Raw genomic sequence first — 1,153,433 nt, forward strand, 5'->3', positions numbered from 1 at the left:
TAGAAAATCATCCAAATAGTGGGTCACAAATCCAGCACCTCTGAGAAAAACAAAAACCCATTCTACAAATGAACTAAACATCTCGAACAAACTACATGACACCGAGCACCCCATAGGCAGCATCCTGTCAACGAAAATGGCATCATCAAATTGCATGCCTAACAAAGAAAAATCATCAGGGTGCACCGGCAATAGCCTGAATGCTGACTCCACATCAGATTTCGCCATCTCCGCGCCCTTACCACACCTCTGAACCAATGCAATAGCGTCATCTATGGAAGCATAATGTACCACCGAATCTTCTCCTGCAATAAAATCATTAACCGAGGCCCCCGCGGGCCAGGACAAATGATGTCTCAATCTAAACTCACCAGCCTGCTTCTTAGGGACCACCCCCAAAGGAGAAATCATCAGATTTGCCAAAGGCCAATCTAAAAAGTGGCCCACAATCCTGCCCAATTCCACCTCTTTTTTCAATTTCGCTCTCACCACCTCAGGATGCTCCCTCGCTGACCTCAAATTATTGGCCCATCTTCTCAATCTCGGGCCCTGGTAGCGCAACTTAACACCTTCCAAAAAACCACTAAACAAAACTTTGGCTTCTTCCTCAAGATTATAAAATTGTAGCCAATAAGCAACAGCTTCAAAATTAATAGGCGTAGGGCCCTTTTCCCGTAACTTGTTGTGAAGAACCTCTACCTCTGTCGACACCTCTGGCCTGCGACCCATGCCAGGTCCACTGAAAACCTCCCAGACACTGGAAAACTGGATGCTTTCCCCCACAGTTGGAGCAATCATGCCTGAACTTGCACTGCTGTCTATTACAGGTGCCACTGTTGTAAGACCAGCATGCCCCATTCGCCTGAAACTGCCCTCGGTGCCCAAAACCCACCCCAAATTGAGTGGGACGCCCTTGAAAGGGCTTATACAACACTGGTAAACCACTCGCCGTATGAGTTGTGGGCACGTTCCTCGCCGACCTCAACCATTGCATCCACAACTCCTGATCAATTTCACCCCACATCTTAGAAGGGTCCATAGCCTTCCTTGCCTTAAACTCCTCATCATACCTAAACCAGCCAAAACCACCAAAGTCCATCTGAGCCCTACGAACAACATCCATATACTTCATCAATGCAACGCAAGAATCCTGATGCTTCTCACAATAGACGCTGGCATAAATCAGGAAGGCTGACGTCCAGTTCTCAATGGTGGTAGGAACTCTAGGTCTCCTAGCTAGTTCCCACTCCTCCTCTTTCGAACCTTCTTTTGCCTGAACCTCCCGATGAAGCAACTTAAAAACGTCAACGAATTCATCCTTCCAAATCTTTTCCTTCAAACTTGGAGTGAGATGCGCCCCCAAAGGCATCGACACTCCCATGTATGGTAACCTTTTAGCCTTAATGCTGCCTCCAATGGCCTCCCCGTCCATGTGCTTAGACCCCGACTGTGCTCCCTCCCCCCCTTCCGCCTTATTTGATGACCCTTCAGACCCCGCACTTACCTCCAACTTACCGACCTCCATAACCACATTCGCTTGAACTGCAGCATCCACCTTATGACTAATGTCTTTCTCACCCTGCAAATACGATGCCCTTGAACCACCAGAAACCCCACGACCAAAACTCCCACCCTGTGTTACCCCAAAAACACCCAACCCTTCCTCACCTCTGGGAAAACCGCTTGTCGACAATACATGAGACCGCTCTGGCACCTGGCCGCCCTGAACCGCACCAGGCGTCTCTCTCTGAATTCGATCAGACTGCTTGTAAGGAACTTGCACGTCCAAATCTTCGTCATAATCAAGCAGATCGTCGCACCACTCATCCCAACCATCCCCAGCGCCCTGGCTAGTAGATGGCTGAGCGTCGCAAAGTCTAGATGCATCCCTCGAAGTCGGGCGGACCGCTCCGGATCGCGCCCTCCCTTCTGCCCGGTGTGTTGAAGGCGCTCGGACCTTCACCGGTGTGCTCCGGTCACCAACCATCCGCCCAGATGGCCGATAAACCGCCTTCACCCCCGGCCCGCCCGAAGCAGGAGGCGTGTCACACCCAGAGGGTCCCTCACTCCAAACTGCCTGTGAAACATCTAGCTGAACAATTGCCCTTTCCCCTGCACTAGACCCGGAGGTCTCACCAAAAACCTTTCCACTCAGTACACGCCCACTATCATCCACGAATTCTACCTGCTCGCCCAATCTAAAAACAGCCCTTTTAACCAAATGCCCTGACTGCACCTTACCTGACCTTGGACTAAGCGACCTACTAATACTCTGACTCATCCTGCCTACCCCTTTCCTACCAGCACCAATTAACACATCCAAAACTTGATCCCCAACACCTTCCGGACACCTCAATTCACCTTCTTCCTCATCCGATATGATAACAACCTCATCTTCCTCGATCACAACAGGTGCGGCCATCTTGTCGGCCGCTCCCGATTGCCTTTCCTCTAAATCTGGCTTATTCCTCCAATCAGAGACCGAGGGGGCGGCCATCTTGGGCGCGCCTCCCAAGGCTCTTTCCTCGAATGACGTCCCTCTCCGTTCCCCGCCTGTTTCTAAAGGCGATAGAGCTCTCCGAGGTCCCCGAGCCGATCGCAAATGCGCGACAACAGCCCGCGCCCCCATGCGCCCGGTAGCGCGCACCGCAATTACTGGAGCCGCCCCTCGGCCCCCAGCAGCCACGCGCCTCGACAGAGATGCACCTTGCCTACGGGGAAAGCGGCAAGCGCCACGCCGCTTCCCCACAAAACCTTCAACCGGACACTGAATTGGGGAAAACTGCTCATCGTCGATCGGAGGTGAGCGCGCCACCTTCCTTCCCCTCTCACTTTTCGCCTTAAACTTTTTTAATGTTTTAACCGGCGAAGTGCACGCCGCTACAGCAGCTGACACACCCTCAGCCGATAGTCTTTTCGGCCTCTTAAGCCCAACCCATGCTTGCTCCAAAACTCCTTCCCTCAACAAATCTTCCCTACCCTCATCCTGTATAACTTTAAGCGCCTGCACAACCTTATTAGGTTCCATGGTAACCAAACAACAATACCTAACACAAGCTCCTCCCAAAACACCAAAAGCCCACCTCTAAATTCGACAAACTCACAAAATTAACTCCTGGCACGAAGACCAAAAACGCCCACTGGGTGTGACAACGGCCAAAGAGGCCGCCCACACCCAGCCCCTCTCCTTTATACCCCTCCCGACGTCACAACCCCAGTTCCCTCCCAAAACCAATCCCCAGTCGAGTCTGTGGAACGTTCCACCACAGCCCGATAAACCCGGGGGGAGACGGGCAAGCCCTGTGCTCCCCCCAAGTCCCCATTCCGGAAATCACGTTACATACAAGTTTGCTTCAAAATGCTACAACTATGGTATGGCAACTACTACAGCAACTACAGTATTTCCTAGAGGACGTGTATAATTGGGAAGGCGGTAGGGAAGAGAGATTTCACATATATTGTACAACATGGTACCGTCACGTGGGAGTGCTTTGGTACTAAATGGCAAAACTTCGCTCAGAAACTTCTCACACTAAAGTTATCGCTAAGGACAACAGCACAACCACTGCTGTGCTGCTTCTGTTCTCAGTAAATTGTCTCTCGGCGGTTTGTTCAGGCTATAACGTCCTGCAGGACAGGAGTGTGACTGCTAGATTCAAAATCGCTTCCTGCTCCTATAAATAACCCCGAAAAGCGTCACATCAAAGGAGGGCAGCTGATGAGAGGTGCTTCGGGAACCGTTTGTGAGGAAGGGGCGAGGCAATCAAAAGTACATCCTACCTCACTCGGCCACTTTGCATACATAAATAAATCACCGCGTAGGAGGGGCGCGGGGGAAGGGTGAGAGAGCAGAGGAGGTTACTTTGAGGGGAATAAAGACCCCGCCAGCTCCTCTGTAGCTCGCCGTCCGGAGAGGGGGCTCGCAGAAGAGCAGTGTGGGTCATGTTACAAAGGAGAGGGGATCGGTCGCAGAGCTGCTCTGGAGCAGTTCAGCACTACACATCGCCAATGGTGACTTCCATGCGCCACCAGGCAGTTACTCGGACACGGAGCTAAAACTCACACAGACGAGAAGAAAGCTAACTGGACAGGAGGAGTACCACAAACTTTTTTTTCCCGGAAGCTGGATCTTTTGTGGTATTTTCCTTTTCGGAACTGACATTATTTGAGTCAAATTTAACTCCACCAGGCTGAACCTTTTTTATTCTTTTGGCCACATTTTGTAAGGGCCATTCGGAATTTGTCTTCTGCCTCCAGTGATTCCTGGAATAGTGCACTTTCTGGAAGAGATCTGTATTTTATTTATTTTATCTATTTATTTATGAAGTCCTGGGAGGGGATGGAGGAGGAAAGAGGCTGCAGGACTGCTGCCGGCAGCGCCTGGTCGCAGGGGTGCAGGGCACCCCACAGAAGGACAGAGGAAGCGCGGAAGGCCGGCGGAGCGTCCCTGGTTCTGGGATGCGGGTGCGCAGCCGTGTCATTGCTCTCTCTGGTTGTCAGCCTCCTTGCACAGTCCGGGACGTCGGACTTGCAGACCCGGGTCTTGTCTCTTGAAGATGAAAGACGGGCTCAGCTCTCCGCCTTGCTCTCTGCAGACCAAATGGAGACGACTATTTTGGGACGAGTTGATCAACTGCTGGAAGAGGTTTGTGACAGTTTACTTCAGTATTGGTGTGAGTGTTGAGTGTGGGGCGACAGATAGACAGCAGATAGGTAGATAGGTAGATAGATAGATAGATAGATAGATAGATAGATAGATAGATAGATAGATAGATAGATAGATAGATAGATAGATAGATAGATAGATAGATAGATAGATAGATACTGTCCGCCTTGCACAGAGGGCCTCCCGGCAGTTGAAATGCACGCTTGTACACAAGAGAACTCGCTGCTCTCTTCTCACCTTTGGTTCCAGGAAGGTGCTGGCAGTATCATTTGACAGCATCGCTCGGACACAGTACATACCTACGTAGCAATAGTCACTGAGCTGGCTCATATCTGGCTCTACAAACTGTAAAATTCGATTCACTCCCACCAGGTGCCCAGGACTTCCGTACCCTGCAAAGAAAGACACCATACCTGGAGACAGAGCTTGAGGGCTCCCGAAAACAAGCAACCAGAAGTATGAATTTGCAGCAGAGTGGCACCGCCCCGTGAGATTCCCTTTTTACGACTTAATTTAATATTTCTCAAAGAATCCTAGGTCCACGCGGTCATTCAGTAAACATATGTCCGGTTCCTTCCTTTTCCGCTTTTCCTCTTAAATCCAGCTGAAAGTTCATTTCTTCTGCGTGGAGGCGCACGGGGGACAGACTGACCAGAAGAGTGACAGTCCTTGGATCAAAAGAAAGAATGACTCGGGCTTCAGTCTACAATATCTCAGGCACAACATAGTGAGTTCTGACAACCCCTGCCGCACGGTAGTATGGTGGTCACTGGTCAGCTGTTAATCACATTGGAGTACACTGGGTAAAATATATTCAGAAGTGTGGCAGACCCCGGCCCCACAATGGAATTCACTGAGTAGAAAAGATTCAGAAGTGGGGAGGCCCCGGCTCCACTATGGAATACAGTGAGTAGATTCCACGGTGTGGTAGTCCACGTAGTAGAACAGCGGGGCAGGCTTCGGCTCCATAGTAGAATAAATACATCGGGTAAAATAGGTTGAGAATGGGATCAGGCTTTGGCAGCCCATCGACACAGGGGGGGCAGAATAGAGCCAAGATGAGGCTGGCCCTGGCTCCACATCAAAATACACTGGGAGGAATAGATGATACAAAAGTGCGACAAGCTCCAGTTAAGCAATGGAATACACTGAGAAAAACAGATTCAAAAGGTTTTGGAGGCTCTGGCTCCAAAATGGGCTAGACTGGCAAGGATTCACAAGTGGGACAGACTCCTGTCGAATATTGAAGTACACTGGGTAGAAACAGTTCCAGAGTGGGCAGACTCCAGCTGCTCTTCGAAATACACTGGGCAGAACAGATACAAACGTGGCGGTGACCCTCTTTGAGATATATCGTACACAGCACACTTTATCACACAGACAGAAATATAGTTAACAACGCAATCATGTAGCTACCAAAAGAGAAACTACTCCACCTTGGAAGGTGTGGTTGATTAGTATTGTTTTAGAGGATATACAAAAAACACAAAGGGGGATTAAAGGGACTATAATATGCTCATTTTATCAGCATCAGAAGAATGAAAGGCTGAGTCTTTTAGTTTGAACCTGTAAACTCACGTTCCACAAAAACTGGCCGCGCAGTCTTGCTAGGCACGCCCACACCCTCAGTGTAACCAAGCCCTACCAGGAGAGGACTTTGCTTCCAAGTCAGCTAGGCTGCACATTTGTATACGTTTGGTCTAACTCATGTAACAATATTTGATAATGAAAGAATGCAAGGGTGAAGAACACACTGTGGAACGCCGAGATAAACACCCGGAGACTCAGAGAGTTAGACAAAGGGAACGGCGCACATTGTAATAAAAAAAAAGCCGCAGAGTAGGAAGCGCGAGCGTGGGAGGGCGAACAGATGCATTTCACATAACCGATGTCCACTGAGGTAAAACACGAGAAGTAATTCACGCGCCGCCTTTAATTCCAGACTCGCTTCAGAGCCATGCGCCTTTTTTCTGTGGGATTAGGCGCTTTTGAACAATGACTAATAATAGGAGTCTAAAGCACAGGGATCAGGGCTGAGGGGTTTGGACACCAGGCGCCCACGCACCATGTCAGGCTTCCGGGCTCGCCGGGACTGGCTGCAGTGGCAGCCCTTCAGGATAAGTGCTCGATGTGAGAAGGGTGAAGGCTGTGAGAAAAATATCACCTCCACGGAGGAGGGGCTCTAAAATGCGAATCTGCCAACCGTGACACCCAGGCCTTTGGCTTCCAGTCTCAGCTTGACTAAATTGTGTGATCCTGGGTTAATCAGTTTATGCGCAAATTGGCCATTTGTAGCAACATTTTTGGATAATGATAGGGAACTGGTACCTATAATAACTGACGTTTTCTCGACTGCCAACCCGCCCACCCCTCACCCAATGATATTCGTTCTATCGATCTTCCGAACCAAGGACATCTATTTTATTGACATCGGAAGAATGCAAATTTGAGTTTTCTGCAGTGGACCCTTGGTCCCTTGGTCCACCCAGTTGGTAAAACGGAACTATGTTTGTGTCATGTTTTATAGAACTTTAGCAGTCTTTACGTCTTTACTAGTTGCGCAGTGAATGGAACGAGCACCCCGCGAAGAAATGTTTGTGAGCACTGGACGAAACGGGTTGCAATTTCTGTAGGATACTGTTGGGAGTTAAAGCGCCTGCTACAGGGATAATGTCAGAGGTTCGAAGCGTAGGCGCTACAGGAAGGTTCAATCAGAGGCACACCGAATAACGCTCAATATCTACCTATTATTGTAGTCGAATAGACAAGTCTGTGTGTTGTGCACCACTTGCCTGATTCATCATACGTAAGGTTTCTCGTTTTCTGTTTTGCTTATTCTACATATAGACAACCATGTAGTTCATTGTGTGTATTTTTTAACCATGGAAAAGACTGAGGCCCAGATTTAAGAAGCACTGGCGCCACATTAGCGTAAGTTTTTGAATATGCTAATGTGGTGTTAGGCTTCAAAAATCGCAGTGCCATATTTACAAAGAGGCGCAATGCATGTAGTGCGTCACATAGTAATCCTTTGCACCACATTATGCATGCTGTATGCGTAATGTAAGCAAAGGTGGCGTTCCCCCATGAGGAGGACTGCAAAAATGGAGCTGTGGAATCTAAGAGATTCTACTGCATCATTTTTTGTGCCTACTTTTAACGTCTACTCAGCGGAGGCGTTAAAAAGGGTCACACCATTGGTTACAATGGGTCCCTATGTACTGTTCAGGGTTAGCGCCAACATTTTGGCACTGACCCTGAACAGTGCATCAATAGCGTCAAAAGTTTTGACGCTATTGCCCCCCTACCCTGTGCCATGCAGCGCCGTATTTTAAACAAGGCGCACACATGGTGGCGCAAGAAAAATGGTGCTGCACTTGAGTTCAGAGCCACTTTTCGTAAATCTGCCCTTGAAGTCCAGATTTAAGAATCACTAGTGCCACATTAGTGTCATTTTTTTACACCAATGTGGCATTAGGTTTAAAAAATCAGCACACCATATTTACAAAGTGCATGCCTTTGTGCCACTTTGTAACCCTTTGTGCCACATTATGCATGCACCATGCATAATGTATGCAAAAGGGATGTTCCCCAGTTAGGTGGACCGTAAAAATGGCACAGTGGAATCAAGAAAGTCCACTGCCTCATTTTTTGCGGCTACTTTTAACGCCTGCTCAGAGCAGGCGTTAAAAGGGGGCACAGCATTTGTTACAATGGGTCCCTATGTACTGTTTATGGTTAGCACCAAAATGTTGGCGCTAACCCTGAACAGTACATCAATAGCATCAAAAATGTTGACGCTACTGCCCCCTACCCTGCGCCATGGTGCGCCGTATTTTAAACACGGCACATACATGATGGTGGTAGGGGGTCGCTAAGGGACACTAGAAAACTGGCTCTGCACCAGGTGCAGCTCCACTTCTTTTTAAAATGTGCCTGAGTGTTTATTATTTTTTGTTTTAATTCGGCCAGTCATGCTTGCCAAGCTCCTACCTGCACTGACATGTAGGTGGCAAAGAGAGGGGCACTCGTTTCAAATGAAACTTAAACAGGTATGGATATGCACGTGTTTATAATAGTGCAATCAATGCCAATGCTTTCATACAATTGTACTAAAGTATAATACTTATCTACTTGTAACAGGCACACCAGGTGCGAGCGAGTGCACGTTTATTGGTTACATAAAGGCTAGAATGTAGTAGTGGCAGCTTAACCCCTCGACACAAAATAAATATGGAGAAACATAGATTTAAAGATCAAACAATAAATGCCGGTAGAAAGAGACTGAACTGTAAAAAAAAAAAAAATCGTAAAACTGGGATCCCCGAACCTAAAATATGAGGAATGTGTTTTTGACTGCATGGAGGGAACCTTTGTTAGAGAGACACGTTGTACTCTCAGAGAGAAGGCCACTTCCAAATATAATTGTCAAAACAGAGCCTCATTATTCGCCACAAGTCATGCAGTACGCCAATCACACGGCAGCCTGCTCACAGATTCACTGTCCCAATCCGCTTCCGCCTCAGTTGTCACACCAGCTTCAGTTCAATTTCCTGCTCCTGGCCCTTGCTGGGAGATGCCTGAGAGCTACTGAGATCTGCCTTCACAGACGCCTTTACCCTCCACGCACCGCTGGTTTAACAGCCTCTGTGCAGACAGGATGCTACAGAAGCAGTGTGTGACAGGCCTGTTCAAATGCGTGAGTAAAAGGGTGGAATTATCTAAAAGGCAAATGGGTCATTTGCCTAAGAGACCGGACCTATCGCCGACTCTGCCTCAGCCCCAGCCCACTGACCTGCAGTGTAGCTATGAACCAAACTGCCAGGTGCAGTCACAAGACTGATGTCTTCGGTATTTAGCAGCACAAAGCATTACATACAATACCTTACCAAGACATAAATATAAAAGGCTGAAGAGGGTACAACATCCTTCTTTTTGTACATTGCCAATGAAGCTAATTATAACAGTGAAAATCGTAAATTTCAACACTAGGCAGAAGTTGAGACAAGCTACAAGAGTCAATGGGCGTGAGGTGCAGGCATGCAGCAAACGACCTCTTTGATTACTGTCAGTTGGTGTTAGGAGCCTAGTGTGCAGACACTTTGTGGCAGATTTATTATTTTTTGCACAGCGCAGAGCAGCAACCGGAGTTGCCTCGTTGGGTTCCACTAGGCCTCGGGGATGAAAGCAGCGCAGAACCATATTTATTAACAATCATTGGCAAAGCTGACAGATTTCGCCTTTGAGACCTATTGGCTTTGCTAATGCCTTTTGACCATGCTTTATATCACTCTGGGGAGAGAAGGGAAAAGCAGCACACAAGAGAGAGCAGGGAGCGAAACATCAGCACTAGAAATCAACACAGATTAGAGAGGAGGAGGGAGTTAGGCATGGGCGAGGCAAATACAAGGGGGGAGCTTGCAATATGGAAGAGGCAGCAATAGGGACTGCAGGGGTGTGTTGTTGAAGGGGATGGGACGATAAGCATATGAGGAAGAGATTTGGAAAACATATGCAGTCTTATGGAGAGCCTAAGCAAAAAACAAAAATGTAGCTCCCTAGAAGTGAGCAATGGAATGATAGAAGGTAGCCAGTCAAAGAGATAGTAAAGAGGCTATGCTGTAGCAGGGGGACAAAAACGAACTGAACAAGCTGGGACAAGGAAAGACATCAAATAGGAAGTAAGCAAATGAGAGTGACAATAAAGCCAATCAATGTAAGCAATGGGTGGACTGCAAGTTCTTGATAAGGCCACAACAGGTCTTTTGCAACCAGCCAGTGCTGTCTGGTCGTCTCGATCTGATAAAAATGGCCCACAGTTACTGTCATCACCCACACGGAGGCACAAACAGGCTGCCTAGAGCAACTCACAACCTTTGAACCATGGTGTAGAGATCTGTGGATAATATCGAGCATAGGGTTTCTTCTGGAAACATACCCTTGTGGTACAAAGTCCTGTTCCTAGACGCATTTTTAAACATTCCTTTCAATCACCTTGTATGTCTGCAGTACAGTGCAGCACACATGCAATGTGGAGTTACGGCCAGATCTGATTATTCTTGCATCGACTCAACATCCTGTGACTGTGCGCAAATCGCTAACTCTCCCCTTGCCTAAAAAAACCCCAAAAGAATGTGACCTTGTGTAATGTAACTGGTGTTTATGTAAAGTGCTCCAATGCCTTCAGGTCGAGACTGTGCTATATAATACGGCAAAATAATACACAAAAAAAGTTTGGAGAAATAAAAATATTCCTATAAATTGGTAAGTGCTTCAATGTAGTATTATTTTTTGACACGAAGGGCCTTATTATAACCCTGGCAGTCCAATGACCGCCACATTATGACTCCGGCGATAGTGCCGTAATCGGACTGCCAGCACTGCCACTTTTCATCAGCACGACGGTGTGGCAGTGCTGGCGATCCTAATCTGCCAGGGCTGAGCTGCATGGCTGGCAGAGATGGAGTGCAGGTGCCCCGCGGGGGCCCTGCACTGTCCATGCACTTGGCATGGGCTGTGCAGGGGCTCCCTTGGCCAGCCCGATGCAATGTTCAGACAGTGAACATTGCAATGGGTGCTGCTGCACCCTACGCACAACAGCATTGCCCCGGCTCTATTATGAGCCAGAGACAATGCTGTAGGCCGTTTCCTGCTGGGCCAGCGGGTGAAAACTTGGTTTCCGCCCGCTGACACAGCAGGAAACTCATAATGGGCCCGGCGGGAAGGCTGCAGCACTGGTGGTAACCTACCCATCGGGGCTTCGGCAGTCGGGCTTTTCCGTCCCCCAAAGTCATAATTAGGCCCAAAGCCTACTATCTTAGTCAACCAGAAAAGCAAAAATTGATTGAGGAGGTGTGAGTTCGAGGTCAACGAGGTAGTATTTTCAATAGTGTACGCTGTGAAATGGATTGCTTATACGCTTGTGCATGAATGAGGGAGTGGGTGTAAATGTTTGCAAATTATGTTGGAGTGAAGGCCCTGGAGAATATAGTCCTGTGCAGCTGTAGCAGATTCTCACACTGCCCAGCAATGTACATGAGCCAGGGCAGCACTGTCCTTGCTGCATCTCCAGCATTTCAGAAGGTAGGTTGCAGGCTGAGTTTAGGTCCCAGGGTGGCCCTGGTAATAGCATCCATTGTGTTTGATAGGGAGTTTGATGAGACCTCATGACCATGCAATTCATGGCTACTGTGTAGATACGTTTATTTGGCTGTAATTGTGGAACACTTCGATTGAGGTTTGTGTTGGGAAAAAAAATTTGAGAAATGAGTGCAGTAGAAGCCACCAGTAATAAAATGAAAGTAAGAAAATAATTACAGCACAAGGGATTGAACCACTTCTCACTGATAAATGGAAAACTGCATTAAGATGGCATTCCACACGACCTCACATGTCTTGCCCATAATTCTGAGAGCCCACTCTCTGGGTTAGGATGCACTTAAGGATGGCATGTTACCCCATTCATCTTTCCAGTACACTGATGTAATTCTCCATCAGAGTATAATTTAACACAGCCTACATTTCTTTATTTTTAATCATTTTTTTAAAAATTGATCGTACTAGTAGTAACGATTGTGGAAATAACTTAGCACTTCTAAGTTTCTTTACATGAAAATGCTGTCAGGCAATGATTGTCTAGCACAATGGACTACACTATCTCAGCCTAGCATGAGACAAGTGTCTGGATGACCCAACTGGTGCTACCTTAGAGAGGCCTTTATATGTAGGTTAGCGATTCAGTGCTAAGCTGGCAGGATAGATCCAAAAGTCGTTGCCATCTGGAATCCCCTCAGAGGCTAATGCCCCTTATGTTTGACGTTCAGTCCACTTTTAAATGGAGAGGTACGTGTTGCCTCTCCCTTGCTAGACAAATCACGTTAAAATAGGAATACCACGTAGCTCACTCCTTGACATTTTTTATATGAGAAGATCAGCCAGGAAAGTCTGGGGTGATCCATTTTATTGTAAACTTTGTTAGAGTCTGTAATGTCAATTCCTCGAAGCAGTAGCTTGGCACACTTAGGCATCTGTCTAACAGATTACTGACGAGTCTCTCTTTACTCCAATTCACTTGCATTCTCATTCGTTTTGTCGGGGATTACTCACCCTTTTCCCTCATTTCTAAGAAGCAACTGCTGCACTCACTCATGTCCTTCCTTGCCGCACAGAACATCCCTTGTAAGTCTTTCCTCTAAATTAGCGACATGACTCGTTAATTAGTCTGTCAGATTCTCATCCTGCATTTTCACTGTTCCCACGAGAGACTTAAGGCTTCTGGCTTCACCTCTTAAAAGAAAATTGTCAGACATCTTCCTTTTAGGAGTTTGGAGAGTTTTCTTGTGCTGAATTTGTGGTTATAAGTGGTGAGCACAGGGTTACAGGTGGTACCGCACTTTACCGATCTGCCAAGCATAACACAGGCTAGGACCGGGACTTATTTGTCATTATTAGATTTTGACCCATGAGAGGGAAAGGCAGAAAAGGGAGAAATTAGTTGGAACAGAAAGACAGGAAAACAGTAACATAGGGAGAAGTAAGGGGTGAAATCAGCAGACAGGCAGCTGTGAAAGAAAGAGGCTTGAGGGAGAAATCAAGACCATGCAATATTTGACAAGCCTGGAAGTGGGCTGCACCAACCGCATGCTCCAAAGAAAAACTTCGCCCCTTCACTTTTATTTTTCAACAAATTAAGTACTGGGGTTTCCCCTCAAAGGACTGTGTGGCGAAGGACTCCATTCTTGTATGATAAGGATGTGGCTGTCCCCGTCTACAAACCACTGTGAGCAGTTCTCCAGGTTAGAGCAAGGCCTGTCCCAGGAGCTTGCCGAAGCACATTTAAGGTGACTCAAATGCTTCACAAGTCCACCACCGTACCAGAGTACATTGGGCAATCAGGAATGGGTTAAAGGCATTCTCTTTCAGGCTGTAGCAGGGTTTACCAATTAAACAGAATAAATAATGGCTGTTTATATCATTTACATAGGAAGCTAGTTTTCGTGACAAAGGAATCCGTTAATCTTGTGAGTTTTACAGAAAAATGTCTGTCAGTGTGATCTTTACATTAAAATGAGTACATTTTACACGATCTGCTACAATTACACTACAAGACATTTTTATAATTTGTCTTTTGGGTGCGGGCTCACCAAGGAACGTCATTTAGGGGTCGCCAGGGGTCGCAGCTGCTGCCCCTTTCGGCCCTGGCACTGTTTTTGCGATCCCTGGCCTCAGAGGTGGCAAAATCGGTGCCAGGAACACAAAGGCAGCTCATCCTTATGGTCGTTGCTTGGGGCTAACTTCCTTGTTTTCAATCAGTTCTTTTATTACACTAATAATAAATAATATTATATTATTTACTACTAGTGTAATAAAAAATGGAGCACAGCTAGCTGGAATATGGCCCTCCTTGGTAGCTGAGGTAAGTAAAAAACACTTTTAAATGTATGTTGTTTTTATGCTTGCGGGCTGCTTATGTAAAAGAGTGTGTGTGTGTGTGTGTATGAGTGGCAGTAGTGAATGTGTGTGTATGCATAAGGATGTATTATGAGTAAAAGTAAAGATGAAATGATGTGTGATGCCACTTCTTCTACCCCTGACATTTTGGTGAATTGACCTCCATGGGCTCACCACTTTACAAAACCAAAAATTTGAAACACCAGAAAAAAAAAGAAAGGAATCCATCATTATTAACCTTTTCTACAAGTGTGAGTCATAATACTCCGGAAATAGTTCTTTGGGGGTATTTATAAAATAGTTAATCTTTCAATAAAGCACGTAGTCGTTACTCAATTGGTTGTAATGGAAGTTGAGATATTAGTTCTTTTTAATTTTTATTTTTGAGATGCAGCGGCAAAATAACTCAAAATTAATTAGCAAAATACGAATCAAGCAATACAAACAATAGGTTCATTCAGAAATCATCCTTGACATGATTGCACTCAGTTGAGTTGTGTTAAACCTGGTCTTGCAAACCTCCTAGATTTTTCTTCCCTAGTTCTCCCAGTTTTTCCATATTCTGTTTACTCTGATTGCAGATCCCATTCTCTTTGCATGCATTATTTCTCTAGTATCGACTCATTTCATCTTAAGAAGCCACTGACATACTGGCAGAACTTTGTCTGATTTCCAATTCACCAGAATCTGTCAAATTGCTCCCAAGATAAAAATAAAAACTAAGGCCCTGATTTATAATTTTTGGTGCAAAACTGCACTAACGCAGTTTTGCACCAAAAAAGTTTAGCACCAGCTTGCACCATTTCTGTGCACCAGCCAGGCACCATATTTATGGAATGGTGTAAGCCGGTGCAAAGGGTGGACTATTGTAAAAAAAAAAAAAAAAAAAAATGACGTTAGTCAGGTGGGGCTGGAGCTATGGAAGAAGGGCGTTTTGCTCCAAAAAATGATGTAAGGTAGGTTGGAGTAAAAAAAAAGACTCTAACCTGTCTAGAGTCATTTTCTGACGCAAAACCATCCATTCCACATGACTCCTGTCTTAGATAAGACAGGATTCATGGTCACCACCCCAATCGCAGCACTGAGGACCAGGGTCCCGTGGGCATGGCCACTGCACCCTGTGCCATGTATGGGGGCCCATTTCAGGGATCCCTATGGCACTTTAAAAAATAAAATACTTACCTGCACTTACCTGTACTTACTTGGGATGGGGTCCCCCATCCGCCACTGTACCGCTGGTGTGGGTGGGGGTGTCCCTGGGGCCTGGGGAGGGCACCTGTGGGCTTATTCCATGGTGTTCCACCATGGAAATAGGTCCACAGGTCCCCTAACGCCTGCCCTGACCCAGGTGTTAAAAAAATGGGGCAAAGCAAGCTTTTCACAATTTTTTTACCCCACCTCCCTCCCGTGCACCATTTTTGCATGGAAGTATAAATATAGCGTTAAGGCCATAGAGTCATTTTGTGCACAGGAACGCCTACCTTGCATCTCATTAAGGCAAGGTAGGTTTCCACATCCAAAAAATGACTTTAACTCCATAAATTTGTTGCTAGAAGGGTCTAGCGCCAAAGTATAAATATGGAGTTAGTTTTGCAACGATTTAGAGTAAAAAAAAATGATGCTAATTTTGTGCAAACAGAGTATAAATATGCCCCAAATGAGGCCACCGCCTACAAGTATTGATGGACAGAGCTAAACTCCCGGGAATGCATTCAACTAGTTTCAACTGGGTGCGAAACCGTGGAATTTCGAATTCTTCCCATATCCTATTAAAGTGATCCACAATGGTGCGGGGGAGTTGTAGCTGGGCCTCTTGGGTAACCTTGGGATTTTTAAAAGGGGAAGAGCCTAATTCCAGATGTTTTCCTCATATATCCTAAGTAAAAATTTAAACCAGCCACCGTGTCGCCTTCCCCAAAATGGTGGCATTCTACAAAATGAACCCCTATATATTGTCAAACCCACCTCCCAAAAATTGCCCAAAGTGGCGCCCCTGGGCTGTACCACCTTCCCCAAACCTCCCGGGGGGCAAGACCAAATTTCTTCAGCAATCCCCTCCAGGACCCTCTTTTGGAGCCTCCAACAGATGACTGGTTATGACTGGCTCTTCAGATTTTGCCCGATTTGGATGACTTTGCGAGGGCATGCACTCTTTCCACTGCCTCCCGTAGTGTGTGTCGCTTCATTGGCCCAAGTATACCCAGAGGGAGCGTGGTCTACTTAATTGATTGGGAGGTAAGAGTCCTCCTTCCCTTTTATTTCATTGACAGATGTTCACTAGGTGTCCTTATTGTTCTTTCTATTTATCAGACCATAGCTAAGAGTATAGCTAAGGTCTAATGTGAGATTGATTTAGACCCACCAGTATAAAGAGCCAGTTGAAGGCTATCGTACTTCAACTGAATATTTACTTCTGTGATCACTCTTTCAAAGCCACTTGCCGGAGAAATTGCTAAATGTAGCTCAAACAGGCATTTAGATTGCAGCTAGATAAGGAACGGCTGCAAACCACACCCACACCTAGGTAGGTTGCTTGCAGGGTCACTCAGGCTCTCACAGCCCCCAAGAGGGTAACTAGTGTAACCCCCCCCAAGGTCGCCATGCTTTGAAGCGGAGAGGGTGTTGGGAACGATGCTGCACTGCACACGTGCTGGGTCTTGCTTAGGTCCTTAGGCTCCTCACCTCCTGATGCTTTGTTGATGATAGCATGCTGCAATCCAGCAAGCCGGCAGTCAGCACTTTCCCCATAAGACAACGGTCCCATTAACATCTGAGTGCTTTGGGCTTCCATGTAGCGCTCCCCCTCCACCATCAGATGTCACCTAATGCCATCCTTCACAGCTACAGCTTTGCAACACCTGGAAGCTGTTCCTTAGACTCTGGACATGAAGAGAGCCACACTTGTCCTTCTGCCCTGTGAGACTAAGAAGCTGTACTCGGCCCGGAAGTTGAGATATTAGTGAAACCTACAATAAATCCATCTGTTTTCAGCTTCTGCAAGCACTCCAAAACATCAGTTACTCGTTTCAAATGAAAGACATATCACTTAATAACTAGAACAGTAGTTTTTACTTTTGATTCGCACATGATGTCAAATTCCTTGGTGGTTGGTACTGTTGTACAAAGTGGTTTGTATTATCATTTTTTTACACCATGAAATGGATAAAGCATTACTCATGCTTGGTTATACACAAGTAAGTGACAATATATGACTTTAGACCTTCTAAACAACTGGCCAAGACCAGCTTATTTCTCGCAATGTACAACCTATCAACCATCTTGTTGAGTTAGTCCTTGCAAACAACTACACTTGTTATCACAGGAGCAAGTCTTGGCCTAAAGTGTATTTATGGAGTTTCTTCCAGCATAATTTCTAATATTACATCTCAAACACTTTTCTTGACAAGACGTGACCTTTCACCACAGGGATCCAAGGACGCGATTGCGGTGCCTCTACTATGTTTGCAGCTCTTGGGTTCGCACATGAAGATTGTTATAATACATTACCACATGTTAAAGGGTTAAAATAAACCTTCTGCGCAATGACTGTTGTTATTTCATGCCTGATCAACATACATTTGTAACCCCTTGTCCCATGTGCAATCAGAAACGTGGTACTGGTGATAGAGCGGAACGTGGTAATAATTTACCTACGTTTGGACGCTCTTTAGGCCGATGAATCTTTTGACTAAGTGGGAACTCTCTGTACTCTTATATCGATCAGTCGCATCAATCAATAATCAATAACGAACATAAGCAACACCTTGAACGACATAACACTTTACAATTAATCCAAAATACATTTCGGCGAACCCTGACCTTTCAGTCAGGAATAACCACCAGTTCATTGCAAAGTTAGTGAATTTATTTCCCTATATTAACAAAGCTAGCACAATATAAATGTTTCTCAACACCAAATGATAAACATATATGAACATTAATAGCTGTCCATAGCGTCGAAACAAGTGTAATCTATGAAGCATTTGAATCACAAGGCATTCGATAATAGCAATGCAAATCACTAATACGATAATCTGTAATGAACTAATGACATACATTTAGTCAGCATAACAAGATCTCAAATTGCATCGTGCGACATATGGAATCCTCGTCTAACCTCAAATTAGCATCGGCATGTGGGACTTCATGCAAAAACAATTTAGCAACATTAATTTAGAAAAAACTCTTAACTAGGGATCTTACCAAAAATCAGCAGTTGGTTACCTAAAAGAAACACAATGCAATTTTACAATTTCCTTTCATATTTACCAATTACGATCAGCATACAAGGAAGTCTTCGTCTCACAGGTACCGTTCTTCGGTCATCATGGGTACCGTTTCGATCAGCATAGGACGGGACTAAGGGGCAGGGGTGGACGGGGCAATTGCCTCACGGCGGCAAGGTGAAACTACTACTTCATGCAAAGGGATCAAACCAAAGTTAAAGTCTCTAGGGCAAGAATCATTTAAAGTCTCTTTCTCTCGATTAGAGAAAGCATCAAAGTCTCTCAAAATGGCATCGCAGCAAAGTGGGCCATAATAGCTACGAAGTCAAAATGGCGGGATGTCCGATGATAGAGAGAGAGAGAACTCCTCTCGTGCACCTGGTTTTTATAGACAACAGTTCAAGTCCAGTAGGGTCTCCATTGGAGGGTTCATAGGTTAGCTTCAAATTGACCAATCAAAAACAACAGTTCTCAAGCTTTTACTTAAGCATACATTATCCTTGGAGATGGGTACGCAATTCGCAACATTGTTTCCCAATTAGCTTACTCTCAGAGCCTCCATTGTCCGCACCTGCAAGTCGACCTTGAATTAAAGAGAAAATATGCAAGGCTGGCACTAACTTTAAGATAAGCATGTGAACAGCTTCTGTGGAAAAGTACAGCTTCAAGCTAAAATACACGTTTATTAGCACAGTGGAAAAATACGAACATCTAAACCGTGAGACCAGGCAACTAGGCCAAAGCCTCCGCTAAAGTAATGCTAAGCTAAACATTTCAAACAAGCAAATCGTAGCACACGTTTATGATTATGTCGGATTAGTGCAATTCTAATTCACCACGTTATATAAAGCACGCGTATAAATGATGGCAAACTACTCTGAGGGCTCATTTTGTCCCCGTACAATCTTTATTAGTTCGGTTAATGTCACACATGATTATTTGAGCACTACGTTTAAGCGTTAATAAATCAAAACCTTCATTTTCTGCTTCATCAATCCCTCCTCTGATGACTACTTGTCATCACACAAATTTAGCCCACAAATTTTATTCCATTAAAATTCTGTCAGCTCCCTTTTCCTTTTAATTCCCCTAGTTTGCGCTTTGTATTCTTCTGCCATTCTTTTCATAATTTTCTCCTCCTTTCTTCTTTTAATCCTTTTCATAATCATTATTATTCCCCTTTTTATTCCCCAAATTCCAAATACACAAATTATTACTATTAATATTCCTTCTATTATTTTCAATAATATTCCATTCCAAATTCCCCCAATCCAATGTCCCACTGAAGCTATTCCCTTTCCAACCTTCTCCCACACTCCTGGTTCTTTCAATTCCTTCAGATCTGCACTTTCTTTTGTTAGATTAGCAAGCATAGTTTTAATCTTCACACTATTATCAGGTATATAGGTACAGCAGTGACGTGCACCAATCATTTTGCAAACGCCTCCATCCTTTGCTAAAAGAATGTCTAAAGCAAGCCTATTTTGAAGAGTCATAGCTCTTTCCGCTGCAAGCTCAGCATCTATCAGGATTATGGCACCTGAAAACTTTGTCAACATGTTATCCACTATAGTAGACAACTTTCGTATCTTGATGGAATTCAGCACAACTCCCAATGAAGGAATCATGGCTCCAAATATATCACCTACCACAGCAGCTGCGGTCTCTCTTTTCTGGATACTATGAGATCCAGATGTCTTTTGAATCATCGATACGTCATCCAGTTGATAAACCTTTGGGAACACTATACCCAAATAACATCTCCCCCACCATCCCTTTGGAAGACGATAATAGGCATTATGCCCACAAATGTAATATACACCTGGAATGACAGGGTCGAGTCCGTCCATCATGAATGTCCATTTGGCCTTAAAAATAAACGTATGTTTGCATTCACTCGCTCCTACAAAAATATTGTCATAATAAGATTCTCCTCGATATATACAAAACTTTCCTACATGCCAAGCATCTAAAGCTATTTTCCCTTGTGTCTTTATAGCAGCAAAATCATAATTATCTACTGAAGTCCTCTTATGCAACTCCTTTTCTAATTTCGCCTTCATTTGAGCCCTTCTATCATCTGTGCGATCCAAAAAGCTTATTTCTACAGCAGAGACTGAACAAGTAAGGTTCTCCCTATGAGCATGAGCCGTTTCAAAAGGTTGCATTGGCTCGAAAAATTCCCCCATAATTTTGTAATCCCAATATTTTGCGGTCTGGCTTAGCTGCGCTATTATAGGAACATAAGCAAAGGTAACATCATAATTCGAGTAAAAATACTGTATGTTAGTTTGACCATAAAACCTAGACATTACTATACTACATGTAATCCCGTATGTAAGAGGCATGTGGTGATAAGTTACCCCTTCCTTTACTGATGTCGGTATCTGTGTACACACATAACAATCCTTCGCATCCATAGTTTCAACATACTCTGTTAGTAAGCGATAGAAAACATTATACGAAAGCTCTTTCTTATCGTGCAAGAGCCTCTCATCCATTGCAAGTCTTTTCAATGGTGTTAGTTCAGTGACAGTAACAGGAGCAATAGTAGAAGCAGCAATAGTCTCATTCTCACCCTTCCCATGCATTCCAAACACAATTGCCATTATTATTATTACACATGTTAATACCAAGCCTATACACGCGTATTTACAATATTTCTTTCTATTGTTTTGCGTCATGATCTGTATAGAATCAGAGAGCTAGAAGCACTTATAAATGAAACTATTTAGCAATTCAGTTACAAAGCTGAACGAGCGCAATGTTCACACCGTCTTCTTCAAAAGGCCAGTCACTTATCGGTTAGCAGCATTTGTCTCAATTCGGCAATAACTCAGTCTTTATCGGTTTAGCAAATGTCTCATCCGGTTTAACAATGCCTCAGCTGGTTGTTTCTTTCACGTTAGATTGTAGTGAGCAATATCATTTACTCTTTCAATCGACAGAGTCTATGAAACTTTTCTTTTCTATCGGTATCTCTTCTTCTTCTTCGTTCTCGATGCTTAGAGATACAAACTCGTCAGTCCAATCATCATTGACTGCATATGCCCATTCAGGACCGGAATACCTCCTGTTTGGTATCCTTTTTCTTTTCAATTTTGCTTCTCTTTTCGACTCTGCTTCGCTGGTACTTTCCTCTTTTGTCAAGTCTTTTTCTTCACTTGACGATTGATCCACAACAGTCACTTCTTTTCTTTTCTCTTTCACTTTCGGCCTTCCTCCTTCGTTCAAACTTTCTTTACCCTTTTCTTTTATTGGTGAGATACTCAGTCTTCTCTTTGCACCATGTCCATTTGATGGACCTGCGATCTTTTCTGTGGAATCTTGAACCTTTTCGTTCTGTTCTGCCTTATCCCCTTCTTCCGGGGAATCGATCACGTTCTCTTTTTCTTTTTCTGTATCGTCTGCTTCTGGGAAAGCCCTCCTCTGATCAGGCTCTCCTGCCTCTTCACCTTTTTCGAGCCCTTCGTCACCGTTACTTTCTTCAGGCTCTTTATCACTTTCAGCTGCTTCAGGTTCTTTGTCACCTTCAGCTGCTTCAGGCTTTTTGCTACCCTCAGCTGCTTCAGGCTCTTTGTCACCTGCAGCTTCTTCGTCGCTGTCTGAACTTTCTCCTTGGTCTTCCCCAAGTGAGTTGGTGTCTTCGTTGTCGGAGAATATCTCCTTTTCTCCTGCTTCTGCCTGTTCGCTTTCAGTTCGCTTTTGTTCTGTCTCAGCACTCGGCACTGCTTTATCAGGCACTGGTACTTTCAGCGCTTCAACTTCCTCATCTGTGGGACACAACACCTTCTTTGTGTGACTGGCGTGAATCCAGTTGGGAACCCCCGCACACTTCACAGCGGTAGTTGTCGTCAGGATCACTTGAAAAGGGCCTTTCCAACGAGGTTCCAGACACGACTTTCTCACGTGCTTCTTTACCACGACCCAGTCACCTGCTTTCAGTGCGTGTCCTGGACCTTGGATCGGTGGCAAGGTGGTCGCTTCCACCTGGTGAGAGAAAGAGCGAACCACGTCAGCCAGTCCTTTGCAGTAGTCTAACACCATATCATCTGTAATATTCAAAAGCATGTTTGCGGGAACTGCAGGAAGTCTCATAGCCCTGCCCATGAGAATTTCATGCGGAGACAATCCAGTCTTTCTATCAGGAGTGTTTCTCATTGACATTAGCACTAAGGGCAATGCGTCAGGCCATCTCAAATTTGTCGATGCACATATTTTTGCCATTCTCGATTTCAGCGTACCATTCATCTGCTCCACCAGTCCTGAGGCTTCAGGGCGATAGCTACAGTGTAGCTTTTGCTCAATGTTCAGCACTTCGCAAAGTAACTTTATCACCTCGTTATTGAAGTGACTTCCCCTATCTGATTCTAAAGAGATCGGGAATCCGAAACGTGGTATCAACTCCCTCAACAATAGCTTGGCAACTGTAAGGCTGTCGTTTCTACGTGTAGGGTATGCCTCAATCCAGTGACTAAAAATGCACACAATCACCAGCACATATTTCAGACCCCCATGCACAGGCATTTCAATGAAATCCATCTGCATACGACTAAAAGGTCCGCTTGCCCTACCAATGTGACTCGCGCTCACAACCGTTCCCTTTCCTGGGTTCATCTGCTGGCAAGTGACACATCGATGGCAAACTGCTTCTGCAGCTTGGCGAAATCTGGGGTTAAACCAATCAGTTTTGAACAATCTTATCATGGCATCTCTCCCTAGGTGAGCTTGCCCATGATAGAACCGCGCAAGCTGTGATAAGAGACTATTTGGCAAAACATATTTCCCCTCATGTGAAACCCATAACTCGTCTTGTCTCTTTATACATTGTGATTTGATCCAGGAATCTCTTTCATCCTCCCTGACATTATTCTGTAATGCTTTTAGTTCCTCTATTGTGTCTACAACCTTCAAGGCAAATGCTTCAGCCGGTTCGAGTTCTGGCTCATTTATTGTGTTCCAATCATCTCTCAGTAATATACAGTTCAAGGCACAAAATCTTGCGACTTGATCCGCATATGCATTTCCCAGAGACACATAGTCCTGTCCTTTCGTATGAGCACTGCACTTTACCACTGCAACTTCAGCTGGCACTTGAATGGCATGTAACAATTCCCTTATTCTTTCCCCATTCTTTACTGGAGATCCTGAAGAAGTCAGGAAACCTCTCTGTGACCATAGTTGTCCAAAGTCATGCACAATCCCAAACCTGTATTGACCATCAGTGTAAATGGTGACTTTCATCAATGCAGATAGTTGACATGCTCTGGTAAGGGCTACAAGTTCTGCTACTTGTGCAGAATAGACTCCTTGAAGCCATCCCGCTTCCAAGACCCCTGTTACAGTACATACAGCATATCCTGCTTTCAAAATCCCCATCCCATCTCTTAGGCATGAACCATCAACAAAAAGAATTTGGTCATTTACATCAAGCTTGGTATCTTTGATGTCCGGTCGGGGTTTTGTGCAAAATTCAGTCACCTGACGTCTTCAGCGTTCTCAATTTCAGCATTTTCTCCAGGAAGCAAGGTTGCTGGATTCAATGTAGTGCACCTTTTCAGCTGCACATTCGGTGAACCCAAAATTATCGTTTCATACCTTGTGAGTCTTGCTCCAGTCATGTGTTGCGTTCGGGAGCGGGTCAAAAGTATCTCAACTGAGTGAGGGACCATGACTGTTACTGGGTGTCCCATCACTATTCCTTCACTCTGAGTGATGCTGATACCAACTGCTGCTACGGCGCGCAAACACCCTGGAAGTGCTGCTGCAACCGGATCCAAAGTAGCTGAAAAATACGCTACTGGTCTGTTCACGCCACCATGGGCTTGGGTCAAGACAGACAAAGAACATGCATCACGTTCATGACAAAACAATGTGAAAGGCTTCGTGTAATCAGGCATACCTAAAGCTGGAGCCCTGCACATGCACTCTTTCAATTCAACAAAAGCATCCATCTCGTCTCCTTTCAGCTCAATTTCATCCAAGGCATCCTTTTGGGTCAATTTCAGTAGGGGCTTTGCTAGAGACGAGAAGTTGGGAATCCACTGGCGACAATATCCCACCATTCCCAAAAACTTCCTCACCTCCTTCCTTGTCTTTGGTGGACTCATTTGGAGTATACTTGTAACTCTTTCCTTCATTATTCTCCGTGACCCTTTCTCTATTTGGTGACCCAAGTATTTCACTTTCTTCTGACAGAATTGTAATTTGGAAGGAGACACCTTATGTCCATTCCTTCCCAAATGGTTCAACAGAGCAATGGTATCGGCTGTGCAGCCACTTTCTGTCTTTGATGCAACCAGTAAGTCATCAATGTACTGTACTAGAGTTGACTCGAATGGCAATTCTAATTCTTCCAGATCTTTCTTTAGAACTTGATTGAATATTGACGGTGACTCAGAAAACCCTTGAGGAATTCGACACCAACTATACACTCTGTCTAGGAATTTGAAACAAAAGAGGAATTGGCTGTCCTCATGAAGAGGCACAGAAAAGAATGCCTGTGACAAATCGATGACTGAAAACCATTCAGCATCGCAAGGAACTTGAAACATTATCACAGCTGGATTCGGCACGACAGGGCAGCACTTTATTATGATGTCATTTATTTTCCTCAAATCCTGCACGAGTCGGACTTTCCCACTTGGCTTTATTAGTCCCATTATCGGTGAATTACATGGACTGCTTAACACTTCTCTCAGTACCCCCTGCTTTACAAATTCGTCAATGAGTTGAGCAACTTTCATGAGGGTATCTTGTGGCATGTGGTATTGTGGGGTCTGGGGAAAGATTGCATTGGGCTTTACCATCACTTTTACTGGTTCCACTCCTTTCATCAATCCCACCTCTTTCCCTGTCATGTCCCACACTTCCTTTCCGACTGTTTCCCGTAATTCTGCTGGGATATCTTCTTCAGTTATCATCGGGAAGAGACAAATCAGAGGATACTCTTCGTCGACAGTTTCCATCTCATCCCCCTCTACACTGTCCTCTTCCTCCCCATCATTGCTCGTTTCTATTGTTATTCCTTCGCTTGAACACATTATCGAACAACCCAATTTACACAATAGGTCCCTTCCTAACAGGGCTATCGGGCTTGAGTCACACACCACAAACTGATGTACCCCTTGATAGTTACCGATGCTGACTGGAACCGGATCTGTAATTGGGTTCGTCAGGTGTCTGTTTGCTACTCCCACCACTTGAACTGTCCTCCCTGAGAGTGGCAAATTTGGAACTTCACTGCTCTTAACTGTTGAACGTGTGGCTCCCGTGTCAACCAAGAATGAGACCCGATGACCCATTACTCTTCCCTCCACGTACGGACCCCTTTGATCAACTTCCAAGGATGCCGCAAGCACACAATCTCCTTCTTCTCCTGAACTTTCACTCTCCCATACGTTGTTTATTCCACTCTCACTGTGTAATGGGAACTGTTGTACGGTGCCATTTGTACTCATTACCTGACCTGTTACCTGTGGAGGAACCATCACTTGCTGCTGACCCATTGGTGCCAACGGTATTTGCATTTGCTGATTAGGTACCATAGGTAACTGCTGTTGCATCGGCTGCATTTGCGTCATCTGCATACGAGGCATCTGCATCTGCTGCGGCTGCATAGGTTGTAGTCCCTGCAATTGATTTATGGTCTGGAAATTTGGGTTTGGACCTCTCATTTTCGGTCCCCTCATTGTCTGAAATGCATTGACATCATTGTTTTGCTGACCAACACCTGCACCTGCACCTACACCTGCACCTACACCTGCACCTTCCTTCACCACCATCGGGCACTCGCGTTTCCAATGACCGACGATTCTGCACACGTGACACGGCATCACCTTCTTCATTGCCTGCACCCCCGTCACAACAGTGTTCAAATCCGGACCATTATTCACAAAACCTCCTCGACCTCTGCCTCTAGCCTGTGGCTGAAACGCCATGTTTCCCTGCAACTGCAACTGCGGTTGTGGTACCTGCTGTTGGAACCCTTGCATCCCTTGCAAACCTTGCAGACCTTGCAAACCTGTCTGAGCTGCCTTAAGCTGCATCATCATCACCTTCTCTTTCAACCTTTTCTGTTTCACTTCAATTTCGTCGCTACAGTATTTCGCATAAGTCAAGACTTCGTCAATCGGTTTAGACTGCCAACAAATCAAATGCGACTTTATCATTTGGCTTATTTCTGGTCTCAGCCCTTCCACAAATCTGAACACAAAATGTAGCATGTCCTTCGCCTCTATTGTTTCCGTGCCACTGTAATTCTTGAACGCCTTCAACAACCTCTCATAGTAACTATGAATCGATTCTTTAGTCTCTTGGGCAGTTCGGTCAATCTTCTGCCAATCCACGTTTTTCGCGGGTACCTTCGTTTTCAAATGCTCAATCACCTTGTAGTACAAGCTCATCACCATAGGTGATGGTGCGCCCGTTTCCCTGTGTCTCTCCGGTTCACTGGTCGGCCAACCTACAGCTCTTTTGCAATCCTCCCACAAATCTGCCGGAACCACAATCTCAAACAGAGTATTCAGGTCTTCCCAGAGACATTTTGCAAGCTTCACAAACCTATCAGTCTGTTGGTACCATTCAATTGGTTTCTCTCTCAGTTTGGGAAAATCGTCCGTAAAAGACTGAATGTCACTCCTGTGCCATGGTACATGTACTAATTTTCCCCCTGCTGTCTCCCTCATTGGTAGCATTGTTACTGTATCACTACTCTGCGGTCTTTTCTCATTGTTCTCTGTAGCACTGTCCCTCCTCTTATCCTTCCTCTTTACCCACCTGCTTTCCCATTTGTCTAAGCACCTCCACACTTGTGCACTCTGCAGCAATTCTCTAAGGTGAGTCTTCATGCCTGCTGACCTCATGTGTTCAAAATCTGTGGTCCCAAAATCTAACCTGTAGCTCCTGCTCAAGTGTTTCGTCTTGTCTATGTCAACCTCGTTTCTGTCAGCTGCTTCCTGCAAGCTCTTATGTATCTTGTTCACTTCCTTCGTAATCCTGGGACATAGATACCTCAGCTCTTCTTCCGTGTAGGACTCTAACCTGTTCACACCCATAGTCCCTTCCACCAATTCTTGTGCTTCCATGTTCAACCTGACCCTATTCATGTAGTCTTCTCCTTTCCCACTAGCTGGACTTTGTGTGGAATTCAGACTGTTGAACCACTGTGTCAGCTGTTGCGCATTCACCCCCATCAGGGTAGCGTTCACATCGACTGCCATCGATGGCTGTGGCAGCTTTTCAGTGTTCGATGTGAGAGGTATTATCAGTGGGGGGCTCGACCTCACCAGTGTTGACTGAGCACATATGGGACTAAACTCCATCAAGGACCCAGACCCAGTTGGCTGAGCCACTATCGGAGTTATCCCTGGAATGTTTTCTATGCACCTTCTTTCTGTCCCATTCTGCAGCATTGATCCCTGACTGTTCAGACCCAAATTAGGCTGACTATACAGAGGTACCGCTGGACCTACAGTAATGGGTAAGGATATCGCGTCTGGGTTCTGTCCATTCCCCATGTTCTGAGGCATGTTCATTCCCACACCCTGGGTCATCATTGCCGGCATGCCCATCTGGCTCCCCGTCATTTGAACATGTGCGTTTCCTCCCTGCATCTGCTTTTGAGGCATCAAAAACTGAGTTGATTCAGCTTGTGCCATCGTTTGGTTGTAACCATTCTGTACTCCCCTTACGGTTGGATCCAGAACCATTCCTGCACTGTTATCACTACTGTAGTACCCTGGCATCTGCGGCTGATAATTTTCCGCTGGTTTCAACACGGGCACATCTGGATATATTCTCCTAACTTGCGGTATCTGCGGGGTGAACAGCAGACTCGGGTCCTTAGATCCCGATGATGCTCCTGAACTCTGGGTTTCACTGTTCTGTACCGGTGCCGGAGGGGCAGAACTGGTACTTGGACCTTGTCCATTCTCTGCATAAGGCGGTGGACGGTCGTTCAACAATTGCATTATCAACTCCTCATCCTCTAACTCCTCATCTCTTCTCAACTTTTCCTCGTCCTCTCTATCCTTGGAACACCTTCTGTCCGTCTTACAGGTGGCTTTCTTACCTGTCTCTTCTCCTTCCTTAGTAATTGCTGGGAACAATTTTATCCCCTGCAATACATCTGACCTCCACACCTTCTGTGCATTATCCCACCTAGCATCCGCTAGTGTCTTTTCTACCTTCCTCATTCTGGTCTCGAACTTCTTTTGCTGTTGCTGTCTGGCCATTAGTTCCCAAATTGCTAGAGCCTCAAACTGTGCTGGCCTTGGAGGCACCTTCATGTCATACATCGTGAATCTCAAATTCTCTAAAATCTTTATATTAAATGTCCCATATATCGGGAACGCTACGCTCCCATGTTTTTCTGTCAACTTGTGCCATTGCTTTAGCCAAAGGCACGGAGCTACCCCCTTTTCTTCCATTACAATGTAAGCTGGTGTACCCTCGGGCGGCGTCTCCTCTCCTACGCTCGCTTTAATGTAAGACTCCCCCTTCATTGCACTCCTGAATGCTTTAAGGAATTTCATCTTCTCGTCTTTTATTTCACAAAGTTTGTAATCAATATGTTACCTTTATTCCACAAAATTTGTAATCAATAGGTGACTTTAATTCCCGGAATACTCTTCACCTGCCTTTCCCCTTCCACTCGAGTCCCACGAACTGCGTCCAATCCGTGCGCGACCCTTCTCTGCAACCAACCTATCCCAGCGCGGCTCTTAGTGACGTCACACTCACACACACTGCGGCTGACAAAGCCTCGCGGCTAGTCCTCCTTCACTCACCTCATCTCGTAACAAGTTTTTGCATATATTGCGAGCTACCAAAAAATAAAACAGATCTGTCGGTTTACTACAGGAAGGGTAACACAATTGCTTCAGGACCTTAGGGACTTTTCACCAGCCTCGGCCACTATTCGATCTCTTTCACCAGCCTCGGCCGCTATTCGGTCTTTCTCAGTCCCCACATTCGCAAGCAAATCTGACCCGCAGACCTACTCTCAACTTGTCAATGATCTGTCCTAGTGCACTTAGAATCTTGTCAAAGCCCGAAGTCGAAGTTTCTTTTACTCCCTAACACACGTACCCGACTCGTTGACCACGCCCGATCAACCTACTAAACCGCCCAGACCACAACATGGATCAACATACTCCGGAGTCTCTTGACCTCGCAGGGCCCGTCTCAACAACAACAACCACGTGGACCTTTTTATGCACAAAGCGCCAGACGCACATGAAGTTCGACGACTTCCCTACTCTTGTACTCGGAGCCGCACCTCCGCTATCTCCATGAAGTTCGACGACTTCTCTACTTCTACACTCGGAGTCGCACCTCCGCTATCCTTAAAAGAAAATCCTCGCAACCTTTTCACACACCGTGCGGCAATAAGCTGTGCAAGCGCAAAACCCTAACTTCACTCATACCATCACTAGTATCGCCAGCGCTGATTCCACACCTCCGTTCTCTCCATTCGCAAGCTCCGAGATCCCGGGAAAGTCGCGGTGGACCTAGCCCATCATCATCTTGTCAATCCGTTCTACCCAAGAAAATCTAACTCAACCTCTCGAATGGAGTCTCAAAATGCGTAACCGTTAATTCGACACCATGTAATTTAATAGTACAGGGTCCCAAAAGACGAAACCGTCCTCTGCTACCATCTACTGATAGAGCGGAACGTGGTAATAATTTACCTACGTTTGGACGCTCTTTAGGCCGATGAATCTTTTGACTAAGTGGGAACTCTCTGTACTCTTATATCGATCAGTCGCAACAATCAATAATCAATAACGAACATAAGCAACACCTTGAACGACATAACACTTTACAATTAATCCAAAATACATTTCGGCGAACCCTGACCTTTCAGTCAGGAATAACCACACCAGTTCATTGCAAAGTTAGTGAATTTATTTCCCTATATTAACAAAGCTAGCACAATATAAATGTTTCTCAACACCAAATGATAAACATATATGAACATTAATAGCTGTCCATAGCGTCGAAACAAGTGTAATCTATGAAGCATTTGAATCACAAGGCATTCGATAATAGCAATGCAAATCACTAATACGATAATCTGTAATGAACTAATGACATACATTTAGTCAGCATAACAAGATCTCAAATTGCATCGTGCGACATATGGAATCCTCGTCTAACCTCAAATTAGCATCGGCATGTGGGACTTCATGCAAAAACAATTTAGCAACATTAATTTAGAAAAAATTCTTAACTAGGGATCTTACCAAAAATCAGCAGTTGGTTACCTAAAAGAAACACAATGCAATTTTACAATTTCCTTTCATATTTACCAATTACGATCAGCATACAAGGAAGTCTTCGTCTCACAGGTACCGTTCTTCGGTCATCATGGGTACCGTTTCGATCAGCATAGGACGGGACTAAGGGGTAGGGGTGGACGGGGCAATTGCCTCACGGCGGCAAGGTGAAACTACTACTTCATGCAAAGGGATCAAACCAAAGTTAAAGTCTCTAGGGCAAGAATCATTTAAAGTCTCTTTCTCTCGATTAGAGAAAGCATCAAAGTCTCTCAAAATGGCGTCGCAGCAAAGTGGGCCATAATAGCTACGAAGTCAAAATGGCGGGATGTCCGATGATAGAGAGAGAGAGAACTCCTCTCGTGCACCTGGTTTTTATAGACAACAGTTCAAGTCCAGTAGGGTCTCCATTGGAGGGTTCATAGGTTAGCTTCAAATTGACCAATCAAAAACGACAGTTCTCAAGCTTTTACTTAAGCATACATTATCCTTGGAGATGGGTACGCAAATCGCAACATTGTTTCCCAATTAGCTTACTCTCAGAGCCTCCATTGTCCGCACCTGCAAGTCGACCTTGAATTAAAGAGAAAATATGACAGGCTGGCACTAACTTTAAGATAAGCATGTGAACAGCTTCTGTGGAAAAGTACAGCTTCAAGCTAAAATACACGTTTATTAGCACAGTGGAAAAATACGAACATCTAAACCGTGAGACCAGGCAACTAGGCCAAAGCCTCCGCTAAAGTAATGCTAAGCTAAACATTTCAAACAAGCAAATCGTAGCACACGTTTATGATTATGTCGGATTAGTGCAATTCTAATTCACCACGTTATATAAAGCACGCGTATAAATGATGGCAAACTACTCTGAGGGCACATTTTGTCCCCGTACAATCTTTATTAGTTTGGTTAATGTCACACATGATTATTTGAGCACTACGTTTAAGCGTTAATAAATCAAAACCTTCATTTTCTGCTTCATCACTGGCTACATCCACAGGATTCAGAAAGCCATACCCCATGTCCATATGCTTAACGTTTTCCACTTCACAATTTACTATATTCCTTAATACAGTATCCAATGCCTTCCAGGCTTCAAAATATATGATACTTCTGTTTGGTGTTCCATTATTTCACCCATGCATCTCAACATTTTAAGTAATGTTTACTTTTAGGGTTTTCTACTTCTTACTGCAGAGCAGTCCGCATGACCACACTCTTCTGAATAAGTTTCCCTCTATAAATGCTACAACCAACAATTTGAAATGCTTACCTTTGAAATGTAAAATTTGGCGCTCATACTGTGTCCAATATTTCCTCGAAAATTCAAAATTATTTTACTACCCTCAGATGTTATATAATAGTGTAACCATTTTCAGATTTAAATAGTACTTTTAAGAACCTGCCCAATGTGTTTCCCTCCTCTCTGGTACTCTTTTGAGAGCCATATGCACTGTGCAGGAATTTAATACTACCTCTGTTCCAATTTCCTTAGTGTCTGTCAAGGAATAAACACAGAAATTACATCTATGGTCCTCTGGCCTGTTAATAGCAAGACCTCATACCAATTCGTCTAATCCTAGAGGCTCATTTCCTCTCTGCATCTCACCTCAGGGAGCCCATACTGCCCCCATTGCTGTCCTGCCCTCTCCTCTTTCTGCTCCACAGTAGTCACTTGTCAAGACTGACTTACACAAGTGTAGTAGATAAAAAAAAACTGAATGCTTGGACATATCTATTAACTTATGTCATCTCATCATCTGCTCCAAATGTTTAATCTTTCCTTCCATTCTTAATCCACTCCTTACATTGCAATATGTGGCTTTCCCCAGGAGCTGCATACCTCGCAGGTGAGTTTGCGGCGGCACTTTCAACTATAATGGGCATATTTACAAGGAACTGGCACATTGGCTCTGCTGCACCAGTGTCCGTGCATCACCCTGCACCCCCCCTAACAACACCATGGTAGTACTGTATTTACAATACAGCGCACTATGGTGCACATTAGCAGAATAGCTTCACATTTGTTGGTGCTTTACTGGATGAGCATAAAAAATGTTGACTCTAGTCCAGCAAAGCTCGGGGAGGCCCATAGGAAATAGCCTAGCGTCCCTTTAGCTCCTGTCCTGGTCAGGCGTTAGAAAATGGCTCTAAAATGCACAGTGACATCTTGTAAATTTCACTGTGCCATTTTTTTGAGCTTCCGTGCAGGGGAACGTCCCACTTGCATACATTATACCTGGCAGGGGTTTACTTTGTAAATATGGCGCAGGGTGAGGGCCTGTTTTGCACTGCCGTAGAGTTAAAAAAAAATGCTAAGGGGCTTGTAAATATGCTCTCTACACACTTAAGGGTGCGCCACAGAGTTAGACAGCACTTTCGCTTGGTAAAGCGGTTTGTGGTGTTTGCTCTGGGGATGAGCCTTTTTTTGCCTTTGCAAATGATGATTGCAACTGATTTCTCGCGATATGATGACTTGTGGGCTGTCCTTCAAGTCAACCCTGCACATGCTACAAACATAGGGACCATCTTCGTTTGTGATGTTACATAGCATGCTCTCTCCTGAAATACACGTATACCTGAGGTAGCTCCTATGTTTATTTATTGATTGGTTTATTATACTCATTTGTAACAATTGAGCCACTTAATGAGTTGGATCAGTGAGAATAAGTTCATAAACAGATCCCTTTCTTCTGGTAAGTGGAGTGGTCCCTGTGTCTTTGGTGCCTGTCAGGTCACAAGTCTGGTGACTCCCCCTTTACATTTCTATGAGTATAATTTTATTATTTTTAAAATGTATTGTTACATATATTCTCACATTTTTGAGTTGAGTGAGGGGGTAAGATGTAGTTTCCAGAATTTGCAGTAAATTTTGTAAAATACAGTGAAGGCTATAAAGTACAATGGCAGTACACTAACAGCCCAGAGGGAGGTGATTAACAGTGCAATATCACCTTCTGGGCATCTATGTGCAAGATGTATGTAGTAGGAACATTGTAGTATAACACAATTTTAAACTCTTTTTCGGGGCTATGCTTATTGGGAGCAGTTCAATTTGGTATTCTGTGCCTTATACTTGTATAAGCCCCCACTCCTAGGGAGAGATGATTTATGGTGAATTTGGGTACTTTGCTGGTTCTGAGTGTCTCCCTTGAGTATTTAGGGTCAGAAGTTTTATTTGAATGCACATCCATTCGCTGGGCAGGTCACCATTGCTGGACTTCAACCAGACTCCTCAAGGGCAGAAGGAGGAGATTGTAGGACCTGGAGCGTGTTAGTACTTAAAAGTACTCCTGTTCTCCTGCGGTGTGGGACGTTAGTTACAGGGCACCACCACTGGATCTAAACCCCCAGACTCATTGGAAGTAGCTGGAGGAGATTTGAATTATACTACACTATTTTAGAACTACTCCAATCCTTCAATTATGGCCAAAGGGAAGGTGATTGATGGTGTTCAAAAATATAACTAAGGGAAACTGGCACTTTGTTGCAGTACCCCCCAACACACCTTTTGCCTGGCCACTGGATGCAACTTGGACTTGAGTGCACTGGGATCCTGCTAACCATGTTCCCAGTGCCAGTGTTCTTTGCCTAAAACATTGCAAAGGTAATTTGGATACACCTTTAGCTACCACTATAAGTCTCTTGTAAAAGGTGCTTAGGTACCCAGGGCATGGGGTACTAATAGGCCCCTGAGGAAAGCAGCACTGATTGTGCCACCCTCTAGGGCCATGCATCCAGATCTGAGGGTTCTTGTGCAAACCTAAAACACAAACGTGACATTACACACTGCCTGTGTGCCCTGTCCACCATACACTGCATATACTATGGATTAGACACCCCTCTGGCAAGCCTTACAGCCCTAAGTCAGGGGGCACCATATGTGAGGGCATAGCTGCATTGCCAAACCTGGGACATAGTGAGTGAACAGAGCTGCCATTTTAATACATGTACTAGGCACTGGTCAGCAGGAGTTTCCCAGCTACATGATGGCCGCACAGATCCCTTGGTTGTTTGGTATCAAACAACTCAGAATGATAAATCCAAACTGGTACCAGTATTGGATTTATCCCTAAATGTACCCAGGGGTCATCATAGAGGTACCCCCTGCAAAAGCTAACTACCCTGGCATGCTTGCTGACACTTTCTATCCAGCCTGCTATCTCCAGACATCCAATCTACAAACCTTGATGGAGAGGTCTGTCTCTCTGGTTGGTAGAACAATGCCCTTCCTTGGTGGAGATGCTAACACCCCCTTCCTCAGGAATGTGCACTGCTCTGGAGGTGATCTCCAAAGGGCTTACCGCCTTTGAAACTCAACCCCCAACCCTGCTGCTAGCAGCAGATGGTCAACCCCTCTGCAAAACCCCACTTTTGGTGGGAGCAAAGGTGAGAAACTACACAAAGAGTAGAGGAAGTGGCCCCACCTGGCATGCACTACCCCTACAGTGTTGCCTGCAAGGTGGGCACTCTATTTTATTTTCCTCATCTTAGATGGAAGGAAAATAGGCAATCAGGGATAGGGAAGTAACTATTCCCATAGGAAGTGATCACAATAGTGGGTGTAGACACCCAAAGGTAGGTGTCCCATTGGACGCTACCAGGTTCCCCCAGAAACGCCCACTAAATTCAATATTTAGTGGGCATCACTAGACCAGGTAATCAGATTCGAACGACACAAAGAAGATCAGCACCAAGAAAATCCAAGGCACGAGAATTGTAGACCTTCTGCTCAAAGAAAAGGCACCAAACTCTGCCTGCTGCACCCAGGACCCAACACTCATGTTGTGGAGCTTCTGGACAACTGGACTGACCTCAAGAACCCCAGAGGACCTCCAAGATTCCCCAATCATCCAAGAACTCCCTCCAGCGTGGAGGTACCACTCTGTAACAAGGAAGAAACCAGCAACCCAGTGAGGGTCACTTCACTGACCAGCCACTAATTCCTGAACCAGAAGTCACAGCTAGACCAAACCTGCTAGTGTGCAAATTTTGGTGGCACTGCGACCTCCAGAGGTCAAACCGTACCAATACCCTGGGTACTGGTGTAATGGCACTAGGAAAAACATCCTGCCAGAGGCTGGAAAAGGACCAGGAGGAAGGCCCAGTTGAGGGTCTTCGGGAACACCCAGGACCTCCCACCACAGTGCCCCCATTGTCCTGCAAACGACCGTTGACCTGATTTACCTCCAGCTCCAAAGGGCGTCTTTGCGCACAGCTCCTGGTTCACAGATTCACTCTGCACCTGGCCACCCTGTGCTTGCAACGAAGAACCTGCTATGCCCTAAGGGTCACTCATCCCTTGCAACCTCCACACTCCATGGGGACCTTGAGGAACCACCTCTAAACTTACCTGCACAGACCTTATCCAAGTGGTCTCACAGTGGCCCTGCACCAGCTCCAGAGACCTTTCTCCGCTGCTCTCGTAAGAACCGGGAGACGGTCGAACTTCTCCAGTTGGCACAGTGTGACCACCGACGACCTCTAACAACCTGCAAAAGAAGAACTTTGTAAAGCAACTGTGTGATTTTATATGTATTTTTAAAGGTGACTTTCCTTTGATTCCTAAGGTGCGTAATTACGCACAAAAAGACTATTTTTATTAAACTTAATATCTCAAAACGTACTTGGTATTAAAAATTACATAAAAATCTGAAGTAAATTGGTCTTGAGTTATTTCTTTGAATGTGTGAGTTGCATGATTGATACTGTGAGTACAACGAATGGTTTGCACTTCTCCAAGACTGGCCTAACTGCTCGACGAAGCTACCTTAAAAATTTGAACATTAAGGGGGTCATTCCGCCGCCCGCCAAGCGGGAACCGCCAGAAGACCGTACCGCGGTCAAAAGACCGCAGCGGTCATTCTGAGTTTCCCGCTGGGCTGGCGGGCGACCGCCAGAAGGCCGCCCGCCCACCCAGCGGGAAACCCCCTTCCACGGGGATGCCGGCTCCGAATGGAGCCGGCGGAGTGGAAAGGGTGCAACGGGTGCAGTTGCACCCGTCGCGATTTTCAGTGTCTGCATAGCAGACACTGAAAATCTTTGTGGGGCCCTGTTAGGGGGCCCCTGCAGTGCCCATGCCATTGGCATGGGCACTGCAGGGGCCCCCAGGTGCCCCACGACACCCGTTCCCGCCAGCCAGGTTCTGGCGGTCAAAACCGCCAGAACCAGGCTGGCGGGAAGGGGGTCGGAATCCCCATGGTGGCGCTGCCTGCAGCGCCGCCATGGAGGATTCTTCAGGCCAGGGGAAAACCGGCGGGAAACCGCCGGTTTCCCTTTTCTGACCGCGGCTTTACCGCCGCGGTCAGAATTGGCCTGGATGCACCGCCAGCCTGTTGGCGGTGCATCCGCGGTCCCCGGCCCTGGCGGTCTATGACCGCCAGGGTCAGAATGACCCCCTAAGTGTTCTATGCCCATATTTATACTTTTTTTGTGCCGCATGTGCATAATTTTTTAACACAAAAGCGGTGCAAATTTACAAAATATAATTTTATTTTGTAAATTTGAGCTGCTTTTGCGTCAAAAAGTGACGCAAATGCGGAGCAAAAAAAGTATAAATATGGGCCCTAGTTTTTAACTCTGTAAACCAACATGTTGTTGACTGGACCCCTTGCACAGTGTGCCTAGCTTTGCACACTACATAGGGGCCAGCCTCCTACAATAACAAACCTAATAAATGTGTCAAATAACAAGGAACTCATGCACCCTGAGTCAAATAGATGATTTGATTGAGGAGCTGGAGACTATATTTAATCCACCCACCCACATCCACACCCAGGTCCCAGGGAACAGGAAAAAAGCTAAAATGCTTGATATTTTTTAGAAAAAGCCAATACAGGGTACAAGTAAGCAAGACTAAACCACTAGTGAGCCCGCAACTAGCAGTTGCAGAAAGGGAACTACCTAGAGCCTCCATGTTGCAGCATCTCCCCCACTCAAACCTGAAATGGCTTGTTTTAACAGGTTTAGTCCACTGGCTGAAACCACTGAAGGGGTTCAACATATGCTTGTTTGAGAGGGGGAGGAGGTTTGTGTTACCACAAGGTCCCATAATGCAACAACCAATTTATACGAAATCTTTTCAGATTTGCAAAACAAAGTGGATGGATTAAAATTATATGTATAATCCTGAGAAAGCATACTTCTGGTGAGGGGCGTTTCAGCTCCAAATTGATCAACATCCCTAAACTGATAAAAAGAGCTATGAGAGTGGGTAGTCTTTAATTAATAAAGCATTGCACTGGCTAATAGGTCATTATAAATGCAAATCAATTATAAAACATAATTAATGCATACAGAAGATTCTCTGAGCCAGAAAAGGGTGATACTATTGAGGTTGAGATGGCTTCTTGAGAAATCATAGATGGCTTACTGGCAATAGAATCCCTGATAGTTGAACTACTAGTACATGAATACAACTTGCCTTCCACATCAGCAAAGAGTTTGCTGGTTGTCCCAGACCCGAGATGGGTGGCATTGAGTAGCGTAGACTGATTAATCCCATCCCACCCTCAGCTGAGCAAAACAAAGTTAGAACTGATGTGCAAGTAGGCCAGGCAGATATTTCACCAGGGGGCATAGATCCCCAGCCATGTCACACTATCATGCAAACTGAATCTCAAGGCCAGCTGCATATTCTCTCTTGGAGACTTGGAGGGACTTGCACCTCTATGGGGTGATTACTTTGTCTCCTTTTTCAAGAGACCTGGGCACTCGAGCCATTATATAGGTCGGGTCTTGCTACTTACTCTGCTGAAGCAAATCTCTCTTTGTCTGACCACCCTTCTGGGGACCTTTTAATTTGGATAAAAATCTTACTCATTTGGGTTATCGAGTTGTCATTGGAATAGCCATAAGGGCTACAAACAGGTGCACAATTATTATTTACAACATCTACAGGCATGGTGTGGCCCTGAACAAGGACTTCCAAATATTAAACATCCTAGATAAACCAGCTGAAGTCCCTGCTTGAAAATCCCAAGATCATCCTTGTCGGTGATTTCTATAGTACTTACGAGCTGCTGGACTATATTATTCTAACCATTAAACCGGAAGATGAGTCTCTGGCCATTCCTGAATGAAATGCGCCCCCAATAACAGATTGCTCGGCCACGCTACTAGCCTTACTTACCATCGTTCAAAGGCTGCATGCATGCAATAGCAGTGCAGATTCTGATATGGGAAGGGCATATACATTCTCTAGGGAATGCTTGAAAAGTAGAATTGATAATATAATCTTGAGTTTCAATCTGTTGGACTGTCTGGTGGATTTCAAAGTAACTATCAGAACCAAAAGTGATAATGCTTTGCATTTAACTCTGAAAGAGGGGTTACTTGATCCTATCATGCCAATTAGTGTATATGAAAACGTTATCATTGGGATACTAGGAGGGTCCTTAAGTGGCCAAAAATACAATCTTGCCCTAAGCGACTTCAATTTTTGACCGCTTTACTTCGACTCTTTCACCATTTGAGGACACTGATGTGAATGCAATTGCTATAGCAGACATTCACAGCCACTTTTTGGATTTATTAACATCGCTTTGAGGCAGGAGCAGCTGAGACACAAAAAGATGCCCCCAAATCTTCTCCTTGGTTTACCAAGAAGTGTAGATAGGCCAAAACGATACTTGATAACTTTCATAAGATCTTTGAGCCCCATACAGATTTGTGAAGCAAGACATTATTACAAAGGGGTATTAACGTCGAGCAAAAAGAGCTGGGCCCACTAACATTTTCTGGACTTGCTAGTGGAAAGATATGTCTTCGTTTTAGCAAATAATTGCCCACGGCAGTCTGAAAGCTTGTACTCAGACCCCACATCGCGTTCAACAGCAGGTATGGGTTCAGCACTTTACCAATCTTTATTCTACATCCCTGACTGATCAGATGCCATGCAGCATAGATCAGTTTACTTCAGCCAGTAGTAGTCTAGAAGCTCTTGTCTGGGAGTTATTTTCATTAAACAACACTAGAAAGGCTATAGTGTCTTTAAAGCTGAGGAAACACCAGGTGTGGATCTTATTCCTGGTCACCTTTATTGATCGGAAGTTGAGATCTGGGCCCCGTATATCAATACACTGTCAAACACTGTTATGTCAGGTGAACCTTTTCCTGACCCCTGGAGAGGAGCTGTAATAATTCTGATAAAAAGGGTGCAGATCTGTTCCATGCAACTATAGGCCCATTAGCCTTACAGATATTCTCCAGAAGGTGTTCTGTCACCAGATCCTAGCCAAAATCTAGCAGTGGGCATTAGACATAAATGTCTTATCCTTATTCTGGGCTGGGTTTATTTAGGCTTATTTGGATCTTTTGTAAATACATTAAGATCCAAAAGGAACAACTTTATGTAGTCATCAGCCTTAGAGCTGCGTTCAATCTGGTTCCTAGAGCTTGTCTCTGGGACTGTCTCAGGTCGAAGGGGGCTCCATGCACACTGGTAGGAATTCTAATGAGGCTGCACAAGATAAATTATGCTCACGTTTGGTGGGGTAAAGATGGGAACCTAACAGGGAGGATTCCTTTTACTCGAAGGATGCGTCAAGGATGCGTTCTCGCTCTGACTCTTTTCAATGTACATAAATAACACATTCAAACATCTAACTGATTGTATCCACGACACCCCAAAACTTGGTGGTATCCCCACTCCAGGTTTGTTGTTTGCTGATGACACCCTGCTTAAATCAAGACCCACAGTTCGTACTCCAAATCTGCTATACAGATTCCATGATTTCTGTAACCAAAGGGGCCTCAAGATTAATTCGCAGAAACCAAAATTTATGACAATAAAACCACATAAATTACTTCATAAAAATGTAAAACTTGGGGATATGGCTTTGGAGGAAGTCAATCACTTTGATTACTTGGGAATCAGAATTAGTAACTCCATGTCCTGGTTCCAGCATATTGAGAAGAGTAAAGCTACCATAATCCATAAATCATCTGCTATTGTGAAAATGCATCGGGCTTCCAGCCAGAGGGCAGTTACTCTGGTCTTGGCAGTTTATAAGTCTACAGTCAAGTCAGCTGCCTTGTATGGGGCAGAGGTTTGGGGTATGGCTCCATCAACTTCACTTACAGTCAGAGAAAGCTATTTTATAAGATCAATACTCAGTCTACCACAGAGTATCCCACTTGGTCCAGTATACTTTGACCTGGCACTGAAATGGTTCACTGATCTGCCTGCCTTGAGATCTTTGGTCTACTGGGTCAAGTTATGGTCTACCCCGGAGTTTGAATCCTATAGACAGGGGCTCCAGGAACTAATGTAGTTGGACGTGAATCTAACTCTTCCGTGGCTGTGCCATATTAAATAATGGCTCTCTAATTTGGTGCTGGATTTATTGATTTCTATCTATTCGACAGCCAAAGGACTAGTAAAAAAAAAGAACTGTACTTAGGGTACATAACAGCCTAACAACGGCAGAATTTTAACAGTGATAGCCTTAAAGAAAGGTTTATGGTCAATAAAGCTACTCCGATTTTCAAACTATACCTCGATGAAGTTACTCCTCAGTTGGCCAAAACACTTTTTATTAAGTTCAAGGTTGGTACACTGTGAGCCACTACACCTGTAAATAGAAAAAGGGGAATCCGGATGGTAAATATTCTACTGTATGTATTGATTGTCGGGGCGTAGCTTCAGGGGTACATTTGGGGTGTTACACCACCCTAATAAATGTATTTTCTGATATATAGTTGGCTATAGGTGCTTTTAGTTGGGTATGGTGAGATGTCTATCGGAATTTACCCGGGATTTTTGCATGCACATACTGACAAAAACATGCACTGTTCTCACCCCTCCAGTGCTGAGCCCTTTTTTGGCTATTTGGGCTAGTTTGTGCTTAGACCCCCCATAAGGTTTTGTGCAGATAAGCCATCCCTGCCAAATTTTCGTTCTTTTTTGCCAACATTCTCTGGATTGTAAAGGTACCCAGACTTTGTGGGTTCCCCTGAAGGAGACCAAGAAATTAGCTGATACACAGCTGAAATGTGTGTGTTTTTAAAAAAATAAATGGAAAAAGGGCTACAGAAGAAAGCATCTGGTTTCTTCCCTGCAAATGGCATCATCAAAGGGTTTGTGGTGCTAGAATCACCATCCACCCAGCTTTCAGGAACAGGCAGACTTGAATCAGAAAACCAAATTTTTCAACACAGTTTTGGCATTTTACTGGGACATATCCCATTGTTACTATTTTCTGTGCTTTCAGCCTCCTTATAGTTAGTGAAAGAAATGGGTGTGAAACCAATGCTGGATCCTGGACAGCTAACATCGCTGAAAGGTACACAAAATTCTGAATTCAGCAAGGGATCATTTCTTTAGATCTTTCAATGTTTTCCTACAGAAACTAACAGCTGAAATAAATAAATATTGAAACTGAGTTGAAAAAACAGCCATTTCTGTCCACGTTTTGTTCTGTAACTTTTTCCAGTTATGGCAGATTTTTTAAAGCAATATACTGTTACATTTGCAGAACTCTTCGGGTTGTGGGGGTATATAGGGCTTGTAGGTTCATCAAAAACCCTAGCTACCCAAAACCAATAAATGAACTGCACCTTGCAATGGGTTTTCACTGTATACCAGGTATACAGCAATTCCTTTGGTTATTAATAAAGAGTGAAAAATAGGTATCAAGGAAACATTTCTATTTCCAAAATAGGCACAAGATAAGGAGTTTTGAAACAGTGGTTATTTGCACATTTCCGAATTCCGGGGGTCCCCATGCTAGCATGCGAATTATGGGGCATTTCTCAAAATGACTTCTTTCTTACACATTGCCTTACATTTGGAAGACAAAAATGTAGAGGAAAACAATTGGCAATAAAACTTCTATTCTGTGTTCCCCCAAGTCTCTCAACAAAAATGGTACCTCACTTGTGTGGATAGGCCTAGTGCCTGTGACAGGAAATGCCCCAAAACGCAAAATGGAAACATCACATTTTTTGATTGAAAAATTATGTGTTTTTTGCAAAGTGCCTAGCTGTGGATTTTGGTTTGTAGCTCAGCCGGCACCTAGGAAAACCTACCAAACCTATACATTTATGGAAAGTAGACACCTAGGAAAATCCAGAATGGGGTAACTTGTGGGGCTCTTACTGGGTTCTGTCACCCAGAATCCTTTGCAAACCTCAAAACTGGGCCAAAAAACACTCTTCCCTCACATTTCGGTGCTGCAAAGTTCTGGAATCTGAGGGGAGACACAAACGTCCTTCCACCCAGCATTCCACTAAGTCTTCCGATAAAAATGGTACCTCACTTGTGTGGGGGGCCTAGTGCCGCAACAGGAAACGCCCCAAAACACAACATGGACACATCACATTGTTCTAATGGAATTAGAGGCATTTTTTGCAACATGCCTATCTGTGGATTTTGGTCTCTAGCTCAGCCGGCATCTGGGGAAACCTACCAAACCTATACATTTATGGAAAGTAGACACCTAGGGGACTCCATAATGGGGTGACTTGTGGGGCTCTCACTGGGTTCTGTCACCCAGAATCCTTTGAAAACCTCAAAAATGGGCAATAAAAACACATTTTCCTTACATTTTGGTGCTGCAACGTTCTGGAATCTGAGGGTGCCACAAACTTCCTTCCACACACCATTTCCTTAAGTCTCCCGAAAAAAATGGTACCTCACTTGTTTGGGTAGGCCTAGTGCCCGCAGCAGGAAATGTCCCAAAACACAAAGTGAACACATCAAATTTTCCCAAAGAAAACTGACCTGTTTTTGGCAAAGTGTCTAGCTGTTGATTGCTGTCTCAGTCTCAGATCAAACGTCAGAGCTCTCCTCTATAACCCGAGTTAGGGCTTGAGCAGCAGTCATCTAATGAGACAACATCTTTGCTACTGGATAAACTGTTGCTCTAAAACACTAGCCTACGTAGACAGTCACAAAATTGCTAGTGGGTATGTGATGCTTGCAACAGTAAAGGTCACCATACATTTGCTTCTTCACTCATTCAGCACATTCTCTCAAGACACTCAAAAAAACATAAAAGGCACACTATTACTTCACCTTGTCACATACCAGTCATCACAGTCTTTAGCACCTCTGGCGTCCAGTCCGACAATCAATATTGGTGCTCCACTCCCATGACCTCCTCCTCCTATTCATTGCAGCTCCCAGGGAAACGACACACGCATTGACAAAAGTAATTTCTCTCTCTCTCTCTCTCAATTTGAATGTTTGAATATGTTTGTAAATTGTGAAATTATTTAGACTGCAATATCCCCATGATTTTTTATGATAATGGTATATTACCGGCAAATATCATAAATAGCCACTGGGCCAAAATGGTGGTGATTAGTATATTAGGCCACTCATTATAGTATTTTGATTTGTGATAGATATCCTATATCTTTGAAATATATTTTGAAAATAATTAAGATAACATTATTTTAGGTTGATTGTATTTTGATTAAGATTTGGATTGATTCGGGGTGTTTTTTTTTAAATTAGTTTGAATGTGGGATATTGCGGAGTTGACTTTGATCTGTTTTCTATGTTTAGGGAAACCATGGGTATATTTTCTAAGGGAGAGAGGGCTTCTTTAAATAATTGGTGCTGATTAAGAAGACAACAATGGGTGAAACACGTAGCCTTTGCAAGTCGAGGAATTGTTTCCTTTAAAAAGACTGTTAAAGCCTTGAGCAAATAAATCAGTGGTTGTTTGGAGTGCCGTAGTTTGGACACTTTTTTTGCAGTTTTTTAATAGATATATATATAGATATATATATATATATATATATATTTATCTATATGTATAGATATATCTATCTATCCATATCTATATGTATAGATAAATATATATATTTTTTTTAAAAATAGCTGTATGGTTTCCCCGGGGGGGGGGGGGGGGCGATCGTGGCCCCCAGGGAAACCATACAGCTATAAACCCCTTCTGTGCCGGGGACGTAATGGTTCATCCCACGGCACAGTGCTCCAGGCACTGACCCACGCCTCCTACCCCCCTCCCCTGGGCAAGGATGGAAGGGGAATCGCTCCCCCTTCCACCCCTGACCCCCAAGCCTCCCCCAGTGATGTCTGATGACGTCAGCGCGCAATCACGCACTGACCTCATCAGAGTTCACCTCCATCATGCTGGAAGCATGGCTTCCAGCGCGACCAAGGAGAAACTCATTAGTTTATCCTTGGTACGGGGGCTGGGGAGGTCATGAAGTCATGAAAAGGAAAGGAAAAGCTTTTCCTTTCCTTTTCATGTCTCTGAGCATTTCTGCAGCCCAATCATGCTGTTGCCCACTAGACACCAGGGATTTTTTTTGTTTATTGTTATGAGAGGAGCGACCCCTTAGGCAAGGGTCGCTCCCCTGGGGGGCCCAAATTTATTTAGGCCATTTCTGCATCCCAAGGAGGGCAGAAACCACTGGGCACCAGGGATTTTTTTTTATTTTTTATTTACAGATGGGGAGTGACCCGGTAGGCAAGGGTCGCTCCCCTGGGGGCCAATTTTATTTTAGGCCATTCCTGTCCACCTTGGGGGCAGATCGACCTATTTTCTTAACCACCAGACACAAGGGATTTTTTTGGGCGCCAATTTCACGCAAAGGGTGCTCCCTGGGGGGCAAATTTATTTTAGGCCAATTATGCCCCTCTTGTGGGCAGACTGGCCTATTTTAATTAGGCCAATCTGCCCCTAAGGGGGGCATTAGCCACTAGGTACCAAGTTTTTTTTTTCTTTTTTTTTTACAGATGGGGAGCGACCACTTAGGCAAGGGTTGCTCCCGTAGGGGGCAAATTTATTTTAAGCCATTTCTGCCCCACTTGGGGAGCAGATCAGCCTATTTCTATTAGGCCCATCGGCCCCCAAGGGGGGCAGAAACACTTAGGCACCAGGGATTGGTGTGTATGTGTGTTTTGTTTGGGGGGCAGCCACTTGGGCAAGGCATATTTTTGTAAGGCCCATCTGCCCCCAAGGGGGGCGGAAAGCCCACCAGACACCAGGGCAGATTTGTTTTTAAAAAAAAGGAGGATCGGGGTATGGCCATACCCCCCACCCCCAAATAAACGGGGACAAAGTTGTTCTGCCCACCGGTGGCCAGATGGGGCAATTACCCCTGATCCACTCCTCTGGGGGACAGAAAGCCTACTAGATGTCAGGGAATAAAAAAAAAAACAGTGGGGTGGTGTCTACCAACCAGAATGGGCATGGCTATGCCCCCATCCCACCTGAAGGGGGTAACAGTCTTTTGGCTCTCCCCCCACACACTAAAAGATCCTATGCCAAGATTGGCAAGCAAGAGGACATTTGATTATTGTGGGTTTTTGTTCTTCATTTAGGGCATGAGAGCTTGGCTAACTTTCAAAATCATCCCACTTGGAATGGTGAGGGCTGCACTTTTGGGACTTTGGGGTGCAGCCATCTAGAAAAATCTACGAAACTAAACAGCTGGGTGAGTCCAGGATGGTGTGCTTCACATGCAGTCCGCACCATTTTCTTACACACAATGCCCTGCAAACATCTAACTTTGCTTAAAATCACACATTTTCCACACATTTTTGTGATGGAACCTTACGGAATCTGCAGGAATCCACACAATTCCTACCACCCAGCATTGTCACATCTATCCTGATAAAAATTCTTCCCCACTATTCAGCCTAAAAATGTTTGTTTTTTTCAAACTGCCCTTTGGGACCCGCTTTAGTTCCCCTCAATTTCGACATGCTTTTGGCTCTTCCCTGTCACAGGCACTTGGCCCACTTACACAAGTGAGGTATCTTTTTATCAGGAGACTGAGGGGAACATTGGATGGTAGGAAAGTGGTGCCAGTGCAGTGATCCCACACAGAAATGTGGGAAAAAAATGATTTTTTTAGCTAAATTTCAGGTTTGCTGAGGATTCTGGGTAAGAAAACACTGGGGGATCTACGCAAGTCACACCTCCCTGGACTCCCTCGGGTGTCTAGTTTTCAGAAATGTCTGGGTTGGTAGGTTTCCCTAGATGGTTGCTGAGCCCAGGACCAAAACCCAGGTGCCCCCCCCTGCAAAAATTAATAGTTTTGAAATTGATAAATTTGATGTGTCCACGTAGTGTTTTGGGGCATTTCCTGTCACGGGCACTACGCCTACCCACACAAGTGAGGTACTATTTTTATCGGGAGACTTGGGAGAATGCTGGGTGGAAGAATGTTTGTGGCTTGTCTCAGATTCTAGAACTTTGCAGCACCGAAATGTGACGGAAAAGTCAGGTTTTTTTGGCCACATTTTGAGGTTTGCAAAGGATTCTGGGTAACAAAAGTTGGTGAGAGTCCCACAAGTCACCCCATCCTTGATTCCCCTAGATGTCTAGTTTTTAAAAATGCACAGGTTTGGTAGGTTTCCCTTGGTGCCGGCTGAGCTAGAGGCCAAAATCCACAGCTAGGCACTTTCCAAAAAACACGTCAGATTTCAATGTAAAATGTGATGTGTTAATGTTGCGTTTCCTGTGGCGGACACTAGGCCTACCTACACAAGTGAGGTACCTTTCTTATTGGGAGACCTGTGGGAACACAGAATAGAACCACAAGTGTTATTGTCCCTTGTCTTTCTCCACATTTTTTCCTTCCATATGTAACACAGTGTGTAAAGAAAAAAGTATTTTTGAGAAATGCCTTGTAATTCACATGCTAGTATGGGGAACCCAGAATTTAGAGATGTGCAAGTAACCACTGCTTCTCAACACCTTATCTTGTGCCTATTTTATAAATACAAAGGTTTCTTTGATACCTATGTTTCACTCTTTATATTTCAACAAAAGAATTGCTGTTTACCCGGAATACAATGAAAATCCGTTGCAAGGTGCAGCTAATTTATTGGCTCTGGGTACGTAGGGTTCTTGATGAACCTACAAGCCCTATATATCCCCACAACCAGTCCTGCAGACGTAACGGTATATTGGGTATATTGCTTTCAAACATCTGCCAAAGCTGGAAAAAGTTATATAAGAAAATGTGGTCAATTTCAATATTTTAATTTAAGCTGTTACTTTCTGAAGGAAAAACTCGAAGTATCCACACAAATGACCCCTTGCTGAGTTCAGAATGTTGTCTACTTTTCAGAAATGTTTCGCTGTCTGGGATCCAGCATTCGTTTCACACCCATTTCTCCTGCTCACGGGTGACCCCCCTGTCAGTTTCATTTTTAAAGTTTTTTTTTATTTTTATTATTATTTTTTAATCCCTTGGGGGGCGCGTTCGCGCCACCCCATGGGTAAACTAATTTTTTTTAATTTAAATATGCCCCCCGAGGGGGAGGGGGCATTATCAGAGGGGGCCGAATTCCTCACAAGTGTAATCCCTGGTGTCTAGTGGTGTTTCCTGGTCATGGATTGCAGCGTGGATGTGATCCACTGCCAAGAAACCACTTCAGGAAGCCCTTATATGAATGGGAGATACTCCCCTTTCAAACGAGGCCTTCCTGAATGGTGGTGAGGCCCTTTCGGGTCCGCTTTCCCCACTAGAGCAGAAAGCGGCCTTACCTGCTGCTTCCTGTTCTGGTGGGGAAAATGAAGTGTGATGTCAGCCTGCATCTCGGCGCGCTGACGTCACAAAGGGGTGGGAGGCAGTGGGAGACACAGAAGCTCTTACATGTCTCCCAAGGGGGTTTTAAATAAAAAAAAGTCCTTCTGTGCAAAGCACTGGAGGATTTTTCAAACCCCTCCCTGGCGTCGGCCACTGGTCATGACCTGCACCAGGGAGGGAAAGCCCCTCTTATGCACCCAGCTTGTCCTATAACATATTTAAAATTTATATGCCAGCATATTTGTCTGAAGCCCCCAATCTTACTCACCAAGCTACTGTCTCTGCTGATTGGGTGGAATCCATTGAACGTGTCCTGTTCAGCTGTCCATTGTATGTGCGTGCTAGATCGAAATGGCTGAAACCTTACTGTCGTAACTTTAGATCCCCAGGCTTCCGAATCCTTAGTATGGATATGATAGGGCAGGGGTCTTCTGCCAGAGTAGATTTTTACGTGCAGTGAGAGTGATTAGGAAACTAGTGGCACTACCATTTTAGTATTTGTTAGTTTAGCTGCGCACAAGAGGCAAACCGACTAAGTTACAGAAGGTTTCACCAAGGCTGGATTTACTGATTTAAGTTTGATGGTCTCCTTTGTACCCTATGTAAGGTTTGTTACTTTATACTGTCTAATCACTTTAGTGATTGTAGTCTGTTACCATGGAATTGTTTACGAGGTATTGTTTACAGCCCTGACCGGAGTTGAGATACCTTAGTACACTGCATTTTTGCATATTGTTTACAGCCTTGGCCGGGGTTGAGATACCTTAGTAAGCTACGTTTTTGCACATTCTCCCTATGATAATTTTTTAAGGGGGGATTTATGTGGAACTGGTTTTACCTCTAGTTACTTTAAAGTGGTTGATTCATGAAATTGCAGAAATGTATGTATGCTTAAATAAATGGGCAGCTTCTCCTTTAGGGTGGGGAAGCATCACCCCCTGCCAGCGGCGACAACTGCAAACCTTTTACTAAAAAATTATAATAAACTATGTTTATTTTCTTTCTTTAGTAAAAGGGGCAGGGTCACAGGGGTGACGAGCAGTGAGGCAGAGGGCATATGTGTTTGGCGGGCCATCTCGGGCCAGCCAAACACACATGCGCACAGGGTGCTCCCAGCCAATCGAGCTCTGAGCAGCGTCAGGATTGTCCACAGGGCAGGCTGGGAGCCTGTGCCTGCCTGCAGCCAGCAGAGAAGAGGAGCAGAGTGCGGCGTGAAGGTGTTTATTTTTTATTTTTTTTATTAATTTAATAGTTCCCAACTTAATAAAGTAGTTTCCTAAAATTCGTGGAGTGGAGTAATCTCAAAATAATACTGTTGGTTTGATTACAACCCGCATAATATGGCGTGGTTCTTGAGTTTTGAGTAGGGAATATCATTATACCTTAATGCTGTAGACAAAATGTTGAGGTCAAAAATATTGGCAGGCCAAATATGTAATCAAAGTACATAGATATGGAGTTAAGAATAGTACATGTATACTTGCCTGTATGCACTTACCTTTCAATATTTTGTTCTCGATATTTTGGCTATGATATTAAGGTATAACGATATTCCCTTTTCAAAATTTCCAGACTACAACCACATAATATTGTTACCTTTGAGCAATCTAGTCCATTGACTCGGGGAAAAACTTCGAAATATCTAAATATTATTTTGGGGGAAAAAAAGGTCTGAATCTGAAACTATTGCCCAAAAAGCTAAAGTATATCACAAGAAAGAACATTTGCATTTTCTCTTCCCATTAGGCATAACTATAATAATTAGTTCTCTTTGCATTCCGTGAGCGTCTTGGATCCAGGCATGAACCTGTGGTTTGGCTAAGAATCCTCTTTTGTAAATAAGACCATGCCAGACTAAGGGGGTCATTCCAATCTTGCGGGAACCGCCAGAAGACCGTACCGCGGTCAAAAGACCGCAGCGGTCATTCTGAGTTTCCCGCTGGGCTGGCGGGCGACCGCCAGAAGGCCGCCCGCCCGCCCGCCCAGCGGGAAACCCCCTTCCACGGGGATGCCGGCTCCGAATGGAGCCGGCGGAGTGGAAAGGGTGCGACGGGTGCAGTTGCACCCGTCGCGATTTTCAGTGTCTGCTATGCAGACACTGAAAATCTTTGTGGGGCCCTGTTAGGGGGCCCTTGCAGTGCCCATGCCATTGGCATGGGCACTGCAGGGGCCCCCAGGTGCCCCACGACACCCGTTCCCGCCAGACATGTTCTGGCGGTCAAAACCGCCAGAAACAGGCTGGCGGGAAGGGGGTCGGAATCCCCATGGCGGCGCTGCCTGCAGCGCCGCCATGGAGGATTCTTCAGGCCAGGGGAAAACCGGCGGGAAACCGCCGGTTTCCCTTTTCTGACCGCGGCTTTACCGCCGCGGTCAGAATTGGCCTGGATGCACCGCCAGCCTGTTGGCGGTGCATCCGCGGACCCCGGCCCTGGTGGTCTATGACCGCCAGGGTCGGAATGACCCCCTAAGTCTGTGAACGCAGCACCTGAGGAGGGGCTGTTTGGGAGGGTAAATACTGTGTATCTTGGCTTTCTTTTAGAGAACCAGCGAACCTTTGAGGTTTGGCGGTATACAACTTCCATCAAATGACATGTATAGATTTCAAGCTAGACGGTCAGTCCAATTTATACTTAAGTTCAAGACCAGAAAGAACTAGTGAACACAGATTTACAAGAAATGCTTAATTTAGCGAGATCTGGGGAAGTAGCATATTTTGGGATACGGAAGGTGAGAGAGTGATCAGGTTTTTGCTGAGTACGGTCAGGGCCACTGGAATAATCGGCAGTGGTGGACCAAAGTATGCTACATAATTGTGGAAATTATGCAACAAGATGAGGTAAAAGTATGTTGCATTATCCATCACTCTTTTATATTTTACCACAATCTTTTACACTATTACACTATTCGAGATAAAGTGTCATCACTTTTCATGCCTGATTAATTCAATCTGAAAGGTGACCAATGTTGTAATCTCGTTGCACCCCAGGTTCTGGAACATAAGGGCATACTTATCAAGCTTTCATACAGCTCAGCAAGCTAAGTTGCTGCGCTGCGTGAAAGGACAGGAATGCACCGTATTTAACTGTATACAGTGTATTCCTATCCTTAGCTTGCGCTGGCGCCCTTTTGGCTGCCTACCATGAACACAGACTCCCTTGCGCCATGGTGCAAGGGTGCCTGCGTTGCAGCAGGATTGTTTTTATGCAGAAAGGGATACCTTCCTGCACAACAACAATCCTCAGTCATTTTCCTCTTCCCATGTTTGTTGCACAATGCAGCACACATAGAAAGAGGAAAAAATTGAGGAGCAATAAAGATATTTCTTCTAGTTCACCCTTCTCTGGGGAGCCATAGCATTTTGACGCATTCCCAAGTTTACCATTAATAGTAAATCTGGGAATACACCAAAAACCATGGGTGGATGCTTAGGAACATTCATGCTCCACCCATGGAACTCCTCCTTGGGGCAGAGTAACGCAACGCAGCAATTTGCATTGTGTTACTTCAGATTTATTAAGCCAGTCAGGGCCACGCAAGGTGTCCCTGCATGGCTTGATAAACCTTACTTTAGTGTTAGGTAACCCATGCCCTGCCCTTGCATGGTGCAAGGGTGACACAACACATTGATAAATACACACCATGTTCTTTTAGAATTTAAAATCTGAATGTTTTTGAGTGGACGTTGAATTATTTGCCACATAAGTCCATCACCAGTGGCTGGAGTGTAAAATTCCAGAGCCTGCATCTGTGCAGGTTTTTGTCCTCACTCATGGCAGGAAAATAATGGCACTGGTTTGCAAATGAAGAATTTATCAAGAATCTATTAAGTAATCTTTAGATAACCTTGACGTTTAAATTTTTTCTCATCCTGTATTGTAACAGTACAGGATGATAAAAAGCACAGTCCTGCATATGGCCTATTTTAACATGACTATGCATACGTTTCTACCTAAGATTTTATCTTGAGCATCACTTGACAGTATTAGCTAAGTTAAAAAATATTGGCAAAGCCAATAGGTCTTGTCTATGAAACATGATATATTGGCTTTATAAATTTTAGGAATGTTGTAAAGCAGCATGACTGCTATGGAGCATGTCTGAAAGTTTAAAAAAATGCTATGACACAGCCAGCTCTGGCTGCGTCACAGCTCTTTTTTACTGCCAGCAAGAGGGAGGGAGGGTGGAAGACAACATGGATGGAGGGGGAGGCATGAGGAAACGGAGAATATGGGGAAAAAGTGCCATGACTTGGCCACGTTATAGAGTTTTTCTGTTATGACAGGTGGGTTGGGGCAAGCAACAACACGGAGGAGAGAGCGGGCAGGTAGTGGAAAACAAACATGGGGGATGGGTCTGAATAACAACATGGACGAGAGTGGGAGGAGAAGTATACAAGGAAGCCAGCTGAAAACGGTGCACTCTGGTAGAGTGCAAAAGCACAAAGAAAAAAGTAGTGTCTAAAAAATAAGCTGTGACAGGATACAAGTAATGTGTCCATGCTCCAGGTGAGAGACAAACATACAAATGGAAAGGGAAGCCTATGGCAGCTGACGAAAAAGGAGCAAGCAAATGAGAGTGACAATGAAGCCAGCTAGTAATAAGCAAAGGGCGGTCACTAAGCCCACTGATAAATTGCAAAAGGTCTTGAAGAGAGTGCATGTGGTGTCTAGGGGAGACCTAAACAGAGGAAGCACAGTACAATTTATTAAAATTAATCACTTACCTTCCCCAGTAAACCCACCAGTGTTGTGTAACCCATTTCATATCCCAGATGAGATTTAAAAATCACTGTGTAAGTGCTTCAGCATGGGAGCAGTCCTTGCAATAAAACATTCTGAAAACGATGCTACTTACCTCCTTGTCTATCAACTCCCATCTTTCATTTCCAGTATTGTAAAAGAGGAATGTGAATACTCTGGTAAAAAGATTAACAAATAATTTTTAGGACATGATGATCTCTTCATAGTGCTTTTCAATCCACGCGTGCCCTAAAATTCAATTCCCCAAGTAGGTCTCTGAGAGTGGAAGGTTTTTAAAATCAAAACACTAGGTTTTTCCAAAATTAGCATTTATTTATCCAGATATCAGTTAGAAAATATTTTATTGTATGGCTTAAAATGCAATAAGAAGAAATCGATCTAAATTTATACTTAGTAGCCATTAATCATCCATTATACAGTTCCTCTAATAAAATATTCCAAGTTGTAAAAGAGTTACAGTATTGTAAAGCATTTTTCGGACCCACTAGAAAAATCCTTTAATTTTCTAGAGCAAACCATTTCAGAATGTTCTTCTATTGTCTTGGAACCTAAGACAGTTAAAAGGGACATGAATTTGAGATTTTGGGTCACCACTACATATGCAATTTATTTTCGTAAGAGAGTATGATACCTTTTCAGTATGGAGTGGGGAAGTGCCCTAATTGGATTTTAAATACATTTTTTTTATCTATGAAAACTGCACAAAGTTAACATGTTTCTGTCCCCCCTCTCAATTTCCATATGTAAAGGATGAGTTTGTGATTTCAGACCCATTTATTTATAAAAGTATGGCTAAGCAACTCCAAAAAAGTTCCAGTGTTCCTTCTTCAAACAAGGATGCCTCCCTTAATAATATTTAAAAAACTAATGTTCACAGATTTAGAGTTTAGGGGTAGATTATAACATGTCATGCTACCTAGTTCTTCACTGAGCAAGTGTAATTCAATTAATTTTCTTAAGGGAAAAAGTTTTAAGACGTGGCCTGAGGTGTCAAGATGGAGATCGCACTTTAGAAGTGCTTCGGACCCCACTGTCATCTGCATTGATCTGTGTCCAGCTCACTGCCATTCTCTGCCTGGGAAAGTCTCCCTGCAAACTTTAGGACCCCTCTTCGACCCTCCCTTGGGGATCGGGGGGGCGCTGCAGGAGTGAGGAGATTGCTGTAATGGTGCCCCCGATGGCCCTGTAGAAATGCAAAATGGTGGCTGGTGCCTTAGGACTCTTGCTGAGATTGCACCTATCTCTGCAGGGGAGCAGAGTTGCGGGCCTGGAGGACTTAGGGCCCCCCACCACTGCACAGAGAGAGCTGGGATAGCGCTGTGGTGAGGCCCTCTGCCCCCACCCCACCCCACAGTTTTTCTTCTTCCCCTCCTGACGCTTGCTACTGAAGTGCAGATGGCGCCTATTTTGGGCCGACTCGGAGGGGGAAGATAGTGGCATGTGCACTTGTTATGACTGGGTGGAGGGAAGTGATGTGGCCTGTGTACCAGGGGAACCTGGGTTGAACCTGGGTCCCCCACGCCTGTGATCTGTGGGCCTGTGCCCCCACTTGCTCTTTCCGGGACCTGCCGCGTTTGACGGCCGGCTCTGGAGCACTGCACGGCCCACTCAGCCTGGGGGTTGGTGGTGTCCCGGGACAGCAGGAAAGGGGCCTAGTGTCTGGGCACACCTGGCTGGGCCCTGGCATACACCAATGTGTGCTTGCCCGCTTACCCTGTGGGGGCACCAGGTCGCACATGGCGCAATCTGAGACCTGTCCTGGTCTGTTAGAGTGGTCCTGTGAGCTGGAGGAGATTGGCGGGGGCATCTGGAGCAGGGCCCTAAGCCAATACCCAGCCCAGATACTGTAGGGGCTGGTTGACCAAAGTATGTGACGCCCACCTCTGGATCACAAGTCTGTCTCTAACAGGCAACGTCATTGGTGCTTCTCCTGCCCCCCCGGTCGCTGTGGGAGTCTGACTGTGTTGCTGCTGAGTGCCGTATGTACTCTGGTACACCCCTCTGGACTCTGGGGACAGCAGGATGTATGTGGTTCCCCCACCCCTTTGCTTGTACTGAAGACACCATAGTTGACAGATTCAAGGGGGACCCACCCTGGGTGATGCTCCTGAGCTTTTTCACCTTCGTTTCCGCAGATAGGGGTTTGTCCTTATCCCCAGAGCTCTGCTGCTTGTGCTGCTGTAGGTGGCAGTAAGCTGCTCTGAACTCTGTCCCGGGGACACCTTCGTGAAGGCTCTCCCCTGAGCGGGTTGCCTCACACGGTGATATTGACCTTTCCTTGATCTCACACTCTAATACTTCTCCCGCGACTGGGCCCAGGGACCTGGCATGTTCATTAGGCAATCTTGTCTATTCCTACATGGATCTCAAGGCTGAATGTAATCCTACATAAGAGGTCAGCCATTGTCCATTAGTTGTGTATTATGAGTTGTAAAGAGTGTTTGTTTTATACGGATGACAGATGTTTCTGGGTTGAACTATGGGGAGGTGCGCGAGTTGGGGGAAGAAAGGTAAGCTGAATCATAAGTTCATGTTATTGTTGGTTTGGGTCTTTGTTCATTACCTTGTCCTTGAGTTTTCCACTGTTCTAAGTACACACTTCAAAGGGGCGGGCGTGGCTCCTATTGTATCTACAAAGCTATTAGCCTACACAGGTTTGGCACTTAGCGGCAGGGCAGGGGGATGGGACGGTCTCTCCCTCTGACACCTCAATCCACCTAAAGCAACTCATGGTAGGCCCCATTCAAGCTTTATCCTGGAATGGTAATGGTCTCCTGGATAAAGTGAAGCGTACGGCAGTACTTGCTTTGCCCAGTATCCCCATCCAGCTGTTCTCCTACTTCAGGAGACCCATTTCTTGGGGAAAAGTTGCCCCTTTCCTGGCCCGCAAGGGTAATGAAAGGGTCCATCATGCAAGTTTTACCTGAGGGTCCTGAGGAGTGGCCATACTCCAAGGCCTGTCCTTCCCTATGACGGTTACCCGAGTGGTGAAAGATGGACAAGGGCAGTTCTTGGCTCTTACAGGTACATTACAGGGGCATACAGTCAATTTGGTGAGTGCATATGCCCACCAGCGGCTTTCCGCACCTTTTTGGGAGATCTTTCTAATTTAATATTGAACCTACCCCATGGGCTGACATTGATGGGTGGAGACTTCAACACGGTCCTTGACCCTGTAAAGAGTACAGCGACCCCCCCTTCCACTTCCAGATGTACTAACGCATGCCCCCTACCAGATTGGCTGACTTCTTTGGGGCTATGTGATGTATTGAGGGCATTGCATCCACAATGCCAACAATTCACTCACACCTCAGCGACACACACCACATACAGTCCAGAATAGATCTTCTCTTCATGCCTGCCCCAGACTGCTGTCACCTTAACACATTAAGATTCTCCCACAGGGCATTTCTCATCATTCCCCTCTCCCTCTCAGTATCTGATCCAATGGGGTGGGTATCCACCCTATGTGGCACCTCAATGCCTGGCATCTGCAAAATAAACCCAGCATTCAGTACCTGCAGAAGGAACTTCAGGCGTATTTCGATCCTAATGGTGGCTCAGTCTCCTCGACCAGTGTCCTCTGGGCAGCTGGTGAAGCGGTGCTGTGAGGCCTCCACTGAGGGTTTTATATGATCCGAAGAGCAGGCATGCTTATCACAAATTATGAGATTAGTGGCCCAGAACCTCCAGCTTAAGGCTATTATCCTAGGAGAGCACCCCATGGAAACGGATTTTCATCATCTCTTCTTAATACAGGTGGAAATACGCAACCGGTCGATGGAGGCTGCCAAATATCTTTGGCGGGCCTCCAGTTCCCGAGTGTTTGGCTGGGGCGATAAAAATGGGAAGCTGCTTTATTAGCTGGAATCCCACCACCAGTTGTCCAGAATTGTGCCTGAAATCCAGGATGCTGGGGGTAATAAAGTAAATACTGAAGAGGGCTGGAGCATTTGCTAGTTACTATCAATCGCTCTATACAACCTCTTCGGATGTTGACCCAAACTACTCTGCTCAATTCCTTAAGGACGTTCTCCTCACTATGCTGACCTTACTTGACAAAGAGATACTAGGTGAGCCTATTACAAGTGCGGAAATAGCCTTGGCGATCTCAGCCCTGGTCTCGGGGAAGACTCCCGGTCCCCACGACTTCCCTGACAAATACTATGCATCACTTTGAGAAATCCTGACTCCCAGGTTCCTCGCCCTCTATAGTGAGGTTGACCGCTTGGGTACCTTCCCACCCGACTTAGACATGGCCATTATAGTGGTTATCCAAAAGACTCACCCCTCATCCAAGTCATGTGCAGACTACCACCCAATCTCTCTTATTAACGGGTATATTAAGATTTATGCCACAATCCGGGCAACCCACATAAAAAGAGAGTTGCCACTCCTAGTTCATCCTGACCACAAGGGTTCATGTCAAACCCAGGTACAAAACACTGTCTGCCAGCTTCAAGTGGCCTTGGTCCACTGTCATAAAAAGCCTTCTGACCCTGCCCTATTTTTTTATCAACTTTGAGAGGGCATTCGACACGGTGGACTGGAGGCACTTGCAGTTGTTCTTATGTCAGACTGGCAAGGGATCTTGTTTCCGTAGACTGGTACAGGCTTTATATGTAAATCCACAGTCCATGTCCAAATTAATGGAACCCTCTCCCACGCATTCCCCATTCATGGAGTGACCCATCAGGACTGCCCCCTCTCCTTTTCACCCTGGCAATTGAGCCACTTGCACAATTGATCAGAGGTGATCCTCTTTTTCATGGATGGAATTGAGGCCGAGATCATGAGTAGTGCATAGCCCTCTCTGAGGATGACATCCTCCTTTTCTTGGCAGACCCCATCACCAGTGGTCCACGCTGCCTCCAACTTCTTTGATGCTTTGAGGAGGTCTCTGGGCTCCGAATGAATACATTTAAACTTGGTATTGGTACCCCCGATACCATCCGAGACTGCTTTACCTGGCAAGAGGCAGTGCCCATTCGCCAAATGAGCTTTAAATATCTGGTTATCTGGGTGGCTCACCTTCCCTAATTTACCTGGTCCCTGAATCTCACCCACTGATACAGCGAGCCAAAGAAGATCTGGTGAGGTGGCGGTCCCACCCACTGAATGTTCTGGGCCACACAGCACTATATAAAATGTTAATCCTCCCACAGTTGCTCTACATCTTTCAGAATCTCCTGGTCCCGCTGCAGTGCTACTGGTTCCGTGACTTAGATACAGCCATGACATCATCCTTTGGTGGGGCTTTAGACACTGAATTGTGCACCAGTACTGTCAGAGGGACCCATACAACGCGGGGCTGAGTATGACTAACCTTTATCTATATTACTTGGAAACTCAGCTACTAGTTATACATGACTGGTTTAACAGGGGGTGGTCAGACCCGGTGTATTGACTCAAGCTTACCTTTCTTAGCTTTCCTCAGATACTAGATCTGCTCTATGCCTCCCCGAACCCTAGTAGTGTGGACTTGGTAACCAGGGTGGTTTTCTTAGCATGGCGAGCAGCCCTATGGCACACACGCTGGACTAACACACTGACACAGCAGACATCCCTTTAGTGGGACATCTGGATCCGAGAATCAGCAGTGCTGCAAGGTTTCGGCAAATGGAGCCTGTTGGGTATCTCCCATCTCAGGGATGTATGGGCAGAAACACACTTGCAGTCCTTTCAAGACTTACAAACTACATACCAGCTTTCCCACACCCAGTCCTACAAATATCTCCAACTTAGCCACGCTCTGCATACGCACCTTTCCCACACTGGCTTGCTCCCTAAATAGAGTATGCCAGAGGTCAAACTTCTTATGGGGGCAGTGGAGAAGGGAGGAGTGTCGCAAATATATAAAATGTTGATTAATAATGCACCAGGTTAGTTGGATCACATCAGAGGCCAAAGGGAATAATGGCACCCTTTGAGGAGGAAGACTGGCATGATGCCTTAATGGCACCCATGATTATAACCATCTTGTCTTGTCTACAACTGGTACAAACATATTACCTACATGGGGCATATCTTTCACCAACTAGGTTACACCAGGTGGGGCTCTTTGCAGAGCCCACCTGTCTCTGCTGTTCAGGAGCCTCTGTGGATTTCTTTCACATGACTTGGACATGCTCTCCAATTCAGTAGTATTGGACTGTACTGCTGTTCGAGCTTGCAGAAGTATTGAGATGGGAGGTCCCGCTGTACCCATTAGTAGATCTGCTAGGAGTTATGGAAGGTATAGGGGGCATACGAGCTGAACGAACATTCATAGGAACTGCATCAATGGTGGCAGAAAGAGACATTGCAACCAGATGGAAATCACCCACACCACTGACCACCTTGAGATGGCAACGGGGGTAGACTGGTGTCCAGAACAAGAGAAGCCAGTCTATGAAGCTCGGGGTTGCCCCTGCAAACACCATAAAGTTGGGGGATCTGGTTTAGGCAATCACCATGAACACTCTTTGGGGCTCTGAGCCCACCACTGTCAATGTTTTGCAATTTGAATGTAACTGACCGTTTATTACTGTAAGGTGCTGCTTGGTTTGTTCATGATGTCATGCTGGCCTCTGGGGCTAGTTTTTGACTTTCCTTCTGAAAACTTTGTGTATCAAAAAAAAAAAAGGAACAAATGTTTTGTGAATCAGGTTGAATGTTATTAAAACCGCATTAGAGTTATATAATGCTAGCAACTAGATCATGTTTATTTTACAATAGCAAAGAGGAAAATCTATTTTTATTTTTTTCAGGAATGCTAAAGAATGAACCATGAGCGGGAGTACATAGATTACACCATTGAATGTGTATTTTGTCACTGACAGATATAGTTAATGATACCATGGTTGTGTGGGTGCTGGTTCAACTTTCAATCAAAGTTTGCTCTTATATTTGGACAGCAGCACCAGTGCAACCTATGTGATCCATGAATGCTGGCATAAAATTGCAAAATCTTTGTAAATCAGACTTTTACCTGTTAACTTCATGAGGTAAACATGTGCCTTGAAATACTCCGAACAACAACTTTTAAAATGTCCAAGAGCAGATTTTACTGCCATTTTACATCTCGTAATAAATACACTCGATCTTAGCATAATGTGCAAACGGGGTCAACTTGACACAGATCCAGTGCAGGAAGAGAGGAGATCTAGGCACTAGGACGTTCAAATTTGGGACTACACCAACAGTCAGGGTGGGAACAGACTCAGGAGTTCACAAATGTAATTACTGTTCAGATTAACATTCCTGATCATCAACTTCTCCGTGTCATAGCAACTACCAGTGAAGTCAAAATGCATATCACTACTTCTATCATGAAACTTCTTGTGCTGCCATAATCAACTATGAAAATATCTTAAATTCAGCTGTATGATCAGGGAAATTTAGAACCATCAGCTTGGGAGCATCATTGGATCTCTCAATGACAACTGATGCCCATGTCCAGTTAATTGTATATCTATTAGTAATCACTGTCTGTAGGGAAATGGCTCCTTGTTGCAGTTACCCCCCGCCCACACACTTTTAGACTGATATTGATGCTGACTTTACTGTGAGTGTGCTGGGACACTGCTAACCAGGCCCCAGCACCAGTGTACCATTGTTTCCACAATTGGCCCACCCCTAGCACACAGATAAGTCCCTTGTAAAAGGTACCAGTGGTACCAAGGGCCTTTTGACCAGGGCAGGTCCCCAAGGGCTGCAGCATGTGTTGTACCACCTAAGGGACCCCTCATCTAACACATGCACACTGCCATTGCAGATTGTGTGTGTTGGTGGGGAGAAAAAAGGCAAAGGCGAAGTGGCATCCCCCTCAGGGTGTCAATCAATCAATCCAAAAAAAAAAAAAATTATGGAGCGCGCTACTCACCCGTGAGGGTCTCAAGGCGTTGGAACGGGGGGAAGGAGGGTCACTGTTCGAACAGCCACGTCCTGAGGTTTTTTCTGAAGAGCAGGGGGTCCTGGGTCTTTCAGAGGTTGGTGGGGAGGGAGTTCCAGGCCTTGGGGGCGAGGTAGGAGAAGGATCTGCCTCATGTGGTGGCGTGTTGGATGCGGGGGACTGTGGCGAGAGCGAGGTCGACGGACCGGAGGTGGCGATTGGGAGTGTGGAAGTTCACTCTCTCATTGAGGTAGGTTGGGCCGGTGTTGTGGAGGGATTTGTGTGCATGGATGAGGATTTTGAAGGTGATCCTCTTGTCGATGGGGAGCCAGTGAAGGGATTTGAGGTGTGACGAGATGTGTTCATGGTGAGAGAGGTCCAGGATGAGGCGGGCGGCTGTGTTCTGGATTCTCTGGAGTTTGCGTTTGAGTAAGGTGCCGGCGTAGAGGGCATTTCCATAGTCCAGCCTGCTGCTGATGAGTGCATGGGTGACGGTCTGTCTGGTCTCTATGGGAATCCATTTGAAGGTTTTTCGCAGCATGCGGAGTGTGTTGAAACAGGAGAAGGTCACGGTGTTGATTTGCTGGGTCATAGAGAGGGAGGGGTCCAGGATGATGCAGAGATTGCGTGCGTGGTTTGTGGGGATAGGTGCGGGCCTAGGGAGGTGGGCCACCAGCTGTCATCCCACATGGTTTTGTTGGGCCCGAAAATGATGATGATTTCGGTTTTGTTGGAGTTGAGCTTGAGGTGGTTTGCTGTCATACATGTGGCGGTGTCAAAGAGTGCAGCATGGAGGTTGGTTTTGGCGGTTGTAGGGTTACGTGTGAGGAAGATGATGAGTTGCGTGTCGTCTGCATAAGATATGATGGTCATTCCGTGTGGTCGGAGGATGTTGGCGAGTGGGGTCATGTAAATGTTGAAAAGGGTAGGGTTGAGGGAGGATCCTTGGGGGACTTCGCAGATGATTTTGGTGGCTGTGGAGTGGAACGGAGGGAGGCGGACCTTGTGGGTTCTATCGGTGAGGAAGGAGGTGAGCCAGTCAAGGGTTTTTTGTCGAATCCCTGTGTTGTGGAGGCATGTGCAGAGTGTATGATGGCAGACAGTGTCAAAGGCAGCGGAGAGGTCCAGGAGGATGAGTGCGATGGTCTCGCCCTTGTCGACTCTGGTTCTGATGTCGTCAGTGCATGCGATGAGGGTGGTCTACGTGCTGTGGTTCTTGCGGAACCTAGACTGGGAGGGGCCAAGTGTGTTGTTTTCCTCAAGGAAGTAGGACAGGTGGGTGTTCACTAGTTTCTCAGCGACCTTGGCGGGGAAAGGGTGTCATGCAAACAAAACACTGCCTGTGGCATAGGTAAGTCACCCCTCTAGCAGGCCTTAAAGCCCTAAGGCAGGGTGCACTATACCACAGGTGAGGGCATAGCTCCATGAGCAATATGCCCCTACAGTGTCTAAGTCCATTTTTAGACATTGTAAGTACAGTGTGGCCATATTAAGTATATGGTCTGGGAGTTTGTCAAAATGAACTCCACAGTTCCATAATGGCTACACTGAATATTGGGAAGTTTGGTATCAAATGTCTCAGAATAATAAACCCACACTGATGGCAGTGTTGGATGTATTTAAAAAATGCACACACAAAGGGCATCTTATAGATGCCCCCTGTATTTTACCCCTGTATTTTACCCAATCCTTCAGTGCAGGAGTGACTGGTTTGTGCCAGCCTGCCAATGAGAGACCAGTTTCTGACCCCCTGGGGTGAGAGTCTTTGTGCTCTCTTGGGCCAGAAACAAAGTCTGCACTGGGTGAAGGTGCTTCACACCTCCCCCTGCACAAACTGTAACACCTGGTGGTGAGACTCAAAGGTTCAGGACTGGTGTTACAATGCCCCCAGGGCACTCCAGCCAGTGGAGATGCTCGCCCCCCTCCGTACTCCTCCAAATCCCCCTGGTCTGCCCTCTGACAATGCTGGTACTTACCTACAAGCAGACTGGAACCGGAGTACCTTCTGTCTCCTTAGCCGCCCAAGTTATTTTGGCTCCCGTTTGACCTCTGCACCTGACCGGCTCTGTGTTGATGGTGCTGGGTGGTTGGGGTTACCTTGAACCCCCAATGATCGGCCACCTATGCCCCGGATGCTGAACCCTTAAGTGTGGTACTTACCTCAGAAACTGTACTTTACTTACCTCTCCCAGGAACTGTTGAAAATTGCAGTGTCCACTTTTAAAATAGCTTTTTGCCATTTTAAAGAAAACTGCGTACAATATTGAATCTATTCAAAGTCCTAAGTATTACTATGCAAAGCACCTTTCATTTACTGTACTTACCTGCTAAATGAATCTTGTGGTTCTAGAAATAAATTAACAGAAGTATATTTTTCTATATAAAAACCCATTGGCCTGGAGTTGTCATTGAGTGTGTGTTTTCACGTATTGCTTTTGTGTGTACAACAACTGCTTAACACTACCCTCTGATAAGACTTACTGCTTGACCACACTACCACAAATAGGGCATTAGTATTATCCATTATTGCCTCTGTCAAGCCTCTTGGGGAACCCCTGAACTCTGTGCACAGTATATCTCATTTTCATATAGTATTTGCAGAGCCAGCTTCCTACACTGTCTTATGCAGATGAGTCATTTTGTTCTTCACATGGCTTGGCCCCTGAACCACAGCCGTTCATTCTGTAAGTGCATCCTTTCAGTGGTGTGTTCGAGCTGGGAGTTTCATCAATGTATTGAGGAAATGCACCAATATTATCAGGAAATCTTTGACAAAATGACCAAAAGAATACAAAAGTGATGAATGGAATACTTAAAATTATCTCGGGCCTGGTAATTACTTGTGTCCGTTTCCCAATCCATCCTTATTTTGCACACCATATTACCTCAGTTTGGACCCACCCATATGCAAATGATTCTTCCCCTGCTCTAATGGGAACAGTTTAGCCCGAAATGTCCAGGTCAGGTCCTCCCTGAACAGGAACACAAAAGAAGCTGTGTTGAAGAGAGACTACAATATTTCTAGAAATGCAACTGATAAAGTTAATCTTACCAATAACAATTTGTCTATGGAGACAAGAGGGATCTAATATTACATTAAACAATGGCATAGCATAAAAGCTCTTGTGAATAGAAAACTTGCACAGGAGGACCAAGTGCATGAACAAAAACTTAAGCTAAAGATTTACAAGGGTCCATGCTGCAGAATAAAGAAGATCAAAGGCTAATATTAATACAGGAAAGCTCTAGGAGCAATGCCGATGTTAAATATTCCATGGACAAAATGGAGAGTTTAATGTTAGTGAATCAGTGATGGTATCTTGAAGCAGGCTTTAATGATGGCTTACAAAGGAGATTTGCTGATTGGCAGTGGTGCTGGTAAATAGCTCACCTTGAGGGTTCATCTAACGTTTTAGGGGAAATTTCTGTCACACATTGCTGAGCATGGGATTCGAAGTTCCTTAAAAGAGCCTCTAAATACTGTCTACAAAATAAGTGTTTTTAATATAATTTTTTTTTTAAAGTAGGGAATGCATTTGTACAGTACTCCTCAGTGGTGTTTTCAGATCAAAATGTAGAAGTAAATGGCATTTGCGCCCACATAATGGGGCACGTGAAAAACAGTCACAAAAAGCTTCCACAATTTCTACTTTGTACCCAGCTCAGAATCACACCTTTGGTATAAATTGCACAGAGGTACATAGACATAAATACATATATGTTAGGGCACGTACTAGAAGTTTGAAGTAGTTTGAGCATTAACTGGTCAGTAGCCCAGGCCAGGCCCCAAGCTCTTGACCAAGGAACATCATCTTATATTTTGTCTGAGGTGAGAAGGCATATGGGTCACATATGGCCTCAGATGTTAGTTTGAACAAATCATCATTTAAATCCATGGTTCAATGGGTATGAAATTAAACATAATAGATATGCAGTCTGATCTTGGATGGAGTATGTATGAAACACCTTTGGGTATCCCTAAAATGTATATCTACATCCGTTGGTCTGGAAGTCCACATCTACCTAACTGGCGGAGACACACAGCTCTGCCTCACTGACAGCACAACAAGGCTTTTCGCTACTAGCAGGTGGAAAACAGGTAATTCAATCTTTCTCATTTCCCTATCTCTTAGGCAAAGAATGTTCACTTTATGCATTCCCTCTGCACCAGGGCATTCCTGCCCAATGGAGTAAAAATATTGTACACTCAGGTGGACATATTTTTATACAATTTGAGGCTATTGTAAATGCAATTTATTACAGTATCAAACGTCCACAAGTTACCTTGATATATTTTTCCATTCGTATGAAAAGATGAAAACGGCATGGGTTTCTTTCAGATAATATTCCAGTTTTTCACTTCTATGTTTTGTCGTAGTGATTGCAAAATCATGTACTTCAAGCAAGTCTTTTGCAGGTTGCTTTGCCAATTCACTATTAAATAAGGTTATCAATTCTAATTATAAATCCAGAATTGCACTCTGAAAGAGCATTGTATTCCAAAGCGAATACGTTAAATTTTAGAAAACATATTTGCACATGTCTGATATAAGCACACCCTACTCTGGACACAACACATCCCTGCTAGATTCCCTTATATATGGCTCTGCATGAAACCTTAACATTTGAACATCACATCAAATTCTCTTGAAAACTGTAGCGTGATGCAAACTGGTGGATACCTTTTAGAATACTCAGGGTCTGCGCTAGACTGTTTATGGTATTTTACAGTTGATTACATGTCTAAATGCGGATTCAGTTGAAACTGGGCTTCTGTCTTCCCGTTCCAATTTTTTTTGTTGAGTGTTGCCCATCGTGGGAGAGGGGCACTCATTTTTAGGGGACTTCAGTCAACATCAGACTATGACCCACAGCAAAACAGGGGGAAAGCAAGAATGAAAAACAACCTTGAAGATTAAAACAATGAGACAGAAGGTATAGAGAGGTGAAATGAAGAAATATGAAGTGTCATCAAGACTAGGCAGCAATTACTGCCTTCGGCATCACCGGATACGGACTTTTAGAGACACACTTTGAGACTCGCACTTATGTATTTTATTTGTTGAAATGTTCTTTCTTTTTTTTTTTTTTTTAAACAAATGAAATAATTCTAACATCTGCCGTGAACATCTCATTGATGGACTGGTGAAACATTGCATACCAGGCTGGTCATTACTGAGTCTGTATTTTCAAAAGAGTGAGTCGTTTGATCGAGTTTTAATGAAAACGTGCACTGGTTCAGCCACAAGTGAAGCAATCCCAAGTGAAGGACAGAGAAAAAAAGGCGATACAATAAAAAATAAAAAAAAATAAAGAGTTGTTAAAACGCTTCTGATATTTAGAATGGTCCTTACCAGTTTCAAGCATTTCCTTAAGGATGAGCCAGCGATTGAGCAGCCACAGCTCAGCCCACTGGGGAGGGGCATGATATGTTTGTTGTAGATGCTCAGAGGTGGCAAGATAGAATGAAGAGACCTCCACCCCGGCAACGATAGGAATGCACCCCACCCCTTCCCCGGAAGCTTTGATTTGGCTGTAATTGGTCAGCTATGGAGAATCCATTAGCTACCAACAGGGGGTAGATTACTTGTTTTGTTTCCACTTAATCCCTTTAAGGAACAAAAACAACTGCAGCCCTGGGGGAACATCAAACCTACCTCCAGATGCTATTCACCTCAAACTAATCTGCTTTGCATTGTGACAAATCTGGGATAATAAATTATAGGTTTGCTAAAAATCTGTCTCTTTGAACTTAAAAGAAGATTTTCTTTTTCAACTGTTGGTGATAAGTAGTCTGAGTGCAATCGACTCATGTCCCTTTAGTGTCTTCGGTTCCCTAGCTGTATCTGTAGGGCGTTTTAGGAAACCACAGTGCTATCATAAATGGATTAGTCACAAGAGGCTTATGGAAAAAATAAAAACAAACATTAAATACATTTCAAGGACTTAGACTAAGCCATTCCCTCCTTCTAAACTAAAAAAGAAAGAGCATCCATTTTGGCCTGGTAGCAAAAATGTTTTAATTTTTTTAAAGAAGCTTTATTTTTTTAATAAGAAATCGCATTATGGGATACTAATTTTTATTATTATCCTATTTTAATCCTATCCTAATTTTTGTGATAACGTTGCTTCTTAAAAATGAACTTCCTTCATTTCACTGCTAAAAATCTATCGCAGATTTCGAATACTGACTGACTATAGCATGAACGTTTGCAGACTACTTATTAAAAGGAAACCACATCTTTATATTGTGCCGCTGCCTGAAAATGTTTAGCTGGCGTGGCACTTTTAGAGGTTACATGTGGTCAGTAATATTTGCAAAATGGTGTGTGGTCTTGTCCTGATCTGGATGTATTTGTTTTTGTTGTGTTGAAAGACAACCATTACCCCACAGGGATGTGGTTCCACTCCAGATTCTGTGAAACATGTCATGCCGTTGCAATTACCTCAAGTATAACAGACGGACCACTACAACGCTGTCCAAAATTTATATTGATAGCTTTGTTCCACTTCGATATAAGCAAGTCTTCAGCTATTCATAAGACCAAGTCAGAGGACTTACTACGTGTTTGTTTCTGAAAAAAACCGATGATTCAATAACACAAGGGAGCGTTTCCGACTGCCAACTTCTGTGGAGCCAGCACTGTAGACGAACAGTATTGAACGCGGATTTAGTGGCATTCTGCCGAGCAGCGTTGGCACGTTTAATAGAAAAGGCTTACAACAAAAATCAGTTCGTGAAATAACCATTTTTTGTTTAATAAACCTATTTACAGTTACAGGCAGACTGTGTGCTTTCTTTGTAGTAAGGAGCACATTTTACACATTGGCTGCTGTAATCTATCTTTTGGACTCTAAATGTGCCCACATGCAGGCGAAACATCTGTGGGTCTGTGTTGATCGTGCATGCCCACCAAATTATAGCTTGTAGGTCGGGAACAGGGATAACAGCTGAGGTCTAATTAGGCACCTGACAGGTGGGCCAGCCATAGTCAAACCAGCAGCTCTTAGATATGCCTAGGCCCACTGTTGGCAAGGTTTAGCCATAGCAAGGTGAACACCGCCTTTCATCTTTACACGGCAGACCGCAATGTCACCAATTATATACGGTTAAAAATAAAAGATGTGTTGTACACTTGCAGAGTTCCTTGGCAGCATGTCAAAAATGCAAGGCCACTGAGAATGTACAGCATGCATGAATTTAAAAATAGGTGCGGACGCTGCAAGAATAAAGATAGGAAAAACAGCAGTAATATGAAATAGAAAGAAATGCACTTGATCATGGTCGTATTAGGCATGCATCACTAAATGTGTAAATCAGGGGTGTCCGGCGTTGGTCCACTAGATCTGAGCCTATGCTATAGTTCCAGGATATCCATAACAGATACTTGCGCATTCAATGAAGGAGAATCATAATCAGTAGAAAATTTAAAAGTATGTATTAAATTGCTTCGTCCACGTGGACAGCACTGGGCCGCATCAAATATCATCGATGAAAGAGAGGATTTGATAGTGACTGGGACTGTTGTAGAGACACATGTCAAACCATACACTCCGTGGTAGCCAATAATTGTCCTGAGTGACAACAACAGAAGAGGAGTGCCTCCTACTGAATCAGAAAACATTTAACAAGGCAGCATAGTACCAATCTTACAACAAGCAGCCCTCCTTCTAAACAAAATGGGCATGTGTTCATAATTTATTTATTTAATATCTGTAAGTGAACTGAGTTTGTGTTTGTTCTGTAACGTCATCCAAGAGGCACCTTTGAGTTGTCAAATGACACCAGCTCCTGTCATAGACCCGAGGCGACGAATGAATGACCCAAATGTTGTGCTTCCTAAAGGACCAGTCATTGCTCATTTGCATTCAAATACCTTTTGAAAACCTACCAACTTTCCCAAAGTGTAAACAAACATACATTGTAAATGCTAGGACATTAGAGAAAAAAATAAAAATCTTTTCCCACCTGAGTATATTTAGAAATTGGGTTGTTGGTTGATTGGGGTGTGAGTCCTGGTCAAGCAGCAACAACAATCCTGGTCACTAGGTTGGAAAAATGGATCTAAATTCAATAAATAAAGCAAGACAAAACAAAAAAAATCCAATTTGTTGAACCAGAGATATTGAATTTAAAGTTTTACGTAAAAATATAACCAAGAAGCACTATTTGAGATAACAGTTCACGCCAGACTAGGACAAAGTCACAATTTCAGCCAACCACGCTGGAGTGCGGGCTGACTACAGGGACACAGTTAGGCCCGCTGACCAAAGAACTTTAAATCCTGGTTGCAGGATGCATCGCTCAGCTAAGGCGATGCTTCCATTCCGAGATACGGTAAGGCTGCAGGTCCTGTTGCATCGACTGCAAGGACCCTGTCAACGGGCTTGCGACTTGAGGGCCGGTGTCGCAGATGCATTATGCAGTTGAGGCAATGCATTGGTTCTGAAAAGCTGTGAACCTGTGATGCAGAGTTTTGACATCGCCATCAAGGCTGCCGTTGATGGAAGATGTGAGGAGGTTGTGCCAGGAAAACCATTGAGCAGCAGCTGTTCCAAGGGCGATGCGTCGAGCCCAAGATAGGGGATGCAGCAACAATGCATGTCTTTGGCAAAGGGTCCAATCTACACTGCAATGGCGATGTATAAGTTCTGCTCGAGGATGTGCTGCTCAGCCAAGGAAATGTGTCAGTTCTGCTCAGAGATGTGTCACACGGCAAAGAGGATACATCAGTTCCACTGGCAAGCACCTTAGGCCCACTTCCAAGGATCTAGGACTGATGTGGCACAACTTGGCAGGGTAGATTCACAGATGGCAGAGTCCAGGTGCAGAAGCAGGGTGGTTGGAAGTATTTTATGTCCTTGAAACTTCAGATCAGGAGTCCAGACAATAGCCCTTTTGTTCACTCTAGGTTGTGAGTTCAAGTGTTGCAGGTCCAGTCCTTCTCACCCAGGCAGGGGTCAGCAAAGCAGGAGTCCAGTAGAATGTCAGTCCTTCAGCGGCACAGCAGTTCTTCTTCCAAGCAGAAGATTCACAGGTCCAGAAGTGTACTGAAGTGGTGGTGTCTGCGGTCCAGTTTTTATACCCAGTGGTGCCTTTGAAGTATACAGATGTCCTGCCGTCTCTACCGTGGCTCCAGACTAACTAGAGGGAGTACACAGCCCTTTGTTTGGGACAGGACACCGCCTATTCAGGTGTAAGTGAGCCTGGGTCCAGCTTCTCCCTCCCATCCTGTCCAGGGTGGCCCTCAAGTCACATTTAAGCTCCCACTGTGTGTAGTTGTCTAGGGGAATACACGACATCCAGCTGCTAACTACACTAGTCATGTAACCAGAAACAGATCCCAGGCACCAAATAGCTAAGGCAAGAAAATGCTAACTTTCTAAAAGTGGCATTTTCAGAACCTCAGTTTAAAATTCAACTTTCCTATAAGTTATGATTTTAAATTGTGATTCCAGAGACACCAAACTTATAGGAATTATCTGTTCCCATTTGCAAATGACACCTATGAAGTGTAATTACGCAACTCCAATGTTATCCTATGGGAGAAATAAGCCTTCCAATAGTGAAAAACAAGTTTTTCACTACCAGGACATGTAAAACTTAAAAGTACATGTTGTACCTTTTAAATAAATTGCACCTTGCTCTCTGGGTTGCGTACAGCCTACCCTAGGGGTGACATTTGTAAAACAAGGAAGGTTTGGGATTAGCAAAAGGATTATTTTGCCAGGCCAACACGGCAGTTTAAACTGCACAGAGAGCCTATGCAGTGTCAGGCCTCAGAAATGGTTAAAGAGCTACTTAAGTGGGTGGCAGAATCAATGCTGCAGCCCCACTAGTAGCATTTAATTTACAGACCCAGGGGTACATGTAGTGCCCTTTACTAGGGACTTATAAGTACATTCATTATGATAACTAGGGATAAGCCAATTCTGGAATGTTTTAAGGAGAGAGCACAAGCCTTATAGCACTGGTTATCAGTGGTAAAGTGCATAGAGTCCTAAAGACAGAAAAAAATTAGTTCAGCAACAAAAAGGTGACGAGGAAGGCAAAAGGTTTTTGGGTGACCCTGCAAAAAGGGCCTGGTCCAACAAGTAGGTAATGCATTAATTTTAAGCCTATTCTCGTTATCTGTAGAATGGACTTTTAGGCCACCTTCTTTAAAGGAGTATGTATGACAGTGACTTGTAAAGGTTAGAGGTGAGTAAAATAACAAACCACACTGGAGTATATGGTGTTCTTTTTATTGGTTTGCACTGTTCAGTTCTTATGCATGTTTTTACTGGGGTGTAGTTGGTTTTAAGTGCCACAGTTTCAAAATGAAAGCATAAGGCTTGATCTATTGAATGAAATATTGAATATGAACAATGTCTATTTTATGGATAATTTATGAAGAGTATAACTGGCTGCTTAGCAGGACTATCTAATTACATGAATAGAGAGGTTTCAGGTTTTCCCATTAGGTAAATATATACAGATTGATTATTTTGTGAAACAATTGCACATGTCAATTTTTCTAAACTTTTACAAAAAGGCCCCCTCGAGATATGAAGTCCTCATGTTTAGGTTTGGATTCGATTTTGCCCTGAGGAAGGCAGCTCAACATCTGTCCTTTTGGACCACTAAAATGTGTCTTTTTTTACAACCCAGTGGCCAAACTACCCAGTGGCTAAACTACCATTGTTTCAGAACAATGTGTATAAGTGCGACTGGGGACCGATATTAGGCAAAGATGGTTTTATAGTGTGCAAGTGTGTTAACTGAGCGGAATGAGAGAGGTTGTTTCTGGGGTAGTCCTGTATAACAGACATGCATTGCATAGATAAGATGTTTTTATACAATAAGTAGTTGTGACATTTGTCGTAATGAAGTAAAATGACTTTTTGTCTCTTTAGTAAATAACATTTTTTGAATTGCAGAGAAAAGTTAAAAATAAAGTGCTTTGCTAACATTATTTGTGTCTCAAAATACATTCAAAGGTTTTTGAATGGGATTGTAGGCTTCTTTTTCGTTATGTCAGTTTTATCACCTGTCCCCACCCAATAAAAATTAATATTGGGGTAGCTTTTTGTTGCTTTAGAAACAAAAGATGAATCCTTCGAAATCTCTACATATATGTGGGGACTTATGTACATAGCACAGCATAACACTGCTGCAACTGAAGTCATAGTTCAGCTGTAGAGTACTGTTCAAAATGGGTTTTCTGGTTGGCTAGGGTATAAACACAAGTCAGGTAGAACCATACCCTAAATTACCCTGTGCTCACCCACTGCTAGCTTGGCGCAGAACAGTCAGGCTTAACTTAAGAGGCAATGTGTAAAGTATTTGTGCAACAATCAGGTAATAATAACAATGAGACACAACAGAAAAAAGGGATACTCCTTACAGGATTATACAAAATATAGGTACTTTATAGATATCAAAAGAATTATGACCAGATTACCAAAAGATTCAGTTTAGAAAATCAATAGAGATTACTCATGAATACAGTTAGGAAAAAGCAGTGCTGTGAACATTCATGAGGATTCTGTTCATGGGAGCATTAATGTGGTAAATAATGCACAGCCATTCCCAGCAGAACAGAGGCTTGTTATGATTGCGGTATGCACAGATCACTCGAGTGAGTCAGTTTGGGCAGGGAGGCTCAGTATGGCAAGGCAGTGCCTTTAGTATTCACCCCGTGGACCCCCTTTGCCCTTAAATACCTTTTTGATGCAATACTCAGCTCCGGGCCCTGTGGCACAGTGGCAGCCCCGGTGGTAGTCATGGGGAGTTGTGTGGTTGCCTGCTGGCCGGATGAACTGAGCAGAGCAGAGCGGCATGCTCGGTTTCTTCAGAAGGGGGACTGATATGCGGTGTTGGCTCTCCCAGAATCCCTCCCACAACAAATGTGATTGAAGGGGGGGGGGGGGGGTCGCACTGAGGGACTTCTGAGGAGCGGCAGTCCCTGGGGAAGTCGGCAGGTGGTACCTTTCTCCAGCACTCCAGTTGGTGGGCTGATGGTCGCTGTGGAGTTCCCCTGATGCAGTGGCGGTCAGGGAAGTCTCCAGGTGGTACCTTTGCTCGTTACTCCAGCCTGATGGGTGGATCGTCTCTGGGGTCAAGGTGGTCACGGGCAAATAGAGAGACCGCTGACCCAAGTTTTTTATTAGGTCAGTTACAGCACTCTGAGCTCAGCATGAGGTTTTACCCAGAGTGGAGCGCAGGAATTACTGAGACAATTCTTCGTAGGAATGAAACAAATGTGGATGGTAGCGAGGTCTTTTATGTCCCTGAGACCTCAGAGAGAACAAGGGGCAATCCCTTGGAGACACTCTGGAGTGATGATGAATCCTTTAGGGTGCAGGGCAGCACAGTAGGGCAGAGCAGCAGTTCCTAAGAACAATAAGATCCAGCAGAGTAGTGAACCTGGCACACAGCAGTCTTTACTCCAGCAGAGTTTCCTTAAGTACAGAAGTGTACTGTCTGAGTGGGTCAATAGACCTAGTACTTATACTGACAAGTGCCTTTGATGTGGGGAGCGACTACAAAAGAGATCTTGTGAATTGCATAGGTCCCCCTTTCAGGTCAGCCTTGGCTCCAGACTGCTAGTGGGAGGTAATCAGCCCTTTTGTGTGGACACCCGTCACTACCCTTTGAAATGTAAGTGGGAGTCCTTCCCAACCTCCCCCCTTTTTTTTGTAAACAAATTTTATTGAAAACATGAGTATTTCTTTTTTATACATATAAGAATGGAGAGAGAAATGCCAGTGGTTCCATGTTACATAAAATGATGAACAACAGTCAGGTAATTAACAAAACCCCAGCTTATTCTATTTGTTATTGTTCAATCCTGCCAATGTTGAAAATCCCCTCGACAGATAGGCATTCTGATCTATACTCTCCCCTCTCCGTGATAATAGTATTTGTTTAAATGAGATAAGAGGGGGAGATATAGGCATGGTTATACATGGCTGCTTTGCTGTAACAAGCAAAGGATTGTGAAACTCAACTTATGATTAACTTGTCCTTCCCAACCTCCTCCCCAGGAAGACCCATCAGTAAGCATATGAATGCAGATATGGCTGAGTATCCTGTGTTGTGGGTGTCTAAAGGGAATGCACAAGTGTAGCCCAAGCCAGACGTGTATTGCCGATAGGCTGTAGACATACAGGGCAGAGAGAGCAGAGAAATGTCCACATTTTAAAAGTGGCATTCCTAAATAATAATACATCTGACTTTACCAGTAAAGAGGTTTTATTATTACCATTCCAATGTACTAAACAGGATGTAGCTACTCCTCTCAGATCAGGAATTACAATTGAAAGATTTTATCAGAGATTCCCAATGCTGGCATATGAGAAGGCCTCACATCAAATGAAAAACGACCTTAGGTGTTTTTTATTACTAGGACATGAAAAACCTAAAGGTACATGTCATGCCTTTTAGTTAGATGGTACCCTGCCTTATGGGCTAACTAGGGCCTACCTGAGAGGTGACATATATAAAAGAAAGGGGGTGTTCTGGGCTTGGCAAGAGATTTTAGATGCCAAGCCAGGGTAGCAGTGAGACTGTGCACACAGGCTTTGCAGTGGCAGGCCTGAGACATGTTCACAGAGCTACTTAAGTGTGTGGCACAGTCAGTGCTGCAGGCCCACTAGTAGCATTTAATTTACAGGCCCTGGGTATGTGGTATACCACTCTGCAAAGCACTTACAGGCAAATTAAAATATGCCAATTGGGGATACACCAATGTTACCATGTTTTAGGGAAGAAGTGCATGGACTTTAGCTCTGATTAGCAGTGGTAAAGTACTCAGAGTCCTGGGGCAACAAAACAGGAGATAAAGGCAAAAAGTCTGAGGTAAGACCACCCTGAGGATGCCAGGTCTAACATATGTCCCCCTAGTTGAAAGTGGGGAGAGCTACCCAACATCCAGGGATTTGTCACCATGAACGAGGAAGAACCTGGATTGACATCATCATTGGTGTCATTTACCTCAGCTCTGTGTTCTACCTTGAAGTCCATACCCTGTAGGAAAATGGACCACTTCAACAATTTTGGATTTTTACCCCTCATTTGCATTAGCGACCTGAGAGGCCTGTGGTCGGTCTGAATCAGGAAATGAGTGCCAAACAGGTATAGCCTCAACTTCATCAAGGCCCAAACCTCAGCAAAAGCTTCAATTTCTATAGCACTCCATCCCTGTTCATGGGGGAGTAACCTCTTAGAGATGAAGGCTACAGGTTGATCCGGGTCTTTTTCATTGAGCTGTGACAATACTGTCCCTATGCCATGCTCTGAGGCATCAATTTGTACAGTGAATTCTTTGGATAATTCAAGGGCCTTGAGCACAGGAGCTTTGCACATGGCTTGCTTCAAGGAGGCAAACAATTTTTGGCATGCCTCTGTCCAAATCACATTTCTGGGATTCTTCTTGGAAGTCAGCTCCGTCAAGGGAGCAACAATGGTTCCAAATCCCTTGACAAACCTCCTATAGTACCCTGTGTGGCTCAAGAAGGCCCTGACCTCAGTCTGAGTTTTGGGGGCTTCCAAGCCATGATAGTCTCAATCTTGGCCTGGAGGGGCTGCACCTTATCCACCCACCAGGTATCTCAAGTACACCACGGACCCCTGTCTTATCTGGCACTTACTGGCTTTCATAGTCAGGCCTGCTTGTTGCAGGGCCTGAAGCACTTCCCTGAGGTGGTCCTCCCAGCTGCTATTGAAGATAGCTATGTCATCCAGGTGGGCAGCAGAGAAGGCCTCCAGCCCAGCCATTTCCTGGTTTACCAGCCTCTGGAAGGTGGCTGGAGCATTTTTAGACCAAAGGGCATCACCGTGAATTGGTAGTGGCCCTCTGGGGTAGAGAAGGCTGACCTTTCCTTGGCTCCATTAGTTAGGGTGATCTTCCAATACCCGGAGGCGAGATCAAAGGTACTTAAGTACTTAGCAGCCCCTAATCTGTCAATTAGCTCATCAGCCCGGGGGTGGGATGAGCATCAGTTTTGCTCACAGAATTTGTCCCTCTGTAATCCACACAGAACCTTAGTTCAGGTGTGTTGCAGCTTTGGGAACCTGAACCATGGGGCTGGACCAGGGGCTACTGGAGGGTTGTAGCCCCCCCAAATCCAGCATCTTAGTGACCTCACTTTGATGCTTGACAAGGAAGTTGTCTCCTGTGTCCACATCATGGGTACAATGGTGAGTAACCCCAGGAGTAAGGGAGAAAAGAGAAAAGAACTGTTCCAATAATTAGCAGCAGTCTTACTGCTGTTCAAGAGCAGAGTGGGGGAAAGGATCACTCCTGCCACAGACCCATCCTTCTCCTTGGAGGCTAAGAGGTCTGGTAGAGGTTCATTGTCCTCCTCATCAGCTCCATCGGTCCCAAGCAACATGGTGACCTCAGACCTCTCAAAGTGGGGTTGAAGGTGATTGATATGCAGCACTCTATGGAGTTGCCTAGGGGCCTTATGGTCTACCACATAGGTGACCTTACCCTTTTTCTCATCCACCTCGTAAGGCCCGGTCCAGTGATTCTGGAGGGCCACAGGTTCCACACGTTCCATCACCCACACTTTCTGCCCAGTCTGGAATTCCACAGTGGTACAGTTTTGGTCATATCATTCCTTCATTATGGCCTAACTGGTTTCTAAGTAGTCAGAAGCTTGCTTAGCCATTTGGCCTTGGAAGGCGAGCTGGTAGTTCACTACACCCTGGGGTACTTTCTAGGGTACTTGCTCCCAGCCCTCCTTCACCAAGCTAAGAGGTCCTCAGATGGTGCCCATACAAAATCTCGAAGGGCCTGAAGTCCACTCTCTTCTGTGGCACCTCCTTGTAAGCAAACAGCAAACAGGCCAAGAGGATATCCTACTTTATCCTCAGGACCTCAGACAGACTTCTGATCATGTATTTGATGGTCTTGTTGAATTTCTCAAGAAGCCAGTTAGTTTGAGTGTAGTAAAGGGTGGAGAATGTGTAGGTTACCCTACACTCCTTCCACATAGACTGCATATAAGTAGGCATGAAGTTGGTGCTCCTGTCAGGTACCACTTCCTTGGGGAATCCCACCCTTAAGGGCTCTTGCCACTACAGGTGTAGTGGTGGTCCTCAGAGGCATGGCCTCTGGGTACCGTGTGGCATGATCCACCAAAACCGAGACAAACCTGTGACCAGAAGTGGTCTGGGGATTCATATGCCCAACAATGTTCATGCCCACCCTTTCAAAGAGGATGCTACCGACTGGCAGTGGTTCCAGGGTCTTTTCACTGGCCTGGCAGGTCACGCAGATCCTACAGGACGTATCTGAGGAGGTCCTCCTCTTAGGCCAATAAAAGTCTTGCAAAGGTCTTGTCTGGGCCCAAGTATCTTGCCAGGGGTATTTCATGAGCCAACTCCAGTAGGAAGGCCCTGTAGCATTGTAGGAACACCATGGCCCTTGTTGTCCCATGCACAGGAGCTTTAGGCTCACTATATAGGAGGTCATCCTCCCAGTAAATGTGATAGCTCCTAGCGACATCACCTGCTCCTTGGGCTTCAGCCTGTGGCCTCATGTGCTCAAGGGTTGGACACTCCCTCTGTGCTCTACAGAACTCCTTTATGGCAGGCTCTCCTTTCACCGGCCAGTCTGCAAGGGTAGGGAGGTCACCTAGGGAAGCAGTGCCCTTCTCAGTGGACTCCAGGTTGGCCTCAGTGGGCCCCCATCCATCTCAGTTGGGGTACACTCAGAGGCTGGTTTACCACACCCTTGTCCTCTCCCCTTTTTAGCAGCTGGCTGGGCCATTGTTCCAGGCTCCAGCCCTTCTAGACTCCCCTCCCAGGCAGCCATGGATCTTGTGGTAGCACAGACCCAGTCAGATTACCCCATCTTCAGATGAGCCTTGAGTTCTACCTCCTTCCAGGCAGAAGCCTCTAGGTCATTACCTAACAAACAGTCCACAGGCATGGTAGGGCTCACACTTCTCATGCACACATACAAAACCCTACACAACACAGGAACAGAATACCTGAACAGCTTCTTACACCTTCACCAAACCACCAGACACCTACACTCTGCCTCACTCTTACTTCCACACATTGCTCGCATCAGCAAAAGCAAAATTGGAATTTGCTATTCTCCTACATCGCACCCAAGAATGGAACAAATTCCCTCAACACATATGAGCCTAAAGGCCTGGCTCTTCATAAAAGCACCTTCGGGACCACAAACCTACACACCTGCCGAAGCACGTGGATGCCCTCGCGGGTCATTAGTACACTATACAAATCAATGTAACGTAACATAACAATCTAGGCAGATCACCCTACATACCCAAGGCATCTTGTGTCTTCCAAATGGGCAGTCTGGGGGACTCTAGGAAAACCACTCTATGTTTTGAGACTTCTTGAGGTCTTCAACGTGTGCAGTCCATGGGTAATCGAGGGAAACATCTCTGTGTACCCATGACTCCTTGAGGCTTTCCACATGAGTAGTTTTTGGGTACTCTAAGGAAACCAATTTACATATCAAGTAATTACTTCAGTCTTTCACATTGGCAGTCTATTTGTACTATTGTCCTCATTTTCGATGAGGTGCATAGCCAACAAGCTCCATCCAACGGCCATGACACACTGGCTAGCTTTGAGTTATTTGAAGGAGCAATTCGTCTGGGAATTTGAGTTGCTATCCAGGTGGCCAGTACTTATCAGTCCAGGATTTTCTAAAACGATTGGTCGTGAAGAATCACCTTGAATCTCTGGCCTCTCGATTTTTTAAGTGTGTGGATTATCAACCTCTTGTGGGCATGCTCTGCAAACTGACTCCGATTATTCCAAAGAGAATGTGATTTTCGTTCCTGATGATTTGATGTTTGCATTTTTATGAGTACAAAGCAGTGGTGCACCCCAATCCCTCGGATGCATGAGCTTTCTGGGAATAGTTATCAGTGGTCGCCTGGAGAACTGTGTCCTTTATGCCACTCCTTGTCATTTTTCAAGCATTATGAACCAGTGATAGGGAGTATTTGGTTTAGCAAGTGAGTTCCAATGTGTTGACTTCTTTGTTATATTGAAAAGTTTTGAGCTGTGATCATTAAATCAGCTGTGGTGCCTTGATATTTTTCCGTTAGTAGTTCCCCGCTATACCTCTAAATATATTGTCATACGTGTAAACACTATGGGGGTCATTCTGACCCTGGCGGTAATTACCGCCATGGCGGAGGTCGGCGGTAGCACCGCCAACAGGCTGGCAGTGCACCGCTGGGCATTCTGACCGCGGCGGTTCAGCCGCAGCCAGAAACGGAAAGTCGGCGGTGTACCGCCGACTTCCCGCTGCCCTTGAGAATCCTCCATGGCGGCGGAGCGCGCTCCGTCGCCATGGGGATTCTGACACCCCCTACCGCCATCCTGTTCCTGGCGGGTCTCCCGCCAGGTACAGGATGGCGGTAGGGGGTGCCGCGGGGCCCCTGGGGGCCCCTGCAGTGCCCATGCCAATGGCATGGGCACTGCAGGGGCCCCCGTAAGAGGGCCCAACTTTGTATTTCAGTGTCTGCTTTGCAGACACTGAAATTCGCGACGGGTGCAACTGCACCCGTCGCACCTTCCCACTCCGCCGGCTCCATTCTGAGCCGGCGTCCTCGTGGGAAGGGTGTTTCCCGCTGGGCTGTAGGGCGGACTTTCGGCGGTCGCCCGCCAGCCCAGTGGGAAAGCCAGAATGACCGCCGCGGTCTTTTGACCGCAGAGCGGTCTTTCGGCGGGAACCGCTTGGCGGGCGGCGACCGCCGTCCGCCGCGGTCAGAATCACCCCCTTTGTAATGCAAGACAGAAGAGATGATAATGTCCCAGTACCTTTTATGTTATTTTCATTCAGGCTCATCACAATATTTATTTTCCTGTTGATCCCAATGCCCCTACTCCAGCCTCAATTGCAACTGCAGCGTTATCAGGATACAAACACAAGGTCTGAGTCAGGAGCTACAGTGACCTAACAATGACCTAGCAATTCTAGCAGGATAATAAATGACAGCTATAAATGGGGTGCAGTAGGCCCTTCACACCTTTGAGCGCAGGTACCACTGCACCTGCTGCAAAACTGATATTACCGGTTAGTAGAGAACTCCTTCAGTAAAAATAACTCTAAAACATAGATGGATGCGAGGTAAACTATGGAGGGCATGAATGTGGTCTTAATTCCTTCTTCAGCCAAAGAAGAGATTAAATCAGAGCCTCACGTAACTAAACTACCCACACTCCTCCATTTGTGTTCAATCTATGTATGTATTGACATTCACATATTTTATGAAGCATCCCATGGGCACATGTAGCCCCCACAGAGGCATAGCTATCATGCGTGAAATAGTTGGTGCAATGGCAACGAGGCCCAGGTATGTGTGGGGCCCACAGTACCACAGTACTTCAATTATGGCGGTCTTTTACTATCCAAACATGGGTAAGACAGACCACTTTCCTTGATTACATTAGTGCCCATGACGCAGAGGTCACATGTTTGCAGTTCTATAGAAAATAAATAAACCATATAGACTTAAGTATTGTGCGGTTTCTCGCCCCCTCACAAAACCTATTTATCTTTGACATTTCAAAATAGGAGGCAAAATGTTTAAATATTTCTTGTAGAGGTGTCCATTGTTTCTTAAATTCACCAAAAAGTCTATACCTGAGAAGAGAGTTAACTATTAGTTTTCAAAACACAATCTATTTTTTTTATTACATATATATTTTCTTCAGTTGTGTTTTGCGGTTATCATTTAAACAGACTAATCACCACGGTCACAGAATAATCTAACTTTTTTTAAGCTTCTTTTTTTTTAATTAAACCCCTTGCTTATTTCTCTTCATATTCTTATGTATATTCTCCCTGGATGAAAAGCAGAGAAGTTTCAAAAGGGCTACCGGTTTCTAAAAACCTTCTTATAGTTGAAGATCATAGGTCAAAAGATTAATGGCATATCACTACGGGACTTCCCAGTTTGAGCGTTCTTCTTAAGCAGTAATGCAATGTCCTATAATGTGACTGATAGATGTAACTCATCCTCAAATAACGATTCATGCTTTATTTCCTTTCGCTCTACTTCAGAATACCGTTTGTTGTAACTTCCTGCTACATCTTTGATAAAGTAATACCGCTGCACCAGGGTCCTTCTACCATACCTAGTGAGACTGTTCTAAAATATGGAAGTTAAATACCCCACCAGATTCTGAAACGCATGTGGGAATGAGGCCAGGTTTCCGTTGTTCTAATTATTGGTTACTGCAGCGCCATCTGTTTTTTTCAGCTGTCTCCTTACGTTTCCATCTGCTTCCATCAGCCTGTAAAGTCATCAGGTTCCCTTACAATTTAACAATACAAGTATTAAAGAAGGGTTTTTAAAAAAAATAATAAAATGCTTGAATAGAAATACTGAAGAATGGATTCCTACAAAGATATTTTAAAATTAATTTGTAAGTCTGAAATGTACTTGAAGGTCATGAGATGAATATTCAGTGTCAATGACTGTTTAGGGGTTTAAAAACAAAAGACTGCACCCGTTTCTGCGCTGTTACTGACGCAAGACAATGAAAAGATGGCATGGAGCATCAAAATCTGTGGACCTAAAGCATTTTAATACCATTGACTTTGGAGTGTTCACTGAACTCTGTAAAGAGTATCTAACTTCTTTAGGCGTCTTTTCTTGCACCTAGGAAACAGAGAGAAATAGAAATATAGAATGTTCTATACAGGGAAATGGGTGAGAGCTATACATTGGCTTAGAAGGACAAAATCTATTTTGCGCTGTTATGAAACAAATGTTTTTGTACCATCCGGTTGTTAGGAAACGAGGTTCAAAACCGCACCAGCCTCATTGCAAAATTGTCCTACTCTGGGTAATCTTTGTAATGCTTCTGTCCCTTCACTGTTTGACTAGTCTCTGCTCAGAACTTTTTTGGCCTGAATATTTTAATGAACCAACGATTTCGCTTGTGTTTTTCGAGTGGGAAAGATGCTAGGGATCCCTGTGCGCGCTGCATTTTATAAGGACTACATTGAAATAAAGAGATGCCAGCCAATTTGCATTGATAAAGCTAAGCAGTCTGTAAACTGCTGCAGAAATGTGATCTCAGCCTTTTTATCAGTGTTTATGTTATCTTGTTAGAATTTGCTACAACAGATGCAGGTTTTTGTGATGAAAGTTTTTTTTTGTCAGACTTCAGCGGCACTAGTAGTTAAGGATAATGGGCTTACAGTTAAGGAGATGGACAAGCAGCATAGAAGCTTTTAGGATCTCCAAGCTCTTGCGTTTAATAAGTAATAAAAGATAAAAAGTAGTTTATTGGTTTCAAGCTCATCTCTACAAGTCTTGCATTCTGTGTTTGCAGAAAAATAGCTTTAAAAGGGCATAATATCTTATATTTATGATTCTAGATAGCTACATTTACATTGACCCTATTTGTATTCAATAAATGCCCCATACAATTAGTTGTTATAAATTAGTAAGCCGTGCTATAAAATTGAAGAATACATGTCTTGGTGTACATTTCCATTCCTACTTAATTTTTCTGTAACACAGACGACTACAGTTTATGTTGTTTAACAATATACACAATTAAAAAAGTCAATTGTATGAAAAGTACAGCAATATTAATATTGCTTTGTAGTAGAGTTGTTTTCTCTGCGTTGGAAAGAGGAGCAGGGACCCTGAATTCCTTAAAGGTAATATCAGCCCCCCAAAAATACAGAAAACATAACCCCATGCAACATTGACATGCATTTCTTGGACCGATTTGCTCAAGATCGATCAATGATGCCATGACTCCATAATTTACTGTTCCAATAAGTAAACCAAACATCCCTCATTCAATTGGACACTTAAATTCCGAATCTATGGTTTTCAAAGTGTTGTGATATCCATTGTGCAGTAATGGCCACAGTCCTGCATTTTTCAGCTTAGTGAATTTTGGCAAAGCAAACCCACCAAGATAGACCAGGTGAAAATTGCACATCCCTTATTAATACATGCAGAATTTGGTGTAGAATACACCAACATTCTGCATGTAATTCCTCAATTTCACGAGGAAAACTTCAATTAAGATGTACTTTCCTTATTCAGTAAGTATGCTGTATCACTTTTCTGTAAAGGTGCTGTAAATATCTCACACCAATAATCAAGACCTATGTCTTTTCTGAGTAGGCCTGTCAGACACAGATTGTAGCCTCATACAGTCATGATCCATACTTTCTGGAGCTATCCCAATTTCTTTGATAAAAGGTAACCTTGTCAAACAGACATCATCACCAAACATTTTTAACTGTATGTAGTTTCTTTAATGAGCTTTTAAAAGAAGTTATACTCGTTATTTAGAATTCAAAACTATATCACGATTTAAGAAAAGTGTTTACATTTTAAAAGAACTGAATGATTTTCTGAAAATGGTTGTAAATTCGGTTTGTCCATTTTTCGTACAATTTTACAAGAATAATAAATGTCTCTTCATTAACTTTGTGAAACTTTCTCTGAGTTTAGAGAGTGTTTGGATGATTTTTGTTGGATAAATTCCTTTCTCCACAAACCTATACTGGAATTTTACAACAGGAGGGCCCCTGTCGTAATGTAAGAGTCAAGTAATTCGAGTGTAGTTTGATGATGAAGACAAATTTAGCTGGTGGAAGAAACATTTTGAGGAAAAGGCATGTGCTGCATTCTGACAAGTTACTGTTTAGAAAGTCTTTCATACCACTTAATCGTTCAAAGGCACCCGTGATTCAGTTTCAGGCACCCAACAGTATAGTCACTTGCGTGAGAACGTTTGAAAACGGTTAAGCACACTAGCAAAATGATTAACTTGTCAGGAAGCAGCATCAGTGCGTAGATGGATGTAGGCCATGGTGTGAAGCGGCTGGGAGGACCTCTAGAAGTCTGTTCTGATTCAGCAACAAAGGACATTATCCATCACTATTGGATTGTGTATTGAACAAAAGGTCTGAAATCGTAAGTCCTTGTGATCAACGTGTTTCAGTGTATTGGTTTAAGAGTACCGTCCGAGAATAGCAGGGCTTACTGCTGGTTGAGCATGACGACCCCTGGCAGCGCTGTATGTAGGCCCAGGCCTGAAATAGCAGAGATGTTCATTTGAGGTTGTCTGGCACTGCTGTGTGAGGGGTGAAGAGATTTGAATGCACCTGCCCACACTATGTCTGACCGCATCGCAGGCAAGAAATAAGATCTCCCAGACTACAGAGGTGCAAAGACAGTCCATTTACTTCACTGCATTAGCTAGCAGATGTCCACAAAAATTAAATTAAAGGCATATCTCAACTAGCAATGTTGTTTTCCCCCGAATAGGATGTCAGAACTTTTACCTTTTTAAGCATTCTTTTTAATGACTTTTCAAAATACATTGAAAAGTAACAAATTATTAGTGGGAAGGGAAATATATGAGATTAGTGCAAGCGGCCCTTCACAGTGGTCAGAATGAGCAAAACCTGTTCAGTTAGAGCAGTGAGATCAAAATCTTCAATTACATCATCAAAAGAGATGAAACCTGCTTCTTTTAGGACTTCATAAATTCAGTAATCTCGAATGGCCCATACCAACATATCAGTGACAATTGTTATATTCATATGTTGTAGGTTTGCCCACTTGCAGCAAAGGTTTCTTTGAGGTGGGGTTTGGACGTTGTCTACTTGCATTCAGGATTGGGGATAGGCCCTTATTTTTTCTACCTCAGACTTCATCCCTGCGCAAGAGAGAGAAAAACACAAAAAGGGAAAAGGTGGAAGAAAGATGAAAAAACAGTGACAAAAAATAAAGCTGGTAAAAGAACCTGAAAGAGTGGCATAAAGCAGCAGGGAATGTAGGGTGGTGGATGGAAAAGACAGAAGATTGAATCAAGACTATGCAGCCCTGATATTTGTCACCCAACATGTAATAGTGCTGGTTGCAGCCTTCTGAGCAAAACTTTAGGACCCAGCACTAATTATTTTACAAATTAAGCACTGCCTTCAGCACATAAAGAGCAAGACCTTGATTGTGGTCAATAAGAATCCCAGATGCCTTACTGGCTTTGAAATTATTAAAGCATTAAGAAGCCCTAGAAAATATATGGGTGCTACACATTATAGATTTAGGCCCACTTGATGCAGACCACACCCATCAGATGCCCAGTTTACTCTGCCACAAGGAGCACCAATAGTTTATGCCAAGACATGCATAAATTCCACATCCTTCAACTGCCATTTCAGCATGCTGTCTACAAACCAGGGTGAAGTATATTGTACAGGAAGAACAAATATGGGAGCCTGTGTCTTTTCTACTAAATATGATCAAGAGTAACCAAAAACAAAATGCTTGCATTTAGCAGGGTGCTAATATGGAAAAGTATCAAAGTAGAGCTATTGACTCGGACATTCAAAATATAGAAAACTATCCTATGACTCTCCGTGATTAATTTTTAATATAATGTGGCAGCCACTAGACCTAAAACAATGTTAAAATGTTGAAAACACAGGTTGCATGTAATAAAGCCTTTTAAAATGCTAACTAAATTAAAGTTGAGTTGAAAGTATCAAGGTAACAATAGTAATTAATTATTACCTAGAACAATTCCAAAAATGTCGAATTTTGAAAGTCATTTTAATGATCAGCATTCTTAAATTTAACTGTACTCTAATAGCACCATAGCACCTCTTAACACGTCTCATCCCCAAATCCTTAAAAACACAAACTACCCTTAATGCTACCATTCCCTAAATCTTAAAAACGTATCACTCCTCCTTTATTCACCCTTCCCTGGATGCTAAAACATGCTTTCTACCCCCTAACACTACCATTCCCTTAACTCTAAAAACCCTCAACTACCCTTAATACAACACTTCCCTGAACCCTATAAGCTAGTAACGCCCTCTTAAAGACACCTATCTCTGAAATCTACCCCTTACTACCCCTTACACTATCCTAACCTAAAAACCCTTTACTTAGTCCCCACACCCTTTCCACTCACTGTAAACTTAACTTTGCCCTGTGAGGCACAACATTTTTCCAAATTCATTAGCAGTTGCAACTTTTTTTCCATTCCGACAACATTTTCAAAGTGAGTTTTTTTAAGTTTGCTTGTATCCCCATTATATATTTACTGTAAACCAAATAACAAATTCAATCTTTCTACAGGGGCTACATTATAGAACAATATCTAATTTGTTTAATTGTTCATGAGGTTGAGATGGCATGGACATTGAAACGGTTTTGTGAAGACAAAAAGCAGAGCATTAACGTTTATGTAGATGAATTAGGATGGCAAAGGGTCAGTACCAGGATTTATAAAAAACAAAAATGTCCAAAGGCCAATGGAGGTTTGGAAAAGCTTTTGAGAGTCGTTCGTCTCAAAAAGACTGGTTTTACACACTACAATTGCCAACAATGATCATAAGGTAAGAATGATTAAAAATGAGACTGTGGCCTCAGTCTAATTCCCACTGTTAGTCACTACTGATCATTCTCTGGATTGTGATTCTCCATTAGTTGCTGTACTTGCAACATAAAGGACCATGGGCATTTTGTGGACATCTTCCCCCTTTCTACACCTGTTACATGCATGAGGAAGGATTGTGGTGACATTCATTGGACACATCATGTCCTTCCCAAGGGATATCCTGTGCAAGGAAAAGTGCACTACAATTTGGCAAATTTGACTACTCCTTAGGCAGTATCGGGGAAGACAGGACACTTTCTCCGCCTCACTGAAATGGAATATCCAGACTAAAACCTTTGACCACCATGTTTAATGTTGTTGTTTTATTGGTATTGGTGATATCAATAATATTGAATTGTTTTCCCCAAAATCACAAATGTAAAAAATAAAAATATTTACTTAAGAATGTAGAATAACCATCATACTCATCTGCATTCCTTGGTTTAATTATATTTTTTGACATTTTTGTGGCAGAAATTCAAGTCTCACTTGCCAAAGCTTCGGGAAGTTCGTGATGCCCCTCAGAAATGCAGCTGTCCACCAGGTAAGAACAAATTTAACAATTACTGATGCTTTCCCACCAGCCCATATGCAAATTAGCAATGCAAGATTTTGTGAAGTGGTTAGCAACTTATTTTAAGGATACTGGAGACTTTCTAAAGAAAATCTGTGATATCACATGGGAAAATGAATATGTTCTTATGACACTGGATGTAACAAAGCCATTAGTTATTTCTTAAGGGCACATCCTATGTACTTACTGAAATATACACAAATGTTACTTGAAATGACCAATTGGTGTCTTACGAATATTGTTTTTATGTTCAATCAAGAGTTTTTCCAACAGGTTACCGTGGCTGCGATTGGCACTGGCTTCCCATCAACAGCTATGCTAATTTGCATAAGAGTTGGTGGGAGTAGCAGGTGCTCTACCACAAATTTGAAAAGGGATAGTCAAAAAATGGTAAAGTGACTTTTTATTAATGATTTGGTTAAGATGGAAATCCCTTTTTTTTGATTTAGCAATATATGACAAAGATGGAACGTTGCATAGTAAAGCCACAAGCCCACAACAGGAAATACTATGTTTCATGCACCAGTTTCCATCCTACAAGTTTGAAAAGAACCATCCCATAAGGCAAGAACTTTAGAATTAAGAGAAACTATAGTGAACCAAAAGAAATTCTCTGAGCACAAATTGATTTAGGCACCAGTTTAAACAAAGATCATATTGTGAATCTGTTGCTAGCAGCAGAAAAGCATGCAAAAACAGTGGAAAGGGAGGGGCTCATTTTTGGAAGTGGAAAGACTAATAGAAAAAATAAATCCTCAAATGAGAAGAGATTTATAACTAACCACAGTGCAGAATGGCACAAAATCAGAGGGATAATATTGAGATACTGGCATTTGGTCAGGAGTGACCCCATGATTGGTGATGAGATTTTGAAAATATTGTTGATTACATATAGAAAAGGGAATACTATGAGAGATGCTTCGGTTAATACAACAAATTCACAAAGATAATTGGTTACCTAAGAGTAGGGATTCAGGACAGGAGGTGTACAAAATGCTAGACATGCCAATATGGCATAAACACAACTGAATACACTATACCTTTTTGGGAAAAAACACCTAAATTATGGTGTGCCTTCAGCTTAAGAACTGACCTTGCAGTCTATGTACTAACTTGCCTGTGTCACTTGGTATATGTAGGAAGCAAAGACGTTAGGTACTTAAGCGCATTCTGCTGCACATATACGCATAAAAAATTCAGACAAAACATACCCGGTAGCACGCCATTTTAACATGATACATAAAGGAGAGGAGAGGCTACTCCAATATTTTATGGCTGACAATGTTCCCGAAGATTCAAGAGGGGGCAATGGGGAAAATGTTGCACCAGCTAGAATGAAGGTTTATACTTGACCTAGACAGTTAATAACCTAATGGGTTAAATATAGAGGAGGATTTTTAAACTTTCCCCTAACTGCTTTCACGATTTCAGGAAAGATTGACTGTATGTTTCGAACATGTATATGCAAAAAGTTTGATTATTATTTTCTTTGACATAGAGGTGCTATCAAGATTAGTAAAGTTAATTTTAATAATACAGAATGCTTGAGTATGTCATTATGACCCACTTTGCAATGATGTTTTTGGATACTGTGTGTACCTTGGGCAGATGAATATATGTACATGGATAGAGACTCTACATATAGGTATGATGCACTGTTTATTTTTCAATGTACAACTTATAATGTTCCTTATGATTTGAGCAATCTGTCTGCTTCCCAACGGGCTATTTTGAATTTTTGCTCCTTGCACTTTGCGCAAGAGTCACTTGTCTCTGAGATTGTGATGCAGGTCACTGTTGTAATGTTCACATTTTCAAATATAGATATGACTGAATGAAATATTAGGATGGATATTTCTTAGGATGGATATTTCCACAATGATTTGCATTTACTCATATTTGATTAATGTGGTAGTTTGAATTTGTTCACATGATGAAATGCATTACGTTTAAGTGACTTTACAAATTTTATGTCTATGGTTAAGTAGTAGGTCATATGAGCACATGGAACGAGAAACAAATTGAGTTTCTTTGCTGTGATCAAGACAGGTGTGTACAGCCAAAATGTTCTGAGTGGTAACCCTCATTAAATGAGGGATTTTCTGAACAACTCGAAGTGCTGATGTCTGTTTGTTCAAAAAGTGTGAAGTGAGATCTATCTATATATCTATCTATCTGTCTATATTTTGACGTACCTATATCTTTGGCGTCATTTGACGAATCTTCACTAAATTGTCCCCAAAAACGTGTGCCAGTGATTCTTGTTGTGCATGGAAAGTTCCAGGCTGATCTGTCAAACGGGGACCGAGAAAAGGGGGGGGGGGGGGGGGGGGTAAAAGGAAAGAGTTTAGCATGGCTACCATTCAAACCGCTGGATGGAATTACACCAAATTGAGCAGAAAGCTAGATTTTGTTCCACAGATTGCATTTTTTTATATGTTGTGTAAATTCGTTCTGCAGTTTAGGAGAGATTAATGAAAATCCAAATTTGTATATCTAGGAGGATCCGGAGCACAGATCTCACGGTGAGATCTGATTGGCTGTCAGCACTTTAACAAGAAAGGGCTGGCAGCCATATGGGACCAATCTACATGATAGCACCTCATGGAAATGCATTGTTGTGAATGGCAGGTTTTGAGGGTCACAAAAAGGAGAAAATATAAAAGGTGATAACAAATTTTACTTACAACATAAAACATTTGTTGATTGCAGCATACTATTTTTTGGAATTGTGGTGTGTTCTAAGGTGACTTTACCCTGCTGGGATTTCATGAATCTTGTTTGAGAGAAAACGGTTTTCTCATGATTTTCCCATGGATAGGATGGAAGGTGCTCCAGATGCTAAAATGAGAGCATACTGTGTAAATTCACACTGTCTTTTCCCACCATATGAGAATGAACTCAGACAATGTCAGGAAAACATGTACTTCCAATAGGTGGAGGGTGTCAGCTTAATCCCTTGTGTTCTACTGCAGCCTCCCAGAGTGTTCTAAAGAACAACTAGAGTGCTAACAGTCTAACGTATGACAAAAGTGTGGCACACCTGAAGCCATCTTGATTGAGTCAAACTGGTAAAACTTAAAACATTTAATTTAGAAAGGAACAAAATGGGAGGGTTCACTTTGTCATAGGTTAACGCAGCCAAAAACCTGTCAGTATTGTTCAATAACACCTTATGTTTTGATATTCAGGTTAACAGAACTGTGAGAGAATTGGTGTTTCTTCCTAAGGATCTTAGGGCTGTGGTGAACATTGCTTTGATCACCTCATGCTTAGATTACTGCAATGACCTATAGCTAAGTGTAAATCCAATCTTCCCTTAATAAACTTCAAATCATCCAGAATATGGCTACCTGCTAGGTACTGGGTTTACCCAGATTTTGATTGGTCAGAGAGGGGTTGAGATCCTTGCATTGGTTACCTGTTAAGAAGCAGGTGCTCTTTAAGGCACTCTGTTTGATCCACAAATCTCTTGATGAGCAGGGATTGCACTATCTTAAGACAACTCTGAACTGGTTTGTACCTACTAGAACGTTGACATCTATGGATCAGTATAAAGTGGTAGTGCTGCGATGCAGGTAAGCTAGATGGGGCACACGGGCATTCATGGTTGCAGCAACCAGGCTGTGTAATTTCCTCTCTATTCACATTAGGTGTTTGCGTTCTCATCTACTGTTTTCGCAAACAGGTCAAAATGTGGCTTTTTGCTTTAGAGAAGTTGGAAGAGAAGGACACTCTTGCTTCTGGCGATTCGGAGTTTGACAGCTCTGTATTTTTCATAAGGCCTCCTCCTAGTGCTTTGACACCTTTTTAGTCAATGCACTTTCAAAATTTCAAATACAAATTACGGTTAGTGCCTTAGGGGAAACAGCCTTTACAATGAAGGCTGAATCCCGCATTCCATTACCACACAGGCTTCACCGCGCATGTGATGACATTACTGCATTACCATGCATGCCTTTGCAATGAATATTCCTATATTATATATATATATATATATATATATTCCATGCACAAACACTTGGTCTTAGATAGCGACGTTCCTTCTTGCCGGAGCAGCGTTAGGGTTAAGACCAGAACCCTCATAAATAACCACAGAAGAACAACGCTGCACTCTTGGAGGGTGGAATAATTACTTTTAATTTATTTCTCTTGTTTTCTTCATGAAAGCTTTCCATCAGACACCACAACGCGTTTCAACATAATATCTTCTTCCAGGTGGTTTTGTCTGCCGTTTGTTTCTTTCCTGCCATCCTGATTTATAATCAGCATTCTGGGAATGATAGTACAAAAATTTCCACACCTGAAAACAATTATGACACTTCTCTTCCATGGGCACGTTCATTTCACTCTGAATATTATGGTAATGTGCATTTTCAATTTTCAGCATTTCTTCATGCTCATGATGATCTGTGCTTACGTAATAACCATTCTCAACATCTTTTCATCCACTAATCATTGCCAAGTTTGGTGCACGGCAGTCTTTGCATGGCTTTCTGTCTTTTTACTCCTGCTGCACCTTTCAAGAGCCCAGAGACAGGCTAGGGCACCACTTGGCAGGCAGGACTCTCAGCAGAAAGCCCAAGTGCTGGCAGAGAGAAGCCTTTGTTGTCCCTGAGGCTTTAACAACAGGAGGCAAGCTCAGTTCAAGCCCTTGGAGATTCTTCACCTGTGGGAAGTCACACAAAAGTCAGTCTTTGTCTCTCTCAGATAGAAGCAGCTAATGCAGGCAAACCCAGCAAAACACAGTCACAGGCAAAGGGGCAGTACTCCTCCTCCAGCTTCTCAACCTCTTCTCCTTGGCAGAGGTTCCTTTTGGTTCCAGAAGTAATCTGATTTTCAGGGGTTTTGGGGGCTCTTCTTATACCCCTATCTGCTTTTGAAAAAGGCCTACTTCAAAGAGAAGTCTCTGTTGTTTTTAGATCTTGCCTTGCCCAGGCCAGGCCCCAGACACACACCAGGGGGTTGGAAGCTGAATTGTGTAAGGGCAAGTGCGGCCCTTTCAGCTGTAAGTGACCACTCCTCCCCTCCCCTAAGCCCAGATGGCCCGTCAGGATATGCAGGCTACACCCCTGTACCCTTTGTGTCACTGTCTAGAGGAAAGGTGCAAACAGCCCAACTTTCAAACTGACCCAGACAGGGAATCCGCAAACAAGAAGAGTCACAGAATGGTTTAAGCAAGAAAATGCCTACCTTCAAAAAGTGGGATTTTCAAACACACAATCTAAAAACCAACTTCCCTAAAAGATTTATTTTTAAATTGTGAGTTCAGAGACGCCAAACTCTATATGTCTATCTGCTCCCAAAGGGAATCTGTACTTTTATCATATTTAAAGGCAGCCCCCATGTTAACCTATGAGAGAGATATGCCATGTAACAATGAAAACCAAATTTGGCAGTATTCCACTGTTAGACATGTAAAACAAATAAGTACATGTCCCACCGCTAAGATACACTGCACCTTGCCCATGGAGCTACCTACGGCCTACCTTAGGGGTGCCTTACATGTAGGAAAAGGGAAGGTTTAGGCTTGGCAAGTGGGTACACTTGCCAAGTCCAATTGGCAGTTTAAAACTGCACTCATAGACACTGCAGTGGCATGTCTGAGCCATGTTTACATGGCTACTAATGTGGGTGACACAACCAGTGTGGCAGGCCCAGTAGTAGCATTTGATTTACAGGCCCTGGGCACTTCTAGTGCACTTTACTAGGAACTTACTAGTAAATCACATAGGCCAATCATGCATAAGCCAATGTACACATATAATTTATACAGGGAACACTTACTCTTTAGCACTGGTCAGCAGTGTTAAGCAGTGGTAAAAGAGTCCAGAGTAAAGATAACAGCAAAAACAGAGGCCAGCACACAGAAACAACCTGAGAAGTAGAGGCAAAAAGTTAAGGGAGACCATGGAAATTATGCCAAGTCTAACAATCACCAAGATGTATATCTCAATGTGCGCCCTGCAGAATTTCTTTCCTCATGTAATCAGAAGTTTTTTCAAATTTTTCCATATAGCCACCAAACTGCTGTAAATTCAATTTATAAATGTGTTCATAATATTTACATGTATACCTTATAACGCCCCTATAGCACTATATGTATATATGTATTAGAAAAATAGACTAATAGTCACTGCGCATTTACAGCATTTGAACTCTTTCCCAAGGTTCTACAAACCTAAATCTCCCATGTGCTCAACATAAATATCTTATAAAAACTCTTATCTCACAAAGTCATCCTCTCACCCAAAGAATTGGGGAAGAAAAGGGTAGGGAACCCTGGCTCACCCCCCCCAGGATGAGAGGTGGTCCAGTCCCCCATATTTTCTTCCTGCAAACAAAGGACACAACATGATTGATTACCATTCTCTATTTCCATAACCTTCAAGATTGCTTAACAATTATAACACAGCAATAGGATGGACAGAATTCCAATTACCCATATCATCATAAATGGATTTCAATCTTTTTTTAAATTTGATTTCCTAACTACAATTTCCTGTAACCTTTGTTCTTTCAGTGAATATGGATAGCTAGCTAGCTAGTTAGATAGATAGATAGAGAGATATTTTGGGGGAGATGCCCCATTTTATGTAAATTGATTTTATTTGTACTGGAGGAACTCTCCAACCCCCCTTTATTACTTATACTTACACCCTATACCCTTGCCCACCCCAAACGCTAACAACACCATTACCACCCAATACCTGTTTCCACCCCTAATTCCTAAAAATACCCCTACCTCCCAATTCCCTTACAAGGACCTAAACCCTAAAAATACCTTTACCACCCTATCCCTCTACCCACCTCTAAACCCTAAAATACCTCCCCCCCCCCCCCGTATACCCCTACCCGGCCCAAACCTCTACACAGCCCTAAACCTAACCCCTTAAATGTGTGTGGATGTCTCTGTGTGTGTGTGTATACATATATATATATATTTAATATGTGTCTATATATATATATATATATATATATATATATATATATATATATATATATATATACATACATACATACATACACCCACACACAACACACATAGATACATACATAGTTATACAAAACAAACGTATGTATTTACCTTGAATAAACTTACGATGCTTGGTAATTGTATGCGTGGTAAAGGACCCATGCTTGGTAAATGAATGCGTGCTAAAAGCTGCGTGGTAAAGGCACTGCGTGCTAATTCCTGCTTTGTGAAAATTGTTTCCCATTTTCTGGGAACTAACAATCTAGTGAAAGAGGTGAAGTAAGGATTTACCACATGGGAGTAGAAGTCAGACCTCAACAATAGATTCTCATCATCTTAAGTAAACAAATCGGCAAGTAAAAATACTACAGAAAATGAGTGGCATCGCTGGCAGACAAGCACAATCGCCTTGAAGAAATGAGTCTGAGAGAGTGGACACAAGATAAATAACGAGTGAAAATACAAAAAAAATGCTACGGTTTCAAGTCAATGGTACTAGGGATGCTTGACAGAAATGTGCTAATTCCACTGTTCCCTTTAATCTTTTCCGATTTTTTAGGAAGTGTGAACTGAATTTATTGTAATTACTTATGGGGCTCATTAAACGCTGCATATTTAGTAGCTGTTCTGGCCCAGCAGAGAGTAATATTGCAGGAGTCTTCTTTATAAATCGATGCTCAATAAGTCGCATATAAAAGCCGATATCCAAGCTATTATTTGGAGAAAACAGTGGCTGAAGTGCGTTTTTTAGTTTATTTTGATAATATGTCAAATGTCCAAAGAAAATTCCATAATTCATGGGAGTGCCGAATAGATAGAATTTGTTGTCACTCCTTTAAATTGCATCTGTGGGTTAGAGGCAATGAAGTGTTACTAAAGCCAAGCCTCTTTTAATGAAACTGCCAGGTGAAAACCAGGAAAACATATGAAGCCTAGACATTTTTTTCTCTGTATTCTGTTTATGCTGATAGGTTTGGTTTTGCCTGTGGGGAGACCGTGTTGTTTATGATGTGAACAAAAATTCAGAATAAAATAGAAGCCCTACATAACGGTTTACCCATGCAACATCCTGGATGGGATCAGCAAAAGTGTTACTGGTCATGATAAGCACAATAGTTCCTGTTACATTTGGTAATCAACCTTTGTGTTACAGTCATAGCTGCACTTTTTTATTGGCACTCGGCTTCACAGTGTGGGATGATTCATTGCGGACTGTACGATATACCCAGCAGGGAAAAATAACCTTTTGGGCTATTTTCATTGGGCAGCACGCCTTTTCTGCATACTTTTCTTCTCTCTTGGCCACAGTTCTTTTTGAATGACCCGTTGTAGATGTATTCATCCATATTTTATTATTATTATTATTATTATAATTATTATTACTATTGTTGTTGTTGACGTTCTTATTAATTACATGAATCTACAACTGTATACAATTATATCAGTTGTGGGCTTTGTGCATATTATATAACAGAGGCCATAACTGGTGTTTAGGCCTCAGGTTGGAAGATGGAGCGTAGTGAAGCCAAGTGGTGGACAAAAAGGAAGAAAGGTAAGGGAGGAGTAAGGAGTGTGGGGGGAAAAAAGTGCTTTCCGTCCTGAAAATGTTAGTAATGATGTGAGGATGAGAGATGTGAGAAAGGGGCAAAAGGAGCAAATACGTGTCAGTAGTGGAGTAAAGCATTGACCTAAGGGCAGAGTTAGAAGTGCTGCAAATGTGAAAGGGAATTATTTAGGGGTTGTCATTGACCACAGAGGAAACCCCCTACCTCTGCCGATTTGAGCACTGGCTTTCCAGCATCATTAGAGGTAGCAAAATCAGTGACAAGAACACAAGAGCAGCTCGCCCTTATGAGTGCTGGGCTCCAAACTCCATGATTTTTGCAAATTTTTGTTTACACTAACCATGTATAATAAGTTATTATTGTTAGAAATGGGGTTCTTGGTTGGCTAGGGTACACACCTAAGCCAGGCAGAACCCACCACTCTAGTCAGGGCGAGAAGGCTACAAATCAAGTACATGTTACTTTGGTGTATTACGTCACCAGCCTAATATAAGTGATATATAATACAAACATTTGTATGTGTGGTGTTCTCAGTCAGTCAGTCAGTCAGTCAGTCAGTCAATCAAATTGCTTTTATTCCTCAAAAGACATAAAAAGGAAAAACACGAGTAGGAAAATACATACATATTGCTAAAAGAATAAAACATGATTAAAATACAATTTGTAGTCAAAACATAATCCAATCTTACAATCACGGTTACACTTTCTACACGGGGGGTGGTAACCATTAGGGAACTGTATATAAAATAAATATTCACAGGATAAAAAGTAAGTACTAAACACTGCTATAATTCAGATATTTTCTGATATTAAGAGCTTGACAGAAAAAAACGTAACACAGATAAGCAACAGAGATCTACTCAAGTAATTGAAAACGTTGCAAACAAACAGTAAAGAACTAGAACCACAAAAGAACATGAGGTGGGCCAGTTATTGTTTGGAGGTGCAATCACAGGGACAAGGCGATAAAGTGGAAAACGAGGTACCCTGAAGGAGATGGTTTACTTGTAAGTGAAGGGTGCCTAATCTACAATGTGTCAAATAAAATCTGCGTTGAGGATTTGAAGTCCATAATAGGTAGGGTTCCATACCCTCCCCCTGTTTTAAAGCTAAATAGCAGGAGACTGTACTCATAGCATTACATTTAGCAAGTCTAACTTGGTTTCTGTGAGATGTATAAAAGGAATTCACCATGGGCCAGATGTATCAAACATTTTTGCGATCGCAGAAATGCATTTTGGTATGTAACAAGCCAAATTTGCAATTCGGTAACTTGTTACCTAATTGCAAATTGTATTTGCGACTACATGCTGATTCATAATTAGGAAGTGGCGTGTCAAGAGCATCCCTTCCTAATACCAAATCACAGAAGTATGTATGATTGTTTTGTCACCGCGAATGTGGTTGCAAAACAATCGTAGTTACCACCAATTTCAAATTGGTGATAACCCTTCCCCTTTGTGAATGCATGCGAAAACATTTTTTAAGAGCAGACAGTGGTCCTATGGACCACTGCCTACTCTTAAAAAATGAAAAGAAAACTTTCAATTTTTTCATTTTTAAACGCATCCCGTTTTCCTTTAAGGAAAAGTGGCTGCATTTAAAAAAAAAAATTTGCTTTATTGAAAAGCAATCAAAAACATTGAGGTCTGCTGAGCCCAGCAGGCCACCATCCCTGTGATTGTAGACATTCGCAATGGCTCACAAATTGTGACCTACCTCATGAATATTAATGAGAAAGGTTCATTTGCAAGCCCTTGCGAATTGCAGTATGGAACTCCTGGAGTTTCATACACTCCAATAGCGATTACTTAATTGCGATTAGCTAAAAATCACAATTAGGTAATCGCTATTGTGAAGAATGATACATCTGGCCCCATATTCTTTGTACTGCCAGTAATATTGTTTTGTGAAAAGAAAAACGTTGACAATCCTAATTCCTCAAGACACAGACGTAAATTAATTAAGGTATAGAAGCCATGTGGTCTTGCCTTAAACAGTCTTTAATGACCATTTGTGTGAAGGATGTATAAGGTGAAAGCCAGATCTTAAGCCATTGTAGCAGTGGCATGACTTGCACTATATCCTCTAAAAACAGGAGGCAAACTTCCAAGTGAGTAATGAGACTAGCCGTGCTCCCAGGTGACGGTAGTAATCTGGACAAAAAAAATATTTTAGATCTTTTGGAGATTGCCAGGGCTAGTGTGACCCCAAACACCGACTAGGTATACCCCTGGGTCACACACTTGCTCTTATATAAGGTAATACGTTCTTTAATGGGCTTATGTTCAAGTCTCTTTGAGAACCCATTTCTTGCACCTTCACTTGTCCCAACTCAGGTCTCTAGACAACAGGAATCCCAAATTATTAAAAATATTTACTCTTGAGACGGGAATTCCTGCTATATTATGAGTGTGAGAGCAGGTTATTTTTGGGCCACAGATCATTATGTGGGATTTCTACTGGTGATGGTTGATTTTCAAGTTGAGCTCCCCATAAAATCGTAAAAAATATCAAGTAGTAACTGGAGACTATTTGCAGTGTGGGCAATTAGAACCGCAAGGCAATACGGGGACAACGCGGTTCCCAAATCTAGGCAGGTCTTTTCCTCTAAGCACCAGCTCCTTCTCAGGAGCGTTAGCATAAAAAAGAAATAAAAAAGGCGCTAAAATACAACCCTGCCTTATGCCCTTACTAGAATAAAAGGAGGGGGTACATTCAACTTTTGTGCCATAGCGAACCTGAGCCTTCATTCCCAAATGGAAACGTTTTAACAGGTCTATTAAAGCAGGGTTGATCCCTGCTTTCCCCATCGTTAGCCATAGCTTACCCCTATCCACCAGATCAAAAGCACTCGAAAGATCCATGAAGGCCATATGAAGTGTCCCGTCCCTAGCCTAAATATATTTCCCTGAGATCAGAAGGCGGTTCTGTGTTTGCTCTACTGTACTGACTTCTATATTGAAGCCATATTGGGCCTCTGAAAAAAACTTATTGTCTGTGGCCCAATCCTCCCAAATTTGGAGGATAACCCTTCCCAGGATCTTAACAGAAGAATCCAAGAGGACGATCGGTCTGTAACAAGAGGGCTGGATTCTATTGCCTTTTAGGTAGAGCATAGCAGTGCGCAAGTGCTGCTTTTGGGCATGTTGTAATCTTCTCTGTGGGCTTTAACCATGCCCATCACTTTCATTTGTTCCTGGGCTTGTATTTCAAAAATCCTTTGAGGACATTGGTAAATGCTTTACGTTTGTTCCCTCTTCGGGCTGTTTTGTTAGTCCTTGCAGACTGACCCTGTTACATGGATTATTGCAAAGTCTATATACTTTTTTCTTTTGTCTCTCCCCTTCACCCTCCATGGCAGCCATGGTGCTTTGAAGTTTCATACAGTGCGAACTCGATCGGCGATATTGGAGCGCTTTGCTTGACTACCAGTTATGTCACATTGTTCACACTGTTACTGAATCGGAGTCATTTCAATTTTGCTTTTGTCTCTCCCCTTCACGTTCTATGGCAGCCACGGCGGTTTGAAGTGTGAACTCGACCAGAGGTATTGAACCACTTTCTTCACTTTTTTAGGTGTGAACGGCAACCAATTTGCAACCTGGCTGTTTCTTCTTTTTCTTTTTAAAAAGATATTTAGTGCCCGTTATTTTTTTTTTTTTAATTACTGTTCCAAGATGGCGTAAAAGCATGATTCCCTTGATTGTGATTCCTAATGCAATGCAAGTATGCTTTTAAAGCCCATATTCCATTTCGAGCATGCAAGTGGTCTATGGAAGTGTTGCTATTAGTCATGCATTTACGTGCATGACAGATGAGGTAGATTGGGACCATTTATAAAACCCTTTTCTTAGCAAAACCTACAGCAAGTTGTGAATCCTCCAAGAGGCTCTCCCGACACAGCGAGAGAGCTCATACTACAATATTCACTGCACTCTGGAAACTCGCCCCATAATGCTTTGCAAGGCATCCCTTTCACAAAATATTTTGCTCATAACTCAGCCTGAGGTGGTCCTAGAACAACAGGACCACCTTCAAAATGATTAGCACGACATGCTCTACCTAAGTAGATCATATAAGGGTCCCCCACACTAGGTTGGTGCAGGCCCACAATAATAACCTCTTCCACCATTCAGTGTCTTTTTAAGCTCTCTTAGGGCTGGAATGTTTGTTTTACAGCTGGGAGTAGTTTGTGTTTTAAGGGCCTTGTTTGAAATAAAATTCCAGTAGGCCTGGTAGCCCTTTAATTATATGCAAGGCCACTGTAGGTATGTGGCAGAGAGGACCAAATTATGCTGTAGAGTTGACCAATTTATGTGGCAAAAAAAGTCAAATTAAGCATTTACAACGCCAATAGTGCTAACTCAAGCAAATGTGAGACATATTGCATTGCAAATGCTTGTTTAAAAATGCATACCAGGATCAAATCACTCCAGTAGTTGGGAATCTCTCCTCTTACCGCGGTACAAAAAAGGTTTGTTAACAGGGGAGCTCAGAAAGTGGTGTTCTGCCGATAAACACTAATAGGGACCCCACCTGGGCCCGCCACCTTGCCAGCAGAAGATCTTAAAATAGCTCTTGTTTCACTACTAACATTGAAGGTATTGCTTAGGGGAAGAATTTCATCAGGAGACCGTGGTGAAGCCTCTACTGGGATTTGCAGACACATGTCATCACTAAAGATTATTGAAAAGTAATCAATCCAATCATCTGCAGAGATATGGCACTTTAGTTAGGTTGATTGTCTTCAGAAAAGTAAGACCTGTTAATAACATCCCAGAAGGCCCTAGAATCCCTGAGGACAGAGGCTGCTTGTAGGTCATCCCAGGCCTGTTTCTGAATCTCCTGGTTTTCTAGTATCTACCATGGCTTTGTACGATGACCTAAGCAATCTGACATGTGCCATGTTACGAGGGGACATTGTTAGGGCCTATTTTAGCTGTTTTAAAGCAGTGGAGCAGCTATAATTGAATCATTTGACAGGACGTAGGTCCGTACGCTTCATTTGGGGGACCAACTGACAAGAAGAAAGTTTACAAATACCCTGAAAGCTCTCAGCAACCTCTACATCGCTGTCCTTGTCGGAAAGACAAATCAAAATATCCTCATATTTCTCATGAGCTTTTCGAATAATTGAACATGGTTGACTTTGCCCCATCTGAAAAGGATAACCTTACTCTTAGAAAACTGAAGTACAAAGGAACAGCAATGCTTTTACACCTTAAGAGAGGAGCATGATAAAATTAGGACGTTGGGATTGTGATCACTTAATGTGGAGGGAGGAATAAAGAAGGAGTCCCGAATAAATGGGACAATGAGGGGCAAAAACAAAATGAAGCCAATTGTTGAGCCCTTCTCTTACTCAATAAAAGTTTGCAAGACAGAGTCACTATCCTTAAAGAAATCAGAACTAAAATATAGATTAAACTTCATTATGTTCCTGTTCAGGGCATCTCCATGTGGGGTGTGTAAAAATGCATAACATTTTCATCTAGTGGATCAGAGACCTCACACATTCGGGCACCTGCAAGGGGACAGGTAGTGATGTTAAAATCACCCATCCAAAGGATGACCCTCCTGGCTGGGTGCATCAAAAGCTAGCCAGATACAGATTGTTCAAACTCCTTTATCAACTTGATAGGGTGGTTAACAAGATAATTAAAATAAAGGTTAATTAATAAAACATCCAAAAACCCTGGAGCTACCAAACGCCACATTTGAGAACAGGAAGTGCATGTGATCATTTCAGCTCTTAAAAGACCATTCCTAAGGAAACCAGAATCCCCAAGACCCCTTTACATCCACCTACAGCAGGTGGCAAAGAAGGAGAACAAAAGGATTGAACCCAATCAATATAAGAGTCCTCCAGGGCCCAAATCTCTTGGCAACAAACAACATCATAGGCCTTAATCAGATCCAGTCAGTCAATATTAATTAATTCCTTATGCCAGTAATATTCCAAGATATAAGGTGAAGGCTGTCCATAGCAGCTAAACCTTCAGAATGGGGTGGTGTGCCAATGACTCCCGGTCAGTCCACGTCTGACAGTCCCTCGGGGGCAGAAAAGCAGCTTACATGGGAAAAAGAGGGAACAGAGGACACATGCCCTCAACCAGATGGTCTCCAGGCCAAGAATTCAGCCGAGGTTGGTTGGTAGAAAAAGCCCAATTGTAGTGCACAGATTGCACGGGGCCTTTCACATGATGATCTAATCTGTGTAGCAATCTGCTGACCAGGCACACTTTTCGAAGGTTTTTCTTCACACAGTCCCCTCTGGGGGTCTTTGTGGAATTCCCCACCCAATCTACCCTTCTGACCATTATAATTTCATCCACCAAGTTTGTTGGCCAGCCTGAGTTTGAATGGCACCATTTAACAACTTTGTTTGTTAAACCTTGCTAATCCTCTTGCCCTCTCACAGGCAGAGGAAGCACACCTTTGAGTATGATGATAGATGGTGTGCAATCTGGGGGAAATTGCAGGCAATCCTCACACTCATTATTTTGGGCTGTGCTACCCCTAGGATTGACTTTCATCCCTGAACAGTCCCCCTTAGCAGAATCCGACGGTTGGTGTGCCTGTAAGTGTGTATTCAAAGCAGAGGAGCACTGACAATTTAGGTGGACCAACTTTGGCAGCTGCAGGATGGGGCGTGTGGACCACTTGGATGTAGGAGAGGTGATATGTTGGAAGGTGAATGAGACTGGATTATGGTGTGGGAGGATTTTTGGAGATACTGACATTGGGTCAAAAGGGATTCTGTTTTATTGGTCAATAATTTAATTTGGGAAAGAACATCTTGCTGGAAGTCCATCATGAAGGTCTCCACGTTGGTGCAAAATGGTTTACAGACCTCCAGTAATGCTGTCTTAATATCAATATTAGTGATGAAAATAATATTAGAGGGGTCACCTGCCGGCTTTATATGGGGCTTTTTTGAACCACCTGAATCTAACTGGGATGTATTTTATATGTTTTCCTCTTACTGGTGTGGGCTTTAAAACCTGTAAGGAAGCTGTATTTCGGCTAATAATGGGGATATTTGTGACAGATTTATTTAGAGCACTAGGATTATGAACAACCACAGCAGGATCTAATGGAAATACAGGACGAGATAATAAGGCACCCTCTGAATTACTGGCAAAATGTTGTGAGGGAATACCACCACTACTTCAGGAGAAAGCTCTGAATGGTCATTGGTCAACATTAACTTTTTGAACTGCATCTATGCAGCTTTCTACCAACTCCAATTCTGTATAGATTGCCCCCATCTCTGATGAAAGATATGTAGTAATGTGGTTGGTATGACTGAGGCCCTTGTCTCATGGTTTCAGGCGAATTGCAAGAGTCTTTTTCACCATAATGAGATGTTTAGATAAAGCGAATAGGTGAATAAACTCACATAAAAAGAAAGGAAAAAGCATACCTTAATCTGACGCATACCCGGGACAGGTAATAGCAGCTCACGAGAGCCAGGGGCACAGACACTGGGACCAACTCAGCCCCCCAGCCACGGATGGGGGCAGATGGGCCCACTCTTGACTCGGTCTTTGCCCAGGCACCAGCCTGGGAGCGTCACACAGTGCAAGACAGGAAGATGCACTTCACAGCGCTAAGCCAGGCACAGGGGAGGTCAATTGTCAGGCCCGCCTCCTGTGGCCCTGAACACTCTGGGAGATGTAATTCCCTTCACAAAGTCCAGCAACCCACGCTACGAGACAGAAAGACGAGCCTCATAGCGCTAAGCCAGGCACAGGGGAGGGCAATTGTCAGGACCTCCTCCTGAGACCCTGAACACTGTGGGAGATGTAGCCCCCATCACTAAGTCCAGCAAACCTGTGCTGCGGGAAAGATAGACACTCTTTATAGCACTAAGCCAGACAGAGGTGAGGGCAAATGTCAGAACCGCCTCCTCGGGCCCTGAGCACTCTGGGAGATGTAGTCCCCTTTGCAAAGTATAGTGGTGTAGGATTTGAGTGGAATAGCTTCGGGGGCTGTTTGGGGTGTTACATCACTCCAATAAATGTATTTTCTGCTAAGAAGTTGAGTATAGGTGGTTTCAGTGGGGTTTGGTGAGGAGTCTGTCCGACTTCAACAGTTACGTGTTTTAATATTCTATGCCAGCGCCATTGATGGGAAATCTGAAGCTGATCCCCAGCCCCACCCCCTCCCCCTATCTTACTGGCTAGGATACGCCCCTGGATATTTTGAAAATGGAGATATTATGGAACTTGAGTTCATTATTGTGATGTCATCGGGGTTATGATCATGTGACATCCCTTCTTGATAATAATCAGTTTCAAGGCCATTTGCCACTTGTTGCAAAGTCTTTGAGATCAGAGTGTGTGTTATCATTTATGCTATCCCCGGCTTTTTGTTCAATTGACATCATTAGAATATGCCACCCCACATGCGATGCTGTATGTTGTACGTTGGGTTTTATTTACAGTTTCTCACAACCAAAAATGATTTTGCAGAACATGTGTAGCCCTCCTCGTTTGCGCGAATCAGGACAGGATTATGGCATGATGTGAGCCCTGCAAGCACATTCGTTCCCTTCAAAGGGATATATCGGTATTATACACTAATACAGCCAGTTGGCGCAAAGGAATGTACAAAGCTTATGGGGGTCGACTCAGACCAGCGCGTGCATCGCAGTCCCGCTGTCAGACTCCGCTCATGAGCACAGCGCGATACAGTTTATTTTCACCAAGTCAACAGGTGTCAAGATGTAAACGCATCCGAGAGTGGGTCCTTTCAGCATATTTAGAGTTTCGCAAACCGGCCCTGCATGAACAGCAAACCACAGTTTCTGAGCCTGCCTCAAAAACGAAGACATTGAAACTTGACGCATTTTGAACCAGGCTGACACCTAGACGTTCTCCAAAGGCTTTAATGCAGTGGGTCCTCTGTCTTCGCTGACAGGGCAATTTGCGTTAAAACGTGCACTCACCATAAACCTTTCTCATGGCTTTATCCTCAGATCTTCTTTCTCCCCTCTCACTGTAAACAAAGTGAAGGGCTATTTTACTATTTAATGGCCTGTTATCTATAACCCTGTTCCACATCTTGCTCAATGTGACCCGGATCTGGCCCGTGTCGATTTAGAACGAGCTTTAAAACCATTAAATAGCCAAATGATCTGCACTAGCAGCCACTGCTCCGGAGAATGTCCAAACGATGATATCTGTTGCGCATAAACAAATCTCAGAAAGTTTAGGTTAGCACTTGCATAAAAGAAAAGTGAGTGGGGTGACATACACAGAAGCATGCTGTACACTACCTAAAAACATCACCAGAAATGTCGGAAAGTTTTCTTGAGGACAAGGAGCAAACATTTTGGCCCAGATTTAAGATGGCCTAGCGCCATTTTAACGACACATTAACGTCATTATTTACGATAATGTGGTGTTAGATGGCCAAAATCGCTGCGTCATATTGATAAAGTGTGGCAATGTATGCATTGCGCCACGTTGTAACCCTTTGCACTACATTATGCCTGTTACAGGAATAATGTATGCAAAGGGGGCGTTCCCTTTTAGGGGGAGCTTAAAAAGTGCCACTTTACGTCTTTTTTTCGTCACTTTTAATGGCTCCTATTGATGGGCCTCTGGGTGCTTTGCAGGATTAGTGTCAACATTTTTTACGCTAATCATGAACAAGCACAGAACTAGGGTAAAAAATGATAATGCTAGTTCCCTAACTACCGCCATGGTGAGCTCTATATTAAATACGATGCACACATGGTGGGCTAAGGGGCCCATGAAACTGGGTGCAGCACTACTTTTCATAAATATGCCCCTTTGTGAGGCTGTTGGTGGTTTCCCATCCACACTGCAATTTGTAATAAAGGAAGCAAATAAGATAGGGAAAGGGAAAACAGTGGGGGCATATTTAAGGAAAGTGGTGCTGCACCCAGTGCAGTGCCACTTTTCCTGCACCCCTTAATGCCCCCCTACCGCCACCATGTGTGCGCCTTATTTGAAATATGGCTCGCGATCGGTAGGGGGCAATAGCGTAATTTATTTATGCTATTGATGTACTCTGAAGGAATAGCACCAAAATGTTGGGGCTACTCCTACAGAGTGCATAAGGGCCCAATATAAATTATGGCATGACCGCTTTTAAAACCTGCCCTGAGCAGGCATTAAAAGTGCTGAAAAAACTGTGCAAGGAAACCTTTTAGATTTCTTTGTACCAGTTTTTCAGTCCCCCCTAACAGGGGAATGCCCCCCTTGCATACATTGTGCCTGGCGCAGGCATAATGTGGAGCAAGGGTTTACAAAGTGACGCAATGCTTTCATTACACCACTTTGTAAATATGGTGCAGTGATTTTGGCATTCTAACGCCACATTAGCATAAAAAAAATGCCGCTTATGTGGCGTTGGAATGGTGCTGGGCCCTCTTAAATCTGGGCCCGTGTTTGTCTCCATCTAACAGAGTTGCAATGGTAGCTAGTCACAATGGAAAAGATTGGGTAATTTTTGGGTAAATAGTTTTTGTCACACGAACATTACCTGTGTGTGTATGGGTGGGCATTAAGTGCGTGGCCCGGGGCAACAAGCCAGCATTGCAGGGATCTGCCGGGAATACTGGCATGTTGATTATAAACGAACATGTATAATAATCCTTGCACATTTATTATAATTGTTTAAAACCATACTATTGAGTTTGGCGTTCGGTACGAGTACTGATGTAACGTGAAAATACGCATGTTCTACTTTATGCATTTTTGACGCTCGTCAGCCTCAGTGCATTTCCCAGCAATTTACATTCATTCTGCATTACCTCCCGTCCCTCCCTCGCCTTCCTTTAAACCAATGAGGCTTCCTGCCTCCCACTAGACCCTCCCCTTCCCTTTTAAAACCCCCCCCACCCCTACCCCCCCCTGTTCTTTTTGTCTAGCCCACGCTAGACTTTCCCTTTTCACTTACCTTCACGGCGGGGCCTGGAGGTCATCGTTGGATGCACTCCTCGGGAAGCGGAGCTCCGCGAGGTGTGCTTCGGCCGGGCGCGTCTTTTCTGAGCAGGCGGGGCTGCTCGTAAGACGTGTCCCGGGAGGCGGCTGACGGGGTCAGCCGGCTCTTGGTGGCTGGGGCGTTCAGTTCCGTTTTTTCTTCGCCGCGGAGCCGCGGAGGGATGCCGAAGAGTGTTTTTGGGTTTCTGTGCGGGTAAGACGGGCGTTCTGCCCGCATTTTGACTGTAATTCTTGTTTTATCCTTTATTTGGATTGGTTCTGGGATATTGTTCCTGGGCCCTGTATATTTTATCTGTGGATGAGATCGTGCCTACAGATTCAGTTAATGGCCGGAATCCAGGTGCTAGAGCTCAGTGGCAAGGTCAAGTACCTTTGGTGCAGCAGGTTACCTGTGTACAGTGGTACGACTCCCGCCTACACCCTTAAAATTTCTTATGTGGATTATTTCTTCTTCCTCCTCAAAGGAGGGTGGTGCTGATGGCATTTCCACTCCTGGGAGCCCCCTGATTCAGGGTGGTGGTGCTGCGCCCATCATGTCCAGGGAGGAGGTGCAGGAGATGTTCGAGGGGGCTGTTTCCAGAGCTCTTCATGCGGGGATGGCCTGGCCTAGTGGGGCTGGGCTACCCATTCTCCTGCAATTGCAGGGAAGACCTCCTCTGAGAGTGTGGGAGGGGATGCTCCATCTACGTCCTCTGGGGGTGATTTTGGCTCCAGGAAGGTGATGTGGGTTGTGATGGCACATGTAAGGGTTTCCTGTGTTTAGTCCTGCCAACGCTGGCTCTCACTTATTTCCACGATATCAGACGCTGTCTGAATGTTCCATGCCTTTTCGGGGACCTGTGAAGGATATGGTGTTTTGGGAGTGGAGGATGTGGATATGGCTCAGGTTCCACGGTTCATTCAGATACGTTCTTTACTTTAGGGTGAGGAGGTATGGCCTCCCTCGGTCCTCCTGGATTCACGTTTGGCTACCCTGATTGGCAAAACAGCTGTCAATCCGGAGGATTGTGTGCCTGCTGATGCCATGGCCCGTAGGGTGGACTCAGGGCTTAAGAGGGCTTTTTGCGGCTGAGAATCTGGCTCTGAGGGCAGGTATTTCTTCGGCTTCTGCGGCCCAGTCGTTGGTGCAGGACTTGGATGTACTGGCAGTGGCTGTTCAGGATGGGGCAGAGTGTTCGGAGCTCCTGGCTGGTATGGGGCAGCGGCCTGGTTGTGGGCAGATGTGTCTTCAGATGTGGTCCGTACTTCGGCTCTGGCTTCTGGGGCTTTGATTGGGGCTCGTAGGTCCCTCTGGTTGCGTTCCTAGAAGGCTGATCCAGGGGAGAAGGCGGCCTTGTTAAGACTGCCGTTTGAAGGCCGTAACCTATTTGGTGGGCAATTGCCGTCCATGCTTTCCAAGGCATTTAAGGAGAGGAAGCATGCCTTACCTTATAAAGGGGGTTCTTCTTCGGGTGAAGGGTGGAAGAAGCATTCCAGATCTTCTCCTACTAGGGTTGCTAAATCCTTTTCATTCAGGTAACAACGTTTTCAGCCGCGTTTTTCGCCTAAGAAGTCTGCTCCTGCGACCCGGGGTGGTTTCAAGAAGGGGTCCTGACAATCACTGTGGGCCTGGCAGAGGGCCGGTTGGGGGAAGACTGAGTCACTTTCTGTCAGCTTGGGAGGACAGTGTAAACGATCATTGGGTAATAGACATTGTGACCAATGGTTATGTCATAGATTTTGTTGTGGTTCCTCCAGATTCAGGGGTACGTCCCACACCTCTGCCTTCAGGGGGGTCACGGAGTAGAGCGTTGTTGAACGGAGTGCGAGGCTTACTGGTCGAAGGGGCCATTTCCCGCGTTCCGCTAGACGAACGGGGTCAGGGCACTTATTCGGTCTTGTTTCTTGTACAGAAAGTTACAGGGGGATTTCGGCCTGTGCTCAATCTAAAGGAGGTGAATACCTGGATCAGGACAGTGCATTTCCGCATGCTGTCCATTCAGACTATTTTTCCATTGGTCAGACGAGGGGACTTTCTGGTGTCACTGGATCTGCAGGATGCTTACCTACACGTGCCTCGGGCAAGATCCTCTCAAGAGTTCCTGAGGTTTGCTGTGGATCGGGTGCACTGTCCGTTTTGTGTTCTGCCGTTCGGCCGCAAGACTTCTCCTCAGATTTTTACGACGGTACTGGCCCCCCTGGTGGCTATGCTACATTCAGAAGGGGTGTTTACTCATCCATATCTGGACGACATTTGCTCCGTTCTACCTCGCAGGCCCTATTTCGGAAGCAGGTTACCCAAGTTCTGGTGTCCGGCAGAACCACGGTTTTTTTAATCAACGGGGGGCTGTCGGTTTAGTCCCATCCCAGGATCTGGTTTTTCTGGGGTCTCAGTTTCGGACTCTTCTTGGCTTGGTGGCAGTGTCAGTGAAGAAGTTTGTGGTGCTCCGGTCCATGGTGTGGGTGGTTGTGGTACAGACGGCCCTCCGTGCTTTTCTATGATTGCGGCTGCAAGGTCATTTGGTGGTTCTGCGGTGCTTGTTCGGGCAACTTAGTGGCCAGGGCTTATGTCATACTTCATGGGGGGACCTGGTCTAGGGCTTTGTTCGGTCTGGCCTGGAAGATTTTTGTGTGGGCTCAGGAGTGGGTTTCTGCTCTCAGGGCTGCATACGTTCGGGCATTGTGTTACTTCCTCTCAACTTTTCTCCATCCAGAGTTCACTGTTTCTTCATCTGGTTCGGCTCTGGGGTCTTCCAGTGCTGGATGTGTTTGCGTCCGAGAAAAACGCGTAGCTCGGTCACTTCGGCTCCCGGTTTTCGGTGTCCCCAAGCCTGGGAGGTGGACGGGATGTCGTGTCCTTGGCCGAGGGGCCTTTTGTATGCGTTCCCGCCGTTTCAGCTACTCAGGCCTTTGCTGTTGAGGGTGCGGCTTCTGGGGGTTGTCCTGATTGCTCCCCATTGGCCTAGGGCGAATTGGTTCCCATTGCTGCGGCTGAGGGCATCCGGTCGGATGTGGCCTCTTCCTCTGTGTCCGTCTCCCCTGGAGTTTCCCGGCCTCTCGTTGAGGTCTTAGGGGAGGTTACACTTGACTGCCTGGGAATGGCCCGCCGAGGTTTGACGGGTCTGGGGGTGCCAGTGGCTTTAAGTTCTACTTTACTGGGTTCCAGGCGGCGTTCCACTTTACTTTCTTAGGGTAGGCTGTGGTAGGTTTTTTTCTTCTTGATGCTTGAGGCTGTATTGGATCCTACCGGCACGTCTCTCTTTGATGTGAAGCAGGTCTTGCAGGACGGTGCACAGTTGAGGTTGTCTGGGGTGTCTCTGCTGGTACAGTGGGCGGCTATTCAGGCATTTTGAGGTCCGTGGCGCAGTTAAGGGTCGTTTGTTGCCGGGATTTTTTCAGGGGCTTTTTCATTTGTTTCCTCGCCCTGTACATTCTTTTCCTTCAGGGGATCTTTCTTTGGTATTGGAGGTTTTAATGGATTATCCTTTTGAACCTCTGGGGGACTGTGTTTACGTCTTCTTTCCTTAAGGACGTTCTTTTTGGTGGCAATTGCTTCGGCTCGCCGTTTAGTAGAATTGGGGGCCTTGGCCTGTTCCTTTCCTTTTTGGGAAGTTTTTCCAGATCGGGTGGTTCTGGTTCCGGTACCTTCTTTTATACCGAAAGTCAATTCTTCTTTTCGTGCTCGCCAGGAGGTCATCCTTCCTTCCTTTTGTCCGAATCCCGCTTTGGTGGAGGTGGTTCGTTTGCTTTTGTTGGATGTACGCAGGGCTTTGTTGGAGTGCCTGAGGGTGGTGGCTCCTTTCCGTAAGGGTGATTTGCTTTTTGTAAATTTTGGGCCGGCCCGTAGCGGAGATGCCTTCCACGGCTTCCTTGAGTCGGGGGGTGAGATCATTGATTCTGTTTGTTTTTTTCCTTGATGGGGGTTGTTCCTCATCAAGGGGTTTGGGGTCGTTCTACCAGGGGTATGGCGGCTTGGGTGGCAGAGTCTCAGGGGATTTCAGTGGTGGAAGTTTGCAGGGCCGCCACTTGGGCCTCGCCTTTGGCGTTCGTTCGGCATTCTGGCCGGTTGGACTGGGGTTGTTTGGAGTCGGTATTGGTTCACCGGGTCTTATCCTCTATGAAGTCTTAGGGGTGGGGTTTTTGGTGGCCTTTGTGCATGATATTGAACTTCTTGCAACTCAGTGTCCGTCTCCTGTGTGCTTCTTGCTATGTCTCATTGGTTTAAAGGAAGGCGAGGGAGGGACGGGAGGTAATGCGTCCATTTTCTTGCGATAATGGCATTACTCCTAGTCCTACTCCCTCGCCTTCCTTTCCGTTCCCTCCCGCCCTCCCGGTACGGACTGTCTGAGTTGCTGCTTGGGCTTGGTTTTTGTACAGGAGGGGGTAGGGGTGGGGGGGGTTTTAAAAGGGAAGGGGAGGGTCTAGTGGGAGGCAGGAAGCCTCATTGGTTTAAAGGAAGGCGAGGGAGTAGGACTAGGAGTAATGCCATTATCGCAAGAAAATGGACGCATTTCCACGAAGTGTCGTGGGTTGACAGAATATGTTCGTTTGTTTCCCAGCATGTCTCAAGTTAAGATGGCAAAGAGAAAACAACTTTTCTCAACAACTTTGACTGTGCTAATTTTGGAAATATTCTGTGGTCATGAGAACCGCCATGCGACAGTACTTCAAAGGGATCCACTTGTCAGACTAATCTGTGTGTTTTTTCCAGGCCTGTCCATAATCTCACAGAGCCCATAACAATGCTAATACAGTCCATATAACATTGGAATTATAAACTCATTGCGGGGCCCTGGTGATCTCTGGTAGTGCACTGGCCCTACGAGTAGTAGGGCACACAACTGTATTGTCAGGGAAAGCAGGCCGAACAGAACCTCTGCTGTAGCGGGTCCACCTCAGCTCGGCTTTGTCTGGTTAATGGAATGTATAGCAGGGTGGGGGGTGTCAGGGAAGGTAGCGGACCTACTGAGGTCATCACATTTCAACAACAGCTATTCTTGGACAACCGACTCCACCTGTTGCTTATTCTAGCAAGAGCAAGGCTTTCCTCTACAAAGACATAGTCATGATTCCAGGGATGGTGGCTATCCTTTACTCAAGTCCTAATTTTGGTTACAGGTTTGGAGGGGAGTTATGTGTGGATCCAAGGGCCTCAGGTGGGGGCGCGGGACACGTACACATTCCTGTTCTCAAGCATTCATTTCCTGAAAGGTCACACTGTAAAGGCTGGTGAGTAAAAAATATCATTGTGAGGAGCATCTCAAGGATACACAAAAAAACGCACAGCCGCCTCTGTCAATGAATACCTTAGGGCAGAGATGCAAGGAGCAAAGCATTCTTTTATAACCTTTATGTCACAGAAATACTAACTACGCATCTTTCACTATTTAACTGGATTAGCACTGCTGATGGAAACTACCGACTATTGTGTAAAACTGTTTGGGTTTTACTTTTTTAAAACAGTTCTCTGAACTCGAGTTCGCCTTTTGGAAAACAAGGTTATTGTTGTAGGGAGGGCTCCTCTGTCCTGGCGGAGGAGCGTCGCATGCCCCCCACCCCACCCATATACCCTCCCCCTGCCAGCAGCAGCTGCAAACCTTTAAAAATAAAACAATAAGAAACTACGTTTATTATCGTTTTATTTTTAAAGAAGTGGGGCCATGGAGGGCCTTCCCTCAGTGCGCATGTATGGTTGGCTGGGCGTCTCGTGCCGGCCAAACATACATGCGCACAGGGCTCTCAACGATCCGGCAGTGTGTTGCCGGGTGAGGAGAGCAGGCAGAGTCTTCCACTCTGCCTCGGAGCGCCCAGCCAGGGCACTCCAGCCAGTCATAACACTGCTCTGAACAGCGTCAGGATTGGTCGCAAGGCAGGCTGGGAGCCTGTGCCTGCAGTGCAGAGGAGAGTGGCGGTGAGGTTAAAAAAAATTGTTTGTTCCCCCCACCCCGTCACTGTGACCTGTCGCGAGCCGTGACTATATTGTTTCCAACCCTAATATTCAGTACCGGAGCTGTGAAAGTGATGACGACCTCAGACATATGTTGCTTTCTTGTCTGAAATATAAAGACACTCTTACTTCTGTTATATTTTAAGCTGCCCTGTTCTGAAGTGCAGGACAGTGGATCTCTGAAATTCTCAGAATTGGAAACCATTAGTTAACGGAAATAATGAACTAATGAACAACTTGGTGAATAGGCAAGTTGAGGAAAAGAAAAATAATGTTTTAAACAAGCAGTGGCAAAGCCAATAGATCTTGCTGTTCGGCGTCAGTAAAAATAGAAAAAAAATGTTCTTTTCCCATGTACAAAGTTGGCAAAATAGTGAGTATGCATAAACGTACATTAATCATCACTTCAATGAGATGGCAACCCTACATCTCCACACATACCCATACATGCATAGCCATGCATGTGCATGCATGCTTCACGACACAGGGGTCGTTTTTTTTTTTTGTTTTAATTTACCAGTCTAAGATGAGGAATGCCTAGCTTGCAGCAGAAAATTCTACAACGTATACATAGTACACCATAGCAGATTTTCTTTTTGGAAAGGAGTAGTACACCAGCAAATTGCCACTTCTGAAATCTCAAAAAAAGAAAAAAGTAAAAAAAAATAGAGGTGCCACGGTGGATCAGACAGTGGGCTGGGGGGATGATAGGATCCGGAGGCCTCCAGACGGCCCACACTCCCCCCACCAGAAATACACAGACCGACAAACTTAACTCGTTGGAAGTGGTTTTTATTATTAAGACATTTCAAAACATCTTATAACTTTTAAAACAAAATTAGTTATAACAAGTGTAGAAGGTTATTCATTCCACAAACATTTTAAATTTATATGTCATGAGAGTTTAGTGACCATAAATCTAATCTGACAGGATCCCTTCCTGTCCTGAACCACCATTGGACCACACAGGTGACCCATGTGTCACCTGTATCCATAGGAGGGGCGGTTACCCTGACTACACCGTACCTTGTCCTCATGTTTCGGGTTCCGCCCCCCCTCCAAACACCAATCAGACTCGGGGTGTAACGGGGCGGCCAAGAGCTTGGAGCCCCATGTTCCCCCCAGCGATCTGAGCTCTCTTACCCCCTGATCTGGTGTGTACATCCGCTGGTTGGCTCAGAACTTCAGGATCCTATCCCAGGTGTCCTCCCAGGGGCCCAACCTTGGGGACCCCCCCTTTTGTTTCTAGTCACATTTATATCTCAATTTCCGCTAAACCACACTTCACAACTTAACAAAAAGGAGAGGGTGGGTGGGTCAATCGCGGGAAAGGAAAGCAATACAAAAGTGGGGATGGAAGAAGAGCAACGTGGAGAGCACTGTTTGTTTTCAGCTGGGGAAGGAGCACATTCGAGAGAGCACGAGAAAACAAATGCAGTCATAAGGAGTGCTAAAAAATATATAAAAAGTAGTTCCCTAAATAAGCAGCCCAAGGATACACATTATCTAATCAAAAGGATGATAGGAAAGTTATGTTTATGGGGATGGACAAAAATAAGAAGAGGAAGGGAAGCTATTGAATAGCAAGCAAGCAAATGAGATTAATAAGAAATCGGACCAGCAAGAGTGGCGGAAATTAAAGGAGTGGCTAAAGGAAGAGTAAGGAGGAGTTAGTGAGGGGCATGCTAATACAAACACCGCCTACAAAAAAGATAGAACATCGCTAGTTGTAAGCAGCACTTAAAAAATTACTACAGCCCTGCAGATCACAAAGCAGTAATAAATGTACTCCAGCCTGGCCTTGATGTAAGTCTAGCACCGCACGTCTTGGTAGTGCAACACATTCCATAGAAAATATTTGAGACAGAAACTAGGATAGATAGATAGATAGATAGATAGATAGATAGATAGATAGATAGATAGATAGATAGATAGATAGATAGATAGATAGATAGATAGATAGATATTCAATGAAACACCCAAAAGTTAAAGACTTCAAGTGATGTTAAAATAATGTAATGTTTAAAATCTGGAAAACCACTAAAATTCACAAGTGATAGTTTAGGGAACTAACTATAATGTGTGCTTGGTCATGCACTGCTTATGATCTCACATATTATGTCACTTATGGCACGTTAAATGATATCATTAATGCCACCATTACGTAGAAGAGTAAAGGGTTTGAAAACAAAATGAAAAAAGTAACAGGTATAAAAAAACACACAAGACACATGAGAGGCATGCCACAGAAGCACAATAATTCTTCATTTCTAGACAGAGGACCAGAGGTGCACGCATGCTGTTCTTCCTCCAAAGGGTATCGGTGGGGGGAAAAAGTTACACAATGGGAAGATTGGGCAGCCTTGAAATAAACAGGGTCTTCACTGCGGGAAGCTCACGACTAGCTGCCTGTGCCAGTGAGCTTCTGGCAATTAAAGATGTAGATACTGTGCCATTAATATAAAAAACATTTTGGCAGAACAGCGTAATATTTTTTAATTTAGCATCTAGTGGTTGGATCCTGAAACACTCTTCTAATAAAGTTTCATTTTTCACGCTACCATTGATAAAACAAGCAAAATTCTTAAAGAAGTGAAACTTAGACACATTGGTCCTGATTTTAGAAGTTCTAGCGCCACATTAGCGTAAATATTCCTACACGCTAACGTGGTGTTATGCTTCAAAAATTGTGCGCATACTGTGTAACCCCTTGTACTGCATTATGTCTGCACCAGGAATAATGTATGCAAGGGGGGGCATTCCCAATTAGGGGGGCAGAAAAAATGGTGCAAAGAAATCCTCAATGTGCTTTGCAGGATTAGCGTCAACATTTTTGCTGCTCAAGCGGCAAACTAGCGTAAAACGTTTTTGACGGTAGTTCCCTAACTACCACCATAGTGCGCCATATCTTAAATATGGCACACACATGGTGGCATTAGAGGGGCGCTAAGGAGTGCAGAAAAAGTGGCGGTGCATTGAATATAGCACCACTTTTCTTAAATCTGCCCCATAATGCCTCAGCCCATGACCATCAGCTTTAGATTGTTTTTCTATAAAGTGTGCAGTTGTTTATTATATCTACATCATGTATTTCTATTACCTGTTATGCTCTATTCCCTTTCACTGGGCAGGGGAGATGCACATGTGAATCTAGAGGAGTTTCAAGTTGCAAAAATTGGCAGATAAATTGGTTGCAAAAATTGGCAGATAATTACATTAAGGCCAGAATGACTATCAGCTGTAAAAAAGTGGTCGCAATTTGCAACTAGTATGTTTGTGACCAGTAAATTACAAACCCACCTATGTACTAATACGTTGGTTTGTAAAATTCTGATTCAGGGAGGGTTGCAATTTGACCTACCTCAATAATATTAACGAGGTAAGTCACAATTGCAGACACCTCAGATTGGAGGCCATCACAAGGATGGGGTCCAGCTAGGGTCAGCAAACCACCAAGACTGTGATCTCCTTTTTCTTAATTGTTTTTAAATGCAGCCCATTTTCCCTAAATGAAATGGTGCTGCATTTAAAAAATAAAAGTTAACTTTTTTTACTTTTCACTTCTTAAAAGCAGTTGGTATGACAGGTACGAGTGCTGGCCTGGATCACTGCACAATCCTTAACATCTGTTTTTTAGCATTCACAAAGAGGAAGTGGTTGCAACAGGACCTCTTCAGTTTTGCGAATGCATTAACAACCTAACGTCAGAGTTGGTATTTTTCAATGTTTTGTGACCCAATATTTGTTGCAAAACATTGATTCATCTTATACAGAATCTCTATTTGGAAGATACCTATTCCATGCCCCTTTCAAAAAGCATTTCAGTATGAAGTCACAAAGCTATTTTAGGGGTTGGTGAAAATGTACTAACTCATTAGTTTAGTTATAGCTTTAGTGCATTGTATTGAACATTTTCGTGGTTGCGATTTAATTTGTTTGTGACCGTAAACAAGTTTAGTATCCCTGGCCCTAGGTTGTTTTGCTGCATGAACCTATATTATATCCACATGGTGCGCACTGTTCTGCAATGTAGTGGTTGGGTCAAGCGGAATTGTGAGAAATATTTGCCTCCTCTCCTCCCCCACCAGAAAACTTGCAAACTATTACATCCTGAGAAGATAGCCTACAATCGTACCACTGTCAAACGTAAAAAAAAGAATACTAAGTCCACGAAGCAAACAATTCAAAGTCAGAATGCCCATACCCACCATTTTTACTTACGCCATGTTTCTGGAGTGAAATCACTCATGTATGTCCTTCAAAGAGAATGGGACAACTGCATTGTACTGTATACTTCAAGTGACTTTCCATTCGAACCGGTGCTGCAGTTAGCCCTGTTTTAAATAGTATAAGATACAAATATAAACATAGAAAAGAGGCCCAGGGTATACAGCCGCCCACAGCTGTTTAACAATCATCTGGATGACAACAGAGCCGGAAAACACAGTTTTTTCTTTGTCCTCAGAGTCGTATTAATGGAAAATGAAACGACTGCACGTTTACAAAGGGTCATGGGATATTGCTAACCAGGAAATTGGCACTTCGATCTATAAAGCTTTCTTTGGGCTAACACCCCGATTCCCATACTCTCAACGCTAGGAGTTTCCCTTGTTTTGGTTTTAGTGTGGTTAGCCTGAGAAAGAAACAAACATGCTTAGGGGCAGGTTTATGAAAAGTGGAGCTGCACCTAGTGCAGCACCACGTTTTTAGAGCCCCTTAGTGCTCCCCCAACGCCACCATGTGTGTGCCGTATTTAAAATATGGTGCACCATGGCGGTAGTTAGGGAACTAGCATCATAATTGTTTACGCTAGTTTGGTGCTTTACAGGATTAGCATCAATTTTGACACTAATCCCGTAAAGCCCATTGAGGTCCATTGTAAGCAATGGAAGCCTCCTTTAAATGCCTGCTCTGAGCAGACGTTAAAAGTGGCAAAAAAAATGATGCAAAGAAATCTCTTAGATTTCTTTGCGCCATTTATTTGGCCCCCCTAACAGGGGAATGCCCCTTTTGCATACATTAGTACCTGGCGCAGGCATAATGTAGCACAAAAGGTTACAAAGTGCCACAATGCATGCATTGCACCATTTTGTAAAAATGGTGTGGCGATTTTGGCCTCTCTGGGCCACATGAATGTAAAAAAAAAAGTATGCCCCTTAGTGCCCGCTATCCCAGTGCTTTAAATGGAAATCGAGAGGTGCAGGTACTCACTCTTTTAGAGTACCTGTTTGCTCCAGAGAAGTGCCGGTACTAAATGTATTATAGAAGTGCTAAGAAGTGCAGGTACTCTGCCATTCAAATAAAACAAAGTGCAGTTACTCGGAAGAGGATTGTACCTGCCTATTTAAAGCACTGCACTATCCTAGTAGTCACTTGATTATTTTCTTTATTTTAAGGCAGGTATGTACTGTGCAACCAAATACGTTTTTCAGTTATCACATGCTTTATTGTTGTTAATTTACTCTGTTTATATGCGCAACAGAGTAAAATGTTCTCGTTATTAGCAACACCCCTGCTGCTTCCTGAATCAAATCACAGGTGGATGCTGAGGTACTCTTTGCAAAGAAAGCTCAGGGTAATGTCAGATACTTGAAAGTTAAGTATTCGTGATTAACCCGTCATGAGATTACTCCGAAGGTATAGGGACAGAGGCAGACAGATAACGTGACCTGGAACTCACTTTTCCAGGTCTGTCAAATTACGCTGGGATTACCGTGTCTATCGAATCCATTGCAGTTCCGCAAAACTCTTAATATTGTTCTGTTGCGCTATATGGAAGCCTTGCTTTAAAAAGAAAAGCTTCACAAAACAGAATACAAACCTCAGGCAATTATTCTAATTTGTTATATAGAAAAGGTAGGCGAGACAACAAATTAGCAGGAAGAAGCGAGCGAGTACAGACCCAGCGGTTGGATCTGGCTCGAAGAGCCCGAGCACAAGCTGAGCCCATGCAAATACTTGGCATGTAAATCTTGCAACAAGTATCATGTAAAAATATATGATTGCCTCTTCGAAATGCCAAAAGTGTATTTAGCAGGTGGAAGTCTTTCATTTTATTACATCAGATTTTTGAGAGCTAGTTATTAAAAGTGATAATTTTTAAACATGGACTTGGAAGCTTTCTATCCCTTCTCTGACAATAATGCTATTATTTAACTAACAGGCAAATCAGTTGTCATTTAAACCCTAAATGTGGCCTAGGTTCTTATTATGAATGGAGCAGCATTGTAGGCTCTGAAATCAAAAACAAGAAAGTTGTTTGTACAGCCACATCCTGAACTCACATATTTGAATGTGTTCTCCTAAGTGATAATGAGAAAAAAACGAGGATCAGTAAAATAAAGAAAATGCCTGGAATAACAAACAGGTAAGCTGGGACTGATCCCAGATTTTCCAGTTTTACACTGCGCTGCTCAGCCACTACATGGGCATCCCTTTCTAATATCAAAGGTGGATGCTTTGTTTGCAATTCTTGGTGTATGAGGTCAGAGCATGGGTAACATGAAGATACCATATTTTATTTTTGGCAGTTTTACACAGCAACACTTTGCCCATGAATATGAAAGCATTTCACAACAGACACAGACCATGTTATACATTTTAGTTTGTCAGCACACGGAGGTTTGCCCGAATTCATAGAGTACAAAACTAAGCCCACATTGCCTCCTGTGAAAGCTCTGCTTGTTTTGGACTTGAGGTGTTTTCACATTTTTAGGTGAGCCTACCAGACAGCAAAGATGTCTGGTTACGAAAGACCTATTGGCAGCTTACCAAGAATTTACAATGGGCTCAAAGCCCCCCCTTTGCTTACTATTGGTGGGCTTTATTGTTATTCTCATTTGTTTGCTTCTTATTCCAGTGCCTTCCCTTGTTCATCTTCTGTTTGCCCCTCCCTTGCAGCATAGATTCCTTACTTGTGTCCTTCCCCTGCTCACTTTTAGGGAACTACTTTCTTCTTTTTACCAAGCACTCCATGCGAGTGATATTGTTTTCCACCTAATCTCTCTCATCATTGTGCTTCTCTTCCCTCCTATTCTTTGTGATGCTTTCACCTGTGTGATTCTCTCTTTGTGCACACATTGTCCTCTCCCTTGTGTGCATTCCCCCATTCTCCTTGTAACTCCCTCTCTTGTTGCACCTCTTCCCTTACTCCCCCATCTGCTACCACTAACTGCTCTTACATTGCATTCACATCCCCACAGGTTCTATTTATTTCTATTTTATTTGAAATGGATGCAAACTCTTCAGCTTTAGAATTAAAACTGCTTTCACACTTACCATTTTCATATTTTTAGGTCTTGCCTGAGACAGCGCACGCTCAGTCGCTTGCACAATATTTTGTTTATTTACAGGATGCTTAGACCCCACCTCTTGCTTAGCACTGGTTGGCTTCATGGTCAGTCTCGTTTCATTGCTTCTCCTTGATCAGCTATGCTAGCTTCACTTCTTCTTTATGTGTTTGTCCCTCCCGTGGAGCATAGCCCAAGTACTGCTTCCTTGCCTAGCCCATGTCCTTCCATTGCTCATCATGCTTTTCATCTTCTAGTTGTAGCATTGCATGTGTTTACATGTTGTCTTTGTTGTTGCTTCTTGCCCCTTCGTTGTTGTATGGTTACTTGCCCTGTTGTTGCTTTGTCCTGCCCCTCACCTGATGTTGCTTTGCCTGGCCCCCTACCAGTGTTATTGCTTTGCTTTGTCCTTCCTTCATTGTTGCTTTGCCCAGTCCCCCCTAAATTGCTAGTTTGCCCCATCCTCAGACCCCTCCCACATAATACTTAAGTCTGTCTCACAACACCCTCCGCATTGTTGCTCAGTGCAGTTGCAAAAAATCTAATTCTGATTTTCCGTAAATACATTCCGCTTCCTCCTGTTGCTTCTGCCAGATTAAAGTTACTCATAAGGACGTCCGAACGTTCTGTATACAAGATAAACAGGTGTAACTTGATTTTGTGAGTGAGGGTGTTACTTGCTAGAATTAAGTACCTTAATTATACTTTTAAATGCAGCACTAACCCTTTTCCTGACCATTTAGAAAATGTGCTAGCACCTCCGCTTTAAGTTTATTTAATTTGTAGTAAACATTCGAAGTTTCTAATTAATGTTTTGTAAGCATATCTAGAAGATGTTTTTTTTTTAATTACTTAAATGCCCGTATCTCTCAGTGGTTTATGCTGAAAAACATGCTCGGCTCTCGTAAGGTAGTAAGAGAAAGCTGTTGTATACTTTATGGTTCATACATTTTATGGTCCAGATTGTTTCAAAATTGCAAAAAATAATAGGTCTGTTGCCATATTGTTTTATACCATACTGTAACTACTAGATCTGTGTATAATGTAGACTTGTCTCTCATCCATGGAGTGAGGGTGTTAAAAAGCAAAAAGGCTAGACTCTATAAACACATTCATCCTTGAAGGGAAATGCTAAATTGACCGAAAAAGTTGCCACTAGCAAACCAATAAACAAATTGCCTTTATATAGCACGATGAATAATAAACATTAATATACCCAGTATATTGATCTCAGAGAACGACAGAGGGAATTGGTCTGTGTGCAGTGCGAAAGTCAGGAGCGCAGATACAAGCAGGGCTTGTTCTGCCTTCATCCTTATGATGTTGATGAAGGAAGTACTGACGTGTGGGATCACAGTTCAATGTGCTAATAGTGCTTCAGAGAGTTCTTGTGGCAGAACCTAAAAACCAGACTGAGGTATTCAAAAAGTGATAGGATGGAATGCTTGAAGTAATCTCAGCCCCTATTTAGTAATCTGGGACCCAACTCCGTCCATCGTAATTTTGCACTCCTTTCCCCCTCAGTTTGGGCTCAGCTATATGCTATTCGTTCTTGACCTTACTGCAATGGGAACAGTCCAGCCTGAGCTAACAGACCCTCCCTGAACCGGTACACAAGCAACCCAAAACCGGTTTCGTCCTTATTAGGGCTCATCTACCGGTGTAGCTTGGTTCCAGTGGCACAGTGTGCACGGGATCGGCTTCTGTGGCAGTATGATTCCTGAACTATAATTCCGGCTGAGATATTGGCATAGCTGAAACTAAGCTGCTATTGGCGTGAGCCAGATATTAAAGTGTCTTGAACGTTTCTGGGGTCCGAGGTAGCGTGCCAGATTCTGTTACCCAATGTCGCTGTAAGCCAAGCTTCCCACTCATCTTCCTTCCTGCCCCAAGCGACTCAGATTTTTTAGTCTGCAACAGAGTAAAATATGATCAAATTCGTAAACATAAACCCTGGAGCTTGCTCATAAAGCCGTAGCTCGCCGCCTTGTTGACCGCATCATTATCCTCTCTCCCCACCGGGGACATAACACATACATACATGAACCACTGTTCTTGAAAAATGGAGGATGGGTAATGCACGTTAATGTCAGAGACTCCAACAAGTGTCTAATTTTGCAGAGATTGCAGAACCTGAGGACGTGCACTTCAATTGTGAAAATGTGATATAATTGAATTTTTATTGTACCAGCTCATTAAACATAAAAGGATGATATGGTATATTAGATTTAGGAACAGCACATTTTATCACCAGTGATAAACAGAGGGCGAGATGATCGATCGATCGAATAAAGCATGTGTTAAATCAACAAAACTACCAGAAGGGTGCCAGGGTCTGGTAGGCAGACTTCTCTCAAATGCTTACGTTTTCTGATTTTCTCTGCCTTCAATTCAAAATCAGACAACTTTCTCTGTTTGATTTTCCATATGACAAAAGTGGCCTGAGCCAAATGAGTTGAGCACTGACCATTTCAGTAATGTGGACCCAGACAGTCATAAGTAAAGGCATTGGCTTTCTTTTAATGGGACAAACGTGCCCCTCATAAACATTTCAGAAACGGAAATTATACAAATTTATGGTCTGATTCTGCCACTGGAGCACCCTTGCTGTGTGTTTTCTAATGGCTACCTCACACAATGTATTTGCGATCAAAAGGAATCTTAGGTTTCCTCAATGGGATTTGCCAATATTTTTAAAACAATGCATTAAGGCAATTACATCAGCGTGAACTAATACTATTGGGTCATTTTATGAGCCAGTTCACTCTGTGGTGTGCACTATATAAATGACCAGACTCACTCCCTTACCATTATTTGTAAACAGGGCTTTAAGCGGGGTTATAAAACGGGGGTGAGGGGGTACTCTCAAAGGGTCGTGGCTGTTGTAATGAAGGTCGTGGCTTAATTACACATAAGCTAAAAATCTGTGCTTAGCATAGTATGCCACCGACGGGTGCTTTGCTGCTTCTTTCTGTAATTGCATCCAGAAATACAATGTAAGTAACATTGCACCTATAACAAGCCAGAACTAATGGCTTTGTCTATGATTGTTATTTGCATAGGATAATCTACAACAATGGTTTCCTTGTATAAAATATTGAAAATGCTTCAGTTCTCAAATGATGAGACTGTGAAAGAACTATAACTAGTCTCTTTGAAGTTGTATCAAAGGCAGTGAAGGGTGGTACTACTGCTGAGTTAAGATTTTCTTTTCACCCTGAGGGTGAGAGCAAAAATGGAGAGCCCGATAGGGACCTGTCTCAGCACCTGCTTTTTAGAACTGCCGGTGCTGAGCACCGGTAGAACCCAGCCCACTCCAAGCCACTTAAACTTGCCAAGCAATACTAATGAAATTACCGCACCTCCGGCTTCAATTCCTACTACAAAGAAAAGACTTGAGGAGAATTGTTTTCGAAAAGGGAGCCGGGGTTTGAACTTGGCCCTAGCAACCATGTTGAGGATGCCAAAAATTCTACAAACCTTTCATAATCTCACCTGATGGCTCTCTGTCTTTGGAAACAATATTTCTATGCCTGGGTTTTCTGTTTACAAGTTGCTGAAGTGAACAAAACTGCAACCCTAAAGAATGCATAATTAATGACAGGGTTTCAGGACACTCACTATAGAATTGATTTACATTACAATAACTTTTCCCACCCTCTGTCCTAAAATCAGATACTCCCGATAAGCAAGTTTAAAGGCCCTGCTTTATAGTAAATTCTATTTAAGAAGCAACGCTGTGTCAGTTCTTTATTTGTACCAGTGGTTGGTCATTTTTTGAAACCACAAACTATTGTTCATCATCACAGTTGGAAGCACAGCAAGAGTAACAAAGAGGGTAGAAGAAAAAGACAGGAAAAAGTGATATAGGGAGAAAGCAGGGATCAAAATGACATGAGTTAGATTTTAAGTGATGAGCAGTGGAAGAAAGAGGCATAAGGCAGGCACAGGACTATGCAGCCTTGGCCTTTGACAGAGCCAGCAGCGACCTGCTGCGAAAAACTGCAGACCCCAACGTTTCTTTACTCAAATTAAGCACTAGGGATTCTCATTACCACCCTGGCAATGAGATTAAAAACTCCGAGTTGCGATTTGATGATATTGGGCAGGATAATGTAGAGTCAGGCAAAGAAGCAAGGAGGGATGTGCAACTTCAAACACAGGGACTGTATGTGGAGAGGAAGTAGAATGAATCAGACTTTGTGGACTACAGCCAACAAGCAGTGCCAGGCAGGGCCTGTAATTTAACACTCTGCAGTTCAGAGATCCATGCCTTCTGCTCAGGCAGCTCTTGCTCCATTCGGGACGGCTGGTCTGAGACACTAATGCCTGTTCCCGCCTCTATATGCTTATGAGTACCGTTGACTGGAAGTTATCCCTTGGAGAACTGCTTAATACACTGGTTAAAAAAGTATAGCTAATGCTACCTAGAGGCACTATTTCCCAAAGAAGGCCACCGCTAAATGAATCAACACTGTCCATAAATTAGCAGACTCTTGGCTTGTGTTTCAAGTATTCGTGTTCTAATATCATGTATTTTATGTAGATCTGATTTCCAGTACATTTTGTTTCCACGTATAAGTTTCCAACTCAGTATTTGTTCATGTAATCAATCCCAGAAAACGGTCTGACTGGGAGAAAAACAACTTTCTTGACTTCCTCTTCTTTTTCCGTCCATCTATTCCTTGCCTCTCGTTTTCTTCCTCTCTCGTTTTCTCTCTCCATCGTATCTCACTCTCTGTCCTTCGACTTTCTTCCCCTCGCGCTTATTTCCCTCTCTCTCTTTCTCTCGCTCCTCGTGCCCCAGGAGCCTTCTGCAATACTCCCGAGGAGCTGGAGTGACAGACACACCAGTAGCTAGTGATTATTTTGAAATGGGGCCCACCTGCATTCGGGGGCCAGCAATTCTTTCTCTCCATCAAGCTTTGACTCCAAGCAGAAGAGAGAGAAACACACAAGGGGAAAGGAAGAAAAACCCATGATAAACATAATAAAGGGAGAAAGGAGAGATGAAAAATAACCTGTAAGGATGAGCTAACGAGGCAGAGAGTTCCTGGATTAAAGATGTGTGAGGTGGAATCAAGACCACGCAGCCTTGGTGTTTGGCAAGCTGGCTTTTAATAGTACTGGCTAGGAGCTTCTGAGCAAAACTTCATGGCCTGCACTTATTCTTTTAAAGATTTAAATCCTTAGTTTAAAAAAATGATTTCTTCAAAAATATAAACTCGTAATTTTCAGAAAATATGCCACATGTTTCCCTAATTTTCAGCTGGTCCCACTGAATGAAAAGCACTATTTTTAATTAATAAAGTTATGCTAATTACTTCAGTTTTGTTTGCACCAGGCTCCCCTTTTATGGGAGGGGTGTGGGAGGAGCCACACATATGGCGGGTCGTGCCGGGCCGATATGCCTGAATGGTGGCAGAGACAAAATGCACCCTGACTCCCCAATTAAGGGGAAGCAGATAGGTCAGTGCGCCAGCACCACAGAGAAAGCACTTCTAGTTCAGTTGGTGGCATTGTGCAAGTTGTTGGTGTAGGTATGGCTATAGGGGTGACCTCTGCATGGGGGATTCTGTTTAGCAGGATCTTGTGGCTAATTTAGTATCTGTGTTGCCCTGGCTCTCGGTGGTGGGAACGGTGTCTGCCTCCCGGGTGGGGCACCTTGGCTGGAATTGGCGAGCATGATGTTATGGAGAGGGCAAGACACCTAGTGGCTCATCTGGGTAGTGCAAAGGGCAGTTCAGGGTCACAAGTACCACACCTGGGCTTAGTCCCACTTAAGGGGTCAGTGGGGCCTTCCCTGCTATCTCTTCAGCACCAACAGGGAGTCAGGTGCCGCAGGCCTAGGGGGTTGCTTCGCAGCCGTCGAGCCAAATGCCTGCTTCCGCTAGTACTATGGTGAAAGTCAGCACTCCTGGCGGAGAGGCGGCAACGGTGAAGCCTCCCCTTGCTCAAGGAGCAGCGACTACAGGCACTGGGCCCTTTTTATGTCTTATGGGTTTGGGTGATATTCATTCCGAGCATGAGCAATTCGGTTTCCATGTGTCAATGGAGGTGAAGGAGAAGATATGGAAGGGGGCATATGAGGACATTTTTGACTTGCTAGCGGACAAGTCTGAGGAGGAGGAGGCCAAGCGTTGTAAGGAATGCTCATATCCTAGGGGCTGTGGCCATTCGACACACAAGAAGAAAGTTGACACGACTCTTCAGGCCATTATGGCGGACTGTTTCAATGATCTGGGGGTGCAGTTGGCTTGTTACCAGAATAGGTTTGTGGGTGCTCATGATGAAATGGTGGGACAGTCTGTAAGGATTATAATAAGGAGTTCATGAGGATTAAAGCCAATAGGCCAACCCTGGGATGGGACCAGATTGGCATCATCACTTGGCTGCATTATATAAAGTGTCCAGATGGTACCAGTGGCAGCCATTTTGGGTAGGACTGAGTCTGCTAGTGGCCGGCTGAGGGGTCAAGGAAACAGTCTTGATGGGATTTCAACCAGCATGCCTGTATGTGACCTCCCGGAACATGCTGACTCAAGCATTGTTGGTCATTCTGTGGTCAGGTCTCCCATCCGGAATCTACGTTTTATAAAAAGTCCAGAGGGAAGAGCACCAAAAAACAAGAATGACCTATTTGAATTTGGCAAAGCTCCCTTCCCAGTTAACATAATGGCAATTGTTCCTTGGCTCTTTACTTACACTAACCGTACAGCAGTACATACATTGTATGAGTGTTTTAAGGAGGGCTTCAGGATTCTGACAGCAGGTTATGTGGGGTCCCCTTACTGTAAAAACCAGAAATCTCTCAGATCCAATCCAGAGGTGGCTAGGGCAAAGATTAAAAACGAACTGAGTCATGGCCAGGTGTCGAGCCCCTTCGATCTATTCACAATTGATGGCTTTGCTTGTTACCCCGAGGGTGGATTTTAAAAAAGAACCAGTGGAGTCCAGACTGATACATAGCCTGTCGGCTTACACGGGTCACTTGGTGCACAAGGCTAGTGAAGGGGCTTTATGTTCAGTCAAATACACTTCCCTTGATCAACCGATCCTAGGACTTGCGATTTTGATTGTGAAGTTTGATGTTGAGTCTGCCTTCTGGTTGCTCCCTGTCCACCTGGGGGATTTCCATCTCCTACATTTCCAATTTGAAGGAGGCTACCCTTTTGATAAGTGTATGCTCCATTAACTTGATGACTTTCTACTTCTGGGTCCACCGGGGTCTGAGCAATGTACTGAGGCTTTGGGGATTTTTCAGGAATTGATGGGGGAGTTTATAGTCCCTCTGGCACATGGCAAGATGCCAGGACTAGCAAATAAAATTGAGTTTTGGGGAATTGAGTTGGATTCGGTGGCAAGGGTGTCCAGGCTTCTGTTGGAAACGTTTAATGCCTTTTCTCAGGTCTTGCAGGCATGCCTGAGAGCTACGAAAGTCACACTGCACCAACTGCAGGTTTTGGTGGGGCAGCTCAATTTCACACTGTGGATCAATCAAATGGGGGCACCCCTTCTCCCATTTTATTGCCCAGGCCATGTCAGGAGTGAAAGTGAAACATCACAACAGAAGGCTCTCCAGTGAGGTCGAGAAGGGTATGGGAATTTAGGAGCAATTCCTGCACAACATTAATGGATCTGTCATGTGGCTGGGCAGCCTAGGACCAATGGGATGTGGCTCTCTTTACAGATGCAGGGGGCAGTGAGGGGTTCAGTGCCATTTTTGGGGCAGCATGGTGTGCACAGTGGTGGCCCAGGGAATGAGTGCAGTCTGGACACTGATGGAACTAAGTATTTTGTTGGTGAGGAGAGCCTTGAAGGGTTTTCAGTGGCTTGAAGGGATCAGACTGGACTCTAGATGTCCCATTCATAGGGTCAAGTTGGCCGGAATTCTGGAGTCTCTTGGAGGCATATGTAGCTCCCCGGTTGAGGTCAGCCTATTCAGGGAGGCATTTACCCTTCCCTTTTATGGAGCTTTTAGGCTGTGTGGGTTGATGGCCAAGAGCAAGGATACTGGGGGTGGGGCTACAGCTGGCAGACATACATTGACTGGATGGGCCACGGGCCCTGACAATTAACATCCCTCATTCTAAGGTTGATCAGGTCGGGAGGGGTGACCACGTCCTGCTGCATAGGGCCCCCGGTAATGAGTGCTGTCCTGTCCATAACTTGGAAGTGTTCATGACACATCTGTCCAAAGGTGTGGAGAGTCCCTTGCTAGTCCACGCTGACAGCACCCCTCGGACCAAGTACCAGTTCTTCAGGATACTGAAGGGTGCCATGTGGGCGGTGGGGTTTGACCCATCTGAGTTTGAAACTCATTCCTTTAGGATCAGGCAGCCACTGTGGCAGTAGTAATGGGGCTCTCAGGTGCAGCTGTGCAGAGGATCGGCAGGTGATCCTCTGACTGTTACAAATATTATGTGAGATTACCTATGCTATAAGTGCACTGCCTTATTGTTATTTTGTATTCTCCTAATCTTCTCTTTACTCGAACTCAGGAGTCAGTTGTAGGGAGTGAAGTGATCGGTTGGAGGTCCTGGAGGCTCTGGTTCATGCAGGAGTGAATGGGATCACAGATGTGTGGGTCATTCGGCAATCTTATGTGCGGCGAACCGGGGAGCTGTATATAAGAGGTGATTTTGCGCCTGCGTGCTGCGGATAGGTACTCCCTCACCTTCTACGGTCATAGAGGGTTGCAGCTCGCCAATTGGGGTCTGGCTAGACACAATACTGCATAAGGAGTGCACTCCCCCCGCCATCATCATTCTGCAGCTAGGTGGTAATAACTAATTCATATTGGTTTGCGGCTTCTATTTGTGCTGGTGGTCTTGGAGATTGGTTGGCTGGCTAAGAGGTAGTAGCTTGGTCAAGAATCATCCTCTGGTTGCAGTGGAGGGGCAGCAAATATGTCAGAGCTCTGAACGAGTCGGTGAGATGGATAAACAATAAGACTACCAAGCTGTTCACACCCACCTAGGGTGGCCACCATAACTCATGGATACATAAAGGGTGAACATTTATTTTTGCAGGATGGGATGCACCTCTCGAGATCTGGCAATGAGATGTTTTTGGAGAACTCGTTGGCTTGGCTGGTGCACTGCCCTTCAATAGGAGAGTGAATGGGGAGGCAAATATTAGGGTAACTATGCTGGCCTGTGACGGGGTGAGATCACGATTGGTAGGGCAATTTGGCTTACCTTTTCCTACTGAAGCATGACAGCAATGTCACAGGACCCTCCAAGGGGTGCCGGCAGGGAATTGAAGGGAACATCCAGGGGTGCAGGGGTGTGCGATCGCTGGCATCTGCTCCTTAGGGCCAACCACCTGCGCATTTCCAGTGGGCACAGAGCTATCACTGGCCCTTAGGGGGAGGACTGAGGGGTGGAGGGGGTGCCCAAGGCACATATCCTGGCAGGCAAATGTGCCCTCTCCACAAAGTGTGTCCCAGTAAGGGTTGCAGGGGGTGGGGTCCTCCCATAAGCAGGGACCCATTGTGGTTCACGTGGCCAGAGGGTTGGATCCAGGATCAGGAACCACCATTGGGACAAGTCATGATCTCATCTACAGCCTATAAATTGGGACATACAGGAACAGGTTCTAGATAGTGTTAGGAAAACAGATGTATTTGTGTCTCTGTTAAGGCTAGACATCTACACATGTAAATTAAGCTGTAAATATTAAAGGTTACTGCATATACATTTTTGACCGGTCCACCTCCCCTATGGCAACGGGTTCTACTGCTATGCATGTTATCTGGGTAACTTGTCTGTGGCTTTGTAATTCTTATGCTAACCTTTTTTGTTCCTTGGCAGGTCGGACATCCCCATCATTAAAGTATGTTTTGTGTTGTGTTTTATTAAGCATGCTATGGTGGGGTGAGATCATGTTTGGCAGGGCAATTCGGCTTACCTTTCATTACTGAAGCATGACAGCAATGTCATGGGACACCCGAAGGGATGCTGACAGAGAATTGAAGGGGACATTCAAGGACGCAAGGGGTTGTGAGCGATTGCTGGCATCTGGTACTGATGGCCAACCACCTGTGCATGTGCAGCAGGTGCGAAACTAGCACTGGCCCTTGGGAGGAGGACTGAGGGGTAGCGGGGGTACCTGAGGTATGTATCCTGGTGGGCAGGCTGGCTTCCTGCACAAAGTTTGCTCCAGGAAGGGCTGTGGGGTGTGGGGCCCTCCCATAAGAAGGGACCTACCCCAGGTCAATAAGCTGGAGCTGGGATCAGAAGTCACCATTTGGATCAGCCATGATCTCATCCTCAGCTATTGAATTGGGATATGCAGGAAGAGGTTCTAGATAGTGTTAGAAAACCAGATGGATTAGCATCTCTGTTAAGGCTAGACACCTACCCATGTAAATGAAGCTGTAAATATTAAGGGTTACTGTGTATAATTTTGGAATGATGATTGACCTTAAAAACAAAAATGTTGTTTTGTAAAATAAAATACAGCGGGGGTTTTAAGATCCCATAGCCCAAAAAGAGGTGTGTGTTGTTGAATATTGTGATTCGGGATATTGGGGAGGCTAACTCTGGGTTGTGGGAGGGAAGCCTTGGCAATACCGGGCCGTATCCAGGTATACCCTTGAAATATGACAGTCACAGAAATGTCCCAGTATTTGGCTCCTGTGTTGAATTATGTTTTTTCGTGCTAAATGATCGAAAAATCATTATTTTCTTTGACTTGATTTTGAAAGAAAGCAAGTGCATTTATTTGTGTGCACTAGAATATTATAGTGTTAGTTTGAAGTAACTCTATTGGTCAGTTGAATGACTCTTTGAAGGTAAGTAACTTGGTATTCAAATATTTGCAAGTTGTTGGATATTTTATCCACTTACGAATGGCTATAGATGGTTTCTATAGTGACTGTCCTAAATAAATAATTTAATTGGGGCAAGACACATACAGGTGACTGAACTGGATCAGACCTCTTTGCAATGTGTTGTTTTGTAATCAGGTAGCACTTTCTAATCACTTGCGGGGCCTAAGAAATTTCCAGTGGTCTAAATAGAACATTTATTTAGTGTTCCAATTTTGAATGGTTTTGATACCCTCTGGAGTTCATGGTTGATAGGTTGTTGCTTGCAGTTTTAGATTGCATGGTAAAAATCTGGTGTATTTAATGTCACGGTGCATAACCATAGGGTGTTGGGATGTGCATACAAGCACTTACCATCTATAGGAGTGGACAGTGGCACACAAATTGTAGTGGCATCCAAATAATTCATGCAGTAGAGACCTTCACAGGTGTAAGGATATGTTTATTCTCAGTTACAGGCTCTATTCACAACAGCACCTCTTCCCACAGCAGCATCTTTACTCCAACTGTCACCCCACATTCCACACTCATACATCAACATCACTGGAATATTCCTCACTGTTGAATCCACATTCCAGTAACCACTCCAGGATAACACATAAATATTTTGGGCAAAAGCTGTATTGGATAATAAGATGATTATTCTCAAGACATATTTCATATCAGACTTCACTTCAAAGAGATATATAATTGATTTTGGTGCCTTTGTGTATGAGCTTTGCACGTGATTTTAAGTGGTTACTCCCAATGTACCAATATGTGTTTTGTGGCTGAGGCACTGCTTAAAATGTAAAAAGTAAGTTATCAGTCTCCAACAATATTCCAGCAGTATTTAATTTTCCTGCAAGAGCAGCCGATGTTGAGAAAGGAGGTGGTGTGCACCAGGAAAGAGGACCTTACGTTGCTCACTTGTTGAACAGGGCACATCTTAATAGTAGTTGCAGCTCACCACTACCCTGGAGCACACAACCACCTTTAACTGCTGCCCCAATTTAACTGCAAAGTCGGACTAGGCAGGAAAAAGCTGCACATAGGCCGGCAGTGACAGCAATATTCTGATTTCCATTGTGGTTCATGGAACTAAAAGAATAGTTTTCTTTAGAATGACATTGGGAAGATTCACACTATGAGCTGTACTTCTGTTTCGATAGAACTTTGTGGCTTCTACTGTGTGTGGTTGCACACCAAGACAGGGGCAGTGCAGGAGGCAGAAAAGAGTCCCAGTCTCCTGGAATAAACGCAAGTGGTGCCCACCATTTAAGTACTTGGCTAAGAAAGTATGATTATCACCTAAATAGTAGTTGTGCATGTTTAGAGAAGCTTAAAAGCTGTATGTTTAGAAAGCCTTGAATTTATTTTTTTAACAAAAACTAAATAAACGGTGTTTGAAACACTAGATTATAATGCTCTAAAACGAGTCACCAATGTAAATTGTGTCAGTTGACTTCTTACACAGATAAACATTAAGGGCCTCATTATAACCCTCAATCAAAGGCATTTGTATAGCGCACTGCTCACCCGGAGGGTCTCAAGGCGCTGGGGGGGGGGGGGGAACGCTACTGCTCGAACAGCCAGGTCTTGAGTTGCCTCCTGAAGGCGAGATGGTCTTGCGTTGTCCGGAGGTGGATGGGGAGGGAGTTCCATGTCTTGGCTGCCAGGTAGGAGAAGGATCTTCCTCCGGCGGTGGCTCTGCGGATGCGGGGGACGGTGGCGAGAGCGAGGCTGGCGGAGCGGAGCTGGCGGGTGGGCTTGTGGAAGGTCAGGCGGCTGTTGAAGAACTTGGGGCCCACGTCGTGGAGGGCCTTGTGTGCGTGGGTGAGGGGTCGGAACGTGATTCTTTTGTTGACGGGGAGCCAGTGCAGGTCTCTCAGGTGTTCGGAGATGTGGCTGTGTCGGGGGATGTCCAGGATGAGTCGTGCTGAGGCGTTCTGGATCTGTTGGAGTTTCTTCTGGAGTTTGGCGGCGGTGCCGGCGTAGAGGGCATTCCCGTAGTCCAGCCGACTGGTGACGAGGGCCTGGGTGACCGTCTTCCTGGTCTCGGTGGGGATCCACCGGAAGATCTTTCGAAGCATGCGCAGGGTGTTGAAGCATGAAGATGAGACGGCGTTGACTTGTCTGGTCATCGAGAGGGAGGAGTCCAGGATGAAGCCTAGGTTGCGAGCGTGGTCCGTTGGCTTGGGGGTGGATCCCAGGGCGGGGGGCCACCAGGAGTCGTCCCAGGCGGATGGTGATGATCCCAGGATGAGGACCTCCGTCTTGTCTGAGTTCAGTTTCAGGCGGCTGTTCTTCATCCATTCGGCGACGTCTTTCATCCCTTCGTGTAGGCTGGCTCTGGCGGCGTCCGGGTCGCTGGTGAGGGAGAGGATCAGCTGGGTGTCGTCGGCATAGGTGATGATCTTGAGGTTGTGTTGACGTGCGATGGTTGCGAGGGGGCTCATAAGACGTTGAAGAGGGTGGGGCTGAGTGATGACCCTTGTGGAACTCCGCAGATGACTTCGGTGGCCGCTGACCGGAACGGGGGGAGGCGGACTCTCTGGGTTCTTCCGGCGAGGAATGAGGTGATCCACTCCAGGGCCTTCTCCTGGATGCCGGTGTTGTTCAGGCGCTGTACCAGGGTGCGGTGGCAGACAGTGTCGAACGCTGCGGAGAGGTCCAGGAGGATGAGGGCCGCAGTTTCCCCATTGTCCATTAGGGATCTGATGTCGTCTGTGGCTGCGATGAGGGCGGTCTCCGTGCTGTGGTTGGCTCGGAAGCCGGATTGCGAGTGGTCGAGGGATCCGTTGGTCTCGAGGAAGGCGGCTAGCTGTCTGTTGACGGTCTTCTCGATGACTTTGGCAGGAAACGGGAGGAGCGAGATGGGGCGGTAGTTCCTGAGGTCGGAGGGGTCTGCAGTTGGTTTCTTCAGCAGGGCACTGATCTCGGCGTGTTTCCAGCACTCCGGGAAGGTGGCGGTGTTGAAGGAGGCGTTGATGATGTCACGGAGGTGGGGTGCGATGATGTGGTCGGCCGTGTTGAAGATGTGGTGTGGGCAGGGGTCCGTAGGGGATCCGGAGTGGATGGTGTTCATTGTGCGTGTTGTGTCTTCGGTGCTGACTGGGGTCCAGGTGCGGAGGGTGGCGGTGGGGGGCATCGGTTCGGTGGTGGGGTTTGTGGTTGGTGGGCTGAAGCTGTTGTGAATGTTGGCGATCTTGTCGTGGAAGAAGGCTGCGAGGGAGTCGCAGAGGTCTTGCGAGGGAGTGATGTCATTGTTTCCGGCGTCGGGGTTGGAGAGCTCTTTGACGATGCTGAAGAGTTCCTTGCTGTTGTGGGTGTTGTTGTCCAGTCGTTCCTTGAAGGCTGTCTTCTTTGTGGCGCGGATCAGTTGGTGGTGTTTGCGGGTGGCGTGTTTGAGGGCCGTCATGTTGTCTGTGGTCTGGTTGGTGCGCCAGGTGTTCTCCAGGGAGCGGCAGTTCTTCTTGGAGGTGATGAGTTCGTCGGTGAACCAGGAGGCTTTCTTGCTGCTGCGTCTGCTGGGGGGGTTCTTCTTCAGTGGTGCGAGGGCGTCTGAGCAGTTGGTGATCCACTGTGTGAGGTTGTTGGCGGCTTCGTTGGGGTCCGTTGAGCTGGTGGGGGGGTTCTGGCTGAGGAAGGTGGTGAGCTGGTCGCCGGTGATCTTGTTCCAGCTCCTGCGGGGGGTTTGTTGAGGGTGGTGGTGGGTCGTCGTTTTACTGAAGCTGAAGTGGACGCAGCTGTGGTCAGTCCACTGGAGATTGGTGGAGTGGCTGAAGGTGACATATTTGCTGGATGAGAAGACTGGGTCAAGCGTGTGGCCGGCGTGGTGGGTAGGGGTGGTTACCAGTTGCTTGAGTCCGAGGTTGGCCAGGTTGTCCAGTAGAGCAGTGGTGTTGCGGTCCTTGTCGTCCTCCAGGTGGAAGTTGAGGTCCCCCAGGAGGATGTAGTCGGTGGAATTGATGGCGTGGGGGCTGACGAAGTCTGTGATGTCTTCGCTGAACTGTGTGCGTGGTCCCGGTGGTCTGTAGATGAGGGTGCCTCTGAGCGTGGTCTTGGGGTTGGTGTGTATCTGGAAGTGGAGGTGTTCGGCGGAGGTGAAGGTGTCATCGGAGTTGGTCGTGATGCGGATGGTGTTCTTGTGGATGATGGCGATGCCTCCTCCTGTCTGGTTGACGCGGTCCCTCCTGGTGATTTTGTAGCCTTCTGGGACGGCGATGGCGATGTCGGGTGCTGAGGAGGCGTTCATCCAGGTTTCCGTCAGGAAGGCGATGTCTGGTGCTGTCGAGTCGAGGAGGTTCCAGAGTTCGACGGCATGCCTGTGAACGGAGCGGGTGTTGAGCAGGATGCACATCAGGTGTTTGTTGCTGGGGCTCGGTTTAGTAGGTGCAGTGTTGGGTCGTAGGCTGGTGAAGCGGCAGGTCAGGCAGGTGAAGGGTCCGTGGGTGCGTCTCGGGGTGGCTCGGTAGCAGGCGGTGTTTCGGCCGGCGTTGAGTGCGTGGAGGGTTCTGGCATCGTAGCTGTGCTGGGTGTGCTGGCGAGGGCGAGGACCAGGGGGTCTGGCGCTGGGCGCGGTCCAGGCGCGGACGGGCGCAGACGGGCTTACCTTTGGCGCACCTTCGGCGCTCAGTCGGTGCTCCCGCTGCGCGCGTCCGCTGCGCGGTCGCTCTGGGGGCGTCATAAGTAAGGAGCCGGGAGGGAGGAGCAGCTGGGTGGCGGGAGCGGTCCGGCGAATGGAATCACAGGGGGGCGGGGCCGCAGGGAGGCAGCGGCGGGAAATCCCAGGAGCAGCGAGCGAAGGAATCTGCAGGCAGGAGGCGGCAAAGGCAGGCAGGAGCGGCAGCAGTGAGTGGGGCGACCAAGCCCTGTGGAGGGCTGAGCGGTCACACTCTGTGGTCCCCTACGGTCCCCTTAAGTAAGGAGCCGGGAGGGAGGAGCAGCTGGGTGGCGGGAGCGGTCCAGCGAATGGAATCACAGGGGGGCGGGGCCGCAGGGAGGCAGCGGCGGGAAATCCCAGGAGCAGCGAGCGAAGGAATCTGCAGGCAGGAGGCGGCAAAGGCAGGCAGGAGCGGCAGCAGTGAGTGGGGCGACCAAGCCCTGTGGAGGGCTGAGCGGTCATTAGACTGCCAGGGACACGGGTGGTGGTCGGACTGCCGCCAATGTGGAGGTCTGACTGCCATATCAGGACCTTGGCGAAAGCGCCACAGTCCGACAGCAAGGCAGTGTCGGATATCGTAATCCGCCAGGGCAGCGATGGAAGCAGTGCTTCCCTAGGGATTACGAGTCCCCTCTCCGCCGACAGCTGCATGGTGTTTCCAGTGCCATGCAACGGCTGGCGGAGATGGGGCACTGGGGTCCCCATGGATCCCCTGCACTGCCCATGCACTTGGCATGTGCTGTGCAGAGGCCCTCATGGGCAGCCATGTTGTGCTTTTCACTGCCTGCATTGCTGCTGCACCCGACGTATGCAACAATTCCGCTGGCTCGATTACGAGCCGGCACCAATGTTGTGGATGGGTTTCCGGCCGGCCCACCGGGAAACTTGTAATAGGGCCAGCGAATGAAAAACCAGAGTGGTGCCCTCCAAACTTGTAATAAGGCCCTAAGTGTGTAGATGAGCCCAAATTTAAATGGGTCAGTGATAGCTTTTTCTCAGACAGTATTTTTCAGACGTTGACCTATTTTTCACCAACATGTTAAGTGATGAGATCCTTGCACTGCTGTCAGCACAGTCCTAATTAGACTGCTATCTGTAGCTATTGATCTGACATTCTCTTCCAAATCTCGACACTGATGTGTAGCTCATCATCATCTTGAGGACATGTTTCAGAACAGAGAGCTATGCTTGTAGAATAAACAGTACGGTTTTCTGTTATGTCCATGTTGTGTAAGTGCAATACAATTTATTTTCTTGCATTTTAAGGCAGTTTCTATAATCAGCAATGCGTCCTAATTCAGAAATGTTGGATGCTCAAGTAGATTATTTACATAAACCCATGGACGCTTCGATCATTCATGTAATGTCTTCAGCAACTAACATCGTACCTTCAATCTGCCAAAAGTGTGAACCTTCATAAAATTCATTGAGAAAACTAATTTAGGAGTAGTTTTTAATAAAGTGATGTATCTATGTAGATTCACAATGGTATGTATGCCTCCAGTATATCAAAGGGCTACACTGCTGAGATATTTCAATGATTGATTTAAACTGATTACTTTAAGGATCTGCAGATAATCTTTGAGAGTTAAAACAAATAGGGACTTCCTTGTACACGAGGGAGTGAGGAGAACTTCTGACAAAGCTGCTCTTTGCCCCTAAGAGACAATTTCTATTATTCATTCCTTACTTCACCTGTCTTTACCGTGTGCCACTTCCAAAACTATTTCACATCAATTTACTTCAACCGCGGCATCATTTTATATACCTAACGCATTTGCAGTGACAACAAATGGCTGATTCTTCAGTGTAATTAAATTTTTCATTATGTTGCCACACCTCTCAGGGAGTAGCATCGTAAATGGCAGTGTATCATGGTATCATATACTCTACTCCACAGCTGCATTCATCTATAGAATCTAGTAATCACGTAACTTCAGCATTGTTTTCCTGAGCAAAAGTTCCCATGGCCTTTTATGCAGTTACTCACAGTTTCTCTTTCAGGTGTCTAATCCACCAAGACCTGTAGGACAGACTGGGGATAGGGTTAAATGATAGAAGCATTTAAAGAGTGTACTTGTTCAATTGTTAAACGGAAAAAGGCAGTAACGGCTGAGTTTTACACAAGGATTTCTTTTCAGGTGAGTTGTCGGGCCTCATGCTTATCGGAAGTTTTAGGTTTCGTACTTGTACATTTGTCATCAAAGGGGTTGTTCTGGAGTGTTTTGTGTTTAGATGAGCAATCCCCCATATCATGCGATGGAGATTAAAATATCGTCTCTAAAATATTCATCAGCATGTCCTCCCACTTTTGTTTTTTAAGAGTCCTTTTTATTAACATAATGCAATTCATTTTCATCCTAATTTCCTAATTTTGCTGCTGGAAGTGAACAATATATATATATATATATATATATATATATATATATATATATATATATCCTCAATGAAATAAACAAAAACAAAAGATACAAAAGGTTAAGGATGAGTTATAGTTAGGAAAACAGTATTTCTTATTTGCACACAAACCCAGTTTAAACTACACACACATTATAACTTAAATTTATCATTTACTCTTTCTATACAAACCGTACTTAAACTACATAAATATTAGAAAATCTACAGTTAGAGTTGTAACTGAAATTTATCATTTGCTCACCACCTTCAAATTACTATGCTGCACACCTCCATACACAGTCCAGTCATCTTATTCTTAACACTACATTGACTGTAACTCTGCACTCTACCATGTACTGTGTTGTCACAAATGATGTAATTTAGGATGTCTTAATTGTTTTTGAGAAAACTATGATTTCACACGGTATAAGTGATGTAATATAAAAGGCTATAAGCAGTATATGGAGAAGGCACGAGTTCTACTCCCTAAAGTTAGGTTTCTTTAGAAAAGAAGAAATAAAGTTTTCCTAACTGTAGCTTGTCCTTCACGTTTGTTTCTTTTCCCATTGAATTTCAATTTATCTTATAATAAAAATATGTTTCAAATCTCAGAGTGTACTATCATACAGTGGAGTTTCATTAAGTGGACTGTTGTATAGTACAGTGGAGGAGAGTGTCGTAGAGTGTAGTGTCATAAAGTGGAGTGTCATAGAGTGGACTAGATAGGAGTACAGTAGAGTGGAGTGGCATGTTGTACAGTGGAGTGGTTTGTTGTACAATAGAGTTGAGTGTCATACAGTGGAGTGCCCTAAACTGGAGTATTGTAGAGTGAGGGTCATACAGTGGAGTGTCTTTGAGTAGAGTGTTGTGGAGTGGCATGGACTGGAGTAGAGTGTTGTTGAGTGGAGTGGCATACAGTGGAGTACAGTAGACTACAGTGTTGTAGAGTGGAGTGCTCTTGAGTGCAGCCTTGTACAGTACAGAGGAGGAGAGTCCTGTGCAGTTTAGTGTAGCAGAGTGGAGAGACATAGAGTGGCCTGCTGTCAGTGGAGTGTGTTAAACTGTCATAGATTGTAGTAGAATGGCATAGAGTAGAGGGGTATATAGTAGAGTACAATCTTTGACAGTGTAGTGGCGTACATTGAAGTGGAGCATAGTAGAGTGCACAGGAGTGTCATACAGTGGAGTGTCGTACAGTGGAGTGTCATTTAGAGGAGTGTCGTTGAGCGGAGTGTCGTCAAGTAGAGGGTCATAGACTGGCATAGAGTGTAGTGCAGTGCAGTGTAGTGGAGAAAGGTGGAATATAGTGTCATAGAGTGGAGTGTCATTGAAATAAGTATTGTCACAGACTCACCTGGTTCCAACCACAGGGACAATACTGGAGCTGATGCTAGTACCCCACTCCCTCCCAGGAAGAAGCTGGACCCAGGCAGTACTCGTAGATTCCAGGCGACTTCCAGAGGGAGAAGGGGGAAAGTGGGAAAATAATAAAAGAACACTTGTGTTACCGATTCTGCCTTAACGGGGGTCATCATTTTTTGGACCGTCTGGTTATAGGAAGGTGGATATTTACAGGCCCAGCACATCTGGTTTTCAGGAAGACGCAATACACTGGGAACAAGAAAAAGAGGCAATTACTATCTTTACATCAACGTCTATACACAAATTACAGTACAGTGCTTCAATTCTATACACTTACAGGTTTCTTCATAAACATAACATAAGAGCAGAACAACAGGTACGCTGAGGAAATCTTCTGGAACTTTCATAGAAGAACTTAAAATACTGGTTAGACACTAAGGCACTCCAAGGGTAAACTCAGAATGTAGTTGGAGTTACTGGCACTCCCAAAGCTGCACTCTGTTCCTGGATGGGAGTTGGGAACACTTGCAAAGGAAATTAGAAACAAAGTTGTTCTAAGTACATAGGTTGAAATGTACACAAAATCTCAAGGAGTGATAGAGTACAGGTTACTCTTGAAAATAGGTTACACTCAGAACTGGGTAATACTTGGAACAAGGGTATACCTCGCACAGGGTTGGAATTACTGACATGCTCAAGGTTGTACTAAGTACATTGGCTAGAACTGGGAACAAGGGTGTACTAGAAGCAGTGTTACCCTCAGCACAAATGTTAAAGTTACTAACACTCTCAAGGTTGTGCCCGAAACATGGATTGGAGTCAGGGAAACTCCCAAGGTATGCTAGAAACAAGGTTCACTCAATACACAGGTTGGAGTCGGGAACACTCCCAAGCTATGCTAGAAAACAAGTATAATTTGGTTCATAGTTTGAAGTTACAAGGTTTATTCAGCAGACAGTCTCTAGTCCATAAGCAGCACAGTTCAGGAGTCAAAGGCCCTCATTACAACCCTGGCGGTAAATCCCGCTTTCCGCCGTGTAGAAGACTGCCAACATACTGTTGCCGCAGCGGAATTCCGCTACAGGTATTACGACCCACAGCTTGGAATCCGCCACAATACAGACACCTACGCAAGTCCGCCACACCAAAGGTCAGTTGTAATCTGACGATACCAAAACCTACACCGTCACGCCAACAGGAATACGCCCACAGTATCACAACCCACGAATCAACGCAGCGGTCTTTCAACCGCGGTAAACTATTGGTGGTACACACCGCCGTGCTCAAAATTCACACACACTAACAAAACACAATCATATTGGACAATTCAAAATACACACACCTGATACACATACACACACCACACCCACACACCCAATCCAATATAAAGCACACACCCACATCAGCCACAAACCCTTACAACCAAAAATTTGAAAGAAGGCCATAGAAAGAGACTACCTAACACAACACCAGCATCCACAGACACACAATACCATCACTCATACAACATCCACGCTCCTCAAACAACACACACCAACACATCCCCTCACACATCACAACAGAAACCACCTCGCACATCACCCACACCACATCATGGCACCTCAAAGACACCCCAGGTTTCTGAGGAGGAGCTCAGGGTCATGGTGGAGGAAATTGTCCGGGTAGAGCCACAGCTATTCGGATCACAGGTGCAACAGACATCCATTGCAAGGAAGATGGAGCTATGGCGCAGAATTGTCAACAGGGTTACCACAGTGGGACAGCATCCAAGAACACGGAATGACATCAGGAAGAGGTGGAACGACCTAAGGGGGGAAGGTATGTTCCGTGGTATCCAGACACCAGATTGCTGTACAGAGGACTGGCGGTGGACCGTCGCGGTAGGCGGTCAAAAACTGCGGTGCAATTCAGCATTGGTTAACATTGGGCCCTATGGGTCCCAGGAGCCAATGACGATGTACACCGGCGGTGACGGTACGCACCACCACGGACGTGACTGCCATTTTCTAACTGTCCACTCACTTGATACCTAACCTTCAACAGGAGAGGACCTATACTGCAAGTGCTGCTGTGACCTGTGTCTGTAAGCGATGATGGCTACAGTGTCTGGGGAAAGGGCCTCTGCCTTCACTTCGGAGGAGTTGGAGAAACTAGTGGATGGGGTCCTCCCCCAGTACACGCAACTGTAAGGTCCTCCAGACAAACAGGTGAGTACCCTGTGAGCATGCTGCGTGGGAAATGCCTGTTTTGAGTGGTGTGGATGGAAGATACATGGGGGGGCTGAGGTCTGCATGTGCGGATGGTGAGTGTATGTGCATCAGGGCATGGGTGGGTACTGGTGGGCAATGAGTATGACGGTCCGGACGGGTGAGTAATTTCCTTTCCTCCTGTACCTTTCCTCTAGGTCGGCGCCCACCAGAAGAAGGATATTGGGCGTGCCATCGCCAAGGATGTTCGGACCCGGGGGGTTCTACCACAGATGGAGCACCCACTGCCATAAAAGATGGGAGGACCTGCGCCGCTGGAGCAAGAAGACGGCGGAGACCCAGCTGGGGATGGCCTCCCAACGTGGAAGGGGTGCCCGTCGCACCATGACCCCCCTGATGTACCGGATCATGGCGGTGGCCTATCCGTAGTTGGATGGGCGCTTGAGGGCATCACAGCAGCCACAAGGGGGTGAGTACATTCTCATTCAGCTGACTCTGCGTGCATTACGAGGTGTCTGGGTGGGGGAGGTGGGCAGTGGGTTCCCCTAAGCCAGGGCGAACTTGGTAGGCAAGGACCCTTGTTAGGCAGGCTCTGTGGCACCCCAACCCCACTAGTGGTAATAGCCATCTTCACCTAGTCAGGCTCCTGTGACTTCCAGGTGTGCAGCAATTGGGCTTAGGCCTCGTACCCCATGGGCATGTGAATTTGCTAGGAACTGTTAGTGCATGGCGTAGTGCAGAGAGCTGCTCCCTGTGTGTTGTGTCCACCAACGGTAGTGGTGTTCCCTGCACTGAACATGTTTTTCTTCTGTCTTTCCCCCCCTTTTAGTTTTGTCTCCCTGTTCTTGTGTGCAATACCATCATCTGGCGGAGGAGCAGTGGCACCGGAGCAGGAGGGAGCTGCAACCCACTTGGCCCTGGAGGGTGAAGCAACAGAGTCTGACGCCACCAGTGGGACGGAGGGCGAGGGGAGCTCCACGGCGGGGACAGGAGCATACACCAGTGACACCAGTGACAGCGACTCCTCCTCTGATGGGAGCTCCCTTGCGGTGGTGGGCACCTCTGTGCCCACCGCATCAACAGGTATAGCCGCCACTCCCCCTACTAGCAGCGCCCTCCCAGCAGCCCCTCAGGGTGTGTCCCGTGCCCGCTCACCCAGGAGGGTGGGCATCTGCTTTGCCCCAGGCACCTCAGGCCCTGCCCTAGTCAGCCCTGCTGCCCTCAGTGAGGAGGCTATTGACCTCCTGAGATCCCTCACTGTTGGGCAATCTACCATTTTGAAAGCCATCCAGGGTGTTGAGAGGCATTTCCAACAAACAAATGGATAACGGGAGGGCATTCAATCTGGGCTGGCAGCCCAACAGAGAGCATTTCAGGCTCTGGCCTCAGCACTGATGGCAGCCATTGTCCCTGTGTCCAGCCTCCCCCCTCCAACGTCCTCCACCCCGTCCCAATCCTCTGTACCTCAGCCTATCCCAAACACACCATCAGACCAGCATGCACACTCATCAACACACAAGAGTGGACATAGCAAACATAAGCACCACACATCCCACAAGCACTCACACAAGCACCATCCCCATGCAGACACAGCAACATCCACTGCCTCCACTGTGTACCCCTCCTCCACTTCCTCCTCCTTCCTCCCTGTCTTGTCTCCACTCACACCTGCATGCACTACATCCTCAGCCACTACCTCCATCACCAGCACGCCCATCACCACACACCGCTCACATGCAATCACCACCCCCACTACCATGCACACATCCGCACTGTCCTTTCCCAGTGTGTCTGTGCGCCCTCCTCCCAAAGTACTCAAACGCAGGCACACACACACCCAACAGCCATCCACCTCACAACAGCCTCCGGCCCACGCACCTTCATCCAAATTCAGCAAACGTACACCTCCTACAACCACTACCTCTTCCTTCACTCCCAAATCCCCTCTATCTTCCCGTTCCAGTGTGTCTAAAAAACATTTGCTCGCAAACTGACCTCTTCCCCTCACCTCCCCCCGTCCTTCCCCTAGGGCCAGGCTTTCCAGGTCCCAGCCCAGCACCTCAGCCACCAAATCCCCAGGCACAGTGGTGCCAGCAACTGCAGGGTCATCGAGTGCGCCACCTATCAGGGCTGGCAGTGTGCCACGTAGTGAGGGCAAGGACATTCCTACACCTGCCAAGGTGAAGAAGGTGCCCACATCCCAGATGGAGAAGCCGCACCTACCAGCCATCAAGGGCTCTGCCAAAACAAAAGAGGACAGTGGCAAGACACCTGTGGTACCATCAAAGGTGGGGAAGGGAAAAAATCAGAAGAGCAGGTCAGGACAGGGCACAGTAGCACCGACTGAGGGACTAGTGTCACCCCTTCTGTCCACGACTACACCAACCTGTACGGCGGCGAACACCGCAACCTGCCCCGCAACCAACACTGCCACCAGCACCGCTACCTACACCGCCACCATCACCGCCACCTGCACATCCACCTGCACCGCCACTGGCACGTCTGCAGCATCAGCAACAGTCCCCAGCATCTTCCCCAGTGGGCAGCCGTCCAAGGCTGCAGGAGACATCCTGCTGTGTCCCTCCACAGGTGCTGACCCATGCACCACCGCCAGCACCGCTGCCACAGACACTGCCGCAAGCACCGCCACCAGCCCCGCGACGTGCTCGGACAGTGTCACCACCACTGACATGGCTACCATCCCCAGTGGCTAGTCGTCCGAGGCTGGAGGAGACTTCCTGGACCCTGCCCAACTTCCATGAGGCATGACTTCCATCACTGTTTGCACCTGCAAGTGGAAGGCGAAGCCACAACAGTGTGGGGTATGTCTCTGCCTCCATTACGTATCATGCTACCTGTTCCTAGGCAATCTTGTGGCACACACACCCAGGTGAGGGAATGGGACCGGAAACACTGAATGTGGAGCACTCTGGGCACCATGCCCCCTCCAGAACCAGTGGAGAATCACATCCACTACCTCAGTCCTTGGCAGGATGAAGCACTCTGGGCACCAGGACCCCTCCAGAACTAGTCGAGAATCACATCCACTACCTCAGTCCTTGGCAGGATGAAGCACTCTGGGCACCAGGCCCCTTCCAGAACCAGTGGAGTATCTTGTGTGGGCTTCACCCATGCATTTTAGGACCACTGGTCCACGGACAGTGATTGGTACACTATCCGGACTTGTGTAGTTGGTGTACATATTTGTATATGCTGATTTTTTTACTTTCACTATCAGATTTTTCATGATTACAATCGTTACAATCATTTAATTTTGTCCTTGCGTTCTTCCAGGGGGTGTATATGTAATGTTGCTGCATGTATTTGTGTGTATGTTGTTGTGGGTGAGGGTGGGGGGGTATTGCGTGTTGCGTGTGTGTGTCACTCTCTTTTCCCTCCCCCTCCCCTGTGTTGTAGGTGCAGTACTCACCGTGGTCATCGACGGCGTCTGTCCTGCTCCTGATAGAGCAGGTGGAAGACCAGCATGGGCAGTACGTGTAGTTCGGGCTCTATGGCGTCCTGGTTCCTCGGTGGGTGTCGAGAGGTGAGATGTTTCCCTTCTGTGTACTGTTTTCTCCGTGCTTTTGATGGTGTTGGTTCTACCCCGGAAAAGGTGGCGGATAGGCCTGTTGTGATACGGTGGGCAGTACTTTGTCCTCCGCCTTTCAGTTGGTGGTTACCGCCGCAGTGTTTGTTTATACCACCGTGGCGGTCGAAGTGTTAATGTGGCTGTCTATGTTGGCGGTTTCCGCCATGGTTGTGATTCCATTTTTTTCCACCGGCCTTTTGGCGGTATTACTGCCGCTTTAACACCGACCGCCAGGGTTGTGATGAGGGCCAAAGTTTGGAAATTGGATCCAGAGCCAGGACAAGCAAGGAGTGCTGAAGGCGAGAGCCTTGATGGGAATTACAGGCAGACCTGCAACTACTACCAAGGATTAGTGTGCACTAACCTGGAGGCAAGAACTTAGCCTGGACTGGTACTTTTAACTGTAGTTCAAAGACTGCAAGCAGGTCGGTATAAGAAGATCAAGAAGAGGCGGAATCGTAGCTCATGGAGAGAGACACTGGAAGCATTGCCAAAATCAGGATCTCAGAGTCATCAGGAAGGCTTGAAAGACTAGAGCTGTGGAAGTTTCTGGATGACTCAGGAGATGAGTGTAGGGACGAAGCTGGTGCTAGGAATAAACACAAGAAGATTCAAACCACCCAAGAGGTGAGTGTAGGGCAGGTGCTTGCGCAGGACTGTGATGGGTGGAGCTGCAGGTTTAGGTATGGGTGTGAGGCCAAGCCCCAGTGCAGGTTCCAAGGAGTTATTTATACAGGAAGCCAGGAGTGTTCCAGAAGGCACGTGTCCCACATGGAATCTTCCAATAAACCTGGGGAAAATCACAGTTTACACACAGCGTATATGAGGCCTAACAGGCAGCAGGTGCAAACAGTAAAAGGGAACCTCAAGTACAATGGAACCCAAGTGCATGATGGTACAATCCAATGGTTCACACTGGAAACATGACTATTCTAAATGGGCATGTGATATCTGCAGGTGCTAAGTAGTCTAAACTTGCATAGCAATGGAACTGAAGGCCTAATATTTGAGACCTTCAGAGAGAGTGGGAGCTATGGACCACTCAAGATGGAAAGGCACCATAGTGGAAGGAATGACATGAGGCTGGCAAGCAATACCCACGGCACATAGAGCACAAGACTGAGTTGTGACAGAGTACAATGGAGAAGAGTGTTGTAGAGTGGAATGCTGTGTCACATAGTGGAGTGGCTTGTAAGGAAGAGGAGTGTAGTGCTGGGTTGTAGCATATCATACTGTGATGTAGAGTCTAGTACAGTTGATGAGTATAGAGCGAAGTGGAGTGTCATAGAGTGGCATACAGTATAGTAGAATGTTGTAGAGTGGCGTTGCATACAGTGTAGTAGAGGGTGGTACACTGGAGAGTTGTAAAGTGGAGAATTGGACAGGGGTGTACAATACGCTAAAGTGTTGTACAGAAAAGTGGAGTGGAGTAGTGTAGAATGAAGTAAAGTATCATAGAATAGAGAGGCATGACATTTAGTAGAGTGGCATCGAGTGTGGTAGAGTGGAGTAGCGCAGCATACAGTTGAGTAAAGTGTCATAAATTGGAGTGGTGTTTTGTGCAGTAGAGTGAATTGGCATATCATACAGTGTTGTAAAGTATCAAACAGTAGAGTACAGTGGAGTGGCATACAATGGAGTAGAGTGTTGTATAGTGGAGTGGCATGGGCTTCATAGAGTTGAATTGCCCACAGTAGTGTACAGTAGAGTGGTGTACTGTGGTGTACTGGAGAAGAGTAGGATAAGGTGTCACAGAGTAGAGTGGATTACAGTGGGGTAGAGTGGTATACAGAGAGTTGCAGAGAGTGACGTTGAATTGTGTAGGGTATGGTAGAATGGTATAGAGTGGAGTAAAGTGTTGTGCAGTGGCATAGAGTGGAGTAGAGTGTCTTACAGTGGAGTGGTTTAGAGTGGAGTGTCTTATATTGGTGCAGATTGAGCTACAGTCTCGTATAGTAGAGCAGAGTTGAGTCAAGTGGAGTGGTGTACAGTGTTGTCCTGTACAGTGTCATAGTGTACAGTGAAGTGGCATAGAGTAGAGTCGCCTTGAGCGTAGTGGGCCTGTGTCATGGTGTACAGTGTTATAGCGTACAGCAGAGAGGGGTAGTGGCAGTGAGTGTAGTGGCATAGATTGGAGTGATGTTGCATGGAGTGGCATAATTGGAATGTCGTACAGTGCAGTACAGTATTGTACAGTGGCATAGAGTGGAGGAGCACAGAGTGGATTGCAGGACAGTGGCATAAAAAAAAGTTTAATAGCATAGAGTGAAGTGGTGTTTTGTAGAGTAGAGTGGAGTGGCTTGTTATAGAGTGACATGTTGTACAGTGTCAAGTGGAGGGGTGTACAGTGGAATGCAGTACAGTGTAGTGGCATATTGTACAGCAGAGTGGTGTGTTGTACAGTATAGGGGCATGGAGTGTTAGAGAGTGGAGTGGTGTGTCATGGAGTACAGTGGAGTGGTGTGTTACAGAGCAGCATGCTGTACAGTGTGTAGTGTGTTAGAGTGGACTGGCTTAGAGTAGAGTGACTTAGAGTGGAGTAGTGGAGTACAGTGGAGTAGAGTGTTATACAGTATAATGAAGTAAAGTTGCATTGGGTGGCAAATAGAGAGTTGTGTAGAGTGTTGTAGACTGGAGTACAGTGTCATAGAGTGGCAATGAGTGCAGTAGATTATCGTGGAGTGGAGAGGCAAAGAGTCAAGTAGAGTGGAGTGGCATACAGTGGAGCCCCGCAGAGTGGATTGTGGTAGAGTATTGTTTTGTACAGTGTTGTGGCGTACAGTGTTGTGGCGTTGACTGTCATGGCATACAGTATCATGGTGTACAATTTTGAAGGGTACAGTGGAGTGGGGTAGAGTTGAGTGGCGTAGTCTGGTCTGGGGTTGAGTGGAGTGGGATGGCAAGCTATAGAGTAGAGTAGAGTGGCATAGAGTGTAGTAGCATGTCACAGAGTAGAGTGGAGTTGCGTGTAATAGAGTGGCATATTGTTTAGCATCTTAAAGAAGAGCTGCATGAAGTGGAGTGCCATAGAGTGGAGTGGGATGTTATAGAGTAGAGACCATGTCATGAGGTGGAGTGTGGCATACAGAGAGTTCAGTAGAGTGTCATAGAGTGGAGTACAGTATCGCAGAGTGGCATAGTGTGTAGTAGCGTATCATACAATGGAATGGCATGGAGTGTCAAACAGTGGAGTGTACTGTCATAGAGAAGAGTGGCATGTTGTACAGTGGAGTGGCATGTCTTACAGTAGAGAGGAGTGGTGTGCCTAAAATGCCATCTGGTAAAATGCCTCGAGTGGAGGGGCAAAGGGCCTTATTACGGGTCTGGCAGACCAAGAACTGCCAGACTCGCAGTAGCGGTTGGGCTGGCGCACTCCACCAGATCCGACTGCCACATTACGACCCAGGCAGTCTGACCACCAGGGGACCGCTGTCACCGCCGGAAACATGGTTCCCGATGGGCTGATGGCAGACAGACTCATGGTCAGCCACGGCAGCTCTGAACTCAGTGCTGTCACGCTAATCACGATTCCTGCTGTGGAATGGCTGAAAGAAACACAGTGCTGGGGCGACAGGGCATGGGCAGTGCAGGGTCCCCCCTGCCCAGCACCCTCGGGATGCTCACTGTCTGCTTTGCAGAGAGTGTGCATTCCGAGAGTGCTGTAGTGCTACGGTAAGGGAGCCAAGACCAATACCGTAGCACTGTTCCCGCTGGGCTGACCTGTTGGAACATCGTAATACGATGTACCTGCCGGTCAGACCGGTGGGAGTATCATAATAGGGTGGGGGCGAGGCAACCGGGTTGACGGCTGCCTCATCCCTGCAAGCCGACTGCCAAACTCGTAATGAGCCCCATAGAGTGGAATGGTGTAGAGTGAACTGGGATGTTATAGACTGGAGTGGCACATATTGGAGTAGCATGTTGAACAGTGGAGTGCCATGTGCTTGAGTGGAGTGGCATATAATAGAGTGTACTAATGTGCTTTTGAATGGAGTGTCATAGAGAGGAGTGGCACACCACGAGTGGAGTAGTGTATGGTCGAGTGAAGTGGCATGTCATAGATTGGAGGGGCGTGTCATAGAGTTAAGTGATGCAGTGTGTCATAGAGTGGAGTGGACTGTCATATAGTGGAGTAGGGTCTTGTAGGGTGGAGTGATGTGTCATGGAGAAGAGTGGCGTGTCATCAGTGGAGTAGAGTGGAGTGGAGAGTATTTTTTTAAAGATATGTAGTGTGAAAATGGCTGAAGGGATTGTGAAGATCAGATGAAATGTGTCAGAAATATAGGTTATGTGCTGTAAAAGGTCCTTTTTGGTATTAAATCTAAATTGTTTCATTATTTTTAAAGCTATAGGGCCTGATATGCAAAGGTAAAATTATACTTTTTGTATATTGTAAGATTTTGTGCTCCCCTTAGGGCTATTTTTTACGAGTAGTATATTTACAACTGTGGAGTCTCCACACTGAAAAAGATAGCCCAGTGTAGAATGGGTAGCCATAAGGCTTCTACAAGTGAAATGCCTTTCTGAAAACCAAACAATGGTAAACTCGCACAAAAGTGTAAGTATACCATTGTGAATAAGACACATTCAGGCATAAAAACATAGCGCCTGATTTAGAGTTTGGCAGATGGCGTTAGTCCATTATAAATGTGACAGATATCTCGTCCGCCTTATTACAATTCTGTTATGTCCAATAGGAATCATAATATGGCTGACGGGGTATCAGACATGTTTGTAACAGAGTAAACCCATCTGCCAAACTTAAAATCTGGCCTTTAGTAATATCTTAGCCCACGGTATACCACAGCAATTACATGGTATATCATGGTACATGCGGTTTACCAAACAGTGTATGATTGGCTAATGACTGTCCTTTAAAAAATAAAAGGCAGCAATATTGTTTAGGCCACACTTCGATTGTGTTCTGGTATTTTAGTCTAATCGTAGTGCCCTACTGTTTTGTTAGTGTATATGAAATGACGAGTCAGTTTATATAAGTTTTTAACCCCTTCGCTGCCAGGCCTTTTCCCCCTCCTGTGCCAGGCCTTTTTTTGCCTATTTGGGGCAGTTCGCGCTTAGGCCCTCATAACTTTTTGTCCACATAAGCTAACCAAGCCAAATTTGCGTCCTTTTTTTCCAACATCCTAGGGATTCTAGAGGTACCCAGACTTTGTGGGTTCCCTTGAAGGAGGCCAAGAAATTGGCCAAAATACAGTGAAAATTTCGTTTGTTTTTAAAAAAATGGAAAAAGTGGCTGCAGAAGAAGGCTTGTGGATTTCCCCCTGAAAATGGCATCAACAAAGGGTTTGTAGTGCTAAACTCAGCAGCTTCCTAGCTTTCAGGAACAGGCAGACTTGAATCAGAAAACCCAATTTTTCAACACAATTTTGGCATTTTACTGGGGCATACCCCATTTTTGCAATTTTTTGTGCTTTCAGCCTCCTTCCAGTCAGTGACAGGAATGGGCATGAAACCAATGCTGGATCCCAGAAACCTAACCATTTCTGAAAAGTAGACAAAATTCTGAATTCAGCAAGGGGTCATTTGTGTAGATCCTACAAGGGTTTCCTACAGAAAATAACAGCTGAAAAAGAAAAATATTGAAATTGAGGTGAAAAAAACATCAATTTTTCTCTATGTTTTACTCTGTAACTTTTCCCTGCAATGTCAGATTATGGAAAGCAATATACCGTTACGTCTGCTGGACTCCTCTGGTTGCGGGGATATATAGGGCTTGTAGGTTCATCAAGAATCCGAGGAACCCAGAGCCAATAAATGAGCTGCACCCTGCAGTGCGTTTTCATTCTATACCGGGTATACAGCAATTCATTTGCTGAAATATAAAGAGTAAAAAATTGCTATCAAGAAAACCTTTGCATTTCCAAAAAGGGCACAAGATAAGGTGCTGAGGAGCAGTGGTTATTTGCACATCTCTGAATTCCGGGTTGACCATACAAGCATGTGAATTATAGGGAATTTCTCAAATAGATGTCTTTTTTACACACTCTCCTATATTTGGAAGGAAAAAATGTAGAGAAAGACAAGGGGCAATAGCACTTGTTTTGCTAATCTATGTTCCCCCAAGTCTCCCGATAAAAATGATACCTCACTTGTGTGGGTAGGCCTAGCGCCGGCGACAGGAAACACCCCAAAGCGCAACGTGGACACATCCTAAATTTTGGAAAAAAACGGAGGTGTTTTTTGCGAAGTGCATACCTGTAGATTTTGGCCTCTAGCTCAGCCGGCACCTAGGGAAACCTACCAAACCTGTGCATTTCTGACAACTAGAGACCTAGGGGAATCCAAGGAGGGGTGACTTGCGGGGCTCGGACCAGGTTCTGTTACCCAGAATCCTTTGCAAACCTCAAAATTTGGCTAAAAAAACACATGTCCCTCACATTTTTGTGGCAGAAAGTTCTGGAATCTGAGAGGAGCTACAAATTTCCTTAAACCCAGCGTTCCCCCAAGTCTCCCGATAAAAATGATACCTCACTTGCGTGGGTAGGCCTAGCGCCGGCGACAGAAAACACCCCAAAGCACAACGTGGACACATCCTAAATTTTGGAAAAAAACAGAGGTGTTTTTTGCGAAGTGCCTACCTGTAGATTTTGGCCTTTAGCTCAGCCGGCACCTAGGGAAACCTACCAAACCTGTGCATTTCTGAAAACTAGAGACCTAGGGGAATCCAAGGAGGGGTGACTTGCGGGGCTCGGACCAGGTTCTGTTACCCAGAATCCTTTGCAAACCTCAAAATTTGGCTAAAAAAACACATGTTCCTCACATTTCTGTGGCAGAAAGTTCTGGAATCTGAGAGGAGCTACAAATCTCCTTCCACCCAGCGTTTCCCCAAGTCTCCCGATAAAAATGATACCTCACTTGCGTGGGTAGGCCTAGCGCCGGCGTTAGGAAACACCCCAAAGCGCAACGTGGACACATCCTAAATTTTGGAAAAAAACGGAGGTGTTTTTTGCAAAGTGCCTACCTGTAGATTTTGGCCTCTAGCTCAGCCGGCACCTAGGGACACCTACCAAACCTGTGCATTTCTGAAAACTAGAGACCTAGGGGAATCCAAGGAGGGGTGACTTGCGGTGCTTGGACCAGGTTCTGTTACCCAGAATCCTTTGCAAACCTCAAAATTTGGCTAAAAAAACACATGTCCCTCACATTTCTGTGGCAGAAAGTTCTGGAATCTGAGAGGAGCTACAAATTTCCTTCCACCCAGCGTTCCCCCAAGTCTCCCGATAAAAATGATACCTCACTTGTGTGGGTAGGCCTAGCGCCGGCGACAGGAAACACCCCAAAGCGCAACGTGGACACATCCTAAATTTTTGAAAAAAACAGAGGTGTTTTTTGCGAAGTGCCTACCTGTAGATTTTGGCCTGTAGCTCAGCCGGCACCTAGGGAAACCTACCAAACCTGTGCATTTCTGAAAACTAGAGACCTAGGGGAATCCAAGGAGGGGTGACTTGCGGGGCTCGGACCAGGTTCTGTTACCCAGAATCCTTTGCAAACCTCAAAATATGGCTAAAAAAACACATGTTCCTCACATTTCTGTGGCAGAAAGTTCTGGAGTCTGAGAGGAGCTACAAATTTCCTTCCACCCAGCGTTCCCCCAAGTCTCCCGATAAAAAGGATACCTCACTTGCGTGGGTAGGCCTTGCGCCGGCGACAGGAAACACCCCAAAGCGCAACGTGGACACATCCTAAATTTTGGAAAAAACAGAGGTGTTTTTTGCGAAGTGCCTACCTGTAGATTTTGGCCTCTAGCTCAGCCGGCACCTAGGGAAACCTACCAAACCTTTGCATTTCTGAAAACTAGAGACCTAGGGGAATCCAAGGAGGGGTGACTTGCGGGGCTCGGACCAGGTTCTGTTACCCAGAATCCTTTGCAAACCTCAAAATTTGGCTAAAAAAACACATGTTCCTCACATTTCTGTGGCACAAAGTTCTGGAATCTGAGAGGAGCTACAAATTTCCTTCCACCCAGCGTTCCCCCAAGTCTCCCGATAAAAATGATACCTCACTTGCGTGGGTAGGCCTAGCGCCGGCGACAGGAAACACCCCAAAGCGCAACGTGGACACATCCTAAATTTTGGAAAAAAACAGAGGTGTTTTTTGCGAAGTGCCTACCTGTAGATTTTGGCCTCTAGCTCAGCCGGCACCTAGGGAAACCTACCAAACCTGTGCATTTCTGAAAACTAGAGACCTAGGGGAATCCAAGGAGGGGTGACTTGCGGGGCTCGGACCAGGTTCTGTTACCCAGAATCCTTTGCAAACCTCAAAATTTGGCTAAAAAAACACATGTTCCTCACATTTTTGTGGCAGAAAGTTCTGGAATCTGAGAGGAGCTACAAATTTCCTTCCACCCAGCGTTCCCCCAAGTCTCCCGATAAAAATGATACCTCACTTGCGTGGGTAGGCCTAGTGCCGGCGACAGGAAACACCCCAAAGCGCAACGTGGACACATCCTAAATTTTGGAATATAACTGAGGTGTTTTTTGTGAAGTGCCTACCTGTAGATTTTGGCCTCTAGCTCAGCCGGCACCTAGGGAAACCTACCAAACCTGTGCATTTCTGAAAACTAGAGACCTAGGGGAATCCAAGGAGGGGTGACTTGCGGGGCTCGGACCAGGTTCTGTTACCCAGAATCCTTTGCAAACCTCAAAATTTGGCTAAAAAAACACATATCCCTCACATTTCTGTGGCAGAAAGTTCTGGAATCTGAGAGGAGCTACAAATTTCCTTCCACCCAGCGTTCCCCCAAGTATCCCGATAAAAATGATACCTCACTTGCGTGGGTAGGCCTAGCGCCGGCGACAGGAAACACCCCAAAGCGCAACGTGGACACATCCTAAATTTTGGAAAAAAACGGAGGTGTTTTTTGCGAAGTGCCTACCTGTAGATTTTGGCCTCTAGCTCAGCCGGCACCTAGGGAAACCTACCAAACCTGTGCATTTCTGAAAACTAGAGACCTAGGGGAATCCAAGGAGGGGTGACTTGCGGGGCTCGGACCAGGTTCTGTTACCCAGAATCCTTTGCAAACCTCAAAATTTGGCTAAAAAAACACATGTTTCTCACATTTCTGTGGCAGAAAGTTCTGGAATCTGAGAGGAGCTACAAATCTCCTTCCACCCAGCGTTCCCCCAAGTCTCCCGATAAAAATGATACCTCACTTGCGTGGGTAGGCCTAGCGCCGGCGACAGGAAACACCCCAAAGCGCAAGGTGGACACATCCTAAATTTTGGAAAAAAACGGAGGTGTTTTTTGCGAAGTGCCTACCTGTAGATTTTGGCCTCTAGCTCAGCCGGCACCTAGGGAAATCTACCAAACCTGTGCATTTCTGAAAACTAGAGACCTAGGGGAATCCAAGGAGGGGTGACTTGCGGGGCTCGGAACAGGTTCTGTTACCCAGAATCCTTTGCAAACCTCAAAATTTGGCTAAAAAAACACATGTTCCTCACATTTCTGTGGCAGAAAGTTCTGGAATCTGAGAGGAGCTACAAATTTCCTTCCACCCAGCGTTCCCCCAAGTCTCCCGATAAAAATGATACCTCACTTGCGTGGGTAGGCCTAGCGCCGGCGACAGGAAACACCCCAAAGCGCAACGTGGATACATCCTAAATTTTTGAAAAAAACATAGGTGTTTTTTGCGAAGTGCCTTCCTGTAGATTTTGGCCTGTAGCTCAGCCGGCACCTGGGGAAACCTACCAAACCTGTGCATTTCTGAAAACTAGAGACCTAGGGGAATCCAAGGAGGGGTGATTTGCGGGGCTCGGACCAGGTTCTGTTACCCAGAATACTTTGCAAACCTCAAAATTTGGCTAAAAAAACACAGGTTCCTCACATTTCTGTGGCAGAAAGTTCTGGAATCTGGGAGGAGATACAAATCTCCTTCCACCCAGCGTTTCCCCAAGTCTCCCGATAAAAATGATACCTCACTTGCGTGGGTAGGCCTAGCGCCGGCGTTAGGAAACACCCCAAAGCGAAACGTGGACACATCCTAAATTTTGGAAAAAAACGGAGGTGTTTTTTGCAAAGTGCCTACCTGTAGATTTTGGCCTCTAGCTCAGCCGGCACCTAGGGACACCTACCAAACCTGTGCATTTCTGAAAACTAGAGACCTAGGGGAATCCAAGGAGGGGTGACTTGCGGTGCTTGGACCAGGTTCTGTTACCCAGAATCCTTTGCAAACCTCAAAATTTGGCTAAAAAAACACCTGTTCCTCACATTTCTGTGGCAGAAAGTTCTGGAGTCTGAGAGGAGCTACAAATTTCCTTCCACCCAGCGTTCCCCCAAGTCTCCCGATAAAAAGGATACCTCACTTGCGTGGGTAGGCCTTGCGCCGGCGACAGGAAACACCCCAAAGCGCAACGTGGACACATCCTAAATTTTGGAAAAAACAGAGGTGTTTTTTGCGAAGTGCCTACCTGTAGATTTTGGCCTCTAGCTCAGCCGGCACCTAGGGAAACCTACCAAACCTTTGCATTTCTGAAAACTAGAGACCTAGGGGAATCCAAGGAGGGGTGACTTGCGGGGCTCGGACCAGGTTCTGTTACCCAGAATCCTTTGCAAACCTCAAAATTTGGCTAAAAAAACACATGTTCCTCACATTTCTGTGGCACAAAGTTCTGGAATCTGAGAGGAGCTACAAATTTCCTTCCACCCAGCGTTCCCCCAAGTCTCCCGATAAAAATGATACCTCACTTGCGTGGGTAGGCCTAGCGCCGGCGACAGGAAACACCCCAAAGCGCAACGTGGACACATCCTAAATTTTGGAAAAAAACAGAGGTGTTTTTTGCGAAGTGCCTACCTGTAGATTTTGGCCTCTAGCTCAGCCGGCACCTAGGGAAACCTACCAAACCTGTGCATTTCTGAAAACTAGAGACCTAGGGGAATCCAAGGAGGGGTGACTTGCGGGGCTCGGACCAGGTTCTGTTACCCAGAATCCTTTGCAAACCTCAAAATTTGGCTAAAAAAACACATGTTCCTCACATTTTTGTGGCAGAAAGTTCTGGAATCTGAGAGGAGCTACAAATTTCCTTCCACCCAGCGTTCCCCCAAGTCTCCCGATAAAAATGATACCTCACTTGCGTGGGTAGGCCTAGTGCCGGCGACAGGAAACACCCCAAAGCGCAACGTGGACACATCCTAAATTTTGGAATATAACTGAGGTGTTTTTTGTGAAGTGCCTACCTGTAGATTTTGGCCTCTAGCTCAGCCGGCACCTAGGGAAACCTACCAAACCTGTGCATTTCTGAAAACTAGAGACCTAGGGGAATCCAAGGAGGGGTGACTTGCGGGGCTCGGACCAGGTTCTGTTACCCAGAATCCTTTGCAAACCTCAAAATTTGGCTAAAAAAACACATATCCCTCACATTTCTGTGGCAGAAAGTTCTGGAATCTGAGAGGAGCTACAAATTTCCTTCCACCCAGCGTTCCCCCAAGTATCCCGATAAAAATGATACCTCACTTGCGTGGGTAGGCCTAGCGCCGGCGACAGGAAACACCCCAAAGCGCAACGTGGACACATCCTAAATTTTGGAAAAAAACGGAGGTGTTTTTTGCGAAGTGCCTACCTGTAGATTTTGGCCTCTAGCTCAGCCGGCACCTAGGGAAACCTACCAAACCTGTGCATTTCTGAAAACTAGAGACCTAGGGGAATCCAAGGAGGGGTGACTTGCGGGGCTCGGACCAGGTTCTGTTACCCAGAATCCTTTGCAAACCTCAAAATTTGGCTAAAAAAACACATGTTTCTCACATTTCTGTGGCAGAAAGTTCTGGAATCTGAGAGGAGCTACAAATCTCCTTCCACCCAGCGTTCCCCCAAGTCTCCCGATAAAAATGATACCTCACTTGCGTGGGTAGGCCTAGCGCCGGCGACAGGAAACACCCCAAAGCGCAACGTGGACACATCCTAAATTTTGGAAAAAAACAGAGGTGTTTTTTGCGAAGTGCCTACCTGTAGATTTTGGCCTCTAGCTCAGCCGGCACCTAGGGAAATCTACCAAACCTGTGCATTTCTGAAAACTAGAGACCTAGGGGAATCCAAGGAGGGGTGACTTGCGGGGCTCGGACCAGGTTCTGTTACCCAGAATCCTTTGCAAACCTCAAAATTTGGCTAAAAAAACACATGTTCCTCACATTTCTGTGGCAGAAAGTTCTGGAATCTGAGAGGAGCTACAAATTTCCTTCCACCCAGCGTTCCCCCAAGTCTCCCGATAAAAATGATACCTCACTTGCGTGGGTAGGCCTAGCGCCGGCGACAGGAAACACCCCAAAGCGCAACGTGGATACATCCTAAATTTTTGAAAAAAACATAGGTGTTTTTTGCGAAGTGCCTTCCTGTAGATTTTGGCCTGTAGCTCAGCCGGCACCTGGGGAAACCTACCAAACCTGTGCATTTCTGAAAACTAGAGACCTAGGGGAATCCAAGGAGGGGTGATTTGCGGGGCTCGGACCAGGTTCTGTTACCCAGAATCCTTTGCAAACCTCAAAATTTGGCTAAAAAAACACATGTTCCTCACATTTCTGTGGCAGAAAGTTCTGGAATCTGGGAGGAGATACAAATCTCCTTCCACCCAGAGTTTCCCCAAGTCTCCCGATAAAAATGATACCTCACTTGTGTGGGTAGGCCTAGCGCCGGCATTAGGAAACACCCCAAAGCGCAACGTGGACACATCCTAAATTTTGGAAAAAAACGGAGGTGTTTTTGCGAAGTGCCTACCTGTAGATTTTGGCCTCTAGCTCAGCCGGCACCTAGGGAAACCTACCAAACCTGTGCATTTCTGAAAACTAGAGACCTAGGGGAATCCAAGGAGGGGTGACTTGCGGGGCTCGGACCAGGTTCTGTTACCCAGAATCCTTTGCAAACCTCAAAATTTGGCTAAAAAAACACATGTTCCTCACATTTCTGTGGCAGAAAGTTCTGGAATCTGAGAGAAGCTACGAATCTCCTTCCACCCAGCGTTCCCGCAAGTCTCCCGATAAAAATGATACCTCACTTGCGTGGGTAGGCCTAGCGCCGGCGACAGGAAACACCCCAAAGCGCAACGTGGACACATCCTAAATTTTGGAAAAAAACGGAGGTGTTTTTTGCGAAGTGCCTACCTGTAGATTTTGGCCTCTAGCTCAGCCGGCACCTAGGGAAACCTACCAAACCTGTGCATTTCTGAAAACTAGAGACCTAGGGGAATCCAAGGAGGGGTGACTTGCGGGGCTCGGACCAGGTTCTGTTACCCAGAATCCTTTGCAAACCTCAAAATTTGGCTAAAAAAACACATGTTCCTCACATTTCTGTGGCAGAAAGTTCTGGAATCTGAGAGGAGCTACAAATTTCCTTCCACCCAGCGTTCCCCCAAGTCTCCCGATAAAAATGATACCTCACTTGCGTGGGTAGGCCTAGCGCCGGCGACAGGAAACACCCCAAAGCGCAACGTGGACACATCCTAAATTTTTGAAAAAAACAGAGGTGTTTTTTGCGAAGTGCCTACCTGTAGATTTTGGCCTGTAGCTCAGCCGGCACCTAGGGAAACCTACCAAACCTGTGCATTTCTGAAAACTAGAGACCTAGGGGAATCCAAGGAGGGGTGACTTGCGGGGCTCGGACCAGGTTCTGTTACCCAGAATCCTTTGCAAACCTCAAAATTTGGCTAAAAAAACACATGTTCCTCACATTTCTGTGGCAGAAAGTTCTGGAATCTGAGAGGAGCTACAAATCTCCTTCCACCCAGCGTTCCCCCAAGTCTCCCTCTAAAAATGATACCTCACTTGCGTGGGTAGGCCTAGCGCCGGCGACAGGAAACACCCCAAAGCGCAACGTGGACACATCCTAAATTTTTGAAAAAAACAGAGGTGTATTTTGCGAAGTGCCTACCTGTAGATTTTGGCCTGTAGCTCAGCCGGCACCTAGGGAAACCTACCAAACCTGTGCATTTCTGAAAACTAGAGACCTAGGGGAATCCAAGGAGGGGTGACTTGCGGGGCTCGGACCAGGTTCTGTTACCCAGAATCCTTTGCAAACCTCAAAATTTGGCTAAAAAACACATGTTCCTCACATTTCTGTGGCAGAAAGTTCTGGAATCTGAGAGGAGCTACAAATCTCCTTCCACCCAGCGTTCCCCCAAGTCTCCCTATAAAAATGATACCTCACTTGCGTGGGTAGGCCTAGCGCCGGCGACAGGAAACACCCCAAAGCGCAACGTGGACACATCCTAAATTTTTGAAAAAAACAGAGGTGTTTTTTGCGAAGTGCCTACCTGTAGATTTTGGCCTGTAGCTCAGCCGTCACCTAGGGAAACCTACCAAACCTGTGCATTTCTGAAAACTAGAGACCTTGGGGAATCCAAGGAGGGGTGACTTGCGGGGCTCGGACCAGGTTCTGTTACCCAGAATCCTTTGCAAACCTCAAAATTTGGCTAAAAAAACACATGTTCCTCACATTTCTGTGGCAGAAAGTTCTGGAATCTGAGAGGAGCTACAAATCTCCTTCCACCCAGCGTTCCGCCAAGTCTCCCGATAAAAATGATATCTCACTTGCGTGGGTAGGCCTAGCGCCTGCGACAGGAAACACCCCAAAGCGCAACGTGGACACATCCAAAATTTTGGGAGAAAACAGTGCCTACCTGTGGATTTTGGCCTGTAGCTCACCCGGCACCTAGGGAAACCTACCAAACCTGTGCATTTCTGAAAACTAGAGACCTAGGGGAATCCAAGGAGGGGTGACTTGCGGGGCTCGGACCAGTTTCTGTTACCCAGAATCCTTTGCAAACCTCAAAATTTGGCTAAAAAAACACATGTTCCTCACATTTCTGTGGCAGAAAGTTCTGGAATCTGATAGGAGCCACAAATGTCCTTCCACCCAGCGTTCCCCCAAGTCTCCCGATAAAAATGATACCTCACTTGTGTGGGTGGGCCAGGTGCCTGCAACAGAATAAGGCCCAAAACCTGAAGGGATAGAAGGGATAGCACAGCAAGTTTATAAGGGCATATTCTTTTATACATCTTTAGACGGACTCTGCTTTGGGGACCCACATAAGTGAGGTGTCATTTTACTTGGGAGACTGAGGGGAAAACTGGGAAGTAGGAATTTTGTGCTGGAGCGGTGATCCTACTAAGAAAAATCAGGAAAATATGCTTTTTTATGCAAATTTTGAGGTTTACAGAGGAGTCTGAGTAAGAAAATGTTGGGGGAGCCACACAAGCCACACCTCCCTAGACTCCTTGGGGTGCCTAGTTTTAAAAAGTTTCTGGGTTTTGTAGGTTTCCCTACATGACGGCCGCACCCAGGACCAAAAACATAGGTCGGCCCTCCCCCCCAAACACAGGTATTTTTGGAATATATCACTTTGATGTGTGCACTTACGTCCGTGATGTGCCAAACACTAAAATTGTGAAAAGAAACACACTTAGGTTATGTGAAGAAGACCCCTCACCCACCAACCAAGTTGGTGGCATGCTTCATCATCGGGGTCCCACCCGAGTGTGCTGCGACGCCTGATTACAGCGGAGCAGGTTTTGTCATTTGTACCACACATACTGGTTGGATTTGGCACGAGGGTGAGTGATGGTTCAGTAGATCAAATTTTATTAACAAGAGATTTCACAAAAGTGAAATGCACTGGTAATAACTGAAAGGCCAAAAAACTGAACCAATGACTCACAGCTCGTGAGCTGTAAAGCCACGACAAGGCACCAACCGCTTTACAGTCCATTCACACACCTTTCATACATGACATGCACTCCATTCACGCCGCCAGCCACGGGCCCAGCACATTACAAGACTCGCATCCACAGACAGCGCCAGTCAAGGGCCCATCACTTTCATACGCCCACATGCCTGATACAGCAATCACACCAGCTGATGAGTGTGTGGACTGGCGTTTGGCCGGCACTGCCAGCCAAGCGCCACCCCACCCACACCACCAGCCAAGCGCCACCCCACACACACCGCCAGCCCAGTGCCACCCCACACACACCGCCAGCCAAGCGCCACCCCACACACACCGCCAGCCAAGCGCCACCCCACCCACGCCGCCAGCCAAGCGCCACTCTACACATGCCATCCCCTTTTTTTTGTTTTTAAACAACAAAGAAACCACTAATCATAAATTAGTACAAAACTACAAACACAAAAGCTCTAACTGAATACATGACGAATGCCAACCGTGAAACCGAACATATAAAAATATAAAACACCAGTTTACGCTCACAGAATTTCCCAATAATTCTTCTGTGTGTGGTAGCTCCTGAAACAGCCACCCACACCCAGCCCAGGCTTTGAAGGACAATCAGGGCAGTACATCCTAGTCTCCTTCCTGATACCTCTTCGAGTACAGACTCTACATCTCTTAGCAGGAAAGTTTTTTTTGGCCGTGGGAGGAATGTGCTCAGCAAAGTGACGATCTTTCAATCTAGCCACATCCTCCACCACTGCTTCTCTAGGAACTCTTGCCTGTTCCAGCACAACAAGGCTAGCTATGATAGACTCCTGAAATTTCACAAATGTCATCCTTGACTCTGGAGAACTATCCTTAAACACAACAAAAGCATTAAAAGTTGCCAAGTGGAACAAGTGAAGCGCTAATTCCTTATACCACACATAAGACTTACGAGCAGCAGTGTAAGGTTCTAACCTCTGATCTACTCTATCAACACCACCCATATGCTTATTATAGCCTAAGATGCACACAGGTTTGCGCACTTCGGCAACCTGACCCCAAACAGCCACAGGTGAAGTACTCTCATCATGGATGGTGCTTAGCATGTATACATCCCTCTTGTCTACAAATTTCAGAGCTAGCAGCTCATCATTCCGCAAGGCACTGCACTGTCCCTTCTCACGTTTTTTACAGACAAGCTCTTTTGGATAGCCTTTCCGATTAGAGCGGATTGTGCCACAAGCAACAGTGTCCACTCTGAACAACTCCTTGAACAACCAAACTCCAGTGTAGAAGTTATCTACATATAAATGGTGACCTTTGTTAAACAGTCGTCTACCAAGTTCCCACACAATTTTCTCACTAACTCCAAAAGTGGGAGGACAACCAGGGGGGTCAATATTGGAATCCCTACCAGTGTAGACCCGGAAATTATAAACATATCCTGTACTACTTTCTGACAGCACATAAAATTTAATTCCATACCGTGCCCTCTTGCTAGGAATGTACTGCCTAAAAACCAAACGACCCTTGAACAGGACCAAAGACTCATCTACAGATATTTCTTTCCCTGGAACATAGATCTCTGAAAACCGATCTACCAAATGATCAAGGACAGGTCTAATCTTAAAAAGACGGTCAGAATCAGGATGATCTTGTGGCAAGGCTAAAGCATTATCTACAAAATGCAACATCCGAAGAAGAAGCTCATACCGGTTACGACTCATGATGGCAGGAAATATAGCAGTTGCCATCAAGGGACTAGTAGACCAATATGAAGACAGCGACGGCTTCCTTATCAGCCCCATCAAAAAAGTTAAACCCAAGAACTTTTTCAACTCTTCCAGATTTGTGGGAATCCACCGGCTAGCTCTAGAGTGTGGCCTAAGTCTGGCAGCGTTGTCCCTCAAAAACTGCTCTGCATACAAATTAGTCTGCTCAACAATCTCTTCCAAAAATATATCGTCCATAAACAACTCAAAAAAGTTGACGGGCAAAAAGTTTTCCGTATTAACTCGACACCCTGGAAAACCAGTAAACGCAGGCAACTGTGGCTGCTCCATGTTTGGTGCAACCCATGCGTCAGGTCTTCCAATGGGAAGCCTTTCAGCCGCTGGCTCCTGCACCATTGGCACATCACTGTCCTCCTCTAAAACAGGCCCTTCATCAGCACTGAGAGTGGCTTCATCATCAGATGATTCATCTCTGACAGAAAATTCACTTCCTGAATCCTGCACTTCCTCCTCTGCCTCAGATGCAGAGTCAGTCTCATATTCATGGTCAGAAGATGACTCAAAAAGCACACTAACAACCTGCTGAGCGGTCATCCTACGGCTGGCCATGATCCTTCCTACAAAAATTAACTGGACAAATACACCACCAACAACCAGCACTGTGTAAGATAAGTAACAAAGTATAGGTTTATCACTAAGAATTATAAACTCAAAAACTATACTGCTCACTTGCCTGAAAAAGCTTGACTCACCAGCAACTACTCTGCACAGCCACAGCAATCACCAACGATATCCCACTAAAAAGAGAAAAAAAAAAGCAAATTAGACATAAGACAACACAATAATCATTGTGCATAACTCTAAGGACAATTTCACACACAATCCTGCATTCAGTACACCACCTACAAACATGTCATTCATGCATTGCAACAATACTCACTTGCAGTAAATTTATTTACTTACCTAAAACATGCAACTACGCAAACCGCAGGACAACTACTGCCAAAACTGCAACAAGCCACAGCAAAGTCAGCAAAAGCTTTGAACTAGAACAAAAAGGAGAAAAACTGTTATTATCATAAAAGCAAATACTTCGCCAGTTGACAAACACTCCGCCACTTACCATTTTTTCATTTTCCCTTGTGTCTAGTCTTCTCTGCTTGGGGGAAGATGGGCCTAAAAAAAAATAGGCCAATCTACCCCCAAGGGGAGGGGGCAGAAATCGCCCAGATTACATTGCACCCTTTGGGGGGGGCGACCCTTGCCCAAGGGGCCACACCCCCACACAAAGCACACACACACACACATATAGTATCCCTGGCGCTATGGCGATTCTGCCCCCCTTGGGGACAGAAAGGCCTAAAAAATAGGCATATCTGCCCCCAAGGGGGGCAGAACTGCCCAAAAATACATGTGGGCCCCTGGGGGCGACCCTTGCCCAAGGGGCCGCCCCCCAACACAAAAAATAAAAACCAACAATAAAATCCCTGGTGTCTAGTGGCTTTCTGCCCCCCTTGGGGGCAGATCGGCGTAAAAATAGGGCCAATCTGCCCCCAAGGGGGGCAGAAACGACAATAAATACATTGCGCCCCTGGGGGGAGCGACCCTTGCCCAAGGGGCCACCCCACAACACAAAGCACACATACATACATACTATTTCTGGCGCTATTGGGATTCTGCCCCCCTTGGGGGCAGAAAGGCCTAAAAAAAATAGGCCTCTCTGCCCCCAAGGGGGGCAGAACTGGCCAAAAATAAATGAGGGCCCCTGGGGGCGACCCTTGCCCAAGGGGCCGCCCCCCAACACAAAAAATAAAAATCAACAATAAAATCCCTGGTGTCTAGTGGCTTTCTGTCCCCCTTGGGGGCAGATCGGCCTAAAAATAGGGCCAATCTGCCCCCAAGGGGGGCAGAAACGACAATAAATACATTGCGCCCCCGGGGGGAGCGACCCTTGCCCAAGGGGCCACCCCCCAACACAAAGCACACATACATACATACTATTTCTGGCGCTATTGGGATTCTGCCCCCCCTGGGGGCAGAAAGGCCTAAAAAAAATAGGCCTCTCTGCCCCCAAGGGGGGCAGAACTGCCCAAAAATACATGAGGGCCCCTGGGGGCGACCCTTGCCCAAGGGGCCGCCCCCCAACACAAAAAATAAAAATCAACAATAAAATCCCTGGTGTCTAGTGGCTTTCTGCCCCCCTTGGGGGCAGATCGGCCTAAAAATAGGGCCAATCTGCCCCCAGGGGGGGCAGAAACGACGTAAAATACATTTGCCCCCAAAGGGGAGCGACCCTTGCCCAAGGGGTCGCTACCCTACACTAATAAGCACACACACAGAGAAATCCCTGGTGTCTAGTGGGCATTCCTGCTGCCCGATCGCATCGCGATCGGGCAGCAGGAATGCTCAAAGAGACATCGAGGGAAAGGAAAACCCTTTCCTTTCCCTCGATGCCTCTCTCAGAGCACCCCCACCCCGCACGAAGGTGAAATACTCACCTTCTCCCTTAGACGCGCTGGAAGCAAATGGCTTCCGTCGCGTCTTTCCCCCTTTCCATGAAATCAGCGCGCGATCGCGCGCTGACGTCATGGGGGGGGTGGGGGGGGGCGTGAAAGGGGAAGGGATTCCCCTTTCAGCCCTGGCCTGGGGGTGGCCCTCGGGGGAAGCGCTAGCGCTTCCCCCGACTGCCAGTCCCAGGACGTAATGGTTACGTCAATGGCGCCACACGGGCGCTGCCATGGACGTAACCATTACGTCCCTGGCGGGGAAGGGGTTAAGGTAAGTGCAATATGTTTTATTACTTTATATATGTTTAACCAAGTTTTGTAGAGTACCACAGTACTACCATATTCTGAAGCCCACACTTAGGCCCAGATTTAAGAGTGCCTAGCATCATTCTAACGCCACATTAGCACCATTGTTTTTACTCTAATGTGGCACTGAAAGGCCAAAAATGCTGTGCCTTATTTACAAAGTAGCACAATGCTTGCATTGTGCCACTTTGTAACCCCTTTGTAACCCCTTGCGCCACATAATGCCTGCTCCGGGCATAATGTATGTGAGGGGGGGGCGTTCTGGCGCTAAGAGATTTCTTTGTGTCATTTTTATCGGCATTTTTAATGCCTGCTAAGAGCAAGCGTTAAGGAGAGACTCCTATTGTTTTCAGAGGGCCTCTGGGTGCTTTTCAGGAATAGCGTCAAAAATTTTTACAGTAATCCTGCAAAGCGCCGAACTAGCGTTAGAAATTACGACACTAGTTTCCTAACTACCACCATGGGGTGCCATTTATTAAATGTGGCGCACACATGGTGGTGTTCGGGGGGTGCAAAGGGGTGCAAGAAAGTGGCGCTGCACTAGGTGGAGTGCCACTTTTCATAAATCTGCCGCTTAGTGTGCATTCTGGGTTTTAATAATACATGTAGGTAAATAGATTTTTTTAACTGTTTGTATTTCTTTTTTTTTTTTTATTAAGTACAATGTACTAGGGTATAGTTCCCTCTAAAAAGTAGAACACTTACCAAGCATGGTGTAAACAATGTTTTTACCTTCCACTGAAAAGTGCAAGAAATAGTTTGCACCATGCTTACTGTGTATTATGGGTTTTAATGGGGATTATAGTGTAGTATGTTATTATTTACATAATTGATTTATTAAATTTTTAAGTATACTGTACAACTTTGGAGGAAGTGTTAATCTGTCCCAAAAGTAACGGTAAAGTGACGGATATACCACCAGCCGTATTACGAGTCCATTATATCCTATGGAACTCGTAATACGGCTGGTGGTATATCCATCACATTTGGGACGCATTAACACCTCCAAAGTTGTAATAACCCCCTATATTTTCTCTTAAATCTAAATTGATATTATTTTTTTAATTGTGTACATATTTGATTTCCTTTACAGTATAACAGTAATTTCTAGGTATTATCACAGTACTCTGTAACGTTTATTTTTAAAAATTAAACATGTAAAAAATTTAAAAGACACTGTTGCAGGCAATATTTCTGAACTATAGTGTACTACAGTGCATTTATAATTGATTTACTATTTTTAAAATATGTGTAAGTAGCCCCGTACTTTATAGGTAGTACAGAGATAATCCGCAAACCTTTTTGTAAAAAAATGAAATATGTCAATTATGAAAAATACACTTTACTACACTATGGGGGTCATTCCGACCCTGGCGGTCCATGACCGCCAGGGCCGGGGACCGTGGAAGCACCGCCAACAGGCTGGCGGTGCTTCCTGGGCCATTCTGACCGCGGCGGTAAAGCCGCGGTCAGAAAAGGGCAACCGGCGGTTTCCTGCCGGTTTACCCCTGACCCAGGGAATCCTCCATGGCGGCGCTGCTTGCAGCGCCGCCATGGGGATTCCGACCCCCTTCCCGCCATCCTGTTCCTGGCGGTTTTTACCGGGAACGGGTGTCATGGGGGGTCATTCGGCGGTTCCCTCCAGGCGGGCGGCTCCCGCCGCCCGCCGGGGTCAGATTGACCCCCTATATTTGTGAAATATAGTGTAGTAGAGTATATGTTTACTTTTTTTTACCATATTTGTTTTTAGGAAGTACTACAGCACTACAGCACTCTGTAAATGAGAAGCCTCATTTTGCAAACCATGAAGGTTTATTAACAATTTAGTAAATTAGTAAAGTTACAATCTCAAATCATTAATTTCAATCATAAACCCAGTTTATGACCTTCTAGGGATTCACAAATGATCGAGGAGTACTCTTAGATATTTGGGACAGTGACAGAATTTGCAGAGGGCTCCACTATAAAAATGTTTGACTGGAACTTCGGCCAGGTGAAAATTCTATCTACCGAAAAGAAATACAAATGTGCATAACTATCATTCTGGATTTCTCTCGTTTGGTGGGTCCTTCTGCCTTCTAATCCTTGCAAGACACTTACATTTGCCTTTGACATGCCCAAATGTACTTGCATCTCAAAGGTGGGAAACAATCTACAAGCCCCCCTCCATCCCTAATCTTTGGATCAGTGACAGAATGATCACATTTGTAACTGCACCTAACACATATAAAATTCCAATAACCTGATTCTGCATATCAAGCCACCTAATGAGCATTAAGTAATGATCATAACAAAGCTTTGTGTGGATGTGAACTGAGAGCTACATGCCTGCTTATAAGGGAGCACGCAGGTATAATAGGTCTGAGGACAGACCCACTCTCAATGTGGATGAGACGGGGACAATGGCAATAATCAGAAAGCTCTGGGCCCTAAACCAGTCCTAAGCAGAAGCAGTTCCTAACGCCTTTCTCCTGCTGAGTGAATCTCTTCTGGCAGTGAAGACATGCCATTAATGCACAGTAATAAAAAAACCAGGCCAGTTTATTTTCACCCCTTAAAAGGATAACAATGATTACATTCAGCATTAGATGTGAGAGGACTCTTTGGGATGAACAAGAGACTTTCAGATGTTGTTTTTTGTTACAATCGTTCTTTTTACGATGAAGAACCACCCAGCTATCACTCACATTGGAACTAAAGAAACCCGGGGATAAGTTTGCGCTCCTGTATTGGTGGTGGCAGGCGGGGCTCGCTTGAGGGAAAAGGGGCAGTGCAATGCATGGCTGGGAGGTTCCAAAAAAAAATCTAAAATAAAATGGTACCTTTTTCCCGTGCCACGCAACTCCATCTACTCTGCACGACTCTGTTTCGCAGGAGGCACAGGCTCCCAGCATGTCCCTCAGCAAATCCTGATACTGCTCAAAGCAACATCAGAATTGGCCTCGAGCACCCAGCCAGGACGCTCCCAGGCAGACTGTAAGTCTGTGCAGGGACTCTCCAGCCTGACAACACAGTGCTGGGCTGGAGAGAGACTACTGCGCAGGTGTGTTTGGCCGGCTCGAGACGGCCGGTCAAACAAACAGGCACTCCGAGGGGAGTGCTCTGTAAACTCCCCTCAAGTGCTTGTCATCCTAAAGCCCGCCCCTTTTCAAGAAAACGATAATAAACACAGTTTATTGTGTTCTTGAAAAGGTTTTGCAGCTACTGCTGCTGTCGGGGGGGGCGATGCTACTATTTCAAGACATTTTCCAGTTAGTCTTGTGCAAGAATTAGCCTAGAAAACTAGTGCAGTAGACTAGCAAAATATTCTTGTAGTCTTAATTACATGAAAAGCAAAACCCACTACAAACATCAGTAAGCCACTTAAGGACTCGTATGTTTCACAAACTTTTCCATAGGGACTAAAGACAATTAAACAGTACATTTGTAAATAATGCCTACGAAGAGTTTTCTAAATGTTCATTTGTAGTACTTTCCAGGTTTTAGACAACTGTTGTGAAAGATTATACAAGCATTTGTATTTTTTTTTTTTTTGCATTTGTTAGTGTAGGGTGGGGCAATGCCAGTGAATGCCATCTGTCTTTTACAGCGAGTCCAACTTCTGTATGTACTTGCAGGCTAAGCGTTCTAATTTTTATTATATCTTGTGCACTATTGGACTCCATTAGGATGTGTTCCTGGTCTATGGAATGGTCTATTTTTTGTTAATGCCCCCAAAATAATGTAACTTCGCATTTTGTGCTTTTTTGAGCTGATAATAGAGTAATGTAGTGTTCCATAAAATCAACGGAATCCTGTAATCTCTGTGTATAAACCCATCTCTAATTTCCTTATTATAGGCAACTCGCCACACTCCTAGTCGCCTGTAATAAGGACATGGGGTAGCCTCTCAACTGTAATAAATCATTACATTTAAGTTCTGTATTCACAATGCCTGCTACCAGCAGCCAAGGAGAATAAATAAAGCTGCAGTTTCAAAAACCAAATCGAAACTTGGTTTTCTTTTTTTTGGGAATGCTTTGATTGATATTTCCAATAACATTGCATGCAGCAACCGCATTAAACAACTGAGCCTCTCAGTCATACTATAACCTGCCATGATCTTTACATATAAAGGGTATTGTAGCCTTTCACGGTGATCATCATCAAACCACTTAAGAAACATTTAACCTCCCCACCCACCCGTATACCACATCTCTTTTCAGAGTTCACTCTCTTTCAACCACCCACTTCCCAGCTTGTGAAAGGAGCATACAGATATCCTCTCTTGAGTGTCTCCATGGGCCATAGAACTTGATAAACGTCTGCGGGCACCCCTGAGTCTTGTATACTGTCTTACCTGCTAATCCATATTGAAATCTAGTGCTCCACTGTCAGGACGGAAGTGCCTCTCCAGAGTCTGACAAAGTCCCTGTTAACCACAATCAGTGCACAAGTACAAAATAGTGTATATTTGTGTAAGGTCTGGCACCCTGAAATTCCCAAAGTCACCTGTCGTGGGGTGGACTCAGCCTTTTTCTCAAAGATCATGTTCATTTTACTGCCCACCTTCATCCAATATTGCTAGATCCACGGACAATCCCAAGGGTATGAAGCAGCATTCCCACCGGATTGCCGTCTCACAGACATCGGTGATTGTCAGTTCTTTCCATCTTGAACAACCTAGCTCTAGTGCACTCTGCTAACTGCAATACTATCAGTTGAAACAGGTGGAACTCTACTCTGACAGCCATCATCTTCAGATATTTACATACCTCCCCTCGTGCTCATCTTCCAAGATCCCAAAATCCCCGTCTCACTAACTCTTCAGTATTTATAGTGGAGTCTGACTGTTGATAATGAGGCTCCTATGTATTTGTGAGATAACAGGATAATGCAAAGGTACCAGCAGTAGGCTGTACTCTTACTGGGTCTATTTGACTACCGCTTCTCATAAAGCACTATACCTAGTTAGATTGTGTTTTACTTGCATGTATTGAAAATATTGGCTATCTGCTAGTTCACACTGCTTTTGGTGCACTATTAATGGTAGCATTCCATATGCATCCCAAACATCCCCTAGTTTGGAGATACCCAATAGGTCACATTGTTTACGTCCCTCTAACTTCAGTAGGTATGCAAAGATTTTCGTGTTTTACTAGGGTGTTTCAATAGTTGATTACCCCCTCATCCCACCTTTTGTGGTGCCCTCTCCCATATTTTGATCAAAATTGCAGTCACTGTGAGTTGGACTACAGTGTGGCACTCCACTGCTCACCTACCAGCCAGAGTGACAGCTCCTGTTGTGGGGCAAAGGCCCAAAAATTCTCGATTTAAAACTGGGTCACCAAAATAGCACTGTTGTAGGTTTGAAGGGCAACACCTCCATCAAATTGTCTCTGTTTCAGTGTGGATAACGCAATACTGGGGGCCCACTGGGGAAGTGATTGCATTTTGCCCCCTATCTAGCAGGAACGCTTGTCTGTAATCTCAAAAGGTGTATTTTGGAAAATTGGAAGGTGCAATAATATTGTAGTGAGAAACCCTACCTACTAGTGAGATAGAGAGCCACCTCCATTGTCCGACATCTACTTTGTAATCCTCCAGGATTCTCTCCAAGTTACGCTGCTGAAATTCTACCTGTCCATCGTTATATAACTATCCTTCCTGTACCTATCTCAGGGGACATTCCCAAGCTTCAGGTGGTTGCTGAGCGATAAGGAAAAATGTGACAGACTGGCACCAGCTAATGTGCGACCTGAGTATTTGCCGAATATGTTCAGAATCTCCAGGACAGAGTCCTCTGTAGTAGTAGGAGTAGTGGTATTATTCGCTTTATTCAGTTAAAATATAACCATAAAATATGCACAAACCCCATAAAAACATTAAAACAACAATAAAAACACATATACCTTTATGATTCATTACAACCAACATAAGTCATAAAAAGAAGAGGAGTCTCAGACTTTACAGAGACAGATATCCAATACATTTCAGCAACCACATAATCAATTATCCATCTCCCCAATGCAACAAACTAGCAATCTATACAAGATATGCCCTCAAAAGGAGTTTCATACATTTCAGATGAAGCTATAAGCATTTGATCACACCTAACAAACAAAGCAAAACAGAGTTAATGCCATGTCTCCTGCAGCTTAATTACACAGCTCAAAAAATGGTTACGCGCACACAAGTGCAAACACCTCTAAGCAACATATGGTGTAACATAGCAGGCCTCACTTTTGTAAATTTTAGATTTTTAAGAAGGGGTATTAGAAGACGTTTTCTTAGCCATGTAAAGGAGGGACAAAACAAAATTATCAATAGTTTGTGCTGACAAATTATTACACTCACATGGCTCAGTGCGCCCAGAGCAGACCAGCCCTTTGGGAAATTAATCAGTAGTACAAAAATATTGAACCTAAACCTTGTTGACAGCCGTACTCTGGATTGGCTAGATATAGCAGCAGGTCTTCTGCATACAAGAAAACCATTTCTTCCTAGTCTTGGTATCAGTGGAGGCTTTGGATCTGCCTATCTGCCATTACCCAGTTCACTAGAGGTTCCAGGGCCAATGGAAAGAGCATTGGGAGAATGGCCACCCCTGCTGTTTCCCCTAGCCCAGAGAGAACTCCCTCAAGAGAGTTCTATTGACTTTGAGCCTCACTACAGAGCTGGTGTAGTGCAGCTTAACCCATGACAGAAGTTCTTAATCATATCCTATTTTCTGTCAGATTGCCATTAGGTAGTGCCATTCAAGTGAATCAAGTGCCTTTGCGACATCGACGGCCAGCAGTAACTGCAGCTCTTGCATTTTGTGACACCTTGCCAAGCAACCAAGCAGGTGTCTGAGATTGTGATGTGTCAACCTCTGAGGCATAAATCCCGAGTGGTCTGTGAACAGTTCACCAGGATCTTTGCCAGTATATTGGTGTGCATGTTTAGTAGAGAGATTGGCCTATACAGGTTTGCTTTGTTTATGAATTAGGACAACAGTAACCGTCCTTAAGTTATGCTGCAAACCGCCCTTCATCCTGGCCTTGTACATCATATTTTCAAGTGGCTCTCCAGTTTCCCCCCAAACTTTTGAAGAACTCAGGCAGCAGATTATTGGGCCCGGCTGTTTCCTCTTATTGAGCTGTTTGACTGCCTCCATGAGTGCTTTTTTACTTCTGTGTTACCATCTAATAATGACTTATCTTCCCTTAACAGAGTATAGGATTGGAATTCCCCCATCGAACCTGTGTAGCAATGCAAGGGAATTACCGGCCCTAGATTGATATAGCTTCTCCAGATATATTGCAAAAATATCTATCTCTCTACCAACACTGCCTGCTTTGTCGCCACTCTATGAACCTACCACTAACCCTCCTTTCTACAAATCAGCCAGACCAGCAGCTTGCCCCCTTGTTTCCTACCTCATACAATTTGTGTTGTTTCACTCTATAGTGTGTGTATTTCTGCTTCTAAGCCAATCGCCTGTATTCGTTCATGGCTAGGTCAAAATGGTGCTCCAGTTCTGAGCATGGTGTCACTATGTATTCCGCATCACATCCTACCAGCCAATTTTCCATTTTGAGCACCTTTGTGTTCTGCTTTTTTGCCAATTATTTGTGCTATGAACTACCCCCTGACAAGTGTGTTATATGCCTCCCTGACATCTATCCATGATTGCACCATCTCAACCTTCTCTTTGATGTACATACCTCCATATGTCCCAATCTGTAAAATCCTGTTGATCCAGCCTCCACGCACTCTGCACTTTAATAGTCAGCATTTCAAGCCTGATGATTATTAGGGAGTGGTCTGATATCCCATGTGCTAAATATAGGCCCTCATTACGAGCCTGGCGGTCTGTGACCGCCAGGCTCGCGGTTGGCGGGAGCACCGCCGACAGCCCGGCGGTGCCCCGCAGGGCATTCTGACCGCGGCGCTTTGGCCGCGGTCAGTGCAGGAAAACCGGCGGTCTCCCGACGGTTTTCCGCTGCCCGTTGGAATCCTCCAAGGCGGCGCAGCTTGCTGCGCCGCCTTGGGGATTCTGACACCCCCTACCGCCATCCTGTTCCTGGCGGTTCGCCCGCCAGGAACAGGATGGCTGTAGGGGGTGTCGCGGGGCCCCTGGGGGCCCCTGCAGTGCCCATGCCAATGGCATGGGCACTGCAGGGGCCCCCGTAAGAGGGCCCCGCTTGTATTTCACTGTCTGCATAGCAGACAGTGAAATACGCAACGGGTGCAGTAGCACCCGTCGCACCTTCCCACTCCGCCGGCTCGATTCCGAGCCGGCGTCCTCGTGGGAAGGTTGTTTCCCGCTGGGCTGGCGGGCGGCCTTAAGGCGGCCGCCCGCCCGCCCAGCGGGAAACTCAGAATGCCGGCCACGGTTTTCAGACCGCGGTGCGGTATTCCTGCGGCGCAACTTTGGCGGGCGGCCTCCGCCGCCCGTCAAAGTTGTAATGAGGGCCATAGTGTCTGTCTCTGTATTTCCCCCACGTCACCAGAACTAGAAGGTAATCCAGTCGGTACATAGAGCTCATGGCATTGGAAAAGTAAAAATACTGTCTTTCACTGGGATGAACTTCTCTTTGAAGGTCCTGCAGTTCCAGCGCTGCCACGAAGGTCTGCAGTCACCCATCCCCCCTTGCCTATAGGCTGGACAGTGCAAACCTGTTTAGTTCACCCCTTATTGTTAGATTAAAATGTCCCCCAATAAGTAGAAGTGCTGCAAAAGGCTGCAATATCCATGCTCCCATGTTCTCCAGTGCACTCATCTGCAGTTCCTGAGGGAGATACCAAGAAGCCACCATGAGACTTTCATCATTCCAATACCCACACACTGCTGCATAGCATTCCACCGGGTCCGCCCATGTTTGATCAATTTTAAATGGAAGTGATTTACATGCCAGGATTCCAACCCCACGAGAACAGTACGTGAACCCAGAGTGTACAAGCACTTTATATCTGTCCTTAACCAGGAAGCTGCAATTGTTTCCCCCCAGGTGGGTCTCCTGTAGGAGTATCACATCATGTTCTTGTCTGAGCATAAACCTCATTACCACTACTCTATTAAGTCTCTTACCCATACCATTGACATTTCATTGAAAGAATGTTGAGACCCACTCCATGAGTTGGTAGTTGCCTGCCTGTAGTCACTGCACTGGGGGATCCTCTTTGTGTCATGACCCCTCAAGCCATTTCCACTCAGCCAGGATCCACAACTTGGCTAGAAACACCATTATGTATTGAATGTTACTTTTACAGTGTTCCGCTTTCACCTCATCAAAAGATTGTCTTTTGGCTTTGACATACTGAATGTAATCTGGAAATATGGTGGTTTGATTTTTAAACTGCAAAGGACCATTCTGGTGGGTGTCTCTAAAGATTCCAACTCTATCCCTAAAATAAAAAATCCAGGCAATGATCGGCTGTGGCCTCACCCCAGGTCTTGGCTGTAGTCTAGGTACATTGTGCACCCTTTTGACCACAAACTGGCAGGAAAGATCTCCAGGCTTCACCATGTTAGCAACAAAATCCTCAATGATGTGCTCGGAGGCTGCCTCAACCTTTCCAAGAACTCCTACCTAGTGAATGTTGGTAGATCTAGATCTTCCTTTCTGTGTCCTATGCCGTGGCATGTAGATGTTACAACGTCTGCTTGAGTTGGAGCACCTCCCTTTGAAGTGCTTTAATCAACTTCCTGTGGTATTCAAGCATGGGTTCCACTATGGCGATGCTCGTTGTTTTTATATTAAAGGTTGATGTCCACTGCCATGTATCTTTTTTATTCTCTAGGACAAACCTTTTTTACCTGATGACCAATAGTAGCTCTTTAAATGGCGGATTCTGTTTGCCCGTTCAGGTTGATCCGGTTCTGATGGCAGTCCAACACCCTCTTCCTCTGCATTGCTCCTGACAGAACACTAGTCAATCTTACTGGATTGTGTGATTTCATGTCTCTTTTCACAAAATCTGTTAGGGTCTTTTTGATGGAACTCCCCAGGTGTTTATTTGCAAAGATGAGAACTACTGAAGTGTCCGATTGCACAGCACTCTGCTGCCCTTCACCACAGTCTAAACGTACCGCCTCACAGCCAGTGTCTTTTCTTCACACCTGCATCCCAAGCAGAGTAGTAGCTCCCCAGGAAATTCACTGACCGCTGCTGGCTCTGGTCTTTTGGCTGTGGGTCCTAGCCGCGGCTCAAGGCTCTTCCTTCTTGTGGTCTGTTATTCTACATGATCACTGGTAAACAGAAAAGAATTAACATATTCATGACAATATGTTTATTTTTTGCATACTCTAGGAAATTATAGGAAATATAGAATCTCTATGCATGTTTCTATTCATTCTGAGGTACAGCATTTTTAAAAATGTGAGTCGTACTAAACTGATTCTGATATCTTTGTGCAACACTTATCTAAATGGTTTTTGGTGTGTTTTACTAGAGATTGTTAGCTAAAATTATTCATTCAATCTCTTTGATATGAAAGAGCATTGCACCAAGCATTGAAGTGTTTAGAGAGAAGGGTGATGATGGTGTGTCCATGTATTATAGGGAATAAGGTACCCCGCTGTACATTACTAGGATATTGCAAGCCACTTCTTAGTTTCATAACCTTATAAAGGAACTCAGTCTTCAGTTTTCTTCCTCGACACACTCATGCAACTTCTCGGTGACTTGCAATATCCTCATAATGTATGGCAGGGTATTCTATCCCATAAATAAAGCATATCAAGCTGATCAAATCTTGACTGCAGGTTTCTTCATTGTTTCCCTGTCTTGGTATTGAATAATGAGGTTGTTTTCTTCCATTTGTGCAATTTAAAGAAACAATTTTAATGAACTTGTATTATTTGTACTTTATGAGCTTTGAATGTTATCTAAATGTAGGTTCATCTCTACAAAATGTAAGAGATTTTTGACTCATTTTCATGTACATAAATGTCTGTATATTTTCATCATATAGCTGACAGACGGTCGGAAGATATGCTATAATTGAGAAGAGTGATGCCATGTACACATAAAAGAGCACAGTGAATGAGGGTGATTTCTTGGTAACTCAAGATTTCGGAGGTGATTCAGGAGAAATGAAAGGGCCTTGAAGAACCTCTTTGCAGCTTTAGGATGAAAACTAAACAGATGTATTGAGTCCGGTGAATGGGAGTTGAAAGATCACTATATGAAAGGCTAAGGATAGGTCTAGAAGGGCCAGCGTGGTACCATGTCCCTCGATGATTATCTGCATGACTTTATCCTACAACCTCAACAGTGTGCTCCCTGTTCTGTGTTTGCATGTAAAACTGGATCTAACTGAAGACACTGAACTTTCTACATGGGTCTCTAATTATTTCAATGTATTTTTCTTTCAAGGAAAGAGATGATATTTTTCTTTGACTTACTGGTACTGACCATTGGTGGTTTGGCATGTTTATGTGGGTTTTTGCTTTTAGTAAATTAAAGGTCTCACACTATTTGTTTTTTATAATATGACAATTTGTGATTGTTTTGTATTCTTCCCTTACTTGCCCAATTGAGATAAACAAAGTGTAGTTGAATATGTATCTTATTTAGCCATGAAAGATAGACATTCCCACATTTGTATGATTTTGTTATTTGAAATTCACGTTCAAGGGCCGTTTTTTTTCTTTGAATTCTGGGACTTGTAGTCTAGTGTATTCCAATTTAAAACAAGCCAATATGTACCAGAATTCAAAGGAATAACCTGGACTGGAGCAGTTCATCACGCGTGGGCCTGGAAAACATGGCAGCTACAATTGTGTTACATTTTAAGGACTCAGCAAATCATTTAAAGCAATAGAAAAACACAAAGACATTAGTTTACAAATATTTGCCATGTTCATGAAACCACAGAGTCCTTCTAGAAGAAAGAATTCAGGGCCTGATTTAGATCTTGGTGGGGTTACCACCGAGCCGCGTCAATGGCAGACCCAAGAAGACCGTCAAGTTGACAGTGTTCCACCTGCTGTATTTAGATGTTACAGCTCTGCAAGCAGAAGTCTGGTGACAGATTTCTGAAGGAGGGAGATGGCAACGGAACCCAATGGACCTTGTAAAATGGCAGGGGCTATGGAACAGAGGTAAGTGACACACGTACACTGTCCCTCAGCCATATTTGTCCCCTCTGCACTACACATTACACTATACAACACACCACATACACAGCATCACCTGTTACAGTTCCAACACAACACATCCCATACATGCCAGAACACACATTGACATGCATCCATGACACAACACACACACACACCACTGACACTGCACTCACACGCCGCAACCACAACAACCAATCACAACTACACATATCACAACAATGTCCACCACACAACAACAGCATTCACATGAAAGTGTCACACCGCAACTCAACATACACAACAACATTGGTCTCACATGAAAGTGACACACATACAGACACAACCACATCACCCTCTCCAGGTCCCTCCATCACAACCAACCAATCCACACACACATACACTTACTGACTCACATACACAACAGATAGCACAAACCTACCAGTACAGGTCCCCTTGCAACGCGCACACATGGACCGTGTTTTGCAAAAAAATGATGACACCACAGTGACAGTTTGGTATGTGTGCGATATTCATGTTGTATCAGTGTCCCTCCAGCCATGTGTGACACCATTGTGTACCTCACATATGCATGTCACAGTAATTTTACAAACTTACTGTGATGTATATTCCTGCAGTGGTCCAAACCTCCCGTGCAGTGCCCACCCAATGTACCCTGGCATTGCAGCATCCCTACCTTCAAGTCTCATGATGGGGGAGTTGTGTTTTCTCTGTGGGTCGGCGGCAGCAGTGATAGCAAGTGTTGTCCACTTGTGACAAGTTGAAGATGGGGTAGAATAGGGAAAAAAGGTGAGTTTTTAATACCTTTCCCCCAAAATTTGCCAACTATGACTTGAAGGTTGGACCACCACTTTTTTCTTCCTGGTAAGGCACATCCAAATGTTCACGTTGGTAAGGGTGGCTGGGGTCCTGCTGGCATCCAATTTTCCCTCTCCCGCAGTCAACATGGGTGGTGTTTCTTGGTGGAGATGGTGGTTCAAATGTGGGCTTTTGTGTATGGGACCGCCAACATCTACATTTGGCGGGTGGACTGTCATGGCGGCGGATGGGTTTTCAGTTGAAAAGTCGATGGCAGGACTGTTATGGTCAAGATCTAAATCAGGCCCTTAGTCTCTTCTCATCAAAATTTCCCTCATCTGGTAATTTAATAGCTCATATTATATGTCATTACCCAAAACGCATAACCCTCTCACTCTCAAAATCCTCATTGCTCTTCCTTTATTACTTTATTGCAAAGCCAGCCCTTAAGTAGGAAACAATCGTCTCTATGTCCACTCTCTGCATAATTATGGCATGGAACATTGATTTTGGGAATTCAGGACAGGAGAGTTAAACAGCTAAGAGTACAAATGTGAACATCAAATGGTTGCATGCACTTTTGTGAAAGCACATATTCCAACACATTGAGCATGGCTACTCCCAAAGAATACACTAAGGCCTCTACATATAGGCGGTCATTACAACCTTGGGGGTGGGGGAGACCCCTATCAGTGCCAGGGAAGGAATTCCCTGGCACTGATAGTGCTTACCGCCATGGATTTGATGGCGGTACCTACCGCTGGAAATCCACAGCGGTAAGCCGGGTCACAATACCGGCGGCGGTATTGTCACGGCCGCCGGGCTGGAGACCCAGGTCTCCAGCCCAGCGGTCGTCTCCGCCCTGGCGGGCGGAACGGGGAAGCGACGGATGACCATGGCGGTAACCGCCATGGTCATAATACAAAAAAAAAGACCACCAGCCTGTTGGCGGTCTTACCGCCGCTTTAACACCGTCCGCCAGGGTTGTAATGACCCCCATAGTCCTTTTGTAGTTGTTCTCTGTTGCAGAATTGTATTGCTTTGCTCAAACTAAGCACCATTTTGGTGCTTAATTTGGGGAACTTTATAAGAAATCCCGAAATGGAGCAAGGGAAACAAGATATGAAGATGGGAATGCAGGATCAATATAATTAGACAAAACATATAAAATTATAGATGTGTAACTATGAATAATAGTTGATTTTCATTGAGAGGTGCTGAGCGACAACAAATAGACAAGAGCAAAGATCAAGATCTTTTGTGTCACTAAGAACCCCCAAGTGAAGAACATCTCATTTATTCACTGTTATCCTGCTACAATTTTATGTTATGTAATTGCAGATGTGCCCGGAGCTGTAACAAGACACTGAGCCCCGCCACGCTGCCAGTTGCATAACAAAACTTGAGCCCCCGCCACCCCTCATGATATTCTGAAGGGCCCCCCACATTCATATCAGAAGGGACTGAGGGTGGCCCCTCTAGTATTGATAAGCCTGCCTGCCCCCAGAACCACTGGGCCTGTGGGCTCCTTTGTTACGCCCCTGCATGCTGCCGAAATCAGTGTCCACTGCATATGTTAGTTTTTATCGCTCTACTAATGTAAATCTGTAATAAGATACTGAGATACAGACAAATATTAAATCATAGTGCTCTCATAAAAAAGTATTTTACCCAAATTACGTTGAATACTTATGAGTCCACTTTCAGAATAGAGCTGGTGCTGATAAAACCCTTGAATAATTTAAGAGATTAGATGAAGCCTTGTCATGTGTGCGGACTTCCCTAAAGCTGAGAGAGGCAATATTTACACAATTTTAGAGACGTTACCGTTTCCTGTATTAGATTCTGTCTTATAATACTCAATTGGAATTTCTGCTGACTCAATACTCTAGGGGCCTGATTCACAAAAGTAAACTTATTCTAAACTTAGACCAAATGTCTAAATTTACCTTTGTGAATCGGCCCAATGTATATATTCCGAATGGGCCTAGTAACACCGACTATCAGCACCATCAAAATTAAGGTATCACTCATAATTATGGCCGATGAGTGTCAGATTTCTGGGAGGCGGATTCACAAAAGCATTTAAGCACAGAAAGTAGTGTGCCTGCAGTATTCTATACAAACTCTTACACAAGGTCCTGAAACATCCAATTGCCTATTGGTAAATGTGAAACTAGGGCACAGCCTTTTCTGTTTGCACTAATTTCATATGAATATTTTATTAATAGTCCCATTTTATTTTAAATTTCTATTTTATGGGGCCGTTTTGCCAAGGCATACCACTTTACATACTTCAAAATACCTTTGTCTAGAGGCCGCTTAGTTTTTAAATGAGTACCTTTTGGTGTATTATGTAAAGTAGTTTTGTCAGTTTTTATTTGCAAATAATCCCAATATTGCTAATTCCGACATTTCAAAGGAATAATTTGTGACCCGGAATACATGCTGCAATGAGCAAGCTCATAGTGATGCTTCATAGTTTATTATTCTTAGAAATGGTGTCTCTAGTTGTTAGAGGTATACACCTTTGTCCAAATAGGGACCAAAATCCTAGTCACAATCCAAATTATCCTGTGCCCACCCTCTGGTAGCTTGGCACAGAGCAATCAGGCTTAATTTAGAATTTCTAGTCGCTGTGTCAAATCTTCACTCTGGAATTTGGGCTGCGTTGTTCCGGTTTGGCTGTGAGCGATTGTCTCATTGCAAGGCAGGCTGTGCATTGCTTCCGGCAAGCTGTGCGTCAATTTTCTATGCACAAGGAGTTTCTTGAAGAGATTAAGGGGGTCATTACAACACTGGCGGTCCAAGACCACCAAGGCTGTTGTGACGGAAGCACCGCCAACAGGCTGGCGGTGCATTCCAGGTCATTACGACCGTGTCGGGAGCGCTGCGGTCGCACCGCCGGGGCCGGCAGTTTTCTGCCACAATGGCCCCGGCAGTTCTAATCCACCAGGGCAGCGCTGCTAGCAGCGCTGCCCAGGGGATTACGAGTCTCCCTACCGGCAAGGGCAGTGTGGGGGCCCCCTGACAGGGCCCAGTGCAGCTTTTCACTGTCTGCTATGCAGACAGTGAAAAGCACGATGGCTGCAACTGCACCCGTCGCATGGGCGCAACACCGCCGGCTCCATTTGGAGCCGGCTCCTGTGTTGCGGCCGAGATCCCAGCTGGGCCAGCGGGCGGAAACCACCGTGGCGGGAGTGCGGCCGCATTGGCGGCCGTCCGGTGTTCAGATCTTGGCGGGCTGCTTCAGCCGCCCGCCAAGGTCATAATGAGGGCCAAAGTCTTTTTGGGCATGAGATTTCAGAAAACAGGAGGCAAGCTCAATCCAAGCCCTTGGAGAGCACTTCTCAGCAAAGTCAGAGGGCAGCATGGTAACAGCAGGGCAGCAGTCCGTCTCAGCAAAGCAGTCCAGATGAGTCCTTTGGGCAGCCAGGCAGTTCCTCTTGACAGGTTGCAGGTTCAGGTCCAGAAGTGTCTGATTTGGTGGGGTCAGGGACCCAGTTTATGTACCAAAAAAAGGCTTTGAAGTGGGCAAGGTCCCCTTTCAGTACAGGTCTGTCTGCCAGGGTCCCAGTAGCGCATTTAGCAGTCCATGGTGTGAGGGCAGGCCACTAGCATTTGAAATGTAAGTGTCAAGCCCTCCACCCTCCCACCCCAGAAAGACCCATTCTGTATGCAGATGAGTGCAGGTGTGACTGAGTCTCCTGTGTTTGTGATTGTCTGGGTGAAATACACAAGGGAGCTGTCAACCAGCCCAGCCCAGCCAGGATGTGTATGGGAGACAGGCTGTAAGGCACAGATGGATTTAAGTGCAGAGAAACGCTCACTTTCTAAAAGTGGCATTTCTAAAATAGACATATAAAAATCCAACCTCACCAATAAGTAGGATTTTCATTTATCATTCTGGCCATTCTAAATATGACCCTTTCTGATCAGAATCTACCACTCAAATAGTATGTGAGGGTAGCCCTAATGCTATCCTATGAAAGGAGCAGGCCTCACAGTAGTAGAAAACAAATTTAGGAATTTTCCATTACCAGGACAGATAAAACACACATGTGCCTGTCCTTCCTTTTACCTACATAGCACCCTGCCCTACCTGGGTTACCTAGGGCCAACCTTAGGAGTGACTTATAAGTAGAAAAAGGGGAGTTTAAGGCTTGACAAGTAAATGCAAAGTCGAAATGGCAGTGAAACTGCACACACAGGCCTTGCAATAGCAGGCCTGAGACATGGTTAAGGGAGTACATATGTGGGTGGTACAACCAGTGCTGCAGGCCCACTAGTAGCCTTCAATTTACAGGCCCTGGGCACATGCAGTGCACTGTACAAGGGACTTACAAGTAAATCAAATATGCCAATTGGGAATGAACCAATGTTACCATGTTTACGGGAGAGAGCATATGCACTTTAGCACTGGTTAGCAGTGGTAAAGTGTGCAGAGTCCTAAAACCAGCAAAAACAGTGTCAAAAAATTGAGAGAGGCAGGCAAAAAGTTGGGGGATGATCACGCTAAGGCTTTCAGGTCTAACATGTGTCCCCCTCAACTGAAAGTGGTGAAAGCTACCCAACCCCTTGGAAGCTCTCACTGCTATGGCGGAAGTATCTAGAGAGACCATCAGCATTGGCGTGGTCAGTCCCCGGGCGATGCTCCACCGTAAAGCCCATCCCCTGTAAGGAAATGGACCACCTCAAGAGTTTAAAATTTTCACCCCTCATCTGCATGAACCATCTATGGGCCTGTGGTCTATCTGAACCCGGAAGTGAGTCCCAAAAGGTAGGATCTCAGCTTCTTCAGTGCCCGGACCACATAAACTGCTTCTCTTTCTATGGCAGTCCACCTCTGTTCCCGTGGCAATAGTCTTTTGCTAGTAAAGACTACAGGTTTATCTAAGCCCTCCTCATTCAGCTGTGCTAGCACCTCCCATATGCCATGCTCTGAAGCATCTGTCTGCATGATGAACTCCTTGGAGTAGTCAGGGGCCCTGAGCACAGGTGTTGTGCACATGGCTTCCTTTAGAGAGTCAAAGGCATTCTGGCAAGCCTCTGTCCAATTCACCAACCTATGTTGTTTTTTAGATGTTAGTTCTGTCAAGGGGGTCACTATAGAGCCATAACACTTGACAAATCTACAGTAGTACCCAGTGAGACCCATAAAGTCCTTCACCGCAGTTTGGGTTCTAGGTGGTTGCTAGGCCATGATTGTCTCAAACTTGGCCTGGAGGGGCTGCACCTTGCCACCACCTACTATATGTCCCAAGTACACCATGGAGCCCTGCCCAATCTGGCACTTACAGGCCTTGATGGTCAATCCTGCCTGTTGTAGAGCCTGAAGCGCATCCCTGAGGAGGAGCAGGTGTTCCTCCCAGCTGGAACTGTAGATGGCGATGTTGTCTAGGTAGGCTGCGCAGAACGCATCATTCCCTGCTAGGACCCCATTCAACCAACTGTTGTAAGGTAGCGGGGGCATTCTTCAACCCAAAGGGCATCACTCTGAACTGGTAATGTCCCTCAGGGGTGGAAAACGCAGATCTCTTTTCAGCCCCCTCAGTCAAGGCGATTTGCCAGTACCCTGATTTGAGATCAAAAGTACTAAGGAATTTAGCAGCGCCTAGCCTGTCTACGAGCTCATCAGCACGGGGGATGGGGTCAGCATCTGGCTTCATGACAGTGTTGAGACCCCGGCATTCCACGCAGAACCTAAGTTCTGTCTTGGCACCGGGAGCGGCAGCGGCAGCTTTGGGAACCAGCACCACAGGGCTGGACCAGAGACTGCTGGACTTCTCAATCACCCCCAGAACCAGCATCTTGGCAACTTTCTCCTTGATGCTGGCCATCATCTTGTCTGACAACCTGTACATTTTGTTCCTTACAGGAGGACTCTCTCCTGTGTCAATATCATGGAAAGACAAGGGCGTGAGTCCAGGGGTGAGGGAAAACAGGGAGGAGTACTGTTCCAGTACCTGGTAGCAGTTCCCGCTCTGATCCAGGGTCAGGGAGTCAAAGAGATTGACACTCTACACTGACCCATCACCTTCTTTGGCAGAGAGGAGGTCAATGAGAGGTTCACTCTCCTCTTCCATAATCTCACCTGTCACCAAAGGCATGCTGACCTCAGACCTCTCAAAATGAGGCTTCAGTCGGTTCTGATGGAGCACCCTTAGGGGGTTTCTAGGGGACTTCAGGTCCACAAGGTAAGTGGCCTCCCCCTTATGCTTCTTGATTTTAAATGGGCCAGTCTAGTGATCCTGGAGGGCCCTAGGCTCTACTGTCTCCATCACCCAAACTTTGTCACCTGATTGAAACTCTACCAGGGTGGCCTTCTGGTCATACCATTGTTTCATAACCTCTTGGCTGGCCTTGAGGTTGCTCTTGGCCTTTTTCCTGAAGCGCTGCATCAGGTTGTGGACGGCCAGCATGTAACTGACCACATCTTGGGAGAGTTTCCTGGGAGCTTTCTCCCACCCCTCTTGTACTATGCTTAGGGGTCCCCTGACAGGGTACTCAGAGAGAAGTTCAAAGGAGCTGAACCCCACCCCCTTTTGGGGCACATCTCTATAAGCAAAGAGAAGGCATGGCAAAAGGATGCCCCACTTATGCCTCATGGCCTCAGGGAGGGCTGTAATCATGCCTATCAAGGGCTTGTTGAACTTCTCCACAAGACCATTAGATTGAGGATGGTAAGGAGTGGTGAACCAGTATGTCACCCCACACGCATCCCACATAGACTTCATAGAGTCAGACATGAAGTTTGTGCCTCTGTCAGACATTGAGAATCCCATATGGGTAAATATCACCATAAGATCTCTGGTCACCACCAGTGCAGTCACTGTCCTCAGAGGGGTTGCCTCTGGGTAGCAGGTGGCATGGTCCGCCAAAACCAGGATAAACCTGTTGCCTAAGGCAGTCTTTGGGTCGAAAGGACCAATGACGTTGATGCCCACCCTCTCAAAGGGGGTGCCAATGAGAGGGAGCGGGCTCAGGGGGACCTTGAGCCTTTTCCCTGTCTTCCCACTAGCCTGGCAGGTGGGACAGGACCTACAGAATGCATCTAAGGCACCCGCATTCTGGGCCAATAAAAGTGGCTGGCAAGCCTGGCGAAGTCTTGTGTTGCCCCAAATGTGGTGAGCCAGACACAGTAGGAAGGCCCGGTAGCACTGGAGGACCACCAGCACACAACGTGAACCAGCCCTCCAGTACCTTAGGCTCACTGTAAAGGAGATCATTCTCCCCATATATATGGTGATCGCCAGAGCCTTCACTTGCTGCTTGGTCTGAAGCCTGTTGCCTCAGACCCTCAAGAGTGGGGCATTCCTTCTGTGCCCTGCAGAATTCCTCCCTGGTTGGCCCACCCTCAACTTGCCAGCCAGCAAGCTCAGGTAGGTTACCCAGGCAGCAATATCCTACCCAATTGGCTCAGGGAATTCCTCCTCAGGGACTTCGTCAACCACTGTGGGAACTTCTGGGACTGGTTTCCCACCCCCTTGCCCCTCTCCGTGGCTGCTGTCTGGCCCATTGTTCCAGGCTCCAAACACCCTTGACTCCCTTCTCAGGCAGTCATGGACATTGTGGTCATGCAGACCCTCTCAGGCAAGCCTAACACCTCCAGGGGAGACTGTAGCTCTACCTCCTTCCAGGTAGTGTGCTCAAGGTCATTACCTAACAGGCAATCTACAGGCATGGCAGGACTCACAGCTACTTTCAGAGTACCAGAGACTGCCTCCCCCCACTCAAAGGGAACCAGAGCTCCAATAGGTAGCTCTCCCGATTGTCAGCAACTATGACCTGGTGGAATGTATTAGGGATGACATGCTCTGCTGACACCAGCTGACCCCTGACAACGGTTATACTGGCTCCTGTGTAACGTAGAGCCTCCACCATTTGCTCATTAATGGTGGCCCACTGCCTACTTGGACATATTAGCAGGCATGTGGGATTTTGCCACTATTTCCTCATCTCCCAGGGACACTAGGGTCACCTCTATCTGTTCCCCCAAGCTAACTGAGACTACCTCCTCCCTGAGCGCTACACTAGCCAACCTAGGTGTCTGATCTCCAATGAGGGGCTGTAACCTCTGGGGACACTTGGAGTCACCCTTAGAGTTACCATACTTAGTGCACTCTATACATTGGGGTACTAACCTCCCTTCCTTACAGTCAAAGAAACCTGGTTTCTTTGCAGAATCAAGCTGAGACTGGGTACCACTATTCTCTTGGGAATTATTTTGGACACCTTTTGAGAACTCATTATTTTTAAGTTTTTCTCCCCTCCTCTTTCTTCTGGTGGGGACCCTGGCCACCTTTGTGGGTGTCCCCCCAGATACCTTCTTCGACACTCTGCTGCTAACCTAGAGGTCCGCCTCCTCAGCAAGCTTCCTGGGATCATTCAGCTTATTGTAAATCAGGTGGTGGTGCAACTCTATAAAGCAAATACTGGGCACATGTAGTGCACTGTACTAGGAACTTACAAGTAAATCAAATATGCCAATTTGAAATGAACCAATGTTACCATATTTAAGGGAGAGACCATATGCACTTTAGCACTAGTTAACAGTAAAGTGCGCAGAGTCCTAAAACCAGCAAAAACAGTGCCAGAAAAGTGGATGGAGGCAGGCAAAAAGTTGGGGGATGATCACCCTAAGGCTGTCAGGTCTAACAATTATGTAAACGGCGGACATGTTTAAGGTAAGTATGAGGTGGTGGGTAATGTGATTCCATAAACAACGACCATGCTCCTGGTATGAAATGTACTTCAAACTCAGTGCACAACACACAAGCCCTTCTTTGACAAACATAACATATGTAATTGGCAGGGGCGGCTAGTGAAGTAAGTCCTTGCACACAGCTCTGATGTACAAAGTGGCCTCTTTTTGTATTCAACGAGACCCTCGGGTATGAAGTACTGCCGAAAAAAGCACCCGTTTGTACATATTTATGCATTTCTGTACTACAAGTCAACTGGAGATGAAGGTATTTATCTAACACACTACCCTGGTAAGGCAAGCTCCTATAGGAAGAGGTTGTTAATTTGATGACCAGTTGCACACACATGATGTTAGGCCATTAGGTACAAGTCAAGTGTTTGAGGAAGCAAGTGAAAACGATTGAACCGTATTCTCAATGTGTCCTTGAGTACACTGAACAATGCCTCTCAAGACAAGGCGCACACAATTTTTCATGGGTGGAGACACATGCACCACACGAAGTTTTCGTTCCATTACAATTTTTCATATCTTTAACATTAAGAATTTGAAATAAGCACCCTCAATTATGTTGAAAGCTTTACCCTACCTACCATTCTAACGTGTGTGTCTTGTTAGCAATAAATCGCAGTTTTCACTGAACAAATGTATATGCCTTTCCTCGTTTTTTTTAAAGTGCAACACGGGGTGCTGCTGAAGAACTTCAAGCAATAATAATGACAAAAACAAATCAGCTAAAAAGAAAAATGGGATGTCAGCTTGGATGGACAAACATTTTAATTGGGAAAACATTTGGACCAGATCGAGTCTGACCAATCACCGCATATTGCTGCTGCGTCTAGTTACCAGAACTGTGTCCGCTGGGAACAAGGTCTACCTATCTGGATCTCATTTGGACCGTGTACGTATAAACAATCATGGCGGTCTGGAATGTAACTCAAAAACTAGCTTCTGCTAAGAAACTTAAAGTGGAGGAGGGTGAACACTTCCCCGGGCATTGGGAAGAATTATCGTAATGGAGGCACCGTGTCAGTGCGGTAAATGATACGTATGTCTTAAATAATTTATATTCTGTATTCATTTCAAGAATGAATATATCTACCTCAGGGATATTTGAACTGAAAGGTCCTGCTGGGGGAAGATTCGTTTTCAAAACGGTGTTGATATAAATATTAAGAGCTTTGGCGATTTTCTTATGTGTGCAACATCTCCTGTGGTCTTAAACAGGCATTATCGAGTAGGTGCTGCATTACTCAAAAATTCAGTCAGCAGAGGTAAAATAGTGGGTTATCCCAGCTGGAAACCTTTCTGCCCCATAAAGGTAAAAAGGCAAAACCTTGTCCACACTGATAATATAGGGGGTTATTCTAACTTTGGAGGAGTGTTAATCCATCCCAAAAGTGACGGTAAAGTGACGGATATACCACCAGCCGTATTACGAGTTCCATAGGATATAATGGACTCGTAATACGGCTGGTGGTAAATCCGTCACTTTACCGTCACTTTTGGAACGGATTAACACCTCCTCCAAAATTAGAATAACCCCCATAATCTTTCCATACAATGGGGAATTTTCCTTCTTTCACATATATGCTATTAGATATGCTAACTGCAAAGGAGACATAGGCGCTCACTCACAAACTGCATTTTGTAGTGTGTTTAACAGAACTACAACAATACTACTAACATATTAGAAAATGCTATTCACACACCTACCTGCAGTCTGCACCTCCGCCTCAACTATCTTTTCTTTCTAAGGAACTCCACACCAACTGCAGAGATCTACGCAAATTTAATAAGTTGTAAATGTGGGATGGGCCGAGCAGAGTGACTGGAAAATGTGTAATACTACTAAAAGGGAGTAGATAAGACAAAAGTAATGAGGAGTTTAGAGAGTGCTAGGGAGGCAATTAAGGAGGAACAAGTACTCACTTACAAAAGAATAATCCCATTGCTTTTCACAAGATGTCCTCGTTTATTTGCAACAGCCAAAAAGGACATAAAACAGTTGTAAATTTACTCCATTGCACAGTTAGAGTAAATGCAGCACCACACATGGCCAAACAATAGTACCGCACCACCCTGCAAAAGGAAAATAATTGAGGTAGGGACATTAAATAAAACCACATAGGGACTAATGTTGAAATAAAATAAAATATTTAAACTAAAACATATAAATAGGTTTATTTAATGATAAATAAGTCATAAATAAAACATTTGTTATTTTCTTTTAAGATATGTTCATGATTTTTTTAATGTTATATTTAATGCAATGTTAATTTATATTAAAAATAATTAAAAGGGGGGTTGCGGCCAAGATGGCGGAGGAGTTAGACGCTACTACAGTCCTCTCTGCTGCCGCCGGCATGCCCGAATGACATCTCCCCCACTAAAATCACCTCATTAGCAACCTGCATTGGTCCTGAAGCCAGGCACCTCCCCCCGGGTGCAATGACACGAGAGGAGCCCAGGAACAAAACCCGCAACAGATGGAGAAGTGGGAGCACAGAGACCTCCAATTCAAGATATTGGGTACGATCTGGCTATACTGGGCCAGCTTGACACTAAAGCATTGTAGGCCCTGAGGACAGGCCATGAAGAGACGGGGCAGCTTGTGAACGATGCCGCCCCCCCATGACACACAGAGTCCCAACCACTGCATTGACGGAGCTCCCCAGGTGCCTTGTGGGAGAGAGAGAGAGACGAGTGCGGCAGCTGGAGGAGCACTGCTAGCGTGAAGGCCTGACTGGGGCTGGCCACGCCAAGAGGAGATGGAGACGGTGCAGCAAATCCCAACTCCCGGAATACCGTCTGAGAGGTGAGGAAGAGCCCAGCTGATGATGGGCCACAATTCTCACGAGATTGCCGATTCGGACGCTGCCCTCCGAGAATGGTGAGACTGCGGTGGGGGGTGGGTCTAGCACCGGGCTTGGGACCATCTACTGGGCCCATGGCCCCCTTTTGTATGGAGCCAGGGGAGGCTGTTAGAGATGGTGAGTGACAGTAGGCATTTGACCAAGAAACACTTAGGCCTCATGCACTGAGGGGCCCCAGGGGATCGTTCCCTCCCATCAGAGTCAAGTAAGGCACCCCGATGAGGATTCCTGTGCCAGACCTGATGGATTGAGTAGGCCTGGGTTGAGGAGGGCGCTGTGGTTGGGGCCTGGACACAGGCATGGCATACAGAAAACAGCACATCAGGGTGATAACTCAGCCTCTGCAAGGCTGTATCATACCTGATCGCATTGCCCTGGGATCCCTGGGTGCAAATATGGCCCCCTGACGCACCTAACTTGGCACTGGCAAAGCACTCCTGTGGGGCAGACCCACCTTACCTTGGGCAGTCCCTAATCTCCCGAGCCTCCATAGAGGAATGCACCACAGAGCATGCATACCTGACCTGGCGTGAATCTACCGCAGAAGCCTGTGGTACTGTGCTGTTAATTAGCAGACAGTGCGAGCACAGCTCTATCTCTGAGATGGTGCCCTGAAACAGGCACTTATGTGCAGCTCATCTCCCCCGCTCACGATATCGACCGAGAGCCCTTTGATCTGTGCGGGCCCTTGACCTCCTTAGGCTACTCAAACACTTGAGCGGGGGTCTCCGAGGCCTCCTGGTGGCACCTCTTTTGAACTGTGGTCCTGGCCTGCTGCTTACAGACACTGTTTCTGACATAGATCCCAATGCTTAAGGGTTTAAAAATGGCAAACACATGGGCAAAAAAGGACTGAACCCTAAAAGTCACGACCAAACTTGGGCCCCAACAATGAGTGTCCCTCCTCGGCTGGATGCAAAGCACAGTCTGGGGGTAGGGACCTGGAGGGAACTGTCACTCGTTCTTTTCTACAGGCACTGATCGCCTCCCTCAGAGATGATTTGCAGACAGTTAAAAAAGACCTTTCACAGGAACTCAAGACAAGGATATCGCAATCTTGAAGACAGAGGCCCTCATTCTGACCCTGGCGGTCTTTGACCGCCAGGGCGGAGGACCGCGGGAGCACCGCCGACAAGCCGGCGGTGCTCCAATGGGGATTCCGACCGCGGCGGTAAAGCCGCGGTCGGACCGGCACCACTGGCGGGATCCCGCCAGTGTACCGCGGCCCCATTGAATCCTCCGCGGCGGCGCAGCTTGCTGCACCGCCGCGGGGATTCCGACCCCCCCTACCGCCATCCAGATCCCGGCGGTCGGACCGCCGAGATCCGGATGGCGGTAGGGGGGGTCGCGGGGCCCCTGGGGGCCCCTGCAGTGCCCATGCCACTGGCATGGGCATTGCAGGGGCCCCCGTAAGAGGGCCCCTACATGTATTTCACTGTCTGCTGCGCAGACAGTGAAATACGCGACGGGTGCAACTGCACCCGTCGCACAGCTTCCACTCCGCCGGCTCGATTCCGAGCCGGCTTCATCGTGGAAGCCTCTTTCCCGCTGGGCTGGCTGGCGGTCTGAAGGAGACCGCCCGCCAGCCCAGCGGGAAAGTCAGAATTACCGCCGCGGTCTTACGACCGCGGAACGGTAACCTGACGGCGGGACTTTGGCGGGCGGCCTCCGCCGCCCGCCAAGGTCAGAATGAGGGCCAGAGTTTCCTGCCTGGAAGACCAGGAGACAAGCAGAGAGAAAGAAATCGAACAATTACAGAACAAAATTATCCACCTTAAGAACCAACAAATAGACCTCTAAGACCTCGAGAATCTCTCCAGGAGGAACAACATCCATATTCCTGGAGTGCTGAACGGGGCAGAGGATAACAACTTGGAGGCCTACATTCAGGCTTTGTTTGCTCACATACTGGAGGCATCAACTGGTTCAACCATCCAGTTAAATCAAACACATCAGGTCAGTCCCCACGCTCCAGATCAGCCCCCCCATGGACATATTGACCTGTGTACATGACTTCCCCATCAAAGAACAAATTCTTTGAAAAGCAAGAGAGTTGCACCTACTCCGAGTCCAGGGCGGTATGGTGACTCGGTACCAGGACTTGTCCGCCTCCACATTACAGAAACGTAGGAGCTTCCATTCTGTTACCTCCTCCCTCCGGAAGCACGATGTATCCTACTCATGGGGCCACCCTTTCTGCATTATCTTCTGGTGGGATGGAGGGCTCCACCAGTTGTGCTCTCTGGTTGCCGCAAAAGTCCTCCTGGGGGTTGCCTCTACCTGTGACGCCTCTTCTGGGGGAATCAGGTACTGTGAAGTGTCGCAGAGGAAAGAGGAGGCCCTAAACATCGGGGAGCTTCCGTCCGGACCCGGAGACCATCTCACAGGAAAGGAGGGTTTTCCTTGATTTAGTTTCACAAGATTCCGACATGAGAGACCTGGGTTGAGACCCTTCGAATGTTGATAACTGATGGGGGGAGCATGAGGAGAGGACCCCAACATGTAGAGATGATAAGATGGATCTTGAAATTCTTCCACCCATCACCCTTGTCCCAGATGACTCCTCTGGACTCTCCAGGGTATTTTTCTGTGCTATTGACACAATGAGTTTGTTATTATTGTGTTCTCTTGTTAATTACACTTTTTATGAGTGCTCCTCCCTATACCTAAACCACACATACAGTACTTCACACATAGATGCAAGCTACATTGTCTTCTGGCCTTCTTCTGACTCTGGGGGAGTCCTGGGAGATTCTCAGTGCAATGCCACTTACCTACACCATGCCCCTTCCAATTGATCACTTACGAATAGTTTCTATAGATGCTAAGGGGATGAACATCCTGGTAAAGGCGAGGGCCCTCTTGTCCTACTTAGAGCACACAGAGGTGCAGATCTACCTTTTATATAAAGTGCACCTGATAGCTGCAGATTGGCATCGACTTTACTCTTGGTCATTCCAGGACCAGCTCTTATTATCTAGCCCATCTAAGAAAGCGGAAGTGGGGATTCTGTTTTCTATGGAATTTAGAGGGGTTATATGTGACAAGGTAGCAGAGATCAGGGGGAGACTTCTAGCCCATCAACTGCAAGTGATTGTGTGCTCCCTGTACACCCCTAATGAGAGCCAAGAGCCCTTTATGTACAGAGCAGTAGAGGACATCTTGAACTTCAATTGTAGGTGGGTTCTCCTGGGCGGGGACCTCAATCTAGTCTTCAATAACGAGTTGGACCGTTCCGCCAAGCGTTGTCGGAGGCTAAGACACAGAGGCTATCGAATCTCGGTCTACAGGTCATTTGGAGTTCACACAACCCCACAACAAGGGCCTACACATTTTACTTACATGTACACAAGACTTATGAGCAGTTGGATCACTTCCTTGGGACACAAGAGCTACAGAACTTGGTGAGCATAGTCGATATGGAACCCCACTCCCTATCTGACCATGCATCAATGTCTATAAATTTGAAAATCCCACCCCAGTCACCCACTAGCCACCCATAGCACCTGCGCACTCCACTCTTACACAAACCTGATGTAATTCTTCCAGATCCAGGGTGTACTCAGGACTTACCTGACAATTAATGACACACCGGACAGCGCTGAATGCAGTTGTCTGGGGGAATTTATGGGCATATCCTCAGCCAATAACAAGTCCTGAAAGGCGAAGAGAAAGCAGTTTTTGACCAGGTGGGGGAACTGGAGCGCATTCATCAACGCACAGGTGCTTTGCGGGTCTGGAGACAGCTGGAAGCTGCCAGGAAACAGCAGGTTTGGATATGGATAAGGCAGAGTACTCACTCCAACGTCTTAAGCATACCTTTTATACAGGAAGCAATAAATGTGGCAGACTTCTGGCAAACTGCATCTGGACCCAACGCGTGGTCATGAAAGTGATAGCCCTAGAGAGCGAGAACAGGGAAACACTCACGCCAGTTTGAGACATTGCAGCGTGATTTCAGCGGTTCAGTGCCAACCTATACACATCTCAGAATCTCCTGGAGCCCGCCATGACCCAGTAACTCAAAGAGACTGCAGTATCCCATTTGACTTCGGTTCAGGCCAGGGACTTGAACTATCGGATTCAAATAGAAGAGGTGATTTCAGCTATAGCCCGCATTAAGTAAATCGAATCCCCTGACCCAGATGGGCCTGTAGGCCGAATTTTACAAAACAATCTGCCGTGATTTTAAGCAGACTCTTTAACTCCCTTAAGGATTCCCACTCAGTCTTGCCAGAGATGACAGAGGCCTCCATAATTGTCATCTCAAAGTCTGGTAAAGAGAGAGGCCAGTGCGAATCGTGCAAGCCTACCTCTGTCCTTAACGTGGATTTTAAGATTTTCCTAGGCATCTTGGCGGCAGGGTTGAATCTGCTTATGCCCGACCAAGCCGGGTTCATACAGCATAGACAATGCTCGGACAGCACTAAACAGCTTCTCCACTTAATTGACAAAAGCAGAGTCCATTGGCCCTACCTGATGGCGACCCTTACACATTTTGGCTGCAGCTACCGGTTTCACACCTGGATACATAGCTTCTGCAGCTGCCCTAAGGATGCTCCCTGTCTCCCCTGTTGTACGCGTTATATATGGAGCCATTTAACCTACTAATATGCAACAACCCAACTTTCAAAGGCGTACGATTTGGGGGGGGCATCCATACTATTAGCAAGGACTTTCCCCTTGTGCTCAGGACCTTTGTGCTGTCCTGCCTGCACCCTGCTTTGGTGCCCCCAGTGTTCTCCAGGGACTGGGTAGTGTGCCCCTTGTCCATCAGTTTTCCGTTTTTGAGCGCCAGGTGAGAGCTAGACTCTCTTGCTGTGAATCCCCCATTTAGCGCTACCTCTTGTTTGCCTGAGAGCGCAGTAATCAGCATTCCCTAGAGTGCTAGGTGAGAGCTCCTGTTTCCAGTGTTGGTCTCCCCTTGAGAATTTCCAGTGACGTAAAGAAAGAGGTGCACGGTGGGCACCTCGACCCTGCTGCTTTTCTGGCCCCAGAAAGTGTGACATGACTGAAGCACTGCTCCTGACTTGCTTGGAGGCGTGAGGAGAGTGTTCTGCCCTTTGTAGCCCATGGACTGCGCCACGTCGGCTTCCTAAGAATGGATGAGGAGCACTGCATTCAGTGCCCCTGGGGCACAAGCAGACCCTCATTACCGGCAGCTACGTCCCGGAGCAGAGACACAGATCGAGACAGCGCTCTTTCTCCCCATGATTCACCACCACAAACAAAGGAGCCTGAGCTGAGGCGCTGGCTCCAGCGAGGAGGTATTGTGGGCTCCTCAGTTCTGAGCCACCCCCTTGCAGAGGAAAGCAGCAGTCCGGGAAGCCCTGGAAGGCTCTAGACATGTTCATAGTTGGATGCGGCTGGTCGGGAAGCTGACAAAGTCAGTAGCCTTCCATGTGCACACAGGCAACTGTCTAGGGTTTTGCTGTGTGCTCGTCTCTAAGCGGGGGATCCCGAGAGGTCTCCCCGCTGTTAGGAGAGCCGCATTTGCCCTCTCCCCCTTTGTTTTGTTTTACCGTCATCCTTTCTATTAGGGGGCCGATGTCGCAGGAACCGAGGCATTGGGAACAAATTTCCACCTGGCACATAATATTAGCACAGATGCACACGATCTGCGCATGTACTTTAGTTGTGGGCGAGGTAGGGTGATTCCCATGCCTGTCGCATAGCATTCTGCCTTTCCCTGCTATTTTGTTGACATCATATTTGTCTATGCTACATTTCTTTTTATGACCTGACTCATGCATTGGGAGAGTAAGGTTGGTTTATGACTTATGCAAAGTTTAAGGATGTTACATGGGATTTGCATTCAGGGTGATGATGATCTGACAACTGCTTACTTAGCAGGGTATTACTGATTTATGTAATTTTTGGTCTAATATTTTATGCAATACAGTTTGGCCCACATTACAACCCTGGTGGTCAGTGATAAAGTGGCAGCAATACCGCCAACAGGCCGGTAGTAACAAAAATGGAATTATGATCATGGCGGAAACCGCTCAGACAGACAGCCATTTTAACACACCGACCGCCAGGGCGGAATCAACAAGCACCGCAGCAGTAACCTCCAACAGCCAGGTGGAAGACAATGTACCGCCCACACTATTATGACTGGTCTATCTGCCACCTTTTCTGGGGCGGTACCAACGACATCACAATCTTGGTGGAAACACTGCACAGAAGTCAAAGGACTCACCAGTGGAGACTCAGGGAACAACCACGACTCCATGGAGCCCGAGCTGCAAGGTTTCCCCGTGCTCGTCTGCCTTCTGCTGCATTATGAACACCAACACTGCGAAGACGACCACGGTGTGTACTGCCGCCTATCACACAAAGGAAGGGGGGAGGAAAAAGTGAGTGACACATACATGCAACACATAACACCCGCACCCCCAACACCATACACACAACCAGATACAGTATATCACATATTCACCCCATACCCCTCAGGAATGATGCAAGGATAAAATAATTTGAATAAAGTGAGTGTAATATGACAAAATATTATGAATAGGTGCATCAAAATCCAAACGTTTATACATATTACAAATGTAGGGACACTGCCCAGTCCTCAATGTCCGTGGGCCACAGGGCCACAACACATAGGCCAAGGCCCCACCTCACTCCTGCAAAAACACGGAGAGAACACTGCAGGGGCATCAGGTCAAAAATACACAAGCACATCAGGGGGGGCGGAGAATGGGGTGGCACCTCAGCCGGAAGATGGTACAACACCACTGGTCCTGGAGGGGGCAACATGCCCTGTGCTCTGTCCTGAGGAGTGCAAGGCCACAGTCTCTCAAGTGGGTGGGTTGCTGTAAGGAAATGCCTCCTTGGCATGGTTACCCCCTGACTTTTTGCCTTTGCTGATGCTATGTTTTGAATTGAAAGTGTGCTGAGGCCTGCTAACCAGGCCCCAGCACCAGTGTTCTTTCCCTAACCTGTACTTTTGTTTACACAATTGGCTCCCCCTGGCATCCAGGTAAGTCCCTTGTAACTGGTACCCCTGGTACCAAGGGCCCTGATGCCAGGGAAGGTCTCTAAGGGCTGCATCTTATGCTACCCTGGGGACCCCTCACTCAGGACAGACACACTGCTTGCCAGCTTGTGTGTACTGGGGAGGACAAAACGAGTAAGTCGACATGGCACTCCCCTCAGGGTGCCATGCCAACCTCACACTGCCTATGCAGTATAGATAAGTCACCCCTCTAGCAGGCCTTACAGCCCTAAGGCAGGGTGCACTATACCATAGGTGAGGGCACCAGTGCATGAGCACTGTGCCCCTACAGTGTCTAAGCCAAACCTTAGACATTGTAAGTGCAGGGTAGCCATAAGAGTATATGGTCTGGGAGTCTGTCAAACACGAACTCCACAGCACCATAATGGCTACACTGAAAACTGGGAAGTTTGGTATCAAACTTCTCAGCACAATAAATGCACACTGATGGCAGTGTACATTTTATTGTAAAATACACCCCAGAGGGCACCTTAGAGGTGCCCCCTGAAACCTTAACCAACTACCTGTGTAGGCTGACTGGTTTTAGCAGCCTGCCACACTCGAGACATGTTGCTGGCCACATGGGGAGAGTGCCTTTGTCACTCTGTGGCTAGTAACAAAGCCTGCACTGGGTGGAGATGCTTATCACCTCCCCCTTGCAGGAGCTGTAACACCTGGCGGTGAGCCTCAAAGGCTCACCCCCTTTGTTACAGCACCACAGGGCATTCCAGCTAGTGGAGTTGCCCGCCCCCTCCGGCCACGGCCCCACTTTTGGCGGCAAGGCCGGAGGAGATAATGAGAAAAACAAGGAGAAGTCACTGGCCAGTCAGGACAGCCCCTAAGGCAACCTGAGCTGAAGTGACTCTGACTTTTAGGAATCCTCCATCTTGCAGATGGAGGACCCCCCCAATAGGGATAGGAATTTGACCCCCTCCCCTTGGGAGGAGGCACAAAGAGGGTGTAGCCACCCTCAGGGCTAGTAGCCATTGGCTACTGCCCTCCCTGACCTAAACACACCCCTAAATTCTGTATTTAGGGGCTCCCCTGAACCTAGGAACTCATATTCCTGCAACATAAGAAGAAGAGGACTGCTAAGCTGAAAAACCCTGCAGAAGAAGACGGAGACACCAACTGCTTTGGCCCCAGCTCTACCGGCCTGTCTCCCCACTTCGAAAAGACACTGCTCCAGCGACGCTTTCCCCAGGACCAGCGACCTCTGAATCCTCGGAGGACTGCCCTGCTCTAAAGGGACCAAGAAACTCCCGAGAACAGCGGCCCTGTTCACCCAAGACTGCAACTTTGTCTCCAAAGAAGCAACTTAAAGACAACAGCATTTCACGGCAGAAGCGTGAGACTTGCAACTCTGCACCCGACGCCCCCGGCTCGACTTGTGGAGAAACGCTTCAGGGAGGACTCCCCGGCGACTCCGAGACTGTGAGTAACCAAAGTTGTCCCCCCTGAACCCCCACAGCGACGCCTGCAGAGTGAATCCCGAGGCTCCCCCTGACCGCGACTGCCTGACTCTCAGATCCCGACGCCTGGAAAAGACCCTGCACCCGCAGCCCCCAGGACCTGAAGGATCGGACCTCCAGTGCAGGAGTGACCCCCAGGAGGCCCTCTCCCTTGCCCAGGTGGTGTCTACCCCGAGGAGCCCCCCCCCTTGCCTGCCTGCATCGCTGAAGAGACCCCTTGGTCTCCCATTGATTCCAATTGAAAACCCGACATGTGTTGGCACACTGCACCCGGCCGCCCCCGTGCTGCTGAGGGTGTACTTTTTGTGCTAACTTGTGTGTCCCCCGGTGCCCTATAAAACCCCCCTGGTCTGCCCTCCGAAGACGCAGGTACGTACCTGCTGGCAGACTGGAACCGGGGCACCCCCTTCTCCATTGAAGCCTATGTGTTTTGGGCACCACTTTGAACTCTGCACCTGACCGGCCCTGAGCTGCTGGTGTGGTAACTTTGGGGTTGCTCTGAACCCCCAACAGTGGGCTACCTTGGACCCAAACTTGAACCCCGTAGGTGGGTTACTTACCTGCAAGAACTAACAACTACTTACCTCCCCTAGGAACTGTGAAAATTGCACGGTGTCTAGTTTTAAAATAGCTATATGTGTTTTATTTGAAAAGTATATATGCTATTGTGATTATTCAAAGTTCCTAAAGTACTTACCTGCAATACCTTTCATTTGAAGTATTACATGTAACATTTGAACCTGTGGTTCATAAAATAAACTAAGAAAATATATTTTTCTATACAAAAACCTATTGGCCTGGAATTGTCTCTGAGTTTGTGTTCCTCATTTATTGCCTGTGTGTGTACAACAAATGCTTAACACTACTCCTTTGATAAGCCTACTGCTCGACCACACTACCACAAAATAGAGCATTAGTATTATCTCTTTTTGCCACTATCTTACCTCTAAGGGGAACCCTTGGACTCTGTGCATACTATTCCTTACTTTGAAATAGTGCATACAGAGCCAACTTCCTACAGTTGCCCACTGCTTGGTCCTGGGGAGTGCAAGGCCACAGTCTCTCAAGTGGGTGGGTTGCGTACTGCTTGGTCCTGGGGAGTGCAGGGCCACAGTCCCTCAAGTGGGTGGGTTGCCCACTGCTTGGTCCTGGGGAGTGCAAGGCCACAGTCTCCCAAGTGGGTGACTACTTCCACTGGTTCTGGGGGGGGCATTGTGCCAGGTGAGCTTCATCCTGTGGAGGATGGGGTGAGTGGATGGCTTCTCCACTGGTTCTGGAGGGGTCATTGTGCCCAGTGAGCTTCATCCTGTGGAGGATGGGGTAAGTGGATGGCTTCTCCACTGGTTCTGGAGGGGACATTTTGCCCGGTGTGCTTCATCCTGGGAAGGATGGGGTGAGTGGATGGCTCCTTCCACTGGTTCTGGAGGGGGTATTGTGCCCAGTGAGCTTCATCCTGTGGAGGATGGGTGAGTGGATGGCTTCTCCACTGGTTCTGGAGGGTGCATTGTGCCCAGTGTGCTTTATCCTGGGAAGGATGGGGTGAGTGGATGGCTTCTTCCACTGGTTCTGGAGGGGGCATTGTGCACAGTGAGCTTCATCCTGTGGAGGATGGGGTGAGTGGATGGCTTCTCCACTGGTTCTGAAGGGGGCCTTGTGCCCAGTGAGCTTCATCCTGTGGCAAATGGGGTGAGTGGATGGCTTCTCTGCTGGTTCTGGAGGGACATTGTGCCCAGTGTGCTTCATCCTGGGAAGGATGGGGTGAGTGGATGGCTTCTTCAACTGGTTCTGGAGGGGGCATTGTGCCCAGTGAGCTTCACCCTGAGGAGGATGGGGTGAGTGGATGGCTTCTCCACTGGTTCTGGAGGGGGCATTGTGCCCAGTGTGCTTCATCCTGGGAAGGATGGGGTGAGTGGATGGCTTCTTCCACTGGTTCTGGAGGGGGCACTGTGCACAGTGAGCTTGATCCTGTGGAGGATGGGGTGAGTGGATGGCTTCCCCACTGGTTCTGGAGGGGTCATTTTGCCCAGTGAGCTTCATCCTGTGGCAGATGGGGTGAGTGGATGGCTTCTCTGCTGGTTCTGGAGGGACATTGTGCCCAGTGTGCTTCACCCTGGGAAGGATGGGGTGAGTAGATGGCTTCTTCCAGTGGTTCTGGAGGGTGCATTGTGCCCAGTGAGCTTCATCCTGTGGAGGATGGGGTGAGTGGATGGCTTCTCCACTGGGTCTGGAGGGGGCATTGTGCCCATTGTGCTTCATCCTGGGAAGGATGGGGTGAGTGGATGGCTTCTTCCACTGGTTCTGGAGGGGGCATTGTGCACAGTGAGCTTCATCCTGTGAAGGATGAAGTGAGTGGACGGCTTCTCCACTGGTTCTGGAGGGGGCATTGTGCCCAATGAGCTTCATCCTGTGGCAGATGGTGTGAGTGGATGGCTTCTCCACTTGTTCTGGAGGGGGCATTGTGCCCAGTGTGCTTCATCCTGGGAATGATGGGGTGAGTGGATGGCTTCTTCCACTGGTTCTGGAGGGGGCATTTTGCCCAGTGAGTTTCATCCTGTGGAGGATGGGGTGAGTGGATAGCTTCTCCATTGATTCTGGAGGGGGCATTGTGCCCAGTGTGCTTCATCCTGGGAAGGATGCGGTGAGTGGATGGCTTCTTCCACTGGTTCTGGAGGGGGCATTGTACCCAGTGAGCTTCATCCTGTGGAGGATGGGGTGGGTGGATGGCTTCTCCACTGGTTTTGGAGGGGGCACTGTGCCCAGTGTGCTTCAACCTGGGAGGGATGGGGTGAGTGGATGGCTTCTTCCACTGGTTCTGGAAGGGGTATTGTGCCCAGTGATCTTCATACTGTGGAGGATGGGATGAGTGGATGGCTTCTCCACTGGTTCTGGAGGGGGCATTGTGCCCAGTGTGCTTCATCCTGGGAAGGATGGGGTGAGGGGATGGCTTCTTCCACTGGTTCTGGAGGGGGCCTTGTGCCCAGTGAGCTTCATCCTGTGGAGGATGGGGTGAGTGGATAGCTTCTCCACTGGTTCTGGAGGGGGCATTGTGCCCAGTGTGCTTCATCCTGGGAAGGATGGGATGAGTGGATGGATTCTTCCACTGGTTCTGGAGGGGACATTGTGCCCAGTGATGCAGATCTTGGGGAGTGCAAGGTCACAGTTTCTCACCTGTGTGTCAGACCCACAACATTTGAAGGGGCCAGGCCACACAACAGCCCATGGATGCAGGACTACACACTGCACGCCGGCTGTGATGGATGCTCAGTGGTGGCAGTGACAGTGCTGGTGGTGGTGCTGGTAGTGGTGGGGGAGGCTCCAGCCCTTCCCCTGCAGCCTTGGACAGCTGCCCACTGGGGCTGCTGCTGCTGGCAGTGGTGCTGGTGGCAGTGCTGGCAGTGGTGGGGGTAGGCTCCAGCCCATCCCATGCAGCCTCGGACAGCTGTCCACTGGGGCTGCTGGCAGTGGTATTGGTGGCGGTGCTGGCAGTGGTGGGGGGGAGGCTCCAGCCCTTCCCCTGCAGCCTTGGACGGCTGCACACTGGGGCTGTTGCTGCTGGCAGTCGTGCTGGTGGCGGTGCTGGTGGCTGTGCTGGTGGCGGTGCTGGTGGTGGTGCTGGCAGTGATGGGGGAGGCTCCAGCCCTTCCCTTGCAGGCTCGGACAGATGAACCCCCATGGTTGCTGGTGGGGGCTCCGAATGAGTCCCAGCACCTGGCCTCCTGTCCTTCCTGCCTGCAGGTGAAGGCCCCTTGCCCTTCCTGTCAGCAGCCGGGGATTGCCTCTTGTCCTTCCCCGTTGCAGCTGGTGGTGCCTCCTTGCCCTTCCCTGTAGCAGCTGGCGGTTCCTCCTTGCCCTTCCTAGATGCAGCCTGGTGCCTCCTTGCCCTTTCTTGAAGTACCTGGTGCAGGTACCCTTTCAGAGTGGCTGCCTGGTGCCCGGAATCCTCTCCCACCTGCAGTAGCTGTTGACACTACTGTGGCCGTGGACTGGGTGGCTGAGGTGCTCACCTGGTTTCTGACCATCCTGGCCCGACGTGAAGGACGGGGGGAGGGAGTGGTAGGGAAAAGGTCAACGGTGGAGAGGAAAAGCTTCTTAGGGACATTGGGGTGGGAAGAGGGTGAAGGTTTTGGAGTGGAGGAAGAGGAAGTGGTCGTAGGAGGTGTCTGCTGATTATGGGTGCTGGTGCATGGGCTGGATGCTTTTGTGAGGTGGATGGCTGTTGGGTGTCTAAGTGCTTGCGTTTGTGTACTTTCGGAGGAGGGGGCACAGACATTGTGGGAGAGGACACAGGGGACATGTGCATGGATGTGGGGGTGGTGACTGCCAGTGAGGGGCGTGTAGTGATAGGCGTGATGGTGGTAGTGGATGAGGGTGTAGTGCATGAAGGTGTGAGTGTAGATGCTACTGGGAGGGAGGTGGACGATGAGGAGGAGGGGGACAGGGTGGAGGCATTGGATGTTGGTATGTATGCATCTGGATGGTGTTTGTGAGTGCCTGTGGGATGATGTGTGGTGCTTGTGCTTGCCTGATCCACTCCTGTGTGTTGTCTTGTATGCATACTGGTCTGCCTGTGTGCTTGGGATAGGTTGGGGTTGAAGGGAATGGGATTGGGTAGAGGAAGTTGGAGGGGGGAGGGTAGAAACAGGGACAATGGCTACTATCAGAGAGGAGGCCAGAACGTGGAATGATCTCTGTTGGGCCGCCATGCAAGAGTGAATGCCCTCCAGGAATGCATTTGTCTGTTGCAAATGGGCTGCCAGCCCCTGGATGGCATTCACAATGGCTGAGTGCCCAACAGAGATGGATTGCAGGAGGTCAATAGCCTCCTCACTCAGGGCAGCAGGGCTAACTAGGGCAGGGCCTGAGGTGCCTGGGGTGAAGGAGATGCCCACCCTCCAAGGTGAGCAGGCAGGGGAAACACGCTGAGGGGCTGCTGGGAGGGTGGTGCTGGTATGGAGTGGAGGTTGTACCTGTAGTTGGGGTGGGCACAAAGGTGTCCGCCACCATCAGGGAACTTTCATCGGAGGAGGTATCACTGTCTGAACTGTCCTCTCGAATCTCTGCCGTGATGCTCGCCTCGCCCTCCATCCCACTGGTGCCCTCACCGTCGGTGGATTCGGCCTCCTGGGCCCTGTGGGATGCAGCTCTTTCCGTCACTGGTGCCTTTGCTCCTCCGCCAGATGATGCTAATGCACATAAGGACAGGGTGACAAAACAGAAAGGGGGGAGAGACAAACGATAAACTTCAGTCAGTGGTGGCAACAACACCACTGTTGGCGTATATGACACACACACACACAGGGAACAGCCCTACACACTAGGCAATGCACTAACAGTCACAATGCTAGTCACCAGCCCATGGACAGGGACACCTAACACCAATTGCAGCATACCCGGGACCCACAGACCCCTGTCCAGTAGTGGATGTCTACTAGCTTGGTTGGAGGAAGTTTACATCAGCCCCTTCGCAACATGGGACCTACCCTGCAATGTCCGGTCTGGCCTAGGTGCACCCAGAGGCCCACATCCCTCACCTGGATGCCACCCCACCACGCGCAAGTAGTATATTGGGGCACTGTACTCACCCCCTTGTGACTGCTGTGATGCCCCCAAGCGCCCATCCAGCTCTGGATAGGCCACCGCCAGTATGCGGGCCATCAGGGGGGTCTGGGTTCGATGGGCACTCCTTCCTCATTGGGAGGCCATCCCCAGCTGGGCCTCCGCCGTCTTCTGTGCCCAGCGTCACAGGTCCTCCCACCGTTTGCAACAGTGGGTGCTTCACCTGCCGTGGACCCCCAGGGTCCGCACGTCCTTGGCGATGACACGCCATATATCCTTTTTCTGATGGGCACTGACCTGCAGAGAAATACACATAGGAAAGGGTATCAGACAGACCGTCCTGCCTGTTACACTCATGGCCCACCATAGCCCTTCACATCCCCTTATGCACAGACCTGGCCCACCATACATGCAGCACGATGCCCAGGGCCCATCCACCAACACCCCCCACACGAGGCCTTCACACACACCACACCATACATTCATGCCCCATGCATCATGCTCACAGTGTACTCACCTGTTGGTATGGAGGCCGATACAGCATTCGGTACTGGGGTAGGACCCCATCCACCAGTCTCTCCATCTCTGCCACGGTGCAGGCAGGGGCCCTTTCCCCATTAACACGAGCCATGGTCGGTTCCAGACACAGCAGCACATGCAGTGTAGGTCCTCTTCTGTTGAAGGTCAGGTAGCAAGTGAGTGAACAGATAGAAAATAGCGGTCACGTCCGCTGCGGTGCGTACCGTCACTGCCGGCGTACATCACCATTGGCCACTGTAACCCATAGGGCCCAATGTTAATCAGTGAGGAGTTGCATGGCGGTTCTGGACTGCCTCCCGCAACGGCACACAACGTCAGCGGAATTACCTAATTTCCACATGTCCCTCCTATCAGGTCAGGTGGACGCCATTTAAGAGGGTGGCAGGCCATGACACCTAACTGCGTCACAGTACACATAAGCTCCATTTGGGCCTATCCAACAATATACTGTTACAATCACAACATGCAATGAAGTATAGTGTTTGGAAATATGGGATACTGACCAGCTGCTCACCGTTTTGCCCCATAGATTGCAACCGCTGCGGATGAATAGGAGATGGAGACATCCCCGTGTACAGGTCCCTGGTGGATTTGGCAACAATGGAGGAAAGGTATATTATCCTCACCTATAGACTGGACAGGGACAATGACAGAGCTGTTTGTCCATTTGGAGCCTGACCTGATATCTGCTATCCATCACCCCACTGGGATCCACCCTCTTGTGCAAATGCTATCTGTGCTCCATCTCCTGGCAACTGGTTCCTTCCAAGTGACAGTGAGCTTGGCAGCAGGAATGCCACAGACAATGTTCTCAATAGTGCTGACCAGAGTGTTGTCTGCCCTGATTAAACACATGTGCAGCTACATTGTTTTCCCCCAGGTGGAGGATTTAGCCACAGTGAAAGCTGATTTCTATTCAATGGGATATATCCCAAACATTATTGGGGCTATTGATGGTACACATATTGCATTTGTCCTCCCTGGAGAAATGAACAGGTGTTCAGAAATCGAAAGAGCTTTCACTCAATGAATGTGCAGATAGTGTGCCTGGTGGCCCAGTACCTCTCCCATGTCAATGCAAAGTATCCTGGGTCTGTGCATGATGCCTTTATCATGAGGAATAGCAGCATCCCATATCTGATGGCTCAACTCCAGAGGCACCGGGTGTGGCTAATAGGTGAGCCCTGGTTCCCACCCAGTGGATGTTGGTTTATGTGTATGGTGGGGGCCCTAAGGGTTAGTGTGTGTCTAACAGTTGTCCCTCGATATTTGTAGGTGACTCTGGTTACCCCAACCTCTCATGGCTACTGACCCCTGTGAGGAATCCCAGGACAAGGGAAGAGTAACGTTACAATGAGGCACAGGATCTTTGGCCTCCTGAAGGCCAGGTTTCGTTGCCTCCATCTGACAGGTGGTTCCCTGTGCTACTCACCCAAGAAGGTCTGCCAGATCATCGTGGCATGCTGTATGTTGCACAACCTTGCTGTACATCGCCAGGTGCCTTTTCTGCAGGAGGATGAGGCTGGAGATGGCCGTGTGGCAGCAGTGGACCCTGTGGACAATGAAGACAAGGAGGCAGAGGTTGAGGATGAGGACAACAGAATTGCAATCATTCATCAATACTTCCAATGACACACAGGTAAGACAGTGTAACTTCACTTTTAATTTACAGTTTTGTGTTTGACAATGTCATTGGCAGGCTGATTTTCCCACTTCTATGGCCACTTCCTGTACCCTTTGACATCTCTATTTGCAGATATTTGTGCCCCACTGTCGCTCCTGGTGTGTTGACTGCAGCCAAATACAGGTCATTCATATGTATACAGTACTGTACAGTTGTATTGCAGTGTTTAAAGCTTGTTAAGCAAATACATAGTTCACTCATTTGACATAATCTATACTTGTATTTCTTCAAATGGTGTTTATTTAAGTGCTAATAAGTAGAGGGGGATGTGCAATGGGCTGGGGTGATGGTGGAGGAAAGTCTAGGATAGAGTCCAGTCTATGTGGATCACAGGGGCATTGTCCAAGGGGGCATAGGAAGGGGAGCAATGGTTGTTCAAGGTGGACAGGTTGGGACACCAGGGTGACAATCAGGAGAATCTTATTTCCTGGCGGGGGTCTTGGCAATAGTCTCTGGCTTCTGCCTGTAATGCAGGGAACGTTTGTGGGGTGGTTCTCCTTCTGCAGGGGGATGGGTGCTGATGGCCTGTTGTTCCTGTGGTGGGGCCTCCTGTCCACTAGCGGCAGCCGAAGTGGAGGGCTTTTCATCAGTTTGGCTAGTGGTAGGGGCCCGGTGGTGTGCCACTGCCTCCCTCATAGTGTTGGCCATGTCTGCCAGCACCCCTGCAATGGTGACCATGGTGGTGTTGATGTCCTTCAAGTCCTCCCTGATCCCCAGGTACTGTCCCTCCTGCAGCCACTGGTTCTCCTGCATCTTGTCCAGTATCTGGCCCATCAACTCCTGGTAATGGTGGTATGCTCCCAGTATCATGGTGAGTGCCTCCTGGAGAGTCGGTTCCCTGAGCCTGTCCTCCCCCTGTCGCACAGCAGTCCTCCCAGCTTCCCTGTTGTCCTGTGCCTCTGTCCCCTGAACCGTGTGCCCACTGCCACTGACCCCAGGTCCCTGATCGTGCTGTGTTTGTGGGGTGGCCTGGGGTCCCTGTAGTGGTTGACACACTGCTGATTGACGCGTCCTGGGGACAGAGGTATGGGCCTGCTGGGTGGGTACTGTGGTGGTGTGTCCTGAGGGGGGATGCTCTATGGTGGTATGGTACTGTGCCTGGATCCCTGATGGGCCAGATTGGTCCTCCAGATCCAGGTGTCCAGAGCTGCTGTCATCACTGTGGGCCCCTTCTGGGGGGGACTGGATGTTTCTGGCACCTCCTCTCCGGTGACGTTGGCTGGGGGACCCGTGGGGATGTAAATGCAGGATTATTGTTTCTGCGTGTGACATCTTGTTCATGGGTGTGTTGCCCTCTATGGTTGTCATTGCCCTGGCAGCTTTGCCTTGTGTGAGTAGTTATTTGGTGGGCTACCTGTTTCCCTCTAATGTGCATGCTTTAGTGATAGGTGTCCATGCAGGTCTGTGATGGGGGTCCATGCATTGGTGTTGCATGCAGGGCTTGGTACTGGGATGGGTGGGTTGTGATGTTGGGGTGTGTGGGAGGTGGTGGAGTGATGGGAGTGAGGGTAAGGGTGGGGGTATGTAATGGCATGCAGGTAGGGGGGGGTGAAAGTAGTAAAGAGTTGACTTACAGAGTCCAGTCCTCCTGCTACTCCTGCCAGGCCCTCAGGATGCATGATTGCGAAGCTTGCTCCTCCCATGTTGTTAGTTGTGGAGAGGAGGTGGGGGTCCACCGCCAGTCCTCTGTACAGCTATTTGGTGTCTTGCTGCCACGGAACGCACCTTCCCCCGTAGGTCATTCCACCTCTTCCTGATGTCATCCCTTGTTCTTGGGTGCTGTCCCACGGCGTTGAACCTGTCCACGATTCTCCGCCATAGCTCCATCTTCCTAGAAGTGGATGTCTGCTGCACCTGTGATCCAAATAGCTGAGGCTCTACCCGGATGATTTCCTCCACCATGACCCTTAGCTCCTCCTCTGAGAACCTGGAGTGTCATTGGTGCCATGGGTGTAGTGTGAGTGGTGTGGGTGAGGGTGTGTAGGGTGATGTGTTGGGGTGTGTGATGTAAGGTGCATGGATGGTGTATAGGTGATGGTGGTGTGTGACTGTGGTCTTGGTATCTCACTTGTGGCACTTGTTTGTAGTCGTAAAGGGTTGTGGGTAATGTGGGTGTGTGTTTTATAGTAGTGTGTGTGTGGTGTGTGAATGTGTCTCAGTTGTACGTAGTTTGAATTGTCCAATGTAGTGTTGTTTTGAATGTGTGTGTGTATTTTGAGCAAGGCGGTATGTACCGCCAATGGTTTACCGCCATTGAATGTCCGCCGTGGTGATTCATGGGTCATAATGTTGTGGGCGTAGTTCTGTTGGGGTAACAGTGTGGGTTTGGATACCGCCAGTTTATCATCGACCATTGGGCTGGCAGACTTGTGTGTGTGGCTGTATAGTGACGGATTACTATGCGTGTGTCATAATATGGGTAGCGGTAATCCGCTGCGGTTGCGGTATGTTTGCGGCAGTCATCATGGCGGTAAGCAGTACTTACCGCCAATGTCATAATGAGGGCCTTTATTTTTATATAACTTGTTGTGGAGTTTTCTTTGTGGTGTATTGATTGTGTCATTGGGCTGTGTGTGTTGTGCAAACACCTAACACATTGCCTCTGGGATAAGCCTGACTGCTTGTGCCCAGCTACCAAGGGGATGAGCAGTAGTTTTCTTAGCTGTGTGACTCCCTTGCCCTGTCTCGAGTGGTGGAGTCTGCCTGGCTGAGGTGCCTATCCTAGCCAACCAGAAACCCAATTTCTAACAATTCGCCCAACTTTCTTTAAAAAGTCTCCTAATTTCCTCTTCTAAAATGTTGCCATGTATGTGTATGAAATGTCAAATATGGTTGTAAAGCCACTATTACTCATACCTATCAAGTCATAGTTGACGTTTCCACTGTCTCCACCCCCTATTTTAGGGTTTGGGGACATGTAAGTCTGCACTTTACACTCATAAATGGTGAATGGCCAAAAGCAGTAAACATACTCAATAGTGTAGGAGTAAATTTACTTGTGGTAAATCGACAAATGTAGATTTACCTTTGTGAATAGGCCCCATTTTGTTTATCTATTCTGAAAATATTAGTGCTACATTCAATCCAAGGGTGATGTGTTCACACACCTCAGGGCTTCGTTGGGGGTGGAGTGGAAGCACAGAGTTCCATATCACATATGAGAGTTGCGAAAATTGTCATTTTTGGGGGGTGGGAGGAGGAGAGGGGGAGGTAGTAGATTTCACTTGCACCATCCCCCCTTCAAGCACACAAGAATGACACTTTCTAACCAATATTCACCTTTTGACAATACTTTAAAAAGTATCCCTACGGCTACCTAGCAAAATCACTGTGCTTGAATAAATAAGAGATATTTGTGTTGACATGAACACAGGGAGACCTCAGCGCGGCATCTGGCTTGACCCCATGAGCCAAATCATGAGCCATCAAAAGACCAATCTACTGGTTACACACAGATTAAATTAGTTAGCACTGGTTTTACCACCCTTTGAAATAGCCTTGGGGAGAATATTTGCACTTTAATAATCATTCTTAGACTTTCATAGGAGAGTCTGTAAATTGCTTTGCATAGCTATAATTTATAAATATTGGTAATTTTGCTCACTGTCTGATGGCTCTGATGGCTCCCTTGTGAGAAATCCTATGATCAGTGAAGTAGGCCAGAGTTGGTTCTGGTGATGAGCCATTGGTAAAGGTTTTCAGCTTGATTAGTTAATTAGGAAAAGTAACATCAAATGTCATGCATCGGAACAGTTTTATTTTGACGAATTACAACTAAGGCAGTAGGACGTATTTAATGTGAGAATCATATGTTAACGCCAATAGCCTTTAAAGATGGATTGTTGTTACAATGTGTTAAACCCTGAAGAGAGGTTTTTGGTACATTAAATCTCACAGAACAATTGTACAGTGGTATTCCTTGTTGCACCCTGATAGGTGGGCCTAGTAGGCATGGTTGTCTGTGGGACTCTTGTAATAAAAAACCCTAAACTCTACACACTTACATATCCATAAATAGTCTTTGGGTCAGCACTCTTCTCTGTGTTAGAGTGTAATATACATTCCACCTCTTCCCATGATTGCACGCTGCATGGAAAAATAGGTTAGCAGATTTTTGCCATTTACCCTTATTGCCCTCTAAGTTAAGGCATTTTGCCCCCTTGAAGGTGCACATACGTTTGAAACTGTGTACTTCCTCCGGCTAATAGGCCAGTCATTATTTTTTTTTTCCTTTTATATATGCCCTTTCTTTTCTTTTCTTTCCTTCTTTTCCTTTTTATTGAACACACTGCAGCTTACCAAACAGTCCTACCAGGCCCCTTGCTTTACTTTTATTCTTTTAATTTATCTTACCTTGCTTGTTAAGATTGTGTGTCCATTTTATCACAGATGAATAAGTGGATGAGTATAAGAATGTATCAGCGGGTGGATGAATTGCTGTATGAATGCAAGGATGGGTGGAAGAGTTCACGTATGTTGAATTATTGAGAAATCATCAGTGACTTAAGATACATTTTCAGCTATAAGATGGCCCTATTGATATTGCCAATGCTTGCTTTCTTCTAAACCACTGATTGCTGGAAAGAGAGAGAGGGAAGCACCCTTGATTGTGGTTTGTCCTTCACTTGTGCCCCAGAGCTGAGCCAGAGCCAGACCTTTGGTAAAAGCCCGGCTCAATCCCTCCATGGCTTGTCCACCTGTAAGTTCATCAAGATTGATCCAGCTCTGGATACTATTTCTAAACCCTTGAGCTCATTTCCTCTGTTCTGTGGGGTGAGAAGTTACTTTTTCCAGTAGTTTATCAATCACAGTGTAATCTGCCGGTCACACATTAAACCTTAGACACCAAACTAAATTTAAAGGTTTATTGCAGAATCAAAGCCAAACTTTCATTAATGAGTCTCAAAACCATTGTGTAAATGTAAAGCATCACCCAAGGAGGATCAAAACGACAGACTACTCTAAACTTACCAACATATAGAAAACTAATATTTCAATAACAGCAATACCAGACAGAAGGAGAAGCATATGATGCTTTGGCTTTAAAGATACATCTTCCTGACTAACCGTTTGATCTGAATAGATATTTATCCTAACATCCAACAAGAGTTCAGAGGAAAGCATCAGCACAACATAACTTCAGTAGAAGGTTCTGTCAAGAGAGGTGTGTGCAGCACAAAGCAGCTAAGTCTTTGGAAATAGAGGTCTGTATCCCAGAGGGCTCTGCTCTGTTCAATGGGAAAATGGGATCTACCTTTCAGCTAAATATACCACTCTTAAATCTCAGTCTTTTCAAGAATTAACATCACAGATTACATTTTCTATTAAACAGCTCTATCAACTGCCTAATTGGGAACTAATCCTTGAAGCATCCTGTGGTTCACTCCCATGCTTAGGAATTTAGAGGGCTGTTCAATCTCCACCTTACTCCTCTTCGACCTTGGTAACACATCATCTCAGGCCCTCTTACCTTTCCTACACTCTAGGGGCCAGATGTAGCAAAGGGTTTTACCCATTCTGTGTCTATGGGAAAATGTGTTTGTACATATGGCCCTAGAATCCTTATTAGCCTCAAACTCATGCCACTGCATCTGCAGCTGAAAGAAACATGAAATCAAACAAACTTTCCTGTTCAGAATGAAACACAGGAAAATTCTGGCTTTCATTCCAGCCAAGCTGATGTTTATATAGATATTGTATCTTTAATTAAATGATTTTAAACACATTTCTCCTAGTGAATATAAAATGATTAAAGAAATAGGCGGTCATTCCTAGATTGGCGGGCGGCGGTTGCCGCCCGCCAAGCGGGAACCGCCAGAAGACCGTACCGCGGTCAAAAGACCGCGGCGGTCATTCTGAGTTTCCTGCTGGGCTGGCGGGCGACCGCCAGAAGGCCGCCCGCACTCCCAGCGGGAAACCCCCTTCCACGAGGATGCCGGCTCCGAATGGAGCCGGCGGAGTCGAAGGGGTGCGACGGGTGCAGTGGCACCCGTCGCGATTTTCAGTGTCTGCACAGCAGACACTGAAAATCTTTATGGGGCCCTGTTAGGGGGCCCCACGACACCCGTTACCGCCATCCTGTTCCTGGCGGTGAAAACCACCAGGAACAGGATGGCGGTAAGGGGGTCGGAATCCCCATGGCGGCGCTGCAAGCAGCGCCGCCGTGGAGGATTCCCTGGGGCAGCGGGAAGCCGGCGGGAAGCCGCCGGCTTCCCTTTTCTGACCGTGGCTTTACCGCTGCGGTCAGAATGCCCCCGGAAGCACCGCCAGCCTGTTGGCGGTGCTTCCTCCGTCACCTACCCTGGCGGTCTTTGACCACCAGGGTAGGAATGACCCCCATAGTGTTTTGTAAAATACTTTAACATGAATATATCCGCAACTGATTAATAAATACCGGTTCCATGTAAGTTTATTATCATCAGTGCACTTTACTTGTATGCATTCCAGTGCACCACGTTGTGAAATCCATTTCCAACACGTTTACATAAGGTAATTACCACTCCCCTATTCCACATACTATGAGACATAACGGCACAGCCAAGATATGCTCTTTGAACTACAAACTCTAAAGCCACTTTTCTGGTTGTGTGTGGATATGTACTGCATGGGCCTGACTAACTCTTCCTCTCTATGGTATTTTCAAAAACTTCCTATAGCTGTTATTGCATTCAATGAAAATAAAATATCGAAGTGGCACGGTGTATTACTTTTCAAGATTACACTCATACACAACTTTAACAGCATGATCACTTGTGTTTCATATGAGATAGGAGACTTAAGGCCTCATAGGGTGGTAGGGTTATGGAAAGAGCACTAATGATTATGAAACTCTGTGAGGTAAAATCAACAAGCAGAATATTTACTTGAGGTTAGCAGTTTTAAATCTAGGACTTGTATCTTTGGTGGCATTTTGTTTTTGAGTCTCGGCATTGCTGGCTTCTAACTAATGCTAGACTTAAAGTCGAATGACTATTAATTTAGTACAGTCCAAAGTTTCCCCCCAAAACTGGGTCCCTTGGGAGAGTGCTAGAGCCGAGGGAAAATTAGGAGAGGGCTTCTAGATTATTTCTGGTGAATTAGAGACAGTTGTGAGCTCCACATCAAGATCCAGAATGCTTTATAAAAGATGCACTACGGCCTAAGTCTGTCTTCAGATGCACATTTGTATGTGTTACTACTTTCAAATCAAGTTTTCCATGATATCGCTGGCTATGTGTTCAACTCACTTGTTTTGTTCTGTTTGTTGCTGAAAAATCAATAAAATGTGTTGTGTTTCAAGTCCATTTCCAGTCAGACTCAATTGATGACAGGTTCTTTCAGTTTCTCATCAGTGTGAAAATGTTGCTGCAGCTCTTTAAAAATATTGCTTAAATCTGATTAAGGCTCCCAGTTTTGTGGTATTTATGTGTTTAGGATTTCCATCTGTATGTATCCATATTTATTTTTTCCCATCTTATTGATGTTCATCCATATTTATTTTGTGTTTTGTGAATAAATGACGTAAAAAAATTGTATATTTACACATTTATTAAGCTAACAAATGTGCACTCACATTTTGATGACTTGTGTTCTTGCAAATTAAGCAGGAAAAAAATAGGGAAAAAAACTGTGGTGCTTGCCATTGACTAGCTATAATTAGGAGCAGGTTTGCATAGTAAAAGCATATTTGGGTTTGGTTATAACTTGCCTCTGGTTTGACTAATCCTCACAAAACTTTCTAAAAAAACTCTCATCCACCTCAGCTCATTCCCAGAAGGTCGTGATCCATCAAGCAGGGGCCTGTAAAAAGGATAAATTCCAAAGGGTGTTTTCCCTATTCATGTTTCCAAAGAAAAATTATACTGAAATGCCAAAAGAAAGGCTGAACAGAAATACATTACATTTGTTAGAGAGCTAGATCTTGGTCTAGAAAGTGTGCTTTTTGTGATTTGGTATAAGCTGGTTCTGTTGTTTTTGATAAATTAAGGTTAAAAAAAACTGTATATGTCATACCAAGGAGGATCTGCAGAGATGACAGATCTCAAGATAAGATCTCATTGGCTCCACCACATCAACAAAGGTTAAAAAATGTAGGGAGCAGGGTAGCCATACCCAGCCACCCTTGGCCTGGTGCTGGGGACAAAGACCTTATTTATCAGTGGCACAGATCAATGCAGATCTGTGGCTCTGATAAAAAATGTGTGTCCCCGCCCAAGCCTTTGAGGCCCCTGGGACCCCATCCCCTGGAACCATTATTATAACTAGAGAAGGGGGTGTGCAGTCACCCTCCCTGATCTTCTATGAGGACCCGGGAACCCTATCCTCTGGGGGCACTCTTTTAATTAGGGAAAGGGGTATTCAGCCCCTGCCCCAAGCCACAGTAGGGCCTCAGGGGTCCTATTTCCCTGGGTCAGAGTTTCATGGTAGGGGGTGTCGAGCCCCACTTGCCGAGCTAAGCTTGGCCCCAAGTATGCCATCTCTTGCGACACTGCTGTTTCCTGACTGGGAGAGTTCGGGAAAACCCTGCCCCCACTCTACTGAGAAGGAAACACAGTTTTTCTCCATCCAGGGTGGGAGCACAGAAAAATGCTGCACCCATCCGGGAGTGACCAAGGTTAGTGAGCAGTCGGTGCTGGCTTTGTAGCCAGCAGGGCTCTTGGGGGCCTTGGGTTTATCCCCTCGGCCCCAAATGTTTTATTACATGTGGGTGCCCCAAATGGGCAGTGGGGCTTCCACTTTAATTTGTTTTGTTTTTTAAACATGGGCAGCAACCTCCACTGTGGGCAGGGTAGGCCCTATGCCCAATACCAGGCATGGCTGAAGGCAGTGCACTGCGTAGGATAGGGTGCCTGCGAGGTTGACCACAGGGCCTGGCCACCGGCTAGGCCCTGCAATCAACCCACACGTGCATGGCCAAATTCCATGGACATCAGGAGGGGTGGGCTCCACGGGGTGGACATCTTGCTTAACACTAAAAAACATAGAAATTTACTGAAAAATACTAAACTTAAGTTGATGTTATACTTAGGAATTGTAATGATATGTTACTTTACATTAAAAAATAACCTATGATATTCTCTGGAAAAACAAAAGGTTAAATGGACATTTTTAAATGAACTAATCCCCTGAAATTCTGCCATGCACTGCTAATTGCCTCCCATATTAAATCACTCATGCCGTATCTGTTACATCATTGATAACAAGACTAAACATCTGCATTGACATATTTGATGACTTATTTGTGCATGGCAGGGGTGCGAGCTATAGTTACTGTAGGGGACGAGCGACCGTTACTTGAGATAAATGTAACTTGTGAATTTTAGTGGTTTTGTTAGTTTAAAACGATAGGTGTAGCTGACATTTTCACCTAACAAGAATTTCCCTTTAAGCTTTGTATTTGTCAGTGAATTTCTAAGGTTTTGTTTGCAAAGTAATGTATTATACATTTTCTAGCTCTACCATCACTTTAGCCCTTGTTTTTTTCAGTAAATAGAGCATAACAATCCACATCCACAGGTAATATTAGCATTAAAGCGCAAATGTATGTTGAAATATACAATTGTTTAAGCAAATTTCATCCTGTTTTTAACTTTCCATCTATCTATTCAGCTGCTGGCCTAAAATTAAATAAAGAGAGCTTGGGGAGACACTTAAAAGAAGGCCATTGTGTTGTGTTTTGTTTGTATTGTTTTCTGTCTGTATTTATCTGTAAAAATCTTAAATGTAATACATAATTCTATGTTGTGTTAAACTATGTATATTTTCCATGTGTTGGCTATTTTCCATGTGTTAGCCAATTTCCTTTCGGTGGGCACTGTTGTAGCATAACAGAAGTGTGGTGAGTATTCTGTCCATTATTCATATTACGTACATACAAGGACTAAATTGGCTGGTTGCATATCACCGAACTCTTTGGCCCAGAGTATGAAGTCATGATAAGGGGTGAGATATTGATGCCAGTACCTCTGATTTGTGGGATATATGAGATAAGTTAAATGCTCAATATTCTGCTCTGTCTTCTGAAAATGAGGAATTAAATGAGGGACTGGTGTTTTCCATACTAGCTTTCTCATCCATTGAAATTTACCACTCCACTAATTTTCTTCAGATATAATAAAGAAGGTTTTACCTGCGGAACTTAGATAGAAGAAATTTTCAGGGAGTGATGTAATTAGTGGATTATTCGAAATGCTCATGGATCAGAATTGACCTCCCTTCTCGTGCTCACGTCCTCAGTGTGGTTTCAATGGAAGATGCTCCTGGGATGCTCCTTGGGGTTGGTTCATGACCATGCCTTATGATGCACATCATTAGCATTCTAATCAACTAATGAGATGCCCAGAAGGACTTTGGGCCTGATTACAACTTTGGAGGAGGGTGTTAATCCATCCCAAATGTGACAGATATCCTGCCCACCGTATTACGAGTTCCATAGGATATAATGGACTCGTAATATGGCAGGTGGTATATCCGTCACATTTGGGACTGATTAACACCCTCCTCCAAAGTTGTAATCAGGCCCTTTGTATTACATTAGAAGGCCATGTGTTACATAATGAACATATATAATTAGCTAATCTAAAATTGCATCATAAAATCACCAATGGAGAACAATTTCACCGAGACAGACACAGCACCGAGCCTATCACTCATGTATGAAATGTGGCTGGATTTTGAAAACCACAGAATTTGAATGTCCTGCACCACATAAAGAGTAGCCTCCAGTGCGTTTCATTTCTGGCAATGGAGAAACTTGAATCCCACATTATTACAGTGACGATATCAGCAATACTAAGGAACAACCAGAATATGTGGGTGGCCTTGTGATGCCACCTTACCAACTAACCACCATAGTGAAGTGAAATAATTGGGCAGGGGATTCATTTAGTCCAGCCATAACATATTAACTGTGATTTTATATATATATATATATATAACCTGAGGTTCCACTGAGAAATTCGTTATCACCGGGGAACAGGGAAGAATGTACCAGCCTCTGCTGATAATTCCTCTTTCTTCTTGAGTTTCATCCCTAGACTTCGCACGTTAGACTCGAAACCCTATTATAGGAACAGCCCTTTTTTCAACATTCCTTAGCAACATGCAGAAGACTGGTTCGTGTCACTATGGTACAATTTGCATTACTTTCCCTTTTCACTATAAAGGTGTTTTTGTGATTGTGGCAGAACATGATCTGCATTCCCTCTCGTTTGGAAACTCAGCACCAAGAACTGTGATTTTATATTTTGTTTCACACACATGTGGCACAGAAATGGATTACTCTTTGAGCTCTGATATTCTTCTGTTTGAAAACTGATGGTTACTAATGACCCACGATTTAACTTAGTAGGCTAAGGTTCTAGATTTACTGCCTAGAAAATAACACAATGAACCTCCCTTGCCTCATGTTTGGCCCAGTGTCGACCTGCGTGCTTCTCATTTAGTGGCACACAATGGTTCTAAGTGCAAGCTTTTTTGTCTGTAAAAATATAATGAAGAACGCTGTTATCCTGCACCACATAAAAGATACTCTGAAGCAAGAGTCGAAGTGAATTTGGAAATGTATGCGTTGCATCAATTTACCATATTATTTTTGTTAGCCAAATAAAATTGACCAAGACTTACCTTTGAATTTACTGAATGATGGAAAAGATTTCTGAGTTGTTCCAGAACAGTCAACCCCTGGCATGTAACACCTAAAATACACAGTAGACCCAGTTAATTTAAAATGTGTAATAACAAAAGTTCCTACAAAAAAGGCTGATGTCCTTGTTTGCCTCTTCATACCTTGGACTCCTTCTCAGTAAAAGCATAAACCTGATATATTCTTAAAGCATAGGCTTAACTGTGAAACTAAGTAGAACTGTAACCATCATAATCTCTGTTATGTTATGCGTGTTTTGTTATGTTCTAGTGCAATGCTGCTTTATGCTTTATATGAAATAAATTACCCCATGCCATACAATATAAGGATATTGCAAGTCATTGAGGAGTTCCGTGACCATATAGGGAAACTAGGCTGTAGGCTTTCTAAAATCATGGAGCTCTAAGGCAAACTGCAATAACCTTGCAATGCAAAGGGTATCTTATTTTCTTATATCACATGATCACACACAGGTTTGGAGACACGCCTTATCACCTGAAAGGGACTCCAGGTCACAGCCTGTAGTGGGGTCCAATCAGTTCACCTGTGGTCGCACATGGAGGTGCTTTACTAAAGAACACCAGTGCTCCCGCAGCGTGGGTTTTAAGACACTGCATCACCTGAAGGGGACTCCAGGTCCCCGCTTGCAGTGCGTGACAATCAGTGTACCTGTGGTCACACCTGGAGGTGCTTTACCAAAGAACACGGGGCATCCACTGCGCAGGTTTGGAGATGCGCTGCAACACCTGAAGGAGACTCAAGGTCCCAGCCTGCATTGGGGGTGGGGGGAGAGGGTCCATCAGTTCACCTGTTGTCGTGCTTGGAGGCGCTTTACTAAAAAACACTTGCCGCTCCTACAGCGTGGCACCCGCATGGGCAACACGCAGGACGCGCCTGGGCAAATATCTGGCTAAGATTGGGCCTGTCTGCATCCGTCAGAGGCTGAAAGAGGCTGAGCTTCATTTCTTGGCCGCTGAGCACTCTGAGCTAGTCTTGGATAACTGTATGACACAAGCAGGTTATTACATTCTACTTCTTTTTACATTTTTAGCTGAGTTTGCTGAGCTTCATGTCAATGGGTACGAGAAAAGGCACTCATTCAGCTTTGAATATAAGTAAATGAGATGGCAGCACTAATCTGATAACTAGTTATTTATGATCAGTTATGGAGGCCATTGAAACCGAGATAGGTCAGGTGGAAGCGAGCATAGGCTCTACTTTAAGGAAGTCTGGCTTAATGGGGGTATTGCTCCAGACTCTACATCAGGCATTACATTCTCAGCGCACGGAGTCTTGGGTATGGAGTCTACTGAGCCAAATCGGAGCTAGGAGGTACTGAATGCCTCTGCAAGTCAAACTATGTTACAACTCCTTTGTACAAATCTGGTAACCCTTGCTTTGTCCAAGACCCCCAAATACCAATTATGCTCAAGTCTTTTGCACCTACCATCAGCCCGCCTTTAAAAAAGAGTAGACAAGCTATGCTCACAAGTTTAGCGGGCTCATGCCCTAGTCCTTCACTGATTAGCAATATTGTTCTGACAGCCACAGGAAAAATAAATAAATAAATCAGTAAGGAAAAAGACACTAAAAAGAGTGCTCAGTGAAGGAATTGACATTTAGGGGATTCTGAGTGATCTTACTGAGAGACTTAGCTGAGTAGAGAGCTACCTTGAGGACTTGGTTCAGCTTTGTTCCTCAGGCTTAACGAAAAGGGTCTCTTTGGATAAAAAGCTAGATAACTTTCACCCACCTCTAGAAAAGGCACCTGGTACACTGTTGCAGCTGGAGGGAGGCATGTTGCTCTGCCTATGTAGGTCCTTCCTTCTTCTACATCAGCTTCTTTAGAGAAGACTAGGTGGACATCTGCTAGTTTGCTGTCTGATCTAAATGTCTCTGCACCAATATTAGGGTCATGTGACAAAGGGATACCCAGTGACAGTGGCAAAAGGGTAACAGGTGTCCAGGGCACAGAACAGCTGGAGGGTTCTGAACGACCGGCTCCTCAAGTTTCTCAACCACATATTCCTTTGGAATGTGCGCCATATATAATTATCTTGGTGAATGTACTCAAAGTGGAAACACAATGCTTTGAATCCCATGTTTCTCTTGTAAATAAAGTCTCATACTGGCTAAGAAAGCACTCCAGCTGGGTGAGAGGCTTGTTCAGGGAAATCATCACCATTAGGAGGGTTACATGGATCGGCCTGACTTAAATCCTCAAGTGGTGACTGTATAATTATAAACTTTAGGAATCCAAATGTAGTGCATGCCCTATTCCATCGTCTAGCACAGTCAGCATTTAAATTTGGGCCTATTAGGGTGCAGCAGTTGCCTTTTTTCTGTGGAGGCCAGCATGTTTATGCAATCCCACTATCAGGCCGACCATAATGGGAAGGGGCTTCTGGTAGATTTTCTGCTCAGAACCTGCAACAACATCCACTTCAGTTATCAAATAGATTTGAGACTCTGAGCTTGCTTGAACTATTGGATCAACTACCCACAAATGAAGATGCTACTGTGGGCTCGGTGGAGGTAGCCTTGGTCTCCCCAATTAAGAACAGGCCTTCAGAAGTGATCTAAACCCCTCAGATGAAGACCTCTGGCATTATTTCTTGGAATGTTCAAGGCTTGCAGACTAAGTTGGCAAATCCAGAGTAGCTAAGAATAGTGGAACAGTATTCATTATTCTGCTGCCAAGAGGCTTGGTTACTGGATACTCCCTATATTATTGGTTACACTACTTATAATGTTCCAGCTATCCCTTCAAAATCAGGCCGGGCTAAATGGGGGTTGACCACTTTTATTTCCATAGCATTAACAGGTGTTAGAGTACGGGTTGTTGGTATTCCACAAAACTACCAAATCCTTCTTTGTAAACTCTAGAAGTCCTTTGATGTGTTTTTGATAAATTATTATCATAACATGTTTGACCCTATTATAACAAAGGTGGTCAATGAGTTGGAGGACTCTGTGCATGACATTTTAAATGACAATAAGAAGGCCCTTTTAATTGTCTGAGTAGAGGACTTTAATATCTGACTGTGTGACAGTAAACATATGGAATCTTGTGGTATTAATGATAAGTTTGAGCACCCCACTCTGTACTTTAGGCATACCCCATATGGGGATGCACTAAATAGAGTTATTTTTGCTAACGCTTTATTTTTTGCCAATCCTGATACTATAGGGACTCCAAAGTATGTGGGTGGATATTCAAATTCCATAACTGATTTAATATTTTTCTCAAAAGATTTCTTTCCGTTCATGGGAAATTTCCCTGTGATGCCAGTCTGCATAAGCGGCCATATCCCCCTTACACTGGACTTATGTTTCGGCCTTGACAAGAGTTCTGATTGTGGAGTATGGCAACCTATCTTAAAGTTCAGTAGACACAACGGCTTGAATGTTAAGTGGGGAAATGCAGATAAGGCCAATTTCTTTACAGATCTAATGGCAAACAATAGGGAACAAATTGCTACTCTCTTCAGGATGATGTGAACCCCGTCAATGTCATTTAGGCTTTTTCCTCTACAGTTATATGGCTGATAAACTAACGAGAAGTGTGATAATGCCAGTTAAAAATCCTCAGTTGGCCTGGTGGTCTGGCACACGAGCATTATAGCCGCACAGTAGTGCTACACGACAGGCCAGGATTTACAATCTGCCCAAAAATCCTGACATCGGCTGTACAATCGCAATAAATGAATGTGGTATCTCATGGCGAGCTGGTGACCCCCACCAGTGGAGGAAAATTGGAGGTGAGCACACAATAGCTGGGAGCGGGCCACCGATGACCTGGGATTGTGAGGGAGAGATGGCGCTTGTGCGTGGAGTGTAGCAGGACTTCTGTGCCATGGCCTGTCAGAGGGAGGCTGCAGATCCGATCTGCGTCTGGTGACGGTGGATGAAATACTGGTGGACACCTGGGGTTCTGAGATTCAAAGCCCAGGCCAAGGGCTGCTGGTGAGAGCAAGGCGCAGCTGTTAGAGTGAGCGGCATTGAGCTGGGCCGTGCGGCCTAGGGTGAGCGCTGACTGTCGCACAGCACGTGGCCCTGGACTGCCCTGTTGCACTGCAGGTGGGTCACCCGATGCTGAAGGAGTGAAACGGCCGGTGACAGAGTGAGGCTCTCCCCTGCAGGGCCACGGGGACTCTCCTGGGATGCAGTGCGCGGACGGGCTACTGTTGATGTCCTTGCCGGTAAAAGCCCAGAGGTAGTGACACCTTGAGTTGTGGAAGGGGATCTCCAGGCTCATAATCCACCCTGAAGGGTTGGGACGAGAGACCCCCCTCTATCACTGGCTCCCGGGCCGGGTGATTTTCTGCAGCTGAGGTGGATGGGCACGTTGGGCCCATCTCGGGAGAGCGAGGCCCTGAGAGCACAGCACACAGTAACATAGGCCCCAACAGAGAACTACTGCGGCAACACTTGGCCTCTGTTCTTGCTGTGTGCCTGGACTGCTGTCATTGTTAAAGGTGCCCTCCATGGACAGTACTCTGTGAGGATGTCAGCTGATGGGCCTTGGTGCCTATTACAGACAAGTGACATTCATTGGATGCTGGACACACCACAGTCTTAATGGATAACCACTTGACTCTGCTGCTTGAGACACTACAATGCACAGCTTAGTCATTCCTGCAACCCACATTAGTAGTGCAACTTGAAGGATATGGGAAAGGCAGATAAAGCCAATCCCACTTGAACTTTGAAACCAGATAGTCCTTCAGGATCTCATAGGATGTCGCTCCAGATGGGGACAACCATCCTGGCCACACAGACAAACTTGCAGTCTATTGATGGGAAAATAAACTCACTTAATCTGCACATGGATCAGATGTCTGCTAAACTGGATCAACCTTCAAACCATTTGGACAAAGTGTCTTACTATGGAGAAGGTGCTTGCAGTCATCCAAGCTAAAACAAGGACTTGGAAGCATCCTCACGCCAAAACAATCTCCGTACAACTGAGATACTGAAGCCGACAGATGTGGGCAAGATGGATACATATGTATAGACTATGCTGCAGTTGGTGACGCAGCTCTATCTCCCCTGCTGGTGGTGGAACGTGCCCACTGCTAGCGCATGGCGGGCCCCGTCTGGTTGTGAAGCTTAGGCCGATTTTCACCCGGCTGCTAAATTATCAAGATAGAGATACAGTGCTCAGACTTGCATGTGAGAAACAAGTCATTCACTACCAAGGGAACCAGACAGCACTTTATTCTGAATTCAATGCTGCAGTTCAGACGGCCCGGCAAGTGTTCCTTCCAGTGAAAAAACATCTCCAGAGGGCTGAGCTCTGCTTTGCTATGCTGTACCCAGCTAGGATCTGGGTGGAATGCAAAGGGAAGTCACACTTCTTCACTTCCCCGAAGGCAGTGAAGGACTTTCTCTGGACTGTTACACCGTGGAAATGAGATAAAGCTGCAGAGGCCTTGGGGGAAGACGAAGATGCCTGAATCAATTACTTCAAAGTGGAGTTTGTGGATCTTCTGTGGATGCCCAGGCTGAGCTGCCTTGAGAGCCCAAAATTGCATGGGGCTCTGCAGAAGGACTGCGCGTCCCTCCATAACATGTTCGGTTAGGCATGGCTGACGAGATGACGTTACTTCCTGGCCACCTCTGGTTAACTGGAGGCACCGGGAGTCCTATGGCCCCCCCCCAAAAGGGAGCACCCCAAATGGTTTGATTCTGGAATGCTGATTTAATTACATTTACCCACTGTTTATTGAGCATGTTTATGTTTGCTTTACAGGGGAATGTCTTTAGCAATGTTATGATGCTGAAGTAGGAGGAGGTGTGTGTGTTATTTGTTCTTGCACCACGCAATTGACACCCTTAATACCATTGATAATGTACACAGTGAACCTAAACGACATTCTCCACAGCCACTATAATGACAACGCTGCTGCGATGGGTGGTTTGAAAGGACAGGTGAACCTGATCTTTTGGAATGTTCGTGGACTCAACAATCCACACAAGATCAGACTGGTTCTTATCTACTTAGACTGTCATGGTACACATATTGCACTCCTCCAGAAGTCTCACTTAACACAGAATACAGAAAATAAACAGTGGGAGTGCAGTGCGCAGTGCACAGATTAGCCTCATCTCACTCTACTTATGCCTGTGGAATTGGCATACTAATGAAGCGTGGTGTCCCTTTCTCAACACACAGTCCCACACAGTCACTAATTGATGATCATGGCCATCTCGCAGTCATGCAGGTGTATCTTTGTGGTACACACCTCACATTGGTTAACACAAATACACCCAACATGGATGATCCCAACTTTTTTTTACATCAGTGTGGAGTTGGCTGCATAGTTTACCTGCCTCTACTACACTGTGGGGGGGGGGGACATGAACGTTTGCTTGGACGCCAATCTGGATAGATCTAACCTGGGGAACAACCACAGCAGGAGGGCCACTTCTGTTCTATGAGAGAGTATTTTCCCTTTCGGGAAGGGGTACAAGCGTGGATTATGGATTTTTTTGTTATGAATGTGGGGTCCAGAAGTGGCTGTGGTTACCTTATGGGAGGCTTTCAAAGTCACGATTTGTGGGGTCTGCATCAGTGCGCAAGCTGGGGTATTAAAAATTATCTGAGGCCGTCTCCACATGGTGGAGGCCCAACTCAAGACTCAAGAAAAGAACTACAAGACCTGTCCACAACCGACTACTCTTGCTGAAATCTGTGAGTATCTCATAGAATGTCATGACCTAGCAGAGCAGGAATCCTGTTTCCTCTCGAAGTTCCATGTAGTGCGCGCTTATGGCGAGGGGGGGGGCCAGGACACAGTCTGGCACTCAAATAATGGAAACATATTGAACAGGGATCTATATTGAGGATTATTGAAGCAGAAAATAGAGATTACTATGATACACCCTCCAGTCTATCGGCATTTCAGAACTTCCTTTCAGACCTTTATTAAACCCTGCCCACGGCTTCTGTGTCGGAAATAGCTGAGTATTTAGATGATGTTGCCTTGGCTTGGCTGTCTCAGGGCCAGTGTGAATATTTGCAACAGCCAATTATGGTAGAAAAAATCAGGAAAGCTCTAAGGTCCCTGCCCAGTGGGAAGGCTCATGGAGTGCACAGACTAACAGGGAAAATCTATTAAGAATATACTGATCTTTTGGCTCTACACTTGCATAACATGTATGAAGAATTCTATCATAAACAAATCCTACCTCCCTCACTCAGGTAAGCAATAATAATAACAACACTGTTGTAATCGGATAAGCTCCGTAAGTTTTGTGAATCATACAAACTGTTCTCTCTTATTAACATAGATGCGAAAATCCTGGTGAACATTCTCGCAACCCACCTACGACTCTTACTCTCATTGCTGGTCCTGCCAGACCAATCCAGCTCCATAGCACATATTTTGTTTACCATCTTTGCTTTAATGCAACAGCTGGACCCCTCTATGCAAGCAGATGCCATCTTATTAGACGCTGCTAAAGCATTTGATTCTGTAGCATGGCAGTATATGTTAACTATTATGTCCTGCATGGTAATGCTGGCATTCCTCTGCAGGGTCCGCCTTTTATATAAACTTCAAACGGCGTGAGTACGAGTCAATTGATATATATCTGATGGCTTTCCGGTGGGCAGGGGCATGCAGCAAGGGTGCCCTCTTTCACCCATGCCATTTGCGGTTACACTGAAGCCTTTGGCTTGTATAATTTGCCAAAGACATGCTGATGCATCTTGTTGTCTGTATACAACATGGTGCTGTATGTGAAAGCTCCTTCAGTCCACCTCTCCCCGGTAATTCGGGAATAGATTAGATTTGAAAACTACGCTGGACTCCACATCGACTAGTCTAAATCAGTCATATTCCCACTCGGGACACCTTGCTGTGTCTCATTGAATTCCCGCTGAAGTGGGACACAAACCAAACAAGTACCTCGGGATTTGGATCCATAGGGGCCCCACAGTGGTGGTCCAGCTTAATTATGGTACAGCAGTATCAAAACTAGAGGATCAAATAGCCCACTGGAAATGCCTGCCACTGTCCCTGGGAGACAGAATAGCAGTATTAAAATGGTGGTGCTGCTGAGATTTTTATACCTCTTAATAAACATTTTGATAATACTGCCCCTGCACTTCTTTAGATGGCTTCGGTCCCTATTGCTGACCTTGGTGTGGGTGGGGAAGAAGTCCAGGATCAGTTGGAGCAAACTTACTTTGCCATTTGAAAAAGGGGGATTTAACGCTCCGGATTTATATCTATATTATTTAAATGCGCAGGATCATTTTTAACACTCTTAGTGTGTGGAACATGAGTATGTACCGTATATCGCAGTAGAACATGACATTGCTGATCCTATGCCCCTCTGGGCTCTGCTGCCACATCGATGGGAGGGAATTCCGCATGCAGAGATTCACACCATACATCAGGACATAGACTCCGACACCTTTGTTAGTCTAAAAGGCCATTTATTAGGACAGGCTTGCTCATCATAATAACATATCGAAACAATCAACTTATTCTTTTAACTCCCCTTCATTACATCCTCACTTCAATCCACCACCTATCCTTCGCTCACCCAATTTCCACTTTTATTCCCACACATCCCCCTTATCTTCGTAGCCCCTGCATGACTAGGGCCTCCCCCAGTCTGTCATCCTTCACCTGCTTTTGTTCCCCCTTGGAACAGTGGACAAGCCAACATCTGACTCTCCACTCTCCCCCATTTACTGCCCGCACCAAGCAACCTGCTCTAAAACTGGCATGACATTCCACCCTCTTTCCACACCTACTGCTTCACACCAGACCCAACCTTCTCCACTTCTAAACTGTGGGGTGGGCGGGTGGCTAACTCCAGTGCAGCGTGATCTGCTAGCGCTGAAGAGGCCGATCCTCCCAACCCCACCCCCTTATATACATTACTAGAAGACCCTCCCATGACCCCCTCCCAGCCTATCCCTGCCCTGGACATCTCGACCCGGCTGAGAGTTCCCTTTAAAAGACTGGATGGCATCCAGCTCTTCACAGGGCCCATATCAGGACATAGACTCCGACACCTTGGTTAGTGTAAAAGGCCATTAGCTGACTGCAAGTTATCTGCATATCTCCGAAGCCGTGACCCTTGATATCCCACCCGAAAAACCCTCTTGGAAACCCCATTCAAACTTTAGCGCTGTGTCTGTATCTGGGTACACGCGTAACCAATAAAGTAACCTCTCCAACATAATTGGAGTAGGTGCCCTTTGGCCCAGAAGCTCCTTGTCCCCCCCTGCCCCTTGTAGACCGCCACTGCTCTGCCGGGCTGGCAAGGGAAAAGCATTGCATGACTGGAAGTTTGCCCCCACACTTTGAGCATTCATGCTTGAATTAAAAGGGGTGCCTATACCAAAACCCCTTGTTGAAATTCCAACAGGCTCCTAAGGTAGATACCTGTGCCCTCTGAGGCATACCCGCCCCTCCCTTAGCAGGACGCTGCTGAAACGGCTTATATACTACCGGGAGCCCATTAGCTGTGTGTTTTGAAGCTGCAGAATGAGAGGATGCCATCCATTGCATCCATAATTCCGAATCCACATCTCCCCAGGGCTTCTCTGGGTTTATGCTAACTCTGGCCATGAACTCCTCATCATAGTTTATCCATGGAAATCCTGCGAATGGCAGTTGTGCTTTCCAAATAATATCCATGTATTTAAACATGGCAATGGCCCTGTTGAGATATTTCTCACAATAAATACTAGCATAAATCAAAAAAGCAGAGGTGCAGTTGTCCATGGTTATCGGAACCTGAGCCTCCGCGCCAGTTCCCACTCCTCCTCCTTAGAACCTTCTTTCGCCTGAATATCCCTATGTTAGAGCTTGAAAACATCCACATACTCATGCTTCCATATCCTCGCTTTTCTCTTGTCTGTCACGTGCGACCCCTACGGCATAGCGAGTCCCATGTATGGGAGCCTCTTCTAAGGACCTGCCCCCCCTTTATCCTCATCTACCTTCTCCCCGCTTACCACTACACCTCTATCATCGCTTTGCCCCAACAGCGACTTGGATCCCCCTTTGGTATCAGGCTGCAAGTGTATCGAGTCCTCACCCACACCAATAGATTTGTACTGCGCCACACTGGCCTTGCCCCTCCATTCCCCCCCTGGTGCCCACCATTCTCCTTTACCTTGGACCCCATGAGAGCAGTCGTAGCCAGGTCCAGCCTTGGTCTGCACCTGCCTCTATCCTTGCGAGAGACTTTGTCCCCCCGAGCGGTAGACGTTGAAGCCTGCAAAAATTAACAGAAGAGGGTGTTGCACCGATCTTGCGCCCCTGCCCCTTCCCCTGTCCCCCACTCACCTATCTTTCGTGAATCTCCCCTTCTTCCCACTCGTCAAGGTACTCCTCGTAATTCAAATCAATCATTTCGTCTTCATGCACACCCATACCTTCATCGGAGCCAGCTGCATCCATCATGTCGTACTCGTCAGCCCCCCTGAAACCCTTCTGGCGTAAACCAGTTGTGTGCTTCCTGCGTTCCCACGGTGTAGACAAGGCCGCCGAAGACCCCTCTATCTCTTCTGACCAATGTCCCGGGCCACGATGTGCCCCGTTGGCTTCACCACCTTTCTGCCAGCCTCTGCTGCTGGCATTGACTCTCTGCGCTGCCTTGGCTGTGTGCGCCAATAGCTGCCGTCACGCTGCCTATCCCACCAGCCGCACCAGCTGCCTGAGCGGCCCCCTCCTTTTTGTTTGGAACCCACACCCAGCTACCTTTCTCCATCCTGGCACCTCATCCTAACCCCGACTAACCCCCACTGATTTCCTATTTTCCCTTCTGGACTTCCCCTGTGCCTCCCCCAGCTCCTTGCATAGCTTGGCCCACCTGATTTCTGTGTCCGCCACCAACAATCTCTGCTCCTGAATCCTGGCCTGTCAATAGTGATGGGGTGTCATGCCTTCATCACCTCCTTGGACCACCTGCTATCCTCCAATTGAACCCCTACCTTTTGGGAAGCTACTGTACCCTTCTCAGCCAGCGCCCCTCCAGGCCCCCACCCAGCACTAACCTTTTTACCCTTCCCTTTGTTGCACCCTAGCCCCCTTCCCTTTCCTACTCTACTGTCTCTGGCTGGGGCCCCAGCCAGTGTGAGGTCTAGGGGCTGCTCCAGCCCCAAAATGTCAGTCTCCTCCTGATCTGCCTGCAAGGCAGGCTCATTCTGCTCAAGGCCCGTGCCAGTTGGCCTGTGCCAGCCTCTAATGACCCCCTTTCCCAAGATCCTCTCCCTCCTGCACTGCCTGCCCTTCAGGGTCTCCTTGGTGCCCCATCTCTGCAATAAACGGTGGGAGGGTCGACATGCTGCGTCCCCTCCCCTTCTTGGGCTTCCTTGCGCTCTCTTTCCTTGGGGAAATGCAAGTAGCTGTCGCCGCAGCAACCCCTTGTGACACCACACGAGGCGCGCCTGTCATGCCTACCCAGGCCTGGTCCAAGACACCAGACCTGAGCAGGTCGCCTCGGCCGGCTTCGCCAAGCAGGTGATGCACGGCCCGAAAAGCTTCTAAATTGTGGCCCGCGGCCATGATAAGAAGCTTTGAAGTGTACAAAATGCACCCTCCTACAGGATCGGCCTAACTTCCGCGCAGCATGACCTGCTAGTGCCGAAGAGGCCGATCCTCCCTGCCCCCACCCCCTTATATTCTTTACCAGAAAACCCTCCCACGCCCACTCCCCAGCCTATCCCTGTCCTGGCTGTCTCCTTCCGGACTGAGAGCTCCCTCAAAAAGACTGTACTACGTCCAGCACTTTGCGGGGCCCATAATCCACCACACATGCCTGGCAGATGCTGGGGTGTTCGGCTGGGAAACTACCCTTACATGCTCACTCACTCCCTTTGTGTCATGACCCGATGATCTCACCCACACAGGAAGACACTGCACTTAAACTGTTTAAACAGGCTGGGCTAAAGACCATGGGAGAGGCATACCGCAATGACACATTTATAGAACTAAACAACATCACCACTACACAGCTGTGCACTCCCCTTTTCTAGTTCATATATTACAGACTTCGAACTGCTATTCATCAACTGTGTCCCCAGTTCCCCTAATCCCCTCCCTCACTCACTGCTTTACAGATATTGCTCACCAGCGACACCAAGCATCATCTAATAACCAAAGAATATGTTGCAGCACAAACAGACAGGACACTGACAATGGCTAGGAGGTCGAACTGGAGGGAAGCATTAGGGAGGAACATAGGTGAGGGGGAATGGTCATTCTGTTGTGCACAATTCCATACACTCACCGTAAACTGAAACTAAAGAATTATCTACCATAAGGGGCAGATTAAGAGCCCCTAGCACCTCCTTGCGCCACATTAGCGTAATTTTTTTCTACATTAATGTGGCCCAACGAGGCCAATATCGCTGGGTCAAATTTACAAAGTCGCACAATGCATGCATTGCACGACTTTGTAACCCTTTGCGCTACATTATGACTGCACCAGGCATAATGTATGCAAAGGGTGAATACCTCCATTGGGGGGGGGGGGGCAAAAAAATGGCACAAAGAAATCTAGAAGATTTCTTTGAATAATTATTTTTGCCACTTTTTACGTCTGCACAGAGCAGTCATTAAAAGGAGGCTCCCATTGATTTCAATGGGCCTCTGCGTGCTTTGAAGCATTAGTGTCAGAATTTGTTACTCTAATCCTGCAAAGCGCCACAGTAGCGTAAACAATTCTGACGCTAGTTCCCTAACTACCGCCATGTTGCACTGCATATTAAATACAGTGCACACATGGTGGCGTGGGGGGGGCGCTACGGGGAGCATAAATCTGTTCCTACGTTTCTTCATCAAATGTATCACACCCCTGTGAAGCTTTGCAGATGTGGACTGTGTGCAGATGCTTGTTGCACACGATGTGGGTGGAAGATGATTTTCTACAAATGTCTTGGCAGTGTGGGACTGTATCTGAGTTTTGGAGGCACGTCACAGAGGTTCTGGGGGAGATGGTACTGGAGCAAATACTGTGTGATCCAATGTTGTGTTTTCTAGGATTGAGTCAGAGTCTTCGAACTGCTAACTGTCGTTTTGTATGTATAACCTCATTAATGGCGAAGCCCAGGGTGGCTATGCATTGGGGAATCAGGACTATACCCACAAAGAAATGTTGACTGCACCGTATGTGATATTGCAAGACACAATTGGGACTATACGCGGAGGAGCTGCCTAAAGAATCAAGACCACAGGATATATGGGACCGCTTAATAACATAACTCCTATAACATACAGACGAGGAAGGCTGAGGTGAGAATATGGCCCACCTAGTAGTAGGAAAAATTGGCAGTGGCCATTGAATGCATAATATATGTTCATGGTGGAAATAACATGTTGACCAATACACTTGTGATGTGATGGGCGAGAGGGTGATGAGTAGGTGCATGTTTGAGTTGATGCATTTTGGAACTTTGCTATGTATGTCATGTTTGTATATTTTAACTTGACAAAAATTCAATTAAAAAAAGCCTAGTTGGTTCAACTACTCCCATTCATCTGGCCATAGAGCATTAAAAAAGGCCCTTAAGTCTCACCCTCGGGATCAGGTTGGTATCAGGCTGGCAAGGAAGAGCTACAAAGAAAGTATATCAGCAAGGAGGAAAGAATTGAGAGAAAATGTGTGGAGGGAGCTTATCAAAGCAAGCCGCATGAAAGACATGAAAGCCTTTTTGCAGGTGGTAGATTCCACTAGCTCATTAGGAGACGGCACCTCTACTATTGATACATCATATTATTCCAGGTCTGGGTGGAACATTTTTTTTAAATTACATTTTAGTGCTGTTGACCAAGCTCAAGGAGAACTAGTGAATGAGGCTATCCTCCCTAGTCATGATTTGTCCCCGGCCATAGCTTTTAATAAGAGAATTGAAGTATTAGATGGTGTATGGGCTATCCAGTGTAGCCACTTTGACAAGACCCCCTAGCCTGGATAGAATTCTCTCTCTGACTTATATAAAGCCCTCCCAGAATTTTGGGTATCAGTCATCACTAATGTACTAAGATCTGCTATGAAAGGGCCCATCATAAAGACCTAGACGTAGGCGAGTATTGTCCCTATTTTCAAAAAGGGAGACAAGGTCCAACGTCGCTGTTACTGCCCAAATTCTCTCCTGGACAGCTCTAAAAAGATCATAGGTCGAGTCATACTAGCTAAATTAGCGGATTGGGTGGCAGAAACTTAGAGCTTATCCGATGTCCAATTTGAATTTCGCCCAGTTTTAGGCACAGTGGAACAGAATTGTTATAAAATATACAAAGGCAAAAAAAGGCTGTGTCCAACTCGCCTTTATGGATTTTGCTTGTGCCTTTGATACAGTGAATAGACCAAAATTATGGGACTCAATGTCACAATTGGGGGTTGACAGGGGTATTATAACTCTCCTTAGTAGACTCTGTGCACAAATCTCTGCCAAAGTTTAACATGGCCAAGAAGGTAATTTGACGGAGGAGTTTCCATCTGTTAAAGGAGTGAAGCAAGGGTATTAGTCCCCTTCCTCTTCGTTATATTAATAGCCTGGAGGATTATTTGCGTAGTGCAGGGAAAGACCTGTCAATTATCAATTTCATGCCCAGTCCACATGCTACTTTATGTTGATGATACTGTCCTTATTGCAAGAATAGCCAACGACCTTCAAACCTTATTGGATGCATTTACCATGTTTATAGCCAATCTTGGCCTTATGATGAATATATCGAAGTCCTTCATTATGAAATGCAGACTCAAGTTTACCAAAACTAGAAAACTTGCACTCGAGGGCTCAAAGATTCTAAAAGTCCCCCATTTCACATATCTGGGTGTACCTCTAAATGGAGATTTTAATTGGAGAATTTTAATGAGTACCCAGTACCTTACAATTTCAAAGATCTTTTGATGCTGTTTTAAGGTTCTCAAAAAAATTGAACCATAAGCCGGTGAAAGAAATACTTGCTGTTTTTTAAAGTAAATGTTTACCTATTGCCTCTTTTGGGGCCGATGTGTGGGGATGCACTAATACTAAAAGTCTCCAGACAGTGGAGAATACATTTCTAAAATGTCTGTTTTCTGTGCCATCCTCTGTTTCATCATCTTTTTGCCATGTTGAAGTTGGCCAGAGACCCAAAAATGATTATTGTAGCCCTGCTGTTCTGGCTTAAAATATGGAGGAACCCTGAAGCCAATTTTTGCAAAGCAGTACTGAGGTATTGCCTTGCTCTTCATCAGGCTATGTATATTCCCTGGTTAAATTATGTTAGCAAACCTTTTACCAGTTTGGGTTTTATGCTCCTGATATGCGTGTGAAGCAAGGGATCTCAGGGGTGGCTATAGATCTGCAGAAGCCTCTTATCTACTGTACATTACTGTATTTGGTAGCATTCCTTAGTCAGGGTACATAGTTTTAAAGGCTCCCTCATTGCCCTTTTGGTGGTTTTACTCCTCCGAGCACAATGCACTTTGTGTTTTTTCGCAGTTTGTTTGAAGTGCCGAGGAGGCAGTTTTTATGCTACGTGCTTCTGGCCTCGTGGATTAAATCTAGTTTCCTGGCCCTTACTTATTTGAGTGACTTGGGCTCCGAAGTTATTGTCCATGCTGTTTTACATTTTATTTTGAGCTATCTTCAAATTCATAATAATTACCAATGTTGATTCTGTCATTCTTCTTTTAAAATATGAATTATTGACTGTTATAAGTTTTTGTAATGTTTTAATCATTGATTGCTTGTACTGTTTTTATTTATGATGCTAACTTTCTTGGTTTTTGTGAACCGAATAAAGTATTATGATGATGATCACACAATCACCCTTCACACAAAACGTTTAAATCCTTTGTGTCTTGCTATTCCATGTTCATTATAGACACACATTGAAAGCAGAAGCAGTACTGCAAAATTAAACACATCAAATTGCAGAAAAACTGTTACCAATGGAGAAAGTATGAACCTGAATGAGTGAGGTATAAGGGCAGGGAGTGTCTGGCAATGGAATAAAAAGGCCCGAGATGGATTCAAGACTATACAGCCTTGGTATTCTGTGCACTGACATGTAATAGCACCAGGTGCGGTCTTCTAAACCCTAACTAGGGAGAAACCGAACCTAGGTTGCTTGTGATCTGGTTCAGAGAGGATCTGGCCTGCTAATTCAGGTTGGACTGTACCCATGAGGAACAGGGTCAAGACCGATTAGGATATGGCTGTGTCCAAACTCAGGTGGATGGTGGGCTGAAAAGGATGGACTGGGAAGCACCCCCAAGTGATTACCAGTGGCTGAGATTAATTCAAGCATTCCATCCATCACTTTGTAGTTTTTGTGGTTATTTCGACAGTACTTTGGGTCCTGGCGCTGATTGTTTTACATATTAAGCACTGATCTCACTTATAACTGAAGATATGAGAATTAAGAGGTTTGATTGTTATGCTGAATGTTTTGCTAGTCAGAATTGCAAAAGAGTGCATCTTACGTATTGTAGGGCGCAGTAACATTGCAGGAGTAGAGCTAGACCAGATAGCCATGGGGTATTTCAATCCTTGATTGGTAGACCAGAGTTGCAGTTTGCCTAAATCACCTCTCTCCGCTCTTGAATGTTTACTTTTTTAATTTATGGAATTTATAATGCTCATATATTGCTTTACTCTCAAGGTGCCCATCCGCAGTGCCCATTAAACCCACAGAGAATGCATCAAAGAAGATAAGAAATTTTATTCACCCTATAAAATGAGTTCTACTCACGACAATTCCACTCTCTGGATCCATATGACCTAACATCATCTCCATAGCGTTAGGCTTAGTTAGTCATTAACAACTAGTTAGACATCTGAAAATTAGTATGGGTAGTAGCATTTACCGAGTAGGATCTGTGGGAGAGCGTGGGCAATGGCCGGTCATAATTGGTATTGCTGTCTCCAGCAGCAAACTCATCAACATACCTGCACTTTGTTGCATGTATTCTAGACTTCCCCTTGTTTTCTGGTACTTGTAGTGTTCAAAGTTCTCAGTCTGCGCTAATAATTTTGAAACAGAGCATTCGTATAGGAAACCAGGCGCCTGGTGTAGCCGAGGATTGTACACATTATGGGTCAGATGCATCATGCTTTCATGCAATGCAACGCCTCAACCCACCTTGCTGCACTGTGCTGCGCTGTGTGAAAGAGCAGGAATGTGCTATATTTACCATTATACAGCACATTCCTTTCCTAGCACTGGCACATTTGTGGCTCTCTAGTGCCAATGCAGGCACCCTTCCATCATGGTGTAAGGCTGCCTGCATTGTAGACAGAAATGTTTATGTACAGGAAGGGACACCTCCCTGCACAAAAACAATCCTGAGAGGTATTTTCCTCTTTCTATATGTGCTCCAAAATGGAGCACACATACAGGAAAAAAATGAGGTGAAATAAAGATATTTCTCCTTGTTATGCCTCACCTGGGGAGGTGTGGCATTTTGATGCATCCCTATATCTACCACTAAAGGTAACTCTGGGAATGTGCCGAAATCCATGAGTGGACGCGTGGGAACAACCACGCTCCACCCATGGAAAGCTTCTCTGCTATAGAGTAAGGCAAGGCAGCAATTTATGCTGCCTTGCTTTACTCTAGATTTATCAGGCTATGCAGGGCCATGCAAGTGTCCTTGTGTGGCTTGATACATCTCACTTAGGTTTTGCATCACCTTTGTGCCCCCATGTGTGGCGCAAGGGGAAAGCAAAACTTAATAAATCTGGCCCTCTGTGTTTATGGTGAAATGCAATGATACATAAGGACCAAAGTTGGAACCCAGGGTCATAGCGCAGGCCCCTGCAGCCACTGTGGCATGGGGGCCCCATCCCTTCCGGGGACCACGAACCATTCATAAGGGACCCATTCAGCCCAAGGCCAATGAATATAGGTGGGAAATGGGAGACTTGGTTCTCTCTTCACATTCTGCAGGGAGCTCCATCATTTACCGTTACGCCCCTGTCGGCTTCTCAACATCCTATGATTTGCAAAGCTCTAATTCCCTCGAGCCTGGATCGCGCTATACAAAAACAAATTAAAAAATGATAAGATAATAAAACACTGTGCGTTCAATATACTCTGAAGCTCAGTCCATCTACACGTGAGACTGTCAGTTGTCTAATGTACGTCAATAACCGCATTGTTTCACTGGCTGAAGGGTCAATGGAACGATGTTCCCAGCCACTCGTTTGTACTTGCCATAAAGGGATTAGCTGAGCTCTACCGCTTTGATATTTGATTGTCAGCGTGTGACCTCCAGGCTTCCTCCTTGGCTGCCGTTCTATGACAGTCAGCCAGCCACAGATTTTATTTGCTTGCATATTTCTGCTTGCGTTGTTTGGAGCATGCACCTTGTAGAGAGCGCATTCAACTGAAGCACACGTTGCAGGAATACTTGATGGAAAACCCACACACCCGCTCGATAAGCACAGAAGAGCTTCGTTTTTACACCACGCTTATGTGGGTCATCGCTTCACTTTCTTCACAGACGCCCGGAGTGAGGAAAGGCGACGAAATAAAGCACGAAAAATCTCGGGCGAATAGTGCAATTTTTTTTTCAGTTTACTGATGATCGATGTAACCCAGCAAAGAATTGCACGCGTTTTGTTGATGTTTTTGAGATGTCATCTTTTTAATGTAATTCAGCTTGAGACACTTATGGAAGTTCAATTGTGAATGTATCAAAAACTAGCGACTGCTAAATGTGATGAAATGCTGGCCTCAAGAAACAGGTGTGATCTTAAGAGACTTCAAAGAACAAACAAAAGTGCCAAAATGAAAAAAGTTGGGCATAGTAATTCAAGAAAAAAAGAGGCAAGCCATTTGGCCGGAACGCGGACAGCAGCCTTGTGATTGGTCTGAGCGGCCTGGCTCGGTGTTCAGACTGGGTGTGGGAGCCTGTGCACGTCCTCCTCCCGGCTGTGCAATACAGCCGGATGGAGGAATGCTAAGTCTGAATGTCTGTTTGGCCAACCCAGCATTTATGGTACACATACCCCTCCTACCTGTGACACACCCAGCCCACCTGCCCTAACCTGGCTCCCAATGTAAAATAAAATGATAATAACACCGCGTTATTTTAATATTAGTTTTCCTTTTTTTGCATTGCTCAAAGTAGTGGGGCCACGTTCCTCCGCCTTAGCAGAGGAGTTGTCGCTAGCATGATCTACTCCAAGATTTTAGACTGATTGGTGTCATATGTGATGGAAGAGCTGTAGTGGCCATATTTTTCCACCTTCGGCATTGATAATTAGTTATTTTTTATTGGAAGCTAGCGACATTTGTTGAAGGCTGTAAGGGAACAACATAACACCATAATACAACATCACAAAAGAAGTATAACAAGGCTGAAAAAGACCACCATAGAATTTAGCGCAGAAACATAAAAACACATCAGCTCAATTATCATACAAAACAGGTAGTGTGTAAACCAACACGCAACACCTTCCACACAACACAATAAAATGCAACATAACAGCCATACATGAGGGGTACATTCTTTGGCCATCAAAGATGGCAGATGGTGAGACTCTCACTCTGGTATTCTTTCATTATCTGGCTCTGGGATCCTGTTGGGCTGCCTGCAGTGGGATTCTGGCTCAATGGGGGGCTTCTGAGGCTCACGGCCTGATGCTCGCAGTGTGGTGAAGTGGAGCCTGCTGACGACATGTTGGGAGACCCTGCGTGTGAGGCCTACATCAACAGGCGCAGTGCACGACCCCAGAGCGCTGTGCAGTGAGGATGACCGGACTGATGCAGCAGGCCCCTTGGGGTGAACTTTGAGCACATGGGGCCCTACCTCTGGGACTTGCGCAGTGACAGTAGCCATTGTTCTGGACATGCACTGAGAGGGGCCAAAGCCTAAGTTAGGCGCCATCTTCTACCACTGAGTGGTGCGTCTCCCTAAGTACAGCACAGCTTTCCACCACGCCCGGTGGGGAAGTGGATGCTGCTTGTCATAGGAATCACACCCCACAGGCACCCTTAAGTGGACTCCGGGCCCAGTGAGGGAGCACTCACATGTGGAGCAGAGTTGAGGCAGTGGTCATCACAGCTGGGGGTCGCGAGGCAGCAGAGTGGCCCGAGATCTGGCACTTTGCTGCTCATTCTGTGGGGGGACATGAGGAGGATTGCTGGTTGAGCATGGAGCCCAGGACAGAATATGTCATGTCCCCCGCTTATGGGGGGGTCCCCCTGTGATGTACCCTTGGGACTCCATTTGGGTGCAATGACGGGGCTTATTACCCTTGAGGTGAGACCAGGATCCTATGACCACCATTACTTTTTCTGTGACAGCCTTGTGAAGGGGGGCAGCTTCTCAACCCTGGCAGTGAATAGAGAGCTTGAGCTGGGATGACATGATGCATTGATGCCCCTACCACTGGAGGATATTGAACTGGTACCATTGGAGTGCAGGTGCACAATGCTGTAGTCACTCAGAAGCAGTTTGATGTTTGATGTGAGGAGACCATGGTCCAGCACAGGCATGTCATTGCTGGGTCCAGCTGCTGCCTTTGGTTGGATCTATTCGTGGTGGTGACCCCATCCATCCTCCTGGTTGCTGCGGGGACCCCACTGGATGAATTGACCGTTGGTGGCCCTGCGTGGCATTCAGTGGCATTAGGAAAATGGGCAGAACTAAGGTAAAGGATGGCATTTCATCTACGAAGACTCAGGGGGGGCTTCAGGCTGAGGGGTTGCCTACAGAGTCTAGCCTGGAACCCCTGGTGCCTACCATGTAGCCCACATTGGATATAATACTGGATGCTATCATGGTCTCACACTTTTAATTGTTTTTACCATTTTATTTGCATAAAGTTTTACTGATAAAACTATACAGGCTACAAATGAGAATGAGTGGAAGTCGGCATCACCCAGTGCACTGATTTATTTTTATTGTATAAAAATATTAGCTTCCACCACACGTCATAAATAAAAAAAAATATTTCAATTGTGCTTTCCTAATTGTGATATATTCATATAGTTAATTTACTGACATTTACATTTCGTTGTGAGCTAGAAAAACATAACATCCTACAGCCCTTCCCTTTCACACCCCCAGTACCCAGTAATATTGTCACAAAGATCTTCTCACTTTGTATGCCAGACAATGAAAGGTAAACAGCAACTTCCCCTGGGAAACAGAACCTATCATTTGTCTTCGAATGAACAGCAAATGTAACAAGATTGACGCAAGCAAACTGCAAAAGCCTGTTTATTGCTCATTCACTTATGAACTAAAGGATGTTTAGTTTGGGAGCACTGCAGCACCCCTTACTTCCCTTCTTTCAGCACCTATGGCATGGGTGTGAAATTGAGTTTTGTACAGAGGACTGACCAAAATAAGGAAGCTCATAGACAGAACATTGTACCTCACAGGCAAGTGAGATTGATGCACTGGTGTAGGAGGCTGGACTGGCTTGTAGTGAGTACCAAGGGGTACTTGCACCTTGCACCAGGCCCAGTTATCCCTTATTAGTGTATAGGGTGTCTAGCAGCTTAGGCTGATAGATAATGGTAGCTTAGCAAAGCAGCTCAGGCTGAACTAGGAGACGTGTGAAGCTACTACCGTACCACTTAGTGTCATATGCACAATATCATAAGAAAACACAATACACAGTTATACTAAAAATAAAGGTACTTTATTTTTATGACAATATGCCAAAGTATCTTAGAGTGTACCCTCAGTGAGAGGATAGGAAATATACACAAGATATATATACACAATAGCAAAAATATGCAGTATAGTCTTAGAAAACAGTGCAAACAATGTATAGTTACAATAGGATGCAATGGGGAAACATAGGGATAGGGGCAACACAAACCATATACTCCAGAAGTGGAATGCGAACCACGAATGGACCCCAAACCTATGTGACCTTGTAGAGGGTCGCTGGGACTATTAGAAAATAGTGAGAGTTAGAAAAATAACCCTCCCCAAGACCCTGAAAAGTGAGTGCAAAGTGCACCAAAGTTCCCCTAAGGACAAAATAGTCGTGTTAGAGGGAGAATGCAAGGAAAACACAAATCAGCAATGCAACAACGATGGATTCCTGTCTGAAGGTACCTGTGGAGCAAGGGGACCAAGTCCAAAAGTCACAAGCAGCTCGGAGATGGGCAGATGCCCAAGAAATGCCAGCGGTTGGTGCAAAGAAGCTCTTACTAGGCTGAAGAACTGTGAATACTGCAGGAACGACAAGGGCTAGAGACTTCCCCTTTGGAGGATGGATCCCCCACGCCTTGGAGAGTCGTGCAGAAGTGTTTTCCCGCCGGATGGACGCCAACAAGCCTTGCTACACGCAAATCGTGCGTTTGGCGTTTTTGGACGCTGCTGGGGCCCAGGAGGGACCAGGAGGTCGCAAATTGGACCTGCAGAGAGAGGGGACATCGAGCAAGACAAAGAGCCCTCACTGAAGCAGGTAGCACCCGGAGAAGTGCCAGAAACAGGCACTACGAGGATGCGTGAAACGGTGCTCGCCGAAGTTGCACAAAGGAGTCCCACGTCGCCGGAGACCAACTTAGAAAGTCGTGCAATGCAGGTTAGAGTGCCGTGGACCCAGGCTTGGCTGTGCACACAGGATTTCCGCCGGAAGTGCACAGGGGCCAGAGAAGCTTGCAAAGTCGCGGTTCCCAGCAATGCAGCCCAGCGAGGTGAGGCAAGGACTTACCTCCACCAAACTTGGGCTGAAGAGTCACTGGACTGTGGGGGTCACTTGGACGGTGTCGCTGGATTCGAGGGACCTCGCTCGTCGTGCTGAGAGGAGACCCAAGGGACCGGAGATGCAGCTTTTTGGTGCCTGCGGTTGCAGGGGGAAGATTCCGTCGACCCACGGGAGATTTCTTCGGAGCTTCTGGTGCAGAGAGGAGGCAGACTACCCCCACAGCATGCACAAGCAGGAAAACAGTTGAGAAGGCGGCAGGATCAGCGTTACAGAGTTGCAGTAGTCGTCTTTGCTACTATGTTGCAGGTTTGCAGGCTTCCAGCGCGGTCAGCGGTCGATTCCTTATCAGAAGGTGAAGAGGGAGATGCAGAGGAACTCGGCTGAGCTCATGCATTCGTTATCTGAAGTTTCCCCAGAGACAGAGACCCTAAATAGCCAGAAAAGAGGGTTTGGCTACCTAGGAGAGAGGAAAGGCTACTAACACCTGAAGGAGCCTATCACAAGGAGTCTCTGACGTCACCTGGTGGCACTGGCCACTCAGAGCAGTCGAGTGTGCTAGCAGCACCTCTGTTTCCAAGATGGCAGAGGTCTGGAGCACACTGGAGGAGCTCTGGACACCTCCCAGGGGAGGTGCAGGTCAGGGGAGTGGTCACTCCCCTTTCCTTTGTCCAGTTTCGCGCCAGAGCAGGGGCTAAGGGGTCCCTGAACCGGTGTAGACTGGCTTATGCAGAATTGGGCACCTCTGTGCCCAACAAAGCATTTCCAGAGGCTGGGGGAGGCTACTCCTCCCCTGCCTTCACACCATTTTCCAAAGGGAGAGGGTGTCACACCCTCTCTCAGAGGAAGTTCTTTGTTCTGCCATCCTGGGCCAGGCCTGGCTGGACCCCAGGAGGGCAGATGCCTGTCTGAGGGGTTGGCAGCAGCAGCAGCTGCAGTGAAACCCCAGGAAGGGCAGTTTGGCAGTACCAGGGTCTGTGCTACAGACCACTGGGATCATGGAATTGTACCAACAATGCCAGGATGGCATAGAGGGGGCAATTCCATGATCATAGACATGTTACATGGCCATATTCGGAGTTACCATGGTGAAGCTACATATAGGTAGTGACGTATATGTAGTGCACGCGTGTAATGGTGTCCCCGCACTCACAAAGTTCAGGGAATTGGCTCTGAACAATGTGGGGGCACCTTGGCTAGTGCCAGGGTGCCCTCACACTAAGTAACTTTGCACCTAACCTTTACCAGGTAAAGGTTAGACATATAGGTGACTTATAAGTTACTTAAGTGCAGTGTAAAATGGCTGTGAAATAACGTGGACGTTATTTCACTCAGGCTGCAGTGGCAGGCCTGTGTAAGAATTGTCAGAGCTCCCTATGGGTGGCAAAAGAAATGCTGCAGCCCATAGGGTTCTCCTGGAACCCCAATACCCTGGGTACCTCAGTACCATATACTAGGGAATTATAAGGGTGTTCCAGTAAGCCAATGTAAATTGGTAAAAAATGGTCACTAGCCTGTTAGTGACAATTTGAAAGTAATGAGAGAGCATAACCACTGAGGTTCTGGTTAGCAGAGCCTCAGTGAGACAGTTAGGCACCACACAGGGAACATATACATGCACACCTATGAGCACTGGGGCCCTGTGTGACAGGGTCCCAGTGACACATACATATAGGCCACAAACCTATGAGCACTGGGGTCCTGACTAGCAGGATCCCAGTGACACATAACAACCATACTGAAAACATGGTGTTTTCACTATGAGCACTGAGGCCTGGCTATCAGGATCCCAGTGAGACAGTGAAAACAGTGACAAACACCCTGACATACACTCACAAACAGGCCAAAAGTGGGGGTAACAAGGCTAGAAAGAGGCTACCTTCTCACACAACCCCCCCCCAAACGAAGGACAATAAGGCTAACCTTGGCCAGTTGAGACTTTATTGTCTAAGTGGTGATAAGTAGAGAGTAGCTCTGCAATAGACTGGTTACTCCCTTTATCATCCACTATATGGTTACTTCCCTGTGGGGATGTAAACCACCCTGTTTGAAGTTTTTTAGCTAAGCAACAATGTGAAGATGTATTTTCAGAGTTTCTATCAGTAAGTTTTAGTTTAGAGCAGTGGGAATTGTCCACTGAACCTATTTGTAGTGATGGAAATGCCAGACAGGGATGCTGTCTCAAAAAAGCCATAGCTGGGCAAAAACTTTGTCCATCTGGCTGGAAGAGAGAACAGGGATGCTGTTTCTCTTGAGTTGGAGCAGGGCAGGGATGCTGTCCTATGAGCTTCACACTAGGGCAGGGATGCTGTCCTAAGTGTTGTGAGGTAGTGCAGGGTTTCTGCACTAAAGTTTCTCTGGGAGGGTTGGAGGGATGCTCCATGTTAACTAAACTGGTGCTGTTTTTCTTACCAATGTTAGTTATCCCACAGAGAGGTACTTCCACCTCAGGGAGTCCAGCTTTGCCAGCTGATGATTCCCTTGGAACAGGTGCCACCCCAGGAGAGGTTTCTCCCACCACAGGAATAGTATCCTGAATGGTAGGGTGGTTAGGGGATACTGTGATACCCTTTTTACCTGTTGATGGAGAGGGATCCTGAGTTTTCAGGCCTTCTCTCCTTTGCTTTTTCATTTCAGTAGAAATGAGAGGGAACAATTCCTCAGGGATGCCCAGCATGGCTGCATGGGCATAAAACTCTACATCAGCCCAACCTGAGGCCTCTAGGTCATTACCTAAGAGACAGTCTACAGGTAAGCTAGGTGATACCACCACCTGCTTAGGGCCAGTAACTCCACCCCAACTAAACTGAATTATAGCTAAGGGAAGAAACTTAGTGGAGTTATGGACATCAATAATCTTATACTGTTGTCCAATGATGTGTTGTTCAGGAGGCACTAGGTTTTCAGTCACCAAAGTGAAACTGGCACCTGTGTCCCTGTAGGCCAAGGCCTCAACACCATTTATTGAAACTGTCTGCCTGTACTTATCCATTGTAAGGGGACAAGCAGCCAGTGTGGCAAGGCCAATGCCACTAGGTGTGACAGAAACTGTCTTGGGACTGATTACATCAGTTTCCACTATGGACCCATAAGTGAACCCAACTACACCCTTTGCTTGACTGTTGCCAGCAGTCCCACCACTAGTACCACTACTGCTAGGGGCACTAGAGCTTGATGTATTAGTGGTGGTAGGCTCAGGAGGTTTACCTGGACAGGACTTATCCCCTGGCCTATGGCCTCTGTTTTTACACACAAAGCACCAGGGCTTTTTAATGTGTGCAGGTTGGGAAGAAGAGGAAGAATTTGTTTTATCCCCACCCTCTGAAGAGTGTTTTAGATTTGAAGTGGAATCTTTGGTTTTACCCTTATCCCCATGCTTATCTTGAGATTTTTCACCATCTTTCTTCTTATTGCCATCTTTGTCACCCCCTGTATGAACTTTTCTGTTCACCCTTGTTCTGACCCATTTGTCTGCCTTCTTTCCCAATTCTTGGGGAGAGGTCAGATCAGAGTCTACCAGGTACTGGTGCAACAAATCAGACACACAATTATTAAGTATATGCTCTCTCAGGATTGTGTTATACAGGCTTTCATAATCAGTAACTTTACTGCCATGTAACCACCCCTCCAAGGCCTTCACTGAATGGTCAATGAAATCAACCCAGTCTTGTGAAGACTCCTTTTTGGTCTGTCTGAACTTTATCCTGTACTGTTCAGTGGTTAAGCCATAACCATCCAGGAGTGCATTCTTAAGAACTGTAAAATTATTGGCATCATTTTCTTTCACTGTAAGGAGCCTATCCCTACCTTTTCCACTAAATGATAGCCATAGGATAGCAGCCCACTGCTTTTGAGGGACATCCTGTACAGCACAGGCCCTCTCAAGTGCAGCAAACCACTTGTTAATGTCATCCCCCTCCTTATAAGGGGGAACTATCTTGTGCAGATTCCTGGAATCATGCTCTTTTGCAGGATGACTATGGGGAATACTGCTGCTGCCACCATGGGTATCTAAACCCAACTTCTGTCTTTCCCTCTCTATTTCTAAAGACTGTCTATCCAAATCCAGCTGTTGCTTCTTGAGCTTCAGTCTGGTTTGCTCCACTCTCAATCTATTGAGCTCCCTTTCCAACAATCTGTCATCAGGGTGGGTGGGAGGGACATTTCTAGATACAGAGGTATGATGGGAATGAACAGAAGGAGACCTGTCCCTTACAGAGGGCACCCTAACAGCTTGGCTACCAGTATAATGTGAGAGCACATCATCAGTATGATGTGATTCAACCTCTGTACCAACTATGCTAGACTGTCTAGTAATGGGCAGGCTGAGAAGTTTCTTTCCTGAACCTTTTCCTGGGGGAGTCCCTGGATCAGATTGAGAACCATTAGCTACTTTTTCTACAGATTGGGCACTTATGGCCTTATCCTGTACTCTAAGCATATTAATTAACAGTTCTAAGGAAGGATTCTTCCCTACACTCAAACCTCTCTCTATGCAGAGACTCCTTGCTCCTTTCCAGCTAAGGTGATCAAATGCAAGTTTGGACAGTTCAACTTTTTGGCCTGTGCCAGACATTTTTAGAGAGAGTTAAAGTGATAGACAAAGAGAAAAAAAAGTTTTCAGAACCTTTTGGAAAGACAGAAAAAACTTTTTAAACTTTGAAGAACTTTTTGAAAGTTTAGAAGTACTTTTCAGCACTTAGAAAAGAGTGAAAAGAGGAAATGCAAAACTTTTTGGCTATGTGTATATACACTGACCTTGTTTTGTATATTTTTCTCTTATGAAAAGTACCATGACAAGAGTGGTAAGTAGTCTCAAGCACTTATCCCACCACTGCACAACCAATGTAGGAGGCTGGACTGGCTTGTAGTGAGTACCAAGGGGTACTTGCACCTTGCACCAGGCCCAGTTATCCCTTATTAGTGTATAGGGTGTCTAGCAGCTTAGGCTGATAGATAATGGTAGCTTAGCAAAGCAGCTCAGGCTGAACTAGGAGACGTGTGAAGCTACTACCGTACCACTTAGTGTCATATGCACAATATCATAAGAAAACACAATACACAGTTATACTAAAAATAAAGGTACTTTATTTTTATGACAATATGCCAAAGTATCTTAGAGTGTACCCTCAGTGAGAGGATAGGAAATATACACAAGATATATATACACAATAGCAAAAATATGCAGTATAGTCTTAGAAAACAGTGCAAACAATGTATAGTTACAATAGGATGCAATGGGGAAACATAGGGATAGGGGCAACACAAACCATATACTCCAGAAGTGGAATGCGAACCACGAATGGACCCCAAACCTATGTGACCTTGTAGAGGGTCGCTGGGACTATTAGAAAATAGTGAGAGTTAGAAAAATAACCCTCCCCAAGACCCTGAAAAGTGAGTGCAAAGTGCACCAAAGTTCCCCTAAGGACAAAATAGTCGTGTTAGAGGGAGAATGCAAGGAAAACACAAATCAGCAATGCAACAACGATGGATTCCTGTCTGAAGGTACCTGTGGAGCAAGGGGACCAAGTCCAAAAGTCACAAGCAGCTCGGAGATGGGCAGATGCCCAAGAAATGCCAGCGGTTGGTGCAAAGAAGCTCTTACTAGGCTGAAGAACTGTGAATACTGCAGGAACGACAAGGGCTAGAGACTTCCCCTTTGGAGGATGGATCCCCCACGCCTTGGAGAGTCGTGCAGAAGTGTTTTCCCGCCGGATGGACGCCAACAAGCCTTGCTACACGCAAATCGTGCGTTTGGCGTTTTTGGACGCTGCTGGGGCCCAGGAGGGACCAGGAGGTCGCAAATTGGACCTGCAGAGAGAGGGGACGTCGAGCAAGACAAAGAGCCCTCACTGAAGCAGGTAGCACCCGGAGAAGTGCCAGAAACAGGCACTACGAGGATGCGTGAAACGGTGCTCGCCGAAGTTGCACAAAGGAGTCCCACGTCGCCGGAGACCAACTTAGAAAGTCGTGCAATGCAGGTTAGAGTGCCGTGGACCCAGGCTTGGCTGTGCACACAGGATTTCCGCCGGAAGTGCACAGGGGCCGGAGAAGCTTGCAAAGTCGCGGTTCCCAGCAATGCAGCCCAGCGAGGTGAGGCAAGGACTTACCTCCACCAAACTTGGGCTGAAGAGTCACTGGACTGTGGGGGTCACTTGGACGGTGTCGCTGGATTCGAGGGACCTCGCTCGTCGTGCTGAGAGGAGACCCAAGGGACCGGAGATGCAGCTTTTTGGTGCCTGCGGTTGCAGGGGGAAGATTCCGTCGACCCACGGGAGATTTCTTCGGAGCTTCTGGTGCAGAGAGGAGGCAGACTACCCCCACAGCATGCACAAGCAGGAAAACAGTTGAGAAGGCGGCAGGATCAGCGTTACAGAGTTGCAGTAGTCGTCTTTGCTACTATGTTGCAGGTTTGCAGGCTTCCAGCGCGGTCAGCGGTCGATTCCTTATCAGAAGGTGAAGAGGGAGATGCAGAGGAACTCGGCTGAGCTCATGCATTCGTTATCTGAAGTTTCCCCAGAGACAGAGACCCTAAATAGCCAGAAAAGAGGGTTTGGCTACCTAGGAGAGAGGAAAGGCTACTAACACCTGAAGGAGCCTATCACAAGGAGTCTCTGACGTCACCTGGTGGCACTGGCCACTCAGAGCAGTCGAGTGTGCTAGCAGCACCTCTGTTTCCAAGATGGCAGAGGTCTGGAGCACACTGGAGGAGCTCTGGACACCTCCCAGGGGAGGTGCAGGTCAGGGGAGTGGTCACTCCCCTTTCCTTTGTCCAGTTTCGCGCCAGAGCAGGGGCTAAGGGGTCCCTGAACCGGTGTAGACTGGCTTATGCAGAATTGGGCACCTCTGTGCCCAACAAAGCATTTCCAGAGGCTGGGGGAGGCTACTCCTCCCCTGCCTTCACACCATTTTCCAAAGGGAGAGGGTGTCACACCCTCTCTCAGAGGAAGTTCTTTGTTCTGCCATCCTGGGCCAGGCCTGGCTGGACCCCAGGAGGGCAGATGCCTGTCTGAGGGGTTGGCAGCAGCAGCAGCTGCAGTGAAACCCCAGGAAGGGCAGTTTGGCAGTACCAGGGTCTGTGCTACAGACCACTGGGATCATGGAATTGTACCAACAATGCCAGGATGGCATAGAGGGGGCAATTCCATGATCATAGACATGTTACATGGCCATATTCGGAGTTACCATGGTGAAGCTACATATAGGTAGTGACGTATATGTAGTGCACGCGTGTAATGGTGTCCCCGCACTCACAAAGTTCAGGGAATTGGCTCTGAACAATGTGGGGGCACCTTGGCTAGTGCCAGGGTGCCCTCACACTAAGTAACTTTGCACCTAACCTTTACCAGGTAAAGGTTAGACATATAGGTGACTTATAAGTTACTTAAGTGCAGTGTAAAATGGCTGTGAAATAACGTGGACGTTATTTCACTCAGGCTGCAGTGGCAGGCCTGTGTAAGAATTGTCAGAGCTCCCTATGGGTGGCAAAAGAAATGCTGCAGCCCATAGGGTTCTCCTGGAACCCCAATACCCTGGGTACCTCAGTACCATATACTAGGGAATTATAAGGGTGTTCCAGTAAGCCAATGTAAATTGGTAAAAAATGGTCACTAGCCTGTTAGTGACAATTTGAAAGTAATGAGAGAGCATAACCACTGAGGTTCTGGTTAGCAGAGCCTCAGTGAGACAGTTAGGCACCACACAGGGAACATATACATGCACACCTATGAGCACTGGGGCCCTGTGTGACAGGGTCCCAGTGACACATACATATAGGCCACAAACCTATGAGCACTGGGGTCCTGACTAGCAGGATCCCAGTGACACATAACAACCATACTGAAAACATGGTGTTTTCACTATGAGCACTGAGGCCTGGCTATCAGGATCCCAGTGAGACAGTGAAAACAGTGACAAACACCCTGACATACACTCACAAACAGGCCAAAAGTGGGGGTAACAAGGCTAGAAAGAGGCTACCTTCTCACAACTGGTAATGGCAAAGATTAGTAGAACCAGTCAAGCAAAACGATAGGAGGCAGGAAACCTTTTCCAAGAAATATAGGACAGTATTGGTTCCTGAAGTAGCATAGAGGGGAGACAACTGAACAAACATACTTTTGTGGAGTGCCTCATGAAAGAGAAAATACAAGGAGCCAGTCAGAGAGGTGATACACAAGCTATGCTCCACCGGAGAAACAAAGTCATAGTGGACAGGCTAGGAGAAATAAAGCCAACAAATAAAGAGCAAACAAATGAGAGTTACAAAACACAAAACTAATGGTAAGCAGTGGATGGAATGCATTCCTAGGGAAGCTTTCAGCATGTCTTTCAACCAGACAGCTGTGCTGGTAGGCTTTGACCTAAAAATAGGATGGTGACATCAAAATTATGAAGGTCAATACCCTAGAATGTTTTTGAAAATAAATGTGCTCAATCCAGAGTCAAAAACTCATCTAGTGCACAATTTCTAAAACTGGTTTACCATAGTCAAGTAACTTCATCATAAACATACGTTTTGTCACTGGATCTTTGACTTGTTAACTGTATGCAGCTGCTATACCACTTGGAGACACCAAAGTATACTATCATGCATTGTATCATGCATTGTAGATTTCCTCAGCACTCCTTAACATAATGGTACATTAAGAAAGTGTGTTTAGTAGGGCAACCCTTATCACAGGGCTATCTTGGAGTGTGGAATCCATACCATGAAATGTCCAGCAAATATAGGAGCAAGGTGCTGCAAGGGCACCCCTCTTCATTCTTGCACCTATCAGTATGGTATGTGCTATCTGTGTTGTGTGTTGATGAAAGAAGAGGGTGAAAAGGAGAGCTATGATCCATACCCACAATAGCAGAGAAAGCTTTCCCTCTTCCAAGTGAATACTTCTGTTGTTTCCTGCGGTAGGACGATTATGAGTGGCACAAGCATCAGTAAAGCCAGTAGGCCTCACCTTTTGGACCCATTGGTTTTGCATATGCAGTTAGGGGATATACAGATTGTGTGAGGGAAAGTACAGAAGGGTGAAAACAACACAACACAGTGCCCCAGTGTGTTTTCTAGGGGGAGCACAGGAGAGAGAGAACGACGTGGAGCACAGGGAGCAGGTGGAAGCACACATAGGAGAGAGCAACAAGAAGCACAGGGGTGCTCTCTGGGGTGAAGGTGTGAAACACACAAAGGAAAGGGCAACATAAAGGGCAGGGATGGAGATGGAAACAAAGGAGAGAACAATACAGAACACTGAAATTTGCAGGTAAAAGCACACAAGGGAAAGAGAAACATGGAGCATGACAACGTTTTATGGAGAAAGCACATGAAAGAGAAAGCAACACAGTGTTGGGGGCCATGGGGTGTTTTGAGGGGAGCTGACCTGGGAGAAAGCCTGAAGCAGCACAGGGGTCAGAAGTGTTTTATTTTGGAAACAGAGAGCAACACAAAGCATGGGTAGGTGGTCTGGGGGAAGCACATGAGAGAGAGAGCTGGAAAACACATTTACTGTCATTGAGTACTTAACCTAAAATAAAAATGTAGTTTCCTAAAAGTAAGTGATGGAAGGATATAAGTGAGTTAGTCAAAATAAGGTTAAAGAAACTATGCTCCTGTGGAGGTACACACACAGGATGGAAAATATGGGGCAAAGAAAGTCATTAAATAAGAAGCAAGAACATAAGAGTGATACTTCAGCTAATCAAAGGTAGGCAATGGCCAGGCTGAAAAGCCCACTGTAAGTTCTTGGTGAGTCCACAATAGGTTCTTTGCAACTACACAGTTTATGCTGTCTTGTAGGCAAGATCACACAAATCAGCTAGTCAAAAAGATGGCAAAGCGGGTATGCTTCTGGGGTGGGGCAAACACATGATGGACAAGATGGGACATGGAAAGCCACTGAATAAGCAAATAAGAGTGAGGGTAAAGACAACCGATGGTGAGCAATAGGCAGGATGTAAGCCCGCTAGAAGTTCTTGGTAAGCCACAGTAGGTCTTCAACCACCAGACGGCTTGCACATAAAATACATCATATTGTGTTACAAATATGGGGCATCACAACATAACAACAAAATACATATAATCTTTGCATAAGATGACAGTCTATCTACTGAACACTCACTGCCAATAAATGCAGTGTTCTGAAGGGTATACATTCAATTCCATCAGGACAAACTCAGAATTGCATTTTTCCTAGGTTGTTGAATCTGGTCAAATAAATCTGATATTGGTTATATCTGTTGTTTACAGACCTCAGAAATCGCAGAAGTACAACTTGTTGCTCCATGCAGAACAAGTCATTATTATGATATCAGAATATAGCACAATGTACCTCTGTTGCTCCCTATGGAAGGATAATTAGTCGCACAGGCAAAACATTTTTTAGCTCCCCCAAGAAAAATACAAAAGGCATTTGCAGCTGCCACACACAATAATGCAAAATGCTGCAGATTTCCAACTTGGTGGGACAGCAAAGAGCAGCGTGAACTCTAGTTTCAACTGAAAATAGCCAGGAAGAGATGAGGCTTACTCATAGCAAAAGAGGGGGATTATGTCTTCTGAACTCTGTAGTAGACCAACTGCTCCCTTCACTAGCACTTCTGGCCAAAATCATGTAAATATTGCCCTGAGTGTTAAAGTACTCTTATGTAGTTATTGGAATTGGACTGGGAAGGGCCCCCAGCTTTATCTATGGGAGAAGAAGAGGTATAGGCTTCTGTCAAATCAGACATTAGTTCTTTTCCTAGTTGCCTCAAGCAATCTTGAGAAGATCTACTCCCCCCTGTTTAAATTCCCTAACCTGTAAAAGTTAGAAGCACTTGCAAACAGGCAAAAATGCTATGATACCAGAGTAATTTAACTAGAAAGAATGAATGTCTTAATCTAGTTATCCAATTAAATTTAATAATTGCAGATCAACACCAAATGGCATATTATTTTGTAACCAATAGTTAGGACACAATATTTCTGGTAGGCAATAATGTTGCTGATGATAGTCTATGGTACAATTAAGATTCACCAAGTTATTGATGTTTTTAGGCAAGACTATCAGAGAGAATGTGACTCCCAAGTGGTCATTGGCTGGGGTAGGGACAGACCAATAGTGCGGTGAGGAGGCTTCCATTGTTAAACACCCACACTGATCTGTTTCTAAGCCCTTTCACTGTCAGATGACTGGCCCCTTCTTTTGAATCTCCCTTTCCAAATATTGTGCAGTTCTGGCGTTTTAGTCAATCATGAATGAGAAGTGAATAGGTATTAAAAAAAGCTTGAGGTGTTTCTCACATAAACCACCTTCCCAACTAAATGCACAATAATAAAAAAAGATGTACCTATAAAAACCTGTTCTACGCTGTCATGCAACTTCCATAACCCACATTACATCGTCCGGGGAGAAAAGAAGAAATAACGATGGGGTTACTTTTTTCCCTAAATGGATTCCTGTTTCTTTCTAAGAATGGCTATGAAATTTCAAAAGATTCTAATTGCTACTGAAGTTTCATAATAAATATTCAAGCACAGATCTTTTCAAATTAGCTAGTAATTACATTACATATCTTCCTCAAATTAATACAGCATAACACAATGTTTTCTTGGTCGTGGAGTACATTATCACTCAACAATCTGAAGTTGTCTTCCGCTTAGCGCTATGGAGCCAGGCTTGAAGAATTCTCGTCAGAGCAGCACCGACTTCTGGCCGCATATCTTACAGGGGTGGATGGCAGGTAAAAGATAGACAGTAGTGAAAGCAGAGCAGTGGGGGTTCTATTTATGATTGATATCCTTGTCTATTTTAGGTATGTTCTTTGTCTGGATTAATGTAGAAGGTCAATTTCAAAGTTATTTTTGTAAAACTATCTCCCACTACTGAAGTTTACAAAACATGGATGAATATGGTGAGCAGATAATTTGCCGGAGGTGTGCAGTAAGAGGATAGAGTTACACAAAACAGAGCACTCCTTTTTATGGTCATGTTGTGTCGTGTCAGAGTTTTTGCTCTAAATGTTGCATTTATCACCTGGGTTAATATTATGCTATTGGCTCCTATTAAATATTCATTGATATTCAACATAAAGGCAAGGTACAGTACAAAAAAACATTGGCAACACCAATAGGTCTCTTCTACCAGAGCTACTAGCTTCGTTAATTTTGTATGGCCATTTTGTGCAGCACAGTGGAAAGCCGAGAAAAGCAGCCAGTGCTGGCTGTGTCACATCACCTTTTTAGGGTCGAGCCTGCGTTGCATGCGCTCGCACATGCTTTCACAGCGAGACTCTTTTGTATTTAGAAAAGGGCTCGGAGCCCTGTCAACTTCACGTCAGTGTTTTTTATTGGTTGGTGGGCTTCCCTAATAAAATCTGCTTGCTTTCATTAGTCGAAGGCACGCATATGTCATGCCTTTTCTGGTGGCTAGCCCTCCTCCAGCGCAGCGACCAAGTACAGAAAACATGCGAGAATTTTTTTTCTCTAATTTACGAGCCCGATCTTGCTTGGCAGAAGTCGAGCGCTTTACATACTTGATTTCACTTTTTCGGTTTATGTACATAAATGCACTTTTGCCCGATAGGTGAAAAGTCGGGTTAGGAGTTTACATCGCGATCAGCTCTAACATGAGCAAACGCGAGACCCGATGCATTGTAAATGCTTGTTTGTATTGCGTGCCAGAGACAAGGAGGTGTGGAGGGGCTTGGAGCAGGCAGATGAACACAAAACCACTCATGGAGTGCATCAACAAAAAGAAAAATGTAGCTCCTACAACGCAAGCAGTAAAAGAATGCAAGTGCTTTGGCCAGTCTCTAGCAGAGTGTCAAAACACATGAAGAGGACATGAAGACTGCAGGGGTTAACAAATCAGAAGCAAGCAAATGAGAGTGACAACTAAGAAAACCATTAGTAAGCAATGGGTGGGCGCAAAGACCACTGTAAACGAACAAGGGGGGTCATTCTGACCCTGGCGGCCGGTGACCGCCAGGGTCACCGACCACGGGAGCACCGCCAACAGGCTGGCGGTGCTCCTGAGGGCATTCTGACCGCGGCGGTTCAGCCGCGGTCAGAAAGGGTAAACCGGCGGTCTCCCGCCGGTTTACCACTGCCCTACAGAATCCTCCATGGCTGCGGAGCGCGCTCCGCAGCCATGGGGATTCTGACACCCCCTACCGCCATCCTGTTCCTGGCGGGTCTCCCGCCAGGAACAGGATGGCGGTAGGGGGTGCCGCGGGGCCCCTGGGGGCCCCTGCAGTGCCCATGCCCATGGCATGGGCACTGCAGGGGCCCCCGTAAGAGGGCCCCGCAAAGTATTTCAGTGTCTGCAAAGCAGACACTGAAATACGCGACGGGTGCAACTGCACCTGTCGCACCCCTGCAACTACGCCGGCTCAATTCTGAGCCGGCGTCCTCGTTGCAGGGGCATTTCCTCTGGGCCGGCGGGCGCTCTTTTGGAGAGCGCCCGCCGGCCCAGAGGAAATGTCTGAATGGCCGCCGCGGTCTTCTGACCGCGGTGCGGTCATTTGGCGGCGGTACCTTGGCGGACGGCCTCCGCCGTCCGCCAAGGTCATAATCAGGGCCAAAGTGTCTCAAGCGACAGCGCATACGCTATCTCAGGTGAGAAAAAAGGGAAATATCAGTACCATAAAATACATTTGGGGAAATATGTGTAAAATATGAACACACATTTCTTAAAAAACTAAAATAAATAATATCTACTGCTTGTCTTTACAAATTCGTTGTTTACTATACTGATTCCGTATTATTATGCACAATAATTGAATGTAGAAAAAAGCCATTCCATGAGAAGGGAATATAGGCAAGTGGTGAAGGAAATGGATAATATAGGAAATGTAGAAGGATGAAGGGTGTTCACATTCCTTATTAAGGTTTCAAAAAGTGAGACACATTTTGTTTGTTAATGTTTATCTTGGTCTCCACTTTTAAGGTCAATGATTATCTGGTTCACCATGAGGATATTTAGTGGTCCAGGAATGGTACCTTTGGAATAGTACCTGTGTAGGGAAGTACAATCTTTCTTGGGATGTTACCCCCAATTTCTATCTGTTTTTCAGTATGTTTTGCCTGTCTCACTGGGATCCTGCTGGTCAGGACCCCAGTGCTCATAGTTTGTGGCCTAATGTGTGTGTTGTCAGTAGTGCTTAACTGTGTCACTGAAGTTCTGCTCACCAGAACTTCGGTGCTTATGCTCTCTCTGCTTCCAAATTAGTCACTATAGTTTAGTGACTTCATATTCCAATTCCATTTGGCACACTGGACCCCCCTTATACGTCCCTAGTATGTGGTACCTAAGGACCCAGAGCATTGGGGTTCCAGGAGAGCCTTATGGGCTACAGCATTTCTTTTGCCACCCATAAGGAGCTCAGACAAATCCTTCTTCAGGACTGCCACTGCAGCCTGCGTGAAATAGTGCACACACTATTTCACAGCCGTTTTCACTGCACTTAAGTAACTTATAAGTCACCTATATGTCTAACCTTCATTTACTGAAGGCTAGGTGCAAAGTTACTAAGTGTGAGGGCACCCTTGCACTAGCAAAGGTGCCACCACCCTGCCCATGGCCAACTACCCGGACTTCATGAATGCGGGGATACCATTATACCTTTGTACTACATATAGGTCAATACCTATATGTAGCTTCAAAATGGTAACTCCGAATATGGCCATGTAAGGTGTCTAAGATCATAGAATTAACCCACCATGCCACATCAGTTATTGAGGGGCCAATCCCATGCATCCTGGGGGCTCCATCATGGACCCCCAGCACTGCCAAACCATCTCTCTGAGGCTTGCACTCAGCTACAGCTGCTGCAACCTCACAGACAGGGGTCTGACCTCCTGGGCTGAGCAGCTCAGGCCTAGGAAGGCAGAACAAAGCATTTCCTTTGGGAGGAGGGTGTTACACCCTCTCCCTTTGGAAATAGGTGTGACAGGCTTGGGATGGTGCCCTCATTTCATAAGCCAGTCTATACCGGTTTAGGGACCCCCAGTCCCTGCTCTGGCATGAAACTGGACAAAGGAAACGAGAGTGACCACTTCCCTGTCCATCACCACCCCAGGGGTGATGCCCAGAGCTCCTCCACTGTGTTCCTGGCATTAGCCATCTTGTTTTCCAAGATTTGGAGACACTCTGGAGATCTCTGAGTGGCCAGTGCCAGCAGGTGACGTCAGAGAGCCTCTCAGGGCTATTTAGGGTCTTTCCTGTGGGTTGCTCATGCAGATTCAGCTTCCAAGTTTCCTCCAGGAATCTTCTGCATCCTCTGCTTCAGCTTCTGACCATCCAATCAACCGCAGACTGCTCCAGGAACCGCTATAACTGCAACAAAGTATCCAGCAAGACTACTGTGGCCCTGCAACTTCAGTGCCAGCCAGCAACTGCAACAGTATCCAAGGTGTGCATCCTCTAAGGACTCCCTGCCTTCATCCTGCACTAGAAGACCCAAAGGAATCTCCAGTGGAGTGACAGAGTCACTTTCCTGTCCTGCAGGCACCTTCTAAGATGACAGCCGGTTCTCTGGGACTCCTCTCCTGACGACGAGCGTGCTCCCTGGAGCACAGGTGGTGGACCCATCCGACCCAGACTGTCCTAAGGTCCAAATTTGGAGGAGGTAAGAGCTTGCCTTCCCGGTTTGCGACAGTACCCCTGTGCACTGCGTGATCTCTAGCTCCTAGGGCTTCTGTGCACTTCTTCCAAGAATCCTTTGTGCGCAGTGTAGCCCAGTTCCCCAGCACTCTATTCTGCGACACACAACTCACTGAGTTGTTATCCAGCAGCGTGGGACCTTCTTTTGTTGTGCTTCACCAACTGCAATTTGCACCTTCTTTGTCCCCGTGTCCTGGGAATCCCGTGGGTGCTGCCTGGTCATCTGTGGGCTCTCTCCAGTGTTGGGAGCCCCCTCTGCCTCCTCAGTCTTATGTTAAGGCCCCCAGGTCCCTCCTGGGTCCAGGCAGCGCCATTTTGACGCAAAACGCGACCTTGCTTGAACCAAGGCTTGTTGGACAAATCCAGCGATGCAAACACCCTCCATCCAACATCTCAACTTGGGACATCTGCACCACGCAGGAACCCACAGCCATCTTCTTTGGTGCCCTTCTGCAGACTTCTTCTAACCTGAGAACTATCTTCTAGGTTGGCAGGGGCTCCTGTCCTTCTGGAATCTTCTGAGACTTCTGGACTTGGTCTCCTCTCTTCATAGGTCTTCATGTCCAGGAATCCACCATTTGTTGCTTGCATTCTTGCTTGGTTCTTGCAATAACTCTTATGACGACTTGTAGTGTGTCCTGAGGAAACTTGCAGTACTTTACTCCTACTTTCCTGGGCTCTGGGGGTGGTATTTTACTTACCTTTGGTGTTTTCTTACACTCCCAGCACCCCTCTACACACTACACTTGCCTAGGGGGGAATTCTTGATTCGCATTCCACTTTCTTAGTGTATGGTTTGTGTTGCCCCTGGGCCTATTGCATTCTATTGTATTTTCTACTGTTTGCAATATTCTATGATTATTTACTTACCTGATTTTGGTCTTTAGTGTATATATTGTGTATAACACTTACCTCCTGAAGGAGTATTGCCTCTAAGATATTTTTGTCCTTGTGTCACTAAAATAAAGTACCTTTCTTTTTGGTAACACTGAGTATTGTCTTTTATTATGTATAAGTACTGTGTAACTATAGCAGTATTGCAGGAGTTTTGCATGTCTCCTAGTTAAGCCTAAGCTGCTCTGCTACAGCTACCTCTAGACAGACGAAGCTGCTAGAACACTGACTACATTTCACTAATAAGGGAAAACTGGACCTGGTATAAAGTGTAAGTACCTAGGGTACCCGCTACAAACCAGGCCAGCCTCCTATAACATGCAATTTGCATTCTTACATCTCTCACAATATTATATTAAATATGAGGACTGCACCGACTCCTCTGCAGGCAGCTGAAAAGCCTTAATCACATCAGCACAGTAAAACACTTGAGATTGATTGAAGATGCTTAATAAACAAGTTAGAGTTTTATTAGCCCAAATTCATATTTATTCTCCAGGTACTACGTCATTCAGTGCAACTGCTTGATAATTTCAGTGAATTTGGCTCTTCACAGCCTTAAAAAAATTATTTGTTTATTAAATTAAATGTACAGAGCAGAATGGGCTCGGTCCACCTCATATCGCACCACGGGACCCATCTTGTTCTCAGATCCATTTCAAATCGCCCCTGTCTCCCACGATGGACACATCCTGCTAGGGCTCTGTTTTAGGCTTCTAAACTATTATAGACAGAAACTGAGCCTTATTTTCAGCCATCTGGGTATGGTGTGAAGGCTCCAAGGCTGATGAAGGCATCCCTTCAAAAAAAGTGCAGACCACTTGGGACGAGTAAGTGCAAGCGAATGGTAGCAAGTTACCATAATGAAATGCTAATTTTCAAATTATAAACGTAAACACAGTCGAAACAAACAGTCATTAACAAATTGTTGACAGCACCAATACAGTGTTGTGGAGACTTAAGACAAAACCACAAAACAACAGGCTCAAAAACCTATAGCTGGGAATTGACTTTGCCCCTTCAATGAGAATGCACCAGTAAGAGAAACTGAGAAAAGATCTTAGATATATGGTCAGCCACAAAAGTAAAATAAAACAGCAGAAAAGGACATAGAAGGCAAATAATGTTGGTGGTATTTGTAAAGGAGATTTGGAATACTGTATGCACTGGTAATAAGTGAAAAATTTAAGGGACATTGTTTTTTTAGAAATTGCTACTCTTTCGTAGCAGTAGCCACTGTGTGACTTTCAATCCACTCAGTCGCTTTTCATCTCAAAGGTGACATCTTGTCTGGCAGCTGCAGGAGCAACTAGGTCACCTACACCGACACTGGCAAAATGTGAGCCGTATTGTAATTTGAAAAACATTTACTAAATGTCAAAAAGTGCAAAAAAAGCATAGTGGGTTTGTAGAATATAGATACAAGGTATTGTCTAAACCAGTATTAGCTGATTAGAGAGTGTAGATTGGCTAGATTGTTTAGGCACAATTTTTTTCCCAGCTGTATTGTAGCTGTTTCCTATTAACTGTATTTTCCAAAATGTAAGACTAACTCCAGATTTGAAGTTGCGCTCTCACCTCGATTGGAGGTTTATAGCGCAATAACAGATGCAGGAGCGTCACACGTTGCAGAATTATGGGGATGTACTAATCAGGTATCTTTAGTCCCACCTGATAGTCTAAAGTATACACAATTCAAACATGAAGATGCTACTAACGGTTTTGTAGCTATAATGGAGGTTATTGGCCTCACCTCATTTTACTCAATGCATCACATTACCTGGAATTAAAGGTACAACATTTACATAACACAATGGCCCTAAAACCTTTACACCTTTTGTAGAGAATTTGGATTATTCTCATAGAAATCATGTATAGTCTCCAAGTGACAGGATAAATATGATGTTCAAAACCTCCCATGATTTTCCAATTCTGAATAAAGGTTTACACCTATTTGCTTGCTCCATTTTCAGTCTTAAATACTCAGATTAGTAAATCTCCAATCCAGCAGATCAAATATGCAATGGGTATACATTGACATCAATACAATGTTATATGCCAGTGGAGGCATAATGCAGAGAGGGTACTGTCTTGATTGGGCAAGCCCTCTTTTTTAGTGATCTCTGTATGCAAAGTTTAGATAGGGGAGTCTACTCCATACCACTCACAGCAAACACTGGCGTAGTGATAATAGTGAATGTTGTAGTTGTGAGGGTCAGACAGTGTAGTGCTTTTAAAGGAGTTAGAACGTTCACTGGTTGACACCCTGTTTAAAGCAATATCACATTGTTATTGTAAATGTAGGGATGAATGTATGTATAATTACATATGATGATGGTTACAATATCATTTTGGCAGCTATGTGTTGAAAGGTTAGATATGTTGAAAAAATATTTTCTACAATAATGCATCAACCCCATTTGCTCTATACTCACTCATATTCTAGATGTTACTCGGCTTAACCAAATACACTTCTCTGATGACCTACATTTGTAATCCCCAGATTTTTTCTAATCTGAGTGCAATGACTCACATTACTTTGTTTTGCTTTGATAAACGTTTTCTGTTGGCCTTTTATATGCATAAAAATAATTCATCAGGAAGCTATACAGTAGTCACCATAATATAGCTACAGAAATGAAGACCTCTGTGTCTTTATCTCCATACAATTAAGCAATTTCCTTCAGTTACAGTAAATCGATGTTTAAGGATGCATGCGATCTTTCCCCAAAAGGCTACAATGTTTGCATCTATTCCGCCCCATATCTCCTGATGTTCTTGGAGGCATGTTCTTTCCTCGCATGTGGATGCTTCAAGCAGTCTACGTTCTTCGAACCCACAGACTCAAATTAATTTCAGTGAATGCTCTTCCAAAATTTTATCTACAAATAAGGGGTTTATTCTGTTTGTTTTGAAGCAAAAGTTGTAATTTGAAATACAGACGTGTATGGTGTGATGTTTCTAGTGCTCTCTGCGTTTTGCAAAAATCCACTGTTATCGTCTGCGTGATTTCCTTCAAAGCCCTGGAATCTAATTATGAGCCTATTGTTTCAATTTAAAATCATTCACACTCCTTACAAAAATCAAGTTTAACAGAGTCGCAATTCATAGAGGGTGTAATTTAGACAGTTATATCCTCACCATGATAAAAACTTCCCAGGAGAGAAAAAACATTGCCAACAGCTTGGTCACTGGAAACTGTCCGAAATCCAGAATGCTAACACAATAGGAAAGTTAGCATTTTCCGAAATAATACCAATTACTGTTAAAATAATACAGGACATATAATTTAGGCTACTTAATTTTATAAATGGCTTGTTCACAATGTAAGACATATGTTCTTTAAATGCGGTTTTAATGCTTTCTTTTCATTAGTTTTTAGATTTATGAAGTTTGTAATACACACGAGTGCTTGTGTTTGTGTACAGTAGCCTCTGTAGCACTTTGAACAACGAATAACCTCAGTACTAACAGTGCCTTGGACCTTGGACCAACTCCAGCTCTAATCATTTCCATGATAGCACATTATTCTCTCTCTCGGGAACAGCCCAGAGGCAGAATGAAAGGTTTACAATAAATGAAGCTAGTAAAATCACGCTTTTCTGTTGTTTATATGTTTGGAAAAGTAGGTAGCTACTAAAGTAGAGGAAAGGCATTGAAAGGCAGGGACTAGAGAAAGCTGAACACAGAGCCACCAAAAACAAATACCTTGTGGCAAACCAGCATGGTATCTGCTCTTTAATACTCCTATAAATTGTGACTATAGTTAGTTTTTGGATTAACAACTGGATTTTTTTGTCTTTAACTAGGCCCACCTGGAGCAAAGGGCAAGAGAGGACACAATGGAGAACAAGGTATGTTTATGATAAGGCTTATGACATACGTTTTTTGTGATGTGTTTTCCACTATGTAAGCATTCAGAATATGTGAAACAGACAGGGGTAAACGTGGATTGCTGCTCCTAATATTTAAATCTTTATTCAGAGAATCAAGATTTTCTTAGTTGAAATACACTTATTCAAATGTAAAAGTCTACTTGCATGTGGAAAATTTCCCTTTGAGGAAGGAGGAGCAATGGGATGGGACAATCTTTTGGGAACACCGACAAAGACGGAACTTTATCACAGTCACAAATATTTTGAAGCTACTTCCCCAGCCGGCAAATATCTGAAATATAAGAGAGCACATTTGTATAGAGAGTGGGAGAGTGGAAGGGATCACCCTCATTTTAAGTAAGTACACTACTTCCCTAATACTAACCAAGCTAATTTTGTGTGCTAGAAAATCCACCTGCTATAGAATTAGGATATCCAGGTGCAGGAAATCTTCATATAGTGTAGATTGCCAAGCTATACGCCTGGCTAACAAAATAAGCTTTGTGAATCACTCAAACATCACAGACATGAGGCGAGAGTAAACTGCTTTCTACTCACCATTTCATTGTGAGTTGAATCCCTCTTGCACTTCTACGGGGACGTGTTAGTGAGTGTTTGCTATGTTAGTAGTACCAACAGAATCCATCAAGTCACCTTGTTGTCAGACATAATACTTGCATGCAGACTCCAGAAGAAGGAAATGGCCCTAGGTAAAACTTGTGCTTATAGTTACTTCAGATGTCTCCTTTCTATGTATTTACACAGCTTCACATGGGAATATAGAAAAATCTCTTTCAACCTGAAAATGGAGGTGAATCTTATTATCTACCCAACACATACGAAATAATGTAGGCTACATTTTTGCATGGTACTAAACATTTACGATATATCAAATCTTTAACTGGTTGGCTTACTTATTACCATTACAAATAATATTGAACAAAATGTGACCACCAAAAAATCGTTCGGAGTCATGAACAGCCACAGGCTGTGTATCACTACTGCCACAATATCAGAATATAAAGCTCTAATGTGGCTTGAATAACATCCATCCATCACCGTCCTCATCACGGTTCAACTACTTACAGAGAGTAGGATCAAACACAAAGATTTGCAGGGCACCATTTTATTGTCAATTCCCTCCATTTGTATGGACAGACTCCACTTGTATAGAAAAATGCACAAAACATTGGACTTCACTCCACTTAATTTGATGTAATAGATTAAAAAACTTTTGGTCGACAATGAGGCACCAATTTGTATTTATTTATTTTTTTGGAACTTTTCTAAGGTACAGGCAGGCTAGAGGGCGTTGTACTGTAGTATGAAACGTGATACATCAATTACAATACGTGCAGAATAAACCATGAAACATAAGGCAATTGTTTTTTTAAAAGGAAGCAGTGAAAATCTAAAGACAGTATAGCAATATTAATAATATGACGCCATTTGGTGTGTGTCCTGCTACCACTTCTCTGTCATTTATCGATAGAAAAGTATTGAGATCTGCTGACAATGGCCTATTCCTCATTCCTAAACTGAAAATTTGTTACAGCATTCACAGATTTGTGTCAGTGATTGGGGACCAATTTCAGAATGTTCGCCACATGAATCTTAGGTAGGAAAACAATTTACACATATTTAGAACGAATTTGAAGACATTCCTTCTATGGAACATTGGAGTAGGTTTCTTAACAAACTGAGTGCTTGGATACTAGTCATAGGTTTAAGCGATATAGAAGATTAACTTGTAAACATAGTTTCAGGGAGAAATAAAGTGTTCTGTTCCAAAGACATTGGGCTTGATCGACCTGGCGGCAATGCTGTAGGATGCAGGGTGCACCAGCACACTTGCAATGTTCATTGTCTGCAAAGCGGGGGTACTGGCCAGGGGGGCCCTGCACTGCCCAGGCTATGTTCATGGGCAATGCAGGGGTCCCCCTGGGTCCCCTGCAACCTTTCTCCATCAGCCTTTTCATGGCAGTGCTACCGTCATGAAATATCCGGCAGAGAACAAGTTTGAAATCCCAAGGACAACGCTGCTTGCAGCGCTTTCCTGGCGTATTAGGACCATCACCTACCTCCAGTCTGCCGGAATCCCTGATCCTGGCGTTGCTGGCCATTCCACCAAGGCCAGGGTTGAAATATGGTGCTTGGACCACCGCATTGGAGGCAGTCCAACCGTCATCCGCGAGTCTGGCGGTCTAGTGACCGCCAGACTCGTAATTAGGGTGATAGTGTCTGGTCAGGACAGAAACTGCAGTGCTGTTCCCTTTTTAAAGGCTAAACAATTCAAAGATGAAGAGGCTACTAATGATTTTGTAGCTATAATGGTCAGCCACATCATGTGTTTCTCTAGAATAATGAAGCTTTTTGTCTGCATAACGTATCTGGATAGGGCTGCCACCTCAGGTCATTTTCCGATAGAATAATGCTACTCACGCTCACAGATAACATGTGGCTATGATGGGAAGCTCTAGCTATTACCCCATTGAAGACCCTGAGACTCCAGGTCCCATGAACTCATCTTGTACAGAGGACAGCAGTCTCCTATGCTACCCTAGTGGCATGCTTTTCCATATCCTTGTGTTCCTTATAATATGGAGAATGGCGTCATTTATAGCTTCCACCATTGATTTTTTGTAATTTTAATGGTCCATGTGTCAATGCCCTGTGAGGTGTGGTGTAGTGGTGTAGTAGGCAACTATAATACTAACATTGTTGGGGCAAACGTTCTGACATAACACTCGAGCTTCAATTGTTAGACATTGTCTGTGCTTCTTGGAGCCAAAGGGCCCCCGAGCGTGTCTAGCTACAAGGTGTAGCCATGGAGTGTTGCATATTAAGGCTCAAAATGTGTACAAAGATATCTAAATATTGAGGGCAAACATAGAGGGGTAGGTCGCTCCCTCTGCCGCTGCAGCTCCTCCTGCTCCTCCAGGTTCCTGAGACCCACCTCACAGTAAGTACCCCCCACCTCCCAGTCCCTCGCCCTGCCCCGCGCTACTCACCCTCTCTCCTGCTCCTGCTTCTTTTCTTCCTCTCTGTTCTTCCTCCTCGCTCCTCTTCTGTAATCTTCTTCTGTACTCTTCTTCTCCCCGTCTTCTCTCTTCTTCTGTGTGCTTCTCAGCCTCTCCTGTCGCCTCTCTTCTTCTTCATCTTCTCCTGTAGTCTTCTGTCTTCTGTTCCTCGTCTTCTGTATCTTCTTCTGTGATCTTCTGTCTCCTGCCTCTTCGTCTTCTGTATCTTCTTCTGTGATCTTCTGTCTTCTGCTCCTTCGTCCCCTGTTCTTCTGTTCTTCTGTTCTTCTGTTCTTCTGCTCTTCTGTTCTTCTGTTCTTCTGTTCTTCTGCTCTTCTGCTTTCTCCGTCCTCCGTCTTCTGTCTCTTCCCGCGCCTGCCCTCCTGCTCCTGCCTCATCCCCCTCCCTCACTCGCCTCCCCCTCTCTATCACCCCTATCTACCCCGTTCGCTATCTGCCTCCCTCTCTCCTCCTATCTACCAATCTACCCATCTCTCTATCTCACTATCTAACTCCCTCACTCACCACCTCCTCCTATTTACATATTTTTCTATCTTTTCTATCTCTCCACCTATTTCTCCATCTATCTATTTCTCTATCTCTCCCCCCTTCCCGCCACCCCCTCTGCTACCTATCTTCCTATCCTCTCACTCTACCTCTCACCCTCACCCACCTCTACAACCCCCCTCCCCTATCTTCCCAACCCTACTCCTATCTCTCTCCCTAATCTCCTAAATCTTCTAACACTCACCCCCCTCCACCCTTAAACCCCCCTCCCCCAGCTCTTCTCACTCTACCTGTCCCCCCTCGCGCTTTCCCGCCGCGACCTCCTGCACGCCCCGCCCCCCAGCTCCCATTCGCCCCCAGCTGACCCCTCCCCCCCTCCTCCCTCTTATGGCGGCCGCTGCGCAACAGTGGTAGCGACCCTTGACCCAAGGGTAGGTCGCTACCCTTGCCGCTGCAGCTCCTCCAGGTTCCTGAGACCCACCTCACAGTAAGTACCCCCCACCTCCCAGCCCCTCGCCCTGCCCCGCGCTACTCACCCTCTCTCCTGCTCCTGCTTCTTTTCTTCCTCTCTGTTCTTCCTCTTCGCTCCTCTTCTGTAATCTTCTTCTGTACTCTTCTTCTCCCCCTCTTCTCTCTTCTTCTGTGTGCTTCTCAGCCTCTCCTGTCGCCTCTCTTCTTCTTCATCTTCTCCTGTGGGCTTCTGTCTTCTGTTCCTCGTCTTCTGTATCTTCTTCTGTGATCTTCTGTCTCCTGCCTCTTCGTCTTCTGTATCTTCTTCTGTGATCTTCTGTCTTCTGCTCCTTCGTCCCCTGTTCTTCTGTTCTTCTGTTCTTCTGTTCTTCTGTTCTTCTGCTCTTCTGTTCTTCTGTTCTTCTGTTCTTCTGCTCTTCTGCTTTCTCCGTCCTCTGTCTTCTGTCTCTTCCCGCGCCTGCCCTCCTGCTCCTGCCTCATCCCCCTCCCTCACTCGCCTCCCCCTCTCTATCACCCCTATCTACACTGTTCGCTATCTGCCTCCCTCTCTCCTCCTATCTACCAATCTACCCATCTCTCTATCTCACTATCTAACTCCCTCACTCACCACCTCCTCCTATCTACCTATTTTTCTATCTTTTCTATCTCTCCACATATTTCTCCATCTATCTATTTCTCTAGCTCTCCCCCACTTCCCGCCACCCCCTCTGCTACCTATCTTCCTATCCTCTCACTCTACCTCTCACCCTCACCCACCTCTACAACCCCCCCTCCCCTATCTTCCCAACCCTACTCCTATCTCTCTCCCTAATCTCCTAAACCTCCTAACACTCACCCCCTCCACCCTTAAACCCCCCTCCCCCAGCTCTTCTCACTCTACCTGTCCCCCCCCTCGCCACGACCTACTGCACGCCCCGCCCCCCAGCTCCCATTCGCCCCCAGCTGACCCTTCCCCCCCTCCTCCCTCTTATGGCGGCCGCTGCGCGACCGTGCAGCTGGCGCGCGAGGCAAGCCCGTCTGCTCCCGTCTGCGCCTGACCCGCGCCCAGCGCCACGACCCCTGGTCCCCAGCTCTCCCAAGCCCCGCTGATCCGCTACGACCCCACCACCCTCCACGCCCTCAACCCAGGGCGCTCCAACACCTGCTTCCAAGCTCACCCCAAACGCACCCATGGACCCTTCGCCTGCAACTCCTGCAAACGCACCTTCCACCACGCAACTACCACGACCACCAGCCCTCGCGCCATCAACCACCTCAAGTGCATCCTGGTCAACGCTCGTTCTGTCCACAAGCACACCGTTGAACTCTGGGACCTCCTGGACTCCACAGCACCGGACGTCGCCTTCATCACGGAAACCTGGATGAACGCCTCTTCGGCCCCAGACATCGCCACTGCCATCCCCGAAGGCTACAAGATCTCCAGAAAAGACCGCACCAACCAAGTAGGAGGAGGTATCGCCATCGTCTTCAAAGACTCCATCAGCGTCACCACCTCCACCGAAGACACCCCTCTCGCCGCTGAACATCTGCATTTTCAGATTCTCACCGACCCCAGGACCACCCTCAGAGGATCCCTCGTCTACCGTCCCCCCGGACCGCGCGCCCCTTTCAGCGACTCCATCGCTGACTTCATCTCCCTGCACGCCCTCGCCTCGCCGGACTACATCCTCCTAGGCGACCTCAACTTCCATCTGGAACAAAACAACGACCCCAACACCACTGCCCTGCTCGACAACCTCGCCAACCTCGGCCTCAAGCAACTGGCGAACACCGCCACCTCGACACACGCTTGACCCTATCTTCTCCGCCAGCAAACACGTCTTCTTTAGCCACACCTCCGCTCTACACTGGACCGACCACAGCTGTGTCCATTTCACATCCCGACGCGAGACCCGCCACCTCCGCACTCAACCCATCCCTCGTCGACAGTGGAACAAAATCCCCGAAGAGCAACTCCTCTCCGCACTCGCCATCAACCAACCCACCCTCACCACCGACGCAGCCCTCAGCCTCTCGAACTGGATCTCCAACTGCGCAGACAACCTTGCTCCCCTCAGACGCACGCATCAACAGGCCATCACCAAAAAACCTCTCTGGTTCTCTGACACCCTCAAAGAATCGAAGAAAACTTGTTGCGCCCTCGAGAAGGCCTGGCGCAAGGACCATACCGCCGACAACATGACCGCCCTCAAAAACGCAACCCGAGAACACCACCACCTGATCCGCGCTGCCAAAAGGAACTTTTTCACCGACAGACTGGACAAAAACAGCCACAACAGCAGAGAACTTTTTGGCATTGTCAAAGTGTTCTCCAACCGCAACGCCCACACCAACGCCGTCACGCCCTCACAAGACTTGTGCAACTCCCTCGCCACCTTCTTCCATCGCAAGATCAGCGACCTCCACGACAGCTTCGGACACCAGACCCAACCAAGCATCACCGAACCCACACCCCTGACCATCACCCTCAACGACTGGACCCACATCAACACTGAAGAAACCAAAACCATCATGAACTCTATCCACTCCGGCGCCCCATCGGACCCCTGCCCTCACTTCATCTTCAATAAAGCCGACGACATCATCGCCCTGCACCTCCAGGTCATCATCAACTCTTCATTTTCTTCTGCTACCTTCCCCGAATGCTGGAAACACGCCGAAGTCAACGCCCTACTAAAGAAACCTACGGCTGACCCGAGCGACCTGAAAAACTTCCGCCCCATCGCGCTCCTCCCCTTACCCGCCAAGGTAATAGAGAAAACCGTCAACAAACAGCTGACCACCTTCCTAGAAGACAACAACCTGCTCGACCCTTCACAAACCGGATTCCGAACCAACCACAGCACTGAAACCGCCCTCATCTCAGTCACAGACGACATCAGAACCCTGATGGACAACGGTGAGACAGTCGCCCTCATCCTCCTCGACCTCTCGGCTGCCTTCGACACCGTCTGTCACCGCACCCTAATTACCCGCCTCCGCTCCAGCGCCTTGAGACCCGCACGGGTGAGTAGCGCGCTTTATAAATGTTAATGATTTGATTTGATTTGATTTGATGTCTATCTCGGTTGTCCCTTTGTATGCCTGCAACAGCACCATACATGCTTAGTGTCTAGCTCTAACTTGCCCTCGTACTATTTATATTTAGTATTTAGTGAGGACGTCTTTATTGTTTTCAGCATATGCCATAGCAGTATATATTTCCAGTAACAACAGTAACAATACAAAGTTCACTCCAGGAAGTAATAACAATTAAACAGAACAACTGTGTATTACACTTTACAGATACAAACGCTAAAATATGCAGGGCTATTGCGTTGGTGACAGGTAATTCTCAAAGTACACATTTGACTTAAAACCCATACAATAAAACCGCTAAAACCATACTTGTTCTCGATATGTTTCCATTTACATGATAAAAAGGATTAATTATAATCCAATTAATAAAAGGCAGGTAAAAATTGAAGATAAAAATTAGAAATTGCCAATATGCTCCATTCCTCAGCATAAGCAAGGCAAAATATTTGAATGATGGAACGGAAAGGAAGGGCCATTCTGTCCGTCCTTTAGCAAAAGGGTAGGGTATCAGTATAAGTTCTTACACCAACGCTCTTAAATAATGGAAAAAAAACAATTTACGGCTTATGTCCTGTGTTTATCAACACAAAAGCGTGAAGTGCAGTACTGTGCCTTTACCCTTAACGCTGCAGTTACAAAGATCTCTATTTGCATAGAGTCCATCACACTTTGCTGGATGAGCCTTCGTCGGAAGGATGCCGAGTCTAAAATTTTAAATAAATAAGTGTGTTATGCCTCTGGCTGTGCTCTCATACTATGATTGCTCCTCTTTTAAGGCAGTTCTTCTTTTTGGCCTAAAGACAGCTCAATTTTTTTAAAAATATCCTTTCTATGAAGATGAACTCCCTTCATCCTTAATGGGATTACTGACGCAAACTATGCACTATTGTAGTTGGACTGCTCTGGGCCGAGTGTAGTCAACATTTTTTCATGTAACTTAGTGGTGGCAATTCAAGAGTGCTGCTCCAGTTTCTAAATCCAATTCCTAAACAGCTCCCAAAACTACTCACCACGCTGGTCCCAACACAGGGCTACTCAAATTGACAATAAGACTTCTGTGTGAACAAAGACAACACCTGGTGGAAATCTAAGAAAACCACATTATAAACTACCTTCTTATAAAACGGTGATGCTCAAAGTATGGCACAGGGACCGCATGTGGCACTCCTTACCTTCACATGCGCCCCCGCTGGTCAACATCAGCAATGGGCTGCTGTTTACTCGACTCAGCACTGACATTAAAAATAAGCTTAATAATAAATGGTTAATTCTCCCCCCCTAACAACAATGCCAATAGTGAACTAAGAATCAAGTCAGCTGTTATGTGCACTCTTTGGTTGGCCTGGGTTCATATTATACATGAACAACATTATAGTTTATTACATCAAACACAGGAGAAGGTTTGGTACAGCTCACATCCTAAAGGTGTATATTTAAAGGTCAATAAAATTGCCTAAGATCACACAGTTTAGTCAAATGTGGAAGCCAGGATTAATCCCTGGTTTTCCAGTTTTGCATTGTGCAGTTCAGGCACTTCGGGGTCATATTTGTGAGATTGGCACGAAGTACAATGCAGCAAGTCATCTTGCTGCACTCCGTGACATGGAATGGGCAGGAATGTGCTGTATTTAAGTCAATACAGTGCATTCTTACCTTTTCCCCTGCACCGATGCGCTTTTGCAGCCCAGCTCTAATGCAGGCACCTTTGCTTCATGGTGCATGCAAGATGGTTTTGTGCAGGGAGGGGCACTGTCCTGCTCAAAAACAGTCCCCTGAGACATATTCCTCTATCTATGTGTGCTTCAGAATGCAACACACATAGAAAGAGGAAGTAAAGAGGAGGAATAAAGATATTTCTCCTGGTTGCACCGCCCTTGGAAAGGCATAGCATTTTGGTGCATTTCCAGGTTTACCAGTTCTGGTAAGTGTGGGAATGCATCAAAATCCATGGGAGGTGTGTGGGAACACCCTTCCCCAGAGTAAGGCAAAGCAGCGATTTGTGCTATGTTGATTTACTCCAGATTTATGGAGTCACTCAGGGCCATGCAAAGTGGCCTTGCGTGGCTTCATAAATCGCATTTGGGATTTGCATCATGCATGAACCACGTTCTTTGTTGCAAACATGATGCAAACCTCCTCATAACTATGCCCCTAGATATATATGCTTCACTTTTCCTACACCCGCTTTACCATCAACAACCCCCCCTCCCAAACCATCAACCGCCACCCTGCTGGCATCAATGCTGCCCTCTGTCACATCACAGACCAAATTTTAGTTCCCCTGGCAAAATGTTTCCAAGTACCCATGGTCTAATGCGACACCTCCCCGATAGAATGATGCTATCAGTGATCTAGATAACTCCTCAAGCTATTGAAACCAATCTCTATTACCCCTGTTTGTCCTTTACCTTTAATTTTGGCATCACAGAGAAAGAACTGGTAGGGTCTCTACATAAAGAGGGACTACAGCTGCTCTTCTTCCAGTCCGACGACACCACACTTGTCACCAACAAGTAGTTAAACTGCCTGGTCACTGGTGCCACAAACACCTCTTCAGATTCCTCAGTTTCCACAAGTGCATTCATTCTTTCTAATTGACTTCTTTACTTTTAGTTATGCATGGTCAAGTGGGAATCTTTGCTCCTTAAATATGATCATTTTTACCACTCTAAAGCACCTGAAGGTAAGATCCTTTGGCTATTGCCTTGAATAAATGTAAGCATGATGTCATGCTATGCTAACTCTCTTGAGATTATATTATTCCTAGTACTTAAATTATTAAAACAATATAAGTGCTGTAAAAACACAGTGATAAGGATATGTCTTAATATAACAAAAACACATCCAAATACATCCCTAACTAGAGAAACTTTTAACTGCCAAACAAACCACAAAAGTCTGTGAACCTGAAACACAGTTTTAAGCTCAGTTCTCCACAAACATTCTTCATCGGTCTGAGGCATAGGCTGAACCAGCCAGAGAAACTCTGGGCCTCTTTTACGAGGCCTTGGCGCAGCGTGGTGCAGCAAGTGCCTTGCTGGCCACCCTGCACCACCTGGAAAGGGAAGAAATGCACCACAACTACAAGATACAGCACATTTCTGTCCTCTCCCCCTGCACTGGCACACAAATTGCTGCCTAGCGCCTTCCTGCACAAAACAAATTGCAAGAGATGTTTTCCTCTTTCTATGTGTGCTGCAGAATACAGAAAAACGAGGAGAAATATAGATGTTTCTCTCTGTTGCGTCATTCTTATGCCACCCCTTAGGTGGCATAGGAATCTGACGCATTCCCAGGCTTGTAAATCTCGGAATGTGTCAGATTCCTTCGGGTTCCATGGGTGTTGCATAGGAACACCCCAAGCAACAACCAAGGAAAGTCACTTTCATGCATTGTTATGCGGGAAAGGGATCCCTATTAACAAGGCCATGAAAAGCCATGCAAGGTGGCTTTGCTTGGTCTTGTAAATATGGACTGGCACACTATGACATTGGAAAGTTAAAAAAAATATCATGCTCCGGTGGCTCAGTGTGCCAGTAGGGCCTCGTAAATGAGGCCCTCTATCTCTCCTCAGTCACTTCTCAGAGTGATGAACTCAGCCCTTAAATGTGATGAAAAACAACCTGGGACCACTTCAGGTTGTGGAGGCACGCCACTGCCAGCTTGTCCATGCACAAGTCACAATAAAAAAGACCATTAAAAATGATGCCTCTGTGTGACATGAACAAATTTGTAAGGGGGGACACAAAGGCCCAAAATTCAGCCATCTCAAGCTCCAACTTGAACCCCCTACTCCAATCAAATCACACAGATCTAGTTAGAAAATCCAGAAGATGTAAGAAGGCCCTTCAGTTTATTGGAGCTTAAAGTTTGTAACAATTTGGACTTGTATGGACCAGTCCTCTGTGTTCAACCAATCTTATAGCGCCTAGAGAGACCCAGTAAAATTCCTCATCCTTCTTACAAGACTATCAGACCCTATCACCCACATCACTAACTCTGCTTAAACCATTCTTCCCTGTTTGCCTGGTAAATTCACCAAAGAGTGCTTGGGTTTTAGATTGGTGTAGAGACTTTTCAAACAAACAATGGGTAGGGTGGATCATCTATGAGGCTACAGTTTGCTCTTAATAAAATTCCTAAATTGATACATGTAAACCATGTTGTGCTGTGAGCGGAATGTTGTGTGGCCTGCATCTGTTGTCTAACCATTCCAACATTCATCTTTTGAAGTATACCTTATCCTGGGAAAAGTAGAAATGTGTGGCCATTCAGACAATTACTCAGTCTTTTTTGCACGTGGCTCATACTCTTAGGACAGACCCAGAGACAGAGCATTATTGCCTCCAGAGAGCCTTGGCATTCCCACTGCATCATTCCACGCAAGTGCAACCGGATCAGGCATTAAACCACGTCACCAGAAGCCCAGCAAGTTTGTCAGACACAGCTCAATCCTACAGCCACATTCTTCATCAGTCCGAGGCATGAGCTGAGCCAGCCAGAGAAACTCTATCTCTCCTCAGTCACATCTCAGAGTGATGAACTCAGCCTCCAAATGTGATGAAATACAACCTGGGACCACTTCATGTTGTGTAGGTATGCCCCTGCCAGCTTGTCCATACACAGGTCACAATAAAATACACGGTTACAAACTATGCCTTTGTGTGACGTGTGAACAAATGGGAATGTGGGCACACATGTGCACCTCTGTTAACCAAAACACTTACATCGTGGGCCTCAGAGCGTATGATAAATGGAAATCAAACAATATTTGAAGGAAGGGGCATATTTATACTTTTTTTTTAACGCAAATTCGGTGCAAAACTAACTCCATATTTATACTTTGGCGGTAGACCCGTCTAGCACCAAATTAATGGAGTTAAAGTCATTTTTTGGACGTGAAAAACCTACTTTGCGTCAATGAGATGCAAAGTAGGTGTTCCCATGCAAAAAATGACTCTATGGCCGTAGCACCATATTTATCCCCTCATGCTAAAATCACACACGGGAGGGAGGAGGGGTCAAAAAATGATGCACAGCTTGCTTTGCACCATTTTTTAACGCTTGGGTCAGAGCAGGCGTTATGGGACCTGTGGGCCTATTTCCATGGTGGGACACCATGGAATAAGCCCACAGCTGCCCTCCTCAGGCCCCAGGCACACCCCCACCCACACCAGAGGGACAACGGAGGATGGGGGCCCCATCCCAGGTAAGAATAGGTAAGTACAGGTAAGTATTTTTTTTTTAAGTGCCATTGGGGGCCCTGAAATGGGTCCCCTACATGGCACTGGGTGCAATGGCCATGCCCAGGGGTCCCTGGTCCCCTGTGCTGTCCATTGGGGTGGTGGGCATGACTCCTGTCTTTTTTAAGACAGGAGTCATGTGGTATGGATGGTTTTGCATCAGAAAATGACTCTAGGCAGGATAGAGTCATTTTTTGTTTTTACTCTAACCTGCCTAACGTCATTTTTTGGTGCAAAACCTCCTTCTTCCATACCACCAACCCCACCCGACTAATGTCATTTTTGTTCACGCTAGCCTACCCTTTGCACGGGCTTGCACCATTCCACAAATATGATAACCAGCTGGTACACAGAAATAGTGCAAGCTGGTGCTAAACTTTTTGGTGCAAAACTGCGTTAGTGCAGTTTTGCATCAAAAAGTATAAATCAGGGTTGAAGTGTCTTATAAGTACTATTCCCAACTGGCCACAGTTAAGAAACAACTGAGTCCTGTGTTAAGCAGGAACGGCTGTTACATTTTCTTTGACATATCCTGTCGCAAATGTCATACTTGTCCAGTAATACATTTGGGATTTAGATTGTCCTGATTAATCACAAATGTTGAACCATCCTTGAGCTCAATGCTGTTCCCAATAAAAAAAGATGATACCCCGATGCATGAGTCAGAGAGCCACTGATATGATAATAAATGGAAGAGGGAGGTAAATAACTAAGACATTTGTAGCAGTCCTAAAAAGGGTACAGAGATTAAAAATGGTTACAATAATTACTGACCTTTTTGGACATTTTACTGGCAATACTGAAATCATTATATTCAATTCCCTTTTGTCTAAAAAATACTTTTCTTAGCAAATCGGGCATTCTGATGGAGGTGGTAAGCATTAATGCTGCAATTCCTGTGAAATATATTGAATTGACAGAAAGGAGTAAATACTTTGATAATTCACTGGCATCAAAATTCTGAATTGTCAAAGGGTCAGTGTTCTTGATAACACTACATGATATGGGACCAGAAGGGAGGCATGTAATGGCAAAGGGACCTAGCTAAAAATACCAGCTGTAACAGTCATGGCAACGTCATACATACCCCGCAGTCTGTATATGCTGCCAGCATACGGTAAGGAGGCCAGCTCTCAATATCCCCGCAACCGGCCCTGCGGATATTGAAATACATTCTCCCTGAAGTGAGGAACCTAAATTATTCAGCACTTTTTAGTAGCAAAAGGAATCTAGACGCCCAACCCTACTACTGGGCTACATTTATCCTGCATGTTTCATGTGAATCGCTAAAGCAATGTAGATTCCTGATTCTATATTTTTACCTTAAGACACGTCTTTCGTGAAATTAAATGTCACACCTTTGTCATTCCTCCAAATACAAATGAAAAATAGCTTGTTTTAAAGAGCTGGGCGGATGGGGCGTGCAAATCCGACGGACGTCAGCAGCAGCAGATAAGGCTATAAGGCTGATACACTCAATAGAAGAATTTACATTCAGACCACAAGAGATAACCGTGAACACATCCAAACACGAAAACCTTGCAACTCGTGGACTACTAGAACGCATTGAAAGAGTAAAGCACACATGTACACAGAGATGATGTTGTTAGCAGTGGATCTGTATAAATGTGCAAAGGTCTGTTTCTGTACAACCTTCAAAAGAATCAATATCTATAATTTAGAACAGTTATCAGAACTTTTTTGCTTTGGGATGTAGGCATGAACATTATGGTGATATTTGAAAATACTAATATTGCCTTCTTAGTTACATATGTTCGAAAATTGTTCTTCAGACGATATACTTTGCAGAAAACAGTTCGGGTTCGTTTCCTCTGCAGTGTCACTACATATATAAGACCTCAGAAAAATATAAATTGATACTGGAAAAATTCAGCAAACAGAATCGCGCATTTTATTATGATTCATGTAGGCAAGCATTAAACACAATACACTTTAGCAGAACTTTGCAAAAATTAACTAAAGGAAAAAATTAAGTACATTCCTCGTTAACAGAAATAATTGGTCATGGTGTGATGCCTCTGTTGTCTTTGAGAAGGTGGCCAATAGTTGGACAAGAGAATGACTGTATGGCATACCTACTGTATAACATTTCATAGTAATAGCTGAAGAAGTCACCATTGTTTTGTGGCACCAGCCTTCACACATGGGAGCCTTGGCTGTCATCGTGAACAGGTACACTATAGAGAACACTGCCATGCCACCTAAAGATCCTGTGACAATGCCCTGAAATGTCAGATATAAAACAATGAAGTCTTCTTGCCATGGGCTTCTGCCTAATGCTATTCGTTGGAAATATCTGAGCTGCTTTGTAATTTGTATTCCAAGCTAAGTAGGAGAAATTTGGGTTTTGATTTAATGTCTGGATTCCAGACTTACTTAAGACTACATTACTAGTGCCTCCTGTCAGCTGGAAGAAGTATCACACCAATAAAATCTGACGCAAAGGTTTTTAGAATGTATGGGTGCAATAATCATTGCTTATTCTGTCTTTTTGGTGAATAACATGTCTATTCTGGTGTTTACAGCACCAAAATCGGCATATCTTTGTACATACAGGGCCTGTATCTCTTATTAAACTCTGGCATGTCTGACATTCCAAAATTTAATGTAGTGCGCAAACGTTATTATCCCCAGTAGTTACATGGGGTGATAAACATTGCATCACTTGTAATTGCGATTGTAGGTGCGATAAGCATTGTATCTTTTCTAATTACGTTTTCTACTGGGATCACAATTTAAGAACCTGCTTGTAAGCCAATAGTTGCAGGTGGTTGAATAGTTAAAAAATCAGAACCCTGATACAGCGCTCTGGAGTTGCTAGAAGGGTTTTAGTGACAAGGCATAGATTTCATTTGAGGAGAAAGACGTTGAGAGATTCAGGAATATTCCAGAGGGAGGTCCCATTGATTACTTTGAATACTTGGGTCAATAATTTACACTGAGTGATGCTTTAATGAATAACCACCCAACCTGGTGATAATAGGGAGAGGGAGGTGTATGTTTGGAAAGGTCATACTACACTCTGCTTGCGAACTTTTGAATTGTGTCTTCCCCATAACAGGAGAAGAGCTGGAGGTAGACCAATATTGTTGCACAATAGTAGAGTTTACATAGACTTTCTTCAATATTACTTCACAATTAAAAATAGTATTTTAGGGGGAAGTATGTACACAGCATACATTATAGTTCTTCTATTACTGGAGCAGACAAAATAAAGGTAATCCTTTATAGCTCTGTCTCATTTTACTGAGGTCGACAATATCAAACTACAAAAATATTGCATTCAATACATTGCCTACCATTCCACCTCAGGATAAGTATATATTTAATGCTCTTAACTCCACCTACTTACCTTGAGTTATGACCTGATTGGTTATATGTCAGAATAGTTATACAAGAAACATCATCTGACATAAACATTGTGTCCTAAATTTAATCATGAAAAATGTGATATTTTAGGAGACTGTATTTAGGACAGAATATTAACGAGAAACAATATTCTGACAATGGTATTCAGTTACCACACCCACGTGCATACATCAGTGTTGTGATTGCTATATTTTTTTCATAGCACATTCATTATAGTAAGTATATCTTGTGTATGAGTCCTATAATGCTACTACTGCTTGCATTTAAAAGCCATGACTAAAACATTAAAAAAGCTAACGTCCTGTTGGTGGAGGCAGAGGGGGCAACATTTCAAACTACTAAAACTGAGCACCCACCCTTACTGGATAGGTCTTACACACTGAAGCTCCATGTTGACTTCTCTTTTGTACTGAATTAAACGATACCACAACGTTGCAGGAGTGCAACAGTTTGGGAGAGAAGACGAAGAAGGTTAACATTATAAAATAGAAGGACTATATAGAAGAGGAAAAGAGTGTTGGTTAGGGGCGTTTTTAAGTATAAAATATCTTACTGACTCATTGAACCATTTGGTTTTACGAAGTAGGGATGCTTTCTACCCCTCTATTTTTTAGATTTTGGCCAGATATGTTCATAAATCAATCAATCAGGATTTATAAATCACAGTTAATCACCCAATAGGGTATCCAGACGCTTGCAGGTTCTGGAGGCTAATTCGAACAGCCAGGTCTTGAGCGTCATTCAGAATTCCAGAAGTGAGGTGATGGTCCGGAGGTGTGTGGGGAGGCTGTTCTAGGTATTTGCTGGAATGGGAGAAGAGGAGCACCCTCCACTTCTGCTTCAGTAGATGCGGGGAGTATGGGCAAGTGAAGGGGAAGCAGAGTGTAGTCTTCTTGAAGGTTGGTGGAAGTTCAGGCGGTGGTTAATGTACATGGGCCCTTGGTTGTGTAGAGCCTTGTGTGCGTGGGTCAGAAGCTTGAATTGGCATCTCCTCTGTAAGGGGAGCCAGTGGAGTTGCCTGAGGTGGGGTGTAATATGGGTTCGTTTTGGGAAGGCCAAAGATGAGTCTGGCTGTGGCGTTCTGTATGGTCTGAACTCTCTGTAGGAGGTGTGTGGCGATTCCTAGGTAGAGGGGGTTGCCATAGTCCAGTCGGCTGGTGATGAGGGCCTGTGTCACAGTGTGTCTCATGTGTAGAGGTAGCCACGTCATCCTAGTTCCAAGGAGTTACACAAAACAGTCTACACCTGCTCTGTGTTGGATGATATGGACATGCTGTAAAGAGTGTTTAAGGAGAAAAGTATATACCCACAGAAAAAATCCAATTGGTTAACAGAACAAAGAGCCTGATTTAGAGTTTGGTGGATGGGTTACTTCGTGACAAACGTGACGAATACCCCATCTGCCACATTACGATTCCCATAGGATATAATGGGATTGTAATAGAGTGGACAGGATATCCGTCACATTTGTGATGGAGTAACCCTTCTGCCAAACTTTAAATCAGGCTCAAAGTGTCTAACTAAACAAATGCCGACTGCTGCTTATGTGGGTTCTGACGATCACTGGAGCACAATCTGTGCTGCAATTGATTAATGTGAATTCCTAATTTGAACCAGATCTGCAGCATGACATATCCTGAAGCATGGAAACAGTATGGTGTGGAAAGCAAGGAAAGAAAAAAAATGTTAAAGAATAACAAATATACACTGGAAAGCTACTAAACATCAATAGAGACCTTAAATAGTTCACTGTGATACACATAGCATCCATTTCTATGTTTTTATGTATTCTGGTACTTGTAGTTCTGCAGTTATAAAGCTCCAAAATATTTCAGAATGCACAGAGTAGCCATGGACTAGATGCAATATGAAGGCAAAGCTGTATTTCATAATATTAATCTAAGAAATATCGACAATGTTTTAATAGTCAAGATTGTGGAATTTTTATATGTGCGAATCAATTTTCTAATTTTAATTTTGCAGCATTGAATCCTTTTCTGGATTCACACTATGTGCATTTTTTCCACCATCTAATGGTTGGGCTGGAAACGTTGTGTTCTAGTCTACTTTTTGTTTTTGCTCTTGGGTGTCGTTGACCACCATTTGGTGCTAAGCCTGTTCACTGTGTGATGACAAATGGTGCCCCGGAAAGTTCCTGTGTGTGGTCGCCATCTTCAGATTCCTTTGTCTACTATTGGGTCTGGAAGCACGACAGACGAGCTATGAAGAATTTTGGGATATTTCAAAATGTTTTGTGAAGAACATCAAAGAGGTCATCGGGGAAGCTAAAAGAAAATCAGCAGAGGTGAGGGGAAACCTTTCGGCCCCATCGGGGAGTACAAAGAATGAAGGGAAAGGAGACAAAAAGGGTAATGGAAAAAAACTCCTTCAAAATTTTGTCCCAATTGTCACCACAAATATGCCAGGAGAGATGCCTACAACGTTTGCAACGTTTATCTACAAGTGACCACGGGGACAAATACTGTGAGGCCTGTGACAGATTTGTCCAGAAGACTTTAAAGGTACACGCAGGCAAAGACTCAAGCACTACACCATGGTAGCAACTCAGAAGCAGAAATAACTCAGACACCTAGGCCTTTCAAGTGATGAAGAGGTGAACGGGCAGGAGGCTGAACCAGCGAGAGGAGGGGATCTGGATTTCACAGTTTTTGAGCCTGATGCGGAAAAGGCTCAACCACAAAGAAAGGGGTCAATGATGCCAACAAGAAAAAGGTAAAACCACCAAAAGGCATGGACTCTAAGTCCACAGAACAAAAACATCCAAAAACAGACTCAGCACTGAACCCAACAGTGAACGAAGGTCAGCCAAAGCCAAAAGAGCTTCATGGATTCCAACCAAAGGATACCAAAACCTTAAAGTTGCCACTGAAAGCCTTGACAAAAGCCCCTTCATAAAAGAGAGTGAGAGAGAAAGCAGAAGCATCAGAGACGAGGGAGCCGTCTACGCTGAAAAGAAAAACCTCGCCGGCAGCCAAAGCGGACCAAAGGCACAAGAGCCTGAAAGAAATTTGATTATTCTGTGAAAAAATGGTGTATCCCCTCAAGTCCCTTGACGAATATGGAGGCTGAAGATGATCAGTCGGCTTTGGAGGCACCAGTGACCCTAGAACCCCATGACGAAGAACAGGAAGAATCAAAGAGGCAGAATACGCACAGGATGACTCAAGCCATTTTGAGGAAACATGGCAGGACCTTGACGCCGAATCACCTGAGGTGGGGATAGGTAATTACCTTTGGAGGCCATCCCCTCCTGATGACCAGTTGATGTACAGCAGCCTGGTAAAGAGAGCTGCTGAAACCTATGAAGTGTAACTGGAGGATAAGGAAATGGAGGGTTCGTGCTTCCTTCTAGAGACCCCGATGCCAGTGCAAAAGGGGAACCTATATGCTGCCTAGCATCCTGGATCAATGTAAGGAGACCTTCAGGGAACTAACCACTAAAAGGGCAGTCACACCCACAGTGGAGAAGAAATATAAACATTCCACTCAGGACCAAAAATGCATCAAGGGTAATGTTCCTGCAGATTCAATTATTGTCACCACTGTGAGGAAAAGAAACAATGCAACCACCTCCACCAGACCACTCCCCAAGACAGATAGTAAGAGGTTGGACTTGGTGGGCAGGAAGATGGAAATGTAGGCCGCTACACAGTGGAGGAACACTAACTCCATCACACTCATGAGTTGGTATGGACACCAACAGTGGCAGGAGTTTGAAAGCCTCATGCAACACATCCTGTAGGAGTACTGAAAGAGAGCCAAGGCCATCATTCAAGAGGGGAAGGGCATTTCAAACACATGCCTAAATTCAGCACAAGATGCGCAGGTACAGTCTGCATGCAAATGTGCAGAGAAAGTATCCTAAGAAGACATGCCTGGCTTAGTATCTCAGGTTTCAAATTAGAGGTACAGGCATCTATAATAAACCTGCCCTTCAGAGGAGATGCTCTTTTTGGACAGGCATAGACGATACCCTGCAACAGATAAAGAAACACAATGAAACAACAAGCGCAATGGTAGCACTGCAATTCAAGGGCACACAAGAGAGAGGAAGCTGCAGCAGAAGACCCGCTGGTAGGGCACCCTTTATTACAGGGCAGCAACAACACCAACAATAGGGTTGCTCACACTAAGCCACTCAACCTCTGGCTTTCCAACAGTGGCAACACCCAAAGAGGCAGCTCTTGGACAAGAGGAAGAGGTCAAAACCCACAAGGGCTCCTGAACATCAAACAAATGACTCCCACAATGAAAGCGCCCAACACATAACATCAGTGGGGAGCAGATACAAAAGGTTTCTCCAGGAGTAGAGCAACACAATGACAGACAGGTGGACCCTGAACATCATCCCTCACGCATACTGCATAGAACTAATCTATAAACCTCCACAAATACCTCCAAATGTGAAGGTCTTCAGAGGAGAGGAACAAATACAAGTCAGAAAGGAGATCAAGGAACTACTCTTTAAAAGAGCCATAGAACAAATGCCAAAGTAGGAGGAAAACATGGGTAACTACTCACCATATTTTCTGGTTCCAAAGCAAGACCTAAGCTTAAGACAAATCTTGGACCTTAGGTTTATAAACAAATTCATTTGAACACAACACTTCAAAATGACACATTGCAAGAAGTAATACCGCTGCTGCAAGAAGGAGGTCTCAAGGAGGCATACCTACACATTTTCATGACCCAAGGTCACAAGAAATATTTCCTGTTTGCCTTAGACAAAAGACACTACCAAGTCACACGATTGCATTAAATCTGCACCAAGAGTCTTCACCAAAGTCCTCTTTGCAGTAACGGCACACTTAAGAAGACAAGGAATCCATGCCTACCCCTACCTAGATGACTGACTGGTAAACGTGCTATCAATGAACAAGTGCAAAAAGGACGTACAAACGGTCATGCACTTGCTTCAACTCCTGGGTTTCACGTTAAACCAGAAGATGTTGTAGCCTCAACCAGAGCAAGTAATTGTGTTTCTAGGAGCCACAGTAAACTCCAAGGAAGCAAGTGCGTAACTGGCTCAGAAGAGAAAAGAGGCAATTGAAAAACAAACTCACCTGTACCAGAAGGGTCAGTCTCTGACAGTGAGGACTGTCATGAAACTCATGGGAAATAATGGCATCATGCATCCCATTGATCCCTCATGCAAGACTGCACATGTGTTGTGAGAAGCTGGCCTGATTTGTAGTGGGTACCAGAGGTACTTACACCTTAGACCAGGTTAAGTGATCCACCTTAGTGAAATGTAGGCAGCATCTAGAAGCTTAGGCTGTCTAGGGATAGCTGTAGCAGAGCAACCAAGGCTGAACTAGGATACATGCAAAGTTCTTGCAATACCACGATAGTTACACAGTACTTATACTCAATAAAAGGCAATACTCAGTGTTACCAAAAATAAAGGTTCTTTATTTTAGTGATACAAGGCCAAAAATATCTTAGAGGCAATACTCCTACTGGAGGTAAGTATTATACACAATATATACACTAGTAACCAAATCAGGCAAGTAAACAGGCATAGTTAGTGCAAACAGTGAAAAACACAATAGATTGCATTGGGCCTAGGGGCAACACAAACCATATACTAAAAGAGTGGAATGCGAAAGTCGAATTCCCCCCTAGGCAAGTGTAGCGGGTAGAGGGGCACTGGGAGTGTAAGAAAACACTAAAGGCAAACAAAGTACCCCACCCCAGAGCCCAGGAAAACAAGAGTAAAGTCCAGCAAGTTTCCTCAGAACACACTAGAAGTCATGATGAAGGATTATGCCAGAACCAAGCAAGACTGCAGGAAACCAACAATGGATTACTAGACCTGAAGACCTGTGGGGAAAGGAGACCAAGTCCAGAAGTCGATGAAGAGTCCGGGAAGAACAGGAGCCCCTGCCAACTTGGATGAAGTGGCAAAAGTGGATTCTCTGGTTGGACGAAAAGTACAGATATGCACCAAAGAAGACAGCTGTGGGTTCCTGCTTAGTGCAAGAGATGTCCCACATTGAGTCATTGGATGCAGGCTGTTTGCGTTGCTGGATTCTGCCAACAAGCCTTGGTTCACACAAGAATACATTTTGCGTCAAAGAGGTTCTGTCCGGACCCAGGAGGGACCTGGGGGTCTGAACTCAGACTGAGGAGACAGAGGGGGCTCTCAGCACTTCAGAGAGCCCTCAGAAGACCAGGTAGCACCCCCAAGAGTCCCAGGAAACAGGAACAAAGGAGTTGCAAAGTGCGGTCATTGCAGCACTACACAAAGGGATCCCACGCCTCCGGAGAATAACTCAGGGAGCTGAGCATTGCAGGATAGAGTGTTGGGGACCTGAGCTGCACTGTGCACAAAGAACATTTGGAAGAAGTGCACAGAAGCCCAAGGATCTGCAAAAAATGTGATGCACAGCGTTACTGTCTGGCACAGGGAGGCAAACACTTACCTCCTCCAAATTTGGACAGCTGAACCTTTGGACAGTCAGGATCACTTTGGTCCACCACCTGTGTTCCAGGGATCACGCTCGTTGACAGGAGAGGAGTACCAGGGTACTGGTGGTCATTGCAGAGAGGTGCCTGCTGAAGGAGGGAAGTGACTCCGTCACTCCACGGGAGATTCCTCTGGTTCTTCTGGTGCAGGGTGAAGACAGGCAGTCCTCAGAGCATGCACAACCTGGAAACTGTTGTAGTTGCTGGTTGGAGCTGAAGGTACAGGTCACAGTAGCCTTCCTGGATACTTTGTTGCACTTACAGCGGTTCCTGGAGCAGTCTGCGGTTGATCCGACGGTCAGAAGCTGAAGCAGAGGATGCAGAGGAGTCCTGGTGGAGTCTTGCAAACCGAATCTGAGGAAACACCCAGAGGAGAGACCCTAAATAGCCCTGAGAGGGGGATTGGATACCTACCCAGGTATACACCTATCAGGAGGGGTCTCTGACATCACCTTCTGCCACTGGCCACTCAGATGCTCCCAGAGGGTCCCCACACCTTGGAATCCAAGATGACTAATGCCAGGGATACTCTGGAGCAGCTCTGGGCACCATCCCTGAGTTGGTGATACAGAGGGGAGTGGTCACTCTCCTTTTCCTTTGTCCAGTTTCGCGCCAGACTGGGGGTCCCTGAACCAGTGTATACTGGATTATGCAAGGAGGGCACCGTTTGTGCCCTTCAAAGCATTTCTAGAGGCTCTGGGAGGATACCCCTCCCATGCCTGTTACACCTATTTCCAATGGGAGAGGATGTAACACACCTCTCCTAATGGAAATGTATTGTTCTGCCTTCCTGGGATTGAGCTGCAGTGAGCTGGTTTGGCAGTACTGGGGGCCTATGGTGGAGCCCCCAAGGTGCATGGAATTTCCCCCCCATACCAGATTTGGATTGGGGGTTCAATTTCACAATCTTAGAAACCTCACATGGCCATATTCGGAGTTACCATTGTGAAACTACGTATATTTATTGACATATATGTAGTGCACCCTTATAATGGTGTCCCCCCACTCACGAGGTCCTGGACAATGTGGGGACACCTTTGCTAGTGCAAGGGTGCCCTCACACACAATACCTTTGCACCTAGCCTTCAGTAACTGAAGGTTAAACATATAGGTGACTTATAAGTTACCTGGTGAAAATGGCTGTGAAATAGTGTGTGCACTATTTCACTCAGGCTGCAATGGCAGTCCTGAAGGAGTGTTTGTATGAGCTCCTTATTGGTGGCAAAAGAAGCGCTGTAGCCCATAAGGACTCCTGGAACCCCAATGCCCTGGGTACCTAGGTACCATATACTAGGGACTTATAAGGAGGGTTCAGTGTGCCAATCTGAATTGGAATATGGAGTCACTAAACTATAGTGACAAATTTGGTAAACAGAGAGAGCATAAGCTCTGGAGTTCTGGTTAGAAGAACACCAGTGACATAGTCAACCATGCTGACAACACTTATAGGCCACAAACTATGAGCGCTGGGGTCCTGACTAGAAGGATCCCAGTGAGACAGTGAAAACACACTGACAAACACTGACAAACTGGTCAAAAATGGGGCTAACCATGCTAGAAGAAAGCCACCTTCCTACAAGCGTATCCAAAAATGGATTTGCAACAAATGGTCACAAGCCATGGGGAGATGGAGGATCCAGTGATTGTTACAGCAAAGGTACAGACAGAGATACAATGGTGGAATCCCAAAAACATAAGCATTGGGGCAGCATTCAAGACACCAGCCCCAACTGAGACCATAACAACAGACACATTCCCAAAGGTTAAGAAGCTCTCACAGGTCCCCTGAAGGTACGCACCCTATGGAATGACACAGATGCAGTGAAACACATCAGTTACCTGGAGATGAAAACAGTCTTTTTAGCCCTAAGAGCTTTCCTGGCACACTTGACTGGCAAAAATGTTTTGATACAAGCTGACCATACAACCACCATGTTCTACCTCAACAAACAAGGGGGAGCAAAATCCTTCACCCTATCAAAGCTAGACCAAGACCTTTGGCACTGGGCAATACAACAGCAAATACCTCTACAAACAATTCACCTACCAGGCAAACTCAACACAGAGGCAGACCAATTAAGCAGGCAGGAAGCCATCTCATATGAGTGGGAGATAAAACAAGAGGTCATCTGAGAGATCTTCAACATTCGAGGCACACCAAGCATAGACTTGTTCACCACAGCAACAAACGTAAAATGCCAACACTTTGCCTCCTGGTTTCCTTACCCCAGACAAAAGGGAATGCCCTATCAATAAATTGATCAGGGAAATTTACATACCCTTTTCCTCCAATTCCTCTGATCCGCAAGGTGCTGTAGAAGGTCAGGCAATTGAGGACCAAACTCATCCTCATAGACCATCAGTGGGCAAGACTTGATGTAGTACTCAGATCTACAGGAAATGTCATGGGGATGAATGATCACATTGAGGCCTATATAGGACCTACTGAGAATACAACACAGAGAAGTATATCACCCAGAGCCAGCCACATTCAGCCTAGTAACTTGGCCCCTGAATACTTATGATTCAGTCGCCTACAACTCCTTCCAAGGATGATGGGAATCCTGAGGGAGGCAAGGAAATCAAGCACACACAAATATTACACAGACAAATGGTAAAGATACATTCAGTGGTGCACAAGCAACAATAAAATGGACTCAAGAATGCATTGGGACACAGTGTTAATATACCTCACCCACCTGCGAGGGAGGTATCTCACTCATGCATCACTGAAGGTATACATAGCAGCTATTTTGTCCAATACTAGGGCGCATCAGGAACTGGCCTTTTTACATCAGCAGTAGTAAAGAGATGGCAGGTTGGTAGGAAATTCATGTCTCTCCTCAGATTCCAGAAATTTCAACCACCAAGATCTGCTCTAATACCATTATGAAATCAGAACATGGTGATAACACAGCTAATGATAGAACCATTAGAACCCATGCACAGATCAGATCTAAAGTCGCTCACTCTAAAAACAGCCTTTCTAATAGCAATCACCTCATTATGCAGTGTCAGCGAATTACAAGCACTGTTAGTCCAAGAGCGGTACCTGGAGATCCACAAGGACAGAGTGGTCTTTAGAACTTATCCACACTTCCTACCAAAGCTAGTGACACTGTTCTATGTCAATCAAAGAATACATTACTGGCATTCGTTCAGGAGCCAAAGATGCAAACTGAAAAGGTCCTAACACTCTGAACGTTTGAAGGCCTTTAATGTGCTATCTGCAAGAAACTAAAAGATTTTGTAAGGGAAACCAACTTTACGTATCATTTGCCCAGACAAACTAGGGATCACCAGGGTCTAAGGCAACTAACCCTAGATGGATTGTTGATACCATCCAAACTTGCTAGGCAAAAGCTGGAAAACAATTACCTGTGTGACCCAAAGCGCACTCAACTAGAAACAAGGGCGCAACTCTAGGGTTCCTAGCAAATGAGCCAATTATGGAAATCTATGCTGCAGTGACATGGGCATCCTCACACACTTTCACAAAACTCTTCTGTGTGGGCATTCAGATGAAAAAGGAAGCACAAGTGGGTCAGAAGGTACTACAATATCTGTTTGCCAACTCATCCTCATTTCATCTCAACCAGCCCAGGGAAGGTAATACATAATAATCTCATGCACTGCATGTGAACCCAAAAAAGGGTTCAAGCTGCAAAACAAAATGGTTCTTACCTGTAGGAGTAGTTTTACAGCTTGAAGAGCTTTCTGTATTTGCATGCAACCCACCCACATCTCCAAGAGTGGGACAAGAAGCAAACAGGTGAGAGAAGAAAAAAAAGAAGAGGAAAAAAAGAGGAAAAATGAATCTGAAGATGGTGACCACACACAGGAGCTTCCGGGTCGCCAACTGACGTCACATAGAGGACTGGCTTAGCACCAAATGGTGGTCGACAACGCTCCAGAGAAAAAAAAAGACTAGAACACAACATTTCTGGAGCCAACCACTCAATGGCGGAATAATGCACAGCGTCTGCTAATCCACTAAGCAAAGATTGTTGCCTTACCTTGCTGTGCACAAGTGAGAAGAGATGCGTTATTTTGCAGCATGAGTATTTTCTAGATTCACATCCTGTGCATTATTCATGCATCTAGTGTTTGGGTGCAAACTTTTTCTCAGTTCTTTCCCTGCTTTCATTTTTTGTTGTTGTAGGGCACCATTTGGTGGTTTGCCCATCCCCTTGTGATGTCAGATGTGTGCACCCTGCAAGCCCTTGTGCATGGTCATCATGTACAGATTCTAGTTTCCTCTGTTGGGTGTGGAAGTAGAAGCCAGAGCTCCAGGTTGTGGATAAGAACTCAGGGGAAAATAAACAGATCGTCTAGCAGAACTGTTGCCATATGGTGAAAAAGCAGGCTAAAGGAATGAACCAACAGTGACAATTGATAACCACTGAGAATCACTAAAGTAGGTGTGCCATGTGTACAGCTCACTCAGGGGTTGAAGAATGCTCATCTGAGAGATGGAGGGAAATGGAGGGAAAGCGCGGTGGGACAGAGCTGAATAGTTCAGACACAAGGACCCTGAAGACACCCTCAGTGCTGAAATACTCAATAAATGAAGGGAAGTTGAAACAAAAAGAAGCCCACTATTGGAGGTGATCCCTGGGTTGCAGGGTCAACACCAAGAGGTGATCGAGACTGAAAAAGGGACAGGGAGTCACTGCAAGACACACCAACCCAGAACAAAAAGTCAATGACTACCATTGATGCCGAGCCAAGTAGATTAAAAGTTGAAAGGAAAAAGAGACAATCCTGAGGCCGAAATGGCTGTGATTCTCCACAAGAAGAGAGATTTTAATGAATCCCTAGAAGAATTTAGAATTCCTTCAAAGCCAGTAAATGAAAACGTCATTGACGAAGAGCAGGTGGGGTTACAGTTACCAGGTATATCTGAACCCCAAGAAGAGGAGCGGGATGGAGATGAATAAGCAGGGTTTATTCTAGAACTTGAGATCACATAGGGAGAGTGGCAAGACCTTGACACTGATTCTCCAGAGCATGGAGTCAAATCCTATTCTTCAAGGTCTTTACTCTCAGATGACAGCTATGGCCAATGCAGCCATTAAAAGAGGTGCTGACAAGTATGGGGTACAATTAGAGGGGGGCTGCTTTCTTATGGAAATAATGTTGCCATCACAATGGAAGATATAATACTTCTCAATGCTGCCAAGCATTCTTGATCAAGGAAAGGAGGCTAATAAAGAACAAGCAACATGCAAGCCTGTAACTCCTAGGGAGGAAATAATATAAGCACTCTTCCAAAAAAACCTTTAAACATCAAAGGCAATGCCTTAGCAGACTCGGTTATTGTGGCAACTGCCAAAATGAAAGCCAATGTCCCAATGTCATAAAGAAAAGCAGACTAGAAGGGGTGGAGATTTTGGAACGCAAGGCAGAGAAAGCAGCTGCCCCACAATGGAGGATTGTATGCTCCTTAACCATGATGGCCATCAGCAGTGAGATGCAACTGAGGAACTAACAAAGTCCCTACCTGAACAATGCAGGAGGAGGGAAAACTCCATCATAGAAGAAGGCAAGCCCTTCTTCAACAACTTCTTCAAGTCTGATTTGGACATCGCAGATTTAGCAAACAGATAACTGCACTGGAACATTCCAAGGATTGATAGTGTTCTTTGGAAAGAGCCAGTCTAACCAAATGTGATTATAATCCTTGTAATGTCACCTCTTTTAGTTTGATTTGATGGTAGACAAAACCCCTACTTTGTGATCTCTTACAAATAGCAATGTGGTTTGGGTGTGATATAATATACCACTGGGATTAGGAAATTGTTGTTTATTGATCCTCCTTACCCATTAATGGCTAAGGTAGAAATGTTTTTCAAAACGTATATAAAATTATATAAAACAAAATCAGTGGAGTTATTGGCTGGATAGTCCCATTACAAACTTGATGGTAAATCATCCACTAACTGGTACGAACTGTATGGTTGAACCCATTATATTAAGACAGTCTCTTAGCCTCCCAGATTGAGAAAGAGATGATAAGAATTAGATTTTGCCAAAATGGCATTTGGCTACTTCATGGAGCCTTGGTAGGTGATTCCCATGAAGAAAGGTGGTGTAGACTTTACAATGATTCACCGGAATCAATGTTACAAGTGATGTTTGATTGTAAATATTTCTCAGAGGCAAGGGATTAACCAGTTCTGTGCATCTGATAGGCGGGAGTGGTCTAACGCTACACTGCTCATGTGTGTCGGACGGCTCCCGGCTGTCCGCGCACATGTCACTTGAAATCCCTCTGGTGCCGGCACCAGATGGATTTCTTTTAGAAAGAAACAGCCTTGCAAGCTTCCCTATGTCTGGAGCCTGTTTCTATCGTTTCAGTAAAATGACCATCAATGCATGCAGTGCACTGATGTCATTTCGCTGAAATCGAAAGGGCAATAAGCTGATCGACTCATTTCACTTTCACTGCCTTGGTCCTCAAAGGTCTATCTCAGCCACCTGAGTACCGAGGCAGAAGAGAGAGGTATAAATTGGGCAGGGGAGATTTTCACCTTTCCACTGGTAACCCTCCCTAGTGGATCCCTGGGATCACCACATGAGGGAGGTCCCCAAACATGGATCCACCTACTAGGCACCAGGGATGGTGGAGCAGTCCCTTGGGTAAGCGTTTTTTTCTCCCCCTGTGTTTTTGTGCATTTTCAGTCTTTCTGTCCCCACGGGGGCAGATGGGACAGTAGCCCCCGATCTGCCCCTGAAAACCAGGAATTTATTTTGTATACACATCTAGGGGTGAGAGCTGTCTTAAATGGGCATTGTAATGCCCGCACTCCCTCCAAAATGTGCCACAGTCTTTGGGGCAATAGTCACCAAACTCCCCTCCCGATGGGTGGGGGTGGGGCAGAAAGCCAACTAGGCAACAGGGAATTTTTTTCATTCATCTAGGAGAGGGCTGCCCAGAATGGGCATTGCAATGCTCCCCCCCCCCCACAAAAAATCAGCACAGTCTTTCTGCCCCCCTCAGAGGCAGATGGGCAATAGACCCAACCCCCCCCCCCACCCCAAGGGACAGAAAGCCCACTATGCACCAGGCTCTTTTTTTATTCATCTAGGGGTGGGGGCTGCCCAGAGTGGGCATTGCAATGTCCCCACCTCTGCTCCCCCCCCAGTGGGCTGATGGGGGCAATAGTCCCCAATCTGCCCCTCAGGAGGGGCAGAAAGACCACTAGGCACCAAGGTTGTTTTTGTAGTGTAGGGGTAGTGGCTGCCCAGAATGGGCATGGTAATGCCCTGACTCCCTCCAAAAATGGGCACAGTCTTTTCATCCACCTGGTAACATATGAGATTATTAAGTCAGATCTGCCCCCAGGGCAAGCAGAACTCCCCCTAGACACCAGGGAAGCATTTTTTTTTAAACAAAGAGAGGTGGGGGCTGGCCAACACCATGGGCATGGTTATTCACCCCATCCCAACTGAAGGGGGCAACAGTCTTTCTCTCCCCCGTGGACTAAAGCATCTCATCCCAATGACAAACAAGAGGACATTTGACAATTTGGGGTTTTTATGGGTACATATGGGCAAAGCAAGCTTAGCTAATTTCCACTATCATCCCACTTACAGTGGTGAGTGCCTGCACTTACTGGACTTGGGTATGCTGCCACCTGGAAAAACCTACCAGACCCAGACACTTCTGAAAACTAAACATGTGGGGGAGTCCAGAGTGTTGTGCTTCTCATGCACTCCGTACCATTTCTTACTCACAATTCCCTGCAAATCTCCAATTTAGCCTGAAATCACACATTTTTGCTACATTTCTGGAAAGAAAACTTCCGTAATCTGCAGAAATCCACAAAATTCCTACCACCCAGCATTTCTCTATCTATATTGAAAACAATTCTGCCCCATTTGGGTGGGTGCCCAAAGCAGAGTCAGCCTAAAACATGTGAAAAACGACCCTTTTAGAACTTATTTGGTTTCCCCTCAATTTTTACATGCTTTTGGCCATTCTCTGTCGGAGGCACTTGGCCCACCTACACAAGTGAGGTATCATTTGAATCGGGTGATCAAGGGAAACACTGGGTGGTAGGAAATTCATCGCTCTCCTCAGATTCCAGAACTTTCCATCACAAAAATGTGAGGAGAATGTGTTTTATTTAGTCAAAGTTTGAAGTTTGCACAGGATTCTGGGTAAAACATCCCTGGTGAGAGCCACACAAGTCACCCAACCCAGGGTTCCCCAAGGTGTCTAGTTTTCAAAAATGTACAGGTTTGCTAGGTTTCCCTGAGTGGAATCTGAAGCAGGGCCCAAAAAATACAGCTACCCTCTTTGTAAAAAATAGGTCATATTTGCATGGAAAAGTTGAATTTTAGGCCGTTTTCTGCTTTGGGCACTAGGTCCATCCACCCAAGTAAGGTACCATTTTCATTAAGAGACTTGGGGGAACACAGAGTAGTAGAACAAGTGTTATTACCAATTGTCTTTTTCAGCATTTGCACCAGTGCCTAATTTGAGCCAGTGGTTGCCAGTGGGGGGCACTGGCACTTATTTTTTGAGCACCAGCACTTATTTTTCTGCATCAGGCATTTACTGCAAGCAAAACACACATATGGTAAAGACCGAAGAAGAGAAAGACGGAAAAGCGCACAAAGGGAGAAAGCAGAAAGCTCAAAGAGTGAGCTGAAGGGACAGGAAGTGGCTGTAAATGGATTGAAGAGGCCTGAGACAACTTTAGGATTACGCTGCCTCATTATTCCATGCTTGCACATTTAAATGCAGCAGCCACGTGTTTCAGAGGAAAGCTCTGAGCACTGGCACGTTTTTACTTACAAATTAACCACTGATTTGTGCCTTCCAAACTTAAGACAGTGTGTAAGAAAGAAGTAATTTTGAGAAATGCCCTCTAATTCACATGCTAGTATGGGTTACCTTATATTTAGGGATGTGCAAATGACCACTGCCTCTAAACTCCATATCTTGTTCCCATTTCAGAAATAGATAGGTTTCCCCAATATCTATTTTTCACTCTTCATATTTTACCAAATGAATTACTGTATACCCAGTCACATTGAAAAACCATTGCAAGGTGCAGCTCAGTTATTGGCTCTGGGTACCTAGGGTTCTTGGTGGACCTGCAATCCCTATATATGCCCACAACCAGAAAGGCCCAGCAGACGTAATTGTATATTACATTTGAAAATCTGCCATAGTTAGAAGAAGTAACAGATAAAAATGTAGACACAAATGGCTGTTTTTTCAATTCAATTTCAATATTTTTTTATTTAAACTGTTACTTTCTTTGGGAAAGCCTTGAAGGACCTACACAAATGGCCCCTTGCTGAATTTAGAATTGTGTCTACTTTACAGAAATGTATTGCTTCTACCACTGGATTGAGCCTGAAAGCACAAAATTAGAAAAAATGGGCTATGTCGCTTTAAAATTCCACAACTGTGTGGAAAAATTTGATTTTCTGCATCATGTCTGCCTGTTCCTGAAAGTTGGGAAGATGTTGATTTTAGCACTGCAAACCCTTTGTTGATGCCCTTTGCAGGGAAAAAACAGACACTTTCATCTGCAGCTCTTTTTCCCATTTTTTCCTTGGTACCTTTAGAATCTCCATGATGTTGAAAACAAAGTAGCAAATTTAGCATTGATAGCTTATGCAAACAAAAAGTTATGGGGGCCTGAACGCAAACTATCTCAAATAGGAGGGGGGGGCCTTAGCAGCGAAAGGGTTAATACATTCCCCGTCTTCAGGCGAACAATATGGTGCAAGTATTAAAAGTCAGCGTAAACCTGGTAAAAGGGAAGAAGAATGTACTTAATCCTAGAGTAGTTTCATGCTTTTAGTGTAAATAGAAAATATCTGAATGGATGCTTTCTTATTTGACTTTGTACATTTTAAAGACCTGTATATTTTCAAATTGATAATCTATTTTCAATGTATGTAACTGGGTGATTGATGGATTATCTTGTTTGATAAGTCCTTTAGTAAACTTAAATCGACTAACTGAAAGTTGGAGCAGCACCAGCTCAGGATGTAACTCCATCTCAATATGTACCACCAACTCAAGGTGCAGCACTAACTCAAGGTAGAGCTCTAACTTATGGTGCCACACCAACTCAAGGTGTAGAAAATTAACCATATTTTTTTCCACAAGCAAAGAAATTCACAGGTAGTCCTGTTGCACGCATTCTAGTTTGAGGTTTGCCCTTGACACAATTGATTTTTAGATTAAATAATAATTTAAAAATCACTATGTGAAGTCTCATGCGAGCAGATATAGCTCTTTATGACACGGAGAATTATTTCTTTATGTAGAAGACATTTACTTCAGGTCCAAAATGCTAATGACTTGCATTTTTGTTCATTGGACATTTTATCAAAATTAATATCGGATTCCGTATGTGGTTTCAGTTGCCAGTGGTCTGTGTTACAAAGATTGTCAAGCATAAATTCAAGATATGGACGCAAGAAATTACATATGAGCAATGTCAAGTTTTGTATTAAGGGCAGGGGTGTAAATGTGTGGGTATTCCTCTGTCTCCAGCATGTAGTTCCCATACCTTGAAATGCTTGCAGATTTACTCTTGCGTGGTGTGGGAATGCGTTTGTTTAAAGGCTGTAATAAAATACGTAGTATGAGCTGAATGAGAAAAGGCCACTAAGTGCCTACCTACAGTAGTAATTTTAATTAGGGGTTAGGGCACCCAAAATCGTACGTACCCAACCAGTAGTTGTTTAACTAGACGTTAGGATACCCAAAGTATTAGGTTCCCAACCAAAGTCTCATGCAGATCTCAATTATTGGCATATTGCAGTTTCTCGGAGTTACGCACTTTTGATATATCTAAGCAAATAGTAGTTGATTTTAAAAATTGGATATACCACTTCCTCGCAAGCATATTTTTAAACTGTTTTCCTTGTGACCTCGAAACTCTTGGATTTTGGTGTTCTTTTTTCTCTCAACAGTTTAAACGGGGACTGTGTCACAATTTTAAACGTGAAAACTAACATGGAGAAAGTCTTTCGAACTACAGATAATAGTCAAAATAATCGCGTGACAAAACCGTTGCATCTTTGCCCATCCTGACGTTCAAGACTTTAAAAAGCGTTGGGACTTGAAATATTGATAAACGGAAGAGCGTTTGATCTAATGTGGAGTTTTGTATAGACTATGTCATTTGATACTCACAAAATTGAAACTGCATTATGAATAACAATAACAAGCCTTAACATGTTGTCTTTTTTTCTTTTTTAGGACTGCCAGTAAGTAGAGAATACCACTGTGCATTTATTCTACGCTTGATGGTAAAGGGGTCGAAAGGGTGGTGTGCATGGCGCCATTTATTGTGATATCTTTGGCTGAATATTTTTCTGTGCTACCTCCAAAAAACATGTTCCGCTCTTTTGATTTACTGTGCCGATTTTCTGATACAAATCGACACCACAAGGTAAGGTGGTAGTGGAATTATTTTAATAGTACGGTGTGAGAGTGACTAAACAGTACTCATATAATCACTGCTTAAGTATACTCAAGACCATAGCAATTGTGCGATTATGTGCCCATGGAATTTCTGCATAATTACCTATTTACTTACTTGGCAGACCATTTGGAAAAGTTAACTAGCCATGTATCAAGAGCTGTTTGATGTATTCAGGTACTAATCTGAAACTAAGAGCGTGAATTCTTTGTCGAGCCCATATTAAAAGTGTGTTAAAATGACAATATAATGAAATAATTATTCACTAATTGTGCTGCATTATGATAAAAAATTGCCTTTTCTTACCTCTTAGCCAAGCCTGCTGCATAATTTCCCCCTCCACTGCCACATCACATCAGTGGCCAAGTATGCTTTTGTAGAAATCGGAATGGTATAGTTTTGAGCTAGACAAGTTAGTAGAGTCAAACTGGTAAAGGTCAAAATGTATCATCCTTCTGCATCGCTCCTAAAGCGTGGAACAACCTGCTGCTACACATAAGAGCCTCGCACTCACTTCTTGACTTCTGAAAAAAGCTAAAGACCTGGCTTTTCGAATAGTCTCACTAGGGTCTAGTTTTGGCTAGATCCATGCCTGCTCACCACCATGATACCCTTCCAGGTGATAGTGCGCTCTACAAATATGCATAACATTAACATGACAAAAACCTAAAAAGTAAACACCATTACATTTTTGAGTTTTTTTTTTAATGATGTGTGTATTGCTTTGGGGACCAGAGAGAGAAGCAATAAAGGCTTATTGGAAGAAGTCCTGTTGTTTCTCATAATTGTAAAGATAATACATATTTACCTAATTTCAGAATCATGCTGGGTGAAGCCTCTCCTCAAGAAAAACTCACACATATCTAGGTATTTCCAAATAAATGATACTCGTTGGAATTAAATATTTCGCTCAAAGCAGTAAGCACATTTCTTGCTCGTTTGTGAAGTACTGCAGGGTACCAGCACACCGAGTGGTAGTATTAACATGTGGAACAAAAGCAAAAAAAATGGGGGGGGGGGGCACAGCTCTTAGAAAATCAGTCTTTCATAGAGAGAGGGACTGAAGTCAATTGTCTTGATTATAAGGGCTGCACCAGACTGGATTTGAGGCAACAATTTTGATTTATGCAAGGTAGCAATGGTGCAGGTGTAGTTTTGCACTGACACTGGCTCCACTTGAGAAGCCCATACCTAAATTCGACCCAAACAAAAGTGACCCTTTATCCCAGGCGGTCCAAATGCTGGTGCAAATACTGGAGAAAATTTGAGTCAGCACAATCTATCTAATCTGGACATGATGGTGCAAAATTATGTAACACAACCCTACCTACTTTGTTCAGCACCTTGCTGTTCTCAGGCGTGTTAGGTCCTATCATTCATGTATGGCTATTGGTTGAAGTGGTCATTATAAAGTACTGGTTTTTGAATTATAGAAACAATATTATGGTTGATTCAATTCATATACAGAGCTTCAACCTTCCGAATAGGGAATAGTGTCCTAACATCTTCTCTACAGATGTACATGGATTGCCATTGTATGTTTTCTCAGAATACTTAGGCAATCCCAAATGCATTACCGGTCTGACAGTAAAAATAAGGGGTGACAGAACTGGATCGAATAAAAAGACATGCAGGACAAAATGGGCCTTCATCGAAGGGGTTTCAGGCAGCAAACACATCTGTTTTGTTAGGGACTCTTGAATGGTTCAGAAATGAACGTACCAAATGAACCAAACAACCATTTTACTTACCCAACAGTACACTAGGAGCTTTGAAGTTACACATGAGGATGAATACAAGTGTTTCAGCCTATCCCTTGAACATTTCTTAAACTAAATGCGTGCTCATTCGAAGGTTTCATTGCCTAAACTGCTTTCCATGACACATACAGCAGGTGCCAAAAGCTGACATTTTGATGGTAGCAAGACAACATCAAGTATGCTCCATAGTTTTGCAACCTTTTCTCGGCAGGGATATCAAACGTTATCCAAATGCAATTGAATATCAACTCTTATCTATTATTCGCACTCAGGCTGTATAAAATGTACTGATAGTTTGTCAACCATTTGCTCTCTTTTAACCATGTGTAACCTGGCATTGTTTCAGGGCCCATCTGGAAGACCTGGCCTACCAGTAAGTATATCTTGTGTATTTGTTCTCTTCATACTATGTGGGTCTTGCAAAATATTGTAAACCAAAGGTGTAACAAAGCTTGTGGAGGCCCCATTACACTGTACATGGAGGGCTCCCCTCTCCGGACTCACTCAAAGGGTGTCAGGCCGGTGTACTATATTGAGGGGGCCCCCTGAAGCTCTGCCCCCCGCACAGTGGGGGCTGCAGGGGCCTTTGCTAAAACTGTGTTATGAACGCCCTCAATTAGGTGAGTTGTGCGCTATATTCAGCTTGTGAAAATTGGAGTAGCACCAACTCAGGATATAACTAGGACCCAGAGCCTCTTAGCACCACACTACTCTCATTTTTTTTACATTAATGTGGCATTAAGGAGGTCATTCTCCTTCGCCATATTTACAAAGTAGCGCAATGCTTGCATTGCGCTACTGTGCTACTTTGCAGCCCCTTGTGCCACATTTTGCTTGCGCCAGGCATATGTATGCAAGGGGGGCATTCCAGCAGTGGGAGGGCTGTAAAAATGGCACAGTAAAATTTACATCGTTTCACTGCGCCACTTTTAGCATAATTTTTAACACCTGCTCAGAGCAGGCGTTAAAATGAAGCACCCATTACTATCAATGGGCCTCCCTTTACTTTGCGGTATTAGCTCCATTATTTATGATGTTAATCCTCCAAAGTACCACAATAGCGTCATAAGACGCTATTGTCCTAATGTGCACCATGTTGTGCCGTATTGTAAATACAGGGCTACCATGGTGTCATTAGGGGCCGGTAGGGGAGCCCAAGAAAAGTGGTACATCACAGCTGATGAGCTACTTTCTTGTACATCTGGCCTAAGTATTTTCCTATTTTCACTCAGTGTCTCAGCATTACATGTACCCTCCCTGTTTCTAAGGCAGTTTATGTATTGACAGCAAAGCAAGAAAATAAAGTCATGTTGTCAGCATTTTAAACAAAACCTATCATGTGCCTGGCAGTGAGATTCCACATAAGAGTCAACCCTAAACGGCTGTAAAGCCCTAAAATGACCCACATGCAGAACCCTCTCCATCGTTTTAAACGTATACTGCTCCATTCATGAGTTCACAGTGTTGTTAGCACTAACTTTAATCTACAATATTCCACCATGGGGTTCTTTTTTAAAAATCTGAAGCGTTTGAAAACAATATGCGCTACAATATTTGATTTATCATACACAGTCTGAAGTCTGTATTGCCTAATTAGTCCATTTTGATATTACAGATATCTCTTTTTGACAGCGCTTTGCAAAAAGTAACAGTTTAGTTTAACTTTGAATTGCTAAAGTTACAATATTAGTATGAGTTCTAAAACTTTATCCAGAAATAACATGGATATAAGTAATACCACCACCATCTGCACTTGGAACTATGCTCTTCCATTTTAAATGGATACTCCTGCTGTATGGTTTGTTGAATGACTGCAGTGCTCTTATTCTCCCTACGCTCTTTTAGATTCTCCTCAATGTCTAGCTCCTACTAAATAACTATCCACCGAGCCCCAACTGACCATTTCCACATGTAGGAAGCCTAACAATGGCCAAATTTCCTTTTTGACCTCACTCTTCCATAGATTCTGATGCCCATCAGTGCTTTTATTCCCCCTACTCTCTTTTAGATGTTAGCTGTTGCTCAATGTCTTGCTCCCACTAAATTACTATCCACCGAGCCCCAACTGACCATTTCCACATGTAGGAGGTCTAACAATGGCCAAATTTCCTTTTTGACCTCACACTTCCATAGATTCTGATGCCTGTCTGGGCCCACTCCATGGTGTCTAAAACTGTCAAAATAAATAAACAATGTACTCAAACCCAGCGGGGGCCTCATAACTTAATTAACCAGCTCCCCCAGCAGCAGGGAAGGCCACCTCAGCCCCGATTCATGCCAAGAGGCGCATATCATTTTGCAGAACTCCTGCAGCACAACTCAAACCCAGCGAGGGCTACAGAACCCCATAAACCAGCTCCCTCCAGCGGCAGGAGAGGATGCCTAAGCCCTGATTCGTGCCAGGAGATGCATATCGACCTGCAGCACTCCCTCTGCGCAGGACCCACTCAAACCCAGCGAGGGCCAAGGAACTCAATTAACTATCTCCCCCGGTGGAGGGGAGGCCACCTCAGCCCCAATTCTCACCAGGAGGCACATAGCATCCTGCAGCACTCCCGCGGCGTGGGGTGCACACACGAAAACTGGGCCATGAGCAGGCCCTTCTTTGCCAGTCTGCAGCTGGCCAAGGCTGGGCTGGGCCAACCCACTTGGCCTCTTCATTTACTTCACTTTTGCCAACTGTTATGCTGTACTGAAAGGTAAGATCTGATTGGAAAAAGGAAGTCTACAGTGCTGACCTCTAAGGAGTGCCCATTTACTGCTACTATTATAAATTTATTTAAAAATGCTACGGGGGCCATTAATATGGAAATCGTGTGTGTTGAGGAGAGGTTGGGGGGTCAACAAAAATTCCATCTCAAATATCCCAGCAATTAGTGATATAAGGGGCCCTTGTATTCCTTGTTCTAATGCAAATAATGAAGTTCCTCAGACACCAAACATGCTATTCAAAGCTGCTCTCACACAAACGTTACCTCTTATTAAATGTAATCAGGTACCCTGTGTTATCCTATGGGAGAGGTAGGCCTTGCAGTAGTGAAAAATTAATTTAGGAGTTTTTCACTATCATGACATGTAAAACTTACAAGTAGACCAGCGGCGGACCGGGGGGAACTGTGTAATTCATCTGTAAAGGAATATTGCTATGTTTACACTTTTAGCTTGTTATCGTTATACATGTTTTTTCCTGGAAACTTGAAATAAAAAGTTTTAAAAAACTTAAAAGTACATGTCCAACTTTTTCAATATAATACACCCTGCCCTAAGAGCGGTTTAGGGTCTACACTAGGGGTGACTTATATGTGTTAAACAAGACAGGTTTAAGCCTGGCAAAAGGTTTATTTTGCTAGGTTGAAATGGAAAGGCAGTTTAAAACTGCACATATAAGCAGCAATGGCAGGCCTGTGGCAGGTTTTAAAGGGCTACTTAAGCGGGTGGCACAATAAGTGCTGTAGGCACATTAGTAAGATTGAATTTACCAGCCCTGTTTATATGGTACACCACTTACCTAGGGAGTTACAAGTAAATTCAATTTTCCAATTGGGTGTAAGCCAATTTTATAATGTTTAAATAAGAGAACACAAACACTTTAGCACTGACTAACAGCAGTACAGTGCACACGATTGTAAAAGCCAACATAAATGGGTTCTGAAAACAGGAGGGTGAAGACAAAAATATTTGGGATGACACTACAAGTCCAACATTACTGGAATCTTGCAACTGATGCTTGCAGTCAGATAGCTCTAATAAGCTGATTCTAAGACATCTTCACACTACTGTGCTGTGATCTACTTTATCCTACTTTTTGAAAGTTAAACTACTGGTACATATACATACGTTTATGTTGCCACACCACAATGAAGCACTTCTAAGTCCAACACTGCGATTTATGCACCACACAAACTGCAGAATGAATAGACTAATCATCACAGTTTGGCTTATGCTCCCCCAACCACCCAGGCTAAGGGTTTAGCATTTTAAAATAGTGTAATTAAACATGTCATACTATTTGCATGCAAATGATCAAAATCATCAAACTATCTTCAACTTTGATACTCCATCCATTGTCTATTATACTTTATAATCAGGCGCCTCACAAAAAACAAACAACTAGGCAGTGCTACCAAGAGAGTAGACAGAAAATTAAAATAGTCCCCATTTTGAACTAAAACGCTGATGCAACCAAGCAAGCAAAGCACCCTCCAGAGAACAGCTTATTTGTCTCTTTTATCCATGCATCTATCCATTCATTCCTTCACCCTTCCGTCCACCTACTGATATCTGCTATTTCACCTTTACATTCTGTCAGCCATTCCTTCTTTCCTCCATTAGTTAAACTTTGTTCATCCATCCACACAATCTGCCATCCATCCATTCACTCTACCATCCATTCATCCATACATTCTTCAATCCATCCACACTGCCAACCATCCACCCATCCACTCTACCATTCATCCATCCACTCTGCCATCCACCCATTCTGCCATCATCCATCCATCCTCTGTCATTTATCTGTCAATCCATCAATCCTGCCACCAATCGATCAATCCACTCTGCCATCCATCCACTCTGCCATCCACCCATCCACTCTCTCCATCCATTCGCTCTATGATCCATCCATGTAGACCATGGGTACTCACTAACTTTTGCTCGGGGGCCAACATTTCTGTAAGGTTTGCGGCCGAGGGCCGCACTGGAGTGACAGCGGGGGTGGGGGGGTGGGGCTTACAGGGGGCACAACCACCCCGCTATCCGATAATGGCCACCGTACGTAAATATAGAGGAGGGCCGCGGGAGCATGCGCAAAGAAGCCACTATTGCGCATGCTCCCGCGGCCCTCTTCTATGTTTATGTACGGTGGCCATTATCATATGGCGTTTGTCTGACGTGTCTGCGGGCCGCCAAGGTAGGTCCATGGGCCGCTGGCGGCCCGCGGGCCATAGTTTGTGTACCACAGATGTAGACACTCTGCCATCCATCCAACCATCCTTCCATCCGTGCATCCATCCATTCTGCCATCTGCCCAGCCACTGTCATCCATCCATTCATCAACTATGTTGTCCATCCATCCACCCACTCTAGCATCCATTCACTCTGCAGTTCATCCATCAATCCCTCCACTCTGGACTTCAACCATCCAATTATTTACTGTGCCATTCATCCATTCACTCTGCCACCCATCTACAAATTCAGTCACTTTGCCATTCATGACATCCAACCATGCATCCATTCTCCATCCATTCCGGAATCCATCCATCATACACCACCTAACTTTCAATGATCCTTTCACCCACTTATTCATCCACATACACACTCATCATTCTACTCATTCATCCATACTTCATTCTTCTCACTCCTTCTTCCAATATTCCTCCGTTCTTTCCTTGCTCTAGTCACCCAGCTGTATGTTTTTTCCTTGCTCCTGCTGCTGTTCTATTGGGCCTGTGTGCCAGCGTTAATGAGTTGTTGTCTGCCGAGCTGCAGACAGAAGAGGCCCATAAAGAACCCCACCCCCGCTGTAGCCGCTAAAGCCGGGGTTCACGACGCCCCTGAGTGCTACAAATAAAATGAAATATATTTCACAACGAAGACAGTGGTTTACAGATTGTAGGTAAGAATAGGCGTTTCTGCTTTCTGGTGACAGAGTATTCCAAATCGTGGGTTCCAGACTTGAGAAGACAAGACCACCTAGCTGTTAGTGGGACATGTAAGACTGAAAACCTGGTGTTAAAGGATATTTTTGACATTGTTGCCCATCTTATAGCTAGTAACTCTGATTTATTATGTGACTTTTGATTCTATAACGCTTTAAAGTATTGTTAGCTAGGATGATTTGTAGTTTTCTCAATAATGTCTTCAAAGATTAGAACACTTCAGTCTAGAAAGTGGTTGAGCTTTATATGATGGTATTCCTATTGTTATTGAAGGGCTTATTCGTGCCCAATTGTTTTTGATTTTACATACAGAAATCTTAAACAGTAGGACTAGTTTATCATTGCACGTGTCCTTTTCCTTCTTTGGAGTGACGCTATGATTTTATTTTATTTTTATTTTTTTTATTGAGCATTTTTTCGTTATAAAAAATACAACAAACAAACTTGCCAATTATCATCATTAGTGTGTTACATATAGTATGCATTTAGGTGTCCTACAAAAAGGAACATATTACAGTAGTCATCATGTCCATATCAATAGAAATTACAAGCACCTAGACTGGGCACAGGGGCTCAGAAGGGTCACAACATTCTGCCTTGGTGTTTAGAGAGGGCAGCCGCGGGAGAAAAACAGGGGTAGCGATCTGGGTCATGCTAGCATTAAAGGCATATCCTTCCTGATGTGAGAGGCGAGGAGTGCGATGTATCCCCACCGCCACCCCCCTTCCAGGGATCATTCACTTAGGGTATCTCCCTCTGATTCCTGGCTCTGTTGTTCCCGAGCCCAGCTCACAAACGGATCCCAAATGTCACGGGGTCTAGATGCAGCCGGCATTAACTCCCAGAATGTGGTTAGCTGCGTGTGCCCATAAGTTACATCCGCCAGCCAATCCCTCACCGCGGGCACCCTCTGCCTACCCCAGTGTATCGCCACCCGTCGCTTAGCAAACAGTAAAAGTAATGCATGCAGCCTGCGCACTTCTGGCGGAGTGTCTCTGACATAACCTAGTAGCCCAATCAGAGGGGAAGGGACGTCAGAGCGGCCCACTATCTGGTTTACCGATACAAAAACCTGAGACCAATAACCCTTCAACCTCGGGCAGGACCAAGCTATATGTAGAAAAGAGGCCAAGGCCGACCCACAACACCAACATTCATCCGTCTCCCTAAGCCCCATTCTTTTCAGGCTGATGGGGGTTCTGTAGAACCTATGCAGGTATTTAAAATGTATTAATCGCAGCTTGTAATTTGGCGAAAGCTCAGCAAGCTGCCCACAGCAGAACTCCCACTGTTCCTCAGAAATCTCAGGCTGGAGCTCCTCGTTCCAATATAGCATAGATTTAGGCGCTACCACTGGTGTCATGTTTTGCATATGACGATAAATACGAGTTACTAGCTTTCGGGGAGAAGGGGAGCCCACCACCGCCTCCAAAGCTGTAAAGACCGGCGGCGCATCAGGGAACCCCCCGAATAGTGTCTGGCACGCCGCACGTAGTTTATGGTACAGAAATAATTTGGAAAAGGGCACCGTACCTCCCTCCTCCGGTGCCGGGGGGGGGCATAAACTTGCCATTGGGAAAAAGGTCAGCAAAGGTGCGGAGATTCATCCTGTCAATCAGGTGACCAGCTATTCCATCAGCCACACAGGGCAGCATCGGGTTATGCAACAGAGGGAGCGATGGAGCATACAACAGTGGGACCCCGGCCCTCTGCGCAACTCCTCCCATACCCACTGCAGCATCCTAGCCGTATCTACATCTTCTCTAGGACGCCTTGCCTTAGCGCATATCGCCACTCCAAGTGGAAGGGGCGCCACCACATCTCGTTCCACTGCCACGTGAGGTTGAAAAGGGACAGGGTGGGTCCAAAAATGCAGGAGCTGAGCCTGAGCGCAGAGGGCATACAGTTTTATATCTGGGGCACCCAAACCTCCCTGCCGCAGTGGCAGCGCCAGCGTGTCCCACGCTATCCTGGCCTGTCCACCCGCCCACACCAGCTCAACCAGGCATGACCTCAAAGTGGTGAAGAAGTGTGCTGTAAGCGGTATAGGTATATTGACGAATAGATAAAGGAATTTGGGTAACACTATCATTTTTGTCAACGCGATCCGCCCAGTTAATGATAGGGGCAGGGAAGCCCATAATTTCACTTTCTCGCTCAGCCACATCATAGCCCTGCCAAAGTTAAGGCCCCAAATCTCCTGAAGGTCACGACTTATCCAAATCCCCAGATATTTGACTTTTTCCGACTCCCAGCGCAGGGGGTATTCAGAGCACACCTCCGCAGTACCGTCCGTAAGGGGAAAGATTACCGATTTAGACCAGTTGATGGAGATGCCCGCGAAACCTTCAAAGCGGACGAATTCCCGCAGGATGGGATCCAAGTTGTCCGCAGGATTGGTAAGGTGAAGGGTCACATCGTCCGCGTATAGTGATATTAGAAGATTTCTAGAATTGAATCCTATACCTCTTGCAGTATGATGTTGCCTAATCCTCGCAGCTAGCGGCTCCATAGCTATGGCAAATAGCAGCGGGGAGAGAGGACAACCCTGCCTGGTACCACGCAATATAGGGAACGGCTCCGACACCAGACCATTCACCCGCACTCTGGCTGTAGGTAAAGTGTAAAGCAGGCAAATTTTTCTAATCATCAGCGTACTGAAACCCATCCTTTTTAATATATGGAATAAATATGGCCATTCAATTGTATCAAAGGCCTTAGTGGCATCTAAAAACACCACGGCAGCTCTAACCTCGGGGTGTAGGTAATGTAATGCAGCGAAGATCGTTCGCAGATTGTGGGAGGTCGCCCTACCTGGTATGAAACCCGACTGGTCGGGGAGTGCGACCATCGACAGCATTGGTTGCACCCGGTTCGCGAGCAGTTTGGCTAAAATTTTCACATCTACATTAATCAGAGATAAGGGCCTATATGAGTTTAGATCGTCAGCAGGTTTATCCGGCTTCAGCAGCGTGATAATCAGCGCTTCGCGCATGGTGGCAGGCAACACCCCTTTCTCCAGGGCCTCCTCGTACACTGCCAGCAACCGGGGCGACAGCTCGTCTACGTATGCCTTATAGAAAGCTGTTGTGAGACCATCAGGTCCCGGCGCCTTATCAGGCGGCAGGCTCCTGATAACTTGTGCCACATCTCCGGCGTCTATTGGAAGGTCCATATATTCTCTGTGATTATTATTGAGCCTAGATAGGATATAAGCTCTTCTGGGCATTCATCTTGAGTGTTGGTATATAAACGAGAATAAAACTTGGAGAATGCTCCTACAATGTTCTCCTTGTCATGAAGCAGTTCGCCATCAGTTGTGCGCAGTTCATGGATATATGTCGCAGGACGCGGCGGTCTAATCATATTTGCTAGGACCTTCCCCGGTCTCCCTCCTTCGCCGTAGCGCCTCGCCTCCGCATATTTCCCCAGGAACTTGACCTCCCTCAACGCCTCCTCTTCATATTCCAATAATTTGGTTTTCAATAGCCCCGCCACTTCTGACTCCCCAGCCTCTAAGAAAGTGCTTTCGAGTCGTTTTATATCGGCTTCAAGTGCTACCAGAGTGCTCCGTATCGCCTTCAATACACCCGCCTGCCGGGCTATACATTGGCCTCTAATGACGACCTTGAAGGCCTCCCACAGAGTCGCCTCTGTGTCCACCGACCCCGCATTACGCTCAAAATAGTCAGTAATATCAGTCCGTATCTCCTCCCTGAATGCAACATCAAGTAGTGCCTGGGGTGGGAGTCGCCATAAGAATGCCTGGGAAGGACCCCCAGGGAGTAGTAACCTCAGCATACAGGGCGCATGGTCGGACAGTGTACGGGGCATGTGCTCTACCTGTGACGTCCACAGTGCAACATCTCGCGACACAAGCCAAAAGTCAAGACGAGACCACGCGCAACTATAGGTCGATATACAGGTGCCCTCCCTCTGTCCCCATGTCTACCTCGCCACACATCAACCAACGCGCCATCCAGCATTATTTCCCGTAGTGCTGAACCCGCCAACGGATTCAATGTGCGAGCTGCCCCCTTCCTATTTACTGTGTCATCAAGTACTGCATTGAAATCACCACCCCATACAATTGTATCGCATCCAGTGGCTTTCACCTGTCCCCAAAGCTTATGGAAGAAACCTGGAGAGTCTACATTAGGCCCATACACAGCCACGAATACTACTGAAACACCGCACACAATGCCCTGTACCCAAACATATCTCCCCTCTGGGTCACATTGAACAGCGCCCTCCCGCCAGTCCAACCCGCGTCTTAACAGTATCGCTACCCCTCGGGCATAGTTGGAGTAAATAGCTGAATAAGCATGGCCCCATCTAGTGTGACGCAGTCTTTGGGCAGGGGCAGTGTTCAAATGCGTTTCCTGCAATAGGCAGACATCCACACAATGCCGCACCAGATATGCATGTACCAACCTAGCCTTCCTGTGGTCGTTGAGCCCCCTAACATTCCAGGTGAGACAGTTCAAGGTTTTATCCACTTTTGGCATTTCTCTCACACATCCTGTAAAGTGCAGTAAGACATGTTGACAATGACAAGGCTGTACGTTCAAGACACCACACAGGTAGCACACAATAGATGTTGGCAGTAAACAACAAGATAACAAACCCAACCCACCTCCCCCCACCCACTCCAACCCCCCAACCGGGTCGTAGATTAACCTTCCCCATATTATCCCCAAAGAGACATTTTAATAAGCAAGGGAACATTCCCAAGGGGGTGTGGCGATGCCGGCTACTTCCCCGTGTGAAACGGGGTGGCCGGAAGATCTGCAGGGGATCCTCGCCACACAAAACCTAATAATTAGATCTATCTAGAATAGCAGATGACAAGAATGAACAATAGGCATCGCAAGTGCTTCTCCCCCTCCAGCGGGTAGTAGTCACTTTTAACTAGGAGCAATTCCCCACAGGGTATATTGGATTGGATCCACGTTTACTCATTGCCACAGAGCCTGCTATCCCCTGTCTCCACCGCATCCCTTGAACGTTGTGCGGATTTGCGTCCCACGTGTTTAGCGAACTTCATCACCTCCTTGGCATCAGTGAATATGTGGGCAGACCCCTCGAAGGACACCTTTAATTTAGCCGGGTAGAGGAGGGAGTACGGGATCTGCGCCTGCAGAAGAAGTCGTTTTGCAGGCAGGAACTCACGGCGGGCGGCCTGGACAGCCGGGGTGAAGTCAGGGTAAAAGGAGATGTTATTTCCCTTGTGCGTGATGGATCCTCTCCCCCTCGCCAGTTTAAGGATCAAGTCTCTGTCTTGGTAGTTCAGGATTCTCGCAATTATAGGTCGGGGCGGCGCACCCACAGGGGGCCTCTGGCCCAGCGATCTGTGCGCCCTCTCCACCACAAATACCGCCGAGAGGTTGGGGTCAAACAGTTTGTGTAGGAGTTCACTGATATATGTTTCCATCTTAGTTATGGCAGTGGTCTCCGGGATTCCTGTGATGCGTAGATTATTGCGCCGGGACCTTGTTTCCATTCCATTCCATTCCTCATTCTTTGCATGGATTATTCCCAATAATTTGTCCATGTGCAGGAGTTGGTCCCTTGTTTCCACTTGATACTCATGACATTCAGACTGGCGAGCCTCTAGCGTGTCCAACCTCGTCTCGTGCGTGGCCACCTGGGTTTTCACAGAGTCTAACTGACTGGTGAGATTTTCCAGTTTAGTATCAATATAACGGAGGCTGGAGCGCATCTCAAGCATCAACGTGCGCAAATCTTCGCCCTGGTCGTCTGCGGCCAGGTCGCGCCCCTCCGCCGCCTGGGGCCCGTGCTCCAACTCTCCCTGCCGCGTGGAGCGCTTATGATCAAAGTTCAGTTTCGGCTGCTTAGCACCATGCTTCCCCATGGCAGAGAGAGATCCACCCGGTCCCGCCGCGAGCTACCAGCCAAGTACCAGAGCCACCTCCGCTCCCGCGTAGTCGCAGCTGGGCACCCCTAGCTCCTTCACGGTGCTCTCGCTGACTGATTCCGCTCTAACAAGCCCCGTTGTTGCCGCCAGCACCACCACTGGGTTCCCCTAGATTAACTCTCCGCATTTGTCTAATACAGTTGCCAGGGTGTAAGACAATGTCCACTCTGCCATCCACTAGCTCAGGTCGGCGGGGGGGGGCCTTCCTTTCACCCCCCCGCACTCACGAGGCAACCGGGCAGGTCATAGCAGCACCCGTCCCTATTATCCACAATCCGCCTTCTGCCCAGCCGTGTTTGCTCACAGGCCCCCAGGCGCCTCACCTCTGCATCTTCGGAGCACGCCACTCGCGGTGCCGGGCAGATCAAACACTTCCACCTTCTCAAGAGCTCTTGTTTCCTCCACAGGGCGCCTACGGCATTCGCGAGATTCCGCGCCGGTGCTCAGCCTCTCTGCAGTCCACGTGCCACCGCACTCTGTCATCGGTATTTTTGGTCCCAAAATGGCGGCCGCCGCCTCTGAAATCTGTTACTCCGACCCCCGCCTCAGGCTCAGCGTTGATGTTCAGCGGGCTGCCTCCGTCCGTCGGAGTGCAGCTCAAATGTCACCCGTATAGTTTTTGCTGGGGGGCCCGCATCTTTCCGGCTCCGTCCGCGCTCGCGAGTCCAGGGCCGCTGCCCGGCCACGCGGCTCCACGAGCTTACCTCCCAGGCCGTCCAGGGGCCACCCCAGCACCACAGCGTCGGCAGGATCCTCGGGCAGCTTTAACAACTCCGGGACTTTTCCGTGTCCCGGCGCTGCCCCAGCTCAGGCCCCGCCACCAGCACAAGCCCCCGGCCCGAGTCGCGGCACCTCCACCAGCGATCTCCGTCAGACGCCACCGCCAGTTCCGCCCTCAGGCCGCGCTGTCCTCCAGCTCCTCACAGGCAATAAAAATACGATTCTCCCGCCTCCACCTGAGTCGCACCGTCATTCGCACATTTTTTGTAGGTTTTGGCAGTTTGTGCTCGCCCCGATGTGCAGGATTATTGAAGGATTTCAATCCGGCCGGCGGAGCTCACTCAAAGAGCGGCCATGTCGCTGCTCAGCTGGCCACGCCCCCCAGTGACGCTATGACTTGCTATTGCAGTCACCGGGAAGGAAATAAATGCGTCTGGGAAGTTTTAACTGAAGAATTATTGTTATCTCTTATCAACCCCGGGGTTTCCTAAGAAACAAGGTTTCACATGGCACCCGCCACTGCGTTTCCATATTGCATCTAAAGTTACAGGAAACACTTGACTCAAATGTAGACACTAACATGCAAACAGGGCCTCTGTGCTACATTTGTCATTTACAGATCAGCGCCTCAAAAAATGCATTGTAAACTAGGGCCCATATGTACTAACACATTTTCCCGTAGACACAGAATGGGAAAAAACCCTTTCATTCATTAGGCCATAGGATATTATATTAGTGGAAAACGATGTATATACAGTCTTCTGATTTCAAGGCCTTATCTCTGAGGATTCAGACAGCAAAACCGAAGTGTATTGTGGAAAAATAGCATACATTTCAATATTGTGTCTTCTGCGCTCTTGCTCTCATCGAATTACTGTTTTTATCCCCTTACCTAATTCAAACTGTGTATTTCCTATTAATCCCATCCTGTGCTGGCAGACACTTTCACCTTCCTCACACTGCACAAACTGAACACACTGTTGCACATTTGTTTTCAAAAGTTTTCAAGTCCCATCTCTACCCCACCCTCTTCACATAATATAAACCCTCTTCACATAATATAATTTGATGATCAATAGATGCATTGATTGCTGCCATTGTACAGACTTGAACAAGCATCTTAACATTATTGGTGACAGCAATATTATTTATTAGCCAGAGACAGGTCTACTAATAAGGTTATTGAAACCTAATGGGCTAATGGAAATGCGTCTGATCTACCATCTAAGTGTGCTATGTCAGCAGTGTTCTGTCTCATGATATGCAGCAATAGACCTGTGTGACCGAAAGGTAAAGAATTCTAGGAAAATAGCTTGAAGGTATCATTAACATTGTAGTACTCAAATTTATACTTATGTAATGGTACAGCCTCATTGAGGGAGGGGACACAGCATAATAAATGCACGGGCTCCTCTAACTTCCTGCAATCGTGGTTTTACCTTTCATAGCAGTTCTGGTTCTTTCCATCCTATTTGATAATGTGTTCACTTTTGCACGTTTCTTCTTAGCACCATGCAAAGTTTGAATACCTCCCCACATGCTTTTTCTTACATGGACTGCAGAAATTCATTGGTTTCCCATACTCATTTATTCCTCATAAAAGGCAGGAACGCATTCATAATTCATAATCTTCATTACTTCATCAACCCAATTTGGTTCAAATCATGATGGAGGCAGAAATCCCATATCCCATTTTGGGGGAAAACACCGCCCTTTCCAAACCCCGGCCTCTAAAACAGTTACATTTTGGCCCCGGACCCTTTGTGTTTGTGATTTGCTAATGGAAATCATGGCATCAAATAGCGCACATGCTTAACCGGAACGGGGGTTAACAATACTATATCTGTGCTGTTCCACATTTTGAGGTGTTAAACTCTGAATCACTTAAATATTGCTCACCCGCTACTTAGCACATTTTGTGCGAAAACAAGCTAGTTCATAACGAATTGTACTAGCATTTTGTAGGACCATTGTAATCTGGTCCTGTGCGCTTTATTCTTCAACACTGCGTTAACCAACACCGCACTGCTTCTTGCACTGTACGTATTCTACTACATCACGCAGCCCATTTCGATGAGTGCGCCCTGATTACCAGATGATTAGCAACTGATTCCTCCTTTCCCCCTCCTTCTTTTCAACCTTTCTACTAAACAAGCACATGCACAAAGCACTGCCCCTTCAGGGTGTTCGGCCCTCACACCCTATCTGTGTATTACAGCATTCTCTTCCCTAATCCATAACAGAATATTTAAACCTTTATTATTCCCTCAGAAGCTACTTTTACCACCAACAAGGTGACTACTTCTCTTTATCAAACTTAGCGTGCGCCAGGTCACCATCCTGTTACACTTAAATGGCAAACGCAGGGCCATATTTATACTTTTTGACGCAAAACTGCGCTAACGCAGTTTTGCGTCAAAAAAATTAGCGCCGGCTAACGCCATTCTGAAGCGCCATGCGGGCGCCGTATTTAATCAATGACGTTAGCCGGCGTTAGCCACCGACGCTGCCTGGTGTGCGTGAAAAAAAACGACGTACACCAGGCAGCGCCGGCATAGGGGGATATGGAGCTTGGGCGCCAAAAAATGGGGCAAGTCAGGCTAAGGCAAATTTTTTGCCTCAACCCGATTTGCGCCATTTTTTCCGACTCCCAACCCACCTAAAAATGACTCCTGTCTTAGCAAAGACAGGAGTCATGCCCCCTTGCCCAATGGCCATGCCCAGGGGACTTCTGTCCCCTGGGCATGGTCATTGGGCATTGTGGCATGTAGGGGGGCACAAATCAGGCCCCCCTATGCCACAATTTTTTTTAAAAAAAATACTTACCGGAACTTACCTTAATGTCCCTGGGATGGGTCCCTCCAGCCTTGGGTGTCCTCCTGGGGTGGGCAAGGGTGACAGGGGGTGTCCCTGGGGGCATGGGAGGGCACCTCTGGGCTCCTTCCGAGCCCACAGGTCCCTTAACGCCTGCCTTATCCAGGCGCTAAAAAACGGCGCAAAAGCAGCCGTACGTAAAAAATGTTGACCCGCCCACTCCCGGGCGTGAATTTTGCCCGGGAGTGTAAATACGGCGCACATGCCTCGGAGTCAATTTTTTAGACGGGAACGCCTACCTTGCATATCATTAACGCAAAGTAGGTGTCCACGCTAAAAAATGACGCAAACTCTATGGACTTTGCCGCTAGACGTGTCTAACGCCAAAGTATAAATATGGAGTTAGTTTTGCGTCGGAATTGCGTAAAAAAAAACTACGCAATTCCGGCGCAAACAGAGTATAAATATGCCCCGCAGTTTCCACAATTTCAGCCGGCCAGGAAAAAAAAGCTTGATCACGTGAAAGAACAGCCTTCGAAAAGGTCAACTAGTTTTAATCTACGAGGCAGTCTGCAGGTGCCGCCCCACCCGAGGGCCGACTTGTAAAATAAACACACCTACTGACCCCGCAGGCTTCCGACGTGATCTGTCTGCACTGCTCCAAAAAGGGAAACGGAGAAACAAAACAGAAACGAACACTTTAAGTGTCTTGAAGCAGGGTGGAGGCCAGAGAGTGCAGATGTTTATAGATGGAGGAGGAGGGAGAGTCGAGGTTTCAAAGTGCACCCCCTCAATGAAGGGTATGTATTCTGGGCCCTGCTTGCTATTCCTGTGTTTACTGACCAATAATACATGCATGGCACGCACCCGGTGTCTGTTGAGCAATGGGACAGAACAGCTCGCAGGGTGCATAAGCCAGTATAAAAGTGAAACATTCTATTTATAACCCTCAGTGGTGTAACAAAGCATTAATTACCTACAAGAGCTTTAAACCTGGGTCATTCTGTGAAATAATGTGTCATATTTTCCCTTTTGTTTCCTTATGTTGCTTTTTGGTGTGATGTAGACTGATATTTAATACCTGAACACAGCCATGCAATGTACAGAACTACCCAGAGTAGGTGATTTGAATAGTATAGTTGTTTCTTTCCAGTCTCAACTGTTGAATTTACAACATCTTTGCTTTTTGCATTATCAATAAGGGTGACAAAGGTGGTCTTGGGATCCCAGGACGGATGGTGAGTCTCAGCCTTCTGCCTGTAACTGTTTTTAATCCCTTATTTTAAGCACCTAATTTGTCCGAGGTCTCATTGTCAGTGTGTGAGTGTGTGCGTGTGCACATTTATAGATGCACTCTTAACCTCTGCACATTCCATATTTTAGGGACTTGGACAAGTGTACACAACATACATTTATGTCCAGTCACTTCTGAAAACTACAGAAGTTAATCAAAGCCCTACAGACAACTTAGAGAAGCTGAATGATTAAACTCTAAACAACAAATAAAATATTTGCCTAGAATGATCGTTTACATCACGCAAAGAACAGTTAAAACCCCTCAAATACCCTAAAAGAACACCCAACAAGCAAATGTAGAGTGGGAGAAAAAAGACACACTGGACATCGATAGGCTGCAGTCAAGTTAAAGAACACAGTTTAATATCCAAGAATATTTCAAAGCAATGCTTTTATTCATGACTTCAAATGAACAGACATTTAGTAGCAGCTTAACTTTTACGTGCTTGTTGGATATTCAGGTTTGAACCCCAGGTTCAATCTAAGTTTATTTTTCTTGACATTCTCCCGTGCAACGAAATATTTCTGCAGGTGCGGACATTGCCAGCAGCTGCCACTGATGATCTCTGCACCCAGCTGTATTTTTTGTCTGTGCACTTCACAGGAAAGAAGATGTGTTCTGAATCATTTGCAAACTGTGACATAAAAATACCCGTTGTGACAGAAGAACAATATTACTGTCTACAAACTGGTATCTTAGCAGAAGGTAACTTCTTAAAGTATTTGACATACTCTGCTTGGACTGTGGAATCCCAGCAAAACTCTGTCAACTTCAGTGTGGCAGAGTTGTTTCTCATGTGGCTCTTGTCAACGTTAAGTTGGCGAGTGAGAATTTGCATCCCTAGTGAGATTTCTCAAAGTGGGTGGCCACAGCAGGTTACAACCATTAACTCTGAGAAAGCTGCCGCTCAAATAGAAAAGCTACTTAAGCAGCAGAAAGACGCAGCACCCGCTGGCGTGCTGCGTGGTGCAGGTCACGTCCATTTTACAGCATGGAACAAGCTCCAGCTAAAAATCAGTGCAAGCAGTGCAACGTGCCCCAATTCCTCCCACTCGCGGAACACTGCGGAATCTCACAGAGTTTTTATGTAACTCTACGGAATTCCACAGATGTCCGCCAAGGCCGAAAACACTTGCACTGTTACTGTATCATTCATAAAACAATTCCAAGTGGTGTAGAAAACTTTGCACAAACCCTGAACTGCTAACATAGTTTTTTAAGTAGGCCTTTTTTAGTTTGGCCATTTTTGATACAGCACTGATACATATGGTTTAGCTTTTGTCTTCAGATTCTGAAAATTGGGCATGTACTTCAATTTTCTAAAATTATTGTCAAGAAGTAACATTTCCAAAGCACCAACCAAAGAATAGCATACACCAGTGCAATATCTGATTCTCCGCTCGTACATTTCTTGGAAGTGGCTTCATCTTCTCACTTTGACCACTATTGTAGTCTCCGGTGTGCAGCTGCATCCACACAAGGCCGTTGAGTTATACAAATAACCTACACCAACCTGGCCTTTCTATGCCTAGGTCGCAGATTATGGAATCAGATACCTAAATAAACTAGCATCAACTTGGACTGTCTGCTCTTCAGAAAAGACTTAAGAATCACATCTTCAGACTATAACTCCCAGATTAAACGTTATTATTTTTAACACTTCTAATGTTTTCCTGTTTCTGTAATTGTTAAATTTTGGTTATCTATAAAACTTTCCACCGTCTTTATATCTATGTTCAAGCTATAAAAAGGACTGTACACGAACAAATAAATACATAAATAAACACAAATACTGGGTAACATAGTTTACCATTATCTGATTTGTCCATCTCGAGTTTTGGAATACAAGAGTTAGATAGTGGGTAGTCAGCACTCGTGGTAGGGCTCCTGATAGTTGCTGCAGCTAGCCTAGCATTCTCTGCCTCCTCACTTAGCCATTTAAGTGCATTCCACAGTTTATCACTGAGTGAGGTCGCCTATTAGCATTCAGTATATATTCTGCTTCCCACAGTAGACAGGCTGTGGCCCCAGGCTCTTCCAGTATTTTGTTATCCACATCGTTTTCAAGTGTATGAATACAACAAAACTAGACAAGAAGGACATCTTAAACAGAGCCACAGATGGTGTTCTGTTCGGATGGGAAGAATAGCCTGGTTTTCGATCTATAAAGCCATAACAAGAAAAGTGAACGCTTACCTCACTTTTTAAACCAAGATATAAATATAACTTCTTTTAATTAAAAAATATATACATTGAAGAGTAATATCGTCAGAAGTCAACAAAGCTGAAACAAATTAACTGAGGCTTGCGCTCAGCTATAACTATATTTTATGTGTCACTTTTTAAGAAGGATGTTGCTGACCATCAGTGATTCTTTCTAGTAAAAATAGAATTTAAAAGCAGCTTTAATTGTCTTCAAGAGACAGAGTTGGTCCCTCTCTGCCACACAGGTACCCTTGCTCTGCTGTTGCCTTGTGCCATCGCTCTCTATCATCGCCTTCAGTTGTCTGTCATGCTCCAATATTACCATTACTGCCACCACACCAGGGTTCTACCCAGGGTTCGACCATTACTGTCAACCGTATCTGGGTTCTAACTAGATTACTTGCTCCCTATCATACCTGCCTCTTTTCAAGAGGTGCTCAGATTGGAGCCACAGTTGTCAAGTGGCTAAGAGAAATCATCAAGATCTCGGTGCAGTAACAACTAACGCCAAGGCAGCGCCTGGGTATATGGCAAGCCCATGCCTTTGATAAGCCCTATCTCTCCCACTGGAAAGGTGTCTCTTACTTGTCTCCAGAAGGGACAGCAATGTAAATGAGTTAAATAAAATGTACAAAGAACATTTCCCACTTATTGCATCCACAACCTTGAACCATCTGTGTTTGAATAAAATTGCCTGTGGTTAAACTTTTATGGCACCACGAAAAGGGTAATCACTACTCCCTATGCTTGCTGGAGGCTCAATTGAGTTCTTAAAGTATTATAAACCCCACCTGTGTGACGTGGCACTGCATCCAGACAACCTCTACAAGGGGAGTCAGGGAGGAAGGAAGGAACATTGGAAATGAGAGACCCAGTCAACATGTCGTTAACACAGACATTGGCACAAGTAAACCTGCTAAGCTACTTCATGTGCAGACAAGCCCATACCTCCTATGAGCTCAAAAGGGGCACAGGTAAATCACAATCATGGAACTCAACAAACTCATCCACACCTCCCCCCTTTGGGGATCAACCATAGGGAACTCCACATTAACAGAACACATAATCCACTAAACAGACACCTGGATGTTATCACAGTAAACCAAGATCTGATCTAAACATGCTCTAAACACACTGCTAATGTTTGTTATGGTCCACAAGAGGCTTTCCCCTTCACACAGCAAAAGCTGTGTGGTAGGCTAGACGTAATAAATGTGGCCAAATAACACGTTTTACTGGGTACAACTGAACAATCATACTAATAAATGCACTTTCACTCAGTTATTCCTACAAAGTAAAAGATTAAGGGCCTGATTTAGAGTTTGACGGACAGGTTATTCCGTCATGAATATAGCGGATATCCCATCCGCCGTATTACGATCTCCATAGGCTATTATGGGATCATAATATGGTGTACGGGGTATCCGTCATGACTGTGACTGAGTAACCCCCTCTGCCAACCTCTAAATCAGGCCCTAAATTCCATGTTATTACAACAGTGCACACTTCCTTTAGTAAACAAAGATTATTGTCTCAAATTAAATTTTAGAATCCGCTGTCAGAAGAAATATTGTGGGGACTACACACAAAGCTTATTTATTGTGATTCTGTCTCACTACACAGATTTAACTACTTGCACGCTGCATATGAATATATATGAGTTATGACTACTGCACACGAAAAACAACCTGGCCTAAACCTAATATTCTATTTATTACCTTTGGTGGGGAGGAGTAGGGTGTAAAAGATGACCCACTCAGTGCTTTGCCTCTCGTGAATCATAGCTGCTTCTCACACTTTACAATGGTAATAAATAGGATTGTACTCTCCCGGCACTGCATGCATACTATGTATGTCATGGCATTGAAAGTAAATGTCACCCAATAACACTTTAATTGAGAAACTGCACTATAAAAGCCCTAAATTACGAAATAATTGGCTTTGCCTGATGCGGTCCCAAAATTTTAATTTTAGACGATCTTGGGCAGGTGTAAACAATGCTTCTGCCAAATAGGTGCTTACCCACCACCGCACCAAAATGGGTAAAGAATATTGTGCTTCAATGTAGTGAATCGTTTTGACATGTTTTGTGCACAAAGGCTTGATCTGCCTAATAAGCAGTTATTAGCTATGCGTTCAAGTACTCGGATGTGCTATATTCCCGTTAGTGTATGGAACCCAGAAATCTTTCAAGAGACAGGCAGAACGTGAAACAATAATGCTATAAGCGTACCATTTATAATACAGAAAGCTGTACCCATTTTCTTGGTTTTGCTGTACCTCTACTCCTTATCTGTAAATGAGAAACTGACAATTTTTAACTTTACATAGTTAATTCTCATATACTGTGAACCAGCCTCAGCCTGACATCGAAGCACTTGAAAACATCCTTATATAAAACAAATCGGGCTCAATCAGGCATGGAAGTGCTTTGGAGTATTTTGAGACAGTCAATAACAATCAGATATGTAAGGGCATATTTATCAAATTTTCAAGCAATGCAATGTAGCAAGCCACCTTGCTGCGCTCTGCTGCGTGAAAGGGAGAGAGCAGGAATGCACTGTATTTAACATAATACGGCTCATTCCTGCTCTCTGCCTGTGCTAGCACACAGTGCGCCACCTAGTGCTAATACAGGCACGCTTGTACCATGGTGCAAGGGTGTCTGGTTGTAGTCAAGATTGCTTTTGTGCAGGACGGCACACCGTCCTGCACAACAATAATAAGGAGAATTACACATATTTATGTAATATTTTGATGCATTCTCAGGTTGTACCACTAATGATAAATATAGGAATGTGGCAAAATACATGGGTGGATGCGTGCGAACACACACACATCACTCATGTAATGCTTCCCTGGGGCAGAGTAATACAAGGCAGCTCAAGGTACTTTTGCTTGGCTTGGTAACTATCATTCTAGGTTTTGTGTCGCACTCGCGCCCCCTATGCAAACCCATGATAAATATAGACCATAGTACATAAATTCTCATATTTGAACCTTTCAGTTATTGTTGCCTATTCACTAAGCATAACTATGTGGGAAAGTCACAAGCCATCTAAGGAAAGTAGCACAAAACCTCTTGAGGTGAAACTTTACCGTTACTGACCACTATGACATCAAGCCATGTCAGTTCCCTGCAACAATATTAGTTCTTACATTGCACACACTCACCTCCAAGCCCTATTCTCAATTCTACTGCAATTTGCCTTACTCCTTTGCTCCTGTGCTTTACAGTTCCGCTAGCGTTTTGAATACATTGCACAACATTCAACTACTGAAACGCTGCCTGTCCTTTCCCACGTTTTTGGTGAAATAGAACTTGAAAAAAAGGTATCTGAAACAGGATGGCTGGGTCTGAGAGTGCATCCATAAATAAATCATGCCTCAATCAAGTCTAGCAGTACGGCTGGAAGTACTCTTGTTTCTGTGTGTGTGGCAAGGAAGCATGATATTTGCAGTGTTCATTAACTTACTGTGCACCCCCGAAATGAATAATGATCCCTAGTACGTGTGCTTTTTAAGACCGTTTTAATGATGTACGTTTTTCTGTTCCATTTTTTGAGCATTTATGCTGCATGGATAACTTGCGTAGGGCTACAGCTCCTCTTCTTCCATGTTTTCCACTTGGCTTCTTTCTAGGGCAAAGAATATTACTGTGTTTGCTAGAGTGTCTGGGTTTTTGAGGCATTTCTTTCAAAATTCTTCATCCAAGGTCTCCTTCTTGATGCTATAGTTTTGTTCTTTCACCCTTTATCACAAACACTTATCTTTTTTGTTTGCAAAAGTCATACTGTAGTTCAAAAACTGAGCACTGCTTAGTCGGCCAGCTTTTACCTATGTTTGAGGTCCATGTTGGGCTATTAAATATTGCAACAGTCTACAAAGACCTGGTGTTGGAGAAAGCTGAAGCACATTTGAGGTCAAAAGGTGAGAGCCTTAGCTCAACTGCATCTCCTACAAGGTCGTGACATGAACTACAATTATTGCATTCACTCCTTGGAGTTCAGATTTTTTTATACATAAAAACCAATCAACTTCAATAAATCGTCCTCTTAGGTGTCCCTCACTCATACTGCTCAGGAGTGTCAGTGAGTGATACCACACTCGCAGGGGAAGGTCTAGAAAAAGGCAAAGACTTGGATTAGTGCCAGAGAAGACGTACACCACAAGAGCACACCTGCAGTTACACAGAGGTAATGATTGCCAGCACCTCCAAACACTAGAACAAAATTCACAGTGCTCCATTTGCAAGAGGTCTCTTTAAACCAGTGCTACAATGTAGATGCTGGCTCTGGAGTAATTGTTGCCCTTATAGTAAACCTTCAGTGAGGCAAGATACCACTGCCTGAACCTTTGGTCATGTCACTTCTTTACACATCCTCTGTGGTGATCTCTGGTTCAACTGAGTCTTTGGGGATAAACGTCTTGAACGAGGAACACGCTGCAAGCCTGTTGCCAGATCTTGATCTGCTCTTGTGTTGTGTTCAAGATCAGTTGCTTGTCTTTGGGGTCCTGGAGGATAGCCAGTATAATTTCTTCCCCTCCCATCACACCAGATTTACCTGTTATAAGAAGTCTCATCATTGTAGTGAACATCATGTGTGTTGTCCATCCCTCACAACAGAGCTGAGAAATCAGAAAATGACACCATAAATCCAAGCAAGTCTACCCCTTCAGATCTGACTGTGACCTCAAAACACCTTTCTTAAATTCTATCCACCGCTCTATCTTTTGTTGAAGCTGGTACACAGCTCCTGCAGAGAAATAGTAAATTCCAAGGAATTGCTCTTGTGGTTACCTCCCTTCAGTGGTGAGAGCCTCCTCTGCCAACATAGTCTAACTAAGTTGCTCGATCTCCTATACCTGGATGCCAGGTTGCTCTGTAGTATCTTTACAGTGGCCCAATTGTCATCCATCTTTCAATGTAAAGAGCCCATGAATGCTAAAAAAACTGTCTGGCCCTTTGTTGTTTGGTTGAAGCTGGTGGCAAATCCCTGAGTCCTCCTGTCAATACTCCTTGGATGTATTCTGACTCTTTCTCTTTTTACTTATATCCCCACCAAATGTGTTTCGGAGGAAGAGTAGGGTGACCCAAGGAATGCCCTCAAGTGCCCCCACATGTTTATACATGTTTAGGTGCAACAGTAACCCAAGAACCCCGTAGCTGTCATCACCTTGGGAAAGTCATCAAGGATTGAATGATCATTGTCACTGTGCCCAACAATGTACCTGCATACTACGACGTCACCAGTCTTATCCCTTTCTGTAGCAACAACTCCATCAAGCAGGTCAGAGCACCATGTGTTCAAGAGCAATCACAGTGTATGCCTAAGGTATCGCACTGCTTTGGGCTTAAACACTGAACTACAGTGAGGCAAGCACAATCTTTATATCCTGAAAGGAGAAGTTGTGCTCTGTTGTCCAATCCCTCATAAGCACTCTCAATTGAAAACCTTTTTTTTTCGTTGCTCACCTTACTAGAGTTTATCCTGTATTTCCCATTTACATAATGGACTTCTTACTTGACCCATAGGGTGAAAGCAGCCAGAGGTTAAAACTTTGTATAGATCAGCTGTAGATTAACTTAGCTCCACTTTCACTCTTCAATCTCTTCTTAAAAGCACCTAACAATTGGGCTATTCACATAGTGAGATCCACACAGACTACTTCATAGCCATTTTTAGATTTGAATACTTTTATCACACTTTCAGTTTTTTTAATTTTACATATTGTATGGGGACTGTCTCTCTCTGAAGGTAAGAGTGATTTAATTGCTGGTAACGGGGGGGGAGGGAGTCAAAGACTGAAAGAATTGACAAATACAGCACCACATTTGTTAGCTTGGTGCATCTGTGGTTGTCGATAGGTTTTTCAGTGAAGCATGTTATGAGACTGGTGTGCTTTTTGAGATGAAAATATATATAATGTTCTGTATTGCATAGTAGTTATGAGCACTTTCTACTGTGAATGGATTGTATATTCTATTGCTGGTTTAGGGACGAGGCATCAATGGGAATGTTGAAGTAAGTAGATATTGCATGGGGCCGCTGAAGCGTGCGGGCTCTTTATGGGATTGTGTCAAATGAGCAAATCCCTCTTAAGTACTGTTAAGTATGATCAAGCCATTTTCCACGCTATGTATTTTGGGGTTGCTCTTGGGTTAGCATTGATGCTGTTTTAATAACATCAGTGTCTATATTTTGAAATTGGCATGTAAGTGAATTGAAGTGATCATTTGGTTCCTCCACTAATCAAAATAAGAAAACCGTGTGAGCATGCACGTCATTACTGAATACCTGCAAATACAATTTCAAATTTTTCTGTCCCTAAAATGGTACAAGTAACCAAAAAATAGTTTTTAAATTTTTAGAATATAGTGACAAAAGCAAGTTGATTTTCATAATTCGGCAATATTTTAAGCAATATTAGTTTACACTAGTGCAGGACATTCAATCAAGATAGAATGTCAGCACAATACAGTCGGAGGCTGAAGTTTTCGAATTCTACATTAATCTATGTAAGGGAAAGGCTAACTGCAATTGAGCAGGTCCTCGTTCTAGCTCCCCCATGACAGTCTTCTGTCCAGCCTGACCTCTGCCATCCTCTGCTGCTTGGTTGCTACTCATTGGCTGCTCCTTTTTACTCTGTTCTGTTCATTTATGCTCTCTTTTCCCCTCTTTTCTGCTCGTTTTCTGTACCTTTTTTCCTCTTTTCTGCTCGTTTTCTACACCCTTCCCCTACTTTTCTTCTCATTTTCTACACCTTTTTCCCCTTTTCTGCTCGTTTTTGCCCTGCTCGCCTTATCTGATCCTTCTCCTCTCTTCCCCATTTTCCTCCTCCCGCCATTTCCTGCATCCTGCCACCCAGGGCCCAGCCGTCCCCTCAGGACCTACTTAATGGAGTCCACAGCACGGCCCGTTGAGCAGGTCCTTGTGCCACGTCCCCCATGACAGTCTCCTGTCAAGCCTGACCTCTGCCACCCTTTTCTGCCTGGTTTCTGCTAGTTGTCTGCTCCTTTTCGTCTCTGCTCTGCTCATTTTGTATGTTTTTCACTCTTCTGTTCATATACTGGACCTTTTTACCCCCTTTTCTGCTATTTTGCTGCACCTTTTCTCCTCTTTTCTGCTCATTTTCTGCACCTTAACCTCCTCTTTTCTGCTTGTTTTCTGCACCTTTTCCACCGCTTTTCTGCTCATTTTTGCCCTGCTTGGCTTATCTACTCCTTCTCCTCTCTTCCCCATTTCCCTCCTCCTGCTGTTTCCCATCTCCTGCCAACCAGCACACTGCCCTCCCCAGGACCGACTTAATGGAGGCCGCAGTGTGACAACACTGCCAGCGCACTGCAGGCACACCAAAGGCAAGCCTGTAGGAAAGTACCATCTTGCCTGGCATGTTACCCCCATTTTTCACTGTATATATGTTGTTTTAGTTGTATGTGTCACTGGGACCCTGCCAGCCAGGGCCCCAGTGCTCATAAGTGTGCCTGAATGTGTTACCTGTGTTATGACTAACTGTCTCACTGAGGCTCTGCTAATCAGAACCTCAGTGGTTATGCTCTCTCATTTCTTTCAAATTGTCACTAACAGGCTAGTGACCAATTTTACCAATTTACATTGGCTTACTGGAACACCCTTATAAATTCCCTAGTATATGGTACTGAGGTACCCAGGGTATTGGGGTTCCAGGAGATCCCTATGGGCTGCAGCATTTCTTTTGCCACCCATAGGGAGCTCTGACAATTCTTACACAGGCCTGCCACTGCAGCCTGAGTGAAATAACGTCCACGTTATTTCACAGCCATTTTACACTGCACTTAAGTAACTTATAAGTCACCTATATGTCTAACCTTTACCTGGTAAAGGTTGGGTGCTAAGTTACTTAGTGTGTGGGCACCCTGGCACTAGCCAAGGTGCCCCCACATTGTTCAGGGCCAATTCCCCGGACTTTGTGAGTGCGGGGACACCATTACACGCGTGCACTACATATAGGTCACTACCTATATGTAGCTTCACAATGGTAACTCCGAATATGGCCGTGTAGCATGTCTATGATCATGGAATTGCCCCCTCTATGCCATCCTGGCATAGTTGGCACCATCCCATGATCCCAGTGGTCTGTAGCACAGACCCTGGTACTGCCAAACTGCCTTTCCCGGGGTTTCACTGCAGCTGCTGCTGCTGCCAACCCCTCAGACAGGCTTCTGCCATCCTGGGGTCCAGCCAGGCCTGGCCCAGGATGGCAGAACAAAGGACTTCCTCTGAGAGAGGGTGTTACACCCTCTCCCTTTGGAAAATGGTGTGAAGGCAGGGGAGGAGTAGCCTCCCCCAGCCTCTGGAAATGCTTTCATGGGCACACATGGTGCCCATTTCTGCATAAGCCAGTCTACACCGGTTCAGGGATCCCTTAGCCCTGCTCTGGGGTGAAACTGGACAAAGGAAAGGAGAGTGACCACTCCCCTGACCTGTACCTCTCCTGGGAGGTGCCCAGAGCTCCTCCAGTGTGCTCCAGACCTCTGCCATCTTGGAAACAGAGGTGCTGCTGGCACACTGGACTGCTCTGAGTGGCCAGTGCCATCAGGTGACGTCAGAGACTCCTTCTGATAGGCTCCTTCAGGTGTTGCTAGCCTATCCTCTCTCCTAGGTAGCCAAACCCTTTTTTCTGGCTATTTAGGGTCTCTGTCTCTTGGGATTCCTTAGATAACGAGTGCAAGAGATCATCCGAGTTCCTCTGCATCTCTCTCTTCACCTTCTGCCAAGGAATCGACTGCTGACCGCGCTGGAAGCCTGCAAAACTGCAACAAAGTAGCAAAGACGACTACTGCAACTCTGTAACGCTGATCCTGCCGACCTTCTCAACTGTTTTCCTGGTGGTGCATGCTGTGGGGGTAGTATGCCTCCTCTCTGCACTAGAAGCTCTGAAGAAATCTCCCGTGGGTCGACGAAATCGTCCCCCTGCAACTGCAGGCACCAAAGAACTGCATCACCGGTACCCTGGGTCTCCTCTCAGCACGACGAGCGAGGTCCCTTGAATCCAGCAACTCTGTCCAAGTGACTCCCACAGTCCAGTGACTCTTCAGTCCAAGTTTGGTGGAGGAAAGTCCTTGCCTCCCCACGCCAGACTGCATTGCTGGGAACCGTGACTTTTGCAGCTACTCCGGCCTCCGTGCACTTCCGGTGGAAATCCTTTGTGCACAGTCCATCCTGGGTCCACAACACTCTAACCTGCATTGCATGACCTCCTAAGTTGTTCTCCGGCGACGTGGGACTCCTTTGTGCTACTTCGGGTGAGCACCATTTAACGCATCCTCGTAATGCCTGTTTCTGGTACTTCTGCGGGAGCTGCCTGCTTCTGAGAGGCTCCTTGTCTTGCTCGACGCCCCCTCTGTCCCCAGACGCAATTGGCGACATCCTGGTCCCTCCTGGGCCACAGCAGCATCCAAAAACCCTAACTGCACGATTTGCAGCTAGCAAGGCTTGTTGGCGGTCTTTCGGCGGGAAAATACTTCTGCACGACTCTCCACGGCGTGCGGGATCCATCCTCCAAAGGGGAAGTCTCTAGCCCTTGTCGTTCCTGCAGAAACCTCAGCTTCTACTGTCCAGTAGCAGCTTCTTTGCACCCACAGCTGGCATTTCCTGGGCATCTGCCCATCTCCGACTTGCTTGTGACTTTTGGACTTGGTCCCCTTGTTCCACAGGTACCCTGGACTGGAAATCCATCGTTGTTGGATTGTTGGTTTGTGTCTTTCCTGCAGAATTCCCCTATCACGACTCCTATGTCCTTTGGGGAACTTTAGTGCACTTTGCACTCACTTTTCAGGGTCTTGGGGTGGGCTATTTTTCTAACCCTTACTATTTTCTAATAGTCCCAGCGACCCTCTACAAGGTCACATAGGTTTGGGGTCCATTCGTGGTTCGCATTCCACTTTTGGAGTATATGGTTTGTGTTGCCCCTATCCCTATGTGTCCCCATTGCATCCTATTGTAACTATACATTGTTTGCACTGTTTTCTAATACTATTACTGCATATGTTGGTATTGTGTACATATATCTTGTGTATATTTGCTATCCTCATACTGAGAGTATACTCTGAGATACTTTGGCATATTGTCATAAAAATAAAGTACCTTTATTTTTAGTATATCTGTGTATTGTGTTTTCTTATGATATTGTGCATATGACACTAGTGGTACTGTAGGAGCTTCACTCGTCTCCTAGTTCAGCCTAAGCTGCTCTGCTAAGCTACCATTATCTATCAGCCTATGCTGCTAGACACCCTATACACTAATAAGGGATAACTGGGCCTGGTGCAAGGTGTAAGTACCCCTTGGTACTCACTACAAGCCAGTTCAGCCTCCTACAAAGCCCATATGCACCCATCCGCACCTGGACCGCACCCAGCACCAGGAACCTTGGCCCTCTTGCCACCCACCGCTACTACACTGAGGACCTCAGAGCAATTAATCCTGAGCGCTACAACAACAACAACTGCTGCACCACTTCTCCTCGTGCTAAGAAAGGACCCTTCACCTGCCGAAACTGCTGCTTCTGCAGCACTGAGCCACCAACCCACAGATGATTCCGTGCCACACCCACCCAGAAGGCCAGGGTCAACTCAGAACCTCTCCGATGTATCCTGCTCAATGCCCTATGCCTCTGCAAGCACACCACGGAAATGTGGGCCACCATGACCTCCCTGTCACCAAAATTTGCCTTCATCACTGAAACCTGGCTAAAACCCTCCTCAAACCCCGACACCGCCACCACAACACTCAACGGCTATAAGATCATACCCCGAGACCACACAAACAAACACGGCGAAGGCATCACCATCATATTCAAGAACACTATTTGATGCATTGCCACCAATGACGACACCTCACCCTTCAAAGAACATCTCAACTTCCAACTACAAACTGATGCCAAAACTACCCTAAGAGGCACCCTCATATGCAGACCCCTGACCAGCCTTCTGCAACGCCATCCCTAACATCGTTGTACGACTAGCCATCAACTCAAACAACTAAATTTTACTTTGCAACCTCAATTTCCAGATTGATGACGCCAACTCCACCACCCTCCTTGAGAACTTGAGCAACATAGGCCTCACCCAACTAGTTAACGTACCCATACACGTGGCTGGACATACTCTTGGACCCCTCTTCACCTCCAGCGTCAGAGTCAGATTCAGCCACGTCACAAAACTCTCCTGGTCCGACCACAGCGTCGTCCACTTCACTATCACCGTTGCCCAACACACCACCACCAGGAACCACAGAGCCGATTACTGTAACTGGAGCAGAATAAATGAATCAAAGGGGATGTAGGCCCTCAGCTCATCCAAACCCAAGGCCTCATCTGACCTCAACTAGGCCACCCTGAACTTCTCCTCCTGGATCATCAAATGCACCAACACAGTTGCCCCGCTGAAACCAGCCAGAACCAACAAAACCTCTACAAGTGCCAGCTGGTACACTTCAGAGCTCAGAGTTACCAAGTGCAGATGCTACAAGCTCAAGAAACAATAGCTATTATACAGGAATCCCTCAGATAGAACAGCCGACAAAGAAGCCATCAGCCACTACCACTGACAACTCAAGGAGGCCAAGAGAACATTGACTCAGCATCCAAATGCACAAAATAACTTTTCAAAATATTCAAAGAATACTCCAACCCAGCAGCCACAGAGAACACCATTCACCCCCACAAGAAGTTTGCAACACCCTCTCAGACTAGTTCCACAGCAAGACTGCCACCATCTACAACAACTTTTACCCCCAAACCATGATCTCCAACCTCAGCTCTCTTGCTCTCCCAGCGCATACCAACAGCATGATCTCCAAGTGGGCACCACTCACCACTCAATCCACCTCGGCCATCATGTCATCCATTCACTCCGGGAGACCCACCAACCCATGCCCCCCCCCACCTGTTCAACCTCTGAACCAACCTCATCAGCAAGGAACTCACCAGCATCCTCACCACCTTCATCACTTCAGTAGTTTTTCCGGACAAATGGAAACATGTGGAAATCAAAAACCTCTTGAAAAAACCCTCCACCAAGCCCAAACAAACTCAAGAATTGCCGACCCATCTCTCTACTCCCCTACCCAGCCAAAGTACTCCAGAAGGCCATCAGTCAGAAGCCCACCAGGAACCTGGAAGAAAACAACCTACTGCACCCCTCTCAGGTTTTCGTTCCAATCACAGCACCGAGACTGCGCTCATTCTGCCACTGACTACATTAGAGAACTCCTCAACTGTGGGGAAAGCACTGCCATAATCCTCCTCAACCTATTAGCCACATTCAACACGGTCCCCCACCACACCCTCATCACCAGACTCCACAGCATCATAATACAAAATGGTATCCTGAAATGGAACACCTTCTTCCTGACAGGACGCACTCAGTGTCCAACTATCCCCTTTCACCTTCTCACCCAAGAGAATCATTTGCGGCATACCCTAAGGTTTATCCCTCAGCTCCACTTTGTTCAATATCTTCATGACCTCCCTGGCCGACACTGTTAGATCCCAATCACTCAACATCATCTCCTAAGCAGACAATACTGAACTTACTGAAGACCCCTCCACCACCAGAACCAACTTCTGCATTGCCATGACCACCTTAGCCAGCTTAATGAAGACCAACTGCCTAAAGCTCAACTCCGACAAGACAGAAGTCCTGATCTTCAAGAAAAACACCTCCATGTGGGGCCATAACTTGTGACCAACTGAACTAAGACCCACTTCCAAGCCTACAGACTATGCTCGTAACCTTGGCATCATCCTCAACAGTGAGCTGACCATGAAGCGGCAGATCAACGCAGTCACCTGCTTCCACTCCCTGCGCATGCTCTGCAGAATATTCAGATGATTCCCAGTCAACACCAGGAAAACCATGTCCCAGGCCCTTGTAACCAGCTGCCTCGACTACAGCAACACTCTCTATGATGGCATAACCTCCCAGCTCCCAAAGAGACTCCAGACAATACGGAACACCGCTGCAAGACATCCTAGACCTTCCCTGATGCACCACGTCACCCGCCAGTGCAGAAACCTCCACTGGCTCCCCGTTCATGTGATTTAAAGCTTCTCATGAATTACATCAACCATGGTCTATACTTTCAGCAACCCACCAGACACCTGTGCTCAGCCTCTCTGGCCCAGATCTTCCTCTTTGGCCCAGCTGCAGCAGCGGCTGTACCTTTTTCTCACATCGCCGCCAAGGCCTGGAACGACCTAACCCTACCCCTCCGAACTGCAGCCTCACTGGCAGACTTCAGGAAGAGACTCAAGACCTGGCTCTTCAATAGAGACATCGCACCCCAGCACCCAGATACCCTCAGGGGTGACAGCGATGCACTCTACAAATTAATGATTGATTGATTGAGTGTAGGACTGAAGGATTAAGCTCACAGAAAGTATGGGCTCCATTTCATACCTATTTGATAGAGGCCAAATTTCAGCAGCGTTGGATTGGCTGGCACTGTATCACCCCAGGCCCTCTTTTGAATCTTTATCAAATGTATGAGCATTTGCTTGAGCTTCTTCCTAGTTGGAATAGGAGTGATTGGTTCTACTGATTGTTCTAATGTTATGGTCTCTCGATAATATTGTCAAATATTTGTTCGCACACTTTCAGTGTAAGTCACTGACTGCAGACTGACGTTTTGCATGTTGAGTTGTACCTCAACATTTTAAATAACATTTTGAGAAAAATAAAACATTTGTCTATGTCGCACATTTGTGTGACGGGGTGGGTCAGTGTTCAATTTATGAAGGCTGATACCCATGACTGGACAGTTTCCAGAGGAATTGGCCAATAAATGTTATGCTGCTAATTAAAGGGTTGACATTACACCTCACTCTAAGTCTGCCATTCCTTAGTCCCATGTACACCATTCCTTATTTTGAGCAGATGCCGAACTTCTAAGAAAGTTGTGCCACTTTCAGTGCTCAGAAATTAAATAGCTGACACTTAGGTTGTGTTCCTCTCTGTTTAAATGTGCAAACTGAGCATCTGGTCCTCTCCTCCTCCAGCTACATTCTCTCCTCACATTTTCATCCCTGCCACTGTTCTTCGATATAAGGTATTTCGCTAAAAGATGGCACCTTGATAATAACTCTATTGTTCTCTATGGATTTGCTGGATCTATAAAACGAATTAAGGAATTTAGGGCCAGATGTATCGAATGTTTTTACCCATTCTATGTCTATGGGAAAATGTGTAATACATATGGCCCTTAGTCTGTGTGCACGTGTTCAGATTGTTCTTTTTAATCTAAAATGATGTTTTTTATTAAAAGGAAAAAAACGATATTGCTTCACAGTTTTCCATAAAACAAAAATTACTCCTTGGCCATCCTATATCTAGAGTTATGAGGGAGGTAAGAATAAATGACGACATTTTCCCCTCAAAAATGTAGTGCAATCTGGGCAAAGAGAGAATAGCTTGTTTTTTAGCTATGTCACTCTGGTGAAATCATATTAAGCTCATGCCAGTGAAAATGAAGTTATAAAAAGTTCTTCTCTTCTGTAACATAAGTGGTAATTGAAGGGTAATGTCTATTTCAACTTTAATCAGTCTATCTTGTAGAAGGTGCTTTCCTCCATATAAATACCTACCACAAAGGGTCCTGGGTAAGCTAATCACATAGGCATTTATAGTGAGACATATCTCAGCCCAAGTAACCAGGAATGCAACTGTTCTTTGTGTCAAAGGAATAGGTGAGGGGAATCTGAGAAGGTGGTGCTTTGCTTCACTCTCCGTTTGTATTTCAACACCGCCCCTATTGAGTTGAAGTGAAACCTAACGAGGTGTAACCTGGGAGGAGCCTGCCTGCGCTCAGAATGAAATTGAAGACATAAAGAGGGGTCAGAACATTAACCAGTACCCATCACTGGCTCCTCTTTGCAGAAGGCAGAGGTTAAAACCCAATAGTAAAGTGGGAAAATATATATTATGTGAATGCAGATTTTAAAAAGACTTCAGCCCCCAAAGGGCAGCAAGAGATGTGGTTCCGCTAGTCAAAGCCAGAGACCGAGGTGCTTGTTTAATACCTTGACAAATGTGCCACCAACAGGCAATGCAAGCTGAAAACAAGACAAAACCTTTACAATTACACAGAACGATCAGACTGGTTTATGAACTGCTCATCATGCTAAAAGTTGCTGGAACATGGACTCTTGAGGGCTTTTATTGTGAGAAGCTTGCCAGCCGGAGCATCACTTTTTGTGACACTCTCACGGTGCAAACTCTGAACCATATATATGAGGCCACTCAAAGCCACTTTGTGTGGCTTTGAATGGCCGCATAGATATGGAGTAAGGAAAAGCGGTGCAAGACCATGGTGCAAGGATACCTACCTTTGCACTAAGCTGCCAAAATGGCACCAGTGCAGGGGGAAGGACAGGAATGCACCGTATTGCATAAATACGGTGCATTCCTGCCCTTTCACTTTGGCATAGTGCAATGCAGCAAGATGACTTGCGCCATAAATAAGGGCCGTGACTTTTATGTCAACGCTTTTCAGAGAGTCAACATTCTCTTTTTATAATTGTGCATGAGCAGCACAAGTGTGAAAAATGAACAAAATTGTTACCACTTTTTAGTAGTTCCATGCCATTGCATGGTTCAGCACTTTGCACAATGCAAAGTGCAGTATTGGCTCTGCATCCCAAAAGAGCTCTACAGACATACATGTCTGAAAAATACTAACAGGCCTAGACTTCTTACTGTGCTTATTATATTTGCTAACTCATTCATAAAGACAACAAGGCACAGGTTGGGTGATTAAGCATGATCATCCAGTTCTTAATCTGAGCTGGCAGTTTCAGGTTCTTGGCACGGGCACTTATTTATCAACACCAGCACTTATGGCAGTCTGTCATATGGTAACACTGTTTGTCTGATTTAAAGATCAGCCCAAAGACAGTTGGTTATTAATTCAGTATACCACAACAATGACTAATACCTGTCTCCCAAACCATTCTTATAGCTTTGGGGGCCTGGAATAGTCTGAATTGTCACCCTTGTAGGCATGTGATGGTTGGTAGTTATTTTGGTACTGTCATTGGCAATGGATGGTGCAAGTGCAGTGACTTCCTGACGAGGACCCTGACACTTATTTTTATACAAACTAAGCACTGCGATCTTCTAAATAAGTAACAACGAACAACGATTAATGCCGAAGTGCAGTAAATATGCGTTGCTCTGCTCATGCTTGCAAAGGCTCCTTTCATTTTGGAATTCCTGTACCTTGTTACTAACTGTTCTCTAAACGTTACAAAGCTTCATTCAGTGTTCTCTTTTGAACTTAAAAGGTCACGTTTACATGCCTCCTCTTATTCATATGATAATTACCTAGCAGCCCTTTTGCAATGTTAAAGATTAAGGGACATATTTACAAAATAATGAATGCGCCCCACGCCGCAAGCCTTCTTTCAGCGCCGAGCTGCGCTATTAGGAAAGTGCAGAGATGCATCATATTTACAGCAATGTGATGGATCCCTGTACTTTCCACAGCGCTGGCGCACAATTGGCAGCCTAGCCCCGATGCAGGCACCCTTGCACTATGGTGCAAGTGTGCCTGCTTTGCAGGGATGATTGTTTAAGTGCAGGAAGGGACACCTTCATGCACATAAACAATCATCAATGGTGTTTTCCTCCTATGTGTGCTGCATTTTGCAGGACACATAGAAAGGGGAAAAAACCAAGGAGAAATAAGATTATTTCCCTTCATTGCGCCTCTTCCCTTGGGTTGGTGTAGGAATCTGACACATTCCCAGCTATGTAAATCTGGGAATGCATCAGATTCCATGGCTGTTGCATGGGAACACCCACAGCAACACCCTTGGAATGCCCCTTTCACACAGAGTAATGCATGAAAGGGGGCCATATTTACAAGGCCATGAAAAGCCACGCAAGGTGGCTTTGTGTGGCCTTGTAAATACGAGTGTCACACTGCCTCACCAGAGCATCAAAAAAGTGATGCTCCAGTGGCAATAGAGGCTCGTAAATATGCCCCTAAGTTTTAGGATACTGTACATTATTATTCATCTTGGCAACCTTTATGCCTGTTTCTAAACAACTAACCATAAATAAAGCATGCTTCAATCTTCTTTTCATTAGTGTGCCATTAACTCTCACTCCTTTGTTTGTATCTCTTTTTCTATCTTCCCTTCCCTTCACCCTTGTGCATGTGGCTGGCGTAATTGACCAGGGACAAAAGGGGCATCCTGGAGAGAAGGTGAGTAAGTCAGTCTGTTTACTTCTTGTCCTTGGCAAGAAGGCCATTTTACCCATCTGGCACTGCTTTCAACAACTGAAAGAAAAAACAGTTTTCAAGTTTCATTAAGCATGCAATCCATTCATGTCCATTGTATGTTACCACCTAACCTCAAAGTACAAGTAGAGGGCAGAAAGCCGCACACAATCAACAGATATTGCACACATTGTGAATCCATTAGGTTTCCCCTCTCTGAGGTTTATTGGCTGTGTAAATATCCCTTAGCCATGTTGTACAGCAGCAAGGTGCTGGGTAGCATGGCTAAAAGTAAACAAAAAAAAGTGCTCTCAAGCGACCAGCATTGATTGCGAGAACTATTGGCTTACCACTGGTTGTTTAATATGGTGTTTTAGAGGATGTGATGACACAGTGATAATTAGTTGGTTCTACTTTTTTCATAAACCAAATAAACTTGTTTACATAGAACATTTCATTAAAACTAGATCTTATTTTCATAAAATGAGGGTCAGCAGGGAATAGAAAACAATAACCAAAACTGTCATGGGAAAATACTAAACTTATTATAGTAACCCAAAGTTATCAAATATCTGCAATGTAAACCTAATAATGCAACTCACATCTGCATGCTGGTAGAGAGGTTTTGTGAACACAAGATTCCCTGGTGCTTCTAGAATGGAGGTGTAATTCTAGAATGGACATGTAATATAACCCTAGCGAAATCCAGAACTTGCAGCAGAAAGAAGAATATTTTTGCCATCTGAATAACCATCAACCTGCGAGCCCCTGCTACTGTGCAGCAGCCTGTCGTGTGTAAGTCAGTGAGCCTTTGCACGCTAAACCCAGCCGGCACTTCCCAGACGTATTTGAATGAAGTGCAATGAAAACTAAGACGATCATTAGGAATCCCAGGCCCAGTGCTTCTTGAATTCCTTTTGGTGTAACTGCAAGGGAAGCATTGGCATATGCACCTTGGCTAGACATCGGCTCGGAAGACAGCAGTTGCCAAATCTGCATGGAACCCAGGAACAAGCACTGCAGTATTGAAGCGGTTTCTTAGAATGAGTGGGCTGACCAAAGACCTTGCCCTAAAGCCTTTAGTGCAGCTGTGAGAGAAGCGTGCACATAGTGCACTTCACGGGCAAACACAGAGCAGGGCAGAACAAAAGACAACCACAGACCAGAGAAGGACGATCCATAGGAGGAGCTGCCAAGCAGCAGGGCATTAGGGATAGGAGAAGGCCTGCGAGACAGTGCTCCTGGGCTGCAGGGTGTTTCGGAAGGTGGGCTATTCAAAGGCGGACGAAGAAATGAATCTACTCGTACTCACCATTGCTGCGCTTGATTTCCACCTAGAGCCCAATCAGCATCTTACCGAATATGTGGCCATCATCCTTTCTGCTGCAGACACAGGATCTCCTATAAGACAATAAATCTAAGGAGCAGCATTAGCCCCAGTGGAGAGCAGAGGCGCATTTGGTGGTGGGAGATCAGACCTGGAGCCCAACTCAGGAGGAGGAGACTCAGGAGAAAATATAACAGACAATCAGTGGGACACAAGGGGCTTTAAACGGGGGTGCCAAGCTGCAGGAGTAATTAGCAATGGTGATAGAAGGATGTAGGCAACAAACAAAGGAGCAAGAGAGGTAGGGAGGGAGAAAGAAAAGTACCTCAACCCGAGTGCGACCAGTGGAAGGACACCTATAATAAATAAATATTTACTTGGTCCGTGCTTCCCTGAAGGGGCAAGCACATGAAAAGAAGAAAGTGAAACCAGCACTCATTGACCAATGAGAAACAAGTAAATGAGAGTGATGATTAAGTCAACCAATAGTAAGTAATGGGAAAGGTGAGTGATGATGGTATTCCTTTTTTGGAGACTAGCACTTATTTTTCATCATCTGAGTTTGATGGAGAGCAAGAGAGAAATACAGGAAAAGGAAACTGGAGGAGGAAGAGAAAGACAGGAAGACAGCAGCAAAGGAAGCAAAAAGGGAAGAACAAGGACCTGCTAAGGAGGTGGAATCAAGGCTCTGAAACCTTAGTATTTGGTAACCCCTGCATTTGCTCCTAGGAAAAGCTTTGATCCGCTGAACTAACGTACTTATTTATTTATGTATATATTTATCTGTACATATTAAGCTCAGCTGGTCTGAGGGGTGTATGGCTGAAAACTTTCTCCAACCAAAAGTGTCTTTTGAAGCGATATTAAGGGGGTTGCAGGCAATAGCCAAGCCATCATTAGGGTACAGTAAATTACTAATCTATGGGTTTTATAGCGCCTGCTTACCTGTGGGGAAATAGGGAACAAAACAGATCAAAAACTATAAAGGAGAAAATGTGACTGTGATCAGCTTTGGGAAACAGAAGAGAAAGAGAAGAGAAATTAGGTGGTGACGGTGTGGTTGTCGTAGAGTGAGTAGCTGATGGATATCAAGCCATACACAATTTCTATGAGTATTGCTGCATTGGGATATTTTGCAGCGTGAATCATTTCTGCACTCACAAGCTGTGCATTATTTCACCATTTAGTGGCTGGGTCCGGAATGCAAATCTTTTGTCGTTTAGTGTGTTTTTTTTTTTTTTTACATCATCAACGTAGACTATTTAGCTGCAGGTCCCACCTTGATGACATCAGACTTGCCCCCTAGAATGCTCTGCACATGGTAGCCCTCTCCAAATTCTACGTATCCTCCAGTGGGTCTAGATGCACTGAAACAAGCTGCGCTTCGAGGGTAAGAAAAGGAGTTTTGGCCTCAACAAGGAAAACGCCGAAATGAAGATTCCTGGAGGAGGAAAGCAACGCAGATGATCACCACTGAGCGAAGACACCGAAAAAAACAGGGGGTCTTTTTTTCACGAGGAGAACACACATGGGGTAGCGGCCATGTGAGTCGAAGAATGTGAAGTGGGTACGGAATGCACCCCCTTTTCGTTTTTACTTAAAGAGCTGTCACAGATGAGCAAAGAAAGAACAGTACTCACTCAGACAGCAAGCACCTGAATTACTAACGACTTCCAGCTACAAGCATCACACTTTGTTTCCCTATCATCAGAAAATATTCCTGCAGATTAGATGCACATAAATACACATTAGTAAAATATCCGGCTTTAAACCTTGGGCATACATAACCAGTAGTTTGGACAATTGTATATATTATCAATTAATTAACGTTAAATATACTTCAAAGGTAATATTAGGCGCTTTAGTGGACATTTAAATTACTGATAAAATGGCTGGTAAACGTTTTCTGGGAAGCTTTGAGTTGCACTTGTTTATTTTTAAATAAATTGTATTTTAATAAGGATAAACAATATGATAAGTAAGCCATAACTATAATGACGATCCATCAGAAGTCAAGAAAAAAATAATGTGGTTAGAAAAATATTAATAAAATACAATAAAATGTAAAATGATATGAGAATGAAAGTGTAGCCTAAAGGATTTGAAGATACATAAGATATAAGATACATAAAAGAAGACAGAAGTAGAAAGAAGAAAACATCAAGAAAAAGAGAGCATGGGGAAAACGTGTAATTAAAAGATACAACTCTTAAAAATGCAATATTTACAGCAAAATAGCAATGCAATGAAACAAAATATCAAATTATTTCCTAATCATACACAGAATCTACATAACTTAACAATGTCTTCAAGGCGGTTTAGCTGCTTCATCATCATTTGCGATGGTACAAAGATTAGATGACAGATGTTTTTGTATATTGTCTGTCAAAAGTAATCATAGTCAATTATTTTTTTATGAATAATGGGGAACAGTAAATAATATAGAAGTACTACAGTATCCACATATGTATGCACACCAGAGGCACATTATTTAATCACTGCTGAAAATGGCAAGATGAGGAGAAAAGTCATGCTGAATATTGTGCTTGTTTGGATGCCGGAGAGCATCACCCGGTCAACAAATGTTTAATTAAAAGTCGTCATCAAGGCTTTCATCGGAACAGTAAAGTCACCATCACTACAAACAAACTCTATAAAAGAGGCGTGCTTTTTCCGGGCATGGTAACATTTTACAATGAACATTTACATGGCTGTAGAAAACCTGGATCCCAGATGATGGAAAAGGGGAGGAGGAGGTAGGTGGTGGCTGCAAAGGCTGTTTCTCATTTTGCTCTCAGACTTATGATTCCACGTAGTTGTTGGCTTAGTGCTCAAAGGGCAATGATAGCAATAACATTTAAGAATGACCACTTTTCACTGCAGGGTGTGCCGGTGAAGCTGATTGATGTATCCCAGCTTCCCAGCATCTGTGCTTGTTGTAAAGAAAACAAAATTTATAGCAAACAATCCTTTGTCTTGCCTGAACAGACCACAAAAACACCAATATCAACTCAAAGCAAAGTGTCAGGAAATGAAATAACAGGTTTAAAACAACTATATGCTTGACTTGGTGGCCATGTTACATAGGTATCTTGGTTCACATAAATTATGGTCAGGTAAATTACACAACGCGTCCCAACTTTCCCTCGTCTAATCCTGTTTTAAACTGCAGAGTCTTAGGTATTAATTTCTGTTTCTTACGCTCACTACTTCTATTCCACTGACTTCATTTTCAATTTTCCTCTATTGCCATTTCTATCCCACTGTCTATGCGTTTTTTAATTCAGTATCTGATCTTTCTTCCAACACATGCTGGAAGGAATTTGATGCACTTTCTACCATCTCCTTGACATGCTTCTCTAATGCTACTCCTATGACATCCCCTGGCAAGTCCTATCATAGACCCCCTCGCTCTAGGCTTTAGTACTGCTGAGGAATGTAAAGGTGCCTATCATATATGATCCCCCAACTCAAAACTATCAGGATATCTGTAGTTACTTGCAAGTCTCTTTGCACATTTTTTATTTCAGGTATTCTCTAATCTTGGTATCTCTCCTCTGCACTTTGTCTGATGTGAAATTTCTTGCTGGAGTTATCTCTTCCAGAACTGGACTCAGTGCTCTCTAACAGGTCTTAATATTGATATGTGCAGTATTTCTATGGCTTAATTGTTTCCATTGGTCAAAGGTCTCCCTATTCTGCACTAACTCCATAAGGAGCTACCCACTGAAGTTGCACGCTGTTGGAAAACTTTCAGATAGGATCATTTCAAGATCTCATTATGCATTATACACCTGCTTCCTTCACTGAACTACGTGCCAGGATGTCTCGTCTTCGAATGATTCACATCGTCCTGGCAGAGCTGAACATGTCATATTTTCTTTATGGACCGCTCATTTATGTAAATTCTTGTGGTTCTTCTTCCCAGTGTTACTGCGAACCTATTAATCTCTAATTATAGTATTTAGTTTCAGGTAGGTTTCTTTTTGTTTCTAAATCATTTCTTTACTAACCTCGTCTTTTCTGTCTACTGATAAACTACTTGATGAAACTTTAAACATCTAAATGTGTATGTAAGTTGCAGAATCTTGACTAGTTTAGGAGAAAAGTGAAGAGTTTGCATCCCGTATTTGTCACCAGCATTTTTTCCTAGCGTTTCATCGTGACTATTGATCAGTCTTCCAATATGTCTGACTAAGATCCATATTAACTACTAATTGGCCAATATTAAAATGAATTAGTATTGAGCGTTATCTTTCCCATCCCCATGTAACCTTTGATTGTCTGCAGACAAAGTATAAAAATAAAGTTTGCATTACACATATTGTCTTTTAACCATTTACTGTACGTTTTATTGACATTAGTCAGAGAGGTAAAAGCATAACGACCTTAAAAAATAGAGGGCCTGATTTGGAGTTTCGCCTATCTGCTTATTCATGTTTTAACTTCTTCCTCTGAATTGCACTGACAAACAGCTCAAAGACTAAGGCCTCATTATGACATTGGCGGTAAATACCGAATACCGCTGTGCTGACTGCCACCAGCATACCGCCGCGGAGGCGGATATCTGTCCGCCAGACTATGACACATACATACAAAACTGACAGAAAAAGCCACAACCACAAATCTGCCAGACCCACTGAACGCGATAAACTGTCGGTACTACCACCCATACCATTACGCCACCAATACAACGCCCTCCAAATAATAACCCACGAATCACCACAGCGGACATTTCATGGCGGTAAACCATTGGCGGTGCACACCGCCGCAGAAGAAATGGCCACCCAAATTACAAAACAAGACAACATTGGCCAGAACAAACAAAAAAACACACCTGCCACAAATACACCCACCCCACACACCCACCAACAGCAGTATAAAACACACCCCCACATCACCACAATCCCTTGCAAACAGGAGAATACAGTAACACTTTGCTACGCCAATCGTAAAGAGAAGTGCACCCACATATTACAACTACCTAATCATCTGTCGCGCACAACAAACCCCACCACTTCACACATAACACTCTGCACAACATACACATACCACACAATACCCATGTCCCCACAAAGGCACCACCGGTTCACTGATGAGGAGTCGTGGGTCATGGTTGAGGAAATAGTCAGGATATAGCCACAGCTTTTTGGAGCACAGGCTCCATTGCCAGGAAGATGGAGCTATGGCGGAGGATCGTGGACAGGGTGAACACCGTGGAACTACATCCACGCACAAGGGACGACATAAGGGAGAGGTGGAACAACCTACGGGGGAAGGTGCGTTCCATTGCAGCAAGGCACCAGCTCACCATCCAGAGGACTGGCGGTGGACCCTCACCTCCTCCCCTGCCACAGGACCCACAGGCCGCCAGCACCCCTCCCCCTGCAGAAGGTGAACCACCCCGCAAAAGTTCCCTGCGAATCAGACAGACCCCAGAAACAGTTGCCAAGACCAAGACCACCGTGAAGAAATGAGATCCTCCTGAATGTCCCCCTTGTGTTCCACTGTGTCACCTTGTCCACTTTGAACTGCCTTGCTCCCCTTCCTATGGCCCCTTGGACACTGGACCTGTGCTACAAACAGACTGGCCCACTACACTGGACTATTGCCAACCATCACCCCATTCCATTGCACTTTGCATAGTTTACCAAATTTTCAAATAAACACCATTGGACACAACTTGAGTAATAGTGTTTTATCTGAAGGAAATGGACAATGTATTGTAATGTACTGAACTGCATGTTCCTGAGCAAATGTCCAGTGACACATATGTGTCTCAGCAGTCTGTACACATCACAGCATTACACTGTTGAAACCATACCAACATCTGCAATAAGGGAAGGCATAGGTGTCAGTCAGGTGGGATGCAAAGTTAGTGACTGGCTTTATGCTACAGCCACAAAGCCCAAAACTTAAAGGTGTAATGTATAGTTCAACAGTCTTACCTGAGTGTCAGTGGAAGTATTGCAGTATCATTTGTGTCCGATGTCCACATCCTCCTCCTCTTACTCCTCCTCACTCTCCTCAGTGTCCACTGCTGCCACAGGTGCATTGTCACCCCCTCCTCCTGCAGATAGGGCAAATGGCATCTTGAGGGTCAAATTGTGCAACATACAGCACACAACAACAATCTTGCAGACCTTCTCAGGGGACTAGCATAAGGATCCACCTGTCAGATGGAGGCACCTGAACTTGGCCTTCAGGAGACCGAAGGTCCTTTCAACAATCCTCCTCGTACGCCCATGAGCATCATTCTACCTATTCTCAGTCCCTGTTCTAGGATTCCTTACAGGGGTCAAGAGCCAGGACAGGTTTGGGTAGCCGCAGTCACCTGGAAGAAGTGAGGGACATACATTAGCCTTGTACAATGGCATGGGGTATGACTCCTGAAGGCATACACTAACATACATTTGATGAGGACTCAGGCTCACCTATAAGCCACACTCTGTGCCTCTGTAGTTGTGCCATCAGCTGTGGGACACTGCTATTCCTCAGGAGAAAGGCATCATGCACTGACCCAGGATACTTGGCAGTGACATGGGAGATGTACTAGTCAGCAAGGCACACCATCTGGACATTGAGTGAATGGAAACTCTTCCTATTCCTGTACACCTGTTCATTGGCCTGGGGGGGGGGACTAAGGCAATATGGGTCCCGTCAATGGCCCCAATCACATGTGGTATGTGTCCCAATGCATAGAATCCAGCCTTCACAGTGGACAGTTTATCTATCTGGGGGAATGTGATGTAGCTGCACATGTGTTTGAACAAGGCAGCCAAAACCCTTGCAAGCACAAAAGAGAACACTGGCTGTGACATTCCTGCAGCCACGCCCACTGTCACCTGGAAGGAGACAGTTGCCAGGAAATTAAGCACTGATAGTACCTGCACAAGAAGGAGGATTACTGTGGTGCAATGATAGCAGGTAGCAGATCAGGCTCCAGTTGTGCATGCAGCTCTGTGATTGTGGCCGCGTCCAGACGATAGGTGAGTATGATGTGCCTGTCCTCCAGTGTAGCCAAGTTCACAAGGGGTCTGAACACGGGTGCTTGCCTCCTCATCCTATTCCTCCGCAGTGGTTGGTCCTAAGGGACCCAAAAGTATGAAAGGAGTGACAACAGGAACTATGGACACACTACATGTTGGACACTGGAATTGTCTAGGTGTGTACATTCAACAACAATGATGCACTTTTAAATCAGTACATGAGTGCTAGCAGTAGAAAATGGCAACAGCCTGTCCAGTATGCAGGGACAGTTGGAAGTGACCTCACTCAGCCGGCGTTAGACTTCATGGCGGGAGGCGGTCTGCACCGCTGTTCAATTCCTCATTGGTTAACTTGGGCCTCTATGGAGTATTGGAACCAATGATGATCAACGCCGGCCATGACGGTGTTCATCGCCGCGGCCGTGACTGCCATTTTCTATCAGCCACTTCATTTGATTCCTGACTTTCCACAGGACCACATTGCCACTGTGTGTGCTGCTGTGACCTGTGTCTGGAACCTTCCATGGCCCATGCAACAGGGGAAAGGGCCCCAGCCTTCCTGTCGGAGAAGTTGGAGCTGCTCGTGGATGGGGGTCCTACCTCTGTATGGGCAGTTGTATAGGCCTCCGGACCAACAGGTGAGTACACCATGGGTACGTTGCATGCGACATGGCTGCATGGAGATGTGTGTGTGCTGCAGTGTGTAATTTGGCTGGTGACAGTGTTTGTGCAGTGGTACGGGTCATGTGTATGCTTGATGAGGGGCAAATGCACTATGTGAGCCATTTCTTTGACAGGCTGGGTTGTATGGTTAATGGTCAGTGTTTCCTCTGCAGGTCAGCGCCCATCAGAAGAAGGGGTTGTGGCGTGCCATAGCCAAGGACGTGCAGACCCTGGGGGTCCATAGCCGGCAGAGCACCCACTGCAGGAAACAGTGGGAGGACCTGAGAAGTTGGGCCTGGAAGACTGTGGAGGCCCAGCTGGGGACGGCCTCCCAACAAGGGAGGGTTGCCCGTCGGAACCTGACCCCCCTGATGGCCCATATACTGGCAGTCACCTCCCCAGAGCTGGATGGGCACTTGAAGGCATCACAGAAGCCAAAAGGGGGTGAGTACAGTGTGCATGACAGCCATCTATATTGCCTGGCATGGGATTTTGGTGCAGGGTTTTAGTCAGTGGATGCCCCAATATGCCAGCATAGGCACTGCAGCGTGGTCCAGCTTAGGTACTTGGCGTGTAATGCATATTTTAGATGGATAGGTAGCAGGCTTCCCATGTCAGACAGGGCTTAGTTGGTTCCAATTGATGTGCAATGGCAGTGTCTGTCACATACCTGTTGTTGTACCTAGCCAATGGTATGCCAGGTGGTCCATACTGCCCAGTCCCTGTGTGTGATGGTCATGTGTATGCCATCTGTGCAGTTGTTGCTGTGATTGACCCAGTCCTTCCTTTCTTTCTCCCCACTCTCCGTTTGTCATCCTGTTCATGTGTGCATTAGCATCATCTGGCGAAGGAGCATGGGCACCGGTGAGTAAGGGAGCTGCAGTCCATGGGATCCAGGAGGCAGAGTCCACCAACACCGAGGGGACCAGTGGGACGGAGGGTGAGGAGAGTACCACGGGGGGGGCAGGAGCTGATTCAACCGACTCCGATGCCTCCTCCGATGGGAGCTCCCTGGTGGTGGTGGACTAGTCTGGGACCACCCCAGCTACAGGTGCAACCGCTACCTCCGTACCAGCACCGTTCTCCCACTAGCCCCCCCAGTGAGTTGCCCGTGCCTGCTCACCCATGCACCTCAGGCCCTGCCCTAGTCAGACCTGCTGCCCTCAGTGAGGAGGCTATTGACCTCCTGAGATCCATCTCTGTAGGGTAGTCAACCATAGTGAATGCCATCCAGGGGATGGCATCCCAGATGCAGTAATGCAATGCCTTGCTGGAAGGCATTCACAGTGGCTTGGCAGCCCTACAGAGATCGTTTCAGGTTCAGGCCTCCTCCCTGTCGGCAGCCAGTGTCCCTGTTTCTTTTGTTCCCCCCTCCAACTACCACTTCCCAGTTTCCTGAACCCAAGCCCATCCCATGCACACATGCTAACAAGAATGCACAGAAAACAACAGACAAGACTCGCACAGACAAACATAGGCAGCACACTTCATTCCACAAACACTCACACAGCCAACACACAGATGCACACACAACATCATCCACTGCCTCCACTGTCTCCCCCTCCTCCTCCTCCCTCACAGTCACATCCGCACTCACACCTGAATGCATTGCATCAACAGTCCCTGAACCTGCCACCTGCACAGCCTTGCCCACAGTCACCACAACAGCAAACCCACAGACATGCAACCCACACACCACATGCACAGTCACCACCACCATCTCATGCAGCACACCCACCTCACTTGCAGACACCACCACAACATCCATCCACACTTCCTGTTTGACCTCCCCACTATGTCTCCCCCCTCCAAAGACACACAAACGCTCGCACTCAGAATCCCACAGCCATCACCTCAGACATATACACTCTCCAAACACCTGCACCCAAGTCCAGCACACCTCCTTCTAAAACCACTCCCTCTAACTCCTCTCCCATCTCTCCTCTCAGAACCTGCCCCGTTGGCTCTAAGAAGCTTTTCCTTTACAGCCTTGACCTCTTCCCTCCCCCTCCCCCATCCTGCCCATAAGAGAAAGGTGTCACCCCCCAGCCCAGTACCTCCAGGACCAAGTCTGAGCCTGTTCCATCCCCAAAGACTTCAGCTGCCACTAAAGGGCACATGAATGAGACCCTGGCCCCCGCCCCAAGCCCACTCCTCTGCCCCACAACAGAAGGGTAAAGTGCTGCCCCCTCCCAAACCAAAAGCCAAACCCAAGGAGACCCCTCCCAAGGCCAAACCCAAGGAGCCCCCTCCAAAACCAAAACGCAAGGATCCCCCTCCCAAAAAGAAGCCCCTCCACTTCCCCACCCCCACCTCCTGAGGTGCCTGCCTCTTTCCACCATGATGCCCTTGCACAGTGGAGTCCCGATGTTGTCAGGAGTCAAGATGGGCTTGCCAATAGTATTTTAGTAGTTGGAACAGAGGTATGTGTCCTGACTTTCTTTGGTCCTGGGTTCTGTTACTGTCATTGAACTCTGCAGATGGTTCTGGGTGTGTGGTGTGTGTTGTGCATGTGTGTGTCACTCTCCCCTCCCTTGCTCCCTCCCCTGTGTGCTAGGCAGCTGTACTCACCGTCGTCGTCTTCATCGGCGTTGGTGCTGGTGAAAGGTTTGCAGCTTCTGCTGCTGGCGGGGGGCGATGCTCCTCTGCCCTAATGGAGTAGCCGCCCCTGTCTGTTTGTTTCCTTTGCCTGCGGTTGGTGGTACAGCATGTTAGGGGGAATGTAATCAACACATTCTAGAACAGTCAGATTCCCCTTTTGCTGGAATATGCATAAAGGTTTTCTGAAGCTTTTTCCCATTAAAGAAGAATTTCCTAAGGAACTCCAGAACAAAAATTGCTGACCTGACCTTGTTATTCTGATGTTCTACAGCTGAATATGAGTTTAGATGGTCTAAAGCAGTGGCTCCCAAGCTTCTGACTTCTGTGGACCCCCTGCTTTATTATTACTGGAACCTGGGTAACCCCACTGAATCATTATTGGAATCCGGGGACCCCCTACTGAGTCATTACTGAAAGCTGGGGACCCAATCTGTTAAGATTATTACATTTTCTAAGCAGTTGGAGGCCCCCTGAGGAAGCTTCATGGACCCCCAGGGGTACCCGGACCTCAGTTTGGGAAGCACTGGTCTATTGGGGGTTCCACTAGAATAATGTGCAATGGCGCATCACATCATGCTACTGGAGTGACTAAATTATGCAGCAAGAAAAGGAAAATTATGCAGCATAATGAAACCCATTTTGTGGGAGCCCTATTTTGCTCTGTAGTCATTTTAACACGTTAATATTGTATGCTCGAAAGCTAAACCTCATTAGTATTAGTTTATTAGCTATATATTGCAACCAGCAACTGAAAACTGACTAGATACTCTTTTAAAAAAAGATGTGAACCTGCACAGCATCATGCATGATGTATTTTTAGTAATTTGTTTTATCTGTTCTCACTAGAAACAATGTTTTGCTTGAAATCTGTAAATTATGCCACCAAAGTGGATTACGTGGCAATTTCCATAATCCATAGTCCATGCAAGTTGTGTTACACAGTATGTAGGTCGATAATATTGACCTATGTATAATATTGCATCCTGTACATCACCTGCCACTACATTGTATGTGTATAATTACTATTCTTACCTCTACATCCAACTATATATTTTAATACTTTGATTTAGTGGTTAATTCGAAGTACTGTAGGTGTTATTAGGGTCACATGATTTAAGAGTTACAATATAGTGGGACAGTACCTCTTGCACAATCTGTGCCACTTTATCTGTAGAAAATATCTGCTAGTGTTGTGGGAGACACATCAATATTATGACACTGATTGATCCATGATCCTTGTTATTCAGGCGATATATAGTAAATTATAAAACGTATTAATTTTGTGCAGAAGTAGCTCATGCTAAACTCGTTTACTCAAATTGTGTGTGGTGCATGTTTTGAAATTCATATAGGGAGCTTAGAACTCGGTCCAAATCGGTTTACTTGTTTACTTCTAATAGTCTTGTTAATGCTTCAATTCTTAAAGCCCCAAAATAGTTTCAAATAAACCTTTTTTATTTATTTATAAATCTATAACATGATCTACTTACTGAAACAAAATGAGACTGAGCATTTGATCAATTTCACCATTTCTTTTTAATGGACCCTTGTAATGTCGCAACACTGAACGGATAATTTGTCTCATCTGGATCAGATGTTATTGTTCCTAGTAGTAAGAGCCATGAACAACATACAAGTAAAATGCAGAATATGAGCAAAGAGAAATAAAGTTCATTAACTCAGTGGAAAAAAATACATTGGAGTTGTAGAGCATTTTTAGTTTTAGGGAAAGGTGCATTTGTATAGCAACAGTCCTAATAAGACCTACACGGGGAAGGGCAATGGTGACACAAGGAATTTCTTCTCTCAGGTATTATTTAATGCATATATCTGCCTTTCAGTGAGACAAAAGGGGACAGAATTATTATGAAAATTTAAAAATGTCTCGGTGAGACACACATTAATACTAATATCGCTGATAAGGCCAAAGCAATAACCTGCAATTAAGAACGGTGTACAGTGCTACAGGAGGCAAAGAAAATGGCAGTAGATGAGCCTGGATGTATTTATCTGTGGTCACTATCTGTGTGTCTATTTGGCCAGTTCTCAACATGGACATCTCAGGGTGACGTGTTGGCCTTCTAAAGTATTGGGTAAATAAAAAGTAGTCTAGTTCAAGGCAAAGAGCTGTTAATTGAAAAACTGCCTGACTTTAACGTAGGCAACCACTTTCTCATGAGGCTGAAGCAGGCTACTTCTACCACAGTAGAACACACAATCTGAGTAGTTCTATCGCTGTAAAAGAGTACACATCACAGTTTAGCCAAGAACCTCGCCCATAAATATCAAACTAATTATTTGTTCATTTTAAGATTGTAGAGATTCCTTACTTTACTTTTTCAATAGTGTGTAGCTGTTTGTGTGGTATTGGACTAAAGTGCTGTACATATGTTGTAGGGTAAAGTTAGCCTTTTTCTCCTTTTTTAGATGAGCTTTCCTCACTTTGTATGTACATTTCAATCATTATCACCAGAGAGATACAGAGAAAGGTGCATGGTCGGTAAGATTAAGGCCGTCATTACTACCCTGGTGGTTTTACAGACTGCCATGTCTGAGGTGGCGGTCCGACAGCCACCAAAGCGGTGGTCCAACAGCTTTGGCAGTGGTCAGACTGCCACGGTCGGACCGCCAGCGCCACCAGCTTCCCTTCACTGGGGGGACTGGTGGTGCTGCTGGTCCTAATCCGCCAGGGCAGCACTGCATGCAGCGCCGCCCTGGGGATTACGACCCCCTTCTCCTCCAGCTTTTACATGGCAGTTGCCCCATGGGGCCCCCTGCACTGTCCATGCACTTGGCATGACACAGTTTCTGCCCACTGACCCAGCAGGGAACTCGTAATGGGGCCCACGGGAAGGCGGCCGCACTGGCGGCAACCTGACCGAGGGAGTTTGGCAGGCGGCCTTTTCTGCTGTCGAACTCGTAATGACCCCCACAGTGTTGTGTTTTTCCTGCTTGTTCACACTGAAACAGCCCATAAAATGTATACATCTTCCCAAGTAGGGAACTGTGTCAGCATTGGAGTAACTAGCACAAAGGAGCTGGTAGATATTGTTAATATGACTTCTGCTAACATGACTATTTCTGTTTGCATTACATACCTCTCTCTTAATGCAGAATGCCATTTCTGTAAATTCTGTGCATTCATTTGCTTCTGCAGCCAGCATGAAAGAAAGTGTCTCCTTTTCGCATGGTCACCCCCAATTTTTGCCTGATATTGCTGCAGTTTTGACTGAAAGTGCCCTGGGTTCCTGCTAACCAGGTCCCCGGCGCCAGATCTCTTTCCTTAAAGCTGTGCAATTGTTCCCCAGTTGGCAATATCATTGGTCCCATATAAATCCCTAGTTGATGGTTTCCCTGGTACCTAGGGCATGGGTACCAAAGACATTCCCCAAGAACTGCAGCATATATTGTGACTCCCTCAGGGACCCCTCACCTAGGACATGCATACTGACATTGCAGGGTACATGTCTTGGTGCAGCTTAATTTGAAAACATGACATGGCACACAGCCTGTGTGCCATATCCCCTAACACTGTATGCAATATATGTCAGTCACCCCTACAGAAAGCCTTACAGTTCTAAGGCAGGGTGCAATATATTACATGTGAGGACATATGCATGCATGAGCAGATATTCCCCTTCTATGTCTTTGTCGATTCTTAGACATAGTGAGTGAACAGGGAAGCCATTTTTAGTACATGTGCTGGACACTAGTTAACAAGAGTTCCCCACTTACATGATGGCTTCACTGGAGATAGGGATATTTATCAAACATCCCGTATTAATAAACCCTCACTGATGATAGTGATGGATTTGTTAAGACATGCTCCCAGAGGGCACCTTATCGGTGCTCCCTGAAAAACCTACCATTTACTCTAGTGCTGGCTGACTAGTTCTAACTAGCCACCTGCCACCATCAGACATGTTTCTGACCCTCAAGGGTGAGGGCCTGTGCTCTCGGGTGGACATGAACAAAAGCCTGCTCTGGCAGGGGTGTTAGCACACCTCTCCCAATAAGAAGACCTGTAAATCTGCATTCCAATGCAAGAGACTTCAAAAAAGCCCGCCACCCTTGGTATGCAGATCTGGTTTTATTCAAAGGACAGATGCCGACCCCCTGCCCCAGGGCCCATTTGGCACCTGGACAGGCAGGAAATGTTGTAGTTACAGAGATGTGCTGCCTGATGTGAACACAATATTCACAAATCTGCCATCTTGGTGTTGGAAAAATTAGGAACTGTAGGACAGGCTTATACCCACTTCCCACAGGAAGTGGTCATATAGGGGGAGGTGTGGTGAACCCAGGGGAAAGTAGACCATTGGCTACTACCCTACACTCCTCTGAATGCCCCTAAATTCAGTATTTAGGGGAGACCCTGCCATCAGGAATTCAGATTCCTGCTGACCTACAAAGAAGGACTCAAAGAGCTGCAAAAGCAAAAACTGAGGAAGAAGCACCTGATGGCCCAAGCCCTGCTGGCCTGTCTGTGTTTCCATCGATTTACGCCACAGTGGTCTTGTCCTGAAAGCTTTTGTGCCTCCAAAAGCCTAGGAGGACTGTCTGCCTTCAAAAAAGACCCAGGAACTCTCCTGGAGCAGCGAAGATGCTTACCTACATCTTGCAGGCACACCAGGAGAACTGTGAGGACTCCGGACCACTGAAGGCCTAACACCTGAAAGCACCACTGCATCCGTGCTCCTTAGCTCGATTTGAGGTGGGCCAACGGTGCCAGTTTGGTCCCCCGGCACTCCAGAGACAAAACCTACCTTAGCCTTGCCAACTGTGGACTCATTGAGGCCCCCCGCAGCCTATGTCTGCAGGCCCCCTCAACTGTGAGAGCTCCCTGTGGAGAAAACCCAGTGTCTCAAGACACCTCTGCATCCATCGCCCCTGGCCCATCGAGAAGTCCCCGAGCATCTTAAGATTTGAACCCGCCTGTTGGTTCACCTCAACTGGACTCCAGGAACAAACCTGCAGCCTATTTTCATCCGGACCGATCCCCATTGAATAACATTGGGCACCAGACACAGTACTGCACCTCTGCCCCCACCTGTCTCAGTGCCTCCAGGTGTGATCTGTGGGTGTGGCCTTCGACCTTGCCCCATACTTACCTTAAGCCTAGGAGATGTGTCCCATAAGTCAATGTACTATACCTGTATGCAGTATTTATTTTTCCTCGGTAGGATAACATTGCCGCCTCTAAAAAATGCACTGTGTCGACTTTTAAAACCTGGAAGTATTTTTCTTGCAAAACATGCTTATCTGATCGTATTGTAATTGTATATATAAAGCACTTACTGCCCCTAACAAAGCGTAGAAACACATTTTGGCGAGTAGCACGCTACTCCGGAACACAAAAGGATTTGTGGTGGATTAGTATAGGCAAATGTGAGTGCGGTATTAGAATTAGTACAAGGAGGTATGGGTTAATTTGAGCAGAGGACATGTGAGTCTTTTAGTTGCTTTGAATAGAATAATGGGACAATAAAGAAGGAAAGAATCCAGAAGGGTTAATTGAGAAATCATAGTAGTAAGATGAGGTTTGGGATGAGTAAAGGAGAGATGGAGGATGTAAGAGCCTGTTGATAGGTATTAGGGAGAGCATAATAGTGAAATGGGGTTTGGGATGAGTCAAAGGAGAGATAAATGAAGAATTTAGTAAGGTTGTTTGAGAGATCATAGTCGTAAACTGAGGTTTGGGGTGAGCACGGAGGGGTGGAGGAGAGAAGAGTCTGGGAAGGGTTACTTTAAAGATCATAGTAGTAGAATGGGTTTGGGTTGAGTCCGAGAGTGGAGATAGAGGATAGATTGATAGAGGTATAGGGTGATGGTCAGACAGAGTAAAGCTTTCAAGAGAGTAAAATATATTTTTTTCTCTTGTACAGTAGGATTAGAGTAGTAAATATTTAGGGAATAAATGTGTAAGGAATAAAGGCCCTCATTAAAACCCTGGCGGTCGATGATATAGTGGCGGTAATACCGCCAACAGGCTGGTGGTAATTAGCGCCAAATTATGAGCTTGGCGGAAAGATCTCAGATAGACAGCCACTTTATCACACCGACTACCAGGGCGGAAACAACAGCCACCATGGCGGTAGCCGCCTACAGCCAGGCAGAAGAAAATGTTCTGCCCACTGTATTATGACAGCCCAAGCCACCGCCTTTTCTGGGGCTGTACCAATGACATAAAAAACTTGATGGAAACACTGCAAAGAAGGGAAAGTACTCACCATTGGAGACACAGAAAACAACCACACCCCCCATGCAGCCCAAGCTGCAAATATTTCTGATGATCTTTTACGTCCAGCCCCACCATGAACACCAACGACGGGGAAAATGACCACGCTGAGTACAGCCACCTAGCACACAGAGGAGGGGGGGAGGAAAAAGAGTGTGACACACACACGCACAACACCCCCCACCCCATACACAGAATCAGATGCAGTAAGAAAACATATATACCCCGTACCCCTCAGGAATATTGCAAGGACAACACAACTAGATGAAAGTGAGTGTAATATAATAAATACAGTAGAAATACGTACATCCAATCTAAAAGTGTATGCATATGTACAATTCAAGGGACACTGCCCAGTCCTCAATGTGTGTGGGCCACAGGGCCACATGACAAAGTCCAAGGCCCAACTTCTCTCCTTCCACAACACGGAGAGAACACTGCAGGGGCATCAGTTGGAAAATAGGCAGGCACCTCAGGTGGATGGGGAACGAGGGGCACCTCAGCCGGGAGATGGAACAACACCACTGGTCCTGGAGGGGGCAACATGTCCATTGCTCTCTCCTGGGGAGTGCAAGGCCACAGTCTCTCAAGTGGGTGACTTGCCCACTGGCTCTGGAGGGGACGACATGCCCCGTGCTTGATCCTGGTGCATGCAAGGCCACAGTCTCTCAAGTGGGTGACTTGCCCACTGCTTGGACTTGGGGAGTGCAAGGCCACAGTCTCTCAAGTGGGTGACTTGCCCACATGGTCTTGAGGGGGCAACATGTCCTGTGCGCTATCCTGGGGAGTGTAAGACCACAGTCTCTTGAGTGGGTGACTGATCACTGGCTCTGGAGGGGGCATCGTGCCCTGTGACCTTCATCCTTGGGAGGATGGGGTGAGTGGGTGGCTTCCCCACTAGTTCTAGAGGGGGCATTGTGCCCTGTGGTCTTCATCCTGGGGAGGATGGGGTGAGTGGGTGGCATCCCCACTGGTTCTGGAGGGGGCATCATGCCCTGTGATCTTCATCCTGGGGAGGATGGGGTGAGTGGGTGGCTTCCCCACTGGTTCTGAAGGGGGCAAAGTGCCTTATGATGCAGATCTTGGGGAGTGCAAGCTCACAGTCTCTCAAGTGGGTGTCATTCCCACAGGATTTGCGGGGGACAGGCCGCACAGCAGCCCATGGAGGCAGGTCTACAGAATGTCCGCTGACAATGACGAATGTTCAGTGGTGGCTTTGGTGGCAGTGGTGTTGCTGCTAAAGCTGCTGGTGGTGGTTGTGGGGTGAAGCACCTGCCCATCCCCTGCAGTCTCAGACAGCTGGCCACTGCTGGTGGTGGTGGTGGTACTGCTGCTGCTGGTGGTGGTTGTGGGGGGAAGCTCCTGCCCATCCACTGCAGCCTCAGATGGCTGGCCACTGCTGATGGTGGTGGTGCTGCTGCTGGAGGTTGTGGGGGGAAGCTCCTGCCCATCCCCTGCAGCCTCAGACGGCTGCCCCTTGCCCCTCCTGGCAGCATCTGGGGATGGCTCCTCGCCCTTCCTGGCAGCAGCTGGGGTTGGCTCCTTGCCCTTCTGGGCAGCAGCTGGGGATGGCTCCTTGCCCTTCCTGGCAGCAGCTGGGTATAGCTTCTTGCCCTTCCTGGCAGCAGCTGGGGATAGCTCCTTGCCCTTCCTGGCACCACTTGGGCAGGCACCCTTTCCGTTAGGCAGCATGGTGCCCTGGATTCTTTCCCACACGAGTGGGTGTGGACACTACTGGGCCCGTGGACTGGGTGGCTGAGGAGCTTGCCTGGATTTTAGCCACCCTGGCCAGACATGAAGGATGGGGAGAGGGGTAGGGAAGAGGTCAATGGTAGAGAGGAAAAGCTGCTTAGAGACATTGGGGAGGGGAGAGGGAGAAGGAATTGAAGTGGAGGAAGATGGAGTGGTTGTGGGAGGTGTCTTTCTGCTGTGTTTGGGTGCAGGTGCATGGGCTGGATGCTGTTGTGAGGTGGATGGCTGCTGGGTGTCTGAGTGCTTGCGTTTGAGTACCTTGGGAGGGGGGGACAGACACAGTGGGAGAGGACATAGGGGATGTGTGCAAGGCAGTTGTGGAGGTGTCTGCCAGTGAGGTGTGTGTTCTGACAGGTGTGCTGGTGATGGCAGTAGTGGATGCAGATGTAGTGCATGCATGTGTGAGTGTAGACGGTACTGGGAGGGAGGTGGAGCAGGAGGAGGGGGACACAGTGGAGGCAGGGGATGTTGCTATGTCTGCATCTTGATGGTGTTTGTGTGAGTGCCTGTGGGATGATGTGTGGTGGTTGTGTTTGCCTGTGCCACTTGTGTGTTGTCTTGTGTGCATGCTTGTCTGTCTGTGTGCTTGGGATAGGTTGGGGTTGAGGGGAATGGGATTGGGTAGAGGAAGTTGGAGGGTGGAAACAGGGACAATGGCTGCCATCAGAGAGGAGTCCAGAGCCTAGATTGATATCTGTTGGGCCGCCAAGCCAGTGTGAATGCCCTCCAGAAATGCATTGGTCTGTTGCATTTGAGCTGCCAGCCCCTGGATGGCATTCACAGTGGTTGACTGCCCAACAGGATGGATCTCAGGAGGTCAATAGCCTCCTCACTCAGGGCAGCAGGGCTAACTGGGGCAGGGCCTCAGAAGCCTGCATGAAGGAGATGTCCAGCCTCCTGGGTGAGCGGGCACTGGCAACTTGAAGAGTAGCTGCTGGGAGGGCGGTGCTGGTACAGGAGTGGCGGATGTACCTGTAGCTGGGGTGGGCACAGAGGTGTCCACCACAACCAGGGAGCTTCCATCGGAGGAGGTATCTGTGTCTGATCTGTCCCCTCCTGTCTCCTCCGTGCTGCTCTCCTCGCCCTCTGTCCCACTGGTGCCCTTACCATTGGCGGACTCTGCCTCCTGGGTCCTGTGGGTTGCAGCTCCCTCCGTTGCCGGTGCCTCTGCTCCTCCGCCAGATGATGCTAATGCACATCAGGACAGGCTGACGGAACAAAAAGGGGGAGGGGAGGGGAGAGACAAAGGATACACTTGGTCAGTGGCTGCACCAACACTACAGTTGGCATACACAACACCCTCAAACACAGGAAACAGGCCTACGCACTAGGCAATGCACTACCAGTAAAAATGCTAGTCACCAGGGCATGGGGAGGGACACATAACGCCAACTGAAGCGTACCTGGGACCCACAGAGCCCTGCCCAGTAGTGGATGACTACAAGCTAGGTAGGAGGACAATAAGATCAGAACCCTGGCCAACATGGGACCTACTCTGTAACGTGAGCCCTGGCCTAGGGGCACCCACAGACACACATCCCTCACCCGGATTCCACCCCACCTGGTGTAAGTAGTAATGATGGGCACTGTATTCACCCCCTTGTGGCTGCTGTGATGCCCTCAAGCGCCCATCCAGCTCCGGATAGGCCACCGCCAGTATATGGGCCATCAGGTTGTTCAGGGTTTGACGGGCACCCCTTCCTCATTGGGAGGCCATCCCCAGCTGGGCCTCCACCATCTTCAGTGCCCAGCGTCTCAGGTCCTCCCACTGATTCTGACAGTGGGTGCTCCGCCTTCTGTAGACCCCCAGGGTCCACACGTCCTTGGCGATGGCACACCATATACCCTTCTTTTGATGGGCGCTGACTTGCAGAGGAAATCCACACAGGGAAAGGTAATAGTCAGACCATCTTGCCTGTTACACTCATTGCCCACCATACCCCTTCCCATCCCCATTTGCACAGACCTGGCCAACACACAAGCAGCACGCCGCCCAGGGGACATCCCCCAGCCCCCTCCCCAACACAAGATCTTCACACACCCCACTCCATTCATTCATGCCCCATGCATCGTGCTCACAGTGTACTCACTTGTCGGTCTCGAGCCCCATACAGCAGTCAGTACTGGGGTAGGACCCCATCCACCAGTCTCTCCAATTCCACCAAGGTGAAGGTAGGGGCCCTTTCTCCAGACACACGCGCCATAGTAGGTTCCAGACACAGGTCACAGCAGTACATGCAGTGTAGGTCCTCTCCTGTTGAAGGTCAGGTAACAAGTGAGTGAACAAATAGAAAATGGTGGTAACATCTGCAGCAGTGCATACCGTCACCGCCGGCATACATCACCATCGGGCACTGTACCCCATTGGGCCCAATATTATCCAATGAGGCGTTGCACGGCGGTTCCCGACTGCCTCCCGTAACGGCGCACAGTGTCAGCGGAATTACCTCACTTCCACCTGTCCCTCCACACAGGACAGGCAGATGCCATTTCAGGAGGAGGGGGCAGGCCCTGTATTATAACTGCATCACAGTTCACATTTGCACATACTGTACAGGACAGATGCTACTTATATATTTCAAATTAACTTCATGCATTGTACTGTTGTGGCTATAATGTACAGTTTGTGACCGGCTCCTCACTCTTTTGCCCCATAGATTGCTAGGAGATGGAGACATACCCCTGTGTACAGACTCCTGGTGGACTTGGCAACAATGGAGGACAGGCACATTATCCTCACCTATAGACTTGATAGGGCCACAATCACAGAGCTGTGTGCCCAATTGGTGCCTGACCAGATATCTGCTATCCGTCACCCCACTGGGATTCCCCCTTTTGTGCAAGTCCTATCTGTGCTCCATTTCTTGGCAACTGGTTCTTTCCAAGTGACAGTGGGCTTGGCAGCAGAAATGTCACAGGCAACGTTCTCAATAGTGCTGACAAGAGTGCTGGATGACCTGATTAAACACATGTGCAGCTACGTTGTTTTCCCCCGGTTGGAGGATTTGGCCGCAGTGAAGGCTGTCTTCTATGCAATGGGACATATCGCCAACATCATTGGGCAATTAATGGCACGCATATTGCATTTGTTCCCCCATGGCAGAATGAACTGGTGTTCAGAAATCGAAAGAGTTTTCAATCAATGAATGTCCAGATGGTGTGTCTGACGGACCCGTACATCTCCCATGTCAATGCTAAGTATCCTGGGTCTGTGCATGATGCCTGAGGAATAGCAGCATCCCAAATGTTTTGGCCCAACTGCAGAGGTGCAGGGTGTGGCTAATAGGTGAGCCTTGGTTCCCACCCAGTAGATGCTGGTGTATGGTGTGGGCCATATAGTTTGTGGCTAAATGTTGTCCTCAATATTTGCAGGTGACTCAGGTTACCCCAACCTATCATGGCTACTGACCCCTGTGAGGAATCCCAGGACAAGGACAGAGGAATGTTACAATGATGCACATGTACGAACAAGAAGGGTCATTGAACGAACCTTTGGCCTCCTGAAGGCCAGGTTTCGGTTCCTCCATCTAACAGGTGGATCCCTGTGCTACTCACCCAAGAAGGTCTGCCAGATAATCGTGGCATGCTGCATGTTGCATATTCTTGCCTTGAGACACCATGTGCCTTTTCTGCAGAAGGAGGAGGCTGGAGATGGCCGTGTGGCAGCAGTGGACCCTGTGGACAGTGAGGATGTGGAGGCAGAGGGTGAGGATGAGGACAACAGAACTGCAGTGATTCGACAATACTTCCAATGACACACAGGTAAGACAGTGTAACTTCACATGTCACTGTCATTTGTTTATTTCACATTGTCACATTGTCACTGGCAGACTGTGATTTCACACTTCTATGCCCACTCACTGTACCCTTTGAACACTCTTTTTGAAGCTGTTGGTGCCCACTATCACTCCTGGTGTGTTCACTGCAGCCAACTATAGGTCTATCCTATGTGCACATTACGGTACAGTTGATTTGCAATGTTTGAACCTTGTTAAACGAATACATACTTAAATCATTTGACATACTCCATACTTTTTCAAAGTGTGTTTATTGAAGTGCTATGAAGAAAAGGGGGTAGTGCAATGGGCTGCGGTGATGATGGAGAAAAGTCCAGGGCATTGTTCCAGCCCATTTGTAGCACAGGTGCCTTGCCAATGGGAGCAATGGCAGTTCAAGGTGGACAGGGTGACAGAGTGGGACACAAGGGTGACAATCAGGAGAGTCTTATTTCCTGGCGGGGGTCTTGGCAATAGTCTCTGGCTTCTGCCTGGATTGCAGGGAAGGTTTGCAGGTTTTTCTCCTTCTGCAGGGGTAGGGGTGCTGGTGGCCTGTTGGTCCTGTGGTGGGGCCTCCTGTCCACTAACGGCAGCGGAGGTGGAGGGCAGTTCAGAAGTCTGGCTAGTTGCAGGGGCCCGCTGTTGTGAGGCTGCCTCCCTCATAATGTTGGCCATGTCTGCCAGCACCCCTGCAATGGAGACCAGGATGGTGTTGATGGCCTGCAAGTCCTCCCTGATCCCCTGGTACTGTCCCTCCTGCAGCCGCCTTTTCTCCAGGATCTCGGTGAATGCCTCATGGAGAGTCGTTCCGTGGGCCTGTCCTCCCCCTGGACTCCTCCCAGTTTCCCTGTTGTCCTGTGCCTCTGTCCTCTGAATCGTGTACCCACTGCCAATGACTCCAGATCCCTGATTGTCTTGGGTGTGAGGTGCGCCCTGGGGTCCCTTTAGTGGTGGACACACTGCTGATTGACGTGTCCTGGGGAGAGATGCATGGGTACGCTGGGTGGGTGCTGTGGTGGTGTTTTCTGAGAGGGGAGGCTCTGTGGTGGTGTGTGACTGTGGCTGGGTTACCAAATGTCCAGAGTTCCCTGATGGGCCAGGTTGGTCATCCAGATCCAGGCGACTAGAGTTGCTGTCATCACTGTGGGCCTCTTCTGTGGGGGGAATGGAAGTTGCTGGCACCTCTTCTCCACTGACATTGGCTGGGATACCTGCGGGGATGTAAATGCAGTGTTATTGTTTCTGTGTGTGACATATGGTGCATGGATGGCTTGCCCTCTTTTGTTGTATTTGCTCTAACAGCTTTCACTTGTGTGAGTTGGTATGTGGTGGGCTAGCTGATTCTCTCTAGTGTGCATGCTTTAGTGATAGGTGTCCATGCAGGTCTGTGAGTGGTGTCCATGCATTGGTATGGCATGCAGGGCTTGGCATTTGGATGAGTGAGATGTGATGGTGGGGGGTGTAGGACGTGGTGATGTGATGGGAGTGAGGGTGTGTGATGGCATGCAAGTAGGGGGTGATAGAAATAGAGAGTTGACTTACCAGAGTCCAGTCCTCCTGCTACTCCTGCCAGGCCCCCAGGATGCATGTTTGCCAAGACCTGCTCCTCCCATGTTGTTAGTTGTGGGGAAGGAGGTGGTGGTCCGCCGCCAGTCCTCTGTACAGCGAGTTGGTGTCTTGCTGCAATGGAACGTACCTTCCCCCGTAGGTCATTCCACCTCTTCCTGATGTCATCCCTGGTTCTTGGGTGCTGTCCCACGGCGTTGACCCTGTCCACGATTCTCCTCCATAGCTCCATCTTCCTAGCAATGAATATCTGCTGCACCTGTGCTCTAAATAGCTGTGGCTCTACCCGGATGATTTCCTCCACCATGACTATTAGCTCCTCCTCAGAGAATCTGGGGTGTTGTTGTGATGCCATGGGTGTTGTGTGAGTGGTGTGGGTGAGGGTGTGTAGGGTGATGTGTTGGGGTGTGTGATGTAAGGTGCTTGGGTGGTGTATAGGTGATGGTGGTGTGTGGGTCTGGTCTTGTCTGTAGTCGTGATGTCAGGCTGTTGGTAATGGTTTGTATTCATAAAGGGTTGTAGGTAATGTGGGTGTGTGTTTTATAGTGGTGTGGGTGTGGTGTGTGTATGGGTGTCAGGTGTGCGTAGTTCGAATTGTCCAATGTGGTGCTGTTTTGTATGTGTGTGTGTATTTTGAGAGCTGCAGTATGTACCTCCAATGGTTTACCGCCACTGAATGTCTTCCGTGGTGATTCGTGGGTCATAATGTGCTGGGCATTGTTCTGTTGCCGTTACGGTGTGGGTTTCATACTGCCAGTTTATCACTGACCTTTGGTCTGGCTGAATTGTGTGTGTGGCTGAATAGTGACGGATTGGTGTGTGTGTGTCATAATATGGTGAACGGATGTCTGCCGCAGTGGCAGTATGTTGGCGGCAGACAGCGTGGCGGTAAGTGGGTTTACCGCCAATGTCATAATGAGGGCCATAATGTATTGAGATTTAAAGTTATATTGTATAAGCTCAGGGTTTCAAGAGTGCAGAAAAGTGCGGCTGATGTGCATGTAAATCAGTGCCTAGACAGACTGATTGATACTGAATGATGACAATCTTTAGTGCATACAATTTGCCCCATAATTTTTTTTTCTACTATAAAATAGGATTCTTTACTGCAAGGGAATGCAAGTCGCTGATGCTGTATAAAGAGGATTGCCTTGAGGGAGAACACTTTTAAGACATTTTCTCAAGCCTACAAAAATGTATTGCTTCTAAAAGGAGGTCAGATCCATATGCCTGATGAGAATACCTTGAGTTGCACAAAATTTCGAAGGAAGGATTATAGATTATAAACCTATACAGGCCCTTATAAATTGAAAAAAAGGCTGTGTGCTACACACTAAAGATGTGTCGTAATTGCTCTGAAATATTGCGTTCTGGTGAGCAAGTAAAACCGAATGCTCAACTTTAATAAATCTTGAATGTTCTTAAAAATATGAGGTGGTGAGACGTTACAACAGCACAAACATCGGAAAAGAACTACTGATCTGAAATCGGGTGTCATACTGATAAATTCGGTCTGTGTGCAAATACTGCAAACTAACTTATGAATACAATGTTATCCTACTGAAACTGTGTCTGTTGGATCCTGTAGGAGGAATCTGGCATTTTATGGGAGATGGCTGTCTGATGTGTACCACTCAAAGTACGTCTAGGCCCATGGATATGCATTTCTCACTTATGCCTCTTGAGTCCACTGCCAATTAGCCAGTGCGCCAGTAACAGTTGAAGAGCAAATAACAACTAGCTTCAGCAAGCAATACATGATGACTGAGAGAAACAGTGCCTTGTGGGAAGAGGTGCCTTGACAACCACCTCATGTTCAAAGACATCGATCAAAATGCAACCTCACGATGTTCTCGTACCTACTGAATATATTTGATACAATAAGACTTTGATTTACCTGTAAACACTTGCCTTGGAACTTGCAGCATTGTAGTCACATGCTGTGACTAATTGCTTTCTAGTGTTGGGTTCAGAACATATTTCAATTCAATGTTAGATGCCCAGTGATTTGTGATCACTTTCTGTGAAACCTACCATACACAGGGACACAGACCCTCTTCATATTATTTACATTCTACTTCAGAGAGGAAAGCACATTGAAAATAGTACATGCAAACACATAGTGCTTTAGGACGGCCATTAACTGGGCATGACACACCCACAATAAACTCTCCAGAGCAGAACCCTAAAAACAAGAAAATGAATGGTATGGGTTACCCAGCATGATTCATGCTTCAACCCAACTATAAGAAACATACAGAAACATATTCTCATACTTATCTAGCAGTGCACTATCAACTAATGTGAAGGCTCTTGCACTTTATTCAGTCAAATAATTCTTAATTCTTAAGTGAACTAGGCACACCTGTGTTTGCCCTTCAGGTTCAAGGCCGTAATTGTGTACAATGTACCCTGGGGATAACTTGCAAATCACAGAAAAACTACTGTGCCCACTATTATTTCTCAAGGAGCTAAGTCCACATCCTTAATCAAAATTCCTTAATGGGGAATCTTATGCTACTTGGAGGTATACATTGAATATGGTTAAGTATACCATGCGCCCGCATGTGCATTTTCCTTAAACATTCACCCTCTTCAAGCTAACAACTGATACTTAATTCCTATACTCACCAAGAGATTTTAGGACTTGCAGGGCCACAGCCTCCTTTGCCTGATCATGCTCGTTTTGCAAACCCATTTTGTCAGGCATGACCCAAGTGTGCCCACTGAATGTAATTGGATAGCCAGGAATTACATCCTAATATCAGAAATGCATCAGTCCCTCTGAGCTAACAGCTAAGAGGTTGGTTAAGAAATACTGGAGAGCCCAGCTGCATATTTCTGAAAAGTATGCATAGGAAATCCACTATACAGCCACGGGATTCCAGCTGGTCACATCTCTTCTTCTGAGACTGCTGGACAGGAGCAAGTGAAATTGTCCAATTTGGGTCACCAGGAGAGCTTGTGGTTTTCTCTGAAAAAATCTGTAGTTTTTGCTTCAATTCTGGTTTCAGCCAGTCCACACTAAACGTCTGTCCATACAATCTCAAATTTCATTCTGGTGCCTAAATATATATAAAGATACTTATTATTTTTGTAAATTGGTATGGGTCTCCGTTTTGAGTTGTGAGTCTCATTTATTGACAGGTGCCTATGGTAAATATGTAACAATCCTCTCTGATAAGCCTAAGGCTGCTCAACCACATTAACCTCTAACAGAGCACCTTGGGATTGCTAGAGCAAGCCCCTGTCCACTGGTAAGGGAACCCCCGGACACTCTGCACACTAACCCTCATTTGGTATACCATATAAAGAACCAGCATCTTACACAGTATTAAAACAGTAAAAGACTGCATGCAAACAAAAAACATGCTTAAATCAGTTGAAGTGTGTTTGTTGTGAATGCTCAATATAGCTAGTAATCTTATTCTAGTATATTCTTACATTACCAACGAGGCTGCAGTACACACACTTATAATAATAGTAAGTGTTTTTGGCTTTGAAGGTGTTCTGAGCTGGTTTTGTTGTAGAGTAGAGTTGAGGTCTATGGGTAGGTTGCAATGTAGATCTCTCCTCCAGTGACAGTTCAGTAACCATGAAAAAGTTACCAACTGAGGGTCTGATTCAGAATGGTAAACTTACATGTTTGTGTACGTTTATGACTGTTTGCTATCTGCAAAGTGATTAACGAGTAGTATCTTTACGAGTGCTGATTCTCTGCACATAAAAAGATAGGTTGTTTTATGTGCGGAGACTGCACACTAATAAAGATAATCTCTTTGTGAATAGCAAAAAATTGTAAACTTACACAAAAATGTACGTTTCCCTTTCTGAAACAGGCCCTGACTCTAGATCAAGTGAAGTGAACCAGGAATAAAAGACACAGAATTTATTGAATTGCTCAACAAAAACCCAGGAATAAAGCATATCATCCTTGGTGACAAGGAGTTATCCGGTCACCTGACCCAAGGATAGGCATGAAAATGTAAGTTATATCTTCACCATTTGGGAGTTACTTCAGCATAAATCTGCATTCCTTTAAGTAGCCTTTTGTCTTCTAAATCTCTAACACTTTATTTTTTATATCATGTTTTGTTTATCTACAGTATTGCTCGTGTTTGTCCTACTTGTTTCATCTTTGCTCCTTTGTTCCTATCACTTCTCTGCCCTTCACTCTCTCACCCATATGCTCCCACTCTACCCAACCTTCCTTCTCTGATTATTTACCTCTGTTTCACCCTCCTTCTGTTGCACTTTTGTTTTGTTTTTAAATCTTTTTGGCCTTATCTTCATTTTGTTTCTTGCACATACATTTGCCTTTTAATCTAAGTTTCCCACCAACAACCTGCTTCCTCAAGCAACTCCTTCTAAGCTCTGCAGTTCTTGGTATTCTTTTATTCTCACCTTTTCTTTTTCCTTTCTCTACCTTTCTGTCTCTCTGCAGGGAGCCCCAGGAGAACCTGGCATGTCCATCATAGGACCCCGTGGGCCCCCTGTAAGTGTTGCATCTATTTTTTCTAAGTATATGAGACTTTTGTGCCACTGAATCCTGTAAATATAATGATACAAGAGGCGGTGTCTGACGTAGCGGGTATCAGAATCTTACATTTTCCACACACTGATTATGGAAAAGCACTAAATTGATGGGTAAAGTTATTTTACAGAGTCTAGATGAGTGGGCAGCAGATAACGATATCTTGTCGAAGGCACAATATGGATTTAGGAGAGGGCTGGGGACAGTGGAGCAGTGGGTGAATCGACCTGCTCATTTTGAAATACACCAAAGCTAAATCAGGGTCTCTTTATGTATGTTTTGCTGACCTCAGCAATGCTTTTGATTTGGTAGACCAATCTAGCCTTTGGTCTACCCTGATTTCCTTTAGCACCCTGGCTAATTTAGTCTCTTTCCTTTCCTGGTTGCATGGGAACTTGTCTGCAAAGTTCAGTACGGCCCTAATGGAGAATGTTCCCTTTCATTCAAAATAAGACAGGGTTGTGTTTTGGCACTGTTTTTGTTTCTGCTTTTTATGAATGGGGTTGATGGTGCCCTTCAGGCTCTGCAGGCCAATGCACCTATTGTCACCAGACGTCCAGTTCCTGTGTTGCTGTACGGCGATGATCCCATTTAGCTATCAAGGGTGCACACTGGTCAGCAGAATCTGATGGGCTCACTTGGTGACCTTATTAAGAAAAGGAAAATGAAGTTTAATAAGTAAAGAACATATACAATGGTCTGTTGTAAAAAATGCAAAAGTGTAGGACTTTTTATATTGGGGGAGTCCCCACTTGAAAGGGTGAATTATTCTGTTATTTGGGAATCATATTCTCAAACAATGGTACATGGGGCCAGCATATTCAAAATGCCCGCTCAAAAATGAGTTGAGTCTGTGAAGGTATTTTTTTAAAGTTTTCTCACAAACTTGGCAGCAGCCCAGTCAAGGAAATATTGATATATATAAGGCAAGAGGGCTGTCAACTACCACGTTTGGTGGAGGTCTCTGGGGAAAAACACCCAGTAGTCCCCTTCAGATTGAGGGGAACGCTTTTCTTAGGCGCTTGCTGTATAAACTAGACTCTGTGTCATCTTTTATTGTTCATAACGAGGCCAACTATTCTACCTGGAAGACTCACTCCTCCTGAAGCCTTTACTACTTTGGTATTTTATCTGGGCAAAAGTTGAAACATGCTTCACTAAATCAATTATTTTAAATTGCCTAGCATTAGGTCATGTTTTTTTAAATTCCCTGGGTCTCCTATATAAATGAAACTCTTAAACTGTTTAATATACGCATATTTCAGGTTCCACGTTGTATCCCTTGACAAGAGTGTAATTAATGCTTCATTCTTAAGTCTTAGAAAGGAAAGAAGAGCCCTTATAGAACCAAGAAAAATCACATCTGCTTCATACATTTTGAATATTTTTCAGGAGGGGATATCAAGCATACCTGTCTTGGGTGACTAATACCCAGCATAGTTGTGTTTTAGTCAGGCTGCGGCTGGGTATAGCACATTTTTTATTGCCTTTCCTGAATTGAAGCAACAGCCTTCATATATGACCCCCTGCCCCTGTGATGGAACTTCGAAGCAAAGCACACAGCACTTTATTTTATTCTGTGGTTTTTACAAGGGTTACATGAAATATTATCTAAAACCGATTTTGCTTGCACAGAATATTAGGGATTATAAAGTTGCTCTACGACATATATGTGCACTTAAGAATCCCTCTGTACGCCTTAGCACTGTGCTCTATATATGGGGTGCGATTCAACTTCAAGTATCATATTTTAATGGGCAGCAACAGGGTGAGGCCAGAAATGTTTATACGTAGTGTTTTAACTATGTATACTGTAAATAGTTTTTAGTGTTTTATTATTTGTTGAATGCCGTTTTTCGTGTACTGTTATGGCTAGTATGATTGTGCCGAATAAAGATTTTGAACTGAATAGATAAAAGAGGCAGAGACCTAACCACAATTTCTAAACAAATAACACTTGAATTACAGGACTACTTATCTCAGAAAGCATGTTTCTACTCACATGTTTAAAAATCTGGAAAAAAAAGAAATCGTAACATCTTTCCAACATTTAGGAAAGTATATTTTTTTCTGTTTGTTGTATTTTTACAATGGTGCATTAAAAAACATTCATTGTCTATTGCAGGCTTCTCCAACTAGTAGCTCGTGAGCTACTTGTAGCTCACTAGCTACTTGTATGAAGCTCTCCTGTGTGAAACCCGGCCCACTAAATTATAAACTTCATTAGATTGAATTAATAGATGCATAACAAAAAGTGATGGTGGTGTTTCTTGAAAATGGTGGGGCATTCATAGGATACATTTTTGATTTACAGTTCTTTTATACTGGGAACCAGGTTGTAACAAAACCATTAGACAAAAGGGGCACACATTCACGTGGAACTTATTTACCAAGTTTTTTTAATAAATAGGCAAACAAATATTTTGCCAATGAATTAATCAATCAAAAGATTCTCTCCTTTGGACAGATTATTTTTCTGACTGGGAGAACTAGCTATCCTTATCTTGCAGTAGAGAAGAGTAATATATAAATGTGATTTTTTTTTTATTTCTGCCCTAGAATAGCGCACACTTCTAAAAGAGATGGTGGATTTTTAAGGGTTGGCAGTCTGTACATCATTTCTCCTAGGCAGCTGAGGCATGTACTTTGCTGCGCTTGCAGGCTGTAGTCCTCCACATTTCTGATGTCTTCACCTGCCTGCGGCTCCTCTGAAGGTTAATGAACGGCCATCATGCTTCATGCAGCCGCTAAGCAATTTTTTTTGTTATCTTCCAAAAGAAAACACCTAAAGCTTTGGGTTTTTTAAGACAAAAACAAAAAAACTAATGACCTTAACATCCTTGGAGGTTTCATCCAAGGTAAGGTATGTGGGTATTTTTTTTTTCTGTATGGATCCACCAGGGCTTCCACAGTGATCTAGAACAGGAAAAACGTATGCCACACCGTCTGCTTTAAGTAGGCGGATGGTAAGACAGCCCCAAACTCGTCAGTCTATAGGTCTAAGGTTTCCACCAGTGAAGCCAGTGTGGGCGTGGCCAGTGGAAGCAGAATGGTCCACCTGACTCTAAATAGAACGTGCAACTCATGGGTTTGGCAAACAGGTTACCCCTACCACATTTGTGATTGGAATACCCTGTCTGTCAAACTCTAAAGAACTCCTTTAACATCTAAGAAGCATTTGATCTGGAAAGGCATTAATTCAGAAAGTTTAAAGTCACGTAGACATGCCTATGCAATGGTTCACATGAATGCAGAACACTCTGGATAAATTGTGCACATCTAATAATCAAAGGTTTAAATCTAGGCAAGCTGAAAGTGTTCTTTTGGAACGTATAAGACATGCACACTAAGCACAATATATGCAACACTTGCCAAACAGACTTTTGAGGTACTAAATTATAGGCATCAGCAGCATTACCAGGGTCACGACTATAGTTTGCACAATTCTGGGATAGCAGTAAAATTGCATTTAGTTTTACAGCTACTGCACAGTAATACGGGGCACCTATTTCCAGTTGTAAAACGAGAAAAAAATCTTCACTCCATGGGACTTTACCACACAAAGGTACCACGTGCTCGGACCAGGTGGTAAATGTTTGTGAAGGCCTGTGTGTGAAATTGGAATGGGGAGGGGTGGTAGGAGTAGGGATGGGTAAAGGAAAGTATTTTCTGTCAGGGAGGAATATGGGAACCTGCCTCATCAGGAAAATGGCAATGAGGCTTGACTGTTGCAGGATCCAAAACTTGTGTGATTTATCTGACCATAAAATCAAGTCAGGATCTCCCACACCCGGAAACAACAGTTGTAATAAACCAGACTACTCGGAATTCCCTTAGGGAATTCCACTCCGCATCACCCATAATCAAGTCCTATGTTTGTAAATACCAATGGACAAAATGCTATGTACCACCCACCACACTGTAAAGGTTAACACATATTTTCCTGTAAGCATAATTTGCAGAGGGTCAAGACCCCTCTGAAAGACTGAGTTTTATATTCTCTTTGAATGAGAGATGAGAATCTGAAATGAGCCAAGTCCTACCAGCAGATAGAGGCATTAAGAAAATAAATTTGATTTATTTTAAATACAAATCCTGCAAATTCGGCCCCTTGAGTGCTTTTTAGATTGTGCTAGTTTTTCAAATACATTCTATGTAAGATTACACAGTTGGAACAATTTTCAATGATGACCTCTGAAATGCTTTATTTGTGCCTGCTAAGGCTTTCAAAAGCAAACCACGAATACTTAAAATGGCCACTTCCTAATTTGAGGGCTAAGGTCAACCATCATGCTATAGAGAGGCATATCTCTTGGTATGTGGAAGGAATACCAAGGGGTAATTGCTAATCATTCAACGGTCTATACCAGACAATCTATTGAATGGATAAGCTACACTACCTTGACTGAACACCAGTTATTGGGACCTCGGGGTGCCAGATCTGGAGACCCCATATGCCTAGAACAATCTAATTGATTCATTTTGACTTCAATATGTTTTCATGCACTATAGCTTTTACACTGAAGACAGTGATTGGTTCCCTAATCAGTCCACCCAGACAGGAACGTTTTATGAAGGCCTTACAATTAGAAAATTATATGTGCATCTATCATTTAATAATTCCCTTTGTGTTAAGGCAGTTAAACTACCATAAAATTACATTTCATACAGTGTGAATGATGTTGAGTACAATGCACAATACAGAAAAGTGGATGTACTGGCATAGAGTGTGAGCACAGGAGACCAACACTGACATAATTGTATGCAGGACGGTATAAGGAGTCACAAAATATGTTCAGTTTGTGTCCTTCACTGGAATATTAAAAGGTCAGAAGACACATTTTGACGAAAGCAATAAGAGATTCTTAGAGGTTTGCATGAGAAGTGTTTGTCTTCTTGTTCTCTATTATGCAGCAAGACTGTAACTAGACTTACATTTGTACCCTGGATGGAGACCAATGGGAAAGCAGAATGACTCTTTCTGCTTCCAAGGTTGGGCTCTTGAAAGAGGCAGTAGTTCAAGATTGAGGCCCTCATTATGAGTTTGATGTTTTTTGGCCAAGACTGCTGTGCAGGAACCCGCCACCAGAACGGCAGTGGTGGCAGTACAGTGACCGCCATATTACGAGTCACTAAGTGGAAACTGCTATAATTCAGGCCACAATTTAAAACCACAAGGCCGACTGAGGACTGGAGAGAGGTGGTCCCACAACCAGCACTGCCACAACGTCACAACTCCGCCTGCAATATTACAAGCCACTTTTTGTGCAAGGTGGTCCCTGCACGGCGGTGAACCATTGGTGGCTCACACCTCCATGCACCATCCAATGAGAAATGTTGCTGCCAATTGGGGACTGGAGCCACAATGACAATCGCCGGCAGTGATGATCAGTTACACAGCCATCAACGCCGACATCTGCCCCTTCCCAGACGACTTCTTCTACATGGGCTGCTGTGTGGCCCAAACAGGTAGGTGGGACGATTGTAAGGAGAGGGTGGGTGCTTGCCAAACATGCATGTGTGTGGTGTGTGCAGGCATGTGTGTGTCTGTATGGGTGTCTGGAGATGTGGGGGTCTATGTGGGTGAGACAGGAATGAGTATTCCTGTCACCAGGTGCGTTACTGCCAGGATTTTCGTGGCTACTGCCGCGACAACCCTGGTGATTTGCACCCCGGTAATACGGCTGGTGGTGTGAAGCATGCTGCCGGCCCGGAGGAGGCCACCACGGGCGCAGCGGTCCGCCCACACTGGCGGGACTAGCAGCGGTGTGGATGTTTCACAATGGCCACACGTCATGCTTATGATACAGTGGTCTTCACCACCAGGACAGCGGTGGTGAGACCGCCACCTCCAGCGGTCGTAATGAGGACCTGAGTGTCCATCCAAGTCATATAGACAGTTTAGGGGGATATACTACAATTGTCTTTCATGGGTCACCTAGAAGGTGGTAGGGGGATTGGGTGACTAGACTGGGGTGAGTGTTGGTGAGACACAATATCTGTTTTTCAGAAGAAATGCCATGCTTGGCCTGACGTACAAATGGATGATGGCTCCCCTCTGAAAAGTTTGTGCTTCCTATAATGTGATGTCATGGGATTAGAGATGACCAAATACTCGATTTTGGCGGTGTTATTTTTTTTTTATTCTGCCAGCATCTGCCAGTAACTTCATATACAGTATTAATGTGAAGGTACAGCTACGTGCCATACATATGTTAATGAAAGGTGATAGCATGCATGGTAAGTTTTTTGGCTAAGGGCTCACCACATAGAATTGTGACTGGGTGGAAGCCTGTGACATCTAGCATTGCATTCAAAGCCGACCTCTCCTTGTGCACTAGACAAATTATGTTATTGAAGATTTTGACCTCCCCAATGATAGTGTTGCAGGGTAGAGTCGTTTTAGGGAGGCTTTGTAGTTTTTATATGAAATGTGTATATTATTATTAATATAGTGCACTTCCCTGACTACTGTGACATCTGAGCGCTCTGGTCTTGTCATTTTGACCTATGTGGAAATAATCTAGTGACATGTATGAGGTTCGGAAAGGTACTGTAAACATTAGGCTGGTGCTAGTGAGACATTGAGAGGCTACCTAGAAGCCAGGTCCTGAATTGGCATTAGCCTGCAAAACAGTTTGAGAGGGACTTTGAGGTATATTCCATTGCCACAGTGAAGACATGGAAAGCACTAGAGCAATGGTAGCTTGTACTCACTTGACCAGTGGCACAGGAATTGAGATCGGATGGATGCTGAAGCCTTAGAATGCTTGTACGCTATCGTCTGAGATGCAGCAGTTGAGGTTAAAGAAGGAGACGATGCCTGGTAGGGGGCTGAGGTACCACTGTAGAAGATAGGAGTGATTCTGTATCCTTGAGGCACACCCACTCGGGAGGAGAGTGCTGAAAAGTAATGTAACTCAAGATGTGTTAGTGAGGAAGGAGGTAGTACCCTGTGCACTCAAGTTGTCAAGCCTTTTGAGGAACGTATTGGTAGAAATAGTATTAAAGCAGAGCAGTGGACTAATAACATACGTACTGCTACCTCATTTCAATCAACAGTACTTTTGGATCCCTGTGGCAAGTTTTGATAGTCCAAAAGAAAGTTGTTCTCTTAAAAAAGTCTTCTGATCTGTCGCTGAAAGCAGAACTGTCAATAAGTTTGCCTAAGAGCAGACCATTAGATTTTGGTCGATAGTACGAAGGATCACCTGGGTCACTTCCTAGTCTATATAGAATACATTTGATAAAAGTGGTCTTGAGCTCATGTTGCAATAGCCCTGATGACAAGGAGCGATTAATCATACCTTTGGTTGGAATAAATGCTGCATTTTTTAGGTGGATGTTTGTTGTAAATGTGCAGAGCGTAGGTCTGCTGCTGAAACTGCCGAGCCACAAGCCTTAATGAGGGTTGTGAAATCTATGGAAGATAGGAGGTTAAATGAGAGTAGCAGAGGTCAGACGTGAGGCTGCATTGATTGGCTTATTCGCTTGGTTTTAGTGTATAAAGGTAATTCTCCACAATGAAAGTGAATGCAGGAGTTATTGTATTCTGCTGTAGGGCCCACTCGTGATGAATAAAAGCTGGTTTTAAAATATCCACATTCGCTTGTTTATGCCATCCATCGCTTGCATTTGGGGGCGTCATACCGGCATCTGTTTCACAACACCGTAGCAAACTTCTGATAATTGTGGAAGAAAGTGTGTGGAACGGCTCCATAGACCTACAGGGAACAAGGAAGACGTGAACTGAGCGAAGGTAAGTGTTAAACGGCAGCGGAAGGCACCATGTGAGAATGGGTTCTTTGTTTGTGTCTACGTCTGCCTCTCAGTATTCCTGCAGCTCGAGTTTTCTCCTATAGATGAGTTCCGTATACGGGGAGTGGCATTATGCAGGCATATTGCACAACTGCAGATGGCTAGGGAACTCATAAGTCTCAAAAATGCATATTCCACACATTCTTGGGCAGTACCTTAGGCGCATAATCAATCTATCTCTCTATCTATGTATTCTAGATTGCTGCAAAGTCAGGACTTCGTGCTTGGTAACGTAAATGTACAGGCTTGTCGAGATTTCCAAGGCTCACGCACATAACATAATCATAGCTTTAAAGCTGTGTTCTTCACTTGCATAAAGGTGGCATATGACAAATATAGCAAACAAATAACAGTTCTCAAAAATCTGAGAAATGTACAAGAACGCCTGTTTATGTGTATCTGTGGTTAATATCTATACATTTACATAAATGTAGCTTTATTAATCACTATTACTTTTTTTATTTAAAAAGCATTAATTGCCCTTTCAACTGCCCTTTCTTGTACATATATATTGCTACTGTCTTTAAAAGTGACTCTAAAACAGCTAGGGGTGCCTTACTCGTAGTCCTTCTGACAGGATTGATGCTCGATTTCACAAGGAGTGTGCGAGCACTAGTTTTAATGTGCGTGCCGCTTGGGCTCAATGAGTAGCGTTAGAAGCACAGTCTATAAGTGCTGCCAAAAGCTACACTACAAACAGTGCAGCCAATTACACCAAGGTCATGTTGAAATAATTAAGGGCAAACAATCCCTTAAGAGTTTGAAGGCTTGATGTCTAACAAGGCTTTCTGGCTGCCTCTGAACTTTTATCATAACAGTAGCAAAACAGGAAAGCATTTCACTGGAGAGAAAATTAGCCCCTGTCTTTATTATTTTCGGTCGCTACTTGGCATGTTGTTGGGAGAATGAAATTCCAACACCCCGTTTCTAACTTCCTCTGTTGATTACCCAGTGAGGAACGACATCATTGACCTGGAATGGTCTTCTCCTGCGGAACTGACTGGTAGAGGTTAAGTGAGACTCAGGGCGACTGGGGAGTGCAGCATCTGCGTACCCACTTGACTGTCAAATGCCCTTAATTGGCTTTGGTAACGAGAAACAGCTTAGTCCTGTCCCTTGGTGGAGACCTGCCCCTGTGCTCCAGAGGTTGATAAATGCACAATAAAATCGATTATGAAAAGAATCAAAGGACAGTTATTTCACCCTTGCTTTTAAACGCGAATGTATAAGTCATAAAAAAGTTAGTGCCATGGCCCTTCTGAGGCGGCCACTGTAAGAATGACATGGACGGCAGGTATTATCTGTATTTTAATGTGTATGGCATTGTTAAACACTGTTGTTGAACTCATCTCAAAATCTGACAGACAGTGCAACCATGTGGTGGACTGTCATTGGTGCCGGTGTTGAAAATTAAGTGCCAATGCTGAGCTCCAGAAACCACCAGCTCAAGTTAAGCACAGGAGCAGATAGTCAGCTCAACTGTGGGAAGCACCTTTGTGACAAATGTGTGTATATGTCCCTTAAATATGTGTAAACTCTAAATAGGAAGCTTCTTCACATGTCTGCCAAGCCCGTAAAACCTTAGACAGCAAATACACTAGAAAGGAACTAGGCTGGACCCTGTCATTAGCTCGACTAAATGTTCAAATCAAAAACCTGCAATTTTTTGAATGTGTATAGCCAGACATAAAAAATTACCCCAGTAAATGCTTTTTTAAACATAGGCTGTGAACTCAAGTTTTTGAGACGGAGAGTACAACTAAATACAAATCTTAATTTGACAGCAAGATAAGTCACTCTACCAATTCCTCAAATTACAACTTGATATTTAGCTTGCTGTTGGGATAAAAGAGTTTCAAAATTTTTATTAAATCTCTACAACTCTTATAATACCCAGTAAGGGACCTTTGGAATAAGGGGGGGAATAGGAAACTGTAGTTCAAACACCAATACAAATGTATTAATTCTTTGTAGTCAATACGAGAGTTATACTTAAATTTTTAATGTTTTATTAATGAATTGTTATTAGATCATTTTCTTTATTACTCAAGTATAAGTTACAGAACATAGCATAAAGCCCCATAAATCTGATCCCTAGTCTATAATTCTAGTCAGAAAAGAACATTGAAGTCAAGTAATCCCTGAAGAGTTTCTCGTAGAAGAGCATTAAAGGCTCAGCAATAGAAAATTACCTGAGTCAGTTGTAGCGTGTTCCAAACAGGAGCTGTGCTCCACCTATACTTGGGAGTCACCCAAAGTTCTCTGCTTCTTTTTTGCATAAGATATGCATCACTCTGAGCCTGCAAGGGCAAGGGTATTGTTTTAACTTATACTGGGTGCTAGCTTGTGTTTGGACAAAGCTAAACCTCTATAAAGACACATAGGCCCTCATTCTGACCCTGGCGGTCGGCGGAGAGACGGCGGTCGGACCGCGAACAGACCGGCGGTATTAAAAATGGCATTCTGACCGCGGCGGTCCCCGCCGCGACCGACCGCTACTTCTCCACTCCGACCGCCACGGCGGTCATGACCGCGGGGCTGGAGTTTGCGCACTCCGGCCCGGCGGTCGTCCCAAGACCGCCAAGGGTATTATGACCCTGCCTACCGCCGCGGTTTCTTGCGGGCGGGAACCGCCGTGCGAACCATGGCGGTAAGCACTATCGGGGCCAGGGAATTCCTTCCCTGGCACTGATAGGGGTCTCCCCCACCCCCCACTACCCACCCGAGTCCTCCCCCCACACCCTCCACCCCCCTGCCACCCCCCAGAGGTGGTACGAACCCCCTCCCCACCCCCACCCCGACATGCACATACATGTACCCCGACATGCACACACCCCCAACATGCACATATACACACCCCCTACACACACATACACAACGGGGACACATACCCGCACACATACATGCCGACATGCGCACCTGCCGAACAGCACACATTACCCATAGACACAGCGGCACCCCCCGCCCGCATACACGCACTCACACACTCCCTCTACACACTCACACGCACACCCCCATGCACGCCCACATCACACAACACCCCCCCACCCCCTCCCCTCACGGACGATCAACTTACCTTGTGCGTTGGTCCTCCGGGAGGCGACGGGAGCCATAGGGACGTGACCGCCAACAGAAGACCGCCAACAGAAGACCGCCACACAGAAATGTGGGTCGTAATTCTGTGGGCGGTGTTCTGCTGGCGTGGCGGTGGAGGTTGACCAGTCTCCACTTTCCCGCCGACCGCCAGTGTGGCTGCTGGCGGTTTTCCGGCGGAACGCTCCCAGCGGTCAGAATGCGCACAGCGGCACACCGCCGCGGTCGGCGGTCTTCACCGCGGCGGTAACTCAGCGGTCTTGCGAAAAGACCGCCAAGGTCAGAATGAGGGCCATAATGATAGCAAAACATGTGTCATGGGTTGCTTTCATTCACTTCACTTTGGCTTGGATTGTATGTTACCAATCCAAAGCTGTAATTTTGTGGCTGGAATGGTAAATGGCTTTTATCATTTTATAACTCGTCATAGACAGCACTCTGCTAATTCTATGCTTGAAGACTTTGCTGGAAAAATGGCAAAGGACGTTCTCCTTTTCTAGCACAGCGTGGATGGCATTATGTTAATCCTATGCTTAAAAACATTGCTAGAAAAACAGACCTTTGAGATGAGAAATGTTACATAGTCACTGGTGTTATAGGGTGCTCTATACAGGTTCCTCTCTCAACCTAAACTTGGGAACTACCCAGAGTTCTATGCTTCTTTTTTGCAGAGTCAGAGCATTTCAAGCAACGTAATAAACAATAGCAAAAAGGAACAAACATCTGAAAGTCAGTCTAGACAGTAAATGTCAGCCTCTGAAGAGAGAGAGATAGAGAATGGTCTGAAGCTCCTCAAAGCTCGAATCTCTGAGAGTTCGTTCCCTGGGACATGTTTATATGAAATACAAATATACAACAGTATAACAAATGTTTCAGATAAGTTGTGCAAACAACCAATGAGGCAACAAGAACGGTAACCGCCGAGAAGGCAAGTTTTAACAAAGAGAGTTCTAAATACAATGTACATTTTGTAGAAACTTTAACTACTCTGGAACAATTAGGGGTCTTCTCATACGCTTGTGCTTTGAAAGAAAGGACATCTGTGTAAGTTTTATGTATGATCACATTACGTCATCTCCTTTCACACACATCTTCACACTAAAACCCTAACCATAATAAAGAACATTTGAGATTAGTTTGCAAATGTTTTGATATCCCAATGTAGTTCAACCTGTTAAAAAGAATAGAAGAATATAACTTTCTTTGTTAGCATAGGACATTTGTGTCATGTGAAGCCAGGCAAAAGTCACAATAGAAACATTTCTGCTTAGCTAAGGCAGTTTGGAATTTGTTAATGTTTGCAAATTGAGCAAATCAAGCAAGAGCAGATCATGGCAAGTTCAGAAAGCAAAATGTACGTTTAAAATGCAGCATTTAGATAGGCCTGCAATTCACATATATGGGTTATTATTCAAATGGAATTTATTTTTATTGTCATCGCTAGGAACTTCCCACATCCGATGGTTTGGAACCAGTACAAAAATTTCATTCACAAAAGTATTGTTAGAGTTTGCTTTGATCTTCTTCTTCAGTTTCTCGTCTTTTCCATTTTATAATTTCTTCCTTTCAGTCTCTTATATTCTTAATTCACTCAGCCATTCAACTCAAAATATTTCTTCACTCTTTTTTTAAAATACCTTGCTTTCTTCTTTATTAATATCATTTTAATTGACTTTTATATTGCTAATGTAGAAAGAAAACAAGCTACTACTGTTTATACAGGAACTAATATAGTTTTAAGGATTCCTCCCCTCCTATTGCCTTACACCAACCAGCTATTGAGGAAAACCCCTTGCAAAGTTTTGAAATATACTTGTAGTTTCTAAAGGTTCAAGATCAAGCTTCATATCAGAAATGTTCTTTGCATAATCTATAATCTTCTTACTCTCTTCAGGGGTGCGCCAACAAAAAATTTCAATTTTCAGCAACTTGCAAACTCTGCCTTTCTCTGTGAGCAGGAGGTGTAGAGATTCTGCAAAACCATAGATCTAATTGCTACACGCTCAGTTTTTTCTGCTAATAATGCTCCAGGAGTACTGGTTGCTGCTGGAAATGGCCCTTTTTGCAGGGTTATCCTCAAACCTTTTGCCTTTCTCCTCCTATTTTTCTGACCCTCTTTTTGTTGGATCTAGGACTCTGGACACTTTACCACTGCTAATCAGTGCTTAAGTGCAGGTGCTCTCTCTCCTAAAGCTTGGTATAATTGGCTTACACCTGTCTGGCTTATTTAATTTACCTGTAAGCCCCTTGTAAAGTAGTATACCATATACTCAGGGCCTGTAAATTAAATGCTACTAGTGGGCCAGCAACATTGATTGTGCCCCCACAGCAGTAGCCTTTCAAACCTGTCTCAGGTATGTCACTGCAGCGCCTGTGAGTGCAGTTTACTGCCACATTGACTTGGTGTAGGAAGGTAGCCTCTTTCTAGCCTTGTTACCCCCGCTTTTGGCCTGTTTGTGAGTATATGTCAGGGTGTTTTTACTGTCTCACTGGGATCCTGCTAGCCAGGGCCCAGTGCTCATAGTGAAAACCCTATGTTGTGAGTATGTTTGATATGTGTCACTGGGATCCTGCTAGCCAGTACCCCAGTGCTCATAAGTTTGTGGCCTGTATGTGTTCCCCGTGTGGTGCCTAACTGTATCACTGAGGTTCTACTAACCAGAACCTCAGTGTTTATGCTCTCTCTCTGCTTTAAAATTGTCACTGCAGGCTAGTGACTAATTTTACCAATTCTCATTGGCACACTGGAACACCCTTATAATTCCCTTGTATATGGTATCTAGGTACCCAGGTTATTGGGGTTCCAGGAGAGCCCTATGGGCTGCAGCACTTCTTTTGCCACCCATAGGGAGCGCAGACAATTCTTACACAGGACTGCCACTGCAGCCTGAGTGAAATAACGTCCACGTTATTTCACAGCCATTTTTCACTGCACATAAGTAACTTATAAGTCACCTATATGTCTAACCCTCACTTGGTGAAGGTTAGGTGCCAAGTTACTTAGTGTGTGGGCACCTTGGCACTAGCCAAGGTACCCCCACATTGTTCAGGGCAAATTCCCTGGACTTTGTGAGTGCAGGGACACCATTACACGTGTGCACTACATTTAGGTCACTACCTATATGTAGCAACACAATGGTAACTCCGAACATGGCCATGTAACATGTCTAGGATCATGGAATTGTCCCCCCAATACCATTTTGGTATTGGGGGGACAATTCCATGCGTCCCCGGGTCTCTAGCACAGAACCCGGGTACTGCCAAACTGCCTTTCCGGGGTCTCCACTGCAGCTGCTGCTGTTGCCACCCCTCAGACAGGTTTCCTCCCCCCTGGGGCCTGGGCAGCCCAGACCGAGGGAGGCAGAATAAAGGATTTCCTCTGTGAGAGGGTGTTACACCCTCTCCCTTTGAAAATAGGTGTGAAGGGCTGGGGAGTAGGCTCCCCCAGCCTCTGGAAATGCTTTGATGGGCACAGATGGTGCCCATCTCTTCATAAGCCAGTCTACACCGGTTCAGGGATCCCCCAGCCCTGCTCTGGTGCGAAACTGGACAAAGGAAAGGGGAGTGACCACTCCCTTGACCTGCACCTCCCAGGGGATCTTCCCAGAGCTCCTCCAGTGTGTCCCAGACCTCTGCCATCTTGGATTCAGAGGTGTTGGGGCACAATGGACTGCTCTGAGTGGCCAGTGCCAGCGGATGACATCATAGACCCCTCCTGATAGGTGCTTACCTCTTTCAGTAGCCAAGCCTCCTTTCTCAGTAGCCAAACCTCCTTTTCTGGCTATTTAGGGTCTCTCCTCTGGGCTATTCCTCAAATAACGATTGTAAGAGCTCACCAGAGTTCCTCTGCATTTACCTCTTCGACTTCTGCCAAGGATCAACCTCTGACTGCCCCAGGACGCCTGCAAAACCGCAACAAAGTAGCAAGACGACTACCAGCAACATTGTAGAGCCTCATCCTGCCGGCTTTCTCAACTGTTTCCTGGTGCTGCATGCTCTGAGGGCTGTCTGTCTTCACCCTGCACTGGAAGCCGAGAAGAAATCTCCAGTGGGTCAAAGGAATCTTCCCCCTGCCAACACAGGCACCAAACTTCTGCATCACCGGTCTTCTGGGTCCCCTCTCATCCTGATGAGCATGGTCCCTGGAGCACAAGAGCTGGGTCCAATTGTCTCACACAGTCCAGTGGCCCTTCTGTCCAAATTTGGTGGAGGTAAGACCTTGCCTTCCCACGCCAGACAGCAAACCTGTGTACTGCATGATTTGCAGCTGCTCCGGCTCGGTGCACTTTTCCAGGACTTCCTTGGTGCACAGCTTAGCCTGGGTCCCCAGCACTCCGTCCTGCATTGCCCAACTCACTGAGTTCAACTCCGATGTCGTGGGACCCTCCTTTGTGACTCTGAGTCGACCGCTATCCTCAGATCTTCTAAGTGCCTGCTCCATTACTTCTGTGGGTGCTGCCTGCTTCTGCAAGGGCTCTCTGAGTTGCTGAGTGCCCCCTCTGTCTCCTCCTCCAAGGGCCGACATCCTGGCCCTTCCTGGTCCCCAGAAGCACCCAAAATCCTCAACCACGACTCTGGCAGCTAGCAAGGCTTGTTTGTGGTATTTATGCCTGGAAATACTTCTGCAACCTCCAGCACGCCGTGGGACATCTTCCCTCCAAAGGAGAAGTTCTAGCCCTTTTTGTTCTTGCAGAATCTTCGGCTTCTTCCACCCAGAGGCAGCCCTTTTGCACCTTCATCTGGAGTTTAGTGGGCTCCTGCTCCCCCTGGACACTTTCGTGACTCTTGGACTTGGTCCCCTTCCTTTACAGGTCCTCAGGTCCAGGAATCCGTCTTCAGTGTTTTGCTGGTGCTTGTGGTTCTTGCAGAATCCCCTATCACGACTATTCTGTCTTTCTGGGACAGTAGGGTAACTTTACTCCTACTTTTCAGGGTCTTGGGGTGGGGTATTTTGGACACCCTTACTGTTTTCTCACAGTCCCAGCAACCCTCTACAATCTTTCATAGGCCCGGGGTCCATTCGTGATTCGCATTCCACTTTTGGAGTATATGGTTTGTGTTGCCCCTAGGCCTATGTCTACCTATTGCATCCTATTGTGATTCTACATTGTTCTACATATAATTTGTGTATATTACTTACCACCTAAGCAAGGGTATCTTGTGAGATACTTTTGGCATATTGTCACCTTTATTTTTAGTAACTCTGAGTATTGTGTTTTCTTATGATATTGTGCTATATGATATAAGTGGTATAGTAGGAGCTTTGCATGTCTCCTAGTTCAGCCTAAGCTGCTTTGCCATAGCTTCCCCTAACAGCCTAAGCTGCTAGAAACACCTCTATCCTACTAATAAGGGATAACTGGACCTGGCACAAGGTGTAAGTACCACAAGGTACCCACTATAAGCCAGGCCAGCCTCCTACACTTGGCAAATCAAACTTCTTGCCAAGGCCTAAACTCCCTTTTTACTGCACCTGTCACCCTTAAGGTGGGTCCTAGATAGCCCTATGGACAGGGTGTTGTGCATGTAAAAGGTAGGACATATATTCTTATGTGTTACATGTACTAGTAGTGACAATCAGCCTATTTCTTTTTCACTACTGTGAGTGCTGCTCCTGTCATATGTTGACGTTGGGAATTCCCTTATATATGTTTAGTTGGTGATTTCTGATCTGTGAGGAGTAGCGTGGGCATATTTGGTATGTATTGACTTGTAGTAAGAAGTCCTGCTTACTGGTGTAGGTGGACTTTACATTACTATTTTAGAAATGCCAAATTTAGAAAGTGGCCATTTCTTTGTGCCTAAAACACTGGTGCTTTGCAGCCTGACTCTAATCCACGTCTGTGGCAGAGTGACAACTCCACTTGGTGCATACCTTCCAGATAGCCATGACACAGAAGGGGCTGAGTGTGACAGAAAAGGCATCTGGATACTGCTAGTCTTCCTGGGCTAGGGAGAAGGAGGGTTGTTCACACCTTACATGTTAATAGGCTGTTTCCTGCCCTTGCTTCATACTGATATCTTGAGACAGGAGTGGGGTGAAAGGGTGTTGTGCTTCACTTGAAAGTCCTGGGGCTCTAGCCACAAGATTTAATTTTTGGAACTGGGACTGAACCTCTGTCAGAAGGACTGCTGGACCGCACAAAGGACTCATCTGGACTGTTCTTCTTTTGTTGTCATGCCTCCTACTGCTGCTGGGTGGCACAAAGGATTCCTCTGGATTACTTTTCTGCTTATTACCCTGCTGCCAGCTGCTCTTTGACTGTGGGTCACTAGACCTTGTGGGACAGCCAGGAGGATCTGCCATTAATGCCCTGATGTGCTGGCCTGCCTGCTTTGCCCCCAACTGCAAGTGTTCTCCAAGGGCTCCCAACCCCTGTTCCCTCAGAGCTCATGTGCCAGTGGGGTTCTGAGGCTGACAGAGTTAGTCTATTTAAATTAGCGCATGGTAAGCGCTCTTCATTTTCACTTCCCCTGTGCAACTAGTGCAGGTTGAGCACTGATTTGTGCTCCTTGTGGCCCGAAGCAGCATGTGTTGAGTGCTGCCCATGATTTCTGTCTTTCTGGTGAGGACAGTAGCATGGCCTGCGTTGCTACCCAGCCTGATGTGCTGATTTGGATTGAGCGCCAGATGGGGAAAGGAGTGAGGGCAGCACTGCCACTTATGCTCTCCTGGTGGTGCCCTGCCTAGCAAACTTACCAGCAGGGTGTGCCGCTTCCAACACACGCCGATCAGAGATGACGAGGCTGGCACCAACATCAATGGAGGCCAGCCCCAACACTCTGAGTGTTTCCTGATCGAGTGCGGAGGCTGTCCCGGAAGTATGCCAATGCCCAGGAGAGATGAGTGACTGCTTGGACCACCCTTGAGGGGTACCCGGCTTCCTCATCGGAAGGGGTACTGTGAGTGGGACTGCCACCCACCCTCCTTCACAGGCAGACCCGCACCCACTCAAGAACACTACACTGGTTCTCACTACTTCGTTGTGTGCTCGCACCTGCTTTGTCAACCTGTAAAAAGGGGGGGAGGCTGAGAATTCCCTGTGCTCCTAAACAGGGAAGTGCCCCCACCCCGCTCCTTACCGTGTGCAGCTGCTCCTCATACCATAAATAAGGGAGACCAAGCAAAGTCTCCCTGTTTGACACTGCAGTGTGTGGGTGTCTCCGTGAACCGCACCTTCAGGAATCTACTCTTGGGCCGTTATCTACTTTGGCAGAGGTCCCCTTTGGCAGTGCAAGAACCCCGCATCTAAGTAATTTCTGTATACCGCCTGAGCAAGCCTGTACCTTGCGTCTTAGTCCCAGAGCACATTCCTTTCAGGGGGGCCTGTGGAAGCTACCATGTAGCATCTAACGGGGGCATATGTGCTCCAGGGCTCTATGTTACTTCCTGCAACGTGTTGACTTTTGCTATACATAGGACTGTTTGCATGATACTCCTACAATACCTAATGTATATGTGTTATCACTGCAATATCTATATGCATTTGTGTATTTTGGTATTTAGGTGATGGCATCTGGGTATTCTGGTGTTCTCTCCAACCAACTATTGCATTTTTATTCCCTGATACTGGGGTACATATTATTTTGAGTCCTATTCCATGCAGGATCTGCATCATATGAACAGTATTTATGATCTATAATGTCTTTGGTCTGTTATGTATATATAATATAGAAGGCACATTTCCATATAAACACGTGTGGAATCTCTTTTGTAGTGTATTTATTGTATCACTGGTGTGAGTTTGTTGTACAAATGCCTTACACATTGCCTCTGGGGATAAGCCTGACTGCTCTGTGCCAGGCTACCATGGGGGTGAGCACAGGCTGTCTTTGGTGTGTAACTGTCTTGCCAAGTCTAGAGTGTTGGGCCCTGCCTGACTGAGGTGCATACCCTAGCCAACCAGAAACCCCATTTGTAACAGTTGCCAATCTTTCAACTACTGTTTAAAGCTTTCTAATTTTCTCATCATTTAACATCACGTCTACAGCAGGTATCATTGATCCAAATATATCTTCTGCTAATTGTGTTCCCTCATTCACCCTGTGGGTATAGCTGTGTGCAGGTGTCAGTGTTAATGCATCAATGCTCTGCATAGGGTGCATCTTTGGAAAAAGCAAACCCCAGTAGCAAATACCATCCCAGTGAGCAGACAATCTGAAGCACGCATTCTCTCTTTGTATAAAATACACTCCAAGTATTGTAGGATCACCTTCTTGTAAAATCTGCCATGAATCTCCAGAGAAACACATAATCACAATTACTATTTCACACTGGTGTCTTTCTCCCACTGATGCATCTCTTGAATATACATAATTTCCCCTTGTGCATTTGATCTAATTTAAGTTTAGGGACAGGCATCTTTCTTCTAAACTCTTCTTCTTCTTTTCTCCATATATTCTTTTGTATATCTTCCTTCTTGTAAGCACTTTTTGCACACTGTTCATTTCTCTCTTCTAGCATCAAAGCTCTTTCTTGTGAATTCATTAAACATGTTAGTTTTCTCTCATGTGCCTTAATAGTGTTAACAGGAAGAAATGGTCTAAAGTAATGCCATGCAGTCCCAATCTCTCTAGCTTGGGGGTGTACATTCATGCTTTTTATTAGTGGAACTTTTGAAAGAATTATGTCAACATTTGAGTAATAGTATTCACAATATAATACTTGCCTATATACTAAACTAAGGAATATACTACATGAGATAGCATAGGAAAGTTGAATATAGTAATATGAAACCTGTTCATCAACTGAAGATGGCATGTGTGCACACACATAACAATCCTTAACGTCTATAGCTTTAGTATATTCCTGTACTAGTCTAAAATAAACATTCATTGAGTAATCTGCATTCATGTCATCTACAAATGGTGTTTTCAACTCATCTTCATCTATACGTGGTTTAGATGTTGCATTACTAAACTTTACTACATATTTTTCTGTCAGGTGTAAAGTGTATAACTAGTATTGTTGCTACTTCTATTAAGCCTATGAGTGTAGTAGTATCTAGTTCTATTATCAGTACACATGTTTCTCTACAATGAGACCTAATACCAATAATATGTTTGTAACAGCAAATTATGGGCCTGATTACAACTTTGGAGGAGGTGTTAATCCGTCCCAAATGTGGCGGATATACCACCAGCCGTATTACGAGTTCCATAGGATATAATGGACTCGTAATACGGCTGGTGGTATATCCGTCACTTTACCGTCACTTCTGGGACAGATTAACACCTCCTCCAAAGTTGTAATCAGACCCAATGTCTCTTGTTAAAGTTGAACAATATCAATTTCTTCTTCAGGTTAGTCAAATTTGTCTTTTTCGTTAGTCTCTTATTAATGATAGCGTCATACAGACAATCCTTAACCCTACTCTCTGTTCTTCTAAAATGCTAACCCTGCTCTTCAGCTGCTCCCTTGGACATAGGTATTCTTCTTATCTTATTTTGATTATTTTCATTAGTCTTTTTATTTTATAAAACAGTCTATACATTTTCTCTGCTTTTATTTTTAATTTCTTACAATAGCACGTCAATGATTCTTTGTAATCAATTATTTTCTCTTTTTGACTTTTTCAAGGTGGTTCAGGTAGTTCTGAAATTGGAATGTTCAACATTTGACTGACATAGTATGTCCATTCAGATGATGAATATATTCAACAAGGTACTTCAGATCTTTTTGATCTCCTGAGTGTGTTCTGTTCTTCTTTGTCACTTATACCACTTCATTCTGCTTCTTCTTTCATTGTTGGTGGTATGGATTCAACTGACACACTTGATCCTAATTTCTTTAGACTGTAAGCTTTAGGCCATTGGGTGTCATATGGATTATTTCTTGTCTCATTCCAGAACTCGTTCCTTCACCGGTATCCTTAAGATTTTCTGCTTGTCCTCTGACTGATCCAGAAGTCACCTCTTCAACTTGGTTTATTTTTTCTTCTGCAGTGCCAAGAGCTGGAATTCCACTTTGTAAGATGTCAGGCAAGTGCACCTCTTCAACTGTCAGAGATTCTTCACCGCTTGCTTCTTCTTGCTGTCTTTGATCACAGATTGCTATCTTCTGAGTCTTACAGCTTGCAGTGGTACGTTCGTCAGTGTTCTTGCTTCTGGCTCATAGAACACTATTTCTTCATATGGATCTCCCATTCTCTGTGTATGTGAAGCACGTATGCAGTTCGGAATTCTAGCTCACTTAAGTGCTGTGTTCGTGATCAGAATCACTTGATATGGGCCTTTCCGAAGTGGCTCTAGACAGGACTTTCTCACACGTTTCTTAAATAAGACCCAGTCTCTAGGACTAATACCATGGCACTGCTCCTCTTGTGGATTCACAGTGACAGCTTCAACCTGTCAAGGGACAGAATGTACCACATCAGCCAATCCCTTACAGTAATGTAGATTTTCCTAGTAATTTATGACGGAAAGTCTTAATTTTATTAAAGACACTGAGGCGAATATTATGCGTTCTTTTCTCACTTTAATTCAAACAGCAGCAGTCAAGAACTACAACTCCCAGAAAGGTTAGACAACAACTAACCAATGGGAGCAAAACCACAACGTGAACTGGACCAATAGGAAGGGGCCATAAACCATAGAGAGCACCCTTGACTGCAAGCAGCCCTCTTTTCTTGAACGAGCAAGTCAGATAGAGTCATGGAACAAAGGATAAATGAGAGCAACAATTGTTATTGATAAAATGAAGGAGCACAAGTCTTGAACCAGGGTGATGATCCGAAAGGATGATGCTTGTAGAAGTTGATTCCGGACAGGTTGTGATGACGTCTCCAGAAGACTCTTCTTGACGATGGAACTGATTGAGCCAAGAGAGTTACCCGGAAGCTGGAGGCAATGCAGGAGTCGCTGGGAGGGAAATAAAAAGTACATATTAGTAGAAGTACTGTGGTGGGATAATATTCGCCTCCGTGTCTTTAATAAAATTAAGACTTTCCGTCATAAATTACTAGGAAAATCTACATTTTATGACAAGACCGGAGGCTCTATTATGCGCAATTAAAGCTGGTCAATAACTAAAGAAGAAGCAGTTCTGACAGGTTTGCAATAGAAAGTTTTGAAAACATTATCATTTGACCAGTCAGCCGACCTGAGAATGTCCTCTAAAGTGGATCCAATAGCGAAAGCTTTTGAGGCCATAGCTCCCCTGGAGGAATGGGCTCTGAAAACAGAAATATCTATTCCCGCTAAGGACATAATCAATTTGATCCAGCGGGCTAAAGTTGCCGAAGACACTGGATTGTGAGGTTTTCGAAAAGAGATTAACAATTGATTAGAAGAGGACGTTCTCAGGTTGACGGTTCTTTTTTCGTATTCTTTTAAACAAAGACCAACACATAACTTAGGCTTGTCCGGAAAGAAAGGGTAGAAAACTGAGTGTAAATTAGTTTTGGTGCGTTTGGAAATGTGAAATAGAACCCCTGAAGGTAAGAATTGACGGGCAGAGACATCTAAGGACTTGACATCTGAAGTCCTTTTTATAGAAATTAAGCATAACAACATGGTAAGTTTAGCAGAGAGCATTTTGAGGGAAAGGCTTGGGTTATCCGGCCAGGAGAGAAATAGATTCAAGACTAGGGAAACGTCCCAGAGATAAGAGTACTTCGCAGAAGGGGGCCTAGAGAGCCTGACTCCTTTCAGGAGACGGCAGATTAACGGATGAGACCCAATAGGGTTCCCGTTGATATAAGAGTGGTTCATAGAAATAGCCGATCTGTAAAGGTTGATTGTACGGTATGACTTACCTAAACCCGCTTGGGCAGCTAGGAAATTAATAATAAGACTCAGATCCGCTGAAAAGGGATTGGAACACTTTCCCAGACACCAGCTTGCCCAAAGAGCCCAAGCTGATTTATATGCTCTTCTCGTGCCGGGTGCCCATGCGTTATTGATGAACTCTGTAGCCTCTGAAGAAATAGCATGGGACTGTTGGGTAGACCGGAAATGAGCCAGGCTGAGAGTGTTAGAGTTTGGTCGAGGATCAAATTGTGGGGATGATCGAACGGATCGAGAATGAGGGATGGAAATGTCGGGAGAAGAATAGGGAAATCTACCGTCAGTTCGAGAAGGGGAGGGAACCAAACCTGAGATTGCCAAAAGAGGGTTAACAGAACGATGGATGCTCTCTGACGTTTGACCTGGTTCAGGACCCTGTTGATCAGGATAAAAGGAGGGAAGGCGTAGTTGAGGGAGCCGGACCAATCTTGCAGGAAGGCGTCCGTAGCTAGAGCCAGAGGATCGGGACGCCAGCTGAAAAAATGAGGAAGCTGGGTGTTGAGTCTGGACGCAAAGAGATCTATTTGGAAAGGGCCCCATTTCCTTTCTAACAGATGAAACACTGACCGGTGTAATTTCCAGTCGCTGGAATCTGTGAGGTGGCGAGAATGCCAATCTGCATTGGAATTCAAAGATCCCGGAAGGTACTCCGCTAAGAGGGAAATGTTGTGGGACAAACAAAAATCCCAGAGACTCTTGGCGAGGAGAGTCAACGGTTTGGACCTGGTACCCCCTAGACGGTTGATGTAACGTACTGCCGATATGTTGTCCATACGGAGCAGAATGGAGCATCGTGCTCTGTTTTTTGTGAAACTTTTGATCGCAAAGGAGCCTGCAAGAAGCTCTAAACAATTTATGTGCAATCTGGACTCCTCTGTGGACCAAGAACCGCCAGTCGAGATCGAACCACAGCGGGCGCCCCAACCCGTGAGACTTGCATCTGATTCTAACACAAGATCGGGCACAGAGGGGAAGATGGACCTGCCGTTCCAAGCTTATAAATGGGATATCCACCATTGAATTTCCATCCGGGATTCCTGATCTAAGGAAACGAGATCGGAATAAGCAAGGCCTTGACGAAGATGAAGGATTCTTAGGCGCTGGAGGGCGCGGTAGTGGAGAGGACCGGGAAAGATGGCCTGGATGGAGGACGAGAGAAGGCCGACGACCCTCGCGAGGGTTCTGAGAGAGATAGTGTCTTTTTGAAGAGTTAAGATTAGTTCTTTTTTTATTGCGGAGACTTTGGACCGGGGAAGGAACAGAGCCGCCGAAACTGAATCTATTTGAAAACCGAGGAACTCTATTTGTTGACAAGGTAGAAGTACTGACTTTTCGTGGTTTATAATAAAACCGAGGTCTGAGAGGAGAGTGGATGTAATCTGCAGGTGAGAGAGTAAGGATGATTTGGTTTGGTGCATGATCAAAATATCGTCGAGATAGATAATTAGTCTGATACCTAGGGAGCGAAGGAAGGTTACCACTGGTCTCAATAATTTCGTGAAGCACCAGGGGGCGGAAGATAGGCCAAAAGGAAGAGAGGAAAAATGATAACTTTCCGAATTCCAAAGAAATTGTAAAAACTTCCTGTGAGAAGGATGAATAGGAACGGTCAGGTATGCATCCTGTAGGTCTAATCTGACTAACCAGTCGGACTGGAGCAAAATATCCCTGAGATGGATAATAGTCTCCATCTTGAAGTGTCGATAAATGACAAACTGGTTGAAAAATTTCAGGTTGATTACTGGTCTGAGTTTTTTGTTCTTTTTGTGGACGAGGAATATGGAACTGGTGAACCCGGATGGGTCTGGAGTGCAAGGATGGATGGCCTCTTTTTTTAGGAGAGATTGTATTTCTAAAGAAATTAGAGAGGACATTTCGAGAGAAAATTTTGGTAGAGGAGGGGGACAATATTGAAGAGGGGGGGAAAAAAATTCGATTTGATATCCCTGAACAGTTGAGAGTACCCAAGGATCTGCAGTGATTGATTTCCACTTTTGAAGGAAGAAACGTAGGCGACCTCCTACGGGAGGGCCAGAAGGTTGGCTTACCTTGGTTAATGGGCGGTCTGGAGGAGCGCTGGCCACGGTTGCGGAAACCCCTGGATCTTTGGGGATAGAACTGGGGTTTGAACTCGTGAGAGTAGGTATTGAATGCACCGGCATAACCTCTAGAGCCTTGGTTCCTGTATGAACGGCCGGTAAAGCGGCTCCTGCCTCTACCGGCCCGGGCAAAAACACGTTGGTTAAACACCTTTTTAAGGTTTTGTTGGGCTTTGTCCAAGGATGAAAACGTTGAGACAAAACGGCTAACATCCTTTATAAAATTATCTCCAAAGAGTTTCCCGTCGGTCTGAATGCCGGGGTCTCGAGTGGCCAAGTTAGCCAACTTGGGGTCCATTTTGAGTAAAAGACCCTTGCGTCTTTCGTGGATAATATCCGAATTGGCGTTGCCCAAAAAACAAAAGGCCCGCTGAGTCCAAAGGGAGAGGTCCAAGGGATCAATAGGAGATTCTTCAAGTCTGGCTGATTCGGCAATGTCGAAGATCCTTGCCAGAGGGCCTACCACGTCTAAAAGCTTGTCTTGACAAGTGGTCCAAGCCTTGTCCACTCCCTTACGGGGATCCTTACCGAACTTGGTAAAGAAAGTGATGAGAGAATCATCAATGATAGGGGTTGCTGTAATGTTGGATTCTAATGATGGCCTAGGGCATTCTGATTTTAATTTAGATCTGATTTGCTTGTCCAGAGGAAGTCGTAGGCGGGAAGAAATGTAATCACCTACATGGTCTAGTGGCAACCATTCCGTTGAATTAGGGTGTTGAATGAGGGAGTGGTCGAACATTAGCACACCCTCAGAGTCAACTACGCTGGTAGAAGGACCACTTGTCGCAGATTTGATACGTTTGGAGGAAGGGGGGGACAGCGTATCGTTCGGATTATCAGAGAGGGATAACTCATCCAAGTCCTCATCGTCCGAGTCCAAAATCTTTGATATCACGATCTTTTTGGGCACAGAAGCATGCTTTAGTTTAGATTTGCATTTTAAATGAGTTGCCGTGTTTTTGGTGGAAATCCCCTCCTTTGAAGGAGGCCTGGGAGGAATCAAGTCCTCAGCCTGGTGTGAGTCAAGCTCACTTCCCGTCTGTGCGTTTGTACGTGATTTGGAAGAAGATAATTTCCGTTTTCTGCATTCCCCCGCAGAATAGGCCTTAGATTTGGACATCATGGACAATACAGAATTTTCAATGTTTTTTGACATTTTTTGCATAGACGCTTTCATAGCGTGTTTTACTGAGGACTGAATAAATTTGTTTAAAACTTGAAAAGATTCCTCATCCTCCTGAGAGGAAGACCTTGAGGGAGAACTCCCTGACTCCATGGAAAAAATACAAGTAAAATTTGGAGGAAAACAAAGTTCCAGCAAAGTGCAAAGAATGCAGGCTAATAAATGGTTAACAGGAGCAACATGCTCCAAACTATGCTAGCTCCTCCCCAAAGGCGGAGTCCTGAAGGGGAAGGAATTCCTAAAACACATGCGACGGCACCAAGGAGGCAGCGGAGAGAAAGCTGTTCTCTGGAGCCGACGCCCAATGCAGGGAAACTTGAAGAGCTTGACGGAGAAGACGCGCCGCGTCGGCTTAGACGCCGAACCGGTAAGCTGCTTTTCCTGTCAGGCGCGTTCGGAGGAGACGCGCGCTGGCAGAGAAAAGCGAACTGCGCGAATAGAACGCTCGACGGAGCGCGCGCAAGAGGCCGTAGCTAGAAGGAGGGGTGGGGGGGCGAGGGGGGCACGGGATAAGCCGCGAAGCGGTAAGCGGCAGTCTGTACAGAGAAAAACAATGCTTAAGCAGTAAGAAATATAATAAAACCTTTAAAAAACCTTAAGTATGAAAACGAAGAGAAACACATGAGAGTACTTATCTTGACTGCGAGCAGCAAGAAAAGAGGGCTGCTTGCAGTCAAGGGTGCTCTCTATGGTTTATGGCCCCTTCCTATTGGTCCAGTTCACGTTGTGGTTTTGCTCCCATTGGTTAGTTGTTGTCTAACCTTTCTGGGAGTTGTAGTTCTTGACTGCTGCTGTTTGAATTAAAGTGAGAAAAGAACGCATAATAGAGCCTCCGGTCTTGTCATAAAATTGAGTACCATGTCACATGTAAAATTCACAAGTGCATTTGCTGGAAATGCAGGTAATCTCATTGCTCTGCCAATTAAGATTTCATTTGGCGATAAACCAGTTTTTCTGTCAGGTGTAGTTTGCAGACTCATCAACACTACAGGCTAAGCATCAGGCCATTTCAGTGAAGTGGAAGTACAAACTTTTGTCAGTCTTGATTTACTTGTCCCCTTAAGCTGCTCCACTGTGCCAGAGGCTTCTGGTCGATAACTACAATGTAACTTCTGTTCAACTTGTAATGCTGCACACATCTCTAAATCTCACTATTAAAGTAAAGCTCTAGAGAAACCAGTATACCATACTTCCTAACTAACTCCCTCATCAGTAACTTTGCTACAGTAAGACTATTGTTTCTCCTTTTTGCGTAGGCTTCCACTCCTCTGGTGAAAATACAAACAATCACCAGGCCAAATCCTAACCCATTACAAATGGGCATTTCGATGAAGTCCATCTGCATCCTATTGATAGGGTCTCCTAATCTCCCTATGCGACTCAATGCAACATGCTTGTTTGCCCACATTCATCTGTTGACATGCCACACTTCGATGACACAATTCTTCAGCTTGGGCTCTGAATCTGGGACTGAACCAATATTGCTTAAAGGTTGGTAACATGGTATCCCTTCTTAAATGACTTGGTCCATGGAAATGTGTTGTTACTGGAGATAGTAAATGGCCTGGCAGTACTGCTCTTCCATTGACCGAAACCCAAACATTGTTTTCATCCATCCCACAACCCGCTCTGATCCATCACTGTTTCTCTGTGTCTGGTGCATTCTGTTGCATTTGTCTAACTTCATCCCAAGTGTCAGCAACTCTCATAATCATGAAAAAGGCATTTTATTCTTGAAATGCATTCATGAAAGATCAGTCAATGTACAGGCCGCAATTGCACAATAGCAGGCCACTTCATCAGCATGCCTGTTGTCTATTGTGACATAACTATTATCGCTCCTGTGCGATGCATATTTCACTAGAGCAATTTCATTTGGGAGTTGTACAGCTTCCAATAATTTCTTAATATGTTCCCTATATCTAATGGGCGAACCAGAAGAGGCAAAAAAAACACGCTGTGACCACAACTGCCTAAAATCATGGACAACACCAAATCCATGCTGACTATCCATTAATATAGTCACTCTCTTTTGGGCAACTTGTGCTAAAGAAATTCCTTGAATTGATGAAGCTTCTATTATTTCTTGGATTGTGTAGACTGCATAAGTTGCTCTCACAGAACGCTCATCTTTTATGCCTGATCTGGGTTTGGTGCATAAGTCTGTGACATCAAGGCAATCATGTTTAAAATAATCAGATTAATCTCCTTCAGGAATGGGTAACAGTGTGCTGGGATTCAGTACATTACATCTTCTCAGCACAGCATTACTTTCTGCCAAAATCTCCTGCTCATATTTAGTTAGTCGAGAATTGGTAAGGTGCTGTGTCTTTGTTCTTGTAAGCAAAACTTCAACAGAGTGAGGGACATAACTGTTAATGGCAGTCCCATCATTATATTTTCACATTTTTTAAGACTTACATTTACGGCAGCTACTTCTCTGAGGCAACCATGCAAAACAGCAGCTACAGGATCAAGGGTCACAGAAAAATATGCAACTGTTTTTGGCATTCCTATGTGTTTGTGTTAGCACCGAGAGAGTGCATCCCTCCCTCTCACTGACAAACAATATGAAATATTTTGAAAAATCTGGCATTTTCCATGTGCGAGGCATGACAGAGACTTCGTCTCAGCTCTAGGAATGCTTTTATGCATTCAATTCATTTTCCCATGGGATTGGATCTGGTACATCTCTGTGCGTTAACCTCAGTAGAGGTTTTGCCACCAAGGAAAAGTGGGGTATCCACTGTCTACAGTTGCCAACCATTCCCAAAAACATCCTGACTTCTCGCTGTGTTTTAGGAGGATTCATCCTCAAAATTGCTTCAACTTTGTCTCTTGACACTTTCCTTGTTCTTTCTTCAGTGATGTGTCCCAAATATTGGACCTCTTTTTGGCAATATTGCAGTTTGAAAGGAGACACTTGGGTCCATATTTATACTTTTTCAGCGCTGCAGTTACGTCGTTTTTTGATGCAAAATCGGCGCAAACTTACAAATACAATTGTATTTTGTAAGTTTGCGCTGATTTTGCGTCAAAAAACGACGCAAATGTGGTGCTAAAAAAGTATAAACATGAGCCTTTATGTCTGTTCTCTGCCAAATTATTCAATATTGCAATGGTGTCAGTTTTGCAAGATTATTTTGTCTCTGATGCCACAAGAAGGTGGTCTATGTACTGCACTAGAACTGTACTTTGTTGCCTAATCAAAGATTCCAGATTCTTTTTCAAGATCTGGTTAAAAATTGATGGATTCTCAGTGAAGCCTTGTAGGACATGACATCATGCTAATACTTTTTTTTGAAACACGAAAGAGAACAGATACTGACTGCGTTCATGCAATGGAATCGAGAAGAAAGCCTGACAGAGATCAATCACAGTAAACCATTCAGCTGTACATGGAATTTAAGAGAGTATGGTGGCAGGATTCGGTAACACAGGACAACATGCAAATACAACATCATTCACCTTCCTGAAGAGTCCTAAATATCCTATTGGGCTTTCGCAATCTCATAATTGGTGAGTTGCATGTACTCCCAATTATTACCATCAAGATGCCCTTTTATAGCACGTAATTAATGACTGTGGTTATTCTGTCTATCTGATCAGGTATCATGTGCTAAAGTGGTGTTCTGGGAAAAATGCATTTGGTTCTATGTTTATTTTGACTGGTTCTACTCGCTCCCTTGGAAGGCCCACACTTCTGGATTAACCGTCTCTTTTAAATATGCAGGTAAGTCTTTTGTTGTCAACATTGGATAGATCACTACTATTTCTTGTTGAGCAATTTTAAAATCTACTTCCTCATCATGCGTCTGAAAGTCTACTCTTTGTAGTGTGCAGTAGACGGTGCAATTTAACTTCCAAAATAAATCTCTCCCTAAAAGGTTTACAGGGCTTGAATGGCACACCACAAACTGATGACTTTCTTAAAAAAAAATGTTTTAATAGGAACCTCTTTCCAAATCGGGTTTGTAATTTGTCTATTTGCAACTCCTATAACTTGGATTTCTTTTCCTGAGAGGGGTAGGTCTGGCATTTCTGCTGTTCTTACAGTGGAACGGGTTGCTCTGGTGTCAATAAGAGATGACACTTGATGGCTATTCACCTCACCGTCCGTAAATGGTCCACTCTGGTCTACCTCCAATTTTACGCCAAGCACGCCATCTGCCGACTCTCTCAGGCACTGTCATTGTGACGTGCCTGAGTCGTTCCTTTAATGCCATCAAACATAGGAAATTTGTGAACTGCATTGAGATTTTTGCATCTGCATCACATTTTGATTCATTTTTGGCAACTGATTTTGATTTAATCTTGCACTGTTTACGTTTGATTGAACCATAGGTGCCTAAGGCACAGGTACCACTTGAGTTTGCTTTTGCGTCGGTACTTGTATCTGTTGCACAGGAGCACTCTGCATCATTTGATTTCCTCCCTGTAACTTATTACTGTAAATTTTACCTGGAGTGAGCCTACATTCGCTCTTCCAATGCCCCACCCTGTTACAAAGATGATAAGGTATCATTTTCTTCAGCTTTGCAACATCAGCACCCGTACTTGGATCAATCGGAACAACTCTTCCTCTACCATGAGACACCATCATCCCTCTTGGAACACCTTGCGTTCCTGTTTGAAAACCACCCATTTATATCCCATTCAAACCATTCATGTTTAGAACTGTACCACCATTTCCAACAAATGACTAATTCTGAAACCCTCTTGCGCAAAATTCCATCTGAAGCAACTTAAACTTCTTTTAAAATTTCCACAGTTTCATCTCCTGCTCATCACTGCAATTCTGTGCAATTTTCAGAATCTGATCCAAAGATTTTGTCTGCCAACAAATACCATTCTGCTGTATGTGCTGACAAACCTCAGGTCTCAGACCAAGCACAAACTGTGTAATGAAAAATCCCATATCTGCTGGATGGATCAAGATGCCTCTGTCCTGTACGCTGTTGAAATACCTTTATAATTTCTCTCATAGTATCCATGTACAAACTCCTTAACTTCCTGTTGAATTTGATTCAATTAGAAATATTCCAAATCCCTAGGACAAACTCTATCATTCAAAAATGTTCTTGCCTCCCTATAGTTAGGGCCTGATGTAGAGTTTGGTGGGCGGGGCACTCAGTCACAAACGTGACGGATTTCCTGTCCACCATAATAAGATTTCCATAGTATATAATAGGAATCGTAACAGGGCAGACAGGATATCTGTCATGTTTGTGACAAAGTAACCTCATCCACCAAACTCTAAATCAGGCCCTTAGTCATAAGAGACAAAGGTGCATTTGTGACAGGACCGCTCGCTGATTCTGCTTCTGGCCATTGAACACCAATCTTGCAATCTGCCCACAAATCACCCCGAACCACATATCAAAAACACATTTATACCAATCCACAACACCTTAGACATTTTGACAAATCTCTAGACTTGAGTGTACAATTGGATTGGACTTTTTCTGCACTTTTGTAATGATGCAAGGTCTCCCCTACTCCAAAGAACATATCCATAACCTCTACCTGGTATTTCTCTTAAGGGACAGGCAGTAGTTGCCTCTTTATTTCCTGCATGTGCAGCTAGCTTGCTTTCTTTTCTTCTAAGACTCTTCTGCCTGTTTATTTTTCTTTTCATGTATTTGCAACCATTTACTTTCAAATTCGTCAAATCCACTCCATTTACGTATACATTTTATTAATTCAATGAGGTGAATTCACTTTCCTGAAGAACACAAATTTTCAATTGATTTATCATCTAATTGCATTCTTTCTAAAACCTCTTTGTAAAGGTATGCTTTTAGAAACAACAACCTCATATTTGTTTGCCAAATCAGTTAATTTATCATTAACAGTTACAGCTTTTCTCATAATTTCTTTACACAAGTAAATCAATTCTTTCTCTTGATGTTGATTTATATGATCAAGATCCAAGTATCCTCTAATGATGTCTTCTAATTCAAACTTTAATTTAGGCACATTTAATTGTCTCTCCTTTTGTGAAACTGGACTAGTTTTCAAACTTGCTGAGTTACTGGCTGTGTAGTAACAGACTGTGCAACAATTGGTTGAGCTATTTCAGGCTGTGGCGCAATCAGCTTAGTCAATGCGGGTTGTATATTTGCAAGTTCTAATGCTTGCATTGGAATAGTGACTTGTATAAGAGCTGGATCTATGGGAGTTGTAGCTATGGTCATATTATTTGCTAATTAAGCTCCATTGTTTGGTACAGAAGCCAAATAAGGCAGCAGACATGTAGCCAAGAGTTCATCTAAAATATCATCACTCGCATCAGTATCAGATTTAGTTTCACTATTCATTTTTTTATGCCTTTTAACCTGTTTCCGTGTAGGTTTTTTAGGGTCTCCAGCAATTGTATCTTTCTCATTTGTAAGTGCAGGATATAATCTAGTATTGTCTACAACTCTTTTTCTCCATCTCTGAGCTTATCCCAAAATGCATCTGCATAATTTCTCATTATCCTCTGAGTTCTTTTTTGGTATATCTCTCTCTCTTTATTTTGAACTACTTTCTCCCAAGCAGTAAGTGCTTCAAATCGAGTAGGTATAGCAGGTGGCTTCAGTGCATGTACATTTCCTTTTTTTATTTTTACTAGAATTCTCAAGTTAAATTAACCCTGTCTATAAAAACTAAATGCACCCTCTTTTTCAGTAATCTTGCACCAATGATGAAGCTAAAAACATGTATGTTACCCTTTATCAATCATCATATGGTATGCTGACATACTCTCAGGAGGTGCTTCCTCACCTTCTCTCTCTTGAACTATTACATCACCTCTCATTAGACTTTGAAAAATGTAATGATTTCATATGTTATTTCTGCAATTTAACAATTGAAAATGTCAAAGTCTCAATTGTTTTGAAATTGTTTCGTACATGTCAGACTTCAGAACCCCTCTTATCAAATCACATTGAACCCATCACAGCTGTTACACCAACCGACCAATACCAGTGCAGCACAACTTGATGCAACAACTCGCTCTTTGCAGAGGCTCACCCACCTTTTTTCTCTGTACAAAGCAAAAGACAAAACTAACAGTTAAGGAATGTAAAATAAACCTAACAGTTAAGCAATGTAAAATAGCATTAATCTTTGTCTGCTTCTTCTAAAGAAAACCAATAGTTCAATCAAAAATCAGAATTAGGTTTCAAATAAAAGGTATCCTCCATTCACAATGATGAGTTCTCGACTTGTGGGAAAATCATCTAATTAGTGTTCACAAGAGCCACAATTCTTTACGTCCCTATCTATTTGTGTCGTCGATGACATCTTATGACTTACCCTTCTCTTAGCAGACAAAGAAATCTCTATCTCTTATGTATCTATCCCGGTATCTTAGACTACTTCTTAGTCCAGTTACCTCTTATCTTCTTCAACAATGCACATATAGCATATAGAAAATAGTAGCGTACTTCAAAACAACATTAGAAATCTTCAATACAAATCACATTCATAAATCATCACAATTTCAATTCAACGCCCTACTGATACTCACATCTGTTCATAAAGAAGCAAATGTAAGATTAATTTACCAAGTTTTAGGATTCCAATGCAGGCAAGTGATTAAAAAGAATAAAAGAATATATTGGTCATGCGGTTAAAAACAATAGAAGAATATATAGGAAGTTTGCGTCATGTAAAGCCATGCAAAATTCACAATAGAAAATTTTTGCTGAGCTAAATCAGTTCGGAATTTGTTAACGTTAGCAAATTGAGTAAGTCAAGCAAGTACAGGAGATTTAGAGTTCAGAATGAAAAATGGAGTCTTAAAATGCAGCATTTATTTAGCCCTACAAATCACTCATAGAAGTTATTAATTCAATGGAATGCTTTTTTGTTTAAATCTTTAGCACTGTGTGTCTGGTTCTTGAACTAATATCCATCTGTGCTGTATTCGGTTTATTTAAGGATCAAACAAATATAATAATTGTAGGGTGACACCGTGTTTGATTTTCAGTAATTAAAAGAAAATCTGAAATAAATGTAAAATAGAGAAGGCAACAACAGTTCTTCAGCTAATCATTCCTATTCAGTTATACTGCCATCTTCGTGCCCTCTTTGAATCAAGTTAAAGCTTTTTAACCCACCCCTCTTTAGTAGGTTCTTCCCATTTACTTTACTCGTTCTGAGGAACAACACTTCTTAATCTTTCTTCTGAGACTCCGGCTCTCGGGTCACATTATGACCTCTAGTTCCTATAGTGATTATTTATTGAAGCATTACTGCATTTTGCCCCCTGAAAATATGAAACACCACTTTCTGTACATGCTTATCCATTCTGTCAACCGTCAAGGTCACCCTTCCAAGGATTTGTGAACCAAGCGATGCACCACATTTTTAGCCGGTCCCTGGAGGAGAGATGACATCCATAACTGGAAACTGTACTTGCGATCATGCCTGGCCAGTGATATTAACTGGAGTAATACAGCCTTGCTTGTGTACTCTTAATGGTTTACCCTATGTAGTCCAAGGTTATTAATGTGCTCTCCCTCTACCATGCCACATTGTGCAACCACTTTGAAGTCAAATACTTACATTCAAACTCAAAATTCCTAATCAGTATTCTAAATACATTTACCTCCAATTGTTCATTGTTCCCAGGTACGCAACATACACATGCAGGTCCTGCAGATCTGCTCCACAGGGCATTAGAATGATGTTAAAGGTTAGCCTGCCATATACCTTCCTTAATACTAAAGGATTTCCTTGGATGGGGAGGAGGTGAGATACTCAAATTTAGCAGTTATAACATGGGTGGTGGAAATCACATGGAGTCCTCACCATATTTTGCATTGCACTATTCGACTTCTGATACAACAGTTAATATTGACACAGATTTCTTTGTCCTGAATGCATGACTCTATATTTACGGTTTGCTCCATTGTTTATATTTATTGGTCCACACAAATTTAGTCAGACAGAACCAAGGGCAAAGATGGTTTTAAATGAATTGTAAACATTTCATAAATTATCGAATAACATGAATTATCAGTAGTCCTTCTTAATTTAGTTGGTGTGTTGGCTGTGCTTTCCTAATATTGATGGAAGGATAGTGATGATAGTTTATATCGTACATAAAATCGTGGACACCCTAATATCAATGTTTAGAACTTCAATGGAAACTATATTGTGATTACTTTTTAACAAAACTTCTGAAGTTTCAAATACCAATAATTTCATATTGTGGCTTTGATAAATAATTCATTTGTTTATTGTTAATAATGTGTAATGTATTTAATTAATGATTTTTAAATGTCATATATTCTATTAATTATGTTTTATTGGGTTGATTTTTTTTAAAAATTGTAAACGTGAAGGTTTGATGGTGGTTTTTTATATTTTTATTAAAATGTAAACATTTTATTGTTTTCACCTAAATGTTGCTTATTGTTCAGGATGTTTGTAGACATTTTGGGTGTGGAGTGCTTTAAAATAATGTATTTACTATTTTTGAAGCTAGTTACAACTTTATTATTATTTTTCCATTTTCAGTTACTATTACGACTTGTTTGGTTTATGTTTCAGGCTTTATGGTGTTATAGGGGTTTTTGTGGGGTGTGTTTTTAAGAAATGTTTTAATATTGTCAAAGGCAATTACATTTTTGTTACTTTTTCTTCCTTTTTATTTACTAATTACATATATTTTTCATTATGTTTCTTTTTATTGTGTTTTATTGAGGCTTTGACTAAGTAGTGTTGAAATTCTAATATTTAATTTCTTTTTTTAAATATGTATGCATTTTTTGTTAAAACATCATTTTTTAATTTAAGAAAACATTTTTTTTCAATGAGAACATATTTAAAATTCAATTTGGGGAATTACGTTATTATATTATTGTCTACTCTACATTTATACCTCAGACACTATTAAATTATTACATTATTGACATTCATTTATTAATTATTGACATTTATTTTTTCATGTTGTTAAGTTTAGAGTGGGAGTAGTAAATCTGACCCATCCAGACTCCAACACCGTCCCACAGTGTTGCTCAGTTAGGAGTGACAATAGTAAATTTGACTTCTCCAAAGATCAGAGAATTCTCCCAATGTTGTAATTGTGGTAGGAATATTAAATCATTTTCCCTCCCCCCCCCCCAGATTGCAACGCTTTCCTCAATATTGCTTAGGTTTGAGTGGGAACAGTAAATATGCTTCCCTCCCCAGAGTCCACTGTTTACTCAGTTCATTTTCATTTGGAGTGGTAATAGCAAATCTGACCCCTCCATAGCCCAAACCATTCCCCAATGATGCTTAGTTTGGAGTGGTAATACTAAAACTGGTCATCACAAAGACCTATGATTTCCTCTACATTGCTTATTTTGGAGTGGGAATAGTAAATCTGAGCCATCAAGACTTTTAAAGCTTTCCCTAGTGCTGCTTACTTTGGAGTGGGAATAGTAAATCTAAGGGGCATATTTATACTCCGTCTGCGCTGATTGTGCATCAAACATTTTGACGCACAATCAGCGCAAACGTTGTCCCGTGTTTAAACTTTGACGCACGAGCCCACGGACGACAAAATTCCACTGTGTGCGTCATTTTTTGGACACTGCAACCCGCCTTGCGGTAATTATATGCAAGGTAGGCGTTCCCGCCCAAAAAATGGCTTAAACGGCCGTGCGTTGTATTTATGCTTTCGGGCAAAAATGACACACGGCCGGGAGACGGAGACAGAAAATGACGCACAGCCCGATTTGCGTCAAAAATTAACGCCTGGGTCAGGGCAGGTGTTAAAATGGGGCAAACACACCTGTATTTAATCAGAACACACAGAACAAACAGCAGAGCAGCAGAGCAGCAACAGGTAGCCATGGAGGTGATTCTAATCCAGCGTGCACGCAGACGCAGAGCCCAGCAGCAACAACAGCAGCTACAACAACACCAGCAGGGACCCCAAAGGCAGCGCAGAAGGCAGGAGAGGATATTCCGCCCAAGAACAACCCTTCAGGGACTCAGGGAACACAACATCATACAGAGGTACCGGTTGAACTGGCAGGCCATTCAGCAGCTGCTGCGAAACATTGAACAGCAGTTGGCCCCCACTTTGGTGACACCCCGCACCATCCCAACAGAAACAAAGCTGCTTGCCGTACTTCACATGCTGGCAAGTGGCTCTTTCCAAACAACTGGTGCCCTCGTTGGCAGAATATCACAACCATCATTCTCCGCATTTTTGCCCAAAGTACTGGATGCCATCATTCGACTGCCACCCTGCCACATCTACTTCCCTAACACACTGCAGAAGCAGCAGGGAACAAAACAGGGGTTCTACGCAATCAGTGGCTACCCACACGTCCTTGGTGCAATCGACTGCACACATGTACGCCTTGTGCCACCTGCTGCAACTGAACACCTCTACCGCAACAGGAAGCACACACATTCCATCAACGTGCAGGCCATAGTCGATCACCAGGGATTGATCACCAACATCGTGGCTAAATATCCTTGGAGTGTACATGGCTCATACATCTTCCGTCACTGCACCATCAATGAACACTTCCAGGATGGACGGTATGGCAATGGTCTACTTGTTGGTAAGTACAAAAACCTACTTATATACCCACTGCACAGCAACCCTCTAGGACACACAACACATACACCACAACAGCAACATGTGAACAGGAACACACTGAGGTTGTGACATCACTAGCCATGTTTCTTAAGTCACCATTGAACCTGTCACACATTGGAAATTACTGTACAGCCTAATGTGAAGACGTCAATGAGTGTGGTTGCCTAAATGTCACCTTGCTTATTGTAAGTGTCCCAATGACCTTTACATTAATTAATTGCATAAGTTTCAAGGTATGGGATGTCCAGGGTACTTTGATATGAACGTGTTAACAACACTTTTAATTTTAACTGTGCATGGAACTATCATCTCACCCCCAGTGAAGACGCACGGACACCTGTATCACAAGTCACAATGCTAGGGAGGGCACACTGTACTGCAAATCCCAAAACATACTGCTGACAAACGGTTAGCAGACAAACACTCGTTAAGCCAAGGAAACAACACAATGCAGATGGTACAGCCTTCAAGCATAGGATGTCACATTAGTACACAAAAGAGTCACAGACAACACAAGACAACTACTGCCATTAAAGGTCTTTTCAATAGTGCCAGCTACATCAACATGATCCCATTCATTTTCTCTTGCAGCTGATCAGGGGTATGGCATCCAGCCATGGATTATGACACCATTTGGCAACCCAAGTACAGCCGCAGAGCGTGTATACGAGGCTCATAGGAGGACACGCAGCATTGTCGAGTGGACCTTCGGCATCCTCAAGTCAAGGTTCCGCTGCCTCAACATCACTGGTGGTAGCCTCCTATATTCCCCTGAGATGGTCTGTAGGATCATCCTCACATGTACAATATTGCACAACATTTGTATCAGAAGAAACATTCCTCTCCTGGAACCAGAGCCACACATGCCTGAAGAGGAGGAAGAGGAGGATGCTGGCCTGCAACAGGAGGGGGAACTACAGAACATAGCTTCTGGTATACGCAGGCGGCAACAGATTGTAAATAATTTCTTCTGAATATGATCACCTTCACCACTTTAGTTAACTAATTTAAATAAACACCTATTCTAATCACCATATTATGGTCTGGCTATTCCTTTTTGCACACCTTCATCTCTACTTCAGAATAAGAGTGTTGCCTCATGGAGCATTGCTGAGATACTGAGTAGGACACGGAACATCCCAGAGCTAATGTGATGCCTAACATACAATGGTCACATACACACACACTCTTAATGACATATATCATGTACATATCTCCTTTGAAGGCCAATAGCAGAGGACCACAACTATTTCACACATACATGTTGAAAGCAAGGTCCAACGCAGCATATGGCACACAACTATGACACCATCACTCAATAAGGGGAAAACAAGCCTCATACATGAGGCAGTCAATGTGCTTTGGCATCACTAACAGGAATGTCTGACAAGACCCTTAACAGCAGTTAGTCCAACTGCATCCAATATTTGCAAGGAATATCTGTGACTAGAGTTCCATAGAAGCAAAACATAGACAGCACAAGTGCCACACATATGACATGCATTGCGCACATGACATTCCATGCACATGTCAGACCATTTCCTAACTCCTGACACACCCATGCACCTGGTCACAACCCACCTGTCGGAAGAGGTCCCTGGAATACTAAGATGTGTACCCTGATAATACCTCCTCTACACACACAGACCAACATTAGCAAACCAGTGTGCTACACCCTTTCCTAAGGTATGCCATTGTCATATAACATCTGACTGCATGGACGTCAGGTCAATTTATACACTGTCTTCTAGTTTCAAAGCCCTGTTAGCACATGTAGATTGCTTCCCCTTGTGAAAATGTCTGTTGGCCCTTAGAATGCAAGTCTCACCTACAGGACTGGTGAGAAACAGATGCAGCCCACACCTGTGATCACCTCCATGCACACCACCCATTTAAAAAAGCACTGCCCCTGATGATGCCTGGAACAGCATAGGAGTTGCCATTATGTCAAATACACCGTCAACCATTGATACTAATTAAGCCGTGTAACACAGCCCTTGGGTTCATTTGTCACCTTCAAAAACTCAGGACATGCACAGTTTGACATGTCAACTGTCTAGTTTGTCCTCCAAACAGTCTCAGTCAGACCACTGATTATGTACCTTGTCCAGTAGCTGGCTCCTGAATCACCTTGCATTCCGTCAACCTGACTGGCAACTGTCTGTGCGTCACACTAAAGTATCCCTGTGTTTACATATGTACCACACGTGCGTAAGAAAACCTCCCATTCATCAGGGGGCACTGGGCATGGGCTTCTTCCATGCATACCCAAATACATTGTATAGCATCATCTGCCTTTTAACTGTACCATTTGAGTTACATCCTCTTGGAAATGCAAAATTCATGGCCCATCCCTTGTGTGGGTTGCATATATGCATGAATGACAAAGTGTGACAGTGTGCCAGCGTCATAGGCAGGGATTGGGTACGGGGCTTTCAGCACAACCAGCAACCTCTGATAATGTACATGAATAATACACAAATGTCAGAACCATGACAGTTCACACACAGCATCACAGTGCGCACAACATAGTGATGGGCCGTGTGTGGTGAATAGCTGCGAGAATAAACAGCACAGAGGCTATGATGGTCCCAGATGCAGTGGGAAGTGCAGAGGCCAACCTGTGTACAAATGTTGTAATGACACCTGCCGGAACATGACAATTGAGACATTATCTCACTCAGCACACCAAGGTTGCCCTGTTGACTTTCTCATTACACGTCTTTAGTGACAGGGTGGGACCATCCACATGTTGGTTCACATGTCCACATCTACTTTACTCACATTGATCAACAAAGGATACTTAGTAGTTACAGGAATAGCTGCCACTGACTCATGATGAGTCCTGGTCCGAACTGTGACAAATTGCACCCCAAACAATCTACAGGATCATCATTGGACCACACATATGAACAAGACACCTATGTGCAATTGATCACTGGAAATATGTGGACATGTGCTGTCTTGTATGCTGGTCCACCACAGCCACTTGATAGTTGGGGCTTACTTCTATGGCCTCATCTGTGGTGTCATTATACATATGAGATTGACCCTTGTCTGTCTGTGCAAACAACATGGTACCCACTTCCTCAATGCATGTGTATGGCTCACTGTGGGATTCATCAACTAGTGCCTAGGAAGCTCTTACCAATACTCTAGGACATAGGATGTAGAAAATGTGGACCACTGACATGAACATGCGTCTGCCATCCATCTGGTGCATGCTATGTCACATGTGGTGTCTACGTGACCCTAAAACTTGGAAGTATACTTTACGGGTGTTGTTACATGTATGACTAACACATGCACTTGCTCATTCCAAATTTGACCTGCATCTTAGGATTGGACACATGGATGTCACATTCATACAACCATATGTACAATAATGCTTCATGTGATATACACACACACTTGGTCAACCAACACATTAGTTGTCAAAGCACACACTTTGAGCCAAAGGCATTTAGGTATTGTACATATGTGCGTCACATTGCTATCCTCTCCTTATGACAAACATGCACAATTTGTGCCACACATATATGTAGGCCACACTTATGACCATCTATGACGTCAGCAAACTGTAAACATACTGTGAAGGGTGTAGTGGATGATGTTCCGCTGCAGTATGATGTCACACATGTGAACATACACCATCAACACCATACTGTCTTCAACTAGCCAATCTCTGATGTGTTCCAAATGTAAAATAACCAAAAAACAAGTAAAAATGCCCCAAACCAGTAAATGCACTGTAATTTTGACGTCCCTAGCGGTGTGCGTCATGTTTTGTTTACCAAAACTGTATTTGCGTCATTTTTTTTGACCCACAGGAGTGAAATTTAGCCCGCATCCAGATATTTGTACAGTCCATGTATCATTATGTGGATGTGGGTTAATATTTACGTCTGTGCGTCAAAAAAATGACGCAAATACCGTTTTGTGCAACAAAAAATGACGCATAACGCGAAAAAGGCGGGACTTTTCATACAGGAAGTGATGTAATAGGATATCCTGTTTACAGATAATGTACAGTGGGTGTACTTTCACTTTGCAGTCTATGATCCTTCTAGACTGTGGCTGTGTAGAGAGTGTTGTCCAGAGATTTTGTGCTGTATTTGTCCTGTGTGCTATCTGTAAAGTCCTTTTGTGAAATAAATATTGTTTGTGTATACTGTAGTACTGTGTTTTGTCTACATTTGTCCATTTACCTTGTGTATTTCTTGTTTTGTGGGAGTCTGTTGTGGGTAGTGTTAGTTTGGGGATAGTTGGGCTCTTTTAGTGTTTAGGTTTACTTTTTTTCTCTCTTTTTACCCCTACTTTCACCCTTTTCCCCTTTCTATTTCTTTTACCCCTATTCCTTATCGTAATCTATAAGTATGTCTGGTAGGCCAGGTCTTGGCAGGATGGGGGAAGAGGAGTTGGGGGGCTTCATCTGGCTGGTGATACATTTCTTGCCGCTCATGATCCAGGCAGGGGGCAGGGTTATACAGGGGTACCCGACAGAGGTGCAGGGAATCCGGTGGGGAAAGGTGCTGCATCACCTGCAGCATGTGTATGCCAGCCAGAGGAGTTACCACCAGCTGAAGCACCGGTGGGCTGACCTCATCACCAGAGAGCAGGATCTCTTGGACCACCTGGGAATCATGATTGGTGGCACTGTTGGTGAGTACGACAATTGTTAATGTGCACGATTAAATGCTCTGTAGTGACATCAGGGGATTAGTGCAATGTCTGCCAGCTAACTTGATGACTGTGTGTAATGCTGGGGAAATATAAGGGGATCATTGATGCACTATGGCAAGGATCACAATTGCTACCTGTCAGGTAGCACGTGCTCAGCACACTTACAGGTAACTTTACCATGAAGCAAATTGGTGCGGCCTTTTTGTCAGCACAGCTAACAAAATAGGAGCCAATCATGTCTATATAGGGTATTATTGACAGAGATGTACAGATGTACCAACATTTAGGCCAACTATGTTGACACAATTGCTAGATTGACTTTAGAATCACTACATGATGCTGAAAATGAGTGCTGCCTTTACGTCAATTGATAATAGCAAAGTGGCTCAAATATTGGTCTCATGTTAGTCTGGTGAGTGTGGAAGGAAAGCGTTCACAGAAGTACTATGAATGTGTGGGATTATTTGGTTTCTTGATCTTTTTGGATACATGTCAGTTCATGATTTGAAAACATCGTGAAAAGGTGTAAGGTGCCCTCAGCTAACATCTTAAGATGTTTTTTGGAATTAGTTGATAATTAGTCCAAATATGGATGGCAGTCCAAGTTTATGCACATGGCTTCATATCTCCATGGTTGGTGCAAAAACACCATAGCTGGGCCACATCAATTGACTATACTGTAACAACAGGATGACTTACAGGAGTCCCTGCCCCTACCTCTGTACATTGGGCCTATGTGCAATAAATGTGTCATGGCCACAAGGCATGTTTGACGGGTAATGCAGTCCTCAAGTAACCAGGCGTTGGATGTTTCTCTTGGATGCACATGATGAGACGATTACACTCCATATTTTTTAGTGCTCACCAATTATGGGACAAGTTTGCAACCACATGATAGTTAGGGCCAATGTATGTGTGCAGATATGTGTGTAACTGTCACAGGAGACCCATGCTATGTACAAGTTGGCCGTGAAATATCAGATGCAGTACCATTATGTCTGAATGGCTGCCATGTCCTTATTCAGCCTACACATTGTAAATGATTATGAAATTGTTGCACTGTGCACAGATTTTGAGCACATTTCTTCCTTCCATACCTTACAGGTGGACCAGCACCCTACACTGTGGGAGAGGTGGCGACATTTGAGGACCCCGACCACTCCAGTAAGTGTTGATATGTCTGTTATGTGTTGTGTTTGCTGGTTATGGACTCGTGTGAGTTGGACGCATAGCAAGGTGTGATGCGTTGGGCAAGTGTTTCACTTGTTCCATGAGTGGAAATGCAGTTCTCACATGTTTTGAGTTTGCCAATGCGTATCCAATGGTATCATGTAGGGATTGTAGGACATCCCTGTAGGCCCCACTGTGAGTACAGGGGATAGTCATGTGTCTGACACTTGTATCACCAAGAATCGCAATGGAAGTCAGCCCCTATTTAGTCAGCCTGTCAGACCCACATTCTCTAAGATAGGTGGAGCTAATAGCTTCCCAATAGACATCTGCTTCACTATTTACCTAATTAAGTTTGAAACAGTAGGTAGAACCTCCTAGCAGCATGTACTTCCACATGTAGTGCATCAAGTCTGTGGAACCTGAGTGTAATGGCCTAGGTGTGCATGCAATTCATGATCATGGGTGTTCTAGCAACTCTGTGTCTGATGTAAGTCAGGCCTCACTGGAAGTATATGTTGTGTTCTGCATTTCCTGACATGTCTGACCCTATGAGTGCTCTAGGGTTTGCTGACTCCAAATTGTAGATAGACCTTACCTGTGGTGTGTCTGTAGAGACAAACATGTGTGGAGTTGCCTATACACTCCTCGGTGTACATGTTGTTGGCAAATTATAGTTGTGTATCCACCGCCCCCCCTCAAATAAGGCCATGGGTTTGTGAATGGGGTACCTAGTATTGATGCTACCAGTATGTTACACATACCTGTGAATAAGTGACGGTTTGGTTGCATACTAGTATACACACTCAGGTTTGGCACTTGGTACCATACTGGAAAGTCCAGTTACAACTTGCAGACCATGTGGCTTTAGTTTTGCTTTCGGTACACTGACATTTGTATCCCAGCTCTTGGTGGAGGATATGCAGCATGATTCTTAGATGTTAACTGTCAGAACTCAGATTGCAAGTCAAAGCCAGTTGTTACCCATCTTGTGGGTTATGGATGTGCTTTGTGTGATGTCACCTTTGTTGTCTGGCCTGCCATATACTTCCTCAGGGACATTCAATGCTCTGTATCGTGATATGAGCTGTTACAAGTACAGTAGATGTAATGTTTGATTAACTTGCTGTGCCTTTTCACACAATGCAGTTACTAATGTAGCATATCTGCATTTGTCTTCACAGCAGCTAACATGACTCCAGACCAGGTCCGTGAATTTCAGCGTCGGGCCATGCGATACCAGCACATCCTGCTGGTGGAGTCGGGGTTCCGGAGGATGGCCCGGCGATATCGCCATGAACGTGCCTCCGGGGCATGGCAAGCCTTCCCACAGGGTGGGCCTACTTTGCCCACCACAGCCACCACAGAAACAACCACCAATCAGAGCCAGGTGGCCCCACCCACGGCTGCCACTGTTGATCCAACATCTGCTGGACTTCCTGGCCCCAGCATTGCCACCGGTGCAGGACAGCCCACACAGACCTCCTTCACCGGTACCCAGACTGCCACTGCTCCAGCTGTTGACCTTGCAGCCTTCAATAGACTTGAACATAAGATGGACAAAGTGCTGCGCAAGGTGAGCCACCTGAGCCGGGACGTGCAGCACATTAAACGGCGGGTCAAGGATATAAAGAGGACCCTCCGGAGGGCCAACCTCTAGACAGTTGATTTGATGGACATGATACCCTCCCCTCCCTCCTCTTTCCTTGTTCTTATAGTTAGTGGGCTTAGGGGGCTTAGTGTTAGGTTAGTATAGGCTGTTAGTTTAGTTAGTGCTAGTGGGTGGGGGGTCCTGCTTGTTTCTTTTTTGACTTATTACATGTGTAGGGCTATGTTGGGGTTCTTGTGTGTAAAAAAAAAAAAAATACCCCCCCAAAAAAATATACCAAAAAAATATATATTTGTTTAGGATAGTATAGTATGTGTTTAGGTTAGTAAGTGTTGTCCTCAATGTGTCCCGTCCCATAAGGGGGGTGGAGGGTAGATGTTTAGAATGTTTCGTTACATGTGATTAGTAAGTGTAGCTTAGGTTAGTTAGGGACAGTTGTGGGTAATGAGTAGTCAGGGTAGATTAGGGTAGGTAAGATTTTTCCATCAGTTTCCTCATCTTTGGTTAGCTTTTAATAAATATTTGGTTACCCCTTAATAGTATGTGTTGAATGGTACTTGATTGTGGGTTTGGATTCAGTGTACATCAATTTTGTACTATAACATCTGTGTCCTATGCTACAAACAAATCCCAACTGAGCTGTATGATTGGCAGCTAGCCCAAAGCTACCTTGCAAAGTGTCTACCCTTTGTTGCAACCACCAATCACAGTTAATATGGTTCTCAATGTGTTTCTGTTGATCAGTGTGTTTTCAAAGTCACTAACAATGCTTCCAGACTTGATATTGGGGAAACAGTTTTAGGTCTGACTGCAGTGTGATGATCATGCACACCCTTATAAGATGAGTTCTCATTGGCAATCTTGTATTCTTGTCTTCATGACCCTCATACATCATTTGTGACACAGTTCGGCATGATTACCTATTTGTATGTGAACTCAGACACCTTCATTTGTGCAGTTTTGTTTGTATCTACTTAGATTTGTGTGGCATGTTTATTGTGTTATTTTTGCAAGTTGACAACATTTAGCGGGCACTATTTGATGACTTAGTTATCCCCTGAGGAAGCATTCTTCTGTCCTACACAGCATGGTGGTGTATGGTTTCTCACTTCATCAGATTATTCCCTCAGGATGGGCAGAGTAGTTTCTCTAACTACATAATATCTGGACAGTTGTATTGACAAGCTACGTAATTTGACAGTAGGCACATTTCAGTTATCTACTGCACAGTTGATATGTCACATTACCCAGAGACAGATTTGTTGTGTAAGTGCTATTTATTGAAAAGTGCTGTAGTGCTATATGTACATTGTCCATGATTGTGAGTCCATTATAGGGATATCTTCCATTGTGATCCAACACAAGGGTTTACCAAAATGCTTTTGTCATGCTGGGGTTGCTGTTTCAGACAGTGCAAAGGGGCAGACTTAGCCAACGAGTAGGAGAGAGTCAGTCACTGGGCTTGGTGACAAGATATACAGTGGTTAGCAGAACAGTGCTTGAGTACAGTTGTAAGACTGTCATGTTTCAAAACGCAGGACTTTGGTAATAGTTGGCCATGTGGCAGGGACTAGTGCTTCCGGGTACTTTTCCTTGTGAATGTGATCTGTTCCATGTCTTCTTCTTCTGATGTGTGTGTTGCTTGCTTTGTCCTTGTTGTTGTTGGTTGTGAAGGGGCAACACACACCTCAGTGTTAGAAGACGTGGAGTCAGACATCCCGTCGCTGCTCCCTGTGAAGGTCTTAAGGGCAGTACTGCTGCAAGGAGGGCCTGCTGGTTCTTGAAAATAGCAGCCACATCACGATGGTAGGCAGCCAGGTCGGCCCTGAGGGGTTCAATGTTGCATTCGTGCACGCGTTGACAGGATTGCTGGTGTAGGTGTTGGGTCAACTGTATTACAGCTGTGCTGATTTCCTTCTGGGTTTTCTGCAGTTCCTGCAAGATAGATGTAGGGCTTGCATAGCTGCTGCCTGATCTGCAAATGACATCATGCACGAACGCACCCCCTCAAGGCTGGCTGCCATATATTGCATCCCCACCCGCACCTCCTTGGCCAGCTCCCGCTGTACTCCAACTACAGTTCTCTTAAAGCTGGTGCCAGTGTCGTCTGAGTCCTCAGCTGTACTGGAGCTGGCAGGTCTTACAGTTGGGGTGGTGGGTGCTTCCTCTGCAATGGCTGCTTGTTCTGTGCTCCTCCTTGTGACAGAAGGTGGGGTCTGGAGGGTTTCAAGGACCTTTTGGATAGTCTCCTGGGGAATGGTTATCGGCTCGTCATCCATGTCATCAGGGAAATCTGGGACAGGCATATCGGCAGGAGATCCATCTTCCTCTGCAATGAAACAGGGTACAATTAGTGTGTCTGTGTTGTGGCAATTTTGATGTGACGTGCCTGCCTTTTGATGAATTCACTTTGTGATCTTGTTTTGTGTTAATATCTGCAGTCCTTCAGAATGGCATTGTTTCAGGCCTATGGCCCACCTGTGTGTCACATGTATGTTATTGAGTTATTAGACTTGTCAGCCTCATCGCCTCTAGGTGTTGATTTTAGCCAAATAGAGAATTGCCACCTTCTTTTCCTACTCGACCCTCCGTGTACATCCATTCTCATGGTGAGACCTTTCACTGGCTGTGGGTGTTCTGATGGCCCTGGCAGCACACTTAACAATCTGGACCTGCCCCAATCCCTGATCGTTCACATCGACTTAAATGTAATAGACATGTGGCATATCCTATGCATGTCAATGTTATGATACGATATGGATGTTGACATTGTTAATGGGTCCTGCTGATGTTGGGTAATGTTTGCTAGATTGGATTGCCCTGATAGTCGTATCAGTGTCCTATTTCCTCCTCTGACTGTGCAGGTGTATTTCAGTGACCAGTTACATGTGTCCCCTCCTCTATGCTGTTGTCTGAGCAGTATGACATTTGGGATGTTGCCTTGTTACCCAGGCACAGGATGGACCCTGACATATGCAGCATGGGTGTGTCCTTAGTGCTGTGTCGCTCCTATTGTTGTTTACTTTGGCTGATGTTTGTGACAACTATGGGCATTGACATTTGAGTGTACTGGGGCCTTTGTCTTGTTTCTGGGGATTGTTGCAGATGTCATCCTCACCCCCTAATTTAGGTGTGTATGATCCATGGGGAGGTTACTGCCATTGGCTACTTGAGCTGCCCACAGATCAGAGATGGTAGTGGCAACTGTTGTCGCAGTTACATTGCAGTTGTCGGTTTGGCTACAGGATTGCTAATAGGGCCCTAGTTAATGTAGGAGGTATGTTGGCTGACGAGTGCCAGGATGTAAGTTTGACGTAGTGGCTTTCCCTCCTGTTGTGGCTTTCCCTTTGCTCCATCGTTGGCATGACAGCATGCCCCCATGGGACTGTTGTTGGTGTAGTGTAATGGTGTGCCCCAGCTTCTGTCTGTGCAGGCCATGCCCCAATGCCATGCCCCTTTACCCATGCTACTCCATGTATATATTGACTTCCATGCATTTTGTGGTCGGTATCCCCCCCGCTTGCAGTTAACATTTGTGCATTTTAATTCCCCATGCAACTTACCCTGCATGTGCGTTGTCTCCTGGTAGTCTGCGCTGTCCTGTCCTTGAATCCCTGTGACGATCTCCTCAGGGATGACGGCTGCGATCATCTCCTCCATGTGGTCCAGGGCCTCCTGGTGTGCTGGACTCCCCCCTCCAGTCTGCAGTGCTGCCTTCCTGTTCCTTGCCATCTTTTCCTTGGTCCTGCGTTTGAAGTCATGCCAGCGTTTCTTGCACTCGATGACTGTTCTGCGTACTTCAGCCACACTGTTAATCTTGTCGACAATTTGTTGCCATATAGCCTCTCTCCTACTGATTGGCAACTTTGATGTGACAAACAGTTGGTGCTGGTGTTCCGTCACCTCTTTAACCAGAATTTCCTGCTCCTCTGCACTAAAGCAACACTTTCTTTTCTTCTTAAAAGTGTCCTGGTTCTTGTGTGGGTCCTCCTGGCTGGTTCCTGGTCTGCTGTCATCTTCCTGGGGTCTGTAGTGGCGTCTGGGATCGATTTTGGCTCTCCTCTGGTGAAATGGCTGTGTTCGCTGTGTTTTTTGACACTGTTGCGTCAAAAAAAACGGTGCATATCCGGTTTGCGTTGCCGTAAATCGACCCACAGTCATTTCCGCCGCGTTAACGTCGTTTTCCTTTACGACTTGACGCCGCGGTGTGCGTCAAAAATAATGACTCCCACCTGTTGTTTGCGCCACCGTGCGTCAAAGTATAAATATGACACCAGCGCGGCGCACCAAAATGTCGTTAGCCGGCGGTAATATTTTTGACCATGTATTTTAAGGAATAAAGGGCCGGCAAACAGGATATGGCAAATCACCTCGGAGTTCCACGACATTATTGGCCACTGATATCCTTATAATGTATAGAGGTGTACATTATCTTATATATATTAATAAATACTTTTTCATATACTTCCAAGCACTGCACTTCACTCATTTCTAAGGGGCATATTTAAGAGCCCCTAGCACCACCGGAGCATCACTTTTTGTGACACCCTGGTGGCGCAATGCCCTGCACCGTATTCACAAGGCAGTGTTAAGCCCCTTTTTTTGGCTTAATGCCACCTTGTAAATACGTCCTCTTCATACGCAGCCCTTTGCATGGAAGGAGCATGCAATGGGTGTTGCTGTGGGTGTGCCACAGCAACACCCATTGCATTTTGACACTGCATCACATTTACAAATTTTCATAAACCTGAGGCAGCGACAAAATCTAATGCCAAACCAGGGGTGGCGTTAGCAAGGCACAATGAAGAGGAATACTTTTATTCCTCCTTGTCGTTGCTTTTCCTATGCGTGCTGCAATCTGTTGCACGCATAGAAAGAGCAAAATGCCAGAAATGATTGTTTATGTGTGGGAAGATGTCCCTTCCTGCACATAAACAATCATTTCAAAATGACGCTGCGGCACTTATGTGTGTGCTACATTCTGCAGCACACACAGAAGTGCCAAATTGCCATTAGTGATTATGTGCAGGAAGGGACACCTTCCAGCACATAAACAATCAAACCCCTCGACACAGACATCCTTCCACAATGGTGCAAGGATGTCTGCGTTGGCGCTAAGCAGTTCAATTTTGCGCCAGCGCAGGGGAAAATGCAGGGGTGCGAAGTATTCTAATAAATACGGTTCACCCCTGTGTTTCTAAAGTGGCGCAGCACAGATGTACTATTATTTTAACTCACCCACCTTGGGAAGGTGGCAGAAAGAGCCTGGCTTGTCAAAATTCGAGCTCATGAAATCAGGAAACGTTTAGTTTACTGATTTATTCTTCCAGACTTGTGGTTTTTCAATGAAAATGCAATTTGAGTGAAGTAGAAATAACAGCTCATCTATCCAGATTATGTCATCTATCCAGATTATGTCTACAGCCACTGTAAGAGAGATGAGCATTTATGTGAATTTTTAAATGGTACGTTTGTGAGGATGAAAGTGTTTTGTGTGATATGTGCATTAAGAAATGGAATGTCACATTTTCATTTGTGAGTGACAGATAAATAAGCGCAACAGTTCCTTGGGGTGAGTTATCCCCCTATTATAGGAGAATTGTGAAAGACCCATTTCACTGGTTGTAAAGTGTAAAGAATCGAGAAATATCTTTTAAGTGTTCCTGTCTTTAATACTGCGGTGCCTTACCTGGGATTTCGAAACAAATTTGGGTCGTGAAAACCCCAAAGGAAATAAATAGAGGTGAATAATGGAATAGTTTGCACTGAATATTGTTGCCCACTCCGAGACAATGATTCTCGGTTAATAAATTGGCTTGTGAGACAAAGGTGAAGATGATTTATGATTTTGCCAAACATCTCACACCTCTTTAGAATGAAAATGGAGATTTATATTTCACAACAAAAACCAGAGAAGTCACATGTATGATGACGTGTGGAGCAAAAGGGATAAAGTCCAAGTGATCTATCTACTAGATGTTTACTGTTGCTTTGTCAAAGAATGGTTAACTTCCATTATGATGTTCCATTTAATTTAACCCTGATTTCCACTTCAATTAAAATCGTTTTACGTAGATTAATGCCACTGCTTAAATAATTATTTTACAAGTGTGAGTTGAATTAAACCACATTTCTTTCAGCTAAATTTATATTCAGAAAACAATACTTGCCACACTGAGGTTCCCAGGCGTTTTTCATCTTCATATCAAGTGCATCTCATTTACCTGTTTTGAGGTCTTGCCTAAGATTTTGAATGAGCTGCATGTTATGAGATATAGGGGCATATTTATACTCTGTTTGCGTCGGAATTGCGTCGGTTTTTTTGACGCAATTCCGACGCAAAACGAACTCCATATTTATACTTTGGCGTTAGACGCGTCGAGCGCCAAAGTCCATGGAGTTTGCGTCATTTTTTTGCGTGGACACCTACTTTGCGTTAATGATATGCAAGGTAGGCGTTCCCGTCTAAAAAATTGACTCCGAGGCATGTGCGCCGTATTTACACTCCCGGGCAAAACTCACGCCCGGGAGTGGGCGGGTCAAAAAAAATGACGTCCAGCCGCTTTTGCGCCGTTTTTTAGCGCCTGGTCAGGGCAGGCGTTAAGGGACCTATGGGCTCGGAAGGAGCCCAGAGGTGCCCTCCCATGCCCCCAGGGACACCCCCTGTCACCCTTGCCCACCCCAGGAGGACACCCAAGGCTGGAGGGACCCATCCCAGGGACATTAAGGTAAGTTCAGGTAAGTATTTTTTTTAAACATTTTTTGTGGCATAGGGGGGCCTGATTTGTGCCCCCCTACATGCCACTATGCCCAATGACCATGCCCAGGGGACATAAGTCCCCTGGGCATGGCCATTGGGCAAGGGGGCATGACTCCTGTCTTTGCTAAGACAGGAGTCATTTCAATGGGGGTTGGGAGTCGAAAAAAATGGCGCAATTCGGGTTGAGGCGAAAAATTTGCCTCAGCCTGACTTGCCCCATTTTTTGGCGCCCAAGCTCCATATCCCCCTACGCCGGCGCTGCCTGGTGTACATCATTTTTTTTCACGCACACCAGGCAGCGCCGGCGGCTAACGCCGGCTAACGTCATTGATTAAATACGACGCCCGCATGGTGCTTCAGAATGGCGTTAGCCGGCGCTAATTTTTTTGACGCAAAACTGCGTTAGCGCAGTTTTGCGTCAAAAAGTATAAATATGGCCCATACTATCTTACAGAGGCCGTCTATTGCCTACAAGTGGTTGCTTTCATTATCACTCTCATTTGCTTGCTTGTTATTCAGTGGCTTGTGTGAGCTTTTCTTCCTTCTGGTAAGTTTGTCCATCCACTAGCCATTGAGGCATTACGTGTGTTCTTCCACTCCTGGTTTTGTAAGCAGTACTCTTTCTTTTTAGCCAAGCATCCTACTTTATTGCATACCCTCTTGATTTCTCTCCCTTTGCACTGTGCTCTGTTTTGCTTTCTTTCTTCTCATTAGTTAGGCATTTGACAAGAGTGCACGTGTTTCTCTTATTTTTCTCTTTCCAATGTGCTCTGCTTCACTTTCTTCTCTCTCAGCTCTCATTCTTTTCACTGCACTAAATGTCGCTATATCCTTTTTCCTTTCTCATCCGGGGCTGAACATCACCTGGTGCAGCATTACTCTAACTTTATTGTTACTGTCTACCGGTGCCGTATCAGTTTAAGTTTACAGTGTTCCCCTGTGTTGCTTCTGCCCCTCCCCCATAGCCTGTGTTGATTCCTCTCCCCTACCAGTGTTGCTTCTCATTATATTGCTTACCTCAACTACTTAAAAAAACGGTAGTTTTGGGGTTTTTTTTCATTTCAGTTACCGATCCAAATTAGATCAGTTACTAGAAAGAAAAAAGGCCACGTTATTTTGTTGACATGCACACCTACAAAATCACGCAGTAATCCATGTGAAGAGCTTTTTTTACCCTCTTTAGTCATGAGCTACAGCATCTTGTATGCTGTGCAGCAAGGCCAAAAAACATTGGCAAAGCCAATAGGTCGGGATCTATTGGCTTTGCCAATGCTTCTTAGAATTCTTATTAAGGCATGGAAGTTGAAACGGTAATGATGAACTGTTTCTCCTACGAGTACCTTATTTATGCCCTACATAGTATGCAAAGTACTGCCGCATGCTGTCTTCTGGTCCTTAGACTGTTTTTCTAAATTTAGTCAAAGCTTGCTGGCTTTTTAACGCTGTATAATTTGTTATCTTTCCTACTGTGTTAGGAACTGTTCCAAGTACACATAATTTGTCTCCCAATCCACACCCTTCGAGTAATGTGTGGCATACCCTGCTTAACAAATATGGTCCTTGGGTTACAAACAAACACTTTGTATGTGTACTTTGTGATAAAGCGCATGCGATTCCTGTAACTACAGCTCTGACCACCAGCAAATGGCATTATAATGTGGTCACTCAGATTCAACACAGTCTTCTTTGGTGACATCATAAGTGCTAGGTAGCAGGCCATGAACAAGAACAGTAGCATCATTTATTTTGGTCCAGCTCTACTGCACCCAAGGTATAAAGCTTTCAGACCTTCATTATGCCATCCACATGTATTATATTACGGGACGATAGACCAATGCAAGCTATATTAGCAGTCATGAGATACTTTGAAACTCACTGTAAGGAACTCTTTCTCCTCTTCACGTAACAGTACAGAAGACACATGAAAGCGCACCTCGTTTTGGGCTCGAGGGCCCCTCTGTGATTCCCTCTGGTTTGCCCCCCTAGTGTCCATGGAACACATTGGGTATTTGGCATAAAATCTGTGCTCTAAGAAAAGCTGTTGTGTCATCCTCAGATCGACAACCATCAACATCACTAATGCATTCCAATAGTTAATATTCTGTTAGATGGGATGATCTCTGGGCACTGTTGAATGGTTTGAGAAAACAGCTTTTTCCCCGCTTACTTTCCGTTTCAGAAACGCATGACATTGTGGTAGGAGCGAGTCTTCACTCATGGTATTGAGTTATTTGCCGCCATTTGACTAGTTTGAGAGTAGATTCCGTGAGCTGTCATTCTAAAAGTGATGAGGTAGGGTCATTTGTTACAACTCATAGGTCACCATCACCTCTAACCAGGTACTGTTCTAGATATACATACCTAAAGCTGCATAGAAGCTTGTAAATAGAAGGTCCATATCTTGTCACCTCAGTAGCTGTAGAAAGTGGAGCTACCAAATAGTATGGGAGATAAGTCCATCCAAGGTACTTTCTCTTGAATAATAATAACAAAGGCCAATGCCTTATACAGGGCATGAAAAAGAGACAGTTTTCAATGTTGAGACTAGTTTAAGACGAATACTGGGTGCCATCAATAACAGAGATTAAATATGACCACAACCACTTAACCTGAATGATATGTACCTCTAGCATGAGTTAATCTTGTGTGAGGCTCCTATAATTTGATTTCCATGAATAAGCTTGAGATCTGCTTAGCTTCAGACAGACTCAAGTAACATGAGTTGAAGTCAGGGGCAAGCCAAAATCTCAGTCAAGAAGTGCAACCCTACTCTTAACTAGATATCTTCTTATTCAAAGGCTGCTCCAGAGCAAGAAGGACTGGATGCCTGGTTTGTCCCTAATCAGTGTCTCCAGAATATTGAGGACAGCCAGGTCATAGAACAAGGTTCAGCGTTCTAGGAGGCTGGCCTGATTTGTAGTGGGCACCTAAGGTACCTTATACACCTTATACCAGGTCCAGTTATCCCTTATTAGTGAAATGTAGGCAGTGTTATAGCAGTTTAGGCTGTCTAGAGGTAGCTGTAGCAGAGCAGCTTAGGCTGAACTTGGAGACATGCAAAGCTCCTGCAGTACCACTACAGTTACACAGTACTTATACACAATAAAAGACAATACTCAGCGTTACCGAAAATAAAGGTACTTTATTTTAGTGACACAAGGCCAAAAATATCTTAGAGGCAATACTCCTTCTGGAGGTAAGTATTATACACAATATATACACTAGTAACCAAAATCAGGTAAGTAAACATTCATAGAATAGTGTAAATAGTGTAAAAAATACAATAGATTGCAATGGGCCAGGGGCAACACAAACCATATACTAAAATAGTGGAATGCAAATGTTGAATTCCACCCCAGGCAAGTGTAGTGTGTAGAGGGGAGCTGGGAGTGTAAGAAACACCAAAGGTAAGTAAAGTACCCCACCCCAGAGCCCAGGAAAACAGGAGTAAATTACAGCAGGTTTCCTCAGGACACACTACAATTCGTGATGAAGAATTATGCAAGAACCAAGCAAGACTGCAATCAAAAACTTATGGATTCCTGGACCTGAAGACCTGTGGAGAAAGGAGACCAAGTCCAGAAGTCAAAGAAGAGTCCAGGAAGGACAGGAGTCCCTGACAAACTGGAAGAAGGTGCAAAAGTGGATTCTCTGGTTAGAAAAAAAGTACAGAAATGCATCAAAAAAGATAGCTGTGGGTTCTTGCTTGGTGCAAGAGATGTCCCACGTCGAGTTGTTGAATGCAGGCTGTTTGTGTCGCTGGATTCTGCCAACAAGCCTTGGTTCAAGCAAATATGCAGTTTGCATCGAAGAGGAGCTGCCTGGACCCAGGAGGAACCTGGGGGTCTCAACTCAGACTGAGGAGAAGAGGGGGCTCTCAGCACTTCAGAGAGCCCTCAGAAGGCCAGGCAACACCCACAGGAGTCCCAGAACATGGGGACAAAAGAGATGCAAAGTGCAGTCGTTGCAGTACTACTCTGGAGGGTCCCACGCTGCCGGAGAACAACGCAGGGAGATGTGTGTCGCAGGAAGGAGTGATGGGGATGTGGGCTTCGTTGTGCATGAGGAATTCTTGGAAGAATTGCACAGAAGCCCAAGGAGCTGCAGAAGATGTGGTGCACAGGGGTACTGTTGCAGCATGGGGAGGCAAGCTCTTACCTCCACCAAACTTAGACAGCTGGACCTTTGGACAGTCTGGGTCACTTCGGTCAACCACCTGTGTTCCAGGGAGCACGCTCGTCATCAGGAGAAGAGTCCCAGAGTACTGGTCGTTATCACAAAAGGGTGCCTGCAGAAGCAGGGAAATGACTCCGTTACTCCACAGAGATTCCTTCGGTTCTTCTGGTGCAGGGTGAAGACAAGCAGTCCTCAGTGCATGCACACCTTGGAAACTGTTGCAAAAGCTGGCTGGAGCTGAAGTTGCAGGTCACAGGGGTTGTCCTGGATACTTTGTTGCAGTTACAGCAGTTCCCAGAGCAGTCTGCAGTTGATCCGATGGTCAGAAGCTGAAGCAGTGGATGCAGAATAGCCCTGGAGTAATCTTTCAAAATGAATCTGGGGAAACACCCAGAGGGGAGACCCTAAATAGCCCTTAGAGAGGGATTGGCTACCTACCCAGGTATGCACCTATCAGGAGGGGTCTCTGAATTCATCTGCTGGCACTGGCCACTCAGAGTGCCCAGAAGGTCCCCACACCTTGGAATCCAAGATGAGACACTCTGGAGGAGCTCTGTGCACCACCCTTGGGGTGGTGATGGACAAGGCAGTGGTCACTCCCCTTTCCTTTGACCAGTTTCGGGCCAGAGCAGGGACTGGGGTCCCTGAACTGGTGTAGACTGGATTATGCAAGGAGGGCACCGTTTGTGCCCTTCAAAGCATTTTCAGAGGCTCTGGGAGGCTACCTCTCGGTCCTTCTACAAAGAACGCATATACAACAACACACGCAACAGCAAGGAACTTTTTGCCATCATCAAAGAACTCACCAAACCCAAATCCTGCACCATCGACCCTCCACACTCCCAAGACCTCTGCAACTCCCTCTCCAACTACTTCCACCGCAAGATCGCAGACATACACAACAGCTTCACATCGCCAGCACCCACCATCACCACCACCGATACAACCAACACCACAACACCCTGCCGCACCAACCTACTGAACACCTGGACCCCCACCAACGATGAAGAAATCAGCGAAACCATGAGCTCCATCCACTCACGCTCCCCAACAGACCCTTACCCCCACCACATCTTCAACATGGCCAGCCAAATTATCGCCCCCCAGCTCCGGGTCATCATCAACAGTTCCTTTGAGACCGCAACCTTCCCAGATATTTTTCACTCCCAACAAGACAGCTTGGAATGACTCTTGGTGGCCCACCACACTTGGACCACCCCCAACACCCACCACCCACGCACGCAATATTAGCATCATACTCTCTCCATGACTCAGCAAATCAACGCCATATCATCCTCCTGCTTCAACCCCCTTCATATGCTACGCAAGACTTTCAAATGGATTCCTTTAGAAACAAGAAGAACAGTCACCCACGCCCTCATAAGCAGCAGACTGGACTATGGCAACGCCCTCTACACAGGGACTACAGCCTAGCTTCAGAGAAAACTCCAGCGAATCCAGAACGCAGCCGCACGTCTCATCCTCAACCTCCCTCACCACGAATACATCTCTGCCCACCTCAGATCCCTACACTGGCTGCCCATCAACAAAAGGATCATTTTCAAAATCCTTGTCCACGCTCACAAAACCCTCCACAACACTGTACCGGCCTACCTCAATAAACAAATCAACTTCCACAAACCAACGCGACTGCTCCGCCGACCTCGCCCTCGCTACAGTCCCCCACATCCAATGCACCACCTCTGGCAGCAGATCCTTCTCCCACCTCGTCGCCAAAACCTGGAACTTTCTTCCCACCAACCTACACAAGACCCAGGACCTCCTAACCTCCAGAAAGCACCTCAAAACATGGCTTTTCAAGCAGTAACCCCTTCGCCTTGAGACCGTACCAGGTGAGTAGTTTGCTTAAGAAATGTATTTGATTGATTGATTGATTGATTGATTGACCTCTCCCATGCCTGTAACACCTATTTCCAATGGAAGAGGGTGTAAAACCCCTCTCCTAAAGGAAATGCCTTGTTCTGCCTTCCTGGGATTGAGCTACTCAATCCCCAGGAGGGCAGAACCCTGTCTGTGAGGTGGCAGCAGCTGGGGCTGAAGTGGAAACTTCAGAGAGCTGCTTTTGCAGTACTAGGGGTCCATGATGAAGCCCCCAGAGTGCATGAGATTGCCCCCAATACTATATTTGGATTGGGGGGACAATTCTATGATCTTAGACACTTCACATGGCCATATTCAAAGTTACCATTGTGAAGCTACATATATGTATTGACATATATGTAGTGCACACTTATAATGGTGTCCCCGCACTCACGGAGTCCGGGGAATTGGCACTGGACAATGTGGGGGCACCTTTGCTAGTGCAAGGGTGCCCTCACACTCAGTAACTTTGCACATAGCCTTCAGTAAATGAAGGTTAGACACATAAGTGACTTATAAGTTACCTGGTGCGGTGAAAAATGGCAGTGAAATAGTGTGTTCACTATTTCACTCAGGCTGCAGTGGCAGTCCTGATAAAAGGTTTGTATGAGCTCCTTATGGGTGGCAAAAGAAATGCTGCAGCCCATAATGATCTCCTGGAACCCGAATGCCCTGATTATTTAGGTACCATATACGAGGGACTTATAAGGGAGGTCCAGTGTGCCAATCATAATTGGAATATGGAGTCACTAAAGTGTAGTGACAAATTTGGTAAGTAGAGAGCATATAAGCACTGGTGTTCAGGTTAGCAGAACTTCAGTGACACAGTCAATCATACTCACAATACACATAGGTCACAAACTATGAGCACTGGGGTCCTGGCTAGCAGGATCCCAGTGAGACAGGCAAAACACACTAACAAGTAGGTTTTAAACTATGAGCACTGGGGGTCCTGGCTAGCAGGATCCCAATGAGACAGTAAAAACACACTGACAAAACACTCACAAACAGACCAACAATGGGGGTACCATGCTAGAAAGATGCTACTTTCTCACAATCATTTCCTGATCCAGAGAGCTTATTGACCATCAGTATTTTTTGGTATGCAGCACGGGACCCAAAATAAGACTTTAATGATTCCAGAGGATCCTGAGTCATAGCCCTTAAAAAGTTGCCAAATGCTCACTTGTTGACAAAGTTGGTTCATGCGAATGGGTGTTATAATCAGCCATATAACACCATAACGTTTTACGTATTTTGTAATTAAAATTCTTTCGTATTCCTTAAAACTGGAAGGTAACTCTCGACATGACTTGAGTTTATTGCTTTGTGCTTCCGTATTGCCAGGTTATATTTACTGAGTTAAAACAATCCAATTATAACAGACTAGATTCAAGTAATTCTGGGAGAATAACTAAACCTGTGGTTTGCCCAGGAGCACACCTTCTCTGAAATGGGCTACGGTACCGACCCTTTCTGTTTCAAAGCTCTAAATGAAAGATGCTCTGTAGTCTATTTTTGCTATGTGCTGGGTCAGAATGAAAGCATGGCTTAACCATACCTTAGACAATTGGTTTAAAAACGACACTTCCTCGCATATTTTATATATGTACTAATGTCATTAAACTTCCTAGAGCTGCCGATCGTGGCATACTAATGTTTTAATTATTTAAAGCCTAATAAGCACCACCGTTTATCAGCTAGAATGTGTGATAACCTCCTGTGGCTAGGATCTAAAAAATGATTTAAAAGTTATTGGGCATAAACATATTCTGAAACATATGGTCGACCGCTAATAAATTACCTTCAGTTAAAAAGTCAGGCAAATTAAATGACAGGAACACGCCGTGTTCAACACGATTAGCAGTGTTTACATTTAATATTACAGAGTTCTTATTAATCTCACTGTTTTCTGCTGTTTCTTTAGTTTCAGACCAATTCCATTTGTAGAGGAAATTATGGGAAAAAACATTTTAGGAATTAGCAGCTTGTCGGGTGAGACTGAGAAACATTTGACTCGTCCTTTCCTCAGAAAAATGTGTACCGGGTGGATGAGACAAGTTGAAAGTGTGCAAGGAAAGGTATCAGACATGGAACTGGGAGGTTTCCTGTATTGTGGTGTGTGTGTGTTATTGCTTGGCCTTTCCTGTTCATAGGAGAAGTCGGAAAGAACTGAGTGCTTAATGATTCATGATTGTCTTCCCCTTGAGACATTCCCCTGTGGACAGATGCTCGGATTTATAGGACACGCCAGCTCTACTGAGAACGCCTCGGACCTAATTAGACGTTTCCTGCCCTGTCGAGCACAAAGGGCTGGATTCGCCTTAAAGAATTCCCCAGGCGCCAATTCTGTGTAGAAATGCTGCCATCATACGCTGAGACATGTTATGTTTAAGAGGCTTGCAAAAAACAGCGGTTTATTGGTTGCTAAGCTATGGCCACTGTTCTTTCTCCTGCATCCAGTAGTGTGATTGTACACCTGGGAAGATTCAGTGGCTGAGTGGTCTCTTGTCTCGGCAAAAAGTAGAGAAGTGTGATGCTCTGTCTTGGTTTTCAATTGCTTTACACATGTGGGGTCTTCTAGGTATCGGGTCATCCTGGTGCACACACTGGAATCTGATACTGGAATTGCAATCCTTGAAAGCTCCACCAGTCATAGCTTTCCAGGTTTACAATAGACAGGGTCATGTGAAACATTTTTAGTGATATTTTCCAAGTTCAGAATTGTGCATGGAGTGCAGGGCTGAATGGAGGAATGGCAGTCCAAATGTGCAGTTGCACATTTTTTTTTCTCCACAAGGAAAACATTTTTCCCTTTAGAGAAACCCCTTTGTCTATGTTTTCACCAAGTTTGAGGGTGTTCTGTTCCCCTTCCCAAGCTATAAAGGGATTTATTCCAGCTCTTTAGAAAACTAAATATCTAACCATTTCCTGGATGGGCATGCATTGGTAAAAGTGCTAGGTTTCACCTTTGAGATTAATAATACATTTTCTGTGTGTCTAGCACACAAACTAATGAAAAGCAAAGGCAGAATGTAAGGCCCTTTTAAGAATTATATTAAATACAATAGATTTCACAAGCACAGGCTGTGCAGGTGAAACTTAAAAAGCAGTGATTACCTAACATGCAACGGTGCAGAGATCCACAAAAAGATGACTATGTCTACCAAGAAAACCAAACACCTTGGCATTCTATGTTATTTTGTGTCCAGACAATCAGACTTGTCATAATTTTACAGCTCCCTTGCATAATTTATGTGATGGATCTTTTGGTTGTTCAGATTGCGCTTTGGCTCTTGGGGCCACTCCAGACAAAGCTCCTCATATGAATTGGTGACTTGCTGACCTCTAGGTGAGTGCAACGTGTGGCTCTTGCTGTCATAGCTATGACAAACAAAGTTGAAAAGAGAATGACACTGTTGTTGAAGTGTATTAATAAGCATCAGGAGTCAGTAACCACAAACAGTTCATAGTTTTATGTCTCTGACCACAAGGGATCATAAACTCAAATATGCATGAATTAACCCAATGTACACACAAGGATATTGTTCAGTGGGTTTCCTGGAGCTTTTGGCCCCTGTGCCACTGCACCTGCTGCGCCATTTAAGTCATGGCCCTGGTGCCTGCATGGTAACTGCACTTGTAGCTGCTTGTTCTATAGCAACATACACCAATAATTGGTGCTTAGTGGGCTTCCTGGAGCTTTTGGACCCTGTGCTACTCCATTACACCTGCTGCACCATTCAAATCATAACCCTGGTGTCTGCAAGGTAAAGGCGCTTGTGACTGCTTGTTTAGTAGCAACATATAGCAATCTTCGGTGTTCAGTGGGTTTCCTGGAGTTCTTGGCCTCTGTGCCACTGCACCTGCTGCGCCATAAAACAGGGTCATCCATGGGGGGGCTGCCTTGGTGATTGCTGATGGAGATTAAACTGAAGTTGAACAACTTGCAACTATCAGCGCCCCTCTCCACGGCTCCTAGGTCCTGCTCATCTGGCTGGCTGTACCCTATCAGACGAGAACAAGACACCTCAAGCAGCCGTAGACTGAGAGGGGGGCCGTGTTGGGAGGGGTGTTTGCAAGGAGCAGTGGCAAAGTGACCCAGCCGTGATTGCTGAAGGAAGGGGAATGCACTGTGGGAGGTTCCTGCAATGTGGCTGGCTGTACTTCCTCTGAGGAGAACAAGACATGATGAGCTTTAATATTTATTTATGTATATATTTATTTAACCATTTTGGTTGGCACTCAAGCAAATATTGAGGTCCAAGAGAGTTTCAGACTGCAACAAAAAATACAATTGGGTTTATCGGTAACAACAGCAATTGATGCAGGGGCAGTCAGAACATGACCTGTAGACTGAGAGGGGGGCTGCATTGAGGGGGGTTTGCAACCAGCGGCGGCAAAATGACCCAGCTGCCATCGCTAAACAAGAGTACCAAAAATAGAAGAGAAGGGGCAGGACTAAGGATGTGGCGCAATGGCCAGAACGTCCGACGTTGGAGCTGGGGAGTTGGGTTTGAGTCTCTGCATTAGATCAATGCCCTTTACAAACACACTTAGGAGAGCAGCCTCACAAATAAGTTCAGAGGATGAGAAGGAGTACTTGAGCCTTGGGACAATAATAGAAGCAAACAGACGCGGAACAAAAGTAAATAGTGTGTGACAGCCAATAGAAATGGAGGAAAAGTAAAGAACAAGAACACTAATCAATAAAAAGTAAGGGCAGGGCCCTAAAAAGGGTCAGAGAGGAGCTCTTTGATATGTGCATACTCTTAGACGAACCAGGCCTTGGTCCTACCAGTTTTCACCCCTTGTGTGAAACTGATTCCAGCGTAACTGTAAGCATCTGACATATACAATAATGCAGAAGTAAATATATTTATGGCAGCTTAGCCAGCTTTTGCAGGAATGTGTAACAGCCTGCTGACTCTTACACTTGCATTTGTAAATCTGATTTATAGCTGTAAACAGCTTTGTGAATTGGACGCACTGATGGCAATATGAAACGTATCATACATTTGTGAAAAGGTCTCGTGACATAAAACTAAAGCTATTTTGTCCATCAACTTCTGTAACTAGGGTTAAGTCTGGTTAGTTAAGATGAAGTAGAAATTGTTCCTTCCAAATTCGCTTATACAATGTTTTGTATTTCCTCCCTCCACCGATTTATAGTTTTGGAGGTGTTCCTACACCCAGCCCTGAGTATGGATTTGCAGAACTGTTTTCTTCACCATTCTCTCACTGAGAAAAATAGTACACCCTATCCCGCAGATTCTTAGAGCTGTTCTTTTTGGACCATTTAGTCAACTGCAGGATATATTACGACAATTATGTCTCTGAAATAATAAAACACTATTGTAGAAGCTAAAGGTGGCACAAAATTCAGTAGTTTATTTGAAGAGAAATCTTAAAATATGACTGTATTACAACAGAGAGGAAAAAGTAGCATTGGTTGTAAGCATAAATGCCTTAGTTTATTACGTCGCTCCAAGCCATTGTATTTCAGAAAATAGTTTACTTACACTAGGGAGCAGAGCACTGCTTTTTAGGGCAGCATGAGGCTTTAAGATGAATAGGAGGCCTTCCTAATACACCTAAGCAGCAAGGTTTCGTACGCAGTTTTTAATAAACGTGTAATCTCACTGGAATGTTGAGAATATTTTCTGTATTGCTTTCTTTACCGCTTCCTTGCTATTTACCTGGCTGAAAGATATGCTTGTATTTCATCATACATGATAAAATAATAATTATTAGTTCTGTGCTATTAAACAAAATGAAGTTCAGCAAGGAACAGTTTAGTGTTGGTTGTATTACATTCCCAGGAATTTGATTAGCATAACCGAAGGGCAAGCGATGTAATAGAGTATAAAATGGCAAAGAAGTGTAGACCCTGTCTGATCTAGAGAGAAGATGGTAATTGCGTAGTAATTGTGCCTTTCAGGCCTACCTGTAGCACAAGCTAGAATCCTGGGGCAAAAAAAAAAAAAAAGGTAACTTTTGGGAGAAACCAGGAACGATCAAACCATCTACATTTAAAAGTATGTAGCCAACAGGCAACACAACAACTGTATTCATATAATTTCTAGCTAACAATTGGCATTGGTCTATGCTCGAAAGGAAAGGTCATTGCCAAACATACCTCTAGAAATGTGAATAACAGCAAAACACAGATAAATCATCAGGTTTGAATTATGGGTTAGAAATTCAATATAATAACATTTTGCTCAATCACTTTTAACCATCAACTTTCTCTCTTTTTTTACCCCTTTTAAGGGCCAGCCTGGAGCAAGAGGGTTTCCGGGATTTCCTGTAAGTGGGCCTGTTAAAGCCATACTCTCTGCTTGCACGTGCTGCATGAGAATATATACAGTTGTGGATGTTGCGTTGACGAAAAGTCTAATTTTAAAATCGCTCTAGCATTATACTTATGGTATTAGAAGATTTTTGTCATCAATGCAAATGGCCTTTTGATTAATTAGAAGTAGAAATTTCAAGAATTCTATTTTGTAAAACGCATGAAATTTAACTCTAATTTAGAAATTGCAAGTTTCATGATAAAAAGCATATTTGTGGCAATAAGCCCATGTTTTCGGTCTCGAGCAAAAGTAATTGTTATGTTGTGAATGAAAGTGTACTTTTAGTACAATCAGTAGATCTATGTTTTAAGAGAGACATAAACGTTTCACTTGCGCCATACATATGTATTCTGGATAAAAAATGCACAATCTTAAAAACAACGTTAAAAGCAAAGCCAATAAATTAAGATTTCAGAATCTAGGAAACCAGGGCTTTTCCAAATTAGCATCAATATGATCAGGAGCACTTGAAACACATTTGTTGTCACTACCAGATATCCTTTAATTGTATAGAAATATGAGCACGAGAACAGTTATTTCAGGCTTGTAGCAGAAGATAAAGCACAAAAGACGCAGCAACCATTTCATTTTAACGGCTCCTAATAACGTGAATATTAAATGACGAAATTCATGGACTGCAGCAAACCAAAGAGTCGCAAATAAAACACCAATCAAGAATCATCTAAGCTGAATTATCACTATCTTAAAAAAATATTTTCCCCCGGTTTCTTCAGTTACGTTAAAGATAGGTAGCGGTACAAAACTATCATTGCTAGTATTTTTACTTTAGTCCTGCACCTTCGTCTCACCAGATACCTTAAATTCCAGTATATTTACATCTGATTGAGCTCGTTGCCTGGAATCCTAAAAGACACGTATGCAATTATTGCATTTCTGTTTTTTTGTGTCCAATTCCTAGTTTTTCCCAATACTTACCGTTCTATGTACTTTTACTATCCCACTTTGGTTTTCTTTTCCACAATATGGTCTGAGACAGTGGTCTTCAAACCTTTGAATTCTGCGCCCCTGGGTGTGAAAAATGTCGTAAGGGCCCCTAAGGTCACAAACATATTTTTTCTACAAATTGCACGCTCTACGCAAATTTAATAGTTCAGCCATTGTAGCTCTGCTGAATACCGCCGTGGTATATGTGTGCTGCCTGGCCTCCCCAAAGTGTAAAATTATCCACAGAGTGATTCTTTATCAGAACTGGGGGTAAGCCCTCACACACTCCCATCCAGGAAATATGTGAGAAAAGATGGACCACTTTAGAGTGACACACTGCCACATTGTGTTTTTTATACTCAGAACACAGCAGCGTTTTCACCATGGTGCCCCTCCGGTCCAGAACCTGGTCCCCCATATGATAAATTCAGGCTCCCAGTGGGTCTGGCCCACCAGTTTGAAGACCTCTGGTCTAGAATCAGCAACTCAGAATACCAAAATGCAGTCCCCAAGAATGCTGCTTGCCATTATATTTGTCCTAGTCACTTTTTTTTTTATACATTGAAGAACATTTAATTTGATTCCGAAGGACACACAATCTTCATTACTGCCACACTTCATTTTAATAGACCATTTTGACCTAAGACCATAGAATCCATGACATCCCGAATCGCCCCTATTTGTCCCCTTTACTAAGAAGAGGTCAAGTAGTTGTTGAGTGTGAACATAACACAAACACACAAAAATATTTTTTTAAATGAATGTAATCAAGGGTGGTGTATTATACCAATTCACTCACACACTCCTTCCGGAGCAGACTTAAAGCACATTGATGTACTGATGTGTTTGTAAGTCTGTTCTGTAAATGCCCCCATTGCTCCCTTATTATTGTACATGATCTCAAATAATTTCCTCCCTTCTTCTGATATTTTTACTATGTCAACTTTTGTTATCTATTATGCGCTGTTGGTCACCAGCTCACCAGTTTAGCGTACAATAGAAATGCCATACATATTGGAACTGCTTGTATTTTAACGAATGTACAGATTGAATTTTAGGAAACTTATGGCATAGCATTCATTATTTATTGCAGTTTTATATACTGTGAACAAACCACTATGGGTGACAGGACGATTTACAACGGTAGCAGTTTTAGACAAAACAGGACTGTGTGTGTTATATGTAATAAATAAACATACAATAGTGGCGCATTTGCTACAGTAATATGCAACAAATAAAAACAGCGAGTAGGTTAGCAAAGTTGACTTACAGTTGAAAGGAGTAACATTTTCCATTACAGAATCAAATCCGAAATTTATCAGAGGGAGCAAACATCTTTGATATGAGGAAGTAAAGATGAAAGAAACATCATTTTCAGCTCTATTTTGAAAACATTATAAAGTGGGGTTATACTGACTTCATATCATGAGTCTACACCTTAAGGATGATTACTTTTCATAACTACTTATATAGATCATTACGTACCAGACATAGAAAGCTGAGCCCCACTGTAACTAACACATCTGATATAACATTGTAATCTATTTCCCTTAAAAATCAATGCTATCCTTTTCCCAATTGGCCTGTATATTGATCTCTGATAACCGCCAAAAACATTAGATGAGATAAGAAAAGATGAAACACAATATTGCATTGTATTCTTTGCCCACATAAATTATGTAGAATGAAATGAAAGCAGTATGTTGTGGCAGTGTCTTTCTTTTGCAGGTGAGGAAATAAATAATGTCCAGAACAGATAAAATGCGATTGTGGAGGAATATGAAATGATGTTACTACATTGTACTGATACAATATGTTACACCTGGCATCCTTCAAGTGGTTTTCCCTGACTTTTTGTTTTCTGACCTGTTTTACTGACTTCATTTTTGCTGGTTTTAGGATTCTGTGCACTTTGCAATTGCTGACCAGTGCTAACATGCAGGTGTTTTGTACTCTAAACATGCCAATTTTGGATAAGCCAATGTTACCATATTTAATTTACTTGTAAGTCCCTATTAAAGTGCACTATATGTGTCCAGGCCTGTAAATGAAATGCTACTTGTGGGCCTGCAGCACTGATTGTGCCAGCCACTACAGTAGCCATTCAAACATGTCTCAGGCCTGCCACTGAAGAGCCTGTGCGCAGTTATAAACTGCCATTTCGACATGACAACTGCTCCCACTTGCCAGGTCCAAACCTTTCTTTTTATTAAACATAAATCACCCCTAAGGTAGACCTTAGTTAGCCCCAAGACCAGGGTGCACTGCATGTAAAAAATGGACATGTACTTTTAAGTTAAACATGTCTAAGTAGTGAAAAACGATTAAATTTGTTTTTCACTACTGCAAGGCCTATCTCTCCGATAGGTTAACATTGTAGTTTCTTTGAAGCAACCTTTAAGTGTAACTTCCTATTGGGAAAATAAAGAAATTTGGAGTTTGGTGTCTCTGGGCTCGCAATTTAAATTCACAACTTATGGTGAAGTCGGATTTTAAATTGTAAGTCTGAAAATGCCACTTTTGTAAAGTTGGCATTTTCCTACTTTCACCATTCTGTGGCTCTGCCTATCTCTTTGAATAAATGTTTGGGGTTGATGACAGCTGGGCTGTGTGCATTCCCTCTACACAGTAAGACACAAAGGGAGCTTGGGTGTGACAGTTGCATCCTGATGGCCTATCGTCAGGCTGATGGGTCTTTCTGGGCTAGATGGGAGGAAGGAGCTGACACACCTGAATAGGGCTGTGCCTCTCTCCACACAAAGGACTGCATAACCCCCTGTAGAGTGTCTGGAGCCAGGGAAGGAAGGGCAGGGACCTTATGCACTTCTAAGGCCTCTCTTTGAAGTCTCCCCCACTTCAAAGGCTCAACTCGGTATAAGTACTGGACCCCTAAACCCCACGAAATCATAACTCTACTGGAACTTAGGGCATTTTGCCAATAAGAAGGACTGCTGTGCTGCCTGGAGGGAATGCCACTCTGTAACTGCATTGCTGCATTGGCCTACTGCTTCTTATGTGCTGTGCTTTAGGAAGGTCTCCACTTTGCTATCTGCTTTGTTGTGTTGGCCTGCTGCCTACTGCTTCTTGTCTGAAGTGAGAAGGACTGGACCTGTGCTCTATATCCTTGAACCTATGATTATCCAAGGGCTTGTTGGTTTGCCCCCGTTCTCCTGCTGTATCTGGAACATCAAAGACTGCCTGCAACTATCCTGGTGCTTCTGGACTCTGCCATCTGTGAGTTGTACCCTTACCTGCAGAGCCCCCTTCCAGTCCGGGGCCTCAGAAGTGTGTTCTCCAGCTGCTCTCTGTAGAACCGACACATCGACCAGACTGTGTGTGAAAAATCAGTGGATCATTCCTTCGACATCGATACAGAGGCTGTTTGAAGAAAGTGGATTCAACGTTTGCGTAACTCAACCAACGACGCATCACATTCATTTTAACCAAGTTCATGCCAACACGGGACCCAACTGTGAGGCTCAACAACGACGCATCTACATGACTGTGCAGATCAGAACCAACGCATCATGCCCTCAACACTGAGGCTTTGCTCCATTAAAGGTACTGTTTCAGCATACCTTATGTGGGCTCTGTATCCGGCCTACACTCCATTCCAGCCAGCCTGAACTTTGGATTTGCATGGGTCCCTCGCGACCTCAAGTAACCTTTTGACTACTAGTGAATTCTAAGCATCTAATCTTTGAAAACTCATATCTTGACTTCACCTTATTGGATTTTTGTTTTTCTAAACTGGTGTGTCTTTTTGTGGTGTCTTTCAATGTGTTAATTTAGGGTGTGTATCTGACTTATTCTGACTAGAATTATGGTCCCTACTTGGACAGGGTGCATACCTCTGCCAACTAGCAACCCAATTTCTAACACAATCTTTCCTAGAATCCAGAAGTTGTCTTGTGTAGTAACACTTTTAGAAAAGCTGAAGCTTCATGTTAGACCTTCTGAGCTTCAAATAAAAAAACTTCTTTTAAAGTCTGTATTCCACAGCTAAAAAATATAAATCACCCATAAACAAACTCTGCTTTGAAACTATGAAATGCTTCAATCAGCGAGGTGATTCTGTGAGTAGAGACCGGGATCAAAGATAACTCCTATGAATTAATGGTTGCCATTTAGACACTTATTGCAACTGGGCAAAAAAAAACAGATAGCCACATTGAACTACAATCTTTGAGCAACCGGTGAGAATAAAACACTTGATCAATCATTCATCCATGTTAGATTAAGCATTATTGTCAATACTTATTATTCACTACTTTGATTACCAGCTCACTGGATAAACTTCTAGAAGTAGTTTTCAACTCAATATAAAGGCCGGTCAACAGTAACAATGACCTTGCACCAGAAAGTCCAGGCATTGCAAAGGGTCCTTTAAAATCGCAAAGTGAAAATGAGTCACATACATATCTAGTGATAAAGACAAGTTCTCTCTTGGGACGATCTCTGTAATGTGTCTCAACATTCCCTTTCAGCTTCTTTCCATAGGAATGCTGCAGTCTACCTTTGATGCCATTTTGGAGCACAAAATAATCCCTACAACGGCTACAGAAGGGTGCCCATGTCGCCAGTAGGCTGCTACTAACCTATCATATATACTCTTACTTTAGCAACCAAAATCTAGTTCTAAAAATCGTGGAGGATCTCATTAATCTAATCACCTCCAAGTACCAATTTCACCCCAAACGTTCTACTAGACTTGTAGAAACGTCTCAAGTGTCATTCCCTGCTCTGCAGAGGCTAGTGTTTGCTGGATATAAAGCACAACACATGGATACAATTCAGATCACAGTGAGGTCCCCCTCCCAAATCATTATCTGAGTGAAATGATATTAGCACTGGAATAAAGGGAGCTTATGCTGAATACCAACATTATATGAAGGTGAATAGTGAACAGAAGATAATGAAGGGCCTTTGAAGGTCTACATGGCACCTAGTGATATTGTGCTGACGTAGTCTTGTGATTGTTTAGCTGTAGCAGATCATGTCTCCTTTTCAGACCTTGCTTGAGAGTATAGCTATGAGTAGGTGCCATTGTTACCAATTCTTAGAGTGGGATTTGGTTCTACCCTTAGGAACAGTACCATCTCACCTCATGCTGTCAGCTGTTTGGTGTATCATTCTGCCTTCTAGGGAGTGCCTGCATTGTAATGCATGATGGACTTTTGTATACCTCCAAATACGAGAAATCATTATACTTTTAATTGCTTTATGTTCTATTTGCATAGTGTTCAGAAAAAAAAAGTTTTACACTGAAGCTGGCGTTTTAACTGTTTTAATCAGGACTCCAAAGGCAAGTCAGGAATATGACTTTGCCAATGCTTGTTTCATTAAATAGTTTAATAAGACATATGCAGGTACACCTCGGCAATGTCAATGTCTGGTAGGATCATGTAAGGAGGAGGCATAGCTGTAGGTGCCTTAAGAACCTAAAAGTCTCTGCACTTCTGGGACCTCATTCACAAAACTTTATGTGCTTTTTCAACTATGTCCACGTAAGCCTGGATTTAAGTTTGTAAATTGCAAATCCTAATTTAAAACCACATTATACACAAATGGAATTTCCTTTTATTAGTGTGGAAAGGTAATTTCTTGATTGCCTTTTTCACAGGAGTATTTACGCGGGGTGGAGGTGTTACTGTGAAGGCAGCCATGCTTAAACCTGTGACAACCTTGAAAGTTGTAGCTTTGCGAGTATTCATTCAAGTTTACAATCGTATTTCCCACATTGAAAGCACGTGGGAAGTTATTCACCAAAAAGAAGTCAGAATGGATTTTTTTGTAGGATGATCAGAGAATGACAATTGTCACATATATTATGAATGCTAGGAAAGGGTTTTTTCCATAGGAAAGGAGATTGCTCTCTCTGGCAAGTATTTTCCCTCTGGAGAGAAACTGCTTATCCGGAAATAGCAAGATGCATTCTACATACACTCCCAAAAGTAGCTAAGATTAAGTTTACACCTGAAATCTACAAATAAGGTACCATCTGGATTTCTATGATATTGCAATAAAGAGAGAGACACTAGCCAAGCAGAGTTAATCCTACTCACTCATATGTATTCTTATTTGTAAATGTACCCCTTTGGGGTTATTGAGCTACCAAAGCTTGTCTATGTAAGGAGGGCTGACTGGTAGGTTTATGTCTGTAAGTAATCTATGCAACTGTTGACCATGGATTCAGTAGTTGTAAGAGCCAGGGGCACCGAAGTTACTTTCCTTTAGTTGTGCTATATGCTCCTATCACTATATATTCAATATATGCCATTGTTACCCAATTACAGCAAGGCTAGAAGATGTCAAGAAGTAACCTTGCTTGACGTTTACTTGTATGAAAGGGTAGTTTTCATGTTCTACTTCACAGAAGAGTGAAAAGGTAGTGCAACAACTGCCACTGACCAAAATTCGATTGGAACAGGGCTATTGAATGTGTTTTCCATTTTACCAAATATTGGTAGTCATTCAAATGGCTGGTGGAACATCTAATATATCTTACTTGAAATAACAGATCTTGCGTTTTGCCACCTTTTACATGCTTTCTCTTGACAATTTGGAAAGAAAACATATCTTTCAACAGCTGCAAGTACATACACAAAAGTAATTTCTGAGTCGGGTATACAGAACACCTTCTATTTGACCAAGTATTTGAATCCCAGGGTTCCATACAAATCCAGGAACCTGGCCTGAGCACAGTCATACCTGCTTTTACAGCAGGAGAGACATTTTAATCGAACGGTTTACAATCTGATACCTTAATACAGCTCTGCTAAAGCTCACTGGTTTCAGTGCTCCTTTTTTATTTCTATGTATATCAAACAAAATAGTACTATAACTAGGCCATGTCAAACGGTGAGATGTAAGAAAAAGCCATCCTTTAACATGTAGCAAGGGGCGTCTGCGTTTCATGCATTTCAACATTAAACTGCTGAATAATGGTCAGAAAGTGGGTCGTTTTGAGCCAGCAAGGATAGACTTATAATGTGATCAGTGGAATAGATGTTTAAGAATAAGAAAACAGAAAAGTAAAAAAAAAAACTGAAACCTTTCAGCCTAGATAGGGATAGTTAGGAAGAATGTCACTGAGCTCTTGCTGTACCCTTGACGGCCCTGACCTCATCCACAAAGTGACCGGTGCTTTATTTTAGTCTATTTTGTTTTCCATTGTGTCAATTGAAAGGAAATGCACATGACAACATGTGCCTACCAGAGAAGCCGTAGGATTACTCCCTAGCTCAATTGGGAGAGGGCTAGATTTACATCAATATGAAAACTATGATGATGTTCAAGCTGGCGCCTGAGAGGGGTCTGACATCTACCGTGGCTGCTGTTCCAGCTTTGCATAATCAGTAGAGCAAGAGTGTGGTGGTACACTCTGTGTCTCAGACTTTATACAATAGTTCTTCACAAACGGGTTGAAATAATCTCAAAATGCAGTACCTAAAAACCTATTTCACCAAAGATACACACAAAACATTCCTCACGAGAAGAAGGTAATTCTAAGGCTGTTGCATTGGAAAAAAACCTACTTCTTTTCTCTTGCACATAAAAAGGCCACTCATAATAAAAATGGCAAGTCCTTCGTAGGCTGTGCTAGCCAATATTAAGGACATAAGCGTGTTTTTGTGTGGTCAGACATTTTTGTTTTTCCATATATTAGGAATTTACCCTGATTTGTATGTCTTTTTAATAAAATAAGTTGCACTTGTACAGCCCACCGTAGGTGACCTTGACGTTGACTGACACGTTTAATCTAACCCAACTTAATGATACTCATTTTACCGATTTTGGAAGGATGAAAGTCTGAGTGCACCTGTCAGGATTCACTACCCGTGACCATGAGATCAAACAAAGATTCATGCTATGGCCTTAGTCCGCTGAGTCACCAGAGTCATGCCACAATGTCAGTAGAATTTATATGGCCAAAGGCCATGCATTTAAATATCTCCTTCCTTAAATTTACCCAGGAAGTGATTTTGTTATAATGATTGTAACATAACGTGTGTCTTAGAAATAATGCGTTTTTGGGGTGTTCAAAACACTGCGCTGCACATTTTTGAGCCGGTTTCCATCGAGTATTCACCACGCATGCATATGCACCACTCTGCGTGGCCCTAATAGCTCCATAAATCTGGAGTAAGGCAACGCGCAAATCGCTGCATTTCCTTGTTCTGCCCTGGGAAGGCAGTCCATGAGTGTTGTGTGGTTGTTCCCATGCAACTCCAATGGATTTTGACGCATTCCCAGATTTACCATAAACAGGTAAACCTGGGAATGCGCCAAAATGCTACGTCTAGGGCACAAGTCCTACAGTAAGTAGTGGGGGTATAAAAAAGCCAGACAGTATGCAAGTGACATCATGGCACATGCCATCACAGTGCGTGACATCATAGAGCGTGACCGCATATGTCATCACAGGGCGTGGCATCACAGCCCATGGCATCACAGGAAGTGACATCACAAGAAGTGACATCAGGTCTTAAGACCTCACACATCTGTTTAGCAAGGCTATCATGAGTATATTTGAACGCAATAAAATACAAATGAGATTTTGCAAAAAAAGTGATGCAACCTCAGTACAAAATCTTGGCCTCAACTTATACATTTTTTTTTTAAACCATGCCACTAAGAAATTGGCAATAAGGAGACATGTGGCAGTACATCTATTCTGCTTAATGGGTTACAAAGTATGCATTTTAAAATATCTTATGGGGTTAAGACACCTGCTGCAGAGATCTTTCTGTCTCCGGAAAATCAGCTGTGATGTGAAGTGCTGGGACACCTTGTATTTAGATGAGTGGTGCTATAGTGCTATAAAAGAAATGAAACAAGATAGTGGGATTTAAATTGTTATGTGTGTAAATACTGGAAAGACCAACATGTTAGACTTTTTTTTACAGGGCATGCATATGTCTTATTTACAGGGACCGAACAAAGTCGAAAGCATGCCTCTCTTAACTGCTTGTGAAGTGATAAGCTGTGTGTCTTTGTTTCCCCTTCATTGCATTCAGGTGTAAGGCTCCCGATAGCTCCCAGCCAGGATACTCCAACAAAAGGTGGCCTGATGGCCCCTTGACTTCGGCCTTTGTTATGGGCCGAGCTGGTATCTGGCAAGCCACCTCACCACCTGAGCATTGTTGCTCGTAAAAAAGCAGACAATGTGAAGGCAGTGCTGAATGTGGCCCAGTGTCTAAAAATCACACAGGGACAAGTTTAGCATATTTTTATGGGGTTCGCCCTCTGGGCAGGGTAGACGGCGGCCACCCAGTGAAAAAAATTGGGTAGACACGGGTTTACCTGCGTCTACCCTCAACTTGTACTCTCGCTAGACCTTCCCAAGCGAGGCGTAAGGAAGAGAAATAACTTTTTTTCCTCTTTGTTACTTCCTCTTTCTATGTGTGCTATATTCTGCAGCACACATAGAGGAATATGCCTAAGGGAATTGGTTTTGTGCAGGGTGGTGCCCCTTCCTGCACAAAAACAATCCTACATGGAACCAAGGCCCTAGTGGATGTGGGTTTACTAGTTGTACATTTAGCACATATCTTTTCCTTTTAAAAAATACATACACTCATGCAAACACATTATTTTCTGCCTGCTGGTAGGTATAATAGGGAATCAGTCCTAATACAAGCTGATAGAGTGGCAGGTAAGTAAACTCAAACAAGCATTTGCAATGCAATGGGTCTCACATTTGCTTGAGTTAAAGCTGTTGGTGTTGTAAATTCATAACTGGACTTTTCTTGCCACACAAATTGGTCAAACATATCAAGAGTGTTCAAACAGTCATAGTGTAATAAGGATTTTAAGGTGGCCTGAATCATGTTCATAATTGCAATACAGAGAGATTAATAAAACATATACAATTATCATATAAACCCAATAGAAACCTTTACCAGAAATAAACTTTTGGTATTAGACTATAGTACTCTGAACAGCCCTAAAGAACACCAAAACAAAAATAGCATTTACAAAAAAACATAATGATGAAACCATATAGTTAGCTTCTAGAAAGCATAACCACATGAAAACAAATACCCAAAAACATGTGTAGTACATTATACGTTTTCACATTTCCAGGACTAGCAGATCCACTACAATGATATTACAAACAAGACAGAACACAAACCACTCTCAGCTGTAAAACAAAAGTTTCAACCATAAGAGAGATTAAAAAGAGACTGATTGGTGAGACCCAAAAATGAGATTATGGGACGACCAAGTGCAGCCAATTTTGTATTATGTTGACTGTAATGCTTAGAAGAGCCCCTAGAAAACATCACAATAAAAATAGCATTTGTAAGAAACATGGTCATGTAACCATATAGTTAGCCCCGGAGCTCATAACCACATGAAAACACAATAGCAGAATGTAATGCAGTGCAACCATATATTTAGCCCCTAGAGAGTTTAGTGCCTCAGACATTTTCAGGGCTACTGCAGTATTAAGGTCCTTAGAATACAAACTGCTCCCAGCTTTAAAAATAAAAAGTTCCAGCCATAAGAGAGCTTAAAAAGGCATTAAAGGTGTGAGGGGTTATTATTTCGGGGTCCCCACTAACCTAGTGCGGGACCTAGAGATGACCTAAACAGAAATAGTATGTCATGCTGAACATTTTGGTGGTGGTCCCACAGGCTGAGTTGTGGGCAAACATGTTTTGAAAAAGAATGCTTGCAAAGCATTTTTGGGTGAGTTTTCCTGAATGCAGTGAATATTGCAGTATCACCTCTGCTGCTGTGCCGGGAGAGCTGCATTGAGATTGCTGTGTTTTTTAGTAAAGCATTTATCAATTACTAGTGTTTTTAGGAAAGCTATGGAGTGTGAAGGGGAGAGCCAAAAGAAATGACTCTGATTAGGTAACAGTGTGAACAATGTGACCAGCGCTCCAATACCGCAGATGGAATTTGCTCTGTTGGCTCTGTGAGCTCCATGGCCGTCATGAAGCACACTCTGAAGTAAACTGGCAATCATGCAATAATCCATGTAACAGGGTCAGTCTGCAAGGCAGTTACAAATTTACCCCAAGGCGGGACAAACATAAAGCATTTCCCAATGAGATCAAGGGATTTTTGAAAGGCAAGCCCATGAATGAGTGAAAGTGATGTGCATGAGATGGGTGTGGTTAAAAGCCCACAGATAGATAACAACAAATCGGAAAGCGCTTGCGCGTGCGACCTAAAAATAAAATAACAAATGAACAGCCAATATGTGTTGTTTTGGTGTCATTGCGGTCAAAAGTAAATTGTACCCCACTGTTAGCTTGGCGTATTTTTTAATTATTGTTAATGGCTTCTCCGCAACTACAATATCATACAAACTTGGCCTAAAAAATACCTTTTCAGTTGACTGCTGCGACTATAAGTAGTTCTGGGTGAAAAGCTACAACTTGAACCATGGTTGCTCCTACAACAAAACGCCATAGTCTACAACATCAAGCAGCACAGTCCACATTCGATATAAAGTTACCCTTATACACTAAACAGCATTAATGCTCTTCTGGCCAAAACTAAGGCTCCACATCTTTAGATTTTGGACAGACTAGAGAAAGGCCTTCATTCCTGAAATGCAGTTGCTAGATTCTAGTATTCTCCTAGAAATAACAGAGGTCCACAAATCACAGATGTTTCTGCTGTGTAATATCCGAGACTTCTGAATGACATATATAGGCTATTACCTTTCTTCAAAATGTAGTTACAGATTTTCATTTTTGTGCACAGGGAAGGGTTTGCTTCGAACGTTTGTACCATAAAATGATGAAAAGAAAGTATTACTTAGCAACAGAGTAATTGATTGATTCATTAATTGATTGATTGAATTATTTGCCTATATTAAAGAGTGAGTGGTAACTGGAAGTCCACCGGACCTTTCTAAATGGTCGCTGTTTACTGTGCACTGAAACCTAAACTTGTGCTTAATTAAGGACACTTGCCATCAAAGAGATGAAGAAGAGATAACCGAGGGAATCTACAGCTGTACTTAACACTTCTTTTCTTTCTTACAGGGTCCAATTGGATTAGATGGTAAACCAGTAAGTGCCCTATTTCTCATTAGCCTTCCAACATAGCACTGTTCTTCCTTTTCTATCCCACTTCTGGATTTGGTATTGTAATCTGTATTATTAAGCTTGAAAAAGGAGAAAGGAAGAAGGAAAAAGGGAAAAAGGGATCAACGGAGAGAGAAAATAGACCTAGGGGGTCATTACAACCCTGGCGGATGGCGGAGAACCGGCAGTAAGACCGCCAACAGGCTGGCGGTCTTACCTTGGTGAATTATGACCGCCATGGTCATCCGCCGGTTCTCCGTCCCGCCCGCCAGGGCGGAGACGACCGCCGGGCTGGAGACCTGGGTCTCCAGCCCGGCGGCCGTCACTATACCTCCGGCGGTATTTGGACCCAGCTTACCGCTGTGGATTTCCAGCGGTTTCAACCGCAATGAAATCCATGGCGGTAAGCACTATCAGTGCCAGGGAATTCCTTCCCTGGCACTGATAGGGGTCTCCACCACCCCCCACCCCCACCCCGACTCCCTCCCCTACACCCCCCACCACCCCTGCCACCCCCCAAAGGTGGCAGGGCACCCCTCCCCACCTCGACCTCCAACATAACATTACTCACACACACCCGACACGCATGCAGGCACCACCAACACACACACGCACACACCCCGACATACATGCCTACATCCACACACACAGTCAGACACGCACACCCACATTCAAACATACACGCACACATCCATACAGACATACCCACAGCCACACATGCACTCATTCCCATTCACACAACACCCCTGCAAGCATACACGCACCCACACACCCCCTCTACATACACAGACGCACACCCCCATGCACGCACACAACACACAACACCCCCCCACCCCCCTCCCCTAACGGACGATCGACTTACCTGGTCTGTCGATCCTCCGGGAGGGGACGGGAGCCATGGGGGCAGCTCCGCCGACACCAGACCGCCAACAGAACACCGCCACGGCAAATCACAGGACGTGATTCGCTGGGCGGTGTTCTGTTGGCGTGGCAGTGGAGGTGGAGCAACCTCCACTTCCCCGCCGCCCGCAAGTATGGCTGTTGGCGGCTCTCCGTCGGAATAACGACGGAGAGCAGCCAACAGTCATAATACGCCGAGCAGCAAACCGCCTGCACAGGCGGTCTTCCGCACGGCGGTCCCTCGGCGGTCTTGCAAAAAGACTGCTGAGGTCGTAATGACCCCCTTAGACTTTTAGTGACTTGGGAAGATTATGGGGATCAATTGCTCATCAATTTAAATATTTTAAATGATTGTCACATCATTACAGACAATTTTCTTGTGAGAGTTCTAGATACAGATATTGTAGTTTTCAGGCACATTTTGGAAACAACTATAAGGTAGTAATTCATGGTACAACACATCATAAAAGCTTGTCTGTATTTACGACCAATGTTTTACAGCCTTTTTACAGACATTTTCAAACACAAAGGTCTGTTTTAGGACAAATGCCTCAGTGTGTAGGCCAAGCAAGACACACTTGAAATGGAAAGGATGTATTGTTTAGGAAATGGCAGCTGCTTCCTGCAGGGTGGCTTAAGATGTACACATCCTCAAAATATGTGCCTTTTAAAGCAGTGAACAATTACCTTGACTTGGAGCACTTCCATTTTGTGCCTTATTTAGAAAACGTGCAATCTTTGATTTGAATGTATGTAAAATAAAACATGCCATAGCCAAGGCTGACATAACTGGTGCATTTTTAAACACATTCGTTTGGAGATTTAAAATTGTCCACACTTATGCTTCTTAAACTTCAGATGGCATCTAAGCCTTCAATGCAGCATATGTTTTACATGCATCGCAGAAACCGACATGATGCTTCTCTTACAACATAAAAAAAATCGAGATTAGTGCTTACTAGCGGTTCAATGTCTAAATCTTTTTGTAAGCCTGTCCTACTTGTCTGGCTCAAACATCTTTAAAAAAATCAGTAAAGTGTTGAAAAGAGAAACGTCACACATAAGTGCCACCCCCCAAATTATTGTCTCTTGAGAACAATGCATTCCAATAAACTGGACGGTGGTGGGGTTAACTTCAGCATCTCCCTTGTTTTTCATGTGGATTCTCTAGCAACCCATCATGTGTGATACCCTGACTTAGTTACTATGCAACAAGAGCCGATGTCAAAGACTGATTTACTGATCTGTAGGATAGTCCACCTGCATCTCAGGATACCAGGATGGAGGAAGATGGCATAGGATGTGGCATTCAAGGAGTTGGGACGAAGAACTCATTGTGTTCCAACTACACCATCAACACAGCTCACTGCCTTTCTCTGCTTTCTCCCAAGTCCATTGAGAGTCTGTAAGTGGTTAGAGTAGGAGGTCGAACTGCCAATGGTTTGGGAGGCAAAGGTGAGAAATAATAGTGTAACATGCCCTTCCCTTCCAGTCAGTTTCAGATGTGAGTTGAAGGTAGATGATATATTGGAACTGGTTTCCAAGCAGATCTTATAGGAATCTGGAGGCACTTGGATCACAGGGTTCACAATTGTGAAGTTCTTAAATGTAAGCTATACTTTCAGGAGGCATTGTGCATGGTATTGGGCTATTGATTTCATTATGATGGCCTCATTCAATAAAGATGTGGTAGCTTCAGTTTAGTGTGATGTGCTTCCATTGTGAAATAGGATCAGCACTGGTGCTGTCCTATCTCACAGAATGCAGTTCGCTACTGACGAGCATATCTAAGGCCCTGCTGGCTGCCATGAAAATCATCATGCATGCGGTATCCTACATGCACACATATACACTTGCAAGACAGGCTTTCTCTTCATAAATCTCAAACCCACATACATACATACAAACTTACATACCCATATACAATATTCAGAATGAGTTGACAGCTAGTAGGGTGAGAAAGGGAAGTGAGGGCTTTCGGGGTAGATTGGCAACATAGCCAGTTTTACGCATGTCATAAACTTGACTGGTCATAGGAGTCCAAATAGAGGATACGATCTCTACCAAAATCTTCATTATATTAACTAGGAGAGAATGTATTGGGGTAGAAGAACAGTCCCAAGTTCACAAACAGTCCTAGTATATTTGTTCCTAGTTTTGCAGCTGTAGATGGGGCAAACACGCACTTTGGTGTTCTTATTTCAAGCATCAAAGCAGTAGACATTCGGGAGAGAGCTCGGATTTATGTTTGAGCCTCATAATACAAATGATTTTTGAAAGAGATATTAGAAAAGTTGCGCTCCACCTAGTGCAGCACCACTTTCCTTGCCCCACTTAACGCCCCCTACTGCCACCATGTGTGCTCCATATTTAAAATATGTAAAATAATGCGCCCCATGGTGCAGGGGAGGGGGCAATAGCGTAATTTGTTTTTACACTATTGATGTACTCTGCAGGAGTAGTGCCAAAATGTTGGCGCTGCTCCTGCAGAGTACATAGGGGCCTATAATAAATAATTGTATGCCCCCTTTTATCGCCTCCTCTAAGCAGGCGTTAAAAGTGCCGAAAACAATGGTGCACGGAAATCACTTAGATTTCCTTGGGCCATTTTTTCAACCCCCCCTAAAGGGGGAACGACCCCTTGCATACATTATACCTGACACAAGCATAATGTGGTGCAAGGGGTTACAAAGTGGTGGAATGCATGCATTGGGCCACTTTGTGAAAAATGGCATGGGGGAGCCTTAGCGCAAAAAAAATGATGCTATGGCGGCGCTAAGGTGGCACAAGGGGCTCTTAAATCTGCCCCTTAGTGGCTAATGTGTGCTGTTCATTGCGTTTGGAGAGTACTATCACTCAATTCAAAGAAGCTTTATTGCGGCTACAAGAGCCAAAAAAGCGCGAGCAGTAATAAATACAAATAAATGCACATGATAAAATAAAATTGCAGGTAATTATGGTGATCAAAGGGAGTAAAATATAAATAAAAATTAAAATGGAATAAAAATGAGATAGAATAAGATGGAACGAAATTAGATAAAATGAAATGATGTGAAATGCACTGTGCAGGATGTTGGGACAGTCTTATTTGGAGTCTTTGTCCGGGAGAGTTTTCCCTCTGATAAGCCAACTAGCTCCGAGGAATTTGGCGATAGCGATCACTAGCGTTGGCCTGGTGTCTGATCTAAGGATTCGCAGAGCTAGCGCAGAGCAGCGTGCTCCCAGTAGTCTGCATGCCGGGGCCAGCCATTTCCTACGGGGGGCAGTATACGCGGGGCATGCAAAAAGGAGGTGAGGGAGATTCTCGACGGGGGCTTTGCAAGCAGGGCATGCGGTGGATTCGTTGTGTGACCAGCTGCTGGTGAAAAGTCTTAATGGGAGTGTTCCAATGCGGAGCTGGAAGTACAGTTTCCTTTCCCTTGGGGCCGTGATTAGGTCCCAAAAAGTTTCGTACTTGCATGACTCTTTTAGGTTGGCAAAGTCACAAGATAATGTAGTGTGGAGTGCAGCCCGAATGTCTTCGTTGTTGGCCCTTTGCCAGTAAAGTTTCTTTAGTTCGCTTTTCGAGGGAAAGACTGACGTGGCTGGTGAGTTCCAGAGATCATCGAGCCCGATAGAGTGAAGTAAATCCTTGATGGATCGTAGCCAAGGGATTCTGTGCAGGTGGTCGGCTTTTAGGATGACCTGTAGAGCTTCGGTGAAGATGACAAGTTCCGGAGTGGTCCAGAGACGTCGCCAGTACAGCAGAGGTCGCAGGCGGGCTTTGTGACCAATGCGTTTGATGCCGAGGTCCTTGAAAAGAGGGAACAGTGGGGTGCTTAGCGGAAGGGACACAAGGTTTCTTAAGAAGTTGTTTTCAGCGGTGGTTAGGTCTTGGGTTTTGCTATAACCCCAAAGTTCAGCCCCGTAGAGCGCTGAGGAAACTGCCTGGGCTTCGTATAACTGTAATACTGGGCGAATTGGTTTTGTGTGTGAGAGGTGGAAATTTTTTAGTAGAGCCCCAGTTGTTTGTCTTAATTTAAGGGCTTGTTTTCCTATGTGTGGCTTCCAGGACATGTTGTCAGTGAGTGTTATGCCCAGGTAGCGGAAAATGCCCACCTTCTCGAGTGAGGAGCCCTCTAAAGTAAATTTCCCTTTGAAAGATCTGTGGGGATTAAGGGTCATTAGTTTGGTTTTCGTTGCGTTGATTTCGAGACCCTGGGATGAACAGAAATGCTCGAAGCACGCAAGGAGTTTCCTTAGACCACTAGGGGTCTTAGATATCATAAGAGTGTCATCGGCAAAGAGTAAGACTGGGATTTTTTGTGTGCCAAGTGAAGGTGCGTCAGCCTGCAGTCTGAGGAGGGAGGGGACAATTTCGTTGATGTACAGGGAAAAGAGGGTCGGGGCAAGTACGCAACCTTGCCGCACACCCCTAGAGACGTGGATTCTATCGGTAAGTTGGCCCTTGTTGCCCCACCTGACTTGTGCGTAGTTGTCCTCGTGGAGTCGTATCAAAATGGCAAGGATGTGTTCCGGGATTCCCATCCGAGAGAGAGTGACCCACAGTTTGTTGCGAGGTACTAGGTCAAAAGCAGATTCGAGGTCCACGAAAGCTACATAAAGGCTGCCTTTACCGATGAACACTGTTTTCCAATATAATAATAGGAATCTGAGGGCTTGATCAGTGGTGGAAATCTTTTTTCGGAAACCGGCTTGGAGGGGGCTAAGGATATCGTGGTCAATTATCCATTCTTCTATCTTCCCTAGGAGGCAGTGGCAGAAGACTTTTTGGACACAGTCAATTAGACTAATGGGTCTATAGTTACAGGGAAGAGATCTGTCGCCCTTTTTAAAGATTGGAATAACAATGGCCGCTTTCCAAGAGTCGGGAATTGGCGCCCCAGATGCTATTGCGTTAGCTAGAATGGTGAGATATCTTGACCAGGATGCTAGATCTGTTGAGATTAGGTCTGCAGGGACGCAGTCTGAACCAGGGGCCCTGCCGCGTTTTAGAGTGCTTAGAGAATAAGTTATATCACTTTGGGAGAACAACAGGGGTGCTGCGGTGGTTGGTGCTAATGAGTGAAGTAGGAGGGGGCCCGTACAAACAGAGGTGGGGCTATCATGATCAGGGGAGTACAGACTACTAAAGTGGGCTATCCAGTCTCTTGGGGCAATATTGGTTGTGATGTCCAAACCACTGGTTTCTGGGCCTCGCGCTGCCAGGGACCAGAACAGACTATAATTTCTCTCGCGCACAGCATCGCTGAGTGATGTCCACCATTTGCTATCTTGATCACGCTTGGCTATGCATATTGCAGATTTATAGGACTTCCTAGCTACGCGGATGGCGATGGGGTCCTTGGATTTAATGGCTTGAACTAGGCGCTTGTTTAGGGACCGGCACGTTTTGTTGAACCAGCGGTGCCTGGCTTTGGGTCGTTTGTCGTCGTGGGCTGGGGGTGCTGAGAAGTGGGTTGCGATATCCCTAAAGCAGGAGGTGTGGATTGAGCTAATATCCTGGTGGGGTGTTGCAGAACCTGTCTCTAGGTCCCTTAGTGTGGATTTTAGGGTGTTGTTGGCAGCATTGATGAGTGCGGGCCGGGCCACAATATTGTCCCATTTTAGGTGTCTTTTGTTGTTGGCCAGGTTAATACCCTCGGGTGCTACTGCTGCGGGGTTAGACGTGGCTGGGAGGTTACCTAGGGCTAATGTGTGGACAGAGAGAGGGTTGTGATCACTTTCGGTCCGTTCGATGATTGTCATATCGATGACTAGAGGCCATAATCTTATATCGAATAGGCAATAATCGATTCTGCTGGTGTGGTTCGTTTTGTTGTATGTGTGACTACCGTTGGTGTCTGAATTAGTTCTGCCATTTAGCGCCCTGAGTCCAAACTCCATGGTCAATGATTTTACCTGAATCGCAACCGACGTCCACCTTTTGATGGGTGGAATGGACAGGGCGGGGATAGACCAGACTTGATCTTCCTCGCGGGTGGACCTAAGATCGTCCCAGTCAAGGGGTTCGAATGTGACGTTGAAGTCTCCAGCCACAATGGTTTTATGATGGCGGGGATAATTTTGTAAGAGGGCTACGAGGGCGCAGAGGGTTTTGGAGACTTGACCCCCCCTGACCCCTCGAGCGTAGATATTAAAGATGTTCACCACAGAGTCAGGCCCAAAGGATAGACGAAGGCCTAACAGGTCGGGAGAGGCGGTAGGTAGCTGTGATATATGGCAGCTAAGCGATGTTTTGATCCAGATGGTCAGACCCCCTGAGGGCCTGCCTCTCGTGCTGGCCACAGCGGGGATGTGGAAATTTTAGTAGCCTGTTCGGAAGAGTGGGTCGAGTGACCATGTTTCCTGTAGGAGACATATGTCATGTTCGTCAATAAATGAGGAGAAGGATGGAAGGGGAAGAATAGATTTCAGACCTGCCACGTTCCATGAGACAAGTCGTACCCCAGATTGTGACTGAGTTGTCCTGCCTAAATGCCCGGGGTTTTTGAAGTTGGCTGTCAGGGGTTGGTTTGGCAGATGTGGCTGGGGGAGCAGGGATGGGTTGATGCCAATGTTTGCCCGTGAGGCTTGTGGTGGTTGGTGATGTTCCTCTGTTGGAGCAGGCCTGGTCCTGATCAAGGAGATGCTTGCGGGCCTAGATAGCAGCTCTAGGTTTGGTGGGCAATGTGCCTGCAAGATGGGTGGAGCATCGTTGTCATGATTGCTCAGTGAGCCGGAAATGGTCGCGGTGTCATGGGTAGGGGGGTGAATACATGGACAGACAGTGGTGGGGTAAAAGGAGGATCTGGGGGTGATGGATGTTGGAAGGTTGCAAGGTTTGCCTGCATAGATTTTAGGTGGGGCTGTGAGTCAATCATGTTTACCAAGAGGGGATAGGTTTTCTGCCGGGTGGTAACTCGGGCGTTCCTCGTGGAGCGTGGGTGACCTGGGCTGTTTAAACTGGATGCGTGAGTGTGCAGGTGGGCTTGTTCTTGCGTCTAGGGCCACCAGATTGTTTGCCATGGTCCTGTTCTTGAGTGTCAGTTTTAGGATATCAAAGTGAGTTCCCGGGTCTGGCCGTCGTACTACGGTAATTAGGTCCTCGCGTATTATGGATCGGCAGCCTCTAACATGGCGAATCCAGTGGATTGCCTTGTTTTTGATAGAATCTACCCCTTCCTTGCGCGACAATGCGGTTAACTTGGGAACGTTAACCATTAGAACTATATTACCTAAATGGGACTGGTCAGTGGCAGGTTGCGTAGAGTATTTTGAGGCGGTGTTGCTCATGGGTTTGAGGGTATTATGATAGATGTCTAGTGAATTTCCTATGCCTAAATTGTGGAAGAGGGGAGACTGGTGGGAGTTCATGGTCTTTTCTTTGGTAGGGTGAGGGCCAGCGTGGCTAGAAGCCGAGGAGTTGGGCGAGATTGTTGTGATGCCTAATAGGATTGGATTTTGGGCAAGGTTACTGGTGGTCGTGTTATTTGCGTGGGTTAGCTGTTTTACTATTGCAAGTAATGAGTTAACCATATGCTTGAGTTCTGTGACTTCCTTCCTTAGAGCTTGTATGTATTCGATATTCTGTGGGGTTACATGAGGAGAGTGCGTGTTGGTTGCTGCTGGCCCATCTGCCAGGGTGTCTGGGTTGATGTCGTCGCGTGATTCAGGGAGGTTGGTTAGGGGATTGAAGCGGTTACTGAGCTGGATGGAATCGTTGGTGGCAAGTGGTAGGTCTTCTGCTAGGGAGGGGGCCGCATGGGTGATAACGTTCCTACTTTCACCCGCCCCTGTAGTGTCAGTAACTTGTTGCCCACGTTTCACGAAAATCTCAGCGATTTTCATGGAACCTTCCTTCCTGCTAGTTGAAGTGGGCCCCTCCCCAGTTGCAATAGAAATGTTTCCCTGGGGGCTAGTTAGTATTCCGTTGCATTCGCCCAGGAGAGAGTCGATTCTATCCATAACGCAGTTGCTAGCAGCATGCTTATGCCTTTTTCGCTTGGCTTTTAGTACTGCCCCGGCCCCTGCCTCTGTTGCTTTCCTTTTGCCCATCAGGTGTTAGTGTAGGTGCAAGGTTAAATGATAAGGTGTCAGATTAAATGGAGCAGCTGACTGGGGAGACAGAGTAGGAAATAACAAAGGGACTGCGGACAATATGGCCTTCTTGGGAGATAGATGTTAGGGGGGTGGCCCAGCCCAGCCTCTGTCAGCCGCTGACGGGCGCAGGACGGGCCCGCCCTTGGCCCGGGCTTCGCCCGGACGCCGCCCGCGCGCTTCCCGCGACGGCGGGAGCGCAAACAGGTTTTCAAGGGCTCCTGCCCCTCCTCCTAAGGTCACACAGCGCTTCCCGCGACGGCGGGAGCGCGAACAGGTTTTCAAGGGCTCCTGCCCCTCCTCCTAAGGTCACACAGCGCTTCCCGCGACGGCGGGAGCGCGAACAGGTTTTCAAGGGCTCCTGCCCCTCCTCCTAAGGTCACACAGCGCTTCCCGCGACGGCGGGAGCGCGAACAAGTTTTCAAGGGCTCCTGCCCCTCCTCCTAAGGTCACACAGCGCTTCCCCTACTATCACTCATTTTTGGGACAGGGACTTATTTTTCATCATCCGACTTTTATGTAGGGCAAGAGAAGCAAAAAAGGGCAGAAAAGGGAGAAAGGAAGAAGAGGAAGATAGAAAAACTAAAAAAGGAGGCATGAAAAGTAATGTACAATGCTGAAGTAAATAGACAGTATAGGTTGGTGGAAAAGAACCAGGCATCTGGAAGAATCAAAACTAGTGCTAACGCGTCACTTTATGATAATTTATTACACATCAGGACTCGTTTTAGGCCAATTAATCTTTTGACCCAGTTGAGAGACACCTTAGGACGAGATAGCTAATCAATATGTCAATCAATACCTCAATAATGTCATCAATATCTATCATAACAATACATTTCAAAGTCATTAATCAATTCAAACCTCTACCATGACCTTGCAGCCATGAATAACCACACCAGTTAAGTAGAATTTTATGAGTTTTATTCCCTATTAGTTACAATCTAAGAGCAGATGCGTTAATCTCAAAACCAAGAAACATAATAGCATAGTCACGATATGGCAACTTTGATAAGATTTCATTAAAGCGAGAATCACAAACATCAGAACATAACACGGCGTGAACATAGATCAATTTAGCACAGTGTCAATAACGCGATAGTTCAACAAAGCATAGTTTAGGTCGTTTGTCTATTTGCGTCAGGTTGGTGAACACTTGTCCTACCCACCGATTAGCATTCGCATGTTGGGCTTCATGCAAAACAATTTAGAACACTGATTTGGAAAACATCTAGCTATGGTCTCTGTCAAAAGTAAGCAGTTGGTACCTAGAAAGGAAAAGCAAACAGACAAATCACAATTGCATTGTCATAATTACCCTCCAAAGTTTAGGTGAGCACACAGGTTAAGTCTTCGTTTCCAGGACATCAGTCAAATCGCCATCAGTCAGAACTCAGCTCCGGGGCAAAAGGGCACTTCCCTCATAAGGAGGCAAAGTGTAAAATGGACAAGTCTAAGGGCGAGGATGGTATAAGTAAACCAACAAGTCACCAAACAGAGTGACAGAGTTTCTGGATAAAACCAATAGCATTCCCTAACCCACCTAAATCACTCCCCGGGACATGGGTTTTTATCCCTTTTCCATTGTACATTCCCCCACAATTCTATTGGTCATCTGTTATACCCCACTACCTTTAACCTATCAGAAAATACATTAGGTAACCTAACTCTTCACCCCATATTATTTTACAAGTCTTTGATTGGTCTTCATAATTGACGTCTTCAGGGGTGGCACGTCCGGTATGATTTCATCTTTCTGTAATTCTTTGCACATCTTTTGGTCAGCAGTTCCAGTGTCTTCACCGGTTTGAATGACCTTGTACATTACATTAATCTACACTGTTTCAGTTTATTTTAACATTTATTCCACGAGCAAAGAAAAGTATGCATGAGAACGGATCTAACATGGTTACATTCACCTTCTAATTTGAAGAAAAAGAACACGCAGGGTTGTGTCCCTTTATGAGTCAGCACACTGCAAGATAGAAAAATACATTTAATATGGAAGCCAAGCAGCTAAACTTCGGCTCGTGCTAACTTAAGGCCTATGAGGATTTCCGCACAGATTCAATAATGCAGTCATTAGTATAAACTTATTTAAACGTAATATAAAACATTTTGGTCATTCTTATTAATCTACGTATACATTGACGGCCACTCCCCGTGGTCACATTTCAAGTGCACGTTTTAAGCAAAATCACTATTATAGTTTCTATGTAGCATTATCACACATTAATTCATAAACATTTCATGTTAATATAGATTATATAAATTACGCTCTCTCACTAGCCACCGTTTGTATTTGATAACTCCAGCAATCCGCAGCACTTAATTATTTATTTATGTATGCATGGATTTGTTTATTTATTTACTTGTTTTTAAAAATTAATCACCGGTGACAGTAAGAGGTTTCTGAGCCTCTTGCCCACCTAGTACAACTCCAAGTAGGAGTGGAATATGATGGAGATCATTATAAGATTATTTTTTTTTAAGTTTCATTTTTATAATGCTATTCAAACAATTGTGGAATAGTATATTTACTGGTAGGGCAGTTTGTTATCGTACCTGTTTGCCAGCCTAATTCTGAGGTAAGGGGGAAAGTACAAGGATCCATTTTTAAATATCAAGATAGGCTTGTAAAGTAGATGCAGAAGAGCATTAATTGTAGATTTGCGCTGGTTTTGCCTGCTTAAGGGCATAATATTTGTGTTGCCTCCTTGCAGAGTAGGGACACGATCATTAGTGTACCACACCTCCACTAACATCCTTCTCTATCCTGACCTTTTCGTTGTTCAGAACATTTGTTGGCCGACAATGAAAAGGTGACATTGATCTGCACAAGTATATTACAAACCATTCTAAAAGGTGCGGTAAAAGGGCTTTTCAAAGGGGAAATAACAGAATTAAGTATTTTGCAATCATTACTTTGTAAACATCTCCGAATCAAGGTGAAATACATATAAATAAATGAACTGAAAAAATATTGTCAAAAATTCAAATTATATGACAATTATATATAAGTAAATCTCCGTTTATGTTCCTTATTCAGATACTTGTAACACATTGGCTACTGGCTCGTCACTAGTACCTGACAATTTAATCGCTGATGTACAGCAAAATAAATGACATGCATGACAGTGCATGAGCTTGTTTATGTAATGTGTATGGCATTTAATGGCCTGTGTTTATTTTTGCATAGCGATTAGCGCTACGCTGCAATTGTTTCAAATTCCTAATAGTAAGAAAATTAACATCAATCTGGTATACCTTTTGCCAATGATTCCTCTTTTTGTTTAAAAGGGGATCCTAACAAATTATATTTTGGGAACCGGGCCTGTAAGCAATCTCTTCTAGTCTCAGGGCTAAGTGAGAGTTAAGTGAAATAACAGTGCAACTTGGTTGGATTTTAAAATCAGGCAACTACATTGTTAGTTCAGAGAAGCTGCACAGGATGCATTTATTTTCTCAAGCTGAGGGAGCATCTACACTGATGTTCTGATTTTTTTAGCATCGCCAGTCCTGATTGTCCAACCATGTGCCATAAATCAGAACCATTTCCTTGCTAATCACTTCCACGTGTTCCATTCCAGTGTGTGCTTTTGGAACTCAGCTAACGCCTTGACGCTTAGCTCTAGCTTTCAAGTCTTTAACAACAGGGTATAATGTGATCAATAATCGTAGACGTGTGGACTGATAACGTGTAAAGACCTAACCTCTCGTGGTTTGCATTGATACTTGTAACATCCACGAAGTTGCTGTTTAACGTGGTTGTGAAATGTATAACTACAAACTACGCACTGTGGTATGATTTCTCAGAGATTTTGAAAAGCACTAAAAGCAAGAAATAGTGTGCAATTTTACAGTATGTAGCTGAGACTTACTCGCAAGCCATCCTTTAATGTTTTGACTTGTTGGCACCTGTTTCTTTATCCCAAACGAGACTCCTTCCCTTTCCTTTTTATTTACAGGGTCACCCTGGACAGAAAGGAGAGAAGGGAGAGATGGTAAGTTTGGAGATGTTTCAAACAACATTTCTGTTATCTCAAACAGGTCCTGATAATATGATTTCCCCACTGTAAATGATAACGCTTGACACTAATAATCAAAACACCAGACCCACATCAATTTCGCATTGGACCTCTATTTGATTCACTTCCTGTGTCATTGTCGATGCCATTTAAATACTTGTCAATAGAAAGGTCATTCTTATGAAAAGAATTGTTGAAGTTCTTAAATAAAAACTACACCGAGGGAAAGTTTTGAGATTTGATACACTTTCTCTGCAAATTATCTGATGCTGTACCTATGTTGAAATATTCAAGTGAAGGTAACTTCCAGTCAGTGCTTTATTTGTGGCATAATGAGTGTCGATAGGAAGCTCCCGGCCTGTGACATTCAATTTTAGCATGCAGAATACAAGACTGTGTAGCCTTGAATCCATCCCAGGCCTCTATAATGCACTGCCAGACACTCGTTACCTATTTATCTCATTTCCGTGGGTTCCTGCATTTCCCTTTGTGGCAGGTTCCTGTCTTTCTCTTTTTCCTTCTTTCCACCTTGTGTGTTTTTCCCTCTTTTGCTCTTGAGAAAAGTCTGAAGAGAACAAATAAGTGGCAGGCCCCAAAAATAGAGTGCAGGTGGCCCCCACTGGCAATAAGAGGCTCAAATTAAACACTGCTTCCAATGCTCTGGAAACTTCAAAAGAGAGCATTTAACTCTATGTTATGCTACCAGAAACTTCTTCATATCAAGAATGCAACTTTGACTCTTTTGACATATTAAGAATAATTATGGATGTAGGACATCAGCACAAAGCTGCTGATGTCTCATTCACCCTATCAAGAGTGCATGGAAGCCCTAAACACTTTAAATAGAGCAAAAGTTGCATGTACCAGTTTTTGGCAGATTTCCCACATCTGCCAAATTCTATATAAGGACCAAAGTCATGTATTTCTCCAGAAGCATTGATTGAGTGGAGATAAAGCAACCGGGCATATTCGGCTATGACCAGACTAGTCACCTCATACATAAGATTCTTGTGCCTACATTAGGGCATATGATATGGCAAGACCAAGAGTTATCAACAGTATAACATGAATACATTAGTTGTAATCCAGATTTTGTCACCTGGACAACTTTTTGATCACTGCATCACCCTTTGCTACACTTGGGAGAGCAAAGAATCAAACGAGCACTCAGGTCAAGTCTTATTTATAAAACCTGGACATTAATGTTTAATAGTTGGATTGCAGAAGAAGCACCCTTAAACATTCGACTTTAAAATAGAGTTGTGGACATGGGAAAATCCTCTGCATGGTAATGGTCGCGTACCCCTGCCCTGAGTTCCCACCTGTGCCGGTGTCTGGATCCCTATTGCTCATTTTAGTTTTCATAGGCAAACATGGATCATGCTTGTGCGCCATGACATAGGCCTGTTTCACATATTGCAGTCTTGTTGGACCAGGTGGAATGCCCAGGGAAACACACTCATAGTGGTGGAAGGCTACTGCTATCACCAGGAGTTAATGCACTATGAGTGTGGTGGTGGCAGTGTACTTGGTGCATGTATACCAGTGAGGAATACATTACATGAGAGATGTGATACTGTGCACTGGGTGCACAGTGAATACTTACAAGAAGTATAATACAGGAAGGGTGAAGATTTGTCCAGTATACGCATGGTGAATGTGTGCTAGCGGTGTGTGCTTGCACGTGGCACACCATGACAAAATACAGGAAGGCTATAGTACTGAGCAATGCACGCAGAGTGAATGTGTGTGTTGAATGTATGTGTGCTTGGGCTGGCACAATATATGGAGGTAACAGTACTGGACAGTGTATGTGTTCTGTGTAGATAAAATGAGTGCAAGTGTAACAGTACATTACATGGAAGACACTGGGTTCCATTCTGGGAAACCCAGGCCTCCCTGGTGAAGACATGAGGAGTAGAGGAATCCCTCCTGACAGATTTGTGTATTACAGCAATCCCTGGAGCTGGTGAGACACACTGGAGAAGGAGAGTGGGATTCTGCATCTACACTTCAGATTGCTCTTTGATTCAGTCAATTATTACAAGGAAAGGAACTGGACACATCTCAGGAGAGAGATGGGGCTGATAATGGAATCATAAAGAGTATGGTTGGAAGTTCAGGATTAATCTTTTGATGCACATATAACTGTGGCTGACATCCAGGTGTGAACCTAGTCACTCCTTTGGCCTATGTTCTGGTACTATCAGCTTTGGTGTCTGAAAAGTCACTATAAGCAGGGAGGCTGATATCCCAAAAAAGTGTCAGCTGCCAAGCAACCAGATGTGTGAGGAGGGACTTTTGCCTATTACCAGTACTGGGGGCCAAGGCCTGCTAGTCTCCCCGCTGAGTGAGTAGACATCACCCATGAAAACCAAGACGACCTGCTCTGAAGCCTGGAGCACCAGCGCCTGCCTGCTTGCCAAGACCACTGTACCCTGTGAGCAAGAAAAGAGCATTGGAGGGCACGAGGTCTGGTTGGGAGCCCAACCGAGTGGACTTTCTGTCCAAGGTGTGAAGAGGTGGCTGTTGCCCTTATCGGGTTGTTGCCCATGTGCAGATTCCAGTCGGCAACCCCCATATGTCAGGAGATGGCCACCTTGAAGACAGCCTTGAGCAGAGTGTCTTGCAGGGCAAATCAAGCCTGTATAGTGCCAGTTGCAGCAACCTGTATGCCAGGAATGGCCGCCATGACATTTATTGCTGAATCAAAAGGGTTGAAGCTGTGCTGAGATTAGCGGTGACCCTGTATATCAGGAGGGGCTGCCATGGTATGGACTACCGTGTGGTGAGGGGCTGCCTTCTTACTAAGACCAGTGTGCCCTGTGAGGAAGAGAAGAATATTAGAGGGAGTGAGGCCCAGTTGGGAGCGCAACCAACTAAACTCCATGTGTGAGGTGTGAGGAGACAGCTGTTGAGCCAATCGGGTCATTGCCTATGTGCAGATTCCAGTTAGCACCACTCCTAAGGGTGCTGTGATGCCAGGGCACTTTTGACTACTTTGCTAAGAGTCAGAGTGGACTCTTGAACTAAGGCCTCCTAGTGAGCATTCCATGGATGCAGCCACCAGTGAATAACCCCTACCAAATTAAGAAGAGTGGTGGGGCAGGGATTTGCCAGTGGAAACTAGAGACCCGACCTCAAGGGGAAGTGTATTATTGTTTATATATGTTGGAGCATTACTTCCAATTTGTAGAATTAGAAATAAAACACATCTTTTTTTATTATTAAAAGAAGTATTTGACTGGGCATTGAATTATTGACACTGTTGTGTGCTCTTTGAGTTATGAGTTGTGTTCACTAACCGGTACTCACACTCCAAGACCCTGCACCCGCAATAGCTACCACTGTGATTCAAATGCAGAAGGGGTATTTGGCCCAGTTGCTCAGGATCCATAGTATGTTAGGTTCCAGAAGAGCAGGAGTAGAAGACCTCAAACCCCAGGGTTGGGCCAACAAACCCTGCACACCCCAGGACCCTCTGAAAGGTGTTCTGACAAGAGACTTACAAGCTTTTGGGGCTCTTAGACACATTTCATTTTCTCGTGGTTTCTGGTAAAAGCAGCCAATGGTATTTTGACTTAATATTCTGGTTACATGGTGAGGCTCTGTCTGAACCGCATGTTGGGATCATTGAAGACCGATCGAGAGAAGGAAGCAGTAAATTGACCCTGGTGCACTGCATTAGGCGAAACAAAGTCTAGTCTGTTATTTCCTGTCTGTTGCGGCCCACAGACCTATTAGACTGATGTTTGGCTTGGCAGGATATCCACACACCATCAATTTTACACCATTATACAAAGTTATTGCTATGCTCGGTTGTTTATTGCTTCTCCCTGCCCTGCTGTTCTCGCAATGACCTTCATTTACAAAGGGGCAAAAGGTAGGACAGGCCAAATCCATCTGACAGCAGTCAGGAAAGCAGTTTCTAACAACATCTCGGTGCCACCCCTGGGAATACTTAACAAAGTGAAAAATAAGATATTCGGTGTATTTCCCAGATTTTCTGTAATGGGCACTCTTTCATGAGCATTTCAATTTATCCTACATCTGCCAGTCTAAATAATAAGAAGGGAACTTATGAGCTCCCTCTGCCTCCATAGACTCCAGTTTCGTCCCAAGCCTCAACAGTCAGTCTGTAGACAACACACGCCATCCTCAAATGCTGTGCAACGAGGAAGCAGAAATGTGAATACAGCGCTTCACAAAATCTGTGAAAAATTAAATAAAGGAGCCATGATTATCTTTTTTAGGGTGTTATCATGAGTAAGAATATTCGATACTGGGATTCCAGTCAGAGCTGAAAAATGGGATACTGTTATCTAATAGTGAACACCATTCCTGAATATTGTTTATTGTAAGTAATGTATTTATGCAGCCTTCGACTTGAAGTCCACTCAGTATTTTCTCACTTGGGTGTGCTAATTATCCTGCTCTGAAGAGTGTTTAGTCTCTGTCGCCTGCTCTCCTCTCCCTTTCACTCCACACCTGCACAGCTGCCTTTGAAAAAGTCTCCTATAAACACTGACCAGGCAGATCCTTGGAACGACAAGACAGAATTATTTTTACTTGAAAGCAGAACCCTCATGTTCATTGACCAAATACAGAGCGCCAGGATTTCTCATCTTGGTGGGACTGACGGCCCTTCTGAAAGTATAGATTGTAACAATAAATAAACGATTCTTGCAATGAAAGGGAACTCCAAAGTAGGAACAAGTAACAGAGTTTGACCAAGCTCTCCCAAACCACTCTCCCAAAGTAAAGGCTCGTGAAGCAAAGGCAGTAAGCAGAGTGGCAGCAGGCTCTATGATCTGCCCTGCCCGGCAACACAGGCTTAGTATTATTATACTTTATGGTTGTAAAGTCATTTAGTGGGTTAAAGTGCTCACAGCACTTTCAAACTATTTTGCATTCGCAAACGGTGCGAATCGCAAAATTCGGCCGTTTGAGAATGCAAAAATGCCTTTCAAGATTTATGAAAGCCATTCACAGTGCAATTTCAAAGAATCACTAAAATAGTGATTCCCCGAAATTGCGACTCCATTTAGAGAATTGCAAATTGTGATTCTCTAAATAGGAAATCGCAAAAAGGGAATTCCTATTTGCGATTTCCAAAGCACAGGTATCATGCATTTCCTAAATGCTAATTGGGCATTTAGGAAATGCAATTACCACCTAATCCAATTTGGTGGTAAGCGTGTGCAATTTTTAACAATATATTATAAAGGCATTTTTAAAAATAACATGTAGCGCACTCATGCCCCTAGGGCATGTGTGCCCTTCACATGTCTACAAATATTTTTTGGGGGTGCATCAAAGGGGGCCTTAGGCCCCCAGCACCCTGGGGTTTGCATTACCTAATTTGCGAATTCCTAACAGGAATTCGCAAATTCAGAAAAGGAAAACCATTCGCACCTCTGGGCCTACAGGCCCATAGGGATGAATGGAGTCCCATTCCCTAATTGCGATTAAGTAATATCGATTGCGACTTTTAAGAAATCGCTATTACCGAATCGCACTTTTCATACATCCCATTTTGCATTTCTTAAATAGCGATTTCTTAAAAATTGCTAATTTGAAATGCAAACCAGGATGATGATACATCTGGCCTCTACTGTCTACAAGCACGTACATAAAGGTGGGGAGAAACAAAAGAGAAGTGACAGAGGCATGTAAACAAATGAAGAAGGACAGAGAATGAGGAAAGAGCAAGACTGACAGATAAAAGATGGATAGATCGATAGATAGATAGATAGATAGATAGATAGATAGATAGATAGATAGATAGATAGATAGATAGATAGATATGGAATGAATAGAGGAATGGCAGAAAGAGGAACAGTAGAGAGAGATGGACAAGCAAAGGGGTAGATTGAGAGATAGGACTGATAGACACAAAGATGCACACATAGAGATAGATAGATAGATAGATAGATAGATAGATAGATAGATAGATAGATAGATAGATAGATAGATAGATAGATAGATAGATAGATAGATAGATAGATCTCATGACATTTAGCAAAAGCCTCTTCGCAGCCTTTCACAATATTAAGCATAAGCATGAGTTGGACTCTCTGGAAGGGAATTTTTATGTTGTATACCGTAATGGATTTCAAGATCACAGCAGAATGACTGACAAAAATTAGTACGTGTTCTTTGTTTGGTAACTATTTTGGTTGGATGTAAAAAAGATGCAGAGGACTGCCAGCGCTACATTCCGCCATGTGTTGCTGTAGCAGACTGTATGCATTTTGAGGGTGCTGGGCAGGGGCCCTCCTGCACTGCTCACAAAATGGTTGTGAGCCGTGCAAGGGTCCTCATGTGGCCACCAGAACTGCCTTTTAGCTAGCCTTTTAATGGTGGGGACCGCACCATGAAAAGGCTGGCAGAAAGGGGACTCGTGATCAGCACGGCAGTGTCGAACTCAGCACTGCCGTGGCTGACCACAACTCTGACCGCAGCCACCCTACCGGGATTCAAGATCCTGGCAATGGCAGCAATCCGACTGCCAGGGCTGTAAATCTGGCAGTCGGACCTCCATTAGTGCGGTGGTCCGACTGCAACCACAGGGCTGGCTGTCTTCGGACCACCAAACTTGCAATAGGGCCCAGCCTAATGCATATGAAGTAGAATCCTGTGCTCAACACATTTATTGTATGTAGCATAATCAAAATCAGTGGATAATTTATTTAAGATCTTTCTTGTATAGCTACATTGTATTGGGCTATATGCAATCAAACACATGAAAAGGTTATGTGAATAGAAATAGTAATAATTTGGTTATTTAGCTAGAATAAAATATCATCGTAGGGCCAGACCACCCAAGGTAGATAACAACATCCACTGTGTTGCTTCATCACTATTTCACTAAAGGGACTTCCAGTACCACTGCAATACAGCAACAGAGACTGACAGTTGGTTTTTTTCTTTAGCTGGCTACGTAGAGACTGACAGTTGGGTTTTTTCTTTAGCTGGCTAAGTACAGAATTTAGAACACTAGGTGTATGCTACACAAGTTCTATACACAAAGCACTTTTTGCACTTGCGCACTTTGTTTCACAGATTTGTGCTTTCGCAAATGAGCTTTTTTCTCAGTCTGCACTAGCACAGCTTGGTAAAGTGTTTTGAAAATCTGATACTTACCCTCATCTTAACTGATAAACATAATAAATAAGAGGATCAATATGCACTCTTCAGCTGTTGACCAAGAATTGGTGCAATTTTATCCCCACAAAATGCATTGGAAATATGGAATTTCTGTAATTGTGAATTCAGAGGTAGGAGTCGGTTTCCAGACATTACAGTGTTGGCCTGCCTGCAAAAGAAGGTGAGCACCCTCAAGTCTGTGGTATTACTCACATACCTGTTGTAGGCAGGTCCCTACTGTAGAGAAAAACACAGCTTGTCAATGACAGGTGTTAAGTTTGTTTCCATGGGACTAATGGTAAGGCAACACCCTCCTATCTAGCAGGCCTTTTTCTGCACTCTGAATGTGCAAATGCACACTTCTATTAGATTTATGAATGGATCATTTTCCACCTGCTGAAAACTACACAGGCAGAGTTTTATGCAAGGTCATCTGTTCGATGGCATGTGTAGCTGCAGATACACCTGCTGTGCATATATCGCCATCTAGTGTTGGGCTCAGAGTGTTACAAGTTGTTTTTCTTTGAAGAAGACTCCTCCTATCGATGATAGTGCGCATGGGAATCGAGTCCTTTGTTAGATTGTTTTTTTTCCGCCGTTTGGTTCGGACGTGTTCCGTCTCACTCCGGTAGATTTAGTTTCGGTACCATCTGAACTTCTCTTTTTCTACAACGTTAGTATCGTTTTCCAATGAGTTTCTGACAACACTCGATCCAATTGTAGTGTCAGGATCGATTAAACACCCTTTTGGGTGCTCGCGCCCTTCTCTGGCCTTCTTGGGACTACTGCTTCACCGGCTTATGGATCAGACTCCATTTCTATTCTGTCCTCGGTGCCACGCCAAATTCCCCTACACCAACCAGCATCCGATGTGTAAACTCTGCCTCTCTCCAGACCACAAAGAAGAAACCTGCAAGGCATATCAATCCTTCAGATCCAAGATAACCTTACGGGATCGAGAGCAAGACGGTTAGAGATAGCATCGAAGTCCACAGAACAAACGTCCAACATCTTTGGGGAGGAACAGGCACAGACGGCAGTCTCCATTCGAGACTCAGATTCAGATCGTGATTCAGATGAGGACAGCCAGATATTACCTGTGGTGCAGTATGTAAGTGCACCAGCCCCTTTCCATCAGAAACAAATTAAAAAACCATAGAAGCCCTTGGGTTGACCACTGCTTGCTGGCCATGGTTTGACCCAAAAACAACATATCGACGACCAACCCTCATGTTCGGCTCCGAAAAAGGCCAAGACTCACTCCGATGAACAGACTGCCACGCCTGTTTCGGCTTTGAGTCAAAAAATTGAGGCTTCCACTTCGGAACGGGGATGGCTACACACCACATCAGAGCCAAAACATCCACGCTCCTCTTCGGAGCTGAAACATCAAAACTCCTCCTCAAAGTCAAAAAAACGTTCACCTAGTGAACAGACCACTTTTTTGGCCCATACGAAGCATGCTGCTACCAAGCCTTCGGAGCATTCATTGGTGGAAAGCAAATAGGTTTCATCTTCAGAACAGGAAACAGATGAAACAGACATTAGACCAATTATTGAGGTCATGGACCAAAGGCAAAGGAGAATCCAAATCCAGAAAAATACAGGGAAGATTATTGCCTCTCCTCCTTCTATAACAAAGAGGAAATTAGCATTCCAACAATACTTGGAAAATGGCCCTTCACCAGTGAAGATTTGTAAGCAAAAGGAGAAGGCAAAGACTGTACAACAGCCTTCTGCACCACAGTCACCTTATCTTCCCTCTTTTCCACCACCTCATACTCCACCACAAGCACCTTCACCCACACAATTTTCCACACATTCTCCAGTTTCTTTACATAGGGATCATGTGGGTGACAATATTTACAACATGGATCCATGAGATGTATATGATTCTGATCCAATTCCATCCAATGACCCTGATTTGTATCCCACCAGGCCATCTCCACCTGAGGATACAACAGCCTATAACCAGGTCATTTCCAAAGCAGCCACTTATCATAACGTACAAATGCACTCTGAGCCTATAGAAGAGGATTTCCTATTTAACACTCTTTCCTCAACTCACAAACAAAATCAATGTTAGTCAATGTTACCAGGTATGTTAAAACATGCCGATGACATTTCTAAAGAACTGGTGATGGCTAGGGTATTAACACCTACAATAGATGAAAAATATAAAGCTGCACCATCTGATCCAGTCTTTCTATCACTGCAATTGCCACCTGATTCCATTGTGGTCAGTTGTAGGAGGCTGGCCTGGCTTATAGGGGGTACCTTGTGGTACTTACACCTTGTGCCAGGTCCAGTTATCCCTTATTAGTAGAATAGAGGTGTTCTAGCAGCGTAGGCTGATAGAGGTAGCTATAGCAGAGCAGCTTAGGCTGAACTAGAAGACATGCAAAGCTCCTACTATACCACTTATATCATATAGCACTATATCATAAGAAAACACAATAATCAGAGTTACTAAAAATAAAGGTACTTTATTTTAGTGACAATATGCCAATAGTATCTCAGAGGATACCCTCCCTTAGGAGGTAAGTAATATGCACAAATTATATGTACACAAACCAAAAACAGGTAAGTAACAGTTAGAAAAGTAGTGCAAACAATGTAGAATCACAATAGAATGCAATAGGTAAAAATAGGCCTAGGGGCAACGGAAACCATATACTCCAAAAGTGGAATGCAAACCATGAATGGACCCCAGGCCTAATGTAGGTTGTAGAGGGTCACTGGGAGTGTCAGAAAACACTAAGGGTGTCCAAGATACCCCACCCAAGACCCTGAAAAGTAGGGGTAAAGTTATCCTACTACCCCAGAAAGACAGTAAAGTCGAGATAGGGGATTCTGCAAGGACAACAACTGCCAGCACAACACTGAAGACAGATTCCTGAATCTGAAGACCTGTAAAGGAAGGGGACCAAGTCCAAGAGTCACGCAAGTGTCCAGGGGGGGCAGGAGCCCACTAAACCCCAGATGAAGGAGCGAAAGGGCTGCCTCTTGGTGGAAGAAGCTGAAGATTCTGCAACAACAGTAGGTGCCAGGAACTTCTCCTTTGGTTAGAAGGTGCCCCACAGCGTGCTTGAGGATGCAGAGATATTTCCACACAGAAAGACCACAAAAAAGCCTTGCCAGCTGCAAGAGTCGCAGTTGAGGATTCTAGGTGCTGCTGGGGCCCAGGAAGGACCAGGAGATCACCCCTTGGAGGAGGAGACAGAGGGGGTTCTCAGCAACTCAGAGAGCCCCCTCAGAAGCAGGCAGCACCCGCAGAGTTACCTGAACAGGCACTTAGAAGATCTGAGGACAGCGGTCGGCTGAGAGTCACAAAGAAGGGTCCCACGACGTCGGAGTCCAACTCAGCGAGTTGGGCAATGCAGGACTCAGTGCTGGGGACGTGGGCTAGGCTGTGCACAAAGGAAGTCATGCAAAAGTGCACAGAAGCTCGAGCAGCTGCAGTTCACGCAGTACACAGGATTACTGTCTGGCATGGGGAGGCAAGGACTACCTCTACCAAATTTGGACAGATGGGCCACTGGACTGTGGGAGACACTTTGACCCAGCTCCTGTGTTCCAGGGACCACGCTCATCAGGATGAGAAGGGACCCAGAGGACCGCTGATGCAAAAGGTTGGTGTCTGCGTTGACAGGGTGGAGATTCAGTCGACCCACGGGAGATTTCTTCTTGGCTTCCAGTGCAGGGTGAGGGCAGACAGCCCTCAGAGCATGCACCACCAGGAAACAGTAGAGAAAGCCGGCAGGATGAGGCGCTACAATGTAGCTGATAGTCTTCTTGCTACTTTGTTGCGGTTATGCAGGCATCATGAAAGAAGCAGTCAGCGGTCGATCCTTGGCAGAAGTCAAAGAGGGAAGTGCAAAGTCACTCTGGTGAGCTCTTGCATTCGTTATCTGAGGAATAGCCCACAGGAGAGACCCTAAATAACCCACAGAGGAGGTTTGGCCACCTAGAAAGGTAAGCACCTAACAGGAGGGGTCTCTGACGTCACTTTCTGGCACTGGCCACTCAGAGCTATCCATTGTGCTCTCACACCTCTGTATCCAAGATGGCAGAGGTCTGGGACACACTGGAGGAGCTCTGGGCACGTCCCCTGGGAGGTGCTGGTCAGGGGAGTGGTCACTCCCCTTTCCTTTGTCCAGTTTCGTGCCAGAGCAGGGCTGGGGGATCTCTGAACCATGTAGACTGGCTTATGCAGAGAGGGCACCATCTGTGCCCATCAAAGCATTTCCAGAGGCTAGGGGAGGTTACTCCTCCCCAGCCCTTCACACCTAGTTCCAAAGGGAGAGGGTGTAACACCCTCTTTCAGAGGAAATTCTTTGTTCTGCCTTCCTGGGACCAGGCTGCCCAAGCCCCAGGGGGGCAGAAACCTGTCTGAGGGGTTGGCAGCAGCAGTAGCTGCAGTGGAGACCCCGGAAAGCAAGTTTGGCAGTACCCGGGTTCTGTGCTAGAGACCCGGGCATGCATGGATTTGTCCCCCCATACCAGAATTATATTGGGGTGACAAGTCCATGACCCTAGACATGTTACATGGCCATGTTCGGAGTTACCATGGTGATGCTACATATAGGTATTGATCTATATGTAGTGCATGTGTGTAATGGTGTCCCCGCACTCACAAAGTCCGGGGAATTTGCCCTGAACAATGTGGGGGCACCTTGGCTAGTGCCAGGGTGCCCACACACTAAGTACCTTTGCACCTAACCTTCACCAAGTGAGGGTTAGACATATAGGTGACTTATAAGTTACTTATGTGCAGCGAAAAATGGCTGTGAAATAACATGGACGTTATTTCACTCAGGCTGCAGTGGCAGTCAATTGTAAGAATTGTCTGAGCTCCCTATGGGTGGCAAAAGAAATGCTGCAGCTCATAGGGATCTCCTGGAACCCCAATATCCTGGGTACCTAGGTACCATATACAAGGGAATTATATGGGTGTTCCAGTGTGCCAATGAGAATTGGTAAAATTAGTCACTCGCCTGCAGTGACAATTTTAAAAGCAAAGAGAGCATAAACACTGAGGTTATGGTTAGCAGAGCCTCAGTGATACAGTTAGGCACCACACAGGGAACACATACAGAGCATACATTATGAGCACTGAGGTCCTGACTAGCAGGATCCCAGTGACACATAGGCAAAAACAAACATACATACAGTAAAAATGGGGGTAATATGCCAGGCAAGATGGTACTTTCCTACATCAGTGCAGCCAGGGAAAGGGCAAATAGCCAGTCCACTGGGGATGCTCCTCCCCCTGATAAAGAGAGCCACAAATTTGATGCAGCAGGCAAAAGAGTGGCAACTCAAGCTACAAATCAGTGGAGAACTGCCAACTCCCAAGCTCTGAGGTGAATGAAACCATTGACAAATTAAAAAAGGACTCTGAAACTGCAAAGGCCATGGGAGCCCTTTACACAATACCTTTTCGGGGCTCATTTCGTAAACCTCCATTTAGACGATGGTTTAAGCCACAAACTTCAGAGGCCTCTATGTCCCAACAAAAATAGGGACAACAATATTATCCCAGGGGATCTTTCAGGGTCTCTTATAGGGACACACTTTTAGATCTAGAAGCAAATCCCCTGCCGCAAGAGGTGCCTCCACCTCATCAAAGCAGTGATTTTCCCTGCATCCCCACACAGCATACATCTCCTGTGGGAAGAAGACTGCAATATTCCCATCCTCACTGGTAACAAATTACAACAGATCAATGGGTACTGTCAATTAATTGGTTATTGCCTAGAACTTATCTCCACTCCACCAAACATTCCTCCCCGTTCACACAGGCTTTCTCTCGAACACATTGCTCTGTTACAACAAGCGGTATAATCTCTACTTCTCAACGGTGCAATAGAGATGGTTCCCATCAATCAACAAGGGACAGGGGTATATTCTCTATACCTCCTCAGATGAAAAAAGGATGGCACTCTCAGACCAATTTTCGATCTCAGACCTCTGAATCAATATATCCTGTCAGAGCATTTCCACAAAGTCGCTATGCAGGATGTCATTCCCTTGTTACAAAAACAAGACTACATGACAGCTTTAGATCTAAAAGATGCCGACTTCCACATTCCTATACATCCAGCACACTGCAAGTACTTAAAGTTTGTGATAGCGGGCAAGCACTATCAATTCAAAGTACTACCCTTAGGAGTAACAACAGCACCAAGAGTATTCAAAAAATGCCTAGCAGTAGTTGCGGGACAACTCGCAAATAAAAGCCAGCACCATTCAAAACTGCCAACAGCACATGCAATGCACAATAGATACCCTACACAGGCTAGGCTTCACAGTCAATTACCAGAAATCTCACCTTCAGCCAGCACAAATTCATCCACGACTAGGAGCAATTCTGAACACTCAGTCAGAATTAGCCTACCCAAATCCACAACGAATTCAAGCGTTTCACACTGTCATATCCCAATTACCAGTCAATCAAACCTACACAGTAAGGTTTGTCATGAGGTTATTGGGAATGATGGTATCATGCATAGCAATCGTGCCCAATGCACGTCTAAACATGAGACCACTGCAACAGTATCTCTCACAACAATGGTCTCAAGCACAGGGTCAACTACAGGATCTGGTGTTGTTGGACCACCAAACTTACAAATCTCTGCAATGGTGGAACCAAACCAATTTATCAAAAGGGCAGACATTTCATTACCCTGTGCCACAGACTTTAATCACAACAGATGCATCAATGACATGTTGGGAAGCCCATCTCAACAGTCTTACTATACAGGGAGAATGGTACTCAATACAACAAGCTTACCACATAAACCACTTGAATTTGCTAGCAGTGTTTTCAGCACTCAAAGCAATCCAGAGACAGATCACTCACAAAACAGTGGTAATAAGAACAGACAACATGACAACAATGTATTATCTACAAAAACAGGGATGGACACACCTATCCCAATTGTCATTTCTAGCACAATTTAGAGATGTGCTTTGTACTGTCACTTTGATTGCACAGTAGGTGCTGCAGCCCACTGGTAACAATTAACTTACAGACCCTGGGGACTTATAGGAAAGTTCAACCAATCCATACTCCAGTCCAAACATTGGGGGGTGAACATGTAAAAAAGGTGGCCTTTACTTACACTATCTGAGCAAAGTTTGTACTTTAAATCTAGGCTCCATTTTTTCAATTCACCTTCTGATTTTTTAAGCTACTGACTTGTAAATTGTTTTGTTTTTCAGGGTCCTTCTGGTTCCAAAGGACAGTTAGTAAGTACTGAATTGCTGAACTGCTAACAATGAAAATTACTTTTTTTTATTTTAAGGTATAGTCCTAAAATGTGTATTTTGTTTCTCCTAGGGAATGGCAGGGCAAAAAGGAGAAAAGGTAAGAGCTGCTGAACAACAGACTGATGTAACATTTTGTGCAAATTACCCTGATTATGTAAGGCATATGTTGTAAATGACCTGAGATGCTCCTTGGCAAACTATATACGTTAGAAATCCAATAAATTGGTAAAAGGTACCTTCAAAAGGTATTAAAAAATGCAAAAATACCTTACAGTCCCATGTGTAAGCTCTGTGTGAATATATGTTTGCATCCCAGTTCAGAACTCTACTCTTGTCTCAGTGAAGACCTGGAATATTTTATTGAAATGTTTCACTCCTGAAATCGGTCTCTTAGGTAAGTCAGGGGTGCCAGTGATATCAACATAAAATAGAGTACCTTACCTTCTCTAAATTAACTTTTTTTTAGAAAGACTTGTTTGGTGTAAGAGCTTGTTTTAAAAAGAACATCCACAGAAGCGAAAAAAACGGTTAACTTTACCGCTCTTGAATTCTAACAGTTATCAAAAATAAATATTCTAAAATGTTCCATTGGTGGGTGACCTCCTATCAGGTTTTGAGATGTATTGTGTGTATTGTGGCATCATTCGCAGAATGCCCCCTTAAAATTAATACTATGTTTATTTACTGAATAATCTGAATAAATTAAACACAAAGCACTGTTCTTTGCTGTTATGTACAGTAATGGTGGACATTTGCCTGGTCTGGTGGTTGAGTGGACTGATGCAGCCACATGAGTGTTCTGTGTTACCCCTCATGGTCACATGTTTCAGTCCCACTCAGCCTTTCATCCTAGCAAGGTTGTTAAAATGTCGTTTGTAATAAATATCTGTTATTTCTGCACCAACATACTGTACTCTTCAGTGTAAACGAGCGATTTATAAATAAACGATATGTTCTGCAAATGGGTGCTATTTGTCCACTGGCTGTAATGGATAATGTGTAACCACGAAATAAGGGTTCAAGCCTGGCTTCCCCATTTACGCAGTGTGTGGTTCTAGGAAATATCCTTACTTAATGGTGCCTCCAGTGGCGGCTGGTAAAGTAGTGGAGCATAAAATTATTACTTTTATTCTTAGCGAGCAAGCATGATTTTTTTCAGATTGGGGAAATATAAGTGTAGGCTGTAGTCTTTGAGGCAAATGTTTCTCAAAGAAAAACATCTTTAGCCTTTCCTCAGTCTAAAAAATGTGCTCCCTCGCTAATGAAAAATACATTAATAGTTTTGGTGCAACCCTCCAGAATCAGCCTTCAAACCCACAAAGTCTGGCACATTCTGAGGACTATTCCTTATCTCTACTCCCCACAAACCTATTCACACTCAGGCCTGTGAGGTAACCCTCAGAATGATTTTGAAAGTCATCCCAGAAAACAGAAAGTATTTTAATGCCAATCAATGGCCAGTTGTGCGCTCTATATGACTTATAACAATAGCAAGCTAGTATTAAAGACCATAATCCCTCTCTATTTATAAACTGTGATAGCCACACTTCCGCAGTGCGCTATACAAATGCCTACATCAATAGAAAACAAACGTCTTTCCAAATGCTGCAGTTTTCCATTCATCTTCAGACCTAACAGTAGTTGCAGTTTGAAAATATTTTTTGCTGTATATGTATCTGATCAGCAAATATCCATTGCATCCTACTGTAAGAAATAAAAAGAAAAGAGACATTTACTGAAAACAGCTTACTAAAGTAGGAGATTTCAGAATAGCCAAAACAATAAAAAGAAGAAACAGAACCATGGCATCAACTGCAATATACATTCCTGTTTCAACTAGGTCAACAGTTGTGGGTTATGTTTGATACATGAAGAGAAGAGCTCAGTATCTTTAACAAATGAAGCTTACAATGCCACCACCCCGTTTCTAGCTCTTAAAACAAAAATTCACGCAAGGAGAATATTTTTCTGAATTACAGAATTCATTAGTTCTTTAAAAAACTTTTTTTAGCAGCAGTGTCTATGCGGATAGGCTTCTAAGATAAGGTGTGGGTGGTACATCAACAAATCTTAAATAAAGAGAAGAGGAAGTAACCCTAGACCTACGAATTAGTTCATGAACTTTAAGAACAATTAGACATCCTTCCTGGGTTTAATAAACACGGATAAGGCACCTCCAATAGCCAGGTCAGAGAGAGAGAGAGAGAGAGAGAGAGAGTTATTTTTTTCTTTCTTGATAGAAACTCGTCTGTCTGGTTTTGTAGCGGATGATTATGATATAGGGCCTCATTCTGACCCTGGCGGACGGCGGAGGCCGTCCGCCAGGGTACCGCCGCTGAATGACCGCACCGCGGTCAAAAGACCGCGGCGGCCATTCAGACATTTCCTCTGGGCCGGCGGGCGCTCTCCAAAAGAGCGCCCGCCGGCCCAGAGGAAATGCCCCTGCAACGAGGACGCCGGCTCAGAATTGAGCCGGCGTAGTTGCAGGGGTGCGACGGGTGCAGTTGCACCCGTCGTGTATTTCAGTGTCTGCTTAGCAGACACTGAAATACTTTTCGGGGCCCTCTTACGGGGGCCCCGCGGAACCCCCTACCGCCATCCTGTTCCTGGCGGGCGAACCGCCAGGAACAGGATGGCGGTAGGGGGTGTCAGAATCCCCCATGGCGGCGCAGCAAGCTGCGCCGCCATGGGGGATTCTAAGGGCAGCAGTAAACTGGCGGGAGACCGCCGGTTTGCCTCTTCTGACCGCGGCCGAACCGGCGCGGTCAGAATGCCCTGCGGGGCACCGCCGGCCTGTCGGCGGTGCTCCCGCCGACCCTGGCCCCGGCGGTCTTAGACCGCCGGGGTCAGAATGACCCCCATAGTGTGATATATGTGCAAAATAAAAAAATTAAAAGAAACTGTTTGAATACTATTTTCAGAAGTATGAGAGCTTGGGCAATTAATATTACCAGATGACCCCGTGTCTACAGGGAGTGCAGAATTATTAGGCAAATGAGTATTTTGACCACATCATCCTCTTTATGCATGTTGTCTTACTCCAAGCTGTATAGGCTCGAAAGCCTACTACCAATTAAGCATATTAGGTGATGTGCATCTCTGTAATGAGAAGGGGTGTGGTCTAATGACATCAACACCCTATATCAGGTGTGCATAATTATTAGGCAACTTCCTTTCCTTTGGCAAAATGGGTCAAAAGAAGGACTTGACAGGCTCAGAAAAGTCAAAAATAGTGAGATATCTTGCAGAGGGATGCAGCACTCTTAAAATTGCAAAGCTTCTGAAGCGTGATCATCGAACAATCAAGCGTTTCATTCAAAATAGTCAACAGGGTCGCAAGAAGCGTGTGGAAAAACCAAGGCGCAAATTAACTGCCCATGAACTGAGAAAAGTCAAGCGTGCAGCTGCCACGATGCCACTTGCCACCAGTTTGGCCATATTTCAGAGCTGCAACATCACTGGAGTGCCCAAAAGCACAAGGTGTGCAATACTCAGAGACATGGCCAAGGTAAGAAAGGCTGAAAGACGACCACCACTGAACAAGACACACAAGCTGAAACGTCAAGACTGGGCCAAGAAATATCTCAAGACTGATTTTCCTCAGGTTTTATGGACTGATGAAATGAGAGTGAGTCTTGATGGGCCAGATGGATGGGCCCGTGGCTGGATTGGTAAAGGGCAGAGAGCTCCAGTCCGACTCAGACGCCAGCAAGGTGGAGGTGGAGTACTGGTTTGGGCTGGTATCATCAAAGATGAGCTTTTGGGGCCTTTTCGGGTTGAGGATGGAGTCAAGCTCAACTCCCAGTCCTACTGCCAGTTCCTGGAAGACACCTTCTTCAAGCAGTGGTACAGGAAGAAGTCTGCATCCTTCAAGAAAAACATGATTTTCATGCAGGACAATGCTCCATCACACGCGTCCAAGTACTCCACAGCGTGGCTGGCAAGAAAGGGTATAAAAGAAGGAAATCTAATGACATGGCCTCCTTGTTCACCTGATCTGAACCCCATTGAGAACCTGTGGTCCATCATCAAATGTGCGATTTACAAGGAGGGAAAACAGTACACCTCTCTGAACAGTGTCTGGGAGGCTGTGGTTGCTGCTGCACGCAATGTTGATGGTGAACAGATCAAAACACTGACAGAATCCATGGATGGCAGGCTTTTGAGTGTCCTTGCAAAGAAAGGTGGCTATATTGGTCACTGATTTGTTTTTGTTTTGTTTTTGAATGTCAGAAATGTATATTTGTGAATGTTGAGATGTTATATTGGTTTCACTGGTAATAATAAATAATTGAAATGGGTATATATTTATTTTTGTTAAGTTGCCTAATAATTATGCACAGTAATAGTCACCTGCACACACAGATATCCCCCTAACATAGCTAAAACTAAAAACAAACTAAAAACTACTTCCAAAAATTTCAGCTTTGATATTAATGAGTTTTTTGGGTTCATTGAGAACATGGTTGTTGTTCAATAATAAAATTAATCCTCAAAAATACAACTTGCCTAATAATTCTGCACTCCCTGTATATTGCAGTCAGGTACTACTACAAACAGTAGTAACATAGAACTTGAATTCAATTGGGTCCATTCACATGAACCATGACTGCAACACCAAGAGTGCACTGGGTTACTGAATGAAAACTCAGAAATGGAACATTGTATGCCTTGTAACACAGAGTCATCAGGGGTGGCATTTTACATTGTGCTTTGGGGGCGAGACGGGTGTCTGCGCTCGCTCTGTGCATCCCCAGGGCACAACGGTATTGCAGAAGGGGCCACAAACGCTTGTGCGTTCCCTTCTACAATCCTGATAGCTGTGGTGCACATGTAGTGCCAGCATTAGCAAGAGAAGCTGTTCCTTCATTTGCATGGGGCCCTGGCCTCATACAAATAAGGGAATCACTTTGCTTCTGCACCCTCACCTTAATACAAACGTCAGTGCAGAGTTAAACATGCGCTTAGGATGCACATTTGAACATTGAAAGTGCACCACAAAAAGATGGCGCACTTTCAGTGTGCCTCCTAAAGGTAGACCTCTAGTGGGGAGAGAGGGGGGTCCCAAGGGCCCCCCAGGCATCCCCCAGCCGACGGGTGCAGTCACTCAGTGCACTCATCTGCAGAAGGATCTCTATCTTCTCTTCAAAGTGCAGGCAGCATGCCACCTGAATTTGAAACACACAGAGGCTTTGAAGCAGCCACTCCATAGTTCACTTGAATGCGCTGATCCCAGGGCAGCTCCAGTTTGCGACTGCCCTGGGGGCAGTATATTCTTCGTAACATGGTTCACTGTCCCTGTTTGCACCAGGCGCACCTTCTGAAAGGTGCCTCATGCTGCAAACATGGAATTGAGCCGTATACATAATTTGGCCACAGGTATTCTTTTGCACAACAGATGGCTACTTTCCCTGTACCCCAAATGTTTTCTTCTCTATTTCCTGGACATTCTACTTCTGCACAAGTGTGACATCTTTTTTCAGAGAGCACAGCCTGTGGCCGTTGTTTGACAATTAGGGTAATATTATGCTTCCACTTTATTAAAAAACATACTGCAATGAAACATGTTTTTTTTTTCCCCTAAGAAGCACAAAAACAATGTGTTTCATGTTTACAAACAAAGTGAACGGAGAGACACAAGCTTACCCTTAAGTCTGTTGCTTCTCCAATTGGTGGCAGAAAGGTTTCTGGCTTTGACGCTTTGTTTAAATTTGGTAGTTCACAGTGATGCCATCGCAAATGGGTAGGCTCAGCATCTGTACGTATCTTTTCAATGTGCGGTCCAGGAGGAGTAAACCTGGGTGTACAGCAGGTCATGGATTTTGGCACTAAGGAGCTGATTATGAGTTTGACGGAAACATCTGTCCATCAAAGTCCTGATGTGATGTGGAGGTCGCTAAAGTACTGGCGACCTCCCTCTGGCCCCTTACGACGTTCCCACTGGGCTAACCGGCGGAAACCAAGGTTTCTGCCAGTCAGCCCAGTGGGAAAGGTACGGCAGCATTGTCACCGGCTCATATTAGAGCTGGCGGCAATGCTGCCACACACAGGGGGCACCAGCACCCTTGAAATACAGCAGACAGTGTGCATTTTGAGGGTGCTGGGCCTGGTGACCCCTGCACTGCCCATGCCATGAGCAGTGCAGGATCCCCGTGTGACCCCCTGCACTTTTTCTCTGCTAGCCTTTTCAGGCAGCCATGAAAAGGCTGGTGGAGAACAAGATTGTAATCAGCAGGGTGGCGTTGAGGTCAGCGCTGTCGTGGCTGATTACAACCAGGCCCGGCATCAGCCCATTGGGATCTCTTATCCTGGCAGGGATGGTGGTAGGTTGCGGGTCTGCCCACCAACTTTGTAATGTGGCGATCGGACCGCCACAGCCACAGCGGTCCGATCACCACAGCGAGGCTGGTGATGTTCGGACTGCCAGCCTTGTAAGAAGGCCCTAAATCTACATTCACCTGTCATGCCACCCAACAAATGGGGCTGCTGCATGAGTTGAGAGAAAGAGTCAAATATTCCATAATAATGGGTAAAATATTCCACTTAAATATATAACACACAATGGGGGTCATTCCGACCCCGGCGGTCAAGGACCGCCGGGGCCAGGATTGGCAGGAGCACCGCCAACAGGCTGGCGGTGCCCCGCAGGGCATTCTGACCGCGGCGGTTTGGCCGCGGTCAGAACAGGAAAACCGGCGGTGTCCCGCCGGTTTTCCAAAGCCATGGGGGATTCCGACCCCCTCACCGCCATCCTGTTCCTGGCGGTCGAACAGGATGGCGGTGAGGGGTGTCGTGGGGCCCCTGCAGTGCCCAAGCCAATGGCATGTGCACTGCAGGGGCCCCCGTAAGCGGGCCCCACATAGAATTTCAGTGTCTGCATTGCAGACACTGAAATTCGCGACGGGTGCAACTGCACCCGTCGCACCCTTCCTACTACCCCGGCTCCATTCGGAGCCGGCGTCCTCGTGGGAAGGGGTTTCCCGCTGGGCTGGCGGGCGGCCTTCTGGCGGTCACCCGCCAGCCCAGCGGGAAACACAGAATGGCCGCCGCGGTCTTTTGACCGCGGTGCGGTCATTCGGCGGTTCCTGCCAGGAGGGCGGCTCCCGCCGCCCGCCGGGGTCTGAATGACCCCCAATATCTGCCATGAAGAAATTGTGTTTCGAAAATAATTTGCCCAATTTTTTCACAAATTTGTTTCAGTAGGCAGAATTGTACAGATTTTTTTGAATTTTCACCATTTTCAGGTTTAAAAAAAGCTTTTCTGAGGCCTAATGGATACCAATTGTTTCCATAGCACAGTGGCTATCCACATCTAGATAAAACTCCAGCTGTACCAAATAGAGTTTGTTTTCACAGAATAAGCAAGGAGGCATTTTGGATATTAAAGATCCTTGCTCTTATACTCCCATTAAGAAAAGGGCTTTGAAATGTTGCAAAAGATAAGCATAAGTGCACTGCCACAGTGACATAAATAAAATTTGGTAATCTATAGCACAGCAGTATTATGGCTGTAATGAATGCCCTCAGAAGTAATGGTTACTTATCTCCGACCAAACCATGTTGATTATGAATCCTAACATTGTTCGTAGTTACAAGTATGGAAGGGGTTTGTGGTCAATATGAAAGGTTGTTCAGTTAAAAAGATCAAGAACCCTCACCCACCAGCTGGTGGCAAACATCTTCATAGGGCCCCCTCCTTGCACCTCTCTTATGCCCCAATGCTCTGAAGTAAGTGGTATGGGCAGTGCAGGGGATCCCCTTCCCTCACCCTCAGAATGCGCACTGTCTGCACTGCAGACAGTGCTCATTCTGAGGGTGCTGGTGTGCCACGGCATTGACTTCGGCTCCCTTAAAGGCACTGTTTCCACCGGGCTGACCGATCAGCCTAGTGGAAACATTATAATACGACTGGGTGGGAGGCCACTGACATGATAGCAGCCTCCTCCACGAGGCTTTCACAGTCAGATAATTCTGACCACCAAAGTCATAATGAGGCCTCTAAACTATATTTAGTCACCTCTCCACACTGTGTGACATACTCTGGCCATTCAGGTGAATAGATCTCAGAGCTCCCAAGCTGCTCTGACTTTCTACTGCAGTCGCGCTGACAGAAAGGAATTCTGGAGTCTGCTCTCCTCTGAACAGCTCTTCCTTTGGATTCTGGAGTACTCATGAGAATCCTCTCATCTCCACGAACAGGAAGGTAAGCAGTTTTTCTTCAGATCACTGACACAATATCAGAATAAATATTGTGTAACACAAATATCATGTGAAAAATTATTGTTTACAAAAATATTGTTCCCCTATCCTTCTAATGGTAAGTACAAAATATTGAAAAGACTATGGCCCTAATTATGTCATTGGCAGTACAAACCGCCTACCGCCGCAGTGACGGCCGCCAAAAGACCGTCACCGCAGCTACCATCCGCCTTCCATACTATGATCACTGCCGACTTCTGCCACAAGAAGGGCTGAAATCCAGCAGTGATCATAGTGGCGGATGGTGGTAAGGTGGTGCTGCTACCACCAGCACCACCACACCAGTAGACTACCACCAGCCGTATCATGACCTGTGATACGGCCTGGTGGTGTTCTGCTGGCAGGCCCTGCTGGCGGTAGCAATGCCCAGTCCCCTGCCGAAAGACCACCTGGAAGAAGGTAAGTTGGGCTTCCAACAGAGGAGGGGAGTGCGGGTGTTGTGTGTGTGTGAGGGGGGTTGTGTGCATGAATGTGTGAGTGTGTGCTTGAATGCATCTGTGTGTGTAGTGTTGTTTGCGTGGGTGTATGCATGTGTGTGAATGCATGTAAGAATGGTAATGTGAGTGTGTGTCTGCATGTCAGTGTGTACAAATGTGTGCGAGCATGACTGGATGTATGCATGTATGAATGTGTGTATGCCAGTGTGAGTGAGTGGGTGTGTGCATGGTGCGTGTCTGTGGGTGTGTGCGTTTATGGGGGGTGAGGGGATTGGAAGAGGGGGGGTGTGGATGAAAGGGGGTGGAGTCTGTCTGGGGAGTGTTGGTGGGGTGGGTGAGCTGCCTACCAGTGACAGGGAAGGAATTCCCAGTCACTGGTAGGGCCTACCGACATTGCTTTTTTGGCATTGCTAACACCACAAAAACCATAGTGGTAGGCTGGCTCAAAATGCCGCCGGCGTTACTGTAGCGGCCGCCGGGCCGAAGATTCACATCTCCTGCCCGGCGGCTGCTACCGCCATGGCAGTCTCAGTGGAGAAGTGGAGGGTTGGCTGCAGCCAACCCGCCATTCTCATTATGTGGGGGTATGTGCTGCCAGCCTCTTGACGGTACTACCGCCACATTGCCATTCACCCCCGGGTTCATAATGACCCCCTATATTGTTTCACTGATATATTTTAAAAAACATTAAAGAATATTGTTTATATATATATATGTATATATATAGAATCTAAAGTGATAAATCTTAAATACTTTAATATATACCATTATTTTATTGTTAAGCAAATAAATCTCACTATTTACTACTATATATAAATATATACATATATAAACACACATATATATATATGTGTGTGTGTGTTTATATATATATATATATCTATCTATATACATATAATGTAACACAATTATTAAATGGATATATATTTTACATTTTGTTTTTTGTTTAATTCTTTAAATGTACTACTATAAAAAGCACTTATATATATATATATATATATATATATATATGTATATATATATATATATATATGAAACATCAAAAATATTAACAATTCAATTCCAAAAATTAAATTAAATACCAAACAATTCAAATAATAAAAAGACATTTACAAAAAATATTAAACATTATACAAATCTAAAGCAAATAAAAATATAAGCAAATATTTTACAACTAAATTATAAACTAATATTAATAATACATATATTTGACCAACATAAGAAATGTATTGGAGTCTTGGAATAGTAGAAACACTAATTCCATTCCAGTTTATGTAACAGTAGTGAAAGTGTAAGACGTTAGAGGGGTTAAATATATTATTCCCACTCCAAACACCAAAACATTAGGGAAAATGTTGGACTTCAGAGGAGTTAAATTTACTATTCCCACTTCAATATAAGTAAAATTAATTGGTAATTCATTAGTACATAACTAACATGCTACCCTACATACCCAACAACCCACACCTGCAATGTAACTAAAGCATATAATTATACACCAATACATAATTATTAATCAATTACATATTTAAATATACATTAATAATTATGTCTTAATTATTATTTAATTGAATTCATACCCGAAAACCCTGCAAACCTAGCAACCTGCACCTAACATGTACGTAAAACATATGATTATTACAAAATTTAGATATTTAATCAATGAATTAATTTAATAATACATTATAAATGAATTGTTAATTAATTATTTCTGAATTTACTTCCCAACCTATACCCCTACAAATGTAGTAACCTGCCACACCTTAAATATAAGTAAAATTAATCAGTATTACGTAATATACACAATTAATATCAATCACATACTTACTTGAAAAATTATTAATTAATTAATAATTAATCATTACTTAACTTCCCACCCTATCCCATTACAAACCCAACAACCCGCTACAATACTATTATTACTATTAGCAATTAACTCAAAAAATCTAAGGGTCTAATTACGAGTTTGGCAGTCCGAGGACCACCAAACCCATGGTGGCAGTAAGACTGCCAGGGTATCACCACCAGGATCATGGATCCTGACGGGGTGGTGACAGTAAGAGTTGTGGTCAGCCACTGCGGCGCTGAGCCGCTGTGCTGATCACGAGTCCTCTTTCCTCCAGCCTTTTCACAGCATGAAAAGGCTGGTGAAAAGCCAGTGCTGGGGGGGCCACAGGGGGCCTCTGCACTGCCCATGCACACGAGCCTGGGCAGTGCAGGGGCCCTCATTCCAACACCCTCAGAATACACACTGTCTGCAAGCAGTGCACATTCCGAGGGTGCTGTTGTGTGACAGCATTGACTTCGGCTCCCTCAAGGGAGCCAAGCCAGTGCCGTGGCACTGTTTCCACCAGGCTGACCGGCAGAAACGCTGTGATACAATGTTTCCGTCGATCAGCCCGGTGGAAACATCATAATATGACTTGGGAGAGGCATGCCGGCATGATGGCAGCCTCCTCCACGAGGCTTTGGCGGTCGACTTGTCTGCCCACCAAAGTCATAATTAGACCCTAAATCATTTAAAATGACAAACTATATATTTTTTAAATGAATGAAAATTATGCAAACAATAGTAACTCATAAAAGTTAATATATGAACTAAGACACATTAAAATACTTATATTCTTTACAACTATATTTTTGGAAATGATATTACCAACAATGAGATTCTTAACAATTATGTTACCGGAAAAGAAATGCAATTCTTGACAATTACATTTTTTGTGTCACAATATTTTTTTATCACAATATTTTTCCCATATTTCTGTCTCCTGATAGTTACAACTCAACATTTTGTCCAAATATTGTTTTTTTTCTGCCACTTTTTTTGCTTTTGGCTTGTTGAGCCCCAGGAACTATCCAAATGGACCACTTGTCTTGTGACAAAAGCTCTACTGAAACTATGTAAAAACTGTGTGCCCAGGAAGATTTTCCAGAATGACACTCACAAGAAATGCTTTTGGTGCCCGTATAGAGCTGGCCACGAAACTAAAAGCTGTGAGACGTGCTAGAAGGTTAACCACAAGACTCTTCATAACCATGACATGGAGGAGAGTACTTTGCTGATTCTTAGCAAAATAGAGCTGGAGCAAGGTCAACAAAGACTGTGCCTGCAGATAAGACCCGGAACCATAACTGGTTTCTGACAGAGGCCTCAATCCCAGAATCCAAGGTCACCCTCTAGCCCTAAGCCCTTTGACCCTGTCTCTAAAGAGCATATTTCTGGCTTCTAGAGAAGGTCCTAAAATCCATGGCCTTCCTACTTCATCAGCTTTTCATCAGCTTCATTTTCTATGGAGCTTCCTTAACGCTCAACAAAGACACCTTCAACAATATCAAGTATGCCCTCGTTGGTGAATAAATATGATACTGTGCTGAAGGCTTATCAATGACTGTACTGTTTATGATGGGAGGCAAGTTGGCTTCATCAGCAACATAAACGCCCTCATAGTTAAGGATTCAACTCTATTCAACGACCATCGCAACAATAACCTCATGATTTTGTATCCACTTTGTCAAAGACATTGTCAACACCCTCAAATATGACAACAAACATTTCCATAGTTTCACCACTGATATTCTTCCATGGCAAGGAGAGAAATGTTTCTTTTTTACTGTCTGTTACTGCCATGCTTTGCCTAGCACTGGCAGACCATTAAAAAAGGGCTGTATGTCCACCAATCCTAATTGGGCAGATAAATATATGGGTGGTTCATTGACAGCCCTTACTCCGTCAGGCTATCAAGTAGGTTTAGCTGCAGCAAAGACAGAGTAGTCTCCACCGTTGCCAAACCTATGATCCACAAGCATATAAATTGGTTGGGTGGACCACTGTGTTGGCAGGAAGGGAACTCCATCACAATTGCGACAGAGTTCCCTCACTGCCAACATATAAATCAAGCCCATTATTATAAAAGCCCAAATGACATAGGAGCACAATATATAAACTGTTAAAAATGCATGTTATTATGACACGGAATAATGCTTTTTATGAAAAAGCAAACTGCAAAACAGGTTTCGAGGACCTTTAGAGTCTGAAGAAAACTGAGGGCAGGTCTGCATAATCTGAATTTATAGGCTTCCAAGACTGGCAAAGATAGAGCCTGGTATATTTAACATAAAATGTACAAGAAAAGGTAAAATATATTAAGGTTTGGGGAAACATTATCGCAAGGGTAAGCACAAAAAAGCAAGATGGGTTTAGTCATTTTGGTATGCATCTCTTTTTAAGCTCCTGGTTTCCAAAAAACGTGTCAGCCAGGATTTGGTGGACCTCGTCACACATTTGGAACTCGTCAAAAGGATGCCCTACCTAATTGAGGGAAATGTTTTTTTAACAGCAGAAAGTCAAGGAATATTCAACCCCAGGTCGCAGCTAAGACAATCCTTGATCACCTGCTGATTAAACGTTTTCTGGGGATTGTTCTATATAGACAACCAAAGCATCAAAGGTGAACATTTGATGAGGTTCTCAGTACAGGTAAGCCCAAGTTAGCATAATTAAGCCCAGGTTCCTCATGACAATGGAAGTCTGGGCAGAATGAAGGCTGGGATAAAGGTCTGTGACAAAAACAATTTTCTTTGATTTGAATACTAGCTACATTAGCATAACCCCAGATTCCTGTGCCATAAGTAGTAATTTGGGCACATTGGGCCTGATTAAGAGTTCAGTGGACGGTTTTGCCAATCAACCGAACTTCCGATGGGGAGGTTGCCGCCATAGTGGCTGCTCCCTACTGGGCCCATTAAAAGTTTCCCGCTAGGTCAGTGGGTGGAAACCTGAGTTTCTGCCAGCCAGCCTATCAGGAAACACCCTAAAGCGTTGTCTCCGGCTCGTAATCAAGCCGGAGGCAATGCTGTAGGATGCAGGGTGCACCAGCACCCTTACAATGTTCACTGACAGAGAACATTGCGACGGTGCTGGCGAAGGGGGCCCTGCACTGATCATGCCAAGTGCATGGGCAGTGCAGGGGCCCCACTGGGGCCCCCTGAACCCATTCTCTGCCACCATGAAATTACTGGCGGAGGATGAAGTCGTAATCCCCAGGGCAGCGCTGCTTGCAGCACTGCCCTGGTGGATTAGGACTGTCACGACCATCAGACCGCCGGGACGACTAATCCTGGCAGTGCTGGCGGTCCGACCGCAGCACGACCACTGCATTCATAATGTGGCGTTTGGACCACCGCATATGGCGGAGGTCCATATGCAACCGCGAGTCTGGCGGTCAAAAGACCACCGCATATGGCGGAGGTCCATATGCAACTGCGAGTCTGGCGGTCAAAAGACCGCCAGACTCTTAATAACCGTCATTGTGTTTTATAAATTTCTGAAAAGGCTGCTATTGGTTTGCCTCCACCATAGTAATCAAACTAAGATGAGCAACAATTGACTGAATAAATGTAAGGTGCCTGGTGGCAAAATTAGAGAGTCCTGATGAGTCAAAGCAAACCCCTAGATTGGAAAATGTAATCACTATTGATAACTTATTATTATTAATGTAAATGTAAATTGGTCTCAGGCTTTGTCTCTTGGGGATGCATGCCATGATATAGGAATTGGTGGAGTAGATGTCCACATCTATGTCCATTATAACATTTAGGAAGTCCTGTAATAAATGTGACAGGCTGCTTGGCTTATGTGCTAATAACACTGCATCATTGGCATAAAGTAGTGCTGGAATGTTCCAGTTGCAGATCTGCGGTACAAGCCTGCCAAACCCCTCTTTCAAGTTCATATGGCATAGTAGATTCACCACTGGAATCTAAATCTAACCCTGGCAGTTAAATTAGAATGAAAAGGTGACAAAAAATTACCCAGGGCAAGTCCTTGCCTTTGTCGGTTAACATAGGCCTTAACTTGGGCCTATTGACGTGATCACGATCTAATCTAGTTAAAGATATTTCTCTCCAAAACTTTAACTGTTGAATCAATGAGGTTGGTAACAGGGGGTGTCTGACCATTTATCCTTCTTAAAAATGGGTACTGTCAAGGTGGGTGGCAGGGAGGCAAGGCTCAATCGATGAAAAATTTTGGCGAGTAAAGGAGCCAAAATATTGCTAACGCGTCCTTTTATGATATTTTATTACACATCAGGACTCGTTTTAGGCCAATGAATCTTTTGACCCAGTCGAGAGACACCGTAGGACGAGATAGCTAATCAATATATCAATCAATACGTCAATAGTGCCATCAATATTTATCACGACAATGCATTTAACCTTAATCAAAGTCATTAATCAGTTCAAATGACGCTACCATGACCTTGCAGCCATGAATAATTACACCAGTTTAGTAGAATTTTATGAGTTTATTCCCTATTAGTTACAATCTAATAGCAACTGCGTTAATCTCAAAACCAAGAAACATAATAGCATAGTCACGATATGGCAACTTTGATAAGATTTCATTAAAGCGAGAATCACAATCATCAGAACATAACACTGCGTGAACATAGATCAAGTTTAGCAGAGTGTCAATATCGCGTCAGTTCAACAAAGCATAGTCTCGGTCGTTTGTCTATTTGCGTCAGTTTTGGTGAACACCTGTCCTAACCACTGATTAGCATTAGCATGTTGGGCTTCATGCAAAACAATTTAGAACACTAATTTGGAAAACATCTAGCTAAGGTCTCTGTCAAAATCAAGCAGTTGGTACCTAGAAAGAAAAAGCAAACAGACAAATTACAAATGCATTGTCATAATTACCCTCCAAAGATTAGGTCACCGCACAGGTTCAGTCTTCGTCTTCAGGACATCAATCAAATCGCTATCAGTCAGAACTCAGCTCTGGGACAAAAAGGGCACTTCCCTCATAAGGAGGTAAAGTGTAAATGGGCAGTCTAAGGGCGAGGATGGTTTTAAGTAAAATATCAAGTCACCAAACAAAGTGACAGAGTTTCTGGATAGAATCAATAGCATTCCCTACCTAATTCCTAATGACCTCCTGTGACATGGGTTTTTATCCCTTTTTCGTAGTACATTCCCCCAAAATTCTATTGGACATTTGCTCTACCCCACTATCTTAACCTATCATATAACACATTAGGTAATCCGAATCTTCACCCCATATTGGTTTACAAGTCTTTGATTGGTCTTCGTAATTGACGTCTTCAGAGGTGGCACATCGGGTGTCACTTCATCCCTTGGTAATTCTTTGTACATCTTTTGGTCAGCAGTTTCATTGTCTTCCCCGGTTTGAATGACCTTGTACATTACATTAATCTACACTGTTTCAATTCATTTATAACATTTAGTTTTCAAGACGATGAGAAGCAGTGGGAAACGGATCTACATGGTTACATTCATCTTCCAAGTTCGAAGAAAAAGAACAAACAGGGTCATGGACCCTTGTGAGTCAGCACACTGGAAAATAGAAAAATGCATTTAATATGAGAGCGAAACAGCTAAGCTGCAGCTCATGCTAACATAAGGCCTATGTGGTTTTCAATACGGATTTAATAACGCAAATGTTAATATAAGCTCAATTGAACGTAACATAAACATTTTAATCATCATTATTAGTTTGCGTATACATTGGTGGCCACTCATCGTGGTCCTAATTCAAGTGCATGTTTAAGCAAAATTGCTATTATTATAGTTTCTAAGCGGCATCATCACACTTAAATTCATAAACATTTCATGCTAATATAGATTATATAAGCTACGCTCTCTCAATAACATAATTACACTTTAATACATCAATCGGAACTGTGCTCAGCCAAGGGGCTTTATTTAAAGGGAGATCCTGAAGAGCTATGATTACTTCATCCAAGTCTATCTGTAGGCTAGCACTTAAAACTTTAGTCAACTGGCTGGCACACATAGATAACTTCGCTACAACCAAGACAATAAATACTTGAAAAATGAGAAAGCCAATCCTCTGAAGTAATATGTGACTTGAGTGACTTTGTATTTGTATTACTATTTCTAATGGGGCTGACCGTGAGCCAAACTGTTTTGGAATGTTTCCATTTATTAGCTTCCATTATAGCCTCACGATTATGGGCCCTAATCTCATTCTTTCTCTGCTTAGGTTTATGCCTACAGTGAGCCATGCAGCTCTTCACTATCTCCCCATTCCTGGGTTTGGTACCTAAAGCATGTCTCAAATTATGATTAGGCAAGTGCATGTTGAGTCACTTTGGGATGTCAGTCTCGGAATTAGGAACTCTCGCCGATGTACATATCTCAGTTAAAGACACAATTAGAGGATCACTCTCCCGCTCTTCGATGAGATAGATTTCAAAGGTCGCAAAAAGTATCTTTAATTAGTTTTTCTAAAAAATTTAGGAAGGTTGGGTAATTTACATACTAAGTACAGATTACTATCTTTAGTGTGCATGTGAATTCCTGAGCTGGGCCAAAGTTCAGAATGTGAAACAGGACAATCAATAGACGTTGTAAGAGGATTTTGATCTCCCAGGCACATATGGGCAATTTCACAATTTGAGACAAAGCTAAAGAGTGATCTAGCCAGAAAAATATAGTCAATGATGGTTGGGCATCCCCAGGTAAAAATGTTTGGAATGACTGAGATTTGAGTTTGATATAATTCATAAATGTTTTTCAAATTGCTTTCAAGAATAACATTTCCAAGATCTGTACCTCGAAAATTAGAGTGCAGAAAGTGTTATGTGAGACACTATCAGTCCTGTAATCTTGATCTAATGAATAAACATTTGAAGATTTAAAACAGCATTAAAATACATGCATACAATTGTATTAGTCAATTTCAGTTCCCTCCCCTGCAGCTTAGAGAAAATATCCACCAATTCACAGAGTCGCTTAAATTTGCCATTATTGGAATAGGAAAATTCATTATTATAAAAATTAAATAAACATAGTTTAAAATTGTTACTGCATTTGACAGCTAATGACTGTATCACATTGCTTTCTACAGCTACTGGGGTGGCCATAAAAGTAACGGCTGTATCCATCATGCTAAATTTCAGACACCTCCCAGGTCTTCTGTAAAAAAATAATGTCGAATATCTCTATAAAAGGAGACAAATTCTATACTCAACCCTAGCAGCCTAGCCTGCAATGTTCCAACTCACCACCCTTACAGGGCTAGGTTTAGATGTCAAACGTTCAAAGATATGGTGCACTATCTTAGGATAGGAAGCGGCTACTATGTTTGAGCTGCTATGTTGAGGAGGCTGAAGTTGTCAATCAATATCCGTAGCATCTTGCAAAACTAGAAAGCGGTGCTGCTATAGAATTGTACAATCAGGTATAAAAACTAGAGGTTGATTAAAATTCAAAGGTAGGTGAGAATAAGGTAAAGCAGGTTTATAATAAAAGCCAAGGGAAAAGTTGTTGCTAGCTCCACCATAGAATTTGCAGACATAGTAAAATGACTGATGATATGGGTCTTTTAAAGCTAATGACAATAATGTCCCCGCCATTGGATTTGTGGGATGAATCAGTACATGATACTTGCTTCACCAGAATATTTTTATCAAAATAGGCTGGGCTAAAATCAAGTTGTTTAGTGAGCCAGTGAGCAACCTAATTCTTAAGTTGCATTACATTTTCAGTTGCCCCATAATCGAGAAGTGAAACATTGGCTAAAGTAAGCACAGGCAGCAAGCCTCTGGGGGAAGGTTTATTGTAGGCAACTGCTGCGGTGCAATCCTGATTTTGTTTGAAGCAATCCCTTCTATCATCCACCACTGAATTCGACAAGTGTGAACCCCTGTTTGAGACACAGAGGGATGAAGAGGAAGCAGGTACATTTGCCCCATCTGAGGTGTCACTAACTTCCAGCTATATTGTTACTTCAAGCATTTGTGGGGGTGGTGATGATATTAGCTGATGCAGTTACCCTTGAGTCCTGCAGTTCATTCAGAGATGACTCAATGTGCGCTAATCTTACTGATGGTGGTGTAATACGTCAACTAAATAAAGTGCCAAAACTCTTTTTTTCACACATTCACTTTGTAAGCACTGTTTCCAATAAGCCAGAGCAAAACTCGATGTCCTCCAGTGTTAACAGCCATTTAACAAGTGGTATTCTATTTCTGTCCCTTCCTCTTGCGCTTGACCACTAGCTCATTAAATACAGGGCTGTGATCAATAGAAAGAGGTCAAAGGCTTGGACTGCTTCCAGCTTTACGTAGGGCAGAGAAATCCAAAGTTAAGACGAAGGCATTGTCCTTAAACCCTCCTTTGACAAACCCCTTGCTTGAAAACCTTATGTCTGCTAATATTCCTACAACCAGTACAATGAATTTATTGACAGTGCTGTTATTATTCGGTGAGCTTCGGTTGCCAGTGGCTTTAATCTTACCCATTTTGGCCTAATCTCATAACACCTTCAATAACAGTCACAGATGAAAGAGGTAAAGGCCAGCCCGTGCCCGCCCTTGGCACAGACATCACCTGCATGCAGCCTGGCCACAACCCGTGCATGTCTGTGCTTGTCTCACGCTGCAGTAGAGCGTGTTGTTTTAAGTGGCACATCCACACCTCCTCACAGGTACTACAGAATGTTGGACCTTGAAGTCCAATGGATAAAGAGTCAGCCAAATACAGAGTGCGTCCTGTACTGCGGAAGAGCATGTTAATTTAAGTAACGCCTCCTTACAGGTTCCTCAGCATGCTGAACCTTGCACTCAACTTGAGAGTCACCCAAATACATAGCATTTTTTATAGGCTCATCAGCTGGGTATAGCTTGATTTCATTGGCACCCTGAGCACAGAACCCGTGTCAGGGCATCAAGAGGGAATTAAATGTGCAGAAGAAACAGCTCCTCAGTCAGATAAGGATGTTCATGAAATAATATAAGAACTTTGTGAACCACCATTTTTATCAGTCCATGTCAGCAGCAGTTTTAGCAGGCTACTTATATGCTCTTCCGGAGAGTTAATTACACCTCCACAGTTCAGGGCCAGGATTTCTTCCATGTCACCACTGATCCAGATTCCTAAGTAGTTGGCCAGGGTGTCACATCACTCCAAGGGGTACGCTATGTGAATTTGACGGCACTCTCCATCAATGGGATGAGTGGAAACTTGTGCCAGCTTATTGTCAACCTAGAGAGGCTGCCAAATCTGACAAATTCCCTCAAGATGGGGTCAAGATTGACGTGGGTCCATGACATATAAGGTAAGGTCAACCACACACATTAATATCATAGTGTTCTGTCTTGAAACCACAACGTGGAGCTTGCATGATGCTGCCAAATCATGGCAGCTAAGGGCTCCATAGCAAGTGCAAATAATGCAGGCAACAGAATACATCCCTGCAAGGTCTCTCATGCTATATCAAGTGGCGGGGACAGGCAGCAGTTACTATATAGTGTTGCCATTGGGAGTGTATACAATAGTCTTATCAATGCCAGGAACTGCTGGGGGAGGACTATGTGGCCCAGCACCTTTATAGGATAGTTTCATTCCAACGAATCAACTGCCTTGGTGGCGTCGAGTAGTACGGCAGTTGCCTAGTTGAGAGCATATGCGCTTTGTGATGCTTAAAGACCTTTGTACTAGTTAAATTATTTAACTTTTTTCTGCAGCCTCATGTTGTGGCTGGCCATCTCTGTGTGCGATTTGAAGAATATTGTTTGCCTCCAGGGTTTTCTAATTATAGTGGTAAGTACCATCCCCAGCCTCTCATCATATGCTCACGTTTGTGCATATTTCCCTAGGTAATTGACTTCCCGCTCTCCAGTGTCTGCAGGTGGTTTCTCAGCGATGTACTCCATACTGCTTGACTATGCAGTGGCCTCTTAGGACCTCCTTAAACACCTCCCACAGGGTGACTTTTGTAGGGACTGACCCATGGTTTTCCATGAAGCATTCTGAAATGGCAGTTTGTATTTCAGTCTTGCATACTACATCCAGTAACACGCTCGGATAGAGGTGCAACAGTCTGGTAGTGGGAAATGTATCTGTCACGACCTACTCGTTGTCTGTGTCTGTGGCCCACTGGAAATGTGGCGAGGTCTTTGTTCTTATAGGTTCTGCCTTGACCCAAGTAGGGGAGACCCTTTCTGGTACCCACGGTGCTGTTGACGGAGGGAACGCCAAAGGCAGTCCGTGCCCTTCAGAAGGAGTCCCCAAGGGAAAAAATCCCAAAGAGGGAAAAAAAACAAAGGGGAAAAAACTCAAATAGGAACTCCTGGAACAAAAACAAAAGGTAAAAATAAATCTGAACAAAAGGCAAACAAAAATGACAAAGAAAAAAGCTGGAACAGGCTCAGAAATTCAAATATCTGACGCAGAAGAACAGGAGCGAAGATCACCACCCAAAGGAAGTATTGCAGCGCAAAGAGAACATGACTCACACACCTTTTATACCCAAAGAACAGGAAGTGACCGGTAGGAAGTTAAAGACACCATATTGGATTGGGAACATAACATAGAATTCCATAGTAAAGGTACCATGTTAAGTAAAGCTCCAAAGGCATGCAGGGAAAAGGAAAGCATGCTGGGAAAGAGAAAGGAATCGTGGACATGCAAGAAAGGCATAAAGTTAGGAAGAAATGAGGAAGACCGAAAAGAAGACAGAAAAAGAAACAGAAGGTCAGTGGGAGAATAAGGGGAGAGTGGGAAGAGGCCAGAAACTAGCAGGACGCAACACGCCAATTCTGTAGCGAGGCCCTATGCCCAATTTGGGGCCTCGACAAAGATAATAAAGTGCAGGGGCGCGGCGCGTCCTACTGCTGCGATTCCGCGTCCCGAGCCGAATGTTCAACTCGCGCCACGGCAGCCCCGGGTTTGTGCAGAAACAGCCGGCAAAATTGATGAATCAGAAGAGGGGAATGAACAGAAGAGGCATCTTCCTAAGAACATTCACTAAGGGGATCCCCTGTGTGATCACATATGTGCCCACATAAGCCCTGATTGCTGCAATCAATCGGAAAGCAGCACTGCTCCTGACAAGGATTACATCCCCTCTGGCATAACTTGAGTTGTTGGCAGGGACACTGAGGGTTGCTCATTTCCAACATATCAGTGTGAGATGATATGTGCGTCTCCTGGAGAAAAGCTACGTCAAACTTCTGAGAGTAAAGATAAGCATGGATCATTCTCACCTTTCTGGGGTTGTTTAACCTACACATGTTGCAGGTGAGAATTACAGGTTCTGCTACATGGAGTGCTAGTGGTCATATTGATAGAGTTTCTTCGATGGACTCTTGGATTGTTCACATACATTGCGATCCTGCCCTGTGTGAATAGGGAAATTGTCCTGCCCAATGTAGTCAATCAGTGCTGCTGTTATTGTTGGTGGTCATTTGGTCCCATTCCACCCCCACACATCGGCAGCCTCATTCTGCTGGTGAACAAACATACTCAAACATAACTAGGGCAATAAAAAAACTCTCAATGCCCTGTCAGGCAACAACAAGATAAGTGAACAAACCACAGACTTTACCGTACGGGGTGCCACAGCCCATAGTGGTGGTATAACAAGCTTCGATACCGGCCTTGGAAATGTTGTATACATTAATCCATTATTTTACTGTTGGCATGGTTTTCCATGTTCCCAAATGTCTACTGGAGTAATGATTCATGAGCTAACAGTCCTTAGGTTCATTGTATCCAGTGTTCTGGTCAACCTAGCAGATCAACATTCCATCGGTCAAGAACAGTGCTCAGATCTCGCACATGACCTCAGGATTTCATTCATTCCTCATCATTGTCTGTGCCATGGTGGTCAGTGACCTATTGAGGAGGGTTAGCTCGATGGGGCTTTAAGCCTTTCAGGAATTTGTTCACTTATTACGCAGTGTGTAGAACTGTATGTTTAGCCTGATGTCCCACTTTCAGTCGAACTGGGTACAGCATTCTATACTGTATGTTCAGAATCTGGAGCTTTTACTTTATTGGCAGAAATGGTTGCTGGGCTTCTCAGACCACCGCTATAAAGTTGCAGTAGAATAAAACAGTGCAGCCTTCTTATTGTATCTTTTTGTCCTCCACCTGCTTCAGGGCAGTTTCGCCGCCCCTGAAATTCAGCAAACTGGCTATGATGGGCCTGGCAGGCACCCCTGAAGGTGGCGGGGTTCAAGAGTGGAATGGGTGCACTCCACTAGCAGCAGTTTGGAAAAACTCTCTGCTCCAAAGAGTGCTAACAGCATTTCCTCAACAAATGTTTGCATTTTCCCTGTAGAGGTTATTTCAACCACACCCACTATCCGTAGATTGTTCCTTTAGGCTCTTGCTTCCAAGTCCTCATTCTTGTCTTTAATTAATGATAAGACTCTGTCTATTTGCAGTGGCCCCTCATTGTATAAGCTTTGGTCATCCTCCATCCGGGAGATCCGTTCTTCAGCTGAGGGGTGACCATCGCTTCTCTGTATTTTCTGAGTTATACTTTCCATACATGTGGTTAGAAGTCAATGTTGCAATCAATAGATGGTAGGCTAGGCTGTACATTGCTGATGAGTGCCTTCATATCAATGTCTCTCTCTACAGAGGGATCTTCCTTTTGCACCATTGTCTCTTTTGGCATCGCTGGATCCTTCTCACTGCCCACCTTTGCGGAAGAAAAGGAGAGCCTAGACTATATGAAGCCTGTTGTCTATCCCATTTTGCTGCCTGGGTGGGTTAACAAATACAGGGTGTGTACTGTCCTCAAAAGTCCCTTTCTTCTAACTCTCTCAGCCAGAACTCTTCCTGAAGAGTCAATGTTTCCCAGGCCAGAGGCCACCCTCGCCCCGTGAGTAGACACGGGCATGAGGAGGCTTTGGCTTTCACGATTCAAAAAAGGGCCAGGTGCATCGGGGTATGGCCAGATGGTCCTGGTGTGGCCTCCTCCGGCATCAACGCCATTCACTCTTCCTCCGAGCAACCCCCAGTGCCAGGCCCCACTGCTCTGTTACAGCCTAGGGATAAGTACCGCCCCAAGCATGTGGAAGAAGGGTGGGTCACTCCGCTGGAACTGTGGCCCTCATATATTTGACGTCCCTCCTCTCTTCAAAATCACCTGCAGGAGCCTGCCCCTTCTATCCCATTGCCTGACAATTTACCCTTGCAGCCCGAGAAAGGGGACAGGAGTAATCACAGCAGCAGTTAAGCGGCAGGGCAAATGTCTCAGAGGTCAGGGTGCCCGAAACACACTCTAGTACAGACTGTACTCACTGCAGATGACCCACTACAATGGGCATCAGCCCTCCACGCTATCAGGTTACAGGGCCCGGCAGGTCTCAGTCACCCTCTCTGCAATCTGCTGGAGGGCAGCCCACCACTCACTGGGATGCGGCATCTCCAGGCTCCACAAATGGTCTCCATCACTGGCTCCAGGCTGATCACACATGCCTCCTACACCTCCTCATGAAGTCAGAACTTTCATGCAGTCGACATCCGAGGTCTTTTTGGCCATGACACATCTCAAGCCGGCAGCGGTCTCTGATTAGTTGGCCATATTAGTTGCAACCAAGCCACGCCCATTGAAAATTACATCATTAATGACAACGTTGTGCATAGCGAGGGTGCGAGTCAGTTAATTTAGGGCATGAGTTTTAGTTATACTAACTTCTTTTGTTAGTTTAAAACAGTATATTTTAACTGACATTTTTATAAAGTACCTTTAACATTTGTTTTTATTCATGAATTTCTAAGATTTTGTTTTAAGCGTAAAGTAGCATTATTACAATTCTTAACTATAACGTCATTTTGGCCTTGCTTTTCAATGAAAAAACATACATAAACATATTCTGTGTGAATTACATGTTTTGGTGTTTTTATTGCACAAAATGCAGTACTATAAGAATAAAAATCCAAATATCAAAGGGAATCCTGAAATAGGAGAAATATTTCACGGTTCTCTGTTATGCAGATTTAATCATCATAAGAATTGTGCCTAAATGCAGATTTCATCATTATAAGAACTGTGCCTAAACCATTCATTAGAGCTTTAACATTGTCAGGACTACTAGAGTTATGTTTCATGGTGGACCAAATTATGTGCCATTGTTCTCTGAATTATGCAGCAAAAAAAATGCAACACGTGTTCTGGTGATATTATTGTCATCCATTTGAGCAAAAAGCAACATTTTTAGTGAGATTTGCAAATTTAGAAAATTCTGTGGCAAATTATGTGGCAAATACCACAGGACCTCATAGATCCACTGACCCTCACTATTGCCTATTCATTTATCAACAATTTCATGAAGAAAGATAAACAAAACCTACTAATTCCTGTCAGTGCACACTGCTAGCTGCTTTTTGAAGAAAACAGCTTTTTCAAAAACTACTCCAAAATAAATATGTTATATAAAAAAGACATTACGTGGTTTAGATGCCACCAGACCAACTTGAAGGCAATATTGGATCATATTACACAGTTACCCGTTAGCTATAGGTAAATCAAAAAATGTCTTTTCAAGCAAAAGTGTGGCAGAACCTTAACTATACATTGACTACGGCCACTCAACAGAGTGTGTGTGTTTGCGTGTGTGTTTTATGGATCATTTGGAAAAATAAAGAGAGGCATTTTTGTACACTTATGACAATAAGACACTTTTTTCGCTGGATAATCGTGCATTGTGCTTTTTTCTTACCTCATTTTAATCAAAAATAGCGATTCTGTTTGAGAGATGGAAGCCGAAATATTATTGATATGAAAAACATAAGAGTTTCTCCTGGGCATTTGAGGGTAGTACTAGCTCGAGCTCACTTATATAAACACAGAGGCGCCGACAGACAGACGAGGGTCAGGGCAGGATCGCAGCAGTTCCAGCTAGGATCAGATGCTTGTATGCCGTGCCATGTTTTAAATCTCTTTTCCTTTCTCTCATTTTTTTCCAGGGTCAGTGCGGGGATTACACGCACAGGGTAAGCAGTTTCTCAAATTAGCCTCCGAGAGGCTTCCCGCACTTAAATCCTGACATCCTTTTGTGCACTTTGTAATTTATTTTGTTATTTGTGTTGCTATTTCGATAAGGCCGATCCATCTAAAGAACTGCCTTTGTTGAAAAAAAAAGCAAATGTAATTGCGAGTAGGAGTTCTGTTTTAACGGTAGTATTATGATTGGAGGCAAGAATTTTTAGCTCCCTGTTGAATTTGCCAGAGCCACATACAAAATAGAGTCGCTGGGGTAACTATGCAGTGCAGTGAAAGGGAAGCACATTTGGGTAAGACTGCCAGAAGTCCAGGAAAGCCTATTTCTTTAGTCACCCAGCTACAACAGTCAAATTACAATATTTAAACACCTAATGCTCACAGTTATAAATGGAGGAAAGATGCACATAGTTGGCTACTTTCAGGGATGTACATATCATAAGCGCTGCATATGCAGGGAGGGCCCAGAGGTGTGCGGGTCCCTTTGCAGACCATATATTACTGTTTATTACCAAATAAGTGACACAAGTGCCTTTTTCATTGCTAGCATCAAGACCTATGACACCATTGTTATTCCACTGGCTACATTGTGTCTAAGGTTAGCAACCATAGAAAAGGTGCTTCATTTTAGAAGGGAAGGGGTCTAGAACAGGAGAATATGTTAGTGAATACATGAAGAGTGTGGTGGCCCTTTAATTTAGTTAGTCCAGTGGTATCAAGCCAAGGCTACACTATCTAGAATGCAAAAGGTTACTCCACACAAGTCTGGAAGTGACTGGGATCATGAAGCCCATGGTAACAATGTGTAAGGAGGCCACTCTTATACAGGGAGTGCAGAATTATTAGGCAAATGAGTATTTTGACCACATCATCCTCTTTATGCATGTTGTCTTACTCCAAGCTGTATAGGCTCGAAAGCCTACTACCAATTAAGCATATTAGGTGATGTGCATCTCTGTAATGAGAAGGGGTGTGGTCTAATGACATCAACACCCTATATCAGGTGTGCATAATTATTAGGCAACTTCCTTTCCTTTGGCAAAATGGGTCAAAAGAAGGACTTGACAGGCTCAGAAAAGTAACAAATAGTGAGATATCTTGCAGAGGGATGCAGCACTCTTAAAATTGCAAAGCTTCTGAAGCGTGATCATCGAACAATCAAGCGTTTCATTCAAAATAGTCAACAGGGTCGCAAGAAGCGTGTGGAAAAACCAAGGCGCAAAATAACTGCCCATGAACTGAGAAAAGTCAAGCGTGCAGCTGCCACGATGCCACTTGCCACCAGTTTGGCCATATTTCAGAGCTGCAACATCACTGGAGTGCCCAAAAGCACAAGGTGTGCAATACTCAGAGACATGGCCAAGGTAAGAAAGGCTGAAAGACGACCACCACTGAACAAGACACACAAGCTGAAACGTCAAGACTGGGCCAAGAAATATCTCAAGACTGATTTTTCTAAGGTTTTATGGACTGATGAAATGAGAGTGAGTCTTGATGGGCCAGATGGATGGGCCCGTGGCTGGATTGGTAAAGGGCAGAGAGCTCCAGTCCGACTCAGACGCCAGCAAGGTGGAGGTGGAGTACTGGTTTGGGCTGGTATCATCAAAGATGAGCTTGTGGGGCCTTTTCGGGTTGAGGATGGAGTCAAGCTCAACTCCCAGTCCTACTGCCAGTTCCTGGAAGACACCTTCTTCAAGCAGTGGTACAGGAAGAAGTCTGCATCCTTCAAGAAAAACATGATTTTCATGCAGGACAATGCTCCATCACACGCGTCCAAGTACTCCACAGCGTGGCTGGCAAGAAAGGGTATAAAAGAAGGAAATCTAATGACATGGCCTCCTTGTTCACCTGATCTGAACCCCATTGAGAACCTGTGGTCCATCATCAAATGTGAGATTTACAAGGAGGGAAAACAGTACACCTCTCTGAACAGTGTCTGGGAAGCTGTAGTTGCTGCTGCACGCAATGTTGATGGTGAACAGATCAAAACACTGACAGAATCCATGGATGGCAGGCTTTTGAGTGTCCTTGCAAAGAAAGGTGGCTATATTGGTCACTGATTTGTTTTTGTTTTGTTTTTGAATGTCAGAAATGTATATTTGTGAATGTTGAGATGTTATATTGGTTTCACTGGTAATAATAAATAATTGAAATGGGTATATATTTTTTTTTGTTAAGTTGCCTAATAATTATGCACAGTAATAGTCACCTGCACACACCGATATCCCCCTAACATAGCTAAAACTAAAAACAAACTAAAAACTACTTCCAAATATATTCAGCTTTGATATTAATGAGTTTTTTGGGTTCATTGAGAACATGGTTGTTGTTCAATAATAAAATTAATCCTCAAAAATACAACTTGCCTAATAATTCTGCACTCCCTGTACACAGCACACATCTTATTATAATCTTCAGTCATCCTGATAACACACGTAATTGGGACCACGCTACCATCTACTATGGTAGTATGGATTGCAGAGATTAAAGCCAAATGGCCTACCGAGTGCAGACAACATGCACAAACAAAACAAACTCAGGCTGCCATTATTTTAAAAGGCATGAGCACATTGTACAAAAGAACAAGGTGGACTGTAGCGGGTAACCTACTCCATCCGGCGAGAGGGGCTTAAGAGCTTTCAGCTTGTTTTTATTTGAGCTCTCCGGGCAATTAGACATGGCTTCTGGCCCCGGGCAGGTGGGCGAGAAAGCAGGATCCTGTGGTATGAGCCCAGGGCAAAGGCAGTCATTCTTTGAGTGACATGGCAGAGGGAGCTTATATTTCAGCCCCAATACAATAATAGATGGGTCAGCTGTGTTTATTTTGCAAAGCACCCTCATCGGATTGTTGCTCCGCTCTAGAGACAGGGATTTAGTTACAACCGGTGCTCTAGCATGTTCCTGCTGCTGAGGTGGGAAGAGGATGCATTAAGGAACAAGTTACACTCACCTTACAGGAGAGTATCTCTCAGTGTTTTCTGTGCTGGATTTGATGTGTACATTGGCAGCTTATACACGTAACAGCAGTATGCACACGTTGTCTCCGTGTGCTGTATGTGGCTGCAGCTCACAACAAGCACAATCAACAACGACTGCATTTCAGACAAACTAGTCAGAGCTGAAGAAATCAAGTAATGAATATCGGGTAAAATGAATAGTAACGAGGTGGGTCAGAGTGTGGCCTACTGTGAACCATTATATATTATTTTGTGAACTGAATTACTAATACATAGCTCAGTTCGCAAAATAATTTAGTGTTTGTACCCGTGAACAGTTTTTTGTGACCATAACTACATAGATCTGGCCCAAACTGATTCTGCAAATTGGCCAGGCTCACCTTTCAAATAATTCAATATCAAGACGAACACCATTGCACCTGGTACAGGAATGCAGAAATGGACACGTGGCAGCCTTGCAGATTTCCACTGAAGTGCTTGGGAAACGCACGAGGCTTTTCTTAAACCTGGTGTATTTATAATAGTAGATTAAATGTACTACACAGTACTGGAAATATAAATCCATATTGATAATAGCATACACACATTCTATTAGCAAGTTATAAATCAAGCCTTTGAAGGAACATAGTGGGATACGGATGGATTAGGGTGGCAGTACGTTTTACAGCGTGAATCTTGTCTGGGTTATTATTCCACCACCTAGTTGTTCAATTGCACAACCAGAAACCCAGATTGAAGAGAATACCGTACAAGTTAGTGGTGCCAAAGAATCTGTCTGGGGGAAGACAAATAAGGAAAATCTGGAGGACTTCCGTGACGCAATTCCAGGCAAAGAAAATGTTGGTCTAAAAATTGATAAAGATGACTGTCAGGCAAGGATCACTGTCTTCATAAACAATAGATCAGAAGGTTCTAATGGTGCATTATGTACCTTAATCTGAATGTCAATCCATATGCCGCAATGTATCTTTTAATAAGTTGGTCGAAAAATAGTGACTTGTGCCTGGTTAAGCAGAGAGGGCCACATGGGTGGCAAAATGAAATTGAGGTTTGCCAATATCTTGAAGACCTTGTTTTTTTTTGTTCTATTTGACAATAAGTTTTCTGTTTTAAATAGGTCGTATTTGCTGTATTTTTTGGGTCTGTTAGAACACTTAATTACTATAAAGAGTAGCAATATCACACTGGTAGAAATACTAACTGTGGGGGGGTGAGAAAAAATATAGGGTTACCTTCTACTCGCCTACAATAGTTAGCTTAATAATGAACAATTGTGAATTTTTCAGATCAAGATTGGTTGATATAGTCCCATTCCCCCCAAGATTTAGTATCCCCGATGATTTTAACTGTAGTAATGGAAATAGGCTGTGCCTCACAGATAATGGGACAATTTCACCTGAGGAGTTAGAGCGAAATGCAAAGTTAAGCTTAATTTCCTACGCAGCAGGGAGCAGAAGGGTGTCCCTCCTAAAACAGAAGTCAGCTGCTGAGGAGTGGGAGGGTGACTTGCAGGGGTGGCAGTGGTTGGTTGGTGCCCTAAATGATAAAAAGCCTAGGCCCAAAGCATGCACTCACTCTATTTAGCAACCAAATTAACATTATCTCTTGGAACTTAGCGAGTTGCTCTGAAAGGGTAGCAAACATTTTTAAACTCTCTTCATTAAATGAAGATATATTATGTTTACAAGGAACTAGGACTACTGGTACATTAGAGGTAAAAGATTATTTTGTCATTAATAGCCCTGCAAAGAAGTCTAGTGTGGGGCCTTCAAGCGGTGGCATTGCCACTTTACTGAGCACAGACTGCTCATGGTCTTACAAAGTGCTATATCATCCCTCAAATTTACTTCATTATATACTTTTGGTAAGAAACCAGAGAACAATTTTCACTTGCCCCAGCTGTGGTTGCCAATATGCATTTACCGCCTGGAAAGAGCATAACCAACTCTTAGGAGATTGTTTCCATTTTATTAAATCAGTGGGCATCCAGGCCCAGACCAGTAATATAATTTTGATAGGTTACCTTAATGCTTCCATCTCCAATCATTCATTAAGACTTATTCTGATGAGGAAAGAGAGGAGGCTTTGAACATTTCGAGGGGGTCTTTTCCAAGGGGGTCTAGAGTAAATAAGAAAAGGTCACTGCTGCTGGAGACATGAAGGGGGTTAGAGGCCTTTATTGTAAATGGTAGAGTGGATGGGGACATCCCGACCCGTCTGACCCATAGAACATCGAATGGCTATTTGATCATTTAATTCATTATTAGTTCCTACCCCGCCTTCTGTCCTTTAACAGCTGCTGTAATTGATAACTATTAGCATGATCACAGTATTTTATCCTTCTCCTTTAAGGTCAACCCTGAGGCTATTGGTAAGTGACAGATTGGAGAGCAAGAGCAGGTGAATTTTAACATTGCCAATGGAAGGGTATCCTGGAATGCTGCAAATAAGCTTTTTTAACTAGCAACTTGAGACAAGCAGTCGAGGCAGTTTCTGAAAAGGGTTGGATATTGGCAGCAACTTTCACAAAAGATATAGACAAATTTGTAAAGGTTGACACTATTGTTTAAGAGGGTATCAAATATAGGAATCAGGTGAAGAGTCTAAATAAGGGGTTCTCCCTGATTAGGCTGATAAACAAACTTCAAAGGCAACACCTTAAATTTCACTTAAAAGAATGTAATAAAATCATAAATTGTCTTAGAAGGAGGGGATCAAGGTGGTTAGGATCACAAAAAAGGAAAGAAGCCGATAGGAGATGGATAGAAATTACGGAAGCCATTAAACAGAAGAAGAATTCACGGTAATTTTGGAATATTGTGGGGGAATGTTCCAGCAGTATAGGTAAGCCCATAATTAATAATATTACAAGTGAAGTCTAGAGCAAATACATAATTTTGTTGGATGTTTCGAATGGCTTAGGGGATTTTTAATAGATGAGTGTGTGTCAAACTCTAGACCCAGAAATTGGGGAAAGGTTACTCTTCCTTACCTTACAAAGGTGCAAGTCAAAAAAATCATTCAGGGCATGAGAAACTCTGGGGCAAGGATGCCTGATCAGCTGCATATTACCATTATTAAGTTAGAGGCCGATTTATGGGCTACTTATTTGTCCACTCTGTTCAAAAGTTGTTATAAATCATGCAAGATGCCTAATTCCTGGAGGGGCAGCATCGTCTTTCCTCTACATAAAAAAGGTCCCACTGATTTACCTGCAAATTATAGACAAAATTGCGTTGCTAGATGCAACCGGGAAAATCTTTGCAAAGTCTATATTAAATCGTCTGCAGGATTGGGTAAAGTAAACACAAATTGTGCCCTTGGAACAGGCAGGCTTTCACCCAAATTGCTCTACTTTGGATAATATAACTATATTACACCTCATTACAGAGAAGTAGGTTCTGAAATGGGGTATGCCTTTTTACACAGAATTTATTGATTTCTCTATTGCTGTTAACTGAGTGGACAGACACACTCTTTGGAGGAAGCTCAGGACTTGGGTTCCCCAAGGGGTCTATTAAAATTAATAACAGCCTTGTACACGGACATGTGGCGTTGAATAATTGTAAAGAAATTGAGGGCTCACATCTAAGCTCAAAGCAAGAATGGTTTAAAGCAATGCTGCTTATTAGCACCTCTTCTTTTCTCGCTATATGTTGCTGATTTGGACCCCATAGGTGGAGACGCCCCAACAGTCGGGTTGTACCCGATAGTGACTCTCCTATATGCTGATAACATCATGTTACTGGATTTGACTCCAAAGGGGTTGCAGACGCACCTTCATGCCCTAGCAGCCTATGTGGAGAGGCATTATTTGAAGGTTAATGTGGATAAAAGCAAAATAATGAAATTCCATCAGCGGGGATGCCATTCAAGGATGAAGTATAGTTGGCTTTTGGGTACCAAGCAATTAGAACTAGTGAAATTGTATCCTTAATTAGGGAAAATTGTCTCTGATGATTTGTGTGAGAAAGACCATATTGCCATTTGAAAATTAGGGCTCTATCTCACGCAAATGGTCTTAATGCTCTCTATGGTGCAATTGATAAAAGGCACTTGAATCACTTACTAAGTGTGTATAACATGAAAATACCATCTACACTGTTATATGGAGTGGAAAGCAATACATATTAAGCACTGGCACTGGCACTTTATGCATAAATTTAAAGGGAACATTTTGAGATAAATCTGTAATTTAAAACCTTGGCACAAACTGTGCTTGGAAATGGGGCTGGCTAGCACTGTTGAAAGAGGGCTGGCATCTTTAGTACGTTGGGGCTTTCACCCTATGCACTCAGAAGAGAACTACCTGGGGAAACATTAAGGAGCATATTTAAGAAAAATGGTGCTGCACGCAGTTCAGCTCCATTTTTCTTGCACCCCTTAGCGCCCCCCTAACGCCACCATGTGTGCGCCATATTTAGAGGCCCATTGTAACCAATAGCAGCCTCCTTTTACGCCTGCTCTAAGCAGACGTTAAAAGTGCCCAAAAAAAATGGTGCAGGGAAATCTTTATTTTTTGCCTCCCTAATGGGTGAATGCCCCCTTTCCATACATTATGCCTGGTGCTGTCATAATGTAACGCAAAGGGTTACAAAGTGGTGCAATGGATGCACTGTGTCACTTTGTAAATATGGCGTGGCATTTTTGGGCCTTCTAATCTCATGTTAACGTAAAACAAATGATGCTAATGTGGCGTTGGAATGGCGCTAAGGGCTCTTAAGCATGCCCCCAAATGCTTTCCCTCGTAAAGAGGAGATCACACCCTGATGAACCTTCTACACAAACTTGAGCACTTTAGCCTTAAGTTGATAGACCTGCAAGATATGAATAACAGCACCCTTAAATGCTACTTAAAATGTTCCACTAAAGTTAGAGCAATGCTCAGAGCAGGCGTTAAAAGGGGGCACACCATTGGTTACAATGGGTCCCTATGTACTGGTCAGGGTTAGAGCCAACATTTTGGCACTAACCCTAAACAGTACATCAATAGCGTGAAAAATGTTGATGCTATTGCCCCCCTACCCTGCGCCATGGTGTGCCATATTTTAAACATGGCGCCCACGTGGTGGCGGTAGGGGAGTGCCAAGGGGTGCAAGAAAAGTGGTACTGCACCAAGTGCTGCCCAACTTTTCATAGATCTGCCCCATGGTCATGTAACTATATCATTAGCCCCTCAAGAGCATAACCACACAAAATGAAAATAGCAATAAATAATGCAGAGTAACCACATATGTGTCTACTAGAGAACATAGTGCACCACAAATGTTCAGGAGCAGCAGGCTTATTACAACGATATTATAAACAAGGCTCTTAAAAAACTAAATATTCCCAACTAGAAAACAAACATTCTAGCCATTAGAATGTTTGAAAAGATACTGACTGGTTGGAGGAATTATTATTTTGCAGTCCCCACTAGCATAGCGTGGGGACCCAGAGATGAGCTAGACCGAAAGAGAGTGTCATGTTGAACGCTTTGGTGGTGGTCCCATCGTCCTAGGACCACCACAGGCAGAATGGTGGACAAAAATGATGTGAAAAAGAATGCTTGCAAAGCATTATGGGTCGAATTTTCCCAAGTGCAGGGAATATTGTAGTATCAGCTCTCCTGCTGTGCTGTGAGAGCCACTTTAGCATTCAGGATTTCTGTTTGATGTAAAGCATTTACCAATTTCAAGTGTTTTAAGGGGAGAGCCACAAGAAATGACTCTGATTAGGTAACTGTGAACAATATGACCAGCGATTCAATATTACAGATCGAGTTCACTCTTTTGTCCCTGCTCCCGCTCTGAGCACCATGCATCACGAAGGGGAGAGACAAAATAAATAGTTTGCCCATACTGAAGTATATCGGCAATCGTGCAATAATCCATGTAACAGGGGCAGCCTGCAAGACGTGACAAAAACAGCCTCAAGTTGGGAGAAACATAAAGCAATTACCAATAACATCAAAAGATATTTTTAAAGGGAAACCCACCATAGATGTGGTTAAAAGCCCAAAATACTTTACAACAGGTCAAAGTACTTGGCCGCTCAACCTATTGCTAATCCCCTTCTGGATGTAACTGAGGTTTCCTGCTAAAACAGGAATGCTAGTTTCTCTGTTTTACAGCACTCTAGATTATTGAATGCAGTAAAATATGGGCACAGTCCCACCTGTCAAAATTAGGTGGAAAATGCTTGCCTAGTAAATTGCCTGTTCATGGGGAAAAAAAACAGTAACACATTCTGGAATTTTGCATCCTGCATTTAATCACCATTGTGTCATTAACTCAAAATTGCATACTAAAGTCTGGATAGTAATGCATGGTACTGATAATTCCTGGTGAGGAATAACCACCCTGCAATTACTACACAACTTACCAATTGCCCCCTATTAGTTACAGGCAACCTTTTGATTACCCCGCAAGTTCACTGTGGTCATCACAAGTTTTAGTTATCAGCCATTGACTTGAAAGTAAACATAAGATTTTTGACCATTCATACCTAGAGTCACCTGAATATAGTACCCAGCTCAAGCATATTTTGGTGGAAATCTTTTTTTTTAATTCAGCTCTTTTGCCTGTGGTAATTAGTTGCTGACTTATTTACCAAAGTTAAGTCTGCAGCCATATGCCACAACTACATGTAAGATCATTTAGAATACAAATGTATTCCACAACATTTAAAACATAGGGACTGATTTATAAAAAGTTAGCGCCGCCCTTACATCATTTTTTTTTGTGTAAGTTTGGACGTAAAGGCGGCACTAACTTTTCATAAATCCGGCCCATAATTTGTAAGAAGTAGGATACATTTCATAATAACATTTTAGAGAAAGGAAAGATGAATTACACAGAAAAAGATTTTGCAAACAATGAGCTCAGGTGGATTAACACGTCACGCCTGTTTTTTGTTCAAATTTAATAGGGGCTAGTCACAAAGGTAAGCAAAAAGGGTTTACATTTACATGTGTAATTTTACTCTAACCCCTTTGGCTATTCACCCTTTGCTGTGTAAAGGTACTCAAAAGTGTAGACTTACATCTCCACATTGCTGAAAAAGGGGCTGGAGTCAGTAAAAATGTAATATATGACTGTAAAGTTACTACAAGTAGAGCTTCACAAAGGTGAAGCTCCGCACACTTGGTGGTGAACACCACAATGTGGGCAGAAATCTCCATATCGTAATGTTTATGGAAATTTATAAAAGCTTATCAACATTTTAAAAAAATACAAATATTTTATTGTTAACTTTAAATGATAAATCATTGTTTATATGTATTTTAAATGTAGAATATGTTTTAAAATGTCACCTAACTAATACCTATATTTATTTTTTTAATAAATGTAAGTAAACTAAAATTCTTTTTCTAGCATTTAAAAAAAAAGAAACCTACCTAAAGTAAAATGTTCATATTTATGTATATGAAAAAATATTTATAAATGCAATTTAATTTCATTAGTTAATAAATGGTTATTCAATCATTTTAAAATTAAATAATATTATTTATCATTAAAAGTAGTTAATTTATTTTAACATTATTTCCCAGTAGTTTCTATTTTAGGTCCTTTACTCCATTACTTTCTAAGGGAGGGTGTTACAGTACCTGTGAGTGGCCATGTGTGGTGCTGGACTGACTCCAGGTCTGAGCTAAAGTACATTTACTACTGTTTTGCATGATTTTGGCTGTAGTATCTTTAGAATTATAGTTTACGAATTGGAGCTTGCTTATTCTGTTGTAGTGGGTGTATGTCCCTCCCTAAAACTCTCCCTGCACCTACCTTAACCCCTCCATACACCACCTGAAACCCCCTCCTGTTTAATCGTAATCTTTCCCCATTTGCCAGTCACTCTCCGACCTTCTCACATTTGCTACAAAAACGTACACCTACATATACAGAGATCTTTTCATATAAAAAGAGAGGTGGAAGTGTAGACCTCCAGTCATAGGTTAGTGAATGTCATTTTGCAGTATATTAGTAGGACTAGTGTAGTACTACCAAATGTACTACACCATTCAGATTGTGAATGGGCTCCAATATGTTTTACAGGAACCTGTGTAATGGGGCTGTGAGGGTGTGCACCCAAAAATGTTTTTAGAAATGGCTACCACTTCTGCTACAGTGAACAAGCAAAAGCAGAATCGTAATTTGCACCATCCGAAAATTGCTCACGAAATGCTCCAAATCAGCATGAGATAACAATCACAAAAACAATAGCACTCAGCAAACACCTGTTCGTTTTGGTGCAAAGAAGATTCTACAAAGATAGCCATCGAGCTTTGCATCCAACCTAATGTCTACTGGATGCAGAAGCAAAGAAGGGGGTAATACTGATTTATTACCAGAAAATGATGCATTCTATGTGTACTGCAGTGCACAGCCACATTCAATGCATTGGAATCTTCTGCTTTTGTCTACACATGGGAATGTGTACTTTCAGTACTATTGTCCACAAGCTATTACATATTCACCTCTGGTGCAAGACTGTGGGGGTCATTTTAAGTTTGGCGGGCGAAAAAGCTCACCCGCCAAACTCCCGCGGTCAGGTTGCCGGCAGTGTGGCTGCCTTCCCCCAAGCCCCATTACAAGTTCCCCGCTGGGTCAGCGGGCAGGTGTTTCTGTCCGCTGGCCCAGCGGGGAACAGCCCACAACATTGACGCCGTCTCATAATGTAGCAGGCAGCAATGTTGCAGTGCATAGGGTGCAACAGCACCCGTTGTGCTTTTCACTGTCAGAATAGCAGACAGTGAAAAGCGCAACGGAGCTGTCCATGGGGGCCCCCACACTGCCCATGGCAAGTGCATGGGCAGTGCAAGGTCCCCCCATGGGGCCCCGTGCACCCAGTCTCCCCCAGCTTTTACATGGCAGGGCTACCACCATGTAAAAGCTGGCAGAGAGGGGGGCCGTAATCCCCAGGGCGGCGCTGGATGCAGTGCTGCCCTGGCAGATAAGGACCACCGGCACCACCAGCCCCTTCTATGGAGGCAAACTGTAGGTGCCGGCAGCCCAACCATGGCACTTTCACCATTCTCATAAAGTGGCGGTCTAACCGCCGTCAAAGCAGTCTGACCACATAATGAGGCCTTGTGTGTTGTACAAAGCAGCCTGTTTTGTGCCAGTGCAGTGGATGACACCAGTAGCATGCAGATCTTTACAGATATGGTGCTCTGTTGTGTTTTTCACACAACACAGCAAAGTTTGACAGTGAACTGCTTTGTGGTTAGAAATGGGCCAGCCAACAAGTTTACAGACAGAGCTGAGTCAGAGCCGAGCCAATGGTCTTGCTTGGCTCTAAGAGCACATGTACACACCAAGCCCTGAAAAGAGATGGCATCTAAAATCATGCAACAAACGTTATGTGAACATCTGATAGCCACTTTAAAATTTAAAAAGTGTATTTCTTCAACATGCCAAAGTGTTTCACCATAATATATAATTTTGTGATGCACACACCCTGGAATCAGGTAATCTAACTTGTGATAACAAAGAAAAAGGAGGATCTGTGAAATAAAATATTTACTTAGAGTCACTCAATTTGTTCAATCGTGGAAGCCAGAATGGGTCCCAAGTTGTCTGATTTCACATTATGCAAATCACCCATTATATGGCTACATCTTGCTTTCCTATTTAACACCTAAGAATTGTGTTTTGTTTCCAATTCTTGGTGCTTGATAGTAGAGAATGGGCAGCAGGCAAACGCCACATTAAAGCTCGACTCATTTTAGGCTTGAGGGATGAAAAAGGCCTGGAGTTGAGCCAGAGCCAGGACTCTGGATCGAGCTGGGTTTGAGCTTTAAGTGGCTAGCCTACTTCTACTTGTGGTGAATCTTAGTAAATCTGGCCTTTAGCATCAGCCTAGTTCCACATCACTGGGAAAGGAGATGCCTTCAGTGGCATTTTTTTATCTCACTGGTAGAGAGAATGAAATTGCATATTAATTCCACTGAGTTAATGTATGGAGTAGTGCATACCTGTCCAGCAAATACACTCTGGCTCTTGACCATGGGTATCAAGTGTTATCTAATTGCTACTGAAAATGTAAATGGTCAGTCTTCTATGGGAATGCCAAAATCATCCAGTGTTTCCAATAAAACAAAAGCGGCAGATAGAAAGAGACAATGATAAAAGTGAGAAAAAAGGCTAGATGTAGCCGTCTCCATCATATCTACTACTGTGGTTCTTTTCTTTAGAACACATCTCATACAAAATCTTGCTTCAGTCAGATACACAACCCAGTAGTGTAAATGATCAAATTAATTTCTTGGGATTTACAAAAGCTATGTTGCTGAAAAAAGTAGCAAATGTAATGAGGGCAATGTGTAGGTTGTGCGGAAAAAATTAAACTTTTAGATAACCAGAGTATTGTTATTAGCCCTAGACTTTAAGGGCCTTATCACAACCTTGACGGAGGGGTTTTCTCCATCACAAATGTGGCGGCTATCCCGTCCACCATGTTACGATCTCCATTGAATATATTGGAATCATAATACGGCGGACGGGATTGAGGAAACCACTCCTTCAAGGTCGTAATAAGGCCCCTAGTATTTTGTCACCTTAAACACTTGTCTTTAATACGTTTGAAAATTTTAATTTAAACCTCAAAACATTGGTCAGAGGACCTCACTCATAAAAGTGGTTGCAACTCAATGTGTGGACGCTATACAAAAAAAAAAAAAACATATACCCAGGCTTGAAATTTGGAGTGCCATAGACATTTACGCACCTATCCTGAAGTCTGTCAAAGGAGTTTGACTGTGATCAACATTTAATTGCCACTTCTGTTAAGTTTATCGACCTCTGGGTGGATTATTTGGTGGTTGATTCAAATTCATCGTTCAGCCTTGTTTCCACAGGAAGAGTTCAGAGACATCTCTAACACATCTTGGCTCTCGCAGAGCACTCTTTCTGCTGCTCTCTCATCTTCTTGCTATGGCAGAACATAACAACATCACATTAATGGCGACATTAACTAAACTGCTAAAGCGCCTGCACGGCCTTACTCAAACGATTATAAATTGGTAATATTTACAAATTAGACATCCATACCCAAAACATTTCATAAAATCATTTTAATATTACATAACAGTATACGTTTGGAAATGCATTCATTAATAATATCATCTATCCTATTTAGCTTTTACAGGGTATAAAAAAAACAATCGTTTTTGTTTTATTTTTCCTAAAAAATGTTGGAAATAAGAAATATCCGTTTAGATTTCCCTAACAACTACTACATCCTGCTTTCTGAGAATCCGATTTTAATGGCTCTGTTAGCTTGCTTCGTTTTTTAAAAGAAAGAAATTAGAGCTTGACTTAGTCAAGGTGGTGACAAAGTGGTAATTTAAAGAGGAAATTGGTGAAGACATTACAGGTGGAATGTGTAGTTAAATTGAAGTTAATGTGTGGCTCTCTAATTACATTTTTCTAAATGGTTTGAAATGCACTCTCCTTTTCAGAGAGTGCACAGGTGTTTGGAGAATCTAACTGATACAAGCATTAGGTACTCATGCCAGCCACTTAAAGTGAGGTTGGGGCCCCCAACCAAAACAGTAGAACCCCATCCACCTCAAAATGGAAGCTTTAAAAATGACTGCAGTCACAGAATCCTCCTTGATATTTCATCTCTGGTTTTCATAGAGCGGACTATACTTATCAAAAAATCTGGACAATCTATTTGCAACCATTCAGATCTCGGTCAGGCCAGAAAGGGACTAAAATTATGATTAGTAGGTGGATCAGGTCTGCAATTTCCTTTATTTATTCTATATTTGACGATATTTTCCTGGAGGCATAAAAGGTAAGTCCACAATCAAATAAGTAGGTTCATGGGTGTTGGTAGTAGGATCCCACCTGTTCAATATTTAGATAATTGCTACTAAGGTGATACCACATACCTAAGTGACGTGGCATGGGTTATGATGAATGTTGTGGCATTGTATAACATATCTGGTGAATTTCAGTGGTTTTGGGAGATTGAGCAAGAAACATAATTCACTTATTATCTGTGTTCTTTAAGTGAACAAATATATAATATTTGTATAGAGATATGATAAAGGTAATTGAAATAAAATATATTTCAATTACCTTCATCATATCTATACATAAATATACATACACGGACATAATAGATAGATAGATAGATAGATAGATAGATAGATAGATAGATAGATAGATAGATAGATAGATAATCAAAAAAATGTATTTACTATTTCAATTACCCTTTTTCACATATAAAATAATAAATACATTTTTTCACTTAAAAACACAGGTATAAGCTGCAGAAACTCGCAAAACCATTGAAATTATCTAGGTGCTTACTCCATTTAAAAAGTTAGAAAGAGTTACTGAACCTGTTAGATAGGATCTTTACCAATATGTGATCTTACTTCTAGGTGGAAGCAATCTGCTTGTCCAATAGACCTTTTCCCGATGGGGTGTAACATTAGGGAATCAATCATCCCTATCCTATTCCACTGCCCCGCATATAAAAAGAAAATGGCCCGTTGGATAAAACCTCTCTGCAAAACCCTGGGCATCAGGGATTGTCATCTGGCCCTTAGTATTTGCAGAACTACTACCCATGGACCTGTGTTGTGCACGGTGGCTAAATTCTTAGCAGCAATATGGCACACCAGAGTAAGATTTTTAAACGTCAATACACTCGTCATACCAAAATGACACGGAACGTGTTTTTATAATAAATTTTATATTGTGTATTATTCATTTTTTGTTTACACACGTGGATTATATCAGGTGTCATACTTTTATCTAGGGTAGGAGAATGTAATTTTCTTAGAAACGTTAACCTGCCTGGTACAACTTTACTGTTCTATCTGTATGACTTAGAGTACAATCCTTAATCAACTTTTGTGGTATAGGACCACAAACTTTCCAGAATAATCAAGACATATGTATATGCTGACAGAGCACCTAGTGTGTGATTTTTATGGCCTGGGCTTTGGTTATGTGGAATCTATTATCGCAAGGACTTTACTGTATTTTACTTGTTGTATGACGAATTATGGTTTTATTTGTGTATATGCAGTGCTTCTATGGCATTTGTTGCCGAAATACAGCTCAAAATGAATGAACTGAACCTATGTAGATGTACGATGCACAAGACTGTAGTGAAAAGTGTCAGGTTATAAACAGTGAGATACATCTAAGGTTTATTTAAGTAAAAGCTTAGCAAATACTATATGAGAGGGTCTAAAAGTGATCAATCAATCAATTTCACTCTAGGCTGGCCACTGGACAGACAATATTAGCTATAATTGGTTTCTTCCTAAATATATAGCAGCTGATTTTGTGACAGAAAAACATAGTCAGTTACAGGGTAAGTGTGCTACTAGTGCGATAGATAGACAGATAGATAGATAGATAGATAGATAGATAGATAGATAGATAGATAGATAGATAGATAGATAGATAGATAGATAGATAGATAGATAGATAGATAGATAGATAGATAGATAGATAGATAGATAGTTAGATAGATAGATTTCTTTTCACATTGACAAGGGCTAGCATTTTAGTACATTGAAGGTTACACATTCAGGAACCTTGTAGATGGCTGAGTAGTGATACATTACAACCTCATAAAAGCTTAAGACAACCAGCATTTAAATAAAAAGTTCACAAATGCTATGACTGAATGTAAATTCCAGAGAATTCAGAGATCCACATGAAGGTTTCATCTATTTTGTGCTCCCTTCAACTTTGCCTCTCATCTGTTCTCTGTCCTCATGAAACTATTTCTTTTTTCTTCTGTCTTCTCTTTTTCAATGTTTCTATTCGCCTGCTGCTCTGACTTTTGGTGCTCTGCTGACCTTCTCTGCCATGCAACTATTCACCCTTGCCTTGTGAACATCTGCTTTGGCAAACCTCTTCAGTTGTTGCCACTTCTCAATGCAGTGCGGGTGGCTCAGCCTTCGGTCATAAAAAGACGCATCTACCAGGTAGACCTCTCCTTCTCATCTGCTTTTGCACCTATATATTAACCTGCTTGGAAGGGTTATAGAGATCATAGGAGGATAATGTATGTCATGTGTGTGTACAACAATGTTGTGTTTCAATGCAGCTATTTGATTTATTGGATCCAAATAATAAATGCTGTAGTATAGGGTAACAATTCTAGAGTATTGGTTCATCTTTAAATTTAGACTTAGGTTTTCATTACCAGTGTCTTCTGAAATCCCCATGTTACCTCCGACGCCACCCCCCCCCCCCCCCCTTTCGCAGAGTAATTAACACCAGGAGTATCAGTAAATTCTGGAGTGGATTTAAAGGAGTATTACAAGTGACACCCTTAAGCTTCCCAGAGAAATGAGGAATGACTGCAGTAAATGTTCATTCTGCATCTGATTCACCAGTACTTTCTCACCTTTCACCAGTATTTCACCCAGAGAGTCTATCTGCTATTCACAGGAAGAGAGGCCAGTTGTGAGGCATGTCATCTACTGAGTTACTGCAGATCTTGTACTTCTGATGGCGCCTGTAACTCCTTGTAGCAGCACTATCGGAATTAAAAGGCCCTCACAATGAGGGGCAAATTTGGATGATGTTTACATGAAAAATGCTAATGTACTGGTTGCAGACCTTCGTTTGGGAGCCATATTACTGTCTTAAAGTCCTTTAAGCAATAGTAGATTAGAATCATTTGTACACAGCTCCTCTGTCATTACTGAAATACTGTCTCAACAGGATGAAATATATACTTTTCTAAACGTGCTGTTATGTTTTTTCTTCAGAATAACTTGAGTGCAATGTCACTGCTGGTCGATGCACAGTAGCTATGTATTGGATCACAAGCTGTAAACTATTAGCGAGACTAACAGTGAGGCTGGCAAGTACATCAAACCTGTAAAAAATGTCTGGACAATTCATCTGAACTTAACAAGCGCCCAACTGGCTTCTCTGCCTCTCTCTCATCACCAGAGAAATGCTGCTGCAATGAAGTTATAACAACTGGTAGCTGAGAATAGCTTGCATATGTTAGGCAATATTTGGCTTATTTTAAAAATATATTATGTTACATGCCTATGAAATGAGGTTTAGGGATAGATATGAAAGCACTTGAGCTGGAGTACATGTTAACTATTGCAGAAGAATCTCTGTAGTTGTTAAGCGCATACAATGGTTTTACTCTAACAGTAATCCATATGGCAGCCGCTCAGTAAACGCTGTCTGAGCACTTTCCATTTTAAGGTAGTCGGGTTTTGGTACATTTGGTTCTTGTCACGCCAGTCCAGACGGTGAGATACGCTGCTGAAGGAACTTTGTCAACTCTAGGAAAGCGCTTATTGTTTAATGTGGTGGTCGGGCTACTAGAAGGAGTCACTGGCATGTCTAACAGTAGAAACAGAGAAGTACTATAAGTACTCCTCCAACTCTTGGTGTAATGAACCAAAGCCCCCCTGAGCTTTTCAGTTTTTCTTTTGGAAACCAGATTTAAGTGATGATTGGTGGCAAATCACATTGGAGGGGCTCAAAAACACACAAATAACCTACACGTAAACATAATATATACAATAATATATATATAGATAAAACTAATATTAAAAAAATAATTTACCTTACTCGATGTTCTACAGCACATCCTTGTTGTGCAGCACCTCCTCCAAGCATGAAGCCCACAGCCAACTCTCTCATCCAATCAAGACACTGTTTTCATGCTGTTAAGAGGCATGAAAAAAGCGTCTTGATTGACTGGAGCAGGCGGGCTGCACGATCCAAATGGCACTATAGGCCTGTGCCTTCTGTCCAAGACAGCCGGTTTGGAGAGGTTTGAATTGCGCATGTCAGTTTGGCCGTAGCAAGGTAGCCTGCCAAACCTACTTGCGCACTTCAAAGTTTAGTGGCCATTCCTCACTGCTGCCAATCATTGGTCCCGCCCTGCCCTCGCACTCTGTTTGCTGACAGAAAGCATCAAAAATACAATGGTAATAAAATCATTTTATTTCCATTTTATTTTTTACGCTTTCTGCACAGCAGAGTGTGTGTGTGTGTATTTTGGGAGGGGGGGTGATGCTCCTTCACTTCTAAATGCAAAAGAGGGACGGGGAGATTAATGGTCCAGTGTACAGTCTCCCATGTAACCTAATATAAAGAAAGGTACACTGTTCCATAAGGCATCCAACCTATTCGGGGTGCAGTAGAGTAGGGCGTATGAAAGTCAGAGATCCAGAGGAGTATCAGGAGAGCCCTCAAGCACCCACTGAGGTGACCTGTTTCATCATTGGGCAATCTCCACGCCAGACTGGTACTGCAATATCTGGCGGGCCGCCCCCCAATGGGGGTGGTACTCTACCGAAGGCAACTTGCCAGGTGAAGGTCTGGAATAAGAACTGACTATAGAAGTAAAAAGAAGTGTAAGTGAAGGAGAGTGAAGATAAAAATGGCTCTGGGCCTAAAACATCATTTTAATGTATCCGAAAAGGTTCAGGCCAAGATTAAAAACATTAAGAGTATTGGCGCATAGAAGGAAGGGTAGTATACCTAATCCTATCTATCGTCTGGTCAACATGTTTCGCATCTCTTTGGGTCCAAAAATGATCAAACGACGCTTCGTCAGGACCCGGAAACTACTTCTCCTATTCAAAAACAAAACATGAAGTGCTGAGGAGTCACAAGTTGAAGACAATTTGTCAAAGTCAGTAGGTCAATCTGTCGCCCATCCCACATTCGAGATAGAGCTCCCTAGGCATGCGCTAGCCTCGACCAAAGAGGTGATATTCTCATATCCTCCGTGGTTATGGTACACCTGCCCTGAGGACGCGCGCCCGTAGACGTTGTTGTGCAGCACCTCCTCCAAGCATGAAGCCCACAGCCAACTCTCTCATCCAATCAAGACACTGTTTTCATGCTGTTAAGAGGCATGAAAAAAGCGTCTTGATTGACTGGAGCAGGCGGGCTGCACGATCCAAATGGCACTACAGGCCTGTGCCTTCTGTCCATGAGAGCCGGTTTGGAGAGGTTTGAATTGCGCATGTCAGTTTGGCCGTAGCAAGGTAGCCTGCCAAACCTACTTGCGCACTTCAAAGTTAAGTGGCCATTCCTCACTGCTGCCAATCATTGGTCCCGCCCTGCCCTCGCACTCTGTTTCCTGACAGAAAGCATCAAAAGTACAATGGTAATAAAATCATTTTATTACCATTTTATTTTTTATGCTTTCTGCACAGCAGTGTGTGTGTGTATTTTGGGAGGGGGGTGATGCTCGTTCACTTTCACAGCTTCCAGATTTACTGTGATTTAGAACAGAAGTCAAGCATCAACTCTTATTTAGTCTGCTATTGGAGGCTATGTAACAGCAGCATTTGTCGGCTACAAGCAGCATTTGAGTAGCTAATAAATGACATAAGACGAGTTTCCCTAGATAGCACGGAGGTCAGGTGATACCTAGATGTCCCTTCCATCCCACTGGCGCCTCCCAGCATCTGTGTCAGGTAGGGATGTTGGGTAAGGTGGCAGGCAAGGGCTGCTACTCATGATTATGTAATAACTTAATAATTCTGCAGGCACGGGGGTGCAGGGAGATCAGAAACACTGACCCCTCAGTACTCCTTCGCTGTAACCCTGAGACTTATGTCTAACGGTGTAGCAGGAAGCAGTGAATACAAGGCACCTAATTATAACTGAGGTTACTGAGATGATTAATCGAAATCCATTAATACTCTGTGCTCATTGGAAACAAGTACATTAACGACGCATACCAATTGACATGAACAAAATACAAACCACTTCTCCTTACTGTAATGCTTAAGATCTCACTTTGCGATTTTGCCTATTCTCCTACACACAGTTTTCACATACACATTCCATAAGTAATGACTCTGGTCAAATGAATCGTCGTGGAGAACATGGCGCCAGACGGGATTCATCGCGCTACTCACGCATTCAAAAACAGGCACAGTTGTGCATACGGTTTAATTGTTGGTGTTTCAAGAGGAGATATAGATCAGCCTCTTGTCTTGTGACTTCTTAAGTTTGTTATAATAACGGTGAACAGGAGTGCATGTTAAACTGCATGGCGAGCTTCTTTCATTCCTTATTTCCTAAACCTGTCGTGCTTGGTTTAGTTTATGCGTTGCTACAGTGTGTACCGTAGCAGTGATGGTGGATAATGCGAGCTTTTTAATATTTCTTGTTCATTTCGTGAATTTTAGGGTGAACAGGGGCAAGCGGGCATTCAAGGCCCACCAGGTGTGCCCGGACCCCCAGGGCCATCTGGACCCCCAGGAAACCCCGGTGTGCCTGGTCTAACTGGACAACCCGTAAGTTTTTATAAATACGCTTTATTAATGTACATAGAGTGCCAGCGTAAAAGAAGCAACGTCCCTATCGAATTGTGCTAGGTTTATTTTTCTGTTGGCCGTGTTTTGTTTCTGTCTCCCCGTGCAACTGGGGTAAACTGGGCTAGGGCAAATAGCTGCCACCGAAGTGTTTTCTTTGCCCCTTCTTCTTCAAGGCTATCACTATCCAAACACATATGTTCGAGGTTGACACCAGTGTTATTTCCTCCTCTCTAGACTCCCGCTGAATACCGCGGGAGGAAGTAACACTTTGGCTGTAATTATCCCGGTCTCAGCAGAAAGCAGCAGACTAAAAAAAGCCCCTGCAACTCTTTGATGTTTTGATCCTGGTACTATTCCCAGGCTGCCACAGAGCAGCTAGGATGGGTTACAAAAAAGTCGTAAGGAATTCACCGTGGCAGTTTCGATCATTCACCTTTTCCGTAATTTTTCAACAGGGTAAATCTGGCGAGCCTGGAAAGCCCGGGAAGGATGGCAAGGTATGTTGGGGTTCTCTCTATCCAAATCCCCTGGGAATAGAAGCGTCACTCTTTTCGGTTAACACTGGCAGTCCATGCTTCAAGATGACTTCGTGAAGTAGCACTACAGGGTTGTATACCTCATCCCACAGTTACAGGTTCAAATCGTAGTGAACCTACTCAAACTTTCTTCCTTCCAATGTCGATAAAATCAGTAACATGGAGATGGATAACAATAAACATCTCTAATGTGTCCATTGGGCCAAGACACGCTTTGCAGGAGAATATGCGCGCTACAAATACACTTATTATGGTAGGCACACAAAGAAATGCAATTTGCCAAAGATTACAACGTTAAATTCATACATGTTTGTAACTGCACGCATTTACTAAAACACGAAAGTGTTGAAAGATTCATGAAAATGACACCACATAATAGAAAAAATATAATAATTGCTAACGTTCATAAGCCAGAATGAACGTGGGGACTCTACAATAAACATTGCACTTTTTTGATCTATAGCAAAACACAGCAAGTGAAATATCCTGCTAGGTTTCCAGGTTTAGTCTTCATATGCCTCTAATATGGTATGTCAAATGGTTGCAAGTTGCAAACATGGAATATGAAAGGTCTTATCAGCATGCAGGTGCTTAATTTGTACTGGTGGTTGTAGGCAGTGGACACCAGCATTCAATTTTTGAGACAGGAACTTATTTTTTATAATCACAATTTGATCCTTGTCAAAAGAAACAAAGGAAGCATGTGGCTAAAGAACAGGGCAGACTAATGGCACCAAGAGAATTCAGGAATGAGAAAGAACTTCCAGGAGTGAGTTAAGAGATAGTAAATGTAGGCTGGTGGAAGAAAAAAGCACGAGGTGGAATCAACCCTAGGCATTTTTGGTGTTTGGTAACCCCAACATTCTGCAAGTGCCAGTGGCAGGCTTTTAAGAAAAAATTAGGCTCTTGCATAGTTTCTTTTTTTTTATAAATGAATCTGTGCAGCAGGCACCTTTCTAGTTTTTCTAGTTCTCATGACCTGATTTCCGCTTGCTAGTTTGCCACCAACTACCCACCCATCACAAATCAACCTAATCCTCAGTGTAAAGACAATCAATTGACTAGAAAATGCAACTGAGCACTTAAATGATTTATTTTAATTGCCAAGGTATGGTTAACAGCCCTGCCATATTCTGATGTCCAAGGATGTTGGGTGGCATACCCAGAACGGACATAGCAGATATCCTGCCCACTTCATTACACGCGCCTTAAATCTGATAGCACTTGTCATAAGGCAGACAGGATATCTGACACTTTTGGGCAGAGTTCCCACCTGCCAAATTCGAAATCAGGACTTAGGTTTGGCAGACGTCCATTTGACCAACAATATCACTATTCTCATCAACGAATTGGGAGGTAAGGCCGTATAGGCTATTGATCCAAGGTTTGGAATGAACTGGCCTGGCCTTTAAAAATTATAATAAAAGTAAAATAAGTTTAGAAGTTGTAAAGAGCCACTTATCCTCATATGGTTAACACGAAATTCATCTATCGACGGGCTGCAAGCACAGTGGTACTTCTGACTTCAAGTGCTACACAAATGCAAGTTTAAATGTAAATGGAGACGAGTGCATTAACTTCTTAGATCTCTACAATAGCCACGAGGTATTTTACTGCTTTAAAAGTCTTGAATATGTTTGCCCATTAATACTTTCATCACCAGTTTCAAAGTGTCTTAATTCATCTCCGAAAATATAAATACGTTTGGGAGTGATTCACAAACATCTGTGTCTGTGCGATGTGTAAATTGTGCATAGCAGTAAATGCTCAAGAAAATATGTGTGAAGCACACGAAAAATTAGCATTTTAAGTAGGTGAGTTTGACTTACCTTAGCCATTTACAAAAGTGTGCAATAGCAGTGGAGGGTATTCCTATGTCAGGAATGATTTAAAAAATGGGTACAAATGATTTATGTTTGCCCTATTGAATCCCTGCTTACACCAGCCTAGAACAGGCCCAACTTAAAATCAGGGTGAACAGACGCAATTAATTTGCTCCTGTTTTTTGTAAGTCATCTAATTTATGTACGGAATTTGTTCATTTGGAAATGTATATGTAGATTGCCTGTTATAGTTAATTCAGTGAATGGCCCCATATTTCATAATTAAGTGATCACTTTTTTTTAAACATTCCTAGTTTAGCATGAGTACGATACGCATACACAGAGTACATTGCACACACACATTGTAAATGGCAAGTGTTTTTCACCTATTTTGGTGTTTATTAATCAAAAACCTTTTGCGCATGCACACGTTTAAATTTTTCATGGTCACAATCCATTTTAACCAAGCATTGGCAAGGCGAATAGCTCTGGCATTGGCTGCCAGCCTTTTGATTTGTCAATGCTTGTTTTGCTTTGACATGGTTTTGCCAAACTTTATTGTTGAGGAAGCTGCTGGACCTTGGGTTTAAACACATTATTTTTGTGGGTTGCAAAAAGCTCCCATTGCCATGACAGTCACAGGAACTGATAGGAACTACTTTGTGTGTCGATGTGTTCCTAAGTAAAGGGCAGAATGCCAACTCACAGTGAAGTTAGCCAGTGGCTAAAGAGGGCACACCCACTTCTCAGTTCTATATGCTTTAGTGAACAGTAGAGGAATGTAAACACACAATAACAAGCCAATAGACGAAGAAGACTAGTTGGAAGCTCCTATAACTAAGTACATCATACATTTAATTTTAGTAAAATGAAAAGGTGTTAGCTAACACCAGACCTAAAATGCTTTCTGAAACCTTATCGCACGAGAAAAGTACCCGGTAAAACGGACTGCCAGTCTAAGAGTACTGAAGAATCCGATGGCAGAATACTAATTTTGAGATGGTCAAGATAACACGTATGACCTTCAAGTCACACAGGTAAAGCATGTAACCGAAACCGGGGGTCTAGTCTTTATACTAGGGCTATTACCACAGTGTATACCACAGAAAAATAAAAATAAAACTATTATTTAAATATTTTCAAGTTCAGAGATGAAAAAGACAGGCTTGTTCCTAAATTTCAGACTACGTTCCTTTTTCCTGAGAAACACAGGGGAGAGAAATGGAGTGAGCAGGAGGTAGCCAGATGGAGTGAGTGTATGTTGTTATTTTAACTCTGTAATGGGACAAACAGCAGGACAATGAAGAAATCAGGCTTCCGCCTCTTCTCATAGGGTGACTGTTGTGAGAGCGAGTTGCTTTAAAACTGAAACTTTACAACGAAACTGAAATACTGACATGGTGAAAGCCACCATGATTGTTTTCTGGAAAAAATTGGTATGCTTTCTACGAAAGAAAGTCGGAGTTTTTTTTGCAGGAGACATTTAAAACCTAAAGCAAACATTACTGTCCAGACATTAAATAAATATCGAGTAATTAAAAGGAGAGCATAGAAATTTGTGAACTGACCTTTACGTTGGTTAAACACAAACCTGTGTTTATTTTTGCAGGGCTTACCTGGGCTTCCAGGACCAAAGGTAAGGAAAGTCTCATAACTGTTTGAGAATTGTTCTTTTGTACAGTACTGTTTTTCTGACACATGTGGCTGAAATAATGGATACTGTGCCTTCCTTCGGCAAATTGCTTACTAAAAGGCAGGCATAATTTATCTGCAGTGAGTCCATCATAACCCTAGGCCTCGGTGGGACAGCACCTGCGGCAATAATGATAGCCAGGATTGTAATTCTCAGACTAATAGTTGTTTTCATTTTTGGAAATTGACAGATTATACCATATAACTAGCCATGACACACATGTACAGTTCACAGTCTTCTTTAAGGGGAGGATAAATGTCTCATTCTTAGGGAGAAAGGGAACATAGCTCTTTGAGGGGAGGAAATTTTAAAAATACTGTGAAGCAAAGTGTAACAGCGTAGTGAATATCTCCATACACTTTCCACAGCACAAAGTCAAAAAGGTTCTAATGAACAGCAGTGATGCATATGCCAGCTCCCCAGGTGCACTTTTTTAACTCAATATTTCACTGTTCTTCTATATGACCTCCAATCTTGTTACATCTTTAAAGCTATCAAATAAGTCAAAGCTACAAATCTACTATAAGAAGCATCCCCGGCTTTATGTTTAACAAATTATTAACCTCACTTGCCCCCGAGATAATCAAGCACCTTGTGGCAGCACTGCTCGGTGGGCTGGCCCAAGAACCAGTGGAACAGCCAATAGTTATCCCTACTTTAAAAAATCTCAGTGCCCTGAACGGGCACAGTCAATTACCCTCCCATCGAAAATCTAATCTTCTATAGAAAATTACTATATAGGTTTATAGCCATAGCTGCAGAAATTTGCAAACCAATTCAGCCTATTCTATGACCCGATTTCAGGATTCAAACTCACAAGTGCTACCACCACACAACGCAAGCCAAATAAGGTGGCCAATTGTTTATCATGGGGTGAGTAGCTTCCTGTAGTCACAGGTCAGTATTACAGTGTATGACATAATAGACCACCACATCATACCAAAATGCCTGCGAGTATTTATGTGTGGCCCTGTTTTTATACCTATTTTACTTCTTACTTGCACTGAACAATACAAAATTGCCACATCTCAATCATCCAGTCATGGTGTCCTGATGATTGTATGTCACTATATCGAGGTCAACACCATCAAACCTCAAAAATATTGCATCCACTACATTGCCTAACACTAACTCGTCAAGGTAAAATATACCTTAAAAATATAGTGGTAAACGATGGAGTAGATGCATTCTTTTTATCATTTGCTATATCAGATGTTATTTAGTGACCCTTCACCATTTAGTTTCTTAATTATCCAAATGCTTCTGCTTTTCCTGCACTCATTTTTAGCATTTATTTTGTATTTACACGTGGCCTTCATACTATTTGTCTAATGACAACAGGTCATTATCAAACTTCAATTCGAAAGTAGACCTGGCAGACAAAAATACATTAAGGTGGTCATTCTAACCCTGGCGGTAAAAACCGCCAGGGCGAATGACCGCGGTAGCACCGCCAACAGGCTGGCGGTGCACCGCTGGGCATTCTGACCGCGGCGGTTCAACCGCAGCTAGAAACGGAAAGTCGGCGGTGTACCGCCGACTTTCCGCTGCCCTTGAGAATCCTCCATGGCGGCGGAGCGCGCTCCGCCGCCATGGGGATTCTGACACCCCCTACCGCCATCCTGTTCCTGGCGGGTCTCCCGCCAGGAACAGGATGGCGGTAGGGGGTGCCACGGGGCCCCTGCAGTGCCCATGCCAATGGCATTGGCACTGCAGGGGCCCCCGTAAGAGGGCCCCACCTTGTATTTCAGTGTCTGCTTTGCAGACACTGAAATACGCGACGGGTGCCACTGCACCCGTCGCACCTTCCCACTCCGCCGGCTCAATCCTGAGCCGGCGTCCTTGTGGGAAGGCTGTTTCCCACTGGGCTGGCGGGCGGCCTTTTGGCGGTAGCCCGCCAGCCCAGTGGGAAACCCAGAATGACCGCCGCGGTCTTTCGACCGCGGTACGGTCTTCTGGCGGTTCACGCTTGGCGGGCGGCTCCCGCCGCCCGCCAACATCAGAATCACCCCCTAAATGCCAAAGTACATCTATTACTGGATGGAGGAAAGGTATCCCTTTCTCAGATTATCATATTTATCATATATGTACATTTATCAGAAACAGAGTTTCCGCTATTAGGTAACAGAGTCTTACAGGTTGCATTTCTAAGAGTTTGGGCCAATTTGTTTGGGCACAAACCACCAATTCAAACAGTAGGAATCTGCTAATTGTATCTGATTGAGACCTCTTATCTCAACCTAAATGAAAGTTATAGTCACTTGTACCAATTCCCAACTGTACACATTGCAAAAGACCATTCTCTGCTAGAAACCAAGAGCCCTGTTTTATTACCAATACTAGCATGTCTGGATTCTACATCATGTCTCCGCAAGCCTCCTTAAGCTGACAGGCTACAAAGAATACCACATCAGACCGCTTGAAAGTTACAAGCTCACTAGAACCACAATGACGTCACCTACTGCCTCTTGGTGGATTGCTGGATTAACTACTAAGTTGTTCATAGATGAGCTAATATGTAGACAACCAACAGTAGAGCAACTAACACCACTGAACACGTTTACAAGTGGACAATGCAGATAATTGATTTGTTCTTCTCACACCTTTGCAACTAGATATCGACCAGAGTCAGAGGCTCAGTCAGCCTAGAGAGGCCACAAAAACTAAATTGCAACCAACAATAATAGTACGTGACTGACCACTCTGGGCTGAACATAAATGTGATCAGTCAACACATTAACATCAGTGTTCAAGAGGTTAAAGGACCTTGTACACATAATGGTTCCGCCAAAGTAGCACATTCAACACTGGAGCCCATGTATAATTTAATCAGAAGATCACAAGACCTGACACCACGACTGGTTTGCTCATGGGCAGATCCCCAATAAGTGTACACAGTGTAAACTGAACATGCTTACACGAGTTATGGGGGGAAGGGTGCAATAACAACACCCCTGTTGAGGCTGCCAGAGTAGGGAAACCCATACCCAACAGATGACATTCTACATCCTAAGATATCCAACAACACACAAAGGGTGCAATTATGTGCTTTATAGAAACATAGTAACACAATGTAAATCATGGTGTAGAGTAAAAATGGAATGAAAAAGTTAAGTAACAGCTATAACTTGTATCAGTTTACAATTAGCATATCATAGAACACAGGCAATCTCATTTCCATTGAATCATATCGAGAAGGAGACACATTGGCATTTTCCTACCAAAATATTGTTTTTTAAGATGGTAAAAGAATAGTTTAAAAAATGCTCAATCAACAAGGGTATCCAAAAGCTACAATTTAATTGATAGAAAATATATATTTTGGAAGACGGGTACCTTATGCTGTACCATCAAGCTTTATGGTTCTAAAATGCTTTTTTTTTAGCATTGATCAGAAATAAAGTGCATACATAGGCTACTATCTTTTTACACAGAAAGCGATACATTCATAAGTAAGCACATTTTCATTTACTCGAAAAATGAAGGACTCAAAATTTAAACACAGAATGCAATTTATTGAGATATTAATTAATTCAAACGTGCAGGGTTCGTGTACAGCACTCTACTACCTTTTAGCTAGGTTTGGGCTATAGAAATGCCACATACATACATACATAAATACATACATTAATACCTAACCAAATTAAGTGCCAAGTGTAGGAAGTTGGCTCTGTATGCACTATTTCAAAGTAAGGAATAGTATGCACAGAGTCCAAGGGTTCCCCTTAGAGGTAAGATAGTGGCAAAAAGAGATAATACTAATGCTCTATTTTTTGGTAGTGTGGTCGAGCAGTAGGCTTATCAAAGGAGTAGTGTTAAGCATTTGTTGTACATACACACAGGCAATAAATGAGGAACACACACTCAGAGACAATTCCAGGCCAATAGGTTTTTGTATAGAAAAATATATTTTCTTAGTTTATTTTAAGAACCACAGGTTCAAATTCTACATGTAATACTTTGCATGAAAGGTATTGCAGGAAGTACTTTAGGAACTTTGAATAATCACAATAGCATATATACTTTTCAAATAAAACACATATAGCTATTTTAAAACTAGACAGTGCAATTTTCAACAGTTCCTAGGGGAGGTAAGTATTTGTTAGTTTTTGTAGGTAAGTAAACCACCTACGGGGTTCAAGTTTGGGTCCAAGGTAGCCCACCATTGGGGGTTCAGAGCAACCCCAAAGTTACCACACCAGCAGCTCAGGGCCGGTCAGGTGCAGAGTTCAAAGTGGTGCCCAAAACACGTAGGCTTCAATGGAGAAGGGGGTGCCCCGGTTCCAGTCTGCCAGCAGTTAATTACCTGCGTCTTCGGAGGGCAGACCAGGGTGGTTTTGTAGGGTACCGGGGGGGACACAAGTTAGCACAGGAAGTACACCCTCAGCAGCACGGGGGCGGCCGGGTGCAGTGTGCAAACACACGTCGGGTTTGTAATAGGAATCAATGGGAGACCAAGGGGTCTCTTCAGCGATGCAGGCAGGCAAGGGGGGGCTCCTCGTGGTAGCCACCACCTGGGCAAGGGAGAGGGCCTCCTGGGGGTCACTCCTGCACTGGAGTTCCGATCCTTCAGGTCCTGGGGGCTGCGGGTGCAGGGTCTTTTCAAAGGCATCGGGATCTTAGAGTCAGGCAGTCGCCGTCAGGGGGAGCCTCGGGATTCCCTCTGCAGGTGTCGCTGTGGGGGCTCAGGGGGGACAACTTTGGTTACTCACAGTCTCTGAGTCGCCGGAGGGTCCTCCCTGAAGTGTTGTTTCTCCACCAGTCGAGTCGGGGTCGCCGGGTGCAGGGTTGCAAGTCTCACGCTTCTGGCAGGAAACGCTGTTGCCTTTAAGTTGCTCCTTTGGAAACAAAGTTGCAGTCTTAGGTGAACAGGGCCGCTGTTCTCTGGAGTTTCTTGGTCCTTTTAGAGCAGGGCAGTCCTCTGAGGATTCAGAGGTCGCTGGTCCTGGGGAAAGCGTCGCTGGAGCAGTTTTCTTCCGAAGGAGGGAGACAGGCCGGTAGAGCTGGGACCAAAGCAGTTGGTGTCTCCGTCTTCTCTGCAGGGTTTTTCAGCTCAGCAGTCCTCTTCTTCTTAGGTTGCAGGAATCTGAGTTCCTTGGTTCTGGGGAGCCCTTAAATACTAAAATTTAAGGGTGTGTTTAGGTCTGGGGGGTTAGTAGCCAATGGCTACTAGCCCTGAGGGTGGGTACACCCTCTTTGTGCCTTCTCACTGAGGGGAGGGGGGCACATCCCTAATCCTATTGGGGGAATCCTCCATCTGCAAGATGGAGGATTTCTAAAAGTCAGAGTCACCTCAGCTCAGGACACCTTAGGGGCTGTCCTGACTGGCCAGTGACTCCTCCTTGTTTTTCTCATTATCTCTCCTGGACTTGCCGCCAAAAGTGGGGGCTGGGTCCAGGGGGCAGACATCTCCACTATCTGGAGTGCCCTGGGGCATTGTAACACGAAGCTTGAGCCTTTGAAGCTCACTGCTAGGTGTTACATTTCCTGCAGGGGGGAGGTGTTTAGCTCCTCCACCCAGAGCAGGCTTTGTTTCTGTCCTCAGAGAGCACAAAGGCTCTCACCGCATGGGGTCAGCAACTCGTCTCTCAGCAGCAGGCTGGCACAGACCAGTCAGTCCTGCACTGAACAATTGGGTAAAATACAGGGGGTATCTCTAAGATGCCCTCTGTGTGCATTTTTTAATAAATCCAACACTGGCATCAGTGTGGGTTTATTATTCCGAGATGTTTGGTGCCAAACTTCCCAGTATTCAGTGTAGCCATTATTGAGCTGTGGAGTTCGTTTTTGACAGACTCCCAGACCATATACTCTAATGGCGACCCTGCACTTACAATGTCTAAGGTTTTGCTTAGACACTGTAGGGGCATAGTGCTCATGCACCTATGCCCTCACCTGTGGTATAGTGCACCCTGCCTTAGGGCTGTAAGGCCTGCAAGAGGGGTAACTTACCTATGCCACAGGCAGTGTGAGGCTGGCATGGCACCCTGAGGGGAGTGCCATGTCGACTTAGTCATTTTCTCCCCACCAGCACACACAAGCTGGCAAGCAGTGTGTCTGTGCTGAGTGAGGGGTCCCCAGGGTGGCATAAGACATGCTGCAGCCCTTAGAGACCTTCCCTGGCATCAGGGCCCTTGGTACCAGGGGTAACAGTTACAAGGGACTTACCTGGGTGCCAGGGTTGTGCCAATTGTGGAGACAATGGTACATTTTAGGTGAAAGAACACTGGTGCTGGGGCCTGGTTAGCAGGGTCCCAGCACACTTCTCAGTCAAGTCAGCATCAGTATCCGGCAAAAAGTGGGGGGTAACTGCAACAGGGAGCCATTTCTTTACACCAAGTAAACTCCAAACTCTGTATGTCATTTTTCCTGGGAAAGTGGGGTACAACTATAGGAGTCTCCAGCACTTGGATCTTCAAATAAATCACCCAAAACCCAATGCTGGTGGTTGTTGCAATTACAGACCCTTCCCTTCTAGATAACGTACAAGTTAGCCATCGAAATGAGGTTCTTTGTAGGTTTGTAATGCTCTATTTTCTTTATGCACAAAACAAATGCATACCTCTCTGTTGCAATCAATCTATCAATCAACACTTAACTGTATTCGATTTTTAAAACAAAAATCATACAGGTATACAGATCAGCCACATATCCATACAAAAATGTCTGAAAGCAGTGCTAAAATACATCTTTGTAAATGCAAACATTAACTGGAAGAATTCAAAAGGGCCCAAAACTCAATAACATAATAAACCAGACAACAGGTAAAACTGATTCATGTTTGAAAAAGCCTAAGAACTTGCACTAAAAACACCAGCTGGGATCCGGGACACACAAAAACACATTTTGAATTCAGATAAAAGTTGCAGGTATGAAAGTGCAGGTTTAACCTGCCTCAAGTCTGTTTACAGTAGAACAGGTCTTAGAAATTTATGGTGGAGTGACGAATAATCTGTGACGGATAAGAACAATGTGCATGGTACCACAGACAAATACATTGTTTCCTGTCCAGGGAGGACCTGGCCTTTGAACTTGGTCAAAACTGATTTGCATGTGGCTGGGTCCTAACTGGGCTGATGTGGTGAGAAAAATAACGATGGATTAAACTCAGATCTGTGACTGGGGGTGAGTGTTTGAAAAGTTTCAACACTCCGTCCATCATTTTATTTTGTTTTGTGATGTTGCCTTGCAGCTAGTTTATGCTCAGACGTGGGTCCCTTGCTCACTGCACCACTAGTGCTTGTTTCCAGTCCAGCGGGGACCCGGCCTTGCAGTTCGGGCTGGACTGTTCCCATGGGGAAAAGGGTCAATACTGATTTGCATGTGGCTGGGACCAACACACTGGGGTGATGTGATGAGCAAAATAAGGATTAAACCCAGATCTGTGTCTGGGGGTGAGTGTTTGAAAAGTTTCAACACTCCGTCCATCATTTTATTTTGTTTTTTTATTTTCTTTTGTGATGTTACATTATCCCTTATACAGGATGGCAAGTTAGATGGTTTATACCAAACCCCTTTGGGAACAGTAACTGTTGAAAAATGTGCAATCTAAAATAAGTCAATAAAGGACAATGGTGATTGGGCATTTTCAAAAGAAGTTAAGGCTCCATCCCACTGACTGACTTTACCATAATATATTGACTCATCGGCTACTTGTTTAAGGCAAGAACCACCCATTCTGCTGCCACCCCAGGAGAAAAGGGCTGCTTAACCAAAGCTACATTTCTTTTGGTGATGCCCTCTGGATCAGAAAACAACCCTGATGTTCCTAAGTCTTTAAAGTTAGTTCCTATATAGTGCAGCCATGGTATGTGGAACCTGTTGTCCAGAGTCAAACAGTCCCGGAGAACTAGCCTATCGAATCTTAACTCTTCCTTTACCATGCTGTACACCAGAGTAACAGAGGACGGAGGCGAATAAAATCTGTAATAAACTCATGCCAAGTTCTTCATGTATTATCTCAGTTGGGATGCCCTGCCCCACACCAAAAAGGTCCCTTATGAACTTGTTTTCTGTTGTTTGGATTTGTTCAACAGAGGCATATCCACACATCCACTAGTGGCCATTGGAAAACATTTGGCTTAATTTATATAGATCTGCCAATAATTGTAGAGGTTTGTGTCCTAGGCGATAAGCAAAATCATGTAAACCAGAGATACCCTCTTTGAGTTCCTTACATTTTTCTTAATCAGTGGTTACCAGCTAAGTCCAGAATTTAATAATATTCCCATGTATGAGAAGTTCTCCGCCTAATTTAGGGGCAGATTTATGAAAAGTGGTGCTGCACCTAGAACAGCGCCACTTTTCTTACGCCCCTTAGTGACCCCCTAAGACCACAATGTGGGCGTGTATTTAAAATACGGCGCACCATGGCGGTAGTCAGGGGTACTCACATCATAATTTTTTATGCTAGTGCAGCGCTTTGCAGGATTAGCATCAAATATTTTAATGCTAATCCTGCAAAGCACCCAGAGGCCCATTGAAAACTATTGGAGCCTCCCATTAAGGCCGGCTCTTAGAAGGTGTTGAAAATGCTGATAAAAATTACACATTTTTTTCACCCCGCACCCAGAACCGGAATGCCCCCTTGCGTACATTATGCCTGGTGCAGGCATAATGTGGCGCAAGGGGTTACAAAGTCACTTTGTAAATATGGCGCAGCGTTTTTGGACTTCCAAAGACACATTAGCATAAAAAAATTACACTAATGTGGTGTTAGAATGGCTCCAGGCCCCCTTAAATCTGGGTCTTAGTTTCTGTCCCTCAGCTGAAAAACTTGATGTTTTGATATTCTTTGGACCAATCATCATAAAATGAGAGGTTTTGAAATTGGTAGACAGGTCCCGACTATCCACAAAAACAATAAATAAGTCTGAAAGACCCTGGAGGCTTCTGGCAATTCAGGCAATCAAAACAATATTGTCAGAGTATAGGAGAGCAGGGTTCGCTCTTCAGCCTGCTCTAAGGACATCAAAACACCACCAGATAGCACCGCCTACAGCCGGTTAATGTACATAGTAGAAAGTAAAGCCACAAGGATACACCCCTGATTAACACCTCTTTTTAGATGAAAGGGCTGGGTATATTCTCCATTAATCACGAATCTCACTGTACCTGTAAGGCCATTGTGAAGATCTCTGAAAAAAGACATAAGTGCCAATTCAACCCCCGTGGACTCCAGCACTCTCAGTAGCTTATCATAGTTTACTTTGTCGAAAGCTCAGCTGAGGTCAATGAAAGCCAAGTGTATCAAGTCTGTACGAGCTTTTGTATATTTGGAGATTAGCGGATATGAGTTAAGATTCTTCTCCAGCATTCTCCTACCTGGTCTGAACCCATATTGTAGATCAGACAGGATATTGTGCTCATCTGCCCAGCTATTCAATCTCTCTAGCATTACCAGTCCTAATATTTTGACCGCTAAATCCACTAAGGAAATCGGTCTGCAGCAGGCAAGGTCGATTCTCTCCCCTTTTTTTAACACTGGCGCTATAACAGAGTGGTGGCAGGCCTCTAGTAATAATCAGTAAATAGCTGCATTCATATTAAGGGTAATAACAGGTGCCCACAAGTCCATTGGGGAATCAAGCAGGTCCCCCAGCACCCGCTGGCTTCCAGGGCCTTGTCCAGGAATAAGGATTATGTTGCATCTCTCACTTCATCCTCTGTATTATAAGCCTGTCCGCCTTTTGGGCAGTCAGAGTGGGTGACTTGGTGCACACACAATCACAGAGGGCTGAAATGTGGTTCATCCAGACCTGGGATGGAACTATGCTAGCCTGATCAAAAAGCTGCTCTTTAAAAAAAAAAATAACTCTCCAAAACAAGGAGCTGTCCTTCAAATTATTCACCAACAACATGTCCTCCCATAGATGTTCCTTAACTGATGCTTCCTAACCTGAAGTGCCACTCTATAGGAGGCCCTACGTGTTTTAGCCTCTAATCTGTCTCAGGGGGGAATTTCTTTCAGTACAGCTTAAAGTTCCTTCCACACCCTGGTACAGTTATTATTGAACCATCTGCAGGATAAAGGTGGGCTGGCCACCCCCAATTTAGTGTGAGCTGATTTAATGTGTCCACAAATCATATCAAATGTCTTAAGGTTACTGTCATCTGGGGCCTTGTCATCTAGGCAAATCTGAACATCAGATAGCCACGTCGCTACCGTTTAAGCAAAGGCATCGGGAATGCTCTTCTCCCATTTCAGTCTACGACCCTGATCTGTGGTGGTGGCCTTTGTTTTATAATATGAACATCTATCTGAGTGCTTCTTTTCCCACACAAAGGTAGCAAAAAGGGGACTGTGGTCACTATAGACAGTCCATTCTGCTGCAAACATCTCAAGGTAGGGAAAATGCCAGCAGAATCAAAAATATAGCCAATAACGGACCCCTTCCTCGATCCTTTAAAAGTTGACACACCACCCACCCTGTCTAGGGTTTTTTGTGTGTAGAATACTGACACGATTATGGTCTAGGACCAGATCATTCAGAAAATTCCCCCTGCACAGTGTGTTTGATGTAGATTTATTGAGCATTAACATACATACAAATAACCATCTATATAGGGGTGTAGGTTGAACTCCCCAGTTATCAGTAGCACTGTACTATGGGAAGGGCAATAAATAGCAAAAACATTTAAAAACGTACAAGGTCCTCCAGGACATCTGTGTTTTCACTCCCATGAATGCCATTATAAACTTTAACAGAAAGAATGCTAAAATTAATTTCAATGGACAAAAGAACACCAAGAAAAAAAGGGAGATAGAGGGGATTACTTTTTTGTTACAATCAAGATTCAGTTTAATAAAGGTAACTAGATCCTCTGTGGCATGCATACTCGAGGGTGGAGTCCTTTGGATACTAAAGTAGGCGTAGCCATCAAGATGAAGGTCCCCTTTCAAGTATGACATCTCCTGAAGACAAATAATGTCTTGGGAATTGACATCCGCAAATTTCCCATGTGCACCCACAATATTCCATCTTAATACTTTCATCTTCCTAGTCGGGGTACTAACACTAATATGGTCTGTTTACAAATTAGTTGGTCTTGATCGTTCAATCCACTCAGTGGCTCATAGCGGTTACGCAGGGGAATGAAAGATCTTTGTGATTGAGGAATATTGGAATTAGGGCCCTGCCTTTGAACCAGATTAGGCCACCACAAAACGACTCCTCCCCCCCCCCCCCCCCCATAGGTTTATACAAAAAAATCAAGGGTAGCACTAAAATTCTACTGGGGGTGGTTGAATTGGTCCTGAGCTTATTCGGGATACACCCTGAAGGGATCACGAAAATTAACCGTGATACAGTCCCCTTTTGTGATAGTGCAATACATGCTAGATATATTTTTGAAAATTTGTTCCATTCACTATATATAAATAATCTCCCCATTTAAAATGCGATGTTATTTGCTTCGGAGTACAACAGATGGTCGTGCATTCAGGGCGCAGTTGGTGTTATACACGTGTTACCTTCGACTCAAGCCAGCTCTCCTTCTCCAAAAGCATGAGTGTTTTCTTGTATCCTTTACTACACAAATGTTGTGGCAGATTTTCCTATAAATCAATAGTCTTTCTGAATTCATGTCGTTTCTGGAACAACTACCATTCCCTCTCACGGCGTCAGCATGCCTTTTCTATTCTTCTCTTTCTCAGGGAGAGGAGGGCGAGGCTGGGTTACCTGGTGCAGCAGGCCTTCCCGGACCTGCGGGCGCAAAGGTAACGCTGACGCTGCTCTAGACATTCTTTTCCTCTGGTTGCCTGCTCCGCATGCTCCCTAGAGCGAGCTCCTTTTATAGATTCGGTGCTCGCTTTGTACATGTGCCCCTACATACTTTGGACGCCTTCGCTTCTAGTATAATTTACACTCAAACATTCTTTTCTCGTCTCGTGTGCACACACAGGCATCTTGCATGGCTTGGGTTCAGATTTCGTTTGCTTATTCGCATGTCTATCGTAAATGTCTTTCGTAAAATATGCGCGATTTGTACACAATGAACAGGTTATCGAAACACTTACAGTCTTATTGTTTCCATAATTTCCGGCTCCTAACACAAGTTGTTCTAGCTTGTCTCAAATACGAGTCTTCAATGAGTTTGCATGCATCATTATTTTTAATAGATTTCACTTTCCCTTGTGTGGGCTCTGTGCACACAGACGAATACGACAGATGTATTTCCCAAAGCTTTACTTCAAATGGACAAAAATGTCTATGGCTCGCATTGCTAGCTTCCTTAGGAAACAGTGAAAGAGCTGCTCTATTTAAGGTGACACAGAAATGCAAACAAGTTCCCTACTCTCTATTGAACTGGAGATTATTAAAAGCATGCATTCTGACAATTCAAACATGCATTTTAAGTGCTCTGCCAACGCACCTGTCACTAACCTCAAATCCAGCACACAAATTCCAGTCATTTTTCGAGAACCATCTGTCTCTTGGCTAATGCCAACTACCTACAATATCATCAATGCTAACATTTTAGATCTGTATGTTGCTTATGAAATATAGTTTGCTGGACTATGTGACTAAAGTTTAAGATAGTGCTGAGATGAAGCGTTGGAAGCAGCAATGGCTTGCAGTCCAAGCTCCCTAATTAAAAGACGTTTACCAGACCTCTGCTGACACGCCTACCGCTCCTAAAAGAATGCAACAGATAGGTACATTACAGGAGTGAACTGGACTGATTGGTTCTGACAGCAACATCTGATCTGGTGCTGTGCTGAGCTGCTACGCCAGGTGCAATGCTAATGCTTCCTTTTGGCTCAAAGGGCCATTCCTGAATGTTGCGCCAAGGGGACGTTGATAAATGTACCACACATATTCTACTCCCGATCTCCAGTTACGCGTGCATGCCACATGTAAGCCATTTTGCACGTATACTGCTCGAAGGCATGTATGAGCCCGTTTCACTTCCATACAATCATACATGCAGAAATGCACACCGTCCACCATGTGCTGGCATTCTGTGTTATAATACAAAAGCTCTACAGTTCACCAGTCTCATATCACATTGCAATATTTTCTTATGAAACCAAGAATTTTAAGTTTTCAATATAATTAAAGCTTGAAGGGAAAATCTCCATCATAATACAAAAGTTGTTATTTTATATGTTGTTCCTCCTCGTGTTTGTTACCAGAATATTAACCCATTCTTTATTTTTAGCGAAATCTAGATTTAAATGAGTTCTTAGAGGTTGAATATAGAGAGTGAACACATGTGCTATAGAACATTTCATTAGCTGAAAGGAGGGCATCTGGTTATTCCTCTGCTGCACACTAGTTCCACATCTTTCTGCTCCCGTGCTATTCCTCTTATACTGTTTATTGTGTCCCAAGGGCACACTTCTTTTTAAAACGTTCTGCTTTCTTTCTCTGTTTCTTGTCTTTCTTTTGAACAACAGGGAGATAAGGGGGATCCTGGATTGAAGGTAGGCCCTGCTCTACTGCTTTTTGTTAGACTTATATATTAAATGTTACTTTAGGTACTTTCAATGATGGGAGTCGGTTTACTGACATTCTTTTTTTATCAATCTGAAGGGTCTGCTGACAAGGGCTTCATGTAATGAAAGTTTCTTACTAGATGTTCGATTGAGGTGCTCTAGCTCTTGAAGAGATTTCATGAACATCATTTCCATAGGTCGTCGTGAGAGATATTATAATTACAAGCTTAGCCCATTAGTATTTACCATTCGGTCCTAAAGTAGTAGTTATATTTGCTGTACACCTTCAGTGAACAGGAAACGATGCCCACCTTCATCAGTGCTACACTGCCCTATTTCAAAGACATCATTCTTAACGATTGGGCTAAAATCATTATATGTGCTCTCTTCAATTATTTAGGCAGGAAAGTAAATTCAATGGGCCAATCACAGTTCTTAACAAGCATTTGCAATGCAACAGGTCTCGCGTTTGCTCATGTTCGAGCTGATAGCGTTGTAAACTCCTAACCCAACTTTTCACCTATCGGCAAAAGTGCATTTATGTACGTAAGCCGAAAAAGTGCATTTAACTATGTAAAGCGCTCGACTTCTTCCAAGCGAAATCGCGCTAGTAAATTAGAGAAAAAGTAGTCCACGAGCCGGACAGAAAACAGCGAGCCTCGCATGTTTTCTTTACTTGATCGATGTACTCGAGGAGGGCTAGCCACCGGGAAAGGCATGACGTATGCATGCCTTCGACTAATGAAAGCAAGCAGATGTTTATAGGCAAGCCCACTAACCAATGAAAAACACTGACTTGACATCGACAGGGCTCCGAGCCCTTTTCTAAACCCTAAAGCATCTCACTGCGATACGCATGCGCGAGCGCATGCAACTCAGGCTCGACCCTAAAAAGTTCGCAATGTCATATCATATATGCAAGCTAGGTAGAGTTTTTGTGTAAATATCAAAAATTTCAACACACAACCAGATCTTGGTAACAGCCCGTAAAAATAGCACTCTAATTGAATGAGTATTCTTCTACGGAAACAAAACCTGAAACCAGGGATCATAAATACCCCAATGCATATTTTCCATTAGTACCCGATGCTCTAATGTAAGCCACTGGCCAATTTTTATTTGATCGCTACCTGGGTATTTTAGAAGAACTAACTTAAATATATTGTCTAATTTTACTGTGCATTTCATGCATTTGACCATAACACAACTCCCTCAATGGACACACGAATATTCTCATTTGATACTAAAATGCTGATCATTTAAGAAGGCACATCAGTGTCTGCTAGAATTGCTCTAAACATCAGGATGGTCCAAATCTGGCTACAAAAGGAAGTAAAAAAGTAATCAAAATGACTCCAATCCTAACACAAAGAATGCTTTGCAAACATATATTGTGACTCTAATCACATATTTTTTAAAAATTGTGCCGTAATTTGAACCCAATAATTGCACTTATTCTTTACCCTTTGGGTGTCTTCCACAGGAAGATTTGGCAGCATCTTTAGTGTGCCCAACAGCAAGTACCCAAAACATTTGTAGGCCACTGAACCGCTCACTCCTTGCCCGTGACTATAACCTTGACCCAATGGCTTGTTTGATAGCATTGAGAAATACATCATTCCTACCCCTTTAATCTCTGGGCCTGGCATTCTATTCACCATTTCCCTTCATGAGACATACACAAAACTTAATTGTTAGCTTTTTAACCATCATTATGTTTCATTACTACAACCTCCTAAGAACAGAAACAGTGTTGGTCGCTGCAAGCAAATTAGAGCAATCAAGATAGACATTTGCCTTCTATGGGTAAATAGAGAGCTTACATTTTTTCCGACTTTCGTCACTAAAATCAACACGGACACCTTCTGAAAAAAGTGCCAAATTATTGTCTTTCTTTTAGCATCAAAGACAAAGCGGTACAGCCCCCGGAGCAGATCTCCTGCGCCTTGAATCCATGATGATGTCACATGCTAATAACCTGCGGAAACAAAATCCCATCAGAAGTGGCTTGTAGGAATATCATTCAGTAAAACACTGCAATCCCTACAGATGTTGATAAAAAAGAAACCAACCTCATGCTAGTTTCATCACAAAAATAAAAATGCTACTTCATAATATTTTCAAAAAGTGTTACCAACCAATTTATCTGGATCATATGATGAGGGAGCATTTGTGGAATTGAACCTAATGTGTGGGTGACACGTCTATAAAAAAATAGTAAAAGGAAAAGAAAGATGCATAGCACTTGCAGAATTTCTACTTCTCAGCTTCACCAATTTATGTCTAATACTAATTTGTGAGCTGCAAGATTTCCCTGTTGCCTTTTTGTTTGTATTTATTTTCAGTGGTAAATATCCAAGCACCAATATAGAATCTGTTCTGTCTCTTTTCCCCCTGGTCAAAGAGGATATTCCCTTCCTGACCTTTCCACAAAAACACTAGGTCACAATTGCACTTGTGATTTTCCATATTGCTTACATTGCCTGTACCTGTATAATCCATTAATATTTTCTACACGGTCTTCAGTGCCTGCACTACATGGTGTCCCATCTCCTGCTTTTTCTTGAGCGTTGAGGCCACGTATTTCTTGCACACATCTTTCTATTTAAGCTGCGAGTTTTGCAGTAGGCAGGTTGCGGATCATGCACCAAGGCTTCAATAAACTTGCCCCTCCTCTTTTTCCCTTCAGAGAACTTCAACCCCACACCGCTTCTTCCGTTCTGCTCCATCGTGCTAATGAAAAGAAATAGAGTGCTGATGTCAAAGCCTTTTTTGTTAATGCGGTCACAACATAAAGTTGGGTTTTATAAAGCAACTATAAGTGTTTAGTGGAATATCCTCTTTGGATGGAGTAGGGAATGGAACTGTTGATAAGCAGTGTAACATTTTGTATATTCTGAGATGTTAGTTGAGCAGTTTTATGGCCATCATTTTAGAACATACAACCGACTAACATTTGAGAACCTCCTATATTTCATACATCAATATATATATATATATATATATACATATATATATATATATATATATATATATATATATATATATATATATATATATATATATGTTCCTCTCTCTCTCTCTCTCTCTCTCTCTCTCTATATATATATATATATATATATATATATATATATATATAAAGAGCACAAAGAAACGTCACCAGTGACTTTGTGCACATTTTGGCAGCATGATTGCACCTGTTGCCTGTTTCTCTGGAATTCTGTGATAAGATGAATACTCTTATAGAGAGGCCAATGATACTACAAAGATGTAAATCTCCACCAAACCAGGGTCCGTCCTGTTATCTATAGGAAGTAAGTACTTCTTAGTTTTTTGGAGCTGTCCTCATATTCCTCGGCATCAAGAATGCTCCATCAAATCAGCGGGTAACGCACTGGAGGGTTCTTAGGGTAGCTGTCCATCATCCTGGCAAAAGGGGGGAAGACATGCATACTACTAAGGTGGACCAAGCAGGGCCAAACGGGCGCAGCTTTCAGGTTATTTGCACATTTGCATACTCTTAACAATTTAAAGGGAGACCCACGGACTCTAGAGCAGGGGGCCTCATGCCCACCCTCCCATGGCCTATTTTGGCCCGAGGACCCAATCCCCTGAAGCCCACCACTATTCATTGGGGGAGGGGCCACACAGCCCCATCCCCTGGCCTATTTCAGCCCTGGGAACCCCATCCCCTGGGGCACACCACAATTCAATGGGAGGGGGGACGTACGGTCCCACTCCCCAGGCTGATCTCGGCTCCTGGGACTCCATTCCAGCCAGGCCTGGCCATCTCTCCTGGGTGCTCCAGGGCACCCATTGTGCAATGGGACAGCAGAGGGAGCCTCAAGGCCCCTGTGGTCCTAGCCGGCTCCATGCCACCTGCGGGAGCCGGCATTACTTTCACAGACAGGGAGCTGCTAAACATGCAGCTCCCTGAATGTGAGTGCAATTGTTTCCTCTGTTTCCCTGCCTGCATGTAAGCAGACAGGGAAACAGAGAACACCTCTGCTCCCAGCAAGCGAGAGTTGTTTGACAGCTCTCGCTTGCCAGGGGCAGAGCTGTGTTTGCTCTGACTTAGCCATCAAAGCTCCTGCCAAGTCATAGCAAACAGCTGTGTCCCACAGATGGGCACCACGAGACACAGCAGGAGCCGGCATTGGGAGGTGGTGGTCTCCAGGGCAATTATTTGCTTCTAGAGAGGGGTCCTACAGCCCCCTCCAACCTGTATCTTTGTATTGAGGAGGTAGTGGTCCCCAGAGTCAGGGGTCAGCAGTGGACCCCCTTCATTATCTTATTTCAGTCCCAGGGAGGTGGGGGTCCCCAGGGCTGTGGGAAGGGCATGAGGGACCTCTTATTAGCAATAAATCGCCCTTGGGAGATGGTGGTCTCTGGGGCTGAGGGGCCACAATGGACTCCCTTCATCATTTTCATTCAGCCCCAGGGAGGTGGCATGCTGGCCCACTCGCATAAATTTAATATTCAGCCCTGGAGAGGGGGCGATCCCCAGGGCTGCAGAGGAGGCCCATGGGCCTCCTCCCTTACAACAACTGTTTTGCCCCAGGGAGGTGGTGGTCCCTGGGTCGCGAGGGCCATGCAGCCTCCCCCACACTTATTTAATAGAGTCCTGAGTCGATGGTGGTCCCTAGGGCTCAAAGAGCCTTTGGAGGGAGGCCCCATGTGCCCTCCTCCTATTTTTTAGGAAATGCCCTTGGGACCCGGCCCACTGGGGGCTCTATTCAAAACAAGCACAGGAACCAACGCTTTAAAAAAAAAAAAATTGCTGTGAATTCACGGATTCATCACAAATTTGCAGCAAAAATCCTTTGCCCTGACCCCAGCACCACAGCTAAAGGGTCTAGGTGTCCCTACCCTGGCCCCTTTTCTTTTTTAAAATCTTTTTGTCAGTGATCAGCTGAAGCCAAGTCCCAAGATGCCTGCCAACACTTCCTGGATGAAGTGGATGGTATTGTTTAGAACTCGGTTTCCTTCACTCTATCCGATAGTAACATCAGGATCAAGCAAACGCCCATTTGGGTGCCCTCGCCCTCTTAGGGCCTGTTCGGCCTACTGCATCATAGGCTAATGGATCAGACTCCATTCCGATTCTGTCCTCGGTGCCACGCTGACCAGCACTAGGTGTGTGATCTGTGTCTTTCTCCAGAACATCGAGAAGAAAGCTGTGAGGCGTGTCGGTCTTTTCGTTTGAAGAAAACGTTACACGATCGAAGGGCAAGAAGATTGGAGATGGGGTCGAAACTCACAGAGTCCACCACCGACGTCCTTGGCGAAGAGCAGGCACAAATGGCAGTCTCGATCCCAGACTCCGACTACGAGCAGGATTCAGAGGATGACAGCCAGGCAATATCAGTGGCGCAGTACGTGAGTACATGTGCCCCAAAACCAACAATTAAAAAATCAGGCAAGGCCTTGGGTGCATCACTGCTTTTAAGCCATGGTTCCACCCGGAAAAAAAAAATTGTCCCTTGGATTTGGTGCCGAATAAGGCCAGGGCACTTCCTCAACAGGCTACCATGTCTGTTTCGTGTCGGTCGAGCTGAAAAATGCAAGCCTCCACTTCCGAACCGAGTCATCGTCCAACACCATCGAATCCAAAAAAAGTACGCTCTGCTTCAGAGCCAAAACCTCGGCTACCAGCTTTGGACCCGAAACATCTCCATCCAACTTCGGAGCTGAAAAAAACATCTTACAAGAAGAAACAGGGCTTTCAACACAAATGTGCCCAAATGAAGCATGTGCCCAAGACATTTACAGAACAGTGCTCTAAAGCAGAAAACATGCTTCAGAACATCAAATGGAGGAATCAGACATGCAACCCATTTTGGAGGTTATGGACAGCAAACAAAGGAAAATTCAAATCCAGAAAGAGTCTGGAAAAATTATTACTTCAATGCCTCCACAGACTAAAAGGGAGTTAGCATTACAGGAAACTCTGGATTCTGCCTCACTACCAGCAACCATCTACAAGCAAAAATAAAAGCCAAAACCTCTTGACCTTTCTCCACCACATTCATTGCAACTTTCCTTTTCACCACAACCTCTGACTCCACCACCACCACCTTCACCAAAAAACTCTCACACTTCCTCACAAGAAGAAGAAAGGCATGATTCTAGTTGCATCATATATCCATGGGATATGTACGATTCAGATCATATCCCATCTAACGATCCAGATTTGTTCCCCAACAGACCATCTCCACCTGAGGATAGTTCAGCACACAACCAAGTTATCTCCAGAGCAGCTGCATACCATGGAGTACAGATGCATGCAAAACCTTTAGAGGAGGGCTTCCTTTTCAATACCCTGTCCTCAACAGTGTCTACCAATGCTTCCTGGTATGCTCAAACATGCAGACAAAATGTTCAAAGAACCAGTTAAAGCTAGGGTTCTAACACCAAGAACTGATAAAAAAAATATACACCTGCACCAACAGACCCAATTTACATCTCACAGCAATTACTGCCAGATTGTGGTCAGTGCATCCAGGAAGCACTCCAATAGTCAGTGTTCTGGGGATCCCGCCTGACAAAGTAAGCCATAAATTTCATGTGGCGGGGAAAAGGGCGGCAACACAAGCAGTTAACCAATGGCGTATTACCAATTCCCAGACCCTGTTAACAAGATACAATAGGGCACATTTGGCTGAGATGCAAGAATTCTTGCAATATCTCCCCAAAGAACACCAAAAATGGTGCAGCAAATTGTAGAGGAAAGTCAGGTCATCACAAATAATCAAATTAGGTCAGCTCTAGATGCAGCTGACACTGCAGCTAGAGGAATTAATACCAGCATTACTATTAGGCGACATTCATGGTTGAGGTCCTCTGGTTTCAACCCAGAGATAGAGCAGGCGGTCCTTAATATGCCATTTAATAAACACCAGCTTTTTGGACCAGAGGTGGACACAACCATAGAAAAACTCAAAAAAGATTCTGACACAGCAAAAGAAATGGGAGCTCTTTATACCACACCATTTTGGGGTTCCTTTCGAAAATCACAATTTAGGGGAGGATTTAAAACCCAAACTACAGAGGCTTCCACCTCCCATTCAAAGCTCTTACAAAGGACAACATTTTAGGTCCAGAGGTAAATTCCCAACCTCAAAGGGTGCTTCAACATCCACAAAACTTTGACTTCCCAAACATTCCACAGCACCATATATCTCCTATGGGAGGAAGACTGCAACAATTCCATTCTCACTGCAAAAAATTACTACAGATCAATGGGTACTCTCAATTATCCACAATGGTTATTGCCTAGAGCTCATCTCTACTCCACCAAACATTTCACCTCGTTCTCACAGACTCTCTCCAGAACACACTATTCTACTAACACAGAGGTACTATCTCCACTACTCAAGGAGGCAATAGAAATAGTTGCCATCTCACAGCAAGGAACAGGAGTTTATTCCCTATACTTCCTTATACCAAAAAAGGATGGTACTCTTAGACCCATTCTCGATCTCAGGCCTCTAAATCCATATATCCTGTCAGAACATTTTCACATGGTCCCTCTACAGGATGTAATTCCCTTGCTACAAAAACAAGACTACATGACAGTATTAGACCTAAAGGACGCTTACTTCCACATTCCTATACACCCAGCTCACCACAAGTATCTAAGGTTCATAATTGCAGGCAAGCACTATCAATTCAATGTACTACCCTTTGGGGTAACAACAGCACCAAGAGTGTTCACAAAATGTCTAGCTGTAGTCACAGCATATCTCAGAAGGCAACACATGCATGTCTTCCATTATCTAGACGACTGGTTAATAAAATCCAGCACTATTTCAAAATGCCAACAACACACACAATACACAATAGATACCCTACAGAAATTAGGGTTCACAATCAATTACCAGAAATCTCACATTCAGCCAGCACAAATTCAACCTTATCTAGGAGCAATTCTGAATACTCAGTCAGCATTAGCCAACCCAAATCCACAACAGATACAAGTGTTTCACTCCCTCATATCCCAATTACAAGCCAATCAAACTTACACAGTAAGATTTATCATGAAACTATTGGGATTGATGGCATCATGCATAGCAATAGTGCCAAATGCATGTCTAAACATGTTGGAAAATGGGTTATTGGTAGGGCAGGTAGGTACCTACACCTAGCAACAAGCCACTAACCTCCACATAGGTACAGTTAGGTCTCAGTAAATTAATCCCAGCTCTACCCTTGGTAGCTTGGCAACGAGCGTCAAGGCTTAACTTAGGAGACAAAGTGTAAAGCATTCAAATATCACAAAACAGTAATTAAATAAAACACAGGAAACAGTTTAAAAATCCAAAACCAATTTATAAAAATAGTTTATATTTTTATCTTTAAAATGACACAAAAATGATTAAAATCGGTTCAGGGGAACCGGAGATATGAATTTTTAAAGAATTATTACTTTTCTAGCGCTTAGAAACAAAAAGCGCCAATCGGGTCATCTGGTTGCACCTCGACCGGGGCAAAGTCAAACTTTCAGGCCGACCGCGATGGAGCCCTGCTCGGCTACAGGTCGCGGGAGGCCTCGGTTAAAAAGTTACCTTCTGACTTAGTCTTTATTTTGAAGTTTTTCTTCACCGGGACGAACCTGCCAGTTGAATCCGACCTCCTGGAGCCCTTGTCCGGATACGCGATGTGGGTTTCCTCGGTGGAGACTTTTACCTTCGGACTTAGTCGTTTTTTCGAGATGAAAATCCTTCGACCGGGGTAAACCTGGATCTTGATCCGACGTCCATGGAGCCCTTTTCGGATACGATGGCTGGGAGGTCCCGGTCAACTTTTTACGTTCGGACTTAGTCTCTTTTTTGGATGTTTTTCTTTACCGGGACGAACCACGAAGTCAGGCCGGGTCGCGGTTGAGGCAAGCCGGCTAGAATTTCCGCGGCGGGTCAGTCCCTCTCTGGAGCTTTTTTCCAAAAATTCTCAAATCTTTTCCAAACTTCTGGGGCTTCACCCAGATGTTCTTTTAAGGTTCTTTTGGGGTCCACAGCTCACCCCAAGGGTCCAGAAGTACTGTGATGGTCCTTGGGGGGTGCGGACTTCAACTCCCAGAATGCACCTGGCGCAAACTCCTTTTTGGCCACTGGACAGTGGTCAGCTGGTCGCTTTCTTCAGGAGTTGGTGCAGGTGACTCTGGTTTAGCAATTTTTCACCTGTAGCAAACAGGGAGTCCCTCCTTGAACCAGTTGAAGCCAGGCAAAGTCCTTCTTGTGGTGAAGCCCAAGTGTGCAGCTGGTGCAGTCCTTCTGAGTGCAGGGTCCAGGTGCAGGCCAGGGGTCCAGCAGGGCAGTCCTTCTTCTTCTTTAGTTCCTTTCTTGTTGAATTCTGGAGGGGATCTGAGGCGTGGGTGCAGGTCTGCCAGTTTTATCCTTGCTCCTGGGTGAAAAGCAGGGGGGCCCTGGTTCTCCAATCAGGGACAGGGTCGTCCCCCTGTGATGACCACTTCCTGGGAAGTGTGGCAAAAATCCATCCCAGAAGGCAACAGTCTCTAAAAATCCAACATGGATGAATCTGATTTTTGGAGGTTACATCTGGCTGAGCCCACCCACTGGTGTGGCTAAAAATCTTAAACACACCCCTCTCCTGCCCTCTCCTAATCTAATCAAGGGGGCACCTAGCTGTCTGGGGTTGCAGGATGTGGGGGTGTTGCTGGGTGCTGCAAATGTCCTTCTCTGCCTTTGAAGACCAGTTTGGCAGCCCTCCCCCTTCCTTCTCCCCCAAGCACATTCCTTTGTGTGAAGCCTGGCCACTTCACACCTCATCAAGGCAGCCTGGCAGAAGCTGCTGCAGGCTGGCCAATCAGAGCACAGCAGCAAAAACAATGCAGAGCTGAAATTGGCAACTTTTTAGTTAAAGTCTAAACTTTTTACCTAGACAAGTTATATTAAATCCAACAACTGGAAATTGTGGGATTTATTACAACAATCAATTTGATACCAAATTCTTGGTATGTAACATTTAAGGAGACTTTAAAATTTAAAATAAAGTCTGCCCATTCTAGCCTATGAAGGCCATTTACTTCCATGAGGGAAAAACGAATTTGGCTGTTTTTACCTCACCAGGGCTTATAAATCTATTTTTATAAAGTCCCTGCTTATAATTACATGGCACCCAGCCCTAAGGGCACATAGGGCACACCTTAGGGGTGACTTATATGTAAAAATAAGGTAGTTTAAGACTTTGGAAGTACCTTTAATTCCAAAGTCGAATTTGCATATAACTTTAATTTAAAAGCAGCCAGCAAGGCAGGCTTGCTTTTAAAATGACACTGGGCACCTCAGCAATGCACCTAGGTGTGCACCACCTATGCTGTGGTCCCTAAACCTACATGCCCTACCATATACTAGGGACTTATAGGTAGGTTAACTTAGCCAATTATAATTAGCCTAATTTGCATATCCATTTTACACAGAGCACAGGCCCTGGGACTGGTTAGCAGTACCCAGGGCACCTTTAAAGTCAGGAAAACACCAGCAAAAAGAGGAAAATGGGGGCAAAAAGTTATGGGGCCTCTGCAATCAGCCCTGTTTTCTCACACCACTGCAACAGTGTCTCTTGCGACAATGGTCTCAGGCACAGGGTCAACTACAGGAACTAGTGTTGTTAGACTGCCAAACTTACAAAGCAATAGTGGAATCTCAACAACTTAGTAAAAGGGTGGCCATTTCAAGACCCTGTGGCACGGAACATAATCACAACAGATATGTCAATGACAGATTGGGTAGCCCATCTCAAAAGTCTGACAATTCAAGGGGAATGGGACTCAATCAAGCAAACCTACCACATAAACCACTTGTAAGTACTAGCAGTGTTCTTAGCCATCAAAGCACTCCAACCACAGATAATACACAAAATAGTCTTAATAAGAACAGACAACATGACAAAAATGTACTATCTGAAAATACGGGGGGGGAGACACTCATCCCAATTGTCCCTTCTAGCACAAACAATATGGAAATGGACAATTCACAATAAAATTCACCTGCTAGCGGAATATATCCCAAGGATACACAACCAGGTAGCGGACCTTCTAGCGGACCTTCTAAGCAGGACGCAGCAACAAATACACGAATGGGAGACTCACCCACAAGTAATTCAGTATTACTTTCAGAATTGGGGAACACCAAACAGACCTTTTTGCAACAAGCAAAAACGCAAAACGGCAAAACTTTGTATCCAGATACCCACACCCTCAATCCAAGGACAATGCTCTATGGATCAACTGGTCAGGGATATTTGCTCATGCTTCCCCCCCCTCTCCTGTTAATTCCATTTCTGGTCAACAAGATGCGTCACACTTCCCTCACTATGATACTCATAGCTCCCATGTGGGCACATCAACACTGGTACATAACACTGTTGGATCTGTCAGTAGTAACACATCACAAGCTTCCAAAAAGACTAGACCTGTTAACTCAGAACAGCGGTCAAATCAGGCATCCCAATCCCAGCGTGCTAAACTTGGCGATTTGGCTCCCGAGGTCATAGAATGTGGATACCTGCAGCTTCCATTAGAATGTATGGACATTCTAAAACAAGCATGTAAACAGGCAGTGCTACATAAATAAACGGAAACGTTTTGTATATTACTGCAAACCTATAAACAATGATCAACTTTTTATTTACAAAAAGCAAATCTTGCCTATTAGTCTATTAAAATTCATTGAACGGCAACATCAGCCTTTTACTTTTTTTATGTCTGTTTGTTTTTTGAAATTTGATCTAATTTTGTACTTTTATGGCAATTGCCAAATAAAGTTCTTTGACTGACTGACTGAACATCAGCCTACCTCCAAAACAGACAACATACCTCTCTGTTTAAAATTCCTATCATAAAAGCATTTATGGAAGGGCTTAAACAAGTTATTCCACCTAGAGTACCCCAGCTACTGCATGGAATCTTAATATTGTGCTCAGAAGACTTATGGGTCCACCATTTGAATCCATGCACTCTTGCTCTTTTCAGTTTCTCTCATGAAAGGTTGCTTTCTCAGTAGCAATTACTTTCTTAAGAAGAGTAAGTGAAATTCAAGCATTTACTTAAGAAGAACCCTTCTTCCAAGTACACAAACACAAAGTAGTACTTAGGACAAATCCAAAATTTGTTTCACCCTTTCATATTTAATCAGTCAGTCGAATTGCCAGTGTTCCTTCCACAGCCAGATTCTGCTGCTGAAAGAACTCTCCACACTCTTGAGCTCAAAAGAGCTCTAATGTATTATGTAGACAGAATGAAAGACTTTAGAAAAACCTGCTATCTCAAGGTGAAAAGGCATCTATAAGTACCTCCAAAAGTACATTCCACTAGAAAAAAGGGTGCCTCAATGTCATTCATAGGAAATATACCAATGGCAGACATATGCAAAGCAGCCATATTGTCCACACCACACACATTCACTAAACACTACTGTGTGGATGTGTTATCTCGACAACAAGTGAATGTTTGTCAAGCAGTGCTAAAAACACTATTCAAACGACTTTAATTTCTACGGGCTAACCACCGCTTACTTGGGAGGAGAACTGCTTTTCAGTTTATGCACAGCATGTGCATATGCAGCTACACATGCCATTGAAAGGAAAATGTCACTTACCCAGGGTACATCTGTTTGTGACATGTAGTGCTGCAGATTCACATGCACCCTCCCTCCTCCCCAGGAGCCTGTAGTTGTTGTAGTACTTAATCTTATAAATATGTATATACATTGCATGGATATCTTCTTTACTTTCTATATATATTTGTACATACACATTTGTTCATTCCTTACTTCACCCTCCTGCGGAAAAACAATCTAACAAAGGAGTCGATGCCCATGCGCACTATCACCGAGAGGAGGAGTCACTCGATTCAGTGACTCAAAAAAAGACTTCTTCAAAGAAAAGCAACTTGTAACACTCCATGCCCAACACTAGATGGCAATATATGCACAGCATGTGAATCTGCAGCACTACATACCATGAACAGATGTACACTGGGTAAGTGACATTTTCCAAATATATATTGTTATATACATATATATATATATATATATATATATATATATATATATATATATATATATATGCACACACACACATATATATATATTATATCTATATCTATATCTATCTATTGTCAATCTATATATATATATTGACTGAAGGAATAATATCCAAACATTAATATTCTCACATCAGAAGTGCAGAACTTAGTGAGGGCCTTCTTTAATAAGAAACTTTGGGGATTGTGCTATTGTAGGTAATATGCAATAAATGAATATGAATCCAATGTGAATATAAATTAATAATTAATGAGGGCCCCTATAATTTTTGTTAATACACCTCAGAAATTGTTTTGAAGTCTCCATTAGTTGCTGAAATGAGATTTCATAATATATATTCAAAAATAATTTGATTCAATGACATGTTATAAACTACATATACCAGAATGCATTGCAATGTGGAATTTAGTGAAAAACACTCTGGAGTGTAGTTAACACACTGTTATAATTTGATAAACATGTATATAGAAAAGCGTTTAATTTTTTCCTTGTTAAAGTGTACATATTTAGTGATGTTATGGAGTAACTTTTGATATGTGGTGTAACTTTGAGTATTTTTTCTGTTACTTTGGAGTATTTTATTTAAAGCGCTAAAATTAGTACACAGGAAACACCTGTGAACAAGGTCCGGTGAGACCGAAACGCGTCAGGGGATTCCTGTTTGTTTGTTTATGATCTCACTAATGTATTAAAGTTAAAGTATTTTTTTGGCACAACGACAGAGTGCGGTTTTCTCTTGTCTAAATAGAAAGAGAATCTTGTTTTCTGAAATATGGTTGTCCTGCCTCAAACCAGCACCACCGGAGAATCAAGTGCGCCGTAACACGCTATTCAGGACATCGTTTCTTTCATATATATATATATATATATATATATGCAAAAAACAAAGGAGAACTCTGGGAAGTTCCCAATTTTAGGCTCTCCTCCTAAAATTGGGAACTTCCCAGAGTTCTCCTTTGTTTTTTGCATAATTTATGCGTCACTCTATCCCTAAAAGGGCCTTGGTTTGATATATATATATATATATATATATATATATATATATATATATATAGAGAGAGAGAGAGAGAGAGAGGGGGGATGTTTACAAACATATTGACTGATCCTCTAGAGCAGAAGGAATGGGATGAGCTCGGGAGTAGTGAAAGGAAGTTCTCGTCTTAGCAATCGTGTTGATCATATCAGATTCCATTAGTACTTTAGAAGTGGGTCAGAAGGTTTTTGATTTGTGTATTAAAGTTGAATCATTCATATCCTTTAGTGGGAGGAATAGGTAGAGCTCAATCTTTTGAACTTTCTTAATGAGGAGAATTCCTCTAATATTTCTTTGGAGGAGTCTGAGAAGTCTCTCAGCATCTGCATTGTGGATTGTTAAATGATTTCAAAAAGTTTTTTCAGCTGGTTCTTTGTTAGTTTAATTTCTGCTTCTATCAATGCAAATTTGGCTTAAAAAGTGAGTCTATTGTCTTTGTTATCTTTTCCCCTGTAGTGATTTTGGGTGTCTTTAAGGGAAAAAGTTCCTTGAATCTGAGGGTGACCTTTTTAGATTGAGTTTATTTTTAGAACCATCAGGATGATTTTCTCAATTGTGTCTATTAACAGTTTTTGGCACCATCTTGTCTATGAGCTCTTTCATGGTCCCTGAGTAATAGTCTGTTAGATTCCCTGGTTTATGTAATGTAATGCATAGGAAGTGTGGATGGGCTGGATACCTTTATCAAGGTTCCTGAGATCACTGACCCAGTGTTTTGATTGTTTTCAGCTGGTCCCACATGACAATTTTCATGGAAATGATCAAAAAGTGAATTACACAGTGGTCTGATCAAGTTACTGGTAGTATAGAGTCTATCTTCATGGGCCACTTTTTTGTTGTTGTGAAGAATTGACTGATGTTGATATTATCTAAGAGTGAGGTTACAAGAGACACTGCTGAGTCATTCTGGTTACCCCATATCATTGCATCATGCCTAACAATAAGCAAATTTTGTGTGTCCACAGAGGTTCTCTCAGCTACACCTCCACATAGAAGATCATGTTAATTTCCCAGTTCCCTGGCTACTTTTCATTTAAGCCACCACCATTTTTCTGTAAAGGATGTCCTAGACCATTCGTGGTTGGATTAGGGCTATTCTATTTATCATGCAGCACCTGCCAAACTTCTAGACAGGCTACAGCTTGAAGAGAAATTGCTGCACCACTGCTCGTGTTCCATTTTCATGTTAGGCATATTCTGAGTTTCCGACCTGTTTCATGTGTGTAGCAGAGTTCTTTTAAAAAACAATGATTAGGCCATATATCATTCTGCCCCAGATGTTATTGCTGGCAGGTTCTGGTGATGCAGACCCAATGTGATCTCCATGCTTAGCGCATCCAGCACTTCTTAGAGTCCCCAAAATCAGTTCTGCTTCTTTCAGTGACAGTGGCTTACTGATTGTAACTACCAAGACATGGGATTCTCACCCTCTGTAACTGCACACAGCAGCATGTATGGTAAGATGGCACTGGACATGGTTGAAAACCTAGCTTTACAATCAGTAGCCCTTTAAAATTTTAGGTCTCTCCTACAGACAGCTTTGAGATGTCTGTTGTTGAAGACCAAATGCAGACAATACCGATATTTAAAGTGGGCTTTGAGTCAGTCTGCCATTTACCATAGATTAGCTTCCTTTTCAATTTAATTTGCTTTTTTATTTGATGGCTTTCCCTCTTTTTCTTCTGTAGTTCCCTCCCTTGGAGCATAGTTTCTTTACCATTCTTTTAGTTGGATGGTTTGTATCTTTCAACTGCCTATATTCAAGGACCTACTTGTTTCTTTGGGTCGAGCCTAGGTAGCGCGCATGTGCTGTCTCTCAACATGTTGTAATTTACTTCTGGGGCTTTCACCACTCCCATCACTTTCATTCATTCCTTGGCTTGCCTTTCAAAATTCCTTTGGGCTCTTAGGTAAATGCTTTACGTTTACCCTGCCTTGAGGCTGTTTTGTTACCACCTTGGCGACTGACCCTTTCTTTTTTATTTAATTATTTTTGCAGTATTATATAGCACAAACCCGACCCGAAGGCATGGAGTGCTTTAGATGAGTATCGGTTACATTACGTTTCATTCTTAGTAGGCAGGGGGAGATTAAGTGATTTGCGCAGAATCACAGAATGGTGAGCTGACGTGGAGACTCGAACCTGGTTCTCCAGCTTTAAAGTCGCTAGCTCTGGCCGTTACGTCACATCCTCTCCCCTATGGTTCTTTGTCTGGTGCGTGTGTGTGTTGGGGTGGTGCAGTCTGGGAAGTGAGGATGGGAAGCTAGTTCCGTCCTTTCTACTTATATTTGAAATAAACAAGCAACTAAGATGTGCAGACTTTCGCAAAAGGTCACTTGTTGATACACAGAGTGGTGAGAAACATAAGTTGTTATAAAAACCGAGCAATGTAATTGAAACCTGCACCTGAAAATGTGGATTCCAAGGGAAACCCAAAGCAGCGCAATATCGCTAAATTAATGATTGTTTTATGAGAATGGGCGAAAGACAAATAAGGAGGGTTAACTAAATACCTAGATAATAGGACAGAACTAAAATTGGATTTTTAAAGCTACTGTTCATTATTTTTCATCAAATGATGCCTCATCAAAGTCCACTATTGTAAAATGTACCCATCAAATCCACGAAAAGGCGTTCAATTCAGTTTTAGGTATACCGTTATTTAGATCTCTTGTTGTCTAATCATGTATGGTGTACACGTTATACTTTTCATTAAGTAAAAGGAATAAATATCAACTTATTTTTTTCGTAGAGTATTTTTCTGAGATTTTTCCAGACGTTAACATTTGAATAATATTTTTCATTTTTGTGCATAAGTGGTGAAGGGTGGAAGGTAAATAATTCGATTGAAGCAATTTATAGATGTATTTAGCATCAATTTTGCTTTCAAACATGGAATGTGTTAGCTTTCTACACACAACTGAACCTTGTTAGAAGAAAGATGTGGTTCGTTCATGACAGGTGTAGTGTCGCGCCAGTGACCTAACTGGTCGCAGGGCACTACCATCTCTGTAAGTTATGGAATCAGAGGGGAGCATCTCTGACCCCCTCCGTATGTTAGCTAATGTGTTTGACCTGCGGCTCACATGAGATTATTAATAAATAAAGGTGTGGAGAATAGGCGGGGCAGATAAGCGCCAGATAAGGGCTTAGCAAGCACCGTCTACTGCGCCACAAAAACATATAACTTGTGTCATATCATTTAGTATTCTGTTAGTGCTAGCCACTAGCCTAGTGTGCCAACACTACACTTTGGCGACAAGGGTGTCGTGACCTACCATCGTTCCCCAAAGCCGTGGTAGCTGAATTTCCAATGCAGTGCTCATGCCGTGTGCGTCTCTTCGACGCAGCTGCTCCTGGCCCGTCATCCGTGTGAAGCCTCCTTCTCCCCTGCGGGGTCATGTGGAGACTTTAGTATCGATCTGGTGAGTGCTGTGCTTGCACTTCATCACGCACTCTCGAGGCGCGGCCGAGCTGGCAGGGCCCGCCCCATCTGAGCCCGCCCTGAAAGACTGACCATGCTTCTGAAATCCCATAACGTATGGGGGAGAGACAACAAGTAAAGGTGGTGGAACCAAAGGCTAAACAAGTCAACCCAAGCTAAAGCCTAACCACACAGTAATAGATATCAATACACAAAAGAGGGACAGAGTGGTCAAGCATAGCAACAATGAACAATTCATAATCTTTACAATAAGAACAAGGCACAATTAAATAGGAAGCACTCAGTGTATGTGGCGAATGACAAACACACTGGGAGGGAGAAATAAGTGTATCCTCACCGAGTGCCTGGCAAACCAGAGACAGCCACACCTTGCATTACCGACGTTGACCCAGCATCTTTGCCATCCCTCCAGTTGAGCCTTTTTATGTTGAAGCCCCGTCTGTGCAAGCCCCGCAATGGAAGGACTGGGTTGAGAGAGTCTTACTGTTCTTCGAGGCCACCAAAGTCGAAAACACCTAGAAAATAGCCACGATCCTACATCTAGGGGGGAAAGACATCTACAAAATATCCAAGAACCTTCCTGAGGATACCCCCAAAATGCAAATAACTGTAGGTACTTCAAACCCATGGCCCACACTGACTACAAATGTTTTGTATTCAGGCAAGCCCGACACCAAACAGAAGAATCCATCGAATCATTTCACATGAGGCCTTGAAGAGTCAGGAAGGTCCCTACTTGACATCCTTACGATGGGGCACACAAAATAATTGTCTAAGGCCCAAGCTTCACACATGGAGGCTGCACTCCAGAGACCAATCAAGGAAGAGCCTGTCAAAGCAGTGCCATCTTCTCCGAACAAAGGGAGACCTCGAAACAGCAGGCCCCCGCCAAGACAGTGTGGCTACATTGGTGGGTCATTACATCGACCGACTGACTGCCCGGCTCATGGGAAGAAGTGCGCCAGCTATGGGAAGCTACACCACTTTGTGAAGGTGTGCAGGTCGAGCAAACTGCAAGCTGTAAACGCTTCAGTCAACGCCACTACAAGCAAATCTGAAGGAGGCAGTGACATGGATGATGATGAAGCCTAGGGAAATGGCATCCATAACCTTATTCACCATTGGCAATGCGGCCCAGTCATCGAAGAAGCTGCCACGGTGCCAAATACAGGTAGGCACCCATCCGAAACACCTGCTGTCATTGACACCGGGGCCTCCATAGACATCCTTGCTGCAGACGTGTATCACCATATGGTCCTCACCCTAATGGAGGCCAGGGTAAAAGTATATGCGTATGGACAGAGTACACCTCTCGCCCTAAAAGGCACGTTCCAAACTTCCATTGCATATGGATCCAGAGCAGTTCCAGCCAAGGTGTATGTGGCCGAAGAAGGACATGGGATGTTATTGGGGTGCCGGACAGCAGAAGATTTAGGGGTAGTCACTTTTGCTTTTGGCATACATCAAGAATCAGTGACTGAGCTCCTTCACCAGTTCCATGATGTGTTCGAGGGAATAGAATGTCCACTTCACAGAAAGGTAAAACTACACATCGACAAGACTGTGCAGCCATTACCGCTCTGACACCAACACATTGCATTCCACCTCAAGCGGCAGGTGAAGAAAGAATTGGATCCCCTCGAAGCAGCCAGCATCATAGAACGCGCCACCGGGCCCACACCCTGGGTGTCTCCAATAGTGGCTTCACAAAAGCCCAAACAGCCCCGGGAAGTCCACATCTGTATGGATATGCACATCCCCAATGTCGCTATCAAACGTGAGAGGCATCTGACACCCACAATTGACAATCTAATAGGGGAGCTAAGTGGATCCTGCTGGTTCTCCAAACTAGACTTGCGCTCAGGATACCACTAGCTAGTCCTAGCCAAGGAGTCGCATTATATAACCACTTTCTCCATGCATATTGGGTTGTGGCGATACAAGAGATTGAACTTCGGCATCTCGAGTGCTGCTGAGGTATTCCAAAATGTAATTTTCGAGCTCTTAGCCGATCTGCCAGGCAGGAGCAAAGTTAGCGATGACATTTTGATCCATGCAACGACCGATGCTGAACATAACACCGACACACAAATGTGTTGCAAAGAATCAAAGAGTCTGGCCTGACCCTTCACCGCAGAAAGTGTGAATTCCTTACTAACCAAATCCAATTCTCTGGATACGTTTTCTCAGCCAATGGTGTGGCGCCTGATGCAGACAAGGTGCAGGACATTAAGTGTGCATCACCATCAACCAGTGTAACTGAGGTCCGGAGTTTTCTTGGAAGGGTAAACTACTGTGGCCGTTTTATTTAAGACCTGTTCTCATTGACCCAACCACTCCGAAACCTAATGAAGTCCTTAGAGCCTTGGGTATGGGGTACAGCGCAGCAGACAGCATTTGAAGCCATTAAGAAAGCTTTGTCCATTGACACCATTCTGAGTTATTTTGACCCCCATAAGGACACGAAGATTGCAGTTGATGCTGGGCCAAAGGGCCTGGTGTCCGTTCTACTTCAAAAACAGGAAAATGAGGAGTAGTCCCCCGTGGCATTTGCAAGCCGGTCACTGTCTGACACTTAATAGCAGTATTTACAAATAGAGAAAAAAGCCATTGCTGTGCACTGGGGCTGCAAACATTTTCACATTTATGTCTATGGCCGACCTTTCCTTGTCACCACTGACCATAAACCCCTCATACCTCTTTTTAATGGAACTGCCTCGAAACTCCCACCACGAATAGAGAAGTGGATGCTCCAATTGCAGGACTAAGTTTGTCGGCTAGAATATCGCCCAGGATCTGACAACCCAGCTGACTATTTGTCTCGCCACCCCAGAGCAGCCACTGCCAGTGAGGTCCACGAGGCTTTTGAAACCGAAGAATATGTGAGGTATGTGTCCAACCAGTCAAGACCATTGCCCCTCTCCATTGACTTGATAGTTCAAGCCACCGCAAAAGATGAGTGCCTTCAAAAAGCTCTGCAGGCTGTCCGTTGCACTCAGTGGCATGCTGTAAAAGAACAGCTACCCTTGCTCACTCCTGCCTCCAAACAAGTAATGGAGAGTTTGTATCATGTCCTTGATGAACCGTTTGTGGACACAGATGGTTGTTTGCTGAGAGGATATCGATAAGTAATTCCGTCTTCCCTCACTGCCAGGGTGGTACAACTGGCACACAATGGTCACCAAGGCATGGTGAAGACTAAGAGTCATTTAAGGTACAAGGTGTGGTTTCCCTTAATGGATGAACATGTAGAAAATGCTGTGCGGTCTTGTGAGTGGTGCCAAGCATCTGGGGAACTCAGCCGTCCTGTTCCTGTTGACAGAACCAGGCCTGCATCTGCCCTGGGTTTCCACCCGTCTTGACTTTGGAAGTCTCCCTAATGGCCAATACACCATGGTAATGATCAATGATTTCTCAAAATATCCTGAGGTGGAAGTCATTCCATCTCTCACGGCAGATGTTGTGATTCCACGTATCGAAGAAATCCTGGCGACTCATGGCCTCATCTCAGAGATAAAGACTGACAATGGACCTCTATTTCAGAGTAAGGATCTTGCTTCCTACTTTAAGACCACCGGTATCCGCCATCAGCGAACCACCCCGCGATGGCCTCAAACAAATGGGGAAGTCGAAAGATTCATGCTGACACTGAATAAAGTCATACGCATCGCTAATCCCAGTGGACAGTCAAGCGAATATGCCATGTATTCTTTTCGGCGGAACTACAGACAGACTCCCCACTCAACTACTGGCCATTCTCCCGGACACATTTCATTGGGCCGAGCAGTTGTAGATGCTATCCTGCATCACCGGCTGTGGGTCCCAGCTTCTACAGATTCTTTCTTACCACAACTCCTCTTCACATCGGCCCCTTTTCTTACCAAACGTTTCAATGCACCAATTCGCGCCTACCAGTTTTTCTGGTCTCCTTGCCGTCTCTGGTCTCGGTTCTTTCCACCTTCTCTACTCTTTCTCTTTCTGTCTGAGCTCTTACCTTTTCATCACAGGGCATCTCAGTGCATTCTCCCCTCAACTTGCTTCTCTTCTTTGTCCTTGCTCTTTTCTCACTCATACCTATTTCTTCACTTTCAGTATCTCCCCACTTTCTTCTTTCAACCTTTGCTTCTGATTTGCTTCTTGCACACATTTATTTTCTTTGAGCTTCTCATAAGACACTACAATGTTTTAGTTCACTGCATAAGGGACGTAGGGATGGTTGGCTGTCAGTTGCCTTTTTAACTCTATTTTCACTTGGCTAACTTTTTTATTATAACGTTTCAATATGCTGCACAGCAGCTACGCTGCTCTACAACATAGCTTAAAGACATTGGCAATACCAATACCTCTGGCTAAACACATACAGCCCCATAGGCGAGAGCTCTTGGCCGTGCTAATGCTTGTTTTCTTTCAGCACTCCATTTTAGATGATGTGTTGTCTAGCTTCCTCTCTTGGGTGCTGCTTCACCACTGAAATCCTCACACTCCACCTCCCAGTTCGTCTATTGTTTTTCATACACCTCCTATCATGTCCCCTGCTTTCCATGTTCCACGCCCTCCGCTCTCCAGCTTGTCTGTTACTTCTCCTATCCCACCCCTACATTTCCCACTTGGGTTTCCTCACTTTTTTTCCTTTTATTGTTTTTATTTCCCCACAATCAGCTCATCGGTTGCTCCCCATTGCTTCCAATCATTACTCCCCACTGCTCCCAGTCATTACTCAAAACCCATTTGCTCTGATGTTGCCCCAGCGCATGCTTGCTTTTTTTTTTTAAACCTTTTTCGGAGGGCCCAGCAGTTGCTGCTGGGTAACTCATTTATATCAAAAATGTGCTTTAGCTCACTTTTTATGGCTTTTATGTTTTTTTACCGTTCGAACATGCCATCCGCCCTCTTGGAACAGCCCATCGTTTAGCAGTGAATAAAAAGAAAATGGAGACCATAACATAATGCCTGAGTGCACATGCTTGATGACGCATGCACATGCATGCACGGTGATACTGGGGCTGCTATAGTGTCACGATACGTATATGATACATAAATGCATAGAAGATTGCCACAAAACATTCGCAAAACTAATAGGTATGCATGGAAGCCCAGAATTGGGGCATATTTGCTTTGCTAAAGCTTGATACAGTTCTAGTTTAGTAGCCTATTTTAACTCAATCAGTTTTTTGGTTCCGTTTTTATCTACTAATCCTAGTTTCTGTATTACTGTGCAGCACCAAGAAGATCAGCGTAAACATAATATACAATTAAGGCAGGAAGTCCTGAGTTAGCTTCAGAGATGACCCACTTCAACCAGAGATGATGCTACAAGTACATCAATAGGAATACTAGTTGTTTTTTGTCACAGAGTTTTAACGTCAAGGCCATCCTAAGTAATTCCGGTTAAGCTAGACAAATGAAAAATGGTTTATTGTGACCTACGGTATGTGAAATGAGTGCATGCTTTCATTATTTATTTATGTAGTTTCTATAGCACTGTCTGCCCTCAAACAAGGACTTTATGGTGTTGTACAAGTGCTATTTTGCGGAAAGAGTGACACAGCAATAAATAAATTACAGTGTACTTCCATTTCTCTTTAAATCGTTTTCAAAAGCTTCCAGTTGACAAGAAATAGCAAAACTAAATAACCTCTCGTACTTGTGGAAGGGGGTGAAGGGGACACTTGTTTAAGATCCCTGGGGTAGCATTTCAGAATTCAGAGGCACTTTCATAGAAATAAATTGAAAGGGTTCTTTAACTTCTAAAGCTGAGAGATCTGATTAGAAGCAGGCAAAATCTTAATTGCACAGCATAGTTCGCGTAATTTTTGGAATGATTTCCTTTTAAGCAAAATTCCAGAATCTACACCATTACTCCAGTTACCTAATTACACCACTGATTAGGGTATGAATATAGCACGGGGACAACACGAAAAACCAGAACGTGAGCGACTGTTCTTCTCAGCGATTAGGCTTGTTGAGCATTAAATGATGATTTTGTATTTCATGTAAGCACACATAATTTCACAACATTTTCCATACATTTTTCTACAAATTTATGTAATTTTCCAGAAAACAAATTACACGAATTTGACACCACCCCCCCCCCAGTTCTGAGGTAATTTATATCCTTACTGTTCAGTGCATGTTCCCCCCTGAGATGGTCAGCTTGCACAAGTATTTGAGGGCATTAAGCTGAACTGCTATGTAGAGCAGGCAGTCTCAAAGATGGATCCACTCGCAAATGAGAACCAATTTAATGCAGACAGGACAGGTGTATTGTGGTTGCAAAGGAAGGTAGCAGCATTCCACATTGCTGCAGCACGTACAATAGTTTTAAGGGGGCTAGTCTGATTTTTTTAAACTAGTGAGTAAAGGGTTCTGTAGTTCAATCCTGATGTTACACAGATTTGAATCACTGATGTTAAAACTGGTTCAGGGATAAATTAGTACATAATTATCACAAGCATGCAAAGGTGAAAACACGTCCCTCTGGCAATCTCTATTCACAGGCTGAGGTGGTGAATACAGTTGGGAAGTTGCTACTGGTGTTTCAAAGTTTAAGACTATTTAATTCCATTTGGACAGCAGAATTGTAGATTTTCTAAACTTGTCTCACAAATATTGCTATAGCAAACGCTGTGGAAGACACAATGTCCACGACAGGGAACTTTGTGCACGAGTCAATGATGACGACTGTCAGTCGCCCATCCGGAAAACTCCCGAAGTCCATACTCACTTTCGTCCATGGCTTTACATTTGCCGGCTCAGTGACCACGGGGCAGGATGGTGGCTCCCCTGAGGTGATAATACAGGAATGGCACTTTCTGACCAGTTCATCCACCTGGCTGTCCATGCCGGGGAACCATACCTTGGCCCGCAATCTTGCTTTAGTCTTTGCAGCGCCTTGATGGCCCTGATGTGCTAGCTCCACTACTTTGGCCCACAGACTCTGGGGCAGCACGATCCTCCTCCCTCTCAGGACCAGTCCTTGCCCATCCGTGGACAATTCATCTCGGACCCTCCACATTCCTTGCATGGCTGATTTGCACTCCTTATTGGCTGCTTTGGTTCTTTCCAGGAATAACCTCCACTCTTTATGTTGAAGCGCCTCTTTAACCTGGTTGAGGGTTGCATCCACCTTGGAGGTGCCTACAATGTCTCCTACGCTCAGGGCCTTGGGGCACGCCGACTGCAACACCATGTTGACGAATATCTATGTATTCTCCTCGTCATTCTTCTGAGAATCACTGGACGGGACTAGGGACGGGTGATGAGACAAATAATCTGCAGGGTTATTCACTCCTGGCCGATAGATGACTGTAAATCTGTAGGGTTGCAACAAAACGGTCCACCGTTCTATTCGTGGGGGCGCCAGACGAGGGCAGCCAGCAAACAATGCGACCAAGGGCTTGTGATCCGTCACTACCCGGAACTCTTGGCCATACAGGTATAAATGGAAATGTTTGCATGCCCACCGGATCGCCAGAGCCTCCCGTTCTATTTGGGCATAGCGTGTTTCTACGGACGACAAAGCTCTACTAGCATATGCAACTGGAACCCACTCCTGCGGGTTTTGCTCCTGTAGCAGAACGGCACCTAGCCCTACTGGACTCGCATCTACGACTACCTCCGTTCGCCGGTGAGGGTTAAAGTACGCCATTGTTGACTTGTCCAGTAGCGCTGCCTTGATATCGGTAAATGCTTTGTCGGCCATTGGACTCCATTCCCACCGTTGTCCAGTCTTTGTGAGTTGTCTGAGGGGTTCAGCCATAGTCGCCAGCTGCGGGATGAACCTGCCACAATATGTTGCCATGCCCAGGAAGCTTCTGACTTCTGTGATGTTCTTCGGAATCGGTGCCTGACGGATAGCATCCGCTTTACGAGGGTCAACTTGTAGACCGTTCTTTGAAAAGACATAGCTGAGAAATTCTACTGACGTCTGATAGAACGCACATTTCTTTTTGTGGAGTGTTAGGCCTGCTTCTGATAACCTTTGGAGTGTAGCTCTTAGGTGTCGATGATGTTCTTCTCGGGTTTTGGAGTATATGAGGATGTCATCACTCAAGTTGATTACCCCTTGCAATCCTGAGAGCGTCTCCCTTATCACGTTTTGAAATACTTCGGCGGCCGAGGATACCCCAAAGCTTAGTCTTTTGTACCGCCTGAGTCCCACATGCGTTGAAAAGGTAGTGATATTTCTGCTGTCTGGCTCCAGTTCCAGCTGATGATACCCAGCATTGAGGTCCAACTTTGAGAACCACTGTGCACCATTCAGATCTGCTATGATGTCATCCATTATAGGTGTTATGTGCCGCTCCCTTTTGATCGCCTTGTTGGGTAGGCGCATGTCGACACATAGGCGGATAGCACCAGGCTGCTTAGGTTTCGGCGCTATTACCAACGGCGACACCCACGGTGTGGGCCCTTCTACTTTCTCGATCACTCCTTGATCTTCGAGTAATTGTAACTCCTTTTCTACGGCGGGGCGTAGATGGAATGGAACTCGTCTGTGCCTGAGAGCAACAGGTGTCACACTGTGATCTATATGTAGTTTAATACTTTTGCCTTTGAGTCGCCCTAGGCCTTCAAAAAGCTGCGGAAACTCACTAACTAACCGCTCCGCGTGAGAGTCATATATCTGTCACGCAAAGAATACTAGTTCAAGTTCCTCTGCGGTGTGGCACCCCAATAGCGTACCTCGGTCTCCAACCACCACATAGAACTTTGCCAGTGCTGCCACTTGCTCGCTGGACACTGACACCTCCACCGTGCCCCTTAGAGGGAGCGGTTCTCTGCCCCCATAGTTGTAGATTTTGGTATTGGTTGGAGAGAGCACTGGTGCGGGTTTTAGCTGTCTGAAAAGAGTCTCGTCCATCACATTCACCGATGCGCCTGTGTCTATGAGCACTGTCGCTGACTTGCCATTGATGTGGACTTTGCTCATGGGTGGGGGTCGCTTTTTCAGTTGTCTCTCACCGGTGAACGAGATGACAAAGATGTCTTCATCCTCATCCTCTTCGAAGAAGGGGGTTTTCTGAGCCATCGTCTCGCTAGGGTTGTCAGCCTCGGTGGTCACACTTCTGACTTTGGTGTCTCTTCCTCTCCGGTTCCCTGGCCAGCCTCTTCCAGACCTGCACACTCTGGCAAAATGGTTGTCCTTGCCACACTTATCACATTGTTTTCCTTTGGTGGGGCACGCCATGGGTGGTTTGTGATCATACCCACAGCTTCGGCAGGTGCAAGTGTTTTGTCCGCCAGCGTTCCCCTTCCGTCCTGACAGTTGACGCATTTGGATGGCCTCCACTTGCTCTTCCTTCACTGGGACCGGGAGTGCAGTCGACGCAGCTGCCAGGGACTGTCCCCTCACTGCTGCCATGGCATCTGCTCTCACTGCTAACTCATGTGACCGCGCTAACACCAGAATGTCATCAAGGGGCATACCTTGCTGGCGCAGGATGAGTTTCCTTAGTGCATTTGAACGACATCCTTGAATGATCTGCGCCCTGATCTCCTCTTGCTGATTCAGGCCTACCCATGAGCTTGCTAATTTCCTTAATCGGGCATAGAACATGTCCATTGATTCAACATCAGTTTGTTGAGCCTGCCGAAGTTTAAAACGCTCAAAGTCTGAATTTAGTTGTGGGTCAAAATGCTTGTTGAGAGCTTCGACCGCGGCATTAAAGTCTGACTTGTCTCCTGTGTTGGGGAGCGCATCAAACAATTCTTGCAGCTCATCCCCTCCCATTAACAGCATGAGAGACCTGCGCACGGCCCCATCTGTCTCTCTCGTAGCGCAGAAGTAATAATCCAGTCGGTTTAGCCATAAACGCCACCTTGGTGACGCAGTGGCCGGGTCAATCAGTTGGCTAAATGGTGGCAGTGCGGTTACTGACGAGTGGGTACTGGGGCCTACTTGCACAGGTGCCTGGGGGTTCTCCTGCGGTGGGGCACTCATGTTGTGCTTCCGTTTCTTGTGCCACTGTTTCTTTACGTGTTCGTTTTTTGTTGTTGTTTTTTTTTCACTTTTTTTTTTCTCTGCAGGGGCTGCGTATTACGATTTGTGCCTCTTATTTATTTATATATATATATATTTTTTTTTGGTGGGGGCTCCTGCCCCTTTGGCTCCTATGCTGTGTTCCCCTCTCTAGGGAGCATAGCCCGAGCTGCCTGAAGGCGGGGGTGCGTGTGTCCAAGCTGGCACACGCTCCACGTGGTGCTGCAGGGTTGCCGTGCCCTTTCACGGCTAGTTGTTCTTTCTCTCTTTGTTTCCTTTTTTTTTTTTTTTTTTTACGATGCCCTTGCAGCTTCCCTACGCTGTGCCTTCCTAGCGACAGCACAGCCACTCGATAGTCCGGGACGCCAGATGTCCCTCACGGCAAGGAGGCGGGGCGCGCTTCGCAAGTCAGAGCGCCCCGTGCCACTTGCCTGTTAAATGTCCGACGCCGTCAGCGCCGCCGGGCATGGAGCTTCTTCCGACTGCTGGCGACGACGCGGGGTTTCGGATGGCCCGCTCATCGCCACTGTAGGTTTGTGGTACGGGCCGCGGCCGGCCCGGAGCACCAAGAAAGACGCGTGCACACAGGACGTGCTCAGTAGGGAAACTGCGTCAGCGCAGTCCCTTATTTATTAAACAACCTCGGTTCCGCGTTCTCTCCAAACCCGGAACCAGTTACAAATTATAGTAGAGGCCTGGTGGCTCTCTACACTTTCATTCTTAATTATTTTAGGGGAGATACCTAAGGTGATGAGGTACTCCAAACATTTCCGAAACGTGGGATGCCAGGGGGAGAACGAGAGATGAAGGAGCTCAAACTCAATAGGACTGAGGTTGAGGCAGCATTGTGCCATCCAGACTGAGGGCCAAAACGTGTTGTCACCTTGAGATGTGATTATATTTATATGAGTGTCACAAGCATATTGGTACTTTAAACAGACACCAAACACTTCTAGTGGTTACATATGCAGTTTGAAGAGACTAGGTTGGAGCCGCCTGGGACTGAAAATGGGATATATGATGGGGCAACATGCCATCTTCTAGTTTTGCTGCTTTGACAGTCCAATTTTTGGGGGGCAGGTGTCCATATCACACAAAGTCACCATTGATATTGCACTGATTGGCAGCCTGTGCTAGCAGTTTCAGCAAACATGTCAGTTTCAGCAAACATGTAAAGGACACAACTAGCAGGAAATTGGCATGCTTTCTAATTGCCATGAGTGAATTTGATGGTAATTGATGGTCAAGCTCAAGAAGCTTATCAAGACTTCTTCCAATCCAGACATTTTTCAGGTAACTGAATCATTCTGGTTCTTCATTGCTTAATATCAATGTGTTTTCTCATTTCTGGGTTTAGCAGCACTCTTAATTTTCTGTTTATGGTAAAAACCATAAGCAAACATGCATCCATTGTCGAAATAAAGACTGACGTTGCATTCCATCTGTTTAGTTTATGGATGGATCAAAAACAGTGCTTCAGGCTATTCTCTTTCGAATACTTGGGGAGATTATCCAACTTGGCATTACCACCAGTGTAACAAAGCTAGTTAACCTCGCAGTCCAATCAGGGTTGGCCTTGTAGTTTTTGGAAAACTAAATACTGGCACCATTTCTAAAGAAAGTCACACTCGATCATTTCATCTTGAGGCAACTATCATCCTACTGCAGAAGAGTGCAACAGTAAGACATGCCCAAAACTAGACATCAGCCAAGCATATTGAATTATGTGTGCTATGCGCTTGTGGATGTTTGAATATTTAATGTAACTCTTTGGCTCGGGGAAGAAATCACAAAACTACTGATAACTAGAATCTTGCTTATTAAAGGCAGGGAGGGAAGCAGACTGGGTATCAGATATGGGTGACCAGCTTAAAATGATTGCCTGGAAAGTCTGGGTCTAAATAACTATGTGAAACTTATCAGGGTGGGTGCTTATCTGCGTGGGGTGGGGATACAGGTGGCCTGCCTACAGGAGACATATTTACTGGTGGAGCAGCCGGAAAAGGTGAGAAGTAAAGGGAAGGGAATGTTCTACCATGCTCACTACAGTGTGCAGGCCAGGGTCATTTGGATCTGTTTTGCACCCTGGACACCATTTCAGGTAATTTCCATGCCAGGTGACACTGAGGGGAGATATGTTGTACTGCATGGTAAACCTAATGGTCAGGACACTGTGCTAGCGGGTCTCCATGCTCTCAAGTCGATGACGCAGATTTTTTCCCCGCACCTTGGCCTCAAGGTATGTAAATATCTGGGAAACGGAATGATTTGGCTGGGAGACTTCAATTGTGTCCTCAATGGCATACTGGATCATATGCCACAATCCATTACATATAGAGTGAAAATGAGGGACTCCCTCCGTCATTTCCTTGCGACATTAGACTTGGTAGAAGTGTGGTGCACTCAGCAGCCATTGGACCAGGTATATTCACTTTATAAGGGCAATGCACACATACTCCTGACTGAACTACATTTCAGTGATCACAGAGGATTCCCACAAAATAGTAAACATGCTCTACATTAGCGTGGTCTTTTCGGATCACTCCCCACTGACCTTCACATATCAATGTCAGAACTACCGGGCCCGGATCCCCTCAGGGCAATTGCAGGTGGCAGTCTTGCAAGACACAGCACACACTCTCATGCAACACGTCAAAATAACACATTACTTAGACAACATTATAACACTACTACAGATAGGGGCACTAAATGGGCAGCGAATAAGTTTGGTATAAGAGACTTGGTGATATCTTTGGTTAACTCTACAAGAGGGGTTTAAGATAGAGATATTAATACTCCTGATTTGAGGCTCAAAACACTGCAAAAGAGCCTGAACCTGGATGCTGAGTTTAATAGGCAAGAACAAGAATTACAGGAGGAGATCCTGCATAAATTGGCAGATAAATAGTTGCTACATAACATATGGTACAGAGAGTTGCTTCACTGAGATGGGGGAAGACCCGGAAGACTGTTAGCATGGCTTTTGCATCACAACAGAACTCTGGCCACAATCACAGCTGAACAAAATGAACACCATGACAACTGAACACACCGCTCCAAATTAATCACGCATGCTAAAGGGCACACAGCTGCTGACCCATCAAGAGGATGACACATATCCAGTGTTGCAAACACCAATATTCTATAGGCTCACAGTAGGAATTACTTGAGGCACCAAGCCCTCAAGCTGAGATTAGGGCAGCAGTACAAGATTAAAAAAATCCAAGAACCTATGGCCGGATGGTCTTCCAGCAGAGTGGTACTAGATTTTTGTGGAGATACTGCCAGAAAAACATCTTGCGATTTGCCAGGAGGCGCTGGAGTGAGGGGTGCTCCAGAAAACAATGAGCAAGGTGACTGTTATTGCACAAGTAGGCTAAGGATCCCATGGACTGTCAAGCATATAGGCCACTCTCACTGTTGAACTGTGACAATAAAATCATTGCTACACTGTCAGCGCGACACTTGAAATGGGTTAGAGTGGATTTAGTGCACCCGGACCAAAATGGGTTCATCATAAATATGCACACAGCAACGAATATCAGACAACTGACACATGTTAGTGGCGCAGTAGAGAACAGCAGGGATGACCTGGCCTTCAACATGATTGGCTGGCAATACCTGTTTGCCACGCTGACCACAATGGACTTCGAGCTGTAATTTCAATAGCTGGTTTCTCTCCTATACATGCAACCCCTGACTAGAGACAGGACTAAAGATTATGTATCACCAGAGTGGGAACTTCAGAGTGGCACCCAGCAGGGTTGCCCCTTGTCCCCCCATCCTCTTCACAATAGCGGCGGAACCACTAGAGTGTAGGTTGCGACAATTAATGGATAACTGGGCCATCACGACATGGGCGCAGAAGCATGTAGTGTGACTAAATGCTGATGACCTAAGGAGTATATTGCAGACCCCAGCCAGTTGCTCAGGCTACTACTGGATGAGCTGACACGTTTTGGATGGCAATCATGGCTTCAAGTGAACCCATAGAAGTCTGGGTTGTATCCTCTTGGGCACTTACAACAAGTGCCCCCACAAAGCTCTGCTGCAATTGACCATACTGGGGTGCATAGAATAGTTCTGATATTTGGGGATCGAGATTATGCATAACGAACAGTAATTGTTAGATCTCAGTCCGATACAGCTATGGGCTGATCTCCGTAGTAGTGTAGACCTTTGGTTGTCTTTGCCTCTGTCGATGGCCTGCAGGATTGCCATTCTGAAAATGCTGTTTCTCCCACTCTGTTTATATATCTTTCACTGTTCCCTGTTTCCCATACCTAACAAGATATCGAAACACTTTAGGTCGTTGGCAATAGCCATAGTTTGGGTAAGAAATCTGGACATCTGACCAAACGTGGCATAGCACAGGAGGATTGAACATATGCTGAGTGAGGACCGCCGCGTGGATGGGCTGTGATAGTATAGTTGGCTGAGACAATGTGTCCACTTTGCGCCACTGGGGATTTGTAGGGATGTATGGGTATTAGGGTTCCCCACACCCACATTAACAGTATACGAAGGGTAATGTGTGAACGGTTGAGATTGACATGGGGTGGCTCTCCCCGGTTAAGAGGTTGTCCTGTGCACGAGGCAGCCTCATTAGAATTTCTACCAGATGGTGATAAGGGTGGGGCTGGACTTCCAAATGAAGATTACTCCCAGAATATGGATGCACCCCTTGACTGTATTCTTGGTTGGTGTTCCACATATTGTTTTGATCTGTCATTAGTGGCTCGCTAAAGAATGTCATAATTACACATCTAAAAAGGAATGCTTGATGATGTTCATTGCATTATATGGCACGTGTTAAAAAATAAGTTAAAAAAATAAGAATCTCGCTTGATTGTGAACTAGCTCAACTAAGAATATATTGAGCCAACAATATAATTTAATTAGTGCCTAATGGAGACATGTTTTTTTTGTTTTTTTATTGCTGTGCTCGGTGCATTATATGTTATCAGAAGAAAAAATATGTATCAGACTGTGGTATGGACTAGACTAATTTATTTTGGGGGATACAATTTAATAGTGCTCAACAGCCTGTTACACATAGGTTTTTTGGCCTTTTTCGAAACACAAATAATAGAATGTGAGGTCATAACTCAAAAAAATTCATTGGTAGAATTAGGATGTACTGAATATTCTAATTGCAAAGTCTGCTTCCTACTGCAGAAGAACCAGTAGATCCTTGGGGGATGGAGGAAAATGGATGTTGTAAATGGGGTATTTGGTTGGCAGTCAGGTTACCCCCTGGCCAAGCAAGGACCCTCACTCTAGTCAGGGTAAAGGAGGAACACACCTGGTTACTTCCAGTCAACTCCCTAGTAGCTTGGCACGAGCAGGAAGGCTTAATTTAGAAGCAATGTGTATTTGCACCACCACACACAATAATACAGTGAAAACACTACAAAATAGACTCCTCACCAGTTTAGAAAAATAGGTAATATTTATTTAAATCAAACAAGACCAAAGCAACATAAATCCAACATACACAAGTCAAGATATGAATCTTCAAAAGAATAAGGCCCTCATTACAACCCTGGCGGTGGGTGATAAAGTGGCTGTAATACTGCCAACAAGCTGGCGGTAAGTATCGCCAAATTATGACCATGGCGGTGATATCTCCCATAGACAGCCAATGTACCTCACCAACCACCAGGCCAGAAACAATAGCCTCCATGGCGGTAGCTGCCAACAGCTATGCGGAAAACAAAGTACCGCCCACCATATTTTGACCCTGCAAACCGTCACATTTTCCAAGGCAGTACCAACGCCAACAAAAGCCTGGCGGAAACAGAGCTCAGAAGTGAAAGGACTCACCATTAGAGACACGGGGAAGAACCACGCCGCCATGGAACCCGAACTGCAAGTTTTCCCGATGATTTTCTACGTTATGGTTCACCTGGAACACCAACGCCGATGAAGATGACAACGGTGAGTACAGCCGCCTAGCACACAAGGGAAGGTGGGAGGAAAACAAGAGTGACACACACACATGCACAACACACACCCGACAGACACACACCATACACACAATCAGCTGCACACACAAAGTAATTTGTCGCTGGAAATCTGCAGAAAAATGCAAGGACAACAGGAATTGATGAATGTGATTGTAATCAGATCAACATCAAAATTAATAATTCGACTTGGCAATGAAACAGATATGTACACATGTACAAAAAAGGAACATTGCCCAGTCCAAAGTTCAAAGGGCCCACATGGCCACAAGGCACAGTCTAAGGCCCAACTCGAATCCTGAGCACATCCGGATAGAACTCTGCAGGGGCATCATTTTGCAAATAGGCAGGCACCTCAGGGGGAGGGGGAGACCTCAGCTGGAACAAGCCCATTGGTTCTGAAGGGGGCAACATGCCCATTGCTTTGTCCTGGGAGTGCAAGGCCACAGTCTCTGGAGTGGGTGACTTGCCCACTGGTTCTGGAGGGGGTAACCTGCCCATTGCTTTGTCCTGGGGAGTGCAAGGCCACAGTCTTTGGAGTGGGTGACTTGCCCAATGGTTCTGGAGGGGGCAACATGCCAATTGCATTGTCCTGGGTAGTGCAAGGCCACAGTCTCTGCAGTGGGTGACTTGCCCACTGGTTCTGGAGGGGGCAGCCCGCACAATAGCCCCTGGAGGGTGGACTACATGGTGTCCGCCGACGATGATGGCTGCATGGTGGTGGTGGTTGAGAGAGGCTCCTGGGCAGCCCCTGCATTCAGTGATGGCTGCATGGTGGTGGTGGTTGGGGGAGGCTCATGGGCTGCCCCTGCACTCACTGATGGGTGCACATCCACAGCTGGCTGTGGGTGCCCCATGACAGTTGGTGGTGGTGTTAGCCTGACAGCTTCCGCTGGCGTAGAGTGCCTAGTCTCCTCCTGTTCATGGGTCGGGGATCCCTTACCCTTCCTGGCATGGGTGGATGGGCTCTTCCCCTCTCTGCCTGGTGGTGCCTTCCTCACGGCTGGAGTAGGCTCCTTCCCCTTCCTCACAGCTGTTGTCGGCTCTTTCCACTTCCTCACAGCTGGTGCAGGACTCTTCCCTTTCATCCCTGGTGGTGCTGGCTCCTTCCCCTTCAGTGTCATAGGTCTTGTATCCTTACCACCACAAGTAGGTGGTGCTACCACTGTCCCCGTGGACTGTTTGGCTGAGTTGCTGGGCTGTGTCCTTGGTACCCTGCCCATACGTGCAGGATGGGGCAGGGGTAGGGAAGAGGTCAAGTTAGGAAAGGAAAAGCTTTTTAGGGGCCTTGGGGCGGGAGGAGGGAGGAAAAATGGGAGTGGAGGATGAAGGAGTGGTTTTTGTAGGTGTATGTCTGCTGGATTTGGGTGCTGGAGCATGGGCTGTATGCTGATGAGAGGTGGATGGCTGTTGGGTGTCTGAGTGCTTGTGTTTGTGTCGTTTAGGAGGTGGGGACAGACACAGTGGGAGAGGACACAGGGGAGGCTTGCATCGATGTTGCGGAGTGAGGACATGTTGTGGAGTCTGCCAGTGAGGTGTGTGTTCTGCTTGGTGTGGTGATGCTGGTAGTGGATGTTGATGTAGTGCATGCAGATGTGAGTGTGGACGTAACTGGGAGGGAGGTGGAGGAGGAGGAGGAGGGGGAGACAGTGGAGGCTGTGGATGTTGTCGTGTCTGCAATGGTATGGTGTGAGTGCCTGTGGGATGAAGTGTGGTGCTTGTGTTTGCCTGTGCCTCTCTTGGGTGTTGCCGTGTGTGCATGCTTGTCTGTTTGTGTGCTTGGGATGGGTTGGGGTTGTGGAGAATGGGACTGGGAAGTGGGAGTTGAAGAGGGGAGGGTTGAAACAGGGATTATGGATGCCATCAGAGACTAGGCCAGAGCTTGAATAGATCTCTGTTGGGCCGCCAATCCACTGTGAATACCCTCCAGGAATGCATTACATTGCTGCATCTGAGATGCCAGCCCCTGGATGGCATTCACAATGGTTGACTGCCCTACAGAGATGGATCTCAGGAGGTCAATAGCCTCCTCACTCAGGGCAGCAGGGCTCACTAGGGCTGGGCCTGAGGTACCTGGGGCGAAGGAGATGCCCACCCTCCTGGGTGACCGGGCAACTCGCTGAGGGGCTACTGGAAGGGTGGTGCTGGTACGAGTGTTGGCGGCTGTACCTGAAGTTGCGGTGGTCACAGAGGTGTCCGCCACCGCCAGGTAGATCCCATTGGAGGAGGTATCTGAGTCTGTGGAGGAGGAGACTGGAGATGCCGCTGTGGCAGCAGTGGACCCTGAGGACAATGAGGATGAGAAGGCAGAGGATGAGGATGTAGACAACAGAACATTAGTGATCCGTCAGTACTTCCAATGACACACAGGTGAGCCAGTGCAACTTCACATTTCTATGACTATTGTTGTATTCTGTGTGGCACTGGCATGCTGGCATTACCCACTTGTTTCCTCTACTTACTGTCACCTATGGATTGTCATTTTACAGATGTGATATGACAACAATGTCCTGATGTGATCACAATAGCCAGCAACAGGTCATTCATTCTATGCTCTCACTATGTACAGTTCATTTGTAATGGATGTAGCTGTTTCAATTAATACAAATTTGCAATACATGAAATACTAGTAGTCGAAGTTTGTCCAAGGGTGTTTATTGTAGTACTAAGATATTGAGGGGAAAGTGCAATGGAATGGGGTGATGATGGAGGAAAGTCCAGGGTATTGTTCCAGTCTGCTTGTAGCACAGGTGCAGTGCCCACGGGGAACATAGGAAGGGGAGCAATGGCAGTTCAAGGTGGACAAGGTAACTGTGGGGGACAATCAGGAGAGTCTAATTTCCTGGCGGTGGTATTGGCAAGTGTCTCTGGGTTCTGTCTGGGTTGCAGGGAACATTTGCAGGGTGCTTCACCTTCTGCAAGGGGAGGGGTGCTGATGGTCTGTGGGTCCTGTGGCGGGGCCTCCTGGCCACTTGTGGCAGCGGAAGTGGAGGGCTGTTCAGTTGACTGGCTAGTGGTAGGGGCCCTCTGGTGGGCTGTTGCCTCCCAGCACCCCTGCTATGGAGATCAGGGTGTTGTTAATGGCCTGCAAGTCCTCCCTGATCTCCTGATACTGTCCCTTCTGCAGCCCCATGTTCTCCTGCATGTTGTCAAGGATCTGGCCCATCGTGTCCTGGGAATGTTGGTAGGCTCCCAGTAGGCTCCCAGGATCTCGGAGAGTGCCTCCTGGAGAGTCGGTTCCCTGCTCCTGTCCTACGCCTGGCGCACAGCAGTCCTCGCAGTGTCCCTGTTGGCCTGTGCCTCTGTCCCCTGAACGGTGTGCCCACTGACCCAAGGTCACTGATTGTCTTATGGGTGAGAGGTGGCCTGGGGTACCTGTACAGGTGGGCACACTGCTGATTGACGTGTCCTGGGGACAAAGGTGTGGGTACGCTGGGTGGGTGCTGTGGTGTTAGTTCCTGGTGGGGGTGGCTCTGTAGTGGTCTGTGAATGGGCTTGGGTGACCGACTGTCCAATGGTCCCTGATGGGGCAGGTAGGTCCTCCAGATCCTGAAGTCCAGAGTTACTGTCATCACTGGGGGCCTCTTCTGTTGGGGGACTGGATAGTGGTTGCACCTCCTCTCCACTGATATTGGCTGGGGTACCTCTGAGGATACAAATTATGTATTCTTCTTCAAGTGTATGACATTTGTACTTCCCTAGCTTCACCTCTATGGTTGGTGTTACCCTGCCAGCTTTTGGTTGTGTATGGTGATGTATTGTGGGATTGTTAGTTTCCCTATGCTGTGCATGCTTTACTGATGGGTGTCCATGCAGGGCTGGGAGGTGTGTCCATGCATTGGTATTGCATTCAGGGCTTGGCATTGTGGTTAGTCATATGTGTAGGTGCAGTGTGTGGGATGTGTGGAGTTATTGGAGTAAGGGTGAAGGGGTGTGATGGCTAACAGGTATGGGGTGGTGATAGGTAGTAAATGTTGATCAGTCTTCTGGCTACTCCAGTGAGTCCCTCAGGATCCAGTATTGCCAGTACCTGCTCCCCCATGCTATGAGCTGTGGGAGAGGAGGTGGGGGGTCCACCGCCAGTCCTCTGTATGGCGAGCTGGTGTCTTGCTGCTATGGAATGTACCTTCCCCTGGTAGGTCGTTCCACCTCTTCCTGATGTCGTCCCTTGTTCACGATTCTCCGCCATAGCTCCATCTTTCTTGCAATGGATATTTGCTGTACCTGTGCTCCAAAGAGCTGTAGCTCTACCCTGACAATTTCCTCCACCATGACCCTTAACTCCTCCTCAGTGAAATGGGGGTGCCTTTGTGGTGCCACGGGTGTTGTGCGATGTGTGTTGGTGAGGGTGTGTTTGGTAATGTGGTGGGTTGTGTGATGTGGAGTGCGTGAGAGGGGTATGGGTGTTAGTGCTGTGTTTGTCTAGTTGTCTCTGTGCTCTTCTTCTCAGTCTCCTGGCGGCAATTGTTGTATGTAAGGGGTTGTGGGTACTGTGGATGGGTGTTTTATAGTGGTGTGGGTGTGGTGTGTGCATGGGTTTTTAGTACTGGCCAATGTGGTGTTGTTTTTTATGTGGGTGTCCATTCTGAGCGCGGCGGTAGGTACCACCAATGGTTTACCGCCATGGTGATTTGTGAGTCATAATGTGGTGGGCGTTGTTTTGTTGGCATAACGGTATGGGTTTTGGAACCGCCACTTTTGCACTGACCTTTGGTCTGGCAGATTTGTGTATGTGGTTGAATTATGTCGGATTGGTGTGTGTGTGTGTCATGATATGGTGAACAAATATCCGCCACCGTTGCGGTAAGTTGGCAGCCGTCAGCGTGGCGGTATGCAGGAATTACCGCCAATGTCATAATGAGGCCCTAAGAGTCTTACTCCATAGAAAACAATGGAGATGTTGATTTTACACAAAGTATCTGGGTTGCATCAAAAATAAAGCCAACCGGGCAAGTGTGCATTGGAAAAGTCAGAGATGCGTTGATTCCTTACTCACAAGTGAGGTCGTGCGTTATTGCTTCTCTGGTCAGAGATGTGTCATTTTCCTCCCTCACAAGAGAGCAATGCATTGAATTCTGGATGGGGCACCTCAGATCCATGCAGGGTCAGGATGATTTTGACACCCAGGGACGATGCGTGAGGATTACGGTTGCACAGTGTTAGAAACTGCTGCATGGCGTCGTTATCAGCAGCCGAAGCGGGTGTTGTGCGGCGTTTCTCTAGCCCCAATGTGTCGATCTCCCAGCCGCGATGCAGGTGGAGCGTCGATTTCAGCCACGAAGCCAGTGGTGTGTCATTTATCAGCTGTGTTGCAGATGGTGCATCGAAAATTTCCCCGCACTGCATTCTGTGTGTGGATTTCAGCTTTTGTTCTGCCAACTTTACCTTTCAAAGGCACAGGGACTGGATAGAGCACCACTTGGCAGGGCAGGAGTCTCAGCAGAGAGTCAAGGTGCTGTCAGAGAAAGTCTTTGATGGCTCTGAGACTTCAAAGCAGAAGGCAAGCTCAGTTCAAGCCCCTGGAGATTCTTCTCAAGAGTGAATGCACAACAAAGTCCAGTCTGTGTCCCCTTTCACAGGCAGATGCAGCAACTGCAGGATAGCCCATCAAAGTACAGGCAAGGGCTGCATTTCTACTCAGCTCTTCAGCTCTTCTCCTTGGCAGGGGTTCCTCTTGAATCCAACAGTGATCTTGAAGAAATCTAAAGTCTGGGGTTTTGTGTCCACTTCTTATTCCCCTTTCTACCTTTGAAGTAGGCAACTTCAAAGGAAAGTCTTGGTTGTTCACAAGATCCTGCCTTGCCCAGGCCAGGCCCCACATCAGCGGGTTGGAGACTGCATTGTGAGAGGGCAGGCACAGCCCATTAAGGAGTAAGTGACCACTCCTCCCTCCACTCTACCACAGATGTCTCATCAGGATATGTAGGCTACACCCTGGCACCCTTTGTCTCACTGTCTAGAGGGGATTCATGAAAAGCTCAACTGCCAAACTGACCCAGACAGGGAATCCACAAACAGGCAGAGTCACAGAATGGTTAAAGCAAGAAAATGGCAACTTTCTAAAAGTGGCATTTTCAAACAAACACTGTAAAATCCAAATAAAAGATGTATTTTAAATTGTGAGTTCAGAGACACCAAACTCCAGATTTCGATCTGCTCCCAAAGGGAATGTACAAAGGAAATCTGCACTCTAAAGTTATTTAAAGAGAGCCCACATGTTAAACCTGAGAGAGATAGGCCTTGCAACAGTGAAACCCGAATTTAGCAGTATTTCTCTGTTATGACATGTAGAACACATCAGTACATGTCCCACCTTTAACGTATACTGCACCCTGCGCATGGGGATACCTAGGGCCTACCGTAGGGGTGCCTTACATGTATAAAAAGAGAAGAATTTAAAGTGCAAGACTGCACACACAGACACTGCAGTGGCAGGTTTGAGACATATTTACCCGGCTACTCGTGTGTGGCACAACCAGTGCTGCAGGCCCACTAGTAGCATTTGATTTACAGGCCCTATGGCACCTCTAGTGCACTATACTAGGGACTTACTAGTAAATCAAATATGCCAGTCATGGAAAGCCAATTACACATACATTTTACACAGGAACACTTGCACTTTAGCACTGGTCAGCAGTGCTAAAGTGCCCTGAGTACCAAAATAAGCAAAAACAGAGTCCAGCACACAGTCAAAACATGGAAAGCAGAGGCAAAAAAGACAGAGGATGCCACGCCAAGGATGCCAGGTCTAACAGGTATGGACTAGGCTACTTTATTTTGGGGGATACAATTTATTAGCGCTCAACAGCCTAATTCACATAGGTGTTTTGACCTTTTTTGAAACACAAAAAAAAGAATGTATGGTCATAGCTCCTAAGAACTCATTGGTGGAATTAGGATGTACTGAATATTTTAATTGCAAAGTCTGCTTCCTACTGCAGAAGAACCAGTAGATCCCTGGGAAATGGAGGAAAAATTGATGTTGAAACTGTTAATGGAAGAAAGAAACCCCAAGGGCATACTCCCTGGGCAGGTCCCCAACATGGGCTTCATTCACACATTCAGGGCTGTTTATCAGCAGGCGAATGTATTTATATCCTAGTAGCTGAACGTGCGCCTGGTGCAGTATAATTCCAGTGCTGCAGCCCCTCCCCCCCAGTAACCGACAGTCACCAGTTTTCCAGTTCATAAGGGGCGGAAATAGTAAATGTTGATTGTCCTATGAGAGGGTTAAAGTGGTGGGGAACCAAAATACCTTACAAATGACACCCCACAGTGCCTCTGTGCGAGCAGCGTGACAAGAGCTTAATGCAAGGCAAAACTGCAACTTGCAGGATAGTTGGTCACTGTAGTAAATGCGTGGGTCACATCATGGCAAAGGAAGAAAGAGAGAAATATAGAGGCATAGAGGGAGATATGTCAGAGATGTAGCAACAGAGAAGCAGAGCAAGGGGAAGAACTAGAGAGTGTGAGCCAGAGGAGTGGGTGTCAGGATACCAAGAGAGTGAAAGATTAAGTCTCAAAAAGAGAAACGGAGAAAAAGAGGGAAAGAAAATGGAGAAAGAAAGAGTGTGAGAGGATGAAAACCCCTGGCACTGCAGAGACAAGGTCGTAAATACTAGAGAAGCTGTTTAAGAGGGAATCCAGAGACAACTAGACGGTGTAGTGTTTTCCCCTTATTGGAAGACACTGTGAAGTGCCCTAATGAGGGGAGGCGATAGGTTTCACCCTCTTCCTCTCTGGCACATGGTATAGCTGACGTAGCGTCGGCAAAGGTATAAACTGTTGTGCGAGAAAGCGGACGAGGTCTTTGGGAGTGAGAGCTCAGTTTGTTGCTAATACAGTTGACCACTGTCATCGCACCCGGTGTACACGCTCTTTGTGGGGGCCCTACTCTACAGATGAAGAGAGAGTGACAGAGACATAGCGACTCTGACTGAGGGAAACTAATGCAGAGACAGACACAGTGTAACAACATACAGAAGGAAAGTGAGCGCGAGTGAGATGGATTGTGAAAGAGACTGGCAATGGAGCAAGAGGCAGGGACGAGAAGAAGATCTGAGGAGTGAGTGAGAGCGCTAGAAAAGTGAGCCGAGGAGCGATAGAAAATCCGAGAGAAAGCACGGAGGTGAAAGACAGGCAGAGTGAGTGAGAGCTGCCGAGACAGCTCGCAAAACAAGATCAAGTGGTGTCTGGGGACATGGCGAGTGTGGCCTTCTTACAAGCTGGTGATTTAATCACTTAATTCATGACTTCCGATCCATGGATGATCAGAAGCAGGTTTCAAGTTGCACTTCTGCGCCTGAAAGCTCCTAGAAAACTGAAGGCAGCCAACCAGTGAGAAGGCGAAGAGAACAAATTGCAGGTGTCTGGGCTACAAGAACAACAGAACTTCCGACACAGATCTCATACTGCCATCTGCTGGCTCGCTTTAAATTACGTTATAGTTCAGCTAAACTGCTTAAGACTTGAAATTCAGTTAGTGTAATGTTTTTATGCTATTCAGATCACTTTTGTAATTTAAAATGCTGAACATTCTGAAAAGCATACATTTGCGAAGATCACACATCATCGCTACTATGTCATAACAATACACTACACATATACTTTTTAAACCTGTTTAATAATGTGTATTTACTCATGGTTTAAATATGTATATGTATGTACATATGTGTGTGTTCGTGTGTGTGTATATATATGTGTGTGTGTGTATGTTATTCTATGCTTAACATGTTCATAGGTCATTGCATAACTCCTAGATAAGTTGTTATATTAGATACTTATGAATCCCTGCTCTCATTTTATATCACACCTTGTCTACCCAACACCATATATCATGTCTCTATCAATCTATCCTCCATTCCCACTCTGACTCATCCCAAATCCATTCTACTACTTTTATCTCCTAAATAACCCTGTCTAAGCTCTTCCCTCCACTTACACATCTAACTCACCCAAAACCTCACTTTACTGCTATGATCTCCCTAACACGTTACACAGACTCTTCCCTCCTCGATCCCCCCCTTTACTCATCCCAAGCCTAGATCCTCTTATTATAAATTCCCAATTAACACTTCTGGATTCTTCCCTCCTCCACCCCTCCATTACTCCAGTCAATCCAACTAACAAACTGACATATTTGCGGCTCAAATTAACTCATAATATTACTAAAACTGTACTCATATTTCCCTATACTAATCCACCACTAATTCCTATTGGGTTCCGGAGTAGCGTGCTACTCACCAAAAAAGCGCTTTGAAGCCTCATCAGGGGTAGTAAGCGCTATATAAATACTATTACAATACAATACAATACAATATTCATTGAGCTGATCTGTTTAGTGGATTGTGGGATCTTGCACCAAAACGGTGCTATTTCATGATCCTACGGCCCAAATGTACAAAACCTGTCACGCAGTGCAGCACAGCACCCAAAGTTGTTCCAGTACCTTGCATGATAGAGAAGAGCAGTGAAGCACTATATCGACAGAGATTCTGGTGTCGGCGCAGAATTAAACTGTCTCTTACCAAGCACACACCTTAGCACCACTGTGAAAAAATGTCTGCATGAGTCTAGCATAAGTTACACGCTAGAAGGGTACCCATGCACCAGAAAATGCTATCCTCAGACTAACTTTAAAACTTGCAAATTGCAGCCCACATGCACAGTGAGAAACATTAGGAGAAATAAAAGCACACATGCACAGTGAGAAACATTAGGAGAAATAAAAGGATGTCTCTTTTTTAACACCTGCTTTCAAATGGTGTTACTTTTTGGAGCAAAACCCTGTCTACTATTGTTAGTTGATAGGGTTTTGTGTCATAAAACATGGGTGGTTGCATGAGAATGCCCAAGTACCACCATGGAACACCCACTTCACACAGAGTAACGCAAAGCAGCTTGTCTCTGGGCTGTTGTAATGGAACCCCTACCTTTTTGCCATAACTAGAGTTTGGGCTCACACTCGGATTACATGGAAGATAACAGGGCACATACGTATGTGTGTTTGGCTCATGGGTTTTAGGGTATACTGCTGCTTAGGTAGACTGGGCTTATGTTATGGTAGCAACAGCATGTTACTTGATATGTGCTCCTATAAATATTTTAAATCTTATACACGAAAATCTTCATTTGCATTCAGCCAATTACATACATATATATAAATAAATATATGTGTATATATATATATATATATATATATATATATATATCAAACCAAAACCCTTTCAGGGATAGAGCGACGCATAAATTATGCAAAAAACAAAGGAGAACTCTGGGAAGTTCCCAATTTTAGGTGGAGAGCTGCTCTAGTAAGGAGCACCCTGCAACACCAGCGACACTCTAGATTTGCTCACCTCAAATGTCTACTTATCTAGCAAAGTCTTTAAACATAGGATTGACATAGTGTCATCCTTGCCGAGCTGTAAAATGACTGTCACTATCTAGCTCGGCGGGGATAGCACTGTGCTAATCCTCTGCTTAAAGACTTTGCTAGATAAGCAGACATTTGAGGTGAGCAAATCTAGAGTGTCGCTGGTGTTGCAGGGTGCTCCTTACTAGAGCAGCTCTCCACCTAAAATTGGGAACTACCCAGAGTTCTCCTTCGTTTTTTGCATATATATATATATATATATATATATATATATATATATATATATATATATATATATACAAGAGTGGGTTTAGAATAATTTGCATCCACAAGTGCTTCTCTACCTAAATTGTGACATCTCGAGCCTTTATCTGATGTAGATTTAAATAGGTAACTTGTCATATCCTTATAGAGGCTGATATTCTTGATCTATATCCCATTTTCTTTGCAGTAACAGTAACACATCCATTGCATCGCCTGAACCTCTCGTTAGTTACCACGAACTCCCATATATCACAGACTAATCACACACTTACTAATATCCTCATCTCAGTTTCTTTAGCCTAATGAAGGCTAACACGGCTGAGTAAAAGTTATAATGGACTATACAATAATCTTATTACAAATCGAAAGCCCTAATCAATCTAAGTAAAACATGGAGAGTTTATTCTTTAAAACATTGAAAATGAGTTTCAGCCCAAGGAGATAAGTTTGACTAAATAAAGGGATGGAGTCAGGTGGCTAAAAATGATAGACACTGATAGGGCTGGATGCGCACCTGTTAGATTAAAATAGAAATCATACAAGGATTATAACAAAGCTCGTAGGATCTTTGTTAGTAAATTGCAAGCACAGACAGCAATGATTCATACACACTCTATCCCAGTGGTTCCCAAACTTTTTTGACCCACGGCTCCCTTAACCTACTGGCAGTGGTCGCCATTCCCCGTTATGTTACTTATTTTGGTAGGTGGGTCAGGATTACAATCGTAGATGTAATGCTATCCTGTCAACTGTAGAGCGTCTTGCAATGTCACCAACTGATTGGAAAGATACTGGGTTATCGAACTGAACTCTTACTGCGTTGTGATTTAGTGCTCTTTTTTTTTTTTAAAGAGGTGCAACTTTAGGTTTTTCCTGAGCAGTATTGTGAGGCCCTGATGAATACAGGAATGTTGATTCAGATCCTGGGTTCACTGACAGAGGTCTCCCATCTATTTATTTTTTATTTTTTTGCACTTTATTGCCTCCAGTCTGATGGTATCATTGGACCTCAAAACTTCATAAATGAGCACTGTGCAAAGTCAGTATAAAGATTTCACCAAAAAGTACACAATTTTATGTTGCAAGCAAAGTCCTTCTTCGGGCAGGCACATTCAAATCCCTAAAAAAAAGTGTGTTCACTCCAAAATAGTTTGGGCCAAGCCACAGAAGAAATGTGTGTGAATCGGAGTCACTGCCAGCGTAGCTGACCTACCTGAAGGACATGTAGGGGGACAGAGGTAGGGTCACTACTAGGTTCTCTTTAACAGAGTCAGGTAAACAACAAACTCCTTACTTTCTCTACACACTACCATTCATTTTCCTCCCACGCCCAGTTACTGAACAATAAAAAATGTTTACACTTGCATGTCTGGAGACACTGCATATAGTAGAGCTTTTTCAGTATCTTGGGTGGGATAGCTGTGACTGGAGTTGCTTGGACGCAAAACTGCGCTAATGCAGTTTTGCGTCAAAAAAATGTGCGCCGGCTAACGCCATTCTGAAGCTCCATGCGGGTGCCGTATTTATTCAATGACGTTAGCCGGCGTTAGCCGCCGGCGCTGCCTGGTGTGCGTGAAAAAAAATGACGTACACCAGGCAGCGCCGGCGTAGGGGAATATGGAGCTTGGGCGCCAAAAAATGGGGCAAGTCAGGCTGAGGCAAATTTTTCGCCTCAACCCGATTTGCGCCATTTTTTCCGACTCCCAACCCCCATTGAAATTACTCCTGTCTTAGCAAAGACAGGAGTATTGCCCCCTTGCCCAATGGCCATGCCCAGGGGACTTCTGTCCCCTGGGCATGGTCATTGGGCATAGTGGCATGTAGGGGGGCACAAATCAGGCCCCCCTATGCCACAAAAAAATAAATAAAAAAATACTTACCTGAACTTACCTTAATGTCCCTGGGATGGGTCCCTCCATCCTTGGGTGTCCTCCTGGGGTGGGCAAGGGTGACAGGGGGTGTCCCTGGGGGCATGGGAGGGCACCTCTGAGCTCCTTCCGAGCCCACAGGTCCCTTAACGCCTGCCCTGACCAGGCGCTAAAAAACGGCACAAAAGCGGCTGGACGTCATTTTTTTTGACCCGCCCACTCCCGGGCGTGAATTTTGCCCGGGAGTGTAAATACGGCGCACATGCCTCGGAGTCAATTTTTTAGACAGGAACGCCTACCTTGCATATCATTAACGCAAAGTAGGTGTCCACGCTAAAAAATGACGCAAACTCCATGGACTTTGGCGCTAGACACGTCTAACGCCAAAGTATAAATATGGAGTTAGTTTTGCGTAGGAATTGCGTAAAAAAAAACGACGCAATTCCGGCGCAAACAGAGTATAAATATGCCCCTTGGTCTTTTATGGAGGTTAAGCATCCTTATAAAGTAAGAAAGGTGATCCGTGAATAGACAATAAGACAAGGACTAATCCTGCCTTGCTTTCTTATTCTCTTAGTTCAAATAAAAATAAAAATGACAATTTGTTTGAGAAAATCGCTCTCACAATCAATCATTCAAGTGCTATAGAAAAAAGTTTTATGAGGTTATGAACGGGACAATAGAAGTTTGTACAATTATTATCTTTTACAGTACAGTTGTTTTGTATTTATCTTTTGCAGTTTGTCATGCCCAAAATAAGCTGACTACGCCAAATAAATACTTTATTGGTAATTATTGGTGCAAGGACAGGAAATGAGAGATCATCCTCAAAGCAAGAGAGCCAAAGTGAGCGAGGGGAAAGAAGGGAAACATTTTTAAAAGCTACATTTGCTCCTTGAAAGTATCCTGTAAAAGACCTGGCACAGCTAGTCCAGGCCAGAAAGTGACAACACTGGCTTTATACAGCTAGCAGACAGTTCATTGATTGCCTTATTGGAGAAGAAAGGCAGCGCGAGCCTCTGAGCACCTTTCAAGAGGGCTGTCTAAGCCCTGCGCCCAGCTTCCATCCCCACATTTCTCACACATCCAAAGCTGCAGCAATTGAGGCTTCCATGTCTCTCTCTGCTGAAAAGCAGGTCAGAGCAGGAACTGCTGCTGCAGGCTGGAGGGACTAGTAGCATTCACTTCTGCACTCTTCAATACTAATGCACTGCTGCCATCTAGTGCTAAATGCTAGCGGTTTTATGATTATACTGAAAACCTCAAATTTCTGCCTAGACTCTAGATGTTAACCAGCGATTATTTCTTCAATTTGAAATTTAAAACCCTTGGTGCACGGCGCCCCAGCTCCTTTTGACGGTGGACTGGGGCACCACGGCGCACAGATTGGGAACCACTGCTCAGAGACGGGGCACTATTCATCACGGACAGTGGGACTGGACAGTGTTTATCGCTTTCTATACTGCCCTCTCTGGGGAGGAAGAGCCTAAGAAATTGGAGATAGCAGCGCTGCTCACAAATATTTCCCTTCCTTAGCTTTTGGATGTCCATCGAAGTGGAGGAAGTTATCTAATCTATTTTGGGACTCAAACCTAAAAAATCTCCAGCCCTGATTGGTAAAGAGCTTTGTTTTACCAAACGTTTTGCCAATAGAGAGCACCAGTTCCTACATAATTGTTCAATATGTGAGGAACACTGGGAAGCCACTACTAAAATGCAGGAGGCAGTCATTACTACACTACCTAAGCCAGGGAAAGACCCGCAGTTTTGCTCTTCATACTGCCCGAGATTACTTAATTGATGCCAAACAGCTAGGCATCCTAGCTCATCGTCTGGGAGGGCATGTGCGATCTCCAGTAGCGCCAGACCAGTCTGGGCCACACTTGCTCAGACAATACCAAATGGATCCTTAACCTTATCTACAAAGTTGGGCAAGCTTGCAAGTGAGGGTCATACTATTGGTTGATGCAGAGAAGACATTTGACCAGGTCCACTGGCCATTGCTCAGAGAAATAATGCGTGTGATGGAATTGGACCCTAGGTTCATCTCAGGGGCTACAAGACCCTGGGCCAGCTTTAAGGTCAATAGCTCACCGGTCACCCCTATACAGATAAGAGGGAGGAGAAGGCAAGGGTGTCCTTTGCCCCCCTCCCCATGTTTGCATTATACATGGAACCCATTGCTCTAGCTGGCCGAAGAAATATGGAGAAAAGGGAGTGACACTGAGTCAAACAGACGACAAATTAAGTCTTTATGTGTGTGATGTCTTACTGACCCTGTCCAAGCCGAAGACTTTCCTCCCAGCAGCACTATCTGAGCTCCACCACTTTGAGGCGGTCTCAGGCTTTAAAATGAATACCCATAAATCCTAGCTGCTGGCTTTGCTCTCAGGTTAAAGACACAAAGGTGGGTGCAGTAGCAGCTTTCGCAACCATGTGCGAAAGATAGTATATACTCCCTAGGAATACACATTACTCCCACTGCTCAAAAAACAGAGCAGGCCAATTATGACAGGCCAGTCCTTCAACTGAAATTTGACTTCCAGGCTCGGTATGGCGTAGGACTCCCATGGCTTGGTCTTATTGCTGCAGCCAAGTTGACTGCTCTGCTGTGATTTCTATTGTTGACCTAGTTGACGCCTCTACTCCCGCCTAAAGGTAATGAGCTGCATTCAACAACTCTTTAGGAATTTCATCTGGGCAAGGAAACATCCCTGACTTGCCGGCTGCTAGACGAGGAAGGGTTAGGCATCCCCCATATCAACAATTACTACCATGTGTCTCAATTACACTATATGGTAGAGTGGCACAGGAAGAAAAGTGAAAAACATTGGTATTTCATGCACCAAACTGCTGCGCGCATGCATGCATGTAAACCCTTATGGCTTCCTAAAAATTGCCGACCTTGGGTCCTGGAGTCCTCCCCGATCACGCATGCAACATTTACAGCTTGGGATAAGGGCGAAGTGAAGAAGGGACTGGCCACGAACCTCTCTCCTCGCACCCCAATATTGGGCACCACCAATTTCACCCCAAGCCTCAACGAGGAACACTTCGTAGAATAGCATGAAGCAGGCTGTAAAAAGACTGGCAAACTGATCGACAAGGAGGTACTTAAATCCTTTGAGAAGGTTAAATCTGACTATGTTGTACCGGAAGAGAAGTTCTGATATTGTCAAGTTCAACGTTGGATCACCAACCCTGTGATTAGATTAGCAGCCATCCTCCTTCTGCTCCGACTGGAACAATGGGTTATTACTCATTTTGGAGGCAAACACATTCTTTCAGAGATATATATATTCTTCACACATGGAAAATAATCTGGGAAGATGACTGGCCAGTGCAATGGTAAAATGAGCTCTGTAGAGTGGAAAACAGTCTTCCAGTGAGTAAGGATAGTATCAACAAGTGCAGCTATTAGGGAAATGACGCAGAGAAATGGCTTCCTACTGGTACTACGCTATGGAGAGATTACGTGGATGGAACACCACTAGAGCTAACATTTGTTAGACTGGTTATGGGAACACAGAGTCACTGCTACACCTGCTTTGGCACTCTCCTAAACTTACTAAGTACTGGGACGAGATATTAAAAGTCATGGATGACATGTTTGAAAAAAGTATACTGAGGCTGCTGGTGTACATAATTCTGGGTGTCGAACTTTCCTATCCTCTACAATCATCAGGGAGCAAGCTGGTGACAATTCTCCTGTGTGCCGCCAAGCAAGTGATCCTAAATGCACGTGCAACCATCAAAATACTGGTCAGTAGACAATGGTTATATAAGATATGGGACATTCTGGGCAATGGAAAATAATCTCCATGGCAATTAAGCAAAAGCGGGGCGAATTGCAAAGAGCTGGAAACTGTGTCTGGAACTTCTTTCCTCTGAATTTCGAGAACAAACTTGCCCAGACTGCCTTTCATTTCTCATATGGACCACACATTGGGATCTGATGGTATAGTGCTGACAGTTTAGAGCATGAGAAAATCAATGGGAGAGGAACGGACCTCAGGTTTTTTCGGAGATTGGGATAGGAGACATGGCTGCCTCGTCAGGGGAGGAGAGGGTGGGAGTTGGGTGAGTTAAGTTTACTTTATAAATTCTTCATATTGAAAAAAAACACTTTTTAGGGTCTCACCTGTGAGAGCATGCGCTAGCACATGCATCTCGCCTGCAAAACACTTATGTTAACAAAAAAGGACTTGGAGCCCACCCATTGCTTAACATTTGTTGGCTTGCCTGGCACTCCTCTTACCAGCCTCGTAATTTGTCACTGCAGGCCTGGCATCATTTCCGTTCCTCTGTGATCGATTTAAGCACTTATTGATTCAAGTTAATCAGTGCCATTCTGCTGCTCCAGATGTGACTGAGGTACTATTTTGTTCTTTTTAACTTCTAATGCCCTGGAAACAGAAGATGTATGCGCCCAGCAGGACAAAAAATGCAGCTTTATTTTCTATAGTTAACTTTCTTTTATTTTGCCAAGTCTTCTTTTCTCATTTTGCACTCATGTTTTGTTTTTGCTTGTGGGCTCTGTTCTCAGAGAATGACGGTTATTTTGTTCTAAATATAACAAAGCAACATTATGGCCCTCATTACGACTTCAGCGGTCTTACTAGAAGCCTGCCAAAGCCGCAGGTGCCACTATACCGCGAGTGCTGGCGGTATATGTGGCTCCCTATTATGACTTTTACGCTGGGCCAGCGGACGGAAACAGTGTTTCGGTCCCCTGGCCCGGCGGGAAAGTCACATCAACATTGCAGCCAGCTCATAATAGAGCTGGCGCAATGTTGAAGTGCAGCGGGTGCAGCAGCAGCCGTCGTACATTTCACTGCCCGAAATTCGGGCACTGAAATCGCGATGGGCCTGTGTCTGGGGGCCCCTGCACTGGCGATGCCTAGTGCATGGGCAGTGCAGGGGCCCCCACGGGCACCCTGAGTCTTCCTTACCACCAGCCTGTCCATCGCTGCCCTGGGGATTAGGACCGCCAGGCGGAAGGCAGGAGGTATGTTGGAGGGGCCGGCGGTATGGTCATGGCTAGTGCCCCATGGTCATAATCCACTGGAGGTACACCACCAGCCTGTTGGCGGTGTTACCGCCGCTGTACCGCCGTCCGCCAGGGTCGTAATGAGGCCCTATTTCTTTATGTGTAATTTCCAAATCTATGTTTTAACACATAATCATGCAGTACACCCCAACGCACCCACTCCAATCTACCCTAATCTACTCCACCTCACCCCACATCAATCCACTCCCCTAATCCAATCCACCCCAAACAATTCCAATCCACCCTACTCTAGTCCACCCGACTCTAACCCACCCACCGATCTGCCCCACTTCAATAAAAAACAATCAACCCCACACCACTTCAAAACAATCTGCCTCACTCCAATCTAAGACAATCTATCCCACTTCATTCCAAGACGATCTGCCCCATTACAAAACAATCTGTCCCACTCCAATCTGCTAATCTCCAATTAAAAAAAATCTTCCCCACTCTAATTCAAAACAATCCGTCCACTCCAGTTCAAAACAATCTGCCATGCTCCAAACCAAAACATTCTGCCACTCTCCAAGACAACAAAATCAGCCCCAATCCTGTCTGCCCCACTCCAACCTGCCCCACTCAAATAAAAGACATTGGCCCCACTCCAATCTGCCTCACTCAAATCAAAAACAAGCTGTCCTACTCCAATATGCCCCACTTCAATCTGACCCCAATCAAATAAATCTTCCACACTCAAATCTACCCCACTACAATCCAAAACAATCTGCCACATTCCAATCCAAACCTATCTGTCCTACTCCAATCCAAAACAATTTTCTCCCATCCATCCCAAAGCAATCAGCCCCACTCCAATCTGCTCCACTCCAATCAAAAACAATCTGCCCCCCTCCAATCCAAAATGATTAGCCCCACTCCAGTCTGCCCCACTCCAATCAAAAACAAGTGGCCCCACTCCAGTTTGCCCCATTCAATCAAAAGTAATCTGCCCCACTCCAATCAGTACCACTCCAATCCAAAACAATCTGCCCCATGCCAAACCAAATCAATCTGTCACACTGTAATACAAAATAATCTGCCACACTCCAATCTGCCCCACTCCTGTCCAAAGCAATCTGAGCTCTCCAGTCCAAAACAATCTGCCCCACTCCAATCCAAAACAATGTGTCCCACTCCAATCTGTCACACTCCAATCCAAAACAATCTGCCACACTCCAATCTGCTACACTCTAATCCAAAACAGTCTGCCCCAGTCCAATCTTTCCTACTTAAATCCCAAATAATCTCCCCCACTCCAATTTACCCTACACCAATCCAAAACATTCTGCCACACCCCAGTCCAAAACTATCCTTCCCAATCCAATCCAAAACTATTTTCTCTACTCCATCTCAAAACAATAGGGACCACTCCACTCTGCTCCACTCCAATCCAAAAAAGTCTGCCCAACTCCAATCCAAAATAATCAGCTCCACTCCAGTCTGCCCCACTCCAATTGAAAAACAATTGGCCCCACTCCAGTTTGCCCAATTTAATCCAAAACAATTTGCCTCACTCCAATCTAAATCAATCTGTCACACTCCAATCCAAAACAGTCCGCCACACTCCAATCTGCTCCACTCCAACCCAAAGCAATCTACCCACTCCAATCCAAATCAATCTGCCCCTTCAATCCAAAACAAACTACCCCACTCCAATCCAAAACAATTTACCCCACTCCAACCCAGAATACTTTGTCCCACTCCAGTTTAAAACAATCTGCCCCACTCCAATCCAAAACAATCAGCCCCACTCCAGTCATCCCCACTCCAAACTGCCCTACTCCAGTCCCAAACAATCTGCCCCTTGCCAATCTACGCTAATCCCATCTAAACCAATCTGCCAACTCCAATCCTAAACAAACTGCCCCACTCCAATCCGCCCCACTAAAATCCAAATCAATCTGCTCCACTCCAATCTGCCACACTCTAATCCAAAACAATCTGGCCCACTCCAGTCCAAAACAGTCTAACCCTTGCTAATCTACCTCACTCCAATCCAAAACAATCTGCCCCACTCCAATCCAAAACAATTTGCTACACTCCACGGTGCCCCACTCCAATCTAAACCAATATGCCCACTCCAGTTAATCAATCAATCATTTCTAGAGCACATTACTCACCCATAGGGTCCCAAGGTGCTGGGGGGGGAGGTCCTCAACGATCAGCTAAAGAGCCAGGCCTTGAGGTCCTTTTTGAACTGAGGCAGCAATGGTGACTGTCTGAGGTGTGGTGGTAAGCTGTTCCAGCCATTAGCTGCCAGGTATGAGGATGATCTTCCTCCAGCCGAAGACTTATTTTTTTCGGGATAAGTTGGAGAGCGAGTCAGAGGGTGTGAAAGCAGGTGGAGGCGACGGAGTCCACCTGCCTGGTCTTGGTGAGCATTGAGTTGAGGATAACGCCGAGGTTTCTTGCGTGGTCTGTAGGGGTAGGGGGCCTGCCCAGTGTAGAGGGCCACCAAGAGTCATCCCAAGCTAACGGGGAGGGTCCAAAGATGAGGCTCTCGGTTTTGTCAGAGTTCAGCTTTAGGCAGCTCTCTCTCATCCAGGTGTCGACTGCTTCCAGCCCGCCTCTGAAACTCTTCACGGCTGTTGAGGGGTTCCCAGTCAGGGAGAGGATCAGCTTGGTGTCATCAGCATATGAGACAATGCTCATGCCGTAGTTCCTGACGATGGGGGAGAGTGGGATCATGTGGACATTGAACAGCGTGAAGCTCAGTGATGATCCTCGGAGTACTCCACAGCTGATGTCAGTGGGTTCTAATAGGTGAAGCGGGAGCCTGGCTTTCTGTTTTCTGTCTGTCAGGAAGGAGTGTAACCACTGAAGGGTGTTGTCACGTATGCCTAACGCATGGAGTCTGGTGCATAGTGTACAGTGGGATACTGTATCAAAGGCGGCTGAGAGGTCCAGTATAATGAGGGCTGCTGTTTGTCTGCGGTCGAGGAGGGAGCGGATGTCATCTATGGCTGCGAGCAGGGTGGTTTGGTACTGTGGTTGGTTTTGAATCCTGATTGGGAGATGTCCAGGATGTTGTTGTCCTTGATGTGTTGGTGTAGCTGAGTGTTGATTGCTTTCCCAGCAACTTTAGCTGGGGCAGTAATTCTTGAGGTTCGTCGGGTCAGCTGTGGGGTTTTTTCAGCTGTGGGTGAATCTCGGCATGCTACTTGTCTTCGGAGTAGGTTGTTGACTCTAGGTAGCAGTTGATGGTCATGCAGAGTTCAGGTGCCATTGAGGCGCATGCCTTGTTGAAGATTTAGTGTGGGCAGGGGTTGGTCAGGGCTCCCCATGATGGATGCTGCCCATGATGGAGTGGGTATCATTCGCCTTGAGGGGTGTCCAGACGTGCAGGAGTCGTGGGGGTTCGGTTGGTCTTGGCAGGGATGTTGTTGGTGCGCTCAGAGGGTCTTGGGGTCTGAAACTGTCACAAATTTCTTGGATCTTAAGGTGGAAGAAGGTGGCCAGTCTGTCCCAGAGATTCTGCAATGGAGGGATATCTGTGGTCTTGGCTTGTGAGTTGGCGAATTCTTTGATGACAGTGTAGAGTTCTTTGGTGCTGTGGGAGGTGGAGTTGATGCAATCCTGTATGGTGGATTTCCTGGAGGACCAGATGAGGCTGTGGTTGAATCTTGTGGCAGCTTTGATAGTGGTCAGGTCTTGCAGGGATTTGCTGTTTCTCCACTTCTTCGCCAGCCTCCTGCATGAACGCTTTGATTCCTGGAGTGCAGGGGTGAACCAACTGGGTTTTTTGGAGGAGTGTTTCCCTGTAGTCATTTGAAAAGGGTATAGGGTGTCGGCGCAGTTGGTGATCCATTCGTCGAGGTTGTGGGCTGAGGTGTTGCCATCTATTGTGTCGGGGAGTTGCTGAGGGTGCTGGTGAGTTGCTCCTCTGAGATCTAGTTCCATTTTCTGTGGGCAAGGCATGTTGAGTGGGTTTGCGCTGTGGGCGTTGAGATGGAAAAAATTGATGCAGTGGTAGTAGGTCCAGTGTAGCGGGGTCACATTTTTGATGATGACGTTGCTGCTGGCAGAGAAAATGGGGTCGTGAGTGTGTCCTGCAGTGTGCATCAGTGAGGTGACCAGTTGCTTGATCTGGATTGTGTCCAGATTCTCGAGTAGTATTGAGGTGTTGTGGTCACTTAGATCGTTGAAGTGGAAGTTGAGGTTGCTAAGGAGAATGTAGATGCTGGAGGTGAGTGCGTGGGGCGCTATGAGGTCGACGATGGTGTTGCTGAATGCTGGGCGTGGTCCGGCGGGTCTGTAGATGAGGATGCCATGGGTGGTGGTCTTAGGGGTGGTGTGAACTTGGAATTGAAGGCGCTCCATGATGAGGGTGAATTCCAGTGAGCTTAACGTCAGTCGGAGGGTGGTCTTCTGGGTGATGGCTATGCTGCCTACTGGTCTGGATGGGCGGTTCTTGTCTAGCAGATTGTAGTCTCTGGGGATAGCAATGGCGATGTCCGGTCAGGATGTTGTGTTAGTCCATGTCTCAGTGAAAAACCCGATGTCCGGGCGGGTGGTGTCTATCAGGTCCCAAATCCCCACAGCATGTTTGTGCAGGGAGTAAATGTTAAAGAGGATGCACTTGAGGTGGCTTAGAAATGGTTCTGGTGCTGTGAGAGCTGGCGGTTGGCGTGCAGAGAGTGTGAGGTGACAGTGGCAGCAGGAGAAAGGGTGTCCTTGGGAGAGGCAGGGTGAAAGTTGATCCGGAGACCTAGGTTCAGAGCGTGAAGGGTCCTGGCGTCGTTTCACTGGGTGGTGCGAGATCCAGGGTCTATGGCCCTGGACGTGGTCTAGGCACCGACGGGGGTATACAGGCTTGTCTTTGGCATGGTACAGCCGCATAGCAGGCACCCCTAAAAAGGGGAGAGAGGGGGGATTGGTCAGCTGAGAGGTGGGAGGACGGGAAGAGCTACAACAGCGGGGCAGCAGCAGCAGGGAAAGCACGGGAGCAAAAGGGAGTGAAAGGAGAGTGAAAGAGAGAAAAGAGTCAAAGAAAGAAAAAGAGGCAAAATACAGCAAAAAGAATGGAAGAGATCACTGCTAGGCCACCAGGGGTGTGGTGCAGGTGGTGCCTGTGGGTGGAGGTGGGCCTCGAACACAGAGCCAGCAGGCTCTGTGAGGAGACAGCCTCAGTGGCCACACAAGGGGGAGTGACAGACTCTAGCCGAAAGGTCAGTTCAGTCGCCCCTCATTGCGCAACGGGTACCCTTAAGAAGGGGGGGGGATTGGTCAGCTTGAAAACTGGATGGCGAGAAGCGCTATGAGGGCAGGGGGACAGGGCCACAGGGGCAGCAGCAGCAGGGAAAACACAGGAGCAAAACGGAGTGAAAGAGAGAAAGGAGAGAAAGAGAGAAAAAGAGGCAAAATACAGCAAAAGAATGAAACATAAAAAAGGCAGACAGACCTGACAGGTGCAGATGGCCACTGGGCATGGGGCGCAGGTGGGTGCCTGCGGGTGGAGGCCGGCCTAAAAAATAATCGGCCCCACTCCAGCCTGCCCCACTACAATCTGCCCCACTCCTGTCCAAAACAATCTGCCCCTCTCCAACCTACCCCACACCAATCCAAAACAATCTGCCCACTCCAATCTAAAACAATCTACCCCAATCCACACCAAAACAATCTGTCCCACTGCAATATGCCCCACTCTAATCCAAAACATCCTGCCCCACTCTAACCTGCCACACTCCAATGCAAAACAATCTGCCCCACTCCAGTCCAAACAATCTGCCTCTCTTTAATCCAAAACATTCTGCCCCACTACAATCCAAAACAATCTGCCACACTTCAATCCAAAACAATCTGCCCCACTCAAATCTTCCCCACTGCAATTTGCACCACTCCAATTCAGAACAATCTGTCCTGCTCCAATTCTGCTCCACTCCAATCCAAAACAATCTGCTGTACTCCAATCCAAAATAATTTGCTATACTCCAATCTGCCCTACCCCAAACCAAAGCAACCTGCTCACTACAATCAAAAACAATCCGCCCCACTCCAGTCCAAAACAATTGGACCCACTCCATCTTGTCCTACTCCAATCTGCCCTTCTCCAGTCCAAAACAATCAGCCCCTCTCCAATCTACCCCACTCCAATGCAAAACAACCTGCCCCACTCCAATCCAAAACAATCTGCCTCTCTCCAATCCAAAACATTCTGCTCCACTCCAGTCCAAATAAATCTGCCACATTCCAATTCCAAACAAACTGCCACACTCCAGTCTGCCCCACTCCAATCCAAAGCGGTCTGCCCACTCCATTCCAAAACAATCTGCCCCACTCCAATCCTAAACAATCTGCCCCACTCCAATCAAAACCAATTTACCTCATTGCAATCCAGAATAATCTGCCCCCACTCCAATCCAAACCAATCTGCCGACTCCAATCCTAAACAACCTGCCCAACTCCAAACTGCCCCACTCTAGTCCAAATCAATATGCCCCACTCTAGTCCAAAGCAATCTGCGCCACTCCAGTCCAAACCAGTCTAACCCTTGCCAATCTACCCCACTCCAGTCCAAAACAAGCTGCCCTACTCCAATCCAAAACATTCTGCCCCACTCCAATCTTCCACTCTCCAATGCAAAATAATCTGCCCTATTACAATCCAAAACATTCTGCCTCACTCCAATCCAAAACAATCTGCACCTCTCAAATCTATCTCACTGCAATTTGCGCCACTCCAATCCAAAACAGCCTGGCCCACTCCAATTCTGCCCCCTCCAATACAAAACAGTCTGTCCTATTCCAATCTACCCCACTTCAATCCAAAACAAACTACCCCACTCCAATCTGCCCCACACAAATCCAAAACAATCCACCCACTCCAATCCACCCCACCAATCCCATCCAACCCAACCCACCCACTCAAACCCTTTCCACCACACTCCAATCCACTGCAACCCAATCAGACAGTGGCAGCAGGAGAAAGGGTGTCCTTGGGAGAGGCAGGGTGAAAGTTGATCCGGAGACCTAGGTTCAGAGCGTGAAGGGTCCTGGCGTCGTTTCACTGGGTGGTGCGAGATCCAGGGTCTATGGCCCTGGACGTGGTCTAGGCACCGACGGGGGTATACAGGCTTGTCTTTGGCATGGTACAGCCGCATAGCAGGCACCCCTAAAAAGGGGAGAGAGGGGGGATTGGTCAGCTGAGAGGTGGGAGGACGGGAAGAGCTACAACAGCGGGGCAGCAGCAGCAGGGAAAGCACGGGAGCAAAAGGGAGTGAAAGGAGAGTGAAAGAGAGAAAAGAGTCAAAGAAAGAAAAAGAGGCAAAATACAGCAAAAAGAATGGAAGAGATCACTGCTAGGCCACCAGGGGTGTGGTGCAGGTGGTGCCTGTGGGTGGAGGTGGGCCTCGAACACAGAGCCAGCAGGCTCTGTGAGGAGACAGCCTCAGTGGCCACACAAGGGGGAGTGACAGACTCTAGCCGAAAGGTCAGTTCAGTCGCCCCTCATTGCGCAACGGGTACCCTTAAGAAGGGGGGGGATTGGTCAGCTTGAAAACTGGATGGCGAGAAGCGCTATGAGGGCAGGGGGACAGGGCCACAGGGGCAGCAGCAGCAGGGAAAACACAGGAGCAAAACGGAGTGAAAGAGAGAAAGGAGAGAAAGAGAGAAAAAGAGGCAAAATACAGCAAAAAGAATGAAACATAAAAAAGGCAGACAGACCTGACAGGTGCAGATGGCCACTGGGCATGGGGCGCAGGTGGGTGCCTGCGGGTGGAGGCCGGCCTCAAAAATAATCGGCCCCACTCCAGCCTGCCCCACTACAATCTGCCCCACTCCTGTCCAAAACAATCTGCCCCTCTCCAACCTACCCCACACCAATCCAAAACAATCTGCCCACTCCAATCTAAAACAATCTACCCCAATCCACACCAAAACAATCTGTCCCACTGCAATATGCCCCACTCTAATCCAAAACATCCTGCCCCACTCTAACCTGCCACACTCCAATGCAAAACAATCTGCCCCACTCCAGTCCAAACAATCTGCCTCTCTTTAATCCAAAACATTCTGCCCCACTACAATCCAAAACAATCTGCCACACTTCAATCCAAAACAATCTGCCCCACTCAAATCTTCCCCACTGCAATTTGCACCACTCCAATTCAGAACAATCTGTCCTGCTCCAATTCTGCTCCACTCCAATCCAAAACAATCTGCTGTACTCCAATCCAAAATAATTTGCTATACTCCAATCTGCCCTACCCCAAACCAAAGCAACCTGCTCACTACAATCAAAAACAATCCGCCCCACTCCAGTCCAAAACAATTGGACCCACTCCATCTTGTCCTACTCCAATCTGCCCTTCTCCAGTCCAAAACAATCAGCCCCTCTCCAATCTACCCCACTCCAATGCAAAACAACCTGCCCCACTCCAATCCAAAACAATCTGCCTCTCTCCAATCCAAAACATTCTGCTCCACTCCAGTCCAAATAAATCTGCCACATTCCAATTCCAAACAAACTGCCACACTCCAGTCTGCCCCACTCCAATCCAAAGCGGTCTGCCCACTCCATTCCAAAACAATCTGCCCCACTCCAATCCTAAACAATCTGCCCCACTCCAATCAAAACCAATTTACCTCATTGCAATCCAGAATAATCTGCCCCCACTCCAATCCAAACCAATCTGCCGACTCCAATCCTAAACAACCTGCCCAACTCCAAACTGCCCCACTCTAGTCCAAATCAATATGCCCCACTCTAGTCCAAAGCAATCTGCGCCACTCCAGTCCAAACCAGTCTAACCCTTGCCAATCTACCCCACTCCAGTCCAAAACAAGCTGCCCTACTCCAATCCAAAACATTCTGCCCCACTCCAATCTTCCACTCTCCAATGCAAAATAATCTGCCCTATTACAATCCAAAACATTCTGCCTCACTCCAATCCAAAACAATCTGCACCTCTCAAATCTATCTCACTGCAATTTGCGCCACTCCAATCCAAAACAGCCTGGCCCACTCCAATTCTGCCCCCTCCAATACAAAACAGTCTGTCCTATTCCAATCTACCCCACTTCAATCCAAAACAAACTACCCCACTCCAATCTGCCCCACACAAATCCAAAACAATCCACCCACTCCAATCCACCCCACCAATCCCATCCAACCCAACCCACCCACTCAAACCCTTTCCACCACACTCCAATCCACTGCAACCCAATCCACCCCTCTCCAATCGAATCCACCCACCCCACTACAATCTATCCAATCTAATCCACCTTAATCCATCCCACTTCAGTCCAATCCCTGTCTACCTTGATGTACCCTACTCCAATCCACCCCACACCAGTCCCCCACCAATCCATCTCAGTCCAATCCACAGCACCGCAAGCCAGTGCACCCCTCCAAAATGCAATGCACCACACCACCCCAATCCAATCCACCCCAATCTGATCAACTCCAACCCACCCCACTGAATCTAATCCTCCTCACTCTACTCCAATCTACCCCACTGCAATCCAGTCTTTTACAAACCACCTCAACCTATGCAAATCCAATCACCCCACCTCACTCAATCCAATCCACACCAATTCAACCCACTCCACTCGAATCTGGTCTACCCCACTCCAGCCCACCACACTCCAGCCCATCCGACCCATATCCTACCCCCCACCCATTTTGGTCCACCCCACTCCAATCCTGTCTACCCTATCCAGTCCACCCTATCCAGTTCACCCTACTCCAGTCCATCCCACCCCACACCGATCCATCCCATTTCAATACAATCCATCTCACTCTACACTGATCCATCCCGCCCCATTTCAGTCCACACCACTCTGTCCGGCCCACTCCTCTCCAATCCACCCCACTCCAATCCACCCCATTCCAGTCCAATCCTCCCCAGTCCAATCCAATCTACCCCACTCCAGTCTAATCCACCCCACTCTAATCTAATCCACCCCACCCCAATCCACTCCACTCTACTCTGCTCTATGACACCACAGTCTACTACACTCTGTGCCACTGAACCACTTGCCTCTACTCCCTTCTCCTCAACTCTACAACACTATACTTCCCCTACTTCACTCTATACCAACAAACCCACTCTATGACACTACTTTATGACACTCAATACCACCAACTTTTAGCTATGGTGATGGCAAAAACACATTGCCAAAGCAAATACCTTTTGAATAGGTGAGATCTATTGACTTTGCCAATGCCTGTTCTTGGCTTTTTACAGCCAGATGGCTGTAGCCAGTGTATGTTGTAACACTATTGTTGCAGTAAACCAAATAAAACCAAATTGATTATACAGAGGAGGAGTCAATAAACAGTGTATCATCCATTGCAAAACAATTTATGTGTTTGTGGTGGAAAAAAATCCTGTTCACACTTGGCTGGTGCACTCAAATATGCTCCTTTAGCAAATTGCTCAATGCCTCCAAAACTAATCAGTGACTGTGTTTTTGCTGGTATTATTCTTGTGTGAGTTGTGTATGCACCAGAAGCTTTGTGTTACCTACATACCTTGAGAGGCATGATTGTTTCTGGGAAGTATGCCTTTAAGGACAATGAGTTGAAGTGTACAGCTTAGCAAAGGGAGGCAGCTGGTATTGACAGCTTCTAAGATGTGCATCTCCTTGACACCGCCATAGAAAATAAACCTCAAAGAAGCATAATAGAGGAGCCACAGGGGAGATTACAGATGGGTGGGGAGATAGAAAAGGGATTTAAACTTTTGTATTAGGCTGGACTTTTCCTGTAAGCAGATATCACAAGGAGTACATATTAAAATCTTGTGATGTGTCCTTGATTGCTGCTGTGCTCTTATAGAAATCTGTCAAATGTGTGACCACCATGTACACTTTAATCTAGTTAGAACTCCAAAAACGTTTTTGTAGTGGATAAAGAAATTTACATCTTTTACAGAAACCTCCATTCTCTATTGACATTCATTTTAGAATCCTCAAAAGAACTTCTGCAGTGAACAACTCAATCTGTGGTACTATTCAACATAAGTAAACAATAAAAACAATTGTTTTTAAATTTGCTTCTTCACCTCTCCACCAGAGCAAGCTCATTAACAAATGATGTACTTGAGCTTTGTGGATGTGATGAGAATCCTTAAAGAAAAGGCACAACAATCTCTGTTTCTTAAGTGTAATGTTATGTCATGTCTATTTGTATAGTGCTTTAATCACCCGTGAAGGTATCCAGGCACTTGAGCAGGTGCATAGGTGAGTATCCTCTCAGAGTATTTCAAAGAGCCAGGTCTTCAGCTTCTTGTGGAACTCAAGAAGTGAGGAGGAGGCTCTGATGTGTTGTGGGAGGCCATTCCATGTTTTTGGCGTGTAGTTTGAATTGGTTGTGTTTGTGACTGGGGAGCCAGTGAACCTCTCTGAGGTGGGGCGGCATTACTGAAGGTAAGTAACCTGTTCATCTAATAGTGACTTCTATCCATAGATTCCTTATCTTGTAGTGGGTCAGTGAAACAGATTCTAGACCAAAAGGTCCTGCAGGTCTGAATGGGCAAAATGCCCATTGTAGGAAGTTGGCTCTGTATGTGCTATTTCAAAGTAAGGAACAGCATGCACAGAGTCCAAGGGTTCCCCTTAGAGGTAAAATAGTGGTAAAAATAGATAATACTAATGGTCTATTTTGTGGTAGTGTGGTCGAGCAGTAGGCTTATCCAAGGAGTAGTGTTAAGCATTTGTTGTACATACACATAGACAATAAATGAGGTACACACACTCAGAGACAAATCCAGCCAATAGGTTTTGTTATAGAAAAATATCTTTTCTTAGTTTATTTTAAGAACCACAGGTTCAAATTTAACATGTAATATCTTGTTTGAAAGGTATTGCAGGTAAGTACATTAGGAACTTTGAATCATTTCAATTGCATGTGTACTTTTCAAGTTATTCACAAATAGCTATTTTAAAAGTGGACACAGTGCAATTTTCACAGTTCCTGGGGAGGTAAGTATTTGTTAGTTTTACCAGGTAAGTAAGACACTTACAGGGTTCAGTTCTTGGTCCAAGGTAGCCCACCGTTGGGGGTTCAAAGCAACCCCAAAGTTACCACACCAGCAGCTCAGGGCCGGTCAGGTGCAGAGTTCAAAGTGGTGCCCAAAACGCATAGGCTTCAATGGAGAGAAGGGGGTGCCCCGGTTCCGGTCTGCTTGCAGGTAAGTACCCGCGTCTTCGGAGGGCAGACCAGGGGGGTTTTGTAGGGCACCGGGGGGGACACAAGCCCACACAGAAATTTCACCCTCAGCGGCACGGGGGCGGCCGGGTGCAGTGTTAGAGCAAGCGTCGGGTTCGCAATGGAAGTCAATGAGAGATCAAGGGATCTCTTCAGCGCTGCAGGCAGGCAAGGGGGGGCTTCCTCGGGGAAACCTCCACTTGGGCAAGGGAGAGGGACTCCTGGGGGTCACTTCTGCAGTGAACGTCCGGTCCTTTAGGTCCTGGGGGCTGCGGGTGCAGGGTCTTTTCCAGGCGTCGGGACTTAGGTTTCAGAGAGTCGCGGTCAGGGGAAGCCTCGGGATTCCCTCTGCAGGCGGCTCTGTGGGGGCTCAGGGGGGACAGGTTTTGGTACTCACAGTCATAGAGTAGTCCGGGGGTCCTCCCTGAGGTGTTGGTTCTCCACCAGCCGAGTCGGGGTCGCCGGGTGCAGTGTTGCAAGTCTCACCCTTCTTGCGGGGAGATTGCAGGGTTCTTTAAAGCTGCTCCTTTGGATAAAGTTGCAGTCTTTTTGGAGCAGGTCCGCTGTCCTCGGGAGTTTCTTGTCGTCGTCGAAGCAGGGCAGTCCTCAGAGGATGCAGAGGTCGCTGGTCCCTTTGGAAGGCGTCGCTGGAGCAGAGTTCTTTGGAAGGCAGGAGACAGGCCGGTGAGTTTCTGGAGCCAAGGCAGTTGTTGTCTTCTGGTCTTCCTCTGCAGGGGGTTTTCAGCTAGGCAGTCCTTCTTCTTGTTGTTGCAGGAATCTAGTTTCTAGGTTCAGGGAGAGCCCTTAAATACTAAATTTAAGGGCGTGTTTAGGTCTGAGGGGTTAGTAGCCAATGGCTACTAGCCCTGAGGGTGGGTACACCCTCTTTGTGCCTCCTCCCAAGGGGAGGGGGTCACATCCCTAATCCTATTGGGGGAATCCTCCATCTGCAAGATGGAGGATTTCTAAAAGTTAGAGTCACCTCAGCTCAGGACACCTTAGGGGCTGTCCTGACTGGCCAGTGACTCCTCCTTGTTTTTCTCATTATCTCTCCTGGACTTGCCGCCAAAAGTGGGGGCTGGGTCCAGGAGGCGGGCATCTCCACTAGCTGGAGTGCCCTGGGGCATTGTAACACGAAGCTTGAGCCTTTGAAGCTCACTGCTAGGTGTTACAGTTCCTGCAGGGGGGAGGTGTGAAGCACCTCCACCCAGAGCAGGCTTTGTTTCTGTCCTCAGAGAGCACAAAGGCTCTCACCGCATGAGGTCAGACACTCGTCTCTCAGCAGCAGGCTGGCACAGACCAGTCAGTCCTGCACTGAACAATTGGGTAAAATACAGGGGGTATCTCTAAGATGCCCTCTGTGTGCATTTTGTAATAAATCCAACACTGGCATCAGTGTGGGTTTATTATTCTGAGAAGTTTGATACTAAACTTCCCAGTATTCAGTGTAGCCATTATGGAGCTGTGGAGTTCGTTTTTGACAGACTCCCAGCCCATATACTCTTATGGCTACCCTGCACTTACAATGTCTAAGGTTTTGCTTAGACACTGTAGGGGCATAGTGCTCATGCACAAATGCCCTCACCTGTGGTATAGTGCACCCTGCCTTAGGGCTGTAAGGCCTACTAGAGGGGTGACTTACCTATGCCACAGGCAGTGGGAGGTTGGCATGGCACCCTGAGGGGAGTGCCATGTCGACTTAGTCATTTTCTCCCCATCAGCACACACAAGCTGGTAAGCAGTGTGTCTGTGCTGAGTGAGGGGTCCCTAGGGTGACATAAGACATGCTGCAGCCCTTAGAGACCTTCCCTGGCATCAGGGCCCTTGGTACCAGGGGTACCAGTTACAAGGGACTTACCTAGGTGCCAGGGTTGTGCCAATTGTGGAAACAATGGTACATTTTAGGTGAAAGAACACTGGTGCTGGGGCCTGGTTAGCAGGGTCCCAGCACACTTCTCAGTCAAGTCAGCATCAGTATCAAGCAAAAAGTGGGGGGTAACTGCAACAGGAAGCCATTTCTTTACACCCATTATGACAGACCTTACTGCCCAGGCACGTGTGCAGTGATGCCAATGTAGCTGCTTGACAGATGTCCCGTTCAGGGTCTCTGCAAGCTGACACAATGGTTGCAGCCTTAGCTCAGGTGTAATGAGAACGCACACCATCGGGGTTGTTTATTGGCCAGTACATAGAAGACTTTAATGCTGAGCACAATCCATCTTGAGATGGTCTGTTTCTGTTACACCTTCCCTTTCTTGGCCCTGACATACCCCACAAAGAGTTGATTGTCCTCCCAGAACACTTTTGTGTGGTCAAGGTAGAACAGTAACACTCATTTTGCCTCCAAGTGGTAGAAAGTATTCTCTTCTTTAGAAGGATAAATGTAATTTTTTGACATGGTCACCCCCACTTTTTGCCAGGTATTCTATGCAATTTTGACTGAGAGTTCTCTAGGTTCTTGCTAACCAGGTCTCCAGTGCTAGATCTCTTGCCCTTGAATTGTGCAATTGTTTCACAATCGCCAATACCCTTAACACCCCCTGTAAACTCCAAGTAGCTAGTACACTGGATACCTAGGTTATGGGTATCAAAGAGGGTCCCCAAGGGATGAAGCATGTATTTTGCCGCCCTCAGGGAATTTTCACCTAGCACATGCAGACTGCCATTGCAGGCTGTGTGTCTTGGTGCACCTAAAAGTGAAAACACGACAGCACTAAAGCCTGTGTGCCATGTCCCCTAACATTGCATGCAATATATGTAAGTCACCCCTACAGCAGGCTTTACAGCTCTAAGGCATGGTGCATTACATTAGTTGTGAGGACATATCTGCTAGAGCAGATATGCCCCTGCTATGTCTTTGTCAATTCCTAGACACAGTGAGTGAGCAGGGAAGCCATTTTAAGTAAATATGCTGGACACTGATCACTACGAGTTCCACAGCTAGATAAGGGCTTCACTGAAAATAGGGATGTTTGGTATCACACATCTCATATTAATAAACCCTCACTAATGCCAGTTATGGATTTATTAATACATGCACCCAGAGGGCACCTTAAAGGTGCCCCCTGAAAACCTACCAATTACCAGTGTAGCCTGCTATCACCAGACAAGGTTCTGGCCCCCCTAGGGTGATAGCCATTGTTCTCCGGGGGTCAGAAACAAAGCCTACTCTGGGACAGGTGCTTGCACAACCCAACCAACAGGATGACCTGTGAATATGCATTCCAAGGCAGGGGGCTTCAAAAAAGCCCACCGACCTTGATATGCAGATCTGGTTTCACTCAGAGGACAGTTGACAAACCCCCTGCCCCAGGGCCCATATCAATCAATCAATCAATCAATCAATAATGTATAAAGCGCGCTATGTACCCGTTAGGGTTTCGAGGCGCTGGGGGGGGGGGGGTGCTGCTATCGTTCGAAGAGCCATGTCTTGAGGAGTCTCCTGAAGGTGAGGAGGTCCTGGGTCTGGCGCAGTGAGGTCGGGAGTGAGTTCCAGGTTTTGGCAGCGAGGTAGGAGAAGGATCTGCCGCCAGAGGTCTTGCGCTGGATTCGGGGGACGATGGCGAGGGCAAGGTTGGCAGAGCGTAGTTGTCATGAGGGAACGTAGAAGTTGAGTTTGGTGTTCAGGTAGGCGGGTCCGGTGTCGTGTAGAGCCTTGTGTGCGTGGGTGAGGAGTTTAAAGGTGATCCTGTTGTCCACGGGGAGCCAGTGGAGGTCCTTCAGGTGAGGGGAGATGTGACATCGGCGGGGTATGTCGAGGATCAGGCGGGCGGATGCGTTCTGGATGCGTTGGAGTCGTTTGATGTCTTTTGTTGGGATGCCTGTGTAGAGTGCGTTGCCGTAGTCGAGTCTGCTACTGACGAGGGCTTGGGTCACTGTCTTTCTGGTTCCTGTTGGAATCCACTTGAAGATCCTGCGGAGCATTCGGAGGGTGTTAAAACAGGAGGATGAGACTGCGTTGACCTGTTTGGACATGGTGAGGGTGGAGTCGAGGATGAAGCCGAGATTTCGTGCATGGCTGGCTGGGGTGGGTGGGGGGCCCAGGGCGGTGGGCCACCACGAGTCGTTCCAGGCCGAGGGGGTGCGCCCGAGGATGAGGACTTCCGTCTTGTCGGAGTTGAGTTTCAGGCGGCTGTTGTTCATCCACTCGGCAATGGATTTCAGTCCCTCGTGGAGGTTGGCTTTGGCGATGAGAGGATCTTTGGTCAGGGAGAGGACGAGTTGGGTGTCGTCGGCGTAGGTGAGGATGCTGAGGTTGTGCTGGCGGGCCAGTTGTGCGAGGGGGGCCATGTAGACGTTGAACAGCGTTGGGCTTAGTGAGGAGCCTTGGGGTACGCCGCAGATGAGGTTGGTGGCATTGGAGCGGAAAGGTGAGAGTCGGACCCTCTGGGTTCTGCTGGAGAGAACGGAGGAGATCCATTTGAGGGCCTTTTCTTGGATGCCGGCTTCATGTAAGCGGGTTAGTAGGGTGCGGTGGCAGACTGTATCGAAGGCGGCGGATAGGTCTAGGAGGATCAGGGCTGAGGTTTCGCCATTGTCCATTTGTAGTCTGATGTCATCTGTGGCAGCGAGGAGTGCAGTCTCTGTGCTGTGGTTTCGCCTGAAGCCAGATTGGGAGGGGTCAAGGATGGAGTTGTCTTCTAGGTAGTGGGCGAGCTGTGCGTTGACGATCTTCTCGATGACTTTCGCTGGGAAAGGGAGGAGGGAGATCAGTCGGAAGTTTTTGAGATCGTTGAGGTCAGCCTTAGGTTTCTTGAGGAGGGGTTGGATTTCTGCGTGCTTCCAGCTGTCCGGGAAGGTAGCGGTGTTGAAGGAAAGGTTGATGATCTTTCGGAGTGCGGGGGCGATGGTGGCGTCGGCTTTGTTGAACACGTGATGTGGGCAGGGGTCAGAGGGAGATCCTGAGTGGATGGAGTTCATGGTCCGGGACAGCTGGGAAATTTAATATTCAGGGAGGTGTGTCCACCCGTCAGGTCAGTCCCACCCCTAAGGTGCCCTGCCTGATGTGGACATCACTTTTAGGAATCTGCCATCTTGGTGTTGGCAGATTTAGGAATTCTGGGACAGGGTTATTCCCTCTTCCCACAGGAAGTTTTTATATATGGGGTGTAGGGTCCCCAGGAAGAAGTAGCCCACTGGCATTCCCCGAAATGCCCCTAAATGCAGTATAAACGGGAGTCCCTGCCACCAGGAAAGCACATTCCTATGAAGAAGAAGGATACCCAAGAGCGGCAAAAGCAAAGCTTGAGGAAGAAGCCCTTGACTTAGCCCCAGCCCTGCTGGCCTGTCTGCTGTTCCCTCTGATTTTTTTGTTTTCCAGACTACCTAAAACCCGACACCTGAAAGCACCACTTCACCTGCGTCGCACATCCAGAGTTGTAGTGGACCAACAGTGCCAGTGTGGTTCCCAAGCCTTCCAGAGATGGAGCCCACCTTGGACTTGCCCACTGTGGACTCACTAACACCACCTGCAGCCTCTGCATGCAGGCCTCCTCAACCGCGAGTGCTCTGGTGGAGAAAACCTAGCGCCAAAAAGAACTTCTTTACCCATCACCCCTGGCCCTTGGAGAAGAGGATCCGAGGTGTCCCAATTTCCCAAAGCATCTCAAGTCTTGAACTCACCTGTACTTGCAAAACATTCTACCTAATCAAATTGATTCTGGTGCCAAAGTATATACAATGATACTTGTTACTAGGTCGAGAGTAAGTGTACGACCTCTTTTATACTTTTAAGTATACTTCTTCTGTCAGCTTCCAGCTATTTCATTTGTTAGTTTAAGTGCAAGTTAAAAAACCTTGCTTGGTAGTGGTCAGTCATGCCTCTTTGTCCTTCCTTCTTCTGTGTGGGAGCAGGGACCAAATACTGTATAATTACGCCTTGTCTTGTTTATCTGGGCTATAGGGATTTTTTTTTTTACTTTGTTTCCTGCTCCTGTCAAGGGAAGCTTCCCCACAGCTTAGCTGTAAACAAGGCTATAAATCAGGCTGTTATCTTGGTCACATTTGGTCTTTGTGGTGTCTCTGCACCCTCTCTCAGCTGCCTGGCTGCCACCCTTTCTTGGCTTGGATTTTCTGTACCAAGTGTGACTGCCTGTGGGGTGCTGAGAGCAAGGGCAGAGAATTGGTTCTAATTGCTTATAGCCTAGGCACCTAGCTCTACCAGTGCTTCGCAATCCTTAGAGACAGTGCCCACTTCTGCTCCATACTGGGATCCCACTCGCAGCTTTATCAGTGCACCTGAGTTCACACACTACAAGCCATCGGCCATGCCAGTGCCAGAAACCCCACACTCGCTGCATACACTCTGCTGCTCCAGTACTGGGATCTGGGGTGCAGCTCCATTAGTGCATGTCAGTTCACACACTCCAAGCCGTCAGCCGTGCCAGTGCCAGGAACCCCAACCACACTGTCTGCCAGAACACCTCAGTTCTTCCAGTCAGTACACTCTGCTGCTCCAGTATTGGGACCTTGGACACAGCTCCATGAGTGCATCTCAGTTTACCCACTCCAAGCCCTCAGCCGTGCTAGTGCCAGGAACTCCACACTCTCTGTCTGCCAGAGCACCTTGCTCCATTCGCTCTTTCTTTCAACTGTTTTTTCTACTCCTCTCCCTTTTTTATTTCCCTCTTCCTCTTGCTACCTCCTCTTTCAAACTTGCAAAAACTGGGTTATTTCTTTCCTTGTTTTGTTTCTCTCTTTTTTCTTCATCAGGCATTCATTCTCTCACTATTTTTTCTTCTTCCCATAATTCTTTCTTTGTCTTTTTTATTTTCTCTTTCTTTTGACTCGGTAAGCGTCATTTCACTTTTTATTTGGATCTTTCTTTCTTCCTTTCTCTGGTGTATTTCTTATCTTTATTTGTCAATTCATGTTTTACTATATATCCCTCTTTTCCCCATCTGTATTTGGAAGCCACAAGTTACTTTTCGGGACCCGAAGTGTCAAAGTGATTTTCCCATTCTGCTGTGGAAAATGTGGAAAATATTTCAGTACATACACGCCCTGGTTCTTTCCCTGCTTGTTTCTCTCACCATCTCTCTTTTTTTATCTAATGTTGATTTTTTCTCTTCTTTTTCACACTTCTTTCACTATTTTTTCCTCTTTATCTTTCTTTAGCTAGCTTCCTTCCCTTTTGTCTTTAGTCTCACACGTTTGTTCTATTTATTCTTAGTTGTGTTTTCATTTTCTCATTCTTTCCTTAATTTCTTTGCTACACCTTCTCTTTCTTTCTTTTTTCTGTTGTATTCCTTTCACTTCTTTTTTTCTGCCCTGTCCGCTTTCTCTCCTGAGGCCTGGTTATCAATGGAGCAACAAGTGCAGTGGCACCGGGGCCCAGAGACCTACGGACCTCACTCAACTCTAATCACTGCTGCATTTTCCAACCGAAATTCCAGTCAACCATTTTCCTTTCTTGCTCCAGGGCCCATGGCACCATTACTGCGCCCCTTGTCCTCTCCATCTTTACTCCTGACTCCCTTTTTCCTTTCACCTCCGATCTGTCCCAAATGATATTTTTGTTATGGTGTTATGAGTATTACACTCTGATACCAAAGGTTTATTTCTGATAAAGGTTTAAATGATAACTGTATACATTTTAAGATAGAGGAAGAAGGTAAACAGAAGTGCTTTAGTTCAATGCTAGGCCACTAGCATTATATGGCAGGAAAAGATGCAATTATGAGGCAGGATTGACCAATTTATGTGGCAAGAAATGTCCAGTTATGCATTTACAATGACGGTAGCTCTAATTCAAGAAGATGTGAGACCTATTGCATTACAAATGCTTGTTTTTGTAAATTGGTATGGATCTTCTTCTTGCATCATGTGTCTAAGTCATTGACTGTGTGTGTATTTGCAACTGTCTCACACTCCTCTCTGATAAGCCTAAGGCTGCTCCACCATACTATCCCCTAAAAGAGCACCTTTGGATTGCTAGGGCATGCCCATGCCACTAGGAAGGGAAGCCGTGGACCCTTTACACAATATATCTAATTTTGATATATCATATAAAGAGCCAGCGTCCTACAATGAAGTAGAGCAAAAGGGCAGGCAAAGTGATATTTTGGCCTACATGAAAAGATGTCCCAACCTTCGGAAGGAAGGATGCACAGATTTACAGAATCAACTTATCTTTGTAAAATGTGGAATAAGGAGGGTGCACTGAGAGGGCCTGTAGTTCTCTGACCTTCCTGACTGATGTTATGGCCATTAGGAAAGTCATCTTGTTGGTTACCAACAGTGGTGTATTGAGTCAAAGTGTGAGTATGATGAATGGCATGAGGGGAAGCATGCTGTAAACATTTCAAGAGCCTAGTCACAACAGGTGACAAACAAAGAGGGTTGGGCCGGCAACCTCATAAATGCTGAAATGGCAGACATATAACCTTTGATCGAGTCCAGAGTAGAGCCCTATTGTGCCAAAGACAGAACAGACAACAGGACTTGGAATAAGGGTGCAGAAAGAGGGTTCATAGAACATATGCTTCTAAAAACCTTTATGCACACACTGGATTTTCCTATTATGTCTTTCACTGCTTTCATTCCACTTCTCTCCTCTCTTGTTCTAACTTGTCACAATCTGTTCTATTACTCTATTCTCTTTCTACTCTCTGACTACAGGGCGAGAGGGGCATGCCAGGGATTCCAGGAAAACATGGATTGAAGGTACCTTTCGTGTAATGGATCAATTTGTGTTAAAATCACCCCACATACCTTTCAACTGTGTGTGAAAGCGGACAAGCCCAACTGATCTCATCTGTTCCCTCCCATGTAATGGCAACTCTGATTTTCATCTAGTGCCCTATTTTGTTTCTGTTGCTTTTCTCCCTTACACCGGTGTTTTTTAAAGTTGAGAGGTATGGTCATGCATCACTTCCTATAAATGTATACACCATTTTAAAGAGTGAATCCCTCATTGTTGTCATCCTGGTGATTAGTCCAATGATCACCCATTTTTAATTATTACAATTTCAACGAAGTGATCTTCCCAAAAATGCACTTATGTATTCATCTTAGTAAACTTGAAACACTAATTGGCTGATCTTTGTTACCTGACATATGCATTAGGTATATGTTAGATGTGTTCACCCCATAGTAGTTATGCTCCCCGTCATGAATGACACAACTGCAACACTGAGGGGCATATTTATACTCTGTTTGCGCCGAATGTGTGTCAAAAATTTTGACGCACAATCGGCGCAAACCCTGCCCCATATTTATACTTTGACGTCCGACCCCGCGGGCGTCAAAATTCCACCATGTGCGTCATTTTTTGGAAGGGGGAACCAGCCTTGCGTTAATTATATGCAAAGTAGGCGTTCCCTTCCAAAAAATGACTTTAAGGCCTGTGCCCCATATTTATACTCTGACGTCATTTTGACGCACAGGAGGGGGTGGGCCTTAAAAAACGACACACAGCCTGATGGGCGCCGTTTTTTAACGCCTGGGTCAGGGCAGGCGTTAAGGGACCTGTGGGCTCGGAAGGAGCCCAGAGGTGCCCTCCCCTGCCCCCTGGGACACCCCCTGTCACCCTGGCCCACCCCAGGAGGACACCCAAGGATGTAGGGACCCATCCCAGGGAAGGAAAGGTAAGTTCGGGTAAGTATTTTTTTCTGAATTTTTTTGTGGCACTATGCCCAATGACCATGCCCAGGGGACACAAGTCCCCTGGGCATGGCCATTGGGCAAGGGGGCATGACTCCTGTCTTTGCTAAGACAGTAGTCATGTCAATGGAGGCTGGGCTTCAAAAACAATGGCGCAAATCCGGTTTGAGGCCTGAATTTTGCCTCAGACCTGACGTGCACCATTTTTTGAATCACAACCCCCATTTTCCCATACGCCGGCGCTGCCTGGTGTGAGTCATTTTTTTTTACACACACCAGTCCGCAGCGCCGGCTAACGTCATTCCATAAATAAGGCACCCGCATGGCGCGTTGGAATGGCGTTAGCCGGCGGTAAAATTTTTGACGCACAACTGCGTTGGCGCAGTTGTGCGTCAAAAAGTATAAATCTGGGCCTGAGTTTTTCTAACTTCGGATAAACACATCAGACAATATATGATGATGTTTACTGCATAAGACGATTTGGACAGAGATGCTTATGTCACAAGTTATATTTTAAAGATATAATCAGAATTGTGTCTGATGTTTAACCCACAAGTTGGCTGATTGAGAGGCAGTTCCATTTAACATTGAATTCCACAACAGTTCCAAGCTTTGAGACTGCAGAATGTCAAACCTGTTACTGGATATTCTCAAATGTTTTGAGTTTGGTCGTCAGTGCACCTACCAAACCTTTACTAACAATCAGCATTCTGAACGTGGGAGTGATGCAGGAATTAAGGCCCATATTTATACTTGTTTTAGCGCCGCATTTGCGTCATATTTTTTTACGCAAAAGCAGCGTAAACTTACAAAATACAATTGTATTTCGTAAGTTTGCGCCGCTTTTGCACCAAAAAGCGGCGCAAATTTGTTGTTAAAAAAGTATAAATACGGGACAAATGTTTTGCCAAATGGAAAGTTAGGATTATGATCAAAATTTCAAAAGCCAATGCCAAATAAATACATGCATCTATGTAGAATGAAATTCTTTCATTTGTGATATGTTTCGTGCTGGACTCAGTAATAATAGGCAAGAATAACACTTTCTTGGTAGCTCTACCTCACAGTCTGAATTTCTTCCAACCTTTCTGTGAGGTGTAAAGTGCCTTCTGAAGGTGTTGGCATGAATACAATTATTGACAGCCCATTTAATCTTATTTCAGGTTCAGTAAACAAAGTATTACTCTAAACTTCTTGACCAGCGGCAAATGTGACAGAGGGCCTGATCAAGGACTTGGTGGTTGGGTTACTCTGTCACAACGGTGACGGATATCCCATTCACCGAAATATAAGTCCAATTATAACCTACGGGATTTATATTTCAGCAGATGGGATGTCTGTCACCATTGTGACGAGTAGCCCGTCCACAATATCTAAATCAGGCCCGGAGCCTTAAGAATAATCAAAAAGTAAGTAGCTTGATATTGGATGAAAATGCTGTAAATTTACTCTACATGTTCAACATCACATACATTGTTACTATGGGGGAAGCGTTCAGTAAACCTTAAAAGGAAAAGCCTACTTTATTCCTTTTTCCTTTCAATCTGTTTTTCTCGTTCATCAACCTCAAGAAAGTGTGTCGCAAAACATTTTAGAATTCATCCTCAATAACATTTTTCTTGATCCAAATTCATCACAATAGCTGCAATCTCTGCCATTTTGTGCATTTCACCCTACACCACGTCTTAACCTTTTGAGCCTGCCCCCATTCAAAAAAATTTCACCTGTGACCTAATTGTGACATAATGGAATGCAGAGGTGACATACTCCATGTGTTTCAGGGTGAATCCCTGTCAAACGGAATATGTCCCGGCTGCAGTAGGTACTGGTAGACAGAAAGCTTTTTTTAGGAATGAACCCTGCCAACAACAATTTGGGCCCATATTTATACTTTTTGACGCAAAACTGCGCTAACGCAGTTTTGCGTCAAAATAATTAGCGCCGGCAAACGCCATTCTGAAGCACCATGCGGGCGCCGTATTTATTGAATGACGTTAGCCGGCGTTAGCCGCCGGCGCTGTCTGGTGTGCGTTAAAAAAAACGACGTACACCAGGCAGCGCCGGCGTAGGGGGATATAGGGCTTGGGCGTCAAGAAATGGGGCAAGTCAGGTTGAGGCAATTTTTTCGCCTCAACCCGATTTGCGCCATTTTTTTTCACTCCCAACCCCCATAGAAATGACTCCTGTCTTAGCAAAGACAGGAGTCATGCCCCCTTGCCCAATGGCCATGCCCAGGGGACTTCTGTCCCCTGGGCATGGTCATTGGGCATAGTGGCATGTAGGGGGGCACAAATCAGGCCCCCCTATGCCACAAAAAAAATTAATAAAAAAACTTACCTGAACTTACCTTAATGTCCCTGGGATGGGTCCCTCCAGCCTTGGGTGTCCTCCTGGGGTGGGCAAGGGTGACAGGGGGTGTCCCTGGGGGCATGGGAGGGCACCTCTGGGCTCCTTCAGAGCCCACAGGTCCCTTAACGCCTGCCTTTTGCAGGCGCTAAAAAACGGCGCAAAAGCGGCCGTACGTCATTTTTTTGGACCCGCCCACTCCCGGGCGTGAATTTTGCCCGGGAGTATAAATCCGACGCACATGCCTCGGAGTCGATTTTTTAGACGGGAACACCTACCTTGCATATAATTAACGCAAAGTAGGTGTCCACGCAAAAAAATGACGCTAACTCCATGGACTTTGGCGCTAGACGCGTCTAACGCCAAAGTATAAATATGGAGTTAGTTTTGCGTCGGAATTGCGTCAAAAAAAAAACGCAATTCCGGCGCAAACGGAGTATAAATATGCCCCTTGGTCTGTTGGATCTATCCCTTCATATGTATTATTAACTTCCCACCCCATTTCCGTATGCCATCATCAATAGACTTCCTGTTCTGCAGACAACTTCAATTATCTCTGTTAGTTTTATCGTCAAATGTTTCAGATTCTGTGACTGAGTTTCAGGGTTTATTGTAAGATACATATTGACCTTTCACAAACAATCGGTGCAAAATTATTTAATTATTTTTAATTTTTAAATATGTTGTCCATTTCATTGTTGTCCACATACTCCTGTCGCTTCAGACTTTTGATTTATAGTGCTGTACTTGACAAATTTCAGGAGAGGTGAATATTTTGCTAATGATGAGTACATTGCTGAATGGCTGAGTGTGTGGGTCGGCCATGCCTAATCATTTCTCAAACACATATCTTGGTGCCGTGCTTTACTCATAAAGTGGGCAGACAGTTCAATGCAGGTAGCTAGGCTTCCAGTTGTAGATGGACACACATAGCCACTATCAGATGAGGTTATGGTCACAGTAGCAAAAGTATGGTAGCTGTTGCTATTATTATCTCAGTCGTATTAGTAGTCTGTATTAGTGGTCAGTACTGATTTTCTGGAGATCTCAAGTAATAGGAAGGGTGCTGGTAAGAAGATCATATTGATGGTAGTACTACCACGAGACGATTTCCTGGATGTCTTCTTGTGGCCTTTATTTATTTAGGCATTTTATAAAGTGCAGATTGCTATCTTACAATGTTTTCAGAATGCTATCAAATACAGAAAATTATGGAAACAATGGATACACTGTTGGGCGGACTTGTTCTCAACCACCTTTAATGGTAGCACCAGGGACAGTCTTTGGCAAAGGCTCACTAAAAATATTTGTTTTTTTATTTTTAATATGAAGTAGTTGGGTTTGGCTGAGGCTTGGTTACAGAGTTTTCCAGAGTTTTAGACCCAACACTATCAAAAATCACCATCCCTGTTTCTAACATTTTAAGTGGTATAAGGTGTGATGACACTGAGTGAATGTTCCTCATAGCAATATGGCGTTGTCCAGGTTTTGCAAATATGAAGGCTTTTATTCACATATGTCTTGTGAATGATGCAGAGAGATATGAGTTTAATCCTAGCAACCTTCATGACACAATCAGAAAGGCCGTCTAGTCAGATCACGTTTACACTCTTTTAGACACATCTTGTTGGCTTGATTTTGTTGTCTTTGTAGTTTGCCAATCAAGGTTTTAAGCAGGCCTGTGTAAGTAATGTTACAGAAATCTAACGGCTCCAAATGTGTCATCTTATAATTTCTAAATGATGTGAGGTTTTTAGAGGATGGAGCATTTTAGGAAGCAAAGGAAAATTTGTTAAGGCCTTCACCATGATATTGATAAATGTGAGTTTTGACAGTAGGACGACCCCCTGTTTTTTGTTTTTTTTTGGTTTCCGTTTAGTGGGGGAAGGAGGTCCAACTCTGATTCAACACTGGAACGGTAGACAGGCTGTATCTTGACCACCTATCATTTGAACTTACTCCGAAATAGGGATAGTGGGATAAGTATTGCACTAGAAGCCTAAACCTGGCAAAGATTGACACATTTGACAGGTTCAAAAGATGGCTGTAGTAACTAATGTGCCCCCAGTTTCTTATTTAATAGAACTTCACAATATATGTAAATATATTTCTTAACTTCAATAACACTAAGCACTCGTCTTGTTATATAAAAAAATACTTATAAATCAAGTCCCAATTAATTTCAAGTATTCTTCTTTTATTTCTTCCTTTACATCCATTTCAGCCAAGCCAACTCGTGTTTCGTCTGGGATGTCACCCAACAAGTTCCTCAGGGCTTTCTAAGGCTGTAAACAATATGTAATATATAATCTTTACATGTATATCCAAACTATATTTACATGTGTCCCAACAACCCATTCTCGTGCAGCACATTATATTGATACGTATTCGTTAGGTGGAAACCAAGCATTATAAGTGATTTACATATTAACATTTATAAGTATATTTCCAATTATATATATCCTTTATATCTGTCACCTCTATATACAGAGTGATACAATTTCATTTATCATGCCTCATCTTCTCCGTGTTTTTAACCATGCACACACAAGTGGAGCCAAATCCCCTAAATGAGGATCTCCATAATCTTATCTGTGTTATATCCCTATTTTATCTAAAAACTCTACCTGTCCTCCACTACTACACATCCATATGATCTCTTCTCATGTGTTCATCAACATAATTGCCACTGCTTATGTCTGTATTGGTATTGCAGATTTTAACTTCTGTATAATAAGACCAATAAAAATAAATACCTAATGATTTTAATAATATCACTAGTCTCACTAAATAATAGCTTTCTGTGATCACCCTTTCCCATTCCACTTACCTGTTGACTTATTTTTTCTTTACTATATCCCACCTTCTTTAAATGCCTCGAACTGCCAATGACACGAAGTGTATCCTATAAACGAGTTAATGGCAACTTATTACATGCACACCCCCGTCGGGTGACTATTTTCCATTAATTTCTTCTACCTTTTAGTTTAAAACCCTATCATATACCCGTGTTTTATTCCATATCCCCGTGAGCTGTGAGTACGCCGTTAAACTCCCAGGCAGAGATAGTTTTCAACTTCCTATTTATATACCCACCCCCTCTAGTTATAAAAAGAGGACTACATTTTATTGTGAACTAAATGCTACTGATATTCTTAAACATGATTTCTCCATCACCTGTTTTTACTATAATAAAATCCTAATGCTTACATGTATGATAAGATTGTGTTCATACCCTGTATTCATGAGTACGTTAATGTTCATATATTCGGGGTTCATATTTGACTCCTTATTTTTTAAAACCCGCTATCTAAACTAATCCAACACAGTCTTATCTTTTTGAACCATATCATTCTCTACATGTTACAGTAGCAACGCGAAATTAGGATATCTTAATTGTTAAACAGTAAAATACCCACTTAAGTCAAAAATCTTAAATTCCCTATCATCTAATATCACATGAGGGGGGTCGGTTTCCCACTTATTGATTTTATATATTATTATAGCAATTATAACCTCATCTATATTTTCTCTCTAAATATAGTCCATCTAACCTATTCTGGATCTACATGTAAGTATTCAATACAGGAAAGGCCTTGTTGTGTTCCTTATTTTTCTATACACAATTTCAATTTCTAATTCTAATTGCTATACTAAAGTTCAACTTGTGCGTGCATTGCTTAAATATTAAGTATGTACCTTATATCTATATCTGGATCATCATCCTTCTATCTCCCTCCCAAGAAATATTCCAATTCCACTGAGGAGAAAATAATCCATTTGGATTTTTATTAGTCTTATTATACAGAAGTTAAAATCTGCAATACCAATACAGACATAAGCAGTGGCAATTATGTTGATAACCACATGAGAGGAGACCATATGGATGTGTAGTAGTGGAGGACAGGTAGATTTTTTTGATAAAATAGGAATCTAACACAGATAAGATTATGGAGATGCCTATTTGGGGGATTTGGCTCCACTTGTGTATGCATGCTTAAAAACACAGAGGAGATTAAATTGTATCACTCTATATCAATAGGTGACAGATATAAAGGACATATATAATTGGAAATACACTTATAAATGTTAATATGTAAATCACTTATAATGCTTGGTTTCCAGCTAACGAATACGTATCAATATAATGTGCTGCACGAGAATGGGTTGTTGAGACATAAGTAAATATAGGTTGGATGTACATGTAAAGATTATATATAACATATTTTTTATAGCCTTAGAAAGCCCTGAGGAAGTTGTTGGGTGACACCCCAGACGAAACACGTGTTGGCTTGGCTGAAGTGGATGTAAAAGAAGAAATAAAAGAAGAATACTTGGAATTAAAAGGGACTGGATTTATAAGTATTTGTTTATATAGCAAGACGAGTGCTTAGTGTTATTGGATTTGAAGGCAACAATCTTTGGATTGTCATCGTGCAAGGTTTTTTGGGAAGTTTCCTTGAGTAAAGCACAGTTGAATGGAGATGAGTTGGGAACTGTAAAGATATAAATTATTATTAATATAAAGATGAGCACCAGACCTCCTTTTAAACCACCCCAGTACTACTATTTGATGTTTCTTAACTTATACACCTTTCCAAACAAGAAGTGTCTTACACTATATTCATTTTGATTAAACGCATATATGAAGTCCATTCAGTCTTTCATTCAGAAGTAATATTTCAGCTATTGACCACTCAAGCCTTTTTACATATTTGTTCATGCTAGTGAATAACATTTTAAGTATTTTAAATCAATCAAACATGGACATAAATGAGGCCTTCGTTTGCCCAGCCTAAAATCCAGTATGTAATAAAGAATCGATGTATTTCAAATAAATATCAGGCTTGGACTGCAGACTGCAAGGACAAAGACTTACAAATGTCTGCAACTAATATGTTTCTGTACTGTACATATTCCCTTTGAAGTTAATTGCTCTCCTTTCTTTCCATTAGGGCGTTCCTGGAACAGCAGTTGCAGGAGTTAAGGTTAGTCACGTCTCATGTCTTATATTTCTGAATGCCTACACCTCAGCACCTAGCTATTAGCTGAAATGAAGCTTGTCTGATGTATTAACCATAAATGAAATGCGATGTTAGGGCTACAAGTTATTTATACATATAACACCGCCATGCCAATCCAGAGCACACTTCTCTCTTCTCATATCATACAGTTTGCCAGCATTGCACTTTTTACAATAAAAAGTATTCCACCATTTTTGCAGATTCGACACCAATTATAGCAATACAAATTGTGGTCCTTTACTTTTCCAAATGATTGTAAGATATGAAACCTAGACAAGAATGAACGACATATTGCAATTCATACTAGCACATTATAATGCTGGATGCAATAAAGTTAATCCCCACCACTACAAACATGGCTAAATTGTTGGGGGGGGGGTGGAAAAATAAGTCTGGTAATTTGGGCACTGGACATTTCTTCGGCTCCACGGCTAAATACTAGTAAGCAAAGGGGCATGTCCTGTATTTCTACGAACCTGCACAAATTAATCAGTAAAAAACGGAGGTATCTTTTGATTGACTCAAAATAAACCTTTGTTGACTCTAGGACAGAGCCCTCATTGTAGGAGGCTGGACTGGCTTGTAGTGAGTACCAAGGGGTACCTACACCTTGCACCAGGCCCAGTTATCCCTTATTAGTGTATAGGGTGTCTAGCAGCATAGGCTGATAGATAATGGTAGCTTAGCAGAGCAGCTTAGGCTGAACTAGGAGACGAGTGAAGCTCCTACAGTACCACTAGTGTCATATGCACAATATCATAAGAAAACACAATACACAGATATACTAAAAATAAAGGTACTTTATTTTTATGACAATATGCCAAAAGCATCTCAGTGAGTACCCTCAGTATGAGGATAGCAAATATACACAAGATATATGTACACAATACCAAAATATGGAGTAATAGTATTAGAAAACAGTGCAAACAATGTATAGTTACAATAGGATGCAATGGAGACACATAGGGATAGGGGCAACACAAACCATATACTCCAAAAGTGGAATGCGAATCACGAATGGACCCCAAACCTATGTGACCTTGTAGAGGGTCGCTGGGACTATTAGAAAATAGTAAGGGTTAGAAAAATAGCCCACCCCAAGACCCTGAAAAGTGAGTGCAAAGTGCACTAAAGTTCCCCAAAGGACATAGAAGTCGTGATAGGGGAATTCTGCAGGAAAGACACAAACCAGCAATGCAACAACGATGGATTTCCAGTCGAGGGTACCTGTGGAACAAGGGGACCAAGTCCAAAAGTCACAAGCAAGTCGGAGATGGGCAGATGCCCAGGAAATGCCAGCTGTGGGTGCAAAGATGCTGCTACTGGTCAGTAGAAGCGTAGGTTTCTGCAAGAACGGCAAGGGCTAGAAACTTCCCCTTTGGAGGACGGATCCCTCACGCCGTGGAGAGTTGTGCAGAAGTGTTTTACTGCCGAAAGACTGCCAACAAGCCTTGCTAGCTGCAAATCGTGCGGTAAGGGTTTTTGGATGCTGCTGTGGCCCAGGAGGGACCAGGATGTCGCCAATTGCGTCTGGGGACAGAGGGGGCATCGAGCAAGACAAGGAGCCCTCTCAGCAGCAGGCAGCACCCGCAGAAGTGCCAGAAACAGGCACTACGAGGATGCATGAAATGGAGCTCACCCAAAGTCGCACAAAGGAGTCCCACGTCGCCGGAGAACAACTTAGGAGGTCGTGCAATACAGGTTAGAGTGCCGTGGACCCAGGCTGGACTGTGCACAAAGGATTTCCGCCGGAAGTGCACGGAGGCCGGAGTAGCTGCAAAAGTCGCGGTTTCCAGCAATGCAGTCTGGCGTGGGGAGGCAAGGACTTACCTCCACCAAACTTGGACTGAAGAGTCACTGGACTGTGGGAGTCACTTGGACAGAGTTGCTGGATTCAAGGGACCTCGCTCGTCGTGCTGAGAGGAGACCCAAGGTACCGGTGATGCAGTTCTTTGATGCCTGCGGTTGCAGGGGGATGATTCCGTCGACCCACGGGAGATTTCTTCGGAGCTTCTAGTGCAGAGAGGAGGTAGACTACCCCCACAGCATGCACCACCAGGAAAGCAGTCGAGAAGGCGGCTGGATCAGCGTTACAGAGTTGCAGTAGTCGTCTTTGCTACTATGTTGCAGTTTTGCAGGCTTCCAGCACGGTCAGCAGTCGATTCCTTGGCAGAAGGTGAAGAGAGAGATGCAGAGGAACTCGGATGAGCTCTTGCATTCGTTATCTAAGGAATCCCAAGAGACAGAGACCCTAAATAGCCAGAAAAGAGGGTTTGGCTACCTAGGAGAGAGGATAGGCTAGCAACACCTGAAGGAGCCTATCAGAAGGAGTCTCTGACGTCACCTGATGGCACTGGCCACTCAGAGCAGTCCAGTGTGCCAGCAGCACCTCTGTTTCCAAGATGGCAGAGGTCTGGAGCACACTGGAGGAGCTCTGGGCACCTCCCAGGGGAGGTACAGGTCAGGGGAGTGGTCACTCCCCTTTCCTTTGTCCAGTTTCGCGCCAGAGCAGGGCTAAGGGGTCCCTGAACCGGTGTAGACTGGCTTATGCAGAAATGGGCAACAAATGTGCCCATGAAAGCATTTCCAGAGGCTGGGGGAGGCTACTCCTCCCCTGCCTTCACACCATTTTCCAAAGGGAGAGGGTGTAACACCGTCTCTCAGAGGAAGTCCTTTGTTCTGCCATCCTGGGCCAGGCCTGGCTGGACCCCAGGAGGGCCGAAGCCTGTCTGAGGGGTTGGCAGCAGCAGCAGCTGCAGTGAAACACCGGGAAAGGCAGTTTGGCAGTACCAGGGTCTGTGCTACAGACCACTGGGATCATGGGATTGTGCCAACTATGCCAGGATGGCATAGAGGGGGCAATTCCATGATCATAGACATGTTACATGGCCATATTCGGAGTTACCATTGTAAAGCTACATATAGGTAGTGACCTATATGTAGTGCACGCGTGTAATGATGTCCCCGCACTCACAAAGTCCGGGGAATTGGCCCTGAACAATGTGGGGGCACCTTGGCTAGTGCCAGGGTGCCCTCACACTAAGTAACTTTGCACCTAACCTTTACCAGGTAAAGGTTAGACATATAGGTGACTTATAAGTTACTTAAGTGCAGTGTAAAATGGCTGTGAAATAACGTGGACGTTATTTCACTCAGGCTGCAGTGGCAGGCCTGTGTAAGAATTGTCAGAGCTCCCTATGGGTGGCAAAAGAAATGCTGCAGCCCATAGGGATCTCCTGGAACCCCAATAACCTGGGTACCTCAGTACCATATACTAGGGAATTATAAGGGTGTTCCAGTAAGCCAATGTAAATTGGTAAAATTGGTCACTAGCCTGTTAGTTACAATTTGAAAGAAATGAGAGAGCATAACCACTGAGGTTCTGAATAGCAGAGCCTCAGTGAGACAGTTAGGCGCCACACAGGGACCACATACATATAGGCCACAAACTTATGACCACTGGGGTCCTGACTAGCAGGGTCCCAGTGACACATAACAAACATACTGAAAACATAGGGTTTTCACTATGAGCACTGGGCCCTGGCTAGCAGGATCCCAGTGAGACAGTGAAAACACCCTGACATACACTCACAAACAGGCCAAAGTGGGGGTAACAAGGCTAGAAAGAGGCTACTTTCTCACACAACCCCCCCCCCCCAAAAGAAGGACAATAAGGCTAACCTTGGCCAGTTGAGACTTTATTGTCTAAGTGGTGATAAGTAGAGAGTAGCTCTGCAATAGACTGGTTACTCCCTTTATCATCCACTATATGGTTACTTCCCTGTGGGGATGTAAACCACCCTGTTTGAAGTTTTTTAGCTAAGCAACAATGTGAAGATGTATTTTCAGAGTTTCTATCAGTAAGTTTTAGTTTAGAGCAGTGGGAATTGTCCACTGAACCTATTTGTAGTGATGGGAATGCCAAACAGGGATGCTGTCTCAGAAAAGCCATAGCTGGGCAAAAACTTTGTCTATATTGCTGGAAGAGAGAACAGGGATGCTGTTTCTCTTGAGTTGGAGCAGGGCAGGGATGCTGTCCTATGAGCTCCACACTAGGGCAGGGATGCTGTCCTAAGTGTTGTGAGGCAGTGCAGGTTTTCTGCACTAAAGTTTCTCTGGGAGGGTTGGAGGGATGCTCCATGTTAACTAAAATGGTGCTCTTTTTCTCACCAATGTTAGTTATCCCACAGAGGGGTACTTCTACCTCAGGGAGTACAGTTTTGCCAACTGATGATTCCCTTGGAACAGGTGCCACCCCAGGAGAGGTTTCTCCCACCACAGGAATGGTATCCTGAATGGTAGGGTGGTTAGGGGATACTGTGATACCCCTTTTACCTGTTGTTGGAGAGGGATCCTGAGTTTTCAGGCCTTCTCTCCTTTGCTTTTTCATTTCAGTAGAAATGAGAGGGAACAATTCCCCAGGGATGCCCAGCATGGCTGCATGGGCATAAAACTCTACATCAGCCCAACCTGAGGCCTCTAGGTCATTACCTAAGAGACAGTCTACAGGTAAGCTAGGTGATACCACCACCTGCTTAGGGCCAGTAACTCCACCCCAACTAAACTGAATTATAGCTAAGGGAAGAAACTTAGTGGAGTTATGGACATCAATAATCTTATACTGTTGTCCAATGATGTGTTGATCAGGGTGCACTAGGTTTTCAGTCACCAAAGTGATACTGGCACCTGTGTCCCTGTAGGCCAAGGCCTCAACACCATTTATTGATACTGTCTGCCTGTACTTATCCATTGTAAGGGGACAAGCAGCCAGTGTGGCAAGGCCAAGGCCACTAGGTGTGACAGAAACTGTCTTGGGACTGACTACCCCAGTTTCTACTATGGACCCATAAGTGAACCCAACTACAGCCCTTAAGTTGACTGTTGCCAGCAGTCCCACCACTAGTACCACTACTGCTAGGGGCACTAGAGCTTGATGTATTAGTGGTGGTAGGCTCAGGGGGTTTACCTGGACGGACTTATCCCCTGGCCTATGGCCTCTGTTTTTACACACAAAGCAGCAAGGCTTTTTAAATTGTGTAGGTTGAGAAGAAGAGGAAGAATTTGTTTTATCCCCACCCCCTGAAGAGTGTTTAAGATTTGAAGTGGGATCTTTGGTTTTACCCTTATCCCCATGCTTATCTTGAGATTTTTCACCATCTTTCTTCTTGTTGTTCTCTTTGTCTCCCCCTGTATGAACTTTTCTGTTCACCCTTGTTCTGACCCATTTGTCTGCCTTCTTTCCCAATTCTTGGGGAGAGGTCAGATCAGAGTCCACCAAGTATTGGTGCAACAAATCAGACACACAATTATTAAGAATATGCTCTCTCAGGATCAAGTTATACAGGCTGTCATAATCAGTAACTTTACTGCCATGTAACCACCCCTCCAAGGCCTTCACTGAATGGTCAATGAAATCAACCCAGTCTTGTGAAGACTCCTTTTTGGTCTCTCTGAACTTAATCCTGTACTGTTCAGTGGTTAAGCCATAACCATCCAGGAGTGCATTCTTAAGAACTTTGTAATCATTGGCTTCACTTTCTTTCACAGTAAGGAGCCGATCCCTACCCTTTCCACTAAATGATAGCCATAGGATAGCAGCCCACTGCCTTTGAGGGACATCCTGTACAGCACAGGCCCTCTCAAGTGCAGCAAACCACTTGTTAATGTCATCCCCCTCCTTATAATGGGGAACTATCTTGTGCAGATTCCTGGAATCATGCTCTTTTGCAGGATGACTATGGGGAATACTGCTGCTGCCACCATGGGTTTCTAAACCCAACTTCTGTCTCTCCTTCTCTACTTCTAAAGTCTGTCTATCCAAATCCAGCTGTTGCTTTTTGAGCTTCAGTCTGGTTTGTTCCACTCTCAATCTATTGAGCTCCCTTTCTAACAATCTGTCATCAGGGTGGGTGGGAGGGACATGTCTTGAAACAGAAGTATGATGAGAATGGACAGAAGGAGACCTGTCCCTTACAGAAGGCACCCTAACAGCTTGGTTAACAGAAACATCACTTCTACTGTGGTGAGAATGAATGCTCTTGCTATGATGTGAGACAAAACTATCTGTATGGTGTGACTCTACATCAGTACCAACTATGCTAGACTGTCTAGTAATGGGCAGGCTCTGAATTTTCTTTCCTGAATCTTTTCCTAGTGGGGTCCCTGGATCAGATTGGGAACCATTAGCTGCTTTTTCAACAGATGGGGCCCTTCTGGCCTTATCTTGTTCTCTAAGCATGTTAAGCAATAATTCCAAGGAAGGATTCTTCCCTACACTCAGACCTCTTTCTATACAGAGACTCCTTGCTCCTTTCCAGCTAAGGTGGTCATATGCCAGTTTGGACAGATCAACATTTTGGCCTGTGCCAGACATTTTAGAAAGAGTTTAAGTGACAGAAAAAGTGAGAAAAAGTTTTTAGAGCTTTTAGAAAGACAGAAAAAAAAACTTTTTAAACTTTTAAGAATTTTTAGAAAGTTTAGAAGTACTTTTCAGCACCTTAGAAAAGAAGTGAGAAAAGAAATGCAAAACTTTTTGGTTATGTGTACACACACTGAACTTGTTTTGTATATTTTTCTCTTATGAAAAGTACAATGACAAAAGTGGTAAGTAGTCTCAAAGCACTTATCCCACCGCTGCACAACCAATGTAGGAGGCTGGACTGGCTTGTAGTGAGTACCAAGGGGTACTTACACCTTGCACCAGGCCCAGTTATCCCTTATTAGCGTATAGGGTGTCTAGCAGCATAGGCTGATAGATAATGGTAGCTTAGCAGAGCAGCTTAGGCTGAACTAGGAGACGAGTGAAGCTCCTACAGTACCACTAGTGTCATATGCACAATATCATAAGAAAACACAATACACAGATATACTAAAAATAAAGGTACTTTATTTTTATGACAATATGCCAAAAGTATCTCAGTGAGTACCCTCAGTATGAGGATAGCAAATATACACAAGATATATGTACACAATACCAAAATATGCAGTAATAGTATTAGAAAACAGTGCAAACAATGTATAGTTACAATAGGATGCAATGGAGACACATAGGGATAGGGGCAACACAAACCATATACTCCAAAAGTGGAATGCGAACCACGAATGGACCCCAAACCTATGTGACCTTGTAGAGGGTCGCTGGGACTATTAGAAAATAGTAAGGGTTAGAAAAATAGCCCACCCCAAGACCCTGAAAAGTGAGTGCAAAGTGCACTTAAGTTCCCCAAAGGACATAGAAGTCGTGATAGGGGAATTCTGCAGGAAAGACACAAACCAGCAATGCAATAACGATGGATTTCCAGTTGAGGGTACCTGTGGAACAAGGGGACCAAGTCCAAAAGTCACAAGCAAGTCGGAGATGGGCAGATGCCCAGGAAATGCCAGCTGTGGGTGCAAAGATGCTGCTACTGGTCAGTAGAAGCATAGGTTTCTGCAAGAACGACAAGGGCTAGAGACTTCCCCCTTGGAGGACGGATCCCTCACGCCGTGGAGAGTCGTGCAGAAGTGTTTTCCCGCCGAAAGACCGCCAACAAGCCTTGCTAGCTGCAAATCGTGCGGTAAGGGTTTTTGGATGCTGCTGTGGCCCAGGAGGGACCAGGATGTCGCCAATTGCGTCTGGGGATAGAGGGGGCGTCGAGCAAGACAAGGAGCCCTCTCAGCAGCAGGCAGCACCTGCAGAAGTTCCAGAAACAGGCACTACGAGGATGCATGAAACGGTGCTCACCCGAAGTCGCACAAAGGAGTCCCACGTCGCCGGAGAACAACTTAGGAGGTCGTGCAATGCAGGTTAGAGTGCCGTGGACCCAGGATGGACTGTGCACAAAGGATTTCCGCCGGAAGTGCACAGAGGCCAGAGTAGCTGCAAAAGTCGCGGTTTCCAGCAATGCAGTCTGGCGTGGGGAGGCAAGGACTTACCTCCACCAAACTTGGACTGAAGAGTCACTGGACTGTGGGAGTCACTTGGACAGAGTTGCTGGATTCAAGGGACTTCGCTCGTCATGCTGAGAGGAGACCCAAGGTACCAGTGATGCAGTTCTTTGGTGCCTGCGGTTGCAGTGGGACGATTCCGTCAACCCACGGGAGATTTCTTCGGAGCTTCTAGTGCAGAGAGGAGGCAGACTACCCCCACAGCATGCACCACCAGGAAAGCAGTCGAGAAGGAGGCTGGATCAGCGTTACAGAGTTGCAGTAGTCGTCTTTGCTACTATGTTGCAGTTTTGCAGGCTTCCAGCACGGTCAGCAGTCGATTCCTTGGCAGAAGGTGAAGAGAGAGATGCAGAGGAACTCGGATGAGCTCTTGCATTCGTTATCTAAGGAATCCCAAGAGACAGAGACCCTAAATAGCCAGAAAAGAGGGTTTGGCTACCTAGGAGAGAGGATAGGCTAGCAACACCTGAAGGAGCCTATCAGAAGGAGTCTCTGACTTCACCTGATGGCACTGGCCACTCAGAGCAGTCCAGTGTGCCAGCAGCACCTCTGTTTCCAAGATGGCAGAGGTCTGGAGCACACTGGAGGAGCTCTGGGCACCTCCCAGGGGAGGTACAGGTCAGGGGAGTGGTCACTCCCCTTTCCTTTTTCAGTTTCGCGCCAGAGCAGGGCTAAGGGGTCCCTGAACCGGTGTAGACTGGCTTATGCAGAAATGGGCAACAAATGTGCCCATGAAAGCATTTCCAGAGGCTGGGGGAGGCTACTCCTCCCCTGCCTTCACACCATTTTCCAAAGGGAGAGGGTGTAACACCCTCGCTCAGAGGAAGTCCTTTGTTCTGCCATCCTGGGCCAGGCCTGGCTGGACCCCAGGAGGGCAGAAGCCTGTCGGAGGGGTTGGCAGCAGCAGCAGCTGCAGTGAAACCCCGGGAAAGGCAGTTTGGCAGTACCAGGGACTGTGCTACAGACCACTGGGATCATGGAATTGTGCCAACTATGCCAGGATGGCATAGAGGGGGCAATTCCATGATCATAGACATGTTACATGGCCATATTCGGAGTTACCATTGTGAAGCTACATATAGGTAGTGACCTATATGTAGTGCACGCGTGTAATGGTGTCCCCGCACTCACAAAGTCCGGGGAATTGGCCCTGAACAATGTGGGGCCACCTTGGCTAGTGCCAGGGTGCCCTCACACTAAGTAACTTTGCACCTAACCTTTACCAGGTAAAGTTAGACATATAGGTGACTTATTATTTACTTAAGTGCAGTGTAAAATGGCTGTGAAATAACGTGGACGTTATTTCACTCAGGCTGCAGTGGCAGGCCTGTGTAAGAATTGTCAGAGCTCCCTATGGGTGGCAAAAGAAATGCTGCAGCCCATAGGGATCTCCTGGAACCCCAATACCCTGGGTACCTCAGTACCATATACTAGGGAATTATAAGGGTGTTCCAGTAAGCCAATGTAAATTGGTAAAATTGGTCACTAGCCTGTTAGTGACAATTTGAAAGAAATGAGATAGCATAACCACTGAGGTTCTGAATAGCAGAGCCTCAGTGAGACAGTTAGGCACCACACAGGGACCACATACATATAGGCCACAAACTTATGACCACTGGGGTCCTGATATAGACTTAGGTTTTGGGTAGGTACAAGTCGCCTTCATAGAGACTATGCCCATATAAGGAACCTTGATACAACAAATACAATTGTTTCAGATGTGTCATACTTGAAGAACCTTAAAGCCTGCCAAAACTGTCTCAGGTCCATGAGTCTACACAATGGTAAAATACATTATTTCCTAGGTCGTAAATAATGTGGGCAAAAAAATAGAAAGTGATCACCTGATTCTTTTTCAGTACAGCAAGCAGGACAATAATCTTTGCAAATGTTATTAGTAGTGCATTTAGAGGTAAAGGTTTGTAAAGGAAGAATGCCAAATCTCAAATGAATGAATACCTTTTTATAGGGGAACGGTTGGATCTTGTTCACACAGGACCAATAAGTGAGTGAGCATCAGTGGAATAAAAATAGTTGACAATACCCCTGTGCCACTGTTCACAGTTTACATTTGCCTTACATATGTCCAATAAGATTCCTTGCTATAGCTTTTGACCATCATTTAATTTCCTCCAACCAATATCTGCTTCAAGGAGATTCAATTGTGAGCAAGTTCGTCCCCACTCCATAACCTAACCCAACATAATAAGGTTGTAAAATGTGAAATGTGTTCAACTCCAATAGCAGCCAAATCTAAGTGTAAAGGGATGGAGGGCTGCTAAGTGGGACTGCAAACATAAATCTTAGAAAAGCATTTTCTATTGTACACAGCAAAGAACTATTCCTGTGGCCCCTCCCCCATATCTATGCACCATAGAGTGCTCCCACAGTCGCCTTAGCTTGATAAATAGCAAGAACTTGGGTAACAGGTCTAAAGGAAGAAGCATTACATTTCTTCGTCCTTGTAAATGACCTGTGCTTCAAGATCAACTTGTTTTAATTGATCTGAGCTGACCACGATACATTATCGGATATGGCAGTAGCATAACAAAACTGGAGGGGACCCTTCTGCACAGAACATGGAGGGATCCACTCTGGGACTCACTCAGGCATGGTGCTGTGCTGAGGGAGCCGTTGGAGCTCAGGGTCCCCCCCGCACCGCAGGGACTGTGGTGGCCTTTGTTACATCCTTGGAATAAGGACTCCCAAGTACTCAAAGGTTTGTACTTTTTCATTCTCCTTTCCTGCAACTACCATCTTACTCTTAAAGGTATGATGTACATTAAGGGTCATGTACTTTGTCTTCTGACAATTGATCTCCAAGCCACACAGTGTACAGATGAAGGAGAACTGGTACAGCAGGGTCTGTTATCCCATTGGCGTCCTAGAGATTAGACACGTCATCATCATCATACATCCAAATTAACACTTTGTTGCCTGCAAATGATGAAGTACCATTTTGTCAATTTTTCCAGGTAATCAATAACCCCATTGATGTAAACTGAAAATGATGGTGCCTGGACACAACTATGCCTAACTCCTCTAGCTGTAGAGATCCTGTAAGTTATCTCCCTCACGCTGGGCACCATCTGACATGTGCATAGGTTTAGGAGGGAAATCGAATGAAGATACCCAGTAAATGATCAGGGATTTCTTAATTTTTCAAATCAACTCACAAAAGATTCCAAAGTAACAAATCAAAAGCAGAATGTAAATCAACAAAATCTGTATACAAATGGTCTTTCTTAAAATATTTTTATTTCTAACACAAAATCAGAACAGAAACACTTGGTGAGTGGTACTAACCCTAGGTCAGTAGCCTGCTTGAAGAACTGTAAATATTTGATTTTCAACCATCCAGTCCTCCAGTTTGGCCAACATTTGCTTGCAAAATATTTGCTGCATGTTGTCTGGGAGGCTAGTGGGACAGTAGTGAGATGGTTTGTTTTCAGGGCCTTACTTGGTATCAGAATAATTATTGCTGCCTTCCAGGGAACTATTGCTGTCTCTGGTGTATGTGCAAACCTTTGGCTATCACATTAGGGTACCCAAATTACTGGTTCAGAAAGGACCGGTCTCCAGGTACAGTATGGGGCTGGCTATGTTTACAGATTTCAGGACTACCTCAGCATCAGATAATGTAAACAAGCAATGATAGTGTGAAAATTGTAGTTCAAACATTGGATCACAGCAGGAGCCCAAACAATCACTATGTGTACTACCACTAATTCCTGGCGTACAGCTACTCAAAATGGTTTTCCCAAGTTTCAGCAGACACAAGTCCTGCAGAGCAATTATTTCTGTGCATGTCCTCTTGGGCAACAATGTGCAGTAATGATATGCAGTCATTTATTGTTATTGCTTCTAGCATCTTTAGCCAACTCCCACCCTCGCATGTTCTTTTGCTAGCTGTCAAAGTTGCTTTACAAAGTCTCCAAGCCTCAATTATCTCAAATCTCTTTGAGTCTTTCAGGGCTTCCATCAAATTATTCTTTGCTAGTCTGCAATGCTTGTTGTACCAAAGAGGAGCTTCCTGTTATTTGAAATATGAAGCTTCTGGTAATGCTTGACAAACAAATCTTTAATCAGGCTAAAAAGGTGCTCATGGATAGTTGAAACTGGAATGGATTCTATTGGAGGATCCTCATATGGCTCCAACACCTCTACCATATAAGAAAAAATGCAAGGAGGAGTGTTCTTATTTCTTCTACTAGTGTTGTCCACCTAATGTACCTGCCAGTCTTAGCTACCAAAGGTAGCAAGGTTGTAAGAGACGGTAATGCAATGACAGAAAGAGCCCAAAAGCCACTCCCTGCAGTGAAAACTGAAGACCATTCTGGTCACTATCGCTACAATAAATATTTCAAGTCTAGTAGGAGGGGCCACTAGCTTAGAACAAGTATTATATAACCAATTTTACTTTTTTGAAAAGCCCCTTTCGAAGGTGTATCCCCTGCTGGGTCTGATTTCATGCTCCCATTGCATCCCCTCAAATCTCTGGATATGGCAAGAGTGAGAAGTTGCTCCACCATTGCAGGCCATTTCTTAATGCAGGAATAGGTTATTCAGGTATCCCCCATTTGTAATATTTTTTTGTTGCATCTATAGACAAAGCATCAAGGACCTTGTATATGGTATTACAGTCACCGGATCAATTAATCAATCAATCACCTAATTTATAAAGCGTGCTACTCACCCGTCAGGTGAGGCTGGCGGAGTGGAGCTGGCAGACGGGGTGTGGAAGGTGAGTCTGTCGTTGAGGTAGGCATGACCTGTGTTGTGGAGGGCTTTGTGTGCGTGGGTGAGTAGTTTGAAGGTAATCCTCTTCGATACGGGTAGCCAGTGTAGGTCTCTTAGGTGGGCAGAGATGTGGTTGCGGTGTGTGACGTTGAGGATGAGTCGGGCGGAGGCGTTTTGGATACGTTGCATTTTCTTTTGTAGTTTGGCCGTGGTTCCTGCATAGAGTGTGTTGCCGAAGTCAAGTCGCCTGTTGACTAGGGCGTGGGTGACTGTCTTTCTGGTTTCAACGGGAATCCACTTGAAGATCTTGCGGAGCATGCGGAGGGTGTTGTAACAGGAATAGGAGACTGCGTTGACCTGTTGCATCATGCTGAGTGCTGAGTCCTGGATGATTCCCTGGTTTTGTACTTGGGTGAGGGAGTGGGTGCTGCTCCAAGGGAGGTAGGCCACCAGGAGTCGTTCCAGGTGGAGGGGTTGCTTCCGAGGATGAGGATCTCTGTTTTGTCTGTGTTTAGCTTGAGGCGGCTTGATTCCATCCAGTTGGCGATGGCGTGAAGTCCATTGTGGAGGTTGTATCTTGCGGTTGTGGGGTCTTTCGTGAGGGAGATGATCAGCTGGGTGTCGTCTGCGTAGGATACTATGTTGATGTGGTGGGATCGTGCGATGTTGGCGAGAGGAGCCATGTAAATGTTGAAAAGTGTTGGGCTGAAGGAGGATCCCTGGGGGACGCCACAGATGGTTTTGGAGGATTCGGTTAGGTAGGGCGGAAGGCGGACTCTCTGGGTTCTGTCGGAGAGGAAAAAAGAGATCCAGTCGAGGGCCTTACCGCGGATCCCGGCATTGTGGAGGCGTGTTCAAAGGGTGTGGTGACAGATGGTGTTGAAGGCTGCGGAGAGGTCAAGAAGGATGAGCGCTGCGGTTTCTCCTTCGTCGAGCATAGTCTTGATGTCATCTGTGGCAGCAATGAGTGCGGTCTCAGTGCTGTGCTTTTTGCGAAATCCGGTTTGGGAGGTATCGAGCACTTTGCTGTCTTCCAGGAAGCGGGATAGTTGGCTGTTCATGATTTTTTCAATGACCTTCGCTGGGAAGGGGAGGAGGGAGATGGGCCGGTAGTTTTTGGGGATCATCTGGGTCCGCTTTGGGTTTCTTCAACAGGGCGTTGACGTCAGCGTGTTTCCATCCCTCCGGGTAGGTGGCTGTCTCGAGGGAGCTGTTGATGATGGTGCAGAGGTGGGGGACGATGATGTTGCTGGCTTTGTTGAGGATCTGCTGTGGGCAGGGGTCCGAGGGGGAGCGGGATTGGCTGGAGGCCATGGTGTTGATGGTGTCTTCATTGTTGACATGGGTCCAGGAGCATAGAGGGTTGGTGTTGCTTGGTGCGTTGGGTTCGTGGTTGTCAGTGGTTGGCTGGTGGGTCTGGGGTTTGAAGCTGTTGTGGATGTCTTCGATCTTTCGACAGAAGTAAGTGGCGAGGGAGTTGCAGAGCTCTTGCAGTGGTGGGGGTTCGTTGGAGCACGGCCTGGGGTTGGAGAGTTCTTTGATGATGCTGAAAAGCTCTTTATTGTTGTGGGCGTTGGTGTCTATGCAGCTTTTGTAGTAGGTTCTTTTGATAGTGCGGATCATCTGGTGATGTTTGCGGATGGCAGTCTTGGGGGCGATGTGGGTGGATTCGGTGGGTGCAAGGCGCCAGGTCTTCTCCATTCTTCGACATTCCCGTTTGGAGGCCTGCAGGTCGGGGTGAACCAGCTGGCCATGGGTCTGTGGTGGATGTCTGAGGGTTGTTTGAGTGGTGCAAGGGTGCTTGCGCAGTCTTCTATCCATTGATGCAGGTAGGTGGCGGCTGTGTTGGGGTCCTGGGTCCTGGGAGGAGGTGCCTGGGCGAGGGTGGAGATCAGTTGTTCTGTTGAGATTCTGTTCCAATAGCGACAGGGGGGTTGAGTGGTGAGGTGGTGAGTTACTGGCTTCTGGAAGGAGAAATGGATGCAGCGATGGTCGGTCCAGTGGAGTTCGGTGGTGTGGCTGAGAAGATGGGGTCGAGCGTGTGTCCTGCGGTGTGGGTGGGCGACGTGACGAGTTGCTAGAGGCCGAGGTTGGCGAGGTTGTTGATTAGGTTGGTGGTGTTGATATTGTTGTTGTTTTCTAGGTGGAAGTTCAGGTCGCCGAGGAGGAAGTAGTCCATTGAGGCGAGCGCTTGGGTGCTCATGGTGTCGGCGATGTCGTCGCAGAAGTGAGGTCGGGGGCCTAGGGGTCTGTAGACCAGTGTTCCTCTGAGGGTGGTGTTGGCATTGATGTGGATTTTAAAATGGAGGTGCTCGGTGGAGTAAATCGTGTTGTGGGAGCTGGTGGAGACTCTGATGGTGTTTTTGTGGACTATGGCGATTCCTAAAATCACTGGAGAATTCATATCAAAGGTATCCATTAAAGAATCCATAGCAGCAAGAATTACCACCTTCCACCTATCTTGAAAAGTACGATTGTACAGATTTTTCAAGTATAGATGCTTATATGGACATAAGTCAAGGCCCATAGTGAGAGTCAAACACAGCAAAAGAATATCAGGCGAGCCAGAATACAAGAATTGATAACTCCCTTTGAAGGAGGCCTTTACCCAAATTAATGAACCACCAGAGGCGCTGTCACATCTAAAGAGAATAGCAGGTATTTTAAAAGCGAGAAACCCAGAACAATAAAGAGTCTCAATCGATCATGTTTCTTGAAAGAAACAAATGTCATTATTATCTACCAGTTCACACTACATTCAGTCATTCAACATCATACTGATACCAGCTACATCCCAAGATAAAAGCTTCGCTCAGTACTGGCACCTGGAACTAGGACATAATCTATACATGTGGGAGAAGGGAGTTTATGTGTACATAACAATTCCTTGAGTCAGGTCTTAAGTGCCTCCTGCACCTGACCCTTGGATACTTATGATGTCTGGTGCTTTTTATTGGACAACAATCATTAGGGTAGAATACTGGGCTCCTGTGATGTTTGGAAAATGTAGGCACCGCATTTATCAATTCTGCAGATGTATGCTAGAGACATGAGCCTCTCGGCTACCTTGGGCCAGAGGTGTCCTGCACATACGCTCAGCCTGTACATCCCTACTAAGAATGTTATCTGGATAAAAGGTGCTGTGTATTTGAAGTGAATCTCAGAGTTGCTAGGGAGCATAGTCCGCTGATCTAAGGTGACCATTTGGTCGGCCATCTTCTTGGATACAAGGGTTAATTTAAAATACTCCCAGAGCTCCCTACAGTGCTTTATACTGCTTGCAGAAACAATGCCCTCACGAATTACAGATCGGCAATGCTGTGCATGCCTAATCCAGTGAATAGGCTTGATTTTAGGGAATCAGTATCTTCCCTTGAGTTGACATGTAATCTTGGGATTTTGGTAAAAAACAAAACACTCACTGGACTCCATTTTCATTGAAAAATTGTATCATTCATGCTATTTACCATAGAATGTGCTTGAGTAGCAGACAAAGAGCCTCTTACTCTTACTTTCTATCGGATTGTTCGGTTATCCAGGATTTGGGACAGTAAAATATATCCCATTCCCCTTTATTGAAAGTTATCTGAATGTGTTTTATGGAGAATCGTCCGATTATATTCTGTGGCCCAGAGTGGGGTCTGTAGCCTTATCCACCTACCCTATGGCCTGGAGTCAGAATGGTTAGGTGTATTGACGTATTCTGATCCTCGGCACTCGTGCAACTTGCTATAGCTGTCGAAGTGCCGCCTTTCAGATATATTACAATAGGTACCTGGCCTAGTATCTCCTGTCTGTTCATGCTTTCCCTGAGAGCTAAAAATATTTGTCTTACATTCTTTAATCGTATTGCAGATGTATTCTATCTTGTTTTCCAGGGAAGAGCATTGGGCATATTTTGTAAAAATAAAAAACGGTTTGTGACGTGGAATCAGATTTTGTACATTTTTCCCTCTGCTTATTACTATTGTCAGACTTGAAATCTATTTTGGCAGATCACTAGTGGCTCCCTGTAAGTACTAATACTTGTGGCTTCCATTTCACCTGGGTTGGATTGATCTTCTCCTGTGTTGGTCCCGTGCCAACCTTAGGGGGAATATCAGCTGCGGTTTTCGATTTGACGACCTGTGAGGTTTTAATGAAGTAACTCCGAAGAGGCTTTGCTGAACTTTTCTTCCTTACACTTTAACTACATTTTATAAGTATACATTATATATCCTCTATAAGGTTGTTGACCTCATGTAAAAGACACATTTTTGTCACATATTTTGTGGTCTTCAGGTTGCCTGGTCCTAAAGGATTCTTTTTTTTGGTTCGCAGTTTTATATATCAAAGGTATTGAGCGCTTTACATGAGCACCAGTTACAATGCAAAAGGGCACATTAATTTTTTCGTAGGCACAGGGAGATGACGTGATTTGCCCCACATCACAGGATGTTGAGCCGACGCTGAGATTCAAAGCTGGTTCCCCAGCTCCAAAGTCGGCAGCTCTGGCTCTCCCTCTCTGTACAGCATTACGTTTCCCAATATTGAAAATAATAATTAATCATACACAATGTTATATATAATTAAAAGCGAAACAATTTAAAAATAAACTTCTATGCCACAAGAATATTTAGAAACCAAATAATTTCTTTAGAATGAACAGTACTTGCAGTTTGGTGACCGTTAAAAAGCCAAAACATGGGGGAGTGGCCCTGCCTAGCCTGTTTCTTGTGGCGAGGGGCGCAGGCCTACACCGGGCTACACCGGGCCGGGGCTTTGCAAGGTGCGTCCCACACAGAGGGTTTTGTTATTGCACATTACAGTGCACAGGTACAGTTCAAGAAGCTGCCTCCTTCACCCCCTCCAAGCAACACAAAGGATCGTTGGAAATGAAGCACCACTCTGTCTCCAAGCTTCCCTTGCAATCAATTCAGCTCAAAAATCAAATCATCATAGATACATTAAGTGCTCATTGGTCAACAGTGCTGACAAACATTCTAAGGGTGATCGCACAGTGCTCAAGTGTACAGGTCATGTGGCAAACATCCTCGGATCTGTGGAAGGAAGCACAGACAAAATATAGAAGTTTCAGCTGAGTGGACAACAGTCAGTCAAAAACTGATGATGCATTTTGCTTTTACTAAAAGCATTCAAAGAGCAAATCAGTCCCAAATGGATTTAGTAAATATTTTGACCTTGCTGAAATTATTTGTGGGGGTGGGTTTCTTCACAGTCAAGACAATTGAAGTTGGAGCCCTCTCGATTCTTCTTGTGATGAAGCGCGTCTACCTTGCGTCTGGTACCAGGAGTAGAAGTGGAATGTGATATTCACTAAAAATACAGAAGGCAAGGTCTGTATAGGAGGTTTTAAAATTAAAAGAATAGTTTGGGCAACAACCCTCTCCGTACAATTATTTAAATTTTATTTTTTCTGAAAAAATAAGAGCAGAATATTATCACTGCTGGATGTGTGATGCTAGGATCACATTAGTCATCACGAGAGTGGACTTTCACCTCAACATTCATATTTTTTTACTAGACAATACACGAGGCGTATCTGTCTTTCTTTGATGTTATTCCCTTCAGGGGGCATTTATGAAAGAGAGGAGGCTTGGTAGCCGAATAAGATATAGAAAATTACTCAAAACTTCAGAGCATAAAAACAATATTTCAAAATGTGCTAGCCCTAAGTAGGAAAGTGAACTAAATCTGAGCATTATGTTCAGAGATGCTTGCTCCACAAAGCAAGGCCTTCCAGGACTTCAACGCAGTGCATTGTGAAGGCCTGGAAAGAGCCTGGTAGGAGATCTTAAACATAGCATGTTACCAAAACATTTTTTTTTTTTTTTTTTTTTTAAATCTGTTTATTCAACGTTATTCAAAACATAATACAAGAGCTGCAGTACATTCCACTTAACTTAGCGAGAGAATACACAACTTTCCTACTCATGTATATCCGTGCATATTAGTGGTTTGTGTATAATACAGGTACATTTTAGCGTACTGGTGTATAACTTAACATTGTGTAACTTTCAATACTAGTCTTGTCAATCAATATGCATAGGTCTATATGTCGGTGTCAGAAGTAATGATGTTTACGTTAGGCTGTACAGTATAGGCGCGAAAGGTAACTATCTTTTGCGTTTGCCTGGCGTGGTTAGTTAGCTGTAACGGAACAGGGCCGGAAGATTAGTGGTGCGCGAGCGTGGTGTTTCAGTTCGCCTTAGGGTACGGCTCCGTGTCTTTTATGCTTTGGTTGAGTGTGATGATATCCTGTCAGCCTATTAGTGCATAGCGAAAGGAAGGGAGAGGGGTGAGGAGGCAGGTATTGTGTTTGCTGAGTATCGGACAGGGGGTCCACTAATGGACGTACATTACTTTGGGCGTCTCAGGGAGGGTACTTGTCATCTCTGGACTCTATTTTTACTACGAAAAGATCCCAACTTGCAGCGCCTTCCTGTATCTGTCCCTTAAGTTGCAGTTGTCTAAGTGTTTGAGCCTCTGCTATTGCGCAACTATGAAAGTCTCTCAGCCAGGTGGAGTGAGGAGGGGCATTTGGGGCCTTCCAGTGAGTGGCGATCAGGCGCTTGTATATCACAAATGCCAGGTCCACAAACTTGTGGGTGTGTTTATCTCCCTTAGCACAGTGTCGTATACCAAGCAGGCAGGATTCCGGAGTGGGTGTTAACGCGTGGTCCACTATGTCTGCCGTGGTTTCAATAATGTGACACCAACCAGTATTTATAGAGTGACATTCCCAAACCATATGGTAGAAGTTAGCTGCAGAGGTGGCGCACCTTGGACATATTGGTTTAGAATTTGGGTATATTTTATGGATACGAGCCGGAGAAAGATATGATTGATGTATGTAATTAAATTGCGTATATCTTAGCCTAGTATTACGAGATACGGACTTAATAGAGGTGAGGGCTGCTTCCCAGGATTCTTGAGTGGTTGGTGTATTGAGGACTGAATCCCATCGGTATTTAGCCTGAGTTAAGGCAGTGCAGTTGCTTGCTAGGAGCTTTTTATATAATTTGGTAATGGTACCTTTTGCGTTGCCCATTGAAAGTACTGAAGTGAGTAGAAGGGATTCATTAGGTTCGTTGGGGCTACATCCCCATAGGTTGTGTAAAAGATTAGCAATGGCGCTGTATATCAAGAAAGCCCCAGGTTGTATTATATCTGCCGCTACCAATTCTGCAAACGTACTTGCTTTGGAGCTCGAGTAGAGGTCTCCCAGGTTCAAGGTATTGGTCACGCGTATATCGTGATAGGATGAAAGAGCTTGTATGCCCGGTACCTGCGACAGTGGAAGCAAGGGGGAGTAGGGGGGGGACAGTGCCTTGCCTTGTACGTATCTCTGCCAACAGTGCATGGCCGTGTTCCATAGAGGTGAATACTTTGCTGGGTAGGGGGGTCCTGCCAGCAAAGAGATCAGTATCGCTTGTGGTGCTGTGTGAGCAGCTATCGCTATGCTCTCCGGAATGGTCGGTTCGTTGAGCCACATTTTGACCCATTGCAGTTGGGCTGCTACGTAATATAATTCTAGATTCGGCATGCCAAGCCCACCTTCTTCTTGTGGGTATTGCATAATGGCTAGTGCTACCCTGCGCCTGTCCTTGCCCCAGAGTAAGTCAGTTAGTAGTGAGTGTATTTTGCGAAAAAATGAGCGTGGCAAGGGTATCGGGAGCGCATTAAAGTAATATAGGAATCTCGGTAGCACTAGCATCTTGGTTATGGCCGTCCTGCCCATTGGTGATAAGGGTAGCGAGCTCCAAAATGACAGGGAGCCACGGGTGGAGCGGAGTAAACGATCTAGGTTACCTTCTCGTAGGTCTGACAAAGAGTGGTATATCTGAACGCCCAAGTATTTGAAGGTCTGGTAAGCCCATGGTAACTGGTGACTAGGGATTGTCGTTTGCTGCTCGGTGGGTATACGAGTGAGGGGGAAAATACATGATTTAGTCCAATTGACACGTAGGCCAGAGGCAAGAGCAAAAGTATCCAATATTTGCATAACCCTAGATAGAGAGGTAGAATAATTGCGTAAATATATCAGGGCATCATCTGCGTATAGGGATATTATGTGGTATGTTTTAAATTCCTGGATGCCCCATTTTTTAGCATAGCTGCGAAGCTTAATTGCCAATGGTTCCATGGCTATTGCAAATAATAACGGAGAGAGCGGGCATCCCTGTCTAGTGCCTCTACCGATGGGGAATGCTTCCGATATTACTTGACCGGTTTTGACACGAGCTATTGGTTTTGGAGTATAATGTTGCGATCCAGCTGATGAAGCCGCTCTGGAAACCAAACGCTTTAAGAGTGCGGAAGAGGTAATTCCAACCGAGCGTGTCAAAAGCTTTTTCTATATCTAAAGACACAGCCACCGTTTCTGGTTCTGTGGTATTATGCATGATGCGAATTAACCGTCTGATGTTTAAGAAGGTGTTCCTACCCGGGATAAATCCTGATTGGTCTGAGTGTATGAGGTGCGGTAGATGAGGGAGCAGTCTGTTTGCCAGGATCTTCCCTAACAGTTTGCAGTCGGAGTTCAGAAGGGAGAGTGGTCTGTAGGATCTGACGTCTAGTGGGTCACGGCCTGGTTTTGGCAGGACTACTATTAGTGCTTTGCGCATGGAGTCTGGTAGCTGTTTTCTATTGCGTGCTTCGTTAAACACCTCGAGCAGAGGTTGTAGAAGGTGAGTGGTTTGTGAGTTATAGTATTCTACTGGCAGACCATCTGAGCCAGGGGTCTTGCCGCGTGCCATTTGAGAGAGAGCCAAGCGAAGTTCCTCAATGGTGATGGGACCGTTAAGTATAACTGCGCTGCTGGTGATATTTGGATTTTGGGGAATCTGTGCCAATAGCTCGGTCAATTGTTGGTCTTTTGGAGGGGTAGTAGGTTGATATAAAGAGCGGTAGTACATATAGAAGGCTCTGTTTATGTCTACCTGAGTATTAACCATATCACCTGATTGTAACCTAACCGCACCTATTGGCAGAGATTGCGACAGTTGTCGTACCAGCCATGCTAACAATCTTCCTGATCTGTCTCCTTCTGCGTGCTGTCTCATTTTAAAGTGTCTATAGTCATGCCTACCAATTCTATCATCGGTTTCTCTGTATTTCGCCTTCAGTAGATTTAGTGTTGCTGATGGGGTGTTGCTTGTGGAGGCTTCAATCTCTGCTCTATGTATTTTGGCTTCCAGCGTTAGTAGTTCCCTAGTGAGTGTTTTTTTGACCCCCACGGAGGCTGCCAAGCATTGTCCCCTGATTACGACCTTATGGGCATCCCATTCCGTAGCGCGTGTTAGTGTTGAATTTCTGTTTAGGGAGAAATAGTCCGATAGCCAATTGGTTATTTCAGCATTAAAGGGAGGATCAGTTAGGGCGTCTGGTTGTAGACGCCATGTTGGGATGCGGGTGTTTGTGTAGCCCCATAGCAAGGTTGCGTAGTGTGGGTTGTGGTCTGATATGGTGCGGGCTAGATAGCCGGATGTGCTTATTTTTGAGATTATGTTGGGTGATGCGAAAAACATATCTATTTTAGTGTAAATTTTGTGTACTGGTGAATAGAAAGAGTATTTGCGCAATGTAGGGTGGCCAGTTCTCCAGATTTCGCTTAACCCATTGTTAGAGGCCCATTCTGTCAGGTCGAGTGATGCACGTTTAGTTGGGGCACTGGGTAGTGGGGGGATGGAGCGATCTTTTTGGGTGTCTAAGACACAATTAAAGTTGCCTCCCCATACTGCATCTACCGCAGGGTCTCCGAGCCTACTGTTGTTAAGTGACCAGAGGAATTCTCGTTGATTTACATTGGGGGTGTATAGTGCTATCAATGCTATAGGGTTACCGTCTAATACACCTTCTAAGATCACGTACCGACCATTTGGGTCACTTTGAGCATGGGACACAATATATGGGACCCCGGGGGCAATCCAGATTGCCACTCCTCGTGCATATGTTGAAAAGGTGGTGCCATATAGTTGTCCCCTCCATTTTGTTTTTATACTTGCAAGCAAGGGTGCATCCAGATGTGTTTCTTGGAGCATGGCAATTTGTATTTGGTGTCTTCTGAGATATGCATAGATCCGTTGTCGTTTACTAATGGATGCCATGCCTCTTATATTCCATGTGAGTATTTTATAATGTGGGATACGTCATTGATTTTGAAAGGCCGTGGCGTATATGTGGTTTTACTCGAGCGCATAGTGATTTCGCATGTCTAACTTCCCATATGTTGATGATGTACTTTGTGCCTATTAAGCTCAGCCATTTTGCCTTAGGTTTACCTAGCATGTTCTTTATGTTTGCATTGTGGTAGACCAACTTGGTATTGACATTGATTAACTCATGTAACCGGGAAACGTCCCATTTGGTTTTAACAATAACTTTTACCGTAGTTAACTTTAACTGTAAGTGTGACGAGCACAAGGTTGGTGCGGAATTTGCCAACCTGCTGTAACGGTCCATATGGAGCGGGGGGTGCTTCAGGTTGATGGGTGCAAGACAGCGTTGATCCCGGCCCATTTTACACTTGGTGGTGTAGCTGCTGTCCGGGAGCCACAGTCAACAAAATAGTATAGCTGGGAAAGATGGTGACACAGTGGCGTGCCAGAGCTGTATTCAAGGGAAAAAAAGAAAAAAAAAAAAAAAGGGGGGAAGGGAGCTAACAGATATCGTCCGCTGTCCGTGGAGTGAGGTTGGGGCCACGGGCCGAGTCCGCAGAGTCAGAGTTTACTTCTGGTTCACGGTCTGCTTCCGACTGCACAGACATGGATGTTGGTGATGTCGAAGCAAAGCGCGATGTGGTTTGTAATAGTAGTAAGCGTTCTTCACGAGACTGCTCAGGGGTAGGTCTGGTGTCTTGCTTTCTGCGGGTTCTCCGTTTATCCATTGGTGGAGGACTTTTGTCTGTGGGGTTACTCGCGGATATCGGGTCAGCAAGGCCTTTTGCGTGAAGCCACGTCCACGCGTCTTCCGGAGTAGTAAAAAAGAGAGTGCGGGTGTTATCTTGTATTCTGAGTTTAGCGGGGAACAACAGGGAATATTTGATGTTATGGTCTCTTAGTCGTTCTTTGACTCGATAGAATGAATTGCGCTTCTTCTGTACCTCCACCGTAAAGTCTGGATAGGCCGAGATTACGGTACTTTCAAAGAGTACTCGGCCTGACTTTCGGAATAGCTGTAATATGAGGTCTCTGTCCCGATAGTTAAGGAGTCTTGCTATTAGGGGCCGAGGCTGAGCACCTGGTGGTAAGGGCCTACCGGGGACCCTATGGGAGCGTTCTATGGAGAAAAACTTTGGGACATTGCTCTTTAAGACTGTTTCAGTTAGCCATTGTTCGATGAACAGTTCTGCGCTCGGGCCCTCGGCCCGCTCAGGAAAACCCACAAAGCGGATGTTGTTGCGGCGAGACCTGCCTTCTGCGTCTTCGGCTCTGCGTTTTAGTGCTTCCACCTCCATTGTTACGGCTCCCATCCGTGATTTGAGTTCAAGTATAGATGGTGTAAGGTGTGACGTGTCCTTTTCCAGTCCTGCAACCTTTTCAGCCAGCGCTTGTTGATCTGCGCGTAGCAGGTTAACATCTTCAATTACGGAGCCTATTTTTGCTTCCAAGGTGGTTTTAGTGTCTAGTATGGCTTGCAGTACTTTTTCAAATTGTATTGTATGTGTTTGTAGAGTTGCATCCATTTTTTGCAGAGCCTGGAATGTGTCAGAAGCCTCCGCAGGCGGGGGCGAAGCACCTGAGTCCATGTCTCCTGGGGGCCCACGTAGCGGCTTGGGTTTGCCCATTTGTTGGCTGTTTTGTAGTATTGTTGTTGGTAGCTGGATTCTATGCTGTGCTGATTGATTGGTGCTGCAATAATTTGCCGTTATTATGTGGGCACCTTGTTTAGGATGGTGCAAGAAAGCTCTAGAGTGTTCAGGTCCTCGGGTGCAGTAAATGATTGGTTTAATTATTATAGTAGGTACTCAGACTTTATAAATTCGTTATTCGGTTTCCTTGGGTGCTGTGCAAATGTTTAAGCCTTTGGGGCAGACAGTACTGAATATAATTGTATGTTGGGACAGCCTATTAATTGTGTAATGCGTATTACACGGGGTGTTTGCGTTACTTTCTCTTTTCTCTTCTCTCTTTTTTCCCTTCCTCCCTTCTTTCAACACACTCCACCTTTGTGTAGTGTTGTGGTTAGCTAGTATTGGTAAACTGCTAACTTCAATTTTACGGGCGTTTATTTTAAAATTGCTTTGGGGGGGTTGATATCAGCAAAAGTTTGCTTTACTGCATGCTTTTGTGTTCATTAAAGGAGAATTTCATGTCTTTGCGCTGCGACTCGCTTTATGTCGCCGGTTAAGCACGTTGTGTGCGTTCCTATTTGCAGTTGTCTGAATGCTGCTTTATATCTTTACTGGCTGCCTGAAGACGAAAAGGGCACGGTGTGTCCCAGCGCTTCGTTATGCTTTTAGGCCCCCACGGAGCCACGGGAGTACTCCAGGATTCGTAGTGGCCCCCACGGCGGCCGCCTCAAGTTCAACGTATCACGGCAGGAAGTGGGCAGCCGACAGGGCGCTCGCGCGTCGCACCGGAGCTCCGGTCTTCCCCCCAGCGGGCGCGGTCTCCACGGCCCAGGGTCACGAAGCTGATACGGCAGCGCAGCTTCACACCCACACCCCCGACCGCAATCACGGCACGGGGTGCGCGCTGATGGCTCAAGCCGGCTTTCTTTATTCGGCGCAGGAGCTACTCGGGCCGGCGCCGATTCTGTGCAGGCCACAACACTTACTGCGCGGCTGGTTAGCACCGCAGGCGGACAGGTCTTCACTTCGCTCCTAGCGGCTCCCGACAGGACGCCTCGCGTTGCACCGGTTTCCCACCTCAAAGGATCTTCAGCGCCTGCCTTTCCAGTGTGTGCAGGCGCCTAGGTGAGGATATTTGTTTAGGGCCGGGATCGGAGCTATGGCTTATGCGTCCGACCCGGTCGCCATGTTGGACACGCCCCCAGCATGTTACCAAAACATATTGACTATTTTGTTTTTCCACGCACCTGGGTCCTCTCCCTGGGTTCCAGTCTGTATCAATATGAACTTCAACGAGAGGTTGCCATCTAAGACATGTTAGTGCTTCTTAAAAAAGGTTAATTGGACAAACCATTGTAATGGTGCACGAAACAGTACCCAGAAAGCCCGTTATTGCTGTCTATAAACATTTAAGAGCAGCATGGATTAGAACCCAGATCCAAAAAAGGAGACGTTAAGGCATTACATCAGTTAATGGTATGATTGGACTCAACCAAGAAAATTGAGAGCAGGCCTGTTTGTATTTTACTCATTCGGTCTAGTCCCCTTGTCTGCTTGACAACATGATGTTATAATAAGCAGGTTAACTCAGTAGAAGAAAACATAAGTCTGATGCATCTCTCGATGTTTTTTCCCATTTTGTAATTGTTTAATTGCTTGAATTACCAGGGGGAGCCCGGGGAGCCTGGCAAACCAGGGCCTCTAGGACAAAAGGTACTGTTTTTCTTCATCATGTATTTGTAATATTATTTTTCATGTTTACAAAATTATGCATCAATTGATGACTTGACAATCTCACTTCAGTTTATTTTAAAATAGTAGTTTTATTGCTAATATTGTGCAGCATTAAACAGAGAATAACCCATTGATATCGCCGGCAAGCAACAATCCCCCAAAAATGTTCTCGGTCACAATTCAAACTTTTGGTGCACTGACTAGGTCTCTGATTTGCATAGCACAAGGAACTCACTACAAGAACTCCCATAATTCAGATTTGGTCATTAACCGGTGTTACTGACTAAAATCGGGAATACTATATTTGCAGTAACTTAAAATCTCTTGTGTTTCATCTGAGAGAGCAAGTCGAGTGTCCAGGCGAAATACAAGTTTAAAATGAGGGATTACAAAGGAAAAGTGTGACCAGAATTATTGATTTTCATGATAATCGGTGTTTCCAGGAGGAGAATTAGGATGCAACTTGTAATACCGAGTAGTCTGACCCTTGGAGTTTTATTGTGAAACAGTTTTAGTACATTTACAATGTTTTATCAAAATAACATTTGCAGTTTTTAGGGCGAGTGTAAGCATTCAACCTCATGCATACTTTTAGTATACTTCTTATGGCTTAAAGAGATTTCTTTTTTTGGTTGCTGCTGTTTCAGAACAGTGACCAACTACTGTATTATTCCACTTTGGTTTCATTATCTGTTGCTATGACAGACTACTTTGGCATTTCTTTGGTGTTCCTGTGGGTGTTTTAGGCTGGAATTGCCTACGTTTTATTGCAGCATTCTGTTCCTCCCACCTCCTCCCATGTTGCTGACATTAGTTTTGGCTTTATTACAGTGCTGTCCTCATCTCTGGCTTCTAAAATAAGCTTATTTTACAAAAGAAACACCAAGTCATTTAGCTCAGTTCTCACTTGCTTAGCCTTGCATCTGAAGTCTCTCCTCCAAGGCCCCTCCCTGCCAGCACTAAGGACATCGCACAAAGGGCATTGCTTATCTCCTTTATTGGGGTCATAAATCTTCTCAGTCTGCTCTGCTATTGTTAACTTCACTAGAGCTTTTTTTAAATGCTAGGCAAGAATGCTTGCACGACTTCTTTCTTTTAAAATAAAAATAAAATACTTTTCCAGCCTTATTTTCCATCATCTCTCCTCAAGGGCTTGTGATTTCTGATGTCTATAGCCATCAGAGACCACTAAAACATGGCAGGAAAATATGAAATTATGAGACAGGGTTGACCAATTTATGTGACAAGAAAAGTCCAGTTATGAATTTACACTGCCAATAGCACTAACTCAAGAAAATGCGTGACCTATTGCATTGTTTATATTCCTCTATGGAATTCTTTATCTATTTCTTGGTTTTCCTTTCAGTTTCTGTGCTGTTTTGTGTTTTTCATGTTTGTTTCGTGTTCTTTTGCTTCATCCCCTGCTTCTTTGTCCCAGTAGTCCTTTTTCCAGGTGCACGTTTCTATGACGTAATGTTTCTGTGGGTTTTCTGTATGCTTGTATATTAATTGGCTCTATATATACGTCTTGTGGCTTTGTGTGGTCCACATTTCTGTGAATGCCTTTGCATCACTCAGCTTGTATGAGTTTGAATCTCATGATACATGCTTACTGTAGTGCCTCCTGTGATTCACTGCAAACATCAGCCTGGTACATTCCCCTAACCACGGGAAGTCAGTGGGTGCCTCAGAGCAGAGGGGCAGTCTGCGCAAAAACCTGAGTGAGTGAGAAGCAGCCTCGGGTCATGGTAGGTGTTCGTGAGGAGGATTGAAGGTTGCAGGGAGCACAAGGCAGCAGCCCCCAGGAACACCCATACGAGTGCTCCCTTCGCTGCTTCAATATCATTGAACCAGTTACCCTGATTTGATCTCACCTTTTACCCCTGCCCATCAGACACCATCATGGTATGGAGTCCAGCCCCCGACCATGTTCACTCGAGCTGTAGGCAGGCTGAGCTGGCAGAGGCAGCCTTCAGGTAAGAATCAGACTGGATGAGGATTGCCTCTCGGGGACAAGCTGTTGTCTGACAGCAGGACACTCCCAGGGTGGGGTTTTCCATAAGAGCTGTGCTGAAGTTTGACTGCAGCGCACAGCGGGAGCCGTTTTCTTACGGATAGCATGGATGTCTGGCTGCAGGGAGACTCCATGTAGTGAGACTGCTCTTGTAACTCAGCCAATATCTGAGGGGTAGGGCACCCTGGGGGAGGCAGTCCCTACTATAGACACTAAGCTGATGTCTGACTAGAGGACACATACACTCCTGGTCCCCAGCTCAGTTCTGACTACAGAACACCCTAGGGAAATAAGTGCCTGCTCAAGGGGCTTTGCCGATACCCTCAGTGGGATTTGTCACCAATTATGGGTACAGCTGGTGTCCAACTTTAGGACACATCCAGCTGTCAGCTAATGTCAGAGTGCAGGACACACAGATAGTGGTAGGACAAGGTTCCCATACTTCCTTACACCTTTCTCTTACACAAGATAAAAAAACTCATGTAAAAAATGTGGGACAGAGAGATATTCGTGCGTGAGTGCCTTTTTCCATGAAGCAACCCCAGGCATGCAGCTGCGATGGGAGAGGCGTCTCTGCTCCATCCCAGCCCATTGACTCCAGTGAGTTCCTAATATTTTGAAGACTCATCTGCTGGTTAACGTTTCTCTCTGTTATTCTTTTTCACTCTTCACACTATCCCCATCTCTCTTCCGTTTGCTCACTCCTTTCTAAACATTTCTCGTTTCTATATCTGCTTTTTTACTCTGCCATCTCTCTCCTTCTCATTTTGTCTTTTCTTTCTCTCCCTCCCCCCCCTGCCACCCAACTCTCTCTCCGATCTCCCTGCCTGCCCTCTTGGTCAATAATACCTCATTTACTTTTTCATGGGCTTTATTGCTTTCTTTTAGTCTCGCCAAGCCCCCATGTTCTGCCACTGTTTCAGTCACTCTTAGATCCTGCCCCACCCTTTCAACTCTCTCAAACACTTTATTCTCCAATTCTATTAAACTTTCTTTGCACAGCAACTTAGGCACGGATGGTCAAAATACAGCTAGTGGAAAAAGAGTGTTATTCATAGCTTATGGTTTTTATGCTTAGACATCAGAGTTTTCCAAAATAAACATAAACATAGTTGGGCTGACATGTTTGGGTTGGGTCTAGCTGGATGAAAGGATATAACATCAGAGACAGCAACCTGTGTTTTCCTGAATGCTGCACAGTTTTATGGGCAACTCTGTTTCTTCCTCCGATAACTTCTGAAAGGATGTTTCTCAGCCATGCTGTGCTTTAGACGGGCCAAAGACAAACCCCTCCTACCAGGGGAGCCCCGCGTCCTGGCCAGCTGCTTGTCCCAACAGAAAGTGTATTGGCTTCCGAAAGCTTACTTCTGGTTCCTCCTCTTCAGCTGGGCAGTGGAGCAGAACATCTGACTAGCATTGTTAACATGGTCGAGCATGTTGGCTATATCCAGAGCCTTTGGAATTATGAGGCTTGGAGGACAAAATAAGGCAGCAGGGCTCATTCTGATGGTGCCACATGGTCCTGAAAGTAAGAGACAATTAGATCAATTTAGGTAATTATACATTTTCCCTCTGAATCAACTAACTAAGGGAGAAGCAATGTCAACATAATAAGGAGGTGAGATATAATAAACATATTCAGACGTCTCATATTTGAAATTTTCAGTCTGTAGCCCTTACATTATGAATACAAACATGTAAAGCAAGTATACATTAAATAGTCCATATCTTTAGTGTACTGATGAAGGGCAGAACAAACTTGTTGACAAGGATAATTTAGATAACAATGCTGCAATTCTAATTGATGATGCCTGAAACCCCCAAGATGAGGAGGCTTTTAGTTAAAAGGTCCACATTTTGTATGTAGCACTATATAAACATATGTATTTTGTTAATGAACAACAAAAGATGAATTATGCAAATGTGATATTTTTGTATTTTATTAGATAAAATTAGGCTGAGCTGCTTGAGATATATTTGTTTAAATAGAATACAGTATATTGAAGGTAGGATAGTGTTATTTTCAACACACTAGTAAGCATTATGAAATAAAAATGAATATAATTAGAATTATTACCCTACTACATAAAGCTGGTCTTTTACAAGTGGCCTTCTTCCACTTGATATACGGCTCTTCCTTTTTTAGGTCTAGCTTAGAGACCACTCTAGCTATTTCACCGGTCTCATGTGTTTACAAAAAATTACATATATATATATTTGCATAGAGGGGCTTACCGTTAGCCCTCTCCATCCACTGGTCAAGTATCCTTTACAGTTTTATTTTTCTTCCACACACCAAACCCTCTTGAAGCAATGGGTAAGACCGTTCTGTCATTGGTTTTGTTTACTATAATTGATGGCATTTGCTCTTGTACATGTACACATCCACCTAGAAAGTAGTCCACTTCAGTGCTAGGGCTTCACGTGCCAATCTCTGTTCTCATGTAATTCTTTTTTTTTTTTTTTTTTTTTTGCATTACGTCATTTTTGTAATAGGTCATGTTTCATTTACTTTTGTTTGCAAACATATGAAAGCCACCTTTAGATATTTCTACATTTGTTGGTCTTGCATATTAGTCAGCCTTTAGCTTTCTGGTTGTGAAAGTCCTCTTTTGGATCATACCAAAAACCTACAGTGGGCTTACTGCCCAGCCATTGCTTACCACTGATTGACTTGATTGTCACACTCATTTGCATGCTTCTTAATCAATGGCTTGCATTCTGCTTCTTGCATTTGCCTGTCCTTTAGAGCACTATCTCTTTATTATCCTTTTGAGAGAATGACTTGTATTCTCACACTCCGGAAACTACTTTTCCTTTTAGTACTCCACGAGAGTGAATGTTTCCTAGCTCTCTCCCTTGTGTGCAGTTTACCACTCAAGCACCCTCCCCCACGCACTCAGAATTGCTCTCCACCCCTCCCAACGTTTTTGTAAAAGCATAACAGATATATTTTTGTCAGGACATGACTAGAGAGATAACTTTACAGGTTGTTTTTGTTTTTATCTAATGCATTCCAAGCATTGCATGAAAGCATATGCTTTCATACACAATGGCTTTTATGGTGGTTTGGTAACTACACTCACTCAGCTGGAGTTTGTGGCAGACGGTGTGCATAACATGACTGAAAAGGAGATGTCTTCTCTTCGAGGCCCATAAATCTGCTCCCTAGTCTACTGCTGAGGACCCAATGGTTCTTACATTTGTTTTAATTCACAGTCATATTGAAAGTAAATTAGGCCTTGGGAGTATTTTCCTTTAAAATTAGATTTTTTTTATTCTTAGGAAACTCTGAACAGTATTTAAAGAGTGAAAAACATTTGAAAAATAAACCATGCCATTTACAAAGGTTGGAAATATTACATCCAATGTGCACTTCTGAGATACCTTAAAATATGTTTGCATTTTCCTGCAGTGTTTTGTATTTTCTTGATATTTCACATTTTAAAAACTATGCTTTTCGAACAAGCATTGGCAAAACCAATAGGTATGTGTTTCCATTTTAAAGGTGAAACATATTGGCTCTGCCAATGGTTGTTAGTTTTTACTACTTTTGATTACTTTTAATGTGTATGGCCAATATTTGCAAAAATGAAATGGAAAATATTGCAGGCTTTCCAAGACCCAGATCTACTGGCTTTGCAAATGCTTGTTTACTTGGAGGTTAAACAAACATTTTGTGGCACATTACGTGGCAGTTTTTTTGTATGATCACATTTTTCTACCCATTGAGATAAAAGTTCTCCAGAATCCATAGGAAAAAACACATTTATACATATTCAGTAGGGCTGATTCAAAATAGTATTCACCAACATTGTTTTTCTTGTTAGGAGCATTTTACAAACACTCTCATTTCTTCCTGCTAGGTAAAATGCTGAATGCAGAAAACACTGTGCCACATAAACCCTTTGTCTAATGATTTCTAGGCCTTTCTTAGGTCGAGCTTTTGACCTTTTGTGTACTTTTATATACTTCTTTGTGGGTCTCACCCACTACTTTAATTTGTTTGTTTCAGTGTCCTTTAAAAATACTTGCTTGTTAGTGGTCAATCCTTCTTCTCTCCCTCCTTTTTAGGTCGAGTGCACAAGCGCTTTGACTTGTTGTAAGAATTGTGGGCTTTTAACCATGCCCACCTCCCGCCCAGAACTTTCACTCATTCGTATGCTTGCCTTTAACAAATCCTTTATTATCATTTGTAAATGCTTTACGTTTGTCCCTCCTTGGAGAGGTTTTGTTACAGCCTTGCAGACTGACCGTGTTACATGGATAATTGCATGACTGCTGATACATTTGATGTCAGCGAACATCTTTTTCCTTTTGTGTCTCTCCTTCGTGTTCATGCTCATGGTGGCTACAACGCTTTGAATTGGCTCACTAATGTCAACTAATGTTTTACACTTCATTTTCAATTTATGTGGCAAGAAAAGTCCATTTAGGAATTTACAATGCCAATATCTCTAACTCGAGCAAATGCGAGACCCACTGCATTGCAAATACTTGTTTAAATTTGCATGCATCATCATCATTATAAGCCTCAGGCATTGCTGACATTTCAAAATTACAGGTATTGTTTTGAGCAAGTGAGCAATGTTAATTTGTTATTCGTGCACTGCAATGTGGGTCAAATAAAAAACATACACTTAAAAAAAATAACTACATTTTTAATTTGAGCATAGGAGTTGTCCATATTCTTTCTTATTCCATTGTAAAAAACATAGGGCTAGTTCGGAATATTTTGTCAGCATTACGTTCAGCAATTAACTATCAGGGAAGAAGTCGATTATTAAGTATATGTTTTCTGTGGAAAAAGTATTACACAGAAAAGCAGACAGGTGCTAGTAGAAAGCTTACTGCCTCAGGTGCTAATACGTTGGTGCAAACAGTATCATCAGGCCCATATCATGTAACATGAAACATAACAGTAGGCAAAAACAAAACAATTAGGAGGAAAGCACTCAGGTATTGCTTGACGTGCTGTTGGCTGTAGATAGTGTGAGGTAAGGAAACCATTCAAAAGTTTGTGCACCAGTGTGTATGGTGTGAGCGCATTCGGCTTGTGATAGTGTAAAGTGTGTGGAGGAAGTTAAGTAGCGTTTGGAAAATTACTAATTTTGCACATATAAGTTTCTCTTATATGGGCAAAGAGCATTAAGAACCAGTGCCACAGTGGCTTTTAGAGAGGACTGGTGGTTAGATTGAATAATCCTGCAATCTTCCATCCAACACCAGGGAAACAACGACCTTAGCATGTGTTTGTGTGCACAGGCACAACATGACAGGTGTTTCAAAAAGGTGCAAATGATCTGGCCAAACACAACGGTATACATGGCCACTCCTGAGTGCTTACTGGAAATTTAAAAACTTAAATTCAGGCCAAAGAGCAAGTAACACCCAGCCGTAATAGCTCATAAACATTACCTAGCATGAGAGTGTCAATAGCCTCAAAATAAAGGGTGTTGACGAAGGCAGAACACTGGTCCAATACAGTGGGTCTCCACTGTTGCCCCTGCAGTGGTAGTGCCCTGCAGTGGCTCGGTGTCATTGGCCTACAGTGTGAAACAGACTAGTGCTCTACTCTGAGGCAAAGCTTTGTATAGTCTGCATATCGACAGTGAGTTCAACAAACCAAAGCGATAACACAGCACATACTGCTTGACGCGCGAGAATTATAACTGGTAGATCATGGCAGTTGCAAGTAAATAAAAATTTAAACGTGAATCGTATGGGACCATACGTTCTTAATCTATAGTAGAACAGGTCCACTTCATAACGAGGCAAGGTCCATTGAGAAACAAATAGTTACTTCTTAAAATTTCAGTCACATAGTGGGCTTATTAATTCATTGAAAGTAGTTGGTTAGCTTTGCCGAGAACTAAGAAATCTTAAGAAAAATTGTGAAAAAACTGCATTATTATAAATGATGCCAACATGTTTAATTGCATTCGATTTTACATAATCTAGGGCCAGATGTATAAAAAAAAACAAATAGCGAGTTGCAATTTGCGAGTCCTTCCGACTCGCAAATTGCAACTCGCTATTTGGTATGCAGAACGGTGTCTCAGACACCGTCTGCGAGTCGGTATGGGGTCGCAAAGACCCACCTCATTAATATTAATGAGGTGGGTCGCAAATTGCGGCCCCATAGCGACTATGGGCACTCGCAAACATGGAGGCCTGCTGTAGTCAGCAGACCTCCATGTTCGTGACTGCTTATAAATAAAGCAGTTTTTTTTTTTTTAAGTGTAGCCCATTTTCCTTAAAGGAAAACGAGCTGCACTTAAAAAAAAATCCGAAACCTTTAGTTTCGGTATTTTTTCATGGCAGGTAGTGGTCCCTTGGACCACTACCTGCCCTGAAAAAAAAATTTGTGGTCCATTCACAAAGGGGAAGGGGTCCCATGGGGACCCCTTCCAATTTGCGAGTGGGTTACCATCCACTTCAAGTGGATGGTAACTGCGACACCATTTGCGACCGCATATGCGGTCGCAAATGGTATTGCATACCACTGCGAATCGCAAATAGGAAGGGAACACCCCTTCCTATTTGCGATTCGGAAATGCATTTTGCGAGTCGGTCCCGACTCGCAAAATGCATTTCTGCATTGGAAACTCACCTTTGCGACTCGCAAACGGCATTTTTTGCCGTTTGCGAGTCGCAAAGAGTTTCCTACATCTGGCCCCTAGTCACTGTCATATACGCAACATGCTTAGATATATATATTTGTTAGTTATTAAATGTCTTTGCCCTAGCTTACGAACTCTTCATTTGTCTTAAACTTTTTGTTAGCTAGAGTGTGTAGTGTTCTTATTTTCTCTTTATTAATGTCTATGTTGTGCATGTATATGAAAAAATCAAATGAATGTAAGAAAATAAGAAAGTAATCATATAATGTTATTGGCCCACAGGGAGAAAAGGGAGAGACTGGAAATGCAGTTGGTGGAGTTAAAGGGGAGCCTGGCCCTCCCGGGCCTCCTGGGTCCCCGGGACCAAAGGTACGTGTATGCTCCCCGAAGAACCTTTTCGCGAATAAAGGTAGAACTCTGCAATAGTGGTTTGTACATGCATTTAGTTGATAGCTTTCGAAAAGAGCGCATATAACACTTCCAAACCATCACCAGGCATGATAACGTCAAAACCGTGGAGCATTTATTTTGATTCATGAAAATGGTTTCCAAGTATAATATTGCGTAAAGACAGGAGGAAAACGTATTGGAACTGATGAGATTGTCTTTTAGAATAAGCGGCAATGCCTATTCACAATCACCGTATCAGAAGCGTCACTAGTTTAGTAAACGCTAGTTCTGCTGTAAAGAAAACAGAGACTAGACAGGTTATTGATTTATCACATTTTCAGGCATAGTGTATTTTTATGTAGCTGGGTAGACTATAGCGTTGGTAATATGATGCCATGTGTTTCCTTAAATTACGTTTTTTAAATATGTTTTGTTACAGGGAGAAGTTGGTGATATTGGCCAGCCTGGAACTGCAGGACCGCAAGGGGAAAAGGTATTTTATAGAACGAATTAAAAACTGTAAACTAGGAAGACGCTGCTTTGAACATACAAGGTTAGGGAAGAAATGTTGCTTCATCCTGCCCCGTCATTCAGTGTACTTTGGACTCACAATATTTTGCCTGCTCCTTTCGCTGCCACGTACATGATATTACCCATGTTTTCCCAGAAGGGAGTGCAACAGGTGTGGATCACAAAGAATATAGCCCAGAGAGCAAAGCACGCCACTGTCTTACGCTGATGAAACAGCCCAATGTCCTTTCACCTGCATGCTCTTGGGCATACTTAAACCGGTTTTTTTCACATTGCACTCATTTTCTTTACATGAGGCCAACTTGGAGCTACTGAAATGTTCTAATATACTAAAGACACTTTCTCTTTTATGTATTATTCTAGCTCTTCAAGTTCTTATTGAGGTCCCAAATGTTTCTATAGCTACCATAATGTTTCATTATTACACCGCCGCTTTGAGACTCACTCACTAATATTAGCTAATTATCAGGATTTTCTATGTATATTGATGGATCTCAAACCTATTAAAACGCAAATCTCTCAGAGCTTTCAGAACATCTCAAAATATTCATCAATAAAGTAGAAAATATCAGTGTCAAATAGTTAAACATCTGGCACAGAATTGTGAGGCTGAAAACGTAGTAATTTGTATCTGTTAATTTAGCTTAGAAAAAAATATTGGAATTTGATTCAAAGCCTCGAGAAGGGTAGTAATCACTATATAAATACTGTTGCTATAGGCAAAAATATGCATACCAATTATGCATGATCAATAAAAATATCCTAGAGGTGACTCACTGAATACGTTTTTTTCCAACTTCCAAGCATAGATATCAGCATTGATCAAACATGCATCTCTCAAGTGTCAAAGGTAACCATGTCACCCATGCACCCTATAAAGCAACGTTCTAGTCTCTGTGACATTTTCAGCAACTGTTTGGCTATGTTGGAACGTTTCTGTAAGGTATGTTAAAAAGAACAAATTATACTAATTAAAAACTTAGGTATGAGGAGAGGCTCTAGAGTTTCTTTTAATGTTCTATATCAGGCGAGGTCTTCTTCTGTTTTGCATTTCATTGGTGAAGACACCTTATCAGGTTCTAATGTTCACAGGAACATTGCATTTCGAACAGACTGTAGTGAAACAGTGGTGAAAAGTACAAGGCTACTTGTTTGTTGGCATTTTATGTTGAGCATCAGTGATCAGTCCTTCCAGTCTTAGTGGCTAATAATGCATTTTAATGTACAGCTTGGCCTTTTTGGCTTATAGTGTGTTCCTTAATGTTAACCTCTGATGTTAGTCTCCCACTATTTTTGTGCAAATATTACTTCAATTTTAAAGCTTCTAGGAAAGTACTTTATTATTTTAACTATGTATACATATGTATTGCTGCAGGGAGAGCCCGGAGTGCTTGGAGAACAGGGAGCAGCTGGGCCCAGGGTAAGTTTCTATTGAGGACATTCAGAATATATATAAAAGCATTCAAATCGATTACTTGAATAGAATCATAAACATTCCGACTCTTCTTTATAGAAATAAAAATAGTAAAAGAAAACATGCATGCAATCTTACATTATGGGTCCTATTTCGAGTTTCTCAATTTGGTGGTGATAAATCCACACCAGAGGTTCACCTGAGAAATGAGGAATTACCAGAGAATGTAATCAATTTTGGGTCTGTTTTCTCTCATAATTACTGAACTCTCACATAGAAATTTCGGTTGCTTTCAGAGCTTGGGGGAATCATACTGGTACAGAACTTAATACATGGACCTTGTATTTCCGTCTGGCCAGCTGACTCTAGAAGGGGCCCCACGGTAATTAAAGGGCAATTCATAACGAGGCCCTAAATGTATTGTATGATCCAATGCAGGCTTTAATTCAGATCATTGTCAAGCTCACTGTTTTTAAATCTGAAAGCAAAGCATCATAAAAAGCAAATTTCAAATATTTAAAACCCCAAAGCCACACATCTGGTCATCTGTAAAAGTCGGTCATCTGTTTCCATTGAGTTTCTTCTGTGCTTACAAAACAATTTAGAGGTTTTTTTAGAGCTTCACAATGGATCTGAAATGTACTCGGAAAGACGCGAATGTGACATTTTCTCTAGGTACAGACTTCAACATGTGGAATTTGAGTATGTAACTTGTTTCTTCTTTGCCATTAGAAAAATAATGTTCTATTAAAAAAACAAACTTTCTCCTACAGTTGCAGTTAGAGAGGTATTCTCTGTTTATTTCCAACCAAGAAAGGTACATACTTTTGATGTTAGCAGGTGCACATGCCTATTCAGAGTGAGAATCTATCTTCAAAAAGTATACTAGCACGGAAAAAACATATGAACTTGTGTTTATCTACTTTGAAGGGGGTCTACACAGAAGCACCTGGGATCTCGCCCTCATACCTTAAAAAGGAGGTACAACAATTCCTCCCAACGAATAGATTTTATGTATGTTTTAAGGGTAGCTACAAATGCAAAGTTCCACCAATACTAATCTATGAATCGGGATGTGGAATTAACATTCAGAAAGTGCTGTTTTTACACACCCAAGTTCTTCTTCATTGTGCAAAATATGTGAAAAATTGTGAACTGAGCTACTATGCCATTCTTTTACCCATCTGATACTTTGTCGGAATATCTTAGATGTGGCAACTCAATTTATGTTTTAAATCCACGGCTGTGACCCTTCTTTGAAATCTATCAAACTGTACAGGGGCCCAAAGGTGAGCCAGGGAAGCCGCCAGAGCAGATGGAATACAATGGTAACATCAACGAGGCATTGCAAGTAAGAACTTTCTACTTGTTCTCAGACACTTCAAAGGACAGGCAGATTTTATAGGAACCTTACTTGTCATGATGGCTTTTTACAGTTAAAGAAACTTAATACACTGCTGTGCCTGAATGCCTTATCATGCCTTACCATATTTTATGGTGTTGAACAATACATCATAATATGCTATATAAATAAGATTCTTTGTATCTGTGCATTGTACAGACAAGATTTGCATACTGTATAGATTGGCAAACACTGTATTTAAAAATTACTCATGTAATGAATATCCATATAGTTTACTCAAGATTACACTCCTTCATGAAATTTCGCATGGGCAGTCACCTAAAAAATGCACATTTCTTTAAGGAATTCTGCATCTAGTGTAACATATTATGAATGCAGGTTTTATAAAAATATGAAACAAAAACGTTAAAGAAACACCTTCTTGTAATCTGCACATTTTCCTATAGAAAATTTTATTATTATTGGTATTTTCTGCAGAACAATATTGGATTGCATACTTTCCTTAGTAACAAACTTTGATATGTATTATTATGCACATGCTATTATGCACATGGTACATATGTTGTGTACGAGACTCTTTATGAACAGTTTTCAGCCTGACAGGCAAATACTTTTAACCTGCCTGTTTTTTAGGTCTCGCCTACTAAATAGCGCATAAGCTCTCTGTTGCAAGACACATTGTTAGTTTACAATGGGCTTACAGCTGACCCATTGCTTACCGTTGGTTGGCTTCATTGTCACTTTCATTGTTACTCTCATTTGCTTGCTTCTCATTAATTAGGGTGTGTGGACATTCTTCCTCTTCTTGTTTGTTATTTTCCTTCCCCTAAAACATTGGCACATTACTGTGTCCCTACACTGCTCATTTTTCATGCACTACTGTTTTCTTTTTGTTTAAGCACTCCACAAAAGTGCATGTTTTTTCCAGCTGTCTTCCTAATGTAACTTCTCATCCTCTCTTCGCGTTGCTATCTCTTGCTCATGTGCTTCTCCCCATCCATGATGTTCTCACCTTAATGTGCTCCCCCACTTGCATTGCTTTTTCAACCCAAGTGCTTCTCCCCCAGCTCCTAGTTATTCTCTCTCTTGCTCGTTTGTTCCGTGCTCGATCCATTTTACTTTCTTCCCTCCACATCCTTTGTGTAGCTTCTAGCCCCCAGTGCTGATTAAGTCCCAACTGTTCCGTGTTGCTTTCATTCCGCCAGTCCGTGTTGCTTCTCCCCGTTAGCATGGACCACTGTGTTGTTTCTGCATCTCTCACCTGTGTTACTTCCCCCCACCTGCTTCCCAAAAACGTTCCTGCATGTTTTTGTGTATGTATTTGCCAATCTGAGTCAGATTGGCAAATACAAAAGAAAAAAAGGCTGTGCCATTTTGTAGAGCCACACAAACATGGTGTACACGCATTCAAAATGACGCAATAGGCTCTTTTTTCTCATTTAACCATGCTGCACAGCCTCAGGAATGGTGGCTATAGAACAGCTAAAAATTATTGGCAAAGCCAATAGGTCCCAAATGCGAGACCTGTTGCCCTTGCTGATGCTTGTTTAACCAGGTAATGTGCAGGCAAGACATTGTGTGGCATATATCTCCAATGAATGAAAATATATAATGGACTGCTCTTCATTTATACTAGCCTTATACTACATCTTTACTTCGAGTATCTAGATTTTACAGTGGTGTGTGCCAATATACTTAAGTCAGATTTGATCACATCTTAATTTTCCAGATATGAAGTTCAGGGTGCTAGGAAGTCTGCTGGAGGACCTGTTCTTGCTCCTGTGACCTTATTGCACAAATTGTCCCATTTCCCATCAGGCTTTGTTCATGAAATACCAGTACTAAACTTATTTTCTTTTAGTGAAGTAGATGACATGGACTAGTCAAATCTGGTATTAAAATTAAAAATCTAATAATGGACGTGCTATTTTCATTTCTTTTAGGAAATCCGAACATTGGCCCTTATGGTAAGTTGCATTGTCTTCTTCACAATGTACAATTTTAAAAACATAGGCCAAGATTCTCAAGTGTTTAAAACAACTCATGTTTGCACTTGTTGCTAAAAAGCATTTGTGAAGGTAAATTCACAGAACGATGATTGGTAAAATTGTATCCTCAGAAGGGGATAGTCTCCCAGTGCAGGGAATAACCACAGAAACAAAAGGGGCTGGCTTTATTGACGTTCCCTACTGGGTCCCACCCTAATCAATTGGCAATACCCTGACTTCTATAATTTCAGGAGAGTTTGTGTATTATTTTTTCGTCTTATTCATTTATTTTTTCAATAATACATTTCTTTATTTCAGGGGCCACCTGGACTACCAGGACCTCCTGGGCCAGCTGGCCTTCCAGGAGTACCTGGACAAAAGGTAAATATGTGTATATTAAAAGAACACTGTTTCAGATTATATCATATATATTTTTCATTAATATAGAATTAGCAAGTAGATCAATATGTGCAGCTCGAAGGAGTATGGAAAGGGTCAAGAGGAACCCTAGCAAGATTGAGGTAATGGCTCTATAAAACAACATAAACATAACCTAGTTCAGTATTTTTAATTTTTATAACCTCAAAGTAGTAACCAGTCACTAAGAGATCATCCAGTCTGGTAGACCATCACAGCCACTTCTGAGACATCGATGGAAGAGATCTGTTGGGTGCAAGCAGACTTTTTGTCATGGATCCCTACGTGTCATATATTAAAAATATCTCTATGGGTTCATATAGGTTAACATAGGCTCATTGTTGCTTTCTATGTTCCAAAACCAAAAAATGGCAGAGGGAGTTGGTATGGGAGAAAATGAAATATAGATGAATGCATAATAATGCCCAGAGTTTCCCTTTACATTGTAAAATCAACAATACTTATTGCATCCCCCTTTCTTAAAAAAATCCTACGTTTATACATGCATTTAAATTAGATCTCCTTCACATCAGTGGTAATGTCTGGTTTCAGACACACACATAATGAACTCTTAATAAGAGTAGTTAGATCCTGAACGGTCTTCAGTGTGCAATACTTTCCTGATAAATGTGTATTTGGCATAATTTGAATGAAGCATGCAGGCATATTATCTAGTGACTACTATAAGATCTTTTTCTTTCTGCGTAAAATTAAATGGTGTTTCAGGGAAGGGTAAATACGTGTCTGTGAATGCAGCAGAACATGTGAACAATAACCAAGAGGGTATATGAAGATTATGCACTGGCAAAAGAAGGTTTTTGCATTGCCTTAACGTAGCACCAGGACATTTATGCAATTCGGGATGAAGAACACAAATACCATAATTCACAATACTTAAAAACGGATTTAAAATGAGCCATTCTGGATTTTAACATTTGATGTTAACAATTTCATCCAACAGGGAGACATTGGTTTGCCTGGTGTGCCTGGTCATGATGGAGAAAAGGTGAGACAACTCGTGTTTATTACTCTATTGTTTGAGTTTGCAATGTCACCCATGGTGGCTGGCAAATAAGAAGGGGGTACAGTAGCAATATCATAATATAATGATTTGCATTTGGGTATTTCTACAACTTTGCACTAGGTTATCAGAGTGCCACATGGATTTTAAGACTAATTTTTTTAATGTCTATATATTTACAGTAAATAAAGACCGTAAGCTACTTTATAATATTGCAGTGATTGTTCCCAAGGACATCATTTTATAATAGGGACCTCTGGGTCAGTTATATTTATTTATTAAAGTACCCGCTTTAAAGATGGTGAGACATACAAATGCACAACAACTATTACATTCCTACTACATGTGTATTATTCATATTGTGATGGAGTTTTTCCTCACATGACATTATTAAAATCTATACAGCAGATAATGATCCATGGTTATTTGAAGAAGCAAGCACCAAGCGGCATAGTAACATCACACTTATCACTGATACAAAAAAATCAAATGTTAAATTTTATGACCAATTAACCTTTAAAAACATTTCCCTCTAAAAGGTGTTTCACATTTATCAACTACTCACATGAATGACTTGATAAATTATTATAAAATCTATATTTTCCTTTGTTTTTTCTTTGCTATTTCCATGTCCCTCCCAAACTTTAAACTGTTATTTCTAAGCACTGTAAATTTGTCGTTTCTTGATTTTAGGGTCCACGAGGCAAGCCAGGAGAAGCTGGTCCTCCTGGTCCACAAGGACCCTCTGGAGAAGACGGACGTCCTGGAATCAAGGGTGAGACTGGAATTATGGGTTTTCCAGGACCGAAGGGAGATAAAGGAGCAGCTGGACTGACCGGATCTCCAGTAAGCAACGAGAAGCTGATTTGCTTTTACGTTATGACACATCTTTCCCCACTCAGATACCATTGTAAATAGTGAAGAAATGAATGATGCATGTTTTGTGGTGTATCAAGAAATACTTCAATTAATTTGACATCTAAAATAGTATTGCATGATTTGGAATAAAAGAGAACCATGCTCACTGTATTTTTCAAATAGAATCTCTCTCTATTTTGAAGGCACCTTAATGGAAATCCAGAAGTGACAAATGAGATTTTAGGGCAATTCATTACAGAAAAACATTGTGTTGGCTAAATGTGCATAGATGCAGGTTTGTACAATGAAATTTACTCTCAATGAACCATCTAATCCCTTTTGTTCAGGTTTTGCTACTTACTGACCATTTGGCAGCATTGAATGCTGCATCAGCACATGTGAGATTTATTTATTTTGTTAGGCACTGGTTCTGCAGTGTGAATCTTTTCTTGATGTACATGCTGTGCATTATTCCGTTATCTAGCAGTCTGGTGTGGAATTGCATTTTTTTTACATTTTGTTTTGTTCATGGGAGTCGCCGTCAACCACCATTTGGGAGTATATTCCTCCTCCTGTGACATTAGATGCGCACCCCTAAACTCTGTGTCTATGGTCATCATTATCAGATTTATTTTTCCACAGTTGGATCGGGATATAATATGGCGGAGCTCTGAAACAGCCATTAAAAACTTCACAGATCATCAACAGCACTCTTGAGAAAGAAAGAAGCATGCACTGAATAACACCACAACAATTGAAACACCACAAGGTTGATGTGGGTGGCCATGGTTAACACTGAGGAAAGACTTATTGGACTAGGACCATATGGTTGGAGAATGCAGAGAAGTGGGGCCACAAGAGGAAATAGAGAATACCCCTTTTAAGTTTTGACCAAAGTGCCACTACGAATTTGTGCAAATGGATCCGCTCAAAATCTACAAACTCTGCCTTTCAAGGGAACATACAGTAGGGCTGAGGAGTGCAAGGCCTACACTGAGTTTCAGCAAAACACTAAAGTTGAAGGAAAAACAACATTGGGTGCACTTTAGCATGGTCAAGGCACAGAAGAAGGATCCATCCCTCAAACATCTTGGCTTGCCCAGCAACGACAAACAAAACACCATAGATACTGAACTGGCCAAAGGAGTGAAGTCAGATGCTGAGGAATGGATGATCGAAGTCCAGAGCCTGGAACCCGAGAGGAGAACATTGAAAGAATTGTACCACAAGAAGTGGCAAAAGGTAAAAGTGCAGTCAAAAAGCTCTGTTTTGAAGTCTAGAAAAAACATTGAAACACTCAAAGGTGGAAGGACGGCAAAAACAAAAGGATCCGCACAGGTTCAAACACCTATGATAGCAAGCCTTCATGGTCAAAAGAGGGAAAATGAGAAGGAGAAAAAGGCAAAATAACTTCATACTTCCAAAAAGGAAGGCCACGCCAATGTCCTAAGATGAGCAATGAGTTCTAAAAGTTGAGTGCAAGAAGCTGCAACTTGAAGTGAAAATGTTAGCACTCTTCCAGAGAAAAAAACACTGCAGCAACTCACTGAAGGGGTTTCAGATCCCGGCAAGACCGTCCGAGTCCAAGGCTGCTGAGGAAGAACAGACAGGCATCAAAGTGTCATCCACACCAGAGGCTTACAGGTAGAAGAATGAAGGGTTGCTAGACTACATAGACAGAGGAGAGTCTACCATTTTAAGGCCTTCTCCACCAGATGACCTGGCAGAGTACAATCCATTCATGAAGAGGGCAGCAAACACTTGTGAAGTACACCTTGAGCAGGAGCAAGGCGATTCATTTCTTTCAACTCAAAACACTCATGCCTTTGTGTTGGAGATTGGGCTATTGATTGTGTGACCAGCACAAGTAATGGTTCCTCAATTGTCCTCAGTGGGAACCAAACATCCCATTGTAGCACTTAACTCTCATAGGGTAGAGCAGAGCAGTCTAAGGCCTACTCAAGGGGTGTGGTGTGGGATAGTAATCATCAATAACTGGCACACAATGATAACACTCCATAAATGATTGTCCAGTCAGTACATTTTCTTTTTAAAAAGGAAACTTATATTTATTACGCACGCACACACTATCAAATGCTAAGCAGTAATTTATTATTATTAACTCAAGCTTTATTCGGTCATAAGCCATCAAGGCAAGGAAAAACAAACCACACACAATTCATATAAATACACGTACAGTAAAATTCATAAGGAAAATAAATAACAGCAATAAAAACATAATTCATTATTAGCAATAAAAAGCAATAAAATCTATCAGTGCATTACTCATAACGTGCCTAAATTTAAACTACAGCAGTGTTTTTTTTTTTTATTGGGTTCGTACATACCATGCGGCTTCAAGAAACTTGCTGCTGCATGGATTAGAGTGGTGGAAGTATCACTCTTTAGAATCCTAAGAGCTGTAGCAAATTGCCTGAACCCTAGCATCAGACAAACTGAGTGGATCCACGTACGACAGGGAAGGGTATACGCAGTACAGAAGAACATAAAATGTTTAACTGTTTCCAAGACAGTTTCACAACATGGACATAATCTTGTTTCTAGAAATGGCCTCCAGCTGTTAACAAAATCAAGTAGCAGTAAACACCCATAATGAAAGCGTGCATACAAACTCTTCCCCAAAATATTGGGAATAAGATCTAAAAAGGGCTCAAACTCAGGATACCATTTAAAACCAAGGAAAGTTTTGGTCAATCGTCCATGTGATGAACCAAAAAAGTAATTGTTTCTAACATAGGACCAATATTCTTTTTTTAAACATAATTTATGGGTCTTCTCTAAATCCTGAGGATTCTCCCAATAATTCCCAAGGCCCAGGATGCTTAACAATTTAATAACATGCCTGATCCATGGAACTGATGTAACATTGGGTCTTTTTAAAAGATCAAGAAGACAATCCCTGTAAATGGCAAGCTGGGGAGTCGTCCAAAATCTTATTCAAAAGAGTAATGGTTTCAGGGTTATCACATTAGAGATGCGCTTGAAACCAAGATTAAAAAAATGGGTATCGGAGGGGTACTACCTGGGCACGCAAGTAGAGCTCTAGTAAAATTATTCTCACCCACTGCTAATTTAAGAGTCTAGCAGGAGCCCCACACTTCAACGCCATAAGTAGCCGCATTCTGTGCTTAAGCTATATAAATCTTTATGGCCAGGAGACCGCTTTTGTGGTTATACTCTTGTAAACATGCAGAATAGCCCCAGATCTATGTTGAAGAAGGGACAAGCTCTTATTAATCTGATCTTCCCGAAGCAATTTGTTAGAGATCCTCACGCCCAATAAGCCTATTGAGTTTACTTCCCTCAAATGAGCCCCAGCTAAAGTAATAGTACATCTCTTGGCTTAACGAGATCTAAGTACCATTAACTTGGTCTTACCAGCATTTAATTTCAGCCCATAATCAGTACAAAAGGTCGTAAACTTGTTCACAAGAGTCTTGAGATCCATTGGGGTCTTAGAGATGAGAAGAGAGTCATCTGCAAAAAGCAGTATAGAGATCTTCTGCTTGTTCAAGGATGGAGCATCATTTTGGCAAAAAGACACGGCTTGTACCACCTCATATAAGGTAAATAAGGTGGGTGCCAAGACACACCCTTGACGAACCCCCCGTTGAGTAGCAATATGATCTGTCAGTTCACCCTGATTCCCCCACTTCACCTGAGCGTATGTGCCCTCATGTAATCTTTGTAAGAGGTGAATTATGTTTGTTGGAGTACCAATTTTATATAAAACATCCCATAGTTTCATTCTGGGGACCATGTCAAATGCAGACCGTAGGTCCACTAAAGCTACATATAATTTTTGTTTAGCAAGCATTACATATTTCCAGTATAAAAGTGCCAACCTAAAAACCTGATCCATAGTACTAGTTTTTGGGCGAAAGCCTGCCTGAAGTGGAGACATCTCATAACAGGAATCAACCCAATCTAAGAGCCTTTCCAAAAGTTGTTTAGAATTTTTTTTTGGGAGATTATCAATGAGGCTAATAGGTCTGTAATTTCCCGGGGAACTCACCACTCCCTTTTTATAAATAGTAACTATCTCAGCCCCTTTCCACGTACTGGGTATTAAGCCCTCCGCTGCTATTGCATTACATATCATATTTATGTATTTAAACCAAATCACTGGTTCAGACTTATATAGGTCCACTGCGATCTTATCTGGGCCTGGGGCTTTGGAGGATTTCAGGGAGTTAATTGCGGCTAATGTTTCAGCTAGAGTAAAATCTATGTAGTCATCTGGTTTGCATTCGTCCGTTCCCAGATCACCAGATGGTGAACTCACTATAGCAAGCTGTTGAGAGTAGAAATTACAGGAGGAAGCGTCGCATGGCATAGCATAGAGTTTAGCAAAATATTCAACCCAACTCTTGGGTTGAATATGAATGCGAGTCATATTCTTACCCCCTCTCTGCCTATCAGATAATGCCTTCCAAAAGGACATGTTGTTGTTCAATCTGGAAGCGATCAACAGGTTCTGCCAAATTAGATCATCCTGACTTTTCTTGGCCTGTGCTATGACTTTATAATAGGCAAATCTGGCTGTTCTAATCGCTCCCTGGGAACGGGACACAATAGCTTCAAGTTCAAGTTCAAATTTTATTATGTTACGCAACTCAGATGGAGATCCACATAAGATAAAAACACGATGAGAAGAAATATAAGAAATAACAATTGAGTTAAACTTTGACAGTTTTTACTAAATAAATACAAGGTTAAAAAACACTTAAAATACTTGAAAACTCTAGCACAGAACATTTCATTAGGCGGAATAAATAAGGCTTGAAATAAATTAGATGCAGATCTGAGTGAAAAAGATAGACAGATGGGGCGCAACCACTTTCAACGATAAGGCAATAAGGCCGAACAAATTAAGACAACATGCGTCAAATCCTGAATGCCATTATTGCATAAATTACAAATGGCGGAGGAGCCAAACCATTTTGATTGTAATGAGTTCAAGGGAAGCTGCCTCTGTCGCAGCAGGAGCCAGAATCTTCTCACCCCATGAGGCAAGTTCCAGATAAGGTAGGGCTGCGTGACCCCTGGCCTTAAAGAGTCAGCTATTATATAGAAACTATGGCCCATATTTATACTTTCCTTGCGCCGCTTTTGCGTCACTTTTTGATGCAAAAGCGGCACAAACTTACAAAATGCAGTTGTATTTTGTAAATTTGCGCCACTTTTGCATAAAAAAATGACACAAATGCAGCATTAAAAAAGTATAACTACGGGCCTCTGTCTATGAATACAGGCCTGACTACCCTAGCTAAAACCCACTGCCCAGGTTGCTTTCCTGAGAGCGAATTTAAGCTATGCTGGTGAGAGGGTAAACATTGTGGATGGATCTAGTTGTAAGAGATCCATGGCATATAAAAAAAATCCTACTGATGGTATATTTTGCTTTGTGACCAGCTAATAATTATTATTTTAACAGGGACCACAAGGAGTCGTCACAGCCCATCATCAAATTAAACATCCAACGGATTATTGCGGCCAAGCCTTGAATAAAAGCGCTATGCAGGCCCAACTCAAGTCTTAGTAACGGTACAGAGAAAGCAGAGTTTACGGTTTAAATATTTCTTAAAACACGTCCTTCGAGTTTGTCGAGAAAGATCCACTTAGAAACTGCAATATGCTCAATACCATATAGTAACGATGGAGGTATCTTTACCCGATAAACCTCTAAGAGATGCTTAAAATGCCGTCAGCCCGTTGCTCTATGAAGTGTATTCAAACCATTGGCTTGAGATTGGGCCTTTCTTTGATTATGCTCAATATGCTCTTTTTCTTTGAGATCCCCACAGACAATTCTACCCAGAAATGTGTATGAGGTTACTCTTTCAAGCTGTTGAGCCCCCATGGTTCAATTAAAATTGCTTTACTTTAATTTCTTGTTCCTATGAAAGCACAAGATTTTACTTTTTGAGCAATTTATCTTTAAAAAGTGCTCTTCGGAATATTGCTCAAGGGCTTTTAGCCTATTATTAAGCCCCGTTGGGGGTACGATCTAAAATGATTATGTCATCTGCATAAAGAAGACAGCATAATGACCTGCCTCCTAATTTGAGAGCAAAACCGTTGCATGATGTTAAATGTGCCGGGAAGTCTGAAAGATACAGAGAAAATAACAGTGGAGCTAACATTCATGCTTGTTTTAGGCCGTTTTGAGTTAGTATAACATGAGATAGACTTAGTTCACCCCCTAACAAAACACTGCACCAGGTGGAGGAGTAGAGAGCAACCACAAAGTCAAAGAGGGGGCTGGGCATGCCTAATCTTGAAAGCTCCTTCTATAACAGAACACAGTCAACCTTATCAAATGCTGTGGAGAAATCTATGAAAGCTGAATAGATCTGCTCCCTTTTCAGAGAGACATATTTTTCATTAATTACTTGCAGAATGGAAATGTTGTCAATTGGCCATGATTTCTCCTAAAACCTGACTGCTCTAAGGGGATATTGTTACACCTTTCTGCCCAATCATTAATCTGTGACAGCAGGAATTTAGCAAAACATTTTCCGACCGCATCTGAGAGTGCAATCTGGCGGTAATTCATATGGCAGTTTTGATCCCCATTTTTAAACAAGGGGACTATAACGCTACCTTCAAGAATGGGGGACACCCCTGACTTCATAACAATACTGAAATACCAGAAATAAAATCTTGCACCAGGAGGATATGTCATGTTTTATTAACAATATTGGGATTTCATCAGATCCCATTGCTGCGGAAATACACATTCCTTTTATTGTAGCCTTGATTTCTTTTAGGGTTGGATATGAGTATTGGGAATCGGATCTGATTAGAGGGATATCCATAGTAGTACCATCAGAGGCATAAAGAACGGATACAAATGTTGACCAGCTTGACTCACAGATAGCTATTGGGAGGGGCTTGGTTCTAGAACCACACCCCTCGGCAATGAGGGACCAAAACTGCCTAGTATGGCCGGAAGAGGCTGCTTCTCCTAATGCGACCCAGAATCTATCTGTGGCGTCCTTTTTTAGGCGCGCTCTTAATCTCCTTCTCCTTCTTTTTTTAATATATAGCTGTGATTGCCTCATGGATGTAGGATTCCTATACTGTTTATGGATTAGAGCATTTATTTCTCTGTATACTAATAAAATGGGGGAGGATTGTGCTATATATTTATTCAGAGGCTTTTGAAACAACTAGTTGCATGAAACAAATCAAACCCTCCATTTCGTTCCCTACCTATCGAGGTCAATCATGGTACATTCCAGAATACCTTTAAGCCCCTTAAGACTATTCGCGAACCAATAGGTTATGCCATTTTTAACGCTTAGCTTGGGGTGCTGCCCTGCTAGACGCCATGTATCAGAACGTTGCGCCTTCAGATCAAGAGATACTACCAGAACATTGTGATCACTAAGGGTAGTCTATACTACTAAGAAATCCTTTAATATAGAAAAAGACTGGTAGCTTGTTACCACGTACTCCAGGATGGCGGCACCCCCAGGTGATTCATGGGTCGGATGGGCTGGAGAGTCAGATGAAGTCTACCATTGGCAATAACACAATCATTCTCTCTCAAATATTCTAGAAAGAGCCTCCCACGCTTATCAGACTTTATTTTGGGGGGAAAAATACAAGGCGGTAATCTAAATGCTTCTTCCTTTTCCTCATCCCAGAAGGGTGCAAGCCCCGGGTTGGAAATCTTACAATATAAATCTTCTACCAATATGATTTGGGCTTCTGGATCCCTGTCATAAAGTTCCTTAATGTAAAGAAATACCTTCAGTAGGAGATTATTGAAAGGGACACCGGGCGGAACATAAGAATTAATCAGATTGAGGGAGACTACCTTGTTTCCAACTCCAATGCGGTGTAAGGTTACTGCTAAAAACTAATTACTGGAATCCCTAAAGCATTCATGCTGCCAATGTAGTCTATTCAATAGCAAACATGCGACCCCCCCCTTTGCGTGACCCCTCGTTGAAGGGGAGGCCTTATAACAAAAGGAATAGTAATTCTTATGCTGAAAATCCCCAATACACCAGATTTCTTGAAGACAAATTATATCGGAATTGAGAGAATTCAGAAACTCTTTTTTTTCGCCTTTAGACTTTATACCTGCCACATTCCAGGATACAAGAGTAAGCTCATTGCCACATTAGAGGTGCTATTGTTCTAGAGATTGTAGTAGAACTACTCAGAACTGCTGGTAACCCATTCCAAGAGTGGGAGTTGATACTCAAGTCAGTAGATGGACAAACGGGAGGATCCTCAAATAATACTTCCCGACTGTAAGCCCCCAGGTGAATTTTTAGGTCTTGGTAAGTGCAAGGGTTTATGTCCTGTTTAACCAAAGGGATGCCTGAGGGAAGAGGTTTCCTCACACCATAGAAAATTGGAGATCCGCTTGGTTAACCTTAAAGCCATCTCGCTCAGAATGGGAAATACATCAATACCTTTACGATGTAAAGAATCCAAATTGATTAATATTTTGTTAACTGTCAAGTTGGAGAAAAACGATACACGTGACGACAGACCAGAATCTGCAACCTTCAAGAAAATCAAATGTATGTCCTTACTTTCAATCATTCTTAGGGGTTTAATACTAGAAAAACATTTTAACAAATGAGATCTGTTTAAGAAGAGATCATTGTCAAATAAAAGCATGAAATCTAAATTTAAGGTATCCACAGGGTAATAACCCTGTCCTATTGAAACAGGTTGCGGCCAGGTCTGGGCAGGTGTAGGACCTGTGGAGGCTTCGAAGGATTGAGCAAGGGGAATTCAAGGATAACCTAGTTGATTGAAGGGTAGTTGGCTCAGAGGTTGAAATTTGGTTGGCCGTTAAGGAAATGTAGACTGGTGAATGGAGGTCGCACGTTGACGGAGAGGCAGAAGATGCGAGGCAAGAATGTGAAGCTGTGGCCTCCTGGATTAAGGAATCTTGCGGGCCAGATTGTACCTTGTAAAAATGTATCTTTCTCCGACCTTTTTTGGGATGTCTCCGGGTTGATTGTTTATACCTTTTTTTTTCTTTCTATGTATTGGAGGCTGCTCTGAGGTATCCGAGGTACTAGTTAAAATGTTATCCTTTGAACGAGCTTTAAAGATTGGAAATATAGCCATCTCAGAAATTTGGCAGACCACTTCCGAGCCTGTCTCTGTTGTAAAATCTCTAAGTACAAATCTGATGGAGTTAACTGGGCTTTCAATTGGCATGAGAGATGTGGGGGGTTGACCCGCCTGCGAAGCTCCAGCCTGGGAGCAAAAGTAAATACCGGCGGGTGTTTCACTGTTTATAATGGTGTGATTACGTGCTAGGAAATCATTGCAGTGCTGCATGCGGAAACCAGGGGTTATTCCATTGCCAGTTGTAAGTTCTTTTAAAATGGTTGTTACGGAGTCGAGAATACAATCGGACCCGCCAACCAATTTTTCTAAAAGATTCCAAATGGAGGATAGGAGGCGCTCTAGGCTTCAAAGCGAAGAGGAGAACAAAGTGGTTTGGTCAAGATTATTGCTTAAGGGATTAATGCTTAGGCTCAAATCAGGTGTTGCTGAAAGGTGAGAACAAAAAGAGGAGTGGTTGGAGGGTGTACTACTGAAAGGCCGTAATCCCTTGGGTAGAGAGGGAGGCAAAGGCAGGGAGTATCAGCTTCCTGATGAGAACCATGTCTTTGGATAAGATCTAAATCTAGATCAGGGAGGGTGAAGTCCCCGGGAAGATTCTCCTGGTTGGAACAGGAAAAGAGAGCATCAGAGACAGAATTCTGAGATGAAGGTTCCTTTGCCGGGGGTAAGCTGATCATGTCGTGATTTGGTAAGGGAGTTGTAGCAGAAGCAGGTAAAGAGACTTTGCAACAGGCCACAGGCTCACGAATAGAGGAAGATGTATGAGACAAAGCTAGGCTTTTATTTAGATCAGCAAAGACATGTGCAGGGGCTGATTCCTTACTATCTGGAAAGGTGGAAGGGGGTTCTTCTGGTATAGAAGAACCCTTTTGATCTAAAGAGTCTGGCTTAGAAGGAATAAGGGGAGCCTTTTCTTTGTCCCATAGGGAGAACATTTTATTTCCTCATTTTAGGCCTGAAGTATTTAAAACTTTATTACACAATGGATTAGGGGCCAGATGTATCAACAGATTTTGCATTCGCAAACAGCGAAATCGGCCGTTTGCGAGTGCAAAATCGAGGTCTGCAATGCATCAAATGCATTCGCAGACCAAAAACCGAAAATTCGCAAAATCCAGGTCGCAAAGCAATTCTGCAAAAAATCGCAATTTGCGATTTTTCGCAGAATGGTATTTTGTGCAAAATACCATGACCTGCAACCAGGTGGTAACCTGGTGCAAAATTTAAAAATGCAGTAAAACTGCATTTTTAAATTTGAAATGTAAAGCACACATGCCCTTTTGGCATGTGTGTACTTTACATGTGTAAAAAAAAAAAAAAATGGGGTGCAGGAGAGGGGGCCTTAGGCCCCCAGCACCCTGGCCCTTTGCTTTTCACAAATTGCGATTTCTGTTTCATGAATCTCAATTTGCGAAATGCAAAGAATTCGCAGCTATGGGCCAACAGGCCCATAGCTGCGAATGGGGCCAGTATCGCAATTTGCGATTCGGTAATTGCATTTGCGATATGTAAGAAATCGCAATTACCGACTTGCAAATGTGATACATGGCCCTTTGCGAGTCGGTAATTGCGATTTCTTAAAAATCGCAATTACCGAATCGCAATGGGCCAGATTCATACATCTGGCCCTAGATTTTGTTTTTTAACATGATCTCCCCAAGACCAGTCAACCGAATCTCAATTTTTTAGCTGTCATTTTTGTCCTCCGCACGTTAGATCCCAGACCTTTCAGTGTCGAGCCACCAACACCTCTCTCGTGGCCTCTATGTCTCTATAAACTGGGGATCTGAAAGTCTCCAATTTGCTACGTTGTATCGTCGATATATCATCCACAACCTTTGTGCAGGCCTATAAGATTTCTTTAAACGTAGTAAGGAAAGGCGGTGGTAGTAATTACGGCGAAATCACTGTGCTCGTGATCACCAGCTGCGATTTGATATGCCGTGGCTCCTAGACGCCAAGGACGGCGCACCAAACCACCAATCTGCGGCAGAGCGGCCAGGTAGTCTGAAAGTCCGTGGGCGAGCCACCTGCACTCCCCCACAGCCTCCACTGTCTCCTCAGTCCCCTCCGAAGGAACCAAAAATAGGCTCCTTGCCCACAACAGAACGACAAATAGGGCGACAAAGGGGTGGGGCGGCAGGGCAGAAAGACGGCCACCAGGGTGGGAGTGGTAACTTGCTGCACTCACTATCTCTATGGCCTTTTTGCAGGTACTTAATGGGCTCCTTGCCTACAGCAGAGCGGCTGATGTAAAGGTGGCAGGGCAGGGGCAGAAACGGCCACCACCAGGGAGCTGTAGTATACGGAACTTGTTTGACCCCGCTGCCCCTCCTCTGCCCCTCCGCGAGGACTTTATGGGCTCCTTGCCCGCAGCAGAGGGACGTGGCAGCAAGTAGGTAGGGTGGGAAAAAAGACGAGGCAGTCACGAGCACAAAGAACAAAAAAGCGAGAAAAGGATTTCTCAGTTTTGTAGTTTTATGGGCTCCTTGCCCGCAGCTAAAAGATGAGTCAGAGAGGAGGTAAGGCGGCAAGGCAGTCAAGGGCCCACAGAAACGGTACAAGGAAACAGTACAGTACAGAACAATGGCATCCAACCGGCAAATAGCCCCCAAGTGATCAGCGGTGGACTCCAATGGCTTACCGTGCTAGTGAAACCACGCGGGGCCGCCGACCTGCTCCCCTGCACCTGGGGCGATCCGCAATCCCTCTCCCGCAATCCCACTTCAAAAGCCTGGGAGATCTTGCTGAAGGATGAGAGCTAGTGGACCGGGCTGCCGAAACTGCCCCTCTGCTCCCGGGGTGGGCCCCAATCCCGCGTCGCGGTCCTGCGGATCAGTCTTGTGAGTCCTCGATGGGGGGGGGCAACCCTCCGGCAGGGAGCAGTAGCTAGCAGCGGTGGCGGTGGGACGAACCGTAGCTCTGTTCTCCTGTAGCGCAGTCCTGTGATATCCAGTGACGTTAGAGCGTACAGCATACCTCCATTGACCTCTTCTCTGTCTCAAGAGAGGCTTTGTCCGCCCTTTCTCGCCACCCTTCTTGCCGCCGATGTGCTGATAGGTGCGGTTCAGGTTCAAGTGCAGGTGCGGGTGCAGGTGCAGGTTTCAGGGTCTGGGGTAGATTTCGGGTGATTTTGGGTGCCCGGCTGCTCCCAACACCATCCGCTGTCCGCTGTTGATGCAGCACCCGTACAGCCCCCCGTCCAGCTGGAGTAAAACTTCTGGGGCTTCTGAGCACGAACACGATGAACACGAATGCCGAACGCCAGCGCCCGCTGGCAACAGCAGTGACACAGAGGAAGGACTCCGCCAAGCAACAGTCAATGATTTGTTTACACAAATAGCTTGTTTCAATAGGTGTTTGGCCTTTGAGCAATCTTTGTTGAACGATTCTTTATTCCTTGATGTGTAACCAAACAACTTAGTTGGAATTCTTTTATAAAATAAATTTTGTAGTTTATGTATCAATACCTCATGGATGGTAAGGATTGGAATATCAGCAACCTTATATCCCTCATTGTCTGACATAATACCAATAAACAATTTGTAAATCTCCCTGATCGTATATTGATTGGACATAACTTTTGGCCAGCTGACACAGGTAAGACTATTGTTCAGTTGTGGCTCAGGGACAATGGTGTGATGGATGTTCAAAAACCTCTTAAAATCAGAACTATATAAGGTAAGAAGCAGAGGATTATGATCACTATCATGATGGAATTCTACCTTCATATCCTCCAGTGTTGGCCATAACCTGACATCCAGTAAACAATAATCAATAACACTTGACACTTCACCTCGTTTGAAGGTGATTGCAATATCTGGGTCGGAAGATGTTCGACCGTTACAGGCCCTTAGACCATACTTCAGACACAGCAAAGTTAACTGTAGGCCACACAAGAACGACTACAGAATTGCTCATTAACCAAACGAGGTATACCCCATTGCTCATCCTCTTCATCGACTAGGTCCCTACTTAAATAGGAAGGTTCAAATGTGCAGTTCAAATCTCCTTCAACTACTACCTAAGTATTAGGAGGCAGATCATCTAGATATTCGAATAACTGAGTTATAGTCTGAGACTCCTGTGTCCGCGGCACAGACCTTGCATAACCGTTAATTATCACCATCTTAAACCCTCTATTAAGTACAAGTTGCACGCCTAATAAATCCAGGGAATGCATTTTTAATAACGAGTGACTGCACTGTAACCTCTTATTAAGAAGTACCAGTAAACCTCCTTTGGCACGACCCGCATTTCCATCCGCTGGTAGGGCCATCACTTGTTAAGATAAAAAACAATCCAAGCAAACAGGGTCCACAGCCCATGTTTCCTGGAATAAACATATATCCTGTTTGTTTATATAATTGGCCCAGTCAGGATCCAACAATGTCCTACCCAGCCCAGCCAAATTTCAGGACATAATAAGAAGTGTGGCTTTTGTTCCCATATTGCTAGGCTCAGGGCCTTGGACTCCCCCATAGTCATTTGACTCAATAGGCACCCCAGGCCAACCCACCTTGCCCCTACTAGAAGTTACCAAATCGGAGACAAGACACTGGGCTTCCCCATGACCAACACAATTATTGGGCACCCGTAGCCCACCCACCGAGCTCCAAGTAGATGTTATTCGCTTGGGATCAGTGGATAGTCAATCAATACCCTGGATCAAATTCAAGTTCAAATTATTCCCTGTGTGAGTCAAATCACGTCTAAGGCTAGTGTTAACTTCCCTGCCATTTACATCTTAATAATTTATCATTGGACCAGCGGAAGGTGGAGTGGATTTGAGTCTAATACCAGCTTCACTAAACTCTCTAAGATAGCAAGTACGCAGTTCAAAGTTGATAAGATTATTCATTAACAACCTGTCCACAAAACAAACAGAAATAAAATCAAATTTAGATCCGGGCTCACAGTGTCGGTCCACCTCCACTATATCTGCACGGATAACAGAAATACATTTCCGCTGGACTCTCAACCAGTATATAACCTTGTTTAACAGGGAATCCCGGGTTTCCACAACCCCTTGGGATAATTTGGGTACTTCAACCAAAAACAATGTGTCTCCTTGGTTCCCGGAAGCTTGGACCTGCTTCTTGGGCGCAGCCCATCTCATTCCAACCGACTGTGAAACATCATCAGGTGGCTTGAGGCGACGAGTTGTTGAAATGGCTGCTCCACTCAGAACCTGTGGGCCAGTTCCCCCTAATTGGTCCTTATTGTAACTAATAGATGTAAGTTTACCAGATCTACCAGGCCTTCTAGAACTCTGATCTTTAACAGTGGTCACACGTTTATGCTGAGTGATCTCAGAAGGAGCCTGACGTCCTTCAGTGGGTGAAGCTGGTGGAATAGAGGTGGGGATAAAACTAGATTGTAGGTGTTGATTATCTACTTGAAACCGAGAATTACATTCAGCTGCAATAGTGGATGTGCCCCTCATATTGGGATAGGAAGCATCCAATCTCGATCGAGGGCAGCTACAACCACATGCCAACCTAGGATTACTCATCAGTAATTTAGAAAGTGATAGCACCAAATTCTTTACCTCATCTAATTTATGGTGGACAGAGGACAAATCAAGGTTGACATACGGTCTCGGCGAACTATCCAAGGCCAGAGGTGGATTGCTTGTCAACACCACCTTCTGTACATGACCCCATCTGTTTGTGTGTGGTAACATTACAGGGTCATTCATCTTTCCCCAAGGGTCCAAATCGATTAGAGCATGGAATCATGGGTATTATCACAACCTCAGGGCTCAGGGGTAGACAAGGACCCTCGTCCCCTACTAGAGGGTCATCTGTAATATTCGCCACTATATCTGACCCACTACATGGTATTCAGGGTGATTGCAACCCAATTGTTCCAGTAGTCTTTTTTAATAAAATGTCCTTGGAGGAATTAGGTTGCTGTTGTTTTTTTCTTAAATATATCTGGATTTTTTGTGACAAGGGGACCCTGTTGTAAAGGCAAAGAGTTTAAATTATCTCTTAAAATAGTCTCCACTTCTTCTATTAAGGTATCTATGTCTTCTAGGGAATGGCTTCCCTGGTTTGATATAATACTTGTTTTATTCCCAAGCCGTTTCCTAGAAATCTTTGGCCCTCTGGCATGTGTAGGAATATCCACAGCATTTTGTTTCCCCATCTCAACGTTACACGATAACAAACAGCAAAATATATAACCAAGTTAGTCAGTCTTACTCTTGGATGATAATGACGCCCAGCTCAGCCTCTGTCAGGCGATGATGGGCGAAGACGGGCCCGTCTTGGCCCACTCTTCACCCGGGCGCATGCTGGGGCGCGTCCCACACGCGTCCCGCGCTGCATGATGAGGAAGCGCTTAAGAGCGCGAGTTGTTGCAGTGGGTGTACCTAGGGGACGTAGTCCCACCCCAGGTCCGGTTACCAAGGGCACCAAAAACCAGCGTGTCCGCGCTGCGTGATGAGGAAGCGCTTAAGAGGGAGAGTTGCTGCAGCGGGTGTACCTGGGGACGTAGTTCCACCCCAGATCCGGTTACCAAGGCCACCAAAAACCAGCACGTCTCGCACTGTCTGATGAGAAAGCGCTTAAGAATGCGAGTTGTTGCAGAGGGTGTACCTCGGGGACGTAGTCCCACCCCAGGTCCGGTTACCAAACCCACCAAAAACCAGCGCTTCCTGCGTTGAGTGATGAGGAAGCACTTAAGAGCGCGAGTTGTTGCAGCGGGTGTACCTGGGGAACGGATTCCCACCCCAGGTCCGGTTACCAAGGCCACCAAAAACCAGCAGGTCCCACGCTGCATGATGAGGAAGCATATAAGAGTGCAAGTTGTTGCAGCGGGTATACCTGGGGACGTAGTCCCACCCTAGGTCTGGTTACCAAGGCCACCAAAAACCAGCACGTCTCGCGCTGCATGATGAGGAAGCACTTTTAAGAGTGCGAGTTGTTGCTGCAGGTATACCTGGGGACGTAGTCCCACCCTAGGTCCGGTTACCAAGGCCACCAAAAACCAGCGCATCCCCAAGCAGTAATTTACAAATATACATTGACAGATAGAACATACCATAGACGACATTGTGTAACCACTGGTGACCCCCCACATATCAAGTGAGTTTCAACAGTCAATGTGTAATAACTATATTACTTTGGCATGAATCATTGTAATAATTGTGATAATGATAAATCAAAAAAAGCATGCAATTATCATGGAAACCCAACAAACATTTATCAAGAATTTACTTTGTGTTTGCACATTCTTTCAGACACTTGGCAGTAGCTGTAATGGTCAGAGCAACCCATAGAGAGCATTCCAGTAAAACAATATGATGAAAGAACTTTGTAGTGTATCCATACTATCAGCTCCTAGGGGGCATAACCACATAAACAGTGCATTCAACATTTCTAGGCATTCCAGTCCTTCTCGTTACCATACATGAGGCCCCTAAAGAGAAAACTACTCCCAGCTTTAAAACAAAGGCTCCAGTCATAGAAGAGTTTAAAAATGCTTGTAAAAGCAGGGAAGGTGATGATTTTGGGGTCCTCCAACTTTCAGTAAGGAACCAGAATCAAAGAGCAAGAGCATGTCATGCTGAGCAATTTGATGATTGTCCCATCGTCTTGAAGCTACCACAGGTTGAGATATGGATGAAAATGTTCCTTAAAAAGAATGCCCCGCAAAGCATTATGGGGCAAGTCTCCCAGAAGTAGGGAATATCATAATATCGGCTCTCTCGCTGAGCCTGCAAGAGCCTTTTCATTGTGGTTTTGCCACACACCACATTTCTCTTTTTTATTGTGTGTGCCCAGCCCCACCCGGGCACCCCAGAGCTTGCCATCATTGGAGGGCAACACTGGGAGGCCACCCCAGGTGGCCTCGCCAGCTCCCCTCACTGGCAGCATCCCAGGCTGCCCACATCAGATCCCTACGCTGGCAGCATGACTGCATGCTGCAGCAGGAGCTGGCAGTCCCCCTGTGTATCTGCCGTATATGCCCATTAAAGACGACACTCTTCAGTCCAGTGGTGCACACAACCTTACAGCAAATTTAAAAGGTCAATGAAATATCTAAGGCAATTGGGGCACAGCAGTTTAAGGGTCCTTCAAGAGGGGGGACATGGCAGCCAGAAGACCGTCAAGCACAGAACAGACCCACAATAGCCAAGTTCTAGCAAGCTATCAGTGCCACAGGGACCAGCATACCAGTGGCAATATGCTGAATGCCTTCCCTTTCGAAGGAAGGGCAAGGGAAGAGAGCATGCCCCAAGCGTATCGGGACCAACAAACAGTGCCGCTCACCAAGCACAACCCCAGCAACAAACAAAAAGGGGGGGTCAGAATAGGGCAATACATCCACAAATGGGGGTCAGTCACCTTGGTCAAGTGGATACTGAAACACTGCTGTTTCATCAAGCATCAAGTTTCTCAACAACTGACCTGCCATTGCACCAAGCGGGAGGGCTCACTCAAGGGAAGAATGACTCCCCCTGGGGCAGGATGTAATGGAGCCTATAAAAAAAAGAGCCACAGAAAGTCATTATGAGAAAACTCAAAATGGGTCTCCTCTTCATAAAACCTTGTACCACAATAGATCAGTTCTGTAGGCTGATCCTAGACCTCAAGCAGTTATACATGTGCATACAAACTCAACGCTTCAAGATGACAACTTTACAGGAGGTCATCATCATCAAAATCTCTTTATTCGGACTAAATTTAGACCATTAGAGTACAATAAAATGTCTGTACATAAGAAATAAAACTCAGTACAACTACTAAAAACAGCCATTATATTCCTTATAATTTAGGGAGAATAACAGAAGACCATCCTGCCTATTTAAAAACCATTCATCAGCACATCTTGGCAAGCACCTGTAATGTAAACTACCAATCATATCTGTTTCAAATGCAAAAAGTGCTTTTGAATGATAATACATACATAAATACAAAATAAAACCAAAACCATTACTTGTAAAAATAATTAGAATACTGACAGTCTAGAGTTCATTATCCCGTTATTCTAAAGAAAGGCACAATCTGTGGCCAGATCCTCTATTATAATAATAATTCTGGTGTTAACAATGTAAAGTGCATTGTGCTATGATATTGAGAATAAGTTAATAGATAATTACTTTGTCTCAGCCATAAAGCATGAGAGGTAAGCATGGAATGATAAAATAATAGGCTGGCTAGGTTTCAAAAAGGGACGAATACATTTGTTATCATTATGTTGTTACGGTAGAATATAATGAAATTTAGGGTAAAAATATAATCTCTAAAACCATCAGATAAAAACACTAAAACAAAAGAGAAGAGAGCCTTTCAAAAATCGTAGCCATTTGTAATTCTCCAATATTCCTAATGCGTAATTCAGCAGTTAAAATTGCCACAACTGTAAAAGTGCTTACACCATCTAGCAAAATTGGCCAAAATTATAGTTTAAGATAGATAGCAAGTTCAAGCTAGATATGGTGCAATGGCCAGGCAAGTGCAAAGAAAGGATAATTTTTTACAAATTGGCAACTGGCCCTGAAGGTAGGGGAGCAGGAACAAGAGTAATTGCGTACATAATGTCAGAGGTGGAAAAATAGTCATATTTTTTTTTTAGGTCATATCCATGAAATTCTTTCCTCAGGCCTGACACTGTATTAGCTCTGCGACGAATAGACCAAGCTGCTGTCAGATATTTGGAAACCGAACTTACTACCAGTGTGGACGAGTCATATTTACAGATTCTATGAGCATTGGATCAGTCTTGTAATAGCAAAACTTTGCACAATGGAATAATCCATTTCTCCCTGGGACTATTGTATAGGGGACAGAAGAACAGTACATGCTCAGTTGATTCCTTACATAAGTGCAGTTTGTGCACTTGTTGGCCACAGAACTGTTCTTCGACCATCGGGTAATAAAACTGTTTACTGGTAAGGTTCCATATCTGAACTGGAGAAGTAAAACACGGGCATGTGCAGGTATTGGGAGATCAAAGAATTGTTCAGGCCATGGTTCTTGTTTAACGAGCAGAAACTCTGATGTCAGGCGACACACCCCATTACTGTGGAGAATCTCCTCGTTGGCCTTCTCCCAGTATCTCTGTTTGACTAGTGAGGCGGCATTGTTGGGGATCGACTGGGGTCTCTCCCAAAAATGGGGGAAACCCAGTTTGCCCCAGATAAATTTCATCTCCTTCAAACAAACAACTTTTTCCCAGCTGCACTGGGTCTTTATGAGATCTGTAATTGCCTCGCGAAAGGGTTCTAGTTCTTCTGTTTTCCAAAGGCGAACCCAGTATAAGAGAGGCTTCAGACCCGCTACATCTTTGATGCTGTTTATTCCGAGCTCGAGTCTAAGAGGGATCATCGGGGTGCCTTTTCCCAACCTTGTTATGTGTCTAATAAAGTGGTTTTCTTTCATTTGAAGGGCATTCAACTGTCTCTGAGAACCCTATAACTCTGCCCCGTACAGTGCAGTGCCTCGAATTTGAACTTTATAGATTTCAGAGATGGGATTGAAAGGAGGGCTAGCTACAAGTCTAGCTTTACGCCCTAAGGCCCCCTCCTCTTTGACAATTAGTGAGTGCCCCTTTTCTGATAGCTGCGTCCCAACTGCCCGAGTCCATTAGCCTAATCCCCAGGTAATCGTACTCAGAGACCCTTTCCAAGGGAGTAGAATTCATTGATATATTCACTTTTACTTTCTTTTTCCATGAGCTGCATATCCTAAACTTGTTTTTTTAACATTAACCTCCAGACCATAATCTCTGCAGAACAAGCAGAATTGGTCAGCCAGGTTTTGCAATCCCATGGATGTTTTGGCTATTAAGATGGCATCATCCGCATAAAGCAGTCCTGGAATTTTCTTACCTGCCAACCTTGGTGAATCGTTAATACAGTTAGTTAGGTATTTGATACAGTTGTTTATATATAAAAGGAAGAGGGTATGGGCTAAAACACAGCCTTGCCTTACTCCTCTTTTAATAGCAACTGGATCAGTTAGTTCGCCATCCTTGCAGCTCCTGATTTGTGCAAAGGTGTTTTCATGGAGTTGGACAATAAGGTTCAAAAGACCTTTAGGGACGCCCATATTACTTAGTGTCAGCCAGAGTTTATTTCTAGGTACAAGATCAAAAGCCGCTCTAAGATCGACAAAGGCCACATATAAATTCCCACCTCCAACATCCACAGTCTTCCATTTGATTGCTAAAAACCTCAGGACCTGGTCTATTGTACTGACCGCGGGTCTGAACCCTGCCTGTAAGTCAGAGATGGCCCCATTCTCTGTGATTCAGTCATCTAAATGTGACAGAATCTGCTTTGCGAAAAGTTTTTGGAGGTTGTCAAGGAGGCATATTGGGCGATAATAAGAGGGGTCACAAGGACTACCTTTTTTTAAAAGGGGGACTATCTCAGCACCCTTCCAAGTCCAGGGAATAGGTGCTCCTGCAGCGACTGTATTACAGATCCTATTCAGGTAAGGGGCCCAAATATCGGAGTTCGATTTATAAAGATCACCCGGGATTTTATCGAGCCCCGGAGCCTTCCCCCACTTCAGAGAAGTTATTGCTGCCTTAGTTTTGGCTATGGTAAATTTAATTGGGGGAACATCAGATTTCCAATTTTCGGCCATTTCTCTGAAATTTTATTCCATCTATTCCCGTATAAAGTAACCCAAAATGTTTTACCCATGTTACAGGGAGAATCGAAGTACTGGGCAAAGGCTGAAGATTACCACTATCATTTGAAATCAATTTCCAAAATTGCATTAACTCTTGCTGATTCCAAGAGGGCAGCCCATCGTGTTTCCTCCCAGCTCCTGCGTGCCTTGAGGAGTGCCTGTCTATAGCCCTCTCTAGATTGTCTTATAGGCTCTCTGATCCCCCTTCTCAAGTCCCTCAGTAACTTGTGCTTAGCTTCCCTGCACAAGTGGTTAAACCACCTCTCACTGCGCCTATTTCTCATTTTGGCAACCGTCTCTTTAATAAAGTATTTTTTTAAGGAATTAAAAAATTCCAAATGGGCTGCCAGGAGCCTCTCACCATCCTCCGATAAAAGGAGCATATGCTCCATTTGGTCCCCTACTAGGCTGTATATAGATGTAAGAGAGCCTAAGGAGGAGTTAACTGCATCCCACTTAACATTGCGCTTATTGTTTGTCACGACAAGCTGCTGTACATGATCCCTAGAATCAGGGGCCTCTAGAGTGGACAGCAGACCCCTGATAAATAAAATTAGCGGTTTGTGGTCGCTTTCTTCATGTTCTGTTACCACCATATCGACTATATGTCCCCACAAACGAATGTCCAGTAGGAAGTAATCGATGTGGCTCTAACAAGCTCCAAGCTTAAAGGTGGGATGGGGTTTGACATCTGAGCAGGAGCGGCCATTGCAGGCACGGAGACCATACGCAAGTGTAATGTCAGCAATTTGGTAGGCTGTTCTACTCATTTTAAGACTTTTATTCGGTGCTAAGTGCGGGATACCCCAGAAGATATCCTCTTCTTCATAGAGCTCTTGGGCCACTAGATAAGGCTCAAAGATCGCATTAAAATCCCCTGCAATTATAATATGGTAGATGGAAAATTTACTGGATAAAATGTTATCTAGAGCAATCAAAGCATCAGACTCACATTTACTACCCACACTCATCTGTATACATTTACTGAAAGTAATGTTTTTTTACTTGTGGGTGATAATATTAAACCTTGCAAGTCAGCGCAGCCCATGTCCATTTTTCGACCCGGCACTTGAGAGAACAGCTAACCCAGATAATCAGACCACCTGAAGGTCTCCCTGAAGTCGCCTTATGGGCTGGGACCCAATAGCTTTGGAAGCCACATCTGTGCATGGGCTCCAAAGCCCATGTCTCTTGGAATATACATATCTTGTGTTCATCTATGAAGTGGCCCCAATCTGGGATTCGCATTTTGTGCTCGAGCCCAGCAATGTTCCAGCAGAGGATTGTCACTAACTCATCATCTCGAACTTGTGATACATCAGTCGTGATTTGTGATAAAGTAGATAAGTTACTCAGAAGGTTCGTGTTGCGCAGCGGATCCACTGACAACTTCTCTGTCTCCAATAATATCATTCACCCCAGTGAATTCGGAACCTGTCATATTCCCTCTGATTACTGGGGTCCGTATGTCCTTCTGAGTTAACAGTATAGTTTGTAAGGGCCCCTAGAAACCTCAATTGGGGTATGAACTTCAACAAGGCTGCCTACTCTGGGTCCTTCCTCTGCTAAAAAGAAGGAATTACCTAAACACGGTAGAAACAAAAGATGCCTGCCTACCTGACAATGCAAATGGCTCACAGGAAATACCTGGGATTCATCAAAAGCAAAGTACTCTGCCAGTTCAAGGTGTTACCCTTCGGTATAAAGTCAGCACCAAGGATCTTTACAAAATGACTGGTAGCAGTAGCCGACCACCTATGGATGCACGGTATACACGTATACCTCTACCCAAACAATGTGTTGTTGAAAGCAAACCCACAACACAAATGTCAGGTGAACATTTGAACTATAATGAAAACAACGCACAGACGAGGTTTCACATTAAGCCTAGAGAAATCTTCCCCTCCACTAAATTCAAGAAAGGGGAAGCTTACCCAGTACACAAAAGAATCAAGGCATTTCTAACCCAAGCTTACCTCTGCCAGAAGAGGCAGACTCTCATAGTGAGAAAGATAAGGAAACTAATAGGTAAAATGGCATCCTGCATCCCGCTCAAACCACTCTCCAGACTGCACATGCTCTCAATACAGGAAGGCTGCATTGCTGTTGGTCAAAGGCTGTGGGGAATAGGGAGGATCTAGTGGTTGTTACAGAAGTGATTCAGAAGTAAACGAAGTAGTGGAGCACAGATCACATTGCTGTGGGAAAACCTTTCAAATCACCAACTCCAATTGTGACCATCACCACAAATGCACCTGGTACAAAGTGGGATGCAAACATGGGAAACCGCAGGACTGACAGCCTATGGAGCACGACAGAGACAGTCAAACACATAATCCTGTAGAAATAAAAACTTTGCTCCTAGCAATGAATGCCTTCCACATGCATGTAAAGGGAAAGACAGTGCTAATCCAAACGGACAATACAACTGCAGTGTTCTCCCTCGACAAACAGAAAGAACAAGTTTATACCTGCTGTCAAAACTAGCTCAGGACATATGGAAATTGTGAATTTAAAGGAAAACAACCCTGGTCTTGATACACCTACCAGATTCAAGTAGTAATACGCACGTTCAGGCACTCAAACATGTTACGAATCCTGAAAGCCGTGCAGTGCACCAGAGAGATCTTGTAGGCAGGGTAAGGCTTCCAGCAGCACAGTATCTATTCAAAATTCAAGGCCAATAGGCCTACCAACCAGAACCTGCTAGTCTCGGCCTGACTCCTGGTAGTTTTGTAATTTGGTCACTTTGATCTCCAGCATAGAACCATAGAGATCCCCAAAGAAGAATTAAGTATGTGCAAGTGCTACACTAAAAAATGAAACAGATACATCCACTGGTGCAAAAGACAAAGTCTTGTTAATGGAACTGATGGTGGGTGCCATAAACCTTACAAACCTAATCCACTTGCTGGATGAAAAACTAACCTATGCACCACTCAAAGTTCCCCTTTCCACCAACGTAGCAGACACATGCAACTCAAAGGGAAAGGAAGCCTATTATCCCACCAGTTATAAAGAGGTTCCTGGATGGTACTAAGAGGTTAGCACTGCCAAGGTCTGCACCCACACCCATTTGGAAACTAAGGGCCAGTTGTAGCAAACTGTTTGCGACTCGCAAACGGCGAAAATCGCTGTTTGCGACTCGCAAATGCGTGTTTGCTATGCTGAAATGCATTTTGCGACTCGGAACCGACTCGCAAAATGCATTTCCGAGTCGCAAATAGGAAGGGGTGTTCTCTTCCTATTTGCGAGTCGCAGTGGAATGCAATTCCATTGTTGCAAATGGATTCGCAGTTACCATCCACTTGAAGTGGATGGTAACCCACTCGCAAACGGGAAGGGGTCCCCATGGGACCCCTTCCCCTTTGTGACTGGACCCAAAATTATTTTTATTTTATTATTAAGGGACCACTACCTGCCCTGAAAAAATCCGAAACAAAAGATTTTTTTTTTTTTCTAAGTGCAGCTCGTTTTCCTTTAAGGAAAACGGGCTACACTTGGAAAAAAAAAAAACTGCTTTATTTAAAAGCAGTCACGGACATGGAGGTCTGCTGTACCCAGCAGGCATCCATCCCTGTGAGTGCCCAGAGTCGCTATGGGGGCGCAAATTGCGACCCACCTCATTAATATTAATGAGGTGGGTCTTTGCAACCCCATAGCGACTCGCAGAAGGTGTCTGAGACACCTTTCTGCATAGCAAATTGCGACTTGCAATTTGCGAGTCACACGGACTCGCAAATTGCAAGTCGCAATTTGCTAGTTTCCTACATCTGGCCCTAAATACTGTACTTATTCAACTAATAAGGTAACTTTCAAACCAGCGCACAAACTGAAAAATTCTTAACCCTACAGACAGCCTTTCCCATAGCTATCACTTCTCTCAATGGGGTCAGTGAACATCAAGCACTCACCATCCTATAATAATACTTACAAATTCAATAAGGACAGAGTGATCGCGAGAACTAAAATGTTCCTTCCTAAGGTGTTGTCACACTTCCATGTAAACCAGACTGTACAACTGCCTGTTACCGCATGCTGAAAGAGTCCTCCACTTACTACATATATGGAAAGCAATCATGTACTACCTCCAGGAAACAAAACATCTAAGGGAAAGAAATTGGTTTTTCGTGTCTTTTGCATGAGCAAACAAAGGGGTGTCAGTAACCAAGAGAACCATGCACAGCGCAAAGCACTGACAATTCAAACTTGCCACAAAAATTGGAAAAGTCGCTACTGGATAAACCAAAGGCACACTCTACAATGAAAAAGAGAGCAACACTTGGCTTCCTAGCAAACGTTTTCATCAATTACATTTAGCTACATGGTCCTCCATACACACCTTTTCAAAAGATTATGGTGTGGACATTCAAATGCACAGAGAAGCTCAAGTTGAACAAAAGGTACTGAAAACACCCATCTGCAGGTTCAAGCCCATTTCAACCCAGCTCCTTGAGGGCACAGATACAGCTACAAAATCAATTCACATAATGTGAATCCAGAAACAATTCACGCTACAAAATGAAGTGGTTACTTACTTGTAGGTGCAGTTTGATCCCCTTATGTTCTTGATTAGTGATGAGGGGTGTCAAGGATATAAGGGCAAGGGGCTCAGTAGGAAAAGCAGTAGTTCCTCATGCATATAAAAAAGTATGTAAGGACAAGGAGCCCCCCCCATTCCTTTAAAGTGATTTAGTGACAAGAACTCATCTGTCATTTGAAGATCTCCTACTTTTGTTATATTCAATCACAAAAGCTGTTATTGTGCTTTAGTTTTCAGTGTAACTTCCAAACAGGGATTACTGTAGATAGGATTTTGGGTGACGATATAGCCTCCAGATACAAAAACCTAGAAAGTCTATGCCAAGCATATATCCAGCAGCATAAATTGTGCCCAAGGTTTCATGCAGGATTTAGATGGGATGGTGGCTAATATGATAAAGCTCACTATCTCCATATGATGAGCTATGTACTCAAAATGGTATCAATGAAACACATAAATCACTTGCACTACCCAAAAATAATGCTCACCTTCATATGGAAGAGTCAATATCTCTTATCTCAGCTGGGGTAACTTGCACTCCCAAACAAAACAAATAAGAAACTAACATAATCAAGTTAAAGGGATCCAGGGAGAATGACCAGAATGCAAGACCCCAGTTTCCTCCTTGATCTTATCTATAAGTTGTCCATAGTTTTCTTGTACAACTTTTTCCAGGCCCTAGTGTATTTTAAAATAGCCCACTGGCTCAGTACACCATTTTATTGGAAATTCAAATTGTGGCCTTTTTGTTTTTGGGGTGATTTAGATAAATTGAGACTTATTCCAATTAATTTAGAGTCCTAAAAAGAGTCCAAAGTATATAACCTCTTTAAGTAAAGGAAATACGTTATTGTTTGGATTTCTTACATAAAGAAATATAACATCTGCATATACTGAAATCAAAAAGTTGGTACCATCAATCTAGACACAACATGGCCAAATAGAATATTTTTTTAAAGGTGAAATGATGCAATAACAGCTGCATTCATTTGTAGTTCACACATGCACCATTACAAAGGTGCAACTACTAATTGACAAAGGCACCTCTTTTTTTAAGTCGAGCTTAGTCGGGGGAACTGCACTGTCTCTCAACATGCTGTTATCTACTTCTATGGGCTTTCATCATGTCCATTACATCCCTCCACTATCATTCGTTCCTTGACCTGCCTTTCAAAATTCCTTTGGTTTGTTAGGTAAATTCTTAGGTTTGTCCCACATTGTGGCTGTGTTGCTACCTCCTTGGAGACTGGCCTTGTTACATGTATTATTGCACAATTGGCCATATACCTTATTATTGGAGCACTACTTTATTCTTTTGCCTCTCCGCTTCGTGCTCGTGGCGGTATGTTGCTTCTTCCTCTGGCATCTCGCTGTTCCTTTGTGGTGTCTGCACCAGAAAAAGGTTGCAAGCTGGAGGGCGATTATTTTTTATTTATTTATATAACGCAAACTACACCAGAAGATTGGAGCGCTTTACATGAGCACTGGTTGAACTTGCAGCCACATTCCTAAATTCTTACCACGTTTTGCAGTTGGAAAATATGCAAACTGGCACCTTTCAAATAGAAAAAACACAGGGGAAACCTTCAACACGACTCTCCCTGAGAACAGATACTACAATATTCACTGCACTCGGGAAAGTCGCCCCATAATGCTTTGCAGGGCATTCCTTTTACAACACATTTTTGCCCATAACTCAGCCTATGATGATCCTAGGACAATGGGACCACCACCACGTTCAGCTCTTTCTGCCCAGCTCATCCAGCACACCCTCACTTCAGTCAACCTCCTTGGTGGGGAGAATACTGCTATGTAATCAATGCAATGAATCCCAAAAAGATTCACTCTGCAAAACAAAATATTTACTTACCTGTAGGGGTATATTTGGAGCTTGAAGACTTTTTTGGGGGATTTACATCACCCTCCTTTCTATCTCAGAAAAGGTGGGAGTTCCTAAACACAGTGTAGAGAGTATACACAATGTAAGATTTACAAAGCCCTAAAAAAATATAGTTCAGCAATAGGGGGAAAAATAATCTGAAGATGGGTGCAACTCACTGGGGCTTCTGGAGGTGCATTGACATCTTAAGTGGAGGGGTATGCTCACCTACTGGTCGATGCCCAAGAGAAACATAAAGGACTTTCCAGAGCCATCTACTAGATGGAGAAAAGTCCAGAAATGTCTTCAAGCTGCAAATCTACTCCTACAGGTAAGTAACAATTTCCTTAGAAACTAATTGAAAGAGCAACCGTGTAAGACATCTATTTTGAGGAAATGATGGCAAGTGGGCTTTCTCACACATCACTCTGGGTATGATGGTGTTCAATGCATGTTTATGTACTAATAAAGACACAGATAAGGAAGATGACATGCACATCAATCATAAGGGTAAATCCCGACACATATTTGAAAATAGGAAGCATGATTTTAAAATCCTCAGAAATATTTAGGCTTTGGCAGCTAAGAGTCCATATAGTCATGTACAGGTTCATGCTTTTTAGAGTACATATAGCCTTAGGAGGAATGCAGAATTGGAGCTTCTGTCCTAAAGAAAATTAAACAAGGTAGCAGCTTAGGGCTATAATATGTGATGCCAAAAGTGAACTTTTAGAGAGTGTGAAATGAGAGATACAAACATAATGGTGAAATTGAACAGGAATAAACAGCAGGAAAGGGGGTATTGTGCTACAGAAGTTATTTCTGGTGAAGTAATGTTGCATTTATTGTGACTTCAGAATTGGGCTACTGAAAGGTTCAAGCTGCATGCACTTCCTATCAAAAGAGAGACATGACTCTAAACACACTAAAAAGATGGGCAAAATGAATAGCCCAGAAGCATGAATTTAGCCCAGAAGCAAACTTTTTCAGCTGATGAGTCTTATTGGAAGTAGAGACTCTGGTAGAAAAATGGTTGTGTGAAGTCTCTAGAGAAACAATGGTAATTCATTTTCACAAAAGGGGCAGTGAATGCATAAAACAGCGTTGCAAAAGAAGTGATGGAACACATTTAAAAAGTGTTGCGACATGGAGAAAGACATTATCACAGAGTAAAAATTAAACAAAATGGGCACTACGAAAGGTATATTTTTAAAGGTAGTCAGGAAAAAGAACAAATACAGGAAACGTAGGTCTGCTGAAAAATTCAATATTTCTAATTTGCATGCGTGTTAAGCAACAAAGGCAATTTTTATGAACATCCAGTCAAGGCTGGATGTTTGTGGACACAGGTTAATCATTCAATATTTATGCCTTTCTGTCTGGCTCATGTGGCAGACACTTTATGCAGTGTTTGCACATACCCTGTACAAATATTCCTTTGGAATGTATGCCCTATGCCTATGACAAATATATATATCACAGGGGTGTATGTCTTTTTATTATGTATCTATACATTTCAATAGGGGAGATAAGGGTTAATGACTAGGTTGTTTTTTTCCAAAACTGTAATAAATAATTGTAAGACTTTTTGCTCCTTATTCTTTAGGGTCTTGATGGGCCAACTGGCGAGAAAGGAGCGCAAGGTGATCAGGGAATATCAGGCCCACCAGGACTACCAGGACCAATTGGACTTCCAGGACTTACAGTAAGAGTGAAGAAGCAGAATGGATCCCCAACATTGTGTGAAGGAGCGGGACATGTACACTTTGATGTGGGAGGGATTACTAATGTGCTAAAGCTGAAGTAAAGGCTCTACACATCTTTGGTGATGATGGTTAGAATGGTTGTAAAAAGATAAACAAAGTCTTGCATACAAATGTTCATCTTTGGAGTGTAGGAACCCCTTTGAGAGGGCTACGGGGCACACAAGGGTTACTGGGCCCATCTGTCATGGTTGAGGCCCTTTACTTCTGATGTCCCAGGGCCCAGCCTACTATGGATCCTGTGCAACTGGGCCAAGTACCCCTTCTGCACTTGACTCTCAGTAGTAATTGTGGATGGGCAGTGGAAGGCTCCCTTTGGGGGGTTGTGTGAATACAGATTAGTGAATACAACTCATAACTGAAAAAGTGCACGGCAGTGTCAATAAATCAATGTCCAGTCACATACATATTTTTATAAAAAAAATAAGTTTTTCATTTCAAACTCTACACATTTAAGGAAAGGTTACATCATTTATAAGCAATAACACCAAGGGGGTCATTCTGATCTTGGCGGTCCATGACCGCCATGGCGGAGTGTGGCGGAAGCACCACCAACAGGCTGGCGGTGCTTCCTGGGCCAATGGAAGCCGGCGGTTTCCCGCCGGTTTCCCGCTGGCCCAGGGAACCCGCCATGGCGGCGCTGCTTGCAGCACCGCCATGGGGATTCCGACCCCCTTCCCGCCAGCCTGTTTCTGGCAGTGTCCACCGCCAGAACCAGGATGGCGGGAACGGGTGCCGTGGGGCACCTGGGGGCCCCTGCACTGCCCATGCCACTGGCATGGGCAGTGCAGGGGCCCCCTAACAGGGCCCCACAAAGATTTTCACTGTCTGCTTAGCAGACAGTGAAAATCGCGACGGGTGCCACTGCACCCGTCGCACCCCTTCAACTCCGCCGGCTCCATTCCGAGCCGGCTTCATTGTTGAAGGGGCTGGGCCGGCCGGCGGTCTTCTGGCGGTCGCCCGCCGCCCCAGTGGGAAAGCCGGAATGGCCGCCGCGGTCTTTTGACCGCGGGTGGTCTTTCGGCGGGAACCGCTTGGCGGGCGGCGACCGCCGACCGCCGCGGTCAGAATGACCGCCCAAGTGTTTTACTGCCAAATCTCTGTCTTACCAGTTCTTCAGAATGCGTTTGCCGTTATTCCCCATTCACGGGTGGCTGCACCCAGAGAATGTTCACTAGTAGGCCTTAACTCAAGAATTCACTCTGACAATTAAAAAATAGTCAAAAGTGTCTTGGCGCCACAGCGCTCTTAGCAGCAAGTCCCCAGGGCCCAGTTGGCCTGGAACCAGTCTTACCGGCTCCAGCAGCGAGAACCCGTGCAGTGTCTCATTGGGTGCCCTGTCCACGGGCACTCCCAAGGCTCTGGTCTTGTTCAGTGAGTAGGCTACGCTTGGGAGACATTGGCAGCCCCTAGCAAGCACAGGCCCTCATTTTATCTTACATGGTCAGCTCAGCAGGGATCAAGATGCTCCATTGCTCCTCCGGCATGGTATGTTTTGCAGCATGCCTCAGAAGTTCATGTGTGTGGTAGCCATCTTCAGATTCTTTTTTCCGCTGTTGGGACTGGAAGCAACAGGAGGAGCTCAGAGGTATTTTTTTGGAAGAATGTCGAAAAATCCCATAAATGCGAGAAAAAAATTAGACAAATCGTGGAATGAGAGATGAAAGGAGAGCAGTACAGAGAAAGGAGCCTTTTGCTGTAAACTCCCAACTGGGGATCCCGTCAGAAATCGCAAGTGGTTGGAGAATGAAGCAAGGTAGTGGTTATGGAAAATACCCAATTTAAACTTTGCCCTAATTGCGACCCGCACAAAGTTTATAACCTTTGCCTCCAGAGAGACCACAGTCACGAGGACTGCGAGGCCTGCACCGTATTCCTGCTGAAGACTATCAGTGTTCGCTGAAAACAGAAAGAGGAACACCACTCAGCATTGTACAGCAGCCAGGAACCACAAGCGTCGCTGAAGGATCTGGGCTTTTCCAGCAAGGACAAGGCTACTGTCTGAGGCGCAGAATCAGCCCATGGAGGAGTGGACATAGCAATCCTTGAGGGGGACACTGTGAAAAAGCATGTGACGAAAAAGGCAGGGAAGGATGTTGAAAAGAGACCCAAAAAAGTAAAAAAACCTCTCAAAACCTAGGAGACTTAAGATTCCTGAGAAAAAGTTGCACAAGGCATCCCAGTGTCTAGGAAAATGACGATCAAGGATCAACAGCGAATGAAAGAGACCCAAGGATCCCAAACTAGGAATACCGAGAAAGGCAGACCGCCAAAATAGATGAAAATCACCACAAGTCGAAAGGCCCCAAAACTTTCGGAGGAAGAACTGCCGACACCAAAAAAGAGAACATCTTCGACGCAGGACTTCGAAAGAGCCCTAGAGGTGAAAAAGAAGAGCTATAGCTTAGAGACAGAAATGGCAGTGCTCCTTTCATGCAAGAAGGAGTTTGACAATGCATTAAAAAAAGTCAGCATTCCGAGTAAGTCCTCCATGACCACAGACGTGAAAGAGGAAGAATGTGCCATAGAAGCCTCGGCGACACCAAAGCCTCATAAAGAGGAGGCAGAGGAAGAGTTCTGTGACCCCAAAGGGGGATAGGCAGCAAGGAGCTTTAAGGCCAAATGAAATAGCCTGAACACAGAGAGCCCAGAAGAGGAGGTCAACAACTACCCCACTTGACCTTCACCCCATGATGACATTACACTGTACGATAGCCTGGAAAGAGGGTAGCCAAAATGTATGGAGTGCCTTTAGAGGAAGAAAAGGGAGACTCATGCTTTCTCTTTGAAACTCTTATGCCATCAAGTAAAGTGAACTTATAACTCCCAGTTCTGCCTAGCATTCTGGACCAGGGCAAGGAAGCCTTTAAGGAGCCAGCTTCAGCTAAGTGCGTTACCCCAAGGGTAGAAAAGAAGTACAAACCATCTTTGAAGGATACCAAGTACATCCAGGGGAACACAGTGGCAGATTCTATCATTGTCACAACTGCCAGAAGGAGAAGTAACGTGCACACTTCCACAGGTCTACCTCCTGAGAAGGGAAGCTAAAGACTGGATATGGTGGGGAGGAAGATGGAAAGGGAGGCCACAACACAGTGGTGAATAGAGAACTCCATTGCTCTCCTCAACAGATAGGGCCACCAACAATGGGATGAGATTGAGAAGCTAATGAAGAAGGTCCCAGAGGATGATAAAAAGTGAGCCAAGGCAATCATCCAAGAGGGGAAGAACATAAGCCAACACTTGTCTAAAATCAGCACTGGATGCAGTTGATACAGCCCGTAGAGAAATGTTTACAGGCACAACCCTTAGGAGACATGCTTGGCTCATGATCGCAGGCTTAAAACAAGAGGTACAGGCCTCTATTATAAATAAGCCATTCACTGGAGATGCATTAATAAGCCATTCAATAGAAAGGGTACAATTAAAGGAGTTGAACAAGGAAATTTATTCACCTTATTTCCTGGTGCCAAGACCTCACTCTAAAGCCCATCCTGGACCTCAGATTCATAAACAAATTCATTTGCACACAAGTCTTCAAAATTATAACACTGCAAGAGGTAATCCTGATCCTGAAAAATGGGGAATACATGGCAACCATAAACTTAAAAGACACCTATTTACACTTATCAATGAATCAGGTGCACAAAAGATATCTCAGATTTGTGGTCAAGAAGGTACACTATCAATTCAAGGTTTTGCCCTTCTAAATAAAGTCTGCACCAAGGGATTTTACAAAATACCTGGCAACAGTCGCTGCATTCCTAAAAAGGAAAGGATTCCCGTCAAGCGTTACCTGGACGACTGGTTAGTGAAGGCAAAAATAAAGGAAAAATGTCAAAAGGACATTCTAACAGTGATCACAACCCTACAAAAACTGGGGTTCTCCATAAATCAAACAAAATCATCCCCACAAACACAGCAGGGGAAAGATTGAATTAGAAGGTAGGACGACCGTATCCGACTAAGAAGAGGGTACAGGCAATCATAAACCAAACTCACCTCTACCGGAGAAGGCAATCTCTGAGAGTAAGGACAATCATGACCTTGATGAGCATAATAGCATCATGAATACCCCTTATAGTCCTTACAGGACTACACATGTGCCCCTTCCAGGAATGGCTATGCAACAATTGGTCACAAGCCACTGGGAGTTAGGAGGATCTGGTGGTTGTAATAGAAAAGATTCAAAAAGAAGTACATCAGTGGAAAGCCAGAAACATAACCCTAGGGAGGCCTTTTGAAGATGAACATCTCCATTGATGACCAAAACAACAGATGAATCCCACAGGCAACTTAAGAGTTTGGGGTCAGTGGAATAGCACAGATGTAATAAAGTACATTAACTTCCTAGAAATGAACACAGTGCTGCTAATCCCTGAAGGCATTTCAAACACATTTAATATGGAAACCCATACTGATTCTGACAATACGACAATGTTTTACCTGAACAAACTGGGAGACACAAAGTCCTTCACCTTAAGCAAACAGCACAAGATATATGGCTATGGGCGATATCACAGAGGATCAACTTACAGAAAATTCACCTGCCAGGGAAGGACAATTTAGAGTCAGACAAACTGAGTTGCCAGGAAAACAGTCCACTTGAATGAGAAATAAAACAAGAAAAACTTTTTAAAACTTCAGGCTCTGGGGCACACCATCAATCAACCTGTTTGCAACAGCAGAGAACAGGAAATGCCAACTCTTCACCTCCAGGTTTCAACATCACCAATCAGGATGGAATGCCCTGTCACTTAGCCGGTCATGGAGATTTGCCTACATTTTCAACCAATTCCTCTAATCCCAAAGGTACTGGAGAAGGTCAAGCAACCAATGATGGACCTGATTCTGACAAACCTTGTACTCAGACCTCCTCGAGATGTCCAGGAACAGAGGATCAAAATCAAAGAGGAACAAGACCATCTCACAGTGCAGAAGAGACAAGTGTTCTATCTGGAACCAGCAACACTCAATCTAGCAGCTTGGCGCCTGAATATATAAAGTTCGGACACCTGAACTTGCCACCTAGATCCATAGAAATACTAAAGGAGGCAAGAAAACCAGCAATGAGGCAGAGCTATGCAGCCAAACACAGAAGATATCTCTTATGATGCACAAATAACAATGCTTTAGGTACAATATCAAGACAAGAGGTTAATCTATCTCACCCACATGCTGGACAACAGGATTAACTATTCATTGCTGGACAACAGGATTAACTATTCATTTCTTGAGGTCCACTTGCCAACATTTGTTGCTTACACCAGGGAAGCATCATGTAAATGTTTTTTCACATCACCGGTGATCAAAAGGTTCCTAGAGGGTTCCAACAGAATAGCCCCAGCTCCTGAGGAAGGCTCCAGCCCCAATGTGGAGCCTAAGTATGGTATTAACGCAATTGATGACAAAACCATTTGAACCTATGCACAAAGCAGAACTACGATATATCATACAGAAAACTGCCTTCCTAATACCAATCACATTGCTACGGAGGGCAAGTGAACTTCAGGCATTATCAATTCAAGAACCACACATACAAATACACAAAGACAAGGCAGTTCTCAGAACAAACCCTCAATTTCTACCTAAAGTAGTAAGAAAGCTTTGTGTTAGAGCATTCCGTTACTAGTGTTCTTTAAGGAACCACAGACACAGCTATAAAGAACTGTTCATACCCTTGATGTGAGGAGAGCACTAATATATTATCTACAAGAGACCAAACAGTTTCTTAAGGGGAACAAATTGTTTATCTCATTTGCTAAATCCAGTAAAGATTCACAAGTTACAAAAGGAACAATTGCACAATGGATTGTGAAGACAATGCCTACATGCTACTCCTCAGTGGGGAAAACTCTACTGTCTCGCCCTAAAGCGCGTTCAAACAGAAAGAAGGGTGCAACTCTAGCATTCATGTCAAATGTGCCCATAGACATTATCTGTGCACCACCAACATGGGCATCTCCACATACATTAACCAAACATTATTGTGTGGACATACAAATGAATAAGGAAGCACAGGTGGTACAGAAGGTGCTACAACAACTGATTGCAAACTCATCCTCATTTCACCCCAACCAACCCAGGGAAGGAGAAACCACTAAATAATCTAATGTACAGCTTGTGAACTCAGAAAAGGATTTATGCTGCAAAACGAGTAAGAGTAGTTTTGCAACTTGAAGAGTTTTCTGGTTTCACATACGACGCACCGACCTCCCCGGAAATTAAAACAAGATGAACAGGTGAGAAGGAGGTCATATATTAGGATGAACTATAAAAAAAAGAACAGACACAGAACAGAATAAAATGCAAAAGTAACCATGCAGCGAAACTTCTGGGGTGCTGTCTGAGGTCACACAGGAGATGGACCTAGCAGTAAATGGTGGTCGATAACGCGTGCAAAAGAAAAAAAAGGGAAACAGAGAGAATTTCGGACCCAACCACTAGATGGCGGAAATAATGCACAGAATGTGAATCCAGGAAACCCTTCAAGCTGCAAAACTACTCCTACTGGTAAGTAACCATTTTGTTCTGTGCTCCCCAATGGGAGAGAAGTGTTGGATTCCAATGCTCCTGATCTGGGTGCCAGTGATGTGGTGATACACCCACAACATCCTTCTCAGTTCTCAGGGGCAGGTCAGGTGGAATACTCAATGCTTCCTTGTGACCTTCGTGCCAAGACTTCACTGTTCTCAGGTGGCGGCCTGATCCTTACAGCACTCTCAATACCGGCAGCCCCTTCTGGAATAAAGGGTTGCTGCAACACTACCAACCAAAGAGCCTGAACTCACCACATGGTGGTCCAAGCCATGGCAGCCACTCCTGGCCTACTGGGTCACCACTAAGGTTCAGCACAGGCTTCAGGTCTTGTTATTGGACAGTATCTTCCACAGAGGCCCCTCCAGGCATAGGGGGTCTTTGCAACTATGGAACACAAGCTTTACACTCCTAGCACAGCACTCTGCTGATGGCTCTCTTCATGGCAGCCCTCTCCTGGCACAAAGGACTCCTCTTCCTCACAGGGCACACTGGTCTTTGCAAGCACACACTGGTGCTGAAGGCTCCAAAGCAGATGGTCTTGGTTTCCTTAGGTGATGTTCACTCACTCAGCAGGGAGACTAGCAGGCCTTGGTCCCCAGTCTTCGTTACAGGCAGATGTCTTGCAGACCTTCCCTTTCTCACACAGACCGTCTGGCTGCTTGGCAGATGACAATTTTGGGGATCTCACCTTCCCTTCTGATAGTCCATTTCCAGACACCAAATCTAATTTAGGGTATCTGTCTTTGATGTTTTATGTTGGAGTTCCACTTCCTCTGAAGTAAACACTTCTCTCCTCCCTCTTCTTCATGAAAGGTCATCTTACATAGCAGTGAGACTCTGAAGCTGATAGTCCCACAATACAGGCCATGGGAGTGACAAACATTCACACCTGGATCCCACTCACAGTGATTTATGAATCAAAAGCTTAATCCCAGGCTCCCAGACCCACTCTTAATGATTCCCTTATCAGGACCATCTTCCTGAGATGTGTTCAGGCCCCTTTCTTGTGATCTCTCATTAAATCAAAGAGCACCCTTTTCTAGTTCAGCAATACATAAATCTGTCTGGGGTGATTCCTCTACATCCCCATGTCTTCACCAGGCAGGCCTGGTCTTCCTAAAAAGGAACCTAGGATTGTCTCCTCCATGTAATGCACCATAACAGGCACACTTGCACATAGTTTATGTACACAGCACACAGACTGTCTAGCACTGTTACCTCCCTGTATTGTGCTGCCACTGGCACACATACATTCAGCACACATTCACTCTGCACACACTGCCCAGCCTTTCTGTATTGTGCCACTTGCAGGAACACATACAGGCACACACACATTTCCCATCCGTGTGTTTCACAACAGTACACAATTCATGTACAATCATTCACCATGCACGCACTGCACAGCACTGCTCTATCCCTGACCAGTACTCTTCCCAGGCACACACACAGTCGGTGCAGTCACCACTCCTGCACAGCACAACACTTTACAGCTAGCTGATGTAGGACAAGGGGTGAGTTAATCATGCAGCAGTAGAACTTTAAAATGTGAGTTAGCCTGTAGGCCTCACTCCAGTGACACAGGTTAAAAAGGACCTGTTCACTTCTACTGATGACTACATGACATGCTGCCACAACTGTGCTTGTGCTTCTTAACTCCTGGTGAATGTGGTAAACTTCCACCACTATGAAGGTAGTGCTTTGGGCGCCCCTCTGATTCCAACAAGACTGCAATCTGTAGGACAGGCCTAAGTCATGGCCCACATGCATGATCCGTGTTTCCCCATGGCAAGAATATTGAGAATTATGGTTCCAGATAACAGTAGAGTTTGGCACTCAGGGCAGGGGTACACATACATTACCAGATAGAGGAGTTTTCCATCCCAACAAGGGACACCAATATAAATGATTTTAACATGTCAGTTGTAGCAGCTCCATTTTATGACACGTGTTGGGATTTATTTTACCCACGCATTCTAGTGTGTACTCTTATGTATGGGCAATCAAAGACGACCCTTTGAAGTGTATTGAGGAAGTCTCTCCATTCTCCAGTGTGTCTCACCCAGTTTGCAGTAATGCAGCAATAAACAAATTTGTCTGAGGGCATTCCTCTACCTCCTCATGTCTTCACCATGCAGGCCTGGACGTCCCAGAAAATAATCCAGGAACCACTGTATAATGTACCCTAACAGTTAAACTAGCTGACTAGCACATAGTTTATTTACACAGCACACACACTGTCTAGCACAGTTACCTCCATGGATTGTGCCACCCCCAGCACACATACATTCAGCACATATCTACTCTGCACCCACTGCTCATGAAGGCAGCACAAACATTCAGCATAAGTGTGTTTCACAACACTACACCTTTCATGTATCCTAGCGCCCATTATCTAATAAAATTCAACAAAGGCCTTTGGAGGTCAATTGTTGAAATGAGAGAGCACATCTTGTTGACTTACATTTTGAGTCTCTTTTCAAACCCACAGTCTATGATTCCTTGCCGTAATTTAAGAATTGTTAGGGATTCGATATTCAATTTTATCAATAAAGGCAAAACTTTCTCAGAATTGCCACACTCAAATATTCAGTAACATGTTTGTGCTGTAGAAAAATAAAATGAGTTATATAAATTTAAAAACACAATAATTCAACATTCCCAAATTGAAACAGAAACATATATTGTAGGTTAATAACAATTTACGCGGGTTCTGCCTTTCAGCCCTGGACCTCTAAGTAAAATGAATTGTCCCTCATTTTTATGTGAACATGAAGCATCAGCAAGAAATCTACCCTTGCATCTATCAAATGGCATATTGGGACTGATTTTTCAGTTTATCGGAATAGAAATGGTGTCTTGTTGCACTCAAAATAGCCCTGCCAAGTACCACGCATCTGGGGTTAGATTTCCGCATTTTAGTGTGGTGGTCCGCATCACTGCACTAAAATGCGAAGTCATGCATTTATAGCGCCTCCTTGCAGCGAGGCCACTGTGACACCGCTATACAGAAATAGCACTCACTGATCAAGCAGCACAGACCTTGTGCTGTGCTGGCAGTGAGTGTGTGAATGACTGCACCCCACTGCACAATGCAGTGGTGCCCTGGTGTTGAATTAAAAGTTGACATATCTGCCACACAAGGTATTCCTTCGCGAGCAGAACAAATAGGGGGCTCAGCTGCGCTCGCTGGTTGCAGCATTCGCAGTGGCGGCATTCATGTGGCATGGAGTCACATGACTGCAACAACAGTGTGTCCATTTGCCAAGAAACAGGAACTTGAATCACTTAAGCAGGTGACAGTTATGCTGCATGATCGGACTGGCTGCTGGAGACTTTTCACGGTTGTGGCTCACTTAAGTCTGTGTTTAATACATTACCTTCTTGAAAATGCAAATTAGTTTACAGTCTGACTGAGTCTGTAGCTCACTGCTCTTTTCAGACTGGTTCCGCGGCGGGATGGGAAGTGCTCTGCTCAGCTGACTCAGTAATTATTGATTTATTAGCAGCTGAGATCCGCGCTGGAGGCTCTCGGCATAGTTGGTCTGGCCCCACGTGGAACAGATCCTGGACAGACTCTGTGTCAATTCATCATATATTAATTGATTATCAGGGACTAGGGCAAGTCAATTAATGGTTGCTGCCGCCTGGCAACACATGCTGGCTCTGAGCTTGCCAGTGTGCGGACACGTGCTCTCATTGCAACTTCTACAGTAATGCAGATTGAGACAGGAGCATCATCTCTGTGCCAGTCTGTTTTCACTCTGAACTGGCAGCTCCCACTCCTATCGCCATCAGCAACTGACCTGAGCAGCTGTGAGTGTGTGGAGCCCACAGACTGTTGCAGCAACAGCCCGAGGCAGGCAGTGCTTAATTTGATCCGGTGGTTGCCAGTGGGGGGTCACTGATCTTTGGGGCCGGCACTTATTTCTCCACATCACATTTCCCTAGACCAATGTAGTGAAAAACAAACAAAACGAGAAAACGGAGGAAGAGAAATACAGAAAATGCATCGGCAGCAGAAAAAGCAGACACGTATAAGAGTGAAATAACAAAGCAGGAAGTACCTCGCTGTGAATTGAAGAGGCCTGAAGTGAGATTGGGACTGCGCACACTTGCTATTTGTGCTCTTCTATTTATAGCTCCAACTTTCGGTGTCTGGGCAGCACTTTGGGCACTGGCACTTCTAATTTTACAAATAAAGCAGTGTAGGCAGGCATTAGCTCCTGGCTGAATGAGTTTTTAGGTCAAAGAAAACTCTGATGATTAATGTTCCCACTTTTGCTTAGTGGCAGATATGACTTACCATAAAGTAGCACAGAGGGTTAATGTACCTGCATGCATATCACCGATCTTTATTATATGTGGATAGCTCTTTGGGTTATTGCTTTTGTCATAGACATCCTTTTGTTGCTTGTAGTTTAGTCCCACCTAGTGCTGAGCTGGAGTTGGGGTGCTGTGCTCAGAAACAACATATGAGTTTAAAAGCACCTGCTACTTATGTGTCCATCTATTTTCAGGCAATAATAAAAATATCAAAGATAACTGATGATTGATGTTACTACTGGAGAGAGATCAGAGTTTCTTCTAGTGGCAGTTTTGGCTCCCCATAAGGTAGTTGAGTACTCCACCAGCATAAAAAAGAACTGTATTTTATGTTGATAGCTTACTGGGTTACTGCTCTTGCCACATGACACTGGGTTAGTGTTCTTGAATTTCAGGTGCTTTGGAGCAGTTTCAAGATCTTCTTAGAGTTTCTTATTGCTCAATTCGGTGTAAATTCTGACATCTATCTATTTCCATGGATTTCATTGCCTGATTTTGTTCGCCAGAAAGTGTCTCTCAAAGATGGCACACATTTGATCATTGAATGTCACTCATAAGTACACTGAAACCATGAAAATGTCACACATAACCAATCTGAAACCTTGGCAGCAATGCTCATACATTCTCGATCCGATAAAGTACTTAATTAAGGCAGCAACACATACAAAAGATGTCTTGGCATACATTTAGAATGAACATAGTTGAAGCATTTATTAAGTTCATTAAGTAGTGAAATATGAAGCTAGGAGTGAGTCTTCATGTAATTATGTTGTTCTCTTTGTAGGGAGACAAGGGAGAACCTGGAGAGAAAGGAAGCCCAGGGGAGTCGGTACGTAAAGAGTCAGCATATGTCTGCTTGTTTTCAGGTGCAAATCTTTTGAGCTCTCCCGTGTCACTAATATTTAAATAATTGTATGAGAGCACTGTTGTGTGAATTGTCTTATGGGACTTGTTATTCTTTTTTATTTATTGATTTTAATAGGTGTAGGCTGCAGGTTGAAATGTAGCATTGTTCAGAAAAGAAATACAGAATGCAGCAGCACACTTAACCCTTGACAAAAAGTAGACGTTAATCCTGCACGGCTGAAGTAAAACCAATAACCGGAATAAAGTGATACATATGCATGAAATTATGAAGTACTGTTAGTGGTCTGCATTAACATACAATTTAAAACTCTAGTTTGATTTTTTTTCAATAGTTTTTCTTCTCTATATATAATGTCCTTAGGTGGTAGGACCAGCTGGAAAACCAGGGGCAGATGGAGCATCAGGACCTGCGGTAAGAAATTCTGATTGTAAGCCTGCGACTTCAGGCACTTTTGTATATGCATACTCCCCAACATTACCTACTTGAATCAATTACACTCTACTGTGCTACTCTTAAAAGGCTGGTCCAGCTAGCTGTGCGGTATGTTATCTTACTATTTTGTTTGCTCTACATAATTGAGAGTCTACTTCAGACTCCTACTTCCCTAAATATTCATTATAATTAAAATAAGTTTGAAACCGATGGGTTTTGATCAGCCTCATTATTTCATTTCATCGCCCTGAGTCTATTCAAATACCTGCTGAATGGAGTCCCATCCAAGCCAAAGCTTTAGCTGGTATACGCCAGCACTAATGACATTCATGCCTCAGGTGGAGAAATTATGGGGGTCATTCTGACCCTGGCGGTCTTTGACCGCCAGGGTCGCGAATGACGGAAGCACCGCCAACAGGCTGGCGGTGCTTCCATGCCCATTCTGACCGCAGCGGTAAAGCTGCGGTCAGAAAACCGGGACCGGCGGTTTCCCGCCGGTTTTCCCCCGGCTGGGCGAATCCGCCAGGGCAGCGCTGCAAGCAGCGCTGCCATGGGGATTCTGACCCCCTCCCCGCCAGCCTGTTTCTGGCGGTTGTCACCGCCAGGAAGAGGCTGGCGGGAATGGGTGTCTTGGGGCCCCTGGGGGCCCCTGCACTGCCCATGCCACTGGCATGGGCAGTGCAGGGGCCCCCTAACAGGGCCCCATGATGCTTTTCACTGTCTGCCTAGCAGACAGTGAAAAGCGCAACGGGTGCAACTGCACCCGTCGCATCGCTGCAACACCGCCGGCTCCATTCGGAGCCGGCTCCTGTGTTGCGGCCCCCATTCCCGCTGGGCCGGCGCTAACTTGGTTAGCGCCGGCCGGCCCAGTGGGAATGTCCGAATGCGGGAAGTGGTATTTTGGCTGCATGGCAGCCAAATGCCGGTTCCCGCTTGGCGGGCGGCTACCGCCGCCCGCCAGAGTCGGAATGAGGGCCTATAATATTAATGAAGCAGAGGCACAGTCACTTTCTACTTCACAATTTCAGATACAAGAATCAATGGATCTACTATGTGTTTACAGTAGTTATTACAGGCAAGTCAGGTGTACTGGCTTTGCCAATACTTGTATTTGTTCTGCTCGCGAAGGAATACCTTGTGTTTAGAATCTGTTGCTAATGCATTCATGGATTACACCTCTTATTCAAGGCAAGTAAAGGTCTCTTTTTGAAAGCATGCCAAAAAACCTGTACCCCTGGAGCTCATTTAGGGGCCAGCAGGAGGTCGCAGCTAATTCTCTGGCTTGCCTCCTGTTACCCCTGGCACTGCCTTTCTGACCACTGGCCTCAGATGTCCTAAAGGAAGTGGAAGAATCAAGAATTAAGCAAGGACTCTCGTGAGCCACATTTACTTTTTGTAGCCCACGGTGACCAATTACATTTGACTGCATCTTTAAAAAGGTAACTGTGCTCAGAAGTAGAATGCACGCTACAATGAAACATAATGTTGCTGTCCTGAAACCTGATTATGGCACTGTTCGTGGCTTGGGAACACGCTTCCAATGCACTCTAAGGATCGAAGCAGAAAGTAACAAACCTACATAATAATGTATTTATTTTGCTGGTTAGGAGGGCTCAGGCAACAAGTTATTTTGTTGCCTCTGGTTGTTCATGAGCATGTGATTATAAATGAAAATCAGACCAATGGGGAGCGCTAGAGAGCAACAAAGAAGTTGAAACATGGGAGAGGCAGTATGAGCCACTGAAAGAAAAGGTGAGACAAATGTGAGAACAAGTGATAATACGAATGAGAGACAGCTGAGAAGCATAGAACAGACAGGTCAGTAAGAGGTAATGTAGATTTTCCTAGTAAATTATGAAGAAAGTCAAAATTTTATTAAAGACACGGAAGCGAGTATTACGCTTAACCTTCCTTGCTTTATTTTCAATAGCAACCACAGTCGAGAGAAAACTACAAATCCCAAAAGGCCAGGGTAGAAACACAGCCAATGGGAACAGAATAAAATCCACATGACGAACCATTCAATATGAAGGACTCCTAAGATATTCTTAACTTGACTGCAAGCAGCCATCTTTTCTTGTGCGAGAAGACTCATGAATAAGTATTAAACATTAGCAAAATGCAACAAATAATAGAAGCAGCCAAAACCAGAGAGAGAAAGTAGGTATTCTGCCTGAACAGATATATTTTGTCATAGACAAAACTCCCAGAAGCTTTTTGCTAGCTCCGCTAAAGCTTTTGACTTAGTACCCTTTAGGTGATTGATGTACCTTACTGCCAACAAGCTGTATATTCGAAGAAGAATGAAACACTGGGATTTGTTTTTTGTAAAACTCTATCACAAAGGAGCCTGCAAGCATCCCTAAGCAGTTAATGTACAATGGAAACTCCTGTGGAGACCATGTACCTCCAGTCAATATTTTACCACACCTTGCGCCCCAACCGGTCAGACTTGCATCATATTCTAATACAAGATCTGGGGATGAGGCAAATAAAGTCCTGCCGTTCAAAGCATCAAGATGATCTAGCTACCATTGGACTTTCATACAGGATTCATGATCTACGGGGATGGAATCTGAATAAGCAAGACCCCTGCAAAGATGACAAATTTTCAATCTCTGAAGAGCATGATAATGAAGAGGGCCTGGGAATATTGCTTGAATTGACGAGGAAAGCATCCCTACAATCCTTGCAAGAGATCTGAGGGAGATGGTAGGAAGGCGTAAAGAGTGGATTATCTCTGACTTTATAGCTTTCACTTTTGACTCGGGTAAGTGAAGAGTTGCTTCTATGGAATTTACAAGAAACCCTAGAAACTCTGGCCCTCATTATGTCGTTGGTGGTAAGTGCTGATTACCGCCATGCTGACTGCTGCCAACATCCTACGACTCCGGCGTTATACCGCTATGCATATTATGACCCACACATAGAAATCCGCCACTATACAGACACACACACAAGTCCGCCAGCCCAAAGGTCGGTGATAAACTGGGGGTACCAAAACCCACACTGTTATGCCAACAGAAATACGCCCACAGCATTATGGCCCACAATTCACCATGGTGGAAATTCAACCGTGGTAAACCATTGGCAGTACATACCGCCGTGCTCAAAATACACACACTCAAACAAAACAACACCACATTGGACAATTTAAATAACACACACCTGACACCCATACACACACCACACCCACACACCCACACCACTATAAAACACACACCCACATTACCCACAACCCCTTACAACTCAAGAAAATTGACAACTGAGGGAGAGACACGCCAGGAGCACCTACTGAATCAGAGCCAGAGAACACCATCACCCATACACCATCCACGCACCTCACAGCACACAACCCAACACATCACCCCACACACCCTCACACACACCACTCACACTACACCCATGACATCAAAAAGACACCACAGGTTCTCTGAGGGGGAGCTAAGGGTCATGGTGGAGGAAATAATCCGGGTAGAGCGACAGCTATTCGGATCACAGGTGCAGTAGATGTCCATTGCTAGGAAGATGGAGCTATGGCGGAGAGTCGTGGACAGGGTCAACGCTGTTGGACAGCACCCCAGAACAAGGGATAACATCAGGAAGAGGTGTTACCACCTACGGAGGAAGGTGCGTTCGTGGTTGCAAGACACAAGATAGCTGTACAGAGGACTGGCGGTGGACCCCCGCCTCCTCCCCCACAACTAACAACATGGAAGGAGCAAGTCTTTGTGATCATATATCCTGAGGGCCTGGCAGGAGTAGCAGGAGGACTGGACTCTGGTAAGTCAAATCTTTACTACTTCACCCCCCACCTGCATTCCATTACAAACTCCTACCCCTACTCTCACCCCTTCACTCCACCACCTCACATATACCTCACCATCACAACCCACCCATCCCAATATCAATCCCTGCATGCAACACCAATGCATGGACCCCCATCACAGACCTGCATGGACCCCCATCACCACAGCATGCACACTAGTGACAATCACTACGCCAACAAAATCACAGCTCACACAAGCCAAAGCTGCCTTGGTAATAACAACCATAGAGGGCAACATACCCATGCACAAGATGTCACACGCAGAAATAATAACACTGCACTTACATCCCCACAGGACCCCCACACACCAGAGAGGCGGTTCCAGCAACATCCACCCCCCAGAAGAGGCCCACAGTGATGACAGCAGCTCTGCACACCTGGATCTGGTTGACCAACCTCGCCCATCAGGGACCTCTGGACAGTCGCTGACCCAGCCACAGTCCCAAACCACCACAGAGCCTCTAACCTCAGGAAACACCACCACAGCACCCACCCAGCGGGCCCATACCTCTGTCCCCAGAACAGGTCAATCAGCAGTGTGTCCACCACTACTGGGACCCCAGGCAACCCCACAAACACAGGACAATCAGGGACCTGGGGTCAGTGGCAGTGGGTGCACAGTTCAGGGGACAGAGGCACAGGACAACAGGGAAGCTGGGAGGACTGCTGTGCGACAGGGGGAGGACAGGCCAAGGGAACCGACTCTCCACAAGGCACTTACCAACATCCTGGGAGCACACCACCATTGCCAGGAGACCCTGGGCCAGATACTGGCCGAGTTGCAGGAGACCCAGCGGCTGCAGGAGGTACAGTACCTGGGGATCAGGGCAGACCTGAGGGACATCCACACCACCCTGGTCACCATTGCAGGGGTGCTGGCAGACATGGCCAACACACACCATGAGGGAGGTAGTGGCACACCATCGGGCACCTGACACTAGCCACACCGATGAACAGCCCTCCACCTCCGCCAATGCTAGTAGGCAGGAGGCCCTGCCACAGGAACAACAGGTCACCAGCGCCCCTCCCAGTGCAGAAGGAGAACCACCACGCAAAAGGTCCCTACGATCCAGGCAGAAGCCAGAGAACATTGCCAAGACCCCCGCCAGGAAATAAGACTCCCCTGAATGTCACCCTTGTGTCCCACCATGTCACCCTGTCCACTTTGAACTGCCATTGCCCCACTCCCTACGCCCCCTTGGACAATGCATCTGTGATACCAATAGACTGGACTCTATCCTGGACATTCCTCCATCATCAACCCATCCCATTACACTACCCCATACACTTATTATCACGGAAATAAACACCCTTAGAACTAAAACAAGGAGGGATACTGTCAATTGATTGAAAAATATATTAGTTTAACAAGCTGTAAACATTGCAATTCAAATGTACAGTTATATATACTTAGAAATGACCTGTAGTGGGCAGCAGTAAACACACCAGGAGCCAGAATGGGGCACAGATATCTGAAAATAGAGATGCCAAAGGGTACAGTAAGTGGCCATAGATTTTGGAAAACAGGCTGCCATGTACAATGTCCAACACAAAACTGCAATGGAAGGTGAAGTTACAGCGTCTTACCTGTGTGTCACTGGACGTACTGTTAAATTATAGTAGTTCTGTTGTCCACATCCTCTTCCTCTGCCTCCTTTTCTTCACTGTTTACAGGCTCCACCGCTGCCACACAACCATCTCCAGCCTCATCCCCTTGCAGAAAAGGCACATGCTGTCTCAAGGCCAGGTTGTGCAACATGCAACTTGCAATGATGAACTGGCAGACCTTCTTGGGTGAGTAGCACAGGGATCCACCTGTCAGATGGAGGCACCAGAGTTTGAAAGAGTAGTGGATGGGGTCCTACTCCAGTACCCTTTACTTTATGGTCCTCCAGACAAACAGGTGAGTACACTGTGAGCACGATGCGTGGGGCATGAATGTATGGAGTGCTGTGTGTGTAAGCCTTGTGTGGGGGGGCTGAGGGGTCCTGGGCAGAGTGCTGCACGTTTGGTGGGCAATGTCTGTGCGTAAGGGGATGGGGGATATGGTGGACCATGAGTATAACAGCCCGGACGGTATGAATAATACCTTTTCTTATGTATCTTTTTCGTCAGGTCAGCGCCCATCAGAAAAAGGGTATTTGGTGTGCCATCGCCAAGGAGGTGCGGACCCTGGGGGTCTTTGACAGGCGGAGCACCCACTGTCGCAAACAGTGGGAGGACCAGTGCCGCTGGGCAAGGATGACAGCAGAGGTCCAGCTGGGCCTGGCCTCCCAACGAGGAAGGGGTGCCCATCGTACCCTGACCCCCCTGATCATCCACATCCTGGTGGTGGCCTATCCAGAGTTGGATGGGCGCTTGAAGGCATCACAGTAGCCACAAGGGGGTGAGGACAGATTCAGAATCATGAAGAGGCACACTTTAAGGTGTTACCTGGGTGGGGGATGTGGGTCTGTGGGTGCCCCTAGGCCAGGGTGAACATGGCAGGGTAGGTTCCATGATAGGCAAGCTCAGATGCACTCCGACCCCAATAATGCTAGTGGGCATCTACTACTGGGCAGGGTCCTGTGGGTTTCAGGTGTGCAGCTAATGGCGTTAGGCATTGTACCCCATGGCCTGGTGACTAGCATTGTAACTGGTAGTGCATGGCCAAGTGCATAGGGCTGTTCCCTGTGAGTTGTGTACTCCAACTGTAGTATTGTTGCTGGCATTGACCAAGTGTATCCTCTGTCTCTTCCCCCCCTTTTTGTTTTGTCACCCTGTCCTTATGTTCATTAGCATCATCTTGCAGAGGAGCAGAGGCACCGGCGACGGAGGGAGCTGCATCCCACATGGGCCTGGAGGCCGAATCCACTGACAGTGAGGGCACCAGTGGGATGGAGGGCGAGGGGAGCACCACGACGGACACAGGAGGGGACAGTTCTGACAGCGACACCTCCTCCAATGGAAGCTCCCTGGCAGTGGCGGACACCTCTGTGTCTACTCCAACTACAGGTACAGACGCAACTTCCGTACCAGCACTGCGTTCCCAGCAGCCCCTCAACGAGTTTCCCGTGCCCGCTCACCCAGGAGGGTGAGCATCTCATTCGCCCCAGGCACCTCAGGTCCTGCCCCATTCAGCCCTGCTGCCCTCAGTGAGGAGTCTATTGACCTCCTGAAATGTCTCGCTGTTGGGTAGTCATCCTTACTGATTGCCATCCAGGGTCTAGCAGGGCATTTTCAACAAACAAATGCATTCCTGGAAGGCATTCACTCTGGTGTGGTGGCCCAACAGAGATCATTCCAGGCTCTGGCCAACTCACTGATGGCAGCCATTGTCTCTAGCCTCCCCCCTCCAACTTCCTTCACCCAGTCCCATTCCCCTCAACCCGAGCCTATCCCAAGCACACCTTCAGACCTGAATGCACCCAAATCAACACACAGAAGTGGCTCAAGCAAACACAAGTACCACACTTCATCCCACAGGCACTCACACAAGCACTATCCAGATAAAGACACACCAACATCCACTGCCTCCACTGTGTCCCCCTCCTCCTCCTCGTCCAACTCCCTCCCAGTTGCATCTCCACTCACACCTGCATGCACTACATCCTCATCCACTACCTCTGTCACCAGCCTGCCTATCACAACACGCCTCTCACTGGCAGTCACCACCCCATATCCATGCACACGACCCCTCTGTCCCCTCCCACTGTGTCTGTGCCCCCTCCTCCCAAAGTACACACATGCAAGCACTCAGACACCCAACAGCCATCCACCTCACAACAGCATCCAGCCCAATCACCTGCACCCAAACACAGCAGACAGACACCTCCTACAACCACTCCCTCTTCCTCCACTCCCAAACCTTCTCCATCTTCTGGCCCCAGTGTCCCTAAAAGGCTTTTTGTCTCCACCCTTGACCTATTCCCTGCCCCTCCCCCATCCTTCCCTTTGGGCCAGGGTGGGCAGAAACCAGCCCAGTACCTCAGCCAGCCAGTCCACAGCCACTGTAGTTTCTGCAGCTACTGCAGGTGTGAGAGGCTCCAAGGAGGCACCCACAGCACAGCCAGTGTGCCTTCACCACCTGCCATGGGCAAGAAGGGACCGCCAGCTAGCAAGGGAAGGAAGGGGACACCAGCCAGCAAGGGGAAGGAGGCACCAACAGCCAGCAAGGGGAAGGATACACCACCTGCCAGCAAGGGGATAGAGGTACCACCATCCAGCAAGGGGAAGGAGGGAACACCAGCCAGCAAGCCCAGGAAGGGAACACCAGCTGGCAGAAGCAAGGAGGCACCACCATCTGCCAGGGGCAGGAAGGAGACAACAGCTGCCAAGGCCAATGTAAAAGGAACAGATGCCACAGGCAGGATGGATCTGGTGCCTGGGGCTGGAGCAGCATCTGGGCAAACAACACCAGCCATGGCACTTCAGCCGTCCGAGGCTGCAGAGGAAGGGCTGGTGCCTCCCCCTACCACTGACAGCACCGCCACCTGCACCGCCACCAGCACCGCCACCTGCACTGCCAGCAGCAGCACTGCCAGCAGCCCCAGTGGGCAGCCATCTGAGGCTGCAGGGGAAGGGCTGGTGCCTCCCCCCACCACTGACAGCACCGCCACTTGCACCGCCAGAAGCACCACTGCCAGCAGCCCCAGTGGGTAGCTGTCTAAGGCTGCAGGGGAAGGGCTGGAGCCTCCCCCCACCACTGACAACACCACCGCCAGCCCCGCAGCTGCCATCCACTGAACAGCCGTCACCGCCTGCAAGCAGTGTGTAGTCGTGACTACATGGGCTGTAGTGCATCCTGACCCCTGCAACACCTGTAGGTGTGACACCCAGGTGAGAGACTGTGACCTTGCACCATCACAGGGCACAAGGCCCCCTCCAGAAGCAGTGGAAGAAGCCATCCACTCACCCCCTCCTTACCAGGATAAAGCACACTGGGCACAAGGCCCCCTCCAGAACCAGTGGAAGAAGGCACCCCCTCTTGCCAGGATGTAGCACACTGGGCACCAGGCCCCCTCCAGAACCAGTGGAAGAAGGCATCCACTCACCCCCTCCTTGCCAGGATGAAGCACCCTGGGGCAAGGCCCCCTCCAGAACCAGTGGAAGAAGGCATCCACTCACCCCCTCCTTGCCAGGATGAAGCACACTGGGCACAAAGCCCCCTCCAGAACCAGTGGAGAAGCCATCCAATTGAGAGACTGTGGTCTTGCACTCCCCAGGACCAAGCAGTGGGCAAATCACCCTCTTGAGAGAATGTGGTTTTGCACTCCCCAGGATCAGGCAGTGAGCAAACCACCCACTAGAGAGACTGTGACCTTGCACACCCCAGAACCAAGCAGTGGGCAAACCACCTACTTGAGAGACTGTGGCTTTGCACTCCCCAGGGTCAAGCAGTGGGCAAACCACCCACTTAAGAGACTGTGGCTTTGCACTCCCCAGGACCAAGCAGTGGACAAACCACCCACTAGAGAGACTGTGGCTTTGCACTCCCCAGGACCAAGCAGTGGGCAAACCACCCAATAGAGATACTGTGGCTTTGCACTCCCCAGGACCAAGCAGTGGGCAAACCACCCACTTGAGAAACTGTGGCTTTGCACCCCCCAGGACCAAGCAGTGGGCAAACCACCCACTAGAGAGACTGTGGCCTTGCACTACCAAGGACCAAGCAGTGGGCAAACCACCCACTTTAGAGACTGTAGCTGTGCACTCCCCAGGACATCACAGAGGGCATGTAGCCCCCTCCAGGAACAGTGGCGTTGTACCATCTTCCAGCTGAGCTTCCCCCCCATTCCCCGTCCCCCTGAGGTGCACGTTTGGTTTCGACCTGATGCCCGTGCAGTGTTCTCTCCATATTGAGGCCGGGGTCAAGTGTGGCCTTGGCCCATGTGTTATGGCTCTGTGGGCCATGGACATTTTGTAGTGGGCATTGTCCCTCCATTTGTATATATTGTACATACTGTTTAGTGCTTTAAGGACGTATTTATCTGAATTTTTAATATTACACTCACTTTAATCAATTCCTTTTGTCCTTGCATTATTCCTGAGGGTTACGGGATGTATGTGGGATGTTGTTACATCTGTTTGTGTGTATGGTGGTAAGGGTGGTGGTGGTGCATGTTGCATATGTGTGTCACTCTCTTTTTCCTCCCCCCCCCTTGTGTGCTAGGTGCGGTACTCACCGTGGTCGTCTTTGCCACCGTTCGTGTTCCTTGTGTAGGAGGAGGTAGACCAGCATTGGAAATATGTGCAGTTTGGGCTCCATGGCGTTGTGGTTCTTCCTTGAGTGTCTAGAGGTGAGTCGTTTCCCTTCTGTGTACTGTTTTCGCTGTGCTTTTGGTGGCATTGGTACCGCCCCAGAAAAGCTGGCGGATTGGTGTGGCATAATAGTGTGGGCGGTACATTGTCTTCTGCCAGGCTGTTGGCGGTTACCGCCGCGGTGCTTCTTGGTACCACCATGGCGGTCGGAGTGTTAAAGTGGCTGTATGTGTTGGCGGTTTCTGCCGTGGTCAAAATTCCATTTTTCTTACTGCCGGCCTGTTGGCGTTATTACCGCCGCTTTATCACCAACCGCCAGGTTTGTAATGAGGGCCTCTATGTTCTGAGAAGGGACAAGATTTGATTTTTCCTTGTATATTAGAAAATCCAGATCTGTTAGAAGGGAACAAGTGTATTGCATTTGGGAGAGAAGAGATTGAAGATTCTGTCCCATTAACAAGATGTCCTCCAGATAAATTATTAATCTTAAACCTCCTGTGATCACGATGAATAGGAATAGTGAGGTTTGCGTCTTGTAAATCCAAATGAACCATCCAGTCATTTTGTAGAAGAGCATCTCTGAGATATAGAATGGTTTCCATTTTGAAATGACGGTATACTACGAATTGGTTGAAGAATTTTAAATTTATGACCGGTCTCATTTTTTGTTTTCCTTGTGTACCAAAAAGATGGAATTTAAGAAGTCTAAAGGATATGGGGAAGTATGTTAAATTGCATGTATTTGTAGGAGGGAGTCGATTTCATGAGATACCAGATAAGTCATTTCAGTTGAGAACTTTAGAGGGGGAGGGAGAAAAGTCTGAAAAGCTGTGTCATAAAGTTCTATGGAATAGCCCTGAACTGTGTTTAAAACCCATGAATCCGAACTGATGGATTTCCATTTGTGGAGGAAAAATGTTTACACAACTTCCTACAAAAAGATGGCTATAAGGAACCCTTACTTGTGGGTTAAGAAGTCCTGCAGAAGTGCTGAGCATGGCCTCTGAAGCCTCTTGATCTTTGGGGATAGAATTGAGGATGGAATTCTTTGGGAGAAGAAGAAGTGAAGGAGCCTTTGTAACCTTGAGGTCTTGGGGTTCAGCCAGTAAAGTGACTCCTTCCTGTACGAGCCCTGGCAAAAACATGATTTACAAAGACCTTTTTTAGAGATTGTTGTGCTTTGTCCAAGGAGCAAAGGTTGTCACATATTTGCTTAGCTTCTTCATAAAAGAATTTCCAAACAGCAGGCCATCAGCCTTGGCACCAGGATCCATCGTTGCCAGATTTGCCAGTTCTGAGTCTAATTTTATAAACAAACCTTTGCATCTTTTATGGGTTATAGCCAAGTTGGTTAATAGACAAAAAGCTCTTTTAGTCCTTAAAGTCAATTGTTCCGGATAAATGGACGCACTTTCCAATCTGGCTGTCTCCCTGATGTAAAAAATACAGAGTAATGGACCTGCAATGTCCAGCATTTTGTCCTGGCACATAGACCATGCCCTGTCAACCACTTTGCGAGGATCTTTGCCAAACATTGTAAAGAATGTCAGCATTGAAGGATTGATAGCAGGAGTGACGGTAATATGGAGTTGCAAGGAGGGCCTTGGACATTCAGCCTTCAATTGCGTTCTTCTTTGCTTATCCAAGGGTAGATGTAATTTGGCCGTAATGTTGTTAGGTAAGCCACTCCGTAGAGTTGGGATGGTGTATCAGTTTAGAATTACCTTCTAAGTCCAAAACATTTTTGGAGTCAAAAGGATAATTGGAGGAGATGGATAGCTTTTGTTTTTTAGGAACTAGACTGATCCAGAAATCTGAATTGTCTGGATCGTCTGATCTATTGTCCGAATTAGGATCATCAAACTCGTCATCTGTATCATGAATAGTAGAGATCACAATCTTTTGCGCACTGTTCTCTAATTGGTTAGTTTTGCCTTTACTTTTAGCTCCTGGAGCATTCCCCTCCTTATAAGGAGGCCTGTGAGGATCTTCGTCCTCAGTCCCATGTGAGAGGGACTCACATTCCATAAGCACAGATTTTTTATTTGTTCGTTGACTCTAAGAAGCCACTGCGGCTTTGCACTTTCTGCTTTCCCCTGCAGATAGGGCCATGTTAGATTGTGACATTAAAGACAAAATTGTGTTTTCGAATTGTTTAAAGACCATATTCATAGAGGCTGAGACCACTTGCCTACAGAAAAATGAAAGAAAACTGGCTCAGATTATTTTCGAACTCCTCCTCTCTGTCACTGTTATTATTGTGAAAATCATTGGAAAACTCCATAACGAAAATAAATATTTAAAAAGCCTGGTGTGAGAGAAAACGATCCCACAAACGGTTAATATTGATGGGAAGTAATGGGTAGGAGTTTTGTTAAGAAAGGGAGGAGATTTGACCAGCTTCATTTGAGGAAGGGGCGTGTCTTAGGAGACAAGCTGCACCCCCGTGAGGAAGAGAGGAAGCGACAGCCACAGGCTAGAGAGACGCGTCAAACTGGCTAAAATATAAGCTTTGATCGATGTGTCTGATCAGAAGGTCTGAAAAGAGCTTCCTGACACACCGCATGAGGAAAAAGCAGCAGAAAGGTCAATGCACCACAGACATGGCAGAAGCCACCAAAGGTATTTGAGGAAAAAAGCCATTGCGAATCGCGCACAGTACTGCAATAGAGAAAGGAGAAAGAATGTCTCAAATATGAGAGGAAACAGTAAATAGTGCAACAATAACGAGAATTGCGCTTTATATTGCCCAATATGAATGAACAATTGAAAAATATACTTATCTTGACTGCGAGCATTAAGGAAACAGGACTGCTTGCAGTCAAGTTAGGTATATCTTAGGAGTCCTTCATATTGATTGGTTCGTCATGTTGGTTCTATTCTGTTTCCATTGGCTTTGTTTCTACCCTGTTCTATTGGGGTTTGTAGTTTCCCCTTAACTGCGGCTGCTATTTAAAAAAAAGCAAGGAAAATTATGCATAATATCAGCCTCCGGTCTTGACATAAAATTCAAAGAGAGGGGGAGGCAGTTGTGTTAGAGGTGATAAAGAGGCACACAGATGTGACAGCCCAGAAAAACAGTGGGAAACTGGTGACAGACGCTACTAAGAGACAACTGAGAAAGATCATATGATGTAATTTCCTGTGATATGATTGGTAACAAAGGGCATGTGATGTTACTTTTGCTATTCCTGGCAATTTTGTGAATTGATGAGTGTCTATACCACTCACTCTCATGGGTGCAGATTTACTGCTTGCATGCATTCACATAGACTTCGAGAATTATCCTAGAGGTATTCAACAGTTACCAGTTTCCAGGTATTTTCCTGCAAAGTTTTTGACTATTTCAGTTTTGTATGACTAAATAGATATGCATATTTACTCATGAAAATAAGTCTTGAAAGTAAACGAAGGGTCTTTTTTTCTCCATTGATTCCATGCAGAAGTACCTCCCTATACACCCAAACCAGTTTTACGGTGTTCTTTTTCCCTTTCCACCTATTTCATCCCAGAAAGAGATTACCTATTCGTTGGAGAGAAGGTTGTTAACACCCACAAATGCACAGATTTTTGACTGTGCACATACTCGTCGAGAATTCTACATTTGTCGTTCCCCGCCCACGTCGGTGAATGAATATATGTACAACTGCAAAAGCAATTTTTATGAATTCAAAATTTTCACTGATAAAATTAGTTTTTGTGTGTGCCAGTCAAACCTGTCCATACACACTGTTTGGTGACTCAGTCCTGGGTGCCTGGGGTCACGCTTTCATTAGACTGCATGTGTTAATCACACAGTCTTAAATCATACTCTTCAAAGGATGGAAAGTCAATTTGGTGTTTCCACACTGGCTGAACATTATCATATGAACTTAGGATACATTTTAAAGTTTGCTAAAGCGTTGCCATTTTTGTAGCCTATGAATCAGGGTGAATTACGACTAAATTATTGCTTTGATAGCAGACTGTGTACTACACATATTGACAAATACCCGTATCAGAACATAACCATCCCAATGTAAATAGAACAATATTTGTTATTGTGTATCCAACAAAGCTTCTACCTAAATTCTGGCAGACAGACAGAAGTTTGTAAAAAATATTCCCACGCAAAAACGCAGACCTCTAACGGTAGTGACTGAAATGTTGTGATTTACACGTATTTTAATTTTATTGAAATGCATACAAGACAAGCGAAGTATATTCAACCAATATAAACACATGAAATCCTAACAATAAAAAATAAAGAAATAAACTAAAGTAGAAATAGGCAAGTAATTCATTTTCTTCCACAGTGAGATGTAAATACTTCACCTACATGCTGTCTGTAAACTATAAAGATCGAATAGGAAAACAAAACAAAGACTAACAAAGTTCCAAGAAAAAGAGGCTATTTTTATTTATAATAATTAAATGTTGTAGGAAAGCAGAATCAGGGATCTTTTCTACAGTCGATTCAAACATAATACTCCTTCTAGTTTCCCTACTTTAGGATTTTGGGCTAAACATGTGCCTTTACTGTCCCCTAGTGGGAAAGACTGCAATTCGTCGACGAGCTGAGCAATGTGAGCTAGAAACATGCAAGCTTTTGAACCACGAAGCAGTCCTATCCCGCAGAATATTACATCACAAGCACAAGTTTAAGAATGCTTTTGGACTAGGGTAAAAGAAAGAGAGGCCATTTTGTAAGAAAATCATGTTTATGTGTGGCGTGATCTATTATGGCAAGTGATACGTATTTGTGGAAATCTATGGACGACCTGAATTGCCCATAAATGTAGCTATTAAATGTTGTCTCCATTGTATACCTTGGCACTGAATAATAGAAGGAGAAGGCCGAGCAGACGTTTTCTTGGGGATAGACCACTCACATAAATTTTGTTCATTTTTGTCCCATTGCACTAATAGATAAACATGATGAGAGCCTTTACGGAGGACATACCTTCTGAGATTGGTAGTAATTTAAGCTCTGTGTTCTCTGTGTGAGTAGCACCTCCCAGTGGCCCGCTTAACACGTCATCATTCCAAGGATATATTTGAGTACAATTGAACTAGGATGATATTGAGACCTTTTATTTATTGCACTATGAAACTAATTTACTGTAGTAGCAAAACCTTAATAAAAAAAATAATTATGATTCCAATGAAAAAAAGGAAGCCTCAAAACCAAGGGGCATATTTACAAGTGGCTTGCGCCGCCGGTGCGTCAGTTTTTCTGATGCACTTGCAGCGCAGGCTGCAGGCACATATCTTCAAGGCCACGCTAAGCCACTTTGCGTGGCTTTAAATGGCCTTGTAGATATGGAGTAGGGCGAATCACCTCATGTCACAGCTTTGCCTCACTCTGCAAGAAAGAGGTGTTCCATGGGTGTTGCTGTGGGTTCCCACGCAACACACATGGATTTTGATGCATTACTAGATTTACAAGGATTTGAAAACCTGGGAATGCGACAAAAGCCTACGGGAGGTGCAACAAAGAGAAATACCTTTATTTTTCCTTGTTTTTTCCTTTTACTATGTGATAGCAAGAGGAAAACGCTTTTTGACATTTTTTTTTGTGCAGGAAGGTGTCCGTTCCTGCACAAAAACTGTCATCCACCCAACAGAGCCACCCTTGCACCATGGTGCAAAGGTGCCTGCATTGGTGGGTAGCAGACTAATGTGCACCAGCACAGGGTAAAAGGACAGGAATGTGCTGTATCTTGAACATATGGCGCATTCCTGCTCTTTTCTTTTGACAGAGGGCAGTGCAGCAAGAAGGCATGAAGCATGATAATGTGAATGTAGAAAGCTAAAGATGAAGATCGTTGCGCAACAAGAGAAAAAGTTCTTCATATCCAACAGTGCATGAGTTATGGCAGACATGATTTGGATGAGCTGAAACATCATTAATATATTATTGATTAAATATTCATTAAGGAAGGGGATTGGAGAATGGATAATATATTTAATGGAATATCAATACACCACTGATATATTTATTACATTGAGAAAGAGACTGAATAAAAAAATACCTGTAAAGAACAATGAACAATTATTTCTGCACCTATGATAAATGCTAAGAAAAGAAAACGTTCATTTCAGGTTGAAAAAAGAATTACGAGCAAGAGAAGTGTAATGATGCATGCGCTGAGAAAGAGACTTTAGGAACACATTTTGTACAACAAAAAGGGACTATTTGGTAATTTTAGCTAAAAGTTAAGCATGACAGAAGAAAAGCTCATGCAGACACATAAAGCTAAGGAGAAACTAAAACAGTCTCAGCTTGCAAGATGGTATATATTCTGTACTTTGGGGCTCACTCCTACTGGCCTCTAACTCCGGATTCAGTCCATTCTCACAATTACTCCCTGAATTGGGATTCAAGCCTTTGCACAGATAGCACATGCCACGGGTGTTTGCATGCACAATTTTTAGCAGACCCAAACTGGCTGTACCAGGCAACGGGTGTTTTACCACTTGGCTGGCAAGGTGGGGTCTGCTGCTTCTTGGCTCAAAGAGCCTGTTAACGCGTCCCTTTATGATATTTTATTACACATCAGGACTCGTTTTAGGCCGATGAATCTTTTGACCCAGTTGAGAGACACCGTAGGACGAGATAGCTAATCAATATATCAATCAATACATCAATAATGTCATCAATATTTATCACAACAATGCATTTCACTTTAGTCAAAGTCATTAATCAATTTAAAGATGCTACCATGACCTTTCAGCCATGAATAACCACACCTTGTTTAGTAGAATTTTATGAATTTTATTCCTTATTAATTGCAATCTAATAGCAAATGCGTTAATCTCAATACCAAGAAACATAATAGCATAGTCACAATAAGGCAACTTTGATAAGCTTTCATGAAGGTGAAAATCACAAACATCAGAACATAACACGGCGTGAACATAGATACATTTTAGCAAAGAGTCAATAACACGTCAGTTCAACAAAGCATAGTTTCAGTCGTTTGTCTATTTGCGTCAGTTTGATGAACACCTGTCCTAACCACTGATTAGCATTCGCATGTTGGGCTTCATGCAAAACAATTTAGAACACTAATTTGGAAAACATCTAGCTAAGGTTTTGGTCAAAAGCAAGCAGTTGGTACCTAGAAAGGAAAAGCAAACAGACAAATTACATTTGCATTGTCATAATTACCCTCCGAGGATTAGGTCAGCACACAGGTTCAGCCTTCGTCTTCAGGACATCACTCAAATCGCCATCAGTCAGAACTCAGCTCTGGGGCAAAAGGGAACTTTCCTCATAAGGAGGTAAAGTATAAATGGGCAACTCTAAGGGCAAGGATGTTTTAAGTAAACCACCAAATCACCAAACAGAGTGACAGAGTTTCTGGATAAAACCAATAGCATTCCCTACCTAATTCTAAATGACTTCCAGTGACATGGGTTTTTATCCCTCTTTCGATGTACATTCCCCCAAAATTCTATTCGACATTTGCTATACCCCACTATCTTTAACCTATCATATAACACATTAGATAATCTAACTCTTCACCCCATATTATTTTTTTAAAAATTGATTGGTCTTCGTAATTGACGTCTTCTGAGGTGGCACGTCCGGTGTGATTTCATCCCTCTGTAATTCCTTGCACATCTTTTGGTCAGCAGATCCATTGTCTACACCGGTTTGAATGACCTTGTACATTACATTAATCTACATTGTTTCATTTCACTTTTAACATTTAGGCCCTCATTCTGACCCTGGCGGTCGGCGGAGAGACGGCGGTCGGACCGCGAACAGACCGGCGGTATTAAAAATGGCATTCTGACCGCGGCGGTCCCCGCCGCGACCGACCGCTACTTCTCCACTCCGTCCGCCGCGGCGGTCATGACCGCGGGGCTGGAGTTTGCGCACTCCGGCCCCGCGGTCGTCCCAAGACCGCCAAGGGTATTATGACCCTGCCTACCGCCGCGGTTTCTTGCGGGCGGGAACCGCCGTGCGAACCATGGCGGTAAGCACTATCGGGGCCAGGGAATTCCTTCCCTGGCACTGATAGGGGTCTCCCCCACCCCCCACTACCCACCCGAGTCCTCCCCCCACACCCTCCACCCCCCTGCCACCCCCCAGAGGTGGTACGAACCCCCTCCCCACCCCCACCCCGACATGTACATACATGTACCCCGACATGCACACACCCCCAACATGCACATATACACACCCCCTACACACACATACACAACGGGGACACATACCCGCACACATACATGCCGACATGCGCACCTGCCGAACAGCACACATTACCCATAGACACAGCAGCACCCCTCTACACACTCACACGCACACCCCCATGCACGCACACATCACACAACACCCCCCCACCCCCTCCCCTCACGGACGATCAACTTACCTTGTGCGTTGGTCCTCCGGGAGGCGACGGGAGCCATAGGGACGTGACCGCCAACAGAAGACCGCCAACAGAAGACCGCCACACAGAAATGTGGGTCGTAATTCTGGGGGCGGTGTTCTGCTGGCGTGGCGGTGGAGGTTGACCAGTCTCCACTTTCCCGCCGACCGCCAGTGTGGCTGCTGGCGGTATTCCGGCGGAACGCTCCCAGCGGTCGGAATACGCGCAGCGGCATACCGCCGCGGTCGGCGGTCTTTACCGCGGCGGTAACTCGGCGGTCTTGCGAAAAGACCGCCAAGGTCAGAATGAGGGCCTTAGTCTGTGGACGAGGATCTAACATGGTTACATTCATCTTCCAAGTCGAAGAAAAAGAATAAACAGGGTCATGGCCCCTTGTGAGTCAGCACACTGAAAAATAGAAAAATGCATTTAATATGAGAGCCAGGCAGCTAAGCTTCGGCTCATGCTAATTTAAGGCCTATGGGGTTTTTCAATGCAGATTTAATAACGCAAATGTTAGTATAAACTTATTTAAACGTAATTAAAACATTTTGATTATCATTATTAGTTTGCGTATACATTGGTGGCCACTCATCGTGGTCACTGTTCAAGAGTGCTTCTAAGCAAAATTACCTTTATTATAGTTTCTATGTGACAGGATCACACCTTAATTCATAAACATTTCATGTTAATATAGATTATATGAGCTACGCCCTCTCAAGCCCAATACATATATTATAAATACTCTTCAAAATTCCCAACAGTGCATTTTTCTGATAAAATGGCAGTTGCAATGCATTTCAACTTAGTATATTAAATTATACGATTTTATTGAATAAGAATTGTTAAAATTGATTCTATTTTAAAAAAAAAAATTTTTATTCAGAGCATGCACAACAAGAGTTACGTCAATTTCAGCATAACAGTATGGTCCCCTTTTGTTTCTGGCTGACTCCGTACTACCACCTTTGACACCCATAAGACAAACGGCATCACGAGAGTTATATTACAGGCAAGCTCACATCTTATGGTTCATATGCAGGTATTCCAGGTAAATATCCTCAAGGGGTTGTAAGTTGACTAGCGTCACAGGAATACGTTTCAGTGGCTAACTACGAGGATGACTAACTATGGGGAAGAGAAAACTAGGGGGGTAGGGGGTAAGTCACAGAGCTCCAGGGCTTGGCATGGAGGTAGCAGTGGGATGGCAAAGTATACACCTCTGCATGTGGGCTGGGCAGGGAGTGCCTACAGGCAGTGACTGCTCCTAGTGGTATGGGGGAAAAAGGAGGGTGGTTTGGTGTGAGTGTGGGTGAGGTTCCAACTCCAGGGAGACCCTGAGTAGGCCATCAGAGCTGTCAGGACGTATGCTCTACGAGTAGGGGTCAGTTATCAGTCAATATCTTGGCAGGTTCGCCAGAGAATCAAGAGATCTGAGTGGGCTACAGGTGTTTGCCAGGTTTCTAGTGTGGTCTAGTTTCACTGTGCAGGGGCTGTTGAAACTGGGCCAGTACTGTGGCCCAGTGGTGTGAGATCGGGTCTGCCGAGGCTGCATAATTACTCTCTAAGCATGGCAAGTAGAGGCGCCAGAGTTACAAAGCTTGAACTGACCCCATGACATTTATGTTTAAACATGCCTAGTGCGCTGGCCTCCATAGTATACAGGTCCGGTATATCTGTAACTTCACATAATGTGTTGTGAACTGAGGACCAATACTTGTGTAGGGAGGAGTAGGTCCGTAGGATATGGCAGAGATCAGCACCTACAGTAGAGCAGCGTGGGCAGGTAAGCTGTGCTTTGGGGAAGTAACAATTTAGGCATGCTGGGGTGAGATATGCTCTATGCAATAGGTAAAATTCAATATTCTTCAAGCTGGAGTTGCATGAAACCCATTTTCTGATGGGATTACGCTATCTCCCATTCCTTGTCCCGGAGTGATATTCCTATGTCTGCCTCCTATTTACATCGCAGGGTGTCCAAGGGAGGAGTCAGTGAGTTAACGGATAGCACTGTAGAGCCAGGTTATGAGGGTGCGAACCGTGTCCATCGTGATGATTGCACATATGACCAGATTTTCAGGCGTCTCAGGGTCTGTGGCACCTAGAGGTTTGGAGCCGTGTTTCGAAGTTGTTGATATGAGAAATTGCCTCCAGGTAGAGAGCCTTCTTCGGCGAGGTGGACAAAGAAAAGGAGGTGACAATCGGCATACAGGTCTCCCACTGTGTGGATGGTGCTTGACATCTAGCTTCTCAGCTGCCACACTGAGTAAAAACCATGAAATTGAAGAAGGCCCACCAATGGAATGTTGGATGCACAGGACTGTTTCCCTTTTGAAAGCCTGTGTATGCGGAACATGCAACTGAGCGCTATTGCCACCTGTAAAGGCCAAGGGGAGGCAGGGAGTACCTTACGAAAGAGCAGGTTGTGCAGCTGGGCCAGGCCAAGGCTGTCGCAGGAGTCGATCGCCTTTCTCATAAATCACCCGGCCATCCAATTTGGCAGCCACTGCAAATGAGCTGTCATGAAATAAGTCTCGAAGTAGGAGGCACTGAGTCCAACCCCCTCAGCTGGGAGTTGTAAAGTTCTGAGGGCAATCCGACACCGACGGGTGCCCCAGATCAATGATATCTGCAGAGTATTCAAAACTTTGAAGAACACGCTGGGGGGATAATCGGAAGGTTTGATGAAATAGTACAGTAGTCTAGGTAGGATGATCATTTTTACAAGGGCTATCCTCCCAATGGGGACAAAGGGGGGGGGCCGCCAAAATGCTGTCTGATCGGGTATTCCAGCAAGAGCCTTCTGAAGGGTGCACTCATAGAGATACGAGTTGGAAAGATAGATTCGTATGCATAAATACCAGACCACCTCTAGTCCCAATAACAATGGAGTTCCCTTAGGGTGATGTCACTTTATGGGGTTCCCAGGTATAGAGGTTATTCCACTGACTTTGGTTGCGTTTACTCTCAGACCGGAGGTCTCCACAAAATTCGTAAGTATCACAGACAATGAGTCCAGGGTTGGCATACGTTTTTAGTGTAAATAAGTGGGTTGTCTGCATAAAGCAAAACTGTATGGATTTGCTCAAGCAGGGTTATACCCACAGCTGTCCCTCCGTCTGTAGGCGGCTTACCACTGGTTCCATCACCAGGGCAAACAATTGATGGTAGAGCGGACAGCCTTGTCTGGTACCTCTTTGCACCGGGAAGGAGTCCGATCTCAGAGGTGCACTCTGGATGACGTGGCTGTATCCAACAATCAAGTGTAAACTAGCAGGCGCTTTCTCACGCCTGGAACAGGTCCCTCAACACCTGGAACAGGCACTCCAAGGAAAGCGTGTTGAATGCCTTTTCCACAAACAGGACAAGGCAGGCTGTATGGGAAATTACATTCTGGATCTGGTCCTGTGCATGAAAGAGACGTTTGATGTTTTGTGAGGTGTTGCGGCCTGGGACCAAGCTGTTCTGGTTTTCATGGACTTATAATGGGACAATCTGGGAATAGAGATTCACTAAGATTTTACCCAGGATTTTATAATCGGTTCCTAGTATTGCTATGGGTCTATAAGAGCCTAATTGGGTTGAGTTTTGATCGGGCTTCAAGATTAAGACTAATAGTGCAGCAGACATTGGGCCAATATGGGTGCGAAAGCAGAATATTATTCCAAGAGGAGTCCGTCAAGTCCAGGAATTTTCTTATGGGCTAGTTCTTTGATGGCTTGGCAGATTTCCTGCACAAACATAGACTCATCCGGCATCTCCTGATGCCGGGTGGGACACGAGAAAGTTGACGTTCTGAGAGGAAGGTAGGGAAGGTCAGACGGGAGGCTCTCTTCAGGACCTTACATACTGCTGCATAATATGTGGTGAATTCTCAGAGTATCGCCTCCTGCATGTGCAGTGAGTCCCTTGAGGAAGACTGTATCAGTGTAATAGGGGACCTGGTGGCAGATTTCCAGATCAACCAGGCCAGCAGCTGTCCTGCCTTGTCGCCCTCTTGGTGGGTTAGAGTGGCATGCGCTTTAAAGCTGAAGTGCCGGAGGTGCTCTGGGAGAGATGCATGGGTCTCCTGTGCCTTCACTCATCGAGGGATAAGCTCCAAGGTCCCTCGGATACTCACTATCTCTCTTACACAGATACCCTGGGTCACTATTTTAAAAGCATCAGTTGCACGGGAGGTGGCCGAGTTGTGATTATCAATAAAGTAACATTGAATGTGTGTGCCCAACGTGTTGCAGAATGCAGGATCATCATGTTGAAGGTGCCAATGTGGGATCAGCCTGCAAGGGGTTAGCCATGCAAGCCCCACTCTGTGGACGGCATGGTCCTCAACCACCCTCACGAGGTATTCAGAGTGTCTCACAGTTTGAAGGAGGGATTCCAAACAGAGGAAGCAATCTAGTTGGACAACAAGTTGTTGTGAGGCTGAGTAAAAGTGGTAGAGTTGAGTCATGGGGTGTAGTACACCCCATGCTTCCGCTAGGGACCAATGATCAAGCCATGCCTGGAGGTCAGTTGCCATGCAGCTGGTAGGGGAGCAGGGAGGGGCGGGTAGGATCTATCCAATGCTGTATTCAGCAAGCAATTGTAGCCACGCCCTAGCAGCCAGAGCAGGTACATTTTGTGTTCCCCCCAGAAATGGTTCTCTTCCACGTTCAGAGCACAAATGTTCCCCACCAGTACTCATCTGCCATCCACACAGCCCTCCAAAAGGACATAACGGTGCTCCCTGTCTACTGTTACATCCGTCTCCTGGAACAGAAGGCCAGGTCTCACCCACACTATTGTCCCTCTGGCATATGCGGACTATGTCATTGCATGTAGTGTTCCCCGCCAATGTCAGCACAGGGGCTTTAGCTTTTTGATTGAGGTGTGCATTTCCTGTGCCCTTTGGTGTCTAACGTAAAGTGCACTTCATAGCATTTCCTCACGGTGTGCATGCCTCGCTCATAAAGTGAGAGAAATCGTACCTCCGTAGAGGGCATCATAGGAGTTGCTATGTCTGGGGAGCTTGCTGTCTCAGGGGACGGTGGAGAGGGTGCCAGATCCTGGCTGCATCAGTGGCATTGCTGTGCTGGTATTTGGATAAGAGGCGTCCAGTGGGTTCCTGGTTAAGGAGACGGGGTTCTAGGAGAGGAAGAGCAAGTACAGATAACAACCATCTAAGAGATAAACAAATCTGAATCGTAGTAATTGCGAGGTTGGTGTTGCGTGATGGGTTGGGCCATCAGTGCGAAGGCTCTGTATTTAAAGTTGTCTAGGTGTGGATGGCCAGGTATGATTGATAGTGACTGTGGTTGGAGGGTGTAGGGGAGGGCGAATTATCTCAAAGCGAGTTGCATGGGATCCCCTCATTAATCTAAGGAGCCATGAACATTATACATCATTGCATAAACAGTACAGTGAAAGACAACCCCTACGTTCCTTGATGATTTGCTCTAGGTCCGGAGGTGTGCGAGTAGGGATCTGCACTGCAGGTGATCCATTGTTCTGTTCCCTTGGTGGTGCTGTTGCCGTCTCGAACCCTGGGGAGGGGGTGTTTGATGGGGTGGTGGGGAATCACGGTTCCATGTTGTGGCCCCATCATTCTGTCATTCCAGCTAATCCCAAGCCTCTGCAGGATCTGTGAAGAAGAAGCTTTTCTCGTTGGCCAGCACTTTCAGGTGAGCCTGGAATAGCAGAGTATTTTGTGCCCAGGTGTCAAAGGCGGCAGTTCACAGTCAGGAACTACATGCACAGTTGCTGTACACTTCACGTATAGCCTGGGCAAAGTATGGCAGTCTTGTCTTTCATCTGCAAAGAGGCGGCCTATCGTGCCACCTGCAGTATTATATCCTGGTCTCAAGTGTGAGGCAGCTTGGCCAACATCAGTCGGGAGGAGACCCTGTGGGCCCTTTCTAAGGTGTGAAAGTGGGTGAGGTCAGTGTCCGGCGTAAAAATTTTGAACCATTTTTTAAGGATGGTCGGGAGATCCTGACTCTCAGTGCCCTCCGGACGGAAAGCCCAAGATGTGGATGTTACTCTCCTGGAGCAACCCTTAGCGTCTTTGGCCTGGGTATTCAATTTTAGTACTCTCACACGGAGGTCCCGAAGCTCTGTGGTGTGTTCCGTCACTTGTGATTGTAGAATTGCCAGTGTCCTTTCCTCATCTGATACCTTCGCCACAAGCTCACGGTGATCAACTTGCAGGAGGGTGAGCTCCATAGCAAGTGTTCCCAGCTGGGTCTCTACCAAAATTCTGGAGCCTTCAATGGCCAGTAGTACTTGATCCAGCTTGGCTGACATATTCACATGTCTCGAGGTGTGTAGGGCTGGGGTCTCTGGAATGGTGGATGGCAGAGGCCCTACTGACATTGTTACAGTCGCCACCCAAGATCTTAGGCAGCTCGTTGTCTGTGATAGGGGTGGCCACGTTTGTCAGCTTACAGGATTCCCACAGTTATTGCTGAGCTATTATGGGTGATTGGTATGGAGGGGGAGGCTGGCCGGTGGACCCCTTGTGGGTGTGCAGGGACAGTGAGGCAAGCGACACGTAGAGAATCAAGCAACAGTGGTTATCTCAGTGCCTGGAAAGGGCTCCTTATGACCTGCCAAGGGGGCCTCGCTAAATGGGGAGGGCAGCGATGCGTCCATCACATGTGCATCCAGGGGGTATTCCTGATGATGACCCCACTGTGATCAAGGTCCAGGCTATGAGCTGTGGTGAGCAGGCCCAGATGTAGCAAGGGTCTTGCCTCTGGAATGCCGCTACGTATACCCTGTGTGTTTGGAGCACAAGGCCTTACTGCATGGGGTGAGAAGCAACTTCACCCACCTCTAATGTTGGAAGCGGGTCCACGCAATGATCTTTGCAATGACTCCTCAACAATGCTGGTCCTCAGCATGATCAGCGCAAGTGGGCCAAGGCCGTGGAGCATGTTGTCGCGTCAGTCACAATGCACTTCTCAGAGTCTCACCTTGCACCTCCTCTATGGGTAATTCTGACCATCTTGTGCCGTCAAGGAGGCATAGCGGCGATGGCCTTCAGGTGCAGGTAGAGAGGTGGGTCCCCGGCTCTCCCAAGTGAGCCTGTGCAGCGTGCTAACAGTTGAGGTGGAGGGGAGATGAGGAAGCTCATGCCGGAAGCGGTCGCCCTAAGTGCCGACAGATATGCAGGCCCAGTCTTTGTTTCACACACATTGGGGGGGCTATGCTCACTCGTCTGGCACTCTCACCGAGTGGCTTGTAGTTCTATAGCGGGGCTCATGGAGTGGCCCAGTGGAGTGAGCAGGCTTTCAAGATGGCCCCACTCACATGTTCCCGCGTCGTGGCTAGGCCTCCTCAGGCAGTTCGGGCCAGTGTTAATGCTCCAGCCTTATTTCCAGATTCATCATGCCTTCCATTGTCACGTCGGGGTGCCCCAGTGCAGGGATACCATGTTGGGACGTTCTAGGGCACCATCTGCCAGGATTAAAGGAGATTCAGCAAGCCCGGGAACTGAGCTGACTTAGCTCACATCTGCCATGATGGCTAGCTTAACCAAGTATTGATTCTAACCATGAACTTAGTAACATTAATGCCATCAGTGCCACTGCCCTGACAATGATGCTATTAGAGAATCAACAAGAAAGGCAACTGTCTTTTGCCTCCTCTATTTGGCTTAGAGTGTGACTATAGATGAAGTAACATTATAGTATTTTTTGTTGTGCAGAGCACATACTGATCAGATGTATTTCAAGGTGTTCTCATGTGACGATGAAGGAAAAGACGGCACTGTGAAAAAAAGTAATTGCCTAGGACACACAGGGGGTTATTCTAACTTTGGAGGAGTGTTAATCCGTCCCAAAAGTGACGGTAAAGTGACGGATATACCACCAGCCGTATTACGAGTTCCATAGGATATAATGGACTCGTAATACGGCTGGTGGTAAATCCGTCACTTTTCCGTCACTTTTGGGACGGATTAACACCTCCTCCAAAGTTAGAATAACCCCCACAATGTGCTCAAGTAAAAGCCGGGATTGATGCAAAGTTTCCTGGTTTCAGGATGTTCAATTCGGCCAGTATGTGGTTATCTCTTTCTCTCTCCTATTTAGACCAAAGCTTAATGCTTTGTGTTCTATTCTTTGAGGTACTGAATTAGCACACTGTGGTAAATACATCTAGTCTATGCATAATTCACAAGGACTGGTGGTGATAGTGTTTAGGGAGGGGGGTATTTTAATGGGGAAGCTAAAATAAAAGCTGCAGCACCCGCCCTTTGTCAGTGAATTGAGACAATTTGCTCCACGTAGTTAAGTCTTCATTCATTATAATCCATTCTTGAGTGAATTCATCCACCCACTCCTCACCCATCCAATTATTCATTCATTTATTGAGCCGTGCATTCATGCCTCCAATCCCCAGTCGTTCATACAACGATTTGAGTATGAAATTTGCAATCTCTTCCCAAAAACTTCCTAGGGGTGAAACCCCTCAGCTCCACATATCTTCCTTGTAGTGGTCAGGCTCACTCTATGTACTTGTTAGCTACTTGCAGTATAACGGATAATCTGATAAAAGTTGACGTGACTGTTTTTGGTTCTCAGTCTTTCCTTGGTTTTTAGCAGGTAAAACCTTGCACAAAACGTGTGGGCAAACTGCACGAAATCCCACATTGTGCACCTCAGACAATGACAAATCCTGCAGAACTAGCTTAACGTTACTCCAAGCTCAAGTTGCGCCCCAGATAAAGACCCCATACCTCAGAATTGTTGTTTACTGGATGTGTAATGTGCATGGAATTGTACGTCCTTTGGAGTTAGGCCCTCTATATGCTCGGCACTAGAGGATAGGCCTTACTATATGTTATCAAAAACTCAGGCCGAAGCTCTAACTGAGATAATAGCAAGACTACTTGCTAACACATTTAAGGACTGGCCGGAAAATTGGTCAGTCCTAGATAACTAGATTGACAGGAGCAGTGCAAGCAACTAAGAAAGAAAGATTGAAGTAAGTGACTCTCCAAATTAACATCCAGTAAACTTTACGTTTAATGGAAATCTCATAATGAAAGACAACTAAGGAAAGTATTTGGAATAGCCTGGTTGTACCTTTTCAATTTATTTAAAAAAGGCCTATAAAAAAATAAACCATGCCAATTTATTCAAATACCCATCTTTGATGAAACTACAAGTATGCCAAACAAAAAGCCTGAGTCACAAAGGTAAAGTTGTAAGACAGCAAACAATCATAAACTTACATCTAAGTGTACATTTTCCTTTTTGAATCAGGCCACTACGAGTGTAATTTTACTATTAGAGTTTTCACTTGTAGTAAAATTACACTCGTGGTTTATGAATACCAAAAAGAAATAAAGTCACTAAAGCAAGTGTAAATTTACACAAAACTGTAAGTTTACCTTAGTGAATCAGGCCCTAAATATGAAAAACGTGGCCTAGAAGTAGATATCATAAAGCCACGAATAGGGTATGTGACTATGGGCCTGATTCTAACTTTGGAGGACGGTGTTAAACCGTCCCAAAAGTGGCGGATATACCACCTACCGTATTACGAGTTCCATAGGATATAATGGACTCGTAATACGGTAGGTGGTATATCCGCCACTTTTGGGACGGTTTAACACCGTCCTCCAAAGTTAGAATCAGGCCCTATATTTGGAGGCAAATGAAAGAACATCATCTTATATTATGTTAACAAAATTAATAAAGAGCATGTTCACCTACGGTTTCATAGTGCTGCATACCAACGTTGTATGCAACATAAAGGTGGGATACACGGCAATGACTGAAGATGTTTAGACTCTAAAGACTTGCCTGAATAAACAAGTTTTCAATTGTATTCTGACATCCTTGCATTCCGATATAGGTAGAGTTAAGAAGGGAGATTGCACCACAGGTTTGGGGATTGAACAGAAAAGCTAGGTCAACCTGTTCTGTCTTTATTATATCTAGGTATCATAAGAAGGTTTGCAGAGGTATTGCATAAAACCTGAGAAAGAAAAGAATGTGTGATACGCTTACTAGTGACGTTGAAGTGTTCCCTGAAGCCTTAATAAGCCTTAGCACTTGAACAGAACTCTTTGGTTTACTGGAAGCTAATAAAGCTGTTTCAATAAAGGTTTCGCATGTGCATTTAGATGCTTTGTAGGCTAGTGCTTCTGCCGTAAATGCACACCTTGTAGTCTTTAGAGAGTTTTTTTGGGAGACCTAGGTAAAGGGAATTGGCATAATCCAATCTTCAACCAAAAAGTGCCTGTGTTGCCACCATTAGGACATTCATTTGAAAACCACTGAACTTACCTCATAGGTAGAGTGCTATCCACTAAAACTGCCAGGCTTTTTACAGAATATTTAGCAGTGCATAAAGAGTTCATTTTGGTCAATTTTCATTTGCCCCTATGTCTGATCTGTTGTTTATAATAACCACATCAGTTGAATCAGAATGGAGCTTCTAGGGGCTGTCCCTCATCCAGTTCCATATGAAAAGTATAGTGTTATGGAAATACAGTTGTGTGGCAGTTTTCTCATCTAAGTATAGTAGGAATTGGCAGTCATATGCATATGAGCAAAGTCTGCATTCTTTCTCTGCCAGCTCTTCTAATAACGGTCCTGTGTAGACATTAAAAAGGTGGGGAGACTGGAATAAACACTAATAGATTCCAAATTGCTTACCATCAGCAAAATAAGAAGAGTTGGGCAGCTTGGACACTATCCCTCAAAAAGGATTTCATCCACCCCAGAGTAGGGTTGATAAGGGCTACCACCTCCACTCTTTCCAATATTATGACATGGCCAACAACTTCGAAAGCAGCCAAAAGGTCCAACAGCACCAGTGTGGATGTCTTGCAGGTGTCCACATCCTCCTGTAAGATTTCCATCCCCCAACAGTAGAACGGTTCAGTGTTAGAGCTTTGCCTGAACCCCACTGTAGTAATTAATCACGAGACATGACATAAACTGAAGTAAGTTTATTACTACTATATGAACTACACAATGACAGATGGCGAACCGACAGGAAACACTGCTGCCAGCAATTGTATCAACTGTCAACCCATTCCTCTTAACATTTTATTGCACTTACATCATAACATTCTGCATACAGAATTAAAAATACAGAGATTTTCTTAGAGAATAATTCTCACGTATAAATAGACGAATAACTCTCATGTATAAATAGAAGATATTATACCCACTTGCAGTGGATCTTGATAATAGGAACTTTGAAAATGATTACATAGTATTTTTGCTACATGACCTTCTAGAATGTTGGCAATGTACGTTGTAGGGAAATAGGATGATGTTTTTTTAGTGAATCCTCCTCTTCATGCGTTAGTTGTGAAATCACAATAGCATTTTTAAAAGATTTAGGGACAGTACCCTAGGTCAAAGACATGTTACCATCAACAGTGGATCTGCAAACACTGATTCAATTTTGTTTTCATAATGTCAGGGGGATACACGCTTAGAGGAGTAACAGATGCAATATTGCTGAAAGTTAGATTTAATCAATAGATTATCTCTGAATTTTACCATTTTGTGAATTAAAAAGTTTCAGTTGTCACCATAAGTTTGCGAAGGGGTGGAATTTGATAGGATTTTGTCTGCCATAGAAAGTTCATTTACTATTGTAAATGCCTCTTGCTGTGCATTAGTAACTGTAAGTGGCTTATAGGTGTAATAGTTAGACTTCACCTTCAATAATTTCATTTTACAGACCGACATGCCCTGTTTAAATTTTTTATTTTTTAGTTCACCAAATGTCTTCTGCCATTGGTGTTCCTAAAGCTGTGGTTCAATTTTGGTTTTAACTAATTATTGCACATATCATGGGGCAGACCTAGCTTTTTAGGTAGGTGGCTACTAATCGTACAGGTATGTACAGTATTGGCTACTTCTAACCCTGGGTTGAATGTTGTTTTGGCCCTTTCAACTGTAGGGTCAATTTCAGGTTGGGGGGTTTTAAATATTGTTAACATAGCTTCACCATTATGACTAATATTGACTTCCTATGATGTAGTATTTTTTTGTTTCTCAATCAGTAGGTCGAAGGTATTCACAAAATGATCAGACCAAATACATGTGGAATTGGTGTTGTTGGCTTTGCAGATCATTAACCATAGTAGATCTAAAATGTGACCCTTATAGTGAGCAGTGAAATAAATAATTGGGTCAGGTCAATGGAGTTTAAAAGATCTAGGAATTCACAATCTGTGGCTTCCCCTTTGGGATCACATGTCCAATAATTAAAGTCTCTGAGTACTCTCAACTGTGAATGGTTAATTAGCTGTGAGCAAAGTAGTTCATACAACTGGTTGGGGAGGTCAGGCATAAAACTTGACGGAATATAAGTAAGTACAAATGTGTAAGAGTTATTGGAGAGCTGTAATCGCACTAATGGCAACTCAAGATTCTGGCAATGGTTTAGAGACTTTGAATTGGCAAATTATTATAGCCACCCCCTCACCCTGCCCTCTTTTTTAAATTCCTGTTGACTATATGATGTAAAACTCAGCAGAAATAACAGTCAGTAAATCTGGAATGGAATTTTCAGAACCCATGATTCCGTTAACAGAAGAATGTTAGTAAGGCTCAGAAGGGCACATACTCAAAAAGGCAAGTCTAATAGAGTTCTGTACCATCTCTTTACTTTGACTGTGGAGAAGGAAGGTCTTGCAGCGTCAGAGTTTTTCAGGATGTCATCATTCAAAAGAACATATGTGATAGTGCAGTGATTCCCAACCATTTGACTTCTGCAGACCCCCACTGTGTCGTCACTGGAACCCCTGGACCACCACTGAATCATTATTGGAATCCGGGGACCCCCCACTAAGTCATTACTGGAGGCCGGGTACCACAGACTTAACATAGTTGATGATTTGAAAAGCAAAACATTACACACAAAATACAGAAATAAGCATTCATCAAACACACATACAAGTGTTATCGCATTTTATTTAATTTGCAAATACAAAATAAAAAAAATGAAAATAATTTTAATAGGAAGGTTGGAGCTTTTCCTAATTCAATTGAAGCCACACATCATCCGTACTATATTGTGTTAGATGCACCTACACTGCTCCCACGAATCAATCTGAGGATACTAATTTAGTTTTAAGTCTCAAATTCCTTGATATTTACAGTACGTTTTAAAATTTGTAATTGTACAGTTAGCCACTTTATTTATATACACTTTATTAAGCTATTAATATTAAAAAATTTCTAAGCAGTTGTGGACCCCCTGGGGAGGCATTGGGGACCCCCAGAGGCCCCCAGACAGTTTACTGTTGCTGTACTGACAAAGCCCCAAAATGAGAGTGCTTCAGCAGAGTTGATTATCCTACCAGCATAGTGTCTGACTCCTGGGCACCATTCAGGAATGGACAGGCACAGGTAGCTTTGCCTTTTGAGTGCCACTGATGTGAGCACATAATCAGATTTGTTAAATATTCCTCCCTGGCTAGCACTAGTAAGCTGACTCGACTAAATGTCACTTGATATTGTGCAAACCAGAAAGCCAACAACACTAGTGCAATAGAAAAGGGTAGCTTCCCCGCACAACAGTCAAGTAGAATCACAAACAAATCTCTCTAAAATCACACTGTGTTTTTTAAAAGAAAGTAAAGGTCTGCGAAGGTCATGAGACCGTGCTCAGCAGCTGCCTTTGTCAGTGTTTACATTAGACTGTGATAGTGGTACAAACAGGCTCTCAGGGATAGATACTAGACTAGGGGGTTTAGGTTTTGGGGAATTTTGTGACGTGAAGGGCTGTTAACTGTGTCATAATAACATAGGTTGTACTGACCAAAGGAATCATCTAGAGCAGAACACGCCGACTTGGCCCTTTCCAGCTGGCGGGTGTAATCCATGTGTGATATAGGAAGGACTGTATTTCCCTCAGATATGAAATAGTAGAGAATGTGAGGTTGCACTGGTGCCTTACATAGGCAGAGGACAAATAGCGAGTTAAGAGTAAAGGGCATCAGAAAGTACCTCCCCTATAATAATACTTTGAGCCATTATTACGTCTCCTCCCTCTCATACTGTCTGGGCTCATTCCTTCACATGTCTCCTACTCACGGCACAACATGCCATAAAGGTACTGTTAATGTCGTGAGGATTCCCATGATCTGATAGAAATTTGCAAACATAACCTAAAACCATGGGACATTCTTGTTTATGATTTAGCAATACCACAAGAAGGACCTGTCCCAAATGTGATATATAACATAGTAAACATAAGAACGAGACAATGGGTGTCTAAAAGTGAGGCATTGTGATACAATGGATGGGGAATAATGTTCCATCTGTACAAGAATAGCTGGCTTTCATGATATAATATACTGATTACAGGACATGATTCAATTGCTTTTCGTAGTTTTGGTCATTGAACAATTGAAATACTGGAACGATTTAAAAAATAAGTCCATAAACTAATCGGTGGATCAAAGCTGTAATACACATTTTAGTTTGTTGTGGTTTTATTAGATGCACATTGCATTTAATTTTGTAATGTGGAGCTTGACTGTGTCGGAAACCAAGTTACTACTTGTCCCAAACATGAATTTTGCAGCGTGAATCATTTCTGGATTCACATGCTGTCTGGTGTTCATTGTTGACTTCTCTCGGCGTCGGTTGTTGGAGTAGTTCTTTTCCTTCCAGTGGCTTCTATTTGACGCTTTATTTTCTTCTCCATCGCTCATATCGGCATCCAGACTCAGTGGCAGAAAAAAAGAATCTGATGATGGCTACATGCACATGACCTCATCAAGGTTGAACTACTACCCAAATGGTATTTGTCTATAACGTTAAAAAATAAATTGAGCACAAAAGAAGGGCAGGGACAGCATTCTGGGCCCAGCCACTAGATGGCGCAACAATGCACAGTATATTAATCGAGAGACTCTTCAAGCTGTAAGACTACTCCCACTGGTAAGTAACCACTCTGTTATATCCCTGACAGGGAAAGAAAGTTTGGTGGCACCAAATGTGTTTTATTTAACAGCTTGGATAGCAATTATATACATTTATGGTTAATGATAAATAATACAAATGTAATACTAGAAAACCCACCATGAGTTCTTTCTCTTTCCGTGTAGTGGATTGAACTCAATTTGTGAGGTTTTAAAACATAAAGAAAACATTTGACCAATACCACATGTTTCCTTTTCAAAAATGCACATCAATATATAGGTATTTCTGGGGTTGTCAATAGGAAACAAATCAAGTATTTAAAATAAAAATGTTGGGTAAAAGGAAATAGACTGAAACAAAATAAGTTCAGGTCATGTACTATTTCTTGGGGGCCCTGTTTTCATCCAAGAGTGTAGCAGCCATGCTAGATTTCTAGTTTAGCCAAATGAGATGCTTTTGCAAACACTTAATCTAAATGTGAAATTCTTATATACTCAGCAGCTTCCCTGATATGACAATGCTGGACACCACTGTATTAGTTAAATTTGTAGAACTGTTAGCTAAACGAGTAGCCTCCCATGTGCAGTGGTAAGACACGCATTCCTAAGAGGGTGCTCAACAAAATCTTGTTAGAGAAAATAGTCTATCGCTGTAGCAAACCTTTTGCACCAATAATGCATCACTTATTGATTTTATTTACATGTTTATTTCTAGCTGAAATGCTGTACAAACAGACCAAGTTGGTGTATATCACGACATGCTGATAGGTCAAGAAACTCAAACCAGAATGGATAACTCAGATATAGTAGGACCATTTGTAATAAGCGACCGGTTAAAACAAATATATACAACATAAAGACTAGTCATATTGTGTGATTTCACAAAAAAATACTTACCGGTTAGATGTGTGCCTACGTACAGATTCATAATATTTGGCATCGTGAGGTGACTCTTTAGGCTGGTTTTAAACTTATTGAGTGTGGCTCAGGCGTGGATATTAGAGAGCACATCATTCGAAGTGAGGAATACCTATCAGACAGAGGTTTGTAAATCTGAATGCTTCCGAGATAGCTTTGGTGCGGCCATTAAGTTGTAGTTGGCTAGCTAATTTCTGGCGGCTGTATAGCAGGTCAGCATATAAGTAATGTAACCAGGAGCAAAGACAGGAATCTCTTTTAAAACAATTATCACCAGTTTGTAGACAGCTTTGATTTTAGTTGAGAGCTACCCAGCTTCATAGTGACAGGGGGTGGTAGCCGTGCCTTTGGGAAAATCGAATAAGAATGTAGAAGCAAAAATAATCATCTTGTCCAGGGGAAGAATCAGTGCTGAATTTGCAAAAGAACGTGAGCCGGTGCCTAAAGCTCTGATCACAAGCCCACAGATGCCACTATTAAATCTTAATGCGCCAAACACCATAGCTGCCTAGTCTTTTTTTTAGGAATCTTTCTATTTAGTTTTACAACAAAACAGTAAAAAGTATCAACAAATAGATTAACACACATCACAATGTTCATCTAGCAGTGCACAGGCTAGATCAAATAACCCACGTCCAGAGTTACTGCCATTAGTGAATGTCATCCTACCATACATCCCATATTGCATGATACTTTCGTGGACATCCTTCATCCTCGAGCTACATACATGGATTCTTCAACTGGCTGATATGCATCCATTCCCTTTGTCCATTCTGCAATTGTTGGAGGAGAAGGTGTTATCCATCGTCTTGTGTCTCTTTTTGTCACCAGTAGGACTAAGGCAATGAAGCATTTGAGACGCACTCAGTCCACCCCAGACTCCTCAATACCCAGTGCTTGGAGTTCGTAGTGAGTGAATACCCTATGATTTTACTCAGTTTGTTGTGTATCCTGGTCCAATATATTGTAATATAAGAGGGCAGCTCAAAACCATGTGGAAGCAGCCAGCACCCTCCATAGAGCGTCGCGGACAATGATTGTCAGGTTTGCATATGATTCACCCTAATTTATATGGGTCATAATATGTTCGGTGGAAGTATTTAAATTGTATTATGTGAAGCCTAGCTTATATCCTGCAAAAGACGTCATGTGATTATTAGACCACACATCTCCTATTTTGGAAATGCCAATGAGGTCCCAACCCTGAAGCCCAAAGTCTTGAGGTAGCCCGAATGTGTGCTATACAGGTGTTTCATTGATGATGGTCTTGTGACATTTAGTGCATTTAAGGGCATTGTGCCAGCAAGTCAGATGAGCTTGAGTGGGCTCTGGCACCCCGTGTCACCAGTATGCCATATAGGACCTTTTCTACGTCCAATGTCTGCAGGGTGGTGTGTTCTAGGTGATATGTAGGGTCTTTCAAGGCTCCAAATGTCCAATTGTTAATTACTACTAGATGCGAGGCCTAGTAGTATAGTTGCATGTCCAGGATCCCTTTTTGCCCATCAAAGGGTGCCACTATGCATTTGGCAAGAGAGAGGCTGTGCACCTGCCCATAAGAACTTGGTTAGGTTTGTATAAAATTCAGAGAAGAGGCTTGTCCCAGGCCCTTCAGTTCCCTGTGAGCAATGGGGCAATGTTAAGACTCCTGGATAGTTGTGGAACAGTAGTGAAGTGTATCTCCAAATATTTGAAGGATCCTGCTATTACTGGAAAGGGGTGAGTCATCTCAGCTGCAGGGTAGTGTCCTGCTGTAGGCTATAGGTGCATGTCGTGATTTGTTGTAGTTTACATGTAGGCCAGAGGCCTCGCCATATATATACAGGATGTCTAGCAGTCTGTGACTGAGTTGGCTGGCCTTTGTATATAAATCAACAAGTCATCTTCGTAGAGCGCTGTTGATCACATATGTCAACTCTATATTAACGGCAGGCCCCAAGTGTGAAACCTTTGCCTCCTGATCAACTACAAGAGCGACATGTGTGACGCATGTGCAGGTTTTAACCTGAAGACCTTGAGGGCAAGGCACAGACAGAGGGTGGCTCGCTACACCATGCAGGGTCATAGGCTGATTCCATTTCTTAAAGGCTGTCTGCCCGACCCTTCGACCTACCACCACTCAGGTCTATGCCTTTGGGTTGTCCACTTCGCTTTCCCTGGTAGGAGTGTTCACGCCAAAAATTGCACATGGTCAACAAATGAAGAGTGCCAAAGTGTATGTCACCAAGTCAGGATGTGGCATGCTTTTGAGTTGCAAGACAGCAGAGAAGCTACATCTGGTATTGTTTGCCTTCAGAGTACACCTCGGGACGGTCGATGACCGGGTATTTGAGTTCTCTCAAATCTTTGAAGGCATTGGGTGCCTAAAAGGGAGGTTGGTCAATCTCCACATCGATGAGTCAATTCAACTCGTGGCTCTGAAACACCTGTGGGATGCATTTCACCTACGCCCCAAGGTAGAAGAAAAACTGAGGAAGCTGAAACAGGCTGACATTACTGAACGGGTGGAAGGGCCAACACTATAGGTCTCCCCTATTGTTGTCACTAGAAAGATAAAGCAGCTGGGCGAAGTGAGGATATGTGTCGACATGAGTATACCCAACGTGGCCATCTGAAGAGAACTGCACCTGACACCCACTGTTGACTACATCATGGCAGAGGTGAATGGCTCCCTATGATTCTTGAAAATGGCTCTCTGGGCCGGGTATCACCAGCTACTGCTGGTCCCGGAGTCTCGTAAAATTACTATTTTTTCAATGCATGTTGGGCTCCGGAGGTACAAACGCCTTAGTTTCGGCATCTCGAGTGCCGCAGAGGTTTTCCAGGACATCATACGGGGAGTACTGGCAGGACTGGATGGAGTCATCAATGTCAGTGATGATATTCTGGTACATGCTCGCACCATCAAGGAGCATCTGGAAAGGTTCGAGCTACCTTCATAAGGCTACGCAACAATGGTTTAACGCTCCATCAGGACAAGTGTGCATTCCTACAGCCAGAGCTTGTATTCTTTGGGTATCATTTCTCGGAGAACGGAGTTATTCCAGACCCGACAAAGTCAGAGACATTCAGTCTGCGCCGGTCCCCACCTCTGTCACTGGGGTCCGGAGCTTCTTGGGTATAGTCACATACTGCTGGAGGTTCATCCAGAATCTTACTGCCCCTCTCCGAAAACGCACCAAATCCAATGCCAGTTGGGACAAGGGACCAGCACAAGAAGTGGCATTACAAGCTACCAAACAGGCACTGTCAGCTCACATTACGTTGGTCTATTTTGACCCGTCCAAAGACTCTGAGCTTTCCGTTGATGTCAGCCCCACAGGCTTTGGAGCTGTGTGATCCCAAAAGGGGAACAATGGAGAATGGGACCCTGTGGCCTATGCCAGTCAGGCGTTAACAGACACTGAACAGCGATATTCGCACATTGAAAAAGAGGCAAAAGCAGTTCACTGAGGCTGGTTCCAGTTCCACCTTTACTTATACGTCCACCCTTTCATCATCCATACTGATCACAAACCTCTTATACCGCTGTTCAATGGACCCTCATCCAAACTGCCCCCTCGCATCGAGGACATGGATTTTCCAACTCCAAGAGTACCAGTTCTCTATAGTGTACAGGCCAGAGCAAATAATCCTGTAGACTATCTCTCTCGACACGCCCAGCCAGTGACAATTCATGAAGAGGAGGATGCGGAGGACGTGGAAGAGTTCGTACAAATGGTGGTTGAATGATCACGGCCTCTGTTCCTTTCGCTGGAAGAAATCCGAACGGCCTCCCAGAGGGATGAGGGCCTGCAACTGGCTCTCTCTGTCGTCCATACTGGGAAGTGGCACACCCTGTTACACCATCTCTCCTGAAGGACAGAAGAGGTGCTTATGATGCTATTGTCGCTACATTCTGTCTGGCATGACCTGGTGCTGTCGCTTAATGGATGTTTGCTACGGGGGCCGCAGTTGGTGATCCCGCAGGTTCTGCAACAGCGAGTTGTGGATTTTGCTCATTTGGCACACCAAGGGATTGTAAAGACCAAAGCTCGACTGAGGTGCAAAATATGGTTCCCTGGGTTAGACGAGTAAGTGGAGTGCACCGTGAGACACTGTCACACCTGCCAGACTGTTAGTCGATCTGATCCGGGCCCATCATCACCGAGCCCATCCCTTTGACTCCATGGCACCGGGCGAGTGTGGACTTTGGAAGCTTGCCTGATGAGTGAGACACGCTGGTCGCAATTAACAATTTCTCAAAGTATCCCGAAGTAGAAGTCCTAGATTCTATTGCCAGTGCCTGGACAGTACCCAGCTTTGAGAAGGTCATGGCCACCCATGGCCTTATCAGATAGCTAAGGACGGACAATGGCCCACCTTTCTCAAGCGAAGATTTTGCTGGTTACCTGGCACCCGAGGGCATTTGCCACATTAAGATCACTCCTGGATGGCCAAAGGCGAACAGAGAAGCTGAACATTTCATGAGAACTTTGAATAAAGTCTTTAGAATCTCCATGGCCAAAGGACAAAACATTGAGTGTGCTCTGTATGCTTTTCTACAGGAATATAGAATCACCCCCCCATGCCACTACTGAAGTGACCCCAAATGTCCTATGCATGAATCGGATGGTGGGTGGCACAATTCCCCACTATGAAGGTCCTTCAGAATTGCAAGATCAAGTAGCGTGACCCTTGAGTCGAGTCCAAAAAACCCTGGTCACAGCTCGAAGGGGAGACACATCCTTAACAAGGAATATCTCATTCTTCAAATAACATCTAGTCATGGGTTCCACCCCGGACAGTGGTATCAGTGATGGCCTGGATTTTGTTGTGAGCCAAGAAGGAGGGGGACTTTACAGTCCGTCGACCGGCGGAAGCTGTTTGATGACCTGTGCACAGATGGAATGTGCCCTGGGACAGCCCAAACACCCCCATCTGGGGCGTGTGGGGATGGAATGAGGCTGCAATCAGATGCATTACCATCTCCTGAGAGGGTGGTTATCCCTTAGCAAGGTACCGGCAGGTACCATCTAAGACCCAGGCCAAGAGGCGTCAGGCTGAAAGATTTCCTGCTACAGTAAGCCATTTGCATGACACTGATATCTTGTGTTTTTTTTGTTTTCCTTTTCTTCCCTGTTTTGTTTTTAGTACCCAGGAGGGGTAGTTGTGAATACATAAAGAAGAGATGGGTCAATTGGAATTTTCCGTATTAAGAGATGCCACTCTAATGTTTTCTTTTTAGCTCATTGCTAGAATGGACAGAGAAAAACTGTTGTGTTTCTTTTGTCATATTTTGTTGTGGGTACAGAAGGAATGTTATGTTTGGGTCTGTATCATCAGGAGGAATTCACACCCATGTCCAGCTCACGATTTCCCATAACCTGATATGCACATGGTAGGCTCCTGACGTAAGGAGCGGAGGAAATAAAAGTGCTGGTGGTGTTCGAGCCACATTGTATTATACCACCAGTGCCCTGTGTCTGTGTCGTTATCAACAGTGTGGGTGGTAATCCAATAGTCATCTGGGCAACCTAACAGGGGCTCAACCACTGGCACAAATAAAAGGTGGGAGAGCAGGCAGCCCTGTCTGTCCATCTTTCAATTGGTAACAGGAAAGGTAGCACTCCTTTTCCCTTGACTGTTGCCCAGTGGTTAATATAGAGTGTTCTGATCAACTGTATAAAGCAGGGATCACATTTAATTGTACTAAAATCATTGATATCTGTGTCTCTTAGTGCACTAGGCACAGGAGATGCCTGGCTCCCATCCCAGTTGGCGGAAATTTTAGATCAGGCACCACTATTGTTTTTAATTGGTTTTATGTGTTAAGTTTGACCATTTCTTTTTGTTGTTTCTATTTTAATTTTGGACTTTGTTTCACAGTAGCTTCACTCTGGCTGGGTAGCCTGCCAGTACGACCAGGAGTAGCTGGGCTCCAGTTCAGATTTGCTTTGGCCCCAGTTTCTTTACTCAAAGCTCGGTTGGCCATGCCCCCTTACAGGTGGCCTATTTGCTGAGCAGACATAGCAGGCTCTCTTCTTACCTGAAGCAGGATCCTTCTGCTCTCTAAAAGCCTCTCTACATGCACTAAAATTATTGCTTTCTGTTCCCTGCAGCACATTAGGCGCAGGAGATGCCTGGCTTCCGTGCCAGTTGTCAGCTATATTACATCAGGCGCCACCAATGTTTTTAATTGGTTTTCTGTGTTAAATTTCACAATATTTTGTTTTTGTTTTTATTCTAATTTTGGACTTTGTTTCCCAGTAGCTCCCCTCTGGCCCCGGTTTCTTTACTCGCAGCTCGGTTGGCCATGCTCCCTTACGGGCGGCCTATTTAATCATGCGAGCTGCGCAGACGTGCACAGTGGGCGGGTTGCTGACGCGCCAAAGGCAATTCCGTCTGTGCTAGTCCATGCCTGGATTGCACCAGGGGCCAGGACCCATGCGAGTGAGAACTTAGAGTGTAAGATTTATTTGTCGAAGGTACATTTTCCTCTGGCCCCCAATAAGGTGAGTGAGGAATGTCTGCACTCGCTGGATACCAGTAGAAGTTTCTAGACTATAGCCAATGTGGTTTCAGCCTGAAGGGCACAAAGTATGTTAACCCTATCGGGAAAGATGACTCCTCATCGGGCCACTTAGCAGAATGTCTTGCCATTAACTGCTGCTCACTCCCTAAGTAAAAAGTTGAGATCTCGGATTTTATAAGGGATAACCGCCCAAGTGTGTTTTGTCTCTCAGAAACTTGGCTCACAGTTACATCAGCCCCTGATATCCTTACAGCGATTCTGACTGGCTATGTTTTAGCTAGATTGGACATGCAGACTGGAAGAGGAAGAGGGCTGGCTGTGATCTTTAAGCAATCAGTTTCCTGTACTTTTACAGGTATAAAGATCAAAGGCAGCAAGGCCGCCTTTTTCACGCTAACACTTTCTAGCAACTGTGCTCTAGTGGGCTTACTTATCTATTTGGCCGCCGGGCCCTGCTGTTCAGTTTGTGTCATCCTGGGTGACCTCAATCTGCATTTTGAGGACCTATCTTGTCATATTGCAGTGACTAACAGAAGATTAAACCGCCTACCATATGACGCAACTGGTGCAGGCCCTAACTCATAAGTTGGGTCACACCCTAAACCCTATGTTTACCAACTCATCTAATATAAGCATCTCCTCTCCGATACCAGTGCTCTGGTCAGACCACTGTTATCCTTTTTCAAATCAAGGGGGCCCACTCTGTCCATCAGGCCTTCACAGGCCACCAATACTCAGCACTAAAATGGATTCTGGAACAAGGCATGGGGGTCATTGCTCCACTCTATATGAGCTGGTGAGCCTATTTCTGAAGTTAGGAAAGGTCCCCTCTGATTGAAAACATGCTCCTGTGGTCCCAGTCCTGAAAAAGCCCTCCCTAGACCCTTGCAAGCCAGAAAAATTGAAGACTCATCTCACTGCTGCCTTTTGTTGCCAAAGTAGCTGAGAAATGCGTTAATCAGCAGCTGATGCAGTTCACTGAGGCAAATGATGTGTTGCATGTGAGCCAGTCTGGCTTCCACCAGCACCACAGTACTAAGTCTGCCCTAACATTAGCCTCAGAATCCCATAGGCACATCCTTGATGAAGGGAACACCGCCACACTAATAATGTTAGATCTAAGTGTGGCGATTGACACTGTATCCCATGACATTCTGTTGGAACAATTATGGTCTGTGGGCATTAGAGGACCGGTTCCAAAGTGGATTGCTTCTTATCTTTCCACCCACACTTTTCAAGCAGTACACCAATCCTGCGCATCAAAAACACTTCCGCTAAAACAAGGAGTGCCCCACGGCTCAATTCCTAGTCCTATGTTCTTCAATTCAAATATGTGTCCTTTAGTAGAAGTGATTGAAAGCTGGGGAGTTAAAGTAGTGTCTTATGCAGATGACACACAATTGATAATTAATCTTTCCCAGAAACAGTGGTCCTCTGCTGAATGCTTTAGATCATGTCTGGCTAGCCTTGCAAGATGGATGGAATTACATTTTCTCAAACTGAATGCTGGGAAAACTGAAGTGGTTGTTGTTGGAAAACAACCCACAATCTGGTCCTCAGCATGGTGGCCGGATGCTATGAGCTCAGTGTTGGCCCCGAAGAAGGCAGTGAAAAATCTTGGGCTCTGGTTCGACTCTCAACTCAGTTTTGAAAAACAGATTTCGAGTCTGGCAGGTACCTGTTTTGGCATCGTAAAATGCTTCGAAAAAATCGTGGACCTACTGACAAAAGATTTCAGGAAAACGGTGGTATAGGCCCTAATCACGTCAAGGTTAGATTACTGTAAAGTTCTCTACCTTGGAGCCACCAAGAGCAGACTCCTTAAACTTCAAAGAGTGCAAAATGCTGTGGCACATCTGATACTCAACCCCTCAAAATCTGCTTCAATGGAACAGGCCCTTAGGTCCCTACACTTGCTCCCGATAAGGAAAAGAGTGTCCATTAAGGTTCTGTATTTCTGCCACAAAATAATACAGGGCAAAAGCCCCCGATATCCGCTTCCTATGGGGTCATGGTACTGTCCTTCTCTGAGACTAAGGTCCTCTGCCATGGCCCAAGCAGCAATCCCTAGAGTCAAGAGTGCACGGATGGGAGGTTTCTCCTTTAGGCACCTGGGGCCAGATGTAGGTATATTCTATATTGCGACTTGCAAATTGCGAGTCAGAGCAAATTGGAATGTAGGATGGTGTCCCTGACACCATCTGCGACTCACAAGGGGGTCGCAAAGGCCCACCTCATTAATATTAATGAGGTGGGTCGCAATTTGCGACCCCCTTGAGACTCGCGGCACTCACAGGGATGGTCGCCTGCTGGAGACAGCAGACCACCATGTCTGTGACTGCTTTTAAATAACGCAGTTTTTTTTTTGTAATGCAGCCTGTTCTCTTTAAAGGAAAATGAGATGCATTACAAAACTAAGAAACGGAACGTTTTCATTTAATTTTTTCAGACCAGGCAGTCCATAGGACCACTGCCTGCTCTGGAAAAATGTTTTTAATGCCATTCACAAAGGGGAAGGGGACCCATGGTGACCCCTTCCCTTTTGTGAATGGGTTAGCACCCATTTGAAATGGGTGCTAACTGCGATTGCTTTGCAACCGTGTTCGCGGTCACAAAGCAATCTGGCATTGCACTGCGACTCGCAATTAGGAACGGGACTCTCCTTCCTAAATGCGACTCACAAACCCGTTTTGTGATTCGGTAACCAGGTTACCGAATCGTAAAAGGGGTTTTGTGCATTGCCAAGTGCAGTTTGCGACATGCAAACTGTGTGCTACATCTGGCCCTTGGTCCCTAAAATATGGAACACTCTGCCACTCGAACTGAGGCTGGTAAACCAGGAGTCAATCTTCTGGAAAAAACAGAAAACTTGGCTATTTTAGGGTACATTAGATTAAAGCAGAATTAACCTCTGCGGATGATAAGCTGGTCCTGAACACGGGGACACTCAAGTTGGAGTAACAAGGCACTACATAAATTACATTTTATTATTATTATTTCTTATTATGTAAAACTTTAAGTGCAAATCGGTCAAATAAAACACTTTCTCAAAATTAATGAGCATGAGGCCTGGAGTTCGTCTATTCTGGCCAGGAATAGTTGGAGTTGTCGGATACAGTTCGTGGTCCTGCATCCAGATGAAGCCATTCTGGTCTGGTTGAATTAAGGACTATATTACCCATATTAGGCAGGTAGCAAGAATATTTGCTAGTATTTTTGCTTCCATATTGATTAGCGAGATCGGGCAGTAGAAGGCAAGTTCTGAAGGGTCTTTTTCCAGTTTTATGAATCACAACAATACTTACTCTTCTTATGTTGTGTGGTGGGTGAGTTTTTCAATGGTCTCTTGAGGTGTGGGTTTAGTCCCAAAGAGTAGGGCTTGTAAAATTCACCAGGAAACCCATTTGAGCTCAGAGCCCTGCAAAAGTTCAGGGAGACAATGGCTGTTTGTATTTCTTCAAGTGTAAATGTGGCCTCAAGCTCCCCCATCTGGGCTATGTTGAGAGGTTACATTTGGAGATCTTTAGCTATGGGGAGAGGGTTCTCTATGTTAGGTGGGGCGCAATTCAAATATAGCGAGGAGCAGTGTTTAGCAAAGGCCTTAGCGATAATGTGAGCTGTATATACTAGTTGTCCATCGCCTCAGCATATATATGAGATCACCCTATGTTCTTGGTCTCTGGTTGTTAGCCAGTACCGCAAGCGGTCTGCTTTATCCCACCATTACATTAATTCAGTGTTGGGGTATTAACCAATTGTGTTTGGTTGTGGTCAGGCGACATGGTTGCGCAGTCTTAAATCCATCTAAGGCCTCTTTAATCCACTACCAGACACACCCTATCTTTGATCTCCCTCTTGTTGGTCACATACTTTCTTCCTTTGTAGTAGTCTTTACATATTTCTCTCACTCCTTCTTTCCCCTTTATGCATTTTCCCTCTCTTGCTCTCTGGAAATATCTAAAGAGGTAAAATAAGTGCTGGTGGACCCCACCAGCAGCCACAAGTTCAAATTAAGCACAGTGGAGAATGAATTCCGAGGGAACTCCCAAAGCAGGCTGTTACAACATTCTAATCTGCTAAACATCTGATAATTCATGCCTTATCAGTAAGAGAATTTGGTATATATTTTTTATCATTACTTTGAAACATGCTGCCAAAGCTGTGAAACCCTTTTTGCATTGAAGGATTAAAAAGTACAGCTAGAATGCTCAATGAGGAAGAGCAGGGCAAGCTAACTGGCGGTCAATGGATAGACTTAAGCAGGGCTTTGGAGCAGATGAGGAAGAGGGAAAGTACAGGACCTCTATGTTGAATGAGTTAAGCATGAGGCCCAAAGAGCACCCTGTGTCACATTTCAGTGACACAGTGACAAATGCTTAATTGGAGGTGGAGTGATATTTTTTAACTTGGGATGTTACCACAGCTGACTTGAACTATGGCAGTAGATCCCAGTTGATGATGATGATTCTTAATTTATAAAATTCAACAGTGACTTCAAGGGGCATCCCACCACTTGTGAAAGACTCAGAATCAGCAAACTAAAAAGGTGAAAAGACCGAATAGTAGAACTACACTGGAAACAGAACAGAAATGGCTTTATATTCTGAAGGACAAGTTAACAAGCTTTGACTGAATAGTGAATAGTGAGGTAAGGTAAAGAAATAGTTTGTAGTTAAGACTATGGGTTTCAGATTTGTTTCTGTCGCTAAGTCTGGAAGGGAGCATCAGCCAAAGCAGATTCCAGGGAAAAAGAACAATATAATAGGCAAAATTTCAAGGGCACCAGAAAGAAATTCTGCTATGGACATCCGTAGAGAGAGAAACAACTGAAAAACATTAAAGATAAATAAAAAAGTAGGTGGACCACATGGGCTAACACCCACACAGTCTCAGAATGTGCAGGCAGGTGGGTATTTTTCACTGAGGGCTATGGAGAGCACTCCCTTTAGATTTTACCCCAAGTGCTACCTTAGGTTTGCTGAGAGAGACAACCAGCAGGTTTGCAAAATCTGCCTGCCAGGGGACCACAACAATGAGGGCTCCGGGTGTGTGCCAAATTGAAAATGAAGACATTAAGAGCCAGAGAGAAGCAGATGTAGGCTCAGACCACAATACAGGCCCACAAGAGCAGCTTCTCACTCACTTGGTCTGTCGAGTGAGGAAGAGAATAATATTTCTGAGGGGGATGAAGGAGAAGGCTCTGATGCCAATTTGGAGTTCATTGACGCCAACACAGAAATGATGCAGAAAAAACATAAGGAGAAACATGGGCAGGTAACACATAAAAAATAGAGGCTAACCGAGCTGAAGTCTTTAGATTTGAAACCCTCAAAGACTGTCTAAGTGGCAGAATCTCAACACCAACTTTGGGAGAGGAGTCAACGTGTATTCATCAAGGCCTTCACCCGGGACGACATCCATATATATAACACAGTGGTCAAGAGAGCAACAGATAAGTATGGGGTCTAGCTAGAAGATAAAGAGATACAAACGTGCTTCCTATACTGCTCCCCTCGCAAAGCAAGTGCCAATACCTACCAATGCTTCAAAGCATGCCATAAGTACCAGGAAAGAGAGGTGTTAATGAAACCGTCTACCTTCAAGCTGGTAACACCAAGAGTGGAAAAGAAATACAAACACTCTTCAAGGGACCTAACCTACATATGAGGTAATGCTACAGCAGACTCAATCATTGTGGCTACTGCAAGGAAAATGGCCAGTGTTCCAATGTCGTCAGGGCTACCATCTGAAAACGAGAGCAAATAGATTAAGATGGTGGGGTGAAAATTTGAAAGAGGAGCTGCAACGCACTGGCACATAGCCAACTCCAACGCACTGTTAAATAGGCATGCCCACGAACACTCGGGAGAGGGAGGAGAACTGCTGAAACACCTGCCAGAGTACTATTAAAAGAGAGCAACTCGCTCGTGGAAGAGGGAAAGACCAAAGCCAACACATGCTTAAAATCAGCACTAGTCACAGCAGACACAGCAAGCAGGCAGCTGCTGACGAGAACAGCACTAGGATGGCACACCTTGCTGCAGGTGTCAGGTTTCAACAAGCATTTGTAATGCGATTGGTCTCACGTTTGCTCGAGTTAGAGCTATTAGTGTTGTAAATTCCTAACTGGACTTCTCTTTCCACATAAATTGAAAATGAAAAGTAAAACAGTTGACATAAGCAAGCGATTCAATGTGTCACGGCCACCACGAGCACGAAGGAGAGACACAAAAGGAAAAAGAAGTTTGCTTGCAATGAAACGTATCAACAAACGTGCAGCTATGCATGTTACAGGGTCAATGGCCAAGGCGGTAACAAAACTGCCACAAGGAGGCACAAACAAAAGCATTTACCAATGATAACAAAGGATTTTTGAAAAGCAAGCCCATGATCGAGTAATTGTGATGGGTGTGCGGTGGACGTGGTTAAAAGTCAGAGATAGATTACAACAGGTCACAGCACTTGCACGCTTGACCTAAAAATGAGGTCCAGGCGAACATAATCAACACCCCCTTCAACAGGGAGCAGCTCTTTTGCAGTGCAGTGGACGGCACACTTCAGCAGTTAAAAGAGGCCAATGAAACATCTAAGTCCATGGGGGGCTTTGGAGTTTAGAGGCCATCAGAGAAGAGAATAACACAACAGTGACCAAAAAGTAAAAAATTAAGCAAGAGCCCAGTAAAAAACTAAGTGGGGAAAGATGAAATAAGGGTCAGAAACTTACAAATAAAGTACGGTAGAACACAGCACTGCAGGGATAATTCAAATAACGCAGGTATCTGATATTTAAATCAATCAGCCGAAAGGTCTTCAAAAATTTGTCAGAGTCAATTAACAAGGGTCCATATCAGGTGGCATATCAGGTGGAAAGAGAATACATACCTGTAGGGAAGGAAATCTTCTTACAAGAAAAATCCACCTGCATGGGAGCCTCTCGCATGAGACACAAGAAACCGCTCAAGTAGATAGAAAGGATTGACTATTCTACAAGCAGGGAGCAAAAACAACTAGAATGCTTGCAGGTCTTGCAAAAGTACTTTGGGGGGACAGTGTGTAAAAGATGGAAGAAATGATTTGCAGAGAAATTAATGGCTACCAGAAATGGAAACTGTTGTAATGTGTGAAGGGTGCCCACGGTGTTTACATAAGGAGCCCTGAAATAAGCAAAATTGTTGGATGTAAATAAACAACCCAGGTGAGAAACTACCCCATATAAAGGGCACACAGTCTGAATGTGAATATAAAATAAAGCAGTCCCAAATGTTATGCATGAAAACAAATTTACAACATGCAAATGATTCCATTCTGTATCCTGAAACCAGTGGGAGTATTCAACTTCCAGCAGAAATTCCTAAAATACACTTGTGACAATATAAATAAATTACAGATCGTGTCATTTTAAACATTGAAGCAACAATACCAAAGAAAATCTCAAGAATACAATAGAGACAATATAGATTTAAAAAAATTACAAATCACAGTGTCACATTTTAGTGCATAGGAAAAATATTACTATGATCAACGGAAAACATTACATAGTATTCATTCTGTTCCCTTCTTCCAAAGAATTCAGCCCCTGATTTACTGAGTCACACTTAGAAATCCAGCAACATTCGCATCGTGTGAGAAGACGTACAACAATACCTACTTGTGTAGGGAAGTAGGGTTGATCAATTATTTCCCAAGTAAAATCATTTTCAGTGTGTTTTAAGGAAGAGAAGTGAGCAACTATAGGGGCATTCTGAATGATGCATCTAATCCGGCTCCTGTGTTGAATCATACAGGCTTTTATCATCTGTGTGGTTTTTCCAATATAGAGTACATTGCAAGGACAGCAAATGGCATAAATTACATTCACAGATCGACAGTTAGTAAATTGTTTCAGTGGGTGGCGGGTTTCACAATGTTAAAAAATCTTGGTGTTAGTGGTTCGGGGAGAACTGCACAGTTTTGGCATTTGAAATTGCCAATAAGGGGAGGCAAGCCCTAACTGGTAGTGATAGATTGCATAATTGGGGTTTTAAGGCTCCATGTTATGCATGGACAAATTGATCGCCCAGGTTTTGACCCCTTTTGAAGAAAATAAGGGAAGGTCTGAAAAAAGTTCACAGTTCTTTTACTCACTTTATTACTTGATGGACAAAAGGTGGATACAACTCATAATACATGTTTAAATTTATTTTCTTTGGGAGTGAGTAGAACCTCCCCCAGGCAGTACCACTCATGTTTCAGTGATATGGAAAATATGTATTTGGGATACCCCCTTGTCAGAAATATTTCTATCAAAATGGCAGTTTCATGGAAAAAGTCCTTACACCATATACAGTTCCTGCTAATACACAGGAATTGGCCATTGGTAATTCATCCCAGAGGCCCTTGGGGTGATTGCTGGTATATAGGAGTAAAGTGTTTCATTCAGATGGTCTTCTGAGCAACTTTGTACCAATTGTACAGTCCTGTAATGGCAAACAAAGGTCAAGGATCAGTAAATTGTCATTTGTGGCATCAGAAATAAAAGTGAGATGAATTTGATTGGTGTTAAACTAATCAATGAAAAGAGATAGAGTCAACATTACCATTCCAAATAAGGAAGATATCAGCGATAAATTGTTTCCTTAGGCAGACAACACTGCAGAATACAAAATGCCAAAGCTTTGCATCCAGACACCCACACCGCCACCCCCTGGGGAAAACTATGTCAACAGACTGATCAGGGAAATTTGTATATGCTTTTCCACCAATCCCCTTAATACTATTAGTAATAAACAAGTTTACAAAAAGGCCCAGCCCAAAGGAACTTCCACAGGGTGGAAAAAAGTTTTTTGTGTGTAAGAAACCTTCACCCACCAGGGTTACCCCTTGGCGGCATGCTCCATCATTGGGTTTCCTCCCATTCTGCTACAGAATGAGGTGTGCTGCGACCGATGGAATATGTGGGAGCACTGTTATAGTTCCATCAATGTGAATACTAAGAGGGATAGAAGTGGTGGGGTCTTAGGTGGGTTAAAAATACCTGCTGCTGGATGTTATTACTAATTTAATATGTCTCGCAGGGGTGGTATGGTTAAAAAAGGGGTGCCAGAGGGGGGTATATTATGTACCTTACCTCCTAAGCGGTCTACATGTTTCGGAATCTACCCCTAGACTCCTCTTAAGGGTCAAGGTGGACTCCCTAGTGTCACTCCTTGAATAGCTACCACTAGTGAAAGCACTAAAACTAAAGGCTCTGTTGTATGGTGTGGTACATACAACTAAAGTAAAGTAATACCCAGTGGTAATGATGTCCTTCTGGAATACCTGTGGAAAATGTAAGGAGAAAGGTTGCTACTTGTATCACTTAAGGGTGTGTAGCTATTACCACCATCACCCTGCTTGTGGAACAATGGCACTTGTGGATCACATTTAATAGACAAATACAATACATACTAGATTTAGGAAAACATAACACACTCCAACACCTGAGGCACCTCTAAGAAACACACGTGGGCATGTGTGACCTACTTTCAATGTCTATGCTTTTTGCCTCAAACGTCCTCCGGGAGGGGTGGGTGCTTGTAGTCACACACTAAAAAATATATATATATGCAGCATAATAGGACTCTCCGAGCATACTGCCACCGTTGAGTGTTTTCAGAAGCATTGCACACACTTACTAAACAAAGTGACACTCCCGCTTTCAGCATCATTCTCACCTCCCCGGGGTCCCAAAACACTGCAGTCCCCGTAGGGATCTGGTATTTATGTGCAATGCTGCTCACGCGTCCCAACTGGTGGGCGTCAGGCACTAGACCTCTGACCTTCTAAAATGGCGGTCAACGGTGTGCCGAAGAGGGGCTGCAAGGGCCCCTTTTCATGGGTTTCCCTCTGAAATGCCTGATATTACGCAGGCACTGGAAGAGGGGGAAAGACAGGGGAAAAAAGCAAGGGAAGGGAAGAGAAGAGAAGAAGAAAACACAACCAATTGCTCTATTGTATCAGGGCAGGAGAAATAATAGCAGTCCCTATTGAGGACTGATAAAAAGTGACCGGCGTAGGGGAGTGAGAGTCATAGGACTCCCTGTAATGGACTTGTGGAAGGTGCTTTACATAACTAACCCTTTCAAAGGGAGTGGCGACCCACTGAATGTATTGGTGTCACGCTAGTCAGGGTAAACCAAATGTTAGTGTTGCATTAACTGGCCCCAGGGGATATTTTCATGAAGGCCTCATTGATAGGTGCATAATTTAAAGACCCAATGTTGTTCTCTTTTGAGTAGGAAGGATTCGCTCTTGACCTCCTTGTTGTGTTCAAGGATCACCCATCGGTAATCCTCCACTGTGTGTGCGCTGTTGATGTAATGAGAGGACATTTTTGTGGTGTAGTTGCCACATCTCAAATTACTACGATGCTCACTAATGCGAGTTTTCACTTTGCGGGTAGTCATTCCTATGTAATGTCAATTACATGGGCATGTAATCATATACACTAATTGCTGGGTGTTGCAGTTGGTGAAATCCTTGATTTCCTATGTAGTATTGTCATTAAAAATGGCCCTTTTGGTCTCTTTTGTCAAATGGCATATGCTGCAATTCCCATATGGGTAGTGTCTTGTGGGTGGTGGTAGGAGGTTGGTAGTGTCCAATTTTCTCTTGGACAGTCGTGGGTGGGTGTGCAGTAGCATGTCTTTTATACTTTTGCCACGTTTGTGGGAAAACATTGGTTTGGGAAAGTTCAAATGGCCACTTTTCAAAATGCGCCAATGCTTGTTTATAATTATGTTCACTTGGTTAGAGGCTACATTGAATGTCGTAATACAGATACGAGCCAGGACCCCAGTGCTCATAGTTTGTGGCCTAATGTGCATGCCTGTGTAGTGCCTAACTGTGTTACTGAGGCTCTGCTAACCAGGACCTCTGTGCTTATGCTCTCTCTGCTTTTAAATTTGTCACTGTAGGCCAGTGACGTAATTTACCAATTTCAATTGGCATACTGGACCCCCTTATTAGTCCCTAGTATATGGTACCTAGGTACCCAGGGCATTGGGGTTTCAGGAGATCCATATGGGCTGCAGCATTTCTTTTGCCACCCATAGGGAGCTCAGACAAATCCTTACACAGGACTGCCATTGCAGCCTGCGTGAAATAGTGCACACACTATTTCACAGCCATTTTCACTGCACTTAAGTAACTTATAAGTCACCTATATGTCTAACCTTCACTTGCTGAAGGTTAGGTGCAAAGTTACTAAGTGTGAGGGCACTAGCAAAGGTGCCCCCACATAGTTCAGGGCCATTTCCAGGACTTTGTTAGTGCCGTACACCATTACACGCGTGTACTACATATAGGTCAATACCTATATGTAGCTTCACAATGGTAACTCCGAATATGGCCATGTAGCATGTCTAAAATTATGGAATTGTCTCCTCATTCCAAATCTGGTATTCAGGAGCCAATTCCATTCATCCTGGGGGCTCCACTATAGACCCCCAGTACTGCCAAAGCAGCTCTCTAAGGCTTGCATTGCAGCTACAGCTGCTTCCACCTCACAGACAGGGTTCTGCCCTCCTGGGGTCTGGGCAGCCCAGTCCCAGGAAGGCAGAACAAAGCATTTCCTCTGAGAGCAGGGTGTTACATCCTCTCCCTTAGGAAATAGGTGTTACAGGCTAGAAGGGATAGCCTCCCCCAGCCTCTGGAAATGCTTTGAAGGGCACAAATGGTGACCTCCTTGCATAAACCAGTCTACACCAGTTTAGGGACCCCTCTGCCCCGGTCTGGCGGGAAACTGGACAAAGGAAAGGGGAGTGAAAACTCTCCTGCTCATCACCACCCCAGGGGTGGCGCCCAGAGCTCCTCCAGAGTGTCCCAGACTTCAGCCATCTTGCTTTGCAAGATGTGGTGGCACTCTGGAGGGGTCTGAGTGGCCAGTGACAGCAGGTGACATCAGAGACCCCTCCTGATAGGTCCATACCTGATAAGGTAGCCAATCCCCCTCTCAGGGCTATTTAGGGTCTCTCCTGTGGGTTCTCTTCAGATTCTGCTTGCAAGTTTCCTTCAAGAATCCTCTTCAACAACTTCAGACTCTTCTGACCTCAGATCAACCACAGCCTGCTCCATGAAATGCTGTAACTGTAACAAAGTGTCTCAAAGAGACACTTTTCTTCAGCAACCTCAGCTCCAAGTCAGCAACTTCAACAGTTTCCACGGTGTGCACGCTCTGGGGACTCCCTGTCTTCATCCTGCACCAGAAGAACCGAAGAAATCTCCAGTGGAGTGACGGAATCACTCCCCAGCTCCAAACAGGCACCTTCCAAGACGATGACCGGTACCCTGGGACTCCTCTCACAATGATGAGCATGCTCCTAAGGACACAGAGGGTGGACATCATCAACATAGACTGTCCTGAGGTCCTACTGATGCAATTTGGATGAGGTAAGGCCTTGCCTTCCCCGAGAATGATGGTAACCCTGTGTACTGTGACTTCTTTGCCTCCTGCGATGCTCAACTCTCTGAGTTGTTCTCCGATGGCGTGGGACCTTCTTTTGTTGTGCTGCATCAACCCTGTTTTTCACCTCCTTTGAACCCGGACCCTGTGACTCCTGGGGGTGCTGGCTGGCATCCTGAGGGCTCTCTAAAGTGCTGAGAGCTCCCTCTGCCTCCTCACACAGAGTTGAGGCCCCCAGGTCCCTCCTAGGTCCATCCAGCACCATTTTGTCGAAAAATGCACTTTTGTCATAGCCAAGGCTTGTTGGTGCCTTCCAAAACGAAATCTCATTTGCAACGATCTTCACGCCGTGGGACATCTTTTGCATCATGCAGGAACCCCCTGTCAACTTCTAGGGTGCATTTCTTCATTCTTCGACTAACCGTAGACTCTTCTTTTCGCCCTCTTCTGGGTTGGCAGGGGCTCCTGTCCTTCCTGGAACTTCTTTCGACTTCTGGACTTGGTCCCCTTCCTTTGCAGGTCTTCAGGTCCAATAATCCAGCAGTTGTTCTTTGCTGTTTTTTTGTGTTCTTTTCTGGTTGGCTGCTGCAAAATCCCAATCACGAGGTGTAGTGTGTCCTAAGGAAACTTGCAGTACTTTACTCCTGCTTTTCTGGGCTGTGGGGTGGGGTAATATGCTTACCTTTACTGTATTCTTACTTTCCCCAGCGATTCTGCACACACTACACTTGTCTAGGGGGGAATTCGTGTTTCATATTCCACTTTTTTAGTATATGGTTTGTGTTGCCCCTAGACCTATTTCCTCCCATTGCATTCTTTAGGATTTCCTACTGTTTACATTGTTCTATGACTATTTACTTGTCAAATTTTGGTGTCTAGTGTATATATTGTGTATAATACTTACCTCCAGAAGGAGTATTGTCTCTAAGATATTTTTGGTACTGTGTCACCCAAATAAATACCTTCATTTTTGGTAACACTGAGTATGTCTTTACTTGTGTATAAGTACTGTGTAACTATAAGTGGTATTGCATGAGCTTTGAATGTCTCCTAGTTCAGCCTAAGCTGCTCTGCCATAGCTACCTCTATCAGCTGCTAGAACACTACTACTTCACTAATAAGGGATAACTGGACCTGGTATAAGGTGTAAGTACCCAAGGTACCTACTACAAACTAGGCCAGCCTCCTACACAGGTTGCCTTCAAAACCAAAAAAGTTTCTGGTTAAAGCCCAGAAGCAGCATTCCATAACCACATTATGTTTTGTGTGGTATTCCTAGTCTATATCAAAAATGACCTCCTCTGTTATGCGTAAAGTGTCAGAGTGAGGGAGACTGGTGTATAGGCTTTCCACATCCAAACCTAACAGTGCTTCATTGGTAGGGTCGAAAGGTCTATCTTTTAAAAGACACAATACATCTTTTGTGTCTTTCAGGTATCTGTCCGTGTATTGGACTATGGGTCTAAGGAAGACATCAGTAAAATGGGACAGGGATTCCAAAACTGAATTATTTCCTGATACAGCGGGTCTGCCCTTAGGTGCTTCCAGGTTTTTATGAATCTTAGGAATGGTATAAAAATAGGGTATCACTGTATTTGTGTTGATTAGAAAGTCACCCTCTTTCTGGGAAATCCAGTCATGTGCTAGCCCTTGCTCCACCATACTGTTGATCCTAGTCTTCAGGAAATCAGTTGGGTCTTTCTGTAGTCTCTCATAATTATGTGTAAGCAGAGCACTGATTTACTACCTAGAGAAAATAAAAACAATCAGGAAAGGAAGTTCTGTATATCCTTCCCAGAGAAGACCTTATTACCACCAGCGACTAAGGACACCATCACAGGATGGATAGCTGGAGTCACCCTGGCCTGCCCAGCAAACGTCTCATTAAATGACATATGCATGGCAACTACATGGTCTTCAGTCCACACGTTCACAAAACGCTACTGCTTAGACATCGAAGTGAATAGAGAATCACAGATGGGACAGTAGGTACTAAATCATTTGTTTGCAAATTCAAGGTTGTCTCATACCAGCCACCACAATGAACAGATAAAATTACAAAGTAAGTGCATAGCATGTGAATTCAGAAGAGATTCATGCTGTAAAAGAAAATGTTTATTTACTCGTTTGAGTAGTTTTGCAGCTTGAAGAGTTGTCTGAATTCACATGCGATCCACTCACTTCCCCAGGAAAGGAGGTGGAGGAAACAAGGACAAAGAAAAAAGAAACAAAATAAAAATAAACAACACGAAGCCAGTCTGAATTACATTAAAGAAGCAAGTCGCAGGTGGTAAAACAATCTGAAGATGGTGGCCACACACAGAGGCTTCCATGCTGGGCATCTAATGTCAGGAGAAGTCACCAAATGGTAACAGACGACGCCAAGCAGCAAAAACAAAACCGAAAAAGAGAGAGAAATAGGACTAAATGAAGAGAAATCCCGACCCAACCAATAGATCTTACCAGGAAGTAACCATTCTGTTGTGGTTTTGAACGGTACTCATGATAGATTTGCTGATTTTAGAATTGTGATCCATTTAATTCAGAGAGTAGTGGAGTGAGGATGGAAGGGTGAGGAAGGTGTTTTACGTGAAGTATGAGGTGGAAGTGCATTAAGTAAAAGTCTGTAGAGGAAGGTAAGATTGAACGTGGAATGACTGAACATGGAAGGGAGATTAAGCAAATCTGCTAGAGACTTCTAGTTGCAGATTCCTTACCTTAGAATTTCCCCCAGGCGTTAGTCTCGATCCGGAGATTTTTTGTGAGCAGTACCCCTGCACATCGTTAAATGGCATCAATCGGCTTCGCGTCCGTCGTCATGCCCACAGGATAAGATAGTGGACCTATATAGGTACCACCCCGGTGCACTGACATCAGTTTCTTTTAATGACTTTCCATGGCAGAAGCGCTAAAGCCATGAAGAACACTGACCACTGGTGCATCAGAACTAGGGCCCTGAAAGGGAAGTCCCTGTCCCGAGAAATCAGTTTACAGAGCCGGAAGAATGGGTGGGTTAGTAAGCATTCTGCAACTAGAATATGTCTCTAGCAGATAAGGACTTACCGAAAGTAAGCAACTTGTTCATCTGATAAAGACTTCTAGCTGCAGATTCCTTACCTTAGAATAGATACCCAACCAATACCATCCCTGGAGGGGGTCTATGAACCAAGATCATACTAGGATGTCCTCCAGGACTGAACGGGCAAAGTACCTGTCCATATGGACCTGACTGTCCAGGTAGTAGTGTTGTTTGGTTAATGTGTGCAAGGATGCCCACGTTACTGCCTGACACATGTCTAGGACTGGAACTCTGTGTGCTAATGCAGTGGTTGCAGCTGTCGCTCTGGTAGAATGATCGTGCAAACCCTCCAGGGGTAGCTTTTTAGCCGATATGTAGCACATTTTAATGCAGGGAACAACCCATCTGGATACGGTTCACTTCTGCATTGCCCGACCTTTCTTCGCACCCACATACCCAACAAATAGTTGATCATACACCCGTAACTCTTTGGTTTGATCAAGATAGAGTGCCAATGTTCTTTTCTGGTCCAGGCGGTGGAGTCTCTCCTCTCCTCAAGTGGTCTGAGAGAAGTTGAGAGAAGACAGTATTTTGGAGTGAGATTTAAGTTGAATTCTCTGTGTAGGATGAGGGACGCTGTGGCTTTAAATAGATCAATGGCAGTGTTGGGGTCCTCAATGAAAGTAAAAGTGCTATAGAGCAAAAGAATGTTTGCTTTTTCGAGTTCAGTGTTAGAAGTGGAATGAAATTCAAAGGAAGTAGGAACTGATGTTGATGTAGATAGTTGGATGGTGTTATGAGTTTTGTTGAGTCTGATGCCAGCTCCCCTGTTTCGAGGCATGTGCTAGAAGGTGTCATAATTAGTTTAGAAAGTAACTGGTGTAGCAGAGCCTCTCATGTATTTGTAATGCAATGGAGTATAATCTAGCATTGTAGGCATCAAAATGATGAGTGATAAAGTGTTTTGATGTAGACTGAATAGGCATTCCGTAGTCAAACAGATAAAAAGAGGTTCCCAGTCACTGTGGTACATATTATCTTTTGTCTGTATAATGGTTAGTGTTGGTGGATAGATCAGGGTGATTATCTAAGGTTTATGGAGAATACATTATGCTATAATGTAGTGCAGCACAGAGTGGAGGCAAGGGATAGCTATAACATGACGGAGTGGGTGCTCAGAATGTCAGAAAAGAAGCACAACTTTAGGTAGTGCAAGGTGGATCTGGTGAATGGGTAGTACGGGAGACAGTATCAGTTGTAAGAGTTCCATAGTACAAAGTAGCAGGTTGATTCTTCGAGTGTGTAGCAAATGTGTTGGTTCTGTTAGCATTTATCAGGATACACATTCAGTGAGTGTACGAAAACACAGCGTTCCTTTTTGAAATATGGACACTTTCAAAAATAGTTCCATAAATAAGTAGTACCATAGAGTACTGCACTTATAGGGTGTCTTGTAATGTGATGCTAATGAATGCATTTTACCAGTGTTTATAATATACATGATACAGAATTAGATGTACGAAATACTTTGTACATATTTGCAGTGTTAATATAATTAACAGCAGTGACTGTAGGCCAGGTTATGATGGTTGGCTCTGTGCTCACCCAACAGTTGCACTAGAGTTCATGGAACTGCGATTGCTTTCAACTAGTTAATATCCTGTTCACACTATGGTTGAGGCTGGATTGAGCATGCTGAGATCCCCAACTGCCCTTCTCGGACCTGAATCGGCTCAAACAGGGAAGTCACCTTTTGCCTTCCACACTTTGAAAGCTGCTGTAGGAAATTCTGCCACGTTATGAAGACAAAAGGTAAAGAGAGGAGGAGGTTGGGCCTTGCATGAGTGGCAGAGTGAGTGGGAAGAGGATGCCTGGGTCTAAAATGTCAATTTCTGTGAGATTCTATGGCCCTCGTTTCTCAGAGGTAACAAAAGTCTTCTCTGGGACCATGGCATGTAGAGAGGTCTGGGTGAGCCTCACACTTAACCCCGATTTCATGCCACTCTTGTCAATTTGCCACTGTGTTTCACATATTCACGCGTAGAGGCGTTAAAGAATTTGCCCAGAATCACGCAAAAAGTGCCAAGGCTGAGATTTGACCCTTCATTCTCTAGTTTTAATGTCAGTATCTCAACCACAAGACTACTCTTCTCTCACTGATGTAGGAGTGACGTTAGAATCTGCTACCAGGTTTTGAAGCTAATATGCAATCCCTACAACTTTTTCAGTTTTAAGATGGCATTAAAAATGATTTTACCAAATAGATTTCAAATATCAACTTGGAGTATCATATTAACAGGTTTTCTGTCAACTCCATTTGAGCTATTGCATTAGTGCACAAATATCTTAAGGTTGCATTTGTAGCTGCTAAACTTTAAGCAGGCAAGTATTTGAGTTACAGTCTTTATCAAGGGAGGAACCTTTCATAGAAATGTGCACAAACAGTGTTCTGAAAAGACACACAAGATCCCTCCCAAAGAGTTGTGTACACTTTTAGGTTAAATAGCAATGGAAATATATACTTTTGGCACCAATTCTTAGACTCGAGCTAAGAGGTCTTTTCTCACATTAAGGTGAGCACTGATGTACTCCTTAGACAGAACATGAAAATTCAAATTAAAAATATTAATCGATTCATTTATTCAGCAGCAAAAGTGTAACACTATTATAAAGATTGGTATTGCTATATTGAAAATAAGATGTATTCACACTGATTAACAAATTTACTAACAAACAACTTTTGTCTAGATTGCTTTTCTTTCTTAACATCTCTAATAATTATTTGCATTGTGTACAAACAAGGTAAGAAATAAATATGACTGTACATAGAAACCTGTTCACTACCACTACACCACCACACCTCCCGTTTTTAGTAATGCAAACTCTGCTGTAACTCTCAGGCACTGAATGTGAATCTATAATAGAATCATGCTGCATTAGGAAAACAAATTACTTACAAGTTACAATAATTTGCAGCTTTTATCTGATTACAGATCTGAATGTGACTCACACCACACATACCAAACTTGTTATTTGATTCTAATGTGCATTTGCAAGCATGTAGCATCATGCATTCTACATTCAGGAAACATACAAAATGAAGACAGCTTGTAAATGTGGGGCACCGTCAGTTTTGGGCCACGTTATAGTAAGTCTTTATTCCATGACAAGTGTCAAGGACTTCTTTTATTTTGCAATAATCAAGATTTGATTTTGCCCAACACTGAACAGTGGAATATGTGCAACATGTGAATATGGTGTATATATAGATACAAGCTGTGTAAATACTGTAACAGGTAAGTATATTGTTTCCTTCCCACAGTAGCCATATATACATAATGATACACAATACTACACTTTAACAGAGAAGCCTGCCATATTTAATAGCCAGTTCCTTAGTCTGTTGAAATGAATGATAAGAAAAATTCTTCAGTTAAAGAAAGAACATTTTATTCTGGTTCCTAGGGTCCTCCTGGCCTTCCTGGACCAAAGGTAAGACAGCGCTTAAAGAATGCTTGTATTTATTCTGCTATCTTCTTTTAGTAATATATTTTTTCAGGGAACGCAGTTCACAAAGCTAGCCCCTTTTAGGTGCGATGCTTACTCATAATACCTAATGTGAACGCCAATGTACGTTTGCTACTGGCTAGTAATATTTCAGTGCAAGTAAATAATAAACAAATAAATAATAAATAGTTAATTGTGGAGTAAATATTCTACTCTCCCTGATCAGGCAAAATTGATATTTCCATTTTTATACTCTGCAGAAAACTGTTTAAATGCTTTAAAATAATATACCTATAATTATTGTTAAATAACAGAATAAACAATATGTGTAATCTATACAGTATGTGATGAATGCCCCACCCTTTGTATGTAATGATCTATAGTGGCCTAAGAATTCAGATTTTTCTTAGCTAACATATTTGATTTGTAGTAAAGACTATTAATTACTAGCCTGATGGTTTTATTGGAACTGTATAAGACATTACAAATGGGTTACCTATTATGTGACCTTATTTGCAGCCAGCTAGTAGATGTCATCTTTTGAGAAGAAGCGAAAGAGATAATCAAATTCATTTGTAGGGCATAAACTAAGAGGGTGAGAACCAGGCAAAAATATTATTGTATTCAAATTTTGATTAAATGATGTTATGTATCCATTGTGCATATTCACAGTTTTACACATATAAGTGGAAGAAACATCTTCAGGAGAATAACAAATAGTGGATTTCACAGCATTAAGCAATATAACTTTTCTAGGGACATGATATCACAATGTGTGTCTCAAATTCCCTGCTTCAGAATGTAGATTCCATAATTACATAGGGTTCCAGAGAAAGGCATAGCTGTTTTATTAGTTGTGAATTGTCATCTGTCTCTCTTGAGTAGCAATGTCATCCTCAAGATTCCTTGAATATTGCAAGCAAGGGGGGTATTGTTAAAGAGGCATTTGTCCCTCCCATGCAATTGCAAACAAAATATATCAGTGGTTTGTGACCACTCTGTTGGTTGCAAGGCATCAAACGTTTATGACTGCCTTTGTCAGTCTGTAACCATTGTGCTGTGAGAGAGAACCATGAAGGACATCCTTTACTGTGTGAATGACAACAGGGACATCAGGGAGGAGCAAGCAGGGGTCTAATAAGCATGTGCATGTTTGCCCCAATGTCTCTTTCATAGAGTGCCAGTTTAATTTAAACCACACTCCTTTTAAGACAGTCTTTTTTTTCAGGGAACCAATTAATGCATTTTGTGAATGCAAAGGCAGGGAAGCAATTCTTCTGTTCCTTGAAGATCCCCAGCCAAACTAGTGGTAATGATTCACACGGGAATTATACATTTAGAATAGTGCAAAGTTTTTACCAAGTTGCATGGCAGATGCTGTGCATACACAGAGCTGCAATGAGACTTAAATACATCTCACATTCTACTCTTATAAAATTACAATCAAATTCCAGAGGATGGAGATAAATACTTTTTGTTACATATATAAATGAGAAACCTTTTTTTACTGTAAATTATCACATATTTCCCACCGCTTTTGAGTAGGCATTCATGTCCTGGATTATTAAGACCTCCAGGGATTCCAGAAATCATTTATGCTGTTAGATTGATATTAATGATTTTATTCCTGGAAATATTGTGTTACCTGATCAGAACTGCCTATTGATATATGTCACAATATTGAGTGACAAAATATCACCCTACCATACTGTTGTTTCAAGAATGCTGACCATCTCAATGATGTAAAAGTAAATGTAGATGAGCAAGTATAGATTTAATAATCTTAAATCCACATGTACCCAATTGGAAGATATATACCTATATTATAAACGTACGTGAAAGTGAACTTAAGAATACTAAGTCTAGTGATGCAGTTATCTTCAAATATTGTGGTATGTAATATTTTGGTGACAAATTATTGAAATGCTGATATGTAAAGCTCAATATTGTCGAAGTACACCTCTGTACAGTGCACAGCATATGATACATCATGTAACTGATAAAGTAAAACATTTTGCTGACAAACCATGCAGCAAAATGTAATAGGTAAATTAAAATGTTTACATTTCAGATGATTGAACCTTAATTAGGTTCAGAAGGAAAGCAAATGCATGAGCAGCCAGCCCTTCATGCAGCTACTGTAAATTTTGGGCTTATATAACTGGTTCTTTCTTTTCAATTCTTGTGGACTCCAGCGTATTTCATACATTAAGCAAAAGGGATGCAAGAATGCCTAGGGCATGTGTCAATTGAAAACCATGAAGCTCCTGCTAGCCTCTTGGGAGGTGGTACTGGTGACAAACTCAAATTCATTGAGGAGCTGCACTTTATGAAAGAGGCGTGTTCTGCTTGGGGAGTGGAGGGAGGACCTGGGAAAATTTGGCAACAGGACGCTGTTGACTATATTTTTGCCAACACTTTCCAGAACATTACTTTTGTTATTCCAGAGTGTAATCTGTCCATAACTGTGGTCAATTGTTTTCTACTAAACAGGAATAAAGGTGATATGTATGTCGAATGTATAATTAGTCTGCAACTAGAACATTAATTTGAAGCATTCTGTTGTAACTTTGGGCCATATATATACATCTTTTTTGGAGGTCACAAACTGCCCAATTCGCGGAACTGGGCCAATTGCGACCGAAAAAAACATTTTTAAATGTACAAAAGTCAAATTGCAATTCAGTATCTGGACGGGGTGTGCTTAGGGTATCCCTTCCATATTCCAAATCGCAGTGGTATGTATTGATGTTTTGGGACCAAATTATGGATGCAAAAAATATATTTTTACTAACTACTGAAAAGTAGTGCGAACCATTCGTAAATAGGAAGGGGTCCCATTTGAACATGTTTAACAAAATATTTTTTAAGAACAGGCAGTGGTCCCATTTTTTGTTTTTGAAACCCATCCTGTTTTCCTTTAGGGAAAAATGGCTGCATTTAAAAAAATGCCTTTTTAAAAGCAACCCTAGACATGGTGGTTTATTGAAACTGTGACCTACCTCATTAATATTCATGAGGTAGATCAACTAGCGACCCACCCCGACTCACTAATTAAGACTACTAACCTTACTAATGTAAGGTTTCTCCCATTAGAATTCGCGATTTCCTAATTGCGATTTGGTAAGAATTGCAATTTGGAAATCGCAATTCCCAATCTTTTTATGTCTGGCCCTTCCCTTAGTGTGTTTATGTGTTTGTCCCTTAGAAATCCATTGACCCTACCTCAAAGTGCTAAAATAAAGCACATAATTAAAATACAACACGTAAATACTAAAACAGAAGAACAGTGTCTATGGATCATTAAACAAATTGCCTTAATGTTCACATTCTACCCTAAAGCAAGGTGATAAAGAAGAGAAAACAATTAGAATTAGTCATAACTCTCAATTATTTTCTCTCCTCCTCTGCTGTCACATGCATGTGAAATACTGATGGACAGTTCAATGAAAAATCCTTTTCTTTTAGCATGGGTTTTCGTTTCTCTGCAGTGTGGTTAGGGAACTGAAGGACTTTCTTATCAGAATCTCATCAGTGCTACAGTCTGTATTTCATTCCTTTTATCCCTTGTTCAGGGAGAAGCAGGACTTGATGGTGTGAAAGGAGAAAAGGGTGACCAGGGTGAAAAGGGAGACCGAGGTCCACTTGGGTTGCCTGTAAGTATAATGAGAAGTAGATTATTCACCTGATGGTATCAGGTAAAAATATAAACTTCAATATGCAAAAAAAAAAAAAGAATGGTGACTGAATAGACAGTGGCTCTTAAATATGCTTTCAAGAAGTATTCAAAATGATGTTGTCTTACACACCTTTCACCAATGTTTCTCTTTGCTGGACCACTCTTTCATCTAAACCCTTCAACACTCTTATCATACTCACCCATTCCTATCAACAAACGTTCTTGGGTAACAAATATTCTATAATTACAGTTCCTGATAATTAAGAACCTCAGACTTTAATCATGCCCTCTGTATGGATGGCAGTGTTTGTCCTTAATAACCTGTTTTTCAAAAGAGGCACAGAAATTAGAAGTGTACACAACAAACCAGAAAACAGCTCTTTGAAAGAGATGTAGATATGAGTAACAGTATAAATCTCAATCAATTAGTACACTCCCATAAATAAGTGCACAACTTATGTCAGATATTATCTATTTATTAAAGAAAGACATAGTAATGACATCACTTTAGCATAGTACACAGTTGTAGCCAAATCTCTTTTTTTATTTTTATGTCCTTTTACAAAACTAGAACTAGAATCTTTGTTATATCCTTGTTTTCTATCACAACACATGAACAGACATTTCTTGTTCACTCCATCTCTCTTTCAGTAAATGGAATATTTTAGCCGTGTTCCCTATCAATTTACCATAAGAATATGCAACTCATGCCCAATCTGTTGGGGAAATTGACAAATTCTTGAGGTTCTTGCAAGAATTTACAACCTGTAATAGTGACAATTTGTTTGAATATGTTTGGATTCTGTGAGCTCTTGATATTCAGATGCCTTCAGATAACATCATTGGTTGTGCACTATTTAACTTTAATAAACTAAGGAGAGACAGGAGAAGACACCCCAGAAAAGGACTGAACTGGTACTTTTAGAACAGCAAAATAACAACATTTCTGAATGAAATATTGTTCTGCTTTAAGGAAATGTTCACTTACAGCCAAGTCTCTATTTAGCACGTTTCTGTCTAGTATGTGGCATGTATTTGATAATAACTAAAGCTTGTGGTTCATTAAACAGTGATCAATGTGGCTACAATAAAGAGGCAATCTTAAAATGTTGCTCGATATTTGCTCAAACACAGCACCAATCACATAGTAAATATACTTGAATCTTATAGCTGGACAAAATAATTTGCTGCTTGCTTTGTAGCTAAGGCGCCAAACCAACATCTGCATATAATGAGGATTCAGAACACTCTATTGACAGCTGGAGGGTTTACCTTGGACAGAATTATGCTTTCAACTACCCTGTGTTTAGAGTTAAGACTTAAACCTGACCATGAACCCATAAATACATAAATAATTACTTCAAACTGTCTACATTTTTTGTACCACATTCAATCACCAAGAAAAATGATTTTATTACATTTCTTGTTCAGTGCTATTGAACATTGCATGTGTGGTAACCACATGTTATTTAGGACACCACCAATGTAAAAGTGATCATCTCTGAATCATTGATTAGTATGATGATTGCTAGACTGCCATCAAGAAAGGTGTTAATACAATTAATGTTTGCATCCTTCCCTCAGATCTTGCTGAAAGTATTAGAAAATGGAAGATGTTCACTTAGAATGCATGGGCTCTTGATCAGTTTTTCCTGTGTATAACACACATCCTCATAACTAAATGCACAATTTATGTCAAATAGTATATTTTCATTAAAGAAAGCCATAGTAATGACATCACTTTGGCATAGTACATAAATGTGGGCAAACCTTATTTTTATCTTTATGCCCCTTTATAAAACTAGAATTAAAATCTTTGTAATATCCTAGTTTGCTACGTCAACATATAAACAGACATTCCTCATATAATCCATCTCTATTTCAGTAATTGGAATATTTAAGCCCTGTTCAATATCAATTTCCTCTCATGACCAATCTGTTGGGGAAATTGACAAATGCTTGAAGTTCTGGCAAGAGTGTAAAATCTGCAATAGTGACAATGTTTGAATTTGGTGAACACTATATATTCAATTGTCTTCACAGAACATTGTAGGGTGTGTACTATTTATCCGTATTCAACTAAAGAGATGCAGGAGCAGGCGGGCACCCCAATATCCTTAGTTACATTGCTAGTCCACATAAAAAAAGTACTGAATTTGTATTTTTAGGACAGCAAATTAACAACTCTTCTGAATAAAATATTGTTCTGCTTTAATGAATTGTTCACTAACAGCCAAGTCTCTATTTAGCACAGTTTTTGCCTAGTGCGTGGCATGTGTTTGATCATAACAAATGCTTAAGGTTCATTAAACAGTGATCCGTCTAGCTAGAATAAAGAGGCAGTCTTAAAATGTTGCTGATATTTGCTCAAAGACAGCACCAATCACTTAGTGCATATACTAGTCATTATAGCTGGACACAATGATTTGCTGCTTGCTTTGTAGCTAATGCACCAAAACAACCTCTGCATATAATAATGATACAGAACACTCTACAGACATCTGGGGGATCTTTCCTTTGACAGCAGTATACCTTCAACTAGCCTGTATTTATATGTAAAACTTAACTTTGACCATAAAACCATAAACACATAAATTCTTACTGCAAACTATCTACATTTTTTATACCACATTCAATCACCAAAATCATGATTTTCTTACATTTCTTGTTCAGTGCTATTGAACATTGCATGTTTGGTGACCATATGTTATTTAGGACACCACCAATGCGAAAGTGATCTTCTAGGAATCATTGATTAGTATGGTGATGGTTAGACAGCCATCAAGAAAGGTGTTAATAAAACTAAGGTTTGGATCCTTTCCTCAGATCTTGCTGAAAGTATTAGAAAATGGAAGAAATCCACTTACAATTCATGGGTTCTTCATCAGTTCTTCTTACATATTACACACACACTCAAAAAGTGGTGGTTCGCTAAAAGGAGGTTCAGGTTGTGCCCTAAGAAAGGGTTTTACAGGATAAAGGATATGTGGCCAGGCACACATAAGCTTGGAAAACAGGACATGAAGATAAGTGTAGAGTTTCTCAATTGCTTTACTTAGCCTTCCACCAAAGCCAAGCATGGTTGTAACCACCAGCCACACATGTTGCTTCAAAAAAATGTTCTAAGAGACTATGCAGTGTCCAAGTAAAAGACTGTGGAGGTGCAGTGGAGTAAAAAAAACTGGCCTGAATTCTCATCAAGTTAGGGACCGCTAGAAGAGACAAAGAAATGCCCATAGTTGTCCAGGGAGTTCATGAACGCCAGGACACTCATTTCAGTCTGTCGATCCCAACATGCAATGGAAAGGTTTGACTAAAGTGAATATATTGTTAATTAACGAAGATAGAGAAGGAATTATCTGAATGACAATTTTCTTTTTACAAAATGTGTTTTCTGACCCAAGTGCAACTAATTCTAAAACCGTTTTCAGCTATTCTCATCCACTGAGTATGCTATTATTGATAGGTATTCAGTAAATGAACGTCTTTTTCAAGATGATGTTTCATTTGAAGGGCCTGAGAGGTACCTTTGATTGTTTAAATTGAGACTTGAGTGACAGTATCAAACAATTTATTTTCTGAGTATTTGAAGATAGAATGCTTGGAAAGTGTAATTGGAAAGCTCTACTCACAGGATGGATAACTGAGAGATTTATTAGTTCAGACCACCAACATGATTAGAAATAATGGATAATCCCTATTATGGGATTCCCTAATGACCACCCTTTCTTTCTTGAAGCAATGCTTTTGAGAAAACCAAGAGTTAATAGTCATTAGTGTTAAGCCACTGTTTATTTTCTCATTCCCATTGGAATTGCATTTATCCAAAAAGGAAGAAGGCTAATATGTTGGTAAGCAAAGGTATTTTCACAGTAGGCAGCAAAACCATTATCAACATTCATCTTGAAACTGCCACCATCCCAAGCTATGGGATCACAGAATTGGTGTGACTTGGTGATAAAACCCTCTTTTCAGTGACAACAGTGCATCAAAATGCTTGGAATGTTCGTTTGTCTGAAAATAGGGAGTGGAAGCTTGTTCTGCCAATAGTGGAATATGAGGACTAAATGCTATGGCACAATGACTGTATTTTACTTTTAGTGCCCTAAATGTAGCATTAAGGCTAAATCCACGCATGGATGCTGTTACATCTAAGTATGTCATTGGTGCTTCATTCTTACACATATTAATCGACCACTAACTGTAATCAGTAGCAGTCACAAAGAATAATAGATCCCACCGTTGGATAGATTTACTTGTGTCATAGGGAGCACCGAAAGATCCATAGCTCACAGTGGCATATCATGTTCAGACTGACTTGCTACTTCCCAGTTTATTAAAATGTGGACTAACTTGCTATGGCATTAGAGCACTTTTACCAGTTAACCTGAAAAAACTACTGTGAAGGTGGTTAAAGATTATCTCTGCTAATGCTACCAATTTATTACTCGATTCCCTATTTCAAGGATTTCTGTTTTAGGCATTTTTCTTTTGCAACTCAAGATATGAAATTCTTGCTGACCATGCACATCTAGCCTATTTTGTCTCATTAAAGCACTTATTATATACATTCCCAATGAAGCCACACTATCGTCAACCAGTGGAATCGGCTCTTGAACTTGTGTCGGAAATCAATGCTGCTAGTCTGATATACATTTTGTCCTTAAGTTTTGATGTGAATAGCAAAAGCAAAATACTATCTCATTTTGTGCACAAGGCAGTGCCAGTTAACTGTATTCATTATGTCATTGTCGTTGGCTTCCTTTGTGAATACCATCACCTTCCCTTGATGTCCTTTTGTTATATTTACAAACATTCCTATGTCCTGAGCCACTGCTTTATTCACTTGTCCCCTCCCTTCAATGTTCTCCCCTCCATGTTTTCGCCTTCCCTTTCCTATCTACCCACCTGCCTGTATAACCCTTTGTCCCTGTTCAGGGTGCTTCAGGTTTTGACGGCAGGCCTGGGCCACCGGTGAGTTTCATCTGCACTTCCCTACATGTTTCTTTCCTAACAATGCAAATGCGTCTTGTCTGTCCAACAGTTACCCGTTTACACTATGAGCAACTGTCTCGAGAAACACAAAAGCTATCCAATTTGTTTGTATTTTGTTCTTACTGTTACACCATATATGCTCTCCCTTATTCTGTTTGTCTGTCTTTATGCCGTGATGTCCTGTCTTCTTAAAGGACTATTGCTTGCGTTACCTCTATTGGTGATCCCACCCAAACCTAGTCAAGAAGTTTAAATGACATATCTTAAATGACAAATAGGGCTTTACACACAGGCTTTAGACATAGACACAAAAAGACTTTGATAAAGGCTGTAAAATGCGTGTCTTTAATACGACTCACCCCCACTGATATGATGGAAAATGGCACCTCCTGCACCTAAATCATAGCATCAACCCACTCAGGCCCAGATTCTCAAAGGTTTAGCGTTAGTTTAGTCTTGATTTTTTAACACTAACCTGACGCTGAACTTTTTTTGCCATTCACAAACCAACACAAATAAGCATTTGCATTGGTTTGTGGGGCAAGGTAACGAAAATCAGTTTTTGTAGAAATCTTTAATGATTTATCGTCAAATAAACTTTTGCCCATTTGTACATAAACATAACACAAGTCTACTAAAATGTACGACGACATTTATACATGCACTGTAGCAAATGTCAGGTCATTAACAAAAAGTGCCATAACCATGGTTGGCTTAACCTCAAGGATGTCCAATGTCTTTGCACTACACTGGGAAAAATGAATGTGATGCTGAGTCTTACACTACCATCCATCTTCTTCTCAGTGTACATTTCTGTAAATGGAGCTGCCTCTGGATATACGGACTGAGTCTTGGCATACAGCTCATTCTTTTACCCTAAGTCAGGAGTCAGGTGGACTAGTGTAGACGGGAAGAATGCTGGAATGTGCATCCTATCATATTTACTTCTGCCTATGCATAAATCTCTGCAGCATGACAATGTTTAAACTGCATGCTGCTCAGCTGCCTTGGCAAAATGATGATTTGTTACTATTATAATGTTCACTGACATGAAAATGCTTTAAAATATACCTAAATCAACCATGCTTTTACCATTGTACAGTTTTCATCCTTGTTTGGGTTACATAGTGAGGGTAATAGATTGAGGTAATTTACTAAAAAAACGTGTGTATGTGAGGTGATGGGAAAAAATCTTTGCTCAAAAGAACGTTCTTTAAAGTCGATAATGGGTGAGGTGCTTAGAATAATGAGTTTTTGCTGAGCTCTAATTGAATTACTATCCTTCAAAACGAACAAAGCTGAAAACTGTAAACGGCTAAATTTAATTTGACTGATTGCATAACTGGAGTCTCTTGCTTAACTTTGCTTTTCTTTCCGGTTTTCATGTTGCTAGACTTTTTAAGGCAGCCTTAGAGCAAATGTGTGTTTTTGCAGGGCAACCCAGGACCAATTGGAGTGCCAGGACCTGCGGGACCGAAAGGAGAGCAGGTGAGTACCACATAATACCATAATAGGTTTATCGGAATAAGTGTAACCGAAAGGAAGACACTGGTGCGATCCCTGGCAGCAGGGAATAAACAGCTGCTACATCAGAGAAAGGCACCCCAAAGTAGAACAAGAAGAGGAGATGATTGAGGCATAAGATACAATGATACAGCAAAACAAAAAATAAAAAGATAGAAAATGTTTGAACATCAGTACAGTAGTGACACAATGAGGTTCTCATTCGACCCTCTTCATTTATTACCAATTCAGTGGCCCACCCTGCCCACGTGTAATTTAGTGTAATCTTAATTAGCATTGGCAAAGCAAATAGATCTTGCCTGTGAAACTTATTCTCTTTGAGAATGCTTTTGTCCTCTACATAGCCATTATGCACACGCACACACGGTGTCCACCTTTATCTCATTTTTCTACAATGTGAAACTGTGCATGTACACTAAAGCATGGTGGCCGTCATGTAATCAAAACTAAACACAGTTAAAATTGGCCATCACATACATACTGGCTTTATTTTGTTTTTAATTTATTATTTCTAAATGGTCGTCTGTCATCTTAGAAAGGTAAGTTAAAAGATAAATAAAGTCTGTGCGGGATGTCACGAGACGACAATTACGCAGCCCTGTAGTAGAATGCAGCTACTGGGTCCTTAAAAAAGAAAATCTACAAAAAAAAAAAAATACATAAAGAGAAGGAGGAAGGAGCTGGGAGGCAGGCAGAGGGATAATAGGAAGCCTTGACGGTACATGGGTCCAGTCTAGGAAACAAATGACCAAAAGAAAGCATTCCACAGCTGTGCAGTTGCCGGGCTCTCACAAAAAGTGTGGAAAAAGGAATCATAGGAGCAGGGGAGTAGGTGGCAAGTGTCCACAAGCAAGGCACCCAGTAGCAGTGTGCTGCTGACAGGCTCTCACAAAAAGAAAAAAATGTAAAAAGAATAATAACTGAATAAAAGGTGGCATGGCAACATTGAAGAAAATGAGGAAAGTTTGGCACTTCATGGTGAGCTAAATAAAAAAAAACAATAACCCCTTCATGTAAGTAGTTGAAGGATACGTATCAACCAGTAGAAACACAGTAGAGAAGCAATGCTCCAGCAGCGGGACAAATACTAGAATAAGAAGTGTAGGAAGTTGGCTGTGTATGCACTATTTCAAAGTAAGGAATAGTATGCACAGAGTCCAAGGGTTCCCCTTGGAGGTAAGATAGTGGCAAAAAGAGATAATACTAATGCTCTATTTTGTGGTAGTGTGGTCGAGCAGTAGGCTTATCCAAGGAGTAGTGTTAAGCATTTGTTGTACATACACACAGGCAATAAATGAGGAACACACACTCAGAAACAATTCCAGGCCAATAGGTTTTTGTAATAGAAAAATATCTTTTCTTAGTTTATTTTAAGAACCACAGGTTCAAATTCTACATGTAATATCTCATTTGAAAAGTATTACAGGTCAGTACTTTAGGAACTTTGAATAATTACAATAGCATATATACTTTTTACATAAAACACATTTAGCTGTTTTAAAAGTGGACACAGTGCAATTTTCACAGTTCCTGGGGGAGGTAAAGTATTGTTAGGTTTTGCAGGTAAGTACACCACCTACGGAGTTAAGATTGGGGTCCAAGGTAGCCCACCGTTGGGGGTTCAGAGCAACCCCAAAGTCACCACACCAGCAGCTCAGGGCCGGTCAGGTGCAGAGTTCAAAGTGGTGCCCAAAACGCATAGGCTTCAAAGGAGAGAAGGGGGTGCCCCGGTTCCGGTCTGCCAGCAGGTAAGTACCCGCGTCTTCGGAGGGCAGACCAGGGGGGTTTTGTAGGGCACCGGGGGGGACACTAGTCCACACAAAAAGTACATCCTCAGCAGCGCGGGGGCGGCCGGGTGCAGTGTGCAAGCTAGCGTTGGGTTTTCAATGGGAGTCAATGGGAGACCAAGGGGTCTCTTCAGCGGTGCAGGCAGGCAAGGGGGGGGCTCCTCGGGGTAGCCACCACCTGGGCAAGGGAGAGGGCCTCCTGGGGGTCACTCCTGCACTGGAGTTCCGATCCTTCAGGTGCTGGGGGCTGCGGGTGCAGGGTCTTTTCCAGCCGTCGGGATTTTAGAGTCAGGCAGTCGCTGTCAGGGGGAGCCTCGGGATTCCCTCTGCAGGCGTCGCTGTGGGGGCTCAGGGGGGACAACTTTGGTTACTCACGGTCTTGGAGTCGCCGGAGGGTCCTCCCTGAGGTGTTGGTTCTCCACCAGTCGAGTCGGTGTCGCCGGGTGCAGTGTTGCAAGTCTCACGCTTCTTGCGGGGATTGCAGGGGTCTTTAAATCTGCTCCTCTGAAACAAAGTTGCAGTCTTTTTGGAACAGGGCTGCTGTCCTCGGGAGTTTCTTGTTCCTCTTGAAGCAGGGCAGTCCTCTGAGGATTCAGAGGTGGCTGGTCCTGGGGAAAGCGTCGCTGGAGCAGGTTTCTTTAGAAGGCAGGAGACAGGCCGGTAGGACTGGGGCCAAAGCAGTTGGTGTCTTCTTTCTTCTTCTGCAGGGGTTTTTCAGCTCAGCAGTCCTCTTCTTCTGTAAGTTGCAGGAAAAAAAAATCTTAATTTCAGGGGAGCCCTTAAATACTAAATTTAAGGGCGTGTTTAGGTCTGGGGGGTTAGTAGCCAATGGCTACTAGCCCTGAGGGTGGGTACACCCTCTTTGTGCCTCCTCCCAAGGGGAGGGGGTCACATTCCTATCCCTATTGGGGGAATCCTCCTTCTACAAGATGGAGGATTTCTAAAAGTCAGAGTCACCTCAGCTCAGGACACCTTAGGGGCTGTCCTGACTGGCCAGTGACTCCTCCTTGTTTTTCTCATTATCTCTCCTGGACTTGCCGCCAAAAGTGGGGGCTGGGTCCAGGAGGCGGGCATCTCCACTAGCTGGAGTGCCCTGGGGCATTGTAACACGAAGCTTGAGCCTTTGAGGCTCAATGCTAGGTGTTACAGTTCCTGCAGGGGGGAGGTGTGAAGCACCTCCATCCAGAGCAGGCTTTGTTTCTGTCCTCAGAGAGCACAATGGCTCTCACCGCATGGGGTCAGAAACTCGTCTCTCAGCAGCAGGCTGGCAGAGACCAGTCAGTCCTGCACTGAACAATTGGGTAAAATACAGGGGGCATCTCTAAGATGCCCTCTGTGTGCATTTTTTAATAAATCCAACACTGGCATCAGTGTGGGTTTATTATTCTGAGGAGTTTGATACTAAACTTCCCAGTATTCAGTGTAGCCATTATGGAGCTGTGGAGTTCGTTTTTGACAGACTCCCAGACCATATATTCTTATGGCTACCCTGCACTTACAATGTCTAAGGTTTTGTTTAGACACTGTAGGGGCATAGTGCTCATGCACCTATGCCCTCACCTGTGGTATAGTGCACCCTGCCTTAGGGCTGTAAGGCCTGCTAGAGGGGTGACTTACCTATGCCACAGGCAGTGTGAGGTTGGCATGGCACCCTGAGGGGAGTGCCATGTCGACTTAGTCATTTTCTCCCCACCAGCACACACAAGCTGGCAAGCAGTGTGTCTGTGCTGAGTGAGGGGTCCCTAGGGTGGCATAAGACATGCTGCAGCCCTTAGAGACCTTCCCTGGCATCAGGGCCCTTGGTACCAGGGGTACCAGTTACAAAGGACTTACCTGGGTGCCAGGGTTATGCCAATTGTGGAGACAACGGTACATTTTAGGTGAAAGAACAGTGGTGCTGGGGCCTGGTTAGCAGGGTCCCAGCACACTTCTCAGTCAAGTCAGCATCAGTATCAGGCAAAAAGTGGGGGGTAACTGCAACAGGGAGCCATTTCTTTACAAGAAGGAAAGCCATTAAATATACTGTCTTGTAGACAAAAGGTCTTCAACACAGGCAGGTAAAGCTGTATGTAAGTCGAGACCTATAAAGGGTACCAAATATTCATACTGTGTCACAGACACAATACCTGAAAGGCAATTTTATTTATTTATCTTTATACATGGTTTTCTACTGCTCGAACCAGGCTTTGTGGTATGACCAAAACGTACTATGCAAGAGCTGGAGTTGTGTACACATAGACTATGCTTCTTTGGAGCCAAAGTGTGGGCACTGTTCAGGGCTCACTTCCACTTCCTGAAATCACCCTCTGGAAGCATTACCAATTGTTCACAAAAGCACTCCACTCCACATAACTAAGTGCTTTGTTCCTATACACTAGCCCCTTATGGCTGGATGCCACTGCTTGAGTGGTCATATGCTGATATTAATCATTTGTAATTACTGCCTAGAACACTGCACTCTACATTATGGAATCCACAGCACAAGGAACAGCACAAGGCTACAATGAAATCTAAAATCTAAAAATGTCCTCTAGATGCAGGCCAGGCCTAAAGCTGCAAGGGAAATCTCAAAACTGAATATCACATCATCAAACCTACTTTAAGTCTAGGGTGCAGCCTGGCCAACTGTAGTGCACTTAACATTGAGAACGTAGGGTCTGACTTAGAGTTTGGTGGAGGGGTTACTCCATCACAAACATGACGGATATCCCATCTGCCACATTACACGTTCTGTAGGATATAATGGAATTGTAATACGGAGGACGGGATAGCCATCACGTTTGTGACAAAGTAAGCCTCACCACCAAACTCTAAATCAGGCCCTTAGGCAGCACTAAATATGGGCCTACTGCCATTTATGATATTATATAAGATCATTGCACCTGAAACATGACTCATCTATAATCTGAGTTCTCTATTATTATTATTATCATTATCAAAATCCTTAACATCTCTACCTACTTGAAGAATTCCAGAACACCTTCAGCAATGCAAAATATCTTAATCTTAACATTATTTTGACCAAATGTCAAGAATGTTTGAAAATGTCTGATTACTATAAGAAAACAAGGCTAATCAAGCAAAAGAAAGAAAACACTCCTCTTGTCAGTTTGGATGCTGCTCCAAGCTGACAACATTCAGCGTCAGTTTGACTCAGTTGAGTTTGACAGGCTACTGTTGGAACCTTTATGATTCTTACCTTATCCATTCATCTTGTTCTCCTAGGAAAGTTGGTTGTTTTTTTATGAATTTAATAAAGATACCAATGACAAGCTTCCAAAATGGCAGTTTATTAACTTTTTCTACTCTGTTATGTGATCTTCATTAACCTTCATAAATAAACATTGAATAGAATGCAGAATGCTATATAGAGCTCTGTAAAGGTAGGAGAATAGATGAGGGCTGACCCACCTAGGGGTTAATTCTGGAGATATTTCACAATAGGCTAGTACTCTGAAAAATGGCTCTACTTAAGTGGCAATGGCATATGAATACATTATATGGACTGCGTGAACAATACTGTAGACCAGTGGTCTTCAAACTTTTTAATCCGCACCCCCCCAGTTGAAAAATAAAAATCATTGGGCCCCCCTCAGAATTTTTCACAATTATTTTAGAAAGATGCCAATGTTTAAATAGGTCTAAATCTATTTAAACATTGCAGTTAACTACTGTTATCTTTTTAAAACTGCAATAACATGCTTCTGCTTAAAACAAAGGCATGTTATCTGTATAATATTTCTTTTGCCCAGAGTTTGGCGCCCCCCCTGGGATCACTTGAGGCCCCCCCAAGGGGGGCCCGCCCCCCTATTTGAAGACCTCTGCTGTAGACAAAACAAAAATAAGCCTACATTTTCTAGCTTTGTTTGTTTTCACTCTGAGGGGTAATGTGGCATCCTGGCTCAAGAATACTCATTTAGAAAGGTAGAAAGCACCAAATACGTCATATGAAAAGAAGCTTTTGATGTATGAGCAATATGATCTTGGATATCGTCTGTCCTTTGAGACATACGTTATTGTTGTCAAGAACATTGAGTTTGTATCCCAACAATATTTCCAGCCTAAATGAAGATCAGTAAAAAGGCTAATGTTAAAAAAAAGTAGCAAATCATGAGGAATCATTTAGAAAAAAGTGTTTTTGAGGATGGTGTGGTTGTAGATACACATGCTTAGCATAATCCAGCCATCTAGTGTTCGGCTAGGCTGTGTGCAAGCTGTTTTTCTTCGAAGAAAGTCTTTCAAGTCAAAAGGTAGAGTGACTCCTCCTCTTGCTGGTAATGCACATGGTCATCGAATCCTTTGTTAGATTGTTTTCTTTTGTCATCGGATTTGGGCGTGTGCTTGTCTGCTCTGATTCAACACCATAGTCGTTCTATCCTTTCCAGAGTACACCATTGTCATTGTTTTCGATCGTGAGATCCTAAGACTCCCTCATCCATTTAACAACGTTGGCTTAGTTGGGGTGACTCAAGTTGGTCGCGGCCCCCGTGGGCCTTCATATATTCAACATTTCTTCCCCACCATGTCCACATGGAATGGAACAGACTCCCTTCTGATTCTGTCCTCACTGCCATGTCAAGTACCCATGCACTGATCTCCATCAGGTGTGTAAGTTGTGCCTCTCCCATGAACCTTCAAAGCCTACAAGTCCTTACGGTTGAAGTGCTGCATGACCGTCAAGCTCAATGCCTCTCAATGTCCCACCGCAGCATCAAAGATACACTGGACTCGAGGACCCTCAAGAAGAAGCAGAAGCCCAAGCATCATCTACTGAAGAGGGCACCTTCTCCCCCAAGGATACCTCCAGCTCTGAACTGGAGATGCAGGATCTCACACCAGGTCAAGACGTGAGTATCAATCATATGGAGTTGCTAGCTATTCACCTGGTGCTCCAAGCCTTCCTTCCTCACCTAATTGCTTAGGTAGAGCTGATCAAAACAGATAACATTACTGCCATGTATAATCTCCAAAGGCTGGAGGCACCAGGTCCCCACAACTGTCACATCTAGCCCAGACCATTTGGAGGTGGGCTGTCCGGTACAACATTGACCTGTTAATGGAGTACTCTCTGGGAGCGGACAACAACTTTGCAGATTTCCTCAGCAGGGTGCGCTAACAAGTCCACGAGTGGGAACTCCACACACAGTTCCTCCTCCCATACTTCTGCTTTAGTGTCATGCAGAAATAGACATTTTACCACATCAGAAAACACCAAGTGCCCAAATGTCTTCTCCAGGTTCCCACACCCAGGGGTAACACACTATGGATGAGTTGGTCTGGAATTTTCAGCTTATGCTTTTCTGTCTCTCTGTCTCTCTGTCTCTCTGTCTCTCTCTCTCTCTCTCTCTCTCTCTCTCTCTCTCTCTCTCTCTCTCTCTCTCTCTCTCTCTCTTTCTCTCACTGCTTCTGTTTGTGCTTTGCAAACTTTGGGAGGCATCTCTCACCCTCATCCTAGTGGCTCCCACATGAGCGTGGCAACCATGGTTCACCACACTCCTAGAACTCTCAGTTGTTCCCCATGAGGTACTGCTGAACAGGAAGGCCATTCTCATGCAGAGCGATGAAGAAATCAGGTACCTAGACCCCACATCCCTCAACCTTGTGATCTGGCTCCTGAAGTCCTAGAGTTTGGTTACTTAGATCTACCACAACCTTGTATGACATTCTTAAGGAAGCGCACAGCGCTACTACATATGCCAGTTATGTGGGAAAGTGGAAAAGATTTGTTCATTATTGTCAATCCAAAAAAATTTACCCTTTTATACGCCAAGTGCAAGACAGTGTCTGTGAGTTATTTTGTTTACATACCTCTCATCTAGCTTTTACATGTATAAGACTACACCTGCTTGCAATAGCCGTGTAGTGGTACAAAGAAGGTAATACACTTCTCTATGCAGGATTCCTGTCATTACAGCCTTCCTGGAATGTTTTAAAAGAGTCCTACCTCCAAGGGCGCCACCAGTTCCCACTTGGAATCTCAATATTGTAATTTACAAGATTGAAGGGCCTTCCATTTGAGCCCCTCCACTCCTGCCCCCTCCAATTTTTATGCGGGAAGATATAATTTCTAGTCACTATCACATCGCTCAGACGTGGCAGTGAGTTCAGGTATTAACTTTAAAAGAACCCTTCCTCCAACTACAAAGAGGTAGAGGGTACCACACAACAACCCTAAATTTCTTTCAAAGGTGATGTCTCAATTCCATCTTGATCAATCAAATTTCCAGAAGATTTTCCCTAACCTGACTCTCTTGTGGAAAGGGCTCTATACATCTTGGATGTCAAACGGACCTTCATGTATTATACTGATAGAACCAAATCATTTAGGAAAACACAACACCTCTTTGTTGCCTTTTCAAAACCACACAAAGAAATGGCCATTTCTTAATCAGGCACTGCACGTTGGATCATCAAATGCATCCAAACATGCTATGCTAAAGCTAAAAGAACTTTACCTATCCCTCCAAGAGCTCACTCCACTCGTAAGAAAGAGCTTAAATGGCCTTCCTAGTAAATGTACCTATACCTGACATATATAAAGCAGACACCTGTTCTACACTGCCTACATTTACAAAACATCACTGTGTAGGTGTGCTGGCTTGTCAACAAGCGAATGTTGGCTAAGCAGTTCTATATACTTTATTTCAAATAACTATAACCGACCACAGGTTAACCACCTCTTATAGAGGAGGACTGCTTTACAGTCTATGCAAAGCATGGGTATCTACAGCCACACATTCCTGGAGCAGAAAATGTTACTTACCCAGTAAGCATCTGTTCATGGCATGTAGTGCTGTGGATTCACATGTGCCCACCCTCCTCCCTGGGCGCCTGTGTTTGTTACAGTTTCCTATATAAGTGCTCACAAATTCATTTAGCATGGACATCTCACTAAGCTTCACATTCATCCTCACCTGCCTTGGAGAAAACAGTCTAACAGTGGAGTCGATGACCATGTACATTACCAGTAAGAGGAGGAATCACTCTACCTTGTGACTCAAAATACTTTTTTAGAAGAAAAACAACTTTCACTCATTCGAGACCAACACAATATGGCATGATAATGCAAATCACGTAAATCTACAGCATTACATGCCATGAACAGATGCTTACTGGGTAAGTACATTTTCCTAATCAAGCTGATAAGATTTTATGTGGGAAAATATTTCAAAGTAGTCACTAAGATATAATTGTACACACATATATGTAAAATAATATAGCAGATATCCTTTACTGCCACAAAAATAACATCCATTCCTTGCTAGTTACTCCTCAAGTCATTTCTGAGAAAGACACTGTCTTTAAGACATAACAGTGTGAGATGGGCAAATGTTCAAACATTCTGTAAGTAGTAATTATTTACTTAACATAAAAATATGTTACAGAACCATCTCTTCAAGATCTTTTCTAGCATAAAACCTCTTATTTAGATCACAACAGCCACGGTGTGGGTGGATGTAGAGTGCCTACTCCAGTAGACAACCAACTCAGTGAGCTACCTAGGTGTGCAGGTCCACATGGACCTAGAGGTGGTGATCTTGGAACACTATGGTAGAGCAGTGCAGTGATTAACTGAGTCTCTCGAGCGCTGGATCCATGTCCCTCATTCACTTTGTGGTGATGTCACCATCATGAAAATTATGGTGCTACCCTGTTTTTGTTCCTTTTTGGCACTATAGCTATTTTGCTACCTGATTTGTTTTTTCAAACTTTGTGAGCAGTGTTGGTGCAAATGGCAAAGGCTTGGAAGCAACCGTGGGTACAGCTGGGACACACTCACTCTTCCCTATTCAATGGGTGAGCTGAATGCCCCGGATTTGGAGGCTTACTACAGGTCTGCACAATGCATGTCTGTGCATTATTGACTGCATGTGCCATGGGATCTCCCTCACCTTTGGCTGGAGCATGATGCTGCCTTCCGGCTGTCCTTACCCAGGACAATATTTCACAGGTGCCCTCATCATTGTCACACTATAGATCTCCTTGGAATCACCCAGAGTATGTGGAGGAAGTGTGCTGAGTCACCAGCATGGCCCCTGCTCTACTCCCCTAAGATGCCACTGGAATGGTCTATATGGCTCCCCCTGGGACTGGAGAGAGCCACGGAGGGTACATTGTGTGAGCTTGGTATGAGCTGCATGGGTGATTTTCTTACAGATGGACTCCTTCGTAGTTGGGAACAGGTAAGTGATCAGTACAAAGCGCCTACTGTGCTTGCACAGTTTCACTATTAACGGGCCCACTATATGATGTGGTATCTACTGGTTGACTCAATGGTGGAGGCTAAGTAGATCCCTGAGCTAACTCACCTGTTACAAGCAACGTTCCCACATCGCCTGATCGACAAACTATAAGCATGTGCACAGGAGTCCTGCTGGTGCCATGAAGGCTAGGCAGGACTGGCAGGTAGACTTGGATGTAGTAATCAGCGATAAACAATGGGCTTACTGCTGTTCTTTGGTGAGGACCATCTCCTCAACTGTTTAACACCAGCTGATCCACTTCAAATATTTAAACAGGGTCTATTGCACTCCGGCTCGGTTACTTAGATTTGGCCTGCATGATCATTCCTGATGTCCACACTGCGGTGCTGCTGATGCTGGATTCATGCATGTGGCCTGGCTATGCCCCGAGGTACAACATTTGTGGCTGGAGGTGGCAGCAGCTCTGCCTGAGATCACAGGTGAAGCTATTGCATTCCCTTCTATTGGCAGTGCTGGACTACGATAGGGATGTCCCTAGTTCCTCCAGGTGTCTCATCACTTTGGGGCCTTTACTTGCACGGTGTCGTATAGCGATGTGCTAGATGAAGGGCTTACTCCCAACTTTACAGGTCTGGTATACTGACATGATCTTCTGTAACACCCACTTGGATGTGTATCATGACCTCATGCCTATCAAGAAGCCACCCAAATAATGTTCGGCGCCCCTAGCAGGTATTTCTTACACACGCTGGATGACAAGGGTGCGGACATGGATGTGGGAGGAGCTATACCCTAATTATTGCAATGTGTGGCAGGAGAAATGTGACTGGCAGTATGTTGGATGCTGTGATGCACGGCGTACAGTGAAAAGCAGACAGTGAAAAGCGCGACGGGTGCAACTGCACCCGTCGCACGGCCGCAACACCGCCGGCTCCATTTGGAGCCGGCTTCTGTGTTGCAGGCCTCCTTCCCGCTGGGCCGGCGGGCGCTAACATGGTTAGCGCCCTCCGGCCCAGCGGGAAGGTTGTAATGCCGGTAGGGTTCTTTTGGCCGCGTAGCGGACAAATGGCGGTTCCCGCCTGGCGGGCGGCGGTATGTTTAATTGCAAACTTGACAGCTTTACTTCCATGAGCTATTTATCTTGCCAGTGAATGCTTTGCTCTTTTTTGCTGGTTGTCACAAAATGAGAATAAACTTTAAAAAAACTTCTTATCTAGAAAAAGTATTCAGAATGGAATTTCTTTAATGTTAGAACAATCCTGAATAAAGGCTTATGCCTAGTTTGATAAGGACCATGCAGCCTGAATGAGTTTGAAGCATCTTTAGGCTTTTTCAATGTAGCGAAAAGCTTTATGAAGGAGCAATTGAAAACATTGGCTGTAGAGGAAGACATTTATAGAAAGGCACTCTCCTTATTTTTTTTTTGCAACATATTTTGAGAAGACCTGGAAGACGTGTAAGAGTATGCTTAATTTTGTTGTTCTACCTTGTTGAAATGCCATTAATGTTTGAGGTATTGGTAAAAGGGCTTCTTGTGATGTCTGACAGAAGGTCCTGGATATCATCAAAACAAGACCCAAAGAAAACAAATTTGAAATAGCCAAAGAAAAAGAAATTAAAATAATCCTGCCAAGAGAAGACTAAAAATAAATCTCCTCCAAAACAAGCACTATTATGAACGTTCTAGCAATGAACGTTGTAAAAGCTTGTCTTGGGGGACAATGTTGCCTATCTTAATGCCCAAATGCAGGTGATATAATAAAACGCCTCAGAAGTATTTGCTCTAGAGATCCCTAGTATTGGAGATTGGTGTGCTTACCTCTCCATGTTTCTACTGTGTGATTTATGTGTGCTACATATGTCAATCAAGCAGAAATGACAATAAGAACATGTGCTTCTACCTACCAGCTGCCTCCTTTGTTCTGCGTTTTAAAATGTGAAAAAACAAAATGGAAAACATATTTTTTACCTACAAAGCAGGTTTGGTCGCAAACAAAGAAATCAAACACAATCCATCATCTAGCGGTATTTCAGAATTATCCTAACCATACAGTATTCATTGAGAATTCGTAATTTCATGATGTGTCTGCCTTTCCTAAGAAAGGGCTAAGGCATATACTACCCCGCCAAGGTTGCGAGCGTATGAGCACAACATCATTACCCAACTTCTCGAAATTCACACATAGCACAGCACAAATAGTACTGTCACATATTTCATGGTGAAATTACCTACTTGTTAGTTATGATATTATAGGAGCTTTAGTGGGTTGAATCCCCTTATTGCTTCTAAACATTTCTATGACATCGCCCACATTCAGTCAGTAGAACTAACGTCGAGTATTTTCTGGGAGTGAGGAATGCTAGATGTTTTGCAAAGTAGGCTGCTATTCAAAACGCTTCAGATAACTAAAGCGAGAATGTCTTTTAATAAGAAGTATGAAGGTGATGTGATGGGCGTCAGTACCGTGAAGCAGTGCCTCTTCACTTTTTGTTAAAAAGAAATACATTCATCATATTTTTCAGAGCATGGTCTGCACTTGGAGAGTGAGTGCATATAAGCTTTCATGAGGCGATAGCTGTAGGAATTCTATTAGGTCTAACTGAACTTTATTACTATTTACCCATGACACACGTAGTATCAAGGATCTTTTATGAGGGCCCTTCAAATGGTATTAGTCCCTTCTCCAACACGTTAGCCTGTTGGATCTGGGGCTGTCTTAACTATGTAGTTCTTAGATCATAAGGGCCACTGTGACACTGGGCCTCTTCGATGCCATGGTCCTCTAAATGTTGTGGCACCATAGATTGAGAGGGTTTCTCAAAGTTGAAACTCACCTAATGTTTGAACCTTGTTAACATTGAGAGTGTTAAAGTGCTGCAAGCCCACAGGTAAACAGAAGTTGAAAAAAGGTAGATGTAAATCACCCCTAGTTAATTTGGTGGCCTCGTCCTGATCAATTATGGGGGACCGAAACTAAAGTCTGGCAAGGCATTGGAAATGTTTAGTGCTTATCAATGGCTATCCTCATTGTAATCCTCTTGCTAGATAGCCACTAGAAAATGAAATTTAAAATCACATTCACGATGTGAAATGCCCAAGAAAAGTGTGTAATTTACAGGTGCTCCATCACCATGAGACAGACTCCAATAGTAAACAGCTGTCATAAACACATGGAAAAGAGACTATAAAATAGCTTTTAACAACCTCCATTATTGGCTTTAACGTAAATACAATGGCAGGCAGGTATCCAGTAAGCAACAAATGCTTCACATAAAAAAATTTCAGTGAAAAAAAGATAAAGGGCCAAACGTATTGAGTTTCCAGTATAATTGCTTGACAAGGCAGAAATATTGACTGATTCTGCACTTCATCCTGAGATAAAAAGTCTATTTTGTTGATTTGGCAGTGTCCAATGCCTCTATGAAAAGCTGTTGCTTATCTTTTGTTAACCTGGTGCACTTTCAAGTATTTAAAAGTTTTCTTAGCTGTCGTGGTTTCTTTTAAATTATATTGAGTTAGTTTAAAACAAGAGAGAAGATGTTGCTTTCAAATAGTGTCGTAGTTGGACTCTTGCTCTAGGCAAGACTGCTGGTTTATGCATGACAATACTTATGTTTGTAGGCGACTATGCCAGTCCTACAACAAATCGCAACTGTCGTCCAAATCCTCCCGGCTCACAAACAGCACCTCACCAGAAACCTAAACAGTAAAAGGTGATTTGTGGCAGCCTGTACGTATAGACTCAAGAGTGTGACATCTCAGGGAGTATCATGGTTAAACGGAGATTACCCCTTTCTCACATAAACACAGTCTCAATCAAACAGAGGCAATGAAGTAGATGCAGTAAAGTTTCAATAGGTTTTATTTAGCAAAACTGCAATCTGCGATAAGTTGTATTGGCTGCAATGATTAGGATAATGAACATTGCAAGAAACAGAATGGTAAAGACAAGAGACATTGATACAAAGATCCCCACCATCTTGCAATAACATGAAAAGACGTGAAGTGTGTAATATGTCCTAATACCCTAGCATAATGAGCCTAACCTCTAAACTAAAAGAGAGCTAGGCATGTTAAACCTAATCTTCCAATGCCATGTCCATGAGAAGAGCCACCCAACCCTCATTACCTTGAAATGAGGTCTCTAACTCAGACTCCGTAGGGACACAAAGATAGGGTCAGCGTCAAGGCGACGTGCAGCATCGATAGCAGCAATGGCATCTGGTCGGAATCCCTCTGACTGTCTGTTTAAGTGACGAGTATTTATACAGATCTGCTTGGACCCCTGACGTAGGTCTGTTCCTAAACAATAGATAACAAGCCATGGTTGGGATGGTAATTAATGTAAACAATTCCCTCGGAAGCATGAACAGGGAAAGTGCCTAATGTGACCACCTACAGTTTGTTTATTTTTGTCGCTTGATATTGACGCCTTAGCCCGGTGGCACTGATAACGCAAACTAAAACATGGGCCTAACTAAAAACAAGGTAGCCACGTAAAAGTTTTAATTAAGTAAATGCGCAAAAAAAGAGCAAGCTAGGTAGGGTAAAAGTCACTAGGTGACGGGGGCGCGGGTCTGCAAGCCAAAGGATAAGCTAACTCCTGTATCCCATTAAAACAAACTAGGATTCACCTCACCCTCCCCATTGCTGTAACAAGTATGACACCATAACTTGCCACCACCGAAGGTGAATGAGTCCAAATGCTAAAAATGCTTTGGACAAAAAGCTAAAAGCTAAAAAAATCAAATTTAAAAACGTGTTAAAAATCAATAGCTAAAAGCATACAAAGAGATATAGGGGGTCATTCTGACCCTGGCGGTCATGGACCGCCAGGGCCAACGACCGCGGAAGCACCGCCAACAGGCTGGCGGTGCTTCCGGGGGCATTCTGACCGCGGCGGTAAAGCCGCGGTCAGAAAAGGGAAGCCAGCGGTTTCCCGCCGGCTTCCCGCTGCCCCAGGGAATCCTCCACGGCGGCGCTGCAAGCAGCGCCGCCATGGGGATTCCGACCCCCTTCCCGCCAGCCTGGTTCTGGCGGTTTTCACCGCCAGAACCTGGCTGGCGGGAACGGGTGTCATGGGGCCCCTGGGGGCCCCTGCAGTGCCCATGCCACAGGCATGGGCACTGCAGGGCCCCCTTAACAGGGCCCCACATAGATTTTCAGTGTCTGCGTGGCAGACACTGAAAATCGCGACGGGTGCAACTGTACCCGTCGCACCCCTTCCACTCCGCCGGCTCCATTCGGAGCCGGCATCCTCGTGGAAGGGGGTTTCCCGCTGGGCGGGCGGGCGGCCTTCTGGCGGTCGCCCGCCAGCCCAGCGGGAAACTCAGAATGACCGCTGCGGTCTTTTGACCGCAGTACGGTCTTCTGGCGGATCCCGCCAGGCCGGCAGCATCCGCCGCCGGTGGGGGTCAGAATGACCCCCATAATGTTGATTATGACAAGCACAGCAGTCCAAAGTAAGGGTAATAAATGTAAACTTTGGATTTGGTATAATAAGCCAAACATCAAACCTTTCTAACAATAGTCAAGATCTTGAAGAGCATCTTCAAAGCCATCGAATGGAAAGGACCTCAGGAAAGAGGCCACATCGTCAGATGTTAGACCGATCACAGGGTAGGCAGACGGATCCACGGAGCAGTAGTGCACAGTAGTCACTTGTGCAGATCCACCTGCAGGAGTGGCATCCTCCATAGTGCCAAAAAGAGCCAGATCGTTCACCAAGGGTGGCTCATAAGTGGCCTCGCGAATCAGCCTTAGTCTCAAGGGGCACGACCATGAATGAACCCTCACTGGGGACATCAGCAGTGCTTGGTCCACAGGAGGCACTGGCGTAACGCAAGACACACTGTAGGCAAGTGTTCGAAGAGATGCCATACGCAGTGAAAGACTGGTTGCACACACCGTAGGCATGGTCAAATGACAATGACCAATCACGCTCCAATTCCTCCAACAAGGAAGCATCGAAGACCTGAACCATGCGTTCACAGCACAGTTGAGCTGGTGGCAGCGGCTCCATTGCTTTGCGTAGAAGGAAAGACACAACCACTGCAAATCAGAAGAAATAGCAGTAGTATTCCACCAATCAATGCCAAAATGATAAGAAAGCTGTCAAACACACTTGAAAGGAGTGAATGGATGGCTGATGGAATGACTCCGAAGATAGTCTGGAAGGTGGACACAAATCCAAACCCAACAGCCTTAAAGAAGTGGACAATCCTAGTAGTGCTTGAGGCATTAAAAATTCTGGATACCAGCTCTCCAAAGTGCTTGGGGAAGTTGCTATTTAATAGGGATTGTATCTCAGCTGATGATCTCCTAATCTGGCTAACATACATCTCTCTAGCTGATGTCAACACGACTTGTTTTTTAAACAGTAGCGCCTTTAGTCTGCTCAGCTTTGCATAATTTACATTAACATTATCAATGTGAGGCCACATTTCGGATACTTTTATCTCTCGTGTGGGGGGAGTAGATCTTGGGAATAAAACTTGTTCTTAACACATAACGACCTTAGAGACTGAAGTTGCATAGGAAATTCCTGGTCGCATACCACAACAGCTTTGGTCGCTCAGCACCACATGACTTCCTTTCGAAAGTACATGAAATGCTGGTCGAATCAAAAGGACGGGAAAACCCTTCAGAAAACAGGCCAAGTTCGCCGGTCAGACATTTGTATTCAAAGGGCAACTCCCACTCTTCTTTCATATAGCTATCGCCTAGTCACTTGCACTTGTCCACAGCAAGATCTTTCAGGCATTTAAAAAAACAAAAAGTGGAAATGGGCAAATTAATGATGCCATGTAGGAGTCATACCTCTGAAGGACTTTCAGAAACTGTGAAAGGCAACTTTTCTAACTTTTCTATGTGAAGCATGGTGAAACTCGCTTCCCTTTTTTTATACATTGTCTGTTATTCCCAGGATTAATTCAAGGCAGTGAACAATTCACTACCGTTAATGTACTGCCATGGAATTCGGCCGTTTTTCAAAGTGTGTAACGTCCAACCCAACAGCATGATGGAACGCAGCTGACTTTGTCCATGATATAAAAGGGACATGTCTGTCCTAATTATATCAATCGCAGATGACACTATGGCCCTCATCATGACATTGGCAGAAAGTAATAAAGTGGTGGAAATACCCCAAACAGGCCGGCAGCACTTACTGCCAAACTATGACCATGACGGTGGGAACTCCCATAGACAGCCAATGTACCACACCATCCACCAGTGTTAACAACATGCACCATGGCGGTCGCCATCAACAGCCAGGCGGAAGACAACCATATTATGACACAGGAAACTGCCAGGATTTCCGGGGCGGTGCCAACGCCATCAAAAGCCTGGAGGAAACAGAACACAGAAAACAAAAGACTCACCAACAAGTACACAGAGGACTTCGCCGCCGCCATGGAACCAGAACTTCAAGTCTTCCCTTTGCTCATGTACGCCATGCTGACGAAGACGACGACGGTGAGTACAGCCACCTAGCACACAAGGGAGGAAGGGGGGAAAAGAAGAGTGACACACACACACACCATACACACAACCAGCTGCAGACGTAAACCAATCACACACGACACACGGCACAATAATATAGATGGACCAGATTTCATTGCAAGGGAAAAACCACCACATGAACTTGATATGTACAATTGTCCACAAAGGGTCACTGCCCACAAAGGGCCCACATGGCCACAGGGCACAGTCCAAGGCCCAACCTATCTCCTGACTTCAACTGCACAAAACTCTGCAGGAGCATCATTTTGTAAATGGGCAGGGACCTCAGGGGGATGAGGGGGCACCTCAGCTGAATTCGGGAACTTGCCCACTGCTTCTTGTGGGGGCTCCATGCCCATTTCTCTGTGCTGGGGAGTGCAAGGCCACAGTCTCTCAGGTGAGTGACTTGCCCACTGCTTCTGGAGGGGGCTCCATACCCATTTCTCTGTGCTGGGGAGTGCAAGGCCGCAGTCGCACAGGTGAGTGACTTGCCCACTGCTTCTGGAGGGGGCTCCTTGTACATCAGTCCCAGGAGGGTAGTCTACATGCCCTCTGCTGGAGGTGAGGGCTGCACTGTCTCATCTGAAGGTGAGGGATGCACAATGTCAGCTGGTGAAGGTGCCTACTGGGCAGCCTCTGCTGGAAGTGAGGGCTGCACTGTCCCAGTGGGTGAAGGTGCTGTGTCTGCAAGAGGAGTGGGCTGCACTGCCTCAGCTGGAGGTGAGGGCTCCGTGACCACTGGTGGTGGTGGTGTCATACTGCCAGCCTCAGCTGGAGGTGAGGGCTTCTTCCCCTTCATGACAGGAGTCGAGGGCTTCTTCCCTTTTATGGCAGGAAGTGCAGCCTCCTTCCCCTTCATGGAAGGAGGTGCGCCTCCTTCCCCTTCAGGGCTTTTTCCCCTTCGTGGATGTGGCTGTGGGATCCTTACCCTCCATGGCTGGTGGAGTGGGAACCATCAATGTCTTGCCTCCACGGCTAGGAGATACCTCCACTGTCCATGTGGACTGTTTGGCTGAGGTACTGGGCTGGGTCGTTGGGTCCCTGTTCTTACAGGCAGGAAGGGAGAGGGGGGAGGTCAAGTTGGACAAGGAAAACCTTTTTAGGGATGGTGGGGCAGGAAGAGGGAGGAGGGATGGGAGTGGAGGGTGAGGGAGTGGTTGTTGAAGGAGTGTGTCTGCTGGACGTGGGTGCAGGTGCATGGGGAGTGTGCTGATGTGAGGTAGATGGCTATTGGGTGTGTGAGTGCTTGCGTTTGTGACCTTTAGGAGGAGTGAGGACAGACAGGGTTGGAGAGGACACAGGGGACGCGTGCATGGATGTTGTGGAGGTGTCTGCTAGTGAGGTGTCTGTGTGCTGCTTGGTGTGGTGATGCTGGAGGTGGATGTTGAAGCAGTGCATGCAGCTGTGAGTGTGGATGTGACTGTGAGGGAGGCGGAGGAGGAGGAGGGGGAGACAGTGGAGACAGTGGATGTGGTTGTGTCTGCAACTGTCTGCTGTTTGCGTGAGTGCTTGTGTGTTGAAGTGGGGAGCCTGTGTTTGACTGTGCTACTCTTGTGTGTTGTCCTGTGTGCATGCTCATCTGTATGTGTGCATGGAATGTGTTGAGGTTGAGGAGACTGGGACTGGGAAGTGGTAGTTGGAGGGGGGACAGTAGGGACAGGGACAGTGGCTGCCATCAGAGAGGAGGCCAGTGCTTGAATCGATCTCTGTTGGGCCACCAATCCACCGCAATTACACTCCAGGAATGCACTGCATTGCTGCATCTGATATGCCAGCCTCTGGATGGCATTCACAATAGTTGACTGCCCTACAGAGATGGATCACAGGAGGTCAATAGCCTCCCCACTCAGGGCAGCAGGGCTCACTGGGGAAGGGCCTGAAGTGCCTAGGGTGAAGGAGATTCCCACCCTCCTGGGCGGGCAACTCGCTGAGGGGCTGCTGGGAGGGCGGTGCTGGTACAGAGGGTGGTGGCTGTACCTGCAGCTGGGGTGGTCACAAAGGTGTCCACCACCACCAAGGAGCTTCCATCGGAGGAGGTATCTGAGTCAGTGTTGTCACCTCCTGTCTCCGCCATGGTACTCCCCTCGCCCTCTGTTTCACTGGTTCCCTTGACATCGGTGGACTCTGCCTCCTGGGTCCTGTGAGATGCAGCTCCCTCTGTTGCTGGTGCCCCGGCTCCTCTACCAGGTGATGCTAATGCACACATGGACAGGATGACTGTAGATAAAGGGGGGGAGAGAGAAAGAGAACACTGGGCCAATTACTGCACCAACACCACAGTTGGCATACATAGCACCATCACACACATGGATCAGGATTGAGCACTATGCATTGCACTGCTATTGATTTGGCTAAATGCCACAGCAAGATGAGGGCCAAACACCACCAACTGCACCCCTCCTGGGAGTCACTAAGCTCTTATCTGACATGGAATGCAACCTAGCTAGGATACCTTATTTTCCCTTTCAACCATTACCCTGGAGCTGGATCACTCTGTAATGTCTGGCCTGGCATTAAGGGCAGACCACTAGCTGACACCCATCACCCAGATCCCATGCCACCTACAAATTATTGTTGAAACGGCCACTGTACTCACCCCCTTGTGGCTGCTGTGATGCCCTAAAGCACCCATCCAGCTCTGGGTAGGCCACTGCCAGTATGCAGGCCATCAGGGGGGCCAGGTTTCAATGGGCACCCCTTCCTCATTGGGAGGCCATCCCCAGCTGGGCATCCGTGGTCTCCGGGCCCAGCGTCTCAGGTTCTCCCACCATTTCCGATGGTGGGTGTCTGCCTGTCATAGACCCCCAGAGTCCGCACGTCCTTGGCGATGGCACACCATAATCCATTCTTTTTGATGGGCGCTGACCTGCAAGGTGATACAGATGGGAGGACACCATTAGACATACAATCCAGCCTGTCACACATATGGTCCACCAATCCCGTTTGCTTCACCATTGGCATACACATCGGCTGGCACACACCATGTACAACACCACATGACATCTCCCCCATGACATGATGCTTGCACACACATCTCCACACATCCTTCCCACATGCATCGTGCCCAAGGTGTACTCACCTGTTGGTCTGGAGGCCCATATAGCAGCCCATACTGGGGTAGGACCCTATCCACCAATCGCTCCAACTCCTCCGAAGTGAAGGCAGGGGCCCTTTCCCTGGTCACACGGGCCATGGTAGGTTCCAGACACAGGTCACAGCAGCACACACAGTGTAGCTGTTCTCCTGCTGAAGGTCAGGAAACTACTGAGGAATCAGATAGAAAACTGCAGTTACGTCAGAGGGGGTGTAGACTGTCACCGCCGTTCAGAACCCCATTGGCCACTGTACTCCATGGAGCCCCATATTATCTAATAATGAATTGCACGGTGGTGCAAGACTGTCTTCTGCCACGACACCAAACGTTGGCGGAGTTATCTCACTTCCACCTGTCCCTAACTACAGGACAGACAGACAGTCATCATGGTGATGGACAACCATCAGATTGACCTTTACTGCGTCACTGCCTAGATTTGCACATACATTGTCATTCCCACTGCCCCATCACATAAATGCAACATGCACACTGATGCTGCGGTTCCAATGTTCAAATTGTGACTGCCTACCCACTGTTGTGTCCCTTAGATACCTACCGCTGCAGATGAATGGGAGGAGAAGACAAACCTCTGTGTACAGACCCCTTGTGGACTTGGCTACACTGGAGGACAGGCACATTATACTGACTTATAGACTGGACAGAGCCACAATCACAGAGTTGTGTGCCCAATTGGAGCCTGACCTGACATCAGCTATCCGCCATCCCACTGGGATCCCCCCTCTTGTGCAAGTGCTATCAGTGCTTCATTTCCTTTCAACTGGTTATTTCCAAGTGACAGTGGGCTTGGCAGCTGGAATGTCACAGCTAATGTTTTCTATTGTGCTGGCAAGGGTCTTGCCTGCCCTGGTGAGACACATGTGCAGCTACATTGCTTTCTCCGAGGTGGAAGATTTGACCATTGTAAAGGCAGGATTCTATGCAATTTGCCATATCCCCAATATAATTGTTGGAATTGACAGTACACATACTGCGTTAGTCCCCTCCCCACCAGAATGAACAGGTGTTCAGGAATCGTAAGAGTTTCCACTCACTGGATGTGCAAATGGTTTGCCTGGTGGACCAGTACATGTCCCGCGTCATTGCCAATTATCCTGGATTGGTGCATGATGCCTTCATCCTGAGGAATAGCAGCATGTCACGTCTTACGTGCTGCCTTAACCTGGAGTCCGCAGAACGAGTGGCGAGAATCTTGTTCCTGAATATTCAGCCTTTGCCCAGGTAGGGACGACTCTTTCTGGTAGCCACGGTGCTGCAGGCAATGGAAATGCCAAGAACAGGCCGTGTCTTTCAGAAGTAGTGCCAAAGGGAAAAAAACCCTGAAAGGGGTAAAAAACTCCAAAATGGAAAGGTTCCTAAAACAGGAACAAAATGAATAGGTAAATATAGGAGCAATAATACAAGAAAAAACACTGGAACAGATGAGAGCCAGTATAGAATACGAAGAAGCAGGAGCGAAGACACCATCCAAACAGAAAGTGTTGCAGCGCAAGGAGAGAAAAAATCACAGCCCTTAAATACCAACAAACAGGAAGCGACCAACAGGAAGTACAAGGACACCATCTTAGATAGGGAAAAACACAAAGAACATAATGGACTAGGAGCAATAGAGAGTAAGGAACAAGGAATACTGGGAAGAGAGGGGTAATATGGGATAAGGAAAAGACATAAAGGAAGGCACAACAAAACAACAGGAAAGGAAGAAGAAAAGAAGAACAGGTGATTGGGGGAGGTCAGACCTGCCTGGAAGCACGTCGCGCTAAAAAAGAACGAGGCCCCATGCCCAATTTGGGGCCTCGAAATGTGCACAGCAGGCTGGGGATGTGGCGCGTCTTCAGACCGCGTGCCGCGGCTCGAGCCGAATGTTCGGCTCATCCCGTGCGCAGTGGCGCGACCCAGCATCCCAAATGTGAAGGCCCAACTACAGAGGCACAGGGTGTGGCTAATAGGTGAGCCAGATCCCCCACCCACTGTATGTCAGTGTATGCCTTCATGTGTTATCCCCATAGCATTGTGTAAGGCTAAATGTTGTCCCTCAATACCTGCAGGTGACTCTGGCTACCCAAACCTATCGTGGCTGCTGAGCCCTGTGAGGAATGCCAGGCAGGGGCTGAGGACCGTTATAATGAGGCACATGGACGAACCAGAAGAATAATCGAGCGCACCTTCGGCCTCCTGAAGGCCAGGTTCAGGTTCCTCTGACAGGTGGATCCCTGTGCTACTCACCCGGAAAGGTCTGCCAGATAGTAGTGGCATGCTGCATGTTGCACAACCTGGACCTCAGACGACATGTGCCTTTTCTGCAGGAGGAGGGGACTGGAGATGACCCTGTAGCAGCAGGGGACCCTAAGGACAGTGAGGATGAGGAGGCAGAGGATGAGGACAACCGAACATCAGTTATACAACAGTACTTCCAATGAAAAACAGGTGAGACAGTGGAGCTGACCATTACTCTGACTGTTGATTTATCTGTGTGCCTGTGGCATGATGGCATTCACTTCCTTTGCATCTAAACTTACTGTCACCAATGGCTTCTTATTTTCCAGATGTTGGTGATATGGCAACATTGTCCTGATGTGATCACTACTGACACTTCCAGGTCATTATTTGTTAGCTATCACAGTATTCAGATCATTTGCACTTGATGTAACTGTTCCCATAAATGCACATTTAAGACACATAAAACAGTGTTACTCAAATTGTGTTCAAGGGTGTTTATTGTAGTGATATACAATTGAGGGTAAAGTGCAATGGAATGGGGTGATGGTAGAGGAAAGTCCAGAGTATTGTTCCAGTCTGTTTGTAGCACAGGTCCAGTGTCCAAGGAGCCATAGGAAGGGGAGCAATGGCAGTGAAAAGTGGACAAGGTGACAGGGTGGGACACTAGGGGGCAATTAGGAGAGTCTAATTTCCTGGCAGTGGTCTTAGACTTGGCAAGTGTCTCCGGCTTCTGTCTGGTTCGCAGGGAATGTATGCAGGGTGGTTCCCCTTCTGCATGGGGAGGGTTGCTGGTGGTCTGTGAGTCCTGTGGCGGAGCCTCCTGTCCACTAGCTGCAACGGATGTTGTGGGCTGGTCAATAGACTGGCTAGTGGTAGGGCCCCACTGCTGTGCAGTCCAAACCCTCATGATGTTGGCCATGACTGCCAGCACCCCTGCTATGGAGATCATGGTGGTGTTGAGGGCCTGCAAGTCCTCCCTGATCTTCTGATGGTGTTCCTCCTGCAGCTACTTCTTCTCCTGCATGTTGTATAGGATCTGGCCCATCGTGTCCTGGGATTGTTGGTAGGCCCCCAGGACATTGGTGAGTGCCTCCTGGAGAGCTGGTTCCCTGGGCCTTTTCTCCTCCTGGTAAACGGCAGTTCTCCCAGTGTCCCTGTTGCCCTGTGCCCCTGTGCCCTGAACTGGTTGCCCACTGTCACTGACCCCAGGTCCCTGATTGTCTTGGGCATGAGGTGTGGACTGGGGTTCCTGTACAGGTGGGCCCTCTGCTGATTGACGTGTCCTGGGGACAGAGGTGTGGGTACGCTGGGTGGGTGCTGAGGTGTTGATAACTGATGGGGGAGGATCTGTAGTGCACTGAGAGTGGGCTAGGGTGACCGACTGTCTAGTGGTCCCTGATGGGCTAGGTTGTTGATCCTGATCCTGGAGTCCAGAGTTACTGTCATCACTGGGGGCATCTTCTGTTGGAGGACTGGATAGTCGTGGCACCTCCTCTCCACTGAGATTGACTGGGGCACCTGTGGAGATGTAAGTGATGTATTATGCGTCATGCCTGTGACATGTTGTACATCCCATCCTCCCTTCTATGGTTGCTTTAGTCCTGCCACCTTGGATTGTGTATGGTGATGTATTGTAGGATTGTTAGTTTCCCCATGCTGTGCATGCTTTGGTGATGGGTGTCCATGCAGGGCTGGGAGGGCTGTCCATGCATTATTATGGCATGCAGGGCTGGGCACTGGAGTTAGTCATATGTGTAGGTGCAGTGTGTGGGATGTAGTGGAGTGATGGGAGTGAGGGAAGGGATGTGATGCATGCAGGTATGGGGGGGTGATAAATGGTAAAAGTTGACTTACCAGTGTCCAGTCCCCTGGATGCTCCAGCAAGTCCCTCAGGATGCAATAATACCAAGACTTGCTGCTCCTATGCTGTGAGCTGTACGGGAGGAGGTGGGGGTCCACCGCCAGTCCTCTGGATGGCGAGCTGGTGCCTTGCCGCCACGGAAAGCACCTTCCCCCATAGGTCGTTCCAGCTCTTCCTGATGTCATCCCTTGTTCTTGGATGCTGTCCCACGGCATTCACCCTGTTCACGAGTCTCCTCCATGGCTCCATCTTCCTTGCAATGGATATCTGCTGTACCTTTGCTCCAATCAGCTGTGGCTGTACCCGGACTATTTCCTCCACCATGACCCTCAACTCCTCATTTGTGAAAACGGGGGTGTCTTTGTGGGGCCATGGGTGCTGTGTGGTGTGTGTAAGTGTGTGGGTGTTGGGTAGTGTGATTGGGTGTTCGTAGTGGAGTGGGTGAGGCATGAATACAATACGAGTATGTGTATGTGTTGCAGTGGTCTTGATGTCTGTCTGGTGGCAATGATTTGTGTTCGTAAATGGTTGTGGGTAATGTGGATGTGTGTTTTATAGTGGTGCCAGTGGGGGTGTGGTGTCAGGTGTGTGTTGTTTGAATTGGCCAATGTTGTGTAGTTTAGTATTTAGGTGTCCATCCTGAGCACCGTGGTGTGTATAGCCAATGGTTTACCGCCATTGAATGTCTGCCATGGTGATTTGTGGGTCATGATGTGGTGGGTGTTGATCTGTTGGCGTAACGGTATAGGTGCTGATACCAACAGATTACCACTGACCTTTGGGCTGGCAGATTTGTGTATGTGGCTGTATTCTGTTGGTTTGGTGTGTGTGTGTGTGTGTGTGTGTGTGTCGTAATAAGAAGAACGGATATTCGCCACTGCAGCGGTATGTTGACAGCCATCTGCGTGGCGGTAAGCATTTTTTACTGCAATGTCATGATGAGGTCCTATGTTTGTTAGGGAATAAATCCTGTTGGACAGAGTGTTCATGCCGTTATCGACAACAGCTAAAGTCTTTTCTAAGTTTTCCTTATCTATTTGCCTTAAACGCACAGCAGCTTCTATCTGAGAAAGCTTCCAGTTCTCATTATACATAGCATAGATGAATCTTTTAGAGCGTGGCTTCCTAGGACCTAGCGAAAAGTCCTGCAAGTCTATATCCTCAGAAAAAGTCTTAAGATGTTCAACTGAGGCTAATGTGTTAGTCTGTATCCATTGTTGACACAGTTTACCCACACTGTATATTGTAACTATACCCGTGTGTTGATCCGAGACAAAGTGAGGGTCTGGCCAGCTAATCTTGAAACCCACTGTGGAATTCAAAAAACGGGCCTGACATCCATTGGTGTCTTTTGGCCAAATTAACCACCCGCCGGGTCTGGAAAGTGAAGAGTTATAGGTATCATCCTGAACCTTTGCATCTAGCTCTTCCTCCGTGACATTCAGGAAGAATTGCCAATCGTTAATATTTGCCGGTGTGGGGATTCTGGGCGTGTTCATTTCTTTTATTTTTGCTAACCCCAGACAGGATGTCTGTTGAATGGTGTCATTTAAAAAGATAATTTGCACAGGAATCAGGCATGCTCTATATAAAGCTTCCCCAACCTGTATTTTCCAATCTTATTTTCCCCATACACTCTTTAAATCAACAGTTTTCCTTCAGTATCTGTAACCTTCAACTGCAAGATGGGAAACAAAGGAATCTGAATAAATAAAATTTGTATCAGTTAGCAAAATTTTCCTAATTCGTGAAGGATGTAATTTGAAATATTATGATTCTGGATATTTTGTGTCATGCCCAGAAAAATAAGTACATTTATCTGTAAAACATTTAGGGATCCCCACAGGTGGTGTAGAACAATGTTCCCACCATGTGTAGTTAAGTATTGGTCTCTTTCTAGTTGCACGGTGCAGGTGTCCCCAGTTATTATAACAGAACGCTTCCCCATAATTCATTGCATGTCTATATACATCATCACTTTCAAACACTGAATAGTCCTTTATTTCATTTAACATAGAATCAACTGTCTGTACATACCAATTAACAGATACAACACCAGGTGTAATTACATCAGTCATAGAAATTTTGAATACATATGGAATCATATATATCAAATGGAACGTTGTCCCACACAATACCATCAGGATTTGGTATAGCTGAAATGTTCCCAAGGGACAAGTCTCTTCGGACCTTAGGTGAGGAATGATATGGAGTTAAGACTTCATCCACAAGTTCAACTGAGGGGTGTTCAGGAAGGAAATTACCATTTATGAGCAAAAAGAAAACAGTCACGAAACCAATCCATAAAAACAATGCAAAAAATGTCAAGCAGAACCACAAATAGTTCCATGGGTGTATTAAATAGTTATTTTTAAGCCATATGTACAGCTTACATATCTTTGAAACATTTTTTAATTACTGAAGTGGATGAGTCTGAAGAAAAATCATCAATGTCAATGGACTAACCTGAGGCAGTCCTTGCAAACGCAGGAGCAGGTGCATTACTGGTGGATGAATCCACTTCGCGTGGATGCTCATAGTAGACAGTGTCGTCAGTCTGTGTAGTGTTGGTGTAGGACACAGCCAAATCTAGGGCAGTTGTTGTCGTTGAAGTGCTAAGTGGAATCAGCAAGAGCTCATTTTCCACCGTCCCCACCGTCGAGGAGGTATTTGTAGCATCGTTGGACATGCTTGTGTAGTCAGAAGTAGTGATGGCATTTCAGCTTTGAAGAGGTATGTCCTGTTGGGTAGTGAGAGGGGACCTAGAACTATCCAAGGGACCTCTGGGTCTACTGTGCAGGATCGGCCACATGGTGAATTTTGACATCGTCAATGGAAATAAATCTGTTTGCTTTGGAACCCGGCAGCAGTGATAGGATGACAATTCTGGTACCTTCTACCAGTGTTTTGTAGAATGGACCGAATTCCTTCTTCCCAGCGATCGTCCTACGAACCAAATCCCTACAGTTAAGAATCCAGCCAGTGGAAGTTGTTGGTAAATCCCTTATTCCTTAGGTGGCAGCACTGGCGGATGATTTATCATCACCAAATTGCTGAAGCTCCTGTAAAACAGTGAGATGTTCAATTATGTCAAAAGGTGTGTCTGCTGCCAAACCAGGGCCATCAAAATCTGGGACATGCATAGGTATCCCAAAGAGAACCTCATAGGGAGTGCGTCCCCCCAAGTTTTGTCTTGGCAGATTATTCAGTGCTCTCTGGACCCCATATAGGTGATAAAGCCTGCTGTGGCGCGAACCCAATACTCCAGCTGTTAAAGACTGCTTTAGATCATGGTTCCACCTCTCCACAACCGAATTTCTCTCGGGATGCTATGGTGAGGAGTAATGGAGTTCAACACCTATTGTCCCCATGGTGTCCCTGAATGCCTTAGAGGCAAATGCAGCGCTCAGGTCCGAATAGAATGGTGCAATCGCATATGTACAGATAACGATCAGCAAGTCTTTTATAACAGTTCGAGCGTCAGCCAACCGCTGAAGCCATACCCACAGGAATCTAGAACAAGAATCTACAGTGACGAAAATGTATTTGTATGCACCATCAGTTTGAAGTGGACCACAATGGTCCAGGTACATACATTGTAGTGGCCTGCTGGACACTAAGAGGGATGTCGGCGGTGGGTGTTTGAAGTTTGAGGCCTTAATTTGCTGGCAAACGCCACAACAAAGGACGTACTGTTTTGTCTGTTTGTATAGACCTGGTCACCAAAAGTGTTTCTGTAAAAGTGTTACTGTGGCCGAGATTCAGCATGTGTAGAAGTGACACCCTCATGCGCTGCTTTTATTAGAACTAATCTCTGGTCTTCTTTGGGAATCACTCAATCTCCAACCGCAGGAAGTGTTGCATACACAACATCCTGTGCACTGATGTGGTAAGAATATTTTGTAGGGTATGCTTTTGGAAGGGACTTGCCTTCCGCAGAAGCTTTCCCAGCAGTCAAAATTTCATGATCCAATCTCATCCGAGAACGAGTCACTGCAGCCACAGAAGCCATAGCTACTGCAGATTTGGCTGCTTCATCAGCCAAAGTGTTGCCAATATCGTGTACTCTTACACATTGGTGGCCCAATGTATGTAGTACATGGACACAAGGTAGCTTATCCTTGAGATCAGCCACCCTCCCCCACAGAGTTCTGTGTTTTATGGTGTTCCCTTTGGACTCTTATTGTAGGCCTGGACGCAGTAGTATGAGTCAAAGACAATTAAAGTCAGCACTCCTGGCTCTGTGTGTTCTAGTGCTAAAATAAGGGCTTTGAGTTCAGCTAACAAAGATGCGCAGTCCCCTAGAGTCTGCGTGTAGGTATTGTATGGGTGCAAAACTCCGTCCTTCATCACTCCACTTACGGCTGCACAAGCAGCTGAATATTGATGTTTGGTACCTACAGCTGGTTGTGCTGAACCATCCGTGTAAATGACAGTATGGTATATGTCAAGTGGCAAAATATCTAGAGGAGCGGGGTACTCCTGTTTGTATTGGAGAAATTCTTGTGTCTGAAGTTTTGGGTCAAAGATGTAGTCAACATCGGTGGCAGTCACGGAGGTTGCCCACTGAATCCAGGGTGGATGTAATGCTTTAGCATTAGGAACGCTTGCTTTACTGACGGTCTCAAAGGCTGGCACCGGGGTAATGACAGTGATGCGTTACCCTTGAGCAAGTGACCTCTCCTTAATGACAGCCATCTGAGCTGTAGTTAGAATTTTTTTCTGTAGGTGCAAAACGTTTTTCTGCATTTGAGTATAAATGTGATTTATTTGCTATGTGCTATGGGTACCATATCCCCTTCATTAACCTCTTAGCTGCTGGGCCTTCTCCTCCCCCGTGCTGAGTCCTTTTTTGGCTATTTGGGGTAGTTCACGCTTAGGCCTTCATAACTTTTTGTCCACATAAGCTATCCACGCCAAATTTGCATCCTTTTTTTCCAACATCCTAGGGATTCTAAAGGTATCCAGAGTTTGTGGGTTTCCCTGAAGGAGGCCAAGAAAGTAGCCAAAATACGGTTAAAATTTCATTTTTTTAAAGAAAATGGGAAAAAAGGGCTGCCGAAGAAGGCTTGTGGTTTTTCCCCTAAAAATGGCATCAACAAAGGGTTTGTGGTGCTAAAATCACCATCTTCCACACTTTCAGGAACAGGCAGACTTGAATCGGAAATCCACATTTTTCAAAACAATTTTGGCATTTTACTGGGATATACCCCATTTTTACTATTTTCTGTGCTTTCAGCCTCCTTCCAGTTAGTGACAGTTATGGGTATGAAACCAATGCTGGATCCCAGAAAGCTAAACATTTCTGAAAAGTAGACAAAATTCTGAATGGAGCAAGGGGTAATTTGTGTAGGTCCTACGAGGTTTTCCTACAGAAAATAACAGCTGAAATAAAAAAATATTTAAATTGAGGTGATAAAAACAGCCATTTTTCTCCACATTTTACTCTGTAACGTTTTCCTGCGATGTCAGATTTTTTAAAGCAGTATACCGTTACGTCTGCTGGACTCCTCTGGTTGCGGAGACATATAGGGCTTGTAGGTTCATCAAGAACCCTAGGTGCCCAGAGCCAAAAAAGGAGCTGCACCTTGAAATGGGTTTTCATTCTATACCTGGTTTACAGCAATTCATTTGCTGAAATAAAAAGAGTGAAAAATAGGTATCAAGAAAACATAATTTATTTCCAAAATGGGCACAAGATAAGGAGTTGAGAAGCAGTGGTTATTTGCACATCTCTGAATTCCGGCGTCCCTATACCAGCATGTGAATTACAGAGCATTTCTCAAATAGACATCTTTTTTACACACTGTCTTACATTTGGAACGAAAAAATGTAGAGAAAGACAAGGGGCAACAACACTTGCTTTGCTACTCTGTGTTCCCCCAAGTCTCCCGATAAAAATGGTACCTCACTTGCATAGATAGGCCTAATGCTCGCAACAGGAAACACAATATGGACACATCACATTTTTACATTGAAATCTGACGTGTTTTTTGCAAAGTGCCTAGCTGTGGATTTTGGCCTCTAGCTCAGCCGCCACCTAGGGAAACCTGCCAAACCTGTGCATTTTTTAAAACTAGACACCTAGGGGAATCCAAGATGGGGTGACTTGTGGGGCTCTCTCCAGGTTCTGTTACCCAGACTCCTTTGCAAACCTCAAAATTTGGTAAAAAAAACAATTTTTCCTCACATTTCGGTGACAGAAAGTTCTGGAATCTGAGAGGAGTCAAAAATTCCCTCCTACCCAGTGTTCCCGAAAGTCTCCCGATAAAAGTGGTACCTCACTTGTATGGGTAGGCCTAGTGCCTGTGACAGGAAATGCACCAAAGCACAACGTGGACACATCACATTTTCCAAAAGAAAACTGACCTGTTTTTTGCAAAGTGCATAGCTGTGGATTTTGGCCTCTAGCTCGGCCGCCACCTAGGGAAACCTACCACACCTGTGCATTTTTTAAAACTAGACACCTAGAGGAATCCAAGACGGGGTGACTTGTGGGGGTCTCACCAGGTTCTGTTACTCAGAATCCTTTGCAAACCTCAAAATATGGCCAAAAAAACACTTTTTCCTAACATTTCGGTGACAGAAAGTTCTGGAATCTGAGAGGAGTCACAAATTTCCTCCTACTCAGTGTTCCCCCAAGTCTCCCGATACAATTGGTACCTCAATTGTGTGGGTAGGCCTAGTGCCCGCGACAGGACTGGATCACACAAGGATCAATGGTAGTCCTTGCATGAGGGCTACTGTTAACTCTGGAGTGATCCTTTGTGGCTGTCTGCAGATCCCTGGACTTCTGCTCACTGAAATGCAAAGCCAAAGTGTTTTTTAAGCACATTTTGTGATTTCAAAGGGATTCTGGGTGAAGGAAAACTGGTGAGAACCACACAAGTCCTGCACCCTTGGACTCCCCTGGTACTACTATGTTAAAGTTAACCCACCACTCACACTGGTTTGTTTTAGCACCTTCGGAAATTATGGTTTCAAAGCATGAATACTTATCAAAGTATCTGAATATTGAAACCAAGCCTTCTGAAGGTGGGCCATAATGCCACGTCGAGGCACCAACCTCTTTATGGTCCATTCACACGCCATTCACGCACAACAAACAACCATTTCATACCGCCGGCCACGGGCCCAATCCAACCAATCATTGCACTCACATTAACTTACCGCTGCCAGACAAAGGCCCATCAGATTCACACGCCACAGAACGGAATAAGTTTGACTACATTGTACCACCTGTCAAGTAACCTGCTCCTTCTTCATGAACATTACCGAATGGATGCGTAACGAACCTTTACTAATGACTCCCATGATAGCCACCTGAGGCATGTTTTTCATATGCCTTTAACGCACTCACTATGCTAAATCCAACTCCTTCCAGTTTGTGTATGCAAGCTGGGGGTGTCCGAGTATGCCGTACAAAGCGATTCCTTGAACTGAGTGAGTATATCTACCTTTGAAACTAAGGGAGACATGCTGGGGAATTCTCGTGAAGTTTTCTAAAGAGAAGGTCATCGGCTATGAAAAAGGGTAGTGTTTGGCACACAGGGGAGTCCGTGAGATCGTAGAATATGTGCCAGCAAACATTATTTGCAGTGATGTGACTGTAATGCACTTATCATACAGCAAACTGAACATCTACTAAGTTCTGATGGAGGATGAACATGAAAAGCAGGTAAAACACTGACCCATACATGTCATTGTCCTTAAGGGCTGGGATGGCACCAACGGATTTGAATCCATAGGTGTAGATAATGTACATCTGTACTACCTTTACTATCTGCCTTCTACCTGTGCAATATCCCTGTGAAGGTACACCTACCATACGCTTTCCTTACCCATTCATGTCTCTGTTCTCATCAGAGCCCTGACTAATCCTGTATAATTGCCAAGTGAACCTATACTAGATTGTGGATAGAAGTTGGGAGTGTCCAAGTATGCCTTGGGCGACCTATTCCTCAAAAGGAGAGAGCATATCTACCATTGAAACTAAGGCAGATATGCTGGTGAAGAAATCCTAAGGTCTCTAAAGTCAAACAAATATCCTGTGGGACTCATTCACCAACACTTCTACTTTTGCTTTGAAAGTGAAGCTACAAATTGAGTTTGCTAAAATTCAAACAAGTAGAAATGTTGGTGAATGTGTCAGACAGGACATTTGTTTGACTTTTTACACTTACTCTGGTTCTCGTTGGCAATCATGGTGGTCCTTGTGTAGTATACATGTTACCTAACAAGCACTTAAAAATCCAGTCACGCTTTTAACATTCTGCCACACAGAGTACTCCGTGACAATGTGGCATATGTTCTGTCCACTAGTATATGCAGTATGAGGACTATAATGCACGTTAATTGAACAGAACACCTACCACATTCTGACGGTGGATTTATGTCTCGAGCAAGCCATAAGGAAGTCCATGATTTCCTGAAGTAGATGAAGTATAATTCTGTGGCTCCTTGCCTAACGAAGCAGTGGCCCATGGACGTTCGTATCCATGCACTGCCACTGAAAGGATTACCCAATGGCAGCTCCACCTCAGTCGATTTCCCAGAACTTTGCTTTAGTATGATACAATGTAAAGCAAGTAGGGACACAGAGGCAGGGTTGTGATGGGCATTGATGATAGTAATACCGACTTTCCTGCCGCTTTCCATGCTTCCAGCACACTTCACAGTGACGGCATGGATGATCCTTTTTGGGTATTTTAGGAATGCGATCATCAAAGTGTCACTCCTGCAGCCTTGCCACATCCTCCATAACATGTGAGGTGGAGGCTGCTACTGCTTCTGTATCAGCAGTGAGAATTTCAGTTACAGACAACTGGAAATAAAGGAAAGTCATGAGTCTTCCTGTGGTTGTCTGACGGTACACAAGATACGCATTGTATGTTCCATCTGGATCAGGTCGGTAAACAGTTTCTTGTACCAAGTGCGAGTTTTACTACACACATTGTATGGTTGAAGAACCTGGTCGTTCTTGTCGACTCCGCCCATGTACTTATTGTAATCAAGTATACAGATGGGCTTGGGGACTTCCGCCATCTGACCCCAAACCGTGATATGCATCATGCCTATCCAAGAACTTGACTGCGAGCAGTTCATTGGAACGCAATGCAGTACTCTGGAATTTCTGGAGCTTCTTGCAAACAAGCTCCTGCAGGAATCCTTTGTGGTTACAACGAACTGTACAGCAGGCCACAGTGCCAGCTTTGTAGAGCTCACTGAACAGCTCTACTCCTTTATAGAAATTGTCCACATAAAGGTTATAACCTTTGTGAAGAAGTGGCTGGACAGGTTCCCATACAATCTTACTTGTGACCCCTAACGCGGGAGGGCAACCACCAACGTTTAGGGTAGAGTCCTTCCCTGTATATACTCTCAAACTGTACACATAGCCAGAAGAGCTCTCACACAGCATGTACAGCTTTATGCCATAGCAAGCTCCTTTGCTCGCAATGTACTGTCTGAAAAGCAGCCGTTCTTTGTGCAGGATCAAGTACTCATCGACTGCTATATTCTTTCCAGGAGAATAGATCTCTGGAAACCTGGCAGACAAATCTTCCACGACAGGCCGAATTTTGAACAACCTGTCATGGTCTGGATGGTCCTGGGGCAACGCAGCAGAATTGGCATTGAAATGCAGCATGCTCTGCAGTAGCAAAAAGTGATCTCTGCTCATGAATGGTGTGAAGATGGGGGTTACCCAAACTGTGTGAGTCATCTAGTAGGACTGCAAGGTGGGCTTTTGCACTAACCCCATTTTGAGCATAAGGCTAAAAAATATCTTCAGTTCCACCAGCAAAGTGGGAGTCCACTGGCGTGCCCTAGAACGCGGCCCTAAAGTGCCTCCATGCTCCCTCAGAAATTGGTCTGCATATATATATATCTATATATATATATATATATATAGAGAGAGAGAGAGAGAGAGAGAGACTGACTCTCTACATCACTTCTTTTTTGTATACATGTGTGCTTTCCAAGGGGCCAATCGTGACCCCATGGCAAGGCACATATGTATAAAAAAAGCATTTGCAATACAATGGGTCTCGCGTTTGCTCGAGTTAAAGCTATTAGAGTTGTAAAACCCTAACCGGACTTTTCTTGCCACATAAACTGAAACAGTTTTACATAAGCGAGACAACGTCCGCTATGAGCGCAAAGCAAACACACAAAAGAAAACAGAATTTCGCTTGCAGTGAAACATATTGGCAAAAGTGCAATTATCCATTTACCTGGGCATGCCTTTCACTAATTAAGGCCGACGCCCACACCAAAGGGGCTAAAGGTGACATAAGTGAACCCAGTGGCACCAGCAATTATTCTGATGACCAAATTTGTTTTGTTGTCACATGTGTGCGAGTGTTTTGCTTCTAGCATGTCCTGTTGCAATTCCCTAAGGATGCGTGTGTGTTCAACTGTCTAGTGTCTGCTAGAAAATTCGGGTGAAGTTGTGCACATTTCTCCAGAAATTACGGGGCCAGGCTCTTCCCCTCGTTTGAAAGCTCATATCCCAGGAACAGTACGCTGAGAAAGGCTATTTTAGTTTTTCTAAAATTGAATTTGTAGCCAAGGGCTGCAAATCATAAAATGATCCGATCGTCCCTGGCAAGATGAATGTTGAGGTCGTCATCTGTGAGATAGATGTCATCCACGTAGGACAAAGCCTTGTGATCAATATCATGTAATATTGACGTTACATGGGCTGAGAATAGCCCTGGGCTGTTCCTGTATCCTTGTGGAAAACGGCAAAAGCGATTTTGTGAGCCAAATGAGAATGCACTCAGGTCCCGACTTTCGTATGCTAGGTTTTGGCAGAAGAACCCGTTGGAAATACCCAAAGTTGTTTTGCATTTTTTTCGCACCATGTTGTTAATTAGTGCTTTGCTATGTGAATTTTGTATAGCATATGTATGTGTATGACTGTTTAAGTGTCTGTAATCTAAGACTATTCTATAAGAATGGTCGGGTTTTGCAACGGGAATAACAGGTTATTCATTGCAGAGACACATGGCTCAATTACTCCTTGGTACTCGAGCTGAATGAGGATCTCCCTCACTGGAACTGTTGCTTCGTGTTTAACAGGATATTGTGGTTGAGGTTGGGGTGTAGATCTGATAGGTATTACATGGCAAGGAGAATCCTTGTCCCAGCCTACATGATTGGGGTACAAGGCAGGTGCCTGCCCTAAAGCCCAATTGACAGCACAGGCTTGTTTTACCACTTCTGGAACAAGATCAGAGAAAGAAGGCAAAATGACATCTTCCCCATGTGGGAGCTTACGGACGTGCTCAGGTGGCTAGTCCCTTTCGGCCAGCAAATATCACAACTAAGTTCATCCCAAAATATCACACCAATGGTGCACTCTATGTCTCCGTCAATTTGGATATTTAAATAATAAACCCTGTCGGGTGGGAGTACACGCCTGTCCGCAGTCTCAACTGCAATGAAATGGCTAGTTGCGGTCACATCCAGATGATCTTTCAGACTCTGGCGACATATTGTGACCTCTGCTGCGCTGTCCAACAGTGTCACTGCCCACGTCTTGTTCTTCAGCAATGTTCTCAAGTGTACTGGCATTTTTAATTGACAGTGCTGCCATCTTTTTCTTTTTAACTGTGGCTTTTGTTGTGGGGACTTTTCTTCTTTTTTGTTTGAAGACTGTGGCAAGTCTTTCTTCTGTTTCACGTATTCAGGATGTCGATCAGGACAGCCCCCTCTCTCGCTACGTCTATCTGGTGCATCCTGAAAGGAACGAGAGGGACGTGAATCAGTATATCTGTCAGAAGCTTTTATTTTTTCTCTATTTCTGAGAGTATGTGCTGCTTGCATGTTTTGTATACCTGGGTGAGGTGTGTATGTGGTCCTTCATTACCTAAGGGGCCTAATCTCATGGGTTATATTACATGTGGAAGGGCGCCTTCAAACCAGTTCTGATGTTCCTGATAAGTGAGCGGTATTTCATGATACTGGTATGCTTGGTACCGTATTAGTACATTTGGAATTCTGTATGTGTGGAATGTGAATGTAGTGTTGTCTTCCTTGGGAAAGTGTACCCAGGAATAACATGTTTCTGTTTGGTAAGCTTCACTAGCTTCCACTATGATGTAACATACCCGCCCTCTTCTCTTAAGCCATGCGCTACTAGGTGTAGAGTTAGTGCTTGTATAGCATTCTCAGGAATTTCTATGGCATTAGCCATGTTGTGAAATGGGTACAAGAGATGGAACACCAAATGGGGAGCAAAGTCCTTTTATGAGTTCGAGCTCGAACAACCTACAGCCTAATTAGGTGCTCCCTGTTCAGCTGAGGAGGATCTTCCCCAAGACCACGGACATCTCTGTATAATTGTACTTAGGGTACCTGTTGTATAGTCGTGGTATCCTTAAATTAGTGCCTAAAAACCATCATTGGTGGCGCCATGTCGTAGTTGGACTCTTGCTCTAGGCAAGACTGCTGGTTTAGGGGGGGCATGGTCTGGCCACGAGAGCTGATGGCCACCTGAGAACAGAGCTCCGCGAGGCGGCTGGCCTTGGATCGGGAGTGGAGGCTCTGCAGGGGTGGAGCGCCTCTCTATTCCACTGCCGACGACAGGACGGGGAACAGGACGGGGGATGCCGCCACGGGGGGCCCTACCATGCGTGGACCTCTCGGCTGCAGCCTATGATCCTGGCCGAAGCCACAGTCTCCCATGGCAATTCGGCCTGGCACCAACCGAGGAGAGAATGAATTGGCATGGGCGGCTCCGGGAGGAGCATGCGCCACGGTGGGGACTCAGCAGTGAGTCGCCAACAACACCCGGGACCCTGCTCCCCACCTCTCCTCACCCTGCCCTCCCCCCCCTCCCCAGGGGGCTCTCTTCCAGGGGTGGGAGCACCTAGCCCACACCAGAGCAGCACTGCCGGAGAGAGAGGAAGGCAGCAGCACAGACCGCCTGCACCTGCTAAGGGGCCGCACACTGGGGTGAGAGCACACTCGGACGGGATCTGTGACCTGGACTTGGGTGGCGACCTAGTCTGGCATCCAGAGGTGGACAGGATGGCTCCAGTGACCCGGGAAAGGGTGCGCATCACGACAGGCCCTGTCACAGTGCCGCCCCCAACACCAGTGACCTTGCTCCCCGCATCTCTCCACCCTCCTTCCCCTTCTTTCTTCGAAAGTACTCACGCACTTGGCCTTGCCAGGTGGACTCAAGGAAGCAGGAGCGCCGGGCACCAAGACGGAGGTGAGCACCGAGTGCCTGCCTTTTAGAAGGTGAGGAGCCCTGACCTAGGGCGATTATCTGGTTACCTTTGACGGTGCGGAGCCAAGAGAGTGCGTGCACTGGTGAGGGGCGACACAACAGCAGCGGAGCAGCAGTGGTGGCGAATGACTTCAGTCAACTAATCCCTCTCCCTCCTCCTCACTGAGCAAATAAATCAAGGGAAGCACGACCCGCCATGCTTACCAGAAACCCATACGGGTCATCACCCTGCACCATCGTGACTGGACAGCGCAAGTTGCCCACCCCCTCCCACACTGAGCACAACAGGCCGGGGAACACAGGATACAGACCACTGCACCTGTCAGGAACTGTTCCATCATCCATATTGCGGGATCTGTGGCCCCACTGATGCAGGGGGTCAAAATGTTTGCTTGGGGATCGGTGACTGCCAGCACAGGACCTCCCCCTCTTATTGGACACATACCTACGAGTCAAGATGATCTTCCCTCCTCTCTTGGCACTGGCTATGCAGCAAACCTCACCGGGCCTCCACTAGATGCCGGACCTACCGCTAGGAGGGACGAGAATCCCCCCTTCACATCATTTGTTCACCCCCACGCAGTGGCTCTAACCCACACCAACACTAAGGGGGTGATTCTGACCGCGGCGGTCGGCGGTCGCCGCCCGCCAAGCGGTTCCCGCCGAAAGACCGCGGCGGTCATTCTGGCTTTCCCGCGGGGCCGGCGGGCGACCGCCAGAAGACCGCCGGCCGGCCCAGCAGGAAAGCCCCATCAACAAGGAAGCCGGCTTAGAATTGAGCCGGCGGAGTTGAAGGGGTGCGACGGGTGCAGTGGCACCCGTCGCGATTTTCACTGTCTGCACAGCAGACAGTGAAAATCTTTGTGGGGCCCTCTTACGGGGGCCCCTGCAGTGCCCATGCCATTGGCAAGGGCACTGCAGGGGCCCCCAGGGGCCCCTCGACACCCCATACCGCCATCCTGTTCCTGGCGGGCGAACCGCCAGGAACAGGATGGCGGAATGGGGTGTCAGAATCCCCATGGCGGCGCAGCAAGCTGCGCCGCCATGGCGGATTCCCATGGGCAGCGGAAAGTCGGCGGTACACCACCGGCTTTCCGCTTCTGGCCGCGGCTGTACCGCTGCGGTCAGAATGCCCGGCGGAGCACCGCCAGCCTGTTGGCGGTGCTACCGCCAACCTCCGCCCTGGCGGTAATTACTGCCAGGGTCAGAATGACCCCCTAAGTGCGAGACTCCCGAGCCTCCATACTACTGTGCCATAACCGTACCACGGGGCCAGCGATGCCAGGCGGCAGGTTGTAGAGTAAGAACTCAGGCAAGCCTGTGAGTCACTTACTTTTCTCCAAAGCCTTATTACACTCAAATACGCCACTCCCAGCGGTGCATCCAACCGCTCAGCCCCATATCATGGCAGACCAAACACAGGAGACAACCATGGACTGTATTCTCCAAGAGATCTCAACGGTGGGTCGCAGAGTGGAGGGGATGGACAACGCTATGGCCTCACTGACTGTGGAAACGAAATCCATACACCTGGGTATTGCAGGCTTTCAGTCCCGAGTGACGGGGCTAGAACAGCGCATGATGACGGTGGAAACTCACGTCACTTCCTCCCGAGATAGGGACCAGGAACTTCTGTATCTCTGCAGCAAGAAGATAGACTTAGAGGACAGGAGCTGGAGAGACAATGGGGGTGATTCTAACCCTGACGGGCGGCGGAGGCCGCCCGCCAGAGTTCCCCCCTCCAGAACACCGCTCCGCGGTCATTAGACCGCTGCGGTGATTCTGGCTTTTGCACTGGGCTGGCGGGCGGCCGCCAAAAGGCCGCCCACCAGCCCAGTGCAAAAGAGCCTTCCCACGAGGACGCCGGCTCAGAATTGAGCCGGCGGAGTGGGAAGGTGCGACGGGTGCAGTGGCACCCGTCGCGTATTTCAGTGTCTGCAAAGCAGACACTGAAATACAAAGTGGGGCCCTCTTACGGGGGGCCCTGCAGTGCCCATGCCATTGGCATGGGCACTGCAGGGGCCCCCAGGGGCCCCACGACAACCCATACCGCCATCCTGTTCCTGGCGGGAGAACCGCCAGGAACAGGATGGCGGTATGGGCTGTCAGAATCCCCATGGCGGCGCAGCGAGCTGCGCCGCCATGGAGGATTCTAAAGGGCAGCGGAGACTGCCGGTTTTCCGCATCTGACCGCGGCCAAACCGCCGCGGTCAGAATGCCCTGCGGGGCACCGCCAGCCTGTTGGCGGTGCTCCCGCCAACCCTGGCCCCGGCGGTCCATGACCGCCGGGGTCAGAATGACCCCCAATATCTGGTTTCTTGGATTCCCTGAAACCATTGAGGGCACAGATACCCACTCCTTCTTGCAGGAGAACCTATCCATGCTCACAACCCTAACTTTCGACCCCCCCGGGAGTTTCAAAGAGCGCACAGACTAGGCCCCAAGCGACAAGATGCGGCCCATTGCTCCTGCGGCACACGCAGACCCGCCAACTCCTACAAAGAGCCCTCACACATTGGATGGACGGGCAGGAGATTCGGATGACTGTTCGAACCGGCGAGAATGTGGATCACAAAAAACGGTGTGTCTAAAGACTTCTATGATCCTGAGGACCTTCGCTCTTTCCTGGAAGGCCTCCAGACCATGGACACTACCACTTCAACCCAGCCTCAGGACCTTCCTGCGGTGGCCCAGAGCGTGTCGTCCCAGATCCCTGCCCCTGGAGGGTCAGACCAGCTTCCTGCAGACTTTCACCCCAGGGGGAGAGATCTAAAGAGACTCATGAAGAACCACGATGAAAGAGGACAAGTACTGCACGCAGTGGCGATGCACACACAAGTAGCAGACAGGGACAAGTCTTGCTCCTCCCTGAAGCCTACCATGGTGCCAACCTGAATTCAAAGCTCTCCACTGCAACACAAGAAGTCAAGCAGCTGGTGACCCTGATCTCCAGTACTTGGACCAATCAACTCCCCACCGTACGGAAGGATAGATGAGTACCTGCCCACATATATATGTTGCACTTGTTGTTTTGCTGTTGTAATGTAATGTACTCCTACAGGTTTGAAGGGGACGATAGGCAGACTATTATGTTGTTCAGTACCCGTCAAGACTGTCGGAGTCCTTAACCTATTGTGCCTCCTGATTTTCAAAATCCTATAGTTTGTTTACAAGATTGAAGATTGTTGCTTGTTGTCTTAATGCAACCATGCCATAATGTTAACATGATCACGCTCCAAGGCTCTCTTTTCTACACCCTCCATCCGCTCCCTCCCCCTCCCCCCCACAACTGCGCTCCCCCCCAGACTGCCTCGATTGCACCGATCAAACCAATTGCACCCCTCCCTCTCTAAGCGCTGCCTATCCGGCCTCCACGAGCCCGTAGCATCCCCCTCACGCTGCTTGCATCCACCGCAGGGAATCATGTCTCGCGACCGTTGCCTGGGAATCACCGTACAATGAGAAGAAGGGGAACCCAGCGGACGTGGATATGGCAGCCCCTTCCCCCCATAACATGATGTCCCTCCGCCGCCGCATCCCCATGGCTGACCACCATAATTGCTACATTGACCAACTATCATTCATCACACGCGCAGCAGTGTTTACACTAATACTGTCACTGCCCACGCTCCCCCCTCAGAAACCCACCCCGCTGTTGGGCGACCCGCTGTGTCCATCACAGCTCTCTCCGCTGTGCCAGTCCTCCTGCAGTGCTGCGCTGCACCGGCCTCCACTATGTGCTAACTCTCTGGGTTATTGCGGCTCTACGGACATTAGGAATTTGTATCGATGGATCTGGACGGCCTTGCGCTTCCCCTCCCAGCCGGGGGCCCGCTGGCCAAGTGCCAGGGCTCCATAGGTTCAGGCTTAGACCCGCAGACTACAGTTCAGGACTTGTGGGGCTTTTTGATCTGCTCCCTCCTACCGCCTCTCTTTTTTCCCCGAGATAAGGTCTGTATTGCCAATCTTGTATCTCTTGGGTTTGCTCCTACCATTCTTCTCCTCTTACTCCCTTTTTTTCTCTCTTTCCCCTTTCTCTCTTCTCCCCTCTCTCCCCCTCCCACTTCCTTGCTCCCTCCCCCGGTGTCTTTCTACCTTTCTCTTCTCTTTCCACCCTTGGTCCTCCATCTTCCCCCGTACCCATCTCCACTTCCCCATCTCTCCATGTCAGCCCTCCTCTTCAGAAGCCAGGACCCATTGAGCGCATTCCCTCCTTCCACCCCCTCCTCTCGTCCCACCCACCCTGCCCAACCCTTAATGGTTATCTCCCATATAGATATTTATCCTCCCTTACACATTCACTTCGTCCCCCAACTTACCCACCCTCACCTCCACTTCTTGCCCCCCAATGGCTAACCCTCCCTCATCACTACCCACCCCACTATGGGTCATATCCTGGAATGTCAATGGCCTAACCCACTTCATTAAATGGAAGAAAATACTCTCATATCTCAACTCTAAATGGACCGATGTAGCCCTTCTTCAAGAGACACACCTTGACAGGGCCGAATCTGACAAACTGCATCAGGACTGGGTGGGAACAAGATCATCTAGTTGCCGGAACTAGGGAGTGGCGTCCCACGAAAATGTGGCATTGCGATTCTGATACGAAAGAGTATACCTCGCAACATCACCAAATCATTGGTTGACCCGGAGGGGTGGTACGTGTTTGCCAAACTAAAGCTAGGAGGGTCTTCAATATGTGTGGGTGCCATCTATGCCCCAATCGGTTCAAAACGGCAGTTCTTTCTGCGCATCAACCGCCTTCTGACGGAAATTGGGACCACTAGATATAGGGGGAACATAATATCTTAAGATCTTCCAATAGACAATAAGAGGAATAACCAAGTACTAAGTAGTCCAGAATGGACCTTCCCTGTGAAGAAATATGTGTGAAGGAGGCAGGGGAGTCCGAAGTGGACCTACCATTAGCGATAATACAGTAATTGTTTTTTAGAAGACTGAGGAGAAGTTTACCTCTTTTGTTTGTTTTAATTAAAGCGGGGAAAAAACAATCTGGAATACGCAGCGCTGTTTCTCTCTCTACATCGCGCACTTGACATAAGGCGAAATTGGAGACTTTGCAATTTAAATCTCCCATTAGTGCTATCAGTGGAGGGAACTCAGTATCTAAGGAATCCTCAATAAAGGCAAAGACCCTTTCTAACAGAGAATCATATACAGCCTCTGGGGGCACATAAGCATTAATTAAAAGCAGTGAAGTAGGACCTAGCGTAGTATTATGCAGATGAATCGTAAGTGCCATAAAGAGGTTGCTGGGATTTTTTTTATTGTTTTTTAAGCTTATTTTAAGAAACTTTTGTTGTAAGGCATGTCAGGTGGCATAGGATTTTGATGCAACATTTCACTATATTTTTCATTTATCTCACCTTTTGGTACTCATTGGAGGTAAAGTGTAAATTGCAGATCTGACCTTCTGCTCACCAATATTGTAAATTTGATGTGGTTCTCAGCTAGATGTAAATGGTAAATGTGATTTTTCTGCTTTCTTCTTTTATGTGGACCTCAGTCGAGTTCCAAATCATAAATAAAATAATTGAATGTAATTGAATGAATGTGAGGAGTATTTATACAGATCTGCTTGGACCCCTGACATATGTCTGTTCCCAAACAATAGATAACAAGACATGGTTGGGACGGTAATTTATGTAAACAATTCCTTCGAAAGCGTGAAGAGGGAAAGTACCTAATGTGAACGCCTACAGTTTGTTTATCTTTGTCGCTTGATATTGACACCTTAGCGCTGTGGCACTGATAATGCAAACTAAAACATGGGCCTAACTAAAATCAAGGCAGCCATCTTAAAGGATTTAATTAAATAAATGCACTAAAACAGAGTGAGCTAAGTAGGCTAAAAGTCACTAGGTGACGGGGGCACGAGTCTGCAATCCAAAGGCTAAGCTAACTCCTGTATCCCATTAAAAAAACTAGGATTCACTGCAATAGGCATCTGTTTACAAATTATTTTTAGCAACATATTGTTAGAAATAGGATCTCTAGTTAGCAGTCAGTTTACACCCTGTCCAAGTAGAGACCCTCACTCTCATACGGGTAAGGGAGTCACACATCACACAACCCATGAACACCCCCTTGGTAGCTTGGCTCAAGCAGTCAGGCTTATCTCAGAGGAAATGTGTAAATTATTTATACACACACACACAGTAACACAGTGAAAACACCAAATCATGCAGCACCAGTTTTGAAAAATATCTATTATTTATTTGAGTTAAACAAGACCAAAACGACAAACATCCAAAATGCATAAGTAGAGATATCACGTTTTAAACTTTAAAAGAGTGTTAATCCAGAAGAATCATTGGTTGTATCCTTACATCACACAGTACCTATGATGCAGCAAAAAAACAAAGATGATTCGGGCCGCAAAGGAGGTGATGCGTCAAAAAAGCAAGTGGTTTGTCAATTCTTTTCCTGCTGGATGGGCAGTGCATTGATTCTTTTGCCAACAGGCTGGCGATGCATTGATTCTTTCCTCGCAGGAAAGGCGATAAGTGGAATCTTTACTGCAGTGCAACGTCGATGAACAAAATGACACCCAGGGGTGATGTGTGCAAAACTCAGACGCACAGCAAAGATTTATTTGCAATGAGGCAGAAGATGTGTCAAATCCGCAGCCGCAAGACAGGCACTGCATCGATTTTTCTTGGTTTAGTGAGTGGACTTTTCTTCAGGTCACCAGCTTCCACTTCCAAAGGCCCAGGGACTGGATTTGGCACCACCACCTGTCAAGTCGGCACTCGCAGCAGAAGAGCCCATGCACTGGCAGATCCCTCCTAATGAACACGGCGGTGTATACCGCAGTGTTCAAGCTGGCGGTCATTTAACTGACCGCCAGCCCCCCTGGGACCCCGTCAGCCGCATAAAGAACATTCTGCTGGGCCGGCCGGCGGAAACATTGTTTCTGCCTACCGGCCCAGCAGAATGCATGGCTGGGACATTGCCGGCGGCTCAATACCTCTGTGCAGCGGGTGCAGCTGCACCCATCGCAGAGATCACTGCCCGTAAATCGGGCAGTGACCTGCACGATGGGGCACTGAACAGGTGCCCCCGCACTGCCCATGCCAAGTGCATGGGCAGTGCAGGGGTCCCCAGAGCACCCTTCCTGCCGGCCTTTCCCTGGTGAGGGAACCCGTCAGGGAAAGGCTGGTGGCATTAGAGATCATTATCGGTGGGGCAGCAGCGCTGCCCTGTCAGATAATGATTCCTTCCACTGTCAGGCTGCCTGTCGGAGGCAGCTGGGCGGTGGAGGTGGCCCTCCATGTGTGCATTATATGGCGGGCTGAACCGCCAGTGTTCATAATGACCCCAAAGTCTTTGATGTCCCTGAGACGTCTTAACTGGAGGCAAGCTTAGTTCACGCCTTAGAGAACCTTGAAAAGCAGGATGTAGAAAACGGAGTCCAGCCCTTTCATTCCCAGGGCAGAAGCAGGCCAGCACAGCAAAGCAACAAGCAGAGTGGCTGTCCCTCCTACAGAATGTCTGCATTCCAGAAGTGTTCTGAAGTTGTGGTCTTAGAGGCCCAATACTTTTACTCATTTCTGCCTTTGAAGTAGGCAAACTTCAAAGGAAAGTCTTTGTAGTGCCCAAGACCCTGCCTTTTCTGCCTTGGCCCCAGACACACTTCAGGGGGTTAGAGACTGCTTTGTGTAAGGACAGGCATAGCCCTATTCAGGTGCAAGTATCAGCTCCTCTCTCCACACTAGCCTAGGAAGACCCATCAATATACTCAGGGCACACTTCAACTCCCTTTGTGTGACTGTCTAGAGTGAATTCACAAACAGCCCAACTGGCATCCTGACCCAGATGTGTATTCCACAGGCAGGCTGAGGCACAGAATAATTAAGTAAGAAAATGCCCACTTTCTAAAAGTGTCATTCAGAAAATTACAATCTAAAAAACAACTTCACCAAAAGATCTATTTTTAAATTGTGAGGCCAGAGACACCAAACGTCACATCTCCATCTGCTCCCAAAGAAAAATTGCACTTAAAGATATTTCAAGGCAATCTCCATGTTAAAGTATGGGTGAGATATGCTTTGCAATAATGAAAAACAGATTTTAGAAGTATTTCACTATCAGGACGTGTAAAACACCCCAGTGCATGGCCTACCTTTTCAATACACTGCAACCTGCCCATGGGGCTGTCTTGGGCCTACCTCAGGGCTGACGTATATGTAGTAAAAGGGAAGGTTTGGACCTGGCAAGTGGGTAGACTTGCCAGGTTGAACTTGCAGTTTGAAACTGCCCACACAGACACTACAGTGGCAGGTCTGAGCCATGTTTACAGGGCTACTTATATGGGCGGCAAAATCAGCACTGCAGGCCCACTAGTAGCATTTGATTTACACGCCCTGGGCACCTCCAGTGCACTTTACTAGGGACCTACTAGTAAACCAAATATGCCCATCATGGAGAAACCAATCACCAATCCAATTTAGACAGCGAGCACTTGAACTTGAACCCTGGTCATCAGTGGTAAAGTGCCCAGAGTCCTAAAACAAGCAAAAAACGAAATTTAGCACAGAATCAAAAACAGGAGGCCAGAAGCAAAAAGTACAGGAGAAACCATGCCAAGAGCTTCCAGGTTGAATACATATTTTACTATTTGTTGAAAGGTTTCTAAACGCAAGGTCATAGACAAAGATATCCAGGTTTTTGCAAATAATAAAAACAATCTCAAGATGGGAAACTAGCTCTCACTTATCTGCACAGAATGTAGAACACCTTCTGTTTGATTTTACAGGTGTGGGATTAATAAATTAATGGCCTACACCAATTTCCTGCATTAAGCTATTGGTAAACATTACTAAAAGTGTGGTGGGTTAATGTAAGATAGATGTTTAAGAGTTTCCTTGAAAACATGAATGAGCAAAATATTGAGGAATATTTCAGATTGTGGAAACATAGATAAGTCCCCACATCAACAATTTAGAGCTCTAAGGCCCTCATTATAACATTGGCCGTATTGACCGCCTACAGCAGCGGCGACGGCCGCCAAAACACCATTGCCACAGCTACCTACCATCTGCCATATTATGACAGTAGCCAGAATTCTGCCAGCAGCAGCGCCACACCAGTAGACCGCCGCAAACCGTATCATGACCCATGATACGGCCTGGTGGTGTTCTGCTGGCGGATGCTGCTGCTTGCAGCAGCGCCCCGTCCCATCTCCTGCCGGTGGACCCCTCACAAAAGGTAAGTCGGGTGCTCCGACGGGGGTGGGGGGTGTTGTGTGGGGGGGGGTGGGTGTATGTTTGTGTGTACGTGCATGCGGGTGTGTGGCGTGTGGAATGCGTGTGTACATGCATGGTTGTGAGTGTGAGTGTATGTTGTGGTGTCTGAATGCGTGGGTACGTAAATATATGTCAGTGTGTGTGGATGTGTGTGTGAATGAATGTATGCATGCGTGGGTGAATGTGGGTATGAGTGTGTGTATGCATGTGTATGATGGTGCGTCAATGTGTGTGTTTGTTGTGCGGGGGCTCTGGAGTCGAGAGGGGGAGGGTGGGGTTAGGACTCTGGGGAAGGAGAGGGGGCAGGCGAGACCCCTATCAGTGACAGGGAAGGAATTCCCTGTCACTGAAATTGCCTACCACCATGGTTTTCTTGGCGGTAAGGAAGACACGAAAACCATGGCGGTAGGTGGGGTCATAATCCAGCGGGTGGGACAGTGACGGCCGCCTGGCTGGAGACTGAAGTCTCCAGCCTGGCGGCTGTTACCGCCCTGGTGGATGGAGTGGTACGTGAATATATGTCAGTGTGTGTGGATGTGTGTGTGAATGAATGTATGCATGCATGGGTGAATGTGGGTATGAGTGTATGTATGCATGTGTATGATGGTGCATGAATGTGCGTGTTTGTCGTGCGGGGTCTCTGGAGTCGGGAGGGGGAGGGTGGGATTAGGACTCTGGGGAGGGAGAGTACTGCCATCCGCCAGGGTCATAATGAGGGTCTAAATGTCATTAGACCAGTTTCATAGCTCATTCCACAGCAAATGTACCCAAACATTCTGTTGAAAAGGTATGTGGACAGCATTCAATTCATTGAGCATAATATTAATTTACTATTCTCTGTCTAACGAAGATCGAGCAAAGAGCATAGAGGAGTAAATTCGGCCACATAGATCAGTGAGGCAACCACTTCCTCCTAACATCTGCTGTGCCCTGCAGGTCACAAGTTCAAATCCTGTCAATGTCCACTTATACTTGCATCCTTCATAGATTTTAAATTGTGTACTATTATGATTACAGCATGGATCCAAGATAAGAGACTAAAGGGCACACTCCACATGGCTTGAAGGGCACACAGTTCAGTCTCTCTGTCTATCCTTCTTCAAGACCAAGACTGCCTGCAAGCTTAGTTCATTTCAATAAAAAACCAGGCCTCAAATTACTCCAGTGCTGCTTCCTCTTCCTTGTCATATTATTATAAAAATCAGAACCCTGCTTGAGTTTTTCAAGGCAACAGTGTGGTCTGTGAGGGCTCCTCAACTTGCATAAAGAAGAGTAAGTTGCAAAATGATCCTGGGCAAAAAAATGGCTCGGTGGTCATTGGTCTCTCATGGTGTCATCCTCAGTGGTTCAGCATATGTTGATGTATCTGTCAACATAGTCAGAAACAGCACACACATTAATTTGAACTATTATAGGGAGAACTTCTATGTACCCGCTACAGAGCAGAAAGGGCCCTATGTCAATGTACCTGCCCTCAGACCACTGCTTATCTATGTAACTATACTATGTTATTCTATGCCACACAGCACCTTATCCATCCTTACCTGCTGTTCTGTTAAATCATGCTGATAGATTCCCGTCCCCAGACTTTGGGGGGCAGGAATGAATCACCTGATTGGTGGATGTATTTCTTAATTGCACCTACCCTTTTGGTCCCACCTTCAATGACTAGGAGCAACTATTTTGTGGTGCAGGCAAAGGCACACCTCCTTTTGCTATGCCAGCAACAATGGCTGGCACGGTCTTGCGAGGGAACCAATGCCTTACAACTTCCAGTGCCCTGGGTTATTAATAATAATTTCCCGATACTTGAGTGCAATGCACAGACCCACCCTCACACTCAGTCATACTGCACTTACATCAGTGGTTTTATGGTTTCCTCCTCACTTCCCACTACACCCATCCCTTAGGCAGATGGTACATATTTATTTTGACATGAGAATCTACACCAAGAGGTGGAAGCACACATTCAGCAAAGCCTTGGTGCCTTCTTATTCAATTTTACAGATGTGTCATTGATGTCAGAAGAAGAGCACTAAAAAGGCAGTAGATGTCTTTCACCATCTCTGCATGATTTCTGCTGTTTTCTGCCAACTCTGTCTTTTTTTACTAATTGGACTGCAAGCCCAAATAATCCCACTGCCCTCTACAAAAATGATTACATAGACACATATTATGTATTTCAATCTATTATATGTAATGATATTTACATTAGTAGGCAGAGATGTAGCTCAGTCAGTGAGATTTGGGAGGGTGTGAATCTCAAATTCCAAACTAAAAAAAACAGTGGGCCGCAAGGTGAATAGGTGAGATGACTGAGGTTTGGGATATACTGTTCCCACGAGTACTGATTTGCATTAGATGGTCCTCTGGAGCTGATTTAGAGTTGAGTGGACAGGTACTCCATTGATACCCCGTCTGTACACTGACTACCACACTCAAGTTCCACCCACCTGATTTTGAGACAGACAGACTGCACATTTTATGCTGACAGAGTAAAATGTAATCCATTGTTGTAAAACTTTCTCCAAAGCCCAACAGACTAGGGACAATTAGAGGTAACCATTCAACCATCAGCCCTATTTAGACTGAACTGTCGGATGGATTTATTTTTTTAACTGTTTGTCACCACCAGATATATCCTGGTAGTGAGGGACAGTGAAAAAAGAAAAATGATCCCCACACCCTGGCTTTGGAAGTTTGTTCTTGAAAATGTACAAAACACTGGAAAGATTTGATGTCCGGTCATCATGTTTGATGGAGCCGTCTGTAAAACTTTCCCTATATTGAAAAGAACTGCAATGATTGCAGTTCTTCCCAATGTATAGACATGTCCACAAGGCTGGTAGACAATTTCCAAATTTGGCAGGTGGAGACGTAAACCCCTCCTCCACTCTATCCACATTTACTATGTTTACCAAACCGAATATCAGGCCCTCTGTCTAGTGTGGCACAGTGAGTGAAAAATGAAAATTCAGATTGCAACCCGAGCGATTGCCAATGGTAGCCTATTTGCAAGCGTTCATTTTATCACATTTTGGGGGTTTGATTGTGAGTAGTATGCATAGAAACCTGAGACTGGTGCAGCTTTTCAAGACTACTGTCAATGTGTGTGAATTTTAGAAAGTAGTGAATTTGCATCCATTAATGGAGTACATCCATGGGTGCAGATTTAATAGCTTTTTTGGTAAGCAGGTCATGATATATATTTAGGTTCTGCTCCAAAAAACAAACAGGTTAAAACTGCCTAGTAAAATCAGGATAAAAAGGTACACAGACACAGGCATAGCAGACCTGACTCAGGGACCCCAAACCTAGCTACCAAGCCAAGAAAGCATTTATTTGGTGGGTGTCATACTCCAGAAACTCCCTCTCAAGGTGGTCCCCTCCTCTGGGCAATAAAATGAAATGTTGCTACAATCGTCACTCTAAGAAGATGCCAGTAACAATGGGGAATAATAATCTATATCTAGAGCAGATTTTCCACATTTGCTAATTACATTTTGATGGTGATGGGGAAATTGCAAGCCGAAACAATGTGCTAAGATGTCAGTTAAATTGTGAACTACCAGGATGTATAAAGCAGGCAATGAAAGGCGGATGCTGCTATATAAAATGCCAATACTGATTTGAATCTGTGATCTTCGTTTAATGTCCTTTGACGGGAAAGTAAAAAAGAAATCTTCCTTGCATTTGACATGTTGATTTTAAACATTACATATTAATAAAGCTGGTGTTCATTAAAATGTTTTGTACATACTACAGGGAAATAAAGGAGACCAGGGTACAATAGGACCAACTGGACCGGCTGGACCTCCTGTATGTATTTGATATTTTCCTGTATTATATTTAGTATTAAAGCTCTAAGCAAATGGACATTTATTTTTGAACATCTTGTTATAGGGTGCACAAGGGCCACCTAGTGAAAAGGGAAGCCGGGTAAGCAACAATTTATGTTTTCTTATATGATTGCACACATTAATTCATATCTAAATTACCCTAATAGAAAAAGGTCTGTCTTTCAAATATAGAAACATTGGATCTTGGTTGCCACTGTATAAAGTTACAATTTTGTTATCTCTTGCTCTCCAAACAAGTATTGGTCTTGATTAGAAGGAGTGAGAGGTGATACACTTACGTAGAGATATTTCTAACTCAATATAGTGTAGTTCCATTGCTTACTTAAAGAACAAAACGTGTGCACCCTGTGTTAACATCATTTACTTAAAGTAACAGCCTGTTATCACTTCAGTTAATTCCTCATCTGTAATAGTTGGGCAATATAGCAAATTCTCTTCTCCAGGTAGATAGTAGAGTCCTGAGACTGTGCATCCTTTACTTTGTAGTTGCCTAGCCTAGTCTCCAGATATTTTGGAACACTTTACCCTTTTCCACTAACAGCAAAGACAGAAAGAATGGATGAGGACCCTATGGGCAACCCTGATTTAGAAATATGTTATTTTCACAGATGTGCCAAACAAAAATGCCTTGAACTACATTCACACAATCTCCTGTAGGACCTTTTTGTGCATTTGTGTGTTTTATGTAGCCTTACTTTCTTTTCATCAATTGTAGTTTTCTTTATTTATATGGGTGTGCACTAGGGGAAAAGGTAGGAGAAGAAGATCTGGGATTATCTGTCTTTCCACTCATTTGTACATAGTGCTTGATATTGGAATCACTCTAATTCGTCCTTCAATTCCAGTAAAGCATAAATGGTATCTGAATGCAACGTGCGGTCACACAAGACCGCATTGCCACCTAACTAGCATATACCATGGCACAAAATACCACTTTGAGATTCACTTGGTTAGAAGAATGCTGCTATTTTTAAGGACACTGGCCATTTGAAAAGATTTGTTCCAATGGGAAGCTTTTTAGCTAACTTAAATTTCTGACCACTGGGTGTACAAATGAATGCCACATGAACAATAATCTGAAAGTTAATGTTTTATGCTGTTCTTCAGTGACAAAGAGAAAACATCAACTTACAGTGCACACAGTAAGCTGGCAAGTGTGGACAATTACCTAAAGGTCACACAACGACCATACATATCTATCTTGAAAATCATGCTTGCAAGGGTTGTCATATGGCTGGACCTCTTCATTGCATTAACTAACAACCATTTGTATACTCTTGAACATTTAAAATCCATGTGTTGATTTATAACTAAAATGCAATTTTTCTATTAGGGTACTTCTTGGATTAGGCATGCTAAAAGAATGGATTCTCACTAATCATTAACATTTTCCTTGCCGTGCAACACAAAGTTCATCTGTTTGTGAGATTTACTACTTTTGTAACTATTTCATCTCTCGCTTTAATTAACATCTGTTCCAGTTTATAACCTTTAGGTTCTTCATCCTTATTTCTCTATTTCTCCTATTATTTTAATTCACCCTGTCAGATTTAGCAGGTGTTTTAAGTTGACTTAGATCTGGATGAGTTAGAAAAGGTTTAACTGATGTCACTTCAGTGAGGATTTAACAAGTTAATAGATCACACTTTGCATATCTTTAATTCAATAGCTGCTAAAAGAGCTGTTTAATATGCATATACGCAAAGGAAAGAGAGACGCCGAAAACATGACTAGGAATAGTCTACAAATAGTGTTGTGCTCTTCTAAATTGCTAAAGTTTGGCAATACAATTGCAGCCCAAAATAAAATGCTGTAAAATGCTATGAAAGCTTAAGGACTGTTCCCTAAACAAGCAAGTAGAGTGTTTAAACCCATGTTGTGTGCCAGTACAAGCTTAACACTGTACCTAAACCAAAACCTAACTCCAAACTGCATGTACATTCAGATAATTGGCAGATCTTTCAGTCAATTTTCTGGTTTCTGCCCTGCCTAAATGCAGCCCAGTAAAACACATAATTGAGCTGAGGAAATCTATGCTGAAAGCTCAGATTTTTTTTGCTTCACTTTTCAATAAATACTTTCATCTTGTCAACACACACATAATGGATATATTACACATGCTTGGACCAGCTCATTATTTGCATGTAAATATATTAGATTGGAAACACATATATGCATCGCTGTGCAATTTCCAATCACACATTACAGTTGTCCGTGACCACTTCGTAAGCACTGATGCAAAAACATGAATCTAAAGAGAGCACTGCATTTCTGAGGAATATGTTACTACAATATTATTTAGGGTGGTTGGGAGACCTCACCAAGTAATAATGTCACTACTCTGTATCAGGGGCAATGAGGCTACTTTAACTCAAACCTTAGGTCAATCTTGAGTAGCTATGGTACAGAGCAGTCAGGTTTAACTCAAAGGAAACAAATGTAAGGCATTTATTGGTACCAAAATAATTAATACGTCGAAAACACAGCCCAATACAAATCCCACTACATTTTATAAAAAAACAGGATAAACTTAATAAACAAATAGACAGGAAAACAACAATAATCAGATTAGAGAAACCAGAGATTTGATTTTTAGGAGTTTTACAGTTTTGTAGTGTCAAAAAGCGCAAATCGCCAGCTTCTGGTATCTGGCTAATATACCGGGTCAAAAGTTAACATGAGCTATGATGGAATGTAGGTCGGCTACAGGAACCAGGTTTATCCCAGTGAAAAGTTTATCTTCAGACTTAGAACCTGATTTAGAGTTTGGCGGTGGGGTTACTCCGTCACAAACGTGACAGATATCCCATCCTCCGTATTATAAGTTTCATAGGCCATAATGCAATTGTAATATGGCGGACGGGATATCTGTCATATTTTTGACAGAGTATACTCTTCTACCAAACTCTAGATCAGGCCCTTAGGCCCTCATTATGGCTTTGGCAGTCTCTGAGCGAGACCGCCAAAGCCACGGGAGCCAGAGAACCGCCATATAACGGGTACTGCTAAATTTCTGCCACACTGTGGGCGGATATCCGTCAGTAGCCATGCTGGTGGGAGGTGGCGCTCTAGCGTTACTACCACCTGCACCGCCCCATCAGTAGAACGTCGCCAGCCATATTAAGACCATTAACACGGCCTAGCAGTGTCCTGCTTGCGGAGCACTGCCAGCGGTGGCAGAGCCCCTTCCCTGCCAGACGGCCGCCTTGCCGGACAAGGGAAGTCAACAGTGGAGAGAAGTGGGAGGGTGGGGGGTGTTGTGTGTGAATGTGTCGTGTCTGCGTGTGTGTATGAATGTATGTGCACGTGTGTGATTGCGACTGTGGGTGTTGTGATGTATGTGTGGTTGTATGCATGTAAGTGATTTGCTGTATGAATGTTGAAGTGAGTGCTTGTCTGCATGTCAGTCAGTGTGTATGCGTGTGATTATGCATGTTTAGATGTTTGTGTGTATGCGTGCCAGAATGTGCGTGAGTATGTGTGAGTGAATGCGTGTATGTATGAGTGCGAGTATGGGTGAATGAATGCGTGGATGGAAGAGTGAGAGTGAATGCGTGTATGGATATTTGTGAGTGGATGCGTGTCTGGAAGTGTAGGTGAATGGGTGTATGCATGGTGTGTGTGGGTGTCTGTGTCCATGTATGTGGGGAGGAGGGGTAGGGGGTAGGGGATCGCTGTGTGAGCAGGGGGAGGGGTGCGCTATGTGAGTAGGTGGGGTGGAGGGGTGCTATGTGAGTAGGGGGCGCTATGTGAGTAGGGGGGTGTGGGTGCTTTGACTGTAGGGGGGGTCAGGTGCTTGCTGGGGGAGTAGGGGAGCCTTCTACCATTGACAGGGAAGGAATTCCCTGTCACCAGTAGCCCTACCACCATGGTTTTCGTGGCAGTGCTACGTCCACGGAAACCATGGCCGTAGGCTTGCTCCTAATACCTCCAGCGGTCCTCTGGCGGTACTGGTGAAGATGTGGCGATCTTCACCGCCAGCCTGGTGGCGGTGATACTGCCAAATTAGCCCTCCAGGGTCATAATGAGCACCTTAGTCATTGTGTTTTTCAAGGAATTTTCTCCTTGGCGGGCTGCTGACTGGATGCAATGAAGGGCTCAATGATGGTGGGGGTTCAGCTTGGCATTGATTCTGGCGAAATCCTCCACATTGGTACTTAGAATTGTTTCTGGAAGTAGAGCTGCTCTCAGAATGGCATCCCAGCAAATTGAATATGACTAGCAATGCTGATTCTTTTAGGATTTTTTTTTTTTAAAGTTTCTAAAGTGTCCACTATTGCAATCCTGAGGGGGTGAGAGTACACTCTACAACCAGTCAAAAGTCCAGGATATTATGGGCTCCACTTGGTGAGCTAGGACTCAGTCTCCAAGAAGCCACCAGCAAGATCTAGGGCAAATCCAGTTGGAACTAGAACTTCTTTGTTGACAGGTTCTTGCAGCTTTTGTGTTCTTTGAGATTAACATGAGGCTACCCAACTAGCACTTGGAATCCACTCTTCTGTTCTGTGTTCAAGTGGTAGCATGTCCAGCCCTTGAAGTCTTGAAGTTTTCCTCTGCAGGTAAAAAAGAAGGCTCAGTCCTTCTTCTAATTTCTATTCATTTGCTTCAGCAGCTGCAGTTCTTCTTCTGTTTTCCACAGGTCCAGCAGTGTTCTGAGGAAGCTAGCAAGGGATGCCACTTTATGCTTGGCACTAGCTTGTTGGTGGAGGAGGGCAATCCTTGAACAATAGGAGTAAAAGTTGCATGTGAAACCCACACTTATATCACTTCCTGGAGGTTTGGCACTACACATTCCGGCAGTGCATCTCTCTGCCCAAATCCAAGATTTCAGAATCTTCCTTCCCTGGGCCAGGCCTAAGGGCACACTCCTGATGGGTATCCTGGGAATTAAGTAACTCCCCCTGCAAAATGAGCACTGGGAAAGGATTTCCCCCTACTGTCACAGATGCCACTTAGGCTACATATATACTGGCAGGTGCAGGCCTAGGCGTGAGTTACATCTGCCTGTGACAGGGGGTGCTCCTTTAACTTGTACAGTTGGTGTCCACATCCCCAGAGTCATACTGTTAGTAGGAGGTCATATCTCCTCTCAGCCAAGGTCCATTTTTCCCTATCCTGAGATCAATTTACACCTCCCAGGAGGCTACAAAGTGAGAGTTGGGGATTTTGATAGAAAGGCCTACTAGAAGCTGTACTGTTTGGAAAATGCCACTTTTAGAAAGTTGGCATTTTACTATCAGATTGGGTTTTAAATTCCTATTAATTTGAGTACTTGAACCATGGTTGTGGCTATTCACAAACTAAATTTACACATTACAAATTACCAAAATGCAAGCCATTGCTTTTCCATGGGAGACCCAGCCTCGCCACAGTGAAAAATTACTTTGGAGTTTTTTCACTGCCGGGATATGTAAACCTTAAGAACACATGTCCAACTTTTAAATTCTAAAACGTCCTGTCCTAAGGGCATTTAGAGTCTATCTTAGAGTGACTCACCAGTATACAAAAGGAAGATTCTGAAGCATGAATCTTTTCTGGATTCACATGCTGTGCATTATTTAACACTAAGTGGTTGGGTATGGAATTGTCTCCCAATTTTTGTCCTTCCTCTATTTCTGTGCTTTCTTGTTGTTGTGCACCAACATACCTCTATTTGGTGTCCCTTGAGATGGCATTGTACTTTTTCCAGAAACCCCACCTTTGGTCGCCATCTTTAGATTCTTTTTTTTGCCATTGGATCTGTGCACTCGCAGGAGGGCCTCTAACACCTGGGAAGAATTTGTCACAAAAATCTGTGAGAAAATCATTGAAAAATTAAGGAAGTAACATCGGAACTTCAAAGTACCTGGAGGGTCTGCAAGACAAAAGAAGAGAATGTTTATTTTGACTTTCAGAAGAATGCTTGTGCAGGGGGCTCAAGAGGTGGCCTGATGGAGAACACACCATTTAAGTTCTGCAAAAACTGCCATCACAAATATTCACAAAAGGACAACCATCTGGTCTGCAGCCTCTATTTGCTGGTAGATCATTGAAGTGAAGATTGCAACACTTGCTCTGCATTCACACCAAAGACGCTGAGAGCGAGACAAAAGCAGAGGCTAGGCCAAAAGACCATGCGGACAGGGCAGACCACAACATCTCTTCCAGATTTGGGCCTGGAGAGTGATGAGCAGGAGAAAGCAGCCGAGAATGACTTGGTAATCGTCTACGTGGAGGCCCAGGGGTGCAAAGATTCATGCAGGTAAGAGAACCATCCACCTTGAAAGGTTTGCCTGAGCCACGTAAAACTGACTCGAGAGCATCGAAGGCAGCCTCGGGTGTTGAAGAAAACAACAACCACAGCAGTGTCCCGAGGCAAAGAACACCTCGAAATCTGTGAACTGTAGACCACTGGAAAGAAAAAAACACAACAAGAGGAAGAATAAGAACTCTTTTATGAAGAGGAACAACTGACAGAGTTGTATCAGGGCTCCGACGATTCAGAATATTCAAAGGCCCAGTGGCAGGATTTGGAAGCAGTCTCACCTGAGGAGGGGGTACATTCTTACCCTTCAAAGCCATCGCCACCAGATGACATAGACATTTACAATCAGGTGATTAAAAAGGCAGCAGATAAATGTGGGGTACAGTTAGAGGAAGAGAGAACACAATCATGCTTCTTATTAGAGACTTTGTTGCCAATACAATCCCAGAGTTAGTATTTGCCCATGCTCCCAAGTGTGTTAGTCAAGGGAAGACAAGTATTCAAGGAACAGGCCACATGCGGAACAGTCACTCCGAGGGCAGAAAAGAAATATACGTTTTCAAAGGATCCAGCCTACATAAATTGTTCTGAGGCAGCTGTTTCTATCATCACAGCTACAGCCAGGAAAAGTGCCAACATCCCCACAACCTCTGGCCCACCTCCAGACAAGAACAAAAAAAGAATGGATTTATGGGCAGAAAATTCCAGAGAAGCTCAGCAAATCAATGGCACATTACTAATTCTAACACTCTTCTAAACCACTATGCTTACCAAAACTGGGGTGAGATGGTGGAGGTAATGAAACATCTTCCGGAACAATACCAGAAAAGAGCAGCACACTTGGCCGAAGAGGGCAAGAACTTTGCCAACATGTGCCTTAAGTATGCCCTTCATGAGGCCGACACATCTAGCACACAAATTATGACATTGATTACCTACACCATCACTCCTGGCTTCAAATTTTAGGGTTTAAGCCCGAAATGCAATCAAACATACTGAATGCCCCATTCAATGGTGAATAGATGTTTGGAAGTGCAGTGGATGAAACCCTAAACCGTTTGCAAAAGGATATTGAGACTGCTAAATCCATACGAGCACTCCAGTTAAGAGGGAGCATGCAAAGGGAGTCAATACCTTCACAATGACCTACAGGAAGGGGTAACTTTAAAGCAAGCACGTCCCAACAAACATACCTAGGAGGCTATTAGATGAGTCAACCCCAGCAAGGCAGGCAATACAATCATAGTTAACAGCCCTTTCTAGTCCAGGCATGTGGAAGATGACCACGACAAAGAGGAGGGGCTACACCCACAAATAAGTGACTCTCAACAAGTATCAATACGCTCATGAATAACATCAGTGGGCATAAACATCTGAGAACAACTTCTCCTACACAAGGCACCAGTGGGAGGAAAAATAAAATACTTTCTTCAGGAGTGAAAAAAAATCACATCAGTCAAATGAATTCTAAACATACTTCAATGAATACCCAAAGAATACCTCCATCTAAAGGACCCAGGAAAAGAGCTCTTTAAAAGGAGGAAACATCCAGACTCCTCAAGGAGGCAGAGGAGTGACTTGGAAAGGATGCAAAATAACTTTTTCCAAAAGTAGCAATCAACAAAAGGAACTACTCAACTAATTTCCTAATCCCAGGTAGATGGCTCTCTGTGCCCTGTTCTAAACCTGAGGTTAATATACAAATTTATAAAAACATAAACATTCAAGATGACAACATTATAGGAATTCATATCACAACTGCAAACAAGAGATTAAATGGTAACAATAGACTTAAAATACGCCTATTTTCACATCCCAAATGAATGCAGAACATAAGAAATAGCTCAGATTTGTGACATAAAACAAACATTTTCAGTTCAAAGTTCTAGCCTTTGAAAATCAACTCAACACCAAGGGTATTCACAAAGTGCCTGACAGCAGTGGGAGCACATCTGCAAAGACAGGGTGTTCATGTGTACCTGTATCTACATGACTGGCTTATAAAAGCAGATGTGTACAGAAAGTGCAGGGAACATATACAGGACGTAATGAAACACCTCTTTTCTTTTGGATTCTCAATGAACATTGGAATATCATCAGCAGAACCACAGCAAGAGAAAATGTTTTTGGGAGCAAAGACTCAACTCCATCCTAAGGAAAGTGTATCCCTGCAAGAAGAGAACTAATACCCTATTGATGGAAACTCATCTCTACCGGAAGGGGCAAGCACTGACAGCGAGGGCAGTGGGAAGTTATTAGGAATTATGGTTTCCTGCATACCTTTGATCCTATATGCAAGACTATACATGAGACCATTACAGGAATGGTTAAAAACATCACAGAAGGAAAGACATTTGTCCAACCAACTCCGACTGTGACAATTACAACAGACTCCTCACATAAGGGATCGGGAGCACACATGAAGAATCTCACGGTAAGTGGAGTGTGGGGGAATTGGGAAGCAGACCAACACATCAACATTTTGGAGCTAAAAACAGTGTTCTTAGCCTTAGAAGCATTTCAGAGTGAGCTGTGGGGAAAATCAATATTTATGCAAACAGACAATACAACAACTATGTTTTATATCAGCAAGCAGGGGGGAACACAACCCCCGTCCTTGTCCAAATTAGCACAAGAAATCTGGAGATTGACAATCCAAAGGTAAATGAATGTATTAGTGGTGCATCTGTCAGGGAAGAACACTCTCAAGGCAGACACATTGAGCAGACAAGCTTCATGCTTCCACAAATGGGAACTCAACCAAACAGTACTTCAAAGGATCTTTCAGGAATGAGGGACTCCAGAAAAAGATCTATTTGCAACAGCAGGGAATGCGAAATGCCAATTCTTCGCCTCCAGATGACCATGCAACCAATCCATGGGTAATGCACTGTTGAAAAGCTGGTCAGGGGTATTTGCATACGCTTGTCCCCTGATACCTCTGATGCACAAGGTGACCAGAAAATGCAGAATCAGCAAGATGACATTGATACTAATTGCCCCACAATTGGCATGACAAACATGGTTTTCAGAACTGATCGAATTGGCACAAGGAAGAATTCTAAAATTACCAAGAAGAACCGCATCTATTGTCACTGGAAAAAGGAAGGGGTCTCCATTGAGAACTAGAATCTTTAAACATGGCAGCATGGCTCCTGAGGACTTAGAGTTTGGACATTTAAAGCTGCCAGAAAACTCAATGGCTATCCTTAGAGAGGCAAGGAAAACCAGCAACTAAAAAGTGCTATACTGCTAAATGGAAGAGATACTCACTATAGTGTTATAAGCAGTGACTACTGAGAAAAATTACAAGAGAAAGAATGGTGCTAAAATATTTAACACATCTTCTAAAGTGTTAACTGAAGTAAGCTTCTTCAAAAGTATATTTAGCAGCTATCGTGGCCTATACAAGGGGACTACTTAAGGATATGTTTTCTCACATTGTCAGTAGTCAAAATGTTTTTTGAAGGAGCGAAAAAGATTGCACCACCTAAAAAGGTACAAACTCCTGCTTGAATGTGGATCTCACATAATTAATGAAGAACCCTTTTGAACCTTTACACAGGGCAACTTTGCAAATGCTGACTTTAAAAACTGCAATTTTAGGAGCTATAACTTTGCTTCGTAGACTAAGCAAATTGCAAGAGCTCACATTACAAGAACCATATTTCCAAGTACACAGGGACAGGATTGTTATGAGACCTGATCCTCAGTTCTTACCAAAAGTGATTTCATAATTTCACATAAACCAAGCTTCTTTCAAAACCCAAAGAATCAGGCTGAAAGGGTGCTGCACGCATTAGATACAAGACGGGCAGTTGTGTATTATACTGAAAGTGCAAAGCCAAATAGGAAAACTAAGCAACGCTTTGTCTCCCTTGCAAACAATTTTCTAGGAAGACCAATAACCAAGAACACAAGTGTAAGACGGATAGCACAGGCAATTCAATTATGACACAAAACGCAGGAAAACATTATAATCATCACCAAGAGCTCATTCAACAAGGAAGAAGGGAACAACTATTGCCTTTCTAGAAAATACACTTTGACAAGACATTTGCATGGTAGCAAAGTGGTCATCTGTGCATACATTCACAAGACATTACTGCATAGATATACAAATGAACAAGGAAGCACAAGTAAGACAAAACGTTTTACAACATTTGTTTACTAATCAATGTTCATCTTCAACCCAACCACCACAAGAATAACAAACTGCTACTAAGTCAATGTACAGCATATGACTCCAGAAAAGAGTCACGCTGAAAAATGCAAAGTTTAATACCTGTCTGTGTAGTTTTGCAGCTTGAAGAATTTTCTGGATTCACAAGCTACCCACCCACCTCCACCTATATGAGAAAAAAATAATCTGAAGATGGCAACCAAAGGTGGGGCTCCAGGGGAAGCACAACAATGTCACAAGTGCCACCAAATGGAGGTACTTCCATGCACAACAACAAGAAAACACGGAAATAGACGAAGGACAAAAATTTGGGAGACAATTCCAAATCCAACTACTAGATGCCAGAATATTGCACAGCATGTGAATCCATAAAATTATTCAAGCTGCAGAACTACACCAACAGGTAAGAAACTTCACGTTTTGGCCTGACAATAGGTGTGTTATGCCAGGTCAAACTGTAAAGGTGGTACAATCATTGCTGCAGTTCACTAGTGACATTTACCCTTTTGCTTCCCAGCTCCATGTTCCTCTCTCTGTTAATTTCTCTCCCTGTGTCGTCCATGCTGCTTCCCTTCACATGCTCCCCCATGTTGGTTCCCCTGCCTTCTGGTTGTTTTCCCATCCCTGCCCTCCATGATTCTGTCCCCTCCAAGTTGCTTTCACCTACACACGCTGCTTCCCCTCACCAGCATACACTGCCTTATTTTTTAGTTTTATTTACTGAGACAATTCAGATTGGTAAACAAAAAGGAAAATACATTTTAAAAAGCACTTGTGTCATTCTATAGGCATACACATGCTTGCTATAAGAGCCTACAAAATGGTGTCGGCAGATGGTTCATAGTTTTTTTTTCTTTGTTAGCCAGGCTGTACCTTAAACCTGGAGCTTTCCAATTAGTACTTAATTTTATTCCTGGGACAATTTATTTAAAGTGTTGAAGCATAAATAATTTTTAACTGAAAGTTCTGCATTTATGGTTTCTGTACTGTCCACTGGCTAATTTTGTATTCTCAGACAGTGCAGTATGGGAGATTCACCAAACAATCTACTCACCATTGTTTTGCCTAAGTCTCTGTCAACTCCAAAATAAAATTAATACTAACCAAGTCCTGCACAACTATGCCTGGCTTCAGATCATGCAGCAGTATGGTGACGACTACCTTACACATAGACAATACCTTCCTTGCACAGATGAAGCTGGCCCTTGCCTCTTGGTTTTGCTGAGCCATAGATGAAGATGACCTCTGCCTCCTGATATTGCTGGACCTCTTATCCGCCTTCAACAGAGTCGACCATCTCACCATCATTAGCACCTTGGATTCTTGAATGGGATTTACAAGCAACATCCTTCCCTGGTTTTCATCTTCTCCTTCTACCTTTATAACTGTCACCACTTTGGTCATATGGGCACCTCATAAAGATCCCTGTCACCTGCGCAGCCACCAGGATGCCATACTGTCCTCTGTAATCTTCAACCTCGAAATTGATCTCCATGATGCTGTACTCACAGATAACACTATCAAGGTTCACCAATACTCCGATTCACAGATCTATTTAAAAGTTCCCTCTGCTTCAGATATCCAGGGCCTCAAACACTGCCTACACATCATCCAGACTTAAATGTCCAGTGCAGGAAAGTCCCTCTTTCTGGCATGGTTACCCCCCTTTTTGACTGATGTCAGTGTGCTTAGACTGTTTTCACTGGGATCCTGCTAACCAGGAACCCAGTGATTGTGTTCTCTCCTCCAAATTTAGTTGATTTGTACTTCTTACATCCCACAATTGGAATACTGGTGTACCGCTGTAGGTCCCTGGTATATGGTATTCAAGGACCCAGGGCATTGGTACACCAAGGGTCCCCCATGTGTTGCAGCATTTATTATGCCACCCATGGAAGCCTATGCAAACTGTGCCTGCAGGCCTGCCATTTGCAGCCTGTGTAAAAAGCTGCACACACCCTTTCACTATAGGTCCCTACACCAGGTCACTGTAACTCACCCCTGTGGTAGGCCCTTCCAGCCCAAAGGGCAGGGTGCAGATCCCTGTATGTATGAGCACCCCTGGAGGAGCAGAGGTGCCCCTACAAACTCCAGGTCCACTTCCCTGGACTTCGTAAGTGCAGGGAAGCCATTTTAGCTATGTAGTGGCCATAAGTTACTACCTTTGGTCCAGCTACATAATGGTAACTCTGAACCTAGGCATGTTTGGTATCACAAATGTCAGAATCAAACCCCAATACTGGTGCCAGTATTGGGGGCATGAGTCCATGCACTGTGGGGGCTGCTCAGAGGACCCCCAGTATTGTTCCTACCAGTCTTCCAGGGTCTGTGAGCAGCCCACGCTGCTGCAGCACCTCAGATAGGATACTACAGTTTGACCAGCTCAAGCAGGGGAAGGCAGAGCAAAGGATTTCCTGTGGGAGAGGGGCACAACCTTCTGTCTCTTGGAAATAGGTATTACAAAGCTGGGGAGGAGTAGCCTCCCCAAGCCACTGGTTTGCTTTGAAGGGCACATTTCACAGATAGGAAGGCCTTTGCAGTGGAGAGGGAGAGACAGAATTTGGGGTTGATACCCCATGGTGGCAGCAACAGCTTTAGAGAGACCAGAGTGACAGGGAACTCCCATGACTCCAGAAATCTAAACACAATAGTCCCACCTTACAAGGCTGGGGATGACATCCACAAGTGGATCACTGCCTTGGAGATTACAGAAGGTCCCTCAAGGATAGTGAGCAGCCATCTTGTGGCTTTCCTTTAATGACATGGGTAGAGACAAACTCCTCACTGTCAGTGAGGAAGATGCAGACAATTATCAGGCACTGTAGGATGTTCTCATGGGAGGGGGGAGTTGACCACAGAAGTGTATAAGATAAAATTCAGGGAAACCAGGAAGGAGTGCTCCCAGGATTTGGTAGATTTTGTGCACAGCTCTGTCGAAGCCCTGAAAGGCTGGTTACATTGCAGTAATGTGCATGATTATGTGTGCTTGTACAATCTTCTTATGAAAGAGTATATTCTTAATAATTGCATTTCTGACAAACTGCATCAGCATCTTGTGGACTCAGATCTGACCACTCCTCAAGAACTGGGTAAGATAATATACAAATGGGTTCGCATCAGAGTGGATAGAAAAACTCACACTGGGGGTGACCAGAAGAAGGATTCTTCCAAGAATCAGGACAAAAGTGGGGACAAATCTAAAGACAAGAAAGAGTCTTCATTAGGCCCACAACACTCTTTTGGGGATGGGTGTAAATCCTCTTCCTCTTCATGCTCCTTCAAGATAGCTTGGTGCTACATCTGTAGACAGAAAGTCCACAGGGCAGGTGACAGCACCTGTCCTAAGAAAAGAATCACGCCCTCTACCACCACTTCTACCCCTAATACCTACAGCAATAGCACTGGTAGTAGTAATCAGCCCAAGGGTGTAGCTGGGTTCACCTTGGGAACTGCAGTGGACTCTGGGTTAGTCATGGAGACCACTGAAGCAGTTTCGGTCTCTGAGGGTGGCATAGGCCTTGCCACCTTATCTGCTTGTCCATCTAATATGGGTAAGTACAGACAGCATTCCCTTGTCAATGGTGTTGAGGCTGAGGACTACAGGGACACAGGTGCCAGTGTCATAATGGTGACTGAAAACCCGGTGTCCCCTGTACAGCACCTACTTGGTCACACTTACCAAGTCACTGATGCTCACAATAACACTCAGTGCTACCCTATTGCTGTTCTGGCTCTTGGCCGAGGGAAGGGAAGTTACTGGCCTAAAGAATACTGTTATACCCTCTGACCTGCTTGTGGAGTATTTACTGGGCAATGATTTGGAGACTTCAGCCTGGGCTAAAGTAAATTTGGATGCCCATGCACCAATGCTGGACATCCCTGGGCATATATTTGCACTGAGAAGAGCACAGGCCAAGAGACACGGGGAGCAAGGAGCACTTACCAGGAAAAATGGCCCAGGAGACTCCCAAAAAGATAGGCAAGCAGGGTAAGAAATTACCCCCTGTCCAGGCTTCAGGTGAGGATCCCACTCCTCAGGGAGAGGAATCCCCCCGCCCTTGGGTGGAACCTACACCAGAGAACCTTACAACTGATACAGATGAGCTCTTAGGTGCAGGAGGACCCACTAGGGAGGAACTTAGCCTGGGACAGAAGTCCTGTCCTTCTCTAGATAGCCTGAGACAGCAAGCTGTGCTTAGGAAGCAGGGGATATCAGTGGGACCCATAAGGTCTACTGGGACAATGGGCACCTCTATTCTGAAGCAAGGTACCCAAACCTGGTGTCACCAGGAGGTTGGGCATTCCTCAAAGGTTTAGGGTGTTCTTTTTGACCCAAGAACATGGTATTCCACTTGCAGGCCATTTGGGGAAAAGCAAGACTTGGGACAGACTTGTCCCTCACTTTCACTGGCTTCATATGTCTGAGCACACAAAGGAGTTTTGTCGTACCTGTGTTACTTGTCAAGCTAGTGGCAAAACACGTGGCACTCCAAAGGTCCTCCTAATTTCACTACCAGTGGTTGGGGTACCCTTTGAGATGGTGGAGGCAGACATTCTTGGCCCCTTAGACCCTCTAACTGCATCTAGGAACAGATTTATACTAGTGGTGGTGGACCATGCCACCAGATACCCAGAGGCAATCCTCCTTTAGGACCACTACAGCCCTGTAGTGTCAAGGCCCTCCTGGGAATCTTCTCCAGGGTGGTTTTCAGGGGGTGGTATCAGACAGAGATGCAAACGTCATGTCTGCATACCTAAAAGCAATGTGGAAAGAGTGTGGAGTAACATAAATTAACCACCCCTTACCATCCACAAACAAATGGTTTAGTTGAAAGATTCAACAAAACCATAAAAGACATGATCATGGGGCTCTCTGAAAAACTCAGGAGGAGATGGTATGTCCTATTGCCTTACCTCCTCTTCACGTACACGGAAGTTCCACAGAAGGGAGTGGGTTATAGCCCATTTAAGCTTCTGTTTGGGCACCCAGTTAGGGGTCCTCTTGCTGTTTTAAAGAGAGGGTTGGGAGCAATCTCTCAAACCTCACAAACAAAACATAGTAGGTTATGTTCTAGGCCATGTAGGAAGTTGCCTCTGTATGTACTATTTCAAAGTAAGAAATAGCATGCACATAGTCCAAGGGTTCCCCTTAGAGGTAAGATAGTAGCAAAAAGAGATAATTCTAATGCTCTATTTTGTGGTAGTGTGGTCGAGCAGTAGGCTTATCAGAGGGTAGTGTTAAGCATTTGTTGTACACACACAGGCAATAAATGAGGAACACACACTCAAAGACAATTCCAGGCCAATAGGTTTTTGTATAGAAAAATATATTTTCTTAGTTTATTTTAAGAACCACAGGTTCAAGATTTACAAACAATACTTTAAATGAAAGGTACTTCACTTAGGAACTTTAGGAACTTTAGGAACTTTAGGAACTTTGAATTAGCAAAATAGCATATACAGTTTTTACACAAATGGCATATAGCTATTTTAAAACTAGACACAGTGCATTTTTCAACAGTTCCTGGGGGAAGTAAGTGTTTGTTAGTTTTGCAGGTAAGTAAACCACCTACGGGGTTCAAAGTTGGGTCCAAGGTAGCCGACCGTTGGGGGTTCAGGGCAACCCCAAAGTTCCCACACCAGCAGCTCAGGGCCGGTCAGGTGCAGAGGTCAAAGTGGTGCCCAAAACGAATACGCTTCAATAGAGAAGGGGGTGCCCCGGTTCCAGTCTGTCAGCAGGTAAGTACCCGCGTCTTCGGAGGGCAGACCAGGGGGGTTTTGTAGGGCACCGGGGGGGACACAAGTCAGCACAAAAAGTACACCCTCAGCAGCACGGGGGCTGCCGGGTGTGCAAACAGGCATCGGGTTCGCAATAGGTTTCAATGGGAGACCAAGGGGTCTCTTCAGCAATGCAGGCAGGCAAGGGGGGGCTCCTCGGGGTAGCCACCACCTGTGCTAGGGAGAGGGCCACCTGGGGGTCACTCTTGCACTGGAGGTCGGATCCTTCAGGTCCTGGGGGCTGCGGGTGCAGTGTCTTTACCAGGCGTCGGGTCTTTGAAGCAGGCAGTCGCGGTCAGGGGGAGCCTCGGGATTCCCTCTGCAGGCGTCGCTGTGGGGGCTCAGGGGGGTCAACTCTGGCTACTCACGGTCTCGTAGTCGCCGGGGAGTCCTCCCTGTGGTGTTTGTTCTCCACAAGTCGAGCCGGGGGCGTCGGGTGCAGAGTGCCAAGTCTCAAGCTTCCGGCGGGAAACGTGTGTTGTTTCAAAGTTGCTTCTTTGTTGCAAAGTTGCAGTCTTTGTGGAACAGAGCCGCTGTCCTCAGGAGTTTTTGGTCCTTCTAGATGCAGGGTAGTCCTCTGAGGCTTCAGAGGTCGCTGGACCCTGTGGAACGCGTCGCTGGAGCAGTGTCTTTAGAAGTGGGGAGACAGGCCGGTAGAGCTGGGGCCAAAGCAGTTGGTGTCTCCGTCTTCTCTGCAGATTTTTCAGCCCAGCAGTCCTTCTTAATCTCAGGTTGCAGGAATCAATCTTGCTGTGTTCTGGGAGCCCCTAGTGTTTAGGTCTGGGGGGGTTAGTAGCCAATGGCTACTAGCCCTGAGGGTGGCTACAACCTCTTTGTGCCTCCTCCCTGAGGGGAGGGGGGCACATCCCTAATCCTATTGGGGGAATCCTCTCTCTGCAAGATGGAGGATTTCTAAAAGTCAGAGTAACCTCAGCTCAGGACACCTTAGGGGCTGTCCTGACTGGCCAGTAACTCCTCCTTGTTTTTCTCATTATCTCCTCCGGCCTTGCCGCCAAAAGTGGGGCCGTGGCCGGAGGGGGCGGGCAACTCCACTAGCTGGAGTGCCCTGGGGTGCTGTAACAAAGGGGGCGAGCCTTTGAGGCTCACCGCCAGGTGTTACAGTTCCTGCAGGGGGAGGTGAGAAGCACCTCCACCCAGTACAGGCTTTGTTACTAGCCACAGAGTGACAAAGGCACTCTCCCCATGTGGCCAGCAACGCGTCTGGTGTGTGGCAGGCTGCTAAAACTAGTCAGCCTACACTGGTAGTCGGTTAAGGTTTCAGGGGGCACCTCTTAGGTGCCCTCTGGGGTGTATGTTACAATAAAATGTACACTGGCATCAGTGTGCATTTATTGTGCTGAGAAGTTTTCAGTGTAGCCATTATGGTGCTGTGGAGTTCGTGCATGACAGACTCCCAGACCATATACTCCTATGGCTACCCTGCACTTACAATGTCTAAGGTTTTGTTTAGACACTGTAGGGGCATAGTGCTCATGCACTTTTTCCCTCACCTATGGTATAGTGCACCCTGCCTTAGGGCTGTAAGGCCTGCTAGAGGGGTGACTTATCTGTACCTATAGGCAGTGGGAGGTTGGCATGGCACCCTGAGGGGAGTGCCATGTCGACTTAGTCGTTTTGTCCCAACTAGCACACACAAGCTGGCAAGCAGTGTGTCTGTGCTGAGTGAGGGGTCCCCAGGGTGGCATAAGACATGCTGCAGCCCTTAGAGACCTTCCCTGGCATCAGGGCCCTTGGTACCAGGGGTACCAGTTACAAGGGACTTACCTGGATGCCAGGGTGTGCCAATTGTGGAAACAAAAGTACAGGTTAGGGAAAGAACACTGGTGCTGGGGCCTGATTAGCAGGCCTCAGCACACTTTCAAATCATAACTTGGCATCAGCAAAGGCAAAAAGTCAGGGGGTAACCATGCCAAGGAGGCATTTCCTTACAATGGGGCTCTCTGAAAAACTCAGGAGGAGATGGGATGTCCTATTGCCTTGCCTCCTCTTCACGTACAGGGAAGTTCCACAGAAGGGAGTGGGTTATAGCCCATTTAAGCTTGTTTGGGCACCCAGTTAGGGGTCATCTTGCTGTTTTAAAGAGAGGGTTGGGAGCAACCTCTCAAACCTCACAAACAAAACATAGTAGATTATGTTCTAGGCCTAAGATCTAGAATGGCGGAGTACATGAAGAGAGCATCCAGAAACCTTGAGGCAAGCCAAATACTGCAAAAGCAGAGGCATGATCAAAAGACTGTGCTGACTGCTTATCAGCTAGGACAGAAAGTGGGGGTCCCAGTGCCTGTGGCTCCCAGTGCACTCCAAGATAAGTGGAGTGGCCCCCACACCAATGTGGAAAAGAAGGGTGAAGTTGCCTATTTGGTTGACTTAAGCACTCCTAGAAGCCCCCACAGGGTGCTTCATGTGAATCACCTGTAGCCGTATTACGATAGGGCTAGCATGACTTTACACATGGCCAATGATGAAGATCAGGAAGAAGAGAGTGGCTCTCTCCTTGACCTCTTCTCCCACAACCCAGTTGATGGTTCAGTGGAGGGAGTAGTCCTTGCTGATTGTCTCTCTAACCAGCAACAATCTGACTGCTGAAACCACCTCAGTCAGTTCTCCCAACTCTTTTCTTTGACCCCTGGACAAACCACCTGGTGTGAACATGATATTGACACAGGTGACAGACTGCCCGTAAAACGTAAAGCCTATGGTCAGTCTGACCATGTCAGAGAATGCATCAGAGCAGAAGTGCAAAAGAAGCTAGAGTCAAGAGTCAATGAGTCTTCAGACAGCCCTTAGGCTAGTCCTATAGTCTTGGTACCCAAGCCTCACTCCCAAAATGGAAAAAGAGACATGAGGTTTCGTGTTGATTGCAGATGCCTCAATGCAGTCACCTGGACTGATGCCCATCCAATTCCCAGGGCAAATGAACTGATAGATACTTTGGCTGCAGCCACGTATCTCAGCACAATGACTTGACTGCAGGATATTGGCAGATCAAGTTATCTGATGCTGCAAAATCCAAAGCAGCATTCTCAACACCTAGTGGGCATTGTCACTTCGCAGTGATGCCCTTTGGTTTGAAGAATGCCCCAGCAAAATTTTGAATGTTGGTGAACAAATTTCTTCACGGCTTGGAAAGCTACACTGCAGCTTATCTAGATGATATAACTGTCTTTAGCTCCACCTGGGATAATCACCTGGTCTACTTTGGAACTGTGCTAGAGGCCATAGAAAAGGCAGGCCTCACTATCAAGGATTCCAAATGCCAGATAGGGCAGGGAAAAAAGTGGTTTATTTGGGCCACCTGGTAGGCAGAGGCCAAATTCAGCCACTACAGGTCAACGTCTAAACCATAATGGATTGGGTTGCCCCTACCATTAAAACCCAAGTCAGAGCTTTCTTAGGCCTGACCGGGTACTACAGAATATTTATAAAAGGGCATGGCTCCATTGTAGTCCCCATAAATGACCTCACATCCAAAAGGATGCCCAAGAAAGTCTTATGGACAGCTAACTGTCAAAAAGCCTTTGATGACCTAAAACAGGCCATGTCCTCTGCTTCCATTCTCATAGACCCTGACTATTCAAAACAATTTATTATCCAGACAGATGCTTCAGAGGTAGGGATGGGGCAATACTTACACAACTTAATGAAGAGGGCCAGGAACAACCTGTTGCTTTTATAAGCAGAAGGTTGACTCCCAAAGAAAAGTGTTGGTCAGCCATTGAGAGGGAGGACTTTGCTGTGGTCTGGTCCTTGAAAAAGCTGAGGCCATTCCTGTTCGACATTTACTTCCTTGTTCAGACAGACCACAAGCCCCTCCTATGACTTAGGCAAATTAACGGTAGGAATCCCAAACTGTTGAGGTGGTCCATCTCCCTACAGGGAAATGACTATACAGTGGAACATAGACCGGGGAGTAACCACTCCAATGCAGATGAACTCTCCAGATATTTACACTTTGACAATGAAGACTCAACTGGGTAAGATTAGTCTTATTGTCTTTTGTTTGGGTGGGGGGGTGTAGGAAAGTTCCTATTTCTGCATGGTTACCCCCACTTCTTGCCTGATGTCTGTGCTTAGACTGTTTTCACTGGGATCCTGCTAACCAAGACCCCAGTGATTGTGCTCTCTCCTCCAAATGTAGTTGCTTTGGTACTTCTTGCACCCCACAATTAGCATACTGGTGTGCCCCTGTAAGTCCATAGTATATGGTACTTAGGTACCCAGGGTGATGTTACTCCAGGGGTCCCCCATGGGCTGCAGCATATATTATGCCACCCATGGTAGCCTATGCAAACTGTGTCTGAGGGTCTGCCATTTGCAGCCTGCGTGAAAAGGTGCATGCACCCTTTCACTATAGGTCACTATACCAGGTCACTGTAAGTCACCCCTATGGTAGGCCCTTCCATCCCAAAGGACAAGGTGCAGGTCCCTGTGTGTGTGGGCACCCATGCAGGAGCAGAGGTGCCCCTGCAAACTCCAGTTCCACTTCCCTGGACTACATAAGTGTGGGAAAGGCCCTTTTAGTTATGTACTGGCCATAGGTCACTACCTATGGTCCAGCTACATAATGGTAACATTGAACCTAAGCATGTTTGGTATCAAACATGTTAGAACCATATCCCAATACTGATGCCAGTATTGTGGCCATGATTCCATGTACTCTGGGGGCTCCTTAGAGGACCCCCCCAAGTATTGCCCCTACCTGTCTTCCAGGATCTGCGAGCAGCCAACGGTGCTGCAGCCCCTCAGACAGGAGTCTGCCCTCCTGCTGATTGACCACCTCAGGCAGGGGAAAGCAGGAAAAAAAGTTTTCCTGTAGGACAGGGGTGCAACTTCCTCTCTTTTGAAAATAGGTGTTACAAGGCTGGGGAGGGGTAGCCTCCCCAGGCCCTGGTTTGATTTGAGTTGCACATTTGGTGCCATCCTTGCATAAACCGGTTTCCACCAGTCCAGGGACCCCCATTCCCTGCTCTGACAAGAAACAGGACAAAGGAAAGGAAAGTGACCACTCCCCTGTCCATCATCATCCCAGGGGTGGTGCCCAGAGCTCCTCTAGGTGGCCACGTGATTCTATTATCTTGAAAACAAGATGGGCAGAGGCCCCTGGAAGCATCTGACTGTTCAGGTTAGGCAGATGAGTCAGTCACCCCGTGTGATAGGTGATTACCTTGAAATGTATCCAAGCCCCATTTTGGGCTGTTTAGGAACTCTCTTGCAGGGGGTTTCCAGATTCGGCATGCAAGACTCCACCCTGCTTCATGGCGTCTCAGGTCTACACTCGTAGCCCAGAAGGGCAACCTACAAGCCACAACATGTCTCATCCAGGGTTTGAAGAAATGTTATGACTTCACCCCCACCCTACTGAAACTTTATTGTCTCCTCTTGATGTCCTACATCATGTTCAAAATCAGCTGCATCATGTACAAAGCTATCATGACCAACATCCCCACTTTGCAGCGCAAATCTTTTCTGGATTCATGTTGTGTGCAATATCTACTGATTGGGGCCGGAATTCTCTCAATTTTGTTAGTCCTTCTATTTTTGTTTTTGTTGTTGTTGGTGAGCGTTAATGGACTCCCATTTGGTGTCCCTTGTGATGTCGTAATGCTTCCTTTCGGAAGCTCCCACCTTTGGTCACTACCTTTAGATTTTTTTTTCCACCATTGGGGCTGGATGCTTTACTGAAGGCTCTCTGTAGGATGTTGGCTCTGTATGCACTATTTCAAAGTAAGAATAGTATGCACAGAGTCCAAGGGTTCCCCTTAGAGGTAAGATAGTGGCAAAAAGAGATAATACTAATGCTCTATTTTGAGGTAGTGTGGTCGAGCAGTAGGCTTATCAAAGGAGTAGTGTTAAGCATTTGTTGTACACACACAAGCAATAAATGAGGAACACACACTCAGAGACAATTCCAGGCCAATAGGTTTTTGTATAGAAAAATATATTTTCTTAGTTTATTTTAAGAACCACAGGTTCAAATTTTACAGGTAATACTTCACTTGAAAGGTATTGCAGGTAAGTACTTTAGGAACTTTGAATAATCACAATAGCATATATATTTTTCAAATAAATCACATATAGCTTTTTTAAAACTAGACACTGCAATTTTCAACAGTTCCTAGGGGAGGTAAGTATTTGTTAGTTTTTGTAGGTAAGTAAACCACCTACGGGGTTCAAGATTGGGTCCAAGGTAGCCCACCGTTGGGGGTTGAGAGCAACCCCAAAGTTACCACACCAGCAGCTCAGGGCCGGTCAGGTGCAGAGTTCAAAGTGGTGCCCAAAACGCATAGGCTTCAATGGAGAAGGGGGTGCCCCGGTTCTAGTCTCCCAGCAGGTAAGTACCCGTGTCTTCGGAGGGCAGACCAGGGGGGTTTTGTAGGGCACCGGGGGGGACACAAGTTAGCACAGAAAGTACACCCTCAGTAGCACGGGGCGGCCGGGTGCAGTGTGCAAACACACATCGGATTTCCAATGTAAATCAATGGGAGACCAAGGGGTCTCTTCAGCGATGCAGGCAGGCAAGGGGGGGGCTCCTCGGGGTAGCCACCACCTGGGCAAGGGAGAGGGCCTCCTGGGGGTCACTCCTGCACTGGAGTTCCGATCTTTCAGGTCCTGGGGGCTGCGGATGTAGAGTCTTTTCCAGGCGTCGGGATCTGGGAGTCAGGTAGTCGCGGTCAGGGGGAGCCTCGGGATTCCCTCTGCAGGCGTCGCTGTGGGGGATCAGGGGGGGCAACTCTGGCTACTCACAGTCTCGTAGTCACCGGGGAGTCCTCCCTGAAGTGTTGTTTCTCCACAAGTCGAGCCGGGGGCGTCGGGTGCAGAGTTGCAAGTCTCACGCTTCCGGCGGGACACGCAGTTGTCTTGAAGTTGCTTCTTTGGAAACAAAGTTGCAGTCTTGGGTGAACAGAGCCGCTGTCCTCTGGAGTTTCTTGGTCCTTCTAGAGCAGGGCAGTCCTCTGAGGATTCAGAGGTCGCTGGTCCTGGGGAAAGCGTCGCTGGAGCAGTGTCTTTAGAAGTGGGGAGACAGGCCGGTAGAGCTGGGGCCAAAGCAGTTGGTGTCTCCGTCTTCTCCTCAGGGTTTTTCAGCTCAGCAGTCCTCTTCTTCTTAGGTTGCAGGAATCTGAGTTCCTAGGTTCAGGGGAGCCCCTAAATACAGAATTTAGGGGTGTGTTTAGGTCAGGGAGGGCAGTAGCCAATGGCTACTAGCCCTGAGGGTGGCTACACCCTCTTTGTGCCCCCTCCCAAGGGGAGGGGGTCACATTCCTATCCCTATTGGGGGGATCCTCCGTCTGCAAGATGGAGGATTCCTAAAAAGTCAGAGTCACTTCAGCTCAGGTTGCCTTAGGGGCTGTCCTGACTGGTCAGTGACTCCTCCTTGTTTTTCTCATTATCTCCTCCGGCCTTGCCACCAAAAGTGGGGCCGTGGCCGGAGGGGGTGGGCAACTCCACTAGCTGGAATGCCCTGTGGTGCTGTAACAAAGGGGGTGAGCCTTTGAGGCTCACCGCCAGGTGTTACAGCTCCTGCAAGGGGGAGGTGATAAGCATCTCCACCCAGTGCAGGCTTTGTTACTAGCCACAGAGTGACAAAGGCACTCTCCCCACGTGGCCAGCAACATGTCTCGAGTGTGGCAGGCTGCTAAAACCAGTCAGCCTAGACGGGTAGTTGGTTAAGGTTTCAGGGGGCACCTCTAAGGTGCCCTCTGGGGTGTATGTTACAATAAAATGTACACTGGCCTCAGTGTGCATTTATTGTGCTGAGAAGTTTGATACCAAACTTCCCAGTTTTCTGTGTAGCCATTATGGTGCTGTGGAGTTCGTGTTTGACAGACTCCCAGACCATATACTCTTATGGCTACCCTGCACTTACAATGTCTAAGGTATGGCTTAGACACTGTAGGGGCACAGTGCTCATGCACTGGTGCCCTCAGCTATGGTATAGTGCACCCTGCCATAGGGCTGTAAGGCCTGCTAGAGGGGTGACTTATCTATACTACATAGGCAGTGTGAGGTTGGCATGGCACCCTGAGGGGAGTGCCATGTCGACTTACTCGTTTTGTTCTCACCAGCACACACAAGCTGGCAAGCAGTGTGTCTGTGCTGAGTGGGGGGTCCCCAGGGTGGCATAAGATATGCTGCAGCCCTTAGAGACCTTCCCTGGCACCAGGGCCCTTGGTACCAGGGGTACCAGTTACAAGGGACTTACCTGGATGCCAGGGTGTGCCAATTGTGAAAACAAAAGTACAGGTTAGGGAACGAACACTGGTGCTGGGGCCTGGTTAGCAGGCCTCAGCACACTTTCAAATCAAAACTTAGCATCTGCAAAGGTAAAAAGTCAGGGGGTAACCATGCCAAGGAGGCATTTCCTTACACTCTCCAACAAAAGGAAGAAGATTTGAGAAAATTCAAGTGAAGTTTTCCAAAAGTTCACTGAATTCAGAGAAGAACACCAATGAAGAGGTACTGTGTAGAGTGCTCCCTGTGCAGACTAGTGGTGAAGACTTGGTTGTAATTCTGCCCGAATTACCACCACCAATTCTCGCAGAAGGACAAACATCCAGTCTTCAACCTCTGTCTGCTCATAGACCATTGAAGTAACAACTGCAATGCCTTCTCCATGCTCACATCGAAGGCGCTTAGGATTAGAGAAAGACCGAGGCGAGCCCCTTATACCATGCAGGAAGAGCAGACAACTCCATCCTTAAGAGATCTGGTTATTTCAAGCCACAAGGAGGAAAATTTCACCGAGGTGTTGAGGGGGATACTTCAGACGCCGACTTGCAGATCGTCGACAGCAAAGCCCATGCAACCAAGAAGATGAAGAGACACGAGGTTAAGAAAATCGTCAACCTCAAAGAAAATGCCAGAGTCTAAAAAATCTGAGTCAAGGCTGTCAAAGGGAGCCTCATCATCAAAACACTCTCCTACTGCAGGAATGTCCAGATACAAGGAACCCCTTAGATCTCTCGAAAGGGACACCGCAGGAGGAAGATCTCCCCATAAAAAACAGTCTTGGACAAGGGAAAGACGTTTTGACGTAGAAAAGAGAGAGGTTGTGAGAAGAATATCAAAGCTCGACGATAAATATGTTTTTAAAGGAGGCTCAAACCCCACCAACTTCACAACAAACTCTCACAAACAACATCAGTGGGAGGCAAACACAAAGATTTCAAACTCCTAAACACAACTCCAGTGGGAGGCAGAATAAAAAACTTCCTTCAGGAGTGGAGGTAGATAACATCAGACAAATGGATTGTAAATGTAATACAATATGGATATTGCATAGAATTAGTCAAGAGACCTCCAGGAAGGGGAGCAAAAAAGAAGGTCCATTCAAAAGAAGAAACATCTTGCTTGCTCAAGGAGGTAGAGGAATTGCTGGAGTAAAAAAGCAATTCAGGCAGTGCCAAAAGAAGAAATCAACAAGGGAAATTACTCAAAATACTTCCTAATTCTCAAATGTAAACAAATCTCTAATTGTAGGCCTCAGATTTATAAACAAGTTTATAAAGAGTCAAAGATTCAAAATGACAACATTGCAGGTCATGCCACAGTTGCAAAAAAGGAAATTACATGACAACTATAGACTTAAAAGATGCCTACTTATACATCACAATGAATCCAAAGCACAAAATACATCTCAGGTTTGTGGTAAACAAGATTCACTACCAGTTCACAGTATTGGCGTCTGGGATAAAATCAGCACCGAGAGTGTTGACAAAATGTGTTGCAGCAGTACTAGCACACCTAAGAAGACAAGGCATACATGTCTATCCTTACCTAGACGACTAGCTAATAAGAGCTAACTCCCACAACAATTACAGGGCACCTATTCAACAAGTAATGACAACTTTATTCGATTTGGGATTCTTTATAAACATAGAGGAGTTATCACCAACCAGAACAAGAACACATGTTTCTTGGAGCAAGGATAAACTCGATCCAAGGAGTGGTGTACCCCAGCCACAAGAGAATACAGTAATTTATGCGGGAGACTACCCTATACCAGAAGGGCCAAGCTCTGACAGTAAGGACAGTGTGGAAGCACTTTTGGAAGATGGCATCATGCATACCACAGATCCTCATATGCAGGACCGCACATGAGACTAATCCAAGAGTGACTTCAAAACCAATGGTCACAAGCAACAGGGAGTGGGATAGATCTAGTGGTTGTCATACAGAAAGTACAAGAAGAAGTAGCATGGTGGAACAGATCACATATAACACAAGGGAGGACTTTACACAATTAACTCCAACAGTGACAATTAAAACAGATTCTTTACATATTGGTTGGTTGGGGAGTTCACATGGGCTGACTCGGGGTGTGAGGAGTCTGGAAAGAACAAGATGCAGTACAACACATCAATATCCTGGAACTAAAAACAGTGTTCTTAGCCTTAAAAGCTGTTCAGAAAGAGTTGTTAGGAAAATTAATTTTAATCCAAACAGACAACACAACGACAATGTCTTACATACGCTTTCCCTCAATACCACTGATACACAGAGTAATCAGAAAATACAGACAGACAAAATGGCACTCATACTAATCGATCCACACTGGGTGAGGGAAACATGGTTCTCGGAACTGATAAAAACGGCACAGGGAAACATGATTACCAATACAGCAAGACCTACTGGCAACGGACGAATGAAGGATACTTCAGCCAGAACCAGAGTCTTTGAGTCTGACAGCCTGGCTCCTGAAGACCTAGAATTCAGCCATTAAAAGCTACCTGAAAATATAATGACTGTTTTAGGAGAAGCAAGAAAGCCAACTTCTGTGTAGCAAAATAGAAAATATACTCCATTTGATGTCTTAAAAATGGATTATTAAGAAAGAACACAGAGGACGCAACAATGATAAGATATCTAACACACCTCATAGACTGCAAGTTGACATAGGCCTTGTTAAAGGCACGCTTGGCCTAAACAAGGGGCTACATGAGAAGAAGTTGCTTCACAGCCCCAGTAATTAAAAGAGTCTTAGAAGGGGCAAAGAGAATTGCACCACCAAGGAATACATCAGCACTCACATGGAATCTAAATGTGGTGCTCACACAGTAACGAAGGCACCCTTCAAACCGTTGCACAAAGCATCGTTAGAAATGCTCAGCCTAAAAACAGCATTTCTGGTGGCCATTACATCTCTGCACAGTGGGAGGCACTCACACTAACAGAACCATATTTTCAAGTTCACAGGTACAGGATTGACAGACCCACAGTTCTTGCCAAAGGTAATCTTGCAATTTCACATGAATAAAACTATACAAATAACAAGTTTTTCTCAAAACTAAAATCAAAGGCAGAAGAATGTTACACGCATTGGATGCAAGACGAGCCATAATGTATTATATCAAAAAGACAAAACCATACATAAAGACAAAGCAAATAATTGTCTCATTCACAAAGAACTTTCTGGGAAGACCAGTAACTAAGAACACAATTGCAAGATTAATAGTGCAAACTATTCAGATGTGGCACACAAACATGGGAGAGAAAGTCATTGAAACACATATAACTCATTCTACAAGGAAGAAAGGGGCAACCATTGTATTTTTAGCAAACACACCCTTACAAGACATTTTTTCTATGGCAGCAACATGGTCTTTTGGACACACTTTCACAAGATGCTATTGTATAGACATTCAAATGAACAAGGAAGCACTAGTTCAGCAAAAGGTCCTACAACATTTGTTTATCAATCAATGCTTATCTCCAACCTAGCCATCACAAAGTTTACAATATGCTACAAAATCCATGCACAAGCATATGAATCCAGAAAAGATTTACACTGCAAAATGTATAGTTTCTTACCTGTAGGTGTAGTTTTGCAGCTTGAAGAATTTTATGGATTCACAAGCAACCTCCACTAAGAAGACGTAAAGAAGGAACAAGATATCCAAAAAAAAAAGAATCTGAATACCGTGACCAAAGGTGGGAGTCTTCAAAGGAAGCACTACATCATTACAAGGGGCACCAAACGGGGATCCATTGAGGCCCTCCAACAACAACAAAAAACAAAAATAGAAGAAAGACAACAAAAATTGGGAGGATTCTGGTCTGAGCCACTAGATGGCTGAATAATGCACAGCATATGAATCTAGAAAATTCTTGAACCCGCAAAACTACACCTACAGGTAAGAAACTATACGTTATCTGGCAGACAAGCTTACCATCTCTGGTGGTTCTCAGCACACCTGCAGGTAGGATACAATCAGACTGCAGACTAAGAAGTGTAAAAAAAAAAAAGTCTGCAGGCCTTTTCTATCTATGTACTCAGGATCTGGAACAACAAACCCGTACCCATCAGGACCACCTCAACTCTGCTCCTATTTAGGCAATTGTTAGGAAATAGTTTAAGATGCATCTCTTCTTTGATGATCACAACATCACAAAGCATTAACTTTCTACAAACCAACTACCTATCCTATAGCCCATTGACTTTAGGCTTGTCTTTGACCCTGTACTGAGTTCCACTGCCTTGTGGCTTGGTTTGTTCTATAGAAATACCACATACATACATAGAGTTTGTTCTGTGCAACTCAGCTATACATTCTAAGACAATGAGCCTAACACCATTGACTCCTCACCCACATCAGTAGAAAACACCCATTTTACCCTGGGATCTACCTCACTTTAGCCTAACCACCAGTCAGTCAGTTAGGTATTAAGGTAACCCCTGTCATGGTCATGGCCACTCGGTCATCAATTGCCAGTAGTTCATCTATTTCTGGAGTTTTAGGTACAGACAGTTCTTAGGCATGGACTTGTAATTTTGAATCTTTTGTTCAGCCAAACACAAGCAAAACCAGAGCCATAATGATTCTGAATATATTTTTATGTCATCCTTGACCTCTTACAGTCACTTACCTCACAGGTATGGTTGACACAGAATAGCATTGCAATCAAACCTACACCTATGTCATTTGACATGGAACTCCAGTATGTCCCTGGAGCCCAATCAGATGTCTTCAAATTACAGTATGTATATGCATCCTTTAAACACCACATGCACATATCGTTCAGTATAACTATACAGTCACCTGGCCAGAGAATATTCACTTACAACCTCAGAAGTCAGACACAAAGAAGAAACATTTCATTTTGTATATCTTATGTACATCTTTGTTTTAGTCAAGCTGTACCTAACATTGTGTACCTTGAAAAACATGGGAAGCAAATAATGTAATAAAAATAAGAAAAGCTATATAATTTTTGACAGGGTCAGACTAGCAGATATTGGTCGTATACATAATGCTCTAGTCTTCTAGTATGTATTTTATGAAGGTTTTGTTATTAAATGTGAGAACATACTTCATATGTGATTTTTTTTTTAAATGTGCACTGCCAGAAAATACATTTTTGGCATGTGTGGCTGTAGATACACATGCTCTGCATACTTTCGCCCTCTAGTGTTAGGTCTGGAAGGTTGCTAGTTGTTTTTGTTCAAAAAGTCGAGTCAAGAGGTATAATGACTCCTTATGCTGGTAATGTGCATTATTTTCTTCCGCTGTCGGGTTGGTCGTGTTTTCACTGAGCTCCGGTTTGGGCCACATTAGGCGCTTTCCATTCAGAAAATCTCCAATTAGTCAGTCTTGTCATCAAACGTGTTACTCCATTTCTCTGTATTCCAGAACAGAAGAAAATTCAATTTGAATTGACACAATTTAATCAAGGCCCTCAGGCCTGTGCCCTTCAGGCCACAACTTTCTCAATTCGACACCTCCGAGAATGAAATCCCAATCGAACAGATGCCTTCCATTTCTGTCGGACGTGTCACTCAAAATTTCCGAGGTCCGAGTTACACTAGGTCTGCAACCTCTCTCTGTCGCCAGAGCATAGCGAAGAAGGCTGTAAGGGCTTCCTGGCTTTCTAGTCAAAAAGGACTCTATGAGATCAGAGAGCCCACCACCAAGAAATGATGTCGAGGAAACACCATGCATTTTCAGTCTGCAAGACACCATGTCCGACACCTAACAGGAACAGAAACCCCACAAGGTTTCACCTGCTAAAAGAGGAGGCTTTTTCTAGCCAATATTTGGACTCCAAAGCATACATAACTCTTGGGGTGCAGGAAATTCCACCAGGCCAAACAACCATGAGTAAAACTCCCCCTGCTCTGACCAAAAAGCCCACAAGAATGGAAGCAAAGGCTCTTGGGCCATGGTGGGCATTGATAAACTCAATTGGACACTCCACCATTGAGCTTGGCACCGAAACCTAAGCATGAGCCTTCTACTTCGGTACTGAGTGGAATGCCACCTGCCTCGGCACAGAAAGCTTCCACGTCTCACTTGGCACCAACTGTTTTAGCACCAAAAAAACTCCCTGCCTCAGTACAAACCACTTTGACACCAAATGTTAACAGCGCCTCATTCGAGAATATCCCCAAGCCCATACTTCATAGAATGAAGCAACAGCTCCATGCAAAGCAACCACAACTGCATATACAGCCACACACAGAGAGAGTGCTGGTTAAACCTGTCATTACTGCTCCTTCAAAACAACAACTTATTTTTGAAGAGCTGATTAATCCACTTATGCCTGTAGTCCAACAAATGAGAATGAAGAAAGACTTGGTCGAGATCTACCCACATCTACCTACATCTCCAACACCAATCACTTCACCACCACCACCTCCACCTTCTCCTCCACCATCTCAAGGTGACCCCCTTGACATCTGTCCACAGAACTCACTGCAGTCTTTTCACAACACCCAGGACACAGGGAATGACAATCTCCCTTTGCATTCAGACACAGACATTTGGTCTCAATATGATGTGTTCACATAGGTAGACACTAACATAGGTCTATGCAGCTAGACCTTCTGCATCGGACGATACAACGTCTTTTCAAGAACTCATTGGGAGGGCAGTCACATCAGGAGCCTCTTCACAAAGAGGCCATTGAAGACGACTTTCCTTTTATGACGCTCACCACCTTGCATAAGTCCACACAATACCACACAATACCGCCTCATGCTAAAGGGTATGTTGAGACATGCAGATAATATCTTTCAAGGCCTTGCTAGAGCATGCATTATCACTCTGTGGGTGGAGAGAAAATATAAGGCTTCTCCATCTGACCCAGTTTTTATTAAAGGTTACATTCATGCTTACTCTTTAGTTGTATCTAATGCCAGGAAAAGAGCTAACTCACAAGCCGCTCATGATGCTTCACCTCCTGATAAGGAAAGCAAGCTCATTGATGCTTCTGGCATGAATGTTGCTGCTCAAGCAGCCAATCACTAGCGTATCGCTAATACTCAAGGTCTACTTGCCAGATACCACCATACCCACTGGGACGAAATGGAGGAACTTCCCAGTACCTCCCAGAGGAGCACAGGAAAAGAGGCCAGGAAATTGTTAGTGAGGGGCAATTCATTTTCAACAATTCCATCTGCTGTGCTTTAGACACAGCCGTCACAGCAGAAAGAGAAATAAGCATCAGTGTCATTTTATAGCGACATGCATGGCTATGCATTTTGGGCTTTAAGCAGGAGGTACAGCAGTCCATATTAAATGTACCATTTGATAAAGAACACCTGTTCACATCACAAGTAGATCAGTTGTGAGAGAAAATAAAGAAGGACAATAAAGTGGCGGAATCCATGGGGGCGCCCCAACTCCTTGCCTTGCATGGTTCTTTCCATAGACCTAAATATAAATCAGCCTCTAAACCTTCCACATCTGAAACCTCGCTATCATATAGTAAAAATCAACCCTACACATCCCTTCAAAAAATATTTTACAGGGGGTTCCAATAAAATGAATACCTACAGAGGTAGGGGAAAACATCCTCCCCTCAAAACTTCCTCTACTGCTACTAAGCAGTGACTCACTACACCTTCCCTCTGATTACCAAGCACCTGTAGGAGGGCGCCTTCAGTTCTTTTTTCAGAATTGGCAAAATAATAAGCACATATCAATGGCTGTTAGAAATTATCCAACATGGCTACTGTCTGGAGCTCAGTTCCACACCTCCAAAAATTACCCTTGCACTCACAAACTTTCACAAGACCATCTCACTCTCCTCAAAGAGGAAGTGCAGGCCTTATTGACAAAAGGAGCAATAGAACCAGTTCTCTTACAACATCAGGGAACTGGGGTTAATTTACTATACTTTCTCATACCCAAAAAGGACAGCTTCTTAAGACCTATACTGGATCTCAGGCCGTTAAATCATTGCATCATATCAGAACACTTTCACATGGCCACACTTCAGGATGTGTTCCCATTGCTGCAACATGGCAACTTTTTATCAGCACTAGATATAAAAAATGCCTTCTTTCACAACCCCATACACACAACACATTGCAAATACCTCAGATTTGAGATAGAAGGAGAGCACTATCAATTCAAAGTGCTCCTCTTTGGGGCCACAACATCTCCAAGGGTGTTTACAAAATGACTCGTAGTTGTAGCAGCTCACTTGCGCAGGCAGAAAATTCATGTCAACCATTACCTATACGACTGGCTCAACAAAGCTAGCAATCTCAGTCAATTGCTGCAAAATACTCAATTCACAAAAGACTTACTTCATCAGTTATGTTTCACCATAAATTTTCAGAATTCATATCTAAACCCACTTCAGATACCGCCCTATCTAGAGGCCGTTCTCAACACACAGTTGGGAATAGCATACCCAAATGCAGAAAGGATACCGAACCTTCAAACATAGCCTTCTCTATTTCGTCCCAACCACCCAGTCACAGTAAAATCTGCCATGAAGCTCCTGGGAATGATGGCTACTTGCATTGGAATCGTACCACATGCTTTTCTACACATGCGCCCGTTGCAGGAATGTCTATCACACCAATGGTCTCAGGCACTGGGTTGCTTAGAGGATCTAGTATTGGTAGACAGCTGCAGCTTTCACTGTTTACAGTGGTGGAACAAAACCAACCTTTTAAAGGAGTGGCCATTCCTGGATCCTGTTCCCCAGATCATTCTGACAATGGACGCCTCTCAGACAGGGTGGGGTGCTCATCTCCAGGACCTCGCAGTTCACGGTCTTTTGGATCACACACATTGAACCCTACACATCAATTATCTAGAGTTGCTAGCTGTTCACTTAGCACTCACAGCCTTTGTAATTTATCTCACCAACAAAGTAATTCTCATACACACAGACAACATGACAGCTATCTTATAATGTGCAAATACGGGGGGCATATTCTGTACAGCTGTCTCGCCTTGCACAGACAATATTGTATTGGGCCATTCACCACATTATATACCTCTTAGCGGAACACCTTCCAGGAGCGCACAGTTTTGCCAAATTCCTCAACAGGATGTGGGGATTTCCATACATAGACCTTTTCGCAACAAAAGAAAACACAAGATGCCCAAACTTTGCCTCTAGGTTTCCACACCTTCAGTCCAAGGTCAATGCTGTATGGATGAACTGGTCAGGGATATTTCCTTATGCTTTTCCACTTCTCCCTCTCCTTCCACATCTGGTGTGGAAACTCAGGCAAACTTCTCCCACACTCATTCTAGTGGAACCCACATGGGCAAGGCAACAATAGTTTACCACTTTAGTAGACCTATCAATAGTACCACACAAGAAGATTCCCCTCGACCCAGACCTTCTCACTGAGAACCACTGTCAAATCAGACACCTGAATCCCAAGGAGTTGAAACTTGTAATTTGGCTCCTGAAGTCGTAAAGAGACTCAACACCAATGCACACAACAGCAAGGAACTTTTCACTATAGTCAAGGAGTTCACAAAACCCGTCACAGATACCACAGACATCCCTCCTTCCCAAGCCCTCTACAACAGTCTTGCCACCTTCCGCTGGAAAATTCAGGGTATCTACAAAGGATTTACAAGAAAGGACCTGACGCCTCCAAGGATGCTTATCACCAACCGATCGTAGAACACTGGACCCTCCTAACCCAGGGAGACACCCTCCATCTCATAAATACCACCCACTCTGGGGAACCCTTGGACCAATAACCCCACTACATCTTTAAGCAAACCAGCACCATCATCGCTCCTGAGCTATACCGCACCATCAACTGCTCTTTTGAAACTGACACCTTCCTGATGCCTCTGGAAACATGCGGAGATAAAGCCTCTGTTGTAGAAACCTTCCACAGACCCTACAGAGCTTACGAACTACATGACTATATTACTGCTCCCTTTTCCAGCCCAGGTAACCGAAACAGCGATCAACACACAGCTCACAGAGTTCATCGAAGCCAAGCACATCCTCGACCCATCCCAATCCTGAATCAGGAGCAACCACAGAACCAAAACTGCACTCCTAGCAGCCACAGATGACATCCAAACTCTACTGGACTGCAGGGAGACAGCTCCCCTCATCCTCCTCGACCTCTCCGCCACCTTCTACACCATTTCCCATACCATCCTGTGCACCAGACTACAAGATGGCGGCATCCACGGCAAAGCCAAGGAATGGATCCGCTCCTTCCTCACCGGCTGAACCCAGAGAGTCAGGCTCCCTCCTTTCACCTCGAAGCTGAAGGAAACCAGATGGAAAGTTCCCCAGGGCTCCTCCTGGAGCCCCACCCTCTTCAACATCTATATGACCCCACTCACCGAGATTGTCAGACACCACATGCTCAACATCATCTCATACAATTACGACATATAGCTCATTCTCTCCCTCACTGATGAACCATCTACAGCCAAAACAAACTTTCACAACAAAATGAATGCAGTCACTGACTGGATGAGGGACAGCTGCCTGAACTTGTACAAGACAGAGATTGTCATCCAAAGTCCTGCATATTTCGCCTGGGACGCCTCCTGGTGGCCCAGAAGCCTTGGACCTGCCCCATCTCCCACCGACCATGCCCACAACCTCTGCATCATTCTTGACTCATCACTGTCCATGGCCCGCCAAGTCAATGCCATATCCTCATCATGCTTCCACACCCTTTGCCTGCTCAGGAAGATTTTCAAGTGGATCCCAATGGACACAAGGAGAACATTCACCCAAGCACTCGCCAGCAGTAAACTCGACTACGACAACACACTATATGCCGAAATCAACAAAAAACTCCAATCAAGACTCAAGAGAATACAGAATGCCTGGACATCCCTCGCCACAGCCTCATCTCCACCCACCTGAGAGACGTACAATGGCTCCCCATCAACAGACGCATCACCTTCAAATTCCTTAACCATGAATACAAGGCCCTCCACAACGTCAAACCTGCCTACCTCAACCCCGCCTCTCTTTCTACACACCCTCCAGGAAACTCCTCTCAGCATTACCGGCCCTCGCTACCATCCCCAGGATCCAGAAGAACATAGCTGGAGGAATATCCTTCTTCCTGCTCGCCGCGCAGACCTGGAACACAATGCTGCTCCACCGCAGGCAGTCCCCATCGCTGGCTAAGTTAAGGAAGGACCTCAAGAACAGGCTCTTCGACTGATCCACCTCACCCAGCTAGGGCCTTGAGACCCCATGGGTGATAAGCCATGCTTTATAAATGTTGATTCATTGATAGAATTTGGTTAGCTTAACCTACCTCAGGAATGTATGGATATTCCTAAGGAAGCACCTAGACCAACTACTAGAGCATATTATGCAGCAAAGTGGAAACATTTTGTGCACTATTACATTGCTCAAAATTGGGACCCCCTTCCAGGTACCAGCGCAAAATATCATCTTCTACCTTCTTCATTTACAGAAGGTAAACTTAGCATACACTTCCATAAGGTTACACTCAGCAGCTATAGCTGCTTACCTTCAGAACAAACAACATTCTACTCTTTCCAAAATTCATTTAATTAAAGCTTTTATGGAAAGGTTCAAAAGAGTAATACCACCAAGTCTACCCCCAGCGCCCTCTTGGAACCTTAATATAGGCCTCACTACACTCATGGGCCTACCATTTGAGCCACTTCACTCATGTCCTTTACAGTTTCTATCATGGAAATCAACTTTTCAAGTTGCAGTAACCTCCCTCAGACGTATCAGTGAACTCCAGGCATTAAACTTACAAGAACCTTTTTTCCAAATAACCAAGGATAAAGTCGTTCTTCAGACCAATCCAAAATGTCTCATCTTCATATTAATCAAACAATTGAATTGCCAGTGTTATTTCCTCAACCTGACCCAGTTGACACATTAGATGTTAAAAGAGCACTTATGTTCTATATTGATAGGACCAAACTCTTATAGTAGTCAAAATAACTTTTTATTGCTTTTTCTCTACCACATAAAGGCAATCCTGTGACTAAATCTACTGTAGCAAGATGGATCGTCAAATCATCCAAGCTTCCTATGCAAAAGCCAAAAGGCCACTACCTATTCCACCTAGAGCACACTCCACTTTAAAAAAAGGTGCATTTATGGTCTTTGTAGGTAGCATTCCTATAGCAGACATATGTAAAGCAGCAACACGGGCTACACCACACACTTTCACTAAAGATTACTGTGTGGATGTTTTTGCACACCAGCAAGCTAATATAGGTCAGGCTTTCTACGTATTCTCTTTTAAAATACTACAACAGCCACAGTTTAGCCACTGCTTTTTTGGGAGGCACTGCTTTAAAGTCTATGCAAAGGATGTGTATCTTCAGCCACACATGCCATCAAACGGAAACTGTTACTTACCTAGTAAACATCTGGTTGTGGCATGTAGTGCTGTAGATTCACATGCACTCACCCACTTCCCTGGACACCTGTGGCAGTAGGAGTCTTTTCTACACCTTAACATGAATGGACATTTAATTTACTTTACCTTACACATTATAAACATTCATAAACCACCTGGAGGAAAACAATCTGGTGATGAAGTTGATGCCCATGTGCATTACCAGCAAGAGGAGGAGTCACCATACCTCGTGACTCTAAAAACATTTTGAAGAAAAACTGCTTGAAACCTTCTGGACCCAACACTAGATGGCGGAAGTATGCAGAGCTATTGAATTTACAGCACTACACACCAGAAAACGGATGCCTACTGGGTAAGTAACATTTTCCTTACTTGCTTATGAAACATATACAGAGGTATTTTCTAAACTGCCATTGTAGTTCAACTTCTTTCAATTCTCCAGCTAAATTATGATAGTTATAAAAGTTTTGCACTGATCCTAATCATACTTTTAGCTAGAGCATGATTATGTACAGTATATAAACCAGAAGCACAGCTGAACAGACATTTGTGATTAGTATGTATGAAGTAAAACTCTTGAATTAATCAGTATAATGCTAAAAAGGCAAACTGCATATCACTCTTATTGCACTTACAATGTGTAGAGCAGTCTATAATGAAGCACAGAACAGAGATTGCAAATATGCATGTAGCATGCTTAACTTTAACTTTTTCACAAAAAAAGTGTTTGTCAGTCACACATCCCAAATTTGCCGGTACTGGAAACAGAATTTCTGGTGAAAGATGCCAGTGTTAAAACATGATATTGAAATAAGCCTTACTAAAAAACAATACAAATAAAGTTTAATAACTATGTTTGTGATACATGTATTACTCTGTAAGGCAGAATAATAAATTGTTTATCTCTGTTGCAGACCAAGCATTACTAGTCAAGAGAGCAAATATACTGAAGTCCTTAAGATATGTGCTTTATGCATCTTAGATTAACTGCTAACTGTAGTATATATCTGTGTTACAAAGGGAAAGAATCATTGTACTAAAGGCCTTCTTTTTAAAAGAAGTCATACCCAACCTAGAAAATACAGATCACATAAATAAAGATGGTTTGTATAGAAGCGAACTTACTTCAGCGCTTGATGTACAATCCAGATACAAATAGATATAAAAAATAAAATACAAAGAAAAATAAATACAAGGTCAAATGGGGTTGAGGCTACTTTAGAAATATAAATGTTGTTTTGCATAGATCGTATATGCCAGGAAGCTTTCTTTGTCTAAATGTGCAAAGGAGACACATGTAGAACAAGACAAACAGGTGCTCCCTCAGAACCAAACTTTATTTATATTACAAACCTCTTATGAGATTCTTCAGGATTCACAGATGATGAGCTACTTACTGAGGAAATGGTATGAACAGTGTTTACAACATATCAATGGTACAAATATGTGCTACTCACCACAGTCCTTATTCAGAGGTCTCAGGATAATACTGGAAACTAATAATTTAGTTTGGCAAAATGTAAAACAAGCATTTCAATATATGTTTATAAATTTATACTGATGCCAATATAACTATTACCTACGTTTTGAACAGCCCAACAGCATAAAAATCCAATTTAGGTTTAACTATGACATGTCTATAGTTTGTGTTTATACAAAAAATAATATTGAATATGACGATTTTGTTAAAGTTGCAGTCTCATTCCCATATTATATCACCTAAAACCCAGGTCCTACTTAAAGTGGGGTGTTCTTTTCAAACTGCACCCTTTTGTAGATTTTAAGGGTTCTATAACAGTGGTGCCACGCTTTATGGCACTTGCATCTTTTCCATTTTTTCCATTTTACCATATGCCACACTACACAATAATTAACGTGGGCCTATAACTCAAGGGAGTAGATCAACAGAAGCTCTCTCTCTTAGAGACTGTGAATCTTTGAGGGAAAAATTACTTTAAGACAACCAGCATCTTGATTCAAACATATTCACTGATTTTGTTAAGTTTTGTTCTTTTTGTGTACACGTTGTGCACATATCTTGGTACTGAAAGGCTACAAGGATTGGGTACCACTCAATGAGAGCTGCTTGGCATGCAAGAAACTATACTAACCAATTAAGCCACACAAACCCAAGTGCTTTAAGCCACCATGTGAAGATTAATGATTATCAAGAGAGAGAGTTCTAGGCCCTACTATCCTAGAGAATGAAATATGTCATACCTATCTGTATATTGTTGCATTTAAGGAAATTTGCAAGCAGAGATGTGCTAATCAAAAGTTTATTATCAAGGAGTATAATTAAAGGTTATTGAATAAAAAAAGAGGGACCCTGAAGATTACCAGAAGCATGATCCACATGGATTTAAAAGAAATCTGGTGTACACTCAACAAATACAGGTACTATAATGTAGAGAATTAAGTATATCACTGTACTCTGTGTTATAGTTGCCTGTAGATGACTTTAAAAAAATGAAAGATCCATATAATAATCTTGACATGTAGATTCCAGCTTTAACCAGCTTTATATTTCTGCATCTATCTAAATCACAACAAACCCTAAACATGACCCTATTGTGGCTAGTCTGATCTCAGTTGTAAAAAAAAAGAACTCCTGTGTTTCGACACTATTATCTTTTTCCTTCATGGGTTTATCAGCAGGTCACTCTTGGCACTTCCAGAGATCCGCAGCTGCTATGCATTTTGCAAAGTTCTGATTATAGGTCATATTTTCAATCTATGTATTGTAACATAGATGTAGAATAGTATGCAGTATGAATGAATACGTCTGATTCATTGTATCATTTATTCTTTAAAAATAATGGTGAGAAACAGGATTTTCTATTCGAAGCCAGATCACTGCACCTATGTTGGGGCATCTTGTATCTCTGAGAATAGAAGGACTTCTAAGCCCAGATGACATATTCAACAGACAGTGGTGTTGCTTGTTGAAATGATTTAATTTTAAGGAAGGAAACATTATATACAAACTAAATGACATAAGATTTTACCTTTCACTACGGTGTAAAACATTACAAAACAACTGACACATATGTGATGCTCGATAAATTGCACTGTTCCACTGGCTTTGGTTGCATGAACTCTGTTTTAATTAATAACAAGAGTAGCAAAGTACAAGAAGTCCAGATGAAAAAGTACTTGAATTGTTCTATCAAGCCTTGTTCTTCATTTCCTTTTAATTTATACATTTTGTTTCCTCTTCTGTCTGTCTGTGTGTCTATTCATTGCTTCTACAGGTCTACCTTAGTCCCCTTTATCCCTTACATCTCGTCTGCCTTTTTTCCTGGGTCTTTCCTCCTCCTGCTCCCTCTGCAGCCCGCTCCTCGTTTTCTCCTGGATTATCCATTTTCGTTTCAGTGTTGAATCCTGGATGATTTATCCCACTTCCTTCCTTATTGCTCAAATTATTTTCTCTTGTGAACCTAGACATATCCCTTGTCTATTCTAAATGCCTTTGTTGCCTGATTTTCATTCATAACATCTAACCATTACCATCAGAATGCCATGGTGAATCCCATATATGTCTTGTATTTAATTGACGCAGGAACAATAAGAAAGCTAATTTGCTAATACAAAATTCTGCCAATATTACAACAATTAAAAATGATTTTTACAAAATGTGTTAGTTACAGAGGCCTTTGTTTGGTGTTTAGTGTTACATTCTTATTAAATGGCACAATTCTAAAAATATTATTGCCTCACAGTCTGACATCTCAAAGGGAATTGTGGCTGCAGCTATTATAAAATATTTAAAAAGAAAATAGGTCAAGTCAAAATCAGCTCATTTTTCGTACTCAAAATTTCCTTCCTTCAAATATGGGTTATTTTCCTTTACAGTCACAAATATTACAGTGCCTGCTGTTTTAACTTATAAATAGTGATCTCCCACAACATCAGAAATTACCAACTACAATACTCTTTTCTGCCTTATTAGAGTGCATGAACTGTTTGAAAAACTTTTAAAAGTGAACTCCCATGCATTCGTTAAAGTGGCCGTGACTGCATATAAACATCCAAGTCTGTTCTATCGCTCAAGTGTTTAAGAATTATTAAATAAAAAAGAAAATGTGCCTAATAATATGCTAGTAATAGGGCCTCTTCTACTGGAGTCTGATGTAGCACAAACAGACAAGCAAAACAGCTTGATTTGTCTCTAGACTATCCTTTTCTGGATTCACATACTGTGCATTATTCCACCATCTATCTTCTTTAGTTTTTTTTTCTTGTGGGCATCATCGACCACCATTTGGTGGTGTTTCCACCCACTTTATGACTTCAGACGGTGCCCTGGATGTTCCTGTGCATAGTCACCATCTTCAGATTCTTCTTTGCCGTCGTTGGGCCTAGAAGCAAAGGAGGATCTCCAAAAGTATTTTGAAAAACTGACGCTTTTAGAAGAAAATCTACTGGTTGGCTGAAGACTGCAAGAGGGACGACAACCAGAGAGAAGGGGTCTATTTGCTTTTATTTCGGGATTGGGGATCTTGCCGATACTAGCCACTCGTTTGAAGAATGAAGGCAGGTAGGGGTCATGGAAAACAACCCCTTTAAATTCTGCCCAAATTGTCACACATGTTTGCCTAGAGAGACCCCCATGAAGTCTGCAATCTTTGCCTCCCGAAAGACTACTGAGATGAGGGCTGCAAGGCCTGCACTGCGTTTGTAGCCAAGACACTGAAGGTGCATCCACGACAGAGGCTGGAGCATTACACCACTATGGCCAGCACACAGAAGGTACAGGTCTCGTTGGACCTCGGCCTTTCAAGAGAAAACAAGGAAAACATTGAAGAAGCCAATGGAGCCCATGGAGTGGGATAGGACATCAAGATGTATGCAGGCGGCACAGAGAAAAAACAAGCAGTGAAGACGGCTGAGAAGAATGCCGTAAAGAAGAAGACAAAGGTAATGAAACAGCCAAAAAGCCTTAATCTTAAAGCCCTCGGCCAATAAGTCCTACAAGGAAACCTTGACGTTATAACACTCATTGACCGAAGATCAGCTAAGACAGAAGGAGCCACACAGATGCCGACCAAGGGATACCAGTGGAGGCAAAACATTGTCGAAATCTTCTACAATTATATTATCCATTCGAGAGGGTGTGAGAAAGAAAAGGCCTCAGAGATCGAAGAACTGTCATAGAAAAAGAGACCTTTGACGATGCTCAAAGCCAAACATACAGTGCTCAAGGTCAAATGCAAAATATTGAAGGCTCAAGGCCAAAATGGCCACACTCCTACAAAGGAAGAAGGAGTTTAATGACTCCTTGAAGGAATACTGCATTCCTACCAAGACTTTGGCATCGAATGAGATCGAAGACGACCAGTCTGCTTTAGAGGCCCCAGAAACTCCAGAAACTCATGAAAAGAAACAGGAAGAGTTCTACAAACACGAGAAGGTTGAAGAAGCTACAGGGTTCAATGAAGACGGATGGCATGACTTTAAAACAAAGTCCCCTGAAGAGAGAGTAGACAACTACCCCTAGCAGCCATTTCCACTGGATGACCTATCTACAACAGCCTCATCAAGAGGGCTGCTGACACTTATGGGGTCCAGTTAAAAGAGAAGGGAGATTCATGTTTTCTCCTGGAGACTTTAATGCCCTCCCAAAAGGGGAACCCATATTTACCCATGATCCCCAGCATATTGGATCAAGGGAAGGAGGCATTCGGGGAACCAGCCACTACAAGGGCAAAATTAGAAACCCTCTACTCAAGATCCTAAGTACATACAGGGGAATGATCCTGTGGTCTCATTATTTGTTGCAATTGCCAGAAAAAAACAATGCAAGAGGGGAAGAACATAGCTAAAACCTGCCTAAAGTCAGCCTTAGAGGCAGCAGACACTGGCAGCAGTCAGATGTGCACCGGAGCAATGCTAAGAAGGCATGCCTGGCTCAGAATGTCTGGTTTTAAATCAGAGGTGCAAGCCTTAATAATTGATATATGCCGTTCACAGAAGATGCACTATTCAGACAGGAAGTGAGCAAGTCTTTTCAACAGTTGAAGAAGGACAAAAAGACAACTCAGGGGTTCCTTTAGAAGAGGAGGAACCATATCCCAGAAGCCAACCGGGAGAAGCCCAATGACATCAGGCCAACAACAAGAGCAGCAGCAGGGCAGCTCCCAACAAGTCACAGGACAGACCACATACCAGGTGTGGCAACACCATGCAAGACAGTTCTTTCGTGGACGATGAAGGGGAAGAGCCTAAACTCAGACTCCTTGGTGGGGGGGTGATTAGCAGGCAAGTGACTTACACAATAATAGAGGCCACCTCGTAACACCAGTGGGAGGCACAATAGGGAATTACACACAGGAGTGGGAAAAAATAGCCTCACACAGCTGGGCTCTGAACATAATATGTCACGGATACTGCATAGAACTACTAAAAAAAAAAACACAATCCCCCTCCCCCCAAAGCCAAAAAGGTCTTGAGGCCAAGTGGTCATACAAATTAGGAAAGAGGTCAAAGAACTCTTTCAAAAGCCGGCCATAGAAATGAGACCACCAAATGAACCAAACTAGGGGAATTATTCACCTTATTTCCTTGTTCCAAAACAAGGTCAAACCCTGAGACTAATCCTAGACCTCAGATTCATAAACCAATTAATTCCTACACAATGCTTCAAGGTGATGACTCTTCAAGGAGTAATACCACTTCTAAGGAAAGGAGATTATATGGTAACCAGAGATCCAAAGGATACCTATCTACACATACCCGTGAACCACAAGCACAAAAAAGACCTCCGATTTGTAATGGACAACATGCATTTCCATTTCAGAGTGCTACCATTTGACTTAAAGTAAGCCCCAAGGGACTTCACAAAGTGCCTCGCAGTGGTAGCAGCACATTTAAGAAGACAGGGAATCCATGTCTATCCATCTTTGGACAATTGGCTAGTAAAGGCACATAAAGGCACATTCAAAGGTAAAATGCTGCAAGGATACTCAAACAGTGATCACCACCCTGCAATGCCTGGGTTTCACAATAAACCACAAACAGTCATCACCAAAACGGGAAGAGGAAAAGGTGTTTCTGGGAGCAACTCTAGACTCAAGGACAGCACATGCATACCTTGTCCTGAAGAGAACAAAACAATAACAGAGAAGACTCACCTCTTACCAGAAGGGTTGGTCTCTTGACAGAACAGTCATTAAAATGGTGGGCATGATGGCATCATGCATAACACTCATAATACATGTCAGATTGCACATGCGTCCCATGCAGGAATGTATCGGCAACAAATGGTCTCAAGCCACAGGGGTTGGGAGGATCTAGTGGTTGTCAGAGCAAAGGTACAAAGTCAGATACAATGGTGAAAAAAAAAAAAAAAATGTGACCATAGGGAGACCTTTCCAAACACCAACTCCAGCGGTCACCATCACAACGGATGCATTCTAATTAAGGTTGGAGAGCATACACATGCTCAAAATACAGGAACAGAGGAGCAGCATAGATGAGCTGAAATTCATCAATTACCTCGCCTTTCAGGCTTTTCATTCACACATAACAGGTCAAATTGTACTGGTTCAAACAGACAACACTACAACCATGTTTTATCTCAATAAGCAGGGAGGCATGAAACTGTTCATCCTTAGCCGACTCGCACAAGAAATATGGAAATTAGCAATAGCAAGGAAGATTCCCCTGAAAACAGTCCACCTACTAGCAAAACAAAACACGGAGGTTGACAGATTAGGCAGACAAGAAAAGAGCTTCCATGAATGGGAACTAAAACAAGATACTCTGGAGAAAATATTCAAGGTCTGGGGGAGATTAGAAATAGACCAGAAATTAATGGAAAATGCGAGCACTTCACATAAATCAGAAGGGAATGCACTTTCAGTAAACTGGTCAGGGAGATTTGCTATGCCTTCCCACCAATTCACTTGATGTCAAAGGTACTAGAGAAAGCCAGACAACCAGGGATACAACTTTTCCTCGTAGCCCCACAATAGGGCAGACAGACCTGGTACTCTGGCCTAATAGAAATGTCATGGGGACAAATGATTGCATTCAAGGCAGATAATGATCTGCTATCAATGCTGGAGAGGAGAGTGTTCCACCCTAGCAACCTGCCCACAGAACAATGGAAACCCTTAAAAAAGCAAAGAAAGCTACCACCTGAAAAAGTTTTCTGCAAAATAGAACAAATACATTTACTGGTACACAAATAACACAAGGATAGAGACATGTTCCAAATAGTAAATTGTATTAAGTAAACTCACTTACCTACTAGACACTAGATTAACATACCCATCCTTAAAATTATACCTGCCGGCAATAGTAGCTTATACCAGGGAGACTACAGGGAACAGTTTCCTCACAGCAACACTGGTGAAGAGATTCCTGGAGGGAAAAAAAAGGATTGCACCACCTAGACCACCCCAGCTCCTTCGTGGAACTTAAACATTGTGCTAACACAATTAATGACAAAGCCATGTGAACCTATGCACAAGATGAATCTTCAGTCACTCACACTCAAGACAGCGTTCCTTGTTTCAATCATATAATTTCACAGTCACTGAGTTACAGGCACTAACAAGAGCCATACCTGCAGATATATAAAGACAAGGTATTCCTCAGAACTAACCCCCAGTTTCTACCCAAGGTGATGACCTGCTTTCATGTCAACCAATGTATTCAACTACTTCCTTTCTTCAAAGAGCTAATGACACAGACAGAAGGAATTCTACACATGTAAGATGTACAAAGGACTTTACTGTATACTATCTGCAAGAAACAAAAATTTGCCAAGGCAACTAAGGGCTCTCAAGGAACCAATGAAGAATCTCAAGAAGGATTGTGGAAAAAATACAATCTTGCTATTCTATGGTGGGAGTGATGCTGCCCACACACCCAAGAGTACACTCAGTAAGGAAAAAGGATACAAGTCTAGCATTCCTAGCAAACGTACTGATAGACAAAATCTGCACAGCAGTGACATGGGCGTCACCACATACCTTTACAAAACATTATTGTGTGAACATTCAGATAAAGAATGAGGCACAGGTGGGACATAGGGTACTACAACAACTGCTTGCTAACACTGCCGCATTTAATCCCACCCAACCCATGGAGAAGGATACCACTAATTAGTCAATGCACAGCATGTGAATCCAGAAAATAATTAATGCTGAAAATCGAAATGGTTACTTACCAGTAGGAGTGATTTTGCAGCTTGATGGTTTTCTGTATTCACATACAAGCCACCAATCTCCCCAGAAATTGTACATGATGCAACCAGGTGGGAAAGAGAAAGAAGAGGAAAATTAGGACATTTGCAAAAAATAAAATAAAAGAGAGAAGAAAAAATAATCTGACTATGGTGACTAAGCACAGGAACACCCAGGGCGCCGACTGACACCACAAAGGGGGTAGACATACCACCAAATGGTGCTCCACGACACTCACAGAAGAAAATATCAGGTAGGAAGAAAAGACAATTACAGACCCAACCACTAGATAGCGGAATAATTCACAGCATGTGAATCCAGAAAGCTCTTCAAGCTGTATGACTACCCTCTACTGGTAAGTAACGATGTTGTTACATTTGTATACTGTAGATCAGTCCTGGTTGAGAGGACCAATAAGCAAATTGTTGAAAACAAACCAATCTACTGCCAAGAGACTCCTTGTAATAAGCTCAGAATTAATAGATTTCTGTACTGTGAAAGAAGTTAATCCATTGTAGTAAATTACTAGGCTTTACAGAAAACTATCAACCAATATTATGTACAAATATTAAATTAACAATATATAAGCACATCTTCTGAATAAACAAGAAGGCTGAGACAAAATAAATTTGGATATTTCCCATGCACAAACTCTGTGACAGCCTTTGCTGAGTACAAGTACTGTGGACTCAACCTGAGTAAAAGGTCATATTGATTACTATTGACACTATTTGTGTCCCCATATTTGCGAGATTAAAGTAGTAAATATGTTGCTTTAAGCCTATGTGGTTTACCTAAAAATAACCCTTAGGGCCTGGTTTAAAGTTTGGCAATCGGGTTACTCTGTCACAAACGTGACAGATATCCTGTATGTCAAATTACAAGTTACATAGGAGAAAATGGAATCATAATGCGGCGTAAGAGATATCCGTTACGTAAGTGATGGAGTAACCCATCTGCCAAACTCTAAATCAGACTCTTAGTCATGGCTCTTATGCACTGGCTCTAGTATGCTCAGCTTCAACGATCACTTTCAAAAGCATTTCCTGTAATTTGATCATATTGGAGCTTCGTCATGTTAGATTCAAGCATTTTATATATATACGTATATATATTTATATATATATGTATATATATATATATATATATATATATATATATATATATATATATATATATATATCAGTACAATAATAAATCTCTGCTTCAAATTTCCCTTTTCCACTATATCATACCATTAAGTTAATAAGTATTTTAAAATAGATAGCAGACCCATAGGTCAAAGCAACAATATTTTGTTTAGACAAGCATTTCTTGGAAACTTCTTTTTTCCTTCTCATTAGGACCACTAATACATATAAATCTATTGTTGTAGGTTTTTTGCTTGTTTTGACTAGCATTGTCTCTTCAACTTTTATGTCTTTCCACCTTATTTCTGGGATCTCTGTATGCCTTCATATCTTAAACCATTTACATTATTCTTTTGCATTAAACCAAAAGATAGCAAATGTTCCAATATTCTCTATTTCAACCCATAGAATGTTAAACCTGCAAATTTAACACTACAAGGAAAAGCAGGAACACTAGAACACTGGGATGCAAGAAGTTGCCCTGGTGCTAAGAACCTATGTGTCTAATTCACAAAAGCAGATGTAACTAACTACTCAAGTGGTCTTAAAACTTCCTAAGGCTGCACCCTCTCTTGTATATAATTTCATCAGGGCACCCTAAAATGATGAACACACATTTTCATATTTATTCAATATAATGTTAAAAACTACAAGCAATTTAAAGCATTTAATGGGGCTTGACAGCACACACTTTGAAGTATATAGGCAAAGCTGATTTGTAGTGGAGCTTATCAATGTCTCTCACTACCTATAAGCAAGAAAAAACACAGCAAGACAGACAAACTTTTTAAGTGAGATCCCATCATAGAGAGACATATTGAGAGAATTTCCCAAAAGCAATTTCCTATTTTACTCTTTTCCTACACTAAATCCCATATGTGACATTAAAGAAATATTGCAAGCAAAGGAGCCAAAATACGTAAGAGATTTTAGAGAAGGTTAAACAAAGTTTGAAAAAAAATGGATTTAATTAACAACTCTTATTTTGTTAAATTCTCATGCACATCTGGAAATTAACCTATGACATGTTTGACACCTCCAGCCAGTACTGGCATTTTAGCGGAAAAAAACTTTGCATGCTAGGATTTTTTAGCCCATTCTTAGAATGTTAAATACAATATAACAAGTCACAAAAAACAGTGCAATCCTGGATAAAATACTAGGACTTGCTGAAAATGTTTCACAAGAAAATGAGTCACTTGGCAGGTCTGGCAATTCGAATATTGCAGCTATGTTCAGTTATCCCTTTTAAATGTGCAGTCAAATACATAAATGCCAGCATGCAGATGTCAGATTTATCACCCTAAAAGTGCCCTCAGTGTGATCCTGTATCATAAATGAAGGATGAGATGTTGGGTGGTATTTGAAGGCCCAACACAGCCAGGATATGACTCGCAAAAGCTTAATGTCACTAAAATCACAGTGTAGTTATGAAGCCTACAATTTTTTGCTTTTTGTTTTACTCTCAACCTTTCATCAGACATCTCTAAGAAGCCTCGTAAGTGACTCAGATGTCAAAATATATTCTTTCTACTTTCCTTTGGTCTATGAAGTGGCTTACCCCATCTATAGCTTAAGTTCAGAATTAATTTATTCAGAATGTGCTGTCCAATGTAACTGTCCTGCCCAAAATTAAACTTGTATTAGAATAATATCTCCTACACTGGGCTTGTCTGAGAGATAGGTGTGGTGACAACTCAGGACACTTTGGCCCTCATTCCAACCCTGGCAGTCTATGACCGCCAGGGTGGATGTCGTCGGAAGCACCGCCAACAGGCTGGCGGTGCTTCATTTGGCATTCCGACCGAGGCTGTAAAGCCGCGGTCGCCCGGCCGGGTCCGGCGGTTTCCCGCCAGATTTCCCCCGGCTGGGAGAATCCTCCATGGCGGCGCTGCTTGGATTCCGACCCCCTTTCCGCCAGCCTGTTTCTGGCGGTTTTGACCGCCAGGAACAGGATGGCGGGAACGGGTGTCGTGGGGCCCCTGGGGGCCCCTGCACTGCCCATGCCACTGGCATGGGCACTGCAGGGGCCCCCTAACAGGGCCCCAGCATGATTTTCACTGTCTGCATAGCAGACAGTGAAAATCGCGACGGGTGCAACTGCACCCGTCGCACCCCTGCAACACCGCCGGCTCCATTCGGAGCCGGCTTCTATGTTGCAGGGCCTTTCCCGCTGGGCCGGCGGGTGCTCCTTTGGCGGGCGCCCGCCGGCCCAGCGGGAAAGCCAGAATGGCCTCCGCAGTCTTTTGACCGCGGAGCGGCCAAATGGCAGTGACCGCATGGCGGGCGGCTACCGCCGCCCGCCGCGGTCAGAATGACCGCCTTTGTGTTCTGGATTTCAGATGCAACCAGGTGGAGATTGCTCATTCTGTTTCCTCGAGTTCTTGTTTCCTCTTTTCCATTGTGTCTACATTTTCATAACCAACTCAGCCACCACCCTTTTGTAGCTCCATGCTTAAAATTACATTCCTTGTCTGCTTCTATTCAAAGTGTACATTAGAACAACTCACATTGACTCTTAAGAGTTAATTCAAAATAACAATCAAATATACTTTTAAATGGTGTTCCAAAGGAAAGCCTCTGCTGTAAATCTGAAATCTGAGCAATTAGCTACATTGTCCTCAACTCACATATGAACCTAAGACTGCAATCACTGAAAGACTGCAATTCATATCCAATACTCTTCCTGGAGATAGAATTAACTACCTCAAACAAACAGGAGAATGCACCATATAGTACCTTATACTAAAACAATATCTTTTAATGTTTGAATCGTCACACAGATTCACTCTTCTACTATCCCATCACTATGTTTACACATAGTTTGGGAAAGATTCACTCCATTGCAGTACCAGGGATTTTTGCACTGAATAGAAAAAATTTTAGTGCGACAGAAAACATCCATTTACAATAATGTGTACACAAAAATCTGAGCAGGACAGAAAAATATATCAAGACCCCACTCTTTGCATCTTCTAGCCAAATATATGAGATAATACATATGTGGTATCATAAATATATGAACGCAGTTATACCACAAAGTAGTACAAGAACTATTTCCATATAATAATTTCCCATTTGAAAATGGATAGGCTTTCTCAAGTGTTCCTCCAGTTTAAAATAACCCAAATTCTCTAAAGGCATAATAACACATAAGTGGCCCATTTTGGATTTCATCACATGTATTGAATGCTGCTGTGCGCTTATGTATGTTGATATAACTATCCACAAATTGGGACAGAAAATCTTTAAACATTTGAAAGCTATTTCCAAGGGGGCCTAGTTATCTTTTTTTATCATGCGCTAAACATAGCTATTATAAAGAAACATCAAGAACACCAAAGGTAAACGTGACCGGTCTCGAAGAATGGTGAATGGGCCACCTGTGATTGTGGGTAGTGCTTATGGGAGAGGCATTTATGAGAACTAGGATCTAGAAAGCATAAAAATCTCTAAGCAGTAACCCTGAAGTATTTCTACTTATTGAGGGTGGGCCAGAGAGATGATTAAAACCTATAGCGATGCATGAGACTGGATTTTATCCCTGTGTCTGAATTGGTTGACATGTTTCAGCCTTTTTGATTGCCTTAGAAAGGGTCACTGGCTTTTTTCAGGACCAAGATCCTCACTTTCCTAATTTCCTGCTATAGTGGTATTCAAGCATCCACACTATACCTATAAGTACAGTCCTGCTGGATAATATTCTCTGAGTCTGTTATATTTTGTTGGTCCTGTAGGATGTGTAAAACATAAGACACACATCATAAATGTAACAAGACAATACATAACATTAGAGACACAAAAGGGGAGAAATAATAATAAAATCAGACAAAAACACAGAAGCCAGTTTTTTCATTCTGTGCTGTTGTGAACTATTTGTGCAGTTGGTTGTCACATATGCGATAGATACACACTTCAAATCCATGAAAGTGAAATATTCATGTGGTATTCATTCATTTGTGTTGTAGATTGTTTTATCTTAACTTAAAATAGTGAGGGCTTTATGGAGGAGTTCGAAGGCAATCCCTTGTACACACACAAATATATCAGATAGTGTATTAGGTATAATAAACGCCTGCTTTTAATTCGTCAGCAAAGGAACTCTCATGCCCCCCCTCCCAGGGGGTGCCCTGTACACTTACTTCATCAAAGGTGTTTCCCTCAGTTTTGCCTAGGCATCAAGTTGTACCCTCTAGATGTTAGTAGTTTGCCTGGAGGGAGACCACTTAAAAGGCATGCTACCAAACTGGGAGTGCTTGCATCATGTGAATATTACGCAAGGCACATACTGATGTCAATATGGAGCAGGGCAGATGGTAAATGTAGTAGGATAGCATCATTCTTATAACGTTTGCTCATACATGAGTCAAGCAAGAATATTTCTGATATCAGGAGCAAGTGGTCCACTCATATTATGAAATTGGTCCAAAGCTCATTGTCAGAGTTTTATTTTGCCATAGGCACTTTATTAACAAATAACTATATCAAGGTGCTTTTCAGGCTGTTTTTCTTACAATTGTAAAACAAGTTCTCAGAAAAAGGAATAATTTTTGGAAAAGACGAGGAGTCTCCAAAATGGCGGGCACCCTGCTTATATAGTGAGATAAGTTAAGGTAAACTATTTTAGGTATACTTTGATGTTTTTTACCAGTCCAAATAAAGTATTTTCATTTTCAAAAACAGTGATACCTGAAGAAATGCTTTCTGCTCTCTACCAAACTCCATAAGTTCTATCGGACTAATGAACTTCAATAAGTAATCTATTTCAGGTGTCTTGAAGCATTCCTCTGGGCATCCCCACTGGGCAAGGTATGTCATTGTTTAGGCCATCGCTTTGATGGCCTAAACAATAAATAGTTTGGCTACAGTGGACACTTAGATGAACTTCATTAGCCATATAGAGCTTATGGAGTTTGATAGAAAGCAGTACAAATTTCTTAAGTCATCACTGTTTTGGAAAATGACAATACTTTATTGAGATCCAGTTGAAAAAAACAATAAAGTCTATATACTTTACTGTAAAATATATGACTATATAAGCAGAGTGCCTCTCCCAGCACTTACATTTAGTAGACTCCTAGCCTTTTTCAAAAATTGTTCCTTTTTGTGAGAGCTTGTTTCACAATTTTAAGAAAAACTAGCAGAGAAGCATCTTGCTAAGGTGTTATGTTAATCAAGCCACTCCTATGGCAAAATGTAAATTCAGACAATGAGCTTTAAACCAATTTCATAATTTGAATGGACCACTCGGGTCCAGTATCAGGAATAATTTTGCTTGACTCACATATGAACAAATCATATACGAGTAGGGTGCTCCTACTACATTTCCTATTCGCCCGCTCTGTAATGACGTCAGTACATGGCTTGCGTTGCAGGCCCTCCCAGTTTGGTGAGCTGTAAGATGCCTTTTAAATGGTCTCCTCCAGGCAAACTAGTAACATCCTGAGGGTCCACCTTGATGCACTTCTAAAATCGACAGAAACACCTTTGATGAAGCTAGTGTACGGGGCACCCTTGATTGATCGAAAGCAGGCATTAATTATACCTAATACAATATCCAATATATGTTCTGTGATTTATAGAGTGTAACTACAAGGGTTTCTTCTTGAACTCCTCCTTGAGGCCCTCACTAGTTTAAGTTACGGTAAGACAATCTTCATCACATACGCATAAATACATCACACATTTTTCACATTCACGGGTTTGCAGTATGTGTCTACACATGTGTGACAAGCAATTACACAAATAGTCCACAACAGCAGGGAATGAAAATAACTACCTTTCTTTTTTCATCTGATTTTATTATTATTTCTCTCCTTTTGTGTCTCTAATGTTGTGCGTGGTCTCATCATATTTATTATTTGTGTCTTATGATTTACACATCTTACAGGGCCAACAAAATATTGCAGTCAGTGAATATTATCTTTATAGGTATAAAATGGATATTTATTGATGGATGCATGAATATCACTATCGTAGGAAATGAGGAAAGTGAGGATCTGGGTCCTGAAGAAAGCCAGGGACCTTTTCTACGGCTGTTAAAAAGGCAGAAACATGTTGACTCTTTCAGATGCAGCTCTTTCAGATGCAGAGATAATAGGCAGACCCATGCATCACTATAGTTTTTAATCCGCTCCCTGGCTCACCATTAGTAAATAGAAATAGCTTGGGCTTAGCATTAGGGATTTTTATGCTTTCTAGATCCTAGGTCCACCAAATACCCAGCCTATAAGCACTCCGAAATCACAGGGGGCCCATTCATCATTCTTTGAGACCGGTCATGTTTGCCTTTGGTATTCTTGACATTTAGGTAGGGAGGAAGCAAACATGGGCAGTTCCTTTTTCCTTTCATTACCCTGCACCCCACTCTTGAAAAACAGGTTAATTTGTTGTGTAGATACTGAAAAGGAACAACACATCAGCTTAGTTTTTAAGCCTACTAGGCCCATGACTACATGTCATATTCGGATGTTTATGCACTGGTCATTTGGGAGTATACAGTCATATATTAGCTAAGTCACATTTATTCTACTGCCAAGCCGTTCAGATCAATGGCAATTTAGTCCAAGTGGTTCTGTTGTCTAGGATTAGTAGATGCTTGTTTACAGGCCAAATGAAGCACAACACTGTACCGTGGAAAGGTTTCTCACTGTCATAAACATATGATTAGGTAAAATAGTTTCCCATTATAGGAAAATAAAAGCATGTACATCCTTTCAAACAGAGGAAAACCCCTCAATATTTAATGGAGAGCATAGGTAAAGGAGTTAATTAATAGGGGAAAATGTTTCTTTGTGGAGTAAAAAAAAGTTAGTGCTGCATATGAACAATTGTATATGATTTACTCATGCAGATTTTACACCTAGTGCAAAATCTGCATAAGGTAAGTTTGCTAATTAGAGGACTCCTGAAAATCTGTGACTATTCTAGATATCCATTAGTAATCAGGGGATTCCTCTAAAAGTAAAATATGCTTTGAGAATCAGGTCATTCTTTTAGTCATTGCAAATGGTACTTATCTTTAACACTCTTTAACACTTTAAATCAAATTATGTTCCAAGACTCATGCATTTGATATAATACTCTTCACCTGCAGTGTAATCCAAAAGAGATTTATTTATAAATTTAAGGAGCATTTGTTACACACTATTTAAAAAAATGAATAGAACTATTAAACTGAAAATCAAATCCATTTGTTTGACCATTTGTTAACTATTTGGCAACAAAGACTGTTAAAACAGATTAACTTGAACAAATAAACTGTTTTTATATATCTACTGCATATTATGATGAACTGCAGCCTCTATGGCTGGATTCGTTTGTTATTTCTGCTATTTCCTAAATCTTCTGTGTATTTCTTTTTTGAACTGAATTATTATTTGCAGGGGGAGAGGGGGAAGAAAGGCTCTAGAGGGCCTAAAGGGGATAAGGGAGACCAAGGAGCGCCTGGATTAGATGCACCATGTCCTTTGGTATGTTTTGCTTTTTACAATGTACTATTTTATGATATGAACATAGTAAGAAAGAAAGAAGCTTTGCATTGACCAACTGCTCGTTTTATAAAAGACTGTTTGGTTCTTACATGATTTATATTATAATCCTTATATCTATACTTCATATTTTATATCTATATATATCCTATAATTACATTATAGCCCTTATATTATATATATATATATATATATATATATATATATATATATATATATATATATATATATATATAATTGTAGGGTCCTTATATTGTGCAATTACATTTGATTGTGAATCAAAGCATCATTGCTTCCAATATTATCGAGATATAACATTATAAAGCCAAATTAACCTTCTTTCCTTCTTCATCTTCTCATTTGGTTAAAGATATATAATTGTATGTGTTTCCCTATTTGGTAATGTCATAAGACACCTCACTGTGTAACAATTCTCTTAGAAGGTAAAGAATGTAGCATAAGTTCCACAACAGGAGGTTCATAAATCCTAGTAATTACATCACACCTGTATGAGAAGTTGTGATTCTTGAACTCTAAACAAAGGTCACTTCATTCTCATCCAAGCACAAAAATATACTCCATGCTCCAGATAGAGTTGTAATCATGAAAATAATAATGAATTCCTAGAATGTTGTATCTGTGAAGCATTTGCAGGCATCCTCAGGAGATGAGCATCTTCGATTCTGTCCCAGTATACAGCACTGCTTTGTGAATTACGCTCCTGTATCAGAATCATGTTCACAAACTAATGAGTGTTCTTCATTAGAAAGAGGGAAATCCAAAATGAAACATTTTGACAATTATGAGCAAAGTTTAAGACATTTCAACTTATGTACTCACAGGGACGTTCATAGAAATAATGGTGTCTTGTGACAGAACCAGCAAAGGTCTTTACTACCCCAGTCATGTTCGTTTGTACTTGCTATAATAATCATGGTTAGTTGATTTTATGAACAGGGCCTTCGAGGTTTTAAAGGCGAGAAGGGTGATCCAGGGGTACCAGGGCTGGACGGGCTGGATGCCCCTTGCCCATTGGTATGGCTTTACCTTCCCTTTTTCCTGCATGCGTTTTCCTGCACTATTCAGCATGTGTTTTCTTCCATCACAATTTTGAAGATTATAATTCATTCTTTGTCTCCTCACTGTACTTATTCACACACAATCCTATAGTCTTGGTGTCCTAAAATCAGTTATTTTGAGAAGTATTTTCATCAGTTCCTGACATTCAGTACCACCATTAAAACAAGATAAAATATCATGTTTCTTTTATCACTATCATTTTAACGAAAACCTGATTCCATGTAGAAATATGTTAATTACACAAATACTTCTGTAATTACACATCTGTCCAACAGCATCTGAAAATGTATATATATATATATATATAGAGAGAGAGATAGATAGATAGATAGATAGATAGATAGATAGATAGATAGATAGATAGATAGATAGATAGATAGATAGATAGATAGATAGATAGATAGATAGATAGATGTAGTAAACTACCTCAATGATCTTCACCCGGCCCCTTTTCTAGACCCTTGCTCCTAATACATAATGTTTAGGACACTGTACTAGGTATTACACACAGAACATTCTATGCTACTGGCTACACTTTACTTCAGGTATCTATACTTGGGACCTAAGCCACTAAAACTATTGTCAATGTTGTAAATTGGCAAACATTTGATGTTCCCAGAGCAATAATAATGCTCAGTAGACTTTCAGTGGCTTCTTCTAAAGCCTAATGGTACAAGGCAACTTTTAGGATGGTGATCTAAAAGAAATTCACAAAGACAGTATTTACTCCTGCAAGATGTTGCATGTGTTAACCAAATGAATTAACATCATATCTAATGTACTCACAGCAGCCTCTGCACATCAATTTTCCATTACTGTTTACATCCAATTTGAGAGTTCTCAATTTTATACAGCACACATAATTTGGTACACGTTTAAGTATAGATTTTTCTCAGGAAAACCCTTTCCCCTCCAGAAAATGTATTTATTGCACTAGTCTAGCCCATTACATATCCTACATCTTACATTCAGGTACAAGTGAGCCACATTAAGCACAATGCATAGTGCCTGCTCAACAAACTACTAACAATTACATTTTAGCTATCTTCTGAGATGTTAAATGTAACAGCTGCATAATTTGGTTTATTAGTCCCAAATGTGTTAAATAGTTCCTTTGCTCACATTTGTGTGTAATGGTGGTAAAGATGATTACAAATCATTCAAGATATTTTCTGCCTGCCATCCATGTTCTCCTTTCACTTCATTTCGTGAACCTGCAAATGTGCATGAAGCAGACTGTTTTGTTTTCACACTAACTCCAAATTGAGAATTTCTCAAATGAGTGCACTTGTGTTGCTAACCACTGGTTCCTTTCTACAAACTATCTACACTCTCCCAACACAGCCATCTACTACAATAGATTTCTTTCTCGTGACCTATATATCACTCTAATTTCTAAACTAAAATGTTCCATTTTGTACTTCATACACAACCAAAACTCCACTCTCCTAACTTTGTAAAAGGTCTCTGTTCAATTAGTCACATACCAATGGGAACGTTTGAAAACAAATCACAAATTCCGGGAGCAGATTAAGCAATTTCATAAATTTCTAATGGTGTGCAAATTTTTGTATAGTCCTTTAAAAGGTTCTTTCATTTGTACTTGTATTTGTACAATTCTTAATAAGAATTCTGCAGTATTTTTGTAAGTGACAAAGTCTATTTTTTACAATATGGATTGCATGTCTTTGATGAATTCTTCAATCTATAACGCAGAGTTGAAGATGATAAAAGTGAAGCCTGCTCTTGTACCCAGAAACAGTTCCACCTTGGTGTAGTATTATCTAATCTCACTTCATCTCCTTTTGCTGTATTAGTCACCACATCCATGGATATTCAATCATTTTTTCAATAACTGTACATATCTGTTTCAGAAATTCAGCTCATGTAAGTAAAAGAAAGTAATTTGTAAAAAGAAATACCCATATTTAGACCCTGTAACCTAAATGTAGGGGATGCCATTAATTCTATCCCATCTAACGTTTAGGACTTTTTAAAATTCATGAATATTGTCTTCTGAGTGTGTCACACTCCAAAAGAACATTATAGTTGGAGCTATTCCTAGGGTAAAAATCAAATACTTCTTACCTGAGCAGCCTGCTGTCATATTTTATAATGTTTACTACATTGCACAGTTTTGAGATTCTTCAACAGGATAAAAAGAACATCAGTAGCCCTTAAAGGACTTCATGTTTCTAGAAAAAGTAGTGCATCAGACTTACAACTTTCTCATGGGTTTTGCTGGCAAAGCCCAGAAACATCGCATTTGCCACTGCCAAAGAATTCTAAAAATGTAGACTGCGAGCTACCCAGATAATATTGCATACAGTACAGAGCCAGTTAAGAATCAACATACATTAATTAGAAGTAAAGTAGTAAGAAGTTCAGTACTGCCCTTGCCCTACCGTAGAGCTCCTTCACTTTCTCAATGTTTTCAAAAGGATTAGCTTGAATAAAGGAAATTGAAGCTATTGGGAGCATAAGCCAGGCTTCCAATTGCCCGAAAAGCACATTACACCAATAAATCACCCATTCAACATTTATGGGTCACTATATGAGTACATTACATCAATGTGATCGCTAAAGAGATTACAAATAGAACAAAACATCACTGTATTGTTATAGATAAGTAGAATGACATGCACTTTATGAAGGGGTGGAGGCTAGTTTAATATTATTTATCAAAATAGAAAGGTTTCTAGTTATATATTCAATTTAATATACTTTTGAAATAATTAAGGGCTAAATGAATCAAGGGTAGGCACATTCATTCATACTTTAATTTAAACTGATTCAGAGTTTTGGTCAGGGCTAACATTAGGGCTAGGCTAAGATTATCTTTTCATAACTCAATTAAAACAGGACAGGAATATAGTTAGTATTATAGTTAGATTCCAAGTAATAATACAACTAAATCCTGCTACCCCTTCATATGCCTGGATCTCCATTTGTAGAGACTCTTGGGTAGTCAATGGGGATGTGAGTGTTAACAATATATCATCTGCAAAAAGGGAGATTTTATGCTCTGTGGATCAAAAGAGAAGACCCTGGATAGATGGGGTGGACCGAATTTTGGCCACTAGGGGTTCGATGCTCATGGCAAATAATAGCGAGGGAAGGGGGCATCCCTGTCTTGTCCCCTTCCCCAGACCAAAGGGAAATTAATTCACCCCATTCACCAGCACCAGAGACCACAGTTGAGCATAGTTGGCCTTCACCATGTCGATAAATCAGTTATAGAAGCTGAATCGTTTCAGGGTGAAGAAAAGGAAGGCCCAATCTACTCGGTCAAAAGCCTTTGACAAGCAGTTTATTAACCTTCCCTCACTCCCAAGCTTAAATATCAGGATAAGTGAGGGTCTTCTTTTTAACCAAGGCCTCATTGACTTTTTAGTAAAGAGGAAAGGTATGCAAACCATAATCATTTTCTTGCAGGACTTGTTTGATGTCTGAAAAATCCCATGAAAGTATAATGCCTTTGGGTTTTGGCGTTAATCTGTTTTAAATGTAACTTCTTCCAATAATCTGATATTTTATTGTTGGGTCTGAATGAATCTTCAAACCATTAGGGAATCACCCAGTGGGTGAGTAGTCAATGACGTGCCCCTAAACAGGTAATTGGGATTCCAGAAACTCCAATGCTTATTCACCATCTTTAGATTTCTTTGACAGAGATAGTGATTACTAGGAATTCTAAGCTACAGCTTTTTAAAACCTGACTGTACTAAACTGATTCTAACATATTTTTGAGGACCTGGATAATGAATATGAAAACAGTGCTAAATGGGCCATCATTCTAAAAAATGTCTTAATATAACGCTTGTAAGGAATCTCTCTACCCCCTTTAAGCCACTTTCTAACATACCTCAAGCAAGATCCAGGATTCAGAAATAAAAAATACCTTCACTACCAATGTCATCAGCCTGGAAATCTGCAGAGCCTTTGACACTATACAATTTCTGGCAAGCCTGGCTAAAAGCAAAGAAAGGGTAGATGTCCTGGTCATTCAAACTTGGAAAACATACTTGACATTTTCAACTTTGAAAACACTTTGTGAAAATCCCATCAACCTTTCAGTTTGACAGAAATGCCCATGCGACCAGTTCTGTACTGTACAAATATTTTACTATATGGGATAAAGTACTCAGTGCAATATATCAAAGGGATATTGCAAATCAGGGAGGAGCAAGGAAAAAATAAATTCATTACTATGAATATCTCCTTTTGGAATTTCACTGATCAGCCAGAAAAACAGAACACAAAAAAGAAAAGTCACATTTTGTTTTTGTTTTTTAGGTTGAGCATAATCGTTCAAGCATGTATACTTCTAGTATACTTCTTATGGCTTAAAGCAATTTAATTTGTTGGTTGCAGTACCCAGTAAAACTTCTTGTTCACTAGTGGTCCATTCTGCCTTTTTCTCCCTCTTTTTTATGTTTCAGAGCAGGGACCAACTACTGTATTATTCCACTTTTCTTTCTTTATCTGTTCCTGTGACAGACTATTTTTGTAATTTATTTGGTGCTTCCCTTTTACTGTCGGTGTTTTAGGCTGGTAGCTGCCTTCGTTTTATTGCACCATTCCGTTCCTCCCATGTCGCTGACCTTTGTTTTGGCTTTATTCCAGTGCTGTCCTTATTTACCTCTGGCCCCTAAGTAAGCTTATTTTACAAAAGAAACACCCAGTTGTTTAGCTCACTGCTCAGTAAAGCCACAATATGCCCTTTCGGGTAGAATGCACCTAAACATAGAGACAATTATGTGAAACTTGCTTAGCCTCCCATTGCATCTCCCTGTCACCACTCACGACATTGCTTATCTCCTTTTTTTGGGGCCATAAGTTTCCTCAGGCTGCTCTGTGCGTTGTAATCCAAGGCAAGAATGCTTGCCAGACTTTTAATTCTCTTAAAATAAAAATAAAATACTTTTCCAGCCTTATTTTCCAATTTCTGTTCAGATTTCTGATCTCAGTAACGACCAGTGACCGCAAAAACATGGCAGGAAAAGATGTAATTATGAGACAGGGTTGACCAATGTATGTGGCAAGAAAAGTCCAGTTCTGAATTTACAATGCCAATAGCTCTAACTCAAGAAAATAGGAGACCTATTACATTGAAAAAGGTTGTTTTAAAGTGTTGCTTTAATTATGCTCTGTGACTTGCTTTTCCCCTCGGTTTCTATGAGAACATTAGAGTTTCCCTTGAGGAAAAGATCTATTATTTACTTTGGAAAGTTGCAGACACAACACTTTCAGCAGAAAATGCTGGGGGTACTGAGGCGTGTGGCGGGATGCAATAAGATGATGATATGCTAGACACAAATGCAGCTGCCTAGAATGTAATTAACCCATGCAGAGTTTGCAAAGTGTATACAAGGCACAAACTGCAACCTTCAGGCCTTCAAAATTGGGGTTACTTGCTGATATACAAATCACTGCTGTAGTAGTAGTGCTGACAGATAGCTTGCATAAGTATTACCACTAAGGCCAACATTCAGACAGTTCTGGGGTTAATTTCAGGGTGCAATATTAAATTAAGGATTCCTGGGGAAATTTGTGTATCTGCACCATAGTTTCAGGTAACTCACAATTTCCAGAGCTTTTTCAGTGGACGTAATATGGCAGGTTATACAGTGTGAATACATCCTTGGAAAACCTAGAGGGTGTGTTCACACCACCTACGGAAGTACTGTATAGCTCAGAATATTGATTTATCTATTTACTTTTGCTACTGGAAGAATCAGAAATCCAGAGAAACTCACAATGAGGTTCTACTCCCAACATAGACAGCAAATTTGCCCAAGCATACCGTTGTACTTCACACATCCTTTCTTACAAACAGGATACTATATTCTTCACAATTGTTTGGTACACTAGCAGTGGTTGCCTCAAAGGTTCTGAAGGAGCAGCATGCAAAAATATGTATGCACACTCCATGCAACCTCTCATACCTTAGGAAAAAGGTACCCAAATTCTTAACCCTTGAAGCCAGGTCAACTCCTCTTGAAAGCTCATTGGTTGAATCATAGACACCTGTTGTAAAACGTGACACATTAAAATATGTACACATCTCCAAAGACTCCTTCATTCCCTAATCACACCTTTATCCAGCTACATATGTACACAACCAATATCAGAGAAACTCTTCCTGGTTCTCAAGAGCTATCTATTCAAGGTTTATAATTCTGGCTGTGCAGTTCTGTTAGTCTTGTCAGCTCTTGGCATGGTTTCCCCTGTCTTTTTGCGTCTGGTCTCCTGTATTTTGTTTTTGCTGGTTTTAGGACTCAGGGCACTTTACCACTGCTAACTAATGCTAACGGGCAAGTGTTCTCTGTCAAATTGTATTGGTGATTTGTTTATCCATGATTGGTACATTTGATTCACTAGTAAGTCCCTAGTAAAGTGCACCATGTGTGCCCAGGCCTGTGAATCAAATGCTACTAATGGGCCTGCAGCACTGATTGAGCCACTCACACGAGTATCCCTGTAAGCATGTCTGAGACCTGCCACTGCAGTGTCTGTGTGGGTAGTTTTAAACTGCCATTTTGACCTGGCCAGTTCACTCACTGGCCAGGCCCAAACCTTCCCTTTTACTAAATGTAAGTCACCCCTAAGGTAGGCCCAGGGCAGCCCCATGGGTGGGGTGCAGTGTATTTAAAAGGGAGGACATACAGTGGTGTGGTATACATGTCCTGATAGTGAAATACTGCTAAATTTGTTTTTTACTATTGCAAGGACTATCTCTCCCATAGGGTAACATGGAGATTGCCTTGAAATATCTTTTAAGTGTAATTTCCCATTGGGTGCAGATTGAGATATGGAGTTTGGGGTCTCTGAACTTCGCAATTTAAAAAACAATTTAAATACATCTTTTGGTGAAGTTGGTTTTGAACTGTGAATTTTAAAATGCCACTTTTAGAAAGTGGGCATTCTCTTGCTTAACCATGTTGTGCCTCTTCCTGGCTGTGGAATACATATCTAGGTCAGGATGACAGTTGGGCTGTTCATGAATTCACTCAAGACAGTCACACAAAGGGAGCTGAGATGTGCCCTGCCTATCCTGGTGGGTCTTCCTGGGCTAGAGTGATGGAAGGAGCTGACTCTTGCACCTAATTAGGGCTGTGCCTATCCTTACACAAAGCAGTCCCCACCCCCCTGCTTGCTTCCTGTTAAGAAGTCTTGGGGATGTCAAAGACTTCATCTGCCAGCACCTTGGCTCCTCTGCTGAGAGTCCTGTCCTACCAAGTGGTGCCAAATCCAGACTGGGCCCTTAAAGGCGGTTTTTGGTGCTATGAAGAGTCTGTGTCATTTCCAACCAATGCATTGCTGGAAGGATTTGACGCATCGCCACAGCCTGCACCAGAGCGTGGTCCCCGCTTGACGCAAGGACCATGGTTTTCAATGCAGGCCCCAGCTTTCCACTGCAGCTCGTCTGAAGAACCACATCACTAAAGTCCGTGATGCATCACCCTGACTCCGACCTAGCATCTGCTTTATCGCTGTGAGATCAATGCATCGCAGCTTGACTTCTGACACATTATCCCAGGGTGTTATTTTCCTCATCGTCATCGAGCACATTTGTTTAGCACAGTGAAATATCACAACTTAATTCTCTAAGCAGACATTTTATTAATCGGTTTTAGAAATACAGCTTGACCTGAGGCCGTGCAACTAGGCCACAATGCATAACCCTTAATATTACATATTACTACATTAATAAAAAAAAAGGTCAACATTTCAGTTTAATAAGCCATTAATAAGAACACTTTGTGAACATTGACGACCACCACGTGGACACATTTTCAAATGAGTGCATTATTTTTCTTTATATTAATACATTTTCTCCGCACATCTATCACTCAGAATACGTGAATATTCATGAATATTTGTCTTAGAACACCTGCTCTAGCAATCCCTCCTCTGATTACTAAATTTGTAATCACACTAGACTATCACTGACAAAAATATGTTTTTCATCAGCTAAGATTCTGTCATTTCAATCCCTTCAAACCTTTGTTCCCTTTTTTAATTTTCCCTAAACAATTTTTCCCTTTTCTTTTCTTCCCTCCTCTGATTATTCCTTGTCTTTTTCAATGTTATTCTTTTACACAATTTATATATTCCCAATATTCCAATTAGGCAAACTATGTTAGTTGACATCCCCTATATCATTTTCAATAAGATCCCTTCCCCAATGTTGCTGAGCCTATTTCCCACTGAAGCAAAATCCTTACCAATTTTCTCCCAAACACCTGGTTCTTTCAGTTCTTTCAAATAAGCACTTTCATTAGTCAGATTAGTAAGTAAACTCCTAATTTCTCTACTATTATCAGGAATGAATTAGCAATAATGCCTAGAATTAAGCATTCTACAAGCTCCACATCCTTTTCTAAAAGAATGTCTAAAGCAAGGCTACTTTGAAGTTCAGAGCTCTTTCAACAGCTAAATCAGTATCAGGAGTAGGATTCTGAAAAGTTTGTCAGCATGTTATCCACAATAGTGAATTCAGAACAACTCCCACTGACGGAATTATTGCTCCAAATATATCTCCCACTATACCAGAAGGAGAGCCTCTCCTCTGTCTCATATGATGTAATTCAGTCATTTTCAGAATCTTCTTTAAGTCATCCATTTGAGGAATCGTTGGGAAACTTATTCCCAAATGACATGTCCCAATCCATCCTCTTGGAAGAGGGTAAAGGCATTAGGACCACAGATGTAATATATCCCAGGAATCGCTGGATCCTGTCCATTCAACATAGATGTCCATTTACACTGAAACAAAAACTCATGTCTACATTCACTAGTTTCTACAAATAAAGTGTCAGTGCATGATTTAGGACTATATATACAAAGCTTCCCCTACGTGTTGCACATCTAGAGATAATTTCCCTTGTGTTTTATTTGCACTATAGGCATAATCAATCTTGTAAGTCTTTTTTTCTAAGAGTTTTTCTAACTTCTTCAATGCCTTTCTCCTGTCATCTGTGTGATCTAAGAAGCTCTTCTCCAAATGGATAAGCAAGCATGTCAAATTGTTGCGGTGTGCAGAAGCCGTGTCAATTGTTAATGTAGATTCAAATAAACCTCTAACTAATACTATGTCATCATACTCAACTACTCTAGTCAAATACCTAATTATAGGGGCAGACGAAAACACCACATCGTGATTGGAGTAAAAGTATTGGATGACCTCCTGGTAATAGAATCTTCTTAGCAACAGGCTACAACTTATCCCATAAGTGAGAGGCAAACTGTGATAAGTAACTCATTCTTCGACTGATGAAGGAATCTGCGTACACACATAACAGTTCTTTGCATCCATCATGTCAACATACTCACTCAATAAGCGATAGAAGACATTAGAAGAAAGTTCTCCTTTTGCATTAGTACCATTGTGCAAATATTTTTTATCTAACCTAAACTTCTCTAGTGCTGTTAATGCAGCAGTAGTCTCAGAAGCGGAAGTATGGTTAGCTTTGCTCCTCTCAAGAACAGTCATTCCCACAATCAATACCACAAACAATATCCAACACACAATCGCCAAACCAATATTCATGTATTTACAGCACTGATTTTTCCTACTCTGCTGGCTAATGTTACTCATGATCTGTAAAGAATCAGAAAGCAGAAGAGAAATTTAGAAAAACTGCAGCATTCTACCAGGATCCCTTGTCAAAATCGGTAAGCAGCTTGTCAAAATCAGGTTTCAAAAAGTCAAATCAGATCATCAAAGTATTTTCCGGTTACTTTCAACAGTCTCGTTCTCTAAAATTTTCCCAACAGTTTAGTTCATCAGCTTCCTTCAACTGCCAAAATATTGACCTGGAATGTCTCGATCAAAACAAAAAGACAAAAATTATTTCTGCCATTCACTTGTAGTTGTATATGCCCATTCAGTACCAGCGTATCTTCGACTTGGTATTCTCTTTCTTTTCAACTTTTGAGCACCATTCAAGTCTCCTTCACTTAGATCTTCTCTCCTTGTTGTATCTATTTTTTCTTCGATTGTCATTTCAACAACTACTTCCTTTCTCTTTGCTTGTGACTCCTGCCAATTATCTCCTTTCAGTGGACCCTTGGTCAATGTTCTTTTCAGTGTTGAACTCAAAACTTCTCCTTGTTCTATGGTGTCTTCTCTTGACGGACCTGCAACTGGTTCAGGAAGAGTCAGATCACAGTGATTTTGATTCGCCCCAACTCCTTCCTCGGGGTCTGGCAATCACTCTGTTTGTCTCTCAAAATTGTCTGCTTCTGGGAAAGCCCTGCTTTGACAAGGCTCTACTGCTGCCTCAATTAAGATAGGCTCACCATCACCCTCTTGGAGGTCTTCTCCTTCGTCTCTCACAGGAGTGACTGAATAGTCCTCAACCGACTCAGGTCCAGTCTCAGTTCTCCTTTGTTCTTCCGGCCCAGAGACTTGTTTTGCTGATGTTGGTACTTTCAACAACCCTGCTTCTTCATCAGTCGGGTATATAACTTTCTTCGTATGACTAGCATGGATCCAGTTTGGAACTCCAGCGCACCTCACAGCTGTGATAGTTGTCAGAACTACCTGGAAGACCCTTCCAACGAGGCTACAAACACGTTTTCCTCACGTGTTACCAGACCACAACCTATTCACCGGGCCTCAGTTTGTGCCATGGGTCATGGATTGGTGGCAACGTGGTGGCTTCTACCTGCTGAGAGAAAGAGCAAACCACATCAGCCAGACCTTTGCAGTAGTCCAACACCATATCATCTGTAATGTTGACAAGTGCATTTGTAGGCACAGCTGACAACCTCATGGCTCGGCCCATAAGGATCTCATGCAGCAACAATTATGTCTTCCTGTCGGGTATGTTTCTCATTGTCATCAAATCTATAGGCAGTGCGTTGGGCCACTTCAGATTTGTGGACGCACACATCTTTGCAACTCTTGACTTCAAGGTACCATTCATCTGTTCCACTAGTCCTGATGCTTCAGGGAGGTAACTACAATGCAACTTCTGCTCAATGTTCAATGCTGCACATAGTAATTTAATCACTTCATTGTTGAAGTGAGTTCCTCTATCTGATTCTAAAGAGATCGGAAACCCAAAACGTCATATCAGTTCCCTAAGCAGTAGTTTTGCTACTATGAGGCTGTCATTTCTTTGTGTAGGGTACGCTTCAATCCAGTGACTAAAGATGCAAACAATCACCAACACATATCTCAAACTTTTACACACAGACATCTCAATAAAATCCATCTGCTGAATAGACCTCCTGCTCTTCCGATGTGGCTCAAATTTACCACTGTCCCTTTCCCCACGTTCATTTGTTGGCAAATCACGCAACAATGGCAAACTGCTTCAGCAACCTGTCTAAACTTTGGATTGAACCAATCGTGCTTGAACAGACGAATCATGGCATCCCTCCCAACATGTGCTTGACGGTGAGCATACCTAGTCATTTGCTACAACAAACTATTAGGCAAAACCAATTGACCCTCTAATGAAACCCACAATTCATCTTGTCGTTGCACACATTTCATTTTGCACCATGAACGTTTTTCCTCCATGTCAACATTATTCTGCAACATTTTCAATTTCTCCAATGTATCAATTACTTTTAAGGCAAAACTTGGGCATGTTTCATCTTCTTCAGGTAACAGTTCCCACTTATCTTTGAACGATATATAGTTCAATGAGCAAAACTTTACGGCTCGATCCGCATACCCATTTCCCATTGACACAAAGCCCTGTGACTTTAGACATGCACTGCATTTCACAGTGGCTATCTTTTCAGGCATTTGAATAACATGCAACAAATTTTTAATCCTCTCACCATTTTGCACTGGTGAACCAGAAGAGGCCATGAAATCTCTCTTTGACCACAACTGGCCAAAATCATGGCCTACTCCAAATCCATATTGGCTATCCATATAGATGGTAACCTTCAGTTGAGCAGAAACATGGCACGCTCTAGTAAGGGCTACCAGTTCCGCTACTTAAGCAGAATACACTCCTCAAAGCCAAGGAGCTTCCAGGATACCAGTAATTGTGCACACGGCATATCCTGCTCTCAGTGTCCCTGGATTGTTTCTTAGACAAAAACCATCAACAAAGATAATTTGGTCATTCCCTTCTGGTCGAGTATCTCTAATGTCAGGTCTCAGCTTTGTGCACAAGTCAGTCACTTCAAGACAATCATGCTCAAGGTCTTCCAATTTTTCAATTTCAACATTTTCATTAGGAAGTAAGGTTGCCGGGTTCAGCACTGCACATCTTTTCAATGACACATTTGTTGACCTTAGAATACTCGTTTCATATGTGGTTAGTCTTGCACGTGTTAAATATTGCGTCTTTGTAAGTAGGATCTCAATAGAGTGAGGGACCATTATAGTCAAGGGATATCCCATCACAATGCTCTGACACTGCGTAAGGCTCTGTCCAACCGCTGCAAATGCATGCAAACAACCTGGCAAGGCTGCTGCAACTGGGTCCAAAATAGCTGAAAAATAGGTACTGGGCGGGTTTACACTTCCATGGACCTGCGTCAAGACAGACAAAGAACATGCATCATGCTCATGACTAAACAATGTGAAAGGTTTCGTGTTGTCAGGTATACCCAAAGCCGGAGCCTTGCATAGACTCTCTCAATTCAGTAAAAGCTTTAATTCCAGCCTGGTCTAACACTACGGGATCAGTAACTTACTTATGAGTCATTTTCTGCAATGGTCTTGAAATGACTGAAAAATTGGGGATCCATTGGCGGCAGTAGCCTCCCATCCCTAAAAACATCCTGACATCTCTCTGTGTGGTTGGGGGATTCAGTTGCAATATGGTTGTGACCCTTTCTTTGGATATCTTTCTTGACCCCTTCTCAATCTGGTGACCTAAGTATTTCACTTCTTTCTGACAGTATTGCAATTCAAGTGGAGACACTTTATGATCATTCTTTGCCAAAAGGTTCAGCAAAGCAATCGTGTCATACTTGCACTTGTCCCTTGTTTTGGATGCAATCATCAATGTAGTCTACCAAGGTCAATTGGAAAGGCAATTCCAACGACTCCTAATTCTTTTTCAAGATCTGATTGAACATGGAAGGTGACTCTGAAAACCCTTGAGGAATTCGACACCAACAGTAAACTCAGTCCAAAAATGTAAAACAAAAGAGAAATTGGCTGTTCTCATGAAGAAGCACAGAAAAGAAGGCTTGAGACAAATCAATTACAGTAAACCACTCAGCATCATATGAAATTTGGAACATTATCACAGCTGGGTTTGGTACCACGGGGCAACATTTGATCACAATGTTTTTCTCAAATCCTGGACGATTCGAACTTTCCCACAGGGCTTTTTCAGACCCAATATCAGTGAATTACATGGGCTGCTCAACACTTCCTTTGGAACTCCTCGTTTCACAAATTCTACAATTATTTGGGGGACCCTCATAAGGACATCTTGTGGCATGTGGTACTGGGGAATTTGAGGAAAAATTGCTTTTGGCTTTACGGTAACTTAAACTGGCTCCATTCCCTTTATCTTTTTTCCTGTCAGATCCACACCTTCTCCTTAAACGTTCCCTGTAAAGCATGATGAAGCTCCTTCGCTGTGAACACTGGGAAAAATTCAATCAGAGGGTATTCCTCATTTATTGTCTCACATTCTGTCTCTGAGGCTTGGTCATCGTCATCATCGCTATTTGTTAGAATCTCTATTCCATCATTTGAAAAAGTAATCGAGCATCTTGTTTTACACAGCAAGTCTCTCCCCAGTAGGGATACTGGACTTGAATCACAGACTACAAATTTGTGCAATCCCTGGAAGTTGCCAATTTTAACCTGAACTGGTTCTGTAATCGGGTTGGTCAAATACTGATTTGCTACTCCTACAATCTGAACAGTTTTACCTGAAATAGGCAGGTTTGGAACTTCAACTGATCTTACTGTAGAACGTGTAGCTCCTGTGTCAACCAAGAATGAAACTATGTGACCCATGACTTTTCCCTTGAGATAGGGACCTCTCTGATCTACTTCTAAGGAGTTTGCAAGCACACATGGCTCCTCATCTGAACTCTTGCTCACCCAATCATCGTTTATTCCACTTTCACTGTGTAACGGGAATTGGTGTACTTTGTTATTATTTTGATTAAGCCTCTGACCTATGACCTGTTAAGAAAGCCTCATTTGCTGCTGTTCCATTGGGGATTGAGTTATTTGAATTTGCTGTCTAGGTACCATGGGAACCTGCTGCTGCATTGGCTGCAACTGTGTCATTTGTACACGTGGCATTTGTACCTGCTGCATTGGTTGAAAATTCTGCATTTGATTCACATTATTTTTAAAATTTGGATTAGGACCCCTCATTCTCGGTCCTCTCATGTTCTGGAACGAATTGATGCCATTAGTTTGCTGAACAACACACTCCTGCACCAACATTGGACACTGCCGTTTCCAATGTCCGACGGCTCTGCTAGTGTGACAAGGCAACAATTTCTTCATTCCCTGCACATCATTCCGAACTACTACAGTACCCAAGTCTGGGCCGGGATTCACATTACCTCGGCGACCTCTACCTCTCATCTGGGGCTGAAACACCATGCTTCCCTGTTGCTGTTGTGGAAAATTTCCCAGCATGCCTGTCTGAGCAGCTTTTATCTGCATCACCATCGCCTTCTCTTTCAGCTTTTTCTGCTTCAACTCAATTTCATCACTACAGTACTTTGCATCCTGCAACACCTCATCAGCCGGCTTTGCTTGCCAGCAAATCAAACGACTCTTAAATCATCTGGCTAATTTCAGGTCTCAGTCCTTCTACAAATCTGAACACAAAATGAATCGCATCAGTTGTCTCTGTACCACTTTAATGCTTGAACGCCTGAAACAATCTCTCATAATACGCATGTATCGACTCCTTTGCTTCCTGATCTGTCCTGTCTGTCTTCTGCCAGTCAATGTTCTTGGGTGAATTTTTTTTCTCCAAAAATTCAATCACTTTATAGTAATATTTTATTAGCTCGGGAGACGGTGCATCTGTAATTTTATCTCTCTTTGGTTCTCTTGTTAGCCAATCTATACTCCTCTTACACTCTATCCACAGATCAGCTGGGACCACTATCTCTAATAAAGTGTTCAAATCCTCCCACAGGCACTTTGCAAGTTTTACTAACCTATCTGTCTGCTGGTACCATTCTACTGGCTTCTCTCTTAATTTTGGATAATCATTTGTGAATGATAGAATATCACTTCTGCTCCAAGGGATATGAACAAAATTTCCTCCTGGAATCTCTCTCATTGGTAAAATTTTCACTGGATCTTGGCCTGGCTGTACATTTGCAGTCAGCTCACAGAGTCTCTATTCCTTTTTTCTCTTTTCTTTTCCCTTCTGCCTTCCCATTTGTAAATGCTCCCCAAGTCTTGGCACTTTGAACTAATTCCCTAAGGTGTTCCTTAATTCCGGCAGATCTTATGTGTTCAAAATCTTTAGTCTCAAAATCTAATCTGTAACTCCTTTTCAAATGCTTTGTTTTTTCTATTTCTATGCCATACTTCTCTGCTAGGTCTGCTAGCTTCTGATGCACATTGCTCACTTCCCTTGTAATCGTTGGGCACAGGTATCTCAACTCTGCCTCTGTGTAGGATTCTAACCTGTTCACACCCATAGTTCCCTCAATGAGCTCACCCGCTTCCATGCTTAGTCTAGCATAATTCAAGTACTCTCCTCCATTTGGAGCACTCTGCCGGGTATTCAGGTTGTCTAACCATTCAGTCAACTGCTGAGCAGGCAAACCTTGCAACAAGATGTTGTTGGCTTGGACAGGTGGTACCTGCTGTGCAACTACATTCGGGGTCTGCGGTGTCAGCAATTTCAAGTTCTGGCTAATGTTCGACCCTATCATAGTATCTGGAAGTACTCCAAATGGACTAAGGTCTAACAGTGATCTCGATTCCTCAAAAGTGTGTCCCACAGGAGAGACTACTCAAGTGTTTTCGTTATGTCCTCCCCCATTGCATTCTGTGTCATGACATCCTGTTCACATGAACTGGGTTTCTTTTGTGCAAATAAGGGTGCGACCGGACCAACAGTATTAGGTAGAGATATAGCATCTGCGGTTGATCTGGTACTAAAGTTCTCTGGGAGAGTAGCTCCCATGTTCTGATTCATCATTGAAGACATACCTAACTGTGTCCCTGGTACTGTAGTGAATCTCGGCATGACTTGTGGCTATACTTGGGGCGGTAAATGTGGAGTTGGTTCTGTATGAACGAACATTGGTCTCAGGAAACCCTGTTCCTTAGGCACCATTATGGTTGTAGGCATTTCCAAGATGGGTATATCAGGGTAAATTCTCTGGACCTGTGGCGGTGGCACCTGAATTTGTACCACTGGGATGGTAGACGTGTTAAGACTACTCTGCATCGGACTCTGGGTCAGGCTATTATTAACCTGCACCGGACTCGCTGTCTCATTAACCTGTGTAGGAGCTTGTGCAAAAGTAGCCTCTTTCTAGCATGGTTACCACCATTTTTGGCTTGTTTGTCAGTGTTTGTCAGAGTGTTTCCACTGTCTCACTGAGATCCTGCTAGCCAGGACCCCAGTGCTCATAGTTTGTGGCCTATGTTTGTTGTCAGGATGCTTGACTGTGTCACTGGAGTTCTGCTAACCAAAACTCCAGTGCTGATGCTCTCTCTGTTTCCCAAATGTGTCACTATAGTTTAGTGACTCCATATTCCAATCCTGATTGGCAAACTGGATCCCCCTTATAAGTCCCTACTATATGGTACCTAGGTACCCAGGCCATTGGGGTTCCAGGGGATCCTTATGGGCTGCAGCATTTCTTTTGCCACCCATAAGGAGCTCATACAAACACTCCTTCGGGACAGCCACTGGAGCCGGAGTGAAATAATGCACACACTATTTCACAGCCATTTTCACTGCACCAGGTAACTTATAAGTCACCTGCATGTCTAACCTTCAGTTACTGAAGGCTAGGTGCAAAGTTACTGTGTGTGAGGGCACCCTTGCACTAGCAAAGGTGCCCCCACATTGTCCAGGACCAATTTCCCGGACTTCATAAGTGCGGGGACACCATCATAAGCGTGCAGTACATATGCCTCAATACATATATGTAGCTTCACAATGGTAACTCTGAATATGGCCATATGAGGTGTCTAAGATTGTGAAATTGAACCCCCATCCAGATCTAGTATTGGGGGGCCAATTCCATGCACCCTGGGGGCTCCACGATGGACCCCCAGTACTGCTAAACCAGCTCTCTGAGGTTTCCACTGCAGCCCCAGCTGCTGCCACCCCACAGACAGGTTTCTGCCCTCCTGGGGATTGGGCAGTTCAATCCCAGGAAGGCAGAACAATGCATTTCCTTTAGGAGAGGTGTGTTACACCCTCTTTCACTGGAAGTAGGTGTCACAGGCATGGGAGCGGTATCCTCCCAGAGCCTCTGGAAATGCTTTGAAGGGCACAAACAGCTCCTTGCATAATCCAGTCTACACTGGTTCAGGGACCCCCAGTCCCTGCTCTGGCATGAAACTGGACAAAGAAAAGGGGAGTGGCCACTTCCCTGTCCATCACCAACCCAGGGGTGGTGTCCAGAGCTCCTCCAGAGTGTCCCTATTGTTAGCCATCTTAGATTCCAAGGTCTGGGGACCCTCTGGGAGCATCTGGGTGGCCAGTGCAAGCAGGTGACATCAGAGACCCTCCTGATAGGTGCATACCAGGGTAGGTAGCCAATCCCCCTCTCAGGGCTATTTAAGGTCTCTCTTCTGGGTGTTTCCCCAGATTTGGTTTGTAAGACTCCACCAGGACTCCTCTGCATCCTCTACTTCAGCTTCTGACCGTCAGATCTGCTCCAGGAACTGCTGTAACTGCAACAAAGTATCCAGGAAGGCTACTGTGACCTGCAACTTTAGTTCCAGCCAGCAACTGCAACAGTTTCCGGGTTGTGCACGCTCTGAGGACTGCCTGTCTTCATCCTGCACCAGAAGAACCAAAGAAATCTCCCATGGAGTGACGCAGTCACTTCCCTGCTTCAACAGGCACCTCTCTGTAATGATGACCGGTACTCTGGGACTCCTCTCCTGTCGAGGATCCCTTGAACACAGGTGGTGGACCGAAGTGATCTTGACTGTCCAAAGGTCCGGGTGTCTAAATGTGGTGAAGGTAAGTGCTTGCCTCCCTGTGCCAGACAGTACCCCTGTGCATCGTGTCCTCTGCAGCTCCTTGGGCTTCTGTGCACTTCTTCCAAAAGTTCTTCATGCACAGCATAGCCCAGGCCCCCAGCACCCTATCCTGTGGTGCTCAGCTCCCTGAGTTGTTCTCCGGTGGCGTGGGATCCCTCTGTGTAGTGCTGCGATGACAGCACTTTGCAACTCCTTTGTCCCTCCTTCTGTGGGTGCTGCCTGGTCTTCTGAGGGCTCTCCGAAGTGCTGAGAGCCCCTCTGTCTCCTCAGTCTGAGTTGAGACCCTAAGGTCCCTCCTGGGTCCGGGCAGCTCCTCTTTGACGCAAAACGCATTCTTGCGTGAACCAAGGCTTGTTGGCATGATCCTGTGATGCAGGCAGCCTGCATCCAATCACTCGACGTGGAACATCTCTTGCACCAAGCAGGAACCCACAACTATCTTCTATCGTGCATTTCTGTACTTTTCTTCCAACCGGAGACTCCACTTTTGCACCTTCTTCCAGGTGGGCAGGGGCTCCTGATTTCCTGGACTCTTCATCGACTTCTGGACTTGGTCTGCTCTCTCCACATGTCTTCAGGTCCAGGAATCCATTGTTGGTTGCTTGCAATATTGCTTGGTTCTTGCATAATCCTTCACCATGACTTCTAGTGAGTTCTGAGGAAACTAACTATACTTTACTCCTGTTTTCCTGAGCTCTGGGTGGGGTTCTTTACTTACCTTTGGTGTTTTCTTACACTCCCAGGACCCCTCTACACACTACACTTGCCTAGGGGGGAATCAGACTTTCACATTCCACTATTTTAGTATATAGTTTGTGTTGCCCCTAGGCCCATTGCAATCTATTGTGTTTTTCACTGTTTGCACTATTCTATGACTGTGTACTTACCTGATTTTGGTTACATGATATATTGTGTATAATACTTACCTCCAGTAGAAGTATTGCCTCTAAGATATTTTTTGGCCTCATGTCACTAAAAGAAAGTACCTTTATTTTTGATAACACTGAGTATTGTCTTTTATTGTGTATAAATACTGTGTGACTATAGTGATATTGCAAGAGCTTTGCATGTCTCTGGGTTTAGCCTTGGCTGCTCTGCTACAGCTACTCCTAGAAAGCCTAAGCTGCTAGACACTGCCTTCATTTCACTAATAATAGATAACTGGGCCTGGTATAAGGTGTAAGTACCTTAGGTACCTACTACAAACCAGGCCAGCCTCCTACAGAGCGGAAGGATCAGCACTGGTGCTCGAACCATTCTCATGTGCTGCATATGGTGGTGGACGATTTCTCAATAACTGTAAAATATATTCATCATCATCTGATTCTTCCACCACTGTTGAAGACTTTCTAGCCTTCCTACTCCTGGACGGGCTTCTATTAGTCTTTCCAGCAGCTTTTCTTCCTTCCTTCTTGCTGTCCCATGTAATCGCTGGAAACAATTTAATTTTGTGCAAAGTCTTGTTTCTCCAAAGTCTCTGAACACTGTCCCACCTAGCCTCTGTTAATGTTTTTCCTGCTTTTCTCATTCTCCTTTTGAATTTCTGTTGCTGTTGCTGTCTCGCTACTACATCCCAGATTGCTAATGCCTCAAACTGTGCTGGTCTCGGATGAGGCTTTGATTCATATAGCACCATCCTTAGATGCTCTAATACCCTAGAGTTGAACGTTCCATTTGTAGGAAATGCTAAGTTTCCATCTTTCTCTGTCACCTTGCACCATTGCTTTAGCCAAAGACAAGGCACAACACCCTTCTCTTCCATTACAATGCAAGCTGGTGTACCTTCTGGCAGTGTAGCCTCGTCTACACTCGGCATAATGTACGTATCGCCCCTTAAAGCACTCTTTAATTTTTTGAAAAATGTAATCTTTTCGACCTTCAGGAAGTGACTTTTAATCCCAGAATTCTCCTCACCCACCTTCTCAACCAATTGAAACTCATGGACGGCTGCCAAACAGTGCACGACCCTTCTCACTAACCAACCTATCCCTGTGCGGCTCCAATGACGTCACACTCACACATACTGCGTCTGACAAAGTCTTGCGGCTTATCCTCCCAAATTCCGATTCGCACAAAACTATTGCAAAATATTGCAAGTGCTTAACCAAAATCAAAACCAAATTTGCCGGTTTACTACAGATAAGGTAATACAATAGCTTCAGAGAGATTACGGATTTTTAACTGACGGTGTTTCACTCTTTCACCTATTCCTTCTTTCTTGGTCTCCCTGATTTGCAAGCAAAATTCTACCTGCAAATTTTACTCTCAACTGGTCAGTGGGTCTGTCCTGGTGCACATAGGACTCGACAGATCTTTGTCGAAATTTCATTTCATTCTCTTTGACGCATACTCTGACTTGTCGACCACACCAAATCGACCTACTAAACCAGACAAATTACAACATAAACCAAGTGTTTCATACACTTTTCAATATACTCTGGAGTTTTAGACTACGCAGGGTCCGTACATCAACAACCACGTGGACAATTTTTTAGCACAAAGCGTCACACACATGTCACACACATGGTACATGGCCTCTCTTTTCCACTCACTAAAAAATGGTTTTGATATCATTCACGGTTTACATTATAATCTATTCTGCCAGCAATCCATTGACAATTCCTGTGATTTACACATTTCATTTGTATATGTTTACAGCCTTGAAAAAGTCAAGGATGACTAAACACGTGTCGGCTGTTTTCTCTCAACTATGAAAATTACTTTGGCTTTTTGCCTAGTGTATTTCATTGGATCAGGTTACCAACTTTCCAGATATAGTACTAAGGAATAAATGGCTTGCACTATGATCCCGAGATGTGCCGTGGTTTTCTTCATTTTGTATAACACCAGATTAGTATTAGCATAATGGGATTCATGCATAACAATTTAGTCAACACAAATTTAGAAAACATCTAACTGTGGGTCTATCAAAATAGTGTGGTTGGTACCTAGAAAGAAAAAGCAAATAGGCATAGGAAAACACATGCATAACAGTATACCTCCCCTCAGTTGGATAATCAGGACATCAGTTTGGTCAGCAAAGCATCAGGATTCAGCATCAAAGTTCAGGAAACGCAAAGCTTTAAGCATCCAAGTAGAGCACGTCTCTTGTCAAGCACTCAGAAATTATGACAGTGGCAAAAGGCAAAAGCACAATGGCAGCTTCTTCTCAGTGCAGTCCGGCTAAGCTAAATTTCCTAAAACTACTTCCCAAGTCCTTATTGGTAAAGGGATCGTATATTCACACTTTGTCCAATAAAACTAAAATATCAAATCTACAGTTTCTACCAGTACACGGTTCACGTGTTGCTGATTGGCTTCTCTTGTAATATCCTCATCATCAGGAATATCAGGTAACAATATTGTTGCAGATTGTACTCCAGTCAGTGTCTCCATTGTTTTCCTCATGAGAAAAACAGTCTAACACACATTATACTTATAATGTGACATTTTACAAGAACAGCATTTTCTAGCAAGCGGCTCTCATGAGAAAGACTTTTAGATGCGAGCACATTTGGTCAGCACAGTGGAATATCACAACTTAATTCTCTAAGCAGACATTTTATTAATCGGTTTTAGAGATACAGCTTCACATGAGGCAGTGGAACTAGGCCAAGACCTCCGCTAAGTTAAGGCCTATAATTTAATAAAGCTGATACATAATGCATAACCCTTATTATGACATATTACTACATTAATCAAACAAAAGCTCAACATTTTATTTAAATAAGCCATTAATAAGTACACTTTGTGAACATTGACGGCCACTCACGTGGACACATTTTTAAATGCGAGCATTATTTTTCTCTATATTAATACATTTTCTACACACATCTGCTGACATCCATTAATCAGAATACATGAATATTCATTAATATTTTTATTAGAACACCTGCTCTAGCAGCCCTGTATTCAGCACTGGCCTCGGATCTCTTGGCTAATGCATAGGTGTTCCCTACTGACTGCATTTTAACTACACAGAACACAATGCAATGTTCTTCAGGTGGAACTTAACAAGTCGATTTCTATATCTGTGTGCTGCAGGTTCACTAACTACATTCAACACCTTTATGAGTCATAGGGTATGTCCCTTCTCAGAACAAACACTGTTGATATGCTCCACTTAGTCTGTCAGTCGCTCTCCTTTTGCAGTTAACTTTCATATTGCTTAATGAACTCTGTCAAGGTTTCAGTAACCTCATCATTGGCCTTCTCTATTAGCAAGCAGTCAAAGGCCCCAAATCCAATTGCTGCATCTGCAGAAATGGCATATCTACCACAAGAGACCGAGTTTTTACTCAGTAGATGCTGTGTGTGCCGGAGGGTGTGAGGAGGAGGGGGACACTAATGACAATGACTCAATGTCGCTTGAACTAAGGGTGCGAGAGATGCTGCAGCATCCCATTAAACCTTGAAGGATTTTATGGATAAAGACTGATCAAGAAATAGGCCATTAAAATGTTTTTCTTCTGGCAGCATTGTAGTGTTTTCAAAGACAACCTGCCACATATGCCCCATGCCTCTGGTGAGGTGAAGTTACTGGCTAGCACCCCACTCTAAAAATTGGTCTACACCACTGGCTGTCTACAGAACTTCCATGCTTTCATAGGTGATTATTGGATAGATGATTCTTCTTTCTGCATTTCTCCACTTCCTGATTGCTTTCAGGCCATCCATAGCCATCACTTTTGTGGCCTCATTCAGTTTGCACGGATACATGTACTTCGCACCACATCAAGAACTCTAAAAGTGTGATGGTGAGTCCAGTGGGGCAATAATATGAACACACTGCCAATGTAATGTGTTCGGGTGTGCCCAAATGAGGAATATTTCTCTAGGTGCATGCCAACATTTTCAGACATTCTACTTTACCATTTGATATGCCTCCAGAGTGTTCCTCTACTAATGTGGGTACAAGTCAAACTGCTTATAAGTGCAACTCTTGCTGCTGATCTTTTAGGTGTACTGTCTTTAATGATGCTAGAAGGGTGGGTTAAGGATGGGTCAGATGCCCACACCCACAAACTCAACACATTGCAGTTATCAATAGTGTTTTCACTATAAATATTAACTCACATTACTCTATGATATAGAAATGGTGCCCTGATAAACAAGCAGGTCCCACATGCCTTGCTTATAGCACACCCAAAAGATAAAGTTTGGTGATCACATCAAAAACTGCACTGTCATTATGCAAGTCACCTTTCTTAAAAAATACACACAATTTGTTTACTTGGAGCTCTCACCAAGCATACCATACAGCAACTATTTGCTCTGCCATTTCCATATTCTGACAGGTCTCAGTTGATTTCTGATATCCTAGGACACTCTGAATCTCTCAGGGGCAAATGGGAGTTAGAGATGGCACACTTCAATCCTGAGGGGAATTGGGAATGTCCCAGGAGAGTGGAAATGACATTTATTTGAAATTTTGCAAAAAGGTTATGGACAGTTCTCTAATCGTTTATAAAAATGTTATGCAAATACGTTATTTCAAAACATAGAAACAATCCTTTAAAAATCATTAATAAATGTTCTGCAAAAAAATAATTTCAAAACATGGAAAAAAACAAAAAAATAACAACACACAGAGGGTTCTGGGGAATGGTGGTTGACTACAGGCATGCCCTCTGCCAACCCCTACGCTCAGGGCTGGATAACAAAGGTCTTCAGCTGGACAGAATGGCTTCTTTAAAATGGTCAATTTGAACTCACTCCACATGGCTCTATGGCTATCGAAGCTGTGATCTGGTGCACTAAGGCCTATGGAAAACCCCAAAACAATCTCTCAAAATAATCTGATAAACTTAAATTATGTTTCCCAGAAGATAAATTGCACACACTAAATTCTGTTGAATGGAAATTATATTTAGGCAGTTTGTCAAGATTTGTCCTCAGTCCTAGCAGTTGGAGGGGCAACCAGCCATCTTCAAAAAGAGATTTCTGGTGTTGCAAAGTAATCATGAAACTTAGTATTAAGTCTGCAAATGAATGCTGGACTCCCATACCTGTACAAGTCTCCAGTAGTTATGGCTGCATAGCCAAAGCTTAGCCCTAAGATGACAATGTGGGGTTGAGTCATGTATGGTACACCACATTACAGTTGGGGTACTAACTTTCATGTCTATTTAGGATTGTAACATTTTGAAAAAACACAAATCTTCTACATTAACTCAATATATGAATAAATGTGTGGTAAAAACGGCCATATAGTAAAAAAGTACTAAATTAATGTAACCATACAACGATAACAACACTGGGTCTCTGAAAATAAACTCTTTGGAGCCTACTGACAAACTATATTTCATAGCTCGTAAAGTAGTCCTACAGTAGTACCACTCATGTACTACAAAATAATATATTCACAAATATATGGAAAGAGACCACCACCTCTCCTGTGTTTTCTGTGCAGAAATTTATTTTTTGCACATATAGATATACATTTTAGTAGTAAATGTGGGTAACATATATATATACTTATACTTATACTGGGTGCTCCCTTGTGTCTGGACAAAGCTATACCCCTCTGAAGAGCTCTAATGAGAGCGAAACACGTATCAGAGGTTGCTTTACTCATTCCAGGTTGGCTTGGACGGTATTTGACCAGTCCAAAGCTGTAATACTGTGCCTGGAGTGGTAAATGGCTTTTGTTATTTTACAGCTCGGCAAGGATGACACTATGTCAATCCTATGCTTAAAGATTTTGCTGTACAAATGGCAAAAGACTTTGGGGGTCATTCCAACCCTGGCGGTTGGTGTTAAAGCGGCGGCCAACCCCCAAACAGGCAGGCGGCCCAAAAAATGGAATTCCGACCCTGGCGGGAACCGCCAACACAGCCCGCCACTTTAACACTCTGACCGCCACGGCGGTACAGACAAGCAGCGCGGCGGTCACCGCCAACAGACAGGCGGCAGACAATGTACCGCCCACCCTATCACAACTCACCAATCCGCCACCTTTTCCGGGGCGGGAGCCCCGCCGATAAAAACACGGCAGAAACAGACTACGAATGGGAAAACGCTCACCTCTACACAATCCACGAGGAATCTGGACAGCATGGAACCAGAACTACACATCCTACCAGCTATTGTCTACCTTCTCCTCTACCAGGAGCACGAACGCCGGCGCAGAAGACAACGGTGAGTACTGCACCTACGACACACGGGAGGGGGGAGGAGAAAAGATTACGGGCACACACATATGCGACCCCCCCCCCCAACTACCTACACACCAATGCAGAGCAACAACTCAGAGTGACACCCCCAAAACCCCCCGGAAGAATGCAAAGACAAAATAATAAGTAATTGTAATACAAATATATTGTAAGGCAAAGTAAATAAGTAAGACGAACATCCCATAACTATATACACATATGTATATTGTCCCTTCAGAATTGGCTTTCTGTCATTGTACGTGGGCCAATGGTCCTCAACACATGGGCAAAGCCCACACATGAGACCCGAATCCATTGGAGAGAACACTGCAGGGGCATCAGATAGGAAAACTACAGGCACCTCAGGGGGAAGGGAAGGGGGGCCACCTCAGCCACATGAGTCCACGACGCCAGATCCACGAGGGGCCTCCACGGCCAATGTTCAATCCTGGGGAGTGCAAAGCCACTGTCTCTCAAGTCTCTACAGTGGGTGCGTTGCCCACTGTGCCATCCTGGGGAGTGCAAAGCCACAGTCTCTCAAGTCTCTACAGTGGCTGGGTTGCCCACTGTGCCATCCTGGGGAGTGCAAAGCCACAGTCTCTCAAGTCTCTACAGTGGGTGGGTTGCTCACTGTGCCATCTTGGGGAGTGCAAAGCCATAGTCTCTCAAGTCTCTACAGTGGGTGGGTTGCCCACTGTGCCATCCTGGGGAGTGCAAAGCCACAGTCTCTCAAGTCTCTACAGTGGGTGGGTTGTCCACTGTGCCATCCTGGGGAGTGCAAAGCCACAGTCTCACAAGTGGATGACAGACTCCAGCGGTACTGGAGGACTCTTGGTGCCCAGAGTGTATAGTGCAGCCCTGTCCGACACTGATCCGGGCCTGCCCCTTCTGCCAATGTGTCAGCGGTGCTTGAGATGAAGGGCCCAGCGGAGCGGTGCTTGAGTTGAAGGGCCAAGCGTAGCGGTGCAGAGACGGCGGTGCCCAGCGGAGCGGTGCTTGAGATGAAGGGCCAAGCGGAGCGGTGCAGAGACGGCGGTGCCCAGCGGAGCGGTGCTTGAAATGAAGGGCCAAGCGGAGCGGTGCAGAGACGGCGGTGCCCAGCGGAGCGGTGCTTGAGTTGAAGGGCCAAGCGGAGCGGTGCAGAGACGGCGGTGCCCTGTTCAGCGGTGCTTGTCTTGAAGGGCCCTGTTCAGTGGTTCTTGAGACAGCGGTGCCCTGTTCAGCGGTGTTTGTCTTGAAGGGCCCTGTTCAGCGGTTCTTGAGACGGCGGTGCCCTGTTCAGCGGTGCTTGTCTTGAAGGGCCCTGTTCAGCGGTTCTTAAGACGGCGGTGCCCTGTTCAGCGGTGCTTGTCTTGAAGGGCCCTGTTCAGCGGTTCTTGAGACGGCGGTGCCCTGTTCAGCGGTGCTTCACATGTGTCTCCAGGGCACCAGATCCGGGCAATAGATGGTGTTCACTCGCCATCCGAATTCACGCTTGCTGGGCCCTCCGGTGCTGGTTTCCTGTGCCCGTGGGTGTCCTCCTTCACCCCCGGAATGGGGCTCGTGGGGCCCTCCTGGGCAGCTCGCCTGCTGCCGGACTTGTCGGCCGTGCTGCCCTTGCCATCCTTGCCTGATCCTCTGTGGCCCTTGCCTCCCTTTGGAGATGTGCCAGGTGGCACCCCACTCCCTGACGGTGCCAGGGTGGTGCCTGTGGAGGCTGCTGTCTCTGTTTTCTCGCGCCGGCCCTTGGCTTTTTTTGTTTTTTTCCCAGGGGGTGGGCTGGCTGTCCCTTTGCTGCTGGCCGATGTGGCTGCCCTCGAAGGTGGGGGACTCCAATATCCCTGGGCTATGGTCCTTGTAGGTCCAGGGGTTGTGGTGGCTGAGGTGCAGATTGGACTTTTTTACGAGATGGAGGGGGTGGGTCAGGAGATGGAAAGAGGTTAATTTTGGAGAGGAAAAACTTTTTAGGAGCAATGGGAAGGGTAGGTGCAGTGGGTATGGGAGTGGAGGAAGAGGATGTGGTTGTAGGAGAGTCAAGTGTCCTGTATATGGGTGCAGGTGCTTGTGACGGAGGCTGTCGTGAGGTGGATGGCTGTTGGGTGGGTGGCTGCCTGCATTTGTGTGGTTTGGAAGAGGGGGTGACAGACACACTGGGAGAGGACACAGGGGACGTGTAAATGGCAGTGGGGGTGGTGACTGCACGTGTGCGGAGTGTTCTGGTGGGTGTGCTGGTGATGGACGTAGTGGCTGATGAAGTGGTGCATGCAAGTGTGAGTTGGGACGTCACAGGGAGGGAGGAGGGAGACGAGGAGGAGGAGGACACAGAGGAGGCAGTGGCTTTTGGCATGTCTGCATGTGGATGTTGCTTGTGTGAATGCTTCTGTGATGTGTGGTGCTTATGTTTGGATGAGCTGACCTTGGGTGTTGAGGTGTGTTCAGGCTGGTCTGTAGGTGTGTCTGAGATAGGCAGAGGAACAGGGGAGTGGGACTGGGTGGAGGGAGTTGGAGGAGGGAGGCAGGAGACAGGGACAATGGCTGCCGTCAGTGCTGAGGCCAGAGCGTTGAACGATCGCTGATGGGCAGCCTGACCCGAATGAATGCCCTCCAGGTATGCATTGTTCCGATGCACCTCCCTTTCCACCCCCTGGATGGCATTCAAAAGGGTAGACTGCCCAACAATGAGCGTCCGGAGGAGGTCGATGACCTCCTCACTGCGGGCAGCAGGGGTAAATGGTGCTGGGCCTGAGGTGCCTGGGGCGAAGGAGATGCCCGCCTTGGTGTGCGAGCGGGCACGGGGCGAACGCTGAGGGGCTGCTGGGAGGGCGGAGCTGGTGTGCTGGGTGGCGGCTGTACCTGTTGTTGCGGTGGGCACGGATGTTGCCGCCACCACAAGGGAGCTCCCTTCTGAGGACGTGTCGGTGTCGCTGATGTCTCCACGTGTCCCCGTTGTGGAGCCCCCCTCGTCCTCCGTCTCTCTGGTCAAATCAGAGTCCGTTGCATGGCCCTCCGGGGCCATGTGAGATGCAGCTCCCTCGTGCTCCAATGCCACTTCTCCTCCGCCAGATGATGCTAATGCACACATGAACAGGAAGAGCAGACCAAAAAAGGGGGGGGAAGAATAAAGACATGTTGAGTGCATGCATTGGCAACACAGTTGGCGGAGAGGACAGACACAGAAGCCCCCTGCACTACGCCGCGCACTTGGGGTACACTACTCAATCAGTGGGACATGGCCTACAAGCCTATGGACGACAACTGCACACATAGGTGACACAGGGCCATGGATAGCTGTACTTGGCACCCTACAGAGGTGGGGGGCGGGGGCACAGGGCCATGCCTTACGGAGGGGCCTAGCCTACAGAAATCGCCCTGGCCTAGGGATACCCACAGCCCTCCTCCCCCACCCAGACACCTCCACTGCGCGCAGAATGAGAGTGTACTCACCCCCATGTGTCTGCTGTGATGTCCTCACGCGCCCATCTAAATCTGGGTAGGCCAACGCCAGGATCCGAGACATCAGGAGGGTCAATTGACGCGTGGCACCCCTCCTACGTTGGGAGGCCATCACCAGCAGAGCTTCCGCGGTCTTTCTGCTCCCGCGGCGGATGTCCTCCCACCTCTTGCGGCAGTGGGTGCCCCGTCTGTTGTGGACCCCCAGGGTCCGGACGTCCTTGGCGATGGCACGCCAAATGTCGACTTTCTGATGGGCGCTGACCTATGTGACACGTACAGGGAGAGAAAATACAATATCAGAATTTTCTGCATGCTCGATATGAGTGTCCCCCCATCCCCACACTTGCCATGTGGCACATGCTCTCATCTGTCGTTTGATGCATGCCTCATACGCTCCCCTCCGCACCATCGTTCATTCACCCCACTCAACCCAGGCATTGCCCACAAAGCATGGTCCCAGTGTACTTACCTGTTGGTCTGGAGGACCGTAGAGTAGCGCATACTGGGGGAGGACCCCATCAACAAGTTTCTCCAATTCCTCAGATGTGAAGGCAGGGGCCCTTTCCCCAGTCGCATCAGCCATTGTCTCTTCCAGACCGAGGTCACAGCAGCACTTGCAGTATAGGTCCTCTCCTGTGGATGATCAGGTCTCGAGTGATTAAGCAGATAGAAAATGGCGGTCACGCCCGCGGCGGTGCGTACCGCGACCGCCGGCGCACATCGTCATTGGCTCCTGAGACCCATAGGGTTCAATGTTAACCAATGCTGCTTGGCGCCGCGGTCTTCGACCGCCTACCGCCACGGTGTGCCACGCCAGCGCATTGACCTCACATCCCATTGTCACACTTCACAGGTCAGGCAGCCGCCATTTCAAGGGCCCACATGGCTTAATTTCTACTGCGTCACACAGGCCTAGGCGTTGCATTGCCACTCATACAAGCCATTCAATGCATAGCGAATCGTGTTCTGTGCAAGCTGTGGTTACGTACCTGTGGGTTGCTTGACTCTGTGCTCCATGTTGTCCTTCCTAGGCACCGTCCGCTGGGACTTGCGAGGAGATGGAGGAATCTTCCCGTGTACAGACCGCTGGTGGACCTGTCGACAATGGAAGAAAGACATGTCATACTGACATACAGACTTGACCGAGCCACTATACAGGAACTGTGTGCCCAGCTGGAGCCAGACCTGATGTCCCCCATTCGCCAACCCACAGAGATTCCCCCTCTGGTGCAGGTGCTGTCAGTACTCCATTTTTTGGCAAGTGGATCATTCCAAACAACAGTGGCCATATCATCAGGGATGTCTCAGCCTATGTTTTCTAAGGTTTTGTCCAGAGTGTTGTCTGCCCTGATGAAATACATGCGGAGCTACATTGTTTTCCCCGAGGTGGGCGATTTGGCTACAGTGAAGGGTGATTTCTATGCCCTTGGACATATCCCCAACATCATTGGTGCCATTGATGGGACCCATGTGGCTTTGGTTCCCCCCAGTGAAAGTGAGCAGGTGTACAGGAACAGAAAAAGTTATCATTCGATGAATGTCCAGGTGGTCTGTTTGGCTGACCAGTACATCTCCCATGTAAATGCCAAGTTCCCTGGGTCAGTGCATGACGCATACATCATGCGAAATAGCAGCATCCCTTATGTGATGGAACAGCTACAGAGACACCGTGTGTGGCTAATTGGTGACTCTGGTTACCCCAACCTGTCGTGGCTACTGACCCCAGTGAGGAATCCCCGGACCAGGGCAGAGGAACGGTACAATGAGGCCCATGGGCGGACTAGGAGGGTGATCGAGCGGACCTTCGGCCTCCTGAAGGCCAGGTTTAGGTGCCTGCATATGACAGGTGGATCCCTAATGTACTCACCAAAGAAGGTGTGCCATATCATCGTGGCCTGCTGTATGCTTCACAACCTGGCTTTACGACGCCACATGCCTTTCCTGCAGGAGGATGGTCCAGATGGTGGTGTTGTAGCAGCTGTGGAGCCTGTGGAGAGTGAAGAGGAGGAAGACGACGGGGACGACACAGACAACAGGGACACAGTGATACAACAGTATTTTCAGTAGCACACAGGTACGAATCAACCCCGCCATTTTACATTTACTTAAAGTCTCCTGCCTCTCTACTGTCTGTGTTTCCCCCCAGTTCCTGTTAACTGAGTTGTGACTTTCCCTTCCATTTTCAGAGCTGTGGGCCCCACTGCGTGACCTCTGCTTTGTTTGCCCATGTACTACAGCTATGTGACAGTGGTATGTTGTCATCACAATTTAACTGAACATTTTGGCACCGTTATGTCTAATACATTTGTTCAAAATACAAGCAGACTCCAGATTTTTTAAGTGCAATAAGTGATTTTATTAAAGTGCTAAATTTAGGGACATGGTTGAAAAACGGTGATGGGTGATGGTGGAGTAATGTCCATGGCAGAGTCCAGTTTTCAGTCTCACAGGTGCATTGTCCATATGCCTGTGGAAGGATGGAGCAGGGACAGTTTAAGGTTGGACAGGGTGACAATGTGGGACAGTGGGATGACATCAGGGGGTATCCTTTGCTGGCGGGGGTCTTGGCATCCTACTCTGTCTTCTTCTGAGATCTCAGGTACCGCTTGCGGGGTGGTTCTTCTTCTGCAGGAGGTGGGGTTCTGGTGGCCTGTCGTTGTGTGGGGGCCTCCTGTCCACTAGCGCCGGCAGAGGTGGTAGCCTGGTCTTGGTCCATGCTAGTGACAGGGGCCCTTTGTGGTGCCACATGGTCCCACAATGTGGTGACTATCTGGTTAAGAGCCACGACGATGGTCCCCATTGCGGAACTAATGTTTCTCAGTTCCTCTCTGAACCCCATGTACTGTTCCTCCTGCAGTACCTGGATCTCCTGGAACCTGGCCAGTACCGTAGCCATCGTCTCCTGGGAGCGGTGGTATCCTCCCATGATGGAGGAGAGGGCCTCTTGGAGAGTGGGTTCCCTGGGCCTGTCCCCCCCCCTGTCTCACAGCAGCCCTCCCAGTTCCCCTGTTTCCCTGGGCCTCTGTCCCCTGGACCGTGTGCCCACTACCACTGCCCCCAGGTCCCTGTTGTTGTTGGGGTGGTGGGTCAACCTGGGTGCCCTGTAGTGGTGGACACACCGCTGATTGACGTGTCCTGGAGACAGAGGCATGGGCCCGCTGGGTGGGAGCTGTGCTGGTGTTCCCAGAGGGGGTTAGGTCTGCTGTAGCCTGTGGCTGTCTGTGGGGAACCGACTGTCCTGAGGTCCCCGATGGGCCGGGCTGGTCATCTGGGTCCAGGGAGACAGAGCTGCTGTCATCACTGGGGGCCTCTTCTGGGGGTGGGATGGACATCTCTGGACCCTCCTGGGCGGTGTGGTGGGGTTCGGGTCCTGCAGGGGTATAAGAGTATGGTTATTGCTTCTGTGTGTGCCATTTCATGTAATGGGTGGGTGGCCGTGTACCCCAGTGCTGGCATTCCCTTGTGGGGGCTGTTGTGACGGTGGCTTGTGGGGGAGATGGGGATGTGCAGTGGGCATGCTTTGGTGATGGGTGTCCATGCTTTGGGGATGCATGCAGGGCTAGGTTTTGGGATGGGTGGGTTGTGATGGTGAGCCATTTGCAAGGAGTTGGTGTGATGGGGGTGGGGGTGAGGGTGGGGGTATGATTTGGCATGCAGGTGGGGTGGGGGGAATGAAGTAGTGAAGATTTGACTTACCAGAGTCCATTCCTCCGCCTACTACTGCGAGGCCCTCAGGATGCAGGATGTGCAAGACTTGCTCCTCCCATGCTGTGAATTCTGGGGGAGTAGGTGGGAGTCCGCCGCCAGTCTTCTGCACCGCGATGTTGTGCCTTGATACCTTGGAACGCACCTTCCCCCGTAGGTCGTTCCACCGCTTCCTGATGTCGTCCCGATTTCGTGGATGCTGTCCAACAGCGTTGACCCTGTCCACTATTCTGCTCCATAGCTCCATCTTCCTGGCAATGGTGGTGTGCTGCACCTGTGTCCCGAAGAGCTGGGGCTCTACCCAAACTATTTCCTCCACCATGACCCTGAGTTCTGCGTCAGAGAACCTGGGGTGTCTTTGGGGTGCCATGGGGTGGTGTGGATGAGGTGAGGGGTGGTGTATGTGTTGTTGAGTGTGGTGAGTGTGGTGGTGTATGGTGTTTTGTGCGTGGATATTGTGTGGGTGATGTTGTGATTTGCCTCTGTGTGATGGTCTACTCTATTCTGTGCTGTCTCTCTCTGTCCTTCAGTCGCAATTGTGGTCGTAAGGGTTTGTGGGTGATGTGGGTGTGTGTTTTATATTGTATTGGGTGTGTGGGAGTGGTGTGTGTATGTGTCTCAGGTGTGTGTATTTTGAATTGTCCAATGTGGTAGTGTTTTATAAAGGTGTGTGTATTTTGACCGCGGCGGTGTGTACCGCCAATGGAATACCGCGGTTGAAAGACCGCTGCGGGGATTTGTGGGTCAGAATGGCATGGGCGTATTTCTGTTGGCGTGACGGTGGAGGTTTGGTCATCGCCAGTTTTTCGCTGGCCCTTGTTGTGGCGGAATTTTGTTGATGTCGGGTTTTTGGCGGTTTGCCAGTTGCGGGTCAGAATGACCGTGGCGGTTTACCGCGACCGTGGCGGTGTTATGGCGGTCTTCTGACCGGCGGTAAGCGCCTTTTACCGCTGAGGTCAGAATGACCCCCTTTGTCACTATCTAGCTCGGCGAGGATGGCACTGTGCTAATCCTATGCTTAAAGACTTTGCTAGATAAGCAGACATTTGAGGTGAGCAAATCTAGAGTGTCGCTGGTGTTGCAGGGTGCTCCTTACTAGAACAGCTCTCCACCTAAAATTGGGAACTTCCCAGAGTTCTCCTTTGGTTTTTGCATATATATATATACATATATATATATATATGAACTGCAAAAAACAAAGATTAGAGTAACATCATAGTTAGGTGACTGTATCAGTGACAACATTAAAAAAACATAGAAATTCACCCACCAATTATAGCAAAGTTAGCATAGCTAACAATAACTTTTGGTCCCCCACCATGCCCTGCTTATGACCCACATATTACATTACTCATGACATGTTCTATGATATTATTTATGATATCATTGATGACATCTCAAATTACATAATCAATGGCATCACTGATGACGTCATCCAGTGAGTATTTTTGCTTATTTTATAGTTTGCATAGTGGCGAATAGCTTCCATATTTCTTAATTTTGAACAGCCTGTTTCCAGCTAATGGGTGTAAGTGTTTATAAAACAAATGTGTTTCTAATGCATCATAAGTGTGAAGGTATTGGACATGCTAGAAGTCTTTGTTTTAAAGAGTAACTCTGTGTGCAGATGACAGTTAATGACTTGTGTCCAGTATTTTCCACAAAAAGGTTTTGGATCTGCAGGAAACATTTTCAACAGGGTAAACATTCTATCTAGTAGATACTAAGGGCCTCATTTACAAGAAATGAGCGCATCAGAATCACCAGCCCTGGAGTACTGAACAACACCGTGGTAGCGCTGTATTTATGATACAGAGCTCCATGGCGCATGTTTCCACGAATGCGTCAGAAATTTTAAATATATATATATTTATGAGCTGGGAGACGTCAACAGGGTCTGGCTATCCCACCTGGACCCACATCCCCCTTGCAGGCAGCCATCCCACGATTTGCACAGCCTTTCATCATACGTGGTGGTGGGTTGGCCGCAGGGCCTGGCTTACAGCCTGGCCTTGCGTTCAACACTCCACAAGCAGCCACCCAGAGGGAGTCAACCCCTCGGTGTGCACAGCCTTTGGCCATGCTTATTGTGGGGTTACCTACAGGTCCTGCCTTTGCAGCCAGGTTCGGATCCAACTCTGTAGGCAGCCAACCCCATGCTGCAAACAGCCTGTGGTCATGCGCAGCAGGGAGTTGGCCACAGGGGTTGGCCTGCCACCAGACTCTGTCATCAAACTCCCAGCATGCTGTCGACCCCACAACGCACACAGGCTCTGGCTAGTGCAGCATATGTTTGGCATTCAGGGCTCAGGTACCTCATCCCCTAGTGCCAAAACCTATATATTAAGGGAGGGGGCATACAGCTCCATCCTCAACTCTTAATTAGCTTGGGGTCAAATGCAATTAAGCCGGTGAGGAGGACTGGCCCTCCTCCTGGAACCTTAATAGATCCCAGAGACCACATTCCTTGGGCCAAAATTTAAGAGGAGGTGGGCACCCAATGCCTTCTTAAGCCCCAGATACCCCATCCATTGGGGCCAAATATAAGACAAGTGGAAGGGAGCAGCACAGCCCCACGCCTGAGCATTATTAGGCCCCAGGGATCCCATCCCACCGGGCCCCTGCAGCCCCAGCCATCTCCCTGCATGGTGAGGGAGGTGGATATTACTTCTGCTCGCAGGGACCAGCTATCTTTGCATTCCTCCTCCAGGCGGGAGCTATCAGTTGTTCTGATTCCCTGACCACATCAGTCAGACAGGAAAACAGAACACTAGTCGGCTCCCAGGTGGCTGGAGCATTCTTAAAACTCCCATCAACTACAATCAGTCTCTTTCTGCTTCAGTTTGGCGGAGATTAAAAAATACTCTCGCCAGACAGGAGCAAACACACAGTTCCATGTCTGAACTAGTGCGGGCATGGAAACTACTGTGTCCCGGGGGTGGGCTCCCTGAGACAGAGTAAGTGAGCCGGAGCAGGGGAATGGGTTTCAGAAGGACATTGAAGGCACAGCGACAGAGGCCACTTTGCCCTCTTCCCCTTTACTGCACATTTCTGCCATCGGGAATGGGCTCTCCGAGACCTATAATGGCTTGGGGAGGGGAGGACACTTTTCCCTCATCTCAATGAAAGAATGCAGCCCTGGGAGATGGGCCATGCACCCCCTCCCCTTAATTAAAAAATGCCACCTTGGAAGATGGGGCTCCCAGGACCCAAAATAGGTTTGGAGAGGGGGCCCCCAGTGACGCCTCCTCCCCATATATATATTGAAGAAAATGGTAGCTGTAAAATCTTTTTTTGTTTGTTTTTGTGTCTGTCTCACAAAAAAATCTCCAATTTGTTTTTGATTTTGAGTTACCCCCATGGGGCCTAGGGTGAAAGGGTATCCTTACCCATCCCCTCTATATCATTTTTCTCAAAAGTTCAGGACTGGAGTCTAACTTCCATGGACGCAAGATGGCTGAAGGGAAACAAACGTCTTGGGCTCTGTTTTTAAATTGGAGCTCCCGTAAGACTCTTGAGGACTCAACCATCTGGATATACAATTGTTTTTAAAGCTTAATTTCTCAAAAGCTACTGAATGAAAATACACCAAATCTCAGAAAGTGCAATTTCCTGTCAAATTTGGTGTAATTCTATTCAGTGGTTTTTGCAGTAGCTCTTCTTAAAGAAGTCTATAGAAAATGCAATGGGACTTTGTGTTTTGGGACCCCCCCTTTTTTCTCAGTTCCTGCTTGACAGATCACCCCAAAACATTCCATGCACAAACTAGTCAAACAAACCACTTTTTGGGAAAGTTTCATGGAGATTCATCAAACGGTGCCAAGCTTATTAGCAACACAAAAACACATTTCCTATGGAGTAACAAATATATAATTATAAATTAATTACTCTTTAAAGAATTAAGTTAAATTTTTAAACTTTCACAATATATAACTTTTAACAATATTTAAAAATAAAAATCTTGTGGAAGGTGGAAATGTTGTAATTATTGTTTTAAATTATTACTCATCAATTAGCATAATATTCATACATTAATTATAATTATTACACATTTAAATCAATTAATTAATGCACTGTAATATTTAATTGTATCGACTCTAGTTTTCAAATCCATATTTAAAATTAATTTTCATTTATATCTTACATGAACATGTTTGTAATATTTTTAAAATAATACTTTTCAACTATTTTCCTTATAATTTCCAATAAGGATATATTTGCTATGGTGGTAGAGGTATCCACCTACATTTGCAGTTACTAACCCTTTACAATTGTAAATTATTTTCTAGAATGTTCCACACCCTTAATTATGGGGGGTGGGGACATGTAAGTCAACACCTAAACGAAAATCTACTTTTAGAAATAGTGAAAAGCAGAAAAAGTGCTGAGGTACACCTATGCATAATAGTAGATACACCTATCAATAAGTATACAGGTGTATATTCACTATTGTGAATAGGCCCCTATTAATAATTTGTTATCCCTAAACACAAAGGGCCTCATTACGAGTGCGGCAAATGGGAAGACACGTTCGCCGAATTTCCGACGGGGAAGTGGCCACAATACTGACTACCTCCCCTACGGGCCCATTACGACTTTCCCGCTGGGCTGACTTAGTTTCCGCCTGTCAGCCCAGTGGGAAAGTGGTGACAGCATTGTCGCCAGCTCATAATAGAGCCGGCGGCAATGCTACCGCCGCAGGGGGCACCAACATCCTTGCAATGCTCACTGTCTGCACAGCAGACAGGGAGCATTGCAAAGGTGCTGGGCAGGGGGACCACTGCTCTGCCCATGCCAAGTGCATGGACAGTGGAGGGCCCCCCTGTCGCCCCCTGCACCTGGTAAATGCATGGGCAGTGGAGGGCCCCCCTGTGGCCCCCTGCACCTGTTCTCTGCCAGGCTTTTCATGGCAGTGGTACCACCATGAAAAGGCTAGAGGAGAACCAGGTCGTAATCAGCAAGGTAGCGCTGCATGCAGTGCCGCCCTCGCTGATTGAGACCTGCACCCACCATCAACCCATCGGGATCACTGATCCCTGCGGAGATAGCGGGCCAGGCTCGTAAAGTGGGGGTCGTAATCAGGCTCAAAAGTCAGTTATTGGAAAAATAACACAGTGCACGCAAATATATGACACTTACAAATGCTTCCTGAACATGAATGCCCTACTGTAAAAATGAAGCAATGCAAACAAATGTTGATACTTTTTAGCAGGTCCAAAACCCTTTGAAGTTTGTGATCTTAATGATAAACACTGCAGACTGTGTGAAAAAAGAAACACAGTAGCAACCAACAAAGCAGTGACCAAGTAACTCGGCAAAGTAATATCTACTATTGCAAAGCTCGGTAAAGTGTAGGGAAGTGGATTATTAAGTTGGGTGGTTGTGAAACCTCACCATGTAATAATGTCACGATCTTTATGAGATCCAGTTAGGTTTCTTTAATAAAATCTTTACTCAGTCCTGAGTGGCTGTGGCATACAGAAGTCAGGCTTAATCAAAGGAAGACATGTAAAGCATTAAGCAATATCAAACCAGTCAATAAGAAACACACCATAATAAAGATTGGTCACCAATTTATAAAAATAGGTTGTATTTTTATCTCAGAACAGATATCAAAACAACACAAATCTATTGAGGGAAACTGGAAATATGAATTTTCAAAAGTAAGAAAATCACTGTATTTCACTTTTAGGAAATTGAATAAATTGTTGAAAGCAATTTAGCAGTTTTTAACTAACTAGTTAAAAGGGCTCCTTCTCTTCACTTTGATGGGCTACAACGGCTTGGGAGCAAGTCATGTGCACTAATTAAGTCCATGGGGTCCAGGCAGACAGTTATTTCTCAGGTCCTGCATTCTCAGGTTCCTCAGTGGACCTTTCCTCTTTATCACGGGCCTGCCAAGAAGTGACCTGATGCTGCAAGTGCTGCAGATGCTGAAAATGCAGAAAAGATGCTGAGAGTGTTCTTGGGACCACCCTGGTATCCACAAGTGTCAGGGGTTGTTTGCAGCCATAGGACTCTTTCTCTCAAAATGCTGCAGTGGAGTCCAGTGCAGATCCAGTTGCTACTGATCAACTGGTCTCCCAGTGACAGCAGTCTCAGCAGTTTGCTTACAGGTATGCAAATATTTTCTTTCTGGGAACAAGGGTCAACTTCAGCTACAGGTCCCTTGGACTTGGGGGCACCTCTAGGTTTCCGGGACTCAGTCATCCAGCAGGCACTTCAGTGCCCAACTGTGGGAATCTTGGGCAGCTGGGGTCCCAAGGAGTGCAAGTTTCCTTAGATTCTGGTAGTCCTTAAGCTTAATAGTAGGCTAGCCAATTAGCTTTTGAAGTCACTTTACCAGTCCTGGCACAAGTAGAGCTCTTTTGCATTAGTGGGTACACCAGCTACAATCCTCTTTGTAGGTTCCTCCAGTGCAGCAGGGGGCAGTCCTGTCTTTAGTGAGGCCTCTCTTTTTATGTAGGGTCCCAGAAGTAGCAGGGTATTCCTTCTGTCTTCCTCCTAGTCCAGTAGTGATCCGAGAACTTTGTGTCCAGGTTGGTACTTTTCTGCAATCTTTGCGTTTATGGGAGGGAAGCAGTCACTAGCCAATGAGGCAATCCAGCAGGCACTTCAGTGCCCAGCGGTGGGCATCTTGGGCAGCTGGGCTCCCAAGGAGTTCAAGTTTCCTTAGATTTTGGTAGTCCTTAACCTGTTAGGTGCGGGCGTCGGCCACTGGCCGACGCCCACACACCCTCCCTGGTGCGGGTCACGACCAGTGGCCGACACCAGGAAGGGTATCAATAAATCCTCGGGTGCGTCGCACCCGAGGATTTTTTTTTTTTTAAACCCCCCCCGGGAGACACGGAAGCTTCCGTGTCTCCCCCCGCCCCCCCACCCGCCCCTTTGTGACGTCAGCGCGCCTCGCGGCGCGCTGACGTTGCAAAGGTGTTTTCCCCATCAAAGCAGGAAGCAGCCTTGCGGCCGCTTCCTGCTTTGATGGGGGAAAACGGCCTTTCTCACGTTCGGGAAGGCCTCGTAAGAAAGGGGAGTGTCTCCCCTTTCTTACGAGGCCTTCCTGAAAGTGTTTCCTGGCCCCCGATCGCAGCACAGCTGCGGGGGGGCATAATTAATAAAAAAAAAAAAAGGTAGGTGCCCCCTGGGGGGGGGCGCGATCGCCCCCCCCCCCCCCCAGGGGATTGTTTTTTTTTTTTAAAAATAAAAATAAAAAAATAAAAAAATGACAGGGGGTCGCCCGTGGGCAGGGTGACCCCCTGTGGGGGCAAATTTTTTTTTAGATGTTGTAGGGTTTCCCTGGGGGCCATTTTGGCCCCCAAGGAAACCATACAACAACTAAAAAAAATAGATCTATATATAGATCTATATTTATATATCTATGTAGATAGATATATCTATGTACATGGATATCTCTATAGATATATCTATGTACATAGATATATATATATATATATATATAGAGGTAGATCTATATATACCAAAGAGATTTATAAAGTGTGCTACTCACCTGTGAGGGTCTCAAGGCGCTTGGGGGGGGGCGGGGGGAGGGAAAGGGGCTGGGAGGTTCACTGTTCGAAAAGCCAGGTTTTGAGGCCCTTCCTGAAAAGAAGTAGGTTTTGGGTTTTGCGAAGGTGGGTTGTGAGGGCGTTCCAGGTTTTGGGTGCAAGGTAGGAGAAGGATCTGCCCCCGGTGGTGGTGTGTTTGATGCGGGGGACAGAGGCGAGAGAGAGGTCAGCTGAGCGGACGTTTCGTGTGGGGGTGTGGAAGGTGACTCTCGTTGAGGTAGGCAGGGCCTGTGTTGTGGAGTGATTTGTGTGCGAGGATGAGGATCTTGAAGGTGATCCTTTTGTCAATGGGGAGCCAGTGGAGGGATTTGAGGTGTGGAGAGATGTGTTCGTGTCGGCGGAGGTCGAGGATGAGTCGTGCTGCTGAGTTCTAGATGCGTGTAGTTTGCGCTTGAGTTTTAGAGTGGTGCCGGCGTAGAGGGCGTTTCCGTAATCAAGCCTGCTGCTGATGTGTGCGTGAGTGACAGTTTTTCTGGTCTCTGTGGGGATCCATTTGAATGTTTTTCAGTATACGGAGTGTGTTGAAGCATGAGGAGGTGAGAGCGTTGATTTGTTGGGTCATCGAGAGGGAGGAGTCTAGGATGATGCTGAGGTTGCGTGCGTGGTTGGCGGGGGTGGGTGCAGGGCCTAGCGTGGTGGGCCACCATGAGGGGTCCCAGGTGTTTTTGTGTGGGCCAAAGAGGATTATTTCGGTTTTGCTTGAGTTGAGTTTCAGGTGATTGGCTGTCATATATATATCACTTTTGTCAATATGTGTGTGGTTTCCCTGGGGGGAAAAGGGTCCGACTTGTCTAGTGGCAGTTTTAGTGCCATAAAGAAGCGCAGAAGGTTTATATGCCTACTGCAAAGAGCAAATCTGTATTTTATGTAAATAGCTGAGTACATTAGCAAAGTCTATGGAGAGATGAAGGGCACTTTTGCTGGGTGGTAATGAGGGAATCCGAGGAGGAGGGAGTGGGAGCACCAATAATGATTGTTGGACTGGGCGCAGGAGGTGCTAAAGACTGTGACGAATGGTATGTGACAAGGTGTTTTTTGAGTGTCTTGAAAGTACGTGCTGATTGAGGGAAGAAGCGCAGGTAAGGTGGCCTCTACTGTTGCACGTATCTCACACACCATCGATTTTGTGACTGTCTACGTAGGCTAGTGTTTTAGAGCAACAGTTTAGCCAATAGCAGAGATGGCATCTTGATGGATGACTGCTGCCTACACTCGGGTTATAGAGGACCGCTCTGACATAGGATCAGAGACTGAGACATCAGATACTGAGACAGCATCTGAGGGATAGGACAATGGCGCAGACTCTGGGAGTGATTTTTCAGTCAGAGGAGTCCCATTCGATAACTCCTCTTCCAGTACATTATGAGGGAGGTGATGAGGACAGTCCTGCTGTCCCTTCGCAAGCTGTTTGTGCAACTGGGTAATAGTGGGTTAGGTCAACCCAGAGAGCAGGTGAATGCGGCGGCAAGCAGAGAGAGAGTGCTCTCTTGGGAGCTCCCCAATTTAGTTCAGCCCCAAATTCCACCACCCAAATCATATTGTGGAGACATCAAAATTATCCATGGCAAAACAAACTGGTTTTGTAAGGCAGGCACCTGTGTTTTTGGTCCTGGATTCGGCGGCCATATAGAGAAACACACTAAACCCAAACATTTCTGGAAACTAGACATTCGGGGGAGTCCACAGAGGTGTGACTTGTGTGGCTTCCCCAAAGTTTTCTTACCCAGAATACCCTGCAAAGCTGAAATGTTGAAAAAAAACTAAATTTTTCTCGCATTTCTGTCACACAAACTACAGGAATATGCTGGGATCCACAATATTCCTACCACCCAGTGACTCCTCACCTGTCCTGATAAAAACACTACCCCACTTGAGTGCCTACACCTAGTGTCTGTGTCAGGAATGGATCACCCCAGGGTCAACAGCTGCCTCACGTAAGGACCAACATTGACCGTTGTGTGATCTATTCCTGTCGCAGGCACCAGGCCTAACCACACAAGTGAGGTATCATTTTTATCGGGAGGCTTGGGGGAACGCTGGGTGGAAGGAAATTTGTGGCTCCTCTCAGATTACAGAACTTTCTGTCACCGAAATGTGAGGAAAACTTGTTTTTTTAGCCACTTTTTGAGGTTTGCAAAGGATTCTGGGTAACAGAACCTGGTCCGAGCCCCGCAAGTCACCCCTCCTTGGATTCCCCTAGGTCTCTAGTTTTCAGAAATGCACAGGTTTGGTAGGTTTCCCTAGGTGCCGGCTGAGCTAGAGGCCAAAATCTACAGGTAGGCACTTTGCAAAAAACAGCTCTGTTTTCTGTGATGTGTCCACGTTGTGTTTTGGGGCATTTCCTTTTGCGGGCGCTAGGCCTACCCACACAAGTGAGGTATCATTTTTATCGGGAGACTTGGGGGGACGCTGGGTGGAAGGAAATTTGAGGCTCCTCTCCGATTCCAGAACTTTCTGTCACCGAAATGTGAGGAAAACTTGTTTTTTTAGCCACTTTTTGAGGTTTGCAAAGGATTCTGGGTAACAGAACCTGGTCCGAGCCCCACGAGTCACCCCATCTTGGATTCCCCTAGGTCTCTAGTTTTCAGAAATGTACAGGTTTGGTAGGTTTCCCTAGGTGCCGGCTGAGCTAGAGGCCAAAATCTACAGGTAGGCACTTTGCAAAAAACAGCTCTGTTTTCTGTGATGTGTCCACGTTGTGTTTTGGGGCATTTCCTGTCGCGTGCGCTAGGCCTACCCACACAAGTGAGGTATCATTTTTATCGGGAGACTTGGGGGGACGCTGGGTGGAAGGAAATTTGAGGCTCCTCTCCGATTCCAGAACTTTCTGTCACCGAAATGTGAGGAAAACTTGTTTTTTTAGCCACTTTTTGAGGTTTGCAAAGGATTCTGGGTAACAGAACCTGGTCAGAGCCCCGCGAGTCACCCCATCTTGGATTCCCCTAGGTCTCTAGTTTTCAAAAATGTACAGGTTTGGTAGGTTTCCCTAGGTGCCGGCTGAGCTAGAGGCCAAAATCTACAGGTAGGCACTTTGCAAAAAACAGCTCTGTTTTCTGTGATGTGTCCACATTGTGTTTTGGGGCATTTCCTGTCGCGGGCGCTAGGCCTACCCACACAAGTGAGGTATCATTTTTATCGGGAGACTTGGGGGGACGCTGGGTGGAAGGAAATTTGAGGCTCCTCTCAGATTCCAGAACTTTCTGTCACCGAAATGTGAGGAAAACTTGTTTTTTTAGCCACTTTTTGAGGTTTGCAAAGGATTCTGGGTAACAGAACCTGGTCAGAGCCCCGCGAGTCACCCCATCTTGGATTCCCCTAGGTGTCTAGTTTTCAAAAATGTACAGGTTTGGTAGGTTTCCCTATGTGCCGGCTGAGCTAGAGGCCATAATCCACAGGTAGGCACTTTGCAAAAAAACAGCTCTGTATTTTGTGAAAAAATGGGATGTGTCCACGTTGTGTTTTGGGGCATTTCCTGTCGCGGGCGCTAGGCCTACCCACACAAGTGAGGTATCATTTTTTTCGGGAGACTTGGGGGAACATAGAATAGCAAAACAAGTGTTATTGCCCCTTATCTTTCTCTACATTTTTTCCTTCCAAATATAAGAGAGTGTGTAAAAAAGACGTCTATTTGAGAAATGCCCTGCAATTCACATGCTAGTATGGGCACCTCGGAATTCAAAGATGTGCAAATAACCACTGCTCCTCTAAACCTTATCTTGATCCCATTTTGGAAATGCAAAGGTTTTCTTGATACCTCTTTTTCACTCCTCATATTTCAGCAAATGAATTGCTGTATACCCAGTATAGAATGAAAACCAACTGCAGGGTGCACCTCATTTATTGGCTATGGGTACCTAGGGTTCTTGATGAACCTATAAGCCCTTTATATCCCCGCAACCAGAAGAGTCCAGCAGACAAAACGGTATATTGCTTTCAGAAATCTGACATCGCAGGAAAAAGTTACAGAGTAAAACATAAAGAAAAATGGCTGTTGTTTTCAGCTCAATTTCAATATTTTTTTATTTCAGCTGTTATTTTCTGTAGGAAAACCTTGTAGGATCTACACAAATGACCCCTTGCTGAATTCAGAATTTTGTCTAGTTTTCAGAAATGTTTAGCTTTCCGGGATCCAGCATTGGTTTCACACCCATTCCTGTCACTAACTGGAAGGAGGTTGAAAGCACCAAAAATAGTAAAAATGGGGTATGTCCCAGTAAAATGCCAAATTTGTGTTGGAAAATGTGGTTTTCTGATTCAAGTCTGCCCGTTCCTGAAAGGTGGGGAGATAGTGATTTCAGCACCAGAAACCCTTTGTTGATGGCATTTTCAGGGAAAAAACCACAAGCCTTCTTCGGCGGCCCTTTTTTCCCATTTTTTTGGAAAAAACTAAATTTTCACTGTATTTTGGCTATTTTCTTGGTCTCCTCCAGGGTAAACCACAAACTCTGGGTACCATTAGAATCCCTAGGATGTTGGAAAAAAAGGACGCAAATTTGGCGTGGTTAGCTTATGTGGACAAAAAGTTATGAAGCCCTAAGCGCGAACTACCCCAAATAGCCAAAAAAGGGCTCAGCACTGGGGGGGAAAGGCCCAGCAGCTAAGGGGTTAAGCTTAATAGTAGGCTAGCCAATTAGATTATGAAGTTACTTCTTCAGTTCTGGCACAAGTAGAGGTCTTTTTCAATAGTGGGTACACCAGGCACAGTCCTCTTTGTGGGTTCTCCAGTGCAGCAGGGGCAGTCCAGTCTTTAGTGAGGCCTCTCTTTTTCTGTAGGGTCCCAGAAGTAGCAGGGTATTCCTTCTGTCTTCCTCCTAGTCCAGTAGTGATCCGAGAACTTTGTGTCCAGGTTGGTTCTTTTCTGCCATCTTCACGTTTATGAGAGGGAAGCAGTCACTAGCCAATGAGACAATAGTTTCCACTAGGCAACCCTTCCTACCTTACATCACATCGTGGATGTTTGGCTACAAAACAATCCCAGTAAACCCTTAACCACCCATATCCAAGATGGTGCAAGCTTTCTTTCCCTGTGAAGAGCCCTGAGCACAGCCCTGACATGTACCCAGCATAAATAGCCACCCCTCCTGGAAAACAAGTTTGGCATTGGGTTCCCCTGATGGAGAAGATACCAGCCTGTCTTACTACATATAATCCCGGCTCCCTGCTATACCTCTGTAAAAAAAAAATAGTTGTCCAGAGATTTTTATTTTTGATTTGTGTTTTTGGATCATTAAAGAAGTAATTCAGCTGGGGTAGACATTGCTCATTTTCTGGACGACATTTTTAAAAACGGTGGATGTGTTTTAGTGATGATGTAATATTTCAGGAATCATGAGACCTATATACTTCATTTTGGTGTCAAAACATAGGATTTGGGGGTCAAGTAGATTTATAGAGACAGAAAAAAACTCCTCATAGCAACCCTTTCACCATATTCCAATATGGCGGCTATAATAGAGGAAGAAGAGATATATATAGAAATAAAACAAATAATAATGGTTTTTAATCTTGTTATGTATACACCAAACAATGTGTTTGATCTGAATATGAAAAAATTATGATTATCACTCCTGTTTTAGACACATTTTCATAGTTCACTTTATTTATCTGTTTAAGCAGTCACTCGTGGTACATCTGCAGAATGTTGAGCATTTGAGAAGAGCCTATTGACAGGGACATCTTTTTGTAGCACAGGTTTTGCAAATAAATTTACGTGTATGTTCTGTGGATTGAGGCTTTAGAAGTTTTGCAGGCTTTAGCACCCTTTCAATATCTTCTCAGCCAAATTCATATGGATATTTCTCTATATATGCATGATCCAAAATATTTACACATCTTCTGATCAAGTAGAATGCTCTTTTAATGTGTCCATGTATAGAATATGACATTGGTCAAGTTTCTTGCACAGAATATTAAGCGGAATTAAGTGTCTTTTCTCGCCTGTTCCATAACGTATCTATAACTCTGACAATCATTGACTTATGAACATTGCAACAAGTCTAGGTAGCACCATAATAACATCTATGTCACTTGACAGTACATTGACTTGATTGGAACCATTTCTAACAGCCCACTCAACGTGTGGCAAACACAAAGGTCAGCTTCCTCCATTTTGCTGTTGTGTTCTTGAACAATATAGCCCATACCTCTTGAATGTAACTCTGCAAGCACCAACTTCTCATTGACAATCATTCCACTTGCAATTATTGGAAATTCAATATTCACTGAAGCATCAGCAATGTTTCAGCGAGTTAACACCTCCCAGTTCATCTTGTTCGATGTTTATGACCAGAGTTTATCAAGTTACACAGGCATAGGTGTTGAATTTTTGATACAGGCAAGGTCAATTGTTCCACATGTAGACATTCATCTGATTCTCTCACATCCTCTGACAGATAGTTCACAATAACTGTCAAAGACAATGTGCAGTTCTTGCAAGGTGCACTCTGACTTTGATATCTGTAGAACAGTCTGAACAACCTCTCCGTTCTGCACGAATAAAATCTTGACCATTCGCAATTGTGACATATAGTCAACAGCAAGAGCAGTTTTCAATGAGGACACCTTTTCGAATTGAAATTCTTCAGGTGAAAGGTCTTTTTCAGCTCTTTTACGAATTTGTGCTTCACTGGTTTGATTACAGCATCTCCATCAAATAATGCATTTTTTGGAAGAAGATCATACAACAGAATGTCCCTGATAAATTCACCCCTTTCTTTTGCTACATCCATCTCACTATGTGCTTGCAAAAGTTGTGTTTTTGTAACCTGTTTTGTAGTGGCTGGTTGGCTGAAACTCTTACTATGGCAATGAAGGTGTGGATGTTTAGCTTTAGTGACTATGTCAAACAGCTTTTTCTCTTTCAATTAAAATATCTCCTGCCTTGGTTCTGAGTATAGTTTTGCTCCATTATCCAGGACATCTTGTAAATGTGTCCTTATATTGTTATCTACTTACTGTTTGGTCACAAAGTTGTGTTGTCTCACAGGCTCAGTCATTTCAAAGGGGTTTCTTGAATAAAATGAAGAAGGCTGTTAACATGTTTATTAAACATTCTCCTCTCTTTCCCACAAGTTTGTGGTGAGGAACAGTTTCGCAATGGTCCATTAATTTTGAATTTGGCATCTCTCTGAAAGGACTTCATGGTGAACTAGCTGCCATTGAGCAACATATTCACTTTTACATTTCTGACCAACAATTCCCTTGGAGCTTGTCTGTGATTTCTGGATCGTATGTTCCAGTTTCATATCTGGAGCCACAGCATTAAACCTTCCCACTCTTTCTATCACCACAAAATGTCTTTGGGTGAATTTTCTGTAGAGGTATGATTTTTTACCTCTAGCTTCTTCACTGTTTCCAAATACCAGGACCCATATCTCGGGTGGTTTATGCATCCAAATTTGCAAAACACAGTAATCAGTGACTCCACAGTCTCCACATGCAGCTCCCAGTCAGCTTCCCGATCAGCATGTACCAAGTTTTTCACTAGAGCTATCATGTTTAAAATATTTCCCCAGTACTTGCAAAGTTCAGATTTTTCTTCAGATTCTTTGACAAACTCCACAAACTTGGTTTTCAGGTTTTATGATATTCAACTGAGTGTATTGAACATTGCCTGGCTTTGCATTATGTCTCTTGAATGAAGTGCACTTTATGCCTTGTTCACTTCGTAGATAAGCTATGCAAAACTTAATTTGTCATTCTTGTTCCAGAAAGCATTCCAATGCAATGTTTCTATAATCTCAGATATGATGAGCATACTTTGTAACGAACAAATGAACAAAATTGGTTCTGCTCAATACTGACTGGAAAGTTTTGCTTCCAAAGATAGCAGCTTCAATACATGCATTGTCTGTGCCACATCCCGCACACCGCAACACAACTTTTGTCATGTGGAAAAAGCTCATCACTGGATAAAGAACATCAAATTCTACTGGATTGCTCATAAAAATGTCAGCTACAATACTGAAAGCACCTTCGTCGCAGAAAATTGTCAGTATGGGCTGGTCTTTAAGCCGAGCATGCACATTTTTAAAACTTTTTTAAGCTGTGTATGCTGTTGCATAGTTTGTGACTGGAGATAGTATTACTTGTAAAAAACCAACCTTCTTCAGTGGGACACTATTCTGCTAGCTCAGAGCTTGAATTCCAGCCCCCTGAGGAACTGGCTTTTCTTCATCCTTCAGTCAGCAACAAATAAGCAATATGATAAATTCAGTTACATCAGCTTTGCGGACCACAGCATCAGGTAGAAGAATATCCATGTCCTCAGTCACTTTGAAACTTTCTGGTAGATTGGGATGTGCTGAAGGCTTGTAGTTATTTTGCACACATTGACAAGGCAATTGGATTATACAGGGAGTGCAGAATTATTAGGCAAGTTGTATTTTTGAGGATTAATTTTATTATTGAACAACAACCATGTTCTCAATGAACCCCAAAAACTCATTAATATCAAAGCTGAATATTTTTGGAAGTAGTTTTTAGTTTGTTTTTAGTTTTAGCTATGTTAGGGGGATATCTGTGTGTGCAATTGACTATTACTGTGCATAATTATTAGGCAACTTAACAAAAAACAAATATATACCTATTTCAATTATTAATTATTACCAGTGAAACCAATATAACATCTCAACATTCACAAATATACATTTCTGACATTCAAAAACAAATCAAAAACAAATCAGTGACCAATATAGCCACCTTTCTTTGCAAGGACACTCAAAAGCCTGCCATCCATGGATTCTGTCAGTGTTTTGATCTGTTCACCATCAACATTGCGTGCAGCAGCAACCACAGCCTCCCAGACACTGTTCAGAGAGGTGTACTGTTTTCCCTCCTTGTAAATCTCACATTTGATGATGGACCACAGGTTCTCAATGGGGTTCAGATCAGGTGAACAAGGAGGCCATGTCATTAGATTTCCTTCTTTTATACCCTTTCTTGCCAGCCACGCTGTGGAGTACTTGGACGCGTGTGATGGAGCATTGTCCTGCATGAAAATCATGTTTTTCTTGAAGGATGCAGACTTCTTCCTGTACCACTGCTTGAAGAAGGTGTCTTCCAGGAACTGGCAGTAGGACTGGGAGTTGAGCTTGACTCCATCCTCAACCCGAAAAGGCCCCACAAGCTCATCTTTGATGATACCAGCCCAAACCAGTACTCCACCTCCACCTTGCTGGCGTCTGAGTCGGACTGGAGCTCTCTGCCCTTTACCATTCCAGCCACGGGCCCATCCATCTGGCCCATCAAGACTCACTCTCATTTCATCAGTCCATAAAACCTTAGAAAAATCAGTCTTGAGATATTTCTTGGCCCAGTCTTGACGTTTCAGCTTGTGTGTCTTGTTCAGTGGTGGTCGTCTTTCAGCCTTTCTTACCTTGGCCATGTCTCTGAGTATTGCACACCTTGTGCTTTTGGGCACTCCAGTGATGTTGCAGCTCTGAAATATGGCCAAACTGGTGGCAAGTGGCATCGTGGCAGCTGCACGCTTGACTTTTCTCAGTTTATGGGCAGTTATTTTGCGCCTTGGTTTTTCCACACGCTTCTTGCGACCCTGTTGACTATTTTGAATGAAACGCTTGATTGTTCGATGATCACGCTTCAGAAGCTTTGCAATTTTAAGAGTGCTGCATCCCTCTGCATGATATCTCACTATTTTTTACTTTTCTGAGCCTGTCAAGTCCTTCTTTTGACCCATTTTGCCAAAGGAAAGGAAGTTGCCTAATAATTATGCACACCTGATATAGGGTGTTGATGTCATTAGACCACACCCCTTCTCATTACAGAGATGCACATCACCTAATATGCTTAATTGGTAGTAGGCTTTCGAGCCTATACAGCTTGGAGTAAGACAACATGCATAAAGAGGATGATGTGGTCAAAATACTCATTTGCCTAATAATTCTGCACTCCCTGTATGTTTGCAGCTTCATTTGTTTATGCCTACAGCGGACACAGCTTGTTTTCCAGCAGCTACCTCATTGCAGTAACATGTGTGCTAGATGTTTAAGACAATGAAGAGCTGTCTTCAAAATCAAAATTATCAAGAGCAGCAATTGTAAATCATTTCCTGGTAAAGTGACTTAGAAGTGGTGTACTGTCGGATCCACAAGATTTACAGCATGAGCTGCTAAAAAGTTCCTGCTCCGTACAATGTCATTCTAACTTGTTGTTACACCGGTCCTATTCGTTAAAGTGATTACCTCTCTACTTTTGTACTTGTCATAGATTGCATGGGCAGTCATCATGTGTAGCAGAGTTTTCTTTTTGCCGTGATGTAATTTATAAAGCATGATTTGTAAAAGACAGGACATCTGCACAGCATAAGCCTGTCGGTTCATGGGATTGTCTTCCACTTCTTCACTTATATCTTCAATATGATCATCAATGTTGTTAGCTTCTGTTCCTAACTCAAGAACTTTGGTTAGTAACAGTTTTGTTTTGCTGATATTAAACAATGATGTGAAAGTTGTTAAGACAACATCAGGCATTCTTGTTGACTACTATGATTTGTGGAGCTCTGGGGCATCACAAAATTTGCCATTAAGTCCAAAATCTAAATCTTTCAGGACATTTCATAAAATGGTTCCTGCTGACTTTGCTGCATCCTGTGACTTTATTTTGGCAGTAAGAACTTCAAGAGTCAAATCAGCTGAGAACACCATAAATGTCTCATTCTTTTTGTTAGACTGACAAAACGAATTCTGTCATTGTATAGTCTCACCAGAAAAACCTTAATTTAATTATAATGAATCAATACTGTTTCATCAATGTTGACCATTAGTGCTCTTATCTCACTGAGTGTCAAACCATAGCCAGCACTCGAGTAGCTTTAAAAGCTCAGTTGCATTTTTGAAGGCTGATGATTATGTTGCTGCTGGGAGATCATTTTACATTAATAATTTTGAATGTATGCCCACATGCATTTTGGGTGGGCATACATATCCGCTGGAGATACATTCACCTCACTGATTAGATCAGCTACTCAGTTGAAAACTTCATCTTGGAAAAAACTAGCAGCAGATAAAAACATGTTTGACCCTTGAGACTCACATACTCTGTACTTTCTTTCATCAGTCCCTTTTGCCCTTGGTCTGGCTAAAGCACAGATAACACATTGAAGATCATCTGCATTCTGATCAGCTGTTGGAGGTGGACGACTGGTAGCCATTGATCTTCTAAGTGGATAGTCATTGAGTTTGGTTGTTGTCACATTCTCAGAAAACTCAGATTCTTGTTGTGATTCACTGGTATTCTTTGATATTTTGTCCATGCTTTTTTCTATTGTATACAACTTCCAGCACTTTTTGTTACAATGCTAAAATAGTTGAGCCACCTCACCCATCAATTTCAGTCTTTTGTGAATTTCGTCTTTCCATATTTCTGCAGCATCTCAAACTCCCTTCTGTCCAACAGCAGTTAATGTTAGCTTTTATTCGAATTAGTTTGGCATAGCTCATTAATCATCCTGCTGGAGGAAGTCTCACCTCAACCCACTAATAGTTTTGGCCTGATTACAACTTTGAAGGAGGTGTTAATCCATCCCAAATGTGACGGTAAAGTGACGGATATACCACCAGCCGTATTACGAGTTCCATAGGATATAATGGGAGCACATTGCACTTCCTAGCAATCAACAGCGTGTTGTCTTGTGTGACAACTGCTGCAGATTGACAGTAAAAGCTACTGGAGGTTTGGGCAACAAAGTGATGGCTTTCTAAAGTCACTTTTCTTTTAAAAGTTACTTTAAACTGAATCTCAGCAATGAGTCTGGTTTAATGTAGCAATTAATTTGATACCTTAGACTAATATGTATTGTGGACCCACCTGGAAGTTAGCACTTAGCATGGTGGCTAGTAAAACTCTGTTAGCCAATGGGACCACCGGCCTTTCTAAAGTGAAGATGGCAATTTTGTGTTTTCTCTGTCAGGGCATTATAAAAACCAAAGGAATATATCCTTCTTTTTAATACTAAGCACCCCGTCTGGTGGACTACCAAGGACTTGCCCATGGGTGGCTTATTAATATTAAAAAGGAAGGTTTTGACCTGCTAAAAGGTTTTATTTTGCCATGTTGAGTTGACAGTATTAGCGCTGCCCAACTAGGCTGCACTGGCCAGCCTGGAATCACATTTTCACCTTTGACACTGTAGTGGTGGCACAATTGCGGGCTGCTGTCCACTAATGGCATCAAACTTACTATCCCTGGGTACCTCTTTGTAGGAAGTTGGCTCTGTATGTGCTATTTCAAAGTAAGGAATAGCATGCACAGAGTCCAAGGGTTCCCCTTAGAGGTAAGATAGTGGCAAAAAGAGATAATACTAATGCTCTATTTTGTGGTAGTGTGGTCGAGCAGTAGGCTTATCCAAGGAGTAGTGTTAAGCATTTGTTGTACATACACATAGACAATAAATGAGGTACACACACTCAGAGACAAATCCAGCCAATAGGTTTTTGTATAGAAAAATATCTTTTCTTAGTTTATTTTAAGAACCACAGGTTCAAATTCTACATGTAATATCTCATTCGAAAGGTATTGCAGGTAAGTACTTTAGGAACTTCAAATCATCAAAATGGCATGTATACTTTTCAAGTTATTCACAAGTAGCTGTTTTAAAAGTGGACACAGTGCAATTTTCACAGTTCCTAGGGGAGGTAAGTATTTGTTAGGTTAACCAGGTAAGTAAGACACTTACAGGGCTTAGTTCTTGGTCCAAGGTAGCCCACCGTTGGGGGTTCAGAGCAACCCCAAAGTCACCACACCAGCAGCCCAGGGCCGGTCGGGTGCAGAGTTCAAAGTGGTGCCCAAAACGCATAGGCTAGAATGGAGAGAAGGGGGTGCCCCGGTTCCGGTCTGCTTGCAGGTAAGTACCCGCGTCTTCGGAGGGCAGACCAGGGGGGTTTTGTAGGGCACCGGGGGGGACACAAGCCCACACAGAAATTTCACCCTCAGCGGCGCGGGGGCGGCCGGGTGCAGTGTAGAAACAAGCGTCGGGTTCGCAATGTTAGTCTATGAGAGATCTCGGGATCTCTTCAGCGCTGCAGGCAGGCAAGGGGGGGGTTCCTCGGGGAAACCTCCACTTGATCAAGGGAGAGGGACTCCTGGGGGTCACTCCTCCAGTGAAAGTCCGGTCCTTCAGGTCCTGGGGGCTGCGGGTGCAGGGTCTCTCCCAGGTGTCGGGACTTAGGATTCAAAGAGTCGCGGTCAGGGGAAGCCTCGGGATTCCCTCTGCAGGCGGCGCTGTGGGGGCTCAGGGGGGACAGGTTTTTGTACTCACAGTCTTAGAGTAGTCCTGGGGTCCCTCCTGAGGTGTTGGATTGCCACCAGCCGAGTCGGGGTCGCCGGGTGCAGTGTTGCAAGTCTCACGCTTCTTGCGGGGAGCTTGCAGGGTTCTTTAAAGCTGCTGGGAACAAAGTTGCAGCTTTTCTTGGAGCAGGTCCGCTGTCCTCGGGAGTTTCTTGTCTTTTCGAAGCAGGGGCAGTCCTCAGAGGATGTCGAGGTCGCTGGTCCCTTTGGAAGGCGTCGCTGGAGCAGGATCTTTGGAAGGCAGGAGACAGGCCGGTGAGTTTCTGGAGCCAAGGCAGTTGTCGTCTTCTGGTCTTCCGCTGCAGGGGTTTTCAGCTGGGCAGTCCTTCTTCTTGTAGTTGCAGGAATCTAATTTTCTAGGGTTCAGGGTAGCCCTTAAATACTAAATTTAAGGGCGTGTTTAGGTCTGGGGGGTTAGTAGCCAATGGCTACTAGCCCTGAGGGTGGGTACACCCTCTTTGTGCCTCCTCCCAAGGGGAGGGGGTCACAATCCTAACCCTATTGGGGGAATCCTCCATCTGCAAGATGGAGGATTTCTAAAAGTTAGAGTCACTTCAGCTCAGGACACCTTAGGGGCTGTCCTGACTGGCCAGTGACTCCTCCTTGTTTTTCTCATTATTTTCTCCGGCCTTGCCGCCAAAAGTGGGGCCTGGCCGGAGGGGGCGGGCAACTCCACTAGCTGGAGTGTCCTGCTGGGTTGGCACAAAGGAGGTGAGCCTTTGAGGCTCACCGCCAGGTGTGACAATTCCTGCCTGGGGGAGGTGTTAGCATCTCCACCCAGTGCAGGCTTTGTTACTGGCCTCAGAGTGACAAAGGCACTCTCCCCATGGGGCCAGCAACATGTCTCGGTTTGTGGCAGGCTGCTAAAACTAGTCAGCCTACACAGATAGTCGGTTAAGTTTCAGGGGGCACCTCTAAGGTGCCCTCTGGGGTGTATTTTACAATAAAATGTACACTGGCATCAGTGTGCATTTATTGTGCTGAGAAGTTTGATACCAAACTTCCCAGTTTTCAGTGTAGCCATTATGGTGCTGTGGAGTTCGTGTTTGACAAACTCCCAGACCATATACTCTTATGGCTACCCTGCACTTACAATGTCTAAGGTTTTGTTTAGACACTGTAGGGGCACAGTGCTCATGCACTGGTACCCTCACCTATGGTATAGTGCACCCTGCCTTAGGGCTGTAAGGCCTGCTAGAGGGGTGTCTTACCTATACTGCATAGGCAGTGAGAGGCTGGCATGGCACCCTGAGGGGAGTGCCATGTCGACTTACTCATTTTGTTCTCACTAGCACACACAGGCTTGTAAGCAGTGTGTCTGTGCTGAGTGAGGGGTCTCTAGGGTGGCATAAGACATGCTGCAGCCCTTAGAGACCTTTCTTGGCATCAGGGCCCTTGGTACTAGAAGTACCAGTTACAAGGGACTTATCTGAATGCCAGGGTGTGCCAATTGTGGATACAATGGTACATTTTAGGTGAAGGAACACTGGGGCTGGGGCCTGGTTAGCAGGGTCCCAGCACACTTCTCAGTCAAGTCAGCATCAGTATCAGGCAAAAAGTGGGGGGTAACTGCAACAGGGAGCCATTTCTTTACACAAGCCCCCCCCAGCCCACAGGCCAGGAGACTCAGCCCAAGCTGGGAGAGTCTTCCTAGTCTGTCAGGCGAGGAAGAGTAGGAGAAATAGGCTGGTTAGTTGCAGGGCCTACTCTGCCTTACATCCTTCTGTTCAGGTCATTCCCTTTGGGGAACTGACCCACTTCCACAGTGATAGGACCTAGTCTGAATTGCCTCTTGTCTGCCTCTTCAATGTCTCCACCCATTCTTTCTATTTTGGTCTTAGAGGTGTCCACCTCTGCTAACCTTATCTTGGCCAGGGTCACCCCTAGCTTACCCAGAGAGGTTACCCAGAGCTGGAGTAACCCCACAATGACCAATAGGGTCAGGGGGCCTAACTTGCTATTTGGCATGGGGTCAGACCACCATGCTAAGGATAGTGCAGCCATAAAGGCTAACACCCAGCAGAGGCCACTGACAGCTGTCAGTGCCCAGAACCACACCTTTAGCTCTTCACCTAAAAGGGAAGGGGCTAAGTTACAGGCTTCTTTGGGTTCAGGTTGCCTGTCTGCTGTATTGGAGTGGGGGGTTACCACATCTTGTAGTAAACACCCTTCTTCCACTCTTTCTTCTGTTAGCTGAGGAGCCACCCACTCAGGTTTAACAGTTGCCTGACTAGCCAGGACTTCTTGTGGGTCAGGTTGGACTTTATCAGGGCCATTTTTGGAGTTCTCCCCTACTGGAGCAGAATCTCCTTGGCTTGCTGTAACCTTGGCTAAAGGTTGTCCACCCTTCCTACTCTGTTTTCTTTTCTTCTTCTTCTGGGGCCTGCTTGCATTTACTGCAGAGGCAGGACTTCCAGAATCCTTGGGAGAGGACTGGCACTGGACCAGTTTCTCTCTTGGGCTCTGACTAACCTCTGGGTAGTCATTTCCAAGGAGACAATCAAGGGGGAGGTCTGTACTGACTACTACCCTTCTCCAGCTAAGAGTGCCACCCACTTCTATGGGCACTAAAGCCACAGGCCTCCTAGTGACCCTGTCTAGGCTAACTCTTACCCTGGCAGTCTCACCTGGGATGTACTGGTTTGAGAGCACCAGCCGGTCATGCACAATAGTGTGACTGGCACAAGTGTCTCTCAGGGCAGTGGTTGGGATTCCATTCACCAGTAGGTGGTGGAAGTGTCTACTTCCCTCTGGAATCTCCAACTCACCTGTTGGGCCCTGTTTCCAGTTGAAGGCTAGGAAGACCTCCTCATCTGAGGAGTCATCTCCCATGGCTACACTGGTTACCCCTGGAATTTTGTTCTGGGGTTTGTTTTTGGGACAAGAAGTGTCCTTGGTGTGGTGCCCAGACTGTTTACAGTTGTGGCACCATGCCTTAGTGGCATCCCAGTTCATACCCTGGTACCCACCTTTGTTTTGGGTTGTGTCTTGGGGCCCACCCACCTGTTCTGGTTTTTGGGGGCCTACAGAGGACTCTTTTTCTTTGTTTCTAGTGTCACCCACTTTCTCCTGGGGAGTTTTTGTAACCCCTTTCTTTTGGTCACCCCCAGTGGAAGTTTTGGTTACCCTAGTCTTGACCCAGTGGTCTGCCTTCTTTCCCAATTCTTGGGGAGAAATTGGACCTAGGTCTACCAGATACTGATGCAACTTTTCATTGAAGCAGTTACTAAAAATGTGTTCTTTCATAAACAAATTATAAAGCCCAACATAGTCACACACTTCATTTCCAGTTAACCAACCATCCAGTGTTTTTACTGAGTAGTCTACAAAATCAACCCAGGTCTGGCTCGAGGATTTTTGAGCCCCCCTGAATCTAATTCTATACTCCTCAGTGGAGAATCCAAAGCCCTCAATCAGGGTACCCTTCATGAGGTCATAAGATTCTGCATCTTTTCCAGAGAGTGTGAGGAGTCTATCCCTACACTTTCCAGTGAACATTTCCCAAAGGAGAGCACCCCAGTGAGATCTGTTCACTTTTCTGGTTACACAAGCCCTCTCAAAAGCTGTGAACCATTTGGTGATGTCATCACCAGCTTCATATTTTGTTACAATCCCTTTGGGGATTTTTAGGATGTCAGGAGAATCTCTGACCCTATTTAAGTTGCTGCCACCATCGATGGGACCTAGGCCCATCTCTTTTCTTTCCCTTTCTATGGCTAGGAGCTGCTTTTCCAAAGCCAATCTTTTGACCATCCTGGCTAACAGGGGGTCATCTTCACTGAGAGCATCCTCAGTGATTTCAGAAATGCTGGACCCTCCTGTGAGGGAAGCAACATTTCTGACTATCATTTTTGGAGACAGGGCTTGAGAGGCCCTGGTCTCCCTATTTAGGACTGGAAGGGGGGAATTGCCCTCCAAGTCACTAATTTCTTCCTCTGTGAAGTCATCCTCAGAGGGGTTGGCTTTTTCAAACTCTGCCAACAGCTCCTGGAGCTGAATTTTGGTAGGTCTGGAGCCAATGGTTATTTTTTTGATATTACAGAGAGACCTTAGCTCCCTCATCTTAAGATGGAGGTAAGGTGTGGTGTCGAGTTCCACCACATTCATCTCTGTATCAGACATTATTTTGCTAAAAGTTGGAAGACTTTTTAAAGAATCTAAAACTGTTTCTAGAATCTAATTTCAAACCTTTAACAAACTTTTAAACTCTAAAAGACAATGCTAAACAGGGACTTAACACACAAGGCCCTAGCAGGACTTTTAAGAATTTAGAAAAATTTTAAATTGCAAAATTGAATTTCTAATGACAATTTTGGAATTTGTCGTGTGATCAGGTATTGGCTGAGTAGTCCAGCAAATGCAAAGTCTTGTATCCCACCGCTGATCCACCAATGTAGGAAGTTGGCTCTGTATGTGCTATTTCAAAGTAAGGAATAGCATGCACAGAGTCCAAGGGTTCCCCTTAGAGGTAAGATAGTGGCAAAAAGAGATAATACTAATGCTCTATTTTGTGGTAGTGTGGTCGAGCAGTAGGCTTATCCAAGGAGTAGTGTTAAGCATTTGTTGTACATACACATAGACAATAAATGAGGTACACACACTCAGAGACAAATCCAGCCAATAGGTTTTTGTATAGAAAAATATCTTTTCTTAGTTTATTTTAAGAACCACAGGTTCAAATTCTACATGTAATATCTCATTCGAAAGGTATTGCAGGTAAGTACTTTAGGAACTTCAAATCATCAAAATTGCATGTATACTTTTCAAGTTATTCACAAGTAGCTGTTTTAAAAGTGGACACAGTGCAATTTTCACAGTTCCTAGGGGAGGTAAGTATTTGTTAGGTTAACCAGGTAAGTAAGACACTTACAGGGCTTAGTTCTTGGTCCAAGGTAGCCCACCGTTGGGGGTTCAGAGCAACCCCAAAGTCACCACACCAGCAGCCCAGGGCCGGTCGGGTGCAGAGTTCAAAGTGGTGCCCAAAACGCATAGGCTAGAATGGAGAGAAGGGGGTGCCCCGGTTCCGGTCTGCTTGCAGGTAAGTACCCGCGTCTTCGGAGGGCAGACCAGGGGGGTTTTGTAGGGCACCGGGGGGGACACAAGCCCACACAGAAATTTCACCCTCAGCGGCGCGGGGGCGGCCGGGTGCAGTGTAGAAACAAGCGTCGGGTTCGCAATGTTAGTCTATGAGAGATCTCGGGATCTCTTCAGCGCTGCAGGCAGGCAAGGGGGGGGTTCCTCGGGGAAACCTCCACTTGATCAAGGGAGAGGGACTCCTGGGGGTCACTCCTCCAGTGAAAGTCCGGTCCTTCAGGTCCTGGGGGCTGCGGGTGCAGGGTCTCTCCCAGGTGTCGGGACTTAGGATTCAAAGAGTCGCGGTCAGGGGAAGCCTCGGGATTCCCTCTGCAGGCGGCGCTGTGGGGGCTCAGGGGGGACAGGTTTTTGTACTCACAGTCTTAGAGTAGTCCTGGGGTCCCTCCTGAGGTGTTGGATCGCCACCAGCCGAGTCGGGGTCGCCGGGTGCAGTGTTGCAAGTCTCACGCTTCTGGCGGGGAGCTTGCAGGGTTCTTTAAAGCTGCTGGGAACAAAGTTGCAGCTTTTCTTGGAGCAGGTCCGCTGTCCTCGGGAGTTTCTTGTCTTTTCGAAGCAGGGGCAGTCCTCAGAGGATGTCGAGGTCGCTGGTCCCTTTGGAAGGCGTCGCTGGAGCAGGATCTTTGGAAGGCAGGAGACAGGCCGGTGAGTTTCTGGAGCCAAGGCAGTTGTCGTCTTCTGGTCTTCCGCTGCAGGGGTTTTCAGCTGGGCAGTCCTTCTTCTTGTAGTTGCAGGAATCTAATTTTCTAGGGTTCAGGGTAGCCCTTAAATACTAAATTTAAGGGCGTGTTTAGGTCTGGGGGGTTAGTAGCCAATGGCTACTAGCCCTGAGGGTGGGTACACCCTCTTTGTGCCTCCTCCCAAGGGGAGGGGGTCACAATCCTAACCCTATTGGGGGAATCCTCCATCTGCAAGATGGAGGATTTCTAAAAGTTAGAGTCACTTCAGCTCAGGACACCTTAGGGGCTGTCCTGACTGGCCAGTGACTCCTCCTTGTTTTTCTCATTATTTTCTCCGGCCTTGCCGCCAAAAGTGGGGCCTGGCCGGAGGGGGCGGGCAACTCCACTAGCTGGAGTGTCCTGCTGGGTTGGCACAAAGGAGGTGAGCCTTTGAGGCTCACCGCCGGGTGTGACAATTCCTGCCTGGGGGAGGTGTTAGCATCTCCACCCAGTGCAGGCTTTGTTACTGGCCTCAGAGTGACAAAGGCACTCTCCCCATGGGGCCAGCAACATGTCTCGGTTTGTGGCAGGCTGCTAAAACTAGTCAGCCTACACAGATAGTCGGTTAAGTTTCAGGGGGCACCTCTAAGGTGCCCTCTGGGGTGTATTTTACAATAAAATGTACACTGGCATCAGTGTGCATTTATTGTGCTGAGAAGTTTGATACCAAACTTCCCACTTTTCAGTGTAGCCATTATGGTGCTGTGGAGTTCGTGTTTGACAAACTCCCAGACCATATACTCTTATGGCTACCCTGCACTTACAATGTCTAAGGTTTTGTTTAGACACTGTAGGGGCACAGTGCTCATGCACTGGTACCCTCACCTATGGTATAGTGCACCCTGCCTTAGGGCTGTAAGGCCTGCTAGAGGGGTGTCTTACCTATACTGCATAGGCAGTGAGAGGCTGGCATGGCACCCTGAGGGGAGTGCCATGTCGACTTACTCATTTTGTTCTCACTAGCACACACAGGCTTGTAAGCAGTGTGTCTGTGCTGAGTGAGGGGTCTCTAGGGTGGCATAAGACATGCTGCAGCCCTTAGAGACCTTTCTTGGCATCAGGGCCCTTGGTACTAGAAGTACCAGTTACAAGGGACTTATCTGAATGCCAGGGTGTGCCAATTGTGGATACAATGGTACATTTTAGGTGAAGGAACACTGGGGCTGGGGCCTGGTTAGCAGGGTCCCAGCACACTTCTCAGTCAAGTCAGCATCAGTATCAGGCAAAAAGTGGGGGGTAACTGCAACAGGGAGCCATTTCTTTACACTCTTGTACCACATACTATGGATTTTTTGGTCTGTTAACTAACGCCAATCAGGTATTAACCAATGTACAAATACTTTGGGGGTCAGAGCACATTCATTGGGGCCAGTACAGCAGGGCCCAGTGCACTTCACAGGAGAAAAACCAGCAGTATCATTCTACAGTCGTGGACTGTGATCTTACAAAAACAGCTCCTTCCTACAGAAAGTCACTGGGTAGATTAGCATATGTCTTAGTTTAGGATGAGCAGTCGTCAATCCCTACAAAAGTGCATATCACATTACTTTGAGGTACTGATGTCTCTAGTTCAGTGACTTTGTGTTCAGGAGCAGTTGACCTTAATGATAGGGATGGTCTCACTGTAGTGAAATCCACAAGGAAATTGTGTATGAGTGCACAGGACGAAAAAGGTACATTAGAACCAAATGGGATTTTATCAATCCTCCTAGTGTGCAGGACCTCTGCACATATGCAGTGTCAGAGGCATCAAAACAATGTAAGTTAGTGCAGTAAGCGGGCATGCATACCAGTCAGCTTATCTGAACTTCATGATGTTTATTTCGTGGGACAGTTCAGTTATTTTTTCGGGTGCGAAAGAAACTTCAGCATTACTGCTATACACATTGTTACCAGGCTCATCATTTTCATTGACAGCTATACATCAACGCTGAAGGAGACAGGCCTGTAGAGAAGCTTTAAAGGTGAGGAATATTACTTGGATGAGGCCATTGTGGCACTTAAAAAGAAATAAACGGGGCAAATGCCTACTCTCCTTGTCTTTCATGGTATACTCTGTGCTGCAGGTCATGGAAGATTGTACTAGCTCTCAAACGAGCAGGGTGCAGGAACAACAGGCAGCTGCCCTGGTCTTTCGTGGAGTGCAGCATGTTGTGGTTAACTGAGCGCCAGGGCAGATCACTGCTCCCTCTGTACCCTGAATAGAGAAAAGGGGACAACCATACCTTTTGTAAAAGCTCCCAAACAATGGAAGAGATGTATAAGAATTCCCAGAATATAAGAGGTAAAAGCTGATTTGAAATGTTTTTACATTCTCAAGCTCTGCATCTATGATAGATGTGTGTGTGTGTGTGTGTGTGTGTGTGTTTGTAATTACGCTAATCTTACGCATTCATTCAGTGGAAAATAAACAAAAACATTTTAAGGTAAGTAATATTAGGTGTTTATTATTATCCACAGTGAATTAGAACAATGAAACACTGATGTCCAACCTAAGAAATACACATATATGCCTTGAAGGTGACAATGCAGCTGGTACAAATTACACTGACATTTTTCATTATGATTGTAATTTGGAACCCTTGGATTACATGGGATCGTTGCAACAAACGTATTGACAATGGTATATTATACGTATGACAATCTGTGGCCAGTGTGTTTACAAACAATGCTCTTTAACAGAAACATTAACCTTCTAAGATAGCACACATATTTTACAGTGCTTCAAACCCGTGACCAGAGATTGCACACAGATAATCTCCCCAGTACGTGCACTATCCACCTGAGATATTCTACTGTTGGAACACTTCTTGGAAACTTAAACTTGCACGTCTCTGTGGCCTGTACATTATCTGCCAACGCTCTATTAAAAAACTATTTTGTTTGTAAGAAATAAGCCAGAACAGCATTACTAACCTTATCTTGCTGTCAATTTTATTATTGACTTTGCACCGCATGACTCCACCTCTTTTCTTGGTGAGTTTATATTGCTAGCACTGAGGGAACAACGGTAAATCACCTCCCCTCCCACACCTTAGAAGGTTGGGGTCCAAAAAAACAACTGTCCATTTTAGGCAAGACTGATGGATAAAACGGATCCCCTAATTAGTTCCCTGTTGTGAAGCAATGAAAGGAGGAAACACTGTGCGATAATAAAAACTAAATTTCAAGAAGCACAGTTGCTGGGGTGGTAAAGGGAGAAACAACCTCCTACGGTCCAGCAGTGACAGCCCATGCCATTAATCAAGGCGGGGACTTATTGGTGTCAGCTTCTTGCCCCCCCCCCTTTCAAAACTGTAAACAGGGCACTGCACCAAGTGGCAGTTGAACTAGTTCTCATTTACCCCCAATAATATTAAAAGTATGGATGGCTGAGAAGGTTGACAACTTCCTGGCACTCTGTTGGCATCAACAAATAGAGCATATTCTAAATCAGACTCACCTTAAATATTACAAGAACCATATCTATAAAAAAAAATGACATTTCCTGAAAATTTTAAAGTTGAAGGTTAACAGAAGTAACTCTGTTTACAAAATAAAACTTTAAAACCATAGGAAATTCTAACGTTATGGTACACATTAATAATAGCTACCATTCCCCATAAACACTCAACCTTAACCCTAACACTGTCCTGCACTCCTTCTAACATCAAAACATTTTCACACATCCAATAGCACTTTACACAGTTTACATCTATTATGACATCCCATGGATGGAAGCCATATTTACAAGACCGAAGATGTTTCACAATACAGTATAGTTCACAAAATACTATCAGATATTCATCAGCATACTTATTCAGTCTCTCACCTACATCTAATTTTCACCTTCTCCAAATTCTTATTGCGGAGGGGGTTAAGGTTACATAAGAAGGGCAGTGTGGGAACTAAAATTAAGGTAGTACATTAACGTTTGAATTTGCTATCATTTTATGTTTAGTGGCGTAGCCAATCCCCCCCCCACCCCATTGCCATCAAATATTACCATTATTTATTTTCTGAGAATATATATGCTGAAGACCATCTGCAGTTAAAGCAAACCGTGGGATGCAAGATGGACGGAAAATTTCAGCTCTAATGAAACAAATCACATTTTGTAAAAAAAAAAAAAAAATGCATAATGCGATTTACAGCATTTTAAGTTCATGATTTAAAAAACAGAGATCTACAACAGTCTTTATCCTTAAAAGCCCACTCGGAAACGTTTTTAAATGCTTATATCTGAAAAACTACTGGAAAGATAAACACTGAACCAAAAAACATTTCTCTTCTGTGTGAAGTTGTACTTTCATGTTACATTTGGTGTAAATCCATTCAGCTGTTCGGGCTGCAAGTGTGAGTAATGTTTCCTATGGGAGCAAAAATGGAAGATCACTTGTTTTTCACCCCCTTGACTTTTATTCCTGTTGAACAGAAAAAATATATATAACTATAGGGAGTAAGTAGACTGCTAAGTTGTGTTAAAAATCAGAGGCTAATAAAAAATGCCTTTTAAATGAAAACACAGTCTGAATTATCACTACACAATGACTATTGTTGCAACGTTTTTATTGTCTGCTGGATAAATAACTTGGAAACGGAGTTGCTTTGTGGAGTGCCACTCAAATATATATATATATATTTATATATATATCAATATATATATATTTATATATATATATATACACTCTTTGCAGTGTGAAGGGGTTAAATATTGCCTGCCCGTTGAACGATCCCTCTGTAAATAGAGAACTTTTTTATTCTTTTGTCTATTGTAGGGTGAAGATGGGTTGCCAGTACAAGGGTGCTGGAATAAGGTAAGAAAGATTGGGAGTTGTGTGACTGTAATGTACCACTTGTGCTGCTGAATCCTCTACCTCGTATTTTTAATGCAAAACCAAGTATTTGACTTAAACTGTAGCAATGTACCTGTAATCACACAACACACTTGCATGAATGTTGTGAGGCAGGGTGGCCAAAGATCTATTAAAATTAGATACATTGGTAACGAAAACAAAACAATGAATGCATGTATAGAATGCAGAGCAACTACACACTAATAAGTGCTAATATATGATTATTTAATTGCTTTTTTGCAATGTTTCCTGTTGGCTTCCATGTCAACTTGTTTTAAAGGAAAGTTACACGGTTAGAATATCAAGGGGTAGCCTTCAGTTCTTCTTTTAAAATACATTAGTGTGTTGGGACATCAGCATCAATAGCTACTTATTAGAAAGACGTAAACGCCATCTGCAAAGGTCAAGAAATGTAAATCTATCAGTTTTATACAATTTTTGATGAGTGTTCCTCTTATATAAGTTAAGGTTTTACTTTTCATGCAATAAAATGGTGCAATCTATATTCAGGGGCTCATTAAGTCGCCCGCCTTCCAAAGTCCTGTGTCAGGATGACCGCCTATATGGGCGCCCTCTGCGAGCCCTATTACGAGTTTCCCGCTGGGCCAGCAGGCTTAAACAGAGTTTCTGCCCACTGTACCAGCGGGAAACAGGTCACAATATTGCTGCCGGACCGTCGCGCTTTTGACTGCCTGTAATTCGGGGCTGTCCATGGGGGCTCCTGCACTGTCCATACAAACTGCATGGACAGTGGAGGGCCCCCTTTCCGCCAGGCTTTGCATGACTGTCCAACCGTCATGCACAGGTTGGCAGAAAGGGGATTCATAATCTAAAGGGCTGCGCCACTTGCAGCGCTGCCCTGGTGGGTTATGACAGCTGAGACCATCAAGCAATGGACTGGCAGCAACCTGGCAGTGCAGGCAGTCGGACCGTGGCGGCTCCACCGGGGTCATAATATGGAGGTTGGACCACTGCTTTCACAGCGGTCCGATCTCCATTGCGAGACTGGTAGACTCGTAATGAGGCCCTCAATGTGTGCAGCAAAAACTCGAACCATACTTTTCCATGTTTCTTAATGGAATGTATACTAGGGACAGCTATCTGTTCCACTACTTCCTCATTCCTTTTGAGATCAGTACGTCGATTTAATTTCACAGTTTGATCCTCTTACCATGGTAGTGAACATTACTTTGGTATATTTCACCCACTTAAGATCTGAGTGATGTCCCATCAGTGCTTTCACTCTGCCACTTTCCCCATGACCCCCACCATACTCAAACCACCCACCACAGCTGGTTCCTTCCATTTTCCCAATAGTTATGGTTCTTGGTCAACTTCCTTGCAATGTTCCCAACCCACCCTCTACTGATCAATGTGGGGAGAATGCAGCCGTTTCCATTCACATATAGGAAGTGCATCAAGACAATCAGTGTGTTAGGTTACTTCCTGTTTTCATTACTAAAAATGTCGTCATTGCTCAACTCTCCATCACTCTACTGCCCTCTAATGTACCAGAGTGGGCTGGTGTTCAAGGGCTAAGGGGCTGCGCACCTAGCCTTTTCTGGCCTCTCTAGTGAAGCATATATTTAATTACAGGATGAAAGTAAAACATTTTCTGAGTGAAAGTTATGCACTATGAAAAGCCCCACTGCGCCTGCGTCAGTATGTGGCTGAAAGCTGCACAGTAGGGCTGACAGGGCTTGCCCACTCAAAGCCCTTACGCTTTCTCAGAACGCAGTGACGTCCCTGGCTTATCTCCCCCTCCACCAGAAGCCCTGATAGTAAACAGCCTGGAGCGTTTTTTGTTCAGCCCGGATTTCTGAAAACTCCATGTCACTCCGATATTATTATCCACCCTTTCCTATTTACTCAAATGGTGGGGTGTGATCAGAATGGTCTACGTACCAGAGGTCACATTTATTAAAAGAATGTGGCATTGCGCAAAGAAAATCCCCTTTTCCTGCATTACAAGCAGTCTGTGGCAGAGAAATTGAACAAATACAAAAAATAACTCCACCCAGGGCTCGCTGGGAGACAGGAGTGTGACCTGAAGACCTCAAGTCATAAATATGCCAAAGATAACCCTGCACACAAGTAAGTTGGAGCTCTATCTTTTTTACAGACATTAAGATAAAAATCTGTTCTCTGAGCTCTCCTCTCCCTTCACTGCCTCTGTAGGTGATTTGTCTCTCAAAGGCAGTAATGGTTCCAGTAATTTATCATGGGTAGTTATGCTCCTTTTATTTCTTCTGCAGACTAATGATGTGATATGTCATATTAAACATGTAATCTGCAGCTCATATAAACGTGTACCTTTTATCACTGAAACTGCTGGATACTGGATGGGTGAGGTAATGTGTGTTTGTTTGAATAAGTGCAGGGCTTGACTGAGTGGCTGTGAAAATGTGGGTGTCTGTGTATAAGAGTTTTGTTAATGGCAGTGGATGACAATGTGGATGAGTAAATGGGTAGGTGACCAAAGGCAGTGGGTGAGTAGGTGAATGGAAATACGTGGGTAGTGAGGCTCACTCACAAGGTGCAATTCCATCTTGTATTTGTGCCCCACCACTGCTTTCAGTCACAAGCTGCCACTGCAATGTACAGTTATCCAATAAAGGAAGAATGCCAAATTTCCATGAACAGGAATACAAAATATTAAAGAAATGCATTACAAACTAGAACCGATAGTATAGTTTGGCAGTTAACTGTTAGTTTTGATCTATTCCTAAAGGAGTGCACTTTAAATACAAAATACTTTCAGTGATATTAGAAGGCTTTTAAGCTCAAGCATAATATTCCTTTAACATAATAGAGTTCATAATTCAGTACGAAGTATTTTTTTTTTAAATAATCCTCAATGTGAAACCACACGTTTTATTAATGAAACAGACCAACAGATATGTGTAATTTGCCAAGTAACAACTTATTAACCTAGCACGAAGTGTCAGTTTTTCCTTTGCAAAATTTGTAAAAAAAAGGGCAAAAACGGCCACTCTGCCCCTTATACTGCTTGTGATACTTACTGCAAAATGTTTGCCTTGAAACTAACCCCAGATTATGTTTTCTTTTGCAGTGATGGTTCTAATCTTGGATTGCCCTGTGTGTTTGTACATAGAATATTTATTTTTATACAGTGTTTCTTTTCCGATTATTGAAAGATGCATTTTTTTACAAATTATAAAAAAACAAAGTGGCATATTTTTTGTACATAATATACTAGAGATGTTCCCTCGTTTAAATGCTTTTTGTAACATGTACATGAGTGCACTGCTAATTTTGTCGCAGAATTCAGCTGTAATAATTGCATGATATTTGTGCACACTTTTAATTATTGGGACTTAATAAATTATTGCATTCCAGTGCCATAAGGAACAGTTCAGCACAAAGATGCTGATCTATTTTACGAGTTGAACACATGGGCCAGTCAATGTCATGTGTCAGTCCAGGAGAATATTTAGCTGCCATACTGTACATAGTAATAAAAAATGACAAAACCAGGTTTACTGAGTCCAACTATTTAGGGTGGGCATTAATAAAAATGTAAGGACGTGTATGCAGCATCCCCTCCAGCTGTTCACCAATAAGACATCTTGTTAGAAATTCAGTGGATAGATACCAAATCCTGTTTTGATCAATGTATGAGGAATTCCGTTTTGCCACCAATTATTAAAACCATGCTTCTAACTGGCTTCACCAAGGCTCTCTTGCTATTAATGAGAGCTATGCATACTAAACAGCCAAAGTGAAACTTGTATCTTATATATTTGGTGGACTGCCGTAGCCACACACCCTTTTGAGTTACAGGCCTGATGTTGAACTCTTAAAATGATCACTGAGTTGCAAGGTATCTCATTCCCAGTGGCACACATCCGCCCTGTATTTTGTATGCATGCCCTTCTGTCTGAGTTCATTGGCAATATCCAGATCAAGAAAAGAAACGGGTCTTACCTTAAAAGCAGGTATGGTGACATGTAAGTAATTTTTTATTGTCCTGCATCCAGGGAAAGATGCCTATTCAAACATAACATCTGTAGATGTTTACATCATTAGACAAAGCAAGGAGTTAATTGTAGAACTGAAAAGTGCCTCCGGACTGCAGTCATTTAAACAATATTAGAACATTGGAAGTTGGCAGCTCCATTGAAAACAATGGAGTGCTGCGGGCTTTTACTGGCCGGTAAAAGCCCGCAGCGCCAACATTCCAATGGGCTTTGTTCACAGCAGCAGCTGTGAACAAAGCCTCACGGAGCCCGAGGGGATTCTAATCCCCTCGGGCTCCGTAAGCAATTTGTTTTTTTTAAGAGAACATTCTGCCCTGAGTGGCAGAATGTTCTAATAGCCTTAGAACCCGCCGTAGCGGGCTCTACCGGCTATTAAAGGCCCTTTCCCTTGTTAAATGCCCGAGCCTATTTAACTCGGGAGCGGGCCTTTAATAGCCGGTAGAGCCCGCTACGGCGGGTTCTACGGCTATATTGTAGATGTGGAAATTCCTAAAGTAGTGGCATTAAGGAAATTAAAGTGCTATTAAGCATAATCTCAGATTTACTATCCTTCAAGTACATAATTTATTTTTCATACATCACTATATGCCATAGTTTAAACCATTTCTAAGGACTGTAAATAGCAGGTGTTATCATCACCCAATGTACCTGAACTTCATGTATGAAACTAAGAAGGATTACTCAGCCTTGCGACTTGTGACCTGTAGATCTAATCAGATGATATCAGTGAAATGTAATCATCTGAGCCTTATTTAGTGGCAAAAGCATGAGAAAGGTTCTCTTTTAAGCTCTCTAGTGAAGTCAGCATAAACGTGAGCACGCATAGGTCCTTATTTCAAGGTCCCAAGAAAATGGGTTGTTAATTTCAGACCCCCAGAGTTAACATAATCTCTTCATTGACAAATAACGGAAGTGCTGGGTTGAAGCCTTAGAATTCTTTGAAGAATGAGAAATACTATGGCAATTGGAAATTCCAGGTCCAATTTCCACAAAAATGCCCCATTCTCTCTTGTAGTTGCCCCGGAGATTTCAATAGATTTCAATAGATTTCAGCAGTCAAAGTCAAAATCTCAGGGGTGAAACATGAGAGGTCAGTGATATATTTTTGTCCCTCGAAATTCTCAGTGCGGGAAGTAATTAGCTTATGAGGTCCCATTAGGAATTAACAAGCCTTCTGTAGTGCGGGTCTTAATGTCACAAGCATTTAAGATTGCATGTGAAATCCAATGTGATTTTCTTTATAATTAAACGAATTCTATATGTCCCAGTCTTTTGTTTGTGATCAAAGAGTCCCACAGGAATAACATTTAAAAAATGTGTTCTTTTTCAAATCAATACATTTAATATTTCACATATGATTAGTGTTATTTTGTAGCTTATTTTAAATTCTATTAAGCTTTCTGCTTTATTTCACTGAATACGTTACACATGACTACATTCTAGAAATATCTGTTACAGAATATAATCTTGCCTTGAATAAGTAATTAGATTTGAATTGTATTGGTGAACCAATATACATGAAAGATTGACCTCTGACTTTCAAATACATTGGTTGAATAATGCATTATCTGAAGAATTCATTTGGATGTTGAAAAATATACCAGGAACCGTTGCTATATTATCAGAATGCCATCAATCAGGAATCTGAAGTGATATTGATTATTTGAGGAATCTTGATTTGATTGATTTGAAAAAAAAAAGCAAAACACTGTACATCTCTTCTGACTGATGGGTGCAAGATGCACTGCAGAATGGCTACTACATGCAAATCGAATTAAAATGAGTACTTCCTTGTTATATTTTCCTATGAGTAAAACTAAACAACCTTCTACAGAGTGCGGGGCGAAAGTGGCTGATGTGATCATTTCAGAAGAAGCACATTCCTTTGTATATTATCTTGTCCAGTCAAGCAAGTAGTTACTTATCGTTGCGTCAGACATGAAAAAATGAATAATTTTAAACAATTACATTTGGATTTTTTTTCTGAAGGACAAGTAGTTGGAGTTGGCTCACATGTGTAATGGAAGGTCATTCCATAGTTTGGAACTTTTTGCAGCATCAATCCTATGCGAAAAGTAATCAAAACGTGTGTTTTACCGTCTTTTATAAGGTTCAAATGCTTTATTATAGAAAACTCTGGTTTAGGAACTATAATTCCACCTCGAACAACGCCCCCAGGCTCTTTCTTTCAAGACAGTTTCAGCTGTGTTTAATATCAACCAGTTTTTCTGAGTACAGGGAGCTGATGGTGAGAAGCATTTAGTATGGACATTCCTACATGGAGCATTCGAGATGATGGCTGATAGAACCCAAGAATAAAACAATAGCTACTCCTGCCTTAATATCTTGAATATTATTTTAAAAAATAAAGAAAGTAGAGGAAATGGCAGCAGCTCATAACATTCTTTAATAATCGCAGGTCGCCAATTCTTTAAACTTATTAGAACACAAGTGGATAGGAGAAAGGAGAGAGATCTGACCAACCAATTGGAACAGGCTGATTAACCTCAAGTAAAGTATCAGGGCAGAAATTGAATCATGAGTGTGTCTAGACAAGTGTGTAGCATAATTGACTTTCTGTGTGAGACAAACATATATAGGAAATCCAAACAATTGCTAACATCGTGCAGGTGGTATCTCCTAGCCAGAGGTAGATATTTTCCCCGAAAATAAAATTAGAAAACTTACAATGAGCAATAAAATTAGTGAGGTCACGTCTGAAATCAGTAGACAGTCCCATGAAGCAACAGAGTAGTGCTACTAAAACAAAATCTTATACAAGAGTGACCCAGCTAAAGAGTCTGACTGTGTGCTACAATGGAGCTAGTGAAAGACAACTTGTATATAAATGTGAATCTGCCCTTTTGGGGTCCTGCCTAGAGACTGCATGCGCTGTCTCTTCTAGACCTTTTTGTTTTTTATTGGTGAACATAGAGCCCACCTATTGTTTACCATTGGTTGGCTTCCTTGTCACTCTCATTGCTTGCTTTTTATTAGTCATCTGCTGCAGACTTCCTTCCGCTTTGTGTGTTTTCATCCCACCCCCCATCATCCCCCAAGGAGACATCATGCATTACTTATGTCCTTCCACAGATCACTTTTTCAAGTGCCACTTTTTAGGTCGAAGCCTACCAGCAGGTGCAGTTGTCTGGTTGCTGAAGACTTCTTCGGGGCATTCTGAAAGCTGACTTAGGAATGCATTCCACCCATTGCTTACTTTGTGGTTTGTAACTCACATTTGCTTACTTTATTTTTGCTGGCTTAATTTGTTTTAGGCTGTCCAGCATGTCTTTGTTGCTTCAATGCAGCATAGCCTATTTACCTCGCTGACTCGCTCCTTGTATTCTTCCACCAGTGCTCGCTTTCTGTAAACAAGCCTTTACATTTTGTTCTTATCTTGTCATGTTTGCTGTGCATGCAGAGACAGAAGGCAAATGTTGGACTCTGTCTTCCAAGGGAGCTTGGTGTTTACTTTTCTTTCTCTAACTTCAAAGTGAGAGGATTTATGTGACAATCTGGGGGCGTGAAACTGAAGGTTTTTTTTCCTACCACTCCATAAATTTAAGTAATTAAAAGGCCCATATATAGACTGTGCAAATTTTTCAGAAAATATCAGAATTAAGAAAGCACAACCAAAGCAAATTTGTTTGTAATTCTGAAGTGTTGTGGAAGCAAATATTTTATCATGATGAACACAAACCAATACACTTAGTTATACCATTTCCACACATTATAGTTATTATTGTATAGTTTTATCAGCTAAAACTGTATGTCTGTGCAAATCCAATTGTCATTTCAATATAAAATCTGCTGTCTGTCATGGCATAGCTATACCACACCATGAATACTCCACTCTACGCCACTCCACTCCATGCCAATTCACTCTTCAACACTGTATGTCATTTTACTCCACTTTACGGTACACCACTTAATACCCTTCTACTCTATATCACTCCACTCTATGACACCCTACGCCATTCCACTCTGTACCACTCTATGTCATTCCACTCCACTCTATGCCATTCCACTCTACGCTGCTCTGCCCTTCTATGAACATCAATTCTACACCACTCTGATACTTTACTCCTCTTTGCTCTATGACACTTTACTCCACACTGTGAAACTCCACTCTTTGCCCCTTCACTCTACATCCCTCCACTCAGTGACATGCTGCTCTACTCTACACCCCTCCACTCTCTGACCCCCAATGTATGCCACCCCACTCCATGCCCCTTCACTCAATGACACAACACTTTACGACGTGCTGATCTATTTCACTCCACTCTATGACACTCAGTTCCACTCTATGCCATTCCACAATTTGACACTGTAATCCACTCTGTGCCCCTCTACAACACTCTACGCCACTCCACTATATGCAACTCCCTCTATGTCACACCATGCCTCTTTACTCCAATTCTGCACCACTCCACTCAACGACACACTACAGCACATCACTCCATGCCACCGCACTCTATGACACTCCACTCTACAACACTCTACTCCACTCTATGCCCCTCCACTCTATACCACTCAACTCTACTTCACAACACTCTCCTCTACAACACTCTATCACAATCCATGACACTCAACTCTGACACATTACTCCACTCCATGATACTCCACTCTACTCTGCTTCACAACACTCTATGCCACCCCACTCAACAAAATTCTGTGCAACTCCTCTGGATGACACTCTTGTGCACTCTACACCGCTCTACTCTGTGACACTCTATACCCCTCACTCTTTGATACTTCACTCCACTCTCTGCCATTTCACTTTATGCCCCTCCACTCTACTCCACTAAACTATATGCCATACCATGCATACTCTACTATACTCTGCACCACTGTACTCTACTCTACACTACTCCACTCTATGACACTCAACTCTGCTCCACTCCACTCCACTCCATTCCACTCAATGACACTCCAGCTCCATGTTATGACACTCCATTCTACGACACTGCACACTACAATATTTCACTCTACGACATTCCATGACACTCCACTCTACATTACTTTTTGAGCCTTCCCTTCCACACCACTTTCCTCTACACCACTAACTTTCAGCCATGCTGAACATCACTCATGCTGGTGTTCAACATGGATAAAACACTGGCAAAGCCAATAGCTCTTGCCTAAGCAAGAACTATTGACTTTGCCAAAGCTTGTTACTTTTTCTTGTTTCTTTTTGTTTAAGCGCTCTAAGATTTTCAGCTTCCCACTCATGTACTGCTCCACCCATGCTGTCTTTTACAGCAAAGAGGGACGAGAGCATCAAGCTTTTTAAAGGACCAATCAGCAGTCTGGCGAATACGCCAACTCTGCCACAGAGTTGGAATGTGCAAAGACATTGCACCCCGAGATTGGCAGAGGGCCAACGGGTACGAGAAGCCCTTACACAAACTGATGGGCGCTTGTTGTACAAAGAGAGGGTAAGGTGTAGTTTCCCAAGGCAACAAAGAAGTACAAAGAGAGGGTAAGGTGTAGTTTCCCAAGGCAACAAAGAAGTACCACTTTCCTTCTCTTACAATACTCTCGCATTGCGCCATTGTCATTCCATTGATAAGCCAATTTCAGACCTTCAGTCAAATACTAAGAAATAACACTGAAGTCCAGTCAGCATGCATTCTTTAGAGACGGTCGGTATTTCATTAAAGGATGAGGGCAATATTTGGAATTTTAGAAGAATGTCGCAACCCAGACACTAACAAGATAACAGATTCATCAGCCCATCTCCAACACAGGGCAACCACTGTTAACCACACTCAAACCCATAAAATAAAATCACCCATAATAAGGAATTCCCAATCCGCCTCAAAATCCACAGTCACAATCTCTCTTTGGAGCACTGGAGTAGCTGAACAAAAAAACTCTCATAATTTAACTTGTGGACTAATACATATTGTTCAAATTGCACCTTATCCATGCAATCTGCATTTTAACGTGAATGACGTTGCAACTATTACAACACCCACATCAATAAAATTGCATTGTGAAAGAAAACGCAGTCTGGATGAGTGCAGTTATCACAGCAAAGCAAAGATCAGGAGTCATTAACACATGACGGTGGCCTCCTCTACAGAGAAGAGATTGCACAACAGCTCCACGCCTTTCTTGGAGGTTTAGGACTTGCCCCACAAAATAGATAGTGGGCTGCACAGTTAGATGTGAGAAAGTTAGCAAAGTTAAAGGGCAAGCCAGACCAGAGCCAAGCAAAGAGTGTGACTTGGTGCATAGAGCTCGTGCCCTCAAAATATTTGGATTGTAAATCACACTATGAAAATCACATAAAAAAAGATAAAGCCTCTCCAAAATTCAGAAATAGTATATTTATTTTACAAGTGGAAGCTTTCACATTAATACTTCACATTACAGCACTGCACTGAGAAGCACATATTAAAAACCACACGCCCGGATTTATGCTTTTTGACACAAAACTGCGCAAACGCAATTTTACGTCAAAAAGTTTAATGCTGACTAGCGCCATCTTTTAACGCCGCCCGGGCGTCATATTTATAGTATGACGCTGGGTCGCGGTAAAAAAATGTTAGTGTCAATTTTTTTTACGTTAACCATTGCGCCTTGTTGTAAGGCAAAATGATGTTAACGGCAGGAAATTGACTCAGACCCATTTTACGACACGTAAACGTCGCAAAATGGAAATGCACTATTTATATCCGCATTAGCGTCAAATACAGACCCTAATGGAGAAAACAATGCAAAGGGAGAGGCAAAATAGACCCAGAAAGCTAGGAGAGACCCCAGGGGGACCCCAATCAACCAGGAACAAGCCAGGATGACACAGACAAGACCCAGGGGAGGGAGAAGAAAAAGAGAAAGTGTTGTTTCAGTGCAGAGAAGCATGAGATACTAGTGAGAGAGGTGACGGAGCATCAACATCAACTCTTTGTCACCTCCAAATTGCCAATTGGCAGGAGAGAGGCAATTTGGCTGCAGATAGTAGACAACAGTGTGGCAGAGGTCAGGAGAACCGTAACAGAGTTCAAGAAACGCTGGCATTATTGTAAGCGATGGACAAAGGAATAAATGGCAAGGAACAGGAAGGCAGCACTGCAAACTGGTGGTGGGAGTCCAGCACCACAAGAGGACTTGGACGAGATGGAGGAGATGGTTGCAGCGGTCATCCCGGAGGAACTGGTCACTGGAATCGCAGGACAGGACAGCGCTGACTACCAGGAAACACCACAAATGCAGATGCACATGGGGGAAATTAATGTCAAATTGTCAAGTGCTAGAAGTGGGAGGCACATAGGACTCACACAATGGACGTCAAAGGAGCGCGTAGGGACACAGTGCACATGTGCCAAGTTGCACCATGTTGACGTAAGCTACACATGTACCTACGCCTTGGCAGCACCATGCACCATAACACATTGACAACCTGGACACATGTCAATCACAGGCCTAAATACCTACATGTACAAATGCAGCACAGGGGGTGGATGACATGTATAATGACTGTGCCTCTGGTTGTGTCATCACAACATTCTTTGCATATAGTCATATTAACTCTACCAACGTGACCAAGACTTCAAAGACTAGGTAGTCAGTCAATGCAATACCTGGGTTCACGTCATGGTGGTGTCCCTTGCAGTAACACCTTGCAACTGCTCTGCCTTCTTGCCCAAAAACATGTTTGCTGCATCTCACAGCACACAATTCATTGCAACTGTCCCAAAACATGTGCTGGTAGCACCACCACCACCCCGCACATTGACAATACATCCACATAAGGCAGCCACCACACCATCATTCAGTGAGGATGCCCCCTGGGTGCAGGGAACAATAATCCGCGCAGGCGCTGGGGGAATAGGAGGGTGGTCCTGTATCACTAGAAACATGCCACCACCCTGACCAACTAAACTGGTGTAGTGTGGAACCACACATCTTGATGCTGAACAGAAAAGTGCCACTACAGAAAATATGTAAAACAGCTAGCAAACTGTGGGTCACAACAGTTACAGGCTGAACCCACAACTACTCTGACACAACCATGAGAGACACATAGGAATGGGGAAATAAACACACACATATAACACATAGGGTATGACTGTGTACATAATGGTGTATAATTCCACATTGACAGGTGGGGGATGGTACATGGCAAAGTCTGGTGTTAGACTCCTAGTGCAGTGTACCCTTTGCGGTTGGCATGATTAGTAACACTTTGGGTTGGTGGGTGAAAATCTGTCTGCCCATGGTAGCTCTGTGGGGCACTTAGCACAACATTGTTGATTGAGTCAGTGCCAGTCTTGGGGTGCTTTGGGTGTGACAGGACACGCTGCTCTTAGCTCTGCAAATCAGGCAATGAAAGGGCAAAAGGGCAGGGCATGGGACCCCCTGCACTGCCCATGCCAGATGCTTGGGCTGTGCAGGGCACACCATACTACATCACCACCAACCTTTGCATAGGGGTTTCACCGCCATGTAAAGCCTGGTGGAAATGCGGGAACAGACCTGGAGTATAACGTTGAACGTAATACTGGTCTGGTGTCACAAGACAGGTGCCATTGTCAGTCTGTGAGATGCTGGAAACCTGCCAGTAATAGGCCATTGGCCCATGGGGCATTCCCCATTGACAACATTTGCCACTACCACCTGCGCTGATGGGGTGGTCATATAGACAATGGCAGTCAGGTGGTCACAGAAATGCCGCAGTTGAAGGGACCAGTATGACTACCTGCAAAATCACCATCAAACTAGCTTGAGGCCCTGACCTAAGTTCAACTCCAGTTAACTGGCCATGTCCATAAACTCATTTACCATCAGGCACTGTCACATACATTTTGGCAAAACCAGACAAAATATTATACCTATGCTGGTCATCCCTCGGTCCACCCCTGTGCCTGTGTCAAATTAGCTGCACTGACACCATGCTACATTGAGGGGGATATAATAGGTGTGTAGGAAGGTGCACCTACCTGCACAGACAGAAGATACAATTGAACTCAGCTACGTCCATGTGTGCTCTGCAATGTTCCACACGTAGACATATATAAACACGAGGAGCTATCAATGGTACCAAGAACATAGAGTTGAGGCAATTCCAACCCTGGGGTGGTGCAAGGTTACAATACTGAATGGGTGTAAGTGAAACATGTAAGACTGGGACAGCGGCATATTGATATGTGTGGTGCTGTGACGTAAACACTGCCACACCCATTGCAAAGCCACACCATGCAACTGGATGCAAAGGGAGGGTTGAGAATGATAAAATGGTGTCAAGCTACAGAAAGGATATAGATCACACCTGGTAGCTATGACGCAGCAAATTGCCCCACCTGAGATTCCCCTCATTTGACACTCAGGGGGGCCAAAGGGCTGATAGACCGCAACCTTGAAGTACAGGAACAATGTTTGGGAACTAAGACAACAATGTGCCACCAATAGCAAGTCAGTGACATGACATATCAACTGCCACAACACAGAAAGATTGATTTTGAAAAAACTCATTGCAGGGGATGATGGCTCACCTGCTGATCTGCATGTCCTGGAATACCCCAATGACCTGGATGACCAGCTGACAACCATCAGCCAAGAGACCCTCCAGGAAGTACATGTATCCCTCCAGACACAACCTCCAGCCACAAGGAGGAGTAATGATGTAGCAGCCATCCCAGATGCCCCACCCAACAACCCCAATAGTATAAGCTGCCAGCACTGACACAGCTGAGGACTCCAAGGACCCAGGAACCAGCTTTGAGAGGACAGTGGTAGAAGTCCAGCATGAGCTCGCCAAGGAGGTGTGGGTGGGGATGCAAACTATGGAAGCCAGTCTAAAGGGTATGGTAATGTTCATCATTACGGCCACTGACCAGACTGCAACGAAACAAGGCACACACTCCCCAATGCATGGAGTTCAGCAGTGTCTGAAGGACAATGCTGCTGCCATGAGAGAGAGGCCACAACAACCGCCCTTCCAAACTGGCAGCAGTGTGCTTGAGAACAAAATGGACTCCATGCACCGGGAACTGGCCTCCCTCAGGGCAGACATGGCTGCCTACCACAGGGATGTTGGTGCTATTCTCAAAAACCAGCAGTTCCTCCTTGCTGCAGTGATGCAATTTGTTGTCCACAGATGGCAGCTTCTGGGAATTAGAAGTTCTCATCTTCAACCACTGAAGTGTGTGTGGCCCCCTCTACATCCCCTCCACCACCATCAAGGGCAGAAGAGACACAACACACATCGGAGGATGAAGATGTGGAACAGATCATCTTCAGCCATAAGACTTCCCAACAGCACCAGCCCATGCCACATGGCCTGTGTTTTCCTTTGTCCTGTGCTTGAGATCATGCCAGTGTAAGCACAGTTGGATATGTGCACTCTTCAAAGACACACTGTTGACCTGTCTGCTATGGACTGTCATTGTCTCTCACCTACAAACTGGCAAAGCATATTCCTCCGCACTTAACAACACTTCACCCAAGCATGTCCCATGACATGTCCCTTAACCCTGGACGTGTGTTGTGTCACAATTGTATGGATTTCACTAATGCGGGTCACAGACCTGGACATTGTAAATATTGCACTACAACATTTGTAAATAAACACCACCTACACAACCAGCATGTGTATTGTGGCACATCTACTACAATTAGGAATTGTGATGTGTGTAACATTTCTTTAGTCACAGAGTGTCAGTACAAGAGTGCAAGAATATGGGGGCACATATCTACGCACAAGGTTCCTACATGATGAATGACAATGCTTATCCCCTACAAGCAATTCACTGAGTATGTCAAAAAGAGGGAACAGATGTATGCTTCACCCACTACATATGGCAGGAATGGCTGTGAAACAGGTCTCGGGCAATATTGTCAGCTGGGAGTACCAGTAGAACACATTGGTGTGAAACAGAGGTACTTAAACTCATCTGTAATTGTCACTGGTCCTTTTAGCAGGATAAATATATAAAATGCAGGCTGTTGTCAGATGTGCCACAGTGCCCAACATTCCTACACAGGACCCTAACAATGACAGCTGAAATACCACACCTGCCTGTCCAATACAAAGTTAACATAGTCACCTTGCGTGGTGGATACATTGGATGGCAGATGTATAGACAAGTAGATGTGTTGTGGCTGCCAATGTGACAGATCAGTTGTAAACAGGCGATGATCATGTCAAGAGAGGGATTTGGAGGAGGGACGGAATCCCTAGGCCAACACACAATTTTCACTGTGGAAGACCCTGATACACAAGCGTATGACACATGAAGTAAGGGAGTACCCAATGATTATAAATAACAATGAAACTAAACTAATAAGAATGAAGGAAACCTATCCTAACCTAACCTAACCTATTCTAACTATACTTAACCAACAACTAACCCTAACTAACCTATGCTAAACTTACCTAACACATTTAACCTATTCTAACTATACTTAACCAACAACTAACCTTAACTAACCTATGCTAAACTTACCTAACACATTTAACCACACACTATAAACATTGCTCCCCCACCCCCCTTATGTTACGAGACACATGCAGGACAACATATACTAAACTTCACATATACTAACTGTATCTACACAAATATATATTTTGTTGGTATTTTTTTCTTAATTGTTTTTTTAAACACATATATACCCCAACATTACCCGCCAAACCACCCACCCACCCACAGAGTGACATGTAAAAAGTAGAAAACCCACCCCGAAAACCCACTTATCCTAACTAAACTACATACCTACGCTAACCTAACACTAACTCCCTAAAACCAACTATAAAACATTAATACAAATGAGGAGGGAGGGAACAGAACTGGGGGTGAGAGTTCCAAAGCCAATCACAGCTTTGCCCTCTTGAGGTTTTTTTAAATGTATTTCAGTCTTTTGGTGTTTGCTGCCAACCCCTTTTCCAAACTGTCCCCAACCTTTTCAGAACTAGTGTCACATCCCTCTGCTGATCCTGGAGCATTTTCTGGTCCATGGCAGCAGGTGGTGTGGGCTGTGGAACTAATGTGGAAGGTGTTGCAGCTGGCGCTGTAGTTGTGGTGGCAGCTGTGCCCCCCTGCACCGCTGTGGAGCTTGGTCTCCTCTGTGTGGCCACTGCCATTGTGGGGCCCTCCTTGGGTGAACGCCCACCATTCCCCAGTTGATCTTTCTGTGCGATAGCAGTGTGCCACCCACCGGAACCCAGATTCCACTGCCTAGATATGTCTACAGCGTACTGCCCTCTTCTGGAATGCTCGCAGCTCCTCATTGCTCATGTTGGCAGCTGTTAAATTGAGACAGGCAACCATCAGTGTCAGCCCTGTGTGTAGTATATACAAATTATTGGTTTACACTCTACAACTAATTACACATGCACTCCAACTCACATTTCGGAAAAGACAATGGCCCTGATAAATGTAACAACAATGCTGCCTTGGCATCATTTCATTCACACCAAAGCGGCGCACAACAAGATTAGGAAGCAAACCAAATGAGGTGTGTCTTGCTTTTGTGCTAAATGTAATGATACAAAGGCAACATAAACTTCACATACATCGGGCCCAAATTTCCTCATCATCTGCGTCAATTTTCAACCATACATCACCAGTAACTTGAATATGTTATTGGGAGGATGGGATGCAGTTGGTAACCATAAAGGGTCAGTGCTGATAGGTACACATGCAAGCCTGATCAATATGACTGTCACCTTCACTGTGAGCATCATATCTACCTACAATTGAGTTATTCCTATCCCCCTGTGCCTAAGGAGGTATGGCCATGCAATCCATCATCCCAACTGTCATTGTCATCCACATGCCCACTCATACATGGAGTCAGGGAGTGGACCACATGTTAGGAGGGCTGCCAACTAGGAAGCTGGTATCCATAGGTCTATCACATCTACATTCATGTGTCCAGGTATAGACACCGATCAATACCTGATCTGCCAGTACAATTCCTTATACACTCATATCCATGCCAGCACACGTTTGGCCTTAACCTGCATGCACTCCTGTTACATTACACTTAAATATTACGTACATAGAGTGCAAAATATGGAGCGCCATGCTGGGGGACACTTGCCCACCCAGTCCTCAATATTCATTACAATACAGGGATGCCCAAGTTGGGTTTAAAATGGTGCATTCCTGTGTTGTGAGAATGGCGGAGTTCCCCATTGCCAATATTCTCACAGCGTTGCACTTCTTAGTCACCTATGGCCCTACTTGTGGCTTGTCATCACCTTGTTTACATAATGCTCCCTATTGAGCACCACAAGCCTCACAAGACATGACCCTCTGCTCATGCATGCTGAACCTTTAAATGAAACACACTGTCACCATCCAGCCTACTTTGATATCTTATCATTTGCACATCTAGCATTGTGTGCAGCACACATGGCTCACTCTCACCAAACCCTGGATTACTTCACAGGACACACATTATCACACTTACTGGATACATCTGGGTCCTCAAATCTTGTCATTTCAGGGTGTAGGGGGCAGGTCCACCAGTAAGATATGAATGGAAAACCATGCTTAGTGTCACATCCCTGTCTCTACTAGGGGACAACAAATTACACTGTGTACTATTTTAGAGGAGTGATCTAGGTATCCTGGTGTAAATCAGTGCAACAGACACACCACTACAAACACACAATGACACTGACACACAGGTGAGTGAGAGCCACAGATCTGCACATTTACACTGGGCCTGAGACTCATGTAGTGCTATACCCTGCAACAACCATATGGGGGCAATCTATAGAACATGGAACTCCATGGCATAAGGGGGAGTTGTGTAACAAATACATGACACTACCCTGGTGCTTTGCAAGACAATTGACTCAGATATTTAAGCTTGTCCTGCAAGTCAGCCAGAGGCACTTTGTGATGGACATGCAGCTCAATTATTAGTCTGCAATGATCATGCATTGAGTAATCCATGAGTGATGTGGCAAAGTTGTCTGATGGTATCAAATGCCATATTTACATTCCCCCCTAGGGCTGGTAAGCCCCCTTTGCTAACATAATGGCAGGGATCATGTGTGTGAAATGATGACAAAGTAGCACTATACATGCATTGCCCCTCTTTGATGACACAATTCAGGTAAACATTGTAGGCTGGCAGAGTCTTAGCGTATCATACATGACACTATGCTGGTTCACAGGTGTCGCCATATACCCTGAAATGTGTGACTTAGTGATGGTTGTGCATGACTCACCAGACATCTGACCTGCATTAGTATAATGGTAGGACATGTGAACTCCATGTCTAGACTGCCGAAATTACACTTCATTCTGGTTGCATGAAACCTGTCCACAAGCATTGCATGCAGCACTCCAACACATCTACTGTCATTCAAGAGCGGTGAACAGTAAATAGTATGCCAATGGGAGACTCACCAACAGGGCCACCAATCTCAACACCAAGATGAACGAGAAGATCCTGCTTCCTGGCCACCAGATCTGCCCAGCGATGCTTCAGCTGGTGCTCATTCCTGGTGCTCCGAAATACCCTCTTCAGGTGGTGGAGCACCTTGCCTCACTGCAGCCACCTTGCCTCGGTCCAGTAACCTTGTATGACCCAGCCCCCATCTCCAACATCAACAGCAGGTAGTGGGCTACCACCCAGTTCCTCTCCCATCCTCGTCAACCTCCCCTACCAGACAAATTATTACAGTACAGGTTGAGCACAAGGATTGTAAATAAAAAATGTAATGAATATAAAGGAAACTTAAGCCCATTAACTAATCCCAACTATCCCAACTTAACAACTATCCTGGACAGACACCTCACAGTACAAGTACAATTAAACACAGAAAAACACACAAATTTACAAACACAGGGACAAAGTACAGACAATAATTGGAAAAGCACAACAGGAGGGACACCGCAAGATGCAATACACAGGGAAATCACACCACCAACTGCAAAACACAGCCACACAGTCAAAAGAGGCACAGACTGTAAAGAGAAAGTGAAAGTACACCCACTATACCATGCTTGTAAACAGGATTTCCTATTACATCACTTCTTATCCCCGTGCGTCACATTTTCTGTTATGCATGCGTGTGATATTTGTGGGGGTATTTTAGACGTATGGCTTACGTGCGTCATTTTTATTAACGCATTACGTTTATGCATCATATTCACTGAAAATCAGCATTGAGAAGATTGCAAAGGAGGAATTCACGCTAAGCTCCCATGTGTCATATACTTTGCACTTGCTGATGTTTTAGACGCATTGACGTCAATTTTTTTTACTTAATTCCTGAGTGTCTGTTTTTGTTCCATTGTCTATGGATGCACCCTGTATCAACATACAAATTACATGGGCGGTGCTACAGTGTGGCATATTATGTATGGCCACATGTGGTAGTTCATGCAACACTATGATGAGGGTGTGATTGGTCTGTTACACTGAGGTGTGTGTTACAGAGTCAACAGCATGCAAATAGTTGCACGTCGTGCATAGGTATGCATGTGGGACAATTGTGTATCCACATATGCATAGCAGTCAGTACAATGCAATAGTTCTGGTTTGTGATTGTGAATTGTGTATTCTTATGTGCGGTGGGAAGTTGTCTTACAGAGCCTAATATTTAAGACGACAAACACCACTCGGGCATTGTTGATTATAGCTGAACAATGCTACCTAGGAAATGTTACCCGACAACTGTCTCTGTATGTAGATTTGGAGATTATGGTGACTTGTGTGTGGCCTACACATATGTCTGATATGTGTACATATTTGGTACATAATGTGTATGACACACCCTGCCTACATTCCCCCAGATTATGTTTTGACCACAAATGTTTGATAAAACTCATTACATTTAACAATGGTTTTTGTGTGGTGGACCTGCAGCCCTAGCTGCATATGTTCTCATCCATACTGACGTGCATTCCACAGATGTGTCCGTGCAAAGCATGAGGTCATGTGTACCCTGTGTTAGGATTGGGCCCCATGGCAGTGGCAGGACTGATTACCATGGATTTACTGCGCAGGCCCAACTTCTTCCATTGCTTGTCATACCCGCACTAATCATGATGACCATTGTTACCAATGATGTCCCCCTTGTCACACATGCTCCATGCATCCAATGCAACTCTCACACTGAGTTGATGACAGTGTTCTGTTCCAACATTACTGTCTTTCTAATTTTTGATATCCACTACCTCATGTGTAGGCCCCTTGCTTACCTCCTATTGGGACATGTTATAGTTGCGTGTGATGAGCTATTGATGAACAAGTTGGCAACATGGATGTAATTCATATGTTGTGGTCCAAAGATTGTGTCCTTCAGTTGTCACATACCAGTGATGAGGCTATTAGTGATGTGTGTGATGTAGCAGTACAATCTTACGCATCACATGTACTTTTCAGATTAGTATTTCTAACATGCTCCCTGAGGTTAGACTCACAGGCCCTCATTCCAACCGCCAGGGCAGAGGGCAGCGGAAGCACCGCCAACAGGCTGGCGGTGCTTCCAGGGCTATTCTGACTGCGGCGGTAAAGCCGCGGTCAGAAAAGGGGAACCGGCGGCATGGGGATTCCGACCCCCTTCCCGCCAGCCTGTTTCTGGCGGTTTTCACTGCCAGAACCAGGAAGGCGGGAACGGGTGTCGTGGGGCCCCTGGGGGCCCCTGCACTGCCCATGCCACTGGGCAGTGCAGGGGCCCCCTAACAGGGCCCCATACAGATTTTCACTGTCTGCTTTGCAGACAGTGAAAATCGCGATGTGTGCCACTGCACCCGTCGCACCCCTGCAACTCCGCCGGCTCCATTCGGAGCCGGCTTCCTCGTTGCAGGGGCTTTCCCGCTGGGCCGGCGTGCGGCCTTTTGGCGGTCGCCCGCCGGCACAGCGGGAAAGCCGGAATGGCATCCGCGGTCTCCTGACCACGGAGCGGCCATTCGGCGGTGACTGCATGGCGGGCGGCTACCGCCGCCCGCCGCGGTCAGAATGACCGCCACAATCCTAAAGTATATGTTGTGGAGACTGAGAGACCGAAGCAGGATTGCTTGAATAAGTGAGGTGTTTATTTACAAAATGTACTAGGTGAGTTAAGTGATTTTTAAGTGAAGAAGTTATCAACTATGTGCTGTCTGCGGCGTATTCCAGCAACTGTGTTGTGCTGTTCCCCCTCATTTTCTTCACCAACTTCCTCCTCCTCCTCAGGCAGGTCATCAACCTGTTCATACTAGGCGACGTTCATCCGCCACCTATATTGAGCAGCATAGCACATGTCATTATGATCTTGCAGACAATGTGTCGGGCATATAGGAGGCGGACTCCTGTGAGGTTGAGGCACCTGAATATTGACTTCAGGATGCCAAATGTCCTCTCTACAATATTCCATGTCTTCCGATGTCCCTCATAATATGAACTCTCTGCTGCTGTGCTTGGGTTGGCAAATGGGGTCATAATCCATGGCTGTATGCCATAACCCTGATCCTCTGCAAATGAATAAAGGAGTAAGTTGTTAAGGCTTGCAACAGAGATTGTAATGTAGCACAGCAGTTGATATTTTGATTTGGTTGTGACTCATATGTGTTTGTGGTATGGTGTGAGTTCTTGGCCTTGTGTAAGGTCTTCTCAACACTGTGCTGTTGGACATGACAATCTTGAGTTTGGCTCAAGGACCTGGGACATATGATTTGGATTCCTAACTGATGGTCAGTATGTATGTACCATGCGTTGTGTAGTGCACCTTTGTATCAGTTTGCTATCACTAGAGGGAACATGACTCATCCCCACCACACAGTGGGGTCAGATGTGGTGGCAACATGGTAGCACTACAGAGCCTGGACATCCCATGCATTTTGACATGTGTCATTTCAGATGATGTGCAACACTTAGGCCCATTGAAATGAATAAGTGACAATGAGCAACATATCTCCAATATTGGCAGCACTGTCCTGCAACATTTTGACTATGTAAGAATGCCCCATGTGTGACATGTTACTAGGCAACCCATTGTTGTCCCTTGCGCCAGTAGCTAATATGCAACCGTGCACCTACGCTATCAACCTTGCACCAGGATGCTTGGCTAGCTGCCCTGTGGAGGTAGATGTATCTGTGGAGCAAGGGACACAGCCTTATACTTATGCTGTTTTGATGTACAATTAGCTCTTTCTGTGTGTGCAGGAGTATGCAGCATGCATCAGTGGCACATTCATATAAGTTCTAAGCACAGTCTACTTCTTTGTTGCAACCTGCAAACGGCACCCCTGGGGTGGTATTTGATGTTGGCACTGCCTCAGGTTTTAGGTGACACCTACAACTCAGTCAGCATCTTCGTGCTATGTATCTTGTGGTGACTGACCTGCAGCAACACACATTGCATGCGCCTTCCATGCTACATACTGCATGGGAGGGTGGACAATTTTCAATGTAGCTTAAGTCACAAAAAAGTGTTCATCTGCCAAGTTGTACATACATTGCAGGCCATGACAATGGGGCTTTTACATAGGTCCCTTGGTGATCCTGAGTGGCAGCTAATGTTTGTGGCAGCCATCAGGTGTCCTAGGGTGTGTATCCCATTGTTTCAGGAAGAACCACAGTACTACCAGTATCTGTCCTATCTTCCAACGCATGATTCAGCATTTATACTGTCAACACATGCACAGTGCAGGCTATGGGATGGAGCTCAGCTACTTAGCAAATATGTCCCCTGGCACAGTGCATGTGAGATCAGTGATGTCCTGTATTCTCCTACAGGATCCATGATTTGCACTGTCTAGCAGTGACTCTGCCCCATGGTGGGCCATTATTGTTTATGGTATGACATGATGGTGTTGTGGGTCAGTAAGTGGTGCATGTGAGGTGGAACTACAGTATGTGTGGGGCCACTTATCACAAATCTGGCACATGGTATGTGATGGGCACTGATTTTGTATTCCTATGTGTGTGACCCAATGTGTCAGGCAGATGACGATGCACACTACAGGTAAGTCAGGTATGTGCTGATAAGATGTAGTTGGTATTCGCTGCAGTTGTCTGGCATTTGATGTTTGTTCTGGCAGTGATTTGCACGGCATGATTTGAGGGATCTGTGCCTATATGGGACTTACGGAACATGAGCATGGTGTATGCAATTGACATGGCTCTGTTATTCTTTGTTTGGCGTACTGTGTGTGAAGTGCACGTAGTAGGCAACCTGTGGGCACTTGTAGTGGTCTGTGTAGTTCTTTTGTTAGCAAAGGGTACATATTTGCACCTGTCCTTCAGGTGATGTGCCTGCCAAGTTGTGGGTGTGTTTCGTACATGTGGGTGTATGTGTTTCTGGTAGAACTGATTGTGCTGTACTACAGCATTGTGCATATCTGTTGTTACATACACATCTGTGTTACCCTGGCCATGTGTTAATGTAGTGGTGTATGTCTTGTGTGTCCTACAGGGTTTGTGTGTTGTGTGTATATTGCTAACTTTGTTGACTTACCCACAAGTAGGCCATTGCCATATTGTCCATCCTGGAACTGTTCATTGATCCTGCTCTGCCTGAATACGAAGGCATCATGGACACTCCTAGGATACTTGGTCAAAATATTTAGGAATAGTCCCCGTGGTCCACTATGCCCTGCACATTAATGGAATGAGTATGCTTGCGATAAGTGCTCTGTTGCTACAGGTGGGACGAGCCAGACACGGGTTCAGTCAATTGCAACAAGCACATGTGGGAAGCCATGGATTTGGTAGAGCCCCTGTTTTGTCTCCTGCTGCTTTTGCTGGGTATTGGGGAAGCTGATGTGGCGGGGTGTCAGGGAGATTATAGCCTCTAACACCTTTGGATGGAACACCGAGAATGACGGCTGTAAGATACCAGCAACCAGGGCATCTGTTGTTTAGAATGAGCCACTTGCCAGCATGTGCAGGACAGCTAGCAGCTTTGTCACAGGTGATATGTTGTGTGGGGTCTGCAGGCTGGCTGTGATAAGTGGCTCAGTGTGGTGCAGCAGGTGTAGTATGGCTTGCCGGTTCAGTCTGTAGGTCCTTATGATGTCCTGGTCCCTGAGGCCAAATAGGGCTGTCCTGGTTCTGAAGACACTCTCCTGCCTTCTGCGTTGCCTTTGTGGGCCGCGATGTGGTGGTGGTGATTGCTGTAGTTGTTGCTGTCCTCTGCATCATCTCACAAGGTGGATCAGTAGCACGTCCATCTTCTGTTGGTTGGTAATGTTGCAAATCCGAGTTAACGTCTTTTTTTGGCTCCGCCTCCCACCCGTGCGTCTTTTTTGCCCGAGTCGATAAATAAAGCACTAGGGGCTTTGAGTAATGTTTTTGACCATATCGCCTACCTTGCATCTCATAGACGCAAGGAGGTTTCATGCATCCCAAAAATTACATTAACTCCAATAAATTGATGCTAGACAGGTCTAGCGTTGAAATATAAATATGGTGTTAAGTTTGCGCTGAATTAGCATAAACAAATTGACGCTAATTCAGCGCAAACAGAGTATAAATATGCCCCTGTTCTGCTTTCCTGCCCTTATCTCATAACCAAGCTTACAGAACCTCTGTGGAATGCACTTCTGAGTTTAAAGAAGACATTTATTGTTATTATTTCTCCACCACGAGGTTCCTGAGAGACGAAATTAGTAGATTGGAAGCACACGTTCAAAAGTAGTTGCAGCAATGAAAACAAAATATATCAAAGTACTTCTCAGTTGCAATGTACACAGCAAATAGATGTGATTATATTATAGCATAACTTCAAAGCAAAGCATAAAAGTCAAAATTCATCACCGTATGGGCAAGGCTGTAGGGCTTATATTCAGCTTCATCTTTCTGGGGTCTGCAAGTTGATGGCTCCGGTCAACTGCGAGAAAGAGATTTTCTACCCAAACGGGAGACAGGCAACTGACGTATCCATTCCTGTCTGAAGTCAAGCAGATTCAATCTACCTCTGCTGTAGCCCAGAGTCATCCTTAAAAGCAAACTCAGTGTGAGAACCGAAGAACCCTGGAGAGTGGCCAATTCTCCCGAGCTCCCTCGCTCTCAGACTGGATTGCGAGGTAAACACAAAATCTACGTGCTCTTATCAGCTAAGGTCTGGTGTGAAGAAAACAGCTTGGTCCATCTTGTGGAAAAACACAGCTTGGAAAAACACAGCTCATCTGCAATGTTTCAACTGCAATGTCTAACTCCACGTTAAAGCCAATAGGCAGCTAACCTAAATATCAAATGTAATGGCTAATGTCATGTCAAAGCCAATAGGCAGCTAAACTGAATACAGAATGTAATGTCTAATGTCATGTCAAAGCCAATAGGCAGCTAAACTGAATACAGAATGTAATGGCTAATGCCGTGTCAAAGCCAATAGGCAGCTAAACTAAATACAAAACATATAGGGCCTGATTACAACTTTGGAGGACGGTGTTAATCCGTCCCAAATGTGACGGATATACCACCTACCGTATTACGAGTTCCATAGGATATAATGGACTCGTAATACGGTAGGTGGTATATCCGTCACATTTGGGATGGATTAACACCGTCCTCCAAAGTTGTAATCAGGCCCAAAATGTGCTACTGGTGAACATGGAGCAACTAATATGAGCAATGGTGAAACACAAAGTCATTGGTCAAACACAATTAATAGCATCACAGCCCCTCAGTTTTTAATTATGCATTTAGAACTATTCCTGCCACTGCCCCAACACAGGCAACAGTGCCATTGGTGAACAAAGAGGCAAGACATTTGTAATGTGAACCTTCTATATCACACCGCTTTTTAGCAGATAGAGCAAAAGTATAGTCTATTAAATCAAACACAATGGGTTTTTGTAAAGTTGGCATTCTGGACTCACTATTTGAAGAAACTTTCATATGCGATAATGAAGAAGAATGAGGATCAGTAAGTTAAAATATTTTTGCAGCATGAATCTTTTCTGGATTCATATGATGTGCATTATTCCGCCATCTAGTGGTTGTGTCCAAATAACCTACTATTTCACCTCCTAACATTTTTTTTGTCCTTCCTCTATCTCCTCCTTTGTTTAGTTGTTGTTGGGTGTCCATGGAAGTACCATTTGGTGTTCTGTTGTGACATTGTTGTACTTCCTCCAGATGTCTCCGCCCCAGTTTGCCATCTTCAGATTCTTTTTTTCTGCCCTTGGGTCAGGATGTTTTTGGTGCAGATATCTCCAGCTTAAGGAGGAACTTCAAAAAAGTATGAGAAAATCTGGCAGATGGATCGCCGTGAATGCCCGAGTGAGGGGCTCTTCGTGTGGCATGATGGAAAAGACTCGGTATCAATTTTGTAAAAATTGTCACCATAAGTACTCCTAGAAAGACAAACATCTGGTGTGCAATCTTTGCCTGCCAGTCTCTCACTTCAGTGAGAACTGTCTCGCCTGTGCAGTATTTGTGCCAAAAACCCTAGGAGTGAGATATAAACAAGGAATGGCACACCAAACACTGTAGGGGAAAAAATCACCACCATCTTTAAGAGATCTGGGCCTATCTTGTGACGACGATTAAAACATTGCAGAGGGGGCTGAAGGAGAGATTTCAGACACTGTGAAGATAGTAGAAGAGGCGCAGAAGAAGAGAAGCAAGGAGGTAAGAGAATCCAGGCCCCTATTAAATCTCTTGAGCCAAAAAAAGACTTACAAAATCAAAAGGGGCGTGGGTATCGAAATGTTTGCTGTCTGCAGGAATACCCCATAAAAGAGAATCCCATTGAGCCCGGTGGAGATAAAGGCTCAAAACAAGCATGAGTCATCAAAGAAAGGAAGGCAAAATATGCCACATCCCCATTTACGACTGTTGAGACACACCCAAGCCATTGAATCTCACAGCCAGAGAAGACTGTGAAAGAAACTTCAACATTGACATCGAAAAGAAAAGACTCCACAACAAGCCTCGAAGATCAAGAATCTGAAATGTAAATTAAAAGGAGGAGGCTCGAGGCCGAAATGGCCGCACTCATCCAGAAGATGAAGGAATTCAACAAAAGTCTTAAAGCTTTCACAATACCTCGGAAAACTTTGACGTCAAAAGCACTCCGTGAACAGAAGATAGAAGGAATTCACCCCATCACACACTGGAGTCTCAAGACCAAGGTTATTTTCTGCCTTCAGAAGAAAGAGAGTATGGAGAAAATCAATGGGAGGACCTGGAAGGAGAATCCCCAGAAGAGGAAGTTGAGTCTTACCCATCACAACCTTTCCCACCAGATGACATAGGAATGTTCAATCTGGATATAAAAAATGTGGCTGACAAGTTTAGCGTCCAACTGGAGGAAGACAAACCACAGTCGCGCTTTCTATTTGAAACACTTTACCTACACACACAAAAAATCAATATCTGCCTATGCTTACCAGTGTATTGGACCAGGACAGAGAAGCATTTAAAGTGCCACGTACATGAAGAGCCGAGAAAAAATATAAGTTCTCCTCTAAGGATCCACCTTATATAAAAGGAACAATTCCAGCAGACTCTTTAATCACTGCAACAGCAAGGATAACAGCAAATGTTCCTTCAACCACAGGATCATCCCCAGATAAAGAGAGCAAAAGGATGGAGTTCATGGGGAGAAGGATAGAACGCAGTGCAGCAAACCAGTGGTGCATTGCTAATTCAAATGCTCTTTTAAATAGACACACCCATCAACACTGGGACGAGATAGGAGAGTTGATGAAGCACCTCCCTGAACAATATAAAAAGAGAGCAGCACATCTGGATGAGAGTGGCAAGAACATTGCAAACACTTGCTTAAATATGGCAGATACATCTAGCCGCCAATTCATGATGGGGGTTACATTAAGAAGACACTCATGGTTATGAATTTCAGGGTTCAAACCAGAAGTGCAAGCAAACATTATAAACACCCCTTTCAATGGCCAGCAATTATTCAGAAATCAAGTGGATGAGTGCCTCAACCAATTAAAAAGAGACAAGAAGACTGCAAAATCTATGGCATCATTGCAGTTTTGAGGGAGTTTTCAAAGGGGCTCCTTTACATCAAGAAGATCAGCCTCAAGAGAGTACCTTTTGAACAATGAGTACTCATCAGAACTTCCAGGGGAAGACATCAAGGAAGAATTACATTTAGGGGTAGAACAAAAGCCAGAGATCAATCAGGAAGAGAAAGTTCAACACCAGCAAATAAATGACTGTGATGCAGCACCAATCATGAAGACAACAAACTCCAACATCATCAAAACAAAGCACAATTCACCAGTTGGTGGAAGAATTACATGTTTTCTCCAGGAGTGGAGGAAAATAACTTCTGACAAATGGGTCCTAAATATAATAAAGTGTGGATATGGTACAGAACTAATAAAACTTCCACCAACAAGAAGACCAAAGAAAACAATTAATTTGAAGGAGGAAATAAATCGCCTCCCTAAAGGAAGTCAAAGAGTTGTTAGACAAACAAGCTATAGAAAAAGTGCCAAAGCAGTGTATCAACAAGAAAAATCAATCAACATACTTCATAACTCCGAAAGTGGATGGCTCTTTCTGCCCAATTCTAGATCTCAGATACATAAAAAAATTCATAATGACTCAAAGATTCAAAATGACATCCTGACAGGTAGTCCCCAACTTCAAAAAGGGGATTACATGGCAACTATAGACTTAAGGGATGCTTACTTGCACGTCCCAATGAACACAAAACACAATAAATATCTAAGGTGTGTAACACTACCAATTCTACGTCTTGGTTTTTTATATAAAATCAGCACCCAGGGTGTTTACAAAATGCTTATCAGTGATAGCAGCACACCTCAGAAGGAGAGGGATACATGTGCATCCTTACCTAGATGACTGGTTGGTGAGAGCACACTCATATAAAAAATGCAAACAGGACATTTCAGACGTAATGAAAACAGTACACTGTGTAGGTTTTTCCTTAAACATAGAAAAGTCATCAACAGAACCAGAACAAGAGAAGGTGTTCTTGGGAGTAAGGCTGAATCCGATTTAAGGAAAAGCCTTCCCCAGCGAGAAGATGACTCAGTCTCTGTAAAAAGAACTCGCCGTTACCAGAAGGGGCAAGCTCTGACAGTGAGGACGGTGGGGAAAGCATTAGGAAAGATGGCATCTTGCATTCTATTAATCCCACATGTGAAACTGCATGTAAAACCAATCCAAGAATGGCTTCAGAATCAATGGTCTCAAGGGGCGGGGAGTTGAGAAGATCTAGTGGTTGTCACACAGAAGATGCAGGAAGAAATGCTATAGTTCAGCAGGAAAAACATTATTCAGGGAAGACTATTTCTGCAACCAACTCCTACAGTGACCATAACAAAAGATGCCTCACATACGGGATGGGGAGCTCATATGTGCTCTCTAAAGATAAGAAGGATATGGAACAAACAAGATGCAGTAAAACACATAAATTGGCTGAGCCATGAAAGCGCTTCAGAAACACATTCACATTCAAAGCTTGGGGGACCCCAGTGATGGACCTGTTTGTGATCCGGTGGAACGTGAAATGCCAAAACCAAAGTTTTTCCAAACTACCATCCAAACTACCATACCCGCAATCTCAGGGGAATGTCCTTTCGATAGTCTGGTCAGGAACATATGCTTACGCTTATCCACTAATTCCCCTATTGCACATAGTGAGCAACAACTGCAAGAGGAGCCACAATGTGCAAGACAAACATGGTATTTAGAGCTGATACAGTTAGCACAGGGAAATATTCTACGCCTGCCAAAAAGACAAGACTTGCTATCCCTGGGGAAAGGGACGTTTCTACATCCAGAGCCAGAATATTTCAAATTAACATCATGGCTCCTGGAGACATAGAATTTGGGTGCTTGAAATTACCAAAATACACATTAGCAGTTTTAAGAGAAGCCAAAAAACCTGTAACAAGGAAATGTTATATGGCAAAATGTAAAAGATTTTGCAGTATGGTGTAAAAAGAACAAATTTAGTAAAAAGATTACAAAGGAGAAAACAGTTCTAAAATATTTAACTCTGCTAATTCAAGAAGGGCTTACTTATGCTTCATTAAGAGTGCATTTGGCTGTGATAGTGGCTTATACAAGAGGTCTAATGGGAAAAAGTGTTTTCACATCCCCAGTGGTAAAACAATTCCTAGAGGGAGAGAAGAGGATAGCTACGCCAAGGAGGGTTCCAGCGCCTACATGGAACCTACATCTACTTCTTACTCACCTCGTGGGTAAACCATTTGAGCATTTACAAAAAGCAATTTTGCAAATGTTAATGTTAAATATGGCTTTTTTATTGGTGATTACTTCCTTATGCACAGTAGGAGAGCTACAGGCACTCACTATCCAAGAGCACTATTGCCAGATACATAAAGACAGAATTGTCACAAGAACAGACCCTCATTTCCTACCAAAGGTGGTATTTCAATTTCATATTATTCAATCTATTCAAATACCAAGCTTCTTTCAAAACACAAAAATGCATGCGGAAAGAAGCCTACATACATTGAGTACAAGATGTTGCATCATGAACTACATGGAGAGAACTAAACTTTTTAGCAAATCTCTGCAATTGTTTGTTGCGCACTCTTCACTGAAGAAGGAGGGAGTAACAGTAGCTTTTATGTCCAACACACCGTTACAAGAAATCTGCATGGGAGCAACTTGGGCTTCAGTACATGCTTTTATAAAACATTATTGTATTGACATACAAATGAGCAAAGAAGCTCAGGTGGGACAAAGAGTGTTAAGACATTTATTTTCAAATCAATTTACATCTTCAACTTAGCCTCCACAATAAAGAAAAACAGCTTTAAAATCAATGCACAGCATGTGGACCCAGAAAAGATTCACGCTGCAAAAAAAAAAGGGCCTCATTACGAGGTTGGTGGTACTCGAAAGGCCATGTTAGTGGTGGCGGTCGTATCGCCGATGGCCTAGCGGGGAAGGCCACCAAATTATGACGATGGCGGTCTTGCCAACAGTTTACAGTCAATACACCGCCAGTACCACCAGTGCGGTTAGGCTGTCGCGGACGGCAGTAGGTACCTTCAGACCGGCGGGGACCATGTTTCCGCCGGACACATTAAGAGGCTGCACACCGCCAGGACTTCTGCCACAGAACCCTGGTGGAAACCAACTCAAGAAGAGGAGCCACACACCTTCAGGAACACAGACACGTTTGGAGCCACTATGGAACCAGAACTCGAAATCCTCCCACTTCTCCTGCGTGCGCTACGACTTCGGAACCAGCAACGGTGACGATGAAGATGACAACCATAAGTACACCCATCTAGGGAAAGCCATTAAATCAGACGCAACACAACACACACAGGTGGGACGGCTAGTGACTGCCACGCACACAAACGCAACCACAAACCCATTCCAATACACACACAGATACATACACACATGCACACACAAACCACACACACGCACACCAGATATACACACACCACAGCCAACACACATGTGCCAACCACACACCACCCTGCACCCGCACATCACCACCACTGGCTAACAAACACAAACAACACCACTGAGTCACACAACAACATCACAACCACATCTACACAAACGCATTGGCAAGAAGATGCACTGCACACCTACACATGACAACACATATTGACAACAACACAGAACGACAACTCACAACCAATCAACACCATCACACACCCCGTACAATGTACCATATGTCACATCATGCCCACACAACACATACTACATAGCCATCACCACACACACGGATGCACACACAACAACCACACAATGCCACACAACACCACAACAACACATCGCACCATGAACAATACACAATATAACTACACATATACATGTAACTACATAATCACATCCCACACACAATACACACCTGTCACAGCGAGACTGATGGCAGGGCCTCACACACACATGCATGCCATGCACAACAGCACGCACAACCAACACACACATGTCACACACACACAAACTAAGGAGCATAAACACAAAACCGACATGGTAGGACAAGTAGTGTTTGATCAATGCCAACATACTGTTGGTCCAGATGTATTAAAATGTGTAAATCAATAAATAAATACAAACTATGTACAAAATAGGCCATAGGCCAGTCCAATGTCTGAGGTGCCAAAGGCATATTAGGCACCTCACTGTGCCCCAAATTGACTCCTGGCTATAAATTGACTTCCACAGGCTAGGGGCCTTAAGGAGGCAGGCAGGCACCTCAGTGGCGGGGGGTTGGGCTTGAGAGGGGGCCCTTGGGTTTGGGCTTGAGAGAGGGGTCCTTGAGTTTGGTTTTGTCTTGGAGCGGGGTCCTTTGTTCTGGCCTTGGAAGGGGAGTCCTTGGCATTGGCACTAGCAGGGGTGGCAGGGGAGGACTTGGAGGTGGAAGGGCTGGACTTGGGGAGGGACACAGAGCGCTCAGGGATCTCACCGGGTGGGAGAGGGATAGGGAAAAGCAAAAACTCATACATGAAACATTTCTTTGGTACACAGGGGCGGTCATGACAAAAGGGGTTAGGAGTAGAGGGAGAGGGAGTGGTGGTAAAATGTGTCTTTGTTTGTGTCTTGGGTGCAGGTGCGTGTGTGAAATGCTTGTGTGTGCTGGGTGTCTGTTGGGTGGGTGACTGTTGGGGTGGTGTCTGCAGGTATGGTACATCTGCTGCATGTGGGGGCGTCAGTGGTTGTGGTTAATGCAGATGTGGTGACTGGGGTGGATGTTTGAGGTTCTGAAATTGTGATTGTGGGTAAGATGGGACTGGTGGCTGGATCTGCAAATGATGATGTGCTTGCTGCAGGAGTGTCTGATGTAGTATCTGTGAAGGAAGGGGTGGAGGGTTAGTTTGCAGGGAGTGGATGTTGGTGTGTCTGCAGGTGGATGTTGCTTGTGTGCATGCCGGTGGTGGGTCTTGTGGTGCTTGTGCTTGTTTGAGCTACTGTTGTCTGTAGTTTGTCAGTGTCAACCGTGTCTGTTGAGGTGGATGTATTGCTGTGTGAATGTGCTCTGGATGGGTGTGTGAGGAGAGGGCTTTTGGGATTGGGAAGAGGTAGGTGGAGGGGGGATTGTAGACAAAGGGACACTGGCTGCCATCAGTGAGGAGGCCAGAACCTGAAAGTATCTCTGGAGGCCAGACATGGCACCATCAATGGCCTCCAGGGATGCATTGCTCTGTTGTACTTGAGCTGCCAGTCCCTGGATGGCATTCACAATGGTTGACTGACCCACAGAGATGGATCTCAGGAAGTCAATAGCATTCCCACTGAGGGCAGCAGGGCTGACTGGGGTGGGACAGAGGTGCCTGCGACTAAGGAGAAACCCACCCTCCTGGGTGAGCGGGCACGGGCAACTGGGTGGGAAGCCACAGGGAGGGCTATGCTAGTAAGCGGGGTGGCAGACAAAGATGGTGCTGGTGTAGTCTCTGATAGGTCTGCCACCACCGGGGAGTGTCCACTTGAGGAGGATTCCAAAGATGAGTTGTTTGATACGGTCTCCCCCATGGCACTCCCCTCGTCCTCTGTCCCACTGAGTCCCTCGGTGTCAGTGGGGCCACCTTCCTGAGTCCCGTGGGATGCTGCTTCCCTACTCGCCTGTGCCACTTCTCCTCTGCCAGATGATGCTGATGCACACAATGAGAGAGGGAGGGAAAGAGAGAGAGCTAGGAGGCAAAATGGTTAACATACACCTCCCATTGAGACAGCTATGCATGTACATCTGTCACAATACATATCATGGCATGCCTTGTAATGTGTCCATTTACAAGGACACATTACCTACATCATGTCATGACATATCACTACTACCCACACCTGTCTGCCAACCATCACACCTACAGCAAAACCTATGTAGGACTGCACTACTAGACTCATCCCCATGATGCTAACTAATGCCCTCTTACCTGCCACAGCATGCCCTGGATGCACTATCAATACTATGCCTGAATACACATCTTACTTTTCCATCACCCATTGGATGTTCAGCAGACATAACAGAACACTGCAGGCCTCTACCTCTAACACCAGATTAGTCCATGTCCTCTGGAATATGTCCATGACAGTGAAGAAAACTCCAGTCAATGAGCACACACCACCTACCTCTTCTTACACATGGCTGGCCACTGAGTATGGTGCTGCCATTATGGAGGACAACACAGATATTGCCAATGCCAATCAGACAACCAAACCCTTCACATCAGAGTTGTACTATGTGAAGTGTTGTTTAGCCATGTGAATCGTCAGACCTTATCACAGAGCCAGAGCTGCTGGCACAAATCAAATATCACCACTCAGCAAACTGCTTAGTGCTTCCACAATGGGCCATGTACCACATGTAAAACAAACTATCACATCCACTGAGTGTAGTGTCACAACAGATGTACCTCTGGAACACCCATGCCACATCATGGACCACTTCCCATCCCACCACACAAGCTATTACATTAGTTGGACTACACACCATGACAACTCCACCCTCACACTCCATACAACAATTGCCAAACCCAGTCACTGAGGCCAGATGACAAACATCTCAGGTGCAAGTATTTTGCATGCAGGATGCACACATGGACAAACACAACTGCCAGTACACCTAAGACACATTCCACTACCACATGAGCAGCCTGAGGAGACTGATTGCAACAGTTCAGTCACATCAACATACCATGTGTCATGCAATACCCAAGTCACTCCTAATCTGCCACAACCTAATAGCCAAGCCAAGCTGTAAGAGTCACAGGCTATCTGAAGTGCCTCCAACTATCCATGTCAACACGATGTAGTCAGTCAGCAATGCAACAGAGGGCCAGCTAGGGCTTTGTCACACATGCCATATGCACATCATGGTGAAACACCAGGGATCTCCCATGGAACGTACCACCACCAGTACCAACCTATAGTTAGGAAGGCCACATCACCCACAAGCATTGATCTTAGGAATGCAACATCTGTGCAATCAGACCACATCAAATCTACATGTCTCAGTATTCCAGGTTTCCTACCTACGCATACCCTACAGTCAGCAGATCACCTATGTAGGCCTAGTCAGTTCCCAGGCCACTACTCCTGTCCCATGAAGGCCTGTTCTTTGGTGGAACTGTAATGCGAGCCCCACAATCGGTCAATTCCACAAACAGTACATGAGTCACATAGTCCCAGTGATGAAAGGACAGTCACGCAGTTGCATATACAGGTAGCCGACACCGACACAGATGGCAGTTGACTGATACCTCAGAGCCACTAATGCAGATGGAGGGAGCTGCTCATTCACAATGTTTGGGTGCTACTGCCACTCACATCCATCATATGAGTACAATGGAGTCACACATGTGCCTATTTCAAGTGTGCTTCTCCACATTACAGATATGGAGAGGTATGGAACAGGGAGATGTTAATCCACTGACAGTAAGCATGGGGACACATCTACAAAATATACTCTGCCAGGGTGCCTATTACCTATTTCCAAATGTTGATGCACATGTAGCATTAACTACAATGGCACTTTGTCAGCATTGAAGTACCCAATCCCAACTAGGGCCAGGCAAGTCCCAGGATCCAGTCAGTACTCACCCCCTTGTGGCTGCTGTGCTGCCATCAAACACCCATCTACCTCAGGGTAGGCCACTGCCAAAATGCAGGCCATTGGGGGGTTAGGGTCCGACGGGCACCCCCCTCGTTGGGAGAACATTCCTAGCTGGGCCTCTGCGGTCTTCTTGGCCGAGTGTCTCAGATCCTCACCACCGCTTGCGACAATGGCTGCTCCGCTAGACATGGACCCCCAGGGTCCTGACTTGCCTGGTGATGGCACGCCAAATTCTCTTCTTCTGATGGGTGATGACCTGCATGGGTGACACAGACAGAAGGTAAAAGTCAAGTACACTGGCCTCATACCAACAGCAGTGTAATCTTAAGAGCAAACCGATCACATCCAAACACAGATCCACCTCACGGTTCATACGCCTAAACTCCATGCCCTCTGCATGCATGTACTCCCTGCCCGGTACACAAACGCCATTCAGCGTCATCCCCCCATCACACATATCTATGGCATTGGGCTTACCTGCTCCTCTGGTGCCCCATACAACTGTCCATATAGGGGTAGGACAACTTCTACCAGCTTCTCCAGCTCTTCTTGGGTGAAGGCAGGGGCCCTATCACCTGCAGGACGTGGCATGATGGTTCTCAGAGACAGTACAGAGCAGCTCATGTAGTGGAGGCCTTGCTTGCTTGAGTGTCAAGAGTCAAGTGAGCAAGGTGGCAGAAAATGCCAGTCACGACTGCTGCATACAGCACCGTCACCACCGGAGGTGATTGCCATTATCCCCAGGCCCCCATAGGCAGCAATGTTAACCAGTGAGGAGTTGCATGGCGGTTGCCACCACCTACCTCCATGACGACATACGCCCAGCGAACTTAGGTAACTTCCACCTGTCCTGTGCAGCAGGACCGGCGGCTGCCATTCAAGGCACATATCATGCCTTGATGCAGCAAAATAAGTGTGCCATACACCTCTTTCAAGTTATGTGGAGTAGGCCTCAGTTGTGCCATCATGGTTTGGACATACATGCATGACACCGTGACCTTATGTGACTGCCTTTCTAATGACCAGCATGTCCAGTTACAAGTCGTCTGATTGGCCCTGTCATCGTATTGGTAAATGGCATGACTACATATATGCTCAGTGCAGAACAGGTCAGTGTACCACATATGGAATATGAGACATGTGATGTATTTCAGAAACAATAGATCAGGGGCAGCAACTTGTATCAAGGGCAGAGTCCATGCCGCTTCAGTGGTAGGGGGGTGTTAGTTACTCACCAGAGTCCAGTCTTCCGGGTATTCCAGTCAGGTCCTCAGAAGGCAGGATGTCCAAGACCTTCTCTTTGCACGATGTGAACTCTGGGGGAGAAGGTGGGGGGTGTAGCGTAGGGTGCTTGGTGGTGTGGGAGTGTTTGTCTGTGAGTGCTAAAAGGCTGTGGTGTTTGTGTGTAGTTGCGATGTGTGTGTTGTGTTGGTGGTGCAGTTGTGTGTTGTGTAGTGAGTGTGAAGTGTATATGTGCTGCTAGTGTGTAGGTTCCAGCTTAGTGATAGTGGCTGCTCTTGTTTCTAGATCAGTGTTTTTTGCCACAAAGGCTTGTGGGTTGTGGGTAAGTGTGTTGTATAGTGCTGTGAGTGGGTGTGTCTGATATGTGTATGTGTGTCAGGTGTGGGGTCTTCGAATTATCCAATGTGGTGCTTGTTCTGACAGGAGTGTGTTCTATCCGCGGCGGTTCGCCCGCCAATGTTTTTCCGCCATGGAAGAACCGCTGTGCTGATTTGTGGATCGTGGTATGGTAGGTGGAAAGTTGTCCCATGGTGGTGCTAGTGGTGGAACCGTTTCTTTCCCGCCCACCAGTGTCCTGGCGGTGTCGGATTTGTGGCTGTTTTTTGGCGGTCTTCATTGTGGACTCCTAATACAGCAGGTGGGATACCACCAACACTGGCGGCCTTTTGGCAGCCGCCACTGCGGCGGTCTTCCCAAAAAAACACCAAATTTGTAATGAGGGCCAAGGGTTCTTACCTGTAGGTGTAGTTTTGCAGCTTGAAGATTTTCACATGCAACACATTCACCTTCACCAAGAAGATTGAATCTCAAGATGGTACTCTGGGGTGGAGACATCCGGAGGAAGTGCGACAACATCACAACAGAACACCAAATGGTACTTACATTGACAACCAACAAAACAAAGGTAGAGACAGAGGAAGGACTAAAACATTTTTAGGAGGTGAAAAATTAGGTAATCCGAATCCAACCACTAGATTGTAGAATAATGCACAGCATGTGAATCCAGAAATTCTTCAAGCTGCAAAACTACACCTACAGGTAGGAAACTTTATGTTGCCTAGGAGCACACAAATTGGTTTAATTGGGAAGCCGGGATTAGTACAGGTTTTATGAATTAACCTTGTACAAATAAATCACTAAATTGGTATCTGGTTGTCTCTCTTTTTTACCTGAAATGTTAATGCTTTGTTATTATTTCTTTGTGCATGAGGGTAGAGCAAGGGTGGCAGGCAGAAGCCACATGAGAGCTTAGCTGGTTATGGGCTCAAAGTTCCAAAGAGCCAAAGACAGGCATGATCTGGCTTGAGCCTGAATTGAGTTTTCAGTAACTCGCTCATCTCAGCGCAGCGTACTGTCAGCCTCACTCCCAAGAACTTATTGCAAGCTTTACCTACCATGGGCCTCATTTACAAGGCCTTTTCGCCACTGTTGCATCATTTTGTTTGACGCTGCGGTGGCGCTAAGCAGTGCTTTACACTGCTCCAGGTTTACAAACCGATGAATTGTGTCAGTTTTCAAATTCTTGTATCACATTATACCTGCACCAGGTAGGTGGTCCTGGGCGAAAAGCCCAGCAGAACTGATGCAGTGAAATTTACATTTCACTGCGCCATTCTGTGAGTTCACTGAGTCAAAATTTTAATGCCTGCTCAGAGCAGGCATTAAAATGACACAGGGCTTTTGTCGATGGGAGCCTTCCTTGCATTGCAAGAGTAGCGTCCTTTTCTGACGCTAGTACAGCAATGCGTCAGTTTAGCACCATATTCGTCAGAATTTCTGATGCATCTGAAAACATGCACTATGGAGCTCTGTTTAGCGAATACAGTGCATTATATGGCATTGTTAGGGAATCGTTAGACAGCTCAAGAAATCTGGTGCATCAGGGACGATGCATCAGTTTCTTGTAAATGAGGCGCTATATTTTAACACCTCCTTCTAGGTACGTATGTGTGTTGTTAAACTTGCATGTAAAGCTCAAGGTTTGTGAGACGGTTCTTTTTGCATGCAAATGCACATGTTTCACGTAGGAACACTAATATGTCATGGCACCTCATAAAACCAATGAAGTGAAGTTTTTAAAGTAAGACTAACTAGTATGATTTACTTCAGCCAGATTACCCCAGCTATGGAGCGTGGCAAGGCTGCAATCGGGTCACAAGAGTGCTCTCCAGAATTTTAATTTGACTCGTCCATCAAAAGCGTGCTTAACATACCCTATTAAAAGTGACAAGCAAGGAATGAGACAGTTGAGATAAGGTGGAAAGGGGGATGTTAAGGGCAGGCTTCATATAACAGATGAAAGGGCAGCACTAGTTTGCTTCATTAACGATGACAGAGACTTCTGACAAGGTGAAAGACTACCTGTTAATAAAGTGCTGCCCAGTAGGGAATAATATTGTCAATTTGGGGGACATATTAGACACCCGTAAAGGCGTGATCCTCTTCTTATGCTTATCCCTCGACCGAATCATGGACGCTTTGCTGCTAATTTTTTCAGATGCAACTTTTTTCTTTTTGTTTAAGCGCTCTATGAAAGTGAGTCTTTTTCTGCTGTCTCCCTTTGGGAACTTCTCTGCCCTTCTACTTCTCTTCCCCCAGTTCTTCCAACCCACTCCTGATTGTCCATTCCACTGCCCAACTCTCAGTTGTCTGTGTGCTTGCCCCCAGCTCCTCCTGAACAGCCTCTTTTATCGATCTGCTTGCACCCACCCCTCTCTCTCCCCATCCTTTATTGTCTGTCTGGTTGCCTATAGTCCCTCCCACTGACCCTCTATTATGTGTTTGTTTGCCCTAGCATCTCTCTCCCACCCTCCAATGTCCATCTTTTTGTCTGCACCATCGTTGTCTGTCCACTTATCCCCAGCTCCTCCAGCTGCCCTTCATTTTCCATCTGCTCTGCCATCCCCTCTCTACTGTTCTCACCCTAACTCATGTCCTTGACACCCACCCTCCCTCCATGTTGCATCAGTAAGCAATAAAAAAATCATTATGACGCAACCAGCACTGGCCACGTCATAGCACGTTTTAAAAAATGTCTTTTAGCCATGCTGGACTGAAGTCAGTTATTGGCTCCATCTGAATTGAGGTCGATCTTATAATATTGGCTTAAAGTTATTTTTGGTTTCTCTGTGCCTTGGCAATTAAGCATTTACTCAGATAAAGTTATCTATTATGAACTAACCTTTCTGTTTAGTTCATTGTTAATGGTTGAATGCTATATTGAGTACATCAGAGTCCCCATTTGTCACTAATCGAGGTAGGTTTACATAAAGAAGTATTTAATGGCACAGGATGGACTTATCCAGAGCTGTTTCAAGGCATAGGTAAACAGAAAAATTGACAAGGGCCCCCACCTTCCAAAAGACTCCCCAGTAAAGTGATCAGGACACTGAGAAGATTCTGTCTCTCACTTTCTCCTACATTCTCTCCTTTGTCTATTTCTGTATCTCACATTCTTACCCTATTTCTTCCTACTGTTACCTTGGACTCACTCTTTTTCCAACTATCTTTTTCCAACTATCCCAACCACACTCTTCCTATTTTCCTCTCTCTGGTGCAACTGCCTATTGTCCCTCTATTCCTACAAGTGCAGACACCTCTATACCTCTCTCTATTTCTTTACTTCCCTGTAACTTCTTCCCACTTACCGCTGTCAGCCCTGCTTGTCTTGCTATCTCTCCCCAAACTTTCCACCTCAGCTTTCTCTACTTTATCTCTTTCCCTCTACTTCTCTAACTTGTTTTAACTGATCTCTTTCTGCCACACCAATCACTAAGTCCCTGGACTTCTTTCTGCCTTTTGTCTATCTACACCTCTCCAACACCCTCTACCCTTTTCTTTGCCTTATGCAGCTTTCTGTCTCATGTCTCTCTCTGCTTCACTTCATCTCTTCTACCTCACCCCTTTCACTTTTTGCCTCTTCTTATCTCTCCAACTCTTTGTACCATCCATCCTTACTCTCTCTCTCTGTACTCTATCTCTACACTCTCTACCTCATCTTATTTTTCAATAAACATATCTCTACCACTGTCTCTTATGACATCACCCCTCTATGTGCCACACCCTATTCATAACTGTATATCTCTACCTCTTAACAACTCATTTCTAGCTCAGCCCTCTCTACCTTACTAAACTCTTTGTACCTCATGGCCCTGTATTCCCCTCACCTCTCTGTATCTTTCCTCCATCTATCCCACCTCTTTTAAGCTCAGCTTTCCTTACCACCTCTCAGTCAATCGCCCTATACCTCACCTTTCTCATCCTTTCTGCACTTCACCATTCTCTGGCTCACCTCTCTCTACCTCACATCTCTCTCATTACCTTATCTCTCTCTAGCCCAGCTCTCTTGTTACCTAACCTCTCAATCTATCCCACCATTTATTCACTACCTCACCTCTCCACCTTCCCTCTTTCTCCCTGTCCTCTGTGAGGCCCTATACCTCACCTCTTAGCTTACTCCTAACTCAATAAAGCTCTTTCTCCCCCTCTGCCTCTGTCTCCCTGTCTACGATTTTTCCACTCGTTCCTGTCTTTTTCTGAACTGCCTACATTTCATCACTTGCTTTCTGATTCACCTCTCCCTCCATCTATCTTTACACTGCTGTATATCTTACCTTTCTCTATCTCTACACCCGTCTCTATACCTTTCTCTCTCTATCTTACCACTCCTTCTTCCTTACCCTTCTACCAATGTATCAATATTGCTTTTTTCTCTACCTCATCTACTGCTGTCTACTTTGCTTCTTTTCTCTTTATGCATTCTACTGTTCTTGCATCTCTCTGAATCGTCCTTCCAGCCTCACCACTTTCTTTTCCTCAACTGTCTTTGTATACCACACTTCTAATTTTTCCACACTCTCTGCCTCACTACTCTATCTACCTTGCATATCTCTTTTCTTGTCTGATTACCTCAACTTCTTTTCTCTGTACCTGTCTACCTCTTCGTCGCTTTCTACCTTATCTCATTAAGTGTACCACACCACTCTCCTTACATTTAATTCTAACTACCACTAGCTCTCTCACCCTTACTACTGAACCGTACCTGTCTCTCTACTTTTTCCTCATGCTACCTTTCTATATCTTTCTTTTTCTGGCTACCTCACCTTTCACTTTTTATCTTACATCTTTTCCTACATCACATATGTCGCTACCCAATCTTTATCCCTTTATTCCATACTCCTCTACTTCACTTTGCTGGCAATATTGATCTTTTTACCTCAGTATCCTTCTTATGTATCCTTTCCCCTCTTATTTCATCCAATCAGCAGAGTTGGAAGTGATCGTGTAGCCACAGACATTTAAGCGTAGAAGAGGAAAGGGGGGACATAGCAACTGAATGAACGGTGAACATGTTTGGAGCATTGCTTTGATTTTACACACGGCTTAAATTTCAAGTGCAGTGTGTTTATGTCTTACCTTAATATTGTGCAGTGAGGAATCTCTTCTAGAGTCACATTCAGTGCCTAATCCCCCAATACAATAAGTGGATCTGTTGTTTTTAATGGGCATCAACATGGGTGCAGTCTTCTGAATCATTGTGACACCGATAATGAGCCTCAATGCCCCTGAGTGTAATATTCAAATTAGATTCCTTTAATCCACTGTTGGGTTTGAAGGAATACATGTGTATATGTTGAGGAAATGAAAGATTATGTTGCAAAATTTGACAACTTGGAGGTTATTTGGAGCTCTAGATTCCTCTGCCCCACTATGTTGACGCCTACTTCCAGCCAAAACATGAGTGAAAAAGCATTACTGACAGGCCATTAGAGTGGTTCACTCCCATTCTGTTTTCTTTTTACTAAAAACACAGCACTGTTTTAAGGACAATAAGCATAAAGGGCTTAACACTCCACTCCCAAAATCAATCCCCCCCTCCACTGAGACCTTACCCCAGTTTGAAAACCTCTGCTGTATGTTCCTATGGAAAATAATCACCTTTGTCATTTGGCAACATGTGATATGGTGCTATCAGGATGGGATTAAAGTAGGGCTGAGCAGAACCAGTAGAGTTTCACTTCCCGGCATTCCACGTAGTTACATGAAAACTCAGTGAGATCCCTGGAGATTGAAAATGGCCGTAAATTGGCATGTCACACTGCTTGTGCTGTTTTTAAGTGCAGGAAGCTGGTTCTGTGCTTAAAAATCCCTGTGAACAGCACCACACGGCGCACCAAAGATAGCTGCTGCTCAAGTTACTTTTGCTGCTGCTTGAATAGATTTTCTACTCGAGCGGTAGCTTTCTCACCATGAACAGGCATGAATGCCACAACCCTTCACATTCAGAAAATATCATCCAGTGTGTCCCCCCAGCACCTGAAAATCACATTAGGTGATGCTAATTCTTGCTTGCGCTCAACAACTAACCTTTGGTAAGGTGCATGCTAGAATGAACTCTGCCACATGGCAGATGGCAGGATTTGACTGGAACTCCACACTATAAGTGTATCATGTATTGGCCACAATTCTGCCAACTCTGTCGGTGGAGCTGAATTTATCTCCCACTCCTTGGTTACTGAAGACTTCATCCAGGGAGGCGATGTATTTGTCATAGGAAACAAACATTTCAGAGGAGGCTCAGGGGGAAAACAAGGATGTCAACCATGAGAATGTTTAATCAAAAGGCTTCAAAGTAAAGACTACAACACCTGAAAAACCAATTACTAAACCCCGGTGTGTAGTCCCCAATGATAGATATTAACCCCTTAATTGCTCTCGCTCCCCGCCCCCTTAGTGCAGAGCCCATTTTTAGCTATTTGGGGTAGCTGTCCATAACTATTATCCACATAAGGGATCCACGCCACATTTGCCTCCTTTTTTCCAACAAGCTGGAGATTATTAAGGTACCCAGTGTGTGCGGATTTCCCTGGAGGGGACAGAGAAAACAGGCAAAATATAGCAAAATTATTAGTTTCTTTTTTAAAAATAGGGAAAAAATGTTTAAGATAACTGTCTTTTTTCCTAAAAATGGCATAAAATAATGATTTGCGGCACTAAAGTTACCTTCTTCCCAGCTTTCAGGAACACACAGAGTGGATTACACATTTATTTACCATAGTTATGGCATTTTTCAAAGAGGTAGCCCATTTTTCCTATTATTTGTCCTCTCTACCTACTTCCAGTTTAATGGTGGAAACCAGTATGAACACCATGGAAAGCTATAAATTTCTGAAAGGAAGATACAATTCTGAATTCAGCATGGGGTAATATGTGTAGAACCCTCAAGGTTTTCCCAAGGAAACAAACTGTTGAAATAAAGAAATATTAAAAATGAGTAGAACAAACTGGTCATTTTGTGACAACATTTTTATCTGTAACTTTTTGTCACAATGTCCAATTTACAAAAGCAATATGCCATTAGGTCTGCTCAACACGTTTGGTTGCAGGGATATATAGGGTTTGTAGTTTCTTAAAAAACCAAGGGGCCCAGAGCCAACAACTAACCTACACCATACAATGATTTTTCATTGAATACCGAGTATAGACTAATTCAGATAGTGAAATAGGTAGAATGAAAAATGTGTAATAAGGAAACCTATGTATTTTTTAAATGATGGGCACAAGGTATGGTGTTTAGGAGCACTGGTTATTTGTACATCTCTGAATTTATGGGTACCCATATTAGCACGATTTAAAGCATATTTTTCAAAATGTCTTCTCTCGAATGCACTGGCTTACATTTGAAAGGCACAAATGCATCAAAATCCAATTGGTAGTAACAAATGTTCAACTATTCTATACCCCCACAAGCCTTCCGATATAAATGGTACTTCACGTGTGTGGGTAGGCCTGGGGCCTGTGATGGGAAATGGGTCAAAAAACAGCATGAATGCATCATATTTTCCACTGAAACTGACCTTTTTTTTACTAAAGTCAATATTTGTAGATTTTGGACCCTAGCTCACCCAGCTCCTAGGGAAACCTAACATACCTGTACATTTTGGACAACTAGACACCTAGGGGTATCCAATGTGGGGTGACTTGCGTGGCTCTCATCGGGCTTTTTGACCAAGAATCCCTTGCAAACCCCATTCTGTCAAGTCTCCCGATACAAAATGCACCTCACCTGTGTAGTGGGCCTAGTTCGTGTGACAAGAAAAGGCCCAAGTTGCAACATGAATACATCTAATTTTTCCTCTCAAAACTAACCCTTTTTTTGCAAAGAGAATAGCAGCATGAATACATCTAATTTTTCCTCTCAAAACTAACCCTTTTTTTGCAAAGAGAATAGTAGCAGATTTTGGATCTCAGTTCAGCCGGCACCTAGGGAAAACTAGCAAACCTGTACATTGTTGGAAACCAGACATTTAGGGATATCCAGTGGGGAGTGACTTGCATTGCTCTCACCAGGTTTTTTTGTCCCAGAATTCCGTGCAAACCTCAAAGTTTAACTAAAAAAACATAATTTCCTTACATTTCTAGGATGGAAAGTTCTGCAATCTGAAGAGAACCACACCCTTCCTTCAACTTGGCATACCCCCAAGTCTCCAGATAAAAATGGTTCCTCAATTGTGTGGGTAGGCCTAGTACCTGCAGCAGAAAACACTCCAAAACACAACATGGACGGATCTTATTTTTCCACTGGAAGCTCATCCTTAATTTGGAATGTGGGTAGCTGTAGATTTTGGACCCTAGCTCAGCCAGGACCTAGGGGAAGTTAGCAAACCTCTACATTTTTGAAAAATAGATACCATATGTATCCTGGGTGGCATGACTTGTGCGGCTCTCACCAGGTTTTCCACCCTGAATTCCTTGCAAACCTCACACCTTGACATAAAACACGTTTGCCTCGCATTTCTGTGATGGAAAGTTATGACTCTGTTGGGAGACACAAATGTCCATCCCCCCCAGCATCCTCCCAAGTCTCCTGAGAAAAATGTTACCTCACTTGTGTGAATAGGCCTCGTGCCCAGGACAGGAAGTTGCTCAAAATATAACATGGACGTATCACATTTTTCAACTTAAAACTGACCCTCCAATGTGAGTAGCTGTAGGTTTTGGACCTTAGCTCAGCTGGCACCTAGGTAAAGATAGCAAACCTGTACAGTTTTTTAAATGCTAGACACCTGGGCTATCCAAAGTGGGTGGACTTCCATGGCTCTCACCATGTTCATTAACCCAGAATACCTTGCAAACTTCAAACTTTGACAATTTCTTTTTATCTCCCTCACGTTTCTGTGATGGAAAGTTATGGCGGGGCACGAGTTATAGTTACCTTAGGCCACGAGTTATAGTTATTTGAAATAACTATAATTATAACTGCAGAATTTCGCTGGTTTTGTGCGAGTAAATTAAGAACCTTAACCTTTGATTTTTTTAAGTGAATATATATTTTGAGATATATATATATATATATATATATATATATATATATATATATATATATATATATATATATATATATATATATATATATATTTATGTACTTACTCGTCCAAAACTGTAAACCTTAGAAATTAACCAGTTATAGATATTTCAAGTAACTATAACTCGTGTCCTAAGGTAACTATAACTCCCGCCATGCAGCCCCTACGCAGCCCCGGGGAACATCACCTCCTAAGAGGCTAAGGGGTCAAGGTGTACCTGCCCTGGCCCCTTTTCATTTTTCCTATCTGTTTTTGGGGGACTTGTCTGAAGAAATTCCCAAAATGTCTGCCAACACTTTCTGGTTGAAGTGTTGAAGGGTTGACAGCCAATCAGATTTAAGCACAAGATCGGGAGGATTTGCAAAGCGAAATACAAATTTGTACTTAAATACAAATTTTCACTTAAAATACTGAACGGATTTACATAAAAAAGTGGCCTTGCTGACAAATTTGGTGTAATTCCGTCAAGTAGTTTGGGGTGTTTTCGTGTTCAAAACTCCTATGGGTATTTTTTGACCCCCTCCCCCTTTTTTGCTTGGCCCCCTCTTAACAGATCACTCTAAACTTTTCATGCACAACAAGATTCTTTGTCACACTTTTTTTTGGAAAATTTTGTGAAGATTCACCAAATTGTGCCAAAGATGTAGTCAAGTCAAAAAATTCATTTTCTATGGAAAGAAGGGGTAGGTCATAACTATAATTACCTACCAGCAATCTCCAGTAGGTAATATATACACACATATATATATATATATATATATATATATATATATATATATATATATATATATATATATATATATGTGTGTGTGTGTGTTTGTGTGTGTATACAGTCGCCAGTAGATGGTTATAGTTAGGACCATGATTCCATTGAAAAATAGTTTTTTGACTTGCCTATATCTTTGGCGCCATTTGACGAATCTCCACAAACATTTCCTAAAAAAGTGTTCCAGTGAATCCTGTTGTTTATGGGGCGTTTTGGGGTGATCTGTCAAGCGGGGGCTGAGAAAACGGGGAATAGGGGGTAAAAACAAGTGTTTCCCATTATAATTCCGATAGGGAATTTTAGACACAACTACAGCCTGAACCGCTGGATGGAATTGCACTAAATTTGGTGGAAAGGTAGCTCTCGGTCTACTAAGATGGCTTTTTGTTATTTGGTGTAAATCCGTTCAGTACTTTTTGAAATATTAAAAGAAAACTAAATATAGATATCTAGTGGCGCAAAGAGTTCATCAATAATAACGAGCTTATGCAGGGAAATGGTGGGCCAGGTCCCAGAGGCATTCACAAAATATACAAGGGGGTGCAGGGGGCCCCCCTCCTAGGGCTTATCAAAGCTCCATGGGCTGCCACCTCCCTTGGACAAATTGCTGTTAATGTGTGTGGGGGGCTCAAGCACCCTCCTGTGCCCAGGGGACTGCCATCGTACCAGGGCAATGTCTCTTAATGTATGTGGGGTGGCCCAAATGGCCCCCCTGTGCCTACGGGGCCACCAACTCCCCAGGGCAAATCACTGTTATGTATGCGGTAGGGGCAATGCAGCCCCCCTGCACCCTGGGGCTAGAAAATTAAAACATTAGGGGGGTCCTGAGAACCCCCCCCAAGCCCCAGGGGCCTACAATAACATATCGGAAGGTGGTCCTCATAGACCTCTGATCACGGCCAAATCCCTGGGGCAAATTTCAAAAGATGGAGGGGGGCCACGTGGCAACCCTCTTGGAGTCAAACATGGCCATGGGGACTGCCACATACCAGGGCTGGCTCCTACTACCTCCTGAGGTCCCCACCCTTGGGAAGTAGTTGTTTGCCTTTGCTTGGTGGGAGCTGGCAGCTCCCGCCAAGCAAAAGCAAACATAACTCTGCTGTCAGCAAGGGGGAGCTGTCAAACCGCTCCCGCTTGCTAATAGCAGACTTGTCATCTCTTCCCCTGCACGCTAACACATGTGCAGGAAAAGGGATTGAAACATTGCTCTCATATGCAGGGAGCTGCTATTTAAAGCAGCTCCCTGCTTGTGGGAGCAATGCCAGTTCGCTCAGAAGGCTGGAGCCGGTTGGGAGCGCGGGGGCCTTAACTCACCCTGTGGTCCTGTCACCTACTCTCTCTTTCTTCCCTCCCATAATGGGATGGAAGAGAGAGAGAGATTTTGGTGCAATGGTCTCTTCATACACTGACTTAAAAGCGTCACACCAGTTAGATATTTAGTTGGAATGCTATAGTTACCTTTTGATGCACAGCAGAAAGGAGTCACCTCAGGCCTAGTGGTAAACCCTTGGACTGTCACTCAGTAGGTCTAAGGTTCAAATCCTAGTATCTCATGGCAGTGTTTCTGTTTATTTACTCGTGTTTTGAATGTTAAACATTCTTAGTATTGGAACATGTACGTCTTTTTCCCATCACCACCTTTGAATTGAATGTAATAGAGAGATCTGGAGTCTGTGTAGTAAGGAGTTACTGTGGCCTAGTGGTCAAGGTTTAGGGATCCAAGGGGGCAGAGCTAGCCAGCCAGCCAGCAAGATGGCCGGCACTCTGTGAGGCACTGCTCAGGCTGGGGCCCATTTCGTGCATTTCTCCAGTCAGGACGGAGCTGGCTGGGTGACAGTGCAGTGGGGGTTCTCCTAGAGTAGGTGCCGCCCCAACTGCAGCTGAAGTGGTCGGTATCGGCTGCGGTTCCGGGGATAGAGGTGGCGGAGGCAGTCAGCCTCGTGGCGTGGTGGGCTGACTGGCCACAGTTCGTGCTGCTGGAGTCGGCCCCCCAGAGAAGGTGCGGAGTCGGCGATGTGCAGTTACTCACCTGGGGATTACGCGGTGGGCCCGTTCGGCGGTCAGTCCGGACTGCGGTCCCCCCGCAATTCCTTTTTTTTCCAGTTGCGCCTGTCACTGTGCAGACGCATTCTGGAAGCCTGAGAGCCGTGTGGCCTGGATGTTGGAGCGGCCGCGCGGATTGCCTTGCATGCTGCTGGCTTGAGGGCCCTTTTGGGGCTGGGGCTGGCAATTTCTTAGGCCACTGCGGGCGCCTGTTGCCTTTTGACGCGCCGGGGGGGGGCGATCGGCGGTCGGGTCGGACCGCGGCCCCCGGCTCTAGTGTTCCCTGGCTGGGCAGTCGAGCTGCTGATGCGCCTTTGGCTGGTAGCTGGATAAGATAGGCGCGGTGCAGTGAGCAGGGCTGCGGATTGGCGCAGTTTGGCCCTTGGTGCTCCTGGGCCTGGAAGTTGGGGGACACTGGTGATGCGGCGACTCCCTGCTGTGGCTGCCACTGGATTACACGTATTATGGAGTCTGCTGTGAGGTCCGGACGACGCGGTTGATGCCGGGTGAGCAACGGAAGGAGGAGGATTGCGACGAGGGCCTGGGTTCGCGCGTCAGCGGCGGGACAGGCTGTCTGCTGTGGGAGGAGCGGACCGACTGCACGGGCCATTGAAGCGGGGATCGGAGGATGGTGCAGTAGAGCTCTGACTTCCTGCCATTGGCGTAGTGGCTTGGTTTGGAGCGGGCCATATTGGAGGTTGACCGGAGTTGCTGGAGCTGGAGAAGGCTGGTTAGTGGAGATCCTAGTGAAGTCTGTGGCGGTTGACGGTATAGCTGGTCCACATTGTCCAGATACTTACGGATACTAGTGGCGTGTGCCTGGTGACGGACTGCTGATTGCGCGATAAGAAAGGCAGAGCAGAAACAAGTGAAGCTCTCCTTTGAGGGGGGCCGGCGGAAGGGGGGAACACCTGCTGCTCAGTCTGAGGAGCTGGCGACGGGAGAGGGGCCTTCGGATGGGTCGGTCAAGGCTATGTTTCTGGACTTGAAGACAAGCCTGGCTGGCATAGATGGGAAACTTGATAATTTAACGGAGCAGCTTGATCGGATCAGAGCCCGGGTGGATGATCACGATTCCCGCCTTGATCAGCTGGAGACGCGCACCTCCGGGCTGGAGGATACACGGCGGGACGAGCGTGAACATTTGCTGCGCATGGAGAGGGTGCCGGAGGTCATCCGGGCTAAAAATGAAGATTTGGAGGCCCGGTCGCGTCGGAACAATCTTAGGCTGGTTGGGCTTCCGGAGTCCACTGATATGGGCAGAATGGAGGATTTTGTGGAGGTTTTGCTCTCTGACCTCTTCCCCAGCCAGTTGTCCCGCCTGTTGGTTGTGGAGAGAGCGCATAGATCGCTGGGGCCACGGCCTCGCCCTGGAACTCTTCCGCGCCCCATCATTATTCGAATCCTGAATTACCATGATCGAGATGCAATTCTGCGACTGGCTAGGGAGTGCCGACTGGTGATCTATAAAAATACTGAACTGAGTTTTTTTCCGGATTACACCCCTGGCGTGCAGGCTGCGCATAGGGCATTCTTGCCGGTTAAGCGCTCTCCGGCCCAAACGGCTGCTAGGTTCTCTCTCATCTACCCGGCGACGTTGAAAGTGCAGCATGGTGGGACTCTTCCATTTTTTACGGATCCGAAGCTGGCGGCGAAGTATGCCAAGTCTATTTCTCGGAAGTCTGATGTAGTGCCCCCGGATGATGGTGCTATGGAGTGGGAGTCCTTAAGCGATAATGATTGACTGGCATGGGCATAATTTGGCATTTGAATGTGCCGCTGCATCCTGCTGTGGAATCTTTTGTACTTTTCGTCCTGATGACGCTCCTTATTGTTGGACCCCATGCCCGCCCTTCCCTGTCCTGGCTAGGAGGACGGGTTGGGGTGGCTAGCTTCTCGCCCTCTGGATGAGTCCTGTCTCTCTGACTATTTGGGTATTTGTGCTTCATGGGGGGAGGGCCTTTGACTTGACCCGGTTGGGGGGGTCTGCGTGGGTGGGGGTTGGGGGGGGTTCGGAGTTGTTGCCCTATGTTTCTTTATGTTCTTTTTATTACGTTTTGTGGTTGAGTGAGGTTGGCCGGGATGGAGGAGTGGCAGTACTGCACTATATGCCTGGTGAGAGGCGAGGATGACACCAGTGGGAGTGGCTTTGATACGTTGTCTTACTTGGAATGTGCGAGGCTTGAATGACAGAAGAAAGGTGCGTCTTATGTCGGCGTATGTTAAGCAGCAGAATATAGATATATGCATGTTATAGGAGACGCACCTATTGGAGACTACTCTGCTTTATTTAAAGACGGGGTGGATTGGGGAATGCTATTGCTCTGTTTACTCGCACTATGCTAGAGGAGTAGCGATTCTGATACGCAAGGGGCTGCAGTGGCATACTCGTAAGATTATTGTTGATCCTTTGGGGCGTTATGTTTTGCTTAACACCCCAGAACGCTGCTGGACAGGCCGTGCCGTCTAGTGTCGGTGTATGGACCTAATTCAGATGATCCTGAGTTTTTTAGTGAGTTCTGGCGACTTTCTGAGTCATTGGGGGGAGGGGCTGTGCTCTGGGGGGGACTTTAATGTGACACTTGGCCCCATTCTGGATAGAGAGAGTGTGGCCCGGGTGCAGCATCCGTCTGCTGCCCGTGTTTTGTCTGCGATTATGGAAGATGCGACGTTGGTTTACTTGTGGCGGATGAAGCACGCTGCGAAGCGGAAGGGTACCTGCGTTAATTATGTGCATAATAGTTGGTCACGTCTTGACCGGTGGCTGGCCTCGTGAGATGTGGCTTTGTGGACCCGATCGGCTGATCATTTGGCTCGCACGCTGTCGGACCATTCTCCGGTTCGAGTGGAGCTGGAGATATCTGGCGGGCCTGTGCGGGCTTATATGTGGAGGTTGCCACACTGGGCTCTCCGAGATGAGCTGTTTCGTGAAAAGATACATCGCAATATTGTTCTATACTTTGAACAAAATGTGGGCACGGTGCAGTCGGCCGGTACGCTGTGGGAGGCCTTTAAGGTGGTCTTTCGCGGGTTATGTATTTTGAAGCAACATGGTGTGTTGTGCGCGCTGCGCCATGAGTTGGCTGAGATAGAGGCTCGGATAGCAGAACTGGAGGCTCGGTTGGTGCAGGACTGGTCCGGTGATACATTGGCAGCCTTGCGGGCCGCATTGACCTCGTATGAAGAGGCGTCTCTGAAGGAGCTGCATTTTTTAGGGAAATTTGCGTGGGCTCGGCGTTACGGAGAGGGTGACAGAGCTGGACACACCTTGGCGAATTTACTCCGCAGGCCGTGGCCCAGCAGTTATGTGATATCTGGGCGCCCCTTCGATCCTATCTTTGGTCTGCGTCTGTTTGAAGAGCCTTTTTTGCAGACTGGCATCCTGATACATTGAGTGGTGTCCTCGCTTCTATGTATTGCAGTGGATTGCGACGATTGCTGAGGGTGCTGACTGTTCCTCCCGGCCTCTTCTTTTTTCTTGTTTTTTGTTCTTCTTTTTTTCTGGTACATGTGTTTATGGGCTTGCCCCTTGGGCTCAGCGGCCTGCTGAGGTTGGTTCGGCTGCAGGCTGCATGGACATTTGATATTACTGCTGGACTTTATCTGCCTGAACCTAAAGGACCTTTAGAGACATATGGTACAGTCGGTGCCTGGTGAGACCTTGTGGTTCAACATGGCGGTAACTGCATTTGTTTCAATGCTGTGTGGGTTGAAGGGGCTCCCCTGTTCGTTTGTTGTATGCTGTTAACATAAATGCATAAATAAATAAAAAATAAAAAAATAAAAAAAAGGTTCAGGGTTCCAGTCTAGGTTTGTCAGCTGTCATTTCTCAACTTTAAATTCTTTTCAACTTCAAATATTTAAAGTATATACAGAAAGGTGATCTTACTCTTTTTACCTGCCCATGCCTGGGTATTCATGCGCGTTTTAATCACAACACCCGATTGTTGCTGTAGTTTCAAGGCACTCTTTTGCCAATATGCTTGGACCAACTCATCTTTTGCGATAGGCAGACCCCCAGGAACACGAACTCCTGAACATGTTCTAGAGACACACCCTGCACCATAATATTCACCCTACCTGATTCATAGGAATGAAATACCATACATTTAGTCTTATTAGCAGGCAGGTCGCTCCCCGCTCCGCCACCCAGCGCCACCTCTTCACCGTTCCGTTCCCTTTGTTCCACTCCAGCTTGCCCAGCCGCTGCATCCCCTGCAGGCCCTTCCGCCTCCCCCCTCCACCTCACCGTTCCGTTCCCTTTGTTCCACTCCAGCTTCACCAGCCGATGCGTCCCCTGCGGCCCCACCCCCCTAGCCTTCCCATTCGTCCAGCCCTCCCTCCTCCCAGCTGCCGCTCCCTTCCCCCCCATTTATGGAAGCCGCGGCGCAGTAACGAGGAGCAACCCTTGACCCTGCTTTAGCAAGCAGGTCGCTCCCTGCTCCGCCGCCCAGCGCCACCTCCTCACCGTTCCGTTCCCTTTGTTCCACTCCAGCTTCCCCAGCCACTGCGTCCCCTGCGGCCCCTCCCGCCTCCCCCTCCACCTCACTGTTCCGTTCCCTTTGTTCCACTTCAGCTTCCCCAGCCGCTGCGTCCCCTGCGGCCCCTCCACCTCACCATTCCGTTCCCTTTGTTCCACTCCAGCTTTCCCAGCCGCTGCATCCCCTGCCCCCCCGAACTCCAAGACTCCAAAAGTAAATGCCGCCAAGCAGAAAAAATATGGTGACAAGAACCCTCTACAACCAACTTCTCCACCCTCAAAGCCACCATTCACACCCATCACCAACTCATACGCACTGCCAAAAGAAACCACTACAAGACACGCCTTGACAGCAACTCTCAAAACAGCAAAGAACTCTTCACCATCATTAATGAACTAGCCAAACCCAAAGCCAGCAACATAGACCCTTCACACACACACCCCCTATGTGACGCCCTCTCCAACCACTTCCACCACAAAATCCTGGACATCCACAACAGCTTCATACCACACACACACCCCTCACTCACCCAACTCAACCCCCACTCATGATCCCCCCACCACACTCACCACCTGGGCCCCCACCACACACGAAGAAACCGAAAAAACCATGAACTCCATACGCTCCGGATCCCCCTCTGACCCCTGCCCACATCGCATCTACAACAAAGCCAGCCCAACCATCGCCCCCATACTCCGCGACATACTCAACTCCTCCTTCGACTCCGCCACCTACCCAGACCCCAGGAAGAATGCGGAAATCACGCTCTCCTAAAAAAAAAAGAAGCCGACCCAGAGATTCTCTCCAACTATCGCCCCATCTCCCTCCTCCCCTTCCCCGCCAAGGTCGCCGAGAAACTAGTCAACACCCACCTATCCCACTACCTCAAAGAAAACAACACTCTTGACCCCTCACAATCCGGGTTCCGCAAGAACCACAGCACGGAAACCGCTCACATCGCATGCACTGACAACATTAGGACCAAAGTCAACAAAGGCGAGACCGTCGCACTCATCCTCCTAGACCTCTCCGCAGCCTTTGACACTGTCTGCCACCACACACGCCTCCACAACATAGGAATTCACCACAAAGCCTTAGAATGGCTCACCTCCTTCATCACTGACCGGACCCAGAGAGCCTGCCTCCCACCTTTCCACTCCACCATCACCAAGATCATCTGCGGAGTCCCCCAAGGGTCCTCTCTCAGCCCCACACTCTTCAACATTTACATGATCCCCCTAGCCAACATCCTCCGATCACACGGAATCACTATCCTTTCCTACGCAGATGACACCCAACTCATCCTCTCCCTCACCCGCAACCCCACCACCGCCAAAACCAACCTACACGCAGCTCTCCTCAACACCGCCAACTGGATGACAACTAACCACCTCAAGCTTAACTCCAACAAAACCGAGATCATCATCTTCGGCCTCAACTAAACCATATGGGACGACTCCTGGTGGCCCACCACCCTAGGGCCGCACCCACCTCCGCAAACCATGCACGCAACCTCAGCATCATCCTGGACCCCTCCCTCTCCATAACACAGCAAATCAATGCTCTTATCTCCTCCTGCTTCCTCACACTCCGCACTCTAAACAAATCCTTCAAATGGATTCCCCCAGAGACCAGGAAGACAGTCACCCGTGCACTCATCAGCAGCAGACTAGACTACGGTAACCCCCTCTACGCCGGCACCACACTCAAACTCACACGCAAACTCCAGAGAATCCAGAACACAGCTGCGTGACTCATCCTTGGCCTCCCCCGCCACAAACAAATCTCACCACACCTCAAAACTCTTCACTGGCTCCCCATAAACAAGAGAATCACATTCAAGATCCTCATCCACGCACACAAATCCCTCCACAACACCGGCCCGACATACCTCAACGAAAGAGTGAACTTTCACACTCCCACCCGCAACCTCTGATCAGCCAACCTCGCCCTAGCCACAGTCCCCCGCATCCAATGTACCACCACAGTAGGCAGGTCCTTCTCCTACCTCGCCCCCAAAACCTGGAACTCCCTCCCCACCAACCTCCGCAAAACCAAAGACCTCCTGCTCTTCAGAAAGAACCTCAAAACATGGTTGTTCGAACAGTGACCCTCCTGCTCCCCTCAAGCGCCTTGAGACCCTCAAGGATGAGTAGCGCACTTTATAAAAAATGTTGTTTGTATGTATTAATTTGAGCTCAAGACCATACATTAGGAAGCAAATTACTATTGCCTTCAGACCACACATGGTTTTAGAAATTAACGGCATAATGTCTGCATAAAGCAGCATCAAGATTTTGGCCCTCATACAACCCTGGCAGTTGGTGATAAAGCGGCAGTGATTACGCCAATAGGCCGCCAAATTATGACCATGGCGGAAACCGCTCAGACAGACAGCCACTTTAACACACCGACCACCAGGGCGGAATCAACAGGCACCATGGCGGTAACCACCTACAGCCAGGCGGAAGACAATGTCCCGCCCACTGTACTATGACACCAATCTGCCACCTTGTCCGGGACAGTACCAACGACATCAAAAGCCTGGCAGAAACACTGTACAGAAGGGAAACGACTCACCTGTGGAGACTCTGGGAAGAACCACGCCGCCATGGAGCCCGAGCTGCATGTCTTCCCAATGCTCTTCTACGTGCTGCTCTACTACAAACACCAACAACGGAGAAGATGACCACTGTGAGTACAGCCACCTAGCACACAGGGGAAGGGGGGAAGGAAAAAAAGAGTGACATACACACGCAACACCCCCACCCCTAACGCCATACACACAAGCAGATGCAGCAATATAACATATTTAACCTGTACCCCTCAGGAATAATGCAAGGACAAAAGGAATTGATGAAAGTTGGTGTAATAAGATAAATATTTACAAATGTAGGGACACTGCCCAGTCCTCAATGTTCGTGGGCCACAGGGACACATTACCAAGTTCAAGGCCCCACTTTACTCCTGCAAGAAACACGGAGGGAACACTGCAGGGGATTCAGGTCGAAAATAGGCAGGCACCTCAGGGGGACGGGGAACGGGGGGCACCTCATCCGGAAGATGGAACAACACCACTGGTGCTGGAGGGAGCACATGCCCATTACTCTGTCCTGGTGAGTGCAAGGCCACAGTCTCTGAAGTGGGTGACTTGCCCACATGCTCTGTAGGGGGCAACATGACCGGTGCGTGGTCCTGGGGAGTACAAGACCACAGTTTCTCAAGTGGGTGACTTGCCCACTGGTTCTGGAGGGGGCATTGTGCCCTGTGAGCTTCATCCTGGGGAGGATAGGGTGAGTGGATGGGATCTCTACTGGTTCAGGAGGGGGCATTGTGCCCTGTGAGCTTCATCCTTGGGAGGATAGGGTGAGTGGATGGAATCTCCACTGGTTCTGGAGGGGGCATTGTGCTCTGTGAGCATCATCCTGGGGAGGATAGGTTGAGTGGATGGCATATACACAGGTTCTGGAGGGGGCATTGTGCCTTGTGAGCTTCATCCTGGGGAGCTTATGGTGAGACAATGGCATCTCCACTGGTTCTGGAGGGGGCATCGTGCCCTGTGTTATAGATATTGGGGAGTGCAAGGTCAAAGTCTCTAATGTGGGTGTCATACCCACTGGATTTGCAGGGGTCAGGCCGCACAACAGCCCATGGACGAAGGTCTAATGAATGTCCATCAGCGATGACGGCTGTTCAGTCGTGGCAGCGGTGCTGCTGCATCTGATGGCGGTGGTGGAGGGAAGCTCCTGTCCATCCCCTGCAGCCTTGGACGGCTGCCCAGTGGTGGTGTTGTTGCTGCTGCTGGTGTTGGTGGGGGGAGGGTCCAGGCCTTCCCCTGCAGCCTTGGATCGCTGCCCAATGGGGCTGCTGCAGCTGCAGCTGCTAGTGAGGGATAGCTCCTGGCCATCCCTTGCAGCCTCAGACGGCTGCCCAATGGTGCTGGTGGCGGTGCTGGTGGTGGTTGGGTAAGCTCCTGCCCATCCCCTACAGCCTCAGATGGCTGCCCAATGATGCTGGTGGCGGTGCTGGAGGTGGTGGGGGGAAAGCTCCTGCCCATCCACTGCAGCCTAGGATGCCTGCACCACCATGAGTCCCATCACCAGGATCCTTGGCCTTCCTTCCTGCAGCACTTGGGGCAGGCACACTTTCTGTCTGTCTGGCTGGTGGCGGGGATTCTTTCACACCTGGAGTTGCAGGGCTCACTACTGTGCCCGTGGTCTGGGTCGCTGAGGTGCTTGTTTGGGTTTTGATCACCCTGGTCTCACGTGAAGGACTGGGGGGCAGGGAAGGGAAGAGGTCAATTGTGGAGAGGAAAAGCTTCTTAGGGACATTGGGGTGGGAAGAGGGAGAAGGTTTGGGAGTGGAGGAAGAGGGAGTGGTTGTAGGAGGTGTCAGTCTTATGTGTTTGGGTGCAGGTGCATGGGCTGGTTGCTGTTGTGAGGTGGATGGCTGTTGGGTGTCTGAGTACTTGTGTTTGTGTAATTTGGGAGGAGGGGGCTAATAGGTGAGCCATGGTTCCCACCCAGTGGATGTTGATGTATGGGTATGGTGTAGGCCATAAGGGTTAGTGTGTGGCTAACAGTTGTCCCTCGATATTTGCAGGTGACTCTGGTTACCCCAACCCATAATGGCTACTGACACCTGTGAGGAATGCCATGACAAGGGCAGAAGAACGTTACAATGAGGCACATGGATGAACCAGAAGGATAATAGAAAGATCCTTCGGCCTCCTGAAAGCCAGGTTTCGTTTCCTCCATCTAACAGGTGGATCCCTGTGCTACTCACCCAAGAAGGTCTGCCAGATCATCGTGGCATTCTACATATTGCACAACCTTGCCTTGCGACGCCATGTGCCTTTTCTGCAGGAGGAGGAGGCTGGAGATGTCCGTGTGGCAGCAGTGGACCCTGTGGACAGTGAAGAAGAGGAGGCAAAGGATGAAGATGAGGACAACAGAAGTGCAGTCATTCGTCAATACTTCCAATGACACACAAGTAAGACAGTGTTATTTCACTTTTTATTGACAGTTTGGTGTGTAACATTTGCATAGGCAGGCTGTGAATTCCTACTGGTATGGCTACTCACTGTATCCATTGGCATCACATTTTGCAGATGTTGGTGCCCTACTATTGCTCCTGGTGTGTTCAGTGCACCCAACTACAGGTCTTTCATATGTAAGCATTACTGTACAGTTGAATTGCAATGTTTGAACCTTGTTAGACGAATACATTTGGAAATAATTTGACATACTCCATACTTGTATTTTTTCTAAGTGTGTTTATTGCAGTGCTCTGATGAAAAGGGGGAAGCTCAATGGGTTGGGGGGATGATGGAGGAAAGTCCAGGTTAGAATCCAGTCTATTTGTAGCACAGGTGCAATGTCCAAGAGGGCATAGGAAGGGGAGCAAGGCAGTTCAATCTGGACAGGGTGACAGAGTGGGACACAAGGGTGACAATCAGGCGAGTCTTATTTCCTGACGGGGCTCTTGGGAATAGTCTCTGGCCTCTGCTTGGATCGCAGGGAACGTGTGCGTGGTGGTTCTCCTTCTGCAGGGGGAGGGATGCTGGTGGCCTGTTGGTCCTGTGGCAGGGCCTTCTGTCCACTAGCGGCAGCGGAGGTGGAGGGCTGTTCAGTAGTCTGGCTAGTGTCAGGGGCCCGCTGTTGTGCCACTGCCTCCCTCATAGTGTTAGCCATGTCTGCCAGCACCCCAGCAATGGAGAACAGGGTGGTGTTAATATGCTTTCAAGTCCTCCCTGATCCCCAGGTACTGTCCCTCCTGCAGCCGCATGTTCTCCTGCATCTTCTCCAGGATCTGGACCAGCGTATCATGGGAATGTTGGTATGCTTCCAGGATCGCAGTGAGTGCCTCCTGGAAAGTCTATTCCCTGGGCTTGTCCTCTTCCTGGTTCCCAGCAGTCCTCCCAGCTTCCCTGTTGTCCTGTGACTCTGTCCCCTGAACCGTGTGCCCACTGCCACTGACCCCAGGTCCCTGATTGTCTTGGGTTTGTGGTGTGTGCTGGGGTCCCTGTAGTGGTGGACACACTGCGGATTGACGTGTCCTGGGGACAGTATTATGGGCCCACTGGTGGGTGCTGTGATGGTGTTTCCTGAGGGGGGAGACTCTGTGGTGGTGTGAGAGTGTGCCTGGGTAACCGACTGTCCGGAGGTCCCTGATGGGCCAGGTTGGTAATCCAGATCCAGGCAACCAGAGCTTCTATCATCACTGTGGGCCTCTTCTGGGGGGGACTGGATGTTGCTGGCACCTCTTCTCCGGTGACATTGAGTGGGGTACCTGAGGGGATGTAAATGCAGTGTTATTGTTTCTGTTTGTGTCATCTTGTACAATGGTGGGTTGCCCTCTATGGTTGTTATTGCCCTGGCAGCTTTGCCTTGAGTGAGTTGGTATTTGGTGGGCTAGCTGATTGTCTCTAGTGTGCATGCTGCAGTAATAGGTGTCCATGCAGGTTTGTGAGTGGTGTCCATGCATTGATATGACATGCAGCGCTTGGCATTGGGATGAGTGGGTTGTGATGATGGGGTGTGTGGGTAGTAGTGGAGTGATGGAGTGAGGGTGGGGGTATGTGATGGCATGCAGGTAGGTGGGTGATAGTAGTATAGAGTTGACTTACCAGAGTCCAGTCCTCCTGCTACTCCTGCCAGGCCCTCAGGATGCATGATTGCCAAGACTTGTTCCTCCCATGTTGTTAGTTGTGGGGAAGGAAGTGGGGGTCCACCACCAGTACTGTGTACAGCTAGTTGGTGTCTTGCTGCAATGGAATGTACCTTCCCCCGTAGGTCGTTCCACCTCTTCCTGATGTTATTCCTTGTTCTTGGGTGCTGTCCCACAGCGTTGGCCCTGTCCACGATTCTCCGCCATAGCTCCATCTTCCTAGCAATGGATATCTGCTGCACCTGTGATCCAAATAGCCGTGGCTCTACCCAGAGGCTGTGTAGGGTGATGTGTTGGGGTGTGTGTTGTAAGGTGCGTGGGTGGTGTATAGGTGAAGGTGGTGTGTGGGCCTGGTCTTGTCAGTAGTCGTGATGTCAGTCTGTTGGCAATGGTTTGTAGTCGTAAAGGTTTGTGGGTTTTGAGCATGGCAGTAAGTACCGCCAATGGTTTACAACCATTCAATGTCCGTCATGGTGATTCGTGGATCATAATGTGATGGGAGTTGTTCTGTTGGCGTAACGGTGTGGGTTTTGCTAGAGCCACTTTATCTCTGACCTTTGGGCTGGCGGATTTGTGTGTGTGTCTGAATAGTGACGGATTGATGTGTGTGTCATAATATGGTTAACGGATATCCGCCACGGTGGCGGTATGTTGGCAGCAGTCGGCATGGTGGTAAGTGAAATTTACCGCCAATGTCATAATGCGGGCCTGAGTATTAACCCACTTCAGGTGACACCTGCGGCCCTAATACGGGCTTTGCTCCCGCTAACTAGCAGTGCCTCATTTCTACCTGGGAGCAGGGATGATTGGCAAGCCGATCTCATGACACAATTGACTCCTCAAGGAAATCGTGGTTACTCATCCGTTTCTCTCAGTTACATTAGTCTCACATATACAAATGACAAACAGAGGCAGTATTTGTATCAATAAGGTTTTAATGAAGTGACTGCATCTTAGACAATAAAGGATGTACTGCAATAACCAGGACGATAAAGCTTGACAGGATTAAGATTGTGGCAAGGAGAGTAAAGCATAGAAATAACGCTACCATATTGTTACTAGAGTCAAACAGACTAATTCCTACCTAGGCTATACTAGAGCACAGCATGTTAAGCTTTAGTTCTGCCCTTCAGGTTCACCTGGGAAGCCATCATCCCCCATACCTGAGCAAATGCCTGAAGTCTGCATAAGGCAGCTGTAACGAGGCATTCAGCAATCAGCATACAGTTGTGGTCCTCTGCCTGGAATCTCCCTCTAACATGTATGGGACAAGGAAGTGTTTTTATAATAAAACAACTGATGTTCTGCGAAAATGTCCCTACGTAGGGATGTGTCTGTTTCTATCAATACCAGAGACAAAACGGTTACCACGTTCGCCGGCAACCTACCTTACTGTAGCCTTGAGAGAAGCACAAAGTACTTGTTTAAGAACACAGTGCTAGCCTAAGCAAAGAATAGCTAGATAGAGAGAAATAAAACAAGACCGCAAATGAGGCTATTGCTAAAATAATAAACAAAGCTGAATAAAATATATCTAGGTTAAAGTGCACATCGGCAGGCTTAGTGTGCTAAAATAACATGTTTGGAGCTATATCTAAAATGGCTACACAACCCCCTCCCCTTGCTGGTTGAAGGTGGTTCAAAGTCCATTTATGTATAAAAAGCTACTAAAACTCAACCTTATATATATACATATATATATAAATATCAATAATGACAAGTTAAAAGGACAATTGACCATACATAAAAGGACAATTTAAAAATGTTAACTTGTGGCGCAAAAAAGGCCAAATTTCAAGAGTCAGAGTCATTTTGGAAGTTGCCAACAGAATCCGGGACAAATGAGGACAGGAAATCTTCCACTTCGGCAGGTGTTAAAGTTGGAAATGCATTGCCAAGAAGGACCAGGGAGCATTTGTGTTACATAACCTGAGCCTCAGCCAAGGCAGCAGCATTCCATGGTGTGCCCAGTAATGAGTTCAGAGCTGCATCCTACAGGAAGGGCAGCTTCCCCTAGCAAACGCACCCTCAAAGCGCACGTCCGGTAATGAACCCTCACCGCGAACATCAACAGATCAGCGTCCAATGAAAGCGAGTGCTGCGTAGAAAACAAATTCTCAGTGGATGTTCGAATGAGCACCAGAGGCACCGAAACACGGGCTGCACATAATGCAAAACCAGTCTGAATGACCAAGACCAGTCACACTCCAATTCCTCCAGGAGTGTTGCTCCAAAGTACTGCATCATGCGTTCACGACACAGCTGTGCTGGTGGGAGCGCTTTCATTCCTTCTTGTTGCGGCGGGACAGCCATTGCACAGAAAAAGTAGCAATATCAAAATGCCTCCTATTATATCCAAAGTTATTGGAAATTCCTTGAAAATACTGGCGAATATTGAAAGAATGGCTGATGGTACTAAACCGAATATAGAGGAGTGAATGAAACCAGAACCAACAGCCTTAAAAAAAATTGTGATTCTAGTAGCGCTTGACGCATTAAATATTCGTCCCATGAGTTCACCAAAGTGTCTTGGAAAGTTTGTACTTAAAATGGACTGTATCTCAACCGATGACCTTGCCACCTGAAATACGTAGGTCTCGCATGCAGATGTGAGTGCCACATGTTTTTGGAACAATAAAGCCTTGAGTCTGCTTAACTTGTCAAAATTCACATTTGAAGTAGCAATATGGGGCCAAATGCCAGCTACCTCTTTTTGTCTAGTGGGAAGAAAAAGTACGTTCCTGCAACATGTAACAATCTTAGAGACGAAACAATATAAACTATTCCAGCTCGTATCCCACAATAGTCTTCACTATTGGGGAGAACATAGCTGCCATTTGAAAACACCTGGAACGTAGGTCTAATCAAGGGGACTGGGACTCCCTTCAGATAACAAGCCAAGTTTGCTACTGAAGCATTACATGCCCAGTGCAAGGACAGCTGTTTACAAACCATTGAATGGCTGACAGAAGTCTTGCATTCACTACCGCTAAGAAAGACCTCTTTCATGCCACTGAGACATTTGTACGAGAAGAGCAGCTACCTTACCTCATGTATGTAGCTATTTCCCAGCCTTTCATATCTGCCTACTGGAATGTGTTTTAAACAGGACGTGAATTGAAGAGTTGAAATAGGCAGATTAATGACCCCTTGGATTAACCATTCAGCAGATGGTATTTCAGCCACAGTAAACTTTTCACAACTTTTCACACTTTTTGATGTTTAGCATGACATAAGTCGATTCTTTCTTAGCCATTAGTTGTTGTTGTTGCGTTAAATTAAATGTAGAAAATATGTCCCTTGCACTAACGTGCTGCCAGGGAACGCGACCCACATTCAGTGTTTGAAGTGTCCAACCCAACTGCATAATGGACCTTAGTTGACTCTGTCCATGGTGTAAAGAAGACATATCAGTTTGTATTATGTCTATAGCAGAAGAGACAATGTTATTTAGGGCATATATCCAGTCGGACAGGGTATTAATTCCATTATCTACAACAGCTAATGTCTTCTGTACATTTTCCTGGTCTATTTGCCTTAACCGGGCAGAAGCTTCTTGGTGGGAAAGCTTCCAAATTTAACTATATACTTGTTACAAGAAGTGCTTTCTACATTGTTTTCTAGGGCCTAACAGAAAGTCCTGTAAATCAGTATTATCAGACAGGAGACTGAGGTTTCCTCTAACAGCATCTAGTGAGGAACTCTTCAACCATTGCTGGCATACTTTCCCTACACTGTATGTTGTTACCAGACCCGCATGTTCAGATGATACATAGCGAGGGTCCGGCCTATTAGTTCTAAAACCTCCTGTGGAGTTTATAAAACGTTCATGACACCCATTGGTATCCATTGGCCACAATAACCACCGGCCAGGACATGACAGTGAAGCATTAAATGTGCCATTCTGGACCCATTCATCAAGCTGATCTTCACTGGCATTTATATATTTTTGCCATTTATGAAATTCTGCAGGGGCAGGAATACTGGGCACATTCAATTCCTTAATCTTTGCTAAGCCTAAACAACTTGTTTGTTGTACAGTTTCATTTAAAAATATCATTTGAACGGGTATCAGGCATGCTCTAAACAAAGCTTCCTTCCCCCTATTTTCAATTTCATGTTCCCCATACACTTTTTAAGTCAGTTGACTTCAGCCAATATTCATAGCCTTCTATAGCCAACCGGGAAACAAAGGAGCCCGAATAAATACATTTTGTGTCTGTTAATAATATGTGTATATTTTCCAGTGATGGCAATTTAAAATAATACGAGTCAGCATTTTTAACATTGTGCACAGAAAAACATGCAAACTTTGCAGAGTATGTTTTAGAACTTCCTTGTGGTGGAGTTTGACAATGTTCCCATTGCGTGTAATTAAAAACAGCCTTTGCAGTACTTACTCTGTGAATGAAATGGTGTCCATAATAATTATAGCAAAACATATCACCGTAATTCTCTTTAGATTGATAAACATCTTCACTTTCAAATACAGTATAATACTGCAATTCAGTCATCATAGAATCAACTGTTTTAACATCCCAATCATCAGAAACAACTCCAGGTATTATTACATTGGTCATTGAAAGTTTAAACACATATGGTATTTGAATGACCTCTGTCGGGTCGTATATATCAAATGTTACTTTATCCTAAACAATCCCATGAGGAATTGGTATAGCAGAAATGTTCACAAAAGACAAGTCTCTGCGGACCGTATGTGAAGAAAAATGTGGTTTTATTACCTCATCCACCAGTTCAACTGTTGATCTTTCAGGAAGAAAATGACCATGTATTTATAAAAATAATGTTATGACAAATCCAGTCCAAAGTAGGAAAGCCAGTATAGTCAAGGAAAGCCACAGATAGTTCCATGGAAGAAGAAAGTAAGTTGCTTTAAGCCAGTTTATCAGCTTACGTGTTTTTGACAGATCAGATGTAGAAGAGGCGAATGAGTCAGAAACAGTGTTGTTGATGTCAGAAAAGTATCAAGAAGCAGTTCATACAAAAGCTGGAGCTGTGTTTGTAGGTGAAGAACTGGTAGGGGTATCCCATGGTGGTTCAGAATAAATGACGCCATCCGCCTGTGTTGAAGTTGTGTCAAACCGATCAGTTACTTCTGTATTATTAATTGAAACAGATGTCAGTGGAACTCATGCAAGATCATTTTCCACCCTCCCCAAGCTCAGAGAGGTGTCAGTGTTGCTGCTCACAACTTGTAGAGGGACTTCTTGACCAGTAGTGAGAGAGATTCAGGAACTAGTGGCTGTTCCTATTGGTCTGATGTGCAGGATCGGCTACATGGTGTAACTTGACATTGTCGATAGATACAAAGTGGTTTTCTTTAGCACCAGCCAACGTGGTAGAAGGACAGTTCTGGTAAGGTGTATTCCCATGACTGGGACCGGTGCACGATAAGAAGGACCGAACTCCTTTTTCACAGCGACCATTTCACGTACTAGATCCCCAACTTTAGAAATCCAGCCAGTAGGTGTTACTGGTACCTCCTTAATTCCTGTGGAGGCAGCTCTGGCAGAAGCGTTGTCGTCACAGAAGTGTTATAATTCTTGTAAGATAGTGACATGTTCATTTATGTCAAAGGGTGTTTCTGCCACCTCCACGCCTGGACCATCAAGATCTGGAACATACATTCAAGTTCAGAACAGGCACTCATATGAAGTAGGACCCCCCAGGGACCTTCAAGGCAGATTGTTAAGTGCTCTCTGGACTCCATACAGGTGGTTAAGCCAACTATGACCCATACCTAAGACTTTGGCTGTTAAGGACTGCTTTAAATCACGGTCTAGTCACTCTATTACACTTTTTCCCTCAGGATGAAATGGAGATGAGTAATGGAGTTGGACCTCTAACGAAGCCATGGCGTCCCTGTAAGCCCATGAGGCGAAAGCAGGGCCCTGGTCCAAGTGGAAAGTCACAACTGCATTTGTACCGATAAAGACTCGCAGATCTTTAATAACAGTCCGTGCATCAGCTGAGCATTGTGCCCACACCCACAGAAATCTGGAACAAGAGTCAACAGTGACTAAAATGTATTTGTATGCACTGTCCGGTGTTAGGGGACCACAATGGTCAAAGTACACACATTGTAATAGTTCGTTGGAAATAAGGAGGGGTGTCTGCGGTGGGCGTTTAGCAGTGGAAACCTTAATTTGTTGGCAGATGTCACAGAAAAGTATATACTGCTTGGCCTGTTTGTATAGACCTGGCCACCAATAATGTGCTTGCAACAATGATATTGTAGCCGCCACACCAGCATGGGCAGATGCAGTCCCCTCATGCGCTGCTTTAATCAACTCTGATCTTATATCTTTGTTGGGAATTGATTGAACCCCTACACCTGGTATCTTAACCTCAGCATTTAGGCAGCCTCCCATTCGGTAGGAATATTAAGCAGGAACTGCTTTTGGATAGGGAGTACCTTCAGCCGTAGCTTTCACGGCAGCCCATATGTCATTGTCCGGTTTCGCACCTAAGCAGGTTATTGCAGCAACAGTGGCCATAGCTACTGCTGACTTTGCAGCTTCATCAGCCAGTGTATTTCCAGCAACGTGTATTCCAACCCAGTGGTGTCCAAGTGTATGTACAACATGAACATTTGGTAGCATTTCCTTCAGATCCGCTACTTCCCCCACAAAAGTCTGTGTTTAATGGTGTTGTCTTTATAATCTCTGAACCCATTCTGGTGCCAATAATGCAGGTATTCATTGAAGGACTGGACACAGTAGCACGAATCACAAATAATCAGTGTTAACTGTGCAGGATGCATATGTTCCAGTAACATCACCAGCACCTTTATCTCTGCTAGTTGTGCTGTGCAATCCTTTAGGGTTTGCGTGAACGAATGTTGGGGACAAAATGTATTATCCTCCATATAGCCGCTGAAGACTGCGCAAGTAGTGGAGTATTGATGTTTTGTACCAATTGCAGGTTGCGCTGAGCCATCGGTGTACATGACTCATTGATACTGATCAATAGGCAGTGTGTTTGCTGGAACTGGGTATTCTAGTTCATATTGCAAAAATTCTTGAGTTTGTAATTTTGGGTAAAAAATGTAGTCTACTTCAGTGGCTGTCAAAGACGTGGTCTATTGAATCCAACGTGGATGTAATGCTTTAGCACTAGGAACGCTAGCTTTGGTAACAGCCTCAAGGGCTGGAATTGGAGAAAGAACAATAATGCGTTTGCCTTGGTCTAGTGGTCTTTCTTTAATGACAGCCATCTGAACAGCAGTGAGAATATTCTCTGTGGGAGCAAAGCACTGTTCTGCTGCTGAGTACAAATGTGATTTGTATGCTACTGGGACTGTTTCACTCTCATTGAAAGTTATATAGTTGATACCAATGGCACCAGCATTTACTCTGATGACCAAATGTGTTTTGTTGACCCTTGTGTATATATGTAGCATTGCAAGCATGTCTGTTTGCAAAGCTCTGAGTATGCATGTATGTTCGACTTTCCAAAATGTACTTGAAAAGTCAGGACGTATTAAGTCATATAAAGGTTTTATGCGTGATGCATAATCCGGAATGTAAGCCAAGCCAAAATTTAGGAAACACAATAGAGATTGGAGTTTTTATTGGTATTTGGAGGTTGTAACTGTGCGCATTTTTTCAAGAATTGTGGCACTAGGCTCTTTCCTTCACATGATAGCTCATATCCTAGAAACAGGATGCAAAGGAAGGCTATTTTTTTTTTTTATTGAATTTGTAGCCATACTGGCAAATCCTACAACAATGGGGGCTACCCATCTTATATGCTGCAGTAGTTCATCATCCGTGAGACAGATATCATCTATATACAGACCAATCCTTTTCGGCCAGCAAAATATCATATATATTTACGACGCTGTCCCAAAAGATTGCGTCTATTGTGCATTCAATGTCTCCTTCCAACTATAACGTTACTTTGTACACCCTATCAGGCATGGAGACATGCATGTCTACAGTTTCTATTTGTAGGAAGTCATCAGTTGCTTTCACTTCCAGATGCTCTAGAAGATTCAGGCGAAGTATTGTGATCTCTGTTGCACTGTCTAATAGCATTAGTACCCACTACTTGTTCTTCAACAGAGCCTTCTTGTTGTGTGGCATGTCAAAGAGCAACTGCTGCCACCTTTTTCTTTTTGAATTGTTGTTTTTGTTGGGGAAATTTATCTTCCTTTTTAACAGAAAATTCTGTTGAGCGTTGTGATTCTTGTCTTGGTTTCACATACTCAGTTATTCGCTCTGACCGCCCACCTATTTCATTGCGTTTTACCGCTGAGTCCTGAAAGGAACGAGATTGGCGTGTATCAGTATATTGATATTTGTCAGGTGTTTTTATATTATCTCGATTTCTGAGATTATATCCATTTTGTGGGGGTTCCATGTGAGGAGATTCTCTCTTTTCTTTTTTAGGAGTTTGTTGTTTTTTATCCCAGCGTTTCTTAGTACCCTCAGGAGCTTGCTTGGTAGAATCTTTAATAGATTTACCCTGAAATTCTGGTTTTGTTGGTCTGACCCCAGATTATCTCGACTAATGCAAGCGTAGGTCTCTGTGATAATCTTTGGCAGCTTGTGTTCTTGATCCTGTGGAGAAACATCCTGGAGCCGCATGCACAATGCTAATGCGACCGCTTCCCCTTTAAGGTTACTTCATATAATTGAGGATACTGTGGCAAAGTTGCCCATTAATTGCATCCCCAAGTCCAGGGTTGGGGCAGCCCCGTATTCATCTTGAATTTGGTTCAGCACTTCCGGTAAATTGACAAGTGTTGTTGTACCGTGTGCGATAGTATAGAGCGTGGCAAATACAGTTCCCCATGTATTACAGTTATCTACTGTGGGAACCATTCCAAATGGCAAGCACATTGTTAATATTCTGTGTTTATTCTGAGGTCCCGTGTGGGGAATACTGCTTCCAGTGCATTCATTTTTTGAGCTAACCAAAATGGAATTTCTTCTTATTTGACAGGTATCTTACCCATGATCGAATGCACAGTTGCAGGGTTAATGCCTGGCGTCACAGCATGTGGTTGCGCTAGTGCAGCACATGCTGGGTTTGTATTTAATGTTTGCATTGCAAACTGTACTAATTGTCTGTATATTGCAGTCAGATCAGCATATAAGCGACAGACTTCAGCCACCATTAGGTTCGCTGCAGCAGGGTGAGGTGTAAAATGGCCAATAAATACCAGGTAGGACCATCATGACATAGAGGACCTACCTAACTTGCAAAATTGTGTGGGGTAGCGTGCCATCAAGCCAAATATTATGTTCTTGAGAAGACAGAGGTATTTCTAAATATGCATATGCTCTGTATTGTGCAGGTATGTTTGCAGGTGTATAGGGATGAAATATATGTGAGTTCTCATCAACTGCTGGAAATGTGACCCAAGAATAAAAATGTTCTGTTCTATGAGCTGCGTGTGCCTCAACAACAAATGTGGCTGGACCCCCTGGGCCGTTAGGCCATGCGCCAATAAATGTGCAGTAAGGGGTAGTCTCATATTGACTGAAATTGCTACCTGTTGTGGATTCATCATAATGAATGGTAAGTTTGTTCAGAGGTAAGCACACCAAATGTGGATTATCCTTTTAGTGTTCAAGCTTGAACAACCTCCTGCATCAGATAGGTGTTCCCTATTTAGCTGAGAAGGAAATCCTCTATACCACAGACGTCTCCGTATATAGTACTGAGGTGTCTTTGTATATAGTGAGACTGAGATACTCAGGAGGACCCAAAAATTAGAGCCTGACCAAACGTTGGCGGCGCCATGTCACGTAGGCTCTCATTATTCTAATGAGACTACTGGATTTGAGTGGCAGAATAACCTGCGATGTGGGAGACTGAGTCCTAACCCACTACAGGTGACACCTGTCGCCCCAATCTGCTCCAGCTAAATAGCAGTGCCTCATCTCTACCTGAGAGCGGGGATGATTGAGCAGCAGAGTGCGTGACGCAATTGACTCTTCAAGGAAATTGTGGTTACTCATCCGTTTCTCTCAGTTACATTAGTCTCACATATACAAATGACAAACAGAGGCAGTATATGTTTCAATAAGATTTTAATGAAGCAAATGCATCTTAGACAATAAAGCATGTACTGCAATAACCAGGACAATAAAGCTTGACAGGATTAAGATTGTGACAAGAAGAGTAAAGCATAGAAATAACGCTACCATATTGTCACTGGAGTCAAACAGACTAAGGGGGTCATTATGCCCCTGGCGGAAGGTGGAGAACCAGCGGTAAGACCGCCAACAGGCTGGCGGTCTTACTTTGTGGAATTAAGACCATGGCGGTTATCGCCATGGTCATCCGCCGGTTCTCCGTTCCGCCCGCCGGGCTGGAGACCTGGGTCTCCAGCCCGGCGGCCGTCACTATACCGCCGGCGGTATTTTGACCCGGCTTACCGCCGTGGATTTCCAGCGGTTTGAACCGCCATGAAATCCATGGCGGTAAGCACTATCAGTGCCAGGGAATTCCTTCCCTGGCACTGATACGGGTCTCCTCCACCCCCACCCCCACCCCCACCCCGACTCCCTCCCCAACACCCCCCACCACCCCTGCCACCCCCCAAAGGTGACAGGGCCCCCCTCCCCACCCCGACCCCCAACATCACATCACCCATACCCACACGACACGCATGCAGGCACCACCTACACATGCCGACATACTTGCCTACATCCACACACACAGTCAGACACGCACACCCACATTCAAACATACACGCACACATCCATACAGACATACCCACAGACATACACGCACTCATTCCCATACACACAACACCCCCGCAATCATACACGCACTCACACACCCCCTCTACATACACACACGCACACCCCCATGCACCCACACAACACCCCCCACACCCCTCCCCTAATGGACGATCGACTTACCTGTTCCGTCGATCCTCCGGGAGGGGACGGGAGCCATGGGTGCTGCTCCGCCGACACCACACCACCAACAGAACACCGCCACGGCGAATCACAGTACGTGATTCGCTGGGGGGTGTTCTGTTGGAGTGGCGGTGGAGGTGGAGCAACCTCCACTTCCCCGCCTCCCGCCAGTATGGCTGTTGGCGGCTCTCCGTCCGAAAAAGGACGGAGAGCTGCCAACGGTCGTAAGAGGCTGAGCGGCAAACAGCCACCACTGGTCAAAATGACCCCCTAATTCCTACCTAGACTATATTAGAGCACAGCATGCTAAGCTCTAGTTCTGCCCTTCAGGTTCCCCTGGGAAGACATCATCCCCATACCTGAGCAAAGGCCTGAAGTCTGCATAAGTAGCTGTAGCGAAGCGTTCAGAAATCAGTATACAGTCGCTGTCCTCTGGCTGGAATCTCCCTCTAACTAGTATGGGACTAGGAAGTGTTTTTATAATAAAACAACAGATGTTCTGAGAAAATGTCCCTACTTAAGGATGTGTGTGTTTCTATGAATATCAGAGACAAAACGGTTACCACGTAACCGTTACTGTAGCCTTGAGAGAAGCACAAAGTGCTTGTTTAAGAACACAGTGCTAGCCTGCACCGCCAAGACCGCAAACATGGCTACTGCTAAAATAATAAACAAAGCTAAATAAAATATATCTAGGTTAAAGTGCACAGCAGCAGGCCTAGTGTGCTAAAATAACGTGCATGGAGCCATAACTAAAATGGCTACACAATAGCGCGGGGTCGACTGGAGTGGGGTGGACCTGAGTGAGATGGACTTTAGTGGGCTGGATCGGATGGGATGAAGTGGATTGGAGTGAGATTGATTGGATTGAGTGAGGTGAATTAAGGTGAGGTGGAATTGATTGTATAGACTGTGGGGGATTTGATAGGGGTGGATTGGATATGGGTAGGTGGATTGAAGTGGGGTAGGGTGGAGTGGACTGGAGTAGAGAGGATTGTGGTGGATTGGACTGGAGTGGGGTGGATTGGATTGGAGTGGGGTGGATTGGACCGGATGGGAATGGGGTGGAATGGATTGGTATTGGGTGGATTGCATTGATGTGAGGTGGATTGCTTGGAGAGAGGTGGACTATATTGAAGTGGAGTAGATGAAGGTGGTTTGGAGTGGGGTGAATTGGACTGCTGTAGGGTGGATTAATGTAGACTGGAATGGGATGGATTCAAATGGACCGAATGGAGTTGGATGGGCTGGTGTGATGTGGGTAGATTGGATTGGAATGAGGTGGTTTGGATAGCGGTGGAGTTGATTGGAGTGGGGTGTACTGGATTGGAGTGGGGGTTGGATTGGAGTAGGGAGGGTTGGATTGGAGTGTGATGGAATGGATTGGAGTGAGGTGGGTTGCATTGAAGTGGGTTGGAATGAAGTGGAGTGGATCAGACTGGAGCAGGATATATTAGATTGGAGTGTGGTGAATTTGGATTGGAGTGGGGTGGATTGAACTGGAGTGGATTGCAGTGGGGTGGATTGGATTGGGGTGAGGTGAGGTGTAGTGGACTGGAGCAGGGTAGATTGGACTGGGCTGAATAGGAGTGGATTAGATAGGGGTAGTGGATTGGATTGGAGCAGTGGACTGGGGCAGGTTGGAGTGGGGCAGGTTGCTTTTTATTCTTTCAAACTCCTACAAATTCAGCAGAAACAGCATTGTGTGCATGAGATGTAAGAAGTTCTCTAGTGTATTATGTTTAGAAGTTAGAAAAAGTTTTACATTTTTCATGGAATTTGCTCCCCAATTACGGCATTAGGTATCTCTGAAGGTACTACTGTAAAATGCGATGTGCAGATAATTCAGTCTTGGTTCCAGCTAAAAGTTGTTCTCAATCTGCAAGAAAGAAGAAAAACAAATTAGCTTTCCTGGGGAATGTGTCATTTGAATACGTTTGGAATGCAACATGGTCAAATACCACACTAAATACAACTGTATATACAAATATTGTAAATCAAAATATTTTACAACTTCCTAATCAAACCTTCCTCAACAGGGAGAGTATTACTACATTATCTATGCACAGCATGCGCATCTAGAAGATATTTAATGCTACAAGACATACCACCCTACATACCTGTAAATATGGTTTAAAGCTTGCAGCTCTCCTATTGTCACTTTCGGATCTCCATTGTAACAGGGATGGAAGAATTAGGGAAAAATGGAGATCATTGACGGGTGATGTGTGGAATTATGTTCAACATCATAATGAGTTGTATGCCTTCCCCATGTCGACGGCCATTAAGAAAAATATCTGCTTACTTACCGGTAATCTTCATTACTCCTGGTCCTGTAGTGCTAGTCCTATTCTTTTCTATATGAAGAGGAATCTCTCCATTGACAGGAAAAAGGTCACGAGGAATGCTCTATCCCCTCCCCTGCCCCCACTGGAGAGTACATAACCATGTACTTAGCCAGCATTCCTCCTGAACTACCAAGCCCCCTGACTCAAAGGCCGGCCGTCTGGGAGGGAGAGTAGGGCGGAATCAATGGGAAGAGGACTGCAGGACCAGGAGTAATGAAGATTATCAGTAAGTAACCAGACATTACCCCCAGGTCCCACCGTCCTCGTCCCCTTTGTTACAAATGGAGAATACCCAAGCTGAAAACAGAACTGCCTGAGAGAAAAAACACGAAAAATATAACAAAGAACCACAGCGGCAAACAACCAGGTACATGCCAAAAGTGATTTCATGTAAAACAGCAAATTTAAGAGGAAACTGCCTGAAGAATTCCCAACCCAAAATTAAGTTCATCCCCAACACATTCTGAAGACGATAGTAGGAAATGAAGGTATTAGCATCAGCCCAAGTTGCTGCCCGACAAATCTCAGAGATGGAGACCCCCTTTATTTCCACCCAAGAAGCGGCCATACCTCTGGTAGAGCGACCCTGTACCCCTCCGGGAGGAGGAACACCAGCCAAAGAATAAGCTAGTTCAATAACCTGCTTCAGCCACCGGCCAATAGAAAGAGAGGATGCCTTTTCCCCCAAAGAAGAAGAACAAAAGGAGAGAAAAAGAGAGTCAGATTTGCAAAAAGTTCGAGTCTGCTCAAGATAGACCAGCAGAGCTCCATGAACATCCAGCAAAGACCAATCCAGATCCCCTTCCCCAGGAGACCCCACCTGCAAAGAAGGGAGGACTATCTCCTGAAAAGGATTAAACTGAGAGGCCACCTTGAGAACAAAGAATGAATCCAGACGCAACACAACCCTATCTTTGGTAAAGGACAAAAAAGGTTCCAAATCTGTAAGATTACTCCTCGGAGCACAAAAAGCCTTAACAGCAGCCCACTGAGCCCGCAAGGTAGAGACAGCCAGGAGTTTCTCAAAACCTTCCCACAAGAACTGAAGAACAGTCAGTAAGGAACAATACAATGGAGAAAAACCAAGGGGAGAACAACATTTCTGAAAATTGCTCCAATGCCTAGCATAGGATTTCAAAGTAGACGGCCTACTTGACTGCTGAAAATGCCACTGCTAAATGCCTGGGAATGCCGCTGTGCTGCAACCCCTGCCTTTCAACTTCCAAACCGATTGCTGAACCTTCCAGAGAGGTAGAGGAGGAACAGACCGGAGAGGGGAGGGAAACAGAGGAAGAAATCAAGGACCCTGACTGACAACAACCGGACAATCGGGAACCAAGACCTCTGAGGCCAAAAAGGGACCACCTGAATCACACACCTGCCCTCCCTCAGCAATCGAGCCAGAAACCTGGGAATGAGGGGGATAGGTGGGAAAGCATACAATAGCCGGGCTGGCCAGGAGACCGTCAGTGCATCCATTCCCCATGCCCATGGCTGAGGACCCCGAGAGCAGAACGGATGAACCTGAGTAGTGAGCCGGGAAGCAAAGAGGTCGAGGTAGGTACACCAAACCTCTCGCACACCATGAGAAACGCCTCCCAGGAAAGAGAAATCTCCCGCAAAAGGGGGAAAATACCTACTGAGGGAGTCCACCACCCCATTGTCCACCCCATGCACATGTACAGCAACCAGGGACTGAAGGTAGAGCTCACCCCAGTGAAACAATTGCTAGGCCACCATATTGAGAGACTTGGACCGAATCCCACCCTGGTTGTTGAGGTAGGCCACCGTGACCATCTTGTCAGAACGAACCACCAAGTTGTGACCAATGAGAGAATGATGAAACCCCATACAGGCCCGGAACACAACCATGAGCTCCCTCCAATTGGAGGAATGCCTCCCCACCTGAGGAGACCATCGGGCTTGAAGAGAATTGTTGCCCAGGATTGCCCCCCACCCCAAAGCACTGCAATCTGTAGTCAAACTCAATGAGGGAGCGGGCTGCAAAGGAACCCCTTTTGCCAGATTGGAGACCAATGTCCACCATTGCAGATTCTGGTGAACCCCCATTGAGAAAGGCCCCTCCTGGCCGTACTGGTGCAATTGAGGATCCCAAAAGGAGAGCAGATGAACCCACAAAGGACGGAGATCAAACCGAGCCTAAGGAACAGTAAACACTGCTGCAGCCATGAGACCCAATAACCGAAGCCACTGCCGCACTGGAGCAGACAACCGAGACAGGAATTCTAGAGCCAGAGACTGCAAGACATGGATTCTGGCTACTGGCAGAAACACCCAGTTGAGATCCATGGGAAAGTGTGCCCCAATAAATGTCAGGACCTTTGATGGAGAACGCTGGCATTTGTCTCATTTCAGGAGCAACCCATGTCCCTGCAGAGTAGAACAAACCAACTGATGATCCTGCACAAGCTGGGCTGGAAAGGGAGCATGAATCACTTACCGGCACACCATGGCAACAACACCAGCTTCAGCGTGACGTTGCTAGCACAGAAACATCAACCCGGAAGCAAAGGACGCAAGCTTCCTCTCCTGAAACTGTCCCAGCCACCTTGAGCCGAACACAGGACCCACCCAGCAGCCCGTCAGCAAAACTGTAAGACAACGCTCTGCTCCAGGGCCAGGCACCTGAGCAGAAACGCACTGTCATCCAGCTTCCTCACTGCCAAGCCAAAGGAAGCCACCACGCTTCTCGAGCCCTCCAGAAGCAGCCTATCCTCGTCACCCTGTCATGGACAGAAGAAAAAAACAGGAGGAATACTGGGTAAGTACATGGTTATGTACTCCCCGGTGGCAGTGGGGGTGGGTATAGAGAATTCCTCGTGTTATTTTTTTCTGTCGTGGAGAGATTCCTCTCCATATAGTAATGAATGGGACGAGGACGGTGGGAACTGGGGTAATAAAAGGTTACAGCAAATACTTCTGGGTCCAACTAGTAAATCGCGGGATTACACACAGCATGTGAACCTCACATAGCTTTATGCTGCAAAACCATACTTACAAGTAAGTAAAATGTCTGCTATGCATTAGTCTTCTGAACATCAAGCAAGTCATTCCTACCATGTTGTTCCACAAAAGATATTGTTGCAACACAAAAAAATTGATTCAAGTGCAAAAAGAAAAGGCTTTATCTCTACTTTTCTATAATTCTATGGATACCATTTAGCTGTTGAATAACAGGCAGCTTGAACTCTTGGCTGTTTTGCATTCCACATTACTAAAAGTTTAATATTTAATCAAGTATTTCTTGACAGAAGCTTGAATTAGCTGAAATGAGTGAAAAATGTAAATGGGTTTCAAAGTAAAGGTGCAAAAATGTGTCTTACCTTAAGATGGCACTACCCAGAAATGTGTTTACTCAGGCATTTGTCATCATTAACCTGTCAAAGGTATGACTGTCCTAAAACAGGTAAAAAAGAACGTGGATAAGCACATCCACGTATGCTTAGTGAGTGTAGTGCAATCTGAGACTACACTATAGACGAAACACCATAATAACGCTGTGATGATGGAGAAGAGACAGCACCTGCTGACACTTAGCTGAGAAATTAACACCTCTGATGTTTCTCCTTACCGGTTGTGTGTCAGGACTCCGTTGCAACGCACACATCGTTACCACAAGTGCGTTACAATGAGAATGCCATTACTACACATATCGTTCACCACACATTACTTTACAACAAATTAAGTTGTAAAAGCATGGGCTTTAAAGGCATATGAGTGGTAAAGGTCCTACCGCTCTCCCCCCGAGCCATTCTAAAAAATACCCCTTCCTCGTCCTGAAACTTAAATCAGTACAACCCAATCCTCCACCCTGAGCACTAAAATCATCTTCCCGCCCTAGGCCGGAAAACTGACCCTGCCCTAAAACCTAATCCTCCCACCCCCTCCCTAAAACAGTACCTGCCAGCCCAATCCCCCCACCCAAACCTGAAAACCATCACCCTGCCCTAAAACCTAACCCCGCCCCTCCCTGAAACAGTACCCCACCTCCTGACCCGATTCCCTACACCCTCAGCCCGAAAACCGCCCCCCTGCCCAAAAACCTAACCTCCCTACCCCATCCCTAAAACAGTACCCCCTCGCCCCCAGGCCTAATCCCCACTCCCTGCCCTAAGCCCAAAAACCATCTCCCTCGCCCTAAAACCTAACCCTTCCACCCCTGCCCCTTCCTAAAGCAGTACCCCTCCACCCCTAGTCACAATGCCACCACCCTAAGCCCAAAAACTGTTCTCCCACCCTAAAACCTAACTCCCCCAACCCCTCACTAAAACAGTACCCCCACCCCAGGGCCAATCCCCCCATCCTAAGCCTCAAAAACGTCTCCCCCACCCTAAAACCTAACCCACCCCCACACACTTCTCCCCTTCCTAAAACAGTAACCCCTAACCCCCAGGTGGAAACCCCCTTACCTCACTCCTAAGGCGCGGCGCAGCACTTTCTGAGAAAACGGAATGATCTTGCGTGCGTGGTAAAGGCTAGTTGGGGAAACAGCTGCGTTGTAGTGGCTGTTTCCCCTCGTCAACAATCCTCCTTGAGTCATGAAGAAGTGAATCTAAAGGGGATGGAAAAAAGCAGTTTGAGAGCCAGCAACATTTGCAGCATAAGTAATAGGCTTTGTAATTTACCATAAGTCAGAAAGGTTTGAAAAATGTTTGCTGTACTTTAATGGGCGAACAATACTTAACCAGAATTCCCCATGGAGTGGGAATCTTCAATAAAAGAGAAGCATTAATGGGGTTTGTGAAGCAGTAGACCTGAGGACGTACTTAAACCTAAAACTTTGCCTAAAACGTCATGGAGTACAGCAAAGGCTAAATTATTATTAATAGTAGTAGTAGCAGCAGTAGTAGTATCAGCAGTATTAAACTAAAGTTGCTGAACTTGGAATGGAAAGCTGAGTTGGTCTTGTAGGGCTTCAATCCTGTGACTTGTAGATCGCTGCGTAGTTCATCTTTTAGCATGCACTTCACTGAGTCACCCTGAAAGGTTTATGCTGGGCAGTCAGAAACTGGTTTGCCTAGTCAATAATAAAAGATGAGGGCAAGATGTAACCGGAACCGACTCCACAAAGAGCTTGCTGCATGAAATAAGCAACTGGTTTAAATTTGGGATTCTTTTGCAGTCAGGCGACTTTCACATTAAGGTTGAGAAGGCAATTTTTCCTATTCAAGCTTATTATGCTGGGATTTGCATGTTTTGCTATGTTATGTTATTTTATCTTATGTTAATTTACATCTGACAAGAGCACAAAGGTTTCTTGTCGCTAAAATAACCTGAACGAAGCCAATTGTTACACTGAGTTCTTTCGGAAATGTCAAGGTTTTCAGTTGCCTTCTAAACTGTTTATGAGAGGATGTGGAATGAATAGCAAAAGGTAGGGCATACCAACAACTAACTGGTAGCAGCAATAGAGAAGGCACAGTCACCCAGTGTGATTGTCCTTGCTCTAGGAACTTCCATTACAAAATATCATCAAGATAAATATCTATGTTGCCAACAGCTGTAGAAAGAGGGACCTATAACTGAAGGTCATGACAATGTACTTGTAGGTGCCAAGCCAGCAGGGACAACCAGTAATTTATTCCTTGACGGTTTTAGCTTTAAATAATATTTGACGTCCATTAATTGAGCAGATACAGGTTGCAGGTGAAGGAAGGGTTTAAAGGGGAGAAACATGTAAGGCCAATGGTCAATTGTGTGTCATCTGCATACGCAGAACTTCAACCTAACTGATGTTATAAGTTGAGGCAAGGGACACATGTAGATGTTCTACAGAAGGGGTGCCAAATTCAGGGCCTGCCGGACACCCAACTGAGAGCTTTGGGCTTAGGCTCAAACAGTGGAAGTGTCACTATCCAGACACATTTGTTTAGATAGGGGATTAGCCGTTTAAGGGCAACACTTAGCCTGGACATTATGACAGAATGATCAATGGTATTGAACATGTTTATTATTATATGGTCTTATACAGGGCATAACTACACCACAGGGTTTACCAGCATAGACATCTAACATAACTGACTTAGCCAGAGAAAAGCAAGAGTTAGAAAGGCCATGTTTTTAGAAGTCTACGAAAAGGTGGTCAAAGATTGAAAACTTCTTAGCGGGTTGGGTAGCATTTTCCAGAGCTTGGGTCCCAGATAAAAAAAGAGAGACTGCCCTGACGTGTTTTTTAAATCTGGGAACCTTGCAAAAGTTTTGGTTGCTTGGCCAAAGAAAATGGTTGGGGCAGTAGGGTTTTACTAGCTGTTGCAAATAGCATGGACCTACATTAGATACCGCTTTATGAATGCAGCATAGGGCTTTGAACTGTACGTTTTTTCGACTAGGAGCCAGTGCAGGTAGCAAAAAAGGCTGGATGAGGAGGTGTGGTATGGGAGGTGCAATTGTAATCTAGTGGCTGAGTTCTGGATCACTTATCGGCATTTGATTAAGGTCTTGCCAGCCCCCAGGTAAAGAATATTGTCATAGTCTAACCTTGATAAAACCAAGGCCTGGATGGCAATCCACTGAGTAGAAAATTAAAGCATCCAGCTATTGTTCTTTAGCCACTTTAGGACCGAAAAGCAAGTACAGGCTAACTTGGATATTTGGGTTTTCATAGACAGCACAACATTCAACCAGAAACTTAGGTTCTTTACCTTAGAGACTGGCATAGGAATGGCTCCAAGGATACCACGCCAATGGTGAGGCCCGCACATTTGGGGGTTCTTGCCCACCATTTAACTTCAAGGATTTTATGAGCTCAGGATGTCCACGGTGTGACCATCAGCATATGACAGGGAAAAGATGATCTGAGTTTCATCAGCATAGGAAAATAAAGAGAGGCCACAGCCTTCAACGATGTCAGCTAGAACACTGGCACAAGAAGGAGCCCTGGGGAACTCCAGAAGAAGGGGAGTAACAGCTAGATGCAGAATTGGTGGAAGAGAGCTAAATGGGTCGATCCTGCAAGAACAAAGTCACCAGCGCAATGCTATGTGCTGGAGACCATTGTATTCTAGTCTTTTCAGGAGTATTTTGTGTGACACAGTTTCTCGAAAGCCGTGCTCAATTCCAGCAGGATCAGATCTGCTTGCCACCAATATTCAAGTGCAGTCTGAGGTGATCTATTACTCTTAGAATGGCAGATTCAGTGCTGTAATCAGCACATGACAGATAGGTCCAACAGGACCAGCGCTATCGACTCTCCTTTGTCTACTAATTTGCGGTGGTCAGCAACTACAAATGGCACAACAAATTCTGTACTTCTACCCACTTGGAAGCCTGCCTAGTAGGAAACTAATGAACAATTACTTTCAATGACATTTTGAAGCTAGTTAAAAACGAATTTCTCAAGTAGCTTAGGCTAATATTGAAGTAAAAAAATGGTCTATGATTGGAAACATCTGTGGGGTCTAATTGACCGTTTTTAAAAAAAAGTTTGACTGGTCTGTTTTCCTCTTGTCAGGGATAATGCCAGTGTTTAAGGAAACATTAAACAGGTATATTAATTTCTCTGCTAGAGTCAGGCTAACATCTCGTAATCATTTAGCTGGCCCACTGTTTAGAGGTCAGTGGAAAAGGAAGCTGCTATGGACTGTGACCAAAATGAAACTTTTGCAAATAAGAGCAAAATTAGTAAAATGGCTCAAGTTAATGAGCGAGGACGAGCGAGCGACGCATAAATCAGGTTTAGGGTTAGACTGATAGAGAAATAGAGATGGACTGCCTGACATCTAAGATTGTATTCTTAAAAAATATGACAGCTTTTTACAGAATGATTCTGAAGTTATTATTTCAGTTTTCGTAGCGGTAGTAGGATAAAGCTCATTGATTATTTGGAATACTTCTTATGAGAAGTGTGGCTCTGGAAATGCTAGCATTATAGGATAAGGCCAGCGAGTCTCTGGGGGTCATTACGACCTTGCTGCCTGCCAAGATCTGACCACCGTGCGGCCGCCAATGCAGCCGCACACCCGCAGCGGCCATTTGGAGATCCCCGCCGGCCCAGCGGGGATCACGGCCGCAACATAGGAGCCGGCTCCAAATGGAGCCGGCGGTGTTGCGGCCGTGCGACGGGTGCAGTTGCACCGTTGCACTTTTTTCTGTCTGCATAGCTGCATGGGCTCTGTCAGGATTATCACCGCCGGGGCAAAAGTGGCGAAATGCCGCCGGCCCCAGCGGTGCGACCGAGGCGCTTCCGCAGCGGTCATAATACGCCTCGAAGCACCACCAGCCTGTTAGCGGTGCTTCCGTCATTTTAGCCCTGGCGGTCTCGTACCGCCAGGGTCAAAATTACCCCCTCAGTCTTTTTGTTTCAAGCTCGTGGCAAATGTTTAATAATTCGTTTTAAGGACAGGGTTGTAATCATTCTACCACTTTCTTTAAACCTGGAACACTAATAACTTTAAATTGGCTAACTGACTCGTAAACCGCAGATTATTTCTTTATCTGCGATGAAGAGAAATAGTACTTAGCCTGTTTTGCAGAATTAGAGTGAAGGATGCAAGTAACTCAAAAGGTCCTTCTGACGATAACTGTTTATTATAATAGACTTAGACAAAGCTTTTTCCAGTGTATCTTCAATAGTTTACTGAGGATGGCCTCTTAGAGAAAGTAAGAAATGTTCAGACCAGGGAATGGTATACGCATTACCGAAAATAGTATTATAACAATTGGAAAAGACGGGGTCAAATAAGTCACTGTAATAAGTGTGGGTTTGTTCGAAATTTGTCCTAATTTGAACATTTCTAGGTTTTCTTTAAAGTGCAGTGCCATTCCATTTGCATTCTCTAACCATAGGTCTGAGTCTCCTAGAACGGAAATCTTAGTCATATTTAGACACCATGGCCCAGATTTACAAGTGGCCCGCACCGCCGATGCATCACCACTTTGCCACTCTATGCATGGCCTTGAAGGTATGGAGTAAGGCAACGCAGCGCAAGTCGCTGCGTTGTCTTACTTTGCATCAGGGAGGCGTATGCATGGGTGTTGCCTGGGTGTTCCCATGCAAAATATATGGATTTTGAAGCCTTTCCAGATATACAAGGTTTTGTAAATTTGGGAATGCGTCCAAAGCCTATGCTACCCAGGGGTGGTGTAGAAGTGACACAACAGGGAGAAATATCTTTATTTCTCTCCCTTTTCCCTCTTTTTATGTGTACTGCATTTTGCAGCACACATAGAAGGTGGAAAACTTCTACTGGGATTGTTTTTGCACAGGAAGGTGCCCCTTCCTTCACAAAAACAATCATGCCTGCAATGCAGGCACCCTTGCAGCATGGTGCAAGGGTGCCTGCATTGGCGCATGGCAGCAATTTGTGTGCCAGCACAGAAAAAAAGGACAGTAATGCGATGTATCTTCTAGATATGGCACATTCCTGCCCTTCTGTTTTGACGCAGGGCAGCGCCTCAAGAAGGCCTGCCACGCTGCCCTGCACCAAAACTGAGTAAATCTGGCCCTTTATCCTCATGTTCAGATGATACATATCGAGTTGACTTACAGGGGTATTTGGGCGGCAATAAAGGGAGATAAAATACAATGCAGAATTTTAAAAGTTTAATGGAAACCATAGGAAATCAATGATTTATTATAGCCGCCAGGTTTCACAGCAAGACTGTACCGAAAAATACACCACCCCCATGTGTCATGGTATCTTTTCCCAGGATCTTAAAGTCGGCTGGAATAAGTTCATTAAGAAGAGGGTCAGTGTAGTGGAAGAACCATGTCAAGTACACAGGTCAGAGTTCTACCCAGATGAGGGCCACATAAGCAGGAGCACGGAGCTTCTTTCATGTGCGTATTACTACCAATAGCAGGGCCAAAGAGGTAAAACAAGGGGTAGCCAGTCACCTCCATCCAGGCTCAGATGGATCCCCAGACACTGTCACTAGGGAAGTAATCACTGCCTACGAACGTCTGTCAGAGGTGAAGACTGCTCAGAGAGTCATGGGATGATGCTCAAAATGAGGTAACATAAGAGGAGGTGAGGAAAGGGTCACCTGCCCTACATTGATGGTCAACATGGGATGCTGCACTGCAGGGCCTAATGCAGCAAGGAGAATGTTTTGAAGGGTTTGGGGTGCAAGGCATTAAAGTCAGCAACAGTAGCACAAGCCCCATTGCTAATGTGCAAGTGCCAACTACATCACCAAAGGAGCAGGATGGGGGCATATTTACCTCTTCAGACAAACTACGAAACTCTCCTCACCTCTGTAGCCTAGAGGGTTGGTCCATCACGAGGAGCCACAGATAACCATGCGAGCAATCCAAATGTGGGTGCAGCCACCACAAAACCAGTGGTAGGGTACCTTGCTCATGCAGACAGCACTTTGCACTCTGTCACCCAAATCTCTTTAAACTTATATGTAATGACACAGATCCAGTACCTTCTGATAAAGACTTCCAGCTGCAGATTCTTCTCCTTTTAAATATGTCCTCTGCACACCGGTAGGTGGAACTGTGAAGTTGTGCACTGACACTGTTCCACTCCAGAAATTACATGTGCAGTCTATATAGGTGGCACTGCTGCATGCTGTAGTACATTCCTTTCTTTGTGCGCCACCAGACATGGATCCAGAGCTCTCTCATGTCTCTCAGTGATAGATGATGTCTACATTGTCCTCAGTGAGCAAGAGATACCATCCCTGAAAACAACAGCTTTTAAACCATAGATCGAAGAGTTCTGCACAGCAATACACCAGCTCTCCAGATCCTATTCAACTTCCTCTGGCATGTCATTTGGCCCCAAGAAGCCAATATGCCATCCATCTGGAACATCCACCAATGGGTTTGCCCTCGGCTCCAGTTGGACACATCAATCCCATCACAACGCCTCCAGCTCCAGTCCAATCCCTACTTCTGGAATCACAGTTCATTTCAGTTCCTGAGACTTTGATGCCAGTACCAAATCCATCGACACCATATGAAGATATACCCATAGTACTGTCCAACTCCAAGTCGGTGCCACTTCAATTCTGACCAATGCTGCGTCTGACAACAGTTGAGGTGTCTTTCTTTCCACTTGATCAGTCGCCTCCACAGGAGGTACAGCACACCTTACACTCACTTTTCGCCATGGATTTGGACAATGATTATGATGTGGGTGATGAGTTTGCTTAGAGTTGCAGGAGGCTAGTGGTCTTGACACCTCCCCGCAAATGGGCCTTCTCTCACCCCAGCCACAGAGGCATCTGCTTCCTATGCCATGTTTATACTTAGGGCAGCTGAATTCCTTGGCTGTCAGCTCCTCACCTTGGAGGTCGAGACTAGTGTATTGACAGAAGTTCTCCATTCTGGGTAGACAACTTCTGATCCCCTTTTACCATTTAATGAGGCAGTAACACATATTTCATTGGGGGCTTAGAAGGTCAGGGGTTTCAGTTATCAACTACCTCAACGATTAGTTCTTGAAGGCAGGCTCATCCCAGGCTGTCATCAACCACCTCCAGACTACAATGTATCTCTTGTCATCTTTCGTGTTCAGTGCTGAAATCACATCTAAGTACTTCTCAGATGTTCCCTTCATCAGAGCCATTCTTGCAAAGGTTCGATTTTGTGCCTTTCACCTGGGAAAGTGTGTCCATGATATTGAGGCCATGATCCTGATCTTTCAGCCTCAGTCCTGGATGTTAGTGAGGTCAGCTCTGAGTCTGCTGGGATTGATGGTCTCCTGCATTCTGCTAGTTGATCATGCCAGATGGCCTATGCAGGCTGTGGGATGTGAAGTCTCAAAGGGTCCAACAACAAGGGGACCTCTTCGACCATGTCCAGATCTCATAGAAGACTGCAAATGACTGCAGTGGTGGCTTTTAGATTGTGATAGGGCCAGCGGCAGACAACTATCACTACCTCCCCCAGAGCTGACAGTGATGACTGATACATCACTTCTGGGTTGGAGCGGCCACCTCAGAGAGGTGGAGATCAGAGTGCCGGCTCCATATCAACATTCTGGAACTGAGGGCTATCTGCTTAGTGCTGAAAGCCTTCTTCTGTTCATCAAATGGAGGCTGGTACAAGTTCTCACGCATCATACCACCTCTTGTGGAACTGCAACAAACATAGTGGTGTTGGGTAAGAGACCCTGTGCCAGGAGGCCTAGTGCATCTGGAAGAGGCTGGAGCCCAAGTAATATTCCTGGTGGTGAACCAGCTGGCAGGATCATTTAGTGCCAAGGCAGATGAGCACAGCCATTGATGTCTATGGGCAGTTACACCTGGAAGTGGTGCTAGGTCTCTTCCGCAAATGGGAAGAACCTTGGTTCGATCTGTTCTCCACTGATGAGAATGTGTAATGTCAGCAATTCTGCCCATTAGAGTTTCCAAGGTGCTGCTTGTTCGGAGACATGTTCTGCTGTGAGTGGACCATAGGACTCCTCTGTGCCTTTCCATCGATACCACTCCTGCCCTGAGTTTTCAAGAAGATTAGGACTGAGTGGGTGCAAGCCATCCTAGTCACTCTGGATTGGGCACTGAGAGAATGGTATCCAGAACTCCTGGGCCTGAGCATCTGTCCTCTGATCATACTGCACCCCTGGCTGGATCTGCTGTCGCAGCAGCAGAGTAGGTATTGGCACAGCTGAACACCTTTGACCTTCCTTCCGAGGTGGTTGATTTTGGCAGTCGGGCTTTCCTCGACAAAAAAGGTATATGCCTGTCGTTGGGACAAGTTGGTAGTAAGGTGCAGCACACACCAGATTGACCCCTTCCAGACCAAACTATCTGATGTTTTGTTGTTTGTTTTGTGCCTAGCATGGTAAGGCCTGGCTCTGGGCATTGTTAAAGGGTATCTTTTGACTCTTTTGGCTTTTTTGTCATTGCCGGATCAGCCGTCCTTGTTTAAGTCTCAGATTGCTATGCAATTTTTAAAGGTTTACATTTTTTTCCTCCCTATTTTTTGTCATGCTGAAGTGGGACCTTAACTTGGTTCTTACATTTCTAATGTACACACTATTTGAGCTGCTTCACAGTTGCCTTTTACAGCTTCTTACACTCAGGACCATGTTCTTTGTTGGTATTACATAGGTGTGATGGGTGAGTGAGCTTCAAGTTCTCTGTGTCAACCCGCATTTCACTACTTTCTTTCCAGACAAACTGGTTCTGAGGACGCAAGAATCCTTCTTACTTAAAGTTCTGATGCCATTCCATGTCATAGTAACATATAGAACTTGAAATATATTTATATAAATTTGAATTTACACGCACACATATATATGGTTGTGTATATATTACCTCCTGACGGTCTCCAGTAGGAAGGTATAGTTTGACCATGTTTCCATGGAAAAAACATTTTTGAATTGCCTATATCTTTGGCATCATTTGACAAATCTTCATGAAATTTTCAAAAAAAGTGTGCCAGTGATTCTTGTTGCGCACAGAAAGTTTCCGGGTGATCCGTCAAGCAGGGGCAGAGAAAAAGGGGGTCAACAAAAGTGTGTTTCCATATTAATTCCAATAGAAGTTTTGAATACTACTACAACTCACACTGCTGAACGGAATTACATCAAATTTGTCAGAAAAGTAGCTTTTTGCACACAGATCACACTCTTTGTTATTTGTTGTAAAGCCAAAGTTTAAGAGAAATTAAAGAAAATCCAAATTTCTTTGTAGGGCCGCTAATCCTCCCCGAAGACTTTGCATATAATAAGAGTTTGTGCAGAGATCTGCAGAGCTCTGATTGACTGCCAACAAGTCAATAAGGAAGTAATTGCAGTCATCTTAGAACTCGGTTTCAGCAGAGTCCCTGAAAAAAAGTGAACAGAAAGGAAAGGGGCAAGGGGATAGACACCCCAACCCTTTAGCTCTGATGCTGTGGTCCCAGAGGGCCCCAGCCAGGGCAAAAAAAGCACTTTTTAAAAGAAAATGTTAGCGCAAATTCATGACATTGAAAATTCACAGTCAAAATACATTTAAAAAACAAGCATGATCCTCTTCGCTTGTTTGTTTAAAGCCCCCAGGTGGGCCAGGTCCAGGGGAACATGATTAAAATAAAGGAGGGGGTGGATTGGACCCCCCCTTGTAGGTTTCTTTCTGCCCCAGGGACCACCACCTCCCCAGGGCAAAATGTATTTATTGAACTGGTGGGGGGTCCTGTGGACCTCCCCCGAGACCCAGGGTCCGCCACCTTCCCAGAGCTCACATAGAATTATGCAGAAGGGACGCGTGGTTCCCCTGCAGCCCCAGGAACTGGCATCTCCCCAGGGCAATTTATTTCTTTATAAGAAAGAGGGGGTGTGCCCTCCAATCCCCTCACAGCCCCAGGCATCACCACATCCCGAGGCTGATTAAAAAAATAATGAAGGCGGTCCAGGGCAGATCCCCGGCCCCGGGGACCACCACTATGCCGGGCTATTTTATGTATGCAGGGAAACAGATCAAAACATTGCTCCTGCAAATAGGGAGGTGATATTTCCAGCAGCTCCTTGCCTGCAGGAGCAATGCTAGCTTCAACAGGACGCAGGGAGCTGGCTAGCACTGCAGGAGCCTTCAGGCTCCCCACCACGGTCCAGTCACTTTCTCTACCTCTCTCATCCATCCCATTATGTAACGAAGGTGAGAGGGAGAGAAAGTGAGTTGAATGTATTACGTATGTCCTGACACTGCATGTCAAAACGTCACCTGCTGTCTAGTGGTTAAGGCATGGCGTGGAGTTGGGTGGTTATAGGGGGTTGGTCAAGGGTCAGGCCCCTCGGCCAACCCCCCCATTATAGTTAGACGTATTGCAAGTAACTGTAATGTGTGCTTAAGGTAATTATAACTCGCACCCTCGCCATGCCCAGTTTTCTCATCAATAATTTTATTGCGAATATTGCATTGATAATATCAATGATGCCATAGAAGATGTCATCAGTGATGTAATATGTGGGGTAGTTAGCTGTGCACGAGGGTGTGAGTTATAGTTAACTTAGGGCACGAGTTACAGTTACTTGAAATAACTCTAACTATGACTGCTGAATTTCTATGGTTTTATGCAAGTACATTCAGAACCTAACTGTAACATCCCTGTGACCTTTGTTTTTCACAGTGAATTTCCAAGGTTTTTTAAATGTTCATTCCTAACTATAAAGTCCCTGTAACCTTTGTTTTTTTCAGTGAATTTCTATGTTTTTAATGCAGTGGGGGGTTAGCCACAAGTCCTAGCCCATGGCCAGGCACTGTGTCCAACTCCTCCTAAGTACCCTGGAAGGTTTGAGGTATAATTTCTGTGAAATAAGCATCGGTGGCAGAATGCATTCTGAACTGCTTATTTATTCAAGAAGAGGCCACAGTTTTGTGCAAAATGTCGACCCAACAGGAGTTCTTTCTACTGTCTAATTAGTAAGTGATACCTTGTTGGGCAAATTTATACTGCCTATTCCACAAAACAGCTGGTTAAATAAGGCCAAGGTAATGTCTCCCCTGACCTTGTGTCCGTAATTTTGGCAATGTGATTGTTCCTCAATCGTCTTCATAGTAATAACATAAATCCTGGTGTGGAGAAGACAATAAGACTACAATCTCCACCAAATAAGAGCACTACCTCTTAGTTGAATGTGGTAAGTGCTTTTTTGTTTAGTGGAGATGTGTTCATATTGCTCAGCATCAGGGACCGTGAGGGGAGCCGTATTGCTCCTACATGCAGGGAGCTGCAAAAAATGCAGGAAAACAGATGAAAAGTTTGCTTTTACATGGTGGGAGCTGTCAGAGCTCCTGCGAAGCGAAACCAAACTGCTATCTCTGAGGTTGGGCACCTTGGGAGATAGGGAGCCTTCCATGGGTCCCCAAGGCCATTAGTGACTCCAGAAGGGGGACTTGTGGCCCCCTCCTTTTGTTTGCAGAGGGCTAGCCCGGTGGGGTGGTAGTCCCCAGTGCCCTCAAGGGGCAATGAGAGGGCTCCACGCAGCCCCCCTCCTATTCAAAGACGAATCCCCATGGGGGTGGTAGTGGCCACATGCCCCCCTACTTATAATTAAAGCTTGGGAAGGTGGCAGTCCCCAGGACACTATAAAATACACGGACGGAGGGCCACATGCAGCCCCTTCCATTTCAGTTACCAATATGCATGCCCCTGGGACATGACTCGCCCGAGGGCATAAAAAAACACAAGCCCAGGAAACTGTGCTAGTTTTTTTTTGCCAGATTTCCTAATCTTCTGCGATTTTCAACCAAAAATATTTAAAAAAATGCTTTTTCCCCCTCACGGGTCCCTATGTGACCCCAGTATCAGAGCTAGGGGGTCAGGGTATTCATACCCTGCTCCCTTTTCTTTTTTGTAAACTTTTTGTTTATAATGTCTATTGGAGGAGTTCGGAAATAATCTAGAAAAGAAACATTACATCCAAGAAACAAAGGAAATTTATTCGAGACTTCAAGGATTATCAGTCAGGAAGAATCATAACGTTCCATCGAAAATATGGTTATATGTACACAGCGAATGACAAGTAACTGGTAGTTGCAATGGTGGAGACCAACCCATGTGAGAACTTAAGAGAATTGGAAGAGAGTGATGTTTCAGATAGTAATCAATCTGATGCGTCAGATTCCATCTTGGCAAACGGTTCTGGTGTTGATAAAAATGGCAATAGGTAAAAAAAAAATGAAAACAATTTCGCCTCCTGAACCAAGGAAGGACAGACCAAATGAATGAATCATTCCCTCAGAGAGGCAAGGGTTGAGGAATTAGAGGCAGAGGAAGAGGAATCGAGCAGCGAAGATACGAGGAAGGAAAAGAAGTTCTCAGGGCAGTGGGTGTAACAACAAGGGCCCGGAAAACAACACAATGACTGTGGTGAATGTATCCAGTAGGGAACTAACTGATGAGAAAAGAAGACTTTTGGACTTGGGCTTATCATTCTGTCCCACAAATGACTTAGATTATGTACAGACAAGGATTGACCTTTTCCATTTTGTCAGGAAATTGAAGTTAAAAAAATGGTACCAGACGAGAGTAACAGGAGAACCACACGTATTAGATAAACGGGAGGCCAGCAGATTATGTATCTCTAATATAGAATTGTTGCACACATTATCTACTTTAAATGATGGCATAGAAGCACATGATGATCAAGTCTTGAATTTGGATGTCTTAGAAATTGAGATAGATAAACCTTGCCCAACTCCTTTTAGATCAAAATCGATGTTTGTACCAGCAGTACAGTGTGATGACATAGAGGTTTTTGAGAGGGATGATAACAAACAATTGAAAAACAATTAGATATGAACCAAGGAATAGGAAGTTTGATAATCTTTCTATTTCTCAGAAAGGGGCTTTACAGAGTTTGCAAAACTACACCATTATAGTGATTTGTCAATCTGACAAAGGAGGCAATGTGGTGATTCTAGATAAAAGTCAATATCTATTGGAAGGAGGAAGATAACTAGAAGACCCTAAATGCCATATACAAGCTAGGCCATCTGATGTGAAGTTAGCTAATGTTCTCTATCATGAGCTATTATTGGATTGGAGAGAAAGGGACCTATTGAATTAAGAGGAATATTGTTTTTTGAAATGTGAATACCCTATAATTCCAATAATGTATCTCCTACCAAAGTAGCATAAGGGAAGACCCATTGTATTTGCTATGGACTCTCTACTTGAAATACCTCAAGAAACATAGACTAGTTTTTTACAACATTTGTGGAGGGTCTCCCATCTTATGTGAAGGATACAACTTATTTTTTTTAATGTATTGATGGTCTTAAATGGAAGGATGATTATTTGCTCCTAACATTGGATGTTATGAGTCTCTACAGGAAAGGGGAGAGAAAAATATATACAAGAATATGTTAGTGTTCTCCCTATTACGAAATCAACAATCACCTAAAGATAGCCCACTCCACTGCAAATTCATATAGGCATAGAACTCTGTGAGTATCACCCTATGCAGGGACAAACCAAATAGTTTTATTGTTAGACCCTCACCCACTCTAGTAGTGGAAAGCTTCATCATCGGGTCTCATACTGGCCCTTAAAAACCAGGATGGGTTCGACCATATTCCAGGAAGCACTTTTTTGTTCAAAAAGTCTTTATTGATTTTTGCAAAACTATGACATAAAGACAGTACCGTAAAGCAAGTAAATATGAAAGAGGATGTGCCCTTTCATAAACTCCATATTACAATTGTATCGCAGAGCATGTTGAGCACAAACAGAGCAGCTAAAGAGCAATATTAGATAAAGGGTAGGGGGTAAGACTGTGCAGTAGATACATTTTGTTATTTGCATTTGTGAACGCACAGTAGGAAATACAGTAAAGACCTGATTTACATAATGAAGGAATGAGTACAAGTGAGCTGGTTATGAAGATATTATAGGTGTCATAATGGTAGTTAAGAATAAATATTTAAGGTGGAGTATACAGTAAATCACACTGTTCAGACCATAGTGGGAGGATCATCTGTTTAAGGTGGCTTGAATGATAGCGTAGCCACATCAAGTTAACCCCACATACATCTGTTAGGTGGGCGCAAGGGAGTAATTTGCAGTGAGGTATTATTTGCTTCTCTGAGAACCTTCGGCTATTCCCTCCACATATGAAAGGATACATATGAAAAGAATTGGAGCTCTTCCAATTGGTGAGAACTAAATTACAAGCTAAAGTCAGCATTAAGTCTAGAAGGAATTTATCTGCTTCCTTTCTTTACTTGTGGAGCAAAGTGTCCTAGCAGTACGTAGGAGAATTCATGAAAAGGGGTAATACCCAAAACACTTTTAATAAATTTAAAACTGCTATCCCAGTGATTCTGTAGTCTGGAACAATAAAAGAGCATGTGCCCCCAGGTCACCTGTGTGAATGCCACAGTTCAAACAAGTAGGGTCTTGTCAAAGGTTAAGTTTATGCATGTTATTAGGGGTCTAGAAGGATCTGTGGATAAGCATACATTTTGTTTGGAAGAGTATTGGTGAAATCTTATCTGGTTAAGCCAGATGGATGCTAAATTGGAGTTGCAGATCTCTATTTTATAGTGGTAATCCATTCTAAGAGTAGCTTTTTTATTATTATTCATGATGTACTTAGAATGGGATAGGTGAAGGTTTTTCATCGTTAGGTAAGCGCAAAATAGGTTTACCATCCAGTAGCAATCTTTCTAAATTCACCCAAACTAGTAAGTAGTCTGATTCATCAACGAACCAGTTAATGCCTTGTTTGAACAGGTATGCAGTTTGGTAGTTCTTAAAGCTAGGGAGGCTGGCACCTCCTTTATCTTTAGAAAGTCTATTTGAGTGAAATTCTTCTTTTTTTTTGTTTTGCCACAAGAAATTGTTAAAGGTATTGTCAATTTTGAATAAGAGGTCGTCGGAGAGTGTCATCAGGAGCATACTAATTAGATAGTTAGCAATAGAGGTAATCATCATTTTAACAGACTCAACTCTTCCCCACCACAAAGAAAATTTGGGTGACCAAGCTTCAAGTAGGTTGTTGATCTTGTTGATCTTTTTGAGTTTGGATTCTTCATAATGTTTAAGGTGTTAATGAGATTATTGGAGAATTCTATCCCTAAATATTTGATGCAACCAGACTGCCATGTGAGGCCTGAGTTTCGCAATATTTCTTTAATCCAAAGTTATTTAGAATTTTATCCTCAGATTTTATGAAGAGTATAACCTGATATTTCAGCAGACTCCTGGATTGATGTAATTAAAGCACTAATGGAGAAGTGGGCATCTTCAGAGGTGATTAAAATATCATTCGCATAAGCTGCTATTTTTATATTGGCATTTCTAAATGATACATTGGCTATATCTGTATTTTCCCGTTGGTTATGGAGAAATGGCTCTAATCTAGGAGAAAGAGGGGAGACGAGAGAGGGCAGATGTGTGGGGTACCTTGCTTTAGTGAAAATGGGTTAGAAATCGTGCCCCCGGCTCCAACCCTAGAAATCTGATTGAGATAAAGTGCCATTATCATTTTGATCAATAGTTCACCTTTGATTCAATTTCCAAAGGACCGATTATAAATAGTTTCAATCTACTTTCTCAAACGCTTTTTCCATGTCTAGAGTGATTGCTACTGTAGGAGTGTTTCAGATTTTGTCTTTCTCAGTAACTTGTCAGAGAATTCTTGTATTTTCACTGGATATGCTATTCATTTGAAATCCAACTTGTGATGGGTGTATGAGTTAGATATGTATTTTTGTAGCTTGGTGGAGAGTATCAGGGCATACATTTTGCAGTCTAGGTTAAGCAATGAGAATATTCTGTAATTTTCAGAAGAATTGCCTCTTTCCCTTAGTTGGGGTTCCAGTTATGATGGCCTCAGCTCCGATGCCTGCGACTTGACCAGTATTGGGATAGTGGGTATAAAGCTTTAACAATAGTGGGATAATTCCTCTGAAGAATGTTTTGAAAAATTGTGCTGTGTTCCCGTCAGGGTCAATAGCTTTACCAGTTTTGAGTTTTTTTAATTGCACTGGCTATTTCCTCTGTTTCTATTCAACAGTAAGACAGTGTAACTTCACATTTCATTGACAGTTTTGTGTTTGACATTGTCACTGGCAGGCTGTGAATTCTCACTTCTATGCCCACTCACTGTACCTTTTGGCATCTCTTCTTCTGTTTACTTGGGTAAGCTAGCCTTATCAAGATATGCGGCACACTTTTTTGTGATCTATTGATGTTCGTATGAAGTTCTTGGTAGAACTCTCTGAAGATATCAGCGATTTTATATGAATTAGTGTGGTTGAGACCTTTGTCATCCTTTATTGCATTTATAGAATATCTTTGTAGTCTATGTTTTAAATATGCTGCTAGAGTTCTTCTGGCTTTATTAGCTTTGCATAACCTAGAGCATTTTTGCTTATTAATCCAAATGCCTGTTCTGGTGCTCAGAATGTTTTTGTATTCATATTGGTTCCTGAAAATCTTGTTTAGTATGTGTTGAGCCTTACAGGTGATGTGTTGTTTCTCTAAATCTAGGTTTGTTTCTCTAATTCCATAAGCTTGCTATTAGCCTCTTTGTTCATATTAGATCTCAGTTTAATAATCACACCTCTTATCGTTGCCTTAAGTGTCACCCATCTAACGAGGTCAGAGGAGTCACTTTCATTGTTTTCACAAAGGACGTTCTGTAGAGCTTCCTCAATGGTTTGTACATTATGATGGTGTTTGAGTATCTCCACATTGAATCTCCATTGCATTTGTTTTGTAACAGGTGAGGTGTCAGAGATTAATAAATTGAGAAGTTGATTTAGGAGAGTCCTTAAATTAGTATATAATCTATACAAGAGTATGTGTGAGGTTGAGTAAAATGTATAGGCCCTCATTACAACCCTGGCGGTCAGTGATAAATTGGCGGTAATACCGCCACAGGCTGGCGGTAAATACTGCCAAATTGTGACCATGGTGGAAAGAGCTCAGACAGACAGCCACTTTACCACACCGACCACCAGGGCTGAAACAACAGGCACCACAGCGGTAGCCGCCTACAGCCAGGCAGAAGTCAATGTTCTGCCCACAATATTAAGACACATCAATCCGCCACCTTTTTCAGGGCGGTACCAACGACATCAAAAGCCTGGCGGAAACACTGCACACAAGGGAATCGACTGACCTGTGGAGACTCAGGGAAGAACCACACCGCCATGGAGCCTGAACTGCAGATATTCCCAATGCTGTTCTACGTCCTGCTCCACCACGAACACCAACGACGGCGAAGACGACCACGGTGAGTACAGCCGCCTAGCACACAGGAGAGGGGAGAGGAAAAAGAGAGTGACACACACACGCACAACACATACTCCACACACACACACACCATACATACAAGCAGATACAGTAATAAAACATATACACCCTGTAACCCTCAGGAAAAATGCAAGGACAACACAAATAGATAAAAGTGAGTGAAATAAGATAAATAAAGTAGTAATACGTGCATTCAATCTAACAGTATATACATATTTACAAATCAAGGGACACTTCCCAGTCCTCAATGTTCGTTGGCCACAGGGCCACATTACAAAGTCCAAGGCCCCACTTGACTCCTGCAACAACCCAGAGAGAACACTGCAGGGGCATCAGTTGGAAAATAGGCAGGTACCTCAGGGGATGGGGAACGGGGAGGCACCTCAGCCGGCAGATGGAACAACACCACTGTTGCTGGAGGGGGCAACATGCCCTGTGCTTGGTCCTGGGGAGTTCAAGGCCACAGTCTCTCAAGTGGGTGACTTTCCCACTGGCTCTAGAGGGGGCAACATGCCCTGTGCTTGGTCATGGGGAGTGCAAGGCCACAGTCTCTCGAGTGGGCGACTTGCCCACATGCTCTGGAGGGGGCAACATGCCCTGTGCTTGGTCCTGGGGAGTGCAAGGCCAAACTCTCTTGATTTGGTGGCTTGCCTACTGGCTCTGGAGGGGGCAACATGCCCTGTGCGCTGTCCTCGGGAGTGCAAGGCCACAGTCTCTCTGGTGGATGACTTCTCCACTGGTTCTGGACGGGGCATTGTGCCCTGTATTCTTTATCCTGGGGAGGATGGGGTGATTATATGGCTTCTCCACTGGTTCTGGAGGGGGCATCGTGCCCTGTGATCTTCATCCTGCGGACGATGGGGTGAGTGGATGGCTTCTCCACTGGTTCTGGAGGGGGTATCGTGCCCTGTGATCTACATCCTGCGGACGATGGGGTGAGTGGATGGCTTCTCCACTGGTTCTGGAGGGGGCATCATGCCCTGTGATGGAGGTCTTGGGGAGTGCAAGGTCACAGTCTCTCAACTGGGTGTCAATCCCACAGGATTTACAGGGGCAGCCAGCAAAACAGCCCATGGACACAGGACTACACACTGTCCGCCAGCGGTAACAGTTGCTCTGTGGTAGTGATGGTGATATTGCCGCTGGTGGTGGGGGGAAGCTCCTTCCCTTCCCCTGCAGCCTCAGACGGCTGCCCACTGCTGGTGGTGGTGGTGGTGATGGTGGTGCTGCTGCTGGTGGTGGTTGTGGGGGGAAGCTCCTGCCCATCCCCTGCAGCCTCAGATGGCTGCCGAATGGTGGTGCTGCTGCTGGTGGTGGTTGTGGGGGGAAGCTCCTGGCCATCCCCTGCAGCCTCGGACGGCTGACCACTAGTGCTGCTGCTGGTGGTTGTGGTGGGAAGCTCCTGCTCATCCCCTGCAGCCTCAGACGGCTGCCCACTGGTGATGCTGCTGCTGGTGGTGGTGGTGGTGGTGGTTGTGGGGAGAAGCTCCTGCCCATCCTCTGCAGCTTCGGACGGCTGCACCACCATGGTTGGAGGTAGGGGCTCTGACTGTGTCCCAGCAGCAGGCCCCTTGTCCTTTCTGCCTGCGGGTGCAGGCCCCTTGCCCTTCCTGGCAGCACCTGGTGATGGCTCCTTGCTCCTTCTGGCAGTGGCTGAGGATGGCTCCTTGCTCCTCTTTACAGCAGCTCGGGATGGCTCCTTGCTCCTCTTGGCAGCAGCTGGGGTTGGCACCTATACCTTCACGGTAGCAGCTGGGGTTGGCACCTTGATGTTCCTCCAGCACTTGGGGAAGGCACTCTTTCGGTGTGGCTGCCGGATGCCGGGATCCCTTCCCACCACGAGTTGCTGGGGACACTACTGGGCCTGTGGACTGGGTGGCTGAGCTGCTTGCCTGTGTTTTACACACCCTGGCCAGATGTGAAGGGCGTGGGGTGGAGGGGTAGGAAATAGGTCAATGATGGAGAGGAAAAGCTGCTTAGGGACATTGGGTTGGGAAGAGGGAGAAGGTCTGGGAGTGGAGGAAGAGGGAGTGGTTGTAGGAGGTGTCTGTCTGCTGTGTTTGGGTGCAGCTGTATGGGCTGGATGCTGTTGTGGGGTGGATGGCTGTTGGGTGTCTGAGTGCTTGTGTTTGTTTACTTTGGGAGGAGGGGGCACAGACACAGTGGGAGAGGACACAGGGGACATGTGCATGGCTGTTGGGGTGGTGACTGCCAGTGACGTATGTGGTCTGATAGGTGTGCTGGTGATGGAGGTAGTGGATGAGGATGTAATGCATGCAGGTGTCAGTGTTGACGCAACTGGAAGGGAGGTGGAGGAGGAGGAGGGGCCACAGTGGAAGCCGTGGATGTTCATATGTCTGCATCTGGATGGTGTTTGTGTGAGTGCCTGTGGGATGCTGTGTGGTGCCTGTGTTTGCCTGTGCCACTCTTCTGTATTGTCTCGTGTGCATGCTCGTCTGCCTGTGTGTTTGGGAGAGGTTGGGGTTGAGAGGAATGGGATTGGGTAGAGGAGGTTGGAGGGGGAGGGTGGAAACAGGGACAATGGCTGCCATCAGAGAGGAGGTCAGAGCCTGGATTGATCTCTGTTGGGCCGCCAAGCCAGTGTGAATGCCCTCCAGAAATGTATTAGACTATTGCATTTGGGCTGCGAGCCCCTGGATGGCATTCGCTAAGGTTGACTGCCCAACAGAGATGTATCACAGGAGGTCAATAGCCTCCTCACTCAGGGCAGCAGGGCTAGCTGGGACAGGGCCTGAGGTGCCTGGGGTGAAGGAGATGCCCACCCTCCTGGGTAAGCGGGCATGGGCAACTCGATGAGGGGTTGCTAGGAGGGTGGTGCTCGTACGGTGGGTGTCATCTATACCTGTAACTGGGGTGGGCACAGAGGTGTCCGCCACCACCAGGAAGCTTCCATCAGAGGAGGTATCCGTGTCCGAACTGTCCCCTCCAGTCTCCGCCGTTGTGCTCCTCTCGCCCTCCGTCCCACTGGTGCCCTCAGCGTCGGTGGACTCTGCCTCCTGGGTCCTGTGGGATGCAGCTCCCTCTATTGCGGGTGCCTTTGCTCCTCCGCCAGATGATGCCTATGCACATAAGGACAGGATGACAAAACAAAACGGGGTGGAAGAGACAGAGGATACACTTAGTCAATGGCTGCACCAACACCACAGTTGGTGTACACAGCACCCTCACACACAGGGAACAGCCCTGCACACTATGCAATGCACTACCAGTAACAATGTTAGTCACCAGGGTATGGGGAGGGACACATACCACACACTGAAGCATACCTGGGACCCACACACCCCTGCCCAGTAGTGGATGCCTACTAGCTACGTAGGGGAAATATCACATCAGAACCCTGCCCAACCTGGGACCTACACCTCAATGTCAGTCCTGGCCTAGGGGCACCCACAGGCACACATTCCCCACCCGGATACCACCCCCCCCAGGCATAAGCGCTAATGATGGGCACTGTACTCACCCCCTTGCTGCTGCTGTGATGCCCCAAACGCCCATCTAGCTCCGGATAGGCCACCGCCAGCATGCTGGCCATCAGGGGGGCAGGGTTTTTGATGGCATTTACATTTACAATTTTTTACATTTACATGGCACCCCTTCCTCGTTGGGAGGCCATCCCCAGCTGGGCCTCCACCGTCTTCGGTGCCCAGCGTCTCAGTTCCTCCCACTGTTTCCGACAGTGGGTGCTCCCCCTGCCGTAGACCCCCAGGGTCCGCACGTCCTTGGGATGGCACACCACAATCCCTTCTTTTGAAGGGCGCTGACCTGCAGAGGAAATGTACCCAGGGAAAGGTATTATTTATACCGTCCTGCCTGTTACACTCATGGCCCACCATAAACCTCCCATCCCCTTACGCACATACATGGCCCAACATACTTTGTGCACGCAGCCCAGGGCCCATCCACCAACCCCCCCCCCACACGAGGCCTTCACATACACCACTCCATGCATTCATTCCCCAAGCATTGTGCTCACAGTGTACTCACCTACTGGTCTGGAGGCCCATACACCAGTCCTTACTGGGGGAGGACCTCATCCACTAGTCTCTCCAACTCCGCCGAGGTGAAGGCAGGGGCCCTTTCCCCAGTCACACGAGCCAGGGTAGGCTCCTGACACTGGTTACAGCAGCACATGCAGTGTAGGTCCTCTCCTGTTGAAGGTCAGGTACCAAGTGGGTGAACAGACAGAAAATGGCGGTGACATCCGCAACGGTGCATACTGTCACCGCTGGCGTACATTACCATGGGCCACTGTAACCCACAGGGCCCAATAATAACCAATCAGGAGTTACACAGTGGTTCCCGACCGCCTCCCGCAAAGGAACACAACGTCAGTGGAATTACCTCACTTCCACCTGTCCCTCCATACAGGACAGGTGGACACCATTTTGGGAGGGGGTAGACCATGGATCATACCTGCGTCACAGATAACAATTGTACATTCAAGACGTATACCACTAATACATTAAAAAATCACATCATGCATTGAACTGTAGTGGCTACAATGTACAGATTATGACCGGCTCATCACTCTTTTGCCCCATAGATTGCAACCGCTGTGGATGAATAGGAGATGGAGACATCCCCCGTGTACAGACCCCTGGTGGACTTGGCAACAATGGAGGGCAGGCACATTATCCCCACCTACAGACTTGCCAGGGCCACAATCACGGAGCTGTGTGCCCGACCTGATATCTTCTATCCGTCACCCTACTGGGATTCCCCCTCTTGTGCAACTGCTATCAGTGCTCCATTTCTTGGCAACTGGTTCTTTCCAAGTGACAGTGGGCTTGGTAGCAGGAATGTCGCAGCCAATGTTCTCAATAGTGCTGACCAGAGAGATGTCTGCCCTGATTAAACACATGTGCAACTACATTGTTTTCCCCCAAGTGGAGGATTTGGCCACAGTGAAGGCTGACTTCTATGCAATGGGATATATCCCCAACAAAATTCGGGTGATTGATGGAACACATATTGCATTTGTTCTCCCCCCAGCAAAATGAACAGGTCTTCAGAAATTGAAAACGTTTTCACTCAATGAATGTGCAGATGGGGTGCTTGGCGTACCAGTACATCTCCCATGTCAATGCTAAGTATTGAGGCTCGGTGCATGATACTTATATCCTGAGGAATCTCAGCATCCCAAATGTAATGGCCCAACTACAGAGGCACAGGGTGTGGCTAATAGGTGAGCCCTGGTTCCCACCTAGAAAACGTTGGTGTATGGGTATGGTGTGGACCATATGGCATAGTGTGTGGCTAACAGTTGTCCCTCAATATTTGCAGGAGACTCTGGTTACCCCAACCTCTCATGGCTACCGATCCCTGTGAGAAATGCTAGGGCAAGGGCAGAGGAACGTTACAATGAGGCGCATGGGTGAACAAGAAGAATAATAGAACGTACCTTCGGCCTCCTGAAGGCCAGGTCTCGGTGCCTCCATCTAACTGGGAGATCCCTGTGCTTCTCACCCAAGAAGGTCTGCCAGATAATCGTGGCATGCTGCATGTTGCCCAACCTTGCCTTGAGACACCATGTGCCTTTTCTGCAAGAGGAGGAGGTGGCTGGAGACGGCCATGTGGTAGCTGTGGAACCTGTGGACAATGAAGATGAGGAGGCAGAGGATGAGGATGAGGACAACAGAACTGCAGTGATTAGACAATACTTATAATAACACACAGGTAAGACAGTGTAACTTCACATTTCATTGACAGTTTTGTGTTTGACATTGTCACTGGCAGGCTGTGAATTCTCACTTCTATGCCCACTCACTGTACCTTTTGGCAACTCTTTTTGCAGATACTGGTGCCCCACTATCGCTCCTGGTGTGTTCACTGCAGCAACTACAGGTCTTTCCTATTTATACATTACTGTACAGTTGAATTGCAATGTTTAAACCTTGTTAAACAAATACAATCTTAAATCATTTGACATACTCCATACTTGTATTTTTTTAAAGTGTGTTTATTGCAGTGCTCTGAAGAAAATTGGGAAGTGCAATGGGTTGGGTTGATGATGGAGGAAAGTCCAGTGAAGAGTCCAGTCTATTGGTAGCAAAGGTGCATTGTCCAAGGGAGCATAGGAAGGGAGCAATGGCAGTTCAAGTGGAGAGGGTGACAGAGTGGGACACAAGGGTAACAATCAGGAGAGTCTTATTTCCTGGCGGGGGTCTTGGCAATAGTCTCTGGCTTCTGCCTGGATCACAGGGAACGTTTGTGGGGTGATTCTCCTTCTGCAAAGGGAGGGGTGCTGGTGGCCTGTTGGTCCTGTGACGGGGCCTCCTGTCCACTAGCGGCATCGGAGGTGGAGGGCTGTTGAGTGGGCTGGCTAGTGGCAGGGGCCCGCTGGTGTGACACTGCCTCCCTCATAATGTTGGCCATGTCTGCCAGCACGTCTGCAATGGAGACTAGGGTGGTGTTAATGGCCTTCAAGCCCACCCTGATCCCCTGGTACGGTCCCTCCTGCAGCTGCCTGTTCTCCTGCACGTTGTCCAGGATCTGGCCCAGCGTATCCTGGGAATGTTGGTATGCTCCCAGGATCACGGTGAGTGCCTCCTGGAGAGTCGGTTCCCTGAGATATCCTCCCCCTGGCGCACAGCAGTCCTCTCAGCTTCCCTGTAGTCCTGTGCCTCTGTCCCTTAACTGTGTGCCCACTGCCACTGACCCCAGGTCCCTGATTGTCTTGGATTTGTGGTGTGCTCTGGGGTCCCTGTAGTGGTGGACACAATGTTGAATGACGTGTCCTGGGGACAGAGGCATGGGCCCGCTGGGTGGGTGCTGTGGTGGTGTTTCTTGAGGAGGGAGGCTCTGTGGTGGTGTGGGACTGTGCCTGGGTAACCGACTGTCCGGAGGTCCCTAATGGGCCAGGCTGGTCATCCAGATTCAGGCGAGCAGAGTCGCTATCATCACTGTGGTCCTCTTCTGTGGGGAGACTGGATGTTGCTGGCACCTCTTCTCCGGTGACATTGGCTGGGATACCTGTGGGGATGTATATGCAGTGTTATTATTTCTGTGTGTGACATATTGTGCATGGGTGTCTATGGTTGTTATTGCCCTTGCAGCTTTTCCTTGTGTGAGTTGGTATGTGGTAGGCTAGGTGATTCTCTAGTGTGCATGCTTTAGTGATAGGTGTCCATGCAGGTCTGTGAGTGGTGTCCATGCATTGGTGGTGTATGCTGGGCTTGACATTGGGATGAGTGGGCTGTGATGGTGGGGTGTGTGGGAGGTGGTGGAGTGATGGGAGTGAGGGTGGGGTCGGGATATGTGATGGCATGCAGGTAGGGGGGTGATAGTAATAGAGAGTTGACTTACCAGAGTCCAGTCCATGGGCCAGGCCCTCAGGATGCATGATTTCCAAGACTTGCTCCTCCCATGTTGTTAGTTGTGGGGGAGGAGGAGGGGGTCCACCGCCAGTTCTTTGTACTACGAGCTGGTGTCTTGCTGCAGTGGAATGCACCTTCCCCCGTAGGTCATTCCACCTCTTCCTGATGTCATCCCTTGTTCTGGGGTGCTGTCCCATGGTGTTGATCCTGTCCACGATTCTCCACCATAACTCCATCTTTCTAGCAATGGTTATCTGCTGCACCTGTGATCCAAATAGCTAAGGCTCTACCCGGATGATTTCCTCCACCATGACCCTTAGCTCCTGCTCAGCGAATCTGGGGTGGTGTTGTGGTGTGGGTGAGGGTGTGTAGGGTGATGTGTTGGGGAGCGTAATGTAAGGTGCATGGGTGGTGTATATGTGATGGTGGTATGTGGCTCTGGTTGTGAGAGTGCTCTTGCTGTCTCTCTCTGTTGGTAAGGGTTTGTAGTCGTAAAAGGTTGTGGGTACTGTGGGTGTGTGTTTTATAGTGGTGTGGGTGTGTGGGTGTAGTGTATGTATGGGTGTCAGGTGTGTTAAGTTTGAATTGTCCAATGTGGTGTTGGTTTGTATGTGTGTGTGTATTTTTAGCGCAGCGGTATGTACCGACAATGGTTTACCACCATTGAATGTCAGCCGTGGTGAAACGTGGGTCATAATGTTGTGGGTGTTGTTCTGTTGGCATAACAGTGTGGGTTTTGACACCGCTAGTTTATCACTGACCTTTGGTGTGGCGGATGTGTGTCTGAATAGTGATGAATTAGTGTGTGTGTGTCATAATATTGTGAACTGATATCAGCCTCAGCGGCTGTATGTTGGCGGCAGTCAGCATGGCGGTAAGTGGAATTTACCACCAATGTCATAATGAGGGTCATAATCTCTTTCATCTGGCTTTTGTGATCCCCAAGTGTCAATTAGATCATTTCTAGACCACAGGTTATTTAGGGCCTTATGGCTTTTTGTAGGGTGGCATATCTATTGTGAATTTCTGTCTAGTGGAGAATCTAGGGATAGATTGAAATCGCCTGCAAAAATGTTAATGGCAATGTCTGGGATTAAGCTAAGCTGAGTCGACAGGTAACTCCAGAAAGATAGGTCGTCAGCTGTGGGTGCATTGACGTTGATCATAAATAATACACTGTTGTTCTTGCTGTGTTTTGAGATAATCCATCTCCCTTTTTTGTCAGAAAAAATGGACACCATATCTATATTTGACTTTTTTGAGATCATGTTTAGGACACCATGTTTCTTTCCAACTGCAGAGGAGCATGCTACGTCACTAAATTATTTATCACTCAGTGATAAGATATGTATGGAATCAACTCTGTTTTCCTGAAAGAGGATAATGTTGCCCCGTAGCCTGTATAAGTAATAAATGACTTTCCGTTTTTTAACTGGATGCCTGATCCATTTAACATTAAGGGATATAACCTGTATGTTCTGCTTAGTGTTTGTTATAGGTGTGGGCCAGGGGAAACATAGTTCCTATGCAGGACATAATAGATTTAACTAGAGCATTGAGGTGTTGCTTGTAGGAGGAAGTGCTAAATATTAGCGTACGATGCAAATTAACTAATGGTTCATGTTGATGTTAAGCTGTGGTGGCACAGCTGGTTTGCAAGCCCACAAATTGTACCAGGTAATGCATAAAAGTACTAAACGCTGAACTGGTTAAATCTATTTAGGCGTGGACTACTCACTTGCATAAGGTAGGAATTTTTGTCCTTAAAGTGTAGCGAAATAATAAGGATAATGTCAAACAATAGCAAATCAAGAGTAAACAAAACAAACACGCAAGTTACCCATACATCTGACGCCCCAGCCTCACACCCCCTAAAAGCCAGAATAGAAATGGCGAAAGGAGGAATCATTTGCCTCGGGAAAACAATTAGTCCGAGATCAAACATTGAAAAATAATTAACACCATTTTAGGTTTAGGTGTAGGAACTACATGTGGAACAACTATTGTAACATACAGCAGTAATGATTAAGGGCCTGTTTTGGATATTTGCGGATGAGTTACTCCATCACAAACGTGACGGATATTCCATCCGCCAAAATCTAAATCCTGTAGTATAAAATGGTATTTAGATACTTGCTGACAGAATATTAGTCACCAGTGTGACGGAGTAATTCATCCACCAATATCTAAATCAGGCCCTAAGTCATGTTTATGAGGATTGGTGTTACCTTTCAAGTGTGCACTTAGCTGTATGAGTGGTTGATATGATAAGAACACCTTGATTGCAATAGTAGCATCCATCAAACAATCTATATGCATACTTAATATTAATATAACATTGAGATTGTAGAGCATATAGTATCAATGTATTGTGAGTTGGCAATGCTCTCAGAGTCAAAGCTGGTTCAACCCCACCACAGAGCCAAAGTCCCACACGCTTCATCTCCAGTAAAATGAGGTCAGAGGTCAGAATACTCCTTGGCAGATGTCTAGAGCCCCTTGGGCTGTTTTTCTTGGTTTTGGTCTTGTTTTGTTTCTGGTGGTGATATTTCACTACATGAAGCACTTTGCTTAGGCGATAAACTTTGTAGGGAGCTGGTTTCACTGGCTTCCTGTGCCAGCCTTTCTCCTTGCTTTTTCTCTAGGCTTTTCTCCTCCTTGGCGCCGAAGCCCAGCCCTTCCCCCAGCTTGTCCTTGGGGATGTAAGGGGACCAGCTTCCCTGGTCCTGGGGAGTGCCCCACTGGCCCTGGGGTGAATTAGAGTCAGAGATGTTAGTCCAGATTTTCATCAGCGGGTTCTTCCTTCCAGCTGTCCATGGCAGCTGCCTCCAGTTCCAGTGTCCAGCAGAAAAGCACACCCAAGGGAGAACTCTCTTCCCTGGGCAGGACCTTTTATGTGGTGGCAGGAGTGTCCATCAGGGATGCACACTGGCCTATCCTGATGTGCCACATTACCTCTACAGCCCTGTCTCCACCTCCCTGCACAGCCTTCTGGGATATTCCAAAATGGCGTCACCCAGGAGTCACTTCCTACATCTGCTCCACCTCTCGCTGACATCACTGCCAGGGCCTTCACCAGAAAAACTTCAAAAGAGCTCCACTCCTATTCTGGCTCCAGAGGTCTGGTCTCCCTCCTTTGTTTATTAGGCTTGGGAAGGCCCTCCTCCAGGCTAATGATGACTGGTGGCTGATTGATGCAGAGCAGTTCGCACCACTCCTTTCCTCCTCAGGAACTGACTTCAGCACTTTTAAGAGCTTCTTTTGTGATGGGAGGTATTTGATTCTGCAGCTGAAGAGAAAAGTAATTAATTAACCCAGCTCAGCAGTGTGACAAAAGGCCTGGGCTCTTATCCTGAGCTGCACCAGAGAAATATGCCATTTCAGGTTGACTCAAGGACTGCACAGATATGTCTTTGGACTTTGCAGAATTGATCTTTTCACAAAGGTTGCACTGTAAATCAGTGTAATCCTGGTGCATATAGACCGAGGGGGAAGCGGAGCTGCACTCTAAGGCAGCCCTCTCCATAAGTGGATAATGGAGTGTCACAGCAAACAAGACAGTAAATCACACTGACTTTTCCTACATTTGTACAGCAACATTATAAGGCCTATTCCAGGTCAATACCCAACCCTGCAGAGTCCCTTCTGCGCCAGACTACCTGTGAGCAGTTCCTGGGCTGTGTACAACAGGAGTCTCCCATGCACAGCCCTCACATGCATCCACATGTGTGTACACAAATGTTCATGTATAACCTACCAGGTACCTTTTACCCTTGCTGATCCACAGTGGCGTTATCTTAAAAGGCATGTACTGGAGGTAGACACATGCAGTCCATTTTCCATGAGTTTACTGTGGGTGAGCCACAAGTTATGAGGTTCCAGCACAGTGAAAGGTATAAAACCAGGTGATCAAAAAGGAAAATCAGGGCGGATTAGATGGGAAGAACCCATCTTCCTACACCTACTATGCTTGTCAACATTTTGCAGCCTCTAAGGGTTCAGGGCTTTTGTTAGGACAAAAAGTGCCCCAGAAAAAAATATTTGTGTCCAACCACACTAACAAAGGGGCAGACAACCATGCAGCACAAAAATCCATATCCATGCAAATAATGGCTTACTAGCCTGCTCTACCAAAGGAATGCTCAAACCTGTTTCCTTATTATAGAATCTCTTAAGGCAGCACGAGAGAAAGAGTGGACATGCCTCTGTAGTCAAACAGTCCTCAAAGGTGCTATGTTGTCCGTTACCTATCCCATCCCATGCCCGTGCCGGCTCCACTGGTACCGGGCTGTCCGGTTTTATATTGAATTGCTTCTTAAAAAAGAATATATATATATATATATATATACATATATATATATATATATATATATATATATATATATATATATACATACATACATGAATATATATATATATATACATATATATATATATATATATATATACATATATGTATATGTATATATTATATATATATATATATATATATATATATATATATATATATATATATATATATATATATATATATGGCTCAGAGGTGCACATACTTCCTTGCAGTCAATAAGAGAAAAGATAGTGACACAATATATTATTTTATTTTTTCTCTGTGCTATTGTGCTGTATTTTTTGTTTTTGTTTTTGTACATTTCTTTATTCAAATTTTCATTTTAAATGAACATCAAAGTACTCCAAAAAGTACTCTACTCGAACATAAATACTATACTAAATAAATAAAACCCCAAAAGGGAAAAAATAACGTAAGAAAAAATGAAAAAGATAGTAGAAAAATAAAATGCAATAAGGAACAAAAGAGTAATCTAGGCTTGAAGCATCAAGTAGGGGTGGGCAAAGAATTCTGCTCTGCCAGTGGAGTTCGTGGAGTTTTCCCTACTCCGCGAAGTGATACATAATTCTCGCGCTTGCCAATGTTAAGTTGGTGAGCAAGAGAAATCTCTAAGTCTGAAAGCGAGACTTTAAGGTGAGCGGTTGTGGTAGGCTGTAATGAGAAAGCTGCTGCTCGCATTGAGGAAGCTGCTGCGCGAGTAGAAAATCTACTCGAGCAGCAGAAAGAAGTGCATGATGCAGTTTGCCTTGATTTTACAGAGTGAGAGAAACTTTTGGCACTGAAAATCAATGTGAACAGTGCGACTTACCCAAACTCCACCAGTCGCAGAACTTCACATAGTACTGCAGAGTTTTTTCAGCACTTTGTGAAGTTCTACATAGCAGAACTCCATGAACTCCGCGCAGGCCTATCGTAAAGATGGCGGTCACTAGAGTGCTCTGGACCCCTCCGAGATCTGCTTCAATCTACTGCTATCAGACTGCCTTATCCATGCTCAACATCTGCCTCCCACAGCCTCCAAACTCCACAGACACTATTTTCGCCCAGTAGGCGGTACCGCCATCTTAGCTCCCGCTGTTCCTGACAGGACGGAAGCCCATCCAGCATGGTGGCCAGCACCGACTGATGTCTGCCCTTGCCGCCAAATCCTGCGAGGTGCTGCACCAGCAAGAATTGTGATTGGCAGGGCGAGAGTGAACTGCTGAAGAACTTATGCAGCAGTATAACCCGCCTGCCAGTGCCTTCCTGTGGCCCAGATCCAGATGCATGACTGTGCGATTTCACGGCAGTTGGGGTGTGAACATGGAGGGAGGTAAGTCTGACCCCACCATTCTTTGCCAGTGAAGTCTGAGCTGCATCCTGCACATAACTGGGCAGGCGCCTCCTGACGGCTGTCCTGTGCAGCATCGCATCCCCCTAGGTCTGGGGCAAGACCTTCTCTATCATGGAGGAGATCTTCTGACTTGGGCAGCTGCTGCGCCAGGGGCTTCTGCCCCGGACACTGCTGAGCTCCACTGGACTTGCTGGTGATTTGTGGCTCACTACCTGCAGAGCAGCTTCACGGCGGGCCATTGCTCCACGGGGACCAGATTTCTCTGCTCTCCGGCAGGGTGGCAGGAGCACCTGCGGGCCCCTGTGCCTCTGCTGACACAGCCCCGGGACAGGCACTTGCGTGCAAGAACAACATAAAGAATCTCCTTGTATGATCTTGGGGACCTCTTGGCGGCCCTAAGTGCTTGGCAGGTGCAGCCTTGTGACCTGACTGAGCCTTCCACCACAGCCCCTTCCTCTAGAGGGGCCCCCACCATCATGAGCTCCTCCTGTGTGCATGGGAAGGCTCCCATTTCAAGGCAACTCATGCTTGACTGAGATCCTAAACGGAGTATGGCAGGCAAATGACAACACACATCTTCCAACTAGGGTCAGCGCCCATGGAGGAGAAAAGCTTTGCCCCCCCTCTCCGTGTGCCTGAGTAGGCCTGCATGGCAAACTGACACAGTGCAGCACCACATTGGGTATCATTGGGGGGCCCCCTCTTCTGGCTGTCCACAAGCAGGAGCCTCCTTTTTAGGGTCGAGCCTGCATTGCATGCACTCGCGCATGCGTATCGCAGCGAGACTCTTTTGTATTTAAAAAAGGGCTCGGAGCCCTGTCAACTTCACGTCAGTGTTTTTTATTGGTTTGTGGGCTTGCCTAATAAAATCCGCTTGCTTTCATTAGTCGGAGGCATGCATAGGTCATGCCTTTTCCGGTGGCTAGCCCTCCTCGAGCGCAGCGACCAAGTACAGAAAACATGCGAGGCTCGCTGTTTTCCAACAGGCTTGTGGACTTTTTTTCTCTAATTTATGAGCGCGATCTCGCTTGGCAGAAGTCGAGCGCTTTACATACTTGATTTAACTTTTTCGGGTTATGTACATAAATGCACTTTTGCCCGATAGGTGAAAAGTCGGGTTAGGAGTTTACAACGCGATCAGCTCTAACATGAGCAAACGCAAGACCCGTTGCATTGTAAATGCTTGTATCTTTTGTCTTTTGTTTGCAGCGCGATCTCGGTTGTTTTCTTTTGCTTCTGGAGCTATCCTGGGAAGGCTCTCTCATCGCACAGCGGCTCCCCCTGACTTTTGATTTCAAGCACCATTAAAAACAGGTCTGTAAATAGTGCGATTAAACTCAAACCTGTAAATCTTGTTTTTTTCTTCTCGACTCGCGTGATGTGTGGTATTTTTGTGCCTCTGGAGTGAAATGTGCTCGCCACTCAGCTGGCGGAAGGTGGCATGTGTAAACAAACTTTATTGGAGGCCACATGCCTTGCAACTGAACGCACGCTTTAATTTTTACCATAGCGGAATTCATTCTTTTAATTTGGACCCCGCCGCCTATTAAGTACACACTCACTTTCATATCACGGGCTTCATTATTCTAATGTGGACACTGCCTCCTTTTAACTAGACGCCCACTCATTGCTGCTGTTTCTCGGTCTCTTCCCTTTGCTCCCCCTCCCGCCAACCATGGCTCTTGCAACGTCATTGTCTCATGCCCGTTTTGGATTTCAAGCATCGCCTACACAAGAGGATGCTGTTTTGACTGGATGCAACAGGGCCTTAATTGTTTATAGCTATATTCATAACAAAATTGGAAGTTATAATTTCCATACAGCATGAGGGTTTACTTCAATATTAATGTTTCAAGCTTGAAAGCACATTACTGCACTTTTATCACTTTAAAAGTAATATGTTTTCTTTAGTACAAGCAATATGTGTAATATGTGACATTTAACTTTTAGAATATGTAAAGTTCTGTTTTGTAATCTGACCCTTGATTGGACCGTTCGTTAGGTTCCCATCCGTCCCTTGTTGATTTGCAGCTCAGCAGGAGTGGTGAGTGGGCAGGGACACTTGGGGTCTCCGTAGTTCCGTTCCTGGGGTATCCCTGCAGCCGTGCGGTTACCTGCGGTAACAAAGTACAGGACTTTACCGCTGGAAGTGACGCTGGGTGACGAATCATTCTTGATGCTTCTTGAGAACCCTGAGCCCGTCGTGTAACACAGCTATCAGGGCAGACACTGAATTCCGCACAAAGGACCAAAGCATCTGGGCACTCGTCAGAGATGCTCTAATGGGGACCGACCCCTGCAGAGAGCAGGGGGCCGTGAACCACAGCAGAGGGCACCCCACTTCTGTACCTCGGGTAACCTCTTTAACAAGTTTAATTTAGCGGGAACCAGCTTACTTACATTAAGTGACTTTTCCAAAATCACAGGCTTATGGGCCGGGACTTGCTTTGAAATGCCCTGTAAACTAACACTCGCCCTCTCTTCCTGCCATACCATTTTCCACACCAGGTCGATTAGCAAAACCAATTACTTTTTTTCCTCATATGTTCTGGCTCGCAGCTTTTCCAGTTTTCCTCTGCCCGTTCGCCCTTGTTTGTCTGTGTATTTCTCTGCCTTGTATCCTTTGGCTCTCTGCTTTTCCCGTTTCTTCCAAATAAATGTATTTATATTGTCATGATCAAGAGGTTTGAACCACAGCAGGTCGATCATTAGGGTCGAGCGCAAAGCGCTCCGATCCTGCTGTAATCTCTCTTTGTGCTTGGACCCACACCCATGTTACCTCAGCCACTTTCATTGGTTCGTGGGCTTGCCTTTTAAAGTCTGCTTGCCTTCATTAGAAAAAGGCATGCAGATGTCATGCCTTTTCTGGTGTTTAGCCCTCCTTGAGTCCACCAACCACTGAAAACATACAAGGATACGTGTTTTGCGTATGGGTTCTGGACTACATTTTCTCTTTATTTCGCAGCGCGATCGCGTTCACATTAACATGGCAAGAAAAGTCCTGTTTGGAGTTTACAACACTAATAGCTCTAACTCCTCCAAATGCGAGACCCGTTGCATTGCAAATGCTTGTTCATTGTGCTAGTCTGATGCTCTAGGGTCACAACTTCCTTCTGAAGGAGTCGCAAGCCTATCCGGGCCATGTAGGGTAACTTAAGTAAACCTTGGGCCTCCGAGGTCCCAGTCTGTGCCTCCTCTCCTCACTGCATACCACACTGTCTTCATCCTAACCTGAGTGCATCCACCTCATCTCATCATCCAACCTGAGAAACCCTACCATGTTCTGAGAGACTGACTGCTCTTGCTACTACAGAGCTGTGGCAAGCAGGTTAGATCTCCACCCAGGAGGGTATACACCATTTATCTTTCCCCATTAGACTGCACTGAGCAGGCCTCCTCCCTGTACCCACCTGATCCTGCTGTGGTGATGCTCCTGCTGACTTCTGTCATGTGGTCTGGATATGTCCTCGAATTCAAGAATTCTAGGTGGCAGTGGTGGCAGAACTGACTGAAGTGTTGGGGTGGTGGGAGGTCCCCTTTTCTCATTTGGTGCTTCTGCTAGGAGTCCTTGAGGGCTCTGGACAAACGAGGGATGACAAGAACATTTTTAGGCACAGCAACTAGCCTAAGATCTGGAAGGTAGGTAGAGCTGTTGCTAATGCTTTATTAAAGCAAAATGTCATTTGAGTGTGAACGCCATGCCCAAATACTATTTGATCTTCTTTGATGTGCTACTTGTGTGTCTTACTAAATTCTCAGCGCAAAACTCAATTAACTGTGTTTAGGAAAAAAATAGCCATTTCATTGAACAAATATAGTTTAAGCAATGTCAGAGATAACCAATAAGTTTGGGAATAAGAGGTTTATTGCGGGGGGGGGAAATATGGAGCCACGTCTCCGTTACATTTTTAATGCAGAAATTCAGTCCAATAAAGAACCTTTTCCACATTTTTTACACTTTATTTATTTTATTCATTTGAAAGGTTTTTTCCTGTGTCGGTTAGGAAAACAAAGTACTTAGTTTTGTTATTATTAAAATGTTCTACACTACTTATTTATGTTATAGTTTTAAAGCATCAACCTGGTAATCATGCTAAAAAATAATTAACATTTTGGAACAGTTTGTTGTTAAGACCATGGCAATTCTTTCCTTATTGCCAATGTTAGTTAAATCAGACTTCTTATGTAAATTGACCCCAAGTATATACGAGCTGACTAGTATTTTCTACAGAGGCCCTCTCTTGCCCCAAGGAAATGATGAGCCCCTACACTTCTGTGCCTGTGACTTTCTGTAGGTCTTTTCCTGATTGGTAGCTGGTTTCAATTGTACTGGCTGGGCATGTGTAATAAAAGATGTGCCCTACCATGATGAGCTGCACTATAAACGCTGCCAGCAGCATCCAGCTACAGAGATAGCCCCTCATTACCACTCTGGCGGATGGTGCAAAAATGGCGGTAAGACCGCAAACGTCCGGCGGCCATTACCGCCCCATTATGACATTGGCGGTTTGGCATATGCCAAACCGCCAATGTCCGCACCGTCCGCCACGGCAGTAACGACCGCCAGGCTGGAGAAAATGGTCTCCAGCCCGGCAGCCGTCACTAGTCTGCCGGCGGTATCAGGACCCCACATACCACCATGGATTTCATGGGGTTTTCAATTGTTCCCTGGCACTGATTGGGGTCTCCCCCTCTCCCCTCCCCATCCCCTGAGGCCACCCCCAACACCCAGAACCCCCCTATCCACCCCCAAAGGTAGTAGGACCCCCTACCCACCCCCACCCCCTGACCCCCATAGACCCCCCAAACATACCCCCCACACCTCCTTCACACACACTGACACCATTCACACACATACACGCGCACATACATGCACACATACATACATGTAACATTTCCCCTACACACATTACACCCCCACATACATACACGCGCTCACACACCCCTACACACTCACACGCTGGCCACCATGCACGCACACACCACACAAAACCCCCCACCCCCCCATAACGGACGATCAACTTACCTCTTTCGGTGATCCTCCGCGAGGGAACGGGATCCATGGGGGCTGCTCCGCCACCAGCACCCCGTCACCAGAACACCGCCACGCCACAATACTGAGTCGTATTTCGGTGGGTGGTGTTCTGATGATGTAGCGTGACGGTGGAGCAGTCTCCACTACACCGTTGACCGCCAGTATGGCTGCTTGAGGCTCTCTGTCCAAAAAAGGACGGAGGGTCGCCAGCAGTCATAATATGGTTGGTGGAAGCCCGCCGATGTCTTCAGCCTGGCGGAACCTCAGGGGTCTTTGAAAAATGGTTGAAATGAGGGCCATAAGTGTTGGAATTTCTTATATTTCTTTGCTTTAGGGACAGCCACCCACCTCATACGCCATGTGCTTAATTTGTAAATAAAAATATGCCAGTGCCCAAAGCCCTCTTCTTAAACACGCAGCTGCTGCAATTAAATGTGGGAACACGGAATACTAAGGCGGCGTAATCCTGAAGCAACCTCGGGCCTCTTCAATCAAAGCCACTCCCTGCCCCTTAAGCTCACTCTTGCAACTTTCTACTTTCTCCCTTTGTGACGCTTTTTAGTTTTTCTCTTCTGACTCTCAGCAATGGTGTCATCTCAGAGAAAGGGATCAGGAGTGAAATGTATCTGTGAACCTACACAGCCCAGAGCAATGTCCGTACTAAGACCAAACAATCAAATGACAAAAGTCAATTTAATTAAATAATTCACAGCTCAGCAATATGTTTAAACGAGCAAAGTGGAATAAAGCAGTTAAAAACAACCAGGGGAAAAATCAGCGCCCTCATTTTAGCTGTAAATCTGCTCCCCATTGGCAGTCTAAATTAAATTAAATCACATCAACACGTTTCTGTTTGTTGGGTATCTATTGTAATTTTCTTCAGAATACAATAAAATGAAAAATTAAGAAAAGGTGGGAGCCCGCACTTGTTTTTTTATTTGTTTTTGCTGCAAATTATTCAAATTCACGCAATTATATTAAAAAAAATATATTTTTTTGTCCTGGCAGTGTCCCTCAGGGACCACAGCACCGGAGCTAAGGGGTCAGGGTGTCCCTACGCTTACACCTTTTCTTTTTTTCTCATTTTTTATGAGGGACTCGGCTGAATCCAAGTCCCAAGATGGCTGCCAGTACGTCCTGGTTAAAGTGTTGGCAGCCAATCAGAGCTGTGCATTTCTCTGCACAAGCATGTGATTTCGTGGGAAGTCACCGCAGCCAGAGATATACAAATTTGGATTTCCTTTAATAGCTCAAAAACCTTTGAACGTAGTTACACCAGATAAGTGAAAGCACAATCTGCGTACCAAAAGCTAGCTTTCTGCCAAATGTGGTGTAATTCCAACCAGCGGTTCAGGCTGTAGGAGTGTTAAGAGCTGCCATGGGAATTAACCTGGGAAACTCTACAATTTTGGCCGTCCCCCTTTTTCTCAGCCCACACTTGATGGATCACCCAGAAACCTTCCATGCACAACAAGAATCAGTGGGACGCTTTTTTTGGATACTTTTGTGAAGATTCGTCAAACGGTGCAAAAGATGTAGGCAAGTCAAAAAAAGATTTTTTTATGCAAACACAGTCCTAACTAGAACGAGAACCACCTAGTGGCAACCAGGTTTTGCCTGCACATGTGCATGTGCACTGCTTGAAAAATGTAGTGTGAATGAAAAAAATTAAAAAGGGGCTTAGAACCAGCCCCTTACTTACCTGAACTTAACATTGCTCTGATTTACGTGTTTCTGGTAGGCCAACAAATCATTTGCTTTCACTTCCTGCTCTCTGCTGCATGCAGCTTTGCTGTCTTGCTGTTGTGTTGCCTCGGGACCAAGTACTCCTTCTGGTCACTGCCATTGGCTAATAGTCATCAGTATCCTTCCAATGCCTATAGACCTCCAAGTTTGTTTACTTTCACACCCTTCCTTCCCTTCTGAGCACGTCATCCCCAGGGATTAATCAAGGTCAGAAAGGACACTTTCTAAAGTGCTAATGCAGAATACCACTGGCACGCTTGAAAGACCCTTAGAGCAACATTTTATTGGTTTTAAAATACCTTGGCTTAATTGCAGTTTTGCCTACAATTGTGGGTGTTGTTTGCAGCACCCTCGCACTTGTTCCAACAAGTGTGTTCAGGCCTCCCTGCCGGCAGGCAAGCTCTGTTACATGTGCGCTAGCACACCCTGGCATGTTTTGCCCCATGTATTCAATATAGGAAGTGACAAACATTAAAACCACGTTCTGCTTTTATGCATATTTACTAAACTTAAATCAAATGCACAGTTTTGTTACTCTCACAAAGATCCTGCTTTCTGTTGTCTAATCCCTTCACAGGTAGGAGTCATAGATAGTGTTTTGAAATAAAAGCGTGTCCTTTTCTTTTTGGTGAGACACAAACCATCTGTTTGGACCTCCTGGTGAAGGGTTAGTTCAGGCCATGGTGGTCAGCCCTCTGTGTGAGTATGACAAATGGTCACCATGGGAAATGACTTGGTGCTCTTGTCGGGGGTGTTGGTCATTAGGGGCAGGAACAGACTGCCAAACCTGGAAAGTTCCACAGAATCCTAACTACTAAGTTCAAAGGAATGCAATGTCAATTTCCAGAATCCCCCCAGAACGAAATAATATAATCTAGAAAACCCTTGAACAGAATGGGACACCAATACATTTATTGAGTTGCTTCAGTCTCACCTTGACCACACTCCCAGTGACTCTTTGGGGTACTTTAGTATGAAGAAGTTTTGACTGAAGTGGGGGTATTCAACATAGGTTCAAGGGGCCAGATCCAAGACATATTTTCAGGATAACTCCTGGGAAATATCCATAATGTTGCTTTGGTCCATTGTGTATTCATTTTATATGTATACATCATTAACATTTGGCATGGATCCAGCTGTATAAAGGTGAACTTTGTGAAAGGATCCCCTGGGTTTCTTCTCTGTGCTTAACTTGAAGATTAAAAAGTCTCCAAATAGGTATTGATCAATTTGCAGTTGTTTCAAAAATCTTAATTCACTTGTGTAGTCATGTCCTGGAACTACAAGTCACGAATCACATTGATGCTGTAATGCTGATGATTCATAGATTTCATCAATGGGAAACCCACAAAATGGGTGCTAAACTGGTACTAATGAGGTGCAACCAATGCTCATATAATGTTACCAAGTATGAACATGATAAAAGTAATACAAAATGTGCTGCATGATTTGCCTTTCCATGCTGCATAATTTACTCAACCTGCCGCAAATTCTGGCCCCCTCCTGCCACATAATTTCAGTGGCCCCAGTTATGAGTAGATGATAAATGTATGGATGATGGATACGTGTGTGGAATATGGGTGGGTTGAATGAATCTGTGTTGATTGCATGTTCAATGGATGGATGTTTAAACTGCTCAATTCGTTGCCCACACACATCTGAAACCCCCTGCTCCAAAATGATGGAAAATGTCTTTAAGTCAGGCACTAAATTACAAACACTTGAGTAACTAATTCAGTTAATAACTTACTGTCCATCATTTACAAAAACGTTAACAAAAACAAATAGATTTGGCAGAGGTGATCTGCATATTTTAGCAAAAACAAATTGTGCCTAGCCTAAACTGTTTAAAAGTTACTAAAAATGCAGTGACACATGTTGCTGCTCAATGTAAGGCCCTTTGCTAAACTGGACTGGTTACCTTTCTTTTGCTTATTTAAAACAAAGGAAAACCACCAGCACCAACCCATTTCCTAAAATCCCCTCCAAGAGTAAGCCAGCCCCGCCTCTGCACTCCTTCAAACAAATATCACAAAGTAAATTTATGGATTTGGTCAAAGCAAGCAGGCCTTTCAGCTGCCCTTCTGACCCTCGTACAGCACACATCTTAAAAAACATTCTTCTATCTACCTCTGCTGCCACTCAAGTAAGAAGAATCATCAATAATTCTTTAACTACAGGAACCTTTCCTGAAGACCTTAAAAAGGCATACATAGGCCCATTATTAAAGAAAACAAACCTGGACCCACATGACCCCAATAACTGCAGACCAATTACAAATGGATATTTCCTAGGCAAACTGATAGAAAGAGTAGCATTCATCCAGATGCAACAATTCATTGAACATAACTCCGTACTTTCAGACTACCAAACTGGAGTCCACCCAGGAAGATGCACTGAATCTGCACTCATCACCATCTGAGAAGATCTTAAAAGCACAGTCAACCGCAATTGAGTTGCTGCACTACTTCTCTTGGACCTTTCAGCTGCCTTTGACACTGTTGACCATGGCAACCTAATTCAAAGACTCCACAAATCCAACATAGAAAGGACTGCTCTCGACTGGATCACACCCTACTTTCAAAACAGAACTAATGTAATCTATTCTCCCCTTTGTCATCCAAAGCCTATGTCACAAAAGCAGGGGTCCCTCAAGGCTCAATCATCTCATCTATGCTTTTCAACATCTACATGATGTCATTATCTGAATTGATCAACTAATTTTAACTCACATGCTACAACTATGCAGATGACACAGAAATACTCCTTAAATTTGAATGTCCAAAGACACTGGAAACTCACAACTCTTCAGTTGCCGCAGAGCCGTTGATCAGTGAATGACTTGGAGCCATCTACAACTGAATGCTTCCAAAACAGAAATACTCACATGTGGCAACTTGAAAATTATTACCTACTCTGCACCAACCCTGATCTGGGACCACCACCTCAAGTATCTATAGAAGATCAAGCTTCATCACCTCGAAAACTCTGTGATACATCTTTCCCCACCTCGGATTTCCACACAAGGTCCAGGCTACCATCTCTCTTGTACTATCTAAAATGGATTACGCCAATGGACTCTACCATGGATCATCTTTATCTACTATGAAAAAACTACAACACATTCAGAACTTGGCTGCCAGACTACTACTACATGTAAAGCCACAAGCCCATATTTCCCCTGCCTTCAGGGCACTACATTGGCTACCACTGGTTGCCAGAAGATCCACCTTCAAGCTGCTTTTTATCAAGCACAAAGCAATAAATGGAACAGGACCGCTTTTATCAGGAAAAAAAAATCACCAAATACATTCAACAAAGAAATTTGCTCAAGATTGGCACTCCAACTTAAAATACCATCATACTGTCACGTGCTACTTGTCGTTTATGTCTTTGGCCCACTGGAACGTCAGGAAGGTTTTGATTCTCGCAGGTTTTGTCTTGACCCAGGTAAGGGCGGCCCTTTCTGGTAGCCATGATGCTGCCGACGGAGGAACGCAAAAAGAAGTCCGTGCCCTCCAGAAGGAGTCCCAGAGGAAAAAAACCCAAAGGGAAAAAACCTCTAAAGCAGGAACTCCCTGGAACAAAAAAAGAAACAAAAAGGTAAGTCTTCCAACAGGAAAAATAATACTGAAAGAAGCTGGAACAGGTGAGGAAAAATAACTGGAGAAAAAAGTAGCAGGAGTGAAGATCACCACCAAAGGAAGTGCTGCAGCGCAAGGAGAACAAGAATCACTCACCTTATATACCCAAGAACAGGAAATAACCAACAGGAAGTAGAAAGTCACCATATTGGATAGGGAAAGAAACATAGAAACATATAGAGAAAAGACACCATGTTGAAAAAGGTTCCAAAAGCATGCAGGGAGAAAGAAGGCATGCTGGGAAAAAGAAAGAGCACAGCTGCTGAATATGCACATTTAAACATGAGGAAATGAAGAAAGAAAGAAAAAGGACAGGCTCACCAGGTGACTGAGGGTTGTGGGCGAAGGTGGGCAAGTAAATATTGAGGGCGTGCCGCGTCTAAGACTCACTGAGACCCCATGCCCAATTTGGGGCCTCGAGCGAGAAAGTAAAGCACAGAACGGGCGCGGCACGTCTGGCCGCTATGACCCGCGGCCTCGTCCCGAGCCAAAGGCTCGGCTCGCACCACAGTACACCGCAGCGCGACAAATACAAGAAAAAGACAATAGGTGCCAAAATATGGAATTTACTACCCCCACATATAAGATCCATCGATAACTCAACAGTTGGCTCTTTCCTCCATAACTACCATATCCAAACAGCAATGGACTGCATAAGCCTGTGTTGGTAAACATTTATAATCTGACAATGTGTATATATCTAGATATGTGTATTTCTTTAAGAAATATGAATAACTACTATTTTATCATAACAAATATACACATACTCTTTAAGCCTGTTTAACAAAATATATTTTATTCATGGTTAAATGTGTGTGTGCGTGTGTGTTTGTATGTATATATGTGTGTGTGCATATAAGTATATATTTATATATAAGTATTGATATAATGTGTGTATGTGTTTCTCTCTCTCTCTCTATATATATATATATGCATGTATGTAATTCTATGCTTAACATGTTCCTAGGTCATTGCATGGTTCCTAGATATATTGTTAAATTAGATACTTATGAATCTCTTTTTTCATTTTATCTATCACTTATCTGAAAGTATTACGCTATTGAAATATTTAGGGAAAATAAAATAATGTTAGAAGAGTACACAATCAATTTAACTTCAAATCTTCAAAGTCTGTGTTTATACATAACCACTTTAAATCTCAAATTATTATATCCATTATTATATTCCTCACACTAATTCTCTTACTTTCTATTTACGTATCCATTTATTTATTACTTTAGTCCTAGTGTTCAAGAGAAAAACAAACAAAAAGTACTCTCTCGTAAGCTTTACTCTGTCTCCCCATCACCCTAAACCTCTATCAATCTATCCTTCATTCCCACTCTCTGACTCATCCAGAACCCATTCTACTACTATAATCCCCCCAAAAAACCTGCCTATAACCACCCAAACAGTCCTACTAAATTCTCCTCATTTTTCTCACCTTTGACTCATCCAAAACCCTTTCTACTACTATGATCTCCCTTACTCATTTCTACAGACTCCTCCCTCCGCCATCTCTCCTTTACTCATCACAAGCCTCATCCTATTACTATAAGCTCCCAATTAACACTTCTGGATTCTTCTCTCCTCTTTCCCTCTATTACTCTATTCAGTCAAACTAACAAACTCACATATCCTCTGCTCAAATTAACTCAAACTAATACTAATACTGTACTCATATTTCCCTATACTAATCCACCACTAATCCTTTTGGGTTCCGGAGTACTGTGCTACTCGTTGAAAAACGCTTCGACACCTAGTCAGGGGTAGTAAACGCTATAAAATTACAATATATATATATATATATATATATATATATATATATATATATATATTTGTATGAGCAGACTCTTCTATGTTGCTTATTCTATCAGATTTTTTCACAAATCACTGTGCGTGTTCAGGGTTTCTCCCAATATGTGTAACATGGGAAAGTTGAGAGACACTTGTTTACAAGCTGTTGGATAACCTGGTGCTCTAACAGGCTTCTGGGTTTACAGTTTCACATGAGCTCTATGCACTTCAGAGAGTGTATGCAGTTGTGGAGAGGGGGCATATTGAGAGCACTGAAGGCATATTTTCTAAACGTTATGGTAAGGCGGAGGCCTGCATTGTTTCTATATCTCTTAGTCACTGACAATGCTAATTTTCTTCAATAGCAGCAGGTATCAAAACGTCTAAAGAAGAGTTTCATCTGATGCATTTTGAGAACACTTCTATGCTGAGTTTCACTCTATGACAATACTACCTAGAGCTTTTGAGAGGTGAATGACAATACTTTCTCAACAGTCAGGTACAAATAATAATGCATTACCACCTAGTGTACCCAGAAAAAGTGTCAAATATGTTTGCATGCGATTCCCAGGTTTCACTAAATGTGAGAATTATTAGTTATCTATTTCCTTAATTATGAACCCCCAAATTCTGGGACTGATGCTGCTAGTTTTTTTACTCTGAGGCTGCACTGAGTCCTGCTAGCCAGATCACAGTTCCAGGATTCTAACTCATTAAAAGTATATGTTGAACTGGTTAAGCCAAATTGGCATATGTTGACTTACTTATAAGTCCCCAGTATACGGAATCAAAGGGACCCAGGGCTTGTAAGTGAAAGTGTCCACCCAGAGCTTCAGCTCTGATTATGTCACCCTGAGTGTGACAAAGTGCAATGTGGCTCCCAGCCTAGCACTGCAGACTGGAAGAGCAGTTTTAAATTGCTAGTTTGATTTTGCCATTTAAACCAATGGCAAAGCCCACATTTCCCTTAATATTATATATGTCTCCACTAAGGAAAGTCTAAGGCAGGGAGCTGTATATCACTAAGTAGGACATGTACTTTAAAATGTCCTAGCATTAAAATCCCCAAACGCTTCAATTTGATGTGGAAAGGATAGTAGCCCCATTGGCAAGTACAAAGTTACAGGCTGACTTCTCAGCCCTGGTAACGTCAGAATGTGAGTACTAAAATGGCTACTCCAAGGAATAAATTTAATCATGGAACTAAACCCAACTTGATGTCCAAGACAAATTTAATGTCACTTTTAAGTTTAAGGAAAATGATCTTTTGGAAAGTTGCTACTCTGTTTCCCAGTTTGTCCAGTGACTATTCATAGATGCTGGTCATCAGACAGTCTTCTGCCCTCCTCGGGAGGAGTGTAAACAACTCCCAAGTACAGGAACAATGGAGTCCTGCTGGAGAGGAGATGCCTCAGGAAGTCACACAGGGGGCTGGCCCAAAAATAGAGCTTCAAAGGAGAAGTTGAGCTTTGATGGACAAATGGCAACCACATTTATGAGAGGCCTCCCATTTGTTCAGGTAGATGGGCTGATGTTGGAAACAAAGAGGGGAAACTAGTTGCCATACTGGTTTGTCCATAGGTGTGTAGTCCACAGGTATTCATACCTCTAGGGTGGGCAGATTACTGGACTCAGATAGCTGAGATGCCACACAAATCAGAATTTGTCATAAGGCATGAGGAAACTTGATAGTCAACTGGCTAGTGGCCACTTCATCCCCATGGGCATTATCTGGGCATTAATATGGTACCCCTGTACCCTCAACCTCTAATTACATCTAGACTGGAGAGAGGACTGAAGAAGGACTGCCTTGCTGATCCCTGGACTTGGCAAGAAAGAGAGTGCACCAACTACTGGACCGCATCTGCTGCTTCTTGGGCTAGCAATAAGAGGATTGTGCATGGCTTGTGGAAAGGATGCTCCAGAGCCTCAGACAGAAAATGTGAACTCCAAGAGTCAGGGCAATAGAAGATGAAGTGGCCTGTTCTGGCAGGTCAGTAGCCCTTTCATTGAATCATAGCTGACTATTGATATGCAGCCAAGAGGACCACCCCTCAGTGCTCAAAAGTTGAACCAGAGTATTTTGGACCCCGGAGAGCCATCAGAGTGCAGATTAGTCACTTGAGACTGCTATGGTGACAAGGTAACTGTCCAAATATTCCATATTGCCCCCCTCTCAAAATTCTCCCTATTGGAATTGGTTACTCAGTCCGGCCCAGAGTAGTCAAACACAACTCTTTAAAACTTTATGGGTACTAATGCTTGTTTGTGCTTTGAACTAAAAAGTTGTGCTTTACATCTTACTCAAAAATCAATATCTGCAGAGTCCTCCTGTGGATTTTGCTCATCTTGGTGTCTAAAATTCATGAAAATATAGTCTATTTTTATAAATTATTCTTGGTTTTCTTTTATGTTGTGTAAGTTATTTGTTCTGTATTTTGGTAAATGCTTTACACTAGTTCCTAGATTTAAGCCATGCTGCCTGAAGCCACACTACCCATGGTTGAGCTAAAAGTTTTACAAACAAGCCTGACAGGACCCAATATGGTTTTATGAGTATATTTTACAGTGAGGTCACACAACCACACCGCAATCGTCTCAGCTTTAAAGAAGCTGTTGGAGAATAAGTATTTTGCCGAAATTAATCCCTACTTATTTTTTTACCTAATGTGTACCAGAGGCATTGGGATAAATCCTGAGCTGGTTCTGGGCCACTTCAATTAAGGTTTTTACCAGAGAGTCTGAGTTTTAATCAAGATGAAAATGGGGGTAGTCAGTAAAAGAGATGTGGCTAAATAAGTATAACCAGTAATAGGCTTGGCCTGGATATAAAAGGCTTGGCCTATAACACATAAACTAGAATCTATAGCATGCCACCTGAACAGTATTTGGGTGCCTTTATGTGTGTTTTATTGAAAGCACCCTAACCATACACACAATCATCTAAAACAATCTACACCTGTTGGCCATGCCAATCTTTGTTAGTACTGATTTGTATCCAGGGCCAGTAAAATCGACGATGGCAATAATATTTTTGGAATGATCAGAGCTGAAAATGTTCACATTCTGAAAAAGAAAATTCTGAATGTAAGAGATTGTCAATTAAATATTGCAAAGATCTGAGGACAATGGGGTGAAATTCTGAGTATCTTAACCATTCTGTTCTCTCAATCACATTACTTTCTTCTGAAATCCCTCCCTCTATGGCAATCACGTATGCTCTTTATGTCCCCACATTTCACTTTATAAAGTTCTCCACCTGCTTGCCTCATAATTCATTCATCTCCCTCCGCTTCTTTGCTGTCTTTTTATTCTCTCCTTCTTCATGTGCTTCCTTTAGTCTCACTTTACCACCCCCTTTCTTTTTCACACATGCACCTCACTTGTAAAAACTAAATTTTGTTTTCCTTTGGAGCGGTACGTTTTGAGAGCTGGGCACCTCCTTCACGCACTAGATTAAAGAATCCTAATTATAATAGGCAGATATATGATGTTCCCTCTGTGTTTTCTTCAGAAAAGTCAAGAAATAGAGGCACACATAGCCTGAACACCTTTCTGACCCACTGACAGGCACTTGGAAAAACAAGCACTACTTTTAGCCTCAACTTCAGAGATCTTAATCATCCCCTGACTCAAACATCTATTCATGTCATGAAGCCACACAAACCCCTGGGGCCGCATTATGTAAGGGGCACATTGTCCACTATGTACCATGGCTGACCTTCAACTAGATGCGCTAGGCGCAGACTGCTACAGTGTGCCTTCTTAAAGTAAATGTGCTGAACCCAGTGCAACTACAAACTTACACCTGACCTGGAGCAGCACTTTAGTGAAAGGCAGTCTGACTGTTTGAAGCCCCAGGTTCATCTTTCACTGTGCAAACAGCAGCATGGCCTGCATTTCTTTTTTATAGATTGTTTCAGCTGTCAGAATTACAGTAATCAAAAACAGTGAGGAGAGAAATACCACAATATAGAAAATTAAGAATTAAAAAATGCATCATAAAAAGTGCAATATAGTAATCTAGCAGCATTACAAGTACATTCAATCTCGGTAAAACAATCATCTGGTTCAATAGTATAAACAGAATTGGTTCAAAACATATACAACACAATCAACTGGATGCTCTAACAGCACAATGCATTAAATACATTATTCAATTGATAATAGGCAGCCCAACAATTTACCAGTACAGGCCAAGACTGTAAAACAATCATTTGCAGAAGTAACATTTAAAAAGAAAAAAGACAATTAGTCATTGATGCCTGACACTGCACATAGTCAAATATACATAGAACTGTTCAAATAGGAAGAGAGATTCCATAGGTTTATCTGACATAATCACCTAGCTTATAAGTACAGCGCTGAAGACTCAAGGAGTTCTTGTGGGTAGATCAGACCAAACTTAGAGTGCAGCTCTCTCAAACAGGGCCATGCTGCCCATATTTAAAATGCTATAGCATTGTGTGCATTCATATCAGCAGGCCTTGCACAAAGCGCCAGTGCTGCTTTGACACATTTTACCCCATGGAACTTAAAGAGGAGTAGCAGCCTACGACATGGCTCTGCCAACGTTGGTTAGGCTGTGACTTTACAGATCTCCCAAGTATCTCTGTCTCATTACATGAAAAAGGAACCCAAATTACTATGTAAGGAGATGTCCTTTATATTGGAGAATATCCTCTTCAGCTAGATAGGTAGTACCTATTTGACACTGTAGATTGTTCAAGGTTGAACCTTAAAAAAGGCTCTTCTCAATTGGTGTTTCTATCTCTGAACAATTTCATTTCATTAAAAAAATGGCGGACCAAAATAGGGTTATTATTGCAGCAAACATAAGACTCTCCCTCACAACACATTTCAGAAATAACGGCCTCACAGAAGAGGGAGAAGAGGTTAAATGTTTTGTTGAGGCTCACAACGCATACAGAACAGAATTGTTCTGCTCTTGGGTCACCTCCTTTCCAGCAGCAGATGTGAACACACACACATTTCATCATTACACTGCAGCAAATGCACCGCACAATTTAGACCATATGCATATTTAGAAACACAACTATCCTATCCAGAACACCAAAAGTTAGTTGATGGCACTCTACCACATGTTCCACAGAATGTTAGACTAGGTCTTTTGAGTAATGACAGGCCTACATGGCCAGAATTGGCTACCTATACACCACACCCTAATACAGGTACAATGGCAGTAGCAGACGTACGCCACCAATACACTAATTTAGTAGAAATGTATAGACAATTAATACAATTTGCAATGGGGACTTTGAACACCATCCCAAAAACGGCTGCTTTAGTGCAACCACATGTGGCCACTGCAGGAATTAATCCTTCAACTCTGTACTCAATTATGGGTATAGTAACCACCAAACGTGAAGAGATTCTGTGTTGTTTAGCACAAAAGATAAGTGCTTAAGAAGCAGTGTTTCCCCATGCAGGACCCCAAGAAAAACACAGAATCCTCAAAATTTGCTTGCGGTTTGGGATGGTTCGCACAGTAGACAACTGCACCACTTGGGATGTAGTGTATGCTGCACTCTACACTACCGCACATGGTACACTGACATTTGGAAATCTTCCGGAAGTGTTAAAACAAATTCAGGTTGAATATGGGGCTGCCCCGACCCTAGATCTGGGGAAGCTTTTAATTGGACAATTCTACCACAGTCTCCTCAATAATATTAAGCAACCTTAGTGGGGAAGCAGTAGCACTGGCAGTACACAAGCGGCTGCGGATGTTCCTATACAGGATCAAGAACATGAGATGCCAAACAATATCACCAACACTTATAAAAGTATAGGTCAGAATAGTTTGGGAGCCAAACCAGGTAAACCACAATTACAAGGTCAATCCAATAAGGATTCTACCAAGTAAGCTGCAGAGGGTTCTAAAAAAACACTGAGATAAACAAAATGAAAATAAAAATAATGTGAAATAAAGAGGAGAATCTCCACAATTGGAGACCTCTGAGAAAAGCTATAATCTTAGAAATAGAGATACTTTAAAAACTCCTTATAGATATCAATATATTGATATATGCAAATCCCGTTCCTTTCAGGACTCACAGGATAAACGCAGTGAGGGAGGAAGGCATTCCGAATAACAAAACAAGCATGTGAAGCCAAGAAAAAGTTCACAATGCTCATCTGAATCTTCCATTAAAAAAAAATAAGGGAAACCTCCCCAACACAAAGCACAATTCAAAAAGTAAAAAGTGCAGCAATTTCTGCTAGAAATGCCACACATATAAGAACTTTACTGTAGAACAGGACGTGGGCACAGACTCTGCTATAAATCGTGGCAGAGGTCACAATAGTTTGGCGGAATCTTCCAGAGCTTTTGGAAGTGACAACAACTACTGATGTTTTTGAAGTCAAAACTACAGACACATACATCCCTGTCCCCCAGATAGGGTTTACAAAGTGGAAGTACAAATTGAGGGAGACAAAAAGCTCATGATTAAACTTATGTTCTGCAAAAAATTAATGTTATGTTATGACATCCTAGTGGCACAAAATGATTGGTCACTAGGATTTGTATGTAAACTCCTACTAAGAGAAGATGTCCTCATGCCATCTTTCTCGGTACTTATTCCTGAAGAATTAAGACAGGCAAATGCAGTAGGTTAGGTATTGCCACTACCACAGCCACAATAACCAATTAAACATGAAGGTAAAGCACCAGTGAGAGAAATACTCACACAACTTGAGTACCAGTGAGTGAAAGAACCCTGCACATCACCAATGAATAACTCTTTGTTCCCCATAGCTAAGCCATATAGAATAGTCTTAGATTACAGACATTTAAACAGTCACACACGCACATTTGTTATACAAAATGCACACAGCACATCATTTATCAACAATTTAGTGTGTAAAAAATAAAAAATAAACTTGGCTATTTCCAACTTTTTTCTTTTCAAAAATATAACACCTGAAAGCAGGGATATGATCGCCTTCAATGCGCTAGTCTTGTGAAGGAAATTTGAGTCTCCCACAGGGGTATAAGAACATCCTATCACTGTTCCCAGCACATGTGACATCCATACTACATGACATTGACAATGAGGCATTGTCCTATATAGATAATATGGGCCATTTGTACGAAAGCTTTTTCCCATAGACACAGGATGGGTAAAATCCTTTGGTACATCTAGCCCCATATACCTAACAAATGATGACCTGGTCACACACCACCGAACTGTGGTGGGTTTCACTGAAATAGGCTATAAATTTAATTTCAAGAAAACAAAACTAGCCTTCCCCAGTGTCCTGTTCCTGGGATAAGAGTTATCAGATGAAGAAAAGATCCTGGTACCCCACTTTCTAGAAATGTGTGCACAATTGCAACCACCGAATACTATCAAAAAGCTACAATCAATGTTGCCTTTTTTCAATTTTGGCAGGAAATATATATCCTAGATGATGCACAATGCATAAAACCACTTTATGACTTGAAACGTCTAGACTTTTCAAGTAAATATTGGACAGTTGAACACACATTCTCAGAGCAGTACAGCTGGATATGCTTGAAGCAAAACATCAATATGCATGAGATAACAAAACAAACTTGGCCATCAGATTAATTGCAGGTGTCATCTGGTTCACCTATGTAACATTCAATAAAGGTGATACTGTTGTGTTAGGCATCATTAGAGTGGCTCCTATTTCGTTGCTAGATCTTTTTGCTGGCCTTGGGTCTCTGAGCATTTTACAAGTGCTAATCAGTGCTAATGCTAAAGTGCATGTGCTTCTCCCCTAAAATATAGTAACATTGGTGTATCCACACTTGGCAATTTTAATTTACCTGTAAGTCCCTTGTAAAGCGGTATACCCTATACCAAAGGCCTTGTACATTAAATGCTACAAGTGGGCCTGCAGCATTGATTGTGCAAACCTCTGAAGTAGCTCTGTAAACATGCCTCAGGCCTTCTACTGCAAAGCCTGTGTGTGCAATCTCACTGCCACCCGATGTGGCATTTAAAACCTCTAAACTCCCCTTTTCTCACATATAAGTCCCCCCTTAGGTAGGCCTTAGGTAGCCCTTAGGGCAGGGTACCATGTAAGCAAAAGGTAGGACATGTATCTTTAAGTTTTTCATGTCCTAGTAATGAAAAATTCCTAAAGTGATTTTTCATTACTGTGAGGCCTGACTCTCTCATAGGCCAGCGTTGGGAATGCCTTATAAAATCTTAAGCTGTAATTCCTGATCCGAAAGGAGTAGCTGCATCACGTTTAGTACCATTGAAATGATAATAATAAATCCTGTTTACTGGTAAAGTCGGATTTATTATTACTATTTTAGAAATGCCACTTTTAGAAAGTGGACATTTCTCCGCACTCTCTGCCCAGTGTGCCTACAGTCTATCTCCAATGCACGTCTGGCTTGGCCTAAGTGACAGCTACACGTGTGCATTCCCTTCAGACACCTACAACATAGGATACTCAGCTACATCTTAATTCATCTGCATACTGAAGGGTCTTCCTGGAGAGGAGGTTCGAAAGGGCTCACACTTCCATTTCACAGGGTAGTGACTAGGGTCCACACAAAGGGGCTCCCACTGGCAGTCTGGAGCCAAGGCTGACCAGAAATGGGGACCTGTGCACTTCACAAGAACTCCTTTTTAGTCACCCCCATATCAAAGTCACTTGTCAGCATAGGTACTGGGTCTCTTAACCCACTCAGACAGTACACTACTGGACCTGGAAGAAGCTACCTGCAATAAAGGCTGCTCAGCTGGAGGATTGTCATCTTGTGGTGCTTTACTGTTCTAAGGGGTTCTACTCTGCCTGACTGCACTGCCCTTTTGCCTGCTGACCTTTGCCATGCTGCGGAAACCACAAGGTCCTTAGAGTGACTCCTAGGGTTGGCTGGCTTGTCAAACCTGATCATAGGAACCCTAAGAACCCAGCAACTTGCCTGAATAGAGGTACCTGCATCTTTCTCCAAGCAACACCCTCAGCAGTGCGGGAGCCCTCTTCATCATCAGCTGGTGTTGCAGCATGACACTCAATGCAGCCCACACCCCTCCTTGTACCGCTATTCATGTGAGACCTAGCCTTCCTACCCCTGTGCTGGAGTCAAGCGCTACGTCTCTTGAGGAGCCCTCGAGTAGAAACCAGAGGTGACCACCAGCAGTGCCACTACAGCTGTGAGTGCTCCAAGAAGCCGAGCGCTTGCCTCTAGCACTGTGGGAGACTCCGTCGTCGCCTGCCTGACTACCCTTACAGCCTTCAGCCATTGGGCCCCTCCTGCACAATCTCTATGGGGTCAGCAGTGGATTGCTCCCTCACTCCCACCGTGCCTTGCAGCAGGGTGGTCCCCTGGCCAGCAGCTACAAAGTAACTCTCAAGGTACGGTGGGTACCGGGATGGGGTAACTTGCCTAAAATTATTCTCCTGCTCAACTGAAACTACATGGTCCCTGCACTTGATCTAGCCCTTCCTCCACCATTCTTTGGGATCCTGCAACACCCCTTAGCAGCAGGTTGCTCTACGAACAAGAGCGTGGCTGGTCCTATTTCCATAACTGATATAAAGGAAGCTTGCTCACCCTCCCAGGAATTCAGTGTGATGCACATGCTTGGAGTACTGCTAGATTTCATAACTGTTCATGAGAACTACTGTGTACCTCGTAAAACAAGCCCTGCTGATTGCTGTTAAGCATGTTGCTTTATTATATGAAAATTTGAATATCTCGACTTATACTGATTGGATTTTTGTCATTTCAGTCTTATTTTAAATCTATAAATATTTTCTATTTTTCTACATCTGTGTGGAGTATTTTTGTGGTATAGCCAGTGTGATTTCTAAGTGTGTGTTGCACAAATACTTTATTCATTGCCTTTTAAGTTGAGCCTGCCTGCTCTGTGCCAACCTACCAAAGAGTGAGCACAGGCTCATTTAGGTTGTGTACTTGTATTGCCCTGATAAGAGTGGTGGATTCTTCCTGGCTTATGTGCATAAACTAGCCAACCAGAATCACCATTTCTGACATGTCCCCATAGCATACAAATCACATTTGTATTCCACAGCTGAGAAAACTCTGACCGCTCTTCAGATGGCTGTCATAAAAGAGATATCTCTGGCCCAGGGAAAATGCATTGTTGTCATGACCCCAATACCAGCCTTAGAGGCTGTCACAAAAGCCAGCATCACAAATGCAAAAGCATTACATCCACGTTAGATACAATGGGTAACGTCTCTGATGGCCACTGATGTTGATTATGTTTTTGATCCAAAACTTCAGACCCAAGAATTCCTTCAATTTAGAATTGAATACCCAACACCTACAAATATTTTGCCTCTTGAGCAATACGAAATGATTATTTACCCTGATGGTTCAGCACAACTAGCAGAAGGCAGCAAAGAATAATACTCTGCCACTTGCGCAGCTGTGAGTGGATTCATGAGGAATGGCAAGTTCCACCCCCAATACATATACACGCAGACCTTAGGGGACAGCGCTGCACAACTGACAGAGCTTAAGGCTCTATTATTGGCACTGGAACATTCGGATCCTGAACTTTTAATACTCATCATGTGCGATTCAGATCATTGTTTCCAGTCCTTTAATGAATATCTGTATTACTGGCACCAAATGGGTTCAGAAATTAAAAAGTGAACACCATCAAACACAGCCTTCTGTGGGGGAAGGTAGCAGATCTAAAGGAGATGCCACCAAATATCTATGTAGTACATACAATAAGCCATCAACAGGTAGGAATACACATTGTAGGAAACACTTTGGCTGATGCAGCAGCCAAGTCAGCAGTAGCCACAGCTTCTGCTGCTGCAATTACTCATTCTAAGACAAGGAAGGATGATGAAGTAATCACTGCTGTGAAAGCTACAAGTGACAGCAATCCCTTGCCAAAGACTTATTCCTCCAAATATTGCACCCACCTGAGCACCCAAACTGTCCATCTCCGCCAGTGGGGAGTTCTAAAACATACGTATACAAGTGTAAATATTTTACTGGATATGATGCTGAAAATGCTGAATCTTATTATTTTAAACTGTTCCTATGAAATTGGAGTATGTCCTGTTAACGGATACCAAATTAATCTATTCTGATTCCGTTGTTCCCCAGTCAACTATTGAAGGCTATGAATATTGGTTGAAGTTGATTGACTTAAAGAGTGTGTGGGGAACTAGAAATTGCCAAATATGGGGATGGGAAGCTTTGTTGAGAGCATGTCTTATTCCATTGAACATTATAATTTTAAATGAATCTGTACAACAAAGAAGTTGTTTAAGCTTAGAAAAGATTAAGGAATTGAATGCACCCAGTATTTCATCACCAGCTAAATTTGACAAATGGCAAAGATGTTAAATGTCACTGAGGAACTGCTCAATGGGCGGGTCCAAAATTAAACATTTAATTTGATACTTTTAGGTTCAAATGGGTGTTTATTATGGCCACTGGACACAAAGGGTTGTTTTTTGCTCTTTGTATACTCCACAGGGAGCTTTAGAGTGAGTAAACTTGGCCCGTGTAGCACCTCAAAACAACACTCCTCACACATACAGCATGGGCAAAGTATGTCAACAATGGTTGAAATCTTTCACACTATTAGCTGTTAAAGAACACCCTAATCTCCTGTCAGAAAATACAGACTTACAAGTCTTCTTGCTAGGTCCTAGGAAACTACGCACACAGAGCTTCTTAAATGTAATATATGACGAAATTTGGAAACTTTCACAAAAAGAAGCCACCACCTGGTTGAGGCAAATATATCAGGAAAACCTCCAGAAAGCTCTATCCATTGCAGATAATGGTATGAACACTTTGTTCAACTGCATTTACTACTTAAGCAATATTGTTTCATCTGTAATTGACATAATACAAAATTATATGTCATTTTTGCACCATGCACAGTGTCAATGTAGGCCCATTATGCAGTTAGGGTGGACGTTACAAGTTCTAAAAATTGTCGTACACTCTGGCAACACATCAGCTCCAGGGACCTGTTGTCCATGTTTAACTTGACGCTTCAGCAACAAATAATGGCTAAGAAAGAAGTGGCTTATCTCATGTTAAACATCAAAAAGTTAGAAAACTTGCCTTTCACTGTGGAGGAAATACTATCTGCAATTTGGTTAATACACTGTGGGGGTCAATACAACCTTGGCGGTCTTTGACCACCAGGGCTGTTTTGACGGAAGCACTGCCAACAGGCTGGTGGTGCTTCCTGGGGCATTATGACCACGGCGGAAGCGCTGCAGTCGCACCGCTGGGACCGGCGGTTTCCCGCCACTTTAGTCCTGGAGGTTTAAATCCCCCAGGGCAGCGCTGCTTGCAGCGCTGCTCAGAGGATTACGAGTCCCCCTCCCGTCAGCCTTTTCACGGCGGTTTGAACCGCCATGAAAAGGCTGGCGGAAAGGGGAGTCGCGTGGATGGGCAGTGCAGAGGCCCCCTGCCACGGCCCCATGCAGCGTTTCACTGTCGGTATAACAGACAGTGAAAACTGCACCCTTCGCACAGCCGCAACACCGCCAGCTCCATTTGGAGCCGGATCCCGTGTTGTGGCCGAGATCCCCGCTGGGCCGGTGGGCAGAAACCAGGTTTCCGCCCGCCAGTCCAGCGGGGATCTCAAAATAGATCAGGCAGGAGTGTGGCTGCATTGGCGGCCGCCCCGCAGTTCAACCTTTGCGGGCGGGCTTTGCCGCCCGCCAAGTTGTAATGAGGGCCTATGTTATCAATCTGCTTATTGAAACACTTCAATTTACCTTGTGTTTGAAGCACATTCCTGTAGGCAGATTTGAAAAGCTAGGATATAGTTACATACATGAGCTGTGGGAGCTACCCTTTACGCATAAGTGTTTCAGTGGCATGAAAGAGGTCTTTTTTAGTGGATGCAAGACTTTTGTAAGTCATTTGATGGTTTGTAAACAGCTGTCCTTGCAGGAGCATGTAATGTTTCAACTGCAAATTTAGCTTGTTATCTGACGGGGTTCCTGTCCCTTTGATTTGTCCAGTGTTCCGGGTGCTCTTGAATGTGAGTTATGTGATGCTGAACGGAGAAAGCTGTTGTGAAATTTGAACCGGAATTGCCTACGTAGTTTTGGTCTCCCAAATTGTGGCTTATTGCGGAAATGTGTTCCCCAACACACAAGAGATCAAAGTAGCAGAAATGTGGCCTCATATTGTGTCTTCAAATGTACATTGTGACAAGCTGAACAGACTGAAAAGCCTTTTGTTTAAAAAACATGTGAGGCCTATGATCTCCAAGTAGCGAGGTCTACAGAGATGCAGTCTCTTTTAAACACCAATTTTCCAAAACATTTTGGTGAACTAATATGTAACATTTTCAACGCATCTAACAACGCTGGGGTTACACATTTCTTTAATGCTGCAGGCTCTTGTTTCATCACCACCTCCAATCTGTAATTGGCATAACACCTTCCGCTATACACTCAATTTTTTTTTGTGTTTTTGGGGGATTCCCTATAGTTTTCGCATTAATTGGTGGTATCTTGCTGTTGCTATTTTTTCTTTGCAATGACTGCCCCATCTCAATAAGGAGGACTGATGGCACTTCCAACTGTGTCATGAATGCATGACGTAGTCCTGGAAGAACTGGAGTCCAACTAGTCTTTGTCATTCAGACCGGTCCTGAATTGGGGGCAGCCCATCGTTCCATGTTTTGGTGCCCATTCGAACATGCACCAGAAGTGTGTCTTGTTATGCAGTGCGTACCTTCTTTAGACGCAGGTCTGTTGATGTTCTCAATGAGGGTTCATTACCAGACATGCACATTGAGATTGCGGTTGCTACAAGAAACTTCTTATGAGCCGCCCTTTGTGGATCAAGTGGCTCCTGATACAGTAAAAACTGACACGCTGCCTGGGCCGGATCTATGGCTGAAGCAACGGACCATGAGTGCTCCCCCACTTTTGTTGTCAATGCACTGATTAATTTGTCACCTGTTAAAGTGGAATTTTTCATGAATTCAATAACAATTGCTAACACTGATGATTTTTTAAAGGATCATGATTATTGTTGATGGTCGGGCATTTGTCCTTAACTTGATGGAATGCTTTTATAAATTCAAAATTGACCTTTTAATGTGGACCGATTTTGATCTGTCCTGCTTGTCCACATGGACATTTTAATGTATTCTTATATACATTTTTAGCTTGCTTTTAATAAGAATTGTTGTAGGGATAGTGATTTTAGCAGTAGGTTATATTTTTATTATAGACCTTAGCACTCTCTAACCTACGATGAGGAGGGTGTTCTGAGGTTATTTTAGCGTTCTTGGAGGCACATGTATTTAAGATGGGTCTGAGGCCTGTGCCTTCTCACCTAGTCACTTGTCATTTTATTCCTCTTTTTATTTTAGCAAGGCTTTATTTTACTGGTGAATGTTTATTATTGTTATCAGTTGCCCATCCATGCAGAATTTGTTATTCATTTCTTTGCACAACAATTTCATCCTGTGCTCACTCCAAGGCTGCACACAATAGCTTTCTGGGTATTGCTGGTCCAGAGAGTACAATGTCTACCCTACACAGAAAAATATGTGTCACGTCAGGGCATTTCTCAGAACAGCAAGATGTTTTATTATAAGTCAACATGCTGCCCCCGCTACCTTAGAGGGGACATTCCAGCCTGCCTGCCATTGCACGTTGTCAAAGTTTCTGCTGACACTTAGGCCCTCACTACAACATTGGTGGTAAATCCCGCTTACCACCGCGCAGAAGACCGCCAACACACCGCCGCGGAATTCTGCCACAGCCATCACAACCCACAGCTCGGAATCTGCCAAAATCTAGACACCCACACAAGTCTGCCACACCAAAGGTCAGTGATAAACTGGCGATAACAAAACCTCCACTGTCACGCCAACAGGAATCCATGCGGCGGTGGTCTTTCAACCGCAGTATTCCATTGGCGGTACACACCGCCACGCTCAAATACACAAACATTTACAAAACACAGACACATTGGACAATTCGAAATACACACACCTGATACACATACACACACCACTCCCACACACCCAATACAATATAAAACACACACCCACATTACCCACAAACCCTTACTACCAAAAATTTGGAAGAAGCAGAGAGATAAAAAAGCAAAGACCACACCAGCATACAGAGGCACACCCCTAAACATCACCCCACACATCACAACACACACCACCTCACACATCACCCACACCACCCCATGGCACAGCAAAGACACCCCACGTTTTCTGAGGAGGAGCTCAGGGTCATGGTGGAGGGAATCATCCGGGTAGAGCCGCAGCTATTCGGATCACAGGAGCAGCACACCTCCATAGCTAGGAAGATGGAGCTATGGCTCAGAATCGTGGACAGGGTCAACGCAGTGGGACAGCACCCAAGAACACGGGATGACATCAGGAAGAGGTGGAACGACCTACAGGGGAAGGTGCGTTCCATGGTCTTAAGACACCACATTGCAGTTCAGCGGACTGGCGGCGGACCCCACTTCCTCCCCCACAACTAACAACATGGGAGGAGCAGGTCTTGGCTATACTGCATCCTGAGGGCCTCGCAGGAGTAGCTGGAGGAATGGACTCTGGTAAGTCAAATCTTTAACTACCATATCCCCCACCCTACCTGCATGCTATCACATACCCCCACCCTCACCCTCACCCCATCACTCCAACTCCTCACATATGTCCCACTATCACAAACCACACATCCCAACACCAAGCCCTGCATGCAACAACAGAGCATGGACACCCATCACCAATGGATGTCCACTACACATACCCACACGGATCCCCAAACCAAATATCACACAATGTCCTACGCAAGAAAGTAAGCACTGGGGTACAGTGTCACCCACCCCTTGCACACCATGGCACACACAGATGCAATAATCATGCCTTTACGCCCCTGCAGGACCCCTATACAACGTCTCCGGACAGGAGGTTCCAGACATGTCCACTCCCCCCACAGAAGAGGCCCACAGTGAAGACAGCAGATCTGTCCAACTGGATCTAGATGACCAGCCCGGCCCATCTGGAACTTCAGGACAGTCGGTTCCCCTTACACAGTCACAGGCCACCACAGAGCCTCCCCCCTCAGGAAACACCAGCACAGCACCCACCCAGCGGGCCCATCCCTCTGTCCCCAGGACACATCAAGCAGCAGTGTGTCCACCACTACAGGGAACCCAGGCAAACCCACCACCCCAAGAACAGTAGGGACCTGGGGGCAGTGGCAGTGGGCACACGGTTCAGGGGACAGAAGCCCAGGAAAACCGGGGAACTAGGAGGTCTGCTGTGCGACAGGGGGAGGACAGGCCCAGGGAACCCACTCTCCACGAGGCCCTCTCCAACATCATAGGAGCGTACCATCATTCCCAGGAGACGATGGCAACGGTACTGGCCAAATTTCAGGAGACCCAGCGGCTGCAGGAGGAACAGTATTTGGGGTTCAGGGAGGAACTCAAATCCATCAATACCACCCAGGGCACCATTGTAGGGGTGCTGAAGGACCTTGTTAACACCAGGAGGGACACTGTGGCACAACAAGGGGCCCCTGACACTAGTCTGGACGATGAACTGCCCACCACCTCTGCCGACGCTAGTGAACAGGAGGCACCGCCACAGGACCACGACACCAGCCCCCTACCCCCTGCAGATGGAGAATCACCTGCAAATGGTCCCTGAGATCCAGGACAAAGACAGAGAACAATGCCAAGACCCCCACCAAGAAATGAGACCACCCTGACTGTCATCCTTCTGTCCCACTTTTTCACCCTGTCCATCCTTAAACTGCCCTAGCTCCACTTCCTATGCCCCTTTGGACAATGCACCTGTGAGACAAATAGACTGGACTCTGCCATGGACATTCCTCCACCATCACCCCTGACCACTTTAATACCACCTCAACCATTCTGCACTTAAATAAACACCCTTGAATCACAAAACAATCTGGAGTCAGTCTATGCTTTCACAAATGTGTATTTGCAATAACTGAGGAAAATACCAATGTGCATTCAATTTGTCAGCATACCTATGTCACACAGCTCTAGTCCATGAGGTAACATACCAGAGGTCACACAGTGGGATCCACATCTGTGAAATGGAAAGGTAAAGTGACAAGTCAGGGCCCATACACTGGGTGAAAGTGACAGACAGATGATGGGTCTCACAATTTTATCAGATGTAGGGGGCGGTGATGTCTTCTTACCTGTGTCTCACTGGAAGTATTGCTGGATCACGGTGTTTCTGTTGTCTATGTCCTCCTCGTGTGCCTCCTCTTCTTCACTGTCCACAGGCTCCACAGCTGCCATAAGACCCCCTTCTGGACCATCCTCCTGCAGAAATGGCACCTGTCGTCGCAAAGCCAAGTTGTGCAGCATACAGCAGGACACGATGATCTGGCACACCTTCTTTGGTGAGTAGTAGAGGGAACCACCTGTCATATGGCGGCACCAGAACCTGGCCTTCAGAAGGCCGAAGGTCCTCTCTATGACTCTCCTAGTTCGCAAATGTGCCTCATTGTAGCGTTCCTCTGCCCTGGTCCTGGGATTTCTCACTGGGGTCAGTAGCCATGACAGGTTGGGGTACCCAGAGTCACCTGCAAATGTCGAGGGACAACTGTTAGACACACACTAACCCTTAGGGACAACCCCAGACCCAGATAACTATTCACACAGTATAGGGTCCTTGTCCTCACCTATTAGTCACACACGGTGCCTCTGGAGCTGCCCCATCACATAAGGGATGCTGCTATTCCTCAGAATGTAAGCGTCATGCACTGAGCCAGGAAACTTGGCATTCACATGGGAGATGTACTGGTCGGCCAAACACACCATCTGCACATTCATAGAATGATAGCTTTTCCGGTTTCTGTAAACCTGTTCACTCCTGCGGGGGGTACCAAGGCCACATGTGTCCCATTAATGGCACCTATAATGTTGGGGATATGTCCCAGGGCATAGAAGTCACCTTTCACTGTAGGCAAATCCTCCACCTGAGGGAAAACGATGTAGCTGCGCATGTGTTTCAGCAGGGCAGACAACACTCTGGACAACACGTTTGAGAACATTGACTGGGACATCCCTGATGCAATGGCCACTGTAGTTTGAAAAGACCCACTTGCCAGAAAATGGAGTACTGACAGGACCTGCACTAGAGGGGGGATTCCTGTGGGATGGCGGATTGCTGACATCAGGTCTGGCTCCAACTGGGCAGACAGTTCCTGGCTTGTGGCACGATTTAGTCTGTAGGTGACTATTACATGTCGCTCTTCCATTGTCAACAGGTCCACCAGTGGTCTATACACCGGAGGATGCCGCCATCTCCAAACCTGCCCCAGCGGACGTGCCCTATGGATGAGAACAGCGAGCACAGAGTCAGCCAACACTGAGGCAGGAAAAAAACAATAGTATTGCATACATTTTTCAATACGCTATGTGCCTCTCTCTGTGTATATGGAAGGCCTACATATGTGTGACGCATTTAAAAATAATGCCATGTGGCCACCTGAAATGGCGGCTGCCTGACCTGTAATGTGGGACAAGGGGATATGAGGTAACTGCGCTGGCGTTGTACACCGTCGCGGTAGGCGGTCAAAGACCTCAGCGCAATCCTGCATTGGTTAACATTGGGCCCTATGGGTCCCAGGAGCCAATGATGATGTACGCCGGCGGTGACGGTACGCACCGTTGCAGACGCGACCGCCATTTTCTCTCTGTTCACTCACTTGATACCTGATCTTCGACAGGAGAGGACCTACACTGCAAATGCTGCTGTGACCTCATGTGTCTGGATAAAGGGCCCCTGCCTTCACATCGGAGGAGTTGGACAAACTATTGGATGGGGTCCTCCCCCAGTACACGCTACTCTACGGTCCTCCATACAAACAGGTTGAGTACACTGTGAGCATGCTGTATGGGCAATGCCTGTTTGGAGTTGTGTGGATGGAAGATACGTGGTTGGGGGAGATGAGGCCTGCATGATCGGATGGTGAGTGTATGTGCGTAAGGGCAAGGGTGGGAACTGGTGGGCAATGAGTATGACGGTCCGGATGGTAAAAGTGTTAAAGTTTCCCCTGTACAATTCCTCTAGGTCAGCGCCCACCAGAAGAAGGATATTTGGCGTGCCATCGCCAAGGACGTCCGGAGCCTGGGGGTCTACCACAGACGGAGCACCCACTGCCGTAAAAGATGGGAGGACCTTCGCCGCTGGAGCAAGAAGATGGCGGAGGCCTAGCTGGCGATGGCCTCCCAATGTGGGAAGGGTGCCCTTCGCACCATGACCCCCCCTGATGTTCCAGATCCTGGCGTTGGCGTATCTGGAGCTGGATGGGCGCTTGAGGACATAACAGCAGCCACAAGGGGGTGCCTACACTCACATTCAGCTGACTGCGCGCATTGGAGGTGTCTGGGAGGGGGAGGTGGGCAGTGGGTTCCCATAGGCTAGGGCGAGCTTTGTAGGCAAGGACCCTTTGTGAGGCAGGCTAAGTGGCACCCCATCCCCACCAGTGGTAAGAGCCATCTACACCTAATCAGGCTCCTGTGACTTCCATATGTGCAGCAATCGGGCATAGGCCATGTACCCCATGTCCCTGTGATTAATTAGGGAACTCCAAGTGCATGGGGTAGTGCAGAGGGCTGCTGTGTCTGTAGTGTCCGCCAACTGTAGCGGTATTTTTTGCACTGAACATGTCTTTCTTCTTTCTCCCCCCCCATTTTTGTGGTCTCCCTGTTCTTGTGTGCATTAGCATTATCAGGCGGAGGAGCTGTGCCACCAGAGCAGAAGGTAGCTGCATCCCACATGGCCCTGGAGGGCCAGACAACGTAGTCTTAATTCACCAGTGGGACGGAGGGCGAGGGGAGCTCCACGGCGGGGACAGGAGCTGAAACCAGCGACACAGACTCTTCATCTGATGGGAACTCCCTTGCGGTTGCAGGCCCCTCTGTGCCCACCGCATCTACAGGTACAGACACCACCACCCGCTACCAGCACCGACCTCCCAGCAGTCCCTCAGCGTGTGTCCCGTGGCCGCTCACCCAGGAGGGTGGGCATCTCCTTTGCCCCAGGCACCTCAGGCCCTGCCCCAGTCAGCCCTTCTGCCCTCAGTGAGGAGGCTATTGACCTCCTGAGATCCCTCACTGTTGGGCAGTCTACCATTCTGAATGCCATCCAGGGTGTAGAGAGGCAGTTGCAACAGATAAATGCATACCTGGCGGCATTCATTCTGGCCAGGCAGCCCAACAGAGAGCATTTCAGGCTCTGGCCTCTGCACTGATGGCAGCCATTGTCCCTGTCTCCAGCCTCCCCCCTCCAACTTCCTTCACCCAGACCTAACCCACCAGTACCTCAGCCTATCCCAAGCACACCATCAGACCAGCATGCACACACCTCAACACACAAGGGTGGCTCTAAAACACCTCCAAAACAGAAGAAGTTGCCCACATCCCGGAGGGAGAAGGCAAAAACACCGGCCACCAAGGGCTCAGCCAAGACAAGTGTGGGGAGTGGCAAGACAGCTGCACCAGCATCCGAGGTGGGGAAGGGCCTGAAGCAGAAAGGCAAGTCAACGTCACCGCCAACCTGCACGGCGGACAAGACCGGCACCGCCACATGCACCGCCACCAAGGACACCGCTGCCAGCAGCCCAGATACAGAGGCCTTCAGCAGCACTGCCGTCAGGGAGCCAGCCACCAGCACCACCATTACAGACACCACCGCCAGCACCGCGGTCAGTGAGCCAGCCACCAGCACCGCCATTGCAGACACTGCCGCCAGCACCGCGGTTAGTGAGCCAGCCACCAGCACCGCCATTACAGACACCGCCGCCAGCACCGCGGTCAGTGAGCCAGCCACCAGCACGGCAGTCAGTGAGCCAGCCACCAGCACCGCCGCCACAATGACTGCCGCAAGTACCACCGCCACAATGACCACTGCAAGCACTGCCGCTAATGACACCGCCGCCAGCCCTGCCAGCGGCCCCGCAACAACCTGAGCCAGTGGCACCACTGCAGACATGTCTGCCATCCCCAGAGGTCATCCGTACGTGGCTGGTGGTCAGTTCCAGGGGCCTGGCCAGCTTCCATGTTGCCCCACCGTCAGTGGAGTATCACATCCACTACCTCTGTCCTTGGCAGGATGAAGCACTCTGGGCACAAAGCCCCCTCCAGAACCAGTGGAGAGATACATCCACTACCTCTGTCCTTGGCTGGATGAAACACTCTGGGCACAAAGCCCCCTCCAGAACCTGTGGAGACTGTTATCAACTTGAGAGACTGTGACTTTGCACTCCCCAGGATAAAGCAGTGGGCAACCCACCCACTGGAGAGACTTGAGAGACTGTGGCTTTGCACTCCCCTGGATAAAGCAGTGGGCAACCCACCCACTGGAGAGACTGGGCATGGAGCCTCCTCGTGGAGCTGGCGTCGTGCACACATCCGGCTTAGGTGCCCCTCCTTCCCTTCCCCCTAAGGTGCCTGTTTTATTTTGATCTGATGCCCCTGCAGTATTCTCTCCGTTTCGATCAGGTATCTTGTGTGGGCCTCGCCCATGCATTTTGGGCCCAGTGGTCCACAGACTATGTAGGTGCACTACCTGGACTTGAATTCTTGGTGTACATATTTGTTTATTGTGTATATACATTTTTGACTAATGGTTGTTTATTGATTACAATGGTTACAATCATTTCCTTTTGTCCTTGCGTTCTTCCAGGGGGGCTGGAGGGGTAAATGTAATGTTTCAGCATGTATTGGTGTGTATGGTGTTGTGGGTGAGGGTGGGGGAGTTGCGTGTGTGTGTCACTCTCTTTTCCCTCCCCCCTCCTGTGTGTCGTAGGCGCAGTACTCACCGTGGTCGTCGTCGCCTTCGGTCGTGCTCCTGGTAGAGAAGCAGGAAGACAATCGCAGGGAGTATTTGGAGTTCAGGCTCCATGGCGTCCTGGTTCCTCGTGGGTTGTGTAGAGGTGAGTGTTTTCCCTTCCAAGTCCTGTTTCCGCCGTGTTTTTGTTCACGTTGAATCCGCCCCGGAAAAGGTGGTGGAGTGGGCTGTCATAATAGTGTGGGCGGTACATTGTCTTCTGCCTGTCTGTTGGCGGTGACCGCCATGCTGTTTGTTTGTACCGCCGTTGCGGTTGGAGTGTTAAAGTGGCTGTCTATGTTGGCGGTTTCCGCCACGGTCATATTCAATTTTTTTTACGCCGGCCTGTTGGCGGTTTTACCGCCGCTTTACCACCGACCGACAGGGTTGTAATGAGGGCCTTAGTGTTTTCTCTTCATCTATGTGAGAGGATTCCCAGCAGACTAAGAGACCTCTTCTTTACCTCTGAGGTATTAGGATTTGGCTTCCTTCCCGGGACTATATGGGCAGATTAGGGCTACCACTGCTATTTGCTCTCATGTACAATTTTAGTAGTGTAGGTAGGGATATTAGATACACTATTGTGACAATATGGTGGGACCTTTCCTGTTTCAATTTCTTGGTCACTGCTGTAATAATGTTGTGTTTCATTATCCTCATAATCACAATTCATGCCTTTATATATAGAATGCAGTTGCTTCAATAAAAGATATTGAACCAAATCCTGCTTCCGTTTGTCTTTGCATGAGACTTGTATAACAGAGAGAAAGGGGTACGATCTGTTCTATCACAACTCCCCTGAGGAGTCATAGAGTGTAATGAGATAGGCTGCCACAAATTACCTTTACCTCTGATACTGATGAGGTGCTGCTAGCTAGCCAGAAGGATTAGGCTGACAGCTGTCACATGCTGTGGGATCAGACTCAGTCCTCTACACGCGGTGGTGCTGCCGCCCAAAATCCAGCAGTCTTGTTACTACAACAGGAGTCCCACGACACCTTACTGATTAAGTAGTCTCTAGCCAGTAGAACACCCAGCCTACACTTTACATACAGCATTCGCTTAAGCTCAGAGTATACCAGATCCAGGTAACCAGTGCACGGGGTCAATAAGCATTGTTGAAGTGGTTGAATACAATTGATCCTGGCCTAGGCATGAGCCATGCACTCGTTAATTTATATTCCCAGAATCGCTCTTTGATCTGTTCCACAGTATCCTGCCTCACTCTACCAGGTTCTACCCACAGGGCCAGCAAATGCAGTTCACTTAAGACATTGTTCACATGCGACACCCACGAACACCCCCCATAACCACCCCTCTAGGTGGCTTTTTCCAGGGTTCTCATATATACTACTGGCTTATAATTACGTAAAAACCTCACCCTGTAGAGCACTAGCCTTAGGGCTACTATATCCGATATTGGTGTAAGGCCAAGCTCTGCATAGAATGTCATTAAGGGGATTCCCAATCCCAGCCTGAGTAGTGCTCTCAGAAAGATGTTTTCAGCCACTTGTAGTGGGATAGTATTTGCATAGCCACAAAGCTCTGCCCTTTCGAGTGCTGCAGCCATTGCCTTTTGGGTATAGATTTGCAAGATGATATTTATACTTCTATTGCTGACCTTGTGCCTGAACTTCAAGACTGCCTCGGCCATTTGTTTCAGTGCTATATTTGGCTTCCGTACATGGCTATCCCAGTGCAGGTTCTCCGCAAACCAGATACCCAGATTGTCACAGTGCTTAACAGGTTCTACAGACACATCATCAATCAAAGCCAGAAGAAGCTGCAGAACATACCCTTCATCTTAATACTATTGATGGTCAATGACTTTTTATCACAGTAATCTATAAAGCAGTTAAGCAGCCTCTGGGTTGCATTTTGTGTACAGCCCATCAATACAGCGTACTCTGCTAGTATTAGTATTGGAACCCTCCTTCCAGCTACGGTGGGTCCGTTGAGTGGTTATTCTAGCAGGTAGTCTGCTAAATCATTCAAGAAGAGGCTAAAAAGTAGCAGTGCCAGCACACATCCTTGACAAATGCCCTTTTCCACCAGGAAGGGTTCCATACGTTTCCCGCTTGGTCCATATCTGACTCTGGCCTTGTTACCAGAGTGAAGTGCCACCATGGCCTTTCCCAGGGTAGTGTCGACCACTATATCTGTCAGTGATATCCAATATTTACCCCTATCAACTAAATCAAAGGCTGCTTTCAGACCTACAAAGATCAAGTACATCAAGGACTTTATTACTATTGTGAATGTGTAAGAGATCATATATAGACAAAGGGCCTGGTCAATGGTACCTTCTCAAAACAAGAAGCCAGCTAGTACTTCTGTCATGATGTTATGGGCATCCACCCATCCCACAGGTGATTAAGCAGGACTTCCCTGAGAACTTTCCCTGCCCCAACAAGAAGGGAAATCAGGCTGTAGTTGGAAGGGCTACCATGATCGCCTTTCTTGTAGATCGGAACAATGGTGGCAGAGCACCAGGAGGGTGGTACGGCATTACCGCAAGGGCTGAAATAAAGACTTTAGTAATGATGTTGGCCCAGACGTGAGCCTCCTCACAATAAACATCAACAGGCACAAGATCAGGGATCAGAGCCTTATGCCTTTTCATGGCGCTCAATTCTCTTATCACTTCAGGAATCAGACTATTAATCACACCAGAGCCCAGAGGTGGAGTTTATTGCACCAATGGAGCGTCCAGAGAGCCTGTAGGGTTAACACTATATAGGGTACTTAAGTGTTGGATCCATGGAAGTGGGCCTACATAGGTCTCTACGATATTTACCACCCCCTTCTCCACCCGTGTTACAAGTTCCTAAAACCCTTTAGTATTGCTCTCGGTTGATGCCTCTCTCCATTCCACCCACAGTGCCTTCTGAAACAATAATTTCTTAGTGTTTAGCAGGCACTTATATTCACTCCTGCATTCTCTGAACTCATTTGATGCCGCACTACGGCATACGAGACAACTCTCTTCATTATAGCACATATATCAACCATTCCCTGCTAATCATCTCCCACCATTTGTGCCAGCTGCCTTAGACACAACAGGCCTAGACCACAGGTCCTTCAACTCGCTTACCATGCCGAAGTATGCAGCTAAAATCTTACTGCTATCATTGATCCGAGTATCCGTGGTTAATGCTCCATACTCAATCGCTATACATTTGAGCTGCGGGAGTTCCAGTAAATACTTCTTACTATTCCATCTTATAGAATAATCTCATGTCCATAACTTTCCTGAGATCGAACACTCACACTCACACTTCTCGCAAAACTTCATACAGAGAGCCACAGGATTGTGATCACGCTCCACAATCACGGCCACATCACATATGCACTCCCAGGCCTCTATATTGACAATTATATAATCAATTAGTGATGAGTTTCTCCCATTGTCAAAGGTCACCTTGGCAGTGCTAGCCGAGGCAGCATGACCATTGACAAAACGCAGCTGGCAATTTAACGAGAGAACAGAGAATGCATCAGCCTTCTTCGTAAATGTGAAACAGCTCATAGCTGTTTCGGGAATGCTTAAATGGTGGTCCTTCATTATGATCTTACTATTATAAATGGCATCAGAGGGTTGCGTATTAAAATCTCCCCAAATCAGCATCAAATGCTTCTCTCCCTTGCCCTCCCTGGTCAGCCTACAATCAATCACATCCTAACACTTTCAATATAGGTAATGCATTTGCTCCGGATCGCCTGGACCTCTGGAGATCAACCAAGCGTGATATACACATTCAAGATATCAACCACCCCACCTTCCGAGCCCACAAACCGAAGTCTCACATGCTGCACATCGGATGACGAGGATGGTGGCCCATTCTTGTTCTAACTTGGAGTTCAATTTGCAGGATACCCATACCAAAAGCCCTCCAGAAGGCTGCGGATGGCTAGGGTATAAATACCCGAGAACCCATTAATACAGATTTTATCAAGAGCCAAGTTTCCTGAAAACAGCATATGTTGTATTGATTGATTGAATAATTAGAGCCGGTCCTTGTCCTCTTTTTTACTAGCCAGGCCACTATGATCCACAATAGAATTTGCAAGAATTCTCCACCAGCGCTGCTCATTATAGTGGTATTAAATAGACCGTTTGCAGTCAAGGTAGCAGCTTGGGAAGGCAAAGCGTTTCTTACTCAGTCGGACTTCCCTCTCGGGGGTGCTCTTGAACCAATGGCCAATGCTGCCGCAATCCACAACCAGTCCGTATTGTCATTTACAGTCTCCTTCAAACCGGAATTTAACATCCTGATTAACCTGACGTTTTTGCTTGTAGTGATGGACAGATTCTCATGGATTGCTCTGCCAGCACCTAGAGGTGGCCTCATTATCCCCATGGCCACTTGCCTGTGACTAGAGAGGCAGTCAGAACTATGGGGTGGGCGTGTGCTGCCTGCACCACTGCCTCTTCTTGATTGAAATCAGGGCAAGATAGTACATCAACCCCCATTATATGGAAGTCATCTATGTGGCTGAGAACCAGTCTCGCAATACCAGGCAACACAAACTCAACTTTAGAGGAAGACAAATGGGGAGAAGTAAAGGAAATGAAAGGGTGGACATACTTCCCTCCTAGTCCTGGCTGCAGTGGCTTGTTTTCCACCTTCACAAATTTCATGTCACCAGATTATATCATTCTTAGCTCAGGAACTGCATAAAAAAAAATAACAGTTTTGATCAATTTAAAGGATGCACAGAGCCAGCATCTGGGAAAAGATTGGTAAATTCCAGACAGCACTCAGCTTTTTTTTATATGGTGAGCACCAGTAGTACCAGGAGTAGGACCATGTGCGTTATAAGCTCCCGCACAATCTCCTGAGCTAACAAATGTTGGAGCGGGAGGTTAAGACTGGGACGCAACTAAAGTACCTTGGCGATCAGCACACCACCACTCTTGGTGTGGGTGCACTTGCTCCCTGCTTGGGAGACATGGTGCAGCGCAGCTCAATTACCACAACCGGCTGAAACATCTTAACAGCTATTTTCCTGGGACCACATTTCTTCCTAGATTTTCTTATCCTATGAGGCAGTACTAGATGTGCTTCTCCTTCATTCAAGTTTCCTGAGCTTTGGCCATCCTCCCAATGTGGAAATGGATCAATCTGAGGGAGCCCCATGTTGTTTGTGTTGCTTACATTATTTAAATCTCTAACAGAATGGTAGGGGACAGAATCACAAGCAGCTGCACTCTCTTGGCTGTCACTTGGGGCGCATTCATTGTTAGTGTATCTTTTAGAGTTGGAAAACAGCCATTTTTAGCCAATACACTGGGAAGGTTGGATCACTCCTTGTCTTTTTCTTTGATATACCCTTCCTGCTGCTGGTCATTAGTCCCACAGCATTGCTTATACATTTGCCATCGCTGCACTCCATTTCAGTATTCCCCAGATTGCATGGTGCTTTGCCTGTGTACCCAGGTCCCCCCACCTCTGACTTACTCTTGTGGTCATCCACAGCACAAATAGGTTTAGCAGTGCTGGGAGATTTGCCATCTTGGTACTTGGTGGAAGTCGTACATTGCCCCGCCGGTAGGGTAAGCTTTTCAGCCCATCTGCAATTACATCTATGATCAGCTCGACAGGTATTCATCAACACATTCGTTTGAGTTTGAATAAGTTTGAGTTGGAATTTTGAGGGCTTCATATTTGGGGTGCCAAGCTTTCAGACCATTTATGGAAGTCCATCTGAGTGGCTGCATCTCGACTTCTTCCTTCTGGGACTAGGGCCTGAAGTATCACAGCTAGCAATGATCCTATGTGTTTGGCCCGCCTAATGACTTCTCTAAAAGTCAGAGCATTTATGATAAAACTCTCTTCATGGCCTGCATTAGAAAAAGGGGCAGATATCCTTTTGCAGGTGGGTGCTGTGAGTGACTGTACCCACCTGTAGGGGGGATGTCTGGGGGCTTCTACGATGGTGACCCCCATCTAAAGCAGGTCCCACAAGGGGTAGCACTGACAGTGAGAACCTCTATGTTGCGCACAGTTGGTATGTCTCCTAACAGCTTCTCTACCTCTGCACCTGTGTCTGTAATACCACTCCAATGTAGAAAGGGCCTCATTTACAACAAACTGGTGCATCAATCATGATGCACTAGTTTGCTTGCGCCACCCAGCGCCCCCCCTAACGGCATACTGGTAGCTCTGTATTTACCATGCTGTGCACCATGGCAATGGTTAGCACAGCTGTGTCAGAATTTCTAACATAGTTGTGGCGCTTTGCTGGACTAGCGTCAAAATGTTTGCTGCTAGTCCAACAATGCAAACAGCACAGCATCCCTTTAATGCCTGCCCTGTGCAGGCATTAAAAAATGAGTCTAGAATGGCGCCGTGAAATCTACAAGGTTCCACTGCTCCATGTCCGTGGGCCTTCTAGTTGGGGAACACGTCCCTTTATACATTATACCTGGCGAAAGTATAATGTGGCACAAGGGTTTACAAACTGGTGCAATGGTACAATTGTGCCAGTTTGTAAATATGGGGCAGATTGGTAGAATTTTCTGTGCTGCCGTAGTACAAAAAGAAAATGAGGCTACGTCAGCACAAGGGGCTTGTAAAGTATTTCCAAATGTGCATGCTCCCTCTCCCATGCAAGTCAGGGAACATCCTTTTGAGGTCTCACTGGTGCTATATGTGTATCTGTAGTACAGAAGAGGTTGCACAAGAGTCTGCAGCGGTTCTGTAGTAATACCACAAGGTGCAGGAAGTGCCACAAGGCACAGAAAATGGTTGCATGTACAAATTGCACCCGTGGGGATCTAGGGCCAGATGTATCAAGATTCCAGGTAGCGATTTCCAAATTGCGATTTTTAAGAAATCGCAATTTTAGAAATGCAAACGCGATGTATCAAATTTGAAAATCGCAAATAGCGATTTCTTAAAATTCGCAAATGCTATTTTCGAGATGCAAATACCGAATCGCAAAAAAAATTGCGATTCAGTAACTGAAAATCACAAATAGCAAAAACGGCAAACCGGAACAGCCTGATGACATCACAACCAGGAAGTGAGTCAGCCCATGCTGTTTCCAGATGCCACACCCATAGGAGCAGTGAGAGAGACACAGCCCAGCACCAGGGAGTCAGCATTGTGAGGAAGCCAGGATCAAACTGCAACATGGCCAATTCTGGCAATGGGAAGGAGAAGGGAGACAGGAAGAGGAAGCTGAAATTCAGTGAGAAAGAATTGGAGGTGCTCATTGAGGAGGTTGTTGGGAACCATGATAGACTCTTTGGCAAGACCTCACTCCAAGTACCTGAGAGTGAGAAGTGGAAACTCTGGTCTGACATACAGACAAAAATATGCGCATTGGGTGTTGTGCAGCACTCTGTGGAGGAGATACGTTAGCTATGGTACGACTTGCGGTCCCGTGCCAAGGAGAGGGTGGCCAGCAGGCTTAGGGAGGCAAGGAGCACTGGAGGCAGACATCCACCCACACACCATCGACCCCTATGGAAGACCTTGAGGAGTCTACATTGGTGCCAGAAGCTGTCAGTGGTGTAACTGACATTGACACCTCAGGGACACCCAGCACCAGCAAAGGTAAGGCCAATGATTATATGTATCCCCACATGTGCATGTACACATGCCCCTTAGGAAATAGAACATAGCTTGATGCACAATGAAAAGCAGTCCATGTCACATCTTACATACAACACAACAGTGCCTTGTGAATACACAACATAAATAGCAAGATAGTGGTCAGCCACATAGAGAAACACCACAAATGACTCATGGTGACACAATGTAATTGTACATTTAAAGCAACACTGTGGAAATCTGTGACAAATGCTAGAAGTGACATGCTGCACATTATCCTTGCAGATGACTCAGTCCCTGCTGCTGCAGAATCTGAAAAAGTGGGGGAAGCAGAAACGCAGCCACAGTCAGACTCAAATACAAGTGAGTCCTACAGTATTGTTCCGACTAAATGCAGGGCAAGGGTGTTACTACTACCAGAGTACAACCTGGACTCAGATGAGATGCCATAACATGAACCCACACCACCACCAGTTCCGAGTCCCACAGGAAGACAGCAGTCCCTGCACCAGCGCCGGCGTCAGTCAACTCCCCTCAGGAGGCACCACGATGCAGGCAGACAGGGCACAGAAGAAGGAGTGGGCCCATCAATCTTTGGCAGCCTGGAAGCATCCATGCTGAAGGTGTAGCGCCTGCAATGCAAACATTTGAAGTCACTGCCCAGACAGTTTGTGTCTCACAATAGCAATGTGGGGTTACAAAACAAGCACTTGGAGAACCTGATTGAGGGACAGCAAAGAGTTGCTGAAAACACCAAGGAGTTGACACAGGCCATTGGGGAACTATGCACTAAGATACGGCAGGACCGCGTCAGCCAGCGCAGGCCCCTTCACTAATATTTGCCTATGTTTGACAGCTTCTGTAGATCAGTCAACCGGCTTGCAAGTTCAATAGCCCAGATATCATGGCGTGCCGTTGCCACACAAGTGGAGATGGCAAATTGCAGTCGGGACATTGCACAGGGACTGGTTCAAATTACCAACGTAGTGGATGCCATGCAAACAGCACGTACTGCCACAACCAGCGAACTGGGTGTTGGTGACAGTGAGGAGTCCTATAACCTCAGCAGTCTGGCAGTCCCTGTGATTGATCTGAGGCGTTGCAGGGCCAGACACAGTATTGCAGGTGAACCTGCTACTATAGGTGCCAACGAGGGCACTGAGCACTCAAGTGGAGTGCGTGGATGTAAAAAGTGATGTGGAGGGCTACAGGGGACCACCTCAACTTGTAGAAATAAAGTCATGCTATGATGCTAATAGTGTGACACTGTTAATAGATCATGTCTGCCCATTGTGAATAGCTATGTCCTACTGACACATTGTTTACCTGAAGTCAAGGTAATAAAGATGCTAACTACTGAAATACATATTATTGAAGTGGATTTGTCATTCCTTACATCAAAAATGGTTGCGTGTGATGTCAGCACGTCTTTGCCTGCCTTCTGCTGCACTGGTCCTGTCTTCTGGTAGAAGGGGTGGTAAGGGGTCATCATCCTCATCTGAGTCTGGCTCCGTGAGTTCCACTGGTATGCCCCTGGTGGTTGCTATGTTGTGCAGGATAGCACATGTGGCCACAATTTAGCATGTTGTCTCATGGCTGTACTGTAGTGCACCTCCACTCCTATGGATGCACCTGAAACGGCTCTTCAGCAGCCCAAAAGCGCGCTCCACCACATTGCGGGTAGCCCTATCTGCAGCATTGTACCTCATGTCTGCTGGGGTGGCAGGGCTCAGGTAGGGCATTAGCATATAGGTGCGCACTGCGTAGGCACTGTCTCCTGAATGCACAGAGAGTAAAATGAGTACATATGCTGTCTGACGTCATGCTTACATCAATGCATTATTGTGAACTATCAAATTACCTAGTAGATATCCTTCCCCAAACTCCCCAGCTAGCAGTCTTGTGTGTATCCCGCTGTGGCGAAAGATGAAGGAGTCATGTGTGCTCCCTGGGTATATGGCCATGAGATCGGTATTGATGTAGGAGGCATTGCATATCACCTGTATGTTCATGGAATGATGGTTTTTACGGTTGCGATACACATACTCGGTGGCCGATGGCGGACAGATTGCTACATGTGTCCCATTAAAGGCACCTAGCGTATGTGGGGAATGTGCTATCTGATAAAAATGAACTTTGGTTTGTTGTACTGCCTGTGGGGTGTTGGGGAATCTGATGTACAGTTGCATTCTGCTCAGCATGACATTGAGAAATGCATTGAAAAATCTAGAAAGGGCAATCTGTGAAACCCCTCCAGCTGCTGCTATGACCCCTTGATAGCTCCCTGAGGCTAGTAGGTGCAGGGAGCATTATACCTGCACATTTGTGGGTATGCTATTGGTCCTGTGTGTTGTGCGCTGCAGCATGGGTTGTAGCTCAGCTATCAGGTCAAGTATCATGGCTGAGCTTAACCTGTTCTTATCATACATTTCCTCCGCTGTCTGGTCAAAAAGGGTTATGCGCGCTCTGAAAATGCGCTCCTGTCTCCTCCTCTCTCTCCTCAAACCTGCCAAGATCCTCATTCTCCTCGCCATGACATAGAGTGCAGCCATTGTGGAAGAGGAGCTGAGGAATTCTTGGCCTCTTTATATAGGTTGCAGCAAGTTACCACCTGGTTTCAGTTTGTGGTACATTACATGTTCAAACAGCCATTCTGCGAATAATCGCAAATTGTGATTTTTTGCTGCATTGCGAATCCATTTTTGCGTGTCGCAATCTGCATCTCCCAAATAGCGGCACGATTTAGAAAATCACTATTCTGTATCGCAATTAACGTTTCGCAAAAAGCGATTCGGTAAATCATATCGCTAATTGCGATACACTGCTTGCGGCATGCTAAATCGTCTCTCATTCGCAAAAATTCACTATGTTTGCGATTTCTTATTTTCCCACTGCGAATGCATTTCATACATAGTAAAACGCATTTTTGCATTCGCACCGTTTGCAAATGCAAAAACGCTTGATACATCTGGCCCCTAGTGTAATATGCTTCCTAGAGCTGACTCTTTCACAGCAGACACTATACAAGACTTATGAGTTACATGAAACGCATAAATACAGAAACACAACATAGGAAAATAGGAAATATTCTTAGGGACCAGGGACACATATGCCATGCAACATGAACTAATAAGTGTGAAATGTAAACAGGGACTATGTTCCTGATTTTGAGTACCTCATCGGATCTTGCATTCATTACTGAGAAAAACCAGTGTTTTCCACTTATTACATTGAGAGCTACTTCCTTCATGCTATGCCAATTCAAATATAGACCATGCATACAGGAGGTGCCTATCCACTTGTTTACAGATTCGCTTTATATAATATATATAATATATATTATATTAATACTCCGCCCCAAGTCCTGAACATATTTTCTAACCTTAACTGCAACTGTGATTCCATCTAAATAACTCCAATTTGGTGGTGGTACAGAATGTGCTTCAGTTTATATGGGAATCATGGCATAAAAGATTTGCTGGTGAGGAGGAGGTCAAGAGAAAGGAATGTTCATTAGAGACAGGATCCAGGAAAACATGTAGGGATGACATTGTTCAAAAGGGGACATTAAAGGGATTAAGAAACGGGAAGGGATGTTCAACTAACACCCATGGCTACAAAAAAAGGGAGATGTGTTTCTCAATAACAAGACACTGAACTTAAGGACCTTTGTCTATGGGTTTCAATGAGTTGGTAGCATAGTTAGATCCTTTTGCGATGTCCTAACAGAATCCTCAGTTTGTCGGTGAAAAAGTGGACAATGGTGGGGTAGCATTAATACTTATCTTGTTGTTGGCTACTAGGGCACCTAAGTGGTTATAATGCAGACAGGATGATTATCAAGGGACCTGAAATCCTTCTCATAACCTTTCCTGCCATCACAGGTCCCACTTCCCTCCCCGGCCCTCATTAGTTTAATCTCATTGTTTCCTGCATCTTCTTTTGGCTCAGTAAGAAATTGTGTGTGACAGATACTAGTTTCTCTAGAGATTTCGACTGCCAGCTCACATAAATGAAATATATTTGCTTTTCTATCTTGGGTAATAACCTCTAAACAAAGGTAGCCACTGTAGCTGCTGTAATCACAACTAAGGCAGTTGGAATGACAGTCAAATTCTCATATCAGATGGTCTAAAAATTCCGCTGGAGATTCTCCCTTGTTTTTTTACAGTTGTGTATTTTATTTCAATCTGTCTTGCGTCACTAAATATCCATAATTAATTTTACAGGTTTGTTAATAGAGCCAGTCAACTCTGTATCTGCTAGCTTTAGACCGGGTTACTGTGCCTTGTCGATTATTGTTTCTTTTCCATGAAAACACTCAGAAATTGGTTTGTGTTGACTGAATTTACACTAAAGCATAACGTTGTATTCACTTCTTCCTTGAAGTTGAATCTATTCTATTCTCTATGTTCAGGAATTGCTTTATAATAATTGCACTCCCTTATAAAATCCTGTCTCTTTTTCTTAATTACATTGGAGTTGTGAAGTCTATAGTCACTGGAAAAACGAAATGATATTGCTGCCCAACTGTAATATGTTGTTTCGTTAGAGATGTGATATCATATTGTTTGCTGATACAGGTAGTAGCCAAAATGAAAGACAGATCACAGAGCACAATTATAATTGCAGTTTATGAAATGAAAGTGAGAGGTGGCTTTTAATTCTCCTGACCAGTTTTCCCAAATTTAAAAGTGGTCAGCAGACAGGAGATATTAATGGCAACATGTTTTCTACATTACAAGAAAAATAAAATTTCTCTACACGTCTCTACACATTCTGAACTCCTAAACTTTAAGACGGACTTATAGTTACCTACCTACATACCTACTGCATGCTTGTTAGGAGGCCATAGCCTGGGTTAGGGGCAATTACAGGGATGGTAGACTGCCGGGGTCAGCAGACCACCATGCTGTGATTGCTTTTTAATAAAGCTAACTTTTTTTTTTAAATGGAGACCGTTTTCCCTAAAGAAACCATTGCCTCCTCTTAAAAAAAACTTTTTTACATTGTGAATAGACTACCACCTCATTTGATGTGTTGGTAAAATATCAAGGTTTTGCAGCCAGTTTTGGTACTAAAACACTGATTCATTAGATACCGATTCTGTATTTGGAAGGGTTGCTTACAATATGCCCCTTCCAAATACTAAATCGAATTCCCACTTTGGGAATTGTAAAAACATTTCCAACTTCTAAAATGGGATTTGTAAATAACAAAAAGTGTTGCTAATGCCAAATCAGAGCGTTTGTGACTATTAAAATGCTAAGTAACCTGGCCCCTAAATGCTTTTTGCTGTATTTAATTTCACACTATGGCTCTGCTGTTATTCTTTAGGCCTGCAACCATACCATCCTTTTCATATGAATGAGCAAGACACCAAGGGTTTAGGCGGGTGGTGGTGTGACCATGTATTACAAGGAATGAAATACCATCTGCACTACATTAAAGAGATTTTGCAAGTCACATCAGAGTTCCATGACCTTATAAAAGAGCTCAGACTTCAGCCTCATTCATTTATTTGGCCATAGTACTCTTTGGTGGCATGCAATATCCTTAAAACGTACAGCAGGGAAGCTATGTAATGAGTAATGTTAGGAAGATCAACTAGGTACCCAGGAACGTGAATGGTAACCAGATTATTGGCTTCCATTTCGGGTAATTGCCTGAAAGGTATCATTTTGGAGAATGTCTCAGAAAGGCAATTTCCCTCACTAGTCAATTCTTCTTTTGTTCAGTTTTAAACAGTGCTTCTTTCTCACAATTCCTTTCTCCCTTTCTACCTTCAAAGGTCAGGAGGCTTAAGCCTTATTTTAGTGATCATTGGGTTGATTACAGCTGTACTGAAAGTCAGGGTGCCATTGGTCCCAGGATTAGGTGTTTCCAGTGGTGTAACAATAGCCCCCTCTGGCCCCTACGGTGTGGGGGGGCCGAGGTCCAGGGCACCCCTCCAGCATTGAGCATGGGCATGGGCAGCAGGCCCCTGCCCTGATAGCTACTTACTTGGTCTAAAGCATGGGGGCCCCCCTCCATGTACTTTGCAGAGGGCCCTCTTAAGTTTAGTTAACGCCATTGGGGGTTTTGAACTACTATCAGCAGTCATCGTCTGTGTTCTGTTCTCTAGGGATGTTTCTGACCTCCTTGTGTCTCTGGGGGGAGTGATGGGTCTTCCTTATTGTAGCCTTAGAGCCCACGGTAGGAGGTTATACCTGCCATTAAAGGCCAGCTCCAGCGTTCGGATGAGGCCTTAAACAAGGGAGTGGGACTTTAATTGCCTGTGTAAGGGCTATAAGGCTATTAGAACATTCTGCCACTAGAGGACAGAATGTTCTAATGAATGAAACTAAATCTTCACGGAGCCTGAGGGGATTAAAATCCCCTCGAGCTCCGTGAGGCCTTTGTTCACAGCTCCCAACATTCCAATGTTCTAATGTTATTTAGTGGAGGGGAAGGAAAAAGGTCTAAAATAGCCTTCTGTTCCCTATGCTCAACGTCCTTCTAAATCTAGGAGTACCAATATGCTGGTAGTGGGTTGGAAGAAATAAACATTGTCCTATGTGCATCCATTCGAAGTATTTTTTACAAGACTCAATTGGTATTTTAATTTACATTGGGAGTCTTTCAGCCCAATCCCATAGTACTTGTCAATGGCCCTGCAAAAACTTGTTTCCCTTTTTGTAACGTTTGCCCGAAGGTGTGAAACCTTTTCAATAGCAGAAGTCCCTGCTTCAGGGGACTATTTGTTTTTACCTTCTCTTGTGCTGAATTCCCATTGATCTAAATCATTGTAAATCCTGGGACATACAAATTATGAGCAGGAGTCCATTTGGACAACACTGAAGTGACTTTACAGATACTGTCCCACCTCCTAGTCTGTCCTTTATAACTATGAGGGATGTTCTCCTAGTCCTACAGAAGACTGTTAGACAATCTTTATTTGGTTTATATTTGATTCACAAAAGTAAATACAATACAATACAGAAATGGAAAATATAAAACCACAGTGTTGATTCCCCACGCCCATATATAACTGTCAATGAATTACAGTCCTCCCCTAAATGACACCTCTTTACTTATTCTCATTGCCGCAAAGACATCATTGATAGCTCCAAACCAACTTGACATATAACCCCGGGACCGAAGGAAAATAAGGACTTGTTTACATTGAATAAACTTCTGTAATAAAGATTTTAAAAAGCGTGCCCTGGGAACTTTGTACAACACACAGAAAAACATAGTGCTTTGTTATGTCTGCCCCGGCACAACTGCGTGGCCTGTGGTGTACGAAATGCAGTTCTAATTACCGTTAATAAATAAGGAAACGCCAAGAAGTTGTATAGAGGGAGCCATTCATTTTGATGTACAATAATGGCCCAAATTAATTGTGAAAGGTAACTTGCTTTATAAAAATCAGCACTCTGGGAATCAAAGCATGAAAAAGCAAGGAGATTTTAAATTTAAGGATTGCTGACCTATAATTCGAATTTTGTTTCTGAACTGATTTCCAGTGGAAGTAAAACAAATTATTATTACTAAAGGGCGGAGTAATCTGTATGTTTCAAAATATAAAATATTTAGGCCCTCATTCCAACCCTGGCGGTCATGGACCGCCAGGGTGGAGGGACACGGAAGCACCGCCAACAGGCTGGCGGTGCTTCCAGGGCCATTCTGACCGCGGCGGTAAAGCCGCGGTCAGAAAAGGGGATCCAGCGGTTTCCCGCCGGATTTCCCCTGGCCCGGAGAATCCTCCAGCGCCGCCATGGGGATTCCGACCCCCTTCCCGCAAGCCTGTTTCTGGCGGTTTACACCGCCAGAAACAGGATGGCCGGAACGGGTGTCGTGGGGCCCCTGGGGGCCCCTGCACGGCCCATGCCACTGGCATGGGCAGTGCAGGGGCCCCCTAACAGGGCCCCATAAAGATTTTCACTGTCTGCTTTGCAGACAGTGAAAATCGCGACGGGTGCAACTGCACCCGTCGCACCCCTGCAACTCCGCCGGCTCCATTCGGAGCCGGCTTAATTGTTGCAGGGTATTTCCCGCTGGGCCGGCGGGCGCCCTTTTGGCGGTCGCCCGCCGGCCCAGCGGGAAAGTCGAAATGACCCCCGCGGTCTTTTGACCGCGGAGCGGTCTTTCGACGGGGTTACTTTGGCGGGCGGCATCCGCCGCCCGCCAAAGTCAGAATGACCCTCTTAGTCTGTGCGAGGGTTTCCATTCCTATGTTGAAACATCAAATTGTGTATCTGAATCTTCTAGAAAAAACTTGTATTTTAGTCAAATTTTTGCAGGACCAAGGGGCCAGATGTATCAAAGTCCTGGTTTGCATTTCTTAAATAGCGAATTTTAAGAAATCGTTATTTGAGAAATGCAAAATTGGATGTAAGAAAATAGCGATGATCTAATAGTGATTTCTTAAAATTTGCAATCGCTACTAGGGTATCACTATTAGGGAATGGGACTCCATTCATCCCTATGGGCCTGAAGGCCCATATGTGCGAATAGTTTTGCATTTGAATTTGCAATTTAGGTAATGCAAATCCATGGGTGCAGGGGGCCTAAGGCCCCCTTTGATGCACCCACTCCAAACAAATTGTGCACATGTGTAGTGCACATATGTCCATGGGGCATGTATGTCCTACATGGCACTTTTAAAAATGCATTTTAACTGCATTTTTAAAATTGCACATGGTTACCACAAAATTGGATTTGGTGGTAATTGCAATTCCTAAATGCCCAGTTCGCATTTATGAAATGCATGATACATGTGCTTTGGAAACAGCAAATAGGAATTTCCTATTTGCGATTTCCGATTTGGGGAATCGCAATTAGGGATTCCCTATTCAAAGTCGCAATTTTAGGGTATCGCTAAAAATTGCAATTCCCTAAAATTGCACTGCACTGCCTTTCATACATCCTGAAAGGTGATTTTGCATTAGCAAAAGGTGGAATTTACCGATTCACACCGTTTCCGAATGCAAAATCCTTTGATATATCTGGCCCAAGATATTCAGAAGTTCCACCCAACTCCTGTAGTATTATTTAATTAGTATACTTCAAAATATTGAATCACTTTAGAAACTCTATTATTGTGTCGTAGTGAAGAACTTTTGGTTCAGGTATAGATATCTTAATTAGGCTGTATTTCGAATTTTAGAACAATGTGAATCAATTCTTTTTGCCTTAATGGCTCTAGTTCACTGAATAAGTGACAATACCTTTTATGTAATATGTCAAATATAAATAATTTCAAATTTAATTGATTTACACAATAGTAGTTTTGAACTGTTGCACAAAACGGAATTGAGGTGTATGGATTGGTACCTGAAAATTAATCTGAATCCACACCCCCATGACTGTAATACAGTAGAGTGGAGGGACATGCAGTGGAAGCTGTAAAGGGAAAGAGAGGACCTCAGGAAAGGAGTAAAGGGAGGAGGTTCGTCGAAAAACAACAGGCATAGGAGAAAGGATGGAAAGGCCAGTAGAAGAAAGGTGGGATGAGAAAGTAGAGAGACAGTGAGGTGGAAGGAGAAGGTAACATGTATGCTTTCTTAGCTCTGCCCTGTTATGAGATAAAAGGTCCAGCTAAAGATTGCTCTGACCTCAAGATCATTAACAATTCCACATAGGGGCAGCTCCTTCGCAATGGAGTGTCCCCCCTCTGGCTAAGAGCTAGTAGTTACAAAATAAAACGATATTTGATAATCGTTTTATTTTACAGCTGCTTGCTCAGCCAGCATGTGCAGGGTGGGGCTGGGCCATGGGAGGTGGGAGGGAGGAGGAGGAGGAGCAATGCACTAAGATTGCCTTTCAGTTTCAACGGCCGACTTAGGCCGGCCAAACTGACATGCACACTTAGGTTTCTCCAAACCTCTGTGTTGGAGAAACTGCTCAGACCCCAGTGCACTGTCTGAGCGACAGACTAAGCCACTCAGACCAATCCTGAGGGTGCTCTCATGCTAGGCATAGCATGAGAGCAGCAGCAGAATTGCATTGGGAGCCTGTGCTGGTGTCCCAGGGATTGCTGCGACACCAGGAGAGCAGAGGAGCGAGGCAGTGGCAGCGGTAAGGTAAGTTTTCTTACATTTATTATTTATTCCCCCCATCTCCGTCATCATCCTCCCCCTACTCTCCCTTGAGATTTGTGGCAGCCACCGCTGTCCAAACAGACAATTAACTCATAGCATCTGAGAGTACAAGTACAGGTTCTTGTAGACAGAAAGGTATGCTAGCTAAGCGTGGATCACTTACTCAGGGAAAGGCATTAGATGGCAAGGCAAAGGTATCAGACAATATATATATATATATATATATATATATATATATATATATATATATATATATATATAAAAAACAGTAACGGATATCTGAGGATTGGGCTTATGCCTGTTTGCCTGCTTACCTGAGAGAGGTTTATGACCTGGATGGTGAGGTGAAAGTGCAGGGTCTGTAACTCAGATTCAACGGTGGCTGAAAAGGGTAAATTCTATCAAAAGTTTTCTTTACCTAAAACATTCTTAATCTCAGGGTTCTGCCTTAGCCAAGTGACTGTATTAAAAGTGCTCCTACTTCCCGTCCTTATCCCGCAGGCCTACAGTTTGAGTACTTTCATCAAGTGACCCCATTATCCTGTTCCAGACCCAGGGAATAGCACTGTGTGAGCAAGGATGCAGAGAAAAAAGTGTACCATGGGAACCAGGAGACATTTCGCTTACAAGTGAAAAATGCTGGGAAAATCCTAGCTGAGAAGTATTTTGGGCTATCCCCAGCCTAAACCTCCTTAATAGCGCTGCCCTTTCAGAGGCCTCACATACAGATGCATTTAAAGTCATGCCCAACAGCCAAATAAATATCTTTGCCTTTGTACCAACCTTGCTTCAGTGCCTGAATCTGAGTAGGCCATGAGAATGTAACAGGAAGGTGAAACAAGCACTGGAGAAGCCAACGGGTCTGGCCTTTGGAACTTATTGACTGTGGCAATATCTTTTAGTGCTGCTGAAAAAGAAATAAGTAGTTCCCTAAAATTGAGCAATGGAAGAATATGTCAGCCAGTCAAATGGGTGAAATGCTTCAGGGGAAGGATGGACACATGATGGACAAGAAAAGCCATTAGTTAAGAGGGACTACAGAGTCAACCAATGATAAGCTGTGGGTAGCCAGGCTGTAAGTCCATTGTAAGTTCTGGATAAACGTACAGTAGTTTTTTTGCAAGGAAGCAGCTTGCTCTGTCTGGTAGATGAGACTTAAAAGTGGCAAGGCATGGACCAAAATCCATCACTACTTATAAAGTAAATATGTGAAAGTCTAAATTGACTTGGGGAAACTTGTGACTGTGATTACCTTGTGTGGTTGTCTCCACAATAATTGCAATTGCAATATGCACAGTGACAGTTGTCACTGCACTTATCAGGATGCCCTGGGATCTTTTGATTTGCACTGTTCCAATTACAAGTGCTTTGAGGAATCCCTCAATTAGCAAGAGAGACGGAAAAGCCAGAAGCACCTCCACTTTGTCCAGTCACCTTGCTGAGGCCAGCATCCAGTGACTTGAGGGAATCCACTTTTTCCTGCTTGCCCAGTATAAGAGCACCACCACTCCGGCTACGCTTTTGAGGATGCAAGGGGTTCAAGTCCTGCCATTGCACACTTGCCATATTGAGAAGAAGGTATTACTCTAAAGCAAGTGAATCTATGAAAGATCTAAAGCAGGAGAATCACTGACTGCGGAAGACTAGACAAGCTGTCCTGAAGTCACAGAAGTACCAACTGTAGGAAGGAGGCTCTGATATATCAAAATGAATTATATTGTGCAAATAGTCCAGAGGTTCCCTTACTAGTGGACATGACATTGCTCTAGCAATCCCAAGGTGCTTTTTATAGTGGGTAGTGTGGTTGAGCAGCCTTAGCCTTTTTTTAGAGATAAGTGTGAGACATCTGCAAATACACACACAGTCAAGGAATGAGACACGTGACTAAAGAAGGAGATACACACCAATTTTTTAAAATAACGAGTATCTTTATATAAGTTTTAGCACCAGAATGAAGATGTTCATGCAGGTATTTTGCAAAACAAATCTGTACAGTTTGAAAAGTCAAGATGTAGTGCAATTTTTAGAAGCTGCAATGTTATCTCAATGAGGGAAAACAAATACAGCAAACAGAGACATTACAGCAACTTATGGGACCAATCTTCTGGACTTAAGGTGAGTATTGGGCGAGGGTCAGGACCACACCAATAGGTCACACCAGACGGTACTGGGGCAGCCAGGTTCAGGGGTGTAGTACTGCATCGGGTACCCAATGTTAGTCAATGGGGATCGGTCTGCTTGCAAAGAGGTTGCAGGTTTGGTCAACGAGTCCTGTTGAGGAGAATCAACAGGTGGGTTCAAGTCCTGAGATGCTCAGGATGTGGGGGCATCTCAGTTCCTCTTCGCCAAGGGTGACAGGTGCAGAGGTGCTTTGAGGCATTGGGTTTTCTCCACTGGGGCACTCATGGTTGAGGGAGCCTGCGTGCAGAGGCTGCAGACGGCATCAGTAAATCCACAGTGGGCAAATCCAAGTTGGCTTCATCCCTGGAGGGCTGTAGAATCACGTTGGCAATGTTGGTCCACTTCAACTCGGGCTGTGTGACACTGGTGCAGTGGTGCTTTCAGGTTTTGGATTTTTAGGCTGCCAGGAGCCCTCGCAGTTTGCCTTGTGGTGCCTGCAAGATGCAGGGAACAAGCTCCATTGCTTCATGGGATTTCCTGAGTCTTTGTTGAAGGCAGGAAGTCCTCCCAGGCTTTGGAATTACAACAACTCCAGGATGAGACAACTTTGGCACAATTCAGCAAGAGCAGTAGACAGGCTGGCAGGGCTGTGTTCCGGTCAGGTGCTTCTTCCTTTGCTTTCACAGCTCTTCAGTGTCCTTCTTAGGTCAGCAGGAATCTGATTTCCTGGTGCCAGGGGCTCCCCTAAACAATGCATTTAAGGGCAGTTCGGGGAGTGTAGTGTAGCAGCCACTGGGTTACTTACCCCTGGGGTCACTACCCCCCGTATGACCACTTTCGGTTGGAGGTGGGCATAATCCTGTCCCAGAGTTCTTACATCTGCCAACATGAAGATGGCAGATTTCTAAAAGTGGTTTCCACATCAGGCCGCTAGCCTTGGGGTAAAACTAGTATGTCCCCACACGAGTAGTTGGGTTTTCAGGGGGCACCTCTAAGGTGCCCTCTAAGTGCATGTATTAATAAATTAATTACTGGCATCAGTGAGGGTTTATTATTACGAGATGTTTGACACAAAACATCCCTATTTTCAGTAAAGCAATCATGTAGCTGGGGAACTCGTATTGACTGCTGTTGATATTTAGCAGCAGGCTGGTCACTTTAAACTCAGCTAGAAAAAAAGGTATTATTCTCAGGCATAAAACATGAGCCATGAAGAACACTGTAATCTCCAAATCTCAAGCGCTCAGGATCAAATTTCTGTTCTCTGCCACTGCTTAAATGCCACACTGAGTTCAGTTACTGTGCTGCAAAATATAAATCATCATATTCATTCTAATACTGCTCCCACTGTCAGTGCATGCATGCTAGCAATACCTGTTGCACTTTGCAATACTAAGTAATTACCTTGGAGCCCCTGCCATTTTCTGTTCAATTAAACTGTTGACTAAAGGCAAGTTTAAGCTCCATGCGGCTCAGTACGAAACAAAGAGAGAATAAAGCACAGGCTGTGTCCTGGCCTCCTCTTTTCAAGTTGGAAGAAGGAAGTATCACAAGAAGGTGTCCAGTCATGAAAAATAGCAATAGACTGATGATTATAGGAGCACAATAGAGAGACTTGTTTCATTGCTTAGTAAGGTCAGGTGTAATTATGCACAGGCTCAATGATTTTCCTTTGGAGCAGCAGAAGGTTCAGCCTTACATCAAGTACTTGCATCATCAGGAAGAGACTTGTGCCTCCTCTGAACACAGCTAGGCCCCTTGGCACAGTGTAACAAAGGCCCCCACAGCCCCATGGTGCTGGGGACGGGCGAGCTGTAGAGGGCCCCCTCAGCACAGCACATGGCCTGTGTGAGGCTGTAGGGGGGGCCTCCATATTCTGTGCAGGGGACCCCTTCCAGTTTTATTATGTCACTGGCCCTGGGAAGCCAGGTGTCCTCTATGATGTCTATTAAGCTCTACCTTTTTAGGTCAAGCATAGCAGCGGACAAGCGCTGCTTTTTCGTCGTGTTTTAATCTGTATGTGGGCTTCAACCATGCCCATCTCACACCCATCACTTTCTTTCGTTGCTTGGCCTGGCTTTCAAAATGCACATGCTTTCATTGATAAATGCTTCACGTCTGTCCCACCTTCAGGCTGATGTGTTACTGCCCTGGAGACTGACCCTGTTACATGGATGATTGCACGATTGGCCACATTGCTTCCTCTGGTGCACTATTTTTTTTTCCTTTTGAATGGCCGTTTTGTGATGCGTGGATGTCGGTTGTTTCTTCGCACTTTGGGGCATGTCGCCATCACGTGCTTCGTATGTGTGGCTGTCAGTTGTCTCTTCATTGTTAAGGGCATGCCACTATCTCATCGGTTCGCACATGTGCCTGTATGGTGTTTCTTTATTGTTTTGGGCATTCCGCTATTGCGCCGGTTCACGCTATTTTTTTGTGTTCTTCAGTATGTGTTTGTTTTTAACCTGGTAATGCCTGATCCACTAGCAGAACCAGAGCACCTGAGAGTATATTCACTGGAGGCTCAGGTCTGACGCTGAACACACTGGCCTTGGTCTCTGTGTGTGGCTTGTTACATGCAGCTGGCACCGGCACAGCAGGTAGTTCCTGTAATGGACAGTGGGAAGCTAACGGGAAGGTACGGCTGTGATTCATGCTCGCAGTACCATCTGCTACTGCTATATCACCACCTCCCCGGCTCCTGCAGGCAATCGTCCTCCCCCCCCCCCTTTGCACGCCTATTGCATTAGTTAATGCCACATGCACCTCCTACTCCGTTGCTAGAGGTAATATTCCCCCCACCTCTTGGCTCCATTTGTTCATCTCCAATGCTGTCTGTACTCAGATGCTAATCTCACATGTCCTGGAAGCAGAGCCCAGTATTAAGAAGCACCTTCCTGTAGCCTACCCCCTCCCTCCACCCTATTCCTTCTTCCTGTCTAGATGTGCTCCCTTCCTCTGGCCTTATAGTACAAGGGACTGTGTGGACATGACAACATTGCCACATTAAATCAATAGGAAAAATTGAATGTAAGTCTCTCCAGCAGTGGTTATGTTAGTGCTCAGAATATGTCAATCTGTGCGATATATGTCTTCTGTCTACTTACTCAGTATGAGGCACATACTTTTTTTGAGTTTACAAATGAGGAATGCCTTTTCTCTGATACACGGTTCCACTAAGAGTGCGAATGCTGCGCCTTGCCTTGGCTTTCCCTTTAGCTTGCTACTCTTTCCTTAATCCGTGACTCTAGCCTGGTCTCCTTGTAAGCAACACGAAAACAGAGAAGGTATGTTTTTTATCTGTGTATCAATAGTCCTCAAATTCATATGGCAAACACAATGTATTAATCTGCAAGAACGTGCATAACCGAATGATCTTTTCTGCCTAATGTAGCTTCATCCACTTATCTTTAAGTTCCTTATGGACAAGCTGCAGAGCTCAAATGTTTTGGGCATGCTGCTGTGAGCACGTCTAGCCATATCTGGTCTTTTATAATTCATTTATAGGTGGACGAGTTAGAGATTTGATGGACCTTTTGACTACGCTTAGAGTGATTCCACCATATATGTATAATCCTCACTCAAAATCTGATTTGCACAACATAACATGAATACCAAATCAGCTTTCAACGACTTTGAGTCAGTAATCTTCATGCCATGAATAACCACACCCTTAGGTATAATTAGAAAGTTTAATTCCCTATATTAACAATGCTACTATCACGTAAATTAGTCTCAAAACCAAATGATAAACATATACAAACAACACCGGCTGACTTCGAAAGAATCTCAATTTAACTAGTACATTGATAATTAGACACTCAAGAGTTACAGTACAAACCAATAGCATCGATAACTGAAGAACAGAGATAGCACACATCTAGATTTGACAGGTGAACAAAATCAATTTTTCATTAATGACATTTGTAAGGGCATCAGGCACTAACTAACCCTCTGATTAGAATGGCATTTTTGGACTTCATGCAAAAGTAATTTAGTGTAAAGTTAATTTGGAAAACTTCTAACTAGGGGTCTATCAAAATTAGCAGTTGGTACCTAAGAAAGAACAACATCTACAAGGCACATTATTTTTCAAATACCTATCCTCAACTGGTCAGCAAGCTGCGACCTCTGCGTTAGTTGGACATCAGTCTGGTCAGCTTCAGCAATGGGCAACGGAAGGAAATGGCTCAGCCACAGTTGGGCTCTAAGTTAACTGAGCCAATTAGAGAACATTAACTAAGGAATTAGCATCACCATTAGCAAATTATACAATGAAGTTAAAGTTAGAGAGTGGAAGGCATCAGGAACTGCTAAGTTACTTGAATGGGTCTTGCTCAAAACAAAAACAGAAAAGAAAAGAAGAATGGCAAGTCCTTTGCAAGGTGTATCTGGATATATCAAATCCTCTAAAGCTGTTTCTCACTCCATCATTGGTCAGAGTATCGTATGGTTGCAGGGGGACCTATAACGATTAAAACCTATATCTAAAAAATAACTAAGCTGTTTTTCACACATCGATGATTGGCTCCTCTTTTCCTGTTCCCATCATCAGGTAACTTCTTTGTTGCAGTTCTAGCTTTAGTCAGTGCACCCATTGTTAGTTCCTGGGAACATCTCTTTCTCACACATCAAATTTTCAAAATAACAACTTCTAGTATAGCATATTTCAACAAACAGTTCTCATGAGAAAATGTAAAACATTTACAAATCGCTTGGTCAGCACAGTGTAAACAACAAATAATATTAATTCCCTGCTTTCACAAGACATTTACGAACATTTATTAGGTCATGGAACTTAACATGAGGCTTGTCGACTAGGCCCAAACCTCATAATTAATCAAAAGCTCAACGTTATTTAAGCAAATACATAACATTACTATTTCACTATAACCCATTAATATACTTTATTCTATGTGTGCACATCAATAAAAATATAAGTGTGAATTCATTATTAATTATTACATACGTAATGGTGGCCACTCAGGTGGGCACATTTTCCAAGGTACACGTTATTTTCTACTTTAGCCTAATTCATGAAGATTCTCATCCCATTAATCAATACAAATATATTAGTAAATAATTCAGCTTTCAACCACTATCGTGCCAGTTCGCGCTGGTTGCCGTATGTTGTTTCTTGATTGTTTGAGTAAGCCACTATCAAGCCGATTCGCACTGGTGGGTGTATGTTGTTTCTTCATTGTTTGGGGCATGCCACTATCGTGCCGATTTGTGCTAGTAGCCGTATGGTGTCTCTTCATTGTTTTGGGCATGTCATTATCACGTCGCTTCATTCCTTGTTTTGGGCATGCAACCATGTTGTTACTGTTTACATTTCAGATGCTTTACTTAATCTTGCATTCTCTGAGGGTCTGCTTTTTTTCAAGGATGTTGTTACTATTTCACACAAGCACATTACTCTTGTCTTCCCTCCCTCATAACCGATTTCTCATTTTCATTTCTCAGCGCCACAAGGTCATACGAATGGCAAAGGTGATATGCAAATTTCAGCACTCCACTGTGTAAAATGAAAAAAAACAATTCAATTTTCAATGCCAACACCTCTTATTTTCATGAATGCAAGAACTAATGCATTGCAAATGCTTGTTAATGTACAACTCTGGGGCATCCTCCGACACAAATCCATTCAAGATTTTAACAGGGGTGACAGTTTACAACCCTCTTTTAAGCATGACGTGGCAGCTTAATTCATAAGCTGAGTGGCCTCAATCTCTCCAAAAACAATCTGATTTGTGCTTCATTGCTACTATTGCTTAAAGGCAAGACTAAGTTCATCGCTGCTTGAGAACCAAAGAGAGGAGGGATGAAATGACAGAGAGGAGAAAAAGTGGCACACCTAATCACATGTAGATGACTTGAGAGTCAAGCATTTCGAACAAGCTTTTTAACTAAATTCCTTTCTACTTTGAATCATTAACCCTTAAGTCCAATATGCTCGTCACAATTATGTCACCATCCAGAAGGATGAAAAGCAGAGCAGTCTGTGGTGATATCTGAATCTATACTCTGCAGCCTGCACCAGAATCTCTGCCTACACCAGTGTAGCAATAAATAAAGATGCTTTTAAATCCTGTGTTCAATTTGCCCCATTTGCCAGTGACACAAAAGCATAGGCCAAGAGCCAGGCTGCTATATTCTTTCAACATGGGGATTAAAGTTTATTTTTCTTTAACTGGCTGCAAAGTGAAAGGAATTTTTAAAGTGAATTATGTGACAATGTAGGGTGTTGTTTTTCCCAATACACCACAAAATACACATGTAAATGAACGGTATGCATCCAGCAGTAAGGAAAGCAAAACTGAAGCAATTCTGAAGTGTGCTGGAAGCAGTGATTTTAATAGAATCCCAACAAATCAAGACACTATGACCCTCATCATGACATTGGCGGTAAATCCCACTTAAAGCCATGCTGACTGCCGCCAACATACAGCCGGCGGGGCGGATATCCGTTCACCATATTATGACACACACACCAATCCGTCACTATACAGTCACACACACAAGTCCAACACACCAAAGGTCAGTAATAAACTGGCGGTATCAAAACCCACACCGTTACGCCAACAGAACAACACCCACTACATTATGACCCACGAATCACCATGGCTGACACTCACTGGCGGTAAACCATTGGCGGTACATACCGCCACGCTCAAAATACACACACACATACAAAACAACACCACATTGGACAATTCAAACTACACACACCTGGCACCCATACACACACCACACCCACACACCCACACCACTATAAAACACACATCCACAGTACCCACAAACCTTTACGATTACAAAACCATTGCCAACAGAGAGAGACAGCTAGAGCACTCAAACCACCGGAGCCACATACCACTATCACCTATACAACACCCACGCACCATACATCACACACCCCAACACATCACCCTACACACCCTCACCCACATCACTCATACTACACCCATGGCACCACAATGACACTCCAGATTTTCTGAGGAGGAGCAAAGGGTCATGGTGGAGAAAATCATCCAGGTAGAGCCACAGATATTTGGATCACAGGTGCAGCAGATATCCATTGCTAGGAAGATGGAGATATGGCAGAGGATCGTGGACAGGGTCAACGCCATGGGACAGCACCCCAGAACAAGGGATGACATCAGGAAGAGGTGGAACGACTGTAGGAAAGTACCATCTTGCCTGGCATGTTACCCCCATATTTCACTGTATATATGTTGTTTTAGTTGTATGTGTCACTGGGACCCTGCCAGCCAGGGCCCCAGTGCTCATAGGTGTGCCCTGTATGTGTTACCTGTGTGATGACTAACTGTCTCACTGAGGCTCTGCTAACCAGAACCTCAGTGGTTATGCTCTCTCATTTCTTTCCGAATTGTCACTAACAGGCTAGTGACCAATTTACATTGGCATACTGGAACACCCTTATAATTCCCTAGTATATGGTACTGAGGTACCCAGGGTATTGGGGTTCCAGGAGATCCCTATGGGCTGCAGCATTTCTTTTGCCACCCATAGGGAGCTCTGACAATTCTTACACAGGCCTGCCATTGCAGCCTGAGTGAAATAACGTCCACGCTATTTCACAGCCATTTACCACTGCACTTAAGTAACTTATAAGTCACCTATATGTCTAACCTTTACCTGGTAAAGGTTGGGTGCTAAGTTACTTAGTGTGTGGGCACCCTGGCACTAGCCAAGGTGCCCCCACATTGTTCAGGGCAAATTCCCCGGACTTTGTGAGTGCGGGGACACCATTACACACGTGCACTATACATATGTCACGACATATGTATAGCGTCACAATGGTAACTCCGAACATGGCCATGTAACATGTCTAAGATCATGGAATTGTCACCCCAATGCCACTCTGGCATTGGGGAAACAATTCCATGATCCCCCGAGTCTCTAGCACAGACCTGGGTACTGCCAAACTACCTTTCCAGGGGTTTCACTGCAGCTGCTGCTGTTGCCAACCCCTCAGACATGTTTCTGCCCTCCTGGGGTCTAGCCAGGCCTGGCCCAGGAAGGCAGAACAAAGGACTTCCTCAGAGAGAGGGTGTTACACCCTCTCCCTTTGGAAAAAGGTGTCAGGGCTGGGGAGGAGTAGCCTCCCCGAGCCTCTGGAAATGCTTTGATGGGCACAGATGGTGCCCATCTCTGCATAAGCCAGTCTACACCGGTTCAGGGATCCCCCAGCCCTGCTCTGGCGCGAAACTGGACAAAGGAAAGGGGAGTGACCACTCCCCTGACCTGCACCTCCCCTGGGAGGTGCCCAGAGCTCCTCCAGTGTGCTCCTGACCTCTGCCATCTTGGAAACAGAGGTGCTGCTGGCACACTGGACTGCTCTGAGTGGCCAGTGCCAGCAGGTGACGTCAGAGACTCCTTCTGATAGGCTCTTACCTGTGTTGCTAGCCTATCCTCCTTCCTAAGTAGCCAAACCTCCTTTTCTGGCAATTTAGGGTCTCTGCTTTGGGGAATTCTTTAGATAACGAATGCAAGAGCTCATCAGAGTTCCTCTGCATCTCTCTCTTCACCTTCTGCCAAGGAATCGACCGCTGACTGCTCTGGACGCCTGCAAAACCGCAACAAAGTAGCAAAGACGACTACTGCAACCTTGTATCGCTGATCCTGCGGCCTTCTCGACTGTTTTCCTGGTGGTGCATGCTGTGGGGGTAGTCTGCCTCCTCTCTGCACTAGAAGCTCTGAAGAAATCTCCCTTGGGACGACGGAATCCTCCCCCTGCAACCGCAGGCACCAAAAGACTGTATCACCAGTCCTCTGGGTCCCCTCTCAGCACGACGAGCGTGGTCCCTGGAACTCAGCGACTCTGTCCAAGTGACTCCCACAGTCCAGAGACTCTTCAGTCCAAGTTTGGTGGAGGTAAGTCCTTGCCTCCCCACGCTAGACTGCATTGCTGGGTACCACGTGATTTACAGCTGCTCCGGCTCCTGTGCACTCTTCCAGGATTTCCTTTGTGCACAGCCAAGCCTGGGTCCCCGACACTCTAACCTGCAGTGCACGACCTCCTGAGTTGTCCTCCGGCATCTTGGGACCTTCTTTTGTGACTTCGGGTGAGCTCTGGTTCACTCTTCTTCGTAGTGCCTGTTCTGGTACTTCTGTGGGTGCTGCTTGCTTCTGAGTGGGCTTTTTGTCTTGCTGGACGCACCCTCTGTCTCCTCACATAATTGGCGATATCCTGGTCCCTCCTGGGCCACAGCAGCATCCGAAAACCCTAACCACAACCCTTGCAGCTAGCAAGGCTTGTTTGCGGTCTTTCTGCGTGGGAACACCTCTGCAAGCTTCTTCACAACGTGGGACATCCATCCTCCAAAGGGGAAGTTCCTAGTCCTCTTTGTTCTTGCAGAATCCACAGCTTCTACCATCCAGTGGCAGCTTCTTTGCAACCTCAGCTGGCATTTCTTGGGCATCTGCCCACTCCCGACTTGAGTGTGACTCTTGGACTTGGTCCCCTTGTTCCACAGGTACTCTCGTCTGGAAATCCATCGTTGTTGCATTGCTGGTGTTGGTCTTCCTTGCAGAATTCCCCTATCACGACTTCTGTGCTCTCTGGGGAACTTAGGTGCACTTTACACCTACTTTTCAGGGTCTTGGGGTGGGCTATTTGTCTAACCCTCACTGTTTTCTTACAGTCCCAGTGACCCTCTGCAAGCTCACATAGGTTTGGGGTCCATTTGTGGTTCGCATTCCACTTCTAGAGTATATGGTTTGTGTTGCCCCTATATCTATGTGCTCTCATTGCAATCTATTGTGACTGTACATTGCTTGCATTGCTTTCTATTGTTATTACTGCATATTTCTGGTATTGTGTACATATATCTTGTGTATATTTGCTATCCTCATACTGAGGGTACTCACTGAGATACTTTTGGCATATTGTCATAAAAATAAAGTACCTTTATTTTTAGTATATCTGTGTATTGTGTTTTCTTATGATATTGTGCTTATGACACTAGTGGTATAGTGGGAGCTTTGCATGTCTCCTAGTTCAGCCTAAGCTGCTCTGCTAAGCTACCCTTTTTTATCAGCCAAACCTGTTAGACACCTCTTCTACACTAATAAGGGATACCTGGACCTGGTGCAGAGTGTAAGTACCCCTTGGTACCCACTACAAACCAGGCCAGCCTCCTACATTGGTGGCAGCGGTGGGATAAGTACTTGCAACTACTTACCACTTTGTCATTTTGTACTTTTCATAAGAGAAAAATATACAGAACAAGTTCAGTGTATGTACACATAACAAGAAGTTGTGCTTTTCTTCCCTTACTACATTGCTAAGTGTTGAAAAGTACCTCTAAAAACTTTCAAAAAGTTGAAAAAGTTTTTTTTCTGTTCCTTAAAAAGTTCTGAAACTTTTTCTTTCTTTTTCTGTCCCTTAAACTCTTATCTATCATGTCTGGTGCAGGTCAAACTCTGGATCTGGCCAGCACAGCTCCTATTTGGACACCCTGTAAGAGATCCTCTAACACTTGTAAAGGAGGATTGGGAACAACCTTTAAAAGCTCCTAAGCAAGACATAGTGGACTATGTACTTGGCCTAAGACCCAGAATGGCTGAGTATATGAAAAAGGCCAGTAAAAACCTTCAGGCCAGCCAAGAGCTCCAAAAGCAATGGCATGACCAGAAGGCTGTTCTGATTCAGTACCAACCAGGGCAGAAAGTGTGGGTCTTGGAGCCTGTGGCCCCAAGAGCACTCCAAGACAAATGGAGTGGACCCCACATTATTGTTGAAAAGAAGGGAGAAGTCACCTACTTGGTTGACTTAGGCACTGCCAGGAGTCCCCTTAGGGTGCTCCATGTCAATCGCCTGAAACCCTACTATGACAGGGCTGATCTCACCCTGCTCATGGCAACAGATGAAGGACAGGAAGAAGAGAGTGACCCTCTCCCTGATCTCTTCTCTTCCATAGAACAAGATGCTCTAGTGGAAGGTGTAGTTTTGGCAGATTGTCTCACTGCTGAGCAGAAAGACCACTGCATAAATCTCCTGGGTCAGTTTTCTGAACTCTTTTCTACTGTGCCAGGCACCACTTCTTCGTGTGAGCACACTATAGATACTGGAGACAGCTTGCCTGTCAAAAGAAAGATCTATAGGCAGCCTGGCCATGTCAGGGACTGCTTTAAACAAGAGGTTCAGAAAATGCTTGAACTGGAAGTGGTTGAGCACTCTGAAAGTCCATGGGCCTCTCCTGTGGTACTTGTACCAAAGCCTCATTCCAAAGATGGGAAAAAGGAAATGAGATTTTGTGTAGACTACAGAGGTCTCAACCAGGTAACTAAAACTGATGCTCACCCTATACCCAGGGCATATGAGCTAATAGATACACTGGCATCTGCCAAGTATCTAAGCACCTTTGATTTGACTGCAGGGTATTGGCAGATCAAGTTATCAGAGGATGCTAAAGCAAAAACTGCATTTTCCACCATTGGAGGGCACTACCAATTCACAGTAATGCCCTTTGGTTTGAAAAATGCACCTGCCACTTTTCAGAGGTTGGTGAATACAGTCCTGCAAGGGTTGGAGGCTTTTAGTGCAGCATATCTAGATGATATAGCTGTCTTTAGCTCCACCTGGGATGATCACCTGGTCCACCTGTGGAAAGTTTTGGAGGCCCTTCAAAAGGCAGGCCTCACTATCAAGGCTTCAAAGTGCCAGATAGGGCAGGGGAAAGTGGTTTATCTGGGACACCTTGTAGGTGGAGAACAGATTGCACCACTTCAGGGGAAAATCCAAACTATTATAGATTGGGTTCCCCCTACAACTCAGACCCAGGTGAGAGCCTTCTTAGGCCTCACTGGGTACTACAGGAGGTTCATAAAGAACTATGGCTCCATAGCAGCCCCTCTTAATGACCTCACATCCCCAAAAAATTCCTAAAAAGGTATTGTGGACAGCTAGCTGTCAGAAAGCTTTTGAGGAGCTGAAACAGGCCATGTGCTCTGCACCTGTCCTAAAAAGCCCCTGTTACTCCAAAAAATTCATTGTCAAAACTGATGCATCTGAATTAGGGGTAGGGGCAGTCTTATCACAACTTAATTCTGATGGCCAGGATCAACCTGTTGCTTTTATCAGCAGGAGGTTGACCCCTAGAGAAAAGCGTTGGTCTGCCATAGAGAGGGAGGCCTTTGCTGTGGTCTGGGCACTAAAGAAGTTGAGGCCATACCTGTTTGGCACTCACTTCATTGTTCAGACAGAACACAAACCTCTACTTTGGCTAAAACGAATGAAAGGTGAAAACCCTAAATTGTTGAGGTGGTCCATATCTCTACAGAGAATGGACTATACAGTGTAACATAGACCTGTGAGTACCCACTCCAATGCAGATGGACTCTCCAGATATTTCCACTTAGACAATGAAGACTCATCAGGTCATGGCAAGTCTTATTGTCCTTCGTTTGGGGGGGGGGGTTGTGTAGGAAAGTACCATCTTGCCTGGCATGTTACCCCCATATTTCACTGTATATATGTTGTTTTAGTTGTATGTGTCACTGGGACCCTGCCAGCCAGGGCCCCAGTGCTCATAAGTGTGCCCTGTATGTGTTACCTGTGTGATGACTAACTGTCTCACTGAGGCTCTGCTAACCAGAACCTCAGTGGTTATGCTCTCTCATTTCTTTCCAAATTGTCACTAACAGGCTAGTGACCAATTTCACCAATTTACATTGGCATATTGGAACACCCTTATAATTCCCTAGTATATGGTACTGAGGTACCCAGGGTATTGGGGTTCCAGGAGATCCCTATGGGCTGCAGCATTTCTTTTGCCACCCATAGGGAGCTCTGACAATTCTTACGCAGGCCTGCCATTGCAGCCTGAGTGAAATAACGTCCACGTTATTTCACAGCCATTTACCACTGCACTTAAGTAACTTATAAGTCACCTATATGTCTAACCTTTACCTGGTAAAGGTTGGGTGATAAGTTACTTAGTGTGTGGGCACCCTGGCACTAGCCAAGGTGCCCCCACATTGTTCAGGGCAAATTCCCCGGACTTTGTGAGTGCGGGGACACCATTACACGCGTGCACTATACATATGTCACTACATGTGTATAGCGTCACAATGGTAACTTCAAACATGGCCATGTAACATGTCTAAGATCATGGAATTGTCACCCCAATGCCATTCAGGCACTGGGGAGACAATTCCATGATCCCCTGAGTCTCTAGCACAGACCAGGGTACTGCCAAACTACCTTTCCCGGGGTTTCACTGCAGCTGCTGCTGCTGCCAACCCCTCAGACATGTTTCTGCCCTCCTGGGGTCCAGCCAGGCCTGGCCCAGGAAGGCAGAACAAAGGAATTCCTCAGAGAGAGGGTGTTACACCCTCTCCCTTTGGAAAAAGGTGTCAGGGCTGGGGAGGAGTAGCCTCCCCAGCCTCTGGAAATGCTTTGATGGGCACAGATGGTGCCCATCTCTGCATAAGCCAGTCTACACCAGTTCAGGGATCCCCCAGCCCTGCTCTGGCGTGAAACTGGACAAAGGAAAAGGGAGTGACCACTCCCTGACCTGCACCTCCCCTGGGAGGTGCCCAGAGCTCCTCCAGTGTGCTCCAGACCTCTGCCATCTTGGAAACAGAGGTGCTGCTGGCACACTGGACTGCTCTGAGTGGCCAGTGCCAGCAGGTGACGTCAGAGACTCCTTCTGATAGGCTCTTACCTGTGTTGCTAACCTATCCTCCTTCCTAAGTAGCCAAACCTCCTTTTCTGGCTATTTAGGGTCTCTGCTTTGGGGAATTCTGCAAGAGCTCATCAGAGTTCCTCTGCATCTCTCTCTTCACCTTCTTCCAAGGAATCGACCGCTGACTGCTCTGGACGCCTGCAAAACCGCAACAAAGTAGCAAAGACAACTACTGCAACCTTGTATCGCTGATCCTGCGGCCTTCTCGACTGTTTTCCTGGTGGTGCATGCTGTGGGGGTAGTCTGCCTCCTCTCTGCACTAGAAGCTCTGAAGAAATCTCCTGTGGGACGACGGAATCCTCCCCCTGCAACCGCAGGCACCAAAAGACTGCATCACCGGTCCTCTGGGTCCCCTCTCAGTACGACGAGCGTGGTCCCTGGAACTCAGCAACTCTGTCCAAGTGACTCCCACAGTCCAGTGACTCTTCATTCCAAGTTTGGTGGAGGTAAGTACTTGCCTCCCCACGCTAGACTGCATTGCTGGGTACTGCGTGATTTGCAGCTGCTCCGGCTCCTGTGCACTCTTCCAGGATTTCCTTTGTGCGCAGCCAAGCCTGGGTCCCCGACACTCTAACCTGCAGTGCACGACCTCCTGAGTTGTCCTCCGGCGTCGTGGGACCTTCTTTTGTGACTTCGGGTGAGCTCCGGTTCACTCTTCTTCGTAGTGCCTGTTCCGGCACTCCTGCAGGTGCTGCTTGCTTCTGAGTGGGCTCTTTGTCTTGCTGGATACCCCCTCTGTCTCCTCATGCAATTGGCGACATCCTGGTCCCTCCTGGGCCACAGCAGCATCCAAAAACCCTAACCACGACCCTTGCAGCTAGCAAGGCTTGTTTGCAGTCTTTCTGTGTGGGAACACCTCTGCAAGCTTCTTCACAACGTGGGACATCCATCCTCCAAAGGGGAAGTTCCTAGTCCTCTTTGTTCTTGCAGAATCCACAGCTTGTACCATCCGTGGCAGCTTCTTTGCAACCTCAGCTGGCATTTCTTGGGCATCTGCCCACTCCCTACTTGAGTGTGTCTCTTGGACTTGGTCCCCTTGTTCCACAGGTACTCTCGTCTGGAAATCCATTGTTGTTACATTGCTGGTGTTGGTCTTCCTTGCAGAATTCCCCTATCACGACTTTTGTGCTCTCTGGGGAACTTAGGTGCACTTTACACCTACTTTTCAGGGTCTTGGGGTGGGCTATTTTTCTAACCCTCACTGTTTTCTTACAGTCCCAGCGACCCTCTACAAGCTCACATAGGTTTGGGGTCCATTCGTGTTTCGCATTCCACTTCTAGAGTATATGGTTTGTGTTGCCCCTATACCTATGTGCTCTCATTGCAATCTATTGTGACTGTACATTGCTTGCATTGCTTTCTATTGCTATTACTGCATATTTCTGGTATTGTGTACATATATCTTGTATATATTTGCTATCCTCATACTGAGGGTACTCACTGAGATACTTTTGGCATACTGTCATATCTGTGTATTGTGTTTTCTTATGATATTGTGCATATGACACTAGTGGTATAGTGGGAGCTTTGCATGTCTCCTAGTTCAGCCTAAGCTGCTCTGCTAAGCTACCCTTTTCTATCAGCCAAAGCTGTTAGACACCTCTTCTACACTAATAAGGGATACCTGGACCTGGTGCAGAGTGTAAGTACTCCTTGGTACCCACTACAAACCAGGCCAGCCTCCTACAACGACCTACAGGGGAAGGTGCATTCCATTGCAGCAAGACACCAGCTCGCAGTGCAGAGGACTGGAGGTGGACCCCCACCCCCTCCCCCACAACTAAAAACATGGGAGGAGCAAGTCTTGGCAATCATGCATCCTGAAGGCCTTGCAGGAGTAGCAGGAGGACTGGACTCTGGTAAGTCAACTCTCTATTACTATCACCCCCTACCTGCATGCCATCACATACCCCCACCCCACCTTCACTCACATCACTCCACCACCTCCCACACACCCCACCATCATAATCCACTCATCCCAATGCCAAGCCCAGCATGCACCACCAATGCATGGACACCGCTCACAGACCTGCATGAACACCTATCACTAAAGCATGCACACTAGAGAATCACCTAGCCCACCACATAACAACTCACACAAGGAAAAGCTGCCAGGGCAATAACAACCATAGAGGGCAACCCACCCATGCACAATATGTCACACACAGAAATAATAACACTGCAAATACATCCACACAGATATCCCAGCCAATGTCACCGGAGAAGAGGTGCCAGCAACACCCAGTCCCCCCACAGAAGAGGCCCACAGTGATGACAGCGACTTGGCTCTCCTGGATCTGGATGAACAATCTGGCCCATCAGGGACCTCCGGACGGTTGGTTACCCAGGCACAGTCACACACCACGACAGAGCCTCCCCCTCAGGAAACACCACCACAGCACCCACCTAGTGTGGCCATACCTCTGTCCCCAGGACATGTCAATCAACAGTGTGTCTACCACTACAGGGACCCCAGGGCACACCACAAACCCAAGACAATTAGGGACCTGGGGTCAGTAGCAGTGGGCACACGTTTCAGGGGACAGAGGCACAGGACAGCAGGGAAGCTGGGAGGACTGCTGTGCGTCAGGGGGAGGACAGGCACTGGGAACCGACTCTCCAGGAGGCACTCACCGCGATCCTGGGAGCATACCAACATTCCCAGGGTACGCCGGGCCAGATCCTGGACAACATGCAGGAGAACAGGCGGCTGCAGGAGGGACAGTTCTAGGGGATTAGGAAGGACTTGAAGGTCATTAACACCACCCTGGTCTCCATTGCACGGGTGCCGGCAGACATGGCCAACATTATGAGGGAGGCAGTGTCACACCAGCAGGCCCCTGCCACTGGCCAAACTACTGAACAGCCCTCCACCTCTGCTGCCACTAGAGACAGGAGGCCCCGCCACAGGACCAACAGGCCACCAGCACCCCTCCTTCTGCAGAAGAAGAACCGCCACGCAAACGTTCCCTGTGATCCAGGCAGAAGTCAGAGACAAGCAGCAGCAGCACCACCAGCAGCAGTGGGCAGCTGTCCGAGGCTGCAGGGGATGGAGAGGAGCTTCCCCCCACAACCACTACCAGCAGCAGCCATCCGAGGCTGCAGGGGATGGGCAGGAGCTTCCCCCCACAAACAACCACTAGCAGCAGCAGCACCAGTGGGCAGCCGTATGAGGCTGCAGTGGATGGGCAGGAGCTTCCCCCACAACCACCACCACCAGCAGCACCACCACCACCATCAGTGGGCAGCCATCCAAGGCTGCAGGGGATGGGCATGAGCTTCCCCCACCACCAGCGGCAACATCACCATCACCACCACTGAGCAGCCATCACCGTGCCTGGGCAGTGTGTAGTCCTGCGTCCATGGGCTGAAGTGTCGGCTGCCCCTGCAAATCCTGTCGGATTGACACCCAGCTGAGAGACTGTGGCCTTGCACTCCACAGGACAGTGCACAGGGCATGTTGCCCCCTCCAGAGCCAGTGGGGAAGTGACCCACTCGAGAGACTATGGCCTTGCACTCCCCAGGACCAAGCACAGGGCATGTTGCCCCCTCCAGAGCCACTCGGCAAGTCACCCACTTGAGAGACTCTGGCCTTGTACTCCCCAGGACAGCGCTCAGGGCATGTTGCCCCCTCCAGGACCAGTCATGTTGTTCCATCTGCAGGCTGAAGTGCCCTCTCACTCCCCGTCCCCCTGAGGTGCCTGCCTATTTTCCAACCGATGCCCTTGCGGTGTTCTCTATGTGTTGTTGCAGGAGTCAAGTGGGGCCTTGGACTTTGTGATGTGGCCCTGTGACCCACGAACATTGAGGACTGGGCAGTGTCTCTTGATTTGCAAATATGTATATAGTTTTAGATTGGATGCACGTATTACTACTTTATTTATCTTATTACACTCACTTTTATTTATTTGTATTGTCTTTGCATTTTTCCAGAGGGGTACAGGGTGTATACGTTTTATTACTGCATCTGCTTTTGTGTATGGTGTGTGTGTGTGTGGGGTTTGTGTTGTGCGTGTGTGTGTCACTCTCTTTTTCCGCCCTCCCCTGTGTGCTAGGCGGCTGTACTCACTGTGGTTGTCTCACCGTCGTTGGTGTTCGTGGTGGAGCAGGACATAGAACAGAATTGGGAATATACGCAGTTCAGGCTCCATGGCGGTGTGGTTCTTCCCTGAGTCTCCACAGGTGAGTCATTTCCCTTCTGTGCAGTGTTTTCGCCAGGGTTTTGGTGTCGTTGGTACCGCCCCAGAAAAGGTGGCGGATTGATGTGTCTTAATATGGTGGGTGAAACATTGACTTCCGCCTGGCTGTAGACGGCTACCGCTGAGGTGCCTGTTGTTTCCGCCCTGGCAGTCGGTGTGGTAAAGTAGCTGTCTTTCTGAGCTCTTTCCCCCATGGTCATAATTTGGCGGTATTTGCCGCCAGCCTGTTGGCAGTATTACCGCCACATTATCACCAACCGCCAAGGTTGTAATGAGGGCCTTACTTGGTTATGCACAAATAATAAATATTCACAGAAACCCACACTTTTATTTGTGTGTTATCAGCAAAACCGTAGGCCTGTGCACATTGTGGGGGTCATTACGACCCTGGCGGTAGGCAATATTATGACGGTAAGTACTGCCAACAGGCTGGCGGTACTTACCGCCATATTATGACATTGGTGGGTTGGCTGAAGCCAACCTGCCAATGTACCACTCCGACCGCCACAGCGGTAACAGCCGCCGGGCTGGAGACATCCATCTCCAGCCCAGCAGCCATCACTGTTCTGCCTGAGGGATTATGACCCCACCTACCGCCATGGCTTTCGTCGCTTTCTTAACACCACGAAAACCATGGCAGAAGGCACTATCAGTGACAGGGAATTCCTTCCCTGCCAATGATAGGGGTCTTCCCCCTCCAATTAGTCCCCCCCCTCTACATTCACACCCCCCCTCACACACACACACATACACACACCCATTCCCACATGCATCCACGCATGCATAAATCCATTCACACACACATCTGCGCACACTTTCATACATACTCGCAGACACGCATTCACATAACACAACATACAAGCACTCAAACATCCCTACATGCACACATGCATTCAACACGCAACACACACCCGCATCCACACACACACATTCACTCACCTGATGGAGACCTGACTTACCTGTGTTCAGAGGGTCCTCCGGCAGGAGACAGGACGGGGTGCTACTGCCACCAGCAACGCCTGCTAGCAGAACACCGCCAGGCTGTATTATGGGTCATGATACGGCTGGTGGCGGTCCACTGGTGTGATGCTGCTGGTGGCAGCAGCGCCACCTTACCGCCATCCGCCGGCATGGCCAGCCGGATTTCCACCATTCTTCTGGCAGAAATCCGGCTGTGGTCATAATACGGAGGACGGCTGGTAGGCGCAGCAACGGTATTTTGGCAGCCGTCTCTGCGTTGGTAAGCGTTTTTTACCGCCAATCTCAAAATAAGGACTGTGTGTCCAATTCAATGGAAAATGTGCTGTCTGCAAAAATGGGGAACCACACAAGAGTCCAGTTATATTTAAAAAATTGCCCCACCGCATGTCATTAAAAGTAGATGAGTTGCATCAGCTTGTTCTTCCAAAAGTAGGTCGTGGGTCTAAAACATTCGGGAATCACTGCTCTACACTATGTGCAAGAACAAACACACTGAGCTATCTTCCCTCCTGCAGGCAAGACGTGTCTCTCTGACTTCTGTAAATACCTATTATTAAGAATTATTGAAACTAGGGTGGTCATGATGTTAAATGGTGAGATGATAGGAAGCAGATTCTGGTTAATACCACTACCCAGCAGCAGTTTAATGGCTCCTTCCGTGGGACCACCTGCCTCATTTACTCCATATTGCCTGTTGGCCCCACAAGCATTTAAATGTAATTGTATAGAAAGCCAAATACTTTGAGAAACTATCCTAATTTTTAAGATATCCAACAGCTACATAAAGTGGGAGCTGGTGAAAGGGATAAAAATGACACAAAAAATGTCAAAACCTTAAGTGCCCGCATATTTCAGCTGACCTTGACACATCTGTGGACACTGATTTAAAGCATATATTTGTTAATATAGTAGAAAACATAATGTGGACTGAAAATGAAAGTCATTAGAGCATCTCTGTAACAAAAAAGAAATGCCGTACAGTAAAAGTGAACACAATAATAGAGATGGGGATTAGCACAGAGGGAACAACACAGAGTGCGGTGGAGGAAGTTGGTGGGATGGCTTGCAGCCAGTGTTTGCTTTTGAATATTACCTATGTACTAATTAGTTGCATCACAAACACGTCCAGTCCCGGAAGTCACAGAATGACCTCCCTAATGAATATTAGTTAGGCTGGTCGCTATTTGCGACCTATTGTGATTGGCTACAGACCCAAAGATGGGAGTCTGCAAAGAAAAGCATAATACTATCCCTGGGTCTGCATTATCCAATCTAAAACTTTTTTTAATCAGTCCATCTTCCTTTCTTTCTAAAAAAAATGTCATGTGCAAAAACATCCCCTGTACCACTACCTATTTCCCGAGGTTGCTGACACAACTCCCAAAGGGTAAGCTGTACCAAAGGAAAACATTCCCTTTTGCAAATCAGTTACAACTTCCTCTGAGGTTTTGGTAAGTGATGAATTAGTTTGTAGTGGCAACCGTGGTTGCCATCAATTCATACATACCATTGTGACGCACTATTAAGAGGGGGCACCCCCTTCATACTCCCTCCTAATTGCTATTTGAAAAGGATTTCAAAACTAATTTTGTGAGTCAGAAAGGCTAAAGCATTTTGCAAAGAGTAGGGTTTGCGACTGCAAAAGGTCTTAGTACAACTGGTCCTAGATTTCTAAGTGAAAAACGATTTTTTGAGTTTCCACCTGCTCTACAAACTTATTGTTTTATGTTGTAGTAATTGAATACCTCAAACAAAGCTGGGAAGCAGCTGAGAGATAAGGAGGGCTGCCATCTGTTTTATATAGCATTTTTCTAATCTTGTAGCTCATGGTCTGGAGGGTCTTTGGATTAACACATTTTTACACTGGGTAAAAGGGCATATGATTCAAGGTCCACATAATTTAAATTCTTCAGGCTAGTTTTCAAACTATTTCTCTGAGACTTTGTGCTATATGTATGTACACATATACTGATATCAGATTAGGATATTAGGAGGGAGATGGGTGTTGTACCTCTTGGAGGCCAGTCTCTGAGTAATATGCCCTGTGTGCAGGGGCAGACCATACAGAGAGGAGAAATGGCTCAGATTCCCAACTTTTTGCTTGGAGAATTCATTTAGGAAAGCCACTCACCAGGCATTCAGCTCATGTTTGCCAGATCGCTATATGAAAAAGTGTGCAGCATATGAGAGGAGAAGCCGGGACTATGCCGAGGATGACTAAAGCTACAAACCAATAAACACTGACAAATGCCTCAAGGATTTCATAGCAACAAGTCTGAAAGCCTTTCAGATTTGAAGTGTCTCCAACAACCCCAGAAAGCTCAAATCAGCTGCACCTGGAAGATTAAAAAGTCCTCACCTGAGGGTGCACTGGGTCCATGGGGAGCTGTAGTTAAGAAGCGGACAAGGGTAAGGGCTAAAATCATAATTTTTAAGTATTTCTGTCTGTCAGTTCTGGGAAAATAGAAAGGCTCAAATCAAACCTGTTTTGCTGTGGACATTAAATGACTGTATCCAAAGACTGTCTCAGATTTAAAGAGCAGCATTTGTTCACACAATTCTTCTAGCAAAACTTTACTTTAGGCACAGCCATGTAAATGTGCTCAAAGAGCTCTAATCGAACTAGAAGTAAACAAATTGCTGCTAAAACTCATAAACGTTTAGTCACACGAGATAATAAGCAATCCTTTGTACTCAAATAGATCTATTTTGTTTAAACCAGGCAAACAGTTAAAGTATCTTGTCCTGAAAGCAAGCACAAGGTATTCTTGGCCCCTGAGTCATTCTTGCAACCCTAATAAGGTGGGATAAAAGCAAAAAACTTATCTGTACAATGTGGTTCCTCAGTATTGATATCTTTCATAGTCTCACATGACTGAGTGCTCCCCCTCACTAGGATGGGAGACCTACGACACTAATTATAAGCAGTGGATAAAGAAGCATTTAGAACAATAGACAAAAAGAAGTGATTTGTTTAACCAATTCACATTGTTTTAAAAGAAACAAACATCAGCCAATCAGAGACAATCTCCTGAACCACTCATCCCCTGCAGGGCCAACATACTTCCGATTTCAAGCATGAGTGAACCACATTAAATAGTAGAATGTTTTTAAGTGGTGAGTCCCACAGGGAATTGCGAGGGTTGCATGTGAATCTATGAAAGATATCAGTACTGGAGAACCACAGTGTGTAAGTAAGAAACTGTTTTTCTCCAGCATTGAATCCTTCAGAGATTCACATACTTGAATCTGAGTAGTGAGCAGTATCAACCAATATACGTGGAGGTGGGACTAATCAAACACTCAGAATAAAGAATAAGACCTTTCTGAAATGTGCTAAGTGTTATGAGAAGCCACAACATTTATTTTTTAAACAAGAACTTTCTTAAATGTTCAAGATGGAATGTACTATAAAAATGAAATACTTTCAACTTATTTAAAAATGCAACAAAGAACTGCTTGGCGACTTGCGGAATTTGCTTTCCATTGTAAATCAAAACAAAAATGCTTAGTAAAGGTATGAACAGGTATGAACATTAGAAGTGTCAGGCAAAGAGACTCCAGCAAATAGGGCTGTAGAAGTCACCATTTTCATCATTGAATGTGCTTTCACCTTTGCAGTCAAAGGTCTTCCTACTTTACTATGACAATATGCAATGGTGGCAGAAACCCAGCGAACTATACTGCTCCATGAGAGAGCACATCCTTTCCTAGGTGAGGCAAATACTATTAACAGCTCGTCTGATTTCCAGAAAGCCTTTGTTTTTCCATATAAAACTAGATGCATCTCTTCAATACCAAGGAATATAAAGCTCTTTGATCTGTGCTGGAAGGATTTTTGAAAATGGTCATTAGGACAATCAGTTTGTTCAAATGAAAGGAGTTTGAAACCTTAGGAATTAATTGAGGGTTGGTTCTCAAAATTACTAATCCTTAAACTGCAGAAATGGTCCTTTAATTGTAACAGCTTGAATCTTGCTTGCCCTTATAGTGGAGGAAAGAGCCAGTAGCAAGGTCATTTTCCATGATTTATATTTTATATCCACTTTATGGATAGGTTCAAGCAGACTTCCCATCAGCTGAGAAAGAACTGTGTTCAATTGCCAGGTTACAGGAGGTGATTTTACCTGAGGAAAACCCTGATAGAGACACTACCCGTCACTCTGCGAAACCTCGAGATTACTGCCAGGTGAACCATAACTGAGCTGTGAGCATGTGCTAAATACAGAAAGTAAGGTAGAATTTGTTCTGGAAAGGATGTGAGAGGATTTATGTTTTCAATTGCAAACCAATAACAGAATCTTTTCCACTTCTCATGGTAGTAGAATCTGCCCTGAATGTTTCCACTACTTGTTTGCACTCGACTAATTCTCAAAGATCCAAATTCATTTTTGTGATGAGCTGTGCTGATAAGTTCAGTGACTGAATCTTTGGATTAACAATTTGTCCATTGAACAAAATATGTGGACAAGCTGATAGAAGAAAAATCTCTGTGAACAAATACTGCCTTGGCCCCCTGGATCTATTAGTTCTAGGAGACCCGGTTCTGGCTCATTTTCCACAGGTCCCTGGGAATTAGATGAAAAGGAGGAAAGATATATGCAAACATTCCTGTCCAAGCAAACAGGAATGCGTTCCTCTATGAGTGCCTCTGATAAAATCTGCTTGCAAACAAGCAACATTTCTTTCTCTAAAGAGTTGCAAAAAAGATAATTATTTGGGGTTCCCCATTAATGGAAGATTTACAGTACTTGCTGTTGATGTAGTTCCCATTCGTGGCACTCTTTTGTGTTTCTGCTGAGTGAATCTGCCCAATTGTTCTTTACTCCATCTTCAAATTTGCTTAACTAGAAGCAACAACATTTTTGATCTTCTTACCCCTTGTTTGTTTAGATAAAATGAGGTATTGTCTGTAAATACCAAAACTGTTGATTTTTTAATTCTAGGTAGAAAAGACAGAAAACCTAGGAGAAACTGCTTTCAGTTCCAAAAGAAATGTTGTCTTCTCTCTCCCACCATGTCATAGATGATTTCCTTGTTGTAGTTATGAGGATTATGGGGGCCGTGATGACCACAGCGGTTGGCGATAATGTGGCGGTAAGTACCGCCAACAGGCTGGCAGTACTTACCGCCACATTATGATATTAGCGGGTTGGCTGAAGCCAACCTGCCAATGTAATACTCCGACCGCCACAGTGGTAACAGCCGCAGGGCTGGAGATATCCATCTCCAGCCTGGTGGCCGCCATTGTTCCACCTGCGGGATTACAACCCCACCTACCGCCATGGTTTCTGTGGTGTTCGTAATGCCACGAAAACCAAAGCGGTAGGCCATATCAGTGACAGGGAATTCAATCCCTGTCATTGATAGGGGTCTCCCCCCACCTCTCCAGTTACCCCTCCTACCCCTTACCTCTCCAGTTACCCCATCCAGCCCGTACCTCTCCAGTTACCCCCTACCCCTCCCCTACATCCACGCCCCCTACACACACACACACACACTCAATCACACATACATACACGCATGCATACTTCCAATCACAGAGACATCCGCACACACTTCCAAACATACACCATTCACATTTCACAACATACACGCACTCACACGTCCGTACATGCACACATGCATTCAAGACTAAACACACACCTGCATTCACGCATACACATACATTTACACACCCCCCACACACACACAAAACACCCCCTCCCCTGTTGGAGACCCGACTTACCTGGATCCAGGGGGTCCTCTGGCAGGAGACGGGACGGGGGGCTGCTACCGCCAGCAGCGCCCGTCAACAGAACACCACCAGGCCATATTATTTTTCATAATAAGGCTGGTGGCGGTCTACTGACATGGCACTGCTGGTGGTAGCAGTGCCACCTTACCGCCATCTGCCAGCATGGCCACAGCTGGATTTCTGCCATTCTTGTGGTGGAAAACCCACTGTCGTCATATTATGGCGGATGGCTGATAGGCACGGCGACGGTCTTTTGGCGGCCGTCGCAGCGGCAGTAGGCAGTTTTTACCACCAAAGTACTAATGCGAGCCTATGTCTTTGAAAGTGCTGTTAGCTTGAATCTATGGAGTGTCTGATTGTTCCTGCAGCAACCTCATTCATATCCGACAATTTAGAATCAACGGAATGCAAGACAACACAATTCCGAGCATTGACCTCTATATTCTGACAGAAGTGAACTTTCTTTTTGACAGGTATGACACCAGTTTTATTAGCAGCTGGACTCTTTCTTTTGTGAGATAGGTTTTGAAAATTGAATATCCAAAACTGCTTCGGGAATGTCAATGACCTGGACGGTATTATAGAAGCTTTCTCCCTGTTTAATTTGAGACCTAGATTCTTGAACAATCAAAGACAGGCCTTTGTAGATTGTCTTGCCAAATGGGAATGACTGACCTTTGAGAAGCCAGTCGGCTAAGAATGGTAAAACCTGAAGACCTTCTACTTCTCATGCAAGCCACCACAGGTGACATACATTTTGTAAAACATTCTGGGACATGATTGGAGGCCAAATGGAAGAATGTTGAATAGGTAATAGCACCGTGCCACCACAAACCTTAAGTACTTGCGGTATTTTATATGTATGGGAATGTGAAAGTATGCGTCTAGTAGATCCCAGGATGTCATATAATCCCCTGAGCATAAAAGCTCCTGTATTTCTTGTACAGATAGCATTCTAAATAGTAGTTTCTTTATGAATTTGTCAGAAGTCTTAAATCCAAAACCTGTCTCCTATTTCCAGATTTCTTTTGGATGAGGAAGAGGTTTGAATAGTGATATGATTTAATTAACCACCAGATCTAGATGTGGATGAGACCTCTTTCGAGGAGGATTTCTGGGAGGCTTTTGAACAAATTCTAGGGTGTGGCCCTGACAAAGTTATCTAACACCCATTTCTCTGAGGAAATATCCTTCCAACATGCCTAATGATTTGCTAAGGCGCAATATGTTGTTGTACAGTTGAGGTGGCAAGTACCTGAAAATTGTCACTGGCATCTAAATGTTTTGTTTCTTTTTCCCACAGCTGAAGGCATTTTACGAGCAGTGTGCCTTGCATAGGTTGGCGCTTGAGATGTCCTGTATTGCTACTGCAGAGTAAACTGCTGGTAAAAACCCTATTGGAATTGTGGACAGGGTCAGTATCTTTATAACTGGTAAGAGCCTCTATGTAGGAATTGCCCTCTTCTTCCGCCATCACAAAAAACTGAAAACAGAGCTGCTGCAGAGTTCCCAACAAGGAAGCTCTATCTGCATCAGCTTTTAAAAACTGCAGGATATCATCAATGTGCTTGTCAAATAGGTTTTCTCTGTCAAAAGACATGTCTAATACATTTGCTTGCACTTCCTGGCTGAGAGAAGTGAATTTCAAACACCCTTGTTGGCGCTAGACTGTTGCACCGGCAATCTGTCTAAATGCCGTTGATGCAATATTCATGGCTGTATCAATTATCTCTGCTGAAGCTCATTCATCCTCTTGCAGAATTTCTTTAGCCTCCTTCCTCTCATCCTCCAACTGGAATTCTAGGAAAGCTGGCATGTCTGACCACATCTGCCTGCAGTACAGTCCTAAAATAGTCAAAGCATTGGGCGCCCTAGTGGTTATTGCCGCAACAGCAAAGAAGTTTTACCCATATTATCCAGGTGGTGACCCTCCTTGTCAAATAGGGCAGAGGAAGGAGTGAAAGGATTTCTGGATCTTCTCCTGTCCGCTTGTATTACAACCGAATCTGGTCACGGATATGCAATACACGTAGGCAAACTCTGAAAAGCTGTATAATTCTTATTGATGACTGCAGCCACAGAAGCAGGGGTTTTCAGTAATTTCAGACCTCCTTCCCAAATGTGTTGACTACTGAGAATTAACTTGACAGACTGCCATGCCGACTCTTTTAAATCGTAGAGAAAACAATCTGTTTACCGTATTGGTATAAGTAGGTCGAACTGCTTGAAGGCTCTTTGTATGATCTTGTGAAAACCTCTGATTTTTTTCTGGAGGAGAAATAGTAGGTGGAGGCGTGGGAGCAGCAGATAGTGGAGATATATGATGGTCCCGTTCCTGTCCTGGCACAGACTGATCCTGTGGTATCTCCCCTTCTTCAGGCTGTTCATTCGCATCATTGTATACATAGTCATCATGCATTGTGATCAGAGCCAATACATGAATTTCCGATTGTGTCTGAAGCCCTAAAGGCTTTTCTTCTAAGGAAGGGCACATTGGAGTAGAGCTTTGACTCCGTACAGCTGGGGTGTTAGCCTCTCAAATCCTTTTATAGTAATCATTCAACGTGTTGTAAATCGGTCACCAGAGTTATAGACATTCTAATTGCGTCATCTTGTATGTGGTATTATTGCTCCTCACACGGTTCTTCAGAAGAATATTTTCAGCCATAAAACTTTATTTGGCCTAAAAACCCATAAAAGATTAAGGTACAACAAACATATTACACATACAGTTAATTTCATACAATAGGTAATTAAAAAGAAACGTCAGCAAATAAAAGGCAATTAGTTAAAAGTATATCCTTAACAATAGAATGTCCCAAAACCAGACCCGAAATCTGGCCCAATTGGCAGTATGTCGTCCTAAATCTAAGTGACCCTCTAATGAGACTAATTACAGCATGACAAATCTCTGGTGAATCAAGGTACAGTAAAAAACATAAAAAAACTTCCTGATATGAAATGAAACTGCGTGCACGCAGGAGTGGAAGTAAAAAGGCAATCTCACTGATTTAAAGTGCAGAATACTATTTCTAGAAGTATTGTCACCAGGGCAAAAAGAGAGAATATCACATAATGCCCCTTGTTGCGACATAGCTAAAAGAAAATGCAATGTCCCCAAATGGAGCCTGGATAAATAAAATCTATATTGAGCATTTTCCTAATTAGAAAGGGAGAATTTCATCTTGTGGCCAGGTGCTAGAATGATAACTTGTCAGAGAGGTAAGCTGAGCATCTTGTTGCCTATGCATAAGCTGCACCTCCTCAAAAAAGACCAACTTTATCTGGGCTCTAGCAGAGTGGGAAGTTTGAGCAGGATGGCTCCCAACCTACTAAAAGTGTGCTTAAGTTACCTAAGCCAAGATATAGACTCAGCATTATTCAAGGCCAGACAATCCTGAAGAAAGTTTAGAGAATCCTAATTTCAGGGTTTGCCAAATTTGTAACCATAGTAATAAGGGTGCAAGACCCAAAATGTCCTCCACAAAATGTAATTAACTTCAGAGTGACAAAATAAGGTTGGTGCTTTAAGTGGTACCATCAAAAGTCTTTGAAGAAAGCTGTTCTCTACATTTTGAAGTCTGGACCAATCACAAAACCCCCAAACTCCAGCCCCATACCTAGCAATTGAGAGACACTTATTGTTATATAAAGTGATCATTTCCCTCACTGGTCTATGACATAGTTTGGCCATGAACCAAAACATTTCTTCCACTGCTCTATTTGTCTGTTGCACTCTCATCAATGATTTCCAGTTAGCTTGTGATTCAAAGGGCAGTTCCAAATAAAATAAACTCTCTACTTTGGCAACTGGAGCTCTCTGAGTAAAAAGGTTTTTGATTTAGTTTTATTTGGCCCATAAACCATTATGAAAGACTTCTGCTGGTTAATCTTCAAGTCTAAGGATGGCATAAACTCCACAAAAGTGTCAAGGGCTTTCTGAAGCATGATTGCAATCCTAGCTAATAGGACAGCATCACTTGAATGAAGAAGTGTAGGGATCAAATGAGTGTATTCCCTTGTGAAATCCAATTCCTTTGGAGTAGGTGAGCTTCTAAACCATTTATATAGATAAGAAACAAAAATGGGCCAAGGAACCAGCTCTGCTGTACACCTTAATTTCAGTATATAAGTGACGTACATTCTCCCCCGGGCCAAAACCGTCTTAACTGTACTATTCCAGTGCAGCAGCCAAACAAGAGCAACCACCCCAGGCTGCCCCACATAACCCATAATTTGGACTGAATGAGCACCTTGAAAGCACACAACAGGATCATGAATGCTAGGTGTTAAGAGCTTTTTATGGACTTGGTGTACTTACTAAAAATGAGGGATAGGTTCAAAAATTGCTCAATTATACCCGATCCTTGTGTGAGACCATATTGGGCCTCAGAGAGGATGTTATTTGAGCTAGCCAGACCCTTGAGACATTCCAATATGAGCATACCCAAGATCTTGACTGTAGAATCCAATAAGGAAATTGGCATATTACAGGCTGGGTTGGATATGTCACCTTTTTTTAAATATAGGTACTACAGGAGCCTCTTTCCATGTGGATTTGGGTGGTCCAAGAATGGTGGCTCAAAAAATACCAGTGAACATTGGGGCCCATAGGTTTAGGTTGTCTCAAAACAGGTCTGCAATGACTCCATCTGGGCCTGGAGCTTTCCTACACTGGTTATGCTTTATAGCCTTAACTTACTTCACAGTGATGGACTGGCTGAGCTGGAGGGCGAACTCCCTATCTCTCCATGAGTAAGTCCCAGTGTCCTGATGATAATCATCTTTATTCAAAGGATTGAAAATGTGTGAGAAATGTGTGACCCATGACGTCTCTCGGATTAAACAATATATGTTAGGAGATAGCTCTTCAGAATATAACAGACGATTCACAATCTGCCAGAATCACCTTACCTCCCTCGAGCTCCCAGCAGCCAACAAAGTGGACCAAGCCTCATTACTAAGTTCAGCCTTTCAAACTATCACAGTAGCTTTGTATATTTTAGGTGCAGTAGTAATGACTTTCCCCTTTTTTGGGTACAGAGTTAAGGGCCGCCTTTAACTGGTTATTTGATTTAGAGCAGGCCATATTAAACCACCAATGAAAACGAGGAGTAGAAGCAGGACGCTTTACACTTAAAGAGTGCAATATGGCTGAGCAAACGCTGGCAAAGTCCTCAATTATAGAAAATGAGGTTGTCTCCAGGGACAAAAACATATATTAACCTATAATTTTAAGAACCAATGTTTTCTAAACAATGTTTCGGTTCATCCTGCTCCCATTTCAATCTGAACCCTTCATTAGTGCTAAAAGTAATCAGTCAATCAACATTTATAAAGCATGCCTTATCACCCATGGGTCTCAAGGCGCTAGCTGGGGAAGCGGTCAGTTTAAGAGCCAGGTCTTGATGTACTTCCTGAACTGAGCCAGCGATGGGACTGCCTGAGGTGGAACGGCATTGTGTTCCAGGTTGGTGCAGTGAGGTAGGAGAAGGATCTTCCTCCTGCCGTGTTCTTCCAGATCCTGGGGATGGTAGCAAGAGCGAGTTGCCTGGAGGGGGTTTAGAAGGAGAGGCAGTAGTTGAGGTAGGTAGACTCAACATTGTGGAGGGCCTTGTATGCGTGGGTCAGGAGTTTGAAGATGATGTGTTTGTTGATGGGGAGCCAGTGTAGGTCTCTCAGGTGGGCGGAGATGTGGCTGAGGCCGGGGATGTCCAGGATCCATCTAGCTGCAGTGTTCTGTATTCTCTGGAGCCCTGGTTGGAGTTTTTTGTTGATTCCAGCATAGTGTGTTGCTGTAGTAGAGTTCACTGCTGATGAGTGCCTGTTCTCCTTGTGTCAAGGGGATCCTCTTGAAGATCTTTCAGAGCAGGCGAAGGATGTGGAAGCATGATGAGGAGACTGTGTTGAGTTGGTGGGCCATGGACAGTGATGAATTGAGAATGATGCAGAGGTTGCGGGTGTGGTTAATCGGAGGTGGGGCAGTTTCGAGGCTACTGGGCCACTAAGAGTTGTCCTAGGTGAAAGTGGTGGGCTACAAGATGAGGATCTTCATCTTTTTCGAGTTGAGCTTGAGACAGCTGTCCCTTATCCAGTCAGCGACTGCCTTAATTCAGTTGTGAAAGTTCTTTTTGGCTGTTGATGGTTCATCTGTGAGGGAGAGAATGAGCTGTGCATCGTTGACGAATGAGACGCTGTTGAGCCCATGGTGTCTGATGATCTCGGCGAGCAGGGTCATGTAGATGTTGAAGAAGGCGCGGCTCAGGGAGGAGCCCTGGGGAACTCCGCATTTGGTTTCCATCGGCTTTGAGGTGAAAGGTGGGAGCACGACTCTCTGGGTTCAGCCAGAGAGGAAGGAGCGGGACTACTCCAGGACTTTGCTGCAGATGCCTGCATCATGTAGACTGGTGCACAGGGTGGTGTGAAAGACAGTGTCGAAAGTGGTAGAAAGAGGTCAAGGAGGATGAGCGCAGCTGCCTCACCATGGTCGAGTGGAATGTGGCTGCTAGGAGTGCGGTTTCGGTGCTATGGTTGCTCCTGAATCTGGATTGGGAGGGATCGAGGATGTGGTTGGCTTTGATGAACTTGGTGAGCTGTGCATTAATCGCTTTTTCAATTACCTTGGCTGGAAAAGGGAGCAGTGAGGTAGGTCTAAAGTTTTTCAGCTACGTTGGGTCTGCAGAAGATTTCTTCAGGAGAGGCTTTATCTCAACGTGTTTCCAGGCAACCGGGAAGGTGGCAGTTCAGTTTTGATGGAGCAGTTGATGCTACATCATAGCTGGGGAGCGATGATGGTGCTGACTTGATTAAAGATGTGGTGGGGGAATGGGTCTGAGGGTGCTCCAGAGTGGGTGGTATTAATGAGCTTGAGGGTGTCTTCCGGGGTGAGGAGGGTCCAGTGCTCAACAGTTGGTTGGTGATAAGTGTCCGAGGTGGTACTGGTGGGGGGGGGGCAGTCCTTTGCTTGTAAATCCTTCATTGATGTCCTGAATTTTCTGGTGGAAGAATGTGGCATGGCTGTCACAGAGGTCTTGGGAGAGTGGGATGTCTATGGTGTCTGTGTTTGTGAATTACTTGATGATGGTGAAATGCTCCGTGCTGTTGTGCGCGTTGGTGTTGAGTCTCTGTGATGTGACGGCATCTTTGAAGGCTTTGTGGTCTGTTGTTCTTTTACTGCTTCTTCACTTTCTTTTGAGTTGTAAGAGGGGCTACAACCTGCTTAAGCTTGACTAGTGTGTAATCTATTTTAAAAGAAGCAACTAAAGGAATATGGTCACTAGCACAATTTGTAGTGGGATTTTGAAATAAGCCACTAAAAAAATAAAATTATTTGAAATTAAAGTAAAGTCAACAGTTCTGGAATTATTCACTCCTATGAAAATTGGATATGACTTTGGGATAGCCCTAATAAAATCACTCAAAAATGCTAACTTCTTAGAATATAGGATGTTGTTCAATACGTTCATAGTTAGAATGTCTAAAATGTGTCAACACCTGTCCATCCTTGTTTTCCAGGCCGCAAACTTGTAAATCACTGAACTTGCATAAGGTGCAGTTACGGTCGCCCTTCCAGAGCTAACTATATGTCTGGATTTTGGAGCTCACGTTTGTGACTATGTTGAATGATCGCATCATTCAACATAGCCATAATATTGGTACAACGGTGGTCGAATTGTTGTGATAAAAAATTACAATCAACAGGTCTACTGTGCTCAGCCCTGAAAGCAGTAGGAAATGGTACCAGGGAGACGAGCCAATAAAGTTAACATTAATACCAGTGAACATGATAGAAATTAAAATGGCCAGTCCTCCCATAGCCCCCCGAGTCAGCTGGCAAAGCAGGGTTACAAAAAGAGAGAAATATGTTAATATAAAAGTCTTCCAGTGCCTAATTTCTTTGCCGGCAAATCAAGTCAAATACTTTGATGAAGCCCAGCCAGTCATCACTGGAGAACTTCAAGCAGATCCCGGCAATGTTCCAGGAAAATAATTCAAAAAAAATTCAGAACAAGGTGTTATAGATGTTGAACTCACACGTAGGGCCTGATTAAGATCCTGACGGAGGGAATACTCTGCCACAAATTAGATGGATATTCCGTCTGTCATATGACGATCTCCATAGGATTTAGTGAGATTGTAATACGGAGGACGGGATATCTGTCACGTTTGCGACTGAGTATTCCCCTCCACCAGGATCTAAATCAGACCCTTAGTCCTAGTTTCACTAATTGAGCTGGGACCACTAACTTACTTAAGGAAAGGTCGGGGCAATGGTGGTAGACATGGAACCATTCTGTGGGCATGACATTGTGCATCAATCACTTTCTTGCAGGTTACTGATTGCATAAAAATGATTGCTCAAGGGAAACAAAGGCAGTTGCAGTGGGGCAACCAGATTGACATTACCCTGATGCTTACTGACTGCCACCCTGCGTAATAGCCATGAGGGTCTATAAAAAATACCCGGAGGAACTACTCTAATTCGACCAGGGGAGTCAAGGATATTGTTCAAGAAAGGATTCATAACACTGAGTCTGTCCTGAAAAGAGTAACTCCCTTCCAATTAAGAGGATGTGTCCCTCCTCATCCAGATGCTGACAACTAACTTGAAGTTGCTTGGGTCTATAAGCTGGTTCCAAAGCCCTATCATCTTTCTCTGACTCATAGGCCACCAAGAGGTGTGCAGGAGCTAATGGTGACACTTTGCTCGCTGATGTCTGATCCAGATGCACAGTGTCTGGAATCCCTTGCTCATCAATCAAAATAGTGTCTTTTTGCCACTTTGACAGGCCCATTGACGGTACCATTGACTACTACGTTTTTGCCACAACAACTCTTTTCTGCAGTGGTGTAAATTTTACCATTGGTGATAGAGAGTCTGTCACCGATATTGTCAGTGGCAGTTTCATCAAGGAAACCATATTTGTTGCTCTCTTCTACAATGAAGATGAGGTTGTCGTTGTAAACCTAATCGTAGGCGTAGTTACTGTCAACAAGGTTGTTGCCTTTGCTGATGATCGAGTCACTAATGGTTTCTTCGCCGACTGACCTCCCGTCAGTGATTTACTTGTTGCCAGCGAATCAATTGTTGCTTTCATTTTACCAAGAGTGCCTGTAAAAGGGGTAAATAGCTGGGATGCACATTTTGTGGGTGTTTTAACAGAGGGTGGTGATTTTTTCTGAGATTCTGCCCTCTTTGAAGATTCCTCATATGTGGTAGAGCCCTCATTTTGGAGCTTTCTGGTAGGTGCAGTTCTACTCAGACTTACCTCATCAGAAGTAGGATCCCCCAGGGTCTCTTACTTCTGTAGCCATAGAAGTAGTCTAGCTTCTCTGTCTTTCAACCTTTTCACAGAAAAAGTCCTGTAAGGCTTACATTCCTGTAGTTTATGATGAGGATTTATACAGTAGAGGCAATTTTATGAGGATCTTCAGAATATAGCCTTGGTTTCCCACAAGACTTGCATGGTCTAAAAATTATTTTCTGCCCCCTCTGAAACAGTCTTAAGTCAGGGAAAGAGCAGCAGGTGTTACCTGAGGGTTTCTTGAAGAGTAAATTATGAAATAGCTCCATGGAGAAAGGTCAAAAGTTGACTGAAGCATTGAACACTGAGCAGAGCTCAGAGAGAGGAGCCTTGCAGAGGAAGAGTGGTTCAGGAGCTGCTCTCTGATTTTTTTGTAATAATGTGAATTGGTTAACAGTGTCTCATCTTTTTGCCTACGGTTCTTAATGCTTCTCTATCCACTGCTTAGAATTAATACGGTGGGATTCCCACCATAACTACCAGGGATATTCAAGCATGTGAATCTATCAAAGATTCAATGCTGGAGAATAAAACTTTTTTTGTCAGCACCATACATGAAAGGCCAAGAAGTAAAATCAGTTTCAAAGCCACTAATTTATCCTCTCCAGCTTGGAGAACTTCCACAGCGCACTGACACCTCAGGGGCAGAAAGGTCAATAGGCAGTTGTGTTACCCAGACCAACAAGGCAGGAACTGTGAGCAATGTTATTCAATCTGAGAAAGCAATAACTGAGAATGTATCCAAATATAATGGAGCTTTCTACAATGGCCCCTGAATGAACAGAAAATGTATATTAAGCCCTTGGCATACGTCTTTACCTCCCCAGATTGTAAAAATCAATGTGAATAACTCTGTCAACCTACCTCTTCAACACTCAAAACAGAACTAGCTTATTGAGACAGCAGGTCACTTAGCCCTGTAAGAATAGCCTTGAAATCCCAAATCAATGGTTTCTGGAAGGAATAACAATAGAAGCTCTTCAGTAGAAAAACATGATTGTCTAAAAGCAATGAAAGGGTCTTTTGGATCTGATTCATGTGCTCTCTTTTTCAATGGGAGGTGCACCCTACCAATGGATTTGGGAGCAAATCCTAAAGAGGCTATTCTTCCCACTGTTCCTTGTTCACCACAAATGAAATTGAGGGCTAATAGAGGCGGTAAAATTAAACACTCTATGCAAATCCTAGAAGTTTGGCAAAGACAGATACTCAGTGATGTCAGGAGAAAAACATTTGTGTGTCATCATGAAGACCCTATCAAGGCTCAGCTTACTATGAGTCCCTGAAAAAGAAAGATTTCAATCATGCTGCTTCTGCAAACATCAGAGCTGATCCTAAAGCATTAGAGTACAGCACCACTCTTCACATAAGTACGCCTGAAGTTCACCTATGATCATTAATACACCCCTTTGACATGAATTCAGATCCTGCAGAGGGATCTTTCCCCAGCTGACAACCAGTATTGAGAGAGATACAGGTGGTTAAATGTATTACATCAAATCCAAGAGTTATTCAGGATCTCTCAAATGACCCCAGTAGAATTTTCAGAAAAACAGTGTTTCCTAAACTTCAAATTGAAGCTTTACAGGGGAAGTTTCAAATGTTGAGTTTCATCTTACCAGAGATCAAAGAAATGTTGTTGGCTCTGGTGGAGCTTGCCACATTGATAAGTACAAACATAGAGCAGACAGATAGTAAATTTGCCCAGGTTGAGAACAGGCTGACTGGACTTGAACAGAGGGTTTCAGATTCAGAAGACCAACAAGAAAAATCCTCAGCAGAGGTTACTAAACTTTTTAGAGAAGTGACATCGCTCAGGAAATCAATCCTTAGGTTCATAGGGATCCCAGAGAGTAGCATTACCAAAACAAATGCAGTAGACTCAGAACTCGACAAGTAAAATAATAAGTGGTGGTGCCTAAAGTTTTTCTCAAAAGCTCATTGCTTGTTCTCACAGATGTCGGTGTTGCTGAATAACGAGGCTGCATAGTCTTGACTCCATCTCATGCCTCTCTTCCAAAACCCTACACTCCCTGTCACTTTACTTCTTTCTTGGAGTTTATTTTTCATCCCTGGTGTTTTCCTTTGTCACTGTTTTTCCATCTTTCCATACCACCTCTTTAACTCATTTTGAGCTTTTCCCTCTCTTGCTCTGGGTTAAAATATTATGAGGAAAAATGCATGCTGGTTCCCAAAAATGACTGCAGTGAGCCCCAACTGCAATCACCGGCTCAAATTAAACACTGAGGAGACTTGGGGCTTTATCATGAAGCGTTGTGCTGGCTGAGTGCAGAGCCAAGCCACTGATTTTTTTTACATTTGAGGTTTCTAAACTTGATATATAATTAAGAATTTATCTGACTTAATGCATCAGTTTTAGACAGGAAACAGAGAGAGATAACCTCTGCTCACTGTTTTCAAATTGTGCTGTGTGCGTTCCATGCATTAACTCTGAGAAAGTTTCAAGTTGTAAGTATGACCTTTAGGCTTTTCAAAGACAAAAAAAGAGGTGCTCAGCTCTGAGCTGAAATGACTCAGCTCTTCATGATATTGTTGCAGTTATTTAAACTGGTCAAAGATCACATATTAACAGACTATCTGAGCGATTTAAGAATAACCAGAGAACACTGCATGCCGTTTTCAAGACAGAGCCATTTTATCCGCCCACAAAATATTCCAGCTAACGTCTCAGACTACCGTATTAAGGAACAAAATATTTCAGGAAGACATTCAGAGAAAATTTTAAAGTGGGAAATTAATATTCTTTTTAAGTGCATTCAGATATGTACGCAAAAAGCAGAAACAGGCAATGGTAGATAAAACAGAAGATCCATAAGTTTAAGGAAATGGTATACAGGTAACCTGTTTCAGCTAGCCAAACATAAGCACAAAGGCCGAATAACTATTCTCTGTCAAGTACAAGAGGCAATTCAGCTCCCCATCGCCAGTTCTCAAGGAGTCTCAAAATGATGTAGAGTGATAGTGATTAATCTGTCTCTTGAAATATATCCTTGCTTGAATCTCTGCGGTGTGGTCCATTAGGCCAGAAACTATAGTGCAAGACATAGTATTCAAGGGGGGAAAAGAGGTGCAACAGAAGCACTGTCAGCAAGTGATGTTGCTATGCAAGAGGCAGGGTAAAAAAGTCACAAAGGGGAAAGGGAGAGTAGGGTTGTCAAGAGCTGTGTTTTGTCATTGTGGATCCTTCTTCTTCCAATAACAGTGCTAGAAATATGAAGATTCTTTCTAGTAGTCACAGTGCTATGTCCCTCTGGCATGGTGCACGGTATTTAAATGTTGCTCATTATACTTTATGTTTTACATGTCCTAGCAGCTACAAACCTCTAAAAGTAATTTTTCACTGTGTCAACAATGGCTTTCCCATAGGTTTATACAATTACTTTTAATAAGTGCTACATTTAGTTTGGGAATATTTAGAAAAATTGTTCAAAGACTCATTTTAATAGCATTTTAAAACCAAACTTAATAGCCAAGTCTGACTTTATATTACTATTTGTGAAATTACACTGGTAGAAAATTGTCATTTTCCGGCCTAAAACCAATAGGTTTTCCTGTCAGTGTTCAGCTGTCACATGACCCTTGATAGCTCCTCTGTGGTGAGATGTGTATTGCTCCCAGACAGTGGCCAAAGGGCCCAGGAAGTGGGCTGGAGGACTCCTCCATAGACAGCATGGTGTGTGAGCTGGCCCAGCCCCTTCCTGGTCTTCAAAAGATGCCTACCTTGTCATAAAAGCTGAAGCTCACACCTAAGCCTTCTTTCTCCTTTGTCTCATTAGTCAGCATAGCACTAAACCCAGGGGGTTCAGAGGAACTGACCAGAATTGGTTTAGGGGGTGGACAAAGGCTTGCCCTCCACCCTCAGCTTGGTGCTGGGCATAGAAGTGGACCACACTCCTGGACCTGTGAAAAACCAAAAGAACTACCTACTTGCCTTGAACCCAGAACCTCAGAAGTGACTCCAAGAGTGAGTTAATTGACCTTCTTTTTGAGCTGCAGGGACACTACAAGCATCCAGGGACTTCTCTCCCAGCAACTGGCCAGCTGACCAGTTCCAACTAAACCACTCTTGGATCCTGCGTCTGGCCTCTGCTGGAGGAAGCCCTAACCCCCAAGTGGTCTCCCACCGGTCCTGGAATCTTGGCTGGAGCTAGAGTGCACTCCGCCTGTCCCCTTACTGCAAGAAGAGGGACTTAGAAACTTTTGGGCAACTTTCTACCAGGAGAACTGATAGATATCAGGAATTACCTTAAATCTGTAGCCGTCAATTTGTCTGATGACCTCAGCTTGTTGGTGCTGAAATAAATCTGACTTCCTAAAAAGTTCCTAAGACCAAAAACAGAAGGCTTCACTAAGACCGACGCTGAGCTGAACCCGATGAACATTAAGAGATTCCTTGCTCAGGGCTTTCTCAATAACCGCAATGGACCCCGTGCTTTTTCAGCACCCTGCCCTCATCAAACCCTGCTTCTGATCCAACTTGGAGCTTGCTGTGCAACGACTCGTTGATGACCACTTTCTCTCCATGAAAGTTTCTAAGACAGAAGATAAACTTTCCATGGGAAGAACCCGGTCTCTGTATCCTACCCACGCTCCATCACAGTCTGCCTTTACTTTTTACTTCAGCTCAGTCTAGTGTGTCCAGATAACCGTGGTTGGCCCTTTGTGTTTTTTATGCTATTTTTTACTTCGAACTTCAAAAATTCATATCTTTGGTTCTACTTACTGTCTTTTTTACAGTTCTACTTATCGGCTTTTTTACATTTTGATGTCATAATCTCTATTTTTCTTAATTGATTTGGGATTTTTCTTGTGCTGTGTTTTTTTTACTTCATAACTATTTGAGTGCTGCATACATAGTTTACACTTTTCCCTATAGTTAAGTCTGACTGCTTTTCCCCAAGCCATTAGAGGGATAATCATATGTTTATGTAGTGACATTAGTGCTTCACCATGACAAGGGTTGTGATTATTTTTTGAGGTGGGTCTCCCCCCTGCTCAACTAATACTCCAATTGCTTACAATTAGTTAGAAATTGCAACTTCCTATTCATTCATTCATATCAAATAATAGTTGTATGATTTCCACCTCTCAAAAAGGAGCACTGATGAGCATTCATCTGAAACAAATCTTTATTGCTGCTATTGTTAGATCGCTGAATAAAATGAACTGGAAATCTTCCAGACCTCCTGGGTATGACAAATGGCTCAAGAAAATGGTTAAAAATTAAATTTAGAGAGAACATCTATTCTGAACATACTAAAATCAAACATACCTTGGACTCGTTTTTGGATTGCTTGAAGCCAGATAATATGCTGCCAATATTAGACAATTTAATTTTCTGTTGCTTTTTTTTCACCTCAATACAATGTATGTGTGGACATAATATATGATATATATATATATATATGTATATATATATATATGTACATATATATATATATATGTATATTTATATATATATCCCAATCATCTAAATTAAAAAAGATTAGGGCAATACCCAAATAAGCTATTAAACTACTTGGGAACAATATGAAATGAGGGAAAACACAGCAGTTGTTTTCTTGATTCATCTTTTAAAAGAACTTTGGAAACTGACTAATTTTATTTTAAGTTATGCACTGGAATAGGGCAGATTCCCTGGTGTGTTTTAAAGTGATTTTGGGTACAGAGCTAATTTCAGGTTTTAGGTTTTACTAAGATAAACATCTGCATAAATACTAATCAGTAATACTAAAGTGAAATATTACAAAATTCTGCAGAAATACTAAACAGTAACTGCTGCATAAAAAATACAGACATCACATATTATTAACTTATTAACTGACTAGTAAGATGAGCATAATATGTACTATGGACATCTACAATTTGTTACTGTGATAATAATAATTTGAATGTGAAAAAAGCTGTAGATTACAATAGATATAGGGAGCTTTAAAATATGAAACTGGAGAGAAATATATGCCTTTTAATATGCCTTTTTGTTTTGTTTGATTGAATGTTGTGTTGGTCTTTACTTAATAATAACTGTCACGAATATATTTGTGCTTTCATGAAGTTCCATTGGAGTACTTGTTTAAGCTTTTGAAATAGCATTATTTGTTTCCTACTAGGCTTAACTTTGATGACGTTGCTTCTTTGTACTGATGAACAAGTTAGTTACTTACTTATAGTAAGCCTCTTTCTGGTGGACATTCTATGTAACCATAGAGCTCTCACTGTGAATACCACCAGGCACCAGACTGGATCCAGAGCGTTCTCACAGACATTTCTGTGCACACCTGTAGGTGGCATCATGTGTCACTGTATTGAATCCATCCCATCCTGGAAGTGATGCTGGGTCCACAGTATAACTGCAAACCTGTGTGTCAACTGCAGCTTCTTTAGTAATCAGATTGTGCCGCTGTGCAGTTCTCTAACTGGAATCTTTTAAGTATAGGTCAAAGGAGTTAATTCCACAGAATGAGCAGGGGGGTGAGTTAATGAGGAATCTACAGTTAGAAAGAGTATCCACCAGAAGAAGCATTATGGAAGGTAAGTAACTTTTTCTTCTGATGGATATTTCTGACCGCAGATTCCTCACCTTGTGAATAGATATCAAAGCAGTAATTCCACAGATGGTGGATCTGTGGAATGGCTCACACCAAGAAATCCAGAAGGATGGAATGGGCAAAATCCCCATCCTGGCTGACTTCACTGTACAGGCAGTAGTGTTCTGTGAATGTGTGAACTGCCCCCCTGTCACCACCAGGCAGATATCCAAAATGGCCACTTCGCACGTCAGTATGGTGGTAGTAGCTTTGACCTGTTAGAATGAGTCCACAGGCCTTTCAGAGTCTGTTTTTTGGACAGTCCAAAGCAGATCTTTATACAAAGGGCAATCCATCTGAAGATGGTTTGTTTCTGCACTGCTCTTCCCCTCTTTACCCCAGAAAATCCCAAAAAGAGCTGATTTTCCAATCAGAAATCCTTGGTGCGATCGATGTAGAAGCTCAGAACTCTCTTTGTGTCTAGGCTAATGACAGTGCATCCATTATAACTGTTAGCTCTGGGTGGGGTAGGGAGAGGGGTGGAAAGGAAGAATAGGGCATAGCCATGCTTTATAATTTGAAACACCCATCTGTCCGATGTTATGCTTTGTCATCTGTCGAGGTAAAAACATATCTGGCCTCCAACTGGGTGACAGTGTACTGCTACAGGCAAGGAAAGAGCTTTTACAACAGCGACTAGGGGGACAATGGATTCAATAGTTCATTGCCCCTGGATGCTGTTGGCCCAATCCCCAACCACCCTCAAAAGGATTGTGAGGTCTGTTGTTGCTGAGGAAAGGTTTTGCATGACCTCTGCTGAAAACATCTTCTGAAGCCTTGAAAGGGGTGATGCTGCTGTGGAAAGAGCAATACCAGCAGTGCTAAGCCAAGATAGTGGACTGTTGCTTTGCTCTCTTTGAAACACTCCAACAATGAGTCCACCTTATTTTCAAAGGGACGTGTGCAGTCAAAGGGCTTGTGTATGAGTTATTCTTGGACATCGCCCAGGAACATATCCAGGTGTGGCACCGAAGCACAACACTGGTTGCAACTGTGTACCCAGGCAGTCGGTGGTGCCCAGGCCTGACCTAATTACACATTTTGCTGCATTGTGGCTTGATTTGTTGAAGATCGGCACAAAAGCAATCTGTCACCGCTGACAAGATATTGACCACCATATCCCACAATGCATGCAAAAAACACCTTAGGAGGCAACTTGAATTGATGGACCAGAGTGCAAAGCTGGCAGATGAGAACATGCATTTTCCAAATGCTCCCGTGCCTTACAGAGTGCACGGAAATGCATTTGTTCAGCTTACTGGTGTAGGCCTGAAAGATATGGCTCTAAGGTATTGGGTGCTGCAGGAGGGAAGATGAGTCCTCAGGAGCTGGCCTGTGTCTCCAGGCTATTTGGTGGCAGTTCATAGGAGGGCAAGATCCGTGGCTTCGCCTGAGTGCTCATGACAGTGTCCGTGAGTACTGCATTGAAGGGTAGGGGTGATTCTGCTGGTCTGCCATGGCTGCAGAATTTCAGTGAGGCTGTTTGTTTCCAAACCTACTGAGAGCAGCTGTAGGTCAATACTTCTGCTGCCTTCCTGATCACCATGGCAAAAAAGCAAAGTTGTCTGTAAAGGGACCAGGTGGAGAGTTGAGACCAGTGTCAGGGGAAATGTGAAGGCACTGGCATCCTGGAGCTCCAAAACGTTTTGTCATCATAAAGATGGGGTTCATCATTCCCATTAACATCATCATCATGTGGAACCAGATTAGAAAAATTTTCTGGTAAAGGAACCGGGCCTTCTGAATCCGAGTGAGGCTGAGGTTGAAGAGGGTGCAACTTTGTATTAGGTTGTGGAGGATCTGCTTCTGGTTCTTCCTCTGGTGTTGTTGAAGCATGGGTAACCACAGAAGGTTTTGGTGCCATGTAAGGATGAACCCTTGAATGGACTCAGGGGGCACAGTCAATGATGGGGATGGACCCACCAGTGAAAAAACAACTGGGGCAATTCGTACATCTGTGGAGTAAAAGGCGCACCACAGGGACCCAGTAGGGTACCAAAAATGTGCAGCATTGATTTGCTGTAAGTCTGTATCTGCTGCAACATCGCTGATAGACCCCAACATTCAGGCAGCATCAGGACCAGCTCCAAAATAGGGTCCATGGTGGGGGACCAAGGCCGAGGCCGAGACTGTGGAGTACCTCAACGTCTGCATGACTTCTCCTCATGAGAGTGGCAGGCAAAAAACTGTCACCTTTCAAATTCTTGTATTCCTTTTTGGATTTCGACTTACTTGACGATTTCGAGTGGCATAAACACCTTTCTTGTGATCTGCCTCATGACAAAGAATGCATCTGCCTACTCGAAATTAACTGGACTGGGACTTTTTTGCTTTTTTACAATGTTCCACGATGTCGAGTTTGACCTCACAGTCGCGGGTGGCCTTTCGATTCATCCAAGAGCAGGAGTTTTCTCATATTTAGTCATTCAAAGGACTGAGACTGCAAAAAAATGGCATTGGGAGGGTCTGTCACTGACATCTGTTTACAGTAATCTTTGCAGGGTTTAAATCCTATAGTCTGAAGAGGAGACATGTCCTTGCACACTGGAAACATTTTGGATAAAAGTTTCTGTCAAGTGACAGGAGCAAAGGAGAGAGTGCCGGATCTGCCTCAGACGGTGCAGTAGGAAACTGACGCTGGTGCACGGAGGTAGTGCTTATATTGTGGCCCGGATGCGAGTTTCTGCGTGGGACGGATCCAATGTGGAGCCACTCGAATCATCCTACTGGCACGAGGGAATTGCTGAGAAATATCTCCAGATCCAGTCTGGAGCCATGGGGGTTTTCACAGGTAAGAAACCTGTGGTTAGAAGTATCCATAAAAAAACATATGCAACGGCTCTGTCATTTTCAGTAAAGTATCTTATATATTATGTGTATGAATTAATCAGTATCAAACATATCTTATCGCTTGGTATGCTGTGATGTTCATTTGGCTACAGTCTTAAAGTGCATCATTTTCACCAAAGTGCCTTTGTTTGCCATCTTAAGGGTCAAACGCCTTGGTTGAAGTGAAAAGGAGAAAGTGAACAGTTTGCAGAGAGTCGGCGAGTTGTCTGCAAGTGTGCAAGGAGAAGAACCTCCATCCTGCTTGAAGATTTCTAAAGACCATTGGCAAATGACCTTCTCGCAGTAGTTTCAGGAGTTCTTCCGTCCGGCAGCATAGTCCTGCCTGCTGGGCATGCCAGGTGTCACAGCGAATATCAATCTTAGCAGTTGTTTAATATGTGTTTTACCTTTTTGTGTTATTCTAACCCACCTCTGTTTTTTTGGGGGTGGGGGCTAGCAGCACAATTAAAAGAATAAGGAAAATAATAGAATATACATTTTTGGGGTTGAAAATAATTCAACCAACGTGTATTCCATTTCTCCTAAAAGCCTTGCATCTCATTTCGAGTAGTGAATGAGCAGAGTAGGCACAGGAATGTAGGACCTCTCTCAATATGTGAAGGAAACCTTTTATTGCCTTCACAAATAAAATTTGAGACATAAACATTAAAAGAGATTTATTGGAGAGCAGCTGTACATTTTCACGGTAACACACGTGAGAAATGTACTGGTTACCAGAAACAAACCTCCTTTAATTAGCTTTGATGATGATTCCATCTCTAACCCCTTGACCACCATCAAAATATGCTCAACAGGTCACACAATGATGTATTTTTATACTAACCATTTTTTTAATTGGAGTTTTTTGGCCGATCATTAGTTATTAAGTAAAGAAAGGCAAACGCTCTGAAGTAATTGAGACACCCTAGTCAATTATTGCTTGTGCTGGGACTCCAGAATTATTAATTGATATGTCACTGATAGTGTTGTATTTACTACTTTGGGAAAGATTTTAAGTGTAGTAAAGAGATCACGTGCTTTCAATATTCATAAACAAAGTATGGGACCATAATGTACTTTCCTGACATACCAAGTGTTTATACGTAATTCAGCAATGTTAAGTGATAGAGTAGTAAATCATTTCCCTTATGTTGTTACTTTATCAACCATGCTGAACAAATCTGAGAATACAATGTCAGTGTTTTCATTTATTAAACATATAACAATAAATATATGGCCTTTCAACTCAAAAGTATTTAAAAAAAGAAAAGATCATATTTGGTAAAAATGATAAAACAGATAATGGATTGCCGGACATTAAGTCCTATTCAATGGAAATTGGCCACCGCTTGGGAGGGGACTGTACTACCAGAAGCAATTTCTGGTTTACTTTGCGACTAAAGGGTACTGCAAATGTCCAACATATAGCCATATTTCAGTGACAACCAGAAATCGCTGATAGCCAGTTAGGAAATGATGCAGCCAGTTAAGAAATGCTGGACAAAGAAATACTCATATTAACAGCAGATAGAAGCCATTGTAGTCTGCCAGTGATCCTATACTTTACCTTTGTAAACCCCGTATTGCTTTCCAACTTTACCAGTGGTTTCCCAACACTATTATTACTTTATGTCTGGAACATGTTTTTTTTAGTTCGATTAATGTTTCTCTAGTTAGAATTTGTTTGGAATCATTTCATACAATCCACATTCTTTTCCTATGAATACATATGTCCTTGTGTCGTTAAACTTGTAGTACAATGGGCACTGAACTAGAAAACACTAGGGACAAACAACTACAATTTTTTGTTGTTGGGCATTACACACAAACATGTAATATTTAGCCTACACCAGATCCGATTTCTACTAGCCATAATACAATATTCTTTAGAAGCATTGCTACTGTTTCAGGTGCTGGTCTTTAAATTGCTTTTACCCCTCAAGTTATGGTTAGTGGAGAAAAGAATGACAAACCAGCACTGTTACAGCTTTGCAGCATTTTTGCATGAGTATCTTTTCAGACTCACATCCTCTTAAATGTAACTGATAGTGGTGCAGTAGATACCTTACCTGTTGGTGCAATATTACGTAGTTACTCTCCCCCAAACAAAATAACTTTTGTGCGGTTTTCACAGCTTTTACTGTATTGAGCAAACTGATTCAACCCTGCTGGGTGGCTTGGAGTGCAAGCTTTACTTAGGCCTGATTTCCATTACACGGATGTGAAGATAGAAGGTCACAGGACACCGGTGCAAGCATGCCTACCTGGAGGAAATTCATCCGTAATGAGACAGATCTCTGCAAAACAATCAGTTTACCAACACAGCCACCTATAGGAAAGTTGTGATTAGATACAACCAAGCCTCAGATGTCAGATCCAAATTCCTGAAGAGGTGAGGAAAAGGACCTAAAGAGATGCTGAATAACATTAGCCAAAATGTGGATTTCACTCTTCAAAGTGGCATGACTTGGTATCATTTCACTGCTTCCACCTTTATCTGTAGAGATCATGTGTGGCACCAACATGTAATTCTAGGTTGACTACTACACTCAGGTATTATAAATCATAACTAGGAGTCCAAGCAAAGAAAGAAGATTGATGGTCTTTTTTTCCCAGAAATGCTGCTTCTCGTGCAAAAACCTTTAGTGGATAATCATCTGGTGATGGGTTGACTGACTGTCTGCCACTTCAAGGCTTCTTCTTAACACGTGTATCATTGATCTGGATGTTAGTAACAGCTGTTATTTACAGGGACATAAAATGACAAAAATTTGGTAGTAGATGATGTATAAAAAATATACAATGGTATTCTAACCACTGCATCCAAAGACATCTATAACAAATCTAAGAAATTTCTTGTATGCCTTTCATACAGTTATGTTAAGGAAATCTACTGAACAAAAATGAATCGGGCTTCTTCCTAAGTATTACAATGATATTGGCTGAGTCACAATTTGTATTTATTTTCGCTTATTTGTATTAACATTCAGAGATCTATAAGAGACGGAAAGTTTTTCTTAAGCTTTTGAACCAGGAATATTCACTCCAGGAATAGTTAAACCCAGTCTGCATCTGTGCACATGCACAGAAATTAAATGTGCACCCATTTGAAAGAAGTTCTGATGTTGACAGTGTATACATTAACTCGGTTAGGTCCTGATTTATAGTTTGGTGGAGAGGGTACTCTTGCAGCAGTGATGGACTACCTTCTCTGCCAAACTGAAGTTTTGCTTACCTCAATTAGTGTAGGGCAGACCTTCAGTATGTCAGCAACGGAGACTACTCCATCTCCACCACTAACAACTCCTCCAAAGGGCTGAAGGAGTGAGGGCCGATGGAGGTCTGGCCCTCTGTCTGGCTGTCTGATCTAGAGTGGGTGGACAAAAGGGCAGTTTGTATTATCACATGCCCTTCAAAATGAAGAGTTAAAACAATTTAATGACCGCACACCATGGGAGAAAACTCACATACTAAAGGGGGTCATTGCATTTTTTATTTTCAAAAATAAAACCCTGCTTTAGGATTTTTTTTGTTGAAAATTAAAAAAATATGAAAGTGTGCCCCACAGCATCGTCATGTTGACACAGCCGAACAGCACACTTTCAATGCTTTGACAAGAAATGCCATTTGGCAGTTCCTGTCAAAGTAATAGATGTCTGTTGTCACGGCAGACAGTGTATTAAAACTGGATGCCGAACTATAAATCATCCCTTAAATCTACAAATTAGCATCAGACAATGAAGAAGAGAAACATTAGTGTCAACTTGTTACCGAGTTAGGGTATGCACTCTAGACAGCATAATTTCATTGAAAATAGGGGGTGTCTCCTTTTTTCATCTGTGCACGGTTGCAAGACAGCATCCCAATACAGCCTTAGTAGAAGGCTTTCTGAAACCACGTTAATGGATTTAAGAATCCTGTAGTTTATTTTGCTTAATGTAAAACGCCAGCCATGAAATATTTGTTTCTTCCAGTTGCAGTGTTTCTGGAATCAAAGTCTCCAAAATCAATTAAAGTCTCCAAGAAATGGCAAAAGGATAACTTCTCTTCCTGACTTAGAGAATGTGACTGGTCCTGCTTACCATCATGTCTAAAATGAAATAAACTTTCTAATTTAGCATATATTACACTGTAATGTCTGAAGATGAATGCAGGACAGCAGGTTTTCATTGCTTCAATGTTGCTTGCCATTCAATTTACATTGGAAACAATCAAGACATATGATAAAGAATAACGACTGACAAAGATACCTTTCTTCTAGTCCAATCTGGCAGGGAAAAATTTAGAGGAAGACATTACTGAACAGCATGAATAAAGGCAGATATTTTGCAGTTCGCTCAATAGTGCCAAAATACAGCTCTTATTTACCATGGATTTTGGAAGTCAAATAATAAATCCATCAGCTTTCTGAATCTAATAAGATAAATTGTAAACAATTTGAATACTGTAATGAGGAGAAGCTAATCCACAGTAAAAAAAACTATCATAATGGAACACAGTTTTATAATCTTCACATTCAGGTAAGTGTTATATAAACTGCAGCTTCATGCTCAATGTCATAAACCTATACAGACTGAACAAGATTTCTTTAACAAAAACAATCTTGACTTAAAAGCACCACTAATCATCTAGGGCCTGTGTAGGGTAGGAGATTTACATGTTGATTTCACACCTGTAGGTGGTAGGATTGAAAACAAGCACCAAGGTAGAAGCCACATATTCATGTGCATTTGATACCAAAACCGTTTCCTTCAATGGCAGACTTTTGAGCACCCACACATTTTTCTTTTTATACTGCTTCCCCAGAATAGATGTGATTCTTTAAAAGAGTGGGCTCAGGATAAAACTTCACATGTTTTCATTAGCATATTGAATTAAACACTTGCTTAAAGCAGTTTACTAGATACAATTGAAACATATACAGAGTGAAAAAAAACACCTAGATGAGACAGGAAATGATGGAGGGCCCTTACTGACAGAATCTAAAAATATAATTAGTCACAAAACAATTATTATGCAGTGTATATAGGATACACAAGCTTGTAAATTTGTTGGAAAAGTGACATCTCACATAGATTTACTCACACAGAAAATTACCTCTTAATAGTGAAATTGTAAGTGTGAGTAAACACAGGAGCGTAACTTCACATTCACATTCTGTCAATCACTAACATTATATTTCTTTGATACATGATGGTATCTGCCCACTTAAGTGATGCTTAGTTGCAAAAATAATTTTGAGAATTGGACCACTGTCATGACGTATGACTGAGAAGCATTAGTAAACATGAGGCAAAAGATTTTGGGCCAGATGCACAAAGCTATTTTGAGGTCACAAAAGGCCCAATTTGTGGAAGTGGTCCATTTGCAACCACAAAAAGAGCTCTTTTCAATGTACAAAAAGCAAACTGTGATTCAGTAACTCGTTAATCACAATTTGCACTTGAAATCCAATCCCAATTAAGTATTTGGAAGGGGCTTGTCCAGGGCATCCCTTCCAAATACCAAGTTACAATCATGTGTATTAATGTTTTGTGACCAAATTCCAGTCACGAGACAGTAATAATTTACCACCAATTCAAAAGTGGTAGTAACTCATTCACAAATATAGAATCTAGTGCACAAAAAAGGTCATCAATATTTGCCACAGGGCTTTTCACATTGTTCAACATAGACACATGAGCAGACATCTGTGTCACTCCTTTGCCTGAAAACATATTTAATGACAACATGTGGACTACATTTGAAAAGTTGTAGAGCCTGAAATTGTTGCAAATTTTCTTGATAAACTGACTGTAGGAAAAAATCTAGGAATTATATATAGAGCTTTTTAACCTTAACTTTTTAATTAATGCATTTTTAAGATAATGAGTGCTATTATAATGTCACTTCTGTTATATACATGCAAAAGTTGTATCTGGTGACAAATGTGTTTCTTTTCAAGATAAACTGACATTTTGAAATGTTCCTGTTTTTCAGTCACAAATGTGCTTCAAGCTATGTCAATAGCATGCAATATGTATTTGGTCCATTCTCTGCAAAAGGGTTTTGTTGACTTTGGGACACAATTTGGTGAAGGGGTTGATATTTATTTTTTGTTACTGTTATTTTGCTAAGTCACAATCTTTCCAGATCTACGGGCAGTATGCCTTTTTTATAAATAAAGGTGTGTAGATAAATATTCATATATACATATGTAAATAAGAGTGGTAACACTCAAGTATGATTTTTAACGTATGACAATTTTTTATATTTGCTTTTAAAGTTGTGTGATGAAACAAACGTTTTGAGTGCAAAAGTAGAAAATTCTTCTGCCATGCTGTTTTCAACAGTAGATTGGTTTCACCCAAGCATACATTTGTATTTCATTGTTTGTACAATTTTGTACTAATATTAAATGTATCCACAAAGACCCCCATAACAGACAAACATGGTATTCTGAATTTCCTTTCACAGAAATGGTACAAATAAGCATGTTGACAAATCTTGCATCCTAAATTACCCTTATCTGAAATAACGCTAGACACCAAAATTGGGAGTCTAATAAGTCATCTACATGCCAAGGTGATCAATCATGAAATGTTTATTTCATCTACAAAGTCAAAGTGGATAAACTATGTCATTTTTTAAATCTAGGTCATCCATCTTTCTTTGCTTATATGCATCTCTTTTCAGCAACAGGTTGACTAATTGTTTTTACTCTGTCTTTCTCTGTGGGCTATCATCGAGATGCATGCTATTACAGCACGTACAGTTGATTCTGATGGCCCACCTTATTGAGAAATTCTGTTTGCATGTAGTAATACATTCAGATATATGGGTAGACAAAACTTTAGATCTTTAGCTTTGCTATGTGTCTTTAAGCTTAATAGTTTTATTCAGAACTGAGAAGCACTGTGCATAGTACACAAGTGCAATCAATTAATGCATCTAGATGGATAATTTGCTACTTGCAGAAATATAAAAATGTACTAAAGTATGTAAGTAAATAGGGTGAACTTTTATAGAAAAATCTAAATGTCATTTTTGTGTTATTCCATCTCACACTCTAGGAAAATAAGTTCTTAACCATAAAGCAAATAAAATTGCCTTCATAATATGCAAGCTATTGAAGATGATGTGCATTTGACTCACAAGTTTTTTTCTGATTATAAGTGTGCCATACTCATAGAAATTCAGGAGCATGGTACATCTGAGTTAGGAGCAAAATACAACTACTCAGAATAAAAGCTTTGTGTACCAAGTAATACATCTTTGCAGTTTTAAGTTCAAAAGAAAAATGTAGAGATACCCTTTGTTCTTGTTTCCTTAGATTAGATGTAGTGTTTTGTCACATACTTATACAATAAAACAAAATATAGGATGGTGCACATAATGTAACAATGAATTGATGTTCAAAGTTGTATGTTTTCACAGAATATGTTGAAATTGCACAACACTTTCAACCATAAAGAGATAGAAAAAAAACTCAAGGCAAAAATATAATAAAATAATTAAAATATAACGAAAGACATGGGGGAAACATTTCCTTTTATTAATAAACAATCAAACCAACTAGTTTTTTTGCACTCCTAGAGGAACAGCATAATGCAACTGGATAAATATGACACCACTGGATGAAATAACAGCTATAGTTTGTTATTCAGCTCCGATTTGCATGTTTAGGTTGGCATTCACCTTTGAGTTTGAAGTTCCACTATTTTTATGGCTTAATTGTTCCATCTGAAACTTTTAAATATTGATGTTTATAATTCCAGTTTTGTAACTAAACTATATCTTCAGTAACTGCTTCACCAAATGTCCACCTGCAATTAACAAATGCTTCACTGTGTTCACCGGACAGATCACTTTCTGTTTTGTTTATGTTACTGGACACTCTTCTGTGCAACTGTTACACTGTTATGCTACACTTCAATGAACCAAATCACTTTAGCAACATCTAGTTTAATATATTCATCATTATATGTCAGTTGTTAGCAGCAATCTCTGAGGTACATCCTACACTTTACAATCTGTACTTTTATTTAGAAACTAGGGAAATCAAGGGCAATCCATACAATAGTTTAAATATGTGTTCTTTGTTTCAGAATTCCTTTCTCATACGAAGATGTTTACAGTTAAAAATGATTTAGTCCTTTAGTTTTGTTGACCATCATTTTACATGATATTTTTAAGAAACAAGGAACGACAATGGATGTCAAGGGACCAGGGCAAAATTATTTGTGAAGGAACAGAAATAGAGATACAGCATTTTGTGGTACCTCCAGGCCTTTCGGTTACATATATATAGTAAGCTTTCAGAGTATCTCAGGCTTAATTCTGTATGTCCTGATGATGATCCGGTTATGTTGTTAGGATCGAAAAGTCACCCACAAGAGAAACTTGGCTTTGCTATGATTATTTAAAGGTTGAAATGAGCATGGGTACTTATGAGTCAGTGATTTTACAATTGGGTCATTTGAGTCACTTGTGAAATGCCTGAGTATTGACGTCCTTCATGATTTTCCATTAGGGTTTTTTCCACCGCAATGTTTTGTTTTATAATGTGATTTAAAACATGTATAAACTTGTCCACCTGGATAGTTTTGATAGACTTCATTGTATCTCTATCTTGATCACTCTCTACTTCTTACACTCAAGGAACCTTTATTCTTTCAGAAATAATCACTTCACATGAAGCAAGATTTTATATTTTTGTAGACAGTAAAAACTCTTTAAATTCTGAATAGGTCAAACGTGATTTCTTTGTAACAGACAAAATAAATATTTTATTAACGTTTGTCCACTGGATTCATTATGAAAATAATGAACAATTTTATACCAAAGAGTAATAAACAGAACCTTTTTCACCATTAACAGAGCCTTTTATTTACACAGTAAACATAATCAGCAGTCCAGGGGTACACCACATTTCAGTAAAGATCTTGTAAAGTACTAATTTAACTTTCTATCACTAGGTACTGAACATGTTTTTCTGGTATCATTACAGTATGGACAAAATTAATTTGCCAGGTACCTTAAGATGTTATAAGCCCAAATGCTCACTGGTGACCCTGTGTAAACAATCTGAAGGTTAATGTCTAAGAACAAGAGGATATGGATACAATTAGTCATTAGTTCAATGTTTCACTTATCACAACCTAGCACAAAGATTACTAATTTAATTCCAATAAAAATGCAATACAATTATTTAAAATGTAAATAAACACTCTGCAAATCATGCTTCAGAGAGACAGAAATACAATGGAGAAAGTATTTATTGACCAAGAGACTGCTCTACACCTCTTATCACATACTTCTCTTAATTTGATTTCATTCAAATTCAAACATTGACTTAAGAGACCCCGTAGGCTAAGTACCCTAGTCTCATTCTTTCCTATTAATAAAAATATGTCTTAGTTGTTGCTAAACCACCTAAGAAATAAAATAAAATGTTTTTGCGAATAGATGCACAAACCAGATCACTTAAATATGTAATTGTGTTTAACATTATATATGTACCTGAGCATATATTGTGTCATCGAATTTGAAAACACGGCAAAAAACAAAACTAGAAATTGCTCATGGGCAAAATGGCACTATGCAAATTTCTCATGGATACAGAGAGAACACCAATTTTGCCCTCCCTTCCCACCACAACATGAATGCATTCAGCACTGATGATCCATTCTTATAAATGTAATATGTGTCAAACACAGAAGGGTGGATAACATTGAGAGATAAACAGAATGGCATTATCACCATTATTGCTATTCTTACTATCAGTTTTGTTTAGAATTATACATATTGGCAATTTGTTTATCACTACTGTATAGTGAGCACTGCATAGTTCAGTATTGACAGCATCTGTGATTTATGTATTCATTCATCTTGATTTGGGTTTTGTTTATAATTATAAATATAGTTTTTTGCATTTTCAAAACATTCTCAAAGTAATGGCTTCATGCAGGTGAAAATTATAAAGCGACTTTCAAGTAATTAATGCAGAATAGTTACTCCAGCTTTTCATCATTTCCATTTACTTCACACAGTCACAGTATGTAGGTTAACTCTTAACAAAGATTTCCTCCTTCCTCCAAGCCCTTTTGTGGTAAACTAAATGTGACAAAGCAACGGCACACATATGGTGGGAATAATCATTTGCTGAAGCAGTTTGCTACAGTGTTATTTATTGAAATCATTTGATATTTCAAGTTATTTCTAATCATTGTTTTGACAGATTGAAATGTATATTTCAATAGAGATGATGTATGTATTTTACTTTGAAATTGCAGCTATGATTAATGTGTGATAGGGAATTGATCCATGCTATAGTCTTTAGCTGTCAATTATGTATTACTTGTGACAATTATAACATTTGCCTGCAACCACAGCTTGTCTTTAAACCTTCGCAAAAAATATTTTGTTTGCTGAGACTGTGAGAATTATAACACATTTTGCTTACTTGTTGTGTTTGATGTGTGGATGTAGTAGTAACAATATCATATATATATATCTAAAGGAGATCTTCCCCTTTTTTAATAAGTTATAAAACAATCTTGCTTCCACTAATTGCTTGAGATAAAGAGAGAATGTTTGCATATAAACTAAACATTATTCTACTAGCACACTCCTTCTCATGCATAGTGCATGCATCATTCATATATTTAAGACAAACCAATATTTGTTTTTTTAATAATAAGAATGGGCCTTGTGGCTTTTAGCAAACACCTGTAGTTAAAAGATGTAAGAACTGAAAACATCGTAATTCACAAATATGATGTTCTAAATATTTTGGCAGTGCTAAATGGGGGCACAACCAAAACATTAATTTGTATGATACATGTTAGATCCCGAAACTTCAGTCTACCATTGCATTTTGAAAAGAGTTTAGGTAATTCTAGTAATATAGAGCACTTTATTTGCCTGGTGTGGAACATCACTATTGAATTAAAAGATAACTTATCTGTCACTGACATTATCATTATTTATTTGAAAGAAATTCGTCAAATACAGCCTGTCACACATCTGTAGCAAATATAGGCATGCATTTTTTTTTTTAATTTCTTTAGACACTTATAGCACAAACATGATTCAGCCAAATCAAGACAGTTAACATTGAGTTTCCACCACAAATTATTATGACCATACATTCTTACGCGGGATATTTGCGCAGTCCTGAAATAGGTCCCTCTTCCATGAGCTGTTGAACACCCCCTAAATTAATATTTATTTCCAACACTCTCCTAGCTTTTACTGACACCTTTTAACTAGAGGTTATGATTAAAGTGTAGCCACTTTGTAGCTATTTCATCTGCAAAGATCCATAGGCAAAACAATACTTTTAGCATATTGTCATTACTGGAATTATGACATTCATTCTGTCTACACTGTCATTTACATAAGCAAACCTTTTCCCTGGTTATGCAAAATGTTTAGATTAATATAAGGATAATACAGTTGACTTCTGAAAATATTACAAGATCACTACATTTTGCAGACAAAGTTTTGTATGTCAAAACTATTGAATAACCTATGTAGGAAGTTCAGTGTGGTCATGCCCCAATGTCAATTTGAATTGCAGTACGAAAAAGTTGTTTGTGATAAGTTATATTGAACCTTGCCCTTCTAGTAATTAGTATCTAAGTCTAGAGGACAGCTTTTGTCACTTGCACTGTTGTGAAATGTTCGTTTAATTAGGAGATATTTTTCTCCTTTTCGATTGTGCTATTGATGTAAATATAGTTTTTATTTATTTTTTTAATTCCTTGCATTTTAAACAGGAACTGAATATCAATAAAAATAGTTCTGTAAACTAGAGTGACTGGTTTAATTATTTGTCCTTGAAACCCATTAAATACATTTCATGGTTGTGGTGCCTCCTGGGTGTTCCCACCTGTAGGGTTTTGATGAATGTGAATATAATAGTACTTTTATTCAATTTTCTTGTCCTATTTTCACGTTAAACAACAGACTTCATAGCAGCTGTGGACATAGTGGATCGCTAATCAAGAGTGGTGGACCTGCCATTTAAATTCCTGTGGCTGCAAGTAAAGTGGATTTAGAGCAAATGTTTGTTTTCAATGTGGGTGCGATGGAATGCTCGCTCAAGAAATGTGCCCCATGCACGCAGACACTTCTGCTGCCATTAATTGGTAATATAACTCTATTAAAGATGATATTGTTAACCAGGGTATTGTAACTACATCAAAACATAAAAATGTATGTACAGAATTTATACCTTACAAATCTTGATGTAATTGGTTTTATAATTAAGTGGCAGTGGCAAACTAGCTACAAAGATGCTTGGTACATTATAAAGGGAGTCTTAAAAGTGTACGGGTACATCATTATTTAAATTATATGGTGGTACTATTATGCCTTTCAGTTGGTGCTGTACTATACAGTGAAATTAGCATATTGCACACAAGGTACCAAGGAGAAAAAGAAGACCGAGAAAATGGGAGGCCAGATACTCCAATGCATGTACACCTTTTGAGCAATAAAATAACATGAGGCACTAAGTGCACCTAACAAAGTATCACTGGTGGATAGATTGGTAAAGGGGTGGAAGACACAACACTGCATTGTGATTAAACTCTATTTTCAAATGTACCATATAGGGAAGCAAAAAAACAGAGGTGGACTAACATTTCTTGTAAAATAATGTGTTACCTATATGCATAGAAGTGCTTCATGACTTGTCAGGAAGTAGTGGATATGTTGAATGTCAGAAGTGGAGCATTTCCTGAGCACTGATCACATTTATGCACACAGTCTGCCAGATTTCCTGCCACCATTTGAGGAAATTTCTGCCATGACAACACAGAGAGAATGAGGGAATCAGGGGATTAGGAAGGGAGACGTTTAGTGTTGCACAGTGTGCTCTTGCTCTAAATCACATGGGGGGAAGCAACATATGTGATAAGTGAAGCAAGAAGCTATAAACTCACTTGTTATGAAAGGACTGGATAAAAATACAGCAGGAAATATCACATTTAAAAGATACAACAGAAACATTTTAGAACACCCTGACTCATCAATGCTACACTGAATGAGAAGCAATGTGATTGGCATTTCACATATGGTACAGGAGTGTCCACAATCTGAGACACTATCTTGTTCTGTAAGACAAACATTAAGGAAAATCATAGGTTGGTAGTTACCAGGTAAGCGTGGATTATATCTGTTTATTCCTCCATGTAAAAAATAATGGAAAAAACAAAGCACTTCCATTACTATATTAGCTGAGCGGGAAATGGTTGGTTGTGATGAAGTGGACAATTATAATGAATGGATTAGAGAAATTGAGAACCATGGTATGATGGTGAGGGTGCTACTTACTCTATGAAATGTATTACAAACCAAAAACAAAAACACACTACGAGCTACTCCATCTGGGATGAGTCGGTTATGTCAGTAAAACTGCTTCAACTGTCAAGCCATTTTAGTCACTCATAAGAAGGAACAGCCATAGAACAAAATGATTGATTTACAATAAGAATTAGATTAATCAGCTGTGTATATTTTGAATACTAGTTAGACACACTGAAATTACAAACACTGGCCCTCGTTCACAAAGCTAAATTTGGACATATGTGTATGCTTACAACCACATTTGCCTCACCTGAATTAATTTAAAGAATGTAAGAAGAGCTTTAGTGCTGGTTTACCATAAAAAACAATGTTTAGATATTTAGCTATTATTTTGGATGATTAACTGAAAACATCTTTTGTATGACTCTACACAGTAAAAGAGGTTCTTTGCTTAGAGATGCCCACCTCTGG

The 1,153,433-nt window shown here is 44.7% G+C and overlaps 2 protein-coding genes across 2 annotated transcripts; both read left to right on the top strand.

Moving 5' to 3' along the window:
• Window positions 1-3,818: 3,818 nt before the first annotated feature.
• LOC138301754 (collagen alpha-1(XIII) chain-like) lies at window positions 3,819-260,952 on the top strand. The gene is made up of 4 exons (XM_069242265.1): window positions 3,819-4,645; window positions 86,674-86,743; window positions 260,084-260,128; window positions 260,915-260,952. The coding sequence occupies exons 1-4, from the start codon at window positions 4,322-4,324 to the stop codon at window positions 260,950-260,952; spliced, it is 477 nt and encodes a 158-aa protein (XP_069098366.1). The 5' UTR covers window positions 3,819-4,321.
• A 26,170-nt stretch (window positions 260,953-287,122) lies between these two features.
• Window positions 287,123-938,017, top strand: COL13A1 (collagen type XIII alpha 1 chain). Its single transcript, XM_069242266.1, has 39 exons — window positions 287,123-287,243; window positions 293,587-293,594; window positions 295,916-295,942; window positions 360,821-360,871; window positions 425,042-425,077; window positions 438,081-438,107; window positions 451,070-451,105; window positions 465,506-465,532; window positions 465,624-465,650; window positions 491,008-491,034; window positions 507,875-507,940; window positions 512,147-512,254; window positions 512,731-512,772; window positions 516,244-516,270; window positions 527,984-528,046; window positions 529,730-529,756; window positions 601,580-601,624; window positions 609,865-609,897; window positions 636,062-636,106; window positions 645,047-645,133; window positions 645,594-645,647; window positions 647,061-647,105; window positions 648,379-648,450; window positions 650,406-650,429; window positions 650,769-650,831; window positions 651,829-651,873; window positions 652,582-652,734; window positions 681,561-681,659; window positions 693,365-693,409; window positions 693,809-693,859; window positions 753,537-753,563; window positions 757,154-757,234; window positions 762,196-762,231; window positions 763,687-763,740; window positions 814,745-814,798; window positions 814,883-814,918; window positions 869,368-869,454; window positions 934,441-934,479; window positions 937,592-938,017. Exons 1-39 carry the CDS (start codon window positions 287,123-287,125, stop codon window positions 937,592-937,594), a joined length of 1,998 nt encoding a protein of 665 aa, XP_069098367.1. The 3' UTR covers window positions 937,595-938,017.
• The last annotated feature ends 215,416 nt before the right edge of the window (window positions 938,018-1,153,433 follow it).

This window comes from Pleurodeles waltl, chromosome 6 (genome assembly GCF_031143425.1).
Source record: "Pleurodeles waltl isolate 20211129_DDA chromosome 6, aPleWal1.hap1.20221129, whole genome shotgun sequence".
In the NCBI taxonomy this organism is placed as follows: Eukaryota; Metazoa; Chordata; class Amphibia; order Caudata; family Salamandridae; genus Pleurodeles; species Pleurodeles waltl.

What these genes read in the sequence shown, in the direction of transcription:
- LOC138301754 (XM_069242265.1), top strand. Translation starts at nt 4,322, where the DNA reads ATGAAGTCCTGGGAGGGGATGGAGGAGGAAAGAGGCTGCAGGACTGCT. An exon ending in GAAATGCAGCTGTCCACCAG is followed by an intron (nt 86,744 to 260,083) that starts GTAAGAACAAAT and finishes GTCTTTAACTAG; the next exon opens with GCCCACCTGGAGCAAAGGGC. An exon ending in AGGACACAATGGAGAACAAG is followed by an intron (nt 260,129 to 260,914) that starts GTATGTTTATGA and finishes GTATTTACACAG; the next exon opens with CTTCACATGGGAATATAGAA.
- COL13A1 (XM_069242266.1), top strand. Translation starts at nt 287,123, where the DNA reads ATGGCTGTGATTCTCCACAAGAAGAGAGATTTTAATGAATCCCTAGAA. An exon ending in AGCCCGGGAAGGATGGCAAG is followed by an intron (nt 512,773 to 516,243) that starts GTATGTTGGGGT and finishes TTATTTTTGCAG; the next exon opens with GGCTTACCTGGGCTTCCAGG. An exon ending in CAGGGCCTCTAGGACAAAAG is followed by an intron (nt 636,107 to 645,046) that starts GTACTGTTTTTC and finishes ATTGGCCCACAG; the next exon opens with GGAGAAAAGGGAGAGACTGG.